The following is a 1153433-nucleotide window of genomic DNA, read 5'->3' on the forward strand; positions in this document are numbered from 1 at the left end:
GGAGTGCAGGTTTTACGTCATGGCGTCCAGAGCAAGATGGCGAAGACCGTTGTGGCCCATCGTGCTGTAAAGAAGCACTAAATAATGTTGGACAGAAGGAAGAGTGCTTTGCAATGCAAGATCTGTGCCACGCCTGTACAGCCATGCTTCCTGTTGTTTGCCTTTCTAGTTTATACTTGTACTCATGCCATCCTTCCTGGTTCTTCTGTTATCCTATTTCCTTATTCCTGCTTTGCATCTCGTTAACCCCCTACTCCACTCAGATCCCTGAACGTGGCTTGGCATTCTGTCTTCCAAACACAAGCAGGGGTTTTTCGTTTCATTTTTTTCCTCCTGAATTGGCAGTCGCCTTGTGCCCCACATGCCTTCTCGGGTTTCCAGTGGGTAACTTGGGAACCACGGGAGACTGTGCTGAATCCTCACACCTGCAAGCTTACAGTACTTACGGTACGTGCTGACAGGGTGGTTCTGTGTGTTTGCTCTAGTCACAGTCTCAGTCATCAGGTCCTGCTTGGGGATAATTTCGAGCTGTATTTAGTTATTTGAAAAAAACGTTATAGTGCTTCAAACAAAGGTAACATACATAATGCGGATGGTGATGGGGTGTTATAAGGAAGATGGAAGGCTGCAGAAGAGGATGTGTGTGGCAAAGCGTATCACTTTGCTGGGAGGCTGAAAGGTATAGAGGGGAATTACCAAGAGGAGGGTGAACCAGTCATTAAGCCTGCCATGTACTAAGGCAGAGATGAATTTTTAGGTAGAATGAGCATTGAGGTTTGGGAAGATATTATGGCTGTTCAGTTGTTTGCGCTTCACAACACTAGTATTGGAACAAATGAACTAATGAGGTTTGAGGCTGCTGTCAAAGCAGACTGGAACTTGGAGTGGATGGGCTGAGGGAATAAACAGTAAATAAATCAGATAGAACAGAAGGAGTGCAATGTTACATGCTAGAAGGAAGATTACTTCTGTTTGAGAAAATATAAGCACAGGACAATGCAGCAACATCCATCAACAAATGGTAGCGAGGTAAATGGGGATTCAAGAGGATTGTTTTCGGGGAAAAAGAAAAGGAAAACGTCATGGGATTTTCAAACCATAGCAGGAAAAGAGTTTGCAAAGACAGTTGGTGTAAAGTGTGAAGAGGAAGGCTGCCAAGGGCACATTCCAGAGGGACACCAGTTAGAGGGGTAGAGGAGGATGGCCCAATACTACAGGAGATTTCAAAGGAACAATGTGCCTGGAAGGACGATGCCCACTCAAGGTGATGTGTCCTTGTGGTCAATATTATAAGAGTCAGGGAAAGAGAATGTTGATCTATTGTGTTAAATTCGTCACAGGGTGCAGGGCTGTTGAATAAGGATGAGAAATGTGAGTGTTGAATGATAGTGAGGGAAGTTGATCTGTGCGTGAGTCTACACTGGAATGCAGATTGGAGGGGGCTGCTGTGATTTTATGCCTCCCAGATATATGGTGATTAAACACCCCCCATCAAGACGTTTGGAGTAGTAGGAAAAGGGAGAGAGGGTGACAGCTTTCGCAGTTGTTGCAGACATCCGTTTGATTCTTTAGGATAGGTGAGATGGGGCAGGATTGGGAGTATTTGAGGCCTGCCATGGTTTGAAGGCAGATGATATGTGTGGCCTAATAAATCCACAAAAAAGAAGAAATCATAAGTCTGGTTAGTTAAGCAGTTCCTTTTCTGTGGTACAAAAGAGTAATAAGGAGAATAGAAAAGGGTTGGCAGACTAGTGAGTAAAAATCATCAGTGCCTAATGTGTAAGGAAATACGTGCCAGGGCTCAATTGTTCACAATAAAGCTGCCATTTAAAACGTTGCTGTTATCACATACTACCACTGCATTTTATTACAGCTGCTACCAGTGCCACCCAACACAACCCCAGTCTCCACCTACTGTCACAGTATTCTATGCCATGTCTGCTGGTTAGCAATCTTGCAGTAACAAGAGAACCAATGATCGACACGCACACCTTAGTACTCAAGTAGATAATGCCAATTAGAAAATGTCAAATAATGAACCTCAAGTTACAGGGGAGAAAATACGACCTTGGCACAATAGGTCACTGAACTATGCAAAAAGAATAACGTGTCCATAATTGATGGACACTGGATCTCCTTCAAAGGGGAATTTAGCTTGCTTCCATGGAAAGAAGGAAACAAGCCTTAATTTCCATAGGGAGAGCCATGCAACATGTGTAATTCCAGAACAAAGGTGAGTGTGTGTCACCATGTAGAACACAATGTGTGTAATGTGTGTGCACTTGGGTATATGAGTGAGTATTGCAGGTCTGTGCCTGGTGGGGTATGGGTTAGGGGCTGCATCTTGAATGTTATTGAGAGTGGCAATGATGACTTATACTGTTTGTGCAACTTCATCAATGTGCCATATTTGGACATCTGGCATTGATTGTGGCTTCTGCTTCATGACTTCAAGAAAATGAGTTACAGTGAGTATACTGGCATAGATTGTGGCCACAGCCTCAAAAACATGGTTTACAGTTACCAACCTGACATAGACAGTTGCAGCAGCTTTAAAACATGCATTTACCATCCCATCATGGATTGTGGCTACAGCTTCAACATAGTGGCTTATAGTGACCAAACTGGCATAGTTTGTGGCTGCATAGATTGTGTCCACAACATCCAAGTCGTTTATAATTGGAACTCTGCATATGTCGTACGTGCAGCTGAAGGAAGGTGACTTATAGTGGCCGTGCTGGCATTTGTTGTGAACACAGGCATCATTGAAAATGTGTTATAATGCTCCGCTGTACTGATGGTGATAAGGCATCTACTGGATTTTTTCATGTGCTAGACTGGAGAACAATTTGGAAATTGGATGGATTTTTAACAAATTATTCTCAAAAAAGTGTGCTATAAATGTCAACACATTATTTTGAAATAGTTATAGGTGGGCAGAAAACCCACTCGAGTCTCAGTCTTACATCTTTTAGGGCTCCCTCGCAATGCTTGGTGGCGGATGCAAATTTATGGAAGATGAGAATGCCTGCCACAAAAAATATTCAACTGCTTTCACTGACCTTGAATTGTTTAAAACACAAGTGCCTCCTTAAAAGTCACCAGCCACCATTGACACCAAAGGTGGCCTCTGTCACTAGCAGGCACATAAGAATGTTACTGGCTGCATAGAGAGAGTCAGCTACTATATTGGAGCAACAGCGGCCGTGTCCCGAGCCCCCTTTTTCTATATTAGGTGAAATAAATCAGGTTTGACTAAACACTGTATCTCTTTCACCTAGTACAGTATACACTTGTGTTTATTTATTGTATTTATTTATTTACTTATTCATAGCGTGCTAAAATCCTGGAGGCATTAGGGCGTGACAATTACACAAATCAGACGAACATAAAGAATGGGACAATTAAGATCCTAGTGGGCCGAACCAAGAGAGTTTGGGCAATCCATTAATTGAAGAGTAGGGATTTCAATGCTCTGCAGGAGGCCATTGTGCTCTCCTCCAGCCTAAGGGCCAGTGTGAGTGCATTCCACAAATTGGCAGTACCAACTGGAACTACCTAATCCATTTGATCATTTATATCCAGGGCAGTCAATCTGTCCTACATTGGAGGAGTGCAATGATCTACTCCGAGTGTAAGGGAAAATTAGGGACTTTAGGTAAGGAAGAGCGGTCCCGTAAAGACAACAGTTTACAAGGTGCCACCTTTAAAGTTGATGCGATCCCATGCCGGCAACTAATGGAGATCTCTCCTGTGATTGGGATCTTGGGATTCTCTTAATAATTTGCACAGCATTGTTCTGTATAATTTGACATTTCTTCAGGCAGAGGTTTTTGGCACCATTTAGCAGGGCATTACAATTGTCCAGGCTTGAGAGAATCGTTGCACAAGCTATGGTGGCACAGTTCTTTTGCGTAACAAAAGACTGGATGTTACTGAGCAGGCGGAGAAAGTAGTTACGTTCCTGCTGATTTAGTTGGCATAGGCTTCCGCATTCATGGATGTTTCCAAGAGGATGCCTATAGTTTTTACATTACACTGTACTGGAATAGTGCAGTTCTTGATTTTAAAACCTTTATAGTCTGGGTTCAACTTACAGCGGGAATGCTGGGAGCAAAAGATAAGGAGTTCAGTTTTGCTGCCGTTGAGCCACATCCAATTTCTAGTCATCCAAGACTTGATTAGATTGTAAGTGCCAAGAAGATTGATATAGTCAAGTGCATGATCACACCTGATGTCTAAGACCAGCTCTGTATCGTCAGCGTAATTCGTAAGGAATACACCTGGGTCCGCGATGAACGAGCAGAGTGGTCTTAAGTACAAGTTAAACTGCACTGGGGACAAACAGGCTCCCTGAGGCATGGCACTTTTAATCGGTGCTGAGGATTAAAAAACATAACCCCAGTGGATTCTGGATACACGATTGGAAAGAAAAGATTGGATCCATCCAATGGCTTCCCGTGAGCGATTTCCTAGGTGTTCAAGTGTATGTAGAAGGTGATTCTGGCGATCGTGGTCAAGCAGATCGAAGGCTGCCGACAAGTCGAGTAAGACCAGTATGCCAGCTCTCCCACAATCCATGATGTTCAACATGTGGGTTTGTAAATCGATGAGTGCCTTCTTTGTGCTGTGTGCTGGCCTGAAACCTAATTGTTAGTTATGAAGAAAGCCAGGTTTCCACAAATACTTGGAGTTGTGATGTGGCAAACCTGTCAAGGATTTTTAAGAGGAAAATGCAATTGATTATAGGCCTAAGGTTGGATGGGTCTTTTGGGTCCAGTTTGGGATTCTTAAGCAGGAATAAGCACTTATTATGACCACCTTAATTGAGTCAGGAATGAGATTGTCCCAAAATGACCAGCAGTGTGAGAAATGGTATGAATAGCTCTTTCTGTTGCAGAATAAATTTCGGAGGAAGAATATTTTCAGGACAAGAGGTAGGCTGAATGGTGCATAGCATATTTGTCATTTGTCATGTCACATATGGTGATCGGGCAAAAATGTGAATTTAGGATGTTCATGGGCTAAGGCTTTGGATGCCAAAGGCTCCATTGTCAAAGTGGACGAAGCCAGTGTGTTTTTAATTTAATCCCTGGCTTTTATTATTTTTGCTTCAAAGGCAGCCTGCACTTTTGAACAATCCAGGACTGTAGGCTGGACTGATATAGACAAGGCTTTGGGTTTCTACAATGATTTTAGGATCTGAAAGAGTGTGTCAGTAATGTTTGAGGCCTCATTAATTTAGGCAATGAAAACGTTTTTTCTCGGTTTCCACAATGTTTCAATTATGAAGATTTTCAACAGCTTTCCAAGAGCTCTTGTTTTCTGCCGATGGGCATTTTAGCCACTGGTCTTCCAGTTTTCTTTTTTCCATCTTTTGGGCCCTGAGCTGTGACGTAAACCATTTTTGTTGCCCAGTGATAGCCCTGACCGACTTTGGCCAGAGCAGGCTTGTTCTGTCTAGCATATCCACAAAGTTGGTAGAGAAAGAGTTCCCTAAGGCCACTGCTAAGTCCATGTCAGCTGTGTAAGCCATAAGTGACTTTAAGCAGGCTTGGATGTCAGGTGTGAGAACCTTGTTATTTTGGGCCAAATCCACAGGGTAGCGCAGTCGATATGAGTTATGAGATTTCTAGACATGACCCAATCTAGTACGTTATTATTCACTGTAGTTGCTTCGTCATTGTGGATTTGGTAGTTGATGTTATTAAGGTCTAGTTCCCTTTCAGTGGCTTCTTTGCCGAAGGGGTTTCCCTAGCAATATTCAGATCTCCTAAAAAGAGGGTGGCACAGTTAGGCCCACTAAATTTGCTCAATAAAAGAACAATCTCTTTGTTCATGTATGACATCACCAAAGGTGGGAGGCAAATAAGAATGAAGTTGATACAGCTCTTGTTAGTCAGAGTCATTTTAATGTTTAGGCTCTCACACTCTTGGCAATGCCATGATGATTGGAAGAACTTGAATTCGTGTTTTGCAATAGAAGCTACCTCCTCCCCCCTTGGCCATACTCCCTATGTTTGCAAACATGGAGTACTTCTCTGGAACAGCCAGATCGATCATGCTACCGCTGGAGTCTGAGATCCATGTTTCTGTGAGGCTCATTAGTATGATCAGCATGTGCATTGCCCATGCGTGGCCTCTCAGGTCGGCCCAGGAGTCTGTGAAGCAGTCGTGCTTTTGTGGCACTTGGGTTGAGGGAAGGAGGTTCCTTAGCAGTGCTCTCAATGGGGCCCACGTGTTGTGCTATGTAACTGTGACTGACTAGTCCATGAATTATGTTTGCCTTACAAAGAACTCGTTTTTGTAACAGTTGGGCTGTGCATATGTAAGGACCGGATTTCTCATCAATGGGGCAACATTGGCCTGCTTTAGAGCAATGTATGTAATCTGGCCATATAATCCAATCAGTGACTTGTCCATCACAGGGGATGCCTTAGTACCATGTAGCGTGCCACCAAACCTCAAATTCAAAACAGTACCATGTATAAAATCTTCCTTTGGTTCATTTGGGTCCCTTTGGTTTTGTTAATCGAGAGTACCTGTTTGTACCGCATGGTCTCTTTCCTGGCTACTCCTGGATGGAGTGGCCGCCATTTTAGTCTGTAAAGGAGATTGAAACGGTTCGCGATTCCGATGGCGTTGCTGGAAAGTCCTCAAGCCTCAGGTTTATGAAAAGCTCCATGCAGCATAATTGCATGCTTAGCATGCAGGAGCCGTTGGGTGCAGCAAAGCTCCTCATGCCTGGCTGGGAATTACAGAAAAGATACCATTTATTTGTTTACGTGGACAAAGGAAAAACAAGACGTGTTATTAAAATCGGGATGGAAAATCAACTGCAGGAAGCAGCGCACCGGCCCCCAGGGGAAGTGAACAGGAGGGCAAGGGGGTTTGGGGGGGGCTTCACAAACTAGTAGAGGCTGCATTCACATTTGTAACACTGCATGGAATGATGCATCCGCGTGTCTAGAAGTCTCTTGCTCATGTGGATACAATATTACATTATGGGGAGCTGGGTGGGAGGCAATTATTACATTCGATTTATTTCTCTCAAATATATTTGGTCTCCTTCACATGGATATCATATTTTACAAGCAGACACACAGTGGCTCTGCTAAATTGCACTACCGCTCCGAACTGGGAGGGGGGTCAGAGGTCACTCGTTAGTATTTCCTCTCTCGGTCTAGATGACAAACTAGATACATATCGTGCTTGCTCTTTTTATTTGTTTCTCATGTAATTTTATTACCTGTTGGAATCCTTCATGGTCTAATTTTTTATCATTTGCGAGTACTCCGCCTCCCTGTCATTTCTGTTCGGCTGTAGTTCCAATCGTGTGCCCTGTTTCTAGGACCCCAGTCAGTGTTTATTATCACCTCATCCACTTCCTTCTCACCCCCTTCCTCGTCCAAGTAATTATAATCTTCTGGAATGCCCTCTCCCTGACAAATAATTTGGACTACTTCAAATAGAATATGCGACAATATACACATTGCACATGCATTGCGATCCACAAGGAGTTTAGCAGGTGACACACATGCACGTATATAACACTTTGCACCTGCCGATGGAGGTGATCCTCTAAACGAGTTACACAAGCATGCACAATCCATGGACCAGACTTTTAAAAGAGAAATGTGAAAACACTCTATCATCAGGGAAAACGTAAAAACAAATATATTCGTTCCTCTGGATTCGCCTATGCCCCTGAAGTAGGCCAGGTTGGGAGAGGGATGATTTGCTACGGGAGCACATTTTTTGTGTAACTTTGACCTGTGTGTTTGTGTGTGTGTGTGTGTTTGTGTAGGTGTCTGTGTGACTGTGTTTATGTGTTGTGTGTTCCTCATTCAACCAGACAACCCCATTTTGCATATGGAATGTGAATGTTGCTGGAGGTGCATACATCTCCACCTCTATTTAAGCATGTGCGCACATTTCACACACATGGCATACTGTGTGCATGTGCCCTTATACAATGAGCGCCGATTCACTGTTTGTCAATCAGGTGTAATTGTCAGCACCCACCATTTCAGCCATTTCCCAGCCATTAATGCATTTGCAGCCACATCAATGCTTTGCCCTCTATACTAACCTTAAGCATCAACTTAATAAATCAAGCTCGAGAGAACCTTCAACATTTCTGGAGTGGCCATACATTCACTCCTTTTCCAGTGTTCACCCTGTTTTTTTTTTGTTTTTTTTTTGTCTGTTCCTCGGTCTAGAGCTATGGCCCTTAGGTTATGACTTCAAATGTCTGGTTTGAGGAAAGTTCTAATGTCTGGCGGGGAGGAGCAGAAGACAAACAATGTGGCATGATTTCGGGAGTCCTTTGGGGCTTAGGCCCAGAAGAAGCAAGAGCAAGCACCACTCACGGTAGTTGACCCAGGCAAAGAGGGATCAAGCACCACTCACCACAGGTAGGGTTATGCTTACCCTTGTAGCATGCACATCGTACGCCAGTCTAATTCTTTCTGCCCCTCTCTATCTCTGACTCTCTGTGCACTCCTCTCTCTTTTTCTCCCTATGTCTTTGTCTCTATGTGAGGCCACTTTCTAAGGTGCGCAATTGCTAGAAGAACATCAGCCCACCTCAGTTGCTGAGAGCTGCATGACCAACTCATATATTGTGGCGGAAAGGGGCTGTGTTTTTTTTTCTTCAAAAGCTGCTATTTGAAAAATAAAATAAAGGTAATTCTTTAATTTTTCTGATATGGTAAACTGGCTCTCTTGAAAATGTTACTTTGTTTATTTCTATTGATCACCTCCGGTATTTATTGTGTTCATATTAGGAATGTTACACTTTTGAACAAAGTGCGTTATCCAATCCATGAATAGGCATCGAATTTATTTATTTTTATTGACAATGTAGACACTAATGTACTCCTACTGTAATAGTTGGAAATACCACTATGGCGAAGGTGAAGGTGAGAAATAACACCAGTTAGTGTTTCAGCCTGTATTATGTAAACTGAAAGCACATTTTGTGAACCTGAGAATAAAAACAGCTCTTTATATTTCACAAATATTTCTGGGATAAAGGTGCTATTTTATTGCATGCGTAAGTAAGGCACGCTGGACTTGCTGTTGATTCACTTTTTCACAAAGCTCTCCCTAACATTAATATTTTTGTAACCATGAACCATATCTAGTCATTTGGACTGCTGAATGGTTTGGATTGGAGGTTAAAATGGCTGTAACATCTGTCACGCAATTTGAGCCCTAAATGAGACGTGATGCTTGTTTCTGCACATTTTTAGATAAGATCAACATAGGGAGGGGTCTTAGAATGAGCATACCTGACCAATTTAGTCACAAACAAAGCCAGTAGCACCAGGTGCAGGTATCGAGTCTGTATTGTCTCCCCTGCCATCACAGGCCAAGGTCATGATGTTGTGCGTCAAAGGTGAGCGGCAACCCTTAACCTTCATGAGTACAAAGTTCTCCTTCCAGCCTACCGCAATGCCCACCATATCCACCCTAACCACTGCAAGACCCTGACCAGGCCAGCCGCTCCTACCTGCCTCCTTTCTGCCAAAGGCCCAAATTAAGCCCCTGCACGCTGACTTGATAATCTTTTTCCAACTATACTGTGCTTCCTTCATCCACCCCACCACTTTCCTGCCTCCCTCCACCCGCCTACACCTATTTCATCCATCCCGCTCACCAACACCCAACGCAAAACTGCTCACTGCACTGCGTTCACTTGTCGACTGCACCCTACACCTCTCCACCCGCACCCAGTTTCCACCTTCCCCCATAGCTACCCACCCATGCCAAACTCCTGCAATGCCCGTCTATGCACTCCACTCCCAACTGGCGCCCAACCACCTATGCCAGCTGCCTGCATTACCTGCACAACTCTTCACTGGCCCCCAATACCTCTCAACATCTCCCACCCAACCAGCCAACCACCCCCCCAACATCCACTCCATCTCCTTTGCTCTCATCCAAAGACGCTCTGCCATTAAACATGTCATTGACATCCATGACCTCATTATCTCCAACAACCTCAAACTCCTGGAGCTCACCAAAACCTGGCTCCATGATGCAGCAAGCCCCTCCCTCTCCAACACCACTCCCCCCTGGCTTTGCCATCCTTCGCAATGACCGTGTCTCCCAAAAAGGTGGTGGAGTTGCACTTATCTTCAAAGACACTCTCCACATCCACACCACCACCACACCCCCTCACCCACTTTCAATTCCTATCCGCCAAGCTCTCCCTGTCTGCCACCAGCACCATCAACATTCACCTTATCTACCACCCACCAGGCCCCACCTCCTCCTTCAAGGAAGACCTCTCCCACCTCCTCCTACACAACCTCAAATCCCATACCAAGTCCCTCGCCCTTGCGAACCAGTGATCCTGCTTGGCTCACTTGCCCCTCCATTGAGAACAAGACCTCATTTTCCTCCAATGCCAAAGTCTATAAGAATGCCATCCACATTGCAAAGCATCTGCCAATTCCTCTATAATTAAGAATGCAAAATCCAACTCCCATCAACTCCTGTGAACTGTTCCAAATCCACTGAGAGCTAGAGTCCTCTGCACCTCCACCTCCACTGTCTCCAAAGATGATGCATGCAAGCCCTCTTGGACAAAACCTACCTCCTTCAATCCAAACTCCAACACAAACACTGCCTCCCTCAACCCCCCACCTCTGCCCCTTATGCCCACCACATACACACATGTGCAGAACCCGCCTCTTCAAATTCTGCCACACGCCACCCAAGAGGTTTCCTCGCTCTTCAAGAGCCTCAAACCTTCCATGTGCAGAGAAGACACCTGTCCAACTACCCTCATCAGAAAATGCTCCAAGTCCCTGATCCCTCTCATCACTGCCATCATCAATGCACCATTCCATCCCATCTAACTACAGGCCTATCACCTCCATCCCATTTCTCATAATAGACCATGCCACCTATATCCAGGACCAAGATCACCTAGAAAAACACCACCTCCTCAGCCCCCAAATATCCGTCTTCTGCCCTGGTCACAGAACTGAGTCCGCCCTCCTGGACCTACAAAATCAAAAAGATGATGCTGTGACTCTGGCAACCTTTCTATCCTCATGCTACTAGAACTATCTGAGAACTTTGACTTGGTTGACCATACCATACTCTGCAACATCTTCTCCACTGCCGCCTTATTCTCGACCGAAGCCTGCCAATGTATCTCAGCTTTTTTGTATGAACACACCTCATGTGTCTTTGACGACAACCAAAACTCCACCCCTACCCCCATCATATGTGAGATTCCCCAAGGCTCACGCATCTCCCCTACCCTCTACAACATCTTTCCCAAACTCCTCTTTTTACCTCTTTGACTCCCGCCTAATCAAATATGCCATCTATGCCGACGATACTCAGATCCTCATCCCCCTCTCTGGCATCCATCACTAAGACACTGACAAATATAACTGCATCTATGAATCCATCCAATCCTGGATGGCAACCCATGGGCTCTATTTGAATGATGCAAAACTGTGCTCCTTCTTTTTGGCAACCCAGCCCACCTAGCCAACCTAGAACCCAAATGCTCCCACTTCACCATTGACAACAGCAGTGTTCCGATCTCCCCAGCAGTCAAAACCATGGGCATCCACTTGGACTCCACTCTCTCACTCTCCAGTCATGTGCACTCAATCACCTCCTCATCAGCATACACCACCAAACTCAAAAGCGGCTGCCACCGTTAACCACTGCACCAACAATTGCATCAACATCACACAAGCCACTATCTGCTACAAGTTGGATTATTGCAACTCTCTCATCGCTGGCACCTCCAAAGGTAGTCTGAAAAAACTACAAACTGTTAAAAATAATGCCTTTCGCGCTGCAATGGGGCTTGTCAAGGGTTTTGACTCATGTTGAATCAATAGACTGGGTAGATGTGGGGATGAGCTGTCGCCGCCCACTTTTGCGCCAGAATCCTGGAGAACCGCGCAGTTTTGCACACAGAAAAATGGTCCCCTGACCTGCCACCCACCAGTACGAACGTGATAGGCCAGGAGTGCCATGAGTGAAATGTGTGCCAAAGGAAAAACAGCAGCACCAGTTGGCTAAAAAAAATGTGCTTTAAAATCACATTTGTTTCCCTGAATGCAAGCTCAAAATGCCTATTTCAAACATTGCAGGATATTCAAAAATCTTACTGAACACCAGCAGAAATCTGGGAGAATGAAGTTTTGTGTGCATACAAAATCGGGAAAGATGAAGAGCCCAAAACAATGTTTATAACAAAACTGGCTGAGCTGTGGATGTCAGCAGCTTAAGTTAAACAGAAAGCCACTAAAATCGAAATGTTTAAAAAAAATGAGTGACCTACTTTTGAGTGTAACATAGGTTGCAACTGTTAAATGTCATAGTTTTGAACTTAGAATCAGCATTCTAGGTGCACGTGTAAAAATTGTAAGTTTGATTTGAATGAAGAAAAACTGGGAACAAAAGTGACATTTAGCTGAAGCCTGGCTTAATGAAACTGGATTCTGCCTGAAAACTACCCCCGACAGGAGAGGGAATTCAGCAGCTGTGTTCCCAGGCCTGGCTGCATCCTGCTGCCCCTGCCAAAAGGAGATGACACCTCTCTGATTGAATTAGGGGAGTGGCACCTGGGGACTACAGGAAACTAGTAGGCTCAGGCAAATGTTATATTAGGGGGGTCGTAAATGGCTTCCTCTTGGAAGGAGAAGTGGGAGGGGCACTGCATCTGTGAGCAAGCTGAGCTTGGGGGAAGTGGATAAACCAGAAATTCCACCATGTGCTTTGGAAAACCACACCCCTTTGGGGCCAGAGCATAATTTTAAAAAGATGGACAATTCATATATAAATAACATCATCATACTTGTGATTTTTCGGTGCACATTTTAAGAGGTGTTAGGACCCTGTGGTATGTTCTTGGGGATAGTAGCGGAAAAAAAGGTTGTTACTCCAAATGTATGCATGTTAAAACTCTGACACTTTATCATCTGAAACCCATATCCCTGGTGCACATTTGTGTAAAATCTGGAAAGGTTTAGAGGTCGTTATCTGGATGAAAAGGGGAGAATTCTGTCATAAGTGGACACAACATCTTACAAAGACAGGGATCGGATGGTTTCGTGCTACAGAAAATATGTTAACTGGACGTATAATATTAGAAAAATGGTACATAGATAAATATGTATTTGGATCAGAAATAGATTTGTGTGCAATTTGACAAGGGAGGATCCTCTGACCATAAACCTACCTCATCACTCTGACTCACACTCCAGTTCCCCCAATCAAGGAAGAGAGGAGGAACTGGCCAATGATAAGTTGAGAGGGTTGGGCATGCAGAATTAGCCGACCCACCTACTTTCTAAACACATAAAAAGAGCCACTGGAAGCCAGATAGGAATTTTCTTTTTCACTTTCTGCGGAGTATTTTGACTTCAGACTTCACATCCAGAGATCCAGACTTCAAATCCATCAATCTCCAGAGACCAGAAATCAACTCCAGAATTTTTAGCAGAGAGGCCTGAATCCACAAGCTGAATCCTTTTCAGCAGGCCTCCAAATCATTTGCAAACTATTCAACAGCCGGGCGAGCTGTTTGAATTTTTGCCAAGAACTTTTGTCAGAACCAGAGACCAGACCGCCGTGCAGTGCCGAGAACCTTTGTCAGAAGCAGAGATCCAGACCACTGTGCCGTGCCGCTAGCAGAGCAGACCCAGAAGGTAGAATTATCCAGTGATCAGAACCAGGCCGAGACCGTCTGTGGCGAGGGAACCGTAGTCCAATCCTGACCCGATCCGTGGCAAAGTCGCATTCCTGTCCAAAATATAGTGTGAGTACCGCCAGCACTGTACCAAAACCAATCTCTTAGTTTAAAATAATCTAATCCAAACTATTTTAACCTATGTAGAACTGCCTCCTAGAATCATGTCATTCTGTCATCTTTAAAACTGAAAACTGTCACCTGTCATTCTGAGCTTTAAAATTTCAAATCCGAAAAACTACCTTTACTAAATCGGCCGTATCTCCGGAACCGTTTGTGATAGAAGCGAGATTTATTTCGAAGCTGAGATTCTAAGTTTTTCCAACAAGCTCTAAACCGACTTGCTACTCCTCATACTCCCTCCGTAATTGCGCTTGACGCACGCGACTAAATTAGCCGCGATTTGACATTTTGCTTAATTTCAGCCACGTGTAAAAATATTTGTCCTTGCTTTCCTTTGCTGAAATTCGTTTGCAACCTGAGAATCATTCATAGAGCATTGCTAAAGTGATCCTGAACTAGTACAAAGTACCTATCACCTACCCTCAACCTTCTATATGGAATTAAAATCATTTTAGCATATGTTTCACTTCTTTGCATACCACATCAAAGTATATTGCCTGTGTTTCAAACTCCTACCTGTTTTCCTCTAAGCTTGCTAGGGGGGAACTGAATTATATTTGATTGCATTCCTGAGAACTGTGTGCTTTCCTTCCATCTCTTTACCTTGCATAAAGGGGGGTGGGGGGTGAATTGTCAAAGAAAAGTGATTACATTGTCTTTTGTTGAAGTCAGATCAAGTTTATTTTCTGTACTGCATTTTCATTCATCATTGCATTGTCCTTGAAGCCATAAAAGCATTCTCAGCTACTTTATCCTCTCTATATCACTTCTAAGCCATCAAAAAGAGTGTACCACTGTAACATTATCCATTGTTGATCACTATCATCCTCACAAGTGTGCTATCAAATATTAATTTACTATAAAAGTGTGATAGATATATATTGTTTAATTTTCAAATAAACCTTTTAAATTTGCAAAACAAACCTACTTCTTGGCTCAGCGGGGTCAGGGGGATTCTGAGAGAGGGGTGTTATATAAGGGTTATCATCCAGAGTAAACGAACTGGAAATAAAACTACATCAATAAGGGCTTCCATCAGCATCCCAGACTAGGCATTGACTTAGCTGTAGTGTTGAATTGAAGTTGCTTACAAAGTGGGGGCTTGTCCGGGATATTCTGGGTTAGACTTACCACTTGTGCAGCTTAATACAGTGTGCCAACTGACCGGATACACATATCCGGTTAGATCACCACGCTGTTTTACACTGTGAAAGCACCCCTCAAAGGAACGCTCTAAGGAAACGGTCTGTTTTGCAACATAAAATACAAACTTCTGTAAGTCAGGAAGGAACTCAAATTCCAGAATGACGACACTGGTAGACATCAAAATAGCCAGAGAGCACTTCTTACATAAGCTATTTGTGAGAGGTGAATGGACTGAGCAGGGCCAGGATGCGTGGTTGCAGGCAATCACACAACAGGTCACTGCAACTGGGTTAGATATCTGGAGAGATCAGGGTCCCTTACATGTGGCCATGAGTGAACTATACATGGCTCCTAAAGCTAAAGATGAACACGACAAGATGGTTAGGATAGCGGCATATTTGTATCTATATATGCGAGCCATGCAGGACAAATGTGCTGAAGGCCAAGATCTGGCAAATAGGCAACAGATCGCGTTAGAGAAGGCCCAATCTGACCTGGTCTCTTCTGAGCAGAGGATGCACAGAAGCCAGGAGTCAGAAAATGAGAGCAGACAGTATCTCATTAAAATCAAAGAGGACATCTGTATCCTGCAACAGGAAAAGTCTGACCAGGATACCTGATGTTTGGCCTTGCAGAAGGAGTACCAAGAAGCACCTGGACTCCCTACTGCAGAGATAGAAAAAGCTGGAGCAACAATTAGATTTCAATAGGGCATGTGCTGAGCAGGTAGTTACCCTGCAAAGCCACCTAGATAGGGAAAAGGCAGAGAGCAATAAACTGATCCTGAAAGACCTGGATACCCAGGCAGAGTTTGATCAGGAGCGGCAGAAAGCTGGTGCCTTTCAAAGGCAAAGGGACGACCTGGCGGCACAGATGCAGACTCTTAGTCAGGAAAGGGACACTTTAGGCCAGGAAGTCTGCCATTTAAAAAGAAAAACTGAAGAAAATCACTTGGCCCTCCAGGGGCTCAGTGACCTCCAAAAAGAGCATCAGAACTTGTTAGAGCACACCAGGAGGGTGGAAGAGGCTCTGGCAAGAAAGGAGCAGGCCAGTAGGGATGGGACTCAGAATGTAATCCTCCTGCAGCAAAGACTGGCCCAGTACTCCAGGACCAATCAGGAGGCACAGAGAGAGAATGAGGCTCTCTGTCAGCACAATGATAGGCTCCAGCAACAGGTAGCCATGCAGGAGAGACTGATAGAGTCTAGTAAAGCCTTAACTGAGGAAATGAAAGCGTAGGCTCTTGCATTGCAACATGGAGCAGGGGCTGATAGAGATGAGGTTCGCTGGGAAAGGGAAATGCCTGAGCATAACCTCAGGAGCCCTAGTACCAGAGGCCTTCATCTCTCCCAGTCTCTGGACTCTGCCACCCCCATGTCCCCTGGCGCACATGAACACAAGGCCACAGGGATGGCAGATTACTATTCAGCCAAAAGGATGGGGCTCGTAGGCCAGTACCACCCAGGAATGGATGGGCGGGCATCCGAATATGGGCACCTAAGTACAGTGCAATTTAGTGGGGAACCCCAGGAGAGTAGGCCCACTAAGGGCATCCTGAAAACCTCTGCCCAGTTAGGTCAGTGGGGGGGGGGTACCCATCAAATCCTGGTAGCAAGGAGGGATCTGAAGACTCCTCTGAGCGTCACAGGACACAGGAGACCAGGTCCCCACATTCTGCCAGCTATTCCCAGGCTCGCAGAATCCGGGAAAACCTGGAAGATCAGACGGGCACCTCTGGGAGCAGTGCTTCTGAATCAGAGGATGAATGGACCAGGGTAACCCGAACCAAAAAGGCCAATAAGGTGAAAAGGGCCTTGCTTAAGGACCCCTTAAAACAGATTGAGGCAATCAGGAGTGTCATCCTGCCTTATCATAAGAACGCCAAGTATTCTGTTTGGGAACACTTGGAGCTCTATGAGCAAATGATGGAGACTTTCCATTTGAAGGACAGCAGTAGCTGCATCCAGTACGTCAAATGGACATTCTCCCCTGAATACTCCAGTTTCTTTGCGGGGCTGGAGGACCAAAACCATTCAAGAAGGTCCACATATAGGGCAGCCATCTTGAAACATTTTTCTGTACATATAAATCCCCAAGAGGCTCGCAAGGCAGCCTACAATTTTCAATGTGGTGAGGATCAGGCCCCACAAGAATTTGTGCAAGAATTGAAGCGTGCCTTTGCGCAGACCACCAGAAGGGTGCGCACGGACAGCAGAGAATTCATCAACACATTTTTCCATGCTCTTCACAAGTACATAATGACCCAGCTCGTGAGAGATTTTCACGAGAAAAGATCTTTAGACTGGGTCATTGAGCAAGCCACCCGGATCTATGAGGTGCAGAAGCCCATAGAAAATAAAAGTAATGCGCAGAAAAACCCCAAAACCAACAGCGCCCCTGCTGCTGCCAGAGGTAAAGGTTGCCCCCGTTTTAGATTTGGAGATGGGGGGGCCTAAAAACCTGCCTGCGCCAAATAATTCAAAGCCCAGAAGGCCCTCGGGCCAGTCACAGACAGGGAGTCGAGGAGGTAGTCCCACAAATGGGGTCCCTCGCTCCCCTGATTATGTAAGTCCCTGCTACAAGGGAGACCAACCCATCCTGGGTTATGTGTGGACTCCTCCAGCCCAAGGGGGGGATCCAGTCAAGCACCTAAGCCAGAGAACTTCCCTCCAAACTTCCCACAGGAGGGCAGAAATTCACCAAACCCTGGGCCGAACTTTTTCCCCAGGTATCCACAAGGTTTCCAGCCCCAAACTCATCCATCCTTCTTTCCCCAATTCCCTGAGCCCAGACGATCCTAATCCGGGAGAGGGGAGGTCAAGGGTGGAGGGGTACCCAAATCTTCCCAACCCGGGGTATTACCAGAAAAGGGATAGCTACCCTTCCCGGGATCAGCCCAGGGGAGAAAATAGAGCGCCGTATCAGCCTTAGCGGGTTTCACAATTAGAGCGCAAGGTTCAGAACATGGCACAGGATTTGGGCCGCATGCTGAGGGCTCAACAGAACCCTCAGATGGGCATGCCGGCACAGAATGCCCCAAACTCTGGACCTGGTGCTCCAGAACAATGACAGGGGAAGCACCCGATAACCCACCCGTTCCCAGGGAGGAGGCACAAGGGGACGAGGGGTGTAAAGCCTTGGAGCAAGCTTCCTTCCCAACTTGTAAGCAGCCCCTGGAAAACCAGGAACCGGAAACAAAATCTCCTACCCCTGAAAGTCTGCCACCCAAGGAGCAGAGAGGAGGTAGGAGAAACAAAGGACCCAAACAGACCCACTTTGTGGGGGAGGTACAGGTCTTCCAATTTGAGGGAGAGGGAGAGGGATACTCAGAGGATCCCAAGCTACCCTTCTGTCCAAAAGGGCCTTTGATGAACTAAATGCAGGAAGGGGGGAGAATTACCGGATTCCTCTCACCTCTCTTCCTGGACAACTGCAGAACTTTGACGGGAAGGAAATTCCTGTCGAGGGGACTGCAGATTTGGACATCAAAATTGGGCGACACAAGGTAAAACACCCGGTCATAGTAGTGACTCCAGAGGGCACCCCTTGTTTACTACGGAATGACCTCCTGAGAAGGTTGTCACCCCTAATAGATTGTGTAAACAAGGTCCTCTGGACCCAGACTAGCCGAACAATAAAATTAAAACAGAGTGTCAACCATGTTAGTTTAAACGGCACCTGCCACATGGTTGAACAAAAATCTGACCAAGTAGAATTTCACTTCCAGAACAACCAAATTCCAGATGTTACAGTAATAGCAGTAGGACAACAGACTGGTGATGGGGGGTCCTCTCTATTTCTGAAAATCAACCTTCCTTCCAGTTTAAGGTGGTATTCCACACTGGAAGGAAATACTCTGAAATTCTTTACTAATCCACAATCAGACATTCCCACTCCCATAGTCCAGAAAGATGTGAAATCAGCTCAGAGCCTGGCTGATATTCAGCAAATTGGAGAAGAGTTGTTCATCCCTGTTCAGTTAAATGATGGGAAGGACTCAGTTCTCACCCGAGTGTGTGTGAACAACAGTAAGAGCTTCATTAGCAAAGCCATGTTCCGACAACTCCCAAAAGATCAAGCCATTCCCACATTCAAACTGATAGACAAATGGGAAATGGATCTGGAAACACCCAATTCTAAACATCTCCTGCCAAGCAGGTGTACTTTCAAAATCTCCATTGGCAACAAGAGCATAGTCCATAATTGTTGGGTCCTGCGAGATGTCACTGTCGCCTTTTACTTAGGCAGTGACATTCTCAATCGCTTTGCCATTAGTTTGGACCTAATAAACTTCAAAGCTTGGTCCCGATTAGCGGATAATCCCATGGGCTTTGATGATCCAGAAAAAGCATTTAGGTCAGCTCAATTGCTACCTTATGCAGTTGAAATTCAGCTTAAAAAGGAAGTCACCATCCCAGAAAGGACCCGACAATTCTCCCTGGAAGTGAAAGTTAAAAGAGGACAAAAATTGAAAAACCCTGATGCTTATATTCATCTAAATGCTTCTCTCCAACAGCAAGGGTTGGGGGTAAACCCAACACCATTAGTCAACATAGAACATGACACCATTCCAAGAGAGGTGGATAACAGCAACTTAAAGAGTATTACTCTAGCCGCAGGCACCATTATTGGAATGGCGGTTGATGACCGACATTTCTCCATTGATTTAGGAAATGAACTGTTAGAACCAATCCCCAAGGACTGTTTTGACAGTGACAGTGATGACAATACAACACCAGACAGGATCTTTAACCGGCATGGGGGGAACTTCCTGGTATACACTTCTTGCCCTTATAGTAAGGAAGACGTGACTTGTGACTTCAGAAGGGATGAGGTGATTTTCCATGTCCATGAGGGCTGCCTTTCCCACCGGAAGCCTCCAGTCCAAATCAGCACTCTGACCAGGGACTTCTCCACCCAGCTGGAGGAGGCCGCTGAGATAGCAAAACCAGAAGTCTTTCCAGGCTTCAGGCAGATGGTGGAAGAGAGAGTCAACCTAGCTGATGCCTGTGTGACTCTGGAACAGAAGCAAAAGTTGAAACAAGTTTTCTTGGATTTTCAAGATCTCTTTGCGGTAGACTTATATGACTGTGGTCGCACCGACATCCACACAACAACAATTCCTACGGACCCTGGCATAACTCCAGTGTTTGTGAAGCAATATCGCTTGCCTCTCGCATCCATGGAGTCCCTTACTGAAATCATTAAGAACATTGAGTCCCAGGGAATAATCCGTCCAGTACACAACACCTTCAATAATCCGGTGCTGGGAGTATTGAAGCCAATTGGCCAGTGGAGACTCTGCGCCGACCTTAGGGAGCTCAACAAACGGGTCCATACTTCCCGATGGCCTCTGCCCTACATTGACCAAGGGCTGGCCCAGATTCAGGGGTCACAGGTATTCACAGCAATAGACCTGACCAATGGATACTGGACCGTGCCTGTCAGTAGGGAGGACCAATACAAACTGGCTTTTACCTTTGGGGCCAGCAGTACACATGGACCCGGGCTCCCTTCGGATACCTCAACTCCGGCAATGAATTCAACATTTTCCTACATAAGGCCATGCCCGACCTGGGTGCGAAGGGTAACCTGGCTTATGTAGATGATGTCCTCATCAAAAGTTCATCTGTGGAAGAACACATAGCGGAGATCCATTATGTTCTGACACAGTTGAGGGCCGCCGGAGCAAAAGTTTCCTTTCAGAAAACACAGTGGTGTAGAACCCGTGTTAATTTCTTGGGGCATGAGATTACTCCTCAGGGTCTCCGTCCCCAAGAAAAGAAAGTGGAAGCACTCCAGAAACTGAAGGATCCCACAACTCTGCGGGAACTAAGGAGCCTCCTTGGACTGACTAATTACAGCAGAAAGTTCATTGAGTGCTACGCAGAGATCACCAGACCCCTGATTCATCTTTTGAAGGGTGGGGTCAAGTGGGAATGGGGTCCAGAACAATCCGAGGCAGTAAGACAACTCAAGAGAAGCCTCTCACAAGCGCCTTGCCTAGCTTACCCTGTCAGAAACAAGGAGTTCTTCCTGGAGACAGGGTTCTCTAATACGTGCTTGACAGCAGTATTATACCAAAAGCATGACAAGGTCAGTAGGGAATGAATGGGTGAATGAGTCCCCAGAACCCTCTGCTGGGTACAAAATTGGTCCCCGAAGTAGTCAGGTGGCAGAATTGATGGTGTGCATCAAGCCATCCTCACTGCTGTCCAACATCAACTCCACGAACTGGTCATAATCACAGATTCGGATTATGTACGGAACGGGTTCATGGAGCACCTGGTTAATTGGAAAACCAGAGGCATGTTATGTGCTAATAACAAACCCCTGAAACATGGGAAGTTAATCCAAAATATTGATGATCTGGTCACATCGAAGGGGATGACCATCTACTGGAAAAAGATCAAGGGTCATTCCAATGTAGAGGGACCAGACAAAACTGGAAATGACTTAGCTGATCAGCTGGCTAAAACCGGGGCCATCCAAGGAGATCTAATAGAAATAGAGTCCCTGTTGGGGGAAATCCAGGTCATTGCAATCACTAGGTCCCAGACAAATGCTCACAATGATCTTTCAACTGCACAATGGAGTAAGGAGACCCCTCATGCTGGTTTGATTACAGCTCAGAAAGGGGATCCAATAATTGGTAAGTTTTACCAACACATTGAGGACCCTGAGAACTTTCCCCTGACGAATACCGATTACATTAGGAAAGAGGACCTAAGAGTGTTGATGAAATGTCCAAAAAGGTTCCGAATCCAAGACGGTTTGTTGGTAAGGAAATCCCAAGCTGGCCATGATCAGTGGGTGGTTCCTACCTCATTCCGAAGCCTGATGTTAAGTCACACCCATGATACGGACTCCGCCGGTCATAGGGGGTTTCATACAATTCTTGAAATCTTAAGAGAGATTGCGTACTGGCCACATATGGGCCATGACCTCAACCAATACTTGAAGGGGTGTCTGGTGTGTGCACAATTTCAGCCAACATCCCTCACAAACCGGGCGCCTCTCCAAAAGAGGGGGATGACACTGTCATGGTCAGATTTGCAAATCGACTTCGTAGGCCCTGTAATTCGCTCATCTAGAGGAAACAAGTGCATGTTGACCATCACATGCTTGTTTACCAAGTGGGTGGAATGTCTCCCGGCCCCAAACTGCAAGGCAGAAACAGCAGCTGCCCTGATGATTAACCACATCTTTTCCCGTTTTGGTCTATTTCAAAGGATTGAGTCAGACAGAGGTAGCCATTTCACCAGCGAGGTAATGACAAAGATGTGGGAGATACTGGGGGTCAAAAGGAAGTTACATATTGCTTACCGGCCAGCTTCTTCTGGGGCAGTAGAACGCTAGAACCAAACCATTGTGAGCATCTTAAAAAAGTTTGTGGCAGATTCTGGGCTAAGTTGGGATATCCGATTATCCTAATGGCCATCAGATCTACCCCTTCATCTGCAACTAAAATGTCACCATTTGAGTTGATGACCGGACGCAAGATGGTGCTTCCCCAGCATTTGCTCTACAGGACCCAAGAACAGGCACTGATAAATGCCTCCACAGCTCATGAGTATGTGGAGAATTTAAGGAAACACCTTCAGCATGCTTTTGCCTATGCTCAGCGGAATCTAGAAAGATCAGCTGATAGCATGAAAACCAACTACGACCTGAAGACCACCAGGAAGGAATATACTGTGGGAGACCGGGTCTATCTATACAATTTCCAAAGGAACCAGGCCAAGCAGCGAAAAATTTTGACTACATGGAAGGGACCGTTTGAAATTATAGAGGTCTCCCCAGTAGCGTATAAGATCCGCATCCCCAAAGGTAGTCTGGCGGAAGGGGAAGACAAAAGGGTACATATAAATCAGCTTAAGTGTTGCCATCCAGGCACACTCTGCAGCAACTGGAGGAGTACTCTGCAATACCAGAGGGGACCACTCCAGATTAATTCAGTTCCACCCTAAAATATCCCACATATAGTCTCTAAAATATTATGATTCTTGTATGCAACTGTCTTTGAATTATATCTTGTTTTTCAAAATAAGAATGCTATGTCTCTTGATTTATAAAATGTACATGCCGCCCCACTAGATCAATAGTGGGGGAGAAATGTCTACAAATAGGTATTGCCGCTTTTGCTTTCTCATCCTAGGAGAGATGAAACCATGGAGAATGACCAAGGAGGACGACCGGGGACTGGGAGCAAAGATCCGAGGGGCCTGGGGTACCGCCCAATATTCCCATCAGGACCGGCGAGGAGAACCGATCGATCCAACCGGATGGAGGAAAAGATGCTGAACTGTGCCATCTACGGAATTGGAAGATGATGATGCGGACATACCAGCGCATGGATCAAAAACACCCTCTGCACCCGACTCCCCCTCGACTCGAAATCAAAGCGCAGTCAGGCGGGGGGGCTTGTCAAGGGTTTTGACCCATGTTGAATCAATAGACTGGGTAGATGTGGGGATGAGCTGTCGCCGCCCACATTTGCGCCAGAATCCTGGAGAACCGCGCAGTTTTGCGCACAGCAAAATGGTCCCCTGACCTGCCACCCACCAGTACGAACGTGATAGGCCAGGGGTGCCATGAGTGAAATGTGTACCAAAGGAAAAACAGCAGCGCCGGTTGGCTAAAAAAAAATGCGCTTTAAAATCACCTTTGTTTCCCTGAATGCAAGCTCAAAATGCCTATTTCAAACATTGCAGGATATTCAAAAATCTTACTAAACACCAGCAGACATCTGGCAGAATGAAGGTTTGTGTGCATACAAAATCTGGAAAGATGAAGAGCCCAAAACAATGTTTATAACAAACTGGCTGAGCTGTGGATGTCAGCAGCTTAAGTTAAATGGACAGAAAGCCACTAAAATCAAAATGTTTAAAATAAATGAGTGACCTACTTTTGAGTGTAACATAGGTTGCAACTGTTAAATGTCATAGTTTTGAACTTAGAATCAGCATTCTAGCTGCACCTGTAAAAATTGTAAGTTTGATTTGAATGAAGAAAAACTGGGAACAAAAGTGACATTTAGCTGAAGCCTGGCTTAATGAAACTGGATTCTGCCTGACAACTACCCCCGACAGGAGAGGGAATTCAGCAGCTGTGTTCCCAGGCCTGGCTGCATCCTGCTGCCCCTGCCAAAAGGAGATGACACCTCTCTGATTGAATTAGGGGAGTGGCACCTGGGGACTACAGGAAACTAAACAAAGCACTGTCCCTGGCTCAGGCAAATGTTATATTAGGGGGGTCGTAAATGGCTTCCTCTTGGAAGGAGAAGTGGGAGGGGCACTGCATCTGTGAGCAAGCTGAGCTTGGGGGAAGTGAATAAACCAGAAATTCCACCATGTGCTTTGGAAAACCACACCCCTTTGGGGCCAGAGCATAATTTTAAAAAGATGGACATTTCATAGTGAGGACTTGTAAAAATTATATAAATAACATCATCATACTTGTGATTTTTCTGTGCACATTTTAAGAGGTGTTAGGACCCTGTGGTATGTTCTTGGGGCTAGTAGCGGAAAAAAAGGTTGTTACTCCAAATGTATGCATGTTAAAAATCTGACACTTTATCATCTGAAACCCATATCCCTGGTGCACATTTGTGTAACATCTGGAAAGGTTTAGAGGTCGTTATCTGGATGAAAAGGGGAGAATTCTGTCATAAGTAGACACAACATCTTACAAAGACAGGGATCAGATGGTTTGGTGCTACAGAAAATATGTTAACTGGACGTATAATATTAGAAAAATGGTACATAGATAAATATGTATTTGGATCAGAAATATATTTGTGTGCAATTTGACAAGGGGAGGATCCTCTGACCATAAACCTACCTCATTACTCTGACTCACAACCCAGTTCCCCCAATCAATGAAGAGAGGAGAGACTGGCCAATGATAAGTTGAGAGGGTTGGGCATGCAGAATTAGCCGACCCACCCACTTTCTAAACACATAAAAAGAGCCACTGGAAGCCAGCCAGGACTTTTCTTTTTTACTTTCTGCAGAGCATTTTGACTTCAGACTTCACATCCAGAGATCCAGACTTCAAATCCATCAATCTCCAGAGACCAGAAATCAACTCCAGAATTTGTAGCAGAGAGGCCTGAATCCACAAGCTGAATCCTTTTCAGCAGGCCTCCAAATCATTTGCAAACTATTCAACAGCCAGGCGAGCTGTTTGAATTTTTGCCAAGAACTTTTGTCAGAACCAGAGACCAGACCGCCGTGCAGTGCTGCAAACCTTTGTCAGAACCAGAGATCCAGACCGCTGTGCAGTGCCGCTAGCAGAGCTGACCCAGAAGGTAGAATTATCCAGTGAGCAGAACCAGGCCGAGACCGTCTGTGGCGAGGGAACCGCAGTCCAATCCTGACCCGATCCGTGGCGAAGTCGCATTCCTGTCCAAAATATAGTGTGAGTACCGCCAGCACTGTACCAAAACCAATCTCTTAGTTTAAAATAATCTAATCCAAACTATTTTAACCTATGTAGAACTGCCTCCTAGAATCGTGTCATTCTGTCATCTTTAAACCTGAAAACTGTCACCTGTCATTCTGAGCTTTAAAATTTCAAATCTGAAAAACGACCTTTACTAAATCGGCCATATCTCCGGAACCATTTGTGATAGAAGCTGAGATTCTAAGCTTTCCAACAAGCTCTAAACCGACTTGCTACTCCTTATACTCCCTCCGTAATTGCTCTCAGCGCACGTGACTAAATTTGACGCAATTTGACATTTTGCTTAATTTCAGCCACGTGTCAAAATATTTGTCCTTGCTTTCCTTTGCAACCTGACAATCATTCATAGAGCATTGCTAAAGTGATCCTGAACGAATACAAAATAGCTATCACCTACCCCGAACCTCCTATAGGGAATTAAAATCATTTTAGCATATGTTTCACTTCTTTGCATACCACATCAAAGTATATTGCCTGTGTTTCAAACTCCTACACTGTTTTCCTCTAAGCTTGCTAGGGGGGAACTGAATTATATTTGATTACATTCCTGAGAACTGTGTGCTTTCCTTCCATCTCTTTACCTTGCATAAAGGGGGGGGGTGAATTGTCAAAGAAAAGTGATTACATTATCTTTTGTTGAAGTCATATCAAGTTTATTTTCTGTACTGCATTTTCATTCATCATTGCATTGTCCTTGAAGCCATAAAAGCATTCTCAGCTACTTTATCCTCTCTATATCACTTCTAAGCCATCAAAAAGAGTGTACCACTGTAACATTATCCATTGTTGATCACTATCATCCTCACAAGTGTGCTATCAAATATTAATTAACTATAAAAATGTGATAGATATATATTGTTTAATTTTCAAATAAACCTTTTAAATTTGCAAAACAAATCTACTTCTTGGCTCAGCGGGGTCAGGGAGATTCTGAGAGAGGGGTGTTATATAAGGGTTGTCATCCAGAGTAAACGAACTGGACATAAAAATACATCAATAAGGGCTTCCATCAGCATCCCAGACTAGGCATTAACTTAGCTGTAGTGTTGAATTGAAGTCGCTTACTGCCTAAAATAATCAGACCTCATCTCTCAAGCCAGGAGAGACATCCACTGGCTTCCAGTGAAGGACCATATCTCCTTCAAAATGATCAACTTGAGCCACAGCTGCATCAATAATTCTGCTCCCCAATACCTCTCGAGTATCGCCAATCCAACTTCCACCAGACCCACCAGAACTGCCTATGCCAACCACCTGCACACACCTAGGTTCAGAAGAAACAGAACCGAAGGAACCAGCTTCCCCGCCCAAGCAACTGCACTCTGGAACACCTTCCCTCCCCACCTCAGAATGGAGAACTTTCTGGCTATCATCAGAAAAAAAACTCAAAACATGTGTTTGTAACTGAACTGAATTGACTTGGAACCTCATATTCATACATGACTTGTACGTATATTTAACCATGCCTCTATGCTCACAGCGGCTTGACATTGTTGAGTTTTCATGCGCTCTACAAATGTAATAAAAAAATAAATAAAAAGAAAGTTGGATGTGCGTATGTATAGAAACAGCCAGCATGATCACCCTTTCCGGCATGCAGGCACACATATACTGCATTGGGTGGTGCTCAGTGGTCATTGCTTTCCAATATACTCTGTGGGCTGGCATGCATCCCAATTACGCCAGCATCCAATAATACATTGAGCCAGTGGAGAAAACTAACTGTGGCTCTACAAAGAAACAGGCAGGTAGCAGCTATCATGCACATACAACTTTTTGAAGCATTTCATATTTTCAAATGAACCTGCCTATCTCCTACTCACACATTATGATCTAACACCTGTTCATTTACTCCTTACCCCAACAAATACATTGAAGTCCCCTGTCTGGCTCTTTTTGTAGTGGTTCTGGTGGCCATGGGGACATGGTGCCACCACCTTCAATGTGATCGGTTGCTTTGTGCATGTGCGACCCAAAACATGTATGTTTGTCAAAGGATTTATCACCCTTTGTCAAGCTTAGCAAGTCAGCTGGGCTTCAGGTATAATGTTTACACTTTAATAGCTGTATGGCTGCCTCGTATTTTGTAAAGTGTTGACTGTTGTACATTACCTTCAGTTTCTTCTCTCTGATAGAGCGTTCCAGGATGCTTTCAAGTGAGGTCTGTGGTGAGGTTTTGCTGTGCAGTCCCTGCTTCAGGAGTTTAGTGCATACACCCTTGCTCTTGAGACAGTGTGGAGGTAGTGAAACCTAAACTAAGGGAACCAATTATTTGCAATTAAGTTTAAGGTTTTGTGTGTGAGGGTCTGTTTGCATTTAAATGTGCTGTATGAATATGTGTTGTGGAGGTGTCAAAAAAGCAGATTTATTCTCCTATCAATATTGACATGTCGTCACCTACCTCTGCCCTTAAGAGAAAGAACTGTTTAAATCTGTGTGAACAATATGCCAGTAGGAAACTCACAAGTTAGCCAATAACCAGAATCACTGTCAATGGGCCTCATTACGAGTAGGGCGGTAAGGGATACCGGGCACCGGTAAGGAGACCGGTGCCGGTAATCCCTTAACCCCCTACTACGAGTTCCCTTAGCGGGTCCCTCCTTTAACGCCTGGTCTGACCAGGCGTTATGCACAGGACCCGTTAAGGAAAATCAGAGCCAATAACGGTACCGCAAATTGTGGTACCGTTATTAGCTACTTCCCCATTCCCATTGAGCCCTATGGGGGCTCAAATGGGAATGGGGAATGTTTTTTTCAATGGGGACTTACAGGTCCCGCAAAGGTCGGACTACACCGGTAAATCCCCATTGAACGAGACCGGTGCCGGTACCATTATTGGAGGCAGTCATGGCGCAAATAGCGCCATGACTACCTCCAATCTCGGAATGAGGCCCAATGTGTGATAACAGAGAGATGTGTTAGATGACGAAGTACACCTCTCTAGGTTCAATGTGCCTATGCCTATATGATCAAAGCAAATATTTTAACAAAAATGGTTTCCGAAGAACTTAGCCCTCCAAAATGAAAACACCTAGTCAAAGTGTGATTCCTGAATTATGAAAGGTGCACCCAGAAAAAAAAGGGTGATTAGGGTGCTTTGAGATGCCACCAGACTTTGCCTGTGGGGGGCCTGAGCTGGTGGTGGACTCTGACTCTTTCACCACTAGGCGTGAGAAATAATTTTGAAAATAACGCACACCACCTGAAATGGGAGTAGTTTGAGGTCACAACATCGTTTAACTTTTTTCAGAAATGCGACTGAAAATGTTTGAGAATCAACCGTGGGTCAACAATGGGAGCCCTGCGAGGGAGGGCAATTAGCTACCATTATTCACTGAGACCTATAACATGCTCACTAACATACTGTATCCTGGGAGGACCCAGCGGTGGAGTTGGGCATGTTAAAATTGGTTTACATTTCTAGTGCACTTGCAATGGATATAGACAAAAACATGTTTTGTGGGTTGGGACGATTTTGTGGGTAAGCATAGGGGGAGGAGGCATTGATTTGCTATGGAAATTACTTTTGCTTCATGCATCCCTTAGTAACGACCCAGGAGTTTTGCTGGGCAATCAACTGACTCACCACCACCTTCAAGCTCTGACTGCAGGGGCACAAACGGCTATCCTGTGCACTTCCTCAAAATTCCAGCTCTTCATTATTAGAGAGTACCCATGTCCCCTGATTGTTATATCCGCCCTACGTCCCGCAGCGCGGTGACGTAGGGCCGCCTAATAAAAGCCCCGCCCCCGACAGTCGGAGGCAGTTCCGGGCGAACACAGTCCAGCGTGTGTGTGTCTGTTTGTCCGCACTCCCGCTGATGCCGCGCCCTAGGCCACGCGGCCTCCTGGACCGGAGCCAGCCCCACGTGCGGGGCCCTCCGGAACACAGATACGCAACAATGGCGACGAGGAAGTGAACGAGCAACCAGGCACTCAAGAGCAATTAACACGCGGATGCCCCACGGATGTCCCGAACGAATTTTTGGACACCCGGTGGGGGCCACAGAGACCACGTGACCCCACCCCAAAAAAAAAAAAAAAAAAAAAAATTCTCAAGCCCTCTCCCAGGGGGGTCGAGAACTTTTTTTTTTCTCTTTCTCTCGCATGGCGCACATGCCACAAGGCGCCCATCGGACGGCGCACAAGTGCCAGTGGGCACATTCACCACGAAAGAACATTCCTCACTGCAAAGTGCGCACGAACCCATAAGGCAGGACAACATCTGGCCAGTAAGACAGCACAAACAACTAATCGAAGGTACGTGACACCATGGCGGCTGGGACATCAACTCCTGGACCCTCCACGCCATCCAGGATCGCGGCAAACCTGTCGATGGCGTCGCCAACACCCCGCACACAGGGCAGTTTGTCGACGCTGGTACAACCCTTCGATCCGTTCACTGACCCATCGTCCAGTGGACCCAGATGGCAGTTATGGCTACAAAAGTTCGAGATGGCCATGGAGTGCAAGGACATCACGTCATCCAGAAAGATGAAAGCTCATCTACTCCTCAGTGTGGGCGACGAGGTACTACGCATCTTCAACTCCCTGAACATTGATGATGGCCAAGACGCATACCTGAGTGCAAAGGACGCTTTAACGGCACACTTTCTCCCACAACTGAATCCAGACTATGAGACCTTCATCTTTTGCACGACCATCCAGGCCAAGGAAGAGACTCTAGACGCCTACCACACGAGGCTGAGGAAACTGGCCATGTCGTGTGAGTTCACGAACACTGAGAGGGAGATTAGAAGACAAATCATAAATGGCATACATTCGGAGAAGCTGAGGCGGCTCGTACTCAGTGAGAAAGGCATACCTCTACAACGCATCCTGGAATTGGGTCGACAGAGAGAGCTTGCCCACTCCAGGGCCGCCAACATGGAAGCAACACTACAGAAACTGCAGCCGTCCCTCTCCACAGCAATGGTCGCCCAGATCTCCGACAGACAATTTACGAGAGGTGAAGCTGGCGGCAGCCACACCCAGAACAGGTGGCAACCTCGAGTACCAGGACCCACGGAATGTGGGTGGTGTGGTGGCCAAAGACACGGAAGGCGAAACTGTCCGGCACAAGGCACCACGTGCGGAGCGTGCAGCAGGAAGGATCACTACGCGAAAGTGTGCAGATCAGCGAACATGCCGCTGCAGCCCCCGCAAGGCTCTCAGGAAAAGGGGTCATCAAAAAAAAAGAAGCAAGCCAGCGCAAGGAGGGTTGCAGTAGTCAACTCCTCGACAGAAGAGGAAGGGGATGATCTCTCAGCCCTACGGCAAACGGCAGGCACGGAGAGCGAAGGAAAGGGCCGGAAGGTATACCTGGTATCTACACTAAACCAGGGTCCAGTACCACCGTCAAGAACCACCAGGCGACGCAAATGCACGGTCACCATCCAAGGCCAGAACGTACAGATGACCATCAACATGGGAGCCTCGGTAAACGTCATGCCATCCGGTGTCTTCCAAACCCTAACACCACCACCTGAGCTCAAAACCACAGACACCCGTCTGTTTGCCTACGGCAGCCAGAGGCCCCTGCCAGTTATCGGGAGGTTCCGCACCACTCTTGAACATGGCAAACATAAGGTGTGGTCAAAGATATATGTCGTGAAGGCAGCAATCGAAAGCCTACTGAGCGGAGATGCGGCTGAAGACTTGGGCGTGGTTAAATTCATCTGCCAGATTGACAATGCAACCGAAGTCGAGAACTTTCTCAAGCAACACCCCAAGCTACAGAAGGGGATAGGCTGTCTCAAGGGCAAGACCATCAAATTACACATTGATCAATCAGTACAACCACGTGCGGTGAGACACCGGAGGACACCGTTCCACATGAGGGAACAGGTAGAGAAAGAGCTAAGGACACTGGAAGCTGCCGGCATCATTGAAGAGGTCACAGGACCAACGCCGTGGGTCTCCCCGATGGTGGTCACCAGGAAGCCCAAACAGCCCGGAAAAGTCCGGATCTGCATTGACATGCGCCTGCCCAATGCGGCCATAAAAAGGGAACGACACATAACACCAACAATCGATGAAATCATCACCGACCTCACCGGGTCATGTGTGTTCTCGAAGGTGGACCTAAAGCCGGGGTAACACCAACTCAAGCTTCACAGAGAGTCGCGCTACATTACCACCTTTTCAACCCACCTAGGTCTGAGGAGGTACAAACGCCTGAGTTTCGGCATCTCATCGGCCGCGGAAGTTTTTCAACAGAATATCCAGGAGGTCATCAGAGACATACCAGGGGTATTGAACGTGAGTGATGACATCCTAATACATGCACCAGACACCAAGGAACACATCACGAGACTCAAGACCCTCCTGGGCAGGCTGGAAGAAGCCGGACTCACAATCCATCGAGAAAAGTGCGAGTTCCTAAAATCGGAAATCACTTTTTTTGGGTACAAATTTGACCGCATCGGCATCTCACCTGATCCACAAAAAGTGGCGGACATCCAAGCTGCTAGTCCCCCGGCAACCCCCACCGAAGTACGCAGTTTTCTGGGAATGGCCACATACTGTGGCAGATTCATTCGAAACCTAGCAACCCTATCTGAACCGCTACGCGAACTAACAAAGGTCAGCACTAAGTGGGACTGGGGGCAGAAATGCCAGGAAGCCTTTGAGAGCATTAAAGACTCCCTGTCGACTGAAACCAAGATGGCCTACTACGACACGGACCTCCCGACAGAACTATTCGTGGATGCCAGCCCAGTAGGACTTGGAGCAATCCTGATGCAGGTCACAAAGGAGGGCGAGAAAAGACCGATCGCATATGCATCCAGGGCACTCACAGCAACGGAACAAAGGTACTCCCACATAGAGAAGGAGGCCATTGCCGTACTATGGGGGTGTCGACACTTCGACATGTACCTGTATGGGCGCAGGTTCACGGCAATCACTGACCACAAGCCCCTAATACCAATCTTCATCGGGTCATCGGCGCACCCACCGGCCAGAATCACCAAGTGGCTGCTACACCTCCAGCAATATGATTTCGAACTCGTCTATCAGCCGGGCAGTGGCAACCCGGCGGACTTCCTTTCGAGACACCCACGACCAGCAACTCAGCAGGAAGTTCTGATCGCCGAAGAAACGGAGGAACACATTTGCCAAGTGGTTCGGGCCATGAGGCCCAAAGCTGTAAACATTGAGGACATTGCAACAGAAACCCAGAATGACCCCTGTTGCGACCTGGTAAAAGATGCCATCATGTCAGGAAACTGGAAGGAATTCATGACGCACACCTGCAACAGAACCGAGGGGGCTAGGGAGTTCCTATCTGGCATGTTCACAGTTCGACAGGACCTCTCAATCACCGAAGGAGGGCTGCTGCTAAGGGGAGATCGCATAATCATCCCCCCAAAGTTGCAAGACAGGATAGTAGCCTTAGCACATGAAGGACACCAAGGTCTCGCAAGAACAAAGGCCCGGGTCAGACACAGGGTGTGGTTTCCTCATATCGACGATCGTGTCGAAGGCCTATTAAACACATGCTTGCCCTGCCAAATAACGGGTGGGCCCCCAGATCCAGAACCGATTCTGTCAACCGAGCGCGGCCGTGCACGATGGGAAGCGATCAGTATTGATTTTTGCAAAATCAGAGAGGGCCTACATCTACTGGTGGCAATCGATGATCACTCACGCTATCCAGAAGTCGCGATACTGGAGTCCACCGCCGCGGAAGTGGTCATCCCGGTGATAGAAAAGATGTTAGCCACTCACGGTCTGCCCACAACTATCAAGAGTGACAATGGACCCCCGTTCACAGGGGAAGAATTCAGGCTATATCTACAGGAACTGGGCATAAAATACCACCACATCATGCCAACGTGGCCACAGGCCAATGGGGACGTCGAGCGTTTTATGAGGACCATCAATAAGGTGCTAAGAGTATCAAGGGCAAACGCCAGCCCGTGAAAGATCGACCTATACCGGTTCCTGCGGAACTATCGGATCACCCCACACAGCACCACGGGCATACCACCTGCTGACCTCATGTTCGGAACAATCATCAGATCGTCGATTCCCCATCACCCAAGCAGGACCCCCGATGACGTCGATAATGCCCGCATGGAAATGAGGAGAAGACGTGCCAATTCTCACATGAGTGCCAAAAGAAGAGCAAGGCCGTCCGACCATCAAGTGGGTGACCAAGTCATCATGTTACGAAACCCCACAAAGTCCAAGCTAGACACCAGGTACGAGGAACTGCCATGGACTGTCAGCAACCGGCGCGGGACCATGATAACTGTGACCCGGGGACGCCGGAAAGTGACAAGGAGTGCCTCCTGGTTCAAGCCCGTGCCCTGCACTCTCTGGACGGATCGTGAGGGCCCTCAAGACGACGACAATTTACAACAGGACAACGAAGAGCCGGCACAAGACCCAGAGGAAGAAGCCGCATGGGACCGCAGCTGGCAGTCAGAGAGCCTGCCCGGCAGTGGGGACACACGCAGTGAAGGTGAGCAGATTCATGAGCCGAGCGGGGACAGCCCCCAGGTGAAGCGGTATGGTCTGAGAACCAACACGAGGCCGCCTGCGAGGCTAAATGACTATATATGTTGAGCAGGACACAGTCGCCAGGCATCCCACACAATGGGGAGCTGGTATAGTGTGAAAAGAGAACTGTGTCAGGAGGTTGAAGTTGAGTATGTTGATTGTGTTGATGTTAAGTTTATTTGAAATAAAGGAGGAATGTTATATCCGCCCTATGTCCCGCAGCGCGGTGACGTAGGGCCGCCTAATAAAAGCCCCGCCCCCGACAGTGGGAGGCAGTTCCGGGCGAACACAGTCCAGCGTGTGTGTGTCTGTTTGTCCGCGCTCCCGCTGATGCCGCGCCCTAGGCCACGCGGCCTCCTGGACCGGAGCCAGCCCCACGTGCGGGCCCCTCCGGAACACAGATACGCAACACTGATCATGTGTGAAAAGTCAAACCAATCACATATCCAAGAATACAAGGGCTGTTTGTTAGAAAAAGGACTTTGTCAGAGAACCACACGTAACATAAGGCAAATTATTGAGTCCGGTTAAATATGTATGTGGCTCTGGGCAAATACCTATTTGAGGAATCAATGAAGAGTATTTAGGGTCTCATCACGATTTGGGCGGTAGCCATTAAATGCAGGTGTAACAGGGTTACCGCTGTATTTTAGGGGTGCCCAATCATGATTATGGTGTGTTTACCCCCAGCTTATAGCTGGGGGTAAACACGCTGGAATAATACTGATTTTCAGCGCAATTACTGCACAGTAATACCGCCAGCGGTAATTGCACCAAACATTCCCCATTGGGTTCAATGAACCCGATGAGGAATGGGGAATAACGTTTACCACCCAGCCAATGATCTGGCAGTAATACCGCTGGACAGGTGGGCGGTAACGCAAATAAAGTTGGCCGGTATCCCAGTCGGGATACTGTCCAACTCGTGATGAGGTCCTTAGACATTTAGATGATAATAACCTGGTAAAAGTTACAGACATTTTGCAAGAAATCAGTATCCCGTATCAAGTTTATGATCAAGTCATCTGCTGTGAAAAATAAGTACACCATTAATTAATATGACACAATAGACCAACAACCAATATGAATGTTAATATTATGGGTTTGAAGACGTTTACGAACCTTTCCGATATATATTATTTAAAACATGCCTTTAAATGTGCATTACTTGAGATTAGGGTTAGCAAATATGCCTAGACATCTCTGCATGGAAAAGTGAAAAATCAATCTATATCAAACAATCCATTGAAAAAAAGGACATGCAATGATAATGCAAGGGCTATTAATTAATTATTGATATTATTTTAAGAGCACTTCTCAGGTGGAGCCCAATGGCTAAAGGTGGTAGCAGAGAATACTCTAAAAAATATAGCCCAGTCAGCCAGTTCTGCAATCTAATTAAGTCACTGGATCACTCAGACATTAAATGATTTTGGGAGATATGAGGGAGATGGGCCTACATAAGATGTAGTACATCATTTTCACACTGCTCAAACAACTGATGACTCATAAACAAGCTAAGCAACCTTTATAGTAGAGCTAAGTGGATGAACTGGGTTTTATTTCATTTTTAGGACATCTGTATGATCCCTATACACAAGTGTTTCCAGGCACCAGAAGACAAGATGGGGAGGGGGAATTAAGGGAATCGAAACAATAAAAGCGGTTATATTGGCCTTGTGACAATCCTACTGTGCAAGTGTTTAAGAAGGAGGTAAGTGCAGGGGGAAGGGGTAGAGGGGGAAGTGCAGGAGTGGGATGCCCCTAGGGTAGGGGACGGGCAAGTACTTCATGGACCAAGGTGGAAAGTGCCAGGGGAATAGGGGGAAAGGGAGGATGAGTGCAGTGAAAAGAAAGGACCAAGTTGGTTTGGTCTGAGAAAAGGAGCCTAAGAGCAAGTGCCGGTAAAGGATGCTGGGGGAACTAGTAGGGGGTGGTCTGGCCTCTGCATGACTCTGAAGGGACCATGCCCCAGTCACGCAGGGAGAGTTAGCATGACTGGGGTAGAGGGAAGGAAGAGGAGAAAAGGAAAGTCTAGAGAAGTTTCTGGAACTTAAGAAGATATGGCTCAAGTCTACGGGGGGGATGGGTGCCTTTCCAGAGGGAGAAGCCAGCCGAGGAAAGGGATCTACCTCTCACTCTCTGCTTGGAGAAATGTTTGACCTGCATAAAGTTGGAGCCAGAAGACTGAAGGACTATGGCCAGGAAGAGTTCAGGGAGGGAATGCTGAATGTAAAGAAGTCCCAGGCCCCAGACAGTCTTGTGGATGGTGTTAAGGTTCTTGAGTTTGAGCCATGCGGTCACTGGGTGTGTGTCAGTGGAGAGATTTTAGGGCTGGAGAGATGTGGTCCCTGGGCTTGAGGCCAAGAATACGTCTTGCAGCCCTCTTCTGGATAAGTTGAAGGGGGAGAAGAGAGGAAAGAGTCAGATTGAGGAAGATGTTGTTGCAGTAGTCTAGCCTAGACAGAATGAGGGCTTTGGAGAGGTTGAGCTTTTGAGAGAAGGTGAGGAAAGGTAGAATGCCCCTGAGAAGGTGAAGCTGAAAGTTGGAATTCTTGGCATGGTCCGAGATGTGTGGAGAGAAAGAGAGAAAGGAGTCAAAGATGATCCCAAGGTTTTTTCCTCACAGGTGGGTGAGGGGAGGGGACCCAAGGAGTCTGGCCAGAGAGTGGGGGAAAAACAAGGAGCAGGTGTCCCAATGAAAATAATCTCTGCCTTACCGGCATTAAGGCAGTGATCACTGGCAGAGCACCATGCCTGGACAGCAGTCCGGCAATCAGGTGTGAGGGAGAAGGAGGAGGTAGAGGATGGCAGCTTGATAGATAGCTGTGTGTTATCTACATAACACTGGAAATGAGGGGAGAAAGTGGAGATCAGGTGGGCCAGAGGGGCCAGGTAGATGTTGAAGAGCCATGGCGATTGGATAGAGGCCTGATGGATGCCATCAGTAGAGAGTGTGGTGGAGGATAGAAAAGGACCCATTTGCATTTGCGTAGGTCTGTTTGAGAGAAAGGAGGTAAGCCATGCCAGTGCCCTGTCCGTGATGCCTAGGGTATCATGGAGACGTTTTATGAGGATGGAGTGGTTGACTGTGTCAAAGGCAGATGAAAGATCAAGGAGGATAAGAACAGAGGGAGTGTTAGAGTCCAGGTTAGAGAGTAGGTCTTCATGGGCGTTCAGGAGAGCAGTTTCTGTGCCTCAGGCTTCCCGGAAACCAGACTGGTGGTCATGGAGGCAGCCAGCCACTTCAGTGTTGAGGGTCAGTTGGGGGATGGCCAGTTTCTTCCTTAATTTGCCCAAAAAAGGGGTAATAGAGATAGGGCGATAGTTAGCCGGGCAAGAAGGGTAAGCAGATGGCTTTATTTGGAGAGGGTGCACAAGAGAGTGCTTAAAGGGTTGAGGGGAGGAGCCAGTGGTGAATGAGTGGTTGCAGAGGTCAGCTAAGGCTGGGACGAGAGAGGTGATGTTTTCCTTGGTGATTCTGGAGGAGCAAGGGAGCACCTGTTTAGAGGAGACTTTCATGGAGCAGACAACTCTAGAGATAGGCGGCAAGCCAGGTTGTCAGAGGATAAGCTAGATGTCAGCCACTTCCATTCTGCAGCTTTGCATTTGCGTTTCAAAGCGGCCAAGTAGGGGTCAAATTAAGAGTTGCATTTGGAGGCAGGCTTCATGTGGATCCTCATGATGGGTGCAAGGATGTCTAGAGTGTTAGCGATAGAAAGGTGGAGTTTAGCTAGAACAGAGTCAGAAGTAAATTCAAAAGAAGGGGGCAAAGGAGGGATGAAGTAAGAGTCAAATGCAGCGACTGACAAATGTTTCATCGGTAGAATGATGGAGAAGGAGACAGGCAGTGCGGGCGGAGGCATCACCAGGTGAAAGGGGAGGTCAAGCTGGGATGAGAGAAGAGAGTGGTCAGAACAGGATAGAGGGGTAATAGGAGGGTTGGAGAGCAGGATGTCTGTTGAGATAAGAGCATCCAAGGTGTGTCCGGCAGAGTGGGTTGGGCCAGACGGATGGATTGTGAGGGAAATATAGAGTTGCAGAGTTCTTGAAAGTGAACAGTGGGCACATCGGGAGATTTGAGATGGATGTTAAAGTGCCCAAGGACGATAGGTTGGGGGAGGAGGCAAGAAGAGAGGAGGATAGGTCGGCCCATTCTGAGAGAAAGTGGTTGGTCTGTCCGGGAGGCCTGTAGATGGTAGCGAGAGAAAGCAAGAAGGTAGGCAAGACAGAAAGCCTGCAGACTTGCCTTTCAACCCATGAGTAGGTTTGAGTGGGGATGATGGAGGCAGGAACCCACTCAGGGAAGATCAGAGCCACTCCACCGCCAGGCCAGTGGGGCCTAGGATTGGACAGGATCTTATAGCCCTTGTGTCAAAAGCAGTGACAGTGCTGGTCTTGAACCACATCTTGGTGAGAGCAAGGACATCAAGGTCAAGGTCTTCAAGGAGGTGACAGAAGTCAGAGGAGTATCTGTGAGCAGTGCAAAAATTGAGGGTAGCTAACTGAAGCTGGTTGCCCCCTTTAAAAGATTTGTGAGTGGGGGCACCGGGAAGGGGTCCCACCAATGGAAGGGAGGACAGAGTTGGGACGAGGGATGGATAGGTGGCAGGAGAGGAGGGGAAGTTGAAAATAGCTGGAAGACACCTGTCAAGAAGCAGAAGGTTGGGCTGAGAGCCCTGGGCCATGATAGGGCCATTCGGATAGACATTATTAGTTCATTTGGAAGATGCAAAGTGAGCCAAAGGCACTTACCATTTGGTGCTGCCAGTAATGGTTGAAGAGGAGAAAGGGGAGAGGACAGAGACCATATAAGGAGTTGGTAAGTCAGAGGAAGGAACAGCAAAGAGAATGTCAGTGATAGTCTGTCTGGAGGAAGCATTGATGTAGGTGTCTGCAATAGGCGGACCAAGTTTGGAACTAAGCAGTGCCTTTTTAAGTTTTATGGTTAGGAACAAGAAGAAAAACATGAAGCATAGAGTGAAGGTACGTACAGTTCATGGATTATATAGGGTGTCATTTTTAATTACCCACAGACATTGGAAGGCTTTTGTCAAAGATCATTTTTTTTTAAAAATACAAACACTTTTTTTTGTATACAATTAGGATAATGCCAGGAGAAAGCTAGTGAACTAAAAACACCCCAGTAAGGTACACTTGTATCAGTCTTACAAAGAGGGTCTTATTTTTCCACACCATCAACCCCCTTTGAAGGAGGAAAAGCATCTCACAAAATTCAGATCCAAAAGCTCATACATTGCATAATACCTCTCCACCTACAAACCCACCAGATCAGCAAGACAATGGTCTACAAGATGAGGGGACTCAGCAGATCATGCCACTAGAAACATAAATAGACTGAACACGATGATTGTACCACCACCAAAACAGAAACTTACAGCTCCAAAAGCACTAGCAAAAATCTGATATTCAGAACCAGACCTGCATACCAGTCCAGCTCTCCCAACACCCCTTTTATAACAAGAGACTGTAGAACACACAACAAACTAGAAACCAACAATGACAATGAAATAAGAAAAACAGATCCTACACACAACACACTGGCAGTTCTCAAAAGAGAAAGGGACACATCCTCGGCAAGCTCTGACACATCAGACTACACCCAATCCAGAGATCAACAACTCATGCAATCATTACCACCCACACTGCTTTCAGATGCATTCAATACCCCATCCAAAATGAATGCAATACACTACAGCCTGCTCAAAGTACTTAAATTGCAAGGCACAAAACCAAAATCTATGACTGCATAAGTAACAGTGTCACTGACACCCTCTTCCTCACAGAAACAAGGCTGTCTGATGACTACAAAGTATTTGCACATGAATCCCTGTCAAACAACTGTAAACTATCACACATAAATAGTGAATGCACAAAGGAGGAGGCACTGTGGACCACAAACATCACATCACCTTCACTACCCTATCTTCAACTGGCATCAATGATTCTGAATCTCTACTGGTCAAGTTTGAACACAGTGATAAAGTTAACCCCAAATACAGCTCAAATTCCACTGCTTAACTCACAGATGAAATAGGCGCTCTAGCAGTGAAACATGGCAATATCATCATAGAGGGAGACTTTGATATCTGATTTGGAAAAGAAAACAAAAGATTGTGAAACGTTAAACTCTATTAATAAAACGCTTGGTGAATGGATTTACCCACTGAGCCAGACACACACTCGATGCAATTTTCTGCAGGGATAGTCTTACCCTTTGATCTATTTCACTATCACCATATGGAGTACTAACCACAAAGCAACCACTGACAATCAAAATAAAATGGAAAAAGCCCAATCTAGAAAATCGAGCACATTTCATGGAAAACACTAAACCCAAAGTCTACATGCAGAACCAAATGATGCCATACATTTTCAAATATAGACTTTATACCTGAAGAACAAATTTGATAGAGACAACGACAACCCTCAAAACTTTAAAAGTGACACAGCAATTGGCTAGATTGTTTATGGGGGAATTAAGAATTCACAAGAAGAACAACATAAAGTTAGAAAAAGCATGGAGAAAACATTACAGTCAACGAGACAAAGTCAATTATCAACTGTACACTTGTCTTTATAAAGCATCCGGCTTAAAAGCTAAGAAAGCACCTTACACCATAAGAATCCAATCAGCAACAAAACCACAGTAAGACATTTACAAAATCATCAAGTAAATACAAAACAAATATATTGCATGCATTAATATGTCCACTCCCTTCAAATAGTTATGGTAAAATATGTTGCAAATAATGTTTTTAAAAACATATTTGCATAGTACATCCGGTTAAAAGGAATGGCTTAAGTTACTAAATTGGTCCACGCTGCACAAATAAAGTGGTCCTTTCTGTCACAAAATCCAGGCCCATCATAGAATCATGGCCTGGCATTTCAGACATTGCCATATTTAAGCAATATACCCCAAGCGGTGGCTTAACGAAGGCCCCAGGGCATTACCAGAGTTGGTAATGCCCCCGCTGCGAGGGGCATATAGCTATTAGTAGCCTGGCCCACAAAAACTGCGTGACCGGGGCACTAAAAGCATTTTTTTTGTCCCGAAAAAAAAAGACGGCAAAGAAAATGGCCGCCGGGAAAGGGAAAACAGAGTCCATTTTCCCTTTCCCTGGCAGCCATCGGGAGCGGACATGCTGGAAACAGAAGCATTTCCAGCGTGTCCGCTCCTGAAAAAAAAGAAGGTAAGTGCGGCTGGGAGGGCGGGAGGGAGGGGATGGAAAAAAAACGAAAAAAAAAACGTACCTGGGTCCCCGGCAGGGGACGATGGAAGCCTCCACACGGCAGAATGCTGCCATCGTCCCCCTCCGGGGACCCAGGGATAGAAGGTAAGTGGGGTGGGGAGGGCAGGGAGGAGGGAGGAAAGGGAAGGGAAGAGGAGGGGAAGGGGGAAAAAAAAGGACCCGGCGGGGGGCGAAAGTAGCCTCTCAGCCGCGGGGCTTTTTGCAATGTGACATGATGAGAAAAGGTGTAATGGAAAAATGATGCATCTAGGAGTGAGCAATGCCAGCTGTGATAAACAAAGGTGCTGGTCTCTCCCACTGAGCATTTTGCAATACTAAGAATATTAAACAGTATTTTTTTATAACAGGTCAACCTACTAGTTTAAAAATGTTCATCTCAATGAGGGGACTTGAAATGGCAACCTTCCACTTGGTGAGCCCAAACTCAAACTATGCAAACACTGAATGCTCGCTCGTAAAGATTAGCTTTTTGCTTTGTAATATAGCACTCAAAGGTGTAATGGATAAAGAGCCATCCGGGACCAGCAATACTGTTTACGATAAAGAAAAGTGCTGGTCTCTCACTCTCTTTCTCTCTCTTTCTCACTCTCTCTCTCTGAGCTCTTTGTAATGGAAATAAAGATAAAACAATATTTGTTTATAATAGTACAAAAATGTTAGGTACTTCTTCCCAACACATATGTCAGACTGCCAGTTTGAGTAATGTCTTGCCAATGTTAGCACTTGAGGCTAGGGGTAAACACACACTCTAAACTCTGAGCCACTCTCTCTCCCGGTAGAAAGAACAGTTTTTGGGATTATTATATAGAAATCAAAGGTGCAATGGTTGAAGATGCATAGGTGCTGGTCTCTCTCTGTGAGTTATTTTTATAGGGAATAAAGATAACATATGTTTATAGAAATAAAAACCTATAAAAAATTGTATTTCTTCCCAGCACACAGATAAACCTGCCAGTTAGATTTTTTCACGCCAATATGGGGAACTTGAATCTACAAACGCGCCATTTATAAATCCAGGTTTTAAGCAATGAGCAGTAGTCTCCTTTCAGGTAGTATAGCTTTTTTGCATTATGACATGGCGGTCAAATGGGTAATGGATGAAGATGAACCTGGGACCTACAATGCCGATTAGGATTTTATATAAGTGCTGGTCTCTCTGAGCTATTTGTAATGTTAAAAAAAGCAAAATAAATGTTAATATCAGTATGCAAATGTTAGGCATTTCCTCTCAGCACACAGGTAAAACCACCAGTTTCTATTTTTTCACACACATGAGGGCGACTTCAACGCTCAACCTTGCCATTGACAAACCCACACTCTATCCACTAAGCCACTTGATCTCTTTTCTGAAGCCATAGCGTTTTGCATTCAGATATGACAGTCAAAGGTGTAATGGATGAAGTTGCATCTGGTAACTAACAATGCAGTTTAGGATAAACAAAGATGCTGTCCTCTCTCTCTCTCTGAGCTATTTGTAATGAAAATAAATATAACATATTTTTTTAAGCAGAAGATATTAAGTACTTTCACATCAAAGTACATGAACTTGCATCCTTACCTCTGAGCTTTCCTACAGAAATAATAGCTTTGGTGATAGTGCAGTAAAGCATGAAGATGGGAAGTAGCATTGCTGGCTAGATCAAACATAGGTGCTGGTAACTCCCTCACAAAGTAGTTTTTCTTTTCCAACACACAACTATCAGTTTGTACATTTTACCACCAACATGGCTGCCTGAGTCTGCAATCTTGGCATTAGTAAGCATATGCTATAACCACTGAGCTCCTCAGTCTCTCTCCAGAAAACATAGCTTTCCACATTACGACATGATGGTCGAAGGTGCAATGGATGAAGAGGCAACTGGGACCTAGCAATTAGGGTTAGGATGAAGAAAGGATGCTGGTCTCTGTCTCTGGGCTATTTGTAATTTGAATAAAGATAGAACAATATTTTTCTAACAGTAAAACATTTTCCCATCTCGTCTTAATCCACACCTTTGATAATTATCATGGAAAAGAGGGAACTTGAATCTGAAATCTTCCAAGTCGTAGACCGATGCTCTAAGCTCTCAGTCACTCCACTTACCTTAAAAAAACATAGATTTTTGCATCATGATATGGTGGTTAAAGGTGTAATGGATGAAGATCCACCTGGAACTAGCAATGTAGGTTAGGATAACCAAAGGTGCTGGTCTCACACGCTGAGATATTTATAATGGAAATCAAGATAAATCAACAGTTTTATAACAGTAAAGCATGTTAAAAGTGCTCATATTTTCTCACAACACAGAGTATAGCCTACAAAGTTTGAGTACTTTCAGACCAGTGTGGGAATCTGAACATGCATCTTTGCCACTAAGGGTGAACAAACTTTTCACCCGCAAAATCCACACTGAAATCCACTTCTGCCTGTTCCCCAAAATCAGCATTGCGGTTCTGCCACCACTTACATTTCAGCCTTTTTTTGCAGTTTTGCATAGAGCATGGTGTTTCGTTCCATTGTTAGTTTCTTGCAGTGCAATGAGAAACTTTGTATAGGTCGCACCTGGTGGGCCCACCTGCACCCCCGAGTAGAGCATGTCGGATGCACCCGCACCATTCTGAATTGTGCTGGTGCAATCAGCCTCCCCATTCCCATTGAGCCCTCAATGGGAATGGGGAGTAAAAGTTTGTGGCCCCTGACAATGGGGAATTACAGGGTCCGCCAGGGTTGTAATGGCCCTGTATTTCCCCATTGCCCCGGGCCGGAAAAAATGTGCAGGTTTGGCAGCAGCCTGCCGGTTTTACCGGCAAGGCTACTGCCAAACTTGTAATGAGGACCAATATCTTTTTACAGAACTGCAAAATGTTCCTTATTGCTTCCCAACAGAAAGATTAAAATCCCATTTTGAGTTTTTTCATCTCAATACAGGGACATAAATCTGCCAATTTCCCTTTAAAAAACCTATGCTCTAACACTTGCGGCACTGGGTCTAGTTTCCAAAATAATAGTTCTTTGCATTAAGCTATGGCATTCAAAGGTGCAATGGATAAAGATACCTTTGGGAACCAGCAATGCCAGTTAGGATCTAAAATTACTAAAATTATTAGCTATTTTATCCCAACAAAAAGACCCACCTAGCAGTTTCAGCCTTTTCAAGCCAACATGGTGATCTGAACCTGCAAATTTGCTCTAACCAGTCGGCCCGGCGATCTTTTTTCATGACTCATCGCTTCTTGCTTTAAGACATGGCAGTCAAAGGTGTAATGCATAGTTGTACAACACCAGGCATCAAGGGTCGTAACCCTGACTGGTTTTCAGGATATCCCTCATTAATATTCATTAAAGAAAATGTGCATACAATTAGAATCAGTGTATGCAAATTGACCCCATGAATATTAATTAATGAGGGGTATTCTGAGAATCCAACATGTTTCAGACACTCGAGGCCTGGAGTTCAGCAACCCTAGTGTAATTTATGAAGATGCAGCCAGTAACCTGCAATGCCATTAATTAGAAACTAAGTTGATCTCTCTGACCTGATTCTGATGGACATGAAGATAAAACAATATTTTTAATAACAATCAAATCATTGTAGATGTAACAATGTGCAGTGTTTCCTCCAACACACATATCTACCCAGCAGTTTGATATTTCACCTGTCAGGGTTAAAACTCGTACCTGCAGTTTTGCCACTTGTAAACCCATGATCTATCCACTAAACCACTAGGTCTCTTTTCTCAGTGCATAGCTTTTTGCATTAAGACATGGCGGTCAAAGTTTAATGAATGAAGATGAAGCTGGGAACTAAAAATGTCTTTAGGGTGCTGGTTTCTCTTTCTCAGAGTAAAGATAAAATAATTGTTCATATAACAACAACATGTCAGGTATATTTTCTAAACCAAGAGGTCAACATTTTTACCTCAATGTGGGGATGTGCAACCTTGCCATCACCCATGTTTTAAAAATCGAGCCACTGTGTCTCTCTTTAGAAGTGATAGATTTTTGATTAAGATATGACAGCCAGAGGTGTAGTGGATGAAGATACATCTGGGAACTAGCAATACCGGTTAGGATTAACAATGTCTCTCTCTCTCTCCCTGAGCTGAATATAATGGAAATAAAGATAAAACAATATTTTCATAACAGTCAAAACAATGTAATACTGCTAGGTATTTCCTACCAACACAAAGATCCAATTGGCAGTTTGAGTTTTTTCTTGCCAACATGGGGATTTGCATCTGCATACTTGCTATTGTTAACCCTGTACTCTAATCAGTAAGCCACATATTATCTGGTTAGAAAACATAGCTTTGAAATTGTGACATAACGGTTAAACGTGTAATGGATGAAGATGCATTTGGGAAATAGCAATGATGGTTATGATAAAGAAAGGTGATGGTCTCTCTCTCTCTGAGATATTTGTAATTTGAATAAAGATGAAGCAATATTTTCCAAAAATAAAGACTTGTTACAAATTAAACATGCTTTGTATTTCCTCCCAGCAAACAAGACAAATTACCAGTTTGGCAACTTACATGGAAATAAAGGAACTTGAATGTGCAACCTTGCCAGTGGTAAATCCATACTCTAATCACTGAGCCAGTGGGCTAGCACTCACACTGCATAGCTGTTTGCATTATGACATGGCAGTCAAATGTGTAATGGATCAAGTTGATGTGGGAACCGGAAATGCAGGTTAGAATAACAAAGGTACTGGTCTATCACTCTGAGATATATGCATTGGGAACAGACAGGTTAAGCACTTGCAAACCCAGGTGGGGACTTGACTGAGTAACCTGGCATTATTACACCCATGCTCTAACCACTGAGTGAGCCAGTGGGAATATCTTCAAAAACGATAATTATGACATGGCAGTCAAAGGTGCAATGGGAGAAGATGAAGCTGGCGACTAGCAATGTCATTTAGGATAGACACAGGTGCTGGTGTCTCTCTGTTTGAGGTACTTGCAAGGGAAATAAAGATAGAACAATATTGTTATAACAGTTAACAAACATTGAATATTACCTTCCTTCACACAGGTCAACCTGCCATTTTGAGCATTCTCAAGCAAATGAGGGTACTTGCACCAGAAACATTGTCATTTGTGAACCGTTCTCTAACTTCTGAGGCTGTGGGTCAAACTTCAGAAGAATTAGCTTTATGCATGATGACATGGGTGTCAATAGTGTAATGGAGGAAAATGCATTGGGCAATTAGCAATGTTGGTTGAGTTAAACACATTTGCTCGACTCTTTCTCTGTTCAATTTCTAACGGAAATAAAGATAAAGCAATATTTTATAAGAATAAAAACATTTTAAAATGTCACTGATTTCCTCATAAACACACAGGTAAAAAAGAAATGTACGCACTTTCATGCTAACTTGTGGAATTGAGCCTGCAAACCTGCATTGGTAAACCAATTCTCTAACCACTAAGGTAGTGGGATTCTATTTTTAAAAAATGCAAGGCTTTTTGCATTGTGACATGACGTTGAAAGGTGTAATAGAAGATGAAGCTGGCAACTAGCAATGCCCGTTAGGATAAACAAAAGTTCTGCTCTTGCTCGCTCGCTATCTCTCTCGCTCTCTCTTTTTGAACTATTTTTAAGGGAAATAAAGATAAACCAATATTTTATAACAGTTAAACAATGGGAAATATTACCTTCCTGCACTATGGTCAACCTGCCAATTTTAGTATTATGATGCAAATGAGGGCACTTGCACAGGAAACACTGACAGGTGTGAATCCATGCTCTGACCTCCGAGTCACTGTGTCGCTTTTCAGAAGCCTTAAATGTATGCATGGTGACATGGGGATCATAAGTGGAATGGATGAAAAGGCAATGTTGGTTGAGATAAAGATATATTATATTACAATCTGCCAGTCTGCCAATTTCGTACTCAATTGAGTGTAACCGGTTGCAGCACCACCTCGATGACCTTGGGCTTGGGCGCTTTATGAATGTAAAAAATTTAAATAAATAAATTAAATAAATATTTGCTGGACTCTTTCTCTGCTCAATTTGAAATGGAAATAAAGATAAAACAATATATGTACAAACACATTAAAAATGTCACCTATTTCTTGCCAATACACAAATCAATCTATTGTTTTGGGAATTTTCATGTCAGGGAAGAGACATGAACCTGCAATCTTGTTATTAGCAAACCCATGAGCCAACATCTGAAACACTGGGTTTACTTTAAGGAAGTGCAGCTTTTTTGCATCCAAAGTTTGTAATGGATGAAGATGTGATTGGATACTAGCAATGCTGGTTGGGATAAACAAAGGTTCTCCTCTCTCCCTCTGAACAATTTGTAATAAAGATAAAAAATTATTTTTAACACAAAATGTGTTAAACATCTTATCTACTTCCTCCCACCACACAGGTCAACCTATCAGTTTGAGGATCTCCATGCAAATCTGGGGAACTGAAACTGCAACCTTGTCATTATTAAACCTGTGATCTAACCCCTGAGTCACTGGGTCTCACTTCAGAAAGCATATTGTTTTAATGATATGGCGTTCAAAGGTGTAATGGATGAAGATGCTTCTGGGAACTATCAATGGCAGTTGGGATACAAAAAAGTAGCTGGTCTCTCTGAGCTATTTGTAATGGAAATAATAAAAAATGCATATTTTCATAACAGTAAAACATGTTAAACATTGGAAGTGTTTACCTATTTCATCCTAAGCGATAACCTCGAAAATGTTCATGCACATGAGGGGACTTGAGCTGGAAACCTCACCAGCAGTAAACCCACACTGTAACCTCTGAGCTACTGGCAACCCCGTCCAAAAATAGAGATGTGTGCATTATAACATAGTTGTCAAAGGTGAAATCAATGAAAATGTGTCTTGGAATTAGTCATGGTCGAAATGAGGCAAAAAATACACTGAAGCACGAATGAAAGGTTTTCCCACTATCACAAAGTACACTTCATTACTATCCAGAACAGACTGTGTACCATCTCAGAGATTTGTTTGGCAACATATGTTGTAAATAATGCATGTGAAATCATATTTGCTCAGTAACATTCCTTAAATCTAGTATAGTACTATGGGCAAACAAAGTCAATTCTTTCAGAAAATCAGGCCCATCCTAGATTAATGGGCTTGCAATTCGGGCATTGCCCTATTGTCCGATAGGCCAGCCCGAGCCTGAATGATGACCACCAATGATCCTGACAACGTCCTTAACAGATGCCTCAATGCAAAAAACATGTGGATGAGCAGTAAAAACCTATAATTAAACCCAAACAAAAATTAAATAATGGTAATTCTATCCAATGGCAACCAACAACACACATCACTCGCCTGACCTTATGGAATCGGAAAACAACCAAAAGCCTCTGCAGTAATTTTAAATCTGGGAATACTTATTGAAAGTGGACTTACTCTAGAGAAACAGGTCAATGCAATAGTGAAAACATGTTTCTATCAAATACACTCAAAAAGAGGCATCCTTCCATACCTAACATCCCCACACTGGACCATTGTCATAATCTCATTGATATTGCCAAGAGTATATAATGAAAACAGTATATACTTAGGAATGCCTCACGTCCTCACCAAGAAAATTCAAAGCATCTAAAACGCTGCATCAAGAATTCTTTTAAGATTAAAAAGACGGGAACACATAAATTATCCTAGTCCTTAGAAATCTACACTGGTTGAGTGGTGTTTTCAGTTGCCCAGCAGACCAGCAGCAGGTGCTGTGCTCTGCTGTATCTAATAAAGGGCCTGATTCATGGAAATTCACAACGAAATTTTGCAAGGACCCACGCTGACAAGGACACTGCGTGAGCCCGCGCAACTAAAAAAATCTGCGTGCTCTGCATATTCATGGATCCATACGCGTAATTCGAGCAGATATGCAAAGGGAATGGAGCTGCGCGAGGAATGCCGCCCCCACACAAACCAAAACCCAAACCATACCGCAACCCATGCGCAACCTTCTGCATCCACCCCTGAGCCACCATCCAGCACCACTGCAAAAACACCTGGGCCCCCGCATGAGCATGCAGCACCCCTGAGAAAATGCGAGAGCTTACTCTTAAGTTGAGGCTGCACCCCTAACGAAAATGCACAGACTCCCTCGGATTCCTAGGTGGCACTCCTGCGAAAACACGAGACATACCTCGTAAATCAAGGCTGCACCCCCAATGAAAACATGCAGGTTCCCTCATAATCCGAGGCGGCACCCCTGCAATACCGCGAGAGCTACCTCATAAGTCGAACCTGAACCCAAAACAAAAAGCGTGGGCTCCCTCATAAGCCAAGGCAGCACCCCTTTGAAAACACAAAAGCCTGCTCATAGGTCGAGGCCACACCCACAAATGAAAATGAGCATGATCGGGCTCCTTCGTAAGCTAAGGTGGCACCCCTGCAAAAACACAAAATCCTCCTCGTAAGTCGAGGTTGAGCCCCTCAATGAAAAGACGCAGACTTCCTCGTAATTTTTGTTGCTACCCCCAACAAAAACAAGCTTGCCCCCTCACATGTTAAGGCACCCCTGTGAAACTTCAATTCCACCCCCGCTACACCCCAGACAGACGATCTGCTGCATATACCCCTACTGCACATCAACCCCTCAAGTCCAGACACCACCCACCAGCCCCCTTCACCTCTGACACTACCCCAGGCAGCCCCCTCAAGTCCAAACCCCACTCACCAGCCCCCTTCAACTCCAACACTACCCCAGTTTGCCCCCTCAAGTTCAAACACCACCCACCAGCCCCATTAACCTCCAACACCTCCTCAGGCAGACCAATGAAGTCCAGACAGCACCCACCAGCCCCTGTTACCTCAGACACTACCTCAAGAAGCCACTGTCACCTCCGACACAACCCAGACAGCCCCCTCGAGTCCAGACCCCACCCACCAGCACCCTTCACCTCCGACACCAACCCAGGCAGCCCCCTCAAGTCCAGACACCACCAAGCAGCCCCCTTCACCTCTGACACTATCCCAAGCAGCCACCTTCACCTCTGACACTACACCAGGCAGCCCCCCCAAGTGCAGACACTATCCAGCAGCCATCTTTACCTCTAACACCAACTCAGGCAGCCCCCTCAAGTCCAGAAACCACCCATCAGCCCCCTTCACCTCCATCACTACCCTAGGCAGCCCTATCAAGTCCTGGCCCCACCCACCAGACCCCTTCATCTCTGACACTACCCCAGGCTGCCCCCTCAATTCAGACTCCACCTACCAGCGTGCTTAACCTCTGACACCCCCCCAGACGGGCCCCTCAAGTCCAGACACCACCCACCAGCCCCCTTCACCTCTGACACTACCCCAGGCAGCCCCCTCAAGTCCAGAACTAACCCACCAGCCCCCTTCACATCCGACACTACCCCAGGCAGCCCCTCAAGTCCAGACACCACCCACTAGCCCCCTTCACCTCCGACACCTCCCCAGGCAGCCCCTAAAGTCCATACACTGCCCGTCAGCCCCCTTCACCTCGAACACTACTCCAGGCAGGCGCCTTCACCTCCAACACTACCCCAGACTGCCTGCTCAGGTCCAGACACCATCCACCAGCCCCCTTCACCTCCAACACTACCCCCAGGCAGCCCCCCAAGTCCAGACTCCACCCACCAGCCTCCTTCACCTCCGACACCACCTCAGGATGCCCCCTCAAATCCAGATACCACCCACCAGCCCCCTCACCTCCGGGACAACCCCAGTCTGCCCCCTTCCACTCTGACACCATCCTAAGCAGCCCGCTTCATCTCTGACACCACTCCAAGCAGCCCTGCAACAGTCTCGCATGCATGCAGTTCAATGTATGGCTGCAGCTCACCTGAACCTTTGTGGTCTGCCTCCACTATGAAGCACACCACCAACATGTACACCGACAACACAATGAACAGGAAACACTGAAGACAAATCCTGGACCATAGCATCTGCTGTCACTCCATGGCAGACTGGAAGCTGAAGGCCCCCAGCCAGACAACATTAGATTTCATCAACAACACCATGGCCACCCAATCAACATGTGCCAAGTGAATGCAATGGAAAGTGGCATGTGCCTATTGGCATGGGTCATAGCAAAGGCATCAGAGTACACCAACAGAATGAGTGTCTTGGACAGAAGTAAGCATATGCATACATCAGCCAGATCCACACATAATGACCAGGCACATCATAGCCTGAGCACAAGTGATCTGGTGGAATTTGTGTCAAAGTCCCTGTCAGGGACCACAACATGACAGGCCCATGAGTAATGGGAGGGCAGTCAGAGAGTGCATCACTCGCGGAGACAAGAAATGCGTGCTGCCACTCGGGAAGAGAAAATATGGCTCACAAATGCGTTCCAGTTGCAGAGGTGGAGCAAGACATGAGAGCAGGCAGTGTATGACTGCAAATGCAGGCGGGCATGTGAGCATGACATGGCTTTGACACAGCAATGACAAACAGATGTGCAACTAACGTGAACAGGGCACACCTCTACAGCGGGCCCACCTCCCTCCACCCCATCCTCACTGATAACAAACACAAAGTGATGATGGTCATGTAAATGCTCAAGAAAACATGCAGTGAAGACCTAGTCATCTCATAGACCCACCCCCATATGTCAGGCACATGTTCATCCTTCTTGCCGCAACAATTACAGCACCAACAACACACACACACACATGTCTTGCAACAGAGAGATGCACTGGCTGAAAAGTGAACAATCAAAGTAGCAGACACACAAATGAACTGCATGAAGCGTGGGATGGAGCACAATGAAACATATATTAAACCAAAATATGTACGAGAAAAACTGGGAATGAAGGTCCAGGCAGTCCGGGGGAAAATATGAAATGATAAAACAACTGTACGCCTAAATAACTATACATATGAAAAACAGTAAAGGAAAGTCTTCATCAAAGTCCAGGGCAAACCTAAATAACTACATACATGAAAAACAGGGAAGGAAAGTCTTCAAAGTCTGGGGCAAATAATAAATTAAAAAAGGAATTTTACACCTAAATACCTATATAAAAAGGCAGGGGGCTAGTCTTGCTGTCCAATCTCACTCAAGGAGCCCACCAGGCCTGAGTCGCATGCCACGTGCTCCTCCATCAGGTGGGCCTCCATTGTTTCCTGGAGGGATTGCAGGTTGGAGATCATCTGTGCTGCTGCCTTCCATGCTGCCCTGCAAGTGGCCTCCAGGATGGCATCCCGCCTCCTTGCCTGACGCAGCGCAACATCAGCTCTTGCCACCATCACTTTAGCTTCCCGTGCCACCAGCTGCCGTTCATATCTCTGGAACACAGAAGTCATCGACTGCATCAATTCCACTTGGTCCTCCTGGCTCACATTTTCCTCATGCCTCCTTGGAGAGTTCTGCCCTGAAACATAAAGCCTCCTCCTCCTTGCCACCTGCTGTTGCTGTGCCCAGTGCACGCTCCCTTGGCATGCCCTCCAACCTGGTTTTGTTCATCAGGGCATACAGCACCTGCACTGCTCTGCAGTGCCTGCTGTTCCTCCATTGCCTGTGCCTCTGTCGGTGCCTGTATAGGCACAGTGACCACCTCTGCTGCCGTCAAAAAATGTGTCTAGTGAAAAACTTTCATCAGACCTTGGGTCACCAGTAATGTAGTAAAAACTACTGAAGCATATTTCACTACATATAATGTTGAAAAAAAAAATTGTTAGATTTCCCTCTGTAAAGATAGACAATAGTCTTTTATAGTTTTGTTTGTAGTTATTTTTAATTTCCAAAGTTCATCTTTAGTTGAGAGAGCAGAATTCCAACAAATTGCCAATGCATTTCGGACCTAAATACTGGTCCTTTATCAGGGGAATTCGAGTAGCCTGCTTTCTCTGTCTTAGTTCCCAGCATGGCACGGATCCTCCGGTCCTTCCAGCCCCACAGTTTCAATCCACCGTGACCTGCTAAACACGACACCGGCACCTGATCCCTGATGGACACATCAGCCTGCAATGGGATACTGGTGTGGGTGGAGGCTTCCAGGCGGTCGCACAGTACTGCATCCAATGACCAAGGGACAGGATTTTGGACAGGCACCTCCACTGTCACCTTGAAAGCCTCATGCCCCTGGGACAGGATGACAGCATGCACCCCCACCTCAACACCCCCACCTGACCCCATGGCCTGGGCTGCAATGGCCACCTCCACCGCATCCCATCCCCCTCCATTAACCTGGATGACTCCAGAGTGTCTTCCTCAATGGATGACCCCTGTGAGGCATTACCCGGTCCCACCATTGCTGAGGAGTCCCCTGCCACCTCCACCTCCTTGGCCTTACCCCAAGCAGCCGCACCCAATGATAAAGGTGCCACCTCAGTCAAATTACTCCCCGAAGATGCGCTGTCACAGGGGAATGGCTGGGGCCAGCGCCTATGTCTGTGGAGTGATCCCCACTTACATGCTCCACAGCAGCGCGTCTGCTCTCTTCATCAGCTGCATCAATTGTGGTAAAGGAGACACAGAACAGGATCAGTGTACTGCAACTAAGCCGGTGTGGCATCAAGAACATTGCATGAGCAGTGACATGTCCATGGAACAACCAGCAACATCCACAGCTACACACATGGACATGGATCCACATCCAAACAGACACAACAACTCAGGCACAATGAGAAATACTTCCATGACACATCCAAATGTAAACACTGCACAATGTGGCAGTGCACAGACATATAACAAGATTAATCACATGACCCCATGGGAAGATCAATGTGACCCAACTGCAACCTAATGCACATCCATAGGAGACATGCCACATGGGCACATGGTTGGGCATGGAGAAAACTTGTATGACGTACACACACGAAAAGCAATTGAACACAGATGTGGCAGCCCAATGCTATTGATACATTGTGGGAAAGACACACAGTGGAATCATGGCAACCAGTGGCCAACCTTGCACCACTCACAGCATGACCTTGCCAACACCTGCCTGGGCACCTCTCCACACCATAACATCAAACAACATGCCCCGACTGCAACCCATCCTTCATGCATGCAACACATGCATGCATCAACTGCACAGGCCCACTGTGACATGCCACATGGCATTTACACACATCACTCTGAGTGCACAAGCAGCGTCATGACCAATCAAATCAAATCCCTGCTAACTGCAATTCCCAAACGTCACTACACTAAACCTCCAAATGCATGTGTAACCTCCAGACATGAGTGATGCATAGTCACACATTGCTATTGTCGCCACAACCACATGGGCAGCATGCATGCACATGACATGATCAACACTCCCTCAATTGGCACACTTGTCATCCAGACATGTCTCAGTCAGAAGACAAATTGCATGTGCACAGTTTGCAAAAATGTACTACAACACACAATGCAAATTACAGTGCATAGTGAATTCGCACAGGTGTGATGTCCCACATGGGGAGCATTTTCTGGTGCCTGCATGCAGATGTTTGTCGCTGAGACATACATGCAGCAAAAGTAAGGGGGTTACTGTAAACATGCTAGCACATGCACAACACACATGCACCGTAGAGCAGTACAACACGTACATACTCACCATGCAACTCCAGACGTAGTTACAACTCGCAAACCGGGGTATGTAGCTCCTGGCAGAACCTTGCCAGTACCGGCATGTTGTTGTTGGAAAAGTGTCCTTCCTTACCACGTTGCATCGCTGGGTTGAAGAAGGCATCATAATTCTCCAGGATCTTATCCACCAGGATGTCAACTTCTTTGGCAGTGAAGTTGACAGCCCTCTGCCTTGCTTCCATGGGGTTGCCGCTCGGGTTAGAGGTACATGGTATGGACATGGCAACCCCTAAGGCAGGTGTGGGTGAGTAGGCTGGACCTGGAGTTGGGCAGTGGCACAGTGGTGGTGGTATGTGAAGGTGGGAGTCCAACACAGCAGCTGAGGCGGTCACAGGGCCGGAGACAGGAGTATAGGCAATGGTTGGAAAGCAGGCACCCCGACACAGTGCAGGTGGGCTGATGGCACTCACACTGAACAGGGAAAAGAAGATGTCAACTTTGGAGGCAGTGCAGGGCAGCAGGAGGCAGGTAACATGGCACAGAGGCAGGTGATTGGTTCTTCCTTGTGCAGCTCAAAAGGCAGCCAAAAACAGAGTAAAGGCCCTTAGCACGTAAGTTACTTACCAAGGGCAGCACGCAGCACGCAAACGAGGCTTACAGCATTGACAGTGATACATAAGGTTGAGTAAACGCATCACTGGCTGTGCACACGAAGGAACGAAGATGGAGTATTGTTCTTTCCATGTACTTTGGGGGGGCAGGCAATCCGTTCCCTTCAGGTAGCGTAATGTTAATTTATGGTGTGACTTTGCACGTATGTGGATTTTTTCTTTCCCCCATTTTGAGGCATGTGGTCAGTTGCATACGCAACCATTCTGTTTGTGGTTGCCACTGCGAATTGGGTACCTTGTTTTTTTTATTTTCGGAACCCTTACAGGTGTCGCATATGCACTTTTTGTGTCATGTGCCTGTATGCGGGAAGCACACGTACAGTTGCACAACATATTGTGCATTGATAGCGTGTCACAGAACAGATAAATGCCTTAGGGTGGAGATGCACACAGCAGAACAGATCATCAAGAACTGGAATGATCACACCGGTCTCACCAAGCACAAGCTCAGTGTCAACCTGACCTCTGCACTGGCAACTGGAGGGGGGCCACCTGAGGAGGAACAGCTGACACAGCATGAATAGGCCATGAGCCAATTCATCCTCTTTGAGCAGGTGCAAGGCGTGGAAGACCTGTGGAATTATGAGGAAACATCAGGTGAGTGTCTGTCATTGCATCTCCTGTGTTTTGCCAGTCATGCATCACCCACATCAATTGTGTATGGGACATCTGGCTGCATTTTTATGGCAGCCCTGGGTAAAGCATGTCCTGTGACATACAGACTCATGTTAATTGTCCATCATACTGAGCGTAGCCTGTGTGGCAGCCATTCGTGACACATGTCTGTGTGACAGGACACATCCCCCACAGAGTAGTCCCCCAGTACTTGGGAAACATGTGACACTGACAAGTATTTTGTATTTTGTATTTTGTATTTTATTAATTTGTGGCGAGCGCCAGCCCCAAAGGCATCAGGGCGCGTAAACTTGCAGAACACAGTTACAGATACATACAGTAGCGAGTGAACTTGGCTCAACCTATTTACATAAACATACAGACTTGTGCCCATTAACAATTAAGACATCATAACTTTAATACAAGGCACCATGTACAATAAAACGGTAAGGCTTGTGATCTCTAGCTCAAAGCTGGGGGCCACAGGCCGTATCAGAGATAGCAGGCGAGTAAATCTGGTTTGTGCGAAGAGCCATGATTTGATTTTGTACTTGAATGAATAGAAAGAAGGCTCAGATCTAATGGCAGTTGGAGAGAGTTCCAAAGCTTACAAGCCAAGACAGGGACGCTCACACCCCCAGCTTTTTGAAGTTTGAATCTGGGCAGGGATAGGCTGTGTGTTTGGGCTGCTCTCAGCGGCCGGGTAGTAGTGTGAAGAGTAAGGCAGTTGGATTGGTATAGGGGGGCCTTGTTGGCCAGGCACTTGTGTGTCAGGGCAAGAGTTTTCAGTGAAATTCTATGATTGACAGGAAGCCAGTGTAAATTGGTTTTGAAGTCAGAGATATGTTGGTTTCTAGGAATATTTAATGCCGCTCCGATGGCATTGTTCTGAGTAATTTGCAATTTGTTGATGATTGACTGGCTAGTCCCCAGGTAGAGGGCACTACAATAGTCTATCTTAGACATGGTGAGAGTTCTAGCCAGAGCGATACTATTGGGAGTGGTCAGGATTGGTCTACAGGCCGTAATAAGTTTACAGGTGTAAGCCGACGCTGACCTAACTGCATTAGTTTGTCTTGTCAAGGAAAGCGTAGTGTCGAGATAGATGCCTAGTGTTTTTGCATCCTTGCAGACCTTAATGACATTGCCGTCAATGATGAAAGACTTAAAGGAGTGGTCTAGTTTTTTGAGGCATTGAGTGGAACCTAGGATAAGGAGCTCTGTCTTGCCATCATTGAGGCAAAGTTCATGTTGGGCCATCCAGGCCTGAATGACCAGATAGATGTCATTCAAGGCTTTAGTGTCAACTATGTGGTCACCCGTGATGGGAATGCGTATCTGGGTGTCATCTACATAATTAGTGTATAAGACACCCAGATAGTCAAGAACATCAAAGAGTGGTTTAGTAAACACATTATAAAGTGTGGGAGACCCACAAGAGCATTGAGGGACGCCACAGTAAATCGGAGCAGGTCCGCAGAGGCTGAGGGGGAGAAGACCCTCATGGATCTATTGCTTAAAAAGGAACTGATCCAAGCAGTGGCAGAGTCAGGAAAGTGGGCGGCAGATATGAGGTGCTGGCACAGGATTTGGACCAAATCAAAAGCAGTGGATAGGTCTAGAAGTAGTAACAAGGCTAAGTAGTGTTCATTGCTTCATTCTTGTGTTTCACTGTGCACTGCTAGACCGGTACATGCACACAAAGTATCACTTACATGCCATGTCATGCAGAGATGCATGTTCCTTTTGTCACCTGCTCCTATGGGTTTCCTTGTCATGATGCATATCTGAGCTGTCTGTCAAAGCACATCGTCATGTTCACAAAGTGTAGGCGCATGAGTGTCCACTGACCACATACATATTGACTCAATGCCTGTGACACAGAGAGCCCTCTCATTGTGGTGCGTGTTCCCTCTTACCCTCCCACACTCTGTGCCCACTCCATATGTCCACTGCCCTCAGCCTCTTGTGGATTGTTTGACTCTGTTCACTTTGTCCAATCCACTCTTCATCTAAATGCACTCCAGGGACCTTGACCAGAAGTCACACTTTCAGGTGTATCCACTTATGGGCGTCTTCCCATTCCACACCTTCCTGCTGGTGCTCATTGTCTCAAGTTCCCTGTCCCAGACCTGATTATTGTGGCATGTGTGGACCGTGGTGTTGTCTTTGATTTTGGATGTCTGGCCGTTCCCATGTGATGTCATTGTACATTCAAATGTCACATGTGCATTACATTTCCCCTGGCATTTGTGGCAACTTGACAGTTGAATGTCCCCTCATTGTGCATTTACAATACCGTTGAATGTCAATGTGGCCATTGCTGGCATGTACATGATGGTGGGGAGAGGGGCACTTGTCAGCAAATGCCCTGTATCAGTTGCTTACTAGACCAAGGGCCTCATAACACAGAATGCGGTAAGGGTTTACCGGTACCGGTAAGGGCACCGGTACTGGTAAACCCTTACCGCCTTACTACGAGGTCCCTTTGCAGGACCCGACCTCAATGGCTGGTTTTACCAGCCGTTAAGGAACAGGCCCGCAAAGGGACCTTGGTGCTAATTACGGTACCGCAATATGCGGTACCGTAATTAGCTCCTTCCCCATTCCCATTGAGCCCTATGGGGGCAAAAATGGGAATGGGGAAGTGCCTTGGTGAATGGGGAATTACCACCCCCGCTCACCTTGGAGTAGGGCGGTAATTCCGCCATCCACCAAGGGGGACACGGTAAAATACCGGTGGCAACCATGGCGCTAATAGCGCCATGGTTACCGCATACAGTGTAATGAGGAACCAAGTGTGTGAATGTGCAATTTCTGATGCATGCATGTCATGCCATTTTTTGTCAGAGTACTCCTTGAAGCATATGCACATTGTTGTCTCTTTTGACTTGTATCAATATTTCTTTCTCTCTCCATGTGCAGTTGAGGATGCACCAGATTCTGTGGTGAAGGATGGAGGAAGAGTCAGTTGTGCGTCAGACCACGAGTGGGGGACATGGTGTGGTAGGCAGTGAGAGCCCATTGGTGCTGCTGACCATCCTGAGTCATGTTGCAGACTTGAGAGACTCTTTTGATTCATATGTGTCTGATGCTGAACCGGGTGTGCATACCTCAAAGAGGCCAGAGGTGAGTGCCATGATGTGTGAATCAGCCGGGCCCCAGAAGTCTGTGGCGGGGCGTCTGGCTTCACAAGGCCAGTCAGTGGTGGCACCACATCTGCAGAGGTTATGGCAGCAAGGCCACCCTTCCCTGATTTGGTATCGGGTCCTGGGCCTGATGTCGAAGGGAGGGGTGCAGATATGCAACCAATGACAGGGGCACCAGAGCATAGGGCTAGGTACCTTGCATCAGGCTGCTGTGGGCCGCCGCACACATGGGGGACATATGCAGGCTGGGGAGACAGAGTGGGAGCAGCACATGTTGCATGCCGCCCTCCGACATGGATATATGTTGGATAAGATATCTGAGGGCATGGATAAGATGGCCAAAACCATGACCCCACCAGCAGCCCGAGTAGATCAACAGCTGCAGGTCATGAAGTCCTCATGCCGCTCCCACAGACTGCACACGGAGGCCAACATCAAGGACCGACAAGCTGACCTGGGGTGTCTGCAGGCTTCCCTGCATGCAGACACTCGGACACACAGAAAGGCCTTGAGGCTTGAGATGAAGACCCAGAGGAATGCCCTCCATGCAGAACTAAAAGCCACATGGAGAATGATCTGCGATGAGGTGAGTGACTTCAGAAAGTCACTCTCAGAGGAACTCTGTGCATCATGGGCGTCTGCACCTGCAGACTCTGTTGTCTTCCTTGATGCAATGCATACAGACATCACAGGCCAAACTGTGCTGGTGCATTCATCAGTGTCACACAAGGCCGCAGCCTCTGGTGACCAGGCATTGGCATTGTGAGGACTGCCTCCAGCACCACGCTCACATGCAGATCGACCACAGGATGGGGGTCCCAGCACAGACAAGCCTCTTGGTCCACCATTGCTGTAAGGTCCATGAGCTCTTGGAGGTTTTTTTCTTAATTTTTTTTCATTGTCACTTTTTTTTACCACTCATGTGGACATTGTCATGCACCCTACTCCTGCCCTTCCAGGGTGAACCCCCCCATCCATGATGGACCATTGTGCAGTATTTTTAATATTTTATGGCCATGGCATAGTTTTTTGGGGGTTTTGTGTCCCTAGCTTTGCCATGGGGAATTGTTTGTTTGATTACAAGACCCTTGGGACAGATGTTGGAATTTTCTTGTTCATCCATTTCCAAGTTGGAATATTTTTCTGTTTTCTTTTTGGTATTTTACATTTGCCTTGAGTTGTGCAGTTGCCCTATCAAGGCAATGACGTATGCAGTGGTGGAAATGCAGCAATGCTCAGTGATGTCAACTGCCATGGTTGCAATGTGGTGGACATGATGGCATGTGCAGGTTGTTAGGGAGAATTCTCCAGAATGTGCTAATTTCCCTTACCTTTTGAGACCCCCAGCAACTTTGCTCGATTTATACGATTTTAATTTTTTTACCTGGAAAGAGTGTGAGCCTTTTTTCCCACTCTTTCATGTATTTTGATGTGTGTTTTACATTTTTATTCTTTGGACATGGGTTTTAAACTAGTGCATGGGCATCATCTTTTTCTTGTGTGTCACACAGCACCTTCAGTGCAGTGGCACAGTGCTGTTTTTCAGACTCCCCAAGGTTTAAATACCTTCTCTGGGACTGACTACCATCTCCCAGAGCATCTAAAGTTAAATTGACTTTTCTAGTTTTTTAAAAAATTCATAGACCCAGCATACACTTTTTTCCTATGAAGTGGTGGAGGGGTTGCCTAGCATCCCCTGTGTCTAAACACTCATGTAACAGTCAAATGTTACCCTTTTGAAATGGCTGGTGGCAGTGGTTTTAGAATGAACTACCATGATTTTTCCCGACCGCGAACACTCGTAGCTAGAAATCGGGTCAGCCATGTTTTTCAACAAGGCGCCCATGACCCCTCTGAAAAAACAGACTCCAGGCATCTTTTTTCGCCGTTTCTTTTAGGAAAGATCCTTCTTGTTTTTTACTATGTGCACCAAACCAGGTTTGTTCCCTTTGTTTGATGTCATTTGGCCGGAATAAGTGCTGAAGCCCTCCTCTGGTGCCTAAGTGTCTGGAGTGGACAGGATGTGAGGGAGGTGCCTGAAACTCCCTGTGCTTAGTCTCATAGGAGAACTGAATGCACTTTGGATTGATTGGCTGGCTGATTGCCGTCAAGGACAGCCACCCTGCTGGGTGAGTGACAGCTAGGCTACAATGAATGGGAGAAAACTGTTTAAAAGCAGGTCTCTGGGAGTTGTAAGGCAGAGTCGACCACTGGAACGAAAGAACCAAAGACAAGCTGAAGGAAGATGACTGCTGCAACTCCTGGACCGTTGGGTTGACCGGTTAAGCCCTGCTGCAGGTCCAAAATGCCTGAAACTCCATCGACAGAGAAGCTCCTTCAAGGCCAACTTCTTCCCTTGAGCTGGTGGGAACAACCAACTCGTAAGCCACCTGGATACCGTCTCCATACTGGTCGAATTTTTGATCAGAGTGTTGTTGAAAACCGGATAGCCAGTGAGAAGGATACCAGTTTGTGGACTTTAAGGCACTCAAACCTTAATACCGACGCTTAGCCAAGCTTGTGGCCTCTTGCCTGGGTAATGCAGGAACCTCCCAATGTTCTCGTTCTTATCCCCACGACTGAAGCTCAGGAATAGCGAGATCTACAGGAACTGCCAGGAACAAAAGCCTCAGCTACAGCTTTTCTTCATATTTAGGTACTTTGCAAATGCAGTGTGGAAATCATTTCTGCCGCAGTGACAGTTTGTGAAACTTTCCCAACTTTGCAGTCGTGTTCGCTCCTAATCTGATATTTAACTATTTATCTGGCAAACTGCTTCTTCTAACATTGGCAAAGACTTAACTGTTTACTACCAGAACTGTGCTATCCTATTCAAGACTCTGAACCATTGACTTTGGCCCAGGCCTATTGAATTGAATTGCCAGTTGTAGTGAACTGAAACTATTTGCCTTGCCTATGAAAGTAATTGTGCTTTAATTCGTTTAACCTTTGTCTTTCTACCCCTTTTGAAAGTTACTGAAGTGCCATGTTGCTCCCACTTCAGGGGAGCCAAACTTGTTCAGAAACGTATTGGAATGTCAAAGTCAAAGAAATAGGTTTGCTGTACCTACTTCTGATGAAAATGTGGAAAATGATAAGGAGGATGATAATGTTTAAGAGTCCAACTCAAATGTTATTGATGAGTTAGATGAGGCAGAGGAGTCTCAAGATGTAGGCCTCGTATTACCTCTACCTGCTCTTAGGCCTCGATCTTTTGCCACAGGGGCCCTACCAGGTCCAATGATGAGTCCAGAGTGTGTCTCTCTTGAGATAATGAGACTTGAGTTAGAATTAAAAATAAGTATTATTATTATTTCTTTTTCCAAGCACAAACTGAAAGTAAACATCAAGAACTTAAACTAAGGGAAATGGAATTAAAACATACTCTTGAAATGAAGAAATTGTCTCTTGAGAATGGTTCTCTCCCAGAGTCTTCTAGGTCTTCCAGTCCTAACGGGCCTTGCATGCCCAAAGATGCAGTAAGTATGTATGAGGTTAAGCTTGATATTTTCGATTGGTTGGAATCTTTTAAATATAACCATGGGATTCAGAACATTACAGGGAATCAGCTGATTCCTTGGCTTTTTCCTAGGCTAAACCCAGTTGCATCTGATGTTGTAATGGAGATGGAAGAAATAGACAGAATGGAGTATGAAAGTGTGAAACTAGCTTTGATGGATAGGTTTGGGAAAACTCCTTCCCAGTATCATAAGATGTTTAGAACCCTCAGAAAGCATGATGGTACCCCTTGGGCTACCTGGGTGTGTAAATATTTGAAAAACTTAGATGGTTGCGTTAAGTGTTGCAGAGTTAACACTTATGACGGTATGAGACATCTGTTTATGTTGGAATCTATCTGTGATGCCTGCTCTTCTGAGCTGAGACAGAACTTGGCTGACTCTAAGGAAATTGATCCAAAGAGGTTAGCAAAGGCTGCTGGCTTGTGGGTTGGCAACAGGGCTACTCACGAGGATTCTGGGCAACCCAAAAGAAGGATGAGGGAAAGCAGCACAAGAAGGATAAAAAAGAGAATTCTAACACCTCCAATCCAAAAGAGGGTCACACACATAACAAGGGTAAGCCACAAGGTAAACCAAATCAGGCTAGTGTAACCCCTGGTGCTAAACCAGAGGCGGGTCAGGCCAAACCCCAATTCATAAAGACATTTGGAAAATGTTATGCTTGTGGGGCAACTGACCATGTTAAAGGGGATCCCAGATGTAAGGGTAAGCCTCAAAGGGTCCACACTGTCTCCTTAGCCTTCTCCCCAGAGGAAGAACTTCAAATGGCAAGTGAAAGCTTTCACCTACTGACTGAGGATCCCGTGAACGTCTCAGGCAGTGTTTCTTTAATGTCCCTGGGTCAGTGGGAACAACAGGACTTAGATGTCTACACTACATTCCAGACAATACTAAAGAGTATTACAAAGACAGTGTTCTTGTGAATGGTATGATATGATATGATATATGATATGATATGATATTTATAACACGCCTATACACAAGTGTTTCAAGGCGTGGCAAGGCAAGGGAAGGAGAACAGAGGGAAGACAGACAACAATCTAACTAGGCCAGGTGTCATTCAGATCGTGCAAGTGCAAGGGAAGGGGGAAAAAGAAAAGTGCGGTGGGGAGGAAAGTGCAGTATATGGGATGATAAATAATAACATAAAATACATAAGAACGGCCAGCTGGTGGCAAGTTCAGACATAAGTGCTGGTTTGGGGACTGTAGGGATACAGAAAACAGTCCCCAGGTACAGGGGTTGCCTCAGGGAGGCAGCGCAAGCGTGCAACTGGCAGGGCTTGGGCCCGAGATCAGATGGGTGGCCAGGTAACTTGTGCAGTCTCATTATCAGCCAGGACTTCAGCAGGGGAGAGGGGGAGAGAAATCAGAAGAATAGAGGAAGGTTTTTAGGTGCTTCCAGAACCGAAGGTGGTTCTACTCAAGTTTCAGGGAGACGGAGAGGCTGTTCCAGAGGTAGGCCCCAGCCAAAGACAGAGATCTGCCACCAACTCGTTGCTTGGAGATGCGACTGACCCTGAGGGAGTTGGAGGCGGATGAACGAAGAGCTTGAGAGGGAAGATATTTAGGAAGAGCGAGTTGAAGGTATTGAGGCTCCAGGCCCCAGAAGGCCTTGTGGATAATGCAGAGGGTGATTAACTTAATCCTTGCAACCACTGGAAGCCAGTGAAGAGATTTCAGTCCTGGAGAGATATGATCTCTGGGCTTGAGGCCAAGGACAAGTCTTGCAGTGCTGTTCTGGATGAGTTGCAGAGGGCGTAGAGTAGAAGCAGGCAGATTTACAAAGAGGCTGTTGCAATAGTCCAGCATGGAGAGAACCAGGGCTCTAGAGACAGTGAGCTTCTGGGGGACGGAGAGGAAAGGAAGAATACCTCTGAGGAGGTGCAGCTGGTAGTGTGACTTCTTAGAGACGTCAGAGATGTGAGGTAAGAGAGTGTGAAGTCGAAGATGACCCCCAAGTTTTTTGAATTACAGGTGGGAGCAGGAAGAGGGGCAAGAACGGCTGGCCAGGAGACCCCTGCCATCAGAGACATTGGGGCCAACATTACTGAAGTGGATGAATCTTTTTTCAAGGTAGAGGATGTTACTAAGGCAGCCAAATACCTCACTAAGCTTGCTGGAGGCCCTGTCCAAATGCGTCCACAGTTACCAGCCCTCATTCAGTGCAATGACATGACTGTCAAGATACCTGTTAGTGTGCAGAGTGAAGTACCTGGGAAAGTCCTGTTGGGGGATGACTTAAAAATTCTTGGAGTTGTACCAAACACCCCGAAACCTCCCAGCAAAAGGAACCAGGAGCAGACAAGGAAGGCAAGAGAGAGTACCTTGAGAGGCTCTCCATGGGAACCTATAGAGGAAACTATAGCCCCCAGTTGAAAGAAGAAGTCAGCCAGCACTCCTGTGCTACCAACAAGGACATCCCCAAGATAACTGTCTAAAGTCACACCTGTGACTCCCCCACCAGCAGAGGCTGAGTGTGAGGGACAATCTAGTGTTGTTGAATCAGCTGCTGAGGAATCAGTGCTGGAAATGCACCTTGCTGTTACGCTCACCTGATTCCCACGGGGGCGTCGAACTGGACTGGCCCGCTGTTGCTTCCACCAGAGTAACACGTAGAGCCGAGATGACAGACTGGACAGACCCACTTAGCTTTGTTTGTTGGGCTCGTATGAATATCTTTCTGCAATGGAGAAAGGGAATTAACCTCCCGTAATCTGAGCGTTAACCCGCCTTCCCACTCCCCTTGTCTGCCCACAGAACATTCCAGAAGTCCCCTCTTAATCTCACCTGAAGATTTGGAAAGATGAGCTCTCCATCCTGCGTCGAGCGCAGGGGCGCGTAGACGACCAGTTACTTCACTGGCCTGGAGGAATTGGTGAGTTCCAGTATTGACTCTAAAGTCCAATTGTTCGTAAGAGTTCAAAAGTCTGATCTTCACTCTGCCAGATTCCTTGCAGGTTGCAGATTTAAACCACCAGAAGAGTTCCAAGTGGCAATTGGTAAGATCCTGGTAAGGGGCCGGGGTGCGGCGGTGATGCAGAATTGACTGCGCCGACCCGAGATGAGGTGAGTACCCCCTGTGGTAATCAGGTAAGTCTTTGAGGGCGGTTTGTATTGTCCCGTTTTCCCCTTAGGGGCCGGGGTGCGGCGGTGATGCAGAATTGACTGCGCCGACCCGAGATGAGGTGAGTACCGCCCTGTCTTTGGGGGTGGTTTGTATTGCCCTTGCTCACCTATTTGTTCTTGTCTCCCCCAGGTGTTGAAGAATGGCCTGGAGATGCTGGGTTCGCGATGGAGTAAAGGAATGCAGCCCCGGATGGTGAGTTCAGCGCGGCGCTGCGAGGTGCGTGGCAATGCACCTGTGAAGGCTTCTCTCTTCCAGATCGACGATGTGCTGGATCAAGGATTCAGGTAAGGGTTTTGTTCTGACCTCTTCTCCTTCTCCTTTTCTTGTTCCAGGTGTTCCAGGGCTGAAGCGGGCGTGGCTGAAGACTGGAGCTGCTGAAGACCCGGTGAGCGTTACGCTGCAGCAAGCAGAATAATGCAAAGCACGTGTGGCTGTCGGGTGTGACTTAAATAGCCTTGGAAGAAGTCCCAGGTAAGTATTCTTCCACAGCCCCACCCGAGAGGAAAGGAGTCCCTGAGATAAAATAGTCCCTCTAAGCCTCATTTGGCTTGTGGCTTCATGCAGCAAGGTCTGCATCAGGTAGGTATGCAGCATGGTCTGCATCAGGTACGTTTTCTGTAATGAGCCTGGCGCCCATGGCACCAGGACTGACTTTATTCTTATGAGCCTGGCGCCTTAGGCGCCAGGACTGTAGCCAAACAGCCCCTAACTGGGGTTTTTGGACATGCTTCAAGTGGCATGATACCTGCTTCTGGGGTTGCTGGGCCTGGTCTGGCTTTCCGGGGGCAGGCATCGTGACAGCACTCCCCCTCAAGGCCCCTCCTAAAGCTGTTCTCCCTCTCGGCCTTCGTTTGTCTGGAAATTCTTGGTGGAACCTTTTCACTAATTGAGGTGCATGCACATGGTCACTAGGCTCCCAAGTTCTTTCTTGTGCACCATAACCTTTCCAATCAATGAGATAGAAGAGTTTTGATCTCACCCTTTTAGAGTCCAAGATATTCTTGACTTTGAATTCGGGTTCCCCGTCTATGAGGATAGGTTCAGGTGGGGTGGTTAGCCTAGTTCCTGGTTGCACAGGCTTCAAAAGAGACATGTGAAAAACAGGATGAACACGCATATGACCAGGCAGGTCCAACTTGACGGCCACTGGGTTAATTATAGCCTTAATAGAATAAGGTCCCAAATACCTGGGGTTAAAAGTCTGTGTTCCCTTGAGTGGTAAGTACTTGGTGGCTAACCATACTTAGTCCCCTACTTGGTATTGCGGTGTTTCACTCCTGTGTTGATCAGCATCCTTCTTGTATTTATCCTTAGCCTTTTGTAAATGTGCAGTCGCCTCTTTAAAGGCTTGTGTGATAACAGCGTGGAGATGGTCCACCACGGGCATCTCTAAATGCTGGGGAGAATCTAAGTCTGAGGTTCGAGGATGGTGACCATATATGGTAAAAAAAGGGCTTTGTTTAGTTCCTGAGTGTACAGAATTATTGTATGCATACTCGGCGATCCAAAGAATGTCTTTCCAATCCTCCTCAGATTGATGTAGCATACAACGTAGGTATTGCTCAAGAGTCTAGTTGGTCCTCTCTGTTTGACCGTCGGTCTGGGAATGGTGGCTGGTTGAAAGCCTAACATCAATTTGTGCCAGCTGGCAGCACTTCCTCCAAAAATGTTAAATAAATTGACTTCCCCGGTCCGAAATTAAAACGTAAGGAAAGCCATGTAGGCGGACAACATTTTCAAGGAACTCCTTGGCCAGGATTGAAGCTGAAGGTATTCCTTTTAAAGGAATGAAATGGGCCATTTTAGAAAAAAGATCTACAATAACTAGAATGGTGTTATAACCATTGCAGGGGGGTACATCCGTGATAAAGTCTAATGACAAGGTATGCCAAGGAGTAGGTGGCATGTCTAACGGTTGTAATAATCCAGCGTGTTTTTTCTTTTCCCCTTTATTTTGAGCGCAAATGCCACAAGACATGACAAACAACTTGACATCTTTTCGCCAGGTGGGCCACCAAAACTGTTTCTTGATTTTGGCTTGAGTTTTTGCAATGCCAGGATGCCCTTCCATCAAGGTGTCGTGGTAATGAGAAATGACAAGTTTCTGTAGTTCCTCTAGTGGCAGAAATAGCCGGCCTTGGTAATAAGGTAGATTGTTGGTGACAGAATACTCTGGGCCTTTCCTTGCCCAGCCCTGTAAGGCATCGGAATCAAAGAGTTGATGGACCTTTTCTTGAATGTCCTCCAGAGAGTTTATGGATGTCAGACCAAGGATCCTCTGTTCGGGAATTATGGGTACAGGTTCTAAAGCTCTTTCTGTTTCTCCCATTCCTATTCGGGACAGGGCGTCAGCTTTTCCATTTTTACAACCTGGTCGATAGGTTATTACAAAATCAAACTCGGCGAAGAACAATGCCCAACGGAGTTGGCGTGAAGATTGGGCCTTGGCTACCTTTAGGTATTGTAAGTTGCGGTGATCAGTGATGACCGTAATGGTATGCCTGGTGCCCAGCAGATAGTGCCGCCAAGCCTTGAAGGCGGACTTGATGGCCGACAGTTCCTTGTCGGTTATAGCATAATTTAATTCAGGAGCCGAAAACGTTCTTGACCAAAACGCCACTGGGTGCAGCTGGTTAGTTTCGGGATCCTTTTGAGAGAGCACTGCTCCCATAGCTGAACTGGATGCATCTGTTTACACTATGTAGGGAAGCTCTGGGCGCGGGTGTCGTAATACAGAAGCGGACGTGAATTTCTTTTTTAACTCTTGGAAGGCGTTCTCGGCTTCTTCTGTCCATGTAAAGCGTTTATTCTTTCGCAATAGTGTTGTAATGGGATGTACAATGAGTGAGAAGTCTGGGATAAACCTGCAGTAGAAATTGGCAAAGCCGAGCATGCTTTGAACTCCTTTGACTGAGCTTGGTGAAGGCCAATTAAGAATTGCGTTCACCTTACGTGTATCCATCCGGGTTCCTTTCGGGGTCAGAATAAATCCAAGAAACCCTACTTCCGTAGTGTGAAAGATGCACTTTTCCAGTTTAGCATATAACTTATACTGGCGTAACTTTTCTAGGACTGCTCGGACGTGCTTTACATGATCGGATTCTGATAGGGAGTATACTAAGATATCGTCGATGTAAACGACTACACAAACATCGATGAGCTCTCGGAAGACATCGTTCATGAAGAACTGGAAGGCTGTTGGTGCGTTACACAGTCCGAAAGGCATCACCTGGTACTCAAATAATCCGTACTTGGTGCGAAAAGCAGTCTTCCATTCGTCACCCTCTTTGACGCGTACCAGATGATATGCCCCCCAAAGGTCTAGTTTTGTGTATATACAAGCGTTCTTTACCTGGTCTAGTAGTTCAGGGATCAAAGGCAATGGGTACCGATTCTTGATAGTTATCTGATTCAGCGGGCGGTAGTCAATGCATGTTCTAAGGTTGCCTTCCTTTTTTGGCACGAAGAACAAAGCGGAAGATGCAGGGGACTTGGAAGGGCGGATGAAGCCATTAGCAAGATACTGGTCTAGGTACTGGCAGAAGTGGAGATTTTCAGGTTCCGTGAGGGCATAGATTCTGCTGCAAGGTGGTTGTGCTCCTGGTATGAGATCTATTTGACAATCATACGATCTGTGCGGTGGTAAGGTGTTTGCCTGCTCCTTTTGAAAGACATCCTGAAAGTCTTGGTATTCAGCAGGTAATTGTATGGCAGCTGGGATTATTGGGGCCAGTACTGAATTTAGAGTTCTCTTTGGGTAACAGGTGTTAGCACATTCTGGGAAGGTTAGTCTCTTCTCTCGCCAATCAATACAGGGATTGTGTTTTTCCAACCAAGGGATTCCCAGTATCAGTTGAAACTGTGGAGCCTTGATTAAATCAAACACCATAACCTCTCGGTGTCCATCCTGACCCAGCAATGTCATCTCTGCAGTGGAATGAGTTACGGGCCCAGAGGCAATTTCAGTTCCATCAACAGTGGTGACGACATCGGCAGTGGTCTTTCGGGTGAGAGGTAGATTCATCCTGGAAGCCAATCCGTAGTCCAAATAGTTTCCTATGGCTCCACTATCTACGTACGCCTTTACCGCGTGCATGCGTGATGGCTGCTCTGGATTTATAAGGACCATGGGTATGGTGAAATGCGAGGTCAGAGTGTCCTTCTTTAAGCTCGGCAAGCTGACCTCTACGCTTGCCGGGCGTGATCGTTTCCCGAGTCAGGTTTCAAGTGGTTTTCATCTGCTGCTCCTATAGTTTTCTTGGGTGGTTTTACAGGGCAGTTCCGAAGGAAATGACCAGTAGCTCCGCAATATAGACATAATTGCTGTTGCCGTCTTCTTTCCCTTTCCTTCTGGGTTAAGGGTCCTCTAACCCCCCTGATTTGCATGGGTTCTGAGGCATCTACCCCCTTAGAGGTTACGTAGGTTTTAACAAAGACCTTGTTTTCAAACTTGGTTCGATCAGCCTTTCTGGTTTGAAGTCTGTGATCTAACTGGACCACAAAATCTATATATTAAGCACAGTCTAAAGGCGGGTTCACGACTTGGGCTTAAACATCCTTGAGTTCTCCCCGAAGCCCTCGATGGAATAATGTAATTTGCTTAGCTTCAGGCCATTCGGTTTCCACAACTAATCTATTGAAAGTTGAAATGTAAGATAAAAGATCCTGATTACCTTGCCGTAAGGATAAAAGTTCGTTATCCAAAGCCTGTCCTTGGGAATGTCGGGCGAACAGTCTTTCCATGCTAGTTCGAAAAACCTTGGAAATCTCGAACAATCGGGTCATCCTGATTTACTAGCGGAATGGACCAGTCCGCTGCACTGCCGCTGAGATATGACAGTATAAAAGCTACCTTGGCTTGATCGTTTGGGAAAGCTCCAGGTCTACATAAAAAGTGTAAGCGACATTGATTCATGAATATAGCAAACCTTTTAGGGTCTCCGGCAAAGCGTTCAGGCGGAGCCAAGGGAACGGCTCCAGGAAGGTTTATCTGCACCGGGTTACTCGGTGGCACCGGAGCTGGTCTGGCCCCGAGTCCAGGTAGAGGTGTTTGTCCAGCCTGGCTTTGTAATAGCTGTCTGGCCAAATCATCAGTTCGTTCTTTTGATACTATCAATTCCCTCCTGAGGGCATTGGTTTCCTGGCGGGCGGAATGCATTTCGGCCCTTAGTTCCCCTAATAATTGTGCCAACTGATCGGTTTCCGAGGTCTCCATGACGCCCAGGTGGGTATTTGTGGGTTGGCTTTGCGTTCTGTTATGCTCACCTGATTCCCACGGGGGCGTCGATCTGGACTGGCCCGCTGTTGCTTCCACCAGAGTAACACGTAGAGCCGAGATGACAGACTGGACAGACCCACTTAGCTTTGTTTGTTGGGCTCGTACGAACATCTTTCTGCAATGGAGAAAGGGAATTAACCTCCCGTAATCTGAGCGTTAACCCGCCTTCCCACTCCCCTTGTCTGCCCACAGAACACTCCAGAAGTCCCCCCTTAATCTCACCTGAAGATTTGGAAAGATGAGCTCTCCATCCTGCGTTGAGCGCAGGGGCGCGTAGACGACCAGTTACTTCCTGGCGTGGAGGAATTGGTGAGTTCCAGTATTGACTCTAAAGTCCAATTGTTCGTAAGAGTTCAAAAGTCTGATTTTCACTCTGCCAGATTCCTTGCAGGTTGCAGATTTAAACCACCAGAAGAGTTCCAAGTGGCAATTGGTAAGATCCTGGTAAGTCTATTGTGGTTCTCCCCTTTGGGGCCAGGGTACAGCGATGATGCAGAATTAACTGCGCCGACCCGAAATGAGGTGAGTACCCCCCTGTGGTAAATCAGGTAAGTCTTTGGGGTTAGGTTGTATTGTCCTTGTTTTCCCCTTAGGGTTCGGGGTGCGGCGGTGATGCAGAATTGACTGCGCGGACCCGAGATGAGGTGAGTACCCCCTGTGGTAATCAGGTAAGTCTTTGGGGGTAGTTTGTATTGTCCTTCTTTTCCCCTTAGGGGCTGGGGTGCGGCGGGTGCGGCGGTGATGCAGAATTCACTGCGCCGACCCGAGATGAGGTGAGTACCGCCCTGTGGTAATCAGGTAAGTCTTTGGGGGTGGTTTGTATTGCCCTTGCTCACCTATTTGTTCTTGTCTCCCCCAGGTGTTGAAGAATGGCCTGGAGATGCTGGGTTAGCGATGGAGTAAAGGAATGCAGCCCCGGATGGTGAGTTCAGCGCGGCGCTGCGAGGTGCGTGGCAATGCACCTGTGAAGGCTTCTCTCTTCCAGATCGACGATGTGCTGGATCAAGGATTCAGGTAAGGGTTTTGTTCTGACCTCTTCTCCTTCTCCTTTTCTTGTTCCAGGTGTTCCAGGGCTGAAGCGGGCGTGGCTGAAGACTGGAGCTGCTGAAGACACAGTGAGCGTTACGCTGCAGCAAGCAGAATAATGCGAAGCACGTGTGGCTGTCCGGGTGTGGCTTAAATAGCCTTGGAAGAAGTCCCAGGTAAGTATTCTTCCACAGCCCCACCCGAGAGGAAAGGAGTCCCTGAGGTAAAATAGTCCCTCTAAGCCTCATTTGGCTTGTGGCTTCGTGCAGCAAGGTCTGCATCAGGTAGGTATGCAGCATGGTCTGCATCAGGTACGTTTTCTGTAATGAGCCTGACGCCCATGGCGCCAGGACTGACTTTATTCTTATGAGCCTGGTGCCATAGGTGCCAGGACTGTAGCCAAACAGCCCCTAACTGGGGTTTTTGGACATGCTTCAAGTGGCATGATGCCTGCTTCCGGGGTTGCTGGGCCTGGTCTGGCTTTCCGGGGGTAGGCATTGTGACACTTGCTCCTGTTGGAGATCTGGATCCTGCAGATCATCCTGACCTGCAGTTTCTACTGGCAGAAGGTGGACCCTGCAGGGCAGACTTCAACAGAGGTCAAAGAGAGTGCCCTACTCTTGAAGGTCTTCACCAACAGGCAGCTTCCCAGCTGGCAGGGCAAGAGCCAGGGAAGCATAGGTTGTACTGGGAGGATGGCCTTTTCTACAGTGAACCTACTGAGTCTATTCCAGGGGACTACAGAAGACTTGTAGTGCCTTTGGAAAGCAGACAACAGTTCCTACAGTTAGCCCATGAGTTTCCTTTGGCTGGTCATTTCAGTTTCAAGAAGACTAAGGAAATGTTTTCTCTGTATTTCTACTGGCCTAAGTTGGGGTCTGATGTAGATACATTTTGTAGGAGCTTTCACACTTGTCATACCTCTGGCAAGAGTGGAGCCAAAAATGGGGCACCGTTGGTCCCTCTCCCAGTGGTGGGAGTCCCTTTTGAGAGGGTAGGAATTGACATTGTTGGTCCCTTAGACCCTCCAACTTCTTCAGGCAACAGGTTTATCCTGGTTGTAGTAGATCATGCTACTAGGTATCCTGAAGCAATACCTATGTGAACTTTTACAGCTCAGGCTGTTGCTAACACCCTACTTGGTATTTTTACCAGGGTAGGTTTCCGAAGGAAGTCATCTCTGACAGGGGATCCCATTTTATGTCCCACTACATGCAGGCCATGGGGAAGAACTGTGGAGTGACTTACAAGTTCTCAACTGCCTACCGTCCACAGACAAATGGATTGGTAGAGAGGTTTAACCATACAATGAAGAGCATGATAGGTGCTTTAGAAGAACCCCTTAGAAGAAAGTGGGACCTTCTACTGCAATGCCTTCTATTTGCTTATAGAGAAGTCCCTCAGGGGGGAATTGGAATTAGTCCCTTTGAGCTTATCTATGGCCATTCAGTTAGAGGTCTTGTGGCCCTGATTAGGGAGGGGTTGGGGAGTGTGCCTTCCCCCAAGCCAGTGAGAGTCACTGACTTTGTGATAGGTCTCCGGAGGAGAATGTCACACATGATGGCAGAAGCATCAAATAACTTGAAAGCAGGCCAGGCTATGGTGAAGAACAGGCATGATCAGAAGGCCAACTTAGTTGAGTTTACTCAAGACCAGCAAGTTCTAGTTATGGTACCTAAAAGACACAGGGCCTTACAGAACAAGTGGATAGGACCCTTCAAAGTTGTGGGCAAACTTGAAGAGGTCAACTATCTGGTGGACTTAGGCAATCCTAAGGAGGCTCCCAAAGTCTTTCACACAAACCGTCTAAAAACGTATGTCTCAAGACCAGAAGTAGGAGCTTTGCTACTAGCTCCAGCTCAAGAGGAGGAGGAAGGTGCATCTCTACCTGACCTACTCAGATGAGAGCCTTTAGATGAGAAGATAGAAGGAGTCAATCTCTCTTCTAATCTGACACTGGAACAACAGGAGGATTGCAAGTTTCTGTTAAATCAGATTGCCTCCCTTCTTTCACTATCACCTTGCTTGACCCCTTGGGACCAGCATGATATTCTCACTGGTGACTGTTTACCTGTGAAAAGCATAGGTTACAGCATGTCAAATCATGTCAGAACCCACATAAAGGAAGATGTCAACAAGATTCTTGATCTCGGGGCAATAGAGCCATCTACCAGTCCATGGTCTAGTCCAGTTGTACTAGTGCCAAATGCAGGATCCAAGGAGTTGAGATGCTGTTTGGACTATAGAGCTCTTAATGCAGTCACAAAGACTGATGTCCATCCTTTTACCAAGGACAGATGAACTGGTGGACAAACTAGGTTCAGCCAACTACCTCAGTACATTTGATCCCACTTCAGGCTATTGTAAAAATAGATCCAACAGACCATGCCAAGAAGAAATCTGCATTCTCGACCCCAGTCGGCCTCTATCAGTTTAAGGTAATGTGTTTGGACTAAATAATGCACCTGCAACATTCCAAAGGATGGTTAATCAAGTTCTGAATAGGATGGAGGACTTCTGCATGGCATGCTTGGATGGCATTGCAGTGTTCATCCCTACTTGGAAAGAACATGTTGACCACTAGGATATGTTTTGCAGGCTCTTGAGTAGGCCCATCTGACCATAAAGGCGAGTAAGTGTCAAATTGGTCAGAGTAAAGTGGTCTACCTTGGACATGTGGAAGGAGGAGGTGAAATCAGGCCATTGCCTAGCAAGGTACGAGCTGTACAATACTGGGCCACCCCTACTACTCAAACCCAAGTGAGAGCCTTCCAAGGCCTCGCTGGTTACTATAGGAACTTCATAGAGAAATATGGGACCATAGCTTCTCCCTTGAATGTGATCTCCTCACCTAAATTTCCTAAAAAGGTCAGGTGGAAAGAGAAGTGCACTCAAGCATTTGAAGGATTTAAGAAAGCCCTTTGTCAAGCTCCAGTCTTAAGAGCTCCTGACTTCAACCAAACCTTCATTGTGCAAACAGATGTTTCCAATATAGGTACAGGTGCAGTTCTGAGTGAGCTGGATGAGAAAGGTAGGGAGCACCCCATTTACTTCATCAGCAGGAAGCTGAAGGAACCTGAAACAAGGTGGCCAACCATTGAAAGAGAATGTTTTGCTATTGTGTGGTCACTGAAGAAGTGTAAAGCACACTTGTATGGATCTACTTTTGTGATTCAGACTGACCACCAACCGTTGAGATGGTTAATGCAAACGAAAGCACCATGATTTTTCCCAACCGCAAATACCAGTAGCTATAAATCGGATCAGCCATGTTTTTCAATATGGCGCCCATGACCCCTCTGTAAAAACAGACTCCGGTCATCTTTTTTCGCTGTTTCTTTTAGGAAAAGTCCTTCCTGTGTTGAAGTCTGCACGCCAAACCAGGTTTGGTTGCTTTGTTCGATGCCCTTTGGCGGGCTTCAGTGCTGAAGCCCTCCTCTGGTGCCTGAGTGTTTGGGGTGGACAGGATATGAGGGAGGTGCCCGAAAACTCCCTGTGCTTAGTCTCCTGGGAGACCCCATTGCACTCTGGCATGATTGGCAGGCTGACTGTCCGGCAAGGACAGCTGGGCTTGAAAGAATGGGAAAAAACTGTTTAAAAGCAGGTATCTGGGACTTGGAAGGCAGACTCGATCACTGGAACGAAAGAACCGAAGACGAGCTGAAGGAAGACAACTGTTGCAACTCCTGGACCATTGGCTTGCCTGGTGAAGCCCTGCTGCAGGTCCGAATTGCCTGAATCTCCATCGACAGAGAAGCTCCTCACTTCTTCCCTTGAGCTGATGGGAACAAACAATTCGTAAGCCACCTGGACACCGTCTCCATACTGATCGAATTTTCATGAGAGTGCAGTTGAAAACCAGATAGCCAGTGAGAAGGATACCAGTTTGTGGACTTTAAGGCACTCACACTTTGAAACCGACGCTTAGCCAAGCTTGTGGCCTCTTCCCTGGGCAGTGCAGGAACCTCCTTCTTGTCCCCACGACTGAAGCTCAGGAATAGCGAGATCTGCAGGAACTGCCAGGAACAACTGCATCAGCTACAGATTTTCTTCATACTTAAGGTACTATGCAAACGCGGTGTGGAAATCCTTTCTGCGGCAGTCAAAGTTTGTGAAACTTTCCCAACTTTGGAGTCTTGTTCGCTCCTAATCTGACATATAACTCTTTTTCTGGCAAACAGAAACATCGAAAACTGGCAAAGACTTAACCATTTACTACCTTAACTGTGCTATCCTATCCAAGACTCTGAACCATTGACTTTGGCCCAGGCCCATTGAATTGAATTGCCACTTGAAGTGAACTGAAACTATTTGCCCTGCCTATGAAAGTAATGGTTCTTTAATTCTTTCAACCTTTGTCTTTCTACCCCTTTTGAAATGTACTGAAGTGCCATTTTGCTCCCACTTCAGGGGAGCCTAACGTGTTCAAAAACGTTTTGGTTGTGTTCTGTAGTGTATTAGATTGTGATATTGAGCTGCTTCTTACTGGTGGAATGTTTTCCAACTGATGTGTAAATAAATGTATATTATTTTATCAAGAAACCTTGAATAGTGTTTGTTTGAACTACTGTGATTGCAAGTCCTTTGTGTAACATCTTGTACTGCTCTCATCCCTCTTGAGATAGGTCTGGCTGTTCTGCCACTGCTACCACTGCTACCACATAACTGTGTAGTACAGGCTTGTACCAAAGGTGAGATTGTGCTTACACCTGTAGTCTTAATTGTGTGTAGTGTTCCCAAAGGGTACTGCATGTAATTCTGCCTAACACAGGTAACACAGGTAACATTGGGTTGAGTGAATATTGACACATGTTTGTTGCGTCTATGGTACTGTACTGTGGCAGTTATAATGCATTGTCCATGTTGTTACAGTGCTCCGGTCTGGAGCACTGTCCGCACTGTCGGGGTGGACATCCTGCACCCTTTGACCTTTCAACTCCACCTGCCCTCTGCCAGGCAGTGGACATCCTGTCACACATTTGGAGGCACAACTCCCTTTGAATGTGATGCAGGAATCGCATCATGCTGGATCAGTCATCACGTAAGCATGTGCACTGTCTTGCTTGTTATGCCGGTGTAATTGATCCCCATGGTTTCTTCTACAGTACACATCTTGAGCAGCTGGTGGTGTTCTCCTTGTGTCACAGTGAATGTCTTGCTGATGAGTGTCTGTACACGTGCATACATGTGTATGTGCCTTTTCACGTGTATGCCAGTGGCATGTGGCTGTGGATGCACACCATGTTGACAGCATGTTTCTAAGTGATTGTGCAGCCCTATTGTCATATTCCTCATCGTCACTGTTTCGTTCAGTGTGGATGCATATACTGGTTGGCCACATACATTGTTGGTGGTTCTGCACTCTGGAGGTTTCTGTTCTCTGACACTTGGCACAATGACTGTAGTGATGTGTCCTTACTCCTATCCTTCTACTCCCCCAGTCCCTATGTTGCATACCTTGCCCTGTAGGTGTTCTCCCTCTGCACACTACTCTTTGACCGTTGGCAATTCTAAATCCACTTCCTTCTCTGTTTACATGTTCCGCCCAGCCAGGCTACTGGTCACCATCTCCCATTCACATTGATAGGCATGTATGCACAGGGCCAGCTGTTTGTGGGCTGTGACACGTGTTGGTGGTGTTTCATTGCACTTTTCACATGTGTATTGTCTGGCACATGGCATCCATACAATGATTCACTAATATTGATTATTCATGTACACGGACGACACTATTTAGACTTTATAGGTAATGGCTCACCATTCTTGTTGTGCAGTTCTAAGAATAATCCACACACATGACACCATTGATGCACATGATTGGGATGCTATGTTGTCAACAGACACCAGGCACACTACATTGAACATGGTTGGTTATTTGCCATGCATGTGCAATGCATGGTGCACCATGGGGATTACAGTGGCATGTTGACAGCTGCTGGGTGCATGTCAATGCTACCTTCGATTCAATGCACATTTGGCCCAATGCAATTGAGTCGCTGTGAAGTCTGAATTACCTCACACTTTCCAGTTGCCTGCTCCCTTTAGAGTGCATTTTTCTTTTGTCTCTGTTTCTCATTGCTTTGTCATGTCTGCTTGTGTGTTTCTTGCCAGTTACCTTGGTTCACAGCCTTCCAGTCTGACGTCTCCTTCTGTGAAGTGCTGCCTTCTGCAAGATCCTGTCTTCAGTGCAATTGATGAGTATTTGGGTTCAGACGTTCTTGGGTTCTGCATCATAGAAAAACTGCCAGCGTGATCCAGCCTTTTATCGATTCCATTTATGTACTTTTTGTGGGTCCGATCATTGTCATGCTGACTGTTGCCAGATGCGTGTGTTGACTACGTGCCATCAGCTTGATAATTGGATAGGTGTAACATGGCCATTTACTGCATGGCATTTGGGGGTTCAGGCAGTGTGTGGGTTGAAGGGATACTTGTAGTCATATGCATGCACAGGAAACAGGAAAGAAGTGCATTTCACTTGGCAGTGCACTTTTGTTGCTCTTTGGTTGTTAATATTCAAAATGACTACTTTGATGTCACTGAGTATTGTGTGCATTGTTTTGGTCAGGGAATGTGTTGGCCAAGTTTGTGTTTTTTGTTGTGTAGCACACATTGTGGGTCCTTGCATGGGTTAATTTTCTTCAAGATAGTACTGTGCTTACTTGTGGTCTCATGTATGACGTTTGGTGTCTACATGCAGTACAGTTGTCCATGTGACAGTCGTCCAGTAGTTAGTCTATTGTGATGTTGTTTTTGGTGTACTACATGTACACTGTTATTTGAATTTGCTGTGACTGTGTTGGTGAATGGTGCAATGCCATGCTGCTTATGGTCATGACTCACTGTTGATTTTGCTATGGAATGCCTACATTACTTGCTGCATCTGTGACTGTGTCCATTTGGGTGTGTCAATCATTTTGTCTCACTTGTCAATTGTGTACTGCTCAGTGCATTTTTTGATATGGGGTGCATTGTCTCCATATTGGCTGCATGTATGTCACATGAGGATCCTGACACTACTGCGTTTGTGCTCACAGCAACAAGAATACATGTGTGACTGTCATGCACATTCTCACACAGCTGTGCAACCCTATTGCATTGGCCTTATGGGGATTGTTGGAAATTATACTTTTGGAGTACATGAATGCCTAGCTGCTCAAAATTGATAGTTTGCAAATTGAAGACATTATCTGTGGTTGATTATTTCTTGGACATTAGTGATGTTTTGGGGTCTGAGGAGTGGTTTCACTCCATGCTTACCATCGTGGTGGTGGTATGCTCCCACACACGTGTCTTTCATTTGGTCACACTTTGTGCATGTTGTTTTATGCCTAATGAATGCCCATAATTATGCCCTCCCAGGGACACATTCTCAGGGTGTTTTTGTGTGCACCTAGAATTGGCCCATGGTCATCATTGAATGACATCTGGGATGTGGCTTGATGGAGTGCAACCCACAGGGGCAGGATTTTAGGTAAAGTAGGACTGCACCAGTTGGGTACATGCAGACTCTTCACATACCATATGGCCAGCATGCGAAAGGGTGGTGCCTGGAGGTGCGGGCGGTGGCCCACCAGCATGTCCACTGGTACACCATGCCTTGTGGTGTCATTGTGTAGGACACATTCAGCCACAGCGATCCTGCACACAGCTGGTGGTGCATATAGCAACAAACCACCAGAGTGGTCAAGGGATTGGAAACATAACTTAAACACTCCAAATGTGCAGTCCACTATGCCCTCAGTCGCTACATGGGTACTAGTGTACCTTACCTCAGGTGGTGTTGTCAGATTCCTAATGGGCGTCATCATGAATGTGCTCAGTGGGTAGGCACTGTCCAATGTAAATGTATACATGGTTGTCATCATTTGTTGCCAGTGTCTATTGGTAAGTGTGCAATGTGCATGCATGTGCGTGTATGTGTATACTCACCAATGAGCCATGCGTTCCCCTTCTTGCCAGCTAGCAGGTGGCATTGCACACACCCTGAACATTGATGGAGTGCCAATCTTTGCGGTTGGGGTAAATGTGCTCTGCCACTCTGGGGGGACCTAGCACAACATGGGTGCAATCTATTGCACCAAGCACTCGTGGGAAGTGCACCACAGCATAAAAGTCCTGCATGACTATTTACTTTCTGGTGGTGTTCTGGGCATATAAATGTGGCAGTGCACAGAAGGTTGTACAGTTATGCATGCCAGCACCTCGTGTAGGCAGCGTAACTTTGTGGCCTGGTAGATGCCGCCTACTATGGCAGTGGTCCACTGCAAGGATCCAGTTGCCAGGAAATGTAAGCCAGTGAGCACTTTTTGTAGGGGGCTTAGGGCCTCGGAGCACATGGTGGGCGATGTTAGCTCATCTTCTCACTCCCTGACCAGATCTAGGATGATATGGGGGGACCCTGTACCTGCCATAAACAAGGTCATCTGGCATCCCAAAGAGGGTGGTACATCGGTTGAAGATGCAGGCCCTGGCCATCCTCCTCCTCCTGCAGTGTCCGTGCATGTTTGCTCCGACTAATGCTGGATTCATCGTGGCTGAATTTGTTTCATTTGGTGTGTATTGTATGCTTTATAACTGTACATTGACGTTTATACCTGCTATCAGTTTAATGATTGTTTACTTTTTCGCAACCCAGCATTCAGAGTTAGAATCCATGAATACGTGGTTATTTGCACTGGTGTGGGCATGTGATTGCTTGACCGTGGACCGTCCTTCAACATGCCCACATTTTCACATGTTATTCCTCCATCTGCATGTTTTGCCCCCTATTTTGCTCGCTGAATAGGCCTGCCCACATTCTGCTTAGAGTCTCACACAAGGCGTTCCTCCGCTCGCAGCGACGAGCCAGGCTAGCGTGAAATCAATGCAAGGCCAGGAAAAGTACCATGCATTTGCTTCCAATGTTGTGCATGCACAAGTCCCCTATTTTACACGCAGATAATTCCATGAGTCAGGGCCAAAGAGTCTTGTTTAACTCTTACCCTGTCATCCTTTCAATGTCCATGAGGATGAGTCTGTGAAGGGTACAGAAGTGTGTGGAGCCTGCGTAGGCCCTCCCTTCCATCATGGTCAGCAGCTGCTGGAACCCCAGTGGTCTGGACCTCCAAAGACAGTCGCATGGCAAAAGTCGTTGGGAGTCAGTGTATTCGATGATCACACCTTCTTTCAGCTGTGCTCACAATGCGCACAGCACTCCTTGCAAGGTAAGGAAAGTGCCTCGGGGCCAAAACACACCACGAGCGCCTCCTGAAGCAGTCTCACGGCAGGCACAGAGCCCTGTTCTGCACAAGGAAGTTAGAGGAAGGGACCTTGTGATGTACTCAGGTGCACGCACTGCCTGTAGCAACCAGCACGCGTTGCTCGTATATTCGTGTTTGGGAACAGTACAGGCAAGTACTGTCTTAACCAGCAGGAAGTTACCTATATTCTTTATATTCTGGACAGAAAAGGATGTATAATGGAAAAACAGGGCAGCAATCTACATTACAAGCAGTACATGAAATAAAGGAAGTGAGAAATGGCTGCTGTATGTATAACTCCTCCCCACCTTTGCTCGCTAACCCAGGTACCTCCCCCCCCACAGTAAAGTGGGATGGATGGAAAAAAAAAAAACACAAGACCTACCTGTTTTCCATGGGGGGAGATAAATGTGCGCTTGCGAGGAAACAATCTCTACTGCTCCACAATCTAGGCATAGAAGGACACAATGTTTTTGATGGCTTACCAGACCTTGAAGGTATGGGTGCTGGCGATCATGATGATTTTGCCATAGCGATTCGCAAAATGCAAGAACATTATGAGCCAAAGAAAAACGTAACGTTTGAATGGCCATACTTTTTGGAGAGATACCAAGAACCATTAGAACCTGTTGAGAGTTATGTGGCTGCAATTCGCACCCTCAATCATACCTGCAAATTTAGTGATTTAGTAAACTCTCCAATTAGAGATTTTTAAGACAAAAATGGATCATTGCTGTGGGAGGGGGAGTAGTGATTGTGGGAGGTGTAGATGTGTGGTCAAAAGGCAGGTTGGCTACCTACAAAGTGGTGATGGGGAGCGATGCTGGTGAGAGTGGTGATTTTTTGTTGGGAAGAGTGGGAAATGAGAGTGTCAAAAGTAATGTCAAATGCAATGTCTTGGATAAAGGTGTTCCTAATGGGATTATCAGAAGCAATGTCAAATGCAATGGGGGTCATTATAACTGAGGCGGTAGCCGTGCCGGTAAATACTGGCACGGCTGCTGCCAGAGTCATTTTTTTACTGGCACCTGGCAATGGGGATGTGCTGGGGCATTCTGGCCCCACCGGACCGAGTAATTCCCCTTTGCCGGGTGCCGGTAAAAATTACTCCCATTCCCATTGAGTCCTATGGGACTCAATGGGAATGGGGAGGCCGGTAGCACCGGTACCGTTTTTAACGATGAAGGTGCTACCGTGTAGCTCTGCTTGCGGGTGCCGTTCCTCCCAGCAGGTCAGGCCTGCCGAGCTAAAAGGCACCCGTGAGTAGTTCCAATTGGTGCAATAGTATAATCAAATGTAATACCAGATGCCATATGTTTTTTTTTAGAAATTCTTGTTGCAAATTAATTGTGAGGTATGCGAAGTAGTGTAGTCGTTTCTACTTCAGCTACTAAAGTTATTATTCACATTTTTGGAAGCTGTCGAACATTAAGACCGCGTTCAATACCAGTTTAATTTAGACAGTGTCATTTTATATTTCAAACTCATATCAAGCAGTATCATGAATACAGCATCAAAAATGTAATACAAACATGAGAGGAAAACTGTATTGGTACTATCACCTGTGTTCAGCTTGAGACTGTTTTCCTGTAAAAAAAAAAAGTAAATGTGTGTAGCAGAAAGTTTTACAGTATGTACAATATTGATGCTTCAAATTAAGAAATTGACATTTTACAGTAGCCAGGTTGTCAACCACTTGACATTCTTTGTTTCAAACAGGAGACATGCTTCTGTCCTTCAAAATGATCTTTCAGCCGAATGCCTAACTGGGAATTTAAGGAAGACCATTCATTTTACTGTGAGACGACACTAATTACAAAATTAAAAAGGTTGAGGTGCCCGTTGTAGGAACGTTATCTAGTACATATCATGGCAAACTCCAGATTGTTTGCATAATGGATTTTGAAATCCACAAATTTAGCCTTTATTCCAAATACATAGGCACACATGTACTTTAACCCCATCTTCTTGCCATAACATGTTGCTCAAAACATGGCTCATAGATTTTGAAAGCTAGGAAAGAACATTAGACAGAATACGGGTTAAGTCAACACAAAGTGAATCATAATACGTAATGTTAATATTTGAAAACATTGCTGGCTAGAGCCCACAGTCTGTTGCCAGTATAGTGCACTAAAGTCAGTTAATACTGTTTTGGGTAACTACGGGTCCCCAAATATTGCGGGACCCCGACCAGGTGATGCTTTTGCCCATGCATTGTGGTGTCTCTGCTCACTTTGTAATATCTGAATTTGCTGGTGCACTATAGGACCATAGTGACTCCCCTGACAGTGCATATATATCGAAGCAGCACAATAACATGATCTGGAATGCTAGTAGAATTTGTAAAAACCTAATACAAACAAATCTCCCTGTTGAGCATATAACATTAAACAATAATTAATTCCTGAACTGACAGTTCCTTTATTAAAGCAGATTGCGCTCATTTCATTTAAAAACAAAGGTTAGGCAATCCCCCTATGTATAGTCAGTATATTGTTTTAAGTTTATGGCAACATATAAACAAAGAAAGGTAAGCATAGATGAGGCTCTTTTCCACCCTCACAAGGCCACAGTGTTATAGTCATTCTGCGTGGCTTTGCCAGAGCCAGAATCATGTGTGTTTGAAAGAACTCATATTTGGAATATGTCTTTGAGACCCCCCCCGTCCCCCACCCCTGTGTGGTAATAATCCCCATCCGTCTTTGCACTAACCCTTTACAGAAAATTGTGGGAAGTCATGTGATGCATGGCACAGAACAAGCTGCTGATGGGGTGTCACAATGCAGAAGCAGGCACAGGGGAAACCTGAATCAACAATGAGAGCAATGCCCCGAGATGTCACTTCCACAATAGGGACACAAGGGGGATGGCTTTGTGTTGGACCCATAATCTGCCTGCCAGTTAATCAAAGGAAAGTACCCCACTATGAAAAGAGTTTTGAACTTGCAATATCAGTATGTGCGTAGGCAGGATATCTGGACTGCAGCATACCCCTACCCCCGTGTCAAAAATGTTTTTCAATACATTAACAGATTCTTTATCCAATAAATGAACTCGGGCAAGATGTTTTGTACCCTCTGTTTTTACACTATCCTTTGTGGACTTCCACTGGTGAGAAACAGTAATGTTGCCCTGTACTTGGTGCCACCGCAGAAAAACCCTAATAGCTATGCATTGAGTCCTTAGCTATGTTTACTGTAGGCGAGCCAGGGCAGTTGGAAAGTTCTGCTTAACCTAGCAGAATGCCCAGCGCGTGGATAGTACAGTGGTTTGGCATTACTATCTAGACTCTGGGCCTGTAGAAAATGTTGACACCTTAACCTTGTGGCAGACTAGTCAGAGGTGAGGCACGTGGTACACCAGGATGACGTCCAATTGCTTTAGGCGTTTCTGGAAGGTGGGGTACACCATCCTGTGATAGATTAGAACAGGACTGCCTGGATTATGCGTGCATCTTGTTTTCTGTCTGGTTCTATGTGGGCACATATGTGGGTCGTTACCAGGGCAGTCTGAGCACATTTTGGGGGGTGGCGCAGTGACTCCTTTGGGGTGCCCCTCTGAAGCACAGAATTTACAGGATCCAGAATCTCTGGTTGCTCTCATTGCTGCCACAGCTCACAGCTTGATTTTCCGTCCTGCAGCAATGGAAATAGTCATTTGTACTTCCTCCCAGTCCCCTTACCATCTTCGGACTTACTGGAATTAGAATAATAAACAAGCAGCGTGTGAAGAGCAACATTTCAGTCCAGACAAGAGTACTTGTGTTCAAGCATAGGTAGAGGACATATTTTAACAATAACAGCCATGAGAAAGTTGTAGTTCAGATGCCGGGCACAGATAAGTAGCGGTATCAAAAAGGCACACATAACCCAGAGTAGAGAGAAGACTCATATTAGCTGTCTGTATAAATAAAGTGCTCAAACATGTACACAGATTGCATAGATTGCATAATTGTGGATATAAATTAGAAGCTTTGTTTTTTTTTAAGGGGTATTGTCATTAGTCTGCAAAGGTACACATTACTCTGTGTTGTGCAATATATCAATGGTCACTATTATTACATGCAATGCAACACTTCATCTAATTAAACCATGAGTGAGACTTGTTTGAAGAACGCTCCCTCAGAACTAAAAGTTTACAGACTAGCAGTTTTGGCAGTTTAGGTAAAATGAGATTACATGTGTTTCCGAGGATCCTACATGTTGGTTAAGAGGTGAAGCTGAGATGTGAGCCCAATCTGCAATGTCTGCACTTGACTACATTGTTTCCCAGTTCTCATCATAGAATAAAGTGCAGTTATTGGGGAATGTTCAACTTTCATGAACTAAAATAATAAACAATTGTTTAAAGAACAGACTTAGAAAAAACACAAATCACGTGCAAACCTAACATGACAACAACATTTAAAAACAAAACTTTATAGAAGCATTTTATGCTAAAGGGCAATTATTCTAGCTTCACTTTTACTATTACAAAGGCAAGTATACAAGCACCACAATAATAATTGATGTGAGATTAAAGTTGAATTTGCTATTCGGATTGCATTTTAAAGCTTTACATACACTCAACATAAATAATTGACAACAACTGTTATTCATGGTGTGCAGATACACCTTTGAAATTGTATAAGAAAGCAGACTGTTTTTGCAATATGAGTAGACCTGAACATATGCCGACCAGAGGTCTGTGACATTTGGTCAGATCTTTTCTGTCTGGAATCCCTTCCACTCAAATGTCCTACATGAAAGAAAGGTTTGGCAATAGGCTAAACAACAGCACCAATAAGTGAGAAGGCCAGCCTTTTCATGGAAGAGAGCAGAGTACCATATAGTGGCATACAATGATTTGTCCAGGATCAATGCATCCTCCAATGGCAAAGTCAGGATATGAGCCTCAACACTTAAGTTCCAGTGCCTCAAATTTGACAACCTAATCACATGTCCCTACTAACAATTTGCTTTCTTCAATGGGGTGGTGGCTGCTAGATTCAACAACCCTCATTTGGAGGAACACATCTCTAGACATGCAATAGACCGATGTTATGCTTCTTGTTATCACTTGCACTAACTGGCGGAGTTACATTGCTGTGTAGCACTGTAAAGACTGGTGGGGGGTGTCTGTACTTCTGCTCTCTATATGGTAGAGAGGCACAGAAGACCCCAGCCAAGATTCTCTATAAGGTAGCAATGGACGAGCAATCAAGGCCTAGCTTCTCAGGAGGTGATGCGGGCTGGTTCTTAAGTACAGTGTAGTCCCCGAACCCCCACAAAGGAATGTCCACACACTGTATTACTGAAAACACAGTCTTTATATAATTAATATTCAAAGGTATGTACACAATCACAATAACGCACTTTGTACTCGGAAGTCAATAATGATAAATATATACAATTCTAAAGTGGTACCACTAATGTTATCGAATCTCATTAAAGTGCATCAACTGTACGGTTAAAATGTCACACAGATTAATAACGAGGAAACCAGCAATAGAGATAGGCAGGAACGTAAGATGGTTGAAACAATAGGCAGAATGCTGGCCTTGTTACCTAGACACAGTCTGTGTGGAGATCCCCCCACCTGGGCAACCTGTAAAATAAGATATATCACACAAGCCCAGTCCATATGTTTAATAGTCTCACTTCTTCCTATTGAGGTTTTACCCCCCCCAATCTACCTGGTGGAGTAGAGTTTGCCGACGATGCGTCGACCGATCCTTCTTGAGTGCCTCCCTTTCAGGCGGGAGCCACGGATCGTCGAGAGGTGTCAGGGAACTTGGCGTTCGGTGTCGGGGAATCGACGGCCCTTCTTGAGTGCCCTCCCTTTAAGGCAGGAGTCACGGGTGGTTGAACGTCCGACGGTGAATAGGTTGAACTACGGCAGGGAAGTGACAGCTTCATTCCTAGTGGTGCTCGTCGACAGAGCGTTGGCGTCCTGCAAGGAAGAGGCGTGCAGGGCACCTCAGTAACGATAGTTCTGGACCGCAAAGAGATGATGAAGAACTGTGGCCCAGCAAGGGCGTCGAGTCGTCGGCGTCTCTGTGGTCTTTAGGTGGCAGGAAACCCACCGGTGGATACTCCTCGGCGCGTCGACGGTCGGGCCTTCTCCAGCGGGAGACAAGCGGGTGACGATGCAGACGAGAGCGTCCGATGATCAATTGAAGTTCTTAGGCAAACGGGAGCATGGCGGCTCCGGTCGGCGACGGCCGTTGTCAGTGGCTGACAACAGTCCGAGTGCTTCCCCTTGGAGTTCCGCAGCAGTCCCTGTATCAGGTCGGCAGCCTGTTGTAGGTCTGTCTACCAGGGATCTTTGGCAAAGATCCGCTGTGCACGATGGTCCCTCGTAGCTTGGGAAGAGGGCGCCTTACCAGGTCTTCTCTGGGTCAGTCCTTGGAGGCACAGCAGCTTTCAGATTGTGAAGGAGAGCAACAGCAATTCTTCTCGTCCAGCAGGGCTTCAAGGTCAAGCGTCAGTTACTCCAGTTACTCGTCGTAGTGGACTTCAGCTTCTGAACATGATTCCTAGCAGTGAGAGGTCCCCAGATATACTGTTCATCTCGCATGCATTCCGCTGGGTCACACTCAAGCATCCAATCACGAATACGGGCATTCATGCAGGCAGGCAGCCAATCAGGCACATAAGGTATTCAGGCCATTCACTTCTCTCCAGACACTCACAACAAGTTATGTGTATTGGGAGAAGTACCGAGCCATTCAACACTCCAAGCTGCATTTATACCGGTTTCGGGTAGGGCTGTCTTAGTCATTGTGTCAACCACCAGATACTAGACATCCACAACACAGAATGCATATTCGTCACACACTCTATTCACCCGGGTCCCACCCACAGGAGGTACCCACAACATACATCACTGGGAAGGCTCCAGCTAGTCTGGCCGGGCCTTCACAACAACACCATATATGGCACGTCCATCCAACAGCCAGTCAGGGGGAAGGGACAGAGTCAGGGCTTCCCAGGACTTTTGGAAAACAAGGTAATGGGTAATAGAAAGCAAGAGGCCACCGGGGCCATCTTGCTTTCCATCAGGAATCAACGTATCCCAATGGCAGGGCCGGGGTATCCCAAAATGGAGGATACTCTGCGCACCTGTCGATTGCAGCATGGAGCTGCCACCAGCCCATACCCTGCTCTGTGGGCCACCCACAGGTGCCCAAAAACATACACTAGGGGCACAGGGTTGTACCCCCACCCATGGGTGCCATAAGGGTATCCCACGGGTCCATTCACCAAACCAAAAGAGAGAAAGCTGCACCTCCAGGTGTCCCACATGAACTCCTGCGTGGAAAACACGACAGAACACACAATAAAAAGCAGTAAAGGACAAGGATACGGAGGCCCTGTCCCTCCAATGCATTTCCAGCATCACAAGCACTCAATACATGTTACTACCACAATGGTATATAGATGCACGTTTATCCACCTCAGCCAAAGAAAAGGCTGAGTCAACCTTGCTGGAATTTTATACTCTTATCTGTCATTTGAACATAAATCTCTGTAACAAGTGCTTAACAAACTGAGTTATACTAAGACCAATCATGGCACTCAAACGTATGAATATCCATTTCCACTTTCAGTATCGCACATGAACTATGTGTTCCCAACAGAAGGGTGATATTTCTCAAGGATATGTGCTATTGTGAATGGTCAAACTGTGTACTAAAGTGAACAGAAAAAACATCCAAGGATTAATAAATACGAGCAGAATGTACTTGGCAGCAGGTTTAGCGCCTAGCAGTGCACCATAAAACATCCTGACACATCTTATTTAATTCTGTAAAACAATGGGTACTGACTGCTTTCAATCAAACAATCATGCGGCCACCCTCACACCTTGTTCCCTCCCATAAAGAAGTCTCTATCATAACACTGAAGGTATAGTGTCGAGTACCTGGTTGCCTTGTTTCCCTGTCCGAAGGTGTGATGCTTCACTCTTGGGTTGTCCCTTGCTTTCCTGTGCTTCATTCAGTGGTGATTATGACGTGGGGGAAACTCCAGTGCAGGACAGCAGGATGGTAAGGTTCTCACTCAAGGTGGGAGGTGCAACAAGGTGGAAAAGTCAGCAAGTCAGCAAGAAAAACCTGGTCGGTAAGCAAGGAAAGTGCAAGAAAAGAGCACAATAGCAGGACAGGACAGGATCCAGCAGAGATTTAGAGAACCAGCAAGGGCAGGCAAATGGCAGGTAGTAAACCAGTGAGCAGGTAAGGCCAAACAGACGCCAAGCAGCAAACTGGAAGGCAAACTTACGGAGCAAATTAAGAAACATCCTTTCCTTCAAGCACAGGGTTTATGCAGCCAATAGCTCTTGCTGTGTGATTGATACAGTGAGTATCATCACTGTGGCAACGGAGGACACCATGCGTAGGGCTCTGATGCGTGAGAGCAGTGCATCGGTCCCACTCATGTGCATTGTCTTGAAACATGGCTGCGCCCACAATAGGAGTGCCACAGGTATGCCTGACCCGGCACCAGGACCCAGACCAGGACCGCCCTCCGTTGCCATGAGTGATTGTCGAGCTGCTGCTCTCTTATAGTCCCACTATATGTACACAAATGTGTCCTAAAATAGGAGCATATGTTTTGGTTCTCCATTCCTGCACCTTCCCTGCATATCAGCATAATTGTTCTTGCTTCTGGTCCCTTTCGAAGGAATACCATTCCACTGGATTCTGATTGTCTTGCTTTTTACAGTTGTTGCTTTTTGGTGGTTTCATTTCGGAACCTTCACCTCTGCTCATTTTTTTCACCGGATTCCCCCCATCCTATCAAAGAAGTGTTGCACCTTGAACAGGTATGGCACAGAGAAGCCAGGGACGTCATTGCCGCGGCTGGCTTGATTCCTTAGGTAGAAACATTGCAGGTATCTGTATCTAAAACTCCCAAACGTGTAATTGACTATCCCATACCTCAATAACCTGCTGCCATGCAGAGTCTTAACTCGGTGCAGGGCCGATGGCACTTTTTTCATTCCGGCATGTCACCAGGCTGTGACACATAGCTGCAGTGTTTTACACCTTTCCTGGAACTCTATAAATTCTGAGCGATGTGAATCAGAATGCAACCTTGGATATCCTTTTCAAGTGGGACCAGCTATCAAAGACTGACACCAAACCAATAAGGCGAGATCAAGTGTCAGATGGAAGGCATTGTTTGATATGAAGGTGATATAACAGTTATTACAACGGAGCTAGGAATAGCTTGCTCAATTCGCACAGGATGCATAGGGAACCTGTACAATGATAAACACCTCAATGGAGCTATAGAATCATCCTTGCTGCCACCACCACTGTTTGATGACAACAACACAAAAAGCACCTCTGAAAGAATTAAGGAGCAATGTTGCATATGCATCAACTGTGCATTTTTAGATTAGATAGGCGTTAAGATAGATAAGCGTTAAGGTAATCGATCAAAACATAGACAAGAGAATGCATAGAACTATTACCGTTTGAATTGCTGAACACAGCTCATGTCCCAGGGATTCGAGCATTTTGGCACTATCGACAGCTAACAGATGTATGTTGTTACCCAAGTCAATGGTACTCATCAAACTCAGATGGATAAAGCTCTGAGTGGTAATGTCTGGATTGAAACCTAAGAACATGAAGTCATGAAATAGGCTTCAGTAGTGGATACGTTAATCTACTGATTTAAAGGGCCTGGATTAAACCACATACCCAGCTCTAAATAACTATACAATGGCCCTCATTCCAAGTATGGCGGTCAGAAATAAGGGTGCCGGTAGCAAGGTACCGGCACTGTTTCTGGACTGCAATACTACAAGAATGCCATTAGGGGGTCCCGGATCCTCTGGCAGGCCTGTCCTGCTGGGTTTTCAGTACTCTACCAGCATGTCTCTCACTGAGGCACTGGCACCGTTAGCAACGGTGCCAGTGCTTCAGTTACCCCAATTTCCATGGAATCCTATGGGACTCCATGGAAATGGGGATCAACCCTTACCGCCACCACTTGTGATATCCCTGTGGCACCGGGATATCAGGTGGTGGTAAGGGAGTTACAGGGTTGCTGGTAACTCACCGCCTACTGGCAGGACTTACCTGCAACCCTGTAGTGACGCCCAATATATTGGGATGGCTGTTATTTTTTTTCCTTACATTAAATGTAGGGAGCAAACAGCAGATTTCAGTTCTAGCTGATCACTTATTTATTCTAATGTGCTTCGCTCTTCATATGGTTTTATTGAAATTAAAATTCTGATAACAAATCTCTTCTAATGGACCATTATTTCATGACAACAGCGAATGGCTAATACCGGTTGAATAAGGAATGCACACAATGATATCCGAAACTAACAAAAAAGAGAAAAAAACATTGTGAATGTATATCAATAAAGAATCAGATTTGGAAAATATTCAGTGAATATAGGTTTCATTTGAAATTTAAGGCGGAGGATATTTTGGTCAAAAAGAAGCTTGATAATTTTTTTGAAAAGTCCAATACACCAAGCCCTTGCAAAAAATACATTCTATATATGTCGAGCAATGTTAAAACGAACTTTTAAATTTAACTAGGTACACTATACTATTAAGTTTATTTCAAATGCAAAGTTTATTTAGCCAACGATTGCTAACCATCTGAAGTCGATTTCTTCGTGGTTAAAATCCATCCGACCTGCTCATTGTGTTCCTAGCAGTCAATGAGGTGGTTGGTGTGATGCACCGATTCAGAGGCGTTGCTAGGGGGTGGCTAAGGGGGCTATAGCCCCTGGCCCTTTGGTTGTAGCCCCGGATAGAATCTCAGGAGCTACAACCAAAAGGCTAGCTAGCCCCCAGTCGTGACAGTCCCGACATTAGCGTAGCCCCGGGTCTTTTCCAGACCTAGCAACACCCCTGCACCGATTCAATGTAGCTGATAGGAAAATACTCGTTTTTCATAGTGGTTAAAAAGAAGGCGAAGAAAACAAAGAGTTGGGTTCCAATTCCAATTGGCTCTTTGTGCTTCATGAGGTGGGACGGGGGGAATCGGGCTGGAGGCGGGAGCTTCATTAGCACTTTGCAGCATCTGAAATAATGATATTGTTTTCACAAACATCAGAAATACACATGTTTATGGGGAGTACAGGTGTCTTCTTTTCAGACACAGCACCCTATTTTCCTTTTCAAGCACATGCCAGTGGGAAACACCAGCATGCACTATTTTCTGCAAGGGTGTTATAGTGAGGCTAAGAAATGACACACGTGATGCAAGCTAATTGTGGCATAAGTGGTTTTATTCATGCTAAATCAAGAAAGGGTTGTACCAGACAACTAAAGAAGGCAAATTTATGTTATAGTCAGTAAGGGGGTTTCCTTTTTTCAGTCTCTTGGATTCACTAAATCTGCTAAGGTTGTATTATCGTGTTTTGGGTTGAGTCTCTCATTTGGTTTCTCTCAATGTATCTCTAATTTTGTTAAAAAAGAGCCTCTCCATTATTGGATTAATCTCAGCTGTTCCTACTGCAGCTTTAAATTTAAAGATGTGCGGCGGTATCTGCATCACTAGGATTCCCTCCTGTAGCTGTTCTTTGGCACATGGCATGCCATGTCCCATTGCACGGGTATGCTGACTTCAGTCGTGCCTGTGTCTGACCACTTGGGTCTCAGTAAATTCACTTCAGCATTCTGGCTTTGGGTACTTTTGGGAACTGTTCGGTGGAGAATCCTCAAACAGTGCATATTTATCACCAAACGCTGAGCATTTCTTGACATTTACTGTTAGTTCGGAGCAAAACAGAGGTTTACATGATCCTCCTGTTTAGGAATTCAGGTTGTAGATAACAAAGCTGGTGAGTTTCTGGACACCTCTAATGGAATTATACTGCTGGTTGATGGGGTCGCAAGCCTCCAGGATCCCACTCCATCCATTCTCTAGGAGGCCATTAAATAGCGGCGGACCAATCCAGTCCACTGTCTTTTCCAGTCTTTTGTAAGACATTGGGAATTCTGCCAACTCACCATGCAGCCGATCACTCATTTTCAATGGAAAGGAAAGTTATATTGTAAGGGATTCATAAGGAAACCGGACTTGTCACTTAAAAGCCGATCACTCATCAATCCTAAAACAAATGTTACCATTTCAAGTGTAATATGGCTGTACGCTGTCACACTGTGTGCTAGGCTCTAGAACAGAGAGAAGGACAGGCCGCAAAGTGGTGTGCCTCCAAAAACCTGCCACAGGACAGGAGAAAGACAAAACAAACAGAAACCTCCTGCTCTGTCTCTTCCCATTCAACACGGAGACCCTACCTTATATAGCAAATGAAACAAAAATGTAAAGGCGAGCATAATAGTTGTTGCTTAGTCCCCATTTACCATTGATAATAATGCCTGAAAATCTTGTTTCTACTTTGTTTATCCAAATGGAAAATGTTTTCAGTATGTACGATATAGTTTGCAACCCTTTAAAGTATCATGGCACATATTCTATATAAGTAATCAATGGGTAACACTGAAGGAACCAACGCGTTCATCATTTACCTACCAATGAAAGAGAAAAGGGGTCAAGGAGTTTTCTTTTGTGTTTAGTCTTCTCCATTGTCAATGGGTGGATACACTGTCACCTGGCACTGTACAAAATCTAAAGACACATGCATCTGAATTGTGTAATAAGTTGTGTAATAAGCCAACATTAAATGACAAAAAAAGAAATAAGAGACACACGCCTTTCCTTTCGGTGTGCAACACGTCATGCCCAGATAGGACACATATTACCTCAGCTCTACTGCATAGTTTGTTGGCTGTTTTAGAACTGCTAATCATACGATCAACCCACAGTCGGATCATGTTGGCTGAAGGGGGCCAGACAACCTTTCTCAAAAGATTTTATTTCCAAGATCCAGTCTATTTGTTTGGCAACGCTCTTTGGTTCATTGCCTATTTTCCCAGCATAGGTATCATTACAAAGGGAAGCACTAAAAGCATAGCAAAACCCGAACAATACTTGTGGAAATGTAATTGTCTTAGACAATTTAGTTTAATACTAAACTGACTTGCATAGAACTAGAAGAATGGAAATGATAAATGAGATCACTGATTGTGGGTGGGCAGTGGTCATTTATGAGTTTAGTCATGAGTTTGAATCTCGAAATTGAATCAAAGGCAGAATGCAAGTCCACAAATGCAAAATAAACTTGCTGTTTTTGCACATGACACTGTGATTTGATGGCATTTAGCAGAAACAGAATAACTGCCGTACCCATAACGGCTACAAACCCTGTTTGAAAAGGATTGTGATGGAAGTGAGTGAGCGTCCATGCAGAAAATTCAAGCAGTACAAATTTTGCAAATATTTTACTCAGTGAATCAAGAAGCGCTATGGGTCGGTAGTTCTCGGGTAAAGAGCGATCCCCCTTTTTAAAAATGGGGACCAAGATGGAAGAGTGCCAAGACGATGGTAACTTTTTCGTATGCAAAATGTTTTGAAACAAAAGAAATAGAATATGGGCCCAATGGTGTAGATTATGCTTTAGCATTATGTTGCTAATACCATCGGGACCCGCAGCTCTGGAGTTTTTAGCCGATGTGATGTAGTGAGTAATAGAACCTAGGTCACAGTTGAGGAACCACTTATAGACTGATTGCATTTGATATTCAAACTGGACAAATGCTGAATCATTGTATAGGTTAGAGAAGTGGAGTACCCATTGCGCTTCTTGTACACCGTTAGCTTGTGCATCCAGTTGGTGATTGCAGTTTTTATGTTTTAGCAATTTCCAGATGCTCGCTGAATTTTTGGTGGCCAAGGTGTTGAGCATAAGCTCGCTATCTTTCTGAAATAGATATGCTCGGTGGGCACGTATCCAGTTGGTATAACAAGTTTTTGCCTACTTGGCTACATCAAACCATGAAGGGGAAGATGAAGAAAGCAAGGTTTTTTGCTCTTTCCTATAACAAATCCTTCTATGGTGTAGTTCTTTGTCAAATGAATGTAAGTAAGTCAAAGGCTTCTGTTTAGAAATTATTATATTATGGAACTGTTGTAGCATATCTGTATATTCAATGTTGGAGGTGTTCAACAAGGATGGAATAAGTGACTGTTCTAATGACCAAAGCTTACTTGGAGACCAAGAAAGATGATTACAGGATTGATTGATAGTCAGTTGAGAATACAACCTTTTAGTATAGGAAGGTACATTGACACATGATCTTGAAAAATGCAGAGATAGAAACTTGTGATCACTGTATGTCTGAGGGGTGATTACCAAGGCGGTGATGTTATGGAATAAAAGTAGATCCGCATAGATGTAATCAATTGTGCTGACACTTGAGTTGCGTCGCCAGGTGGTAGTGGTGGGGAGATCACCAGGCACAGCCCCGTTAACCATGTTGAAGTTATTGTCAGACATAAAGATAGACCAAATGGTGATTTCCTGTGCAGCAGCCTCAGATCTACGATTGAGACAGTCAAGGTTGATGTCACCAACTAGAAGCGTGGCAGTGATATCGGGCGATTGTGAAACTAGTTCAAACATGTAAGACAATTCTCTAAGGAACATATTCATAATGAGTTTTGCCAGATTCCGATATATATTGAAGATGGCCATATTGCCACCACAACCAATGACTTTGACTAGTTGTATAAAGATGTCAAAAGCACACCATGGTTGAATTTGTAGATGTGCAGACTGCCGGACTGCTACCAGAAGTCCGGACATTGGACGACTTTTTTCGCCTCTTACAGCAGGAATCAAGGCATGAATAATTATCCCAAACAGGTGGGGCTAAAAACCAAGTTTCTTGAAAAGCCAAGATATCATATGAATGTGTGAATACATCAATGGAGTGTTGTAAATGGGCATGTCCTCGAGTGTTCCAGCATCCTAGCAAAAACAGTTGGCAATCTTGAAGGTCTGATGGTTATAGGTTGTGGCATGCGCTTTTGTTAGATTGGTAAACTCGTGTGGTGGAGTAAGATTGGCCAGAGGTGCCAGATGATACATTTGTCGGGGTGAATAGAGATTGTGTTTGGCCGGGGTCCTGAGTAATAAGAAAACCCATGTCAAACAATATAAGTTTGGCGTTCCATAGCGTCTTTGCAACTGTGGCTGATGGTATCCACAGACGTACAATGGTGAAATCAGCATCAGCAATAAACTCTACCAGGTCGATGTCAGCTGACGAAACATGTCCAAGGGTATCAACATTGTTTAGTATGTTTAACACACACTGTCTATTAAGGTCATAGAGTGGATGATTACCACCTCTGCATTTCATGATAAGCGAGTGTCCCATTGGGGGACGAATATTGGCAAACTGAGGTGATGTTTTCATAGGAGGTTTGCTCAAATTCATATTTTGGGTGGACGTGGGTATCGTGGGGCACGAGAAGGAGTGATTATTCTGCCTGGGCAATGCAGAGGTGGTAGTAGACCAACTCGGACATGTAGGAATGATCCGCTGAGGAGCTTGAAGTGAATGAGAACGACCTGATGAATTTACAGCACTTTGAACACTTGTACTGGCTATACCACTATTATCAGGGGTAGGCAAGTACGATGTTAGTTGAGTTTCAAAAAAAGCATCCACTAGGGATTTAAGCTGTGAAGTCATCAGATCAGACTGATTTGCAGCATTGGAAAGTAAGGTGTTATTTTGAACATTAGCTTGAGAAGGATGCATCATCATGCCTATTAGATCTTTTCTGAACTGATTGTTTAATGAGGTCGAAGGAGTGGGGACATTGGCAATGATCGAGTCAGAGGGGGAAAGAGTAGGCTGACTTTGCAAACTAAGAAACCTATCAATAGCAGATTTGATAAGGGTTATGTTTGCAGTTGAGAGTGAAGAAGTCTCATGAGACCTCATAGGAGCAGGGATTGTGGACACAGTCGAAGGAAGTGAACTGTGTATTGAGGAGCCAACAACCTTCGAACTTGAAGGAGTCACAGATGTTTCCAAAGCCTTGACCAAGTTGTGTAAAGGAGAATAATGATGAATATTAGGTGCTGTTGAGCTACCAATCAGGTCAGTGTTATCATCGAGAATTGGTAACTTAGGTAGATCAATATTTGATGACTGTACGGGGACTGTAGAAACAATTTAAAAAAAGGAAGCAATAGAGTTTTTCGGAAGCTTTGGTGCAAGCATGTTTTTGGATTTCTTAATTAGTGTTTGCCGAGCTTGTAACTTGTTCTTTTTTTTTGCATTTACCTTGTGAAGGCAGTAGTGCAGGGACAGGAAAAGGTGGAATCAGATCATGGGAAGAAGGCATAGGGGCTGGAGCATGAGTTATCACCGGTTCAGGGATGGGGGCAGGAGTGTGAGTTATCACCATTTTAGAGATTACTTGGGGCACTTCTTGAGCACTAGAGATATTTTCCCATGAAAATTCATCTACCGGAGAGGCAACAATTGCGGACTCTGCCTCAATGGGGCAGATGATTTCAGGAATAGAAGGAACTGTAGGAAAAACAGTCGCTTGAGAGGGGGCTGGATGAGAGAACGATTCGAAAGTTGGAACTCGAGCAGTAGGTGCCTTGTTTGAAGACAAAATCCAGTCATACATCGTGTCAATCTGGTGAGTCTGATTGGACATTTTTTCATCCAAGCGTTCAAATCATTTATAAAGGCTTAGAACTGTAGTGTTTAAAGCCGCAAGAGTGATTTCCAGCATGGTGGGTAAGTTAATAGTCACCGAAGTCGGAGAAGGTTGTTGAGGAAGAGCACGCGGAGTGGGATGAGCATACAAGGAAGAGTCACTCAGAGCATTGCTGAAAGAAGAGAGTTCATGTGGTACAACATCATCATGAGTGCTAGACACCGATATTGGGGAGTTGGCCAAGTCGGCATTAGTGGAGTGTGACATTCATAAATCGTCTCTGGTAGAGAGACTGACAAGGATACGTGTTTTTTAAAATGATAACCATCCACTGCAAGTTAAGGTTGAGTCAGAGATTGACTGCTGCATCGGGGCTACCAGAGGGCCTGCCGACCATTGACAGTGTCTAGCAACATGACCTGGAACATGTGACATGCAAGCGAGAGGGGCAGACGTGTTGGGTGCTGGAAGCGAAGTTTGCTCAAAACTGCTAAAATTAGTGCAGTCGAGATTTAACGAAGGCATAAAAGCCATTGTTCTACTTTGCGATTTTAAGGGTAGGTAACGCAAGGAGTGAGCCCTGCCCAATGAACTGAAATTGTTCACAACTACGTTGGCCCGGTTGTTAACAATAACAATATCATCTGGCATACCTTGTTTAAGTGAGTGTAGATGAGCAAACATACTGAAGCACACTAAGCAACTGACAAGTAAACAGTAGAAACAAACAACAAATGAAACGAAACACATTGATTTCAGGAAAGCAGATTATGTGCTCAAAAAAGAAAAAAAATTGAAGTAACTTTTCCAGTATCAAAATAGAGACCAAATGAAAGCCCCCTCACGCCCGCTGCGCCGGGCGAAGCGGGCAAAGCGGTACTTAGATCAGGCACTTCGCTCAGTGTGCACGCGCGGGTGCGTGAGCGAGCACGTTTTTGAGCGTGTAACGAGAAATCCAGCCCACAAAAGGGGCGTTGCAGTCCAGCATGAGAAAACACGAACAAAGCTGCAACAAACAACAAACAACAAAGGATAAGTCCAGAGTCAGCAAGTAGCTGAAGTCTATGGCTGGCAATGGCAATCCAATACCTTGGGCAAACACAAAAGCAGGTCCGTGTGCACACATAGCGATAACAGCCTCAGCAGGAGCAGCGGGCAAAGTGGTAATTAGATCAGGTACTTCGTTCACCATGCGGGCGCGCGGGTGCACGAGCGAGCACGTTTTTGAGCGTGTAACGAGAAATCCAGCCCACAAAAGGGACGTTGCAGTCCAGCAAGAGAAAACACAAACAAAGCTTAGGCAAACACAAAAGCAGGTCCGTGTGCACATGTAGCGATAACAGCCTCAGCAGGAGCAGCGGGCAAAGTGGTACTTAGATCAGGTACTTCGTTCACTATGCGGGCGCGCGGGTGCGCGAGCGAGCACGTTTTTGAGCGTGTAACGAGAAATCCAGCCCACGAAAGGGGCGTTGCAATCCAGCAAGAGAAAACACAAACAAAGCTTAGGCAAACACAAAAGCAGGTCCGTGTGCACATGTAGCGATAACAGCCTCAGCAGGAGCAGCGGGCAAAGCGGTACTTAGATCAGGTACTTCGCTCAAGGATGCTTTTCAGAAAGATCTCCTAAACATTTACAATTCCACTGAATTCCAGATGCAACACATAGGGCCTCATTACGAGGCTGGCAGTAGACGTGCCTGTAGTTCAGGCATGGCTGCGGCCGGTATTAATTCTTTTCTGATGCCCAGAAAGGGGCAGTTACCAGGCCATTACGACCTTGCCAGACCCGGTAATTTCCCTTTTCTGGGTGCTGGAAAAAAATGATTCCCCATTCCTATATGAGCACCATACGGTTCAATGGGAATGGGGAAGGTGGTAGTACCAGTAGTGTTAATAACGGTACCAGTGCTACCGGCATGTGCTGCTTGCGGGTGCCAGTACGGCCACCAGATCAGACATGGTGGCTGCAAAGGCACTCACGAGCAGAACTCGTAGTTTGCCGGTTCGGTAACAACGGTACTGGCAAGCTTACTGGTACCATTGTTACTGTACCGATAAACTCGTAATGAGGCAAAACGTCTTCCACTAGTGTGAGGAAGGAAATGCTTCCATTCTTTCACTGATAGGACTTCAAGAAAGAGTGCTCATCCCATTTCAGTGCTTTTCATCATGCCGATGGCTTTGCTGAGCTCACTCGGAGGACAGGGTCCTGGTACTTCTTCTTTCTCAAAATGTAACAGAATTCCACACATGAGGGGATGGAGCTGAGGAGGCAGGTCATTTGCCCTCTCCCTCACAGTTGGAACTATGGAAGAGTCTTGCTGTGTGGAGAGGGACTTACACATCCGCCGGTGCTTGGAATTTGTTAAAATCTGCCTCTCTTCCACAAATCTGAGATTGCTCTTGGGGCAACTGCATGATTATTCCAGACAAATGGCTTTTGATTCTAATGTCCCAACTTCAATTTTCAAAGTCAATTTCTTTACCTTAAACGCATTTCCCAGGCACTTCCAGGTGAATGGTTCTAGTACACAGGGACAACACCCCTTCTATGATAAGCACATTAAAAAGCAGTTTCTGCACTATTCTATGATGTGCAAAAGCCTAGTTCTCAATCTTATATTGAAGAGGTACTACATTTACTGGCGTGAAGATTAGATTAAGCACATATTCACTAAATTGCAGTGCTAACAGATATATCCCACAGGCCCTCACTTTTGTCCACCCTAAACCAGCTGATGGAATCTCAGCGGCAATGCAGGTGGTCATATGCCTCTACATCACTTTGCAAAAATGGATAAACTGAATACACTTTTGGTAATGGGCATTGCTCAGTACAATGAAATAAGCTTCTATTTGTCTCTATTTTCCTTAGTTACATCTTACTTTTATGTGTAACCTTATAGACACAGGCTTCAAATTGCAATCTTGCAGGATGTTTGGCTATGTCTCATGAATCATATTGAGCCATTCCTAAATCAGTAAGATAACTCACTAAACCTAAGCATCGACTGCAAAGATATGAAGTGGTAGAAATTAGGGATGTTTTTTTCTCCTTTATCGTGATTTTGCAAAGTTGCACATTTTGACATTTCTGTCTGCTTATGCCAAAAATAGCAACACTGTTTGCCAGCATCATTCATTCTGTACTTGTCATTTCCTTATCATTCTCATCGCAGCTGAAAATCACCAAACACGTGTACGTGTTTGACATAGTTCACAAAGATACAGTTCTTTTGAATAATTGAGAATCATAACTTTATGTGGGTCATTACGGGTTTGCCGGTATCACAGTGGTAAATCCACCAGGATACCGGCAAACAGAATGTGCACTGGATTCAGAGTGCCGAGTAACTTTGTGAATCCCCATTCATGGAATCCCATAGGACTCCGGGGGGATTTGCCAGAATTATAGGCACCTGTAACACCAGTGATTTCCACCGGTAGGGTGTCGAAATTACCTATAGCTCTGTCATTCCTCCACCCGGCAGGCAAACTTGTAGATGGCTGGCGTGCAAAGGTGCCAGTATATGTTAATATTGGCACGTCAATGCCACACCGGCCATTTTATAATGAGGTATGTCTTGATAAAGTACATTCAGAAGAAAACAAAAGATACACATTTCTGGACGATTATTCATCCCCATTGGACAAGGAGAAGCACTAGCTTATGCACTCGCACAACAAACCCAAGTCTCAAATCACCCTGCCCCCTCCGGTTCTCTCTCAGTGTTTGTCCACAAAAGTTTAGTATTTCTTGTGGGAGATATGATATGGCATTTGTTACGCACCTATTGAGAAGTGTTTCAAGGTGTGACGGGGCAAGGAAGGGGGAACGGAGAGAGCCCAGAGACAACAATCTTACTAGGCCAAGTGACATTGAGATCGCGGAAGGGCAGGAGAGAGGGGAAAAGTCACAGGGGAAAGGGGAGGGGCAGTGCTGTACATGGGATCAAAACAATAATAAGAAGTGCAGCCAACAGGTGGCAGTCGCAAGGGTAAGTGCAGACAGCAGGTGTCCAAAAGTGCAGGTAGAGGGATTGTAGGGTTACAGATACACACCCAAGTGCTAGGGTTGCTGGGAAGCAGTGTGGGTGTGCAACTGGGCGGGCAGGGACATGGGCCCAAAAATCAGAGGGTAACTAGGTGACCAGTGCAGTAGGGCTGTACCGAACTTCGGCTTCGAGTCCCTATTCTGCCGAAGTTCGGCTGAAATACAGCTATCCGGCTTCGGCAGAATAGTTTCTGTTTAGGGACTCGAAGCCGAAGTCCACTTTCTATGATTAGCTGCCCTCTCCCTGTTTGGGAGATGACAGCCAATCATAGAATGTTTGACAGTGTTCAGGCTGCAGAAGCCAAACAAGCTGTTTGCCTATTGGCTTCTGCAGTCTGACCACAGAGGAACCAGCCTAACGTGTTGAAATAGGAAGCGAGGGAAGGGAACAGTTCTTCCCGTCCCTCACTTCCTATGCCAGCACCCGGACCCAATCACCAGGTAAGTGACGCCCCCCCCCCCATACCCCCTCATCACGGTGAGGCCGCGGGGCCTCAGGGAACCCCCGCGGCCTCACCGCAATAATGTTCTGTTTGTCGGGCCACCGGTGCAAAGCCGGTGGCCCGACGTTTATTTTGCATTGGGGGGCCGCTCCTACAGGAGCGGCCCCCCCAGACTCATGAGGCCGCCGGGGCACTTTGCCGACCCCGGCGGCCTCGGTGCCCCCCATCCCCCTCACCACGGTGAGGCCGCGGGGCTTCAGGGAACCCCCGCGGCCTCACCGCAATAATGTTTTGTTTGTCGGGCCACCGGTGCAAAGCCGGTGGCCCGACGTTTATTTTGCATTGGGGGGCCGCTCCTACAGGAGCGGCCCCCCCAGACTCATGAGGCCGCCGGGGCACTTTGCCGACCCCGGCGGCCTCGCTGTGAAATGTGCCTCACCCCTTGAGCACGGTGAGGCCGCGGGGCCACAGGGAACCCCCGCGGCCTCACCGCAATAATGTTCTGTTTGTCGGGCCACCGGTGCAAAGCCGGTGGCCCGACGTTTATTTTGCATTGGGGGGCCGCTCCTACAAGAGCGGCCCCCCCAGACTCATGAGGCCGCCGGGGCACTTTGCCGACCCCGGCGGCCTCGGTGCCCCCCATCCCCCTCACCACGGTGAGGCCGCGGGGCCTCAGGGAACCCCCGCGGCCTCACCGCAATAATGTTGCGTTTGTCGGGCCACCGGGCCAAAGCTGGTGGCCCGAGATTGTATTGCATAGGGGGGCCTAAAAAAAAAAAACTATTCGGCTCACTATTCGGCTCCGGCCGAATAGTTGACAAACTATTCGGTATCCGGCCGAATACTAAATATGCTATTCGGTACAGCCCTACAGTGCAGTAATAGACAGGAAATCAGCAGGGGAGAAGAAGAGAGAAGGCAGAAGCAAACAGGAAGGTCCTGAGGTGCTCCAGGAACCAGGTATGCGTCTCCTCAAGTTTCAGAGAACCAGGGAGGCTGTTCCAGAGGGAGGCCCCAGCCGAAAAAATAGATCTACCACCAACTCGTTTCTTGGAGAAGCGACTGACCCTGAGGGAGTTGCAGGTGGAGGAGCAAAGAGCTTGAGTAGGAAGGTATTCACAAAGAGAGAGTTGGAGGTATTGATGACCCAGGCTCCAGAAGGCCTTGTGGACATTGCAGAGGGTCTTGAATCCTTGCAGCCACTAGGAGCCAATGCAGAGATTTCAGTGCTGGAAAGATATGATCCCTAGACTTGAGGCCAAGGACAAGTCTTGCAGTCCTGTTCTGGATGAGTTGCAGAGGGTGGAGAGTAGAAGCAGGCAGATTTAGAAAGAGGCTGTTGCAGTAGGCCAGCCTTGAGAGAACCAGAGCTCTAGAGACAGTAAGCTTCTGGGGGAAGGAGAGAAAAGGAAGAATACCTCTGAGGAGGTGCAGTTGGTAGTTTGACTTCTTAGAGACGTCAGAGATGTGAGGAGAAAAGGATAGCATGGAGGCGAAGATGACCCCAAGGTTCTTAGACTCACAGGTGGAAGCAGGAAGATGGCCAAGGGAGGCGGCCAGAGAGTGACAGGAAAGGAGGGTGAAGGTGTGCCAATGAGGAGAAGCTCTGTCTTACTGGAATTAAGGCAGAGATAGTTGGTGGCACACCACTCCTGCATAGCAGACAGACAGAGATGAGAGAAAGAGAAGAGGTGTCAGAAGGGTGCCTGAAAACGAGCTGACTGTCATCCGCATAGCACTGAAAGCTAGAGCAGAGAGCAGCAATGCCGTGGGCAAGAGGTGCCAGGTATTGGTTGAACAGCCAGGGAGAGAGGAAAGGACCCAAGTTGGACCTGAGAGTGTCGATCAGAGAGGAACAAGTTCAGCCAGGTCAGGGCCTGATGGGTGATAGCCAGGTTATCACAGAGATGATTGAGCAGGATGACATGGTTAATCATGTCAAAGGCAGGAGAGAGATCGAGTAAGATGAGGACAGAGGGGAGATTATAATCAAGGTTAGAGAGCAGTTCTTCATGTATGTACAGGAGAGCAAGTTCCGTGCGTGTGGCTGCTTTGAAGCCAGACTGGGGGTCATGGAGACAACCAACAGATTCAGTGTGAAGATTAAGCTGGGAGATGGCCAGCTTTTCCAGGGTTTTGCCCAGGAAAGGAGTGATGGAGATTGGGTGATATTTAGCCAGGCAGGAAGGGTTGGCTTAGGGTTTCTTGAGAAGAAGGTGCACAAGAGAGTGTTTCAGGGGGGAAGGGAAGCTCCAGTGGAGAAGGTATGGTTGCAGAAGTCAGCCAGGACAGGAGCGAGGGTGTCAATGTGGTCCTTGATGGTTTTGGAAGAACAGGGAAGAACCTGTTTTGACAAGAATTTCATAGATCAGACTTGTCTAGAAACCTTTTAAGGGGAGAACAGAGGAAAGGAAGAGAAAGAGGGAGGAGAGGTGGCCACAGGGGGGCCAGAGGTAGAGGAGAGAGTAGAGGGAGGAAGAAAGGTCTAGAGGAAGGACAGGATGTCCTGGGTTTTAGAGATGAAATGAGAAGCCAGGGACTTGCAAAGGGCCTGGGAGGGGACAGGAGAGGTAGCGACTGCAGCAGGATTTGCTATCTCCTTGACGATTTTAAAGAGTTTGGCTCAGTTGTTAGATACCACAGAGAGGTGGGCTTGTAAGTGGGGTCTCTTCATAGTGTGGACAGAGATCCGGTATTGCCTTAGGGGCAGGCAGCAGGCCAGTTTGTCAGAGGATGCACAGGAAGCAAGCCATTTCCATAACACCGACTAGAAGCACACGGTTGGCGATTTGGAGGTGGCACACCACATAGGTTACATTACCTTGTACATTTTATGTCTAGAATGCTGGTGTGGGGTTGGAGGGCAGACACACTCCAAGTGCCGCAGAGCTGAGAACTTTTGTAAAACAAACCCACAAACAGAACTGCCATAGCTGGGACAATGTCTTGTCCTGTGAGCCAGACCTGCTTGCAAAGCTAGGCATGCTGCTACGGGACGCTGTTAAACCCCATCCTGCAACGGCAACAACAAGTGAAGAGACCAGAGAGCATGTGAATTGTCCAGTCTATGGGCCTCATTACACGGTAGGCGGTAGGGATTTACCGGTACCGGTAAAATACCGGTACCAGTAAATCCCTGCCGCCTTACTACGAGGTCCCTTAGCGGGTTGGAGTTTTAACGCCTGCTTTTTGCAGGCGTTAAATACCAACCCGCTAAGGGACCTCGGAGCTAATTACGGCACCGCTAAATTGCGGTGCCGTAATTAGCGCCTTCCCCATTCCCATTGAGCCCTATGGGGCAGAAATGGGAATGGGGAAGGGCAATGGCGGAAGGGGGATTTACCGCCCCTCCAACCTTGGGATGGGGCGGTAAATCCCCTTTCCGCCAAGGCGGTGCCGGTATTTTACCGGCAAATTTGCGGTGCCGTAATTAGCACCAAGGTCCCTTAACGGGTTGGTTTTTAACACCTGTAAAAAGCAGGCGTTAACAGTACCAACCCTTTAAGGGACCTCGTAGTAAGGCGGTAAGGGTTAACGATCACCGGTACCATTGCCGGTGACTGCTAACCCTTACCGCCTACCGTTTAATGAGGCCCTATGCATTTTATTATTTTATTTTATATTATATTATACTAAATATTACGTTGTTGATTCCTGTTCACTTTCCTCAGATGGAAATCAGTTTGGATTTTCCAGCAATACAGAGAAGTCATTGTGGCATAGCAAATGTTCACTGTTGCAGGACGTATACCTCAAGAAGAGCTATGTTACTAAACAACATAGGGCCTCATTACAAGTTTGGAGATAGCCATGGCGCTATTAGTAACATCTTTTACCTTTTTCTTTGACAATAAACATGTGTTTGCAGCCCACTGAAACATTTTCCATCTTATATTCTGTTGTTCTTTCCTCTTAAGCCTCTAGACCAGTGTCACACTGTCTAGGTGAGTTTTGGCAGGATATATGGTCATGTAGGGCCTACATCACATGGGCTAGAATGTTTTAATAAATGTGGAAGTTGGTTACTTCTATTGCTTACCACACATTTTGCATCATGTGTCCATTTCATTGGCAACCTTTTTTTGAGAACACTATGAAGTTCAAGCAGTGTGCAAATGAAAGGACACAGCTATAAATGCCATCTTTCAATAATCTCACACTGTTGCTATTATTGTCCCTGACAACAAAACTAAGAATCTATTCTTTGGCTCTATGTCATGACTGTATACATTGTTTAGAATAAAAAATGAGGTAATGAAAGGGGTTAACACATGTGACATGTGATGTTCTGACCAGGGGTGTGTAATGTGATCCGGAAATGCAAGGATCATAGGTGACACCAAGTTATTGACTGAAGAGCTAGGTCTTGAGTTCCCTCCTGAACTGCAATAGCACTGGCACAGTCCCAATTGCCACTGGGATGTTGTTCCAGTAGACATGTGCATACCAAGAGAAGACCTGGTTCTTGTTTTTGTCTTTGCTTGTTAGTTTCGTTTAGATCATAGCGTTGCGCTGGCCCGCCTGATCAGCAGCATTTTTCAGCTAAGTAGGTTGGTGTGTTAGCACTGGTTACTTCATATTACTTGTTTTGCAGTAGTGAGCCACATCAAGGCATGTTGGGCGACTCTAAGTGGGGCCGGGTTGATTGCTTGATCTCTGCTGGGGAGGATGTTTCCCCCATTGATGTCAGAGCTTAACCAGAGTCTGGACTGTGGTGCTGAAGTCCTCAGGAAGAAGGAATTATTTGATTCACTGAGGAGGGTTAACTAGTACCCGCCAACCTGACCCTTTATGTTAATATAATGTCAGAAGGCGAGAGTGATACGCATAGTGAACCTTGTGGATCTTGCTGGCAGGACACGATGAGAGGTGAAGCTGTAAAGGTGCATTTTGTTTATGCACCATTGACCGGTATTATGCTTAGTTGAGCAACCGAGTAGGGCACATTCCGTCTTTTTGTGATTTAGCTTCAGGTATGTGTCTGTCACCCAGACTTGGATGTGTGAGAGATAGTTCCTGAGGCTTGAGATGTCCTAGTTACCAATTACCTTTAGGCATAATTAGGTTTCGTCAAAGTATTGTTCGAGTGCCACGTCATGGTCATTGAGAAATAATCCAAATGCCTCCTTGGATGGATTGAAGATCCCCTGGCAGAGCATCAAGCCTTTTGGGACTATGCAGATGACTGGGCAGTAATCTGAACTGAAGCTGGCAATCTGGATGGTTTGGTGGCTGACTGAGAGGTAAGATGTAAACCAGTGAAGAACTGCACCTGAGAAGTCGATTCTGTTTGCAGGTAGGGTGGTTATTGTGAGGTAGTTGACTGTGTCATACAGAGCAGATACTTTAAGGTGAATCAGAAGACATGACAACTTCCCTGAATTGTTCATGGTCGCCCACAATATAGGAGAGGAGTTCACCTGTCAACATTTTGACCAGCTTCCATTTGTAAAAATATACTAAGGGATTGACTATCTGGGGTTTTGTAGATTTTGATCAAAAGAGTCTTGATACTGGCTTGTTTAAGAGGCCACACAGCTGTGCTGTCAGTGCCACTAGTGGTGCTTGGTTTACTAAATGATGACCATGAATGAGAATGTGTGACATCCCTTGTTTGCCTGCACAGTGTTGGCCCATGAGCATTGTTGCACTGCCCACATCTTGATAAATGTGTCTGAACAAGTCCTTCCCCATTATTGTCTTCTTCTTTAAGCACTGTCCTTTCTGAGGCAGTTCCAGATGCTTTAACACTTTTATTGTGTTCCTGTTGGTTATTTTCCACGTGACTAAACAGTACCCCGTGCCACATTGCTTGGCTAGCTTCCCACGACACACAATTATTTTGCATATGACAATCTGCTAATTGCTCTAATCAATGATCTGCAAGTTACAGGCCCAAGATGCAGCCATTTTAACTCTTCAAAAGTTAGTGATAGTTATTTGTCTTTTGGTGGTGGTGCTGACAGATTTAGTAGTAGACATGAAAGAAAGACAGGCCCCTTTGCATGCAGTAATTATTGGACTACTTACGCTACTGTCGCTTGGTTTTGTTTTCTTGGGCCACAGAAAAACACTGGCGGGCATTATGCGTGTTGTTTGCTTTGTGACATACTTCTGTGGACCCTCTGTTTCAGTTGCACTTACATATCCTAAACTAAGAGCAGCACCATTATAATCACCATGACTACAATGCATTGCTGCTTTTTTCATCTTCCTTTTACCAGGGCCTTTACAGGTCCATAGAGGGTGACAGTCTTAATTTCCTGAAATGTGCAATGGTGAGCACTGACTGCCTTCTGCCTTTTCCACACGTTCATCAACATTCCCACCTTCTTCTCAAAAAATCCTATCTGCAACCAGACTAGGATCGTTTTGCTTTTTTTCTAGTGTTTGGCCATCTCCTCTGGCCTTCCTCAACACTGATGACTGACTCCAGCAATACAACACCATTCGCCCCCCACCCCCTCCAATTCAAATCAGGGACATCTTTGCCACAGAAACACAGTCTTGCCCCCTGCTCGGTCCAGTACTAGTTGTTGCATTAGGTTCACAATTATGCAACTGCGGTAGTCTTTTTCCAAGGAATTAGGATTGTTTGAAGCTGCTGATTTCCTTGGAGCTGGACATGGTCTTTCTTGCTCCAGCTTGCTGCTGCGGAGCCATTGCTCGGTTTGATGATCTTGAAATGGAATCTTGATGCTTTGGCCAACATGTGTGGGAGAGAAATGTGATATCAGTGTGTATGCACTAGGAAGTGTGTAATACGCATTGTTTGCAGTTGCCAACGTATGTAATACAATTTTGCACATTTGTTTATAAATGCATTATGTATGCTTGTGATTCAGATCAGACTGAGCAATGGGATTAACTTGAGCACAATTGTGCAAACGCTGAAATGTAGAATGTAATTTCAGGAAAGACTGCACACCTTTTACTTGTACACATTTACCACAGACTATATTTTATGTTTATACTTATTTTTGATTTCTGATTTACAAATCATTCCATAAGTATTTTCCCCTTTCTTCTGCCATCCTCTTTTGTGATTACGTTTACTATGCCTACTCCAGTCCGCACGTGTACCCATTAAGTTTATGACGATAAGAACACAAATAATACAGTAGAAATAACATCGCAATTAGTATTGATGAAATGAAATAAACACGATCAAAACAAATAATTCTACTAATAATTAAAACCACAATAGTAATTAAGTTAACATTAAAATTGATCAGGAATATTAATCAAGATTAATAAATGAAACGTATACTAATTCAGGAAAAAATAAACAATATTACCCAAAGGACATTATTCAGAAATACTAATGAAGCATAATAAATTAATTGTAGTAACGCATGATACAATGCAATCAAAGATGTCTTTATGGGAGGGCAAATGGGGCACGTTCCCCGGGCCCCCATACCGGGATCCTTGGAGGGGGGACCTTGTCCTCTCAGCCTTAGACCTCTTTAGGTTTTGGCATGTGAGCACTTCTCAGATGTCATCTGTCCACAAAGTGAGAGCATGCCAAGTGGGATCACATTTTACATGACAGATCCTAGGCAGGCTTTAGATTAAACAATGCAGCAGATGTTGGAACTGGTCTGGCCTCTGTGACCTTGGTCCAGCCACTGAAGGTGGGCCAGTGCATGTCTGCCTCGTGTTTGGTATCGTTTATTTCGCATGCTGTGATGCACTAAATAACATATTTTGACCGTGACCACATGGAAATGCCATGTTGCCTTTTGTAATCATGTTGGGTTTTTTTCATATTCAAGTTTAACCGTGTTATGAAGCTCATTGTTACATTTTTAGAACACATTCAGCCATTTGTCCGGTCGTCAAATCCAAAAACAGCTGGGTTTCATTTTCTGCCATATTCTCCTTCTCTTTGTGTCACTGCATAGTGTGTGCCAGTGACTCCCATTGGGGGGAGTGATAACATTGTGCATTCTGTTTTCCATTACAATCTGACTGTGTTTTTGCCCTAAAACTCTTTATAGGACTGTACATATACTGGTTTCATATAACATCCTTGCACACTGCTACTTGGGACACAACCTCATTCTTTGTAGCTGTGGCTCACAAGGCTGGGTCGTTCAGGTTTGTGAATCGGTGTCCTCTGGCTTTATATTGCTCTTGTGGTTTGAAGTTTTGCTTTTTATCTTTTCAGGAGCATGGTGAGGGTTTGAAATAGAAATTGAACTCTTGGACGTTTCTTAGTTTTGGATATTAGGTGGTATCGTATGCACCGCCCATAAACCAAAACATTTGGCATGACAAGTGGACATAGGAGACTGATGTGATGAGGGACACAACTTGTGAGTCTTATTGGTCATTTTCTATACCCACTGCATGCCCATGGCTATGCAAGTTCCTATGGCCATGGGCAACCGCTTCCTGCCCCCGCACTCAAAGCACTCCCTCGCCTGGGATCACTTTGAATTAGCTATGTGCTTTTTAGATGACACCATTGTTATTTCTAGGCAGTCTTCTAACAGGTAACGGCTTAATAACAGCAGTTAATTAACTTTATATCTTAAACCAAAGATTATAAGCAATATATGTGCTATTTCATGTGTTCCCTGCACTGAATTCCCATTGAAACAAGCATTGGCAAACCAAAACGTTTAGCTCTTGAAAAGGCATTAGATGAGACATTATCCAGGCACTGCATTAATATGCTCAAGTACAAACACCATTCACCAGCTGCTATCATCTATGGCTAGGTACCAAAATGATGCCAGCGTCAGGAACATCCCGAATATATGCAACTCCTGTGTCTGGGATGATGGTGGAGCAACATGAGGAGGCAGACAAGGTAAGCTAAGTATGATTCTCGAGGGGAGGGGTGTAGGAGTCCTGTGGGGGCGGGTTGCACAGGACACTGACTGGTGGCAAGGGGTGTGCGTGCAAAGAGGGAAATTTGGCCTAGGACAATGACAGGACAATAAGAATGACATGTGCTCAGGTGGCCAGGAGAGAACAGGAGCTGTGCCTAGTGGATTCCACCCATCTTCCTGGACACCTGATTGTCCAGTGCCTAATGCAGTGTAAGATGTCGTTTTTCTGCTTGACTTGACTGTCCACAAAATGTGGGTTGAAAATCCAGGTAAAGAGAGTTCAGAAAGGCATTTAGCGACTCTACCAGTGCACCCCGAATGCACAGACGGACTGGGCTGACCATGGAAGAGTCAGACTACCAGTAACAAAACATGACAGGTACACTCTGAATGAACCAAAATTAGCAAGTAAGCGTGATATAGGCTTTGGTAGCACAGAGCAGTTTTACACTTCAATCACATTTCCAACAATAACATAAGGTTTAGTAACCTTAAAGGCCCTTTCACATTTTAGGTGTGGGAGCTGGCATAGTAATCTCTAGAGGCAAATGTGTACCATTCTTAGTGGCTACAAGCCACTCATGCCATACACAAATTCAAGAGCAAAGCTTAGCCTGCAGTTGATTTTTGTGTAGGCATAGTATAGGCAAGTGTCAGGCTCCACCATAATGGGTATATGATGTCAACAGCTGGTAAACGTTTTGAGTACCTGGGCGTATGATGGAAATACCTAGCAAGTGCCTATCTAATGTCTATATCAGAGCCGAAACTGCTATCTTTGCCATGTCTAGTTTTAATATAAGTGCAAAGAATAGATGAAATGGCACTCACATTGCTTAAAAATCAAGTGGCTGAAATCACACCCAGATATGACATTTTCTTACACCAGGTTTACAGCTGCATGCAATCATTACCTTTCTGAAGACGGCCTGGAAATAACGATTGCATCCCCATAAAAGCCAACAGCTTCATGTCGGTGCACGGTTGAGCTAGCCCAGAGAGATCCCAGGAGAATGTGTATGTTTGGCTGGTAGGTAGGTAGTGGGAAGAATGGCATGGTTATGGGCGGTCATTGGATGGGGAAAAAAGCCAAACACCCAATGGTGTGTGTCTCTCTTCACATCCCAACTCCCTTCCAATCCGTACTCCAATAGTCTGGGCTTATTGGTGCTCCAAAGCACCACTTAATAGTAAAACTAAAAAAAAGGGTCCACCTCTAAATTCTAGACTGCCTTAATATTTTTTTCAATCTGATATATGATTTTCTAACTTGTGCACAGGGTACAAGGTGATGGAACATGCAGGTGATTGGCATCAGCCACTTTTTTTCAGAGGGTGGATGCAGTTCCCTTGGTGTGTTTTTGAGGAATTAAACTTTTTTATTTTGTTGCTACACCCACTAAGTTGAAGTTATCACTTTGAATGTCAGGATTCATACACAGGTCATGTGGCTGCAAGTCCAGACACTTGGCCACAAGACCACACACATTTCTCATCATGGCCCTTCAAAGGGAAGGGCACAGGGATGTGTAATGATCATATTTTATAACAACTAGATAAACCATTCAAAGCCTAGAAGAGTATCTGTTGAATTTGACTTCAGTTATGTAATACCTTTATTTTACAGATTGAGAGGGCGGCATGGGTTTGGGGGATCTCGCAGGGGGTCACTGGTTTTGGGGGGGTAGGCAGGGGGAATTGAGTTTTGGGTGGGGGCCCAAGGCTGTCTGTGCCCCAGGCCCCAAAAACTGCTAAGATGGCCCTGAATACAGTAGTAATACATAATAACAAAGATCGGAAATGTACATTGTGGTAATTCATGACACATACAAAGGCAGGACAACTGAAATTAATGTTGATCAGAACACAGTTCACAAGTTATACATACATTGTATTAATTCAGGCAACGTAAAAAATATTTTAAAATATTAATTATCAAGATTATTGGCTAGATTCTATGACTCGTGAAAAATATGATAGAAATGCAAAATAAAATGTGCAATGATGAAAATAATAATCATAATTAGTAACAAAATATATGGTCTTACATAAAAATACAACACTATTGAACAATACAAGTATTTTGTAATGGTATTGACAATAATTTGTAGTAATATGAACATATAATAAATCATGCAAACTAAATACGAATAAAACATGCAGTTATTATTTATCTGAAATACAATCAAGATCAACTTAACATATTTTTGTATCAAAGCATAAAATCTATATTTATCAAAAGTAAACCACCACAATTTCTGAATAACATGTATTAAAGCATTAATTAAAAAGTAAAATAATATTAAAAGAAAATGAAAGGAAACCTAATCAAAAATATGTTTAATTAATTAACAGAAAATTCCTGCATAATAAGACATTTTAAATAAAAACAATGGGACTCCAAAATTCCAACGGAGAGCTTGACACTGGCACAGTGTACATTTAAAAAAAAAAAATATTGGGGGCGCTGTGATGCATCGATGAAGATGGCCGCCTAGCCCCAGAGCTCTGGGACCAGCAAGCTCCTGCACTAGAAAATCCTGCAGATAGACCGAGCTGCCAAAAAATCCAAAACCGTGAAGGGTGTCCTAACACCTCCATCAGATATTGGAGCAAGTTTGGAGGAGATCCGCACACCCGCCATGGAGATACGCCATCTGGAGGTGGGCGCATCCCCCACCCAACGGCTCGGTGTCTTCGCACCATTTCCTGGCCTGGGGGCAGCTCTCACCGAAGCCCTAGGAAGCCTCGCTCCGCTCGCCGCCTGTTCGAAACCCCTGATGAGGTGTGCCTGCGGTGGCGATTCTCCTTCCCTCCCCCCGCTGACTGTAGCTGTGGGCGCTGACAGCCACCTTGGGCGCAGAGGAGCCGGGTGAGGGCGATCGCACAGATCCATATAGCCCGGAGCCCGGGCCTGAGAGGCCCCATCCCCGGCACCCCACTGCACAGAGTTTCCTCATTCCCCTCCTCTGGACCCGGCCCGCTGGACCTGTGGCCCGTCTCCCCATCTTGCAGCTAGACGGGATTGGGTGGCGCGTCATCTGAGCCCGTGGCTCCCCGCATCCTGGCGCCGCACCAGGGAACCCCCTTGAGGATTCCACCTGCACACCCCCGCGGCCCGGCTCATCACCCTCTGCCTACCTATTCCTCTGGGCCGGGGTTCGAGAGGAGACCGCATCGTCTACGTTGGACACTGCCGTAATACCCCACCGTTGTGGGTGTGAAGACAACACTCCGGGCCTCGACCTGGTGCCGAGTGGAAGCGGGCCTGTGGTTCCCCATAGCCCTGATCCATCCCACGGGCTGGCCCACTCCCTGGCACCGGGAAAGAAGCAGAGACCAACTAACCCCAACGCACAAGGTACGTGCATTTTTGCAAACATACGGGGCCCACCACAACCTCCTCAATGACCTCCTCTACGCTCCACACAGCCCCATAACCCAGGAACCACCTCTCTTCAGTGGTGCTGCCTTGCCAACACTTGTCCGTAAACTGGACGCTGTCACACAAGAACTATCATCATAAAATTACCCAGAGCTGGGCAGGACACTGGGGAGGGAAAAATCTGCTCGCTGGCAAAAAAACAATATTTAATCTCTACCCCTTGCGACCTAGACATATACCAGCGCCACTAACAAGCAGAGACAAATACTCCATCGTGGCCAATTACAACCTTCACTGATCAGCCACCCATCAATAACACGATCAGCAGGCCCACCTCCCGCAAACATGGCAGGAGGGGCCACAAATAAGGATAAAAAAAGGGGCCCCATGTATGCCTTTGCTAACTCCTCAAGCCAGGAACAAGACAATGACCGTGCAGAAACCTCCAAAATATCCCCCACATAACCCCCTACACAAGAATTGACCCCATACATGGCCGCCATGGAAAGAGGGTTTGCGGCAATCAACACCAAACTGGGCGACATAGGGGAAAATATAGCCTCCATCCGTGCCGATATAAGGAAAGTTAATTCCAGAGTCACTGAGGCTGAAAACAGGATCTCCACTCTGGAAGACACAGCTACTACGCAGGGTCAATCCATGGAAAACATCCAAAAAGATGTCAAGTCACTTCAAAACAAGTGCGAAGACTTGGAATCCCGCTCGAGGCGCAGTAATATTAGGGTGTTCGGGGTGGCGGAGCGCAAACCCAATATCCCCATGGAACAATTCCTGGAAGACTTGCTCCACTCCTTATTCCCAGAGGCACAGTTCTCCAAACAGTTCCTGATTGAGAGGGCACGCAGAGCTCTTACCCCCCCCCCAAACCAGGGGCACCTCCACAGACAATAATAGCAAGGCTGCTTAATTACCGTGATTGAGATCTGGTGCTCCGACTGGCACATGAACAAGGACCCCTTTCCTTTGAATCCAACCAAATTCACATATACCCAGACTTTTTGACGGGGGTGCAGACAACTCGAAGATCCTTTGACCGAGATAAAAGAGCACTGAGAGACCGCAAAACGACATATGCCATGATGTTCCCGGCAAGGCTTTGCATTCAGCATGCGGGCAAGACTCAATTCTTCGACACACCAGACAAAGCTATGTCATATTCCAGAGATACCCAAAGGGACCTGACCAACGCTCCCCCAACCACTGGTCAGGACAAGTCACTGACCCCACCGCTGTGACGGGCAGTTGGGGTGGCACCGTGCCTATCCACATGATCACTAAATTACAGTCCCGGGGACGAGGATGGGCCACATAGCCCCCTCACTCCTTCTAGTTTTTCTGCATTGCAAATGGTTGTTTGGGAGACACCGTCCATCTGGGGGGATGGTGAGGGTGGGGGCGGGGGAACAAACAGGCCTGTTGCCTGAGTGCAATAATAAAGTGTGGTAGTTATGTTAAGCCGCACCACCATAAAGTTGGTCTGGTTACAGTTAACTTGAATAAAAACACAAAAAACCTGACATCGCCACAAGAGGGAAAAGAGTTCCGAAGCACTGCAACATTAGTCCACATGCCGCATAAGGGAAATAATGGCATCTCATGAAATAACTAAAAGTACCAGATTGCTATCCTGGAATGTAAGGGGACTCCTTAACCCAATCAAAACCAGGAAAGTAATAACGTATGCCAACAGACACAAAATAGACATCCTACTATTACAAGAAACACACACCATGGAACGAATGGGCAACTCTCTGGGCCGTTCTTGGGGTCTGCAGATATTCACTACAAACTACTTGACTAAATTGCGAGGGGTGCTGACCCTAATACATCACAGATTGGGACTCCAAGTCCCTAACTCCAAGATAGACGCAGACGGTAGATTTGTCATACTTTGGGGCACACATCAAGGTCAGGAACTAATACTTATAAACACATATGGCCCCAATGTAGACACCCTGGAATTCTATCAACATATTGTAAACCTCATATCCCCCACAGAAGAATCGATAATAATATGGGGAGGGGACTTCAATACCATCCTGGACCCTGCTATCGACAGGACATCCACGGGGCTACGAGCAAATACCAAAGCAGCACTTACCATAAAGCAGGCCAGACGCCTGGAGGGAAATGCATCCCACCAACAGAGATTACACATTCCATTCATATGTCCATGGGTCGAGCTCCAGAATAGACTACTGGCTCTGTTCCAAACAGAGTATGGCGCAATTAAAGGAATGCACAATACTACCCAGGACACTTTCAGACCACTCTCCAGTGATCCTCGAAAATCAGATAGGCGCACCCATACCCGATCACTGCTTGTGGAAGATGCCCCCGGATCTCCTACGAGACCTCTTGGTACATGAACCTCTTCGTATAGAAGTGCAGGACTTCTTCGACCGCAACAAAGACGCAGTCAAATCGAGTCGCACAATCTGGGAGGCCTTTAAGGTATGGTGCAGAGGGCATCTCATCTCCAAAGTGCACGGCACACTGACGGACATACGCTCCCAAATGGCCCTAACCGAGACCCAAATTAAAGAAACAGAGGGAGCATACACCAAATCTACCACAGCTACACTATTCACATTAAATGAGGAGCTCAACATGTTTAAGACACTGGCAGAACAAGAAGTGTGGTACAATGCCCAGCCAATTAGAGCCAGGAAATATGGTGAGGGAAACAAGTCCGGCAAGATGCTATCAAACCTTATTAAGTTCGAACAGGGACACAGAAAAATCACCAGCATAATGGACGACCACGGCTCGTCCCAGATGGACCACTTAGAAATCAATGAGGAGTTTTGACTTTTCTACAATAACCTTTACGCAAATGAGGACCAAGTAACAACAGTAGAACTGCAACGATACCTTGACTCCTTCCCCATCCCAAAACTCACTTCGGAAGACAGTGGTAATATAGACTTGCCCCTCACCCTCGAAGAAATAAAACAAGCAATGAAAGACTTCAAGTCCGGTAGGGCACCAGGGTCTAATAACGGATTTATATAAAATGTATGCAGATGAACTGGCCCCGCAGCTATTGGAGGTATGGAACGGAGCCATGGAAATCATAACACTCCCACCAACAATGAGAGAGGGCATTATCACAGTGCTGCTGAAACCACACAAGCCAGCTCACTCCCCATCCTCGTACAGACCACTGTCCCTCATCAATGTGGACACCAAAATATTCGCTAAGGCCATAGCCAATAAGCTGAACCCCTACATGTCTAAATTGGTGCACCCTGACCAGATAGGTTTTATACCGGGCCGCTCCACCGCCCTGAACCTTAAACGCTTCTTCGCCATCACATCTCAACTAGATCACCGGGCACATGCGGTGGCAGTTTCATTAGACGCAGGAAAAGCATTTGACTCCATCTCTAGGGAATTCATGTATGGAATCATAGCGCAGACGGGGTTCAGACTAGGATTCCTCAGAACTCTTAAACTACTATATCATAACCCCACGGCCAGGGTACGCACCAACAACACCCTATCGGTCGCCTTCAACCTAGGCAGAGGCACAAGACAAGGTTGCCCACTCTCCCCTCTAATATTTGCATTAACAATAACTTGAATGGCAGCATGGCTATGCCACAACCACGCCTGGAGGGAGATCCGCATACTGGGAATACCTCAATTTATTTTGCTCTATGCAGATGACACCCTACTATACATTAGGAACCCAGAGACCCACCTGCAACCGGTGCTGCGGGATATCACCAAATTCACCAGATACTTAGGATACAAAATTAACCAAGCCAAGTCCGAAGTAATCCCTCTCACTGAGTCTACAAGCCAGTCAGCAGCCATGGACGACCTGCATTGGTCCCCCACCACAGCAAGATACCTAGGAATAATAATGGTGCCAGACAAAAGAATACTATACACCAACAACTACGCCCTTACCTAACACAACTGTAATGCGAATTCAACGCCTGGACCAAATTGCCGCTGTCATTGTACGGTCGAATTTCCCTCCTGAAAATGTTAATAGTACCAAAACTGCTGTACCTATTCAATGGAATCCCGATCTGGCCAGGTATCAAATTCTTCGACACACTGCAAAAACGTAGTACTCGTTTTGTGTGGGGAGGAAGGTCACTTAGACTGAGCTGGTCCAAACTATGTGAAAACTTCAACACAGGGGTCCTAGCAGCACCAGATTTCCAACTATACTACTACTCAGCACAAGCACACTTCACGAAATACTGAACCAACACTACAGAGCGACATACACACATGCAGAAGAGTTTGCTGCCTCACCCTGAACCTTAAGAGCATGATATTTGCCAAGGCACCCAGAGAAAAATTGATGGCCGACCCAATGGAAACTACAGTGAGAGCATGGGCACAGATCCTGAAGAGAGTGAAATGCGACATACCCTACTGGCTACACCTTCCCCTATGGCACTACCCAGGCCTGGAACCAACAATAGACAGCACTATACAGTCACTGTGGGACCCTGACAAAAAGGCCAGGGTTGGAGACGTCTTCCCAGAAGGGAGTTTCCTCACGCTGGCGTAAATCCAAAACAGAGCTGGAAAAAGTCTAACTACAACCCTGCACCACCAACACCTGAGGGCTCCATGCAAGAAAAAATGGCCATCATTTCCCAATTCACCCCCGACGCATACATTCCTAACCGAGATCCTTACAGAAGACGGCTTTGTGGGCGGCGTTTATACCCTATACAGAACTGTACAATCTAATACACCATCTAAGAACAATATGAAAACCAAATGGGAAAAAGACTTGTGTATCCAAATAGATGAACAACACTGGACAAACTACTGTAAATACACCAAAACCATCTCGCTATGTGCCAACTTCAGACTTATCCAATTCAAAAATCCTGAACCATCTTCACATTACACCAAAACAGATCACCCAATTCAATCCCGCCAGCCCACAACTATGCCCCAAGTGTGGAACACCCAATGCAACAGCCAAACATATGTATTGGGAGTGCCCACCAATTAAACAATACTGGGAAGAGGTAGCCAACACAATGGATGAAATACTAAATACCAATATCCCAGTCACACCCTTGAAATACCTCCTGGGAGACATCAGAAAGGCCACCGTCAAGACCCGTAGGCTATTCGCAGTGGGAGGTGCCATGGCCAAGCGAAATATCCTTAGGAAATGGAAATCAAAAGAACTCCCCACACACCAAAACTGGTTAAGAGACCTAATCAACACACAAGAATGTGAAGAAAATGATGTCCGAGGGATCCACACCACCTCAGGACCCAAGGACATATGGGCCCCGCTCAGATCATACCTACTCGCTAAGGAGGAAGAGACTGGAACTACAAGCACCGTAATGTCTCCCAAATGATACCCTTCCCTGATGTCCCTCCTTCACCTGTCTTTCCCCCCCTGTCAACCCTCCCCTTCATTTCCCCTATGTAAAAAATTACTAGCAAAAGCTCTCATACCGCACTGCAAAAATGCATGTCATGACAATATATGTGAAATATTCTTGCCCTCATATGTGAAAATGTCAGTATTAAATAACGTTTAAAAAATAAACTTTAATTCTGTACTTTAGTGATTTCCATTGATAACCTACCATAGGAATTTCACAAATGTACCAAGTGCAAAGCTTGCTAATATGCCATTAATTGTACCAGATATAGACATCCCAGTTTGGAGAATTCCATTAAAATGAGTGCCAAAATATCATGTGACACAGAATTTAAAGAATATGTTTTAGTATGTTCATGTGGGAGGTGGTATGTACAAAACAAGGGGGTGTAAGTGATTTCAACCCGGCACTTCACCCAAGTCAATGCCTAGCGTGTGATGCACAGCTGAAACCCTCAATTAATTATTTGTCTCTATAAGTTCTTTTATTTCAGAATGATGTACCACTTATATCACGCCACTCTCTTTTAATCCCCACGGTCACACTGAACCAGGAATCAGGCTGGTTTGCAAAGTTAAAAATATTTATTTATGTATTGCACAATATACATATCACACTATTTTAATGAGTACACAATGATCACCAATGTGGTGATGTTACACTAAACAATCTCTTTAATCAGAAGGAGTAATGATGGGAAAAATAATGCAGCACAGAAATAATACTTTTGTGTGTGTTCAATCAAATGACAATGTGGTTAATATTTCCCCCTGCACATCCCTCAATCCCCCCAATATGCAATATAAAGAAATAGAAGGTGAGACTACAGGTTTCAGAAATGCAGAATTCAAGCAAATATATCAATTTCAATTCCCCCCACCCCCAGCAAACACAACAGGGAAGCAGGAATGATTGGCAAACTGTCAAAAATAGTTTCAAAGTTGTCTTTGAATGAATAGGTAAAACACTGAAAATGTAACGCTCACCTGGTATCCACGGGGAGTCACTCAGCCTGTTCTGACCTCTTACGACCTCAAACCCTTCCCTGGAGGGTATTCGACTGGAGACTGGGCCTTGTTTTCTTGGATAGTGTGTTCTCCGTCCTGCTTTCAGCGCAGGGGCGCGTTGATTGATGCAGGCTTGTTGCTGCCTAATTACTTCACTGGCAAGAGTCCGACAGGTAAGTATAATGAGTCTTTTGAACAGTTCTCTAACTTTGTTCCTTCCCTTCCTTACATGATGGCCGGCGTCCTGGGATGGTGGCGTGCTGCTGAGATGAGTAGCGCTGAAGGTGAGTGAGAGCGCGATGCGCGATGCACCCCTTTCGTATTTGTATTGAACTGAGTTATTTTCCTGTGTCTTTTAGGTGCCGCAACGTTTTTCAGCTTGGATGCCGGTTATGAAGAACAAATGCGGTGAGTAAGCGCGGTATGCATCGCCTCTAGATGTTTCCACACTAACCTGGAGTGTCTTTTCCCTCTTGCAGTTGGATGAGAAGTTCCGGAGACAGAGTTCCCCCAGAGCGGCTGGAATTCAGGTAAGCGTTTGAAGCTCGTACAGTATTTAAAAATAAGCGAAGATTTGCAGAATGCTTACTAATGCCTTTTTTCTGTTCTTTTCCCTTTTCCTTAGGAAGCAGGGTGCCGGGATGGGAATGACACCGCCGAAGATGCCCGCAGAACAGAAGGAGCGATGAATGATGGGCAGAAGTGGCGCAAGGTAAGGCTGTTCCTAACGGTGTTCATCTTCTTGCAGGAGCTGAGCACAGAAGAAAGATGCAGTCCTACTGGAGACCGATCGGAACACGGTGAGTGTCACGCTGCAGGTGCAGAAAACACAAAGCTTGTTTCTCAGCCTGGGCGTAGCTTAAATAGTCTCTGGGTATCCCAGGTGTCTCTGGGCTGAACCACACCCAAAGGACCAGACTGCACATGCAGTTCTGGGAACCGAAATTTGTGGGGGCATCCATCTTGTCCCCATCAATGCACTACAAGTCCAATCCCCAATGTTATTGTATGGGAGTGAGTGAGTCTGGTGCCACAAGCACCAAGTCTGACTCCAAGTGGGTCTTTGGAGGGACAGAAAGGGCATTGAGGGCCATGTAGGTGATTGTGGCCTGGCTCTAGCCTGACATCTTGGAGGGCTGGGGACATGAGGGGCAGGAATCATGACAGAAAATGGTTTAATTCACTGAAATTATTTAAATCCTAATGGGAGCCACTTTGTGTGGGTTCAGACAAACACTAGCAATGATTTGAGAATACTAAGCAAGTTGAAAACTTAATTTTGAGGTTGGGTGCAATGAAAAGCTATTTTACACGTCATAGATTTGGCTAAACGAAAAATATGTGGCAAACTTTTCCACGCACGGTAAGCTTGATTGTGGCAAAAACTGTAAGAGATGCTGTATAGGATGTTTTGGAAAGCCTAGGATGTTAGCTTCAATTAGACACTTACATTACATTTCTAGCATGAAATATGAAGACGTTATGAACGTTTTCGTGGAGGTCGTTTTTTTCAGATAGAGGCAAAATTGCAAAACAAGGATGCGCTTTTAAAAGTACAAACAAGATTTCTTTACACTGGGGATGGACTATGAAGAAACAAACTACACGACAGCACAGCCACCAGATCAGGACACCTCTGATCAGGTTTTTGCCTGCCGAGATGCTTGCCCTCTTCAGATGAAATATATCAGCGCAAAGATGATTTTAACAATATTCTTACAGAAGAACTATAGGATAAGAGAGAGAGTTCAGGCAGAACAAAAAGGATTTCTAACAATACAGTTCTGAATATAAGATTTGATTTGGATAGTGATGACTATGGACAGTACATAGGCTAGTGACAATCTATACTATGGGTACTCACTACCAATGTTTGGAATGGAAACGTCAGGGATTCTGGTAAAGGATTTTTCTGGGACAGACTGCTGGGCACACCGGACTGGATGGGTCAGCGATAAGCAAGGCCCTCTGGACACCGCACGGCAGGACTGGACAGCAAGGCGCTCTGGTCTACACAGCACAGCACCAGGCAGGGTTTAATCTGCCCTTCTGGCTATGAAGATAATTCTTTGGCAGGCAAGCAGTTCCAGCACAGCCTGGCTGCTTCTTTTGGTTTCCCCTTTAAGTTGAGGGATGGGTTCTGGAAGTTAGGCCCAGCTTAAAGTGGTTCAGATATGCTCTGAGCATTTCTGCTTGCAAAGTTTTTGGAGTCTGGAACAAGGAGTATGGATGGATCCCCGTTAAAGTGCTTAGCCAAATTCGGGATGGTGGGTGGATCAGTGTCCTTCTAGGTCCTAAACTGTCTCTATTTATGTGTTTCATAAAGGGGTGGGTATGATGAATTATCCTAGGGGCACCCCCTAGGTAGTCTATTGGCTAAAGAATGCTATCTCCCTTGATTGTAGGAGAAAACAGTGTGAAACCATGATGATGTAGTTTATGATTCAGTGAAAACCTCCCCTTTGGCTTTTGCACATAAAATCTATTTTTGATATAATACATCTTTACATGTGTACAATCTTTATACCAATAACATACATAGATCACATATTTTGTAGAGTACACCCTCTTCCCATCCTCGTTGCGGTGGGATCTTGGGTCTGGATTTGACAACTTTTTGCATTTTCTATCCGGGACACAGCATCTGATTTGTCCACAATTTTGTACATATGTGCGCATGATATCTGGGCATAATCATATGAAGTTTTGTGCTTCTGACATGAATACAATTGCTACAAGACCAGAATTTTCACTGCACCTTCTCAGAACATCGCACAGAGTTCTGGCTCCTTTTAAAATGTGCACAAAAAATCATATTCACAATGCTGTTAGTTCTCTAATTTTTACAAATTCCCACAGTCCTTCATTAGTCTTTTTCAACAATATGCTTTCTGTCCATTGAGAATCAACAAAAATGTCTATCTCTGCCTCCAAAGGTTTCTTTAGCTGAAGAGCAATCTCTGCACTCTTCCTCTGCCAAGAGGCCACTGTTGACACAATCTGCGTATCCTTTGAGCCAAGGAAGGTTCATTGTCTCCTCCAGGAGCAGCAGCCCAAAATCTCCTCCCCTCTTAATCAACACCTGAATGTGAGTTCCTGGCCTTTGGCGGGAAGCAAGAGAGATGCCTTTTGTTGGGGAAAGCTGGGAAAAACTGGTTTGGTGACTCTGAGTTCAGCTAAATCCACTGTCAATTTATAACGTTTTTTTCTTAATTTAAAATAAAACTTGCAATTTTTAATCAGCAGCTAGAACTCTGATTCAAGTCTCTAAATCATGGAGATTAAATAGTTACAACCTATGTTCCTCTTAAAGACAGGTCACTTAGATTTAAGACATTAGATCTTAATGGTGCAAATTTGCAGTTTAAATGCAGGCTTTTGAAACAGTCACAGGTGGCCGCTGGTAACGCGCCCATATTTTGACAGATTTTCACAAGCAAGCACACTTTTTACTGTGGATATTTTGATGATAGATTCTGCTTTTCCTAACATTGCGGGTTCATATTGATTCCTTAAATGAAGTGTCGGGTAACATCCAGCAAATATACTGGGTGTTTTCTGATGTTTTGGACTGTCATTCTGTATTTTCAGCAACCAAGAAAAAGGGATTTCAGAGCAATTTCCGGGTTTCTTGTAATAAAGCACTGCCTTTCATGCAGTTTCCATTTTTACTCGGTAGGCAGCCCAGTGACAGATTGCAGCAGTGAGTCTCATTCCACTACTGACAACAGGCAAAGTAGATTTGGCAGCCTTCTTTTCCGGTTTCAAAGCGCAATTTTCATAGGGTTTGGCGTGCATGGGGTTTTTGCAGCCATTTTGCTGATTCTTGTGCCACCAGCACACAGGGATGTCGCAGGGCAGAGCCTAGTGGGTTAAAACATCCCACAGGGGTCCTCGGTGTACCACTGCCAGACATTAGTCCCGGTTACGAGAGAATTTTCGCTCATTATCTTTCACAGAGGAGAAATATCCACAGAGGAAACATATCAGTCTTTGTCCTGCCATGGGGCAGTCCAGCACCGAAATTCTAGGCAATTCTCCCCTGAACAAGAGTACCAACAGCAACCACAGATACGTTTTTCAGTCTGGTTGGACCTCCTCAGTAGGGTAGAGTTGTGCATCTCTAAGAATATTGATCGAGGGGTCCACGTCTGGATTCCCCTAGTAATTTTTGGTGAGACCCGAAGTTACTTCAATTATGCAAAAAACAAGGGGGGACCTGGAAGTCCCTCTGCCGACATTAGTCCTGTTATGAGAGTCTTACCCAGATTCTTTAGTTCACTTTCTTTCACAGAGGAGAAATGTCCAAAACATATCAGTCTTTGTCCTGCCCTAGGGCAGCCCAGCACCGAAATGCTAGGCAATTTTTGTCCGAACAACAGTACCAACAGTAATGCTTCAGTAATAGCATTACCACTGCATTTTTACAGCTCCGCCCAACTCCTGATGCCCCAGGATGTTTATCTGACCTCTTAATAGAGTTTCTTCCACCACTTCGAAGGTGGCCTGTTGTGGGAGCTTGGTGTAGAGGGATTAAATATCAAGACATATCAGTAAATTTCCTGTTGGATTAAAGTCAAAACCTTCAATATTATAGGTGTACTGGATATAACTCTTCATTTCTAAAACAAATGGCCTCAAATAGAAATCCACATATTTTGATAAAGGTTCCATGATAGAATTTACACCCAAAACAATCGGACTGCCTGTCAGTTTAACTATGATCTTATTGATCTTTTATCAGGATGTACAAAATAGGCACTCTGTCGATCTCCCTAACCAGGTAATCTGCTTTGTGTTTGCTTATTACATTTATTTCCAATGCTCTATAAATATTCATCTTAATGATCCCCAACAATGGCCCTCATTACGACCCTGGCGGATTTCGCGGTGCTAAATGCACCGCGAAGCACGGCGGAAAGCCGTCGATAGCGCCATGGGGGTTGGCGGATTTACCACCCCATGCCGACCTTGGCGGAGCGGTAAATCCCCAATCCCCATTTTACCCTTCCCCATTCCCATTCTTGCCCCATAGGGTATAATGGGAGTGGGGAAGGAGTTAATTACGCCGCCGTAAAGTACGGCGGCGTAATTAACAACGAGGTCCCTTAGCGCCATGGTTTTCTCCGCCCGGCAAAACCAGGCGGAGAAAACCTCCATGGCGCTAAGGGAACTCGTAGTACGGCGGACGGGTCCGCCGCGATTAGCGCTGGCGGAAACCCACTCCGCCAGGGTCCTAATGAGGGCCAATGACTTACTAGGGTCACCTACAAGTCTGTGATAGCTTATTTCATCAGCCAACAAATTCCTACATTCCCTATTGTAATCAGTTTTATTCATGACAACAATGGCCCCTATTTGTCTACTTGGCAGATCACTAGATCCTTGTTGGAACCCACATTATGTAGAGTGATCATTTTACTTTCACAAAAATTAGAGTGACTAGGGATCCCCTTGGATTCCAATTTCTTAAAGTCCTCTAATACTTTTTTTTTCTCAAAAGCTAGGGATTCTGCTGAATGAGTATGAGTGGGGGGACACAAAAGAAGAAGGATTACTTATCAAGAGAAAATTGTTAGCTTGGAAATCCATCTGATTCCTGAACAATTCTCTCAGAGAATTGCTGGAATCCTGCTCTTAATTCAAAAAGTTTTTGTTGTTTGTAAATGTCTAAATTAAGGCCTTTATTGAGTGTCCGTTCATCAAGCAAGTATAGAGGTTAGGAAGATAGATTCACTACCATAGTTTGTAAGTTCGGGTTTGCATCCAATCTGTTCTCCATTCTCATTGATTGTTTCCCCGGCCTAAAAAAGGTCAACATTATTGTATTTGATAATGGCATTGAGAGCCTCTCCCTCTTTTGGCATAGGTCTCTTATTCACCTGTAGTGACACTAGTCCCTGGTCTATAGGAATCATAATTTTCTATTGCAGTCCAATCATCACTGGAGCTTAAAGTGGTGTTGCGGAATCTCAAACACCTTTTTTGGCGTTCACCCTCCCAAGTCCCACCAAATGTGTGGGCTGTGGATGTATATGCAAAAGCTTTCTCATGAGTGAAATTTTGCAAATCCTTTCCCATTCTTTTACTCTTTCATTAGTAGTTTCTAATTTAAATTCATGCATTTCTTTCAATTGAGCCTCTAATTTCAATTTAAAGTATTCAAAATCCAAAGTTTTCTTAATGTCCTCTTGTATAAGGTTAATATCTGTCTGAATTTTCTTGGAGGACTCCCGGGCTGTTTCTTTTATCAGAATTAGAAAATCCTGACCACACATGGTGACTATAAAGCTCCATTTTAGTTTGAACTCATTATCTAAAAACAACCTAGGCTCATTCCGCTCAATCCCTGCGGTAATGCATATTTTTCAAATATTCAAGTATGATTACAGCTTGCATTTCTGTCCAAATGTGTTGCTTTCACAATTGTATCAACTTATCCCATTGGTCACTGCTGCCCATATTCCCTGTGTTCCCTTCAAATCCCAAACTAGACACCGAGTCTAAAAGTTTCTTGATGTATTCTGTTAAGTGACTTCAATTCAGTACTCCAACTAAGTCAGTGCCTAGTCTTGGATCTCCAAGGGAAGCCCTTATTTATATATTTTTATGACAAGTTCATAGATCTGGATGATAAACCCTTGTATAACGCCCCTCTCTTTGAATCCACCTGACCTAACTGAGCCAAAAAGTAGGTTTGTTTTGCAATTTACAAATTTATTGGAAAATTAAACAAGATATATATATCACACTTTATAAATAAATGAATATTTGATAGTACACTTATGAATATAATGTTGATGAACAATGGGTAATGTTACAATTGCACACTCTTTTCAATTACTTAGGAATGAGTATAGAAAGGATAAGGTGGCAGAGAATACTTTTACGGTTTCACGGAAATGCAATGATGGAAAAGAATGCAACAGAGGAATAAACTGATCGGGTTTCACAAGAAATAATATGTTAACTTTTCTCCTTGTGGCAATTCACTCCCCCCCATATGCAATATAAGGAGATGGAAGTGAGGCACACAGTTTTCAGGGATACAATCACAATACAATACGAATTTCAGATCCCCCCTAGCAAGCTTAGAGAAACAGGGATGGTTTTAAACACAGGCAAAAGTACTTTTAATTGTGGTTTGCAAAGAATGGAAAAATATGCAAAAGGGATTTTAAATCCCGTTCCTAGCACACGCGGTTCCAAAGATACAGACGATTTTGTGGAGATAGATTTTCAGAAGTAAAATTAAAGGTTCAGAATGACAGATGCGCTGTGGAAGGTTTTGGATGGATCAAAAGGATGGAAACACAATTCTATGATGCAGTTCTAGATAGGTGGAAATGGTTTGAATTAGATTATTTTAAACTAAGAGATTGGTTTGCACAGTTCTGGCTGAGTACTCACACTATAAATTTGAAATAGGATGTCAGGGCCTGGTCAGGTTTGGACTGGACTCCTGGCGGGTGGTTCTGAAGTCACAGCTCTCTGGGTCAGCTCTGCTCTGCTGGTCTGGCACTCGGCACTCCACAGCAGTCTGGATCTCTGGTTCTGCTGGTCTGGATCAAGTGGATTCTGGATACAGCACTGCTTTCTGGGTACTGGCACAGGGTTCTAGCCAGAATCAAACAGCTCAGCCCGGCTGTTTGAATAATTTGCAAAAGATTTTGAGGCCTGCTGAAAAGTTCTGAAGTCTGGATTCTAAGTTCTGGAGATGGTCCTTCTGGATATTGTCTGGTCCGGCAAAGCGCTTCGCAAGAAAAGGGAAAGTGAACTCCCTTCCTGGGTTTCAGTGTTCCTTTTATGTCTTTTGAAAGTGGTTGTGTGCGTGGGCATAACTAAGCCTGCCCCTCACAATTTATCATAGGCCAAGCTCTCCTCTCTCCCTTGATTGGGGGAAGGAATGGAGTGTCATCAGGCATCAATTTTATGGCATACAGAAAGAACACTCCCCTTGTCAATTTGCACACAAATCTATTTTTGATCCAAAACCATATTTATCTATGTACCATTTTTCTAATATTATATGTCCAGTTAACATATTTTCTGTAGCACCAAACCATCCGGTGTAAGATGTCGTGTCCACTTATGACAGAATTCTGCCCTTTTCATGAAGAACACAACCTCTAAACTTTTCCAGAATTTACACAAACATGCACAAGGAATATGGGCATCAGATGATAAAGTGTCAGATTTTTAACATACAGACATTCAGAGTAATACCTTATTTTCCACTACTACCCCCCAGAACATACCACAGAGTCCTAACACCTCTTAAAATGTGCACAGAAAAATCACAAGAATAATGATATTAATTATATAATTTTGACAAGTCTGTACTATGAATTATTCATCTTTTTAAAATTATGCTCTGGCCCAGAGGGGTGTGGTTTCCCAAAGCACATGATGGAATTTCTGGTTTGTCCACTTCCTCAACTCAAGAGGACGCCATCTACGACCCCCCCCCCCTAATTTAACATTTGCTTGAGCCAAGGAAAGCTCATTGTTCTGTTTCCCTGCTCCCACGTGCTCCTCCCCTGATTCAATCAGAGAGGTGTAATCTCCTTTTGGTGGGAACAGCACAAGGCAGCCAGGCCTGCGAATGCAGTTGCTGGGCAAGTTTCAACTCCTGTCAGGGGGTAGTTGCCGGGCAGAATTCAATCTCTTCAAGCCAGGCTTCAGCTAAATGTCACTTGTGTTCCAGTTTTCTTCATTCAAATCAAACTTACAATTTTTGCACATGCAGCTAGAACGCTGATTCTAAGTTCAACACTCTGACATTTAAACAGTTGCAACCTATGTGACACTCAAAAAGTAGGTCACTCATTTATTTTAAACATTTCGATTTTGGTGGTTTTAAATCCAATTTCACTTAATCTGCTGACATCCACAGCTCAGCCAGTTTTGTTATAAACATTGTTTTAGGCTCTTCATCTTTCCAGATTTTGTATGCACACAAGACTACATTCTGCAAAATGTCTGCTGCTGTTCAGTGAGATTTTTGAATATCTTGCAATGTTTAAAATAGGCATTTTTAGCTTGCTTTTCAGAGAAACAAAGGTGATTTCAAAGCGCTTTTTTGAGCTAACAGGCACTGCTGTTTTTCCTTTGGCACCACGTTTCACTCATGGTGCTTCTGGCCCATCACGCTCACACTGGTGGGTGGCAGGTCAGGCAACCATTTTGTTGTGTGCAAAACTGCACAGTTTTCCTGGATTCTGGCACAAATGTGGGCTTTTTGGCCATCTTGGATTTTCTAAGCCCACAGCACCAAATGTTGCAGCATAATAACTTGAACGTGGGTCAAGACACCCAACAAGCCCCCCCGCCCGACTGCACTTTGATTTAAAGTCTAGGGGGAGTCAGGTGCAAAGGATGTTTTGATCCACGCGCTGGTATGTCCCCATCATCTTCTTCCGATTCCACAGATGGCACAGTTCAGCATCTTTTCCTCCATCAGGGTGGATTGATCGGTTCTCCTCCCCAGTCCTGATGGGAGTATTGGCCGGTACCCTGGACCCAATGGATCTCTGCTCCCGGTCCCCGGATTGTTCTCCTTGGTCAGTCTCCAGGTTTTCCCTCTCCTAGGATGACAAAGCAAAGCGGCAATACCTATTCGTAGACATTTCTCCCCCACTATTGACATAGTGGGGCAGCATATACATTTTATGAATCAAGAGACATTTGCATTCTTATTTTAAAAAACAAGATATATCCCGGAGACATTTGCATTCTTGTTACTATATTCTTGATATGTGGAATATTTTAGGGTTGGAGTTTTTATTGATCTGGAGCGGCCCCCTCTGGGATTCCAGAGGATTCCTCCAGTTGTTGCAGAGTGTGTCTGGGACGGCAACACTTTAGCTGATTAATATGGACCCACTTGTCTTCCCCTTCCGCCAAACTAGCTTTGGGGATGAAGATCTTGTAAGCGACTGGGGAGATCTTGTCTACAATTTCAAAAGGTCCCTTCCACGTAGGCATACATTTTCGCTGTTTGGCCTGGTTCCTTTGGAAATTGTATAGATAAACCCGGTCTCCCACATTGTATTCTTTCCTGGTAGTTTTCAAATGGTAATGAGTCTTCATGCTATCAACTGATCTTTCTAGATTCCGCTGAGCATAGGCAAAAGCATGTTGAAGGTGTTTCCTTAAATTCTCCACATACTCATGAGTTGTGGAGGCATTTATCAATGTCTGCTCTTGGGTCCTGTAGAGTAAATGCTGGGGAAGCACCATCTTGCATCCAGTCATCAACTCAAATGGTGACATTTTAGTTGCAGATGAAGGAGTAGATCTGATGGCCATTAAGACCAGAGGTAATCGGATATCCCAACTTGGTCCAGAATCTGCCACAAACTTTTTTAATATGCTCACAATGGTTCGGTTGTAACGTTCTACTGCACCAGAAGAAGCTGGCCGGTAAGCAATATGTAGCTTCCTTTTTACCCCAAGTATCTCCCACATCTTTGTCATTACTTCGCTGGTGAAGTGGCTACCTCTGTCTGACTCAATCCTTTGGGGTAGACCAAAACGCGAAAAGATGTGGTTGATCATCAGGGCAGCTGCTGTTTCTGCCTTGCAGTTTGGGGCCGAGAGACATTCCACCCATTTGGTAAATAAGCATGTCACCGTCAACATGTACTTATTCCCCCTAGAAGAGCGAATCACGGGACCTATGAAGTCGACTTACAAATCTGACCATGGCAGTGTCATCCCCCTCTTTTGGAGAGGCGCACGGTGTGTGAGGGATGTTGGCTGAAATGGTGCACACACAAGACACCTTTGCATGCATTGGTCGAGGTCCTGCCCCATGTGTGGCCAGTATGCAACCTCTCTTAAGATCTCAAGTGTTGTGTGAAAACCCCTATGACCGGCGGTGGCCGCATCATGAGCGTGACTTAACATCAGGCTTTGGAATGTGGTAGGGACCACCCACAGATCATGACCAGCTTGGGATTTCCTTACCAACAAACCGTCTTGGATTCGGAACATTTTTGGACATTTCATCAACACTCTAAGGTCCTCTTTCCCAATGTAATCGGTATCCGTCAGGGGAAAGTTCTCAGGGTCCTCAATGTGTTGTTAAAACTTACCAATTATTGAATCCCACTTCTGAGCCGTAATAAAATCAGCATCTGGGGGCAGTTAAAAGATCATTGTGAGCATTCGTCTGGGACCTAGTGATAGCAGTGACCTGGATCTCCCCCAACAGGGACTCAATCTCTATTAGATCCCCTTGGATGGCCCCAGTTTTGGCCGGCTGATCAGCTAAGTCATTTCCAGTTTTGTCTGGTCCCTCTACTTTGAAATGACCCTTAATCTTTTTCCAGTAGATGGACATCCTGTTCGAGGTGACCAGATCATCAATGTTTTGAATTAACTTCCCATGTTTCAAGGGTTTGTTCTTAGTACATAACATGCCTCTGGTTTTCCAATTAACCAGGTGCTCCACGAACCCGTTCTGTACATAATCTGAATCTGTGATTATGACCAGTTCGTGGAGTTGATGTTGGACAACAGTGAGGATGGCTTGATACACAGCCATCAATTCTGCCACCTGACTACTTCGGGGACCAATTTTGTGTCCAGCGGCGGGTTCTGGAAACTCATTCACCCATGCTTTCCCTACGCCGGCCACAAGTTCTTTTTCCCCGTTGTTGTGAACATGGTAAGAGCATCCATCCACATAGACAGTGGGCATTCCCTCACACTTGTCTTCTTCAAAGACTCTGTGTGGGGAATTAAGGTATGCCTCCATGTTGTCCTTGATTTTTAGACTTTCGCCCTCGAGACAGTTTTCTCTGGCACAATCATGCAAGTCAGCCAGACCTTGCGCGTGGGGACTCTTCTTGTTTTGGCCGTATCGACCTCCACAGGAAAGCCTTGCATTGACAGAATCCAGGAAGTAATTTGGGAATTACTCACATTTCCGGCCCAGATTCTATCTGTTTGGAGATATTGCAGAGGCTGGTGTGGAGTCTCCACTATGATGTGTTCCCACTGGATAACCGGGCGGTAATTCTTCAATGCCCACACCGTTGCCAGGAGTGCCTTCTCACAATTGAATTTTCCTCCACAGAGGATCAAGTTTTGCTCGCATAGGAGATTACTTTATTGACCTTGTCATGCTTTTGATATAATACTGCAGTCAAGCATGTATTAGAGAACCCTGTCTCCAAGAAAAACTCCTTGTTTCTGACAGGGTAAGCTAGGCAGGGCGCTTGTGAGAGGCTTCTTTTGAGCTGTCTTACTGCCTCGGATTGTTCTGGACCCATTCCCACTTGACCCCCCCTTCAAGAGATGAATCAGGAGTCTGGTGATCTCTGCGTAGCCCTCAATGAACTTTCTGCTGTAATTAGTCAGTCCAAGGAGGCTCCTTAGTTCCCGCAGAGTTGTGGGGTCTTTCAGTTTCTGAATTGCTTCCACTTTCTTTTCCTGGGGACAGAGACCCTGAGGAGTAATCTCATGCCCCAAGAAATTAACACGGGTTCTACACCACTGTGCTTTCTGAAAGGAAAGTTTTGCTCCGGCGGGCCTCAACTGTGTCAGAACATAACGGATCTCCGCTATGTGTTCTTCCACAGATGAACTTTTGATGAGGACATCATCTACATAAGCCAGGTTACCCCTCGCAGCCAGGTCGGGCATGGCCTTATGTAGGAAAATGTTGAATTAATTGCCAGAGTTGAGGTATCCGCAGGGAGTTCGGGTCCATGTGTACTGCTGGCCCCCCAAAGATAAAAGCCAGTTTGTATTGGTCCTCCCTACTGACAGGCACGGTCCAGTATCCATTGGTCAGGTCTATTGCAGTGAATACCTGCGACCCCTGAATCTGGGCCAGCCCTTGGTCAATGTAGGGCAGAGGCCATCGGGAATTATGGACCCGTTTGTTGAGCTCCCAAAGGTAGGCGCAGAGTCTCCACTGGCCGTTTGGCTTCAATATTCCCAGCACCGGATTATTGAAGGTGCTGTGGACTGGACGGATTATTCCCCGGGACGTAAGGTTCTTAATTATTTCAGTAAGGGACTCCATGGATGCGGTAGGCAAACAATATTGCTTCACAAACACTGGAGTCATGCCAGGGTCTGTGGGAATTGTTGTTGTGTGGGTGTCGGTGCGACCACAGTCATAAGAGTCCACCGCAAAGAGATCCCGGGAATCCAAGAAAACATGTTTCAACTTTTGCTTCTGCTCCAGAGTCACACAAGCATCAGCTAGGTTGACTCTCTCGTCAACCATCTGCCTGAAGCCTGGAAAGACTTCTGGTTCTGCTATCTCAGCAGCCTCCTCCTGCTGGGTGGAGAAGTCCCTGGTCAGGGTGCTGATTTGGACTGGAGGCTTCAGGTGGGAAAGGCAGCCCTCATGGACCTGGAAAATCACCTCATCCCTCCTGAAATCACAAGTCACATCTTCCTTACCATAAGGGCAGGAAGTGTACACCAGGAAGTTCCCCCATGCCAGGTAAAGATCCTGTCTGGTGTTGTGTTGTCATATCCGTCACTGTCAAAACAGTCCTTGGGGATTGGTCCTAACAGTTCATTTCCTAAATCATTGGAAAAATATCAGTTATCAACCGCCATTCCAATAATGGTGCCTGCAGCTAGAGTAATACTCTTTAAGTCGCTGTTATCCACCTCTATTGGAATGGTGTCATGTTCTATGTTGACTAATGGGTTGGGTTTACCCCAAACCTTGCTGTTGGAGAGAACCATTTAGATGAATATAAGCATCAGGGTTTTGCAATTTTTGTCCTCTTTTAACTTTCACTTCCAGGGAGAATTGTTGGGTCCTTTCTGGGATGGTGACTTCCTCTTTAATCTGAATTTCAACTGCATAAGGTAGCAATTGAGCTGACCTAAATGCTTTTTCTGGATCATCAAAGCCCATGGGATTATCCACTAATCGGGACCAAGCTTTGAAGTATATTAGGTCCAAACTAATGGCAAAGCGATTGAGAATGTCACTGCCTAAGTAAAAGGCGGCAGTGACATCTCGCACGACCCAACAATTATGGACTATGCTCTTGTTGCCAATGGAGATTTTGAGCATACACCTGCTTGTCAGGAGATGTTTGGAATTGGGTGTCTCCAGATCCATTTCCCATTTGTCTATCAGTTTGAATGTGGGAATGGCTGGATCTTTTGGGAGTTGGCGGAACATGGCTTCGCTTATGAAGCTCTTACCGTTGTTCACACACACTTGGACAAGAACAGAGTCCTTCCCATCATTTAACTGAACAGGGATGAACAACTGCTCTCCAATTTGCTGAATATCAGCCAGGCTCAGAGCTGATTTCACATCTTTCTGGACTACCGGAGTGGGAATGTCTGATTGTGGATTCGTAAAGAATTTCAGAGTGTTTCCTTCCAGTGTGGAATACCACCTTAAACTGGAAGGAGGGTTGATTTTCAGAAATAGAGAGGACGCCCCCCAATCACCAGTCTGTTGTCCTACTGCTATTACTGTCACATCTGGAATTTGGTTGTTCTGGAAGTGAAATTCTACTTGGTCAGATGTTTGTTCAAAATGTGGCATGTACCGTTTAAACTAACATGGTTGACACTCTGTTTTAGTTTTATTGGTCGACTAGTCTGGGTCCAGAGGACCTTGTTTACGCAATCTATTAGGGGTGACAACCTTCTCAGGACGTAATTCCCTAGTAAACAAGGGGTGCCCTATGGAGTTACTACTATGACCGGGTGTTTCACCTTGTGTCGCCCAATTTTGATGTCCAAATCTGCAGTCCCCTCGACGGGAATTTCCTTCCCGTCAAAGTTCTGAAGTTGTCCAGGAAGAGAGGTGAGAGGAATTCCGTAATTCTCCCCCCTTCCTGCATTTAGTTCATCAAAGGCCCTTTTGGACAGAATGGTAGCTTGGGATCCAGTGTCCACCAGTGCCAAAATTGTACCCTGCCCCTGTATTTGTACCGGGGAATAGTATCTTCCCTCCTTCTCCTCAAGGGGGCACAGATAATGCACATTTTTGGACAACTGGTGGGCTAATTTTCTGGTTTTGGACATTGAGAGAGAAGAGATTTGGGCAAAGTTCGGCAGGGAGTTTTGGGAATCTGAAAGAAAAAGTTGGCAATTAGATATTGATGCGGTTTTGGGTTCCCCTGGTTCCAGTTCTGGGCCAACCCCCCTTTTTGGAGGAAGTTACCAGGATGGGTTTGAACCAGGGGTTTTCGGTATTGTTGGTTCTGGGATACAATGATGGGCGGCGACAGCTCAATCCCCACATCTACCCATTCTGGGTTGGAATCCCTTGGGACCCATTTTTCCTTGAGAGGAGATCCCCCATCTCTGAAGGAGAAGATCCTTTTCCCAGGATCCTCTGAGGATCCCTCTCCCTCAAATTGGAAGGTCTGTACCTCCTCCACAAAATGGGTCTGTTTGGGTCCTTTGTTTCTCCTACCTTCTCTCTGCTCCTTGGGTGGCAGACTTTCAGGGGTAGGAGATTATGTTTCTGGTTCCTGGGTTTCCAGGGGCTGTTTACAAGTGGGGAAGGAAGCTTCCTCCAAGGCTTTACATCCCCCTTCCCCTTGTGCCTCCTCCCTGGTAACCGATGGGTTATCGGGGTGCTGCCCCCGTCATTGTTCTGGAGCACCATGCCCAGAGTTTGGGGCATTCTGTGGTGGCATGCTCATCTGAGGGTTCTGTTGAGCCCTCAGTATGTGACCCAGATCCGTGCCATATTTTGGACCTGACGCTCTAACTTTGAAACCCGCTTAGGCTGATACAGGGTTCTATTTTCTCCCCTGGGCTGATCCCGGGAAGGGTAGCTATCCCTTCTCTGGTATTACCCCGGGTTGGGAAGATTTGGGTACCCCTCCACTCTTGACCTCCCCTCTCCCGGATTAGGTGGTCTGGGCTCAGGATAGTGGGGAAAGAAGGATGGATGATTTTGGGGCTGGAAGTTGGGTGGATACCTGGGGAAAAAGTTCTGCCCAGGGTTTGGTGAATTTCTGCCCTCCTGTGGGAAGTTCCCTAGGTTGGGTGCCTGGTTGGATCCCCCCACTTGGGCTGGAGGGGTCCACACATACCCCAGGATGGGTCGGTTTCCCTTGTAGCGGGGGACTTACATAGTCAGGGGAGTGAGGGACCCCATTTGTGGGACTACCTCCTTGACTCCCTGTCTGTGACTGGCCCGAGGGCCTTCTGGGCTGAGAATTATTCGGTGCAGGCAGGTTTTTAGGCCCCCCCATCTCCAAATCTAAAATGGGGGCAACCTTTACCTCTGCCACCTTGGCAGCAGCAGGGGTTCTGGTTGATATGGGGCTTTTCTGTTTAATGACCCAGTATAGTGACCTTTTCTCATGAAAATCTCTCACTAGCTGGGTCATGATGTATTTGGGCAAGGCATGGAAAAACGTATTTACAAATTATTTGCTGTCCGTGCGCACCCTTTTGGTAGTCTGCGCAAAGACACGCTTCAATTCCTGCACAAATTCTTGTGGGGCCTGATCCTCACCACATTGAAAATTGTAGGCTGCCTTGCGAGCCTCTTGGGGAATTCCGGTGAACAGAAAAATGTTTCAAGATGGCCGCCCTATATGTGGACCATCTTGAATGGGTTTGGTCCTCCAGCCCCGCAAAGAAACTGCAGTATTCTGGGGAGAATGTCCACTTTACATATTGAATGCAGCTACTGCTGTCTTTGAAATGGAAAGTCTCCATCATTTTCTCATAAAGCTCCAAGTGTTCCCAAACAGAGTACTTGGCCTTCTTGTGATAAGGGGTGATGGCACTCCTTATTGCCTTAATCTGCCTTAAAGTTTGAAGAGGTCCTTAAGCAAGGCCCTTTTTGCCTTATTGCCTTTTTGGTTCGGGTAACCCTGGTCCATTCATCCTCTGACTCAGAAGCAATGCACCCAGAGGTGCCCGTCTGATCTTCCAGGTTTTCCCAGATTCTGTGAGCCTGGGAATGGCTGGCAGAATGTGGGGACCTGGTCTCCTGTGTCCTGTTACGCTCAGAGGAGTCTTCAGATCCCTCCTTGCTGCCAGGATTTTATGGGTACCCCCCCCCCCACTGACCTAACTGGGCAGTTGTTTTTAGGATGACCTTAGTGGGCCTACTTTCCTGGGATTCCCCACTAAATTACACTGTACTTAGGTGCCCATACCCGGATGCCCGCCCATCAATTCCTGGGAGGTACTTGCCTATGAGCCCCATACTTTTGGCTGGATGGTAATCTGCCATCCTTGTGGCCCTGGGCTCATGTGCACCATGGGACATGGGGGTGGCTGAGTCCAAGGACTGGGAGAGATGAAGGCCTCTGGTACTATGGCTCCAGAGGTTATGCTCAGGTGTTTCCCTTTCCCAGCGAACCTCATCTCTATCAGCCCCTGTGCTTTCAGTTCCTCAGTTAAGGCCTTACTAGACTCTATCAGTCTCTCCTGCATGGCTACCTGTTGCTGGAGCCTATCATTGTGCTGACAGAGAGCCTAATTGTCTCTCCGTGCCTCCTGGTTGGTCCTGGAGTACTGGGCAAGTCTTTGCTGCAGGAGGGTTACCTCCTGGGTCCAATCCCTACTGGCCTGCTCCTTTCTTGCCAGAGCATCTTCCACCCTCCTGATTTGCTCTAACAAGTTCTTATGCTCTTTTGGGAGGTCACCCAGTCCCTGGAGGGCTAGGTGATTTTCTTCAATTTTTTCTTTTAATTGGCAGGCTTCCTGGCCTAAGGTGTCCCTTTCCTGACCAAGAGCCTGCATCTATGCCGCCAGGTCGTCCTTCTGCCTTTTAAGGGCCCCAGCTTTCTGGCGGTCTTCTTCAAATTCTGTCTGGTTATCCAGGTCTTTCAGAATCAGTTTGTTGCTCTCTGTCTTCTCCCTATCTAGGTGGCTTTGCAGGGTGACTACCTGCTCTGCGCATGCCCTATTGAAATCCAGTTATTACTCCAGCTTTTTCTGGCTCTGCAGTAGGGCGTCCAAACCTTCTTGGTACTCCTTCTGCAAGGCCAGAAATCTGGTATCCTGGTCAGACTTTTCCTGTTGCAGGATACCCATATCTTCTTTTTTTTTAATGATATACTGCCTACTATCATTTTCTGACTCCTGACTCCTCTGCAGCCTCTGCTCGGAAGAAACCAGGTCAGATTGGGCCTTCTCTAATGCCATCAGTTGCCTATTTGCCAGATCTTGGCCTTCAGCACATTTGTCCTGTATGGCTCCCATATATAAATATAAATATATGTTTAAAATATGTTTTACAGTGTAATACAGCGTGGTGATCCAACAGGATTTATGTATCTTATCAGTTAGCACACTGTATCAAGCTGCACAAGTGATAGATCTAATCCAGACGTCCCGGCTCGAGCACCCACTCTGTTAAGTGATTTCAATTCAGTACTCCAACTAAGTCAGTGCCTAGTCTGGGATCTCCAAGGGAAGCCCTTATTATATATATATTTATGACAAGTTCATAGATCTGGATGATAAACCTTTGTATAACGCCCCTCACTTTGAATCCCCCTGACCGCACTGAGCCAAGAAGTAGGTTTGTTTTGCAATTTACAAATCTATTTGAGAATTAAACAAGATATATATATATATATATATATATATATATATATATATATATATATATATATCACACTTTTATAAATAAATGAATATTTGATAGTACACTTATGAATATAATATTGATCAACAATGGGTGATGTTACAATTGCACACTCTTTTCAATTACTTAGGAATGAGTATAGAAAGGATAAGGTGGCAGAGAATACTTTTATGGGTTCAAGGAAATGCAATGATGGAAAAGAATGCAACAGAGGAATAAACTGATCGGGTTTCACAAGAAATAATATGTTCACTTTTCCCCTTGTGGCAATTCACTCCCCCCTATGCAATATAAGGAGATGGAAGTGAAACACACCGTTTTCAGGAATACAATCACAATACAACACGAATTTCAGTTCCCCCCTAGCAAGCTTAGAGAAACAGGGATGGTTATAAACACAGGCAAAAGTACTTTTAATTGTGGTTTGCAAAGAATGGAAAAATATGCAAAAATGATTTTAATTCCCGATAGGAGATTCAGGGTAGGTGACAGCTACTTTGAATTAGTTCAGGTCAACATAACAATGATTAAAGAGGGATTATCAAGTTGAAAATTAATTTCAGCAATGCAAGCAAAAGCAGCTATTTTTTTACAGGTGAAAAAGTTTGAGCTGGTTTTCAATTCGCAGCACTTTTTCCAAATGCGTCGAGCACGATTAAAGAAAAACTCTGAGGAGTAGAAAGTCGGTTCTGGGCGTGTTGGAAAGCTTAGATTCTTTAAAATGGAAGTTAAATCCCGTTCCTAGCACACGTGGTTCCAAAGATACAGACGATTTTGTGGAGATAGATTTTCAGAAGTAAAATTAAAGTTTCAGAATGACAGATGCGCTGTGGAAGGTTTTGGATCAACAGGATGGACACACAATTCTATGATGCAGTACTAGATAGGTGGAAATTGTTTGAATTAGATTGTTTTAAACTAAGAGATTGGTTTGCACAATTCTGGCTGAGTACTCACACTATAAGTTTGAAATAGGCCGGTTTGGACTGGACTCCTGGGGGGTGGTTCTGAAGTCACAGCTCTCTGGGTCAGCTCTGCTCTGCTGGTCTGGTCTAGCACTCGGCACTGCACGGCGGTCTGGATCTCTGGTTCTGCTGGTCTGGATCAATTGGATTATGGATACAGCACTGCTTTCTGGGTACTGGCACAGGGTTCTAGCCAGAATCAAACAGCTCAGCCCAGCTGTTTGAATAATTTGCAAAAGATTTTGAGGCCTGCTGAAAAAGGATTCAGCTGGTGGTTCAAGCCTCTCTGCAACAAGTTCTGAAGTCTGGATTCTAACTTCTGGAGATGGTCCTTCTGGATATTGTCTGGTCCGGCAAAGCGCTTCGCAAGAATGGGGAAAGTGAAAGTGAACTCCCTTCCTGGGTTTCAGTGTTCCTTTTATGTCTTTTGAAAATGGGTTTGTGCATGGACATAACTAAGCCTGCCCCTCACAACTTATCATTGGCCAAGCTCTCCTCTCCCCCTTGATTGGGGGAAGGAATGGAGTGTCATCAGGCATCAATTTTATGGCATACAGAAAGAACACTCCCCTTGTCAATTTGCACACAAATATATTTTTGATCCAAATACATATTTATCTATGTACCATTTTTCTAATAGTATATGTCCAGTTAACATATTTTCTGTATCACCAAACCATCCGATCCCTGTCTTTGTAAGATGTCGTGTCCACTTATGACAGAATTCTGCCCTTTTCATCAAGAACACAACCTCTAAACTTTTCCAGAATTTACACAAACATACACAAGGAATATGGGCATCAGATGATAAAGTGTCTGATTTTTAACATACAGACATTCAGAGTAATACCTTATTTTCCGCTACTACCCCCCAGAACATACCACAGAGTCCTAACACCTCTTAAAATGTGCACAGAAATTCACAAGAATAATGATATTAATTATATAATTTTGACAAGTCCGTACTATGAATTATCAATCTTTTTAAAATTATGCTCTGGCCCACAGGGGTGTGGTTTCCCAAAGCACATGGTGGAATTTCTGGTTTGTCCACTTCCTCCAACTCAGGTTGCTCACAGAGGCACTGCTCCTACTAGTTTCTTCCAAGAGGAAGCCATTTACGACCCCCCCTAATTTAACATTTGCCTGAGCCAAGGAAAGTTCATTGTTCTGTTTCCCTGCTCCCAGGTGCTCCTCCCCTGATTCAATCAGAGAGGTGCAATCTCCTTTTGGTGGGAACAGCAGAAGGCAGCCAGGCCTGCGAATGCAGTTGCTGGGCAAGTTTCAACTCCTGTCGGGGGGTAGTTGCCGGGCAGAATTCAATCTCTTCAAGCCAGGCTTCTGCTAAATGTCACTTTTGTTCCAGTTTTCTTCATTCAAATCAAACTTACAATTTTTACACATGCAGCTAGAACACTGATTCTAAGTTCAAAACTCTGACATTTAAATAATTGCAACCTATGTGACACTCAAAAAGTAGGTCACTCATTTATTTTAATAATTTCGATTTTAGTGGTTTTAAATCCAATTTCACTTAATCTGCTGGCATCCACAGCTCAGCCAGTTTTGTTATAAACATTGTTTAAGGCTCTTCATCTTTCCAGATTTTGTATGCACATAAGACTACATTCTGCCAAATGTCGGCTGGTGTTCAGTGAGATTTTTGAATATCTTGCAATGTTTAAAATAGGCATTTTTAGCTTGCATTTCAGAGAAACAAAGGTGATTTCAAAGCGCTTTTTGAGCTATCAGGCACTACTGTTTTTCCTTTGGCACCACGTTTCACTCATGGTGCTTCTGGCCCATCACGCTCGCACTGGTGGGTGGCAGGTCAGGCGACCATTTTGGTGTGCGCAAAACTGCGCGGTTTTCCTGGATTCTGGCGCAAATGTGGGCTTTTCGCCCATCTTGGATTTTCTAAACCCACAGCACCAAATGTTGCAGCATAATAACTTGAACGTGGGTCAAGACACCCAACAATTCTTCACTATAGGCAAGTCTCTTGTCTGATAAAGATGTCATTATCAACTCTTACTGGGATCTCTGTACCCTTCAACAAAGTAGACTTCAATTTAAGCTTAAGCCACACAGCCACATCAGCCTCGGAAAAAAAAGAAAAAAAATCTATTTTCAAGCAGAATCTCCAGGAAAAACAAGGGGAACATTCTCTACACCTTCCTACTTAATGGGTATTAGAATTAATATAGTATCAAAAAATGGAAGGCTCTGATAATTATCACTCTCCCCTGTATTGCAGCCCAACCGTCACTGATTGCCTCCCTTTCCATCCTGGCTGTGCGCAAAGATCAAGTCCTAGAGGTAGAAAAGTTGGCCTGGTGATTCTTTAAGTTCGGAAAAGATTCACTGTGGGGTTCCACAAATGTCTGCCTGGTGGCACCAAATGCACTTTTACAATACCTGTCCTGAGTGGCCCACACTGTTGCCCATTCATGTAAAAATGCTATGTTTCTCTGTGTGAACCACGGCTGGTCTGTCCCCACCTTTGTGATGATTGCACAGTTATATCGTGAGAAATGTATAGTGTGTCTCGCCCGTAATGTTGGGGTAGTGGTAAAGTTGAAGCTGTCTGTACGTCCAGTACCGGAATGACCATTCCTGAATGTTCAGGCAGACTTCATACAGCTCCCCAGGTGCCAGAACTACGAGTTTTGCCTCGTTTTCATAGATATTATCTCAGGTTTGGTAGAAGCCTGTAGAAAGGCTTGATGCAATCACTACTGCAAAGAAACTGTTGTCTGAATTAATACCCTGGTGTTGGACTCCCAATAAACATAGATTGTGACTGAGGTACACATTTCACTGGTCAGAGAAGCGTGCAAAGCATTTGCTATTTTCCTGCAGTTTCACTGAGCTTAACAGCCCAGTCAAGCAGCCCAATGAAACACCAAACCAGTGATCTGAAGCTCAGGCTCTCAATGGGGTGTCAGGAACCAGGGCTCATGAGGCACCAGTAGCTGCCACTGTTACTGTTCCACGTGCACAACAACATGCAGCATAAGCATAGACTGTATGTACTTGAGGTTCTTAAGGACGCCCCCATGGCCATGGGAACCAGTCGCCCAGCAGCCCCATAGCATTTGATTTTGCACCTGGAGTATGGGACTATTCTCAATAATTGTTGTGCCGTAGTCAAGACTGTTCAATCTCTCCAAGCACAGGTCCAAGCTGCCCTACCAGAACCGGCTCGTACTCTCTCCCATTCACTACAGCCCGGAGATCGGGTAAACGTCCCTACATACAAGTGAAGGTCTTCTCTTCAGTCATGGTGGTGAGGTTTGCATCAAATCCTGGTGACAACCCAGACGGCTGTAAAGTGATCTGGCCTGACCACTGGACCCATGCTGCCAACTGCCAAAAGATCCCAGCTCCAGTCCACGGCACCACCTCCACCTCACCTGACACCCAGCTACAGAGAACCAGCCCAGCTGCATCAGAAAGGTCTTCCACCGTAGTTCAAGCCACTACCACAGACATGCCAGTGCAAGCTCAACATGAGACTGCAGACTATCCTCAAGCACGGATGGAAGCAAACTACACTACTCTCACTATACCTGAATGCACAGGTGCTGAACCAAGACCCTCAGCTGCACAGTCTGTTCACTTTGGTGACATCTCTGCAGGAGTTACTGTTCAAACTCCATCAGGCAACTGAGGCTCTGGATGTGGTCACCCTGATCCATGTCCCACTCCTTACATACCATCTCCAGAGTTAGAATCCACTGGATCCACTGGATCTCACCACCTTGCAGTTGGAAGGCACATACTGTGGTCCTGCAAAAGGCCTCCAAAGGGTAAATGATCAAGAGAGGAGGGTCTGCATGTATGTTCACACACCTCTAAACCTGTCCACTGACAGTGATGCATCTCCCAGATATGGTGGTGAATTGGCAGAGATTGGAAGCTGCATCACCAAGCATGCTAGTACCTGCTGGATGTAGACCCTGGTGGTATCATCTCTTGATAATTTCCTTTGTCCTTATAACTACTGTGTGTTTGTGGCTCTGGTACTACATGTTTTTCTAGTTGAACATTTACTGTATACTGTCTCGGAAAAGACATACACATTTTGAACTTTTTGAACATTCATTCATTAGAGTTCTTGGCACATCCATAGAAAAGTCTCTTGGAACATTGAAACTTTCACTCAGTCTTACTACAACAGACATGTGTGTCCTGAACTGAAAAGGACTGTCAGAATGTGCTAGATTAACCTTTCTCCTCCATACAAACTGAACTTGTATCTCCTTCTAAGAACTTTGATACAATGAAAAGAACAGTACTACTCTTGGATCTGAAGGTAAGGCATTAGCTTTGGGCACACTCCATGTCTGGTTTCCTGAGCACTGTTAATAATGTTGTTAGCTCACTGGTTGTTGTCCACATCATTGATCGCTGCTTTTAGAAACACCTATCTTGTACCCCTCCTCAGAAGACATACTGAAGTGGCAACCTGCTCCACTTAGCTACCCTCAACTCTCCATCTGCCATCAAACACTCCTCTGACATCTGCCACCTCCTTGAATATCTCGACCTAGACATCCTCGTCCTCACTCAGAGGTGGTTCACTGCAGATCTGTCACAAGTTTTGAAACTCTCTTTCCTGAGGGCTACAAGATTCTCTCTAAGTCCAGGCCTAACCAGTCTGGGGGTGGAGTGGCCCTGACCTTCGCTGAATGGGTCCCTGGTACTGTCGTACACACTCAGGCCTACTGCTCTTTTCAATGCCTAGTCTTCAGGCTTGGTGTCTCTCATGTTCACTCTCTGACTCTGGTCACCATCTACAGGCCCCCTGGCCAGGTGCCATGTCTTCCTCTTCCTCTCAGAGTGGGCTGATCGCTTCTTTTCTCTCCTGGCCACCACCTCGAAGCTTGACCTACTGAGAGACTTCAGTAGTCACCTTGACACCCCTTATGCAATCTCTGGACTCTTTGGCAACCTTGTGACTCTCTTTATCTCTCCATTCTTCCCTCTGATCTGACACATTCAGCCAGACACACCTTGGATGTTCTCATCTCTGCAGACATCCCCATCTCCAACCCTCTTATTACTCCTTTCTCCTGGTCTGATCAGGCTCTCCTGTCCTCTTACCTGGACCTCCTGGGTCCCCCGGCTAAGGCCCCACCCGCACTGCCAGTCTCCTTCTCGGTCAATTGAACTATGAAGCAAGTGTCAGTTGCTCCTTTTGCCACCACGTTCACTCTCCCTGCTACTCCTTCCACTGACTCACTCTGACACAGTCCTTACTAACCTTCAACACTTCATCTCCAACACTCTGGACAACCTTGCTCCAGTCATGAGGATCTCCATGAAACCTGCCTGCAAGTGCAAATCCTGGTATGACTCTGACCTGGCCTCTTTGAAACGCAAGTGGAGAGAAAATGAGCGGAAGTCGCAGACTTCAAGCACGTCCTCTTAAAAAACTTGCCTTCCGCTTGGTCCAAAGGCAATACAGACTTTCTATCTACTCATAGAAGAGGACCTTTATCCAAGCCCTCATCTCTGCGACCACTAACAACATGGCTGAAGTTTTCAAAATCTGCAAGGAACTCACCTATCCTACTGCAGTCTCCATTTCTCCTCTGCCTTCCATGGCCCTCTGCATTTCTCTGGCTTCTCACTAAATTACTAACAATAAGGACATCCTGTTATCACATTCCCTCAGATGCTCTCTGGCCTCCCTTTGCCACACTACCCCTTCCCTCCTACTCCCCATTTCTGTCCAATATCTCCTGATAAGTTTTCTAGACAAGGCCGCTCTATGAAAGTCTCATCCAAACAGGTGCTCCCCTGCTCCTTGAGAACTATCAAGGACAGCATTGTCTCCCTTGCTCCAGCCTTGGCTCATTTCTATAATCACTCATTTGCCACTGGTTCCTTCCCATCACTCCTCAAGCATTCCCTTGTGCACCCTCTTCTCAAAATGTCTTCTGCTGACCCTTCTTTTCCGGCTAACTGCTGCCTTGTCTCCATTACCCCATTCCTGGGCAAAGTTTTGGAGAAGTCCCAGATTATCCACCACACTGAATATGTTGGTTGCCTCCACAACAACCAGTCTGGCTTCAGGGGTGCCAGAGGCACAGAAACTGCCCTTCGGAAGACTTGTGAAGACTTGCTCTCTAATCTCGATTTCAACTCTCGTTCCATTCTCTTCCTTCTTGACCTTTCCTCTGCCTTTAATACAGTCAACCATGCCACTGTTATAAATCGGCGCTGTGATATCCTTGACATAACATACCTTGCTTTGGACTGGCTGACCTCCTTCCTCTCTGAATGACCTTCTGAGGTTCAACTGGGCCCTTTTCTCTCCTCCATCTCACTCTCCACCTGTGGTGTCCCTCAGGACTCTAAACTCTCGCCTTGGCTTTTCAACATCTACCTTGCCAGCCTAGCCCATCTGATCTCTGCTTTCTCTCCTAACTTCCAGTGTTATGCAGATGACAAACAACTCTCCTTCAAACTTCCCTCCTCTGCCTGCTCCTCTTCTTCTCTCATTCCTGACTGTCTGTCTGATATTTAGGCCTGGTTCACTGCTACCCATCTCTGCCTTAACAGCAATACGACTGATATCCTTCTGACTGGGACACCAGCTCCCCTTCCCTCCTACACTCTGGCCGCCCTTCATGGTCCCCCTCCCCTGAACCTCCTGTGGGGCAAAATACTTTGGCATCATCTTCAACTCCTCTCTCTCGTACTATCCTCACATCACATACCTTGCCAAGAAGGTCCACTTTCAGCTGCTGCTTCTCAAAGTCTTCTCAAAGGCATTCTACCTTTCCTCACCTTCCCCCAGAAACAGAAACTTAATGTCCCCAGAGCTCTTGTTCTCTCCGGGATGGACTACTGCAACAACAGCCTCTTCCTCAACCTACCGAACTCCTCCCTTCTCCCCCCTTCAGCTAATCCAGAATAGAACTGTGAGTCTTATCCTTGACCTCAAGCCCAGGGAGCGGATCTCTCCAGCCCAAAAAACTCTCCACGGGCTCCCCGGTTGCTGTGAGGATCAAGTTCAAAACCCTCTGCATCATCCACAAGGCTTTCTGGGGCCTGGAACCCTGATACATCCAACTCTCTCTCCCTAAATATCTCCCTGCTAGAGCCCTTCAGTCCACTAGCTCCGACTCTCTGCAGAGCAGACACTTCTCCAAGCAGAGAGTGGGGGGGTTGATCCCTCTCCTTCACAGGTGCCTCCCTCTGGAAAGGCATCCTTGCCCCTGTCAGAATTGAGCCGGATCTCCTTAAATTCTGGAAGCTTCTCAAGACCCTCCTCTTCTTTTCCTCATTCCTTCTCCCCATCCCCTGCTATTATTCCACTCTCTGCCTATTGACTGGCTGCCTGGTTCCTTCAGATTCTAACGGGGCTGTAGTTCCTCCATGACCAATTTACCCATGCACTTATCTCCTCTGCCCCCCCACCTGCACTTGCCCTTCTGTGCTCCCTCCCACTTCACTAGCTTGGCTGGGCCTGCACCCAGAGTCCTTAAAGCCCTCTTCCTCACAATTAGCATGTGGACATTGCCCCTGTCTGTACTCTCTTCTCTCCCCTGGCTCTGTCCGCCAAGCATTCCCTGGAACTTGCTTCACCCTCCAGCACCCACCTCCCCTCTCTCCTGCAATTGCACAATCTGAATGTCACAAGGCATAGTAGGGTCATTTTTTATATCCCTGCCCCCGCTCTTGTCGTGTTGTGGCTTGAAACACATTATGTATAGGCACATTATAAAAAAAAGGAAATAAAATGAAATAAAATAAAATTAAATAAATGAATAAATAAACACCATAAACCAAATAAGTCAAAAAGAAAGAAGAGAGCACGTTACTTGAAAAGCAAGTTTATTCCATCCAAACGGTGGGATGGGTTAGTCAGCTTTGTAAAACTGAAAACAAATACTCATTGTCATGTTCAACAAAGATACAGATTGTATACACAAGATCAGAAAATGTACATAATTAATACAAAACAGTTACAACATAATCCCCGTATTTCCATTGGCTAACCCCTATACAAAAATGTAAACATCACCTATATTCTGTCATCCCATTGAATCACAACTATCTAAACACAATCCACTTTCACAGGGTCTCATTACGCAATCAGTCATGATGTTTTAAAAGATAATTTGTTTGTTGTTTCAAACAATTTACAATAGTTGACTTGACAAATTTGTCAAAGAAACTTTAACCCTGTTTTTGATGTGCATAACCTTGACAGGTTTCCCATCAAACAGAGGGAGGAGTGAAAACAATGGCAATTACTTTTTATCTCTTTACAATACAACAAAGGAGATCACAATTCTCGTAAACCTACCATAATAGGGAGATCAACAGTATATGAAACGAACAGAATTGCCCCATAGAATCCCTGCTTGTTCATCCTTCTTCCTGACAGGGTAAATCTACCTTCCTTGATGCAAGATTTAGTTGCCCCTGTATGAACCATAAAAGTAAATGTACGGTCTTCTATTGTTACACTTACCTGGAGTTTATATTCCGGATCAGTGGTGATGGACAGGACTCGACACGTCAGAGTTCCCTCTGGGCAGTCCTAGTGAGGATATGTGCTCATATCCAGAAGCAGGAATGGATTGCATCTTAAGACACTGGCATAGTGTGTCACCGTACTATGGAGTAAATTCTTCTTAATACAACCTGTAAGTCTGTACAGCCTCAGTCACTGGGTACTGAACTACCCAGGCATGTTGTGGCTGCACATATCCTGTGTAATATGACATAGTTGTAGGCTGCATTGTGATGAGGAATGATACGCAAACAAACCTGCTTATCCATTTGGGTTAGGACGAGAAAAATATGGTCTTCTACTCCTGCAATCCCATGTTAAATGTCCCATCCTTCCAGAAGTCCAAAACTGATCTCCAAAGGGTCCTCCAAATTGACCTCCAAATTGTCTGCCACAGGTAGGCCTCATCCCTCAAATCCAACCTCTCCTCCTCTCTGCAAACCTCCTCTTCCCCTCTGAAAATGTCCCATATCCCTTCTATCTTTGGCGTATCCACCTGCCTAGCCCTTTACCATAGTCTGTTCATACTGCCTTTGCTGTCCCTGCTGTCCTTCGGTGGAGCTCATTATCATTGCCCCTTCTAGACTTAGCTTGACTAGTTTATTCTATATTAGCTACGTTTCAGATTCCTGCGCCTGTTCTGTAGCTTATTTTTCTTTTTCCTGACGTCTTCTACAATGATGGACTATACCTTCTACAAATGGAGAATGCTCTATTTTCCAATGTTTTCCCTTTGTATTTTGCTTCCGAATAAGTATACAGATACTCCAAAATACTCTGTTAATGTGTACCCTCTTCGGGCCAAGATTTAAACATCCTACCTTACACTCCCTGAACCCACTTATTGTGGTACTTCAGGATCTTTGTGTTAAAACATGGAAATGATTAGCACAAGTGTCCTAGCTGAGTCTCCATACTCCTTTGCACTTCCAAAACATAAAAATGTCTTGGTAGCTGATCCTGTGGCCCTCCAATAAACACTATAACCCTTTACAAATCCAAGTCACCACCATTTTACCCTCCAATAATCACTCACCCCTTCTTCAGACACCCCTCAATCACCTCATGCTAAAATATCCCTGGTCCACTTCAACACTCCAACAAATTACAAAAAAAGGTAGCAGACGCTCCTCTCCAGAATGAAAATGGCATGAAAACCTGTTCTGAGATAAGAGTTTGCAGCACACGCTTTTTGCTCACTGTACCTTTCACAGATGGGAAATATTCATTTGCATATCAGTCTTTGTCCCGCCCACATGGGCAGTCCAGCATCGAAATGCTATGGCAATTCCTCTCTGAACAAGAGTACCGACAGCAACCCCATACCCGTGTTTCAGCCTTGTTGGGCCTCATCAGTGAGGTGAAGCTGTGCCTCTCTGAGCACAGTGAGCAGTGAGTCCACGTCTGGTTGCCCCAAGGTAACTCTCTTAAACTAAAACTGAAGTCTCTCTTAAACTACGCCGTTTTATTTTCGTTGCATTTCGTTTTTGCATTTCGTTTTTAGCACTGTATGAAGGTCTATTGTGTGTAATGTCATGAAACTACAATTGATTATAAATTGAATTTTAACTTGTGTCATCATTAGTTGGGGCCATTAGATAACGTACTTGCCCAAAATGTAGCATTTTATTACCACAGCTAAGATTTTAGTCTGTTTGTTTCCCTGCATGTGCTGCCTGGGCATCTGAACTACACAATCCAGCAGCCTTGTAGTTCTCTGCTGCCTCATTAGTTTAAACCCGTCGCGAACGCGCCGGCGCGAAGGGGGCAAGCCGGTCTGTGCCAGTCTGGCCGGACTATAAAGTCCATTGATTCTCCTTCATCTTCAGGTCTCTCTTAAACTACGCCGTTTTATTTTCGTTGCATTTCGTTGTTGCATTTCGTTTTTAGCACTGTATGAAGGTCTATTGTGTGTAATGTCATGAAACTACAATTGATTATAAATTGAATTTTAACTTGTGTCATCATTAGTTGGGGCCATTAGATAACGCACTTGCCCAAAATTTAGCATTTTATTAACACAGCTAAGATTTTAGCCTGTTTGTTTCCCTGCATGTGCTGCCTGGGCATCTGAACTACACAATCCAGCAGCCTTGTAGTTCTCTGCTGCCTCATTAGTTTAAACCCGGCGCGAACGCGCCGGCGCGAAGGGGGCAAGCCGGTCCGTGCCGGTCTGTGGCCGGACGGGTCGGAGTTGGTGGAGCCGGGACTCGTCACACCTGTGTCAGTACCCGGGATTTGGGGAGCCTGGGGCTTAGGTAAGTCAAGATCTGCGCCATGTTGACTACAGGAGTAGCGAGAGAAACAGGTCAACATGAGAGGGATGAAGTTTTAATTGATGAGGTGGAGGGAAATTTGGTCACTGGTTCAGTACGGGAGGATACGGGGAAGTTCTCAGACCTTAATATCGGCCTACTTAACACACGATCGTTAACCAAACATGCTACCGATATTGGGGAGTTGATTACTTCCAACAATTTTGACATTCTCTGTTTAACAGAAACCTGGCTCAAGGACCCAGTAGGTCCCACATGTGAACAGGCTGTACCAGATGGCTACAGTATTTACTTTGAAAACAGACAGCAGGGTAGAGGGGGCGGGGTGGCAATTATTGCCAAAAACAGCCTTAAACTTTTTAAGGTTACTCTAGGACTTAGTGGATGCGAAGCTTTGCACTTTAAGTTAATGCTCTCACCCAATAATTGCTTAAATTTAATTGCTATTTACTGACCACCAGCTTTGGTCTCAGACTTTTCTTCGGAACTTTGTTCATATTTAAACACCCTGAGATCTGATAACGTATCTACAGTTATTATGGTTGACGTAAACTTTTGGCGAGGGAATAAGAAGGATAAGGGAGCTATTGCCCTGGAAAAAGCATTGAATAACCTGGATTTTTCTATTCTCAATATGGATCCAACCACCCCTCAGGGAAACCAGTTAGACTGGCTGTGTGGTTATAATGTACTATTACAAAATTGCAGAACCACTCCTTGTATATGGAGTGACCACTACTTAATATCAGCCAATTTAAGATTACCACTCTATGCACATAAACCCAATCCTCATATTAAAATACTTAAGAGAAACTTCAATAATCTAAATGCGCTACTTCGTATGACTTGTATGGATAAAATAGCGGACTCATTTCAGGATCAGGACTCATGTACTAACCTTCTAGATAAAAATAATAAGCATTTTACAGAGTTAGTGGAATTAGAGGCACCGCTCATCTCAAAATTAGCTAGGAAAAATAACAACAGCCAAAAATGGTTTAGTCCAGAGCTCAACTCTTTGAAGAAAGAAAAACGCACTTTGGAAAGGAAATGGACTTAAGATAAAACCACGGAGAGTAAAAAGAACTGGAAATTGAAGGATAAGGAATATAGAGATAAGATTAAGGTAGCCAAGGCTGATTTTCTCAATAGTGAAATTGAGCAGGCAGAAAATAAGACAAGTAAGCTCTTCGATATTTTGAAGAGCATGGAAAAGCCGGCCTCTCTCACCCCGCCTTTCATGCCCTCCGAGGAGGATTGTAACAAGGTGTCACAGGCCTTTCGAGCAAAAATAGAAAAAGCAAGACAGAACATTATCAAAGCCAGACTTATCGCTAAACAAGACACTGATCCCCCACTAACGGAGATTCTTGTCAGAGGACAGTTCTTCAAATTTAGCTCCATCTCAGAGTCAGAGATGTTAGAGGTGTTGAACAACATGAAACCAACCACTTGTGCAGAAAATATCCTGCCTCCTAGCATCATTCTCCAACATAAAACTACCTTTGCACCCATTCTTCAGAGAATAGTAAACGCCTCATTTAAAGAGGGCACAGTGCCGAGAGACATTAAGAAAGTTACTATCACCCCTCTTGTCAAAAAAGCAGGTCTGGATCCTAAAGATCCTGCAAATCTTCACCCAATAACCAACTCAAACTTTGTTCTCAAGTTATTGGACAAGGTTGCTACACAACAACTGCAACAATTCGTTGAAAACGAGGAGATCCTGCATCGGCAACAATCGGGATTTAGAGCCTCCCATAGTACGGAAACAGCCATGCTGGATCTGCAGAACCAGATGCTTAGCTTAATAGATAAAGGCAAGTTAGGAGTGTTAATGCTTTTAGATTTAAGTGCTGCCTTTGACCTGGTGGATCACCACCTTCTCATCAAGGCACTCAGAGAGAATGTGGGATGTTCAGAAGGAGCCATAGATTGGCTTCTGTCGTTCCTTTCGGACCGTCAAGCCAGAGTCCATTGGGGCAGTAGCTTCTCCGATCCCTGTGATATTTTATTTGGAGTCCCACAAGGGGCCAGCCTGTCCCCAATGCTGTTTAACATATACATGCGCACTCTGTGCAGCTTACTGGTGAAGGAGGGGGTGTCGTTTACAAATTACGCAGACGACACCCAACTCATATTGGAACTGGATGGCAGCCATTATGACGCAGACAGTGAAGTAATAGCCAGGGTCTATAAGATAATTAATGCTTGGATGTAGACAAATTGGATGTGTCTGAACGACTCCAAAACTGAGCTTATGCTGTTTGGATCTAGTCGTCAGCTTGCCAACTTGGGGGCAGAGTATAAGTCATTTAAAATCAAGAACGCCACTTTCCAGGTAGTCCAGAAAGTGAAGACCCTGGGAATGATGGTTAACGCAGTGGTAGACTCTCATGCTCAGACTAGCTATCTACAAAAAAACACAGCATATTACTTAAGGCTCATGAAAGCCATTAAGCCTTACCTTAATGAGGGCAACATGGCTACCATAGCTAGAGCCATTATATTATCAAGTCTTGATATGGTAATGCCCTGATGCTAGGGGCTTCCTCTAGGGATGTCTCTAGTTGTCAGGTGATTCAGAATAACGCAGTTAGGCTGGTCAAAAATTTGAGGAAAAGAGACCATGTCACTAAAGATAGAATGGGGTTACACTGGCTAAGAGTAGAGGATCGTATAAAATTTAAAGCTCTCTGCCTGGTTCATAAATGCCTTTATGGCTCTGCTCCAGAGTATTTAAAAAAGAGGTTAGTGCTTCACACCCCCAGTAGAAGTCTTCGCTCCGGGGGTAAATGCCTGTTGATCGTTCCCAAGTTCAAGCTGAAATCGGGGCTGGGCAGCTCCTTTTTGGTGCAGGCGCCCAGCTTGTGGAATAGTGTTCCGGAAACACTCAGGTCTGAAACAAACCTTCTTGCTTTCAGGAAGGGTTTGAAAACATACCTCTTCAGATGATGAACCGGGATAAGTTGGATCAGGGACATCTTCAGGGTTCAGCTTTGGACTGGCCTCTTTCTGTGTTCTATGTGTGTCTCTGTTCGTTTAAAGCGCCCTGATGCCCTTGGGCTACCGGCGCTATATAAAAATGAAATGAAATGAAAAAAAACTAAGGGTGACCAACCTCAAGTTCATTGCACATATTTCAAAAAAAGGTAGCAGACGCTCCTCTCCAGAATGAACATGGCATGATAACCTGTTCTAAGATGAGAGTTTGCAGCACACGCTTTTTGCTCACTGTACCTTTCACAGTTGGGAAACATCCATTTGCATATCAGTCTTTGTCCCGCCCACATGGGCAGTCCAGCACCGAAATGCTATGGCAATTCCTCTCTGAACAAGAGTACCGACAGCAAACCCATACACGTGTTTCAGCCTTGTTTGGCCTCATCAGTGAGGTGAAGCTGTGCCTCTCTGAGCACAGTGAGCAGGGAGTCCACGTCTGGTTGCCCCCAGGTAACCCACGGTGACCAACCCCAAGTTCCTTGCACATATTTTTTAAAAAAGGTATCAGTATTGCTAAATTGTGATGTCTGCTTCCCTAAAAATGTGTTGGTGAGTTGGAGTGGAGGTCTCATAGGAGGTGAATGCGGGGGGAAAAATCAAATTTTTAATTTGTCAAAATCTTCAGGTACCCCTCCAGTTGCTCTGCCGAATAGGTTCAGTGGTTCACTAACTGCAATGCTTTAGGCCATAATTGTGTGTGTCCTGTTTTATTATGCATGTCTTAACCACAGAGGTGTTTCGCCTTCAATTAATACATTTGCCCGCGTCCATAGTCCTCACTTCTAACGCATTTCCCATTTGACAAATCAAAGCGTGTTTTAAATAACCACCTCACAAGGGCAAAGCAGCTCTAGTAGGTATAATTCGCAACATTAGGCGGATCATCGCACTCTGAAACCTGGGAGAACCGTGAAAGTTGCATGAACAGCAGAAAATGCTCAAATGTATCCTGGGATGTCTTTCTCATGGATCAAGATTATGCTTCCTAGGAATGAGAACACGTAAGACGTACATGCTGAGAACCTGTGAACATCATACAGAAACATTGTTGCTTTCCAATATCATGCAATACCTGAACCATCCCTCCTATTGAAAAGCCTGGGTGCGCTCCTGTGTTAAAGTTCTGTGCACCCATGGAGGAGGGTTGCTGTGCTGAGTCTCAATCATTTGTTAGGTTTCTGTAGGTCCTGTTTTTGTTGGTTTTGCTGACTGCAATTAAAGACGTTCACCAATTCAGCTGAAGAATATGTGGCTGATTTTTACACGACAATGTCCAGTGTTTACTGGAAGCTCAACCCCTCCAAGACTGAATTCCAGGTGCAGACCAACAGCACTGAATGCTCGGCCATCCAGACCTGGCTCTCGTTTATGCATCCTGTGGGCTCCAAATCCAAGCTGGCCACCTCCTGCAAGTTCCATGGGTTCAACTTCGACAGACACCTCTTCTTTCAGTGCCAAGGACGAGTATGCTTTTCCTTTTTGCATAGACTTGCACAATAGCCTGGCAGTTAAGGGGTTAAACAACAAAAAGAAAGATAGATACAAACTGATTGGTACCGATTTTCTCTTATGTTGAAAATCCCAGAAAAAAACTTCAGATCTGCTATCCTAGCCTCAGTCCTCTCCCACCTGGATGGTGGCATTGCCCTTTTAGAAGGCCTTCAGGAAACTACCGTGGTGCACATGAGATGTGCCCTGCATACTGCAGCATGGCTCATCAAAGCACTCTGCAAATTCGACAATATCACGTCGACCCTCATCGAACTGCCCTGACCCAAAATGCATACCTCTGCATACCTAACCATGTTTTCTCCAAAATTGATTGAAAAGCACTCCATTCCTTCCCCAATATAGGATCATGTTCAATAAATGCCCTAAATAATAATAAATAACAATAATTATTATTATTACAAATATAATGTATCACATATATTTCCTTGTACCATGACTCTAAAGTGTCATTATTTGAATAGAAGAATATCTCTGTCATTTAGTTTGGCCTCAACAAAGGACAACAACAAATCACTGAGATCTTCATCATCTACAGGTGCAAAGCAAGGAATCAACGCAGTCAAGGCTCAATGGATAGCACCGTACATAACTCAGTTCAACTCCATACACAAATTATCTTCTAAATGGTAAGATGCCAGCTGTCAGAGAAAGGTAGGCCTCGGCTTTTATTTAGAGGATTTGTTTTCAGAAATATTATGTGCAAGAAAACCCTCTGGGCCTCCCCACAATATTAACACAATGAGTAACTACAATGTGCATAGAAAGACAGATGGCAGATGGATTTCAGGGCATCAAAGTAAGTTACTCCCCTGCACAAATCAAAAGTGGTACCATTTCTACACTCCATTTATTCACGCATAATGCCTAGAAACCACCAAACTGGCTCAACCTGTGTCACATAAAACTACTTCGCATTTTATTACATAAGGGCAACTGACATGCATCCTCATAGCTGACACAGTTAAGATGCATCTTAATGGCTATGCCACATTGTGACAGATTGCTATTTGCAGAAGCCCTGGATTGTTCTTATTTTTATTAAATTAATACATTGATGTGGGTAATTGCATTGCTGAAAGGGAAATCTGCTTATCAGATTGCCCTTTCATAAGCTCCATGCCAAAATCATAGTGTGTATCTATGTCCTGCTGCATCAGTATCCTGATTTGCAGTGCCTGCTCTACCATCATAAGCAGCCATTGATGGTGGCCGGATAAACTCTAAAAAAAAGATATGCCTGAGTTTAGGCGTGGTGCACAGCCCTACCTATGATCCTGGCAGCCACGTCCAATTTGATATCACACTTGTGTATTCTTCCTGATGGGCTGAGCCTGACAAATGAAAGGGACAAGAACATGAATGGCCATTCCTCCTATTTGATATTCTTGTGATGATAAGTAATGCTGTCTGCCATAGGCAGCTGCCCATAAGGTAGCTGCCCTGCTCCCAGGCATCAAAGGAGCACACCCATTCAAAGGGAATAGCCTCACACCAGGATGCTACATTATTTTAAAGGCTTTTGATCCTAATGAGAAGGGCAGGATATGGGGTTAGAGTAATCAAGAGGGCTTTGTTCGGTGAAATTATAAGACTGCCACCGATTTTGTTTCTCTTTGACTCTCTCTTTCATGTCCCCTTCATTTCCTTTACAGCAAAACACTGTGGGTGTGATGCCAGAAGACAAAGTCCACTTCTTTCAAGAAAAGCGATTGGACCACTAAGGCAGGCTAGCTTTAGTCCAATGTCTGCAGGAGTATTCACTCTGGAACAACACCTGAGAAGGATTCATTTGACCACTTGTCAAAGTGCTACACTCCCCAAAGCCCTAAACCACTGAGGTGAAGAAGGAGCAGTCAAGGTCAGAAGAGAGCTCTGCCCCCTAACCACTCAAAGGCCACATTCGTAGTGAGATTTGCTGTGGACAAGGACCTGTCAATCTGCACCAGAATCCCGCAAGAAAGAGAGAAGGAAACCCTTAATGGAGCCACCCAGTCCTAGAGCCCTTGGAGATGGACTCACAGCTTTGCAGGACCAGATCAGATAAGGTTTCTCTGAACTGTTGCCAATGCCATTGATGCAGAGATCCCACCGGTGCTAATTTCTTGCACATTGAGCTGCTCAATTCTACATCGTGCCCCTGCTGAGCATGTCACCTACTATGCTCAATTCAACCACTCAATGCAGTGGACCCGACTCAAACTGCTGGACAGTCACTCGCCAACTCTAACCATGGGTTATACCACTACTGGACCTGACCCTGCCACTCAGAACTACTGCTTCTCCAAACCACACCACAGAGCAACAGGACCATTTTGACTACCGTCGTCCAATGACTCAAACCATTGGAGAGTCAGACATCGACCCTTTCTAGTAGTTACAATCCTACTAGGCTCGACTTTGAAGAGATTCTGGTGAACACCCCAGCCTGCATCACCTAAATCTGCCTTTAAGCTGCACATAGCTACAGCATTTAAACCTGCTTGATGCCTATTTGCTGCTTGTGAAAATACGATCCACCTTACCCCAACTGAGCTTGATCTTCTCGCATGATTGCTTAAAGCTGAGGTTTGACACCAATAAACCACTGAAGAACTCAAACAACAAACTATTGATCGACACCTGCCGCTTTGGTCCATTTTGGCCCTAGAGACTGGTTAAATCACTTTTGCATATGTTTCCTTCCAAGAAGCATATGCCTTTACGGGAATTACCCCAAAACATTGAAACCCATTACTGAGAATCACATTACACCAAATTGTTTTCATCGACTTTTAACACATTTCATCAAAATTATAGATGGAAGTTGGGTTGGGGAATTAATTATAGTGGGGGACATAGGAGGCAGTGGGGGTCTCCCCCCATTTATTGCCAATGATAAGTGTTAAAATTCAAAGAAAAACAATCGGCATTATGGGATTCTCAGTAAAGGTTTTTTTTTTTTTTTTAAACGTAGATCCACTTTTTGATGCTCACTTATATTACACCATTGATTCATTGCCCTAAGTGCTGCATTGTACTATCTTTGCTTATTCTCTGCTCTTTCCTCAGGGGCGGGTTTGGTGAAGTATTTTTCTATTTAGAAATGTTGCAGATGGTGTGCTTATTAAAGTATATCTATTTTATAACCTTGATTGGACATTTCCTTTATTTTTGACAAAAATGCTTTGCTGTTAGTGTGTCACTACTTAGTCATTTTCACACCCCTCTTAGGAAGATAGTGTTTCCTCAGCACACGTTACCACAGAAGGTATAGGAGGTATATGTCCTGATTTTGCCTGTTATACCTTTATGGTTGTGTTGGCTCTTGGTTTGTAACAGTGTTAAGGAGGTGCTGAGGATCAGACAACCAGTCAGGAAAAATACTCAATCATAGAGGACTCAGGTGCACTACTAAAAACCTAGCTTTATTCAGAAAAATTAATCCAAGCCGGGATACATACAAGCATTTCTTCATGTAGTGCTCTCATTTCAAATGATTACACGTTGGTTTTGTTACAAAGTTATGCCAGGAATGCTGCTATGTTACATTATCAATATACAAAACCTACGGGGAGTTGAGGTTGGTTAGTAGGTCAAGCTACATATAGAATGTTTAGGGTTTAGTCACTCAAATGGTGGATACCTATGGGATTGCTCCACCTGGGCTCATCCTACTTCCAGATAGTTTTTCTAATGCATAACTATAGGGCTAATTGATCAGTTGGTGCTCTCCACTATGGGCAGTGTTGCAATGGAAATGCTCATTGGTTGGCAACTGGCTTACCAACTTTGGACACTTTGACAGAACGATACAAGATACAAGCAAGACACAGAGTAGAGGGCACACAGCCCATGGAGTGCTCTGTTTCCAATGAAAGGTTACCATCCCTCCTCCTCACACCATGGGATGGGCAATTCCTTTGAACTTTGTTTTGTGTGGTCAGTCATTTCTACGTGTAATTTTAGGGAGTATTACAGGTGCCCTATCTGTGTTTGATTCTAATTAATGGACAGTGATTTCTATGTCTGATCACATGCTAAAAGACGGTGTGTGAAATTGAATTACCTTCTATTTACTGAGTTTTTCGCTATTATTAATGTGCGTATTGTGTATTATTCTCTTGCCGCTGGGTACACTCTTGGATTATTCTTTATGGAATCTTTTGACTTACTGTTCAGCTGCACCTGACTGTGAAAGCTGTGTGTGCCTTTCTGAAACATTCATTAATCTTGGAGTATTCTGCTAGTGGCTTGGGAACTGTTATCGCATGCCTTTGTTTCACCATCCTAATCCTCCCTTATTTCCCTCTAACCCTTGCACTTGTTGTCAGCTAATGTCTGGGGCCTGCACAAATATGTGTTTCTGTGGATTCCGCCTTTTGGAATCTTTCAAGGCCTTGAGGCCTGTGCTCATTCTGTGCAGCATTCTGAGACATGCTGTGGCTTCCATCTTTTGGAAGATGGTTGCCAAACTACACCCTCACTTCCATGTTTGCAAGCTATATTCACATGTCTTTCATGTTGCATTCCCTTTGTACATTGTTCATGTTAATGTTCTTCATTTCTTATGGATGTTATGTTAGTATTCTTCATGTCAAAATGCATTCATGATCTATTGTACGTGTTGTTCATGTGGAGTCCATGTTTAGCTTAGTGTGTGCCATCTAGTTATTCTCTTTCTCTATATACATGTACATACTAACATCTACCTGTCCCTCTACTGTTCACACTATCTATTCTATTGAAACCAACTTCTTCATGATTTTAGTTACTTTTGCCTTTCATCCCAGACTCTTGAGGCAGTAGATCTGTCTCAACTGGTATTGTTTCTCGCCTGGACGATCGGGGTGAAAGGTAGGAATAGGAAGTGGTGCTTGCATACTCATCTGAATTGGGGCAGAATTAATTCCTGAGCATTCATCCGCCCCATTACCTCACCCCTCTGGTCCAGTCATGGGCCACCCCTAAATTTTGCCTATTCTAGGATAGTCTTCTTCTTTTGATATTGCAGAATAGTCTTTGGGTATCCATATTTTGCTCACCCCTCTCAAGTTGCATCATGGTGCCACATGTTCTTCAGAACCGCAAATCATGAAGCAGCAATATCCATCAGCTTCACAATCCACCTAATGTCTTTTGTAATTGTGGGGGCAAGGGGGCATTCAGACACCGTCCCAGGAGGTCAAATAAGACAGTCTATGCAGTTCATTCTGGGTAGTTCATCTGTTTGTCTGTACTCGTGTACTTGAGTATCCACGTTTATTATTATTGTCATTTCCATTGCCTTCTTGGCAGTCCTTTTAAATTGGCTGATTGCTATTCTCTTGACACAGAAAGACAACAGTGCTAGTACCAGTGTATCCACTAATATTTTGAAAGCACAACCCAACCAGGTAGGTATCCATGACAACAGGTATAAGAACCAGTCATCATCCGCAATCTCTTCCACCATTTTTGTATACAGTTCTTCAGGTGGCTATTGCCTATGTGAGGGTCCTGTTTTTCTCATCATGGGCAGGTATGTGCGTGCAGCAGGATGGGCACATTTTTACGCACATACCACCCTCCATCGCTCTTATCAGATCGAAGCATACCTGCTTTGAAGTGTGTTAAGGATTTTAAAGTGGTGGCACACTCTAGACCAGGACTCTTTCTACTGGCCAGAGATTTTGGCGCACGATAAAAATGCTTTCAAGTTTATTACATTCAGATTCAGTTTTGAGAAGGCGGCCAACCCGTCTAACACCCCCCTTAACATACACCCTTTGTCACAATGGACCATGAATCAGGATGGAGCGTAATAATGAAATATATACATGAAATATATATTTATTTTTAATTTTGAATAAAAGCCAAACACATTCTATACAGGGCAGCAATCACCAGTGTGGTGATTATTACACAGTAAATTGATAGGATACACTGAGTTTAACCTCTAACATCAGATACACAATACACAAATGAATGAAAGCAAGATTACTTTTGGGGTAGTATTTTCAAAAGTCACCACAGTTAGGCATTCCCCCTCCAATACTCCCTCAAATCCCTGTTAACCAATTTTGTATGGGTGGAGAGGAGTAGCAAGGAGTCAGGTATACTAGGCAAAAATGAGGTTGAAAATTCAACCTACCACCCCTGAATGGGAGGCCAACATTGGATTGTGAACCCTAGAAAAATGAGCACAATGGCACTCGGAATTACTGAATGGTTATTTCACATGTGCGGTTGCATGAATAAGACAAGAATTTGTGTGCATGTACTAAAGAAGCAAGAAAACCTACATGCCACAAGCCAAGGTACTAAAGAACAGGCATACAGGTTAGAAAATCAACTTTGGGAAGTAAAAACAGTGCAGCGAGAATCACACGTGGCAAAATTTCAATTTCTTAGTTTTCACGGGTTTAAAATAGACAACTTCAGAAATGAACTAAACAGGCAAAATCAAAAATCGTTTTTTCTGATGATTTACAAAGGCACATAACAGGTATTATACTAAAGTGAAAGGGTGACTCTTTATGGTTGACAGTGTGGGATTCTTAAAATGAAAGGACAAAATTGGATTTAAAAAAAAAGGAAACACTTTCACAGGCAAACTCATTTTTGTAACAAAATGATTTATTCTACTGCAACTATATTTTAGTGGCTAGATATTTTAAGAAAGACATGGTACGCAAGGAGGTTAATTTGCAAGGTTAACCTATTCATGCCACGTTCACCTCTTTGAGAAATAATTTTATTTATTTAAAATAGTCCTAAGACTTACAGAAAGGACTGAAATTATTTGTAAAGAATTGCGCTAACACATGGTCACTGCGCAGCGGCAAGGATCCTCTTTAAGGGAACAGCCGGGCAACTGAGGTCTGGTCACAGTGGACAGCGGGGGCCATCTGCTGGGTAAAGACAGGTCTGGTCACTGGATTCTCCCAAAGGGGTCAGCAGCCTCCCCCCCTACTCCCTGAATTATTTGTATTTTTGTAGGGTTTAATTCTGGATCGTGGTTTTGCCTGGATAGGAGGTTCTGCCTCGATAGGAGCTTCCACCTGGATAGGAGGATCTGCCTAGATAGGAGGTTCTGCCTGGATCTGGAGTCTGGAGTCCTGCAGGGTAAATGTTGAATGCCTGGATCTCTGGATTGTGAAGATGGGATTTTTGAATGTCTTGACTCTCTTTGTGCTTCCTCCTTTTATAGGCCGGGTGACATCAGAGGATTTTTTTCTATGTGGGAGGAAATAACCAGGACATACCTCTAAGATAGGATAGGTTAGGCTGTGGATGTCGCTGCCTCCCTGTAAGCGGATTGGACCCAGGGAAGTGACATCAGTCTTAGAGTGTGTGTTTTATGATGTGCTTTGTTATACCACCGTTACTTTTGCCAACATCAGTTATGACACAAAACCCTTATATTTACAATTGTTATCCTCCTGAAAATTCTATAGGCGGATCCCATATTTTACAAGGAAAATGTATTTTCAAAACTCAAGTCTGTGCGATGCTGCTTTTTCCTTCTGCCAATCTTTTGGCATTTCTATGGCCAACATTTCACCTAAAATTCTACAAATGACTCCACATGAGCCTATCAATGTCAGGCATATTTACATTTATTTTTTACATCTGTGTCATGTACGCTTTCTTCAGAAATGCCTCTTTAATACCGTTCATGTCGCCCACATGCTAGGATAACCCACATAGTCTCTTCTTACTGATACACATATTTGATTAAAACCCATCATAATTCCACATTACTGCTTACTCAGATTACTGAAATACATGTCTTAATATAAAAAAGTCTTTAAAATCAAGTGGGCTGGCTTTGTTCCCAAAAATGGGAAGTCTTTCCAACTCCCCAGCAAAATGTCTTTCCTTGGTCAGCTGAACAAAAGGGTTACCATGACGCCCTTCCATCCTAGGCAGTGGAAGGTGAGGAGATGTATCAAAGGAATTCACACTTCCTTGTGACAAGGCCAGTTACCCTTGATCCTTTGTCCCTGGTTGCAGAAATGGAAGTCAGTTTGATGAGGTTGCGAATTCCCACACCTTGGTCCTTTCACATTTGTAAAGGGACTTCCTTTCCCAAGGGGGGTAGGTGCCTTCAAAGTGCCTGCCTTGCTAGACTGGTCTAACAGGAATTTCTAAGCTTCAGCCAGGCTCTTTTAGTTCTTTGTGTAGAGAAAAGTAAAATACACAGAAAAAATACACCTATATGTTTGCAGCTTTTCTTCCCCAAATGTACAGTTGTGCTTCTGGGCATTTTACAGTATTATTTCTTATTTAGCTGTCATAATGTCATTTCATTTCTCTGTAAAGCAACGTAACACAGGTTCATTTTATTTTTTGTATCCATTTAACAAAAATGTGGTTTTCCTCGCATTTTGCTGTCTGAAAGCTTTCAGAGCTCTGGTCAATTTCTGTACTCAGGGATATGTTCAAGAAATTGGTTCTTTGAAACTGACACCAGGCAAAGGGTGAGAGAGAGCTTATTTTGAAGGGCTCTGTTGTGTTAATGTGTTGCAAGAGTAAATGCAGGTCATAGGGCCTGAAATGAATTTCTCTGCTCTTCACAGATTTTACGTGACACAACAATGCCTTTCAGAGAGGAATGGCCCTCATTTGATGGTGTTCATCCTGAATATAGATGGGCCTGACTGTGTTTTACTGGAACTAACTATGTATGTTGAAAGATGGAAATAGCACCAGTGCAAAGTCATTTTAAACACAGAACATTCTCTTTTTCAGTTTGAGGTTTTGTGCTGGCAGCATAGCAGCGCTGAGCCGGACTGCCTTTGAATTTTTCTCTTTGGTGCACATGAATAAAATAAATGCAGCCATTCTTGGGGTGTTCTATGTTCCATCTCGCCCCATATGTGCTCAGCAGAGACATCACAGCCATTATTTTTGTAACTGCAAAAATGCAGTTTTGTGATGCAGGGGAATATGTGCTCAGCAGACAGAGTGCAGCAATTATTATAGTAACTGCTATCATGCAGTTGTCTGACGCAGGGATTTCTGTTGGGATGGTAAATGTACCCAGTGTCATGAACCTAACTCCTCTCAACGATTCCTTTATTGCATTAAATCCTTTCAGAGTTGTATTTATTGTTTGCAACAGCTCACTTCTGGTTATGTGTAAATATTCTGCATTTTTGGATGCCTGCAACCAGTAGCAATGAAGGATTTACAGAAGATTGCCGTTCTACCAAACAATGTATGCTAGTTTGGTTGGTATGCCATTATACGTATTTGCTGCTTTTATCGAGAAATAGTTATACCTCTTTTTGTGTTTAAGGTTAAGGAACCTTTTGTTTCTTACATGTGCGTTCATCTGGGGGAAATCATTAATCTGTACATCATTCTGAGGAAATAACAGGGCTGATACACTTATTACTACTAGGGAGCAAAGGCCTAACTAATTCAAAGGGAGCTTCATCTAGGCTCTTAAACTGAAGGCCCAATAGTCCTATATTAATACACCTGTGCCTACTTTCATGCAGCCACATCAAAAATGTGTTTGCACCCTTCATTTTCCCCTACCTTTACTGTGCCCTTATTTCTGAAGCATAAAGTGGCATTCATCATGGATACTATGTGTAGGGGGCCTGCTTCATCCTCTACCCGTGTGACCAATTTGGAATGTTCAGTCCATTCCTTGAGGCATATTTAATTTGCATTCTGCACAACCTCTACTTGTAGTGATAGAAGTGCTTAAGCCTTACAACCTCTCATCCCTTCAACCCACCCTTCTGAGGTAAATACATCTCTGTAAATTAGTAACTGGGGTCTGTTCCTGCAGGCAGGTATATTTCCTGCTCTGTTAATGCATTATAACAATTTATGAGGCCTCATTACGAGACGGGTGGCAAGGGGTTAACAGCGCCGGTAAAGGTGCCGGATCCAATAACCGATTACCACTCCATTACGAGGTCCGCTCGCGGGACCCGCTCAGGACGCCTGTTTTTACCAGACGTCCTTAGCGGGTCCCGAGAACAGCCCAGCATGCTAACAACGGGCCCATCATTAACAGGCTAGTTGATAGCATGCTCCCCATTTCCATTGAGCCCTATGGGGGCTCAAATGGAATGGAGATGGACCGGGTCCAGGTTCCCTGAATGGGGAAATACGGCCCTCCAAAGTCAGAATGGCCAGGTATTTCCCCATTCAGGGAACCCGGACCCGGGATTGACGGAAGCCATGCCCTTCTTGAGGGCATGGCTACCTCCAAACTCATAATGAGGCCCATGGTCTGTTATTTTAACCTCTCCTCTATTTGGGCCTTGGAGTGTATATTGTATCACCTTATTTTAGTTGCAGTGTCATTCATCATAGTCTTTTGTTTTATATTGCTATCCTCATACGGGAACATAGTTTTTGTTATCCCTCGTAAGACAGCTCACCTAACTTTAAAATGCCCTCTAGTGGGGCATAGTGATAAATGCACACTCTGAGTTACAAGTGCCTGTAGATTCACCCTGTTTTCCCCCCTATAGAACCTGGCCATTCATGGCCGTCCGGGGCCAAGGGGCACGCATGGAGCATTGTCTTTGCTCCACTCTCTGCTGGTCCCTGAGAGGGTCAGGAACATGGTATTTGCTCCACTCTCTCCAGGCCTCCTGAGACAGCCAGTAGCATGGCATTTGCTCCACTCTCTACTGGCCAATGGGAAGGGCCTGCCGGCCCAGCTGTCATTTCTCTCCCTCCAGCCATCAGGTCAGTCGAGCTAACATTATACATGTCAAAAATATCCCTCCCTCTGGACAGCGTTATATCCACTGTTCAAGCACTGGTCCTATCCAACCTCTATGGTGGTAAGCCCTCTTTGAAAGATCTCCCATCATCTTCCTTTGTGCCCCTGACAAGTGTCCTGCATGTGGCTGCATGGCTCATCCATGGTCTACGCAGATACAACCACATCACCACGGCCCTCATCAACCATCACTGGCTGCCATTGCATGCACTAATCACCTTCAAATCTTTCTGTGTCATCAATAAGGCAGCCGTCCTCAAGTCCCCAAGGTACCTCGCAGAGAAACTCAACATCTACGGTGGGCAGCACATCACCAGAAGCCAGGACACGTGCATTCTTGAAATCAGCTGCTGCAAAAATGAAAGGACCAGAAAACTTGCCTTTTCTGCCTACTCCCCAAGACTATGGAACATCCTACCTGACAGCACCAGACTTGCCCCCACACTCCAGAAAATCTGTGCCCCTCCATTCCCTACCTCTGCTGTGGATCTGTTCTGTTGTTACCTCTGAAAAGAACTCTGTTATGCATCTATAAAGCTGTCTGTTGTGTATCTGTATTGTTGTATACCTCTGTAAATCACTCCATTGCTTCTCAAAGCTAAGTCTGCGCTCAATAAACATACTAATAATAATAATAATAATAGTAATAATAATAATAGCATGTGTGTGTGTGCTCTGTATGCAGGTATTTCTGTGGCCATGCATATTCTGGAGGCATTCATGGAATAGGGGATGAGAGAACAAACAAAACAGCTCTCATCAGACGTCTCCCTCACCACTCGGCTCATAGGTTGGTACCACACTGTTAGAGATATGAAGGATTTTGTCAAGATACCTGCTCAAGTTTTTGTTGTTTGTTGTCATCTTCCACACTTCTCTTAAATCTTTTAATTAGTTTGCTCAAATCAGAGAATGATCCAGGGATGTTGTTTCAGGTGTCATTTGAAATGTCATCCTTTCAGCCAATTTACTTATGTAAGTTTCACTAACTGATGGCTTCGTTATAATGTTAGTAACAAGTTCTTAAACTGCAATGCAAATTATAAAATACAGACAACAAAATTGAAAAAGGTGGCTCTGATCAGGATAGCTAATGTGTCTGCCTTTAGCAGGTATCTATGTGTGGACACTCTTCAAGGTTTCAAGGTGGTAAGGAATGACATCTAATATCATTTCAGAACCACATTATCCTGACATAGGAAATGTCTCCCTTACCTGTTAGAACTCTGAATATTCACAAGAAAGTTGAAAGTGAGAGTACATTTCTTTCTAAGACAATATATGTTTTCAAGTTAAACAGCAACACTGTAAGGCAAATGTTCCAGGCTCCTAGAAAGGGATAGGTATTCAATAAAAATGAAAAGACCAGAAAGAATGGAATGGCTATAGGGACCATATGATGTTTCTCCTGCAATGGGAAATGCAACACTTCTGAGTTTAAGAAAGCGTCTTTGGAGACTCTTAGAAAAATGCTCTTGGAAAAAGAAACCGGTCTGTCGTTTCTATTCTTGCTCCTGCTTGTGTTACTGCTGATTGGCTATGGTCATCGCTTGCATTTGAGGTCTTCTGACGTCTTGTTCATCTTCGACCTCTGGATCATTGGACAGGGGCACCACAGCAGTACATTCTCATGTCATTTAAACGAATCCAGAACCACTCACCCTCTACTTTGAAAGCAGAAGTTGTTACTGCTTCTACGATATAGGGGTTTATTCCATCTGGAGGTGAAATAGTGACACAATACTTCGTCCCCGGGGCATAACTGAGGAGGCTGGAACAGTTTTTTCTATATCAGTGTGCCCACTTGCTTCCTTTGTTCCTCTCAAGCCCCCCGCCTTGGCTGCACCTGTTTGGAGAAATATTTCATAGATTTAGTCCTAGCCATCAAATGGTCATTAATTTCTTGTCCAAGTACATTAGCTGAATTCCCAGCATCAGACTGAGCCTGAGTGATAGGAGTATTTGGGGCAATCATTCAGTGTCCTGTCATCAATTCATGAGGAGTCAGGTGGTGATCAGAGCCTGATTGATTGCATAAGGTGAACAAAGCCAGGGAAAGCTAATGCAGCCAATTCGTATGCAAAGTGTATTTTATTTCTGCAATACATTCCTTCAAGAGGTCGCTGAGGTGCTCACAAATCCCCTTCATTTACGGGTGGTAGGCAGATGAGAATTTGTGCCTTATTTCCAATAGGGACTGAATGTGCTTAAATACTTTGTTTACAAAATAGGGTCCATTATCAGAGAGTAGACTTTTGCATACACCCCATCTTGGGAACACTTCTTGTACTAAGAATTTTGCAGCTGATATGGCATCTGGGTGGGGGCACAGACCTGCTACGATCCAGCAAGAAAAAGGGCATACAGCTACAATGCTATATTTGTATCTGTTGCAATTTTAGAGCATAGCTACACAATCGATATGCAAATGCTGAAATGGTCCAGTAGGATGGGGTATTGCACCACTCACTGCTCTAAAAGTATCACCAGCAATACACTTTTGGCATGTCATGCAGTTTATGATTAAATTTGTCACATGCTCATTATGATTTGGGATCAGGGCTCGAGGTTACCATGAGCATCTCAACTGGCATGACAGGATTTCATGTGATATCTTGGCACCAAACTAGTTCAGAGGGGGATAATGAACACCCACTATTTCACCATCAACATTGCTCCTCTTGCGGGGTGCGCCCCAGGCAGTGTATTGACACATTCTGTCATTACCATGTTACGTATGCTTGTATATTTGGTTGGGGCAGTTGTGGTGTCTAATATCTCAGGAAAATGTGCCATCCTTTTGGTTTCAGTGTCTGTGGCTTCGTTGCAACAAGAAATCGTGTCTGTGTTTCTTGAATGTGCTGCCCACTTGACAACTGCTATCACTGATGGACGTTGAAGGGCTTCCAAAAACCTTTCTAACAATGGAGCGTGCTATACTGGTGTGTTGTCTGAGTGCTGGAAGTCCCTACCCATCCAGCGTGACAACCCTGAATGTATTGTTGTCATCACATAGGCGAGTCAGACTACACTTTCACTGCCTCATCTTCAAGCTCCTGAAGCTCTATAATCATGGCTACCAATTTTGATTCCTGCCAGGAAAAATGTGCTGGCAATCTTGTGCTTTTCACAACCTGAATCTTTCCATGGTCTATTGCCTTTGCCACTGCTGTCCCACTATGTCGCAAAGCACTGCTCTGGTCAATCATCGATGAGACCGGGCACTCCTTTTGAACTTGGTCTTGTGTTGCAATTCATGGCTACGTGTTATTTTTGGGAGTATTTCAGGTGCCCTATCTGTGTTCACATGTTTTATTTATTTATTTTTTTTATTTAGGTTTCATTGGTAAAATACCACTAACCCAATTAATAAACATTTAAACAAGCAACAACAAATATTCAACAAATACCACAGAATTATTTCTTTTGATAGAAATATCATACAAACGTCACATATTCTAGAATCACTCAATACTAATTTATATAATTCTTTTAATGCATACTCCAATAATTCATATATGTGTATTTCATATGTGCACAATAACATCCTGTAAAATCTCGCAGACCAATTATTAAAATATCGTTAGAAAAATGTGGACATGGTGATATTAAATAGTGTGTGCCATGGGTATTCTATACCCATTAAATGATTGTTTAGTATACATTTCCAGATATAAAAACATGCATACTTCAATTTGAGATCACCATCAGACTAAACATAAGACCACAATTGATCAGTACTTATGCTGATCACAGATATGTTAACCTTTCTCATTTACTTGGACTAATCTATGGCACAGTGTCAACAAATTTTGTGTAGTCTCAATTTCTCAGGCACAATGTTCGGCAGATTATTTTATTCGGAGAGATACATATCCAAGCACTGCAACATTCTAAAGTAGGTAATTGTTCTAACCTAATTCAAAATATGGAAATTCATACTCTCGGACTCCATATTTTAAGGAGATATCTAAATGGAGTATTCTTAGTAAATCCTTGGGTGCTATACTGACAAAAAGAGATTTTGGATGTCAAGTATTCTATATTATGGATTCTATCATGTGTCTGTGTCTATTTTTTTTTTCTTGCAAGTCTGCCCTGGCATAAATTGGAAGTTAATTCAACTCTGCAGCCACTAACAACACGGCTGAACTTTATATAATCTGCAAGGAACTTGCCAATCCTACTGCAGTCTCCACTTGTCCTCTGCCTTCCCTGGCCTTCTGCACTTCTCTGGCCTCTCACTTCATTTCTAAAATGCAGGACATCTTGTCCTCACTCTCCTCTACTCCTCACCCACTCTTAGGCCTCCCTTGGCCCTCTCTCCTCTCCCCTGCTACTCTCCTTTTTTTCTTTGATAACACCTGATGAGGTATCTAGATAAGTACGCTCTATGACAAAGTCTCATCCAAACATGTGTGCCCCTGCTCTTACAAAACAATAAAGGACACCATTGTCTCCCTTGCTCCAGCCTTGGCCGATTTCTGCAATCACTCCTTCGCTACTGGCTCCTTCCCCTCACTCCTCAAGCACTCCCTTGTTCACCCTCTCCTCATAAAGCCTTCTACTGACCCTTCTTGTCTGGCAAACTACCGCCCTATCTCCATTACCCTCTTCCTGAGCCTACACTTGGAGAAGATGGCCATCTCTCAGCTTAACCACCACACCAAATCGGTTGGTTATCTTCACATTCACCAATCTGGCTTCAGAGCTACCAGAGGCATGGAAACTGCATTCTTGAACACCCATGAAGACTTGCTCTCTAATCTTGATTCCAGCTCTTGTTCTGGTGTCATCCTTCCTGACTTTTCCTCTGCTTTTGATAAGATCAATCATGCAAATCGTCTCTCTGACACCTTTGGTATCACAGACCAGGCTCCTGAATGAATAACCTCCTTCCTCTCAGACCATCCTTTTCAGATTCAACTGGGCCCTTTTCTCTCCGCCATCTCACTTTCCACCTGTGGTGTCTCTCAGGACTCCATCCTCTTGTCTTGGTTTTTCAACATCTACCTGGCCCCTCAAGCCAATTTGATCTACACTTTTTCTCCTAACTTCCAGTGTTATGCGGATGAGAGGCAGCCCTCCTTCAAGCGTTCCTCCTCTGCCTCCTCTTCCTCTCTCATTCCTGACTGCCTTTCCGCTATTCAGGCATGGTGCACTGCTAATGATCTCTGCCTTAAGGCCAGTAAAAGAGAGATCCTTCTCATTGGGACCCCTGCTCCCCCTTTCCCTACCACACTCTGGCTGCCCTCCATTGGCCCCCTGGCCTCACCCTCCTGTTAGGCGAAAAACCTTGGTTTCATCTTCAACTCATCTCTCTCCTTCTCTTCTCACTTCATGGACTTTGCCAAGAAGGTCCACTTTCAGCTGTACCTCCTCAGAGACATTCTCCCTTTCCTCACGTGCCCCCAAAAACGCAATGTCTCCAGAGCTCTGGTCCTCTCCAGACTGGAATACTGCAACAGCCTCTTCCTCAATCTGCCTATCTCCTCCCTCTGCCCATCTTCAACTAATCCAGAAAAGGACTCCGAAGCTTATCTTTGGCCTCACACCCAGGGACTGCATCTCTCTAGCCCTAGAATCTTTCCACTGGCTCCCGGTTGCTGCAAGGATCAACTTCAAGACCACCTGCATCATTCACAAGGCTTTCTGGGGCTTGGGATCCATCTACATCCAACTCTCTCTCCCTAAATACCTCCCTGCTCGAGCCTTTCAGTCATCTAGCTCCAGCTCTGTGCAGGTCAGACGCTTTTCCAAGCAGGGAGTGGGGGGGTAGATCTTTTTCCTAAGCAGGTGCCTCCCTCTGGAATGGCCTTCCTGCCCCTCTCAGACTTGAGTCGGATTTCTATAAGTTCAGGAAACTTCTCAAGATGTTCCATTTCTCTTATTCCTTCCCTCTCCACCTCCCTTGCTAATATCCCTATCTGCCTCTTGACTGGCTGCCTGGTTCCTTCAGAGTCTTACAGGGCACTAGGCCCACCTAACCCAGTCTACTCCTGCACTCGGTCTCCCCCTCCTCCCACACCCTGCACTTGCGCCTCCACACTAGCCTGACTGGGCCTGCACCCTTGACCCCTGTAGCCCGTCCAGCCCCTTACCTCATACTTAGCTGTTGGACCTCCCTTCCCTTGCACTCTCTATTTCCCATAGCTCTATTCACCTGGCCTCCCCTAGCACTTGGCTTTTCTCACAGGCCCTTCCACCCTGACTGGCACTTCCCCCCTCTCCTCTCTTTTGCACTTCTCTATACTGCACTTGCACTATCCAAATGTCACAAGGCCTAATAGGATCATTTTTGTTTTGTCCTCCCTGTTCCCCCACTCTTGTGTTGTTGCCCCTTGAAACACATTGTGTATAGGCATATTATGAATACCCAATAAATACAATAAAATAAAAAATCAAATTTCTAAATGAAACTTACTGACATCCTCAAGCCATTCTACCAATGCTCCTATATTCATTAGGTTCAGAAAATAGGAACAAATAGAGTGCTTATCTCGGCATGACACAAGTATTTGTAGATAAAAATAAGATATGTCGCACTTTACTGCCAGTGGTCATAGATTTAAAACCCAACTCTAGGCAGATAGTTTCTATGGGTCTGTTCGGAAGAAGTTCCAAAGCTACACACCACAACTTCCCTAAAAGCACCCTAGTCAGAATTATTTACAATCCATAAAGAGTGCTAGGATTTATACTGTCATTGTAGATTTTGATCAGCCCCTCCATGGAGTACCCTCCATTTTATTTCTATAAACGCTTTCACAGCATTGGATTTTCTAATCATTTTGACTTTGAATTCATGAGCCAATAATATGGTATCCAAAGAGTCTTAAATAGGCAGTCCCAAATATACATATATTTTTACTATTACAATATTATTGCCATCAATCTACCACTTACATTTTTTTGATTGATACTTTGGGGTATTTATGACTATGATTCTTGTTTTATTAAAATGGATTTCAAGTAAAATGATCTTTGAATACTGTCAATACTTTCAATGCTGTCAGTCTATGCTGTAATCCTATGGGGATGTGATCCATGATGATCGTATCATCTGTATATGATAGATTAGTTATTGTTTGCTGACCGAACTTAGGTGGAAATTTAAGACATTTACCTAGGGTATTTTCCAAATCTGACCCATAAATGTTAAATGAAAGAGGTGGCAGAGTTCATCCCCATTTCATACCAACATTTGTGTTTATATCTTCCCCCAGTTGTCCATCTTGGGTGATTCTGACCTGCATAGAAGTATTACTATGAAGTGCTTCAACGAAGTGCAATGTTATACTATCCAAACCCCAACTTTGAAGTTTATACCAAAGTCTATGACGGTTAACTGCAGCGAATGCTTCAGAATAGTCTATATAACTTATGAACAATGGTACATGTTTGTTTTTTAAAGTTAGCCGAATTAGGTAGATGAGTCTCCATTGATTTGCTAAGGTATCAATACTCTTTCTGAAACCAGTTTGATGCTTCTTTAGTATGTTGCACACATCAATAATTGGGTTGATTCTCTTTAATAAAAATGTCAAAATATCGTTCACATTGTATCGGTCACGGCTAGTAACCGGTAATTTGCAGGAATTTCTCGATGGCCTTTCTTGTGAATTGACATAATATATATCTTTGCTAACTTGGTGGAATTACACCAGTCCTAATTATGTGGCTGTAAATCTTCTAAAGCACCTCTGTCCATCTACCGGGATTAATTTTTAATACCACATTTGCAATTTGATCAGGCCCTGGTGCCCTGGAAGTGTAAACTTCTAATGAATGGCCAGTGTATTTCATGTCTGGGTCACGTGCAAGGAGACCATATGTGAAATTCTATTTACTGAGAGTTTAGCTAATATTAATGTGCGTGTTGTATTTTCTCTTGCCACTGAGGACACTCCTGGGTGACACTCATGCCATCTTTTGGCTTACTTTTCTGCTGCAGCTGACTATTAAAGGCTGTTTGTGCCTTTCTGAAACCTTAATTAATCTGGCAGTACGCTGCTTGTGTTTTTGGAACTGTTATCTTGTTCCTTCGTTTTGATTTCCCAATCATTCCTTATTTACCTCTAACTGTGGCACATGTTGCCAGCTACTGTTTTGGCCCTGCACGAATATGTGTTTCTGTGGATTCTTCTGAGGTCTTGAGGCCTGTACTCATTCTGAGACATGCTGCGGCTTCCATCTTTGGTAAGATGGCTGCCCAACTACATCCTCACTTCTACGTTAGAGTGCTATATTTGCATTTCGTATGTGTTGCATTCACTTTATACATTGGTCATGTTAAGGTTCTTCATGTTTTAAGGATACTATATTAGTATTCTTCATGTCTAAATGCATATATTACCTATTGCACATGTTCTTCATGTGGAGTGCATGTTTTCTTTGTGTCTAATGCATGCACTTCTGCTATGTGTATATATGTGTAGCCAGCTAGGTATTCTCTATCTCTATATAGATGTATATACTAACATCTACCTGTCGCTCTATTGGTAACACTATCTATTCTATTCAAACCGACATCTTCATGATCTTTGTTACTTTTGCCTTTCATCCCAGACTCTTGGGCTGATAGGGTTGTCTCAGCTGGTATCGTTTCTCACCCGGACAATACTGGTGAGGGGTAGGAATAGCAAGTGGTACTTGCATACTCATCTGAGTAGGGGCAGCAGGTATTACCTGAGCGTTCAACTGCTCCATTACAGTATAGTAACAAATGAGTGGACATTTTAGCCTCTACTCATCCGTGTACTTCTGCAGGGCAAAATCCAATTCCCCACTCACATGCTGTAGCATGATGATGGTAGCACATGGAAGGTCTGTGCATACATCTTTGGCCTCAATGATATTAACCTTTTGGTGCTGATGGTAGAGAATTACTGAAGCAGGTAAGTAACATATTCTATATTGCACCCACATGTATCCCATCATAACCATGCAAACATATAGCAGATTTGTTTGTTTCTTTCCATGTTCTATTAGAACAAGGATGACGTAATTCGATATGCTCCATCTCTAGTGTGTACAAGGTATTCCAAGAATAAATGGCTCTGTGTTTTATATTTCTAACCCAGTTAACAGTATTGTGGTTATTTTGATGGTGGTGTCAAATAGAGATGGGACACATATACTTGAGCTTCTAGCTGCACTTCGTGAGGAAAAGTAGGCAAACTAAACTCCTCGTAGTGGTAATAGTTAATGAACGCAGACAATCATGCCCTTGTGCTGGATTTTCTCCAGGCAACTCTCACTATGAGCTCAATAGGGTCCTTGTAAGCATACAGCAATTCACAAAATGTTTTTGACCAGTCAATGTGACATTGTAATGACTAGAAAAGTATGCAACTTTGAAAAAGAGAGTGTTGGTTCATTTAGTAACAGTTAAAGGTGGATGAGTGGTCCATTTTGTGCAAACCAATCCTCAAATGTGGCACAGTTCAGCATAACAACTGCTGTCACTGGTAGTTTGCCAATATATCCCCACCTCAAATGTCCTCATGATCTGAACTTAAAAGTCACCTCAAATGTCCTCATGATCTTAACTTTAAAATAAGCATTGGCAAAACCAGCAGTTTTGACTTTTGTGTAGGCATGGGAAAGGCATTTGCCATAATGGTACTACCAGGCAATAAGATGGCACTATAAAATTGAGAACTTTGACATTTGATGTTAGTGCCAATGTGAATGCCTTTCTAATACCTATACCCAGTTCAAAACTGTTATCTTTGCTAATGTTTGCTTCTACTGGAACTTCTGTGCAAGAAACAAGGGCACACATAATGTTTTAAAATCAAGTGGCTTAAGGCTTCCTTATTTAGGACATGTTTTACTACAACAGAAAATATTTTCAGCTGCAATCAAGTCATTAAGTCTCAGAAGAGAGGTTAGAAATAACACGGACAGGCCCTGTACAGAGCAACATATGATGTTAGTGCATGATAGAGCTAGCTCAATGAGACTGCAGGAGGCAGTCTGGCATAGTCAGGTAGGGAGTCAAAATGGTGATAGGTATTAGCATATGCATGGCATGTCAGTCAATGTGTGAGGAATTTGGCCATCCGAGTGTTCCCTTGCCTGGGCCTTTGAAGTTTTGTTATTAAAATGAATGATGGGAGATCAACCACAGAAAATATGTGGTGTTAATCCACACACATTTTCCTATGCTCGCTGCACAACAAACACATAGTCAAGTGTACTCTGGGGGGACTAGGCCTACAGCACAGTTCTCCCTCTCACATTTAACTGGAATATGACAGACCCGAGTACATCAAAGCATCTCTGAAGGGGGAAGGCAACACCTTCCTCCAGACATGGCCAGTCTAATTGAAATATCAAAGGCTCCATGCATCCAGCCCGTTCTATTGTCAACTTTCTGTGTGGTGGCAGCACATGCTGATGACTGTTAAATGAAAACAGGCCTGCAACGAGGCCTGATCACAGAATTAACACAAGGGACAGGACACAATACCTCTTTGATATGCAATGTGTCAGCTTGAAGCTAGCTCCCACCCCTCTGTGTGAAGGGCAGTGAATTTCATGGCTGGGACAACTGTTTACAGTAGGCACCCCCTGCAGAGAACCCCCTTTCAGATGGAAGAAGTATGTGATTTGATGGAGACAGAAAGTTTGTTCTCGCCACAAACTTCAAGGGAGACCTGCGCCTTGATCCGCAGTCACAAAGAGATCAATTAACCAGAGAGGCACTCTGATCCAAAACAGACAGGGAAATGGGTGGAACTTAGCAGTAATAGTGCATGTTGTGACCCCTATTCTTTCCTGTTGCAAAGCACTCTGGTTATGACCTCATGCATAACAGAAGATTGTTGGTGCGGAGCTAGGATTAGTTCATTATGGGAGGCTTAGCCTGTACCAATCACTGGGGCCCATTTGGCTTCAGAAGAGGGTTGAACCCCTCACTTAGCAGATCATCCGATAACTTCCAAAGGAGTATGAAGAAGGACATATTTGGATACTGGCTGGAGGTACAGTCTGCCCACAGCTTCCACCAGTGAAGGAAGGCCAGGATTTCCAAGAGGGAATCGTGATCCCTCACCTAAACATCTCCCAGGGACCAGAGCGAGATATCGACCTCAGAGGACCCATCTAGCAGCTCCAGAACCTGTACCCAGCCAGCACACAGTGTCCCCTGCTAGGTTCTGCAAGCAAGCTTCCTAGTTGGGAAGTGCCAGAGAGTCTCTGAACAAAGGACAATGCTGTTGCCTGTAAACACTCTCCTCAGCTTTGGGCCATCCACCTTAAAGGACAACACGAGCCCTGTGAGGACGCTAGCAAGAGTGCCTCGACAAGCATCAACCAGCATCCATCTTTTAAGGACATTTTCTAGGCAGTCGAGCCCTTCAAGCTGCAATCGACTGCAACACTGACTGTTGTCATGCCGCAGTTGCTAAAGCCATCCGAGACACCTCGACCAGCATTCCTCCAGATCCGCCAACAAGCACAGAGACAAAAATTCTTCACCCTGAGCCACCGTGTAGGCCAGCCTGCAGCTGTCCGTCCAGCATCGCTTGTGAACTGCCTGCCGCCTGATACACGCAGCTGTCTCCCATCTAAAACTCTGACACAGGAGCTGCAAAGCACCCTGGAAATGACTTGATGCTGTCAAGCATCATCATTATCTCACGCACCAGGTACATTGTGGTTCTGTCCCCCTGCTCCTTCTCTGAAGGCCACTAGTGAAATGTACGACCCCTTACTCCCTTGGTGCTGAACCCAAATCAACTTGAATAATTAAGACTGATTGCATTACTGATTAGCCTCCTCTCAGTATCCAGAGTGCATCACTTTCCTTTGTGAAACTGTCTGTCCTATGTGTTCCTTTAGAGGGTGGGTTGCATTTTGAAGTGTGACATAACTGTCTATTGTAATAATAATAAAAAAGTAGATAATTGTATACAACCTTCACTGCACAGTCCCTTATATCATTGGGTAATAATTGTATTTTCGCTGTGTTGCAAGTAACCAACGATCCATGAGCTTGAAGAGATAAGCCTGCCATTCCATCCACGTTATCAAAAATTGGACAAGGAGGTTTATAATTTACTTGTTTTTCCAATCTGGTCGATCCCTTCTGGTGTGCTAGAGGTGTGGGGCTCATTGATTGTTTAGAAACCGATATTAATCCTTGGACCACTGGTGCCCCAGAAGTTGATTTGTCACACAATGGGTGTGTAAAAAGCATAAACAACACCCATAAACTGTGTCGCCCTCCTCCCATACCATCTCTCTCCTATGTATACTCCAATGCAATAGTTGTGTCTTATAGGTAGAGGGTTCTAAAGTTCCATCTAATATCAAAACTAAACAAGGCCTGCGGTTCCCTCTCCACCTCCCTGGCCTTGCTGCTGTAGAGACTGCACAGTCACATTGGGCAATTAGTACGGTTCATTTTGACAGACTGCCTTATCCTCATGGCGACTGAGAAGAAGGGTGGATTTGCACGATCAGGTGACTCTTCCCTGATGTGTTAATGCCCAAGCATGAAAATGGAAGTTGAAGGAGTTACCAAAAGACACATTTGGGGTACAGAAGAAGAAAGGATTGAAATATTCAGGGCTACACGTTGGCGCTGACACACTGCTGGCCTTGTCATCCGTTCACTTTGCTTTCGCAAGTGCATTCGCCTGCACCGTTAACGTTCTGCTGTCAGCCCCGTAACCTCCTGCATTTCATCCATGTATAGAACAGAGTTAAATCAGATCCTCCAGAAATGGCGAGTGCTGGGCGTGGGAGGGCCACAGCAGGCGGCACAGGCGTCCTTTTCATCATCGCTGATGTTCTATTTATAAGAGGGATGAAGCTAGCGCGATCGTGCATTTTTCCACCGCCTTCCAGAAGGAGGAACGAGAAGTGGCAGCAAACACTTTAAAGTGTGCAGCAAGGTTAATGCGGAGCGGAAGCGCGATCGCGTGTGCTTATAATCTCTGGATTTCCTTCCTTGCTCGGCGTGGGTTTGCTAAAAAAAAAAAGAACGAAAAATGTACCTTTAAAACATATGAAAAGGTTTAAAATCTCCATAATCTTTCATCTCTGAGCTCCTTAAATATGTCACAATCGTTCCTTTTATTGGAAATGTTCCACTGCGGCGCCTGTAATCCCAGGCTGAAGTGTGCTCTGATACTGCAGAGGGGCCTCTCAGGGGAACAGAGGCGGCACGCTGTGCAGGGAATCCTGGCCTGAGTGCAAAAGGGCTTTGGTGCCTGGTTGTGAGCAGACTCGGTGCATTGAGGCTCTGGTGAAATCCACATTCTCATCACGTGGCTGGACAGGCACAGTGAGCCCTGGCAAGCAGCTCTTCTGCCTTGCTTATCACGTCCTGCAGTGTGAGCCAATACCTGCAGCTACACCTGGCATGTGATGGGCAAAGCACGTGTGCTCCATACGTGATAGGGAGAAATACGGAGATTGTAACGCTAAAATGGCCAAAGAATTAAGTGAGGGCCTTGATGCTCAATCAGTCTCTCTGTCGTGCATTACAAATAGATCAAGTACGCCCTACCGAACGTTATAAGGATATTACTAGTGTCCAAGGTATTCCGTGAGCAAATAAAGGAATGAGGCAGAAGCCCGAGTTTCATTATAAAGTCACAGAACTCGGAGGTGACTTGCAATATCCTTTTTACCGACATTATTAGGAGAGGGTTATTGAATTCTTTATAATGCATGGCCACACACATGGGCCTCATTACAAGGTTGGTGGTACCCCGCCCAAAACAGTAATACTGTTAATGCCACTTGGAATGCTGCATAGGACTCCATGGGGGAATTGCCACTATTACAGTCACCGGTAATTCTGGTGCTGGTAATACCAACATTTTTGGTGGTCGGGTGCTGGAATTACCGGCAACATGGAGCTGCAGGCAATTCCGGCCACTTGCTTATTGTATCTGAGTGCGACACGCACATTAAAATAAAACGTGCAAACATGCTTACTGATTTGTCCAAATGATCAAGTGGGGTGAAAAAGGGCATCTATATATGAGCATCTCTGTCCAGCTGAGACCCCAATTAGCTATGATCACTAACGTTAAAGAACCATACCACACTGCGGCATCTCATGGTATAGGGTTTGTTCTTACTCCGCGAAGGTTGGTTTGGGAGCTACATTGCTCACTCAATGTAGGGTGCAGTGCTCTCTCTCTGAACCCAAAGTATGAGACCTGGTACACAAGAGTTTGGTACAGGTCAACAGAAGCTGCCAGCTAGGTTACCATGAATAAATATGTGAGGAATTGACATCTAATAAGGGTGTAAAGACTTAGTTTTTTCATGTGTATTAACACATAGAATGATAAGGGTAATTCCATCTAATAAATGGGTAATCTTACAACCAGATTCCCCCTTTCTGTCGACTCCATGCCAAAAGCATAGTGCAGTCATAGTCTGATCTGCAGCAACCACTCTACTCATGGCACAGAGCAGGTTTGTAGGACTTGAGATGCCCAGTTGACAGCCGCAGAGACATCCAAACGCCTGTGGTGATCATGAGTCGCCCATGCTGGTGGCAGGGTAAACGCCAAATAAAAGCTATGCCAATTTTTATGCATAGAGCATGGTGCTACCTATGCTCACAACTGCCACATTCCATTTGATATTGAGCCAGCTCCACTACTGACTGTGATGTGTATTCTGGTCAGCCCCGTGTAGCCCGCCAAATGGCAGGACAAGAACCTAGAATACTGGGCCTCCTCTATGATCTCCTTGTGAGGGCAGGTAACACCATCCACGCAAGACAGCCACACAGCAGGCAGCTGTCATAGGCACAGCAATCAAGATAGTACACCTATAAAAAGGGGTAGCCTCGCACTTGAGTGCAGCATCTCTATAGGTCTTTGTTCTCAGTAAAAAGGGAAAGGGTTAGGATTATGATAGATAGGAGGGCTCTGGTCAATGGGAGAAGGTTTTCACCATTTTGATTCCCACTGTTCCTCACTCTTTTTTCTGTCCCCTCCACTTCCTCTGGAGCAAAGCATTCTCTTTGTGACATCAACAGAGCAAAGTCCACTCCGTCCCGGAGCAGGCATTGGAAGGTTGTTACGTGCCCTCACAAAAAAAGAGGTATTGAACCACCAAGGCAGGCTAGCTTTAAAGTCCAATCACCTGAGCACTTTTTAATTTAAAAGAAAAGGGTCTTACACCCCTTAAGCATTTGCTTAGTTCTTCTCAGATCCTCTAGGTCTGCAGATTCATCCTGAAGATCTCACTGGACTTCCTTTGGTAAAGTTGTATTCTCCAAAGCCCTCAGCCTGACGGGAAGAAGGAATCATCCAAGATAGAAGGAAGATATGTCACCTATCACCCCCAGTGCATATTGGGAGTAAACTCTGCTGTGGATCAGGACCTACCACTCTGCACCAGAATCACATGAGCTCTGAGAAAAGACCCTGAATGGAATCATCCTATCCTCGAGTCCTTCTGAAAGGGCCTCACCAACCAGAGGACCAGACCAGCCAAAGCTCCCTGTTCACCGCACCAAAATGGTTGCCATGTTTTCCCCGCACCAGGAACAAGAGAGACGTTGCTGGTAGCTGTGCTCCTCCACCAATCAAAATCCTGTTACCACCTTCGACTAGCTTGACACAGCAATGTGTCCTAGACAAAGCTCATCACCTAGTAGGCCCAAAGCAAGTGCTCAATGCTGTGACCCCAACAGAATCACTGAAGAGTCACTCACTGACTTCAACCGGGGGTTACAACCATATCTTGGCCCAGCTAGCCCTTGAACTGCCGGCTCATCAATCGCACATTCACACACCCAAGATCATCACTTTCACGACCATCCCCCACCACTCACCGAATCGAACCACTGGAGCGTCACTCATCGACTCCTTCCAGATGCTAAAGCTTGACTCTAGCCAACTGTGAAGCCTTCTTGGGTCTGTCCCAACCTGTATTTTTGAAGAGCCACCATTTTACAACATATATCACCCGCATTCACCTCTACTCGCTGCCCGCTTGCTGCCAGGGCCTCCATGATCCTACGTGCCTCAACTGAGCCTGATCATCTTGTGTCTATGTTGAACCGTCAGCCCACCAAGAACTGAATCAAGGTACTGTTGACTCTTAACTGCCGCCTCGGTCCACTTGGACCCTAAAAACTGATTAGGTCACAATCACTCCTGCTTTCCTCCAACATATCCTTTTATGGCTAGTGATTTACCAACCACCCCTGAAACTAAGCTGACAGTGCTACTTTATCCAGTTGGTCACATCTTATCTGTTCTTCCTTTGGGGTGGGTTTTTGTACAGTATTCTCTATTCCCTCTACTTGCAGATGGTGTGTTTTTGGGGTCACTACTGGTTCACTTTCAAACCCCTCCTAAAAGTATAGTCTTCCCACGGCCCATGTGACTACAAAAGGTGAAGCAGGTATGTCTCTTAACTATCTCTGTTTTTACCTTTATTGTCCCTGTTTTTACCTTTATTCCATTGTGTTATGGTTTGTAGACGTGTGAGAGCTGAGTGGGCCATTTTACCCCTACTCATCCTTGTACTACTGTGGAGCAGAATCCAATTTGTCCCAGCATAGAGCAGTCCGTTTCAGTGAGCCACCCTGGCACACACCAAGATAGAAGATAAACTCTTGTTGGTCGGTGACCCCACTGTACAGTGGAAGAAAAAGTAATATTCAAATGGCTTGTTGTGGTCAAACCATAACATAAAAGGTGTATTTGTAGAGCACACATTCACCCCCAGAAGGGCATCTTGGCGCTATTGACAGATAACAGATGTATATTGTTACCCAACTTAATGGTACTTTTTTAATCAACCTCGGAAGGATGAAAACCTGAATGAACCTGCCGGGTTCTGAACCTGTTACCATGAGGTCAGACACAGGCCCTTGTAGTGGATGCATTAGTCCAGTGAGTCACAGTCTCGGCTTACCATGACATCTATGTGATGTTGAAAGAATATAGATCCCTATATGGGGCAAGCTACTGTTACCTGTGTTTGTGCTTTCTTCAGGGTGGTAGCATGCTAACTTGATTAGGCTTAGCTGGATACCACACACACACACACACACACACACACACACGTCCCAGGATCATGATTATGCATTGACAGTAGAACTCTTTGTCTTAGCCATCTTCTGTATATGACTTTCTCTTGAAGGTTGTGCTAGCATACACCCACTCTAGTTCCACGGGCCAGTGATGAGGTGGGTGGCATGATGCTGCCCCTCTAGTCTTGTCTCAGCAGCCAGTCACCAGGTTAGAGTAACTACATCTGGGCTCAACAAATAATCACACCCTGACAACAAACACTGTTCTGCTTGCAGAGCTTTGACAGGATTACACACGAGGCATCAGATGCCTGCCCTAATATTATTTCTGTGATCGTTGAGTGACTTAGTTCTAGGTCACTTAAAGTTTGGCCTGGCCCTGAAACAGGTATCAATAGGATATCCATGTGGCTTGATGAGGAACATTATGGTGTAGAATTATGTTCAGAGATATGCCAGTGGTTGATATTAATCAATAACCATCCTCCCATTATATCTTTTGGTCATAGTTTTATTTTTTTCCTCTTGGAGATGAAGCAGCCAGACATGGGTTCCTTGACAGCTGCATCATAGGGAAACCAGCTGCACTTCATTGGTGAGGTCCAGCAAGGCCAAAACATGTCTGGGGTTGCTTGTAATATCATGCAGTGGGGAAACGACATAAGAGTTTGGAATGCACTGCTTCCATTGCTGGAAGGACGAAGACTGATTTGGATATGGTTGGCCTCCTCTGCAGTCTACTCTTTGCGACTAAATGAAGAAATATATCAATATCATTCTAAGGGCTACTATCTTTAAGTCTATTTAAGTATATAGTGGTTTAGTTTAAAATAAGGCTTAAAGATATTACCCCATATAATGACATTGACCTATTTCTATATATCTATACCAATATGGTACAGCTGAAAATAAGGCTTAAAGATAGTAGCCCTCAGAATGAAATTGATACATTTCTTCATTTTAGTCACATAGAGTAGCCTCAAGCTGACTGAGTGCATCTGTGGTACAGAGACAAAGAGAACATGGTAGGAGAAAACAGTGAACAAAGAAGGAATGCCTAGTTTTCTTTTGGTGTTGGTACTTGCAACTGGATTATATTGCCGGGTCCCCACACCCTTCCTTGTGCTTCCATTGGCAAAAATCCCACCAGATACAATGTGCGCATCCACATCTGGAACGGGAAAAGACACAAATGCCATACAGAGTGTTGCAATGAGAACAATTTCATCTGGGAACAGGGACAACGATGAAGGACAGGAGAAAGAAGAGGGTCTTGAAGGAATCCTTTTCCTTGCATGCACAGCAACAATTTGGTACTGGGGAACCTTGGCTAAAGGCTTGTAAATGTGCTTATTTACCGAGAGGGCAATACAGCAAATATTTCAATGCTAGTCTCTTCAGATCTCACCTATTTAGGCACATGGTAAAGGGAATTGCTCTGGACAGAGTCCCACATTGAGTATTTAGGAATGTAATCCACCAAACAATATCACATATGGCATCGATCAATTCAATATAATAATACATTGTACGGTGGAAGCTTCTGAATGTTGACCTCTGGGGAGGTTCAATATGGTTAAAACGAATGGATACGTTTTTCTATTTAAAAGTAGGCATTTGCTCAAAATATAAATCTTAGATGACGCAAAATATTAATGTCTATGAAATACATATGGAAAATGCTGGTCTGGCAGCTTTGCAATTCCGGACTGCATTAGCGAGCCAAAGGTATACATTTTATATATTTGTATATTTATTTGTATATTTATTTGTTGTTAGACCCGAGTGTACCTCGCAGTGTTTTGTGCCCATAACATTCCTGTAATGGCGTTGCAGTGGATGGTGGAGGATAGCGAGAGATTCAGAGGAAAGTAGACTGGATCGGGAGAGAGCAGAGTCTGAGTAGAAGAGGGTGCATAGCAAGGGGCTCGTAAGCAGCCAGACAGTAGCATATACTTAAGGACGGTGGTCTTAGGATTCTTATTGAAAGTGTAAAATATATGGACCCTCCAACCTTCGTTTTGGGATCCATCCACTCCATCCTCTTTGGACCCTAACACGTAATCGCAAAATGTCAAAAATGAGCATCATTTAGGAAGCAATTGCTCCTTCTTTATTGCTGCCTGATACCTTTGTGTACGCTCATGACTGCCTTGTAAAAAAGACTTTGCTGAATTTAGCATCGTACTGTTTTTGTATGTTCTCAGTTCATTTGGAGTTTAGTCTATATCCAAAATGATAGCTTATAAACATTAAAACATTACACATTAAAACCCGCCTATAAATGGTCCCACTAACAAAAACACACCAGAGATAATAAAACCGTTTAACTTAGTGGGGAAGAGAATAGCTGAAGCTGTTGTCTGAAATCCCTGCAAACACACAACATTAACCAGAATATTAGCGGTGGGTCAACCTTTTACTTAATAACATACCCAGGACTAGCATCCATAAAACAGACCTCACAGTTAATTCGTTAGGTAAACTGCCACAAACACTTGCATTGATTTTTCCAGGTTCTAATAAAAAAAGAAGGAGACAATAGCAAATGTGGTATGGCTGAATATGAGCTGTTCAGAACCTGAACTGCTTATGGCTAAGCAGAAGCCCAAATGTACTCCTAATGAACCTCAGTTCAACTATTACATTCTTGTTACATTCACAGGTTTTATGCCACTGAGGGCTTATGTTCACTAAAGCCTATTGCTTGAAAAAATCTTTTACGGAATTTGTAGTGGTTAGACTACACCAATTTCCCTTGTACCGTCAATACAAAGCATGTGTTTCAATAGATCAAAGGTAAACATCAACATTTGCAGAAATATTCAGGGATATGGTTCATTTTAATCGACCTATCACCACCATTTTTTTGAAAAATAAATGTCAAGATTAAATTTCAATTTCAAACAAAATTCCTTCAACAAACAACATAAAAAGATACAATAGAGCACATGACATAGGCATTCGCATAGTGACTCAATTGTTACAATGTTTCATGTCACTCAACATATATACAACTTTCTTATGAGCAGATCAGTTCTCTCATGGGGAATTATTTTGGGAGTTATATAACGTAGCAGCTCCCTCCAGGGAAGCCCTTTTTGTGGATATTAACAGTGACCAGCGTGTTTCGGATCTAATGATCCATCTTCAGGGTAGGGGCTTCGCTGTTTCTGGATGTGATGAATAATTATCAAAGATTTATTTCATTCGAATAATTCCTGTGGGAAATTCAAAGGGACAGGTATTATGATCTAAATAAATAAATAAATAAATAAGGAGGCTAAATCAAAGTGGCTGGAAAAACAAAGAGAGGTTCTAGTTACTAACCTCTCCCGAGGGATAGCGGTATTCCAAATTCTGACCTATTGAAAGGGGAGCAAGAAAGTAACTCGGGTAAGTACCTTCTGTGTAGTAGAGAATTCCGCTCTTAATTCGAATGCCTCATGAAATTCAGATCAGTGCACTCACCCAGTCTTCAACTGAAGAACCCAGGAGACTGGGAAGCGGAAGAATGCGGCAAGCGAAACCCTGTGGAAAGTGAGTATATTAAATACATTAGAACATGAGCTAACCTAAGTAGTCAGGAATCCTGCATAAAGCCGGGCAAGAATTATACATACGCCGGATATCAATCTAATCGTGTTTTTAAGCTGGTCAAGGATTACTCAAACACTGGTCAGCATTATAATCATATTTTTTTATATTTTTAATTGTATTTTTTAATAGTTGAGAATGCCTTGAGCGGCTCATTGTGGCCTCAGAATCAAGTCAAGTGACATTAAATAAAAGCCGTGCGTTTGCAGACTGTTTTGTAAAGTCTATTCACTCGCCTATTGTATGAGGCTTCACAGTACATGCCGACTGCTGCAGAGACCGTGGCACAACTCTGGAGAGCATTCTGTGTAGTCCCGGCAACCTTGCGCATGCGCACAAGGCCATCTGGGAGTCAGTCATATTGGTGTGGGCACTCGGCCGTAGCACTGTTGTCATGGGGATGATCAACACCGCTCGTGTCACTCGATTAGTGCGATATGTTCTGAAACCCTGTAAAATAGATTATGCAGGGTCATCAGGGCCCTGCAGTATTCCAGCTACTCTGGCTAATTCATGTATCAAACTGCAGTCAATTCGGATCATACGTGATGTAAATGGGAACCCGAGGTCCCAAGTGATGTAAATGGGATCAGTGTGAATCTGTCACGCTCACCTGAGTCTCGGCAGGAGCGATGGATTCCTTCGACCTCTGCTCTGCTCTCCCCTCACCCGGAAAACAACTCTTTCTCCCTTCACCTGGGGTTCTACCTGTAAGATAAATGGATAGGTTTATAATAGTGCCCAGGCCCAGAGATCCTCCCTCGAGACTGCCCTTGGGTTCAAGCGCTGTGTCTAAAGGGGGGCTCACCTCTTGGTTTAGGAAGGTGGGCTCTCCGTCCTGGCTCTGCAGGGGCGCTATGGTGCGGGCAGGATGGTTGTCGTGCTGACTTGAAGCTGTTCTTACTGCTTGTTGTGGTGGTGCTGCTGAGAAAGGCACCACCACCGCTTCCCTTGTTGGTTGTTGGAAACATTCAAAAGTCCGGAATCATGTTCCAGGGCCAGTTACTGCACTGGACCCTTACTGCTGCGATTCTGTTGAGTATAATGTCCAAATGTCCTCGGATTTCCCAGTTGCTTCACTGGGTTTGCAAGGAAGAAGTGCAGGTTTGTATTGTCTGTATTGTGTTTTTTCCTTTGCAGAGTGCCAAATGAAACTCCAACGGGCGGTGAAGATCAGAAAACCTGTGACTCTGACGAGCGGTGAAGATCAGAAGGTCTGCGAGTGAGGGATGAAGCTGCCAACACCGTCGAAAAGCTGCGGAAACGTTAGTAGAAAACTGGCGCTGTACTAATGCTTCTGTTCTTTCTCTTTCAGACGCGGAGCTCGTAGTAGCGAAGATGAAGGCCCAGCCGTGCGCCTGAACTGCAGGAAAAGCCGTAGAACACTCCGGAGATTGGGATCAGGAAAGCGCGTGCTCGATGCAACAGAGGAACACAGGAAGCAAGTCTTGTTCTGTGGGCATGGCTTTTATAGAGAGCCTCGCCCAAAGACTAGAGTGTTGCATTAATTCTGGTTTGGCCAAAAAGGGGTCCATGCTAGTGGAACAGGAAGTCTCATGTTATTCTATGGCCACAGGGGGTTTCATTGGCTGACATGGATATTAACCCTGTTTTTGCTCTCCATGCTTTCACCCATAATGCTCATGCCTGTCTTCCCTTCTGCCTACCATGAACTGGATATGAGGGCGACTTGATAATGTCAACTAGTCAAGTACCCATGACAGTCCTCCCCCTGAAACCCCCTCCTAAGTGTGTGTTTCCCAGGCCAGGCTTGGTGGGATTGTTCTTGTGGAATTTGAGTAATAACCGAGGGGCATGAATGTTCTTACTTGGCTCCCATGACCTATCTTGAGGGCCATATCCCTTCCAGTCCACCAAATAATACAAGGTGTTTCACACCATTTTAGAATCCAGTATCTGTTTGACCTCATATTCTGGTTCCTCCCCTTTTATTACCATGGGGGCTGGCAGAGCTAGTGTCCTAGTCCCAGGCTGCACAGGTTTCAATAAAGAAACATGAAAAACTGGATGTATGCGCATTTGTGGAGGTAGAGTCAATCTCATGGCGACAGGAGTAATTACACTTTCTATGGTGAATGGGCCTAAGAATTTAGGTTGAAATTTCCTAGCACCCTTCAACGCTATATACTTTGTCGCTAACCATACTGACTATCCTGCGTGATAGTAAGGGGCCTTTTGTTGATGGTGGTCAGCATACCTTTTATGTATGTCCTTGGGTGCCTCAAGGTGTCTTACTGCATCTTTGTTTGATTGTGAGATTCTTTCATGTAAGGTTTCGATGGCAGGCATCTCAATTGCTTTAGGTGGGTCGTATGTTGAAGTTCTTGGGTTACGGCCATAAAGAGTGTAAAACGGTGTCATGTCTGTGGAGGTGTGTATTGAATTATTGTATGCGTATTCAGCCATCCACATGATTTCTTCCCAAGAGCGTTCTGTCTAGTGTAATAGACAACAGAGGTATTGCTCCAGAGTTTGGTTGGTATGCTCTGTTTGACCGTCTGTTTGTGGGTGGTGACTGGTGGACAACCGGATTTCCATTCCGGCCAGCGAACAACAATGCTTCCAGAATCGTGACACAAATTGGCTCCCTCTGTCGGAGATTAATATGGATGGAAACCCATGTAGCTTCACAATGTTATGGAGGAAAACTTGAGCCAAGACCTGAGCTGACGGAATGCCTTTTAGGGCGATAAAGTGGGCCATTTTGGTGAATAGGTCTACTACCACAAGGATGGTGTTAAACCCGGAACTGGGAGGCAAGTCCGTGATAAAGTCCATTGATACTGTGGGCCAAGGTGTGGATGGTATGGCCAGTGGTTGCAGTAAGCCAGCAGGTTTTTGTCTTGAGGCCTTATTTTGAGCACATGTTCCACATGAGTTGACGAAATCTTGGGTATCTTGTCGCCAATTGGGCCACAAGTAAGATCTTTCAATCTTTTCACTGGTTTTTCCCATTGCAGGATGACCTTCCATTGGGGAATCATGGTAATTAACTAGCACTTCTTCCCGCAGGGTACGTGTCGGAAGGTAGAGGCGATCTCGGTAACATGGTAAACCATCCTTGATGGTGAAGTTCACCACTTTCATTTTCCATGTTTGTAATTCCTCTATGGGTAGACTGTCCTTTATCTTCTGCTTGAATGCCTCCCACGAAGAATCGTCCCCACACAGACCTAGGATCTTTTTCACCGGGATGATGTCCCCCAGATCAGGAATTCTGTAAGCTTGATCCCCTTTGCCAATGCGCGGTAAAGCGTCTGCCTTTCCAGTCTTTACTCCAGGCTGGTAAGTGATCACAAAATCATATTCCGATACAAATAGAGCCCAACAAAACTGTCTAGAGGATTGTGCTTTAGCCGAACGTAGGTACTGAAGATTCTGATGGTCCGTTATTATGGTAATAGTATGTTTGGCTCCGAGTAAATAATGTCTCCATTCTTTGAGGGCCTCCTTTATTGCAAGCAGTTCTTTATCCGTAACTGCATAATTTAATTCCGCTGGTGAGAATTTCTTCGACCAGAAAGCTATGGGGTGTAGATGATCGGTATCAGGGTTCCGTTGGGACAAGACCGCTCCCATGGCTACACTTGAAGCATCGGTCTCCACGATGTAAGGGAGGTCTGGTTGTGGGTGTTGTAATACAGGGGCTGATGTCAACCTGCTCTTTAGAGCTCCAAAGGCTTCTTCAGCTGCAGTGTCTATTCAAATTTCCGATGCTTCCGTAAGAGGGTGTTGATAGGATGCACCAAATGTGAAAATCCTGCTATGAAGCGTCGGTAGAAGTTTGCAAAGCCTAGGAAGCTCTGCACTCCCTTTAGAGACGAAGGTGATGGCCAAGTGAGAATTGCCTCCTCTTTCCTGTTGTCCATTTGAATCCCTTGTGGAGACAAGACGAACCCTAAAAACTCAACTTCGGTGACATGGAAGGAGCACTTCTCAAGCTTGGCATAGAGATGGTTTTCGCGCAGCTTGTGGAGAACCGCCCGTACATGTGATACATGCTCTTGTACGGTAGCTGAATAAATGAGGATATCATCTATGTACACAACGGCACATACGTCTAGCAGTTCTCGTAGGACATCATTCATGAAGCGTTGGAACGCCGCCGGTGCGTTGCATAACCCGAACGGCATTACCTGATACTCATAGAGGCAGTACCTGGTGCGGAACGCGGTCTTCCATACATCACCCTCCTTAACACGCACCAGGTGGTAGGCCCCTCAAAGAGCCAATTTCCTTAACACTTGCGCTTGTCGTACTTGGTCAAGCAATACGGGTATCAGAGGTAATGGGTACCGGTTCTTCACTGTGACCTGGTTTAAACGCGGTAGTCGATGCATGTTCTAAGATCCCCCTCCCTCTTCGGGACAAAGAAGAGAGGAGAGGCCGCAGGGGATTTGGAAGGGCGGATGAAACCATTTGCGAGGTATTGGTCCAAGTAGGTTTCGAGATGGGCGTCTTCCCCTTCCATCAGGGCATGTATGCGGCTACACGGAACCTTTGCCCCGGTACCAGGTCTATCTGGCAGTCATAAGAACGATGCGGGGGCAGAACATTGGCCTATTCTTTGGCGAATACATCTTGGTATTCCTGCTATTCGGGGGGTAAAACTCCCATCATCCCCAACACGGGAAGTGTTTTCTGAGATGCTGACATAGGCTGCACCGAGGATCGACCTGACTCGCAACAGTGTCTGCAGCCCCTGGGGAAAGGTTAGTGACCTACTACGCATGTCTTTAAGCGGGTTGTGTATCTCAAGTCAAAGTATGCCAAGGATCATTTGGAATTGTGGCGCCGAAATCAGATCAAATGAGATTTCCTCCGTATGCCCGTCTTGACAGAGCATTAAGATCTTGGTGGTGCAATGTGTAACCGGTGCTGACAGCAGCTGAGTTCCGTCGACAGCAGTCACATTGTCTATGATTTCCTTCGTACGACTTGGTAAACTAATTCTGTCAGCTGTCTCTTTATCCAGATAATTCCCAATGGCTCCACTATTCACAAAAGCTTCTAGTGCGTGTAACCTGGAAGGCTGGTGCTGGTCCACTATGGTCACCGGAATGGTGAAATAAGAGGTCGAGGGAGACTTAGTAGCGCTCGGCAAACCAACCTCTAAGTTTACCGGGCGTTGGAGTTTCCCGCCTCGGTTGCTTCCTTTGCTCCATCCATAGCCCCAACAGTCTTTCGGAGCGGTTTAGCCGGACAGCTACGAAGAAAGGGGCCGGATTGCCCACAGTACAGACATAATTGCTCTTGCCGCCTTCTATCATGTTCCGCTTTAGTAAGGGGCCCTCGAACTCCCCCTAATTGCATAGGCTCAGGATGTGCTTCCATGGACTGGCGGGCAGGCTTCTCCTTGGGCCGCATATAGAATGTTCTTCTCTCAGAGCGTGAGCGGTCGGCTCTCTGGTTTTATAAACGGTGATCTAGCTGGAGTGCTAGGTCTATGTATTCAGCACACCCCTCGGGTGGGTTAACTACTTGCGCCAGGACGTCTTTAAGCTCCCCCCTTATGCCTCGGTAAAAAAGAGTGGGTTGCTTTTCTTCAGGCCATTTTGTTTCGGCTACCAGGCGATTGAAAGTTGCTACGTGAGCCAAAAGATCCTGATTCCCTTGTCATATGGATAATAACTCGTCACCAAGGCCTGTCCTTGTGTACTGCGGGCAAAAAGCTTTTCCAACTCACGCTGGAAGCCAGCAAAATTTTGAAGTAACGGATCGTCCCTATTGACTAATAGTCTGCATGCCCCCCCAAGTATGACAACACAAAGGCCACTTTAGACAGATCAGAGGGAAACAGCCCTGGCTTACACAGAAAGTGTAGACGACACTGATTCATAAAAGTGCTAAATTTTCTGGGCTCCCCCGAGAACCTTTCCGGGGGCACCAGGGGTATGTTCCCCGGAAGGACTACTTATACTGGTGCTGCTATGGGTTGGGGTGGTGTAGACAGCGGTGCCGTGGCTCCCCCTGGCAATGGAGCCATACCCGCTTGGGTCTGTAGTAATTGGCGAGCTATCTCATCCGTTTTATCCCTGTTCACTGCCAATTCTCATCTTAAGGTGTTTGTCACTGAACGAGCTGCATGCACCTCGGCCCTCAGCTCCCCCAATAACTGTGACAGTTGATCTACCTCCGAGGTCTCCATCGCTTAGGCGGAGGTGTTTAAGGCTGGCTTTGTGTTCTGTCACACTCACCTGAGTCTCCGCAGGAGCGATGGATTCCTTCGACCTCTGCTCTGCTCTCCCCTCACCCGGAAACCAACTCTTTCTCCCTTCACCTGGAGTTCTACCTGTAAGATAAATGGATGGGTTTATATTAGTGCCCAGGCCCAGAGACCCTCCCTCGAGACTCCCCTTGGTTTCAAGCGCTGTGTCTAAAGGGGGCTCACCTCTTGGTTTGGGAAGGTGGGCTCTCTGTCCTGGCTCTGCAGGGGCGCTATGGTGCGGGCAGGATGGTTGCAGTGCTGACTTGAAGCTGTTCTTACTGCTTGTTGTGGTGGTGCTGCTGAGAAAGGCACCGCCGCTTCACTTGTTGTTTGTTGGGAACGTTCAAAAGTCCCAAATAATGTTCCAGGACCAGTTACTACACTGGACCCTTAGTGCTGCAATTCTGTTGAGTATAATGTCCAAATGTCCTTGGATTTCCCAGGTGCTTCACTGGGTTAGCAAGGAAGAAGTGCGGGTTTGTATTGTCTTTGCGGATCTTGCTCACTGAGTGTCTATGAAGACTAACCGTCTTTCTCTTGTGTTTTTTCCTTTGCAGATTGCCAAAAGAAACTCCGACGGGCGGTGAAGATCAGAAGGTCCGCGAGTGAGGGATGAAGCTGCCGACACCATCGAAAAGCCGCGGAAAGGTGAGTAGAAAACTGGCGCTGTACTAATGCTTCTGTTCTTTCTCTTTCAGACGCGCAGCTCGTAGTAACGAAAATGAATGCTCAGCCGGGCGCCGGAACTGTAGGAAAAGCCGTAGAAGACTCTGGAGATTGGGATCAGGTAAGCGCGTGCTCGATGCAACAGAGGAACACACGAAGCAAGTCTTGTTCTTTGCGTGTGGCTTTTATAGAGAGCCTCGCCCAAAGAATAGAGTGTTGCATTAATTCTGGTTTGGCCAAAAAGGGGACCATGCTAGTGGAACAGGAAGTCTCATGTTATTCTATGGCCGCAGGGGGTTTCATTGGCAGACAAGGATATTAACCCTGTTTTTGCTCTACATGCTTTCACCAATAATGCTCATTCCTGTCTTCCCTTCTGCCTACCATGAACTGGATATGAGGGCGACTTGATAATGTCACCTAGTCCAGTACCCATGACAGTATCGTGCCTAATGTAAAAGGGAACAAGAGCGTTCTGGAAAATACTTCAATACCAGAATACCATGGTGTTGTAACATTTGTGATATGGCACATATATTTATGTTGATGCTATAGGAACACTGTATTTTAGTGTTAAGTTCTTGGGATGCAGCTCATTTGACCCTGGAAGCCAGATCCCCCAGTATTCTAAATAGTGGCTTTGTAACGGCCTTTATGAAACCCCCTTGACATTTTCCCCGCTCTTGGGACCTCGTGTTCCCTTTTACATTACGTACGATTCGCACTGATCCCATTTACATCACTTGGGACCTCGGGTTCCCATTTACATCACATACGATCCGAATTGACCGCAGTTTGATACATGAATTAGCCAGAATATCTGGAATACTACAGGGACCTGATGACCCTGCATAATCTATTTTAGAGGGTTGCAGAACATACCGCACTAATCGAGTGACACGAGCGGCGTTGATCATTCCCATGACAACAGTAGTACGGCCGAGTGCCCACACCAATATGGCCGACTCCCAAACGGCCTCGTGCGCATGTGCGAGGTTGCCGGGACTACACAGAACGCTCTCCACAGTTGTGCTGCGGTCTCTGCAGCCGTCGGCACTTACTGTGAAGCCTTGTACAATAGGTGAGTGAATAGACTTTACAAAACAGCCTGCGAACGCACAGCTTTTATTTAATATCACTTGACTTGATTCTGAGGCCACAGTGAGCCGCTCGAGGCATTCTCAACTATTAAAAAATACAATTAAAAAATATTTAAAATACGATTATAATGCTGACCGGTGTTTGAGTAATCCTTGACAAGCTTAAAAACACGATTAGATTGATATCCGGAGTATGTATAATTCTTGACCGGCTTTATGCAGGATTCCTGACTACTTAGGTTAACTCATTTTCTAATGTATTTAATATACTCACTTTCCCCAGGGTTTTGCTTGTCGCACTCTGCCGCTTCCCAGTCTCCTTGGTTCTTCAGTTGAAGACTGGGTGAGTGCACTTATCTGAATTTCATGAGGCATTCGAATTAAGAGCGGAATTCTCTACTACACAGAAGGTACTTACCCAAGTTACTTTCTTGCTCCCTTTCAATAGGTCAGAATTTGGAATACTGCTATCCCTCGGGAGAGGTTAGTAACTACAACCTGTCTTTGTTTTTCCAGCCACTTTGATTGAGCCTCCTTATTTATTTATTTAGTTTAGATCGTAATACCTGTCCCTTTGAATTTCCCACAGGAATTATTCGAATGAAATAACTCTTCGGTAATTATCCATCAGATCCAGAAACAGTGAAGCCCCTACCCTGAAGATGGATCATTAGATCCAAAATGCCTTGGTCACTGTTAATATCCACAAAAAGGGCTTCCCTGGAGGGGGCTGCTATGTTATATAACTCCCAAAATAATTCCCCATGAGAGAACTGATCTGCTCATAAGAAAGTTGTATACATGTCGATTGACATGAAACATTGTAACAATTGAGTCACTATGCGAATGCCTATGTCATGTGCTCTATTGTATTTTTTTATGTTGTTTGTTGAAATTTAGTCTTGACATTTATTTTTCAAAAACATGGTGTTGATAGGTCGATTAAAATGAACCATATCCCTGAATATTGTTGCAAATGTTGAGGTTTACCTTTGACCTATTGAAACACATGCTTTGTATTGAAGATTTTTTCAAGCTATGGGCTTTAGTGAACATAAGCCCTCAGTGGCATAAAACCTGTGAATGTAACACAAATTTAATAGTTGAACTGAGGTTCATTAGGAGTGCATTTGGGCTTACTGCTTAGCAATAAGCAGTTCAGGTTCTGTACAAATTTTGTGTCCCAAGTGATCTGGTGATATTTGCTCGCCTGCACCTGAAACAGTTTTTGAATTTCATTATTAAGCCTACAATTAGAGGTTCTGATTTTTACTAATTCTGAATACATAGATATCAACTTGATTCTAAGAAGCTGTGCACTTCCACCCCCACACTCTGTTTTTGAATATGAGCTGTTATCAGGAAAGGTGAAAGCCAACTCCTCACAGATTTTTCATGAAAGGAACGCAGGAACAAACCTTGAAAGGCTGTGTCCACCAACATTCATTCTCAGGGACAAATACAATCCCAGGCGTCTACACTCAACCATTTCACAACTTTTGATTTAAGAGGGAGAAGGTCCATGCAGAATTTCTAGGGTTTAGCATGCACTTTAAGTACAATTGCCTACCTCTCGCGTGGGTTCAAAGAGAAGAAAAGTGCATGTCTAGGCTTTGACAAGGGAATCATCTTCTCCAGATGTTCCAAAAGGCTGCTGTAACACAAGATAAATCTGTTTCAGATGTTTTGCCAAAAGATCAACACATGGCCTTCAGCCTCATGGCCATCAAGAGGAGTCTTTGGAGGATAGCTCTGGGGCAACATGCTCACCTTCTAAGCAAGACGACACCACAGGTTACATCCCCGGGTCTGCGCTTAGAAACCTCTGGGTATTAAGCGTGTTATAAATAACCTATTATATCATAACCAATGACACAACTCCTTAAAACAAAGATCTACCCTTTTCCCAAAAGGGCTGCAACTGTTTTTTGTTGGGATTTATAATCCGTGTGTACCCATGTATTTTACTGAATATAGCAGAGAATCGTAAATACACTGGTGGATGATGGGTTTGTCTCCCAAATGGTTTGCACTTTGGGCCTCGTAGAAGGAGCCTTAGAGCGTGTTTCAGAAATGGATTCTTGCCACCTGGAGTCCAGCAACCTTTCTATGGTCCCAGATTTCAGAGTCATAAGTGACACTAGCAAATGCCTTTGCATAGACGGATTTCAAGGAGGCAAGTAATGTTAAAAACCGACACTTGCTAATCAGTTCAATTAATGGCACCAGTAACCTGCTTGGCCATAGTCATAATCCTTGCCACCTGTGGACTCATAACAATCCAGATGAAATACAGATTCTCAAATAGCCAAACCATTCACCTAGATCAAGGTATTGTCCTTCCAGAAAGAAGCTACACTTCAAATGTCCTTGGGGACGGTGGGCACCTTTGGCTTGGATTTGTTAAAAGTTATGCCTTTTTTCAAATAGTATCTCTCAAAGGCCATAACTAGGTCCAAGCGGCTTTTTTTCACTATGAGCAAGGTTCATGGTCATCTTTCCATGGTTGTTCTCTTCACGGCGCATCCTTTCATGATCTCTGTCTTGTCGGCTCTGCTGCTGGTTCGCTGTCCAACTGTTCTGCTACTCCACCTGTGTCCAAATACATGTCCCCTGAATAGGCACATCTCACCTTCCCAGCACAGCCTACTGCGCACTTCAGCCCCTATATGTCCCTTATGTTTACCTTTTTTCTCTTCGGTTGGTCACCCATCCTGTGCTGCCTGCCCAAGCAGGAGCCAAACTTCCCCACTGTATGAGGGGAAAAAAAAAAAGTATGCCACCGCTCCCAGCCCCTCCTTCGCATGTTCTACAACACTGGGGATTCCTCCATGCCATGTTTAAAAAAACAAAAAAAAAATGCTGTTCTCCTTTTCTGGTGTGTGTATCCATAATGTCTTGCCAACAGCACCCCCACTCCCTTCACACATCAAGACAAGTGTTAGATGGTTCTGTTCTCTGCAAAATGGTGACCGACTTCCACGAGCAACAATAACTGCATCATCTATCAATAACAATATAGAAATCTTAGCTCTCCACATATGGGTGAGAACAGCACTGATCCCCTGCAACCAAGCGCTGCCATTGTTCAAAAAGATAAAAACGACATTAGAGCGAAGATGCAGCCCAGTAGCACCCCTTTGCTGATGGTACATTATCTGTGTGTACACGCTTGAGCCATATCTAAGTATACCATAGGTTTCAAGGTGAGCATGTTATCAAAACATGTTCACTAGTATTAGTGTGTTAAGTGGCACTGCAAAATGAGCTGGAGCTCATCAAGGGGTTGTGATCTATCAGCGGGGGTCACATTTTGGCTCATTATGCCACACCCCTTGAGAGCCCGGCTCAGAGGGCTACAGGCACCCCCTGCCAGGCAGCCTTTTGTACAGAGCAGCACCCTCTCCCCATTAGGGGAGAGGTTGATGAACTCTGCATTTATTTTCTATAGGCTTGCCTGGCAGGGGACAGCACCTCGCCTATTCAGCCTTAATGGTGGGGCTGCCACTTGCCAGTGAATGCGCTGGAGCTTCAACAAGGCCTATGCTTCCAGCAGCCTCCCGTTTCTCTCCATAATGTTGGCACCGACCCATGGCCTTCTCTTGTTTGAAGGGATGCCTCGCAGGTCGGCGCCAGGCATTTCTTTCTGAAGCCTAAAGCTTTCGCACACGAGTGAGAGCTTCAGGCTTTAGGAAGAAATCCTTGTCATGTAGTGGCCGGGGCTACTAGGGGAAATAAGTAGCCCCAGCAGGGCCCGGCCTCAAAACAAGATTTTCCAGCATGCCGGGGCTCAGCCCTGCTCGGCCCTGGCCCACTTAAAACCCTAATTATTATGCTGCAGCCTTGAATTTCCCAAAAAAGATAGCCCATTTTAGGGGCATATTTTAACGTTTTCTCTGTTGCTTTAATACGGTTGAAATCTGGCATGTGACAGCAATGTCATCCATGAAAAACAACATGAGAATATTAGCTTTCCCTATTTGTCCAACATCAGCATTGAATCCGTCCAACCAAGCTCTGACAATTAAATAAATAAACAAATATGAAACCACGTTGGGGTGAGGAAATATCCTAGTTTCACCCTTTTGCAGATGTAAAGTCTCCTGTCACCTTCTTTCCGAGCCATCTCTTGCTCTGCAACAGGTCCCCTGGTAAATAGGTTAACACTAGCTGTTCATTGGAATGGTGCAGACGTTTACTTGTAAAAAAAAAGGCAGCCCATGTCGAGTCAAATTCTGTGTATACTACATTTAAAAATGCTCAAGATTGTTGGGGGTTACGCACAGCCCCACACACACAGACATCCTTATCCTGAGGCTGGGTCCTTTTTCTTCTGAGAAGCTCCTAAACCCAGCAAGTCTTCCCTCATATGGAGGAAGAAACAGGAAAGCCCTCAAATCCCAGAAAATTGACAGATGTCACAGCCATATTGTCCTTAAATCCAAATCCAAATCTTTAGGATGTCTGAATGACTATGTATGGTTCACGGTCACATACACTTTAATGCTAGGGTGATTGTTGTGAAATAAATAAATGAGCTGAAAGGCAGGTGTGCCTTATGTGCTTAGTGATTACATCCTATACATACACAGATGTGTCATCATTCTTATGGTGTTGAAATTCTTATTGATGTTATGCAAATCATTCCGGAACTCACATGTATGCATGTTGCCTCCATCCGCTGCCTGATATTTATGTTTTGAAAGAGTTCAAAAGGACTGCCCATTTTAGAATGCTTACCTTCTATGATGCATTTGGTTATTCTAGATTTTGACAATGTGTTTTTGCTCCAATAGGCACATGTAGAAATGTTGTTATGACTTCAATATGTACCGAGGATGATTATTACAAAGAACGTTGTACAATGTTTAAAAAGAGCAAGCTTGCAATTCAGTACAATCAACTAATTCTCATGTTTTAATAGTTTCATATGTTGAGAATGTATACCATTTTCTCTAAAAATAGTCTTCCCTCTTGAAAGGAGTTGTACTCAGATTAAAACTAATGATCGCGTTTGTGTATTTTCTGTTTCTGTACACACCATGACAATGTTTCATTTTGGATGCTAGTCACTGAGCGATTGGTAGTGCTCACACACTCGTCACACTATGCTATATTATCTTATCTTATATTTGCATAGCACCTTCTGCCATATGTAATTGCTTTGAAGTGGTGCATGAAGCCAAGTTATTTCAGCAGACAAAGTCTGGCATACTAGCAAGAGGACTGCAATGCATGCACATGGACTAGAGAAATTAACACAAGAAAACAAATGGAGATGCTGCAGACTGGTCCTATGGTCTCCCACAAGGTTTATCAGGACCCCAGAACACCCTGATGACACATCATTGCCCTCCTCACCACACAAGTATGGACAAGGTGTCCTAAGTGTGATGGAAACATCCCTAAAGGATATGCACAATGACAATGGATGTCTCAAAATACCAGGCCACTTCGCTCATTGGGAGATTCCTCTCTCACTGCTGCTGTCATTGTACTTTTAACCATTAAAAACATAGCACCTCCATCCTTCTTCAAGCAATGTGTTGTTTTTCTTCTCAGGTCACTCTGTTGCCAACAATGGCTGGTGTGGCTCTATCTTGAGTCTCCTCAAAGAGGGAGAGATATTCTTTTTGTATAATTCGGACCCTGGTATTGAGCAAAATGGTGAAGATGTGATTCTCCATCCACATCTATCTCCCCATCCATCAACCCAACCTTCGTCCGTCCGTCCGTCCGTCCGTCCGTCCGTCCATCCATCCATCCCACCACCTCTCACCACCTCTCACACAGACATTGCTAGTGCCAGAGTGCTCCTGCCAGTCAACTATACCCCATTTGGAATGTAGGCTTTCCTTCCAGGGATCAGATTTTGAGATGCTATCTTCCCCTGTATGTTCCTCTGCTCGAATATGCTGGCTCTCCAGAAAAGCCCTTGTTCTTATTCATTAAAAAGAATGTATGTCATATAGATCTTAAGTCATGTCCAATTCATTATTTACAATTGATGACCTTCAAAAATGATTTGATCAAATACACTCTCTTCTATTATGAGTCTATTACAGCCGACCCATGGTGGTGAGTTAATTATGTGTCCGCTCTGCAAAATGAAGTCCATAGCGCCACCCAATGGCCTCTATCTAGGAGAACGGCCTTGCACAATTAGGACAGGCTGTGTCGGATGTGCTATAAGTAGGCGTGGAAGAACTGACCCCAAAAAGATTCCAGCATATCTGAAGAAAAAGCGAGTGACTCGACTCTAAATGTCCCATCTATTTGGTGCAGAGGCTCGAAATGGCTTGAAAGATGTAAACAAGAATTCACACCTATGGTATAGCTATGCGTATTTCAAGGTTCTATTGCATTCGAATGCAGATCTTTGGTGTGGCCACCGTCTAGGGTTACTGGAGCAGTAGCCTAGAATTCGGTATAATTGGGAGCTAAGGAAATGATGCAGTGGGAAATACACTTACACAAAAGACAAAAGCACAGAGGATGCATTAGAGGATGCATTTCTGTCATTCACGTTCATTTTAAAACTGTGTAGTTCACCTTTTCACAAAGGTGACCTGAACATTTCAGGGGAGCTGAGGGCCACTGCTAGTGATGCCCCGGCAGCCCTCTTGCATATATTAGAATTGGGAGCAAATTCCTGACACGATTTATGATAAGGTTCCAAAATGCCTTTCATAATCACAGGCCCTGGAGGGCGCGCAGCGCGAAATATTGAAAGAGAAAACATGCCCCTCCCTGATTGTGGGATAGAAATGCAAGTAGGACAGCAGTGATATATGCTGCTGCTGCTGCTCCATTTAAAACAACATGCATGGAAGTGCTGGCAATGACCCTGTCACGCATTAAATATCTACGTGTACCGATTCCAAACAGGCTCCAGGGATTATGAATATTTTCTGTGCATTTCAAACCACATTCCATTTGTGGATTCTAGATGCACTTTCAAAATGCACAACAATGCCCCTTTATTTGCACACTTTGAGACTTTCTTTGAGAGCATGTGCAAGATCGTGTTGGTGCAAGTGATGAGATGCACACGCACATCTCAACACTTGTGTCAAGAAAAAGATCACTTTATCCACAGAGGTTATCTGCACATTTCAGAGTGGTGGTGGAGCAAGGCACATGATGCGCTGGCGAGACCTCTTGCATACGTTATTGTTGGGGCTAATGGATGACACATTTCACAGTGAAGGGACCCTAATGGGCCAATGTTAAAAAGAAAAAAAAGCTTTTCTGTCTTTGAGGGATAGCAATACAAGAGGGGCAGCACTGGTTCCTACCACTGCTGTTCCATTTAAAACAATCAATAAAAAAAATAAAAAATGCAGGACAGGGTCGGTAATCACTCAGGCATGCATGGCACATTTCATTATGCCTATTCCAAATGGCCGCAGATGGATGGGAGTGCACAAAAACACCCACTTATTGGCACGTTCAGATGGGAGATTTTTGTGGGGGCAAGCGATGAGATAAATAAGCACATCCCTTCACTTGGGCCTAAAATGGTTTGAGAATCAGCCCCATCCTCTTCTAAAACTTTTTTTTTTTAACACAATTTGAGCCACAGTGAACTATAGCTCAAACTTGCTTGAACCGATTAGATTCCAATCAAGGTAAATCTGGCATTTAGTGACTCGGCTCAAAATGACTCACAAACCAAACCATATGGAGGCGCGATTGGTTTGAGCTGAGTAAAGCTTTTCTTTAAAGGTTTGAACTGGCACTCAAGTCGAACAATTTAAGTCTTGCCCATCCCTATCTACAACACTATATCATGATTCCAACCAGTGAGGGCTGAGTATGTTTTATTTTAAACATGTCTTCAGTTCCTGAAGGCTATCCCATGTTTGGAATTGACAGAATGCTGGCGATGGGGGGGGGCGGCAGTGGGGGGAGCAGCTCATCCCTCATCCCAACCATCATTTAATCCATCCCTCTACTTCACTTACCCATTCATCAAGTCCTGTCTCCAGCTGGCCATATCCTTCTTCATCCTATTCACAGACTTTCTTCACCCCAAGTAGTATGGGCCGGTTTCGATTTCCGTACTGTTCTTTTTTGTTTGGTAACAAATCAACAGTATGGGCTGTATTTAGACGTAGGCAAGTTTTCGACTGGAATTATCGTGTAAAGAAGGTACTAGACAAGGGGGTGCACCTATCAATTGCAGGGGGATGGGCTGGGACACTTTCTAGGGGGGAAACAAGGGAAATCTCAGGGAGCTGCAGCCAACCCAAAGAACACATGGAAAAGAACAAAGGGGTGGGGGTCTTTTTATATAAAACACCATGGACCCAAGTGAAGCAGCTGCACAAATGAGAGAAAACCGAAGCTGCCAGTAAGCGCTCTCCCTGGGTGCACCACAGGTGGGGTTCACCTTATAGGCTCACTTTTTTTATCACATAGTCTGTGCACTGTGACCTGGGGGATAGCTGAATTCGGGCTGCTCGTCTCCAGTAGACCACAGTCACTGGACAAAACACCAAGTGATGTAATCAAAGTCGGTGAACCAGTCCCACGGCTACTCGTTAGAGGTGGGGAAATGGATCTAATCCAGAGAGGTACTCCCATGCCACTGAGGCAGTTTCAAATCGACCATTGGCCTGCAGGCTTGGGAATGAGGAGGTGGAATGGAGGGGCACTCCATTAAGAGCCAATCAGATGGTACATTTTAGTGTCCCTGGAAAGTAGGACGCCCACATAGTGTCCACAGCAGTGTTTGTTAAGTTACTATCTTGCAGGTGCCATGTGAATGTCTCCTTTCCCACTAGTTCAGGGTGTCTTGTGTTCCTTCCTTTATGGGTCTCACCAATGGCAGATGAATAAAGACCCGGAGGGCAGCACAATTATGTTATTACTAATTACAAACTATTTGTGGGCTGAAACAGGAAGCAATGGGGGTAGGTCTGGGGGTAGGTCTGCTTGCTCCAATCACGTCTAACTAATGTATGCCTAGCTATAGGGGTATGATGTAGTTTAACCAGTAAGTTTCTTGGGAAACGAGAAGACGCAAAGTCTGAAGTGCAACTGTTTCTAACTGTACAAACATTGTATTAGTGGAATAAAACTACTGTCCGTTGTGAGCCAGTTTGTCAGCTCTCATCAATCATTTCTGTTCCACTGTGCTGTTCGATTTATGCTCGCGCAGCTGTAATAAACAGCATTACTTCTTGCCTGGTATGAGCTCCTTTTTGTACTACTGTTGATAACGTATTTATTGAAAGCACTAGAGGAGCCCTAATACAATTGCATGGAGTAATTACCATTATTACATGCAGTATTTTAAAAAATGTGCCTAATTTATGGAATATTGCTGGGTTGGCAGTAAGAGATGCAGATTTCCTGAAATATCACATGTAGCATTTCTGGAAATCCACATGCATTTCATCCACATGATATGATATCATATGATATGGCATTTATCACGCGCCTATACACAGGTGTTTCAAGGCGCGACGAGGCAAGGGAGGGGGAACAGAGGAAAGACAGACAACAATCTTACTAGTCCAGGTGACATTGAGATTGGGCAAGTGCAGGGGAAGGGGGAATGGGAAAAGTACAGATGGGATAGGGGAGGTGGCATTGTAGTACATGGGAACGACAGTAACAATAAATAGGATAAATAAGTAATAAGTAAAAGTTGCGGCCAATTGGTGGCAAGGGTAAGTTCATACATCATGTGTCAAGTGCTGGTAGGGGACTTTAGGGATACAGAATACAGTCCGCAAGCGCGGGGGTTGCCAGGGAGGCAGCACAGGTGTGCAATTGGTGGAGGAGGGGACCTGGGCCCGAGATCAGAGGGTAGCCAGGTGACAAGTGCAGTTTCAGTATCAGCCAGGAGTTCAGCAGGGGAGAGGAGGAGAGAAAGCAGAAGCAAAGAGGAAGGTGTTGAGGTGCTTATGGAACCAGAGATGGTTCTACTCAAGTTTAATGGAGGCAGGGAGGCTGTTCCAGAGGGAGGCCCCCGCCAAAGAAAGAGATGTACCACCACTCGTTGCTTGGAGAAGCGACTGACACTGTGGGAGTGGGAGGCGGATGAGCGAACCGCTTGAGAAGGAAGATATTTAGGAAGAGAGAGTTGAAGGAATTGAGGCCCCAGGCCCCAGAAAGCCTTGTGGATAATGCAGAGGGTTTTGAACTTAATCTTTGCAGCCACTGGGAGCCAATGCAGAGATTTCAGTCCTCGAGAGATACGATCCCTGGGCTTGAGACCAAAGACAAGTCTTGCAGTCCTGTTCTGGATGAGTTGCAAAGGGCAGAGAGTAGAAGCAGGAAGATTTAGAAAGAGGCTGTTGCAGTAGTCCAGCCTAGAGAGAACCAGAGCTCTGGAGACTGTGAGCATCTGGGGGAAGGAGAGGAAAGGAAGAATACCTCTCAGGAGGTGCATCTGGTATTGGGACTGCTTAGAGACGTCAGAGATGTGAGGAGAGAAGGAGAGTCTGACCCAGAAGATTTTAGCCTCACAGGTTGGAGCAGGAAGAGGGTCAAGAGAGGCCTGCCAGAGAGTGACAGGAAAGGAGGGAGTGGGAGTGCCAATGAGGAGAATCTCGGTCTTACTGGCATTAGGGTAGAGATCATTGGCGGCACACCACTGATACAATCCCCAGAACCACGCGGAACACGGCGCAAAGCTGTGGCTGAGGTGTGATAGTCGTGCAGGAGTCTATCTACACTATCTGAACTGCTTGTTGAGTAGACATAGAGGTTTCCTTTAAAATCTCCATGACCACGTGGAGCAGAGCAGAGAGGTGTGGCTGAGGTGTGGCAGTCGGTGCAGGAGTCTACCTACTCTATCTACACTGCTTTTTGAGTAGAGGCAGAGCTTTCCTTTAAAATCCAAAGGACCGTGCAGAGCGTGGAGCGGACCTGTGGCTGAGGTGTGGTAGCCGGTGAAGGAGTCTATCTACTTTATCTACACTTCTTGATGAGTAGAAACAGAGCTGAGGTGTGGCAGCCGGTGCAGTCTGTGAAGGCTGGAAGGTTCTGGCACGGAACTCCAACTTGAACTTGTGGAACCTGAAGTGGTGAGATCCAAGTGTTTGCGATTGGGATAGGGAAGTGAATACAATCATAAACCTTTTGATTGACCCATTAACAAATCTCAATCTCTTTGACAAGAATAGCTACTCCTGCCCCCATGCCTGCCCTACCACTCCTACCGCACCTCCTTTGACCCTGATTTGGACACCACATGCTTAGATGCTGAGATGCCAGAACATGTATAATCAAAATGGCGAACAGTGCCTGTACTCGTCAGCAATTGAAAATTTGAGACGATGAAGCGTCGGGCCTAAATGCATCAATTCAACATACATGGTCATGATTGATTCCAGAAGTTCTCATGACAGGAATGCTACTGAGTGATACGCGGGAGAATGAGTTGCCCCAAAGGGAGATCGTCTGGGGTAATAATTGTGAAAATAAAAAAGTAGGCTGGAGGTGAACCGGCAAGAACAGAGGGGCATCCTAGGAAACAGGAGAGGTCTGCGACCCATGATATTGAACCCCTGACTAATCAAAGTGCTGGAAAGGGAAGAGCTGCATTGGCAGACGTATACACAAATGCTCTGATTACAGTACAAACAGTACACAGTCAGACTGCTAATAGTAGGATCGATAAGGAGAAGATCCGGTACTCAGAGTACCTTGATGAATATCAAAAATCAGGGGAGGAGTGTGAGGCAACGGAATATGTGGAAATGATGCCCACTGATTGTGAACAAGATAACGCATTCACGGAAGAATAATTTTCTAGGCCGGACTCACCTGAATATGCATCCTTGCTGGAGACTGCTCCCGTAGAGGAACAAAGCAGGATGGTAGCCCAGATAGCTACAGGTCAGACGAGCATCCGAGAAATCCAACACTCCACCCTAGCCACTCACCTGCAAAGGGATTTACTGGACATCAAAACCAACATGGCCTGGCAAAGAAGATTGTGTGACTCCTCTAATAATTGCTTAACACCAAAATTGCCAATATTGAAGAATGGAGAGGCAAATACAACGGATTTCTTGCTCTCCAACAAAGAGCAATTATTAGTGGAGGAGGCCCACGTTAACGAGGAGTAGGGAAGTGCTCTAAAACTGACAGCCCAATCATCCGTTAATTAGCCAGAGATGGAAGTAGAAGTAATTGAGGAGAATGGGAAGAAGGGAAAGGAGACTGAGGCTCAATGTTCATGATCCTCATCGGGAGGGATGTCGGCAACTGAGATGTCTGAACCTTATAAAGTGGATCAAGAATCTCTGATTTCACTGTCCCAAATCCAAAATAGTATTATGGCCGCCCTAGCAATTGCTCTGAACCCCTTCACAAAACTATACGAGAACATAAATGATTCCATAAAAGTACAAGGAGATTTGATGACAGCTATTAACGCAAAACTACTCTGCTTGGAAACCCTTTCATGATCAATCCAAACTCGCTTTGATAGGGAAGCAGAGTTGACAGCCCAATGGCAAGCGAGGTTATGCAATCTTGCTAGAGGGGAAGAGGCTGACAAAACCTTGATGATGACAGCCTTGCTTGAAGCCATGAAACGGACAAGGACTTACTGTTAAAGAGAGAGAATGAACAATGTGGTGATCCAAAAACAACAAAATCTAACCAAGGAGAATAGAGTGGTTCAGGAGATTACTCATATAGAGGATGAGCAGAGCTGGGTGGTAGCAAGTCCTCGTGGTGGACCAGTCATAGAGCATAATGTAAACCAGAGAACGAGTGGGAAACAAGGGCCTGAGGTGATGGTAACAGAAGCGAAGTGGGCCAACTAACTGATTAGACAACTACAACTCAAGGAGGGCTGAGGAGAACCAATGAGAAGAGAGTTACTCCAATATTACCCCCGGAAATCCCAAGGGTTGTACTATTGGTTTGAAGCCTTTTCAGATATGTGAAAAATCTAATAAATCTGCAGTTGGGAATAAAAAGGAAAACACACAAAATGGAAAGAAAGAAAGAAAGAAATCTACTGCCACAGAGAAAACTGAAATAAAATGGATAAAGAGCGTTTCGTAGAAAGCTATCATTCTCTAAGGTTCACAAATCCATGCAATGGAACCATCGCAAAAGGACAAGTATTGAGGAGCAATTAGACGGCATAGACCTCCAGGCAAAAGCCCAGGAGTACTTTGCGGAGAAGGAAGAAATGGAGAATGTAGAGATACCCTTGGAAGATCTTTTAACCTATTCGGAATTGATAGAGGAAGTGGAGGTGCGTATAAATGTGACATTCACCATCAAAGATGGCATCTCATACATCGATCCCAAATGGGAGTGAGGGAAAGTCCTCTCTCCCCATGAAGTACTACGGGTGACCCTCATCATAACGAAGATACATTGGGCAAGTTCCAGACACTAGAACAAAACAGAAATGCCATCATAAAAAACAAGGGAAGTTCTTAATAGCAGCAGGAAAGATCCACCACTAAATAAAAAGGGGGGAACCCAGGGAAAGCTGAGTCCTTGATGCAATAATCGAAGGCCTCTACCTATATTGTGACTGTGGAACGAATCTGCCCCGGCGGTGATGGACTTATATTAAACAGAAGACATATCTTGAAACTACTCCAATGTGCCCCAAAACTGCTCTGAGTACATAAAAGTAGTCAAATTTGTCAATGAGACTCGAATGGATTGGATAGTGCTGCATCTACAATCTGCATTAATAAGAACAACCCTCTTGGAAGCAGTTCAAGATCTCCTCCCGATTGGTTTTGAACTTGCAGAACACTCATGTATAACATCTCGAGTAGCGAGGGGTTCTCAGAAAAAAACACAGAAGATCGACCTATCCTATAACTTAGAGATACCCCAAGAGAGTAGTTTCGATTTTGCAAGTGATCTAAAGCCAGCTAGAGGAAATGGAAGTCTTAAAAAGAAGACGACAATGGTGAAGCCCGACTCATTACTAAAGGTTACATTTGACTGCAGATGTAGCCAACAAAGGAAAGTAAGAACAACCCCACACGAAATGAATCCAAAAGATCTGGACGAAAATTGGTCCTGGTTGGAGAGTTCACTGGCAAGGATAGCAAGAATGTAACAGTCAAAAGACTATTCTACTCGGCCTCAGCATGGAATCATGGAACACGAGAGGCTTTAATACAGCAAAAAAAGGTAAAAAACGAAGGCCCTCAGTGGGCCTCATTACCCTGATAAAACACGGACAGGGCATTAAAGTGACAAACATAAGGCACCCAAACCTATTCACACAAAGAGTGATGCTAGCCTGGAGCTGTCCTCAGTCTAAAAAATCTCATCCTGTTGCAATATTCAAACTCTACTGGAAACCAGTCGGAATAGGTGAAGAAGAATTTGTAAATACAGTTATGACCCTAATTGACAAGGTCTATATGGAAACAAAGGGCCCTCTAATTGTGCTATGTGGTGACCTTAATATTACATGTATACATGTTACATGTATTATTGAGGAGGGAAAGGCAATACCTTTAATAGCCCTGGCTAGAAGGCGACATTGTGGATGAATGAGCTGATTGAAAGAGACTAAATTGTCATGTAAAAGGGTGTATCCTGGCCCAGACAACTTGGGCAAGGGGGAAACAACATTCCTACCTGGACTATTTCTTTGTTTCAAGGGGCATGTTGAATTTAGTGAGCTCTTTAATAGTGAAATCAATGAAAGAAAGTGACCATAATTTTCTGGTGTTAGAATTGAAGATGAAAGTAAGGGAAGCCCTGAGCGGTCGAGGGAAGTTCAAGTGTGTTTCCCTGAGTAAGGTATCTCTAATTGTGTCAAAATACAGTCACTCCCTGGTAGCAAATCAGTTGGGAATGGAATATTCCACCCTGCTTATGGAACTTCAAAACCAGAGCAACCAGGCCCCTAGCAACAAAACCACAAGACTACATTTCTATGATAGAGAACTTGAGATGGGTAGAAGACAATTTAGAGCTGATCTGAGAAAAATAGGCCAATCAATGACATTGGACAAAATTGGCTTAAAAGAAAAATGCAACTGTACAGATATTGGCTTCAGGCAACTTATGCATTGCACCATCAAAAGTACACTGAAAATATGCTCAAAATGATATCGAAGAGATATACTCGAGGCCTTGTTGAATTATTAAATAATAATGAAACCCATCAGCAATTTAGTACTGTATTGGCGGTAACTGAGGAAAAATGGATTGCACACTTCTCTCAACTATTTGCGGAATCTAAAGAGGTGAATCACATGAAAATTGGTCGTCAAGAAGGCAGATTGGCAATCAAATTTGAAAAACAGGATATCCTGTTACTAAAAAAAATCTAGATCCATCATGAGCGACAGGGCCTGATGGCCTGCACAATAATTTTATTAGACAAAACCCTGTGGCTTGGACAGGTTTTTGATCCATTCTATTCGATCAGATATTAGAACTAAGATCAGTTCCTCTATCTTGGAAAGCTGCTGTGATTGTCCCTATTTTCAAAAAGGGCAATAGAGAAGATCTGCAGAACTATAGACCTATCGCCCTCTTGGATACCTAGGGGAAAATATTTGCATTGATTCTACTGTGTCATCTGAACTGGTGTGCAACACTCACATGTCATTTGGATCCTGGACAAACTGGGTTCGTAAAAGGGGTCGGAACCTCCCTTAACCTAATGATATTAAACGCATTGAAGATAAGCCCGCTTAGAACCAAGACCAAGCTGTACATTGCATTCATAGATCTAGGCGTTTTATAGCATTAATATAGATAAGCTTTGGGTGAAATTAACCTCTTGGGCCTGTCCACCTGATCTTTTAGACTCAATAAGAGAATTATATACTGGAATAGAGATTCAGATTAGATTTTCTACAGCCGGTTTCCTAGCTGGAAAAATAGCAACATTTAGAGGTGTAAAACAAGGATGCCCGCTGGCTCCCATCCTTTTTAATCTATATATTTCAGATATGGCTGGGAGCCAGCAGGATGTACAGGCATTCTCACCAAGAATTTATGGTCAAAGCGTCCCCTGCCTGATGTATGCAGATTATCTGTTCATTATGGACCAGACTCTGATTGGACTGCAGAGAAGGCTGAATCTGCTTATAGCCTATTTAAAGGATAATGATCTCTGCATAAATCCTAAGAAGACAAAAGAGATGGTCTTCCTGGTAGAGAGAGGAAAGAAAGGCCTCACATTAAGATGGTGTGTGGGCCAGGAACCACTAGAGTGTATCAATCTTATGACATATTGGGGGATCCCCATTAATCCAAGTTCCATCGAAGCACAGTGGATGGCAAGCCTAAGACTGAAAGGTAAAAGGCTATAAACCCAGGCTGCATAAGGGATACAGGAAATGATCATTGCTCTGGATCCTTACCTTCTAAAAGCAGAAGGTTATTCCAGTCTTGGTTTATTAGGCTGAGACAGCACTGAAACCTGCCAATACACTTTTTGGAAGCTTTGGAAGGTTATCATTGGAAGCAAATCTTAAATCTCCCCAAATCTCTGCCAATTGTATCAATAAGATATTAGCTGGGACTACTGTCCATGTGTTTGATTATTGCACGAAAGTCACTGGCCTTATTTAAGAAATGTGTAGATCAGGACCTGACTGTTTCATTCGAAATCAGGAAAAATAAGGGAAGGAAGAAGGGGGAATGGGTGATAGATTCCTGGAAGAATGCCTGTGAGACAATGCTGTTAAACCTGGAACCAAACCAGGACCACTCTATTAGAAATCTCAGTTAATGTTAAGAAGAGGATTAGAGTACAGGATTGGATTGGAACGCATGAAAGAAGGTTGACCTATAAACTTTCATTAAGTATGGCGCCTGGAACGTAGATCGATCAATCATCTCCCGGCCCGATTATTCAGTTTCCCTCTCCCCACTATCGAGATATGTTCATGAAACTAAGACTAAATGTTCTACCCACTCGAGAGGTCTTGGCCTCGGAAGACAAATAGCGAAAATGGATAAGTAGTGTAGGTTTTGCTGTGATGACCAAACAGTTGAGACTGGTAAACATTTGATAGTGGAATGCTTAGTTTTTTAGAGGTATAAGAATGAACTATATGAAGGATGTAACACAAGGTTTGAATTCATTGTCTCCAGAGGATTGTTGGAATATGTTTATAATAGGAGAAAAAACATCAATGATGTTGGCCATATTGAAATTCATGGAAGAAGACCTGGAATTGTGAAATAGGGATCTCTCCTTTTGATCTCATTTTTTTTTTTTTAAATTTTATTATTATTACTTGTATTTAATCATTAAAAGATTTTTACAAGAGCGCTTTCTGGAATGGATGCAAACCTTTCTAATGTTACCAGGTGAATAGTTCGAGCTTTACGGTTTAGTTCCTTATCCATGCATCTAACACCTAGCTTCCGGAGTGGGATTTATTCTTTCCAAAGCCAGGTTTAGGAGTTTAGCAGTCGCCGTATGCCATCGAGGCTTTTCGCCTGTGATTAGGCGGTTCCACCAAATATCTTCATTTCCTACAAATGATGTAGCCGTCAGGGGGGTGAAGTAGGTGCACCTGGCCTGGTGAAGAGCTGGACATCTCATCAATAGATGTTTTATAGATTCAAAGTCATCTGGATCTGCACATAATCTGCAGGGTGGTTTCTCCAAACCCGCTCTTATCGCTAAAATTTCTCCGGTCGGTAAGACATTTAGACGGGCTCTTAAAAGGGTTCTCATCAGTCGCTTATCTGGATATTTTTTACAGTACACCATCGGTTCTTTTAGTTTGTTGGAGTTCAAGGGAAGGTGAACTAGGAGTTTACACGCTGAAACTGAATCAACCGTATTGATCCAGTCCCAACATTCAAGTTTCTTTTTTATCCTCGTTGGATTTTCGTTAAATTCTGTCTCAGTACATGCTATTTGCCGTAGCTTTTGTTTTTGCTCCGCGGCCCATTGATTCATAGACTGATTTGAGCCTTTTTCCAGTTCTACTGCCATTATTTGGGAGATTGTGAGACTCTCAGGGTGAATGATTTTCCTATATAATTGCAAAGAACTGTGATCCACTACGGCCTTCAGAGAGAGTAAACCCAGCTCTCGCCTGATTGGAGCTATCGGTGTTGAGATTGGAAGACCCAAGACGGCTCTCCATATATGGCCTTCCAGTTTTTGCCATGTTGAAGGCGGAAAAGAGGGTATGGCGTCCATGCCGTAGGTCAGAGATGAAACAATCTTAGCTTTATAATAATTTATAGCCGGTTGGAGTGAAAACTTTCCATATTTCCGATCGACCATTCTTAACTGTGCTGTAAGATTTTTGGTTTTTGCCCATAAGCTGGCTTGCATAGTTCTCGATTTCTTCGAGGTATCTAAATGGACACCCAGATATTTAAACGAGTCTACTACTTCAATTTGTGTTCCCTTGAGGTGCCAGTGGAACCTCTCCTTTTTTTTGGTGGAAGTTTTTTCTAGAATCAAAATCTTAGGTTTTGCTTTGTTGATCTCCAGATTATTATCTTGAATGTATGTTGACAGATTATCCAGTTGGCGCTGGAGACCCACTTGGGTGTGATCGAGTAAAATCAGGTCGTCAGCATACAGCAATCTTGGGATGGATGTCCCACCTATTTTAGGCGGAAATGTTCTGATGTTACTTTGACTCTCCTTAAGGTCTCCCAAGTATGTTATAAATAACGCCGGGGCCAGAGGGCAGCCTTGCTTGACTCCACGACCTGTTGAGATGGATTTAGATAGGAGGCCTACGTTGTTTAGGCGAACTCTTATATGTGTGTCTGTATGGAGACTAATTATGGGTTCCAAGATTTCGTTTGGACAGGCCCAGGATTTCAATTTTATCCAGAGCTTCTGTCGATCTACTCGATCGAAGGCCTGAGATAGGTCAACAAATGCAAGAAAAATTCGGGGACCACCAGTCAAAACTTTTTCTTTGAGTAGCGTCAAACACATAATGTTTGCGCTGGTGCTTGCATTCTTCTGGAAACCAGTCTGTAGAGGATCAAAACAAGTCGCTGAGAGCGCCCATTTCCAAAAGTAAGACAAAAGCATGGAGGCAAAGATCTTCCCAATGACGTCCAATAGAGCTATTGGCCTGTAATTCGTCGGATCCGCACGTGATCCTTTTTTGAAAATAGGAACGATCAAGGCTTTAGACCCTGAATCCGGCACTGTTCTTTTTTCTCTGCATAGACTAAAGATTGAGCCGATGAGGTTAGACCACTCATCTGGATGTTCCTTGAGGTTGCAATTTGCTAGGCCATCCGGTCCCGCAGCTCTAGATGAGTTTAATTTCATTATCGTGAGTTTGATGTCACTCACATCAGATAAATCCACCCATGGTGAGTCCACCATTCTAATAAACTCATCCTTGTTTTCTTCCGGTTTTTGGAAAAGCTTCGAGAAGTGTACATTCCAGGTTTCCTCTGGAACTGGATTTATCATGTGAGAATTTGCTGTCTTATTTGATTTATTTATCAATGACCAGAAGTCGCGAGACTTTTTGTTAGCTAATGTCTTTAGCATCTCCTCTGCATCAGCTTGATATCGCAGATTTCTTGAGTGTTTCAGCCATTGCTTGTAATTTCTGGTTTCCGCTTTTAGGGTGTCCCACAGTGATGGAAGATTTAGGAATTTAGCTTCTCTTCTTTTTTTCCGTATAGCTCTGCGTTTTGAGACCAGCATTGCATTATATTCATGAGTGTGCTGGGTCGAGTGTAGATTCAGTAGTTTTCTTGGTTTCTTAAAGGCCACAAGAAGAGGAATGTAGCTTGATCTGGCCACATCATCTTGCACTGTCAGATCCGAAGTAAGGGTTGTGAACTGAACTTTCAGTTTCGAGACATCTGAAGCGGTCATTCGTAAACGAGTATTTTGTGGATTTGTTTCGATTTCTGGGATGTAAAATTGCGATGCAATCGCCTTATTTTTAAGTTTTAGATGTAGTAAGTTATGATCGCTCTGCTTAGTTTTAGTAACACTGAAAGAGACAATGTTACGATGTAAACATTCCGAGACGAAAATATAATCCAGGGTTGCCGCAGATACGCCTCTTTCCCAGGTTGGAAGCAAAGTTTCGGAGTTCGTCACTGAGGCCGAGTTATACATGTTACGAGATTTCATGATTCCGTTCCATGTCGCACCCCTATTTGACACATTCGAGATAGTAGATGGATTTATCTGGTTCATACTGTGCGCTGCACAGTTGGCATTGAGATCACCACAGATGATAATATCGAAGGATTTGTAGTTCATGGCAATTTCGTCAATTGTGTTTGTTATTTCTTTACACATTTTTTCCGTTGAGGTCTTTTGGGGGTTCCAATATACGTTTATTATAGCTACCGCATCTTGTGTTCCAGGGTTTAGCTTTGGTTTTCTGGAATCCCATATAGTCAAAATTGCCAAAATTTTGTATGTCCTCTTTATCACCGTTAGAATTTCGACCCCCGAGCCCATCCGGATTGCTGTAAGTAGGCCTGATGAAGGGCGGCCAAATGGTCCTTTGTGGGCCGGGTATAATTCAATGCAGTAGCCGTCGAGCGCTGGTTTTTCACATAGTCAAGTCTCTTGGAGGCATATGATATCATATCGGCTGAGATCCTGACTCTCAGAATTAGTGAGATGTACATATCCTCTGGTGTTCCAAGATGCTATACTTAGGATGGCATTTTCAAAGCATGTCGTTGACACGTCGGTTGGAGATATCCTTGGATATTCCACCCCCATTGATTGCTATTTTCCACGCCCTGGTAATAAGATGCTGCGAAACCAAGTCCATTTATTTTTCTTTGATACTTTTTCTGTTTCACCGTTAGTTGTATTAGTTTGTTTTCCAGGTGACGGAATCTCCATCAGTGGAGCTCCGCGTTCTTGATGACGGCAGGACAGAAATGTATCTGTTTTTTTATCTCGAAGAGATTTATAATTTTGTCTCCTCTCTTGTCTGTATTCAGAGCTTTCATCCCTTCTTGAGTTTGGAGGCCAGTAGGGTATTTTCACTGGGCTTTGCCCTCTTTTGCCAGTTCTGTATAGGTCTTCAGTTCTAGATTTATACCTATGGTTCTTTTTTGAGGAGGTATTGTAGATGTGTCTAGTATCGTCTTTAGGTTTTGTGGTTGACATCTCAACTAGATTAAATCCCATACAAGCTAGTTCCGAGTAGACATCACACGAGAGTTCCTTCAGGGCGTTCCGTTTAATATGCAGATAGGCCTTTGCTAGTTGTTTTCTGTGATATGGCTCGATTAGTGTAAAATCGTCCGATTTTAAATTTCGCAAAGTTTTGGACTTTTTAAGAATTTTCAGCACCGTATTCCGGTTTAGTATCATTTACTGGTCAACTGAAGATGTTTGTTCAATCTTAAAAAGGCGTGTCTTTGATACAAAGAAATCCCTCTGTCTCATCTGTTCGTCCCTCCCCCTTCTCGGGGGGGTGTTTCCACAGTGGGACTTCTCAGTCGGTTCATCCAATTGTCTATGAGGGTCACAGGATGTTAAGCCTATCGTCTGGCTTGAGTCAATTTTTTCTGGTAATGATTTTTTTTTTCATGTGCCCAAATGTCGGGTACTCTGGTGGAATTTGTAGGTTGAATATGCAGGACATTCATGTTCGTAGTGTTCATTTTGCCTTCTTTGGTTGTCTCTAGATGCTCACTAAGATCCATTAATGAGCTTTGCGCTATGAACTCGTCGACCGATCTCGGGGAGGAGGACGTGCAAATTACTGAGTTGTTTAAATTCTCATTTTGCACAGATAAGCTCTTAGTTGTTTTTTTTGGTTCCTTTTGTTTATTTCTCTTTACCGTCGAGCGGTCCTGAACCGACTCCATTTGTTTTCCATTTTCGTTCAGTTCACTAGTTCTTGAAATTTCCAATACTGATTTGCTTTTTGTTGCGAATGTACTCATTTCCGATGCTTCATTCGTTTGTTGTTGGTCGGACATTATTCCGGTCGTTTGAGAATGTTTTTCTGTTTTCTTTTTGAAGATCGGTGCTAAATCTCGAGACACAAAAGACCCTTCGGTCTGAGATTCTCTTTCTATTGTGGCTGGAGAGGCTTGATTTAGACGGGACATTAGGTCCTCTAGCCTACTCAACTTTTTGTCCCAAATGTCACTACATTCTTTGTTTTTTTGATCCATAGCTGTGATAAAGCCTTCCACGAAGATCAACTTACTGTGCATCATTGCAGTTAAAACCGTACTATCTTTGATTGAATCATTAATTGCTTCATAAAGCTTTCCAAACGGGGCTAAAGCGATGGTAATAGCTGACATGATGACTGAGAGGTCGTTTTTTTTTTATGGAGATTCTTTGTTTCCTGGGACTGCTATTTCACTTACTCTTCGATTCTTAGGAGGGGATCTGAAGTGAGATGCTTGTAGAGGTGGTTGGATTGCAGCCAGACTAAGCTCTTCCAGAATTGGGATCTCCACATCCGGATTCCGAAGTTCTAGAAGGGGGCATATGTCCGATGGCATTGCGGTTAAACTAGATTTTCTTGGTTGTGCTTTTTTGGGCGTAGATGAAATTTGTAAGTCTTGTCCACAGGTTTTGGGACTCCATACTTTGTGCACTTCCTGTTGGATTGCCTCCTGGCTGTATGATTTTTCCGTGGGGGCTCGAGATTCTCCCTCTATATTCCTGCTTACTAGATTTTTCTCGCTTTGCATCAATGGGACAAATATATGATCTTTGTTTAGTTCTCCTCTCTCCGCTTGGTTTTTGTTTTCCCTGGTTTCCAAAATTTCTTTGTCTACACTTGGATGTATTCTTTCAGGTATTGATGTCAAAACCTGGTTTCGTAGGCCAGACGTCCCCAAAGTTATTTTCCGTGATTTGCTCACTGTTTGTAAGTCCTGGATGGCCTCTAGGATTTCTTCATCTGACAATTATTTTGGGTGAGCCAATTTTGTTTTAAATTGTTTGTTTATAAAATCTTTCAGGGCACTCGACAGGAGGGGCGTCGGAAGGGTTGATTTACGAGTCTTCTTGGCTCTAAATGCTTTTGTTTTTGCATTTGCCGAGGACAGTTTCTTTCGTTTTTGGCTTTGTTTGAAGACACCCTGGGGGAGTTTGATTGAGGTTACCCCTTTGGTAGCTGTCTCAGGTTCTAAAGTGGAGTCCGGGTATGTAAGTATACATGGGCTCCTTTGTTCAGTTGACATGTCTGTTAGGTTATCACAAGTCTCATTTGCCCCTACTTCGTCCGTTCCAGGTGCAGTTAGGTCCTCTCCGCCTACTACTGGGGAGACAGAGCGAACATAAAGATTTTTTTCTGGCGACATTTGCGAGGCGTGGTATTGCACTTCTACCAGTTTGCTCGTTGAAACCACACCACGGTCTTTGCCCGTGGAGGCTCCCCCTACGAGGCCCCGTGTATCCGGCTGCGAGTTTAAGCTGAAGTGGGCGGGCTTTGCGGACGAAATTATCTCCCTGTTTGGGCTCTGCTTTTTCGCCGTGTCTGTCCGCTCTCTCTGGATCGCACTGGTTTCTCTCTCCTCTATCCCCCCTCCTCCCGGGGCCACACACCCCTTACCTCTAGCCGGATGCCCAGGTGCACGGGCCGTCCGTCCTTTGACGGAAAAGTCCCGAGCACCACTCGTCTCGTTTCCGAGAGGGACAGGCAGAGCCAGCCGGGCAGGGGAGAGGATGCCACACGGTAGGGGGGGAGACGGCCATGCTCCTTCAGAAGTCGCCGGATCCATGGGTCGCGATCTCTGAGTTCGGGACGCTGCGGGGGCGGGGGACACAGGTAGGGGTGGAAAAGTATGTTTATTTTCAATCATTTTACCGGGTGAATCTATTGTTTCCTCTTCTTGATGAGTGTTTGAACTATCCCTCCTAATTGGAGTTTTGTCCGGTAACAGGCTTGTTGACGTGTTTACTGACCCAGGGGTGGACTTCGGGACACACTGAGATCCTGTCTCGATCCGATGAAAGCATTCGTGCCCCTGTGGTAATTTTCCTATAGCCCCTGGTGGTTGGTTCGGGAAGAAGAAGTTTTTCGCCGTGTTTATTGAAGTTTTGTTACACAGTGGAGTGATTATCGTTGGTTTCGTTGGTTTCAATGGTGGCCGCTGATTTTTCTGTTCTTTCTGTTTTTGGGTGGGCAACATGGATTTGGGTTTTGGCTTCGGATCTTCGTTCGGCTTCAGTGAACTACGTAGAATTCGGGGGGATAGTTCTGGAGTAAGGTCCGTTATTGTGGTGTTCACAGAGTACAAGAGATGTGTATCAGGCGCTATACTTAAATTTCGTACCTCTGTTGACATCTCTGTTGAAGCCATTGTCCGCGTTGTCTGCAGCGGACTGCAGGTGACTGCTCTCCCTCTGCTCTCGCTTCGCTCTCCGCTCCGCGGAAAATAGCAGTATTAGTGGACTTCTCACAGGATAGACAGGATAGACAGTGTAGAGAGACTGCAGGTGACTGCTCTCCCTCTGCTCTCGCTCCGCTCTCCGCTCCGCGGAAAATAGCAGTATTAGTGGACTTCTCACAGGATAGACAGGATAGACAGTGTAGAGAGACTGCAGGTGACTGCTCTCCCTCTGCTCTCGCTCCGCTCCTCATTTTAAGTGTTTTAACTATATATTTTTTTAATGGATCAATTTTAAATGGTGTATGACTTCATGATGGGTTTATTTTTCTCTTGTAAGATTTGAAGTGTTTATTTGATGAAAGGTTTGAAATAAACCAATCATAATAGAAACAAATTAAAAAAGAAAACAAATCTGTTTTCAAACCCCCCTGCACGTGTTGATTATGAAAATGGCCTGCATACAGGAGCACTTCATCCTGCGTCTGTATAAAACGTAATACATACAAAATGTATTGCTGACACTATTGTGCATTGAATGGCAACCTCTGATGTCCCCCTTCTCACAATTCTGGATGGACCACACACACACACACACACGCACGCACGCACGCACACACACACACACACACACACACACCCCCCTCCCCCCCTGTAGAGAGTTTACAATGTTTACAATCATCTCTTGGGTGGACGTCAAATAGTGACTTGATTTTTGTAGCATTTCAAGTGCCTAATCAGGTGGTACTGAATGCAGGAATACCGCATGTCGTAATTACCCAACGCCGTATAATCAAGTGAAGTCGTAAAACAGACAGGCAGTATTTGTAAATATTGACTATGTTAATGATACGGCATAAATGTTAATGAGCACCACGCTGTATATTTATTTGGATTTTTTTCGCTCTGTTTTTGTCAACATTTGTAACTTGAAATTTCTGTTAAAGAATAAACAGCTTCCCATCGCACACAATCCTCTGTGTGGATCTACGAATGGATACAGTCATGCTAGCCACAAGGACATCAGTGGGTCATCAGTCCATGAGGGTGTCTCCGGAGTAGTGCAGGAATCTGAAGTCAGGGTATTGCTTTTATATTCACAAAAGCTCGGAACATGAAATTGCACTGAAGGACGAGAGTCAAGGTTCTGCTGTTTTCGTTGTCACGACTGGCACTGTGACTGCTCGCTGATTGCCTTGCCTTTTTGAATGGCAATTAGTTTGGATGGGAACCACTGTGGATACATGGGCAGAGCTTCGCTCCGTTGGGCTGTGCCATGCGTGGATCAGGAAATTGAATGTCCCCATAAGAAAGAAGTAGAAATGAAAAGACTCCAATTACTTGTTATGAGCAATTTTAGGCATTGCAGAGTACTAAAAAATAAAATGTAATATGAAATAAACTTTGAGTTCAGGCCCGACTGAAGATGGGTGTTGGCCCATTTCAACATGATGGTTGCCCCCCCCCACCGCCTTGCTTAGAGCAGAATGCAGTCTGAGGCACCCATGGGGGCATATATTGTGATGGAGATAAAAAGAAGGTTAATAGCCACCAATTATCATGAGACAGCGAGCCAGCAGGGAGCTGAATTACTGAATGCCAGCTAAATAGCTATAAATCCTTCTTTCTAAGCGAAATGGCTGACGTAGATGAACCAGTGTTGAAAGGCAAGAAGGTACTAACATTTCTGTTTTCCCCACTGTGAGTGGCGGCCGGACAGGCTTCAGCAAGCACAGCTTGTACGGGGAGTGTTTCAAAGCACACTGTTTAAGCCCCAGCATGTAAGTAATGTATGAAGGAATATATTTCTGTGTTATTAGACTGCTGTCTGGCAATATGGGGGCAGTTGCTGCCCCCCCTGTGGCTTAAGACCCCTTACATTCCAAAAGTTTGAACAGCACTGACTCTGTCCCTGTTTGATTTGTGGTCTTGACAGCTCAGTTGGTTGACCAAAAAGCGTTTGAATGCCTTCAAAGCTGGTGGCATTTTGTGGGTAACCAATCCAAATGTTGGGTGACCAGCAACATTTTGCTGATCCTTGTGGATGATGAGAACCAGCAGACCTCACCCAAATACGATTTTCCATGAATCCCCCCAACACTTTGTTAAACAGTAATTATATAGTGCCTCCTTAATATTTATATTGCCCTAAGCCTAGTCGCGCTATACGGAAAACCGCGTTGCAAAGTTCCGATTTTAGGTTAACTTCACCGCCATTTTAAGATCCATCCACCATTTTGATTTCTACTCGTGGGTTCTTCGTTCTAAAATGGGGGACTATGTTTTCAACTTGCAACCAAGCCTCCCAACCTTTGAGTTCTGTTAATGTTTAGGCTGTCCAGGAGCCTACTGCTTAGACTAGGTAATGAGACCTTGTGCTGCACATGAACTGTTGTTTAAGTGTTGTCTGCGCTCACAAGACTCATCCTGCACATTGAGACAATGAAGAACAAACTCAGACCGTGTGTTTTTGCTGAATTGGTTTGTAGCGATTCTTGAAACAAGGCTTACCGCGGGATTCGAGAACATACACCACCATTGTGCCTCCATGGAAATGCAAACCTATGTAATCCTTTGCATAATATTGTATAATCTGTATGTGAACTAGGCACTCTAGACCACAAATTATTAACGTGAAGAGAGGCTGGACAATATTACTCGAAATTGTATAAAATCACAAATGTTTAGACGTCCAGCACTCTCGCACCTCTCTCTGTCGGGCTGGTACACATTGCAGGGTGTTGGGAGCCAGATAGCTATCTGTGTTGCTTTGTAAACTGTACAGTAATAAAAGATCTGTGAATGTTTTTAGCCCGTGATTGGTGTATTTCCTTTGTGGTACTCAGCCTCAATATTTCCTTGTTCTTTCAACACTCTGAATTATTTACACCTATTTATATTTACAGCTCAAGAGCGCTGCAAAAAGAAAACCAACAATGCCTGTCCTCACTATAAGAGTCCTGATTTGATCACTCCTGAGTGACCTCAACATTTTCCAGACAAAACTATGGAAATCGCTCATGGTTGGCGGGACTCCAACCACTCAAAATATAGATGGTTTGGTGTATGTACTAGATCGCTAACCACAAAAAAAAAAAACATGCTGCAGCATTCTTTACTTAACCTGGAGGGGTAAATCCTGTTACTTTCAGCTGAATCTTTTCTCCCAATGAAGGTGCTACAAAAGTAATACCTCTGACTACACCTACTGTTTAGTGGGCCCCGCCTCTTAAGCAACGGTGCTTTTCCTACCAAGCCCATGACATTCCAATGAATGCTAAAATGTACAGTGTGTTTGGCTCACTAAACTTTATCTTTGATGGTGAAGAATATTAAAAATCCAGGGTCTTTTTTTCAAAGGCAAATTTATCTGGAATAATATATTTCTATTTAAAAATATTTAAAATTAAATATGTTTTCCATGTATTGAAATGCAGTCATTTGCCTAAGAATTTTCACATTGGTCAACATTTGGAAGCCTAGCCATTCACACTGTGGGATATATTTTGGGTTTATACCTAACTCTGTGGTATTTTTATTATGGTGGTAAAAAGTGGCATTTTATGGTGATAGTATCTTCTGTGGTAATTTGTTGGGGTGGCTATTTTTTACAGTGGTGAGACTAACTTCAGAATATTGCCTATCAATTGTTTTTACCAGGACCACTTACCACAACAGGTTACTGGACTTGATACACTCTGTGTGGGAAAAATATACCTGCTCCTCTCACAGTATTTTATGTACAATACTGCAGTATGCCCTTGTGGCTAAGCTTCGAAACATATGGATCATTTCATGAACAAATAATTGTATGCACACACACGCCTAACACTTCTGAAAACTCAATTCACAGAAAAACTATTAATTTTAGGTTTTATCACATGTGATAATATCAATTACTGCCTGTGGTGAAATAAGCCTATCACCTTTTGGAACTCAGTCTACGTGCTAATAAACATTGAGAAACATTATAAGAGCACACGCCCAATTCGTTTTTTAAACTTTTTGAATTTTATAGAAGGTTAAAATTCAAAGCTGTCTAGACAGTTGCATTATGCAATACAATTTACTGGGACTTGGAAAAAAAATGCATTTCATTAGAGTGCTCGCACCCATAAAAAAGCTTTTCGATTAATATGTTTCACTTACACATCTGTTGCCAGCATACCAGCAACAGCCTGGTCAGTAACCTTGAATTGTTAGCAGATAGGACCCTGTCATCTAACAAATGCTCACGTCATAAATGGGAACCCACATAACATATAAATCATGAATTACGTTAAAAAAGAAAAAAAAAAACAGTTTCTAACACTAAACCTGTAAGTATTTCCCAGGCGCAGTATTCACACCTCAATTTAAGACTGAATATTCACATAGATCTGGTGGTGATACTTATGTCACAGCTTGACATGGAACCCGGGGTCGCTTAGATAAGCACTCACACGACATCAAATGACCCTTAGAACTAGAGTCTGCCCACCTGCCAACTAGCTGTCACCGCTCTCCACTTGAAGAACTCTCTCCCAGCTTTCGAAGGTGTCTGCCCATTCTAACCTACTCAAACCCTTTTTATGACCTCTTGCTGCCAGTCAAGGGAGATCATGCCCCTTACAGATCATACCACTGAAAACCACATGAATCCCATTGTGTTTTTCCTGCCTTTACCAACCGCTTTTCTGAAAACTAAATCTTACATTATTTTTTTCTGCTTCCTGCGGTACAGCAGAGCAGAATTTCATACTTATTCAACTTCACCAAGCTCAGTCTGCACGTTTAAATCCATTTTACAAAGCACAATTATTTTTTATTAAATTGTTTTCAGGCCATTTGCACATAGACTAATTTGCACTGAATGTTAGTAAGGGGACATGTTACTGGGAATGTTTTACCATGTTAATGTATTAGTATTAGGTTCAGTGCAAATTAGTCATTTGAAATATCATCCTGGAACAATATACATTTTTAAGCATCTGCTTTGCATTTCTGAACTCTGCATGTCCCATCTCACGCCTCATGCATTGGCAATAACGTGCCTTTTGCATTTCTTCATTTCTCTCTAATACACTAAAATCCACATGTGCACGCTAAACTAATAAGCCCCTCCATTCAGAGGCCCCATCAGAGCCGCCATCAACTCCTACATCACACTGGCAGGCACCTCAGCCACTCAGTCCCATAATCCCAGCCTGCATTCTGAGCAAGTTCAGAGGTGTAAGCACCCACCCCACAATTTTGCCCCACCTCTCCTCCCTCATCCTCCCTCCATCCTTCTGTCAAGGTAAATAGCAAGTGTCACACAGTCATTGTCAGTGCCGTAGTACTCTTGCCATACCCCATGTGTTCTGCAGGCTTTACTTTCAGGGAGCAGATTTTCGATGATTGTCCCCCTTCCTGACCCTCTGCTCGAATGTGCTGGCTCTTGTAAGTAATTTCAATCCAGCACTTCACCTAAGTCAATGCCTAGCGTGGGATGCACAACTGAAACCCTTAATTGTTTATTTGTGTCTATAAATTCTTTTATTCTGAATGATGTACCACTTAGATCACGCCCCTCTCTTTGAATCCACCCGGTCACACTGAACCAGGAATCAGGCTGGTTTGCAAAGTCAAAAATATTTATTTATGTATTTCACAATATATATATATATCACACTATTTTAATGGGTATGCAATGATCACCAATGGGGTGATGTCACACTAACAATCTCTTTAATCACAAGGAGTAATGATGGGAAAAAATAATGCAGCACAGAAATAATACTTTTGTGTATGTTCAAATCAAATGGCAATGTGATTACGATTTCCCCCTGCACATTCTTCAATCCCTCCAATATGCAATATAAAGAGATAGAAAGAGAGAGAAGAGGTTTCCGAAATTCAGAACTCAAGCAAATATATAAATCCCAATTTCCCCCCAGCAAACACCAGAGAAAAACAGAATTGATTGCCAAACTTGTCAAAAATGGTTTTAAATTGGCTTTTAATGAATGGGGTAAAACACTAAAAATGGGCTAATTCACTGAAATTGTTGGAATACTAATGGGACCCACTTTGTATGGATTCAGACAAGAACTAGCAATGATTTGAGAGTAATAGGAAAGTTGAAAGCTGAATTTTGAGGTTGAAGCAATGAAAAGCTATTTTACAAATTATAGATTTTAGCCAAACGAAAAATTTGTGGCAAGCTTTTCCACGTGCGGTAAGCGCGAATGTGGTCAAACTATAAGGAGTTGAGATGCGGATTTGAGATCCTAAGAAAGCTTAGGATGTTATCTTCAAGGGGACACTTACATTTTGTTTCTAGCATGACATTTTAAGAAGTTATGAACGTTTTCGTGGAGGGCGCTTTTTTCAGCTAGAGGCAAAATTGTAGAACAAGATGTGCTTTTAAAATACAAACAAGATTTCTTTACACTAAGGATGGACTATGAAGAAACAAACTACATGACAGCACAACCACCAGATCAGGATGCCTCTGATCAGGTTTTTTCCTGTCGTGACACTTGCCCTTTTCAGATGAAATATATCAGCGCAAAAGATGATTTTAACAATATTATGACAGAAGGATTATAGGATAAGATAGAGAGTTCAGGCAAGACAACAAGGTTTCTACAATACAGTTCTGGATATGAGATAGATTTGATTTGGATAGGGATGACTATGGACAGTACATAGGCTAGTGACAATCCCATACTATGGATACTCACTACCAATGTTTTCAATGGAACCGTTAGGGATTCTGGTCAGGTCAAAGATTTCTGGGACAGACTGCTGGGCACACCGGACTGGTCTGGTTTAGCGATCAGCAAGGCGCTCTGGACACCGCACGGCAGGACTGGACAGCAAGGCGCTCTGGTCTACACTGCACAGCGCAACTGGACTGGATCTGCAATGGCTCTCTGGTCTGCACAGCACAGCACCAGGCGGGTTTAATCTGCCCTTCTGGTTATGAAGATAATTCTTTGGCAGGCAAGCAGTTTCAGCACAGCCTGGCTGCTTCTTTTGGTTTCCCCTTTAAGTTGAGGGATGGGTTCGGAAGTTAGGCCCAGCTGAAAGTGGATCAGCTATGCTCTGAGCCTTTCTGCATGCAAAGTTTTTGGAGTCTGGAACAAGGAGTATGGATGGATCTACTTGAAAGTGCTTCGCCAAATGCGGGATGGTGGGTGGATCAGTGTGTAGTTGCTAAACTGTCTCTATTTATGTGTTTGATAAAGGGGTGGGTAAGCTGAATTATCCTAAGCGCACCCCCAAGGTAGCCTATTGCCTAAAATGTGTTCTCTCCCTTGATTGGAGGAGAAAACAGAGTGTCATCATGATGATGTGGTTTATGAGGCAAGACATCCTCCCCTTTGCCTTTTGCACATAAAATGTATGCTTGATATAATACATCTTTACATGTGTACAATCTTGATACCAATAACATACATAGATCACATATTTTGTGGAGCAAACCCTCTTCCAATCTTCTTTGCGGTGGGATCTTGGGTCTGGATTTGGCAAATTTTTGCACTTTTGTCCGGGACACAACATCTGATTTGTCCACAATTTTGTACATATGTGTGCATGATATCTGGACATAATCGTATGAAGTTTCATGCTTCTGACATAAATACAATTGCTACAACACCAGAACTTTCACTGTGCCTTCCCTGAGCATCGCACAGATTTCTGGCACCTCTTACAATGTGCACAAAAATATCACATTAACAATGCTATTCATTTTATAATTTTTAGAAATTTGCACAATCCTTTATTAGTCTTTTTCAAAAATATGCTTTCTGTGCTTTGTGAATCCACAAATGGTTGTCTGTCCCCGCCTCCTTGGCTCTCTGGCAGGTCTGAAGCAATCAGCCCCCTTCCTTCTGTGAGAGGCCACTTTGACACTTTACAATCTGCATATCCTTTCAGCCAAGGAAGGTTCATTGTCTCTCAAAGGAGCAGCCCCAGTGCCCCTCCCCTCTTAATCAACACCTGAATGTGAGTTCCTGGTCCAGAGAGCAGAAGGGAGGTTCCTTGTCCAGTGGGGAGTTGCTTTGTAGTTTTGGCTTGCATCAGACTTACTTTAAAAGTCACTTTGTTAAATTTCTCTTTGTTGAAAATAAACTTGCAATTTTAAAACAGGCAATTAAAACTCTAATTCCAGTCTCTAAACCATGGAGATTAAATAGTTGCAACCTATATTACTTTTGATATGTCACTTAATTCATAGACATTTGCAGGGTAATTCATGGAATAAATGTGCGCCGAAAAGGGGAGCACAAGTGTGAAAAACGCAGTGAACGCGTGCTAAAGCCGCGCACGCAGCCGTTCATCGATTCATGGAATGCGCTGTGCGTGTAAACTCTGGGATGTGCACCAAATTCGTGAGTAGCACAGGTGGGCACACACGTCACCAAACGCAGTGCGCGAAGCACACAGGGAAAGCCCACAATGTGTAGCGCACACACGAAAAGTGGGTGGAACACGGGGCATAACACGCGGGAACAATGCGTGAAAATGTGCCCCTTACGGGGGAAGTACGGGAGGTAAATGCTCGCAATGCCCACACGTGTGCTAACAACACCTATTCATGGAATCGAACAGGGGAAATAAGTATGCCAAAAAATAGGCGCACAGGCCTAAACACGTCCGCCACACGAAGGCAGGCTGTAGCGTCCCTGCGCATAACAAAAGTGTGCGCAAGCAACAAACATGTATATGCAGCTGCAATGAATGTCCCATTCTGTGGTCCCCTAGGAGAAATGACGTGTCACGCAACGCACAGGCATCTCAGAAAAGCAAGAAAAAGAGATAAGCGACCCCTGTAGCCCATGTGCGTGCACGCTAGTATGGGTGGAAAAAAAGGGGCACGCGATAAACAGGGACATCCGCAATGGGAAAAATAGCGTGTGCGACTCACCGTCTGCCTTGCGTGTAGAAGAAGAACACGTATCCAACACCCACCCGCTGTGAAGTAATCGCGTGTGAACCCAAACGCCTGGAAAACACATGCACCGCTTTCCACAAAAAGCACGTACAGAGAGATGGAAACCCACGTGGGACCCTCAACCCGTTGCAGGGAAATGCCCATGAGTGTTACGTCACATACACGCGTACGCGCTAAGGGCCTTTCCTCGAATTACACGCTGATGTGCAGTTTTTTGATGTGCCAAATCACTCCGTATCAAGCTGGCCACGCGACAACACAGGGAAGACCACGCTCCTGCCCAGAAAGCTGATTGTCTTCCCCCCAGATCCCTGAGCAGCCTCCCACAAGCCAACTGCTGCTGCCTGCCTGCCTGCTGCCACCATGCCCTGCCATTTGGTGCCTGCACATATGCCATCTGCAGGGGTCCAGTTGCTGTGACCACCCCTGCTGGAACAGAAGACTTCCGACTGGTGTTCCATCACTTCACAGCCCAGCCCCAGGTCCCAGTTGCCCACCCACACCTGCCTCGGGGGTCGCCATTTCAGAGCAAACACCAACAGAGACCACTGGCGACCCCCAGCCAGAGAGGCAGAGGGCTACCAGCTTCAGTGACAAGGAAGTTGGTATCCTGCTGGAGCAAGTTCTGGGGCATTATGTTGCCCTCTTCACACCATCGCGCGCCAACAAGGAAGGATGGGAGAGGATGGGGTGCCATCAACGCGGAGGGGGTGGCACTCCGCGACATCAAACCGGACGCGCTGGGAGGACTACAAATCCAGGACCCTCAAGAAGGCCCAGTGCCTCTTGGAGGCAGCGGATGCAGTGGAGCACCGGGCCCATCTTAGAACCCAGCAGATGAGGGTCCTGGAGCGCATTCGCCCAGTGCTTCACCACCAGATCCTCAGGATGCAAGCCTGTCTGGAGTCGAGCGGTAAGTGGCCATGCATTCACGTTTGAAACATTGCATGTTGAAGCGTGGTGGAAGTTAGCTACTCGGCTGCATGTGTGACATGGTCATGTATGGATGTGTGTGTGTGGGGAAATGACGGTGCTGCATGTGAGTCTAGTCAGGCGTGACCCACATGGATGGTGTATGTGTTACAATGCATCATGCTGCGCAGCATGCGGAGTGCACACATGTATGCATGCCTGTGTCTGTACCTTGATATGTTTGTGTTGTGATAGATGTGTGCTGCTGTCATGGACATGCATGATGTACATGTCTGTGTGTCAGAGTAGTGTGTGCGCCATGGATACATGACACATGTCTGTGACGATGTGGTGAATCACTGATACAGCCTACTCATCCTTGTATCCACTGTTTCTGTGGGCATACAGGGCCAGATGCATGACCCTCCGGTGATGCGTGTGCATGTGATCAGTATGTCCCATGATGCATGTGAGTTTCAGCCCACCATTGGATGTATGTACGGTGTGGTGGACATGGATGCAAGTTTTTGTTGCATGTGCCATGCCGGTACCTGCATGTATGTTGCCTGCACTGACCCATGTGTTGTTGGGAGAAATGATGGAAGTGACGTTTGACAGTGCCACTCATGTGCTATTGCTTCCTGTCTAGGGGACTATTGTACAGTATCCTGATGCTTGTGTTCTATGTCTCCCTCTACACAGCGGCGAGTGAAGAAGAGGGTGGAGACAGCGCTGTGGAGCAACACGGCAGGGATGCCTCCACCGGCTGGCGACGCAAGGCCCAGTCACCCTCCCAGGAATTACCATCATCTGGGAGTGAGGGGACTGGTGACGTGTCTGCCACTACGGCTGCAGCTGAATGGGCGGGTGAGCCCCCAGAGGGGCTTGCCATGGCGGAAGACGGTTTAGAGCCATCCAGGTTGGTGGTGTGCACAGAGGAGGAAGAGGCTGCTACTGAGCCGCACATGAGGCCTGGTGGGGGTGGTACCACTGGTGCAAGCGGTGCAGTCCAGTGGCAGGAGGCAGCACAGGTTGCCGTGGATGGGCCTGTGCATGTCACTGTCTATGACACTGTGACTGCACCACCATGCACCAGCAGGGATGCCCCATCCCAGGCCCGTCCACCGGTTAGGGGGGAGGTCCACATTATCTGGCACTCCTCTACCTGCGGACGAGGGGACCCGTGACCGTATGGAGTCCGTCCTGATTGGTGTTGCGTTGCGCATGCGTAACATTAGTGATGACGTGCTTGCTTCCTGGGGGGACCATGCACGTCATCACGAAGAGCTGCGTGCTGACGTGGCCCAGTTGGGAGGGGCCATGTTCTGGGGTTTGCTACATGTGTCGGGCACTCTGGCAGCCCTCTCCTCCTCTGTGCAGACTATGCACCAGTCATTCTCCATGCCGTCTTCCGGCCAAGATGAGACCAGGGCCCCCTTGTGGACCTGCCCCTACCAACGCAGCCAGCTTGATGGATATCCCATCCCTGCCACAGTCGGGAGTCAGAGGTCCAGCAGGGGTGGACACCCCAGCAACTGGACCCCAGCAGATGGAGGATGTGCCGGTATCATCGGGCAGGGCACGTGCACGACAGTGCCGGTGGATTCCATCACCCCGGATGCCGTTGTGCTGTCAGAGGCAATTGCATCAGAGGCAGCGGCAGGCTCAGCGTGGGAGGCATCATGGCTCGGAGTCATCAACATCAGAGGGGCAGGCATCGGCCGGAGGGCAGGAGGACCCTAGAATGGGAGTGTCTTCTGTGTGGCAGCGGTTGGGCCAGCGGATAGATACGGAGCGGCGGCAGGCGGAGGAGGCTCGGCTCACTATTGTCAGGGCAGAGAACTCCATGCGCAGGGAATTGAGGCAGGCTGAGTGCCTCGAGGCAACTCGCAGGGAGTTGGAACAGGCCATGACTGCATCCCGGCGAGACCTCGAGGACAGGGAAGAGGACCGCCTCTGGGACATCGACGTGGAGTTCGATGATGCCCTGGCCCGGAATATCACTGAGTGAGCCGTAAGACTCGCCCGCCGCCATTGTATATAGTTCATTAGTCTTAGCTTTCCTTTGTTTTTCTTTTATTTTGGAGTTAATGGACATTGCTCCACTTCGTGTATATAGTTTTTTCTTCATAGGACTTTTTTGTAGGTTTCCTTTTGTTTGTGGATAATGGACCATTTGGATTTCCATTGTATATAGTTGCAGACTTGTACATACTTTCTTTTTCTATATTCCCATGAATCAATGTTTTTTTTTTTTTTTAATTTGGATTATGATTTTATTATGGACATTGGCAATGGACCACTTTTTTATTGTACATGATTTTTCTTTTTTTTACTTCATTGGATTTACATTTTTTTTCTTCTTAATCTCTCATTGTACGTTGATTTTCATTTTACAATTCCTCCAAGTCAGTTCATTATGTTTTTAATAGATTTTATCTAACTTCTAAATTGGTGTTGTATTCTGTCATTGGTTTTGTGCATGTCTCATTGAACATTTCCTCAGTCATGTGTTGCCGCTGTGTGGCTCTGTTGTGCATTACTGCATGGGCATGGTGGTTCATTTAGGGTATCATGGCATGGGTAATTTGGGATTGGGTTCTGTGGATGGTTGCATGCTTGGACTGGGGGGCAAGGGGAATTAGGGTTGGCTTTAGGGACATGGCTTTGTTTTGTTAGGACATGTTGTTTGTTGGGACATGAGTCGGGGCCTGCTGGCAGGTGCCCGTCAATGGTGGGTGGTGGTGCAGGGGGACATGAGTCGGGTCCTGCTGGCAGGTGCTTGTGAATGATGGGTGGGTGGGGCTGCAGGGGGACATGATTTGGGGCCTGCTGGTCGGTGCCCGTCAATGGTGAGTTGGTGGGGGTGCAGGGGGACATGAGTCGGGGCCTGCTGGCAGGTACCCGTCACTGCTAGGTGGGACATGTGTGGGGCTCGCAAGTGCATGGTGCCATGTGGGCTGCCTGCGGGGTATGCCCAGGGTGGATGGGCTGCCTGCAGGGCAAGGCCAGGGGTGTAGGGTAGTCCCCTGTGGTGTGGACTGCCTGCAGGGCCTGGGGAGGGGGAAAGGGGCACACCCGGGAGGACCCACACTGCCAAATCGCATGTAATACTCCAAGCACACCCCTCTCGCGCTAGCAAAATCGCGTGTAAAACTTCACACGCACCCCTCATAATACACGTACCCCGCTCGCGCTAGGCCAATAGCGTGTAAAATTTCAAACGCACGCCCAGAATACATGAAGGCAGCCCAGCCAACCTGGCCATGCCCTGCAGGCAGCCCTTCACCCCTGGGCATGCCCCGCAGGCAGCCCACTCCACAGGGCGGACTTTTTCCACATTTTCCACGCTATTGGCCTAGCGTGAGCAGGGTACGTGTATTCTGAGGGGTGCGTGTGAAGTTTTACACGTGATAGGCCTGGCGCGAGCAGGGTACGTGTATTCTGAGGGGTGTGTGTGAAGTTTTACACGCTATTGGCCTAGCGCAAGTGGGGTACTTGTATTCTGAGGGGTGTGTGTGAAGTTTTACACATGATAGGCCTGGCGCAAGCCGGGTATGTGTATTCTGAGGGGTGCTATTGGCTTAGCGTGAGCAGGGTATGTGTATCCTGAGGGGTGCGTGTTAAGTTTTACATGCGTTAGGACTGGCGCAAGCAGGGTACGCGTATTCTGAGGGTTGCATGTGAAGTTTTACATGCTATTGGCCTAGCGCAAGCGGGTTACATGTATTCTGAGGGGTGCGTGTGAAGTTTTACACATGATAGGCCTGGCGCGAGCGGGGTATGCGTTTTTGAGGGGTGCGTGTGAAGTTTTACATGTGATAGGCCTGGCACGAGCGGGGTACGTGTATTCTGAGGGGTGCGCCTGTACATTTTCATGCTTTTGGCTGCCGTGAGCAGCGTACGCGTGGTATTTCCACGCAATTTCAGTATACCGGCCCTGTGAGCTGGTGCAGGGTTTGCTTGGCCTTTTGCGCTGCATTGGGGATTTCAATGCCTTTTCCTTGCGCACTGGGCGTACTTGGGCGTGTAACTGGCGCTGCGGGATGTTCTCTGCTCCAGCGCACAAAATGGCTTGGAAATTCCATGAATACGCGGTGCACCAGAATGTTGTCTAGCGCACACGGCGGGCGCACGCTGGCACACGCTCCCTCTCTGCGCTGCTCACATGCGCTGCCTCTGCGCTGAAATCTATGAATTACCCCCTTGATTTCCATTGCACAAGTTTAAGCTTCTAATGCAACTAATGACAGCTGTTATACAGGCGGCTGCTGGTACTGCGCCCATATTTTGCCAGATTTTCACAGGCAAGCACACTTTTTACTGTGGATATTTTGATGATAGATTCTGCTTTTCCTGACATTGTGTGTTCATAATGATTCCTTAAATGAAGTAGCGGGTAACACCCAGCAAAGATATTGGATTTTTTGTGGTGTTTTGGTCTTGTATTTTGTATTTTCAGCAACCAAGAAAAGGGGATTTTAAGAACAATTTCTGGGTTTTCTTCAATAAAACACTGCCTTTCCTGCAGTGTTCATTTTTCCTTGGTAGGCAGCCCAGTAACATGTCCCAGCAGCGAGGTCTCCTTTCCACTACTGACAACAGGCAAAGTAGATTTGGCAGCCATCTTTTCCGATTTCAAAGCGCAATTTTCATAGGTTTTGGCGTGCATAGGGCTTCTGCGGCCATTTTTGATGATTATTTCACCATCAGCACACAGGGATGTCACAGGGCAGAGCCTAGTGGGTTAAAACATCCCACAATCCCCCCTCGCGATTTGACATCAAGGGGAAGTCACGAGATTGGGATGTTCAGGTTTGTCTCTTTCTGTTCCAAATGGCAAAATTTGTCTGCTTCTCCCATCAGTGCTGGATCGACAGGTTCTCCTCGCCAGTTCCAGATGAGAGTATGGAGCGATAACCTGGGCCCCTTGCATCTTTCCTTCCGGTCCCCGAGTGGTCCTCCTTGATACTTAGGATCCATGGTTTCAAATTCTAGGATGATAAAACGGAGCATATTTGTAGACATTTCCCTACCAGTATTCATGTAGTGGGGCAGACACATACATTTGACATATAACGACAATCTTTTCTGTTTGCAATTATTACTAATTATAACCGATGGAATAGTTTTATAGTTGCAATTCTAGGGGTCTGGAAGGTCCCCCTCTGGGTTTCCAGATGAATCCTCTAGTTGCTGCAGAGTATGCCTATGATGGCAACACTTCAGTTGGTTGATGTGGACCCACTTATCTTCCCCCTCTGCCAAACTGCATTTGCGGATACGGATTTTGTAGGCGACTGGTGAGATTTTGTCTACAATTTCAAAAGGTCCCCGCAAGCTAGGAAGAAATCTGCGCTGTTTGGCCTGGTTCATTTGGAAATTGTACAAGCAGACCCGGTCTCCTACTTGGTATTCTTTTCTAGCAGTCGTAAGGTCATAGTGGGTCTTCATACTGTCTGAAGATCTTTCTAGATTTCGCTGAGCATAGGCAAAAGCATGTTGAAGGTGTTTTCTCCGATTTTCAACATACTCATGAGTTGTGGAGGCATTGATCAAGGTCTGTTCTTGGGTTCTGTAAAGCAGTTGCTGGGGAAGCATCATCCTTCGCCCAGTCATCAGCTCAAACGGTGACATTTTTGTTGCAGGAGAAGGGGTAGATCTGATGACCATCAGGACAAGAGGTAGCCGGATGTCCCAATTTGGCCCAGAATCTGCCAAAAACCTTTTTAATATGCTCACAATTGTCTTGTTGTATCTCTCAACTCTACCACTAGAGGCTGCCGGTAGGCAATGTGTAATTTCCTTTTGACCCCAAGTATCTCCCACACCTTTTTCATCACTTCGCTAGTGAAGTGGCTACCTCGGTCTGACTCGATCTTTTGGGGTAGTCCAAAATGCGAGAAGATGTGGTTGATCATCAGGGCAGCTTCTGTTTCTGCCTTGCAATTTGGGGCCAGGAGACATTCCACCCATTTAGTGAACAAGCATGTTACGGTCAACATGTACTTGTTCCCCCTAGAGGAGCGAATAATGGGCCCGATAAAATTGACTTGTAAATCTGACCAAGACAGTGTCATCCCCCTCTTTTGGAGAGGCGCACAATGTGTGAGGGAGGTTGGCTGAAATTGTGCACACACAAGACACCCCTTCAAGTATTGGTCGAGGGCCTGCCCCATGTGTGGCCAGTATGCAACCTCTTTTAAGATTTTAAGTGTTGTTAGAACCCCCCGATGATCGGCTGTGGACGCATCATGGATGTGACTAACCATCAGGCCTGGGAATGAGGTAGGGACCACCCACCAGTCATGGCCAGCTATGGATCGCCTTACCAACAAACCGTTTTGGATTTGGAACATTTTTGGACATTTCATCAACACTCTGAGATCCTCTTTCCCTATGTAATCGGTATCCGTCAGGGGAATGTTCTCAGGGTCCTCAATGTGTTGATAAAACGTACCAATTATTGGATCCCCTCTTTGAGCCGTAATCAAATCAGCATCTGGGGTCTCCTTACTCCATTGTGCAGTTGAGAGTTCATTGTGAGCATTTGTCTGGCACCTAGTGATAGCAGCAACCTGGATTTCTCCCAACAGGGACTCGATCTCAAGTAGATCTCCTTGGATGGCTCCGGTTTTGGCCAGCTGATCGGCTTGGTCATTTCCAGTTATGTCTGGTCGCTCTACCTTAGAATTACCCTTTATCTTTTTCCAGTAGATGGTCATCCCATTCGAGGTGACCCGATCATCAATATTTTGGATTAATTTTCCATGTTTCAATGGTTTGTTATTAGCACATAGCATGTCTCTGGTTTTCCAGTTAACCAGGTGCTCCACAAACCCATTCCGTACATAATCCGAATTTGTGATTATGACCAGTTCGTGGAGATGGTGTTGGACAGCAGTGAAGATGGCTTGATGCACCGCCATCCACTCTGCCACTTGACTACTTCAGGGACCAATTTTGTACCCAGCGGAGGGTTCTGGGCATCATTCACCCATGCATTCCCTACGCCGGCCACAAGTTCTTTTTACCCGTTGTTGTCCACATGGAAGGAACATCCATCCACATAGACAGTGGGTATTCCCTCATACTGGTCTTCTTCATAGACTTTGTGTGGGGAATTAAGGTATGCCTCCATGTTGCCCTTGATTTTAAGACTTTTGTCCTCGAGACAGTTTTCTCTGGCACAATCATGCATGTCAGCCAGACCTTGCGTGAGGGGACTCTTCTTGTTTTGGCCATATCTGACCTCCACAGGAAAGCCTTGCATTGACAGAATCCAGGAAGTAATTCGGGAATTACTCACATTTCCGGTCCGGATTCTGTCACTTTGGAGATATTGCAGAGGCTGGTGTGGAGTCTCCACTATGATGTGTTCCCCCTGGATAAACGGGCGATAATTCTTCAATGCTCACACCATTGCCAGGAGTGCCTTCTCACAATCGTTGACTTTTTCCTCCACAGAGAATAAAGTTTTACTCGCATAGGAGATTACTTTATTAACCTTGTCATGCTTTTGGTATAATACTGCAGTCAAGCATGTATTTGAGAACCCTTCTCCAAGAATAACTCCTTGTTTTTGACAGGGTAAGCTAGGCAAGGAGCTTGTGAGAGGCTTCTTTTGAATTGTCTTACTACCTCGGCTTGTTCTGGACCCCACTCCCACTTGAACCCCCCCTTCAAAAGATGGATCAGTGGTCTTGTGATCTCTGCGTAGTCCTCAATGAACTTTCTGCTGTAACGAGTTAGTCCAATAGTCCAAGGAGGCTCCTTAGCTCCCGCAGAGTTGTGGGGTCTTTTACTTTCTGGAGTGCTTCCACTTTCTTTTCCTGGGGACAGAAAACCTGGAGAGTAATCTCATGCCCCTAGAAATTGACATGGGTTCTACACCACTGTGCCTTTTGAAAGGAGAGTTTTGCTCCGCCAGCCCTCAACTGTGTCTGAACATAACAGATCTCTGCTATGTGTTTCTCCACAGTCGAGCTTTTGACAAAAATATCATCTACATAGGCCAGGTTAACCCTTTCACCCAAGCCGGGCATGGCCTTGTGTAGAAAAATGTTAAATTAATTGCCGGACTTGATGGATCTGAAGGGAGTCCGGGTCCATGTGTACTGCTGCCCCCCAAAGGTGAAAGCCAGCTTGAATTGGTCCTCCCTACTGACAGGCACAGTCCAGTATCCATTGGTCAGGTCAATGGCAGTGAATACCTGTGACCCCTGGATCTGGACCAGCCCTTGGTCAATGTAGGGAAGAGGCCATCAGGAAGTATGGACCCATTTGTTGAGATCCCTAAGGTCAGCACAAAGTCCCCACTGGCCGTTTGCCTTCAAAATTCCCAGCACCGGAATATTGAAGGTGATGTGGACTGGACGAATTATCCCACGGGACTCAAGGTTCTTAATTATTTCAGTAAGGGACTCCATTGATGCGAGAGGCAAGCGATATTGCTTGACAAACACTGGAGTCATGCCAGGGTCCGTGGGAATTGTTGTTGTGTGGATGTCGGTGCGACCACAGTCATATGAGTCCACCACAAAGAGATCTTGAAAATCTAAGAACACTTGTTTAAATTTTTGCTTATGCTCCAGAGTCTCACAGGCATCATCTAGGTTCACCCTCTCTTCATCCATCTGCCTGAATCCTGGAAAGACTTCCGGTTTTGCTATCTCGGCGGCCTCCTCCAGCTGGGTGGAAAAGTCCCTGGTCAAAGTGCTGATTTGGACTAATGGCTTCAGCTGGGGAAGGAAGCCCTCAAGGACCTGGAAAATCACCTCATCCCTCATGAAGTCACAGGTCACATCTTCCTCACCATAATGGCAGGAAATGTACACCAGGAAATTCCCCCCTACCCGGGTGAAGATCCTGTCTGGTGTTGTGTCATCATCGCTATCACTGTTAAAACAGTCCTTGGTGATTGGTCTTAACAGATCATTACCTAAATCTATGGAAAAATGTCGGTCATCAACCGCCATTCCAATAATGGTGCCTGTGGCTAGAGTCATACTCTTTAAGTCGCTGTTATCTACCTGTATTGGAATGGTGTCATGTTTTATGTTGACTAGTGGTGTTGGGTCTACCCCCAACCCTTGCTGTTGGAAATAAGCATTAGATGAATATAGGCATCAGGGTTTTTCAGTTTCTGTCCTCTTTTAACTTTCACTTCCAGGGAGAATTGTCGGGTCCTTTCTGGGATGGTGACTTTCTCTCCAATCTGAATTTCAGCCGCATAAGGCAGAAGTTGTGCTGACCTAAATGCTTTCTCTGGGTCATCAAAGCCCATGGGATTACCCTCTAATCGGGACTAAGATTTGAAGTTTATCAGGTCCAAACTAATGGCAAAGCGATTGAGAATGTCACTGCCTAAGTAAAATGCAGCAGGCACATCTCGCACGACCTAACAATTATGTGCTATGCTCTTGTTGCCTATGGAAATTCTGAGCATACACCTGCTAGGCAGGAGATGTTTGGAATTGAGTGTTTCCAGGTCCATTTCCCATTTGTCTATCAGCTTAAATGTGGGAATGGCAGGATCTTTTGGGAGGTTGTTTAACTTGGCCTCGCTGATGAAGCTCTTACTGTTGTTCACACATACTCGGGCGAGAACAGAGTCCTTCCCTTCATTTAACTGAATAGGGATGAACAACTGCTCCCCAATTTTCTGGATATCAGCCAGGCTTTGAGCTGATTTTTCATCTTTCTGGACTATAGGAGTGGGATTTTCTGATTGTGAATTTGTAAAGAATTTCAGAGTGTTTACTTCCAGTGTGGAATGCCACCTAAGACTGGAAGGAAGGTTGATTTTCAGAAATAGAGAGGACCTCCCATCACCAGTTTGTTGTCCTACTGCAATTATTGTAACGTCATGGATTTGGTTGTTCTGGATGTAAAATAATATTTGGTCAGGTTTTTGTTCAACCATGTGGCATGTGCCGTTTAAACTAACATGGTTGACACTATGTTTCAATTTTATTGGTCGGTTAGTCTGGATCCAGAGGACCTTGTTTACACAACCTATGAGGGGTGACAATCTACGCAGGATGTCAGTCATGTCAAACAAGGTGTGCCCTCTGGAGTCACAACTATGACCGGGTGCTTCACCTTGTGTCGCCCAATTTTAATGTCCAAATTCTCTGTCCCCTTGATGGGAATTGCCTTCCTGTCGAAGTTCTGAAGTTGTCCAGGAAGAGGGGTGAGAGGAATTTGGTGTTTCTCCCTCCTTCCTGAATTCAGTTGGTCAAAGGCCCTTTACGAGAGAAGGGTAGCTTGGGATCCAGTGTCCAACAATGCCAAAATTGTACAGTGCCCCTGAATTTGGACCGGGGCATAACATCTTCCCTCCTTTTCCTCAAGAGGGCAAAGATAATGTACATTTTTGGACAAATGGTGGGGTAGTTTCTTGGTTTTGGACACTGACAGGAAGGTGATTTGGGCAGGATAAAGTTTGGAGTCTTGGGAATCTGAAAGAAAAAGGTGGCAGGTATATATGGGGGAAGTTTTGGGTTCCCCTGGTTCTAGTTTTGGGCTGTCCCCCCCTTTTTGGAGGCAGTCACCAGGATGGGTTTGAACCAGGGGATTTTCATGCAGGTGATTCTGAGTAGTGATGATGAGCGGATTCAACTCAGTCCCCACATCTACCTAGTCTGGCTTTGGATCCTTTGGGACCCATTTTTCTTTGGGAGGAGTTGCCCCTCTCTGAAGGAGAAGATCCTTTTCCCAGGATCCTCTGAGGATCCCTCTCCTTCAAACTGGAAGACTTGTACCTCCTCCTCAAAATGGGTCTTTTTGGGCTCTTTATTTCTCCTACCCCCCTCTGCTCCTTGGGTTGCATACTTTCAGGGGCAGGAGATTTTGGTTCCGGTTCCTGGGTTTCCAGGGGCTTTTTACAAGTGGGGAAGGAAGCTTCCTCCAAGGCTTTACACCCCCTTATCCTTGTGCCTCCTCCCTGGGAACCTATGGGTTGTTGAGGTTCTTTCCCCGTCATTGCTCTGGAGCACCAGGTCCTGGATTTGAGGCAATCTGCGCCATCATGCTCATCTGAGGGTTCTGTTGAGCCCTCAGCATGCGACCCAGAACCTGTGCCATGTTTTGGACCTGGCGCTCAAGTTCGGACAGCCTCTCTGGCTGGTACGGGGTCCTCATGCCTCCCCTGGGCTGATCCCGGGAAGGGTAGCTATCTCTTCTCCCAAAATACCCCGGGTTAGGAAAATTTGAGTACCCCTCCAACCTTGGGAAGAAATTCTGTCCAGCATTTGGGGGATTACTGCCCTCCTGGGGGAAGTGAGGAGGGAAGTTCCCTGGTTTAGCTGCTGTCTGGTTGGATCCCCCCCTTGGGCTGGAGGAGTCCACACATAACCCAGGATGGGTCGATTGCCCTTGTAGCATGGGCTAATGTAGTCAGCGGAGTTAGGGGTCCCATTTGTGGGATTGCCTCCCTGGCTCCCTGTCTGTGATTGTCCTGAGGACCTTCTGGGTTTGGGGTTGTTTTGATTCTGTGCGGGCAGGTTTTTAGGCCCCCCATCTCTGATTATGATCCTCCAGCCCGGCAAATAAGCTGGAGTACTCGGGAGAGAAGGTCCACTTAACATATTGAAAACAGCTTTGGCTGTCCTTCAAATGGAAAGTCTCCATCATTTGTTCAAAGAGCTCCAGGTGCTCCCAAACCAAATACTTTGCATTCTTGTGATAGGGCGTGATGACGCTCCTAATGGCCTTTTTTTGTTTTAGGGGATCCTTGAGCAAGGCCCTCTTGACCTTGTTGGCTTTTTTGGTTCGGGTGACCCTGGTCCACTCATCCTCTGGCTCAGAGGCACTGCTCCCAGAGGTGCCTGTCTGGTCTTCTAGGCTCTCCCATATTCTGCGAGCTTGGGACTGGCTGGTAGAATGTGGGGGCCTGAATCCTGTGGTGCTCAGAAGAGTCTTCTGATTCTTCCATACTCCCAGGATTGACTGAGTACCCCCCCACAGTCCTAGCTGGGCAGAGGTTTTCAGGATGCCCTTAGTGGGCCTACTCTCATGGAGTTCGGCACTACATTTTACCATCTGGTCTCTGGGTAAATGGTGTTTTTGAGGATCCATTTCTCTGACCCTCCCCTCATTGGTGTCTCCCTGATCAGAGAATATGGCCCTAGTACTTGGGAACCCATACCCAGATGCCCGCCCATCCATTCCTGGGAAGTGCTGATCTATGAGCCCCATATTCCTCATTGGGTTGAAGTCTGCCATCCTTGTGGCCCTTGGCTCATGTGCGCCAGTTGACATGGGGGTGGCAGAGTCCATGGGCTTGAAGAGATGAAAGCTTCTGGTACTAGGGTTCCTGAGGTTATGCTCAGGTGTTTCCCTTTCCCAGCAGAACTCATCTCTCTCAGCCCCTGCTCCCTATTGCCATGCAAGAACCTGACTTTTCTGTTCCTCTATCAAGAATTTGCTAGTCTCTATCAGTTGTTCCTGCATAGCTACCTGTCTGTGGAGCCTGTCATTTTTCTCACAGAGAGCCTCATTTTCTCTCTGTGCTTCCTGTGTAACTTTGGAATATTGGGCCTCCTGAGTCCTGTCCTTACTGGCCTAGTCATTCTTTGACAGAGCATCTTCCATCCTCCTGGAGTGCTCTAACAGTTTTGTGTGATCTTTTTGGAGCTCACCCAGTCCCTGGAGGGCCAGATGATTTTCTTCTATTTTATCTTTTAAATAACTGACCTCCTGGCCTAAGGTGTCCCTTTCCTGAATAAGAGTACCCCTCTGTGCACCCAGGTCGTCTCTTTGTTTTTGGAGTGCACCAGCTTTCTGGCGCTCTTCATTCAAATTCTGCCTGGGTGTCCAGGTCTTTGAGAATTAATGTATTATTTTTTTCTTTTTCTTGGTCTAGGCGGTTTTGCAGGGTGACTACCTGCTATGTGCATGCCCTGTTAAAATGTATTTGCTGTTATAGCTTTTTCTGGCTCTGCAGTAGAGAGTCCAAGTTTTCTTGGCACTCTTTCTGCAGCGCCAGCACCATGGTATCCTGCTCTACCTTCTCCTGCTGCAGGATATCCATATCTGACAGATTTTCACAGGCAAGCACACTTTTTACTGTGGATATTTTGATGATAGATTCTGCTTTTCCTGACATCGTGTGTTCATAATGATTACTTAAATGAAGTGGCGTGTAACACCCAGCAAAGATATTGGATGTTTTGTGGTGTTTTGGTCCGGTATTTTGTATTTTCAGCAACCAAGAAAAGGGGATTTAAGAACAATTTCTGGGTTTCCTTCAATAAAACACTGCCTTTCCTGCAGTGTTAATTTTTCCTTGTAGGCAGCCGAGTAACATGTCCCAGCAGTGAGGTCTCCTCTCCACTACTGTCAACAGGCAAAGTAGATTTGGCAGCCATCTTTTCCGGTTTCAAAGCGCAATTTTCATAGGTTTTGGCGTGCCTAGGCTTTTGTGGCCATTTTTGATGATTATTTCACCATCAGCACAGAGGGATGTCACAGGGCAGAGCCGAGTGGGTTAAAACACCCCACACTCTCCAAAAAAACCCTTGATCTTGTTCATTACCAAAGAATATATATTACATAGGTCATAAGTCATGACTATTTAATTATTATTATTGATTCCTTCAAATGCTATTTGATCAAATCCACTTTCTTCTGTTATCCAGCTGGCCAACTGTGATTGGGTTAATTACCAAGCTCATTCAAACAAATGGATTGGTATTAGCACCTCAGGTTTTTGTATTAAAAGCCTGTAGTGCTAATAGTAATAATTCCCTGGCTTGTGGACCGGATTGGGTGATAGTGCCTCACCGGGGACCATCGTTAAGGACCTTGCTTCCCTCTGGCCTGTAACTTGTGCCCTCAGGCCATTGCCACCCGATCTGGTCTACTGTTAATGCTACATGGTGATTTCAGGAACAATACTCAATTCAAATGTTCCCATAACAAAGGATTTTGAAAACATATCTCCTGGAACTGCATTTGTTTGGGCTCTAGTTACAGTTGGCATTGTTTGAGAGTTCATGTTAATAATGGCAATTGTTCCTTCCTTTGTAAAGGCTCTGAGAGTCACCCTTTCCCATTTTACTGCGTTCATAATAAAAATGGGCAATTGTTAAACGTTTGCAGTCTTCGCTAAGGTAATTCACTTATGATGAGCTGGAATTCATTTTCATGGCATTTCAGCCAACTACATGAAAGCTGAGTCTGTTGTTCTTTGAACTAATGCATCAACTACAAGGATCTTTGACATTAAGGACGCATGTTTCAATCCTGGCAGGAACCTTTTGAGATTAATAACCTGATTACCATGTCGTTGGGTAACAAGTAAGCTGCTGTCATTAGTCCTAGGATTTCTACCTGTGATTGAACGTGTGTTCTATACATACACCATTCAAGTAAATGTTGCAGCGTCATTTCCTGTGACAAGACTCAGATGACACGTGTCAAATTGTTGATAGTTTCAATAGCATAGGTATGAAGATTTAAGTTTGCTATATATTGGTCGTACATGGGAGCCCCATTTAAAGATGTAAACAGTTCCCCAAAAAAACATATTCAACTCGTCCCCATTAGACGACTCAGGTTTATCATCAGAAAAGCAGTTTAGAACAGCAGTACAACTCCAATATCTAATATCTAAAAGTAAACTCTAGCGAATGACATCTCTGCCAACTTGCAGTGCATCGGTCAAATTTTGAAGGTGGAACCCTTATGCTGCTTCCTTTCGTTTATCCTCTCCTATATCTGAAGCCCAGCCTGGGTTCTCCTATCCATCACCCCCACTTATCTCCCCCCTGTTGATATTCTGACATGGTTTCCTCAACCTGTGGCACTATATAACAAACCAAATGAATAAGCACAATATTCCCCATTGTAGACCAATCTGCTGCTTGCCAGATAGATTAACTGCCTGGAAATCCACATGCCTACGCTTGAACATATGAAGTTTGATTTGTAGAAACTTGAGTCCAATGCACTGCAGTGACCCCTGGATTTTGGAAAGAGCTTTGTAGAGGTTATGATGTGTATTGGGTATCCAGTGATGTTACCGAAAATAAAATAATGAATAACTTCTTTACCTAAACTTAAAGGCTGAGAAAAAAGAGGAGAGCAGCGCACTCCAGTTCCCTGCACAGTTAACCTCCTCAGCCACTGGTGTTCTCCTCCTACCTGTTTCTGTGCTCTTCACATCGTCAGGGAGGCAGTCTTAGCTTGCAGCTCCCAGCAAGTGCAGGTGTTAACAATCAATGATGATTCTGCTGCAAGGACTTCTGGTAGCTGTAGTTTTCATTATAACAATTTTCGTTAACAACACATGGACACATGGAACCGCTTGTTAGTAGTCAGTGGAGCACATCCATTGCTGCTAAAATCTGGCATCAGGGGTCCTAATGGAGCAGGAGTTCAGCTGCTGTATTTCGGACAGGGATAGTTTAAAGATTGGACATCCCAGGTTTCCTTGGTAGAGGCAAGTGCTGTACTCAAAGGGATGTAGGACATGTGCTAGGGTTACACTGAATCATTTGTGATAATCCCAGATATGGAAATGTGTGCCTTCGAAACCAAAGAAGGAAAAATGAGGAATTGGACACTGGGCTGATTTGAACTGCTAGAGATACATTTGAGACTAAGGACACCTCGATTTGTAATGGTCTCATAAGGTTTACGTGGGCAACCAGATCTGTAGGCCATAACACAAGAGGCCGAACAGCTTGTCAGCTGCCATAAAACCTAATCTCCGTGTTTCCTGCATTATGTTTCAGGTGGTTGAGGATCATCCATCAGTCCATTTTGAGGAGGCATTGGCGGAGACTGCGGGCCTCATTACACGGTAGGCGGAGGACCAAGGTGCTATTAGCACCTTGGTCCATGCCGGTAAAATACCGGCACCGCCTTGGTGGAAAGTGGAATTACCGCCCTATTCCAAGGTTGGTGGGGCAGTAATTCCTCCTTCCCCCATTGCCCTTCCCCATTCCCATTTTTGCCCCATAGGGCTCTATGGGAATGGGGAAGGCGCTAATTATGGTGCCGCAAATTGTGATACCGTAATTAGCACCCTGGTCCCTTTGCAGGTTGGTTTTTAATGCCTGCAAAAAGCAGGCGTTAAAGTCTCCAACCCGCAAAGGGACCTCGTAGTAAGGCGGTAAGGGTTAACGGTCACCGGTACCATTAACGGTGACCGTTAACCCTTACCGCCGTCCATGTAATGAGGCCCTGCAGCAGCTGGAGTTCAGAGAATGGTAGAGTGTGAGTGTGGAGATTATTAAAGTGCCATCAGCTTATTTTTTGTCTCTGAATCCAAAGTACTCAAACAAGGGAGAGGATGTAGGAAGATTTTGAAAAGATGAGAAGAAAGCAAGAACTATGAGGATCGCGTTACAAAGTCCTGATGCTTCAGAAAAGATCTGAGTTGTTTTTCTTTAAGGAATCCTTAATTGAAGGAGACATTGGGGACGTCCAGGGCAGTTCTGCTGCCACTGTGGGTTGGAGGAATTCCTTAAAAAGGCAGGTGAACAGTGCGCACCCCTTGTTAGTGCTCTGAAGCAATCTGTGCGGGGACCATAAAGGACTATGCTGCGGTATCGGGTTGCACAGTGTCAAATACACTGAGATTTGCAGTTCCCACCTTCTGAGTAATTCCTTTCCACTTGAAGGATCACACACCTGTGTCTCCCCTTGCTTCCTACTCCTGAATCATGTCTCCTGAGCTGTTAAAGATTCATTGGCCTGGTCTGGCTTATCTTTATCGCCATTCATGATTTATACAGTGTCTATACCTACCAGCTTTTTTATCATAGCATCATGCCCTCACGGCATAAACATGTGCTCTGCAGACTACCAAGTTAAATCAACTCAACATATATGAATATCTGGGAATCCATTTTAGTTATAATTTATCCTGGGTTTATTAAACAACTAAGCACTAAGGAGAAATGTCCCAAACGAAAAGGGGGCGGGAAGAGGGCAGTATTTAGATGCAACAGCAGTGCACTGAGACTGCCAACAGCACACGTAATTAAAAGACATATGTGAAATCTGTTTAATGCTTTGTGATATGTGTGTATGATATGTGGATGAGAAAATAGTTTACCCTGCAAACAATGCAGGATACCTTTGAGCAATGAGTGTCTCTGGGCCCGGTTCTCAAAATCTTTTTTTTTCTGATGATAGTATAGGATATGCTACAAATGCCAAGATTTGCTATACAAGTAGGGGTGGATGATTCACAGAAATGTGCATTAATGAGATACGCGAGTGCACAGATCCTATGCAAAACCTGGGCAAAAGAAGCATAAAGTGATGATGATGTCAATCTGCCAAATTGTGCATGCAAGCGGTGAGATGGCCTGAAATAATGGCACACATGCACCAAACCCCTATTCACAAAACTACTTCAAAATATGTGCTCCAACAAAATCCACCACTGTTTGCTTGAGCCACAAAGGGATCAAGTGCTCCAGAAAAGTGTTGAAGTGTGTTACCAACCACAACAGGTGACAAATCTCGCACCAAACAAGCACCTTCCTGCAGGTGCAGTAACCAAAATGCCTGATTCAGTGTGCACTGTGTAGCTGAGTAGACTGATGTTGAGAAGAGGAAGAATCCACAGCTTGTACAGGAGAGTGTACAATTGTTTAGGCAGTTGAGGTGGCAGTTGAGGTGGCCTTGTTGTGGTACCAGTTTCGTCCACATGTAATCCGGAAGTTGAAAATAGAGTGGGAGGGACGGCCCGGTGTAAATGCCATGCTATGGCCTGCCATTCCCTCTTAACTGAAGGATGTGGCAACCTTACATTTCTTTGCAAATGGCCCACTCCACAGGACCAGCGGCTTTACATCATGGATATCTCAGTGCTTGCAGTCAAAGGCATGTCACCAGGTTCTCAACGTGATATTCGTATTTGCTAGCAAAACATATACATGCCCCACGAATCACATAAAAGGGCAGACATACTGAATAAATAAATACATAAATAAATATCGAAGTATCTCTGACAAAGTGTGGTGCCACGAAATGTGTCATGTCATTGATTACACACCTACGACTATGAGAGCGCCTCTGTGCATGGAACGCCTGCCCAGAAACAGGAGGTACCAGCATTCCATTAATGTCTAGATAGTGTGTTATGCCACCATCAGCACAATGGGCCTCATTACGAGGTGGGCGGTAAGGGATTACCGGCACCGGTAAGGACACCGGTGCCGGTAATCCCTTACCACCCTATTCCGAGGTCCCTTAGCGGGTCCCTTCGTCAATGCCTGGTTTTACCAGGCGTTGTGGAAGGGACCCATTAAGGGACTTCAGAGCTAATAACGGACCCGATAATAGCGGGCCCGTTATTAGCTCCATCCCCATTCCGATTGAGCCCTATGGGGGCTCGAATGTGAATGGGGAATGGTTCCCAGAATGGGGACTTACCGGGTCCTCCAAGGTCAGAATGACCAGGTAAGTCCCTATTCCGGGAACATGGACCCGGAATGCGGTAAGTTTATGGTGATGGTAGGTTGGTTGCTAGCTTTCTAAAGAGGTCTATCACAGCACCCTATCACCACTATTTCCTGGCACTGTATATTCATTAATTGCAATTCTTTAAAGAGGCTATTGGGTGCTGTGTGTTCGTTCTCAGTGTAAAGTGGATATGGGTTTGATTAACAAACTGCATGCAGAATATTTCCTGTCTCTGACAATGCACTGTTTAAACTGATCTAACAGTGTGCTTAATGTTGAGTGATGTGTAGGTTGGTTGATCGTTTTGCAAAGAGGTTTGTGGTCTTGGTAATGTTCCTGCAAGGGAAAGGAGGATACTGGACCTATAATCAAACCAGGCTTCAATGGTGTAGAGAGGTAGTGTTTGGTGAGTGATAAGTCACAGTCTAAAGTGGGCTGGGTTTGGTTGCAGCTAAAAGTCCAGGGTTGTTTACTAAAACTGATCATGTAGGCCTAGTCGTGTTGCAAGAGTTGGCCTTGCCCTGTGCCCATATTTTCCTGGCACTTACAGAAAGCATTTATTAAGTATTTCACTTCACAGGTAGGTTTGTACAATGTGTGTAGAGCTTGTAATCGGGTGCATCATGTTGAACGGGTAGGAGTCTAGGTTTCGCTTAGAGGCAGGTTAAAGTGTTGATACACCAGAATATCTGTGATAAACAGAAGACATAATTACAAGCAAATTATGATTTAGAAAACAAGTCAAACATTACCTTGTTTTGACCCTCTTTGGCAGTACATTAGATGGAAAAAGGGCCTCATTACGAGTACGGTGGTAGGGGGTTAACGGCACCGGTAAGGATGCCAGTGCCGTTAATCCCCTACCGCCGCCTTCCGAGGTCCCTTAGCGGGTCCCACTAGGGCTTGCTGGTTTTACCAGCCGCCATTAGCAGGACCCGCTAAGGGACCAGGGAGCTAATAATGGGCCCGCTATTTGTGGGCCCTTTATTAGCTCTTTCCGCATTCCCATTGAGCCCTATGGGGGCTCGAATGAGAATGGGGAATGGTTTTCAGAATGGGGACTTACCGGGTCCTCCAGGGTTGGAATGACCCGGTAAGTCCCTATTCCGACTACCCGGACACGGATTTGGAAGCAGCATTTATGTGTAGCACATGTGTTTTGTCTTAACACATGTCTAACCATTTAATCACAGACAAATACATCCATGATGGTTTAAAAAAAACACATTTTAGTTCTGAGGGAATAGTTAGTTTCGACTTACTTACTTTAGGTATACATTTTGCAGCCTAGTTAATGGCTTAGAGTAGTTGTGTTTTCATAGGTTTGTCAGCAATACACAAATAACCTACTTAAAACGTGACAGTGAAATCCTCTGTTCATTTTGGTACCATCTGCCATGATGTCCAGAAATATGCACGGAGGAAGGATAGCGCAGGGGCAACATTTTTCATGGAAGCAAGACAACGTGGTACCACACAGGTTTGAATCCCGATCCCACACTTAGAAACTACTCACAGAAATTAAGCATATTATAAATGAACAATAAAATGAAATAAATAACTGAATGGTTGTTCGTGGACTGAACACATAATATAATGGAACAGATCTGATGGCAAAACACAATCAACACTCTTTAAAGTGAGGATGGTGAAATAGAGCACTTTCTTGCACATCATGTTGATATGTGATGTCATTGGTGACTTCAATGAAACAATTTGTAATGTTATGCGTACGCTGAAGTGTGCTGATATGAGCAGGGCATGGTTGGATGCAGTATACTCTGTGATAAAACATCTCTAAAGTCATTCCCCAAATTAGGAGCTATGCATGCAGAACCTCCAGAGTATCTTCATCATGTTTTCAATGCAGTATCTCCAGTTCAAGGGCTCTGCTTACTGTCACTACACAAAACTTAATTTCCCAGGATGTGTGAACATTTATGATGCTATATGTTATGTAAGCGGTGATGTCATGTGCCTCATATTACTGCCCCTTGGAAGAGACACTCAGTGTTAATCTCCAGCTTGATGATGTGGTCAGCGTTGCCACGTAGCCATGTGAGCCTCAGCAGTGGTCTCTAAATGTGGGTACAGCAAGATCTTGATCTGCCTCTAGGCAGAACAGAGCTCCATATTGTGGAGTTACCATAATTGTAGTACAAGGTCATTTCTGATCTCTCTGCCCACAGCAACCCAGGCCTATACACAATATCATGTTATAAAACCTATGGAGATAGGTTAGTGCATTTGACTACATATATATTCCGCAAGGGTTAAACATTTTATTGGGTTACAAGAATCTGATGGCGCAACTTGAAACTACCCCTATATTGATAAAGGTTGAACTACATAATCTTCTTGGCATACTTCTTGAAGGGTGGTATGACTCTAAGTATTTTGATAGGTTGGCACATTGCTAACAGACTTGGACACTTGACAGGTCATCAGGATATGAGCCAGACATAGAGTAGGGATATAAAGGCACATGGAGGGTTCTTCCGTCAATTAAAGGTTACCATCCCACAATCACAAGCCATGAGATGGGGAAATCCCTTTGTACCTGGCCTTGTGTGCTGCCTCGTGCATACAATGTGCATTTAGGGAGTACGACAGGTGTCCTATCTGTGTTTGCTTCTAATGAATGGCCAGTGTTCTCCAATTATCGGTCAGGTGCTATGAGACAGTGTATGAAATTGAATTACCTTCTATTTATTAAGATATCAGCTCCTATTAACGTGCATGTTGAGTTTTCATCAGCCACTAGAGACACTCTTGGGTTATGCTTCCAAGATTCTGGTGGCTTACTGTTTTACTGCACCTGAGCATCATAGGATTGTTTGTGTCCTTCTGAAAGTTTTAATTATTCTGGGATTATACTGCTTGCATCTTGGTAATTGCTATCTCATGCCGTTGTTCCATCGTTCTGATCTAATTCTCTAATTTCAATTTAACCTAGGAACTAGTTGCCAGGCCCTGTCTGAGCTCTGCACGGTATGTATTTCTATGGATTCAGCCTTTTGTGGTTTCCTGAGGCTTTGAGGCCTGTGCTCATTCAGAGACGTGCTGCAGCTTCCATTTTTAATAAGATCGCTGCCCAACTACACGCTTGCTTCTGTGTTAGCGAGCTATAGTTGCATGTCGTCCACATTGCATTCACCTTATACATTGGCTATGTTAGTTTCTTCATGTCTATGGATGATATTTTAATTTTATTCATGTTTAAATGTATATATTATCTATCATACATGTTATTCATGTGGATAGCATGTTTGCTTCGTGTCTAATGCATGTTCATTTACTCTTACACATTAGTTTGAATGCTTTGGCCATCTTCAGCCCAGATTGTCCCCAAGCCATGCTGCACCTGTGGGGGATAAGGGTGAAATGGCAGTCTCAATGAGTAATGCCTCACACCTTTGCAATATTTGTGTGGAAGAGGGCAGAAGCTATGAATAATTTTTCAATCTGCCTCCTAACACTCCCCCCTCTGGTCGAGTGTCAACCAGACTCACTCTTCTGCTCTCCCCCAGAAAGGGCGATTTGGGTACCCATATTTTACTCCCTCCCCTCAAGTTACCTCCACATCTCATGTGTTCGTCTGAAGTCCAGGTCATGTAGCAACACTCCCTCTCAGAGTCACAATGTACCCATTGCTCTGTGTAATTTTGGGGTTCTGAGGAAATGAGAATTTTGACCAGGAGGTGCAATGGGGACCTCCATTGATTGGGTACGGGGCAAGTCATCCATTTGTGTATAAACATGCACGTGAGTATCCAAGTCTATCACTTTTTACATTGGCTTATTGTTATTTCAAGACACAGAATGCTAGTAGTACTGGTACCAGTATGGTCACTAATATTTTTAAATGTATTAGACAACCAGGTGGTTATCCATGAAAACAGGTAGATAAACCAGTCATCATTTACAATTTTCTGTACCAATTCCACCATTTTTGTGTGCATTTTTTTTCAATGTGGCTATCGCCTTTGTGAGGATCACATTTTCCTCATCATGGGCAGATATGTTTGTGCAGCAAGACAGTCCAATGTTTGCACACATGCCACCCTCCATGGCCGTAATAAGGTCAAGGACATACCTGTTTTGGAGACTCATGAGCCTGACTGATCTCAGCTCTTACCTTATGGCATTAAAGCCTTTCAAAGTGGTATTTGTTGTCTGCAGCAGTTACCACTGTGTTATTTTCAACTACTTGTCAATGGCATGTGATAGCAAACTGTCAGTAAAGAACACTTAGGCCATCACGTTGCCAACCTGTGGCACCTGTCTGCTAAATGTCATCTGCCCACCACCCTTTACAGCTGTACCTCACCTCAATGTCCCTCTGTGTCCAAACCCCCCACTGTATATCTGTTCTGTTGTTACCTCTGTAAATCGCTCTGTCATGCATCTGTTTTGTTGTGTACCTCTGTAAAGACCTGTATTGTGTATCTGTATTGTTGTTTACCTCTAAAAAGCACTGTGTTGCTTCTCAAAGCAGGGTCCACACTCAATGAATATAATAATAATAATAATAATAATAATAATAATAATAATAATAATAATAATAATAATAATAATAATAATATATAAAGAACATTTCTGTTCTACTGAACAATGCATGCACATCTGGTATGTCGTCATACACCTTTGTCTCTTTTTTTTGAAGAGTAGCGATCCTTATTTGTGCATTTAAGGGTGATGAACCTTATTTCTTATGTGTGCATTCATTAGGCGGACATCACCAATCTGTCCCTCACTGTGGAGGTAGTGCACTTATTACCACTAGGGAGAAAAGCCTCCCAGATTTGGAGGGAGCTTCAGGTAGGCTCTGGAACCATAAGCCCAATAATGGTCCATTAATACCGCTGTGCCAACCTTCATTCCAGGCACATCAAAAATGTGTTTGCACCTTTTATTATCCACTATTTTTACTGTGCCTGTATTTCTTATTCAAAGAGAGGCATTTTCCATGGGGAGTATTTGTAGTGGGCCTGCTTCATCCTCTACCCACGTTAGTATTTTAGTCTATTTGGTGAACTCCTCATTTACCTTTTGCACAACCATTTGTGCTCTACAAGCACCTCTGCTTTATAGCTGATCAATCTTTCAAACCAGTCTGTGGTGGTAAATTCCAGTCCTTCTATTTGTAACTCACCTCTTTCCCAACATTCAGGTATTTCTGTTCCCTAATTGTCAGTGCATTACAGAAATAGGTGGCATTCTATTATTATTTCCACTCTTCTCAGGACTGATATTAACTCAACTCATGCTGAGTTTCCAAATGACTCATCAGGGTCACTTCTTTTATGAAATTATCCTCATGTGGAGAATTTCCTTTTGTTACCCAGTGTGTGGAGGCACCTGTGACCTGAAATTGTCCCCTGGTCCTACATGATGGAAGGTGCGTCAGGCAGTGTGCTATGTGTGCGGTTACTTCAGTGGATATGAATATTGTAGAGGCACTGATGGCGCAAGGTATGAGGCAACACACAAAACAGCTCTCATCAGACGTATCACTCCCAATTCGGCTCATATGTCAATACCACATATTATTCAAGACATGAACAATGTTATCACAATGTTGTCCCATAAAGCATTGATCATCAATTATACTTCTTTTTGCCCTCCTTCCTGGAGTGCTATCTTTAAGAAATTTCTCTGGGGTTGTTCCATTTGGCATTACTATACATATTGTATTGTTGTTAACATAACAGAGAACATGAAAGGCTGGTCCAGCCTGGCAGTGCGTGCTATAGTGTTTCACTGCGAACCAGTACAGTACAGTACAGGCACAAAAGGAGAAGAATGCTGCTCCTATCATGATTGCTGGTGTATCTAGCTTTCGCAGATACCTATGGGTATACAGTCTTCTAGGAGGTAAAAGAAAATGTCTCATCTTGTTCAATGGATGCATTTTTCTGTCAGGGGAAATGTTTCTTTTGTTTCTTATACAGTACAAGTGTTTACAAGAAAAACCTGCTTAAAAGTGAGAGGAAATTTCTTTCTAGAACAATATACAACTTCAGATTAAGTAACAACACTGTTAGGCAAATGTCCCAAGCTACTAGAAAGGGATAAGTGTTCACAAAGAAAGACAGGGCCAGAAAAAATAAGATGACTATTGGGAACATTTGCTATTTTCCTTTTACTTTGGAAGGGCCACGTTCTCTAACAAAAAATGAGGTGTCTTTATTGTTCATGCTGCTGATTGCCTCTTGTCATCATTCTTGCCTGAGGTCTTCTCACCTCTTCCTCATTTTCTGGCTCAGTATTCGAGGACGGGGTTTCTTATATTTATATAGTTACATGTCACTGAGATGAATGCACAACTGTCTTCCAATTTGACCGCAGATTGAGTGGCAGCTCCATAAGGTCCTGAGAAGCAGGCCTTGTGCCACTGTCTGACAAAGTCACGGCACAGCACTCTATCTATGGGACATAACAAAAGGGGTTTCACCAAATTGTCTGGATCAGTTTGTTAAGTTACTTCTTCTGTGTTTTTTGAGACCCCCACTGCGTCTGCACCTCTCGAGACAAACATTTAAGAGATTCCATCATATCTGTCAAATAATCATGCATTTCCTTCCCAAACACCACACTGCGAGTATGCATTCAGTGTCCCATCACAATCTCACGTAGATTCAGGTGATGGTCAGCACCTGGCTGATTGCGTAAGGCAAACAGGACAAAACAAATTACTCATGATCTTTTGGAAGAATTATTCTTTATTTGTAACCAACTATTTTTCAGAGTGTCTTTTAGTTTGATAATTTGTTCTTTTAAGAGGCTCTTTAGGCACTCACAAATCCTGTTTGCTTGTAAATGATAGGACAATGATTATTTGTGCTTTATTCCTAAAAGAATAGTGATGTGTTCAAACACCAAATGTACACCTAATTTACAAAGTGTGGTCCACTTTCTAAACGTAGCACTTCACACTCCTGTTACACTCACCTGGTCTGTGCGGAGGCGTTGGGGCATGGTCGCAGCCCTCCCTTCAGGCCTCTCCCTCAGTAGGAAAGCTGTGAACGGTGGTACGTGGTGATACTGCTCCTGCATGGAGATAAAAGTGTGTGAGTGCGCCAATCTGTGATTGTTGTACCTCTTGAACCCTTCACCCCAAAGTACGGTTTCTGTGAGCATACGCTGGCCCATGAATCTCACCTGTGAATTATGGAAGTTAAGCTCTCCGTCCTGCTACCTGTGGCAGGGGTGCGTCAAATGGGATCTAGTTCCTTACTGATCCCTGATAAGGATTAGTCCAGTCCAGCTGCGATTATGCTTCTCCTTATGATTGGTAAGTCTTTCTTGAGCTCTTGTGGTGCTGTTCGTTCTGTTTAATGTCTTTATATGTTGCACCTATTTATGCCCGCAATAATGTCTCTCTTTTGTTTTCTTCCCTTAGATTGAAATGCGGCCTCAATGCAGCTGTGAGAAGCGAGACACAGCCGGATGGACGATGGATGATAATGCAATGTTTGACAGCAGGTAAGTGATGGTTTAAGGAAAAGCGTGAAGTATGGCGAAGCGCAATCCTAAACTGACTGTTTTTTCGATGTCTAACCTTATCTTCTGTTTTTCCTTGCAGGCGCTGCTGTCGACGATGGAGCGTGTGGTGCTGCGGTGCCAAGATGAAGATTTCGGCATTCTGGAAAGTGTAAAGATGAATACTTAATTCACCGAAGAGATGTCCAGGTAAGAACAGCTTACCCCTGTTCGTAAGTATGCTGGCAGGAGGCAGGATGTCCAGGAAGCAGGATCTTCAAAGGTAAGTCTGACCTTAGGTGGCGGTGAGCGTTACGCTGCATGCAAGTCCAGAATAACGCGAAGCGTCTGTCTTGAGGATCGGGGCAGTTTATATAGCTGAGATCGTGGGCATGTCCATTAGGGCCCGCTTACCAGCCACACCCTGCCACTCCTAGAGAGTGAGCACGTGCAAAGACAATCCATTAGCAGCCACACCCAAGAATGCACTTGGGGCTGCTTAATGGATGGAATGTTCATGGTTAATGCACCCTGCTTAATGGATGGAATGTTCAAGGTTAATGCATCTGAAGTGCTATATCCATAATAAAAGCTTTATAGTGTTGAATGGATGTTCTTGTTTACTTTTGTTCATGAGCCATGTCCACCAAGGTCTCCTGTGCATGCGACCCCTGCATGCTGTGCCCCTGACTTCATGACCATAACAACTCCCCACCTGAAATACCTCATATACGTGGAACTTTATGGCAGATGTGGAATCTGGATGTGTGCATGTACCGGCTGCGATCCAGCGAATAAAGGGGCATGTGACTACTATCATATACGTGTATCCATTACAAATTTGGAGAATATTCACATAGTGTATATGCAAATGCTGAAAGGGTCCAGTAGGATGGGGTAATGCTCCTCGCACTGTTCTCAAGGTATGGCCAGCAGTGAACGTTTTACATACTATACAATTGATAACAACATGTGAAATTTGCTCATTTAAATTAAGGACAAACCGTTCCTCTGAAATATGTACTGTAAGACATTCCCTTTTTATGTAGGATGTCTAGTGCAACTGTTCTAATGCTAGTGTAATCAGCTCTAGGGTCATAACAGTCTCCTGGTGCTGTCCTGCCTCCTCATTGCTTCTGTTGGGGCAATGAGCATGCCTCCCTTTTTCACAATTCCTGCTCCTCTGGTGGTGCCCACCCCTGCAACTCAAAAATGTGCGCTATCGGTAGTGTATCAAATCTCTCCTTAATTACCATGTTCCCTGTATGTGTCCATTTGTTTGGGGCAGTTGCAATGTCAGATACTTCTGGGAAATATTCTGCCCTTTTTGCTTGTAAATCAACGGGCTCGCTGCCCCAGAAAATCAGATATTCACCTCTAGCGTGCGCTGTGCACTTTACTATGGGTATAGTCAATGGATGTTCAAGAGCCTCTCTGAGCCTTTCTAGAAATGGCAAATGCTGTACTAGTTTGCCGTCTGCATGCAGACAGCCCCTCCTTTTCCAATGGGACAGGATTGCGTGTATTGTTGATGTTGCATAGGTGGATTCAGAATGCACTGTTATCACCTCACTGTAAGTGCAAATCAAAGCAACCAACTCTGCCACTTGTGCTGAAAAATACTCTGGCAATTTCAATCTGGTTACTATCTCAAAGTTGTCATTCTCCCCTGCCTTCACTACTGCTGTTCCACTGTGCCTTTCTCCAGAGCTCACATCTATAATCTTCAACAAAAATAATTATCCCTCCTTCTAAGGCATTTTCCTTAAACTGAGTTACGTCATCATAATAACCAGTATAAGTAGCACAATCATGTACATACTCTCCCTCCTTCACTGTTTCTGCTATGAATCGGGCTGAATTCACTACTCGAAACCTAACAATTTTGATTGATGGATTTGATATTATCACCTCATAGCCTGAGGCGCTCTGTGCCGTCAATGTACTTTGGGCTTTCAAGCATGGCAAAAAGAGCATGTTCTACATATAATGTTACTGAACAGCCCATAGTTATGCTGGCAGATTCTGCAATTGCAAAAGCCGCTGCAGCCAATGCTTGCTCACATGAGCAATGGCCTCTCATTACTGGATCTAAGACCCCACTGTAGAATACTAATGGTTTGTATCCAATAGCACTTTTCTCTGTGAGGACAGCTATTATCACTACTCAATTTTAATAGGAGAACAGGAACAATACTTCATTGTACTTAGGAATCCCTAACACAGGAACTGTGCTATTTGCTAGTTTCAACTCAGCAAAAGCTTCTGTCATCTCGCCTGTCCAGGTTATGCCACTTTTTCTGTTTGTGCTTCTTTCAGTCCCCTTAAAAATAGCCTAAAATATGTGCTGTAATCAAAGACTGATGCAAAGGCCTATACATAGCTATACTTCTTTCACTGTCTCTGAAATGCGTGTTTTGGTTATTGCTACTGCTCTTTACGTGTCACTTTTCTCCCATCTTTTGATACTAGGTAGCCTATGTATTGGGCCTCCTCATGACAACATTGACATTTTATTTGTCCACTTTGTACCCCTTTTCTGCTAGTACTGTCAACAATTTCACTGAGTCTTTCCTTCACTGTTCTTCCATTGTTCCGCACACTATGTTTTCCTCGACATATTGGATGACCGCACTGACAATATGTAAATGTACTAGGTCCATCTGAAGCACCCTGTTGAAGAATGAGGGCAATTGACGGTAACCTTGGGGTAGACGGGAATGTTGCATTCGGATTCTGCGATATGTGAACGCAGTCAATTATTGTGAATCTTCATGCAAGAGAATTGAAAAGAAGGAATTCTTTAAATTAATCACTTTAAGCTATGTATTTATAGATGAGATGTTACATAATATTGTGGCTGTATTTAGCAACAATGGAAACTCTGATTCATCAATATTAGTCAGGGAACGTATATCCTATATAAATCTATATGACCCCCATGTCGCTTTTTTAATTGGGTACACAGCAGCTGTGGTGGCAGTACTTTCATAGATACCCTTGACAGGTTTCTTTGACATAGGATACTGTTTTACTCATGGTAAAACTGCTCCCTTCTTCAGCTTAATTTTGACTGATCCTGCTCCTTTTAATAGACCAACGTCATATGGACTGCTGGTCCACAAGGAGCTTGGTACGTGTGCTAAATTTTCTTGAAGAAAGGATGGTACTTTCATCATCAATTACATTCTCTGGGGATTCTCCCTGTCCTAAATGAGCAAATGATATGTGAGACTGATGAAAAACATCACCTCATCGCCTGAGTCCTCATCTGTAAACAATTATTCATCTGTCAGGTCCATCATTCTGTGTACTGAGTCGAGTGCTATAAGTGTGTGCCATTTCACCGTTTTGTCATCCATTCCATGTAAAATCACTCAGTCCTCTCTTATTATTGATGCTTTTAGATTCATTGTAATTATCTGCCCTTCTGCCACATCTGTAGGTTCTTCTGGTCTGAACAAAAACTCTTCTGGTAACCTCAATAATTTTTCTCATATTCTCATCAAGATTCTCCCTAATATGTTAACTGGTGTCTTGGGAGACTATAACAATGGCATAGAAATGTTGTGTTCTTCTATGTTGATAGGTAATCTGTCTGTAAAAGAAGCCATAGTCATTCCCCGAAAACAATTGCACGTCCATGGAAATGCCTGTCTTTGGGGAATTTCCATCTCTAGCACAAAATAAAGTCACCACCTTATCTACGAAGAAGGAACATGCATTGTCACCTGTGTTCACCCCTGCCCTTGGTTCCTCTTCTGGGTTTGATGTAATCAATAGAATGGACCACACCAGGTTTTTCTGTGGGCTGTCCTAGTGTGGATATTCAGTCCCGTACCGTTGAAAGGATTCCCTCCCGCTAGTGTCACACACCCAATTCTAGGTGTAGGTGTCTGTGGTAATATGTTTGCCTCTCACGGTGTCTGCATTTGTGTCTAAGGTAGCATTGCCTGTTATTTCTGCTATATTTGTGGTGTTTTTTTCTGATACTGTGTGTGATCTTGGGCATAATATTTGGGTGGTTCTGTGGGGGGTATGCTGGCCCCCCTCTTGTTTCTACTGATTGCCAATTTTGTTGCATTCCTCCCCTGCTTCTGTGTGCAAACCTGCATCCCCCGGGATAATAATTATACTCTCCTCTTCCGGCAAAGTTTCCGTACATTTCTGTGTTTGCTTGTTGCACTCCTTGTGCACTATAACTTTCTCCCACACTCGTCAATACCACTCCTTCCACTGTCAATGTTGACATGTTTCTCTGAACCAACTTTGCTCCCTCAATCTTTCTGTCTTCAACTTTCTTTCTATCCTCTCTTGTTTTAGTCAGCAATGGGTAACAATAGTGAATTGTATTTCTGCCCATGGTTTTGCTTCCATTCCCAAAATCTTTCTCAGCTGTCTTTGCACTTCTCCAGGAGGACCCTGACATAAAATGTGCTAAACAATGAAATGGTTATGATTTTGTCCCATGGTTCCCTAGTCTCTAGTGTCCATTTATCTTGAAAGTTCAGTAGATGTGCAACTGAATCCTAATCTGATCCCATTGTATGAGTCGTAATTGCGCTCATATCTGATGAGTCTATGTAATGTACCCTAAGTGCTCTCCATCCATCAGCTTGATAATTATGAAAAGGCACTCCTTCATGGTTGTTATTTTGTGCAGTGAATTCAAGGATACCCTGCTTGTCTGTAAAAATGGTGTCTGATTGCTCTTCCATTATGGCAGCAAACAGGCTTTTCATGTCACCTACTACTTATGCCATACCAGCCATCATCCTTTCCAACTCATAAATTAATTTACCTGCTCCTGATGTGAGTGATGGTAGCTTACAAATTAAATTATGTTTATCTGTGTGTGGCCATGGGATATATTGAGGCAGTCCCCCCGTTTCTGTTAGAAGGGGAATGGTGTTAGCCTGGTGCCACATCCAAGCACGGCAAACCCTTTGTCTTAATCAACACATCTGCCATGCTAACTCTCTTTGTTTCTGGTAGATTTCTCAGTGTATCCACTTATGGTATCATTCCTAAACATTTTGAGCGCACCTTTCGGGCATCTTGGATATTCAAAGGGCTCTGGTCTCTTCTCCAGTTCCTCCGTATCTGCCCACGCTACCTCTTTCCCTATCTGTGTACACATGGGTGGGGTTTGTGCTGCCGCCTGCTCACTCTTCTCGACCTCTTCATCTTCAAACATTGTATCCTCACTGTCTTGCTCCTCTTCATCCTTTCTATCCTCACAATCTAGTCTTCCAAGTGGATTGACCATAAATGTTCCACTCATTACCTCATCCAATGTATCCCTTTTTTTACATTGTGGGGACCCTCCCCTACTCTCCCTTATATTGTTGCCATCTCTCCTACTCCTGTACAGCTTTGCAATATTCCTTTTCATATGTCCTTCCTCTTCTCTGTCTGGACGTTTATGCTTTTTAATAATGTCATCAACTCCATGTTGGCGCCCCTCCCTACTTCTTTCCTCACTTGTCTTACTCTCTCAATCTTTTCCAATTTTTTTCTTTCTCTTTCCCTTTTTGAATCTCTTTGTTTATTTCTTTTCATTTCTTCTTCTCCTCTCTATTTCTGTCTCTCGTTTAATGTCTTTCTCCCTTTCCTATGCATTCCTCATTTCCATCTCTCTCTCTCTTCTCTTTGCCGCTCCCGTTCTCTCTCCTCCTACACTCTTTCTCTTCTTCTTTTTTCTTTCTTTCACTGACTTCCCATAATTTCTCTTTAGAATCATTGATGCCCTTTCCATCCAGTTTAAGTATTATTTTCCCTACCATCCATTCATTTGGTACAATTGCTGTCTCATCCCTTTTGTCTTGCCTGCCTCTTTCTCTCTGGACCTCTTTCTCTGCTTCTGTTAACTTTGCTTGCATGGCACAGCACTCATCACAATCTACGTGTGTCGACATTGGTCATTGTTTGCTTATTTTCCCTCCAATTTTCAGTATCTTCACTAGAGTATGCAGTAGACAAATATGTGGGATTAGAATACCCTGCTGCTGCTTTTAATGCTTGTAATGGGTATAATCCTCCTGCAGTGGAGCACAGGCAACTGCTCTGGGGAGGAGGAGAAGCCATCGGCATCATACACCCCTCATCATGCTGGTAACAAATAAACGTTTTCATATCGGGCTCCACCACACCTTCCCCCGAATATTTTCCATAGCGCAAGTATAACTAGTCTATTCTGTAACTGTTAACCCCTATAAGTGGCATGTAAATAGGTGCACATCTAGTGCAGTCCTGAATGGTTGCCATCTTGTAGCCAAGACATGAACATCTTGCCTGCCGTGTCTTTAACCCGTTCTGTGTGGTACTTGACAATGTTGTCCTTCGGATGGGGTAATGAATTACATAAGTGAAGGTTCAGGTTGCCACCAATGGTAATAGTTTCATAACACAATTTACCAATTATCTCAAAACTGTACTTGAATTTTCACTCACCTTTTTTCCTCCTTTACGCACCACTCACCAGCAATATTTTCCCCAATATTAAGACAACCTTTGTCTCTCCCTCTCTGAGACCATGTGTCCTGCATTACACAACCCTTCTGAATGGCACCACAAACGTCACTTATGCTCCAGGCAGCCCAAACCTGCTGCTCCCACATTGGACCACACTCCTCGGTTGATACCACCACTTTCTGTTCTCCACAAATATACAAAAAAAACAGTACTATAGGGCCTATGCTATCCCAAAACATGAGGCTGGCACCAGCAATCATTACACCAATAAAATACAGCTGTCTTCTCACTGTCTATGAGATTTTCGTCTCTTTTATTACTGCTCCGTAACTGGGCTTACTACATGATCTTTTGGAAGATATGTAATCTCTTCTTTCTGCACAAACCTACAATATAAAACAAACCCCCTCCCCTGTTTTGCCATGCCTCTGTCATACTTACATCCAGAGATCTGCATAATGTTTTTGGAGTCGTCTATTCTATCAACAAGCTGCCCTTCATGCCCTATGGGGTAGCCTGTGGGGACTGGACAGGAATTCTTTTCAACGGGGGTTCCTGTCAACTTCTTTCTGTTGTCCATAATCCTGCTCTCCACAGGGCACCTCTGTAGTGGTCTGGACATGTTGGGGACCCCTCAAAAGTTCAATGACATTTAGCCGATTGTCCCCTGCTACCATATTTTAAGGTGGCCCAGAATCCCAACTAGACCCAGAGGAAGCTGAGTCAATTCATACCAGACTTAATGATGAAGTAGACAAAGTGCATGGCAAAATCCAATTATATTCAGGTTGAAACAAAGGAGTGACATCATACAAGCATTCAAGTCTAATGCTCTCAACATGTTAATGAAAAACAATTGCTTAAGTACTACAAACTCGTCATCAATGACGTCATAACATAATATCAGTTTATAAAACCGGTGAGGAATGGGGACTTGTTAGGGGGTTTGACTATGTATAGATTACAAAAGGGTTAACATTTTATTGCGTTACAAGTAACTGATGGTTCCACCTGGAATCACCCTTTTATTCAGAAAGGTTTAATTACATCATCTTCACAGCAAGGGGTTGGTTGGCATACTACTTGATGGGCGGAATGACTGTAAGGATGTTGATAGGTTGGCACATTGCTAATTGATCTTGGACACTTGACAGGTCATCAGAATATGAGCCAGATATAGTGTAAGGGGAGGGAGGCTCATAGAACGTTCTCCCTTCAATTCAAAGTTACCATCCCTCATTCTCAGGCCATGAGACTGGGTAATCCCTTTGTACTTGGCCTTGTGTTGTGTCTCATGTTTGCGATTGCATTTAGGAAGTATGGCAGGTGTTCTATCTGTGTTTTCTTCTAATGAATGGCCAGTGTTTTCCAATTATGGGTCACATGCTATGAGACTGTGTCTGAAATTGAATTAACTTCTATTTATTATGATTTCAGCTACTAGTAATGTGCATGCTGAGTTTTCTTCTGCCACTGGGGACACTCTTGGTTATGCTTCATAGATTCTTTTGCCTTACTGTTTTACTGCACCTGACCACAGAAATGTTGTGTGTACCCTTCTTAAACTTTTATTTAATCTGTGATTAAACTTCTTGCATTTTGGGAATTGTTATCTCATGCCTTCCCTCTGTTGTTCCGATCCTCGCTAATTTCACTTTAACCTCAGCACTAGTTGCCAGCCGATGTCCGAGCTCTGCATGGATATGCATTTCTGCGTATTCTGCCTTTTGGTCTTACTTAGGCTTTGAGGCCTGTGTTCATTCAGAGACGTGCTGCAGCATCCATTTTTAATAAGATGGATGCCCAACTACACCCTTGCTTCTAAGAGGTATTCTTCCTTTTCTAACATTCCCCCAGACGCTCACTGTCTCCAGAGCTCTGGTTCTCTGGTTCTCTCTAGGCTGGACTATTGCAACAGCCTCTTTCTAAATCTTACTGCCTCTACTCTTCGACCTTACACCTTATCCAGAACAGAACTGTGAGACTTGTCCTTGGCCTCAAGCCCAGGGATCGTATCACTCCAGCTCTGAAATCTCTTCACTGGCTCTCCATGGCTGCAAGGATCAACTTCAAGACCCACTGCAATGTCCACATTTCTGGGGCCTGGGACCACTCTACCTCCAACTTTCTCTTCCAAAACATCTTCCTTCTCAAGCTCTCCGCTCATCCACCTCCAATTCTCTGAGGGTCAGACACTTCTGCATGCAGAGAGTTGGGGGCAGATCTTTCTCCTCAGCTGGGGCCTCCCTCTGGAAAAGCCTCCCTGCCTCCCTCAAACTTGAGCACATGCACCTCCTGCTCCGAAAGCAACTCAAGACCTTCCTTTTTGCTTCTGATTTCTCTCTTCCTCTCCCCTGCTGATGCACCTGACTGCTCCATACACTGGTCACCTGTTCACCCTCTGAACTCGGGCCAGGCTCCTGCATGTCCAGTTGCCACTGCACTGCCTCTGACCTCCCCAGCACTTAAGAGTCTGTATCTGCCACCCTACAGTCCCTTCTCTCTGCACTGATGAGCTACCAGTTGGTTGCACTTGTGAGTTAACTGCACCTTTCCTGTGCCCTCGCCCCTGGCACTTCTCCCCTTACCTCTTCCCTGCACTTGCACAATCTGAATGGCACAAGGGCCAGTAAGATGGATTTTTGTCCTCCCTTGTTTCCTCCTACTTGTCTTGTCATGCCTAGAAACACTTGTCTACAGGTGCATTATAAATTCCACATCATATCACGTCATATCTGTTAGTGAGCTATATTTGATTGTTGTTCATATTGCATTCACCTAATACTTTGGTTATGTTAGTGATCTTCATGTCTGTGGATGATGTGTTAAATGTCTTCATGTCTGAATGCATATTCTACCTATTGTGCATGTTCTTCTTGTGGAGTACATGCGTGGTTCATGTCTAATGCATGCTTTTTTATTGTTACAAGATGTTTTTGAATGTTTTGGCTATCTTCAGCTCAGATAGCCCCAAACCCTGCTAAACCTGCAGGAGAAAAAGGTGGAACAGCTGTCTCAGTGAGTAACATCTCTCATATTTGCGGTATTGGTGTGGGGGAGTAGCAGAAGCTATGGATGACGTATCCATCTGCATCCCAACAGAACCTTAACATTGTTATTTTTTATTGCTTGTAGATTTTACTTTTGGTTAGAGCAACCTAAACCCTTTGTATATATTTGGTTTTAAAAAAATACAGTTTTGTATGAGGTGTATGGCTCATAGCATATGAGAGTATGTTGTATAAATCTATGTTATATAAGTGTATGACATATGTGTGCAATAGTGTGTGTCTGTACAGCATATGTGTTTATGTTGGTTGTATGAATGTATCTAAATACAGTGTTTCACATATAAGTGCATAACATGTGAGTGTACACTGTATATATTAATTGCATGTGGCATATTACTGCATGGTGTATGCCATGTGAGAATATGGCATATGAGTATATTGTCATATGTGTTTATGGCCTATGTGTATGTAGTATGTGTGCATGATGTCTGACCTTACTACATATGACTGTAAGATGTATGATGCACGGCGTATGAGTCTATGTCTGATTCATGGAATTTCCTGCACGGTTCAAAGTGACTTTGCTCTGCCGACACAAACCCTGATTCATGAAACTGTGCAAAATGTATCAGAGTTTGTGTCAGCAGAGCAAAATCACTTTCAGCATTGCACAACTGTGCTACTAATTCCATGAGTCGGGCACTGTGAGTATGATTGGAATTTTAGCATTTTGTATGTGAGAGTGTGGCATATGCATGTGAGAAGTATGAGTGTCAGACAAGCAGTGATGGGTGTATGGCAAATGACTTTGTGGCTGATGATTGTGTGGGGTGTGAGTGTATGTTGTGTGAGTATGACATATGTGGTTAATTCATCTGTGTTCATGTCATACATCTATACGTCATATGAGTTTATGGCATCCAAGTGTATGGCATATGACTGAATGTTGTATGACTGTATTGTATATGACTGTATTATGAATGGTATTTGGGTTTTTGGTATGTAAGCATTCAGCGTACATGTGTATGCTGTATGAGTGTCAGGTGTGCACCGTATAGACATATTGCACATGAGTATGTGGGGTGTGGATATATGGCATGTGCGTATAGCATGTGCGGGATGGCATATGAGTGCATGGTATAAGGATTCATCTCACATGGGTGTTTGTAATATAGCATGTGAGCACATGGCGTGAGAGTTTATGTCAGTGTTTTTATATATGAGTAGCATTCAAGTGTCTGGTATCAAGTCAAATGAAATACATATTTCTTTTATGCCCCTTATACATATGTATACTGATCTCAGAATGTGGACTGACTTTGATGTTTGTTTTTAACGATATAGGAGGAATATAGGGGATTTAAATTTCATACATTCATGAAAAGTACATTTCTTATACATCTTATATACATATGAAAACTCATATCAAACCTTTATATGTATGCAATGCACATCTCTTTGCATTATTATTTGTATTAAAATTTAGTTTATTACAAACTTTTCACTTGTCCATTCTGTCATAAAATGTAATACCATTTCCCCTTTAAGCAAAAGGACAGAAGACAGAAACAGATTTCCCCCCTCCACTTAATATCAATGTTTCTTGCCAGACCCATGAATCATACCGAACTGATTTTAGGTATAAGACCTATCCCCTCCACACTCTCTCAATTATTTTGAAAACGGCTTCCAGAGATTTAACCTCAGCAAAGTGAACTCTCAGATTTTGGCCCCCATACACAAGTTCCCCTTTTTCCTGGCATCTAGATCCGCCATTCCAAATATTCATTCTTTCATACAAGTGGATTGATCTTAAGTCTTTTAGGTTTGGGCAAAACAGAATGAAATGTTTCAAATGTTCTCTCCGAGAGTCAAAAAGATGGCATTTAGTTGAGCCATGATGCCTGTCATACCTCATTAGAGAAGATTTGTTATATGGGAATTTATTCAACAATCCTAGGATCACATTCAAATGGGCGTAATTTATTTTAGAAAGAGTATGCATGCCTGACGTTGCCCTTTTCTCTTGCATCTCTCGCCAGTCCTCTGCCCATAGCATCATCTTTACAAGCACCGGGTATTTACCTAAGGTTTCAATATATGTACCTAGATTCTGAAGCATTGTTACACAGTCCTTCTTCCATTGGTTTAGAACCCAATCCTTTGTGCCAGATTTGCAAATCCTAATTGCTTCAAACTGCGGAGGGCAATCTGTCAGATTTGCTTTCCTGAAAAGGATTAGCACATTCCATGCTTCTTTGGTAAATAGTGATGTTAACCCTTATTCATGCTGAACAACTGCAATTGGAACGGTCATCGGCAGATGTAAAATTCGTTTCCAAAAGGAACCTTCCAAGAGGTGCCACAGATCCAGTCCGGGTGACACCTGTTGTTTGTAGAAGGTTATGCTTGGCTGAAGGGAGAATTTCCTGTACCTTCAATCAACCGCTCTGCCTTGTGCAGTAAGATGTTTAACTTTATTGTTCAGGCAGTCAATCCATGCTTTCTCTCCTTTTGCCACACTCAGCATTGTCCCCAGATATTTGAATTCCTTTACTGGCACCAGATGTTTCCCATCAAGTAACCAGATCTCTTTGTACATTTTCCCTCATCTCACATTACCAAATAGCATGCTCTATGATTTGGCAGCGTTGATTTTCAGGCTGTTTTTAACCACGTATTCTGAAGGATATTTAGTTTCCTCTGTAGTCCGATCTCGGTCTGATTCAAAGGACCGAGTTGTCCGCATAGAGTAGTCATCCAACCTCCACCCATTGTTTTTTGGTAGAAAAGTTGTTTTATCTTCCAAAACCCTTTTCAGATCTTCTATAAAGAAGTTGAAGAAATTTGGTGCGAGCAGACATCCTCGTTTTAACCCTTTGCGGTGTCAATTTTCTTTGTAAGGTTCCCCTGTTGGTCCAGCCTAATCTGCATGTTTGTTCCTGAGTATAGGTCTTTGATGGCAGCCAACAGATCTAACGGTGCATCATTTAGCTTTTAATTTCTTCCACAGTACTTCACAAACTATACTGTCAAAAGCTTGTTGCAGATCTATGCTGGCCATGTATATTGTCTGTTTCTTGTGGACTGCTTGTTTTTTTAGGGCCTCATCACGAGTTGGGCGGTATCCCGGCAGGATTCCCGACAGGACACCACCCGCGCTAATAGTGCTACTGCCAAACCGGTCCGGCGCTATTAGCACTGAATCACCTGTTTGGCGGAATGGTACTTCCCGTTTCTCATTGGGCCCATTTGGGAATTCCTCTTTCACCATTGGACCCTACGGGGAAGTTTTGGCGGGATTACAGTCAGCGGTATTACTGCAGGTTAATAGCACCTAAAATCTGCAAATTCCCAGCGGATTTCCCCCCAGCTCAGAGCTGGGGATAAATACTGCCGCACCTGTGATTTAGCAGACCCTTAAATGCGGCCATACTTGCATTACCGCTGCATTTAATGGTTACTGCCCAACTTGTGATGACCCTGTAAGAATTAATAGATTTATACTGCATCTGACTTCTTCAACAAAGCCCACCTGTCTACTTTCAAAATTCCTTGTCTTCTTGATCCGCTGTTTCTGTTAGACCTTGTACCGGTTCCCACAATAATTCAATTGTGTGTAGAAAAAGAAATAAAGCACTTGCCTGTTCTTTTTGAGAGTCTGTATATAGTGCACTGTTGTATGTGGAACCAAGCCTAAGAGGCCTCTCCTGTCCCCCAATAGAAAAAAGGAAGCCATCGATATGCTCCAGCGGCCAAGCCCAAAGGTCTTGAGGAAAGAACCTTGTAGGGGAAAAAACCCTGTGTATTTCCTCTGACTTCCTGTTGTAGTAGGCAGCCGATCCCAGTAGTGAGCTAAAGTTGCTTGGCATAGAATGAGGACTGCCCAGGAAGGAAAGTATCCAGTAGAATTTAGACTGAGTTCAGGAAGGTAAGTGTCTAATAGCATGCAGCATGAGGCCAGGAAGGTAAGTATCCAGTATAATGCAGGATGAGGCCAGAATTCAGAGGAGAACAGAGGAAGCTGACATTGGAAGAATGAGTGCTTCAGAGGAAGTAATCTTGCCATGGCACAAGCGGCCAGGAGGAGCTGTGAGAATCAAAAGAACCACGGGAAGGTAACCCCGCCATCTAGCCAATGACAAAGACGAACTGCAGAAAAGATGCACCGGATCCATAGCCTCGTGGCATGAAGGAGCTGCTAGGAACCGCAGCGCCGCAAGGAAACATGGGTGGTGTGCCCTCAAAACACTGTGCCGCAGCAGTGCACGCAGCAATTCCAAATGAATGGAACTTGGTGCTCCGAGGTAATGTAGAACGTGGGGCCACCAGGAATTAGGAAGGAACAGTCAGAGGGACTGATTAGGAAAATAATGCAGAGGAAAGAAAACAGAGAATACGTTTTGAGCAAAGCACCCAGAATAATCTGCTAGTGGAGTCAAGAAATATAAAAGGGGATAGCAGAATAATGCTTAACCAGCGAAGAATGAAAACTAGCGTCTTGCTTGGGAAAAGCTCACAAAGCAACACACAGACCGTCTCCTCTGAACAGCTTATATGCATAATGAGGAAGCAGCCTGCTCACAATGCCCTCTGGTGGTACAACTAGAGAGTTGATTGAGATGTTAAACTGAGGACCCATACGCCACCATCTTGGGAAGGTATGAAGCCCATAGGAAGGTCTTCTGCGCCAGCGATGCCAGAAAGACAAACAAGAAAGGGCTTTCCAAACAGTATGCCCCGCCTGAAGAGTCCACATCCCCTGTATCCAGGGGTGCAGGTGATGGAATCTACGCACCAACCGTGGAGCATCAACCCCCGAAACTGGTTCCCAGGTGCGATCGTCCAGTGTGTATCCCTTCCAGTCTAGTAAGTATTGCCGTCTTCGTCGTGGTACCTGGAGTCACAAATAGCCTTGACCTCATACTCTGGCCCAGTTTCCATGTCAACTGGAGGAGGAATGTGAGTTTTCTTCAGAGAGAAATGATCAGGATGATAGGATTTAAATTGCGATACATGAAAAACTGGAGGAATGTGAGACTTGGAATATGGCAATCTTAGTTTTTAAGCTTCTGGTCCAACTAATTTGCTGATCTGAAATGGCCCAAAATACAGTGGATCCAATTTGGAGGGTACCAAATGCTTGGGAAGAAACTGTGAAGAAAGCCATACAAAACCTCCACAACCCAACTGGGAGATGGAAGCCGATGTTTGTACACAAAGGCTTTGCTGTAGGCACAAACCTCTTGCAATGATTTCAAGGCTGTATCCTGCCCCTTCCTGATGTTGGTCACATGAGCGTTAAATGAAGGATAATTTGTGGCTCAGATGTCTAAGACAGGTAAAAAAAAACCTGGATGAAACCCATAAATGTAAATAAAAGGACTCATCACCAAAGATGAAGGCATAGCATTGTTGTATGCAAATTCGGCACATGGAAGTAAGTGGGCCCAGTTGTCATAAGAGGCTGAAACAAAACAGCTTAAGGATTGTTCCAGGGATTGGTTTAACCTCTCCGTCTGTCCATTAGACTGCGGTTGATACCTTGAAGTGAGGGCCCACTGTATCCCCAATTTCTCACACAACAGCTTCCAAAATCTAGAGGTATACTGTGGACCTCGTTCAGAATTAATTGTTTCAGGTAGTCCGTGGAGATGGAATATGGAGGGGAGGAACATATCGGCCATCCTTTGAGCTGAGGGTACCGGTGGTAGGGCTTCAAAATGAGCCAACTTTGCAAAAAAGTCAATTGTGACCATTATGGTGGTCATCTTTCTTGAAGGAGGTTATTCCACAATGAAATCTGTGCTGATATGTTGTCAAGGGTGTTTGGGTAGTAATTGTTGGGTCATTTTACTGTGTGGGGCCTTATGGGGTGTCTTCCTTTGTGGAAAAATCACACAGGAGGCCACGTATTCCTGTACATTCTTGTGTAGAGTAGGCCATCAAAAGTGGCGGTTGATAATTTCAACTGTAATCTTTACTCCTCTATGGCCTGGTGCATTTGCGCATAACACATAAGCAGCACCTGCCTCTGAAGCGCAGAGGTGGGGATGTAAAGGCGACTTTCATGAAGCAACATTCCATTTTTGTGTACTAACCCATTCTTCTTGATGATTGCTGAAGTTTTGCGATCCTGTATGGAGGTAGTGCCTCGTACCTTCTGAAAAAACCCTGTAACTGTAAACAGGAAAGTGGCATTGGGTAGCAAAGCTTGAGGAGAGGGTTCTGCTTCTGTCAGAAGCTGAGAACGTGAGAGAGCATCCACCATCTGATTTTCGAGTCCTGTGACCAACAGAACGTAATGTGAAAACAAATAAGCCCAGCAAGCTTGGCGGCTATTTTGACATTCTTTTTGTTGTTGATTCATCCTAATGGTGACTTGATGCTGAGCCCCAATTAACAAATGTCACCATTCCGTGCACACCTTTTTAATGGCTAAAAATTCCTTTTCAAGAACTGTGTAGTTGCGCTCCGAGTTGGTCAGAGTCTTGGACATGTATGCGATGGGGTGCTCACAAATGTCTTCAAACAGTTGCTTCAGTAATGCTCCTATGGCAGAGTCAGACGATCTGTGTCCAAAATGAAAGGCTGCTGTTGATTCAGCAGGCGTAGTATGGGCGGCTGAGTAATGTTAGTGACTCCAATTCAGCACTCCAACTAAGTCAATGCCTAGTCTGGGATGCCCAAGAAAGCCCTTATTTATATATTTTTATGACAAGTTCATAAATCTGGATGATAAACCCTTATATAACGCCCCTCTCTTTGAATCCCCCTGAGCTCACAGATCCAAGATATATATATATATATCACCTTTATGAATAACTTAATATTTGATAGAGCACTTATGAATATGACAGTGATCAACAATGGATAAGATTACACTAGCACAATTCTTTAATTACTTAGAAGTTGGTATAGAAAGGATAAGGTAGTTGAGAATACTTTTATGGTTTCAAGGAAATGCACTGATGGAAAAGAATGCAGCACAGAAATAAACTGATATGGTTTCAACAAGAGATAATATGATTACTTTTTCTTTTGACAATTCACTCCCCCCTATGCAATATAAGGAGATGGAAGGAGAGCACACAGTTTTGAGGAATACAATCAAATGCAATCAAATGCAATACAAATTCTGGTTCCCCCCAGCAAGCTTAGAGCAACCGGTATGCTTTAAAACAAGCAGAAATACTTTTAAATGTGATTTGCAATGAAGTGAAACATATGCTAAAAATGATTTTAATTCCCTATAGGAGATTCAGGGTAGGTGACAGCTACTTTGAATTAGTTCAGGTCAACACTAGCAATTATTCAGGAATGATTATCAGATTGAAAACGAATTTCAGCAGTTGCAAGCAAAAACAGCTATTTTTGACAGGTGGAGAAATTGAGTCAAATTGCAATTCGCAGCACTTTTTCCGAGTGCGTCGATCACGATTACGGAGAAAATATAAGGAGTTGGAATGTCTGGGTGTGTTGGAATGCTTAGGATCTTAGCTTTAAAATGAAAGTTAGATCTCGCTTCTAGGACGTGCGGTTCAAAAGATACAGACGATTGAATGGAGGTAGATTCTCATAAATAAAGTAAGGTTCAAATGACAAATGACACTTTCATAGGTTTGAAATAACAGAATGGACACACAATTTCTAAGATGCAGTATTAGGTAGGTGGAAATGGTTTGAATTCGATTATTTTAAACTAAGAGATTGGTTCTTCACAGTTCTGGCTGGATACTCACACTATAAATTTGAAATGGGCCGTTAAGATCTGGTCAACAGGTTTAGACTGGACTTCTGGCGGGTGGTTCTGAAGTCACAGCTATCTGGGTCAGCTCTGCTCTGCTGGTCTGGATCTCTGGTTCTGCCAAAAGTTCTTGGCACTTCACAGCGGTCTGGTCTGGTCTGCGGTTCTGGATACAGCACTGCTCTCTGGGTCTGGTTCTGGCGAAAGTTCTTGCCAAAGAAGCAGACACAGCACAGCCCGGCTGTTTTATTCTGGTGTGCCCCTTGGAAGTCTGGGGTAAAATCAGTTTGCAAGATTGTAAGGCCAGCTGGGAATACTTTTAGCTTGCAGTAGGCCTTCTGCTTCAAAGTTCTGGAATCTGGAGTCTAAGTTCTGGATATGGTCCTTCTGGATATTTTCTGGTCCGGCAAAGTGCTTCGCAAGAAAGTGGAAAGAGCAGTCCCTATCTGGGTTTCAATGGTTCTTTTTATGTCTTTTGAAAGTGAGTGGGAAGGCTAACTGTCTATGCCCAAGCCTCTAAGGATCCTGATAGGTTAGAGGATTTTCTGTCCTTTAACTGGATAACTGAGATGTGAGTCGGACTGATGGGACCCTTTTACAATCTATTGAAGAAACACCCCTTTGCATTTACTTAGAAAATGAATTCTTCATAACAAACAGGTTGAATTTAAGACATTTCTCTGTTCAAGCCCCATGCTCCTGAGAGCTTGGGTTCAGAAACGACAACATTTTGTGCTTTTTAATGGGTTTCGCCATATTGGTTTTTCATCAAATCTTCCCCGGAGGTAGACCCCCTCTCTGGGCACATTACAATAAGTTTTCAATTTTCTGAGATAACCAGTGTCTGTAATATTAATAAATTGCGGGGTTTGATCTCAGAACATCGTACAGAGTCCTAATACCTCTTAAAATGTGCACAGAAAAATCACAGAATAATGATATTATTTATATACTTTTGACAATTTTATACTATGAATTATCCATCTTTTTAAAATTATGCTCAGGCCCAGATGGGCGTGTTTAGGTCCCAAGGCACATGGGGGAATTCCTTGTTCGACCCTGCCTCCAAGCTCAGCTGGCTCACAGAGGCAGTGCCCCTCCCAGTTCCTTCCAAGAGGAAGCCATTTACGACCCCATGATTTAGAAATTGCTTTGAGCCAATTGAAGCTCATTGTTCTGTTTCCCTGCAGTCCCAGGTACCCCTCCCCTCATTCAATCAGAGAGGTGTGATCTCCTTTTGGTGGGGGCAGCAGAGGTTTCCCATGGACAGAGGCCTCTTGAACTTTTAATTAAATCAGACTGCCTTCTGGTATAGGGCCTGGGAACAGTAGGTGTGAAGAATTCACATTGACCAGCAAGGCTTTGAAGTCCCAGCAAACTCAGGTTCCTTTTCAGCTCCTGAAATACAGGTCTCCTGTCAGAGTTTAGATCGCTAGCGCCGGTCAGTGTCAAGCACCGGTACTGCACCCATTTTTTGGCAGCTGTCTTGAATTAATGCATTTTAAAAAAAAAGGGATTGCACTTGATAGCATATGATCCTTGCTAACATTGTATTGATGTGAATTCTGTAGTAGAGTGATGTAGAACACCCCACCAAAAGTTGTATTTTTTGTTTGGTGGTTTCGTGGCCATGATTTTAGCAATTTTTGACATCAATTAAAATGGATTTTCAACAGCACCATATTCCTTTGCACTGATTTTGCTCTGTGTGCAGCCAAAGGATAGGGTCTGGCAATGGTCTACTGTATTAACGATCTTGCAATGTTTGAAATAGGCATTTTGAGCTTACATTCAGAGAAACAATGGTGATTTCAAAGCGCTTTTTGAGCTAACAGGCACTGCTGTTTTTCCTTTTGCACCACGTTTCACTCATGGCGCTTCTGGCCCATCATGCTCACACTGGTGGGTGGCAGGACAGGTGACCATTTTGGTGTGCGCAAAACTGCACGGTTTTCCTGAATTTTGGCGCAAACCTGGGCTTTTCAGCCATCTTGGATTTTCTAAGCCCACAGCACCAAATGTTGCAGCATAATAACACGAACATGGGTCAATACACCTGACAAGCCCCCCCGCCCGACTGCGCTTGGATTTCGAGTCGAGGGGGAGTCGGGTGCAAAGGATGTTTTGATCCACGCGCTGGGATGTCCGCATCATCTTCTTCCGATTCCGCAGATGGCACAGTTCAGCATCTTTTCCTCCATCAGGGTGGATTGGTTGGTTCTCTTCGCCGGTCCTTGGGAGTTTCGGGCGGTACCCCAGGCCCCTCGGATCTTTGCTCCCGGTCCCTGGGTCGTCCTCCTTGGTCAGTTTCCATGGTTTATCTCTCCTAGGATGACAAAGCAAAGCGGCAGAATCATATTTGTAGACATTTCCCCACTACTATTAATGGTGTGGCGAACATATACATTTTATACATCAGGAGACATTTTCATTCTTATCATAATATTTTAGAGACTATATGTGGGATATTTTAGGGTTGGAAATGTATTACTCTGGAGCAGCCCCCTCTGGGATTGCAGAGGACTCCTCCAGTTGCTGCAGAGTGTGCCTGGGATGGCAACACTTTAGCTGATTTATATGGACCCACTTGTCTTCCCCTTCCGCCAAACTGCCTTTGGGGATGCGGATCTTGCAGGTGACTGGTGAGATCTTGTCTACAATTTCAAAAGGTTCCTTCCATGTAGGCAGACATTTCTGCTGTTTGGCCTGGTTCCTTTCGAAATTGTAAAGATAAACCCGGTCCCCTACATTGTATTCTTTCCTAGTAGTCTTCAAATCATAATGAGTCTTCATGCTATCGGCTGATCTTTCTAGGTTTCACTGAGCATAGGCAAAAGCATGTTGAAGGTGTTTCCTTAAATTTTCAACATACTCATGAGGTGTGGAGACATTGATCAATGTTTGCTCTTGGGTCCTGTAGAGCAAGTTCTGAGGAAGCACCATCCTGCGTCCAGTCATCAGCTCAAACGGTGACATTGTAGTTGCAGACAAAGGGGTAGATCTGATGGCCATTAGGACAAGAGGTAATTGAATATCCCAACTTGGCCCAGAATCTGCCACAAACTTTTTTAATATGCTCACAATGGTTCGGTTGTAACGTTCTACTGCACCAGAAGAAGTTGGCCGGTAAGCAATATGTAGCTTCCTTTTTACCCCAAGTATCTCCCACATCTTTGTCATTACTTCTCTAGCGAAATGGCTACCTCTGTCTGACTCGATCCTTTGGGGTAGACCAAAATGGGAAAAAATGTGGTTGATCATCAGGGCAGCTGCTGTTTCTGCCTTGCAGTTTGGGGCTGGGAGACATTCCACCCATTTAGTAAATAAGCATGTCACCGTCAACATGTACTTATCCCCCCTAGAGGAGCGAATCACGGGCCCTATGTAGTTGACTTGCAAATCTGACCATGGGAATGTCATCCCCCTCTTTTGGAGAGGCGCGCGGTGTGTGAGGGATGTTGGCTAAAATTGTGCACACACAAGACACCCCTTCAAGTATTGGTCGAGGTCCTGCCCCATGTGTGGCCAGCATGCAACCTCTCTTAAGATTTCAAGTGTTGTATGAAACCCCCTACGACCGGCGGTGGCCGCATCATGGGCGTGACTTAACATCAGGCTTCGGAATGAGGTAGGAACCACCCACTGATCATGGCCAGCTTGGGATTTCCTTACCAACAAACCGTCTTGGATTCGGAACATTTTTGGACATTTCATCAACACTCTAAGGTCCTCTTTCCCAATGTAATCGGTATCCGTCAGGGGAAAGTTCTCAGGATCCTCAATGTGTTGGTAAAATGTACCAATTATTGGATCCCCTTTCTGAGCCATAATGAAATCAGCATATGGGGTCTCCTTACTCCATTGTGCAGTTGAAAGATCATAGTGAGCATTTGACTGGGACCTAGTGATAGTAGTGACCTGGATTTCCCCCAACAGGAACTCTATCTCTATTAGATTCCCTTGGATGGCCCCGGTTTTGGCCACTGATCAGCTAAGTAATTTCCAGTTTTGTATGGTCCCTCTACTTTGGAATGACCCTTGATCTTCTTACAGTAGATGGTCATTCTATTCGAGGTGACCAGATCATCAATGTTTTGGATTAACTTGCCATGTTTCAAGGGTTTGTTATTAGCACATAACATGCCTCTGGTTTTCCAATTAACCAGGTGCTCCACGAACCGGTTCCGTTCATAATCCGAATCTGTGATTATGACCAGTTCGTGGAGTTGATGTTGGACAGCAGTGAGGATGGCTTGATGCAAAGCCATCAACTCTGCCACCTGACTACTTCGGGGACCAATTTTGTACCCAGCGGAGGGTTCTGGGGACTCATTCACCCATGCATTCCCTACGCCAGCCACAAGTTCTTTTTCCCGTGGTTGTCAACATGGTAGGAGCATCCATCCACATAGACAGTGGGCATTCCCTCACATTTGTCTTCTTCAAAGACTTTGTGTGGGGAATTAAGGTATGCCTCCATGTTGTCCTTGACTTTTAGACTTTCGTCCTCGAGACAGTTTTCTCTTGCACAATCATGCAAGTCAGCCAGACCTTGCGCGTGGGGACTCTTCTTGTTTTGGCCATATCTGACCTCCACAGGAAAGCCTTGCATTGACAGAATCCAGGAAGTAATTCGGGAATTACTCACATTTCTGGCCCGGATTCTGTCACTTTGGAGATATTGTAGAGGCTGGTGTGGAGTCTCCACTATGATGTGTTCCCCCTGGATAAACGGGCGGTAATTCTTCAATGCCTACACCATTGCCAGGAGTGCCTTCTCACAATCGTTGAATTTTTCATCCACATAGGATAAAGTTTTGCTTGCATGGGAGATTACTTTATTGACGTTGTCATGCTTTTGAAATAATACTGCAGTCAAGCATGTATTAGAGAACCTTGTTTCCAAGAAAGACTCCTTGTTTCTGACAGGGTAAGCTAGGCAGGGCGCTTGTGAGAGGCTTCTTTTGAGCTGTCTTACTGCCTCGGATTGTTCTGGACCCCATTCCCACTTGACCCCCCTTTCAAGAGATGAATCAGGGGTCTGGAGATCTCTGCGTAGCCCTCAATGAACTTTCTGCTGTAATTAGTCAGTCCAAGGAGGCTCCTTAGTTCCTGCAGAGTTGTGGGGTCTTTCAGTTTCTGAAGTGCTTCCACTTTCTTTTCCTCGGGACAGAGACCCTGAGGAGTAATCTCATGCCCCAAGAAATTAACACGGGTTCTACACCACTGTGCTTTCTGAAAGGAAGGTTTTGCCCAGGCGGCCCTCAATTGTGTCAGAACATAAGGGATCTCCACTATGTGTTCTTCCTCGGATTAACTTTTGATGAGGACATCAACTACATAAGCCAGGTTACCCCTCGCACCCAGGTCAGCATGGCCTTATGTAGGAAAATGTTGAATTCATTGCCGGAGTTGAGGTATCCAAAGGTAGTCCGGGTCCATGTGTACTGCTTGCCCCCAAAGGTAAAAGCCAGCTTGTATTGGTCCTCCCTACTGACAGGCACAGTCCAGTATCCATTGGTCAGGTCTATTGCTGTGAATACATGTGACCCCTGGATCTGGGCCAGCCCTTGGTCAATGTAGGGAAGAGGCCATCGGGAAGTATGGACCCGTTTGTTGAGCTCCCTAAGGTCGGAGCAGAGTCTCCACTGGCCGTTTGGCTTCAATATTCCCAGCACCGGATTATTGAAAGTGCTGTGGACTGGACGGATTATCCCACGGGAGTCAAGGTTCTTAATTATTTCAGTAAGAGACTCCATTGATGCGAGAGGCAAGCGATATTGCTTCACAAACACTGGAGTCATGCCAGGGTCAGTGGGAATTGTTGTTGTGTGGATGTCGGTGCGACCACAGTCATATGAATCTACCGCAAAGAGATCTTGAAAATCCAAGAAAACTTGTTTCAACTTTTGCTTCTGTTCCAGAGTCACACAGGCATCAGCTAGGTTGACTCTGTCTTCCACCATCTGCCTGAAGCCTGGAAAAACTTCTGGTTTCGCTATCTCAGCAGCCTCCTCCAGCTGAGTGGAGAAGTCCCTGGTCAGAGTGCTGATTTTGACTGGTGGCTGCAGGTGGGAGAGGCAGCTCTCATGGACCTGGAAAATCACCTCATCACTCCTGAAGTCACAAGTCACATCTTCCTTACCATAAGGGCAGGAAGTGTACGCCAGGAAGTTCCCCCCATGCTGGGTAAAGATCCTGTCTGGTGTTCTGTTGTCATCACTGTCACTGTCAAAGCAGTCCTTGGGGATTGGTCCTAACAGTTAATTTCCTAGATCAATGGAAAAATGTCGGTCATCAACCGCCATTCCAATAATGGTGCCTGCAGCTAGCGTAATACTCTTTAAGTCGCTGTTATCCACCTCTATTGGAATGGTGTCATGTTCTAGATTGACTAACGGTGTTGGGTTTACCCCCCAACCCTTGCTGTTAGAGAGAAGCATTTAGATGAATATAAGCATCAGGGTTTTTCAATTTTTGTCCTCTTTTAACTTTCACTTCCAGGGAGAATTGTCAGGTCCTTTCTGGGATGGTGACTTCCTCTTTAATCTGAATTTCAACTGCATAAGGTAGCAATTGAGCTGACCTAAATGCTTTTTCTGGATCATCAAAGCCCATGGGATTATCCGCTAATCTGGACCAAGCTTTGAAGTTTATTAGGTCCAAACTAATGGCAAAGCGATTGAGAATGTCACTGCCTAAGTAAAAGGCGGCAGTGACGTCTCGCACGACCCAACAATTATGGACTATGCTCTCGTTACCAATGGAGATTTTGAGCATACACCTGCTTGGCAGGAGATGGTTGGAATTGGGTGTTTCCAGATACATTTCCCATTTGTCTATCAGTTTGAATGTGGGAATGGCTGGATCTTTTGGGAGTTGGCGTAACATGACTTCGCTGATGAAGCTCTTACTGTTGTTCACACACACTCGGGCGAGAACAGAGTCCTTCCCATCATTTAACTGAAAAGGGGTGAACAGCTGGTCTCCAATTTGCTGAATATCAGCCAGGCTCTGAGCTGATTTCACATCTTTCGGAACTATTGTAGTGGGAATGTCTGATTGTGGATTAGTAAAGAATTTCACAGTGTTTCCTTCCAGTGTGGAATACCGCCTTAAACTGGAAGGAAGGTTGATTTGAAGAAATAGAGAGGACCCCCATCACCGGTCTGTTGTCCTACTGCTATTAATGTCATGTGTGGAATTTGGTTGTTCTGGAAGTGAAATTCTACTTGGTCAGATCTTGGTTCAACCATGTGGCATGTGCCGTTTAAACTAACATGGTTGACACTCTGTTTTAATTTTATTGGTTGGCTAGTCTGGGTCCAGAGGACCTTCTTTACGCAATCTATTAGGGGTGACAACCTTCTCAGGAGGTCATTCCCTCGTAAACAAGGGGTGTCCTCTGGAGTCACTACTATGACCGGGTGTTTCACCTTGTGTCACCCGATTTTAATGTCCAAATCTGCAGTCCCCTCGATGGGAATTTCCTTCCTGTCAAAGTTCTGAAGTTGTCCAGGAAGAGAGGTGAGAGGAATACGGTAATTCTCCCCCCTTACTGCATTTAGTTCATCAAATGCCCTTTTGGACAGAAGGGTAGCTTGGGATCCAATGTCCACCAGTGCCAAAATTGTCTCCTCAAGGGGGCACAGATAATGCACATTTTTGGACAACTGGTGGGCTAATTTGTTTAGTTTTGGACATTGTGAGAGAAGAGGTCTGGGCAGAATTCTGTGGAGCGTCATGGGAAACTGCAAGAAAAAGTTGGCAACTGGAAATCAGAGCCATTGTGGGTTCCCCTGGTTCTGGTTCTGGGCCACCTCCCCCTTTTTGGAGGCAGTCACCAGAATGGGTTTGAACCAGGGAATTTTGATGCTGTTGGTTCTGGGATGAGATGATGGGCCGCGCTAGCTCAGTCCCCTCATCTACCCAGTCTGGATTTGGATCCCTCGGGACCCATTTTTCTTTGGGAGGAGATCCCCATCTCTGAAGGAGAAGATCCTTTTCCCAGGATCCTCTGAGGATCCCTCTCCCTCAAGTTGGAAGATCTGTACCTCCTCCACAAAATGGGTCTGTTTGGGTCCTTTGTTTCTCCTACCTCCTCTCTGCTCCTTGGGTGGCAGACTTTCAGGGGTAGGAGATTTTGTTTCCGGTTCCTGGGTTTCCAGGGGATGTTTACAAGTGGGGAAGGACGCTTCCTACAAGGCTTTACACCCACCTTCCCCTTGTGCCTCCTCCCTGGTAACAGGTGGGTTATCGGGGTGCTGCCCCCGTCATTGTTCTGGAGCACCAGGCCCAGAGTTTGGGGCATTCTGCGCCGGCATGCTCATATGAGGGTTCTGTTGAGCCCTCAGCATGTGACCCAGATCCCGGCCATATTTTGGACCTGGCGCTCTAACTGTGAAACCCGCTCAGGCTGATACGGGGTTCTGTTTTCTCCCCTGGGCTGATCCCGGGAAGTGTAGCTATCCCTTCTCTGATAGTACCCCAGGTTGGATAGATTTGGGTACCCCTCCACCCTTGGCCTCCCCTCTCCCGGATTAAGTGGCCTGGGCTCAAGGAATTTGGGAAAGAAGGATGGATGATTCTGGGGTTGGAAATTGGGTGGATACCTGGGAAAAAAGTTCTGCCCAGTATTTGGGGAATTTCTGCCTTCCTGTGGGAAGTTAGGAGGGGAGTTCCCTGGGTTAGGTGCTTGGCTGGATCCCCCCTGGGCTGGAGGAGTCCACACATAACCCAGGATGGGTCGGTTTCCCTTGTAACAGGGACTTACATAATCAGGGGAATGAGGGATCCCATTTGTGGGACTACCTCCTTGACTCCCTGTTTGTGACTGGCCCGAGGGCATTCTGGGCTTAGAGTTATTATGCACAGGGAAGTTTTTAGGCCCCCTCATCTCCAAATCTAAAATGGGGACAACCTTTACCTCTGCCACCTTATCAGAAGCAGGGGTGCTGGTTGATTTGGGGCTTTTCTGGGCGTTATTTTCATTTTCTATGGGATTCTGCACCTCATAGATCCGGGTAGCCTGTTCAATGACCCAATCTAGTGACCTTTTCTCATGAAAATCTCTCACTAGCTGGGTCATTATGTATTTGGGTAAGGCATGGAAAAACGTATTTACAAACTCTTTACTGTCCGTGCGCACCCTTTTGGTTTTCCTGCACAAATTCTTGTGGGGCCTGATCCTCGCCACATTGCAAATTGTAGGCTGCCTTGCAAGCCTCTTGGGGATTTCTGTGCACAGAAAAATGTTTCAATATGGCCGCCCCATATGTGGACCATCTCTAATGGTTTTGGTCCTCCAGCCTCGCAAAGAAACTGGAGTATTCTGGGGAGAATATCCATTTTACATACTGAATGCAGCTACTGCTGTCTTTCAAATGGAAAGTCTCCATCATTTGCTCAAAGAGCTCCAAGTGTTCCCAAACAGAATACTTGGAGTTCTTGTGATAAGGCGTGATGACACTCCTGATTGCCTTAATCTGTTTTAAGGGGTCTTTAAGCAAGGCCCTTTTTGCCTTATTGGCCTTCTTGGTTCGGGTAACCCTGGTCCATTCATCCTCTGACTCAGACGCACTGCTCCCAGAGATGCCGTCTGATCTTCCAGGTTTTCCCATATTCTGCGAGCCTGGGAATGGCTGGCAAGATGTGGGGACCTGGTCTCCTGTGTGCTGTGACCTTCAGAGGAGTCTTCAGATTCCTCCTTGCTGCCAGGATTTGATGGGTACCCCCCCACTGACCTAACTGGGCAGAGTTTTTCAGGATGCCCTTAGTGGGCCTACTCTCCTGGGGTTCCCCACTAAATTGTAGTGTACTTAGGTGCCCATACCGGGATGTCCGCCCATCCATTCCTGGTTGGTACTGGCCTATGAGCCCCATACTTTTGGCTGGATAGTAATCTGCCATCCCTGTGCGCCAGGGGACATGGGGGTGGCAAAGTCCAGGGACTGGGAGAGATGAAGGCCTCTGGTACTAGAGCTCCTGGGATTATGCTCAGGTGTTTCCCTTTCCCAGCGAACCTCATCTCTATCAGCCCCTGCTCCCTGTTGCCATGCACAAGCCTGTGCTTTCAGTTCCTCAGTCAAGGTCTTACTAGACTCTATCAGTCTCTCCTGCATGGCTACCTGTTGCTGGAGTCTATCATTGTGCTGGCAGAGAGCATCATTCTCTCTCTGTGCTTCCTGGTTAGTTGTGGAGTACTGGGCCAGTCTTTGCTGAAGGAGGATTACCTCCCGAGTCCCATCCCTACTGGCCTGCTCCTTTCTTGACAGAGCATCTTGCACCCTCCTGGTGTGCTCCAACAAGTTTTGATGCTCTGTTTGGAGGTCACCCAGTCCCTGGAGGGCCAGGTGATTGTCTTCCATTTTTCTTTTTAAGTGGCATACTTCCTGGCCTAAGGTGTCCCTTTCCAGACTAAGATCCTGCCTCTGTGCAGCCAGGTTGTCCCTCTGCCTTTGAAGGGCACCAGCTTTCTGGCACTCTTCCTCAAATTCTGTCTGGGTATCCAGGTCTTTCAGAATCAGTTTGTTGCTCTCCACCTTCTCCTTATCTAGGTGGCTTTGCAGGGTGACAACCTGCTCTGAGCATGCCCTATTGAAGTACAGTTGTTGCTCCAGCTTTTTCTGGCTCTGCAGTAGGGAGTCCAAACCTGCTTGGTACTCTTTCTGCAAGGCCAGAAATCTGGTATACTGGTCAGACTTTTCCTGTTGCAGGATACCCATATCCTCTTTGATTTTAAGGAGATACTGTCTACTCTCATTTTCTGACTCCTGGCTCCTGTGCAGCCTTTGCTCAGAAGAGACCAGGTCAGATTGGGCCTTCTCTAATGCCATCTGTTGCCTATTTGCCAGATCTTGGCCTTCAGCACATTTGTCCTGTATGGCTCCCATATATAAATATAAATATGCCACTATCCTGACAATCTTGTCGTGCTCATATTTGGCTTTAGGGGCCATATATAGTTCACTCAGGGCCACATGTAATGGACCCTGATCTCTCCATGTGTCTGACCCTATTGCAGTGATCTGGGGTGTGATTGCCTGCAACTACACCGTCTGGTCCTGTTCCGTCCAATCGCCTCTCACAAATAGCTTATGTAAGAGGTGCTCTCTGGCTATTTTGATATCTACCAAGGTCATCATTCTGGAAATTGATTTCCTTCCTGACTTACAGAAGTTAGTATTTCATTTTTCAAAACAGACCGTCTCCTTAGAGCGTCCTTCTTTTGAGGGGTGCTTTTATAGTGTAACACAGCGTGGTGATCCATCAGGATTTATGAATCCTGTCAGTTAGCACACTGTATTAAACTGCACAAGTGTTATATCTAATCCAGACGTCCCGGCTCAATCCCCCACTCTGTTAGTGACTCCAATTCAGCACTCCAACTAAGTCAATGCCTAGTCTGGGATGCCAAAGGGAAGCCCTTATTTACATATTTTTATGACAAGTTCATAAATCTGGATGATAAACCCTTATATAACGCCCCTCTCTTTGAATCCCCCTGACCTCACTGAGCCAAAAAGTAGGTTTGTTTTGCAAATTAAAAGGTTTATTGAAAGATTAAACAATATATATATATGTATATCACACTTTTATGAATAACTTAATATTTGATAGCACACTTATGAATATGACAGTAATCAACAATGGATAATATTACACTAGCACACTTCTTTAATTACTTAGGAGTTGGTATAGAAAGGATAAGGTAGCTGGGAATACTTTACTTTTATGGTTTCAAGGAAATGCACTGATGGAAAAGAATGCAGCACAGAAATAAACTGATATGGTTTCAACAAGAGATAATATTATCACTTTTTCTTTTGACAATTCACTCCCCCCTATGCAATATAAGGAGATGGAAGAAGATCATACAGTTTTCAGGAATACAATCAAATGCACTACAAATTCCAGTTCCCCCCTAGCAAGCTTAGAGCATCCGTTATGCTTTAAAACAGGCAGAAATACTTTTAAATGTGATTTGCAATGAAGTGAAAAATATGCTAAAAATGATTTTAATTCCCTATAGGAGATTCAGGGTAGGTGACAGCTACTTTGAATTAGTTCAGATCAACACTAGCAATTATTCAGGAATGATTATCAGATTGAAAATGAATTTCAGCAGTTGCAAGCAAAAGACAGCTATTTTTGACAGGTGGAGAAATTGAGTCAAATTGCAATTCGCGGCACTTTTTCCGAGTGTGTCGATCGCGATTACGGAAAAACTATAAGGAGTTGGAATGTCGTTCTGGGTTTGTTGGAAAGCTTAGGATCTTAGCTTTGAAAGTTAAATCTCACTTCTAGGACGTTCGGTTCAAAAGATACGAACGATTTAATGGAGGTAGATTCTCAGAAATAAAGTAAGGTTCAAATGACAAATGACACTTTCACAGGTTTGAAATCACAGAATGGACACACGATTTCTATGATGCAGTTCTAGGTAGGTGGACATGGTTTGAATTAGATTATTTTAAACTAAGTGATTGGTTCTGCACAGTTCTGGATGGATACTCACACTATACATTTTAAATAGGCCGTCAAGATCTGGTCAACAGGTTTAGACTGGACTTCTGGCGGGTGGTTCTGAAGTCACAGCTATCTGGGGCAGCTCTGCTCTGCTGGTCTGGATCTCTGGTTCTGGCAAAAGTTCTTGGCACTGCACAGCGGTCTGGCCTGGTCTAGTCTGCGGTACTGGATACAGCACTGCTCTCAGAGTCTGGTTCTGGCGAAGTTTCTTGGCAAAGAAGCAGAAACAGCACAGCCCGGCTGTCTTATTCTGATGTGCCCCTTGGAAGTCTGGGGTAAAATCAGTTTGCAAGATTGTCAGGCCAGCTGAGAATACTTTTAGCTTGCAGTAGGCCTTCTGCTTCAAAGTTCTGGAATCTGGAGTCTAAGTTCTGGATATGGTCCTTCAGGATATTGTCTGGTCCGGCAAAGTGCTTCGCAAGAAAGTGGAAAGAGCAGTCCCCATCTGGGTTTCAATGGTTCTTTTTATGTCTTTTGAAAGTGGGTGGGAAGGCTAACTGTCTATGCCTAACCCTCTAAGGATCCTGATAGGTTAGAGGATTTTCTGTCCTCTAACTGGATAACTGAGTTGTGAGTCAGAGTGATGCTACCCTTTTACAATCTATTGAAGAAACGCCCCTTTGCTTTTACTTAGAAAATGAATTTTTCATAACAGACAGGTTTCCCAGATACACAAGTGGTTCATAATACATGTGCACATCACAGATGAATTTAAGACAGTTCTCTGTTCAAGCCCCATGTTGCTGCGAGCTTGGGTCCAGAAACGACAACATTTTGCGCTTTTTAGTGGGTTGCGCCATATTGGTTTTTTATCAAATCTTCCCCGGAGGTACACCCCCTCTCTGGGCACATTACAATAAGTTCTCAATTTTCTGAGATAACCACAGTGTCTGTAATATTAATAAATTGCGGGGTTTGGTCTCATAACATCATACAGAGTCCTAACACCTCTTAAAATGTGCACAGAAAAATCACAGGAATAATGATATTATTTATATACTTTTGACAATCTTATACTATGAATTATCCATCTTTTTAAAATTATGCTCAGGCCCAGATGGGCGTGTTTAGGTCCCAAAGCACATGGGGGAATTCCTTGTTCGTCCCTGCCTCCAAGCTCAGCTGGCTCACAGAGGTAGTGCCCCTCTCAGTTCCTTCCAAGAGGAAGCCATTTACGACCCCCTGATTTAGCAATTGCTTTGAGTCAAGGGAAGCTCATTGTTCTGTTCCCTGCAGTCCCAGGTACCCCTCCCCTGATTCAATCAGAGAGGTGTGATCTCCTTTTGGTGGGGGCAGCAGAGGTTTCCCATGGACAGAGGCCTCTTCAACTTTTAATTAAATCAGACTGCCTTCTGGTATAGGGCCTGGGAACAGTAGGTGTGAAGAATTCTCATTAACCAGCAAGGCTTTGAAGTCCCAGCTAACTCAGGTTCCTTTTCAGCTCCTGAAATACAGGTCTCCTGTCAGAGTTTAAATTGCTAGCGCCGGTCAGTGTCAAGCACCGGTACTGCACCCATTTTTTGGCAGCTGTCTTGAATTAATGCATTTAAAAAAAAAAAAAATTCTTGATAGCATATGATCCTTGCTAACATTGTATTGATGTGAATTCTGCAGTTGAGTGATGTAGAACACCCCACCAGAAGTTGGATTTTTTGTTTGGTGGTTTCGTGCCCATGATTTTAGCAATTTTTGACATCAATTAAAACGGATTTTGAACAGCACCTTATTCCTTTGCACTGATTTTTCTCTGTGTGCAGCCAAAGGATAGGGTCTGGCAATGGTCTCCTGTATTAACGATCTTGCAATGTTTGAAATAGGCATTTTGAGCTTGCATTCAGAGAAACAAAGGTGATTTCAATGTGCTTTTTGAGCTAACAGACACCTCTGTTTTTCCTTTGGCACCACGTTTCACTCATGGCGCTTCTGGCCCATCATGCTCACACTGGTGGGTGGCAGGTCAGGTGACCATTTTGGTGTGCGCAAATCTGCGCGGTTTTCCTGGAATCGAGCGCAAATGTGGGCTTTTCGGCCATCTTGGATTTTCTAAGCCCACAGCACCAAATGTTGCAGCATAATAACTCGAACATGGGTCAATACACCTGACAGTAAATAGTTTCTTGAGTTTTTCAAAAGCTTGTCTGGCCGATTCATTCCATAGGAAACAGGATTTTTTTTTTAGAAGAGCTGTTAAAGGTAGAATTTGTGTGAAAGGTTAGGTAAAAACTTCCGGTAGAAATCTGTAAATTCCAGAAACCTTAGGATGTCTTTGAGAGATGCGGGCTCCTTCCAATTTTGGATAGCTTGTACCTTGCCTGTGTCCATAGAAACTCCTTTCTGGGACAAGATGTAAGCCAAATAACTGATTGAGTGTTGATGAAAAGAACATTTCTCAAGCTTGGCATGAAGGTTATTCCTTTGTACACGGTTGAGAAATTCTAAGGCATGTTTCTGTTGTTCTCCCAGATTCCGTGAAAATATTAAGATGCCATCCAAGTATATGACAATGGAATGTAGCAATAAATCTGCAAACAGATGATCAATAAATCTTTGGAAAATTGCTGGAGCATTAGCTAAACCGAACGGCATAACCTGGTATTGATAATGACCGACTGGTGTCCGGAAAGCTGTCTTCCATTTGTCACCTGAGTATATGCTAGGAAGGTGATAAGCACCCCTTAAGTCCAACTTTTAAAAAACTGCTCCTCCACGAACAGCCTCTAATATATCCGGAATCAATGGGAGTGGATACTTGTCATTGATAGTGATCTGATGTAATCCCCTGTAGTCGGTACATGTTCTAAGTTCTATTGTGTATTTTATTGGTGTGAAAAACAAGCCGCCACTGGGGATTTGGACTCTGTGATCAATCATGTTTGTAAATTTGCCTGCGTATATGATTGGAGAACATCCTTTTCTGGTCCAGATAAGGTTTACATAGGACCAAAGGGTACCTGTTTGTCAGGGCACCATGTCGATGTGACAATCTTCCAGCCTGTGGGGTGGTAATGCCTTGTATTCTTCTTCCAAAAAACGTTTTGATACTCCTGGTATTCTTCGGGTAACCGTGAGAGAAAAGACACCATCTGTTTGGTTTCTTGATGAGGCTGAATGTAAAATCCAATGGCCTCTTCGTGGAGAAAATGAGAAAGACAGTGTTCAGATCCTAAAAACGTAGTTCCTGCTGTCCAATTTATGAAAGGATTATGTTTTTGAAGCCGTGGTATCCCCAGAATGATGGGATACTGGGCTGCCTTGATGATGATGAAGATTATGTTTTCCGTATGAGAGGCTATCTGAAGAGTAACTCTCAACGTTCTTTCAATGATGGGTCCAGAGGACAGAGGAGTGCCATCCGCACCCTCTACCTGTATGGGAAGGGAAGTTGCCTCCCGCGAGATCAGGTGTTCTTTGGCCCAAGAATCATCAATGAAGTTACCAGCTGCGCCTCAATCTATCAGGGCTGGAACACCTTTTAGTAAATGATTCTTGGTCTGCAAATCGACTCTGAGAACCATCATGATGGCACCTTCTGGTATTTGTGTCTGGGAACAAGTGGTTTTTCCCTGCTCCTCAGTTCCTCTTAGGAACAGGGTTTTGCATTTCCCAACAGTCGAGGTGGAGTGACTGGACAATTCTTTAGTACATGTAGATCAGAACCGCAATACATGCAGAGTCCCAGAGTTCTGCACCGGTTTCTTTCTTCCGGCGTTAAAAGATCATCTGAATAGGCTCTTTGCCGGTCTAAGTGCGACTTAAGGTCCAGAAAGTTTATGGAAACCGAAAAGGATGGCCCTTGCGTCTCTCAGTCAAACTATCTTGTAGACGGAAAGCCACTTGTAAAACCAGGGTAATCATTTCCTTTAGGTTAGGAGGTCTGGGAAACCCGGATATCTCCTCTATTAAGTCTTCTGTCAACCCTTGTCGAAATATTGTTTATAGCATCATCAGGCCAGGCTGTCCATGTTGCTAAAGTTTTAAACTCTGTCACATAGGCCAATATAGGCATCTTTCCTTGCTTTATCTTCACAAGTTTCTCTTGGGCTGAAATGGTGAGTTCCTAGTGACTGAAAATTGACTGGAGACTGTTGAGAAAAGCCGGGTAGGATACAATAATCCAATATCTGGTGACACCAATGCTCCTCCCATTAGGTTGTATACCATGTAACTCACTCTTGAACGGTCAGAAGGCAGGTTTCAATGTGAACTGCACAATACAGGCACAATACAGGCCCCTAGGAATTCCTCTAGTCTTTTAGGATTACTATCACATTTTCTCAAAGGAAAAGCTGTTGGAGGGAGTTCTGCTTGCCCAAGCGCTGTAGTCACCATCTGCCGTAGATTAGCATTCTGTGTTTTTAACTGTTGGACTTCCTGTGTGAGTTCCTGAATGGCAGTCTTGACTTGCTGCATTTGATCCATCGTGATGGGGTGGCGTTGCTTACTTGTTAGACATTGCACCCATTCCCACAGTAATGCAATAATGTGCAGCAAAGTAGAAATAAAGCACTTGCCTCTTCTTCTTGACGGTCTGTATATGGTTCTCTGTTGTATGTGGAACCAAGCCCAGGAGATCTCTCCTGTCCCCCAATAGAAAAAAGGAAGTCAAAGACGTGCTCCCGGGGCCAAGCACAAAAGTCTTGAGGAAAAGCCCTGTAGGGGAAAAATCTAACTTTGATGGACGGACAGAAACATATAGGCAGCTGAGCTGAGAGGTGGAGGTTCATTCTGAAATCCTGCTTCCTGCTGGTGCTTCGATCAGGCGCTGGGTGCCACGCTGATGGGGTGCCATCTAAAGATAATGCTGGGGAGGTGACGCCTGGCTTTGAGGTATTCCCGGACCAGTGCGACGGCCTTTGTACTTCTGTGCAGATAGCCACGACCGAAAGAGATTAACCATGCGAAGCGCAGGAATTCCGCACATCATTGTAAGTTAGGTCATAATTGAAGGCAACATAGAGATCTATTTTTAAAACAAAACTTGGTGTTTTCATTTAGCATGTTCTAAATAATGATAGTGTAAGGTGACAGTTTAACAAATGGTGGTATCAGTTCTATGCAAATACCTGTTTTGTCTTTTCTCTTAGGAGCTCTAGCAGAACTAACATGGGTAAGACTGTTGGAAATGCACTAGTTTGTTTGGGTTATGTTTTTTTTAATTGTAAATCGCATGATTTTTAACAGAATCATAAACATTTAGATTGATATGGTGTAAGGAGGTTTTTTTTTGTTTTGTTTATGTCTCCAAAGTGTCATGTTTCAGTGGGGAAAAAGCAAGTCTGGGAGTCAAGGGTGTTCATATCACAGTGGTAACATACCGCTGGAGGTAAAATTAGAGAAAAAGTGGATATCTGTCTAGGAAGGATAGAAGAGTTCTGTGTGAATGTGCTACATGCTGAAGAGGAAGCAGTGCTCTTTAAGAGCATAGGTCTTTGGTGTATATGAGCCACTGATACAATTTACAGGTGACAAGTGATATTATTCCTGATTTTACTGGGATCCGTAAATATGCGCTAGGTCTGGCAGAGGGGTCACAGTCAACCCGAAGTGTATCATACTTATAAAGAGGGAAGGTTTGTCTTATCATAGGGCTGGATTATAGAAGGTATGCTCACCTCTAAAATTACCACTATAACGCAAACAATAAGATACACTTAAAAACTACCACCAAAGTAAGCTAACACTAAATTACCACCAAAATAAGATAGTACAGAACTATTACCAAAATAGGGTAAAACCTAACTACCACCAACGGTAAGGCCAATTCACTGCCGAAATACTGGCAAAATACCACCAAAATACCATGATACTAAAATACCACCAAATCAGGAATTAGCCCCAAAGACAAAATCTCCATCATACTTGTCTCCTCGTATTCTGCAGCCCATTTGCATCCTGTCTGGCTTCCATACATCCTGTCAGGCAAATTTCTCTTCTTACGGTGCAGTAGCTCTCCCTACTGCAAACACTCTCTAAATACTCTGCTACGCTCCGCATCCAGAGTGGATGTTTTGTAGATTGCAGATTGTGATAGAGTGCAAAGACTGACTCTCTCCAAATGCTATCAGCACAGCACAGCCTGCTCAGCCTGGAAACTCCTGCAGATGACAGCCCAGTGCACACATTTTGTATGTGTAAATTTAGTGCATTTGCTCAAGTTATATGTGTTATATGTCCGCTATAGGTATGAACAATCACAAGTCAATCCAGAGTTTGATGTGAGAATTTGTAGATGTCGAGGCAAACCTGTACATGTGTATTTCAAAAAGATGTATATTATTCTGTGCATGACTGAAATATAGGTTTAAACTCGAATATCTGAGTGCGTGTGTGGCATAAGAGCACATGAGTGAAGTGGTGAATTTTGAAAAGTGATTGGAGATTCTCGTGGGATGTCTGTCAGTGAGCAAGGATGGGACCATCATGACTATATTTCAAGGTGGCGGTTCTGGGTATTCATAGTGAGACCATTCCAAAATGTCAAAATGACAGACATCTGTTTCCAGTACGTTCACGCATAAGGTATAAGACTTCCTGCTCGTAAGCACATGAGGATATTCTCTGATAAGTTGTCTTTCTTGATTCCTTCTATGCAGTCTTCCTCGGTGAGGTTCCTTGAAGGTCCTTCTTTCTGTACTATCTTTCTGAGTTTGTGAAGTCTCCAGTGGGTCCTATGTTTGCTCTTAGAATTTAGCTGGTTTAGAAGTGTTTGCTCAGATGAATAATGTGGTCCTGGCTTCTCCTCGGCTTGGTCTTGCGTATTATATTCCTGAACATCCATCTGCAGGTCTTCCACACTGCTCTAAATCAGACAGCACTTATTCTTAAAAGATGGCAAACATAATGACGCCTTTCAGTCTGATATCAAGGTAAGACCTGCATATTCAATCTGGTTTCAAGTGGCATGAGTTATGACACTTGCAAAATGGAAGAAATGTGTTGGGATTTGTGGGCCTCGGTGACTAATCTGGCTGCTAAGTTTGGGAAGGGTGATATTGGGAGTTGGGGGTATTCTATACCATTTGTATGCCCATAATAGAGCTTAGAGATGAGTTGAGATTAGACGAAGCCTCTGAATTCGTTTGAAGTAGCACATTTTTGTTTTTCTTAGCAGGTAGAGGTGAACGTTGGTGATGGGGGTTGCCCAAACTATGTGATGTTCAGTGAAAGGTAGATGTTAACTATGAATCAGCAGGGTTCTGCTTCACAGACTAACGCCTGCTTGACAGCTTGTTGTATGTGGAAGGCATGGTGTGTGTCCTTGGCCATAGTTAAGAATACCATTTTGTCTGGTCCATGTGTTGGATTGTTCACTGTTATTCCCTTAATGACCTCATTCATTTTCGTTGCCTTTTTTTGCTATAGGAATCAGCTCTGGATGGTCCAGTATAGGCAGACAAGGTAAAGTCAGAAAACCTGATTTTTCCAAGATCACACAATTAGGTCAATTGGATAGCTGTGATTAGAAAGTGGGTATGCAACTCTATAGTGTTCAGCATATCCACAAGTACACATCTTTCAGAGCAAAAAAAGAAACACCTAAAATACTCCCTTGCCTCCAAAATAGTTTGATACAGGATGTGACAAAACATGTAAAAGTGAAGTTTCCAATGCGCTCGAAAGGGAGGAAGAACTATTAAGAGAAAGGAGAGAGGCTATAAGGTGCTCGCACATGTCAACTATGAAAGCCGGGACTAGGAAGATACAGGGATGTAATGCTATGAATTTGCAGCAATAAAAGCCAATTGACATTAAATCTAAATATTCAACGAACAAGAAGGCGTCACGCAGTGCCGAAGAATGAACTCAGTGTTGTAGATCGATGGCTGCAGATTCTGTCCGAGCAGCCACTTGAAGATTGTTTTAAATGAGGGCGTGGACGCGTCCTCCTAACATTGATGCATTGGACCCAAGAAACAGCGGCCTGGAACAGCAGATTGGCAGCAGGAGGTCATGAATAAAGGATGGATTTTGCTATGCTAAGCAAATTAATGCAGCACGATTTGGCGGCAGTTTGAAAGAAGTGATTATATTTAGGATGTGAATCAAATCGGACACTGAGGATGTGTGCAAGAGAATCCCAGGAAATTAATCAGGCGTGAAGTACAGGGTAAAAACAGAGGCAGCATTAAAGGAATGAGGAAGGCATCAAAACTATGGGTGAGTTAATTAGCTTTTGGCATCGGGGGTCATTTAGGAATTGGCAAAGTAGAGTCCCTTTAACAGAGGCGGTATAACACATCAACACAGCCATCAAGATGTGTTTCAATGACGCACATGCAACAATAAAAAAAAATATATATATATTACCTTGTGCCCAGTGCAAATATGGGTGAACAGACTCGCCAACTATCTCTGACACATGTTTAAAAAAAACAAATTGGAAAATCGGACTTTTATTATTTTTGTTTTTTTTTGTATTACTTTAGCATGCATTATATCCAACACTGGAGTTTGTCATGTATCCCATGGAAACTTGATTGATAGAAATTGTGATATACTGCCTTTGAAACATTTCTGCTGGGAAAGAATAGTGCAATTTGATGTAAGAACATATTAATAATGTACTGAGTTTCATCTCTGGAGCGCCAGACTTTACACTTCAGCTCGTTTAACATTTAAACAGTGCATGGCCAGTCTCATGGTGGAGAAATTAGGCAGAGCCCTGAGGGGACGGCTGTGGAGCAATGGGGAATTCGCCACTTCCTGGCCGCTGCTCGTTTCCTGTGCGACTCATCCCTGTAGGTTCTTGTCTCCAGTGTCTCAGTTTCATTCTTTGTAGAATCGTCAAAATAAAGAGGAGTTGTCCCTCCACACAAAGGTTTTCTGTCCCTTTGGCATAGACGTATCCACTTGATGTCGCATCTACTTTGTTTTGATCTCTACTTTCAGTTGGACTCAATTGTCTGAAAAGGAAGTAAGCATATATTGCTTGTTAAACCTGTGGCAGAATCAGCTTACCCAGACTTGACTTTAGTAGGACCTTAATTCCGAGCCAGAGCCCATACAAAATGATGACAAAGAAGAGTGCAACTGCTACTGTATCCAGCTGGTATAGTTCGGGGGCAGCTTCAAAGCCTTTCAAGCTTTGCAAGTGAATTGGCCCCAAGTCTCAGGTGGGGCGCAGCCAAGCTGCCCCTCTATTGGCAGTCTTATGAGAAAGCAACATACTTCTTTCATCCAGGAGATTAAGTGTGTGTTTTGCAGTGCTCATGTTAAAAGCTGCCTGTGCTGGCACCCTCAGGTTGTCACCATTCTTGCACCTCTTGCAGTGTCCAGCAGTGCCCTCATCACTGTATTGACTTTTTCCCTCCCGATTAAACTACATCCGCACGCTGCACACGAAGAGGGACTCATAGCTTGTCAGTGGTCATTAAGTGTTTCAGCTGCCTGTTGGCTGCCTATCCCATGATAATGTGCAGCTCTTAACCCCTTGTTGGTTTCCTTTATGTCTCCATTATAATATAAGCACTACATGGGCACCTCATAATGTTTTTCCCATCTGCCGGCAACAGGGCTCCAACACATGATGATGATATGGCCCCCCACAAACTCTGACATATCTTCAGCCATCCCTGGTACAGTTCTTGCAACTGAAGCCATTGGGGACGTATCATGGCGTTACCACATGTGCGTGGCATGCCCTTGGTGTACAGACTCTTCACGGCACACGTGCAATGAATCTGACCACTTCTTACCTGTGTGCACTGCAGTGGCAGCGATTTGCCACTGGCTTCCTTCTTCTGCTTGACCCTCCACCATTCGTTGTGTTGGCTGGATTCTGGATTTCGTGGGCTCAGGCAAGCAGGGAACCGCTGGCTGAAATGGGAAATCCATGAGATCGGAATTGGAATTGCTATTCCTGTATCCATGGTGGGTCACCACAAGTTTGCAATGTGTCCACATGTCTGTTCTGTCACCCCTGCCCCCACAGCATTGCTGCTATGTGCTTTAATCTGCAGTGTCAAAACGTCCATGCATATCTGCTGTCCCTGGAAATGTACTGGCAGCACCAAGATCAGATGTGAGCAAGCGGCTTGTACACATGGTAAAACATTCTATATTCAAGATTTCCTCAGAAAAAATATAATAGAATATAACACATTTACTTCCGCAGCGTGCCAGCCTTTTCATGCTACACCTGGTTTAAAAATGGATGAGGTATGTGGAGGCTCCCCAAGACTCATAACATAATATGGCGTCCTCGCCAGTAGTACTGGATTATGAATACAGGTACCCTATAGAAACATGCAAAAAGTAAATATAGGTATTGCTTGCACACAACAGGCCAGTGGCAAATTATTTGGCATTTTTAAATAAGGATAACGTCATCATAAAAAGTGATAATTATGATGGCTGCCCACAATGAGGGCTTTGCACTTGGCTTCCGGTAAGTGACTGCTTCTTTAAGGTTATCACATCAGGTGACACCCTGCCATTCCGTTCCAGTAGCTTGCACACGCTGCATGCTTAAGCCCCCTGCAATGAATAATGGGCAACATGGAACCACATCCTGTAAATCCTCACTGCCAATTCGACACGTGTGTGACCCTGCTGGAGCCTGGGATGGCCCTAGGAATAGAAAGAGGAAGAGGCGTCTAGGTAACATTGGGGTCAGTCTATCATCCATAGAAAAGGCCATATCAAGGGTAAAATAAACCTCACGAGTACTTAATTATCAACAGAAATACCACACTATCCTTCAGTGAGGGATGAGGGGCCCTGCGGCGGGGGGATAAGGGGCAAGGAGGAACACAGAGGATGGACTACTGGTTGCTGCAAATGTATTTCTTTTTTTCTTGTAGTGCAAATCTTGAAAGAGATGATTGATATGGTATAGGAGTACGCAAGTACTTCACCCTAGTATAGCAGATGATAGAAAGAATGGTCTCGGTAGTCAGCCATCTTCTTCTGCAGTTATGAAAACCTTCGGGCAGCAATTCTTGCTTGTCTAGACAAGCAGAATCTGTCGAACAGAAAGGCCAGCACAACTTCTGACAAATCGGGATGCTGTGATGTTTTGTGTGGTCTGATTGGCTGAAATGTCTTACACTTCAGCAAGAAAGCATTACATGCTGGCCCCATTATTGTCTGAAATCTTTGCACCCTTGGAGCATGCCAGGAATTTCTTGTGTGTCTAAAACAGAACTTTCAGTGGCAGCAGTGAATGAAAAGGGAAGCATTCATTTGGATGGGGGGTTGGGAGGTGCTTAGAACCCCTTAAGAGCTAAAGCTGTCTATGTTCTTCCAGAATTCCCACACCCACACTTAATAAAAAAATTCGAATTATCTTACTGAGTTTGTCAATCTGTAAATCAACAAGACCCAAAAGGTATTCAGGATGCTTGACTAAAGATTTTGGTTGCAGAATCAATGACTAAGCCCAGGAAACCTCCTCAAAAACTGACCTACCTGAAAAATTAAAGAATATCAAATCTTACTACCGCATAATAGAAATACGCCAGTCACAAGGTCAAAGTTCCAATTGTACGAAAAACAGCTGTTTGGTTCTCAACACCCCGCAGTGTGTGCAAGCAGACACTGTGAGATGAGAGAGTGTTGAACATTCCACAAATGCACATATTTATAAAAATTCTTCACAGCCTTGGACACATCACCCAGCCCCTCTGCATGTAATACATAACCTAGAGTCTGTGACCTAACTACATACCTAATTCACGCTTAAACATCTTTGCATAGTTTGCTGTTTCCCATATAACAATTCACATGTTTTCCAAATACAAGACACAAGGGTAACATTCCTCATTTTACTCGATTATATTTGTCTACCATTTGTTCTTGAGCTTAAAGTCAGTTAGTTCCAAGGAGAGAAAACAAGGATTTCTGCAGAAGAGCATGTTTATCCATTCATTATTTTACTTTGCTGTTTTTACCGCGAGGCACTGTTGGGACAGATGGCATCTAAATTACTGATTAGTACAGCTTTTGTTTTGTTTAGCTCCAAGGTTCTTCAGTGTAGGATAAACAATCCACCTTAGCAGCTTCAACATTCTTATCTATATTAACATCATATAGCACCAAAAAGTTCTGTTGAAGCCAAAAACACAAATTCTGTACATGGAACAGAAAGCAGGAGGCGATCAAAATGATGGACAACTCAAAACGGCAGCGTAGTCAGCCTGTTTCAGGTTCATTCAATGCAATATTACAGTGTGATGCAAACCTGCTTAGGCCAATATTTACTATTATGTCAAATATATTTTCACATACCCTTATTTGCAGATAAGGTTCAATGACCTATTATGAATATTCATGGCTCACGTTTTGGGAGTTGACCAAACAAGCTCCTAACCTCCAAAGCTTACAATGCAAACTTTAAAACAAGACACAACTCTACCAATCTCACCACTTTTCTTCCCCCACACAGCTTTAAAAGCGGTCTGAATGACAGAGTCAAGCATTACATCTTTTAGTGGGCTCTGAAGGAAGGAAACCATTGGCCACACATTATAGCTGTGGAACATATTAGCATGCTTATTGGGATTACATAGCTCGCTTGCTCTAGGGCTCTTGCAATGATCAGATTTCTGTAAACATTCAGGTTCTCTTTGCTCCTGTAATAGAGCCAGGCACACATTGCCACATTTAGTTCATGTCTGTTCTCCCAAGTGGGTCTTAGATACCGATTGAGCTGTCTCCACCCATCATTCTCTTTCACTTTTTCCATATATATCTTGGTGTCTAATTCCAAAACACTCATTCTCTTTCTTTGTTCTTTGGACGCACAACAAATCCAGGGGGAATTGGGGGGGTGAGTTGATTTTGCTTAAGAGATTTTTTTTTTAAATGTGTTTAAAATGGTGCATTTTACAATGTGTTAAACATTGCATAAAAAAGCCGCTCAATTTACAATTGGTTCTGTAGGATAACACATAAAAAAGATACCACTCCACCAACTGTACACAGAAGCATTGGCTAACACATTTTGAAGCTGCCTTTGTCTAAAATAGTTGACAGCCGAGATGGGAAGTATTCCTGAATAGAAGGTCAGCCCAATTTCTCTCTCATAGCCATCCGTTAGCAATATTGAAACGAACACATGTCAAACACGTGTGTAAGATCGCAATACAAATATAAAATCATTCATATCATAACACAAATACAGAGGCTCCATAAACAATGCTTGACATAGGTCCTTTGCATTTCTTGACTTGTTTTCTCTTACATAAGGAACAACATCATCTTTATTCTTTGAATGGAATGACTTTTAAATCAAATGTGACCAGTGAAGATCAGACCTTAAGATGAGGCAAAACTGACAAATGGGATGTATTATGGACCTACAAACAAAAAAGTGATGGTTGGACATTTTTGAATACATCTAAACCACCGGCAATGCTTTGGGCAACCTTCCAAAGAACTGTTTAGTAGCCTGTCTGCACCATTGCAGAATGGGTCCAGTCAAATGCAAATCAATCAGTTACTGCCACCAATGGGAGCAGCCAAGGCCAAACTACTAGGCAAGGTCCCGTCTGTACGGAAACAAAGGCAACTTCAGACATGCTTCGGCCTTGTTGTGCGTCATCACTGAGGTGCCTCTTGGTTCCCTATGGCGCAGTGAGCAAGGGACCCACGTCTGGGCATACCCTCTCTCGCTTAGGGATACAACTATAACCAAAAAAGTGGGTTGCATTATGGGTCACCAGTAAGTTATGTTCTTCCCTTTTTACAGTACCTTCATACATAACAGCACCTTCCTCCCAGAAGCTGATGTCATTACTGATTTTGTCAGTAGACAGCTGCAATCACGTACAGAAGCCCTGGGAGTTTTTTTATTTTTTTTATTTTTTAAGATTCACTCATGTATTATTGGTGGAACGAAGGAATCCAATCGAACAGAGTAATCACCCACACTTGGATGGTGACTGATGCCTACATTAAGTCAGAATCCATCCACCTCCTGCTTTGAAGAATAGACACATGCTATTTAACTCTGACAGCACTTTTGCCTCCTGACCAGCAGGGTGACAGGAGGTGCCAGCAAGAAGCAGGAGAGGGCCCGGCAGTAGCAACCGTAACTAAAAAGCTTACATTTCACAACTAGCAAATCGTTTTAGTTTTAGATTAAACAAACTCAAAATGGAAACGGCACTGAGTTACATTTCACTAATGTCAATTGAGTAGAGGGGTTACAATCGGCATTAGCAAAAATGGTGCCTGAATAAAAAAATAAAAAACTACAAGTATCTCTAAGAAGTACATTTTTCGGTGTATGCCTGACACAATCACCTCCCATCTGCTCCACAACATTGAGTGAGCCAGTTAGGACCCTTTGCAATGAATGACAGTACCCTCCAGCTCCCCCCTCCCTCCCCGGGCCACTGATCTCCCTAGCAAACAACAGTATTCAGCTGCCATTTTTGTTAGCACCATTGATGCATCCTTAGGCCCATTCTAGTTTATGACCAATGTTATGCTCTCTCCTTATTCTGTTTATTACCAGATTTCGTGTCTGAAAAATCATTATCAGCATTAGATTAATAGTTTTTCGCAGTGGCTTCTAATTTGGCAAAAACTGTAATTTCAAAAAGATCACCAACGGTGGTGAAGCTTTCATAGATTTAAAAAAAAAATGATCTCAATTTATACCTTTATTAATGTTGGTAGACATTCCAAAACAGAATTCTCCAAAAAACAGCCACATATTTCAGATTTACAAGGGCTAGACATGTAACAACTCAAAATATTTCAAAAACGTGTGTCTCGAACATATTAGTAATGCCATTTGGTCGGGCCCTTAAACATTACAGATGCAGATCAAAATGTGTCTCAATTTGCACAGAAAATTAAACTTGACCTCATGACCTCAGGTAATACTACCACACTCGATTATCGTTACCAGAGATGTTAAATATTGATTATCATCTAGTTAGGGTTGTTCCCCATTTCTGGAATCCCATTGGCCTGTGTTGCAGGTAGGCAGTATTGCTTCATGCTGTAATACTGAAAACCATTTTCACCACAATTGGCAACTGTTTGACTTCCACTCGGAAGCAGGCAATTTTACTGGGTTTGGTTTCCCAAATCCTAAATCAGGCCTAGCCATAAAACAGACCATATTGACAATTAGTACCCGGCGAGAGTCAAGCAGAATGCAACACGCATTCTGATTGGCTCTCGCCGGGTCCTTACCTGGCCGAGAATCCTTCGATTCTCGGCCAGGACTCCAGCTGCCTTGTCCTCGGCGGGGGGGCATGGCAGCCCCTAGGCCAATGAGGAGGCTCAAAGCGGGGCCATCCCCGCTCTGAGCCTCCCCACGGCTGAGAGGCTGCCTCCGCCCCCCGCTGGGGACTCGAGTAAGCTTTTTTTTTGTTTCCCTTCTCTCCCTCCTCCCTACCCCACCCCACTTACCTTCTTGCTCCTGCGTCCCTGGTGGGGGACGATGGCAGCCTCCAGCAGTGTGGAGACTCCACGCCTCCACACAGCTGGAGGCTTCCATCGTCCTCTGGCAGGTCGAAGGTCTGTTTTTTTTTTTTCTCCCCCCCTTCCCCTCCCTCCCGCCTGCCCTCCCAACCCCACTTACCTTCTGCTTCTTCTTTTTTCGGCAGCTGATGCACTGGGAACACTTGTGTTCCCAGCGCGTCCGCTCCCGAAGGCCGCCATGGAAAGAGAAAACGGACTCCCTTTTTCCCTTTCCCGGCAGCCATTTTCTTGTTTTTTTTTTTTTCTGTCCCGAAACGCCATGGCATTTCGGGACAGAAAAAAATGCTTTTAGTGCCCCGGTCACGCATATAATGCGGGCAGGGGTACTAACAGCAATATGACCCTCGCGGCGGGGGCATTACCGACTCAGGTAATGCCCCGGGTCCTTCGTTAACTATGGGACCCGGGGCATTACCTGAGTCGGTAATGCCCCCGCCACTGACATCATATTGCTTAAATATGGTCTGTTTTAACACTGCTGTTTGACTCATAATGGCACCATAAATAAGCGACCATTAACAGGTGTGCAAAAAATAATTGCCAACTGAAATACAGCCTGTTCCTCATTCGTGGCTGGTTGCTGAGTGACCACTAGAAACTTAACCCCTGAAAAATGTGTTTGTTTCTTCTTCTGAAGAGCTCCTCCAAGCACACTGAAGTGAAGATCTGGCAGACAGAAATGGAACTCAAATGACTGACATGACAACTTCTTTTCTACATCCTTCTCAATCAACATCTTCTTCAAAACTATAAGACTAAGGACACACCGACATCCTGCTGGGAGCTTGGCGTCGCCCTCTGCAGAATGAATCCCTTCATCCTGCCTTAGACCTTGGCTCCACAATGCAAGCCCTGGCCCACAGATTTTCTTCTTCTTTGCACTCATACTTAGGAATATCTTACAATTACACCACTGGCTGGCCTCCGCTTTCCTGCACTTTAAGAAAGAATTGAAGACACTGCACTTCCAAGAAAATCTTGTGGGATGCTCATTTCAGAGTCACATGATACCACGATGCAGGTATTTCTATTTCTGAAAGTGATGCCGACTAATCTGTAGATAAGATCGAAAAAAAGAAACCCAATGGGAAATTTGATTGAATTTCGGCCATACGCAAATTACATATATTTGAAAATGTCGATTGTCACATTCAATGGCATTACAGTCGACAAAGGGAGCACGGGTTGCGGGTGGTGTCCCCTGCATCCTTGTTCACTGTAATAGCATCAGGTGTTGCAGGGGTGTCCCCTGCTTCCCAAAAAAAGTTGTTTAAACAAAACAAATAAAAAGGACCCTCCAGTGCCAGTTCTAGATTACAGAAGTGAAGGGAACAGGCGTTGCAGGGGAAAAGAGAGTCGGCAGCACACTGCGAAGTGTGCCCCCGAAGGGTAAGTAAGGGGGTGGGTGGAAGCGGGTTATCTGAAATGGATGCAGGAGAAACACTGAAAGTTATTTTCTAAAAAATAACATGAATTATTTTCTCCCTCGGATTCGAAATAATTATGGTAGTCCAACCAGAACCTACTTTCATAATGATCCAAGCCAAATGATATAGTGCACGTATATACCTTGCCGTAAACATTTCCTGTCATGCACAGCAGCTTCCCTGCAGTAGCAACAGTATCCATTGAAAGGTTACGTGCATTCCTGAATACTGTTCCAACAGACAGAAGTATCTCTTTAACCCTACACAATTCTGCTACAATTTCTCACAATTTCCTAACTCAAAAGTCTGATAGCAGTTATTCAAAATAAATATAGGCCATGTCCAGTTATGGAAACGTGGCTACTGTTCGGTTGTACTGTTTATAACAGTGGTATGTTTTCTAAATGGAATGAGAAGTGTTATAAAGCAAAGAATGTGTATGTAATGTGATATAGTTTAACAATTCTAAACATGGGTACTACAAAGAAATTATTATTAAGACAGTGGGTGCGAAGTTAAGGTGGCTTTGACTGAATTGCCGAATTTCAGGGGTTTTGTTGTGTTACATTTTCACCTTAACGCCCCTCCAACTAAAAAAAATGCTTCTGAATTTCTAAGAGTTTGTTACAATGTAATGCTCACCTTAATGTCTCTGCAACTAAGGGATTTCCCTGGATTTCAAAGTTGTTTTTAAACATTTTTTTTTACAATGTATTGCTCACTGTAACATCCCTGCAACTAAAGTTTTTCTTTGAATTTCTAAAATATGTTTACAATGTATTGCTCACCTTACGGTCCCTGCAACACAATGCTTTCAGTGAATTTCAAGGGCTTTCTATACCATATTTATTTTTACAGCCCATTGGCCATGGTTTCAGCCAAAGCTTCAGCCATGGCCAGGCCATGTCTAGTGTACATGTTCCCCCAGTGTGCTTCTTTTGAACCAAATAGGTGACCACAGCCTTTAGCCGTGACCACTATACATGTTTTTCGTGTCCCTTTGGCCATGCCCACTGTATTTTTTAAAAGACTACCAGGCCAGTGGCTTTGGCCAGTGGCCACAGCCTTCAGCCATGTCCACTGTATATGTTCCCCAATATGTTTCTTTTTGACCTACTAGGTGTCCACGGCCACAGCCTTCAGCCCTGGTGAGTGAGCATGGCCTTCAGCCCTGCCCACTGTATATTTTAAAACACTACTGGGCCAGTAGCCATGGCTTTCGGCCGTGTACACTGTGCATGTTTCCCCAAAATGTTCGTTTTGGACCCAATAGGTGGCACAGCCTTCCACCGTGACCACTTTACATGTTTGTTAGGCCCAATAGCCATGGCCTTCAGCCCTGGTGAGTAAGCATGGCCTTCAGCTCTGCCCACTGTATATTTTAAAACTGTTGGGCCAGAAGTCATGACCTTCGGCCATGTAGACTGTACATGTCCCCCTGAGATGTTTGTTTTGGACCCACTAAATTACGGCTGGAAATTCAGCTAAAGTCACCTTAACTTTGCATCCCTTTTGTGCAGCCTATGACCACAATGATGATATCACCGATGACTTCACTGATGACATCACTGATTAGATCAGCTCTCCAATCACCAGCGATGAGAGTACGTAGAACTCCTGCACACTGACATAGTTTTCTACCGGTTTATGGATGGTCCTTAAATTGCCAATCCTGTCCTTGTACAGCCGGAGCTAGATTTATGCTGGACTCTATGCTTCTCTCCATGACGCCACTGTGCCCTGCTTCTGCCACTGTTGTGTGACTTACTTTAACCTCTATTGCCACTTAATTCTCCTACTCATTTTAATATAGTGTGCATTAAAAAAAGCAAGTTTTCATTGTCTTTATTATAGTTGTAAGTATCCTTCATTGTAGCCATGCTACAATGAATGCCTGTGGATCCTGGGAGCCTATTCAATAGCATCTCTCACAGCTGTGGTAATAAAATAATGTTTAAAGAAAAATATTTACATATGTATATTTTCAATAAAAAATCTTTAGTTAATAATCAGTTAAGGTAAGAACCATATTGTAACAAAAACTCTGAAATGTAACACATTGGGGAACTCAGGACTGGCTAAAATCTAAGAGGACATATTTATTATAAGAGAAGGGATTCACAATGCCATAGAAAATGGCATCATGGTGGGTACAGTATTATAGGGGAGTGTTTTAAAATATAGAGTGGGCACGGATTATTGTATGCATTTATATAGTGTGTGTTTTGTACTGTCTATTTTTTAAACTTAAATGATGGCCCTTAAAGGGCCATTTTTGGGTATGGAGGTATAGACTGTGCATATCTCAAAATTTTACTAAAAATGTTTTTTTTTTTCTGACAATGTGTCTATGTCAGTAATCCCTGTACAAACCTCTTCCAGTTTATCTCTGTGATATTCCTTCAGATGTTTTATTAATTTTATTTTATCAAACATAAAATTAACCAAACTCCCAAAAACAAATATCTGTCCACTACTCTTACTGTTAGCTGCTCTTTTAAAAACTCCTTCCAGAGTTCTGTGGTGATACCAAAAGCAAGGATTTAGCCACTGCTTTTCCCATCATTTCCCAATGTCCTCAAAATCACTGTTTGTCGCAGTTTCCCGATACATTATTTAGTCATAATTATCGGAAGAAGGTGATTAATCACCTGACAAATCAGTAAATTAATTGTCAGATACAGGCTCACAACTTCGCTCCATGTTTGCATCTTTCTCCAAAAATAATGTATACCTCAAATGTCCTCCAGTAACAGTCTGAATGAACTTTTTTCAGGAATGACTGGAGAAACATTTCAAAAGATTAATTATAAATACATCAGGCACTCCCATTGATATCTGCCCTAATGTTATATCCACATAATGCCATTTTCTATCTGATTGGCAATCTATTATCTTCTAACATATAAGTTATTGGGCATTGGAATGTGGGCACCCCAAGTAATGCCGTTCCTGAGTTCCCAAATGCACTGAATGTCCATGGTTTAGTTGCTAATAAACGGTCTCGCGTTATATGCCCTAATGCTATAGCCCCAAAATACCATTTTATATGTGATTGTCAATCCATTCTCTTGTAAAATATAAGTCCGCTTGGGCTTTAGATGAAAATTAACCTGCTATGACATTTTGACTATGGTCCAGTGCACACATGCCATCATACCATAAATCAACTACTTATTACACGGCCACGTAGTGGCCGTGTAGTTATGGTTAAGTCATGGTAGTGGCCGTGTAGTTATGGTTAAATTGCTGTTTCCATAGGAAGAACACTTTTTGGGCGGTTTATAACTCTGCCCCCCCTGGACGAATCCTCACCAAACTTTGCAAATAAAGTATATGGGCCACTCTGAATTGTTTGGTGAGGTTTGGTCCAGGGGGGGCCAAAGTTATAGGGGGGGTCCCAAAACTTATTTTTTTCCCATAGACATAATGGGAAAAAATGTGCTCACGCCTACAGCCCAAACCGCTGGATGGATTTTCACCAAATTTGAAGCAGGAGCAGCGGCTTGGTCCAGAAAGCGCGCTTTTTAAAATTTGGTGTAAATCGACCCAGTAGTTTTTTTTTTTAAATGACCAAAACGTTAGGCAAAAAAATGAGTGATATCTATGACCGCTCCGGACATACTTCCCTGTCTGCTCCACGGACAGGACACGGATTGGCCAAACGGCATGCGTCATATCCGCCAACATGTGACGTGCTCTCCGATTGGCTAGGGTGAAGCGTGAAGTGTGTCAGATTCATGGAGACGCCCGCCATTTGTGATGTCATCTTTGATGTCCTGGATGTTAGTCTTAGCAGTGCACGTTGGTGGCACGAGTTATGGTTGCTTAGCTTACCATAACTGGCGAATTTCAGGTGGTTTTCGGTTTTACTTCGAACAATAACGTCCCTTTAACAAAGTTTTTTTACTGCATTTCATAGGATTTTAGTAGCGCAACTTAACCATAACGTCACTTTCACAAAGTTTTTTACTGAATAATCCTATATACATGACATTCTGAAAAATACACTGCAACTTCTAAGTAACAAGATTTATGTAATAATTAAATTGCTGCTTGTCGGCCAGTGTATTTGAATGTTTCCAATACATTTACAAAAAATAAGTATTCTTTTTGATGATTGGCAATTTAAAATTGTTGGCAGTGTTGGGAGCTCTGTTTTGCTGCCTGGCTACCTCATTGTGGAAGGAAGTTGCTTTTCCCTTCAAAGACCCAGCACAGGTCGCGGAGCGACGCGGAGTGACGCTGAGTGTTGGCAGTGTTGCCTGGGGTGCCTGGGGAGCCAGGAGCCTCTGTGGCCCCCGCCCTTGCCTCGGTGCCGAACTCCGCTCGATTCTCCACTGACCAGCTCCAATCGTGTTTTGCTCTTGAACGCGCCCCTCAGTGTATTTATTTTTATTTATTTTTATTTTTCCGCGATCTCTGTGACCTCTGTGGAGTGCACCTTAGACCCTGGCCCCTCGGGGATTAACATGGAAGACGCTGTGGTATATCAAGGAGAAGAAGGTGCCACTCACCCGCTTACACGGTGGCAACAATGCTTCCTGGTTGCAGGTGGCTGCGCTCCCATTGACCTGCGCATGGATCTAACGGTAAGCCGTTGTAAGTTTCGTAAAAAGAATTGCGCTTCTTCTACTTCCACAGACTCTGAGAACTATTTTGATTGTCAGGACAGCACCATACCCACATGCAGTACAGCCTTATATCCACTAGCATTGCCACCATCACTGAACCCGACACTACTAAAAACATTACAAACAGAGCCCAACATAACCTATGCGGTGGAGGAGGGAGAGTTCGCTGTGGCTGAAGATGCTCATGGGGCACCTTTGGACCCTGTAACCGATAGTTGTGCTTCGACAAACACCCGGCTGGACAACACAATCGCTAATGTGGATGAAGGTGATGAATTGCTTATCGCTAAGACTCTTTCACGCACGGCCAGAACGGTAATTGGCCTTGACAAAGCCGCACATGAGATGAGCATCGCTACCGTCGATACCACGAGCGCATTCATGACCAACTGCATAGTCACTACAGACCGCGCTAGTGGTATGGCCAGTGATGTCTGTGAACCTAGCGATAAACAGTCTGTCGGTTCGCATCATAGCCCCAATAAAGCCCTGAAGTCGGAGGAACGAGAAACTGGCGAGATCGTGATCAACAGTGAGCACTTTAGAAGAGCACCATTAATGGATGATGCACTCGGGGAAATAGCTCTGATGACATGGCCTCGCCATGGATCAGCTTCGGACCCCTCGCCCTGCTCTAACCGACGCAGCCCACTGGCCCCAGTAGACAAGAGCCGCGTAGATACCAGAATGGAAACATCATCGATTGGATCCCGCAATACTTTGGAACAAGCGCAGCCAATAGATGTATTCCCGTCTAGCGAGGAGAATGTCTGCAGTCCCCCAGCTGTCCCACTAAGCTCAAATGAACTTCGAAAACCTTGGTTGAAACCAGTGATGAAAAGGAAACGTCTAGAATCTATCAATGATGATTACAGTGACGTGCTTATTACATCACAAAAAAGGCTCGCCGAGGAAAAGGAGTTGGCTGGCACCCTTTTCACTGGACTTGAAACCTATTGTCCACCATCTGTGGTTGGTACACAGCCAGATGCTCCATCCAAGAAAAGATGGAATTTACGTAAGAAAAATCTAGACTCTTTCGAATAAGATCTCAGAAAAGTAACAAACAGAACATCCAAACACTAAATATGGCAGAACTTCTGGCTAAAGAAATCACAAGAGAACTAAAAGCACTCATAATGGCTGCCCATACAATTTCGATGTCGCCATATATTAAACTATACAAACAGCTAAATGAGAATATTAAAGATCAAACAACTCTCATAGCTCTGTTGAACTCGAAAATTATCAATGTGGGTCAAGATTTAAATTGGATGAAACAAACTTGGATTGATGAGCATTTGAGAGCTGATGCATATATTAAGACCATTGTGGAACAAACCAAGAATAGTGCGATGGACAAACGACTGTTCGCAGAAGTAGTTCGAGAAGCCATAACACTGCTGCAACAACACAAATTAAATTCCACTCTTAAATCAATGATACCTAAAGAGATCATAGTGCATAATGATGATTAAGCAAAGGAAACTCCTGCGAATAATACAATAAACAAAGAGACCCAAATCATGGTCCTAGATACCAGTTTCGATGCAGAGATAATCACGCAAGAGACAAGGTGTGAAAAAGGAGGTGCTAATGCACCCCCGAGGAAATGTACACAAAAACTAAAACGATCACGAGAAGCCGTCATCTGCATAAGTGGGAGCAACAGAATCTGTAGTAGCGAACAAATGTTTACGCTCACCAGGCAGCTAGAAGATATTCCACAAATGTGCGAAGGAAATAAGAAATCAAACCTACCCCAAATGCAGGGCACTCCCTCGGATAGAGTCGAGGACTTAATGTCATCAAATTCTGCAAGTAAGTGTATAAAGGACGCTGCTGCTTCAGCTTCTCAATCAGAACAAGGCTTCAATGAGTCTAAGAACCAGGGTCCCATGAACACTATACATGAGACTGAGGGACCTGGTGTCACAGTCTCTCCTGCTAAGCCAAAACCAATACAAAAAGGGATGTTCCCAATATTTGAATCAAAAAAATCAGATGTAGCATCAAATAATAAAGTTGAAGACACGATGATTGGGAAAAAATCCAAAAATAAGAAAAAAAGAAAAAATCCAAGTAGATCGAGTGTACGATCATTTTTAAGGAACATCAAAGGTCTTTGCTCTACAATAAATACCAAACAAGTTGATGAAACTGCAATTAAGACCAATCCATGCACAGTGAAGAACCTTATACCTGCTGAGCAACTAAACCCAAAAGAACCACCAAAAGATCAACCACTTGGAACTGTGAGCATTTCCGAAGATCTTTTAGCTCTCTCAACATATGAGCTTTGTGAAGGTGATCAAGATGATTGGGCTGAGATTTCTGAATTGGCCATGACCGAGGATCGGCTTCCCTCAGACGCCATAATTAACATCGACCGCAATTTGGGAAAAAAAGATCAAGCGCTCCCTAAAACGAAGATCCTTGTAAAGCAGCCAGCTAGTAGAGTCATTCCATCCCCCAAACCTGGTTGCCCAGAATATGGGAAACATGCACATCAACAAAGAGTCATTAACAGTGATTCTCCCAAACATCCTGACACAACCTCACCTGTCTTAGAGGATGTCTCCTCTGAATGTATGACAATTGAGGCTAAAAGAGTGCTAACCATTGCCACCAAGAAACTCGTACCATCAGAGGCTAAGCATATTTCGCGTAACTCAGACTTGTGGAAATATGAGCGAAACCTTGAGATCTTGGAGGCCAAAATGGCGCTAATGGATAACGGATTAATCGCACCAAATGCGACAAGGGAAGCTGATCTTAGAGCAGGATCTCGCCATAACCCTACACCTCCTTTGGAACAGTCTTCAAAAGACCCATTATCGATACGAAAGAGCCAGTGGACTCAGCGGCAACCGGCGTGCCTGAAAGTACAGCATAATGCACGAGTATGTGACGCTGATGGCTTTGAATACTGCCAACAAGCTCGAAGATCTAAGAAAATGGGGAAATACCTTTTGCACCTAGAACGCATAGTGAGAGAAAAAGATGGCCCTCTCTTAAACAGGAATAATGTGATGAAGTTACTACATCATATTCCACAAATAAGAACTGTGGCTTCTGATGACATCTTAATAGTAGAATTCGAGGACGAGAAAAATAATGACTGTGTGATCCTGCATATAGCTTCTAAAATTATCTGCGATTCACTATTAGACACAGGAACCATCCTGAACTCTATGGGGTTTGATATACATGAAATCCGGAATTCACAGGAGTTAGATCAACCAAGGAACAAAGGACTGGTATTAGCTCACAAACCTGAAACTGACAATGAAACTGCACAATGTGTCGAAGGACAATATTCAAAAAGCAAAAATGTCCCTTTAAAGAGCCACACCAATGATGAAGCCCAAATTTCTGAAAAAGAGCTAGCTGGAGCAAGGACTGAGCATATGTACTCCAAAATGAAGAAAATCATCAATCCACAAATGGAAGACATGGATTGGACATGGGTTGCTAAAACTATCAATAACACGAAACATAGCTAATGCTCAAAGATCCAGGAGAATGGCAATATATGCATTGCCTCATGGAACACACAGGGGCATTCACATCTCTTTGAAAATACATCCAATGAATTGATGGACATAGATTTGCTCTGTTTGCAAGAGACTTGGCTACTGCAACCACCAGTAGCAGACGGCTTTGAGATAGCCTTCAACAGATCAATTAAAGGGGAAAAGGTCGACCCATGTCAGGAATGGTAACTCTTGCAAAAGTAAAAAGTGGTATACGTATCCTATCTCATACTAATGTGTCACCATATATACAAGTGTGTAAAGTGAAACTTTCAGAGAGATACGTGAACAAAGATAATTTACTAATACTGATCAATATATATTGGCAACATGCAGCAATATTACTAGACAACTTTTTGGAAACCATTTCAGAATTAATCTGTAATATCAAAAGGAATGAAAAGGATACAAACATCTTAATATGTGGAGACCTAAACATAAATTGTCTGTCTAACACAAATGACTCCCTTGAAGAAAAAATAACTAATGGTGAACAGGCAGCTAGGCGATGGATGCTAGAAATGAAAGTTTGGAACTTACAGTTGTTAAATGGCAACACGCCAGGGGACATTCCCGCCCATCCAACCTGGCGAAGACATAGGCAAAGTTTGACAATTGACTACATGTTCGTAGACGGAACCTTAAGAAGCGATGTCATGTGTCTTAATATCATTGAAATGAAAGTCAGCGATCACTGCCTAGTAAAACTGTATCTGAAATCAAACAAACCTAGAAGACTAGCAGTCAATGAAGCACCGACGCTTGAAGTAGGTCCTGGTCGTAACAGGCTAAGATTGAATGAGAATAATATCATCTCACTAAAGAAATCACTAGAAAACACAACAGAAATGGAACACATTGAGTACACCACTCTATTAGAGATCTATCGGGAGAAAAGTTGTACTAAGGCAAGACCGGATTTTACACGGCTCCATGCATGGGATACAGAAGTTAATGAAAAGAAAAAAAACCTGAAATAAGCACTGAGAATGCTCAAAAAGAAGTCCAATACAAATAACCAAAGCATGATAAGACATTTGAAACAAACTTATAAGAACTGGCTAATTAGCCACAAACACATCATGTTACAAAGAGATGCTGAAATTATGATGGAAGTACTTGCTAAAAGAAAGACTAGAGATTTTTGGACCTTGTTGATTAACACCTCAACACCCCAAGGAGCCATTATAAAATCTATCATTCCGGAAGATCAATGGGTCAGGCATTACGCAGAAACATTTAACAACAATGAACCCAATATAAGAATTTCACCATCCTCAGAGCATGAGCGGTCAATTGAAATAAAGAAAGAGGACATCTACAGAAACATCCTAAAATTAAGTACATCAAGAGCACCGGGACCAGACGGTCTAACAAATCAACAGCTAAAACAACATCCAGAATTATGGGCAGATTTTTGCTACTCATTATTTTGGACCATTCTCCAGATGAAACAGATACCATCTTCCTGGCTGTGTGCCATTGTAGTACCAATTTTTAAAAAAGGTGCTCGAACTGACCCCAAGAATTACCGGCCGATAGCTTTGCTCGATGTGGTCGGCAAAATCTTTGCCTCCCAGCTACAAATCCAACTACTACAATGGATCCAAGGTTCTAAAAGATACGATCCTCGACAAACTGGATTCGTGAAAGGGGTTGGTTGCGGGCTGAACCTAACAATTCTGAACTTTCTGAAAATGGAAGCAATCCGCCAAATCAGAAAGATCTATGTAGCATTTGTTGATCTATCGAGCGCTTTCGATACCATCGACCGAGAGATGCTCTGGGAAAAGATGAAGAAATGGAAGTGCCCAGATAATCTACTACAACCTATAAAGGAACTCCACACGGACACAGTCATTAAAATCAGACTAGATTCAAGTGGAATGTTGAGTAAGCCAATTGAAATGAATCAAGGTGTGAAACAGGGCTGCCCGCTTGCATCAACGCTGTTTGGTTTATTTATGTCTGACATTGGCGATAGTCTTGCAGATGTAAATTCCTTCCCACCGAAAATAAATGGCCAGGCAATAAGTTTGATGCTATATGCAGATGACATTGCATTACTGGACCTAACACCGATTGGTCTAACTCGAAAACTAGCAGCTTTAGAGAGATACGTAGAAAAAAACAAACTAAAAATCAATCCTGCAAAATCTGAAATAATAATCTTGCAAGATTTAACACAAAATAATAAATGGAATACAAAAAGCATTCCGAAGTGGAGGTTGAGAAATGACATCTTAAGATGTGTGAAAAAGACAAAGTACCTAGGTGTCTGGATTAACAGTAACATAAATGACGCACCCTGGACAGAGAATGCTAAACAAAAATGTACACAACTAGCAAGTGAAGGAGTAATAATAAATAAAAAGTTTGGGAAATTCTCATTACAACCAGTAATAGCCCACTATAACCAAAAAGTCATACCAACACTGATCTATGGGGCAGAAAGTACCTTAGGATTGTCTGCCACTCTATGGCCAGAACTAGAAAATCAATATTGGAGGCGAGTCTTGCAATTACAGAAAGGAATCTCGAGTGCATGTGTGAGATACGAACTCAATTTAATATCCATGCATGCCCGAGTGCTATGGAACATGTTATCCATATATCGGAAAATAATCACAGTAGAATGTCTTCCCCAGATTAAGATCATACAAAATGCCATGAAGGGCAACGGAGAAACCCTATTATGTAAATGGGGAGCCGGTTGTAAAAATCAATTAGAGCTACTGGGAACTGATCAGGATACCTTGAGAAACAACCCGAATTATGTGAAGAAAAAGCTATGGGAACAGGATTGGTGTTCGATAGTTGATGATCGTAATCGCCACAAGCTCATGGAAGATGAAGCTATTGAGGCAAAAGATCGAAAGAAACTACCTCAATACTTGATGAGAACTGCTAATGCAAGACATCGAGCAATTTATATGAAATTTCATATGAACTTAATAAACACCAGAGTAAGCCAAGCCATAAGAACGCGGAATTTGAAAGCATTACTCAGATGTCGGCTCTGTAATAAACAGCAAGAAACCCTTAAACATCTTACACTGTATTGTGAGGCCCTGAAAGACCAGAGATCTATGCATTTGGGACATCTAGTGCGGAAATACGCCACCTTATGTGGAGAGGAACTATGGCAAAAACTTCATAACCCATGTGAAAAAGACATTTTCGGGGTTGACATATTTTTTGCAAATGCTCGAAAGCTTGCTAAAAGATAACTAAATTGGAGAGAGAATCTAAAAAACAAGTAATGGGTGCTTCAAAAATGTTGAGATGTGGTGAAGAGGTGAAGTAAAGCCAGATAAAGGATTGGTAAAGGAGTAATGGATCACCTGAAGCAAACAGAGTTAATGAAAAATGGGATTATCCAAGTCGGGGGGAGCAGTAAGGCATGGAACGCAATACTCTGTTATGAAATAATGCACCGAAATGACTCATTTCTGAAGCACCCCATAGATAGGGGAGGAATTGCTTATAATTTTGTTTTTCAAAAAGTTTGTACAAACTAAATGAAAATAAAAAAAATAAAAATAAAAATATTTTATTTTATTTTATCACAATATTTAAAAAAAGTATTGGTATCAGAAAAAAGTACACACACAAAATGCATTTGATAGATATTTCTCATTAGCAATGTATTCCCATGTGCAATGTGGTGTGATTGGTTTCCAGATTATGCATGTAATAAAATATTGACTCTATTAATGTGTGCTAACAGTTTAGAACACAAAGAATGTTGATTCAGCTACAATATATATCTGTCTATGATTATGATGCCATATTTATCTCCTAATTCCCTTGGACGACTTCAGTGCATATGATTCAGGTTCCTCTCACTTCACGTGCATGTCATTGGTAACATTTTACTGTCAATTCATTTGAAATTGCATCTTTTCTATGGAAATGAAGATGCTTCAGTTCAGATCATTTTATCCCAGTATCTCTTTTTAAATTACTAGATGTTCACACATTAGAAATTGATAATGAATCAAGGAAATGTGGAAGTTGTACACCATTTAACAAGTCATTTAACAAGTACAACACACCTGTTAAAACCTCTGCATTCAGTTATTTAACTATGCCTACACAATGCTACTCTCTCTGTCTCACCACTCGAGGGTACAGGGTATTGCAAGTGTTCTCCAAAAGCCTTACTGGTTAAGCATGGCATGGGAAATAACTCAAATTGCCCCAGAGACCATAGAATGTATATGTCAGTGATTGCAAATTCCAGAAAGCAGCCCAAAAGTGAAATAATGTTTAAGCTGGCTTGGCCAGTCTCAAATCACTTAGAGCTGCTACAGGACCTGCAGTGCTGCCTTTGTTGCTCTAGGGACGTCAATCTACGTGTCTGCCTTTTGAGGCATTTCAACACTAATTCAACACATTGAAGAAAATTAGCCATATCAACTCGACCACTACCTCAACTCTGTGGAAGCCACCCAGGCACCAACTCAAATTCCAACTGGACCTGCTGGAAGCCATTAACACACCCGTCTTGCACACCGACTCGATGCAGTGGAAGCATTGTCTCAACCTGAATTGACCACAGGTTCAACCGTCTGAAGCCATCAACTTGATACACCTTGAGGCTGACTCAATCCACTGTAATCCCAACCTCAAAGCCATCTTGATGTCGACTCGCAAATTGAGTAACATGAATAACTCGGCCATGTCGGAGGAAAGCACATATAGCCTGGCTTGGCGCTTTTGTGTCCCAAAGAAAAATATCATAAAATATTTTGAAAGACCATGTCGCCCTGGTCCAATTTAAAATACTAAATTGACTTGTATGTCCCCTTAAATCCCTTTTACAGACATACCAATCATTTTACCAATTGATACATTAATCTTTTTCTAAGAACTCATGTCCATAAAAGCCAAGTTCCCTATTATTTTAAATTCTGTTTTCTATGTATTTTCCCTTAAAGTAGTGGGCTAGTTCTGTGTTTATTACTTGTATGCATTCTCTTAGTTTAATTCAAAATCTCTTTTTTATAGAATCTTGGTTGGACATTATTTTATTTTGTTTCCACAGACCTAGTGTTGCTTGTATTGCTTATTTATCAACTGCACCCCTTCTGACGAGTGTAGCCTCCCCTTGCATGTTGTAAAAAAAGATGGGATGGAGGTTACCAGTCAGGCTGTGACTGTTTCAACTTTATGTTAGGGATCACTGCTGGTTTAGTAGTAGAGTAGAAGCATTAGGCACTGTTCACTTTAGTCCTGCAGAACAGTAGTCAATTCATCACAAGGACTCCACCCCCTTCCTGATTCACCCCAGCCGGTTCCTAGACACGCCATCTTGCAAAGCCTCTGCACCATCCTTCCTTGTTGAATATTCTGCTTTTTCCCAGCTTGGTACCTGCTATAAAAGCCCATGTACATTCATACAGAAATAAATACAGATTTACAAACATAGACACATGGACGCACGTGCACTCGCACGTACACACACACACACACCCGCACACCCGCACCCCCACGACCCACTCCATTGTTACACAGCAACTTTAAAAGCCAGGGCAGAAGTATTCAGTAGTGGGTGCACACATTTCTAAAAATTGGAATTGGTTTACTACCCTTCTTCTGGATATATCACAGAAGAGCACTGCAGGTTTCACATTTAATCAAATAATCAGAGATCATACCTCAGACCACTACCGTGAGTTGATCTGATTGTAATGGATTTTCATTACTAGAGATACGTGTCCAAGTCATGCGCAAGCAGCTTTGTGATAGGTAACAATGTCCACAAAAAAAAACAATAGTAGGATAGATAAGAGGAACTACCTAATTTACCATCACTGATCTGTCCAGGACTGGGGGTGACACAGTATGCGTCCTGGTACAGAGAAAAGTACACACAAGACAGATATTTGTGGAAAAATAAGGGAGGTGTGCCGGACTGATAACATTTCAGTACATGATGTGGGCAAGGGTCCAGAGAAGATAGTGGAATCTCGAATTCTCAAAAAATGCATTAGGGAGGATTTACCATTCCTAGCAAGTGGACCTTCAGTTGTGCATGAGAAGGGAGCTACCCAAGCTTTCAGAACTGGCAATGTTTCAATACTGCAGCACCATGGTGAATCAATGGACATGGAGGCCTGTTGGTAGAGTGTGGGGGAGGTCAAAAGAAATATATAATAGCTGCTGAACGTAGGTGAATATAAAAGCAAGCCATTAAACACTTCACAAAGTTATGCACGCAGAATCGAGTAATACCAAAAGGTTTTGCTTCATATTTGTAAGGTTACACATTCAAACCGATAAGGTGATCATTTAGGGAATTAGGAGCACTGTTGCATAGCATAGTACTGATGATAATTAACAGAGAGTGGAGGAACTGTTCACTGAAATTAACTGATGGTAGATGTCTGAAGGGAGCACCTTTCACGTGAAAAAGTGTTTTTGGTAAAGCAATGTGAACACTCTGAACAGTGGTAGGTTGTTTTATTGTTGGTTTTATGGATTTCTAGTGGAAAGGCACCTGCAGTGTTTTGGAGTGTAAGTGGGTGGTAATGCATGGTGATCAGAGATAGGGTTTGCATGTGAAGATTGAGAGACAGCATGCAGTGAGAGAAGGGGTGTATACATGGGGTTTGGGGGACATCGGGAAGTCATTGGTTGGGAATAAAGATGAGAAGGAGCAATTGCAAGAGGTATTGATTGTACATAGACAGCCAATGTACATGGAGACACTGGAAAGGTTGGAGGTAAGCAAGTGAGGTTTATTGATTGGGTAGCAATGTGCAGATTCGTAGACTTGTGGCAGTCAAGTCAAGATGATTGAGAATAGGGGTAGAGATTAATTGTTTTTGGAGCTAAAGGCACGTATTTGTGTGTTTGTCATAGATGTAAAAGTTGCATCCAAGCCACTGTGATCCGCTCAAGCTGAGGACAGCTTCTGAAGGGGACCTCAAAGCTGCAAGCTTTGGGGAAGGAATAAGGAAGTCAGGGTGAAAGGAAGTGGGAGATGGGAGAAGGGCTGCACTAGTTGAGAAAAGGATGTCGAATACTTTGATTGTGAAGTAATGGAGCATGAGGCATTGATTGAAGCCAGAGGGACAGGCATGCAGAAGGATTTTCCAGGTATAGAGGAGAGAAAAGAGAAGATGTGTGTTTCATAATCAAATAAGTTATAGAAAACGCGAAAGGAGTAGACACATGTGCTGAGGGAGAAGGTTTCAAAAATAAGAAGGAGTTCTAGTTTCAAGGCACTCCTACTGACAGACAACAAGTGGCAATCGTAAATGCAAAAGTATTTGGTGGGGGAGGCAATAGGAAAGGCTGAAAATAGATCAAGGAGAATGGGGATGGAGGTGAGTTGAATGTGATTATGAGAAGTGAGGAGTTCAGGAGACATACATCTGTGTCATCTCTGTGGTGTGTCTCCTACAATTAACTATACTGGAGGAGGTTCACATAAGCCATTGGTCCTTAGGTATGTTCTGCACCATTTGAACATGGCATGCTCCAGGATTTGAAGTAGTAGGGAAGAGCAGAGACAGGCCAATGATTGGTGGCTTTCTGAGACAGCTGAGGGTTCTTTGGGATGGGAAGGATAGTTGCTACTTTGCAACATGTAAAGGAAATGCCAGTAGTGATAGAGATGTTGAAGCACAAGAGGAAGGAGACATAGGAGCATTTAATGTATATGAGGTATTTGACCCACTAGAGGAAAAGGTTCAATAGGAGCACACAAAGCATTGACTGGCATTTCAAACACACACACTCAGATTGAGAGGTCAGGGAGAGGGACAGATACTACATATAGATCGGGTAGCAGAACATTAGTTGAATCAAATGTTTTAAGGGTAGTTAAGAAAATAGTCAGCATGTCCCTTATCTGGTAGATTTTGTAGGAGAATTAACGTGATATAGTTGGGCAGTGAGGAAGAGACTGAGCATGGGAGAGGATGGGTCCACATGACTTGGAGGGTACATGATAACGTGTATTAGTGGGAGGGCATGGACAGGTTGAGATTCATATAGTAGCAGGATTTAGGAGATTCAAGGGCTGAAATAAATAATATAATGTAATGTGATCAGTAGAGAGAGACTCCAGCCAGTGGTAGAGGGATAACTACATGGTTGTGTTCAGGTAGTTTATCAATTGGGAGATTCTAGACTGGGGGAAGAGTGGTGAGAGAGCAAACTCAATTTGACCACAAGCACCAATGTATCATGATCAGTGCCCAGTAATCAACTTAACTACGAGCCATTTAGAAAACAAATGGCAGGCATCCTGTGAAGGATTCCAATCGGGTGTCACACACCGGACCAGGACCTACGGCCTCAGCCTTAGATGTAGCACGCGATTAGAATACTTTTTCTTTAATTTCAACAAATTCAAATTGAGCCGATACTCGACCCGTCTCACACCCCCTTTTACAAATACCCCGGTCAGAATGGACCATGAACCAGGCCGGTGGGTGGTAACACAATATTTATTTCTTTTAATTTCAAAGAAAATCACACCATTTTTCTGTTGGGCAGCCATCACCAATGGGGTGATAATTACCATGAAAATCACTGAAATACACTTGGGTAACCTTGTACAAGAACATATCCAAAGCACACATGAACAGGAGCACTATTTCAATTAGGAAAGATAGCACCGGAGTTAAGCTTTCCCCCTTTAATGTTCCCTCAACCCACAATTAATCTGATTCTGAGTGGATAGAAACAAGCAGCAGGTAGTCAGGGATATGAGACAGCAAACAGAATCAATGGCCTAAAATGACACTTAGATTTTAACAAATAATTAATTGTATGTGTAATTAAATTATGATGTACATATGTTTTATCACAGTCTCAGGGATGTCATATCACTAGCAAGTATAAGGTAAGATATCACACAAGGCATACAGTTCACAAAGCAGGTTGAATTGAAAACCAAATGCAGTGAAATCACACATGGAAAAGTTGCATTTTTTTTCTAGTTTGCAGTTTTAAATGTCAAAAACGGATTTTCATTAAAATGGGTGAAATACTATGAATTGAAATGCGGTTTCTGGGCCGGGGGATAGATGCATATCACAGGGACAATATAGAAGTGAAAGGAGGACTATAGGTGAAGAACTTGATGAGGTTTGCAAGATAAAAGGAGGGTCAGTTTTGGAAGAAAAAGCTGTCAAAGCGAGGAAATCAGTTTGGAAGGAAAAAGGTCAAGTTTTCCTTAAACTAGATTATTCAGACTAAATTGTTAAAAGAAAGACAATGTACGATCCTGGGTTAATTTGCAACTTAACCCTTTCACCCGACCTTCAGACCTATGTGGGATTTAATTTAAATGATTCCAAATATTGCTAAGGAGTTACAAGATGAGGTGAATGAAAGAATTGTGCCAACATTAGAAAAACAAGGACATGGTGCACTGAGAATGACAACAATTTAGACAAGTTATCAGGGTATGGATAGGATTACTTAGAAAATAAGGTAAAGACAAAAAGGTCAAGATGGGGTATGCTATTTGGTACTATGGAAGGGGGAAATACAATCAGCACTTGATTTTGGAATTTAGGACAGCCAACCGGCTGGGCTCAAAAGGTTCAGGTCACCGGATAGCAGGCTCTCCTGGCAAAAGACAGCTGGGCAAAGGTCTGGTCATGGCATAGCGATGCCTCAGCTGGCTGGAGTGAGTAAGCAGTTCAAGTAGGCGGCACTGTAGAATCACAAAGTGGGTTCAGCCACCTGTCCCCTTTCTCCCTGAAGTTAGTGGAATTTTGTTATGGGGTTTTAGTGCTGAAGGGTAGCTGTGCCTGGATAGGAAGGCCTGGATCAACTATCCCTTTTCTGGCAGTAGGGTCTGGAATCTTGCAGAGTGAAGGTGGAATATCTGGATACGCAGGCACTGGACAATTCAGAAGAGAGTGTTCTAGAGTTCTATCAGCAACCCTTATTTATAAGGCATGGTGACATCATAGGATTATATGGTGGGGGAGGCACAAGCTAGGTGCGCCTCTACCAACTGGATTGGCCAGGGGTGATTGTTACTGCCTTTTTGTCAGATGGTTGGATTTTTAGGGACATGGCATCAGCTTTATGATATGGCTTTGCCATGCATAGGATCATCACACAGTTACTTTAGCTAAAATCTTTCTTCACATAAATTACTCATTTGTACAGTTGAATCAGTTTAACAAATTGCATAGGCAGATTACATATTTTATGCAGAGCATGGCAGTCCCACCCTCCCGTCTGCAGGACTTTGTTTCGCCTGTCTAATAGTTTTTCGTGATTTTCAATGATAAATATTCAATCTAAAATTCTATAACTTTATACATGGGTATAGATTATCATGAGGCATGTAAGTATTGAATTTCACAGTGACATCATGTACACTTTCCTCAAGCTGTCCATTTCTCTGCCATTTCTGTTCCCAATATGGCAGTGAAGGCTACCATGTCTTAAATTAAAAACCACAAAATTACATTTAAACTGTTAGCTTTTTACATTACTGTGAAGTCCTGTTGAAAAGATAAAAGTCTTAAAAGTTCATTAATAAAATAGTCTTCAGAGCCAAAATGGTCAGCATTGTTTACCATATAAGGGCATAGTTCCCAGGCTGCTATTGAATTGGCTTTGAAGCTCCGAGTAGAAGTCACAGGGACGTATGATTTCTGATTTCACATGTCCATGTCCCAGAATCTCCATTGTAAGAGGCCTTAGCCCAGACAAAAGTCTGATGCCTAGGCTTTTTAGTGCTTTTGAATCCATTCAAAGTTTTCCAAGGTAGCAATTAGCACTCATGTGTCCTATAATCTATCGTGGCTCCTTCTGTTGCTAGCAACCCCCAAGCAGAAACCTGTTTGACAAGTTTTCAGAAGACAGCCCATATCTTTATTTCTTATTTTATTTCATTTTAAATCAAAAGCAAGCCTGTTGAATAAAACATCCCACATATGTTTCCCAGCATTTTGCTAGGCCAACACAGTCCCTTCTTTCAACATTACACTTTTAAAACAGGCATTTTTCCTTATTTACAAGAAAGCATTTTAACACATGGGGCCTCATTACAAGGCAGGCGCTCCCGTAATGAAGGGTGCCGGTACGGCACCAGCACCGTTCATTACGGGATGCCTGATAACGAGATCCCCTAGCGGGACCCGGAAAAGACGTCTGTTAAAATCAGACATAATTTCCGGGTCCCGCAAGGGGACCAAGGAGCTCATAACGGGCCCATTATTAACGGGCCTGTTATTAGCTCCATCCCCATTCCCATTAAATGGTAATGGGGAATGGTTTTGTGCATGAGGAATTACCGGGTCCTCCAAGGTCGGCATGACTGGATAATTCCTCATTCACAGAACCCAGTACTGGGACCCGGTATGGAGGCAGCCATGCCCTTATTGAGGGCATGGCTGCCTCCATACTCATAATGAGGCCCATGATGAGGTCTGCTGGGTTGACCATTATAAAAGATCTTCTCTCTGAATTTCCCCCATTGTTTTGCAGCCCTAGTCAGTTTAACTTATACAACAATCTGTTTAAGACACCGGTCCATTGAAATTGACATAGGCCCAGAGAGCCAGAGTCTCTTTTGCAGCATTGATATTTGACATTTTGTAACTCAAAAGTCAAGCGTTTTTCCATGCGACTGAAAATAAAGCTCTTTTGATTTCTCAGATTTGGCTGACACAGCCTGTCATACAGGGATAATGTTCTATTTTGCTGGAGCACAATCTGGATATGGGTGGGCATGGCAAGGCCTCATTGATGAAAGCAGTGTGATGTTGAACAGATGGAAATAGCGTCAGGGCACCATCATTATAAAGGCCAAATATTTCCTTCTTCAAGGCAAATGTTGATCAATCAGCAAAGCAGTGCTGCATCTCAATTTTCTTCTTGGTGCATATATGAAACACACTGTTAGGCTTTGTCAGTGTGCCCCCTTGTTCCATCCTGCCCAATGGAGCTTGGCAAAACAGTGCAGCCATCCTTTTGTATCTGTAAAACACAGTTTTGAGACAAGGCCCTGGTGCTCAAAGGAGCCAGAACAGCCATTTTACTGGTTCTGCTGAAGTGCAGCTGGATGATGTGAGGAAATACTGGTCAGTGGGTAAATATATCCCACAATCCTATGCCCTACAATACACAAGCCGCTGGATCAGATCAAATCTCTGCATAATCCGATCAAGCGAACCTCAAATGCCACACTCATTGAAAGGCTGCTGCAGAAGAACTACACATAAAGGAGCATGCACAAGTATAGAAAGACGGAACATCAACACTCCAAGAAACCTCCTGCAGAACTTCCCCAATGATCAGAGCCCTTCACAACCTGTCATCCAAAACTAATTTATGTCTTGCAATCCCTTTCCCCCTACAATGCTTCACGTCAGGACAACCAAAGAAGTCACACCCACAGCTGGAGACATGAGACAAGCTCCACCAAGGAACTAAAAAATGCCCAAAGGACAGGAAGAGAAGTGATCCACCTGAACACATCTTTAAACACACATTGAATGAATCTTTTGGCAAAGACAGTCTAACTGGGTCAAAGAGACCACCTCTCACTAGCTCTCTGAACCCTCCACTGGCTCCCAGTCAGACAAATGGCCACCATACCTCCCTTCCCGCACCCTAAGATGAAGTACTGCCCTCATTCTAGTGATTGCAACTTTGAACTGTCAGGATTGGAGGATCTGCCTTCTCAACCTTGGTCCCAACTCTGTGGAACTCGATTCCCCCTTATATTCGACACACCCAAGACTTTATGATGACCCACAAAGCTCTAAAAATGTCGCTCTTTCCATAAGACCAACCATGACCTTCTGAAGCGATTGAACCCCAGCAACCGGATGACTAATGCTCAATGAGATCCTGAACAATTTCATAACTGAAAACGTGTATGAATTCGCTAATAATCAACCGTATGCCTGAAATGCAGATAGCAATCTCCTTAGATCATAACTCCATGCAAACACTCACCTCCCATATCACTCTGCATACTCCCTTCTCTACAGCATCACACAATTAGAGTGCAGCTACACCCATCGATCAATTTGTCATAGCTGCTCACGTCGGAACATTACTCCATGAGCACCTCATCATTCTAATAAAAAGCAGCTATATCCCATGACAAACCGGACTAGCTGCACAAATAAGTGTCCTACAGGCCTAACACAGCCAGAACCCACCAGACTGCACACATTCAACCGATATCAATAGCACCACATCTAATGTTAGGATGCATCTACCATCAGGCAATTACATCAGCTGCACACATAACTGGTACACCCAAGCACCCTACAACACCCTTCTCTCTCAACTGACCTGGACTACGGTCCTCAAGGGCGTTGAACCTACCAGCACTTTGAGGTCATGCCAATGATAGAAATAGCACAATATAAATGCCAAATAACATTAAAATAGCGTAACTTAACTAAAACTACTTCACCAGTTCACATTCTCTGGACTGTCCACCTTATGATTCATTTTGTGATTAACCCAGTGTGAGTATGTGCCACTGACAACAATCTAACTTAAATCAAAAGAAATTGGAATTCCATCAACAGAATTTATCTCTACACCCTTTTGGTATCCACAAACCCACACATCTGTTTACTGGACATACTCCAATAAAAATCAATAATGGAGATGCTCCAGAAATGTATCAGACAAGCATTATGATATGGTATGGCATTTATAATGCACCTATACACAAGTGTTTCAAGGCGCAACGAGGCAAGGGAGGGGAACAATGGGAAGACTGAGACGACGATCTTACTACTCCAGGTGACATTAAGATTGCGTAAATGCAGGAGAAGGGGGAGGGGGAAAAGTGCAGGGGGAAGGGGCCAGTGCAGTACACGGGAACGACAGTAAAAATAAATAGATATGTAAAACAAAGTAAAAGTGCGGCCAGCTGGTGGCAAGTGCAAGAGTAAGTGCAGACATCAGGTGTCAAGTGCTGGTAGGGGACTGTAGGGATACAGACAACAGTTCCCAAGTGCGGGGGTGCCATGGAGGCAGAGCAGGGGTGCAACTGGCAGAGAAGGGGACCTGGAGACGTGATCAGAGGGTAGCTAGGTGACCAGTGCAGTTTCTGTTTCAGACAGGAGTGCAGCAGGGAAGAGGAGAGAAAGCAGAAGCAAAGAGAAATGTTTTGAGGTGTTTCCGGAGACGGAGATGGTTCTCCTCAAGTTTCAGGGAGGCAGGGAGGCTGTTCCAGAGGGAGGTCCCAGCCAAAGAAAGAGATCTACCACCAACTTGTTGCTTGGAGAAGCGACTGACCCTGAGGGAGTTGGAGGTGGATGTGTGAAGTGCTCAAGAAGGAAGATATTTAGGAGGGAGAGTTGAAGGTATTGAGACCCCAGGCCCAAGAAGGGCTTGTGGACAATGCAGAGGGGTTTGAACATAATACTCGCAGTTACTAGGAGCCAGTGCAGAGATTTCAAACCTGGAGTGATACGATCCCTGGACTTGAGGCCAAGGACAAGTCTTCCAGTCCTGTTCTGGATGAGTTGCAGAGGGCAGAGAGTAGAAGCAGGCAGATTTAGAAAGAGGTTGTTGCAGTAGTTCAGCCTATAGAGAACCAGAGCTCTGGAGACAGTGAGCTTCTGGGGGAAAGTGAAGAAAGGAAGAATGCCTCTGAGGAAGTGCAGCTGGTTGTGTGACTTCTTAGAGACGTCAGAGATGTGATAAGAGAAGGAGAGTGTGGAGTCAAAGATAACCCAGAGGTTTTTAACCTCACAAGTGGAAGCAGGAAGAGGGCCAAGAGAGGCTGCCCAGAGAGTGACAGGAAAGGAACCAGCAGGTGTGCCTATGAGAAGAATATCGGTCTTACTGGCATTAAGGCAGAGATCATTGGTGGGACACCACTCCTGGATATCAGAAAAACAATCAGAGATGAGAGAAGGAGAAGAAGTGGCCGAATGGAGACTGAAAATTAGTTGAGTGTCATCCGCATAGTACTGAAATTTGGGACATCGAGCAGCAATGCAGTGGGCATGGAGTGCCAGGTATTGGTTGGACAGCCATGGCGAGAGGTCAGACCCCTGGGGAACACAGCAGGTAGAGATCGAGATAGAGGAGAGGAAGGACCCAAGTTGGACCTGGGAGGGTCGATTGGAGAGGAAATAGGTCAGCCAAGCCAGGTCTGAACGGTGATACCCAGGTTATCACGGAGATGGTTGAGCAGGATGGCATGGTTGACCATTTCAAAGGCAGAAGAGCGATCAAGTAAGATGAGGACACAGGGGGTGTTGGAAATGAAGTTGGAGAGAAGGTCTTCATGGATGTTCAGGAGAGCAATTTCCGTGCATCTGGAAGCTCTGAAGCTAGACTGATGGTCATGGAGACAAGCAACAGATTCAATGTGAAGATGAAGCTGGGAGATGGACAGTTTTTCCAGGAGTTTGCCCAGGAAGGGAGTGATGGAGATAGAGCGATAGTTAGCCGGGCAAAAGGGGTTGGCAATGGGTTTCTTAAGAAGTGGGTGCACACGGGAGTGCTTCAGGGGGGAAGGGAAGACGCATGTGGTGAAAGAGTGGTTGCAGAAGTGAGCCAGAGCAGGGGCCAAAGTGCTTGACGGTTTGGGGGGAACATGGGAGAACCTGTTTTGACAAGACTTTCATAGATCGGACATGTTGTCTAGAAACCTTGTCTGAGGAGAACAGGGGAAAGGCGGAGAAGGAGGGAGGAGAGGTGGCCAAAGAAGGGCCAGAGGAAGATCAGAGAGTAGAGGGGGCCGGGGGAGAGGAAGAGAGAGAAGACAGGATGTCCTGAGTTTTAGAAATTAAATGAGAAGCCAGGTTTGTGAAAAGGTCCTGGGAGGGGACACGTGAGGTAGAGACTGCAGCAGGATTGGCCAGCAACTGGCAGATTTTAAAGAGTTTGTCTGAGTTGTTAGATGCCCCAGAGACGTGGATTTGGATGTGGGCTCTCTTCTTGGTGTGGACAGAAAACAGGTATTGCCTTTGGAGCAGGTGGCAGGCCAGTTTGTCATAGGATGTCTCGGAAGCACGCCATTTTCTCTCAGCCACCCTGCACTTGCGTTTAAGGGTGGCGAGATCTGAGTCATACCAGGCGTTGCACTTGGCTTTGGGCTTCAAGCGGATACTTATAACAGTGGCAAGAACATCAAGAGTATCAGATATAGCAGAGTGGAGCATGGAGAGGGCTGTGGCAGGGTGTGAGTCAGCCAAAGGGGTTGGGGGTGTGAGAAAGTGGTGGTGAAAGCCTCACCTGACACCCGCTTCATGGGTCAGAAAACCGAGAAGGTAGGTGGCAGTGCTGGAGTTGGCTTGGCCTGGGGGTGGCGAGAATGAGCTGGGAAGAAAGGAGAAAGTGATCACTCCAGGAGAGAGGAGTGGTGACAGGGATAGAGAGGGGAAGATCTGTAGAGATAAGAGCATCAAGGGTGTTCCCTGCAGAGTGAGCCGGGCCAGAGCGTAGTATAGAGAGTGAGAGAGAGTCGCAGAGGTAACGAGGAAGGATAGGAAGCATCCAGGTGGATGTTAAAGTCTCCAAGAAGGAGGAGTTGAGTGGTCAGGACCAGGAGGTAAGAGCAGAGGGCCGCCCACTCAGAGAGGAAGGAGGAGATCTGACCAGGTGGCCGATAGATGGTAGCTACAGTAATGGGATGGCTAGGAGAGAGAGAGAGCCTGCAGACAAGGTATTCAAAAGAGGAGTAGGCCTGCATAGGAATGAGAGAGGCATGAATCCACTCAAGGAAGATCAGGGATACACCCCCTGCGGAATGGTTGGACCTGGACACAGAGAGGATCTTTAAGCCGTCAGGCAGGAAAGTGTCAAAGCTTGTGACAGACCTGGCCATGAACAACGTCTCGGTGAGACCAAAGACATGGAAATCAAGTTCTTCCAGGATGAGGCAGATTTCATCTGAGTGTTTGAAAGCTGAGCTAGAGTTAATAGTGGCAATATGGAGAAAGTTGCCGTCCTTGAAAGACTACTGGGGAGGGGTACAAATCAGAGGTACTCCCTGTGGAGGTGCAGGAGGAGTCTGGGGGGTGCAGTAGAGGAAGGAAGAGAGGGCAGGATAGCCCATGAGGTGACAGCAGGGGGAGGCATGGGAGCCGTGGAGGGAGGGAAGGGGACAGCAGGAGAAGGAAGGACATTGATGAGGTGCGGGAAGCGTCTATCAAAGAGAAGAAGGTTGGCCTGAGGGCATTGTACCAAGATCGTACCATTCAGGAGGGCCTCCCACTGGGTGCCACCATCAATGGGAGAATAGAGAGGGGAAAGCACAGAGACCATATGAAGAGTCCCTAGGTCTGGCGAGGGAACGACAAAGAGAATGTTGGTGAGGGTTTGCCTAGAGGAGGCACTGGTATATGTGTCAGCAATAGGGAGACCTGGGTAGACCAGGATGTCCCTTTTTAACTTCTTCCTACAAGATGTATTAAGGAGAGCAGGATAGTTGATAGAGAAGCTGTTATAAAAGATAGGAGAGACAAAGAGCACGATAGTGTGCATGGGGAGAGGAGAGAAGAGGAAGGAGGGATCGAGGGGGGTTTGTGGTGAGGAGAACACTTGGAAAAGACGCAGGGAGGGGCACAAGCAGATGAAACAGAGAGTGATGAGACAATAGTAGACAGTTGGACAAGCCGACAGTTGCTCAGACAATGGTAGAAAGTTTGCTAGAAACACACCTTAGTCTGAGAGTCCTGCAGAGGGGGGATAAAGGCCTAGCTTTCACAATGCAATTTTAAATAATTTCACTGAGAGTCTTGTATAGGGGGAAAAAGGCCTAGGATTCACAATGCAATTTTAAATACTTTCACAGTGCAATTTTTAAACACACCTAAGTCTGATAATCTGCTAAGTGGTAGGGTTGTCAGGGTAGAGTGCAGACTCTATTACTAACCTGGGCCGCTCCTACCTTGCTTGGTCGCTGCTGGTTGACCGCTGGCCACTGGCTTCCCCTGCTGACAGCTGCAGACACTATCTGGAGCCGCCTCTGTAGGAGCCGCCCTTTTCCTGGGTGGCCCTTAACAAAAGGGGCTGCCAGGCAGAGGGCTACCCTGGGAAGGACCGTGAAGTGTAACAAGGTGGTTTATTAGGGGAGGAGCGCGGTCTAGGAGGCGGCAGGAGGGAGGGAGAAGGAAGCAGAAGGAACGGTGAAGCAAACGGGAAAGCTGGGGCCAGGGGCTCGCAAACTGTTTAAAAAAATGGATTCATGACCCAAGAGGGTAGAGGGCAACACAAAGGGCAACACACTCACCTGGGCTGATGCCTGGATGGGAATGGCACATGCATGAGTTGCCGACGGCAAGGCACAGCACAGATGGAGCCACTGGCCTATCAGGGGAGGTGGGCGGGCTTGGAGGCAGGGTGAGGGAGGGAGAAGGAAGCAGAAGGGACAGTGTAGTGAACGGGGAAGCCGGAGTCAGGGGGCTCGCAAACAGTTTTTAAAAAATGGATTCAAGTCCCAAGCGAGTCGGGGCAAGACAGAGGGCAACCCACTTACCTGGGCTGATGCCTGGATGTTACGCCTTGGACTACATAGCAATGAAGAAACTCTTCACCCCTCCCAAATTAAATTGGCCTCTAAATGATTTACTCTCCACTGCCACGCTTTAATGAAAACAAATTGGAAATTTGAACGAGCATGGAGGAAATATTATAAACAACAGGACTAAATCATATCCCAAAAACAGATACAGCTCTAAAAAGCAGAAATTCTAAAAGAAAAGAAAATGCACTATGCTGAACAAATCTCAAAAGCAAGGAATGCACAGAAAGAGATGCCCAACACCACTAACGAGATAAGAAACTAAACATCCTACAATAATGTCCCACTCCCTCAAAAACAACTCTGTGACTACCTTGCAAACCACTTAAATATCAAAGTCATAAACATCCAGCAAGTTATTAGTGCTATGCAAAAGGACCAAAGTAAATATTATCAGCAATGCATAACCAGACAAAACCAAAATCATGTCCTTTTTTGCTGCGATATTCATAGAAGACTTTACTGAACTGCTGAAGGAAAGCAACACATCTGGTTCTCCATTAGATCCCCGCCTCCCAGACATCTACAAGACCATCCAAAGCAAAGGAACACCACCTGCACAATACTTATGAACCCCTAGATGGAAACTGAACTGTCTCCAGAAGCTTTAAGTCCAGTTACAATAAACTCCTTCTCAAATATCCCACAAGCAGTCCAGACGACCCAAAAACTACCAGCCAAAATCAAACATGTATTACACGGCCAAACTCCTACAAAACGTATATATATGGACAAATTCTAAAACACGTGGACCAATTACCTACTGTACTAGACACAAGTAAGTTTCAGACCAATGGGTGGGACTTAAATTGCGCTACTTTACATATATGGTGACCTGAAAATTAACTGAGACTTGAACACTGCTTCCACGCTGCTACTACTAGAAATTCAAGCAGCTTTTATCACAGTCAACCATGAAATCCTCATAAACAGATGAGAAGAAACAGGGTTAGGCAACATTGCACTATAATGGATGAAATCCTTCCTGACAGAAAGAATGGAAACCACCTGGTTACCCCCTTTCAGCTGAACCTCACGTATACTCACATGTGGTGTTACACAAGTCTCAACCTTCTCACCACTACTCGTCAAAATGTTCATGGCTCCTCTCATGAAACACATCAAACGATGCAGAAGTACATGATAAATGTATGCAGATGGCACTCAAATCATCTACAAAATAACCTCCAGAAAGGACATGCAGAAAGCCCTTGTCAATTGCCCTTCACAAATAAATGCATGGATGAGCAACAGCATTTTTAAACTCAACGCAGATAAAACTGAAATCATGACACTGTCCAACAACCCTTCTATCCATCCACCCATGGGGACCACACCAGAAGCATCCAAAGTGGTTAGAAATCTCAGAATCCTGAAGGACAATGAGATAACACTGGAACCTCATGTTAACCCAATAGTACAGAAATGCTTTTTCCATCTATGACCTATCAGGCGGATTTCTCATTTTTCCACAGAAGAAACACACTGTAATCTCACTTGTCTTGTCAAGAATAGACTATATCAACACATCTACCTTTACCTGACTGACTACCTCACCCAAGACATCACAAAAATCCAAAACACAGCACCAAGACTCCATTTTAGACTTAACAAGAGTGAACATATGACGCTAGCAAAAAGATCATCACACAGGCTATCTTTCAAGAAAAGGATCTATTTCAAAACACTCTGCATTCTGAACAGAGCAATACACAGCCCTGGAACAGAATTCCTGCAAGAAAATCATCTCAGTCTACAGATAAAACAGCACCCTGAGGTCTAGCAACGACATACACCTTGCAACCAAATGTTATTTGAAAATTAAATATGGTGGATCATCCTTTTCAGTAATCTCAACAACACTCTGGATCTCCCTCCCAAAGGTACTACACACAATAGAGGAAAAGCTGATCTTCAGAAAAACACCACAAACATAACTGTTTAATATGCTGTGCCAATCACAAGTCATGTGCCATTGGCAAAGGCATAACTAACCACTTCAAACTGCGTTTTAGTTACCCAACTAGCTACTTGCGAGACTGTGAGTTAACCAATGTCATAAGGATTGCTCTCTTTTACCCACTAACCCATACTTAAACCTTCCATACGCCTGCAAACATACCACATGTAAATCAACTATGCCACACGTGTTAATTTTTTAAACAGAGCCTATCAACAACATGGCAAATACACTTATGCGCTGTCCAACTCCTACTAACAAACCAACTCCTCTCTTATTTCGAAACCCAGCAGAGTGCTTGAAGATCATGCATATGTAAATCCCACTAATAACATAATCATGACTGCAAAATTAGGGTGATGAGATTCAAGGTAGTCCGTGATGAAGATTGACTTTTGCTTTAGAATGTGGTAATCTTAAAGCCTCAGACTGAGAGTAGAAGAGGGGTGAAGGGACACAAGTGGAAGTGATAGATGTGTTTTGGGCTAGTAGTGTTAGAGTGACGACCAGAGAGGCTATGGTGTTCTTATTGTGGCTTGGGAAGAACAGAATTAGGGCATGAGGGGAGGTGGGATAACACTGGGGAATGTGTGAAATCATAATAAGATGAAGAAGGAGATGTGGTAAATGGAGTGTTACGATGTGGATGTGCATGATGAGTAGGCCTGATTAATATGGAGGCAGTCTTAGTACAAGTCCACCATTTAGTTTGCAAAACTGCCAATAACAAACAAACAATACATTTAAATAAAATTCCAGATGTGACAATCACAATTAAATGAAAGCCCAGTAGCAAATAACACAATCAAAAAAATAAAAGTCCAGTAGCAACCAGACATATTAAATAAAGACTAGTGAAGACCAAACTACTTCTGTAATGAGGTAGCAGAGGGCATTTTGATGGGGAAACAAGTGCTTGGATGTCCTAGATCAACTAACAATTCTGCTTGGTGGAGAAGGGAGATCATGGGTTGAGTGAGCAGAGGTCAGAACACCTGGGTGGTCAGAGCAGCTACTATTTTGTGGACAGATGTGAGGAATGTTTTCAAGTGTACAGATTCATGTGTGACATATTTTGTCTAACTGTCCTTGGGACCTCACCCTCTTGTGAGGCAAAAACACCTTGGGGTCATCTTCGACTCCACTCTCTCCTTCTCTCACCACATCACAGACCTTGTCAAGAAAGCCCATTTCCAGTTGCACCTCCTCAGAGGTATTCTCCCTTGTCTCACCTTCCCCCAGAGGCTCACTGTCTCCAGAGCTCTGGTGGTTCTCTATAGTCTGAACTATTGCAACAGCCTCTTTCCCAAACTGCCTAACTCTACTCTTTGGAAGGCGAAGGTTGAGGGCCCCAGAAGGGTGGCCATAGGGGCCCAAAGTGGGCCGCCAGAATGAGGGGGGGGAGCGGAAACAGGGATCCCAATGAGGTGGATCACTGTCTTTCTGGCAATAAGGTAGAGATTGTTAGAGGTGCACCAATCCTTAATCATGGATAGATAGTCAGGATTGAGCGAGAGAGAAGTGGAGGCTGAGGGGAGACTGAAAGAGAGCTGGGTGTCATCCGACTAACACTGGAAGTTGGAGGATAAAGTAGTTCTGAGTTTTAGTGGTGAAGTGAGTGGCCAGAGCCATACAGAGAGCCTGATAGGGAAGTGGAGAGGTGAAGACTGCTGCAGGATTGGCCAACTCCATGCAGATTTTAAAGAGTTGGGCCATGCTGTTAGAGGTCACAGAGATGCAGGCTTGGATGTGGACTCACTTCTTGGACAAGACAGAGAGTCTGTATTGCCTTTTAGAGCAGACGGAAGGCCAGTTTGTCAAAGGATGTGCTTGAAGCCCTCCACTTCCTCTCAGGCACCCTGCACTTGCATTTCAGTGTGGCGAGGTCAGAGTCATACCAAGACTTGCACTACGAGGTAGGCTTCAGATGGATTCTCATGATAGGGGCAATGCAGTGGGCATGGAGTGCCAGGTATTGGTTGGACAGCCATGGCGAGAGGTCAGACCCCTGGGGAACACAGCAGGTAGAGATCGAGATAGAGGAGAGGAAGGACCCAAGTTGGACCTGGGAGGGTCGATTGGAGAGGAAATAGGTCAGCCAAGCCAGGTCTGATCGGTGATACCCAGGTTATCACGGAGATGGTTGAGCAGGATGGCATGGTTGACCATTTCAAAGGCAGAAGAGAGATCAAGTAAGATGAGGACACAGGGGGTGTTGGAAATGAAGTTGGAGAGAAGGTCTTCATGGATGTTCAGGAGAGCAATTTCCGTGCATCTGGAAGCTCTGAAGCTAGACTGATGGTCATGGAGACAACCAACAGATTCAATGTGAAGATGAAGCTGGGAGATGGACAGTTTTTCCAGGAGTTTGCCCAGGAAGGGAGTGATGGAGATTGAGCGATAGTTAGCCGGGCAAGAGGGGTTGGCAATGGGTTTCTTAAGAAGTGGGTGCACACGGGAGTGCTTCAGGGGGGAAGGGAAGACGCATGTGGTGAAGGAGTGGTTGCAGAAGTGAGCCAGAGCAGGGGCCAAAGTGCTTGACGGTTTGGGGGGAACATGGGAGAACCTGTTTTGACAAGACTTTCATAGATCGGACATGTTGTCTAGAAACCTTGTCTGAGGAGAACAGGGGAAAGGCAGAGAAGGAGGGAGGAGAGGTGGCCAAAGAAGGGCCAGAGGAAGATCAGAGAGTAGAGGGGACAGGGGAGAGGAAGAGAGAGAGGACAGGATGTCCTGAGTTTTAGAAATTAAATGAGAAGCCAGGTTTGTGAAAAGGTCCTTGGAGGGGACAGGTGAGGTAGAGACTGCAGCAGGATTGGCCAGCAACTGGCAGATTTTAAAGAGTTTGTCCGAGTTGTTATGTGCCCCAGAGACGTGGACTTGGATGTGGGCTCTCTTCTTGGTGTGGACAGAAAACAGGTATTGCCTTTGGAGCAGGTGGCAGGCCAGTTTGTCATAGGATGTCTCGGACGCACGCCATTTCCTCTCACCACCCTGCACTTGCGTTTAAGGGTGGCGAGATCTGAGTTATATCAGGTGTTGCACTTGGCTTTGGGCTTCAAGCGGATACTTATAACAGTGGCAAGAACATCAAGAGTATCAGATATAGCAGAGTGGAGCATGGAGAGGGCTGTGGCAGGGTGTGAGTCAGCCAAAGGGGATGGGGATGTGAGAAAGTGGTGGTGAAAGCCCCACCTGACACCCGCTTCATGGGTCAGAAAACCGAGAAGGTAGGTGGCAGTGCTGGAGTTGGCTTGGCCTGGGGGTGGCGAGAATAAGCTGGGAAGAAAGGAGAAAGTGATCACTCCAGGAGAGAGGAGTGGTGACAGGGATAGAGAGGGGAAGATCTGCAGAGATAAGAGCATCAAGGGTGTGCCCTGCAGAGTGAGCCGGGCCAGAGGGGAGTATAGAGAGTGAGAGAGAGTCGCAGAGGTCGCGAGGAAGGATAGGAAGCATCCAGTTGGATGTTAAAGTCTCCAAGAAGGAGGAGTTGAGTGGTCGAGACCAGGAGGTAAGAGCAGAGGGCCGCCCTCTCAGAGAGGAAGGAGGAGATCTGACCAGGTGGCCGATAGATGGTAGCCACAGTAATGGGATGGCTAGGAGAGAGAGAGAGCCTGCAGACAAGGTATTCAAAAGAGGAGTAGGCCTGCATAGGAATGAGAGAGGCATGAATCCACTCAAGGAAGATCAGGGATACACCCCCTGCGGAATGGTTGGACCTGGACACAGAGAGGATCTTTAAGCCGTCAGGCAGGAAAGTGTCAAAGCTTGTGACAGACCTGGCCATGAACAACGTCTCGGTGAGACCAAAGACATGGAAGTCAAGTTCTTCCAGGATGAGGCAGATTTCATCTGAGTGTTTGAAAGCTGAGCTAGAGTTAATAGTGGCAATATGGAGAAGGTTGCCGTCCTTGAAAGACTACTGGGGAGGGGTACAAATCAGAGGTACTCCCTGTGGAGGTGCAGGAGGAGTCTGGGGGTGCAGTAGAGGAAGGAAGAGAGGGCAGGATAGCCCATGAGGTGACAGCAGGGAGAGGCATGTGAGCCGTGGAGGGAGGGAAGGGGACAGCAGGAGAAGGAAGGACATTGATGAGGTGCGGGAAGTGTCTATCAAAGAGAAGAAGGTTGGCCTGAGGGCATTGTACCAAGATCGTACCATTCAGGAGGGCCTCCCACTGGGTGCCACCATCAATGGGAGAAGAGAGAGGGGAAAGCACAGAGACCATATGAAGAGTCCCTAGGTCTGGCGAGGGAACGACAAAGAGAATGTTGGTGAGGGTTTGCCTAGAGGAGGCACTGGTATATGTGTCAGCAATAGGGAGACCTGGGTAGACCAGGATGTCCCTTTTTAACTTCTTCCTGCAAGATGTATTAAGGAGAGCAGGATAGTTGATAGAGAAGCTGTTATAAAAGATAGGAGAGACAAAGAGCACGATAGTGTGCGTGGGGAGAGGAGAGAAGAGGAAGGAGGGATCGAGGGGGGTTTGGGGTGAGGAGAACACTAGGAAAAGACGCAGGGAGGGGCACAAGCAGATGAAACAGAGAGAGATGAGACAATAGTAGACAGTTGGACAAGCCGACAGTTGCTCAGACAATGGTAGAAAGTTTGCTAGAAACACACCTTAGTCTGAGAGTCCTGCAGAGGGGGGATAAAGGCCTAGGTTTCACAATGCAATTTTAAATAATTTCACTGAGAGTCCTGTATAGGGGGAAAAAGGCCTAGGATTCACAATGCAATTTTAAATACTTTCACAGTGCAATTTTTAAACACACCTAAGTCTGATAATCTGCTAAGTGGTAGGGTTGTCAGGGTTGAGTGCAGACTCTATTACTAACCTGGGCCGCTCCTACCTTGCTTGGTCGCTGCTGGTTGACCGCTGGCCACTGGCTTCCCCTGCTGACAGCTGCAGACACTATCTGGAGCCGCCTCTGTAGGAGCCGCCCTTTTCCTGGGTGGCCCTTAACAAAAGGGGCTGCCAGGCAGAGGGCTACCCTGGGAAGGACCGTGAAGTGTAACAAGGTGGTTTATGAGGGGAGGAGCGCGGTCTAGGAGGCGGCAGGAGGGAGGGAGAAGGAAGCAGAAGGAACAGTGAAGCAAACGGGAAAGCTGGGGCCAGGGGCTCGCAAACTGTTTAAAAAAATGGATTCATGACCCAAGAGGGTAGAGGGCAACACAAAGGGCAACACACTCACCTGGGCTGATGCCTGGATGGGAATGGCACATGCATGAGTTGCAGACGGCAAGGCACAGCACAGATGGAGCCACTGGCCTATCAGGGGAGGTGGGTGGGCTTGGAGGCAGGGTGAGGGAGGGATAAGGAAGCAGAAGGGACAGTGTAGTGAACGGGGAAGCCGGAGTCAGGGGGCTCGCAAACAGTTTTTAAAAAATTGATTCAAGTCCCAAGCGAGTCGGGGCAAGACAGAGGGCAACCCACTTACCTGGGCTGATGCCTGGATGTTACGCCTTGGACTACATAGCAATGAAGAAACTCTTCACCCCTCCCAAATTAAATTGGCCTCTAAATGATTTACTCTCCACTGCCACGCTTTAATGAAAACAAATTGGAAATTTGAACGAGCATGGAGGAAATATTATAAACAACAGGACTAAATCATATCCCAAAAACAGATACAGCTCTAAAAAGCAGAAATTCTAAAAGAAAAGAAAATGCACTATGCTGAACAAATCTCAAAAGCAAGGAATGCACAGAAAGAGATGCCCAACACCACTAACGAGATAAGAAACTAAACATCCTACAATAATGTCCCACTCCCTCAAAAACAACTCTGTGACTACCTTGCAAACCACTTAAATATCAAAGTCATAAACATCCAGCAAGTCATTAGTGCTATGCAAAAGGACCAAAGTAAATATTATCAGCAATGCATAACCAGACAAAACCAAAATCATGTCCTTATTTGCTGCGATATTCATAGAAGACTTTACTGAACTGCTGAAGGAAAGCAACACATCTGGTTCTCCATTAGATCCCCACCTCCCAGACATCTACAAGACCATCCAAAGCAAAGGAACACCACCTGCACAATACTTATGAACCCCTAGATGGAAACTGAACTGTCTCCAGAAGCTTTAAGTCCAGTTACAATAAACTCCTTCTCAAATATCCCACAAGCAGTCCAGACGACCCAAAAACTACCAGCCAAAATCAAACATGTATTACACGGCCAAACTCCTACAAAACGTATATATATGGACAAATTCTAAAACACGTGGACCAATTACCTACTGTACTAGACACAAGTAAGTTTCAGACCAATGGGTGGGACTTAAATTGCGCTACTTTCCATATATGGTGACCTGAAAATTAACTGAGACTTGAACACTGCTTCCACGCTGCTACTACTAGAAATTCAAGCAGCTTTTATCACAGTCAACCATGAAATCCTCATAAACAGATGAGAAGAAACAGGGTTAGGCAACATTGCACTATAATGGATGAAATCCTTCATGACAGAAAGAATGGAAACCACCTGGTTACCCCCTTTCAGCTGAACCTCACGTATACTCACATGTGGTGTTACACAAGTCTCAACCTTCTCACCACTACTCGTCAAAATGTTCATGGCTCCTCTCATGAAACACATCAAACGACGCAGGAGTACATGATAAATGTATGCAGATGGCACTCAAATCATCTACAAAATAACCTCCAGAAAGGACATGCAGAAAGCCCTTGTCAATTGCCCTTCACAAATAAATGCATGGATGAGCAACAGCATTTTTAAACTCAACGCAGATAAAACTGAAATCATGACACTGTCCAACAACCCTTCTATCCATCCACCCATGGGGACCACACCAGAAGCATCCAAAGTGGTTAGAAATCTCCGAATCCTGAAGGACAATGAGATAACACTGGAACCTCATGTTAACCCAATAGTACAGAAATGCTTTTTCCATCTATGACCTATCAGGCGGATTTCTCATTTTTCCACAGAAGAAACACACTGTAATCTCACTTGTCTTGTCAAGAATAGACTATATCAACACATCTACCTTTACCTGACTGACTACCTCACCCAAAACATCACAAAAATCCAAAACACAGCACCAAGACTCCATTTTAGACTTAACAAGAGTGAACATATGACGCTAGCAAAAAGATCATCACACAGGCTATCTTTCAAGAAAAGGATCTATTTCAAAACACTCTGCATTCTGAACATAGCAATACACAGCCCTGGAACAGAATTCCTGCAAGAAAATCATCTCAGTCTACAGATAAAACAGCACCCTGAGGTCTAGCAACGACATACACCTTGCAACCAAATGTTATTTGAAAATTAAATATGGTGGATCAGCCTTTTCAGTAATCTCAACAAAAATCTGGATCTCCCTCCCAAAGGTACTACACACAATAGAGGAAAAGCTGATCTTCAGAAAAGCACCACAAACATAACTGTTTAATATGCTGTGCCAATCACAAGTCATGTGCCATTGGCAAAGGCATAACTAACCACTTCAAACTGCGTTTTAGTTACCCAACTAGCTACTTTCGAGACTGTGAGTTAACCAATGTCATAAGGATTGCTCTCTTTTACCCACTAACCCATACTTAAACCTTCCATACGCCTGCAAACATACCACATGTAAATCAACTATGCCACACGTGTTCATTTTTTAAACAGAGCCTATCAACAACATGGCAAATACACTTATGCGCTGTCCAACTCCTACTAACAAACCAACTCCTCTCTTATTTTGAAACCCAGCAGAGTGCTTGAAGATCATGCATATGTAAATCCCACTAACAACATAATCATGACTGCAAAATTAGGGTGATGAGATTCAAGGTAGTCCGTGATGAAGATTGACTTTTGCTTTAGAATGTGGTAATCTTAAAGCCTCAGACTGAGAGTAGAAGAGGGGTGAAGGGACACAAGTGGAAGTGATAGATGTGTTTCGGGCTAGTAGTGTTAGAGTGACGACCTGGGAGGCTATGGTGTTTTTATTGTGGCTTGGGAAGAACAGAATTAGGGCATGAGGGGAGGTGGGATAACACTGGGGAATGTGTGAAATCATAATAAGATGAAGAAGGAGATGTGGTAAATGGAGTGTTACGATGTGGATGTGCATGATGAGTAGGCCTGATTAATATGGAGGCAGTCTTAGTACAAGTCCACCATTTAGTTTGCAAAACTGCCAATAACAAACAAACAATACATTTAAATAAAATTCCAGATGTGACAATCACAATTAAATGAAAGCCCAGTAGCAAATAACACAATCAAAAAAATAAAAGTCCAGTAGCAACCAGACATATTAAATAAAGACTAGTGAAGACCAAACTATTTCTGTAATGAGGTAGCAGAGGGCATTTTGATGGGGAAACAAGTGCTTGGATGTCCTAGATCAACTAACAATTCTGCTTGGTGGAGAAGGGAGATCATGGGTTGAGTGAGCAGAGGTCAGAACACCTGGGTGGTCAGAGCAGCTACTATTTTGTGGACAGATGTGAGGAATGTTTTCAAGTGTACAGATTCATGTGTGACATATTTTGTCTAACTGTCCTTGGGACCTCACCCTCTTGTGAGGCAAAGACACCTTGGGGTCATCTTCGACTCCACTCTCTCCTTCTCTCACCACATCACAGACCTTGTCAAGAAAGCCCATTTCCAGTTGCACCTCCTCAGAGGTATTCTCCCTTGTCTCACCTTCCCCCAGAGGCCCACTGTCTCCAGAGCTCTGGTGGTTCTCTATAGTCTGAACTATTGCAACAGCCTCTTTCCCAAACTGCCTAACTCTACTCTTTGGAAGGCGAAGGTTGAGGGCCCCAGAAGGGTGGCCATAGGGGCCCAAAGTGGGCCGCCAGAATGAGGGGGGGGAGCGGAAACAGGGATCCCAATGAGGTGGATCACTGCCTTTCTGGCAATAAGGTAGAGATTGTTAGAGGTGCACCAATCCTTAATCATGGATAGATAGTCAGGATTGAGCGAGAGAGAAGTGGAGGCTGAGGGGAGACTGAAAGAGAGCTGGGTGTCATCCGACTAACACTGGAAGTTGGAGGATAAAGTAGTTCTGAGTTTTAGTGGTGAAGTGAGTGGCCAGAGCCATACAGAGAGCCTGATAGGGAAGTGGAGAGGTGAAGACTGCTGCAGGATTGGCCAACTCCATGCAGATTTTAAAGAGTTGGGCCATGCTGTTAGAGGTCACAGAGATGCAGGCTTGGATGTGGACTCACTTCTTGGACAAGACAGAGAGTCTGTATTGCCTTTTAGAGCAGACGGAAGGCCAGTTTGTCAAAGGATGTGCTTGAAGCCCTCCACTTCCTCTCAGGCACCCTGCACTTGCATTTCAGTGTGGCGAGGTCAGAGTCATACCAAGACTTGCACTACGAGGTAGGCTTCAGATGGATTCTCATGATAGGGGCAATGCAGTGGGCATGGAGTGCCAGGTATTGGTTGGACAGCCATGGCGAGAGGTCAGACCCCTGGGGAACACAGCAGGTAGAGATCGAGATAGAGGAGAGGAAGGACCCAAGTTGGACCTGGGAGGGTCGATTGGAGAGGAAATAGGTCAGCCAAGCCAGGTCTGATCGGTGATACCCAGGTTATCACGGAGATGGTTGAGCAGGATGGCATGGTTGACCATTTCAAAGGCAGAAGAGAGATCAAGTAAGATGAGGACACAGGGGGTGTTGGAAATGAAGTTGGAGAGAAGGTCTTCATGGATGTTCAGGAGAGCAATTTCCGTGCATCTGGAAGCTCTGAAGCTAGACTGATGGTCATGGAGACACCAACAGATTCAATGTAAAGATGAAGCTGGGAGATGGACAGTTTTTCCAGGAGTTTGCCCAGGAAGGGAGTGATGGAGATTGAGCGATAGTTAGCCGGGCAAGAGGGGTTGGCAATGGGTTTCTTAAGAAGTGGGTGCACACGGGAGTGCTTCAGGGGGGAAGAGAAGACGCATGTGGTGAAGGAGTGGTTGCAGAAGTGAGCCAGAGCAGGGGCCAAAGTGCTTGACGGTTTGGGGGGAACATGGGAGAACCTGTTTTGACAAGACTTTCATAGATCGGACATGTTGTCTAGAAACCTTGTCTGAGGAGAACAGGGGAAAGGCAGAGAAGGAGAGAGGAGAGGTGGCCAAAGAAGGGCCAGAGGAAGATCAGAGAGTAGAGGGGACAGGGGAGAGGAAGAGAGAGAGGACAGGATGTCCTGAGTTTTAGAAATTAAATGAGAAGCCAGGTTTGTGAAAAGGTCCTTGGAGGGGACAGGTGAGGTAGAGACTGCAGCAGGATTGGCCAGCAACTGGCAGATTTTAAAGAGTTTGTCTGAGTTGTTATGTGCCCCAGATACGTGGACTTGGATGTGGGCTCTCTTCTTGGTGTGGACAGAAAACAGGTATTGCCTTTGGAGCAGGTGGCAGGCCAGTTTGTCATAGGATGTCTCGGAAGCACGCCATTTCCTCTCACCACCCTGCACTTGCGTTTAAGGGTGGCGAGATCTGAGTTATATCAGGTGTTGCACTTGGCTTTGGGCTTCAAGCGGATACTTATAACAGTGGCAAGAACATCAAGAGTATCAGATATAGCAGAGTGGAGCATGGAGAGGGCTGTGGCAGGGTGTGAGTCAGCCAAAGGGGATGGGGGTGTGAGAAAGTGGTGGTGAAAGCCTCACCTGACACCCGCTTCATGGGTCAGAAAACCGAGAAGGTAGGTGGCAGTGCTGGAGTTGGCTTGGCCTGGGGGTGGCGAGAATGAGCTGGGAAGAAAGGAGAAAGTGATCACTCCAGGAGAGAGGAGTGGTGACAGGGATAGAGAGGGGAAGATCTGCAGAGATAAGAGCATCAAGGGTGTGCCCTGCAGAGTGAGCCGGGCCAGAGGGGAGTATAGAGAGTGAGAGAGAGTCGCAGAGGTCGCGAGGAAGGATAGGAAGCATCCAGTTGGATGTTAAAGTCTCCAAGAAGGAGGAGTTGAGTGGTCGAGACCAGGAGGTAAGAGCAGAGGGCCGCCCTCTCAGAGAGGAAGGAGGAGATCTGACCAGGTGGCCGATAGATGGTAGCCACAGTAATGGGATGGCTAGGAGAGAGAGAGAGCCTGCAGACAAGGTATTCAAAAGAGGAGTAGGCCTGCATAGGAATGAGAGAGGCATGAATCCACTCAAGGAAGATCAGGGATACACCCCCTGCGGAATGGTTGGACCTGGACACAGAGAGGATCTTTAAGCCGTCAGGCAGGAAAGTGTCAAAGCTTGTGACAGACCTGGCCATGAACAACGTCTCGGTGAGACCAAAGACATGGAAGTCAAGTTCTTCCAGGATGAGGCAGATTTCATCTGAGTGTTTGAAAGCTGAGCTAGAGTTAATAGTGGCAATATGGAGAAGGTTGCCGTCCTTGAAAGACTACTGGGGAGGGGTACAAATCAGAGGTACTCCCTGTGGAGGTGCAGGAGGAGTCTGGGGGTGCAGTAGAGGAAGGAAGAGAGGGCAGGATAGCCCATGAGGTGACAGCAGGGAGAGGCATGTGAGCCGTGGAGGGAGGGAAGGGGACAGCAGGAGAAGGAAGGACATTGATGAGGTGCGGGAAGTGTCTATCAAAGAGAAGAAGGTTGGCCTGAGGGCATTGTACCAAGATCGTACCATTCAGGAGGGCCTCCCACTGGGTGCCACCATCAATGGGAGAAGAGAGAGGGGAAAGCACAGAGACCATATGAAGAGTCCCTAGGTCTGGCGAGGGAACGACAAAGAGAATGTTGGTGAGGGTTTGCCTAGAGGAGGCACTGGTATATGTGTCAGCAATAGGGAGACCTGGGTAGACCAGGATGTCCCTTTTTAACTTCTTCCTGCAAGATGTATTAAGGAGAGCAGGATAGTTGATAGAGAAGCTGTTATAAAAGATAGGAGAGACAAAGAGCACGATAGTGTGCGTGGGGAGAGGAGAGAAGAGGAAGGAGGGATCGAGGGGGGTTTGGGGTGAGGAGAACACTAGGAAAAGACGCAGGGAGGGGCACAAGCAGATGAAACAGAGAGAGATGAGACAATAGTAGACAGTTGGACAAGCCGACAGTTGCTCAGACAATGGTAGAAAGTTTGCTAGAAACACACCTTAGTCTGAGAGTCCTGCAGAGGGGGGATAAAGGCCTAGGTTTCACAATGCAATTTTAAATAATTTCACTGAGAGTCCTGTATAGGGGGAAAAAGGCCTAGGATTCACAATGCAATTTTAAATACTTTCACAGTGCAATTTTTAAACACACCTAAGTCTGATAATCTGCTAAGTGGTAGGGTTGTCAGGGTTGAGTGCAGACTCTATTACTAACCTGGGCCGCTCCTACCTTGCTTGGTCGCTGCTGGTTGACCGCTGGCCACTGGCTTCCCCTGCTGACAGCTGAAGACACTATCTGGAGCCGCCTCTGTAGGAGCCGCCCTTTTCCTGGGTGGCCCTTAACAAAAGGGGCTGCCAGGCAGAGGGCTACCCTGGGAAGGACCGTGAAGTGTAACAAGGTGGTTTATGAGGGGAGGAGCGCGGTCTAGGAGGCGGCAGGAGGGAGGGAGAAGGAAGCAGAAGGAACAGTGAAGCAAACGGGAAAGCTGGGGCCAGGGGCTCGCAAACTGTTTAAAAAAATGGATTCATGACCCAAGAGGGTAGAGGGCAACACAAAGGGCAACACACTCACCTGGGCTGATGCCTGGATGGGAATGGCACATGCATGAGTTGCAGACGGCAAGGCACAGCACAGATGGAGCCACTGGCCTATCAGGGGAGGTGGGTGGGCTTGGAGGCAGGGTGAGGGAGGGATAAGGAAGCAGAAGGGACAGTGTAGTGAACGGGGAAGCCGGAGTCAGGGGGCTCGCAAACAGTTTTTAAAAAATTGATTCAAGTCCCAAGCGAGTCGGGGCAAGACAGAGGGCAACCCACTTACCTGGGCTGATGCCTCGATGTTACGCCTTGGACTACATAGCAATGAAGAAACTCTTCACCCCTCCCAAAGTAAATTGGCCTCTAAATGATTTACTCTCCACTGCCACGCTTTAATGAAAACAAATTGGAAATTTGAACGAGCATGGAGGAAATATTATAAACAACAGGACTAAATCATATCCCAAAAACAGATACAGCTCTAAAAAGCAGAAATTCTAAAAGAAAAGAAAATGCACTATGCTGAACAAATCTCAAAAGCAAGGAATGCACAGAAAGAGATGCCCAACACCACTAACGAGATAAGAAACTAAACATCCTACAATAATGTCCCACTCCCTCAAAAACAACTCTGTGACTACCTTGCAAACCACTTAAATATCAAAGTCATAAACATCCAGCAAGTCATTAGTGCTATGCAAAAGGATCAAAGTAAATATTATCAGCAATGCATAACCAGACAAAACCAAAATCATGTCCTTTTTTGCTGCGATATTCATAGAAGACTTTACTGAACTGCTGAAGGAAAGCAACACATCTGTTTCTCCATTAGATCCCCGCCTCCCAGACATCTACAAGACCATCCAAAGCAAAGGAACACCACCTGCACAATACTTATGAACCCCTAGATGGAAACTGAACTGTCTCCAGAAGCTTTAAGTCCAGTTACAATAAACTCCTTCTCAAATATCCCACAAGCAGTCCAGACGATCCAAAAACTACCAGCCAAAATCAAACATGTATTACACGGCCAAACTCCTACAAAACGTATATATATGGACAAATTCTAAAACACGTGGACCAATTACCTACTGTACTAGACACAAGTAAGTTTCAGACCAATGGGTGGGACTTAAATTGCGCTACTTTCCATATATGGTGACCTGAAAGACTTGAACACTGCTTCCACGCTGCTACTACTAGAAATTCAAGCAGCTTTTATCACAGTCAACCATGAAATCCTCATAAACAGAATAGAAGAAACAGGGTTAGGCAACATTACACTATAATGGATGAAAATCCTTCCTGACAGAAAGAATGGAAACCACCTGGTTACCCCCTTTCAGCTGAACCTCACGTATACTCACATGTGGTGTTACACAAGTCTCAACCTTCTCACCACTACTCGTCAAAATGTTCATGGCTCCTCTCATGAAACACATCAAACGATGCAGAAGTACATGATAAATGTATGCAGATGGCACTCAAATCATCTACAAAATAACCTCCAGAAAGGACATGCAAAAAGCCCTTGTCAATTGCCCTTCACAAATAAATACATGGATGAGCAACAGCATTTTTAAACTCAACGCAGATAAAACTGAAATCATGACACTGTCCAACAACCCTTCTATCCATCCACCCATGGGGACCACACCAGAAGCATCCAAAGTGGTTAGAAATCTCAGAATCCTGAAGGACAATGAGATAACACTAGAACCTCATGTTAACCCAATAGTACAGAAATGCTTTTTCCATCTATGACCTATCAGGCGGATTTCTCATTTTTCCACAAAAGAAACGCACTGTAATCTCACTTGTCTTGTCAAGAATAGACTATATCAACACATCTACCTTTACCTGACTGACTACCTCACCCAAAACATCACAAAAATCCAAAACACAGCACCAAGACTCCATTTTAGACTTAACAAGAGTGAACATATGACGCTAGCAAAAAGTTCATCACACAGGCTATCTTCCAAGAAAAGGATCTATTTCAAAACACTCTGCATTCTGAACAGAGCAATACACAGCCCTGGAACAGAATTCCTGCAAGAAAATCATCTCAGTCTACAGATAAAACAGCACCCTGAGGTCTAGCAACGACATACACCTTGCAACCAAATGTTATTTGAAAATTAAAGTGTGGAGCAGTGACTTTACCATTTCCATTGTGCAAGGAGGTGGAGTCTATCAGATAAGACCCAGGGTCCTCTGCAGAGCAGACGCAGTGTCGGACCAGAGTCTTAGGAGCAAGCAGCGTGCGTGGAGTGTGGAGCAGTGACTTTATCATTCCCGTTGTGCAAGGAGGTGGAGTCTATCAGATAAGACCCAGGGTCCTCCGCCGAGCGGACGCGGAGTCTTAGGAGTCTTGTGAGATTTTGGGTGATTGTAGGAAAGATGCAGAGCCAAGCTCGTCTCCGGGCAACATCAGAACCAGCTGTGAAAATAAAGGCGTCCGATTCAGCTGTAAAAACAAAAGCAATACAGCACTTGATGTGCCGCTAACTGCAAATGCAACTGCGACGTGACATTGAAGAGCTGGGTTCTGGACTCCAAGTAAGTGTAAAATATATGTGCACGCCAAAAACTAAGAATCAAATAAACTTAAATGATAAACACAGTGCTACTTTTGAACTTGTGAGAGACGTGCCTGGCGTACCTTCATCCTCTCCTAAACTTGTACCTCAAGCACCTGAACATTGTGCATAACGAGACTTAACTTCGTCAAACACTTAATGAACTCTACTATAGCGGCAGCTGAGGCTCGAGACTGTTATATCCTACCCCCTGTTAGCCCCTGGAAAGAATCGTTGGAACTAAGGAAGAACTAATCTTGAACAGAGCCAACGTTTTGGGTTTATTTTATCATGTGCTGACTCTGAGGTCGATTGAGTCCATCGATATAAAGATTGTTGAATTCTTCAAAGGCCAGCAGAAGGACAGAGTAAAACTTCATTTCGACTCAAAAATAATCCGCAATATGTTGTTAGATGAAGTCCCTTTATTACTATTGATGGGATTTGACATCAGTGAAATGAAAATGGATGATTTACAACTAAAGCCCGTCCCCAAAATTTATCCGGGGAATGTACACACAGGCGTGTTTAAACATATACCATCACAGAAGTATGAAACAACAGTATTGTAAATTAATCTGTTAAAACGAAAACTGTAGCCAAAAGTATAAAGGCACCACTCTCCAGGACAGATGTACCCACAGCCTCCCATGTTATAACAATGAAAGGTAACGCAGAACTAACTCAAGCCATCTTGAAGCAAACGAAAGATGGGAGTAGCATTAGTGAACCAAGAGACTGGAACTGGCAGGCTGCAGCGTTGGCGGGTTGCAGTTCCAGTTAATGCCGGGAATTTCCACAAAGAACATGCATAAATCTTGGCACCTAGAACACCAGAGGTTTTGCCCACTTGTTCACTGCAGCTTGGAACTGGATTGATGAAGTGGACATATTGTGTCTCCAAGAAACATGGTTAGATGTATGTCCCTTGGTAGATCATTTTGAAGTAGTAGTTAATCTGGCCATAAAAAAGAATAAGGGATGACCGATGGCAGGACAACGACTATAGTACGGAAAGAATCAGGGTTCTGTATATCTGAATCTCAGAATAAATATCCATATATTAAAATAAGCAAACTTGTTCACCACGGTGCTAATAAATGGGATTTAAACCAAACCTATCTTATAAACATTTACTGGCAACATCAGGCGATGGTCTCTTGGTCTTTCATAGACAATATAACTCAGATTATTGACGTTTTGAATGAGATTTACGAGACACCTAACATCATTATATGTGGTGACCTAAACATCAATTGCATTGACGGTGTTCATTGTACGGTAGGACTTTTTTTTTTGTTGCAGAGATGAAATATCTGTCAGATGGTGTGAAGAGATGGAATCTAGAGAACTTCATCTGATGAATGGGAATACTACAGGAGACAAGCATGCACAACCCACTTGGAAAAGAGATCATCATCGATCAGTCTTAGATTACTTTTTTTGTCCTCCAATCTTGCCAAACATGCCATAAAAATGCAAATCATGGACACACAGCAGAGTGACCACAACCTTGTCATGATAAATTTAGCTTGTTCGGAACACACGCAATTTACCAGCAGAGGACCCGAAATCGTGGTCTATTCCAGTAGGATTCGACTAAAATTAAAAGAATCGGAAGTAAACACCTTGGTCAACATGTACAGGTCTCAAGTTAACAATGTAGAGTACTCGAATATGCTAAAACAATTTACTGAGCATAAACAAAGGCTTCAAAACCTTGCTTTTAAACCAAAACATGTGTTTGATGCCGTACTTGCACACAGGAAAAGAGAACTCCGACAACAACTCAAACAATGTGGACACCTAGAGTCGACTAAACGACTCATACAAGCAAGAGTTGCTAAACGAAAATATAAGAACTGGCTAATAGCTCACAAATCACAGCTTGAAAAACAAGATGCTGAGGCCATGTTGGTGAGACTTGAAAACAAAGACGCTTGTGAACTTTGGAGGATCATAAAGGATGAATCCTGCCCTGACTCTGCAGTGCAAGTCAACATGGTAACTGCAATTGCCTGGGAAGAACATTACACTGAGCTGTACACAAAGAAGGGTATTTCAGTTGAATCTTGCAACCTAACAACTGATAAATGGGATCCCTAAAGTTTGATGAACATGATATCCTAAGTATCATCAATCAGGCAAGTTCTTCAAGAATACCAGGCCCTGACGGCTTGACAAACTTCACCCTTAAACAACATCCTGAAAAATGGGCAGAGTTATGTGCTCTAATATTTGCAATGATTGTAAGAGAACAAGCAACTCCAGCCTCATCGAAGTCCGCCGCCATCGTCCCAATATTTAAAAAGGGCAATAGGTTGAATCCTAAGGAGTATGGACCGATTGCACTTTTGGACATCTTGGGAAATGTTTATGCCACACTGTTACAACAGAAACTGCTGGATTGGATTAAATCTACTCAGAGGTTTGACATCAGACAAACTGGATTTGTGAAAGGGGTAGGCTGAGGTCTTAACCTTCTTATTTTGAACATTATGAAGATGGAAGCCATATGGGCTGGTAAATGTGTCTATTTCACATTTATTGATCTCTCCCATGCGTTTGACAGCATTAACCAAGAGTTCTTATGGGAGAAGATGCAAAGTGGAATTGCCCGAGTAGCCTATTAGCAGCAATTAAAGAGCTACATAACAACAACAACATAAAAATTAGACTGGGTCGGAGAGGCACCTTGTCCAACCCATTCAAAACCTATTGTGGGGTTAAACAAGGATGCCCATTGGCTGCTATTGTATTCAACCTTTTAATATCCGACATAGGGGACGACTTTGACATCATCTCCTCATTCAATCCAAAAATTGGCAATAAAGGAATAAGTTGGATCCTCTATGTGGATTATTTAGTTCTGCTAGATTCTACTCTGATAGGGTTACAATGGAAACTAAACCTAATTGACCAATATGTAGTCAAGAACGGACTAACAATCAACACTAAGAAATCCGAAATGTTATCCTTGCAAAATCTGGCTACACATAAAACCAATGCAAAAAAAAATAAATATCAAATGGCATTGGGGTAAGGAACACGTGAAGACCGTCCTAAAGACTAGATACTTAGGAATGCAAATTAGTTTTAGGCAAAATGATGTGATCTCGGTCACCACCATCAAAGCCAAATGCCGTCAATTAGTCGTGCAGGCAGCAGTTTTACAGAAAAAATACGGGAAATTTTAATTGCTGCCAGCCATACATTTTTATAGACAAAGGACAGTGCCAGCCTTGCTCCATGGTGCGGACAGTGCCTTGGGGTGCCCAAATACAATCTGGAACACACTGGAAAACATGTTTTGGTGGAAAGTCCTGTGGTTACCAAAAGGGATTCCAACGGTGTGTACAAGACACAAACTAAATCTGGCATCTTTAAATTTGAGAGCCTCGTGGAACATGTTGGCTCTTTATCGTAATATAACGATCAAGCTGACATTACCCTAATTTGAGATATTGCAGCACTCAGATGGCTTAGATAAGTCCAACATGCTGGCCAAGTGGTTGACACGCTGTGAGCAAGTGATGGAGCACTATGATCTAAAGATGGAAACGCTTCATATGAATCCAAATAAAGTTAAGAAAAAACTCATTCAACAAAACTGGTATGAAATCGGGGAGCTGAGACACAAACAAAAACGGATGCTTTTGACTCCTCCTAAAGCAAAAAAACTCAATGAGACCCAGAAGTACCAAGTAAAATTTACAGACAATCATCGGAGAGACCTATTCCTGAAATTCCATTTGAATGCATTCAAAACTAGACAAGTATTAGCGTACTGGGACAAGAGTATGTCTAAAGATAACAAATGCCGCCTATGTAACACACAACTGGAATCCCTAAAACACCTGACTTTACATTGTTCTGCATTGCGAGAAGCAAGCACCAAACAATTATGCAAGATATTAGCCGAATATCTAACACTGAGTGTTGATGATCTGTGGGCTCGGTGTTTTGAAGACTCAAAAAGGAAATGAATGATTGCATTGACATCTTTTCTGGAAGTCATAATCAAGAGATTTAATGAAAAATTAATTGTCATCTAAGAAATCTTAAACCTTATGTAAACTGATTAGAGCGGTAGACTTTGTTTAGCTTTTTGGTTGTTGTAACGTAAATAAGTGTGAAATATTTTTTTAAAGGTTTTTTGTATAAACCATATAAAAATAAAAATAAAAATAAAATTAGAGTAGCAGACGAAGGGCTACCATTGGGAATCCATGCATGAGTTTATGTTACATGTCAATACCATGTTGAATGTATGAAAGACAATATGCACTCAGGCAGCCATTCAGAAGATATCCTCATGGTGAGTCAATGGAGGGAAGTTACCAAGACGGATGTGAATAACTTAAGTGCAAGGAAGCGGCTCTAAGGCTCATGGATGAATGTTAAATAAGAATCTAATGACAGCAATATGAAGTCATAAAGAAGACATGCAAGCCTAAGTCAAAACAATATGAAAATACTTAAGAATAACGATGTAATAGAAGCACTAAGAGAAACATGACCCAAGGATGAAGTTATTGTGAAAAACACTGAAATTCAGTAATGGGCTGACCAATAACTGTAAACCCGATGTAACGCAAAGTGGAACAAGCATATAGAAGCTTGCTAAAAAGAGGTATACACAGGTAACATTTAGAACAGCCATTGGAAGAAAATGGATGACAGCTCACATTGAAGAATATACCCAGCTACCTCAAAAATAAGCCTAGGATTGCAAATTGAAGAATTGATGAGGAAGCCGTTTTCATGTGCGGAATAAGGAAGTATGTTGGCCTGAAGTCAAGGAGACTATTTGGAGAGCTGGCCGCAAGGCACAGACAGGGGTGAATGAATAGACTTTGTGCATGAGACATATTTCTACAAAGATTACGAGGGCAAGGACATTTGCAGATGCAAAGTATTGAATAACCACAAAGGCAAAAGCCTATGTGAGGTGGAGTAAGCAAGCCTCTACAGGCCAGATATGGTAATGACACCTTGGTTAATTAAATCAAATAACAGAAATTGAGTGTGTGAAAAGGACACAATCATGGTATCCTGACATTTGATGAAGAACTCAAAACAAAGGCTATTCATTAGAGCTTCAAGTTAAGATAGTGGTCTGCTCACACACCCTTGAATGTCCCAGAACAGTGAGCAGAGTACGAGGTCAAGTACAAACAATAGACCTTGGCTAGGGAACTGGTACATGCCATCCAGTGTACTAAATGGGAACACAAAGAACACATTGATGCAGCTAGAACACCTAGGTTTCACTTTGTTCCTGTGCTGCAAGGTTGGAGAGGGTTGCCAACCAATCAGAAAGGGCTGCCATGTACTTTCATATACAATGTTGCAATTATAAGTCCACTGCCATATTCTCTGCTATAATTGGTATGTGACATGCATAGAAATAGCTCAGGGTGTGTCCTACAGACAAGGGGCAGCCAATTAGATATTAACACATATGTTATTCTATAAGTAGATATGTTCCCCATATCCAATTCCTCTCAGCTTTAGGTTTTTGTGAAATGCCACGTAGGATGACGTCACAAATGATTTACATAAAATGATATAAACTTTGTGCAAGCAAACTTTGGTATGAAAAAAACAAGCATCTACGTTGAGAGCTGTATTTCTCCCTGCTTTCTTTCATTGAGATTAAAGCAGTGTTTTACCATCTTTCTTTGGTCTGTCCAATTATTTGTGATAATTATTGGTAATCCCATGTAGCATAAACAAGATGCTTCAAGGTGCAAGAGCACAAAAGGTAAAGGCATGGTGCCAACCAACACCAAGCTGAAATCACAAGTAGGGATGACACTGGCCAATGGGACAAGGACATGAGCCTTGACTGGCGGGGCAGCTGGTCAAGTTAATGACAGGACTAGAAACTGGGCCTGCTCCCAGCATGGTATGATGTTATGATAAATGGACCGATCCCACATACAACACACAGCAGGCATATATAGTCTTACCTCCATCATCTTCCTCGTCGAGGGGTGAGGGCAGGAGCCCCCCCAGCCCAGCAGAGGATCCCCCCCAGCCCAGCAGAGGATCCAGGCTCCAGCGCAACACGGACAGGGCCTGCCTGACCCTGTCCCCCTACAGCGCCTGACTTGCCCATGCCGGGCGCGAAGCGGCGCGAAACCGAGGCTGAGCCTCGATCACATCAGCTGGTTCCGCCGGCAGGCGGATTCGCCGGCGGCCAGCACTAAGGCCTCACAAAGGCCTGTTCCTGCGCCCCAGATCCCCATTCCATCTTCCTCGTCGAGGGGTGAGGGCAGGAGCCCCCCCAGCCCAGCAGAGGATCCCCCCCAGCCCAGCAGAGGATCCAGGCTCCAGCGCAACACGGACAGGGCCTGCCTGACCCTGTCCCCCTACAGCGCCTGACTTGCCCATGCCGGGCGCGAAGCGGCGCGAAACCGAGGCTGAGCCTCGATCACATCAGCTGGTTCCGCCGGCAGGCGGATTCGCCGGCGGCCAGCACTAAGGCCTCACAAAGGCCTGTTCCTGCGCCCCAGATCCCCATTCCATCTTCCTCGTCGAGGGGTGAGGGCAGGAGCCCCCCCAGCCCAGCAGAGGATCCCCCCCAGCCCAGCAGAGGATCCAGGCTCCAGCGCAACACGGACAGGGCCTGCCTGACCCTGTCCCCCTACAGCGCCTGACTTGCCCATGCCGGGCGCGAAGCGGCGCGAAACCGAGGCTGAGCCTCGATCACATCAGCTGGTTCCGCCGGCAGGCGGATTCGCCGGCGGCCAGCACTAAGGCCTCACAAAGGCCTGTTCCTGCGCCCCAGATCCCCATTCCATCTTCCTCGTCGAGGGGTGAGGGCAGGAGCCCCCCCAGCCCAGCAGAGGATCCCCCCCAGCCCAGCAGAGGATCCAGGCTCCAGCGCAACACGGACAGGGCCTGCCTGACCCTGTCCCCCTACAGCGCCTGACTTGCCCATGCCGGGCGCGAAGCGGCGCAAAACCGAGGCTGAGCCTCGATCACATCAGCTGGTTCCGCCGGCAGGCGGATTCGCCGGCGGCCAGCACTAAGGCCTCACAAAGGCCTGTTCCTGCGCCTGTTACGCGCATGGGAGCGCGGCGTGGCCACCCCCCCTGCACAAATTTTCTACACTCCAACCGATACACTTCCACCCGGACAATGAAGAACGTACTGTAAGTACATGCCAGCACCGGAGACACCACTGTATGTTTAAACCCTAACCGACTCTATTGAAATCTGCTATATTGTTCCTATATTGTGCCTTTTGGTCGCCTACAGACCATCTAGTCTGCTATATTGTGCCTTTTGGTCGCCTACAGACCATCTAGTCTGCTATATTGTGCCTTTTGGTCGCCTACAGACCATCTAGTCTGCTATATTGTGCCCTGGTGCATGCATTTAACATGTACTTTTCCTATACGCCTCAGTTTAGAATGTGCCTATCTGCTAGCCTCTGTGCCTAGTCCATTGACCACCGTGCCCTCTGTACCTACTCTGACCTTGACTACCTGCCTTCCTGCCTATCCCGACCCAGTCGGCTCCCACCTCACCTCAAACTACTCTATTACTACCACCTAGTCTCTATTACTACCACCTAGTCAACCTCGGCCAACTACACCCGGGTCTTACTCTGACCACCCATGGCAAACTTCTACTTAGCCTCGCTCACCCTAACAGCTACACTCGCCCTGCTCCACCACAACAACACTACCCACCACAAACCCCTTCCACAATCACTCCCAACCCAACTTACTATGGGCTTTTTGGAGGCCCAACATACTGACAAGCCCGACGCCCTCAGTCCTATAGAATGGATCCGCCGATATGCTGCTCCACCCACTCCTTGGAACCCATGCACATTAAAAGACAGAAACCTGAGACTCGGCTCTCGGTTCATAACCCCCAAAACACTTGCCAAAAAACACTCCTTTCATCCCGCACACATTCAAGCAAACTCCGCTCAAACTTTGAACATCACCCAATCAGCCCCCTTGAGTACATCTGAACAACCACTAATCAAGGGCGCCCTTGTCAATGCCCGCTCCCTGGTCGCCCATGCGCTAGATATCGCAGACTTCATCTCTGTCAACAATCTACACTTCCTGGCTATCACGGAAACTTGGCTGCACCAAGCAGCAGGCCCAGCCTTATCCCTCGCCATCCCAGAAGGTTATTCAATACTAAGGAAAGACCGGGACACAGGCAAAGGAGGAGGAGTAGCCTTCATCGCTAAAACATCCCTTGGACTTAGATTAATCCCGCCGCCTAGCTTCCGATCTGCAGAACTTCTGTCAGCTAAGCTCCAACTCTCTGCCACACAAACCATACTATTACACCTCCTTTACAGACCTCCAGGCCCCATCACCACATTTGAGGAAGAGATATCTGACCTCTTGACCACCAACACCAAAACAGGATCTCAAATTATCCTTCTTGGCGACCTCAACCTCGGTCTCGGCGACCCAAACGATACCAATGCACTCTCCCTGGAAAGCACCATCTCCCAACTAGGGTTCAAGCTCAGAATCACAGACCCTACCCACAACAAAGGCAGGACCCTGGACTGGCTAGCGGATCTCAACTGCTCTACGACCATTACAAAAAACGAGCAAACTGCTTGGTCTGACCACCACGCCATCTCCTTCTCCATACAAGGGAATTCACAACCAAACTCTCCTACCCCTACCATCCCCCAAACCCTCACCAGAAACAACCGCAACATTACTTTACAAAACCTCTGCCCACTTATAGACAATATCTGTACCCCTACAAACTACGCCAACCTAGATGCAGAGAAACTCGCTGACCTCTACAACAAAACGTTAGAATCAGCAATAGACACCATCGCCCCACTCAAACTCACCAAAGCCAAACCGGCAGCTCATATGAACAAATGGTTCACACCAGAGCTAAAAATCCTCCGAAACTCCAAACGAGCCGCAGAAGCCACCTGGAGAAAAATGCCCAACCCCTCCAACAAAACTCAACTCTCGATAGCAGCCACCACCTACAAAACTGCTATCCTTAAGGCCAAAAAAGAGACATATGATAACAGAATTGAGAACGCCAAATCCAAAACAAAAGAGCTCTTCAATATCCTTAGGGAACTCGAATCCCCCCCCACTCTGGCTGAAACCTGCGTGAAAGATGCAGACTGGTGTGAGAGGATTCAAAAAGCCCTTGCAGACAAAATCACCTTGTTACAATCCAAAATCGAACAGAAAAAGCTCAGCCTATCCAAAAAAACAAACCACCCTCCGCCCACCACCCCCAAAACACCTACTTGCCCCCCCTTCTCCTTCTCACCAGTTTCCACTAAAGAAGTAGAAAGCATCATTAAGGGCCTCAAGCCCTCTAGATGCCAAGGGGACTCATGCCCAGCTCCCATCATCCAAGAAGGCGCCAACACTCTGGCCCCCTTCATAACAGCCCTCATCAATGCATCCTTCAAATCAAGCTCAGTGCCCAGTAGCCTCAAGGAGGCCTGGGTCATGCCACTTCTAAAAAAACCTAATCTAGACCCCAATAACCCAACTAATTACAGGCCAATCACCACCGTTCCCTACATCCTAAAGATCCTAGACAGAGTGGCCTACCTGCAAATACAGAAGCACCTGGAAGACAACAACCTCCTGGGTCTCAGACAATCCGGCTTCAGGCCAAGGCATGGAACAGAATCAGCCCTACTGGACCTAAAAATCCAGATGGACGAGGCAAAGGACAAGGGTAATCTAGCCATTCTCCTACTGCTAGATCTATCAGCTGCCTTCGACCTCGTCGACCATCAGATCCTCACAGAACATCTGATGACCTCAGCGGCCTTCTCTAACCAGGCGACTGCCTGGATCCAGTCCTTCCTAACCAACCGAACCACCCGAGTCTTCTCCCCAGGGGCATCAGCACTCCCTGTCCCCATCACCTGCGGCGTTCCTCAAGGCTCGTGCGTCTCGCCGACCCTATACAATATCTTCACAAAGCTATTGTTTGACCGCCTAGATAATCTACGTGTCACTTACACAAACTATGCTGACGATACCCAGGTTCTCATCACCCTATCAGGGTGCTACGACGAGGACTCCACCAAAATCAACAACCTTTATTTAGAGATCCAAGCCTGGATGGCAGAGCACGGCCTATGCCTCAACGATGAGAAAACTGAGCTCCTCATTGTCGGCTCCCAACCCCGGCTAAACAAACTAGACCCCCGTTACGCGTCCATCAACATAGACGGTAACCTAATCACAGTAGCCAAAGAAATTAAAACCCTTGGGGTTTATCTAGACTCTACTCTCTCGCTCAAAAGACAGGTGAACGCAACTGCCTCTTCAACCGCTTACACCAATAAGCTCATCAACGCCTGCAAACCTTTCCTATCACCTTCTAGCTGCATTACACTAGCCAGAGCGTTAGTGCTCTCAAAAATTGACTACTGCAACACCCTCTTTCTTGGCTCATCAGAACACAACCTGAACAAACTACAGGTACTTCAAAATAATGCCATCAGAGCAGCCCTCAGTATCCCACGAAACGCCCACATCTCCAGCTTCAGACAAGATGCTCACTGGCTCCCAATACGAGACAGAATCTCCCTCAGATCCCTCGTCATCGTCCATAAATGCCGCTCTAACGACGCACCCAAATACCTGGCAGACAAGTTCCACAATCACACCTCAACTAGACCAACTAGAACTCCATACGCACACTGCCTCTCTGTTCCCAAATTCTCCCTAAAAAAAGCAGGCGGCGCCAGCTTCCCGGTCCTAGCTGCCAAACTATGGAATGCTTTGCCACCATACCTTAGAGCAGAACCCTCATTTTGGACTTTTAGAGCCAAAACAAAAACATGGCTTTCCAACAAAAATGCCGTTTAATGCACTTTCTCTCTGCTTGCCTCTGTTGACCACCTGTAACCCGGTCTACTAAGCCGTTGTTGTTTTTTCACAATCTGTACTGTATATTTTTGCCATGCTGTAACTGTTTTTAAGTCTCCGGCGCCCAGCTACCCCAGGGTTCGGTGCGTGGTACAAATAAATAAACTAAACTAAACTAAACTACCTTTATGTACAATGAGAACAAACACACTCACGTTGCCATGCTTTAGAGAACATATACAAATAAAGGTTTCAAACTGTTTAAGTATTGGAAAATTGTAAGCAGAGATATGTCTTCATTGAAATGTGCTCACAAATGATCAGATGATTCAATGCTTCTTTGTTTGTGCATTGTAGCTCGCGCTTTCAAAGCGTCAATGTTAAATGAAAAGGACTCTTCTATGGATGTGCCTGCTTTTTAAAGCTCCATTGTGTTTCTGAATTGAATGTATTCTTTCAACATTACTTAGAAAGTAAGTAGTTGAAGGTACTCTTAGTTAAGAAGTTTGTGCTACACCAAAACCTGTTTGTAAGATGCAATTAGACCATTACCTTTCAAAAGGATATTCTTTTCAGAATAGAATGGCTTTTAAATCATCAAAATGTAAACGACAATTTACATACGGAGCAGCTGAGTAGCTGTAATTAACCCATTACCTTTCAGGCAATTGTGTTTGCAGTTAGGAATGACCGTTTTAAAACACCTATGGGAAAATTCTAAGGTATATGCATCCGGCCACAAATTTCAAACAAACACCCTGATTCATTGAATTAGTTGCGTGTAAAATGCACATTTGTGGGCCATTCTTCCTGAAAATTCCCATACCTCAAACAGGGATTTTCGGATAGAAAGGCACGCAAATGTGCGTTATACGTGCAAATAATTCCATGAATCATGCTGAAAATGTTCCAAACCCAAATACACTTTTGTCACCAATAGCATGTATCAAACTTTTACAAGCCACTTCTAAAATATATGTACACGTGTGTTTTGTGTGCGTGCATGAGTGTTTGTTTAAAGGTGTGTGTCCATCTGTGTGAATATGTGACCTATGTTGGAATGCATGTACACAGCCCAGACAGGCAAAAAGGTTTAGGCTGACAAAAACCTATTTGTAAGTTCCATAGTGGGAGCGATTTGAGTTTTACGCGTCGGAGGTCACACAGATTACTTGTAGTGAGTTTTAAAACATAATAGATACTTCATATAGTAACACAGAAATGAGCAACGCATGTATTAATTTTGCAGTTGTGGTTGTAGAGGCTATAAATATAGGATACTGTGTTATAAGCCGTGTGTTTAGAAATAACAGTACACAAATTTACTTCTCGAGTGAGGTGCTAGAAGGGATCTGAAATAAGTGGATGATGGAGTCAGAAAGGTATTGTGGTAAAAGCGAGGTCAGCAGGTCGACATGGCAAGAGTGCCACCATGTTGGATGTTAAGGCCTAATACAAAATCAGCAGAATGAAGGCCTTGCTGTGGAGCTACATCTCTGTTTAGCTCAGTCCCAAGACAAATCTCCTTTCTATTCCCCAAGATAGAGAGAGAAGCTGAGGTCAGAGACACCTTCGCTGCACAGATACATGCTAATGGTATTAAGCTGCAGAGCTCACTAGTGGTGGGAACGGAATGTTAGATGCGGGAGGGCAGGTAGGGATGAGCCCTTCGAAGGACAAATTCTTGAGAACAGGGCATGATGCTTTGGGATGGCAACCGGCCAGGTGAGGATTTAGGGCACTACTGCCGCCACCCAAGGAGCGGTCATCCCATTTGATCTATAAGTAGACGCATAACCAAAGCAAATAAATCCACGAAATTGAAGCCCAAACGTGGTGCACTGGTCATGTCACTACTGGGCACCTGGGGTTTGAAAGAGAAAAGGGGGAGCTGAGTCTGGAACATACCATGATTTGAGATGAGAGGAGCAGAGGTGATGCCTTTAAATTTAATGCAAGGTCAGAGGTGCAGCTTGTGAGTGTTTTGGAGTCTGGTATAATGACAAGGCCTATTGTTTTATGAACGCAAAGTTGGCCTCGCCAGTCTTAAATTGAACGTGTCTGGGTTGGAGAGGTGAACATCACGTGACGGTTGAGATGTATTAATGTAGCAATACACCTGTTAGCCAATAATGTACTAGCATTCCATAGTCACAATGAAGTGGGTCCCTTGCATAGGAGAATGGGATCAGATAAGGTGTGGACAATTATTCAAGGGACTATAGGGGGATGGTAGCATGTCATATAGGTGGTTGCCAATGAGGGTGGTGTGATGACTGTGTAACTTGTAAGATAATGGGCCTCATTATAAGTTTGCCGGTCTGGGAACTAGAGTACCGGTAAGATTGCCGGTACCGTAGTTCCCGGACCGGCAAACTACGAGTTGTGCTCGCAGGTGTCTTTCTGCCTGCCACGTCTGGGGAGCGAAAGGTTCCTACCTGAATTCTTCTGGGACAGACTGATCTCGGGCTATGAAACAGCACTGCCTATTGCAGTGGTACAAGTTTTGACGAGAAGCAATATTGTGTTGTGAAGGTCAGCCCGTCAGCGCAGGATGATATCAATGTTATTATAAAGTTATAATAATTGAACATTCTTCCTTCTTTTCTGTTTTGTTTTAATTTTAGTTTATTTATTTTTTAAATTATGTTTTATGTAATTGATGAGAATGAAACTAATTTTGTAAAAGTCTTGTGTAGCCAAACACAAATAAAAAAAGAAAAAGAACAAAAAATGGTGCCGGTGCATCCACCTCCCCATTCCCATTGAGCCCTGCAGGGCTCAATGGGAATGGGGAGTAATGGATTCCGGCCCCTGGCAATGAGGATATACAGGGTCCGCCAAGGTTGTAATGGCCATGGATGGCCTCATTGCCAGAGGCCAGAAAAAAATGCAAGTTTCGTGGCAGCCTGCTGGCTTTACCGGCAAGGCTGCCACCGAACTTGTAATGAGGCCCATTGTGTAGTTTTCCACTATATAACCTGTAACTTCTTGCAGTGTGACGAGCACAGTGTCACTTTGGTTCTGTGGGACTGGCTGAGACTTTTGCATGTAAAAAAACGTGTTTTCCCTTGCAAACTGGTGCAGTGGTTATTTGGCCTTTATGGATTATTTTTATAGTATGGGTCTTGGGTCACAACAAAAATTGGTGACCCCGACATAATCCCTGACTCTCAGTGAGGTCAGGGGGGTCCCAGACGCGTAACCTGAGTTGTGGTGCCGGTCTTACTTGACCAGTCCCCTGTGTATGACTTGAAGAGGTTTGCAGGCAATGGCCCTCATTAAAACCTTGGCGGAGGACCATGGCGCTATTAGCACCATGGTCCATGCCGCTAAGGTTGCAATTCCGCCATGGTGGATGGGGGAATTACCGCCCCATTCCAAGGTGAGTGGGGCGGTAATTCCCCATTCACCAATAGCCCCTTCCCCATTCCCATTTTTGCCCCAACGGGCATAATGGGAATGGGGAAAGGCGATAATTACGGCACCATAAATTACGGTGCCGTAATTATCGCCAAGGTCCCTTTGCGGCATGGCTTTTAACGCCTGCAAAAAGCAGGCATTAAACAGCCATCCGTAAACCCTTAAACCCCTTAACGCCTGAGTCAGAATGAGGCCCAATGTGTTGCCGGAAGGCCTGCCTACTCCTTTTAGTGGGGCGCTGCACACAGTTGTGTAGGCAAATTGATGGGGACCCCATGTCAGATTTGCTCGAAAGAATGCACAGATGTAAGTGCACCTTTGTGGGAGAAACAACAAAGGGAGTGTGTGTGTGAAGTAAGTTGTTGATTGTGAGTGGATGGATTGTAAAAGAGTTCATGGCAATATATACATTTTTTCATATAAGCAGTGGCCAAAAGGTTCTCCTCTGTTGAGAGGGAAGGCAACATCACGGTGGTAAAGTATAAGGAAAAGAGATGACAGAGGAAACATGATCTCCTCCATTATTGGGGAAAGGCAGCGCTGCAATTAGAATAGAGGTCCATTATGTGGAGGACCTGGGATCCCTTCGCCTGGCACCAGGAGCGTAAGGAGGTAAATAACCTCATCTTGAAGAAGAGGCTGACTAAGAGTCAAAACCATTTATGTATGGATTTGTTTTATTTATTTTGGCATTTGTAGAGTGCACAAAACCCAAAGGCAGCAAGACGCTGACGTAGGTCACTGACATTTTAGTAGGTTGCAAAGTAAAGCTTACAGTAGATGCATAAACAGAAGCTAAATTAGTGCAGAAGAAATCAGCAAGGTTGAGTATAGAAGGAGCTATGATTACGAGTCCGCATGTGGGGCAGGTAGACATGAGGAGGGCAATGGAGTGGACAGAAGGATACCAAGATTATCCAGACTACAGAGGTATTCAGGGAGGTTATCAACAAGGGGTAGGGGGTATCAAGGAGGGCAAGCAGGTAGAGTAGGAGGATATGGAGGCAAGGGGCTGGGATTTGGAAGACAGGGACTGCATTGGTCATTTGTGAAGAATAGGGCATTTTGCGTGAATATGATGAAGGATGATTACATGTTTCCAGGAACTAAAGAATGCCATAAGCAATGCACCAGTATAGGCAACATCCGATTCTAATTCTATTTGTTTTCACATTCCAATGGGCAGGTATTGACAGCAGTGTTGACAAAGTTAAGTTCTATGGGAGACAAACCTTTGTCATTTTAAAGTGGGATTGTGGTAATGGAAATGATAGTTGCACCAGTATTGGCCAGGCCCCCAACAGGTCCACCTGTTTCCCATTTCAATCATGAATGCAGGTATACACTGAGAAAGATGCAGTAGGACGTTAACAAAACATGTGCGGGGTAATTCATGGAATAAATGTGCACCGAAAAGTAGAGCACAAGCGTGAAAATTGCAGCGCACCCGTGCCACAGCCGCGCATGCAGCCGTTCATCGATTCATGGAATGCGCTGCGCCAGTAAAAGCTGGGATGTGCGCAAAATCCCTGGGCGGCGCACGCGGGCACACATGTCACTAAATGGCATGCGCTACGCACACAGGGAAAGTGCACATAGTGTAGCGCACACAAGAAAAGTGGGTGGAACACGGGGCGTAACACGCAGAATGGGGAACAACGCGTGAAAATGTGGGCTTTATGGGGGAAGTACAGGAGGTAAATGCTTGCAACACCCGAAATCGCGCTAACAACACATATTCATGGAATCGCACAGGGGAAACGTGTGCGCCAAAAAAGACGCGCTAATCTGGAAACATGTACGCCATCAGGAAGCAGGCATAAGTTGCCCCGCACAACATAAAAGTGCGTGCAAACAACAAACAAGCTCAGACGCTACGATGAATATACCGTTCCTCGCAGCAGTGGTCGTGGGACACCGCAGGAGGAGAAGGATGGCCAGGCCCCGCATTTTTTTACCCAGGACCAGCCTTTTTGGGATGCCTGATGACCAGGTGTATGGGAGGTACAGGTTTCCACCACAGATAATCCTAGACCTGGTGATGGAGTGGGAGGATGACCTCACATCACCCACCCTGTGCTCGCAAGAACTGAGCCCCTTGGAAAAGGTGCTCAATGTTCTGCACTTCTTGGCTACTGGTTCATTTCACCGGACAAGTGCCATAGTGGAGGGGGTGTCACAGGCCACGCAGTCACGCTGCCTACACCAGGTGTTGGCCATCATGACTGCACGCCCCTCTGTCCGCAGGCACATATACATGCCCAGAACAGGCTATTGTCCAGCAATTTTATGGGGTGTCACACTTCCCCAAAGTCCCAGGTGTCATTGATTGCACCCATGTGGCTCTACATCCACCCAGGGCCACTAAGCATATCTATTGGAACCGCAAGCACTGGCATTCCATCAACGTGCAGGTTGTATGTGATGCCAAGGCAATCATTACCTCAGTATATTGCAACTATCCAGGGTCCAGCCATGATAGTTTCACATTCAGAATGTCACCCCTAAACCAGGACCTGGAAGCTGTCCGGCATGGCGACACATGGCTAATTGGTGAGTATAAATGCCTCTGCACATGCATGCATATCAGAAACTGAGAAATGGGAAAACCCCACTAATGACAACCATTATCACTTCCCCAGGGGACAGTACCTACACTCTGAGCATCTACATGATGACGCCAATTTGGAACCCCACCACACGAACCGAGGTAAGATACAACACAGCACATATTGCAACCCGGGGCATAGTGGAGCGCACATTTGGTGTGCTGAGGTCACGCTTTCACCCCCTTGACCACTCTGGTGGGCAGCTGCTATATGCGCCCCCAGTAGTGTGCAGGATCATAGTGGCAGCATGTGTCCTGCACAACGTTGCAACCCGGCGGGGCGTGCCAGTGGACATGGTGGTGCCCCCACATCCCCAACCACATGCACGGCCGCTGCGCATGTTAGGTGAAAGGGCACGTGGTGAGGCAGCCCCGATCCAGCTTGTGGCAAATTACTTCACCTAAAATCCCACCCCTGCGGAGTGCACACAGGCCTGGTACATACCAGCTCACAATCAATGATAATGACAAAAAGGACAGTAAACTGTCACAACCATATCAGCCTGAGATTGTTCACCTGGAGGTGCTACATTGTGTGCATCACTAGCTACTCAAAGACACGCAATGCTGTGTCGCAAAAAGGCACAAATTCATGCAGCATGAAGGACTACCCCCTTGCAAAATACCACATCAAAATAGTGGCATGTCACCCAACACCTCCCCAACACACCATGGTATGGCATGCAATGTGAAAGCAACCAAATGAATGCACAACACATGACACAAGTGTCACAAAGTGCACTGTCCCAAATTAAAACAGGCCACAAACAATTTGCTCTCAGTAATGAATAAATAAAACAACCCACATGAACAAATACTTATCAGCAAGAGAAAACATCAGTACATGTTCAAACAGTGCCAATATATGAGATGTAAAAATCAAAGTAGTGCAAGTGTCGCAACCTCACTAAGGCAGCACATCGACCCCTTCCAACTGCAGAGTGTTGGTGGTAGGTAAATGTTTCAGTGTACTGCATGCGAGAAAAATTGGGCGGAACCCTCTTTTTTGTGAAGGGGGCCTGACTCCTGAGGGTGGGTATACTAGAAAAAGAGGAAATGGAGTCAAAAGGCTACCCTGACCCAAGACGGGAAAGGAGGTCACAATATTTGCAGCGAAGCTAGGTAATGGCTAGCTTATTAAGACAAACACCATTAAAGACGGCGAGAGTATCAAGAAAAAACAAGTTTATTTAACACTAACACGATAAACATATTTTCAGAAAACGAGACATATTTTCAAACGATCGTATTGTGATTCCAAGCAATACATGTACTAAGTTTTCACTCTGCCTACTAACCCACGAAATAGCAGATATTTATGTGCTCACGGTTGCACATCCTGAATGCAATAGCACCCTTTTTGAAAATATGTCTCGTTTTCTGAAAATATGTTTATCGTGTTAGTGTTAAATAAACTTGTTTTTTCTTGATACTCTCGCCGTCTTTAATGGTGTTTGTCTTAATAAGCTAGCCATTACCTAGCTTCGCTGCAAATGTTGTGACCTCCTTTCCCGTCTTGGGTCAGGGTAGCCTTTTGACTCCATTTCCTCTTTTTCTAGTGTACTGCATGCAACATGAACTGCATCTGCAAAGTAGACGGGCTTGTTAAGACATGATGAAGGTACATGTATATAGGAAAAAGTCATGGATGTAGAACCATACATAAATCCACCATGCAGTGGAGATTTCAACAACAATACCCACTAGGGATGTATACACATTTTTGACTACAGACTGTCCACACAACTTATGGGAGCCCAATGTCACTGTGTAAGTTACTGTCACTTGGTCACACCCTTTGCAAACCCATGGAAAGGGGAAGCAGGAGGGGTGTGTGTGTCAGGAACCCAAGCATCTAACCCAAAGAAAGCACAAGCCTGCATGTGCCCAGCTGGAATACACAGTGGATGCCTATGGGAGCCGCACAAGGCAACACACTGTAAAAAAAATATTTAAAAAAACAATAAAAAATCTAAAATGGCCATGTGTGGACCGGGGGGGGGGTACCCAGGAAGGACGAGTTACAGGGTGCACCCCAACACCCTCATGCGTGGATGTTGAGAAAAAAAAAATACCTCCATGGGCTCATGGCCTGCACGGCTACGCTACAGTGGGAGAAGTGCCATTGCGGTCATCACCCTCTGGTGGTACATCAGAAGGTGGGTGTGATATGGGAGGCCAACCACACAATGCCCTGGCATGCTCCTCCATGGCAGCAAGCATGCGGTTGTGAAAGGTTTGGTTCTGCAGGATGATGGTATGGAGATTCCCATTCAGCACCTCACGCGTAGCATGCATTTCTGCCTGCATGGCCTTGCGTGATGCCCAGATCTCCTGACGGGTTGCCTGGAGCTCAGCTGAAAGTTTACGTGTCAGCTGCTCCAGCTGCTGTTCTGCCCTTGTACTCCAGGACACCTCAAGTTCACCCAGAGTATCTCTGAGGGACCTGTGTTCTAACCTGAGGGATTCCCTGTTGGCCTGTGACTCTACAGATATGGCTGTGCGCAGAGTCTCCAGTCCAGCCCGTCGGTCCCTGTCGGACACCAACATGTCCTCTCTGTGTGAGTGGCAAATGGAGTCTGTTGCCTGCTGCAGGAGCTCCACATGCCTTTGAGGGGGGAGAATGGAAGTGGCCACCCTATCCATTGCCTGAGCCATCATTTCACACAATGCCCTTGGTTGTGGTGCTATAGTGTAGATGGAGTTCTCCCACACAGTATTGCCTGGTGGTGCACGGCCACCGTGTTGGCGGGCACCACACCTGGTTGGGGCAAGGTGATGTGCACCTTGCTGTGCTGGCACTGCCTGAGGCTGCAGGACTGCATTCCTCCTTTGATCTCCTGACCCAGAAACAGGAGCAAATATTGTGGAGTGTCACCCTGCATCCGTAACCGCCACAGGCAGACTTTCCAACACTGAAATCCCCATGGAGGGGTCTACCCCCGGTGCAGGTGGGTTGGACAGAACAGCGTCCCTGCCAGAAACACTCACCTGCGACGGCACATATGTAGCATCCCTGCCAGAAACACTCACCTGCGGCGGCACATATGTCTCAATGTCCGATTCAGCACCTGATTCATAGAGGTCTCCGGAGGTGTACCCAGAGATACCCGTGGACAGTATGGTCTGTAGGAGTAATGGGTTTTCACCCACCACCACCCCACGTCCTCCACTGGTGCCCGGTTGTGGCTGTGAGTCATCCTTGTTCTGCGCCATCTCCTCCTCCTCAACAGCATCAAGTGCCTCATCATCTGCAAAAACATGAGAGATAACACATGGAAACAGACATGAGCACCATAGCACACACACATAGGCATGACGAGGCAGAGATCCAGTACATAAATGACACTTGTCCCACATGACAATAACTCTGGCATGCATGCACTGTCAATGAGTTGGAAGGGGAGGCAACAAGCACACACTGGGGACTCCAGGATGGAAAAGCAACACATGTGCTTCATGCTGCATATCTCCTGCATCACACATCAGCCTGTGAGTGGCATGGACAATCCACATACATGACACATGCTAGCACACAGACGGCACGTACCATAGCCATGGCAGATTTGACAAGGACATGCAGATAGTAGCAAATCAGTACAGTCACCTAACCATGTGAGATGGACATCATGAAATAAAACATGTAAAAAAGAGTGAGAAAATATGCATGTGCCACACGCTGCAACAAAGCCAGTGTTCACTGATGCAGTGATGGCAGGCACATGGATACATCAATGGTTGGTCACTTCGACATGAGAGGATACAATTGTCATGTTCAACATTCAAACAGGGCCCCAAAATGATAGTGTGCAGGCTATGTGTAGGTGCACATTACTCAATCAGCCTGATTGTAGAAATCTTTCCCCTAATAAGTCAAGAAATGTGGACCATTGTGTGGTGTAATCTATGACAGAAGTATGTCACATTAGGGACAGTAGGCCAAAAAAAATATCTGGTAAATATGCTAATCATGTCATCAATCAGGCTGAATGAAGAGAAACACAGTATGAACAATGTTGTGGCAAGAGGACTGCTGAAGGCCAAGTGTATTAATCATGTGCAAAAAAATGAACTGTGGTCAAAGGGATACTGTGAAATGGAAACACAAGGCCGGGGAATGGTTTTGAGGGACCAAATGGGTGACCCATAGCAGTCATGACTAGACAGCCTCACCTGGCACTCAATCAGAACACATCACCCAAGCAACATACACATGGATTGCACACACATGCATGGTCACTCACCGGACATTGCTTCAAGATCTGGTAGGTCTCCCATGCCTTGGATCTGATCTTCTGTGATGAATGTTCCAGCGACAGACTCATGTTCAGTGAATTGTTCCTCCTCTGGTGGAGACCCACCGCCAGTCACCAGGGTAGAGGCATGATTTGAAGCCAGCTTGTTCTTTGCTCTGCATTTCAGGTCATTCCATCGCTTAGAGCAATCATCAGCCGTGTGCTTCACAAATCCAAGGGAAGTAATGCGGTACGCGATGGTCTGGCAGTGGGCCCTACATTGAGCAGTCGTAGTCTTGCACCCTGCAGTCACCACCATTTCCCAGCAATAGGCTGACACATAACCCACAAGTGCATCTAGTTCTGCATCATTGAAACTAGGCTTCCTCGACGTGCTGGAGTGGCTAGGCGTGTCTGGGGTCCCAGCCTGTACCGCAAGAGCACCCTTCTTCCTCTTGGACGGTGGTGCAGACCCTGAGTGGCTTACGCCACTCTGGTTGGTAGGGGCAGAAGCACAGGTGGACTGGGCACTGGAAGTTGCCAAAGGCACGATGACCAAAGGTCTCACTGCAGGCATTGGCTGCTGGGTGATGTTGGCACGATCTTGGTGTGATGGACTTGGACCAACACTGTCCTGGCTGGGAGACTCAGAGCTTGGGTGGATTGAGCTGCAGCTGCCCCTGCAGCCTCCTCACCCTGGCTACTTGGGGCAGCAGATGACATTTCTGCCCTAGATCCACGTGGACTGGTGACAGCAACTTTCACCGCCACACGTGGCTTAGACTTGGTGACATGGAAGTCAACCTGGGAGTCATCCTGTGCCAGTTCTGTTGACAATATAGGCCGGTTTAACAAGGGCTGAGCTGGGATGGTGTCAGCTACATCTCCCCGAACCATTGGGGGGGGGGCCTAGGTGTCCCTGATTGGTCCTCCGCGCACTGGTCTCTTGGGCCACCCTGCATATCCTGGCCACATCCCCTACCGCACTCACCTCTTTGAGGTCAGCCACCTTTGCCTCCCTTACTGCTTGGTCGCCTCCCAACCATGGCACAGATGTTGTTGTGTATGGGAGTTGCAGTAAACAATTGTCCTGGCCAATTGGGGTGAAAGGGGTAGGGTACTAGATGGAATTCATACTCTAGTGCTCTAGCAAGGTTGTCTCTGACCCCTGGGGAAGATGACAGGTCACATAACGCATAGGTACCCCGAAAACAATATTTAACGTGCACACAACCCCTGGAAGACCACGTGCGTTGAAAAATAAACCCGCACTACGCTGTGGCACCCAGAAACACAAAAATATGCGTACGCGTGGTACACGCAGCCTACAATGACCTCTGAATGTGTGAAAGCAAAAAGAAGATATCGAGGCTGAGTACCCCGAAAAGGAAATACACCAAAGGCGGGTTCAAAAGATACACAGATCTTTATTCTACAACTGAACAGTTTCAAAGGACAAATCAACAGATAGCTATCAGGCCCTCAGTACAACACAGCGAATACCAGCCCTGTTCGGTGTGTTCAGTGAGTGGGGCTGTACATCAGAATAGTTGCACCTTTTATACAATCCAAAACATGATGTCTAACCCACTTGTAAGTTAATGAATCTCAGATCTAGGGTTGATGCCGAGTTCGTTCCTAATTTATGCATCTATACATTTAGGGGTTATCCTTAATACATTCGCCAACAAGTTTACAATAGCAACAGTGTGTCTTTGGATTTCATATTGAGCATTCATACACATTTATATAATATAGTTAAACAAGTGTTCATAATTAGATGCTCAAACAGTATTGTGCACGATATATGTTCATGATTAGCTTCGTTGGTACAGGTAATCCTCTATACACAGGTCAACGAAGGACAAGGTCTCAATACATGACCCTAATATTTGGCCTGCAGGCAGTTTACACATTAACTTGTACACAGAGGTCAAGGCGGCCATGTTACATTCAAAACATCACTGTCCACCATCTTAGAACACAGGGTGACTTTAGAGTGAGAATCTAAAATGGCGGATGAACCTAAAATGGCGGCTAGCACAGATCTAAGGTCAGGACCTTGCAGTACGGATTTCCTCGCAGAGCGACTTGGCCTAGGCCAATGTATATATACGTACATACGATCTAGAGGGTATAATATGATTTATCGTTCGACAAATGGGTACGCGACACACGGGGGCAACCACAGTTGGAAAATACATGCACGACTCACCGTCTGCCTGGAAAAAGAACATGAAAAAGATGCGCGTGTGCGCGTTGGCAACACCCCCGCCAAAAGAAGAATTGAACGCTGTCTGAGTAAACAGGGAGTACGAACTGGAATCGTTGTGAAGTTATCGCATGTAAACCGACAAGAAGTACAAGAATCACCTGCTCGCTCTCCACAAAAAGCACGTACAAGAAAATGGCATCCTACATGTACCTTTTAAGTCAGCCCACACATGCAACATCACTTACGCACGTACACGCTAAGGTCCTTTCCTCCAATGGGACGCAGTGACACCCAGACGTACAGTTTTAGCACGTGTACAATCAACATGCACCTGTGTTGAGGGAAATGCCCTTGCGCGTCAAGTCACAGACGCGCTTCCGCGCTAAGGGCCTTTCCTCGAATTACATGCAGACATGCAGTTTTTTCACATGCCAAATCACTCCGTATCAAGCTGGCCACGCAACAACACACGGAAGACCATGCTCATGCCCAGAAGGCCATTTTACTGCCCCCCAGAGCCCCAAGCATGCTCCCACCTGCCATCTGCTGCTGCCTGCCTGCTGTCCACGTGCCCTGCTGTTTGGTGCCTGCACGTCAGCCATCTGCAGGGAGGCAGTTGCTCTGACCACCCCTGCTGGAACAGAAGACTCCCGACTGGTATACCATCATTCCACAGCCCAGCCCCAGCACCCAGATGTCCACCCACACCTGCCTCTGGGGTTGCCATGTCGGACACAACAGCATCTGGCACCTCTGGCAACCCCCAGCCAGAGAGGCAGAGAGCTACCAGCTTCAGTGCCAGTGACGTTGGTATCCTGGTGGAGTGAATCCTGGGGCAGTATGATGCCCTCTTTGGAAGTTCTCGCGCCGACAAAGAAGGACGGAAGAGGATCTGGATGGATGCCGTGACTGCCATCAACGTGGAGGGGGTGGCAGCCCGCGACATTCAACACGTACGGAAGCGCTGGGAGGACTTCAGGTCCATGACCCTCAATAAGGCCCGGCACCTCTTGAAGGCTGCGGATGCCAAGGGGTGCTGGGTCCTCCTAACCAACAACCAGATGAGAGTCCTGGATCGTATACACCTAGCGCTCCACCTCCAGGTCCTTGAGAGGCAGACTTGTCTGGAGTTGAACGGTAAGTGTACATGCGTACTGATTGGACGCTGTGCATGTTGAGGTATGGCAGGAGTGTGCAGGTTGTACATATGTCTGTGTAGGGCCATGTATGCATGTGTATGTACATGTGAGTCCTCCCATGCGTGAGACACATCGATGGTGTATGTGTTGGTAGGCATGCTGGCCAAATGCAGGTGTGGGTGCACACATTTTTTCATTTCTGTGTATGTACAGTGGCATGGTTGTGGTGTCACACATGGGGGTGGTTCCGCCTGCATGTATCTGCACTATGTACATGTCCGTGTGTGTTTATTTTACAAGTGTGCAACTGTGATACACCATGGATGCATGCAACAGTGATATGTAGGAGGCTGATTGCCAGATGTGACATGGATGGCGATCTTATCACTGCGACAGGTGGTGGAGATGTAGAGATGCATGTATGTCTGGTGGTGTGTGTGCATGTGTTCTGCACTCCCCGTGTTGCATGTGAGGTGAGGCTCACCTTCGGTTGCTCTTGCTGTTGTTTGTGTATGGTTGGTGCTGCCTGGTGCAACATTCCTGTTGATGTGCTTGTGTGTGAGTTCAAATGACATGTGTGTTGGGGAGTGTGATGCCATGCCTGAAGTTTGACACTGCCACTCATGTACAACTGCCATGTGTTTACCAGACCATTGTACAGTGCCCTGATGCCTGTGTTCTATCTCTCCCTGTCTGCAGTGTCAACTGATGAAGAGGGTGGAGATGGTGCTGTGGAGCAAGGCAGCAGAGATCGCACCGCCAGCCGGAGGCGCAAGACCCAGCCCTCCTCCCATGTTGTCATCTTGTCGGGAGTGAGGAGTCTGGTGCCACATCCATGGCCGCAGGGTAGGTCCAAGAGGCGGAGGTTGGAGGTGGACTCCTCGGCAGCAGAAGGGGCAGCTGAGACCCCACAGGGTCTGATGGAGGAAGATGGCACCGAGTCATCCAGGTTGGTGGGGGGTTTGGTTGAGGAGTAGGCCATGAAAGGGACACACACGGCGTCTGGAGGAAGGGATTCCACTGGTGCTGGTGGTGCAGTCCTGGGGCAGGGACAGGAGGAAGCACAGGCCGTCGCGGAGGTGCCTGTGTGTAATCCTGTCCCCGATCCTGTGACTGCATCATCCCGCACCAGCAGGGATGCCCACGTCTAGACCCGTTTTCAGGTAGGGGATGAGCACACAACAACTGGCCTTCCTCTCCCTGCGGACGTGGCAATCCAGGACCGTGTTGAGCCTGTCCTGGCTGGGATGGCATTGCATCAACGGGGCATGCGGGATGACCTGCAGTGTTTTCGTGAAGACACTGCACGTTATCTTGGATGCCTCTTTGACCGCGTCGACCTACTAGGATTGGTCACCAATGCTGGATTCCTCCGTGTGCTGGACCTTGTACTGACCCCCTCCTCACCTGAACCCCCTATGTGCCAGTCGTCCTCAGTGCCATCTTCCGGCCCATGTTTCACCTGGGCACCCTGTGGAGCTGCCTCTGACCCAGCGGCCAGCCTGGTGGAGGACACATCCCTGCCACAGTCGGGAGTCGGAGGTCCAGCAAGGGTGGCCACACCAACAACTGCACCCCAGCAGGAGGAGGGCATGTAGGCATCAAGAGGCAGGGCACAGGCACAGCAGCAACAGGCTCTAGGTGGGAGTGATAATGACTCGGGGCCATCAACATCAGAGGGGCAGGCATCGGCCGAAGGGCAGGAGGACCCTGGATTGGGAGTGTCTTCCATGTGGCAGCGGTTGGGCCAGCACATATATGCGGAGAGGCAGTGAGCAGAAGAGGTACAGCTCACTATGGTCAGGGCGGAGAATGCACAGGGTGCTGAGGCGGGCCGAGTGCCTCGAGGCAATTTGCAGGGAGTTGGAGTTGGACATGCATTATCCCTGCGAAACCTTGGGGCCATGGAACAGGCCTGCCTCCAGGACATAGAACAGGAGTTCGGTGATGCCCTGGCCCGGGAAATCGGCAAGTGAGCCGTAGGACTTGCCTGCCGCCATTGTATATAGTTAGTTAGTGCTAGGTTTCATTTATGTTTTTCTTTCATTTGGCACGCCTGGACTATGCCCCACCTTTTTGTAGATAGTTGTTCATTAGGTAGATTTTGTTGTAGGTTTCATTTCAATGGTTGGGCTCATGGACCCTGGATTTGTTATTTGTATATAGTTGAACAGTGGATTAATCAACATTCATTTATTTTTTCACCATGGAGCAATGGATGTTACTTATTTCTTTCTCTTTGGATTTGCTTTGTTGGACGGAGACTTTGGACACATCTTCATTTGGATTTATTTTGATTCTGATTTCATATATATTTTATTAATTTTGGGACATGCTGCATTTTATTTCTTATTTCCATTATTGTGTATTTTCATTTAATTTTGTGTTCAATACATTTTTGTTTGGTACTTCAATTTGTGGTATTCTCTCATTGGTTTCATGCATGTCACAATGTGGGTTTTCACATTCACTGGCACCCATTGTGTGTGTATGTCTGACAGACATGTGTTGCTGTACATACTTGCCATTTGGGTTGTGTTATGTAATGGGCATTTCAATGTGGGGTGGATGGAATACTTGGTTGGCTCTTTGGACAGGGGTGGCATGCAATGGGCTTCGGGTGGCCATAAGGCCCATGATTGTGGATCATGATGACGTGTTGGGGGGACATGTGTCGAGGCCTGCTGGCAGGTGCCCGTCACTGCTGGGTAGGTGGGGGTGCAGAGGGACATGGGTCGGGGCCTGCTGGCAGGTGCCCGTCACTGCTGGGTGGGTGGGGGTGCAGAGGGACATGAGTCGGGGCCTGCTGGCAGGTGACTGTCACTGCTGGGTGGGTGGAGGTTCAGGGGGGGATGAGTCGGGGCCTGCTGGCAGGTGCCTGTCACTGCTGGGTGAGTGGGGGTGCAGGGGGTCATGAGTCGGGGCCTGCTGGTTGGTGCCCGTCACTGCTGCATGGGTGGGAGTACAGGGGGACATGGGTCGGGGCCTGCAGACAGGTACTGTCACTGCTGGGTGGGTGGGGATGCAGGGGGACATGAGTCGGGCCTGCTGCCAGGTGCCTGTCACTGCTGGGTGGGTGGGAGTGCAGGGGGACATGAGTCAGGGCCTGCTGGCAGGTGCCCGTGACTACTGGGTGGATGGAGGTGCAGGGGGACATGAGTCGGGGCCTGCTGCCAGGTGCCTGTCACTGCTGGGTGGGTGGGGGTGCAGGGGGATATGAGTCGGTGCTCACTGGTGTATGGTGACATGTGGGCTGGCTGGGGGGCATGTCCAGGGTAGATGGGCTACCTGCGGGGCATGCCCAAGGTGGATGGGCTGCCTGCGTGGCATGGGGAAGGGGGTGAGGGCACACCTGGGAGGACCCACACTGCCAATTCGCATGTGAAACTTCCCGCGCACCCCCAAGATACACGTACCCCGCTCGCACAAGGCATATCGTGTGTGATACTCCCCGCGCACCCCCAGTAATACACATACCCCGCTCGTCCAAGGCCTATCACGTGCGATAGTCACTGCGCACCCCCAGTAATACACATACCCCGCTCGCCCATCGAAATCGCGTGTGAAACTCCCTGTGCACCCCCAGAAATACACGTACCCCGCTCGCACACGGCCAATAGTGTGTGAAACTTCCAGCACACCCCAAGATACACGTACCCCGCTCGCACAAGGCATATCATGTGTGATATTCCCCGCGCACCCCCAAAATACACGTACCCTGCTCGCCCAAGGCCTATCGCGTGTGATACTCCCTGCGTACCCCCAAGATACATGTACCCCGCTCGCACAAGGCATATCATGTGTGATACTCCCTACGCACCCCCAGTAATACACATACCCCGCTCGACCAGCAAAATCGCGTGTGAAACTGCCCACGCACCCCAAAATACACATACCCCGCTCGCCCAAGGCCTATCGCGTGTGAAACTTCCCGCGCACCCCCAAGATACACGTACCCCAGTCGCACAAGACCTATCGTGTGTGATACTCCCCGCGCACCCCTCAGAATACAGATACCCCGCTCTCCCAAGGCCTATCACGTGTGAAACTTTCTGCGCACCCCCCAAATGCACTGTACCGGCCCCGTTGACTTGGTGCTGGGTTAGCGCAGCCCTTTGCGCTGCATTGGGGATTTCAATGCCTTATCCTTGCGCAAGGGGTGTTCTTGGGGTGTGTAACTGGCGGTGCAGGATGTTCTCTGCGCCAGCGCTCAAAATGGCTTTGATATTCCATGAATACGTGGTGCGCCAGAATGCTGTTTAGCGCACACGGCTGGAGCACGCTGGTGCACGCCACCTCTCTGCGCTGCTTGCGTGCGCTGCCTCTGTGCTGAAATCTATGAATTACCCTGTAAGAGTCATGTACTTGCAATTAAGAATAGAATAGATAGTGTGATACAAGTAGGGAACAGATTGTGCACTTATCATACACACAGGTAAAGAATGATTAAATCGCTGCACCCACACGCACATAGACTTGAAATGCACACACACAAGAAATAATACTTGCACGTAGACATGATGAACACTTGAATGTAGACATGAAGAATATTTTCACATAGACATGAAGATCATATATATTATTTTCTTATATTATTTTCTAGCAATAGCCACCCTATACTACAGGTGAGTCGGTCTCCCATAGGAACCCCTCAAAACTCTATTGTTAATAACTTTTGATTTGAGTAATGGATTTGATCTAAATTGTAAAATTGATTAAGAACTGGCGGGCCTCCTAAGAATGCAAAGATTTGTAAAGATTATTTAAAAAATAGAAAAGTTATTAAGAAGACAACTTTTTTTTTCTCCAAAAGTGCAGCCTACTTCCCGATCATTTTCCCATAGACAAACAAGGAACATTTTTGCCAAAGCGCACAGCCCAAACCGCTGGACGGATTTGGACAAGGTCTGAAACAATTTGGGCATGAAGCGTTGACTCGCGCTCCATACATCATTTGGAGGTTTGCCATGCATTAGTTATTTCAATATTTGGTAGAGAAGTAGGTGCCCCTTCTCAAAAAATTGATAGTTATGGGTCAGGGATTTACTCAAATCAGTCTTTTTTAAAGAAATGAAACAACCACCATCTTGTTTTTCTCTCGATGCAAGAGATATCCATGGCTATAGCTCAAGATATGAGAAAATGAAACGCAGGAAAAAGCGCCATTTGCTGGTAAAACAAAACATGCAAATGCCATCATGTTAGAGATGTGCCGGTGACTAGTGGGCAACAAGTGAAATTTGAGAGCTGGTGCAGGTCTAGGGACTGAGTTTGCAACAGAAAGCCTTCTACAGACTTGGCTATAGCCTTAAATAGCCGACATCCCAAAGCAAACTGTGTCAAAGAGACAGTGTTTGTTGTAATGGAAAGGGAGAGGGCAGTGGAGGTGAGGAGTTGGGGAAGCTGGCACAGATGATAGGGTACTTGGTGAGGGCCTTTGGGGCAGGAAAGCATTTTTCTTCCAGCCGTTTTACTGATATTCATGGCTATAAAAGACTACGGATAGCCAGGGTTTTATGTGTAGTTCAGTAGCCACGGTAGTTCATTTTTTTAAAGATAAGTTTACAGCTATAATGACATTGGGGGGAAAAATCACTGACCATGGTCAAATGCACAATTGCCATCCAGGTAGTACGCAGGACAGAGCCTGCTTAGCTTCAAAGTAAGAAGGGGCCAGTCTCCTCAGGCCATGTTGCCCGATAAATGGTCCAACATTACAAGATCACTTAGAGAAACAGGCCAGCCCTTTCGGTGCTTTGAAGATAAGCAGGGTCAGTTTTGGTTACTGCATGGATTGGCGACCGAATTGGCATACGAATGATTATTTTTTTGAGCCATGCTACTGTCAGTCTTTACAAGTTTTGCACTCAGAGACAATGTTTTACCTTTTGCTGAATTGCATTCTGGTATTTGTAGTCTTCCAGTCAATAATAGAAAAGAGAGAGATTTGTACAGCAACAGTGGGTTTCCCAGCCCAGCAGTAAGTGAGACAAACCCTGTTTAGCTTCAAAGTGAGGAATGGGTCAGCTCCCTAAGGCCATGTTGCCTAAAAAATGAGACCACCTTACAAGACTACTTAGAAAAACATGGCCTAAGGGGGCTGGATCCTTTGAAACTAAGCCGGGTTGGTCCCGGTTACTGCATGGATGAGAGACAGTTCACAGTCCCAAATTCTGTGTGTTTTCTTACTTTCAAATATCTCATAACACACAGCATCTGCATAATAGTTTTGAAACCGTGCGACTGTCGTTCCTTGATAGTTTTGCACTCAGGGACCATTTTTTGGGCTTTTGCTGAAACGCATTCTGGTAGTTGTAGTCTCACAGTCAAGATCGGGGGAATAATGTCACAATTGTACACTTTTTGCCTAAGATAGTACTATAAGGATTTATATATTTGAGTGACACTATGGTATGTGTACTCTACTCTTCAAGTTAGCTTTAAAAAGCAGAGGATTGTTGAAAGCCAGACACAGGGTTGAGCAAGGGAAATTATGAGAGGACAAGTAAGTCATGAGTATTTGCCCACTATGTGTCAAGAGAGTTTGTAATCCTGGAAACTGGTACAGTTATTTTCCCCTGATTGTGGCTGCTTTTCAGGGAACCAGTAAAGGACACATGTGGGTGTAGGGTGAATGCAACCCCTTAGGTTTTTGTTGAGGTTGGAAATCTTGCTAACATTTTTGGCTACCAGAATTTAACTCAGGTTGTCATGCACCCAATAAGACCACAAGCACTTGTTTCAAATTGAGATTTTGTTTTACATGGAATATTTCACTACAGATTGCTGGGTTTAAAAGGTGAGCACCTTTTATACTTCAACAACATTTTTATTGGAAGGTTTGCTCTCTCATTTTATTGTTCTGGTGTTAATTACTTTTTTTAAAAGTCCAATGCTATTTTGTCTTGCACACTTTCTTCTAAGGAGAAGGTCAACTGAACTACATTTGTATGCTTCTCTTGAAAATATATGGTCACTTACTGTGCCTATATTCATGTGTGCCAGCTTTTAATCTGTGTTATGTGGGCAAAAGTACCTGGACATATGTTATTCTTGCAGCTGATAATTTTTTACTCTTTCCCATGCTGCTTAAATGTGGTTAGTTGGGGTTGTGCAATGTATCACATCAGTCATGAATTGACCAGCCAAAAAGCAAGGGGTTTGTAGCATGCTGCTTAACCAAAGTGTGTGATCCTTGGCTAATCATTTAATCCCACTGTGCATTGATTAAAAACATATTGAGTTCTCACAGCCTGCAATCTTTTACACAAATAAAAAAAATGGTTTTGTTTACAACTACAGTGAGTTTCCCATCCATTCAGTAACTGGGACTGATCTTGCTTAGCTTCAAAGCGAGGAAGGGGCCAGCCCCTTCTGGCCATGTTGCTTAATAAATGAGCCCACCGTACAAGACCACTTAGAGCAGCATGTCCTAAGGGGGCCGGATCCTTCCTTGTTTTGAAGCTAAGCAAGCTTGGTGCGGTTGCTACATCGATGGGAGACAGTCCACAGTCCTGAATGCTATGTGTTTTTCTAGTTTTTTTTTTTTTTAACAACTTTGTTTAGGACCAGTTGCAGCAAAATACATACACTTTAAAGAAGAAGACAGAGAGGTATGTTATGCTAGTTATCCTGGCTTGAGTCTCATAATCTCTCCCCTTCTGACTCAGGTCAGGGGGCCTCTACAGCCTTAGGAAGTGTCTCGCCAACTGTGGTTGGAAGGTCAGTGCCGGGAACTGGCTATTATATTCCAGGATTGGGGCCAAAAAGTCTGTAAAGCGGTGCAATGTTCCTTCTTTTGCCGCAGTGACTTTTTCAGCCACTAGGATCTCCTGAAACTTAATCCACCATAGTGGCAACAGGGGTCCCTCCTTTGTTTTCCATTTGCGGGCTAGGGTTATTTTTGCCACCAGAAGTAGCTGGGTGAGTATTTTTGCAGACATTCCCGCCTTTGGGTCGCACTCCGGCCATGCTGCTCCCAGCAAGAGCACCTCTTGGTTCAGAGGCAATTTGCATCGGGTTACTGCTTCAATGGTTTGTAGCACCTCTCCCCAGAAAGCCCAGACCTTCGGACACTCCTACCACCTGTGGAGGAAGGTCCAGTGGGCGCCACATTTCCTCCAGCAGGTCAAGTCCAGGGACTCCTGAAAATGGTGCAGACGTTCTGTGGATTAATAACAAAGGTGGAGAAGTTTGAGTGCGCATTCCTTGTTGTTCAAAAAAGCAGGGGTGAGGCACACACTTGTTCAGGTAATTTATTTGTCAGGAATTGGAGTGCGTGCCTCGTCTGTGCTTTTTTGAACATTCAACTTGTGGAGATCTTGACTGCAGAGGCTGCAGCACAAGGGTTATCTTGCCCTACAGTGGAGAGCCATAATCATGGTGTTTCCCCCTCCCCCTGCTAAGTGTATGGTGTGTGCGTTGGAGGGGAGTCTTTCACTGGTCACCTCAATTGTTTAAATGGATTCACTACATTGACCATAATTCCTAGAGACTGCAACTGCATTTATATTGGTTTCACCTGAATTGAGTGGCAACTCAGCCTCCCTGACGAGTATTGCAGATACGAAAGCGCTTGGAGGAGTACAACAGTGCAAAAAGGGAATCAACCCTGTGAACTACTGAGCAGCAAATTGGGATTTAACCCTGTGAATTTTTTGGACATTTGGAGTAGCACAACTCTGCAAAAAGGGAATTAACCCTGTGATTGGGATTTAACCCTGTGATTGTTTTTGGACACTTGTTCAGGTAATATATTGGCCAGGAATTGGAGTGTGCGCCTCGCCCCTGCTTTTTGAACATTTAACTTGTGGAGATCCGGACTCCAGAGGCTTCAGCACCAGGGTTATTTTGCCCTACACTGAAGAGCCATAATCATGGTTCCCCCCCCCCCCCTGCTAAGGGTATGATGTGTGTTTTGGAGGGGAGTCTTTTACTGGTCACCTGAATTGTTTAAATGGGTTCACAACATTGACCATAATTTCTAGAGACTGCAACTGCATTTATATTGGTTTCACCTGAATTGAGTGGCAACTCAGTCTCTCTGATGAGGATTGCAGATGCGAAAGTGCTTGGAGGAGTAACACAGTGCAAGAAGGGAATCAACCCTGTGAACTATTGAGCAGCAAATTGGGATTTAACCCTGTGAATTTATTGGACACTTGGAGTAGCACAACAGTGCAAAAAGCAAATCAACCCTGTGATTGGGATTTAACCTTGTGATTGATTTTGGACACTTGTTCAGGTAATATATTGGCCAGGAATTGGAGTGCGCATCTCACCCCTGCTTTTTTGAACACATTCCTTGTTGGTTATGCATCTGGAGGCAGAGTTGTTTCTAGTCCAGATGTCCACCCATGTTTGGTCATCCACGGGGGGTCCTAGGTCAGCTTCACAGCGGGCCATATTCAAGGATCTGGCTGACAGCATGTCGTCTTGCAAAATTTTATAGAGCTTAGTGATCAGCCCCTGGCGCGGGCCCTCCTTCACGGCGTGTTGAAGGGAGTGAAGCTCCCACGTGGCCCCCTGTATAACCGTTGGCAGGGAGATCCAGTGTTGGATCTTTGCATAGGTGAATCTATCTGTTTCTGCCAAGGAGAAGCGGTTCTTACAGTCCTGGAAGGTGAGTGGGGCTCCATTCTCGAACAGCTGCAAGAGCGTTCCGGAGTCTCCCCGGGCCCAGCTCCCAAAGTTTGCTATTTCCATTCCTGGAGAGAAGTGTTGGTTCAAGATGACTGAGGAGAGTGGGACCAGTCCCTTGGGGAGCTTTTTGTTTCATCGTGGCCAGGCCCAAGAGTTCAGGGTGGTTTTAATGGAGGATAACGGTGTCAGCCAAAGGTGGCACATCACGCCCGATATGTGTAATAGGGAATTTAGTGGGGGGTGTGGAGGCTTGTTTGATGCGTGTCCACTTTGGGGGATTGGCGTGTTCGCTCCAAGCCATAGCGTTCAATAGTTGGGCCACAATGTAGTAATTGTGGAGATTGGGAGCCGCATTCCTCCCCATTTAACTGCTCCAGTCATCACCTTTAGCGGGATCATAGCTCTGACCCCTTTCCAGACAAACTTAGATAGCTGTTTCGGTAGCTGCCTCAGTGGTTGTTTGGGGAGTTGGACAGGTATGGTCGAGCAAAAGTACAGTAACCTGGGCAAGAGGTTCATTTTACAGACTGTGACTCTTCCCAGCAGGGAGATTTCATGGCCCTCCTATCTCTTCAGGTCGGCCTCCAGTTCCTTGAACAGGGGCAGAAAATTTGCTGTGCATAATTGTTTGGGGTTCACTACAATATGTACCCCAAGGTAGGCTGATGATGTGGTGCTCCATTTCAACAGGCATGTTGTTCGTAGGTCATTTATAAGCTTGTTGGACATGTTCAACCCCAGCGCCTCTGACTTTGTAAAGTTCATCGCAAAGCCTGCTACCTGTTCAAATCCCTCCATTTCAGCCAGTGTCGCCAGGAGGGAGGTTTGGGTGTTGGTAAGGGAGAGCATCAGGTCGTCTACGTATAGTGATATCTTGAATTGTTCCCCTTTTAGGTTCATTCCTGTTATGCTGTCATTCTTACATATTCTCTGTGTGTACGGTTCCATTACGAGGGCAAAAATTAGGTTAGAGAGCGGACAGCCCTGTATTGTTCCTCAAGAGAGTGAAAAAAGGGCAGAGAGCTTTGGGTTCATCCTTAGGGACGTTTTTGGTGCTTTGTATTAGCCAGTAGCATCTTTCGGAACATTGGGCCCAACTGGAAGGCTTCCAGGGTGAGCCACATGAAGGCCCAGTCCACCCGGTCTAAGGCTTTTGCGGCATCCATGGTTAGTATCACTAGTTCCCGTTGTTCTTTGGATGCCACTTTGATTAAGTGTAGGGCCTGCCGTATATTGTACCCAGGGCTTCTCCCCCTGATGAAGTCTGTCTGGTCTGGGTCGATGATGCTAGGTAGCATCATCATCAGCCTGTTCGCCAGCACTTTGGAGTATGGGCTTCCATCTACATTGAGTAGTGAAATGGGTCTGTACGAGGAGCAGTCTTTAGGGTCTTTTTCAGGTTTTAGGAGCATTAACGCGATGGACTCTTGCAATGGTGGGCTAATGGTGCCTGTTTCCCGGAATTAGTTCACAAGTTCTGTTATTGGACCCATGAGGAAGGAGCAAAAAAGTTTAAAGAATTTGGGCTTCAGGGCCTTGATCACTGCTTCTACCTCTTCAGCTGCAATCAGGAGATCCAAGGCGGTGCTTTCTATTTCTGAGATGTGGGGGAGATTGGCCTCTGCCATGAATTGTTCCTGCTGCAATGGAGGCCGCGGGGCTGGCTGTCAACATGTTGGAGAGGTGGGTGATGGCTAGCTGGAGCTTTACCTCTTCCCTGTATGGGGTTGCACCGCCAGGGTCTCGTAAAGCTGTGATGAGGTTTCACCTTCTCACTTTCAGCAGTTTTCTGACCAAAAACATGTTGACTTTGTTGCCATTTGCATTGTAGATTTGCTTTGTTCTGATCAGGGCCTGCGCTATGTCTTCCGCATAATGTGCCTCTAGTTTGGTGCGGGCGAGTCACAGGAGTTTGGCTGTTCGAGCTTTTTCTCAGCTGCCTCCACTCCCCCTCTAGTTGTTCTCTCAGCTTGCTGCACCATTTTATATATGCTGCTGCTTGCTGCTTGGGCGATCAGTTCCACTCTGACAACTGCTTTCATGGCCTCTCATCTGGTTGCTGTGGAGGTGAGATCCATGGGTTCTCGTTAAAATAGTTTTGGATGGTTTTACTTATGGCGTCTGGTATTGCCATGTTGCATAGCATTGGATTATAGAGGGACCATTGGGGTCTTGTGGGGGCTCGGAGACGAAGACCCTGGCTGGCAAAATTATTGGAACTTGGTCAGAGAGGACCTTTGTGCCTATTTCCACCTCATCAGTGAAGGAAAGTAGAGGCGGGCTAGACAAGAGCAAGTCAATCCGCGAGGAGGTGCAGTGGATGTGGGAGAAGAACGAGAAGTCTGCAGGTTCTGGGTGCAGGATCCTCCATTTGTCTACGACCCCCAGAGACCTGAATAGGTGTCAGAGGCTCAGGGTGATCTTGTAATCTTTGGGTGAGGGGTGATTTCACTTATCTGTTAATTGTTTTTTAGACCCCATTGAATTCACCTCCTATGACCACCTGGCCTTCGAGAAAAGGGATGATCGCTGTTTGCAGTTCAGTGAAAAAAAAATCTTGATCCTCGTTTGAGGTGTAGACTGAGATTAGGGTGTGTAGTTGGCCAAACAGCTCCCCTTTCACCGCAATTTATCTTCCCTCTGGGTTCTGGAGGACCTCTTGTTCCATGAACGGCATGTCTTTTGCTAGAAGGATCACTGCTTCACCCTTCTTGTTGAATCTGGATGCTAAGTATTGTTTCAGGAATGCTCTGTCCCGCAGCAGTGGAACGTCTGATGAGAGCAGGTACATTTCTTGGAGGAAAACCACTGAGCTTTGAAGGTCCTTTAGGTGCCGGAGGGTAGACTTGCATTTCTCCTGAGACTTTAGGCCTCTGATATTCAGTGAGACATAACACAGTTTCAAGTGAGATGGAGGTGGCGTCAGCTATCAGAGGAGAAGGAGGGGCTATTTTCGGATTTCTGTCTGCCAGTGTTGTATTACGTGTCCTGTTCTGCCACAACCAGGGTTTTAACTTTTTCAGTCAGGTCCCGAACATGACCCGTGAACAACAAAAATCCAACAGTGAACAAGAACAAAAACAAGGTCAAACTGGGTCCGTAGGGCCTTGGGCCAGAGTGTGTATCCATGTACTCGGCTGGGGCATATGGTGGGATGCTCAAGCTCCGAGGATGAGTTCTGGCTTGGAAAAAGGATTACTTTGAACTCTTTCCCTCGTCGTGGAAGGGGATAAGGTCTGCTTTGACTGGTTTGGTGGCTTCTCCCCTTTTGCTGCACTTTTGGGGTCACTCCCTGTTACTTTTCGGGGGACAAGCTCATTAAGTCATCATCTGGGTCGTGGGTTCCCCCACCAGAATGCACCCCGCCTCCTCTAGAGAGTGGATTATGCGCAATTGGCATTCAAATGAGAACTGGAGGTAAGCCGGGAAGAATCCGCGATATTTGATTTTCCGATCTTGGAGGAAGTTGGCCAAGGGCCTCAGGGCTTTATGTCCCTGGACTGTTGTGGCCGCTAGGTGCTGAAAGATTTACAGTGCGGCCCCTTGATAAGTTAAGTCCCTCTGCATGTGACTTGGAATCATAATTTCCTGCTTTATAGAGAAGAAATGGACCTGCGTCATCACTTCTGGCGGAGGCGCCGCTGGGGAGTCCCTACAGCCCTGCAGTCTGTGGGTGCGGTCCAGAAGGAGTAGAGACTTGTCGCAGTTTGGGTGGTGGGTTTGGACAAGGTCGCTGACGTATGCTGGCAGGGCCTGATCGAGTTTGAAGCTGAAACCCCTCTGATTCGAATGTTATTCCTGTGGGGCCTGTTCATAGCACACAACATCTGCATTTGTTTTGTTTTTTTTTAAACCGTGCTACTGTCAGTCCTTGAAAGTTTTGCACTGAGAGACCATTTTTCTCTCTTTCTGGTATTTGTGGTCTCCCAGTCAAGATGGTGAGTATAATGCCAAAATTGTACACTTTTGCCTAACGTAATTCTATAAGGATTCATATATTTGAGCGACACTATGGTACGTGTAATTTTCAAGGTATCTTTATAAAGCAGAGTATTGTTGAAAGCCAGACATGGGGGTGAGGAGGGGAAATGCTGAGAGGGAAGGTAAGTCATGAGTATTTGCCCATGATGTGGCAAGTAGTTTGCAATCCTGGAAACTGGTGCAGAACCAGTAAAGGACACATGTGATTGGACAGTGAACCTTTTTTTTAGATGGCAGACACATGCGCTTCGGTTTTTTTGAGGTTAGCAAGCTTGCTCAAGTATTTGTCTACCGGGATTTGACTCAGATTGCCATGTTCCCAGTGCAGACGCTTACCCACAAGACCACAAACACTAGCTGGGTTTAAAAGGTGAGCTCCTTTTACACTTTGCCAGCATATTTATTAAAACATTTCCTCTACTTGATTATTTTTCTGGTGTTCAAGTCCAATGCTATTTTGTCTTGTGCACTTTGTCTAAAGAGTAGGTCTATTGAACTGCATTTGTATATTTCACTTTAAGATATATTTTCACTTACTGTGCATATATTCATGGGTGACAGCTTTTGATTTTCGCTATGCAGGCAAAACTACCTGGGCATATGTTCTTTTTGCTGCAGGATATTTTTTTCCCTTGTATGTTCAGCTTAAATGTGGTTAGTTGGGGTTGTGCTATGTATGACAACAGTCACCAATAGACCAGCCAAAAAGCAAGGGGTTTGTAGCATGCTGCTTAACCAAAGTGTGTGATCCTTGGCTAATCATTTAATCCCACTGTGCATTGATTAAAAACATATTGAGTTCTCAAAGCCTGCAATCTTTTACACAAATAAAAAAAATGGTTTTGTTTACAACTACAGTGAGTTTCCCATCCATTCAGTAACTGGGACTGATCTTGCTTAGCTTCAAAGCTAGGAAGGGGCCAGCCCCTTCTGGCCATGTTGCTTAATAAATGAGCCCACCGTACAAGACCACTTAGAGCAGCATGTCCTAAGGGGGCCGGATCCTTCCTTGTTTTGAAGCTAAGCAAGCTTGGTGCGGTTGCTACATCGATGGGAGACAGTCCACAGTCCTGAATGCTATGTGTTTTTCTAGTTTTTTTTTTTTTTTAACAACTTTGTTTAGGACCAGTTGCAGCAAAATACATACACTTTAAAGAAGAAGACAGAGAGGTATGTTATGCTAGTTATCCTGGCTTGAGTCTCATAATCTCTCCCCTTCTGACTCAGGTCAGGGGGCCTCTACAGCCTTAGGAAGTGTCTCGCCAACTGTGGTTGGAAGGTCAGTGCCGGTAACTGGCTATTATATTCCAGGATTGGGGCCAAAAAGTCTGTAAAGCGGTGCAATGTTCCTTCTTTTGCCGCAGTGACTTTTTCAGCCACTAGGATCTCCTGAAACTTAATCCACCATAGGGGCAACAGGGGTCCCTCCTTTGTTTTCCATTTGCGGGCTAGGGTTATTTTTGCCACCAGAAGTAGCTGGGTGAGTATTTTTGCAGACATTCCCGCCTTTGGGTCGCACTCCGGCCATGCTGCTCCCAGCAAGAGCACCTCTTGGTTCAGAGGCAATTTGCATCGGGTTACTGCTTCAATGGTTTGTAGCACCTCTCCCCAGAAAGCCCAGACCTTCGGACACTCCTACCACCTGTGGAGGAAGGTCCAGTGGGCGCCACATTTCCTCCAGCAGGTCAAGTCCAGGGACTCCTGAAAATGGTGCAGACGTTCTGTGGATTAATAACAAAGGTGGAGAAGTTTGAGTGCGCATTCCTTGTTGTTCAAAAAAGCAGGGGTGAGGCACACACTTGTTCAGGTAATTTATTTGTCAGGAATTGGAGTGCGTGCCTCGTCTGTGCTTTTTTGAACATTCAACTTGTGGAGATCTTGACTGCAGAGGCTGCAGCACAAGGGTTATCTTGCCCTACAGTGGAGAGCCATAATCATGGTGTTTCCCCCTCCCCCTGCTAAGGGTATGGTGTGTGCGTTGGAGGGGAGTCTTTCACTGGTCACCTCAATTGTTTAAATGGATTCACTACATTGACCATAATTCCTAGAGACTGCAACTGCATTTATATTGGTTTCACCTGAATTGAGTGGCAACTCAGCCTCCCTGACGAGTATTGCAGATACGAAAGCGCTTGGAGGAGTACAACAGTGCAAAAAGGGAATCAACCCTGTGAACTACTGAGCAGCAAATTGGGATTTAACCCTGTGAATTTTTTGGACATTTGGAGTAGCACAACTCTGCAAAAAGGGAATTAACCCTGTGATTGGGATTTAACCCTGTGATTGTTTTTGGACACTTGTTCAGGTAATATATTGGCCAGGAATTGGAGTGTGCGCCTCGCCCCTGCTTTTTGAACATTTAACTTGTGGAGATCCGGACTCCAGAGGCTTCAGCACCAGGGTTATTTTGCCCTACACTGAAGAGCCATAATCATGGTTCCCCCCCCCCCCCCCTCCTAAGGGTATGATGTGTGTTTTGGAGGGGAGTCTTTTACTGGTCACCTGAATTGTTTAAATGGGTTCACAACATTGACCATAATTTCTAGAGACTGCAACTGCATTTATATTGGTTTCACCTGAATTGAGTGGCAACTCAGTCTCTCTGATGAGGATTGCAGATGCGAAAGTGCTTGGAGGAGTAACACAGTGCAAGAAGGGAATCAACCCTGTGAACTATTGAGCAGCAAATTGGGATTTAACCCTGTGAATTTATTGGACACTTGGAGTAGCACAACAGTGCAAAAAGCAAATCAACCCTGTGATTGGGATTTAACCTTGTGATTGATTTTGGACACTTGTTCAGGTAATATATTGGCCAGGAATTGGAGTGCGCATCTCACCCCTGCTTTTTTGAACACATTCCTTGTTGGTTATGCATCTGGAGGCAGAGTTGTTTCTAGTCCAGATGTCCACCCATGTTTGGTCATCCACGGGGGGTCCTAGGTCAGCTTCACAGCGGGCCATATTCAAGGATCTGGCTGACAGCATGTCGTCTTGCAAAATTTTATAGAGCTTAGTGATCAGCCCCTGGCGCGGGCCCTCCTTCACGGCGTGTTGAAGGGAGTGAAGCTCCCACGTGGCCCCCTGTATAACCGTTGGCAGGGAGATCCAGTGTTGGATCTTTGCATAGGTGAATCTATCTGTTTCTGCCAAGGAGAAGCGGTTCTTACAGTCCTGGAAGGTGAGTGGGGCTCCATTCTCGAACAGCTGCAAGAGCGTTCCGGAGTCTCCCCGGGCCCAGCTCCCAAAGTTTGCTATTTCCATTCCTGGAGAGAAGTGTTGGTTCAAGAGGACTGGGGAGAGTGGGACCAGTCCCTTGGGGAGCTTTTTGTTTCATCGTGGCCAGGCCCAAGAGTTCAGGGTGGTTTTAATGGAGGATAACGGTGTCAGCCAAAGGTGGCACATCACGCCCGATATGTGTAATAGGGAATTTAGTGGGGGGTGTGGAGGCTTGTTTGATGCGTGTCCACTTTGGGGGATTGGCGTGTTCGCTCCAAGCCATAGCGTTCAATAGTTGGGCCACAATGTAGTAATTGTGGAGATTGGGAGCCGCATTCCTCCCCATTTAACTGCTCCAGTCATCACCTTTAGCGGGATCATAGCTCTGCCCCCTTTCCAGACAAACTTAGATAGCTGTTTCGGTAGCTGCCTCAGTGGTTGTTTGGGGAGTTGGACAGGTATGGTCGAGCAAAAGTACAGTAACCTGGGCAAGAGGTTCATTTTACAGACTGTGACTCTTCCCAGCAGGGAGATTTCATGGCCCTCCTATCTCTTCAGGTCGGCCTCCAGTTCCTTGAACAGGGGCAGAAAATTTGCTGTGCATAATTGTTTGGGGTTCACTACAATATGTACCCCAAGGTAGGCTGATGATGTGGTGCTCCATTTCAACAGGCATGTTGTTCGTAGGTCATTTATAAGCTTGTTGGACATGTTCAACCCCAGCGCCTCTGACTTTGTAAAGTTCATCGCAAAGCCTGCTACCTGTTCAAATCCCTCCATTTCAGCCAGTGTCGCCAGGAGGGAGGTTTGGGTGTTGGTAAGGGAGAGCATCAGGTCGTCTACGTATAGTGATATCTTGAATTGTTCCCCTTTTAGGTTCATTCCTGTTATGCTGTCATTCTTACATATTCTCTGTGTGTACGGTTCCATTACGAGGGCAAAAATTAGGTTAGAGAGCGGACAGCCCTGTATTGTTCCTCAAGAGAGTGAAAAAAGGGCAGAGAGCTTTGGGTTCATCCTTAGGGACGTTTTTGGTGCTTTGTATTAGCCAGTAGCATCTTTCGGAACATTGGGCCCAACTGGAAGGCTTCCAGGGTGAGCCACATGAAGGCCCAGTCCACCCGGTCTAAGGCTTTTGCGGCATCCATGGTTAGTATCACTAGTTCCCGTTGTTCTTTGGATGCCACTTTGATTAAGTGTAGGGCCTGCCGTATATTGTACCCAGGGCTTCTCCCCCTGATGAAGTCTGTCTGGTCTGGGTCGATGATGCTAGGTAGCATCATCATCAGCCTGTTCGCCAGCACTTTGGAGTATGGGCTTCCATCTACATTGAGTAGTGAAATGGGTCTGTACGAGGAGCAGTCTTTAGGGTCTTTTTCAGGTTTTAGGAGCATTAACGCGATGGACTCTTGCAATGGTGGGCTAATGGTGCCTGTTTCCCGGAATTAGTTCACAAGTTCTGTTATTGGACCCATGAGGAAGGAGCAAAAAAGTTTAAAGAATTTGGGCTTCAGGGCCTTGATCACTGCTTCTATCTCTTCAGCTGCAATCAGGAGATCCAAGGCGGTGCTTTCTATTTCTGAGATGTGGGGGAGATTGGCCTCTGCCATGAATTGTTCCTGCTGCAATGGAGGCCGCGGGGTGGCTGTCAACATGTTGGAGAGGTGGGTGATGGCTAGCTGGAGCTTTACCTCTTCCCTGTATGGGGTTGCACCGCCAGGGTCTCGTAAAGCTGTGATGAGGTTTCACCTTCTCACTTTCAGCAGTTTTCTGACCAAAAACATGTTGACTTTGTTGCCATTTGCATTGTAGATTTGCTTTGTTCTGATCAGGGCCTGCGCTATGTCTTCCGCATAATGTGCCTCTAGTTTGGTGCGGGCGAGTCACAGGAGTTTGGCTGTTCGAGCTTTTTCTCAGCTGCCTCCACTCCCCCTCTAGTTGTTCTCTCAGCTTGCTGCACCATTTTATATATGCTGCTGCTTGATGCTTGGGCGATCAGTTCCACTCTGACAACTGCTTTCATGGCCTCTCATCTGGTTGCTGTGGAGGTGAGATCCATGGGTTCTCGTTAAAATAGTTTTGGATGGTTTTACTTATGGCGTCTGGTATTGCCATGTTGCATAGCATTGGATTATAGAGGGACCATTGGGGTCTTGTGGGGGCTCGGAGACGAAGACCCTGGCTGGCAAAATTATTGGAACTTGGTCAGAGAGGACCTTTGTGCCTATTTCCACCTCATCAGTGAAGGAAAGTAGAGGCGGGCTAGACAAGAGCAAGTCAATCCGCGAGGAGGTGCAGTGGATGTGGGAGAAGAACGAGAAGTCTGCAGGTTCTGGGTGCAGGATCCTCCATTTGTCTACGACCCCCAGAGACCTGAATAGGTGTCAGAGGCTCAGGGTGATCTTGTAATCTTTGGGTGAGGGGTGATTTCACTTATCTGTTAATTGTTTTTTAGACCCCATTGAATTCACCTCCTATGACCACCTGGCCTTCGAGAAAAGGGATGATCGCTGTTTGCAGTTCAGTGAAAAAAAAATCTTGATCCTCGTTTGAGGTGTAGACTGAGATTAGGGTGTGTAGTTGGCCAAACAGCTCCCCTTTCACCGCAATTTATCTTCCCTCTGGGTTCTGGAGGACCTCTTGTTCCATGAACGGCATGTCTTTTGCTAGAAGGATCACTGCTTCACCCTTCTTGTTGAATCTGGATGCTAAGTATTGTTTCAGGAATGCTCTGTCCCGCAGCAGTGGAACGTCTGATGAGAGCAGGTACATTTCTTGGAGGAAAACCACTGAGCTTTGAAGGTCCTTTAGGTGCCGGAGGGTAGACTTGCATTTCTCCTGAGACTTTAGGCCTCTGATATTCAGTGAGACATAACACAGTTTCAAGTGAGATGGAGGTGGCGTCAGCTATCAGAGGAGAAGGAGGGGCTATTTTCGGATTTCTGTCTGCCAGTGTTGTATTACGTGTCCTGTTCTGCCACAACCAGGGTTTTAACTTTTTCAGTCAGGTCCCGAACATGACCCGTGAACAACAAAAATCCAACAGTGAACAAGAACAAAAACAAGGTCAAACTGGGTCCGTAGGGCCTTGGGCCAGAGTGTGTATCCATGTACTCGGCTGGGGCATATGGTGGGATGCTCAAGCTCCGAGGATGAGTTCTGGCTTGGAAAAAGGATTACTTTGAACTCTTTCCCTCGTCGTGGAAGGGGATAAGGTCTGCTTTGACTGGTTTGGTGGCTTCTCCCCTTTTGCTGCACTTTTGGGGTCGCTCCCTGTTACTTTTCAGGGGACAAGCTCATTAAGTCATCATCTGGGTCGTGGGTTCCCCCACCAGAATGCACCCCGCCTCCTCTAGAGAGTGGATTATGCGCAATTGGCCTTCAAATGAGAACTGGAGGTAAGCCGGGAAGAATTCGCGATATTTGATTTTCCGATCTTGGAGGAAGTTGGCCAAGGGCCTCAGGGCTTTATGTCCCTGGACTGTTGTGGCCGCTAGGTGCTGAAAGATTTACAGTGCGGCCCCTTGATAAGTTAAGTCCCTCTGCATGTGACTTGGAATCATAATTTCCTGCTTTATAGAGAAGAAATGGACCTGCGTCATCACTTCTGGCGGAGGCGCCGCTGGGGAGTCCCTACAGCCCTGCAGTCTGTGGGTGCGGTCCAGAAGGAGTAGAGACTTGTCGCAGTTTGGGTGGTGGGTTTGGACAAGGTCGCTGACGTATGCTGGCAGGGCCTGATCGAGTTTGAAGCTGAAACCCCTCTGATTCGAATGTTATTCCTGTGGGGCCTGTTCATAGCACACAACATCTGCATTTGTTTTGTTTTTTTTTAAACCGTGCTACTGTCAGTCCTTGAAAGTTTTGCACTGAGAGACCATTTTTCTCTCTTTCTGGTATTTGTGGTCTCCCAGTCAAGATGGTGAGTATAATGCCAAAATTGTACACTTTTGCCTAACGTAATTCTATAAGGATTCATATATTTGAGCGACACTATGGTACGTGTAATTTTCAAGGTATCTTTATAAAGCAGAGTATTGTTGAAAGCCAGACATGGGGGTGAGGAGGGGAAATGCTGAGAGGGAAGGTAAGTCATGAGTATTTGCCCATGATGTGGCAAGAGAGTTTGCAATCCTGGAAACTGGTGCAGAACCAGTAAAGGACACATGTGATTGGACAGTGAACCTTTTTTTTAGATGGCAGACACATGCGCTTCGGTTTTTTTGAGGTTAGCAAGCTTGCTCAAGTATTTGTCTACCGGGATTTGACTCAGATTGCCATGTTCCCAGTGCAGACGCTTACCCACAAGACCACAAACACTAGCTGGGTTTAAAAGGTGAGCTCCTTTTACACTTTGCCAGCATATTTATTAAAACATTTCCTCTACTTGATTATTTTTCTGGTGTTCAAGTCCAATGCTATTTTGTCTTGTGCACTTTGTCTAAAGAGTAGGTCTATTGAACTGCATTTGTATATTTCACTTTAAGATATATTTTCACTTACTGTGCATATATTCATGGGTGACAGCTTTTGATTTTCGCTATGCAGGCAAAACTACCTGGGCATATGTTCTTTTTGCTGCAGGATATTTTTTTCCCTTGTATGTTCAGCTTAAATGTGGTTAGTTGGGGTTGTGCTATGTATGACAACAGTCACCAATAGACCAGCCATAACATAAGGGGCTTGTAGTGCGCTGCTTAATCAAAGTGTGTGATCCTCAGCAAACAATTTCATTGCACAGGGAATTAACTAAAAACATTGGGAGTTCTCAAAGCCTGCAATCTTTTATACATAGTAAAAAAATAAATATTTTACAGATACATTGAGGGTGAAAAAGCACTGCTGATCCATGCCTCCAATCCATGCAATAACCAGGACCGACCAAGCTTAGCTTCAAAGTGAGGAAAAGGCCAGCCCCCTCATGCCATGGTACCTAATAAGTGAGGCAATGTTACAAGACCTCTTAAAGCAACATGGCCTGACGGGGCCAGCCTCTTACTCTGAAGCTCAGCAGTAGTGTGCATGTATTCATGGGTGCCAGTTTAGGACTTTTGTTATGGGTTCAGAATGTACCTGAGCATATGTTTTTCTTGCAGCCAGTCATTTTTTTTCCAGTTTCCATGCAGCTTAAATGTGGTTAGGTGGGGTTGTGCATGTATCACAACTGTCACCAAGAACCTGGCCATAAAACAAGGGGCTTGGAGCACGGGACAGGACATTTTGGCGCTGCCAATTAGGCACACACCATTATGGCACAACCATTTTGCTGCAGGATCTGTTTGGGTGCATCCAGTTAGATACAGACAGTTGGGCGCAGGGACCTCTCGGTGCAAGGATGTTTTGGCACGACAAGTCACAATTGCCAAGGAATGAACTTGCAGGCAGTTTTGCATGTTGTACCTCTCAGCACAATGATGTTTTGGCGTGAGAGGTTGCAATTGGCATGAACATGCAGGCAATTTGCATTTTGTAATATTGATTTAACATGAAAAACATTTATTTACCACAACATTATAAACAGGATGGGGCATGAATTACACCATCTCTGGGCAACATTATAAAACTGAAAAAAAACATTTGTGCTGAACGCTGCCTTCGATATTACTGTCCTGTAAGAGTTCAAGACACAGCAGTTAACCATTATGCTACAATTATATTATTATTTGGATTTGTACAAGTTCCATACTTAGCCTTTCACAAGTCGACATTTTCAAATTTTAGGCTAAGCATGAAATGTATGCACTATGAAGCACAAATCAATGGTGGCATAGTGTTTGAATGCTGAACCTTGAACTCTGGCAGATCAGGGTTCAAAACTTATTTTTTTAATTTTTATTATTTATTTATCTGGAAGATGATCATTCAGTTTTCCTTTTTACTTTGCATTTTGGGACTAGTGCAGGACACACACACACACACACACACACACTCTAAAAACTCACACTCAGCTTGTTACAATACAATGCTCACATACACACACAGGTGCACAAACATGCACACTCACTAACGCTTGCCACCAAAGAACAAATGCACACTGCATGCACAGTACCATTAATAGACAAGTGCTTGTGGTCTTGTGGGTAAGCGTCTGCACTGGGAACATGACAGCCTGAGTAAAATCCTGGTAGCCAAATTCTTGAGCAAGTTTACCAAGCTCAAAAAATCTCAAGGGGTTGCATCCACCCTCTGAAAAAAAACATACGCTTTCCACCTAACATGTGTCCTTTTTACATGTGCCATGAAAATCAGCCATTATCAGGGGCAAATAACTGCATCAGTGTCCAAGATTGTAAACCCACTTGCCACATCATGGGCAAATACTTATGACTTACTTGCCCTCTCATTTCCTATCCTCATCAGTACTCTACTTTATAAAGATAACTTGAAAGGTACACATGGCATATTGTCACTCAAATAGATAAATCATTATCAAACTGGATTAGACAAAACGTGTACAATTGTGGTATTATTCCCCACAATTTTATATTATATTATTGTCAATGTACCTGTCATTTTATATATGAACTTGTTTATTATAGTCATAAATAGTATAGCCAGAAATATCGGAATAAACTTGCACAAAAATGATTTCTTAACCCCCCCAGGCCCTCACCAAGAGCCCCCATAATCTATGCCAGCTCCCCCCACACCGCAGATGCCCCCCTCTCTTCCCTTGCCCTCTCCCTTTCCCCCAGAACAAACACTGTTTCTGTGATGCAGTTTGCTTTGAGATGTTGGCTGTTCGAGGTTATAGCTCATGCCACAGAAAGCTTTGTGTTGCAAACTCTGTCCATAGACCCCCTCCAACTCCCATATTTCACTTGGTGCCCTCTAGCCACCCCCAACTCTATACTGAAGGCATTTGCATGGTTATTAATTAAACATACCTGCATTTCATTTTCCCATATCCATAGGCTATAGCAGTGGATATCTCTCATCGAGGGAAGAACAAGATGGTGGTCGTTTCATTTTTTAAAACCCTGGTTTTGTGTAAATCCCTGAGATAGCTCTATCTATTTTTTGGAAAGGGGAACCCCTTTCTCTGTCAAATATTTAATAAACTATTGCATGGAATATCTGCAAACCATGTATAGATCGTGAGTCAACACTTTGTGCCTAAGTTGTTTTGGACATGGTCCAAATCTGTCCAGCGGTAAGGGCTGTGCATTTTGGCAAGAATTTACCTTGTTTGTTGTTGGAAAGGTTAATGCTTACAAAACTGTGCCTGGGGGCTGGGGGAAGGGGCTGTGGGCTTATAATACCTTTGACATTTTGGCCAAAACCATTACTCGAATCAAAAGTTATCAAAAAGAATGGAAAATACATTTGGGGTTACTTGGTGGCTGAACGAGTGCCTGGAAAGGGTGAGGGTGTGGAATACAGTTGATATGGAGCTGTTTCTATAGGTGAAAAAATAGTTTGCAGGTGCCGCTGAGTCCCCGCACATCAGAGCTGACGGCGGACAGCGATGTGAAAATACAGTGTGGAAAACAGATTTCTGGTTATTTGGTTGCTGAAAGAGGGCCTGTAAAGGGTGGGGGGAGGGGTAGAATAACTTGATATGGAGCTGTTTTTATGGGTGAATAAAAGCATTGCAGGTGCCGCAAAGTCCACGTTCAATTTTAGCGTCCGCGGACTTCAGGGTGAGTCTAGGCATTTGAAGGTGCATTGTAGGTACTTGTAATAGAGTTTAATTGTATTGTGGTGGTTTTGGCCAGCGTAGGTAGATGGGCTGCCCTGTGCAACCCTGTCAGTGGACACCGCAGTAGTCCATGAACCCACATGTGCCATCTGGGTTTTTTAAGGATGCCTGGCATGGAAAGAAGACATTGGTGGACAAGCTAATCAGGTTTTGTGGTTTTGGAGGAGGAGCTGATGTATGCAAGAGTGCATGAATAAAGTATTTTATTTTTTGTGTGTAGTGAAGATGGCTACGGCTATGGCTATGAAGAAGCAGAGGGTGTGGATGATGGGGGATTCTTGGATGCATTCATTGAAGGTGTATACTGAATTTAGTGGCATCTCTGCTACTCTTGGATCGGAAGAAGCAGAGTTTCATTGGATGCAAATTGCGGGTAAAGGTGTATGAATTTATTACCATTCTGTGAGAGTATGGCTCACTTTGAACATCAAGATATTATTATTTTGCATTGTGAAGGGAGAAGTTTGAGCTACGTGACTGCAGGCTGTTTGCAGTTTGCCATTAAGGACTTGTTGACACGTCTAATAGAACTGTTTCTAGTTTTGAAAATTATTTTTTCTGTAAATTCCATAAAAGTCAAATATGGATATGTCCACACTTGCTTTGGTCTGAAATGGAAGAATCTAGGCAAAGTGTCAATAAAGGTGTATGTGCTTTTGCATTTGGTTTAGGAATGGCATCATTTGACAATGAAAATATCATGGGCACGATTCATGGAATCTTTTGTACGGTTCAAAGCGACTTTGCACTGCTGACACAAACCATGATTCATGGAACCGTGCAAAGCATACCATGAATCAGGCCCCAAGTTAGATGGTATAAATATTTTTCGAGGAGATGCAAAACATTTGACTGATGTTGGAAATTCGATTTTTCTTTTGAATATCCAAAATGCACAGAATTATTTTTTGTGACCCTGTGAATAATCTTGTGAAGGATTTATTTTAGTAGCTGTAGCAAATGAAAAAGAAAAACAGAAAAAATGAGAATTAGTTTTTGTGAAAATTAGAAACAAAATAATTAAGTTCCGTAGAAAGTTTGTTCATGCAGTATATAAAACCCTCCACAAAATAATTTTAAGAGCCACCATTTCTGAATGAAAAAACAAGTTAATTGATTTTAATTCCCCTACTCCATGGCTGGAATTTTCCACATGTCTGCAGACTTTCGTACAGTCCACAGACTATGCAGATTGCAAAAGGTCCTGTGATTTTTATTTTTAGTTCTATTTTTATCCTGAAATGTGGGTCCTAAAGGAATCACTTCTTTTGGTTTTCTGGCTTGTATTGTTTTTATTACTTTTTTTGTTGGAGAGGCGAGGAGGTAAGTTAGGGGAGGGAAGGGGCACCAAACACAGATACGGAGGGGCAGGTGGACAGTGGAAGATATTGTGCATGCCTTACATTTAAGGTAGGTGGCAGTGTTTCCCTTGCTCCTTGACCGCGGTCTCAAAAGCACTCTGAAACTGCTCACCCCTGAAGAGTGGTGTACCATTTTACAAACAGAGAATTGTGACTTTCAGAAGTTAAGGGTCAACAGTGTTCTGTATGGCAATGACATGCAAGGCAGCTTGTGGCATCCTCTGCCCCCTAGGAGTAGTCTTTGTGGTGTTAGGAGTGGTTATGGAAGAAGAGGTAGAGGAAGATAACCTACTTCTCTCTGAGCGCACCTGAGGTGTCGTATGGAGGTGGTCATAAAAGAGTACTGCCCCGGTTGTCCATGACCGAGTACGACGCTGCACTCAATGCATTGAACCTTGGCACCCCAAGATTTTGGTACACCCCCAATGGTTTTAAAGAACTGCCACAACCATGATTCTCTTTATGTGCTGGAGATAGGAACTTTCACTACTTCATCTTGCTGTTTCTTGTCATCCTCCTTTGTATCATCATGCGTTTTCACCTGTCCATGTCCTCCATGTGGAGATGGTGGTGGTGGGCCATGGGAGGGTTGGATGGTCATGACAGATGCCATTCTTGAACTCCTGGAAGTCTCCAGGATGTAGCTCTGAATTGATGCTTTCTCCTAGTCTGCCAGAATGAGAATGACTAAAAGTAATGGGTTTGATGCCTTCAGAGCAACCGTCACCCACCTCGTGACTGTTCATGGACTACCGAGTTGAAAGCAGTCCTTGAAAACAGTTGACAGATGAACTAAGAATAGGTTTAGGGACTATGGAAGGGTCAACCTTCAACTCCAAACATTATAGATTGGCTAAAAATGTAGTTTCAAACTGTCCGCATTCACAGACACTGTCTGTGGATACGTTGGCATGCCGCTCAAGCGCAATGTCATGCCAATGTCTGTGGAGCGTCTGTGGTGGTTGCGGGTGTCCATGGCCATTGGCTGGCAGGAGACGCTGGGCACATGTGTGGGGATGTTCGGAAAAAGGTGGGTTGTATGTGGACTTAATTAAAAAGCGTGATGCGAGACCGGCCCTGCAGGAACAGGGCAAAATGTCCGCTGATGCCCTATTACACAAACAGACCCTACGAATGGTCTATATGTTTGCAGATTATTGATTGGGGTTTAAAGAAATAAGAATTTATTACACAATAATATTCTAGATATTTATAGTAGGCAAAATATATGTATTTATGAAAGGGATGAGGTATCAGAATGAGAAACATAAATAAGCGAGTTTGGAATTTCAATACAGTTATTATCTGGGGAGGGAGGGAGAAATGTTTCATCAAACCGTGTTTAATGTTTTGTGAATTTGATTAGGGTGAGTGCTAGTGGTGAGGAGGACAGGTACAAGTAGGAGAGTGATAATCAATATTTTGAACAAAAATTATTTTGAACATAATTTAATAGTTCTTTAAAGTTATTGCCAAGTTTATTGAAAGACAAAATCATTATTTCATTTTGTACAGTTGGGGTTTGAGATTGTATTTGTGATTGTTGGGATTCTGTATAATTAATCTGTGGTGTAGTTTTTAATGTTAACCACGTACCATAAGAAAAGAAGAAATCATTATTTCAATGAACTGTCCATGAATTATATTATTTGTTAATATTGAAAGTTGTATTCATTACCGTTACAGATTTTATCTTCACTGACTTTTTTCTTTAGGCACATTTTCTTCTAGACACACGTGTGTCTGCCATTTTTGTTAAAATAAATACTGATGATATTTGTTAATGAGAAATGTGTATATAATGAATGGCAATACTACCTTTGGTTTAGTTGCTCAACTTATAGAAAGACTACTTTTTTGGCAGCTTATAACTTTGGCGTTGTTTGACAAATGGTCCCCAAAGTTTGCAGAGAGGCGAATGCTGATCGGATGTTTGAGAATGTGAGGTATGTCATCATTTTAGAAATGGTCGCCAATTTGGATGGGCAGATCATGGCCTGTGTAGGCCAGTGAGGAAAAGAAGTCTGAACAATACATTTGGGGTTATTTTGTGGATGAAGGAGGGTCTTGAAAGGGTAGGGGAATCAAACAAGTTTATATAGAACTCTTTTTATAGGTGAAAAAAAGCTCTGCAGGCGCTGCCGTGTCTAACGTTAATTTCTTTGTCTGCAAATGCAATTGAGATGTGCGGTCTGGGGGTCAGGATGAGTCTTGTTATTTGAAGGTGTATTGTACATACTTGTTATTAACTTGCTATATGGCTTAATTCTATTGTGATTATTGTGGCAAGTGGTCATATTCTTGGGGGCATGGTCCACATACAGTATAGTTATTATAGGTATTATAGGGGAAGTATACCATATTTGTTATATGCTGGAATGATATAATTGAAATGTATATGATATTTATGGTAGTAGAACAATTGAGGATAGTGCTCCTTGATGTCTTCTCCACCTTTCACATGGTGAATCATTCTATCCTCATTAAACCATTACAAGATACCTTTAGCATCACAGGCTAGGCACTGGACTGGCTGACCTGTTTTCCTCGCTAACGGCCATTTTCAGCAGCAACTGGACAGTTTCTACTCCACCACCTCATTCTCTAACTGCAGCATACCACAGGGTTCTATCCTATCTTTCAATATGTATTTAATCCCTCTGTGTTCTGTTAATGACACACAGCTTTCCTTAAACTTCCTTCTACTAATTTCTTCTCCTCGTTTTTTATCCCTGATTTTCTGACCGCCATCTAGCCATTGTGTGCGACTAACAATCTCTGTCTCAATGCCAGGAAGATGGAGATCCTTGCCTGGTTTTTCTACTACTATCTAGCAGCTCTCTTTGGATCCTCTACTCTCACCATCTTGTGAGGCCAAAAACCTTGTGGTCATATTTAAGTCCTCTCTCTCCTTTACTCCTTACATGTGGAGCTTATAAAGAAGGCCTGCTTTGAGCTTCACCACTTTGCAGGCATTCTACCATTCCTCACCTTCCTCCAGAAGCTCAATGTCTCTAGAACCCTGGTCCTCTCTAGGCTGTACTGCTGCAACAACCGCCTCCTCTACCTCCCGCTTTGTTGTCTACACCCCCACCGACTAATCCAGAATAGGGCTGCAAGACCTAAAGTTGGCCTCAAACCCAGGGATTCTATCGCTGTCACCCTAAAATGTGTACATCAGTGGATGCAAGGTTGAAAATCAAGATCTTCTCTATTATTGACAAGGTGTTCTGGGGCCTGAGACTAAACTATCTTCAACTTTGTCTCCCTAAATACCTCCATGCTAGAACATCCACTCTTGTAACTCCATTCTCTGCTTGTGAAATGCTTTTCAAAAATAAGAATGGGATACATGCCTCTCTCTTCAGCCGGTGCTTCTCTTTGGAACAGCATTCCTGCTCCACTTATATTCGAACTGGACTTCCTTGATACTGGAAACTTTTTTCTCTTCCTGTTTCACTTAATCTGTTCCCTGCTAACTCATACCAGTGCCACTGATACTAGTAGCCTGGTCACTCATGAAACTCACAGGTCCCAAGCCCTATATCTAGTTGACACCAGTACCCCTGGCACCAAGGAACTGTTTGCAATACTAAAAGAACTCGAGAACCCAATCCCTGTACCTGACAATTGCGTCAAAGATAAGACTTGGTGTTGTAACATACAGAAGGCCCTCATGGACAAAATCGCTACCGTCCAAGTCAAAATCTCCAATATAAAAAGAAATATACCAACTACAATCCCTCAAACTTGCTCTCCACCAACTCTACCTAAACCAGTACAATGGTTCAACTTCTCTAAAGTCTCTATAATAGAGGTTGAAAAAAATCTTACTTTCACTCAAACCTTCCAATTGTCATGGGGATAAAAGATGCAGCTAGAGACCTAGCACCTTTTATCTCTAAGCTTATTAATTAATCATTTACGTCGGGCACTATCCCAAGTAACCTCAAGGAATCCTGGGTCCTCCCAATCCTTAAGAAATAATCGCTTGACCCCTCCATACCCACAAATTATAGACCCATCACAACAGTGCCATTCCTCCTACAGATATGAGACAGGGTGGCTTACATACAAATTCAGAGATTTTTGGAGCAAAATCAACTTCTTGCCACCCAGCAATTAGGATTCAGGCCACAACATGGTGCCGAAACTGCGCTTGTTGACCTTAAAGCCCAGGTCTAGGAGCTGAGAGATAAAGGCAAATCTGCCTTACTACTTATTCTAGATCTCTCAGCAGCATTTGACCTGGTGGATCATAAGGTCATTTGTAACCATCTAGAGTCAGTGGCACACTTCTCACAACAAGCCATAGCCTGGAGCCAATCCTTTCTAAGTAGCAGGCCAATGAGAGTCTTCTCTGCCACAACAGCTGCAGACCCTATGCCCATCACATGCTCTGTTCCTCAGGGTTTCTGCATGTCCCCCACCATGTATAATATATTTACAAATCCCATTTTTGATGATCTGGATAGTCTCAGTGTCACCTGCACTAACTATGCAGATGAAACCCAGATTCTCATTCCACTTACATGGGATTACAACAAGGATTTGGCCTTGGTGAATAGAATATACCTCATCATGCAGGCATAGATGGCACTCCATGGTCTATGCCTGAATGGTGACAAAACCAAACTCATTATTCTGGGGACCACGTCTAACATCAATAAACTTGGCCACAAATATACCTCCTTTGATATAGATGGCAACTTGATCAAGGTTGCCAAGGACGTAAAAACCTTTGGTTTTTACCTGGATTCCAGCCTCACATTGGCAAAACAAGTGGATGCTATGGCATCATCTACAGCATACACATGTAAGCTAATCAGGTCGGCCAAACCTTTCCTGTCAACAAATAGCTGTACTACACTGGCAAGAGCACTTGTGCTGTCCAAGCTGGACTACTGCAATGCCCTATACCTTGGCTCCAACAAATACATCACCAAGAAAATTCAAATACTTCAAAATAATGCCTTGGGAGCAGCTCTACGAATGTCCAAAAGGGAACATATCTCGGTGGCAAGGAGACACTCTAACTGGCTCTCCACCATTGATAGAATTGGGCTAGAAACCGCCTCACTAACATTCAAGTGTCTCAACAACGCAGCACCTCGCTACTTGACAGACAGAATCAATAGAAAACCCACTTTCCGACCCACTCGAGAGGCCTACACTAACTGCCTGACAGTCCACTCCTTCAAAATGACAGAAATCGGTGGCAACAGCTTCCCTGTCAAAGCGGACCAACTTTGGAACACCCTTCCCCTCCTCCTAAGGGCAGACCAAACCTACTCAATTTTCAGACTAAACGTTATCAATTGGTTTACAGAAAATGATCTTTAACTTTAGTACTACCCTCAGATCCTTGGATCCTCATTGCATTGTCATATGTAACCTGCCCCTTATAAATACACTGTTTTAGCCAAGACTGTATTTCACTTGTACTGTCACCTTTGACCATGTATTTGACTACCCAAAGTCTGTATCATATGTACTGTTTACCTTTCTGCCTGTCTTGACTATTGAACTGTACTATAAATGTATGCTACGTTGTTTTTTGTATTGATTTGTACCCTTTGTAAGCTGAAAATATCCTTGTCCTCGCACCCTGATAACCTTGGGTCTGATGCGTGTTATAAATAAATAAACAAACTAAACAAACCTCCCCCTTTAGCACTGCCCTTGAGGGTCTACCACCTGACGGCAGTGTACCCGACCCTTGGGACACTTTTGCTGCATCAGGTAGCCAGTAACCTCCCACCTTGACATCTCTTGGCACTTTTCTTCTGGGCCCCTATCAGCACGTGGCAATCCCTACTCCCCTTTTAATTAATGCACTTCTCTTACTGCACAATGCATATGTGCATTTATAGCAGCAGTGTGTGCATTCGTTTTGGATAAGCAAGGGAAATGCAGATGCAAAAGATTTCTAGAACATTATTAAATCGCAATTGGTTTGTGGAAGATTAATATGTTGATGGCGGTACTTCAGTGTTTTCTGCCATGGGACAGGGCAGGCTATGGCATTATTCATGCATATCCCTTGCTACTCTCTCATGCCCCCCCCCCACAGGTAGACACCCTCCCATGGACCTTCTCTAGGGCGCATAACCCACTATCCTCTTATCCTGCTCACTACCTCTATGTTGCCTATTGCATATCCGCTGCCCCTTCAGCCAGTCATCTTTATTTCGTCATGTTCTTAGTACATTTTCCTCAACCTAAATCATTTTGGGGGGCAGGGGAGTTGGACATGCATCCCAGCAAGATCAAGTGACGATAGAGACACTTTGGATACAGTGCTTGTGGTGAAGAAAGCTCAGCTGACAGGGCACTGCCTGTTTTGCATCACAGTCCTTCTCATGCCCCAGGGACTGCAACTCCTGCCACCTTAGTAGGTTATATCGTTCTATCTCTATAGTGGCCAGAATGATGGTTAACGCATGATTCATCAAGTAAAGCACGTTGTCATGTTTATGCTGGCGTGAGACCGCTTTTGGAAATAGAAGAGTTTGTCGGCGGCCGGGGGTAGTTACTGGCCCACTAGCTACTCTTGTCCAGGAGTGAGAGTACATCATGAACAATCGGCAAATGAGAAAGTATTCCTCATTCTTGCCTGCTGTTTGCCCAAACAATTGTGGAGGCAGAAGAACATGTGAACGAATAGTGAAACATCAGCAGTAACATGGTTCTTGGTGTGCGATGCTGTTTCCATCTTTCACTGATGCAATTTAACCTAAATCTATTCACTTTTGCATTTGAACTGCTGGGATACAATAGCGTCCAATTTAAAGCCTTACTTGGGTAGCAGACTTAAGCCCAGGTTCTCTTCCTGTTTATCAGACGCAGAATCACTCATTCTCACCAGTACAGTCTGCACCCTTCATAGTTTGCACCCCGCCCCCCTCTAGTCATAATCATTTCATTCTTTTGACACTAAAAACATTTTCTCTCTTTCTACTTCGTCCATCGATGATCAACTTGCGACACTGGCTGCCTCGCAATTGTTTACCAATGAATAGTGCAAAACGATCTTCCTCAAGGATTGGAATGATCTCCCTGCCAGCCTACAAACCTACCCACCGCCCTGCTCCACATATTGTTTTCCCTTAATGTCCTTTCTCCATGCAGTAGTTTTGTTGTATAATCAGGGGTACGCTTAACTTGTGCCCTCAAATGCTTTCACTTAATACCTTCTACTACTGCAATTGCTAGGCTCATCCTTTTGAGCATCCATAAAATGTACCCCATCTCAACTATCATTCAACAAAAAAAACCTACTCTCCCATTTAGTTCTCTATAAGCTTGATTACTGCCCCAACCTCATCATGTGACTCCCCATAGACTCCTATGTTTCTCTAAACAAGGTACTTGGCATTTCCAAATGAACAGTCTGTCACCTCCCACTATCCTCTGATACATAGCCAACACAGAAAGCATTGGTCTCTAACATGCAGTCACATATACTGCAAAGGATGGATTTCTGGCAGGGCCAAAACAGTCTTTGAACCTTCTGAGGTAAGTAAATAGAGTCCAATGGAAATGGAATAATAACACACCTTGTATTACAGCACATAGAAGCCTGAGGAATCCAGCAATGTGTGCGGACTACGAAATCACATTCATCCTCCTGCACCTTTGCCTACGACTTTCACGTGGGATGGATCAAAATCCCTCTTCTGGTGTATAAACCTTTTGATAGGCTAGCCCCACCCCAACTCCCGTCTGACTCGCCTATCCACCTACATCACGCTCTACAATCTCAAGACCACCTCTGTGTGTCCCACCGCTCGTCCACTTTGTGCTGCCGCCTGCCTCTGCTCATTTGCCCTTCTGATTCATCACACGTGTTGCCCCTTGCCCCCTTGGCTGAACTGTATCCCTTCTGTGACGGGGTTCAAGAGCACTCAGAAACGTTACCACCTATTAGCAGTCACAGGGTCAAAATGGATCTCGCTTCTGGACCCTTCTAGATCCAAACCAATCAGTCACCAAGCTAGTTTGTTGTATTGTAAATTGCTAACTGTACACCATGGGTAGCTGATTCCTTTTATAGTTACTCTCAAATCTTTTCTGTTACCATTTTCGTGTATCCACTTCTACTCCATTGCTCCACTATTGTAAAGCACCAACACTGGGACTGCTCACCCAACCATGTTACAATTGGCACCATGCCTCTGCACAAATACAACCAGACCATACACACAAGGAAGTGTTGCTGTTTCAAGAGCACTGTTGAGCAGTAGCCACTGATTGCAACACACTTCATCTCTGTTTCCTTACAGCCAAACAGCTAAAGGACCTTCCATCCATTGATTCAGAGGTACCAAACATCAAGCATTATGGAAATGAGGTTTATAAAGCAGCAACTCAAAGTGCTATGGCAGCAGGAGCTGAGATAAGTCAAGGGTATGACACAGAGACAGGGACCCAGGGCCCGCAAGCTTGATTCCTGCTTCAAAACATTGTGTTAACCTTCAGAAGGGTAGACGCCAGCAGAAGGCTTCTCCTCTAACTTCTCGCTGAGCTCTGAGACGGCCCCGGGGATTTTTCCTGCTTTCACTGCTGTCCGATACAGTTTTGCTGCTGGAGCTTTGAGGCTCAGAGAATTGATCTGTCGCAGATCAGAAAGTCCTCTAACTTCAGGGAGAAGCAGCTATGGAAATGGGATGTCAAGTCGAAACCTTTTGAGTTAGGCATGAGGATGCAGGGGTAGAACAGATAGAGACGGTTTCTGTTGTCACTTTGCCCCAGTCAAGGGCAAATAGTTTAATGGGCCTCTTGGGGTCCCCCGTGATCCGTGATGAACCATTCTGTCACTCACAGAAAACATCAAGGGCAATGCTTCACTCAGCCGGATGCTCCCTGACAAGATGATTAGTTTCAATGAAAAAAAGTGTCTGTCCTATACAATGAATAGAAAAGTGCAAAAGCATTACAAAGGCAGTAGAGGGGGGACGAGCTCTGGAAACCTGTGTCTCTTTCACAAACAGTGGACGTTAACGTCAAAAGGCCATGACAGGGGAGAGCGAGGTATCCACACGGAGCCAGCTATGGCCATGCTGAGCCCACGGGATTCTTATGTGATGAATAGTTTGCTCTAACAAAGAGTTCACAGTTTTATCTGGACGGAGTGCGACCATGGGCGGAGCACACCGTGACAGAAGTGATTCCTGCAGTTTCTCTGTATATGGTACAACAGCTATAGGTGTGCTCATGTGTGCTCGGTAGCGTGCAGGCGCCGGAACCAAATGCGTCTTGGTGCAAAGTATATCTTTAAATAGTCAGAGAGCCTAAATCCTTTGCCTAACGAATGGATACAATGAATTGTAAGCATACTGTGCCAATATTATCCATTCCATTCGGGAAATAGTAGTCCAGCCCTGGTTTTAACTTTACATCCTGGAACTTGAAGTCCTTCGTTTATAATGGGGAGAACCCAGTTTCAAAAGTTAAAGGACAGGCCTCGACTGGTGTCTCTTGAATGTAATGGATTACATTGGTAGTTTAGAGGAAGTGTAGAAATTATTTGAAAATGTGTTTACATACTTTTCAAATATAAAAGGCAAAGGTAAAAATCGCAAGGAAAGACAGTGACAATGCTAAAAATAACACACCAGTCAATGCCAAAGGTCAATCAATGTGATAATGCATATTTTTGTTAACAGTCCTAAAAGAAATCAGTGCCAGCTGTGCTGCTAGTCTGTGTGTGTCAAAGCTGCTCCACTGGCCCCGCCTCCCTGGCTGGACATTCTACCTTCCTTCTGATTCCGGAGGATTTCACTCTGCCTGGAAGTGTGGGCAGAACGGGAAATGCCACAGGCAGAGAGAGAAGATCTTCAAAAATGTCCACAGTTTTCCAAACATATCTGTAGTTGTTAGGGAGAATTCTCTGTTAAGGCTAATTTCCCAAACCTAGTGAGTCCCCCAGCAGCTTTGCTGGATTTTTGGGGTTTATTTTTTTCTCCTGCTAAGAGTGAGACTCTTTTTCTCCCACTCTTAGACATGATTTGAGATATCCTTTGACTTTGTAATGTGTTTAATGGGCTATGGGGTCTTTTACTCCATAGGGTTTCATGTATTTTTGATAAGTGTGTTACACAGCACCCTCAGTGCAGTAACACAGGGGTGTCATAATGGCCCCCAAACATAGACTCCATACCCTGGGACTGACTACTGTCTCCCAGGGCATGTAAAGTCACCATTGAGTTTACTAGTCTTAAATTGGGAACAGAACTAGTACAAACCATCTTATTGTGGAAGTACTGGTAGGGGTAATTATATTGCACCTGGGTCTGTTTTTCGAGGGGGCACTGTTCAGTCCCCCCTCGCCGAGTTTCTGGCTGGTGGCAGTGGTTATCACGCAAAATATTCCACTGGAATATTTCCTATGGGATTTTCCCATTCATTTTAAACGCACCACTTTTTGGTACAATGTTAAAGATACCGCTGGGTTATTTATTTAATATGTAATCCCCGGTTGGGTCTTTTTGCCAGGATTCGGTTTTAAAATGGCATTTGTGTTCGCCTCTGTAACTCCAACCCAAGTCGAGCCCTTTGCTCCACTTTTTGGCGGGGTTCTCCACAGAAGCCTCCAAAAGTGGTGCCACTCTGTCTGGGTCTACAGGATGAGTGGGAGGGGGGTTTAGGCACCCTGGACTGAGTTGCCTCGGCAACTCAAGTTGCACTCTTGTATGATTGGCCCAGTGGTGAGCCGCCCGGCTCACCACTTAGCATGTTTGAGTGACAGCTAGGACTGATGAATGGGGGTTTTCGGCATAAAAGCAGGGCTTTGGGGACTGGAACTTCAGAAGTCGCCACAGGACCAAAGAATCCGAAGAGGGAGAAGCTGAGCCGACCTGCAACAACGACACCACCGGTGGAGCCCTGCTGAACCGTCTCACCACTTCCCAACGACAGAGAAGATCTTCATCCCGGAGAGTCTTCTTCCTCTGAGCTGGTGGGGATAACCAGTTTGCCCTCTTTTTCGCCTTCCTGGATTGTCTCGAGGTCGAAGCGCCCGTGCCAAGTACCCCGGCGGGCGGATAGCCACGCTTTACCACTACCGCAAATAAAAGTGTAGTACCTTTTTAACGGGAAACTCTGCAGCTGTTTTCTTCTCTGGCAGTGCAAGGACCTCCAGCTTTCCTCCACGTCGAGATCTCCTCTTCCCCTGGACGAAGCACTGACTTGCACCCGCTGCCAGGAACAACTGCCCCCGCTGGAGCATTCTCACCATTTCAGGTACTGAGTCCCACCTGGTCTCCCTTGCAACAGACTGTTCAAGGTGTCCCGTAAATCCTTGACTTTCTATCCTGGGGTGACTTAGGACCTACTAACTAACTTTTCCTGACTTGAGCCAACCCTTTTTGAACTCTTTGCACCGATTCTTTAAAAGTACAATTCAACTGTGTGATCTTGGACACATTCCACCTTGCTCTCGTCAAGAGTGGGCCTGGCCTATGACTTTCTTGCTCCTCAGTAGATTTGCCTTTTCTGACTTGCTCTGGTTCTCCTAAAGTGTTGGTATTGTGTATGTTCCTTATTCTGCCTTTTTCCCTCCCTTTTTAATTAACTTATTGGAGTGCCATCTTAGGTTAAGCGCTCACCTTTGTCTGAAAATAAGTGGTGTTTTAACTAAGACTTGTTCAATAAGTAATCAGGGATGTATATATATTAATAGTGACTGTGTTTGAACTTGCTTGTCATATTAGTGTTAGTGTATTTTACAAAGTGTTTTTTTTAAAAAAATATATATATACTTTTAAACCCAAGCTCTGGTCAGTGTTTGCTTGTACTACTGTATTTTGGTACCTATCTTGTATACTCTATATACTGTCTAACTCTTCTTGAGAGAAGTCTGGCTGCTCAGCCACAGCTACCAGGTAAATCTGGGTGGTACAGACTGCTACCAATTGGGTTTACTGCCAACACCTGTAGTCTTAAGCCTTTTGCAGTGGTCCCTAAGGGAACTGCACAGGTTTCTGCCTAACATTAGTTCCGAAAATCTGCGTGAAATTATGAAAATCTGAGCACATTAAAAAATATGCGTGTTCTGCAGAACAATCTCTAGATCACATTTGTACGACCTCTGACATTAAGGGCCTCATTTAGAGTTTTGCCGTGTGGTGAAATAATGGCATTTCTTCAAAGTTTACTGCACCTCCAAATTAACAGTTTCAAAATTGATACACACTAAAATTGCAAACAAATCCTCTACCTGAAAACATTGTAGGCGTTATTATCTCATGTGGTAAATACTGCTTTTGTTATCATGACAATCCCCAAATGGAGTCCAATAGGACTCTAGAATGAGGAATAAGGGTCTGCCCAACTCTAAATCATGCAAGCTGGCACCATGACCACATGCTTACTGTATGCAGTAATAGTATTTCACCTTTCCAAATGAGGACCTAATTGATCTGGCTGTAGTGGTCCCTAATGTGCGTGATTACTTTTGTGTATGCAAGATTTGATTGTTAGGGTGTTGGCTGACTAGTCTGACACTTAAATGAATCTTCCTCAGCCATTCAGGCTTTTTCAAGGCAACACTGCTCCAACATATCCTGCAGTCTAGCTCCTCTATTACTTTGGAACGAATCTATATTTTTCATATAAATGGATGGTACAGTAATGAGTGACCGCTGGGTGCAAGAAAAGTGGCATAAGGCATGAGTTTACGTAAGATTATTGCTGACCTTGAATGTCAGTAATTTATTGTGACTTATTGAAGTGTCAATCCAGGGAAGCGGCTGTGCCAATTGGAGCTTGGCACAGTTTCTCTTGCCCTGCAATCAAGCATTTTACCAGGTCAAACGCAAAAGGAGAGTGAAAAAAATGCTTGGCTGAGTTACTTGTAATCAAAGGTTTCAATTCATGTCCATGCAATCTTATTTAGGCCAAAATGTAACAATTATCTTTCAAATATGGAAAGTTTGAGAACTGATTTTGTCCATTGGCTTGCATTGGTGTGAGTGATATTGTAGGAGGTAGCAAGTAAAAATCCATGAAAAATATTAACCGTTTTTCTAAAAACATCAGGGGGTATTACAATCTAAAATACAAAGAGGAACTGATTATGGGGGCAATATTGCTAAACTCATGAACATTTACCACATAAGATACACATTCGGTGGATCTCACAACAGTTTTGCAGGTGCGGTAAAAGTGACAGTAAAACTGATGGTAGTTCCGGCACCGGCAATTTTACAGCACCGGCAAAACACAAGATTGTCAGTGGGAGCACTGATTCACCTCCAATCAAGAGTGGGAGGTAAATCTTGACCCCACCCGCAAAAAGATGCCCTAATTACCGGTAATTCTGTCTACTTATAGTTAAAATGGGATTACCGATCCTTTTGTAAGGGCAGTAGTGCTCTAAATCTTCACCTGGCCTATTGGCTTCCGAAAACCTTGTGCCCTGTTTCCATTAATTTGTCCTTCAAATTGCTCATCCCTTCTTGGCCCCCTTGCATTTAACATTAATTCCCACCGCTGGTGAGCTCTGAAGCTGTATACAATTAGCATGTATCTGTGCAGCACCAGTGCCTCTGACCTCGGCTTCTCTCTCTTGGAGAGGATTGAGTCAGCTCCATATCAGGCCTTTATTCTGTTCATTGTGTTCTCAGCCTTAAAATCCAACATGCCGGCACTCTTGCCATGTCAACTCTCTGACATCGCTTTTACCACAATAACTTTCTGACTCCATCATTCACTTACTTCAGCTCCCTACTCGCACCTCACTTGAGATGAAACTTTGTGTACTATTATTTCTAAACACAGGGCCTATACCAAACAGCCCTAACCATAACCTCTGCAATGGCAACATTATATATTTTTTTTAAAACTTTGTTTATTGAGGGGAACAATTCACAACAAGACAGTTCTCATGAATAGTACAGTATAGCATATGTATAGTATCGACAGTGGCATATATCAGTAGCGGTAAGACAGGTAACGTCACCTAAGGCGATGGGGTAGGTGTTACATCGGAATCGGACATCAAATCACATAAATACAAACGTAGTAGGGACCATATATCTTCAGGACGACAGGGTGTCGGGACAGATAAAACAAAGAGTTCCTCGTCATCATTCACCATACACAAGTCTTTCAGGAAATTGGATCGGGTAAGCCCTGCATTGGATTTCCAGCATTTAAGGATGCAGCGTTTGGCAATAATACATGAGATGTTAAATAGTCTCCTCGTGGTCTCCTTCACCTTCCCAATGTCACCAAGCAGGTATTTTAGGGGGGATAGGGCGGCTGGGATTGCCGTTATCTCCTCGAGGAGCTCTGCCACTTCACGCCAAAAGTTTGCGATAACAGGGCACGACCAGTACATATGATATGCCCCAGCATCAGGAGCACCGCATTTCGAACATGTCCCTGTACAACCCTCCACAAACTTAGCCAGTCTAGCCGGGGAGTAATGTAGCTGGTTCAGTATTTTAAACTGGATCAGTCGGAGTCCAGAGTTCATGGAGACCGATTTGGTGAGTTGACAATATCAGGCCCATCGTACATCATCTATCTGAGTACCCACATCCCGCTCCCAGGTTTCTCTGATAGTGTTGGGTGAGGGGGAGTGTGATTGCACCAGGGTGTATAGTGACAAGATTCCCCTGCCATGACCGTCTGTCGTCACCATGGCTCTGATACACTCATGTGCCTGGTGTTCCACCGGGAAGGAGGGCCATTTGGCAGCAAAAGCAGTTCTCATACGATAGAATTGGAGGCGTTTAAACTGACCACCTCCAACCGCCCTTGTGAAATCTGCAAGTTCACAGAACGTGCCATCAGGGAACATATAACGCAACCTGAAGAGTCTATTCAGGTCCCAGGTCTGCTGAAGGGCCCTGTCGAAGGTCAGGGAAACACTGGAGAAATTCCACAGGGGTATATCTGGGTCATAGGGAACTTCCTGGCCAATCCTTTTATAGATCCTGGACCACTCCCATGTAGTGACATATACTGGGTCAAAGGGGCAGTTGTTGGTATAGGTGGGGTTCAAAAGGACCGAACGTATATCATTGGGGCGGACTGCGTGCTTCTCGAGAAGAATGTGAGGGTCAGTGTCCACGGGGTCAAACCAATGTTTTACAAATTGTGCCTGAGCTGCTATGCTATATAATTCGAAATCAGGGGCCGCAATACCACCCTGTGAAAATGACTCCACCATTCTATCCCACCCCAACCTAGCAGTTTTACCATTCCAAATTAAGGAAGATGCCAGTGACCTAAGTTTAACAAAAAAGGGTTTACCGGGCCATATCGGGATGTTATTGAAGAGGTACAGGAGTTTGGTTAATACAACCATTTTAAGTAGGGCCACTCAGCCGTATAGGGACAGAGGGAGGTTAGCCCACAGGTGGAGCTTGGTCGAAAGGGTGAGAAGCAGATCGCCATGATTGAGTGCAGCAGCTGTCTATCTCTAGCCAACATTATGCCCAGGTATCTCACCAGTGTGGGGGCAGGCCTAAACCCTGTGATGCAAGATAGGTCACCCGTATTAGGGGTCAAAGGAAAGATTTCGGATTTGGGGACATTGATTTTGTATCCCGAGTATTCCGAGAACTTGTGTATGTCAGCCATAATGTGTTGCACATTCTCGTGTGGGTCCCGGACATACAACAGGGTATCGTCCACATACAGAGATATGATCTGGGGAGGGCCAGTCATCCTGAGTCCTCTATGTGAGTGGGGTTGCCGAATGTATTCCGCCATTGGTTCAATAGTGAGGGCAAACAGAATAGGGGAATATGGGCAACCCTGCCTGGTCCCCCTGTGCAGATGAAAGAAGGGGACAGGGTGTTGTTGGTTAGGACCTTGGCGGATGGTTGAGTATATAGCAGCCGAACGCATTTGATAAAATACGGCCCAAGTCCAAACCTCTCAAGTACAAGGAAAAGGTATGTCCAGGAGACGGAATCAAAGGCCTTTTCGGCATCGAGGGCCACTACGGTCGCCTTAGCCTCCGGGTCTATTTGTGCCAGCACATTGAACAGCCGTCGAAGGTTTAAAGCCGTGGATCTAGTTGGTATGAAGCCGGCCTGATCAGGGTGGACCAGGATCGGCATGTATGGAAGGAGCCTGGTGGCCAGTACTTTAGCGAAGATTTTCACATCTGTATTGATTAGGGAGAGGGGCCTGTAAGAGGCCATTTCCTGAGCTGGTCTACGTGGCTTCAAAAGGACCGTAATAATTGCCCCACGCATTGAGCCTGGAAGGACACCACAATTCATGTCCTCCTCCCATACTTTCAGTAACAGTGGGGCCAGTTCACCTTGGAATTCCTTGTACAGTTCGGCAGGGAGACCATCCGAACCAGGGGCCCGGCTACCAGATAAAGATTTTATGGCCTCGTTTAGTTCTTCAATACTCATGGGTTGATCTAAAATGTTTCGTGTGGTTCCAGTGAGTGTTGGGAGATCGAGGGAGTCTAGATATCTGAACGTGTCATCCCTAGTTTTAACATCGTGACCAGAGTATAAAACGGAGTAAAAATCAGCGAAAGTTGCATTGATAATGCATTCCTTATGGACCGTGATCCCAGCTGGATTCTGAACACTAGCGATTGGGTTAGGGTGCCTACCTGTTTTAAGCATGTTGGCAAGAAATCTCCCCGCCCTATTGCTCTCCCTGTATCTGCGGGCCTTACCCGGGGCAGCCATGTATAGAACTTCCCTATTGGCTAGTTTGTGAAAGTCCTTGAGGGAAGCGTGTATCCTAGACAGGGTTTCCTTGTTCAATGTGGCACTATATTCTGTCTGTAGTGTATCTATCGCGGCTTCAGTCGGACCCACTTCCCTCCTCACCGCTCTCAGCATACCTGTAGATTTACCCAATATAGTGCACCGGACCCAAACCTTAAATGCCTCCCACAAGGTAGCATAGGTGCTCACAGAGACCTCATTCAACTCCAAAAACTTCACGATTTCAGTATGTAAAGCCTCACAGTTATTGGGGCAGCCGTAGGTGGGGAGTCACCCAGGCTGATGTTCAGTGTTATTGGCGAGTGGTCTGAGAGCATGAGGGGGTGTAGTGCACAGTCATCGATCTCAGCGGAGAGGGACAAGCTAATAAGACAATAATCTATACGGGAGTGGGAGTCGTGGACAGATGAGTAGACCGTGAATTTCTTCTCAAGTGGATACAACGTGCGCCATGCATCAATTATGTTGGTCTGTTCCATTATCTGTTTAAAGGCAAGAGCCGCTTTGGACGGAGCCCTGGGGGACGTGGATGATCAGTCCAAGGAGTGATCAAGGATCATATTGAAATCCCCACCCCATATTATTTGCGCCTCAGTCGATGTGGATAGCATGTCAAGGATTGCGCGATAAAATAGCGGGTCATTGATATTAGGGCCATATGTATTTATCAACAGGATTTGTCGTCCCGCCACACCCCCCATACCAACACGTACCTACCTAAAGGATCTATCTTACTGGCAATGTACCTGAAGCACATCTTAGAGTGTATAAGCGTCAGGACTCCCCTGGATTGCGTTGAGTATTCTGTGAAGTACCTATGAGGGCCCCACCGTGGAAGGAATTTATTGTTGATGCTCCCCATTGCATGCGTCTCCTGCATCAGAAGGATATGGGGCCCATGGCGTGTAATGTATGCAGCAATTTTCCGTGCCTTGACTGGGTTGTTGAGACCCCGAATGTTCCAAGAAAGCAGTCAAATGTTCAATCCACCTTTAGCCTGCGCCATAACTGTCCATCAAAGAGGGCATTTGCGAAGCAAGACGCCACTGTCTTAAGTTTGGAAGAGTCTCGCTGAAGAACAGTCCCCTGATTTTAACTTCATTACATCCCCAACCATGCCCTGCAGAACACCAGGACAAACTTTTACCTGTTTCCCCTTCCAACCCCCCACCCGCATCATCAACCCCAACCCGATGACGTATCCCATCAACCATAACTTGGGAAGTCTCCTGGGGGTGTGAGCTGTACTCACGTGACCGAACACCATATGGGGGGGCTCACGGCCCTGCATCAATATATGGTGGACAGGGCCACCTCGCCGTCGACGGATTATCGAACTTGTGGTAAGGTAGTGTAGAGCAAGTCCCTTCAGCCGGCATGTTCCTCCTGTTCCGGCACACGCCGGGCCGGCAGGTTGCGGTTAGCTTCCCGGTTCCCCGGGGGAGGGGGGATTGAGGCCTCGACATACATCATGGCCTCCACAGGATTGTCGAAAAAGTGTGTGCGGCCTCTGTGTTGGATGCGCATTTTTGCTGGGAAGACAAGCGCTTATGGGATCTGGCGTAGTCTCAGCTGTCTCTTGACCGGTTCGTAGGATCTTCTCAGTGTCTGCACATTGGTCAAAAAGTCCGGATATATGTGTATCCTGTTTTCTTCGTAATACAGGGATCCTTTTTCTCTGGAAAGCCTCAGGATAGCGTCTCTATCTCTATAATTCAGAAGCTGGGCAATGATCGTGTGGGGCGGCGCTCCAGGCTTGGGAGGGGAGGCCAGGGTACGATGGGCCCGCTCCACGAGGAAATGATAGGAGAAAGCATTGGTGCCCAGGAGGGATTTCAGGAGATCTTCCACTTGGCGCTCCATGGAGCCCTTACCAAAGGATTCGGCTACCCCCACCAGATGGATATTGTTTCGCCTGGAGCGAGATTCTAAGTCCTCGCACTTGTTCAGGGTTTTCTGCAGGTCTCCCTTCAGCTGGGCGATATCACGGCCATGTTGTGCTATCGTGTCCTCATTAACTCCAATCCTGTTCTCCGCCTCCGTAGTGCGGGCACTTTCCTTTATCAACCCTGGCCTTCAAAGAGCTGATCGTGGCCCCTATGTTGTCCAGTTTGCTGTTCACCGCCAGGAATCCACTCTGGACCATCGTTAGTAGTTTGTCCACTCTCACATCCATTGTGGACTCCAGCTGGCTACCCCAGGGTTCAGCGGGTGTCTCGGCAGGCCCATGCAGCTGGGAACTGGCAAAGGAGTCCATCGGACCAGTTTTCTTGGACTCATACATTTTTTCTCGCTGTGGCCTCCGGCACCCCGTGATAGGCAGTGGTTGGCAATCGTTGGCACTCAGGAGTGTGGCGTACACCGCTGATGAGTGTATAAGAAAAAGGCACCAGGGCACCCACCTTGTGATATTACCGGCGTGCCCCACCGGGCGAACGAAACCGGTCCACCTCCGTCGACAAGGCCCAACCCGGCAGTCGGTCAATGGTCAATCCGCAGGGCAGTATCGGAGCAGGGAGCGGAGTAACAATCCCGATGAAAAGGGCAATGTTCCGTCCAGATCAGGTGTGCAGTGTATATATCCAGAAGAAGGAGCGAGGGCCAACAGGATATATCCAACGACAACTCAGAAAGGCGCGGAGCGTGGCCCCTCCCCCTTCCGGCCTGTGCATGAGCCAGCACCCCTGGTCGTCGCATGATTTCTTCTGGAGCCATGGGCCGGATGTGCCTCCGTCGCGTTCATGGTATAAGTTTGCAGTCCGATAACTCAGAATTTATCCGGCGTTCCTTCGTGAAAATCAGTGGAGTGATGCCGCAGGCACTCCACCGCCAAATGCAGGTGTGTATTGGCTTATAGGCAGCCCTGAACAGGATTAATTTATAATAGGATATGTTACGGGCCGCAGCTCTTCCCTCAGGCGGCCATCTTTGTCGTGCGCAACAGCGCCCCCCCAATGGCAACATTAATTGATGTGTTGCTCATTCTTTGTTGATATATGATGTATCTATTATATGTCAAAACTAAGCACAAGTCATCTGTGTGCCTTCTGTCACACAAAACTCAATATGCTCCCACTATGGCACTTAGTAATAGGTCTTTCTCAGCCAAAACCTATTTTCCTGGCTAGGGCACTCCCAGGTTATGTGGGCTATGTAGTTTTGTTTACTGACAGTCAGAATATGAACATTGAAAAGGTGCTACATATGTAGACATTAACCTTCTGGTATGTTCTTAAAGTACTTTCCTTAGGGTTTGGTCTCAGCTCATAGTGCACATATATTGAGCAATAAGCAGGCTTCAAACACCCAATTCATGTATATACATAATGATGAACTTTAATGTTATTGACATTTTCTGGTGATGTTTCTTTTTTGCTACTTTACTTTCCCTGTATGTGACTCTGATTTGTATACATTGTGGATCTGCATATGTATTGTTTGTACAAGCACAATTATGCAGTGAGTCTTGAATTATTTCTATTTATTCTATGTTTAACATTACTAAAAACTCTTCTAAAGAAGCAATCATTATTTTAGTAGCCAAAATTGCCAAATTAAACATATTTTACTTCTATGGTGCATGGTGCTGCCATTACCTATGTGTATGTTTGATTAGGTTCTTGTATTCACAACAACACTCCAATATAATATTTTGTTTAGATGAGTATATTCTTTAGTACAAGAAGCACTTTATGATAGGTCTCCCAATCACCCCGGACATCTTGCTACCAACATTGTAAACATAACCAGTGTAGGACATTTTTTATCACAATTAATTTAATATGTGATGCCATTAGTGGCGTGAGCAATGACATTTATGATGATGTCATCTTTGATGTCCTAGGTGTTAGTGTTAGCAGTGCACGGTTGTGGCCTAAGTTATGGTTGCTCAGCTTACCATAACTGGCAAAGTTCTGGGGGTTTTGATTTTGCTTGTAACCATAGCGTCCCTTTAAGAAAGTTTTTTCACTGAATTTGACAGGCTTTTATTAGTGCAACTTAACCATAACATCCCTTCAACTAAGTTTCTTCACTGAATTTCATTGATTTTTTACCAGTGCACCCTGATATGCTACAACTTCCTAATATCATGCTTAGCACAAAATACTTAAACCTGTGCCATTCCCCACCTCCTAGCAACATTTTCACACTTCTATGAACTTTCTGCAATTTCTTTCACCATTTCTTTTGCCGATGTTCGCAAAGGTCTGATTTCATCACAGACTTTCTGAACAGTTCCATGTGACCACGTGCGCTTGTGCAGCATCATAATGTGTTCATGAAAGGGTCTGTGCTTCACGAACAGGTCCGTGCTTCGTGAACACTTTGAAACTGTATTTTTAGCTGATCTGGGAAGTTTGAAGCTGAAAATGTACCCTTGCGCAACTCCTAGAACTATTCTTACAGATCTTCCATCTGCACTTGAGGAAAGAGCACATGCTCAGATGTATATTAGCGCAACTGCTATTTAACTAAAAAAAATGGCATCATCCATGGCCATCCCTCCTTCCCAGGAGCCACCACCATCAACAACGCCACCAGCTGAAGGGCCTGGACAATGGTAAAATCACAATGATGCAGAAGAAAACAATAGGACTAGGAAGATGAGATAGAGGAAATGCATACCTCCAGCACAGAGAGAATTATGGGTGTGGCGGTTCTTTACTACCATTGGGGGTGTACCGAAGGCTAAGGCTACCAAGGTGGAATGCACTGAGTGCTCCATTGTACTCAGTCACCGACAATCTGGGCAGTACTCCTACGGGACAACCTCCGTGCGCCGCCACACCAAATCCAACCACTGGGATGCTCTGAGAAAGGTTGTTCCTTTCTCAGGAAGTTGTAGGCTGTCTTCCTCTACCTCATCTTCAACTAATACTGCCACCAGGCAGGCTACTCCTGTGGGGCATAAAATTCCACCAGCTACTTTGCGAGCCACAAAAGAGGCTGTTGGTCCATATCTTTCCAAGACAACAGTACTCTGTATTGACTGCAACACACCACTCTGTAGGGGAGCCATTTTGAAGTGCTTTCGAAACTGCAATCAAGGAGCATGAGAAACACTGCCCCCTACCTTAAATTCAACCCACAGAAAACATCTTCCCCTTTCCACCTGCCCCTCCATATCTGCGGGTAGTGTCCCTTCCCTCATTTTCCTCCGCCACTTTACTTCTTGACCTCTCCAGCAAAACAAAAATACAAAATCAACAAAAAAAAGATCCTTTAGGAACCACCTTTTGTAGTTGAAAAATATAACTAAAAAAATGAAGCTCATAGACTCTACTTTAAATTTTTCAGTAAAGTAGTTAGACTCAATAACATTCTCCAACATTTCTATTAGAAGTTTCTACTATGCTAATGCAAATAATGGGTAGTTGTATACTAGAGAAAAACAAAAAAGTGCAGAAATCATTTTCTGTCCAAACTAATTTTCTCTAGCATACAATAAGGACCATAATCCGTGGACAATGGTGGCTATCCACAGTCTCCACAGTCCCCTTTCCGGGACATCATCATTGAATAACACAGATTGCACTTGCACACCATCGCAAAGGACAGCCCTTCTACCCTTTTTGATGTTATGTTTGTAACACTTCCTCATTGCCTGCTTTCAAACAGTCATTCATCTATGCACCAATCAGCTCCAAAAACTACACATATAGTAAGTTTTAGGCATAGGATGATCCAGGCCACAGCAAAGAAAGTAGTGCATCCTGGCACCCAGTACACATGCATTTTCCCATCCCTTTTCTCAGCCTAGACAGTAGACGAGAATGCCTCCAAGCCAGGTAGATAACACAGCCCTGTGCAATCAAAAAGGAATGTGAATACCTAGGCATGGGCAAGGTGGCACCTGTCCCTGAAGGAAGATCTCCTGGGAGCAAGGGCAGAGACATTGAGCTGCCAAAGCATCTCAATCAAGATTTAGGTTACTAGTGCCCCCTAGGATATCGGTCACTCTATTTGAACTGCCAGATGCCCACCATCCGAGCATCTAAATCCCTCACAAGTTGACTGATTAGTGTGGTGCTGGTGAGGTCCAGGTGAAGGCCCAGGGAGGGGGCAGCTGCCAAGGGGGGAGCTCGGAGCAGGTGCTCCTGTGATTTGTACCACAAGGTGCACTGGGTGATGCCAACAAATGTAGGTCTGTGCCAGGGAGGCAAGGTGAAGGCACCTACATACCTGGGAACACAAGAAGTGCCTCTTGTTTCAGAGCACCAATTTGACTTTGAGAGTTTCTGCTGAGCTCATGTCCAAATACCAGGTCCATAGCACGTTAGATGCCCATAGGGAGGGAAACATTCTTCCAATGGCCCCCCGTCATGTTCATAGAACCCAAAGTGGCAATGCCAAAGACCATGTGGAAGGGGACTGGTATGGAGTAACTGCAACCGATCATCCGGTATCCCATAGGGAACGGCTGGTATGTTCATAGGAAATAGCCAATGAAGTTGAGGAAAGAGTGCCGAATTCTGTCTGCATGATAGCTGATGTCATTGCCTGATATAATGTGTGGTTTACTTCAAACTAACCAGTACTCTCCATGGCAGTCAGGGTTAAATGCCCCTACTGACCCATTCTTTTCTTTCTGTATGAGAAATAAAACTTTGTAATCCTTGCAATAAGTGCACCGTGCCATTTTACTTTAGGATTGTTTTTATTTGTCTGGTTGTTGGTGGTCTGCTCTACAATCTCATTTTAGGCAACACTGAATGTGAAGGGGAGTTTTAATTCCCTTCAGTGTAGCTCCCATGGCAGATTCAGAATATAATGGTGTGGGGATTGGACTTTAATCACCTTAACCAAAAACAGGCCCACCAATAAATAAATGAGCACACGGTTGTGCATAAAGAAAGTTTATTGTACAAAGCTCTGGGGAGCGGTTAGATGGTGTTGCAGGACCAAACTAACCAAAGTCTAAACAATATAACATCAGTTGGCACCTTATATATTTTTTGGAACAATTTTGAAACACTCCCAGATATTTTATTGCAATCCACTCCCCAAATATGATTGGACAAAAGCTTTTCAAAGAAATCACATCTTTTCCCAATTCTTCCATTTTCGTTGGCCAGTCTTATCTTGATTATCAATCTTCAGATCATATCTAAAACACACCTCTTCTTGGGAATCATGCGTAGGAGGTCAGTACATGGTTAAACATTGGTATTCAAACTATAATTCTTTGGTAGAAATAACTGGCTTAACACCTTTCACTTTGTGTGATTTAAATGTGATTGCATATGGTCTGCGTATGTATTTTAGCAAACAGAGGAAGGTCTGCATAACCGCATGCAGCCTCTGATGACCTGGAAAAACACTTAACCTTCGGATACCCTGGCCTAGGGTTTCATGTTTACTATCAGCAAACAAATGGCTAACCCTCTCTAAAGATTTTAACACAAAGGGCAAGTTAATATCTGTGGGACTGTAAACCTTGTCCTGTTTGTATGCTGACCTTCTTACTAGCTAACTCATTCTTCTTTCCGTCAAGAATGTCCCTGCTACTTAGAATTCATATGCAACTGCTAACTGTGGAACAAAGCACCTCACAGTGTGGATTGTTTTCATGTTGCATTTGCAGTTTTAATACTGTATGTGCGTTACGATCTAATATGTATACATTTATGCATAGAAATAAGCATTATGAATGACTTATAGCATATCATATCACATCATTCTAAACACATGTAATGCTAAAAATAGCATATCCCATCCATAATTAACTTAATTCCATTCAAATGGATTTGCAACACTGCCCCAGTTCTCTACCCTCCCCCCAAAACTGCCCCAGTTTGCTACCATCCCCCTGAAATCAATATGCACGACATGAATCCCTCGTAATAATGGAGACCCTCTTTGAAACCCCTACATTCCCTCTTTAGTTAATACTTTAACAAATCATAATCATCTTCTTGGGAAACATCCCTAGATCCATATTTGACCCTGGTCTCAATATGGGCATCCTCCTACGCTCCTACAGTGAATCAACCCAACTCGCCCCCCGCCCCATTTCTGCAATCTACCCGCCCCTCCATACACACATGCCAATGTGGTGAGGAAACAAAACAGCTTCAGTGTGAGTATCCATATGCGATGAATTTGTGGTTACCCTAGCTTTGGAAGGGTGACGGTCATCTTGGCAGCAACTGTTTGTACCTGGGCAGAGCAACAACGTAGAAGTAGTTGGCAGGAACAAAAAATTATAAGTACAAGGAAAAAAATAGGCTTCAGAATCTTTAAACCAAGGCTGAACCGGGGCTGAACCAGGGAGGTACCCACGAGAATCTATAAGTCATTGGTGATCCCAGACCCAGCTTCTATGATCACTTTCACATTATGCAGGGCAGCGATAGTTCTGGTGAGCGTGCCATTTTCTGTGTAATTGGGAGGGACGAATGTGCAGGACGTACTCCCGATTTTCCGGCATTAATCCACCCTTCATTGCTGTCAAGAGGTTGAGTATGTACCAGTTTTGCAAAGTTATGAGCCTCAGTGCCCATAATTCTTCCATAATGGCACTAAACGTTGATGCATATCAGGTCACCTGGAGCCATTTAGCATTTGCTGCTGCTTGGACGCCAGGTGTAGAATGGAGGTAAAAAAGTCTTGGTGTGGCTAAACAGCCGATATCAATCAGGAGTGTCTGCTAAGGCCTGTCATGACGCTGCTGACAGGAAGTAGGACTTTTGCCTCTGTTGTAAAAGTCTGGGATTTTCACCATCATACATAGGGCCTCATTACGAGTCAGGCGGAATGGGTTAACGGCATCCGCTATTGGATACGGACCCATTATTCCCATTCCGCCTGATTACACGGTCCCCTCGCGGGACCCGATAAGGACGCCTGGTAAAACCAGGTGTCCTTACCGGGTCCCGCAAGGGGTCCAGGGAGCTAACAACGGGCCGGTCGTATTTGGCCCGTTGTTAGCTCCCTGCACCGATTCCCATTGATCCTATGGGGGCTCGAATGGGAATGGGGAAGGTCCGGGCCCGGGTTCCCTGAGGGAGGAATTACCGGGCCCTCCTAACTCGGAATGGCCTGGTAATTCCCTATTCAGGGAACCCGGACCCTGTTTTGGAGGCAGCTATGCCGCCAATAGTGGCATGGCTACCGCCAAAGCCATAATGAGGCCCATAGTCTCTGATGGGTCTATATACAGTGGTGTAGGGGACGCAAGGGGCACAAGGGACGAAGAGGGCACAAATGTAATTTCGGGCATTCGATGGGCCAAAACCAGGTGCTCTTCAGAGATCACAACGATGGACAGATGAAGGTTAGAGAGAATGCACACACCTGGACAGGCTGCCTGCATGCACTCTGTCCACAGATCTAAAAGTTGTTGCGAAGGGTAGCCATACCTAAAACCAAATCTGAAATAAGTAGTGTGTTGCTGCAGTTCCGATTAGTGCCACCAGGCACCGTGCCATCACCCATAAAAGATAAATAAAAATTGGTCTTTTTCTGTATCTTAATAATCTTAACAGGTTTTTCTGGCTCTTTGAGCCACATCATACTGCACATGATTTCTCCATACTGTCCCACACTTTGTTTGTTTGTGCCAACCATTTTTCTGAGAATCCCCTCATTCCTCCAGCTTTTCAACTCTTCACCACTTGCTCCCATCATTTTAGATCAATTGGACTCATTGAGTACACCTAATATTGTTCTGCTCTGCTGGCTCGGCCATTGAACAATTATTGTAGCTTGGTATGATTGATGCTGTAATTAACTGCCCTTCCAACTACCCTCTTACACTGCATAGGGCTCAATGCACTAGTCATAGTGCATCTGTTCCCTCTACCTCACTCAGGATAAATACCTTAGGAATGCCAGAAGCATGGGGGACTAGAGAGCAATGGAGCAATATCCTACGGATTTCTCTGTCTCCTCACCTTCCTCATATGGCCATACAATATGTTGTTCACTGTAAAACCATGTGCATTCATTAAGGGATTTAAGTTATCATTTTCATAATCAAAACGTTGTCAACATTTCTTCTCCCTCTTAAGATTTTCTCCTCAGACTTCATAAGATTAGTCAATTGTGAATTGTCTCCATTCATCCTGTTTGTTATCGTCAGACATGATGACCAATGGATCAAAAAAGACACAAAAACATTAATTGATGCAAAATGTGCAATCTTAAACATTCGGAAATGATTGCTGAATCCTTATGAGGTATTTAACGATTATGCCTGCTCATGCTCCTGTACAGGTGGAGAGCTGTCAGTATCCCATTGAGTGTCTTTCAGGTGGCTCCAACTCTTATTGCCCTCCACCATCACAGCAGTTGGAGTTGCATAGGCCACCGTATATGGGCCGTGGAAATGCTGCTCATTCCAGCGATGCACACTCTGTCCTCGGGGAGAAGCTGTATTTTGTGCTAATATGCGCAAGTCTTGCAGATGATATAATCTTAACACTGTTTGTTAATGCTATAAAATATTCCTTAAACTCCTCTCCTAAAACCACTGTGGACTTGTGTCCATCTGATGTCATACGTGTAGGTGAGAGAGGTGTATGTAGCCTACGCCCAGTTATGATATTGTGACGGCTAACATGGTTGTCCTCCCCTGGCTGATTTTGTATGTAAAATAAAGCTAGTGGAAGGCAAACAAACCATGATTTATTTAACTCTGCAAACAATTTGGCTAACTGGACCCTAAGGATCCCATTACAGCTAATCTCAATTCCGTTGGCCTGTGGGTGGTACACCGAGCACAACCAATTCTTTATTGCTAGCAGCAAAGTGATTTCTGTGAATAAAGCATTACATTAGTGGGCTGCATTGCTGGATTTTAGAATTTCACTAATTCTCCACCTTGGAAATACCACTCTCACCAGTAATCTCACTGCCAAGTTAGTATCATGGTGTACACAGGAACCAACCTTAAGCCACAAGTAGAATGGACAAGCCACCATAATAAGATATTGAAAATGACTGCACCTCATTGTCATGTCAAAGAAATAGACGTGGAGCTCCTTGAATGGACCAGAGTACCTGGGCAAGACCCCCCTCTCCAACCTCATGGAATTTCCAGGATTTAACTCCTTGAACACTAGACAATTCCTTACAAATCTGTTTACCTGTTCTTGTAATTTAGGGAAAAACCAATCCTCCTGGAGCTCTGCTGCAATTTCTCATCAAGAAGTATGTTACGGGTATTGTAGTTGCTCTAGGGCCAAGAGAAGCATCTCAACAGGCATTACTACGTTCCTTGTCACTTCCTGTCTCCAAAGCAAATCTCTGGGTGAGAGAACACATCCTCTCTTTTTCCAGAGCTCCTGTTCTTCTCAAGGGACTTTCCCTTGTATTTCTATTATCTGGAGCACCCGGACTGCGGTGAACGGGCCTGGTAACTGTACCTGTTGAGACACATTTTCCTTTTTCTGGTAATCTGTGAAAGGAAAATATGCTACTTCCTGTGCTGCCTTGTCTGCGGCATCATTTATGAGAGCTATTGAATTATTGCAGTTGGTATGGGAAGTGTACTTCACTAGACATATCTCTGCTGGCAAGGTTAATGCTTCAATCCGCGTTGATAGTAGTGCAGCATGCTGGGCAGGTGACCCTTCAGACTTTGTAAATCTTCTTCTCTGCCATCTTGATAACCCAGAATGGACTGTGGAGGTGGCATACACAGAGTAGAATAAAAAATAACTGTCTTCCTCTGACACATTTCTAATGCCTCTATAAGTGCCACCAGTTCTGCCAATTTGTGTGCAAAGTAATGAAAATAAAACTGTTGCCTCTCACACATCTCTTGGTTGATTGTCCAAGACCCATCAACATAAATCACCTCACCCTCCTCCAGGGCATTCTCTTTCACATTTACCCTCTCTTCCTCTTCTCCCTCATATGTGGTACAATTGTGAACAATATCCTTAGGTTGCACTGGCTCTGCTACAAATGTCACAGGATTTATAAGGTGACATTGTAAGGGATGAATTGATGAATTTGATGATAGGACCTCATACCCCAACAATCTATGAGTTTTCAATTAGGATTCAGATTCTTCTAGGATCGCAAAGACTGCATGCTCTATGTACAGTATCAGCAGGAAACCCATGGTAATGGCTGAAGACTTTTGAATTGGAAAAGCTGCTGCCACCAGAGCTCGTTCACAATGGAACTTTCTCTGTATCATTGGGTCTAGGAGTCCAATGTAATACGCTAAAGGTTTGTGTTCTAGTGATGTTTGCTTGGTCAGGACTTCAGTCATCACCTGCCCTTTGAATAGGAAAATAGAAAGAATGGCTTCTTGTAATTTGGTGTTGCCAGGACCAGAGCATTGCTGATCACAGCCTTGAGTTCCGAAAACAAGTTCCCATTTTCCCAGAACACTCTGTATGACTTCATCATATGTGCTTCCTTTAGACCCTGCAATAAGGGACTAACATAACTAAAGTCACCAACAATCCATGATCTACAATAATGACAGAGCACCAAACACTGCTGCATTTGTTTCACCATGACTGGCTGAGGAATATTTTGAACTGAAGTTGCTCTTTCTAGCATTAACTTCCTTCCTGCAGGCGATATTACTTGCCCCAAGTAAATGACCTCTGTCTGAGAGTCGTGCAATTTCTCTTTGTCCTTTTTGTACCTCTTCTTTGTGAGCAGGGTGAGGAGCCTTATTCAGTCTCCTCGACACTGCTCCTCTGAATTTCTGCAGTCTCATAAATCATCCACATACTGAATTATGATACTGGACACATGTCCCCAATTCATCTGAACCACTGTGCTAAAAATACTCAGAGATTTTCAGTATTCCTGGGACAATAGGGGTTTAAGGGAACATAGAAACATGCATTTTTTAAATCAATCATCGTGAAGTGGGTCGTCCCAGTAGGGATGTTACTGAGAATGGTGGTAGGATTCGGTAACAAGGGAAATTCCGCCTCAACAATATTATTGAGGGGTGCAAATCCTGTATCATCCTCCAACTTGACCCCTTTGCCTTCTTTACAGGATACATAGCTGTACTGCATGGGGACACAGAGGGTTGCTTTAACAATGCCATAATGGTCTCATAAATCCCTTTGTATGCTTCCTTAGACATGGGATACTTATTAACCTGTGGTAATATCACACCAGGTTTCAATGTTATCCACACTGCTTCAACACTTTTTAGCAGCCCCACATTATGAGAACTGTTGGTCCACAACGGGTCAGGCAGTTTTCCCAAATCATCCTTTCAAAATGACTATGCATTTTTAACGATGAGCATGGTCTGTGATACTTCCCTTTCTTCTATCACTATCTGGCAATGCACCCCAATTTCAAAGACCATCTGTCCTGTGCCTTCAGTGTCTTTGAACAATTGATTGTCAGCGATAAGGTCAGATCAATCCACAGAACCGTGTGCCACTCTCCGCCTTCACCATCTGTACCTAAGAGAACCACCCTGTTCTTCTTATTCAATACAGCGTCTGAGAAAATTGTAATAATGGTGCCTGGAGTTACTTCCTCTGGCACATCGGGCCGAAATAAAAACTCAAATGGTTCTCACCAGGCCTGATTTCTGATCCCTGGTACCCAACACAACAAAAACCATCACCCCATAGATAAACAATGCTGTATGCATGGAAGTCTCCCTAATAGCACTGTCACTACAATAGGTTTGAAAACACGCTGATTCCCTTACCAGATAGAACCCTGGGGTCCAGCATACAATACCTTCCTCCATGAAGACAATCAACATCTTCCATTTGCTCAGTATGTCCCTTCCCAAAAGATGTGCATAGGTATCTCTACAATACAACAGAGGGGCTGATCCATTTAGATTACCCACCTTGAAATGAAGATGTTTATGGAACCAACAGGACAGCCCCCGAGAAACCCTGTGTGTACATTGTTTTGTCTGACAAGGGGAGCTCACCTTCCTGAATACCAGACTTGGTAGCTCCTGAGTCAACCATGAACGAAAATGTTTGGTCACCTGCTTGCACATCTATACAGGTTTCCTCTTCCAGATCAGTGGTAATGGACAGGACTGGACACACCAGAGATCCCTGTGGGTTGTCCTACTCCTGGTACATATTAGCACCTGGGAGAGGAACATGATTTTCCCCGAAAACACGCGCTCCAGTGTTGTGCACAACTTTTCCTCTGGGTAAGGGATTCTTGTCCTGTATCTGCACTGATGCTTGTGCTGGCATAGTTGGTGAGATCCTGAAGGTCTGTGCAGCCCAAGAGAAAACTTACCAGCTATGGGAGTAGCACTCTAAACAGGAGGGGGATTCCTTGACAACCAACAGAATATTGAACTACGCTGGAGAATGCCCTAAATAACAGTATCTCACATTAAAGAAACATAGATAATAACAATGGATTGCAGGTGAGTATATATAATTTAGCATTAGGCTGAGGCATGGCAAACGGGTCTCAAAGCATGCTTTTTCAGAATTGTGTGCTTTTTTCAGTAACTTACTAGATTCCACAGTAGCTAATAGCACATTGCAAATCTCATGATCCAGGATCACATGGCAGGAAGCAAACAACATTTGTTCTTTTCAGGGTCATAAAGCAGAGCTCACGGGTCCCATCGAAAGGCAATACATGCCCAGCCTGATCTACTGACAGGTTCAGAAATCCCATGGCAGTTTTGAATTGTCCTTGACTACATTTCTGCCTGGGTATAAGGTCGAAGAGTTCTTAATGTGCTACATTTACACAGTAACTTGTTTTTGGTTCAAGGCTCTGATAATGTCATGGTAGAAGGATTTCTCATGAGAACGAAGATGAGATGACTGTGACAGATGAATAAAGTTCAGCCGGTCATCTCAAATATTTTAATTACTTGGAACTATGATGTGGGAATTGGGGAGTGGATTGTGACATCACAGGGGATAACAAGGGGTGGTGCAGTAAAGTCTGCGGGACCCAATCATAGAAATTAATGTATGCCCCTCTATAGGAGTGTGTTATGCAATCACCAATCAGCTATTTGTGCAGAGACTTTTGATGTTGCAAAGTGACTAATGTTAATTAGCTTAGATAATTATAAAAGTGTTTTGTTAAGGGTATGTTCTTTGACAGCACCTTTTCATGCAGTTCTGTTCTGCTTTCTGTTTAAATATTCTTGGCCAGCTGCATCTGGGGCCCTGAAAAAAACTGTGCTACTTTTTGCCTGGCGTACAATCCTTTTTAACTACTTTTGTAATTTGTACTGGTGAGTTGTAAGGCGACCCCCTGAACACCTGCTGAAATTGCAAAGAGCCTGGGGAATATGGCAGGGTCGGGGCGTGCATCTGTTGAGCTGACGGTTTATTGAGAGGCCATCCTCCCCAATCTAGGTGTCACACAATAAATGGTTTAATGTTAGTTCTTTATTCAGTCCTATTTCATCCTCATAGCATACCCCTTGGACTCCTCCCCCTGAGCTACCAATGAGCCAAGTACCAGGCTAGTGTATAGAAAATGTTATTGTTGTTATTTGAATTATAGGTGATACAAATCACACCAAAATGTCAAACACCACTTTATCTGTGGCACAAGACAATGAACTTCTTTCAACATAAATAAGTACACAAATGGGTTGGGAAGCACAAATCACAATACTTTACTTTCTGCAGAGTTCACTTGACGAAATAATCAGCACTGTTCAATGACTGAATTCCATTTACATATGCAATGCTGTGCAATTTCGATTTTGCTGCACGCTTAAAAGGTTAGCAGTTTAGTTCAATGATTGGTACAATGCATATGGCAATTATGATTTCACCCAGATCTTTTCTTTAAAATAACACTGGGTAATTTAGCAGTTGGTTTTTCTGATCCCCCCTACTTTGTTCTGTGTTGGGGAAGTCGGACAGAAACATTGGAATGATCTAAGAATTTGGGATTTCAGACCCACCTCCACTCAAAGGCCTGTGTTGAAGAATCTGGGCAACAAAAATGGGGATAGTTTGAAAATTTCAAATTTCAGACCCCCCTCCACTTAAAGGCCTATGTTGGGGATGCTTGACAGTAAAAATGGGCATGGTTTGAGAATTTCGGATTTCAGACCCTCTCCACCTGAAGGCCTGTGTTGGAGAAGCTGGTAAGTTTAGGGATGTTTTTAGTTTAGGTACAAAGACACCCCTTTTCCTGAAGACGTCGAGTCAACAGGACAAATAGGATCACCCAATTATATTACAGTCTATAGTTTTCAGCGCACGCCAGGAATAAACTTTGTTAATTTCAAATTTACCAAAAAATCACCCGTGGTATTCTGAAAAGGGGAATTGATTACATTAATATTTTTTTGTTAAATGGGGTAAGAATCTAAACAGTTGTGCCCCTCCCCCTCCTGCTATGAAGGGAAAAGATGTAATGCCAGCAAATCCCCCCAACTTTTGGTTGCAAAGGGTTCAAATCTACTTACATATAAAACCTCTGTATAAAGTTCTGGTGTTAAACGGGAAATCATATCGTGCCTCCTTTCTCATATATATTGGCCTAAGCCCAGTCGCTCTGCGAAGAAAACCGCGTTGCAAAGTTCCGATTTTAGATTGACTTTGCCGTCATTTTGGGATCATCTGCCATTTTGATTTCTGTTCAAATGTAACTCTTTGTTCTAAAATGGTGGACTGTGTTTCCAACTTGTAACCGAGCCTTCCCGACCCTTGCACCTTAGTTAATGTTTGGACTGTCCGCCACGGCCGAATGTTTAGACTGGGTAAAGCGATCTCGCCCCATGCCAGACTTGTGGTTTTAGGATTTTCTGCACCAATAAGCCTCATCCGTGAACATACATCGAAACAATGTAAAGTAAATGTCGAACGTGGACACTGGCTGAACTGCATTGTGAAGGGACATGTGCTAAGGCTTACTGCTAAATCCTGGAATACACTGTTGCCACTGTAACTCGTTTGTATGTAAACCAAAGATAATGCATGTCCATATTGTTGTATAAGCCATAAGTGAACTCGGCACAAACTCTAGACCATGGATTATTAACTTGCAGATGGGCTGGACATTATTACCGAATTTGTATAAATGCACGAATGTCCAGATGTCCAGTACCTCTCACTTCTCACACTGAATGGCTGGTATTCGCTGTGATGTACTGAGGGCCAGATAGCTATCTGATTTTGTTCGTTGTAAACTGCACAGTCGAATAAAGATCTGTGAATCTTTATAAGCCCGTGTTTGGTGTATTTCTTTTTGTGGTACTCAGCCCCAATATTTCCTCTAGCTTTTACAGATGGCTCCCAAATAGGGACCTTCAAGATTGATGCCATCTCGTTGAAGGTTGACGCGGCTGTCGGACCGGGATCGAACATTGAAAAATGGGGCCCCTTTCTTGGATGAGAAGCGATACCTCAACAGTAATGCACGACCCGATCCCTGGACGGTGAGCCCGCAGTCTGAGACGGCATCTTGACTAGGGTCCATATATCGAGGCGGGCAGTTTTGCCAAAATCACCAAACACGTGGGTCCTTTGTGTCCTTAGAAATCCGATCGGACCTCCTTAGTTCTTTGATCAGGTGAGTCGCGACCCAATTCTTAAGTATCTGATCATTTGTTTTGGGGCATTGCACTCGCGAGTACAATTATTGACAAGGTAACACCAGTAATCTGACATGCCTGAGAAATTGTCTGCCTGCTTCAGGGCGTTATTCCGCAGTGACAGACAATCTTTGGAATTTAGCCAACTGGCGCCAATGGAGGGGTCTCCGGCATGTACTATGTACTGTAAGCATGGCATTGGTAGTATAGTGTTAATTGATATTTGGCACAGACAAACTAGACATGCTTCTGAACTTCATTGGCCAACCAATGGTAGTTTTGAAATTCCTCGTATATAATATTTAGAGTCTATATTATTAAAGAAAAAGGCTAGACCTGCAGCATTTGATGTATTACAGAATTGGAAGAAAGAAGCTATGAAGCAACTTAAAAGTACAGAAAAACATGCGCGCCGTCATATGTCGAATGCCGAAAAAGCGTTGTTGTACGATCAAAATAAACAGTCTCAGTCTGTTAGAAATATGGATAGGGCTTTTTCTCTTGGTATTCATAAAATGTATCCATCTAAAGACTTTCATGTGTCTGATGAACTAATTGACAAGCTTCTAAATGAACAAAGGCCTGGTGCCACTGCGCCACCTCTGTATGTGCCTATTCCTGTTGTTTTGCCTCTTCCTGCTGTTGTTCATCCTCCCGTAGTTGTTCCTGCTCCTCCTATCGTTCCTCTTAATGTTCTTCTTCCTCCAACTGTTGTTCCTCCTCCTATCGTTGCTCCCCCACATGCTCCTCCGCCTTTGCCTACTGTTAAGGGTTTGGTAGATTTGTCTTCTTCACCAGTGATAGCACCTTTGTTACCGATTGTACAATATTAAAAAAAATCTGACAGGGTTCTATAAAGAGATAGGATCTGTCTTGCAGTCATTAGTATTTACTCTGAATTGATTTGTTATTTCCCGTGCTCCTACCTGTTGATTTGTGGAAACAGATTAGGACTGTAGACGATGTACCAGGGTTAGGAGACACATGGGTTAATATAGTTCGATTAGTTAGAGAAAGGCCATCTGGCGAGAGACCGCCACAGGTAACACTGACTTTGCCTGACAGAATAAAAGCCATAATCCCTGAAAGAAGGATTATTTGGGACAAACTTACTGATTGTGTCCAAGTGAAGTCTGATGGTGCTACCAAATCCTTTAATCGGTTCAAACAAGTGTTCTCGGATAACAGTGGACAAGATTTGAGTCTGGAAAACAACTATTTGTAGATACATTTGTGCGTGGACTGTTGCCTGATATCCAGTCACAAATGATGTCTTCTGAGAGTGCTTGGCAAGCTAAGTCTCAGTCTGAAGTATTGCATGTGGCTCAATACTATGAGAACCGAGTCAATAATGAGAAAGAAAGAATCGAAAAGAGAAAGGGAGACTTGAAAACTAAAGTTCTGTTACAACAAATTGTTAGAGGCCCTAGAGGGGGTACTTCACAATTTAGGGGACAGTATGCTCCAAAGAGAAATGTGCCGTTGGGTCCTGTAAACGTGAACCAATGTGCTTATTGCAGATAAGAGGGTCATTGGCATGCACAATGCCCGATCCTCCAGCAGAGGTTGAATAACGCATTTGGTAACATGGGTAGATGATCCAGAGGCTGCACTGGGGCAGTGGGGCCTGGTAGAAGTCAGTTTTCTCAAAATTTGCAATCTTTTTCACAGGATAATCAGTCACCAAGTGTGGATAATAGAAACATTTTTGATCATCCTTCTGCAGCATATCTCTCTGAAGAACTTCCTTTTGATGACATTCTGTTTCGGTAGGATTGCCCAAAGCAGGATTTGGAACCGATGCCTATTCCCGCTAAACAGAAAGGTCCCTACGTTGAAATGACAGTGGGAAATAGGAAACATCTATTTTTGGTTGATACAGGAGCACAGAAGTGTTCCATTGACCATTCACGGGTTCCAAACATTCCACTGTCACGGCATACCAATATTTCTGCAGGGGTTTCTGGAACGCCAGTAGTTTGTCCGGTTTCTTCGCCGGTACCGATTACCTTGGGTCCATTCACGAACCACTGTCCATTTCTTTTGACTACGAACTGTGTGAGAGAATTTGTTGGGGTTGAATCTGTTGAAGGAATTAAATGTGGTAATTCATTGTTCTTCAGATGGAGTGCGTTTGACGATTTCAACACAGCAACTTTCTGTCTCTCAGTTCTTGACTAGACCTTTGCCGCCGTATCTCAGTGATGTTGCGGAGTGTTTGTGGGCAATTGATGTCGGTGTTCTACAAATTGAGCCTGTTAGATCATTTTGAAACATGGAGTAAAGTTGCCACATATTCCTCAGTATTAGATTTCGGTTGATGGTGAGCAAGCTTTGAAATGCATAGTCTCCGATTTTGTCCATCGTGGGGTAATTGAGGAAATTGCAGGTAGTTTGCGCAATAGTCCGATTTTGCCCGTGTACAAAAAAGGCGATAATGCAATTCCTTTCTGTTTCATCATTGATTTACTTGTCATCAATAAGATTGTTGCTCCACAATTTCCTATTGTGCCTGATGTGACGACAATACTAACCATGATTCCGGCTTCTGCTACTCACTTTAGTGTTGTAGACCTTAAGAATGCTTTCATTAGCATTCCTATACACAAGGATAGCAGATATCTGTTCGCGTAAACCTTAGGGTGACGCTCATTTACATTTACCCGTGCACCGCAAGGTTACACGGAAAGTCCGAGCGTCTATAGTAGGGCTTTGAAAGAGCAGCTGGATACACTGGAGTTGCCCACCACTTGTACACTGCTTCAATATGTAAATGATCTACTTTTATCTGCTGACTCAGAGAGTGTCTGTAAGGAGGGTACTGTGTTGTTGCTTATTCACCTAGCAAAACATGGACAAAAAGCTTCACTCAAGAAGTTTCAATATTGTCGACAGGTCTCCTGTCAAAGGTGGGAAGAAGGTTGACGCCTGAACGAATAAAATTAGTTTCTAGCATGTCTGTCCCAAATACACAGAAGGAAGTCAGAGCCTTGATAGGAATTGCTTCTTACTGTAAACAGTGGATCCCGAACTTCTCGTTAACGATTAAACCAATGTTGGCTTTGACAAAGAAGGGCATTTCTTTGCCATTGCCATGGAACTTGGAACACCAGCAAGCATTTGATCTGCTCAAGACTGCACTGTGTTCAGCACCAGTTTTGGGCACACCAAATTATGAAAAGGCCTTCGTCTTGAATGTGCATGAACGTGATGGATATGGTTTGGCTGTATTAACGCAGGATCATGGAGGGAAGAATAAGCTGTGCGGCTACCTTTCTTCCGCCCTTGATCCTGTTGCATACGCTTTGCCAAGATGTTTGAGAGCTGTCGCAGCCGCTGCTGCGTCTGTAAAACAGAGCGAGGGTATGGTCTTAGGCCATGCTTTAACCCTGATGGTACCTCCCTCTGTAGATGTTCTATTGAACAGAACACAAATGCAACACCTCACCTTTGCATGATTAACGAGATATGAATTGATCTTGTTTGCACCGCACATTAAAATTCAGAGGTGTTGCGTTCTGAATCCGGCTGAACTATTACCTTTCCCGCAAGGTACTGCTTGCAGTGATGAAGCGTCACATGACTGCCTTTACACCACAGAGCAAGAGACTAAAGGCAGAATAGATTTGAAAGACACTCCTTTGAACAATCCACAAGGGGAGCTGTTTTGTGATGGCTCCTGTTTCAAACTTCTGGATGGTACATCCACGGCTGCTTATGCAATCACCACATTGAGCACGATTGTGGAGACCAAAAGAATCACGCATTACTCCGCACAGGCCGCAGAGATTATAGCATTGACTCGAGCTTGTGAACTTTCTGAAGGGCTTAGAGTAAATATATATACTGATAGTCAGTATGCTTTTGGGGTGGTTCACACCTTCGGTAGACTTTGGCCAGAACAAGGTTTCTTGACCTCACATGGAACTAAGATCCAATATGGCTCCTTGATAGTACGGTTACTCTCAGGGCTTGCCCTCCCCACTCAGTTAGCGATCATGAAATGCGCAGCGCATCAGAAAATCATAGATAATGTGGGAAAAGGGAACGCTTTCGCTGACCAGATAGCCAAACAGACTACCACTGATCTCTATTCAGAAATGTATACTTCAAGGTAAGCCACAAATGTTTGTTCTTTGGATGAGGGTATCAAATTTGTAAAGAGTATTCAAGCTGATGCCACATTAGAGGAATCTAAACAATGGGCCGAGGGTTTGGCAAGATTGGATGATGACGGGTGTTGGGTGGACAGGTTAGAAGGAAAATGGTTGCTGCCGGATACATACATTACAATGATGGTCGCGATGGCTCATGACCCCACCCACATCTGTGCGAAGAAGGTTTCCAAAATGTTACAAAATGTCTGGGTGAATGATAAAATCTCCAAAATAGCTGAACATTGTGTTCAGAGTTGTATGATCTGTCTACAGCATAATATGGGAAAGGGCACATCGACTCCAAGGGGTAGTTTTGGTCCACCTTCCATCTCCTTTGAGGTCTTACTTTTTGATTTCATTGAAATGGAGCATTGTAATAATTACAAGTATGTACTAGTTTTTATCTGCGCCTTTAGTAAATGGGTTGAAGCCTTTCCTGTTAAAGAGGCCACAGCAATGACAACGGCGAAAACCATGCTTAAGGAATATTTTCCTTTGGTTTGGTTTGCCAAGGGTCATCTGGTTGGACAATGGTCCACATTTTATCGCTGCTGTAATTCTGTGGATATGCGCAGGATTACAGATCGATAAACAGTTCCATTCGGCTAGACATGCTCAAAGTGCTGGTTTGTGTTACGCTCACCTGGACCCCACAGGGGTGTCGATTGGACCCGGACAGCTGCGGTCTCCTTCAACGTGATGCGTAGTGCAGAGATGACTGTCTGGACTGGCCCGCCTAGTCTTGTCTGCTGGACCCGAAGAAGTATTTTCCTTATGTTCGTAAAATATGAGCTCTCCATCCTGCGTGTCTTGCAGGGGCGCGTAGATACCAGTTACTTCACTGGTTTGAAGGCTTTGGGAGAGTTCCGTTAAGTATTGACTCTGAAGTCCCTGGCAGCATTGGTAAGTATCAAGTTCAAAGAGTTCAATGTGCCCGATGTTCACTCTTGTCCCCTTCCTTCCTTAAGTTGCAACTGAGTTCGTGAGAAGAAGGTCTCGTAGCTGCTGCTGGCAGTCAGGTATGAGTCTGTTTTACCCAACGCTGTCCGGTAACTATTGCATGCGTTAACGTGTTGTTTTTCTCCCTCTTTATAGATGCGGCATATGAAAATGTGGAGAGTTATGGAATAATACCGCCGGTGGTAAATCAGGTAAGTCTATGGTGGTAAGAGGTTGTGTTTGTTGATTCCCCTGGCTCACCTTGTTTTTTCTTGTGTCCCCTAGGTGCCGGATTATGATGAAGAAATGATGGAGACAGTGCCGGATCGAAAGATGCTGTGAGAACTGGTGAGTTTGGCGTCGTGCTGGAGCTGGCGAAGCGACGCGTGCAGGACTGATGTACTTTCCAGGTCCGGAGATGAAATGGTTCCGGAATTAGGTGAGGAATTTGAAATAAGTTTGTTTTCTAACCTTGTCCTTTTCTTCTTCTTTATTCTAGGAGCTCCGGATTCGAGGCAGGCGTGGCAGAAGACTGGATGCTGGCTGCAGGCACACGGGCGTGGCAGAAGACTGGATGCTGGCTGCAGGCACGGTGAGCGTCACGCTGCTGGATGCAGAATAACGCGAAGCATGTGCTGCTGTTCGGGTGTGGTTTAAATAGCCTCCAAAGTAGTTCCAGGTAAGAAGTTCCCTAGAGCCACCCCATGTAAAAAATAGTCCCTGTAACAAAATAGTCCCATCCAGGCCTCATGTAGGCTTGGACTCTTTTGCAGGATGGTCTGCATTAGGTAAGTAAAGTCTATGAGCCTAGCGCCTATGGCGCCAGGACTGATTTCTATGATGAGCCTGGCGCCTAGGGCGCCAGGACTGAACCCAGACAGCCCCTAGCCGGGGCTGCTGAGGTTTAAACAAATGTCTGGATGGCTGCTCCCGGAGCTGAGGGCCTTGGTCCTGATGCCCGGGGGTAGGCATCATGACAGTTTGGTAGAGAGACACAACGGCATCATAAAGAACAAGCTTGCTAAAACGTGTGCCGGCACCAAACTGAAATGGCCCAGATGCCTTACTGATCGTGTTGTTATCATTGAGAGTGACCCCACAGACTAAGACTGGGCTCTCCCCTTTTGAGGTGGTTACGGGTAGGCCAACTAATATTTAGAACCTACCTAAGATGAGATCTTTGCGGGACATTGAACATGTACTTCTTTCCGATTATTGTGACCGGTTAACTAAAAATCTGTACTTGATTTATCAACAGGTGCGAGAAGTCCTCCCACTCAAGTACGAGGGCCCAGATCACAACATACGGCCTGGAATCTGGGTGTTGATCAAATCATTTGAAAGAGCATCCTGTCTCACACCACGTTGGAGGGGCCCACATAAGGTCATTTTGGCCACACAGACGGCCGTACGAGTGTCGGGATGAAAGCATTGGATCCACGCATCGCATGTCAAGACGATTCCCTTCCCTTTGCCACACGATACAGAAGACACAGAAACCCTTACCTGCGCTGCTCCCAGCGATCACAAAGTATTGAGCAGCACCGAGAGTACTTATGAGACCCTCCCTGAGCCTGCTGTGGGGCCTGGGGAAACAGCCGCTTTATCTCCACACTCTCCTACAGATCCTTTTTCACCATTGTCAGAGTCTGCCACAAATCCACCACTTCCATCAGGAAGCGACAACACATTGTTCACAGATAACGCAGTACCAGGAGTCACAAGGTATGATCTGCGTCCACGGAGCTAAACTTACTGCACAGTTTGGCTGTGCCACCAGGAAAAATCATCGGAGGGCTTGTCTTTTGGCCCTGTTCTTTTGTACGTAAGGAATTCTTTTGGCTGGGGTTAGGGAAGGACTAAGAAAATGTGCAATCAGGAGATCTCCAGCAAATAAACTCTGGAGTGTTTTTCGTTTGAAGAAACAATGCCTACAACCGCTCCCACTCGTACGGAACAAATAAGAGACTGTGTGTCCGATTGTAACAATGAACAATCGTATTCGTGGTCCCCAAAAACGTATTGTTGTCTTGCGATTATGTTAACCAGCTTCACAATAGTAATTTCCTTAGGATTTTGATATTTGGAAGATGTACATTCACTTGAAATTCTTTTGCCCACTGAAAATGTACCTACTGCTTCTACACCTTTCGTGCATCTGCACACTCTATCTCCTAGGGACTCTTAGCACAGACAGAGTTACCACAATAACAATTTATTACTCATAATGAATGCCATACATGCCATTTTTAATAGGTCTAGTTGTTGGGTCTGCACACATTTACAGCAACACGGAGACAAGCGGTTGGGCTGGTATGTTCATCCTTTACGTTTGACTACTGCATACTATGCTTCTTTAAGGGCACTATTCTTTGGCGGATGGAACGATAGCATCTCAGGGAATTTTGATGGAATGAATTTGAATGATTTTGAGAAACTAGTTTTAACGCCCCTGGGATTCTCACTCTTTGCGAATAGGAGCAAGCTTAACGTTGCTTCTATTAGGCCTTCTGATAGACTGTCTCATCTGTTTCAATCTCTGATCTCTTTCAAGATGGCTCCTATAGGCAATAGGGATGCCACGGCACCTTCCTACACTATTAACCACAGCCGGACTCAGTTTATTTCTGTGTATAGAGGAATGGTACTCAGTCAATGGGTGATTTCAAGGGCTGCACCAACTTGACCAGTGAGGACATACCTTTGTATGTAGGCGAACCTGTCTACTTTGTTTGCGGTAATGAAACTTTCCTATGGCTACCTAAGGTTTGGCAGGGAACCTGTTATTTAAGAATTCTGTTACCCGGGGTATTCATAGCAAGCACCATAGAAATCTCTAAGGCTCGTCCAAGGCGGCACGAGAATGGCGATACTTCAGCACAAGTTCTTGGTGATGTAGCTAAATACTTTTTAGCATTTTGGGGGCAAATATTAAACTCTGAGGATATCAGAAGACTAGCGAGAGTATTGGAGAGGACCATGAACCAGACCACTGACATACTATATAACATGACTTTAGAACAGAAATCGATAAGGTTAGTGGCACTTCAGAACCGGATGGCATTAGACGTCATCCAGGCTGAGCGTGGTGGAGTATGTAAATTAGTGGGGTCCGCTTGTTGCGTTTTCGTGCCAGATTCCTCCACAATCTTTAAGGCAAAACAAAATCTGCACGTCCTTAGTTCAGAAGTGCATGTTTCCGAGGGAAACTGGGATCTTAGCGCTTGGTTCTGGGACTTCTTTTGATCTTGGGGATGGAAGCTTCTTTCAGTCTTGCTGATTATTCTGGGTATTCTGTTGTTTATCTTCTGCTGTATACAGTGTCTTCCTTCCATATGTTCTGTGTTAGGAGGATGTTGTGCACAGGTGATGGGAACATTGGGACAAAAGGTACGTGCCCCGGAGAAAATGACAAACAAATTTGTGTTGAAGGACATTTCTGTTTCTGACCTTATGGCGATCGATATCTCTGATGATTGTGATTCAGGGTGTATGGACATTGAGACGTGGAGTTACTTGTAAAGTGACAAGAAGTAGTTTAGCACTGCGAAGAAAACCGCGTTGCAAAGTTCCGATTTTAGATTGACTTTGCTGCCATTTTGGGATCTTCCGCCATTTTGATTTCTGTTCAAATGTAACTCTGTGTTCTAAAACGGTGGACTGTGTTTCCAACTTGTAACCAAGCGTTCCCGACCCTTGCTCCTTAGTTAATGTTTAGACTGTCCGCGGGCCGAATGTTTAGTCTGTGTAAAGAGACCTTGTCCCATGCCTGACTTGTGGTTTTAGGATTGTCTGCACCAATAAGCCTCATCCGCGAACATACATCGAAACAATATAAAGTAAATGTCGAACATGGACACTGGCTGAATTGCATTACTGCAAAATCCTGGAATACACTGTTGTCATTGTAACTTATTTGTATGTAAATCAAAGATAATCCCTATGCATATTGTTGTATAAGCCATAAGTGAACTCGGCCCAAACTCTAGACCATGGATTATTAACTTGCAGAGGGGCGGGACATTATTACTGAATTTGTATAAATGCACGAATGTCCAGATGTCCAGTACCTCTCACTTCTCACACTGATATTCGCTGTGATGTACTGAGGGCCATATAGCTATCTGATTTTTTTCTTTGTAAAGTGCGCAGTTGAATAAAGATCTGTGAATCTTTATAAGCCCGTGTTTGGTGTATTTCCTTTTGTGGTATTCAGCCTCGATATTTCCTTTTGCTTTTACACAGGAAAGCCAGCTGCATATCAGGATCCTCCGGAAGGATATAATATGATATAATATGATGAGTTATTTATAACGCGCCTTTACACAAGTGTTTCTAGGCGCAATAAGACAAGGTATCGAGACATAGAGAGGATGAAACAAACAATCTTAGTAGGCCTTGTGTCATACAAATTGTGCAAGTGCAGCAGGGAGGGAGAAGTGAAGTGTGATCAGGGCAGCAGTTTCTCTGAGTAAGTGCAGCCGGGGGAGCCAGCCATGTGCATAAAGGGGGGGACTGTAGAGTTACAGATACAGCCCTTAAGTGCACGAAGGCCTGGAGGCAGTGGAGGAAGCCAGGTGCCCGTTGAGTTCAGTGGGTAGCCAGGAGACCAGCTAGCGCTGCACACAGGTGGTCAGCAAGGGAGAGCAAGAGAGAAAGCAGGATCAAAAAGGAAGGCCTTGAGGAGCTTCTGTAACCTGAGGTGGTCCTGCTCGAGTTTGAGAGGGGCAGAGACAACATTCCAGTGGGAGGTCCCTGTGGAGGAAGTATATCTACCTCGAACTCTCTGCCAGGAGAAGTGTATGACCATCAGAGAGTTAAGGTAGCTGAGTGAAGGGTGGCTCGAGAAGGAAGATGTTTAGGAAGAGGTAGTTGCATCTAATGCAGGCCCTGGACCCAGACATCCTTGTGAACAATGCAGAGGGTCTTGAACTTGATCCTTGCAGCCACCAGGAGCCAGTGCTTTTCAGAGATTTCATGGCTGGAGAGATACGATCCCTAGGCTTGAGGTCAAGGACAAGTCTTGCAGTCTGGATTAGTTGCAGAGTGTGGAGAGTAAAGAAAGGCAGGTTGAGATAGAGGATATGGCAGTAGTCCGGCCCAGAGAGAACCAGGGCTCTGTAGACTTTGAGCATCTGGGGGAAAGTGAGAAAAGGAATAATACATATGAGGAGGTGCAGCTATGAGTGGACTTCTTCAAGAGGTCTGTGGTGTGAGGGGTGAAGGAGAGAGTGGAGTCGAAGATGACCCCAAAGCTTTTTGCCTCACAGGAAGGCACAGGGAGAAAGCCCAATGAGGGGGGCAGAGTGAAAGAGGGAAAGCGGGAGCAGGGGTCCCAATGAGAAGGATCTCTGTCTTGCTGGCATTGAGGCATAGATTGTTGCAGGTGCACCATCCCTGAATCACATATAGACAGTCGGGAATGAGTGAGAGAGGAGGAAGTCATCTTCATACCAATGAAAATTAGAGTAGAAGAAAGAGATTAGGTGGGCCTAAGGAGGCACACAGAAGTTGAAAAGCCAGTGAAAGAGGTTGGATCCTTGGAAAAGACCACACATGGAGAGATGTGGTGTAGAGACAGGACCTCAGTTGGTCCTGAGAGGGATGGTCCAGGAGAAAGGAAGTTAACCAAGTGAGGGTCTGATCCGTGATGCCCAGGTTCTCATGGAGCTGAGTGATCAGGATGGCGTGGTTGACCATGTCAAAAGCAGAGGAAAGATCAAAGAGGATGAGGGCATAAGGAAGGCTAGAATGGAGATTAGTGAGCAGGCCTTCATCATGGGTATTCAGGAGAGCAGTTTCCATTCCTTTGGCTGCTCTGATGCCAGACTGATGGTCATGGAGACAACTAACAGATTCAATGTGGAGAGTGAGATGGGAGATGGCAAGCTCTTCCAAAAGTTTGCCCAAGAAAGGCGCGATAGAGATAGGGTGGTAGTTTGCCAAACAAAAAGGATCGGCGGAAGGTATCTTCAGGATGAGATCCACAAGGAAGTGATTAAGGCTGGAGAAGAAAATTCCAGTGACAAAAGAATGACTGCAGAAATCGTCCAAGGCTAGAGCAAGAGTGTCAATGTGGTCCTTGATGGTTCTGGAGGAGCAGGGCAGCACCTCCTTAGATCATACTTTCATAGACTGGACTTGTCTAGAAACATCATCCGGGGGCTGATCAGAGATAAAGAGGAGAATGCAGAAGCAGAGGAAGAGGGCCAGGAGAGGTAGAGGGAGAAGAAGAGGAAAGAGAGGAGGAGAGGGAGGACAGGATGTTCTGGGTTTTAGAAGAGAAGTGAGAGACCAGAGCTGTGCAAAGGTCCTGGGAGGGAACAGGAGATGTGAAGCAGGATTGGCCAGCTCCTTGCAGATTTTGAAGAGTTTGTCTTTGTTGTTAGAGGCTGCAGTGACGTGGGCATAGATGTAGGCTCTCTTCTTGGACAGTACAGCAAGCCTTTATTGCCTTTGGAGCAAGCGACAGGCCAGTTTGTCAGAGGATATGCCAGATGCACTCCACTTCCTCTTGGCCACCCTACACCTGCGTTTTAGGGTAGTGAGGTCAGAGTCATACCAAAAGTTGCACTTGGAGGTAGACCTCAGGTGGATTCTCATGTCAGGGGCAAGTACATTGAGAGTGTTAGTGATATAACGATGCAGGCTAGAGAGGGCTATATAAGAGTGTGAGTTAGCTGCAGGAGTAGGAGGAGGAGAAAAAGTAGCATCAAAGGCTTCCACTGACACACACTTCATGGATCAGATGACCAAGAAGTCATGGTGGTAGTCCTGAGGTAGGCTTCAACTTTGGGATAGAGAGTGTCAGGTGGGAGGCGAGTAGAAAGTGGTCAGTACAAGAGAGAAGTGGTGAGAGGGTTAGAGTGGGGATGTCAGAGAATGAGGACATCCAAGGTGCACCCGGCAGAGTGAGTCAGACCAGATGGTAGAATAGAGAGAGACAGTGTGTCGCAGAGATTTAATAAGAGCCCAGAGGAGGGATTGGAAACATCCAGATGGATGTTGAGGTCTCCAAGTAGGAGACATTGAGAGGTAGAGGCAAGGAGAGAAGATGAGAGGTCAGTCCATTCAAAGCAGAAGAGGGTGACCTGGCCAGGTAGCCTGTAGATGGTGGGAACAGTAAGAGAGAGGCCAGGAGAGATAGAAAGCCTACATATAAGGAATTCAAATGAGGAGTAGGCCTGCACAAGGATGACAGGGGCAGGGACCCACTCTGGGAAGATCAGTGCTACTCCAGGACAGTTGGTTCTGGGTTTGTAGAGGATCTTTTAGCCCTCACGGAGGAGAGTGTCAAAACTTGTGACAGAACTGGCTAAGAACCATGTCTTAGTGAGAGCAAGGACTTCTAGGTTGAGTTCATCAAGGAGGTGACAGATGTCAGAGGAGTGTTTGACAGCAGAATGAGAAAACAGGCTTGAAGTACTCTTTGCGGAGGTGGTAGAGGGGCCCGAGGGTGAGCAGGGGACGAAGAGGAGGGTGCCACAGAGGTGACAGGGAGGGTAGCAAAAGGGAGGAAGTTGATAAGACAAAGGAGATTGGGCTGAGGGCCCTGAACCAAGATGGTGACATTCAGATGGACATTAATGATGGTCCTGGAGGAGTTTAAGGAGGCCAAGAGGACCTCCCACCTTGTGCCACCATTAATGGGAGAGGAGAAAAATGGAGAGAGAACAGAGACCATATGTCTGGAGAGGGAACAACAAAGAGGATGTTGGTGAGAGTCTGTCTGGAGGTAGTGGTGTAGGTATCAGCAGGGAACACAAACAAGGAAGTGGGGACAGGGGAGGGTGAGAAGGCCAAATACATGCTACAATGCTAAAGAAGAAACACTATTTAAAAAAAAATAAAGGTACCTATGAAGGCAACTCTCGCCCGTTAACCTGGATGGAAATGGTGCTCGGGACTGCAGAACACAGGGAACCATACCAGACAAGGGGGCCTGCGGACCAATGGGAGATAGGTGGGTGAGAGGGGGAGGGCAGGGAACACAAACAAAGAAGTGGGCCCAGGGGAGGGTGAGGAGGCCAAACACGTGCTATGGCACTACAGAAAGAAACACATTTTCTTTTTAAAATAAAGGTGCCGAGGAAGGCAACACTCACCCGAGCACCTGGATGGAAATGGTGCTCGGGTCTGCAGAACACAAGGACCCACACCAGTCGAGGGAGCCAGCGGGCCAATTGGAGCACAGTGGGTGGGAAGGGGAGGGCAGGGAAGGAGGTTTGGCTATGGGAAGGTGAGGAGGTCAAACACATGCTAAGGCGCTAAAGAAAAAAACACTATTTTTTTTAAATAAAAGTGCCTAGGAAGGCAACTCTCACCTGAGCACCTGGATGGAAATGGTGCTCTAGTCTGCAGAAAACAGGGGCCCACACCAGATGAGGGTGCCTGCAGGCCAATGTGAGTGCGGTGGGTGGGAGGGGGAGGGCAGGTAACACAAACAAGGAAGTAGGGCCACAGGAGGGTGAGGAAGCCAAATGCACACTAGAGCACTAAAGAACAAACCCTATTTTTTATTTTTAAATAAAGATGCCTAGGAAGGCAACACTTAACCCAGCACCTGGATGGAAATAGTGCTCGGGTTTGCAGAACACAGGAACGCACAACAGACCAGGAGGCCTGTGGGCCAATGGGAGTATGCTGGGCAGGAGGGGGGAGGGCAGGGAACACAAACAAGGAAGGGGAGGGTGAGGAGGCTAAACATGTGCTACAACACTAAAGAAAGGAACACTTTTATTTTAGATACAGGTGCCTAGGAAGGCAACACTCACCAAGAATTTGGATGGAAATGCTGCTCAGGACAGGGCAGGGTTGTACTCACTCTGCTCTCAAGGATGGTCCCCAGCTCTTCACCATAGAGTCCAGTCAGCTTTTATAGGCCTCGCTAGCAATAGACAGCTATGATATGAAATTATATGATTTGGCATCTATAACATTTATATGGCATTTATAACGTGCCTGTACACAGGTGTTATTAGCTCCACCCAGATGCAATCTCCTTTGGTGATTCTTTGCAGCTGACAGATGGTAAAGTTTCAGCAGCTCTATCTCTCCCTAACAGTGCATCCACTTTACATAGCAGCGATGATACCATCAAGTTTACAATCTTGGGGAGTGCCTTGCAAGAGTTCTCACAAATATGAGTGGACATTGACCCTTCTCTCTCCTTCCAAATCTACCCCATTTCTAAGGATTGGCTTAGGAGTCTGGAGCAGACATAATGCAGCTTCCATTTGCAAAACCTATTTATGCTCATTTCAATTTTTTGGCAAAACTAGTTATGTGTCAAAAACGTTGTGATTTACTAGCAACTGCTACAGTAATATATATATATATATATATATATATATATATATATATATATATATATATATATATATATATATATATATATGTATATATATAAATATATATATGGATTCAGTTAATCAGGGGTAATTTAATAAAACAACAGCCAGGTCTGCACCATGTTGCATGGCCGTTTGACAATTTTCCTCTGTTTTTACAAAAAGCTTAATCGTTAGGACCATGTAATGTATTCCCCATATACCTAAATTTATCCTCCACCAGTTCACCAATGCACAAATCCGGGATATTTTCAGACCAGATCAGCCAGAAACCCATTTCGGATGGCCATTACAGTTCCTAGAGTCACAGGTGGATGAATTTGATAGCACCAAAATGGCCTGTAAATTATCAAACAATTGATATATACATGTAATCAGTATGACCTGCAGTTGTTGAGAAAAAGGGCTGATGTTGTAATATTCCTTCAATTCTTTGGGATATGCTCATTGGAGGCCTCCTGTCTCGAGTGTCATTTGCCTCTATAGGCCAGTGTTTTTATTAGTCTCTTTGTTGTTTGAGGAGTAGTGTATACATGGTGGATGCATTTCCTACACAGAGATCCACCATGGCAGACATCTGGCTTCCTGTCTTCTTATCTGAACAGGGCCACATTTTGATCTGAAAAGCTTCTATTTTCCTGTATGTTTTTATTTCCATAGGTCTGGAGAGGAAACAACAAAGAGGATGTTGGTGAGAGGCTGGCTGGAGGTACTGGTGTAGGTGTCAGCAGGGAAAACAAACAAGGAAGTAGGGCCAGGGGAGGGTGAGAAGATCAACCACATGCTACAGTGCTAAAGAAGGGAACCACACCAGACGAGGGGGCCTGCTGGCCAATGGGAGTACAGTGGGTGGGAGGGCAGGGAACACAAACAAGGAAGTGGGCCCAGGAGAGGGTGAGGATGCCAAAGACGCGCTATGGCACTAAAGACAGAAACCCATTTTCTTTTTAAGATAAAGTTGCCTAGGAAGGCAACACTCACCCGAGAACCTGGACGGAAATGGTGCTCGGGTCTGCAGAACACAAGGACCCGCACCAGACGAGGGGGCCTGCAGGCCAATTGGAGCACACTGGGTGGGAAGGGGAAGGCAGAGAAGGAAGTTTGGCAATAGGATGGTGAGGAGGTCAAACACATGCTAAGGCGCTAAAGAAAGAAACACTATTTTTTAAAAATAAATATGCCTAGGAAGGTAACTCTCACCTGAGCACCTGGATGGAAATGGTGCCCTGGTCTGCAGAAAAGGGGACCACCTTTTGATCTGAAAAACCTCTATTTTCCTGTATGTTTTTCTTTCCAGAATTCAGCCTTAACCATAGCCCATGTGTTCACATCTCCCCCTTACATTCTGGCCTTCTCAGAAACATGGTTTTCAACACCCTTAGCAGGACATACTTTATTGCAGTTGTAAATATCTGGTGGGATGTAAAAACCAGGCTTTCAGTGGGGGAGTTCTTTGTGACGTTGACCAAGAACAAGCCAAAATGGTATGTCTTGGGCCTAAATGAAATCTTCCTTTGGCCCATAGAACAATGTTTTTCTGTTTTCTTTTTGCTGATATTTCGCATGGTAAGCATAATATACATTGCATCTTGTTTACACGCAACATGCCTTTTTCCTGACATCTTTATGTTGGCAGGAGAACATTTTTCTCATGTCTTGCTTTAACTTGCAAACATACATGCAAAGCCATTTTGATGTGAGTGTCTAAAACTCCTGCTTTACATGTGAAAGGGACCTTTGAATATCTTCTGCCTTTGTAAATTAAAATGCTGCTTTTCCTTTGTTAATGACAGGTAGGCTTTTTCAAATTGACCCTTCACACCATTGGTTTGGGGGCCTTTTCTTACACCCCACAGCTCCAATGTTAAGGTACTGTGGCCGTTGAGGATTATCCTGTGAAAAGCACCCCAAACTTCCACACACAAAACATGGAATCCTCCGTACTTATTTCCTGTTGGCCCATTAAACCGGGGGTCCACTGCTTAGACTCCACAAAATGACCCACTTCCCCATGGAATTCCTCCTCGGCCCCGCAGAAATGCTCTGTTTGTCCTTGAACCGGGAACATACACATCCACCCAAATGCCCTTGCTGTCCCACCATAGAATGTGTAATTGCTGCCCCATCTAAACAAATCTTTGCCAATTTCTTTTGAACAAGTCTAGCCTCTGCTTTGTGTGCCTACACTACATTTACCTCTCCTTTTCCTGTCTTCTCTTACAAAAATGCACCGTGTGTGCCTGAATTTTTGGCCAACTCTTGGCCTCCATCCCTGCTACTTTATCTAAATCATGCTGGACTTCTTTCGGAAGTACCGTCTTCAGCATGTGGTAAAACATCATCACATTCTTACAAAAAAGGTAGCAGGCGCCCCTCTCTCTCGAAAGAACAAGGCATGATAACCTGTTCAGTGGTTATTAACCACATTGAGAGTTCGCAGCCATTGCTTTTTGCTCACTGTACCTTCACAGATGGGAAATATCCATTTGCATATCAGTCTTTGTCCCACCCACGAGGACAGTCCAGCACCAAAATGCTATGGCAATCCCTCTCTGAACAAGAGTACCATCAGCAACCCCATACACGTGTTTCAGCCTTGTTGGGCATCATCAGTGCGGTGAAGCTGAGCCTCTCTAAGCACAGTGAGCAGGGAGTCCATGTCTGGTTGCCCCCAGGTAACCTAGGGTGACCAACCCCAAGTTCCTTTCAAAAATACAAAAAAGGTAGCAGGCGCCCCTCTCTCGAAAGAACAAGGCATGATAACCTGTTCAGTGGTTATTAACCACATTGAGAGTTCGCAGCCATTGCTTTTTGCTCACTGTACCTTCACAGATGGGAAATAACCATTTGCATATCAGTCTTTGTCCCACCCACGAGGGCAGTCCAGCACGGAAATGCTATGGCAATTCCTCTCTGAACAAGAGTACCATCAGCAACCCCATACACGTGTTTCAGCCTTGTTGGGCATCATCAGTGAGGTGAAGCTGAGCCTCTCTAAGCACAGTGAGCAGGGAGTCCACGTCTGGTTGCCCCCAGGTAACCTAGGGTGACCAACCCCAAGTTCCTTTCAAAAATACAAAAAAGGTAGCAGGCGACCCTCTCTCGAAAGAACAAGGCATGATAACCTGTTCAGTGGTTATTAACCACATTGAGAGTTCACAGCCATTGCGTTTTGCTCACTGTACCTTCACAGATGGGAAATATCCATTTGCATATCAGTCTTTGTCCCACCCACGAGGGCAGTCCAGCACCAAAATGCTATGGCAATTCCTCCCTGAACAAGAGTACCATCAGCAACCCCATACACGTGTTTCAGCCTTGTTGGGCATCATCAGTGAGGTGAAGCTGAGCCTCTCTAAGCACAGTGAGCAGGGAGTCCACGTCTGGTTGCCCCCAGGTAACCTAGGGTGACCAACCCCAAGTTCCTTTCAAAAATACAAAAAAGGTAGCAGGCGCCCCTCTCTCGAAAGAACAAGGCATGATAACCTGTTCAGTGGTTATTAACCACATTGAGAGTTTGCAGCCATTGCTTTTTGCTCACTGTACCTTCACAGATGGGAAATATCCATTTGCATATCAGTCTTTGTCCCACCCACGAGGGCAGTCCAGCACCGACATGCTATGGCAATTCCTCTCTGAACAAGAGTACCATCAGCAACCCCATACACGTGTTTCAGCCTTGTTGGGCATCATCAGTGAGGTGAAGCTGAGCCTCTCTAAGCACAGTGAGCAGGGAGTCCACGTCTGGTTGCCCCCAGGTAACCTAGGGTGACCAACCCCAAGTTCCTTTCAAAAATACAAAAAGGTAGCAGGCACCCCTCTCTCGAAAGAACAAGGCATGATAACCTGTTCAGTGGTTATTAACCACATTGAGGGTTCACAGCCATTGCTTTTTGCTCACTGTACCTTCACAGATGGGAAATAACCATTTGCATATCATTCTTTGTCCCACCCACGAGGGCAGTCCAGCACTGAAATGCTATGGCAATTCCTCTCTGAACAAGAGTACCATCAGCAACCCCATACACGTGTTTCAGCCTTGTTGGGCATCATCAGTGAGGTGAAGCTGAGCCTCTCTAAGCACAGTGAGCAGGGAGTCCACGTTTGGTTGCCCCCAGGTAACCTAGGGTGACCAACCCCAAGTTCCTTTCAAAAATACAAAAAAGGTAGCAGGCGCCCCTCTCTCGAAAGTACAAGGCATGATAACCTGTTCAGTGGTTATTAACCACATTGAGAGTTCGCAGCCATTGCTTTTTGCTCACTGTACCTTCACAGATGGGAAATATCCATTTGCATATCAGTCTTTGTCCCACCCACGACGGCAGTCCAGCACCGAAATGCTATGGCAATTCCTCTCTGAACAAGAGTACCATCAGCAACCCCATACACGTGTTTCAGCCTTGTTAGGCATCATCAGTGAGGTGAAGCTGAGCCTCTCTAAGCACAGTGATCTGCGAACTCTCAAGTGGTTAATAACCACTGAACAGGTTATCAAGTCTGTTCTTTCGAGAGAGGGGCGCCCGCTACCTTTGCAAAACTATTTTTTAAGGAACCTGGGATTGGTAACCCTAGGTCTCCTGGGGGCAACCAGACGTGGTCTCCCTCTCACTGTGCTTAGAGAGGCATTGCTTCACCTCACTGATGATTCCCAACAAGGGTGAAACACGTGTATGGGGTTGCTGGTGGTACTCTCGTTCAGGTTGGAATTGCCATTGCATTTCGGTGCTGGACTGCCCCTGGGCAGGACAAAGACTGATATGCAAATGTATATTTCCCATCTGTGAAAGGCACAGTGAGTAAAAGCAGTGGCTGCGAACTCTCAAGTGGTTAATAACCACTGAACAGGTTATCAAGTCTGTTCTTTCGAGAGAGGGGCGCCCGCTCCCTTTGCAAAACTATTTTTCAAGGAACCTGGGATTGGTAACCCTAGGTCTCCTGGGGGCAACCAGACGTGGTCTCCCTCTCACTGTGCTTAGAGAGGCATCAGCTTCACCTCACTGATGATCCCCAACAAGGGTGAAACACGTGTATGGGGTTGCTGGTGGTACTCTCGTTCAGGTTGGAATTGCCATTGCATTTCGGTGCTGGACTGCCCCTGGGCAGGACAAAGACTGGTATGCAAATGGATATTTTCCATCTGTGAAAGGCACAGTGAGTAAAAGCAGTGGCTGCGAACTCTCAAGTGGTTAATAACCACTGAACAGGTTATCAAGTCTGTTCTTTCGAGAGAGGGGCGCCCGCTACCTTTGCAAAACTATTTTTCAAGGAACCTGGGTTTGGTAACCCTAGGTCTCCTGGGGGCAACCAGACGTGGTCTCCCTCTCACTGTGCTTAGAGAGGCATCAGCTTCACCTCACTGATGATCCCCGACAAGGGTGAAACAACTGTATGGGGTTGCTGGTGGTACTCTCGTTCAGGTTGGAATTGCCATTGCATTTCGGTGCTGGACTGCCCCTGGGCAGGACAAAGACTGATATGCAAATTGATATTTCCCATCTGTGAAAGGCACAGTGAGTAAAAGCAGTGGCTGCGAACTCTCAAGTGGTTAATAACCACTGAACAGGTTATCAAGTCTGTTCTTTCGAGAGAGGGGCGCCCGCTACCTTTGCAAAACTATCATCACATTCTTGTCCCATGATTCTCCCATTTCTGCTCTCCATATCTCCTGAATTAACGGGATATGAGTGGGAGAATCATCATCCAATGTCAATATCTTAGCTAAAACCAAATTGATATCAGGTGGCTCAGGATGCATACTCCCCTTGACTGCTCCCCCAGTAGGGCCATGAATACGCTCTTCACGACCCTCTGGCCAAAATGACACCAGCAGTTTGCTTCTCCAATGCATACATCCATTTCCCCAACCCTGCAATGAGTGAAGGGAGACTCTTAATCAAGTATTTTGCGTCCAGGTGTGATCACAAGACATAATACACCCTTCCCAGACCCTTCCGGAGTGAGGGAAACTGAGTTATACCTGTTCTTTTGGGGGCTTCCTCATCTCTCCCCTACCACTTACTACAGTCATGGAATTCCATGGTATGCCCTATGGCTCCATGGTGTGCTTTCTATCACTACCACTGGAGTGAGAATTAGGGTGCCTACACATTGCCCTCCTTGCTCGACATCCCATTCCTCTCATTCTTCCTTGTCTACTCTGGCTACTACATCCCCTAACCCTTCTACATGCACAGAAGCATAATCAGCAATACCATAAGGAGCCATGTCCCATCCTCCCTGCTCAGCCTCTGTACCCATGGCAGCATCCTTGTTATCCATGTCCACCTCAACCATTCTGATAACTGAGTTGTCCGATCTAACAAAAACCTGCCCCTGTCTCCACCTTCCTCCTTCTACATCCCTTACCAGTCTTCTTACTTCCTCCAGCTCTTCATCTCTCTGCCACTGTAACAGCATTACCTCTTCCTCTGCTAGCCGTAGCACTTCATCTTTTCCCGTTCTTGCATATCTACCACTCTTTGCAGCCTATCCTATGCCCTTCCCCTTTCCTCCAAATCCCTGTTCATAGAAATCGTAACTGATAAAGGTGTTAAATGTGTCTGTCTTGCAACCACTGGAGTAACTGCTGGGGAAAAATGTCGGTAAGAAATCAGGGTCTGTGTACCCCTCTGTGTGCGATAAATGATCTCACCCATATAGGGTGGTGCAGAAGAAATGCCTGCACCCTCCTTTTTCAGCCCGGCCCCTACAATTTCAACATTATGGCAGCTTTTTTCATACATCCTCCAGAATGTCTAATTGCTTTTCTAACTTCGAGCCATTGTGCTTTGTAGTTAAAAAGGTATGCAGGTTGTCCAATGTCCCGGTATTATAGGATCCCTGAATAGGCCAAGAATGTTTCAGTTTTCCGTTACTCTGCCTACAACCATTCCCTAGAATATTTTAAAATGTTTGCCTCATAGCCGGGAAACACATGGCACAAATGATTCAACAGAGTCTCCATACTCCAACTCAAGTCATCATAAAATAGTTTCACAAAAATCTGATACCAAGCTGATCCTGTGGCATGAAAACATTTTCATGTACAAGCTCCCTTTTTACCCTTATCAATTCCTTAGTCGCACTTCTCACTCTTATCGCTTATACCAAAATTAACTCACTTCCCTATTTACTCCAGTAATTCTTCTCCCTCATACACAGAAGGCAGCATCTTATCAAAAGCACTTGCCAGCCAATATTTCCGAGATATCCCACCACTCGAGTATAGGAGGGGCACAATGCTTTCCACAACAACACAATCGCTCTCGGTCATTACCAGTATGATTTCCTCTACTACAGAACTGTTTTTTCCTGACCACAGGAACTTTCTCTTCACTACTTTGACTAACTAAGAAAATCGAGATAAGTGCATCTGGCCACACAGCAAATACAAAAGAATGTCAAGACTTACTTCAGAAAGCTATCTACGTTTGGACTTACCCTAAGATACTAAACCACCTTCCGGTTAGGGCTCCAGCCAACCAGACCAACAATCTAAAGGGTATCAGGACAAGCTGCACACTGAGCATGCAGGGTAACGTACCCCCTCAGAACTCTAAAATAACACACTAGTTAATAAAGGACTTACAACACAGAACAGTTCAACCACTCTATCAAAAAACATCCTCTTTTCCAAACCCTGCCACCTTAACTAATTTGACAGACACACTCCAAGTCTTCGCTTGCACAAAAAAAGAACAAAAATCAAAGAAACAACCCTTTTTTTACCCTTGAATACCCCACCTTGCTTTACATCCCCAAACCAGTACTCACGTGAACCCGATGTGGTCAAATCGCTTCACACAGCTACACCACGGCAACATATCTCCAGGGCACAAACAGACCTTTAACCAATATGGCATGGTAGGCAGAGTGTCTGGTGTTGAGGTGCGGGCTATTCTCTATGTTTGTGAGCTGAGAGAGTCGTGGTCGAGACTCTATTGACATTGCAAGCAACGTGACGTGCTGAGTCGCAGCAAGAAGCTTGTTCGAATAAGGATGACAAAACTGTGAAGGAAGGACTACATTTCCCTTCACACCTGCAGAGCCTCATTGTCACTCCCGGACCCACCTCCTGCTACACTCACTTGGGTTTTAAAATCTGCCTGCCCAGCGAAGCGTAGCAGAGTGTAGGCAGAGTGTCTGGTGTCTGGTGACCGGAGGACTGAGGCAAGACAGGACCACGGACCACCATGAGTGAAGGTGAGCCTGGGGTATCCCCGGGGAGGGCTGCCTCTGACCAACAAGAAGAGTTACCCACAGAACTTAGCATTGACCAAGGGTAATCTCTAGAAAGGACTAGGGTGCTGTGGAAGACACCTTATATGATTCAGGGAATTAAGAAAAGAAAGGCCCAATTATTACGGGGCAAAACAGTACTGAAGATCAATCCTTACCCAATCAGCAGGAAGCTTTGACTCGGCAGGGTTGCCCCTTCAATATTATTGTGGACATCGAGCAACGTACACTCAACGGGGCTCGGGGGGCCGGATAACTTAGCACAAGATCCTGATTTTGAGGCGCCAACTGATGCAGAATAGCGGCCCCCGACCAGGCAGTGTGCCTGCTGAGAGAAGAACTGTAGAGGGCCCCATACGATGCTGCTAATGGATGGAATTGCCCAGAAGATGAGTCCAATGAAGGTGACACACTTAGCAGGGAACACGGAAGAAAAGGTAGTTGACTTTCAACCTACATTGGCCACCCCTTGTAGTGTCCCCAGGGATTTGACGACTCCAGCAGACCCTTCATCAGAAATAAGGTCAACCGCTTCTAAAGCAGATTTAAGAGCACCACGGAAAAGGAAGAGCACTTCAGAAATTAATCCTCACAGTGGAAATAAAAATAATCACTGCTCGAGACTAAAAACTCAGCATGAATCTATGGTGCCATTCGATGATCTAGGTAATTATTTGCAAAAACAGCCCCAATGGGCTATAGAAATGTCTACTAGTGCCTAGGGTCTGGTAGAGGGTCCTCCAAAGGGGCAAAGGGTGAGCAATATCTGGGCCCATAAGCAAATTAATAAAACACCATCTCGGGTGTCTGGGGAGAACCATAAATGGATGCCTCCAAGTCTGGCTTTCAGGGACAACTTCAGAGGGCACCGTTTTTATTTTAATAATAAGTGGTTGTCACCCAAAATATAGGAAAATCAGGTGCCCAGCTAAGCTTTAATAAGCTCAGAAATTTCAGACCAAATGCTTTTGGAAACATCTCTAAGCATGGAGTCAGCGAGCCAAACAAACTGTGACATTTCTAAGAACATTACACCTCAAGAAGACAACGGCCCAAAAAGTTGCCCCCAATTGAGCCAAAATGAGCAAAGCACTCAAACAATACAAAACACAGAGGTTATTGGTATCGGAGAGGACAAGGCATTACAGGCAATGGAGGAAAAAACAACAACAGACAATGTACAAACATTTTTAATAATCCCAAAAATAGTGGCAAAGGACCCCATAGACTTTAATGAGAAAGCCTCCCACACAGTGACTACGTTAATGGCGATCTTGAATCCATTTATGAAACTCTATGAGGCTATGGAGGGAACCTTAAAGGATCATGCCACGGTTCTAGCCATGGTACATAGCAAGATGGTCTTCATAGAAGGTTTTGTCACTGTGATAGAGAAAAATCTGGAAATAGTTCAGCGGGAGTGACACAACTCCTTCATGATATACTCCACCCATTGATTAGAGAGAAAGCGGAACAAAGGCTATCCCATGCCTCTATGGGAATAGAAGGTGGTTTAGTGGATAAGGTCAGTCTATTGGACCCTTTCGAAATAAGAACAAAAGATTTGCGGTTTGACGAAAGAGGTTGCCTGGACTTGACCAAAGAGAATCAACAAACAATTACAGTAGGTGTATCTCTATCACTGGAGGTTCCCAGATGTAGGCAGGAGACTCCCAGTGTAATACCAGCTTTAACGAAGTTGGTAAATTAACTAGGGGGTATGGAAAATGGCCAGGAAATTCCAATAACTGTGCTGTATACCCAGGGTCCAAATGACAAGCTGGACCAAATCTCAAATGAAGTGGAAGTCCCGCAAACTGAAGGGCCCCGGGCCTCTCCATCACTGCCTGAACTCATCAGAAATGTAGCAGCGGCAATTAGAACTTTGGATGTCGAAGCCTCAAATAGAAAGATATGTAAAATTGTTACAAAAAAAGAAATTGATAAGGCCCAGGTAAATAAGATCACAGGATGTCCAAACGTTTTGGCAGAGGCTCCTAATCAAACAAAGAAGCTCTGCAAAAAAAAATAATAATAATGAAGTCTAAATATTTGCATTCAACAAAAAAAGGTCCAATCACAAAACTGGACGAGCTGCCAAAGCAATCGTACAGTGAAATAGATTTGAAGGATCTATCAACGTACGGTATAACGGATGACGAAAGCTCTTCACTGGAGGAAAGTAGCATGATTAATGCCTCATCAACAGGTGACTCTTAAACATCAAAAAAAGATGAGGAGATCCCTAAAATACCTCTGAGACTATCAGATACAAATAAAGACATCTCCAGATTAAGAAATAAACCGCCAGCCATGAATCTACCGCAATCACATGATAAGGCTGAGGGCACGGAAAAGGTGATGGCACTTCACCCTGTTGTAAATATTACAAGAAACTCTTGAGAAAGTAGCGCAAGACGATCACCCTTAAGAAAGGGGGCAGTGAACCAGAAGATAGGAATATCGGAGAAGCCATTCCAAAGATAAAATTGAACTTAATACTTCCACCCAAAACTAAATTAAGACATCAGCAGGAAAGTAACACGAGTTATGACAGCCTAATGTTCTCTTTGGAATGCATAACATTTAATGACAATGGACTAATGTTCAATAGGGCAAATGTGATTAGACTGTTGCACCATGTACCGACACTCCATTCGGTGTCATCGAAAGAATTCTCGTATATAGAGTTCTCAGATAATCCACGAACGGATAAGGAGACAGTTCACCTAGTGTACGGCTTAGCAAAACAGGGTTTACTAGAAGAGGCTTACTGTCTGTGATCCTTGGGATTTGATCTACAAGAAGAAAAACCAAGAACAGTCCAGAATAAGGACCATCCAACTAAGGAGGGACAGCACCAGGAATCAGTTGAGAGGCAAGGCTACATTAAAGTTCAACAAGCATAGGCAAAAGATGGTAAAATCAGTAAGACTAATACTCAAAAAACCACCCCTAAACGGAAATGAGGCCAATTGGAAATGGCTAGTGGGTATTCTAGTAGAAAAACTACACAACCAATAGCATCAAACTGGAAATACAGATTTGACCCCTGTAAGCTGGAATACCAGAGGTTAATCACATTTATTCTCTGATGGTGAAAGCCAGCTGGGGGAAGCTGACATAATTTGCCTAAAAGAGGTTTGGATCCATGAGGCCCCACTGATAGAGGGCTACTGGGTCATGCTAAACCCGGCGATTAAAAGCCAGGTGGGCAGACCCAAAAGTGGCCTATTAACTGCACTGAAGAACAGATTAGGGTGGTCCTTGCTGGATTCCAGTTCACCAGTGTCATTTGTTCATGTGGCAGTAATTAAAACAAACCTCAAATCAATGCCAGTGTAAAGCTCGACCACTTATTGTGATAAACATTTATTGGAATCTGGCTGACAAGAGAAACAATGACATGGTAGATGTTAAAGCATCGTTAATAGATGAAGAGAGGTTAAAATGGAGCAACCCTTTAATAATAGAAGTGGGCGATTTGAATTGCACTTGTATAGATAAGAACAATGAGCCAATCCTCAAAGAAGGCTACTTTACAAATAATAAAGAAAAAAGAGGAATTACCTGTAGAAAAATGCTCCAGGCAAGAGACTGCTTAATCTTAAATGGAATCCTGAAAGGTGATTAAATCTACATGGAGGGGTGCATCCAGTGAACATCTGTTAGATTATATTTGTGTTTCTTCAAATATGTCTTTGCTACTAAAAACATTGCATGTATGGGTTACGCGTAGTAGTGACCACAATCAATTAAAATGAACGTGTCATGCATTTGACTCAGTAACACTACAGAAGTACGCACACAAGATACAAATAAATTCAGGAAGAAACAGACTGGTTATCCGTATTAATAAATTGCCGGAATTGCCAAAAAGAACAACTATCTACGGCAATTAGCAAAACGCAGGATGCGGAAGGCCAGTTGAGAATGAACTACCTCCCATTGTTTCAAAAATGTGCGGTTAATCAACAAAGAAATCATGCTAAACCACAGATGTGCCGTAGATACATCTACGATAAAGACAGAGTAACAAAGAAAAAACAGCTTAAAAAAACATTAAACGATGGAAAAATGTTAACAGCGGAGAAGCAGCTAAGGAAATACATGAATTAAAAAAACAAAATATCATAACTGGCTGCGGATTCATAAAAAAAACTATGATAAATCAAGATGCCCAAGCCATGTTAGCTAACATGAAAACAAAGATCACTGCAGCCACTTGGGCATTAATTCATTTGATGCACCTCAAGATGCTGTATTGGTGACTTCAATTTTGTCCACTGAATGGCAAGCCCACTTTTCTGAAATGCAAACTCAAAATGAGGAGACAACCTTGGAAATAAATTACACCTTATTGGCAACCCCGAAGATAGATAACAAGGATCCAAAACTAGATCTAGATATAGATTCTATTGAAGGGATCATTAAAGGTTTGAAGAATTAGAGCGGTAGGCCAGGATGGTTTGTCTAACATCGAATTAAAAAAAAGAATCCCAAACTTTGGGCATCGCTCTTGCATTACTTATTTGAGAGAATTTTGAGATCAACAAAAGTCCCACTATCTTGGAAATCAGCAGTGGTTGTCCCCATTTTTAAAAAGGGGTTAAGAACAAACCCGGACAACTACCGGCCGATTGCCGTATTGGACATGTTGGGCAAAGTTTTTAGATTGATACTGTTAAAAGCTCTGTCAAAGGGGCACATTGATTCGGGCCACCAATACTTATGGCAAGCAGGGTTTGTCAGGGGCATTGGTTCATCAATTAATGTCTTTCTGATAAATCTGCTGAAAGCGAAAACAATGCTAAATAAGGGTAGCCAAATTTATATGGCATTTATCGACCTCTCAAAGGCCTTTGATTTCATCAAGAGAAATCTGTTGTGGGCAAAACTTGATCAATGGTAATGCCCAAAGCAAATCTTGAATAATATTAGAGATCTGCACCATGAAACATCTATCCAAGTCAGATTGGATAAATGGGGGACCCTTACGGATGCAATCCCAATAAGGGTAGGACATAAACAAGGTTGCCTGCTTGCACCCAAACTCTTCAATTTATTTCTATCAACTATTGATGATGCTTTTTGTGATACACGTTCATTCCCCCCGAAGATCGCCAATAATGAAATTGGCAGAATCCTCTACGCTGAAGACATAGTCATAATCGATCAGACTCCGTTAGGATTGCAGCATCAGCTTGACTCCTTTCAAAACTTCTTGGAGGAGAACAAACTAACAATAAATCCAAGGAAATCGAGGATTATGGTCGTCGTTACAGGAAATAAAGCAAGAGGGAAAAAGAAACATTATTGGTCGATAAAAGGCCTCCAAGTCAACATAGCGAAAGAATGTAATTACTTAGGTGTGCTCATTAATAAAAGCAGTTGCTTTGCACCTAGAATAGAGATTGTGTGCAAAAAAACGAATGATTTAGTGGCCCAAGGCAGAATTCTAGTAAACAAGTACTGCCGCTATTTGTTAGCTCCTTTGGTACAATTTTATAGATCAAAAGTTGTGCAAATATTGATGTACGGGGCAGGGACATCCTTTATGGTGCCAGACGATATATGGCTTTGTTTAGAAGGCCTCTTCTGGAGAATTGTCCTGGGATTGCCAAAGAGCACCTCAATGCTATTATCAGAAGAGAGTTAGCATTAACATCTCTCAAAGCTATAGTTGTATGGAAATCTATAGCCTTCTATTGAAAATGCATAGACAAACCTCCAAAAGGTGGGTTCTTAATCCTGAAACTGGCACTACAGGACCTACGAGAGAAGCACCCGAAAAAATGCAAAAGTATCTGTCAGAAGTTCCTGATAAACATGAATGAAACAGAGGATTATTGTCTCCATGATCCCGATAGCATAAAAAAGTTCTACAGAGACGAATGGATTGATACGCAGGAATCAGTATACAACTACAAACATTACAAAGAATTCTGGTCTTGGCCACAGAAGCTAAATGATTTACCACAATATGTACACATTTCCCAAATCCATTTTTAAGACTGCAATTTGCGCCTGTACCTCTTTGTATCAAATTTGCAAATAAGCGAGAGGAAAGGAGCAAATACCACCTCAATATGTATACTGTGTCGACAGGAAAATGCGATTGAGTACATCCAAAATCTGCTCTTGAGTTACCCTGAGTTAACAGCAGAAAGAGAATTGGAAATGGGTGACATTCTGAAGCAATACAGCAGTAGATCAATGGAAGACTGGTGGTGGATGATAATCGAGGAGGAAAAACACACCTTTTTCTAGCCATGTCTAAACATTTGCTCTTAATTCAGGCAAGACTTGATGTAGTTATTCAAGATGACAAAAGTGCCTCTTGAGCTCAGAAAAGCTTACTTGATTGCAAGGACGTGGCCGGGTCTTGATGATGATTCAAGCTCTTGGATTCTGGCTTTGCTTTCTTTCTTTTTTTTCTGTGTTTTCTTTGTTTTTCCTCTTTTGTTTGGTTTTATTATGAAGGAATATTGATTCATTAGTTATTTTGTGTAAGATGGTAGAAACAATGAATGTGTTAATTTTGGCAAAAGGTTTCCTAAATTGCAAAACATAAAATGCCAAATACAAAAATAAAAAATAAAATATGGCATCCGCAGGCCTCTTTTTCACCATGCACAGATGACTGGTCCCCACCATGAGGTGCCATAGCTGAGAGGTGTGGACAGTAGACCCCCAATGTCTGGTAACACATGGACTCCTACCCTGGCCCACCAAATGTAGGCACTGGCCTTTAATGACCTTAATCCAAAACAGGCCCACCACTTAAGAAGCGAGTACAGAGTTGTACATAAAGCAGGTGTATTGTACAAAACTCTAACAAACGGTTTGATGGTGTTGCAGGACCAAACTAGCCTTAGTCCCAACAATACAACATCAGTTGGCATCTTATATACTTTTTGCGACAATTTAAAACACTCCACAATACTTTATTACAATCCAACCCAAAATATGATTGGATGAAACCTTTTCAAAGAAGTTCCATCTTTTCCCAAATCTTCCATTTGCATTTGCCATTCTTATCTTGATTATCATCTTCAGATGAGATCATCTTCAAATCATACTCAAAACACACCTGTTATTGGGATTCATCCATTCTAGTGAGATTAGTACATGGTTAAACATTGTAATTGAAAACATAATTCATTGCTAGTAATAACTTGGCTAGGGCCTTTAACTTTGAGTGTGATTGTTCATGGTCTGCTTACTTATTTTAGCAAATAGGAAGTCTGCATAAACAGAATCTTCTATGAACTACTGATTGCGATCTCAATTCCTCAGACTCTGTGCGTCTCTAAAAGACCTTCAAATTCAGGAGGCCACATACCGCCTCTTATGACCTGGAAAAACACTTAACCACCGGACACTATGGCCTCAGGCCTTATTTTTATTACCACCAAACAAATGACTGTCCTCAATCTAAAGATTGTAATACAAAGGGCCAGATAACATATGACTGTATCTATACAGGACTGTAACCCTTGTCCTCTTTGTACGCTGACCTTTCTTCTTTCCATCAAGAAAGACAAGATACTTAGAATTCATGGGCAACAGCTAACCATGGAGAAAAGCACTCCATTGTGTTGATTGTGTTTGTTTTGCATTTGCAATTTTAATATTGTATCTTTATTAGGCATGTGAAGATGTAATAGGTATACATTGTAAATTATTGTAACACTAAAAGTAACATATCCCATCCATAATTAATTCCATTTGATCCATATGGATATGCAGCACTGCCCCAATTTGCTGGAAACTCCTGTCATCAATATGCTGTGCTCACCATGAATCGCTTGTAATAATGGGGGCCCCTTTGTCCTTGTTGGGGTTCTTCTAAGAAATTCCTTCAAGGATGTGCCAAAATACAGCACAAACATTTCTAAAAGTGCTGTCACTTCCCATGCATACTATAAATGAACCAACAATGAAACATGTGTTCAGGTCAGGTACACAGACCTCTCAGTATCAGGTCTTCTGGTTCACAAGGCATCATTAATCAGTTGAATGGAGACATCTGGACATGTGCAAATATATAGGCAGCTAAGTTTCCTCAGGCACAAGAAGAGCATAGACATGACTCTAAAATAGATTTGAGCATGAGATCAAGAATATCATTCTTTCCTGTGCATCAGAATAAGACAGCAGAGTTGTATTACAAATGTTTACACGATAACATACTGTTTCCCAAGGAAAGGCTTTCAACCCAAGAGATAGGGTGAGGCCAATCTAAATGCAAACTCTTCTGTCACAATCCTCATGGTGTTCATACAGGAGAAAATGTACAAGCATGACTATGTTAGTTCCTAAGTGCATTAACCCAAGTAACAGTGGCAACCCCTTTCTCCACATGTTGGAACTTAATCCTCAAACAGGAGATGAGAGGATGAGGAATTGGACAAAGTGAACTGATCAAGCACCTGCAGAGAATTTTAAGAGATAAGATCCCAAAGGCTTCCTTAATTTCCACTCAGCTGGCCACCTCAAGGAAGTTAATTGATTAACTGGTCTTCACTCCCAGATCCATTTCAATACAAACCTATTTCAATGCAGGGCAAATTCACCAACATTCTTCATATTCATTTAAATAAATGGAGAAAAAAAACACAGAAATGTTCAAACAGTTAAGAAAAAGAGAAACAAGAAGAAAACATTATAGTAATAATAATAATAATAATAATAATAATAATAATAATAATAATAATAATAATAATAATAATAATAATAATAATAATAAAGAAAAATGTACCTAATAAGAAGTGAGTGGAAATAGGACATAAACACAGAAAGACAAATTGCCATTAAAAAAGGACCACTAATAAAGAGGAGTGAAGTACTGTAAAAGGGAACATAGGTCAATAGGAGCAATCCAAGGGGACAACAGGGAAATTAGCCCATTCGCTCAAATTTTGTGAAAAAGAAGGGAGATTATAACTGGAAACCGAGAAAACAAAACTGCCATGATTCAGTGAAATGGCTTGAGGCGAAATGGCCCAAAAACTCATTGCAATTGCGGGCAGGGAAATGACGGTATTGATTTGGGATTGAGGTGGGACAGGTGGGACGCCTTTCTTTGACATTTCATATATGCTAATGGACCAGCACCTTGTTCACTTGTCTTCTTCATGCTATTATCCAGACTCCATTTTGCAGCTGGGGACATTCATAAATGTGTGAATAAGGAAAGACAGCTATACTGATCCAATAAAGATATTTCATCTCTGTGGTCATAGTCTGCACAACAGGGGTGCAAAGTTAAGGAGGCTTTAGCAGAATTTGCTGGGTTTTGTTGCATTAGGTTCTCACCTTAACGTCCCTGCAACTAAATTTCTTTCCTTGAATTTCAAAGGTTTTGTTACAATGTATTGCTGACCTTAACAACCCTGCAACTAAAGTTTTTTCCTTGAATTTGAAGGGTTTTGTTATTCCATACATACTTAACATTAATAATACAGACATTTCAGCCATTCAAAACACTGTATTATGTCTTGAAAGTAAAATAAAAAGCAATTGGACAATCACATTCCCCCCAAATAAACCTGTTGTTACAAAAATAAATCGAATTTGCATATGTACTTACATTTTTTAAGTATGTACATGTATATGTATTGTTCTTTACTAGTTATACTGTCAATATATTTTAAAATAAATATTTACAAGACTACTGCCCATATATATGTAAATATATTAAAACATTTTTTTTTATAGTTCTGTCTAACAATGATACATGTGCAGCTACATACAGCAATGACTGGGGCAGGGGGTAACCCACATGTGCAAATGAGCAAATAAAACATCGACATCCTTCAATGCGGCTAAGCATCTTCGTGCCAATTACGCCAGCCAATGGTATCATGCACTGCGGTTCCACACCTGCATATTATACACATCAACAAACGATCTAATCACAGATTGTGAAGTATTGACGTGAGTATACCCTTGCCGTTTGACGTAACACGTGCATATGACATAAGCCAATGGGACATTGAACCCCTGTAACGCGGCTACACCTCTTCTCACAAAATGCATCAGCCAATCATAACACGAGCTGCGGCTCTACGCCTATACATGACTTTTGTACGTGACAATGAACCATCCAATCACATGTTGCACTGTATCGACGAGGCCACGCCCATGACGTTTAATGACATCCACACATACAAGTCTGTCCAATTACACGGTGCAGCAGTTTGTAGCTGCAAATAATCAAAACATGCACAAAAAATAACTTTACATTAATCATTGCTTTCTGTACTTGCTAGTGAAAAGGCTTCTGAGTAACTCAAGCACTTTTGGCACTTTACCCCTTAAAATCTTCACCCAGTTTTCCCAAGATATAATTTTCCTTTGTCTTGTGATTTGGCTAACTCTTGTTTTTTCTTTTTTGTTTTCTTTTTTTTTTAAACACTTTTTTATGTTTTGCAGCATTGTCTTTTTCATGTTGTTATTTTTATTCTTTTATATTTTCCTCCCCGGTTGGATATTTCAACATGTCCGACCACAGCAGTAGGAGCAGTGTTGATGACGTCATCATTTGAGTCGACAATCCTTCACCACCAAGGAAGAAGCACACAGGAATGGAAAAAAACTGCAGACAGTTGGCGCTTCTTTAATGTGAAGGAGCACTGCTTGAAGAAAGAGGCAGAGAAGATACTGTGCACCTTCTGCAATAAGACTCTACACCGTGGGCCTTCCGATATCCCATCTCGAAGTCTAGTAACATTGATAATGATCAACCATCTGTTGAGAGTTCACTCGGATGAGATTGATGAAGAATATCGTAAAGCCCATGGACATCACAAAAGAAAAATGCATGGGGCCATTTCCTTGCGTAGGCGAAGATCAGCACCACCTGCAAAACCTCCATCCACCAGTGCATCAACAACGCCAAGTGGAAAGGAAGCCTCTACATCAGCTTACCGATACCCAACCTTTCCAGGATGCAAATCATGTGTAAAGGCTAGTACGACTGGGTAGTCAAGGCAGATGCCTCAACTGAGCAATGGCTGAAGTTAATGTCTGACCACCAAATTACCTATCATGCTTAGTATATTCTTTTAAGTGGCAATTTACTCCCCCTCTTAAAAAAAAAAAAACAAACAAACCGAAATATAAAAGAATAGATGTTGGATTCTATTTTAATTCCCTTTGTAATATGTTTCATCATTATGCATTTTCCTCTCCTATTCCAACCCCTCTTTCCATCCCTCAAAATGGCCCTTTTAAGGGCCACCATTTACATTACAAAAATAGATATAATTGAACACATACTGCAAAAATATATTACAACATCTATTGTAATTTATTTTATGAAGTTTCAGTACACAAAATACCCAATTGTTGCCTGCAGCCACGGTTAACAGAGGTGTTTAGCCGCAAATAAAAGCACTCCAGTTTTTTCTCACCTTAGCCATGCAAAACAAATCCCACTATTCACTGGCTAATACCGTAAGCACTACTAGAAATAACATTATAAAAAAATAACTCTCCTCATTAAAACAATCTTTAAGTATGAGAAGTGTGTTTCCACTCTCCACCAAAGACGTCACAAAAGTTGCCATGTGTAAGCACATGAACTGTTTATATATATATATATATATATATATATATATATATATATATATATATATATATATATATATATTTGTATATAATGGTGTAGTCATATTAATCAATTTTCTTATGTTTATTTGCAAAAGACTATTGACCACATATCTAGATTTTGGTTTCACACTTCTCCAGAGATTTGTAAAAACTAGGGAGTGATACATTTTCCTATATAGAGCTTTATTCCTCTGCTTCAAATTGATAGCACATTTGCTACTTTTTTTTCTAAAAATTGTTCTTTTGTTACTGGCTACTAATACATTTGAAATGTTTTTCATGTTTTACTTTTAATAAAAACATTATCGGTTCCAGCAAAACTGTGTGTTGGCATATTCCTTATTTCAACATTTTTAAAACTATCCTCAACACTAGAAATTGTTGCATTATCTACTGGATTTGTAGCTAGAGATTGAAAAATACAACTTATTAAAAAATGATACTGTTTAAGTCTTTTTTCCTTGCAGACAACCCTTTCTTATAGCTCCTTGCTCTTTTCTTGATGGCATATTACAAAAAAAAGCTTTAAAAAATTGAAATTATTAAGTTCACACATTGGGTTTCCACCAACCCAAGATTTGTAGGGGCAAACAAAACAAGACACTCACTCAAAACTGAAGAATATATAAGCCTGTGTCAGCACGTCAGCCCAAGTGTAATAGTTATTTGCACACTGGAATTGTCTGTGGTGCATATCTTTTTCTTTTTTCTTATTCCTGACAAGTTATATACTGAAGTGTACACCTCCCACCAGAAAAGAAAATATTCCACCATGAATACATCAAAAAGAGGCTTGTTCACTTTTTCACTTTTCAGATGACAAAAAAACATTAAAAAAAAACAGTTCCAAATTGGCCACCATAATTCAAAAAGGGACCTTTAACTAAAATGACTACTACTGCTCATCAAAATAATATCAGCATGTCCATTCTCCCTCCGCTGCCCATCCCAACTATCACTACAGTTTGAATGGCTAAGTCGCCTAGCAGTGCCATAAAACGACCCTACCAAACCTAACCAATAATGCTGTAATCCCCATAACACTATACACTTCTTGTACCTCACATACTCTACACATAACTTAAGTATATAATTCCGAAGCAGATTCTAAATAGAAGAAATGTTCACTAGAAACAACATGACATTTCTTCATTCACTTTCATAAAGGTGTTCTATATAATATGTAACACATCTTTGTTTTCATATAGCAGCCAACTATGAATTCATCTATGTTATGTTCTAAATTCAGAAATAACGTGATAAGAGCAACAAGATAATGCACTGCCACTTAGTTGGTCCACCCAGCTCCAGTTTTCACACTTCGCAAGCCTCTACTTAACAGCTAAACAACATCTCCAAGCAAACAGCATTAAGTATATTAGTGTTCACATAACTAGGCCCTGACACACCCTTGCTTCTCCCAGCACCCATTGAATTACTCCTCCTTAGCCATCCTCAACAAAAAGCATGCACAAATAACTACCTCACTGGATTCCACTCATTTCAGAATAATAACACAATAGCTTAATCCACTATCCTGCCTTTCACCTACAAACTAATAACTACTACTGAAAAGATATCAGCATGCATGTCCTCCATTCACTGTCCATCCCCACTCTTCTAAAGTTGCAATGGCCATGTGCCCTAAGCAGCCCGAGAAAATGTTCTTAACAAACCTCATCAATAATATTGTTTTCCCAACTCACTATGCACCCCTTATTAATTTGACATCTTATACACCACATTACCCATTTTGTACATACCATAATATGCAACACCCACACCACACCTGGAAAAAAAAATGGGTGTGATATGTTTGAAACCCAATAGCAGAGAAAACAGGATTTGGAAAAAAAACAGGATGTAGATAATCTGCACAATAGATGCAGGAAAATCAGCAATTTGGTCTACCTGGAAGGCCAAATATAGCTAATTAAACCACCAAAAACCTCCACCAGAAAGGAGTTGGGCATGACTGCCACATGCTCTGAAAGGAAGGCCTTCCGAGGTGCATCCACTTGACCCGCTGTGGACATGACAAGCCTTCTTGCACCTCAGACAAGACTCAGAGTACAATGCAACCTGATAGAACCCTGCTGCTGTATGTTGTGGAGCTGTCCCTACTGATAAAAGGAATTATAACATTCATGCAACAAATGGCCCTGCAAGTCAGGAGGAGAACTTGATGGCCACACATACCCACAGTCCGACTGTCCCCATAGTGCCAAACAGAGTAAAACATCAGGAGACTGTATTAGCTGCACCAGCCAACCATCATCTACATACTCCAGCTCATCGAGAGAGACCTTGAATGCAAAGGAAACATACACACTGCCATTTCACACCATTTGAAGTTGCTAGCTGCACACCATTTTTTTGAAACAGTCTCCTCCTAATTCACTGTTGGCATGGGTCATGACCTGATAAAGCCAACATTTCCACCCATACTCACAAAGGTGGTAATAGCTCTCCTACACCATGCAACAGCACACATGGCTACCCAAAATCCCAGGGGCAACAGATGATATAAAAAGATGATTTTACATCATTGACCAGTTCCCAAACACTAATGGTTTCCTGAACTGCATTCATGTGCGATATGCCATGTGTGTCACCCATTGGGAGGAAGCATGTCTTCTACAACAGTAAACAATATCGAATCCTAAATGTTCAGATTACATGTGATGCAGACATGCCCTCCACATGCTGTTTCACCAGGATCCCTAGGTCCACACAGGACCTCATGGTACTGGGAAACAGTACCCTGGATGCATTCATGGCCACATACATGGAACAACTGACATGTCTCCATGGTAAATAAAATATGGAGATTGACAAGGGTGTGACGGAGGGGTTCAAGAGTGAGTGCCTGCTTGAGGTGGAGGAGTGAAGTGGGATTGCCTGTGAGAGAGGGGGGATAGGGCAAGTCTGATAGAAGGTGGAGAGTTATCATTTGACCTGCATTTTTCTTTGTTTTTGGTTTGGAATAAAACCTTTACAATTTAATTACATTTTGATAACTACATATATAAATACATACATTTGCTGATAACTCATATAAACAGTCAATACAATCAATATAAATTTAAAACATAACATTTCATGAACAATAAAATTGTGACTCATCAAATTCCTATACAAGACTTAAACCAAAAGCAGCATCATTGCAGCATTATTTACACATTTTTATATTTCTAAGCGCTAAAACCGCTTTGTAATCACAGACCTAAAAGTAGGCCACATAGATGGAGAAGAACATAATGAGCTTTTGCTACGGTTGATTGATAAGTCAATATATTTAATTAAACTGCTGCCTTAGACAGTTTCACCTCAATGAGTCCCAACAATTCAATCAGTTTCAGGGTAAGATATTGACTATAACCCTCCATACATTGTTTCCATAATTATTTCCTAGCAATCTGGGTTTTGCTCAAAAGGCTCAAATCAAAAATTTGAACACGTGGTTCCTCAAAGAAATCGCAATAAACCACCAGGTACTTCAACATTTTGCTCTCTTCATTCGTAACACAAAATCGGCACATGCCTGATCCCATTGTCCCCCGACATCTATACCAATATTTAGTTCTCGCATAGGTTACTAATTGGTTTAGCCTGAAACAGAGGTACAATTTGCTCACTGTTGAGGAGGGGAATTGAATTAGTTATTTTGGTCTATCTCCCTATTACCTCCGAAATAGGTTATATTAAAAAAGGATGGATCAGTCCCAATCAAGTTTAACATAATGCACCAGTGATATCTCTGATATTTATTCTTTTGGCTCAGCAAATAAGCACTCATTGACTCTGGGGTTTCATTGATAGATTTGAGAATTGACTTAAGTTTTGAGGTGAGTTTATTCACAGAGGGAATTTTTGGTTCACCAAGAATTTTGTTAAGCTCTACATGTAAGGTGTTTTTGGGAGTGTCTACCATTTTGATGTAGTTTTTCAGACTCAGCCAATTCCGTTTGACTGAGAGGGGTAGCAAATTGATCTTGTGACATATCAATGCATTAGGAAGAGATAATGCTAACCCCAGAAAATGTTTCCATAGTTTGCCCTGTAAAGCATCAAGGAAGGCATCTATCTCAATGGTCACAAAAGGACCAAGAAACGGGTCTCTGGCCTGAGTGTACCCTTATATATTAACACAATAGAAGACTCAGGTTGATCAATTCTGTAAAAGTATTTTAATAATAATTGTTTCATTTTTTTGTTTTTACAGTTCGCCCTTGAGTGAGGTACTTGAAATTTCTTAAAAAGCTGCTTCATAGATGAAAAAAGATGATTTTATTAGATTTCTCTATCCACAGGATGTTAAAAAGGAGGACAATGCTAATAGATGTGTTTCTATTCTCTACTTCTATTCATTTAGTTTGAAAAAGTAGCGTCCAATTGTTACTTCCGGTTTTGCTTCACAAATTTCCGGATTCCCATATTCTTCTTCTGTTCTGATCTTTTAACATTGTTATTTCAGAATTCAGTTTGAAAAGGTTTTTACGGAATTCCCATCTATTTGTTGGGAGATCACAAATCAGGAAGTCCAGCAGGTTGTAGATAGATTAGTTACTAGTCTGGGACTATTCTGGATGTAGAAAGCCACAAAAAGCCTACCGGTTTCAGTGGCAAAGAGGCCACATTCATCAGGGCTGGGCAGACGTATTGCAAAGTGAATGTGTCTACGTCTAGGAGGCTGGGTAGATGGTACCAGAGGATCCCACCTATAAAAGGGAGGGGGACGGGAAAAAGGAAAAGAGAGAGACAAGCACCATTATGGTATCAATAAGGTAATTTGACGGTGCTGTCATCTAGAAAATAAAAATAAAAAACTAGGTCTTACCTAGTTTAAGGGGTCCCCATAGGTGTCTATGTGGGTGGGGAAAGTAGGTATTACTACTTCCCAACAGGGGTCATGGGTCGTATTGTCATGCCCTGGATTCTGGAAAAAAGGGATCATATTTTAGACTCTTAACCAGACGGGACGAACAAAGATTACATAATGCAAAGTAGTTGAAGATAATGCTCAATAAGATAGGGTCTTATATGAATGACCCCTGACAAATGTCTTCAAGAGAGAGACTCCAGAAACATTTTTACCTAGAAAGTGTGACCAGAAAACATGTTTTGCCATGTCTTAACAGATTAGGAACATACCATATCGCGTGATATAATGGGCTATCAAAAATTATATAGCATGCTTACTTGCCCCTCAAAATATGCACCAAAAACCCCTGCGATGGAATGGGGGGTGGACCCATATTTATAAACCCACAGTTATAAAGGGAGCGGGACTGGTGCTCATAGAGCTGCTGGCAGACGAAACCGCCATGCAGTACTTAGGAGATACATCGATTGTGTGTATCTCGTTCTCTACTCAGTTTCATTTTGAGCCTGCTCGTCGCGTCAGCTTACCTGCTCCGTATTCTATGGTGTGATCGGAGTTTCAGAAACGAAAGGTCGGCTCACCGTGGGTGATGCCGAACCAAGCGCGGGTAGTGGTGGCTGGAAGTCGGACCTGGTCGCGCTACAATGATGTGTATGCCCTGCGTCCGAAAAATCGTGGGAAGGCCATAAACATAAAACAAGGACTAAATGTATGTATTCCGCATCCAACGGGCTTTTGGAAGAAACATAGACATCAATGAAGGACAGGTTGCTAACATCACATTGTCTTGTATAGGCGTGAATGTACACTTGGATCAGATAAATGAATCTGCGTGGATCCGTGAGTGTTACTAATATTGTACAGAGGTTTGCCATTGGCAAATGTTTGGATGTATGATTTGGCAGAGTTGGCAAAAAGATTGTGTTCTTTTGCAAATTCTGCAAATAAATCTAATTTTTTTTGCAGACCGAAGGGAGTTCTATCAAAAAATAGAAGATCATCGGCAAAGCCAATCCAGTCCAATCTGATAGAGCCTAATTTGGCAGGAAAGGCCACTGCACCTTGCCAAGACTCATCAAAGCCAAGGAGATGTAAATTAAATAATAGTGCTGCCATAGTGCACCCCTATTTGACCCTGATGTCGGTGGGAATGGGGTTGCTCAGTGCCCCCTCACGATTCAGTCTGATTCGATAATGTGTGTTATAATGAAGTAATGCCATCAGGGCTACCAGGTGGGAAAGAATACCCAATTTAAGCATTATTGCCCAAAGAATTTATCGGATCACACTGTCAATGGCCGCAGTATAGTCTAAGCTGGCTATATACACCTGCCCCATTTTCAAATAACTAGTTTGAGCCTGGAGATGAGATAAAATGGTTGCCTTCAAAGGTAAACCAATGTATTTTTGAAATCCTACCTGGCAATGAGATAATAGTACCTTTTGATCGATATGTGTTTGCAATTGACTCAACCGTAATAGAGATAACATTTTTTAAGGAGCATCTGTAAGAACAATGGGTTGATAGTGATTTGGACAGTCAGGGGGACCCTTTTTATAGATCGGAATGATGTGGGCAGAGAGCCAAGAGGATGGTACTACACCTGTATGGACAATCAAGTCAAATCATATTTTTAGTATTTGAGCCCATAATAGGGGATCAGATTTGTATACACAAGGGGGCAGGCCATCTGGTCCTGGAGTCTTTGAGTTTTTTAATTTCCCTATGGCTTCAGCAATGTCAACAATAGACAATAATGATTGCATACCTGGTTCTAGCTTTTGTTCGCAACCTTTGAGCGAAGCAAATTGCGCTGGCAATTGATATTTATCGTTTATATAGAACAACCATACCTCCGCAGTGATTACAGATTCGACCGCAGTACTAGAGAAAAATGTTAAAATGCGCAGGGTAGACCACACTTGCCTGATATCATGTCTTAAAAGATGGTATATCATTTGTTGATTGTCTACAGTGTTCAGTTATCTTCTCATCCATATAATTCTATTTTTATTAGTCTGTTATCAGTTCTCTCAATGGTTCGGAAGGAGAATATCTTCTTAATAGGTGCCTGATAAGTGTATTTTTTCTTTTTTTTTAAGACGGCAATGATTAAAGGAGTGGGCATGACTAACATACAAGTGAACTTTGATCCTTTTTTCATTTGCCAGCCTGTTTAAATGAAGTTGGATGCAAAAAGCGCATTCTTTGCTTCTATGTCCAACAGGGGAGGACCCCCAACACTTAACCCAGTTGTAATTTCACCATCCAATTCAATATATCTTAAGAGCGACAAACTATGGGGTTCCATCTCACTGTCACGGAATGACGGTCGGGTTCCATCAGAGTTAGTGAAATGTCCACGGAGAAACGGGCAAATGGAATATGCAGCACCAATTTAATGATCATATGATCACCCGATTCTGGGTTAATTATGATCACAGGTGCAATATTTTGATAAAGCCCTGAAAAGATAAAGAAAACATCAAACAGTGAGCTACTGACTCCCTTCGACCAAGTGTAATTATAGGGGTGTAATATCATAAAGGGTGATTGAATATACTATAGCAAAAACACCAAGAGGGTCAGAATGGTTACAACCTGCTAAAGGTTTCTTTAAGTGTGGTGCCTGCAGCATGTGAAGGTATGCACACTCGGATTGCAAAGAATATATTTCACAACAAGGACTTAAGATTCAGATAGATGATTTCATTAACTGTCAAGCCAACTATGTAGTGTATGCAATGATTTGCCTTTGCAAGAAACTTTACGTAGGAAGTACTATCTGACAACTCAGAACTAGGATTAGGGAACATATCACTAGTCTAAACAAACAAGACCAGAGATTACCTCTAGTCATGCATTGGCAAGATTGTCATCAAATGGATGATACCAAAGAACTCAAATTCTTTGGATTTAAAAGAATACAGTCAGGCAAGCGGGAAGGTGACCGCATACTCAAATTGAGACATACTGAAGCAAGGAGCATCTGTAATCTACAATTTACCAAAGTAGGGCTTAACTCTGATCATGAGATGAATGTGTTTTTATAAATGGTTATGTATTCAAAATAATAATATGTCATAACAACTGCTAGCATGAGTGATCTGCAGGCTCCACCATACAAACCTTACCCTGACATTTGTTACCCGTAACAGATCATATGCCTAAGTAGATCATCAATATACCAGTCATTCTGGCACTGTCCATCATTTGAGGTACACTTTATCTACTATGAATTTACCTTCATCGTTTCCAAATCAACCAACTTGCATCATAATATTTATAACACACAATCCAAACATTACACACCTGGAAACTTTTTAATACCTTAATTGAACTAAGTTATCCATCACAGTAATTCAGAACAATCTCGATTGACCACTGGTCTGTTCATATGATTTTTTGATACATGTAATAATATACATAAATAAAAAATGTCCTGCACTTTGAATACCCACTGGTACTAGTACCATTTGGCAACTCACAAACACACATAAATAGATTTTAGTGGCAATTACATTCTGCATGAATTGGCATTAATAGTTATTGTGAATAATTGTGGGCTGGGAATATCGTGGCAGTTGACGCCATGACATCATACGTTGGGTGCGTGAAGTCACGCATTGCGTATGACGTCACACACATTGTTTATAATACATAAACACTTCCAAAATGGCACAGACATACGAAGACGGCATTCTCAATGCGGGATTGACCCTAAGGACTCCTAATCAGGGTGAGTGTGGGTCTGGCTGGCAAACGTGGCATAGCACATGTCATATTTATTCTTTAGCATCATAGCAGGCCTAATTACTAGTTAACATGAGTACAATAAATCTTGCCTCAAAGATGTTATCAATTTAAATCTGTAGGTATTTGAACCGATTCTAATGATTATTATTATTTTGAGAGACATCGAGTGCATTTATTATTCAACCGCAGCAAAGGGGAACTTTGACCGGCCAGTAATCTGGTAAGACATTTGACCCAGCCTCTCATTTACCACTATGACACTAGAGCACTGTTTGGACTTTTTTGTAACACTGACAAATAATATTATATAATAATATGTCTTTGATGTCTATAATATGTCTTCTACAGGCTTGTAACTTAAGGATTAAGACATTTTGAGCCAGTTTACTCAAGACCCCATATCTAGTGAGGGCTCTCAGAGAAACATTCTTGGTAAGAGTTAGCATGTTACCAACTGACCAAATTATTTTCCTTTAAAAACGTATCTCAATTAGCGAACACTGCCCTAACATTGACAGTTGGAACTTTTCATTATAACAGATTTAACTGAACCAGTTGGTAAGTCAAATCTTAAGCAAGTATTAATGCATGCTCTATCACCTTCACCTTAAGCAGTTCTAGTATACACGGCCTTTAGAGCTCACAACACTCTTTTCCCAAGGACAAGTGCAACTATGATCACAACCCAATTTATACTTGACACGATTGACATAAGCATAGTTGGTCACATCTGCACAGTGGAGCCAGTGGATCAAGCATGCTATCTGTAATAAATATATATGCCTCTCAGTATTTGGTCCTGTCATATGGCAATCTAGCAACAACACGTTTGGGTGATATAATAAGGTGATGGGGAAGCAATATTGATTTATCCATGAAACTGCCTACTCTTTGAAATGACATAACATGTCAATATGATTGATGTCTGGTTTCTGTTCTGTCTCCCATGTATTGATATCCCCTCCTACCAACAAACCTATATGGATATGTATCTATTATTGCCACACGGACAATGGACTGTGTTTCCTTTGTATCACAACATTTTAATGGATTTAATGTATCACATATATGTAATATCTATCTATGTACCCAATACTTTACAGCCTGGAAAACGGCCGTGAGGGCTGAAACACATCTCAGCTGTTTGTGATTCAGTTTGCGATTAAAGTCCTTTGGACATATACTTATTACATTACATTACATTACATTACATTACATTTGTTATGCGTGCTATTGACCCTTGGCCATAAAGGCACAGACAACGAAAAGACGTACAACACAAATGAGGACAGGCGTAGAGGTGAGGATCAAAGCGTCATCTGTAAATTATTCCACTATTCCCTGTAGTGTGATGCAGTCTATTGGAGAAATCAGTAAGTACAGTAGATCAAACAAATAAGAATGTCTTCAGTTCCTTCTTGAAAGATGTGAGGGAATAGTGACTCCTCAAGTTGATAGGAAGATTATTCCACATTGCGGGGGCCTTCACCATAAATGCTCCCTTTTCCGCCTTCATTGTTTTACATCTTGGCTGTATGATTTGATTAGTGAAGTCAGATCTCAAATATCTTACATTACTTTTTGAAATTATGTGCTGTTGTAAATATTCAGGCATTACTTGTAGCCGGCATTTGAAAACTATAACCAGTACTCTAAAATGAATCCTGGCTTCAATAGGTAGCCAGTGTAATGAGCGTCTGGCCACAGTTACATGGCTAGGCCTTAGGAGTCTAAGAACAACTCTGACTGCCCAATTCTGTGCTACCTGCAATCTTTGCAGCTCTCTTTTGTTGATGCCCAGCAGGAGGCTACAACAATAGTCCAATTTAGCACCTATAATTGCCCTGGCTATGGTCTCAGCTTTTTCCTGCCAGATCATTGGCCTCAAATGAGCCAAGACTCTGATATAATAGAATACCCCTGCCACCACTGATGAGACATGAGCTTTCATGCTTAAAGTCGAGTCGAGTCAAGAGTATTATAAGTCTCTACTGCACAATTCCTTTACAAAGACTGTTTGCATTTCATGACAATTTATGGGGTCATAGCGCCATCCAACAACATCTTATCTTTGTGATTGAATATTCCATTCACAAAAAAAATCCACCCATTTCTGCCCGTTTCCCCTTGACAATTCTGAATGTTTCTTCACAAAAACCACTGATTTGGGCCTAGCGTCATAACAAAGCGAATCAAAGTCGTCACCAGCGATTATTCTTACTGCGGGATTTGCAACAAAAACCTCCTCTGATATGAGATTCAATGAATCAAATAAAGAGGATAATTCAGTGATATGCTTATTCCAATAGATGCAAATCAGTAAGATAATAATAGATGGATCCTCATCGGCAATCAGCTGAATGGCCAATATTGAATCCGAACTGCTAACCCATGTAGAAGAACACTTGTAAGCAGTGTTGATCAATATGGCCAGGCCACCCAATGGTCTCCCCAGAGAAACACAACTTGCCACCTCTGTGTAGGCAAAGTAGCCCTCGGCAGTAAAAGGAGCTAGGTGCATGGTTTCTTGCAGAAAGATAACATCTGGGTTTGGCTGTTTGTTATTCCTGCACCATAATTTAAAGTTCTTGACACCACAGGAATTCCAGGAAATAATGGATACATTAGCGGAGCTATGAATCTCCTGACAAGTCTGGCTCCATATCTGATTGCACTGTACGAATCTCCAACCATGACAGCCCCTTGATTTCTGACACAAAAACCATGTGCTGTTTTATTGTGTTCTCATCTAATATAGGAGGATCATCATGTGCAGTCTTGGTTACTGTGTCCCCCACAGGAGGTAGGGGAGTCTCTACAAAACCTATAGGATCCTCAATTGACATAAACAGGTGAGACACTAAACCAATTGATATAAGGTCCTCCCTTTATTCCCAGATGAGTTTCATTATAAAATGAGAATTGAATTTACAAATCATTCTGTTATTGTTCACTGATGCTAATTTAATCCAGTCAATGTTGTTGGATATTATAATGCGTAGGGCTGGAATATCCTGTAGAGCAGTTAACAAAAAGGCTCTGTTCAACTAAGCTTTACCATAATGGGTGGGATCACTTTCCCAACCCATCAAAGTAGCAGAATTGAGCTGGTTCGCCATATGAGATGAATCGTTGCGTAATGGCCCATTCTCTTGGTTGCCACTACACAATGAAAGGGGAGCTGTCAATACCTGTACATTTCATTTACCTTGAGTAGACGGAGGCCCATACACCTCTTCTCCATTTTTGATAGGACAGATTGTTTTTGTACAGGCATTGCGACCTGAAGGGCGAGTGCTAATATTGCATTTGCTTCCTCTTTAAGAACTGGTGCAACCCTTTTGTTTGGTTTTAGAATTCCTATCTTGCCACATTTAACCATACCCTGTGGTATGCCCCGTTACACCCTGGGGCCTTGTTGGTTTGAGTCTTTTGAATCATTTGAACGCTTTGTCATTGCTTGAGCCTGTGGATTTGACTCAGAGAGGTTAAGCAATGCTTTTGACTCTTTGTTCAATTGATTCAAATCAATGATTGTGTCACTACCAGATAGGTTACATATATATTTCATATGTGTGTTATGTCTATCTTTTTTGTCTAGTGCTCGATTTTTTTTAGTTTCTTTTCAGCTTTTCTCTTCATTCTTTTATCAAATACTTTGCGTTTCTCTGCTTGGGTCAGAGCTCTTTTCTGTTTTTGCATAAGGACTATCACAGGAGCCTCGTCAGTGCAACTTTCTATAGCAGGCAACTTTTGACTCTCCTTTGACTCGATAGTATCCCTGGATAAGTCAATGAGGTCAGTGAGAGCGGAAGGGCTATCAAGAAGCTCACTCTCAGGGGTAACATGGGGTGCAAAAACTCCCACTTCATTAGGACATAATTGAATCCCCTGACTTAAAACCATCTCATTAACTGTTGATGTCAAATCCGCAATTTTTGCAACATTCAATGCCACTATTTGTGGGAGAAGCGGAACCAGGCCGACCTCTAAGAGTGGCTTTGTACATGGACTATGTGCCACTATCTCCTCAAAGGTTTTCGTCTGGGTGGCAATGGAGTTAGTCTCTGCTCTCTTGCCACGATGTTGCGTCAGTGCAGATATCGCATTGCAGGTAAAGAGCAACCCATCAATTCTACTTAATTTATCAATCAATTCTGTCATCGGTAGTTGTAACAGACTAACTTCCCCTTTAGTTTGCTCATGGCCCTTGTCTAGCAGGTTAAGTATCTGTGTGATTACAGGAAAAGCTTCTGGACTAAGTCGGTGCTCATCAGGGGTGGGGGCCATTGATAGGACAAAGACATCATTTCTTGGCTCATTGCTAGGGGACTGTGGATCAATAGAGCATTCAAGAGAGTTAGAGTGTTGGGTATGGTGTATAGCTATTTTTTCGGAGATGGAGGAACTAATGTTTTGCACAGTTGCAGCAACTGATGATGAAATTCTTGGGGTAAAGATGCTTCCAATATCTCAATCCTCTCTACATGCAATATAGCGGGAGGGCACATTGTATGAATAATTAGGCAGATTGTTAAATAGAAAAACATTCTTCACCCCATATTTCCTTTATGTGACAGGGGTGGATGGCTCATGCAAGAGCCTAATACACTTCCCTAGTTCAGGTTCGATTGCAGGGGCTAACATTGAAAAATCAGCAAGATGATTGTTAAAACATGCCATGCCCATCATTCTTTTAATTTCATCTCTGTCAAGATTATCACCCAATTTCTCATATTCATTTACCCACCTTCCTGGGGAGATTTTATTTGCCTCTTTTATGGACAGTGATCCTGTAGCTTGTGGGTAAATAGATGATATTATGTGGGACCCCAAAGTTTCACTATCACATGGAATGTATGGCTTGGGTAATTGCACTTTGTCAATCGTGTTATCCTCAAAATGGCTGTTTACCCTTGAAGAGGAGCTTCGATCTGAACATCAAGGTCATTGTGGTCCCTCTCCACAAATTGTGAGGGTGGAGCTCATCCTTTGTATCTGATGGCAAGGGATTAGTCTCAATACCGATATTAATAGGATTAATTGGGTGACCTCCAGGCATCTCCCTCACTGTCGATCCCAGAATCCCTTTGTCAAACTGAAAGGTAGGAGCTGACCCATTTGCCTCATTCAAAGCTCCTTCCTCTATGGGAATGATTGCTCGACATAGCGAAAGTAGTGGAGGAATCTGAGCCCTCAAGTTGATAGGATTTTAATTTACCCGTTGTGAACTTTCTACCACTCCGTATTCCATTTACAATCGTAGGAGTGTGTATCAGTGGAAAACTCACAACTAAAGTGGGACTCCTTGTAAATACGGTGTGCGTTCCAAATGAGTTAAGTGGTTGCGGCTACGCAATATTGCTACTTGAGCGCTTACAAAAGGAAATCACCTAGTGAAAGGATCAAAAGACACAAGTCACAATGAAATGACTAATGCTCCAAACCAGATTTACCAATGTCCAAGTAACAGTATGGTAATATAACACTCTACTCAAACACACACACCCCATCAGCCTAACAGCCCAACAGCCTTACACTTCCAAGGCACTTCCAATGCGCGCACCCAATGCGCACGTGCCCAAGTGTTTGTAGGCTTGCTGGGAGGCTGGGAGGGAGTGGGGGCGGAGCCATAGCACGCAAGGGATCTGCAATGGAAAGGAAACATAGGAATGTTAGCGTACTAGTGAACACCAAGTTTTGTCACAAATCATAAAGACAGCGAGGGAGGGCAAAACCACACCAACCCTCAGTGGCTCCACACCCAGCTGCACTCCAGCCCCAGTGGCTCCATGCCCTATCTAGTTGGGTGTATCACCTTGAGTTATTAGTACAATAATGTCAATGTTCATTAATTACTCTGGGTGTTGAAGTCCAAAATACGTTGTTTAGTCCAAGTAACACGCAGTGTTGGCATTTCGCCTTATCCACACCTTCCTCTTCTCCTTACAGCCTCTTTGCAGCCTCTCTTTTCCAACAGCATGGCAGCCCAAGGCACTTCCAATGCGCGCGCCCAATGCACACGTGCCTGAGTGTTTGTAGGCTTGCTGGGATGTTGGGAGGGAGCAAGGGCAGAGCCCTAACACGCAGGGGATTCTGGGCATTGAAGTCTAAAATACATTGTTTAGTCCAAGTAATGTGCAGCGATGTTATTTCACCTTATCCACGCTGCAGCACCTTCCTCTTCTCCTTACAGCCTCCTTGCAGCCTCTCTTTTCCAATATCACGGCAGCCCAACAGCCTTACACTTCCAAGGCACTTCCAATGCCCTGCATTTATCAAATAAATCCCCAAGAACATCCCAAATGATATGATATGTCATTTATAACGTGCCTGTACACAACTGTTTCTAGGTGCGAGAAGTCAAGGGAGGGAAGACAGAAGGAGAACCAGACAAACGATCATACTAAGCCAAGTGCAAGAATGAAAAGTGCAATGGGAAAGGGAGGGAATAGTGCAAGGGAGAGGGGAGTGGAAAACAGGGCACAAATGCTCTAAGTGCAGCCAGGGCAGCTCTACTCTGGGTAGTGCAAGGAGAATACTGACTGCATATCCTCTTTCAACTACGGTGGTATTGTTGTCAGGAATTCGTCACCTGTTCATGAAGAGAGGCGAAAATAATTTACTCAGTGCTTTATTCAAAGATGATGGTGATAAAATGTTTGGAGAAAATCAATGCAGTAAATACTGATACCATATGTGGTAAAGAGAGCTGTACTAGATGATTAGAGGTTTGCCTCCAACCATGCAGTAACAGTAATTACTGGATGTAAAAACACAACACAATTCATCTGGGAAAACCAGTAATGTATCATTGCTTCCAGTAATGCTTGTACCAGAAGCAGAAACACCACATATGCTGAAGTAAACCCTTAGAGGGCAGCCAGCATAGGAGTTCAATTAATCAATAATGTCAGCCAGGGAAAGGCATCAATTTTTCAGGATGCTCTGTTTGGATGCCTGTCATTCTCAAGTGTACAATAAACACGAAATCTTTTGGATGACATTTATGGTTAAAGCTTTTTGTTTGTACAACATATTAGTAAAAACTATATGCAGTACAACTTGCTTTAAAATACTCTATTGCATCAAAGAATAAAGGCTGTTACGGTACTGCTTTTGTGAAACTATGCTGCAAATTTCACACATTTGACCCCATTTGTCTACACTGTTCTCCTGAGGAGTATCTTCCGACCCCATTGTGGAGGCTGTACATGCTCACAAATTCAGGTATCCCCCATTTATGCCCCACACCTTTACAAAGCCATCAGTCATCACTCCTACCAAGGATCCTGCAGTACAACGAAATGCCCCTTCTACACCTCACCTTTATCTGCTTAACTAATGTGAAATACAGCTGAACAGTTCATATACCATACATAACTTACAAAAAGTAGAATGTCATTGACTATCATTAAGATTGCCAACTTCTAATATATCTGTGCTTGGGACCACACATTTTTCAATAATAAACCTAAATGAAATGGGAGCTAATCTTATGCACCACACTACCCATTTCTTACATAACATAACAATTCTAAATAAAGCATACACACTTCACTGCCCATCCCCAGTCCACTAAAATTGCAATACCCATGTGAACAAAGCAGACCCAGAAAACCATGTTAGCAAACTCATCCATAGTACTATTTCCACCAACCCACTATGCACCCCCATTCATTGTACATCTTTCTATGTCAAGGCATTGCCTAACAACATATTGAATTACATAGAATGGAGCCCAAATAGATTCCTGTCCTTTCAAAGCACACTGTTTGCAAACAAATTGGAAAACCGCCTAATATGATTGTTCATTATTATTTCTAAATTACTATCAACAATTACATGACAGTGGAAATCCTGCGGTATAAAAAAAATGAAGCATGTACTATCAAAATCAACCCACTTAGCCCCTATAAGTTCACCTTCTTTACTTCATAATTTCACACTTCCACAATTCTAACACAGTGTAAAATCACCAATATGGGGTCACACAAAACAGCTTAATATATAACTATAAAGCACCGATCTAGTGACGGAAAGGTTTGCATGAGAAATGTACGCACCACAAAAGGTTTGTACATTTCCCATGAAAACATACATTTAAAACCCCTACAAATCCACACCCCCACCCACAACACACCCACAACACAACCCCACCCACACCGCCAACAGACTCCCACCCATACCCCCAAAATACCCCCACGCACACCCTACTTACCTTTGAACATGCGCTGTGTCTCTGCAGCGCCGGGTTCCCTTTCACTTCCATGATCGGGAACCAGCGCCACAGGATCCTTTTCTTTTTTTTTTTGGGCAGCTGTGGGGGTTTCCCCCCTGAACCCTCTGCTCACTTTACTTTACTATATAGTATAGTTTACTGCATAGTATAGTGAGCGGGGTGTTGCGGGGGACAACCCTGCAGCCCCTGTTTTTTTCTTTTTTTTTCTTGGATGTGCTGCAGGGGTGTTCCTTGCAACCTCACACCCTATACTGTATAGTATGATGAGCGGGGTGTTGCAGGGGACACCCTTGCAGCCCCGCAGTCTTTTTTTGTTTGTTTTATCGAACGAAAATGCATGCCACCAAAGGTTTTAACTTTTGGTGTTCGAACCATTGGTGGCACACATTTACAACCTTTTTGATAGCTCAGAACTTTTTATTCGATCATTTCTTCCAAATCCTAAAGCACAGACACAGCCACAATATTTCTCAAGGGTAGAGTTATACTGCGTGGTTCACACTAGGGCTTCTTATGCACCCTTATTCATATCACATCTTCCAATGTCAATGAGAAACAACCTTTATTTGCAAATATATTTTCTGTCAAACATACGCATAGCATACCATGTCATACTGCTTCATCACTCTCCTAAAGACACTGAAGTAAAATATAGAAAACCCTACTTGGCAAACAATACTTTTAAACTTGACCGAATGAGACATCTAAACGTACTTGACTTATCTTAAGAATACAATAATTCAAACTGTACATAAAACATATAAAACACACACTATCACTCACCTTCAGATGCTCCAAATAATGCATAGATCTTCACCATAGCCAAAGAACATGTGATCCCTCTCAAATCAGTATGTCAAAAGATTCCATAAATGTCACTTTCATAGCTTTCACAATTCAATAGCACAAAAGGAGGACTTTAGAAAGCAAACAAGTAAAATGGCAAACACATTTTTATTATAAGCTATATCAATCAATAAACCACAACACAATCCTTCAAAGAATACTTTATACAATATGTACACACGACATACAAAAAAATCTTTTATTTTTTTTCCCTAATTTTTCCACTTAACATAACCACGGCTATAACCCCAGTTACATAAGGAAAAGCCACCTATAGACCGGTTACACATACATTTTTCAAATTTGCTCAATAACACATTTAACAAAGATTTCAAAATCAATTCACATTAGCTTTCAGGGGAGAAAAGCAAACAGAAACACATTAACATATCTGAGCAAAAACATGCATAACATAATATGATCACTGCACCAAAATACAACATGCTATAACCGCATGTACAGCAAATGGATTCATACCTGTGGCTATCAAAGAATGTCAAAAAGTATGACGTGCGAATGGAGCATTCAGACCCACGGATCGAGTCAACCGCCAGTAGATGCAGCTACCAGTAACATATTTACAGATTCAAAAAGAAATATTTACAAGCTGTAACAATTCAAACAACATAAAGGTACACATGAGGGTATGGAATAGAAACATTTGTGAAATTGTGTAGTGTAAAATCAATGCAGCAGCATGATCAATGCATAGAAATTGAAATCGTTATATTAGCGGCTAATGAGACAGTTATAAATGTAGTTACACCTGCCATAAACACACAATGTGCCATTTGCTTGCTCGTACCCACGGCTATAACCCATATCACAGTTAGTTGGTACCCACGGCTATAATACATCTGACAAGACACAATGTTTCATTGGCTGCTACTGTAAATGTGGCTATTTAAAGAAAAAGGCATCAAAGGTATTTTCCTTTTACAATATACTTAAAAGGTTCTGCAGGTGGCTGGGTCTTAATAGAGCCTTTTGGTTCTTTTACCAACATATGACCAAAAAATATATTTTCAATCAAAAAAATGGTCTTCACCTCGATGATGATTCATCAAATTTCAAATAACTTGTCTGTGCTCTTTTTATAGATGATTAATTAATTTTCTTTTCCCGAAGAGAAAAAATGCCTGTGCTCCCTGTCAAAGATATTTCTCCACAACCACAGCATATACCTCTCATTTGAAACACTCCATCTGAAAAAATATTATAACAACAAAAATCCTTGTAAGCCAATACTTTGAGAACTCATCACTTGTCTCCTCAACATCACTATTAACCCTCTTCTCGAAAAAAATGCCACAGTCTTCTGAACAAAGTGATTACTCTCATTCTGATATTTCAAATAAAACACTACATATATCCCAAAAACAGCAGGATCGCCTAAAGGTACACCACACCCGCAAACAAGAAAAATGTACTATGTAGAAAAACATTCAATATAATAATACAATATTAGCTACATTTCTATTGGCATATATAAACATCACTTAAAAAAACATATTCTCTCAAAGGCTCTATACAATTCAACAACATATAAGGTACTTGAAATCCTATTGGCAACCTCCGACCACCCAAACAATGATAACCAATCACAAAGAAAACACAAACATTCCAACTTCTCTCCTCATTAATCTTCTTCCATTCCAAATTATAACTCTGAACTCACAAGAAGTGATTCTCCGTACCACTGCAAAAATGGAACAGTCCATGGAAGGGCTGGAGGACAATTACCCTACAGAGGAAGAAATTAAAAAAGAAGACACTGAAAACAATGCTCCAGAAGAAAATACACTGCAATCATGATTGTGTAAGTACATTCTATATATTCATGTAAATGAGACTAACTATTTTTAAAGGAACACATATCAGTCACCAAACACATATAATGTATCTACCTATTATCAAACTATCAAATGTGTATGCAAACAACACACATATTTTTAAAGTGTATTATATCCCCAATTGTTTAAACATATCTAAAATATTTTCAAACAGAAGAAGAAGTGATTCAAGGATCAAGAAGATTCAAAAAGGAAGCACCACAACAATGACCCACAAATCTAATTACGGATTCCTTGACAGAATTAAAATAACTATTTATGAATATTCAAAAAGACATGCAATCAATGAAGAAGGACATTGAAAATGTACAACTAGTCATGGACAATAGAAATCCAGAAAATTGTGCTACAGAAGAAGATATATCATCTGTTTTATCTAAAAGAAAAAGAAAACCCACAACAACATCCCCTCCTAAATAAACCTGTTTTCAACAAACTGTGTTTGAATATTTATTTACCCTTTTCAAGTATGTACACTTATATGCAGTATTATTGTTTAAAAACTATTTCAAATGTTGCAGTAACTGTTTACAAACACTACACTCAATACATAATTAAAAAAAGTCCAAGTTTAATTTTTTTCTCCAAAAATTATGTATATATGAATAGCCGCTGGTATGTTTAATGTGTAATGCACTATTCACACATTGCAGAGATAGCCGTGGGTATGTGTCATCGAAATCACAACTAAGACAGTCCCCAGTGTTTGCTGTGGTTTGCAGGGTCTCCAAATACCAATGGCACATTGGTTTAAACGATAGCTGCGGTTTTACTTCTATGTTTTAAAAAAAATGATATCATTCTATCTGAAAAAAAGAAAACAGAATCAGTTCAATGACACACACACTTTAATAAACACAATTTAATACACATATGTTTATGACCCTCATATTTTATATGCAGTGCATCACAAGCACTTTATAAAACATACAACATTAGCGCACAGTACACTGTTGTTCTCTTTGCACATACTAATCATTGGGTCATTGGGATTAAAAAAAAACATACAACAATATATAAAACTACAAGAAAATACTGTGACAAAAAAACGAACAATGATATATCAACCGGGTGAAAATAAACAAAGAACATTATACTGGTTGCATGCAGGACAAAGGATGGGAAGTTAAAGTAAACATGGACTACAAGAGAAAATAGGGTAGAATAAGTAAACTTGGAGAACAAGAGAAAATATGGTAGGATAAGTAAACTTGGAGAACAAGTCACCAAACAGATCTAGTTGATCAAACTGCTTTTTCTTTTTTTTAAACTTTTTCATTTTTTGCAGCGTTGTCTTCTTTGTCTTACTTTTTCCTTCCTACTAAGAAATTCCAATATGTCTGTACATTATAGCTCAAGTAGTGATGCCATCATCATATGGGTTGACAATCCTTCACCAGCAAGGAAGAAGCACACACAAATTTAAAAAACAGATGACAGTAGGCGCTTCTTTAAAGTAAAGGAACACTGCCTCAGAAAAAAGGCAGAGTAGATACTGTGCACCTACTGCAATAAAACTCTATGGCGTGGGCTTTCAGATGTTCCATCTCAAAGCCTGGGTACATCTATTATGATTAACCATCTAGTGTTAATCGATTGGAATGAGTTTGATGATGACTATCATAAAGAACATGAAAATCACAAAATAGAAATGAATGGGCCCATTCCTTGCATAGAAGGCGATCAGCACAGCCTACATTAACTCCATCCACCAGTGCATCAACAACTCCAACTGCAAATGAAAGTTCTAACTTAGCAGTGGTATACAGTACACAAACTCTTCTTACCGACACCCAATGTAACCATGATGAAAGTCATGTGTACAAAATGCTGCGATAGTTAAGGAAGATGCCACATTTAGCGAATGGCAGGATTTAATCACAGAACACCAGATTAACTGCCATTGTTAGTTTTGCTTTTAAGTGGTAATTTATTTCCCGCCTTTTTTTTCTAGACTTCAACAGCTGTATCATTATCAAGTTCGCATTCACCAGGTGCACTGTCTCATAACACTTCCCAGATTCAGTGATGAAAGTCCATTGTGGATAATGCCTCAAATCAGTATCCAAGGGAGATGCCACAGTTAAAGAATGGGAGGGATTCCACTCCATGTGAAAAATCATTATAAATACTACAAAGGTCATTAACAAAGTGTTCCATACATCTCCTGCTTCCATCTGCAGCAGTTCCACTATCTTCTGAAAATAGGTTGACCTTTCATGGGAATTAACTGTACAACATCTAGTGCAATTCCACTGGGATGATGATAACAATGCTGCGCATTACAAAAATGAACTTGCACAACCCAAACAATTGAACTGCCTCACAAAACACTCCAAACAACTACAAGTACTGCATACCTGAAGATACATTAAAAGTACAAGAACTGCACATTAAGAAATGATAATGATCACCAACTGATAACGCTTCCACTACAACCAAAACCACAACGCTGCAAATAAACCTTCAAAATGTCTATAAAAGATTAACACATTGACATCAGCCACACTCTTGCCATGTGCACAGTCAGAGTACATGAATCAAAAGGATACAACTGCAGAAAATGTTGGCTTACATTCCAAAACAAACACCAAAAGAAGAGGACTATATACTAAGAAAACTACTAAAATGGCTGACACATTTTCATCACAACCTATCATTAAGCCCTTCACAAATGCAAAAATAACAACAAACAATAATAAACAACAAAATGGACACAAACCCATTTTTACACAACCTAGCATCTTTCATATCCATGGCTATTCGACCCGGCTACAGATTTTGATTTGTATCCGCGGCCACATGCCATTTTTCTGCAAGCCCAAAATCAAAGTAAATTGGCTTTTATACCTTCAAATCAAATAAGTCAACAGCCAAGCATATAAAATAACACACACTAATATAATTCTGTAAAGTATCATTCACATGAACATATGATTATTGCACAGAAAACATATATTTATAGATGTGACTATAAATATACCCACGGTTCCCGCCACAACAAATGAAGCGCAGAATAGCATCAACAGGCCTATGCAAATGCTTTTTATAGACACACCTACACGTTCGCTGATCACCGCCGATATTTTTAAAAATGATGAATTAAAAATTGCTTTTCCACTCCACCAAACTCCAAAAACTGTCCCCAACATGCCTATGTGGGATGTTTTAACACACTAGGCTCTGCCCTGCGACACCCCTGTGTGCTGATGGTGCAGGAATCATCAAAATGGCCGCAAAATCTCTGGGCACGCCAAAACCTATGGAGATTGCACTTTGAAACTGGAAAAGATGGCTGCCAAATCTACTTTGCCTGTTGTCAGTAGTGGGAAGGAGACCTCACTGCTGAAACCTATCAGTGGGTGGCCTACCGAGTAAAAATGGAACACTGCAGGAAAGGGAGTGCTTTATTGCAAGAAACCCAGAAATTGCTCTTAAGCCCCTTTTTCTTGGTTGCTGAAAATACAGAATGCCAGTCCAAAACATCGGAAAACACCCAATATCTTTGTTGGGTGTTATCTGCCACTTCATTTAAGGAATCAATATGAACCCAAAATGTCAGGAAAAGTGGAATCTATTATCAAAAATCCAAAGTAAAAAGTGTGCTTGCCTGTAAAAATCTGTCGAAATATGGGCACAGTACCATCAGCCTCCTTTGACTGTTTGAAAAGCCTGAATTTAAACTGCAAATTTGCACCATTAAGATATAGGGCATCATTACGACCCAGGCGGTAAGTTACCGCCTGGGCCGTGACTTTACCACCATGGCGTAAACTACGTTTACGCCATGGTGGTTGGCGGACTTACCGCCCCATTCCGACCTTGGCGGGGCGGTAAGTCCCCAATCCCCATTTACCCTTCCCCATTCCCATTTTTGCCCCATAGGGCATAATGGGAGTGGGGAAGGCGTTAATTACGCCACCGTAAATTACGGTGGCATAATTAACTCCATGGTCCCTTAGCGCCATGGATTTTAACACCTGCTAAAAGCAGGTGTTAAATCCGCCATGGCGCTAAGAGACCTCGTACTCAGGCGGTAAGGGTCGGCGCTGTTTACGCTGCCGTAAACCCCTTACCGCCTGGGTCGTAATGAGGCCCATAATGTCTTAAATCTGTCATTAAGATTAACATAGATTGTAGCTATTTAATCTCCATTATTTAGAGACTGGAATCAGAGTTCTAACTGCTTGATTAAAAATTGAAAGGTTTATTTTAAATTAAGAAAATGTTATAAATTGACAGTGAATTTAGCTGAACTCAGAGTCACCAAACCAATTTTCCCCAGCTTTCCCCTACCAAAAGGCATCTCCCCTGCTTCCCACAAAGGCCAGGAACTTACACCTTTGTGTTGAGTAAATCAGGGGAGGAGATTTTGGGCTGCTGCTCCTCGGAGAGACCTTCCTTGGCTGAAAGGATATGCAGATTGTAAAGTGTCAAAATGGCCTCTCCCAGAAGGAACGGATGCGGATTGCTTCAGACCTGCCAGGGAGGAGGGGACAGACGACCATTTGTGGATTCACAAAGCACAGAAAGCATATTTTGAAAAAGACTAATAAAGGACTGTGCGAATTTGTAAAAATTTGAGGACTAACAGCATTGTGAATGTGATTTTGTTGTGCACATTTTAAAACGATCCAGAACTCTGTGCGATGTTCTGAGAAGGCACAGTGAAATTTCTGTTTTTTTAGCACTTGTATTTATGTCAGAAGCATGAAACTTCATACGATTATGCCCAAATATCAGGTGCACCTATGAACGAAATTGTGGACAAATCAGATGTTGTGTCCCGGACAAAAGTGCAAACATTTTTCAATCCAGACCCAAGATCCCACCGCAACGAGGATTGGAAGAGAGTGTGCTCCACAAAATATGTGATCTATGTATGTTATGGGTATAAAGATTGTACACATGTAAAGATGTATTATATCAAAAATAGATTTTATGTGCAAAAGGCAAAGGAGAGGTTTTCCCTGTCTCATAAACCACATCATCATGATGACACACTGTTTTCACCTCCAATCAAGGGAGAGAGCGGTTTTAGCCAATAGACTACCTAGGGGGTGCGCCTAGGATAATTCAGCATACCCACCCCTTTTTGAAACACATAAATATAGACATCTTAGGACCTAGAAAACACACTGATCCACCAACCATCACAAATTTGATGAAGCACTTTGAAGGAGATTCATCCATACTCCTTGTTCCAGAATCCAAAAACTTTGCAAGCAGAAAGGCTCCTTGCATAGCTGAACCACTTTCAGCTGGGCCTAACTTTCAGAACCCATCCCTCAACTTAAAGGGGAAACCAAAGACCAGCCAGGCTGTGCTGTAACTGCTTGCCTGCCAAAGAATCATCCTCATAACCAGAAGGGTATATTGAAACCCGTCTGGTGCAATGTTGTGCTGTCCAGACAGAGAGCCATTGCAGATCCAGTCCAGTTGTGCTGTGCAGTGTAGCCCAGAATGCATTGCTGTCCAGTCCAGCTGTGCGGTGTCCAGAGGGCCCTGCTGATCGCTGACGCATCCAGTTCAGTGAGACAAGAAGTCTGTCCCAGAAAAATCCTTGACCAGAATCCCTGACGGTTCCATTCAAAACATGGGTCGTGAGTATCCAGAGTATAGGATTGTCACTAGCCTATGTACTGTCCATATTCATCCCTATCCAAATTTATCTTATATCCAGAACTGTATTGCTAGAAATCCTTTTTGTTTTGCCTGAACTCTCTCTTATCCTATAGCCCTTCTGTAAAAATATTGTTAAAATCATCTTTGCGCTGATATGTTGCATCTGAAGAAGGCAAGCATCTCGGCAGGCAAAAACCTGATCAGAGGCGTCCTGATCTGGGGGCTGTGCTGTCGTGTAGTTTGTATCTTCATAGTCCATCCCTAGTGTAAAGAAACCTTGTTTGTATTTTAAAAAGCGCATGCTTGTTTTATAATTTGCCTCTTTCTGAAAAAAATTACCTCTACGAAAACTTTCATAACTTCTTCTTGAAGCTAACATCCTAAGCTTTCCAAAGAATCCAAAACCGCATCTCAACTCCTTATAGTTATTCTGGAATCGCGCATACTGCGCGCAGAAAGGTTTGCCACAAATGTTTCATTTTGCTCAAATCTAAACAGCTTTTCTTTGCACCCGACCTCAAAATTAAGTTTTCAACTTGCTTATTACTCTAAAATCATTGCTAGTGTTTGTCTGAACCCATACAAAGTGGTTCCCATTAGTATTTAAATAATTTCAGTGAATTAAACCATTTTCAGTGTTTTACCCATTCCATTCAAGCCAACTTTGAAACCATGTTTGACAGTTTGCCAATCATTACTGTCTCCCTCTTGTGTTTGCTGGGCGGGGAATTGGGATTGATATATTGTTGAATTCTGCACTCCTGAAACCTGTTTTCTCTCCTTCTATCGCTTCATATTGTGTATTGTGGGGATTGAAGAGTGTGCATGGGAAATAGTAATCACATTGCCATTTGATTGAAGACACACAAAAGTCTTATTCCTGTGCTGCGTTATTTTTTTCTCATCATTACTCCTTATGATTAAAGAGATTGTGTAGTGTGACATTACCCCATTGGTGATCATTGTATACCCATTAAAATAGTGTGATATATATATTGTGAAATAAATAAATAATTTTAACTTTGGAAAACCAGCCTGATTCCTGGTTCAGTGTGGCCAGGGGGTGAGGGGGTTAAAAGAGAGGGGCGTGATATTAGTGGTATATCGTTCAGAATAAAAGAACTTATAGACACAAATAATTAATTAAGGGTTTCAGCTGTGCATCACACGCTAAGCATTGACTTAGGTGAAGTGCCGGGTTGAAATCACTTACAAGATTTGGGGCTCGTGCCGGGATTTCCGAATTAGACATACCACTTGTGACAGTCTAATACAGTGTGCTAACTAACGGGGTACATAAACCCTGTTGGGCTACCATGCTGTGAAATGCACCCCTCAATAGGAACACTCTAAGGAATTTAGTCTGTTTTGCAAAATAAAATAAACTCCTATGAATCAGGAAGGAAATTAATATTTCCGGAATGGCGACCTTGGTAGAAATCAATATGGCAAAGGAACACCTACTGCACAAAATGTTTGTCAGGGGTGAATGGACAGGGCTGGATCAGAATGTTTGGTTGCAGGAAATTGAAAAACAGGCTACTGCAACCGGATTAAATACATGGCAGGATCAGGGTCCATTACATAAGGCACTGAGTGAACTGTACATGGCCCCTAAGGTAAAAGAAGAGCAAAGTCAGATTGCCAAAATAGTGGCATATCTGTACCTCCACATTGGAGCAATATAGGACAAATATGCCAAAAACCTAGATCTGGCAAACAAGCAACTACAATCATTAGAAAAAAGCCCACACTGATCTGGACTCTGCAGAGCAAAGACTACAAAAGAGCCATGAATCAGAAAATGAAACCAGCAGTACCTGATAAAAATAAAAAAGATATGGATATACTGCAGCAGGAGAAGATAGAGCAGGATACCAAAGTACTGGTGTTGTAGAAGGAGTGCCAAGAACATTTGGACTCTCTACTGCAGAGCCAGAAAAAATTGGAACAGCAAATACATTTTAATAGGGCATGCGCAGAGCAGGTAGTGACCCTGCAAAACCGCCTAGACAAAGAAAAAGAAGAAAACAAAAAATGTATCCTCAAAAACCTAGACACCCAGGCAGAATTTGATGAGGAGCGCCAGTAAGCTGGTGCACTCCAAAAACAAAGGGACGACCTGGCTGCACAGAGGGGTATACTTGTTCAAGAAAGGGACACCTTAGGCCAGGAGGTCAGTTATTTAAAAGATAAGATGGAAGAAAATCGCCTGGCCCTTCAAGGGCTGGGTGAGCTCCAAAAAGATTACACAAAACTGTTAGAGCACACCAGGAGGATGGAAGATGCTCTGGCAAAAAGTCACCAGGCCAGTAAGGACAGGACTCAGGAGGTAACCCTCCTGCAGAAAACAATTGACCCTATATTCAAAAGTTACACAGGAAGCACAGAGAAACAATGAGGCTCTCTGTGAGAACAATGATAGGCTCCACAGACAGGTAGCTATGCAGGAACAACTGATAGAGACTAGCAAGGCATTGATAGAGGAACAGAAGGCTCAGGTCTTGCATGGCAACAGGAAGCAGGGGCTGAGAGAGATGAGGTCTGCTGGGAAAGGGAAACACCTGAGCATAACCTCATGAACCCTAGTACCAGAGGCCTTCATCTCTTCCACCTCATGGACTCTGTCACCCCCATGTCCATTGGCGCACATGAGCTAGGGGCCACGGGGAGGGTAGACTTCAATCCAATGGGAAATATGGGGCTCATATATCAGCACCTCCCAGGAATCGATGGGCGGCACCTGGGTGTGGGTTTCCAAGTGCTAGGGCCATATTCTCTGCTCATGGAGACTCCAATGACGGGAGGGTCAGAGAAATGGATCCTCAAAAATACCATTTAACCCGGAGACCAGATGATCAAATTTAGTGGGGAACTCCATGAGAGTAGGCCCACTAAGGGCATTCTTAAATCCTCTGCCCAGCTAGGACAGTGGGGCGGAGGGTGTATTCAGCAAATCCTGTGAGCAAGGAGGAATCAGAAGACTCCTCTGAGCGCCACAGGGCTCAAGGAACTAGGCCCCCACATTCTGCCAGCCACTCCCAAGCTCACAGAATCCGGGAGAGCCCAGACAAACAGACAGGCACTTGTGGTAGCAGTGTCTCTGAGTCAGAGGATGAGTGGACCAGGGTCACCCGAACCAAGAAAGCCAACAAGGTCAAGAGGGCCTTGCTCAAGGATCCCCCAAAACAAATGAAGGACATTACGAGCGTCATCACGCCCTATTTTAAGAATGCAAAATATTCGGTTTGGGAGAACCTTGAGCTCTTTGAACAAATGATGGAGACTTTCCAATTGAATGACAGCCAAAGCTGTATTCAATATTTAAAGTGGCCCTTCTCTCCCGAGTACTCCAGCTTCTTTGCGGGGCTGGAGGATCAGAATCATTCCAGATGGTCCACCTATAGGGTGGCCATCTTGAAACATTTTTCTGTGCTCAGGAATCCTCAGGAGGCTCGCAAGGCAGCCTATAACTTGCAATTTGGGGAAGATCAGACCCCACAAGAATTTGTTCAAGAATTAAAACATGCCTTTGTGCATACCACTAGAAGGATGCGCACTGACAGCAAAGAGTTTGTAAATACTTTCTTCCATGCTCTCCCCAAGTTCATCATGACCCAGCTATTCAGAGACTTTCACAAGAAAAGATCACTAGACTGGGTCATTGAACAAGCCACATGCATTTATGAGGTGCAAAAGCCAGTGGAAAACAAAAATAATCCAAAAAGCCCCAAAACAACCAATACCCCTGCTGCTGGCAAAGTGGTGGAGGTGAAGGTTGCCCCCATTTTAGATTTAGAGATGGGGGGCCTAAAAACGTGCCCACACAGAAACAAAACAACCCCAAGCCCAGAAGGCCCTCGGGCCAATCACAAACACGGAGCAAGGGAGGTGATCCCACAAATGGGACCTCTAACTCCCCTGACTACATAAGTCCCCGCTACAAGGGGAATAGACCCATCCTGGCTTATGTATGGACTCCTCCAGCCCAAGGGGGGATCCAACCAGACAGCAGCTAACCCAGGGAACTTCCCTCCTCACTTCCCCCATGAGGGCAGTAATCCCCCATATGCCAGACAGAATTTCTTCTCAAGGTACCCGCAAAATTTCAATCCCCAAAACAATCTTTCCCCAATTTCCTGAGCCCAGACAACCCCATCTGGGAGAGGGGAGGCCAAGGGCAGAGGGGTACCCAAACCTTCCTAACCCTGGGTATTTTGCGAGAAGGGATAGCTACCCTTCCCGGGATCAGCCCAGGGTACACATGAGGGCCCCGTACCAGCCTGAGCGCGTGTCCCAACTAGAGCGCCTGGTTCAAAACATGGCACAGGATCTGGGTTGCATGCTGAGGGCACAATGGCGGCGCAGAATGGATCAAATGCAGGACCTGGTGCTCCAGAGCAATGACGGGGGAAGAACCCCGACAACCCACCCGTTCCCAGGGAGGAGACACAAGGGGAAGGGGGGTGTAAAGCCTTGGAGGAAGCTTCCTTCCCCACTTGTAAAAAGCCCCTGGAAACCCAGGAACTGGAACCAAAATATCCTGCCCCCGAAAGTCTGCAACCCAAGGAGCAGAGGGGGGTAGGAGAAATAAAGAGCACAAAATGACCCATTTTGAGGAGGAGGTACAAGTCTTCCAGTTTGAAGAAGAAAGATCCTCATAGGATCCCGGGAAAATCATCTTCTCCTTCAGGGATGGAGGAACTCCTCCCAAAGAAAGATGGGTCCCAAAGGATGCAAATCCAGACTGGGTATATGTGGGGACTGAGTTAGCACCGCCCATCATCAATCCCCAGAATCACCAGCATGAAAATCCCCTGGTTCAAACCCATCCTGGTGACTGCCTCCAAAAAGGGGGGGCAGCCCAGAACCAGAACCAAGGGAATCCAAAACATCCCCCATATCTAGCTGTCACCTTTTTTCTTTCAGATTCCCAAGACTCCAAACAGAATCCTGCCCAAATCACCTTCCTGTCAGTGTCCAAAACCAAGAAACTAACCCACCAGTTGTCCGAAAATGTACATTATCTTTGCCCCTTTGAGGAAAAGGAGGGAAGATGATATGCCCCGGTACAAATACAGGGGCAGTGTACAATTTTGGCACTGGTGGATACTGGATCCCAAGTTACCCTTCTGTCAAAAAGGGCCTTTGATGAACTGAATTTGGGAAGTGGGGAGAAATACCAAATTCCTCTCAACCCTCTTCCTGGACAACTTCAGAACTTCGACGGATAGGAAATTCCCATCGAGGGGACTGCGGATTTGGACATTAAAATTGGGCGACAAGTTGAAGCACCCGGTCATAGTTGTGACTCCAGAGGGCACACCTTGTTTACTAGGGAATGACATCCTGCATAGGTTGTCAGCCCTCATAGAATGTGTAAACAAGGTCCTCTGGACCCAGACTAACCGACCACTAAAATTGAAACAGAGTGTCAACCATGTTAGTTTAAACGGCACATGCCACATGGTTGAACAAAAACCTGACCAAAAACAATTTCACTTCCAGAACAATCAAATCCCAGACGTGACATTAATTGCAGTAGGTGAACACATTGGTGATGGGGGGTCCTCTCTATTTCTGAAAATCAACCTTCCTTCCAGTCTAAGGTGGCATTCCACACTTACAAATTCACAATCAGAAAATCCCATTTCTATAGTCTAGAAAGATGAAGAATCAGCTCAAAGCCTGGCTGATATTCAGAACATTGGAGAGCAGTTGTTCATCCCTATTCAGTTAAATGAAGAGAAGGACTCTGTTCTCGCCCGAGTGTGCGTGAACAACGGTAAGAGCTTCATCAGCGAAGCCATGTTCCGTAAACTCAAAAAAGATCCAGCCATTCCCTCATTTAAACTGATAGACAAATGGGAAATGGACATGGAAACACCCAATTCCAAACATCTCCTGCCTAGCAGGTGTTTGCTCAAAATTTCCATAGGTAACAAGAGCATAGTCCATAATTGTTGGGTTGTGCGAGATATCCCTGCCACATTTTACTTAGGCAGTGACATTCTCAATCGCTTTGCCATTAGTTTGGACCTAATAAACTTCAATGTTTGGTCCCGATTAGCGGGTAATCCCATTGGCTTTGATGACTCAGAGAAAGCATTTAGGTCAGCTCAACTGACCTAAATTCAGATTGGAGTGGAAGTCACCATCCCAGAATGGGCCCGACAATTCTCATTGGAAGTGAAAGTTAAAAGAGGACAGAAACTGAAAAACCCTGACGCCTATATTCATCTAAATGCTTATTTCCAACAGCAAGTGTTGGCGGTAAACCCAACACCACTAGTCAACATAGAACATGACACCATTCCAATAGAGGTGGATAACAGCTACTTAAAGAGTATCACTCTAGCCACAGGCACCACTGTTGGAATGGCGGTTGATGACCGACATTTTCCCATACATTTAGGTAATGAACTGTTAGGACCAATCCCCAAGGACTGTTTTGACAGTGATAGTGACGATGACACAACACCAGACAGGATCTTCACCTGGCATGGGAGGCAAATGCCTGGTGTACACGTCCTGCCCTTATGGTGAGGAAGATGTGACCTGTGACTTCAGGAGGGATGAGGTGATATTGCAAGTCCACGACGACTGCCATCCCCACCTGAAGCCACCAGTCCAAATCAGCACTTTGACCAGGGACTTCTCCACCCAACTGGAAGAGGCTGCTGAGATAGCAAAACCGGAAGTCTTTCTAGGCTTCAAGCAGATGGTTGAAGAGAGAGTCAACCTAGCTGATGCATGTGAGACTCTGGAGCAGAAGCATCAATTGAATCTACTTTTCTTAGATTTTCAGGATCTCTTTGCGATGGACTCATATGACTGTGGTCGCACCGACATCCACACAACAACAATTCCCACTGACCCTGGCATGACTCCAGTGTTTGTGATGCAATATTGCTTGCCTCTCACATCAATGGAGTCCCTTACTGAAATAATTAAGAACCTTGAGTCGCGTGGAATAATCCGTCCAGTCCACAGCACCTTCAATAATTCGGTGCTGGGAATTTTGAGGCCAAACGGCCAGTGGAGACTCTGCGCCGACCTTAGGGAGCTCAATAAATGAGTCCAAACTTCCTGATGGCCTCTTCCCTACATTGACCAAGGGCTGGCCCAGATCAAGGGTCACAGGTGTTCACTGCAATAGACCTGACCAATGGGTACTGGACTGTACCTGTCAGTAGGGAGAACCAATACAAGCTGGCCTTTACCTTCGGGGGACAGCAATACATATGGACCCGGACTCCCTTCGGATACATCAACTCCGGCAATTAATTCAACATTTTTCTACACAAGGCCATGCCTGAGCTGGGTGAAAGGGGTAACCTGGCCTATGTAGATGATGTTTTAATCAAAAGCTCAACTGTGGAGGAACATATAGCGGAGATCTGTTATGTTCTGACACAGTTGAGGGTTGCCGGAGCAAAACTCTCCTTTCAAAAGGCACAGTGGTGCAGAACTCACGTCAATTTCTTGGGGCATGAGATTACTCCTCAGGGTCTCTGTCTCCAGGAAAAGAAAGTGGAAGCACTCCAGAAATTAAAAGACCCCACAACTCTGCGGGAACTAAGGAGCCTCCTTGGACTAATTAATTACAGCAGAAAGTTCATTGAGGATTACGCAGATATCACAAGACCCCTGATCCATCTTTTGAAGGGGGGTCAAGTGGGAGTGGGGTCCAGAACAAGCCGAGGCAGTAAGACAACTCAAAAGAAGCCTCTCACAAGTGCCTTGCCTAGCTTACCCTATCAAAAACAAGGAGTTCTTCTTGGAGACAGGGTTCTGAAATACATGTTTGACTGCAGTATTATATCAAAAGCATGACAAGGTCAATAAAGTAATCTCCTATGCGAGTAAAACTTTATCTTCGGTGGAGGAAAAAATCAACTATTGTGAGAAGGCACTCCTGGCAACGGTGTGGCCATTGAAGAATTACTGCCCGTTTATCCAGGGGGAACACATCATAGTAGAGACTCCACACCAGCCTCTGCAATATCTCCAAAGTGACAGAATCCAGGCCGGAAATGTGAGTAGTTCCCAAATTACTTCCTCGATTCTATCAATGCAATGCTTTCCTGTGGATGTCATATATGGCAAAAACAAGAAGAGACCCCTTGCGCAAGGTCTGGCTGACTTGCATGATAGTGCCAGAGAAAACTGTCTCGAGGACGAAAGTCTTAAAATCAAGGACAACATGGAGGAATACCTTAATTCCCCACAGAAAGTCTTTGAAGAAGACAAGTGTGAGGGAATGCCCACTGTCTATTTGGATGGAAGCTCCGACCATGTTGACAACAGGGAAAAAGAACTTGTGGCCGACGTAGGGAATGCATAGGTGAATGATGCCACAGAACCCTCCGCTGGGTACAAAATCGGTCCCCAAAGTAGTCAAGTGGTAAAGTTGATGGCTGTGCATCAAACCATCCTCACTGCTGTCCAACACCAACTCCACAAACTGGTCATAATCACAGATTCGGATTATGTACGGAACGGGTTCATGGAGCACCTGGTTAACTGGAAAAACAGAGGCATGCTGTTAGCTAATAACAAACCATAGAAACATGGAAAACAAATCCAAAATATTGATTTTCTGGTCACCTCGAATGGGATGACCATCTACTGGAAAAAGATCAAGGGTCCTTCTAAAGTAGAGGGATCAGACAAAACTGGAAATGACCTAGCTGATCAGCAGGTCAAAACCGGAGCCATCCAAGGGGATCTACTTGAGATCGAGTCCCTGTTGGGGGAAATCCAGGTCACTGCTATCAATAGGTCCCAGACAAATGCTCACAATGAACTCTCAACTGCATAATTGTAACGCTCACCTGGTTCCCACGGGGGCGCTGGTCTAGTCTGGATTGCTGTGGCCTCTTCTAGCGTGATGCGCATGACCCGGAACACTGATTGGACAGGACCTCCAAATCGTGCTTGCCTGGCCCGTAGGAATATCCTTCTGCAGATGAGAAGGGGGATTAACAGTCTGCAGAATAGTGTGCTAGCTCCCCCCTTTTGCCCTTCCCCCTTCGTTCCTCTCTAACTTCCTCCAAACCCCGGTTTAAGCTCACCTTATGGTTTGGAAGGATGAACTCTCCATCCTGCTTCTGGTGCAGAGGCGCGTGTTCGTCCAGTTACACTGGTTTTCAGAATGGCGCTGGCAAAATCCACTTGACTTTCCTGAGCGATGCGCCGTAAGTATGAAAGTTCAAAGTTCAATGAGGCCCCCTTTATGTTGTCTTTCTAACCTGTGATCTGTCCTTTATTTCAGGTGCAGAATGAAGGCGATGCGTCGAGGGGTTAAACTGCCGAGGTGAGTAGTGATGAGGGCGATCCCTCTAAATGTCCTTATCATTCCCCAGAAATGTCTCTTGTCCTTTCCCCATAGGGGCTGGGGTACGGTACCTGCCAACGGGGCGGCGCCGACCCGAAATGTGGAAGAAAAGCCGGTAAGTATTATGGCTGTTAATCAGGCTTTCCTTCTGTGTTCCTTCTGCTCACCTTTTGTTTCTTCCTTTCTCCCCTAGGTGCAGAGATGTGGCGTCCAATGCTGACAGCCGCGATAGGGCCGGGAGATGTCTCGAGGACAGGTGAGTGAAGCGTGGAGCTGCAGTGAGCAACGCAATGCTTTTGAATGGAAGTCTTTCTTCAGGGATACTGGCGAGAAGATTCCGGATGCAGGTAAGAAGTTTGAAAGGTTTTCACCTTTCTCTTCTCTTCCTTCCTTGCAGGTCTTCCAGGTTCGAGGCGGGCGTGGCTGGAGTCCAGGAGCAGGAGCAGACACAGTGAGCGTTAAGCTGCAGGAAGCAGAACAACGCGAAAGCATGAGCTGCTGTCTGGGCGTGGCTTAAATAGCCTCCAAAGAAGTGCAGGTATGTATCCTTCCCCAACTAGGTATGTATCCTTCCCTGGCCATGCCCGAGTGAAAAAATAGTCCCTATGAAAAAATAGTCCCTTTCAGGTCTCAGGGAGGCCTGAAGCGTGCAGCATGGTCTGCATCCGGTAAGAGCACAAAACACCTCCCTTTATGACCCTGGCGCCTATGGCGCCAGGACTGATGTCCAACATGAGCCTGGCACCAAAGGCGCCAGGACTGAGTCCAAAGAGCCCCTATAAGGGGCCGCTGGGCTTTTACCCGAGGGCATGATGTCTGCTTCCGGGGGTGCTGGGCCTGGCCTGGTGCTCCGGGGGTAGGCATCATGACAATAATGGAGTAAGGAGACCCCAGATGCTGATTTGATTACGGCTCAAATAGGGGATCCAATAATAGGTAAATTCTATCAACACATTGAGTACCCTGAGAACTTTCCCCTGATGGATACCGATTACTTAAGGAAAGAGAAAGAGGACCTCAGAGTGTTGATGAAATGTCCAAAAATGTACTGAATCCAAGACGGTTTGTTGGTGAGGAGATCCCTAGCAGGCCGTGATCAGTGGGTGGTACCTTCTCATTCCGAAGCCTGATGCTAAGTCACTCCCATGATGCAGCAACAGCCGGTCATAGGGGGTTTCATACAACACTTACAATCTTAAGAGAGGTTGCATACTGGCCACACATGGGACAGCACCTCGACCAATACTTGAAGGGGTGTCTTGTGTGTGCATAATTTCAGTCAACATCCCTCACACACCGTGCGCCTCTCCAGAAGAGGGGGATGTCACTGCCTTGGTCAGATTTACAAGTCGATTTCATCGGGCCCGTGATTCGCTCCTCTAGGGGTAACAAGTACATGTTGACCGTGACATGCTTGTTCACTAAATGGGTGGAATGTCTGCGAGCCCCAAACTGCAAGGCAGAAACAGCAGCTGCCCTGATGATCAACCACATCTTCTCGCGTTTTGGACTACCCCAAAGGATCGAGTCAGACCGAGGTAGCCACTTCACTAGCAAAGCGTTGACAAAGATGTGGGAGATACTTGGGGTCAAAAGGAAATTACACATTGCCTACCGGCAAGCCTCTAGTGGTGGAGTTAAGAGATACAACAAGGCAAATGTGAGCATATTAAAAAGGTTTTTGGCAGATTCTGGGCCAAGTTGGGACATCTGACTACCTCTTGTCCTGATGGCCATCAGATCTACCCCTTCTTCTGCAACTAAAATGTCACCATTTGAGCTGATGACTGGACGAAGGATGGTGCTTCCCGAGCGCCTGCTCCACAGAACGCAAGAGCAGATGTTGATAAATTCCTCCACAACTCGTGAGTGTGTTGAAAATCTTAGAAAACACCTTCAACATGCTTCGGCCTATGCTCAGAAAAATCTAGAAAGATCTGCAGACACTATGAAGACCCACTATGACCTAAAGACTACTAGAAAAGAATACCAAGTAGTAGACCGGGTCTGTTTATACAATTTCCAAAGGAACCAGGACAAACAGTGCAAATTTCTGCCTAGCTGGAGGGGTCCTTTTGAAATTGTAGACAAAATCTCACCAGTCGCCTACAAAATCCGTATCCCCAAAGGCAGTTTGGTAGATGGGGAAGATAAGTGGGTCCACGTTAACCAACTGAAGTGTTGCCATCTAGGCACACTCTGCAGCAACTAGAGGATTCATCTGGAAACCCAGAGGGGGGCATCCCAGATCCCTAGAATTCCAACTATAAAACTATTCCACCTGTTGAAAATGAGTCATCAATTGCAAATAGAAAAGATTGTCATTATATGTCAAATGTATGTGTCGACCCCACTACATGAATAGTAGTGGGGAAATGTCTACAAATATGCTCTGTTTTGTCATCCTACAATTTGAAACCATGGATCGTAAGCATCAAGGAGGACCACTCGGGGACCGGAAGGGAAGACCCAAGGGGCCGGGGTATCGCTCCATACTCACATCCGGAACAGTCGAGGAGAACCTGTCGATCCAACACTGATGGGAGAAGCAGGTGAATTCTGCCATTTGTACCAGAAAGAAAAAACTGAACATCCCAATCTCCCGACTTCCCCTTGACGGGCAGTCAAAAGTCAAACCGTGGGGTGGGGGCTTTGTGGGATGTTTTAACCCACTAGGCTTTGCCCTGCAACATCCCTGTGTGCTGATGGTGCAGGAATCATCGAAATGGCTGCAAAATCTCTGGGCGCGCCAAAACCTATGGAGATTGTGCTTTGAAACCAGAAAGGAAGGCTGCCAAATCTACTTTGCCTGTTGTCATTAGTGGGAAGGAGACCTCACTGCTGAAGCCTGTCACTGGGCTGCATACTGAGAAAATATGGAACACTGCAGGAAAGGCAGTGTTTTATTGCAGGAAACCCAGAAATTGCTCTTAAACCCCTTTTTCTTGGTTGCTGAAAATTCAGAATGCCAGTCCAATACATTCAGAAAACACGCAATATCTTTGCTGGGTGTTACCCACCACTTCATATAAGGAATCAATATGAACCCACAATGTCAGGAAAAGTGGAATCTATCATCAAAATATCCACAGTAAAAAGTGTACTTGCCTGTGAAAATCTGTCAAAATATGGGTGCAGTACCAGCGGCCGCCTGTGACTGTTTCAAAAGCCTGCATTTAAACTGCACATTTGCACCATTAAGATCTAATTTCTTAAATCTAAGTTTCCTGTCATTTAGAGGAACATAGGTTGTAACTATTTAATCTCCATTATTTAGAGACTGGAATCAGAGTTCTAACTGCTTGATTAAAAATTGGAAGTTTTATGTTAAATTAAGAAAATGTTATAAATTGACACTGAATTTAGCTGCCCTCAGAGTCACCAAACCAGTTTTCCCCAGAGTTCCCGTAACAAAAGGCATCTCCCCTTCTTCCCACAAAGGCCAGGAACTTACACCTTTGTGTTGAGTAAATCAGGGGAGGAGATTTTGGGCTGCTGCTCCTGCGATTGACAATGAACCTTCCTTGGATGAAAGGATATGCAGATTGTAAAGTGTCAAAGTGGCCTCTCCCAGAATGAAGGGGGCGGATTGCTTCAGACCTGCCAGAGATCCAAGGAGACGGGGACAGATGACCATTTGTGGATTCACAAAGCACAGAAAGCATATTTTTGAAAAAGACTAATAAAGGACTGTGCGAATTTGTAAAAATTAGAGAACTAACAGCATTGTGAATGTGATTTTTTTGTGCACATTTTAAAAGGAGTGTTACCAAATACAGGTAAGGTTCCCAACTGTTTTTTTCACGGGGGATTAGAACTCAAAAGGAACTACCTCTAAAGAGAAAATAAAAACATAAGGTGAGTCTAATTATCCCTCAGTTATTGATTAATCAATTAATCAATAACTGTTGGTCATTTTGAAACATTGGGCTAAAGGAAAGAGGGGTAATTAGTCTCACCTTGTGTTTTTCTTTTCATTTTAAAAGGAGCCAGAACTCTGTGCGATGTTCTGAGAAGGTGCCATGAAAATTCTAGTTTTGTAGCAATTGTATTTATGTTAGAAGCATGAAACTTCATACGATTACGCCCAGATAACAGATGTACATATGTACAAAATTGTGGACAAATCAGATGTTGTATCCCGGACAAAAGTGCAAAAATGTTTCAAATCCAAACTCAAGATCCCACCGCAACAAGGATTGGAAGAGAGTGTGCGCCACAAAATATGTGATCTATGTATGTTATGGGTATAAAGATTGTACACATGTAAAGATGTATTATATCAAAAATAGATTGTATATGCAAAAGGCAAAGGTGAGGTTTTCCCTGTCTCATAAACCACACCATCATGATAACACACTGTTTCCCCTCCAATCAAGGGAGAGAGCAAATTTTAGCCAATAGACTACCTAGGGGGTGCATTGTAGATTAGATTGTCGGGGGAGTGTCTTGCGCTCAAAGTCAGTCCTTTCAAAAGGAAAATCGTTTTAGATAGATATTGCAAAGTCCAAATCTTGTAAGATGTGGTGTTTATTATCCAGTGAAGAAAAACAGCCGACACGTGTTTCAACCCATGGTCGTTGTCAAGGTCTGAGATTAAACTGACACCAATAATAGTTACTGAATTATACATTTCACATAAGGCATCATTGGCATCAAGAATTGCTTCCAAGAGAGTAGATTATTGATACATCTTCGTGTGAAATGATAGTTTAAAAGAATTCAAGTTTCATGGAGCTATTTCTGGTATGTATGTTATTAAATAGCCTTAATTAAATGGAAAATTCCTTGCACAATCCATGTTAGGTTTTCCCTGTCTCATAAACCACATCATCATGATAACACACTGTTTCCCCTCCAATCAAGGGAGAGAGCAGATTTTAGCCAATAGACTACCTAAGTGGTGAGCCTAGGATAATTAAGCATACTAACCCCTTTATGAAACACATAAATAGAGACAGTTTAGGACCTACAAAACACACTGATCCACCCACCATCTGAAATTTGGCAAAGCACTTTGAATGAGATTCATCCATACTCCTTGTTCCAGAATCCAAAAACTTTGCAAACAGAAAGGCTCCTTGCATAGCTGAACCACTTTCAGCTGGGACTAACTTTCAGAACCCATCCCTCAATTTAAAGGGGAAACCAAAGAACAGCCAGGCTGTGCTGTAACCGTTTGCCTGCCAAAGAATCATCTTCATAACCAGAAGGGCAGATTGAAACCTGTCTGGTGCCGTGCTGTGCTGTGCAGACCAGAGAGCCATTGCAGATCCAGTCCAGTGGTGTTGTGCAGTGTAGACCAGAGCGCATTGCTGTCCAGTCGTGCCCTGCGGTGTCCAGAGGGCCTTGCTGATCGCTGACCCGTCCAGTCTGGTGTGCCCAGCAGTCTGTCCCAGAAAAATCCTTGACCAGAATCCCTGACGGTTCCATTCAAAACATTGGTAGTGAGAATCCAGAGTATAGGATTGTCACTAGCCTATGTACTGTCCATAGTCCCTTTACCTTGATAGGCGGCACACCAGCAAACTACCAGGGCTAGCTAGATACATTCAGGGATATGAAGAGCTCCATACAGGGACATTTAGTAACTGATAGGGAACTAAGTTTGAGGAATAATTTGTGTAACTATATTTTCAATTATAAAGTACATCACATACACATCATACATACCCTGCGCATACAAACTACTAGAAATTCAAACTAGGACTACTTTTCCTGAAAACAGAGAAATACTGCAGATATCATGGCTGGTTTGAAAACTTTGTGGGTGATTGGAGACAGTTGGCTGTTTTGGTTGCTGGCTTTTTGTGAGAAACTAAATATTAACATGGATCTAGGTTTGCAAGATGTTACAATTCCATGATTTGGATTGTGGGGAATGCGTTGGTTCCAATTTTTTCCAAAATGTTTAAGCAGTTTCAGCATTCATGACAAACCACGACCAACTATGGATTGCAAACAACAACATACAGTTCTACATGTCCAATTTCTATACACTTAACGGAGTACGCCTAACCAATTAAGGAAATGCAGTGTTCCTTCATAACATCAAAACAGTACTCCTAATGTGCTAAGGTTCTACACTCAGTGTACCCCAAAACCATCATTTTAAGTACTACTTATCATATAAAAATACACAAATATAATACATATTAACAAAAAAACATGTTTTTATTATAACTGTGGCTACAGCTCATTGACTTTTATCATAACCGTGGTTACAAAAGTCAGTAGATAAGGGACTGCCTTCAGGTGCAATACTACAATCCAACTTACATTATCAATACAGAACAACACTACTCATGTACTTATGTAAAGTAACTGAAAAATTAGAATCCATAGAAAAATACATAACAATAAACTAGATAGGCAAACATTGCACACCCACACAACATAATACCATAAGTGTGAATACACAACCTAAAATACATTGTATGGCACATCTAAAACTAGACTACAATTGCTCTTTTTTATATTACTTTTGTTGAACTATTTTCTTCGATCTTTCTCCAAAGTCTCACACGCTCAATAGTCTGAAAACACACATCCAAAATAAAAAATCACTGACCATGACCTTCGGCCATGGCCAGTGATATTTCTCTCCATATGTCACTATACCTAAAGAAAGCACTAAACAAAAAATATAAAACACTGACACCCTAAACTATATAGCCACAGATACCAAACTACACATACACTCGGCTAGCTGTAGTCCTTTGTAACCTCGGATATAGCCATGAATATAAGCAAAACAGCCAGAAAGAATAATTTGTTCCTGCTCCCCTGCACCGTACCAAGTGCCCCCCTCATCTGTACCAGCTCTGCTCACTCCCCAGCTGGCCTCCTCACCTCGCCTGCCCCCTCCCTTTCCCCCAAAAACACACACTGCTTCTATAAGGCAGTTTTCTGTGAGATGTCGGCTATTTGTGGCTGTAGCCGAGGCTACGGAAAGTTTTGTGTTGCAAACTCAGGCCCTGCACCCCCTCCAACTCCCAGATTTCACTGAGTGCCCTCTAGCTATTCCGCCACATTTATCCTGGCTGCATTTGTATGTTATTTGACCTGCAAATAGCTTTTTACTGCATTTCCTTTTCCCATAACCATGGCTATAGACGCAAATACCTCTTGCATTGACAGAAAAACAAGATGGTGTTTTTTTCTCATGTCTGAAGACCACAATCCTGCAATGCACCATGGGAGATATAACGATAATTTTTGGAGAAGGGGGCCCCCCTTCTCTGTCAAATTTTAAAATATCTACAGCACGGAATAACCCCAAACCATGAATGGATCGCAAGCCAACGCTTCATGCCCAAGTTGTTTCAGACCTGGTCCAAATCAGTAAAGTGGTTTGGGCTGTTCTCTGTGGCAAAAATTGACCTTTTTTGTCTGTGTGAAAATGAATGGGAAGTTGGGTGCACTTTTGGAGAAAAAAAATGTTTGGGACGCTTAATTACTTTAACATTTTTAACAAATCTTTACGAAACTTTGGAGTCCGGGGGTGGTTGGAAAACCGCACACTTTTAATCACTTTAGGAATTTCTGCCAAAACCACTCAAATCAAAAGTTATTAACAAAAGAATATTGAGGGGTTCCTATGTGTCTCTGTCTCACCTTAACTATAGGGCGGCGACCGCCACCCTATAATATAATCCTTAAAAGGAGTTCTGTGTTTATAATGCATAAGATATATTTGTGTAACAACTCAGTCTTCCTTGAGACAGTCCCCCTCTAGTCATAAGTTGCTAAAACTAATAACAGTCCCCAACTACCCTGACTTTCTAATCCTTGTAACACTTTGTAACTACCCATCTCACTCTTCTTTGTCACAGTAGCTAGCTACACAACTTCAGTCTTCCTCATTACAGTCCCCCACAAACCCCACCTCTCTCTTCCTCATCAACTAACACCATTATGCATCCCTTGCACACAAAAAAGGTGACATTCCTGATAAACCCAATATTGCACAGCTCAAGAACAGATATTGATAAGAAATGATGACATCATGTAGATTAGCAGACAAAAGACAGAATTACAGGTGGTGTGGTGCATAGCATAACAAACTTCTTGAAATTCAGTACAAAAACGTTAGATAAGTGCCAGTTAAATTGAATATGGTCAGTACTAAATGTAACGGTTTATTGAGAGGCCACCCTCAACACAAGGAGTTCCTTTCCTATCCAATCTAGGTATGATATGATATGATATGGCATTTATAACACACCTATACACAAGCTTTCAACAGGTGTCACACAATAAAAGGTGTAATGACAGTTCTTTATTCAGCCCTATCTCTAATGCATATCAAACCCCTTAGACACCTTGCCCTAAGCTACCAATGAGCCAAGAACCAGGCAGGTGTACAAGAAATATATATGTATTTGAATGATAGTTGATAGAAAATCACATTAAAATATTATACACCGCTTTATCCGTGGCAAAACACAATAAACTTCTCTTTACATAAATAAACTCAAACAATGTGTTTAGGAAAACTCAAATCAGAATATTTTACTGTATACAAATGTATAACTGATCATCATTACTGGTAACTGAATATCACTTTACATTTGCAATGCTGTACAATTTTGGTGTTCCTGCACGCTTAAAATGCTAGCAGTAAATAAACACAGGATGATTTAGTGGTGGGTTTTTCAGAACCCCCCTACTTTGGTCTGCATTGGAGAAGTTGGACAGAAATATTGGGATGGTTTGAGAATTTGGGATTTCCGACCACCCTCCACTTAAAGATCTGTGTTGGGGAAGCTAGATGGTATTAATAGGGATGATTTGAGAATGGTGGATTTCAGACCATCCCTCTACTTAAAGACCTGTGTTGGGGGTGCTGGCAGCTTAGAATTTATTTATTTTTATTTTTATTGTTTAGGGACAAAGACACCCCTCTTCCAAATAGAAGTCTGGGTTAACAGGCAAAATAGGATTACCCAATTACATTACAGTCTATAGTTTTCAGTGCATCCTGGACATGTGCTTAGAATTTTGACAAACATCACTCTGTGGTGTTCCAAGCAGGGGAAATAATTAGATTAATATTTGTAGTTAAATAGGCTAAGGATCTGCACTCCCCCCCATGTCCACTATAAAGAAGAAGGGTTTAAGGCCATCAGATTCCACACCTTTTGGTTACAAAGGGTTCAAGTCTACTTAGATTGAAAACCACTATTAAAAGCTAGCTGCATTTCAGGACCCTATGGAAGGACAGCACGGACAAATGGTCACTCCACTCTCAATGATGGTCCCTAGCTGCTGTGGTCCTAAGTGCCCCGTAAGTCAAACCCCAGATCAGTCGAAAATCCACCTCAAGAACAAGGCAAGAACAATGGGTCTCCTCTTCCAGAGGGGACATTTCCTCTGAGAGTGCAGCCTGTGGATATGATATAAACACCCCCAGGCCAGGGGCTCAAGCGAACAGGCAGGAGAATGCACAAAAACAGCTGACAAGTATAACTAAATATGTGAGCAAACCTGTATTCCACACCACCCAAATTATTCCCTTGTCCTTCCTGAATATGGTATATAACAAATGTTGAACCTATATCAGAAAGGGTTCTCTTGCTGTGTGACAGGAAGCCCAGAGGCCACCCAACATGACCTACTCTAGCTGTCAACAGACACACAATACAGGAAGTCCAGGAGCTAACCCGAACAAAACGAGGGTGCAGTTAAATAAAGTCCAGAAAACGCAGGGGACCATCCCTGAATGCAATGAGGGTGCAACTAAAGATAGTGGACAAAAAGTAAATCTCAGGACAAGTGAAGGCAATAGAAATACAGTAGACAATCTGTAATGCAAAAACCAGAAAAGCAATCCAATGAAATCAGAACCAGTAGAACATACAGGAGACAATCCATATTCCAAAAGTAGGACAGCAATCTAATGAAATCAAAACCAGCAGAAAATCCATGAGACAAGCCAAGTTATGTTAACCATGTAGGCAGTTCTAGGAAATAGGCACAGTACAAATCAAGGAGTGAGCAGTTACCAGCAATGCGGAAACAAGGTAGCAAAGAGGAGAACGAAAAGCACAACAATGAAGGGCCATTCACTGTACAAAGTTTAGGAGCACTGGAGCAGACATATGCATCTGCTTATAAAGAAAGCAAAACATTATGCAGTGTTTCCTGTTGCCATTGGAGAAGAGGGATGTGATGACATCACTGTATAGTTCTACGTGACATCCTTATGGAAATTGTATTTCCCACATGGTCTGAGCACCACACTGCTCAAGCTGCCAAGGTAGATGCCAGTAGAACCGCATTATGCGTCATGAGTGTCTGAGCGCCACAACTCCAACAGTACCCCTCAGCAAAAAACCCTGTCTCCCAAAAGCAGGTAAGTTGGCAGAATGAAACTGCCATAATAAACGAGGGGCATGTATGTTGGACAGCAGTTGCCATGTGCGATCCTCTGGACCATACCCCTTCCAGTTCACCAGATAAAACAGCCCCCCCCCCTCCGGATCTGCATATCGAAAATAGCTTGAACCTTGTACTCATCAGTACCATGAAGAGGAATGGCGTGCGGCCTAAGGGCGGGTCTGGTACCAGACACATAGGGTTTCAATAAACACATATGAAACACCAGCTATTCATGCCAATGTGCAGGAATCATAAGTCGTACAGCCACAGGATTGATACAAGAGAGGATTTCATAAGGGCAAACATATTTGGGAAGGATTTTCTGATTACCCCATATGTTCCGGTGTTCTGTGGAAAGTCATGCTTTGGTACCAGGTAGTTATACTCCCACTGGTTGTCGCCTGCCATTTGCAAATATTTTCATTTTAACCTGGGCACAGATATACCTCCTTATGTAACCGCATCAAAGAACAAACCTATCACCTGTAACAGGCACACGTTCCGGGAGAGAGGCAGATGAAGGGAGCATATGTGGATAAGGACCGTATAGAGCATAAAAGGGGAGCAACCAATAGATGTATGGTGATAGATATTATATACAAACTCTGGTGCTCCCAATACCGACAACGAGGTGGTTTGGTGTTCAAGACACAGACAGCAAAAATACTGCTCCAGGATAGAATTAACTCCCTTGGTTTGCCCATCTGTCTTTGGATGATATGAAGAAGAATAATGTGTGTCCACCCCCAGTGAACTGGTCAACACCCGTCAGACATGCAAAGTAAACTGGGAACCTCAATCAGAGACAATGATTGTAGCTAGGCCGAAGAAGCAAACCATAGTATCCAAGAATAAAGCAGCCAAATCATGTGCTGTAGGTACCCCTTTAAATGGAATTAAGCGTGCCATCATGGTGAAGGAGTCTACCACCAATAATATAGTGGTAAGATTGTCAATAGGTGGCATTTCTACTATAAAATCCATGGACACAGAAACTCATGGTTTATGGGGTATAGGCATTGATTTACTTTCGGGCCCATAGCAGCCCTATACTGCGTACAGACGGTAAAGGTAGTTATGTAGTCAATTATGCCTCTTTTCAATAGGGCCACCAGCATCAGTGTTTTAATAATTCAAGAGCTTTATGTTGACCAAGATGGGCAGTTAGCTTGCTGTTGTGGGACCACTGTACGGCTAACAACCGAGTAGGTTCTGTGGATATACATACACGTACTTGTATGAATGGCAATCACGCACTCATAGTGACATTAAGAGCCTCTAATTCTGGATCATGATCCCTTGACCATTGAGGGATATCCTCCAAGATAGATACAGACACAGAATAATGTGTTGTCTGGAAAAATAGAACATGGACTCACAGAAACAGCATTATCCTTGACAATCCAAGATAGTGCATCAGCCTTCCCATGTTGTACGCTAGGCATGTAATTGATAATGAAATTAAACATAGCAAAAGACAGGTGCCACCGAACCTGTTGTGCCTTAGTACACTTTGCTTGAGTCAATGCCAGCAGATTATGGTGATATGTACAGTGACTGGCTACTCAGTGCCCAGGAGGTGGTGCTCAACTCCTTAAAGGCCACCCAAATAGCCAACAGTTCCTGGTCCATTATAATGTCATTTCTTTCGAGAGATGTTAGTGTACAAGAGCAATAGTCTACTGTTTGTAGCACCTAAGTAGTAGGACACCTCTGAGAAAGTAAAGCTCCAAGGGCTACAGCAGGTGCATCAGCTTCAACAATGAATGGTAAAGAAGGGTCTGGATGTTGTAAACAGGAGCTGTAGTAAAGGCTTGTTTGCGAGCAATAAAGGTTCTTTGTGCCTGTACAGTCTAGATGAAAGGAACTGTGGGATGGGTAAGATGGGTCATTGGAGCAACAAAGGAAGAAAAAGAACCAATGAACCTTCTATAAAAATTGGCAATACCTAAAAAGGATTGCAGGGCCTTTATGGTAGTGGGAGGAGGCCAGTCTAGAATACCTTTCATTTTTGCAGGACTCATACATATACCACCAGAAGTAAAAGAAAAATCCAAGGAACTCCACCTCAGGAGCATGACAAATACATTTCTCCACTTTGACAAAAATAGCTTTCTCACAAGCCACTGTAAGGCCTGTTTGATGACTGAACATGTTGTTCAGGAGAAGAGGAGACCATCAGAATGTCATTGAGGTAGATCACTACGAATTGTTGTAACATGTCCCTGAAAGTATCATTCATAAAAAGCTGAAGTACCCAGAGCATTGCAGAGCCCAAAGGGCATGAACAAATATTCAAACAACCTATAACGGTTCTTGAAAGCGGTTTTCCATTTGTCCCCCCAGCGTATTTGAATCAGAGTATAGACTCTGCGAATGTCCAACTTGGTGAAGATGGGGGATGACTGTAACTGGTCCAACAACTCATAGATCAACGGAATGGGGTACTGCTTTTGAATAGTCATGGCATTCAATGCACTATAGGCAATACATGGATGGAGCCCACTGCCCTTCGTAGGCACAAAAAAAGATAGAATACAAAAAATATTGCACCGTAGAGTTATTCACAATCTTATAAAGACAGCTAACAAATCACAATCTACCCTTACACACTAAGGCTAAGCATAAGCATAAGACTAATACTTAAAGTTTTAATTAACAGCACATTTCTACTAAAGAGAAAGTTGTTCATGTTGATTTTAAACACAATGAAACCACTAACTAAATTAATCAATACATTGCAAAAGTACTTATAAACATGCACAATGTCAATATGGATACCATTTCAAACTTCTGTGAAGGTGAATGGATTCACACAAGCAGCACAGAACCATATTTCAATGAAGAGACTTATAAACAAGAAACATTTATAATTGCCATGGACAGCAATGGCCTAGGGTACAAAATGTTAGGATACACTATTATGGCAAAAGAAACCCTTAGAGAAACATGTCCCCAACAAACCTTCAAGCAAATGTTCCTTTTTGACCCAAACACACCGTCCAATGTACAAATGGACTTGCAGCTCAATATGTAACGTACGCCAACACTCCTTCAAATCTTTATGACAATTCCTCAATCACTATGCGAAATTAAAAGACAAAAGTAAAATGAAAACTTTACAAACCATAGAATCCTGCCCAGTGTGCAGCAACACTGGACTGGGAGGACATGCATTATCGTGCATTTTAGGAACTGCTTCAGAAGCTCCTTCCACCACACCAAAATGCTAGCAATACACCATTACGCTATACACCATATTGTACAGAGACTGTACTATGCAAAACGTCATGCTCTAGAACTCTAAAATGTAAATAACATCCACGTTCATAAATAGAGCACATCCAAAGTAAATATTTTGGAACTGAAGTTGGCTTGGGAAATTCAGTAACTTCAGAAAACATTAGAGAAGCCTCACAAACACCATCCTCTTAACACTCATATTCAAAAAAGAAATAGCTAAGTTTCAAAACAGTATGTGTCTGTTGTTGCAGAACTTTTTATAAAAAGAACACAAAAGTAGCAGATATGGCCTACAAAATAGAAGACAATGAGGAATCCCAATGATTTCGATTAGCTTTATAGCTAACAGAAAATAAATACAAAATACCTAATCCTCCAATAGTTTGCACGCACTGCAATACAAAGATTGACAATAATCAAATGCCATGATGTGCTATTACTAACAACGTAGTAATCCTCCGACTTCCAAAAGCTCTCCAACAACTTAACTTGTATGAGAGCATTATAATCCAAACAGTACTCCTTCAGATAAAAATAGCTAAGTTGCCTGAATCTGAGTTACTAAAAGTCATTTGTTGCAAGGTTTTATATTTGCCATTAGATTAAAGAAAATGTAGAAACTCTAGGAGTACGACGGCCAATAGATCAGTCATTGATTGTACTAATTAATGGTGTACCAAATAACAGCTAGTAGACTTAAAGTTAGTTAAGCCCTACAACATCTCAGAGAAAACAATCAATAAAACAAAGATACACATATAGAAGAAAACTTAAAAGAATACACCCAAATAATTCAAGATGCACCACCAACTGTCCAATATAAACACATAGAAGCTGTTACTGCAGCCAACATTTTATGTAGAAGAGGCATTAGAAACATATCAAATGCGTCAAGTCAAATGATCCCCAATGAGCATATTGGAAAATGGTGTAGAAGCATGCTATTTCCCACTACTCTTTTCTACCGGAAAAGGAGGAAAATATGATCAAAGATCCATACCAATTACAGGATCAGATATCACTCTTTACAAATGTATTCTGAACACCCCAAATTCAACAAAAATGTAGAATACATTTTCCATCTGCTTTTCGAAAGTGAACTAGAACATGTCTGCTACACAATTGCTTCAAAAGATAGGCGGCTAAAATGACTTTTTGCTGTCAAGTAACACAAATCTGTTGGAAAACATGTGTGATACAAACTGTTTCCGACGTCACGCTGATGTACATTATATGCTAAGGAACCCATGCCCCCCATATGGTTGCTTACTTTAAGTTGTGCAGAATGCATATGGGACGACTTGCACAGCCATTTATGTAATGTAAATCAAAATAAAGCGAGAATAGATAAACACAGAGTCTGTTCTCTGGACCCTGTTGTGAAGCCGCCCATGCCACTTACCTTTTCTAGGGTTCGGGGTCCTCGGCTCTGGCAGTCTCCCTCCTGAAGACTGTATCCACGCTGGCGTCTTCGTCGGCTTCCCGCGGTCCGAGCTCCCGGCTCCCTGGGCGCAGCCCTTGTGAAAATCCTGCGCATGCGTGAACGTCAGCTTTCAATGTTCCGCGCATGTGCAGAGACAGAGGTATGCGCTCCAATCCTTGTTCTGACCCCAGGCTATGAATAGCCTCCGCAGACAGGGAAACATTGCATCTCAATGCGTTTGTTTGGCCGTGTTTGCACTCCTGAGGGCCTGCCTTGCCTGAGTCCCTAGTTCCTGTTTTGCTACTCTTGAGCCTTGCTCTGTGTGTCCAGTTTGCTCCTGCCTTGTTCCCTTGGGGTCCCTGTCCAGTTCTTGGTCCCTTCCTTCTCTGTTCCCCTGCCTAGTCCCTGGTTCTTGGTGTTCCTTGGTTGGGTCTGGTCTGTGCTTCCCTGGATCTGTCCCCTTCCTTGGTTCCTGGGGTCCGGTCATGGGGTGGATAGGTTCCGGATTTCACCCCTTCCTGTTGTCCTTCATTTCTTGGAGGGCCAGCTTTCTCACTACCAAATTCCTTCAGTCATCTACTGGTCTTGTGCCCTGCTGGTATCTGTGCCTGCGCTTACATCCAAGAATATTCTGAAGATCAGACCATCCATTGGCCAGTTCTGCAGCGGACTACACCAAGCCTTCTCTGTCAGTGTTTACACTCTCCTGACATCACGTTAATCAGAGAAGTGCTACCCGTGGCTTTGGGAGCTGGTTTATCTCAATCCTGTCGTTTAGTGTCAGGAGGGTGTTGGATCAGTACCCCGCGTCGCCCTTTTCATCTTGCAAAGATTCACCAACAGACTGGCAGCCTCACCGTCTCTCTCCCCAGAAAGAAAGGGTAACCAGCGATCTTGTGACGCCTTGTATAACACCTGTCAATGTATCAAGGTACTTTCATCATCGCTTCATTGCCATGCTTCACTTCATCTGCAATAAAACTACCCATCCACTCAGAGAAGTGAAACACTTCTTTTGGAAAAAAGAATAACAATCCAGAGGAGCACCACACATTGACATGTTTTGTGGATAAAAGATGCTTCCAAATTTGGCCATGACAGTGATGCCACTGTTTTTCAGTTTATTCAGAAATACATTAGCTGCAAAATCCCTTAAAAAACCACACAAAGCGACTTATGTACACAAATCTTACATTTCCAAAAACATATGCTAGACCAGTTCGCAAAAAAGGAAAAGGAAATAGCTTGATATCTTCTGTTAGACAGAGTGTAAAAGGCAAATCTCCTAAAACACATACAACATTAAAATGGACAAAGCATCCACCTACCTCAATGATTACAATTCAATCATGACACTCTTGTGGAATTCAATTATAGACATACAATATATTGTAGACAATTCCACTGCAGGTACAAGATATGTCACAAAAATGGAACAGCTTCAGTACAAAATTGCTCTCCCATAGAGAAGGTGGGTGCTACAAAGTTGCAGACCATTTAAAAGGTACAAACATATATGGCACACCTGAACCCATTGTCTGGTTAAACCTTGGTCCATTGTTATCCCAAAAAAGAGTACTAAAAGCCTACCACTTGATAGAAATAATAGCCACAAATGATCCCAACAGCCAGGACATTTAAAAACAAAAAAAAAACAATGTAAAAAAACAATGTAATAGACGCATACTACTCAAACAGAAGTACTACTTTGGAAAACATGTGTCTGTATGACAAAGCCCAAAACTACTCCTCTGGGATATTACAAGTCCCGGCGACCCAGGTTGTCAGGCACTGGGAACTGTAAGTCCTCATTCCGGTGGAGTCCCATATGACTTCATGGGAATGTGGACACAGAAGCACCAGCACCGTTTCTAACCATGCCTGCAGGGCCAGTGCTCCCGGCAGGTCAGACCTGCTGGCAGCACCAGCCCCTGCAGACATTCCCGTAGTCTGGAGGTCCATAAAATGTGCTGGAACATTGCTACTGGCACCCTTATTTCCAGACCGCCAGACTTGTAATGAGGCCCATTGTCACACTAGATGAGAAAACTAGCACATATTTAGTCTCAACTTGTGAAGGAAGCCTAGTAAAACTTACCAAACACAGCCTAATTAATCATATAAAGTGATCATTTAAATATCTTCAGCATAGAGATCTTTTATACATGGCCCTACTGCAATATTTTAAACCTTGAATAAAAGAAGGAGACATATTAGGTGACCATGACTCATTTGAAGCTGCATTCAAAGCAAATGAAAGCACTATGAAAAATTTCAATTTCAAACAAAACAAATGCATGTTTGGACAATGAAATCCATAAAGAGGAAGACATTCAGGCTCTATTTAGTAGATAAAGACACTCCTGAGGGCAGTCAACATTCCCTTACAGGAAACCAAGAACCACATGGAGAACCATTAATTTTAAATGAAGCAGAAATAGCCATGAATGAGGCATCAATCTAAATAATCTGATAGAGACTTGTCAGTGCTGAAATCACAGCTAAATGATGAACAACTGAGCATTTATCTATATGTCACTGAAGAAATTGAACATGGTTTTAAGCATGAATAAATCTTGCAGCTGTAAAACTTATAAACCTTTTCTCTTCTATTTAAGTGGAGCAGCTGGTTCAGGTAAAATGTTCTTAATTAAAATAATCAGCAAATATCCGCAAGACTTAACAAACAATAAACTTTCATATGTTGTAAGAGACCACACAGGTTTAGGTGCTTACAATTTAGGAGGTGTAACTTTACACAGACGACTGCTACTCAGAGTAGAACACCAAAACGAATTAGAATACTACAAATTATCATCAGAAGCTCGTATGGAAGTACGCAGAATTCTGATGCAAATGAAAGTACTCCTGATAGATGGAGTAAGCATGGTTTCCAACCTCATCTTGGCTTTAATTCATTTCAAAATGCAAGAAGTCCTAAAAACGGACTAAAAAGAACTCTTTGGATGATAACACATTGTTTTTGGAGAATTTCTACAGTTAACACCAGTAAAAGGTCAACATATTTCCAAAACATTAGGACACAAACAATGTCATAACACACTCAGCAGCATTGGAAATGTAAATCTCTGGTAACATTTTTGCTACTTTGAACTAACTCAAAAAATGTGTCAGTCTGCAGATCTCACCTATGCTAATATTTTAAAAAAGCCTTAGAGCTGGTCTGCCTACTAAAGATGCAAAATACATCTTAAATACTAGACTGATCCATGAATTATATGGGCAAAACACATCTGCTACTGATGTCATGGAACAATTAACTCAACTAAGTATCAAATGCATGTCCTACAGCCAACCCTTTCAAGCTGTAGTCAATTCAATGATGCAATGTTGAAAAAAGAAATGCAACTCATGCTTCATATCAGCTCCACAGACAAACTAGAAGTGCATGGCATGACACTCCCTATGTGTCAACAAGCAATAGCACATCTAAATAGTTTAAAAAAGTGTACCTCCAGCACAGCTGAATTAGAAAAAGTATTAACTCTGTGTCTAAACTGCAGAGTAATTATAAAACATAACCTTGACGTAGAACAATTTTTAATCACTAGAGCAATTGGTACAGTTGCTGGCTTCCAAACATAGCCACATGACAACAACATAATGTCAGGTGAGTACAAAGGCAGCGAATATGGCAAGGGAAATGTGCACAAAATCACACAGTGAATTGCCTTGAATCAAACAACGTGCACACAGGAACCAAGACTCATGTATGCTAAAACACAGGAGTGCAAATAGAGTGTGACAACAATACAAATATATGAAAAGGGATGTGGGATAAGCACTTAGAAACTCCTTATGACTGCAAGGAAAGTCGGCAAGCGCCTTACCCACAATTGCTGTTACAGGTACTGACAGTGCTAAACCCACGTAGAGGGCAAGCAACAATAGGATCTGTGAACTAACACTCTTGAAGGTATTAAATAAGGGAACTTAAAAACAGTACTCACGAGGATGAGAAATACTTCTTGAATGTCAGCAAGCCCACAAACCCTGTTGATCAAACAGGGACCCAGAAAGGCTATAACAGCAATGGGAGTATAACTAAATACATAAGACTCAAGACAAGGGGCCAGTAGGAATAGTGATTACAGAATAGTGAGGAAAACGTAGGCATTCACACTGGAGCTAGCTACAACAGCACACCACACCTAATAATCAATGGGAAATAAATGCAGAAGTGCAAGGGGAAACATGGAATGGATTCCAAGCGAAAGTAAGGAACAGGAGCAGGGAAAACGAAATTACCAAGGCAAACTTCCCCCACCCATCCAAGGAAAAAGACAGAAAGCTAATCTAAAGAGGAAGACTATGGCATCAAGGTTTACAGCAGCAAAGGACAAAGTCAAAGAAATATAGAACACAGACAAACCGGGCTGCATCAAAAAAGGAAAGCACTGAGAAATGCTGCCTGCAAACAGAGGAAGACAGAAAGGGAATCTAGGAAGCAGAAATCAATTAAGCAAAATAAATTTGAAATCCAGGGTTAGGGAGCAAGAAAATAGAAACCTGGAACTAGGCAAAAAGCTGAGCACCAGGAACAAGGGACCAGTCACAAACAGGGACACTGCATCAATGACCAGCGCTGGACTGACGCAAACTGAGGCTTTTAAAGCTGCTTAACGAGCACATGCCTCAGGTGTGCTGATTGCTGCACCTGCAGCCACAGGTGTTGCCTATCCTCCACCCAACCTTGCCCTGCAAGGGTGGAGGTGAGGCAGTGGGCCAGGCATTCTGGGAAGCATAGTCATTTGATTAAAGAAGCATGCTGGCTGCCAAAAACCTGGAATGCATCCGAAAGGGAAGTAGCTTGGAAAATAGGGATTTAGCTCTCCCAATTCATCACAGCACTGTAGCATAAGGTTTGGAGGAAACGTCCAGTAGGGAATAATCCCCAATTCATGCCCCCAAGTGGTGGGAACGGGAGCGAAGCGAGCGAGTCGTGACACATTATGTTTGTCAAAATCCACTATCACAAACTTGAAGAAGTTAGACAAATAGGCCACACAATAGAACGTTTCCTTCTATTCAAAGACAAGTATGTATGCAGAGAACAATGATCTCCATCCCTTGCTTATGGTGTCACTATTCATACATTGCAAGGTCTAACCCTAGATCACGCATTGATTGACATTTTCAGCAGAGTCTTTAAAGAAGGTATGAGTTACGTAGCAATTTGTGTCTGTGTAAACTTAATGGTCTATTCCTAATAAACTTTGAAGCAAACAAAGTCAACACTGACATTCCTTGCATCCTAGAATACGACAGATGACATTCACTGTAATCTCCCATTTAGATATGTGCACTATACCTAAATAAAGAACACCTTTAAAAAGAAAACAAATACAAATAGAACCTACAACATATCTCCAACAAAACCACTAAAAAAAACAAAGAACAACTGCTGCTCCATCAAATAATACAACCTGAAAATTGTCAAGTGCAAAATCAACTGCAAGTCCATAGGAATACAAGGACAGAAATGTTTCTTCTCAAAAAACAACAGCAGGCACATCAAAGGAAAGAGAGGCACAACTCTCTGGTTGATTTAAACCCAGCAACAAAAAAGGAGTAAATTGCTATGCAAACATAACAATCAATCTTCACCTCAAATTGCCACCAATTGTTCACAACATTTACTTAAATGGCTCGGACCAGTTGTGGTTGCAATGACACAAATTATCCTGAAAGCACCTACAGTGTCTCAGGTAAAAGGCAAAACTTAGACTACTATGCATGAATGGTTAAATTCACCATAAACAAACAGGAAGATACACACACATGACTGGGAAAGTCAGCAATGGACTGGGATGATACCTCTCAATCAGGAAACCCCATAGAAACTCCAGCCAAGTCTTCCCCGGAGCTGTGCAAAATGTCCTCTGCCTTTCTCTCTCCCCGAGATTCTTCAGGAAACCTCTGTTACAGCCCTTAGGGTGATGTGCTCCCAATAAAATTCTATCATGTCATACCCTCCTTCTTTAAACAATGGCTTGGCTTATACAGTTTAGAAACTGTATCTACTCATTTCATGGCATGCAGATTTTGCATCCAGCTAACACAGTGAACAGAGAAGAAAAAAAATGAATCCAAGCGCACGTTTAAGATGACTTTCAGAGCCTGTTTTTTCCACCTCATTTTGCACTGGAGAACACAATATGATGTTAATAAGTTAAGATCATGTTAGTACTGTTAATTATATTAGTTCATTAATCATCTAATGTGTCTCCTGCAACAGAGGCATTTCGGGTGAATAACATGGTGCAATTGCTTGTACCGCATTATAGCAATACATTGATTTCATGCAGTGGTGCTGCACTCCAAAAACACGCTAAATAATCCTACATATCCCAGTTGGACCTGGGAGGGTCGATTGGAGAGGAAAGAGGTCATCCACGCCAGAGCCTGACCAGTGATACCCAGGTTATCATGGAGACGGTTGAGCAGGATGGCATGGTTGACAGTATCAAAGGCAGAAGAGAGATCGAGCAAAATGAGAACACACAGAGTGTTAGAGTCGAGGTTCGAGAGCAGGTCCTCACGGATGTTCAGGAGAGCAGTTTCTGTGCTTCTGGCAGCTCTGAAGCCAGACTGATGGTCATGAAGACTACCAACAGATTCAGCATGGAGATTAAGCTGGGAGATGGGCAGTTTCTCCAGGAGCTTTCCCAGGAAGGGAGTGATGGAGAGTGGGTGATAGTTAGCTGGGCAGGAGGGGTCGGGAGAGGGTTTCTTAAGAAGAGTGCTTAAGGGGGGATGGGAAGACTCCAGAGGCGAAGGAGTGATTGCTGAAGTCAGGCAGGGCAGGAGCCAGGGAGTCAATGTTGTCCTTGATAGTTTTGGAGGAACAGGGGTGGACCTGTTTTGACGAGACTTTCATAGATCGGACTTGTCTGGAAATCTTGTCAGCAGAAAAAAGGGGAAAGGCAGAGAAGGAGGGAGGAGAGGTGGCTGCAGATGGGCCAGAGGAAGAACAGGGAATAGAGTGGGGTGATAGGAGGAGAGTGAGGACAGGATGTCCTGAGTTTTTGAAATGAAGTGAGAGGCCAGTGCCGTGCAGAGGGCCTGGGAGGGGACAGGAGAGGTAGAGACTGCAGCAGGGTTGGCCAGCTCCTTGCAGATTTTAAAGAGTTCGGCTGAATTTTTAGATGCCGCAGAGATGTGGGCTTGGATAAGGGCTCTCTTCTTGGGGAGAACGGTATTGCCTTTGGAGCAGGCGGCAGGCCAGTTTGTCAGAGGATGAACATGAAGCACGCCATTTCCTCTCTGCCACCCTGCACTTGCGTTTTAGGGTGACAAGATACAAGTCATACCAGGAGTGACATTTTCTCATGACAGGGGCAAGGATATCAAGAGTATCAGATATAGCAGAGTGGAGAGTGGAGATGGCTGTGTCAGGGTGGGAGTCAGCCGAAGGGGGAGGTGGGCGAGAAAGTGGCAGCGAAAGCCTCAACTGACACGCGCTTCATGGGTCAGATGACCGAGAAGGAGGGTGGCAGTGATGAAGGTGGCTTTGCCTGAGGGGTAGGGAAGGTGAGGTGGGAGGATAGGAGAAAGTGATCACTCCAGGAGAGAGGAGTGGAGAGAGGGACAGAGAGGGGAAGGTCAGAAGAGATCAGAGCATCAAGAGTGTGCCCTGCAGAATGAGTCTGGCCAGACGGGAGAATGGAGAGTGAGAGAGAGTCGCAGAGGTCGCGAAAGAGACCAGAGGGGGGGCAGTAGGCAACCAGGTGGATGTTGAAGTCTCCAATAAAGAGGAGTTGAGTGGTTGAGGACAGGAGAGAGGAGGAGAGGTCCACCCATTCAGAAAGGAAGGAGGAAATTTGACCGGGTTGCCAATAGATAGTAGCCACAGTAAGGGAATAGCTAGGAGAGAGAGAGAGTCCACAGACAAGGCATTCAAAAGAGGAGTAGGTCTGCGTAGGAGTGACAGTGGCAGGAATCCACTCAGGGAAGATAAGGGCAACACCCCCCTCAGCACGGTTGGGCCTGGGCACAGAGAGGATCTTGTAACCATCAGGTAGGAGTGTGTCAAAGCAGGGGGGTTGGTATTATGTCGGCGTGCTGACAGTATACAGTGAGGAACTGTAGAGGTGGCAAGAAGCACATACCGGTGGGTTGACGCAATTCTGTAGCTTACAATGCAAGAATACTGCACTCTTTTAGTAAGATGTAAAATACTATGAAGGTACGGTACTTACTTTGTAGGTTGATAAGTGTGGATTTATTCTAGGGTGTATTTTCAAGGCCATGTGCCAGTGGTTTCAGGATACAGATGGGTTCTGCAACTGTATAAGAAGGTGGTAATATAAATAAGTTTGTTAATGGCAAAGTGATTGCATTTGGAGAATGCATTCTTTAAAAGTATAGGGGGATGTCTTTGCAGAAAGAGTTAGTGTGTTTGAATAAGTGGATGACTTACTATATGAATGGGAACTTGGGAACATCAGCATGTTTGGGAAGGGGGTAAGTGGGTTATTTGTAAGTGTCTTGTATTGCATGCTTTTTAGCTAGTGTCTGCATTGGTGTACAAGTATTTGCTTTGAAAATTGATTACCTTTCATTGTAGAAGGGTGAGAAAAAAGTTTGAAAACATGTACAGATTGCAAAGGAGAATGTTTTCATGTATGCAATTACATTTACTTTTCTGCATATATATGCTTGCTACATGAGTGGAGCAATTGTTTCAGTTGTTTTATTTATTTATGCAGATTTATGAATGGTACTGGTGTCAATGCACACATACATTTTTTTGTTTCTTAAGCAATGGTGCAATCTGTGACATGTGCAAAGTAAGCAGCAGGCACCAGGTTATTATGCATGCAATGTATGTACCTGGCTTACTTTGGTAGGATGTATTCACTGATCCTTTTCTGTGAGATTTTTACGAATTTCATAGGTGTGTTAATTTGGGTAGAAGGTTGTAAAATGTATAGAAAGAAAGAAGAGAGTAAGCGTTTGCATATTACAATGGCTGATCTAAATGCCAACTTTACAAGCACATAGCACTGTAGGTGGAATTTCATGGTAGGTGATGGGAGAAATGACAGTATGTTTTTTAAGTACATTATGGAGGTTCAGTGGCAGGTACTCTGTTGCGAAGCACTTATATCAGAGTTGCAAATGTACTGTATAAAAATGATTGATACCTGCAGGTTGTGGTGATGGATGGTGATGTGGTTGAATCCGGATGCAGAAATTAGAGTTAGCTTTCCAGTGGAGGTGTTTTTCATTCACAGGACACTTACTCTGGGTATTTAACAGTTACTATTGAGTGTTGAACAGAGATGATACTGTTAGATACAGAGGTCTTGGATGTGATTGGTGGATGTGTGTGTGACTGTTTAACAGTACACAATTAGGGAGTCCTGGAAAAAGAGTACTAGAAAGAGAAGAAGGATTGCCCCTGCTTTACTGGGGCACAACCCTTGTGGTAGTTGTGGAAGTGCACGTGCTACATGCTGTCCGTCTTACTATGCTTGCCATGGAAATGGGAATGAGGATTATCCAATCAGGTGTTGAGGATGTGCGTAACAGGAAAGGGTGGTAAAAATAAATGTGTTTTGCTATGTAACGTGATGATGGAAGAGATGCAGGGAGTGTGGGTGATCATCGTCAGTGATTTGTTTGTGGGTCACCTGCACACATATGGCCAGGGTAGCGGCATTGATAAACATTTTGGTGTGGAAGGAGTGCATGCTTTGTGGCGCAGTGGGCCTCTACTGAGTTTGCAAGCCGTGCTTGCAGAGTTCAGAGATGTGGCCCCTTGGACTACAGTTGACATAGTAGTTCTGAATTGTGGAGCACTGCATGTGTCTTTTTGCTATGCTGCCAGTTTGCTCAGTGAACTGAAGGAGGTGCTGAAACCAGTGGTGTACCTTTTTTCCACTGCAACAGTGACTTTCTCATGCATACCACCAAGATTAGCGTGGAACAATCCCGATGTACTTTCTTCCGAGGTAGTGAAGGAAAGGTGTCTTGTAAACGGCGGCATACCTGCCTTTCTGTTCAATGCAGGGATGTTCTTTTGTGGCCATGAGAACTTTAGTGCTTCTAATATAAGGTTTTTCAGTGAAAATGCTCTCGTGTTTGTGAATCTAAAAGCTATTTTGGAGAAGTTTGTGCAATAATGTAAGGAGGAGAAGAAGACAACAATACCCAACAAATACAAAAAAAGTGTTTGTTTAGAAACACCTTTACAAAAAACAAAAAAAAACACTTTTCACAGCTACCAATAAAGAGGTGATCCCGCACCCGCGCACTAACGACAATATGTCCGGCAACACCACAACATTTGGAGGTACGCATGTGTCAAATGTGGCTGTTTTCAGGGTGGCTGACATGGAAATGGGACAGTGAAGGCATGGGGATTGGCCAATAATGTTTCCTCTGTGTTCCGTGTAAGGCGAGATTGTGCCAGAAGGTGCGTTTGCAAATAGGAGTGCTCATGGCTATGGCTGTGCCGTGTAGCAGGCAGAGTGTATGGCTTTTTGGCGATTCCTGGATACATTGGGTGAAAGTGTACGCAGAATGCTGTGGAGTGGCTGCACACCATGGGTTCCATAAGGTGGATGTCCAATGGCGCAGAGTACGTGGGATGCAGTGCTTGCATGTGGCTCCTCTTTGTGCCACTTTGGTGATGCACAATCATCCAGACATTATTATTATTATTCATTGTGGAGGTAACAGTTTAGGATATGTTACCAGCATCTCACTGCAGTTTGCGATGAAGGAGACACTTCAGCAAGTCATTGAAATCTTTCCAAAGTCACAAGTAATTTTTTCTCGCATTACCCAGAGACAGGGGTGGCTGCGTTCTTGTGAACAAGGCTGTTTGCGCCTTTTTGCGCGACTTTGGCATGTTCATCCCTTAACAATGAAAACATTACGTTTCGAAGTACCAACAATTTTCGTTCTGATGGAGTCCATTTTACTGATGCTGGCAATGAGCTATTTCTGGCTAAAATACAAATTGCAGTGCAGCGCTTCTTGCAAGTATGGCAAATATTTCCTCAGTAGGTGTTCAGCACTTTAAACCTTCCAAACACAAACAGCACAAAAAGGCTCTTTTAAGAGCCACCATTCCTTTTGGGAATGTGTGCAATGTTTGTGAGGGAGTCACGCCTCACATTTTTTGTCGCGCTGTCCGTGGAGCTTATAGGTTACATGGTGCCGTGGATCATTTCATTGGCATTCTATTTTTGAACTGTGTAAGGTGGCTCTGAAAACAGCCTTTTTTTGTTTTTCCCTTTTTGGTTGTTTTTGCTTTTCTCTTGTTCTTATAACACACGACACAGAAGGAAAGGAACGGAAGGAAGGTTAGGGAAAGGGCAAAAACCACAGGGATAAGAAAGGGCAAGTGGATACAGGAAGATGTTGGGTGGTCCTTACTTAGGTAGGGGGCACTCCTTGCCATGCTCCCGGACCGAAGCCTCGAAAGCACTTCGAAGTTGCTCTCCCCTGCAGAGTACCGCGTTGCAGTACATGCACAATACAGTCACTTTTGAAATGTACAGGTCTGTTGCGGTGCGTATGGCCTGCAAGGCTGGTTTAGGGATCCGCTGCCCACTGGAGTGTCCCTAGTGGTTGCAGGAGCAGATCCAGAGGATGCTGTAGAGGCAATTAACCTACTACCTTGTTGGAAGGGGACAACCCTCCAAACTGCTGCCCTGTGGTTCGATTTGAGGTGCTGCCACGGTGGTGCTGTAGCTGTACAAACCAGGTTTTCTGTGACTGAGTACTGTCTTGCACTCAGTGCATCTCACCTGTTTTGCACAAGATTTGGGCACGTCTCCTATAGTTGTAAATAGTTTCCACATCCATGACTCACGCTGGCTGCAGGCAATGGGGAATTCCTCTACTTTACCCTCATTTTTCTCTTGATCTCTATCTACATTACCACACCTGTTCCCTTGTCCAGGCCCTTCAGAATGAGGTGGTGGAGGTTATCGTTAAGGTGACGGTGCAGGTGCTGCTGAGTTGGAGGCAATAGTAGCAGCCGTGGCTGGTATTAGTTGCAAAGGTATTATAGCAGAGCAGAATTGCTCACAAAGCAATTTGACCACAAAACAATGTGCCCCGCTGCTGTGCTCTGGAAATCCAAACACAGAATGCAGAGGACTTGACCTTTGGGGTGTGGCCTTTCATAGGGCTGCTGTGGAGCACATTGAACTGGAAAGCGGCCCTAAATCTCTCCCAAAAAAAATGACATGCACAAGGGCAAAGTGTAGGACCTCTGTAAAGGTAGTTAGACTCCATACCTTGCAGAAAACAGTACTTTTTGAATGTCCAGGAGCCGGATCTTGTTTGGCAAATAAGGGACCACACCCAGCATGGGTGTGGTAGCATAGTAAAGTTAAAAATGTTCTCTATTGGGATGGCTGTCCACAGGACGCGTATTTGGCAGAATACGTTGTGCACATGTGCATAGGTGTCTTATGGATACCATTGGGATCCCCAGACTAATTCTCAGTGCTACACACATGTGCGAACATTTTGGAACAGGCTGGGTGTTTGTAGGATATAGCAGGTAGGATGTTGAGGTGCACAGCTACCCACAGGATGTGGTTGGCCCCCTTGAACTACTAAAAGTATGTCAGATGTTTCTTTGGATATTTTGCACAGTTGCAGTGTCATCAGTACACAGAGAAAGAGATATTTGTGTGCCTAGTTGTGCAACGGACAAGTATGCGTTCCCACACCTAATTACAGGTGGTTCACAAGATGCGGACATGTGGCCCATAGTGGCCTCCTATGGAAGCCTCCATTGTGATTGCAGATTGGCCGGGCAGGTGAGGTGTCCGTAGGACACTTCCATTTTCCTTACTTGCGGTCATCCCCACTAGTACTGTGCCACACAGGATCATTACAGAACTTTGAAAAAAAAGGAAAAGCCACATGTACACTCAGCAACAATTTACATATGACCCTTTATTTCCACACATTCATAGATATTATTAAGAAAGGGAAGGGGTAGCAGAAACGGATACATACACTGCGGATTTGAACAAGTTGGTCATGAGGGGTTTAAGGGTTTGAGGTCTGTGATGACAAAGATTTTGCTGGGATGGCGGGCTGGGAAATGGGGAAGGGGTACACATGCAGGTGGGGCAGTGGTATCTTATTTTCTCCATTATATGTCCTTGTATGAAATCTTTTAAGGTGGCGAAATTGTTCATCAATTCATCCATGTTGGTGTCTAAGCTGTCCAGTTTAGTGTTTGCAGCATTTCCTTCACTTCCTGTGGCCATATGGTGTTGTGGAAGTGGTAACTCTTGTGGTGCATTCCTTTGCTTTCCAGTATGTTCTGTCAAAGAAAAAAAATCTGTTAGGTGTACATGAAGTAATATATATTATCTGTTGTAATTTCCGCCCCATGGTGAGTATCAATGGTGTTACTGTCATCACTCATTTCATCATGAGGGAAATTCTCTTCCAGCTACTCTAGGGTCCTTGGCATTGCTGTGTAAAAAACATCATGCATTTCTACTATACTACGCTGCATGCACTGTGCAATTAGAAGACAGACTTTACTGTACTTACCACATTGATGTGACATTCTGCTCTCAGCACTTTACAGTGCTTGGTCTAGCAGTTTGTTCTTTGTCCCTATGTAAAGCAGCAGTGACAAAGATTGCTCAAGGCACACGTTATTTCTCTTGTTGGTGCATTCCATTATGGTGCATACCCTATGCCTTTGCTCTGTTTCTTTTACTGAGTTGGCAGACCTACTCTATTTTCCCTTGCAATTTCTGTACATGGTGCTGTTTGTATATGTCCCTTGACTTTGCTACATGGTGCCACTATGTAATAGAACCACTGCCTTTCTGAACAGGTTGGGTGCCACCCGATGTCTGCGAACAGACGCATACTCTGTGACCACTGTGCCCATTAACATTGAGCCAGCGGGTTCAGTATGCTGTACGGTACATCAATACAAACTAAGGGTCTGCTGGTGAAAAAAACGATGTTAAAGGAACATTATGATTAAGGTACCCTATTTAAAACCTATGAAATTCAGTTATAAAACATTGTTAAAGGGACGTTATGGTTCAACTGCCCTAATAAAAAGCTATCACATTCAGTTAAAAGCTTTCTTAAAGGAACATTATAGTTACTTTAACCTATCCCTATTATGGTTACCAGTAAAACCGAATAACCCCAGAAATATGCCAGTTATGGTAAGCTAAGCAACCATAACTCGCGCCACCCCTGTGCACTGCAAGGAATACCACCCATATCATCAAAGATGACATCACACATGTTATTGATGACATCACTTATGACATCACATGTCTGGCTCCCGCTTTCATTGTGCACTGACATATGTAGGGCAGATGGTTTTCTTCACTAACAGCCAGGAACTAAAAATGCAAAAATCGCAACTTAACCAGAACGTCCCTTTAACAAAATATAAGCATACTTGTACTATCTATTGTTTGGTGTAGATGCCAAATCTGGAAATAGAAATGTTGGAGAGTTTCACAGTCGTTTTTGTTGCAGATGGCTGTGATTAACAGGAGATATGTACTCTCAGAGTTCAAGTGTATATCTGAAGTGTTGAACTGAGATGACAGTGTTAGGTGTAGAGTTTTTGGATGTGTTTGGTGGATGGATTTGTTAGTCTTTGAAAGCCAAAGTGGATGTGTTGAGAACATGTTAAGTGGAAAGGGTAGACAGGCTGCCCCTGTGTTATGGGGTCTGTGGACACTGCAGTAGTCAACAGACAGCACGTGGCACTTCTGGGTCTTTGAATGATGCCTGGGAATGAAAGGTGACTGTGGGGATTAGCCCTTGAGGTGTTTTGATTGTGGTTTACAGGAAGAGAGGGTAGCAGGCCTTTTGATTGTTGTTTGTAGTGAAGATGGCTATGGCTATGGTTTTAAGGAAGCAGCATGTGTGGATTTTGGGAGATTCCACAATTCAGTCATTGAACGTGAATGCTGACAATCATGGCATCTTTGAAAGTATTGGATTGGCAGAAGTGGAAGTTTTGAGGCATGTAGTTTGTGGCTTAAACTGGGCAAGCTTGTTCTCATTCTGGCAAAGTATGGATCACTTTAAATGTCCAAATATTGACATTGTGCATTGTGGAGGGGATGGTTTAGGCTATGTGACTCCAATGTATTTGCAGGTTGCCCTCAAGGATTTCTTGAAAAGCCTAATGGAACTGTTTCCTGCTGCAAAGATTATTTTTCCTGAAATGAATCAAAGGCAAACTATGAGAAGTCAAAACATTTTTCAGTCCAGAAATCGAACATCAAGGCAGCTTGTCAATAAAGCTGTATCTGCTTTTTTATATTCTGCAGGAATGCCATCTTTTGAAAATGACAATAACAGGTCTGATGGTGTGAATTTATTTTTTGAAGACAAAGTTCATTTTACAGATTTTGGAAATGTGATTTTTCTTTACATTGTTAAGAATAAATTGAAAGAGTTCCTGTAAGAAAACTGTAAAGAATGTATAGTACTACTATACATAAAAACAAACAAAAGGGAAAAAAGGTGTTTGTTAACAAACCCCAAAAAACAAAGGCTCTTTTCGGAAACACCACTAATGAATAAATAACTGAAATTGAGTTTAAATTCCAACCACCCCTTATGAGTAGTGCCAATGTCTGTGCATGGCATGTGCCACATCCTAGTCTTTTGAGGATGCCTGGGGAATAGCCAATCAAGTTTCTTGGGTGTGGTTGTACAGGAATTTACGGTAGCAGTTTTGTTTGCAGGAGTTTTGAGAACACTGAAAATAGCTAAGGGTATGTCTTTGAGGAGGCCGAGTGTATGGATTTTGAGGGACTCTTGGATCCATTGGCTGAACGTCTATGTTGAGCAGTGTGGTTTGGGTGAAAATCTTGAATTCCATGAATTTGAAGTGTCAGGGTATGGGGTGCGAAGGATGAAGTGGGCGGACATGCTCCCGTTTTGTGAGAATATGGTCCACCCAAAACATCCAGACATCAATGATCTTGATTATGGAGGGAATATTTTGGGGTACGTTACTGGAATTTAATTGGAGTTTGCTATGAAGGAGACATTTGGAAAGTTGATGGAAATAATGTTTTTTTTTTTTTATTGTATATGGTTTACAAAAGAAAACCTTTAAAACAGAAAACAAGATACACTTCTTCGTACTTCACCCCACTGAATATACGTTATTAGAGGCTTTAACATTCGTTCCCTCCTAATGTCGTAATCGGCTCTTTTAGATGGGTTTTCAAGTCCTTCAAAAATTGAACTAAACCAAACATAATTTTTCGGCCAGCACCTTCAAGCATAACTTTCCGCCAATCTTCAGCTGTATAGGTGCTGCGTGCCTCAAAAAGAGGTCCGAACAACTTTGTTCACAACGAGCGAAACTCTGGACAAAACAACGTCAAGTGTTTTAGTGTCTCTATCGAATGTTTACAAAAACGACAGATTAAATCAGCAGTTTCTTTAAGTGACCAAGTACTTGTACGGTCTTTGGTCATAAAAAGGTTAAGTCGAAAATGCAAGTATAGTAATCTTGAGTTCTGATCGGGAGATTGTAACAGACACAGTTGTAATTTGTCTATCTCTCTTGCTTCTGGTGGTACATCTCTTAGGAGGCGAGAACTAGATCTGTCAGTGCAGGTTTGATGCCAATCTGCACTCCATAGTTTACGTTTAGCCTTATTAGGATTTTCAGGTAAAGTAGTAAGGTTGATATTGTTTCCGTCCAGAATTTCAGAACATTGCCGATTTCATTTGGCAAGCATTGTGTATTCGGGATCTGAATCCGGCTTGTGTAGTATTTCAAATGGAGGGGCTGCATTAGAGAGCTGTGACTTCCTGTATAAAGTTAAGGCATTCCAACAAACTCTCGCTTGTATAGATGTCAGTCCCAATTCAAATCTTATGTTACTAATCGGACATCCTTTAGAGATGTGTAACGCTCTAGTCCAAAAATTGTTTTCAAGTGTGTTCCATAACTCTTGTGAGCAACCAAACATATTTTCAGCACCATAAATCAAGGTCGGTATTACTTTTTGTCTGTGAAAATTTATCACAGGTTTTATAGAGAATTTTCCGAATTTTTTTTTTATGATCGCATCCAGTTGCTGACATTTTCTTTTGGTGGCCTCGAACCAAGGATTGTAAATTATGTGAGCACTTATTAAGGATCCCAAATATTTTATGTGAGTAGAGATCCGAAGCAGTGTTTTTCCAAGTACCACACATATTGGGTTGATCTCTTTTTATAGGCTGACAGGTTACGCAATATCAAAACTTCACATTTTTTCTTGTTTAGACAGAGCTTTTTCTTCATTACATATCTTTCTAAGGCATCTAATTTTCATTGTAGACCGACCGGTGTGACATCCAAGAGTAGTAAATCATCAGCATACAACAAATAACCCAACTGAGAGCCGTGAATTTTAGGTGGAAATGCTGTTACCTCATTTAATGCATTGCCTATGTCAGAAATAAAGAGATTGAAAACAATTGCAGCCAAGGGGCATCCTTGTTTCACTCCTTTGGAAGTTGGAATCAAGGGTGATAAGGAGCCTCCTTGGTCGAGTCTGACTTGCACAGTGGTATTAGAGTGGTGCTCTTTTATTGCATCTATAAGATCCACTGGGCACTTCCAAGCTTTGAGTTTCTCCCACAAAATGTGGCGATCAACACTATCAAAAGCGTGTGAAAGATCAATAGGTGCAACATAGGTGGCAATGTTAGTTTGTGTTGACTCCATTTTTAAGAGATTCAGCAGAAGGGTATTAAGACCGCAACCTACGCCTTTGACAAATCCCGCTTGTCATGGGTCATTACAGTGACTTTTAATTGCCTAAGATTTTAACATTTGTTGCAGTTGAGTTGCATAGATTTTTCCCATTACATCTAACAGGGCAATAGGTCGATAGTCTCTCAGGTCCAGTCTGTTCCCCTTTTTGAAAATCGGAACAATTATAGCATTTTTCCAAGATCTAGGGGTAGCCTGCTTTGTTTTTATTCTTTCGAAGAGGAGTAGACAGAGCTTCGCCCATTCTTTCGGATTTTGTTTCATTGAGTAGTTCGTAAGGCCATCCGGCGCAGGGGCTCTTGATGCATTGCAGTTCTTAATTGAGTTTGTAATGTCGTTTATATCGAACTCCAGTACCCACGGGGTTCTGGCCTCGCTTGTACTTTTATCTTCCACTTCAACCGTGTTAAACAAGTTCGTATAATGTTTTACCGAAGTTTCTTGAAGAATTGGTGATGCTTGCAATGCTTGCAATGCTACTTGTGGGGCGGCAAGATTGTTTATTACACGCCAAAATTCAGCTGAGTTTTTGTTCTTAAGATTACGCATCATCTCTTCAGAGTCATTCTGCAAGATTATAGCGTAATGATTTTTTCTCCAGTTCCTATATTTTTGTGTTATACGTTTTTTGGCTGCATAGTATAACTCTTTGTTACCTCTTGGTATCATCCTTAATTCTTTACGTAGAGTTTGTTTTTGTTGCTACACCTGTAGATCAAACTTGTGTTTATGCTGTATTTTATGTTGCTAAAGGCCTTGTTTGCGTTCCACAAATTGAGTCAACAAATGTTGATATTCAGTCTCGCCTGGAGTGTCCTCCAAAGCAGATGTTACCGAGTTTATATCTTTTGTTTTGAAGTTGAGACGAATTCTTCAATAATGTTTTTCCAAATTCCAAAATATTTTTTTCTCGGATTACAAATGTGTAGGTGTTCACATGTATTTTGTTCACAAATGGAAAAATCAAGGTGCAACATGAATTAAGATGTGCGTGCTTTTTTGCGAGATGTTGGCATGACATCTTTTCATAATTAAAACACTACATTTGATATTGTCAATGTTTTTTTGATAGATGGAGTGCATCTAACTGATGTGGGCAGCCAGATTTTTTCTGGAAAATGTTAAAAAATTTACAAAGCAGTTTTTTAACACATAATAACTGTCTAGAATCTTTGTTAGTTTAGTATATAACACAAAATAATCAAAACAATTTTTAAAAGTCAAAAAGACAAAAGAAAATGGTTATTTTAAGACCCACCATTTGTGCGTGAAAAACCATTCAAATCATTTTCATGCCTCCGCCCCACGCCTGGAATTTTTTAAGTCTCTGCGGACTAACGCACTGTCCGTGGACTACGTAGGCTGCAAAGGATCCTATGGGCCTCATTCCGACCCTGGCGTTAACCAAGGCGCTATTAGCGCCTTGGTTGACGCCGTTATTTTACTGACTCTGCCATGGTGAATGGCGGAATTAATGCCCCATTCCAAGGTTGGCGGGGTCGGTAATTCCCCATTCACCAAGGGCCCTTCCCCATTCCCATTTTTGCCCCATAGGGCTCAATGGGAATGGGGAAGGCGCTAATTACGGCACCGTAAATTACGGTGCCGTAATTAACTCCTAGGTCCCTTTGCGGGTTGGTTTTTTAACGCCTACAAAAAGCAGGCGTTAAATACCAACTCGCAAAGGGAACTTGGAATAGGGCGGTAAGTGTTTAACGGCACCGGTCTCGTTACTGGTGACCGTTAACCCTTACCGCCCTACTCGGAATGACCCCCTATGACTTTTTTTCTCACTTCTATTTCTTTAAATGGGGAAGGTGACTCCTAAAAGAATTTTGGGCACCAACCACAGAGATGGAGGGACAGATGAACAGGGGACGATGATGGGAGTGCCTTACATTTAAGGTAAGGGGCAGTGTTTCTCATGCTTCTTGACCATGGCCGCGGAAACCCTCCAAAACTGCTCTCCCCTACAGGTTGGTGCATCACAGTACATACATAGTACTGTAAACCTCAAATTGTTGTATGGCCTGTGAGGTGGCCACTGGGATCCCCTGGCCCAAAGGAATATCCTTTGTGGTAATAGGATCAGTTGAAGAAGATGGGGTAAAGGGTGTCAACCTACTTTTCCCTGAGAAAGGTACTGCCTTCCTCAGAGCACTCGGGTGGTTAGCTTTGGTGTGACGCCTTATGGAGGTTGTCCCATAGGAATACAACCCAGGTTTTCTGCGACTGAGTAAAACTTTGCACTCAGTGCATCTGACCTTGGCTGCACAAGCCTTCTGGACATCCCCAACTGTGGTGAAAAATTGCCACACCTAGCACTAACTCTGGGTACTGGAGATAGGGACTTCCTCCATCTCAACATCATCTACATCTTCATCCTGGTCTGTATCACTGTGCCTGTTCCCCTGTATTGGCCCTCCAGATGGGAGGAGGAATGGCCCTAGCAGATGCCACTTTTGCAGTATTGCAAGTAATCTCCAAAGCCAGATTGAGAATGAAGAAAATAATGGGTGTGTCCCTTCTGAGGAACTGTCTACCGACAGTTGTGCCGTGTGCGGAAAAATATGCATGGAAAGTTTTAAAAGGTTGCCAGAATGTGTCTGCGAGTTGTGCAATGGAAAAAGTTTACCTTGAAACACCCTAGATGGGTGGAAAATGCACTTTTAAACTGTCTGCAGCCCTGACAGCCATCCAGGGACAACCACCTGGCGGGAATTGCAGGGTGCACGCGCTTGGGTGTCCGTAGATCAGGCACAGTGTCTGCAGACTAATTAAAAGTGCATCATGTGAAACTGGACATGCCTGGACATCGCCCCTATCTGGAGCACCTCCATTTTGTGTGCAGACAGTCATAGTGTCCGCGGAGTCATAATGGGGCTTTTAAAAAAAAAGGCATATCACACAAAAATATACAATTGTATACATTGTATAAAAAATAAATGTATTAATGAAAGGGATGGGGTATCAGAATGGGAATTTCTGTACAATAATGATCAGAGTGTCTTTAATTTAAATGTTGGGAATTTGATGGGGGTGATTGCTGGGGACAAGGCTGACAGGTGCAAGAAGGACAGTGGTAAGGAACATTTTTTAACAACATGATTTTTGACATATTGTAAAAATGTAGTTCATCCAATTGTGTAGACAAGTTCATGATTTGAATATGTACAGTTGGGTATAAGGCTTCTCTTTGTGATTCTTGCGATTATGTATATATAATTGGGGCGTGTTTGCTTTATGAAAACTATGTATTGTAAGAAAATAAAAGAAATTATTATTTTAGTAAGGTCTGTACAAATACCATTATTTGTTTACATTAAAATATGTACAGGGTAATTCATAGAATTTCGCAGAAAAGTGTCGCAAGCGGCTGGCGCAGAGTGTCCGGGTGCGATTGTCTGCGCCAGGCACGTGCGCAAAAACCGATTTCCGCGCACAGCGTATTCATGGATTTTAGGCTCCCTAACCAGCCGTGGCGCAGAGTATCGCAGCGACCCTGCAGCAGCGCCAGTAACGCCCCCAAGAACGCCCTCGCGCAAGGAAAAGCCATCAAAATCGCTAAATCATCGCAAAGGGCTGCGCTAACCCTGGACCAGTTTACAGGGCTGCCAAACAAGGAACGCAAAGCGGGTAACGTGCATATCAGGGGTACGCGGGAAGTTATACACGCGATTAGCCAGGGTACGTGTATTTCAGGGGTGCGCGGGAAGTTCCACACGCGAATAGCCTGGGCGCGTGTATTTCAGGGGTGCGCGGGAAGTTTTACACGCGATTTCAGCAGGGTACGTGTATTTCAGGGGTGCGCAGGAAGTTCCACACGCGAATAGCCTGGGCGCGTGTATTTCAGGGGTGCGCGGGAAGTTCCACACGCGAATAGCCTGGGCGCGTGTATTTCAGGGGTGCGCGGGAAGTTCCACACGCGAATAGCCTGGGCGCGTGTATTTCAGGGGTGCGCGGGAAGTTCCACACGTGATTAGGCTGGGTGGGTCCTCACAGGTATTCCCTGTACACCCTTGACGGCCCCTGCAGGCAGCCCACAAAACAGGGGACTACCCTGCACACCTGCTCATGTCCCCCTGCACCCCCACCACCCAGCAGTGCAGGGGCAGCCTCCACCAGGCCCCCACCCATGTCTCCCACCACCCCCACCCCCCAGCAGTGCAGGGGCACCCTCCACCAGGCCCCCACTCATGTCTCCCACCACCCCCACCCCCCAGCATCCAGGGGCACTCTCCACCAGGCCCCCACTCATGTCTCCCACTACCCCCACCCCCCAGCAGTGCAGGGGCAGCCCCCACCAGGCCCCCACTCATGTCTCCCACCACCCCCACCCCCTCAGCCACCAGGGGCACCCTCCACCAGGCCCCCACCCATGTCTCCCACCACCCCCACCCCCCAGTCACCAGGGGCACCCTCCACCAGGCCCCCACTCATGTCTCCCAGCGTGCTACGTGTATTTCAGGGGTGCGGGGGAAGTTCCACACGCGAATAGCCTGGGCGCGTGTATTTCAGGGGTGCGCGGGAAGTTCCACACGCGAATAGCCGGGGCGCGTGTATTACAGGGGTGCGCGGGAAGTTTTACACGCGATTTCAGCAGGGTACGTGTATTTCAGGGGTGCGCGGGAAGTTCCACACGCGAATAGCCGGGGCGCGTGTATTTCAGGGGTGCGCAGGAAGTACCACACGCGATTAGGCTGGGTGGGTCCTCACAGGTGTTCCCTGTACACCCTCGACGGCCCCTGCAGGCAGCCCACAAAACAGGGGACTACCCTGCACACCTGCTCATGCCCCCCTGCACCTCCACCCCCCAGCAGTGCAGGGGCAGCCTCCACCAGGACCCCACCCATGTCTCCCACCACCCCCACCCCGCAGCCACCAGGGGCACCTTCCACCAGGCCCCCACTCATGTCTCCCACCACCCCCACCCCCCAGCAGTGCAGGGGCACCCTCCACCAGGCCCCCACTCATGTCTACCACCACCCCCACCCCCCAGCAGTGCAGGGGCACCCTCCACCAGGCCCCCACTCATGTCTACCACCACCCCCACCCCCCAGCAGTGCAGGGGCAGCAGGCAGTCAGGCAGCAGCAGATGGCAGGTGGGAGCGTGCTCGGGGCTCTGGGGGGCAGTAGATTGGCCTTCCGGGCAGGAGCGTGGTATTTGTGGCCAGCTAGGTACGGAGTGATTTGGCACGTGAAAATCCTGCACGTCAGCGTGAAAACCGAGGAAAGGCCCTTAGCGCGTAAGCGCGTCAGCACGCATACGTGATTCTATTGGACCAAAGGCCCTCAGCGCGTAAGCGCGTCTGTGACGTGACCCGCACGGGTGTTTCCCACACAGCACGTGATGACAGAGCACACGTGGAAAGACTGCACGTCAGAGTGTAATCGCGTGTGATTGGTGGAAATGGCCCTACACGCAGAAGTGACTAAGCGTGTAATTGGTGGAAATGGCCCTAGCGCGTACACGCCCCGTAACTGTATAAAAGGTACGCGTAGAACACCATTTCCTTGTACGTGCTTTTCGTGGAGAGCGAGTGGGTGAATTCTGTACTTCTTGTCGTTTCACACGCGATTTACTTCACGGCGTTTCAAGTTCGTATTCCCTGTTACCTCTGACAGCTTTTTCTCTTTTACTGGTTTACCTGGGCCTGTTCCCTCAAACAGTGTTCCCTTCTACTGTTGTCCTGTCTCCTCAGACAGCGTACAAATCTTCTTTTGGCGGGGTTGTTGCCAACCAAACGCACTCCTTTTTCACGCTCTTTTACTTGGCAGACGTTGAGTCACGCACGTATCTAACATCGGTGCTTGCCCCGTGTGTAGCCTACCCCTTCAGAGGTCATTCTAGGCTGCGTGTGACACGCATACGTTCATTCTTGTGTTACTGGGTGCCACAGCGTAGTGCAGGTTTTTCTTTCTGCACACGTGGTCTAGGAGGGGTTGCGTGCACGTCATCTCCCTTTTTTGGGGCTCCTGTGCCTAGCGTGACCTGTCATCTTTCCCCAGGGGTTACAATCAGCCTTGCAAGAGCACTAGGGTACAATTACCATCTGGTACCCAACCCCTTTGACCCCCAATTGCCCAGGACAATATTCTACAGCCACTCCCATATGCACATTAACATCAGTGCCATGGCTGGGAGGCGAGGATTCCGTAAGGGTGGCAAAGGTGGAAGAGCCACAAGTGGTGGCCGTGGTGGATCCGGTAGGGGATGTGGTCGTTACTTGCAGGGTGAGCCTGTCCCCCCATGTGTGGAGGACCAGTCATGGGCACCCATAATCCCCCCCCCTCCTGTTGAGGCTGATGTGGCTGACACCATCCATGCTCAGCCCTTGTTGGACCAGCCCATTGTGTCACCAGACCTGGCTGACTCCATCGCCGACTTCCAGGTCAGCAGGCCTATGACACGTGCGCTGGTGCACGTTGATGTCACCATGCCACGTGCATCTGGGGCAGCAAGGTCATCTGCTGCACCAAGTAGGCAGGGCGGAGAGGCTGCAGGGGCAGCTGCGGCTCCATCCACCCCAGCCCTCACACACCCAGCCCAGACAGTGTCGGTCCTAGTCCATGCTGCTGACATTCCCCCTGACACCATCACACTAGAGCCAATGCCTGCACCAACTCCCATGCTGAGTGTGCAATCCCACACTCCTGATACAGAGGCCACCAGGGCTCCTGCCCCTAGTGTCCAGAGCAGCGCAGGACACTCAGGATCACCACCACCTTCCAAGCGGAAGAGGAAGAGTGCTTGTCCGGCACAGGCTGATGCCCCAGACACGGCTACACAGTCCGGCCCATCCAGGAAGCCCAGCTTCACGGATGACGAACTGAATGCACTTGTCGAGTATGTGTCCGCACATGACAACGAGATGGTCATTGTTGCAGGATCCAAGACCACACCTGCACAACACCAGGCACACTGGCAGACCGTTGCGGACATCGTAAGTGCCCTTGGAATCGTGAGGCGCACAGCCAATGATTGCTATAAGTGCTGGAATGACCTAAAGCGCAGGGCAAAGAGTAAGCTGGCCTCAAGTCATGCCGCAACTCTAGTGACTGGAGGTGGGTCTCCAGTAGTAGACATGGAACTCACTCCACATGAGTCAGTCGCTGGGACCTACGTCACGGAGGAACAGATCCAAGGCGTGCGAGATCTGGCTGATTACGAGGCATTGTCCGGTGAGTGCACATGCATGTGTGTGTCATCCATGTGCATGGTGTGTGTGAGGGCTTCTGTTTGTGTGACAGGTGAGAGTGTGTGCGCCTGAGTCGTATGGGTCAGCCATGTGCTTCATGCAATACATCCTGCGCAGCTGCATTTGGCCATAGCAGTATCCCTTCTGCCAACAGTAGACATCTAGCCCAACTGCACGCCAGTTGCCCTTGAAGTGTCACCTTGCCACAACATTGTTGCTTGATTTTTCATTGTTCATTTAGTCAGATTGTTTGCATTCCACCACTATTACTAGGCATGTCGCAGTCCTCTAGTCACATGTCTGACATGGCTATGGTAAAGTGGAGTGACTTTGTTACCTGGATATCATTTGTACAAACATGTCCCTGTGCAATTGCACCATTTCGGACTGTCAGATCCAGGTGAAGAATCTGACCTGTTTGAATTAGAAAAGCTATTACATGCGGGAACTGGACTGAATGAATAGGTGCTGCCCTCCTCTCCATCTTCACTCAATAGCAATGGTACATGCCATCTGTGTGATGGCATGTGTGTTTCACCTGCCAATCACAGGCCAATGTGTGATGCAACTGCCAGGCAGCATGCAGAAAATGTGTTCATCTTCCATCTTGGTGTCATCAGTGTGTGCCATTTGCCTGCCCTTCATACGCAGTGAGGGTGCATGCATGGGAGGGTTTTAGTCATGTGGGACATGTGTCAAGCAAGTACTGGTTCTCTTGCTTCTTAGCCCTCATTGTGTGCCATGGTGCTAATGCCTGTTTCCATTTCTTTGTTTTAATGTCTTTGCAGGGGAAGACGCACCTGATACTGCTGGGGTTGTGGAGATGGTGCAGACCCAGGAGGGTTCCGAGGGCCGACCAACCACCAGTGAGGGACGTGGTGTGGTGGTGGGTGAGAACCCACAAGTGCTGCAGGTCCTGCTCTCAAGGGGTGTCTCTGGCTGCACCTCCCCCGAGCTGCACTCAGGTGTTGATTCGGATGAGACCTACGTGCCGTCGCAGGTGAGTGTTCCAGGGAGGGATTCTGTTCTGTCTCACCCACCTGCACCAGGGTCAGAACCCTCAATGGGGATGTCAGTGTTGGCAGCTACGCCTTTGGTGGTTACGGATGCAGGGTCACACTCTGCGACATCTGATCCTGTTCCTGGGCCAGCAGATCAGAGGGGGAATGCAGTCCTGCAGCCTCAGGCAGTGCCGGCACAGCAAGGCGCAGTTCGCCTTGCCCCAGACAGGTGTGGTGCCCGCCGACGTGGTGGCCGTACGCCACCTGGCAATACCGCATGGGAGCAATCCATTTACGGTATGGCAACCCAACAGGCAGCATCATCCGAGATGATGGCTCAGGCCATGGATAGGGTGGCCACTTCCATTGTCCCCCCTGAAAGGCTGATGGAGCGACTAGAGCAGGCAACCGACTCCATCTGCCAGTCACACAGGGAGGACATGTTGGGGTCCAACAGGGACAGGCGGGCGGCACTGGCGACTCTGCAGGAGGCCATCTCCATTGAGTCCCAGGGCCACAGGGAAGCCCTGAGGCAGGAGCTCCGTCACCTCAGGACGACTCTTGTTGAGCTTGAGGCTTCAACACACCAAAGGACAGAACAGCAGCTGGAGCGTCTCACCCGTACGCTCTCAGCTGAGATGCAGGCAACGAGGGCGGAGGTCCGGGCATCCCGTGAGTTGTTGCATGGGGACCTCCGCACACTCATCCTCCAGAACCAGACCTACCACACCCGCATGCTTGCAGCCATGGAGGAGCAGACTAGGGCCTTGCGTGGGCTGCCTCCCATAGTGCAACCACCTCCGGATGCAGCTGCACAGGGTTATAATAGCGACAGCAGTGATACTCCCACAATAGGGTAGCCGTGTGGGCCATGAGCCCATGGAGGTGTTTTTTTCCCAGGATCCACGCAGGTGGGTTCTGGTGTGCATCCTGTCCTCGGACCTCCTGGGTGGCCTCCCCAACCCCCCCCCGGGCCCTTCAATGGCCATTTTTGATTTTGTTTTATTTTTATTTTTATTTATTTTATTCCCTATTTTTTTGGGACGATGTGTTGGCTTCCGTGGTTCCTGTGGGCATACGCTGCATTGTGGCTGGGCACATGCAGGCTTGTAATGTATTTGGTTCAGAGGCTTGGGTTTGAGTCACACACACCCCTCCTGCTTCCCGTTTCCATGGGCTTTCAAAGGGTGTGCCCAAGTGACAGTGAATTACACAGTGACGTTGGACTCCCATGAGCTGTGTGGGCAGTCTGTAGTCAATACTGTGTATACATTCCTAGTGCATATTGCTGTTGTGTTGTACACTGCATGTTGCATTGATGTGTAACTCATCTTCTGTGTCTACCTCCCAATTTGCAGGTCCCTTCCTCATGTCTACACAAGGACCTCTAGTCTGGAGATGTGGTCCATGTTGGCAGCAGTGCACCTACAACTCTACATGGCGCCAACACTGCACAGTTGGTAGTGGTGGGAGTGCAGGCATTTCCAGGTGGTGAGACTACTAATATTTAACATTAGTGATGTCATGTTAATGGTAGTACGTGCTCAAGTTTGTTGTTGGTCCGGCATTACTGTGAGCATTTCAGGTGTTGCAAGTATCTAATAGGGACACAGTACATTGTGACACTACTGTCATGTTGTGTGGATTACTTTGTTTACCTGCAAATAGCATGACATGGCAAAGTGTGTGGTGTGGCGGTGCTGGGGTTGGGTTGGCAGACATGGCACTGTCCTCTTGTTGCATTTTGCAAGTGGGTATTCATTTTAGCTGCTTGAATGTGCAACTTCACAAAACTGCATTGGTGGTGTCTGTGTGGGTAGGGATGCACACATTGTGACACTTCCAGGTGAACAATCTCAGGCTGATATGGTTTTCACGGTTCTTTCTCCAGACATTCAGGCTCAGTGTCAGGTTGAGTCATCATTGATTGTCAGATGGAATGTGGCAGGGCAGTGTGCACTCCACAGGGGTGTGATTTCTATGTGAAGTAATTAGCCACTAGCTGTGTACGGGCTGCCTCCCCCGTGCCCTTTCCCCTCCCATGCGCAGCGGCTGTGCATGTGGTTGGGGATGGGGGGGCACCACCATGTCCACGGCCAGGCCCCAGCGTGTTGCAACGTTGTGCAGGACACATGCTGCCACTATGATCCTGCACACTACTGGGGGAGCGTACAACAGCTGCCCGCCAGAACGGTCAAGGGAGCAAAAGCGTGACTTCAGCACTCCGAATCTGCGCTCCACTATGCCCCTGGTTGTAATGTGGCCTGCGTTATATCTTACCTGGGGTGGCGTGGTGGGTTACCGAATTGGCGTCATCATGTGGGGGCTGAGAGGGTAGGCACTGTCCCCTGTGGAGGTGGTGATTGGTATCATTGGTGGGGTTGTGACCTTGCTCAGTATCTGACATGCATGCATGTGCAGTGGCATTCATACTCACCAAGCAGCCATGTGTCGCCATGCCGCCCAGCTTCTAGGTCCCGGCTTAGGGTGGACATTCGGTAAATGAAGCTGTCGAGGGTGGACCCGGGATAGTTGGCATATACTGAGGTGATGATTCCCTTGGCATTACATACTACCTGCACGTTGATGGAATGCCAGTGCTTGCGGTTCCTATAGATGTGCTCAGATGCCCTGGGGGGACGTAGAGCCACATGGGTGCAGTCGATGGCACCTAGCACTTTGGGGAATCGTGCCACAGCGTAGAAATCCAGGGCGGCAGCATGCCTTTCTGCAGGGGTTCTGGGCAGGTATATGTGCCTGCGGACTGATGGGCGTGCAGTGATGATGTTCAAGACCTGGTGTGGGCAGCGTGACTGGGTGGCCTGTGATACATCACCCACAATGGCACTTGTCCGCTGAAATGATCCAGTGGCTAAGAAGTGCAGTACATTGAGGACCTTCTCCAAGGGGCTGAGTGCTTGGGAGCACAGGGTGGGTGATGTGAGGTCATCCTCCCACTCACTCACCAGGTCCAGTATGATGTGTGGTGTAAACCTGTACCTCCCATGCACCTGGTCATCAGGCATCCCGAAAAGGCTGGTTCTGGGTGTGAATATTCTGGCCCTGACTATCCTCCTCCTCCTTTGGTAGGCCACGCCCACTGCTGCTAGGAACGGTATGTTCATCCTGGGTCTGAGCTTGTTATTTTTTAAGCGCGCAAATTAATGCGTCGCGCGTGTTGTAGGCGAGCGTGTGACCCGCGCACCCCTGAAATCCAGTACCCAGTCCAATAGCGTGTGGAAATTCCTGCGCACACCGGGATACAGGTGCGCTGACGTACTTGCGTGTGTAAGTGTCCGCGCACACCTGATATACACGTACATAGGACAATCGCGTGTATGCGCACTTTTGTCCAATTACACGCGATGACACCCTGACGTGCTGTCCAATTACACGCAATGAGATTCTGCCGTGCTGTCCAATTACACGCGATGACACTCTGACGTGCAGTCTTTCCACGTGTGCTCTGTCATCATGTGCTGTGTGGGAAACACCCGTGCGGGTCACGTCACAGACGCGCTTACGCGCTGAGGGCCTTTGGTCCAATAGATTCGCGTATGCGTGCTGACGCACTTACGCGCTAAGGGCCTTTCCTCGGTTTTCACGCTGACGTGCAGGATTTTCACGTGCCAAATCACTCCGTACCAAGCTGGCCACGCGTAAGCACACGGAAGACCACGCTCCTGCCCAGAAGGCCGGAATACTGCCCCCCAGAGTCCCGAGCACGCTCCCACCTGCCATCTGCTGCTGCCTGACTGTCTGCTGCCCACGTGCACTGCCATTTGCTGCCTGCACATCAGCCAGGGGTGCTGTTGCTGTGACCACCCCTGCTGGAACCGAAGACTCCCGACTGGAATTCTATCGCTCCACAGCCCAGCCCCAGGACCCAGTTGCCCACCCACTCCTGCCTCTGCGGTTGTCATGTCGGGGCAAACACCATCTGTGACCACTGACAACCCCCGGCCAGAGAGGCAGAGGGGCACCAGCTTCAGTGCCACCGAAGTTGGTGTCCTGGTGGAGCAAGTCCTGTGGCAGTATGATGCCCTCTTCGGAAGTTCCCGCGGCGACAAGGAAGGACGGACATTGTGACTGCCATCAACGCGGAGGGGGTGGCAGTCCGGGACTTACAACATGTCAGGAAGCGCTGGGAGGACTTCAGGTCCAGGACCCTGAACAAGGCCCGGCGCCTCTTGAAGGCAGCGGATGCCAAGGGGCGCCGGGGTTACTTGTCGGAAGAACAGATGGGGGTCCTGGTACGCATATCCCCAGCCCTCCACGTCCAGGTCCTAGAGAAGCAGACCCGTCTGGAGTCGAGCGGTGAGTGTACATGCATCCTGATTGTGAGCAGTGCGTGTGGTGAGTATTCGGCATTGTGCCGGTTGCACATCTGTTTGTATGGGGTCGAGTATGGGTGGGGGTGTACAGGGCCGTGATACATGCGAGGGCTGTAATGTGTGAGACATGGATGGTGCTTGTGTGTGTGGGCTTGCATGGCAAATGCAGTTGTGCGTGCACACATGTTTGGATGAATGTGTATGTAAGTAGACATGTCCGTGATGTCAGGCATGTATGTTGTTTTCGGCTGCATGTATGAGCACTGTGTACATGTGCATGTGTGTGTATTTGTCAAGGGTGCAACAGTGATGCAACATGGATGCATGTGACAGCGGTATGTGGAAGCCTGACTGGCAGATGTGACATGGATGCCCGTCTGAACAGTGCAACACTTGGCAGAGGTGTAGACATGCATGCAAGTGTGGTGCTGTGTGTACATGTGTGGTGCACTTCCTGTGTTGCATGTGATGTCTGGCTCCCCTTTGGCTGCTGATGCTGTTGTATGTGTAGGGATGGTGGTGGCAGTTGCGATATGGCTGTGGTATGGCTCATGTGTGTGAGTTGCAATGACATGTGTGTTGGGGATTGTGATGACATGTCTGAGGTTTGCCAATGCCACTCATGTGCAACTGTCATGCGTGTATGTGTCCATTGTACAGTGCCCCGATGCCTGTGTTTTGTTTCTCCCTGTCTGCAGCGTCAACTGATGAAGAGGGCGGAGAAGGTGCTGTGGAGCACAGCGCCGGGGATCCGACCGCCAGCCGGAGACGCAAGGCCCGGCTCCCCTCCCGTGTTGTCATCTCGTCGGGGAGTGAGGAGTCCGGTGCCGCGTCCCAGGCCGCAGCTGCCGGGAGGAGGACCAAGCGGCGGAGGTTGCAGTTGGACTCCTCGGCAGCAGAAGGGGCAGCTGGGACCCCACAGGGCCCAACAGGGGAAGATGGCACGGAGTCATCCAGGTTGGTGGGGGGTTTGGTGGAGGAGGGGGCCGTGCAAGCACCAGAGACGGGGTTTGGAGGTGGGGATCCCACTGGTGCTAGTGGTGCAGTGCAGGACCAGGGACAGGAGGCAGTACAGTCGGCCGCGGAGGTGCCTGTGTGCAATCCTGTCCCCGATCCTGTCCCTGCATCATCTTGCACCAGCAGGGATGCCTACGTCCAGACCCATTTTCAGGCAGGGGATGAGCTGACTTCAACTGGCCTTCCTCTGCCTGCGGACGTGGCCATCCAGGTCCGGGTTGAGCCTGTCCTGGCTGGTGTGGCGTTGCGTCAACGGGCCATGCAAGGTGACCTGCAGTCTTTTCATGGAGAGACTGCAAGTCATCTCGAATGGCTTGTTGACCACGTCAGCCTGCTGGGACAGGTCACCCAGGCCGGATTCCTCCATCTGATGGGGCTTGCTCCGACCCCCTCCTCAACTGGACCCCCTACGCGCCAGTCGTCCTCTGTGCCATCTTCCCACCCATCAGTCATCTGGGTGCCCTGTGGAGCTGCCTCTGACGGTGCGGCCATGCTGGTGGAGGAGGCATCCCTGCCACAGTCGGGAGTCGGAGGGCCAGCAGGGGTGGCCACATCAACAACTGCACCCCAGCCGGCGGAGAATGTGCAGGCAGCAGGAGGCAGTGCACGGGCAGAGGCAGAGCAGCAGCAGCAGCAACATGGTAGGAGACATGAAGGCTCGGGGCTTTCGACATCGGAGGGGCAGGCATCGGCTGGAGGGCAGGGGGACCCAGGACAGAGAGTGCCTTCTGTGTGGCAGCGGTTGGGCCACGCCTTAGGTGCGGAGCGGCGGCGGGCGGAAGAGGCGCGGCTCACAATGGTCAGGGCGGAGAACTCCATGCGGAGGGCCCTGAGGCGGGCCCAGTGCCTCGAGGCAATCCGCAGGGGGTTTGAGGAGGACACGGCGTCGTCCCTGCGGACCCTCGGGGCCATGGAACTGGACCGCCTCCGGGACATCGAACAGGAGTTCGATGATGCCCTGGCCCGGGACACCACGGAGTGAGCCGCTGGACTTGCCCGCCGCCATTGTATATAGTTCTTTAGTTTTAGGTTTCCTTTCTTTCTTATTATGATTTGGAGTCGACGGACACTGCTCCACTTTTTGTATATAGTTGATTTTTGGGTAGGTTTTTTAGTAGGTTTCCTTTGTTCAGTTGGGCTCATGGATCCTTGGTAGTTTTTTACATAGTTCGTTATTGCATAGAGATTTTTTAACTTTTGACTTTGGGCAAATATTTTTTGGATTCTGATTTTCAGTTTTGTGTTTTTATACGGACATGCAGCTTTTTTTTCTCATTCACATTGTAGTTTGTTTTCTTTCTTTAACATTCTTTATTTTTTTCAATACAATTTTTGTTTCCATACTTCACTGTGTGGTATCATCTCATTGGTTTCATGCATCTCATGTTGTGTGTTTTCCCATTCAATTGCAACCATTGTGTGTGACGGACATGGGTTCATTAGCTTAATGAACATTGGGGGTGTAACATGTGATTTCCATTTCCATGTGGGTGAATGGGTTACTTGGTAGGGCTTTTTGGCTGTGGTGGCTGTCCTTTACGGACATGATTGGGGATTGTGAGGACCTGGTGGGGGCTGCCCCTGCACTGCTGGGGGGGTGGGGGTGGTGGGAGACATGAGTGGGGGCCTGGTGGAGGGTGCCCCTTCACTGCTGGGGGGTGGGGGTAGTGGTAGACATGAGTGGGGGCCTGGTGGAGGCTGCCCCTGCACTGCTGGGGGGTGGGGGTGGTGGGAGACATGGATGGGGGCCTGGTGGAGGGTACCCCTGGTGGCGGGGGGGTGGGGGTGATAGGGGACATGGATGGGGACCTGGTGGAGGGTGCCCCTGGTGGCAGGGGGGTGGGGATGATAGGGGACATGAGTGGGGGCCTGGTGGAGGCTGCCCCTGGTGGCTGGGGGGTGGGGGTGGTGGGAGACATGAGTGGGGGCCTGGTGGAGGCTGCCCCTGCACTGCTGGGGGGTGGGGGTGGTGGTAGACATGAGTGGGGGCCTGGTGGAGGCTGCCCCTGCACTGCTGGGGGGTGGGGGTGGTGGGAGACATGGATGGGGGCCTGGTGGAGGGTGCCCCTGGTGGCAGGGGGGTGGGGGTGATAGGGGACATGAGTGGGGGCCTGGTGGAGGCTGCCCAAGGTCGCTGGGGAGTGGGGGTGGTGGGAGACATGAATGGGGGCCTGGTGGAGGCTGCCCCTGGTGGCTGGGGGGTGGGGGTGGTGGGAGACATTGATGGGGGCCTGGTGGAGGGTGCCCCTGGTGGCGGGGGGGTGGGGGTGATAGGGGACATGAGTGGGGGCCTGGTGGAGGCTGCTCCTGGTGGCTGGGGGGTGGGGGTGGTGGGAGACATGAGTGGGGGCCTGGTGGAGGCTGCCCCTGCACTGCTGGGGGGTGGGGGTGGTGGTAGACATGAGTGGGGGCCTGGTGGAGGCTGCCCCTGCACTGCTGGGGGGTGGGGGTGGTGGGAGACATGGATGGGGGCCTGGTGGAGGGTGCCCCTGGTGGCAGGGGGGTGGGGGTGATAGGGGACATGAGTGGGGGCCTGGTGGAGGCTGCCCCTGGTGGCTGGGGGGTGGGGGTGGTGGGAGACATGAGCGGGGGCCTGGTGGAGGCTGCCCCTGCACTGCTGGGGGGTGGGGGTGGTGGTAGACATGAGTGGGGGCCTGGTGGAGGCTGCCCCTGCACTGCTGGGGGGTGGGGGTGGTGGGAGACATGGATGGGGGCCTGGTGGAGGGTGCCCCTGGTGGCAGGGGGGTGGGGGTGATAGGGGACATGAGTGGGGGCCTGGTGGAGGCTGCCCCTGGTCGCTGGGGGGTGGGGGTGGTGGGATACATGAGTGGGGGCCTGGTGGAGGCTGTCCCTGCACTGCTGGGGGGTGGGGTGGTGGTAGACATGAGTGGGGGCCTGGTGGAGGCTGCCCCTGCACTGCTGGGGGGTGGGGGTGGTGGGAGACATGGATGGGGGCCTGGTGGAGGGTGCCCCTGGTGGCGGGGGGGTGGGGGTTATAGGGGACATGAGTGGGGGCCTGGTGGAGGCTGCCCCTGGTGGCTGGGGGGTGGGGGTGGTGGGAGACATGAGTGGGGGCCTGGTGGAGGCTGCCCCTGGATGCTGGGGGGTGGGGGTGGTGGGAGACATGAGTGGGGGCCTGGTGGAGGCTGCCCCTGCACTGCTGGGGGGTGGGGGTGGTGGGAGACATGGATATGGGCCTGGTGGAGGGTGCCCCTGGTGGCGGGGGTGTGGGGGAGATAGGGGACATGAGTGGGGGCCTGGTGGAGGCTGCCCCTGCACTGCTGGGGGGTGGGGGTGGTGGTAGACATGAGTGGATGCCTGGTGGAGGCTGCCCCTGGTGGCTGGGGGGTGGGGGTGGTGGGAGACATGGGTGGGGGCCTGGTGGAGGGTGCCCCTGGATGCTGGGGGGTGGGGGTGGTGGCAGACATGAGTGGGGGCCTGGTGGAGGCTGCCCCTGCACTGCTGGGGGTGGGGGTGGTGGGAGACATGGATGGGGGCCTGGTGGAGGGTGCCCCTGGTGGCGGGGGGGTGGGGGTGATAGGGGACATGAGTGGGGGCCTGGTGGAGGCTGCCCCTGCACTGCTGGGGGGTGGGGTGGTGGTAGACATGAGTGGGGGCCTGGTGGAGGCTGCCCCTGCACTGCTGGGGGCGGGGGTGGTGGGAGACATGAGTGGGGGCCTGGTGGAGGCTGCCCCTGCACTGCTGGGGGGTGGGGATGGTGGTAGACATGAGTGGGGGCCTAGTGGAGGCTGCCCCTGGTGGCTGGGGGGTGGGGGTGGTGGGAGACATGGGTGGGGGCCTGGTGGAGGGTGCCCCTGCACTGCTGGGGGGTGGGGGTGGTGGGAGACATGGGTGGGGGCCTGGTGGAGGCTGCCCCTGGATGCTGGGGGGTGGGGGTGGTGGGAGACATGAGTGGGGGCCTGGTGGAGGCTGCCCCTGTACTGCTGGGGGGTGGGGTGGTGGGAGACATGGATGGGGGCCTGGTGGAGGGTGCCCCTGGTGGCGGGGGGTGGGGGTGATAGGGGACATGAGTGGGGGCCTGGTGGAGGCTGCCCCTGCACTGCTGGGGGGTGGGGGTGGTGGTAGGCATGAGTGGGGGCCTGGTGGAGGCTGCCCCTGGTGGCTGGGGGGTGGGGGTGGTGGAAGACATGGGTGGGGGCCTGGTGGAGGGTGCCCCTTGATGCTGGGGGGTGGGGGTGGTGGGAGACATGAGTGGGGGCCTGGTGGAGGCTGCCCCTGCACTGCTGGGGGGTGGGGGTGGTGGGAGACATGGATGGGGGCCTGGTGGAGGGTGCCCCTGGTGGCGGGGGGGTGGGGGTGATAGGGGACATGAGTGGGGGCCTGGTGGAGGCTGCCCCTGGTGGCTGGGGGGTGGGGGTGGTGGGAGACATGGGTGGGGGCCTGGTGGAGGGTGCCCCTGGATGCTGGGGGGTGGGGGTGGTGGTAGACATGAGTGGGGGCCTGGTGGAGGCTGCCCCTGGTGGCTGGGGGGTGGGGGTGGTGGGAGACATGGGTGAGGGCCTGGTGGAGGGTGCCCCTGGATGCTGGGGGGTTGGGGGGGGTGGGAGACATGGGTGGGGGCCTGGTGGAGGCTGCCCCTGCACTGCTGGGGGGTGGGTGTGCAGGGGGACATGAGCAGGTGTGCAGGGTAGTCCCCTGTTTTGTGGGCTGCCTGCAGGGGCCGTCGAGGGTGTACAGGGTACACCTGTGAGGACCCACCCAGCCTAATAGCATGTGGAACTTCCCGCGCACCCCTGAAATACACGCGCCCAGGCTATTCGCGTGTGGAACTTCCCGCGCACCCCTGAAATACACGTACCCTGCTGAAATCCCGTGTAAAACTTCCCGCGCACCCCTGTAATACACGCGCCCAGGCTATTCGCGTGTGGAACTTCCCGCGCACCCCTGAAATACACGCGCCCAGGCTATTCGCGTGTGGAACTTCCCGCGCACCCCTGAAATACACGCGTCCAGGCTATTCGCGTGTGGAACTTCCTGCGCACCCCTGAAATACACGCGCCCAGGCTATTCGCGTGTGGAACTTCCCGCGCACCCCTGAAATACAAGCGCCCAGCCTATTCGCGTGTGGAACTTCCCGCGCACCCCTGAAATACACGCGCCCAGGCTATTCGCGTGTGGAACTTCCCGCGCACCCCTGAAATACACGTGCCCAGGCTATTCGCGTGTGGAACTTCCAGCGCACCCCTGAAATACACGCGCCCAGGCTATTCGCGTGTGGAACTTCCCGCGCACCCCTGAAATACATGCGCCCAGCCTATTCGCGTGTGGAACTTCCCGCGCACCCCTGAAGTACACGCGCCCAGGCTATTCGCGTGTGGATCTTCCCGCGCACCCCTGAAATACACGCGCCCAGGCTATTCGCGTGTGGAACTTCCCGCGCACCCCTGAAATACACGTAACCTGATGGAATCGCGTGTGGGACTTCCCGCGCACCCATGGAATACACGTACCCTGCTCGCACTGGCCCATTCGCGTGTGGAACTTCCCGCGCACCCCTGAAATACACGTACCCTGCTGAAATCGCATGTGGAACTTCCCGCGCACCCATGAAATACACCTACCCTGATGGAATCGCGTGTGGAACTTCCCGCACACCCCTGAAATCCACGTACCCGGCCAAATCGCGTGTGAGACTTCCCGCGCACCCCGGTATACACGCACACGTATTTTTTGTCAGCGGGTGTCCGTGTTTGTGGGTACCCCTTTGCACGTCATTTGTCCTGGAGGGCCACAGTATAGGACATTCATCATGGCAGTATATAGGTGCTATTTGTTGGTGCACCTTTTGGCGCACATTTCTTACAGCCGCAGAGACGCTACCGCCTGCTTTCTTGTGGCGGTCGTGTTTGTGTCTGTGCGCTGGTTTGAGCGTGCGCTTTTTTGCCCTATTCTAGTCCATGAATACGTGTTGTAGGCGAGCGTGTGGGCGTTCCGCGCACTTGTGCCCTGTACTTCCCCCGTGACGCCCACGTTTTTGCAAGTTGTTCCCCATTCCGAGTGTTACGCCCGTGTTCCGCCTACTTTTGTTGCGTGCGCCGCGCTATGTGCGAATTTCGCTGTGGCGTGTGCGATTTTCGCTGTGACCTGCACTTTTTTATCGCACATCCGCTGGTTTTCTCGCGCACGGACTTCCATGAATCGACGTGCGCTGCTTTTCGTGCGATTTTCGCACTTGCACTGCGATTTTCGCTATTCCACTGCGATTCACACGTTTTTGCCCACTTGCGCCGCGCTAATTATTCCATGAATCGGCCTCGTAGTGTATACCATTAGAAATTTTATAATTTCTTCTTTTGGCAAGTTCTCCTCTAACCACTCAAGTGTGTTTGTCATTTCTGTCAAAATTGTATATAAATGAGTACATTTTGAATACATTAAATTGTTGATAAGAGGTCCCCCGAACATCCGTAATATGTTGTAACAAACACGTTATACACAACCACTTCTACCAACTTTTCATCAGAATTAATTTGATATGTAATGTCATCAGTGATTTCATCAATGACATTTGTCATGTCATCTTTTGTCCAGGGTGTTAGTTTTAGCAGTGTCCGGTGGTATTAAAAGTTCTGGTTGCTTCGCTTACTATAAATGGCAAATTTCTATGTTTTTTCGGTTTTACTTGTAAACATTAACAACACAACGTTTTTTCACTGAATTTGATGTTTTTGTTAGTGCAACTTAACCAGAACGTCTCTTTAATAAAGTTTTTCACTGATATCTATATATAGCAGGGGGAAGGACTGATTCTCATTTATAATGCAGCAGAGGTGAGTATCTCAAAGCCACTCCAGCTGGAAAAAACAATTCCTAATTCACAGTGTCATTTATAGACCAAAAGGACACATCCTACATGGCAAACGTCCGATGAGATCACATGTTCACTGACAAGAAGCATGCCATTTATATATTGGATTTTACAACTTGGAAATTCCTTATTATACTGACCTGTCATCTTCCATTCTGGTTCACTGAAAGTTCTATTGGCAAGGGAAAGGGTTCATTTTCTTCAGTCAGAGCTGATGGGGATTCCCATCTAAGCATTAGCAAGTGCAGAGCCATTAAGATTGTGTGCTCACTGGCGCGGACAGGCAAAGGAATTTGTGAGTGGTGTGAAATGCCTCGCAGCTACATCTTGTGTGATGTTTAATCTCAATGCTTCTCATTAAAGTGCTCTGTCACTGTTTTTATTACAAGGGGATTCCTTCACTTTAACACACTTAAATCCCAACCACTCATCTTTCATTCAAAGGATGATTTCTCAAGATGTGGAAAAATGAAAGTTAAAAGAGACTTGGTGTGGGACTGATTACAAAACATATATATATATATATATATATATATATATATATATATATATATATATATATATATATATATATATATATATATATATATTCACTGTTGAAAAATGTGGAGAAGTGTTTTGACTAAATCTTAATCCAAAATCATATCTGTTTGTTTCATAACTGTCACCACTTGCCCATTGCAGCGGTTTGATAGGAAGGTGTTTACTTTCAGGGGCAAATTATAAAGGCACACATCTAAACTTTAGCACCAAAAAGACACATGCAGCTTTCACAACCATCCAAATCACAGAAAATAACTGCAGGCATTGATAGTTTCAAATTAATCAAAATTAAATATAATTTTAAGGAATGTAGGGTAAATCGACCTCTCACCATTTTTCCTGATGTATTGCAAAGTTAGGGAATGCCATCTAAGCTGTTATCCTAACCCCTTTTCAAAATATGCGTATAAACCTCATGTTGTTATCTATAGAACCACATAATTATTAATAGCATGCTTGAGTTGTATCGATATCTGCTTGAGTGCATGTAATGTTTTCCATCAGTACATGAAGCAGCAATAGTGGTTGATATGGATCCAGTTGGGTGAGCTTATATCAACTTTAAATGCACATTTCTGCTTCACATTACAATACATTCTGAGAGAAAATACACACATCACTGATTCTGACCTTGAAATTGAACACGTTTTGAAGCATTTTATGTTGGGCGCCTTGATGCTGCCCTTTTCTTTTAAAGCAGGATTTTACTGAAGCATGCAAGACAACCAAACGTTCATTGTTAAGCTGATCACAGCATACAGAATTGCAGAATGCAACTATCAGAAATGGGAAGATGTTCCACTGAGGGCTGGAGTTCTCCATGAGGTCAATCAATGTATTATTATTATTATTATTATTATTATTATTATTATTATTATTATTCTTTATTTTCATATGTTTCTAAAATAATATTTACAAAGAAAATGTTATTATTATTATTATTATTATTATTATTATTATTATTATTATTATTCTTTGTTTTCATATGTTTCTAAAATAATCTTTACAAAGAAAATGCATACATTTTAATGAACGATGCTTGGTTAATACTTGTTTAAAATACAATAGGCAATGTGTAATATGTAACCTCAACAGTCAGTGCAAGTGCAAGTTCAACTTTAGCCATAGCTATAAGAGCAAAGAGCAGCCAAAGAAAAAACAATGTTAGGTGTATGAGTAGCAGCACATTTTGTGCAGAACTTTGGATACATCAGAGTATTAAATTGATGTGCTTAAAGTCTGTTATCGATTTCGACATTTACATACTATTACAATTCATATTTAACTATTGCACCTGCCCGTCCTATACATGTGTGGCAAACACTTTAAAACTATTCAAATAAAATACATTTGCTCTAAAACGTATCTTATTGCAGCCCTCTCCGGTTAAGATACCATGTTATGAGTAGGTAGTCGCCTAGCAATGTGTAGCCACAGCCAGTAGATACTGTGGAGGCTTTCCAGGTCTGAGTTGAGGCAGTAATTCCAAAATGAGTCACTCTTTATGAAATCATAATTATGAACATGTTCACCAAGAATAGTCATACAAACATTACTCATGTATCGACATTCGATAAGTACGTGTTTGCGGGTCTCTATAACTGCCGCTATGTTACATATACAGGACAATTTTTCCTCTGGGGGGATTTTCAAATGGCCTCCCACAAAGACCAAAAGTGGGAGTTGGTTGGTGCGCAGTCTCAGAATAAAACTCGTACTGCAGGGTAATGGCTTTGGCGAAGGTAGGTTGTAAACATAGGTAACAGTGCACAACTCTCAACACATAAAGATAAGACTTGAGTAAAGATGTAATTGTTGGTCCAAACCCATTGGGCTAGCTTCTTTCCAAACAAGACTCTTAAGGTTTCATATTTGATTCCCCATTCAAATTTACATACACCTGCGGTTTGAGATGGCCTTAAGGTAGAGTCCATCCTGGCGTAGAAGCAGCTGACCCCATAACAATACCAAACCCAATTCTTGTCTCAGATATTCTACCAAGGTATTCTTTGCCAACCTCAGTACTCGCTTCCAAAAATAGCTCTCTAGTCGATCAAGGAATCTTTGGTCGGTCATTATTAACACCTCAAGGCCATGTAGGACCATTGATTGATTGATATTTTATTTCTATCGCGCTCGTACACAAGTGTTTCAGAGCGCGACAAGGCAAGGGAAGGGAACAGGGGAGAACAAAACAGCAATCTTATTAGGCCCAGTGACATTGAGAACGCGCAAGTGCCTGGGAGAGAGGGAAGGGAAAAGGGCATGGAAGGGGGGAGAAGTGGAGGCAGAGGAGAAACAGATACATGACAATAAATAAATAATAAAGGCAACAAACAGTGGTAATGCAGCCAGCAATTTGCAAGTGCTAGGTTTAAGGCAGCAGACAGGGTAGGTCAGATAAGTGCAGGAAGAAAAGGGGGGGGCTGTATGGGTACAGAGACAGACCCTAGTGCAAGGGGTGGCCCGGAGGCAGTGCGGGAGGGTGGCAGGATGAGCAGGTACCTGGGCCCGAAGGACAGAGGGAGGCCAGCTGCGCGGTGCCAAGAGAGAACGGATCAGCAGGGGAGAGGGGGAGCGAAGGCATAAGAAAAGAGGAAGGTCTTGAGGTGCTTCCGGAACCAGAGATGGTTCTCCTCAAGTTTTAGAGTGGCAGGGAGGCGGTTTCAGAGGGAGGCCCCAGCCAAAGACAGAGATCTACCCCCAGCTTGTTTCTTAGAAAAATGACTAACCCTGAGGGAGTTGGAGGTAGAGGAGCAAAGAGCTCGAGAGGGGAGGTATTTGCGGAGGGATAGCTGAAGGTATTTTGGACCCAGGCCCCAGAAAGCCTTGTGGACAATGCAGAGGGTTTTGAATGTAATCCTTGCATCCACTGGGAGCCAGTGGAGGGATTTCAGAGCTGAAGAGATACGATCCCAGGGCTTGAGGCCAAGGACAAGTCTTGCAGTCCTGTTCTGGATTAGTTGCAGAGGGTGGAAGGTAGAGGCAGGTAGATTTAGAAAGAGGCTGTTACAATAGTCCAAGCTAGAAAGAACCAGATCTTGGGATACCATGAGCTTCTGGGGGAAGGAGAGGAAAGGCAGAGTACCTCTGAGGAGGTGCAGTCGGAAATTTGACTTTTTAGAGACCTCAGAGATGTGGGCGGAGAAGGAAAGGGTGGAGTCAATGATGACTGCGAGGTTCTTAGCCTCGCTAGTGGGGTTAGGAGGAGGGCCAAGGGAGCCAGCCAGAGAGTGAGGGGAAAGGATGGTGAAGGTGTGCCGATGAGGAGGATCTCCATCTTGCTGGCATTCAGACAAACAACATTGGCGGCACACCAATCTTGAATGGCAGTTAGGCAATCAGAGATGAGAGAGGGAGAGGAGGTGGCAGAGGGCAGCCTGAAAATGAGTTGGGTGTCGTCAGCGTAGCACTGGAAATTTGAGCAAAAAATGGCAATCCAGTGGGCGAGAGTTGCCAGGTATTAGTTGAAAAGCCAGGGCGAGAGGTTAGACCCCTGGGGAACACCACAGGTAGAGAGGAAGATAGATGAAAGGAAGGACCCAAGTTGGACCTGGTATGGTCGATCTGAGAGGAAAGAGGTCATCCAGGCCAGAGCCTGATCAGTGATACCCAGGTTTTCACGGAGACGGTTGAGCAGGATGGTATGGATGACTGTGTCAAAGGCAGAAGAGAGATCGAGGTAGATGAGGACAGAGGAATGTTAGAGTCAAGGTTGGAGAGCAGATCTTCATGGATGTTCAGGAGAGCAGTTTCCGTGCTTCTGGCAGCTCTGAAGACAGACTGGTGGTCATGGATACAGCCAACAGAATTTGAATGAAGGTTAAACTGAGAGATGGCCAACTTTTCCAGTAGTTTGCCAAGAAAGGGAGTAATGGAAATTGGGCGATAGCTGGACAAGAAGGATCAGCTGTGGGTTTCTTGAGAAGAGGATGCACAAAGGAGTGCTTAAGAGGGGAGGGGAAGGATCCAGAGGCAAAGGAGTGGTTGAAAAAATCAGCAAGGGCTGCAGCGAGGATGTCAATGTGGTCCTTGATGGTTTTAGAGAAACAGGGATGAACCTGTTTTGACAAGGCTTTCATAGATCGGATTTGTCTAGCAACCTCGTCAGGGGTGAAAAGATGAAAAGACAAGAAGGATGGTGGGAGGGTGGCTAAAGGAGGGTCAGCAGGGTGAGAGGCAAGGGCATTGCAAAGAGCCTGGGAGGCAACAGGAGGGGTAGAGACTGCAGCAGGGTTGGCCAGCTCCTTGCAGATTTTAAAGAGTTTGGCTGAGATTGTTAGATGCCGCAGAGACACGAGCTTGAATGTGGACTCTCTTCTTGGTGAGGATAGAGAGTCGGTATTGCCTTTGTAGCAGACGACAGGCCAGTTTGTCAGAGGATGAACAGGAAGTCCTCCATTTCCTCTCAGCTGCCCTACACTTACATTTACATGTAGCTAGGTCAGAGTCATACCAGGAATTACACTTGGCTTTGGACTTCAAACGGATCCTCATGACAGTGGCAAGAGCATCAAGCGTATCAGAAATTGAAGAGTAGAGCAGAGACAGGGCTGTGTCAGGATGTGAGACAGCCAAAGGTAGAGGGGGGAGAGAAAGTGGCGGCAAAAGCCTCAACTGACACACGCTTCATGGGCCGGATGTCCGAGAAAGTAGGTGGCAGTGTTGCGGTAGGCTTGGCTTGGGGGGAAGAGAGGGAGAAATGAGATGAGAGGAGGGAGTGATCGCTCTAGGAGAGAGGAGTGGTCAGAGGGATGGATAAGGGGAGGTCAGAGGAGATCAAGACATCGAGTGTGTGCCCTGCAGAGTGAGTCGGGCCAGAGGGGAGGATGGACAGGGAGAGGGAGTCGCAGAGGTCAAGGAAGAGTACAGAGGAGGAGCAAGGAGAGTCTAAATGTATATTTAGGTCACCGAAGAGGAGGAGTTGAGTGGTAGAGGCCAGGAGGGACGAGGAGAGGTCTGCCCACTCAGAGAGAAATTAGGTGATTTGACCAGGAGGCCGGTAGATGGTAACCACAGTGAGAGAATGGGTAGGTGAGAGAGAAAGCCTACAGACAAGGCATTCAAAAGAGGAGTAGGTCTGAGTGGGAATAATAGTAGCAGGAATCCACTCAGGAACGATCATGGCTACCCCCCCACTGGACCAGGAGGATCTGAGTGCTGAGAGGATCTTGTAACCATCAGGGAGGAGAGTGTCAAAGCTCGTGACAGAGCTGTCCGTGAACCATGTGTTTGACGGCAGAGCGAGAGTTGAGAGTGGCAATATGAAGAAGTTTGCCAGCCTTAAAGACCTTCCTGGGAGGGGTACAGATCAGAGGTATGCCCTGCGGTGGAGAAAGAGCCCTAGGAGGGGCAGAGGAGGAGGAGGAGAGAGAGGGCAAGGTAGCCAAGGGGGGAGAGGAGGGAACAGCAGGAGATGAGAGGAAATTGATGAGGCAGAAGCATTGCTGATATAACATTAGAATAACCTCTAGCGAGTAGCCAGCAGTCTGGCGGGTGAACCTCTTGATCATATTTGCCATTCTGTGACCCTTAGCCATTTTGGCCTCTATAATATGTTTAGAAGACAGACTCTAACACATATCAAGCCCCAAGTAAGGGTACTTACTCACATACACTATATTGCCCAAACTCGTAGTGATCACACAGTGGTTTATCTTCTTTGCAGAGATCAGCATAATCTTGGTTCTGGACATATTAACTGTCAATTCATTTTTTGTTGACATATTGACTGAAATGTCAAACATGTTCTTTATTTCACCTAGGGTATGGTTACATATGTACAAATCGTCTGCATAAATCAAACCCATAATAGGCACCCCACCTATTCTTGGGAAGCAACCTGTGGCCTTCGTTAAGGCAGCACGTAAATCACTCATATGAAGATTATACAACAGGGGAGCCAAGACACAGCCTTGCTTGACTCCCCTGTTCAGACACACCAGGGTTGAGGTCAATCGCTTGCCATTCATTCTTACTCGTCCCATCATGTCCTCATGATGAAGTCCCCTCAAAATGTCCAACAGCCAGCTAGTGCAGCCCCAGCCTGCCAGTTTTGACCATAGTCTAGTACTGTTTATCCCATCAAATGCAGCTTCAAAATCAATGAGAATAACATACTACGCGAGGCACCAATAGTGGGTGCTGTTACAATCAACGTATCCAAAACTCTCAGGTGATGTGCAGTAGAGCACACTGGTCAAAAGACTGTTTGAGTGAAATGGAGCAACTCCCTTTCTGCCGCCCATGTCTGAAGATGTCCCAAAACCAGTGAAGAGAACAACTTGCCTGTTACATCCCGGAAGGACAACAGCCTCTAATTCGATGGTGACAGTCTATCTCCTCTCTTATAAATAGGTAAGAGAATCGACTCTCGCCACAAATTGTGGATATACTGCTCTGTACAGACTCTGCTAAACAATATATGTAGAAATTGGGCCCACCCATTTGGGTCCTGCTTCAACACTGTACTTGCCAAGCCGTTTGGGCCGGGGGTTCAAGAGCACTTAAGGTTCTTAATAATAGCCTCAATGGTCTCTATGGAGAATTTCAGTGGCCAGTCGTATACACAATATGCTGTCCTTGCTTTAATTTCTTCATTTCCCGCTCTGATTTCCAAGTAGTATAACCAATCCTTTTCCTGGATGGGATTTAATGATTGCCTTCTCATTCTATTCCCTTTTGCACGGGCTAGGATCTGCCATAAAGAGCTGCTCTTTTTACTATGTAGTGCGCTAAACATACCTTTTGCCAGTGAGTATTACTTGCTGAGGTGCGCCAACGTTTCAACCACCCTCGCTATTCAGCTTTTATTAACTTGGCCTGGTGTCTCGTGTCACTCAGCGAACTCCCTCCATTCGGAGTTTTCTAAGTTTCCCTCTCATAACCCGTTTGCCATCATGTATTGCGATGTCAAATCTATTAGCATGATTTTCACTTATTGCCAGATTTTCCCACTGGTCCATTCTGGCTGAGGACGCCAAGTCTTTCACCCAGCCGTCTATATCATTGCCATTTGCTGTAGCCATATTGCATTATGGAACAAGTAGTTCACCCAAGTTACATGTCTGGCTTTCGAGCAAATCCGATTACCAACATGGTTAGCAAATGCCCCGTTGCAGGCTCAGTGAAAAAAATGGCATGGTCACTAAAATTATTCTGCTCAATTTTTAGTTCACTTGTTTTCAACATGAGGCATTGTTACCATAGAAATAGTGAAAGTTTGCTCTGCTCTTGTTCGAATTCCAAGTGAACTTCCCTGGCACATCACCCTTGGTTCTCCCATTCACCATGGTTAGGTTCCATGTTCTAAATAATGGACCCATTGAATCCCCTTTATGTTACCTTCGCTTTGCTCAATTTCACACATTTTTGATACATGGTTGTACGATGGACATTCCTTATCATCTGTGCACTTGGCATTTAAATCACCCCCAAGTAAAATGATCCGCTCCTCCCCTGGTCTGATCTCACAGTCAGTACTTCACCCAGGGATTCGTGTATGTCCTCCAGGTTACTAATATACTGTGTAGTGAACATATTCACAATCATCAGGCTTTATTCCTCCTTTGCCTCACAAAGTGTTAACTTGAATCGCTGCATTGAACTACTTGTTCGAGCAAGAGCCCAATGTCGGGCACCCAGGGTGTGACTGATACCTGTCACAAGCCCACCATAAGGTCTACCCCGGGAGTTCATTTTGACCCTGACTTGGTATATCTGGTAACCGTCAACAACTAAAGGGGACTCTAACCATGTCTCTTCCAACAAGAAGATGTCTGTCTTAGTGAGCATGCAATGTGGTCATGACCTTCTTTTATTCCAACTTGCTATGATACACTTTCAGAGACCCATGTGACCACATTCTGCATAGGAGTGGTTTAAGGCTTACCAGGCCCATCCAAGCCCACTGGGGCAAAGCAACAACAGCTTTTACCCCGCGGGTGTGCACTGTCACAGCAGACTGTAAATGTATAACCTAAAGATCTTAACGTTTCTGCACACATACACAGAAAAGAGACAATAGCTGGGGAGGCAAAGTTTATTAGTACCCAGTAATGCACACAGGACCATGCTAGAAGTTCGATTTGAAGTATATCTTTACTGCCAATAGAGGACAGTCTAAGAATACCGTATGGTTCATAAAAAGGCTGGCAGTGGTGCGGTGAAGTTATTCAAGTTTTATCAAGGAGCCCAAAGTCAACCATTCACTTTGTACAGGAGAGTGGTAGATAAGGGGGGAAGGGAAGGCCAACTGAAGGAAGTGGGAAGGTGTTTGTCTATATTGTTGCATAGTCGAGTGAGTACAGGTAGCTATCACACTTTTCATCCCTCCACCATCACATTCTTTTTGCCATCGGCAAGAGTCATTAGTTCCCAAAGAGGTATGGCCTTGTTCTCCACTGTGTGATGGTAAGGCACCCATAGTTGGGGTCATCTCCACAAGCCTCCTCCAAGCATCTCCTATGGTACCCCAGGGATTTAGTGCAGACAAGGCTCTTAGGATCAGGGTAATTGGAAACATTTGCCAGCGCCAAGGCAGGTGTAGATTTTTTGCAAGCCCATTCATCCAGTGGACCGCACAGGGTAACTTGTCTTCTAGTGCCATCCACCTGTTTTTGGTGTCCATTTTATGGCCCATATTATGTGTCTTCAGGCTTTTATTTGTATTTCATGCCAGTTTAGGTGGTGGAGGGCGGAGAATCAGAAAGTTAACCTGTTTTGTACGGTTGGGCATAGTAGCCTTCATGCAGGTGCCCTTTAATTCTGCTCTTTGCTTCATCGACAGTTCGTTGCATATGCACCATTGTCATTCTCCGCAAAGGTAGTCAAAGAGCCAGAGTCGTGGTCAACAGCGCGAGGGTGGGGGGCACAGACAGCCTGAGGTGTCACTGGACCATGCACACTTTCCTCCTCTGGCGCCCCAGGTTCTCTTACCCTACTCAAAGTATTAACCTCTGATGGGGCTCTTGTGTAGTTGCTGTGTGTCTGGAAATCAGTCTAGTATAATGTACGCAATTCTGTCCGTGATGGTTTTTAGCTGTACTTGGTCGGCAGCCATATCGGAGCAAAGATTGTGCAGATCTTAGATTTAATTAGCATTAAAGCCATTTTCTACAGAATCATTTCTGCGTCAAACTCCATATCATTCCTTTGCAATAGACTGGAGTTATTCTCTTGAATACTGTCTTTGTCGTTTGAGCCAGAATTGTTCAGATTGGGACTGTTAGACAGAGTTGATCCAGTGGGGTTTTCGTTCAAAAACTGTTTATGCCCCAATGAGTTTTGCTTGAAAGATGTACACATTTTTAGTAACGAGCCGTTGTTGTCAATCAATGAAATAGGGCTCAATATATGTTTATTAAATTATTTTCTCGTGGCAGATTCTGTTTTTTTGCAGGGAGATTTCCCTTTGTCGGTCGCTGGTCTCAGCACCTCCTTATTGATAGTTTCCATTACAAGACAAGGTGCAGACTGAGTATTCGGTAGGAAGGAAGAGATATTCTTTTTTAATGTTTTATTGACCACTTCGAAGAAGCCTGTAGGTAATTGTTGGTTGTGGCCCAAACTAGGCCTAGTTGACTGCTCTTGCTCCTTTGTTCTATTTCCAAGGTTGGAAATGGGTAAGCCATTTTGTATAGGGTTCGTCAGACTATGGAGGTGTATATCCATGTTTTTTGGTCCGCTCTGCAGTCCCAGTCTGCGCTGATTTGCAGTTTTCACCATTTCACGGTGGTGGCCGTGTACAGAGAAAAAGATAAAGCAGGAGGGGTAAGGAGAGGTCAGGTGGGTAGTTGGAAGGTGAAAGAGGGGGAACGGGTATAGGGAGAGAAAATAGGGAAGGGAAGGGAACAGAAAGGTGAAGGTAGAGGGTGAGGTTCAAAGGCAATACTATGGCCCGCAGTCACCTCCCTCTGCAAAACACCCTATTTATGTTTTACAATAGTACTTGTTCAGAGGGCTGAGGTAGATTCCTCTCCAATGTAAGTGAGGAGGTTCAAAGGCATTACTGCCCGCAGACAGCTCCAACTACGGGGCTTACTGTTTAATTTCAGCAAGCGTAATTCAATTATCTGGGGCAATTAGAGCCTGAGGGGGCTATTCCTCTCACCAATTGTGTGTGCAGTACTGCCACTGAACACGCCCTCACCTGGGCCCCAGAGGAGACTTCCAAGCATACTTTGAGTGGTGTCAGGCCACCCGTCCGCTCGGTCCTGCACGGATTGCAGTGACTGCCTCTCAGCCGCCTCTCCGGACAGGCTTACGAGGAAAAGATAGTCAAAGAAAATCGGCGTCTACCGCATCCAGCAAGGTCCAGCAGCCAAGTGAATGGAAATGCGAAGGGGGTGGAGGGTGAGTGAGCCACGGGGCCACAGAGCTGCAGGTCCTAAAAGGGCAAACTTTGTAGTAGATCTGTGGAAAAACCTCAGCCAAGCACTGCCAAACACGTGTTACACTTTTATTTATGAAGCAAGTGACTAAATAGGTCAACAATACTCAGACTAGGCCAATAAGACCAGCCTGGTATGTCACTCCAAAATGGGAATCACCTCACCACCAGCTCCCCAAAGGCCAATTCAAAAACCCTCTCATTCCGCTATGATTTGCTTGAAGGCTTGAGCTAACAGTGGGTCATTTGTTTGGACAAAGGCTAGGTCGGGAAGAGTTTCAGGTCTTTTTCTATAACCCTTCTGGGCTCTGGTTTTTGTGGGGTATCAGGTGTTTTGTCAGCTTTCCTGAAGTCTCGGGTATCTCGTTATGTTACTTATTTCCCGGCCTCTTTGCCTTTATCATAGGAAACACTGCTCTTTCCTTCACCCCCTGTGCAATGTTATCTCCCTAACTGATTTGAAAGGGATCTTTCCAATGAGGTTGTAGCAACATCTTTATGTCCACCCTGAATTCTGGGTCTATAACCGTGGCTAACACATTGATTCCAAATTGCCATGCTAACCCTGACTTGGAATCCAAACTGATGTAGTTATGTGTGGGTGGAATCAAGACCAGATCAGTGGGTATTAGTCTTCTTTCACCTGGGGGAATACTTTGGTCTATACTGCTGCAGATGTCAAACCCAATACAACCTTCTGTGACTAGTGAGGGGACTGACGCTGTGAGACTTAGCTTCTAAAATGTTAGGGTTTCCCAACTTTTATCGGTTGAGCCGCATCCGATGACTGACACCATTTGTGAAGGAGTCATGAAATAGACACAGTCAACTGAATAAAGTTTGGGCTATCAACTCTTATTAACTTAAAAGGAGGGTTGGAAAAAGGCCTAAGTTGCCCTATGCTAAGATAGGATTTCTCAACCTAAATAAACTAATGATAGTTTGTGTCAGGAAGTCAAAAGCAGATATCTGTCTGTGTCCAAAACTTATACATTCACTGACATCTAATTGTCTACAATGGGCCTCATTATGACCCTGGCGATGACGGTATGAACTCTGCCGGTAAGGCACCGGCACCGTTCAAACTGTCCCACCGAATTATGAGTTATGCTCGCAGGTGCTTGACAGCCCGCCAGGAGTTACCTGGCGGGCTGTGCGGCACCCGTGAGCATTACTGGTAATTGCGCTGGCACCACCATGCACAATGAGGCCCAATGTGTCTGGATGTCAGCCTCTAAAGCGTTCAAATTAAAGTTTAGAGCTTTTTTCTGCTCTTGGCTGGAAAAGGGGGTTTCCCTTTCCCATGGTTAAGAATAGCTCATGTTACAAAAAAGAAGGAGGGGTTACCTTCCCCAAGCATCCAAGTCTTTCAACTTTCCAAAACAATACAATTCCTTGGGATACTTCCCAGCTCTTCAGGCTTGGTTAACGTTCACACATTTCTTACAGATAAGTTCCTTAATTTCAGTTCAAACAAGTTTTTCTGTATTCAATCACAATCTTGTGGGTGACCAAAGTGGCTTTTCCTTGGTTGCGTGTACTCGGTCTAGGCACATTTGTCGGACAACATGGTCGCAACTGACACACCTTATTGTATGACTGCTTTATAGGCACCTTGCCAAGGTTTTAGCTTCACAGTGATGCTTGACGTATTCTGATTTCACATCCTCTTGATGCTTTTTCATTGTTTATTTTGACACCATTCACTTGATTAATAGATTTTGCTTGCAAAGACCAACATAAGCTTTCCCAGTACACTCTCTTTCTAGGAAACTCATTCACTGCTACAGTTCTCTTGCACAAGCCATCATAAGCTGCCCAGTACACTCTCCCACTAGGAAACATATTAATTGTTTCAATTCTCTAACGAAAGTGTCTTGACGAGGTTTAATTGTACTTCACTTTTGCATACAGATTTTCTTTATACAACAATTAATTTCTTTCAGTAATAATTAATAATATCTGCTTGACCTTTGGCAATGCTTGCTTTACTCTTGGCAATGCTTGCTTGACACTTAACAATGTTCATTTAGTGCAGGAAAGGCTTACTCTTTCTTAATTAAATATAATGGCTTCTTTATTTTTGTCTCTTTTTGACTCTTTAACACTTCTTGGTACCCTTTCTCAGACATTTAATGTATTCAAGTTTTCCTAGCTTCATTTGTGCTATCAACATGCCCGGGATCCCCCTGCCTTTGGGGCAGACTCACTGGTTTCCAGTGGCAGGTCTGTCAACTCTGGTACAGTGCTGGAAAACCTTTGTGGGTTCACAGTGCTTTGTGCCACCTTTCCATAACTTCAGGATTCCTTAGGAAGGATTCCACTTCACCCTGCTGCCTTCCTTGGAGTCTCGGTAGGCACTTTTCTTGCTGGTGTGTAGCTGTGAATGCCCAGGGAATTTCCCTCTGTTCCCGGCATATCTGCAGTGGTACACAATGCCTGTTCTGCTTTACATGGCTTGCTAGTGAGCCTTGACCTGGCTTTTCCCTGGTTCCCGCTCCTCTACTGCTGAAGCTTCTCCATGTTCTATTCACGTCTTGACACATGTCCTGCTGTGTTCCAGTTCCCGGCATCAATTAAGGTTTAAGAAAGACTAGACTGGTGTCTTGTCGAACAAAGAGTTTTTCTTCAGTTTTGATGCCTCTTCCTCTTCCTAGTACCAAAGCGATGTTGGTGTGTGTAAGAGTCAATACAGAGAGGATGAATAGCTCTGGTTTACCGCTTCCTCATCCCAGTACCTAACTGGTACTTACTGGGAGATGATTTAGTGGAAAGACATGAAAGGACTGGTAATAACCTAAAAAAGGACTGGGGGATATTGGACTCCTTAGCAAAGGGAAATGGGGGATACTGTGTCTCACCCAAGGTTGTCTCATCACCCCTCCCCAAGTCTATTCCATCCAGGGGATCCTCTGTTGCATATTCATCCCCATATTAAGGATCCGACAGTGACAGCCTTTCCCTGGCCAACTGGAGGAGGATATATTGGTGAAAGAAATGAGGACGCCCTCAGATTCCTCACACACCATCCACATCATCAGCCTCTACCATCATCCAAACCCTACGTTTATAGCATTGACCAACCTTTTGCAGCTTGAGCACCATATGTAGAGATGCAACATGCCCCATTCTACTCATCACCGTTCACCATCATGCTAATCCTCTAATGTCATACATGACAACATTCACTAGTACCATACACAGCATCCACACATACAAAACATTAGACTGTCATTAAACTTTCCTCTCCCCGTTCTACGATGTGCGGACTAGTATTTGTAATGTCCGATTTACATCGCACAATAGGTTTCTGTACTGTATGAATTTTTTCCTTTTCATTTATTTAGTTACGCACCTTTACGCTTCCCGATTTAAGTTACTTCTTGTCATTGAATGCCTAGAGATCTACACCTTCATTACAATATAACCTCGTTCCAAGATGGCCGACCTTGAGGCCCATTTACTTCTTATTCCTTTTTCTTTACTTATTACTTCAGTCCTCTATTTATCTCCATGGTCACATGTAGTCTCCATGGTTTGTGAACAACAAGCCACTCGGCTGAACAGACTCTGTTCAGGATTGCCCCCCTATGCTCCAGGTAAGCGTGAATGCATGTGCATTTATCTATCTAGGGACCAGGGAAATAGTTCCTTAGTCTCATGATTCTTTTTTTTCTGTTTTCCTTATACTTTCTTTAGTTGATACTCTAACTGACCTATTACTGCCGGATTCTTCAGCTGTTGACCGGCCACACAATCTTGACATCAGTTGCACATCAGCTTTGAGAATTGTGCCATTTGCACATTCTTACCACGGTAATTCTTTACATTTTTTGCCTTGATTAAACATCATATTATGTTTCCATTACTTCATATCAGATTGCTAGGTATATTATACTAATCAGGACTTCATTCCTGTTCAGTTTGGCTATTCGTATGACAGAATTCCCACATACTGAGGCACCTCTGTAGTGACGGCGGGAAACTTAAGTTCTACATCCTTATGTGGGCCGCTGTATTGATTATTTTCCGCCCTCCATATTTTGGTTAGGTATGTTACTCAATTATTTTTTTATCTTACACCTATGACTGTTACGTTTGAACATTGAGCTTGGCATTGATCAGGCTTTGTTTTCTTTAGATTTCTGGTATCTTTTTGGGAATTAGCCATGTTTTAAGGAACTAACTGATGTACGAAGACTGTCTATCTATTTTCACCGCTCCGTCCGGTTCTCTGTTTCCGGCATTTTCTACTCACAGAGGTAACGATTTTTGTATTTCTTCCATATTAGATTGATATAACCTAAGAATTATCTGTGTGTTGTTCTACCTACATATTTAATTTTCTTTAGCTTATGTTTCACCATCCACGTGATAGATCCCATTAGAGGTAGTACTCTACTAAATTACAGCATGATGGACGTTATACAGTTAATTTTGCAGTAAAAGATGCTTCAGTAGACCTTCAGCCCCTCTCTCGAGCAGGGGCAACCTAGTTAATCTTATAATGTTGCATGAATTACAATGCATATTAGAACATGTTACATTGTTTCGATTCCGTATTTTTTAGGGACAGATTAATGTTCTAAATAAAATTAATGCCGTTTATTTTTTAACTGTATACATTTAATATGACATGAACAGTCTATGCATTGTGCTTACAAAATTTTCTTTACTGAATTTATGCTTTCCTTTTACATTAAGAGTCCAAGTGTGGCCTTATGAAGAAGAGGAGAACTTCCTCGAAACGCGTCGCTAATCAATTTGGACTCCATTTTTCTTCAATTTGAGCTTTATCTATTGATACTGTTTCTATGCACTGTAAATAATCTTTGTCTGAACTATAATTTTTGCTGAAAATAATACAGCCTGACTATAAAGATATATATTTTTTTATCTCACACTCCTGTGTCTGACCATATGTGTTAGAAACAAATGTATGTACAATGCATATAACGCAGTTTAAACAACTGTATTGGATTAATCCAAACATTTGAAAGTGTGCAGGGGACGGGAGGGTTCCCAAGTTGAATCCTCTTTCTGTTTACTGTTTATTGTCGGGGTCTTGTGCCATGACCTCAGTTTTCCCCCCCGCACCTAAAAGTTTATACAACATAATCCTCGAATCTCTTTACTAATCTTACTTACTATAGGTGTGCGCCTCTATCTAAACCCTTCACCCTATGCACCACTGTCACACATGCCTGCCATTGGTTTACTCATTTATATGCAATGACATTCTTCCTTCTCAAAACCCTTCATACTTGATATCAACTTGATGTTTGGTTTTCTATGTCTCACTGTTTATTAACATGCTTCTTACTTATGTTTTCAAAATGAGTGCTCCCAAATGCATTCAACTGATCCCTACCAATGTTAAAGATCCAGCAAAATTACATTATTCGATGAAATTGAGAGGTGGGTGTTTAGGAATCTTGCAATATATATTTCCCAACCTCTATGCTTTTGCGGGAAAGACCCATTGCCTCTACTGGAGTCCCTGGCTTAATATTCCTTGAGGCCAGAAATGAGGTGCGAATATACAAGCTCTGTACATGAGCACAACCACCTTGGATGCAACATGTAGGCACAGGTGGTATTGCCTGCACTTAATTTTTGTCAATTGGAAGTTTCAATGGGATGGTTACCTGGGGAATGAGATAGTATCACTAACTAAAAATATGTTGATTTACCTAGCCTTCCTCATATAGCTTGAAATATTTACATGGACCATGTGAAAATGAAAAGTTAAGGATAAAGATCTGAGGCCAGTTATTGCTAGTAATTAATCATGTTTCAATACCAATGTTTAACCATGTGGTGATCTACAATACTGATGTCGGGCTGGAGTAGCCCAGACCGCTCCCAGAACACAAGGTTCTACAACTCTCAAATGATATTCATGAATATTTTCCTTAATAATCTTCAATAAAACCCAATGGGCCTCATTATGAGGTCGGTGGTAACCTTGACACCAGTGAGTTAACAATGACTGGGAATCACTGAATCCGCCACCTTACTTTCCGGTGCCACCGGACTCCATGGGAGTGGGGAGACGGAAGTACCGGCACCGTTGCTAACGGTGTCGGTGCTTCCATGAAAAGTCTGCCTGCAGGGGACATTGGGTCCGGCAGGTCAGACCCTGCAAGGCACAACGGTCCCTGCAGGCAGACTCGTAGTGTGGCGGTCCGGAAACTAGCATGCCAGAAAGCTTACCGGCACCCTTGTTTCCAGACTGCCACACTAGGAATGAGGCCCAATATGTTTATAAATGTAAAACAAGACACTTAAGGGCCTCATCAGTAGTTTGGTGGTATCCCATCTGTAATTGTGCCGGGTTAATGCCATGCAAATAGCAAATATCATTACGCTACTTGGACCACAAGCAGCAGTAAGGTGGTTAAGCCCCATTCCCCACTGGGTCCATTAGACTCCATGGACCCAATGGGTTTTTTTCTGCGCTAATAGCACCAAAAGCAGGTGGAATGTGGAGATTTTTACTTCTATCAGAAAGCTGGAAGTAAAACTCCGTACGTGCCACCCAACTACTACCTAACTGGTGATCAGGCCCTTAATATGTCAGTGTATAATGAACAATTAATTACAAGCATTTTGTCACCTAAATAATTAACACTTAAACAGAATATTTAAAGTTAACAAAAAGTGCCAGAACAACAAATACAACACTCAAATGTGTTCCTCGACTTGTTGCAAAAAAGTAATATGCAAAAACAGGGTTAGTCACATTCATAGAACTCCAGCTCTTAATTAACAATAAGTCAACTGGTGTGTGTAAAAAACAGAATTTCCTACGAATTTACGGACCTTGTGTCCCATCATCATGGAGATACCCTAAAATATCTAGAATAAAACATAATGAAAGATACCCAATTATTATGATAGACATTTCTTTAGATAATGGGCCTCATCACGACTTTGGCGGTAACCCTTAAATCCGGTGGTCGCGCTATTACCACCGGATTTAAGGGTCCACCAAATCAGGACTTCGCCGGATTTCGCCCTAGCTCTTGGCTGGGGGGAAATCCGCTGAAAATTTGCGCTATTACCGCCAGCGGGAAATCCGCCTGCGGTAAGAGCGCAAATTTTCTCCATTGAGCCCAATGGGGAATGGGGAATTCCCGAATGGGCTCAATGGGGAATGAGGAATTACCGCCGAACTCGTGATCCGGCGCTATTGGCGCCGGGGAGTTCGGCGGTAGGGCTAATACCGCCAGCAGTAATACCGCCGGCGTTACCGCCAAAGTCGTGATCAGGCCCATTGTCTTGCAAATCGCACGTCCCAAATGAATAAAAACCACTTAATAAATACAGTGAATGTCATACTTCAATCAGCATTTAGACATCAAATCATTCCTACTCTTCACCCAAATTGGAGACAAGGGAATCAGTAACCCTCAGATATTCAGGAGACAGGAGATAATAACCTCTGTGTGTGATGCAGTCCAGGTCAGCAGAAGGAACCAAAAAGGAAGAAAAACACCATTCAGCAAATAATTCCAAAGCCAAAGTTAAAGTGACACAAATTCAATAGAGAAAAACAATATATCAATGCACAGTAGTGATCTTCACAGAACTACTTGCTCATACCATCCATGTTGTGTAAAGAAAAAAAAACAGATAACTGTTCACTCCAAAATTGTCATATATAACTAGTGTGCAATCACAGGAAATAAACACAGAAACCTATACCAGAAACCAGATGATAGAAGAAGAAGGCCTCTCAATAAAATCCAACATGCACTTCAAGAGCTAAAGAAAACCACGCCCTGTAATCACGCAAAGTTCTAAACAAAATAAGCATTACCACATCGGAAAACCAATGGAGAATAACTTAGTCAGGAACCCACTTCAATGAACACGAGTCTGCTAGTAACGTTCTAATCCATCCAAAAAATTGACTCGATCTCATACCCATATAATGCACAACTCCAATGCAAGTTGTGTTCAGTACCTACAAGGTTGTATTAAAGAATATCAGAACGTGTAACTTGGTCCTTCCTTTTAATAAATTTGGCAGTAAAAACGTAAATCCAATCTACATACCTGCAATTCAGGCATACAAACTCCTGATGTCGGCCATCGTTCTCCATTCTCTCTGTGTGTTCACAACCTATCGTGGCTCACGCAACTTTCCAAAGTGTCCCTGAAGTAAAGTCGCCACCTACGTGGTCCTCCATAAGGAGTAGCGCAAACAAGTATTGCTCCTCCAAAAGTCCCCCGGAAGTGAAGCCGCCGCATTCAAGATCTTCCTACAGGAGGAGCACATGTATGCAGCAATCCTCCGAAATGTCAGGACAGACACGCCATGTTTGAATATCTTGCACCTATTCAACACTGCACCCTGTCATAAACAATACAAACAACCTAATACAGAGAGATGCTCTGGTGCCCATGACCTCCTGTAAAGGAATTGAGTAGGCAAACCAGGCACCCCCTGCACAAAATAGTACTAATGATAAAAATATAATAAAATTGCTCAATTAATCAAGAAAAATGTGCACAAAAAAAAACACACTACACCCAACTAAACCTGTAGAGATTGTTACAATTAAAAAATAGCCCTGAAACCCAAATACAAAATACACATGCCTCTGATGAAGAGTAATTTGCATTCGAAACACGTTTGGCCCACTCTTTGTCATCATCATGACACACAAGAAGATTTTGGTGATAATTAACTAATTAACTGTCATTTTGATTTTTTTCAATTCTCTAATGATTTTTTCAATTCTCTAATGAATATATGTTTCACTGTGAATGCTCACTTAAAACTAAAGACGAAATATAGTATTATAACAGTACTCCAAGTTATTGGATTCCAGAACCAGATAGTGCGCAGGGGACTTGAGTTCCCTAATTGGGAACTCCTTTGTCTATTCATGTCCTACAACCTAGATGTCAAGGTTGTTTATCTCTCCTCTGCACCTCTAATTATATTAGAACATACGTTACCTTAAGATAAACACCAGCCTAAATATACTCATAACACTTGCAGCTGAATAGGGCGAGCTCAGTGTTTACACCACTTTGGTTTGTAATTAAGATGAAACTAGCCAATGAACGTAGATAAACACAAGATGGACGCTGCATATGTCATTGCATATTGGCTGCCTGACTAGAACATATAGCGGCATGAGCATTCTTTAAAGTGCTGCAGAGCAACTGAAGAGGGACTCACTGAGAGAAGGAAGTAGAGAAGAAAGGAAGTGATACTCGACTATGCCGGATGATTGCATTGGGAACAGAAGAGGGACTCACTGGGAGAAGAAAGCAGGGAAGAAAGGAAGTGATAGTTGACTATGCCAGATGATTTCATAATGCTAATTAAATGCTAAGGCAATGTAGGAATTGGGAAAAGATGAGGTTTCTTGAAGAGGTATTTGTACAATCACAGGTGGGGGGGTGGATTGTAATAAAGTATCTGTGAGTGTTTTAACTGTTGCAAAAATATATATAAGATGTGAACTGAGGTAGTTTGCTGAGACTTGGGTTAGTTTGGTTCTACAACTCCATCTAACTACTCCCAGGATAATTGTACAATAAAATGTACATTTACAAAGCGCGCACTAGTTCCACAGGTAGTGGACCCGGTTTGGGCTTACGTAATTAGGGGTCTGCCCCCATACCTCTCTGATTGCGAGGCAAAGCCTCACTCTGAGCACATCCCTTCCTAAGTGATTTGGAGAAAGCGTATACATCTCAACACTATTCTATGTTTGTACACTGCTTTTCTGAGTTTGTTTATCCTTGTCCTGCTCCTCATAGCCCCGCTCTGTTGCGCTCTGTTGTCCCGTTCGTCTCTAGGCTCCCTATCCATACCTATTCTTCCCTGACAAACTGCCTGTCTATGCCGCTCCAGTTAATTCATTGCTCTCTGTTTCCTCACCTACCATTTCCACCACTCCTCTGCATGAATGACTTGCCTGTTTCACTTAAAGAAGATCTCTGATACCCTATAACAGTGCTTTGCACGGCCTCTAAACCATTTCAATCTGCAGTGCTAATATGTGGTACACGGAGACACCAGGGCGTGCCGCCCAGTATTTCCTGTTGTTGTGACGGGTCAGGGCTTGGCCTGTGCATCTCCAAATCCATGCAACAGAAATACTAAAGAGGGAACTGTGGAGACCCCGTAGCAGACTGCCCCCAGGAACACTGATAGACAGTGCCAGCATGAAGTGTAGCTTAACACAGAGGTGCAAAACGTGTAAAACCAAATCAATAACCAGTGGACATCGGTCAAAATAATGTTTAAAAAGTTAATGTTTAGAAATGCATGCTATGCAAATCATGTGGAAACAAAATAACATTGTTATTTGGGAGCTTTAGTTAGTGTCACAGCTTCTACATTCTTTTCACACATGTGTTCCCATTAAAAGTCGTGTGGAAGGACTGCTGACTTGCCAACCAGACCCCATTCTTCATATCTAACATTACAGCTCTGCGTTTCTGAGTTTATATTGTTGCACAGGCAGATCTTACAACAACTGCGTGAGTTCAGTGTGGTTGATGTTGTGGCGTGGGAGTACGGCAGGCGCTCTTCTGCGGCAGCTTTGTCATCTTCACAGGAAAGAGAGGGGCTGCTGTCCAGGGTCCTGACGAGCAGAAAGACACATTTCTCCACGAAGGGTATATCAAATGGAAACCTCTGCGATCCATCGCGCACATGCGCCCTGTTCAGCGACGTGTGAACACAAGATGAAGGCCGCATATATCATTGCAGGTTGGCTGCCTGACTAGGACATACATACTGCGATCTGAGCGTTCTTCAAAGTGCTGCAGAGCAACAGAAGAGGGACTCGCTGAGAGAAGGAAGTAGGGAAGATAGGAAGTGATGATACTGGACCATGTCGGATGATTGCATTGTGCTTATTCCATGCTAAGGCTGCATCAAATTATTATTATTATTATTATTATTATTATTATTATTATTATTATTATTATTACGGTATGTATTGAGCGTGAACGCTTTGGGAAGGAACTGATTGCTGTGTTATCATAGCGAGGAAGAACATGTGAAGGAACCAGCAAAGCAGAGAACCAGGAGCTAACAACAGGGGTGGGGGAGAGTGGGCAATTGATAGGAAGGGATCTACAAACAAGCAGGGGAGGAAAGAGTGGGGAACAGATCACACAGCGGCTGGGGAGTGGAGGCTGTGTAGACCGATCTATATCAACATGTCCCCAACACAATGAATTCTGGAAATGTCCACATTTATATCGATTTTTTTGCACATGTTCACACGAATAAATGCAGGGGTAGAGCCCGAATCCCCCCCACCCCCGACCCATATCCCACATTCCTACTTAATACCTCTACCCTATTACCATGAAGATTTGTGTGAAAATGTGCAAAAATATGTCAAAAAAACCTCTACATTTTCGTTTTCAAAGTGAAGGGGTCCAACCTTTTTGCCATATCCCTGTGGACCTAGATGTTCGGGAGGAGCCATTCCTTGTTGAGGAGGGGCTTGAAATCCTCGTGTTAAGCAGAAGCAAAGGAAAGGCAAAAGGACGTGGGCGGAAGGAGGAAACAGGAAAAGAGGATGAATGCATAGGTAAGAATTTCCAACTCAACATGCCATGTGGATAACTTGGATAGCAATTATGCTGCCCTGAACATGCTATGATATCCTCCTGCCATTTCACCACAAATTCAGTGAAATCAATTGCCACGCGACCCCTACAAATAAACCCCATTGTAATAAAGGCGATTTCAGCAAAAATACAAACATCAACGTATGTATATATTTCACCATTTAAAAAAAAAAAAAAAAAAGAAGAAGGGAAACCTTAAAACTCAAAATAAAATATAAATAGTTCCAAAAAACTATTGATGTGGTACAGGTCACAAAAAAAGAAGTACACAAGAAGGAACACATAACACAATCAATGAGAGTGAAGTCAAGGGGACGTAGAGGTCATTCGGGAAAAACCTGGATGGATACGAGGACATCCATTATGCTCTAAACAGAAAGGAATATGCATTTTAAAAATACTACTAATCTCTGAGATGGTTTGGAGAGGAAAGGCTCATGAAACACATTCTGTTGAAATGGCTACAGATGAAAGAGCTTCATTGAGTTGGACTTTCTGTGAAATGCAAGTCGTTGGAATGTTGCAGATCACGGTTTCAGGGCGCTGCAGGGGCTAAGGACATGGAAGGAGAGGGCATGCGAGAAAAGAGGAAATAGGAAAGAGGGAATGAGGGAACTTGAGCTCGCGTCATGTTGGTGTCTGTTGTGCTGGAGCTTCCCTTAGGCCATCCGCTGTGCTGAAGGTGAACAGAAAAGAAAAGGGTGAGCAAAGGGGGTAGAGAAGAAGGGAACGTGATTGTATGTCATGATTTTAAAAATGATACCCCATCCGCCATGTCTTTGGTTTCTATAGCAGGCGTGTATTCATTGGTTTCAATCAGATTCGAGTTGCTTTGAACTAAATTGCTAATAATTTTTATTTGAAATCAAAGAAAAACATAATAAAAAGAAGCGGTAACACAAGGCCGGAAAAACAAAAAAAATGTATCTAAAAATCCAGCTGAACTGAGCCAACAAGTCTTCTTAATATTGAAGGCAGCTCAATTAAGGGTTCAATTGGTTCAAGTCATTTTGCATTGCATTCCCAAATGATATGACTAATTCGAAGTGTTTCAAACCCACATTGTTTAGACATACCTATGGTAGTACAAGTGCATCAGTTTCGTTGCCAGTCAGTTGCAGCTCCACGTATGCACGGCCATATTCTGAGCTAGGAATCAATTACATTGCAGAATGTGCTGCTTAAGCAATATCCACCCTTCTAACGTTTACAGTGTGAATGTGCTGACACGCCCCTTTGCAAAAAGCCAACTCAGTTCATTTATTTGCAGGTAATTACAGGTCCCGGGGGCCCTCTCCCGCCATAACCCTCATTGTAATTGAATTAAATACGAATATCTAAAAAGGAGAAACGTGATTAATTTAACAAAATAAACTAATCCTTACACATTTATTGTAGACGTAATATGCAATGTTTTACGTATGTATGCATTTGACATTTTAGTAATAATCAGTCTAATATGCAAGTATTTAGATAAGATTTTTGAAAATAGGTATATTTATATAGTTATGGGTTTGCATCACTTTTTTATTATATTCATGCATTTATTTATTGGATATATCTAAGGCGCGTGTACAACAAAAACGGTGTTTCAAAGCGCCAGAGGTGAGTGCCGGTGTTTTTAAATATGCATCTACACTTTATTATCAAGTTCTGTCTGTTTTTGCATTGATCTGCCTCTCCCTGAACTCTAAAAGCCTGTGTACAAAGCCACGAGAATTATGAAAGAGCTGAAGGACATAATGATGTAAAACAAGTCGTTTTTGTTCCAAACGTGTAACCAGTCAAGTGGTAATGTTGACGGTGTAAGTGATGGGCTGAGTTTAGTTGGACTCAGATTCAAGCCCATTCACCTCCCTCTAGTGTACATGGATCTCACCGGTACTCTTGGTAGCAATGATTGTTTGCATATTCTAAAGCTCACTTATGTTATCTTGTTGACAGTAGTAGGGGACGCACATGAGTTTATAGTGCGTATGACCCTGGCATGCCAGCAATTTCGACAAGCAGTGCTTTCAATAAGATTTTTGACAAGCTAGCACTAGTTGGAAATAACACAGAAGCAGGTTTACTGAAAGCAACTATAATCCATGATATCAGCATATAATTGGGGCAGGACATGCTCAAGGAACGTTAACGTTTTGTACATCAAATCCAATCTTCCTTTTCAAAATATGTTTCAAGAGACTTCCATAAGCTCATATGCCTTGCTGAGATCTGTGGCTCCCTAGGCAGACAGTTCAGTTGCAACAGTTTTTTTTTTTTTTACAAAAAAAGTTCTCGTTTAATGGTCTGTTCTTTCTCCTTATGATAAGAATGTTCCTTTCTGTACAACTTATATAATTGAAGAAGAATTACTGCACATCTTAGATCTTTCACAAGACAATTTAAATGGTGAATGCTGTTCTTTGCCTACACCTGCTTAACCAAACTAATGAAAAAATGGTGGAAAAAGCATGAAACGCGTTAACATGAATGACACCGTCTATCAAAATTGTCTTTCACAAATGCTAAGCTTTAGAATCCTGTTCTAGCATTCACATTTCTATCTAAATGCGACACAGGCTAAAGTTAAGAATTCCATCTTAGTGTGGCACATGCTAACATGCATAATTCTATCTAGATGTGACGCAGGCCAAAGTTAAGAATTCCATCTAAGTGTGGCGTGTGCTAACAAACATAATCCTATCTGGATGTGACGCAGGCTAAAGTTATGAATTCCATCCCTGTGGCACAAGATAACATTCACATTTCTATGAAGATGCGACGCAAGCTAAAGTTAAGAATTCCATTTTAGTGTGGCACATGCTAACATGCATAATCCTATCTGGATGCGACGCAGGCCAAAGTTAAGAATTCCATCTTAGTGTGGCGTGTGCTAACATTGCTAGAATTTGTAAGCACAGACTCCATTATCTCCAACCTGGTAGGGAAGGTTTGCATTGCTATGGAGAACCCTTGTAAAGCAGCAGGCAGAAAGTTGAATATTACATTGAAAAAAGTCTATTCAGAGTCCAACCTTTCTTTAGGAACAAGTGTTTATGAGAAATATTTGGTACATGTGGCGCTAAAGGATTTAAAAACCCTGTGAAGCTTTGCATAACAATATTGCATACAAATAAAGGTTGTCCAACATTTTGCTACAGCTTGAAAAACAAACCCCTTTGATGTCTGAAACAGCTGTGAATACAATCATGGATGCACCCTTAACGTGGGTAGCTGCAGTGATGATAGGGCATCAAATTGATGTTTGCGACTGGGAAACAGATGCCAGACAGCATCATTTCTTGCTAGACATGTCAAACATGGAGGATTTGATTTTCAGTCCAGACCATGGAGACATGGTTAAGAGCATGTCTGAAAAAGAAAGTCTGTCTATCCTCTTCAGACTAAAACAGCATCAACTACACATCGCCCTACATTGATAGCTAATGTTTATATAACTTTCAATAGACAAGGTGTTAGCTATAGACCTCAACATGAACCATCTACTTCTGAATTGCATCAGCGACAAACTGTTTTCCTTCTTCTCGATCTGGGCCATAAAAGGTCTACCATATTACTATTGGGTGTTTTACCCAGCTGTTTGTCTTAAAAAAGAATCTTGAAGTTCAAGAGAGTTACGCTTGAGCATTACAAGGTTAATGTACACGATAGTGTTCACTGGATTCAGTGGTAGCAATGACGCTGATGACTCTCAAGCAGACTCTGAATAAATCTCTTGATCAGAAAACGAAAGAAGTCTTTTAACAAAAGCAATATGATCTGTACTTCGAGGAAAAGAAGGTTGACTTTCTTCTATTCAAGGGTTTGCCTTCTCCCAACTGTATCCAAATTTCTGTGTCATTCTAAATGTATAATACAACGTATTGATTCCTTCCATCCATTTCAAATGTAAACTCTTAACCGGTCATAACTTTTATAAAAGAATGATAATGTGTTATGTTAGTAGACCCACTATCATATCCTAAATCACCAGAAGTTAATCCAGTTGATCACTTTGGGTCATCACTTTCAGGACAATATAATGCCTGTAATGCCATTCGGAATGTTATTAGGGCCAATCACATTAACAAAACGGGTCGCTCCAGATATCATCCAACTGAAGAGAACTGTGTTGTGGCTGAATAGAATGTGCAATGCAAGGGAGTGAAGACTCGAAATAGGGAGGTCGGTCGACAGTCATAGAATGAGAATAAAGGAGTAAGGACGCAGAACAACATGTCTTGTGATTATTAATTGATGGTGTGCCGAGTACTTATAAAGGTGTCATTTACAACCTAACAACTGGCGACGAGAACGTAGACATAACCCACGCTAATGCTACTGTCTGACGAGGGGAACCAGTAGGAAATGATGGCCTACCAAGGTGGTCAAAAAGAAAGCAAAGCCTGAATCGCGAAAACGCAGATAACAGGAGCCACTGAAAAGATCCAACAACTAAGAAGCTTGAGGAAGTCAGCACCTAGCTGGGATGAAGTAGTGGTGGTAACCCAAAGTTCTGCAGATGCTGTCAGGTGGGAGAGCAACAGAGATTGAAAGGAGCGCAGCGCCGTGCAAGCCTGCCTGTGCAAGATGAAGCTGACACCTAAAAGGACGAAAATCATATTACTTAGTGTCAAAACATCAAATCATGCGATACTGCATAATCGACTCTTGATCCACATTATTTGAAAATAGCAAACAGCTTACCGGTGCGTGAGGCATTTTTCAATCCCCATATAATTGAAATTCCGAACCGAGCCAACAATAAGACTAGGATACAATGCTACGCTTAAAATTAGAGGAAACAACATAAAGACATAAGGAAACGTAGCAGCCATTTTGGTTGCGTCGCATCTATCAAGGTCAGGAATATCGCTATGGCAATGCAATGCAAATAAAGCAAATCTGTTATCATAACACTAACCCTGGAAAGCAGACAATGTCAGCTGCATTCATCTTGGCACAGACTGAACAAAGGAAATGAAGCAAACCATACTATACAAAGTCAAATTAGATAACTGGAAATTACGCAAATGCAAGAGCTGTCAAGGATTAAGGAAATGTTATACGCTAACACAATAGCTATTGAGCAATAAGAAAATAACGACGTGCATAGTTAAATAATTGCTGATAAAGGCACACAGACCAATGTGGAATAAAATGTGCGTGCAGTGAAAACAATATCAAAATAGAATACAGAGTGACGAGCAAGACGGAGCTCAGAACCTGACGGGTTGCCTAGCTTTAACACAGCATCCAAGGCCCATGAGACGTCAAATGGCTGTTAGGGCAATGAAAGGAAGAAACTTGAGAGAGGAGACCGCCCCACTACAGCAGCAAGGAGACCCCGCTGAGCACCAGCTTTTTGCCAACACAGATAAAGAAAGCCAAGGTGAAGAGGCGGGAGAAGGAGAGAATGCGCACAGGCCATATGCCTCACACAAAAAAACACAGCAGGCCAATGGAGAAGGCATTCACACATGCAGCATGCACATCATGCACAGCAGCACAGTGCATGTTTGCTAGCAGGCATCAAAGTATCGACCACGGCACAGAGGGGCAAATGGACAGTGCACGCACACTACAAAGTTCGACCGAAGGATGTAACGTGGTGATCTTGATGACACAATGTAATGAGAATGCGAGAAAGGGAAATGAGACGACCTGAGGAGGGGGCCAAGGACTAATACTGTCCAAGCAGGGGCCAATGAAGACTACTGCACAAGGAGGTGGCCTTTGAGGAATACAGCCCAAGGAGGGGACCAAAGAAGAATACAAGGAACAATATTGCCCAGGGCGGGGGCCACAAAAAAAAGAAGAATAGTGCCCAAAGAGGGAGCCATGAATAAAGGTGATTACCCAAGGAGGGGGCCACACCAGGGATTACTCGAAGGAAAGGCTATGGAAGAATATGCCCCTGGAGAGGGCTGGATGAGTCGTTTAATTTAAGGAAAGACAGACTAGGACTGCTGGAGACAGGTGTACCCAAGGATGAGGAGTGGCCTAACAATAAAACAATATTAACACATAGAAGTATGCATAACTCAAGTATGGATGTTTCACCCTTCGAAATAACGGGAGGAAGGTTAATGAACAATAGGATGGAAAATAGGATGCAACCTTCCTGGTTGTCAGAAAACGGATATTGGCCTCAAGAATACGAGACATTCAGCAGAGGTTAAATAAAATAAAAGAAAGAAAATTAAATGAGAAAGGGGGGAAAATGATAAATGATTTAACTTATGGAAGTCTCAGGACATGTGAAAGTCTGTAGTAGCACCCACAGCACAGTATGGATAGTGGGACATTATAAAAGCGTAGCTGGATAATAAAGACAACAAACAACACAATTATTTTCAAATATAGTAAGTCCAAGTGAGCAGAGAAAATAGAGAAAATGTGCTTCAGGAAAACCAGCATGACAGTCCACAGGTGGATTCAAGAGTGGTCAAACCAAACACAGAATGCATGAGCAAGAATAAAGAGCAGGTAAATGAAAGCAAGCAGACTTCAATATATCAATAAGGAGAACAGAGAAACATCAGACAACCACAAGGTTCATGAAAGGAAAGAGAATAACTGAGAAGAGACCTCAAAGACTCAGGAAGGTGAAAGGAGGTCACAATGGATTATACGTAAAGGAAAACCCACGTCTTGTCGAGCAAATGTAGGCTGTGATCTCACTAAACAGATATATAATGTGAACATATTTGATAAGTAAGGGGGGTTGTTGTGGCTGAATAGAATGTGGAATGCAAGGGTGTGAAGACTAGAAAAAGGAAGGTCGGTTGGCAGTCATAGAACGAGAATAAAGGAGTAAGGACGCTGAACAACGTGTCTTGTGATTATTAATTGATGGAGTGCCAAGTACTTATAAAGGTGTCATTTACAACATAACAACTGGCAACGAGAACGGAGAGATAACCCACGCTAACACTACTGTCTGACGAGGGGAACCAGCTGGAAATGATGGCCTACCGAGGTGGTCAAAAAGAAAGCAAAGCCTGAATCGTGAAAACGCAGATAACAGGAGCCACTGAAACGATCCAACAACCAAACTGTAAGCAATATCCAGTACTTTTCAGATTTCCACAAGTATCTCACAGCCCATTTTTGATGAGGCAATCAATAGTCTGGCTGTCTTGGAAGTAACAGACATGATTTTTAAGAGGGCAAAGAAGACTTCCTTTTCCATATTCAAGAGATCATGAACTGGGAAGCAGACCATCTCTGCAGGGTGTTGCCACCATCCCTAGATGTGTGATTCTAATAGAGGAATGTACACGTCCTCTACAGAACATGTAGACCCTAATACTAGACTTATTCACAGCCTGAGTGAACACACTCTTACCACAGTACTGCTTCCTCTTTCCGGATCCCATGGCTTGGGGAACAGACATTCTTGGTTGCAGGGCCTTCATTATGCATTTGCCAACGTCCCTCTAATAACCATGATTTAAATGAAGTTCAAGGACGAGATCTCTGGACCACTAGTATTGATTGTCTCCTTCGCCATGCACCCTTTGTGCCTGATTATAGTGAACTTGGAAATGAACAAGGGTTAGGGTTTGAAAGTTGTTCCATTGCCCCTGATGATCACAATATTGCGTGTTGGAGGTTGTGTCCGTTTAAAATGTTGGTTTATTTATTTAGAGAAATGGTCTCCAATGACTTGGTCCACCGTAGAGGCTGGTTGTGAAATACATATTTTCGGTCATCTTGCTTTCAGAAGAGAGTACACTCACTATTGGGTCTCCTTTCAAAGTGGTCTATGTAGAAAGTTCAGTGAGCCACCATTGGAGCAATCACACTACCTTGGAGAAACCTCGAGAAACAGAGGATAGCACAGGGGCAATGTGCTGGTCTTGGGAGCAAAAGAGCAACAGAGCTTCGAATCCTGGACCCGTGCTTAGAAACTGAATTTAGGTGTGGGATTAGGTGCGTTATCTAAATAAATAGATGAGTCACACATACCAAGGATTGTCTGAGTATTTTCTTCTTAATATATCAAATGAAGTATGTGTCATGGGAGCCCTATTTGGTTCTTAATGAATTACATGCTCCTTCCTTTGAGCCTATGCTGAAGACTAGCTGGACTGGCTTTCCTTTAAGAAATGTGTTGGCTGTCCTGTATGTGTTTCTGGCGATTGCGCGATTAATGGTTGCTAGTGTCTAGTTTGCCTGGACACATATTTCAAAGTATTGACTGAAGATTTAGGGCCTAGTTCATCGAATGCTTTGCACACTGATAAGTGACTTTGTGCACTTTTCAGTGTGCAAAACTCCTTTTACTGATTCATGGATTGGACTTTGCGTGACTTTGTCCGGGTTCATCATGACTTTTTGGGCTGTCGAGCAATTTGTGCGACACACCATGCAGAGTGTGGGATGGGCCTATGCAAAGAAACACATAGGGGGCAGAACATGCATATTCCCATTCTCCCTGTGAAATGAGCAAGAAAGAGGAATAATATCGGTGTGTTGAGGGATATGCCACGCAAAGAAAGCAAATGCCCAGTCAAGTGCAAACCTAACCTAATTAATGGATTACAATGCACAACTTCACGTCAGGAAAAGTGACAGGCAAACCTTTCTACCTTACCGCCACATAATAGGAGACGTGACGTACAATGAACAAAGAACCAAATAGCACAAGAAATGTATGTAAAGTATGAAATGCACACCATTCAAAGGTTGCTTTACCAGGCGAATTCAGCCATACAAGAAGCAATCATAAATGTCCATAGGAGGAGGAGGAGGAGGATGAGAAGGGACAGGATTTTTCGATCATGCACGATGCTCTTTGAGATGCCAGACAACCAGGTGTATGCAAGGTACAGGTTCCCATCCCACCCATGTCATACTAGACCTGGTCATGGAGTAGGAGGAATACCATGCATCACCCACCACCTGCTCCATGCCCTCTCACCCCTGGAGAAGGTGCTGACAGCCCTACATTTCCTAGCCATGGGCTCTTTTTGCCACACCAGTGCCACTGTTGGGGGCATATCGCAGGACACACAATCCCCGTCTCTACACCAGGTATTGGGCTGCATCACATCACGTTGTGTGTGTAGGCACATATACATGCCATGCACACTGCAGGCAAGGCAGAGAGTGTGCCAGGAGTTTCATGCCATAGCACACTTCCCACATGTACTCAGAGCCATTAATGACATTCATGTAACGCCACAGCCTCCCCGATTGGCGGAGCACATTATTGCGACCGGAAGCATTGACATTCAATCAATGTGTAGGTAATCTGTGATGCAAATGGAGTCATCATGCATGCAATGTCAATTTCCCTGGAAGCACACGTGACAGCTTCATTTACTGACAGTCACCACTAAACCAGGCCCTGGCAATGGGAACCTTTGGCAACACCTGGCCCATGAGTAAGTATCATCTGCCACACACATGCATGTAGTCATGTGACACAATGAATAACAGGCCATGACAATTAATGCCAAGAACAACCATTTACACATTTTCAGGGGACAGTGCGTACCCACTGTCAACATTCCTGCTCACACCATTCAGGAATACTGCAACACAAGCCGAGGTAAGGTACAACACAGCAGACATAGCCAATAGGGGTATAGTGAAGCACACCTTCAGGCTGCTCAAGTCACATTTCCACTGCCTTGGCATATTGCTATATGTCCCAAGAGTAGTATGCAAAATTATTGTGGCTGCTTGAGTCCTACATAATGTGGCCACATGCCGTGACATAGCAGTAGAGATGCATGCAGGACATCGCCCTCAGCCACAGGCACCAGCCATGCCGTTGGTCGGCCAAAGGGCACATAGAGATGCTGCATGCAAACCTGCTTCACATGAATACCCATCCGTGAGGAGCACACACAGTGTAGCCACATCACAGCTGCCTTTCAATGATGAATCAGGGTCAATCCACCTTGCCCATAACAACACCCTGACAATGTGTGTCTGGAATAGGCAAACTGTGTGTGTCCATAACCATAAAATAAATTACACCAACCACTGACACAGTCATAGCAAGTGGAAACACCAGTATACATGTCAATTACAGTGAGCACATAACACAATCGATTAAATCCCCTACCATGTTCACATGCCCCACCAACAATTGTGCACACAGGCCCCCAGCAACACACAGGAGAACACAAGCAGGAACACAGCACATAATGTAAGCAGTAACTAACACTTGTGAGGACTTCCCTGGGCACTCTAGGCATGTCTCACAACAATATAAAGGTGGAGTGGCTACCCCATTCCCTGACAACAATTGTGCGCACAATACACTTCTACATGTAAATAGTCATACAGACTGAGACAATTAAAAGCTCACTTCATGAAAGATGCACATCTCACCTCAGCTCTTTCCCCTTGAAAGCCTTCTCCAGCTGTACCCAGGAATGTATCTATGCTCCCCTACATAGGTGTCCAAATCAGCCTACACTGTTGCAGTGTTGCGCTCAGGCATACCAATGCGCTGTTTCCTTAAATGGCAGCAACCATCTCCCCTAGCAGAATGCCTTAGTAGAGAAACATAACACAAGGTCAGAGGAGGTAACACATCCATGCACCTAATGACACCGCACCCTGTGCCCCCCGGAGTGCCATGCAACAACTGCAAGCAATGACTCGCCAGCCTCCCACCACCTTGTCTCCCTTGCACCCATGCAGACCCACCTGCTCACCTCAGGCCAACCGAATCCAAAAACCCACACAATGACACCATCCCCACCCACAACACCTCCACTACCTGCACCCTGAGTGCCATGCTGTGAAGGACCGGTCTTGCTTCCCCCTTGCTTAACCCTTGTTCTGGTGAGAGGTCCTTGTGATCCTTCAGATCGGGGTGTTGTCAGAATGACAATGAGAGAACTCCCGAATAGAGATCATCAAGAGGTTGGAAGGCCGGGATCGCCTTGGAATCCCCCCAAATCCATACTTCACCTTTCCCTGATTTTTGTGGAATCAGGACAGTGTAGGAAACACTGACAGGGGAGCCGGTGATGGAATTTCCAAGATGAACGTAAGGCAAACGTCTCAGCAATTGCATTGAAGAAAAGATCCACAGAAGCCAGCTAGGCAAATAGGCAGCAGTCAGAGAGGAAGGCAGGGCCAAGAGCAACAGGCAGAAAAGAGGCAAGCAGACAAGAGAAAGGGAGGAGAAATGGAGTTCAAGGAGACTGACTGATAGAAGGGAGCAGCGAACAGACAAGAGGAAGGGAAAACAGAGCTCAGAGGGACTGGACTAAACGAGTTTCAATGAGATGGAAACTGAAGGAAGAGTTGAGGTGCACTGAGCAGATATTAATATGTGTCTTAATAGCTCCCATTGTACTGTGCATGCTAAGCTTCACTATGGCAAACAACAACGCCTGGCCTATGGCGTGTTCCTGGTGTCTGGGCCCTCCACCCTGATGCATTTGCATGAATATGGCAGCCCCCACATGGCCTGCAATGCCATGTTGGGTGTTGAGTAGTCTGGGGGAGCGTACCCCCAACTACAGCAGAAGCACCAGTAGTCGACAGCCAGCGTGGGTATACTCGCCAGGAAAAGATGAGTCATCAGGCTGCCATGCAGCAGGCATAACACATGCCAAAATTGCAAGCAATTACTCTCCAGCCTCCCATCACCATGTCTCCCTAGAACCCATGCAGCAGGACTGGCTCACCTCAGGCCAACTCAATGAAGAACACCCACACAGTGACAGCATCCCTCCCACCAATGACACCACACTGTGTGCCCCACTGGTACCATGCAATAACTGCAAGCAATGACTCACTAGCCTTGCGTCACCATGTCTCCCTAGCCCCCATACAGCTTGGCCTGCTCACCTCAGGCCAACGCAATGAAACACAGCCCTCACAGTGACAGCCTCCATGCTTCTAATGGCTCTGCACCCTGTGTCCTTCTGAGTGCCTTTAAATTGCCTGCACAAGGTAGACACATGGATCATATCCATAGCAGTTCACCAGAAATAACATTTTCATCTTGCAAAGACATGCAGTGCATGAAAGTAAACAGACAGCCCAGTCACGAGGTGTACTGTATGAAACAGGTAACGTGACATCCCTGCCCACCCTGTGTCAATTAACAGAAGGCTACATGAAAGAGCATGAGCACCAATGAATCAAACAGATTCTGAACTCATTGACAGAGCAAATACTGGCAGTGAAGCAAAACAATGACTACCAGACTACATTATGTACTCTGGACACAGGGATCAGTCTGCCCGGGGAATGCGTGCACAAGCTGGGGCATCTATTGCAGGCATAGAAGACGTGCACACCCACCGTCAGGTGTCACGTGTGCCTTTGGGCCACCCTTGGAATCAGGGCAGGGAAAGGAACACCAAGTTAGTAGGAGAAGGTCTGGGGAGTGGAAGTACAAGTGGGGGAGCAGATGTGAAAGATGAAAGAGGGCAAGATGGAGAGAAGAGCCAAAGTGAAGAATGTAGTGCTTAAGAGTAGGGAGAGAGAAAGAGACAGACATATGGGTGAGAGAGATGTGTGCCATTGTAGTGTGAGAGGGCTGATACAAGGGGTAAAAGAGAGGAAGACAGAAACAGAATGACAGGAAAAGTCGGCAGCACGGTCAGAGGGTCAGGGAGACACACTGATAGAAATGTACCATAGGTTGGGGCTGAAGTGGGACAATAGTGGGTGAGGGTGAAGGTCAGACCAGGCAACACATTCTACATGCTAAAGGAGACTCCTCAGCTTATCATCACCAAGACAACATTGTCAACACACCATGGCATGCAACCCAGAAAAAGATCCATGCGCACAAAATCCTTTGCAAATAAGACTGTCCATACTTCCCACCCCAGACTCTGCACCACACACTAACCCTCTGTTACACACGACAGTCTATAGATATGTCATCACTACCCAGCTTTTGCTTCACCCTCAAACAGATCACACACCCTGGATGAGCCATACCCAGGCAGGAGGTGGGGATCATAGGGTGCACTGCAAACACTTGCAGGGGCAACGGATGAACAGAAGCTATAAGGAGGGGATGATGTTCCACTTGCATGTGCCCACAATTTTACACACATACAATGCAGTCACTCACAGTGCTGGATCTGAAGAAGTGATGGAAATAAAATGTCATGCAATTCATTGAAGAGAATACAACATACAGAAACACAACAATAAACAACAATTGATCTCTATGGGAAATACAGGTAAAGGCTGTCAGGGGTCCACATGTGCTAACCAGTACAAACCTAGATGGTCCAAGTGGGCTAAACCAGTCTTGTGGAGTGCAGGGAGACATACAGTCAGGAGGCCCTGACTCATCTGTGTCCAAGTGAGCTGATGTAAATCCCTTGGCCGGGCACCCTGCTTGCATAAATAATCCAGACTACGGAAAACCAACACTGCCATGACGTGAAGTGCAGCACTCCCATAGGCCGTCAGGGTGCCCCCAACAGGGAAATCTTGCCTGGGACATTGCAAGGGATCTTGTCTATGTCCTGCCTGGTAGAAGGAAAGAGCCTGGTCCCATGTACTATGCAGGATTAATTGTGGCCCATCACTTGGCTGATGCTGAGTGGGAGGGAGCACCTAAGTGTGTGAGTCTTGACGGAGAAACAGGTGTGTCAAATTCACATTGAATTGAGGGACTGGATTAATTTATTTATTGAGCTTTTGTAAGGCACCTATAAAACAAAATAGTGTTTCCAGGCACCCTAACGCAAGTGGGGAGGGAGCAAGTGGAGTAAATAATAATGTAAAAAAGGCAGTAAATCTACAAAACGTCATCCTACTAGGACTTGTGACAGTCAGACACGTAAGTGCAGTGAGGAGAAGTGCACAGGGAGGGAGGGAATGGGGAGGTATCGACAAGTGCTGGTGAGAACCTGGGAGGAAAGTGCTGAGGGGTGCCAGGGGATAGGTTGCCCACAAGGGCACTGCTGGGTGGGTGCAGGTGTTGAATGGGCAGTGGCAGTGGGGTGATTAGCAGGGGAGGGAAAGAGGTAGAGAAAAGCAGAGTTTTTAGAAGTTTACAGATCTTAAGGAGGTCCAACTCAAGCCGGAGAGAGGCAGGGAGACTTTTCCAAAGAGCAGCAGCCAAAGAGAGAGACTTTCCCCCCACTCTCTGCATGCAGAAGCATTTGACACACAGAGAGTTGGAGATAGAGGGCCAGCGGGCTCTAGCAGGGAAGGATTTTACAGAGAGAAAGCTGGAGATAGCATGGTCTCAGGCCCCCGAAAGCCTTGTGGATGATGCACAGTGTCTTAAATGTGATCCTTGTGGACAAGGGGAGCCAGTGAAGAGATCTTAGGGCTGGAGAGATACAGTCGCTGGGCTTGAGTCCAAGGATAAGTCTTGCAGCCCTATTCTGGATTACCTGAAGGTTAAGGAAGAGACTGTTGCAGTAGTCCAGCTTAGAGATGACCAGTGCTCTGGAAACATTGCGCTTCTTGGGAAGGGTGAAGAAAGGGATAATGCCCCTAAGGAGGTGAAGCTGGAGTGGGCCCTCTTGGCAAGGTCCAAGATGTGAGGGGTAAAGGAGAGAGAGGAGTCAAAAATTGCCCCAATGTTTTTGGCCTCACGGGATGGTGAAGGTAGAGGGCCCAAGAAAGGCAGCCAGAGGGATGGAGGGAAACAGAGCATAGGTTTCCCAATAAGAAGGATGTTCATCTTACTGGCATTTTACTGGCATTAAGACAGATGTTGTTAGCGACACACCATGCCTGGATAGCAGTCAGACAATCAGGATGAGAGAGGAGGAAGAGGAGGTAGTAGAGGGAAGTTTGAAGGAAAGTAGTGTGTCATCTGGAAATGAGGAGAGAAGGAGGATATCAGGTGAGCAAAAGGGGCGAGATAGATATTGAAGAGACATTGCATTAGGAAAGAGCCCTGGGGATGCCATCGCTGGAGAGTGAAGTGGTGGAGGAGAAATGGTCTGACTGCAACTGGAGGGGTGGGTTAGTGAGGAAATAGGTCAGACAATCCAGTGCCCGCTCCGTGATGCTGAAGGTGTCACAGAGATGTTTTATGAGGGCAGGATAGTTGACCGTGTCAAAGGCAGATGAGAGATTGAGGAGAATGAGAGCAGCAGGAGAGTTAGAGTCAAGATTTGAAAGCATGTCTTCAGAGGTGTTCAGGAGAGCAGTTTCGTGCCTCTGGATGCCCAGAATCCAGATTGATGGTCATGGGAGGCAACCAATGAGTTCGGTATAAAGGATCAGTTGGAAGAGGGCCAACATATCCTGGAGTTTTCCCAGTAAGGGGGTGGGTGAGATGGGATGGTAGTTAGCCAGGCAGGAATGGTCAGAAGACAGCTTTCATAGGAGAGGGTGAACAAGCGAGTGCTTGAGAGATAGAGGGAAAGAGCCAGTGGCAAGTTATTGGTTACAAACATTGGCAAGAGCCAGAGCGAAGGAGGTCCTGTTGTCCTTAATGTTTCTAGAAGAGCAGGTGAGCACCTGTCTGGATGAGACTTTCATAGAGCAGACAACTTTATAGACTTCATCAGGTGCTATGGGCAGGAGGGAGGAGAGTGGTGGGTGGAGGAAAGGAGCCAATGGAGGCAGGAAAACATGAGTGGGAATGAAGGTAGGGGTGTCTTGATTGCCTATGATAGGCGTGACCACAAGCCTCTTATCTCCACTACATTTGATGCTATGAAAACAGACCCTGGTCATCAGTCACTCATGTCAAAAATAACCCTAGGCCGTCGCTCAGCGCTAAAATACATGCATGCTTAGATTCATGTGTTCATCAACATGATTAAACATATACAGTCGGGAATTGTAAAGATCATAGACTCAAAGATAAACCACTCTGACGCTTTGCTCTGAATAATACATTTGACACAGAAGTTATTATGTTAATGCATTTAATATGACCCCCTATCTTCTGAGGGTTCTTATTCTCATTAAACATGCTAATGCAAAGCAGATATAACATAACATAACAGCACACCTATGAACAAGATTGCCCTCTGGACAAAGAACATGTTTGAATGTGTGAGTAATAGAACAAGTTGTAGTTTTAGTTTAAACGCATGGGTAACCTACATCTCTCATTAAGCTACACTACACTGTACACCTTCAGTCTCCATGCACCCAGCAAGCATCAATTGTCACTCACATTTTGAGCGGAGTGTGCATTAAATGAAACAGCTCCTTCTGGGGATGACGAGTTCTTCTTAGCTGGGACTGGCTGTCTCACTCGTATGCAGGGCCATTTTAAGAACTTTTGGGGCCCAGGGCAGGGACACCTGTGGGCCCCCCTCCACCAAATAAAAACTAATTAAGGGGTCTGACTATCTGGTCATCAATCATAGCTTGATATGCTGCCTCACAAAATAAGCATAGGTTCTCCCTTTCAGACCCATTACCCTCTTTATTCTTGCTATAATCAGAATGATAAAGAAGTAGCATTTCAAGGACAACATTAGCAGTCCATGATAAGGGTACTTGTGTTGTAGCGTAGGTACAGGACACCTTTCATCCCTAGCAGCCACAGGAAGGTATGCTGGCCATAGTATGAGTGCAGGACACAGATCATATGAAAAAGGTGCACACAATCCAGAAAAGACAACTCAGATTAGCCGCCTCCCATAATGCAAATGTGCTTAAGCCTGGATACAGGAGACCAATTGAATGCAAGACAAAAGTTACACATATCATAGCATAAATAGTGAATGAAGATTAGAAGATTAGAAGCTTCTAGGAAGGTGCCTGCACTGTACTTTCAAATAGTGTTACCATTGGAGAGCAAAGTAACAAGTGGTTGTGGTGTGCAATATATAAATGTACACTAATATTATAGGGGAAATAACACTATAGCCATTGAAAGTAAGTGTTTGGCTTTTTTGAAGACCATACCTTGAGAAAGTAATCAGTATGAAGGGTGACATTTTTAAAAGGTAATGGGACTGGTCATTTTAACAGATTAGGCAGTATGAGATTAAATGAGATGAGAATCACACATTGGTTAGCCAGTGATGCTGGAATTCGAGCCCATTCTGCAAATTCTGCCATTTTCTTTTCCAATTCTTACCATCAACTATACAATTGTATAGAAGTAAGATGGAAAGTACACAAATCGCATAACCCAGCATGACCGTTTCTTTTTAAAACAAAGTTTTATGGAAGTGTTTTATGAAACATGAAGTCTGGCTTCATTGTATCCATCATCAGTATTAAAGTACCAGCAGTCTAATTGATGTGATCATAAAAAGTTTTATCTGTGTTTCTCTATTGTATTTTAAAGCTTTAAATAAGCTAAAACACAGGCTTGTGAAATTGTTATTAATAAACATGCAGATAAACCTTTGAATTTTACAAAAAAGCTAACTGTTTTTTTGTTGTTAGATGAGCAGAATTTAAAACGTGCTTGCCAGAAGCCTGCAATATCTGGTCGCTTTCTTCTATGTAGAACCCCTCCCACTCAAATGGCCCATTTAAAAGGCAAGATCAGCTAATGGGCTAAACAATGCAGTCAGCATGTGAGAAGGCAAACCATTTTTTCACAGAAGACAGCACAGTGCTGTCAGTGATATAAGTTGGTTTGTCCAGGATCACTGTATCATCTTCTAACAAAGCAAGGACACGAGAATGAATGAACGTTGGCGTGAAACTGAAAGTAATTTTCACTGCAGCAGCCATTTCGGGCTGCTGCAGTGAAAATACAAGGTGAGTCTTCACCTTTCTCCGCCTCGATCTCCGGCTGTATTTCAAGCCGAAGATCGAGGCGGGTATCTTTGGAAAGGGGAGATTCTGTTTCGGTGGGTGGCCAGAGCGAAATGTCTGAGAATTGTCTTCATTTCCAGCCAATTTCATAGACATTTCCCTGTGTCCACTCACCGAAACACGTCGCAAACAACAGATGTCATACCTTCTCGCGTTCCCACAGGCGTCCCAACGAAAAAGCTACCTCATATGTGTGGGTGCACCTACCGGGGGTGCAAAAGGAAAGGGGTAACCCGCTGGTAACCCCAGGCCTTTCGCCACAGCACATTTTGTTCATGTGGGCAACCTACAGATTTGGGCCTAGGGTGTGGAAGCCAGCAAGGAAAACAGGGAAACCCATGCATTTCCCAAAAGAGGACACCCGTGGGAATGCACAGAGGTCTGACTTGCGCGAAGCGGCCCAGAATTTATTACCCAGAACTAGGGGTGTCACGGTATTAGTTTTATGACGGTATGATAACCTTCTTGCAAAATGACGGTATATTATGGTTATCGCGGTATAGCAGGCGGAGTTAACCAATCTTAACAAATATTTTCTAAAAGGTCATACATTGTCAGATTTATCATCACAAACAAAACCAGGCACCCAGAGCCAGAATTGGGCTTTTCAACATACTTTTCACTGAAATGCCACCCCTTGCTTCCACCAAACACAAACACGTGTGGAGAGGAGGAGGGGGAGAGCCCTGCTGCGACTGGCAAAGCAAACTGAATAGCTTTTCTTAAGTGGTCATTTAGGCTTTTAGCTCCCCACTGCCTACTGGTGAAGATGAACATGTTGCCAGCTTTATAACCTGCATGCCACAGATAAATGGATGCTGATGGTAGTATACGCTTGTGTGCATACACACGCACGCTCTCTTTACGTTACAGCCTTTAGTTTACTTGCGGGCCAAAAGGTGTTCAGTAATCATGGACATCTTACCCTTTGGTATGGCTGCAGGGAATAACCACAGAGAAGTGAAATTCACAGTGTGAATTATTATATGTAAATTCAATGATGGAACCAGGGAAATCCCCCATTGTCATGTGTTTAGCAAACATTATCCATTATAAATATATAAACCCCAAAGCCACCAACCCAAAGTAAACCCTTTTCCTTCTTGGCACTGTATTTATTATTCCTATTGCTAACTTATTGATTTTGTGTCAGGCACGTGTAGTTTATGGAATGGCATTAAAAACTGCTCCAACTGAAACTACTTGGCAGATGGCACATCCAACAGTGCAAGACCAAGACTGCGCAGCACTTGCTTACTGCAGCTTTCCAAATCAGATTGAAAAGCACACTTAACGGTATACACGGTATACCGGTATAAACAATGTGACGGTTATTATTGTTCAATTGAGTGGTTCACGGTATCTTTAACGGTATACCGTTATACCGTTACATCCCTAATAGTAGAGTGTCGATATATATATTTGTCATACAAGTTTTAGTACAAATTCTCAAGCTTAGGACATTGTATAAGGATGTGTTGCATAGTTTCAAAGGATTCCAAGTTATTACACAACCTACAAAATCGTTGATTAGCATCACGTTTCCACTGGGAGCCGTAGGTGGCTCTGACTGTTAGTTGATTGGTTCGCATCATGAGTCTAAACTGGCGCACAGCAGGATTAGGGTACCTCATTAAATATATTTGTGGCTTTAAGTATGCATAAACAATGCCTTCAAGATATTGACTATTACATAGCCCACTCATATATTCATAGTTGTTAATCCAACCAGTCTTATGCTCTGATAGCGGCCCTCTCTAGATACATCAATGGTCCAGTTCATATAATTGAAAAGCTCTCTACATTTGAACTCATAGGAGTTATACGTTTTCTTTTCCTGAATTTGTATGATGTCATTCGCAATAATGCGTTGGATCATACTCACAGGATACTCACAGGATGGCGTACGGCTTCCAGGACAAAGAGACCACGTTGCTGTAGAATGATGCTCTTCAAAGAGGCCAGGCCCATTTCTGTGCCAATGTACTGTATTGCGCTAGAGCGGGGCAGTCCGCCAAAAATAACCTTCAATCTGGCTAAGCCAATCGAGATTTTTAATCGTCAGTGCTTCTAACCCATAAGCGACCACCGGAATAAGCCATTGAGAATAAAGCATTAAGATTCCTCTCAAGAAGTAACCAGCATACTGCAGAACAAAGCTGCGGGCAAGCATAGAAATGTGTTTCACCTGTCGAATCTTTTTGGGTACTAAAGTAAGATAACCTCTTCCGCAGTCAATTTCTACACCCAGGTATTTATATATAGAACATAACGTTCTAGTTGCAGGGCAGTGCGCGTGCTGCAACTAGAACGTTACTTTCTTAAGTCCCTGAGCGCATTCACTAGTTCGACTTCAGATAGAAGTCAGATCATTTCTTTCTGAAGACGGGGTGTGAATGCGCCCAGGACTGGAGCTGAAGGCTCACAATAAGGGTGCTGCACCGTGGATGTGTCCTGCTTCCAGGACAGCGAGGGTGTTGTGCAGGATCTCCTGCTCGGCACCCTCATTGTCCTGGCAGCGCAACACCTTTCCAGCCATCCAAGCATCTCCCCCCTCCAGCACCCTCACTGGGTACGTCCCTGCCCCCATCTTCTCTCACACTGATGCATTTTTCTCTTCCACTATATTAGCCGCTGCACAGGGCCTGTTATTCCGTCTAACCCTAGGCGGCATAAGGTCAGAGGTCTCCCAGCAGTCAGCTCAGGTGGCCCCTGAAATGCAGCGACTCCCAGCTAGGGGTGTCACTGTATTAGTTTTATGACGGTACAATAACCTTCTTGCCAAATGACGGTATATCATGGTTATCGCGGTATAGCAGGTGGTGTTAACTAATCTTAACAAATATTTTCTAAAAGGTCATAAATTGTCAGGTTTATCATCACAAACAAAACCAGGCACCCAGGGCCAGAATTGGGCTTTTCAACATACTTTCCACTGAAATGCCACCCCTTGCTTCCACCAAACACAAACACGTGTGGAAAGGGGGGGGGCTGCTGCAACTGGCAAAGCAAACTGAATAGCTTTTCTTAAATGGTCCTTTAGGATTTTAGCTCCCCCCACTGGCTACTGGTGAAGAGGAACATGTTGCCATATTGATATCCTGCATTCCACAGATCAATGGAGTCTGATGGTAGTATACGCTTGTGCGCATACACACACACACACTCTCTCTTTATGTTACAGCCTTTAGTTTACTTCCCGGCCAAAAGGTGTTCAGTAATCACAGACATGTTACCCTTTGGTATGGCAGCAGGGAATACCCACAGAGATGATTACATTTTGCGGTGTGACTTATTATATGTAAATTCAATGAAAGAACCAGGCAAATCCCCCATTGTCATATGTTTAGAAAACATTATCCATTATAAATATATAAACCCCAAAGCCACCAACCCAAAGTCCCGGGAGGATAGCTCAGCGGCAACGTACGTGTCTTGGAAGCAAGACGACGCGAAGCAACACAGGTTCGATCCCTGGGTCCGCGCTTAGAAACCTCTGGGTGCTTAAGTGCGTTATAAATACGCAACGAAGACAAAAACAATTACGCAACTAAATAAACAAAACCAATTTCTTTAACAGCACCTCAATGCCCGCAGGCTGTCTGAGCGCTTTTAAAAAAATGTTCATAAAAAAAAAAACCCTCTTCCTTCTTGGCACTGTATTTATTCTTCCTATTGCTGACATATTGCTTTTGTGTCAGGCACGTGTGATTTATGGAATGGCATTAAAAACTGCTCAAACTGAAACTACTTAGCAGACGACACATCCAACAGTGCAAGACCAAGACTGTGCAGCACTTGCTTACTGCAGCCTTTCCAAATCAGATTGAAAAGCCCACTTAACGGTATGAACGGTATACCGGTATAAACAATATGACGGTTATTATTGTTCAATTAAGTGGTTCACGGTATCTTTAACGGTATACCGTAATACCGTTACATCCCTACCCAGAACCCCAGACAAAGTGAACATTGTGTTTTTTCCCCACCGAATATCACACTTTGTCGGGGATTGTGGCTAATAAAAACTGGGGCAATTTGCGCAAGGCAGACCTCTGTGGATTCCCACGGGTGTCCTCTTTTGGGAAATGCATGGGGTTCCCTGTTTTCCTTGCTGGCTTTGACACCCTACGCCCAAATCTGTAGTTTGCCCACATGAACAATATGGGCAGTGGCGAAAGGCTTGGGATTCCCAGAGGGTTACCCTTTTCCTGTTGCACCCTCGGTAGGTGCACCCACACATGTGAGGTACCGTTTTCATCGGGACAATTGTGGGGACGCTGGAAGGTTGGCCATGTGTTGTTGGCGTGTTTCGGTGGGTGGCCAGAGCGAAATGTCTGAGAATTGTCTTCTTTTCCAGCCAATTTCAGAGACATTTCCCTGTGTCCACTCACCGAAACACGCCACCAACAACAGATGTCATACTTTCTCGCGTTCCCACAGGCGTCCCGATGAAAAAGGTACCTCGCATGTGTGGGTGCACCTACCGGGGGTGCAAAAGGAAAAGGGTAACCCGCTGGTAAGCCCAGGCCTTTCGCCACTGCACAATTTGTTCATGTGGGCAACCTACAGATTTGGGCCTAGGGCGTCGAAGCCAGCAAGGAAAACAGGGAACCCCATGCATTTCCCAAAAGAGGACACCTGTGGGAATGCACAGAGGTCTGACTTGCGCGAAGCGGCCCATAATCTACTACCCAGAAACCCTGGCAATGTCCAAATTTGGGGGTAAAAAACACAATTTCCAGAAATTTCACTCTGCTCAACCACCGAAACATGCCGCCAACACAGATTTCATACCTTCCCGCGTTCCCACAGGTGTCCCAACGAAAACGGTACCTCACATGTGTGGGTTCACCCATCTAGCCGCAAAGGGAAAAGGCTAACCCACTGGTAACCACAAAAGGGTTTGGGGAGATAACCTACAGATTTGGGCATAGGGTGTCCAAGCCACCATGGAAAACTGGGAACCCCATGCATTTCTGAAAAGAGGGCACCAGTAGGAATAAACAGAGGTCCAACTTGCGCGAAACGGACCAGAATGTTTTACCCAGAACTACCGACAAAGTGAAAAATGTGGGTTTTTTCCCACATTTCGGAATTTGCGGGGTTGTCTGGGTAATAAATTCTGGGGCGATTTGCGCAAATCATACCACTGCAGATTCCCACAGGTGTCCTCTTTTCGGAAATGCATGGGGTCCCCTGTTTTCCTTGGTAGCTTGGACACCCGAGGCCCATATCTGTGTGGTGTGCCGGTCGGCAGAGCGTCTGAAATTTCGGTCTAAAAACAGACTTGGGGTTCCTTGTGTTTTAGGCTTTCCCCTTGGCAGCCAGGTAGGTGCACCCACACATGTGAGGTACCGTTTTCATTGGGACACCTGTGGGAACGCGGGGCGGTAGGCCATGTGTTGTTGGGGGGGTGTTTTGATGAGTGAGCCGAGTGAAATGTGCCGAAAATGCATTGTTTTCCCACATTTCGCACTTTGTGGGGGTGTCTGGTTAATACATTCTGCGGCGATTTGGGCAAATCATACCTCTGCGGATTGCCACTGGTGTCCTCTTTTCGGAAATGCATGGGGTTCCCTGTTTTCCTTGGTGGCTTGGACACCCGAGGCCCATATCTGTATGTTGTGCCGGTCGGCAGAGCATCTGAAATTCCGGTCTGAAAACAAACTTGGGGTTACTTGTGTTTTAGGCTTTCCCCTTGGCGGCCAGGTAGGTGCACCCACACATGTGAGGTACCGTTTTCATCGGGACACCTGCGGGAACGCGGGACAATAGGCCATGTGTTGCTGGGGGCGTGTTTCGATGGGTGAGCCGAGCGAAATGTGCGGAAAATGTGTTTTTTCCCACATTTCAGACTTTGCGTGGGTGTCGGGGTAATAAATCCGGGGGCGATTTTGGAAAATCATACCGCTGCGGATTCCCACGGGTGTCCTCTTTTTGGAAATGCATGGGATTCCCTGTTTTCCTTTGTGGCTTGGACACCCGAGGCCCATATCTGTATGTTGTGCCGTCGGCAGAGCGTCTGAAAATCCTGTCTGAAAACAGACTTGGGGTTACTTGTGTTTTAGGCTTTCCCCTTGGCGGCCAGGTAGGTGCACCCACACATGTGAGGTACCGTTTTCATTGGGACACCTGTGGGAATGCAGGACAGTTGGCCATGTGTTGTTGGGGGTGTGTTTCGATGGGTGAGCCGAGCGAAATGTGCAGAAAATGCATTTTTTTCCCACATTTCGGAATTGCGGGGGTATCTGGGAAATAAATTCTAGGGCGATTTGGGCAAATCATACTTCTGTGGATTCCCACAGGTGTCCCCTTTTCCAAAATGCATGGGGTTCCCTGTTTTCCGTGGTGGCTTGGACACCCGAGACCCAAATCTGTATGATGTGCCGGTCGGCAGGTCTGAAAACAGACTTGGGGTTACTTGTGTTTTAGACTCTCCCCTTGGCGGCCAGGTCGGTGCACCCACACATATGAGGTACCATTTTCATCGGGACTCCTGTGGGAATGCGGAATGGTAGGCCATGTGTTGTTGGGGGCATGTTTCGATGGGTGAGCCGAGCAAAATGTGCGAAAAATGCTTTTTTTTCCCCACATTTTGGACTTTGCGGGGGTGTCTGGGTAATACATTCTGGGGCGATTTGGGCAAATCATACCTCTGCGGATTCCCACGGGTGTCCTCTTTTCGGAAATGCATGGGGTTCTCTGTTTTCCTTGGTGGCTTGGACACTCGAGGCCCATATCTGTATGTTGTGCCGGTCGGCAGAGCGTCTGAAATTCCGGTCTGAAAACAGACTTACTTGTGTTTTAGGCTTTCCCCTTGGCGGCCAGGTAAGTGCACCCACACATGTGAGGTACCGTTTTCATCGGGACACCTGTGGAAACGCGGAACAGTAGGCCATGTGTTGTGTTTGTGTGGTTTTCATAAAGTTTTGACCCATTTGCTTGTGCCCTTTGTCACACAACCCTTTCATTTCCCAAATGTGACCTACATTCAGTCGCTGCTTTAGGCACCATGCTCTTTTGTAACCTGCACAAGTTACCTACCCTTGAAAAGGTCCGCCTGTGCTCTTTCAAAAAATGTATGCTTGCCATTCCTCACCACATTGGTTTTCCCGATTTACACATGCTAAGTGCGTCTGTTCAGGCCATGAGTCAGGGGAATGTAGCAGAGCATTGCTTTTCTCAAAATCAAAATTCATAGAAGCCATTGCCACACCAAGCCAACCATGTCCAACACATACCTTTTTTTCGGTCATTTTCCTGCTTTTCCCCAATCTATGGCATTTTCCCCTACCTAGTGTTTGCCTGACCTACGCAATCCACCCCTTCCTAAACTTGGATTTTTGTCTACTTTTCAGAAATATATGCCTTTCCGTCCTCCAATTCGGCTGTCCTACCCTTTTCTCCCATTCCGTCCATGCATGTCCAATTTGCAAAAATGGCCAAAATCGCCTACCTCTCACAAAACAGTTGATAACCACATCAAAATATTTTTTTTTTGTTTCCACTCAAACTGTTCTTGAAAACCATGAAATTGAGGAACTCAGCACAGCAAACCATTTGTTCCTAGCTCTTACAAGGAAAAAAACACAGGCTTCTTTGTACATCATTTTATTGGCCATTTTTGAAAAAACCCAACATTTTCGCCCTTTTTGCTTATTTTCTCTCACCCCCCCTACAGCAACCTAGGATTCCTGGGTGGTGTCATGACCGCCTACATGTGGGAAAAAAGGAGCCAAATGGGGCCGAGATATCTCATGTAACAAAAAAGTTACAAGCCATTGAATGGCCACATACCGAAATCACCAAAAAAGGCCCTGGCACTGGGGAGAAATCCCCATGGCACTTAAAGGGTTAAGAACTTCTAGAAGCTATATTTGCAAAACAGCCCGTCTATGTTGGTGGCAAAAAAAAGGCATACACACCCTTGCAATGGTGAGTAATGATTACTGCATGCAAAAGTTAATGAGTTGCTTTTGGAATACATGAACACCTAGAAAATGTTGTAGGTGATAGGAAAAATCAAATGAATAAATACATCACACTTTGAAGCAGTTAACGGTTATGGCTAACACAATCATGAATTAATACATGTATTTACCATTGATTCAGGATAATTCCAATATTCTGTTACTGGAAATAGCCAAGAACACATGAATGGATGCATGCATTTAATGTGAGGCATTTAGGTTAACTCAAACTCTTTACTGGCAATAGTTTCAAGGTAAGACAAGGGATGCTTTGAGAACCCATTAGAAACAAACAACCAGCGTAACTTGCCTCTTACTTTCTGACCCAATACGCTTTAGAGCATGTGATCTTGATCTTATGAGAACTTGTGTAAACCATCCACAGTTTAAATTGGTGCTCTTTGAGGTAGACCAATATGTAACTGCCTCGGTAACCCACAGTGATTTGCAGATGGAGGTCATCCAATATGTATCCAGTGGGTGCACAAACTTGTACCTTGAGGTATAATGTGGTATATTTTCAGTTCTTTGGACCCATATCGGGATGCCAGTAGTGGTGGATTCCACAAAATGTCAGGGTTTCTGAACTCAGGGTTTGCTGCTAGTCTTCTTTTGATGTGCGCTTGGATGCAAAGTGGTGAAGGAACCAAGGTTTGCATGTCAGATTTCTGCAAGGACATGGACATTGGCTTATTATGCCATGTACTCTTGGAACCAGAGGTATCCATCACTAATCTTGAATCTGGTGGCTCCGTGGGGCCCAGGGTCATCTTGTGTCTGGCTTGAATCAGCCTCTGTGACTAGAGGCTTAGTTGTTTCTCTTGCTGGTGTGTTGGTTTCACAGGAGACATTTGAACATACTCGTCATTTTTGTCGTTCTCTGAGCGGTTTCCTTTTCCTTGACATGCAGAGTTGCAAGGAAATCACAGTAGAGCATTTGAGGGAAGAATCTCTGGATACCACACATGTCTGTGTGCACGGACAAAGTTTTGGCAAGTCGAGTATGCCACAATACAAGTCTGGATGATGAGACTCTGACCCCCATGTTCTTGCAGAGAAGTGATTCCTTGGCGCACACCAAGCTTCTGGCAATAGCTGATACTGTCGACTTCTTCCTGTTCAATGAGAAAATTAAATGTTTTTGAAATTGAGCACTTTGCGGGTACCCAAGGCATCTGCATAGTTCAGCTCTGAACCAAAAACGGTTTGCTTCGAGTTGCTTCATGTTATGAACATTCATAATTCAGTGTCTGCAGCAGCATAAAACAGAACGTCCAAGTATTAGCAGCAGTACACACAATGGACCAATTGCCGAAGACAGTGTTTTAATTAACTTGTACAGCCTGGTCTGCCCTTTTCAAAGAGCTTTTGTGCCAGCCATTGTTATCACAGCAAAACCAGTATTCATGCCCGTTAAGTGTTAGCTATCAATCAAATAGTGCATGGCCTCTTCAATTCGATCTTCGGAGGCTAATAGAGATGCAATCTGTTTGACCATTGCAGAGTGTGCTTCAAGATAAGACTCTTCACAGCTGCACACTCTCAGGCACATGTTGTACAGGCATGACATATGCAAGCTCAAATCTGGAAATTTTAAGGGTCTTATCTTGAGACTGGGCCAGTGTAGGAATTGTAATTGTGATGAGCTGCATGGATTCAGAATGAACCCACAGCACTTAACTTGTGTACTCACAGTGACCATGGTTGGAACACCAATTGCAACATGACAACAGGACTCATTGAATTGCACAAGATATGAGCCTTTAGATAAGCTGTGTACTTGACTGCGAAAAAATGCAACTGGTGTAACATGAAGTGTGCATTTAGTGTTACTGTCACAGGAATTCACTGTCTCTGCAAGTGCTCAAACCATGCAAGTGGACCCTTTGCATTCACTGAATGAGTACAGAGTTATTTCAGGACTTGAAGATGACACACATGCATGTGACTAAGGCACTACATAGTACTCCTTGATCCAAGTGTCATTAATCAAGTGTACATTACCCCAGGAACTCAGTTCCTGACATACCATGAAAGGTGTGGTCTGAAGGGGGATATTTAACACACCATGCAAAATCCAATTAGTCAAGCCTGGTACCCAGGCAGATGATGCTGCAAAACGTTTTGTAATTACACTAAGCAACACAAATGTAGAGCCTGACATAGCGTGGCAAATTGCAACCTCTGACAAGTTAAGTGCATTTATTTGTTCTGGCAATGAAATGACATTCCAATCTGGGACTCCTCTGCTAAGAGTGTCCAGAAAATCTGTTATCACAGAAAGACTTACTGCGATTTCTTGGTCGTTTCCAATAATAGATAGGTAACTCTGAACCAATCCCACTACATCTGTAAAGACACCCCTTAGTGCATAAAAGCCCTTCTCTAGCGCTTGTTCATTAGACTCTGATGCATGAAATCAAAGTCGTACTGCTTCACTTTCAGTCTGCAGGATTTGCATTATTGTGTGTGACCAAGTGTAAGTTTTACCTGTTATTGATGCTTGTCCCACCTCACAAGGTACTCTAGAGTCAGAGGTGGTGCAGGTAGCTGATATCCTGACACACCCACTGTGAATGTGCCTCAGAACAGCAGCTAACTGCATGATAGCTTTCCAATTCTCTTCTTTTATGAAGTTATCTAGAGAGTGTATCACCTCACTCAGGTGATACTTTTAAAGCAATCCTTGGCACAGCTTACCTATGGAAATAGCTTTTGTCATTGAAGTGTTATGGGAATTCCAAGCCCTGTATGGGCCCACAATGTTTCCTGCTCTTCTTTTATTTCATTCATTTGCTTGAATTTCCCATAATATCTTCCAAACCCTCTCTCGCCTTCTTTCCCCTCCCACTCCAGACCCTTCCTCGAACTCTCTCCTCTCTCCCTCTGACTTCACCAACTTTTTCTCATCCAAAATTCTCTCTCTCCGCCAAAACATCCTCTCTTCCCCTTCTTTCTCCCGTCCTTCCCCCTCCTCCTCCACCCCTCCTCCCCCCTCCTCCTCGTCTCCTACTTCCTCCTCCACCTCTGCTAATATGTCCACCTTCTCTCCTATAACCCTAGCATGTGCCTCCCACCTCCTGTCCAAAACTCATTCCACCGCTGCCCCCTCTGATCCTATCCCCAACTCCATCATCCCCAAAGTCTACCCTCTCCTCATCCCCTACCTTACCACTTTCTTTAACACCTGTTTCTTCTCTGCTACCTTTCCATCAGCTTTCAAACACACCACCATCATCCCTATCCTGAAGAAACCTTCCGCTAACCCTCTTCTTACCTCCAACTTCAGACCAATGTCCCTTCTCCCCTTCCTCTCAAATCTCCTTGAGTGCTTAGCATACTCTCAACTCTCTGCTTTTGTCTCCTCTCAATCCCTCCTCCCCTCCTTCAATCTGGCTTTCAGCCTAAACGCTCCACTGAAACTGCTCTCACATATGTACTCAACTCTCTCCTCACCACTCGCCACGCTAAGCAATCCTCTATCCTCATCCTCCTTGACCTCTCTGCAGCCTTTGACACTGTTGATCACCCCTTACTTCTTATCACTCTGTCCGCCCTTGGCTTCAAAGGCTCTGTCCTCTCCTGGCTCTCCTCTTACCTCTCCAACAGTTCCTTTACTGTCTCCTGGGTTGGCCGCACCTCTTCCAATCTCCCCCTGAACTATGGTGTTCCCCAGGGATCTGTACTCGGACCTTTCCTCTTCTCTCTCTATTCCTCCTTTCCCCTTCTCTCTCTATACCTCCCTTGTCGCTCCCGTCATCTCTTCTTTTGGCATCTCCCACCACTCTACGTGGACGATACCCAACTCTTTCTTTCCTTCACCTCCTTCACCTCCGACTTCCACCACACTCTCTCTTCCTGCCTCATGGCCATAAAAAAACTGGATGCCATCCCCTTTCTTTCCCTCATTTCTGACAAGACTTAAGTACTTTACCTCCCTCCTAACACTCTCTCACCCTCCCCTCTTCCTTTCATCCACTTCCCCCCTTCCAATCTCCCTGTCTCTACCCATGCCCACAACCTTGGCCTCCACATTGACTCCTCTCCTTCTCCACCCACATCTCTCTAACCTCTCGTGCCTGTCAGCACCACCTCTTCAACATCTGCAAAATCCGCCCCTCCCTCACCTTTCATGCTTCTAAACTCCTAATCTCCTCCCTTATTTTCTACCATATTTTCTACTGCTCCTCTCTTCTCTTTAGCCTCCCTACTTCTCACCTGACTCGCCTAAAATTCACCTAACACCCCTCTATCCACACTCTTTGTCTTCTCAGCCCTCAAGACCTTATCTCTACCTCACTCTCCCAACTCGCTGGCTTCCATTCCTCTCACAATTGAAATTTCAATTCCTCTGCCTTGTCTACAATTCTCTCCATGACCTAGCCCCCCCTATCTTTCCTCCCTCCTCTCATACTACTCTCCCTCCCGCTCTCTCTGCTCAGCTGAGCTACACCTTCTCTCTGTACCCCCAGCCCCTAGAGCCTCCTCACTTTTCCGTTCCTTCCAACTCTTGGGCCCCCCTCCACTGGAGCTCCCTACCCCTTTCTATCTGCTCCTCCCCCCTACCCATCTTTCTGCTCCTCCCTAATATCCCTTCTTCACCAATCCCCCCTGACTCTCCTTCCCTACCACTCCCCCCATCCCTACCCACCCTTTCCCCTCCCTCCTTCCCCACATCCCGATGACCTTATATAAGATGCTGAATGAAAGCCCTTCCTCACCAATCCCCCCCTGACTCTCCTCCCCTACCACTCCCTCTATCTTCTAGCCATCCCTTCCCCTCCCCCCTTCCTTCTCATCCTGATGACCTCACACAGAAAGCTGTAACCACTTAAGGGTGATTAGTTCACCTGTGAACTCTCCCCTTCTCGCCCTCCTCCTGAGTTAATTGTTCCATATACTGTTCCACCGGTTTGTTTCAAGTTTGTAAATATGCTTCTTTCTTATGTACTGTTGTTATTCTATAAAGCACTTTGGAGCAAAGTGCTATATAAACACAATAAACATAAACATAATACAGGAATCCCTGATGCATAGGTAATATGCTTGGTGCCATTACATTATTTTTCTTATCTCTGGGACGCATTGCACAACTCATCTTCTTCCTTCTTCCAGTCAGAGTAGAAGCTCAAGTTCCTATTACTGCAAGTGGTTGTAACGCTCACCTGATTCCCGCAGAGGCGCCGGTCTTGACTGGGTGAATGCCGTATCTTCAAAGGTGATGTGTAACACACGGTTGGCTCTTTGGGCTGGACCTCTGTGCACTGTATGTCTGACTCGAAGAGTAAGATGTCTGCAGATAGAAAATATGGGATTAATGAACTGGTGTTATTGGGTGCCTCTCTCCTCTTCCCTTTCTCTTCTCCTGTAGAACCCCAAAGGTTAACACCCTCACCTTAGGTAAGTGAACGCCGAGCTCTCCATCTGCCTCGGGGCAGGGTGCCGTAACCAGTTTCGTCACTGGATAAGGGTGCAGGCCTCTTGACCTCAGAGGACTGCTGTCCGTCGTTAACTGCACGAACGGTAAGTTCTGGGCACTTCAAATGTCTTAAAAGTCTTTTGTAATGATATCTCTTGTTTTGCAGGGTTCCGGCAATGGCGGATGGCGGGCTGATGAGAGTTGAGGATCGAACCCGCGTGAGGAATAGAAGCGCCTGGAAGCACGTAAGTAAGCGCTTGTAGCCTGCTTCACGATGCGCACGAACTGTCCCTTTTATCTTGCAGGTACAAGTTCGGAGCTTTAGAGAAGCTGAAGGGTGCTGAAATACCCACTGGATTCGGCGTGGGAAGGAGTAATGGCACGTGAGTAATAAAGTTGCCCAATGTCTTTAAACACACCATCTTTTGTCTTTCAGATGCGGGATGCAGCGCCGAAGGCCTCCGGAGCGTGCGAAGAGCTGGTAAGCTTTTGTCTTTCAGATGCCGGAATGCAGTGCGAAGACCTCCGGAGCATGCGAAGAGTAGGTAAGCCTTTGTCTTTCAGATGCCGGAATGCAGTGCGAGGCGTTGGTGACAGCCGATGGACCAGGTAAGAGATGCGCTGCCACTGAAGACCGTAGTGCTAACCTGTTCTTTCTTTGTCTTTACAGGTGCTGCTGAAGACTGGATTCCAGGATGGTAAGCCTTTGTTCCCTTAGGCCCAGGATCAGAAGCTGAAGACACGATGAGCGTTCTGCTGCAGAGAATGCAGAATAACGCAAAGCAAGATTCATCCATCGGGTGTGGTTTAAATAGCCTCCTGTAGTGCTTAGGTGTCTCCTTCCACAGCCACGCCTAAGAAAAGAGTTCCTGCTTTCCAGAAGAGTTCCAGTGTTCTGAACCTAGGGAGTGGCTCCTGCCCCACCCAACAGGAAAAGTAGTCCCAAACAGAAGAGGATCAGGGGTTCAACTGGCAGGTAAGTAAGCAGCATGATCTGCTGCAGGTAAGTCCACCCAAGCATTATGAGCCCGGCGCTTCCAGCACTGGGACTGGGCATCTTTATGAGCCTGGTGCCACTGGCGCCAGGACAGGGTCCAAAAGGTCCCAATTGGGACTGGCTGGCACTCGGAACCGGGGTTATGGGTCTGCTTCCAAGGGAGTCGGGCAAGTCCTGATCTTTTGGAAGCAGAGATCATGACAGCACCCCCCCTCAAGGCCCCTCCCAAACCGGGCTTCTCCGGGGGTTTGGGCTTGTTAGGAAATGTTCGATGAAATCTTTTGATTAGACGAGGCGCGTGGACATATTCTGCAGGTTCCCAGGATCTTTCTTGGGGACCGTAGCCTTTCCAGTCAATCAGGTAAAATAGTTTAGATTTGGAGATCTTGGAATCCAGGATGCTTTTGACTTCAAACTCGAGTTCTCCATCAACTAGAATAAGTTTTGGAGATGTAGTTAGTCGGGTTTGAGGTTGCACAGGTTTTAATAGAGAGACGTGGAAGACCGGATGTATCTTCATGTGAGGGGGCAAGTCCAACTTGACCGCTACTGGATTTACTATGGTAGTGATGGAATAGGGACCAAGGTATCTTGGGTTGAATGTGCGTGGTCCTTTTAGAGGTAGATATTTGGTGGATAACCAGACTTGATCTCCTACTTGATATTGGGGGGCTTCCTTCCGATGTTGGTCTGCTCCTTTCTTGTATTGTTCTTTAGCCCTTTGAAGGTGAGAAACGGCTTCCTTAAAGGCTTGGGTGATTGTAGAATGCAGGTGGTCTACTGCTGGTGTTCCAAGATCTTGGAGTGGATCCAACTCCGAGGTTCGAGGGTGACTACCGTATAAAAGAAAAAACGGGGTCTTCCCAGTTCCCGAGTGGGCAGAGTTATTGTAGGCATATTCGGCTATCCAAAGGATATCTTTCCAAGTTTTTTCAGTTTGTTGTAGCATGCAGCGCAAATACTGTTCCAGAGTTTGATTGGTCCTCTCGGTTTGTCCGTCGGTTTGAGGGTGGTGGCTGGTCGAAAGTCTCACATCAATTTGAGCCGACCGACAGCAACTTCGCCAAAAATGAGAAATAAATTGACTACCTCGATCCGAAATTAGAACTGAAGGAAAACCGTGCAGTCGGACGATGTTTTCGAGAAATTCTTGGGCCAGAGTTGCTGCTGTTGGTAAGCCTTTGAGTGGAATGAAATGTGCCATCTTGGAGAATAGGTCCACGATTACTAGGATCGTATTGTATCCGGAGCATAGAGGTAGATCGGTGATGAAGTCCATAGAAAGCGTATGCCAAGGGCGAGGCGGGATGTCAATAGGGCGTAAGAGGCCGGCTGGTTTTTCCTTTTGACTCTTGTTTTGGGCGCATACTCCACAGGACATTATAAAGTTTCTGATATCTTTTTTCCAAGACGGCCACCAGAAGTAGCGCTTGATCTTTTCCGAGGTCTTGGTCATACCGGGATGTCCTTCCATTAAAGAATCGTGATAACAAGAGATTACCTTTTTCTGTAAATCTGTGCTGGGCAGGTATAACCGTTCTTGGAAATATAGCAGGTTGTCCTTCACCGTAAAGTCCTTTCCCTGCAGATGCCAATTCTGTATGTCTGCTGGAGTTACCAGTAGCCTGGCTTTATCCTTAACTTCCTCTATGGATTGTGTGGCGATTACACCTAGAATTCTTTGTTCGGGAATGATAGGATCAGGTTTAGGATTGATCAAATGTTCTTCCACTCCCATCCGAGAAAGGGCATCAGCTTTACCGTTTTTTTTACCAGGTCGATAGGTAATTATGAAGTCAAACTCGGCAAAGAATAGTGCCCAACGGAGTTGCCTAGAGGATTGAGCTTTTGCGGTTTTCAAATATTGCAGGTTTCGGTGATCTGTAATCACAGTAACGGTGTGTCGGGCCCCCAGAAGATAATGCCGCCAAGCCTTAAAGGCGGACCTGATAGCTAGAAGTTCCTTATCAGTAATAGTGTAATTGATTTCAGGAGGCGAGAATTTGCGGGACCAAAATGCCACGGGATGCAACTGATTGGTTACTGGGTCCTTTTGTGATAGAACTGCCCCCATGGCAAGGCTCGAAGCATCAGTTTCAACGATGTAGGGGAGTTCTGGGCGAGGATGTTTTAAGATCGGTGCAGAGATAAATCTAGTCTTCAAATTCTGGAAAACTTGTTCCGCCTCGGTAGACCATTCAAAACGTTTGTTTTTCTTTAACAAGGCGGTGATGGGCTGGACTATTCGAGAGAATTCGGGGATAAACCTGCGGTAAAAGTTAGCGAAGCCTAACATGCTTTGAACACCTTTTACGGAGGATGGCGATGGCCATTTGAGAATTGCATCGACCTTCTTTGAATCCATACGCACTCCGCTAGGTGATAATATGAATCCCAAGAATTCAACTTCAGTCACGTTGAAAACACATTTTTCCAACTTAGCGAAAAGTTTGTGTTGACGCAATCTCTCGAGGACCATTTTCACGTGTTTCCGATGTTCAGTTTCCGATGAAGAATAAACGAGGATGTCGTCAATGTAAACAACAACACACACATCTATGAGCTCTCTGAGGACATCGTTCATAAAATATTGAAAGGCGGCCGGGGCATTGCAAAGTCCGAAGGGCATGACCTGATATTCAAATAGCCCATACTTGGTGCGGAAGGCCGTCTTCCATTCATCGCCCTCTTTTACTCGTACCAAGTGGTAGGCTCCTCTAAGATCCAGCTTTGTATATATGCATGCTTTTCTGACTTGGTCCAGGAGTTCAGGGATCAAAGGTAACGGATATCTATTCTTAACGGTGATCTGGTTCAGGGCGCGATAATCTATACAAGTTCTAAGGTCCCCTTCTTTTTTTGGAACGAAGAACAAAGCTGAGGAAGCAGGGGACTTGGAAGGACGAATAAACCCATTCGCTAGGTATTGATCCAGGTATTGTCGGAGGTGAAGATTCTCAGGCTCGGTGAGGGCATAAATTCTACTACAAGGAGGAGTAGATCCAGGTATCAGGTCTATCTGGCAGTCATAAGACCTATGAGGAGGTAGAGAGTTAGCCTGATCCTTCCGGAAAACATCTTGGAATTCTAGGTATTCAGGAGGTAACTGAGGAGCCTCCGAGGAAATTGCTGCCAGTGCAACACCAGGTCGAGGGTGACAAGTGGAGACACATTCTGGAAACTGAACCGTTCTTGCTCGCCAATCGATCTGAGGATTGTGCTTCTCTAACCAAGGAATTCCTAGAATAATCTGGAACTGGGGGGCCTTGATCACATCTAACACGATCTTCTCATGGTGTCCATCTTGATTTACTAGCGTCACTTCTTGGGTGGTATGCGTTACTGGTCCGGAAGCTATCTCCGTACCATCCACCGTAGTAATGACGTCCTTTACAGCCTTTGGACAAAGAGTCAGATTCATCCTCAAAACCATTTCATGATCCACATAATTGCCGATGGCACCGCTGTCGACGTAAGCTTCAATCGCATGTAATCGATCCGGATGTTCAGGGCTAATGAGGACCATAGGTATCACGAAATTCGAGGTCACGGCACTGGTTTTAACGCTCGGCAAGAGGACCTCTATTCTTGTCGGGCGAGGTTGTTTCCCTGCTCAGAGTTTGTGACCCTGGTAACTGCAGCTCCTACTGCCTTCTTGGCTGGTTTCACCGGACAGTCTTGAAGAAAGTGCCCCGAGTTTCCACAATAGAGGCATAATTGCAGCTGTTTTCTCCTTTCCCGCTCCTTTTGTGTTAGTGGTCCTTTCAGGCCCCCTATGTGCATGGGTTCCCCGGAGTCTACTCCTTTGGTAGGAGTTGGTGGTTTGGAAAATACTCGAGCATCAAACTTGGAACGATCGGCCTTCCTGTTCTGCAGTCTGTGGTCAATTTGAATGACTAAGTCAATATAGTCCGAACAGTCTTGCGGGGGATTCACTACTTGGGCTAACACATCTTTGAGCTCTCCACGTAGACCTCTATAAAATAGCGTAATCCTTTTGTCCTCAGGCCATCGAGTTTCCACTATCAGTCTGTTGAAAGACGCAATATAAGCCAAAAGGTCTTGATTACCCTGTCGCAATGAAAGGAGCTCATTGTCCAAGGCCTGCCCCTGTGAATGTCTTGCAAACAGTTTTTCCATACTGAGCTGAAAAGCTCGAAAATCATGGCGAACCGGATCATCTTGATTAACTAGAGGGATCGACCAGTCTGCCGCATTGCCACTAAGGTAGGAAAGCACGAAAGCTACCTTAGCTTGATCAGTTGGAAAGGCTGCTGGCCGGCATAAGAAGTGCAACCGGCACTGATTAATAAATACTGCAAACCTCTTTGGGTCACCAGAAAATCGTTCGGGCGGAGCCAGAGGTACATTCCCAGGTAGGTTGATCTGCACTGGGTTCGTAGAGGATGTTGAAGGAAGATTTGCCCCTGATGCGGGTAACGGAGTTTGTCCGGCTTGTGACTGTAGCAATTGTCTAGCGAGATCGTCTGTTCGCTCCTTGGAAATAATCAGTTACCTTCTTAGAGCATTCGTTTCCTGACGGGCTGCATGCACTTCTGCTCTTAGTTCCCCAAGTAACTGGGCTAGCTGGTCGGTATCCGAGGTTTCCATAGCGCCTGGGTGGGAGTTTTGCGATAGGCTTTGTGTTCTGTAACGCTCACCTGATTCCCGCAGAGGCGCCGGTCTTGACTGGGTGAATGCCGTATCTTCAAAGGTGATGTGTAACACACGGTTGGCTCTTTGGGCTGGACCTCTGTGCACTGTATGTCTGACTCGAAGAGTAAGATGTCTGCAGATAGAAATTATGGGATTAATGAACTGGGGTTATTGGGTGCCTCTCTCCTCTTCCCTTTCTCTTCTCCCGTAGAACCCCAAAGGTTAACACCCTCACCTTAGATAAGTGAACGCCGAGCTCTCCATCTGCCTCGGGGCAGGGTGCCGTAACCAGTTTCTTCACTGGATAAGGGTGCAGGCCTCTTGACCTCAGAGGACTGCTGTCCGTCGTTAACTGCACGAACGGTAAGTTCTGGGCACTTCAAATGTCTTAAAAGTCTTTTGTAATGATATCTCTTGTTTTGCAGGGTTCCGGCGATGGCGGATGGCGGGCTGATGAGAGTTGAGGATCGAACCCGCGTGAGGAATAGAAGCGCCTGGAAGCACGTAAGTAAGCTCTTGTAGCCTGCTTCACGATGCTCACTAACTGTCCCTTTTATCTTGCAGGTACAAGTTCAGAGCTTTAGAGAAGCTGAAGGGTGCTGGAATACCCACTGGATTCGGCGTGGGAAGGAGTAATGGCACGTGAGTAATAAAGTTGCCCAATGTCTTTAAACGCACCTTCTTTTGTCTTTCAGATGCGGGATGCAGCGCCGAAGGCCTCCGGAGCGTGCGAAGAGCTGGTAAGCTTTTGTCTTTCAGATGCCGGAATGCAGTGCGAAGACCTCCGGAGCATGCGAAGAGTAGGTAAGCCTTTGTCTTTCAGATGCCGGAATGCAGCGCGAGGCGTTGGTGACAGCCGATGGACCAGGTAAGAGATGCGCTGCCACTGAAGACCGTAGTGCTAACCTGTTCTTTCTTTGTCTTTACAGGTGCTGCTGAAGACTGGATTCCAGGATGGTAAGCCTTTGTTCCCTTAGGCCCAGGATCAGAAGCTGAAGACACGATGAGCGTTCTGCTGCAGAGAATGCAGAATAACGCAAAGCAAGATTCATCCATCGGGTGTGGTTTAAATAGCCTCCTGTAGTGCTTAGGTGTCTCCTTCCACAGCCACGCCTAAGAAAAGAGTTCCTGCTTTCCAGAAGAGTTCCAGTGTTCTGAACCTAGGGAGTGGCTCCTGCCCCACCCAACAGGAAAAGTAGTCCCAAACAGAAGAGGATCAGGGGTTCAACTGGCAGGTAAGTAAGCAGCATGGTCTGCTGCAGGTAAGTCCACCCAAGCATTATGAGCCCGGAGCTTCCAGCGCTGGGACTGGGCACCTTTATGAGCCTGGTGCCACTGGCGCCAGGACAGGGTCCAAAAGGTCCCAATTGGGATTGGCTGGCACTCGGAACCGGGGTTATGGGTCTGCTTCCAAGGGAGTCGGGCAAGTCCTGATCTTTTGGAAGCAGAGATCATGACAGTGGTTTGGAACTTTGTATAATTTACAAAAAAATACATCAAATGTGGGAATCTACATGCCATGTCTAACTTGTGAACCTTTGATTTGCCATATCTGCACCCCAAATAGATCACAAAGGAACAGCTTCCCACCATATTTGTTCATCCAGGTTTGAAAAATATTTTCTATCAAAAATTACTGTTTCTGCATCATACATGTGCTGTGCAACATCTACCTCTGAAGGGAACTTATATTGATTTTCCAACAGGTAATCCACTGCATGGTATGGTCTCAGTGAACTATTTGGGAACTGTGCTTTGAATTCAGGACTATCGGTTTAGAAAGGCACTGCACAATTTTCCCAGAAAGTGTATTTGGGCCACAGGATGGGCTCACATTTGAAAGTAAAAAGGCATTGTATTATCACACATAACACACATGGGACCCAATCTCATGGAGGTCCTCAACATCATCAAAAGCATTAAACAACACATTTTTTGCAAATGCCTGGAGCTGAGTTCTTAACAGTTCTCTATATGTTCTGGACACAGGATTACTGGATGCAAAGAGTCAGGATTCATCAATCACAGAAAAAGTGTGAATTTGCAGATGCTTGGCTGGGTCATTAAATGTCTTAAATGATGGCATCCATACATGACCCACCATGGTTAGCGGAAACATTTGTATTGAGGCTGGAGTTCCTGGCACTTGGAGCTCTCTTTTCTCATGTGAAGAACTTTAAGGCTTTAGAACAACGTATTTGCTTGCAGGTGGAGTGGAAACCTTGCTCAAAAAATGCCACAAAGTCAGTGAGATGAGAAACACAGTGAGGCCCAGCCACAGTAGAAAGAAGCATGCTGCCAGCATTATATAATCCATTTCAGAAAGTCTGTCCAAATTCTTTCATTATGTTACCAACCAGAACAGCTTTTTGTTTGCAAATTGGCAGACCTGCAGTACTGCACTGAATTGTGCAGTTCTAGTCAAGAGTGGGATATTCTCCCTCATTTTGCACACCAATCATCATCATTTGTTGGATCTTCATCTCTTCTTCTTCAGGCTCCTCAACTGGAAGAGAATGATTGCATGGAAACATTGCAGTAACCATCTGGAGCGGTTTTCAGGTGTTCCACAGAAACTTGTCTGGTGTCTCTCTTGGGTGGTATTGTGGGCAGGACAGCAGTTCTGGAACCTTTCAATCAGATTATTTGTACTGCTGGTGTATAGGACGGGGCAGACAGAGCCTTATCATGGATCTTCTCCAGGACCCAAACTCCTGCTTTGGGAGTGGTCTCAGGCCTTGACGGGATTCCCTCAGCATTGTGGTCACTAACAGTTGCTCTTCCCTAGAGAGTGGGCTGGGGAGAGTGTGCAGAGCAGGCATAAAGATCTTTCTCCCGAACAAGAGTTCAAATGGAGCCTTACCGTTGCATAGAGAATGGCGTGGTCAATTATTTAAACTTCTGATCACTAGAGGCATATGGTCTACCCAGTTACCCCCCATCGAAAGGGTGCATTTAATCAGGCACAACATTATTGAGTGGTTTGCACTTCCTATAAGCCCATTTCATCTCTGAATGATACAGGTTTAGAAAAGTGCAGCTCAGCTCTGATCCCCAATCCTCCAATGGTTTTCTCAGGGCCCGCCCTACGAAAGCTGGACCCTTATCAGCATGAAACATTTGAGTTGCTGCCATGGCTACTACACCTTGGAGTACCTGTATGTCTGATTTGCAGCCTGATCTCTTTTAAGGAATCATTCTGGTGACCCTAGTGGAAGAATTCACTATAACTAGAATATATTTGTTCTTATTTATTGCAGGTAGTAGGCCTGTATTATCGAGATACTGAATCTCAAAAGGCAAGGGTGCCTTTCTTAAAGGAGCCTCTTTAGGTTTGTTGCTGTAGTCCACAGTAGCCTTCATTCATGTGTCACAATTTGCTATGCATACTTAAATCTGTTACCTTAATCCTGGCCACCAATGCCTGTCAAGGAGCAGCTGTGCAGTTGCAGTAACCCCAAAATGGATAGAAGCAAGTCCAGCATGTGTGGCTGCTATTAGCTTTTACCTGCCTGCTCTATTACGGATTAATTGTTGAATAGGATCCCCTTTATTCATAGCATTTTGTGACTACTTCTTTATTATTCTATATGTCGTGAATATAATTACTTGGGAAACCTTTTGGCCTGGGAATAATACCCAAACTAACTTATTTTATTTCCTCATCCATTGCAGTTGTGGAGTGATTTATGGCTGCTCTTGTTTCTTATCACTGTGTGCTCCTTGGCATATTTATCTGCTGATGCCTTGCCAACACAATGAATGTGCCATTGTGTGCATCATAGCATCATAGCAAAGGGCAAGTCTGCTTAAGGTCCCACACTTGTTTCCAGAGTTGCCTGAAAGCAATAGTTGTATACCTAATGTCTCTAAAGTCATTTTGAATCCACCAATGCAAATCAGTGTTATAGGCCATGGCAATGTAATCTGATGTGGAGACTACTAGTGTGGGCTTCTCTGAGTCTGCTTGGAGCGATGCAAGCAACAATCCATGCAATTCAGCAGTCTGGGCAGACATGTCTCCCAGATGCACTGTTGCAATATCAGTATGTATAAATGCTTCTTCATGTGTAAAACATGCTTCCACTGCTTCACATGCAGCTGCATATTTGGAACATGTTCCAACAGCTGGTATGGCAGAGCCATCACAGTAAATTATTTGGAAAAAATCAAACAATGGCATGTTAGGCCTTGAGGTGTCTGGTTCTGTATCCATTGTCCATTATCCCAGTCAATCCACTCATTCTTTGCAATTCTGCTTTATAATGATATTTTACATCACGTTGACATGCTGACCATTGAATCCATCTAGTATGCAATGCCTTTGCATTGGGCACGCTAGCTTTTGTGGCAACCTCATGTAGAGCTAAAGGTGTATTTATGTGTATAGTTCTATTCACCGCCAACAGCCTTTCTTTCTGAATGATCATCTGAACTGAACATAGTATATTTTTCTCAGATGTAAATCTTAATTCAGGTGTGGGATATACATGTGACTTATATGCAATTGGTTTAGTCTCCCCTACATTAGAAACTGTGTATGTGAAAGGCTTATCTGTCACCAACAGGTTCATTTCTAAATATTATAGTTTCTTTCTTACAAGGTACCAGTTTGAGTCATTAACAAGTACACATGGTGCAGATTGTGAGTGGCAACCAATGAAATGGCTTGAAATGTGTTTTTTTTCAAAGCATACAATGGTTTCATTAGCTCGGTAAAATTAGATGCATAAGATCTGCCAAAATTCAAAATCCCTAAAATGGCTTGCAATTGTCTGAGTGTGTTTGGAGATCGTATCATGGCACACTTCTCAAACAAACATCTGCCCTCATCTGTAAGAGTGAATCCTAAGAAGGTAAGCTCACAATGAGCTATTCTTGATTTCTTGTACTTAATCCAATGTGTGAATGACTAAGTCTACTTGTTGCAAGTGTTCATGGAGATTATCATGGGTGATGTAAATGTCATCTACATAATGCCAACAGTTAGGAATGTTTGCCAGCCAACTCTGTATTCTACTTCAGAATGTGCTCGGCAAATTCCTATACCCTGGCATTATTCTAGTGAATTGGAAATGTGTTCCCTTAAAAGTGAATTCAGTGTATTTCTGGCTTTCTATGCTTAAAGGTTGTGTGAAATACCCACTGCCTAGATCAATTATGTTTTATATTTGCATCTGGGTAAATTGGCTAGAAGTCCAGAACTGTGTTGGTTTTGGCCTCTGTCTTACTGTGAGTCTAGAAATTACCCTCCCATAGTATAGGCAATGTGTTTTGTTGGCCGAAGACCAACTGCCTCATATATTGGGTATTAGTAATACAGATTCATAAGCATGACCAGAGTACGTCCATTTTGAACGCAATAGAATTCGCCATTTTGTCTAATTTTCGCTTCTTGCTTTCTGTTCAAACTGCTTTGCTGCAAGCTTATTCTATTCCGTTATTTCATTGTTTCTCATGCATAGAGCAAGGCCACAAGATACATGTTGAAACACAACGCAGGCAATCCAGACAGCAATGCCCAGTCTCCTCCCTCACAAGTCCTTGGAAGTAAGCAACAAGGCATTTAATCACTACGCAGGTGCCAGCTAGTCTCGCTGATGCGGTAGAAATGGTAGGAACAAACATTTAATGGCTTGAATTATGCTCTCTATTACGCCCCCCTTCACTGAGCCCTGTAGAGCGATTTGACCCCTAGCACACAAGTAGACAAGTAGAAACTAGAAGATAGCAAGGCCTGGAATGCGTCTCTCCCCTGCACGCAGCTTGCTTGTAAGAACAGGAGCAGTGTGTTCCCTAAAACAAAGAACCATGTCTGCAAGTCCGCAGATTGCAAACTTTTGCTAAATGAATGTGTGAAGGTGTCATATTTGTCACAATTGTCAATCATCTAATCCATTTCAAAGGAAATACATTATGGGCGGTATTGAACATGTCATTACTGATAATGAGATGTTTGTTTTGTATATATGTAACTGTTATAAAATGCTCGCTCGCTTGCGTACCTTGGGGTCTGGAGACACACGTTATGGGACGTGAGACCCAGTTGGACAACTGAGGCTATTTGCTTTGCAATAAACCCTAGCTTTTGGGAATTGAACCTCGTGTCTGGCGTATCAGTTCGTGTGTGGTGATTGTGCCTTGTTTCTATACGCGAGGTTCCCCTAGGGGCCCCGTCATTACAATATGCATTAAAAATTCTAAAGTCCTCAATAAATTGAAGACCGCTGTTCTGCAATGGATGAGAATATTGATTTCCTGATGGGCCATCTTCTGTATGCACCTAAACTCTTTTGATTAAAACGCTTTTTTAAAAAATTGTTTTGCCTGGTCCATTTATCATTACTGGGGCATGAGGTTATTATTAGCAATGCTATGGTCATCTCTAAGAAGTCCCATCTATCTGGGGTGCCACCTGTCTTGATTGCCTATGATTAGGCATAACCACAAGCCTCTTATCTCTACCTGGTTTAAGGCTGTGAAACAGAGCCCTGGTCATCAGTCACTTTTGTCAAAACTCACACTAGGATATGTCTCAGCGCTAATAGACAGGCATGCCTAGGTTCATGTGCTCCTCAACATGACTAAACATATACAGTCAGGAATTGTAAAGTTTGTAGACTCAAAAATATACCACTCTGATGTGGTGCTCTGAGTTATACACTTGACATAAAAGTTATCATGTTAATGCATTTATTTATTTATTTGTATTTATAGAGCGCACTAGCAGCCCAAAGGCATCGAGGCGCTGGTGCATAGACATGTTTTATTTACATGATACAGCAGTTGCTACTGGTTCCAGGAGAGCGGAGCATTGGGGTGAAGACAAAAAACAACGCTTTCAATAGTTACATGAGTAATTAAGGAAACAGTGAGTGGACAGTGAATAATCAGAAATGAAGGTGATAGCTGGTTCATGTGAAAATCAAGGTCTTTATTGCTTTGCGGAAGGCTAGCTGGGAGGTTATCCCTCTGAAGTGAGCTAGTAGCCCATTGCAGTGGGCGGCCGCAATAAATGGAAAGCTGGTGCCTCCGGCATGTGTCCTGAAGACCTTGAGTACTGTGATTCAGTTGGTGTATGGGGTTCTAGTGGGTGTGGCAGTGTGTGGTCTGTAGATTCTTTGGAAGAGGTATAGGGGGCTGTGTTGTACAGGCATTTGTGTGTGATGGCAAGGGTTTTGAAAATTACCCTTTCTTTGATAGGGAGCCAATTGGCTTGTTTCCTGACTGAAGTTATGTGGTCTCTTATGGGAATGCCAATGTCAGCCCTGAGCACGTTGCTTTGTACAACCTGGAGTTTAACAATGTTTTTAGCAGAAGTTCTGGCCAGGAGAGCTTTACAATAATCCAGGTAGGATCCAATTATGGCTCTGGCTATGGTTAAGCAGTTTTTCCTTAGAGAGGAAGTGTCTGGCGGCAGTGAGTAGTTTGGATTGGTAGGCTGCTGTAGAAGCAAATGCGTTGACCTGTCTTCACATGGATAGGTTGGAGTCCAAGTACACACCAAGTGTTTTGACAGCTTGGGAGACAGAGATTTGAACATTGTCGATAATGAAAGCAGTGTATTTGTTATTAGGTTTCGGGGGATTTCTGGGGTTCCAATTAGGAGAAGTTCAGTTTTGACCCCATTTAGACAACGCCAGTTTTCAGCCATCCATGTTTGGATGGTGGCGTAGATTGAGTTGAGGGTTTTGGTGTCAGATTCATAGTCTCCTGAGAGTGGGATGAGCTCCTGCGTGTCAGCCGCGTAGTTAGTTTGGGTGATGCGTATGGCGTCAAGGATGAGAAATAATGGCCAGGTGAATATGTTGTACAGGGTGGGGGAAAAGCAGGAACCCTGCTGGTCACCTCACTTGATGATGTTGGAGTCTGCGCAGGCTTGGTCACAGAAGACCTTCATGATGCTATGGCATTACGGGAGAAGTTAGCAGCAGTGGATAAGTGGTGGCAGAGGGTGTCATGGTTAACGAGGTCAAATGCTGCTGACAGGTCTAGGGGGAGGAAGAGGGCTGGTTTACCTTCATCTCGGATGTCATCCATTTGATTCTTGAGGTCTATCAGAGCTGTTTCCGGGCCGTGACCTGAGCGGAAGCCGGACTAACGTAGACCAAGAGGTTTATTAGCTTCTAGGATCTTTTGTACTTGGAGGTATGCTGCTGTATCCAAGATCTTTAATAGAAACGGAACCTTGGTGATGGGTCTGTAGTTCCCTAGGTTAGTTGGTTCAAGTGTGGGTTTCTTTAGGAGAGGGTGAACCCATGCTTCCTTGAGGCTGGCTGGAACATGCCCCGTAGTCAACGAGGCATTAATGAAGACAGTGAGAAAGGGGGCAAAGGTGGATGTGCATTCTTTGATAAGATGGGCGGGCAGATGTCCCCTTTGCAGTTGGATGGTTTAATCGAGTTCATAATGTCAATGACTACCTTTTCAGTGATGTCCTGGAAGGAGAAGAGGGGGGATCACTCCCTTTGAGGTTTGTGAAGTTTTGAGGTTTAGAGGTTTGATTGTTCAGAGATTGTTGGTGAGCTCGGATTTTGTTTTGGAGGGTGTTGAGTTTGTTCAGCATGGCTGTTTGGATGCTATTGCACCATGTTTCATCTTTGGTGAAGGATTGAGGGGGGCTGGAGGGGGATTCCAGCTTCCTGAATATAGAGAAGATCTCTTTTGAGTCTGACTCAGCATTAGATATTCTGATGTTGAAGGAGGTGGCTTTGGCTTTGGTGACGGCCAGCTTGTATTCTTAGGCTTTTTTATTGAATTTTTCATGGCGTCACCTGTTTTGGCTTTCAACATGGTAATAGCTTCTCTTTTCCTAGTGCGTAGCGTCAGGAGTTCAGGGGTGTACCAGGAATTTCAGTGCTTAGTATGTTTAACTTTCCTAGAGGTGAGAGGGGCGATGGAGTGTACAGCTTCAGTGATAATAGCGTTGAATGTGTATGCTTGAGACTAGGGGTTGTTGGAGAATGGGGGCTTGAGGGCAGGCAGTGATAGGTGGGGTAGGAGTCTTTATTTGGTGAGCAGGCGGGATCTTCTTGTGAATGCCGGGGGGAGTGGAGACTCTGGCTGGAGGGTGGCCCTAGTAGTGAAGAGTTCGAAGAGAATGAAGTGGTGGTTTGTCCAAGGAAGGGTGGAGTTAGAGTTGATGGTGAGGCGACAGTTGTGGTGGGCTATCCAATCAAGGGTGCGTCCCGGTGTGGGTGGGACTCGTAATGGTTTGTTTGAACTTTACAGTTGCCAAAGCGTTGTCTAGGGATTTGGCAGACGCGTCATTTGAATCATTTAGGCCAAGATCGAGGTCTCCTAAGAGAATGGCTTTGGTGGTTCTTTATAAATTGTTGGATAGCAGGTGAAGTAGTGAAGCCTGGAAATCAGTGGTTGGTCCTGGGGGACAGTAGACAATGTGGAATGTGATGGTGAAGTTAGGGGATGGGCTTCGCTTGAGAAGAAAGTGGTGCCTTTGGTTGCTTATATCGCTGTCCACCTTTCTGATTGGGATGGATTCTCTTGCAATAAGTGCCACCCCTCCTCCTTTAAGGTGAGATCGGTCTTGACTGAATATTGTGTAGCCAAGGGGAATTGCAAGGTCTAGAGCTGGGCCAGAAGCTTGGTGAAGCCAGGTTTCGCTAATTGTAAGGCGGTCTAGATTGTGGCTGGTAATGAGATTATGTATGTCAAGGGCGTGGGCTGGGAGTTACCGGGCATTAATGAGGGCACAGCTTTAGTTCTTGGGGGCATTCATGTGTCAAGGGTAGTTCCATTTTGTGTATGAGACACATCATCGTATTTCATGTCTGAGCCAGGGGCCCAGGGGGTGTAGTCTTGTCAGTAGCCGAAACATGAGGTGCAGCAAATGACTTGGCATGAGTCAGGGTAGATTGGGGTGATTCGGGGTGATTGTCAGCCTGTGAAGTGGTTTGTTCTATGTGAAGTGATGATAGCGCTACAGTAAGGTTCAGTGACTTGCATGTGGGTGCAGAGGGTTCAGTAACCATTGCAATGCCATTGGGTACCCTTTTCGTGGAGTGCAAAGGTAGAAAGGGAGGTGACTTGGGTAAGAAGTGTGTGGGTGGAATGTTGAGTGAGTTAGGGAGTATAGTGACCATTTGTAGTTTTTGGTAATTGTGGTAAGCAGGGTTCTCCAACTGTGACATGGGCATTGTAAACAGATGTACTATGTATGGTGTCGGGGAGGGCACACGCCCTTTCCTGTGTTGATTAATGGGGGACAGGCAGGCGAGGTGTTATGTGAGTGGCGAGGTCCCAAGTGGGGTTTGGGCCTGGAATCAATATAGGGTGCATGGGAGCAAAAGGGCATATCAATCACCATTTGGGGTGAATGAACAACAGCGTGCAACTTTCATTCAGGGGTCTACAGACAGAATTTATTGAAAAAACAGAGTGCAACAATTGAGCAGAGGCCTAAATACATCGGAGTGCAACTGTTGAGCAGATCCCTAAATACAGAGTATATTTCAAATAAACATCTAGGTGCAACTATTGAGCAGAGGCCTAACTACAGTGTATATTGCAATTAAACATCTAAGTGCAACTACTGAGCAGAGAACTAAGTACATCAGACTGCAACTATTGAGCAGAGGCCTAAATACAGAGTATAGTGCAAATAAACATCTAGATGCAACTATTGAGCAGAGGCCTACATACAGGGTGCATGGCAAATATAAATCTAGGTGCAACTATTGAGCAGAGGCCTAAATACATCAGAGTGTAACTATTGAGGAGAGGCCTAAATACAGAGTAAATTTCAAATAAATATCTAGGTGCAACTATGATATGATGTGATATGATATGGCATTTAGAACATGCCTATACAGACGTGTTTCAAGGGGTGACGAGGCAATGGAGGGGAAACAGAGGGAAAAGATACAACTATCCTACTAGGTCAGGTGACATTGAGATTGCAGGATAACAGTAAAACTAAATTTAAAAAAGACAAAAAGACAATAAATAAGAGTGCAGCCAGCTTGTGGCAAGTGCAAGGGAAGTGCAGACATCGGGTGTCAAGGGCTAGTTGGGGCAGTAGGGATACAGAAACAGTCCCCAAGTTCAACGGTGGCCAGGGGGGCAGTGCAGGTGTGCAACTGGCGGGGGGTACCTGGGACCGAGATCAGAGGGTAGCCAGGTAACCAGTGCAGATAAGGATTCAGCAAGGAAATCAGCAGGGGAGAGGGGGAGGGAACGCAGAAGCAATGATGAAGGTCTTGAGGTGCTTCTGGAACCGGAGATGGTTCTCCTCAAGTTTCAAAGAGGCAGGAAGACTGTTCCAGAGGGAGGCCCCAACAGAATAAAGAGATCTACCACCAACTCGCTCTAGAAGGAAGATATTTAGGAAGAGAGATTTGAAGGTATTGCAGCCCCAGACCCCAGAAGGCCTTGTGGACAATGCAGAGGATTTTGTACTTAATCCTCACTGCCACTTGGAGCCAGTGCAGATATTTCAGTCCTGGAGAGGTACGATCCCTGGGCTTGAAGAAAAGGACAAGTATCGTAATCCTGTTTTGGATGATTTGCAGAGGGCGGAGAGTAGAGGCAGAGAGATTTATGAAGAGGCTGTTGCAGTAGTGAAGCCTAGAAAGAATCAGAGCTCTGGAGAAAGTGAGCTTCTGGGGAAGTACAGGAAAGGAAGAATACCTCTCAGGATGTGCAGCTGGTAGTGTGACTTCTTAGAGATGTCGGAGATGTGAGGAGAGAAGGAAAGTGTAGAGTCGAAGATGACATAGAAGTTTTTAGCCTCCCAGGTGGGAGCAGGAAGAGAGCCAAGAGAGGCTGCTCATAAAGTGACAGGAAAGGAGGGAGCAGGTGTGCCGATGAGGAGAATCTCAATCTTACTGGCATAAGGCAGAGATCATTGGAGCTACACCACTCCTGGATGGCGGACAGAAAGCCAGAGATGAGAAAAGAAGACGAGGTGGGTGAAGGGAGCCTGAAAATGAGCTAAGTGTCATCTGCATAGCACTGAAATTGGGAGCAGAGAGTGGCAATGCGGTGGGCAAGAAGTGCCAGGTATTGGTTGAACAGGCAGGGAGAGAGGTTAAACCCCTGGGGAGCACGACAGGTAGAGATAGAGAGAGAGGAGAGGAAGGACCCAAGTTGGACCTGGGAGGGTCGATCGGAGAGGAAGGAGGTCCGCAAATCCAGGGCCTGAACGGTGATACCCAGGTTATCACAGAGACGGTTGAGCAGGGTGGCACCGTGTCAAAGGCAGAAGAGATATCAATTAAGATGAGGAAACAGGGGGTGTTGGAATCTAGGTTGGAGAGCATATCTTCACGGATGTTCAAGAGCAGTTTCCGTGCTTCTGGCAGCTCTGATTCCAGACTGATGGTAATGGAGACAACCAACAGATTCAGAGTGAAGATTAAGCTGGGATATGGCCAGCTTTTCCAAGAGTTTGCCCACGAAAGAAGTGATGGAGATTGGACGATAGTTAGCAGGTCAGGAAGTGTTGGCAGAGGGTTTCTTAAGAAGAGGGTGCACAAGGGAGTGCTTCAGGGGGAGGGGAAGACTCCAGTGGCAAATGAGTGGTTGCAGAAATAATCCAGAGCAGGAGCCAGGGTGCCAATGTGGTTCCTGATGGTTTTGGAGGAACAGGGGTGAACCTGTTTTGACAATACTTTCATACATCAGACTTGTCTAGAAACCTCCACAGAGCATAACAAGGAAAAGGCAGAGAAGGGGGGAGGAGAGGCGGCCGAAGAAGGGCCAGAGGAAGAGCAGGGAGTAGAGGGAGGAGGAGGAGAAGAAGAGAGAGAGGACAGGGTGTCCTGAGATGAAATGAGAAGCCAAGACCATGCAGAGGTCCTGGTGGGGGGGGGGGAGAGGTAAAGACTTCAGCAGGTTTGGCTAAAGAGTTTGGCGGAGTTGTTAGATGCTGCAGAGACGCAGGCTTGGATGTGGGCTCTCTTCTTGGTGTGGACAGAGAGCCGGTATGGCCTTTGGAGCAGACGGCAGGCCAGTTTATCAGAGAATGTACCAGAAGCAAACCATTTCCTCTCAGACACCCTGCACTTCTGTTTAAGGGTAACAAGGGCTGAGTCATACCAAGAGTTGCACTTAGTTTTGGGCTTCAAGTGAATCCTCATGACAGGGACAAGAACATCAAGAGTACCAGATATAGCAGAGTGGAGCATGGAAAGGGCTGTGTCAGGGTGTGAGACAGCCAAAGGGGGAGGGGGGGTGAGAAAGTGGCAGCAAAAGCCTCAACTGACACATGCTTCATAGGGTGGATAACCAAGAAGGTAGGTGGCAGTACTGGGGTTGGCTTGGCCTGAGGGGTAGAGAGGGTGAGATGCGAGGAAAGGGGAAGGTATGAAGAGATCAGAACATCCAGATTGTTCCCTGCAGAATGATTCAGGCCAGAAGGGAGAATAGAGAGAGAGAGAGTCGCAGAGGTCACAAAAGAGTCAAGTGGAAGGACAGGACGCATCCAAGTGGATGTTGAAGTCTCCAAGAAGGAGGAGATGAGTAGTTGAGACCAGGAGGGAAGAGGAGATGTCTGCCCACCAGAGAGGAAGGAGGACATCTGACCAGGTGGCCGATAGATGGTGGCCAGAGTAAGGGAATGGCCAGGAGAGAGAGAGAGCATGCAGATGAGGCATTTGAAATAGGAGTAGGCCTGCGAGGAATGACAGAGGCAGGAATCCACTCCGGGAAGATCAGGGCTACACCCCCTCCAGAACGGTTGGATTTGGGTGCGGAGAGGATCTTGTAGCCATCAGGGAGGAGAGTGCCAAAGCTTGTGACAGAGTTGGCCATGAACCATGCCTCAGTGAGACCGAGGACATCGAAGTCAAGTTCCTGCAGGAGGCAGCAAATGTCATAGAAGTGTTTGACAACTGAGCAAGAGTTTAGAGTGGCAATATGGAGAAGGTTTCCATCCTTGAATGTCTTTGGGGCAGGGGTACAACTCAGAGGTACACCCTGCGGAGGTGTAGAAGCAGCCCGAGGGGTGGCAGAAGAGGAAGGAGGAGAGGGCAAGGTAGCAAGGAGGAGACAGCAGGGAAAGGCTAGTAATCCGTGGAGGGGAGAGAGGGCACAGCAGGAGCAGAGGTCTAAATCCAGAGTATAGTGCAGAAAAACATCTAGGTGTAACAGTCATGCAGAGGCCTCTAAAGAATATTTGGGGAGGTAGACATCAATATGTGACATTTAGGCAGGAGCATGCCATACTGGTGCAGGTTAACTGGGGGGAAGAGAATGGTCCAAGGGAACAAGGTTTGCACTATAGATTGTTTAAGATATTGTGCATGGGTGATGAGAGGAAGAATAGACTGCATGAAGGCCTGGTAAAGTCAAAATACATTCAGAGTGTGCATTGCGGTATGAGGTATCCGGGAGGGATATTGGCAGTGGTGTAGAGAGGTGGTGGCATGTGTAGCAGGTTGAGTAGTTTTAAGGCTATTCAGCGATAATGGACAGCTTTTATTGGTGGTACCAGCCACTACAGTATTAGGTTCCAGTGCGCAAAGCGCAGGGGACAGGCCCTAGTAAGCTGGCCCGGTCGGCAGGTGTTGGCAACGGGTACTGGGAGTTCTGGCAAGCAGCTGCACTCTACGATATGTGCGGTCAGAGCGGAATGTATGGCAGAGGAGAAGTTATGGGCTGGAGGGCACTGATGGCGTTCGTACGCAGAATGGGATTTGACTTACTTACGGGGAGCTCGGGGGCCAGGGCCAGAGGCTGTCATGCACAGCTACAGACAGGGGCCTTGATTGTGAGCCTTTGGTTGGGGGCCGGTATTCGCCTGGCAGCTCCCGGATTGGCTCCTTTGGTTGGCTCACCAATCTAACAGCAGGGCTCAACTTTTCAAAATGAGGAAGTCATGTAGCTGTAGTTTTACAATGACAATTTAATATGACACCCTATCTTCTAAGGGTGCTTATTCTCATTAAACAAGCAAAAGCAAATGCAGCTATAACATAACATAACATCACACCTATGAATAAGATTGCTATGTGGGCAAAAGTATGTTTGAATGTGTAAGTAATAGAACAAGTGGTGGTTTTAGTTTAAACGCATGGGCAACCTATATCTCTCATTAAGCAATGCTACACTATACACCTTCAGTCTCCATGCACCCAGCAAGCAACCACCTATCATTCACGTTTAGAGCATAGTGTGCTTTAAATGAAACAGCTCCTTCTAGGGTTGACGAGTTCTCTTACCTGGGACTGGCTGTCTTGCTCGTATGCTGCTGCTGCTGCAGCTCTGCACTCGTCCCCTGCCCCTCCAGCTAGAGATGGACTGGCAAGTCTGCTGATATTCCATATTTCCCTCCTTTTTCCATCCTTGTGCTGTGCTATTTAGCTACCAAGTAACATGGCTGCCCTGCACGTGTGGGTTTGTCATATCTGTTGTTTGGAACAGTGAGAGAGCTAGTGTCTCACCTTGAACATTCGAGGTAGAACTACCATGTCAAACTATATAAAATGGGCTTTTGTATCTCAAAGTGAGATATCGGTACCCATTTAGTAAATGCCTTCACTGTACTTGATGGCATTTGTGAAGTTCTGCAACACCACAGCAGTGTATGCTTCTGAAGGCAATCTTAACCAGCTGTCTGTTATCAAGGGATATCTTTCTCATTTGTTACCCAGTGTTTTCCATTGCACCCTTTGTGCCTTGACTTTGCAAATGTGAATGATGCTTCTGATCGTGTCTGTCAATTTCCTGTTCTTGAATACTTTTCAGATAACATTTCACTGTTTAAGGTTAAAAGGCTACTATCATATAACATCTAATGGTGTGAAGTCAAACAGGCTGCTAGCTGACAGCTGTGTGGTCGGCCGACCTGCCAGAGCAGGAAATACACCATTTCCTGGTCATTTGCTGATCTTGCAGAACCTACAAACAGTTGACCCTCAAGTGTTGCACATTTTGTATGCATCCTTACATTTTATGTTAATGTGTCATATCTGTGTACCTCATATGACTACAGGTCCTATGAGATATTAAAAGCTGTCCTAAGCTAGTCTAAGTTTATGTCAGGGTGGTGCAGGGTGAGGACAGGATGTCATGAGATTTAGATGGGGGATCACAAGGATCAGTGAATAGACTGAAGTGAATCATGTGTATGGTTATCAGGCTGTGAGCCAGTGCTGGACAGAGACAAGTCACATCTCACACAGGGCCCAGTTGTTGATGCAAATGGCTATGCGGTGTTGTGTTAGACAATGTGAAGCCAGTAGAGCACATGGAATGCATAAATCATGTGCATCCTGGGTGTGAGTGCAAGGATGAGGCAGGCTGAATTCTCTAGATCTGTAGTAGCTTACTGAGATGATAGGCTGGGCCGTACACATACATGGAATATGAGCAGTCTAAACAGGAGAGGATAACCACAAACAATGATGTGAATCTGTGAGTGTAGGTTTGCCAAGGGAAGGAACATTCAAGGATGAGAAGGTGTAAAGGACTGGATCTATGTATAGTGTCCATGTGGCAACAGACTGTTCAGTCATAGTCCATGGTGCATCACAGTTACTTCACTGAGCCGGATGCCATGGGATTGTGGACTACTGAGCACAGCCTGGGGTTGGCTTTGTGGAAGAGTGCAGTGTTAGTGCAAATATGATTCTGCTCACAACAGTATACATGAGGAGGTGGCCAGTTACCCAGCAGTGTAATGAGATCTGTGTTGTTCTGAGGCAACGTCACAACGGGAATCAGCTAAGGTCTTGGTGAAGTGTGAATGGATGTGTGTGTAAGAAATGCAATAATAACAGCAAAGGTTATGTGAGGGGATGTGCTCAAGCACATGTTGAAGAGTAGAGAGGACAGGGAGTACACCTGCAGGACCCCCTGCACGACCCCCTAGGATACATGTGTGCGGGAGAGGAAAAGGGTGGTAGGAAGAAGAAATGAGAATGGCCAGTGAGGCAAGAGGTGAACAATCAGAATAAAGAGTCTATGATGCCCAGAGAATCGAGAATCGAGTCAGAGGATGTGGATGTTGTTGATGACTGTGTCAAAGACCACCAATGACTAAAGGAGGATGAGTGCCTCACAGTCTCCTGAGTCTGCTGTCTTTTGTGGAAGTGCAACCTGAAACCCAATGCACATGCATGGATGATCAAGGGGACATACACACACATATATGTGTACAAACTCACATCTGCACTGACAGTCACCATCCCAAAAGCTCATGACCCATGGAAAGTCTCCATGTGCCACTGAATGCCGATATTGTGGTGCATACATGACCAGCCATTGACATGATTGACAGTGCACAACTTTACCTGCCAGCAGAGCTGTCTGGATGTGATTCCGTCATCATCTCCACTGAACACTGTTTCACTGCATTTGTTAATGGGTGGCCAGTGACCAGCAGAAGGCATGGGTACTAGGGAGGATAAAGGGTGCTGAGCGGACCTCTCATGGAATACAGTCACTGGATGAGTCAGGATCCCTGCAACAGTATGGAACATTGAATTTCATCAACTATAAGTGTATATTATGCAGACTGCACATATGAACCACAATGTTTAGACTGATCTTCTCCTGTACATGTGATTGTGCTGCAGTCATGTGAACCATGGAAGTTGACACCACTGTGCGTGGCTGCATGTCCAGTCCTTCATTCATAATGGCCTCGAGAGGACAACACATCTCTCAATGTTCAAAAGAAAAAAAAAAGATTTTGTCCATCCTGCAGAGGGGTTAAAAAACTAAAATGGAGGGGTATATATAATAAGTTCAATGTGTCCAATCCGAATAGGGGTGTAAACAAATATCCTAGACAGATTTACAAAGAAAAAAAATGTACATCTTGGACAGGGGGAAACAAGTGCACGCCTGAGTGGGGAGGGGGATGGTTTGTGTCCATGTCCACATGAGTGGATAGAAAAAAGTCAACACCAAATAAAAAACATATAAAACCTCCATGGACTCATGGATATCAGGGCACAGTTGGTTGAGATGGTCTGGGTGAACTATGACTGCCGTCCTGTGGTGGATCATCATGTGGTGGCAGGTGTGGCAGTGCATCTTGTTGATGCAGTACCAAACCCTGGTCTTCATTGGCTAGGGCTGCCTGTGATACAGATGCATGCACCAGCATCCCAATGGCTGAAAGGTCACAATGAACTTTCTCTGAGTGGCCAAAGAGTCTGCATCAGCGCTCACTCATGATACATCAATTTGCTGGGATAGCATCTGCCTCAAGGCACCCATCTCCTTATTGAGCTGAGACCTTGTGGCTGAAAGTTCCTCATGTAGGGAAGACCTCAATCTCTCCATTTGACAGTGATTGGTGTTGCTAGGTGCCAACATCTCCTGCTTCAGGGATTCTCTATGTGCCACTGCATCTGCTGCATACAGGGATTAGTGAATAGACTTCGGATCAGCCTATCAGCCCTTGAAGTTGGCCTCCACACCCAGTTTGTGGCAGAGACTTGAGGACTGCACCTCAGCATGCAGTTCCTTCTCCAGGCTCGACACCATTTGCTGCTGGTGCCCTTGAGAGTCCAGGTGCTTTTCATCCCAGGTAGCCGGTGTAGAGATGCTCTCACTCGGGTGATGCATGTCCCCAGAAATCTCATGCAACACGTTGCATGCCAGAAGGTCACACGCAACATCTGCAGCTCCCACTCTGTTTCTCTGGCTTACACACGTCCACCTTGTTGGTGGGATACCAGGGTCCAAGCCCATTGCCCATCGCAATGGGCCCCCTGTTGTTGGCTGCATGTGGGAAACCCTCCATTGGACATCAGTCCCTGAATCTGACCGCAACTCTGGTGAGGCCAATCTTGCAATCATAACCACCGCATATGTGGGGCTTACCACTGACTGGGCCCGTGACTCCTGGCTCACCTGCTTGGACTCGACGGCCCCATTCAAACTGTACACTGAGCCATCCTCCATGTTCCTCAACATGTCTTCCACACCTGGTTCAGCATAATCACTTGCAGAGTCAGAAGAGTTAGACAAGTCAGAAACATGGCTGAGGATTGTCTGTAGCACCTGTGAAAGTTCACTCTGTACGATACCACAACCTCCACTTGTTGTCTGTTGTACAACTGCCTCCTCTTCCTCCTCCTCCTCTGCATCCACTGCATCATCATCTGCACATAGAGAGACAAAAAGATTTGGAGTCCTGAGTACCTTCCCAAACATGCATATGAACATTACAATTCATTCAGACATAAAATGGTCAGACACACATGCATCACACATTGTGACTGGGCACATTGTGAGCTGTATGTCACATATGAATGACACTAGCTGACATGTGCAGTCATGGCCGGGCCCATGAGGCATTGCAAAATGGCATGGTCTGCGTGAGCGAGTGTACATGCATACACCCGGACATGAGTGGCAATGAAACACATCAGTGGAAGGATGGAGGTCTTTGAGGCATCAATGATCCCATACCCAACCCAGACATTTTTAATCTGGTAACATGTGGGAGTGTGAGTGTGACCTGCACATCTGGTGCACCAATTTTCATCCAGGCATATGTGTTGCCATGATATCCTGAACAACCATTGCAACATAGCCCACCCACATGCTACATGGCTGGTCACAGTCACGTCACAGGCCTTGCATACATGTGTGAGGAGACTGCAACATGGAACCAACAAAGGCATGCGTGCACGGCCACTGCACCATTGACATACCATGAAAACCACCACTGACCTGTTCTTGATACACACATCCTCCAGCTCCACCCCCCCCAGTGTCCAGCTCATGCCCTTAGTGTAGATAGAGCCGTACAATTGTGGACTGCTCATGACTGATGGTCTCATGTAACAAGCCTTTGCTTTCAAAACCCAGGGATATGTACTGAACATGGGGCTTAGCAATTCCAAAGGCCAGCACCAAGCATCACTTAGCTGACCAAATCTACACATTCTTTCAAGATACACAACATGACACACATAAATATATTCAAACAATGCACTCCATTTCCATATCTTGTCAATTCACGCATGGAAACTGTTCATGAATATCCCTTCATAGCTACATATGACGCATGCCTGAGAAGGTTAACTGCAGTATCCTTGCCAAAAAGCTCTAGTGGCTGCACAAGACATGAAGTACATGCATCCCCTCGTAATTAATATATTCTGATCATCTCAACATGCCAACCACTGCCAGATGTCTCCTCAATGTGACTTTGCATATTGATTAGGACAGTAGGGTCTGTTGTGTCACTGTGCAGACTGTAGTCCATGTTCAATCAATGCCGTGATATGAGTGCAACAATGATTAGAGTACTGTCCAAATCACCACCCTGTTTGTCAAAGCCTATATGTGCTGCTCAAATAAGAAATGACACATATCACTGTAACTATCTGATGTGTCACATAAGTGCCCAGCCCAGGTCTACCAGCACCCTGTATGAGATTTCATGAGGGCGTGAGCCCCCTGCTGTTTGCCCAGCACAATTCATGAATAGACTGTGTCACTTTACGTTGTGTGATCTGGCAGAACAATTTACATGACTGTGTCATGTAAAGTGTCAGTCAATGACTGTCTATAAGTGAGTACTGGCAGTCATTGACTGATGCTTTACATGACATTGGGCCTCATCACGAGTTCGGCAGTAATGCGCACTAAAGCCAAGGCCCCCGGCGGATAATCCGGCAAATCACAAGTTTTTCGTGCACGCGCACCAGGACATGGCATTAGCGCAAATAGCGTGCAATGGGTAGAACCCTTAAATCTGGCGCACTGTGCGCTACCGCGGTGGCCATCTTGGAAATCACAATCCGTCAGATATCACAGCCCCTGGAAGCCATCCACCCCATCTAACACCAACACATGTCACAGGAGCGCACTAGGGGCAAAACTGCCCTAGACAGGGTGAGAAAGCCCAAATTCAGCGACCAGGAGCTGGCTGTACTGGTGGAGGAGGCCGAGACACATCATGAGGAGCTGCAGCAGCACAAAACCAGTGGCCAACGCAGAGCACAGATTTGACACAACATCAGCCAAATGGTCACTGCTGTGGGGCGCTTGCCCCGGGATGGGGAGGATTGCTGCAAGCACCTGAACGACCTGCATGTGCGAGTCCGCGGCATCCTCTCACAGCACAGGAGTGCAAGCAGGGGCACTCGAGGAGGGCCACCACCACCCCCACCCAAACTCACACCTTGGGAGGAGAAGATGAGTGCCCTGATTGATATTGGCACCATCGAGGGAATTGGTGGAGCAGAGGCAGACACTAGCATCGATCCAACTGCAGGTGAGTCCCACCCCGAATGCATGCAACTGAAAGTACCACACATGCAGACCCTGAGTGAATGAATGTGAAGAAATGTGTGTGAGGAACTGCAGACACCCATAAGTGAGCCCTACATCCATTGAACCATAGTGCTGCCTAGACGACCCTGCACGTGCAGTGCATCAATGTTAGGGACAGGGGATAGACATCCATAACCATGGGACAGCTACGTAGAGTTTGAGTGTGCAGGAATACACCCCCAAGACCCTGAGCGCAGTGCACCCCAACCACGCATGCAATCTTGTCACTCAAACATTCCCATGCAGTGTACCTCCATACTCACTCACACCAAGCACCACATGGCGATTGAACAAAATGCAAGTTGAATGCATGATTGATACTGTCTTCAATCCCACTTGTTAGCATGAACTGCATTACACTAATGTAGGTAGCAGTGAACTCAAACCACACCCTATGTACCGCACAGGCACACGTCAAACCCAACGGGACGAAGATGATGGGGAGGAGGCCACACCATCACGGCGCACACGGCAGCAAGCCTCCACCAGCACCACCACCCCACAAAGAGGCCGCACGGAAGGGAGCCGACCCAGGCCACCCCCCACTTCACCACAACGCAGCCCTACCAGCCCGCAGCAGCACCCACATGCCCGCAGGGAGGCCACAGCCAGCTCGCCCCAAGCCACCAGACACATCCCCAATGCAGAGGGACTGACCTGTGGATCAGAGCCCGACGTGGGAGTGACACCTCCATGTGCACATCACGCAGGAGGACTGCATTCACCCGGAAGCAGTGACACAGAAGGGATGGTCACACCACAGGGAACCCCAAGGCCAGGCACACAGCAAGCACAAAGCCCACATGTGCATGTGCGTCATGTCCGCACCCACAGCCGGATGAGGACACGCCATCATATGGCAGCCCTGAAGACCGGCACTCAGAGCCTGGCAGCCCAATCCAAGCCGGCGCCATGTCCCCATGCAGCCCCCACCCCCAACAGCACCGCACAAGTGGCAGGCCGGCACCTGCCACACCAGGGGTGCCCTTCATCACAGGGGCAGCAGTGATGGGCTGACTGGACGTGATTGAGGACAAACAGGCCAAGGTAGACTCAATGGCCAAGGTGCACAGCCGGCACATCAAGGCTATCAGTGCATCCATACGCCATGGATGCAAGTACATAGTGCATGACAATGCGTGCACATGCAGAGTTGTAGAGCAATGTACCGCTGCCCTGACAGGGTTTGGACAAAGGGTCAGAACTTGCTGAGCAAACAAGGGAGGGAAAGAACCTCATCCGACAGCACATGCAGGCAACCGGGTCAGTCCCTTCAACCTCAACCACACCCACGGAGGGATCCCTTGAGCCATCTCCTAGGTGCCGGTCTATGCGCTACCTGAGGTCACACACACCAGAGGGGCCCAGACAAGGAAAGCGCCCACGACCATCCTAGTCGTACATGGCATCGTTGTTGGTTCCCTGATAAGACACATGCACCCATCTGCACAGTTGTGGGGAGTTCACTGGGGGGAGGGGGGATTGTGGGCTGGGTGTTCACTGGTGGGAAGGGGGATTGTGTGCTGGGTGTTCACTGGGGGGAGGGAGGGTTTATTGCACTGAGAATAAATCACGTTTCAAAAATCACAAAGCATGGACAGTAGTGACTGTGGAAAAATTCTATTTAATGTTGAAGTGACATCTGTTCAATTTACCCATCACCCGTGTTAGAAAAATACATCAATCATCAATCATCAATCCCTGTCTGGCCAACCTCCCCTCCCTCAGCCCAACCCTTTGTGCACATGCAACACCTTCAGGCATGTCATCACCCTCACTCCCATCCTCAGGTGGCTGCACATGAGCATCAGGGGGCAGTGGCACATTTCTGTGACAGCAGATGTTGTGTAGCATGGCACATGTCAGTACAATTTTGCCAACTTTTTCTGGTGCATACATCAATGCCCCTCCCGTGCGGTCGAGGCACCGGAATCGTGCCTTCAGCAGTCGAAATGCCCTCTCCACGCAGATCTGCGTACGAGCATGGGCAAGGTTGTATGCCCGCTCCACTGCCGTGTGTGGATGACGCACATGGGTCATGAGCCACGTGTACTGGGGATATCCAGAATCACCTGTAGGGGAGAAAAAGCTGGTATGGGGACAAGGTAAGTCAAGTGGGTGTACAGAGATCAGTCATCAGTGTCATTTTGCCATGCTTGTCGTTAGGTCAACAACATTGTGGAGTGTGCTGTGATACGAGCAGAATTGAATCAATGAGGTACTCTCAACTTGGTACGCCTCTGTTTCAGAATGTAACTGTACTCATTCACTTGTCACTGGGTAAGGCGGCCCTTCCATCTACTTCTGCATGAGAGAAGTGGCTGCCTCATGTGTCATTGCCATTCCTTTTGGCTGCAGTTGCATTTGCTGGTTGTCACTATTCTGTACTGTTATCCATGCATTTCCTTGGCCATTCTGGGGACAGGGTTTGTGGGATGTACATTGCCATTACTCAGTCTGCTTATGTGTGGTGCATTTGTGGATGTGGCAACTTATGGGTTACATTTGCATGATTGTCGGGTGGGCAGGGTGGGATGTCTGTAATGTGTCAGTGTTGGGAGCCATAGTGCTACTCACACAGGAGGCTTTATGGTGGTGGGCCTTCCATATGTCACTGTGCTGCCGCATGTCTTTTACATCCTGAATGGGTGTGTTCTGCTGTGTTGGACATGTCCAAGGTTTCTCGTGCAAGCTGCTTGAATGGGAATGCTGCAGTAATGGTGCTGCCTATTGAGATTCATGGATTTCATTGTGTGTGACCAGTCCCATCAGTTGTGGATTGACATGCATTATGGTATACATTTCTACTCACCCAGCAGCCATGTGTTTTGCCCTCAGTGCCTTTCCATGTACGCTGGCAGGGTACTGTTGCGCAGGACCATGGAGTTGTGGGTGGATCCTGGGTAGCGGGCACAGCAGTGGCTGAAGGTGAGGTCAGACCCACATGTCACCTGCACAATAAGGGAACAGTACTGTTTCCGGTTTCTGTAGGCTGCCTCATGTGCCTGGGGTGGTACGAGTGCTACATGTGTGCAGTCCAGGGCTGCTATTACATTCGGGACTTGGGCAATGGCATGGAATTGACCCTTCAGCTGGCTCACCTGTGCCTGTGTGGCTGGCAATGCAATGTGCTCATTCACATGATTCAACAGTGCATCGAGCACCTGTCCCAGCATGGCACTGAATGTGGCAGTCAATGATATGGCAAATAACTACATGTCATTAGTTGATTATGAATAATTTAATTCTGTTTTAACCAGGGTAATTTTGTACACACCCTGGTTAAAACCCAACAGGCACAACTGCCTTTTTGTGGTTTTCTCTGTTCTTTTTACTAATTGTCTTATTGCATTATTTTCTATTCCAATTAATTGTTGAAATCATAATGTACATATGCTTTGTTGTATGTCTCCTTTTCATCTTTTGTAATGATGTTTTTTTTAAAAACTTGTAAAAAACATTTTTGAAATACGTTAAAGAATATGTTTCTTTGTATAATAAATCTATTTTCATGTACTCCTTAGGTTTTTTTCTTTGGCTCGGTTGTTCCTGTGACTTTCCTTAAAAGCATATGCCTTATAAATAAGATGGAGATTCAACCATAAAATCATTGACAGAATTTAGGACTGTCTTGTGCGTGGGTTCCTTTCTGAGGTTCCTTGTATTTAATGTTTATATTGTCCCCGCCCACGCCTGCACACTGGGGCACACCTATTGTTTGTATACACTGAATGTGGACTGGGCCATTCCATGCATAATGCAACGGTATGTTGGTAGCTGCCAGTCCCAAGGAACTGAAGCACAGACACGAGCTTCACTAGGGGAGATACTGCTGTGCTGATGGCTATGCGGCTGCCTATGTTGGCCTGGATTGTGTCCAGAAACTTGGCGATGGTTGCCCTGTCCAGCCGATATTCAGTCACCAACTGGCCATCAGTCAGGGCCCAGGGTGTTGGCCTGACACTGGGGATGGCTGGCCGCCTTGCTCGTGCTGCTCTCCTCCCCCTTCTCCTCATCCCCACCACTCCCTGCGCTCCCAGGGCCCTGGCCTGGATGGCTGGCCTCTGTAGCTCCAGGCGCAGCAGGTAGAAGTCCACATCAAGGCTCCCGGCTCCAAATGGCAGCATGGTGTTGGGGAGGGTGTGTTGTGCATGGGTGGGTCCTTTGTAGGCCTCTGAATTGCATTGGTTTCACCTGGGCCCTTATTGCTGTCTCCTCCCTGCTCCTACTGGTGTAATGGTGTTGGGGAGGGTGTGTTGTGCATGGGTGGGTCCTTTGTAGGCCTCTGAATTGCATTGGTTTCACCTGAGCCCTTATTGCTGTGGCCTGTGTTCTTTTACCTCCAGCTTTTTCCTTTTCTCGTGCTAATTGCGCCTGTGCCGGACTCGTGATTACTAATGTTTTAGCGCAAATGGTTACTGGCGCTTTTACAGCCGACACTTGTACAGCTGGCTGTACTTGCGCCGGCTGTAATGGCGCTGGCAGTATTTGGACTCGTGATCCGACGGACCGTTAAAATCGGCGCTGATAGCATTACCGCCGATTTTAAGGGTTACTGCCAAACTCGCGATGAAGCCCATTGTCATGAAAAGTGGACTGTTAGCTCACACAATGTGAAGTGACAATTCACTTTGTGTCTTATGGCTGCACACTATATTTGCGTAGGCCTTGTGTGACTGCACAACTCGATTGTCCCTTGAGCTCTGTGTCACTTGTCCATACCGTAGTGCACTGGGAACCTTGACATTTGCAGCTACAACAAATGTGCTATACAACCTTACAATTAAACACATGCTTCAATCACAGAAGTTCCCTCAAATTGAAACTCCACTGGGCTACACACCCTTACTACACGGCCACAACATGAAATTCAATGGCTGCAGGCATGCACTAAGAAGAGATGCTAACGCCAGCTCTGTCAGACAAAGCATGGTTTAGCTCCTTTTTGCATGGATTACCCCTGAGTCATGTGCAATGGTGAGAAGGCAGTGACTGGGGAAATGTGAACCACATGCAACATATCCCAAGCCGGTTTTATTTTAAATGCTTCATTACATTGTTAATAGTTAGGCTAATGTTTGTAAGTGCAACAATCATTCCCTACATTTATAGCTCTTGTGTGGGTATTTCTCTTGGGGCATCTATTCGTTTCTATGAACATTATTTACTAAAGATGTTTCTGTTTTGGTGACTGGTCTTGTTCAGACTGAGACCCAGACCATCCTCATCTACAAATCGCCTGAAACAAGCAACGAGCAACAAAGTCATCAAGCCCCATATGAGTGAACAATGTTGCTGCCATGTCATTCCATAAACCAATTAATATGCATGACTGGACAATTCTGTATGTTTCATGGTTAAAGATATTGCAATGTAAGGGTGAGTGTTGTGAACAGTGTTTTGAGCACCAAGCAATATGTCTGTCATGTATTCACTGATTCACACATTCAGCCTTTTCATCACTGACTGGTGAATGGATCAAGAGATCTATGATCATTGTCTCAAATACAAAATGCACATTCATTACATGAAAAACAGGCAGGGGCACTCATTGGTGCTATTCATTCCCAGCAGTGTTTCAACATCATGTATTGTTTGTAAAATTCCAATGCAGAGGCTGGCCCCATTAGATTAGAAATGATAAATTGATATAAGGATGTTTTTATCCATGACACAGAGGTGTGGCTTGGGGCTGATGTGTGCCAGTCAGGGGGGGCACAACATAGGGTCTTGAACTGAGAACAAATTTAGATAGTAACAGCCCTGCATACAAATACTGGTACAATTGTGAAGGTCAGCATAAGGTTATGTGTACTTTGACACACAAATGTGCCACACATGGAAACCACACAGTCACCTCCCAGAGTGAAGTCCATTTGACAGAAGTGTACACAGTAGCAAACATGCATTGGCCATGGGTGTCTGACAACGGCATCCAACTGTACTACAACAGACATATGGGCTGGTCGGACATTATTGTCTACACATATGATGCACACAAATGCCACTCACCAATGTGTCCCCATAGGCCTACATGCCTCCCACGCCTTGTAACTGGCACTTGTGGCCTCTTCAAATGGAGTCAGCTGCTCCTCCTCTGGTGGCACCCATCCAGTGGCCTCGGTAGAGGCCAGGTTGTCACTCAGCGTCTGCTTGGTCCTTTGAACAAGGTTGTTCATCTGCTTCTGGACCTCTGTAGCAGTGCGCCTCTCCACACCACAAGTGTTTGATACTGCGCAATTCACTGGGTGGGAGCACGGGTGCTGCCCGCCAATGGGTACATCTCAACATGGTGTTCTATTACATATGTTGTGAGGATCTCAAGCTTCTCATCTGTGAATCACTTTTTCCTCTGTGGTCCCTTTGCCTTCGCCTGTCCCTGATCTTGGGGTGGAGCCTCTTCCTGCTCTGCAGGGCATCGCCTCTAGGACCTAGTGGCCCTTGGTGTTGTTGGTCCACCTGTCAGCCTCAGATCATGTCCACGTCCAGCTTCCGGGTCACCTGTGGGCTGAGGCACACCACATCCTCCTGGGGCAGTGGCACATGTGTCTTCAGCACATCCCGCCTTCTACCTTTTCCTTTTGTGGCCTTCCCACTCAAGGTGCAGGCACAATGAAAACAGTAAAAGCACCCCAAAAAGTCTCACAAAAATTACAAAATGGAACAGTCTGCATGATGGACTAAGGTGATGTGTGCAGTGCCAAACAAACAAGGATTTTCGCAATGGGTGACTAGTCCCCTGAACTGGTAGCAATGAAGATTGATCAGTATCCCCAAAACAGATGAGCTAAGCTAGGTAAGTAAAGGGAAAAGGTTATATTTACTACCTACAAAAGTCAAAATAGGTTCAACATAAAAGCAAAAGGTTGGAGGGTTCTATATAAGTCTATGTAAAGAAAGCTATGAAAAGTAAATATTTCCTAACACCATATAATACATATCTGGAATAAAGTCTTCAGAGGCAGAGTGTAGGGACTTACCCACTCGCTTGTTAGGAGTAAAAAGTAGATGTGGTCCAGCAAGACTCCAAAGCACCCAAAACCATAAAGAATGTGGTACGCGATACGCAGAGGCACCCCAAAACCCCCAAAATGCAAATTCGGTAATCGGAAAGCTTCCAAACAAGAACAATCTATTAAACGACACACAAAGGTCCCCCAAAACCAGAGGAATCCATAAGCCATGTTCAGAAAGCCTCTCCATGAACCAAAAATATATGCGTATGCGTAGAGGCAGCCCCCAAAAAGATTTTTATTTTTTTATACATTACGTGAAGGCAACATCTCCCAAAGCACTCCAAAATGTGTGTCAGCAACTCTCAATCCTCCGTCTTCGTAGCTTCTCGCATACAACCAGTGATGAGCATCAAACCTCTAAAATATCCTCATCATTGCTGTGTACTACGTAAATTACATGCAAAGTGCCTTTACTTTATCTGCTGTCTCAGATGCGAGATGCGCACTAAAGTTCCTCCTGCCTCTGTGCCATTGAATGTTCCCCCTCCTTCCCTGTATTGCCTCTTATACTCCCCAACTTCTGCTGCCAGATAGAGTGTAAGTCCCGGTTGCCAACCAGCATTTCCTTGGAGTGCCAGCTCTTCAGCCATTGCCTGTTCACATAAATCGGTCCTGTGACCACCTCATCTGGCAACTTGGGACTTCCACCTCTCCCTGCCACCTCCAACACAGCCCTACAGCACATATTGAGGTCCGAGCTGAGCCTCACCTGCCTTGGGGGTTGCCATGTCTTCACCATCTTCCTCATCTACTGAAAGCGGCACCCCCATGTCAGTGAGGCAGAGGGCTGCCAACTTCACCACCACTGAAGTTGGTGGATCAGGTCTTCGCTAATTATGACTCCCTCTTCCACCCTGCAATGCAGCTGGGACATGACAGACGACAACAGATCTGGAAGATGATTACAGCGATGGGAGAACCTCAAGACGTGGAGCCATTCAAAAATGGTGGCATCCTTGTGACAGATCCCACCATGGAGGTGCACTGTGCCGGCTGCCACCAGATGTCACCAAACCAGCTATGGGTCCTTTAGAGGTTCTACTCAGAACTACACTCCCAGATCTTTGAGGGGAAACAACGCCTGGAAGCTGCTGGTGAGCAACCATGTGGTAAAATGCTGTACAGTGTATGTGTGTTGTGCATGCATGATTTCAGATGTCCCCTTCTGTATACAGCACGTGTGTTGCAGTGATCCACAGTGGCATGCAACCTCCTACCAATGCTGGGCATATGTCTTGGCAGACATACGTTTCTAGTACATGCGTTAGTATATGCACTGTATGTCCTTGGTGACTTGGTGCACTCATGCACATGGAATGTGCCTTCATTAGAACATATGCTGAGACAGTACAGATGCTGGGTTACAATGTTGTGGCCATGTGAGGGACATGCATGTGGGGCCCCTTTATGAGTTGCACATCTGCAAGTGAGTACATCCACACACGTCGGCTGAGAGTGACACATATGCATGGATGTCTGTGATTGTCAAGTTGGGGAATTGACCTCTCATCAATGGGACTGTGATGTGTCATCCCATTGCATGCGAAGCCTGAGATGACATTTGTTCATGCCATATCTTTGTGCTGGGGCAAACAACATAAGCGCTTGTTCCTCAGAAATGTGTGCAGGTACATGTTGCATTGTTAGGCAAGATTGAATGCAGTACCCTTAGGGTGCACTACAATAACCTTGACCTCCTGGCCATAGGGACTCAACCTTTGGTATAAGTCTGAACTACACAGGTTGGTAGTGTGGCTGAGCAGCCAGGCATATCTCAAAAGGGGTCAATGTGAGCAGTAATGTTGTAACACAGAGTTTCACAGTAGCATTTATTTAAATAAACACTTATGCTCAAGGTTTCTTGATAAAACAATTATTAATTTATTGCACAGTTAGTTGTATAAGCCTTCTTCAGAAGGGAGCAATATATGTAACACTTATAATACAACACACTCTTAGTCTATCTAAATCAAATGATACCCATTGGGGATGGCAAACAAACACGTCCTATACCCTTAGGTGACTTAAATAGCTAGGACACTGTGGACATTGATTTATCACTGGTACATTTAGAGCAATTCCGAGTTTGGTGTAAAAGATAGAAGAGAGGAATAAAACAAAGGTTAACAAATAATTCACAAACAGGTAAGTACATTAAAAACCTTCCAATGTCAAATCAGTTTAACCCTTTCCTGAGGAAAAGATAGAGCACAGACGCAAAGGTAAAGAGGAGTCTCTCAGGGATCCAGGACAGCCAATGTTAATTGCACAATGTCTAGGGGAGCTGGATATCCTCTTTGCAGATAGGTTACCATTCTTGCACAATGTTTGTAGAAAATAGAACACTTGAAGGGCCCCAAGCTGGGAGACTTGTGAGGGCTTTAGCAACAAGAGGTAAGTTCTCTTAGACTTTACAGTACCAGTACCTCTGGTTAGAGAAAATGGTTCCAGCAGGTTTCTGTTCCTGTACAGCTCTGCACATCCTGTTGTTCCTGAACCTCAGTCATGGCGACAAGAGGGAGGATTTCTGGAGAATCCTGCTCTGAAATGGGAAGGTCCAAGGCAGCAAAGGGCAAACTTTTATTCAGCGGTTCTTTTGTGTGTCAGCGCCTCACGTCTGAGAGCAAATAGCAACACTGTGGTTCTCAGATACCACTGTGGATTTTCCTCGCATCTGGGGTCCAGCACTCTGTCGATGTAGCTTAGGCTTGGTCAGTCCTGCTTCAGATAAGTCTGGAGAATCTTCCTGGTGCTCGGTCTGACTTAAAAGCAACACACACAATCTAGTGTTCCTCTCCCTAGCACTTTAGTTCCAGCAGCAGCAGCAATGGAAGTACAGCCAGCTCAGAGAGCATGTCCAGACGGGCGTACTTTGGAGATGATTGGTCCCACCAACTCAAAGGGAGAAGTTTTCCTTGCAGGGCTTCTCTAGTCGAGGCAAATTCAGAGCTTCAGCATAGCTGCAGGGCTTCACTGGGCAAACCAATGGTCCAGGAGTTGCAGAAGGCATATCTTCCAAGTTCTTCTTCGGATTCCTTCATCCTGTGGTCACCTCTGCCTTCAAAGCCAAAAAGCCTCTCCTTTTATGCAGGTTTCTCTCATTCATTCCAGCCTAGCTGTCAATCACTGTAACGCTCACCTGGTATCCACGGGGACGTCACTCAGCATCTTCTGACCTCTTACGACCTCAAACCATTCCCTGGAGTCTATGCGACTGTAGACTGGGCCTGAAACACAGGATTGGTAGAGTTTAACTTCCCATTGTCTCTGTGTGCTTGAACCCCTTCTTCCCCGGGGTCCAACCCTTCCCTATGATCCACAGCTCACCTTGTTTTTTTTGGAAAATTTTCTCTCCATCCAGCTTTCAGCGCAGGGGTGCGTTGATTGATGGAGGCTTGTTGCTGCCTAGTTACTTCACTGGCAAGAGTCCGACAGGTAAGTATAATGAGTCTTTTGAACAATTCTCTAACTTTGTTCCTTTCCTTCCTTCCATGATGGCCGGCGTCCGGGGATGGCGACGTGCTGCTGAGATGAGTAGCGCTGAAGGTGAGTGAGAGCACGATGCGCGATGCAACCCTTTTGTATTTGTATTGAACTGAGTTCTTTTTCTGTGTCTTTTAGGTGCCGCGACTTTTTCAGCGTGGATGCCGGTTATGAAGAAGAAATGCGGTGAGTAAGCACGGTATGCGGCGCCTCTAGGTGTTTCCTAACCTGGAGTGTCTTTTCTCTCTTGCAGATGGATGAGAAGTTCCGGAGACAGAGTTCATCCAGAGCGGCTGGGATTCAGGTAAGCGTTTGAAGCTTGTACAGTCTTTAAAAATAAGCGAAGATTTGCTGAATGCTTACTAATGCCTTTTTTCTGTTCTTTTCCCTTTTCCTTAGGAAGCAGCATGCCGGGATGGGAATGACACCGCCGAAGATGCCCGCAGAACAGAAGGAGCGATGAATGATGGGCAGAAGCGCCGCAAGGTAAGGCTGTTCCTAACGGTGTTCTTGCAGGAGCTGAGCGCAGAAGAAAGATGCAGGCCTACTGGAGACCGATCCAAACACGGTTAGTGTCACGCTGCAGGTGCTGAAAACGCAAAGCATGCTTCTCAGCCTGGGCGTGGCTTAAATAGTCTCTGGGTATCCCAGGTGTCTCTGGGCTGAACCACACCCAAAAGACTAGACTGCACATGCAGTTCTGGGAACCGAAATATGTGGGGGCATCCATCTTGTCCCCATCAATGCACTACAAGTCCAATCCCCAATGTTATCGTATGTGAGTGAGTGAGTCTGGTGCCACAAGCGCCAAGTCTGACTCCAAGTGGGTCTTTGGAGTGATGGAGAGGCCCTTGAGGGCCATGTAGGTGATCGTGGCCTGGCTCCAGCCTGACATCTTGGAGGGCTGGGGACTTGAGGGGCAGGAATCATGACAACACTCCTCCCCCAAGGCCCCTCCCAAGGTGGCTCCTCTGTCTGGTCCTGGTTTGTTTGGATGATTTTGATGAAATCGTCTAGCAAGCGAGGTGCATGGATGTACTCACAAGGTTCCCATGTCCTGTCTTGGGGACCATACCCCTTCCAGTCTACTAAGTAGTATAATTTGGATCTGACGTACTTTGAATCCAGGATGTCCCGGCGACTACTATTGGCTGCGGTGGCGTTGCTACCCGGGTCCCAGGTGGAACAGGTTTAAGGAGAGACACGTGGAACACAGGATGAATCTGCATGTTTGACGGCAAAGCTAGCTTGACCGCCACAGGATTTATCACGGAGGTGACGGTGAATGGACCCAGGTATCTTGGACGGAAAGTTCGGGTTCCTTTAATGGACACGTGTTTAGACTCCAGCCAGACTTTGTCTCCCACTTGGTAGTTGGGGCCCTTTGCTCGGTGTTGATCAGCAAACTTCTTTTGGCAATTCTTAGCTTGAAGTAGGTGTTCAGCTGCCCTTTTAAAGGTTTGAGAAATGGTTGTGTGCAAAGTTTTGACTGCTGGCATTTCCAGGGTTGTAGGAACGTCCAACTCAGAAGTATGTGGGTGCCTGCCATACATGGTATGAAAGGGTGTCTGCCCAGTGCTGGTGTGTAGGGAATTATTATAAGCATATTCAGCTATCCATAGTAGGTCGAACCAGCTTCCTTCAGCTTGGTATAACATGCAACGCAGATACTGCTCGAGCGTCTGATTTGTCCTCTCAGTTTGACCATTTATTTGGGGATGGTGACTGGTGGCTAGCCGGATGTCGATCTGGGCCATAGAGCAGCATTTTCTCCAGAAGTTAGATACAAATTGAGTACCTCGGTCTGATATCAAAACTGAAGGAAACCCATGGAGCCGTACAATGCCTTCAAGAAATACCTTTGCCAGAGTAGAAGCATTTGGGAGCCCCTTAAGAGGAATGAAATGTGACATTTTTGAAAATAGGTTCACGACCACAAGAACAGTGTTAAACCCTTGACTGGGTGGTAAGTCAGTAATAAAATTGAGGGACAACGTGTGCCAGGGTGCTGGTGGAATTTCAAATGGTTGTAATAGCCAGCCGGTTTCTGCTTGGATGACTTGTTTTGAGCACACACTCCACAAGATAGGATGAATTGGATAATGTCTTTACGCCACTTGGGCCACCAATAATTTCGTTTTACCTTGGCTAGGGTTTTAGCGATTCTGGGGTGGCCCTCGATCAAGGAATCATGATAACCAGACATGACTTGTTCTCGTAGTTCTTGGTTTGGTAAGAATAAACGATTCCTGAGGAGGGCAACTGATATTTTATCATGTAATGTTCTCCTTGTGCACTCCATGCTTGTAATTGCTCCGGACTCATCAGGTTTTGGATTTCTTCATGTAATTCTTTCTGAGTTATGGTTGCTGTGATTCCTAGGAGCTTGTCACTCGGGATGATTGCTATTGGGTCAGGGGTCTGATACCCTTGCTCTTCCACCCCTATACGGGAAAGGGCACCGCCTTCCTGTTTTTCACCACTGGTCGAAATGTAATCACATAGTCATATTCAGCAAAAAAAAGAGCCCAACGTAGTTGTCGTGAGGATTGGGCCTTTGCCGTTTTTAGGTACTGGAGGTTCCCGTGGTCAGTTATTACAGTGATTGTGTGTCTGGCGCCCAAGAGGTAGTGCCGCCTTTCCTTGAAGGCTGACTTAATGGCCAGGAGTTCTTTGTCTGTGATAGCGTAATTGAGTTCAGGGGTGTTAATTTATGCGACCAGAAGGCAACAGGGTGTAACTGGCCCGTTTCGGGGTCCTTTTGTGAGAGGACGGCTCCCATAGCCATGCTTGAGGCGTCCGTTTCCACCAGGTATGGGAGATCAGGGCAAGGGTGGCGTAAGATTGGGGCAGATGTGAATCTTGCTTTGAGTTCCTGGAAAGCTTCCTCGGCTTCTGTTGTCCACTGGAACTTTTTGTTGCTTTTCCTTAGCAATGACGTGATGGGATGCACGATTTTCGAAAATCCTGGGATGAACCGGCGTTAGAAGTTTGCAAAACCCAGCATACTTTGAACCCCCTTGAATGAATTTGGGGATGGCCAGTTCAGGATAGCATCTACCTTGTGTACATCCATTCGGATTCTATTCGGGCTGAGAATAAAGCCCAGGAATTCCACCTCAGACACGTGGAATGAGCACTTTTAGAGCTTGGCGTAGAGCTGGTGTTGACAGAGTTTCTCCAATACGGATCGGACGTGTTTAATGTGGTCCTGCTTTGATGCGGAATATACTAGAATATCGTCGATGTAGACTAGAGTACAGACATCAATCAATTCCCGTAGGACATCATTCATGAAGTACTGAAATGCTGCAGGCGCGTTGCAAAGGCCAAAGGGCATTACTTGATATTCGTACAAGCTGTATTTGGTGCGAAAATCGGTTGCCTATTTACGCGAACAAGGTGATATGCCCCCCTCAGGTCTAGTTTTGTGTAGATTTGGGCATCTTTGACTTGATCAAGCAATTCAGGGATCAGTGACAGGGGGTAGCGTTTTTTACTGTAATCTGGTTCAGTGCGCGATAGTCGATGCACGTTCTCAAGTCCCCCTCCTTTTTCGGTACGATGAATAGAGGACTGGATGCTGGAGACTTCGAGGGACGGATGAACCCGTTGGCCAGGTATTGGTCAAGATAGGCCTTCAGGTGCTGGTTTTCTGGTTTTGTGAGTGCGTAAATTCGGCCACAAGGGATTTGTGCGCCAGGTATCAGGTCGAATTGGCAATCGTATGGTCCATGCGGTGGCAGGGTATTAGCCTGTTCTTTCTGAAAGACATCTTGAAAGTCCTGGTATTCACTTGGTAGGGTGTCGATTGCCGCAGTCGCAAGCGTGGAGGTTCTGGTGTCTATTGGTTGTTTCTCTTGGCGATAACATGTGTGGGCGCAAGTCTCGGGAAAGGCCAATTCTTTTGCTCGCCAATCGATTCGAGGATTGTGAGCTACCAACCATGGAATTCCCAAAATCAACCGGAACTGCGGTGCCTTAATGAGGTCGAAAACAATAGATTCTTGGTGTTCATCCTGGCACAGAAGGGTTAAAGCTGCAGTCCATTGGGATACTGGACCAGAAGCTATTTCTGTGCCGTCGACAGTGGTAACAGTGTCTGTGATTGATTTAGGACGTAACGGAAGCCCATCTTTGCCGCAAGATCCTGGTCGATGTAATTCCCAACGGCTCCACTGTCAATGTACGCTCTTACTGTGTGCATCCTAGATGGTTGTTGGTGATTGATCAAGACAACAGATAGTGCAAAATGGGAGGTGTGTAGTTCACTTTCCTCGCTCGACAAGTGGACCCCTACACTTGCCAGGCCGGGGAGTTTTCCAATTCCTTGATGGTATCTTCCTTGTCCGTGGCCCCTACCGTCCTCCTCAGTGGCTTCACATGGCACTCTTTAAGGAAATGACCTGACCTTCCACAGTGCAGACATAACTGCTGCTGTTTCCCTTTATCCTTTTCCGCTTTAGTCAAGGGGGATCTGACCCCCCTGATTTGCATTGGTTCTTCTGAACCTTCCGTTGTGCGGGCAATATTGTCCTTTGAATGCACATAGATAGGGCGAGGCTCCGGTCTGGTTCGATCTGCTCTTCGGTCCTGCAACCTATGATCCAGTTGAACAACAAGGTCAATGAATTCTGAGCAGTCTTTCGGGGGGGTTCACTACTTGTACGAGAACATCCTTGAGCTCCCCCCGCATCCCCAGATGAAATAACTTGGTTCTCTTTTCCACTGGCCATTCTGCTTCAACTACGAGTCTATTGAACGTGGCTATGTATGTTAATAGGTCTTGATTCCCTTGGCGTAGGGACAAAAGTTCCTTGTCTAATGCCTGCCCATGAGTATGACGGGCGAACAGCTTTTACATCTCCTGCTGAAAGCCCCTGAAGTCATGCAGCAAAGGATTGTCTTGGGCCACAAAGGGTACAGACCAGTCCGCGGTGCTACCACTCAGGTAGGATAGCACAAAAGCGACTCGTGATTGGTCATTCGGAAAGGCCCCTGGTCTACAGAGGAAGTGCAGGCGGCACTGGTTCATGAACGTTGCAAACCTCTTGGGATCCCCTGTAAATCATTTGGGCAGGGCCAAGGGAACTGCCCAAGAAGGGTTATCCGAAAGCGATTGGCTGATGGTGCTGGCATCGAGGGCACGCTTCCCGGCAATGTTGCATGGCCTGTTTGTGACTGGAGAAGTTGCCGGCTTAAATCATCAGTGCGTTCTTTGGTTACTATCAGCTCTCTCCTCAGGGTGTTGGTCTCCTGCCTGGCTGCATGTACTTCGGAACGTAGCTGCCCCAACAGGTGGACTAACTGGTCAGTTTCTGACATATCCATGACGCCCAGGTGGATTTTGATGGGAGGCTTTGCGTTCTGTAACTCTCACCTGGTGTCCACGGGGACGTCACTCAGCCTGTTCTGACCTCTTACGACCTCAAACCCTTCCCTGGAGTCTACTCGACTGGAGACTGGGCCTGAAACACAGGATTGGTAGAGTTTAACTCCCTATTGTCTTTGTGTGCTTGAACCCCTTCTTCCCCAGGGTCCAACCCTTCCCTTTGATCCACAGCTCACCTTGTTTTTTTGGAAAGTGTGCTCTCCGTCCTGCTTTCAGCGCAGGGGCGCGTTGATTGATGCAGGCTCGTTCCTGCCTAGTTACTTCACTGGAAAGAGTCCGACAGGTAAGTATAATGAGTCTTTTGAACAGTTCTCTAACTTCATTCCTTTCCTTCCTTGGATGATGGCCAGCATCTGGGGATGGCGACGTGCTGCTGAGATAAGTAGCGTTGAAGGTGAGTGAGAGAGCGATGCACAATGCAACACTTTCGTATTTGTATTGAACTGAGTTCTTTTTCTGCATCTTTTAGGTGCCGCAACGTTTTCAGTGTGGATGCCGGTTATGAAGATGAAATGCGGTGAGTAAGCGCGGTATGCAGCGCCTCTAGGTGTTTCCACACTAACCTGGAGTGTCTTTTCTCCCTTGCAGATGGATGAGAAGTTCTGGAGACAGAGGTCACCCAGAGCGGCTGGGATTCAGGTAAGCGTTTGAAGCTCGTACAGTCTTTAAAAATAAGCCAAGATTTGCTGAATGCTTACTAATGCTTTTTTTCTGTTCTTTTCCCTTTTCCTTAGGAAGCGGCGTGCCGAGATGGGATGACACCGCCGAAGATGCCCGCAGAACAGAAGGAGCGATGAATGATGAGCAGAAGCGCCGCAAGGTAAGGCTGTTCCTAACGGTGTTCTTGTTCTTGCAGGAGCTAAGCGCAGAAGAAAGATACAGGACTCCTGGAGACCGATCCAAACACGGTGAGTGTCACGCTGCAGGTGCAGAAAACGCAAAGCATGCTTCTCAGCCTGGGCGTGGCTTAAATAGTCTCTGTGTATCCCAGGTGTCTCTGGGCAGAACCACACCCAAAAGACTAGACTGCACATGCAGTTCTGGGAACCGAAATATGTGGGGGCATCCATCTTGTCCCCATCAATGCACTACAAGTCCAATCCCCAATGTTATCGTATGGAAGTGAGTGAGTCTGGTGCCACAAGTGCCAAGTCTGACTCCAAATGGGTCTTTGGAGGGATGGAGAGGCCCTTGAGGCCCATGTTGCTGATTGTTGCCTGGCTCCAGCCTGACATCTTGGAGGGCTGGGGACATGAGGGTCAGGAATCATGAAAATCACACTGCAGGGTGGCTATCCTTGCTGGACAGCCATCCGGCCTATCACCTTTGAGTGCATTCCTGTAACCAAGGGGATAAAGCACAGGGAGTTTCGGGCACATCCCTGACTTCCTGACCCTGCCAGACATACTGGAGCCAGAGGCAGGCTTCACTCGTGAATCCCTCCAAAGACAAAATGAACAAAGGGATCAAACCTGGTTTGGCGCGCAGGGTAAATCTAAAGAAGGACCTTTCCAACAAGAAATGGCACAAAAAAGAAGACCGGGGCCATTTTGACAAAATAGACAACCATGGGTGCTTTACTGCAGCTCCGAACGCAGGCCGCGGTAAAAACACACAATGGTAGTGAAAAGTAAACCACTGCCACCAGCCATTAATTGTAGAAAGGATAACATAAAAATGTTACATGAGAAACTAGACTAAGGGGATACTAAGTAACCGGTAAGATAGTGTGTGCTGGGTCTAGAAAGTTACAATTGTAAGTAAAGTCAATTTCACTTCACTGCTCTTGGAAACAGTAGTTTATCCAACAGAAAGCATTTAACCCTTAGAGACATCTAAGAAAATTCCCTGTGCCACTGCACTGAATGTGCTGTGTGTCACAATGTAAAGATGATGCCTATGGAGTTTGTCAGACTCCAAAATTAAAAAGAAACACAGGGTCAAAAATCACAATTTAAATACAAGACAGTGAAAAAAAAGGGCTCACTCCCCCAGGTTAGAAATTAAAAGTCCTGAAGTCCAGCAAAAGATCTGGGGGTCTCTAAATTAGGAGGGAATTAGCACATTTATGAGAATTCTCCTTAATATGCATGCTTACAGGTCAAGCTGTCAGGCATGCATATTGCTAACTGTAATTGGGTGGACAGGTGCCCAGGTGCACTTCCCATGGCCCTGGCTGAATGTCAAACTTATGTACCTTTGGCATTGGTATAGTGCCATTTAATGTTTTTTAAATGTGTTTGTGGCCAGACAACAATGTGCTGGTTTGACAAGTGCTTATATCATGATTGTGAGTCATTATTGTCCTTACACTCGTGAGTCAGTAGTAATGCTGATTGCATGGGTATGTGCACGTGTGTGTGAGTTGCTGGTTGACCCATGCAGACTGAATGTCACTGTTAATGTTGTGTATGTCACACATGCATTGACACTGATAACTGATGTTAATGTTATGTTCATTATCCCATTTTTCACAGTGTTTGCAGATCGTGAAGAGGGCCAAAGTATTGCTGTGGGGTAAAATGGCAGCGAGCGGGCCATTACACCCAGGCCCACACCCAAGCCGGCCCTTACTGACACCACCTGTACTGAATGTTAATTGGCTGGGAAGCGCCAGTACCATCAGGTGAGGCTGCTGGCGGTAAATCCCAGGAGGTGATTGTGGGACCTGGTGCAGAGATACAGCGGCCATCAATGGTGGACGATTCTCTGGCGTTAATAGAGATGATGGGGTTGGAGGAGGGGGCAATTGCAGTCCGTTCCCCAGGGTCTGCTGCGGGCATCCAAGAGGGTGTCCAAAGACATGAGAATGTGTCGTCCACCATGGGGGTTTCTCCACAACCGCTGTTGCTGTGGCAGTGACCACATTTGTGGATTCCGCCACTCAGACCGAGGCCCTCCTTGAGAACATGTGGGACACCTGAGATGTGGTGCAGACCCTTCTAGCCAGTCTCATGAGGCAGACCTCATTGATTTGTGATTCTGTTTCAGCTACTCATGTGGAACTGGCTCAGCATCCCGAGTTGACTAGCCACTTCCTGGGACATTTTGCAAGAACACTGTTCTCCATTGGTCTCTGTGCATTGGTGCATGCAATTGCCCCCTTCTCCACTTCCTTCTCTATGGTCCAGTCATCATAAAGGGAGCCTTCAATGCCACACACAACCACAGCCCCCTGTGGAGGTAGACGATGCAGGGCCAGTCCACCACAAAGAGGCAAATCAGGATGGAAATGTGTATCATCTGGCAAGAGGAAAGGATGCATCCACCTGCAGATGGTGTGCATCAGAGCCCAATATCAGAGGCAGCTGATGGTGGAGAGGCAGCGGGCTAAGGAGGCAACCATTGCTATGAAGGTTGGAGGTGGCACAGAGGCGGACAATGGGACAGGCGGGCAGCCATCCTGCGGGATGCTTGCAGGGATCTGGAGGATATGATATGATATGATATGGCATTTGTAACGCGCCTATATACAAGTGTTTCAAGGCGTGACGAGGCAGGGGGAGAACAAAGGGAGACAGACAACGATCCTACTAGGCCAGGTGTCATTCAGATATCGCAAGTGCAAGGGTAGGGGGACTGGGAAAAGTGCAGGGGAAGGGGAGAGGGGAAGTGCAGTACATGGTTAGTAGAATACAAGATAAATAATAGGGCCAGCTGGTGGCAAGTGCAAGGAAAGTGCCGGGAGAAGGGGCTGTAGGATACAGAGACAGTCCCATAGTGCATGTAGGCAGTGCAAGGAAGAGTGGCTGGGCCAGGACATGAGATCGGTGGGTGGCCCAGTTGCAGATTCAGTGCAGGTTCAGTGATTTTAGCAGGGGAGAGAGGGAGAGAAAGCGGAGGCAAAGAGGAAGGTTTTGAGGTGCTTCCGGAACCGGAGATGGTTGTCCTCAAGTTTCAGGGAGGCAGAAAGGCTGTTCCAGAGGGAGGCCCCTGCTGCGGCGAGAGATCTACCACCAGCTCGTTGCTTGGAGAAGCGGCTGACCCTGAGGTAGTTGGAGGTGGATGAGCGAAGGGCTCGAGAAGGAAGATATTTAGGAAGAGAGAGTTGCAGGTGTTTTGGCCCAAGGCCCCTGAAGGCCTTGTGGACAATGCAGAGGGTTTTGAACTTAATACTTGCAGCCACTGGGAGCCAGTGTAGTGATGAGGAGAGGCGGATGGTAGAGGGCCTGCAAATCCTCCAGGAAAGAGCACAGGCCCGCCTTCAGGTGGAAGATGAGGAGTGTGACTCTGCCCTGGTGGAAGCATTGAAAGACATTTAAGGCCACTGCCTGTGTATATTGTTCTTTAGTATTGGGTTTCATTTTTTACTTTTATTTTGTTTTCATCCCTGAACATTTTACCCTTCCCCATTATTCGTCATTGTAGTGTAAATATTTTGCATACAAAGCTACTGAATCTTGATACCACTCTTCCTGTAGTCTTTTTTCCATCTGCAAAATTACTTTTTCCATGTTGTCCAACTGCATTGCTTTGACTGTCACATGATTTAGGGGCTTCACTGTAGATATGTGGGCTACGCTCATTACTTGTACACTTGATATTCGGTAGATGTAACACTCCCAAAGCATGGCCACCCACCGGCACATATCAGATATCACCTACTACCTGCTCTCACATCATGCTGCACATCTTCCACTCAAACGCTGCATATTCACATGATTGATTAATCTGTCTAGCTGTGCAAATTATCTGTCTCCTTAACTCACACACTCTGTGGCAGCCTTCACATCACCCAACCACATGCCTGTTCTACTTGTGCAACTTGCAGGGACTTTGCCCTCCCCGTCCGCCTGTCTACCTGACTACCTTAATTCCTTTGTATGTACAGGCTACAATGCACACACGCATTACTATGTCACAGGTACATGTGTGGTCAAAATACAGATGGTGCTATGTTATGCCATTGTTACACTCACCTGGTTCCTACAGGGGTGTCGGGCGGAACTGGACAGCCACGGTCTCCACCAACGTGATGCATAGTGCAGAGATGACTGACTGGACTGGCCCACGTAGCTTTGTCTGCTTGACACTTAGAAGTAGTCTCCTAAAGGCGGAGAAAGGGAATTAGCAACCCGTCGATTTGAGTAATAGCCCCTCACTGCGTCCCCATTCATCACCTCTGATATTCCCGTTCACAAAGCTCACCTTATAGTTTTGAATAATGAGCTCTCCATCCTGCGAGGAATGCAGGGGCGCGTTGATGGCCAGTTACTTCACTGGCTTGAGGATATTGGAAGAGTTCTAGACAAATCTTGGCTCCAAAACTCCTGGCGAAGGACCATAAGTATATAGTTCTTAAGAGTTCAAAAATGTCTGAATAATCACTTTTGTCCAATTCCTTTGTTTATCTTGCAGCTTAGACCCAAAAGAAGATAGTTCTGTGGCAGCTGAAAGCTTTCAGGTAAGAGTCTGTGCTGTCCCACACTGTCTGTTAAATGATGCCAAAGTCTAACTCGCTGCTTTCTCTTTTCTTACAGGTGCGCCGTAAGAAGATTTGGCATTCTGGAGAATAATACCTCTGGCGGTAAAATCAGGTAAGTATATGGTGGCAAGAGATTGTCCTTGTTTGTTTCCCCTCGGCTCACCTTGTTGTTTTCTTGTCCCCCTTAGGTGCAGGAATGCGGCAACATAATGATGGAGACAGCGCCGGATCGTAGAGATGCTGCGAGGAACGGTGAGTATGGCGCGGCGCTGCTGCTGGCGATGCGACGTGTTTAAAATAAAGTATTTTTCTCGTTCAAAGGTGCGATGAATCCGGAATCAAGTAAGAAACCCAATAATGTTCTTGTTCTAATCTTTCTTCTTCTTTCCCTTCTTTCTAGGCGCTCTGGACTCGAGGTGGGCGTAGCACGAGGCTGGATGCTGACTGCAGGCACGGTGAGCGTTACGCTGCAGGATGCAGAATAACGCAAAGCGTGTGCTGCCCTTCGGGCGTGTTTTAAATAGCCTCCAAAGTAGTCCCATGTAAGTGTTCCTGCACAACCACACCCGAGTAACAAAATAGTCCCTAGGTAAAGTAGTCCCTTCCAAGTCTCACATGGGCTTAGATCTCTTGCAGCATGGTCTGCATCAGGTAAGTTTTAACATATGAGCCTGGCGCCTGTTCCCCCATATGAGCCTGGCGCCATAGACGCCAGGACTGTACCCATATAGCCCCTAACAAGGGTTGCTGGGCTTTCTCTCTGTAACATGATGCCTACTTCTGGGTTTTCTGGACTTGGCACGGATGCCCGGGGTAGGCATCATGACAGCACTCCCCCCCTAGGCCCCTCCTAAAGTCGTTCTTCCCCTTGGTCTTGGTTTGTCTGTGAAATTCCGGTGGAATCTTCTCACCAACCGAGGTGCATGAACGTGGTCACTAGGTTTGCATGACCTTTCTTGTGGTCCGTAACCTTTCCAGTCGATTAAATAAAAAAGTCTTGACTTAACCATTTTGGAGTCCAGGACACTTTTAACTTCAAATGCGGGTTCCCCGTCTACAAGGATGGGGTCAGGTGGCTTGGTTAGTCTTGTTCCAGGTTGTACTGGCTTCAGAAGCGACACATGGAAGACGGGGTGAATCCGCATACTAGCAGGTAATTCTAATTTGACGGCCACCGGGTTGATAATGGCCTTAACAGAGTAAGGTCCCAAATATCTAGGTTTAAAGGTCTGCGTTCCCTTTAAAGGTATGTGTTTTGTAGCCAACCAAACTTGATCCCCAATCTGGTATTGTGGAGCATCACTTCTATGCTGATCAGCATTTTTCTTGAATTTTTCTTTCGCTTGCTTCAAATGTTCAGTTGCTTCCTTAAAGGCTTGTGTAATAGTAGCATGCAGATGGTTCACTACGGGCATTTCTAAGTGTTGAGGTGAGTCAAGTTCTGAGGTTCGAGGATGGTGCCCATATATGGTATAAAAGGGGCTTTGTCCAGTTCCAGAGTGTACAGAGTTATTGTATGCGTATTTGGCAATCCATAGAATGTCATTCCAATTACCTTTAGTCTGGTGTAACATACAACGCAGGTACAGTTCAAGAGTCTTGTTGGTCCTCTCCGTCTGACCATCGGTCTGGGGGTGGTGACTGGTTGATAACCTCACGTTGATTCGCGCCAATTGACAACATTTTTTCCAAAAATGTGAAATGAATTGACTACCTCGGTCAGAGACCAATATGGAAGGAAATCCGTGTATTCAAACAATGTTTTCGAGGAACTCCTTGGCCAGAATTGAAGCAGAAGGTAATCCCTTTAAAGGAATAAAGTGGGCCATCTTTGAAAAAAGATCCACAATAACTAGAATGGTGTTAAATCCATTACATGGCGGTAGGTCTGTAATAAAGTCTAACGATAAGGTGTGCAATGGTGTAGGCGGGATATCCAAAGGTTGTAAAAGTCCAGCTGGTTTTTTCTTCTGACTTTTGTTTTGGGCGCAAATGCCACAAGACATTACAAATGACTTTACGTCTTTTCGCCAGGTGGGCCACCAGAATTGTCTCTTAATTTTAGCTTCAGTCTTTGCGATACCTGGGTGCCCTTCCATCAGGGTGTCATGATAATTGGAGATGACTAGTTCTTGCAGTTCCTTGTGTGGCAGAAATAGTCGCCCTTGATAATAAGGTAGATCATTGATGACTGAGTAGTCCGGGCCTTTCTTTACCCAGTCCTGCAGGGCTGTTGGATCAAAGAGTTGTTGGATCTTTACCTGAATATCCTCTAGTGTCTGTAGAGTAGTTATGCCAAGAATTCTTTTTTCTGAAATTATAGGTACCGGTTCTGGGTTCACATGTGCTTCTCCCATCCCTATTCAGGATAAGGCGTCTGCCTTGCCATTTTTACAGCCTGGTCGATAAGTGATCACGAAATCGAACTCGGCAAAGAACAATGCCCATCGAGGCTGGCATGACGAATGGGCCTTGGCTGTTTTTAAATACTGCAAGTTCCGGTGATCGGTGATTACAGTAATGGTATGCCTGGCACCAAGAAGATAGTGCCGCCAAGCCTTGAAGGTGGATTTGATGGCTAATAACTCTTTATCGGTAACCGCATAGTTTAACTCGGGTGCCGAAAACATTCTGGAACAAAATGCTACTGGGTGAAGTTCACCAGTTTCAGGATCCTTCTGGGACAGGACAGCTCCCATGGCTAAACTGGATGCATCAGTTTCAACTATGTATGGAAGTTCAGGGCGTGGGTGCTTTAATACAGGTGCAGACGTGAATTTCGCTTTCAACTCTTGGAAGGCGTTTTCAGCTTCTTCGGTCCACAAGAAGCGTTTGTTTTTTTGCAAGAGTGCTGTGATAGGGTGTACAACATGTGAGAAATCTGGAATGAATCTGCAGTAGAAATTAGCAAATCCGAGTATGCTTTGTACTCCTTTAACTGAACTGAGTGATGGCCACTTGAGAATTGCGTCCACCTTTCGAGAGTCCATTCGGACTCCTTTTGGAGTCAGGATAAATCCAAGGAATTCAACTTCCGTAGCATGAAAAAAAACATTTTTCCAATTTTGCATATAACTTGTGCTGGTGTAGTTTCTCTAGGACTGCACTAACGTGCTTTCCATGGTCTGATTCTGAAGAGGAGTACACTAGAATATCGTCTATGTATACAACAACACAGACGTCAATGAGTTCACGAAGGACATCGTTCATAAAATACTGGAAGGCTGCTGGTGCATTGCACAACCCGAAGGGCATCACCTGGTATTCGAATAACCCATACTTAGTGCGAAAAGCAGTCTTCCATTTGTCGCCTTTCTTCACACGTACCAGATGATATGCCCCTCGGAGATCTAATTTAGTGTAGATGCAAGCACCCTTTACTTGGTCTAGTAATTCAGGGATCAGAGGCATTGGGTATCGGTTCTTAACCATGATCTGATTCAATGCGCGGTCGTCTATGCACGTTCTTAGGTCACCTTCCTTTTTTGGCACGAAGAACAAAGCCGAAGATGCAGGGGACTTGGATGGACGAATTAAGCCATTGGGAAGATATTGGTCCAAGTATTGTCGTAGGTGAAGGTTTTCAGGTTCAGTAAGGGCATAGATCCTACTACATGGAGGTTGTGCCTCGGGTATGAGATCGATTTGACAATCGTATGATCTGTGAGGGGGTAAGGTGTTTGCCTGTTCTTTTTGGAAAATATCCTTGAATTCTTGATATTCCTGAGGTAACTGCACAACTGGAGTAGCGACTGCGGCCAGGCCTTCGTTCAGGGTTTTTTTTGGGTAACAAGTATGTGCACAATCCAGGAAGGTTATTCTCTTCTCTCGCCAATCAATACAAGGATTATGTGTTTCCAACCAAGGTATCCCCAATATTATTTGGAACTGCGGGCTTTGATTAAATCAAACACAATAGTCTCTCGATGCCCATCCTGACCCAATAGTGTCATCTCTGCGGTGGAATGAGTTACAGGCCCAGAGGCAATTTCAGTTCCATCGACTGTGGTGATGACATCCGAAGTGGTCTTTCTGCAGAGAGGTAGATTCATCCTAGAAGCCAATTCGTGGTCCACATAGTTTCCTATGGCCCCGCTATCAATGTATGCCCTTACTGTGTGCATACGTGATGGTTGCTTTGGATCTATAAGGACCATTGGTATGATGAAGTGGGAGGTCTGAGTATCCTTCGTCAAGCTCGGCAAGCGGACCGCTTTTCGGGCGTGGTCGTTTCCCGAGTCAGACTCCATATGGCTTTTATCAGCAGCTCCTACCACTTTCTTGGGTGGTTTTACAGGGCAATCCCATAGAAAATGTCCAGAGGTTCCACAGTATAGACACAATTGCATTTGCTGTCTCCTTTCTCTTTCCTTCTGAGTCAAGGGTCCTTTGACCCCTCCGATTTGCATGGGTTCTGAGGCATCTGCTCCTTTGGGGGTAGCGTTGGGTTTAACCAACACCCGGTTCTCGAACTTGGCTCGGTCAGCCTTTCTGTTCTGAAGTCTGTGATCTAACTGGACCACTAAGTCTATATATTCAGCACAGTCTTGAGGCAGGTTCACAACTTGAGCCAAAACATCTTTGAGTTCTCCTCGAAGTCCTCGATGAAATAACATAATCCGTTTTACCTCGGGCCATCCAGTTTCCACCACCAACCTATTGAAGGTTGTGATGTAGGTTAGAAGGTCCTGGTTACCCTGTCGTAGGGACACAAGTTTGTTATCCAGGGCCTGTCCTTGGGAGTGCCGGGCAAATAGTCTTTCCATGCTCATTTGAAAACCCTGAAAATCCCAAAGAATAGGGTCATCCTGATTGACTAGTGGAATTGACCAATCCGCTGCACTGCTGCTGAGATATGATAATACAAAGGCTATTTTGGCTTGATCGTTTGAAAAGGCTCCAGGTCTGCATAAAAGGTGCAAGAGGCATTGGTTCATAAACACAGCAAACTTTTTAGGGTCCCCAGCAAAACGTTCTGTCGGGACTAAAGGAATGCTCCCTGGTAGAACCACTTGCACAGGATTGCTCGATGAAACAGGAGTTGAATTCCCCCCCCCCCCCCGAGTCCAGGTAATGGTAATGGTGTTGCCCAACTTGGTTTTCCAATAATTGTCTAGCAAGATCATTAGTGCGTTCCTTAGAAACAATCAGTTCTCTCCTGAGGGTATTAGTTTCTTGGCGAGCGGCATGTACTTCAGCCCTAAGTTCCCCTAATAATAGGGCCAATTGGTCAGTTTCTGAGGTCTCCATGACACCCGGGTGAGGATTTGTAGAAAGGCTTTGCGTTCTGTTACTCTCACCTGGTTCCCACAGGGGTGTCGGGTGGAACTGGACAGCCACGGTCTCCACCAACGTGATGCGTAGTGCAGAGATGACTGACTGGACTGGCCCACCTAGCTTTGTCTGCTTGACCCGTAGAAGTAGTCTCCTAAAGGCAGAGAAAGGGAATTAGCCACCCGTGGATTTGAGTAATAGCCCCATCACCTCTGATATTCCCGTTCACAAAGCTCACCTTATAGTTTTGAATGATGAGCTCTCCATCCTGCGAGGAACGCAGGGGCGCGTTGATGGCCAGTTACTTCACTGGCTTGACGATATTGGAAGAGTTCTAGACAAATCTTGGCTCCAAAACTCCTGGCGAAGGACCGTAAATATATAGTTCTTAAGAGTTCAAAAATGTCTGAATAATCACTCTAGTCCCATTCCTTTGTTTATCTTGTAGCTTAGACCCAAAAGAAGATAGTTCTGTGGCAGCTTAAAGCGTTCAGGTAGGAGTCTGTGCTATCCCACAATGTCAGTTAAATGATGCCAAAGTTTAACTCGCTCCTTTCTCTTTTCTTACAGATGCAGCGTAAGAAGATTTGGCGTGCTGGTGAATAATACCTCCGACGGTAAAATCAGGTAAGTATATGGTGGCAAACGATTGTCCTTGTTTGTTTGCCCTCGGCTCACCTTGTTGTTTTCTTGTCCCCCTGAGGTGCAGGAATGCGGCAACATAATGATGGAGACAGTGCCGGATAGTAGAGATGCTGCGAGGAACGGTGAGTATCAAAGGACTAATTGAGTGGCAGACAGCAGGAGTGATGATGGATGTTGGGCTAATTGGGTTGGGAGGCATGGTCAAGTCCAACCCTCCAGCACCTGGGGTCCCAGCTTGCATGCTGCTAGCGATTGGAACATTCCAGAAGGGAACAAGCGTGACAACCAATTATAGAGGGGCACGTAACAAAGACCACTACAATATGAAAGCCAATGAAACATTGTGTATTTTTATGACATGGAAGATGACTTGCACTAGGGGTGGGCATAGCTGTCCACCTGACCTTAGAGAGCCAATCACTGTTCAGTCCCCCATAGAAAGTATACCTAGATGTTTCCTTTAAGCCTATCACAACCCCATGTAGGTTTTCCTATTTTGCCATGTAGTATGACATCACGTTTGATGAGTCTTTTGCTATATAACTGTGTTTTTCATGTAAATTGTTGAGCGAATGCTTTTGCGGCATCTGTTGATGCCTGTTGTACTCCCTGTTTTAGATCATTGTTATTAAAACATCTACAGTTTTGACAACTTCCTGAGTCAGTCTAATTATTGATGCAAGAGTAAGATCTGCATCCCCATCCATTCCAGAAAGCGCTACCTCGTTTGAAAGGGCCTATGGGTTCACTTGGTAGCAGAAGGAGGATGATTCTGAGCCCATCGATCAGTAGGACTTTAGTGCTTTTGCATAGTCGGACACCCTCCTCCATCTAGCCGGAGGATCGCAAAGTTTCCTGTGGAGAGCAGCCGATATAGAACTCTTGCTAGAAAATCGATATAGTTGGGAAGGGTCGCTCTTTCACTAAATCCCTCCTGGTTTCCACAGGTGTTGGGCGGACTGAAGGCAACGGTGGCCGATTGGAGGGGGGGTCGATACCAAGGATCTTGAGCTAAAAAACGAATGGTGAGTAAATTGAGGAGACTGGCAACATATGGGAATGGGGATTGTGGTCATGTAGAAAAGTAATGGTGGGGTTGGTTAATATATGATGAGATGTGTGTGAACCTGGAGCATTCTGTAGAGCCCCGTTACCTACCTCAAGGTCTGAAATCCCAAGGGGATAATTTGGTAGCACATAAACAGGTTTATGATAGGGAATGAATCAAACTCCAATCAGGGTATTTTAGGGGCTAGGAGAAAAGGAGTACCATTGTGAAATATAAGTCAAGTCGACTAGTCTGTTTGTCTGTGTATTTTAGAGTTGAAAAGAGGTGTCAAAGAGTGACAAGAGTAAAACTGTGAGGTTAAAAGAGAGAAAAAAGTTATCTATCTTTTAGTCATTGTCTCCACAGACTGAACAGATAGGTTGAGATAATTGAGAGTTAGAGGCTTTGAGCTGCGAGGTTGGAGCACGCTCATATTTGTTGTTTTTCTGAAACGTATCTAATTAAACAGTAAGTATTGACAGTCAATTGAGATTTGTCACAATGGGGGATGTTACTCCACTGATGCACCTGTGCAAGAAATTGCCAAAACATGCACCCAAGCTCCACCAGTATAGTGCGGAGTGGGTAAAGGGCACAACAGATAAAATCTTCATGCCATGGCCACAAGGGGAATTGCTGTTTTGCAACACTTGATCACATACTTGCACGCTGCATAAGCAGAGAAGACGTTGGAAAAGAGGTTAGATATTTTAGAGCTTTGAAAAATGTACCAGGAGGAACAGGAAGACCCACTTCCTGAGGAGTGGATGGTTAATCAGTGTAGGTAGGAAGGTGCTGAGCCTTCTGCTCCCGTACCTCACCCGAAGTAAATAGCGTTAGTACAGAAGATATAGAATTGTATCAGTTGAAGGAACTAAAGGCGGCAACGGTTTATAGTAATCCGATATATGAACTGCCTGCTTAGGGCAGTGATGATAGTCCAGAAGAGACTAAAAGAAATGAGGAGATCTTTAAGGTCTTGCAGGACAAGCAGGAAAAAAGCAAACTGACAAATGTGACCCTAAACATAGAACAAGAGATTAAGAGATGGAAAGGAGAAAAGGATAAAGCTGAGAAGGTAACGCTCGTACAGAATGAAGGGATGGGTGGACAGATATTGTTCAAGCTCGATGGCAAAAGTATCGAGGAATTTAGGCAAAGGGAAGATCAGGACACACATGATAGAAAAGATAAGGAACGAGAGAAAAGATTGAAATAAGATGAACACAAGAGAAATAATAGGCAGCAACGAGAACAGATGTAACAGGAAAAACAGCAAAGAATTAATAAAGGGCAGAGGGGAAAAGGAAGTATGACAACAGGCAGAGAGCAATCAAAGAACGAGGCAGGCAAGAAAATAAGAGACAAGATTAGGAAGCACAGAAATTAAGGGATAAAAAAATGCAAAGACGAAGGGAAGAAGAAGAGCGTAGAGAGAATGAAAGAAGGGAAGAGAAAATTCAAGAAGATAAAAGGGTTAGACAGGAAGAGAGAAGGCAAAGAGAATTAGAGAAAAGGAGCAAAAAAGGAGACAGAGGGAACGCTACATTCATCGCATTCAAAAAGAGTTAATGGAATCGAGTCCAGTAATATCGTGGAGCCACATAGAGAAGTTCCTCCTGTCGCAGGAAGAAACGTCAGGGCCATCTAAACTTACATTAGATGAGAACTTCGAGATAGGGAGTATATGGGGATAGGATTGATCAAGATATGAGAGCAAGAGGTGAATCGGAAAGCAGAGGAAAAGAAGATCGATCTATAATCTCCTAATCACGAGATGAAGAAAGAAGCCATTTTAGTCTTGAGCATATGGCCTTGTCCTTATACAGGCTGCCGTTAAACAAGGGTGATGGGGACAAAAGCCATACTAGTTGGGGACTAGATATGTCAGACGAAGAGAGAGAAACCTTCTGTGGGGAGGAGGGAGAAAATGCATGCGGTCCTGAACAGTGTCTGCAGACAGACAAGGAAGTGAGATGGTCTGATCTAGAACAGCCTAAGAATAGGAAGTCAGAATAGCCTAAGAATAGGAATCCTATGGCATATCCAGAGCACCCTAAAGGACGATCACATAGTTTAAAGGGAGAGTCACCACCATATTTGAACAGGCTGAGGGCATTGCCAGGCAGAAGGTGATCAGGAACCATTGTCCCCACTATAGATAGGCAGACAATGGGAGACAATTGCAGATTTGGGTTCACACAATTCCCTTTGTTGGAGAAAGGGGGGCCAGACCACAGTATATCCCCTGGTCCCAGATGGATAAGGATAACCTAAGATGTAAACTGCCCAGTTTAACAGCTGGGGTGGGGAAATTGATTTATGAGCTAGAAAGGATGACAGGAGGAAATACTCTAGCAATAGGGGACATTAAGGGTCTCCTAGCAGCCATTCTTGTGGAAACCGGTCCGATAGCACAGCGAGTAGAGCACTTGCTTTGACATCTGTGCAGAACCTGCTGACGCAGGTTTGAATCCCAGCAGGGCCAAACTCAGCCTTTCATCCTTCAAAGGTTAAAAAATGAGCACCACACACCGTGGGTAATTATAAACAGTGCTCAGATACTTGAGGGTTCATAGTGCTATATGAATGCTAAATTATTATTATTATTAAAGGGCTTAAGACATTTGGATTAGAGCAGGCTTCTCAAGTGTCACGACACAGAAAACAGCACACAAAGGAGCGCCATTTAATAATTGTAGATAAGACGTCTGGAGAGTACTTAGGGGGCTGTATCCTGATACATCAGATATGTGTGCAATTATGTCAAGTAAAATGAAAGATGCCGAAGATCCGCTTGCTTACGTTCAAAATATTCAGGAACACTGGACTTAGGAAATGAGGGAGACGTGGGGGAAATTGTTGGCAGTATTTTAACACATTTTGTGTCAGGTATTGACAGAACAGGCTCAGAGACGGCTCAAAGAATGTGTGTGAATGGAAGCGAAGCCATGGGCAGAGATACAGTTGACCATAGCAAATCACTGTCGGCTGTTGCAAGAGAAAAATAAGAAGAAGGAAGATGCTAGAAAACTTGAGGAAGCCAAGTTAGTTCACATGAAATTGTCAAGTGCACCATAGAAGGGGTGGTACTGACAAGCTGAGAGGGATTGGGAATGCAGCAAGCAATGGGTGCATCGCAGGCGAATAATCAACATCAGATGGACGAAGGAGGGAATGGGTTTATGCCGCAAGGTTGAAGAATGGGCTACAGAGGAAGGGGTGGTTTTCAAAATAACCAAGGTGGGTTTCAAAATATGCAGAATGATAATCAAAATGTGCAAAGGAGGATTTAATCAAGGGGGGCTAGTTAGAAGAGCTCCTCTTCTATATTTGACATGTGGGTTGACAGGGCACATCGCACAAATATGTGGAAGCCAAGTGTATGTACAGAATGGGCAATGGGGGACAGCTTATCGACCAGCATATATAAAATAGCAATGGGTTTGCCCAAGATCAGACATTGTTTCATGCACAAGCGCTGCAAATGCAACAGGCATTGCAATAACAGCAAGCACGATTGGATCTGCTGCAAGGGCAGTCACAACACGCACCCATGCAGATACAGCAGAATGCAAACATGGCAGCAGTTATTGACACCTAGAATAGGGGTGTCACTGTGTTGTAAGTCCTTTGACTGGTACAGGGATAAGCATCTACCCACTATAGAACAGTTTACAGGGCGACTTGATGTTTTCAGTACTATCAATGACACCAGATGCCCAAGAGGAACAAAGGGTTGATGTGATCATAGGAGGAAAATCATTTTCTTTTTTAGTACACACTGGGGCTACTCGTTCATTTACATGAGAGGGCAAGTATTCAATGTCAGGAAATGCCATGAATGCGTAAGGTTTCTCTGGAGCTACAAGCAGAGTTCCTTTTACTGATGAATTACCAGTCTCCACAGGATAGTGTGACATGTCTGTTCCATTATTGTTTTCAAGACAGAAACCGGTTAATATTCTGGTCCGGGATTTAATGACAAAGCTAAACATGACAATTTCTTTCACTGATGAAGGCATAGTGTGTTCTACTCCAGGGATACATTATATGAACGTGGCAAATTTATTTTGCCGTTTACAGGGCAAAATGCTCTTTATGGGTTACGCATTTTATTGACATGGCTACCCGGCTTAGTAGGAAATATTAGGATAATACCTGATGAGTTTTGATTCAGGCCACAGATACCTATGAACGAAGAAGGGGGACAGACTATTCCCCTAGGTTTAACTGCATCCATCGTACGAGGGGAATTGGCCATATTCCAAGGAACCGATGACGAGGGCAGGCCGTGGAGAACAGTGATTGTGATTGGGGAAGGTTATAGATTGACTGACGTAACATACAAAGATATGTTCAGAGATGATCCATCAGTTGATGAAGTAGTATTCGAGATGAGTATTACATATTGGATCAGAATAGAGAAAGAAATCCCACAGCAAATGGTAATAGTGTGGGCCCAGCATTTTTTGATGAAGATTTGAAAAAAGTGCCAAACTCTTTCATGGACTACAGGCCCCTATGACTTAGGCCTACTGAAGGGGATAGGGGAGGTTAAGATTAAACTGAAGCCAGACAGTACCCAATGTCTCGAGAGGTGGATGCGGGCATTTTTAAGACTATATCAGCCATGATGGAACAAGGTATTTTAGTAATGTCAGTGTCACCGTGTAATACCGCGGTGTACCCTGTGAAGAAATTGAAGGGAGGCTCGTGGAGACTAATCCAGGACATCAGGCCAATTAACCAGATTGTAGAGGCAGAGTTTCCTTTAGTTCCAAATCCGGAGACAATACTATGTAGTATCCCTACAGAGGCACTATATTTCACAGTGATTGACTTGAAACATGTGTTTTTCTCAATCCCGTTGCATATAGACTCTCAAGACCTTACGTCATTTATGTTTCATCAAACTAAGCTGAAGAGCACTTGTTTGCCCCAAGGGAACTGTGAGTCTCCATCGATCTTTAATGGGGTCCTGCAGATGGACATAAGCAATATTGATTTGCAAAGTGTTGTGCTGAAGTACGTAGATGACACAGCACGGCAGAGGATGAATGCAGGCAAGATTGGATTCAGTTAATGACTATCCTAGCAGACAAGGGATATAAAGTGGATAAGGAGACGTTGCAATATTGTCAGGAAGAAGTGTTGTATATAGGTCTGTTAATCTCACATGAGGGGAAGAAGGGGACGAAGGTCACACCTGAAAGAGCTGAGGCATTGGCGATTATGAAAACAGCAAAACTGCACACGAGAAAACAAATACAGCAGTTTTTTGGGATTGTGCAACTATTTCAGAGCATGGGTTTTTGATTATAGTTCATAGACAAGACCCCTTTTGCAGGCTTTGAAGAAAGCACAAGTGAATAGGAATAAATAGAATAGACTGAGGAAATGGAGGGAAGGTTTGAAGAATTGAAGAAAGCAATTTGTACAGCTCCAGGTTTAGGAATTCCCAACTATTCTGAGTAATTCTTTTTATTCTCGCAAATGGGACAGTGCTTACACAGAGGACTCCATTGGGGTACAAGCCCTTAGCATATTACAGTGGGATTTTAGATCAAGTTATGAGAGGGGACTCCCTTGCCAACAATCGCTGGCAGCAGCCACGTTCACATTAGAGAAGTCTACTAGTATTGTGATGGGGTGTTCTATGACGTTGTTTGTTGAGCATGCTTTGTTTTCCATTTTGGAGAAACCTAAGGTTACGTTGACATCTCAGAGGGCTTCCACATATGAGTTAGGTATATTGAATCCAGCAATCAAAATAGTCATGTGTAAAATAGTGAACCCTGCCATGTTTATAGCCGAGTCTGTGGAAGAGGGTGAGCAAGTGAACGATTGCTATAATTATGAAGAGTTCTACAATGATATCCCAAGAGTAAAGGAAAATGCGCTAGCAGGGAGGGAGGTTGTATTTATTGACAGGTCTTAGGGGTGTAAGCCAGCAGTTTTGGTGCCTTGGAACTAGGGGTGCCGGTCTGGAATTTCAACGGGGTGCTGCCTTGGGTTGTGTGGGGACTGCATGCAGTTTCAACGAGGTGCTTCCTTGAGTTGCAGAGGGATGGCATGCAATTTTTCTGGGGTGTGGCCTTGAGTTATTGGGAAATGGCAAGCAGTTTTGCTGGGGTCCTGCCTTGAGTTACGTGGGGACGGAAAGCAGTTTCACCATGGTGCTGGATGGTGGGGCAAAGGTACGCACAAAAGTTGGCTATGGTTTTTGTTTGCATGGAGGCATGTTGTGGGCGTTCGATGTGCAACTCCGTTTTCTTTGCACCTCGAGTTACATTGTGCTTTGTATTTCATGAAAACACGGAACACACAAAAAACATATGCGCAATCAGGTGCAAAGTTGTTTTAGGTGCTAAGTACTTTACAAGGACTTTCTATGACTCTGTAGTAGATGATATTTTTGTGGCTGGGATATTACATGAGGAAGTCCATGTCACTGCATCTTTGCATGCTCAGGTTCATGGGAGAAACCAAAAGGACAAGGATCGAGGACTAAGTACAACATATTCATGGTATACATCTGTTGGGAGGTAGACAACCTCAGTTTTGTGATTACTCTGATGGAGGAGATTCAGAGTAAAGGACATTTCCATGTGTTGTCTAACCGTCACTGGGTATAATGCTCTGTTGTTTGGAATGAACACTGCAAAGGGGAAAAAATCACCATTAAGGCTTGATGGTGTGTCTGAACATCAACTCAGCGTAGAAGTGTTCTTGCTGTGGTGGATCCCAAAAGGATAGCTCAGGGGCAACATGGTTGTCTTGGAAACAGCAAAATGCAGTGCAACATAGGCCAATCCCGCACTTAGAAACCACTTGCTGGTTTTAAGCGCATTATAAAAGAACAATTATAATTATAATTATAACACAGGTTCGAATCTTGGCCCCCGTGCTTAGAGACTGGTCTCCGGTATTAGGTGCATAATAAAATATTAATTAATTAGATGCTGGTCTTACTAAGCACAGCCACCTTAAGTGCTCCTACTGGTCTTTGTTAACCTGGCAGTGGCATCAGGAGTGTTCTTTCAGTGGTAAAAAAAGATTCCCAGACATTGATCCTTGAAGCTACTTACTTTTGTACATTCATCTATTCCCTATGTTTAATTGGTCTCCAGCTGTAACTATGTGCTGCCCCTTATAACTCCTTTTCTACTCCACACCGCCTCTTTTCATTTGTTCTTCTCTTTACCTTTTTATAAGTGTTAGGTTGATTACATACCATCTATGCAAGGCGAACACCAAGGTGTTTTTTTTTTTTCTCCAACGAAAGACCCCAACAATAGAATGGCTCTCTTCTGGCCATATTACGAGGCCAGCTTAATTCGTATGCAGCTGTTTCTATTTTTGTTTGTTTGTGTTAGTTCACAATTCACCTGAAATTATTGCTTGATGTGCTGAGTTGACAGCACCAAAAGCCTCCCACATCAATGCAAGTGCACCCATGCATTTTTATATTTATGCACCAGGTTGACAGGACTGTCAGGCTGTCGGGCGAGCAGTACACTCTGGTGGACCAGTCCGTGCAGTCAGGAGGCAGTGCAGAAAAAATGCAGATACAGTCTTCACTTTTTTCAATAAGCGAAAAAGTGAAGCTAGAGATTAGACTATATCTGAGAATTCATCTTCAGAAACGGTGCCCAGCATGCATCAGTGTGAGGACCATAAAGAGAGTCGAGCATACCAACAGGCATAACGTATTATGTTCCGACCGAAGCCAGGATGCTTCGAAATAAACACTCAAAACCAAAATGCAGGAGAAGAGGACAATGACCAGTTGCTTTTTTAAACCGCATTTTTGAAACAAGACTTACCATTTTCTGACATGCCTGCTGCGGCGGATTTGAACATTTCCAATGACACTAGGACACACATAAAAACCCACACGTTTTAAAAGTGTTCGCATTTTCTGATTTGTTGGATTAATGCAGAACTGCGAGTAACCCTCCCTGTGTTGCGTGTGTGCATCAGAGTAGAGTTTGATGCATATCACGAAACCACAATAATCTTTCTAGAGTTGCTCGAGTTGGAGCATACCACAGTGGAAACAATAACCAGTGAACTGCAATTGAGCCTCCCAATATGTTTTCCACAAGATTATAATTAGCAGCTGTCCTTCACTGCAGATGTAGCATCAGCAATGATGGGGTGAGTGCCCGGAGATGCAACTCAACTAACAAAGAATAGAATCTAGAGACTCTTTTGGCATGTTTGCAATCATCAGCAGGAGCTGGATGTGGGGGATAATTTAAGGGAGATCACATGGATAAACATCTTTAAGGCATTAATGGCTGTCCTCTATGCCCTATATCACAACTCTGCCAAAAACAAGAGAGAACTTTGAGGCAGACCCGCTTAATGGGCAGCCATGTTCGGGCGATGTGCAGGGTTCTTGACATCTGATGGGTTGCCTTCAATAGTCACACTCTGAGGTTTGTTGAGCTCGTTTACTCTGTACCAGCATTTCATTTTCAATTCACAGCTGCAGACACAAAACATGCATTCCCTGAACATGCACAATGTAGAGACCTGCTCGAAAGACTGACCAGCGTTGAGCTTGTAAAGAACTTTGCTCTGATGAGGCATGACTCAGGGTGAACTTGCAGGAATGTGCCATGGAGTGCAGACAATCTCTTCTACTCTCCCAGTGGTCCATATTTCAATGTGCCATCCAATCAAGGTTTATAAGGTTTTTCAGAGGACCGGGAAGTCCATTACACAAACATTGCTATAGATTCTGCACACACAAATTGGTTTTCGTGGTGCGATTTTTTTGCAGGCTGTAAAAGTTGATGTAGAGATCAGTGGAAGAACATGTTTCCAGAGCCTCACACATGCCTTGCAGAGTGGGCTCTCAGCCACATTGGCCTCCCATATCCCAAGCACAGCAGAACGCATACCTCTCAGAGTTCAAAGACCTCATATCTACTTGCAAGGAAGTGCAACACAAGTTTTGGACAAATGGGTATGACCTTCTGTAAGTGGAAAATGACGTGTTCATACTTTTAAAAATAAATACATTACAAGAAAGGGCTATTTTGGAAGGGTTTAGAGAACAGGGACAATGAAGGGAAAATTATATGCTACATGAAATGCTTCCACTCGTCGCAATACCAAAAGGGATAACCTTCGCCACTGCAGAGCATGACATTGTTATTAACTGTATAAATAACACAATCATGCCATTGAGAAACTGTCGTTGCCTTGAAAGAGTGAGCCATCTTTTTTTTTAATTTTATTTTTTACTGCTATGGCCGTCCCTTAAAAGACTTTAACCATGCCAAGTGTGTATAGACATGGCTACTTCAGAGGCGACAAGTGCAAATAATATGGCTTTCAGGGAAAAGGACAATGTCAAGGGTTTTTACCCATGTTGAATTATTAGGCCAGAACAAAACTAAATCAATAGACTGGGTAGATGTGGGGATGAGCTGTCGCCGCCCATCATTCTATCCCAGAACAAAACTAAATCAATAGACTGGGTAGAGGTGGGGATGAGCTGTCGCCGCCCATCATTCTATCCCAGAACAAAACTCAATCAATAGAACGGGTAGATGTGGGGATTCAGCTGTCGCCGCCCATCATTCTATCCCAGGAGAACTGCGCAGTTTTTCGCACACCAAAATGGTCGCCTAACCTGCCACCCACCAGTGCAAGCGTGATGGACCGGAAGCGCCAGTGGTGAAAGGTGGTGCCAAAGGAAAAATAGCAGTGCCTGTTAGATCAAAAGCGCCTTGAAATCACTGCTGTTTCTCTGAAGTGCAAGCTCAAAATGACCATTTCAATTTGTTCAAAATCCGTTTTTATTGATGTCAACAAGTTGCTAAAATCATGGGCACAAGACCACTCTAAAGATTCAACCTTCTTGAGGGGGGTTCCACATCACCACTCTACTGTAAGGATGCCCATCAAAACAATGGCAGCAAGGTTTAGAGCTGTCAAGCAAAATCCTCCTGTCAAATTCAACTCCTAAAAAAATAGCTGCAGTACCAGCTTTGGACACAAGCCGGCGCTAGCGTTCTAAACTCTGACATTAGAACTGTACTTCAGGAGTTGCCAGCCTCCTGAGACAGCTGGAAACTTCAAAGCATTTTTGGTTGATTAAAAATGTAAACACCTGCTGTTCCCTGAAGACAGGCTGATTCAATTAACATTGCAAGAGGCTGGGAACCATTCTCACCTCAGAACTACACACAAGAAGCCAGGAGATCACATGGACATGCTAACCAAATGCAGAGTGGCCCCCTGGCCTGCTGACCTCAGCCGACACAATAGACTCTTCCAATTGAATGGAGTATGCTGATTTGAGTGTTGACTGTAAACAGAGCTCTGCCTGGAAGAAGAGACACGTGATCCCTGACTCCCAAGTTTCTGGGGGCGGACCCAAACACTGAAGTGAATTGAATTGAAGGCAAATATATGTTTTATAAAAACACTGATAACTAATCTTAACCAGATGACAGAAATGTACAACTTTGGGATCTTTAAATTGACACATTCACTCCCAGTTCAAAACTCGCTCTGTGATGTTCTGAGCCAAAACCCTGCTAAATATTAATACTACAGACACAGTGTTTATGCTAGAGACCTAGTAAATTAATCGAATATGGGTAGAAAGGCGGTGTACATGTGTGCCATTTTTGGTAAACGTCCGATATTGGTAAATCAACTAAAAATAAAAATAAGTTGTCATTTTGAATGCAAGCTCTTAGGAAGATCAGAGTTGAACAAGCATGGACCATAAGTAATCTGTAATATGTACATGTAATGTCAACCAACTGTGTACCTGGGAAATGTGTGTAGTTATGAAAAATGATTTCTAAGGTATAAGCGAAGGGGCGTTTCTTCAATAGATCGTAAATGGCTGACATCACTCTGACACACTATCCTTTCTCAAATCAGGGACCAAAGAATCCTTTGGCCTATCAAATCTTGAGAGGGTTGGGCATGCAGAATTAGCTGACCCACCCATTTTCAAAACACATAAAAAGAGCCACTGGAAGCCAGACAGGGACATTCAATTCCCATTTCCTTGCGGAGCACGCTGACAGACGACTTCACATCCAGAGATCCAGACTTCAAATCCATCAATCTGCAGAGACCGGTGCCTGACAGACCCAGAGAGCAGAGCTGACCCAGATCGCTGTGACTTCAGAACCACCCGCCAGAAGACCGTCCGTGGCGCGGGAACCGCAGTCCAAACCTGACCAGATCCGTGACGGAGGCCCATTCCGTTCAAAATTATAATGTGAGTACTCAGCCAGGACTGTGCAAAACCCAATCTCTTAGTTTAAAATAATCTAATTCAAACTATTTTAACCTATTGAGAACTGCATCATAGAAATCGTGTCCCTTCCTTTTGATTCAAAGCTGAAAAATTGTTCTCTGTAATTCTAAGCTTTACTTTTATTTTGAGAATCTACCTTCACAAAATCGGCCGTATGTCGGCAACCGGTTGTCCTAGGAACAAAATTTAACTTTCATCTTAAAGCCAAGATTCTGGGCTTTCCAACAAACCAAGACTTTCTATTCATTATACTTTTTCCGTAATCGCGCTTGACGCACTCTGAAAAAGTGCTGCGATTTGGCTCAAATTTCTTCACGTGTCAATATATCAGCTCCTTGCTTTCCTTTGCTGAAATTTGTTTGCAACCTGACAATCATTCATAGAGCATTGCTAAAATGATCCTGAACTAATTTAATGTAGCTATCACTCACCCTGAACCTCCTATAGGGAATTAAAAGCAATTTGAGTATATTTTTCACTTCATTGCCACCACCTTTAAAAGGATTTTGCCTGTGTTTAAAATCATATCTGTTTTCCTCTAAGCTCGCTGGGGGGAACCGGAACTTTGTATTGCATTTGTGTGTATTCCTGAGAATTGTGCGTGTTACTTCCATCTCCTTACATTGCATAGGGGGGGAGTGAATTGTCGAAGAAAAAGTGATCACATTATCTTTTGCTGAAATCATATCAAGTTTATTTCTGTACTGCCTCTTATTCATCTTTGCATCTCCTTGAAACCATAAAGCATTCTCTGATACCCTATTCCCCTGTTCCTAGTCATAAGTCACCAAAACTGTGCTATTGTAGGATTACCTATTGCTGATTACTGCTCATATTCACAATTGTGATATCAGTTATTAATTTATTATAAAAGTGCGATATATATATATATATTGTTTAATTCTCAAATAAACCTTTTAAATTTGCAAAACAAACTTACTTCTTGGCTCAGTGGGGTAAGGGGGATTCTAAGAGAGGGTGTAATATAATGGTTGTCATCCAGAGTACATGAACTGGACATAAAAATATATAAATAAGGTCTTCCCTTGAGCAATCCCATACAAGGCACTGACTTAGTGGGACTGCTTGATTGGAGTCTTTAACAAAGTGGGGGCTCGTAGCCAGGGATTCTGGATTAGAACTATCACTTGTGCAGATTAATATAGTGTGCTAACTTACAGAATATATAAATTCTGTCAGATCACCAAGCTGTGTTACGCTGTAAAGCACTCCTCAAAGGAACGCTCTAAGGAAACGGTCTGTTTTGCAAAATAAAATACAAACTTCTGTAAGTCAGGAAGGAAATCAATCTCCAGAATGACGACCTTGGTAGATATGAAGATAGCTAGGGAGCACCTCTTACATAAACTGTTTGTGAGAGGTGAATGGTCTGAACAGGACCAAAATGTATAGTTGCAGGCGATCACACAACAGGTCACTACAACTGGGTCAGATATGTGGAGAGATCAGGGTCCCTTACACGTGGCCCTGAGTGAACTATATATGACTCCTAAGGCCAAAGATGAACACAATAAGATTGCCAAGATAGCGGCATATTTGTATCTATATATGGGAGTCATGCAGGACAAATGTGCTGAAGGCCAAGATCTGGCAAATAGGCAACAGATGGCATTAGAAAAGGACCAATCTGACCTGGTCTCTTCTGAGCAGAGGCTGCACAGAAGCCAGGAGTCAGAAAACGAGAATAGACAATACATCATTAAAATGAAGGAGGATATGGATATCCTGCAACAGGAAAAGGCTGACCAGGATACCAGAATTCTGGCTTTGCAGAAGGAGCACCAAGACAGTTTGGACTCCTTACTGCAGTGCCAGAAAAATCTGGAGCAACAGATCAATTTTAACAGGGCATGCACAGAGCAGGTAGCCACCCTGCAAATCCAACTAGACAGAGAGAAAGAGGAAAACAATAAAATGATTTTGAAAGACCTGGATACCCAGGCAGAGTTTGATGAAGAGCGCCAGAAAGCTGGTGCCCTTCAACGGCAGAGGGACGACCTGGCAGCACAGATGCAGGCTCTTACTCAGGAAAGGGATACCATAGGCCAGGAAGTCTGCCACTTAAAAAGGAAAATGGAAGAAAATCACCTGGCCCTCCAGGGGCTGGGTGACCTCCAAAAAAGCATCAGAACTTGTTAGAGCACACCAGGAGGGTGGAAGATGCTCTGGCAAGAAAGGAGCAGGCCAGTAGGGATGGGACTCGGGAGGTAACCCTCCTGCAGAAAAGACTAGCCCAGTACTCCAGGACCAATCAGGAGGCGCAGAGAGAGAATGAGGCTCTCTGTCAGCACAATGATAGGCTCCAGCAACAGGTAGCCATGCAGGAGAGACTGATAGAGTCTAGTAAGGCCTTGGTTGAGGAACTGAAAGCCCAGGCTCTTGCATTGCAACAAGGAGCAGGGGCTGATAGAGATGAAGTTCGCTGGGAAAGGGAAAAACCTGAGGCATAACCTCAGGAGCCCTAGTACCAGAGGCCTTCATCTCTCCCAGTTCCTGGACTCTGCCACCCTCATGTACCCTGGCGCACATGAGCACAGGTCCACAGGGATGGCAGATTACTATCCAGCCAAAAGGATGGGGCTCATAGGCCAGTACCTCCCAGGAATGGATGGGAGGGCATCCGGGTATGGGCACCTAAGCACAGTGCAATTTAGTGGGGAACCCCAGGAGAGTAGGCCCACTAAGGGCATCCTGAAAACCTCTGCCCAGTTAGGTAAGTGGGGGGGGGGGTACCCAGAAAATCCTATTAGCAAGGAGGGATCTGAAGACTTCTCTGAGCGTCACAGGACACAGGAGACCAGGTCCCCACATTCTGCCAGCCATTCCCAGGCTCGCAGAATCCGGGAAAACCTGGAACATCAGACGGGCACCTCAGGGAGCAGTGCTTCTGAGTCGGAGGATGAATGGAGCAGGGTTACCCGAACCAAAAAGGCCAATAAGGCAAAAAGAGCCTTGCTTAAGGACCCCTTAAAACAGATTAAGGCAATCAGGAGTGTCATCACGCCTTATCACAAGAACTCCAAGTATTCTGTGTGGGAACACTTGGAGCTCTTTGAGCAAATGATGGAGACCTTCCATTTGAAGGACAGCAGTAGCTGCATCCAGTACGTCAAATGGACATTCTCCCCAGAATACTCCAGTTTCTTTGCGGGGCTGGAGGACCAAAATCATTCAAGATGGTCCACCTATAGGGCGGCCATATTGAAACACTTTTCTGTGCATAGAAATCCCCAAGAGGCTCGTAAGGCAGCCTACAATTTGCAATGTGGGGAGGATCAGGCCCCACAAGAATTTGTGCAAAAATTGAAGCGTGCCTTTATGCAGACCACCAGAAGGGTGCGCACGGACAGCAGAGAATTCATCAACACATTTTTCCATGCTCTCCCCAAATACATAATGACCCAGCTCGTGAGAGATTTTCATGAGAAAAGATCTTTAGACTGGGTCATTGAGCAAGCCACCCGCATCTATGAGGTGCAGAAACTGGTGGAAAACAAGAATCAGCCAAAAAAAAACAAAACCAACAGCACCTCTGCATTTGCCAAGGTGGCAGAGGTAAAGGTTGCCCCCGTTTTAGATTTGGAGATGGGGGACCTAAAAACCTGCCTGCACCAAATAATTCACAGCCCAGAAGGCCCTCGGGCCAGTCACAGACAGGGAGTCAAGGAGGTAGTCCCACAAATGGGGTCCCCCTGCTCCCCTGACTATGTAAATCCCCGCTAAAAGGGAAACAGACCAATCCTGGGTTATGTGTGGACTCCTCCAGCCCAGGGGGGGGGGGATCCAGCCAAGCACCTAACCCAGGGAACTTCCCTCCCAACTTCCCACAGGAGGGCAGAAATTTCCAAATCCTGGGCAGAACTTTTTTCCCAGGTATCCACCCAATTTCCAACCCCAAAACCATCCATCCTTCTTTCCCCAATTCCCTGATCCCAGACAACCTAATCCGGGAGAGGGGAGGCCAAGGGTGGAGGGGTACCAAAATCTTCCCAACCCAGGGTATTACCAGAGAAGGGATAGCTACCCTTCCCGGGATCAGCCCAGGGGAGAAAACAGGACCCTGTATCAGCCTGAGCGGGTTTCACAGTTAGAGCGCCAGGTCCAAAATATGGCACGGGATCTGGGTCACACACTGAATGCTCAACAGAACCCTCAGATGAGCATGCCACCGCAGAATGCCCCAAACCCTGGGCCTGGTGCTTCAGAACAATGACGGGGGCAGCACCCTGATAACCCACCAGTTCCCAGGGAGGAGGCACAAAGGGAAGGGGGGTGTAAAGCCTTGGCGGAAGCTTCCTTCCCAACTTGTAAACAGCCCCTTGAAAACCAGGAACCGGAAACAAAATCTCCTACCCCTGAAATTCTGCCACCCAAGGAACAGAGGGGAGGTAGGAGAAACAAAGTACCCAAACAGACCCATTTTGTGGAGGAGGTACAGGTCTTCCAAATTGAGGGAGAGGGATCCCCAGAGGATCCTGGGGAAAGGATCTTCTCCTTTGGAGATGGGGCAACTCCTCCCAAGGAAAAATGGGTCCCAAGGGATTCCAACCTAGACTGGGTAGATGTGGGGATTGAGCTGTCGCCGCCCATCATTCTATCCCAGAACCAACAATACCAAAAACCCCTGGTTCAAATCCATCCTGGTGACTGCCTCCAAAAAGGCAGGGCGGCCCAGAACCTGAACCAGGGGAATCTAAAACCGAATCAATAGACTGGGTAGATGTGGGGATTGGGCTGTCGCCACCAATCATTCTATCCCAGAACCAACAATACCAAAATCCCATGGGTCAAACCCATCCTGATGACTGCCTCCAAAAAGGGGGGGCGGCCCAGAACCCGAAACCATTTCCAGTTGCCAACTTTTTCTTTCAGGTTCCCCAGGCTCTTCACAGAATTCTGCCCAAATCTCTTCCCTCGCCATGTCCAAAACCAGAAAATTAGCCCACCAGTTGTCCAAAAATGTGCATTATCTGTGTCCCATTGAGGAGAAGGAGGGAACATACTATGCCCCGGTACAAGTACAGGGGCAGGGTACAATTTTGGCACTGGTGGACACTGGATCCCAAGCTACCCTTCTGTCCAAAAGGGCCTTTGATGAACTAAATGCAGGAAAGGGGGAGAATTACCACATTCCTCTCACCTCTCTTCCTGGACAACTGCAGAACTTTGACGGGAAGGAAATTCCCGTCAAGGGGACTGCAGACATGGACATTAAAATTGGGCGACACAAGGTGAAACACCCGGTCATAGTAGTGACTCCAGAGGGCACCCCATATTTACTAGGGAATGACCTCCTGAGAAGGTTGTCATTCAGGTGTATGCTCAAAATCTCCATTGGCAACAAGAGCATAGTCCATAATTGTTGGGTCGTGCGAGACGTCACTACCGCCTTTTAGTTAGGCAGTGACATTCTCAATCGCTTTGCCATTAGTTTGGACCTAATAAACTTCAAAGCTTGGTCCCGATTAGCGGATAATCCCATGGGCTTTGATGATCCAGAAAAAGCATTTAGGTCTGCTCTATTGCTACCTTATGCAGTTGAAATTCAGGTTAAAGATGAAGTCACCATCCCAGAAAGGACCCGACAATTCTCCCTGGAAGTGAAAGTTAAAAGGGGACAAAAATTGAAAATCCCTGATGCTTATATTCATCTAAATGCTTCCCTCCAACAGCAAGGGTTAGGGGTAAACCCAACACCATTAGTCAACATAGAACATGACACCATTCCAATAGAGGTGGATAACAGCGACTTAAAGAGTATTACTCTAGCCGCAGGCACCATTATTGGAATGGCAGTTGATGACCGACATTTCTCCATTTATTTAGGAAATGAACTGTTAGGACCAATCCCCAAGGACTGTTTTGACAGTGACAGTGATGACAATACAACACCAGACAGAATCTTTACCCGGCATGGGGGGAACTTCCTGGTGTACACTTCTTGCCCTTATGGTAAGGAAGACATGACTTGTGACTTCAGAAGGGATGAGGTGATTTTCCAGGTCCATGAGGGCTGCCTTTCCCACCTGAAGCCTCCAGTCCAAATCAGCACTCTGACCAGGGACTTCTCCACCCAGCTGGAGGAGGCCGCTGAGATAGCAAAACCAGAAGTTTTTCCAGGCTTCAGGCAGATGGTGGAAGAGAGAGTCAACCTAGCTGATGCCTGCGTGACTCTGGAAAAGAAGCAAAAGTTGAAAAAAGTTTTCTTGGATTTCCAAGATCTCTTTGCGGTAGACTCATATGACTGTGGTCGCACCGACATCCACACAACAACAATTCCCACGGACCCTGGAATGACTCCAGGGTTTGTGAAGAAATATCGTTTGCCTCTCGGATCCATGGAGTCCCTTACTGAAATAATTAAGAACATTGAGTCCCGGGGAATAATCCGTCCAGTACACAGCACCTTCAATAATCCAGTGCTGTGAATATTGAAGCCAAACGGCCAGTGGAGACTCTGCGCCGACCTTAGGGAGCTCAACAAACGGGTCCATACTTCCCGATGACCTCTGCCCTACATTGACCAAGGGCTGGCCCAGATTTAGGGGTCACAGCTATTCACTGCAATCGACCTGACCAATGGATACTGGACCATGCCTGTCAGTAGGGAGGACCAATACAAACTGGCTTTTACCTTTGGGGGCCAGCAGTACACATGGACCCGGACTCCCTTCGGATACCTCAACAACGGCATTGAATTCAACATTTTCCTACATAAGGCCATGCCCGACCTGGGTGCTAGAGGTAACCTGGCTTATGTAGATGATGTCCTCATCAAAAGTTCATCTGTGGAAGAACACATAGCGGAGATCCGTTATGTTATGACACAGTTGAGGGCCGCCGGAGCAAAACTTTCCTTTCAGAAAGCATAGTGGTGTAGATCCCGTGTTAATTTCTTGGGGCATGAGATTACTCCTCAGGGTCTCTGTCCCCAAGAAAAGAAAGTGGATGCACTTCAGAAACTGAAGGATCCCACAGTATTATACCAAAAGCATGACAAGGTCAATAAAGTAATCTCCTATGCAAGCAAAACTTTATCTTCTGTGGAGGAAAAATTCAACGATTGTGAGAAGGCACTCCTGGCAACGGTGTTTTATTGAAGAATTACCGCCCGTTCATCCAGGGGGAACACATCATAGTGTTCCCACCTGGTGCCTTCCTGCTTGCTGCTCTGTTTCCCTACTAAAGGAGCCCTCCAGCTTCTTTTCCTTTGCAGATGGGGAGCAGGTGCAAGTGGATCTAGGTCACCTGGCCTAAGCCCCGCCCACCTGGTACCTTCCTGCCTGTTGCTCTTTTTCACCACTTAGCAATCCCGCCCACATGGTGCCTTCCTTCACCATCACTGTCTTGTGGCCAATGCTGGATTTGACTTTTACGGGCTTCATTCATTCACGGTGTGTCACTCTTTCTCAACTCTCATGCTGGACTTCCTTTGCATCTTGTACTCATGGTGGCCCTGAATCATGCTGTTCCCATCTTCATCTTGTATCCTGGCTTGCAACATTATGTGTTACTACTGACTTCTGCAATTGTATTCGCTCCCCACTCTTGCTTCTCCACTCTATTTGACTGCTTACTCTCTTTTCTCTCCTCCTTTCCCTTATCCCTTTTCCTATCTCCTCCCCTTACTTTCTTCTATGCACTTACTCTATCAGAATTGTCCCTGGACCTAATATGAAAGCAACCTCGTCTGTTTCCTCCGCCCTCCCATTACTGTTTTTTTCCTCCCCCATCCCTCCAGCACTATCTGAAATGTCGTCAGGCCTAGTATGATAGTCGCTTGTTTTGTTCCTCCCCTCCCTTTCTGCACCCCTCTCCCTCACCTTTTGTTTTTCTCCGGCTCTACCAGAAATGTCTTCAGGCCTAGTACGGTAGTCGCCTAGCTGTTTCCATTTCATTCCCACTCTCCCCCTCCCTTCCTTATCTATGTTTTAGCTCTTGCACTATCTGAAATGTCGTCAGGCCGAGTATGATAGTTAATTTCACATCCTTACTGTTCATGGCCTGTAAGAATGTGGTTGTATTTTCCCTTGGTCCCTCCCTTGCCTTGAAGTGCTTTGAAACACATTGTGTATAGGCGCTATATAAATAAACTATCATATCATATCATATCATATCATAGTGGAGACTCCACACCAGCCTCTGCAATACCTCTAAAGTGACAGAATCCGGCCGGAAATGTGAGTAATTCCCGAATTACTTCCTGGATTCTGTCAATGCAAGGCTTTCCTGTGGAGGTCAGATATGGCCAAAACAAGAAGAGTCCCCTCGCGCAAGGTCTGGCTGACTTGCATGATTGTGCCAGAGAAAACTGTCTCGAGGACGAAAGTCTAAAAATCAAGGACAACATGGAGGCATACCTTAATTCCCCCCACAAAGTCTTTGAAGAAGACAAGTGTGAGGGAATGCCCACTGTCTGTGTGGATGGATGCTCTTACCATGTTGACAACAACGGGGAGAAAGAACTGGTGGCAGGCGTAGGGAATGCTTGGGTGAATGAGTCCCCAGAACCCTCCGCTGGGTACGAAATTGGTCCCCGAAGTAGTCAGGTAGCAGAGTTGATGGCTGTGCGTCAAGCCATCCTCACTGCTGTCCAACATCAACTCCACGAACTGGTCATAATCACAGATTCGGATTATGTACAGAACAGGTTCGTGGAGCACCTGGTTAATTGGAAAACCAGAGGCATGTTATGTGCTAATAACAAACCCTTGAAACATGGGAAGTTAAACCAAAACATTGATGACCTGGTCACCTCGAATGGGATGACCATCTACTGGAAAAAGATCAAGGGTCATTCCAAAGTAGAGGGACCAGACAAAACTGGAAATTACTTAGCTGATCAGCTGGCCAAAACCGGAGCCATCCAAGGGGATCTAATAGAAATAGAGTCCCTGTTGGGGGAAATCCAGGTCACTGCTATCACTAGTCCCAGACAAATGCTCACAATGACCTTTCAACTGCACAATAGAGTAAGGAGACCCCTGATGCTGATTTAATTACGGCTCAAAAGGGGGATCCAATAATTGGTAAGTTTTACCAACACATTGAGGACCCTGAGAACTTTCTCCTGACGGATACCGATTACATTGGGAAAGAGAACCTTAGAGTGTTGATAAAATGTCCAAAGATGTTCCGAATCCAAGACGGTTTGTTGCTAACGAAATCCCAAGCTGGCCATGATCAGTGGGTGGTCCCTACCTCATTCCGAAGCCTGATGATAAGTCACGCCCATGATGCGGCCACCGCCGGTCATAGGGGGTTTCACACAACACTGCAAATCTTAAGAGAGGTTGCATACTGGCCACACATGGGCCAGGACCTCGACCAATACTTGAAGGGGTGTCTTGTGTGTGCACAATTTCAGCCAACATTGCTCACACACCGGGCGCCTCTCCAAAAGAGGGGGGTTACACTGCCATGGTCAGATTTGCAAATCGACTTTGTAGGCCCTGTGATTCGCTCTTCTAGAGGAAACAAGTACATGTTGACGGTTACATGCTTGTTTACCAAGTGGGTGGAATGTCTCCCGGCCCCAAACTGCAAGGCAGAAACAGCAGCTGCCCTGATGATTAACCACATCTTTTCCCATTTTGGTCTACCTCAAAGGATTGAGTCAGACAGAGGTAGCCATTTCACCAGCGAGGTAATGACAAAAATGTGGGAGATAATGGGGGTCAAAAGGAAGCTACATATTGCTTACCAGCCAGCTTCTTCTGGAGCAGTAGAGAGATACAACCAAACCATTGTGAGCATATTAAAAAAGTTTGTGGCAGATTCTGGGCCAAGTTGGGATATCTGATTACCTCTGGTCCTAATGGCCATCAGATCTACCCCTTCATCTGCAACTAAAATGTCACCGTTTGAGCTGATGACTGGACGCAAGATGGTGCTTCCCCAGCATTTGCTCTACAGGACCCAAGAGCAGTGGTTGATAAACGCCTCCACAACTCATGAGTATGTGGAGAATTTAAGGAAACACCTCCAACATGCTTTTGCCTATGCTCAGCGGAATCTAGAAAGATCAGCTGATAGCATGAAGACCCATTATGATTTCAAAACTTCCAGGAAAGTATATAATGTGGGAGACCGGGTCTATCTATACAATTTCCAAAGAAACCAGGCCAAACAGTGAAAATGTTTGCCTACATGGAAGGGACAGTTTGAAATTATAGACAAGGTCTCCCCACTAGCGTATAAGATCTGCATCCCATAAGGTAGTCTGGCGGAAGGGGGAGACAAGTGGGTCCATATAAATCAGCTGAAGTGTTGCCATCCCAGGCACACTCTGCAGCAACTGGAGGAGTCCTCTGCAATACCAGAGGGGACCGCTCCAGATTAATTCAGTTCCACCCTAAAATATTCCACATATAGCCCATACAATTCTATGATTCTTGAACATGTTCTGGCCTCCTGATATAAAAAAAATGTATATGTTCATGTTTTTGACTATAAAATGTATATGCCGCCCCACTATATCAATAGTGGGGGATAAATGTCTGCGAATAGGTATTGCCGCTTTTGCTTTATCATTCTAGGAGAGATGAAACCATGGAGACTCACCAAGGAGAATGACCGAGGGACCGGGAGCAAAGATCCGAGGGGCTCGGGGTACCACCCAATATTCCCATCAGGACCGGCGAGGAGAACCGATCGATCCAACTGGAGGGAGGAAAAGATGCTGAACTGTGCCATCTATGGAATTGGAAGAAGATGATGCAGACATACCAGCGCGTGGATCAAAACATCCGTTGCACCAGACTCCCCCTCGACTAGAAATCAAAGCGCAGTCGGGCGGGGGGGCTTGTCCAGGGTTTTCACCCATGTTGAATTATTAGGCCAGAACAAAACTAAATCAATAGACCGGTTAGATGTGGGGATGAGCTGTTGCCGCCCAGCATTCTATCCCAGAACAAAACTAAATCAATAGATTGGGTAGATGTGGGGATTGAGCTGTCACTGCCCATCATTCTATCCCAGAACCAGGAGAACCGCGCAGTTTTGCGCACACCAAAATGGTCGCCTAACCTGCCACCCACCAGTTAAGTGTGATGGACCGGAAGTGCCAGGGGTGAAAGGTGGTGCCAAAGGAAAAATAGCAGTGCCTGTTAGATCAAAAGCGCCTTGAAATCACTGCTGTTTCTCTGAAGTGCAAGCTCAAAATGTCCATTTCAATTTGTTCAAAATCCGTTTTTATTGATGTCAACAAGTTGCTAAAATCATGGGCACATGACCACTCTAAAGATTCAACCATCTTGAGGGGGGTTCCACATCACCACTCTACTGTAAGGATGCCCATCAAAACAATGGCAGCAAGGATTAGAGCTGTCAAGCAAAATCCTCCTGTCAAATTCAACTCCTAGAAAAATAGCTGCAGTACCAGCTTTGGACACAAGCTGGCGCGAGCGGTCTAAACTCTGACAGTAGAACTGTACTTCAGGAGTTGCCAGCCTCCTGAGACAGCTGGAAACTTCAAAGCCTTTTTGGTTGATTAAAAATGTAAACACCTGCTGTTCCCTGAAGACAGGCTGATTCAATTAACATTGCAAGAGGCCGGGAAACCTTCTCACCTCAGAACTACACACAAGAAGCCAGGAGATCACATGGACATGCTAACCAAATGCAGAGTGACCTCCTGGCCTGCTGACCTCAGCCGACACAATAGACTCTTTCAATTGAATGGAGTATGCTGATTTAAGTGTTGACTGTAAACAGAGCTCTGCCTGGAAGAAGAGACATGTGATCTCTGACTCCCAAGTTTCTGGGGGCGGACCCAAACACTGAAGTGAATTGAATTGAAGGCAAATATATGTTTTATAAAAACACTGATAACTAATCTTAATCAGATGACAGAAATGTACAACTTTGGGATCTTTAAATTGACACATTCACTCCCAGTTCAAAATTAGGCTGGTCGCTCTGTGATGTTCTGAGCCAAAACCCTGCTAAATATTAATACTACAGACACTGTGTTTATGCTAGAGACCTAGTAAATTAATGGAATATGGGTAGGCGGTGTACATGTTTGCCATTTTTGGTAAACGTCCGATATTGGTAAATCAACTACAAATAAAAATAAGTTGTCATTTTGAATGCAAGCTCTTAGGAAGATCAGAGTTGAACAAGCATGGACCATAAGTAATCTGTAATATGTACATGTAATGTCAACCAACTGTGTACCTGGGAAATATGTGTAGTTATGAAAAATGATTTCTAAGGTATAAGCGAAGGGGCGTTTCTTCAATAGATCGTAAATGGCTGACATCACTCTGACACACTATCCTTTCTCAAATCAGGGACCAAAGAATCCTTTGGCCTATCAAATCTTGAGAGGGTTGCGCATGCAGAATTAGCCGACCCACCCATTTTCAAAACACATAAAAAGAGCCACTGGAAGCCAGACAGGGACATTCAATTCCCATTTCCTTGCGGAGCAGCTGACAGACGACTTCACATCCAGAGATCCAGACTTCAAATCCATCATCTCCAGAGACCGGTGCCTGACAGACCCAGAGAGCAGAGCTGACCCAGATCGCTGTGACTTCAGAACCACCCGCCAGAAGACCGTCCGTGGCGCGGGAACCGCAGTCCAAACCTGACCAGATCCCTGACGAAGGCTCATTCCGTTCAAAATTATAGTGTGAGTACTCAGCCAGGACTGTGCAAAACCCAATCTCTTAGTTTAAAATAATCTAATTCAAACTATTTTAACCTATTGAGAACTGCATTTTAGAAACCGTGTCCCTTCCTTTTGATTCAAAGCTGAAAAATTGTCCTCTATCATTCTGAACTTTACTTTTATTTTGAGAATCTACCTTCACAAAATTGGCCGTATCTCGGAACCGGTTGTTCTTGGAACTAAATTTAACTTTCATCTTAAAGCTAAGATTCTGTGCTTTCCAACGAACCCAGAACGGACTTTCTATTCATTATACTTTTTCCATAATCGCACTCGACGCACTCGGAAAAAGTGCTGCGATTTGGCTCAAATTTCTTCACGTGTCAAAATAGCAGCTCCTTGCTTTCCTTTGCTGAAATTCGTTTGCAACCTGACAATCATTCATAGAGCATTGCTAAAGTGATCCTGAACTAATGTAAAGTAGCTATCACTCACCCTGAACCTCCTATAGGGAATTAAAAGCAATTTGAGTATATTTTTCACTTCATTGCCACCACCTTTAAAAGGATTTTGCCTTTGTTTAAAATCATATCTGTTTTACTCTAAGCTCGCTGGGGGGAACTGCAACTTTGTATTGCATTTCTGTGTATTCCTGAGAATTGTGCGTGTTACTTCCATCTCCTTACATTGCATAGGAGGGGAGTGAATTGTCGAAGAAAAAGTGATCACATTATCTTTTGCTGAAATCATATCAAGTTTATTTCTGTACTGCCTCTTATTCATCTTTGCATCTCCTTGAAACCATAAAGCATTCTCTGATACCTTATTCCCCTGTTCCTAGTCATAAGTCACCAGAACTGTGCTATTGTAGGATTACCTATTGCTGATTACTGCTCATATTCACAAGTGTGATATCAGTTATTAATTTATTATAAAAGTGCGATATATATATATATTGTTTAATTCTCAAATAAACCTTTTAAATTTGCAAAACAAACTTACTTCTTGGCTCAGTGGGGTCACAGGGATTCTAAGAGAGGGGTGTTATTTAAGGGTTGTCATCCAGAGTACACAAACTGGACATAAAAATATATAAATAAGGGCTTCCCTTGAGCAATCCCAGACAAGGCACTGACTTAGTGGGACTGCTTGATTGGAGTCTTTAACAACAATAAAATAAAATGAGCAGGATAAATGCTGCTGGGCCATTCCATAAATTTGGCATAGTTCAGCCCTGCACCAATAACTTCACTTATTATTTCTCTGCACTATGGTGACCAATACATTAACCCATACCGCCGCTGGTAGCATTTAGTTTTTGATTTGGTAGTACCTTTAGGGGCAGATTTGTGCCAATCCTCTTTTCTAAGCCCATCACTTGCCTGCTACACCTATCGCTGCTTGAGCCTCCCACATGACTCTGACCACATCCACTTTCCTCCATTGGCGCTTTGAAACATGGTCTAGCTGTATAAGCGCCTCACAAATGACCAATACATACATACATACATAAATAAATAAATACTAAGGAGACAGGGTTCCCAGAGCACATTTTGTCAATTTCCAGCACTATTGATCAGATCACATAATTGAAGCCCATGATCAGGAGAGGAAGGAGTGTCTCTGGGACCACTGTCTCTAGGACTGATGTGTCAGACCAAAACAAAGTAAGTGTCCTGATATTCTGGCATCACGGGTGTCCTTCGGAGTGAAATAACCATTTCTCTTTCTCTGACTGTGTATTTCCTCTCAAATCTGCTGCTTTCTTTGATGTGCACAAAGCCTGTGAAGTAGCCGCGAGGAGAGAAGTGGTGGAGGAGCATCGGGTTGCTGGCCACTGGGAAGACCGTGGGCACAGGTATCTGCTGGAAACCTACAGGCCATAAAATTTGCTTAGGGCATTTTTTTGTTTGCACTTTTATGTATTGCATTTTGTAAACCAAATAACATTGTTGCACTATTAAAATTACCTTTACATATGGTTCATGACTGCTCAACATTATTTCTTTATGGTGATATAAATAATATGTATGTCAATCAGTCATCTGTGTGGTACTCGTGTCATCAGCCACAAAAGGATGAAAGGCTGAGTCTGGAATCCCATCGTTTTACTTGCAGCTTTCATACATATTTCTGTAGTGAATGGTTAGCCTACCAAGTTATGTTGACAATAGTTGTAATTAACAATGTATTTTGATGGGGCTTATATAGTGAACTCACTGAATGAGTTTCCACTGGTTGAACTCGTGAGTGCAGGTTACATCAAGATCACTGCAGCCTGTTATCAACACACCGATGGTTTGGACATTGTGTTATTAGGATGTTGTCCAATTGAAATTCATCTAATGTGGGAAGTCATGAACCAGCTTAATTCAGCACATTCCCGTTGCAAAGCCCATGAGCACAGACATATTATAAGAGAAGGGATTCACAGTGACATTCAAAATGACATTATGGGGGACATTGCATTATGGGGGACATCTACAGGAGTGCGTTGAGATAAGCTGGTCATGATTTTCATCAACTGCTGAATTTCAAGGGTTTTGTTACATTAAATCTGCTGAACTTAACTGCACTTTAACCCCTTAAGTGGCAAGGGCGAGGTATCTTGTCCTTGGGATTACCTCCCTGTTGCCAAGGACGAGATACCTCGTCCTTGGCACTTAATGGGTTCATGAAAGAGAAAACATTAGGAGGCATTGAATGCCGAAATACTGAAATCACCAAAAAAGGCCTGGGCACTCGGGGTGGGGGGAAACCCATTGGCAGTTACTAACTTTTTTTCAGTGAAAATAGATATAGAAAGAGGCTAGACATAAATACAGAACTGGGGAAGAGATTGCAAAGTGCACTTTGCCCCACTCCTGTATTGGTTCACCTTCCACCCTAAAAATCACTGATTCAAAACAGGGACACAAGAACTCTAGGGGGGACTTACTTCAGGAGCAAGGGAACTACAACCATCTCCTTGATGCATACCAGAGTGTTGGGTGCACTACCACCACAGACATATGCGTTGGCTTAGTAACCTCATCTGGGGTGACAGCTGGTGCCCTGCCTTATCCATTTGGGGTCAGAAACCCCAACTGGAGTTCCCAATTCTGCCTTACCATATTTATTTGCAAATTGCCAATATAAAAAAGATACATGAGCCTGATTGTTTCTATGAGTGGCAGAAAAATACTACCAGGTATCAGAAAAGGTAGATTACCATGAAATGATTGAATGGAGACGTGAGGGATGGTAAAGACATGGTATGTAAGTATGATTTTCTTTGAGGTGGTCAAACATGGAGGGCAATGCTTAGGAATGGGTGACTGTGTTTGGGCGATGCGACCGGCAGCCTAAGCTCTACCCAAAGCCTTCTCTGCTATGTTTATACTCTTAATCGTCTTCCCCTTCTGTGTATTTAAATATATCATGAATCTCAATTATGTTTCCAATTAAAAAAGTGTTTAAGCAAAAACTCTGCATATCATCAGCTGCATTTCTAAATGTCACCGGGTGTCTCCACATCTAGTCAAATGTGTTTTTCAGCCTCTTTTTACCATGCAGAGAGCGAGCCCGCCTGGCACTACCCGCGCTGCGCTATATCCTCATAGCAAAAGATCAGAGATATATAACTTTGTCAATTAGCTGCCGAGCATGCCGCCATTTCAAAGTCATTGGAGAAATTGCATATTATCAGACCTGACCCTTTTTTGTGTAATTTTCAATTAAATTTAATTTCAGAGTCTTTAAAAACTGATAACGGTTTCATACAGTATCGGTGAATTTAACTATTTCATATTTTAAGAAATGCTTCATGGTTACATTACAGAGCAGGCACATTGCACTAGGACGCGAGAAGAAATAAAAAGAAGGGAACTATTCATAGCTAGTCCCTTAAGTATCAGGGGCGATTAGATGGTCAAACACTTTTCCTTTAGGCCTGACATGTTTATTTATTTTTCATGCATATAATTTATATAGTGCAGACCTGAGGCCAGATGATAAAAACGTTGACAAATAAACTGTGCAAATTAATTTTGCAACAATAGTGCTGTGTTAATAATACTGAATGGAGCAAACAGGTTTTGCCTTAATCCTTATTATCTAAACAGGTTTTCACTAGGGCACACATGAATCAGACTGTGTGTATTAACTGTTGCCTGGTAACATGAAACGATATGCCAAACACATATGTGTATGTTCTTTTTCAACAATTTCAAAATGATTTTAATATTATACGGGTCAGGGCAACATCTGATTCCTCCATTCCATATTTCTTAGCAGTGCCCTCAATTTTCAGCACTGGTCAAATGTTAGGTAATCTGTCTCTTGGCTCCTAGTCGGTCAGGGCGTTTACAATGGCATATTTTTGGGGAATTCCTGATATAGTAAAAATGAAAAAAAAAAAGTAAATTTGGAAATATAGTCAGGCAGTACTCTTTAACATATGCATATGCTTGGAATAAAACATCATACCGTGTTATGCAGTAAGAATGCTCAGAGCAGAGCGTTAAGCACCTGCTGCCCTGCTGCAGAAATGAGAGCGAAGACACCACAAACTGATGTGTGGGGTTTTGTATTGTGTATGGGAGTGGGTGTGGCGAAGGGGTTTGCCTGGTACGGGCAAGCAGGCAGGGAACATAGTTCCACTACTTCTTTTCATCCCCTTCGACCACTGGGCTGAACGAACAAGCACCCCTCCCATCCAAAAATGCACCTGCCAGCCACCACGTACTGGGCATCACAATCCAGGGTACCATGCATCCATGCACCAAGCCCTGTTCTGTCTGATCTCTGAGCTAATGCACGTTCTGCCTAGCTGCGTCACCGCCAGATCCTGTCAATGTCAGTCACACGATATCGATCAATGTTAGATATTTTCATTGACTTTAGCTCAGGCCATAAAATGTGGTCAGGCATGGCGCCAATACTTGAGAACTCCGTTCTCGTGGTGTGATAGTAAACACTGTAGCCATTAGACCACACCCACTCACAATATGTGCTTCAATTGCAGGAATCCTAATAGGACCGTCCCTGCCTGTCATCCTTCAAATGTTCATAAAATAAGTATAACTTACCTTTTTGCGGGGATTACAATGACCCTTACTTAATTGCTAAGAATTCTGGTGCCAATTCACAAAACGTTTTCTCAGCTTGCATGTGCACCGGACATGAGCAAGTAGAGAAGGCACACGTATTTTAAGGGTGCACTGATTTACAAAGAGCATCTGTGGGCCTCATATCTGTGTGCATGCAGGTTCACTACCTTCAAGCAGTGCAGACACAGAACTCGGATAAGGAGCCGGAAGGGATCATCTAGAAGAGATAACACCACATTGCTGACTCACTTACGGATCGCTTTCTATCCGTAGTGTTCCCTGTGCTGATTCCCCTGTGACTGGCCTGTCCTGTTGGAAAGCAGGTGCAGGGACATGTGCATTGCTGGCAGGGATCTTTTTGGAATCCATTGAAATGATCGAATTAAAAATAACGAATCGAGTAATGACAGAATTGTTGTACCAATTTATTTCAAAATGTGGGGGCAGTTTACAAAAATGTTGGTGTGTGGTGGGGTGGGGTGAGGTTAATAGTTAAGGTAAGGAGGAGATGGGAGACCGGGGTGTCTCCCTCAGCATCATTTAAAAAAAAAAGAATTTGGTAATTTCTCCATTCGATCGTTTCATGGTATCCATCTTTTCAGATACCTGGTAGTATTTTCTTGTTACTCCTGGAAACAATCAGGCTCATTCATCTTTTTTTAAATTGGCAGTTGGCAAATAAAGGTGGAAAGATAGAAATGATAATTCCAGTTGGGGTTACTGACCCCAAATGGATATGGCTGGACTCCAGTTGTTAAGCCAGGTGAGGTTAATAAGCCAATGCATATGTCTGAGGTGGTAGTGCACCCAACACTCTGGTACGCATCAAGGTGATGGTTGTAGTTCCCTCGCTCCTGAAGTAAGTCCCTCCTAGACTTCTTGTGTCCGTGTTTTGAATCAGGGATTTTCAGGGTTGAAAGGTGGACCAATACAGGAGTGGGGCAAAGTGCACTTTGCATTCTCTTCCCCAGTTCTGTATGTATGTCTACCCTCTTTCTATACCTATATTCACTGGAAAAAAAGTTAATTGAGGTGCAGTTAAGTTGTGTTCAATCTGCTCAACTTAACTACACCTTAACTAAAATATTGTCACTGAATTTCTTGGATTTTGTTATGCCATAGTGTTTATAGGGACCACTAGCCATGGCCTTCATCTACTTCTACATGTTTCACCAATACATGTCTTTCTGGCCAACTAGCCAGGACCTTTGACCCTGGCCAGTGAGCACGCCCTTTGGTCGTGCCCACTGTATATTTTTTAAAACACTAACAGGCCACTAGCTATGGCCCCCACCTCATTGTAGCTGTTACATTCAATTTTTTGCATTATTCACATTTTATTAACCTTCTCTTTTTTAAACAAACCTTAAACACCTACAGATAATGATGGCTATCTGTAAGTGCCCGAAAATAACTGTGGTTATCTGTAAAAAGCATGCGCAATTAAAAAATTGTCCTTACCCTCCTAGGCTCTCACCAAGTGTCCCGCTCCGCTAATCGTCCTTACCCTCCCAGGCTCTCACCAAGTGTCCCGCTCCGCTAATCGTCCTTACCCTCCCAGGCTCTCACCAAGTGTCCCGCTCCGCTAATCGTCCTTACCCTCCCAGGCTCTCACCGAGTGTCCCGCTCCGCTAATCGTCCTTACCCTCCCAGGCTCTCACCAAGTGTCCCGCTCCGCTAATTGTCCTTACCCTCCCAGGCTCTCACCGAGTGTCCCCCTCCGCTTAGTATGCCCCCTCTACCTTTCCTCAGGTCCTCTCTCCCTCCATAGCCCTCTCCCATTTCCCCAAACACTTGTCCTATCGTCTGATGCACTTTCTTTCTCAATCTAGTTTTCTATCATAACTGCAGTTATCCCACCGGATAGCCCCATTTATGCAAAACATTTGAACTCTGAACTTGGTCGCCATACCCCCCTCACACCCCAATTTCACATGGTGTCATCTTCCCCCCTCCCGACATCTAGCCTGATGCCATTTAATCGTTTTTCCTTCTCGGACTGGCATTTTTTCCACTTTTCTTTTTCGGCTAACCCCAGTTATACCCATTATAACCGTGGTTATCTCTCATATTGAGCACAAAAGAAAATACTGGCTTCTTAATTTCTGAAAAGCCTTGCTGATGCATTGTGGGAGACATACATAGCTATAATGCTGAGAGAAGGGGCACCCCCTCTCAATAAAATATTATAACAACTACTGGAAAGAATAACCCCAGACCAATCCCAGAAATCTTATTAACCTCTCTCAGTCTCTCTGTTGCAAAGGACTAAGACCGTGATAAAAGTTTAAAGGAGCAGGGGTCACACCAGTCTCTTTTAATTATTTTATAGACTACTAGATGGATTTACCCGACACCCATATAGGAAATTAAGTCAATGCCTTGTGAACAAATTGTTTCTTATTTGGCCCAAATATGCCTTGTGTTTTTAGGCTACAGCTGTTCAAAAATTGCACTTTTTCTCTATGTGACAACAATTTTGCTTGCAAAAGTTCAGCCACGTCCATCACTTGAGTCCAAAGTTATTAGTAGTTTGTGTTTTGGGTTTCCTATGGAACCTTAAGCTCATATTAACTATGACCATTGCACTATAATCTCTCTATCTATCTATCTATCTATCTATCTATCTATCTATCTATCTATCTATCTATCTATCTATCTATCTATCTATCTATGCTTGCTTTCTTCATGTAAATGTCACATTGCAACTTCTATGTTCACTATAGATGTTAGCCACTCAATTTGAGTTTTTTGTGCATAGAGATTTATTCTCATACCATAATATATAATTAAACCTTATGCAAGATTGATTTCACTAATGGTTTGAAGAAACGTACTAATCCAATTCTACATGGAATAACTTCTATTTATTATAAGAGGTTCATGATTGCCAGTTGGAACTATCTATTGATTGGATATTGAAATTAGGACACTTAATTAAACAGTCTTTTTTTAACTTCGCTAGGAACGCTTTTCTTTTAATATTGTTTATTATCCCCAGTTGCGTTGGCTAGAGAGGCATCCCTTCATTAATAATTATTTTGTAAGTAAATGACCACCATCCAGTGCAGGAACAGCAAAATCTCTTTAATCATCAGCATCTTCCCCCAGAAGGTCACACATGGTTTGTGATGTAATAGCAGTTTGAGCCGTTTTGCCAACAGGAGGAGTACATTATTCACTAGCTGTACAGCAGTCTGAGTTAATTTGGTTGATAAGCAGATGAGCTGTGCTGAGCTCTAGCTGGTATGCATATGCCAAGTTCAGATCTTCCATCTGTACTGTATAGTTGTGTATTTATTTATCTATTTGGTAATTTATTAGGCGCTTATACAATTAGCAACAACTGTTTCAAAGTGCCCACAGGGCAACAGGATGGGGACAGAGGAAGGTAGACAATGAATTACAGCAAAGATAAATTATTGAATTAATAGTACAAACAAAGAATGAGAATAACAGGAAGGGGAGACAAACCTACTAGGTCTTGTGAGTGTTCAGAATGTGCAAGTGCAGAGGGGAGGGGGCAAGGGATATGTGCTGTGTTGCTCATGGAGAAGTGCTCTGGGTGAAGTGCTAATAAGAGAAGAATGTAAGTACAACCTCCTGTGGCGAAGGTGAGCCTAGTTAAGTGCAGTAAATAGACAGCGACTGAGATGAGAGATGTGGGAGGGGGGGGGCAGGGTCCCAAGGATACATAAGCTCTTGCACATCAGTCACACTACTGTGTGAACAGCAGGGAAGAGAGGAGGAGAAGGAAGTGGTATAGAGAAAGGTCTTGAGGCTTTTTCGGAACTTAAGGAGGTCCTGCTCAATACACAGAGGGAGAGAGAGGCTATTCCACAGGAGGGAGCCCACTGAGGAAAGTGGTTGACCACCAGCTCTCTGTTTAGGAAACCGCTTCACGCGCATGGAGTTGGTGCCAGTGGAGTGCAGGAGTCTAGAAGGGAAGTATTTGGTCAGGAAGCGTTGAAGATAGAGGGGTCCCCGGTCCAGATAGTCTTGTGGATGATACAGAGGGATTTGAGTTTAATCTTTGCTGAGACTGGGAGCCAATGAAGGCTTTGTAGGGCAGGAGGGATGCAGCCCCTGGGCTTGAGGCCAAGGATGAGTCTTGCTGCCCTATTCAGGGTTAACTGGAGGGGTCACAGGGTCAACAAAGGAAGATTAAGGAGGAGGCTATTGCAATTGTCTAGCCTGGAGAGAACAAGAGCATGGGTAACACTGAGTCTCTGGGGTAAGGTGAGGAAGGTTAGAGTTCCTTTGAGAAGGAAGAGCTGAAAGTGGGACTTCTTGACAAAGTCCTGAATATGAGGGATGAAGGAAAGGGAGGATTCGAAAATGACTCAGAGATTTCTGTCTTCAGAGTAGGGGGCAAGGGGCGGACCACATGGAGGAAAGCCAGAGTGAAGGGAAGAAGTAGGTTGCAGGGGACACAATAGGAAGAATCTCTGTTTTGCTGTCATTGAGACAGAGGTCATTAGCAGTGCACCAGGCCTGCATGGCAGAGAGGCGGTCAGGGATGAAGGAAGGCACAAGGGTGTCAGTAGGACGTTTAAAGAAGAGTTGTGTGTCATTAGCACAACAATGGAAGTTGGGGGATAAGGAGGAAATGAGGCATGCCAGCAGAGAAAGGTATATGCTAAAAAACCAGGGCACAAGAATGTAGCCCTGGGGGACCCCAAAGCTGGAAGAGGAAGTAGGGGAGCAGAAAGAGCCCAGAATGTTTTTGGAGGAATGGTCAGTTAGGAAGGAGGTAAGCCAGACCAGTTCCTGCTCCGAGATACGAAGGGTATCATGGAGCCTTTTTATGAGGATGGAATGGTTCACTGTGTCAAATGCAGAAGAGAGAATGAGAGAAGCAGGGGAGTTGGAGTCAAGGGATGCAATCAGTTCTTCACAGGTGTTCAGAAAAGCAGTTTCCCTGCCTCTGGATGCTCGGAATCCAGTCTGTTGGCCATGTAGACCAACAACAAGTTTGGTATGAGAGTTCAGTTGCGGGAAGGCCAACTTCTCGAGTAGTTTTCCCAAAAAGGTGGGTATGGAAATGGGGCTGTAGTAGGCTGGGCAGGAAGGGTCTAGCAGGGTTTTTTATGGAGGGGCACACAAGGGAGTGCTTGAGAGCGGATGGAAAAGAACCAGTAGCAAAGGAGTGGTTGCAGAGATCAGCAACATCGGGGGCAAGAGAGGAGATGTTGTCCTTGATGGTTCTGGAAGAGCATGGGGCAACATGTTTGGAAGAGACCTTCATGGAGTTGACAACTCTGGTGACTTCTACAGGGAAGACAGGAGTGGAGGAGGAGAAGGAGGAAGGAGTAGGGAGAGTGGTAAGGGGAAGAAAGGGGAGGGTTGTGTTGGAATTGTGCATGACAAGGCTTTTCAGTATATCCTGGGTTTTGGGAATGAAGTGAGAGAGGTGAGTGCATTGCAAAGGGCCTGGGAAGGAGTAGGGGCAAAAGATACTGCGGACGGGTTGGTAAATTCCCTCCAGATTTTGAAGAGCTCAATCGTGTTGTTGGACGCATTGCACACTTGTTCCATGAATGTGGGCTCTTTTCTTGTCTGTATTGTCTCTGGGTCAGTTGGCAGACTAGTTTATCAGAGGTATTTGTTTGTTTGTTACCATTCTAGGCCCTATAGTGTTGATGTTTAAAGACATAGGGCCTCATTACGAGTCTGCCGGTCCGGAAACAACGGTGACGGTAAACCTGCCGCCACCATTGGTTCTGGACCGGCATATTACGAGTTCTGCAGACGGGTGTTGTCACTCCCGCCAGGTCTGATCTGGTGGGTGTAACGCCACCAGCCTGCAGGCAGAAATGGAAACAATGGCTCTGTCATAGATGGAACCAGTCTTACCATGGTCCCCATTCCAATAGAATCCTATGGGACTCTATGGGAATGGGGAACAACACAGTTGCCACCTCCAGAATTACTGGCACCCAGGATTGTAATACCCTGGTGTTACCGGGTGGTCCGGAGGCGGTAACGGTTTACGGGTCTGGCAGCTACCTGCCGGTTTTACCGGCATGGTTACAGCCAGACCTGTAATGAGGCCCATAATGTCAGGTGTTGGACATAGTGTCATAAGGTCTGGTGCAGTGTGGCCCTATGCAAGATTCTTAAAATACAAGTAGTAATCTCATCATGGAGTTCTTGAGTTTGTCTCTTATGGTGCACAAGCTGATTATGTAACTGGTACATTCTTGTAATATGTTCCAGACCTAAAAGGTCAGACCTTGGTGTAGCAGAAGTGATAGGTGTTGAAATGTGATGGCTGACTTGACTGTTATCATAGATAGCAGACACTGGGGAAGTGTTAATGAATTCTCTGGTCTGTATTGGTCTTTTGTACACAGGACCAGCTAAACTAACCTCAGGACACTGAGGGGGTAATTCATAGAATTTAGCGCACAAGTGGCGCATGCGGCTGGCGCACAGTGTGCGTGTGCGAATCTCTGCGCCAGCCGCGTGCGCTAAAATCGATTTCCGTGCACAGCGCATTCATGGATTTCAGCTACCAAAACCAGCCGTGGCGCACAGTGGCACAGCGACCCTGCAGCAGCGTCAGTTACGCCCCAAGAACGCCCCTCGCGCAGGGAAAAGCCATCAAAATCCTCAATCCAGCGCAAAGGGCTGCGCTAACCCTGTACCAGCACGGCAAGCGGGGTACGTGTATTACTGGGGATCGCAGGAAGTTTCACACGCGATTGGCCCTGTGCGAGCGGGGTACGTGTATATCAGGGGTGCGTGGGAAGTTTCACACGCAATATCAGCAGGGTATGTGTATTACAGGGGTGCGCGGGAAGTTTCACATGCGATTTCAACAGGGTACGTGTATTTCAGGGGTGCGCGGGAAGTTTGACACGCAATTTCAGCAGGGTACGTGTATTTCAGGGGTGCGTGGGAAGTTTCACACGCGATTCCAGCAGGGTACTTGTATTTCAGGGGTGCGCGGGAAGTTTCACACGCAATTTCAGCAGGGTACGTGTATTACTGGGGTTCGCTGGAAGTTTCACACGCGATTGGCCCTGTGCGAGCAGGGTACGTGTATATCAGGGGTGCGCGGGAAGTTTCACACGCAATTTCAGCAGGGTACGTGTATTACAGGGGTGCGCGGGAAGTTCCACACGCGATTTCAGCAGGGTATGTGTATTTCAGGGGTGCGTGGGAAGTTTCACACGCGATTTCAGCAGGGTACGTGTATTTCAGGGGTGCGTGGGAAGTTTCACACGCAATTTCAGCAGGGTACGTGTATTTCAGGGGTGCGCGGGAAGTTTCATACGCGATTTCAGCAGGGTACGTGTATTTCAGGGGTGTGAGGGAAGTTTCACACGCGATTCCAGCAGGGTATGTGTATTTCAGGGGTGCGCGGGAAGTTTCACACGCAATTTCAGCAGGGTACGTGTATTACTGGGGTTCGCGGGAAGTTTCACACGCGATTGGCCCTGTGCGAGCGGGGTACGTGTATATCAGGGGTGCGCCGGAAGTTTCACATGCGATTTCAGCAGGGTACGTGTATTACAGGGGTGCGCGGGAAGTTTCACCCGCGATTTCAGCAGGGTACGCGTATTTCAGGGGTGCGTGGGAAGTTTCAAATGCGATTTCAGCAGGGTATGTGTATTTCAGGGGTGCGTGGGAAGTTTCACAAGCAATTTCAGCCGGGTACGTGTATTTCAGGGGTGCGCGGGAAGTTTCACACGCAATTTCAGCAGGGTACGTGTATTTCAGGGGTGCGTGGGAAGTTTCACATGCAATTTCAGCAGGGTACGTGTATTTCGGGGGTGCCGCAGAGTCCTACACGTGATTTGGCAGTGTGTGTCCTCCCAGGTGTTCCCTGTACACCATCCACAGCCCCTGCAGGCAGCCCACACCACAGGGGACTACCCTGCACCCCTGGTCATGTCCCGCAGGCAGCCCACCCAACATGGGCATGCCCCCCAGCAAAGGCACATGTCTCCTTGCACTACTGATCACCAACTCATGTCCCCTTGCACCCCCACCCCCCAGCAGTGCAGGGCACCTGCCAGCAGGTCCCCACTCATGTCCCACTCATGTCCCCTTGCACACCCACCCCAGAGCAGTGCGGGGCACCTGCCAGCAGGCCCCCACTCATGTCCCCTTGCACCCCCACTCCCCAGCAGTGTGGGGCACCTGCCAGCAGGCCCCCACTCATGTCCCCTTGCACACCCACCCCCCAGCAGTGCAGGGCACCTGCCAGCAGGCCCCCACTCATGTCCCCTTGCACCCCCACCCACCAGCAGTGCGGGGCACATGCCAGCAGGCCCCCACTCATGTCCCACTCATGTCCCCCTGCACACTGACCCCCCAGCAGTGTGGGGTACATGCCAGCAGGCCCCCACTCATGTCCCCTTGCACACCCACCCCCCAGCAATGCGCGGTACCTGCCAGCAGGCCCCCACTCATGTCCCACTCATGTCCCCCTGCACACCCACCCCCCCAGCAGTGTGAGGTACATGCCAGCAGGCCCCCACTCATGTCCCCCTGCACACCCACCCCCCGTAGTGCGGGGTACCTGCCAGCATGCCCGCACTCATGTCCCCTTGCACCCCCAGCAGTGTGGGGCTCCTGCCAGCAGGCCCCCACTCATGTCCCCCTGCACACCCACCCCCCAGCAGTGCGGGGAACCTGCCATCAGGCCCCCACTCATGTCCCCTTGCACACCCACCCCCCAGCAGTGCGGGGTACCTGCCAGCAGGCCCCCACTCATGTCCCACTCATCTCCCCCTGCACCCCCACCCATGCCTGCCAAGGTGTGAGAAGTGCCCTTCTAAGGGGTAATAAATATATTCAAATGTGGATTAGTGGGCTCTGAGAGGCAGGTACAGCATTGACACGGAGGTCTGATTGGATGTGTGTTTTATTGGCAGCACTAAACATGTTGTTGGGGATTTCTATGGGCTGTGCTAGTAAACAGTTTTAAACAATGATTCTCATCCTGCAGTTCACTTGCAGATATTCGTTGAGGGTCATAATTTCATATGTCATTGTAATTTAACATTGTTGGATCACTGAGCCACTGTGTATAATAAGCAGCATGTAAAATGTAATTCTCTTGAATATCTCTCTAATACTAGCAGGTTTATTAGCAAATAGTCCACATGAGACAGGAATGTCATGAATCCTGCAAACAAGAAAGGTTAGGCAGTGACTACAGACAGGCAACAAAGGCAGTGAACAGAAAGGGTGAGTGGGTACAAGTAAGACAAACACGTTAGACTCCCATTTGTGGTGTACACAGAATAGGGGAAGAGTTTCCCCACACAGTCAGGGGAAACTCTAGCCTTCTGATCTGATTACCATTACAGGGCCCCACTCTAAATGCTAATGGAAAGGAGCAGCAGGAGTGGTTGTGTGTGTCTGGACCCTAAGGCACCAACAATGAGACAGTACTCACAAGACTGAAGTCTGTATGGGTCCAGCAGGAATTGAATAGTGAATGCCTCCTGAAACAGGAACCAGAACACTGTTAACAATATGGCACATGGTACAATACTGAAATGTGACAAAGGAAAGAGGCAGATAGCAGCTACTCGGAAACCCAGCAGCCAATCTCTGAACAAAGGGAATTACACAAGCACAATTGAGAACAAGAACAGTCAAATAAATATCCTGGGAAAGAATAGTAAGTCCAAGTGAGCAAGGTTCATACAGAGAACAGGAAGGAAGAGGAAAGCAATAAGACAAGAATCAAAGTTGAAGGGTACAGGAGACTGGATCTGTAGATTAGATTATTACTGGTGTGCCCTGTGTGGATTGCAGGGGGGTGGGCCTGGGACTGGGTGTATGCAGACATACAACATGGATGTTGTTCACCATGTTTGAGAATTCCTCAGCGTGGCACTACACGTCCCTGAGGGGGGCAATGGCTGCTACCTCCCCTATGGAACTTGTGGCAGCTGACTGCGTTCCATCAGCCTCTGCCTCTGCAGGAGTTGTCAACTCCATTGTGGCTGTGTCGTCGCTGCTGTTGTCTTCTCCTCTGCTGCCCTGGCCTGTACTGCTGGCCTTTGTTGCAATGTGCATGTTCTTGTTGCCCTGGAGATGGAAGGTCCAGTGCCTTCTTGTCTGGCCCTGGTACCCTTTGTGGATGAAGTGGCCTTTGGGGAAGACTCCTGGCCTTTACTTGCTGCGTCTCTGCCTGTGGGGGAACAAGAGATGCAGTGACATCAGTGATGGTGGTACGTGCAAGATGCATGATTTGGTGCTGTTCAGTATTTCACATTTCATGCATCGCTTTCTTGTAGGTGTGACGCTCATGGTACTTGCAATGTGGGGGGGGCATATTGGCATACGCCGTGGACACTCGTTTCTGGACTGATGTCCATTGTATTGCGGCTTGCGTGATGTGTGACATGTGATTGATCCCTGTGTGTTGGTTGTCTGTTGGTAATGGTATTGGCACACAGCTTGCATTTCATTGTGCAAGGGTTTGGGCCACCGTCTGGACATGGATCTGTATGTGTGTGCATGATGTCCCATGCATTGGCTTGGTTCACTTTCACAACTGTTGTGCTACGTCATGCTTTGGTTTTCTGGGGTTTGCGGGGTCACTCACATCCATCTCCCGATGTCGCCGCACCCGTCTCCATTTCTCCAAAGCCCTCGATCAACTCCATATTTATCGTGGTGCTGCAGGTCTCCTCCCATTGCATCAATTTGGTAGGTGAGTGGTCCCTGCCGCCTGTAGCCAGGGCCTCCCTGCGGTTTGATGGTAGGTTGTTTCGCACCCGGAGATGTAGATCGTCCCACCTCTTTTTGCAGTCTTTCACCGTGCGGGGGGTGGTGCCAAACGCTGTCACCTTCTGTGCCACCTCCTCCCATATTTATTTTTTTGCAGTTGGGCTTCGCGTTTCAAGTTGTTGGCAAACACCTCATCCGTATGGGCTGCCAGCGTATCCGCAAGCATATTGAGCTCCTTGTCAGAGAAGTGCTTCTTGCGCAAGCAGGGGTGGACTTCCGAGTTGCCTTTGACATGATGGGTTGATTGGGCCTGCTCTCCACTCTGTAGCACTGCTGTGTTAAGAGGATTGCAATGGATTGTGTTTTTTAAGATGGCCGCCTGCGCATTTCCCGTTCCGGCGCAATGACGTTACTTCCGGGTCCGGTATTACGGGCCTGGTATTTGCATGATGATATTGCCGGGTCCGTTATTAAGGGGTTGCTCTTGGGCAGAGGCGGTATTGGCGGGTCCCGTGATGGCGCTATCGGGGGGTTAGCACATTTCCCGTTCCGGCGCAATGACGTTACTTCTGGGTCCGGTATTACGAGCCCCGTATTTGCATGATGAAATTGCCGGGTCCGTTATTAAGGGGTTGCTCCTGGGCAGAGGCGGTATCGGCGGGTCCCGTGATGGCACCATCAGGGATTTGAGGGGCCTTTAGCGGCACGGCGGTGCAGCCATTACCGGCATGGGCTTTTGCGCATGCTCGCACTCTCGTAATCAGCCGCTATTAGTGGCATCGAGGGTGCACGGACGCGCTAATGCCACCATGCTTGTAATGACTGCGTTTTTATCTCCATGCTCGTAATGAGGCCCTTAGTCTTTATATATGTGTGAAATGTCTCATTAGTGTATATGTATGACAACAAAACAATAATATAAAATAAATAAATAAAACAAATGACTAACATAACTAACTAAAACAATGAAATAAAATAACAAACTTTATGGTTCTCCATTATTCCCATCTTCAGTCACATAGGACAATACTATGCTCCACCAGCAACTCTGTAAAATTAAGTCAACTGACTACTGTTTCATTGGTGGCATTCAACATATTCATGACTGCACCTCTGAGATGTCCTGATTACCAAACTTCCATTACATCATCCCTTTAGTGGAATTCTTCCAGCATGGCGCTCTTGGACGTCTTTCCGCAGAAATCATCTCCTTTAGCATCCCAGTCTATTTGTCTTCACCCCCATATTTCGGTCTGAACGCTTTCCTGGGACTTCATCCCGTGGACTCCAGGAATCCATCATCTCTCGCATCCTCCGCTCCTGTGACCTCCAACCCCTGACAAGATGATAATTAATTGTATCTAACTCAAATAGGAAAGGAACAGATTAAGTACATAGCACAATACCAATTTTACCCTTTCTACTACCTGGCCAAACCCAAAAATGTGGCCCAAACATTATGATCCTTTACTTTCGAATACCTGCAATTAAGTACATGTTATAGAGAAACAAACAATATAAATATCCCACCGTATTACACATTTCCAAAGACCTGCATGTATAATAACATTATCACATTGTGTTAGAATAGATTGATTTGACTCAGCATTTTTCATAAACGCAATGTCCCACTCTTTTTTTAATGTTATTTTTTTAACATTGCTCTTTTTTATTTACTTATTACTATATTACTATACTACTATATTTTTAGTCTCTTATGAAATAAAACAACACCTATTTTTATTATACAAGCATCATATGGTTAACACACCTTCACTCATTCATTAAAATAGAAACCTATCGTGTTTCCATAAATGATTTCACTGCTAGCTTTCCTTCCCATGCAATTAGTACACCTAACCCATCTCCACCTGCTCAATTCTCTTTATTTCATGCTTTGGATGACAGGGCTTAATGTGATTAACCTGAACAAATATCTCTGTTGTTATTTCACCCTGTGTCTTCAAGATTTTATACACTACCAGGGACCCTTTATCTATTATTTCAAAGGGACCTTGCCATGCCGCAAGACATTTTGAGTTTTTATGTTTACCTTTCCCGAACAGAAACTTATATACCCTATCACCTATTTTATACTCTTTCACAGATGTCTTTTTATCATAGTAGGACTTTGCACTATCAGCAGCTCTTTCCAAATTTCGCTGCACAAATGCAAATGCATGTTGTAAATGCTTTCTCAGTTCTTCCACATGCTCGTGAACTGTAAATGCACTCACAAGTGTTTGCTCATGCATCCTGTACAATAAATGTTGTGGCAGTACAATTTTACTTCCTGTTAACATCTCATGAGGACTGATACCTGTCGACCTAATGGCCATGAAACCTAAAGGTAATCGCAAATCCCAACTAGAACCTGCCTCTGCTGCAAACTTCTTTAGTATTTCCGCTACAGATCTATTGCAACGTTCAACATTCCCAGAACAGGCGGGCTGATATGTGATGTGCAATTTCCTTTTTACCCCTAATATCTGCCATACCTTGCTCATTAAGTTGCTCGTGAAATGACTTCCTCTGTCTGACTCTATTCTTTGTGGTAACCGAAATCTTGAAAATATGTGATTTACCAGCAATGTAGCTGCTGTTTGCGCACTACAATCTGGTGCAGGAATACATTCTACCCATTTTGACATTAAACATACCACCGTCAAAAGAAAACAGTTTCCCCTACTCGATCTCTTTACAGGCCCTACATAGTCAATTTGTAAATCCGACTATGGAAGAGTGAAACCTCTTTTCATTAATGGAGCTCTATGCATTGGTGAATCAGATTTAAATTGTGCACATACCAGACACCCCCTGGTATATAATTCCACATCTTGGGACATGTGTATCCAGTAAGCATAATCTTTCAGTATCTCCAAAGTTGTTTGTGAACCTCTGTGTCCTGCAGTTATCGCATCATGTGCATGGTGTAACATTAGCCCTCTGAATGAAAGGGATGGATTCCCTGATCATTACACCAGCCTGCAGTTTAATGTGTTTTTTGTTCTTTAATAACACTCTCTACTCTTCCTTTCCTGTACAATCATTTTCAGTTAAAGGATTTTGTTCGGGGTCCATCAAATGATTATAATAGACACCCAATACAGCGTCATCTTTTTGTGCCTTAATCAGATCCTTATATGGTGCATCATAACTCCATTGCACTATGGGTTGTTCAACTTCTTTTGGAGATTTAGAACGTGTAACTGCATCCATATGTATTTCACCAATTAAGTGTTCAATGGGCAACAATTCTCCCATAACAGCCCCAATCTTGGCCAATTGATCTGCTCTATCATTTCCCTCCGTATCCTCTCCTGGAGTTTTCAAATGTCCACGAACTTTCCTCCAGTATACTGTTAAATCATTCTCTGACACTCATTTGTCTATAGTTTGAATCATTTTCCCATGTTTGAGGGGCTTTTTGTTATATGTGAGCATGCCTCTTGCCTTCCAGCCAGGCAAATATTCTACAAAGCTTTTTCGTGCATAATCAGATTCAGTCACCAGGACAAGTTCACTGAATTTGTTATCAACTGCAGTAGTAATTGCTTTATAAATAGCTGCTAACTTTGCTACCTGGCTACTCCTAGCCTCAATCCTCATTCCTATACTAGGAATGCCCTCACATCTCAACCAGTCATTTCCTATCCCTGACACCAACTGTTTATTGCTGTCATTTTCAATGTGAAAAGCACATCCATCGACATACACAAGTGGCAATTCCTTGCATGTATTTTCATCAAAAGCTTTGTGTGGTGATTCTTCAAACTCCTGCAGACTGGACTCCACCTCTACCTCATCTGATACACATTCAGCTGCACAGTCATGTATATCTGCCAACCCTTGAGCAATTGGTCTCTTTTTATTCTGGCCATATCTCACTTCTACAGGAAAGCCCTGCAATGTAAATGTCCATGAAGTAATTCTGGACTGTGCTAGATTGCCTGGTCTAATCCTTTTACTCTGTAAAAACTGCAATGGTTGATGATTTGTCTCAATGATCACCTTCTCCCCTTGAACAATGGGACGAAAATGTTGCAATGCCCATAAAGTGGTCAGAAGGGCCTTTTCGCATTCATTGAATTTAGTCTCAACCTGAGAAAATGCCTTTCTTGCATAAGCAAAAGTGTTATGGTTCAAATCATGTTCTTGAGATAACACTGCTGACATACAATGTTGAGTGAAACCTATTTCTATAAAGAAATCTCTGTTTTCTTTATGGATAGGCCAAGCACGGTGCCTTTATGAGACATTCCTTCAATTTAGCAACTGCCTCAGATTGTTCCTTTTCCCATTTCAAGGGTGTATTCAGATTCAATAGTTTATTCAATGGTTGAGTGATTTCAGCATAATTTTCAATACATTTCCTGTTATATCCTGTCATTCCTAATAGACTTTTTAAACCTTTCATGTTTCTAGGATCTTTCAACTTCTGAATGGCCTCCACCTTTTACTTTTGTGGATTTAACCCATGTTCAGTTACTTCATGGCCTATGAAATTCACCTTTTTCTTGCACCATTCGGCCTTCTGTAAAGATACTTTGGCACCCGCCTTCTGCAGTTGGTCAAGTACATGTCTAATTTTTTATCAGGACATCATCTACATAAACTATGGTCCCTCTTTCCGCTGCATCTGGCATAGGTTTTCTCAAAAATATGCCAAATTCGCTCCCACTATTGACATACCCAAATGGTGTTCTGACCAAGTGTATTGTGTTTTATCAAATGAAAATGCAAATAAATTCTGAATGTCTTCTGCCAATGGCACACACCAGTACCCAGATGTAAGATCTAAGGTAAATACCTTTGACCCATGCACCTGAACAAGGCCTTGATCAATGAATGGCAGCAGCCATCTAGACACTGGCACTCTTTATTTAATTCCCTCAGGTCTGCACACAGACGCTATTGACCAACATGGGAGTGTTGGAGGTACTATGAATGGGTCTAATAATTCCCCTAGGCTCCAGGTTTTTAATTATCTCTGCCAATGACTCCAAACATGACAATGGCAATCAATATTGGCGCACAAATTCTGGATTTCTACCACACCCCTCTGGGAATGTGGCAAAGTGTAAATCAGTTAGGCCGCAATCATATGCATCTTTGGCAAAAACATCCTTAAATTCCATAAATATGTTTCTCAATTCATTCTTATCTTCTTCGCTATTACAAGCATCTGCTAACAGAATCTGCTCCTCTACCATTTTAGAACATTCTGTGAAATCCTCCAATGTAGGAACCTCTGTGCTTTCTTACAACTTTGTGGTTGTATCTCTCTGCAGAGCTGCTACTTTTAAATATTTTGGCATATCAGCCTCCATTTCAATGTACTGATTTCCTGTTTCATTTTCATTTAAATCAAATAATATACAATTTTCCTAATCACATCACACTGTCTCATTGGAATCATAAGGGTACACAGATTGCATTTTGAACATCCCTTTGGGTTGAGAATCCAGGTACTATGGCAACACACCCTGTGCATCTACATATCTGCCAGGGATATTTCCAATTACCATATTGTTGAAATCTGCAGTATAATGTGATTTTTGTATGGTCATTCCTAGTACGGAATTCTCTTCTAAATTAACATCTTGACATCATCTATTATCCACCATTATTTTGATGGACCCCTCCCCAATAGCTACCAATGGGGTATATTCATAATCCAGCCCTTGCTGTTTCATGGATTCATTCAAACACACAAATGCATCAGAATCCTTCATTTGTTGTCCATTCTTGCGCTTTAGTGTTATAGCAACCTGCTTGGTGAATGCAGGAATAGTAATATCCTTCTTTACCTGTAGTTCAATTGCATATGGCACCAATTGTGCACAATTGTGCTTATCATTATAAGCCTTTCTTTTGTCTTCAAATTCGGGTGCAGGCCTGCCTAGCCGGGAGCATACTTTTTGGTTAAGGAAATCTAACACCATGGACATCCTGTGCATGATATCATTGCCCAAATAAAAATCATTTTGTGTTCCACTCACTATCCACACATTATGGTAGTTGGTTTTTTCTCGAACATTAATCTTTAGCATGCACCTTCCTGCGATTCAATTTTCAAAATCGGGATTGTCCAATCCAGAGATGTATTGGTTTTTAATTCTAAACTTTGGGATCTCCTCCCTTTCCATTATTCTCTGCAGTAGATTCTCATTAACAAAACTCCTTTCCTGTTCAAGTGCCAAAGTGATTTTCATCATTTTAGAATGGCCATTTACACTAATATGAATCCGTGGCTGCTCATCTTCCATATGCATTTCAGCAAGAGTGGTGATGTGTTTTTCTGTGTCTACTTTTTTGGGGATGGTGTTCTGTTTGCACTTCTTCTCTTTCAAATAGAAGCGCAATGTGTGTTCATCTATTTCAGTTTGCCATTTCTTCCTAGGATCCAAATAAATCTGCACAGATTGTTTTTCTTTTTCACTTTGCGTTTTGTCCTGACACATCAAAATAACAGTGACACTAGACACACAGCTATTCTGGAGGTACACCTCCACTGCATCATTCGATTTGGCAACATTATGGCATTAATTTACGCTGCTGTTTTGTGACTTTATTTTCTTAGACCTTAATGGTTTTTTGGTTAAAGACCACAGAACCCCATTTACCCCATGAGATGAGACAATCTTTTCAGGCAATCTGTTCCCATCATGAATGGAATGTCACAAATAGATGTGATCAATATTTCCTGTTTAATTCTGTGTTTCTCTATCTTTATGTCAACTTGAGTGACACCTTCGATAGGCACCTCCTCACCGTTAAAGGTATGTTATGGGCCTTCACTCTGTCTCACTTTGATCTGATTCTGTGGAAATCTCCCTTCATTCATACTTTTTACCAATTGTTTGGACATAATTGTGGCCTGTGCACCTGTGTCAATCATTGCAAATCTATTGCACTTCTCTTCCACAGTAATGGGAGCATAATATCTGTCCTCAACTTCCTCTAATACACACAAAAAATGCACATTTCTACTGATTTCAGGACTCACTTTTCTCAGACCCTTCTCACTCTTGGCTAAGCACATCAATAATGAAAGGACATTTTTCCCTCCTTTCTGTCCATTTCCATTTGAGCCTTACCCATCTCCCATTGTTCAGAGGTCATTTGGAGTGTGGCCACTGTTCGCCCTTCCAATCCGGGGATCATCAGAGTTCACACTGCAATTCTCCAACTGAATATGCGTATAAACATCACCTGATAATTAGTCATTTTCTAATTCTGGGCATTTGTTGGCATTTGGCATGATACCAGTCTTTTTAATTTCTTCAAAAAATCTGGGGCTCGAAGAACTCTTCAGGTGACTGATCTGTACCCTCCTTTTTAGTACTTATTCTTCCTGCCTGTATTTTATTAGCATCATGATTGTCTAGGGAGGGTGTTCTAACATTCATATCTACTCCCTCATCAATTATTTTATCAGTGCACGAGTTGTCTTTCTTAAATCTGTCTCTTTGTTCCTTTGTGTCATGGGTATCAGGCAGGTAGTTGGGGCAAGCTAGGTGGAGGCTTGGCAGGCCTGGCATAGGCACACAAAGAACACTTAACAAATCCCTCTTTTCATTCCTTCCTAGTGTTTGTAGTAACTTCCTGGTTACCACTTCCTGTTGCCAAACAGGAAGTGCATGATAATTCATGAGCTCTCTAGTGTTTGGGTGTGGCTGGCTATATAAGCCACACCCAAGATTCTTCCAGTGCTTCGTGTTGCTTACTGTGAGCTGTATCAGCAATACACTTTCCGTGCTCTGGATCAGCCAGCATCTGCTTACCTGCTCCAGATTATCCTGCTTCTGCTCACCTGCTCTGGATCATCCTGCTTCTGCTCACCTGCTCCGGATCATCCTACTTCTGCTTAACTGCTTCGGAACATCCTGCTTCTGCTTACCCTCTCCAGATCATTCTGCTTCAGCTTACCTACTCCAGAAGAACCTCCGTTCTTACTCCACGCCACAGCTATCTCCAGTCAAGAGGGGACATCTACAACGGCACCTGTAAGAACAAAGAAGAACTGCTTTATCACACGCACATCAGTAACGCTGTGCATACTCACCGAATCTTCCCGCGATGCTGGAATCCAGGTCAGTTTTACGAGCCCACAAACCCCTGTAAAAGAAAGAAGAGACATTATTCATTGCGCTCACCCCAATAACGCAGACACTTATTTCACTGCGCTCTCTCTCTCTACGCGGTGCATACTTATCAAAAGCCTCCGTGCAAACTTTCCATAACCACCAACTCTCAAGAAGCGCCTAACCCGGACTCGAGGTGCTAATACCACATACTTTCTCCTGCAAGGGAAATGGAGAGACATTAGCAGGCGCACTCGAATTGAAGGCGCTGCGCAAACCTACCAGCAGCTACACTCTACACGCAGCGCTACTCACCCACAAAAATACCAGCAAACAAAGACAATACGGACAATTTTGGACACTCAACATTCTCTGCGCAACGTTCACTTGTGGGAAGGACTTTCTAGCCAGTGAATAAACCGGCGCCTGGAACACTCGCTGTGAAGGCATAAAACAGTGTTTGGCATCTGAACTCAGCCTACAGACATTGGCACCAATCACAAGAGTGAATCGCATCCCTGCGAATGCAGGATGGAGTGCACACCCTACTAAAGATCAAGGTAATCCTCCGGGTGAAACAGGGGAAGTGAAGACCCGGGGTCAAGGGAGGCTCATCCATCGCTCCTGCAGAGACACAGGTGAGTGTGACTCTTTGGAATTTCATGTTTTTCTCCTTTTCCTTTTTCATTTGTACAAATTTCCAACATTTGATTGAATGCTAGGTTAAACCAAACCTCTTTTTTAGATGTGTTTAACATTTTTTGTCTCATGTTCATTTGCAGGTATTGACATTTTTAAATCATTCAACTACTCAGGGTCATTATGCAAAACCGGCTCAGGGGATTCTGTCTTTTTATCATTGCAGGTGTCATGAATATTTAGTCACTTATTATCAGAATCCACCTGGTCACGTCTATGACTTTCTGCCCCTTCATTTGATCACTGTTTTTGAACTGTACAGAGTTTTCCTATTTGTTCAGCCAACATTTTTACTTGGGCCTCGAGACACTGGAATCTTTCCATTTCTCTAGAATTTTCTCTTTGTGGCATATGCCGATATTGGTTGTTCTCCCCCTGGTTAAACCTATTCTGGTATCTCTCAGGAGACTGATTGCTATTTGAATTGTTTCTGAACTCTTGATTCATGTGGGTGGGAAGCGGGGTGTACCTATTCTTTGGTTGTAATCCCCTTCTGGCGGTGATTGATTATATTGACATGGAGCATAGTTCATATTCTGCTTCGTGTCCTGTCTCTCATTTTGTGAGTACTGTCCCTTATGCTGATTCCAATTTTCAGTAAATCGATCCACATACCGTGGTGTGTCCTGGTTGCCATATATCATGGTGTTGGGGTCAAATCTGCTCTGTGTTCCCAATGTCTGGTAGGGACTATTACTTCTTTGATCTTGAATTTGTCTCTGATTGTTGTACATGCCTGACATATTGGGCCGATATCCTGCCCAGGGTCTGTCTCCTAAGTACCTAGGGCTAATGTAACTCTCCCTATTATTAGGATCATGTGACTGAAACATCGGTGCCGAGCGCGGCGGAAACCTCTGTGGAGTACCCCTCTGTTCAGGTGTCATATTACTTTTGCCTAGACTTTGAGCGGACTCAAGTGACAATTTAGCTGACCAGATCTCCATTACTGTTGCCGAGGATTCTTTAGATTTTGATCTTGTTTCTATCATTTTATCGCCCTCTCTTCCCTGACAGTAGAGCACTTCACGATCAAACTCGCGGACTAATTGTGATATAATGTCCTTCTGCAAACCATAAAAATAGGCAGTTTTAAACTCACTGGAATTGGGATTAAAAGATACATCAAAACGAGAAAAAGCTCTTTTTAAGTCTTCAAGAAATTGGCGAGGTGATGAATTAGGCCCACCTGTGATCGTGTATGCAACTTTCTTCACCTCCTGTAATGACTAAAATGGAGAAAAATGACACTTAATCACTTTTTCAAATTCTGCCCATGACATATTATCCTGTTCATTCAATCCCCTGATGATGCTCGCTGTGGGAGCATCCAGAGTTAAGTGAAAGCATTGTCTGTATTGTTCCTTGGGTATTTGTAAGGCTTTAAATATATTGTGCACTGCTTCTAAGTGGTCCTCTATACAGCACTCCCCTCCTTTTTTGAACGGTTTGATCAGGGCCTTGATGGACGTCATTATCTTGTTAGGGCTACTTGGCGCTATATTTGGAATTGCATTACTTTGTGGTTCAACCGTTGTCTCAGGTGTATGGGATTGGTGGTAACCCCCAACGGGTGAGGCAAACCCCCCAAAGGCGCTGCAACCAAGCTCAGACACCAGCACAGCCACTGAGGTGCTATTTCCCTGTGTAGAAATGGAATTTACCTCAATCCCATTGATGTGGTGCCCTGTTGCTTGTCCTGGGACCTGAAATCACATATCTGCTGTTTCAAATCCTTGCACTTTTTAAGGAGTCGGTCTGCCTCCTTACGCAATTATGTGTTTTCCTCACCCATTTTATTTGCATTTGACATTCATTAAACTTTTTGTCCCGCTTGGCCCTTTCTTGAAACATTTTAGCTATCTCTTGCTCAACAGTCTGGAGCTCACCTTCTTTCTCTTGATTCTCTCTTTATAAAACTTGCATCTCTAAAATAGCCTCCTCTTTATCTTGTCTAATGTGACCTACCAATCCTTTCAAGTGTTTTAATTCTTGCTCACTGTCCACAAACTGTTTTCTCCTTTGAGAAAATTGAGTGTTGAATTCTTTCACTTTGATTGCATGTCCTTTCGACACACCTCCAGTTCTGCTCTTAACTTTTTCTCCTGTTCACTAGTTCCATCTAATTTGACTTTTAGTGTGCTAATCAGCTTGACATCATTTTCTTGCATTCGCAGAGACCTATTTAAAATGAACCATGTTTTGGCACATAGCCGTATCAAACAGACTTTCTCTGCAGGTTTGTCAGTAGCATTTAATAATCTCAGAAGACAGACCTGAATTATGCTACCCTCTTCAAAAATGTTGTCCAGTGGTTCGTTCTGAACGTCCCCATAGATACAGTCATGCCATTCTGTGGCATTATTTGATGACCATGTTCCATGTGCATATAATTTTGTCTCTAAATATTTCACCAATTCTGGGAACGTGGCATCAATTTGAGACTTTCTGAGATTCACTTTCAGTGTCACACTGCTCTCACAAAATGAGTTCCCGGCCAACGCACCATTTATTATGTAGGAGATGTTGTCTTATTGGGGCAAATTCGGGATTTGACGGATTTTCTTACTGTGATATTTTGGTGGTAAACTGGCAGTAAACTGACCTTACATTTAGAGATAGTTTAGTATTACCCTATTTTGGTGATAATATAGTGTTAGCTTGTGTTGGTGGTAATTTTAGTGGTATCTTACTTTGTGGTATTTTCAGAATTACCTTATTTTTGTGGTATAGTGGTGGTCATGGCTTTTTGTACTACAGCCCCATCATAAGACAAATCTTTCCTCTCTATTAGAATATCTCTTTGTCGGCTGTAGAGAACCCCCCAGACCTATCACACGCTTAGAGAACCCAGTGAGTTTATTCAGAATGCCACCTATTGTATGTGGCTAGTATTACTGGCTTATTTGCATCCAGTAATCTATGTGTCTCATCTGACACTGCCTACTTTTCAGCATGCAAAGAAGGAATCGCTCACAACACCTACACACACCTCCCTACCTTGCAGGTATTTATTCATGTTTCCTTGCTTGTTATTTTAGCTACAGTGGTAAATAAACAAATGCTTTACCGCTCTGGTCTGAACATCAAACCCTTGTGATTCCCCTGTGTAGACATTATTCACACTGGCATGAATTGACACTAAAATCCCAGCCTTTGTTTTTTTGTACACTCTGTATTATATAACCATTATAAACAGAAATACATCTTACCACATGATATCACAGCATCGAGCCTACACAATATAAAAGAGAACATAAAGCAACAGGCACATTACAAACAAACAAATTTGTTATTCAGCACTTTTAAACATGGAGAAAAATCAACTTGCAGTATTCTTTTTTTTTTCCTAACTCCCTGCCCTGCCAGCAAATTATGTCATCTCCCATTTATACTCTTTCCTCACTTGGCACTAACTTACCCAGGCCAGTGAAGTTTGAAGCTCTCGTTGGCAGGGGCTTATCTGCACAACCTCGCTGTTTCGCAGACCCAGTGCTAAGGACTCCTTCGCATCAAAGCCAGCAACTCAACCTCTTTGTGTGGGGAGCTCCCAGCTGTTTAAGTTTGTAGCCAGCGCTCACACCCACATGGAGCCCAGCAGCATTTATTATGTAGCACTGTATGTATCTCTGTCCCAGCTCAATATGAACTCTTTCCCCTGCCTTATTCCTTAAGAAAACTGCTCCTGCGTATCACGCATAGTTCAGACCTCTATTGAGGTGGCCCAACCACCTCCAATTTCTACCAATCAGAATAAAAGAATGTGTTCTGTACCAGCCCTCGTTTTTCAAGACAATGAAAATTTCAGCCCTGCAAAGCAACTGTTTCGATTTGCCTTCCTGCCAGTGGCTCTCCACGGCTTTTCATGGAAAATAAAGTCGATTTTAAACCGTGCATGTAAAAACATAGAATGCATTTTATTGTGCACAAAAACTGCATAATAATGTTAGAAGGGTTGAGGTTAATATATTAGTAAGACAGTTAGTATAAGGTTAATTAAGATGGATTTCTAATGCAGTTTGCACACATGAAAACATCCAATTTGTAAAAATGTGCACCTCTTCATTTTAAAATGACAGCACACTGTGCTAAAACATTTTACTAAATGCTCTGAAAAATTGCCTGCTGGTTGTTACTGAAAACCGCTTTGCACCTATTGTGCACCTTTTTTAAAATGGCTACATTTAGATATTGATACTGCATACTATCAAAAAAATCCCCAAATATATCCTTACAGAAACCTCTTTGAAACAGGTGTCATATTCTAATAACGGGACAAACCTGATTGTATTTGAGATAATGTACAGAGGCTGATTAGAAGCATGTGGAAATCTGATAAACCTGAGAAGGAGTACAAAGGGTGATGACAGACCTTTGGAATATTGAGCATCCTGAGAAGGAGTACAGACGTTGGTGAGATTGCCCTGAGATATTTACCAGCATGTGAATGTGTGCAGAGCTTGTGTGCAGAGCTTGATGAGAAATCTCTGAAAGCATGAACATCCTTGCAGGAGGGCCAGTGTTGATTCCAAGTTTCTGAGCGTCAGACAGTCATGAGAAGCAGTAAGTCTCTTGACTGACCATGAGGAGAAGTGGAACAGAGTTTGACAAGGAGAATGTGAGAGCCTTACAATTATGAGAAGTAATGTTGACAGTGATGAACAGCCTTCCAGGAGTGGAAAAGAGAGAAGCACAATCTGGAGGAGAACTACAGTCATGATGTGAAGCTTTATAGAGACAGGACATTGAGAAGAGAAATGCTCAAGTTTACTGAAAGCCTTTGAGAGACATACAACCCCCCATCGTGAGAATGAATACCGAGGTTGATGACAGCCCTCTGTGTGACCGACACTGAGCCAGCATACTAATCTTATTTTCAGATAAGCAACAACACAATTAACCATGCGTTTGACTCATGTATATTCTCTTGTAGCCAATTTGTCACAGAAAACTTGCTGGTGATCACCCTGTCTGGAGGTCCCACCCATGTTGATGTATGATTGAAGGATGAAATGAGACTGGGTTATAGCCAGAAAGGAATCCAGAGAACAATGGGTTAATTGATTATATGAGCCACGTTTCAAAAGAAGAGGATGCATGCTATCTCTGTAAAATAGCAATGTGTGTTCAAGAAGGTAGAGGAACAGACATCCCTCCCACCCCCGTACCCCACGGGTGGATCCTAGTAACAAAGGTAGATGGAATCAGAGTGAGAGAGAGAGAGTGAGAGAGAGAAGCAAAAGGTAAAGAGGGGAAGAGGGTGGAGCTCATTTTATTTCTGAGTAAGGACACATGGGCATTTGAATAGATTGTAACAGAGGACCTTCAAGTTAAGCCTCAACTCTGCTAGAGCGGGCAGGGTTTCTACAATTCATGTTTACATCTAACTACTAACATGGTGTGAACTGCACATAAGAGCCACCGGAGATAGAAAATGGACTGAGAGGAAGCCTCCTCTGTACCTGCGCAGGGACTTTGGCATCCACAGTGGTCTAGGAACTAAAGAACAGACAAATGAGAACATGTAATTTGAAAGGGGTAGTTCTTTGTCGTCAGTTATGTAAGGATGAGGATACGCCATAATCAGTATCGCCCCATTCAATTCATTAAGGGAGGAAAGTTTATTATTAATTTCTTAGCATCCAAATCCCTCAGTACAATTCAGCCAGGATATGAAATTCTTAAGACAACCACATTCTGGGAAAGATGGGATAACTGAAAATGATATGTAAGGGTGGCGGTTACTGATGCTGAAAAGAGAAATCCAGCAGAAGCGCAACACTGAGCCGCCCCAGCCTCTATACTGACACCGGTTTGCTGGAAACATTCTCCTGCATAGGATTGCTGGCCGGTAGGACAAAGAGCAGGTTCAGCCGCAAACAAGGAACCTGCATCGGCCATCAAACAGACATCTGTTCTGTATCAGAGGAGCATCTAGGAAGACACTTTTGATTGAATGCACAATTCAGCCAAAATACCCAAGCTTACCCTCATACAAAAACGCACCTATAGGATACTCAGAAGGGACACAGAGTTTTCAATTAGTCCGACACCACTGCAATGAAGCACATGAAGGTCACTCATGGTGCAAAGCAAATGTGTACAGCAACCAATCACCATACTGTGAGCACATGTGTGGCACTCATATGATGGTGCTATAATTGCAGTTAGAGCAACCAATCACTATAGTAGTGAACACCTGAGGGCCCCTTGACACCTTGTACTCAATTCCCAAGCACTCATATGCAAGGAGCTAGGCCCCAAAACATTTTGGTTTATGTGATGACTCCAGAGAGGGTAGGGGTAGGTCCCTGGATAGCTGTGGATCTGGTACCACCACTTACGCTGTGATGAGTTAATATATGTGATAGACCCATCACAAGATGTTTCACACCCTGCATCGTCGCTTGGAACCCCCACATGATCCCTGGGTATAAGATGGAGGAGGCATCTAGAAGATAAAGGTAGAAAGATATGTCTGATTTACAGCCTAACTCCTGAACCTCCTGAACCCCTGCATAACTGGATGCTCCAAGTCACATGTTGGGAGGACATTTTGAGGGAGAAAATAGTGTGTATTCTATACGCTTTTTAAACAGGAAACTAATTGTAGTAACATTGAAACTGGTTATTTTTAAAACGGTACAATAAGCATTTCTAATGATCACTTACAGTATATATGGTAGTTATATTAAGGACTTTGCACTTGTCTTACTGAGCACATGATCAAAACCTAATGTGCAATATGAATTATGTTCTATGATTGTCATGCCAAGATGGACAGTCTGTTACACGCCATATACTCTTCTGAAATATCCCTATGAGAAAGGGAACATGGACAGTTAGCACCAATGAGGGTTCTTGATGTTTTTCTTAAAAACAGTATTAATGGGAGCATACCTATGACACAGATCTTTGTATACATATGTCAGTGATAAAGGTGCTGTTGACTTGAATTACTAGTACACACTGGTCTTGGTACTCAATTATTTAATCATAACAGACGCCCTAACCTTAAGGTGTTTCTATACATAAGCTACATACACTCATTCAGATAGCCTTACTATGTCGACGTGAATATAAAATGGCTTTGACATCTGTTACTCTATTTGATTCAAAAAGCTGTACTGATTTTCTCTTTGAAGGCAACACTTACTCTCCCATGGGTCAAGAGATTCTCTGGGTTTGGAGGCCTTTTATCATTGTGGAAAAGGCGTGTATGGGTCTCAAGGCAATAGGAGACCACAGGTATCTCAGTTCTCTCTATAGCTAGATCTATGTTATTGTAATTGGTTATTTATAACGTGCTTAATACCCAGAGGTTTATCAGCGCAGAATTGGGATAGAGCCTGTGTTGCTCCATGTCATCTTGCTTCCAAGGCAGCACGTTGTCCCTGAGCTATCCTCCAGAGACAAGTAGGAGAGACACCTGGTATCACTGCGCTCCCCCAGAGAGGCCAAGCTCACATTCCTGGCAAATGGTATGAGTGCAATGACATGATTGCAATAATGTACGCAGGGCCGTGTCGATCTCATCCCAGTACATCCTGGCATGGTGACCAATATGGCAATACGCTCTTGCTATTGACCCGAAAAGAATAACAACATGGTTTCATGGAATATTCATGTGAATGACCTTTCATGAAAAGAAATGAAGCTTAATCAAATATGGTTGACAAGGAAAAAGGCAAATGGTTATGCAGGATGATGCTTTTTTGCCGTGCCTATTGTGGACATTTGGGTGACGAGTACGAGGTCAGACAGAAGGGTAATCGCAGGCGTATTGTAGGTTGAAAGTAAGGCAGATAGAGTGGAGGGTGGTACCACAGAAGAAAGGAGAGTCCCGTTGCAGGGCGGTGGATAGAGTGGAGGGTGGTACCACAGCAGAAAGGAGAGTTCCGTTGCAGGGCGGCAGATAGCGTGGAGGGTGGTACCACAGCAGAAAGGAGAGTTCCATTGCAGGGCGGCGGATAGCGTGGAGGGTGGTACCACAGCAGAAAGGAGAGTTCCCGTGCAGGGCGGCGGATAGCGTGGAGGGTGGTACCACAACAAAAAGCAGAGTTCCATTGCAGGGCGGCAGATAGAGTGGAGGCTGGTACCACAGCAGAAAGAAGAGTTCCCTTGCAGGGAATCGGACAGAGATGAGGGTGGTACCACAGCAGAAAGAAGGGTTCCCTTGCAGGGAATCGGACAGAGATGAGGGTGGTACCACAGCAGAAAGAAGAGTTCCGTTGCAGGGAATCGGACAACTATGAGGGTGGTACCACAGCAGAAAGAAAAGTTCCATTGCAGGGGGGGCAGATAGAGAGGAGGGTGGTCCCAAAGCAGAAATAAGAGTTCCGTTGCAGGGCGGTGGATAGACTGGAGAGTGATACCACAGCAGAAAGGAGAGTTCCGTTGCAGGGCGGCGGATAGAGTGGAGGGTGGTACCGCAGCAGAAAGGAGAGTTCCGTTGCAGGGCGGCAGATAGCGTGGAGGGTGGTACCACAGCAGAAAGGAGAGTTCCATTGCAGGGCGGCGGATAGCGTGGAGGGTGGTACCACAGCAGAAAGGAGATTTCCCGTGCAGGGCGGCGGATAGCGTGGAGGGTGGTACCACAGCAGAAAGGAGAGTTCCCTTGCAGGGAATCGGACAGAGATGAGGGTGGTACCACAGCAGAAAGAAGAGTTCCCTTGCAGGGAATCGGACAGAGATGAGGATGGTACCACAGCAGAAAGAAGTGTTCCTTTGCAGGGCGGCAGATAGAGAGGAGGGTGATACTAAAGCAGAAAGATGAGTTCTGTTGCAGGGAGGCGGATAGACTGGAGGGTGATACCACAGCAGAAAGGAGAGTTCCGTTGCAGGGCGGCGGATAGAGAGGAGGGTGGTACCACAGCAGAAGGAAGAGTTCCATTGCAGGGTGGAGGATAGAGTGGAGGGTGGTACCAAAGCAGAAAGAAGAGTTCCGTTGCAGGGTGGCGGATAGAGAGGAGGGTGATACCAAAGGAGAAAGAAGAGTTCTGTTGCAGGGTGGCGGATAGAGAGGAGGGTGGTACCACAGCAGAAAGAAGAGGGTGGTACTGCAGCAGGAAGAAGAGTTTGTTTGCAGGGAGGCAGCACTAGAGCCTTGTTCAGGCATCGGACATGTGTAAGCAATTTGGTTGGCCATTCCTGCCAATAAGGCTACAAGGATCACGGGTGTTATTTGATGCTATAATGCATGTCATTATAGGATCAAATAACACCCGTGATCCTTGTAGCCTTATTGGCAGGAATGGCCAACCAAATTGCTAATTGATGATATAATACCTGCGAAATCCTCAGGCTACCAGCCTTCATGATAAATGATGGTAAGATCGGAAACTGGGCAGAGACCATTTTTACATGACTAGTACCCTGTAGTACCTCTTCAGAGCTGTCAAGCCATATGTTTTTTCTTACCGAGATGGGATGTCAGCACCACCTTGCAATAGGGAATTAATCTACAGGGAGCAGATTCTGAAAAATACATTTTTTTAAAAAACGAACGGAAATGATAAAAACACAGAGACTATCCTTTTTTATCTGTGTTAGTTTTAGAAATGCGCAAGACACCTCCTTAATCTCAAAGGTGACATGGGCATTTTTGGGGGGCCGTGTGGCAGAGCAAAATATGCACTGACCACCCTCTTGAAAACATTAGCTCCCAACATTAACTTATGACAGGTTCTCATCACCAACATGGGTGCTGGGAATGCATGCTGCAGTGGTCGGCCCTTAAAGGGGACACTGTACAATGTAAGCAAAATAAAAAAAAAAGTTAAAAGTGTCCCTTTGTGCGTCGAATAGAAGACTTAAGGAAACATGCATTACGGCACCATACATGACCACGTCGTGCTTTGCACATCCCTCTGCTTCTGTTCCCAACAGGCGGAAATGAATGTGACTCATTCAGTGCATTTTAAAGCGAATTCCATTTGGAATTGGGAATGTGGTATGCACCCTTAAATGCAGAGTAACACCCCCCGTATTTGAACGAATGCGCAACTGATGTGGGAAAGTGTCACTGAATGTGTGCATCACACACACACCCATTCAGGTGCCCTTTGAGAATAGGGCACGACTATTTTGGGTGCAAGAATCTGGTACTAAACATTGATACACTTAATACAGTCCTGCATGCATTACAGGAAACAATAAACGTTGGCACTGATCATTCTAAAACCCGTCTCCAGGTATGTCAATCACTCAGCAAGGGGGTTATGTTTTAGAATATCATCTTCCCTTACAGTTTCGGGCCCATTATTCTAAATATCAGAAATAAAAACCCAAATGACACCAGTATTAGGTCTATCCAGAAACCCTTTTGGTATCTGATGTTATGGTATGATAATATGATAACCCATTTATAACGCGCCTGTAGGCGTGTCTCTAGGCGCGACCACTTTTAGTGCACCCTCCAACCACCATCACCTATCAGCCATCACCCTCAGGTTCCCATTCCTAAGCAGCCCGTGCTCTTGCAGCTTTCAAAAAGGGTCATTCGTTTTACTTAATACAAGCAAAAATGACAGCAGGCCCCACACTGCAAATGCCTTGGGGGCTTCCCGAGAGCGATCTGCCTCCCCCCGCCCTCCTTTCTTTTGACATCTCTGGTTTTGCATACTCTATGCCTAGTCTGTCCCTTCCTATTTAATAGAAATGTAGCTGTCAGGGGCTGTGCTTCGTACTGCTGACCTGGTGGCGTGCCAGCGTGGAACAGGAGGCACATTCAAAAGGCGCATGAATGCAAAGTGCTGTTTGCTGCTATTTAAATAACTGAAATGGTTCCAGGAAATAGAAGGGCGTAAAATAAATTAAATGCCAAATGGGGAAACGACCGCCTGCAATAATATTTTTAGGATCTGCTGAGGGGCATGGCGAAGGCATGCGCAGCAAAATATCTCCTCTAAATGAGGTTTTTAATTATATTTTCAGTAAATCTGTTATTCGTGTCTGTTTATTTTGAGCGCACAGTGAGTTTGGTAGGCAATTTCATGCTTGGCGACTGCTGCGGGGGCGGGCGGGGGCCTGTTTGTTTTGATTGATTTATGTGCATCCCTGCTTACTGTCAATCGGGAAGCTTGCGGTAACCGAACAACAGGTACTCTTGGTATGGGGGCTCTGTGAGGTGTTGCGGGGTTTCCTGCTCTGGGGCGTCACCTACATTACCTCAAACAACATTTCCACTGCAATCAGTACATTAATATGTTTGCTATTCGCTAACACACCCTTTTAAAGTTGGAATTAAAGAAGAGCTCCTTTTATTCAGTATTAATATGGGCATGAATAGATTGTTTCTACGATAATTTAATCGTTTGATTTTGATGTAGGTTATCTGGCCCGTTAATGGCCCGATTTGGATCCATGACATAATTTGTAGTGTGTCGGTGAAATCCTCCCCGACAAAAACGTCCAACACTTTTCGAAGGAGGTAGGACAGAGGGGCAAAGTATGAGGGGCGAGTCGTTTTTCACCTGGCTTAAAGTGGATGCAGAACGGAGGGATTGGGTCAAGTGGTTGGAGGAGGATTGCAACGACACCTCCAAGTAAACGGAATAACTTTTCATATTTTGATTAAGAGGGCCTTGTTCTGAGCTGTGTCAAAAACTGGCGTGGAAAGCTAGAATTCCCTCCTACACTTTCCAGCAGCACCATTCGGAGGTGGCTGGAAGGATTGGAGGGAAGCTGTCGTGCTTTTCATCTGCAAACCTCTGCCACGTTTCTTATTTACTAAAGTCACGTTGAGCCTTCAGTAATTAAAAAAAGTAGTAATGCAACCCAGAAAAAAGACTCTTTTGAAGGACAAATATCACTTGTGTAGCAATGTTAATGACACAGACAGGTGTTGTACTTTAATTCCTTTTTTACACATGCAAAAGAAGGGCTCTGCAGAGGAGAATGTTTTCACAAGGCCCCATTCTGATCTCTGGATAAAATGAGTGCAAAAAGACGACTTTCTCGCTCTAGTTTTCAGCACCAACATTCTGAGGCGGGTGGAAGTATTGAAGGGAAGATCTTGTGATTTCCAGCTGATACAATCGGTCTTTATGAGGCCAGCATTTGCACTAATTACATTGCAAGCCTTTCTAAAACATCTGCCACTTTTCTTATTTATGAAAGGGTTCTTGTCCCTTCAGGTAAGGAGAAAAGGTATGCTGCAGACTTTGAAATGTTTCATTATCAAGGAAAATATGCAGATGACGTCAACACCTCAGAGGTACCATATTTTAATGCCTTTTATTTACATACAAAACCAGAGCTTCTTGGAAGCTTGTGATTATAGTACCCATCTCCAAGAGGGGCAATAGACAGATTTAGATCATTATCGTTTTATTGCTCTTCTTGATGTGATGGGGAAACCTCTTGCGGGTCTTCTCCTGAAATCTTTCAAAGGTTGGGTATGTGAAACTTACAGAGAAGATCTGAGACAAACAGGCTGTGTAAAGGGGATTGGAACAGAGCTGAATGTATTCCTAACTTATATCTTGAAGGGAAAGGCTATAAAAAACAGTACAAAATCTATCTAGCCTTCGTAGACCAGAGAAAGGCCTTTGACAGCATCAACATAAACCTGTTATGAGGCAACACAGAGGTTTGGGGCTGTCCCATTGATTTGCTGACAGCGATAAGGGCCTTATATACAGATACCAAAGCCCATATCAGACTCAACACAAAGCGTCCCTTCACCAAAGAGATTAATACTTATGGAGGGCTCAAAGAGGGTCGCCCTCTGGCTCCTACCTTATTCAACATATTCATCTCAGATGTACGAAACATTATGAACCACGTTTGTTATTTCCCACCAAAAGTTAATTGTCATAACTAGCACACATTGTATGTGCAGATGATCTGGTCATTGTTGATCAGACACCATAGGGCTCCAGAGATCTGTAAACACTATACAGGTATATATTTCCAGAAATGGGCTTGAAATTAATCCTGCTAAAACTTCTATACGTGTGCTAACTTCCTTGAGGGGTAGGCAGTAGCGTTTGTTCAGATGGTACTAGGGTCAGAGGCTCTCACCCAGGTTCCTCCACTGATCTCTCTTGTTCCTAGAATACATTTCAGCCTGGATGAAACCCACGTTAATTAGACCTGAAACTTGAAATCAAAAATCTGACAGCTGAATTAAGGTGTATCCACAAAAAATACAGAACATACTTCTAATTTTGACTTTTTATAAAGCGAAAGTAGTGGCCATTTTAACTTATGTAGTGGAAGCCTTTAGTTTTACTCCAGGAAAGCTATGGGTGTTTTGTGAAGACTTTTTTTGAGAAAGAAAAGTATGCTTCCCCAGTCGGTCCAGATGTCTGCTATTAGATTTGAATTGGGGCTGATTTCTATTTTTGCGATATCTTTGTGGAAGAAACTAGCCTTATATAGAAATTGTATCATAGAGCCCTCTGCTATCTCATATAGAGTATTAAATCCTAATAACCTGAAAGAGGAAAATTATCTGTTAAGTCACTGGTTTTCCTAGTGTGACAGCATACTAGAGCAACTGGGAATAAAAGAAAGAAGAAACCTTGCTGTCAAATCCCGAAAGTGTCAAAAGGAAACGTTGAAAGTACGACTGGATCTTGACCTCAGAGGAGAAAGACAGCCATTCACTGCTCGCTCACTTGAATAATGAAGTGAAATCCTATAACTCCCTGCCTGAATATTTGATTAAATTCCTGTGCCCATGGTTCAGCCATCAATTCTAGAGATTGTGTTTGCATTTATATCACACTGGCGAAATCTTAAAAATATTCAAGTACGTCTCAGATTCAAATTGTAGATTCGGTCCAGTTAAAGGAACGACTGAAGCATTGAAACATATAACCCTGTTTTGTACCGGACTGACTTCTTTATGATCTCGATGCATCAGAAGGCTTATCCTGAAAAGACAATGTCTGGATGCTGAACATCTATGGGTATGGATTTTCGCAGGTGCAGATCAGTCAATTATTTTTGGTTTCATACAATTCGTGAAAGAAGTTTTTGCTACGGTCTCTGATAACTAAACCCAGATGCTTTTGTTGAATTTCATCAGATAATGTTTTACGGACTTTGATAAAATGTCCCCGCTATTTTTACATGCATGTTGAAAGGTTTATCATGTTTATATTAATGTGTGTTAGTGTTGTTCTATTTGTCCTTGTGATTTTGACTGTGATTCTGATGATTTGTTTTTTACTTGTATTTCTAAGACAAGATATAGGATTGTAATAAACCACATAGCTTAATAATACAAACACAACTGGGCTTTTGCAATGAGAATCTCAATGCAATGCCTACCCAGCATTGCTGATGATTGCTAGGGCTGTGGTCAAGCAGTACATCAGGCACATGCAAAAGTCGAAGCTTTGATGGCAGGCTGCCACATTCTTACTTTGACAGAATATCTTGCCTTTAAGAAACATGTTTATTCCTTCATCAAAGTACACTTTTTTTTGTTTTTCGATGCACCTCAGAATCCGGCCGGCTAATGCCAGGCCATCACATGCTCACTTTGACAGAATATGGTGCTTTTAAGAACAGTGTTCTTCCTTCATGGAAGAATACTTTTCAGATTTTGCATGCACCTCTGAATCATGCCATCAATGCCTGCCCTGAATTAATGATGACCAATAGGGCTGTAAATCAGGCATATGAAAAAGGTGAGGCGTTCATGCCCGGACACTGCATTCTTAGTTAAAAAGAATATGGTCCGTTTAAAAAAGTGTTGCTACTCTAAGTCAGAAGACTTTTTTCATTTTTGCATGCACCTCAGAATCGCCTCCAGAGTCGGCGAGCCTTCACATAATCTATTAGAAAATGTGTGCAGTTTAAACCTAAGTGTTTCCCAGATGGATGGTGTCGGGCAAAGATTCCAAAATTGTTAACTAATGTACGTTTTGTGAAACTTCTTTCTGCAATCTCTGTTGATATGCCAATTGTTTGCTGTTGTCAAGTGTGATGTTATTTCCCCTGTCACATAAGAACTACTATAACACCTGGAGGTGTCTGATTTCTGCTCTTTTTTTTTCCAACACCTTAAACTGCCGCTGAGTGGGGAGAATCCCCTCGCAGATAGAGACCTGCAGACATGAGGTCTCCAAGGATGTAGCCTCACATGACCTACATTCCTCGATTCCTTTAAAGTGGTGGATTGTTTTTCAATCCACTGCTTTCCGAATGATACAAAAGAAGAGGCATATTGGAAAACCTTTCTCTGTATAAAAACATGTTCTTCTTGTTGTCACAGTGGTCAGAATCTGGCCCCGGGTCTTCTTGACACATAGCACCAACCAACTCTCCATGTTCTATGTAATACAGTCGCTCCCCATTTTATGTCCCATAATTCCTCAAGTTTGTAAGTATCTCAGGAATTCTACTGTAACGCTCTGCAATACCATTTGCATAAAGAAATATTACTTAGCCTCCTCGTGCTTCAGGAAAGTAATTGCTGGACATTTTAAAGCCCAGAAAAAGCAAACACACTTTCAAACAAATAGGTAGCAAGCAGTACGTTAAAGTCTTACATAGATTGCTGAGTAATCAAAATATTACTCCCAATTGTGGAGCCTGAGATGTACACTGTTTTTTGTTTTTTTTATTTACAAATCTGTATTACTGGGTTCATAATAGTATACAAACAAAATTGACATGTTCAATCTATAAAATTCAATTTCTGTAAACTGTAAAACACTATAAATATACACATGTACAAATCAAACCTCTACCACTAGACGCAAACTGCAGTGCAAAAAAACTGCCCTTCGTCTCTCGTTCCTTATTATGCCTGCCAGAGTTTCTGGATATGCAGTCCTTGTATGCAGCAACCAAAAACAGTATGCCATTACAATTTGTTAACATATACTGGATACCCTCTTTCCAGGGCAGAGAATAAACCTCTCTGCCAGGGACGTCGATTCACCAACATGCCTGGGTAAGCGGAAGTTACATCACAGACCTGATTACCTCACAGGAAGTGATGTCACTTGATCTTTGACCCAGATGACATCAGTTCCTCCTTAACCTTGGTGACATTACCGGCAGTTGATGGCAGGCATTTAAAAAAGTACATACATGTAAAAAAAAATGTAATGCCAAATACGTACTGAAGCAGCCAAGAATATTTTAGATACCAACCACATTTTAATAAAGGTGCTGCCTTCATATGCCATGAATGGGGTCATGATATAATAGGGTTCAACCTAATAGTACAACATAGGCCAAGACAATATTGTTTCCACCATTGGGTTCGCTATTTGAAGATTTGGGTTCTGTATTGTTACATCAACACAGGAAATACTCAGTGAGCAATCTATAAGGTGTCCTCTTTTTTGTTAGGGGCTCGTTGGGAGAGGACTGCATTAAATGTACCGAGACGAGAAGGGTTCCACAATAATGATGGGGACCTTTTCAAAACTAAATATGAATTGTATTGATTTAAGTCACCCATAGGCTACTAACATCACCTCAGCTTTGGTGCATATTCTCGATACACCACTATAGGAAAAAGGATATTATTGTCATAGAACCAGCTATTGTTTTGTGAAAATTCATGTTTTATGTTGTCATATTTTTTATAAATGTGACCAATGGGTCAAAAAACTTGTTACTATGTGTTATGGAATAAAACCTGATATATTTTTGGAAATTCCGACCTTTTCATCTTTTTATATATGCTGAAAAAGATGATTGTGTAATTTCACTCAATATTTGGTTAAATCTTCAACCTTTAGTGCAACATTAATAGGTAGCTCGCTGTGGAACCCCTCTCGGTACTTGTTACATCAACACTCCATCTGTGATATATATTTTTTTCCTCAAACATTTGTTAATGAAATCCCCCCGCCCCTATTTTTACAAATGTATTCCCGACCATCTCCTCCCCTATATGGACTTTCCAACCCCAAACTATATTTTTCTATGAGTTTTTTCATTAAACATGTTTTGAAAAAAAAACATTGAATAAATGACCATCGATGTAAGAACGTTATACAGAAGATTTTAATATATCTTCAAGCAATCATTATGACAAAGCATAGAGCAATTTTGGGGAGTGCTGTGACCCGATTCTTGCTGAAATGGACTCAAACAAGCTTACATTGATGGAAAGCACAGAGAAGATGTAAAACAAAATGAAAAATGTAAAATGTGGAAAGATATACAGAGAATGTCATTTTATAAACTACATAGATAGCTAACCACACACCTGAGGACATATATATTGGTCTCTTTTCTTTAGACATATGAGGAGTTGCAGTCCTCCATGATGAGATTCCCAGGGCCAAAATATTGTTACACTTATTTGCGCTTTCATCTTAACTTACTAAGCTCCCTACAAAGGTGTGATAACATAATAGGGATCCCTTATCAAGAAAGAAATTGTTGGCTCTGTATAAAGCCGGGAAGCAGAAATGCTAAAACATTGACTGATTGGCTGTAGCCCAATACTAGGGCCGAGGAAAATGTGATTGGGGAAGTTCATAAGGTGATTAGAGGATTTAAACAGTGAAGCCAAGTCTTCTAGGCTCTTGCATGGATACTCTATCTCAATGACCATTGCTTTAGTGAATAGTTGAATAGTGATACACAAAGGTTGTGGGAATGCTTTTCTCGATTAGTCCACAATAATGAAGTAGGGAAGGGAGTAATTTGTCAGATAGGTGGAAAATGTAATCTAGGCGGTTACAAAGGGAGGACCTAATAGGTATATAGAGTATATCATATTGTAATTTGTTGAATAAATTCATGTCGGTAACGTTTGTTTTAGAATGTTGTGCCTGAAGTAATTTATCGCAATTTGTAATGAACTAAGAGTTGTGAAGTATATGATTAAAAATGTGTTAAAGTTTTGAATAAACTATAAACACAAACAAGAAAAGGCTGAGGCACTGCCATAGTTATACCACTTCAGCATTGTATGGCCAGTTACATCCATATTATGCCAATTATAGATGCATGTCAGGCATTGTCATTATATGAAAAGTAGATCCCCTACATTGCCAGATCCTGCAATTAAACAGTATCCAAAAATCCAAGTCACTTTCAGTGGACAGGAGAATTGCTATTTTAATGATAATGATTTGTTATTTATATAGTGTTTTTGCCAAAGCGCTGTACATAGCTCATATTTACAATTTACATTTGGCATTGACAGGATTGGAGCCTGTCTTGCAGATTACACACAGAACATTGCAGCAAGTGCTCAACCCACTGAGCTATCTCATTGATTTGCTATTAAACATGCAATGCCACAATAAGAAAGCACACAAAAACTGGCTGCACAATGTAGGCCAGACACGTAATAACACTTATCATGTTTGCTGTAGCCTTGATGATGGACAGCAAAACAATGTCATGCCATAGTAAGACATACCTGGACTGACAGCACTAAAATGGCATTCTAACCACGTAATAACACTTATCATTCTTACTTTGTCATAGCTGCCCAGAAAAATATACCCTGCCAAAGGACTGGCTGCACACAAATGCCATTCTATCTAGGTAATTACACTTATCATGATTGCTTTTTAAAATGTATTTATTTGATTCAATTGCATTGCAATATTTACAAAAATAAAACACATTTTACATTTATCGTCATTTCCACAGCCAGTTTTGTCAGTTATAAGTTCTTTGCCATAATTAGTTATGCAGCCTGACATAACATTTGAATTTACTAGTTTATCAAAATTTCCTTATCTCCAATTATGTAGAATAAAATGCTCCCAAAAAAAACGAGGGGCGAGCTGCGAGCCCAAAAGAAAAGAAAAGGGGTGTAAACGGGGAAGATAAATAAGAGATCAGTAACTTTTTTTCCTCCTTAGGGCAGTTTGTGGGCTCGAGTTTCACACCTCATTAATTCATAGTTCCCTTAGGGTCCTTCAATTGTCTTTAAAGCTCCAGTGAGCATTAGAATGACACTCCTGGTGAAAGGATTGTGCGCACAAAGGAAACTGCAGCAATGACCCAATCTGTCTTTTCTCCATTAATCAAAACAGCCCAACAGTAATCTTCATCCATTGTTCTGAACTTTCCTGTTAGTGGTTTTAGGTATTTTTCCCATTCCTTTATCAGCCGAGAGCAGATGAATAGTTGTTTGATTGTTTCAACTTGGTCTGTTCGAGGGCAGAATCTGCAGATATTATTTTCTAAATTGCCACGGATTGCGTTAATTTCCTTAGTTTGTATCAAGTTAATTTGCATTCTCATGAAAGTTTCTCTATATGATATAGTTGGAATCTTTTGCAGATAGGCTTACAAGTGATTTAACTTTGTGTTATTTGCTGGTAGTTCTTTGGTGAGTTTGCAAGCCTACACCGTTTCCAAAGTGTATATCCAGTCAAGCTCCATAAGCTTCCTCTTGACTCTCATAGGATTCGATCATGATTGCTATATCAGAGATGCCCAGTACAAAATATCAAGACACAGTAAGAAATGGCTAATCTAGCTGCAGCAAAATGCTGGTCTAGACACGTAATAACACTTATGATTTTTACTTCATTATAGATGCCCAGAAAAGTATGCCATGACGCAGTAAGAAATTACTAGACTGGCTGCACTCAAATGTCAGTCTAGATAGGTATTAACATTTATCACGCTTACTTTTTTAGTGATGCCCTGTAAAAATGTCGTGCCACAGAAGAAATGACTAAACTGGCGGCACCCAAATGCCAGTCTAGACAGGTAATAAACACTAATTGTGCTTACTTTATCATAGATGTTCTGTAAAGATTTAATGCCACATTAAGAAATTACTAGACTCGCTGTACCAAAATGCAAGTTTAGACACTAATAAAACACATCAGGCCTGCTTTATCATGGATGCCCATTACGTGATAGCACACCCCCTACCTTCCCCATGCTCCTGACATGCCCCTTATCCCTTCAATCCTCCTCCTCCAACGCCAAACCTAGCCCCATGGCCCAGCATTACCTTCACATCCCTTTTCCTCATCCTGGTACTTATGTATGAGGCAAGGTGCTTCATAGGCAAGGACTGGAATGAGGAAGAGTAGGACTTGGAGTAATGGAGATTATGGGGAAATAATCTATGTATTGAACACAAGCACACCATTCACATGCTCATTTATACTGAACCCATCCACCATCCACTCACAATCCAGCCATTCATACATTTTGCACTCAATTTTACAGATTACATAATATACATATACATTCACACACGCCCTTTCATGCAAACACACACACACATTTACATACAAAAAAACAGTTTCTTACCTCTTCCAAATCTATTGCTGCCATGATGAGGAACTCCTTTGCAGGCAGGCCTGTCTCAGATGCTCCATGCATGCAAGAAACAATCTCTGGTTCGTGTCATGCGCAGAGCAGGGGAGACATAGCCTTCCATGTCCTGTGGGCGGTTGAGGTGTTTTTTTTTTCAAGGTCAGTATTGCTTCAAAAAGAAATTAAAATCGTAACGGAAATCATTTCTTTTTGAAGTGAGACTGAATGTAAAGAGGGCTCTCATTTGAGAGCCTTCTTTACTTTTGGTTTCTCTCTGCCTCGACAGACACCAGGGGTCACAGAGGAAGAGCCAGGGGTTGCACAGGAGTTGCCAGGGGTTACAATTGTGAACCCTGGCGAACCCCAATTTATGTCCTGCTCTCTGCCACAGCTAAATCTTTCATCCTCCATTTTGTTCTGTCCTCAGCTAGCCAATTCCGTCAGTGGTCCAGGCCCAGTATTGCCAATTACGGATTAAGAGTGTTTTTGTACCCACATCATGTTACATTGTGCAGGGCCTGGAGCAGCTTTTTTGCTGTTTCTGCTAGATTCTGTGACTCTTTGTCACATGGCTCCCCTCTTTTTCTTCAATGTAGTTTTGGCAATTGGGATTTGGATGTGTCGATGCTGATTGGTGCTGGCCGGAACTGAGAAACAGAGGAGAGAAACAGAGCAACAGAGCTGCATGATATAGAACAGAGAAGTTTGAGGTTGCCTATCCCTTGGTAGTGATTCTGCGATCCACAGTCTCTATTTTTTACATTCCCACATATTTTAGACATATATTTCAGCATTTCAGCATTATTGTAAATCAATACACCGGCAAGTACTGAAAAGTACTGTTTACTGTGGGAGAGCTCTGCTGGTCTTATCGAACTTTGAATTTTCTCTACAGCTGCTGGGAACGCTGTGACTGCACTGCAAAAGTCTGCCTGGAGGATTTCTTTGGCTGCAACACCGTTCTGCACTTGCCTCTTTAAGGACTAGGTGTTCCCTGAATGGTGACTCCGCCCCCTGGGACCTGCATCACTGTTCTGCTCCTATATTTACCCATAATACAGCGCACCCGCGCACGCACTGGCAAGTACTGAAAAGTACTGTTTACTGTTCACGGTGCGCGGTGCCGGTGCAGGAGCCCACATTAGCATTATCTTTGTTGTTGGTGAAAATCAGGAAGGGTTGTACCCTATTTGGATATAGGTGGTACGTTTTTCTGAAAAATGGATTGGTGGTAATTGTAAAGCTTATTACCTCATCGTGTGAAAAGGGGTCTTATGATTCTCAGGGCTCAGAAAGTTCTACCTATAAAAAGCCCCAGTCGTAAGAAAAAAGACCCGATGGCGATCAAGAACAGGTCGTCTTCCCTTGCATGTCCTACCCCGAGACGAGGTCCTTCTATGAATGGGACATTGGGAAATGTTGATATCCGGCAATTTTGTAATGGATCACTTTCTGCATTCAGAGCCAAAACAGCCACTTCGGCGGGTGTGGTGTGCGATCTGAAACTAGCTCCCCAATTCCTGTTGAAGAGGAGGGAACTGATCAGGTGAAGGCTGGTAATGATAAGACTCTTCTTACTGATAAATCTCTAACTGATACTGCTATTCTGAAATCTTTGCCTGCCACTTGCCCGCTTCCTAAACCACTTGAGGACAATCCCCAAGATAAACCGGATATAGCAATCATTGATTTAGAACCAAATGATTCTGTGTTCTCAAACAGTTTGATGTCAGAAAACCTCTCAAGTACCCCGATAATGTTTTCTGAGAGTGAGCAAAGTGATGAAGAATCCCTCGCTAGTGGTGTTTGTCACTCGCCAATAAATATATCTTCATCTCCCATTCATGTCTTGATGCTCAATCATAGCACAAATACATCTCTAGCCTGTACCCAAGAGAATAATAACATATTGAGTATAACCTTAAACTCTATGAATGTAACAATGCATGCCTTGTTTAAAATGTTGAGATTATGCAAACGTAAACTGCACTGGATGAAAAATGGGACAAAATACCTCAGTGGCTAAGTGAAAGAGATGAGGCTATTAAAAGCAACCAAGACAAGAATGAGGTGAATCAGATAGGCGTTGCTCTAGTAGCCACCCAAACGGAACCCATTGTAGGGTCTTGCCAATTGTGTAAGAACTGTCCCCCCGAAAAATCATTTTAGGTGATTACACCTGTATTGCCCTGTTTTCCTGAGATCATCTATGATAAATTTATGGAACGAATATCAGATTCATAGGGTACCTCTAAATCTGAGGAGCAAAACGAAATTAAATCAAGCGACAAAATAGTCAAAAAGAAAGCTCCTATAGTAGTTCCCTCGGGGAAAAAAAATATGAAGAAATTAAAAGAAACACCTAAAAAGCTACCCAAAAATCAACCAGGTATGGTGGTAATGGGTGGCAGGGACACCTCATGCAGGCCTCCCTGGGCCTCCTACAAGCGGCTGCGTGAGGTACATCCCACCTCCATTTGGGGTGGGGGGGAGAGGGCCACCACAAAAGGTGGGGCAGGACCCCCAATAGATGGGGCAGTAGGGTTTGGGCACCCTGGGGGCAGATTGCCACACTAATGTGGCCATCTGCACCAAGCGAAGTTGGGTAAACAAAAAAAATAATACAAATTCATAGGCTGCTTTTTAGGGGGGGCTGAGGGGCACCCTAAATTGGCAGCGAATGATGTACTGCAACGGGGGGTGGCCCTCAGCCCTCCCCCACCCCAAATGGAGGGCCCCACCTCATGCAACCCTCCCTGGGGGCAGATAGGGGGGGCCCACCTCTTGCATCCCTCCCTGGGGTCAGATGCCCCTTCCTAGGAGCAGATATCTACCCCCAGGGAGGGTTACAAGGGGTGCCCCCTTTCTACTTCGGTTGGAGGGGCACCCTCCCCTTTCATTCAGTAAAAAATCCATGGTGGCTAGTGGCTCCCACCCCTTCCCCCACCCCCTTTTCCCATAATTTCATTTTTTTTTTTTTACATTTCCTTGGAGCAGATGGTCAGCCATCTGCCCCGGGGTTCACATGCATGTGCCCCCATGCTTTGGGGGCCGGGAGGGGGAGAGGACTGCTTACTTGAAGCAGCCCCCTCCCCCCCCCACCTCACAAACGGATCCATGGTGGTCTAGTGGGTTGCTGGTCACGGATCGAGCGCCCTGCGCCCGATCCGTGACCAGCAATGCCTCATATGTGGTGTCCCTGGAAAGGGGAGAAAGTCCCCTTTCCAGGGACACCACTTTTTGATCAATCCCTGGTGGTCCAGTGGGCCCCAGGGCCCCAAACCCCCTCCCACCTCCCTCCATCCCTCGAATTATTATTATTTTTTTATTTTTTTATTTCACTCCTGGGGGCAGTGATCATCTGCCCCCAGGGGTCCCTGGTGCTGTGGCCCCATGCTTACAACTTCAATGTCTGCGCCGGCCACTCTGTCTTTCACTGGTGACCAGAACTCCCTGATCACTGGGCAGCCCCAGAACATGTGTGTCATTCCTGCCCTGGGTTTGCTGCATTTGGAGCATAATTGGGTTCCAGCACCTGTGAATCTTGATATGGCTTCAGGTGTGAGGTACGCTCTATTGGTGATGTACAGCTGGATAAGCTGCAAGCGAGCGTTCCTGGAAACTTTCTTATGGTAGTGGGTTATGTCACCCCAATCTTTGTCTTCAAAAACAAGGCCCAGTTCAGTTTCCCACTTACTCCTGCATTTGAGGTCTCCCCTGCTCGTACCCCACAACAGGGCCTCATAGATTCGTGAGGTTTCATGGCCCCCCTCAGCGGAGTTCAGTATCATTTCGATGCATTCATTTTCCTCAGTCAGGTCGGCAGCGACCGGCCATCTCTTGCACAAGGCCTGTACGACTACCCTGTGCAACAGGAACTGTCCTGCCAGAAGGCCCGTGGCCTCACAGAGTTCTGAGAAAGTTAGGATTTTCTGTTCTTGAATCAAGTCCTCAAATTACCCCGAGGGGCTCCCATTGTGTGCGTGTTTCAAGTTGCCCCCAAGAGTGATTAATCATAAGTGCAGCAATGGGGATCTGTGGGGAGAACGGGTCGTCTGACCCAACCAGCTTGCAGGCCCTTTTCCAAAGCCGTATCCCGAGCTTGGTGAGGTAAGGGCAGTGTCTCGTGGCACTCTCCCCGGCCCACAGTATGTCTCTTAGTAACAACCGGGGGAGGGCCGGTTGGAGGAGGCGAGTGTCTGTCGTGCTCTCATCGGCCATCCATTGCGTGACGTGTCTCAGCTGACTGGCAAGGAAGTACAGCTCAAAGTTGGGGATCTTAAGTCTACCCCTCTCGTATGGTCTTTGGAGAGTCTCCAACGCCACCCTATGCCTACCTCCTTACCAGAGGAAGCCCCTACAGAGTTTGTTGAGATCTTTGAAGAATAAGGGGGGGATGTGGAAGGGGACGTTAGTGAAGTTATGTAGTAGGCGGGGAAGGGCGACCATTTTAAGGAGACCAACCCTCCCGGCCATCGAAAGCGGGAGCCGACCCCGGAATTCCATGGATTTCGTGAGAGAGTCTTTGGCCCTTACGGTATTAAGGATGTGTTCTGTGCCGGGGTTGCGGTGTATGGTTATCCCCAAGTATTTGAAAGATGTTGCCTGCCATTCGAGATCTAGAGGGGGGAGGTATCTGTATTCATCAGTGTAAAGTGCTGCAAGGGGGTAAAGGCAAGATTTGCTCCTATTAATCTAGATCCAGGTGATCTTGTGGAAGCAGTCCAGGGTTTCTAAGATGTGGGGTAGGAGGTGCCCAGGGTCTTGAAGGTACAAAAGGGTGTTGTCAGCGCACATAGAGATGAGGTGGGTCACCCCGTCTATCTTAATGCCTCCATCCCCATATTCCTGTCTCAGGTAGGCCGACACTGGTACCGCGGCAAGAATGTATAACATGGGGAACAGAGAGCACCCCTGGCGGGTGCCCCTGTGTAGGGTCCATTTAGTGGAATAGGTTTTGTTGGTGCGTACTCTCACGGTGGGGTTAGCATAAACTAGCTGGGTCCACTTTAGGAATATAGGGCCTATTCCCATTTTGGCCATGGTGGCCATCAACCAGTCCCACCTCACGGAATCAAAAGCTTTGGTGGCATCTAGTGACGCCACTGCAAGTTTCTGCGGCCTTCCCTCAGTGCTATAAATGACATGATGTAACCTGTGCAGGTTCCCGGTGATGTAGCGCCCCGGGACGTATCCAGTTTGGTCTTGATGGATCAGCAGAGGGATTACTCTGCGCAGTCTGTTCGCAAGCAGGGCAGTAAGGATCTTGCAATCTACATTAAGCATAGTGAGGGGCCTGTATGAACCATTATCTGCCCCGTCCCTCTCTGGTTTAAGTAAGGGTATGATCACGGCCTCACTCATGGAGTCTGGGAGGATACCACGCTCGAAGGCCTCATTAAAGACCTGGGCCAATATTGGGGCGAGTGTTTCCTCATAGGTCTTGTAAAATTCCCTCGGAAGACCATCCGAACCCAGGGTTTTCCCAGCGGGTAGCGATCTAATTACCTCCTTGACCTCATCGGGGGTGACGGGCTCGTCTAGGGTCTCAGCCAATTGCGAGTCTAATTTAGGTAGGTCAGTGACGTCAAGGTCGTCTTCGATCCTGGTGTCAGAGGGGGGCAGGGCTTCGGAGTACAGGCTACGGTAGAAGTCGGTAAAAACCAAATTGATTTCTTGTTCGGTATGCACGGCGGTGCCGTCGGGTGTGAGTATGTGGCAGATGGGTGGCCTGGGGGTCTCCCTTTTATAGAGCCAAGCTAAGAGTTTCCCCAGCTTGTCTCCCAGAGCATGGATACTCTCTGTGTGCTTGGCGTAACTCAGTTTACCGAGGGATTCCCAATGAGTTAGGCAGGTTTGTCTAAATTCGCCCATTTTTGGTAATTGGTCAGGGGATGGGTCAGCCCTGCCTTCGAGCATACTCAGGTCCCTCTCTGCGCGCTCAAGCAAGGATGTTATGGATCTCTGAGCTTCCCCAACTGCTGCAATCATCTCGCTCCTCATGACCACCTTGTATGCTTCCCAAGTTGTGCTCAAGTATCTAACGCTATGCAAGTTATTTTGCCAATATTCCTCAGTACTATCTTTTATGCATTCCTTGAATGCAGTGTCAAGTAGGGCCTTAGCCCTCAGTCTCCATGTGGGTACAGAGGGTTTAGGCGGGAACACCTCCCAGGTTACCAATAGGGGAGAGTGATCAGACAGCACCCTAGGCAGGTAGCGCACATCAACAAATATCGACTGTTGTGTTAGGCTGAGAAAAATTTAGTCCAGCCTGGTGTGTACGGCGTGAGGTAGGGAGTAGAAGGAATACTGACGTTGCTCCGGGTGCTGGACCCTCCATAGGTCACTGAGTTGCACCTGTTGGATTAGTTTGGAAAGTATTTTGGCTGGAGGGGAGGGGCGATCGTTTTTATTATCTGATCTGTCCAGTAGAGGGTCAAGGGTACAGTTGTGTTCACCCCCCCCCATATCATAATTCTGTCCACGTACAGGCTGAGTCGTGTATAAAGGGAATGGAAGAAGGCAGTCGCGTCATGGTTGGGTGCGTAAGTGCTGACCAGGCATACCTCTTTGCCCTCGATGGAGCCGCACACCACCACCATCCTACCTTTGTTGTCTGTTTTAGTGCTAGTGAGTTTAAAAGGAACAGTGGGGGCAATCCAAATCAGAACCCCTCAGGCGTAGGAGGTGTAAGCCGAACCTATTAGGGTACCACACCAAGTTTTGGCCAGGGCTTCCAGTTTCTTGGCAGTTAAGTGAGTCTCTTGCAGCATGGCAAATCTGACCTTGCATATTTTCAGGTAGGTTTGGACACGCCGTTGTTTAACGAAGATGTTCAGGCCTCTGACTTTCCAAGTAACGACCCTTATTGTGTCAGCCATAGGTGTAGTGTGGTTTATTGTATGTAACAGGTGGAGCTTGAGGTCTTGATGGTACTGCGTTGCGTGTGAATTGTTCTCGTGGTCTCGATATATCCCAGTGTATGTCCCCAACTTGTGCAAAAACTATTACCACCCCTCCTTAACGGTGAAATCCCCAAACATAGAACTGGCCCAGCGAGGTTACCCTCATTATGACTGTCCCGTTTCTGCTCCGTCGGACCGTGCATTCGTCTCCAGGTGCCCTACGGGCGGGTATATATACCCAAAAGAAAGAAAAATTCAGGCGGTGGAATGAACTTGGACTCTGGGTCTCCGCAAGGAGGATCCATTCAGGTGTGTAGAGGTTCAAACAAAAGTATAGTTCCCACCAGGATGACAGGAGGATTGTTATCTCGGTCTCTGCTTCCTATCCTCAATATCAGGGATCTGTAAACCGTCCATCCAGTCCCTGGCCTGAGCCAGAGTGTCGAACAGGTGCGCCTTATTATTATGCAGCACTTTAAGCCTAGAAGGATACAGGAGCATATAACGCAGCCCGGCGGCTTTCAATCTGGCCTTCGTGTGTATGAACTGCGCTCTGCTCATTTGGACCTGAAAGGTGTAATCAGGGCATATGGCGATTTTAGCAGAGTCCCGTTGGATTTGGCCACCTGCTCGGGAGAAGGCCAGAATAACTTCTCGATCCCTGTAGTTGAGAACTTTCGCTATCACTGGCCTGGGTGGGGCCCCCGGCGGTGGTTTCTTAGCCAGGGATCTGTGGGCCCTCTCGATGGTGAAGCCCTGGGAGAGTTTGCCATCTCCCACCTCGTGTAGCAAGAGATTCTCTATGTAGTTAGTGGGGTCAGAGCCTTCGGAACCCTCTGGCAGCCCGACGAGACGTATATTGTTCCGGCGAGCCCTCCCTTCTGCCTCCTCAGCTCTGTCTTCCAAGTTTTTGACCCTTTGCTGAAGCTCATCGATGTCTCGAAGGAGGTGAGTTTTGGATTCCGTGTTTTCCCGGACTTGTATTTCAAGCGCCTCGGTTCTGCCGGCCAGGGAACAGACGTCTTGACGCAGGAGGCCCAGGTCTGTGGCAACGGCGTCGATTTTGTTTTCCATCGTTGCCAGGAAAAGCTTGATGGCTTCGATTATCTGGGTGTTATTAGGCTCTGTAGCCGCAACTGCCGTGGGGTTAGGTTGAGCGTCCGAGGCCGCCTTGTTTGTGCCCTCGGAATTTGGGGATTCGCAGGCTGCGAAGGTGTCCATAGTGGTCTGGCGCTGCTTGTTCCTGCCGTTTCTGCCGGACATATCGTCAGGGCCTCACTGCACCGAGGGTGCCGGGAGCGCAATCGGGAGGCCGCCGGCAGCAGCTGTGGAGGGGAGACTCTTGTTACCGCCGCAGGACCGACAGGGCAATGATATGAAGCTGCGGGGTGGCAGGCCAATTTTGGGAAGCAAAGGGTATCTTAGTACCAGCGGGCGCGCTGTGCGCTGGACGGCCCCCCCAGTTGTCGGCTGTGGAGTGGTGGGGGAGCACGGGGACTCCACTTAGAGTGGGAATCACGGTCCGCCGAAGCATCAGTCTGCAGGCAGGGGCCAGGTGTTTTTCACCCACACCTCCCCCCAATGAAGGTTCAAGCAGGCGGGGGAAAAAGGCAGCCGGGGTCTCAGTGCCTCGGGGAGGCAAGCCCAAGTTCATGCGTTGCCACCAGTGGTGAAGTCAGGCGCAGGGGGGTAGAGTAATGCGTGGCCACGGGCCCCACGCACCCAGCCGCCACAGTGGATGTCCGGGCTGGTCTTCCGCTGCACCCGCCTACATCTGCGGCACCGGCCGGCCACCGCTCACGCCGGGGGCCCTCGCGACTATCCAGGGCACACCTCGGCCCAGTCGCGCGCCGCAGGCAGGGCACAGTCTGGCAGGGGCATCAGGGTCGGTCCTCTCAATCGATGAGTGCAGCTGTTCAGCCCCCTCCTCCAGGCCCGGCACAGGTCGGCAGCCCAGGGTCCTCTTCCCCCACCGGCGGGCAGCGTCGTCAGTGATGATAGTGCGCTCCGGTCTTTCGAGGGATCAGGGTGCGGGAGTCGCCATTTTGGATCCGCTCACCGACACTTTTCGCATGCCGGGTAGAGGTGTTAGCCATCTCTTCTCCACCTGGGAGACGGTACGAAAGTTGCTGAAGAGGTTCTGCGGCGAATGGTGCAACTTGTAGGGTTCTGGAGAACTTTAAAGTCACTTAAAACAGCTTATCATGGCACATCAGCACTGAGCTCTCAGGAGACACGTCCGCTCTACATGACGTTTAGCCACGCCCCCCGGGTAATGTATTATCTATAAGGCTATCAGGTAACTGGTGGGTTGTAAGAGGAAAAGTCGAGTCAAGTAGCATTTAAGTGTAATTTTGTAAATAGTATGAATTAGTGTGATTAGTTGTATAAAATGAATAACGGGTATTGCAAGAATGGGTTATCTTTTAGCCTTGTAAGATTGACAATTATTGTGTTTTGTATATTAATGTTATTTATATGTTAATGAAATTTGAACATTTGTAATACAACTAAAACAAATAAATAAAAATAAAAAATACAAAAAATTATTGTAAATCAGGCACAATTTGAGAGTGGTTTTGGTTATATTGCTCGTTCCTTTGTCCTTCATGGCTTTTGTCATATAATGCTTTTTATTGTTACGGACCGAAAATCTGTTATATATGTTTCTGGAACACAGACAAATTAATACTTAATACTTAAGAACAACTAACAGCTCCCAATACCTACCAAATAAAACACTGCAAATTGAATTTTAAGATAGTGTCTGTGAGTTTTGCCTTTGAGCCGTCTTCATTATGTGTTTTTGTACTTTTGAATGATCTTTGCGTGAGCAGTTAGAGAAACAAGGATTGATGGCTATTGGTATTTGGTCTGGACTTTGAGTTCCTCACATAATGGAGCCTGACAACATTCTGCTGTTTTTTTTTTCTTTTTCAGTCCCACTATCCCATTTTCATTGGCATTTGTTTTTGTTGTTGACTCAATTGAATTGAACACAAGGGGGAAACGGAAAGCGCCCAGACTTCTCTGCACAGTTTGATGTTCAGAATCCAGAGGGAAGCTTAAACAACTTACTCTCTGAGGCAGTGTAGAGGCTCTCTGGATGAAAACCTCAAAGAAGTCTCTGGGAAAATAGAAGAGAAAACCATGGTAGTGGAAAATTAATCGAAAAAAGCCTATGGGTTGTTAGTCTATTTGCATTAAATGAAGTCCAAAACACTATTTGTTGTTGTGTATTTATGATAACAGTCCATATCCTCACTTAAACAGCAGCGGCAAGGAATCTACATCCCCTATGGCCACACTTACTCTTTTTAACGAACAATCAGTCTCTAACAACCGCATGAACTTTTTGGACTGATTCATGGAATTAATTGCACTGTAAATACAGACTTTGCATGCCAAACCATGTGCCAAACCCCATTTGTCGATTCATGGAATAGACTGCGCAGGACTTTTCCTGGCATCATGTGGACTTTGCACCAGCCCGGCACGTCTCTGCGAGTGTTTGAGCACCTTGCATGAGACCCACAGCAGAGTGTGGCCTGGGCCTATACAAAGACTCAAATACGTGGCAGAACTCGCAGAATGAGGAAGAAAAAGGCATAATTTGGGTGCGTTGAGGGACGGTCCACGCATAAGCAATTGCACACCCATTTCTCCGCAAACTCAACCATATTCAAGGATTACAATGCATAACTTCATGTTGGGCACATGCAAACCCTGTGATCCATGATAGCAGGAATAAAGTTGAACGAGCATAGGAACCATTGTGTATAGAGCATGTCATGCACACAAAACCAACATCCAGAGCTACGATGAACCCAGCAATAGTAGGAGCTATCATCCACAGACACCAACACCAGAGGAGGTCCGTGGCCTGGATTTCTACACACCACACCATGAATTTTTAATTGCCTGAGGATCAGGGATATGCTAGGGACCACCCCCCCATGTAATCCTAGACCTTGTCAAGGAGTGGGAACCTGACCTAGCTTCACTCACTGAAAGATTAAAAGAATATCGAGGCTTAATACCACATAATAGAAATATGCCAGTCATGAGTACTAAGGTACAAGTACACTTTATTTTAACAGAACAGCTTTCTGGCTCTCAACACTCCACAATGTGTGCAAGCAGACACTGTGAGATGAGATAGTGCTGGACATGTAAAAGAACAAGAGTATTTATACATTTTCCTTACAATCCTGGACACATCATCCAGCCCTCTTTGTGTAACACATTTACCTAGGGTACATAGCCTTTCCACATAACTAATACATGTTCAAACATTATTTGAATAGTGTGTTGTTTTCTGTTAAACACTCATATGTTTTTCAAACATTGGACACAAAGGTAACAGTCCTTATTGCATTTACTTATAGTTGTCTACCATTTGTTCTTAAGTTTAAAGTCAGATTAGTTTCAAGGAGCAAAAACAAAGATTTCTGCAAAAGCACATGTTCAGCTATTCATCATTCTGTTTTGCTATTTGAATGGGGAAGACACTGTTGGTACAGATGGCATCTAAATTATTGATTAGCACAGCTCTTGTTCAAATCCAAGGTTTCCTTAGTGCAGGACAAACAATTCACCTTAGAAACTTCAGCATGTTTATCGACGTTGACACAGTAGAAAGTTCATTTTGCTCTGCTGGAGCCGAAAACACACATTCTAACATGGGACAGAAAGCAGGAGTTATTCAAAATGATGGATAACTTAAAATGGCAGCGTAGTCAGCCTATTTCAGGTTCATTTGAATGTGATTTACAGTGCGATGCGAATGTGCTTAGGCCAATGTTTACTATCAGACGTTATTCATGCAAAATATACTTTTACACCACCATCTGCTCCCAGGCCCTTACCCCCCCTTAATAATGTGCTGACTGCACTCCATGTCCTTGCTACTGGTTCCTTCCAGCGAACCACATCAGTAGTCTGTGGGAAATCACATGCCATGCAATCCTGCTGTCTTTGACAGGTATAGCCATGCATAACAGCACATGTGTATTTGCACAGCCACATATATATGCCACTCACACTGGAGGAAAGGCAGAGAGTGTGCCAGGAATTGTATGCAGTAGCACACCTCCCATGTGTACTAGGAGCAATAGACTGTACACATGTAGCGCTATGGAACGCATTTACGCCAGTCCAGAATCCGGCCACACCAGTTGAAGTGAGTTACAATTCAGCACATGCAGCCACTAGGGCCATAGTCGAGCACACTTTCAGGGTGCTAAAATCACATTTCTGCTCACTTGACCACTCGTCAAGCCCACCAGTAGTTTGTTAAATCATAGTTGCAGCATGTGTACTGCTCAATGTAGCCACACAACATGGTGTACCAGTGGAAATGCAGGTGGGACACCACTCACAGTCACAGGCACAACCTATGCTCTTGGCAAGCCAAAGGGTATGTGGAGAGGCTGAACCAACTGGTGCAATAATACTTCACCTAAAAAGAAGTCCCTAGTGAGCACACACAATGAGGGCACAACCCAGGTGCCAGTTAATGATGAATTTGGGCCGATCCTCTTTGCCCAAAACTACACCCGGAGATAGTGTGCCTTGCTGAGACAAAATGTATGTGATCCTGAGACATAAAGCTAAATATACAAACAGTGCTTCAGATAAGACTTGCAAGTGGGAGTATTGTCCTCCCAATTACAATAATAATGGATGAAAAATGTAAGTCACATAAACAATGAGATGAATGCAGAAGTGAGTAAAAATATGCACAAACATTAAAACTGAAATTGACATTTTGAAAGATACATTCCTTTGCACCTATTCATGTATGCAGATCAAAAAATACATGTGAACATCTCAAAATCCGGAAGTTGAAATAACAATGGACACCTGTGGTATCATGTGCATCACTGGGCCAAGCATATCCATGTTATTCTGAGGGTGAAAGCAGGGATTCAAGATTCCACAATCCTTGTTGCATAAAAATATTTTTAGTGGAGTATTTGTACTCCTATTCTAATTTCACATGAGAATGTGCCAATAAGTATGGATTTGAAGTGGCTGATACATGAAAAATCTGTATGGCAGTGCACAACACATCAACCCAGTGATACCAACTGGAAACAACAGTGCCCATGTATTACACCCAAAAGCATACAAGATGAACACTAAAATCCGTGGCCACAGTGACATAGACACCAACCACAATCATGCATGTAGCCCACAGACTACATACACGAGAACACAAGTAGGAAGGTACCATACAAAATGGACTGTAGTAACCAACTTATGTTAGTATTGCCCTGTACCGCCTGTGTGTACTCCGACAAAATACAAGTTGAGTGGCCTACCCATTCCGTAAAAACAAGTATGCACACAATACATATACATGTTAAAATAGTCATGCAGACTTTGACAAATGCAAAAGCACTGCATTAAAGAAGCACATCTCACCTCATACTTTTTACATTGTGAGCCGGCACTAGCTGCAACCTGTAATTCACGGATCTACCCCTCAGTAGGCCTGCAAACCACCAAAATCAGATGATGTGTCCTGTACACACACACCAAAAGCAATGCCCACTTCAGTTTCAGCAACCATATCCTACCAGCAGAATACCTTCGTAGAGAAAAACAACACAGGCCATGGCATTCAACACATCCATCCACCCAATTATACAAGAATATGTGACCCCCCTCCTTCAGTGAAATTCAACAACAGGCAAACCAGAACTAACCAGCCAATCATCACCATCTGTCCCTGCACCAATGTAGCCAGATCCACCCACCTCACAGCAATGCAATGCTAAAAACCTACATAGTGATTCCTGACCCACCCACAACACACACACTGCCAGCCACTTAGATCCATGCAGTGAAGGACCAGGCCAATTACCCATTGTCATGGTGATGGGACATTGAGAACAATCTGATCCAGACACAGTCAGTATGACAATGAGAGGACTCCCAAAAAGAGATCACTGAGAGGCTGGAAAACCCATGATCTCCCTGGAAGTACTCCTGATGCCACAATATGGCTTCCCTTGATTTGCGAGGCAGTGGGACAGTGCAGCAAACACTGCCAGTGGAGACGATGATGCAAAACACAAGATGACGGGATGACGGAATGCAATTGCATTGAAGACAGGATCCGGCAGAAGATAGCTGTTCACAGAGGCAGCAGTCATACAGGAAGGCAGGGCACACAGGCAATTGGCACGAAAGTGAGAGGCTGGCATGGGAAACTAATGTGAAACTGAGGCCAAAGACCCTGCTACACAAAAGTACTTCACAGCAACTGCATTGAACAGGGAACAATGTGCTTGGAACCGAATGGAGCATGGAGATGCACTGAACAGCTGTCAAAAGCCTGCAAAATATATGCTGATGTACCATGCATGGTACATATCCACCATCGGAAAGAACAACACCTGGCTACTGGCCTGTGCCTGGTGTCTGTGTTGGGCATGGCATCCCCCAAACAGCCCTTGCTGCTGTGTCGTGTGTGGATTTGTCTTGGACAGCACCCCCAGAAGGTGCAGAAGGACCAAGAGTGAGCTGCCTGCTTCGGTAGACATGACTAGAATAGCTCAGTGAATCGGATGCCACATGGCAGGCAAGATACACTCAAAACCTTCAAGGAAACACAACTCCATCACTCACATCACCATGTTTCCCTGCACACATACATCCAGACCTGCCCTCCTCATGACAAATCACCAACAAAGGCCCAGCAGTCACAATTCCACTCACAACAATCCCCCAGCATCCAGTGCCAACCTGATTGTCTACATAAAACGGCATGCATAGACACACCAGCCTACCATCAGCATGTGTCACAGGTACCCATTATGCTGCACCCATTCACCTCAGCATAAGTAAATGAAAAATAAACACACAGTGCCAGAATCCCTGACACCAACATCAACACAAGTGGCATCCTGAGTGTCTTTGACTCCCCTGCACTTGGTACACACCTGGCTCCCATCCACTGCATCACACCTGGCGATACATACTGAACTTGCAAAGACATGCATTGCATCAGAGTAAAGATACTGAACAGGCATGTCATCTCCTGCATGGACCTAGGAAATAGACACAGAGTGATGATTGCTTAGCAGTGGAGTGGAGCGAGAGAGATAGAGAGAGAGAGAGAGAGAGAGAGAGAGAGAGAGAGCATGCAAGAGAGAGAGAGAGAGAAAGAGAGAGAGAGAGAGAGAGAGAGAGGGAGAGAGACAGAGACAGAGACAGACAGAGACAGAGAGAGCACACAGGAGCTGCCTTGAGGATCTTGGTGCCTGGATGGCAAAAAAATTCACTTAAACTTAATGGCAGTAGGACGGAGGTCCTGGTGGTTGGCACGACTCACCCTCTCTCCTTCTGGACTCCTGATGTTTGGCCTGTCTCTCTTGAACCTTTCCCTACTCCGTCTCCTTCTGTGAGAAATCTGCGGGTAAGGTTCTCATCTTCTCTTTGTATCTATGGCGGAGCAGGTTGGTGCTGTTTGTAAATCTGTCCACTTCAAACTGCACACCATGTGGAAGGTTCTTCCTTTCATACCCTGTCACTTTCATGGCCCTGTGGTAGTAGCTTTGGTTCTTAGTACAGCTGACTACTGTAACTCTCTGTACTATTTTATCGCATTCAAATGCTCCAGAATGCGGCGGCCAGAGTGGTTCTGCATCTTCCGGCACGAGCACACATCTCTCCACTCCTGAAACATCTGTACTGGCTCCCTATTGAAAAACGGGTTTGTGCCTGGTTCATCGAGCCTTTTACAAGGGAGGAGCGTAATATCTCCAGGAGAAGTTTGTTCACTATGTTCCTGCTCGCCCTCTCCAATCCCAGGATGCCCTTCTTCTTTTTGTACCCCGTATTAGACGGTCACCGCCTAGAGGCAGGGTTCCTCTGGTGGTGGCCGCTAAGGCGTGAAATCAGCTACTCTTGGCACTTCATGCAGCCCCAACCACTTCAATTTCTGGCAGTCCCTCAAGACCTTCCTCTTCTGAGTGCATGCTTTCTCTAGTGTTCCTCATCCTACTGCTCAGCGCCAAGATGCCTTTGGGCATATGTGCGCTTTTTATAAATTCATATAACATAACATAACAGAGAGAGAAAGGGATAGGTGAAAATCGGAGCAAGTAGGAGACTGGCTGGTTGGAGATCAGAATGGATGTGCCTGACATCACAATGTGCGAGGTCAAGAAAGGGCGGCCAAGCGATGAAGATAGATACATTAACACTAGTGAAAGAAGCTGCCTTGTCAGAGAGCCTGGCAGACACATACATGGAAACATAGCACATGCAGTGGGCATTGAATTATAAAAGCTGGTCGTGGAGAAGGGCAGAGTGGCAGAGAAAGGCCACCTGTTGAGGTAAAATCAGCAGCTGCACATCAAAGTAACAACATGCACTACGCACCATGGCCTGCTAAGCATAAACGGTGTCATGTATGCAACATCTATGCAAATAAGTGCCTACAACCACATAACCATATCTACCACCAACCACAAACCCCTTGCTGTAGGACAACAATGTAAATGGACCACAGCACAATATGAAGCTGTCCCTTCACCCTCCAACAGACCACACACCCTGTGCGAGATAGTACCAGTAAGTGTGCATCGATACCAGGGTGCATTGTAAACCTTTAAAGGGAAAACACACAAAGAAACGCTGGGGGTACTGGACTATGTACCACATGCATGTGCACATAATGTCCACACACACACCATTCTATGATAAACTACAAGTCACCGTATTGTGCAACACAGGAGCAGTCTGTTAGTTGTACACATGCGCATATCTGTACAGGTCGACATGCAGTAAGTGCCACAAACCTGTCCTATGGAGTCAATGATCACAAATGGCCAGAAAAGAGTCACCAGATGCAATGCCACAAAGCAGAGCAGCTGAAGATAAGAATACCTGACAATGTTTGTGTGTGGTAAGTTTGGAATAGTGGGAGGGCAGCTCATGTGAATGGATAAGTGATTGGAGTGGGCAGCTGCACAGATCAAAGAGTACAGTGTAGTTGAACTACAGCTGCATGACCACATATCAAACATGTGTCCCGGGTAGTAGAAGAGTGGCAGTAAGGGGACATCTACATGTGCAGTGAGACAAGTGTCACAGAACCAAAATAACACAGAGTACAGATGCATAAAGAATTCATGTTCTCAATTGGCATGTACATACAGATTGTTGTCAACATCACCATTGACTAAAGTGTCATTAATGAAGCACATTCTCATACATCAATTCAATCAATTGTGAAAGTGCATCCTCAAATCCAAAGCACACACATCTCAGTGTAAATGCACATACACACACATGCATGTTGACAGCCACACATCTGCAGCAACATATTCCGTGAATCAAGGAATACACCCCCAGCTTGCACAAATGTGGTACGCACGCAAAGACCACATTGACAATAATTACACACATAACACGAGAGAAAGTGCAATGCTTACCTGCAGACAGCTGGCATGATGTGATTTCCTCATCTCCTAGACCAGTAACTGTACTTTCAAATTCATGAAAGGAGGGCCAGTGCCTGGCCAAGGGCATGGGGACTAGGGACATGTAAGGGTGCAGGGATGACCGCCATTGAGTGCAGTCAACGGATCGATCAGGATCACTACAACAACATGGGACATTGTACTTCACCAGCCATAGTCATTAAGAAAACATATAACAGATATGTGTTGATATTCCTTCAACCCATTGTTACCTGCACACGCCATTCTGTCTTCCTCATGGCAACCATGCCAGTTGACACCACTGTGCATGGCTGCATTTCCACTACTGCACCCATCATTATCTTAAGACGACAACACCACATCTCTCAAGGAAATAAAAAGAGAAAGGGGATAAAATAGACCTTCTTTGAATGGGTGAATAGGGGAGTGAGGAGGGAAAAGTCCACCCTGGAGGCGGAGGGTGCATGTCAACATCCACATGACTCGGGAGGATAGCTCAGGGGCAACGTGCTCAATATGCAAGCAAGATGGCATGGAGCTACACAGGTTTGATCCCCGGATCCGTTCTTAGAAACCTCTGGGTATTGAGCGCGTTATAAGTAACCAATTATTATTATATTTTTATTATTCAGATGAGTGGAAAAAAGACAACACAAATTCAAGTACTCCCTCTATGGGCTCACAGACAGCACATCAATGGTGGTTAAGGAGGCGTGAGTGTGCTGGTCCCGCCCATCCAACAGTTGACCTGATGGTGGATGTGGTGGTGGATCCAATCCACGCATTGGCAAGGCATTGTCTTCATTGGCCATGGCCAGCTGTGACACGGAAGCCTGCACCAGCACACCAACGGCGGTGAGGTCTTGATGCCCTTCCTCACGAATGGCAACAGAGTCTGTATACGCACTCACTCATGAGGCATCAAGTTGCTGGCACAGCTTCCGCTTCAAAGCATCCATCTCCTCATGGAGCAGTGTCCTTGTGGCACAGACATTGTCATGCAGAGTTCTCCTCAAGTTCTCCATCTGTTGGTGATGCGTAACACAAGATGCCTCCATTTCACGGCTCAGGGCCTCTCTATGTGCCTGAGTATCTGCATGCAGGGACTGCTGCAGATGCCTAAGATCAGACCATCGCCCTTGATGTTGGCATCCACGCCCAGTCTGTGGGAGTGGCTTGAGGACCACATGACCTGCATCTGGTGTGCATCCTGGCCCGCTGGTGGGGTCATGGTAGTGTGCAGAGAAGACAGCAGCCTAATGCAAGGGACCATGCCCATTGCACATCTGCCCCTGTCGTTGGCTGCAGGTCTGCAACCCTCAACCCCAGAACCTGATGCCTTTTCATGGGAGGGTGGCCGTGCAGCTGTAAGCACCATGGACATGGGTACTGCCACTGACTGGCCTTCTGAAGGCATCTGCACACTTGCAAACTCACTGGCCCCATATGACCTGCACATTGGGGCACTTGCCTTCTGCCTCTGTGAGGCACACACTTCTGGTTCTGCACCAGGTCAGCTGAGATATAAGAGTCTGAATAGACTTGCTGCACGACTGATGATGGTGTGGAGCACCGGTAGGTTCTCATGGCAAACAAAACCACGGCCTTCAGTGTGGTCTGATATATCAATGGCTCATCCTCCTCCTCCTCAGCATCAGGTGCATCTTCACCTGCACAAGGGCAGAGAATAACACATTGTGAGAAATGTTGCTCCAAACATAAATGCACATTTTCATCAAAGTGCAGACAGACACAAAATGGAAGGTCACGCAAGATGCTAACACTGTGAGGTGCAACGCTATGAATAGTCACCCACAGATGTATGGCATGTGATTACATTTGGCAACCCACAACCCCCCTAGTCCAGTCTATGCTGTCAGTGGACACATTGACATACAGATGTGCCATACACATTGACTGATGGCCCATTGCATCAATGTGTGGAGGGTAGTTCATGAACAATGTGTGTGGTAAAATGTGTGTGGCTAAAATGAGTGTCCTGTGCAAATCAACATGCCTCCCAGTGTAGCACTCCCAGTGCATGTGTGCAAATCGATCAAACACATCTTGTTGTTACCGTGTGCATTGTTACATCAATGTGACCATCAGGTATCTCTGAACTCTGTGTGTGGCTCAACTTCAGTGTGTGTTCCCTGCTGTATATTGTGAGAAACCTGAAGATTTCTCTGTAACTATTCCCCAGGAATTTGTCATCCAGATGGCTGGGACACAGCCATCGCTTTTGGATACAGTTCCTGAGGGTGGACAAGTGAGGAAGGATCACCTGGATGAGGGGTCCTCAGGGAGTGGCAGCAGGCAACCGACAGGTGTGACGCGGTATCCCCCTTCTTATCATACCTGTTCCCCAGCTTGCCACGTAGGATACTCAGACACTCTAACACCCGCCCACTTTTTCAGCTTGAACACTTCCTTACACCATGAAAGACAACAGACTAACACTAGAGCTGTTTTCCTGACATGTCCCAACACAAAGGTCAGGCAGAGTCAGACAATTAACCAGAACCAAACACACCTGACACCCATTTCCCTTCCCCACAGGGATAACAGGTTGGGCACGAGAGCACATGACGAGCAAGGCAGACCGCACAACAAGACAGCTATCCAAACATGGCATTTCAAGAGGAGGAGAAAGGCAGCAATAATTGAGAGGGTGAAAAGGAGAGAAGCAACCTTGCCCTTGCCGACCCAGACCCGCAAAGCCTCTGTAGAAGGAATCGTAAGACCGCAAACAATAGACAGCGTGCGTTGCAGCAGATGTCAACTTTACACGGAGCATGCCTACGCTGATAAGCAGGTCAGAGAGAGACACATGCTACTGTGGTACCATCCTTGACTCCAGATACAAGAAAGCCAAGTCCATCATCACAGCCAGTGAGTCGATGGGAGAGCCGATAAGAAACCGAACTGTGTTGAAGAGAAGTTGCAATGTGGTAAATTAAGAGAAGTTCAAAGAACTGTTAACATTAAGGATAAACCAGCTGCAGAGGGGTCTGGCACCATGTGGGTGCTCCCTTGAGAACATTCTACTTCCCGGGTACTTTTGGTTGATCTTCTGAATTCTTGTTATCTTACTTCCCCTGTGTTGTTTTACTTTGATGTTATTTGATATTTCTTTATTGTGCATTTTTCTTGTTTTTTTTAATGAACAAGTTAGCCAATATATTGTATATTCCAGGTTTGCATTTTGTAGGGTGCCTCAGTATACTTTGGGGTTAGGCTTTGCATTTCACTGTATTTTAAAACAAATAAAGATTAGAAAAAGTTGAGCTAATCAAAAACTGCTTTGAAACTGATTTGCAAATGGCTTCTCCCCGTTGGTCATGCCTCAGAGGGCTACATAACAATGGAAGGAAGACTGCCCATGGCAAAGCTTTGCCGTTGCCAGATTTTGGTTTACTCAGATAGCTTTGCCATCATTGTAGTAGAGTAGGGTTTTAACAAGGCATTGCAAAATCCATCACTGGAGAATTCTCTGAAACCTTATGATGAACTCTTCAAAAATGGGAGTCATCTTTCTCCCAGTTTCAGATGCCGTCCCATGCCTGCTCCTTTCTCTTTCCCACCTAAACTTCTTGCTCCTTTGCCCAAAAGCTAGCAACCTATGGATCCATATTGATAGCAACAGCCAACTTCACCAATTCATTACTTCCAACACCTCTGCTGCTTGTATTAGCCTTCTGAACATTCAGAAAATTAATGTACTACCTGTTCACCCTGGTACATAAACTCTACTCTGCACACTTGTGCTCAACAAACAAGGTGACTGTTCATGCCTACTCTGTGGCTGTGCTCTCTGCCCAAAGTCCTCAACTTCAATACCCATATTCTCTACAATCTAGCCAGTTCCCCCGACCTCTAAAAATCAACACCAGATTGATAGGCTCTTCATACACAATGGCTCCGATTTCAATGCCTGTCTCCTACTCTACAAAGCTGTCAATACCCTTGCTAATAAGTTCATGGCTAATTGTACCTCTGTCTGCTCACCATCCTATTCAATCTACTCATCTTTTTCACTCAATCTCATCTCCTCTCACTTATGTTTGATCTCCCTATTTAACCCACACCATCTGCCCATCAGCATCAAAGCCAACCCTTCTGTGGATCTCTTCAAATTTTGGCTTACGGTTCACTTGCTTGTCAGGGAGGGTGCTTGCACTGGCCTCTCCCCCACTCCCCCTACCTGACCCCACCACTTCCTCCAGTGGTACGTAATAATGTAATTTGATATATGTGTTCAGTACTCCATATCGTTGTAAGCACTCCCCTCCACATCAGGTTAACATACCTTTGTCAGTCACCTGTTTTTATATTTGCTGTTTGTTTTGTCTTGGTTTATGTCCCACTTTGTTCACAATCTCATAAACTGTCTCACCAAGTGTTCTTATCATTGTGCTATTGTACAAACATCCTTTAAGGATATCCATCCACCATCTGTAAATGGGTTATTATAAGTAATTTCTGATTGAAATTAACATCAATGTCCTTCATATACATAGAAATACAAATAATGAGAGGTTCAGTAAAACCCCACCTTAATGTTCCATATCAGAGATTACAAGGCCCAGGGCAGTGGAGGAGTTATTTATGGTGCTTGAGAGGCATAGAAAATCACTACCACGATGACTAAAAATATCCCTCATGTTTGTAATGATTGAATTATTTCCTAACGTTATGTACATTTATTTGGGTGAGAACTCTTAAAATGGAGGTCAGTATTGAATGTTTTTTTTCTTTTTCTTTATGTTGCACGTAGATCCTGTGGTGAAGATATGTAACGGGGCAGAGTGAACTATATTTGGGCTCTAATGTAGTTTTTCCATTGAATTACTTACTAAAACATTTTGTACAGAGGAGTGTTCGGTTTTTCGAAAAGATATGTTTTTAGAATTTTCTGCAAAAGGGTAAATGAGTCCAGCATTCTCGTGTAATGGGTAATGAATTCCAGATGTGGTGCCCCAGAACCAAAAATCGCCTGTCTCCTCTATGGGTATAATGCGATACTGCTATAACAAGCAGATGTTGGTTGTCCGAGTGAGTATACAAGTTGGTCGATAAGGATGGCTCTTAGCCGCCACATATGCTAGTGCTAATCTGTTAATGCATTTAAATTTCAGGCAATTTACTGATATTGATATTGATATTTTATTTGTATTGTGCTCATACACATGTGTTTCAGAGTGCAACGAGGCAAGGGAGGGGATCAATGGTGAACAAAACAGCGATCTTATTAGGCTCCGTGATATTGATAACGCGCATAGGAGAGGGAAAGGGGAAAGTGCATGCGAGGTTGGGAGAAAGTGGAAAGTGCTGAGCAAAGAAATAGAAAATAAAAAAATAATTAAATAAATAATAAAGCAACAAACAGTGGTAGTGCAACCAGCAACTGGCAAGTTCTAGGTTTAAGGCAAAAGACAGGGTGTGTCTGATAAGTGAAGAAAGAAGAGAGGGGTGGCTGTAGAGTTACAGATACAGACCCCAGTGCAATGGATTGTTAGGAGGCAGTGCAGGTGGATGGCAGCGTGAGAAGATAAGTGGGCCCGAAAGCCAGAGGGTAACCAGGTGCACGATGCCGAGACAGAACAGATCAGCAGGGCAGAGGAGAAGCAAAGACTGAAGCAAAGACGAAGGTCTTGAGGTGATTCTGGAACTGAAGATGGTTCTCCTCAAGTTTCAGAGTTGCAGGGAGGCTGTTCCAGAGGGAGACCCCAGTCGAAGTCAGAGCTCTACCCCCAGCTCATTTCTTTGGAAAACAACTTGTCCTGAGGGAGTTAGAGGTGGAGGAGCGAAGAGCTCGGTGGGAAGGTATTTGTGGAGGGAACTCTGAAGTTATTTTGGACCCAGGCCCCAGAAAGTCTTGTGGACAATGCAAAGGGTCTTGAAATTAATCATTGCAGCCACAGGGAGCCAGTGAAGAGATTTTGGGCTGAAGAGATACAATGCCAGGGCTTGAGGCCAAGGACATGTCTCGCAGTCCTGTTCTGGATAAATTGTAGAGGACGGAGAGTAGAAGCATGAAGATACAGAAATAGGCTGTTGCAATAATCCACCTAGAGAGAACCAGGGCTTGAGAGACAGTGAGCTTCAGGGGGACAGAGAGTAAGGGCAGAATACCTCTGAGAAGGTACAGTAGGAAGTTTGCCTTTTTAGAGACATCAAAGATGTGGGCAGAGGCAGTAGGCATGGAGTCAAAGATGACCCAGAGGTTCTGAGCCTCACAGGTGGGGGTAGGAGGAGGGCCAAGGGAGGCTTGCCAGAGAGTGACAGGAAAGGAGGCTGAAGGTGTGCCGATGAGGAGGATCTCTGTCTTTCTGGCATTCAGGCAGATATTGTTGGCGGCACACCACTCCTGAATGTCAGATAGGCAATCAGAGTTGAGAGAAGGAGAAGTGGTGGCTGAGGGAAGCCTGAAAAAGAGTTGAGTGTCATCAGCATAGCACTGAAAATTGGAGACGAATATGGCAATGCGGTGGGCAAGAGTTGCCAGGTATTGGTTGAAAAGCCAGGGTGAGAGGTTAGACCCCTGGGGAACACTGCAAGTAGAAAGGGAGATAGATGAAAGGAGGGACCCAAGTTGGATCTGCGAGGGTCGATCAGAGAGGAAAGAGGTCGGCCAGGCCAGAGCCGGATCGATGATACCCAGGTTGTCACGGAGATGGTTGATCAGGATGGTATGGTTGATTGTGTCGAAGACAGAAGAGAGATCGAGTAGGATTGAAAGACCAAACAAATATCGAGGCTTGGTACCACAAAATGAAATACGCCAAACATGGGTCGAAAAGATACAAGTATCTTTTATTTCTGTACTGAATTCAAAGCAAACAGATAGCTATCTGGCTCGAAACACCTTGCAGTGTGTACCAGCAGACACAGTGATGGGTGAGAGTGCTGGACATCTTAACACGTACACTTTTATACAATTTTCCTAACATTGTCCAGCCCCTCTCCAAATTAATAATTTACATGTTAGGGTTTGTGCCCAGTTCACATGACAAATAGTACAATGTTGTACAATGCATTTAACAAGTTTGCATGTCTATGAAGTTACAATGGTGACATTGGTTCCCTGATCCACAGTAAGCCTTGTTTCAAGAATCGCTACAATGCAGTTCAGCAAAAACACACTATCTGAGGTTATGATATGATATGATCGTTTATTTATATAGGTACCAGGTGGGCGGGGCATGGCCATGTGACCTAGATCCACTTGCACCTGCTCCCCATCTGCAAAGGAAAAGAAGCTGGAGGGCTCCTTAAGTAGGGAAACAGAGCGGCAAGCAGGAAGGCACCAGGTGGGCATGGCTGGCTAAGTGGTGAAAAAGAGCGGGAAGAAGGAAGCCACCAGGTGGGCGGGGCTTGCTAAGTGGTGAAAAGCGGCAAGCAGGAAGGCACCAGTTGGGCGGGGCTTGCTAAGTGGTGAAAAAGAGCGGCAGGCATGAAGGCACCAGGTGGGCAGGGTTTAGGCCAGGTGACCTAGATCCACTTGAACCTGCTCCCCATCTGCAAAGGAAAAGAAGCTGGAGGGCTCCTTTAGTTGGGAAACAGAGCGGCAAGCAGGAAGGCACCAGGTGGGTGGGCTTGCTGAGTGGTGAAAAAGAGCGGGAAGCAGGAAGGCACCAGGTGGGCGGGGCTTGCTAAGTGGTGAAAAAGAGTGGCAAGCAGGAAGGCACCAGGTGGGTGGCGCTTGCTAAGTGGTGAAAAAGAGCGGCAAGCAGGAAGGCACCAGGTGGGTGGGGCTTGCTAAGTGGTGGAAAGGGGCGGCAAGCAGGAAGGCACCAGGTGGGCGGGGCTTACTAAGTGGTGGAAAGGAGCGGCAAGTAGGAAGGCACCAGGTGGGCGGGGCTTGCTAAGTGGTGAAAAAGAGCGGCAGGCAGGAAGGCACCAGGTGGGCGGGGCTTAGGCCAGGTGACCTAGATCCACTTGCACCTGCTCCCCATCTGCCCTACATTGTCTCTTTGTTTATATGAGGATGAGGCTTGTGAGTGCGGACAATACTTGTACTGCAGTTGATACGAGTCACAAGGTTTCTTTGCATAGAACAAACAGTCTGCTCTTGGTCAACCTAAATGTTGACACAACTCAAAGGTCATTCGGCTTGGTTGCAGTTGAAAACACAGTCCACCATTTTAGAACACAAAGCAGGAGTTAAAATCGAAATGGCGGAGGATTCTTAAAATGGCGGCGAAGTTGATAAAAAATCAAAACATTTCAGACGTGGTTTTCCGTGCAACACGAATGGGCTTAGGCCAATATTCATAACAAGGCGATATTATACAAATGCATTTTAACAGGATGAGGACGGAGGGTATGTTAGAGTGAAGGTTGGAGAGCAGATCTCTACGGATGTTCATGAGAGCAGTTTCCGTGCTTCTGGCAGCTCTAAAGCCAGATTGGTTGTTGTGGAGACAACCATCAGAATCAGAGTGAAGGTTAAGCTGCAAGATGGCCAGCTTTTCCAGGAGTTTGCCCAGAAAAGAAGAAATGGAGATTGGGTGATAGTTAGCCGGGCAAGAAGGGTCAGCAGTGGGTTTATTGAGAAGAGGGTACACAAAAGAGTGCTTCAGACGGGAGGGGAAGGCTCCTGAGGCAAAGGAGAGGTTGCAGAAATCAGTCATGGCAGGAGCGAGAGTGTCAATGTGGTCCTTGATGGTTTTGGAAGAACAGGGAATAACCTAGTTTGAGAAGACTTTCATAGATCAGACTTTTGCAACATTGGGGAGAAAAGAGCAAAGAATGGGAAAGAGGGTGGAGGGGTGGCTGTAGGAGGGCCAGAGTTCACTAAACGAGAGGGGAGAGGAGGGGGAGGGGAGAGGGTGGACAGGATATCCTGGGTTTTTTAGATGAAGTGAGAGGTAAGGGCCTTGCAAAGGGCCTGGGAGGCGACAGGAGAGGTAGAGACAGCAGAAGGGTTGGCCAGCTCCTTGCAAATTTTAAAGAGTTTGCCAAGTTCTTAGATGCTGCAGAGACACAGGCTTGAATGTGGGCTCTCTTCTTAGTGTGGACAGAGAGTCTGTATTGCCTTTGCAGCAGGCCACAGGCCAGTTTTTGAGAGGATGAACAAGAACCCCTCCATTTCCACTCAGCCATCCTACACTTACATTTAAGTGTAGCTAGGTCAGCATCATACTAAGAATTGAACTTGGCTTTGGGCTTCAAACGGATCCTCATGACAGGGGTAAGAGCATCAAGAGTATCAGAAACAGAAGAGTAGACAGGGCTGTGCCTGGATGTGAGTCAGCCAGAGGTGGGGGGGAGAAAGCGGCGGCAAAATCCTCAACTGACACATGCTTCATGGGCCGGATGTCCGAGAAGGTAGATGGCAGTGTTGGGTTAGGCTTGGCCTGGGGGGAAGAGAGGGAGAGATGAGAGGAGAGGAGGGAGTGATTGCTCCATGTGCGATGAGTGGTCAGAAGGATGGAGATGGGGAGGTCAGAGGAGATCAAAACATCAAGTGTGTGCCCTGGAGTGTGAGTTGGGCCAGAGGGGAGCATAGAAAGGAAGAGGGAATCACAGAGGTCATGGAAGAGTACCAAGGAGAAAAAAGGAGAGTCTAGATGGATATTGAGGTCACCAAGAAGGAGAAGTTGAGTGGTTGAGGCCAGGAGGGAGGAGAAGAGGGCCACCCACTCAGAGTGCAATGAGGTGATCTGACCAGGAGGCTGGTAGATAGTAGCCACAGTAAGAGAGTAGCTAGGAGAGAGAGAAAGTCTGCAGACAAGTCATTCAAAGGAGGAGTAAGTCTGCATGGGAATGATAGAGGCAGTAATCCACTCAGGAAAGATCAGGGCTACAACCCCTCCGACCCAGTTGATCTGGGTGCAGAGAGGATCTTGTAACCATCAGGGAGGTGAGTGTCAAAGCTAGTGACAGAGCTGGCTGTGAACCATGTCTTGGTAAGACCGAGGACATTGAGGTCAAGGTCTTCCAGGAGGTGGCAGATGTCAGAGGAGTGTTTGCCAGCAGAGTAAGAGTTGAGAGTGGCGAGATGAAGAAGGTTGCCAGCCTTAAAATCATTCCGGGGAGGGGTTCAAATCAGAGGCACACCCTGCAGAGCTGAAGAAGGAGCATAAGAGGAGATAAGAGAGGCCTAGGTAGCCAGGAAAGGGGGAGGGGGGTGGACAGCAGCAGATGAAACGAAGTTGATGAGGTGAGGGAATTGCCTATCAAAGAGGAGAAGATTGGCCTGAGGGCCTTGGACCATGACAGTGCCACTAAGGTGGACATTAATGATGACTTTAGAGGAGTCGAAGGAAACCATGAGAACTTCCCAGCGGGTGCCCCATTAATGGGAGAGGAGGATACAGGACAGAGCACAGAGATCATGTGAAGAGTTCACAGATTTGGCGAAGGAACGACAAAGAGGATGTCAGTGAGGGTCTGTCTGGAGGACGCACTGGAATAGGTGCCAGCAATAGGGAAACCAGGGTTGGAGGCCAAGATATACTTTTTGAACCAGACTTGGTGAGAAGGGAAGAATAGTCAATGGAGAAGCAGTTGGAGAAGATAGGAGAGACAGGAAGCACCATGGTTGTGGTAGCGAGAAAAAGGAGAGCAGGGGCAGGGGCAGGAAAGCAGGTAAGAATGGAACAAAGAAAATGGTGAAGTCACTGGGCTAGCATTACAGAGCAGCAACAATACAAGCAAAGTGCAGAGCAAGTTGGAAAAATACAGCAAGATTTGACTTTTAACCGAAATGCAAAACACAGCTAGATTTGACTTTTAACCAAAATGAAGAACACAGTAGGATGTGACTTGTAACCAAAAATACAAAACAGCAGGATTTGACTTTTAACCAAAATGCAAAACAAAGCCAGATTTGACTTTTAACCAAAATGCAAAACACAACAGTATTTGACTCTTAACCAAAATGCAAAACACAGCAGGATTTGACTTTTAACCAACATGCAAAACACAGCTAGCTGCGAAATTTACAATCGGGTCCAGTTGCTAGCAAAGGGTGTAAAAACCTACAATGCAATTCAGAATGAAAACATGGTTAAAGCAAGCAGAGAAGGACAGTGAAATTCAAAAGATGGTAGAAATGAGCCCAGGAGGGAACTAACCCATAGTTAAGAAGGTGTGAATATCATGGCAGTCTGATTTAATTTGCAGAGTGATGTAGTAGTATCATGGAAGATCAGTTGCTGGGGTGCAGAAAAGACCCCAAGTGGTGTTCTTGTTATCAGAAAGGGAGCAGACAGGGCCCTTAGGAAGTGGTCCTTTGGTGAGGGGGCCAGATAAAGCTTGCCGGTCCCCAGTTGGTTGAAAAAGGCACTCAGGTGACCAAGGAGAGTGCAGGAGGAAGAAAGGAGGCCAGCCGCACTACCTTCAGCATAAAGAAAAGGTGTCGGCCATTTTAGATTTGCCACAGGGATCTTCGGAAAAGCAGGCAGCACATATAAAAATAGATTATGTGCTGCAGGAAGGTAGCTTGAGGGCACTGGAAGGAAATGCAGGGCAATGCAATGTAATTTTCAGTTCCAAAACAAAAGATTTCTGATTTTCTTCTTTCTTTTTCCCCACGAGGTGCAATAGATCGAAAACAGTTCACCTACCTCGTAGAGGGGACCACATCTTCCCGGCAAGACCTCAAGTCATGCAATCTGATGGTAAGGTGAGAGGGAAGCTGGACCTCACGCTCCGTTGTAGAGATGAGGGATGGAGTATCAGTGGTTCTTAAATCAATGTTATTTCAAAATACCAATTCTTACTGCGCATTACATATTTGGAGTGATTTAAGAGTGTTTTCCTCAGTTAAGTAAATTCATCTGAGAGGCCCTTCAGATTGATCGGATTTTAAAATCACTGTGTTACACTACATCTATTATCACCCTAAAGCACCCTCCAACTCATATTTGCAGCACAATTTATTGATCACAACAACAATGTGTGAGCCAAGCAAACTACAGATTGATGTATAGTCTCTCTTGACATAATATCTAGTCTGCTGGACTGGAGAGAGCACAGGCTGTACTTAGCTTTACACCTGCTGGCTGCCCTACCAATTGTCCCTAAAAGTCAAGTCCATGTGTCTGGGTAAGGGATTATAAGTCATGGCACACAGTTACAACTACTTTGGCCAATGCTCTACTTAGCAAAATGTAGCAGTGGCTGAAATATCAAGGTTACAAAATGCACTATAAGAGACAACGTGGGGAGAAGAACAAGTAGCCAGAAATGCAACAGTCAATGCACAGCTGGAGGCCCAGTAGGGCCTATTGAAATTGGAATGATTCCATGATTTTATATCAGCAATAAGACTATGGGAGCAGAGATGGAGCTGGCCTTTGGATCAGTGTAAGGACATTTATTTACAAAATATTTTTGTGACATGTGGGTTAAGGGGTTGATCTAAGGGGGCTATGGCCATTGGCGTGCCATTGGTGTGCGTGTACATTACAATCTAGAGCACTACACTTTGCTGACACTTCCCCTCATGTATTCTCGGCTATGCTCAAAGCCCCCAAACCGTCTAGAGTCCCCAATATTGGTCAACAATATCTACGACACCCCCCGTAGGTGATGGTCCCCACAATGTAATCAGTGTCGTTGAGGAAACTCTGAATGCATGGCTAGAGACCAAGCCTAACTGTAAAGCGATTATTGCAGGTGATTTTAATTCCCCAGCCTTGATGGGCCACCTTACCCTGGATGAAGAAAACGAGACCAATTCACCTATATCTGGTATATAAAATAAACGCTCACACAAGCGCCAGAAGTGGTTAGCCTTGATTGAGGCATTTGACTTTCATTGTCTTAATGTAGGTGGTTTGACCGGCAAACTGGCTGAGCTAACTTGGTCCAACGGCCCTTCCAGCTCTTGTCTGGACTTTACAGACCCGGGGTCTAAGCAAAAGTGGGGTGAATTACAGGTAAATCATATTGGCGTTAGCGATCATGTAATATTGAATCCTCGCTGCCACTGGGAGCCAGTGCAGGATTTCAGCCCTGGAGAGATAAGATACCTGGGCTTGAGACCAAGGACAAGTCTTGCAGTCCTGTTTTGGATTAGTTGCAGAGGGCATAGAGGCAGGCAGATTTAGAAAGAGGCTGCTGCAGTAGTCCAGCCTAGAGAGAACCAGATCTCTGGATACCGTGAGCTTCTGGGGGAGGGGAGGAAAGGAAGTATACCACTGAGGAGGTGCAGCTCGTAGTGTGACTTCTTACAGACGTCAGAGATATGAGGAGAGAAGGAAAGTGCGGAGTCGAAGATGACCCCAAGGTTTTTAGCCTAACAGGTGGGAGCAGGAAGAGGGCCAAGACAGGCTGGCCAGAGAGTGACAGGAAAGGAGGGAGCAGGTGTTCCGATGAGGAGAATCTCGGTCTTATTGGCATTAAGGTAGAGATTATTGGTGGCACACCACTCCTGAATGGCGGACAGACAGTCAGAGATGAGAGAAGGAGAAGAGGTGGAAGAAAGGATCCTGAAAATGAGTTGAGTGTCATCCGCATAGCACTGAAAGTTGGGACAGAGAGCGGCAATGCAGTGGGCAAGAAGTGCCAGGTATTGGTTGGACAGCTAGGGAGAGAGGTTAGACCTTGGGGAACACCACAGGGAGAGATAGAGATAGAGGACAGGTAGGACCCAAGTTGGACCTGGAAGGGTCGATCAGAGAGGAAGAAGGGCCTGATCAGTGACACCCAGGTTATCACGGAGACGGTTGAGCAGGACGGCATGGTTGACCGTGTCAAAGGCAGAAGAGAGATCAAGTAAGATAAAGGCACAGGGGGTGATGGAATCAAGGTTGGAGAGCAGGTCTTCATGGATGTCCTGGAGAGCAGTTTCTGTGCTTCTTGTATCTCTGAAGCCAGACTGAGGGTCATGAAGACAACCAACAGATTCAGAGTGAAGATTAAGCTAGCAGATGGCCAATTCTTTCAGGAGTTTGCCTAATAAAGGAGTGATGGAGATTGGACTATAGTTAGCCGGGCAGGAAGGTTCGGCAGAGGGTGTTTTAAGAAGAGGGTGCACAAGGGAGTGCTTCAGGGGGAGGGGAAGACTCCAGTGGCGAAGGAGTGGTTGCAGAAATCAACTAGTCTGTATGTGCATTATATAATGTGGGGCCCTTGTCCCCAGATGTTTTGGACTGCAATTCCCAATTACCCTCACCATTGACCATACTGGCTAGGACTTGTGGGAGTCGTAGTTCAAAACATATGTAAAGTCATGGGTTGCAGACCCCCGCTGTAATGGAATAATCCCAAATAACATAAACTAAATGTGGACAATGCATGTCAGTACATGTAGGCTAATATTAACAATCGCAAAGACCAATTGCCTTCCAAGAACTTTATAGGTTGAGGCGATGTCAGAGAGGCAACATTCGCTTTGCTCAGGCTCAATAAGATCCCACATATACTTCACCCATTGTCCATATTTCTTTTATAAGTACAGCATATGTTTTTTACCTGGTAATTTCCAATGTATACTTTTTAACATTTTTCGACATTGTCCTATGATCACCCATCCAAGCCCTCCTATCCCCTGGCCGCCTGTACTGGAGCAGGTGGGATGGCGAGTTTTGAGACCAAAGTGTGCCCATCCACAGCAGGCTGCTAGCCTTTAGCCTCCCTGTTTGTTCACACCCACATGTGATGACGCCATTACAGTGTGACACAGCTGATAACCAAACAGAGACTGCAGTCTCCACCCTTTTCCAAAGTTTAACTGACCACTCGTACTTCAGAGTAGAAAAGAGTTCTACATGATAGGCTACTTGGTCCTACGCAAATCATTCTTGCTGATTTTATGAATGTATTCAGCCAAAATATCTACATTTGCTGTTTCGCTGCTTACATGCCCTAGTTTATTTCTCACTGTTTTTACATTTAGCACCAACATCTGAATGAGGCTGTCCTGTCATCTCCAGGGGGCGAGGTTCCATGTGCAGCAACAACCTCAGTCCCGTAGAAACCATGGGGCAAGGTTTGAGAGCACACATCCCCTGAACTCGCTGAGCAGAGAGCTACACTTGAAGCCCTGCCTGCAAAAGGCCCTCCGCCCCAACCCATTCTCTTCAAATTCTATTCAAATCCCTCTGCTTCTCAGACAGCTGGTGGCTCCGACTTTGGTCCTTAAATTCCCCGCGATGTCACGAATGCTGATTGACACGAGATGAAGATTGTTCTGTCTGCACAGAGCTTTCGGAAAAAGGAACAGAGCGTATCCTTTCAGTAGACAAAGTACAGCACTTCAGTCGCTGGACGGCATCAATAATACAGTCTCTGATGTGAATTATCCCCTCATAATACCCTACATTTCGCCTGTGAATGCTCATCTCGTTTTGAAAGAAAAAGGCTCTTCAGACAACAGTGCGCCGAACATCACTCGTTAAACCACTTTGAAAAAATCATACAATGAGTTTGCCGAACCGATGGAGGGTCCCTGGTCTCCCCAGGCTACGCAGGAAAACCCAGCCGCGTTTCAACCCCACTCTCTAGAAAACCTTTCCTAAATGTATTATTAACATGGTTGTTCTGCTCCGTGGTGTTGATGGCTGCTTCTTGCGTTTCCGCCCTCCATGACTTTTCATGCTGTGGGATGCCCACAAACGTTTCAGGCCTGTTGTTTGATTGTTCGCGACTCTTCTATTTGACATTCGGCTCGTCGGCCATGCAACTCTGGTCACTGTATTGACCGCTTTTCAAGTGGATCCTGTTATTCCTCTTTCTTGCAATCAAAATACAAGCTCACATATCATTTAGAAAAGCGCAAAGAAACGCACCCCTTGAATCTAGGAAGTTCTGCTTCATGTGCAGAGTGTCAAGGCTAAATCGGTAGCCAGTCTTCGATTTTCTGTGCCAAACCTGTTAGTCTTTTCATTTGTTTTAATGCTCCACTGTCAGAGTGAGAGCTGTTTTAGATAACTCTTTAACTTTGTTTTCAGAACACAACAAAAAGTGATTGAAGCCTACAGACTTGAATTAATGAATCTTCGGCAATACCCCTGTGTAATCTATGGGCCTCATTACGACCCAGGCGGTAAGGGGTTAACAGCGCAGTAAAAGGTGTCGGCGCCGTTAAACCCTTACCGCCTAATTAAGTGGTCCCTTTGCGTGTCCCGACCTTAAAGGCTGGTTTTACCAGCCGTTAAGGAAGGAACCCGCAAAGGGACTTTCGAGGTAATTACGGTACCGCAATTTGCGGTACCGTAATTACCACCTTCCCCATTCCCAACAGCCCTATGGGGGCAAAAATGGGAATGGGGAAGGGCCAATGGTGAATGGGGAATTACCGCCCCGCCAACCTTGGAATGAGGCGGTAATTCCGTCATTCACCATGGCAGAGTTGGTAAAATACCGGCGTCAACCATGGTGCTAATTGCGCCATCGTTAACGCCATGGTCGTAATGAGGCCCAATGGGTTAAAATCCTAGTAAGTGAACTCTGGCGTTAGGGCTTTAAGTCAGCTGGGGCTTGCCGGGGCAGAGCCCGAAAATCTCCAAAAAGGGCTTCCAAGGCAGGGGCCCTGCTTGGCCTTCGCCTGACTAGCCCCACATATGTAGACCCCGTCAGGCAGCCTGTTTAGTCAAAGAGCAATATGCTTAAAGGGCTGTCTACAGTTGGTGGAGCTTCTGATCAGAAAAAAAGGAGAGACATCAAATGCTCATCAAAAGTGCCCACACCTCCAGGCAGTCCTTTATGTTATGTTATGTTACCAAAGTTTATAAAGCGCACTGTCATCGTCATCAGAAGTCATCTTGGCACTGGTAAGCACAGGGCGAGCTAGATACTGTAGCCTAAAAGACAAGGGTCTTCAGGGATCTCCTGAATTGCAAATGATTAGAAAGATTTCTCATGTGGGCGGAAGGTTGATCCACAGTAGAGCCACCTCCACGGAGAAAGCTCTATTTCCCACTCATGTGCCGCAGAAGGAAGGCACACAAAGCAGGCCAGCAGATCTGGAACAAAGCATTTGATTAGGCAGGTAGCAAACACATTTGTCACTGAGATAGTCAGCCCCTAGGCCCTGAAGGGCATGGTGAACCAGAAAAAGTTATTTAAATTTAACATGCTGGGCTATGGGTAGCTAAGGCAGCACATGCAGAACTGGGGTAATATGACCTCCATAAGGGGATACTGCACCTTTAGCCATGCATCACCTTGAGTGTAAGGGCTGTCAGGTGGGGCTTGGCTCCTCACACTAAGAGACCAAAGGAGAGGTGGGGAACCCTTGCTCTCCTTCTGTTTCTGAGTGAGAGGAGTTAACCTCCAGCAGGCACCACTTTTATTCAAAGAGCCATCTGGATAACGGGCTGCCTGCAGGGCTCAGTGATCCCTACAGGCAGGTCTTTACCCAGATGACTCATTGAATGAAAGTGTTGCCTGCTGGTGGTTATCTGCTCTCATTAAGAAACCAAAAGAGAGCTGGGTTGCACTGCTATTTTCTATTTTTTTGTATTTATATTTGTTTTTGATTCGTAAGGCACTTTCACCAAAGCACCACACATACGATATACAAGACGACAAAAATAAACGATGCATCCACAATATTTCAGCCAAAATTAGGGAAATTAGTGCATAGAAGTGAGAAGATGGAAGTTGTGGGTAGTACAAAAGAGAGAATATAAGAGATAGATCAAATATGTAATGGAAGAGTTTCCAGAGTTTATGGGCAAGAAGGTCAAAAGACAGAAAATGGGACTGAGCGAAAGGAGGCTTAGGAACAGAAAGACGAAATATGGATTGAGAGCGTAGAAGGCAAGGGGGGTATGCATAGAAACCAGGGAGCAAAGATAACCCAGTGCAAGCCCATAGACATATTTAAAAGTAATGTGAAGGAAACATAATTTAAAATGAGCTTCAAAGGATAGTAAATGAAGAGAAAGAAGGGGAAGGGGAATAGAATAGCGAAGGGGAACTACAGATGGTATGAACAGCAGCATTTAAGATAAAGTGCAAAATAGCCACGTAAGAGACGGGAAGACCAAAAACAAGATCAGAACAATAATCAAGATGAGAGAAAACAAGGGAATTGATCAATTGCTTGGCAGCATGAAAAGTGAGGAAAGTGCAAGCTTTTCTAATATTAAAAGATGAAATCCACAAGATTGTGCTAAATTGGAAAATACAAATCAAAAAACAGTGAGGAATCAAAACAAATACCTAAATTGTGAGCAGAGGAAGAACAAGGAAGAAGAAAAGGGGAAAATATAATAGAAGGGGATTGGGTACAGTAGCAGCTGAAAAAAAATAATTTCCATTTTTGTGGCGTTCAAATGAATAAAACGAGCATGCACCCATACGTGGATGGCAAGAAAACGGTCAGATATAGCAGAGTGCAGGGTCCAGAAAAGGAAGAGAACGAGCTGATTAGTTGGGATTCATCTGCATAGAAGTGTGCAGACAGCCCAAAAGAAGAGCAAACCGCAAACAGAGGGGCAGGTTATAGACAAAATAGGAGAGGGCCTGGGACTGAGCTTTGAGGCACTCCATGGGCACACAGAAATGGGGGGGGGCTTAGATCGACCTAGGGAAAATGGAAAAGAGTGATAGGACCTAGACCGAGATAGAGGACAGCCAGAAGAACCAATAGAGTGCCGAATTGAAAGTAAATTGCAGTGATCCACTGTATCAAAAGTCATCGAAAGATCAAGAAGAATAAGAAGTAGAGGAGAGTTTAGCGTGCCTAGCAGATAACAAAGAATTAGAAATAGAGAGAAGTGCTGTTTCTGTAGAGTGGAAGGGGCGAAAGCAGATTAAGAAGATGAAAGAAGAGAGTTAAGGTCGAGGTAAGAGGAGACATGAGTGTAAAACACCCATTCCAAGATCTTAGACAGGTAAGACAAAGTATATGATGATAGAAGGTAAAGAAGTGTCGAAAGAGGTTTTCTTTAGAAGAGGAAGAATAGCAGCAACTAATAAAATTCAGCAGGGAAGGTGGCAGAGGATAGAGAGTGAGAGAGAAGGCGAGAGAGAGGGAGAGAGAGAGAGAGATTAACTAATGAAGTTAAATAAGCTTAGTGATAAGAGTAAATGGGATGGTATCAAGAGGAGAAGCAGTGGGTTCAGCTTGTGCAAGATAGTGGGCAGTATCAGATACAGACAAGAATGAGGAAATATAACGTGACTGAGAAACAATTGGAACAATTCTCCCATGGCCTCTTCTTTTGCATCCTAATCACAGGTTCCAACCCTCCATAGGTAACCTGCCAGCGGGACTCACAGCTCATGATTTACGAAAAAAAAGAAGAGACTGGGCAAACCAAAAATATGATGTCAGTGCACTTCAGCTTTCCTGATTGGCTCCCACTGCCTGGGAGCCAAGCAGTTGCCAGGCCCCAACCCCAGAAACGGACAAAATGACCGAATCTAAAATGTTGAATGCATGCTTAGTGTGCATTCATCAAAGTAAATTAGATCGAAGCCCATAATACTGAACAGGGGCGTGAGGGATGCAGGGGTGTACCACGGAAACATTAAAGGCAGTCCGGGGGACAAATGGTTAAAATCCCAAAAGATGCAAATACACAATCAGGTCAAGTAGGCTCCGTAAATATGTAATTCGATCTTTTGGGATATGCTATTTAAATGTACATCACCACACCCTCATGGGAAAGAGGAGGCTCTAGTGAGGGTGTGTGGACTATGTACAGGTGGGTAGTTTCTGCCACCCACCTGCACTTAAGACATGCCCCCTCACTAGAGCTTTTAGGGCGAATTCTCAGAAATGTGCTAATTCCCTCTACTCCCCAGAAACTTTGCTGGATTTTGAGGACATTATTTTTTAAACCTGGAGAGAGTGAGACCTTTTTTCCCACTCTCTCATGTATTTTAATGTGATTTTGAACACTGTGTTTCTTTTGGTTGTGGAGTCTGACAAACTCCATAGGCATCATCTTTTACATTGTGTCACAAAGCAACTTCACTGCAGTGAGACAAGGAAGTTTTTCAGATTTCCCAAAGGTTTAAATACATTCTCTGGGATAAACTACTGTTTCCCAGAACAGTAAAGTGAAATGGACTTTACTTACATTTGTAACCTTTTATACCCAGAACACACTATCTTAAAAAAGGGTGCTGGAGGGGTTACTTATGTGCCGATTCATGGAATAAATGTGCGCCTAAAAGGGCAGCGCAAGCGGGAAAATCGCAGCGCAAACATGAAAATCGCAGTGCACGCGTGCCTAAGCCGCGCACATCATTTCATGGAATTCAGTGCAAGTGTAAATCCTGGGATGTGCGCTAAAATCGTGGGTGGCGCACGCGGGTGCACATGTCATCAAACGGCATGCACTGCACGCACAGAGAAAACGCACATAGCGCAGCGCACACAACAAAAGTGGGTGGAACACAGGGCGTAACATGCGGAACAATGTGCAGAAATGTGGGCGTTACGGGGGAAGTGCAGGAGGTAAATGCTCGCAACGCCCACACGCGCGCCAACAACACATATTCATGGAATCGAACAGGGGAAAGGCGTGCGCCAAAAAAGACGCGCTAATCCAGAAAAACATACGCCAGCAGGAAGCAGGCGTAAGCGGCCCTGCGCAGCATAAAAGTGCGCGCAAACAAGAAACAAGCTCAGACGCTACGATGAATATACCGTTCCTCGCAGCAGTGGTCATGGGCCACCGCAGGAGTAGGAGGATAGCCAGGCCCTGCATTTTTTTACCCAGGACCAGCCTTTTTGGGATGCCTGATAACCATGTGTATGGGAGGTACAGGTTTCCACCACACATAATCCTAGAACTGCTCATGGAGTGGGAGGATGACCTCACATTACCCACCCTGTGCTCCCAAGCACTGAGCCCCTTGGAAAAGGTGCTCAATGTACTGCACTTCTTGGCTACTGGGTCATTTCAGCGGACAAGTGCCATAGTGGGGGGGGTGTCACAGGCCACGCAGTCACGCTGCCTACACCAGGTGTTGGCCATCATGACTGCACGCCCCTCAGTCCGCAGGCACATAAACATGCCCAGAACACCTGCAGAAAGGCAGGCCGTGGTGCAGGACTTTTATGGGGTGGCACACTTCCCCAAAGTGCTAGGTGTATTGATTGCACCCATGTGGCTCTACGTCCTCCCAGGGTCACTGAGCACATATATCGAAACCGCAAGCACTGGCATTCATTCGACGTGCAGGTAGTATGTGATGCCAAGGGAATACTCACTTCAGTATATGCCAATTATCCAAGGTCAAGCCACGATAGTTTCATTTTCAGAATATCACCCATAAACCGGGACCTGGAAGCTGGGCGGCATGGCGACACTTGGCTGATTGGTGAGTATAAATGCCTCTGCACATGCATGCATGTCAGATACTGAGTAATGTGACAACCCCACTAATGATAGCCATCATCACCTCCCCACAGGGGACAGTGCCTACCCTCTGAGCACCTACATGATGACGCCAATTCGGAACCCCACCACACCACCCAAGGTAAGATACAACACAGCCCACATTGCAACCCGGGGCATAGTGGAGCGCACATTCGGAGTGCTCAAGTCACGTTTTAGCTCCCTTGACCGCTCTGGTGGGCAGCTGCTATACGCGCCCCCAGTAGTGTGCAAGATCATAGTGGCAGCATGTGTCCTGTACAACGTTGCAACACGCTGGCGCGTGCCGGTGGACATGGTGGTGCCCCCACATCCCCAACCACATGTACGGCCGCTGTGCATGGGAGGTGAAAGGGCACGTGGTGAGGCAGCCCATACCCAGCTTGTGGCAAATTACTTCACCTAAAATCCCACCCCTGTGGAGTTCACACAGGCCTGGCACATACCAGCTGACAATCAATGATGATGACAAAAGGGACAGTCAACTGTCACAACCATACCAGCCTGAGATTGTTCACCTGGAAGTGTTACATTGTGTGCATCCCTACCTACATAAAGACACCCAATGCTGTGTCACAAAAAGACACACATTCATGCAGCAGGAATGATTACCCCCTTGAAAAATACCACATCAAAATAGTGCAATGTCACCCAACCCCTCCCCATCTCAGCTACCCAACACACCATGGCATGCAATGTGAAAGCAACTAAATTAATGCACAACACATGACACAAGTGTCACAAAGTGCAATGTCCCTAATGTAAACAGTCCACAGACAATATGCTCTCAGTAATCAACAAGAAACACCACACATGAACAAATACTTACCAGCAACACAAAACATCAGTACAGGATGAAATCATGGCAATATATGACAGCAAAAAATGAAAGTAGTGCAAGTCTCACAACCTGACTAAGGCAGCACATTGACCCCTTCCAACTGCAGAATGTTGCTGTCAGGCAAATGTCTCAGTGTACTGCATACAACATGAACTGCATCTGCAAAGTAGATGGCCTTGTGAAGACATGAAGAACCTACATGTATATAAGGAGAAAGACATGGATGCACAAGCACATATCAATACACCATGCAGTGTAGAATCCAACAACAATCCTCACTAGGGATGTACACACAGGTTTGACTACAGACTGCCCACACAACTCATGGGAGCCCAATGTCACTGTGTAAGTTACTGTCACTTGGTCACACCCTTTGCAAGCCCATGGAAAGGGGAAGCAGGAGGGGTGTGTGTGTCAGGAAACCAAGCATCTAACCCAAAGACAGGACAAGCCTGCATGTGCCCAGCTGGAATACACAGTGGATGCCCACCGGAGCCACACAAAGCAACACACTGTAGAAAAAATTAAAAAATTAAAATAAATCAAAAATGGCCATGTGTGGACCGGGGGGAGACCACCCAGGAGGCACGAGGTACAGGGTGCATACCAACACCCACATGCGTGGATGTTGAAAAAAAAAAAAACCTCCATGGGCTCATGGCCTGCAAGGCTACGCTACCGTGGGAGAACTGCCGTCACTGTCATCACCCTCTGCTGCTACATCAGGAGGTGGCCGTGATATGGGAGGCAGCCCACACAAAGCCCTGGCATGGTCCTCCATGGCAGCAAGCATGCAGGTCTGGAAGGTTTGGTTCTGCAGGATGATGGTACGGAGATCCCCATGCAGCACCTCATGGGTAGCAAGCATTTCTGCTTGCATGGCCTCGCATGATGCCCGGATCTCCTGACGGGTTGCCTGGAGCTCAGCTGACAGTGAACGTGTGAGTTACTCCAGCTGCTGTTCTGACCTAAAATTCCGGGAAACCTCACGTTCACCCAGAGTATCTCTGAGGGACCCGTGTTCTAACCTCAGGGCTTCCCTGTGGGCCTGTGACTCTACAGATATGGCTGCACGCAGAGTCTCCAGTGCAGCCTGTCGGTCCCTGTTGGACGCCAACATGTCCTCCCTGTGTGAGTGGCAAATGGAGTCTGTTGCCTGCTGCGGGAGCTCCATCTGCATTTCAGGGGGGAGAATGGAAGTGGCCACCCTATCCATTGCCTGAGCCATCATTTCACACAATGCCCCCTGTTGTGCTGCTATACTGTACATGGAGTTCTCCCACACAGTATTGCCTTGTGGTGCACGGCCACCGCGTTGGCGGGCACCACACCTGTTTGGGGCAGGGAGATCTGCACCTTGCTGTGCTGGCACTGCCTGAGGCTGCAGGACTGTATTCCTCCTTTGATCTGCTGGCCCAGGAACAGGAGCAAATATTGTGGAGTGTGACCCTGCATCCGTTACCGCCACAGGCAGACTTTACAACACTGAAATCCCTATAGAGGGGTTTACCCCCGGTGCAGGTGGGTTGGACAGAACAGCATCCCTGCCAGAAACACTCACCTGCGATGACACATATGTCTCACTGTCCGATTCAGCACCTGATTCATAGAGGTCTGCAGGGGTGTACCCAGAGACACCCGTGGACAGTATGGTCTGCAGGACGATTGGGTTTTCACCCACCACCACCCCACGTCTTCCACTTGTGCCCGGTTGTGGCTGAGATTCCTCCTGGGTCTGCACCATCTCCTCCTCCTCAACAGCATCAAGTGCCTCATCAGCTGCAAAAACATGAAAGACAACAAATGGAAACAGGCATGAGCACCATAACACACACATAGGCCTGACGAGGCAGAGATCCAGTACATAAATTGCAAATGTCCCACATGACTATAACCCTGGCATGCATGCACTGTCAATGAGTTGGAAGGGGAGGCAAAAAGCACACACTGAGGACTCCAAGATGGAAAAGCAACACATGTGCAGCATGCTGGATAGCACTGGCAGCACACATTAGCCTTTGAGTGGCATGTCCAATACACATACATGACACATGCCATCACACAGATGTCACGTTGCATAGCCATGGTACATTTGACAAGTACAGCCATATGGTAGAAAATCAGTACTGTCACACATCCATGTGAGATGGAAATGATGAGATGAAACATGCAAAATAGTGTGACAAAACACACATGTGCCACATGCTGCAACAGATCCAGTGTTCACATATACAGTGATGGCAGGCAGATGAATACATCAATGGTTGGTCACTTCAACATGACAGAAGACAACAGTCATGTTCAACATTCAAACAGGGCCCAAACATGATTGTGTGCAGCCATTACTCAATCAGCCTGAATGGTTAAATCATTCCCATAACAAGGTAATAAATGTGGGCCATTGTGGGGTGTAATGTATGACAGAAGTATGTCACATATGTGGCAGTACGTAAAAAAAAGTGTCCTAAAAATGGCAAGGATTGAAACAATCAGGCTGAATGAACAGGAAAACATTTTGAACAATGTAGTTGCAAGATGAAGGGCAACTGCAGTAATCTGGTGCAAATTGGCAACTGTGGTCAGAAGGGATACTGTCATACCCAAACCCAAGGCCGGGAAATGGTTTTGAGGGACTACATTGGTGGCCCATACCAGTCATGACTACACAGCCTCACCTGGCACTCAATCAGAACATATCACCCAAGCAACATACACATGGATTACACACACATGCATGGGCACTCACCGGATAATGCTTCAAAATCTGGTAGGTCTCCCATGCCTCGGATCTGTTCCTCTGTGACGAAGGCTCCAGCGACAGACTCATGTTCAGTGAGTTGGTCGTCCTCTGGTGGAGACTCACCGCCAGTCACCAGAGTAGAGACATGAACGGAAGCCAGCTTGTTCTTTGCTCTGCGTTTCAGGTCATTCCACTGCTTATAGTAATCATCAGCTGTGCACCTCACAAATCCAAGGGCACTAATGTGGTCCACGATGGTCTGCCAGTGGGCCCTACGTTGAGCAGGCGTAGTCTTGCACCATGCAGTCACCACCATTTTGCGGCTATGTGCCAACACATAGGCCACAAGTGCATCTAGTTCGGCGTCATTGAAGCTAGGCTACCTTGACGTGCCGGAGTGTGTAGCTGTGTCTGGGGTCCCAGCTTGCAAGAGCACCCTTTTTCTTCTTGGAAGGTGGTGCGGATCCTGAGTGGCTTACGCCGCTCTGGTTGGTAGCGGCAGAAGCACAGGTGGACTGGATACTTGAAGTTTGCAAAGGCACAATGACCAAAGGTCTCAATGCAGGAATTGGCTGCAAGGTGATGTTGGCAGGACCAACCTCGGTGTGAAGGACTTGGACCGATACTGTCCCGGCTGGGAGACTTGGAGCTGGGGTGGATTGAGCTGCAGCTGCCCCTGCAGCCTCTTCACCCTGCTACTTGGGGCAACAGATGACATTGCTGACCCAGATCCACGTGGCATGGTGACAGCAACTTTCACCGCCACACGTGGCTTAGACTTGGTGACACGGAAGTCAGCCTGGGAGTCATCCTGTGCCGGTTCAGATGACAATGTGGGCCAGTTTAACAAGGGCTGAGCTGGGATGGTGTCAGCCACATTTCCCACAACCATTGGGGGGGCATAGGTGGGCCTGATTGGTCCTCCACACACTGGCCTCTTGGGCCACCCTGCACATCGTGGCCACATCCCCTACCGCGCCCACCTTTTGGAGGTCAGCCACCTTTGCCTCCCTGACTGCTTGGTCACCTCCCAACCATGGCACTGATGTTGTTCTGTGTATGGGAGTTGCAGTAAACAATTGTCCTGGGCAATTGGGGTGAAAGGGGTAGGGTACTAGATGGAATTTGTACCCTAGTGCTCTAGCAAGTCTGTCTGTGACCCCTGGGGGAAGATGACGGGTAACGCAATGCACAGGCACCCCGAAAAGAAAATTAAACGTGCAACCCCTGGTAGACCACATGCGTGAAAAAATGAACCCGCACTACGCTGTGGCACCCAGAAACACAAAAATAAGCGTATGCGTGATACACGCAGCCTACAATGACCTCTGAAGGGGTATGAGACACACGGGGCAACCACAGTTAGAAAATACGTGCGCGACCCACCGTCTGCCTGGAAAATGAACGTGAAAAAGATGTGTGTGTGTGGGTTCGCAACACCCCTGCCAAAATAAGAAATGAATGCTGTCTGAGTAAACAGGGAGTATGAACTGGAACCGTTGTGAAGTAATCGCGTGTGAACCAACAAGAAATACAAGAATCACCTGCTCGGTCTCCACAAAAAGCACGTACAAGAAAATGGTGTCCTACGCGTACCTTTTAAGCCATCCCACACGTGCCACGTCACTTACGCGGGTACGCGCTAAGGGCCGTTCCTCCAATTACACGCACTGCCACCTGGACGTGCAGTTTTTTCACGTGTACAATGAACATGCACCCGTCTTGTGGGAAAAACCTACGCGCTAATGGCCTTTCCTCGAATTACACGCTGACGCACACTTTTTTCATGTGCCAAATCACTCCATATCAAGCTGGCCACGCGACAACACACGAAAGACCACGCTCCTGCCCAAAAGGCCATTTTCCTGCCCCCCAGAGCCCTGAGCATGCCCCCACCTGCCATCTGCTGCTCCCTGCCTGTCTGCTGCCCACGTGCCCTGCTATTTGGTGCCTGCACGTCAGCCATCTGCAGGGGTCCAGTTGCTGTGTCCACCCCTGCTGGAACAGAAGACTCTGACTGGATACCATCCCTCCACAGCCCAGCCCCAGGACCCAGTTGCCCACACACACCTGCCTTGGGGGTTGCCATGTCGGGGCAAACACCATTTGAGACCACTGGCGAACCCAAGCCAGAGAGGCAGAGGGCTACCAGCTTCAGCAACAAGGAAGTTGGTGTCCTGGTGGAGCAAGTCTGGGGCATAATAATGCCCTCTTCACACCATCGCGCGCCGACAAGGAAGGACGGGAGAGGATCTGGGAGGACGTAGTTGTTGCCATCAATGCAGAGGGGGTGGCAACCCGCAACATCAAGCACATCCGGAAGCGCTGGGAGAACTTCAGGTCCAGGACCCTCAGCAAGGCCCAGCACCTCATGAAGGCAGAGGATGCAGAGGGGTGCCGGGTCAGCCTGAGCAACATCCAGATGAGGGTCTTGGAACGCATTAGCCCAGCGCTCCACGCCCAGGTCCTTGACAGGCAGACCCGCCTGGAGTTCAGTGGTAAGTGGCCATGCATTGCTGTGTGAAAGAGGGCATGTTGCAGTGTACTCGTAGTCAGCTGCTTGCCTGTATTTGTGACATGGGCCATGTATGGATGTGTGTGTGCAGGGACATCATGGTGCTGCATGTGAGACCAGTCATGCTGGTACCACATGGATGGTGCATGTGTTCCGATGCAACATGGGGAGCTGCATGCGGAATGCACCCATGAATGCATGCCTGTCTCTGTTCTTGGACATGGATGGGGGTGGGAGATGGGTGCTGCTCTCATGTACATGTATGGTGTGCATGTCTGTGTGTCTGAGAAGCATGTGTGTGACTTTAAAACGCCATCGATGCATGACACATATCCGTGACGATGTGTTGATTCACTTATGCAGTCTAGACACACTTGTATCCACTGTGTCTGTGGTGTACGAGCCCTGATGCATGACCCTCCGGTGATGTTTGTGCATGGGATCAGTATGAGCCATGATGCATGTGAGTTTGAAGCCAAACCTTTATGTCAATAGAGGCCCTTGTACATGGATGCTGATGTTGATTGCCTGCATTGACCCATGTGTTGTGGAGGGACAGGATGGAAGTGACGTTTGAAAGTGCCACTCATGTGTTATTGCTTCCTGTCTAGGGGACTATTGTACAGTACCCTGATGCTTGTGTTCTATGTCTCCCTCTAAGCAGCGTCGACTGAAGAAGAGGGCGGAGACGGCGCTTTGGAGCAAAGCGGCGGGGATGCCTCCACCAGGGGGCGACGCAAGGCCCAGCCACCCTCCCAGGAATTGCCATCATCTGGGAGCGAGGGGACTGGTGCTGCGTCTGCCACTACGGCTGTAGCAGAAGGGCCGGGTGAGCCCCCACAGGGGCTTGCAATGGTAGAAGACGGTGTGGATACATCCAGGTTGGTGGCCTCCACAGAGGAGGAGGAGCCCGCTACTGAACCGCGCATGGGGCCTGGTGGGGGTAGTACCACTGGTGCAAGTGGTGCAGTCCAGGGCCAGTGGCAGGAGGCAGCACAGTTCGCCGCGGAGGGGCCTGTGCATGTCACTGTCCCTGACCCTGTGACGCACCACCATGCACCAGCAGGGATGCCCCGTCCCAGACCCGTCTGCAGGTAGGGGGGAGGCCCGCGTCATCTGGCTCTACACAACCTGTGGACGAGGAGTCCCATGACCGTATGGGATCCGTCCTGATTGGTGTTGCGTTGCGCACGCGTGTCATTCCTGATGACGTGCGTGCTTCCTGGGGGACCACGCACGCCATCACGAAGAGCTGCGTGGCAATGTGGCACAGTTGGGAGGGCCCATGGTCGGAGGGTTCCTACATGTGTCACCTCCTCTGTGGAGACTATGCGCCAGTCGTTCTCCCTGTCGTCTTCCGGCCCAGATTCCACCAGGGCCCCCTGTTGAATTGGCCTGACCAACACAGCCAGCTTGGTGGAGATCCCATCCCTGCCACAGTCAGGAGTCGGAGGTCCAGCAGGGGTGGACACCCCACCAACTGGAGACTAGCAGATGGAGGATGTGCAGGCATCATCAGACAGGTCAAATGGACAGCAGCAGCAGCAGGCTCAAGGTGGGAGCGATGATGGCTCGGGGCCATCAACATCAGAGGGGCAGGCATCGACCAGAGGGCAAGAGGACCCTGGAATGGGAGTGTCTTCCGTGTGGCTGCGGTTGGGCCAGCGGATAGATGTGGAGCAGTGGCGGGCGGAAGAGGCGCGGCTCACCAATTTCAGGGTGGAGTTTTCCATGCGCCGGGCGTTGAGGCGGGCTGAGTGCCTCGAGGCAACTCGCAGGGAGTTGGAACAGGCCATGACTGCATCCCTGCGAGACCTTGGGGCCAGGGCAGAGGCCTGCCTCCAGGACATCGACATGGAGTTCGATGATGCCCTGGCCCGGAACATCATAGAGTGAGCGTAGGACTTGCCCGCCACCATTGTATATAGTTAGTTGTAGTGTTTTTTTGATAGCTTTCATTTCATTCGTTGGGCTCATGGACCCTGGAATCAATCGTTGTACATAGTTGAACTGTGGATTCATGACAACAAATTTATTTTAAATCACCATGGATCAATGGATTTTAAAATGTACGTTTCATTTGGATTTGCTTTGGTGGATGGAGAGTTTGGACTAACTTTCTTTTTGATTACTTTGGATTGAGACTTCATTTCTTTTTTTCATTTTTGGATTTATTTCTTTTGGATTTATTTTCTTGTTTAAAATATTTTTCATGTTTTCATTCCATTTCCTTAATTTTGTGCTAAATACATTTTGATTTATTACTTCCATGTGTGCAATTTGCTAATTGCTTTACTGCATGTCACAATGTGGGTTTGCACGATTACTGGCACCCAGTGTGTGTGTGTGACGGACATGTGTTGATGTACATAGTTGTCTTTTGGTTTGTGTCATGAAATAGGCCTTTCAGTGTGGGGTGGATGGGAAACTTGATTGGGTCTCAAGACTGGGTTGGCGTGCAGTGGTATTTTGGTGGACATGAGGCCCATGAATGTGAATCTTTATGACATGTTGTGGGGGGCATGAGCCGGGGCCTGCTGGCAGGTGCCCGTCAATGCTGGATGGGTGGGGGTGCAGGGGGACATGAGTCGGGGCCTGCTGGCAGCTGCCCGTCAATCCTAGATGGGTGGAGGTGCAGGGGGACATGAGCCTGCTGGCAGGTGACCGTCAATGCTGGATGGGTGGGGGTGCTGGGGGACATGAGTCAGGGCCTGCTGGCAGGTGACCGTCAATGCTGGATTGGTGGGGGTGCTGGGGGACATGAGTCGGGGCCTGCTGGCAGGTGCCTGTCAATGCTGGATGGGTGGGGGTGCAGGGGAACATGAGTCGGTGCTCACTAGTGCATGGTGACATGTGGGCTGGCTGGGGGGCATGCCCAGGCTGAATGGGCTGCCTACGGGACATGACCAGGGGTGCAGGGTAGTCCCCTGTGGTGTGGGCTGCCTACAGGGGCTGGGGAGGGAGTAGAGGGCACACCTGGGAGGACCCACACTGCCAATTCACGTGTGAATCTCCCCGTGCACCCCTCAAAATACACGTACCCCGCTCCCCAATCCCGATCACGTTTGATCCTCCACCCGCACCCCCCAAATACACGTACCCCGCTCGCCCAAGGTCTATCGCGTGTGATTCTCCATGCGCACCCCCAAATACACGTACCCCACTCGCCCAAGGCCTATCGCGTGTGATTCTCGATGTGCACCACCCAAATACACGTACCCCGCTCGCGCAAGGCCTATCACGTGTGATTCTCCACGCGCACCCCCCAAATACACATACCCCGCTCGCTCAAGGCCTATCGCGTGTGATTCTCCACGCACACTCCCCAAATACATGTACCCCGCTCACACAAGACCTATCGCGTGTGATTCTCCACGCGCACCATCCAAATACACATACACCGCTCGCACAAGGCCTATCGCGTGTGATTCTCCACGCGCACCTCCCCAAATACACATACCCCGCTTTCCCAAGGCCTATCGCGTGTGATTCTCCATGTGCACCCCCCAAATACACGTACCCCGCTCACACAAGGCCTATCACGTGTGATTCTCCACGCGCACCCCCCAAATACACGTACCACGCTCGCACAAGGCCTATCGCGTGTGATTCTCCATGCGCACACCCAAATATACGTACCCCGCTCACACAAGGCCTATCGCATGTGAAACCTCTCGCGCACCCCAGAAATACACGTATCCCCCTCGCACAAGCCCTGTCGCGTGTGATAATTCCAGCGCACCCCGAAAATAAACGTTCCCTGCTCACGTTATTGCAGTGTAGCGCACCTGTAAGCTGGTCCAGGGTTAGCGCGGCCCTTTGCACTGCATTGGGGATTTCAATTGCTTTTCCATGCGCAAGGGGCGTTCTTGGGGGCGTAACTGGTGCTGCGGGATGTTCTCTGCTCCAGCGCTCATTATGGCTTGGGAATTCCGTGAATACGCGGTGCGCCAGAATGCTGTTTAGCACACACGGCTGGTGCACGCTGGCACACAATCCCTCTGTGCGCTGCTCGCGTGTGCTGCCTCTGCGTTGAAATCTATGAATTACCCCGTTAGTATCCCCTTTGTCTAGCTTCTCATGTAACATTTTTATGTTACCCTTTCCTCGATGAACGGCTGGTGGCAGTGGTTTACTTTTTACTACCATTATGGGATTTTACCAAAATGTTTTGTCAAAATGGCCCTGGTCTTCTTTTCTCACGATTTCTTTGTTTAAAGGTCCGTCCTGAGATTAACTCTGCATGACAAACTAGGTTTGGTCCCTTTGTTAAATTTGCCTTTAGTCGGATTCACGAGTGAAGCCCGCCTCTGGCTCCAGGGTGTCTGGCGGGGGTAGGAAGTGAGGGAGGTGCCAGAAACTCCCTGTGTAAGTCTCTTAGGAGACAGGAATGCACCCTTAGGTGATTGGCCGGCTGGCTGTCTGGCAAGGACAGCCACACTGCTGGGTGACTGACAGCTATGCTGGAATGAACGGGAGCAAGCTATAAAAGGCAAGGCTTTTTGGATTGGAAGGCAGAGTCAACCACTGGACAAATGAATTCGAAGAAGAAATTGAAGAAGAAGCTGCTACAACTCCTGGACCGTTGGTTTGCCCAGTCAGGCCCTGCTGCTGTGCTGAAAATCCAAATTCGTATTGACATAACAGCCCCTGAGTTGTGGGACCAATCAACTCCAAAGTAAGCCACCTGGACATCCTCTCAAAGCCGCTCGAGTTTCCACTGCAGTCGCTGCTGTAACCAGATAGGTAGGGATAGGAAAACCAATTTGTGTGCGTTGCTTTTAAGCTGGCCAAGAGCTCCAGGAAGATCCTCTGTACTCTCAGGAAGCAGGACTGACTGAGCCTGAGGCCCCTCAACCGAGTGCAGGACCACAGATCCACAGAAAGCACATCTCGAAAGCCAGGAACCACAGTGGTGCTATTTGCGGTAGATGCGAGAAGCTGAAACACTGAAGTGCCACTTGTTTGAAGATTGCTGGTTGCGAGTGGTGACCATCCCATTGCAGCGAGGAGTCCCCAGATGTCCTCCCTCTTGTCTCCACAACAGAGGCCCAGGAACAGTGAGATCTGCAGAGCTGCACAGGAACAGAAGTCATCTACTGCACTTTTTCTTCAACCTAAAGGTACTGTAGAGTCAAAGAGAACTTACCTCTTGTGTAGCCACTTGTCCTCACTGGAGACTTGCGTGGTTGCATTTGTAGAGTTGCTATCAGCTTCTTTACTTCACACGCCCAATCAGCTCGTGGCCCTACTTTGATTTCTTCTATTCTACCAAGACTTTTAAAACATCGTGAAAGACTTTCTGCTTACCTGCAAGAAGTCTTTCAGTCCACCTTGACTTCTGCTAACTTAAACATTGGCTGGCCGGGCTCCCTGAATGACTCTTTTCTCCTCTGTTTAAGTGATCTTGCCTTCCTTCCTTCCAGGAAAGGGTTAACTGACTTTACATTGTGGGGTTATTGAAAGTACTTACAAGCTTAAGAATCAATGTATGGATACTTGTTCTATTCTGATCCCTCTTTTCTTTGAAACTCTCCTAAGAAAGTCTAAATGCAAACAGTGATATATTAATGTCTACAGCACCTTAGCAATTGAAGTAAACTGAGGGTGAAGGTAGTGTCTGTGAACCATCACAAATCGTATTTGCTGATTTAGAAAACTAAGAGTGTGTATTATTTTTGAAGTGTATTTGTGTGTTGCTTAACATTGCTCCCTTTTGAAGAAGGCTTACTATAACTGACTGATAAATAAATGAATAATTGTTAAATCAAGAAAACCTTGTGTGTAAGAGTTTATTTGGAAACCTATCAAGGTAAATCTTTGTGTAACGCCCCTACAGCAAAAATGGACCCCTCTAGAGATAAGCCTGGCTACCCAACCACACTACCAACCTCTGTAGTACAGACTTACACCAAATGTTGGGTTCCTATTGCCAGGAGGTCAGGGCTGTTGTAGTGCACACAAAAAGGGTACTGCATACAATCTTGCCTAACACTTGTGGCAGGTGGTGAGGATCTATTGTAGAGTGTTACACTAAGAATTTGCTTTGCTTTTGTTCAACTAATAACCTTCACAAGGCTAAGCTCCACAAGAATAGCAATTGTAACATACAACATGTGGACAACTTCAGTCAGGAAGCCCTGGTCATTCTCACAGTAGAGCAATTAAAAGAAATTTGGAAGGCCAGGAGTCTCCCTGATATTGGGGATGATAATTCAGAGTCTAACTCTAATGTCTTAGAGGAGTCAGAGGAGGAAGAAGAGTCTCAGGAAGAGAGCCCCTCTTTGCCTCAACAGGCCCTTTTGCCTCAACCTTTAGCCACTGGGACTCCACAAGTGTTAGGCAGAAACCTGTGCAGTTCCCTTGGGGAACACTGCAAGAGATTTAAGACTACAGGTATAGCAGTAAACCCACTTGGTAGCAGTCTGCACCACCCAGATTTACCTGGTAGCTGTGGCTGAGCAGTCAGACTTCCCTCAAGAAGAGTTAGGCAGTATGCAAAGTATACACAATATGTACTCAGACACAATAGTACAAGCAAACACTGACCAGAGCTTGGTTTCAAAAGTATATAGTTATTTATTTTTTTAAGAACACATAAGTTGAAAACACTCTAGCAAAGTATAGTAAAAACACTTAAAACACAGTTATAATGAAAGCAGTTTCAACCCTTACTCCTATCTAGACAACTCTAAGTTAACCCCACATAATTAAAACAGAGGTGAGCGCTTAACGTTAGATGACACTCTAGTACAGGCTTGTCCAACCTTTTTGAATGTGGGGCCAAAGCATTAACTTTTTTTCACCCAGTGGGCCGGTGAGCCAAAAGTCAACAACCTCACCTAAAGCAGTATATTAAAAAGCGATATTGTGTGACCTTTGACACAATAATATGGTTTGATAGGTTATTTATAACCGATCGAACCTGTGGTGCTCCATGTTGTCTTGCTTCCAAGGCGAGCACGTTGCCCCTGAGCTATCCTCCCGAGACAATCACAGGCAGTGATAGCCATGCAGTCCCAAAGATAGCTTTTGGTGTCATGGGCAGTGATCAAAAGTTACGTGATTGTGATTTCTTTCAGTGTGTATGTGTTAATATTTTTCAGAAAATAGTGGGGGCGACCGAGCGTAGCGAGTGAGCTATAAGGATCTAGGGAGGGTTTGGGGGGGGGCCCCGGAAGAATGTTTTTTCAAAGATGGGGTTGAAATTGTGCATTTTACAGCAGATAAAATGACCAAAAAGCCATAGATTTACAATCAGTTCTAAAGGTGCACATGATAGCCATGCTGTCCCAAAGATAGCTTTTGGTGTCAGGGGCAGTGATCAAAGGTCAATTGCTTGTGATTTCTTTCAGTGTGTATGTGTTAATATTTTTCCGAAATAGTGGGGGCGGCCGAGCGTAGCGAGGGAGCTATAAGGCTCTAGGGAGGGTTTGGGTGGGGGGGTTCCCCCCCCAGAATTTTTTTTCAAATATGGGGTTGAAATATGGGGTTGAAATGGTGCATTCAGCACATGGCCATGCATTGGCATCCTCATCCTGCTTGATCTCTTTTCTGCCTCTCTCTCTAGGCTGGACTATTGCAACAGCCTCTTTCTAAATCTGCCTGCTTCTACTCTCCGCCCTCTGCAACTTATCCTGAACAGGACTGCAAGATTTGTCCTTGGCCTCAAGCCCAGGGATCAGATCTCTCCTGGACTGATATCTCTGCACTGGCTTCCAGTGGCTGCGAGGATTAAGTTCAAAACCCTCTGCATCGTCCACAAGGCCTTCTGGGGCCTTGGGCCTAAATACCTTCAACTCTCTCTTCCCAGATATCTTCCTTCTCAAGCTGCTTTACAGATGGCGCCCGAATAGGGACCCTCAAGATTGATGCCATCTCGTTGAAGGTTGACGTGGCTATCAGACTGGGATCAGATGGTGAAAAAGGGGGCCCCTTTCTTGGATGAGAAGCGATACCTCAACAGTACTGCGCAACCCGATCCCTGGACGGTGAGCCCGCAGTCCGGGGCAGCATCTTGACGAGGGTCCATATATCGAGGTGGGCAGTTTTGCCGAAATCACCAACCACGTGGGTCCTTTGTGTCCTTAGAAATCCGATCGGACCTCCTTAGTTCTTTGTTCAGATGAGTCGTGACACGATTCTTAAGTATCCTGATAATTTGTTTTGGGACATTGCACTCGCGAGTACAATTATTGACCAGGTAACACCAGTAATCTGACATGCCTGAGAAATTGACTGCCTGCTTCAGGGCGTTATTCTGCAGTGACAGACAATCTTTGGAATTTAGCAGACCGGCACCTCAGGAGGGGTCGCCGGCATGTACTATGTACTGTAAGCACGGCATTGGTAGTATAGTGTTTAATGATATTTGGCATGGACAAACTAGACATGCTCCCGAACTTCAGTGGACAACCAATGGTAGTTTTGAAATTCCTCGTATAGAATATTTAGAGTCTATATTATTAAAGAAAAAGGCTAGACCTGCAGCATTTGAAGTATTACAAATTTGGAAGAAAGAAGCTATGCAGCAACTTAAAAGTAGGGACAAAAACATGCGCGCCGTCATATGTCCAATGCCGAAAAAGCATTGTTGTACAATAAAAATAAACAGTCTGAGTCAGTTAGGAATATGGACAGGGCTTTTTCACTTGGTATTCAGAAAATATATCTGTCTAAAGACTTTCATGTATCTGATGAACTAATTGATAAACTTCTAAATGAATGAAGGCCTGGTGCCACTGCGCCATCTCCGTATGTACATATTCCTGTTGTTTTGCCTCTTCCTGCTGTTGTTCCTCCTCCGGTAGTAGTTCCTGCTCCTCCTGTCGTTCCTCTTAATGTTCTGCTTCCTCTGGCTGTTGTTCCTCCTCCTATCGTTGCTCCTCCACTTGCTCCTCCACCTTTGCCTACTTTTATGGTTTAGGTAGATTTGGCTTCTGCACCAGTGATAGCACCTTTGTTACCGAATGTACAAGATGTGTCTACTCTTTCTCTTCCAAGTGGTTCTGTCCTGCTTGAAGTTAGGGAGCGGAATCAAAGATTGTAACTCGTAACACTGTACCTAAAGAGAGAAAGTGTGATTTGACTGCATGGGCTAGACAATGCATGGAGAAGGGTGAACAAGCTGATGTTTTTGCCACACTCTCTAATTTAGCAAGTTTTCCTGAGAAAAACGTTTTCATTGAAGGGTTGGGAATTCACTTATGTGTAATGTGGAACAGACTAGATGATATAGATCTCCCACAAGGGTTGAGGGATCTGAATGTTTTAGACTATTCAAGAGATACTGCGGAGAAAGTACATGAGCACGTTGAGAGGGTTTTGGAGTATAGAAGGGAGTTATTTGTTGTCCCACTGAATTATTGAATATCTATAAGAGAGCTTTTCGACTAATACTCCTTCAGCTGCTTTTATCGCTCAATCTAGCTCTGCTGCTCAGTAAGCGTTCTGAGTTTCCTATCTCTCAGTTGCTATAAGAGAGGTTCCGCCGACATTTGTCCCAAAAGTCAAAATTACAGCTAATCCTGCAACAGCTACTGCTGCCCAGGATATTCCTGCACATTATGTGTCGCAGTTTGCTCACGTCTCGTTCTCAAGACAGGCAGTGAACACCATTAAACAATCCATTCCCGGTATTTGAAAGAATCCGACAGGGTTCTATAAAGAGATCGAATATGTCTTGCAGACATAAGTATTCACTATGAGCGATATAGATTTGTTATTTCCTGTGCTCCTATCTGTTGATTTGTGGAAACAGATTAGGACTGTTGATGATGTACCAGGGTTAGGGGACACATGGGTTAATATAGTTCGATGAGATAGAGAAAGGCCAGCTGGCGAGAGACCGCCACAGGTAATACTGACTTTGCCTGATAGAATAGTCACAAAACTAAAAGCCATAATTCCTGAAAGAAGGATTATTTGGGACAAACTTACTGCTTGTGTCCAAGGGAAATCCGAGGGTGCTACCGAATTCTTTAATCGGTTCAAACAAGTGTTTTCGGATTACAGTGGACAAGATTTAAGCACAGAGTCTGGGAAATGATTATTTGTAGACAAAATTGTGCGTGGATTGCTGCCTGACATCCAGTCGCAAATTATGTCTTCTGAGAGCGCTTGGCAAGCTAAGTCTCAGTCTGAAGTATTGCATATGGCTCAGTACTATGAGAACCAAGTCAATAACGAGAAAGAAGGAATTGAAAAGAGAAAGGGAGACCTGAAAACTTCTATTACAACAAATTGTTAGAGGCCCTAGAGGGGGTACTTCACAATTTAGGGAACAGTATGCTCCACAGGGAAATGTGCCGTTGGGTCCTGTAAATGTGAATCAGTGTGCTTACTGCATACAAGAGGGTCATTGGCGTGCACAATGCCCGATCCTCCAGCAGAGGTCGAATGACACATTTGGTAACATGGGTAGACGATCCAGAGGCCGCCCAAGGGCAGAGGGTCCAGGTAGAAGTCAGTTTTCTCAAAATGTGCAACCTTTTTCGCAGGATAATCAGGCACCGAGTGTGGCTAATAGGAACATTTTTGATCATCCTTCTGCAGCATATCTCTCTGAAGAACTTCCTTTTGATGACATTCTGTTTCGCTAGGATTTCCCGAAGCAGGGTTTGAAACTGACGCCTATTCCCATTATTCAGAAAGGTCCCTACGCTGAAATGATGGTGGGAAATAGGAAACATCTATTCTTAATAGATACAGGAGCACAGGCGTGTTCCATTGACCATTCACGGGTTCCAAACACTCCACTGTCAGGGAAAACCAATGTTTCTTTAGGGTTTTCTGGTACGCCAGTAGTTTGTCCGGTTTCTTTGCCGGTACTGATTACTTTGAGTCCATTCACGGACCATTGTCCATTTATTTTCACTACCAACTGTGGAGAGAATTTGTTGGGGTTGAATCTGTTGAAAGAATTAAATGCGGTAATTCATTGTTCTTCAGATGGAGTGCGTTTGCCGATTTCACCAAAGCAACTTTTTGTCTCTCAGTTATTGACTAGACATTTGCCGCTGGAATTTAGTGATGTTCCGGAGTGTTTATGGGCAATTGATGACAATGATGTTGGTGTTCTACAAATTGAGCCTGTTAAGATCATTTTGAAACATGGAGTAAAGTTGCCACGTATTCCTCAGTATAAGATTTTGGTTGATGGTGAGAAAGCTTTGAAATGCATAGTCTCCGATTTTGTACATCTTGGAGTAATTGAGGAAATTGCAGGTAGTTTGTGCAATAGTCGCATTTTGCCTGTGTACAAAAAAGGTGATAATGCAATTCATTTTCTTTTCATCATTGATTTATGTGCCATCAACAAGGTTGTTGCTCTACAATTTCCTATTGTGCCTGATGTGACAACAATATTAACCATGATTACGGCTTCTGCTCCTCACTTTAGTGTTGTAGACCATAGGAATGCTTTCTTTAGCATTCCTATACACAAGGATAGCACACATCTGTTCGCGTTCACCTTAGGGGGACGCTCGTTTACATTTACCCGTGCGCCGCAAGGTTACACGGAAAGTCTGAGTATCTATAGTAGGGCTTTGAAAGAGCAGCTTGACACGCTCAAGTTGCCCACCACTTATACACTGCTTAAATATGTAGACAATCTACTTTTATCTGCTGACTCAGAGAGTGCCTGTAAGGAGGGCACTGTGTTGTTGCTTATTCATCTAGCAAAACTTGGACACAAAGCTTCACTCAAAAAGTTTCAGTATTGTCGACAGGAGGTCACCTATTTAGGCTATCTCCTGTCAAAGGAGGGAAGAAGGTTGAGGCCTCAGTGGATAAAAATAATTTCTATCATGTCTCACCCAAATACACAGAAGGAAGTCAGAGCCTTGATAGGAATGGCTTCTTACTGTAGGCAGTGGATCCCGAACTTCTCGTTAACGATTAAACCAATGTTGGCTTTGACAAAGAAGGGCATTTCTTCGCCATTGCCTTGGAACTTGGAACACCAGCAAGCATTTGATCTGCTCAAGACTGCACTGTGTTCGGCACCAGTTTTGGGCACACCAAATTATGAAAAGGCCTTCGTGTTGTATGTGGATGAACGTAATGGATGTGCTTTGGCTGTATTAATGCAGGAACATGGAGGGTAAAATAGGCCGTGCGGCTACTTTTCTTCCACCCTTGATCCTGTTGCATGTGCTTTGCCAAGATGTTTGTGAGCTGTTGCTGCTGCGTCTGTAAAACAGAGCGAGGGTATGGTCCTAGGCCATACATTTAACCCTGATGGTACCTCACTATGTAGATGTTATGTTAAACAGAACACAAACACAACACCTCACCTCCGCACGATTAACGAGATACGAATTGATCTTGTTTGCTCCGCACATTAACATTCAGAGGTGTTGCATTCTGAATCCGGCTGAACTTTTACCTTTCCGGCAAGGTACTGCTTTCAGTGACGAAGCGTCACATGACTGCCTTTACACCACAGTGCAAGAGACTAAAGGCAGAATCGATTTGAAAGATACTCCTTTGAACAATCCACAAGGGGAGCTGTTTTGTGATGGCTCCCGTTTCAAACTTCCGGATGGTACATCCACGGCTGCTTATGCAATCACAAAATTGAGCATGGTTGTGGAAACCAAGAGAATCACGCATAACTCAGCGCAAGCCGCAGTGATTATAGCATTGACCCGAGCTTGTGAACTTTCCGAAGGGTTTACAGTAAATATATATACTCACAGTCAGTATGCTTTTGGGGTGGTTAACAACTTCGGCAGACTTTGGGCAGAACGAGGTTTCTTGACCTCACATGGAACTAAGATTCAGTACGGCTCCTTGATAGTACGGTTACTCTCAGCGCTTGCACTCCATACTCAGTTAGCAATCATGAAATGCGCAACGCATCACAGAATCATAGATGATGTGGGAAAAGGTAATGCTTTCGCTGACCAGATAGCCAAACAGACTGCCACTGATCTCTATTTAGAAATGTATACTTCAAGGGAAGCCACTAATGTTTGTACTTTGGATGAGGGTATTGAATCTGTGAAAAGTATTCAAGCTGATGCCACATTAGAGGAATCTAAGAAATGGGCTGAGGGTTTGGCAAGATTGGATGATGATGCTTGTTGGATGGACAAGTTAGAAGGAAAATGGATGCTGCCAGATGCGTACATTACAATGATGGTCACTATGGCTCATGGCTTCACCCACATCTGTGCACGGAAGGTTTCCAGAATGTTACAAAATGTCTGGGTGAATGATAAAATCTCCAAAGTAGCTGAACGTTTTGTTCAGAGTTGCATGATTTGCCTAAAGCATAATATGGGAAAGGGCACATCGACTCCAAGGGGTAGTTTTGGTCCACCTTCTGTCCCCATTGAGGTCATCCACTTTGATTTCATTGAAATGGAGCGTTGTAATAACTATAAGGATGTACTAGTTGTTATCTGCGCCTTTAGTAAATGGGTTGAAGCCTTTCCTGTTAAAGATGGCACAGCAATGACAACGGCGAAAATCATGCTTAAGGAATATTTTCCTAGGTTTGGTTTGCCAAGGGTCATCTGGTCAGACAATGGTCCACATTTTATCACTGCCGTAATTCTGAAGATATGCAGGTATTACAGATTGATAAACGGTTCCTTTCGGCTAGACATGCTCAGAGTGCTGGTTTTGTAGAGAGACATAACAGCATCATAAAGAAGAAGCTCGCTAAAACGTGTGCCAGCACCAAACTGAAATGGCCGGACGCCTTACCGATTGTGGTGTTGTCAATGAGAACGACCCCACAGACTAAGACTGGGCTCTCCCCTTTTGAGGTGGTTACGGGTAGGCCAACTAATATTTAGAACCTACCTAAACTGAGATCTTTGCGGGACATTGAACATGTACTTCTTTCCGATTATTGTGACCGGTTAACTAAAAATCTGTATTTGATTTATAAACAGGTGCGAGAAGCCCTCCCACTCAAGTATGAGGGCCCAGATCACAACATACGGCCTGGAAGCTGGGTGTTGATCAAATCATTTGAAAGAGCATTCTGTCTCACACCGCGTCCTTTTGGCCACACAGACAGCCGTACGAGTGTCGGGACGAAAGCATTGGATCCACGCATCGCATGTCAAGAGGATTCCCTTCCCTTTGCCACACGATACAGTAGACACAGAAATCCTTACCATTGCTGCTCCCAACGATCACGAAGCATCGAGCAGCATCAAGAGTGCTTCGGAGACTCTCCCTGAGCCCATGAGGCCTGGGGAAACAGCCGCTTTATCTCCACACTCCCCTACAGATCCTTTTTCATCATTGTTAGGGTCTGTCACGGATCCGCCACTTCCATCAGGAAGCAATGACACGTTGTTCTCAAATCACGCAGTACCAGGAGTCACAAGGTAAGATCTGCGCCCAAGGAGTTAGACTTACTGCACGATTCGGCTGTGACACCAGGAAAAATCATCGGAGGGCTTCTCTTTTTGGACGGTTCTTTTGTACGTAAGGAATTCTGTTGGCTGGGGTTAGGGAAGTACTAAGAAAATGCGCGATCAGGAGATCACCAGCAAACAAACTCTGGAGTATTCGTTTGAAGAAACAATGACTGCAACCACTCCCACTTGTACGGAACAAATGAGAGACTGTGTGGCCGATTGTAACAATGAACAATTGAATGCGTGTTCCCTGAAAACGTATTGTTGCCTTATGATTTTGTTAACCGGCTTCACAATAGTAATTGTCTTAGGATTTTGGTATTTGGAGGAAGTACATCCACTTGAAATTCTTTTACCCACTGAAAATGTACCTACTGTTTCTACACCTTTTGTGCATCAGCATACTCTATCTCCTAGAGACTCTCAGCACAGACAGAGTTACCACAATTACACTTTATTACTCATCATGATGCCACACATGCCATTTTTAACAAGTCTAATTGTTGGGTCTGCTCGCATTTACCGCAACACGGAGACAAGGGGTTGGGCTGGTATATTCATCCTTTACCTCTGACTACTGCATGCTATTCATCTTTAAGGGCACTATTCTTTGGCCGATGGAACAATAGCAATAGCATCTCGCGGAACTTTGATGGAACTAATTTGAATGATTTTGAGAGATGAGTTCTAACGCCCCTGGGATTCTCACTCTTTGCGAATAGGAGCAAGCTTAATGTTGCTTCTATTAGGCCTCTGATAAATTGTCTCGTCCTTTTCAATCTCTGATCTCTTTCAAGATGGCTCCTATAGGCAACAGGGATACCATGCCACCTTCCTATACTGTTAGCCACATCTCAGATTCAGTTTCTTTCTGCATACAGAAGAATGGTACTCAGTCAATGGGCGATTTCAAGGGTTGCGCCAACGTTGCGAACTTGACCAGTGAGGACAGACCTTTGTACGTAGGCGAACCTGTGTACTTTGTTTGCGTTAATGAAGCTTTCCCATGGTTACCTAGGGATTGGCAGGGAACCTGTTATTTAGGGATTCTGTTACCCGGGGTATTCATAGCAAGCACCATAGAAATCTCTAAGGCTCGTCCAAGGCCAGACGAAAATGGCGATACTTCAGCACCAGTTCTGGGTGACGTAGCGAAATCCTTTGTACCTTTTTGGGGACAAATATTAAATTCTGAGGATATCAGAAGACTAGCGAGAGTACTGGAGAGGACCATCAACTGGACCACTGACATACTCTATAACATGACTTTAGAACAAAAAACAATAAGGTTAGTGGCACTTCAAAACCAGATGGCATTAGACGTCATCCTGGCTGAGCGTGGTGAAGTATGCAAATTAGTGGGGTCCGCTTGTTGCATTTTTGTGCCAGATTCCTCCCTAACCATCTTTAAGGCAATACAAAATCTTCACATCCTATGTTCAGAAGTGCATGTTCCCGAGGGAAACTGGAATCTTAGCACTTGGTTCTGGGACTTCTTACAATCTTGGGGATGGAAGCTACTTTCAGTCTTGCTGATTATTTTGGGTATTCTGTTGTTTTTCAGTTGCTGTATACAGTGTCTTCCTGGCATATGTTCGGTTTTAGGAGGATGGTGTGCACAAGCGATGGGTACGTTAGGACAAAAGGTACACGCCCCAGAGAAGATGACAAACAAATTTGTGTTGAAAGAAATATCTGTTTCTGACCTTATGGCGATCGATATCTCTGATGATTGTGATTCAGGGTGTATGGACATTGAGACGTGGAGTTACTCGTAAATTGACTAGAAGTAGTTTAGCGCTTGGCTTAGGCCAAAAGGAGGGTTTGTTAAACGGGAAATCATATTGTGCCTCCTTTCTTATATATATTGGCCTAAGCCCAGTCGCTCTGCGGAGAAAACCGCATTTTAAATGTGCCAATTTTAGATTGACTTCACCGCCATTTTGGGATCATCCGCAATTTTGATTTCTGTTCAAAAGTAACTCTGTGTACTAAAATGGTGGACTGTGTTTCCAACTAGTAACCAAGCCTTCCCGAATCTTGCACCTTAGTTAGTGTTTAGACTGTCAGTTGGCCGAATGTTTAGGCTGAGTAAAGAGACCTTGTCCCATGCCTGACTTGTGGTCTAAGGATGGTCTGCACCAAAAAGCCTGATCCACGGACATACATCGAAACAATGTAATGCAAATATCGAACGTGGACACTGGCTGAACTGCATTGTGAAGGGACATGTGCTAAGGCTTACTGCTAAATCTGGGAATACACTGTTGCCATTGTAACTTGTTTGTATGTAAACTGAAGATAATCTGTGTGCATATGGTCGTATAAGCCATAAGTGAATTCGGCACAAACTCTGGACCATGGATTATTAACTTGCATAGAGCTGGACGTTATTTCTGAAATGTATAAATGCACAAATCTCTAGATGTCCAGTGCGTCTCACTACTCACGCTGAAGGGCTGGTATTCACTGTGATGTACTGAGGGCCAGATAGCTATCTGATTTGTTTCTTTGTAAACTGTACAGTATTGGAGATCTGTGAATCTGTATAAACCTGTGTTTGGTGTATTTACTTTTGTGGTACTCAGCCTCGATATTTCCTCTTGCTTTTACAAATGAAGAGAAAGAAGGGGAATGGAAATAGAATAGCGAGGGGGAATGCCACAGATGGTATGAACAGCAGCATTTAAGATAAAGTGCAAAGTAGCCACATAAGAGACGGAGAGACCAAAAAGAGGACCAGAACAATAATCAAGATGAGAGAAAACAAGGGAATTAATCATTTGCTTGGGAGCATGAAAAGTGAGGAAAGAGCAAGCTTTTCTAATATTAAAAGATGAAATCCACAAGATTGTGCTAAATTGGAAAATGCAAAGTAAAAGACAGTGAGGAATCAAAACAAATACCTAAATTATGAGCAGAGAAAGAACAAGGAAGAAGAACAGGGGAATAGATAATAGAAGGGGATTGGGGACAGTAGCAGCTGAAAAAATAATTTAGATTTTTGTAGCGTTCAAATGAATAAAACGAGCATGCACCCATACGTGGATGGCAAGAAAACTTTCAGAAATAGCAGAGTGCAGGGAACCAGAAAAGGAAGAGAACGAGATGATAAGTTGGGATTCATCTGCATAGAAGTGTGCAGACAGCCGAAAAGAAGAGACAACACCAAACAGAGGGGCAGGTTATAGACAAAATAGGAGAGGGCCTGGAACTGAGCATTGAGGCAATCCATGGGCACACAGGAATGGGGGGGGCTTAGATCGACCTAGGGAAAATGGAAAAGAGTGATCAGAGTGATAGGACCTAAACCAAGATAGAGGAGAGCCAGAAGAACCAATAGAGTGCATAGTTGAAAGTAAATTGCAGTGATCCACTGTATCAAAAGCCATCGAAAGATCAAGAAGAATAAGAAGTAGAGCAGAGTTTAGCGTGCTTAGCAGATAACAAAGAATAAGAAATAGAGAGAAGTGCTGTTTCTGTAGAGTGGAAGGGGCGAAAGCAGATTAAGAAGATGAAAGAAGAGAGTTAAGGTCGAGGTAAGAGGAGACATGAGTGTAAAACACCCATTCCAAGATCTTAGACAGGTAAGACAAAGGGGGTCATTACGAGTTTGGAGGTAGCCATGGTGCTATAAGCACCATGGCTACCTCCAAAGTCGTGTCCGAGTCTGGGTTCTTTGAATGGGGACTTACCGGGTGATTCCAACCTTAGAGGACCCGGTAAATCCCCATTCAAAATACGCTTCCCCATTCCCATTCGAGCCCACATAGGGGTCAATGGGAATGGGGAGGGAGCTAATAACGGGCCCGTAAATAGTGGGCTCCCGCTAAGGACTGCTGGTTTTACCAGCCGGCCTAAGTGGGACCCGTTAAGGGACCTTGGAATGCAGTGGTAAGGGGTTAATGACACCAGCATCCTTACCAGCGCCTTTAACCCCTTACCGCCGCACTCGTAATGAGGCCCAAAGTATATGATGATAGTTAGAAGGTAAAGAAGTGTGGAAAGGGGTTTTCTTTAGAAGAGGAAGAATAGCGGCAACTTTAAAATTCAGCTGGGAAAGTGGCAGAGGAGAGAGAGTGAGAGAGAGGGCGAGAGAGAGAGGGAGAGATTAACTAATGAAGTTAGATAAGCAAGTAGGCAATGAAAAAGCTTAGTGATAAGAGTAAATGGAATGGTATCAAGAGGAGAAGCAGTGGGTTCAGCTTGTGCAAGATAGTGGGCAGTATCAGATACAGATATTGATGAGAATGAGGAAAAAGAAGGTGACTGAGAAACAATTGGAACAATGCTCCCATGGCCTCTTCCTTTGCATCCTAATCACAGGTTCCAACCCTCCATAGGTAACCTGCCAGCGGGACTTACAGCCCATGATTTAGGAACAAAAAGAAGATACTGGGCAAACCAAAAGTATGATGTCAGTGCACTCCAGCTTTCCTGATTGGCTCCCACAGCCTGGGAGCCAAGCAATTGCCAGGTCCCAACCCCGGAAACGGACAAAATGACCAAATGTATTTATTTATTTATTTGTTTGTTTATTTGTTTAGCGCCGAACAGCCCGCAGGCATAGGGGCGCTAACATTGAGACAAGGACGGACGGAATGGATACGTGAAGATGGGAAACAGGAGAGCACGGAAGATTATTTCTTAGCTGATTCGGAGAGGTCCAGCTGAGGGTTACTTGAAAAGCTCAGTTTTTAGTTTTTTACGAAAGACCAAAAGATTGGTCTCTAACCTAAGGAACTTCGGCAGTTTGTTCCAGATGGCTGTTGCTCGGTTAGTGAAGGCTCTGCCCAGACCAAGTGCCTTTTTGTGTTTCAAGGGAGTTATAAGCCTACTGGCTTCTGATCTTAATGCCCTAGGGGGGTGGTAAAGAGTGAGTTTGGACTTCAGTTAGGCTGGTGCCTTGCCATATAGACACTTATGGGTTAGGCACAACAATTTAAATTGTATGCGATCCTCCATTCTCAGCCAGTGGAGATCCCGTCTAGCTTCAGTAATGTGTTTGCTTCTTGCTTTATTTTTTACCATTCTGATCGCATTGTTTTGGACCAGCTGGAATTTCTGGATGTTATGCTTGCTTGCACCTGACAAGAGCACATTACCATAGTCCAGACAAGACAGGATGGTAGCTCTAGCTATGGTGGCACAGTTCTTCTCACTCAGCAGTGGTCTAATTGCCTTGAGGAGTCTGATGTAATAATTACAGTTTTTGCTAACATACATAGCTTGGGCGTATGCATTAAGGGAGGCTTCCAACGTCATGCCAAGCGTTTTAACCTTCTCTACCACAATAATGCGGGTTTCTTTGATTTGGAAGGCCTGGTAGTCAGTGGGGAGTTTGGCACGGGCCTGAGTGGAGCCAAAAACCATTAGTTCGGTCTTATTGCCGTTCAGGCACATCCAGTTATTGTCCATCCAATCTTCGATCTTTTCATAGAGTGGGTTTAAGGTCGTACTGTCCTTAGTGTAATCCCCACTCAATTCCAGGACAAGCTGAGTATCGTCAGCATAATTGGTGAAAAATATCTGGAGCTGTTGTAATAGCTCACATAGAAAGCGGATGTACAAATTGAAAAACAAAGGGGACAAACTGGCACCCTGTGGTGCCCCACAGAAGATGTTAGATTCGGTGGAGAATTTGTCACCCCAGTGTACTCGGGATATTCTGTTTTCAAGAAAGGATGTTAGCCAGCCTATTGCTTTTGCTTCCTTGGAGCAGTTGGCAACCTTCTCGAGAGCTTGCTGTAGGAGCTGGTGGTCTAGCAGATCAAAGGAGGCGCTTAGGTCTAAAAGGACCAGCAGGCCAGCCTTTCCCTTATCCATAATTTCCAGCATTCTGGTCTGTCGGTCCAGCATGGCCGTCTCAGTGCTGTGAGCGGCTCTAAAGCCAGATTGTTGTGGATGTAAGATCTCATGGCTTTCCACGTATTCCTGAAATTGTGCAGTAGCAATTTTGTCCAGTATTTTAAGAGTAAAATTACAGTTCGTAATGGGTCTTAAATTGTTAGGGTCGTGGGGGTCTAAGTTGTTTTTTTTTACTAAAGGTGTGATGGTGACCTTTTTTATGTTGTTAGGCACTACTTGGTCCCGGAAGGAGGTGTTCACAATTTTAGTGAAGAGTGGTGATTTTGGAGTGTTCAAGGATGATCTTAGGAGGGAGATTGTTTTCGGCGCAGGAGGATGGTTTCATAGATGCCAAAGTTTTTGACATAGTTTCAAGTGATATGGGTTTAAATTTGAACTTTTCCTTACCATTTGCCATTGATTGTTCTGTTGGGGAACTAGTATGAGGGTTGTTAGATATAACAAATCTAAAATGTTGAATGCATGCTTAGTGTGCATTCAGCAAAGTAAATTAGATCGAAGCCCATAATACTGAACAGGGGCGCGAGGGATGCGTGTGTGTCCCCCACAAACATTAAAGGCAGTCCGGGGGACAAATAGTTAAATACCCAATAGATGCAATTACAAAAATCGGCTCCGTAACTTTGTAATTCGATCTTTTGGAATACATGCTTTTAACGTACATCTCCGCACCCTCATGGGAAAGAGGAAGCTCTAGTGAGGGTGTGTGGACTATGTACAGGTGGGTAGTTTATGCCACCCACCTGCACTTAGGCCATGCCCCCTCACTAAATCTCTCTTAGGGAGAATTCTCACAAATGTGCTAATTCTCTCTACCTTAGAGACCCCCAGGAACTTTGCTGGATTTTGGGGACTTTATTTTTTTTTTACCTGGAGAGAGTGAGACCCTTTATCCCACTCTCTCATGTATTTTAATGTGATTTTGAACACTATGTTTCTTTTGGTTGTGGAGTCTGACAAACTACATAGGCATCATCTTTTACATTGTGTCACAAAGCACCTTCACTGCAGTGACACAAGGAAGTTTTTGAGATTTCCCAAAGGTTTAAATACCTTATCTGGGATAAACTACTGTTTCCAAGAACAGTAAAGTGAAATGGACTTTACTTACATTTGTAACTCTTTATACCCAGAACACACTATCTTAAAATAGGGTGCTGGAGGGGTTACTTAGTATTCCCTTTGTCTAGCTTCTCATGTAACATTTTTATGTTACCCTTTCCTCGATGAATGGCTGGTGGCAGTGGTTTACTTTTTACTACCATTATGGGATTTTACAAAAATGTTTTGACAAAAATGGCCCGGTCTTCTTTTCTCACCATTTCTTCGTTTAAGGGTCCTTCTTGAGATTTACTCTGCACAACAAACCAGGTTTGGTCCCTTTGTCGCTTTTGCCTTTGGTGGGATTCATGAGTGAAGCCCGTCTCTGGCTCCACGGTGTCTGGCAGGGGGAGGAAGCGAGGGAGGTGCCCGAAACTCCCTGTGCCAAGTCTCCTAGGAGACAGGAATGCACTCTTAAGTGATTGGCCGGCTGGCTGTCTGGCAAGGACAGCCACCCTGCTGAGTGACTGACAGCTAGGCTGGAATGAATAAGGTGTGGCTTTTTGGCTTGGAAGGCAGAGTCGACCACTGGACAAATGAATCCGAATAAGAACTTGAAGAAGACAGCTGCTGCAACTCCTGGACTGTTGGTTTGCCTAGTCAGGCCCTGCTGCTGTGCTGAAACTCCAAATGTGTATCGACAGAGAAGCCCCTGAGTTGTGGGACCAATCAACTCCAAAGTAAGCCACCTCGACATCCTCTCAAAGCTGGTCGAGTTTCCATTGCTGTTGCTGCTGTAACCGGATAGCCAGGGAGAGGAACACCAGTTTGTGTGTGTTGCTTTTAAGCTAGCCAAGAGCTCCAGGAAGATCCTCTGGACTCCCAGGAAGTAGGACTGACTGAGCTTGAGGCCCCTCAACAGAGTTTAGGGCCCCAGATCCACGCAAAGCCCATCTTGACAGCCAGGAACCACAGTGGTGCTATTTGAGGTAGATGCGGGAAGCTGAAACACTGAAGTGCCACTTGTTTGAAGATTGCCGGTTGCTGAAGGTAACCATCACATTGCAATGCTGGAGTCCCCAGATGTCCTCCTTCTTGTCCCAACAACAGAGGCCCAGAAACAGTGAGATGTGCAGAGCTGCACAGGAACAGATGTCATCTACTGCACTTTTTCTTCAACCTAAAGGTACTGTACAGTCGAAGAGAACTTACCTCTTTTTGTCTAGCCACTTGTCCTTGTTAGAGACTTGCTTGGTTGCATTTGTAGAGTTGCTATCAGCTTCTTTACTTCACAAGCCTAATCAGCCTGTGGCCCTACTTTGACTTCTTCTATTCTACCAACATTGTTTAAACATTGTGAAAGACTATCTACTTACCTGCAAGAAGTGTTTCAGTCCACCTTGACTTCTGCTAACTTAAACATTGGCTGGCCGGGCTCCCTGAATGACTTGCCTTCCTTCCTTCCAGGAAAGGGGTAACTGACTTTACATTGTGAGGTTATTGAAAGTACTTACAAGCCTATGAATCAACGTATGGATACTTGTTCTATTCTGATCCCTTTTTTTGAAACTCTCCTAAGAAAGTCTAAATGCAAACAGTGATATATTAATGTCTACAGCACCCTAGCAATTGAAGTAAACTGAGGGTGTAGGTTTTGTCTGTGAGCCATCCCAAATCGGTATTTGCTGATTTAGAAAACTAACAGTGTGTATTATTTTTGAAGTGTATTTGTGTGTTGCTTGACATTGCTCCCTTCTGAAGAAGGCTTACTATAACTGACTGATAAATATATTAATAATTGTGTAATCAAGAAACCTTGTGTCTAAGAGTTTATCTGGAAACGTGTCACTGTGAATCTCTTTGTAACGCCACTACAGCTCAAATTGACCCCTCTAGAGATAAGCCAGGCTACTCAACCACACTACCAACCTCTGTTGTACAGACTTATAGCAAATGTTGGGTTCCTATTGCCCGGAGGTCAGGGTTGTTGTAGTGCACATAGAAAGAGTACTGCATACAATCTTGCCTAACAGTTGTGGCAGGTGGTGAGGATCTATTGTAGAGTTGTTACACTAAGATTTTGCTTTGCTTTTGTTCAACTAAAAACCTTCACACGGCTACACTCCACAAGAATAGCAATTGTAACATACCACATATGGACAACTTCAGTCAGGAAGCCCTGGTCACTTTCACAGTAGAGCAATTGATAGAAATGTGCAAGGCCAGGAGTCTCCCTGATATTGGGGATGAAAATTCAGATTCTAACTCTAATGTCTTAGAGTAGTCAGAGGAGGAAGAAGAGTCTCAGGAAGAGAGCCCCTCTTTGCCTCAACAGGCCCTGTTGCCTCAACCTTTAGCCACTGGGACTCCACAAGTTCCATCACTGAGTCCAGAATGTATGCCTCTTGAGAAAATGAAACTTGAGTTAGAATTCAAAAGATTACAAATCCAAGCTGAAACCAAACATCAGGACATCAAACTAAGGGAAATGAAAATACAACATGCTCTTGAAATGAAGAAATTGTCTCGTGAAAATGTTTCTGTCCCAGAGTCTTCTAGGTCTTCCAGTCCAAAGAGACCTCACATGCCCAAAGAAGCAATGAGTATGTATGATGTGAAACTTGATATTTTGGATTGGTTGGGTGCTTTTGAATATAACTATGGGATTCAGGGTTTCACAAGGAATCAGTTGATTCCTTGGCTTTTGTCTAGGCTCCCCCAGGTTCCAACTGATGCTGTAATGGAGGTGGGAGAACTTAAAAGATTGGAACATAAAAATGTAAAGCTAGCTTTGATAGCTAGATTTTGGAAAACTCCTTCCCAGTACCTTTAGAAGTTTAGGACCCTCAAAAAGACTGATGGTACCCCTTGGGTTACCTGTTTGTGTGAATGTTTGAAAACCTTAGATGATTGGGTTAAGGGTTACAGAGTAACTGCTTTCGAAGGAATGAGAAATCAGTTTTTGTTGGAATCTATTTCTGATGCCTGCTCTAGTGAGCTGAGACAGCACTAGGCTGACTCAAAAGAGATTGATCCCAAGAAGCTAGCAAAAGCTGCTGACTTGTGGGTTGCCAACCCGGCCACTCACAAGGATTCTGGGGCCACTCACACAAAGGATGAGGGGAAGCAGCATAGGAAAGATGACAAAGAGAATTCTAAAACCTCCCATCCAAAAGAGGGCCACAACCCTAAGAAGGGTAAATACCATGGGACATCACGTCAGTCTAGTGAAACCTCTGGTGCCAAACCAGAGAGAGGTCAGCAGAAACCCCCATTCCAAAAAATATGTTTGTAAATGTTATACTTGTGGGTCTACTGGCCATGCGAAAGGGGATCCCAGATTCAAGGGTAAACCTTCAGGGGTCCACACTGCCTCCTTAGCCTTCATCCCTGAGGGAGAAGTGCATATGGCAAGTGGAAACTTTCATCAATTGGCTGAAGACCCCATTGGAGTCTCAGCCAGTGTTTCTTTAGTGTCCCGGGGATTGTGGGAACAGCAGACTTGAGATGTGTATAAATCTATTCTACATAACACAAATATTACAAGGAAAGTGAATGGTCAGGAGACCCCTGCCATTAGAGACACTCGGGCCAGCATCACAGTAGTGGATGAAACCTTTTTCAAACATTAGGATGTTGCTAAGGCATCCACAAGCCACACTAATCTTGCTGGAGGCCCTTTCCAGATGGTTCCAATACTACCAGCTCTCATACAGTGCAACAACATGACTGTAAGAATACCTGTCAGTGTTCAGAGTGAGGTGCCTGGGAGGGCCCTGTTGGGGAATGACTTAAAGGCTCTTAGAATTGTATCAAGCACCCACAGGCCTCCCAGTAAAAGCAAGCAGGAACAAACTAGGAAGGCCAGAGAGCTCACTTTAGATGACTCTCAGTGGGTTGTTACAGAAGAACCCGTAATACCCAGTCCACATGAAAAGCAAACTTCTACTTCCAGGAAGAAAGAGACAAAGGGGAAACCCAAGTTCTCAGGAAACAAGAAAAATAGCACTCCTATGCACAAGACCAGGAAATCTCTGAGAGGACATTCCCAAGTCACACCTGTGACTGCTCCGCCAGCTGGGGTTGAGTGTGAGAAACCACCAGAAGATGGTGAGTAATCGAATGATGACACAGAGCTAGAAGAAGACCTCCCCCCTGTTGGGGATCTGGATCCGACAGACCATCCTGAGCTGCAGATGTTACTTGCTTAAGGTGGCGCCTGTAGGGCATACTTCAGCAGAGGTCAAAAAGAGCATCCTACTCTTGAATGACTTCGCCAACAGGCAGCTTCCCAGCTGGAAGTGCAAGAGCCAGGGAAGCAGAGGTTGTACTGAGAGGATGGCCTCCTCTACAGTGAACCTATTGAGTCTACCCCAGGGGACTACAGAAGACTTGTAGTACCTCAGGAGGTGAGACCCCAGTTTCTACAGTTTTCCCATGATATTCCTTTAGTTGGTCACTTAAGTTTTAAGAAAACCAAGGAAAGGATTTCTCTTTATTTCTACTGGCCCAAGATGTGGTCTGATCTAGATACATTCTGTAGAAGCTGTCACACTTGACAGCTATCTGGCAAGAGTGGAGCCAAGATTGTGGGACCTTTGGTGCTTCTCCCAGTGGTGGGAATCCCTTTTGAGAGAGTAGGAATTGACATTGTTGGTCCCTTAGAACCTCCCACATCTTCAGGCAACCGATGTATATTGGTTGCGGTAGACCATGCTACCAGGTATCATGAAGCCATATCTATGAGGACTGTTACTGCTCAGGCAATGGCTAAGGCCCTACTTGGTAATTTTACCAGAGTAGGTTTTCCTAAGGAGGTTATCTCAGACATGGGGACCAATATTATGTCCCACTAAATTCAAGCCATGTGGAAAAACTGTGGTGTGACCTACAAGTTCTCAACAGCCTACCATGCCCAAACAAATGGAATTGTAGAGAGGTTTAATAGAACTATGAAGAGCATGATAGGTGCTTTAGAGGAACCCCTTAGAAGAAAGTGGGATCTTCTACTGCCATGCCTTCCCTTTGCTTATAGAGAAGTCCCTCAAGAAGGGGTTGGCTTCAGCCCCTTTGAGCTTCTCTATGGTCATCCGCCTAGAGGTCCATTGGCCCTAATCAAGGAAGGGTTGGAGAGTGCTCCTTCCCACAAGCCAGTGAGAATCACTGACTATGCGTTAGGTCTCCAAAGGATAATGATACACATGATGACAGAAGCTTCAGATAACTTGAAAGCAGGTCAGGTTCTGGTTAAACATGGCATGACCAGAAGGTCAACATGGTTGAGTTTTCTCAAGACGAGCTAGTTCTAGTTACGGTACCTACAAGGCATAGAGCCTCACATGACAAATGATTGGACCCTTCAAGGTTGTGGGAAAACTTGGAGAAGTCAATTATTTGGTGGATCTAGGCAATCCTAAGGATGCCCCCAGGGTCTTTCACACCAACCGCCTAAAGACCTAAGTCTCTAGACCAGAACTGGGAGCTTTGCTTCTAGCATCTGCTCAGGAGGAGGAGGAGAGTGAGCCTCTACCTGACCTCCTCAGGGGACAACCTTTAGATGGAAAAATAGAAGGAGTTAATCTATCTTCTGATCTAACAATGGAACAAATCTGTTAAATCAATTTGCCCCCCTGTTTTTACTAATACCAGGCTTGACCCCGTGGGTCCAGCATGAGATTTTCACTGGTGATTGTTTACCTTTCAAAATCAGGGGTAATAGGATGTCAGACCATGTACGAACCCACATAAAGGAAGAGGTCAAGAAGATGCTTGATCTTGGGGTAATAGAGGCCTCTAACAGTCCATAGGCTAGTCCAGTTGTACTAGTGCCAAAGGCAGGATCCAAGGAATTGAGATTTTGCGTAGACTATAGAGCTCTTAATGTAGCCACCACGACTGATGCCCATCCTTAAGCTAGGACAGCTGAGCTGATGAACAAACTTGGTTCAGACAAGTACCTCAGTACATTTGACCTAACATCAGGCTATTGGCAAATAGCTCTGACAGAAACATGTTGAGACAACTCTCTGGGCTACAAACAGAGACATAAATTTATGACACATTAATTTCAATAGAATCTGGTACTTTATTACTTGCTTCATAAGTACCAATTGTGTTTTTTTCTGTGAATTTGTTTTAACTCGCTATGTAAGCCTGTTACGTATCCCCTGTTTTCTATTTGATGTTATGCATTGTATAATGGACCACCTTATTTAATTATATGTTTTAATCTCAATGACTAATTATTAAAATTGATACCAATCTTTTAATTACGCCTGGTCCCCCCTCATCTGAGTTATAATCTTTAACCTCTAGCATCTGCACACTAGTTTTGTCTCCGAAATATATACTGACAACTATCCTCCCGGATATAGACAAAGTATACACTGCTTACTTATTTCAGTCAGTGTTATACCGGGTCTCCTCTCCTTATAACTAAGGACTAAAGAATGCACATGCTACATTCCAAAGGATGGTGAATCATGTTCTGAATGGGATGGAAGACTTCTGCATGGCATACCTGGATGACATTGCAGTGTTCAGCCCTACTTGGAAGGAACACATTGACCACTCAGGATATGTATTGCAGGCTCTTGAGCAGGCCAATCTGCCCAAAGGCAAGTAAATATCAAATTGGTCAGAGCAAAGTGCTCTACCTTGGACATGAGGTAGGAGGAGGTGAAATAAGCCCATTGCCTAGCAAAGTATAAGCTGTACAAGACTGGGCCACCCCTACTACTCAAACCCAAATGACAGCCTTTCTAGGTCTCAGAGGTTACTATAGGAACTTCTTTGAGAACTATGGGACCATAGCTTCTCCCTTGAATGTGATCTCCTCGCACACATTTCCCAAGAAGGTCAGGCGGAATGAGGAGTGCACTAAGGTATTTGAAGTACTTAGAAAGCCCTTTGTCAAGCTCCATTCTTAAGAGCTTCGGACTGCAACCAATACTTTATTGTACAGACAGATGCTTCCAATACAGGTATAGGTGCAGTTCTGAGTCGGATGGATGTGAAAGGCAGGGAACACCCAATCTGCTTCATTAGTAGAAAACTGAAGGACCCTGAAACATGGTGTGCTATCATAGAATGTGTGTGTTTTGCCATTGTGTGGTCTTTGAAGAAGTTTAAACCATACTTGTATGGATATACTTTTATAATTCAAACAGACCACTAACCCTTGAGTTGGCTAATTCAGATGAAGGGGGAGAATCCTAAATTGTTAAGATGGCCAATCAGCCTACAGGTGTTTGATTTTACTATAGAACACAGGTCAGGGTGTAATCACCAAAATGCTGATGGTCTCTCCAGAAAGTATGACCAACTGGAGTAAGGAGATTCATCCAGGGGTGGATTAAATCCTCCTGTCCCTTAGTATGGGGGGGACGCGTGTTATGGAGAATTCTCAGAAATGTGCTAATTCCCACTACCTTAGAGAACCCCAGCAACTTTGCTGGATTTTGAGGACTTGATATTTTTAACATGGAGAGTGTGAGACCCTTTTTCCCACTCTCTCATGTATTTTAATGTGATTTTGAACACTGTGTTTCTTTTGGTTGTGGAGTCTGACAAACTCCATAGCCATCATCTTTTACATTGTGTCACATAGCACCTTCAGTGCAGTGAGACAGGGAAGTCTTTCAGATTTCCCAAAGGATTAAATACCTTCTCTGGGATAAACTACTGTTTCCCAGAGCAGTAAAGTGAAATTGACTTTACTTACATTTGTAACTTTCTAGAGACCAGCACACACTATCCTACAATAGGGTGCTGGAGGGTTAGTTAGTATACCCTTTTTTTAGCTTCTCATGTAACATTTTTATGTTACCCTTTCCTCGATGCATGGCTGGTGGCAGTGGTTCACTTGTTACTACCATTATGGGTTTTTACTGCGGGCTGCGTTCGCAGCCACGGTAAAGCGCCCATGGGGGCCATTTTAGCCAAAATGGACCGGTCTTCTTTTCTCACCATTTCTTTGTGGAAAGGTCCTTCTTGAGATTTACTCTCTGTGCCAAACCAGATTTGGTCCCTTTGTTTCTTTAGCCTTTGGCGGGATTCACAAGTGAAGAGCGCCTCAGACTCCAGGGTGTCTATCGGGTGAGGAAGCGAGGGAGGTACCCAAAACTTCCTGTGTTTAGTCTCCTAGGAGACAGGAATGCACTCTTAGGTGATTGGCCAGCTGGCTGTCTGGCAAGGACAGCTACCCTGCTGGGTGACTGACAGCTAGGCTGGAATAAATTAGAGCAAGCTGCTTAAAAGTTGAGATTTTTGGATTGGAAGGCAGAGTCGACAACTGGATGAAGGAATCCAAAGAAGAACTTGAAGAAGATGCCTGCTGCAACTCCTGGACTGTTGGTTCGCCCAGTGAAGCCCTGCTGCTGTGCTGAAACTCCAAATTTGTATCGACAGAGAACCCCTGCAAGGATGACTTCTCCCTTTGAGTAGATAGGACCAATCAACTCCAAAGTAAGCCACCTGGACATCCTCTCAAAGCTGGTCGAGTTTCCACTGCAGTCGCTGCTGGAACCGGATAGCCTGGGAGAAGAACACCAGTTTGTGTGTGCTGCTTTAAAGCTGTCCAAGTGCACCAGGAAGATCCTACGGACTCCCAGGAAGCAGCATTGACTAAGCCTGAGCTCCCCCAACAGAGTGTGGGACCCCAGATGCAATGAAAGCCCATCTCGACACCCAGGAACCATGGTGGTGCTATTTGCAGTAAATGCAAGGAACTTAAACACTGACGTGCCACTTGTTTGAAGATTGTTGGTTGCGAGCGGTGACCATCCCATTGCAGTGCAGGAGTCCCCAGATGCCCTTCCTCTTGTCCCCATGACTGAGGCCCAGGAACACCGAGATCTGCAGAGCAGCACAGGGACAGAAGTCATCTGCTGCACTTTTTCTTCAACCTAAAAGTACTGTACAGTCTAAGAGAATTTACCTCTTGTTGTGTAGCCACTTGTCCTCATTGGAGACATGATTGGTTGCATTTATAGAGTTAATATCCACTCTTTACTTCACAAGCCTAATCAGCTTGTGGCCCTTTTTGATTTCTTATATTCTACCAAGACTTTTAAAACATTGTGAAAGACTTTCTACTTACCTGCAAGAAGTGCTTCAGTGCACCTTGACTTTTGATAACTTAAACATTGGCTGGCCTGGGTCCCTGGATGACTATTCTCCCCTCTGTTTAAGTGTTGTTGCATTCCTTCCAGGAAAGGGTTAACTGACTTTACATTGGGGGGTTATTAAAAGTACTTACATGCTTAAGAATCATTCTATGAATACGTGTTCTATTCTGATCCCTCTTATATTAATGTCTACAGCACCCTAGCAATTGAAGTCACCTGAGGGTGTAGGTAGTGTCTGTGAGCCGTTGCAAATGGGTCTTTGCCGATTTAGAAAACTAAGAGTATGTATTATTTTTGAAGTGTGTTTGTGTGTGCTTAACATTGCTCCCTTCTAACGAAGGCTTACTATAACTGATAAATACATTAATAATTTATTTATCAAGAAACCTTGTGTGTAAGAGTTTATTTGGACACGTGTCACTGTGAATCTCTGTGTAACGCCCCTACACCTCACATTGACCCTTCTTGAGGTAAGCCTGGCTACTCGACCACGCTACCAACCTGTGTAGTACGTACCTATACCAAAGGTTGGGTTCCTATTGCCATGAGTTCAGGGTTGTTGTAGTGCACCCAAAGGGTACTGCATACATTCTTGCCTAACAAGAACCCCTCTCAATTCTGCCTGCCACTTAAAGCACTTCTGCCGCCCATCCTTTTGATGATCATGAAACAAGCAGCAGTGAGTTGGGTAGTAGAGACATCAGTGTGAGAATGTCACTGGAGAAAAAGAAGTGGGAATGCTATCTATCTGAAACTCCACACATCATAAATAGCATTTCACAAACAGTGATGGGCCAAGGCTTAATTGAAGTAACTTGAAATAATAAACTAAACTAAACTAAACTTGACTCACCTAAAGCACAAGACTTAAACCCAGGAGTGGTGTCAGTGAATTCACATTTCATTGGTTTGTTTGCAGTACAGTTTAAATTGAGTTTTAATGATTAAAAAACACAAACACATATGATAGTCACCCAACGAGAGCTCCTGGCACATCAGTTGCAAAAAATGCTTAGCAAGCTTTTTTGCTCGACATAGCCTGGTATATGTGTATGAAATTGCTACATTTATCTCAGAATGGACAGCCTGTCTATTGTTAGATACGTCAACAAGCTTGGCAGTAAACAGTACAGGCCTCTTGTCAATCTCGCCTTGAAGCTGTAGCATTTCTGTCTAAACAGATGCATTATCCAAGAAGCGGTGTACTTGCATTTCAGGCATATGTTGGACTGCAGTGACTGTGGAACCTGTAATGGAGAAAGTTATAAAAGCGTCAGAAATGTTGGAGTCGTTCAGGCTGAGGATCATTTTGCCTCTTACTTGACCACTCAACTCATTGGGCCTCATTACGACCCTGGCGGTAAGTTACCGCCAGGGCCGTGACTTTACCGCCATGGTGCTAACTACGTTAACGCCATGGCGGTAAGGGGATTTACCGCCCCATTCCGACCTTGGCGGGGCGGTAAATCCCCAATCCCCATTTACCCTTCCCCATTCCCATTTTTGCCCCATAGGGCATAATGGGAGTGGGGAAGGCGTTAATTACGCCACCGTAAATTACGGTGGCGTAATTAACACCAAGTTCCCTTACCGCCATGGTTTTTTACACCCGCTAAAAGCAGGTGTAAAAACCGCCATGGCGGAAAGGGAACTCGTAATTGGCGGTAAGGGGTTGGCGCAGCTAACGCTGGCGCTAACCCCTTACCGCCAGGGTCGTAATGAGGCCCATTGTGTTTTTCAGCTGGTGACTAGACCTGAATAAAGGAGACAGAAAGTGTGTTCTTTAGGACTGACGTCATTCCACCATTATGCATCCTGAGTATGTATACTTATCCAGAGGGATACTCTTCATGCTAGGAAGGGTCGGTACTCTGATGTATAACCCCTGTGTGGTGGACTTAAACTCGAATCCTATCTCAGCTGGAGCTGTTGGTAGATGTTCCCTGGTCAGTCCTGGGGGCTTGCTCCTCTCCTTGAAGGTGGAATGTATCTGTTTGCTTGCAGGATTTCAGGGGTCCTTGGTGATCACTTAACCCTTACAATGGGTTTATGTGTTTTTCGGAAAAGTCTCCATCTTTTTTGCAGATCCGATTCCTGACGCTGTAAATGTTCTTGTTTTACTGTTTGGCAATGGTCTAGAATGTTAATATTCAATGCTTACAGATCAGCTATTGTGCAGATCATCAGGAATTAGATGATCTCTCACTCAGATGCACTCGTCTGTTGCATCGACTTTTTTATGTCTATTTTTTAATTTAAAATGTAAAGAGTCGTTTACACCAAATCGTACACACTATGTCTTACATACGATACTGACAATCCTAATATTGTACAATAACAATACCTTTCTGACAACGTTGTATACACATATCTATTAAACTCCAGACTGTCAGGTAAACTGTGTTTGACAGTCATAATCAAATAGTTAATAATGCAGCAAGCAAATGCACCAAATATGTCCATCTGACTATATTAAACGTATCCGTTTTCCATTCAGACACCGTGACCAGAATATCTACGTTTTCAACATCATTGTATACATCCATGGTCATTTGATCTAAGTATCTGCTAAATATTTTATAGTTTCTTATTCTCTCCTTCTTAAAAAATCCCCAGTATTGCAACTGTTTCAGTAGTATATTCAGTATTGGGCCAAGAACGTGATTCGTCCTGAATTTCATGAAAAAGTATTTATTTTTCTTTTAGGCAATCAAACTACATACTAGTGTTGCTGTAGAAAAGCAGAATAAAACCGTAAGTATTCCAAGGTGTACAATGATAACATTGTCGAATGTGTTACAGTCCAAAAATTGGCTTTTTAAAATTCTTTTACTAAGCGGGCCAGTGGGATGATCCAGACCACCTCCTAATTTATTCTGTTAAAAGGAAATTCAACAGAATGTATTTTATTTTATTTTTTATTTATGCATGTATTGTTATAAAACAAGCGAAAAACTAGCAGGTGACCTCTAAATTAGTGACTTTAGCACCCTTTCACAAATATCAATGCAGGACTATTAAGAAGCATATGGACACATGAACGAGGACAGACATAATCGACTCTAAACCCACCATAGCAGAATATCCTATGCCCAACGTTGTCCCATTAGAAATGCCATACTTGCCAACCACATACACTCAACCAGGCAGGCAATGTCACTATAGCAGCACCCCATATATCTTCCCACCAACCACCAGCCTACACCTTTGCATACTGGGCCCACCACCGCCTCACAGGTGTGATCTTAATCAATATTCTCTACAGACCCTGAGGACCAACTTGCACATTTGAGAAAGACCTCTTACATATACTCAATGCCAAACTCAAGCCCACCTCTAGAATCATCCTCCTCGGTGACCTGAACCTGGGCCTAAATGAGCCCACAGTCCACAATGCCCCAGCCCTAGCAAACATGCTAAGTGCCCTGGGTTTCAGTCACCGCATCAATGCACACACACTTATCAAAGGTGCAGCCTCATCTGGCTAGCAGACCTCATCTGCGAACTATACATCAATGCTATCTCCCTGTGTCCCTGGTCTGATCAACACGTGGAGGCATTCACCATTCCACAGCCACCAGATATCCCACTGACCAACCCCCCCACCACCTCTGCCTCCCACATGGGCCGGGAGTTCACACAAAATCACCAAGGATAGCATCACAGCATTGCAGTCGGACCTCCAACACCACCACCTCCTCCATTTGGCCAACGGCCCAGCTGCACTGACAGACATCTACCTAAAAACACAAGCTACAGCTGTGGACTAAGTCACCCCAGTAGCAATCCACAAAGCCAAAACTCTCGCCCACATCAACACATGATTCTCCGGCGAACTACAAGAACTGAGGAGCTAAGAAACGACAGGCAAAATCATCCTGGAAAAAATCACCCTCTGAAGCTCAAATAGCCCTCTTCAAAACGTCTGCCAAAACTTACAAACTAGACATCATTCAGGCCAAAGCAACATGTCACAACCACAGAATTGCCAAGGCCAACTCCAACTCTAAGGAGCTCATCACCATCCTAAGTAGCTGGAATCCCTTGCCCTGCCACCCCCAGCAATCACATCATGGTGTATATACATTAAAAATACCCTACTCAACAAAATGACCACACTACATGAGACAAACCTCAACAAGCAATCCACAATCACAACACCCCTGCCACCCTCCCCTCCAAACCCCATTCCCTCCCACCTTTCACTTTCCAATGTTATCAAGTATCGGAAACAGAGGTGGCCGCCTTCCTCAAGAACCTCAAGCCCTCAAAATGCAAAGGGAAAACCAGCCCTGCCCCATCATAAAGGATTGTGCAGAAGCTCTCATTCCCTTTATCACCAGTTTTTTCAATGCCTCCTTCACTGAGAGCCTAATCCCTGCCTCCCTGAAGGAAGTCTGGGTTATCCGCTGATAAAGAAACCTACTCTTGACCCAGAGATCCCTAGTAATTATCGTCCCAGCACCACAGTTCCCTTCTTGCTAAAAACCTTAGACAGGGCAGCAGACACACATATCCAACACTATTTGGAAAGCAACCACATCATAGGTCTATGCGAATCAGGATTCTGACAAGGCCACGGCACAGAATAAGCGCTATTAGACCTCAAGAGTCAATTTGACTAGATATGGGATGAAGGCAAGCCCGCCCTCCTCCTCCTATTAGACCTCTCAGCCGTCTTTGAACTGGTGGACCAGAAAACGCTCTGCCATCACTTCATATCAGCAGCTAACTTTTCACCAGAAGCCACATTTTGGGTTGCCTCCTTTCTGGCTGACAGATCAATTAGCGTCTTCTCTGAAGCTGCCTGTGCCCCACCATCCCCCTTATCTTGTGTGCTGCCCCAAGGATCATGTGTATCCTGTAACCTCTACAACATTTTCACTAAGCCCCATGTGATCTCCTGGACTCCATCTGTATCTCCTATACAAACTATGCTGATTATACCCAAATTCTCCTACCACTCACCAGTAACCACACTGAAGACTCTCACGCCGTCAACAGAATTTACCTAATCATCCAAGCCTAGATATCAGCTAATGTCTCCTGTCTCAATGACTAGAGGACAGAGAACTTGTTAGTTGTGCCCACAGCAGTAACAAAAAATCTTGACCCACAATATGCCAATTTCAGCATTGACGGGCTCCAGATATCTGCCTCATCATCAGTAAAATCATTAGTTGTGTACCTTGACTCTGCATTCTCCCTGATACAACAGGTCAACATCATTGCAACATCAGCAGCCTGCACTACAAAGCTAATTAATTCAGCCAAACTATTCCTAAACACAAACAGCTACCTCAGCCTTGCAAGAGCCGTTATTGGGTCCAGATTTGATTACTGTAATACCCTCTTCGCAGGAACATCGGTGCACAACATCCACAAGCTCTAAGTGATACAAAACAATGTTATCTGAGCGGCTCTCAACATTCTCAAAAGAAAGCACATAATGGAGGCCATAAGGAACATCCACTGGCTGCTGGTCAAGGAAAGAATTATCTTAAAATCTGTCTATCGCCCACAAATTCATATCTAACTCTGCTCCACCACAACTCGCACAAAGATTCCGAAAAACCCAACCCACCAGACCTGTCAGAAGAGCCTACACCCACAGCTGATCCGACCTAAATACAAAAGGGTAAAGAGTAGGGGGCGCTAGCTTCACATCAGTGACAGCTAACCAATGGAACTCCCTCCGACCACACCTAAGAGAAGAGCCCTCCAACTTGACCTTCAAAAAGACACTGAAAACATGGATTGTTCACTAAGCATCCAGACTTTATCGTGGCTAACGCATCCCAGCCATCTGCACCTGACTTTAACCATATTTGAGTGTAACTGGTTGTAACAGCACTGTGATGCCTGGGGGTTTTGTGATCTTAACAAATGTACACATAAATAAATAAGTGCATGTTCTACAAACCTGTTTCTAGGAAGGTACCCCAGATGTTCCCATAAACCTGACTTTTCTGCTATTTGAACAATACCTTCTCAAACAATGACAGTTTATATAATTCTCCTGTCCATTTCTATATAGACAGTCTCTTATCAGATGTTCAGTTTTTTATAATCAACTTCTTTGTTGTCAATCCCGCTCTGAACAACCATTTCTTTTGTGGCCCAGACAGCTCTTCCAATATAAAGTTTTCTTGGGATCTGGGTTTCAAATTTATAGTCTATATTCATTCTCAGTAATGTATTAATTATTGAGTCAAAATCTTCCCAAAAGACGCTTAATCTACTACATTCCCAATTCAAATGTTCCAATGTTCCTTCTCTGTGTTTGCATTCCCATCATGCATTGGACTCACAGATCTTCATTCTAAGCATTCTCTCTGGTGCCCATAGTATTCTGTTTATTAGTTTGATCTTTCTTGCTATTCCCCCCTGCTTGGAGACATTTGTGGTATATTTCTACGTATCGTCCCCATCTTCTTTTGTCCCTACCAGTCATAATAGTACGTGACCATATGTCAGTTAATGCTGTGTTTTCCCTTCTAGCTCTTAATGAAATCATAGACTGTAGAAGCTATATGATTTTGTTTAGTTAATTGTTTGATAGTGCTTCCTAGATTTTTGTATGTAATAACACTAACTATACGTACTATATTTTTCAATATATGATACTCATTGCATATATCTCATTCTAGGTTATGTTCCTTTTTCAATATTTCCAAAGAGATCCAGGATTCGTTCTCAACCAGGACTTTGAGCCTTTTCACTCCTTCCACATATCATGTGGGCCAAAATAGCATCCTCTCTTTCAATTTCACTTTCTTATCATGTCACATGGGCTTTTTGCAAATGCTGAGCATCATGGCCCACTATTTGTGATATATTCATTCAACAGCTTCTGAAAAATTCTGTTGGAGGCTATGACTGGTTCTTGTATCTCATTCCAGACATCATTACAGCTCTGGGTTTCTGTGGACAGACCATATTCATCTCAGCCTTTGTCCATTCATCAGGTGTTTCTTCCAGGAAGGGTAATATGTGCTGAGTGGAGAAAGGTGGTAGGCTACAAGATTATGCACGTTCATTCCTCACTTGTTATTAGGTACTTGAAATGTCCACAATTTCATTCACAGTGGATTATTGCCCCATAAAGCATTTTGAATCTATTTTTCCAACTCAGTCCATGTCCCTTTTCTTGGAGGAAGAAGGATCATTTCAAGAATGTAGTTATTTCTTGGAGCAGCTGTATTTTTAAAGATGATCACTGTACCCCATAATATCAATTTCAGTAAGTGCATCTTTCCAAGTCCTTTTTCAATCTCATTGTTACCATACTTGTGGGGTACATTTAACAGCCCAGCAGAGCTCCCCTACATCACCAAACCGCATCCCAGCAGTTACAAGCAGAATGGCTGTGCTGGCTCTGCTGAGTACCATTGCCTTGCATCAAAACTGTGTGTTGCAGTCACCAAAATAAGGGCTGCACTGTCTTTAACAGGCACATATGGGGCGAGATGGAACCTGGAACACCCCGACAATTGCTGCCAGTTATTTTCTTCATTTGCATCAAAAAGAAGAATTCCAAAGCAGTGCAACACTGCTATGCTGCCAGTTTCAAAACCTCCAACCAAAGAAAACGAAATGTTTTGCATTTGAAAGTGGCTTTGCACTGATGCCATTTACATTTTTCAACGTGACACAATTGGTTCCAGTAAGACACATCCATGTTCATCCATATTCAGGTTGTGCACCAGCAAATGGGGCATTCTTCACTGAATGGCATGTTGTGTCAAGCAAAATCTGTGAAATAGCAGAGAACTTCACTCCAAGACGTACAGCAAATGCTTTACTTTTTGCAACAAAATAACACAGGCAAACCCTTCACAAGAAGCCCTCTCTCTCTTTGCTTATGTCAGTTTCAAATGACCCTTGCATTTAACAGATTCCTGGGTATTAGAAATTGACTAGGGCCATGGAAATGCTCAGAATACAGATGCAATGAAAAAAAAAACACATTCAAAGGAACATTCAAGGAATATTAACCTAAGTGTAAAATGGTGTTTTTGCCAAACAAGAAAATGCCTTTTTAAAAGTGAAATGTTAAACTAAGGCTGTGTGCTTGCATACAAATGTGATGGGGGTTTGCTTTAAACATATACATGATATTTATTTCTAAAAGACTTGCTTGTTGGGTAAAGAAAGACACATAAATAAAGAGATAAAAGTATTTTGAGGCCTACAGAACAGGTTTGCCAGCCCTGGCTTCAAAGGGCCCTGCCTTTCCTGGTAAGAGAATCATCTTACTCCAAGTTGATCAGCCCCGTGGAACCTATGAATGGGCCAAGGTGTGGGATGTGGTGACCTCGTCAGACTTTCTGCCATTTCTCCAGACAAGAACCATGGATCAGGGGAACTGGCCTTGTCACAGGCAAGTTTGAATTCCTGGTGACACCTCTCTTTAGCTGCATCTGCCAGATATTTTGATATGACATCTTGAATGTAATTTTTGCACCATGAAAATAAGACATTGTCGATTGTACTAGCATATGGGGGATGCAAACAGCATTAAAGTGTTATTTCTGGGGGAAGAGCACATGCTACAGTTGTAAAACTTAAATGCAAATATGCCCTGTACTGTTAGACTCATGTATATCAATTTGTAGGATGTTTGATAAAGTAAATTTCATAGAAATCATGAAAGTATGCCAGGAGAACAAAGCCATATTGCACAAACTTGGCGTTCAGACAGAAATATGGAATCTGCCTATCTAATTTTCCTGATGGTGACATTAGTAAATATAAGTGTTTTGCTCCATACTTATTTTGGTAAAAATAGCTTTGGTGAAACAAAGGTACCCCATAAAACACCCACCCTAAAAATGAGTCACCTCCTTCAGGCCAATCTGCTTACAGGGAGGAGGCGACTTCCAAAGATGACCTATCTGATTGTAAGAGGTGTGTTCAGCTTTAGTCTGCCCCATAGTAAAATCCTGTGATATCATGCTCCTTATATAAAGGGGAGGCATAGGGAGCTCTGGACTCTCTTCTGACTTTTCCAGCTCCCACGCATCCAGAGATCCATATTCACCCTGCATGATTCCAGATGCCACTGCCAGGCCAGAGCTAACTGACTCTATCCAGGCAGAACCACTGATCTAGAAAAACCCTTCAAAAATCCCAATCATTCAAGGAGAGCCCAGCTGATGCACCTCGCTATCTAGTGACCAGACTAGGCCCAGAAGTCCCCTTCTAGGAGAGCAAACAGCTGTTTGCAGTGACCAGATCTTGCCTCGCTGTCCAGAAACATGGTCCGCTGTCCCAGCTACCCCATTGAAGTGCCTGTTGTGAGTATTTCCCTTCCACAGTAACCACAAGCTGCATCCCTTGCTTTGTTACCTTGTATTAGGTCCAATCCCATAGAGATCCCCCTAAAAAGGCGCACGGCGTGAGGGGGATAAAACTGAAGCTAAACCTTTTCACGGGTGCCGTTCATCTTTTCTAGCCACTAAAATATAGTCTAAGTAAAACTTGTCCTTCCTTTTCAAACCGAGTTGTCCAGTGAAATTATTCCAGTTTAAAAACCGAGTTTCCTTTGTCGTTAAGAATATCATACTGTCCTTCCTCCAGAGTTACCCTTTAATTTTCATATCATACCTGTGATGTGCCTTTGTCCCTTAGCATCAAAACGCATTCCGATTCTGTCTGTTTAACCCATTTTTCAAGCTGTTTTGTCATTTTAAACCCATCAAAATAAGCAAATGCAATTTCTCCACGTGTGATTTGGCTGCACTATGTTTTTCCTTCCCAAGTCGATTTTCTGAACTGTATGCCCGTTGTTAGTACATTGCCTTGTAGTTTGCTAGTCTTCTTACATCTCTGATACTGCTATACTCATTTCTACATCATTCATTCAACCGCACATTTAAAACAAGTATTTAGTAATTCTGAGTGCTATTTTGCTCAATTTTCAAAGGTTTTCAATCTGATTTTTCATCCCATTCAGGGGTGGAAGGTCGGATTTTCATTCTGTTTGTTGCCTAGTATACCTGACTCATTGCTACTCCTTTCTACCCACACACAATTCTGTTAACAGGGGATTGAGGGAGAATTGCAGGGGTAAATATTAACTGGGGTGCTATTAGAAAATACCTTCTAAAAAGTAATCTTGTCTGTATTAAATTGTGCATTATATATCTTATGAAACAAGGTCAAACTAAGTGTATTCTATAAAATTACAGTTTTATTATCACCACACTGGTGATTGCTGCCCTACATTAAATTTGTGTGATTTTCATTGGAATTTTACAATACATAAATATTGTATTATTACACACCAGCCTGGGTCATAGTCCATTGTGGCCTGGAGTGTTTGTAAAAGTGGGTGTGAGACGGGTTGGGTGCCTTCTCAAACTGAATTTGTAATAAATAAAATAAAAGTGCCAGTAGAAAGAGTCCTGGTCTGGAGTGTACCGTGCCTTTGAAATCCTTAACAAACTCATACTCCCAGTCCTCATTTGGGCTCTAACATTGTTGAGCTAGATCCCAAGGCATTTCATTTTTGTTAGACATCAGCGGGAACCTTGTTTGATGAGGTCTGTTGTACTACAAAATGGTGTTACCGGCATAGCCTATGATGTCTGCCAGTTAATCTTACATCCAGATAATCTACCAAAGCATTGCATCCTTTCCATTATTTCAGGGAGAGTAACTCCAATATCTTCTATCACTAATATAAAGTCAACAACATAAAGCCATGATTTCTGTTCTATTCCACCAATGTGTATGCTTTTAATCCATGCATCTTCTCTTATGGAAATTGGCTCCATTGTAACTACAAACAACAAAGGTGAAAGAGGAAATCCTTGCCCGGTTTCTCTTAAAAAGTTACAGAACTATTACCATGTGTCACTAGTGTAGGCATCGGTTTCAGGTATAAAAGTTTGATCCATTTGATGAACTTTTTTACAAATCCAAATCTTGCAAGCATCCTAAAATACATTCCAGTCAATTTGATTACATGCTTTGTTTGCTTCCAACGAGAGGCACAACAACTTCATTTCTAAGCATCTTACCTTCTAGTAACATCAAGATAAGCTGTCTCATATTCAATGATGCATTTCTGACTTGCTGTTTGATTATGATTTATCAATTTTGGCAGAACTTGCTCAGAATGATGAGCCAACACTTTCCATAGGTTCTTACGGCTCATATTAACCAGACTGATTGGTCTATAGCTTACTAGACAGTAGGGAGATTGTTCATTCTTTGGTATGACCGTGATGTTATCATGTCGAACAGTTGATGGAAGCAAACCAATCACAAATGTTTTCCTGTACTTATCTGCCGTAAACTTGTACACATGTTCTGGCATAATTTTGTATAATTTTGCTAGAAAGCCATCTGTACTAATGTTATTTCTTCTTCCGCTATTTGTTTGAAAGACCAATCTGCATAACTGGCATCTAATATTTAAGGTATTCCCATACCACCAAGTTACTTATTTCCCGGTCTCTGTGTTTATGAAAATCTCAGCCTTTTTCACAATGTCCTCCACTACTGCTTTATCTTGAAGCATATCTGTATTAATTTTCCATATTCTGGATTTCTTCACTGTGTAAAGGTGAAGTGTTGAGCGATGCAGGTGCACAGGAGATGCTGCCTGATTATACGTAGCACGCTTTGCTACCGTGCCCATAAGAACCAAGGTACAGACCCTCTGCAGCACAGCCCTCGCAGGACAAGGCCGCAGTGTTGAGTGACACAGGTGTTTGGCGGTGATGGGGTAGTTGGTCAGACTGTGAGCACAGACAACCTCACCCTCCTGTCTGCGGTCACAAGGTAAGAAAGTGCAAGGAGAGTTAGATTTGCTATTTTATATGCAAAGCCCCTGACCATGTGCCCCTTCACACTCTTGCATATGCAATCTCCCCCTGCAACCGACCCTCAGACCCCCATGCCCTCACGACTGCCCCTTTACCTTTGCTCCCCCGCAACTTAGACTGCATTCGCTCCCCCTCAACTTCAGGCCACGTGTGCTCTCTCACAACTTCAGGCCGTGTGTGCTCCCTTGCAACTCTAGCTGTCTGTACTCCTTCGTATCGCAGGTCCCTACATCCTCTCATGTGCGTGCACTCCCTCGCAACTGGCCCCGTGTGCTACCTCTCTTCACAAGCCGCGTGTGCTCCCTTGCATCACAGATCCCTGCATTCTGCTAGCGTGCGTGTACTCCCTCGAAACTGACTATGTGTGCTCCCTTGCTTATCTAGCCGCATGCGCTCCCTTGCATAGTAGGTCCCTGCATCCTTTACCGCTCCCTCCCTGCGTTCCCGCCCATCCGTATGTTCTCCCCTCCCTTCTTGATCTTTTGTGAACTGCATTCCTTCCTCTAGGCTCCAGTTGTGATCTGTGCCTTTTTGAGGGTATTGACTTTGTGTTGAACCCTACGGTTTTGATATTGTGCTCTTTACATTTAATTAAATGCATTCTTCACTTCAGGTTCCTTTTGAGCTCTGTGTTTGTTTTTAATGGTTCTGTTCTGCATCTGTTTTCTCACTTTAGGTTCCCTGTTGGCTCTGTGACTTGGTTTTGGTTCTGTATTCATCTTGCCTTACTTCAAGGTTCCCTGTTACGCTCTGTGCTTTTATTTCTGGTTCTGTATTTAATTTGTATTATCTACTTGTAGGTTCCCTGCTACACTCTGTGCTTTGTTGTTGATTCGGTCTTGCCTCTGACTTTCAGTTCCACTGCTCTTGCTCTTGTTGTGCTCCCCTCCCTTTCATGCCCCCCTTGTGCCTATCACCTAGCTAACATAATGAACAATCCCATCTCTGTATTTGGACTCCCCTTTGCCCTCCCCTCCTTCCTCCCTGTACCGCCTATGGTGCTCTGTGTCTTACCTATCTTCTCAAATTGATTTTCTATCAACTAGCTTATCCCTCCCCCTAAATCTGGCAGGAAGAAGCAGACAGATCCTTACCGACATACTCTTTGTCGTTCCCTCTCTAGGCCTATGGACCTCCCATATGGGCTCTGTTCTCTCTCCTTTTTCATTTTCTCCTATTAATGGTGGCACCCGTTGAGATGTTCTCCTGGCCTCGTTCCACTCCTCTAAGACCAATGTCTATCTAAATGGTACTGTCTTGGTCAAGGGCCAGGATGTCAATTTCTTCCTTTTTGATAGATGCTTCCTGCACCTTATCAACTTCCTTTCCTCTCCTGCTACCCCTTCTTACCCCTCTCATGCTTCTCAGCCACCTCCTTCCTCAAACAAATCTCTGGTACCTCTTGCTGCTTCTCTGGCCACCTGTTGCCTCCCTCCTCCATCACCCCTCTGGATCCTTCTGCTTCCTCTCTAACTACTTCGCCTTTTGTGTCCATCCGAGGGCACCTCCAACACTTCCGCAGGGCGTACCTCTTGTTCAGCTGTCAAACATTCCTCTGACACTTGCCATCTCCTTGAAGAACTTGATATGGATGTACTCAATCTCACTGAGACTTGATTTGTGGCCAGCTCTGTCATGAGTTTTGCCACTCTCCTTCCGGCTGGCTACAAGATCCTCTCCAAACTCAGAAGCAATTGCCCTAGTGGGGATGTAGCCTTGATTTTCCCAGACTGGATCACTGCTTTTATCATTCCAGTGGAGGATTACTCCTCCTTTGAATTCCTGGTCTGCAGGCTCTCTATCTCTTCTGGCCTATCAATCTCTTTGGCCACTATGTACAGGCCACCTGGCCAGGTTGCCCTCTTCCTCTCTGAGTGGGCTGACCTCTCATCCTCCCTCCTTGCCTCTTCCTCTCAACTTCTCCTCCTTGGAGAAGGAGTGGGTGTGAGACGGGTTGGGTGCCTTCTCAAACTGAATTTGTAATAAATAAAATAAAAGTGCCAGTAGAAAGAGTCCTGGTCTGGAGTGTACCGTGCCTTTGAAATCCTTAACAAACTCATACTCTCAGTCCTCATTTGGGCTCTAACATTGTTGAGCTAGATCCCAAGGCATTTCATTTTTGTTAGACATCAGCGGGAACCTTGTTTGATGAGGTCTGTTGTACTACAAAATGGTGTTACCGGCATAGCCTATGATTTCTGCCAGTTAATCTTACATCCAGATAATCTACCAAAGCATTGCATCCTTTCCATTATTTCAGGGAGAGTAACTCCAATATCTTCTATCACTAATATAAAGTCAACAACATAAAGCCATGATTTCTGTTCTATTCCACCAATGTGTATGCTTTTAATCCATGCATCTTCTCTTATGGAAATTGGCTCCATTGTAACTACAAACAACAAAGGTGAAAGAGGAAATCCTTGCCCGGTTGCTCTTAAAAAGTTACAGAACTATTACCATGTGTCACTAGTGTAGGCATCGGTTTCAGGTATAAATGTTTGATCCATTTGATGAACTTTTTTACAAATCCAAATCTTGCAAGCATCCTAAAATACATTCCAGTTAATTTGATTAAATGCTTTGTTTGCTTCCAACGAGAGGCACAACAACTTCATTTCTAAGCATATTACCTTCTAGTAACATCAAGATAAGCTGTCTCATATTCAATGATGCATTTCTGACTTGCTGTTTGATTATGATTTATCAATTTTGGCAGAACTTGCTCAGAATGATGAGCCAACACTTTCCCTAGGTTCTTACGGCTCATATTAACCAGACTGATTGGTCTATAGCTTACTAGACAGTAGGGAGATTGTTCATTCTTTGGTATGACCGTGATGTTATCATGTCGAACAGTTGATGGAAGCAAACCAATCACAAATGTTTTCCTGTACTTATCTGCCGTAAACTTGTACACATGTTCTGGCATAATTTTGTATAATTTTGCTAGAAAGCCATCTGTACTAATGTTATTTCTTCTTCCGCTATTTTTTTGAAAGACCAATCTGCATAACTCGCATCTAATATTTAAGATATTCCCATACCACCAAGTTACTTATTTCCCGGTCTCTGTGTTTATGAAAATCTCAGCCTTTTTCACAATGTCCTCCACTACTGCTTTATCTTGAAGCATATCTGTATTAATTTTCCATATTCTGGATTTCTTCACTGTGTAAAGGTGAAGTGTTGAGCGATGCAGGTGCACAGGAGATGCTGCCTGATTATACGTAGCACGCTTTGCTACCGTGCCCATAAGAACCAAGGTACAGACCCTCTGCAGCACAGCCCTCGCAGGACAAGGCCGCAGTGTTGAGTGACACAGGTGTTTGGCGGTGATGGGGTAGTTGGTCAGACTGTGAGCACAGACAACCTCACCCTCCTGTCTGCGGTCACAAGGTAAGAAAGAGCATGGAGAGTTAGATTTGCTATTTTATATGCAAAGCCCCTGACCATGTGCCCCTTCACACTCTTGCATATGCATTCTCCCCCTGCAACCGACCCTCAGACCCCCATGCTCTCACGACTGCCCCTTTACCTTTGCTCCCCCGCAACTTAGACTGCATTCGCTCCCCCTCAACTTCAGGCCACGTGTGCTCTCTCACAACTTCAGGCCGTGTGTGCTCCCTTGCAACTCTAGCTGTCTGTACTCCTTCGTATCGCAGGTCCCTACATCCTCTCATGTGTGTGCACTCCCTCGCAACTGGCCCCGTGTGCTACCTCTCTTCACAAGCCGCGTGTGCTCCCTTGCATCACAGATCCCTGCATTCTGCTAGCGTGCGTGTACTCCCTCGAAACTGACTATGTGTGCTCCCTTGCTTATCTAGCCGCATGCGCTCCCTTGCATAGTAGGTCCCTGCATCCTTTACCGCTCCCTCCCTGCGTTCCCGCCCATCCGTATGTTCTCCCCTCCCTTCTTGATCTTTTGTGAACTGCATTCCTTCCTCTAGGCTCCATTTGTGATCTGTGCCTTGTTGAGGGTATTGACTTTGTGTTGATCCCTACGGTTTTGATATTGTGCTCTTTACATTTAATTAAATGCGTTCTTCACTTCAGGTTCCTTTTGAGCTCTGTGTTTGTTTTTAATGGTTCTGTTCTGCATCTGTTTTCTCACTTTAGGTTCCCTGTTGGCTCTGTGACTTGGTTTTGGTTCTGTATTCATCTTGTCTTACTTCAAGGTTCCCTGTTATGCTCTGTGCTTTTATTTCTGGTTCTGTATTTAATTTGTATTTTCTACTTGTAGGTTCCCTGCTACACTCTGTGCTTTGTTGTTGATTCGGTCTTGCCTCTGACTTTCAGTTCCACTGCTCTTGCTCTTGTTGTGCTCCCCTCCCTTTCATGCCCCCCTTGTGCCTATCACCTAGCTAACATAATGAACAATCCCATCTCTGTATTTGGACTCCCCTTTGCCCTCCCCTCCTTCCTCCCTGTACCGCCTATGGTGCTCTGTGTCTTACCTATCTTCTCAAATTGATTTTCTATCAACTAGCTTATCCCTCCCCCTAAATCTGGCAGGAAGAAGCAGACAGATCCTTACCGACATACACTTTGTCGTTCCCTCTCTAGGCCTATGGACCTCCCATATGGGCTCTTTTCTCTCTCCTTTTTCATTTTCTCCTATTAATGGTGGCACCCGCTGAGATGTCCTCCTTGCCTCGTTCCACTCCTCTAAGACCAATGTCTATCTAAATGGTACTGTCTTGGTCAAGGGCCAGGATGTCAATTTCCTCCTTTTTTATAGATGCTTCCTGCACCTTATCAACTTCCTTTCCTCTCCTGCTATCCCTTCTTACCCCTCTCATGCTTCTCAGCCACCTCCTTCCTCAAACAAATCTCTGGTACCTCTTGCTGCTTCTCTGGCCACCTGTTGCCTCCCTCCTCCATCACCCCTCTGGATCCTTCTGCTTCCTCTCTAACTACTTCGCCTTTTGTGTCCATCCGAGGGCACCTCCAACACTTCCGCAGGGCGTACCTCTTGTTCAGCTGTCAAACCTTCCTCTGACACTTGCCATCTCCTGGAAGAACTTGATATGGATGTACTCAATCTCAATGAGACTTGATTTGTGGCCAGCTCTGTCATGAGTTTTGCCACTCTCCTTCCGGCTGGCTACAAGATCCTCTCCAAACTCAGAAGCAATTGCCCTAGTGGGGATGTAGCCTTGATTTTCCCAGACTGGATCACTGCTTTTATCATTCCAGTGGAGGATTACTCCTCCTTTGAATTCCTGGTCTGCAGGCTCTCTATCTCTTCTGGCCTATCAATCTCTTTGGCCACTATGTACAGGCCACCTGGCCAGGTTGCCCTCTTCCTCTCTGAGTGGGCTGACCTCTCATCCTCCCTCCTTGCCTCTTCCTCTCAACTTCTCCTCCTTGGAGACCTAAACATCTACCTGGATTCTACCTGTCCTTCTTCAGGACTCTTTTGCAACCTGTGCAAATCTCTCTCTCTCTCTCTCTCTCTCTCTCTCTCTCTCTCTCTCTCTCTATCTCTCTCTCTCTATTCTTCCCTCTGGCCCGACTCACTCTGCAGGGCACACCTTTGATGTTCTGATATCCACAGACCTCCCCATCTCTAACCCTTTCACCACTCCTCTCTCTTGGAGTGATACATTTCTCCTTTCCTCCCACCTCTCTCTCTCTATCCCTCAGGCCAAGCCAACTCCAGCACTGCCACCTACCTTCTCGGTCTTTCGACCTATGGAGCGTTTTTCAGTTGAGGCTTTTGCCACCACTTTCTCTCCCCCTCCTGCACCCTTGGCTGACTCACACCCTGACACAACCCTCTCTAACCTTCATCTCTCCATCTCCAACACTCTGGATGTCCTTGCCCCTGTCACGAGGATCCGCTTGAAGTCCAAATTAAAGTGCAACTCTTGGTACGAATCTGACCATGCCACCCTTAAACGCAAGTGTAGGGTGGCAGAGAGGAAGTGGAGGGCATCAGGTGCACCCCCTGACAAACCGGCCTGATGCCTGCTGCAAAGGCAGTACAGACTCTCTGCCCTCTCTAAGAAGAGAGCCTACATCCAAGCCTGCATCTCTGTTGCATCTAACAATTTGGCCAAACCTTTCAAAATCTGCAAGGAGCTGGCCACTCCTGCTGCATTATCTACCTCTCCAGTTCCTTCCCAGGTCCTCTGCACAGCCTTGGGTTCTCATTTCACCACTAAAGCTCAGAACATCCTGTCCACCCTCTCTTCCTCTACCTCCTCTTCCTCCTCCTCTACCATTTCTGGCCTGTCTGAGGACAGCTCTCCTCCTCCTTTCTCCTCCTTTCCCCTGTTCATCCCCAACGATTTTTCTAGAGAAGTCCGATCTATAAAAGTCTTGTCAAAGCAGGTTCTACCCTTCTCATCCAGAACCATCAAGGACCACATCAACATCCTTGCTCCTTTCTGAAATCACTCCTTTGCCACTGGAACTTTCCCCTCCCCCTGTAATCACTCTCTTGTGCCCCTCCTTCTAAAGAAGCCCTCTTTTTGCTTTTATTTTTTTTAATCTGACCTGTACTTTTCACAGTGCAATTAAGCCTCAAGCTTCACTGCACTGGCTTTTGCTCGTATGTCATGGGGAAACTGACAAGTGCTTCAGGCTGTCAATACTGGGAAACATTGTTTCCCTTAGTCGTGTTACTGTGTTACTACTTTTGGGTACTTTTGTACCACATGTGGTGACTTTTTATTATTGTACAATGCAGCTTACACTGCAGTGCAATGGGGTACATTTTTGTTTTGCCCTAGATTAACACTTAGAAGATTTTTCATTACTTGGGTGTGCTAAAAGTATAAACTAGTGGCAGCATTGACTTTTTCCCACTTTCTTGGAATTTTTGTTTTAGCCTTTCCGCGTTTACCACGTTTGGCTACTAACTGTAGTTACTGGTCAAACCTGGCCATGCCACAAGAGGTTTCGCTTGCCCTTTTGTCATTTTGTTCTTTAGCCTTCGTCATGGCCTGAGAGGCCAGGAAAATCTGTATATGGACTTCCTGTGCCTCGGAAAGCAGGAGCTTTTGGCGAGCTACTGGAGGGCTGTGTGTGTTTCCTTGCAGGATGTGGGATGGGACTGTCTGGTCCCAATCCACAAACTGGTTTCGGTCTGTCTGAGTGGTATGCATGAATGTTCCCACCAGTGGTCCTGATTGGACCACTGCTGTGGTGTGTCTGTGTGGGCTAGTCCTGCTATTGGCTGGTGAGGGCAGCAGCTCTAACCTGGCTTTTAGGATAAGAAGAGGACCCCTGCGCCCATTGTTCAGAGATCCTGGAGAAACCTGAAGGAGCCAAGTATCCTGTCCAGCTGCGAGACCTGTGAAGAAACCTGTGACATAGTAAAGGAGGACTGGCAACCACCTTTCTGCTGCTGTCCTGTAGCAGCCCTGTTTTACTTTGATCTTTAGCAGTCCTGCAAAGGAGCTGTGACCCTTGGAGTGGAGGGACCATCCATTCCTGACGTCTGCTTGGTTCCCTGCAAAAGGAAGCCTTTGGAAGTGCTGTGGAACCATCCTGTGGCTGACCAGCTTCAATTTTGGGCTACTGTGCTGCCGGTTTCACAATTCCAAGTGTCGGCCTGAAACTTGGGGGCTCATCAGCTGATCCTACGAGACTAACCTGTGGGATTTCAGAATCCTAGTATCAAGAGGATCCGAGATAGGATGGCAAAGTCCGACCGCGGCTGCTGAGTCCCTTTGGGTCGCTGTGCTGCGGTGACCACCATCCGAAGTTGCTTACCTGACCAGTCCTGAGAGGGGTCCTGCATCAGGTTTCGCTGCATTCTTCAATCGAGAGTCCTTGCAACAGTGAAAGACACCAACTGGAGATCAGCTCAAACCTGCTACCACTGGGATTTAAGGACTGTGACTTTGGGCAGGAAAAGCAACCTTGGACCATCTTCCTTTTTCCTGCCAAGTCTGGGGCAGAATCGGACTCGGGGGTTAGAGAGCTTCTAACCTACCCCTATACTCCCAATATAAGTAAATGGGCATATAATAAACCTTAATTCTAACATTATTGGCTTTGCCATTGCTTGCGCAAGACATCAGACTGTTGGGGCTACTTTTGGGCATTAGTCTAACTTGAACCCTATCCCAAAGAAACGTACACTGGACCCCAGAGACCCTACATGCATGTGTTCCTGCTTCATAACTTTTGTGGATCTTTGACCTGAACAATTGGGCAAAAGGCCCCAGACAACATAGGGCTGGACAATTTTAGTTAGGCATCATCTCTGTGGAACATAAGTCCATAATACTAATATAACTGTTCCTTTGCAGGAGTTTCTGATGCGTATTATACCCTATAACAAAGTGAAAGTATATATGTATTTAGTTTAACAGTCTTGTTTGATAACTCTTACTTGCAAGTAGTCATTTTTCATAGTGTTTGTGGCCATAAATAAATAACTGTATTTTTATACATCCTGTCTCAGTGTAATCTATGATTCCCATTGTGTGACCTCCTTGTGAACCCTTTACAAACTTACCACCTCTGAAGAACTTAGCCTAGACCGCCTGTCGCGGCTACCTAAACTGGTTTGTGGACAGTGTCCCAGAGTTGTTCCTGTCACAATATAGGTTGTCCTACTATACATTGGTCCCCCATGCCAGAGTATAAAAAATCAGTCCTAACACAAGTTAACTATCACACTATTTCCATCACTCCTTTCCTGGGAAATCTATTGGAAATGCTGGCCATCTCCCAGCTTAATCTGCATACTGAATCTGTTGGTTGCCTCCACGAGCACCAGTCTGGCTTCAGAGCTGCCAGAAGCACAGAACGCGTTCTCCTAAACACTTGTGAAGTCCTGCTCTTCAATCATGACTATAATCTCCCTTCTGTCATCATTCTCCTCTATCTACCCTCTGATTTTGACACAGTTAACCATACCATCCTGCTCAAACGTTTCCGTGACAACCTGGGTATCACTGATCAGGCCCTGGCCTGGGTGACCCCTTTTCTCTCTGACCGACCCTTTCCGGTCCATCTTTGATCTTTCCCATCTTCTGTCTCTCTCTATCTACTTGTGGTGTTCACCACGCTCCTAACCTCTCTCCCTGACTGTTCAACCAATACCTGGCACCTCTTGCCCACTGCATCACTACGTTCTGCTCCAATTTTCAGGATTACGCGGATGACACCTTGCTCGCTTTTACGCTCCCCTCAGCCACCTCTGCACTTTCTCTCATAACAGACTGTCTGGCCGCAATTCATGAATGGTGTGATGCCAGCAATCTCTGCCTTAATGCCAGTAAGACTGACAGCCTCCTCATTGGGACACCTGCTCCCTCATTTCCTCCCTATCTTACCTCCCACTCTGAGCCCTCTTCCTAGCCCTTCCTGGGAGTCTACGAACATTGGTGTAATCTTTGACTCTACCCTCTCCTTTTCTCTTCACATTTCTGATGTCTCTAAGAAGTCAAACTATCAGCTGCACCTCCTCAGGGGTATTTTCCCTTTTCTCTCTTTCCCCAGAAGTTCACTGACTCCAGAGTGTTTGTGCTTTCTAGGCTGTTCTACTGCAACAGCCTCTTTCTAAATCTGCCTGCCTCTACTGTTCGACCTTTACAACTTATCCAGAACAGGACTGCAAGACTTTTCCTTGGCCTCAAGCCCAGGGATCGTATATCACCAGCACTAAAATCTCTTCACTGGCTCCCTGTGTCTGCAAGGATCAAGTTCAAGACCCTTTGCATCACCCACAATGCTTTCTGGGGCCTGAGACCGCTCTACCTCAAAATTTCTCTTCAAAAACATCTTCCTTCTTGAGCTCTCCACTGATCCACCTCCAGATTTCTGAGGGTCAAATGCTTCTCCAAGCAGAGATTTGGGAGCAGATCTCTCTCCTCGACTAGGGTCTCCCTCTGGAACAGCCTCCCTGCCTCTCTCAAACTTGAGCAAAACCACCTCCGGTTCCGGAAGCAACTCAAGACCTTCCTTTTCGCTTCCGCTTTCTCTCTTCCTCTCCACTGCTGGTGTTCCTGACTCATACATGCACTGGTCACCTGTATACCCGCTGAACTTTGGCCCAGGCTCCTACTAGCAAGTTGACCTTGCTCTACCTCCGGGCCCCCCCAGCACTTAAGGGTCTTTTCCTGAAAACCTGCAGTCTCTTCTCCATGCACTCATGAGCCACCTGCTGGCTGCACTTATTGATTTACCTGCACTTCTCCCTTCCACTCCCCCTGGCACTTCTCCCCTTCCGCTTCCCCACACTTTCACGATCTGAATGACACAAGGCCTAGTAAGATTTTTGATTTGTCCTCCCTTTGTTTCCTCCTGCTTGTCCTGTCACACCTAGAAACACCTGTGTACAGGCACGTTATAAATGCCATATAATATTAGAATCAGAGCATGATCTGATATATGAATAGTGCCTATTTCGTTGTTGATGAAGTTTCAAGTCACTTTACCAGATGTCAGCAAATAATCTTTCTGAGTGGAAACTATAACCTGTATTCGTAGGGTGTTCCCGTCTCCAATCATGCATCAAATTCAATTCAGTAAGCATCTCCTTGAAAGCATTCTGTTTCCTCTTCTTAGAATTTCCGGCTATATGTTCTCTTCTGACTAGCATTGGATATAGTACCTCATTACAGTCACCTCCCAGCAGAACATCATCCTTTAAGTGATCTTACAGATATTGAGCCATTTCTTGGATAAATTAGCCCTCTCCCGCTGTCAGGACATGGATATTACATATTGTTACATTGTTCCCTGTATCTTAATTGTAACCCTTCTTATGTTATGTCTTACCACTGTAATAGTCAAGTTATGTCTTAATAAGATGACCTCCTGCTTCATTTTGAATTATATGAGGATGTGTATACTTGTTCCACCATCCTCTACATAACTTCTGTGATTCATCATAAGTTGAATGGCTCTCTTGTAATAAGGCTACATCTACATCCATCTTCCTCAAGAATGATAACACTTTCTCTCCTTTTATCTGGGCAGTTTAAGCCATTAACATTGCAAGATATGAATCTCGTTTATCCCTTATTTGAGTAGGTTCCCATCTCTACTGTTAAGCTATGTTATGGTATGGTATGGTAATGTTTATTTGTAAAGCGCCTATACACATGGCAAGTGCTTCAAATCGCTCAAGAAGGGAGGGAACAAGGGCAATAAACAACAGTTATTCAGAGCCCTTGAATTTCTGAACAATACAAGTCTGCCCAGGCAGAGTAAGTGCACATAATACAATGAACAGTGCAGATAACACCAGGTAGGTCTGACAATGATTCTGCAGTGTTTCCAAGAACATAGAGGCACCACCATGCAAGGAGGGGAGACAGGGAAGAAAAGATAGACAATTTTCAAGGCATGGTACGTTCAGATCGTGCAAGTGCACAGACGGTACAGGAGAGGGGACGGGGAGGACAAGTGCAGGGTGTCTAGGGGGAAATCCAAGTGCACCCATTTAGTCAGAAACTGGGTAAGTGCTGAGAGATGCCATTCTCATGGGTCTCTGACCAAGTGCAGTAGCAATGAGGCAGTTGCAGGCCCTGAGGCAAGTGCTAGAGGACTGGCGAGGGTGCCAGGTACCTGTGAGACTCTGAAGTACACCCGGCGGCCAATCAGCATGCTCAGTGGAAAAGGAAGGAGAGAGGGATAGAGCGGTGAGCGAGGTTAGCAGGGTAGAGGGAGAGAGAAGAGGAATGTCTTAACACATTTCTGGAACTTAAGGAGATCAGGCTCAAGATGGAGGGAGGCAGGGAAGCTATTCCAGAGGGATGGCCCTGCTGAGGATAAAGATCTCCCTCCGAATCTCTGCTTAGAGAACGGGCTCACTTGCAGAAGGTTGGAGGTAGATGAGCAGAGGGCTTGCGAGGGTCAGTATTTAGGAAGACAGCAATGCAACTAGCTGGGTCCCAGGCCCCAGAAAGCCTTGTGGACAATGCAGAAGGTCTTGAACTTGATCCTTGCAGCCATGGGGAGCCAGCGGAGGGATTGCAGCGCTGGAGAGATGCAGTCCCTGGATGTGAGTCCAAGGATAAGTCTCATGTTCTGGATGAGTTGCAGAGGGGGCGCAAAGCAGAGGCAGGGAGGTTGAGGAAGAGGCTGTTGCAATAGTCCACCCTTGGGAGAACCAGGGCTCTGGAGACAGTGGGCCTCTGGGGGAAGGTGAGAAAAGGAAGAGTACCTCTGAGGAGATGCAGCTGGTGGTTGGACATTTTGGAGATGTCCAAAATGTGAGTGGGGAAGGAGCGAGTGGAGCCGGAGATGACCCCAAGGTTTTTTGCCTCACACGTGGGTGTGGGTGCAGGGCCAAGGGAGGATGGCCTGAGTGAGAGTGGGAAAGCGGGAGCAGGAGTCCCAATGCAAATGATATCAGTCTTACTGGCGTTGAGGCAGAGGTCATTTGAAGCACACCATGAGTGAATTGCAGACAGACAGCGGAAGTGAAAGGAAAAACTGTCAATCACACATGCCAGGGCAGCCATGTAGACATTGAAGAACCAGGGGATAGGTTAGAACCCAGAGGGACGCTGCAGGTTGAGTGAGTGATAGTAGAGACGAAGGACCCAAGTTCCACCTAGGATGGGCAGTTGGAACGGAAGGAGGTTAACCATGCCAGAGCCCGAGCTGCGATTCCCAGGGTGTCACATAGACGTGCAATTAGGATTTTGTGGTTTACCGTGGCAAAGGCAGAGGAGAGGTCAAGAACTGGGACAGAGGAAGTGTTAGTGTCAACATTTGAGAGCAGGTTTTCACAGGTGTTCAGAAGAGCAGTTTCCGTGCCTCTGGATGCTCTAAAGCCAGACTGATGAATGAGGGGGCAACCAGCAGATTCAGTGTGGATGGTGAGCTGAGAGATAATCATCTTCTCCAGGAGTTTTCCCAAGAAAAGGGTGATATAGATGGGGTGGTAGATTGCCAGAATGGAGGGGTCGGCAGATGGTTTCTTAAGCAGAGGGTGCACAAGGGAGTGCTTAAGAGAAGTTGGGAAAACTCCAGTGGCAAAAGAGAGTTTGCAGAGATCAGCCAAGGGTGGAGAGAGAGAGTCAATGCTGTCCTTAATGGTTTTGGAGGTGCAGGAGTCCACCTGTTTGGATGAGGCCTTTATAGGCCGGACTTGTCTGGCGACCTCATTGGGTGTGATGGGAGTGAGAGAAGAGAGGAGTGGTGGGGGGGCCAAGGGAGGCTCCAGAGGTGTTGGTGTATGATGTGGTGTGGAAGTGAGAGAGAAAAGGATGTCAAGGGTTTTTGTGGTGAAGTGTGAAGCAAGGGCCAGGCAAAGCTTCTAGATGGGTGTGAACAAAGAGGAGGCTGCTGCAGGGTTGGCCAGTTCCTTACAGACTTTGAAAAGTTTGGTCGTGTTGTTTGATGCTGCGGAGATGCAGGCTTGATTAAAGACTCTTTTCTTGGTGTGGATTCAGAGTTGATATTGCCTTTGAAGGAGGTGGCAGGCCAATTTGTCAGAGGGTCCACCTGATGCATTCCGCTTCCGGTCAGCTGCCCTACACTTGCATTTAAGGGCAGCCAGATCAGATTTGTGTCAAGAGTTGAACTTTTTGGAAGTCTTCATTCGGACCCTCATGACAGGGGCAAGAGTGTCAAGGGTGTTGGAGATAGAGAGATAAAAGTTAGCCAGAGCTGTGTCATGGTGGGAGTCATTTGCAGGAGTAGGAGGTGGAGAGTAGGTGGAGGCAAAGGCAGCCGCTGTCACTCTTTTCATGGGTCTGGCGACTTTGAATCTGAGTGGCTGCGCCGGGTGTGCCGATGCAAGAGGAGAGGAGAGCTTCAAGTGTGAAGAGAGAAGAGAGGGGTCCGTCCAAGAGAGAGAGTTAGTGAGATGGATAGAGAGAGGGATGTCGGTAGAGATGAGACCATCCAAAGTGTGGCCCGCTGTGTGCATGGAGCCAGAAGGTAATATAGCGAGGGAGAGGGAATCGTATACGTTGCGGAAAGGTCCTGAGGAGTAAGGAGAGTCCAGATGGATGTTGAGGTCACCAAACAGGAGGAGCTGAGAGGAGGAAGAGAGTAGAGAGGAGGCCAGGTCAGCCCATTCCGAGAGGAAGAAAGTGGATTATCCTGGTGTCTGATAGAAGGTGGCCATAAGGAGAGAGGATTTAGGAGAGAGTCAGAGCCTGCAGACTAGACATTGGAAGGAGGAGTAGGCCTGAGTGGGAATGGTGGACACATGTATCCATTTTGGGAAGATCAATGCCACTCTCCCTCCTGACCCCTTGGGCCTAGGTAGAGAGAGGATCTTGTATCCTTCAGGGAGGAGTGTGTCCAAGCTTGTGACAGAGCTGTCCTTGAACCATGTCTCTGTGGTGGTGAGCACATCAACATCCATGCATTCAAGGAGGTTGCAGATGTCGGACGAGTGTTTGACAGCAGAGCGAGAGTTAAACGTGACAATATGGAGTAGCTTGCCATCTTTTTAGGTCTTCTGCAGGGGTTGCAGGTGACGGTGGTCCCCTCTGATGGTGGCTAGAGAGCCAGAGGAATAGTGGAGGATGGTGGATGAGCCAAGGCTGACAAGGGGGCCGGGTCAGTAAGGCAAGGCCATGGTGTCTGTGCAGAGGCGGAGGAAGGAACAGCAGGTAAGGGAGTCTGTGCAGAGGAGGAGAAAGGGACAGTCAGCAAGGGAGCATGTGTAGAGGATGAGTAAGGTACAGCAGGCAAGGGAGCCTGTTCAGGGGGAGTGGCACGGTTTGAGAGGTGAGGTAGGAGCCTGTCAAAGAGAAGAAGGTTGGGTTGAGGACCCTGAACCATGATCGTTTCATTCAGATAGACGTTAATGATGACCCTGGAAATGGTGACGAGGTCAAGGAGGACCTCCCAGAGGGTGCCACCATTAATGGGAGAAGCAGCAATAGGAGAGAGAAAGACAACCATGTACCGAGTCTATAGGTCGGGTGAGGGAACGACAAAGAGGATGTATGTGAGAGTCCATCTGACGAAAGCCGTGACATAGGTGTATGCAATAGGAAGGCCTGGGATGGAGCCCAGTATGTCCTTCTTAAGTTTCTTCTGGTCAGAATTAGTGATAGGAGAGGGATAGGAAATAGAGAAGCAGTAAGATAAGTTAGGAGAGATACACAGTGACATAGCTTGCTGCAATAGTGAGGAGGACACTTACCAGGCTGATGCACTGAGGCACATGAAGGGGAGGGTGTGGGGCAAAACACAGGGTGTGGGTGACAGAGGGTGACAAGGGGGGTTTCAGACAACAAGCACTTACTCTGCATCAAACAGGCATAACTCAAAACGATTGTCAGGCGAACGGGCACTTTCTATGCAGGAAGGAGGCACAGCTAAAAACGATTTTCAAACAAACAGGCACTTTCTATGCAGCAAGGGGCACAGCTATAAACAATTTTCAGGCAAACAAGCACTTTCTATGCAACAAAGGGACACAGTTAAAAACGATTTTCAAACAAACAGACACTTTCTATGCAGCAAGGCAGCACAGCTGAAACGATTTTCAAACAAACAGCACTTTCTATGCAGCAAGGGGGCACAGCTAAAAACAATTTCAAACAAGCAGGCACGTTCTATGCAGCAAAGGGGCACAGCTAAAAACGATTTTCAGGTCAACAAGCACTTTCTATGCAGCAAGGAGGCACAGCTAAAAACGATTTTCAGGCAAACAGGCACTTTCTATGCAGCAAGGGGGCACAGTGAAAACGATTTTCAGGCAAACAAGTGCTTTCTATGCAGCCAGGGGGTACAGCTAAAATAATTTTGAAACAAACAACAGACTTTGAAGGGCACAGGAAGAGCAGCACGGCACTACAGAAGATGGCGAAGTATGTCATAATGAGTGAAAGCAGAAGACAGAGTCACCGTAGAGCATGGGGTATTTTCAAAGATGAAGACTTGGAAGGCAGAGAAGAAGAGGTTTTATGGGGCTAAGGCAGCCACTGAACTCTCTTGATGGCACGGGTCTGGAAGAAACTGTCAGGCAGAGCGTTGAGTGTGAGTATGCTTTTCAAAACATATTTACTGGTGATGCCAGGAAGATGGGTCCGGAACACGTAAGACCCTGATAGGGATGGACAGGGCCTTAGATGTGGGCCTTTGAAGAGTGGGCCTGCTAAAACCTGACGGTCCCCAATAGGTTAATTATGCTTTTCAAAAGCCAATCAACGTGCAGGTAGGTGAGTGAGGAAGGACTTGAGGCTTGAGGAGCCTCTTACAGCACGAGGAAGGCACCGGCCATCTTGGAATTGCCGCAAGGACAGCAAACAAAATGGCCCAGTAATGAGGATCTCCCCTCTGGCAAATTGCTCATAGCCCCATAGTGTTGGTGGGCTCCAGTGAGGAAGAAATAAGCCTAAGGCAGAATGCAAGCCTGGATGTGGGCCTTTGAAGTCGGGCTGGATGAAGCCTGCCAGCCCCCAATAGGTCAATTATGCTTTTTCAAAAGACAATCGCTGTGTAGGTATGCAAGCGAGAAAGGACCTGAGAAGCCTCTTACAGCTTGAGGAAGGTGGTGGCCATCTTGGAATTGCTCTGAGGACGGCAAAGAAAATGGCCCAGTAATGAGGAACTCCCCTCTGGGAAAGTGCTTGCAGCCCCAGAGTGTTGGTGGGCAACGAGACAGAGATATCAGGCAGCACAGTGGAAATCGCGTTGACAAATTATTTTGTTGCTGATTGTTCAAACTTCAAACCTTTTTTTTTCCTGTTTCCGAAATCCTCCTACCTTATGTGCAAGAGTGTTGTAGGGAGGACAGGCACTGCAGCATCAGGGACAACCTCCAGGAGTGTAGTCAGGGCCGACAGGCAGGGAGTAAACATCCTCGGGCTCCAGTGAGGAATAAATACGGCTATGTTATGTTCTGTTATGTTGATTTATACAATAATAATAATAATAATAATAATAATTTGGCATTTATATAGCGCTACGAACCCTTAGGTATCTGAGCGCTGCTTATTATTACCCACGGTGTGTGGTGCTCATTTATCGACCTCGGAAGGATGAAACGCTGAGTTTGGCGCTGCCGGGATTCGAACCTGCGTTCGCAGGCTCTGCACTGATGTCAAAGCGAGCGCTCTACTCGCTGTGCCACTTGCTATGTTCTGTTATGTTGATTTATACTGCATACTGCTGCCATTTGCATGGTCTTCATGCGCTCACGTGGCTCTGTAAGAAAGTGGGTGGGATTGGTTTGTGAGGGAAGAGGGATAGGATAGGGGTTGTGCTTTTCTGTTGATGCTTGCAGAACCTGGAGAAACTGGCATCTGTGGATGTCGGCTTTATGAATGTGCTTTGTTTTGTGCAGTGGCTTGTTGTGTCTGGAGAGGTAAAGTCCAGTGTGTGGGTTGTTTGTTGTTTGTGGCTGTTTATTCTTGTGGCGGTTGTATGGCTTGTGTGATTTTGTGTGTATTGCGGTTGGCCCTTTTGGCATGTATATTATGTGGGAGGTATCCGGTAGAGGAGAAATGATAAGGGGGATTTGGTAAGTAGTTTAATAGGATTGGCTCAAGGTGTGTTGTTGTTTTGTTGTCCTTTCCACTATCCCTACTGTCCCATGTTTGCCTTGGGTGAGGGGTATGATTTGTGCCAATTTTTCTGCTTGTCTCAATGAATTGAATAGCCAGGTTTTCAGTTGTTTTCTGAAGGTTAGGTGACCTTCTGTCATTCTTATTTCCTTCAGTACAGAGTTCCATAATTTGTCTATCTTTCCTTTTCTCATAGTGTTTCATTTCGATTTAGACATTGTTGCTCGATCTAAGGTTTCTTCCTGGTTGGTAGCGCTGATTTTGACTTGGAGAAATGTGGCTCCTTGTACGTTTGGTGATTTGTGGGCGATGAAGAGGGTTTTAAAGTTAATGCCATTATTTATTGGAAGCCAGCGTAGGCTTCTTAGGGCTGGTGTGCTCTGGTCTCTTCTGTTTAGTCTCAGAAGTAGTCTTGCTGCCCTGTTTTGGAGGCATTGGAGTTTTTTGGGACTTTTACCGGCATTCCAAGTGAGTAGCCCTTTCGCTGATTCATTGAATAACTTAATTTTCAGGTCAGAAATTCACATTTCTATCTACACCTCAGTGGACATTGCTAACAGGTCTATTTAGCAATACAAACATTACAAAGAGGTTGTTTAGCTAAGCCCAGGCCAGGGCACTACATTTTTCACACCATCTTAGTAAACCATGTTTCAGAGTATTTTGTTTTGGATGCCTTAACGTATAGTGCTTTTGTTTGTAAGCAGTTTTTCTGTGTATTAAATGTGAAGCCACCATTTTTTTGGTCAAAGCGCCTCAAGATAGCAACTATTAGTTAGAGACTGTTTACTCTTTTAGATTAAGTATATTTTTTCCTGAAATGTATAATTCAAATCCATCCCCAAATAAGGTAAATCTGTAGCTATGCTGCTAAGAATTGCTACTATCTGATTTAAATAATTTTTCTAAATTCTGCATCTATCAAGAGTCATGATTTCAGTTCTGCTGAAGTTTATTTCAATATTATTTTTTTCAGCATGTGCAGCCACTTCATTGATACTTACATATAGTCCAATACCCATGTGATCAAAAGGACTACATAATCTGCATGAGCCATTCAAGTTAGGTCATGTGTGCCTATCTTAGGTGGGAATTTATAAACCTGTAAGGAGTATTCCTTCGAATTCCGCTAAATATAAATTAAAAGGAAAGTCCTGTGTTACTCCTCACTTAGTTGTAATTCTTTCAGAAACATGGCCTTCCCAAACCATGGACATACATACCTTATTGTCAACATATAGCTTCCTTACTAAGTTCTACAAGGTGTCACCCAAATCCCAGAGGCTCATTTATGTCCCCAGACACGCTCTGGGCACCTTTGAAAGGCGGTAGAGACATATAGGAATGCTAAAACAAATTGAAAGGTTCCCTTTCTTTACTGCACTCTTTGCAATCATGTATATTAAAAAGTTAGGTGATGTAAAACCATGTTCTCATACACCCAGCTGCTAAGTGGCTTGAGCCCACTCCTTTTATGTATTTAGTATTAGAGATGGAAAGATTTTGCTGGATACATCCAAAAGTCAAATAAACCCATAATTTGCCAGGTCCACTAGTAGAATACACTTCTTGAACATTGGTTTTAGTAAGACGTCATGCCAAGTATTTGGAATCTCCATTTTCCTGGCCACTAATTAAAACATTGCCTTAAAAAAGGCGGCACATTTGTCAGGATTTGCCCAAATTACAACATTGGTGGGACCATCTGGGGTGAAGTGTGCTAGATTTTTGTATGCTTCTTATGATGTCTGTGATTTCTTCTTGAAACATATCCAAATTGTTATCTGAATGTGGCTCAACACTGCCTATACAAAAACAAGACCATATGAATTCAATGTATTTATTTATGAAAACTGTCTTCCCCAGTAGGCTTTATTTGTATTTTATTTACTGTAACATTGTAGATACTCATGAGTTGCTAGGATTTTTGACTGTCAATCCAAGCAATTATTTTCCACACTACTTCCAAATTTTGACTCATTTTACTCTTTTTGCTATGAAAGATCAGCCAGTTTTTGTATCTTTAAATTAGAATTGACTGTGTGAGAAACTTGAGGTTATCCTCACTCCTACTCCCCTTGTATCCTCTGCTCAGGAGGCCAGGGAAAGGCCATCACTTTTGGATCCCGGCCCCAGGGGGTGGAGAACAGAGGGAGGATCATCTGGGTGGAGGGCATTCGGCGATTTAGAGTGGGATACCCACGGGCAAGACATAGTATCCCTTTTACCACTGAAAACCAGCTTAACCCTCCCTTGGCCTTTATTGGCTACTATAAGAAATCTCCCCTCATTTCCCCACATTTGACTTATTTCAGTACTGAGACAAGAAAGAAGTGACTAGTAGTAGTGAACACCACTCTGGTACTGAGATGAAAAAGAAGACTGTGCAAGAGTATCATTGGGGAAGTCAGGCATGTCCCACAATTATGTTGCCTAAAGGTCAGGCAATTGAAATTACTGGCCCACACCTGTGCACCCTTAATATTCCTATGGAGTATAAGAGGTGGGGCTACACACTAGGGAGAGAGAGACCAGTGTGAGAGCTGAGAGAAGGTTGGTAATGAGAATGGGCTGGAAAAAAGAGAAGAACCTGTTATGTGAACTTGTGGAAGGTGCGAGCAATCTGAAGGAGAGATGGCATGGTAGCAGTGAATGCTGGCAGACTGAGTAAGCTGTCTGGAGCACCGTGAATAAGAATTCTTGTATGCTTGCAATCTACCCCGTCGGTGGCCAAGGGGCTCGTACTCCTGTAAGCGGATTCAATTCAACACTACAGCTAAGTCAATGCCTAGTCTGGGATGCTGAGGGAAACCCTTATTGATATATTTTTATGTTCAGTTCGTTTACTCTGGATGACTACCCTTATATAACACCCCTCTCTTAGAATCCCCCTGACCCCACTGAGTCAAGAAGTAGGTTTGTTTTGCAAATTAAAAGGTTTATTTGAAAATTAAACAATATATATCTGTCACACTTTTATAGTAAATTAATATTTGATAGCACACTTGTGAGGATGATAGTGATCAACAATGGATAATGTTACAGTGGTACACTCTTTTCGATGGCTTAGAAGTGATATAGAGAGAATGAAGTAGCTGAGAATGCTTTTATGGCTTCAAGGACAATGCAATGATGAATGAAAATGCAGTACAGAAAAAAAACTTGATATGACTTCAACAAAAGACAATGTAATCACTTTTCTTTGACAATTCACCCCCCCCCCCCCTTTATGCAAGGTAAAGAGATGGAAGGAAAGCATACAGTTCACAGGAATGCTGTCAAATGTAATTCAGTTTCCCCCTAGCAAGCTTAGAGGAAAACAGGTAGGAGTTTTGAACACAGGCAAAATCCTTTTAAATGTGGTGGCAATGAAGTGAAAAATATACTCAAATTGCTTTTAATTCCCTATAGGAGGTTCAGGGTGAGTGAGAGATACTTAAATTAATTCAGGATCACTTTAGCAATGCTCTATGAATGATTGTCAGGTTGCAAATGGATTTCAGCAAAGGAAAGCAAGGACAAATCTTTTTACACCTGGCTGAAATTAAGCAAAATGTCAAATTGTGGCAAATTTAGTCGCGTACGTCAAGCGCAATTACAGAGGCACTATAAGGAGTAGGAAGTTCTAGGCTTGCTGGAAAGCTTACAATCTTAGCTTTAAGATGACAGTTAAAACTCGCTCCTAGCCCAAACGGTTCCGTAGATACGGCCGATTTAGTAAAGGTAGTTTTTCGGATTTGAAATTTCAAAGCTCAGAATGATAGATGACAGTTTTCAGTTTTAAAGATGACAGAATGACACGATTCTAGGAGGCAGTTCTAATAGGCTAAAATAGTTTGGATTAGATTATTTTAAACTAAGAGATTGGCTTTGGCACAGTGCTAGCTGGGTACTCACACTAGATTTTGGACAGGAATGCGACTTCGTCACCGATCGGGTCAGGATTGGCTGGACTTCTGCTAGCAGTTCTTCACAGCGATCTGGTCTCTGGTTCTCTCTGGTTCCGGATACAGCACTGCTTTCTGGATACTGCTACAGGTTCTTGCAAAAGTTCTTGGCAAAGAATTCAAACAGCTCGCCCGGCTGTTGAATAGTTTGGTTGGTTTTGAGGCCTGCTGAAGAGGATTCAGCTTGTGGATTCAGGCCTCTCTGATAAAAATTCGGGAGTTCATTTCTGGTCTCTGGAGATTGATGGATTTGAAGTCTGGATCTCTGGATGTGAAGTCTGAAGTCTCCCGGCAAAGCGTCCCACAAGAAAGTGGAAAGTGAATCTCTCTACCTGGGTTTCAATGTTCCTTTTATGTGTTTTGAAAATGGGTGTGTGCCTGGGCCTAGCTAAGCCTGCCCCTCTCACTTATCATTGGCCAAACTTTCGTCTCTCCCTTGATTGGGGGAAAGAAATGGAGTGTCAGAGTGATGCTGTAGGTTTTATGGTCAGAGGAACCTCCCCTTGTCAAATTGCACACAAATCTATTTCTGACCCAAATACATATTTATCTATGTACCATTTTTCTAATATTATACAGCCAGTTAACATATTTTCTGTAGCATCAAACCATCCGATCCCTGTCTTTGCACGATATCGTGTCCACTTATGACAGAATTCTCCCCTTTTCATCCAGATAACGACCTCTAAACCTTTCCAGATTTTACACAAATGTGCACCAGGGATATGGGTTTCAGATGATAAAGTGGCAGATTTTTAACATGCATACATTTGGAGTAACAACCTTTTTTTCTGCTACTATCCCCAAGAACATACCACAGAGTCCTAACACCTCTTAAAATGTGCACAGAAAAATCACAAGAATGATGATGTTATTTATATAATTTTGACAAGTCCGCACTGTGAATTATCCATCTTTTTAAAATCATGCTCTGGCCCCAAAGGGGTGTGGTTTTCCAAAGCACATGGTGGAATTTCTGGTTTATCCACTTCCCCCAAGCTCAGCTTGCTCTCACAGGCACTGCCCCTCCCAGTTTCTCCCAAGAGGAAGCCATTTAGGACCCCCATAATGTAACATTTGCCTGAGCCAGGGACAGCGCTCTGTTTAGTTTCCTGTAGTCCCCAGGTGCTCCTCCCCTAATCCAATCAGAGAGGTGTCATCTCCTTTTGGCAGGGGCAGCAGAATGCATCCAGGCCTGGGAAGAGTTGTTGAGCCAGTTCAACTCCTCTCGGGGGTAGTTGTCAGGCAGAATTCAGCTAAATGTCACTTTAGTTCCCAGTTTTCTACATTCAAATCCAACTTACAATTTTTGCACATGCAGCTAGAATGCTGATTCTAAGTTCAAAACGATGACATTTAAACGATTGCAACCTATGTGACACTCACAAGTAGGTCACTCATTTATTCTAAACATTTCGATTTTAGTGGCTTTAAACCCAAATTCACTTAAGCTGCTGACATCCCCAGCTATTTTTTATATATACATTAAATAATTACTTCCTTCAAGTCATTTCAGAATATAGTTTTACATTGTATCCACCTCTTAGCAAGTCTTTCCTCGGCCTGGTTTGGGTTCATTTGTTCAGTTTTACACAAGAGTCTGCTGGTTTTAAAACGCCGGCTTTCTGATAGTGGTGAGCACCAGAATTGAATCCATTTTTGACATTAAGAAAATGAATTCCCCACAGTTCTGGGTTGCTTTTGGCAATCAGCATTGCCATTCCCAATGGTTTCAGGCAACTGTGTGTGTAGCCCAATGGTGGTTTTAGGCAGTGCCTGCCTGTGCTCAAAACATAGGCAAAAATGGGTGGCAGCCTATTCTTCATGTTTTCCCTGTGCACTCTCTGGGGAGTTCTGGCCATCATGATGTTTTCAATGCCAGTAATGCACAGTTTTATGGTAGGGCTTTGTTAGGATTAGCCTTCCCCTGTATGGTTTGTAAGGGAAGGAGGTGTTAGGATTATCCTTCCTTTCTATGGTTCACCTTCTGAATGCTGTATGTATGTGATGATGTCATTTGTGGAATGCATGAGTTGCTTGGAGTGTTTGTGTATGAATGGGTTCTAACCCAGGCAGTTGATATAAGGAAGCGTGGGTGGTGGGAGCCAGTGGGTTTCTCTCATGATTTCCTCCTATCTCCTTATGGACTTGATGAGACCTGATTTGTACCTGTAACTGAAGAATCTGAATAAAGCAACCATTAAGCATACCTGCAACAGTATCCTGTTTATATCACTATGACCCAGACCGGGTCATAACAATTGGCGACGAGGTCTGGTCTTGGAGGGGACTGGATATGGATGGACCCTTAAGGCAACCAGGCAACAGGTACCTGTGTGTGTGGTCCAGGATAAAGAGTAAGGAGATACTGCTGTGGGGGGTGCAGAGCAGGAGGAAAGCTCAAGTGAGAGACTGTACAAGGAGAGAGAACCCACTGCCCCCCATGGTCCAAGAAGAGTCCCACCACCCAGGGCTGAGAAAGTGACAGTGCCTTGGTAGGCACAATGACAGCCACCCAGGGCGGAGTAAAGCAGGCTGTACTGGTAATCATCCAGGTTTCAGCAAGAGTGGCATCCAAGGCAGTAAAGCAGGCTGTCTCGGTAGATTGTGAAGAGAGTATCCTGCCAAGCACTGTGCCTCCATTAGGCAGCAGTTCACAAGAGTAATGTTGCCCTTAAACTGGAGAGCGAAGTGGGGCCCCAGGGCAGAAGATAGAAAGGGTGCTGCGTCTAGAAGAGTGATCGCTGAGTGAAGTTGTGAATGCTGGAAGTTGCTGTTTCCGCCGGCCGCGACAACCGAGGGGGCCGTTTGGAGCTGCGGAGCTCCGTGAGGTCTGGAGGACAGAGGCTGACTGGTGACGTCAAGTGAGCATCAGTAGGATATGGCAATCAGATGGAATGATCATTCTACTTACATTCACGCTGGGAAGTTCGTTGCGGTTGGTGTTGCTGGCGCTGATGATACGAGGTGCAATGAGGAGACTAGTGAGAATGAAGAGTGACTTTGGAGTAAGGCACCTTAAAAAACGTCATAACGTGACCAGGAAGCGATCTTCGTTAAGTTTGTAGACTGTAGAGGAGTCACGGGGCAATTCTCGGGAGGCAGCCAAAAACGTATGAGGATAAGTGGGAAGCAGTCCGCTAGGAGCGTACCTGTGTGGAGCGGCTACAATAGTTAACAGCTGCTCCTCAGTGGATTAAGCTGTTTTTGATGTCTAGTTGCTCCATCTATATGGTAAAAGATTTTTGAAGCTGATTTTTTATACTCATTATGGACGCTATGCAGCTCCCATTGTTTTGTCAAACCGATGAAAATGAAAATACCAAGGTTTTGAAAATTGCACTGCATCGTGGGGCGTAAATGACTAAATTAAGTGTTCTCTCCTGTACCTTAGTAATGTCATTTGAAGCATTACCTTGAACGGAAGGTTGTTGCGGATGCGTGGGTGATTGGAGGTGCAATTGTGGTTTAGGGATTAACATGTTAGTGTTTAACCAATTTTGAGGCATTGCAGGAGGGTCAGCTTTGGACTTTTAAAATTCACAATGAGTGTGGAGGTTTACACTCTTAATAACATTTGCTGAAATGTGCAGAGTGTATTTAGTTACATTCTTTAATCATATGACAAGGAATTCATAAAGGTTAGGTTAGGTTCAAGTTTGCGTATTTGTGCTGATGACTGGGTAACATTTTGTGGGGTGTGTTAAAAGGAATTGATTTGTATGCTGCCTAATATGTAGTGTTTAATGATGTTGAGGATTTGCAGCTTGTAGCGTTGTGTCATGGATTGGACAACATGGACTTATAGATCTTGACTCTACAGACATTACTTCAGAGTAATGTCAAATTGATGTATTTGCTTTTGCTAAGTGAATTGTAGGAACATGTTCTTTTGATATGAGTGTGGGTAGGGCCCTGCCCGCACTCCACAATTTTCACCTGCTAATAACCAACATGTTTTTTTTTTCTTAAGTGTGGAGTGGTTATGCTGCGAAACTGTTTGAAGATGCATGGCGTGCATGTAACCAGTGTGAAGTGTGTGTGCTCTGACTGGTTGTGGTTATTCTAGTGACTCTGCGGAGTCATTGTGTAGGTGACTAGTGGTAGTCTAGTCAAGTGGCTCAGAGGAGTCTTGATAGTGATTTGTGTGACTAGTGGTAGTCTAGTCAAGTGGCTCAGAGGAGTCTTGATAGTGATTTGTGTGACTAGTGGTAGTCTAGTCATGTGGCTCACAGGAGTCTTGATAGTGATTTGTGTGACTAGTGGTAGTCTAGTCAAGTGGCTCAGAGGAGTCTTGATAGTGATTTGTGTGACTAGTGGTAGTCTAGTCATGTGGCTCGCAGGAGTCTTGATAGTGATTTGTGTGACTAGTGTAGTCTGGTCAAGCAGCTCTGCATAGTCTTGATAGCGATTTGTGTGACTAGTGGTAGTCTGGTCAAGCGGCTGCGGACTTGTGATGGTGAATTGTGTGACTAGTGGTAGTCTGGTCAATCGGCTCTGCGGAGTCTTGATAGTAATTGGTGAGGCTCTGCGGAGTCATGATAGTAATTTGTGTGGCTTTGCGGAGTCATGATGGTAAATTGCGTGGCTCAAGAGGAGTCAGGGTAGTGATTTGTGTGGCTCAGAGGAGTCAGGATAGTGTTTTGTGCTGAGCCGTGATGGTGAGTGATTGATTATTATTGTTTTTACTTGAAGTGTTGCTTCTGGGGTCATTCTGGATTTTGTTCTGGGTGGTTCTGGGAGCATGCCAACAGAACATCTTGGTAGTGGGGTTACCTGGTTGCTCTTAGTAGCCATGAGGGCTCGAGGTGTCTGGCCAACTCCTCGAGGAAGTATGGTGGTATGGTTGACTGGTTCTCCACTGGTTGTCTCTGTTCCCCGTGTTGCTATGGATGTTGAGTGGTTGAGGATGAGTCAAGTGAGTGTGTTTTGGTTGATTGGAGGCGCCTGTCTCTTTAGTTGCCATGAGTCTACGGTCTGGTGTAGTAGGTTAGACATGTTCCTTGTAGGTGTGTAGCGGACTTCGTGCCAGCCCATATAGGTGGCCGTTTGTGCTCAGGTGTGGCAGCCCTGAGGTCTACCAGTGGCAGTGGTGGACAGGAGGTGTCTTGTTATCCCCAGGTTGTGTATGGAGTGTTGGTTAGTAGCCCAGAGGGGTAGGTCTGTGCTCCGGCGTGGCAGGCTGGTGACCCGTTGGTGGTGGTGACGGGTGGAAGGTGATGCGTGATTTCTTGAAGGACAGAAGTTTTTGTTGTTTAGTTGGTGTGGTGCCGTTACCAGATTGTTAGTTACACCTGTTTGTCCAGCTGTTAATTTCTTGGTCTTTAAGAGGGACTGGCAGGGTATTGGTGTTTGAGGCCCTTCTGATGGTTAGGTGTGATGACGGCTTTAGGTCACGGTGTGCTTGAGGCGTGAGACTGGTTTGTTTGGGATTGTAAGGGAAGGAGGTGTTAGGATTATCCTTCCTTTCTATGGTTCACCTTCTGAATGCTGTATGTATGTGGTGATGTCATTTGTGGAATGCATGAGCTAGCTTGGAGTGTTTGTGTATGAATGGGTTCTAACCCAGGCAGTTGATCTAAGGAAGCCTGGGTGGTGGGAGCCAGTGGGTTTCTCTCATGATTTCCTCCTATCTCCTTATGGACTTGATGAGACCTGATTTGTACCTGTAACTGAAGAATCTGAATAAAGCAACCATTAAGCATACCTGCAACTGTATCCTGTTTATATCACTATGACCCAGACCGGGTCATAACAGGCTTGGATGCATGGGTAAAAACATCCCACAAGCCCCCCCTCTTGCAATGGCCATTCTGAGCTTTCACTGATGGAACTCGCAAGATCTGGGATGTTCTCCTCATCTTCTTCCAATTCCGTAGATGGCACAGTTCAGCATCTTTTCCTCCATCCGGTTGGATCGATCGGTTCTCCTCGCCTGTCCTCATGGGAATATTGGGCGGTACCCCGGGCCCCGCGGATCTTTGCTCCCGGTCTCCGGGTCGTTCTCCTTGGTCAGTCTCTGTGGTTTCATCTCTCCTAGGATGATAAAGCAAAAGCGGCAATACCTATTCGTAGACATTTCTCCACCACCATTATTGGTGTGGCGAACACATACATTTTATACATCCGGTTACATTTTTCAGTCTTGTTTTGAAAAACAGGATATAACAGGAAATATTGACATTAGGTTACTATGTTTTTGGTATGTGGAATATTTTAGGGTTGGAGCTTTTATTGATCTGGGGCGGCCCCCTCTGGGATTCCAGAGGATTCCTCCAGTTGCTGCAGAGTGTGCCTAGGATGGCAACACTTTAGCTGATTTATATGGACCCACTTATCTTCCCCTTCCGCCAGACTACCTTTAGGGATGCAGATCTTATAAGCTACAGGGGAGATTTTGTCTATAATTTCAAACGGTCCCTTCCATGTAGGCAAACATTTTCGCTGTTTGGCCTGGTTCCTTTGGAAATTGTATAGATAGACCCGGTCTCCCACAGTATATTCCTTCCTGGTGGTCTTCAGGTCGTAGTGGGTTTTCATGCTATCAGCTGATCTTTCTAGATTCCGCTGAGCATAGGCAAAAGCATGCTGAAGGTTTTTCCCTAAATTCTCCACATACTCATGAGTTGTGGAGGCATTTATCAGTGTCTGCTCTTGGGTCCTGTAGAGCAAATGCTGGGGAAGCACCATCTTGTGTCCGGTCATCAACTCAAATGGTGACATTTTAGTTGCAGATGAAGGGGTAGATCTGATGGCCATTAGGACCAGAGGTAATCGGATATCCCAACTTGGCCCAGAATATGCCACAAACTTTTTTGAGATGCTCACAATGGTCCGGTTGTGGCGTTCTACTGCCCCAGAAGAAGCTGGCCGGTAAGCAATATGTAACTTCCTTTTGACCCCCAGTATCTCCCACATCTTTGTCATTACCTCGCTGGTGAAATGGCTACCTCTGTCTGACTCAATCCTTTGAGGTAGACCAAAATGGGAAAAGATGTGGTTAATCATCAGGGCAGCTGCTGTTTCTGCCTTGCAATTTGGGGCCCGGGAGACATTCCACCCACTTGGTAAACAGCATGTGACGGTCAACATGTACTTGTTTCCTCTAGACGAGCGAATTACAGGGCCTACTAAATCGATTTGCAAATCTGACCATGGCAGTGTCATTCCCCTCTTTTGGAAGAGCGCCCGGTGTGTGAGGGATGTTGGCTGAAATTGTGCACACACAAGACACCCCTTCAAGTATTGGTTGAGGTCCTGGACCATATGTGGCCAGTATGCAATCTCTTTTAAGATTTCAAGTGTTGTATGAAACCCCCTATGACTGGCGGTGGCCGCATCATGGGCGTGACTTAACATCAGGCTTTGGAATGAGGTAGGAACCACCCACTGATCATGGCCAGCTTGGGATTTCCTTACCAACAACTGATCATGGCCAGCTTGGGATTTCCTTACCAACAAACCGTCTTGGATTCAGAACCTTTTTGGACATTTCATCAATACTCTTAGGTCCTCTTTCCCAATGTAATCGGTATCCGTTAGGGGAAAGTTCTCAGGGTCCTCAATGTGTTGGTAAAACTTACCAATTATTGGGTCCCCCTTCTGAGCTGTAATCAAATCAGCATCAGGGGTCTCCTTACTCCATTGTGCAGTTGAAAGATCATTGTGAGCATTTGTCTGGGACCTAGTGATAGCAGTGACCTGGATTTCCCCCAACAAGGACTCTATTTCTATTAGATCCCCTGTATGGCCCCGGTTTTGGCCAGCTGATCAGCTAAGTCATTTCCAGTTTTGTCTGGTCCCTCTACTTTGGAATGACCCTTGATCTTTTTCCAGTAGATGGTCATCCCATTCGATGTGACCAGATCATCAATATTTTGGATGAACTATCCATGTTTCAGGCGTTTGTTATTAGCACATAACATGCCTCTGGTTTTCCAATTAACCAGGTGCTCAACAAACCCTGTTCCGTACATAATCTGAATCTGTGATTATGACCAGTTTGTGGAGTTGATGTTGGACAGCAGTGAGGATGGCCTGATGCACAGCCATCAACTCTGCCACCTGACTACTTCGGGGACCAATTTTGTATCCAGCGGAGGGTTCTGGAAACTCCTTCACCCATGCATTCCCTACGCCGGCCACCAGTTCTTTCTCCCAGTTGTTGTCAACATGGTAAGAGCATCCATCCACATAGACAGTGGGCATTCCCTCACACTTGTTGTCTACAAAGACTTTGTGTGAGGAATTAAGGTATGCCTCCATGTTGTCCTTGATTTTTAGACTTTCGTCCTCGAGACAGTTTTCTCTGGTACAATCATGCAAGTCAGCCAGACCTTGTGCGAGGGGACTCTTCTTGTTTTGGCCATATCTGACCTCCACAGGAAAGCCTTGCATTGACAGAATCCAGGAAGTCATTTGGGAATTACTCACATTTCCGGACCGGATTCTGTCACTTTGAAGATATTGCAGAGGCTGGTGTGGAGTCTCCACTATGATGTGTTCGCCCTGGATAAACGGGCGGTAATTCTTCAATGCCCACACCGTTGCCAGGAGTGCCTTCTCACAATCGTTGAATTTTTCCTCCGCAGAGGATAAAGTTTTGCTCGCATAGGAGATTACTTTATTGACCTTGTCATGCTTTTGGTATAATACTGCCGTCACGCACATATTAGAAAACCCTGTCTCCAGGAAGAACTCCTTGTTTCTGACAGGGTAAGCTAGGCAAGGCGCTTGTGAGAGGCTTTTCTTGAGTTGTCTTACAGCCTCGGATTGTTCTGGACCCCATTTCCACTTGACCCCCCCTTCAAGAGATGAATCAGGGGTCTGGTGATCTCTGCGTAGCCCTCAATGAACTTTCTGCTGTAATTAGTCAGTCCAAGGAGGCTCCTTAGTTCCAGCAGAGTTGTGGGATCCTTCAGTTTCTGGAGTGCTTCCACTTTCTTTTCTTGGGGACAGAGACCCTGAGGAGTAATCTCATGCCACAAGAAATTAACATGGGTTCTACACCAATGTGCTTTCTGAAAGGAAAGTTTTGCTCCGGCGGCCCTCAACTGTGTCAGAACATAACGGATCTCCGCTATGTGTTCTTCCACAGATGAACTTTTGATGAGGACATCATCTACATAAACCAGGTTACCCCTCGCACCCAGGTCGGGCATGGCCTTATGTAGGAAAATGTTGAATTCATTGCCGGAGTTGAGGTATCCGAAGGGAGTCCAGGTCCATGTGTACTGCTGGCCCCCAAAGGTAAAAGCCAGTTTAAATTGGTCCTCCCTACTGACAGGCACGGCCCAGTATCCATTGATCAGGTCTATTGCAGTGAATACCTGTGACCCCTGGATCTGGGCCAGCCCTTGGTCAATGTAGGGCAGAGGCCATCGGGAAGTATGGACCCGTTTGGTGAGCTCCCTAAGGTCGGCACAGAGTCTTCACTGGCTGTTTGGCTTCAATATTCCCAGCACCGGATTATTGAAGGTGCTGTGTACTGGACGGATTATTCCCCGGGACTCAAGGTTCTTAATTATTTCAGTAAGGGATTCCATGGATGCGAGAGGCAAACAATATTGCTTCACAAACACTGGAGTCATGCCAGGGTCCGTGGGAATTTTTGTTGTGTGGATGTCGGTGCGACCACAGTCATATGAGTCTACCGCAAAGAGATCTTGGAAATCCAAGAAAACTTGTTTCAACTTTTGCTTCTGTTCCAGAGTCACACAGGCATCAGCTAGGTTGACTCTCTCTTCCACTATCTGCCTGAAGCCTGGAAAGACTTCTGGTTTAGCTATCTCAGCGGCCTCCTCCAGCTGGGTGGAGTAGTCCCTGGTCAGAGTGCTGATTTGGACTGGAGGCTTCAGGTGGGAAAGGCCGCCCTCATGGACATGGAAAATCACCTCATCCCTCCTGAAGTCACAAGTCACATCTTCCTTACCATAAGGGCAAGAAGTGTACACCAGGAAGTTCCCCCCATGCCGGGTTAAAATCATGTCTGGTGTTGTATTGTCCTCACTGTCACTGTCAAAACAGACCTTGGGGATTTGTCCTAACAGTTCATTTCCTAAATCAATGGAGAAATGTCGGTCATCAACCGCCATTCCAATAATGGTGCCTGCGGCTAGAGTAATACTCTTTAAGTCGCTGTTATCCACCTCTATTGGAATGGTGTCATGTTCTATGTTGACTAATGGTGTTGGGTTTACCCCTAACCCTTGCTGTTGGAGAGAAGCATTTAGATGAATATAAGCATCAGGGTTTTTCAATTTTTGTCCTCTTTTAACTTTCAGTTCCAGGGAGAATTGTCGGGTCCTTTCTGGGATGGTGACTTCCTCTTTAAGCTGAATTTCAACTGCATAAGGTAGCAATTGAGCTGACCTAAATGCTTTTTCTTGATCATCAAAGCCCATGGGATTATCCGCTTATCGGGACCAAGATTTGAAGTTTATTACGTTTTAAAAGTAAAAGGCGGCAGTGACGTCTCGCATGACCCAGGAATTATGGACTATGCTCTTGTTGCCAATGGAGATTTTGAGCATACACCTGCTTGGCAGGAGATGTTTGGAATTGGGTGTTTCCAGATCCATTTCCCATTTGTCTATCAGTTTGAATGTGGGAATGGCTGGATCTTTTGGGAGTTGGTGGAACATGGCTTCGCTGATGAAGCTCTTACCGTTGTTCACACACACTCGGGCGAGAACAGAGTCCTTCCCATCATTTAACTGAACAGGGATGAAACCTGATCTCCAGTTTGCTGAATATCAGCCAGGCTCTGAGCTGATTTCACATCTTTCTGTACTATCGGAGTGGGAGTTTCTGATTGTGGATTGATAAAGAATTTCAGAGTATTTCCTTCCAGTGTGGAATACCACCTTAAACTGGAAGGAAGGTTGATTTTCTGAAATAGAGAGGACCCCCCATCACCAGTCTGTTGTCCTACTGCTATTACTGTCACATCTGGAATTTGGTTGTCCTGGAAGTAAAATTCTACTTGGTCAGATTTTTGTTCAACCATGTGTCAGGTGCCATTTAAACTAACATGGTTGACACTCTGTTTTAATTTCATTGGTCGGCTAGTCTGGGTCCAGAGGACCTTGTTTACACAATCTATTAGGGGTGACAACCTTCTCAGGAGGTCATTCCCTAGTAAACAAGGGGTGTCCTCTGGAGTCACTACTATGACCGGGTGTTTCACCTTGTGTCGCCCAATTTTGATGGCCAAATCTGCAGTCCCCTCGACAGGAATTTCCTTCCCGTCAAAGTTCTGCAGTTGTCCAAGAAAAGAGGTGAGAGGAATACGGTAATTCTCCCCCCTTCCTGCATTCAGTTCCTCAAAGGCCCTATTGGACAGAAGGGTAGCTTGGGATCCAGTGTCCACCAGTGCCAAAATTGTACCTTGCCCCTGTACTTGTACCGGGGCATAGTATCTTCCCTCCTTCTCCTCAAGGGGGCACAGATAATGCACATTTTTGGACAACTGGTGGGCTAATCTTCTGGTTTTGGACATGGCGAGAGAAGAGATTTGGGCAGAATTCTGTGGAGAGCCTGGGGAATCTGAAAGAAAAAGTTGGCAACTGGAAATGGTTTCGGGTTCTGGGCTGCCCCCCCATTTTTGGAGGCAGCCATCAGGATAGGTTTGACCCATGGGATTTTGGTATTGTTGGTTCTGGGATAGAATGATGGGCGGCGACAGCTCAATACCCACATCTACCCAGTCTGTTGATTCAGTTTTAGGTTCCCCTGGTTCCGGTTCTGGGCCGCCCCTGCCTTTTGGGAGGCAGTCACCAGGATGGGTTTGAACCAGGGGTATTTGGTTTTGTTGGTTCTGAGATAGGATGATGGGTGGCGACAGCTCAATCCCCACATCCACCCAGTCTGGGTTGAAATCCCTTGGGACCCATTTTTCCTTGGAGGAGTTCCCCCAACTCTGAAGGAGAAGATCCTTTCCCCAGGATCCTCTTAGGATCCCTCTCCCTCAAATTGGAAGACCTGTACGTCCTCCAAAAAATGGGTCTGTTTGGGTCCTTTGTTTCTCCTACCTCCTCTCTGCTCCTTGGGTGGCAGACTTTCAGGGGTAGGAGATTTTGCTTCCGGTTCTTGATTTTCCAGGGGCTGTTTACAAGTTGGGAAGGAAGCTTCCTCCAAGGCTTTACACCCCCCTTCCCCTTGTGCCTCCTCCCTGGGAACCGGTGGGTTATCGGGGTGCTGCTCCCGTCATTGTTCTGGAGCACCAGGTCCAGAGTCTGGGGCATTCTGCGGTGGCATGCTCATTGGAAGGTTCTGTTGAGCCCTCAGTATGTGACCCAGATCCCATGCCATATTTTGGACCTGGCGCTCTAACTGTGAAACCCGCTCAGGCTGATACGGGGTCCTGTTTTCTCCCCTGGCCTGATCCCGGGAAGGGTAGCTATTCCTTCACTGATAATACCCTGGGTTGGGAAGTTTTGGGTACCCCTCCACCCTTGGCCTCCCCTCTCCCGGATTAGGTTGCTGGGCTCAGAGAATTGGGGAAAGAAGAATGAATGGTTTGGGGGCTGGAAACCTTGTGGATACCTGGGAAAAAAGTTCTGCCCATTGTTTGGGGAATTCCTGCCCTCCTGTGGGAAGTTAGGAGGGAAGTTCCCTGGGTCAGGTGCTTGGCTGGATCTCCCCCGTTGGGCTGGAGGAGTCCACACATAACCCAGGATTGGTCGGTTTCCCTTGTAGCGGGGACTTACATAGTCAGGGGAGCGGGGGACCCCATTTGTGGGACTACCTCCTCGACTCCCTGTCTGTGACTGGCCCGAGGGCCTTCTGGGCTGTGAATTATTTGGTGCAGGCAGGTTTTTAGGCCCCCCCATCTCCAAATCTAAAACGGGGGCAACCTTTAACTCTGCCACCTTGGCAGCAGCAGAGGTGCTGTTGGTTTTGGGGTTTTTCTGCGCATTACTTTTATTTTCTATGGGCTTCTGCACCTCATAGATCCGGGTGGCTTGCTCAATGACCCAGTCTAAAGATCTTTTCTCGTGAAAAGCTCTCACGAGCTGGGTCATTATGTACTTGGGAAGAGCATGGAAAAATGTGTTGATGAATTCTCTGCTGTCCGTGCTCACCCTTCTGGTGGTCTGCGCAAAGGCACGCTTCAATTCTTGCACGAATTCTTGTGGGGCCTGATCCTCCCCACATTGCAAATCGTAGGCTGCCTTGCGAGCCTCTTGGGGATTTCTATGTACAGAAAAATGGTTCAAGATGGCCGCCCTATATGTGGACCATCTTGAATGGTTTTGGTCCTCCAGCCCCGCAAAGAAACTGGAGTATTCACAGGAGAAAGTCCATTTGACGTACTGGATGAAGCTACTGCATACTCCATCATTTGCTCATAGAGCTCCAAGTGTTCCCAAACAGAATACTTGGTGTTCTTATGATAAGGTGTGATAACACTCCTGATTGCCTTAATCTGTTTTAAGGGGTCCTTAAGCAAGGCCCTTTTCACCTTATTGGCTTTTTTGGTTCGGGTAACCCTGGTCCATTCATCCTCTGATTCAGAAGCACTGCTACCAGAGGTGCCCGTCTGATCTTCCAGGTTTTCCCGGATTCTGCGAGCCTGGGAATAGCTGGCAGAATGTGGGGACCTGGTCTCCTGTGTCCTGTGACGCTCAGAGGAGTCTTCAGATCCATCCTTGCTTCCAGGATTTAATGGGTACCCCCCCCACTGACCTAACTGGGCAGAGGTTTTCAGGATGCCCTTAGTGGGCCTACTCTCCTGGGGTTCCCCACTAAATTGCAATGTACTTAGGTGCCCATACCCGGATGCCCGCCCTTCCATTCCTGGGTGGTACTGGCCTATGAGCCCCATCCTTTTGGCTGGATAGTAATCTGCCATCCCTATGGCCCTGTGCTCATGTGCGCCAGGGGACATGGGGGTGGCAGAGTCCAGGGACTGGGAGAGATGAAGGCCTCTGGTACTAGGGCTCCTGAGGTTATGCTCAGGCGCTTCCCTTTCCCAGCGAACCTCATCTCTATCAGCCCCTGCTCCCTGTTGCAATGCAAGAGCCTGCGCTTTCAGTTCCTCAGTTAAGGCCTTACTAGACTCTATCAGTCTCTCCTGTATGGCTACATGTTGCTGGAGCCTATCATTGTGCTGGCAGAGAGCCTCCTTCTCTCTCTGTGCCTCCTGATTGGTCCTGGAGTACTGGGCCAGTCTTTGCTTCAGGAGGGTTACCTCCTGAGTCCCATCCCTACTGGCCTGCTCCTTTCTTGCCAGAGCCTCTTTCACCCTCCTGGTGTGCTCTAACAGGTTCTGATCCTCTTTTGGAGGTCACCCTGCCCCTGGAGGGCCAAGTGATTTTCTTCAGTTTTTCTTTTTAAATGGCAGACTTCCTGGCCTAAGGTGTCCCTTTCCTGACTAAGAGTCTGCAATGGTGCCGCCAGGTCGTCCCTTTGCCTTTGAAGGGCACCAGCTTTCTGGCGCTCCTGATCAAACTCTGCCTGGGTATCCAGGTCTGTCAGGATCAGCTTATTGCTCGCTGCCTTTTCCCTATCTAGGTGGCTTTGCAGGGTGACTACCTGCTGAGCACATGCCCTATTGAAATCTAATTGTTGCTCCAGCTTTTTCTGGCTCTGCAGCAAGGCCAGAAATCGGGTATCCTGGTCAGACTTTTCCTGTTGCAGGATACACATGTCCTATTTGATTTTAATGAGATACTGTCTGCTCTCATTTTCTGACTCCTGGCTTCTGTGCATCCTCTGCTCAGAAGAGACCAGGTCAGATTGGGCCTTCTCTAACGCGATCTGTTGCCTATTTGCGAGATCTTGGCCTTCAGCACATTTGTCCTGCATGGCTCCCATATATAGATACAAATATGCCGCTATCCTGTGGGATGTTTTTACCCATGCATCCAAGCCCTACCATATAACTGTGCATTACTGGCATTGAAAACATCATGATGGCCAGAACTCCCCAGAGAGTGCACAGGGAAAACATGAAGAATAGGCTGCCACCCATTTTTGCCTATGTTGTGAGCACAGGAGGGCACTGCCTAAAACCACCATTGGGATACACACACAGTAGCCTGAAACCATTGGGAATGGCAATGCTGATTGCCAAAAGCAACCCAGAACTGTGGGGAATTCATTTTCTTAATGTCAAAAATGGATGAAATTCTGGTGCTCACCACTATCAGAAAGCCAGCGTTTTAAAACCACCAGACTTTTGTGTAAAACTGAACAAATGAACCCAAACCAGGCCAAGGAAAGACTTGCTAAGAGGTGGATACAATGTAAAACTATATTCTGAAATGACTTGAAGGAAGTAATAATTTAATGTATATATAAAAAGAAAGATGTGGATGTCAGCAGCTTAAGTGAATTTGGGTTTAAAGCCACTAAAATTTAAATGTTTAGAATAAATGAGTGACCTACTTGTGAGTGTCACATAGGTTGCAATTGTTTAAATGTCATAGTTTTGAACTTAGAATCAGCATTCTAGCTGCATGTGCAAAAATTGTAAGTTGGATATGAATGTAGAAAACTGGGAACTAAAGTGACATTTAGCTGAATTCTGCCTGACAACTACCCCCGAAAGGAGTTGAACTGGCTCAACAACTCTTCCCAGGCCTGGCTGCATCCTGCTGCCCCCACCAAAAGGAGGTGACACCTCTCTGATTGAATTAGGGGAGTGGTACCTGCAGACTGCAGAAAGTTGAACAAAGCCCTGTCCTGGACTCAGGCAAATGTTATATTGGGGGGGTCGTACAATGGCTTCCTCTTGGGAGAAACTGGGATGGGCAGTGCCTGTGATAACAAGCTGAGCTTGGGGGAAGTGGATAAACCAGAAATTCCACCATGTGCTTTGGAAAACCACACCCCTTTGGGGCCAGAGCATGATTTTAAAAAGATGGATCATTCACAGTGCGGACTTGTCAAAATTATATAAATAACATCATTATTTTTGTGATTTTTCTGTGCACATTTTAAGAGGTGTTAGGACCCTGTGTTATGTTCTTGGGGATAGTAGCGGAAAAAAAGGTTGTTACTCCAAATGTATGCATGTTAAAAATCTGACACTTTATCATCTGAAACCCATATCCCTAGTGCACATTTGTGTAAAATCTGGAAAGGTTTAGAGGTCGTTATCTGGATGAAAAGGGGAGAATTCTGTCATAAGTGGACACGACATCCTACAAAGACAGGGATCGGATGGTTTTGTGCTACAGAAAATATGTTAACTGGACGTATAATATTAGAAAAATGGTACATAGATAAATATGTATTTGGGTCAGAAATAGATTTGTGTGCAATTTGACAAGGGGAGGGTCCTCTGACCATAAAACCTACAGCATCACTCTGACACTCCATTTCTTTCCCCCAAACAAGGGAGAGAGGAAAGCTTGGCCAATGATAAGTGAGAGGGGCAGGCTTAGCTTGGCCCAGGCACACACCTATTTTCAAAACACATAAAAGGAACATTGAAACCCAGGTAGAGACACTCACTTTCCACTTTCTTGCGGGACGCTTTGCCGGGAGACTTCAGAATTCACATCCAGAGATCCAGACTTCAAATCCATCAATCTCTAGAGACCAGAAATTAACTCCAGAATTTGTAGCAGAGAGGCCTGAATCCACAAGCTGAATCCTCTTCAGCAGGCCTCAAAACCAACCAAACTATTCAACAGCCGGGTGAGCTGTGTGAATTCTTTGCCAAGAACTTTTGCAAGAACCTGTAGCAGTATCCAGAAAGCAGTGCTGTATCCGGAACCAGAGAGAACCAGAGACCAGATCGATGTGAAGAACTGCTAGCAGAAGTCCAGCCAATCCTGACCCGATCGGTGACAAAGTCGCATTCCTGTCCAAAATCTAGTGTGAGTACCCAGCTAGCAGTGTGCCCAAACCAATCTCTTAGTTTAAAATAATCTAATCCAAACTATTTTAGCCTATTAGAACTGCCTCCTAGAATCGTGTCATTCTGTCATCTTTAAAACTGAAAACTGTCATCTGTCATTCTGAGCTTTAAAATTTCAAATCCGAAAAACTACCTTTACTAAATCGGCCGTATCTCTGGAACCGTTTGTGCTAGGAGCAAGTTTTAACTGTCATCTTAAAGCTAAGATTCTAAGCTTTCCAACGAGCCTAGAACTTCCTACTCCATATAGTGCCTCTGTAATTGCGCTTGACGCACGTGACTAAATTTGCCGCAATTTGACATTTTGCTTAATTTCAGCCACGTGTAAAAAGATTTGTCCTTGCTTTCCTTTGCTGAAATCCGTTTGCAACCTGACAATCATTCATAGAGCATGCCAGTGTCTAAATTGACATACAAGCTAAAACTAAGTAGCAGACCATTGCACAAGCGTTTATGTCACATGGCAATTGAAAGACAAGTTGAGTGTGAGAATTTCCAGAACTAGCAAACTGAGTCTTTGTATCCCTTGTCAATGAAAGGGTTATTTAGTGAATTGAATGGAATAACAGAAAACTCTCTTTACAAAAGCTGAATGACTGATCACAATATTGAATACTGAACTGAATGAAACCTTTGTGGGCAAGGCTATGAGCCAATGGAAGTAAAAGCGAAAGTGCCCATTTAAAGGGAACACACAGAATAAGAGTGCAAGTGAGAAAGAGCAGGACAGAAAAGTGGGGGATAAATACGACCACAACAAAGTGAACTTTGGGAATGAATACAGGGCGGCAAGGCCAAAGAATGGCAGAGGATGTGTGACACATTATGGCAAAGCCAAGAGGCAATTCAAGAGAAGACAGGAAAGTGAGAAACTGCACATGAAGCCAAGAGGCCGATAAGAAGAAACTAAGTGACTGTGAATCTTTACACATGGCAGATACAGAAGAACCTGGGTTGGATGAAGAGCCAGAGGTTCCTGGTTGAGTGTCCTGTGATGGGTGGACCATGTGGTCTGACACCTGCGCCTACACCAGGGAACCTTCCATTGTGAAAAACAAAGAAATGGTGAAACAAATCTAGAAGAAACACTGTGAATGAACTATTAATGTAATCCAGAAGAAGTGTTATGTTTACCTGGAGTTGTGTTAAACATTGAAAGACTAAGACCAGTATAAGTTGCTACGTTGACGTCTTGGGAAAGGGAAACCTGAGACTTGATGAACTGCCATGCTATCTTGAGGACAGACCCTCAAGACACTTTTCCTTTGAACTGTATTGTCTTATGCTTGGGAAGGGAACCCTGAGGATTATATTGCCTTGAACCTGTGAAACTGGAACCTTGATGATTGTGGAACCTTCATGAACTTGAGGAAAGGGAACCTCAAAGATTTGTGGAACTTTCTTGAACTTGAGGAAGGGCCGAAGAGGAAGCTAGGAGCTGGAAGAAGCTCAGAACTTTGTGTTAATCATCATTTATTTATTATTGGCATCCCTACACATTGCGTAACTTAAGTTGTGAGGGCAAGGATAGGTTTTGGACACAAACAGACTTTTAAGTTGAACTTTCTGACTCAGAGTTTAATTAGTTTTGTGCAGGTAGGGAAATTCCACCTTAATATGGGTCAAGTTAGGCCTTTAACCATCCTGACATTTGGGTTAATAAACTATTTCATTTTGAACTTTGCATCTGTTGTCTGTGTCTTGCTTCATGATGCCATTGTTTTGATATTTGTGGTGTACTATGCCTAGGTTACTTTGGAGTAGCTTTTAAATATCCTGTCATAACTCTTTTGTCTGTTGGCTATTGATATAATCTGACTCTTCTCATTGTCTTTACCCCAAGTCATTATTTTTTAGCTGATGATTAAGTTTGTATATTACCATACATCACTGTGCCATTGAATACAACCCTAAGGAGTATTTTTACATTTCTTCACCCCCATTTTTTACTGCAATTGTATGGTTTCTGGCAATTTCGAATTTGGTGTGCTTTTACAATCTCTGCATCCTGATGTTGTACCGCATTTATGTGCTTTCTGGATATGTCGAACTTAGGTGTGATTTTAAAACTCTGTGCCCCATTTTGTACAGCATTTGTGTGTTTTCTGGAAATGTCAAACTTTGTCTGATTTTACATCTCTGCACCCCCATTTTGTAATGCACGTGTGTGCTCCCTGGCCATTTTGAATTTTGCTGTGCCTTACAAATGTGTGCCTTTCAGCTTTTTTGTCTGCTAGGCAGCCTCGTGAGTTTGTGTTCATACCGTGAAGTCTTTCCTTCTATCCTCCATCCTCACATCTCCTCCACTTCTATAGCACTCTACATCTCCCTTATCTATTCTAACTGCTATGTTATCACCTATCTTTTCTCTCTCACGAAGTCTGGAAGAAAAAAGTTTTAATAAGACCTCCTGGCCACTAACCCTGGTCTACCCTTCGCAGACACCTATGTCATTGCAACTTCCAGAGAGATTTTTATTGATATCCTCTATTCTGTCCCCTCTCCAGATCTATGGCCTCCTCATTTGATCTCCAATCTCTCTCCTTTCTCATCCTCACCCATTAATGGTGGACCTAGATGGGAAGTACTCTTGGCAGGCTTCTCATCATCCAGGTGTATCATTAATGTCTATCACAATGACACTTTCTTTTTTTATTTTTTATATTCATTTATTTATAATATATACATGAATACAGAAACAACAAACAAGTCAGCAAACTACAGTACAGAAATGCGTAAAAAAAAAACTGAAAAAAGAAAAAAAAAGAATTAAAAAAAAAACTAAAAGAAATCGTTAAACACGTTCCAGATCTTCTCATATGCAGACAATTTACCTTTCAGTTTGTATATCAATTTTTCTGTCCTCGACAGATAGTGCATTTCTTGGATCCATTCCTCGTAGGACGGAGGGACCCTACCTGTCCATCCACGGAGAATCAATCTCTTGGCCACAATGAATGCCCTATAGATCCACTTTTTCAGGACAGAGCAGACATCATCCAACCCTGAATCATCACATAGGACAACCGTCCTAAAATCAAGAACTGACCCTCCACCAGTAATCCTTCCACACACCTCAAAGACCTTATTCCAAAATTCTCTGACATTCACACAGCTCCACAACATGTGTTCCAGTGATCCTACTTCCTGAACACAACCCCAACAATCAGCACTGTCTGACAGCCCTCTTTTATGAAGTCTTTCAGGGCACCAGTACACTCGATTCAGAATCTTGACCTGGCGAAATCTCTCACTCAAGTTCAGTGAACACAGAGAGACATTACTACACATATTCTGCCAAGCATCAATATCTATTTCAGACCCAATTCTCTCACTCCATACTCTCCGCAGATTGTCATTCTTCTGATAATGTGACACGATTAACTTGTACAATCTACTGGCCAGACCACCTCCCTTCTCCTCCGATTCAGTCAGAAAAGCCTTCACATCCCAAGAGTCAGACTAGTCTACCTCACCTACCGCCCTCTTCAGGCGTCTGAATGCTGAGTCCGATAGTCCAACAAAATTCCATCTCTCTCTCATCTCAGCAGCAGTCAACCACCTATCCCCCATTCCCAAATCAGAAACCAGTTTAATACCCATCAAAAACCATTCAGGCCAAAGAACTGTCCTCGAATTATCTCTAATCCTAGGATTCATCCAGATCGAGGCACTTCTGCACTTATATGCATCACAACCCAGCAATGACAAGACCTCAATCCACGAATTGCGCAAAAATGATGTTGTGAAAAGACTACCACCAAGAATCTTCGTATTAGTGGTCAACAAGGCCTCTGGGCCCAGCGGCCCATATGCACCTGACTCTGAAACCGCCCAGCTATCCAGCTCACTTGTCAAAAATGGAATAAAAGAACAAGCAGAAAAGGCCAAATGATAGGCCCTAAAATTTGGAACACCTAAACCACCTAAATGAACTGGAAGATGTAATTTCCAAAGACTGAGTCTCGGAGGTTTCCTGTCCCATAGAAATTCTTGAACCAGACGATCCAAATCTTTCCAATGACCACTCCTAATTTTCAACGGGAGCATGCTAGATACAAAGTTAATTCTAGGCGTCACATTCATTTTCAGGGCATTAACTTTACCCCACAGTGAAAGATTAAGCAGTGACCATCTTTCCAAATCCATCTTGCAATCCTGAATTTCCACACTCATGTTTTCATCAACCATAAGGGAGACCGGATATGTAAGCCATTCCCCCAAATAGTGCAATCGCACATCACACCAGGTAAACCCTAGCCCCGTAACCAGAGTCTTATCGCACCTATTAGACAGGGGTAACACTTCTGATTTCAAGCGGTTAATCTTGTATCCAGAACAATCGTGATAATCAGACAAAATCCTCACCAGACCGGGCAGGGACACTTCCAAATTCTGCAGCACCAACAAGAGATCATCCACATAAAGCCAAGCTTTTTGCATAACACCCCAACAATTAACTCCTTGTAAATCCAGTTAATTTTTGATGCAAACTGCCAGAGGCTCAATCGCCAATATGAATAACAAAGGAGAAAAAGGACAACCCTGACGCGTGCCTCGATGCAAACAAAAAGGTTCCAACATCACCCCATTAGTCTTAACGGTGGCCGTTGGATTGGCATAAAGAAGTGCAACCCAAGAAACAACATCCTCACCCAGATTCATCCTTCTCAATACCGAAAACAAGTAATCCCAACTGACCCTGTCGAAAGCTTTCTCCGCATCGAGGGAAAAGACAGCGGCATAACAGTCCATTCTGTCCGCCATTTCCATGGTAATTAACAATTTCCTGATATTACTGGACGTACTCTGATTTTTCATTAACCCCGACTGTTCCTCATCAATCAAAGCTGGTCGGAACTGTACCAGTCGCATAGCAAGAACTTTGGCTAGAATCTTATTATCCGTATTGATGAGGCTGATCGGACGATAATTAGCCGGAAGATTACTGTCTTTACCTTTTTTCAAAAAGACTGAAATAGACGTGTGATTTGTACTTTTAGGCAATGTCCCTTCTAGTTTACTCAAAACAAACATGTCTCTCAAAAGCTCCAAGGCCGAGTTCGGGAGTATCCTATAAAACTCACACGGGAGGCCATCCGGGCCCTGGGATTTACTCACATTCAGCCCAGAAATCACACTCTTAATCTCATCCAATGTAATCGTATCTCCAAGAAGATCACGTTCAGCATCCTGAACCTTAGGCAGGTTCAAATTGCCAAAAAAGTCCTCACCCCTACCAGTAACACCAGCCTCATTACTATACAGATTCTCGTAGAAATCACGATAAATTGAGTTAATTTGTTCGGGACCAAATGTAATTCTACCCTCCCGGTCCACTATAGAAGCAATTGCAGACTCCGAAATCCTTTTCCTCAACCGGTATGCCAGCCATCGGTCCCAACGTTCTCCCTTCTCAAAATAAGTACATTTAGAATAGAACAGGCTGCGCTCTGCCCTTATTGACAAAAAGTCTTCCATTTCTCTTTTAAGTTTTTTCAAAGTAGCCAATTTAAGAGAGTCAGTTGGATCAATCATCAAATCCCGAGAGATCTCACCAATACGTAAATCAAGATCAATCCTGTTCCTCTCCTCCCTCTTCCGCTTACCACTAGAAAACCCCAAGCATACTCCATGCATACAGCATTTAAAGGCTTCCCATGTGTTCGCCACACTGACTTCTTCTGAGCGGTTCTCCATGACAAAATAGTTTGCTTCTGAAACAATCCGCTCTAACATATCATCATCTAATAAGATAGAGGTGTTCAGTTTCCATGAGAAAGTCTGTACACACCGAAATGTAAGGCTGAAATGCATCACTACAGGAGCATGATCACTCAATAAAATATTACCAATTTCACTTGAGACAACATTTTCTGACACCTGTCCACCTGAAAACAACATGTCCAGCCTTGAAAGCACACCATGAGCACTAGAAAAGAAACTGTATTGACGTTTGTCTAAGTTTTTCAGACGCCATGTATCTTTTAAATCAGGGTCCTCAACCCAACCCCCTCCTCTTTGACCAGCGCCTGCCATCCCTCATCAACTTCCTTCCTATGCCTGCTACTCCTCAATCCTTTCTCTCTGCCCCTCATCCTCCGCCGACAGGTGTACCACGCCCCTATACTCCTCCTCAGAAAACCTTTAAAGGTGGAGACCTGCTTATTCTAGCCATGCTTAATGCTCACTCTGCTATCAAACACTCTGCTGACATCTGCCTACTTCTTGAAGACCTTGACCTCTCTGTCCCCACTCTTACCAAGACATGGTTCAATCCCAGCTCAGTCATTGCTTTTGACTCCTTTCTCCCTGATGGCTACAACATCATCTCTATGACTCGTTGTAACCTTGCTGGAGGTGGGGTTGCCTTGAACCTCCATGAGTGTGTCCCTTCTTCCATTTTACACACCCAGCCCTACTCCTCCTTTGAGAGCTTGATCTGCAAACTGGGCATCTCTACTACTTCCTCCCTGACCATTGCCACTATCTAAAGGTCACCTGGCTCTATCGGCCTGTTCCTCTCAGACTGATTTATCCTCCTCTCTCCTGACATCTACCTCTAAACCCCTTCTCCTGGGTGACTTCAACATCTGCCTTGACTTCTCAATCACAGCTTACACTCCATCACCTCTGCACCTTGGTCTCCCTCTCAATTCTCTCCTCTGGTCCTACCCACTCAGCTGGATGCACACTTGATTACTTCATGCACAGTGATATGTTGCTCTCCGCCCCACTTTCTACCCCACACTCCTGGTGTGACCACTCCCTCCTCTCCTCCCATCTGGGTCCTCTCAGACCTCTGACCGCACCTGCCCAACCTCTGCCAACCTCATTCAGGAGCATCCACCCGATGAAACGTGTGTCAGTTGCTGCCTTTGCTTCCACCTGCATCCCCCCTCTCTTCCCACAGCAGAATCTAGTTCTGACTCTGCTCTCAGCAACCTCAATCTCGACATAAATAACACTGTCAAAATTCTTGCACCAGTCATGAGGATCCACCTGAAACATGCCACCAAGTGTAACACCTGTTACGATTCTGATCTAGCAGCCCTGAAATGCAAGTGCAGAGCCGCTGAACGGAAGTGGCAGACCTCAAGTTCATCCTCTGACAAACTGGTCTGTCGTCATCTCCAAAGGCAATACCGTCCCTCCCATCATTCCAAGAAGAGGGCCCACATTCAGGCTTGCATCTCTGGAGAGTCCAACTACATGGCTGAACTCTTTAAAATCTGCAAGGAACTAGCCAATCCTTCTGCACTCTCCACCTTACCTCTTCCCTCCCAGGTCCTCTGCACTGCACTGGCCACCCACTTCACTGCACAAACCCAGGACATTCTGAGAACTCTTTTTTCCTCTCCTTCCCCCTCCCCACTTCCCATCTCCCTGCCACTCCAGGCCTTTCATCCTTCCTCTTCTACTCTCTCCTCCATCTCTCTTGTCACATCAGATGAGGTCACTAAAGTTGTCCGCTCTATGAAGGTCTCCTCCAAACAGGTCTCCCCTTGTCTTCCTAGTACTATTAAGGACAACATTGGCTCACTTGCCTCTGCACTTGCTAATTTCTGCAATCACTCTCTTGCTACCGGGTCTTTGCCTTCTTCCCTCAAGCATTCCTTTTGTGCACCCATTCCTGAAAAAGCCTTCCACCGACCCCTTGTGTCCAGCTAACTACCGCCCCATCAATATCACACCTTTGCTTGGGAAACTTCTGGAGAAGTTGGTCTTCCCTCAACTAACCCAGCATACTGAGCTCATTGTGAAGAACTGCTTGTATCCCTTGACTCTAACTCACCCACTGTACTCATTCTACTCAATCTCTCCTCTGCTTTTGATACGGTCAACTATTCCATCCTCCGAAAACGGCTCCATGATAAACTTGGTATCTTGGAGCGGGCAATGGACTGGCTGACCTCCTTTCTCACTGGCCGTCCCTCGCAGGTTATCCTGGGTTCTTTCTCCTCTCCCAATTCCATCTCCACTTGTGGCATACCCGGGAACTCAAACCTTTCACTCTGGCTCGTTAACATCAATCTTGCCCCACTTGCTCACCTTATCCCCACTTTCTCCCTGCGGTTCCAGTGTTAAGCAGATGACACACAACTCTTCTTAAAACTTCCCTCTGAACCTCTTCCTACTTCTTCTACCGTTTCTGACTGCCTATGTGCTAACCATTCCGGATGTGCCTCTAATGATCTCTGTCTCAAAATCAGCAAGACTGAGATCCTTCGTATTGGGACTCCTGCTCCTTCTTTCCTCCCTTCATTTTGTCCACCCTATATGGGCTCTCCCCTCCTCCCCTTCATCTGAAGCCAGAAACCTCGGAGTCATCTTCGGCTCCTCTCTCTTTCCTTCCTCACATCCTGGACCTTGCCAAGAAGGCCCATTACCAACTCGACCTCTTCAGAGGTATCCTCCCTTTTCTCACTTTTCCTGAGAAGCTCAATGTCTGTAGAGCTCTGGAACTCTGTAGGCTGGACTAATGCAACAGCCTCTTCCTTAATCTACCCTCTTCCTCTCTACGCCCCTCCAGCAAATCCTGAAAAGGGCTGAGAGACTTATCCTTGGCCTCAAACCCAGGGACCGTATCTCTCGAGCCCTAAAATCTTTCTTCTGGCTCCCAGTTTCTGCAAGGATCAAATTCAAATACCTCTGCATCATCCATAAGGCTGTTTGGGGCTGGGGGGTCATTCCATCTACAACTTGCTCTCACCAAATACTCTCCTTGCAGATCTTTATGATCTTCCAGCTTCAACTCTATGCATATTAAGCGCTTCTCTAAGCAGCACGCGGGTGGCCGATCTCTTTCCTCTGCTGGCTCCCTCCTTTGGAGCAACCTTCCCAGTCTTCTCAGTCTTGAGCCAGATCTCCTCAAATTCAACAAGCTCCTCAATGCTTACCTCTTATCCTCCTCCTTCCCACTCTCCCTCCCGTGCTAAACCCCACAGTCACTTAGATTGGTGGCCTGGGCCCTTATGTGCCCTTCTATGTCCTGGCATTCTGTCCAATCGCTTTCAGCCTCTGCCCTCCCCATACACTTGCCTTTGGGCACCCACTGGCCTGTGCTGTGCCACAGGCCTGCACTTATTGCATTGGCAAGTGAGCACCCTTTACTAAGTGGTCTCCGCCAGGCACATACCTGTTGCCTTGTGACTGACTCTCTGGCACTTCACCCACTGTGAAACCTCTAGCACTTAAACCCCTATTCTTGTCCCTCTCTCTCGCTGCACTTGCATGTTCTGAATGTTTACAAGGCCTAGTAGTACTGCTTCTGTCTTTGGACCTCATTGTTATTTTATTTGCCTTTTGTTACCTTGTTCCCTCCCTTTTGCACTACGGGCGCGATGAAAAACAATTTTTTGATGTATAAGCGCCTTACAAATGCACAATAAAATAAAATAAATAAAATAACATTGATCCAATCCTATGTCCCTGGAAGTAATATGTGCACTTATTCCCATTACTTTCTTATCGCACTAATTTAATCTATTACCAACTTCGGTATTTTTTAAACCTCCAACTACTGCCTCCGACATTGTTGCAAGAGCTCTCAATGTCATATATAAAAGGAGAACACGTGATTGCATCTGTGGGGAGGCCCTTCTATTCTGTTTTATCATATTATAAAGGTTCATTCTCCTGCGCCTATGCACTGGGGACTTTGGGCTTGGTGAGCTGGTGAAATAGCTCTGTGGGTTGAGTGCTCGCTGCTGTGATCTGTTTATGATCTGTAGGTGGCAGGTTAGAATCCCGACATAGCCAATTCAGCGTTTCATCCTTCCGAGGTCGATAAATAAGTACCAACTTTAGTTAGATGATAATTGTATGCAAATATGTTCGATTCAAAGTGTTTTGGCGAAATTGTTATGCAAATAACAAATGATCATTTAATGTGGTTTTGCATTTTTTTTAACCGTTGGCAGAATAATAAGGATTTGCACTAGAAAGAGTTATTTCTAACATTGGTTACTCTCTACTGCCACGTGCTCTATAGAAGAGTTTTGGATGTGTTGTCGTTGGATGTGTACAGCTATGTTTTTACCATTTGCAATCCTCATACATACTTGTTTCGTGTGATATTTTAATGTCTGCTCCCCTCGGGATACGGTCAACTATTGATTGCCTGTTGGCATCATCTTGACAGGTGTGTGCCCCTACCTTGCCGAGATGGGTGCTCCTAGTGATGCAGAAGGTTAACATTGCTGTTGGAGTTTTCTATTCCCTCATAGCCGGGTGGGCTCTAGAATCTGAAGCAGTTACATCTGGTGCTTTCTTGGAAGAAAGCTTGATGCCTGCCAGTGTGTCGCAGGCATCTACTTTTTCAACTTTGTATTTGAATGTTATTGTTCATACCCCTCTTAACTTTGTGCACAGGATCTGAACGTGCACAATAAGCACCTCCATCTCTTAACTTAAAATTGCGACTTCCTAACAGGTTGATTAGAACATCTGGATTGTATTAAAGACAAGGAGGGAAGGTCTGAGTCCTTCTTTGATTGTCTCACCCACCCTTTTCAAGACAACAGGGGCAGCTCTTTTGAGGCTGGATTTGAATAATTTGTTTCATTGTACTGATAAAAAAAATAAAAGAAAAGAGATCATGAACAATACAATTACCAACATTCATGATTTGAAGATAATACGAACTTTTCTTATTATGTTATAGCATTCCATGAACTGAGGCCTTGGTAGCAGGGCTCGAGCAAGTCGCTTGCTGACTGCCTCCCAAGCGAAGTACCGTCACTGCGCTGCTGTGACGCCCTGTCTACATGCTTGGAGAAGTAACACCCTGATACAGAAGGCTGCCTACATCTCGAGAAAAAAAAGAAAAAAAAAACATGTAGAAACTTTCTGGATGCTTTTCTACAGGTTCATATTCTGATACACGAGGAGAATAACACATTCAGTTTTTCCATTTAGATTATCTGTGCAGAAAATGTGACCGTACACGGATGGGGAAAAGGCACGGGATATCATTGTTGTTTCACTGACCATGTCCCGTTGAAATGTACATGCTAATAATATTCTCAGAAAGTACACTTCTGGGTATAATAATTCAAGGAGAAGTAATGCATGTAACTATAAAGCATGGCAGCCTGCAAAATCTGTGTCCGAGCCTTGAAATCAAGCTCTGTTACAGGCTACTTGTGACATCACAACTGACCTGTAATAAAAAATGACATCACAACCGCTCAGTTATCCGTTATTACCTCTCGTTTGTGATGTCACAATACCTGCTTTGCAAACACAGAGCAGAATTCCAGCTCTCACTTCTGCACTTAAAGCCGTGACAACCGTTTGAAATTCCGTGTTTGATTGACTTTTGTATGAATCAATCAATTTGTATGAATACAATTTTTTATCTGTGAATGTAAAATTGTTTTTTGTGACACTTTACAGAGAGTGATTACCAACTAACAGTTTAAGGTAGAATGTTTATTTTGTGCCCTTGTGGACTTTAACACATGTGAGCAATCAGCATGTTTTTACATATTATAAAGCATATAATTAACACGTTTTATGATTCATTTTTTATTAAACTGTTATTCTGCAATACATTAAAATCTGCATGCTAGCTTTTTAAAAATTGAAACTCATTCTACATTAATTACATGGAATAGAAAATGGAAGATCTTACATTAGATTAAGCAAGGGGCCAGACAGTAAAGAAGATGACACTGTTCAGGGCCATGTATTAGACGTAATAAAATACCCCCCACTGTATTTACAAAAGACATTTGCAAGTCACCTCGAAGTTCCTTGACCTTATAAATAAACGTGGCCTGGGACCTGGTTCCTCTATTTGGTCATTTAACTCCTCAGTTACTTGCAATATCCTTATAACGTAAAGTAGGGGTAGTTTATCACATATATAATGCCCTCCTGAAATTAGCACCAATCAAACGAGGCAGATGCCAGGAGTAGGGATCCTCAAAGCAGTATAACAGCAATGAAAATAAGCGAGAATAGCTCTTGAAATGGCCAATACCTGCAATCATGCTCAAAGTGGGGATGTGCAGCTTCAAAGAAATACAATAACAATGAAACCAAGCTTGAACTGCTCTTGACATTGATACCATGTTGAACCTGCACAGATCAGGAGCCGGGACTTTATAAAAGGCCTCGTTGCCACTGCAGAGCAGTAACTTGGAAAGAGCATCAGCCTGCTTCATTGCTCTTATGCATATTCCATGACTTATTGCTGGTGCCCTACTGGAGGGCCACTATGCTGGCCAGAAGGTAGCCCATCCATCACCCCATCTGCCTCCCCAATAGCCACTCCAGTGGGCAGACCAGTGGCAGCAGAGGAGAATAATGTCATGGGTGTGCAAGCCTTAGTTATTTCCCCTAGGTGTGACCGACTAGCAGGTACTTACCGCCAAATGACTCAGCATGAGCAGAATTCACTCAGTCTTGGGGGGCATCCTGGAGTCCTAGAACCCAACAGAAATCAGCGCAGCAATACCTACCATGCTCAGGCTGCCTGCGGTGTTGCACTTTTGTGCAAGCGGCACATTGAAGGGCACTGTGTCACTTCCACATTGCAGACCCAGTCCTGTTTTAAAAAAATAAATAAATAAGAAATGGTCATGGATCAAGCCATGACACCATTTTTCTTTTGTTTCGCCTTCAGCGAGCCACGTCTGCAGTCAGTGATACAACTGACCGCAGAAGGGCCGAATTGCTCTCAGTAACATAAAATGCAAAATTGAATGGCATTGCTTCTCCCTCCACGAAACACATGTGGCCTTTGTAACGCCCAAGGCCCGGCCAGCAGGGCTTGTGGAACAGACACATGCAACACAGCACCAACATGCAAATAGTTACACATGACTGCTCTTCACACACGTATGTGCAAGCTTCCCAAGCCGAACAAATGACTCGATAATCCTGCACAGCGGCTTTCTGCCCCAAATCATGGAATGACTAACACAATTCCGCTCCTCGCTGCTGGGAATGTCTGCAATAAAACACTTGTAAAAAAATGTGTATATTGTAAGTCGAATCTAGGTGATTATGTCAATCTTTTACAAAACACAATTCAACAATACAGCAATAAACAAAAGAACTCTAAAAATCAATTCATCCATATTTTGCCTTCTACTCAAAGATTACAAGTCACCTGAGATGATGGCATCTCTCACTAAGTCGCAGCAAGGGTCCTTGTGGGTTTCCGACTCAATTTCTTCGATGCTTACCGCCTTGGGTCTCATTGCACGTACCACTTGGCATATGTGTTCCTCAGTCTCTTCGGCTACTTGGATCTCATGTTGGATTGCCGCTCGCGCATGCCTCGAGAGAAAATCCGCGGGGTTTCCACTGCCTGGTCGGTAGATGAAATTGAAGTTGTATTGCTGAAGGTGTAGGAGCCATTTGGTGATTCGTGCCGGAGGGTGCGACGATGTCCCCATGAAGATGGGCAGTAGGGGTTTGTGGTCGGTGATCGTCGTGAACCGACGCCCATATACGTAAAGGTGAAAATGCCTGCACCCCCACAACATGCCGATAGCCTACTTTTCGATGTGAGAGTACCTCTGTTCGGTCTCCGTGAGGGCTCTCGAGGCGTACGCTATCGGCCTTTTCTCCCCTTCCTTCGTTACCTGCATCAGGATGGCACCGAGCCCAACCGGGCTTGAATCCACGAACAGTTCTGTGGGTAGTTCGGTGTTGTAATATGCCATTTTGGTGTTGACGGACAGGGAATCTTTAATGCTTTCGAACGCGTCCTGGCATTTTTGCCCCCAGTCCCACTTGGTGTTGGCTTTCGTCAGTTCCCGTAATGGCTCAGATAGGGTTGCCAGGTCTCGGATGAACCTCCCGCAGTAGGTGGCCATGCCTAGGAAGCTGCGTACTTCCGTGGGGGTCATCGGTGGGCTTGCGGCCTGAATGTCTGTGACCTTCTGGGGGTCAGGGGAGATGCCCGTGCTGCCAAACTTGTAGCCAAAAAAAGTGATTTCTGACCGGAGGAACTCACACTTCTCCCGGTGTATGGTGAGCCCAGCTTCTTGTAGTCTGCCTAGTAGGGTTCGAAGCCTTTTGATGTGCTCTTCTTTGTCGGGGCGTGAATCAAGATGTCGTCGCTCACATTGAGGACACCAGGGATGCCCCTGATGACCTCTTGAATGGTTTGCTGGAATACCTCAGCCGCCGACGATATCCCGAAACTCAGGCGTTTGTATCTCCGCAACCCCAAGTGCGTCGAGAATGTTGTGATATAGCGAGAGTCCGTGTGTAGCTTGATTTGGTGATACCCCGCCTTCAGGTCAACCTTTGAGAACACACAGGACCCCGTGAGGTCAGCCACGATTTCATCTATTGTTGGTGTGATGTGGCGCTCTCTTTTGATGGCAGTGTTCGGGAGGCGCATATCTATGCAGATCCGCACTTTTCCAGGCTGTTTGGGTTTTCGCGTTACCACCATTGGCAAGACCCATGGCGTGGGTCCTGTGACCTCTTCTATGATGCCGGCTTCTTCCAAGGCCTTGAGTTCCTGCTCCACTTGGTCTCTCATGTGGAACGGTGTTCTCCAATGTCTTACAGCCTTGGGCTGTACGGTTTCATCGATGTGCAGTTTGATGGTTTTTCCCTTAAGACAGCCTATTCCCTCTTGTAGCTTGTGGTATTGTCTTAATATGTTCTCTACCTCCTCGACCTCATTGACGTGGCAGACGAATTTGACCACTCTCAGATCTTCTGCTGCGTCCCCACTCAGGAGGCATTCGATTCCTGCCTTCACGACATAGACTTTGGACCATAGTCTGTTTTCACCGTGTTCCAGCATCGTGCGAAACCTGCCAATCACTGGTAGGGGCTTCTGGCTGCCATATGCGTATAACAGCGTGTCTGTGCTTTTCAGATCTGGTAGGGGTTTAAGAGTCTGGAATATGCTTGTGGGCATCACATTCACTGAAGCGCCTGTGTCAATGGTCATGAGGATGTGCTGGTTCTGGACGGTGACCATGCACTTGCGCCTTCGGGCAGATTTTCTTGGCGGTCCCTGACCTTGGCTCAAAGCATGCACCAGATACACCTTCCTCCCTTTTCTGTTGTTGTCTTTACTGATGTCTTGCTGCACTGTCGATACGTCATCCCCTTCTTCCTCCGTGGAGGAGTTGGCCACTGCGACCATCCTTGCGTTGGCCTGCTTCTTTTTCTTGGTCGCATTCTTCTCAGGAGGATTCGGTGGGGGCTGAGTGGAGCTGCCCACTGATCTGCATACGGTAGCATAATGATCCTTCCTGCCGCATGCTCCACACGTGGTTCCTTGTGCGGGACAGTTGCGACGGCCATGTCGTGGGCCACCACACCAGCCGCACTCTGTGGGCCCGGGAATGCGCGGTTGCCACCTGTTCTGGCCATATCCCCTGCTGTGGTCCTCTCTCGAGGATAGTTTATTGGAGATCTTGGCGACCATGGCAGTGCTGAGGGCAGGTTGCAGTCTGTGTAGCGTGGCCTCCATGTTGGCCGCTCTGGTGTGAGCCAGTTCCCTTTGGCGTCCGAATTCAAGGATGCGCTGTAAAGGAATGCCTCTCTCGCTGAGGATCAGGCGTCTTAGTTTTTCTGAGTGTACGCCATTGATGACTTGCCTCCTAATTTCCTTCTCCACGTTTGTGAACTCGCAGGACATGGCCAATTTTCTCAATCGGGTGTGGTACGCGTCTAAGGTTTCATCCGCTGCCTGTATAGTGGTGCAGAATATAATATAGTCCGGGTTTAGTTGAGGGAGAAAATGAGCTGTGAGGGCATCTTTTGCGCTTTGGTAAGCATCTTGTCCATCATCAACATTGAGGGAGTTGAAAATGCGCAGTACCTCGTCACCCACACTGAGCAGTAGGTGTGCTTTCATCTTCCTGGCCGCCGTAACCTCCTTGCACTCCATCGCCATCTCGAACTTCTGGATCCACAGCTGCCATCTGGGTCCGCTTGACGATGGGTCCGTGAAGGGGTCAAATGGCTGGATTAGAGTTGACGACCCTCCTTGCGTGCGAGGCTGGGGGGATGACAGCGACAGGTTTGCCGCAATTCTGGATGGCGTGGTGGGCCCAGGGGTTGATGTGCCGGCCGCCATGTCGACATGTACCTTGTCGGTGCTGTCGTGATACGCTCAAGTGACTGCCAGCACTGAGGAATCGGGCCTTCACCGGATGTGCCGCGGCCCCGTACCGCTGAGTGTGGAAGCGCAGGACCTGGTGCTTCAGCGTTGCCCTGGTTGGCAGTCCGTGTCACTGCATTCAAATATGGGTGTCCAGATGTCGACTGGCTCCACCATGCTCAGCTGGATGTCGTGGGGCAAAGGAGAAATGCAGATGTGGAAACAGATGAAAAAAAAAATTTTTTTTTTTTGGGTGGGGGGGTCACGTGTGCGATCCGCCCCCACCGGGTGTCCAAAAATTTCGACACGATGGATGTGGGCCATCGGTATGCTTTCACACGCCGAGCGCATGTTGGATTTCGTTCCGACTCGTCGCCATTGTTAGATTCCAGCCCGCGGTGTGCGCACCCGGGGGCTGGCATGTCAGGGCTAGGCCGCGCGGCCTGTGGCGCAGCGCCAGCGCAGGCTGTATTGAAGTACACCCACGCTCGTTGCTGGTGTGCCCCGGAACTGCCTCCCAAACGCGGGGGCGGGGCTTTTATTAGAGACGCCCTGCGTCACCGCGTAGCGGGACGCAGGGCGGAACATAACATCAGCCAAAACGGTAAAGTGAACATAATGACTGCTCATGCCTTGGGGAGTGGAAAACGAAGTGGTGTAACAAAATCTCCACAACAAAGTTAAGGAGGCCAATCACGGAGAAAAACAATAACATCCAACAGCCAACTAATGATCATACATGTGCATTTATATTTGGGTCACCATTGGTGCATGAAGGCAGATGGATTAATATTGTTATTGAAAAGGCCTTGTCAGTGGTATGCCTAGAACTCCTATGCATGGTGTAGCACCATGTCCTTATATAGCAAGCCTTGCACTAATAACAAGAAATCCATGATGCTTGCAATTCAAAGCTTTGTGTTTACCCTCCAAAATCATACTTAGTGCACTGAAACACTGTGTCTTGCCTCCTCTCTTTAACTTCAAAGCAGAGCACAGTCTCTGTCCCAGAACAAGCATCACTCATGGCACCTTCTTTCTTGCAGGGCACTCAGGCTGTCCCGAACAGAGATGGACCATGGCACGGGTACACTAGCCTGTGTTGCCAAGTCAGCAGTCCTGCATCAGCATCAAGAACAACACTGAACAAACGTTTCAGGTTCTCTTGAGCAATTTCATAGGTCGGTACAATATGGTGTGGTGCAGCTGGCAATCATTCATAAGTCTGGTGGTATCCCGGTGGTAATACTGCCAGGATACCACCAGCGCAAATATCATTACTGCTACTCGGTCCAGCGCTATTACATTATGAGTAGGGGTGTGCCCATAATTCCCCATTCCCCGTTGTGTCAATTGGACCAATGGGGTTTGGGGTGCTATAACAGTCAGCAGTAATTGTGCTGGTGGTAATAGCAAAGAAAACGGGAGGTAAGGGAACATTTCTAACTACAGCAAAAAGATGGAGGTAAAACTCCCACTTACTGCCCAACTCATGATTGGGCCAAACCTTAAATGGGGCAGTAATAGTGTTGCCACCACATTTAAGGGCCAAGTCCCAACTCATGAGGAGGCCATTGTCTGATTATTACAATGTGCTCTATGCCCCAGGATATTGCCATCCAGTGTAATGTGCCCATGCATGAGTAGGAGGCATAGGAAGACGACTGAGTTGAAGGGACAGACATGCATGGAGCTCCCGGCTCAATGGGGACAACAATGTAGATAGGGTTTGCAAAGACACAGGATAATTGTAGTAGTGATATTTTTGCTTGGATCAAGATTGCAAAACATATTTAAATTGATTGAAAATCAAACCTATGTCCAGCACAATTAGAAGGTGAGTAGTCAACATTTCCAAAGAAAATTATTAATCCAATGATCATCAGTGGTCAAAAGTCCCAGGAACTAATCTAAGTCGGCGTGGGTTGAAAAGTCAAAAAAGAATAAGTAACCAAGATGAAGGGTTGTCTTACTAAAAGGAAAAGTCAAAAAGTCCTGTTCCTGCTGCACCAGAACCCTCCTGCATCTGCTCCGTAACCCACACTATGAAGTTCCCTCCCATTCCTGGACAACTTGTATAGCTCGCAAGTTGTTTATGTTATAGGGTGTTGCTAGGTCTGGAAAGGTTCTGGGGCTATGATAATGTCAGGAGGGTCAGGACTCAGCGCAAGCTAGCCTTTTCGTTGTAGCCTGTGAGCTCCTACCCAGAGCTACAACCGAAAGACCCAGGGCTTATGCCGCCTCAGCCCCCACTAGCAACACCTCTGTTTCAGAGGCTCAGGGTAGGTGGTACGCTCACCTGGCTCCCACAGAGGCGTCGATCTGAACTGGATAGCTGCCGTCTCCACCAATGAGACGCGTAGGGCCAAGATGACAGACTGGACTCGCCCACCTAGCTTTGTTTGCTTGGCCTGTAGGAATATTCTTCTGATGGTTTGAAAAGATGAGCTCTCCATCCTGCATTGAGCGCAGGGGTGCATTGATAACCAGTTGCTTCACTGGCTCAAAGGAATTGGTGAGTTCCAGAACAATACTGACTCCAAAAAGTATGTAGTTCGTAAGAGTTCAAATGCCTGACTTTCAATCTTGTCCGATTCCTTGCAGATTGCAGCTTGACCCTAGTAAAGAGTTCCTCCTGGCTACCGGTAATATTCTGGTAAGGATTTGTATTTCCAACACAGTTTGATAAATAATGTCAATATGTAACCTGTTGCTTTCTCCCTTATTCAGGCACTGAGAGAAAGTATGAAGTCTCGGGAATAATACCTCCGGTGGTAAAATCAGGTAAGTCTAATGTGGTGAGGAGGGTTCCCCTTGATAGTCCCTTTGTTTCACCTTGCTGTCCTTTCGTTTCCCATTAGGGGCTGGGGTTCGGCGAAGATGCAGTGGAAGCTGCGCCGACCCATGAAGAGGAATAGTACCCCCGGTGGTAAAATCAGGTAAGTCTATGGGGGGGTTACTAATATTCCTCTGTGTATTCCCTTGGCTCACCTTGCTGTTCTTGTCTACTCCTTAGGTGCCGGAATGCGGCGGGAACATGCAGGAGGATGTGGTGGAATGTGAAGATGCTGCGAAGGCTGGTGAGTTCAGCGCGGCGCTGCAGCAGGTGAGGCGACGCGCATAAAATAACTTCTTTCTTCCAGCTCAAAGGTGCGATGGATCGGGAATTCAGGTAAAGATCAAAGGTATTGCTCTTGTTCTAACCTTTTCTCCTTCTTTCTCCCTTATTCTAGGAGCTCCAAACTCGAGGCGGGCGTGGCAGAAGGCTGGATGCAGACTTGCAGGCACGGTGAGCGTTACGCTGCTGGATGTAGAATAACACGAAGCATGTGCTGCTCTTTAGGCGTGGTTTAAATAGCCTCCAAAGTAGTCCCAAGTAAGTATTCCTCCCCAGCTCCGCCCGAGTAAAAAATAGTGCTAGGTAAAATAGTCCCTTCCAAGCCTCATTTGGCTTGGAGCTGTTGCAGCATGGTCTGCATCAGGTAAGCTTGCAGCATGGTCTGCATCAGGTAATTTCTACTCTATGAGCCTGGTGCCTATGGCGCCAGGACTGACTCTCCATATGAGCCTGGCGCCATAGGCGCCAGGACCGCACCCAAAAAGCCCCTAGCAGGGGTTTTTGGGCTTGCCTAAAATAACTTGATGCCTGCTTCCGGGGTTGCTGGACCTGGTCTGGATCCCTGGGGGTAGGCATCATGACAGTAGGTCAGACCTGGGAGAAAGCAAGTCAAATATATCTGTAAATGAATAGGAGGCATGTTAGATTGAAATTCTTAGGAATCTTATCTAGTCCTGTCATAGAGAAATACAATCCTAATCAGAAGGGACATTTCTAAACCCCATACTTGTAGTTGGTGTATTGTTGCTTGCAGGACACACCCAAAGGTATTACTGAGGCAAGTAGCTTAACAACAAAATTGCTGGGTCTCCAATCATAAAGAGTTATTGGAAATAATATGTGGTTGGGCATTGGCTCATGAACAGCAAAATTCTATTTGATTTCCGGAATGACCAACACATCTCTTCTCTATCTCGTTATTAGGGGTGTACCGAAAAGTAGATTAAGTATTTAGCCAAACACTGGATTGTTGGTCAAGTATTCCGCCAAAGCCGTATATGAAGCCAAATAGTTTCCTGTCTGGTAAACAAAGTTATGTAGACAAGAAAAACATTTTGAAATTAAAAACCCATTGTCCACAGAAGATGTTTGCGTAAAGCATGAAAGGAATACATCATCAGAAAATAAACTGTTCATTAAAAGTGCAGTTTGTATTTTTGTGCATTCATAGGTGTCGCTTGTTGGGCAGGGCCCAAGTAACTAAGACTAGCCCAAAAGTATAGTATGCATGTATGCAATCACGCTGAGGGGAGAATGGGATGTGTCTACTCGTACTTTCAAATGTTCCTTTAGTCCTGCCCATCTTTAGACTTCTGGCTTCATCAAGCCATTGATTACATCAATTAGCACCCTGCTGACTACTGAAGTGTTACTGAATACAAACCATTGGGATGCTAAAGCCATGCTTTCTACCTGTGGTACTGAGAGGAGATGAGATATTTTAAAGAATGGTCTATCCATTAATAGCAAGTATGTTTCTTTATTTTTTTGGTTGGGGTATGTTTGTGGTGTTTTGGGGCATGGTAAAAGACATCAGCTACAACTATATACAGAATGCAGAGTACTCCTTGGTTCTCAGATTATCCTATAAGGAAGGAAAAATGCTGATGTTCAGATACTTGGCATGTGCATTTTTAATTTTGTTATTTGCTTCACTTGTACATTTGCTCCAATGTTTCTCAATTCTAAACTTGTATCTTCTCATCTTCATTACACAAATATCCCTCTTTGTTAACTCTCTAATGTTGTGAAGAATATTTCTGCTGCTGATTAAAACATGTTTTTGTAAAACTCCCAATCTATTTGATAGCCAAATGATTAGTAACATCTGTCACTTTTACCCAATTCAAAGGGACTTGGTTTGGCAACATGAGAGAGTTGGCACGGGGGCATTGTAACCTATGTTTCAATACTACAAGCACACCTTGAAACACTTGTGTATTGGCACGTTATAAATGCCATATCATATCATATCATGTCTTGGCCTCAGGTATACTTCCCACAGATCCATTTTACTTGATGCATGACCTTAGACTGCAGGCTGAATACAGTTCTTTGCTGCAGGCACAGCACCTCCTGAGCTATTTTACTCAGGGTTTGAAATTTCCTGGGGATATCTGCAGCAGTTAAATTAATACACTTAATTATATTACTTGGATTGGGAACTGGTGGGTTTCGAACGTGTAACTTTCAGATTATTCACACTGGTCATCAGCAAATCAATATCCCCCCAATGAAAATACAATTTTCCAGTATTTTTCTCTGCCTATACTTTATCAAAAAAGGGACAGTAGCATTTGTATACTGATCTGTTTAAAGGATTAACTTGACATGCCTGAATGGTTCCATGCATAGTGAAGGTGGAATTTAATGTCCTTTGCAGAGGAAACTAGTCGGCTTTGAATTCAGCAGGAATTTGACCAAATACTTACTCAAAGCTGAATTCTGGTACACCTCTAATCTATATATATAAGGCAGAATATCTTTTAGTTTGTTCTTTATAAAATTCCACACTGTTCCACCAATCAGCGCAACGTTTTGCTTAGTTACCTGTTGGATACTTCAGACAACACTAGCTACATAACATGTGGACACCCCACTCCTTTCCCCTGATTTCAGCCCCGTCACACATGAGATGGTTGCTGGAAATCAGCAAAACATCAATGTGGTCATAGCAGGACTGGACAAAGCTCATTTTAAGCATCTTGAAGTGAGGAACAATGCTGAAAGAAGGGACCTTGAATTCCACATTTCAAGGCCCCATGACACACAATTTCCAAGATACTTGCACAACAATGCACAGCACCGCTCCAGGGTGAGGCGGCAGGTGGGGAGAGTGCACAGAAGATCCCACTATGCTGGATCATGCCAACTCTCACCTCCCATCCCCGACCACTCTGGGGTATGTCAGCCAGCCACACACACCAGTTCTTAGTGCAGTTTACTTCAGAGTGCAAGGCACATCAAGAGATAAGTGCTTCTGAACAGCGACCTACAAAATCATTGATGTTGAACAATTGATGATCATGTTACCATGTCTGTCTACAGAACCCATGCAGAGTACTGTTACTTTTTGCTAGTAATGTAAATAATCTTCACTGAAACACTTCATAAACATTAATTTTCTCACACACAGGTATTCATTGCGGATTCCTGGAAACCTTAAATGGATTTTCTATGTTGATCGTTCGACAAGTCAAGTCATAGATTTTTCTCAGAGGCTTGCGAAATACACAAATTGAAAAAAGAAAGTGCATTAAATAGTTATATGTAGAGAACAGTGTAAATAATAAGTAAACAACAGTTGTCTTAATAATGGGATGGGACTGGAGGCAGAGCAGAGTCAGGGACTTTGCAATGCCCTGTGTGGAGAAAGTCTCGCAAGGCCTCCTAATGTGCATATATTTTGCCATTGCTGAAAGTTCAATACAGAACATGACATCTCAAGGTGGGACCTCAGTCTTTGATACACTAGTGAATGATGGGACATTTCATTATAAGAATAAATAACAAGAGTCAATGGAAAAAAACAACAAACCCTTCTATGTGCATGTCAAACAATGACACCATGGACATCAATTAGACAGTTTAAAAAGAGCAATAGGGGTATTTTGATACTTCATTTTAGTGCTTTGAGATAAGATGCAGAGTGGTGGAGCAGAGTGCTGGATTTTAGATGGATTTTAGATGCAAAAGCCCCCAACATCTCAACTCAAACGATGATACTTCTTTAGAGAGACTTTCTGCCATTCACAACAGACAACGAGAAACCTTTCAAATGTGCAGAGATGGTTTAAAGGTCTTATATTAATTCAATACGTATTTCAGTGTAATTAATCTACGTTCTTATGAAGTTCTTAATGTTGTCCACACAAACCCACTATTTCTCACAAGTTCTTACATGCTACTTATAAGAATCTTTAAAGTCCTTTTTGCATGGGATCAAGTTTCCGGAGTTGGGTGAGGACTGTGAGGACTGTGAGGTCGACTGCTGAGTGAGGGGTGGGTAGCCCAAGTTAAGGACTTCAGCGTAGCAAGTGTCCCTTAACACCGGCGGAGGTGCCGTTACCGGTAGGATCAGCCTGCTTCTACGGGTTATATTGCCATTAGCACATGTGTAGTTTGCTATGCAGGTGATGACTTCATATAGAAAAAGTAATTTACCTTAGCATGGCCCTGTGTCATGTCGTAGTTCCCAAAGTCCGTTTTCAATGTTGATGATCATGACCTCATCAACAATGAAACAGACTTGGGAAACTACAGTGTGGTGCCACGTTGCTCAGCAAGTTAGTTTTTTTTTGTTAATTAAACACTCTTAGCACCTTCATAGGCAACTATATGGGTGGTAAGAGGTGAGGGTTGTGTGGAACGAAAAGGGGGGCAGGGAAGGGGGCCCTGGCTAGCAGCACTCAGGCAGCTCGGAATGCGGCCTTGTAGCAGAGAATGCAGCCCATGTTCCAAGCTTCCTGATTGGCCAGTGCCCCCTTGCGGAGTGCTAATAATGACAAATATTGATGTAGTGGATGCAATTGATATATGATAATGTCTCTCTTATGTATGGCTAACTGTGTGATTGATTGGGTGGGCGACATGAAGAGCTGGATAGCCAAAGAACATGTGCTTTTGTGCCAAGGACCAGACAGTTGTTGTACAGGACAATGGGGATGTCACCCACATTCTCTTCTTTCAGTTGGCAGGCGAGCGTCAGTTTCTAAGCTGTACTGAAGGAGTCTATCATGTAATGCAAGCATTCGCGTCCCGTGGTGAATATCAAGAGTAGATGTATTATTGATAACATTGTTGCAGCTCTCACCTATATTAGTGGACAAACTTCCGGCTGGGAGTATGTGTTTTCAATGGTATTTCGTATGTATAGACTTATTAATGCAGTTGTTATACAAGATGTATGGTTTGGTGCTGACTTTCTAATGAAATCACAATAACATATTTTAAAACGAATAATACTGGAAATCCAAGCCCTTGGTGCCAGTATTACAACAAGGCACGTCCAGGCATGTAACTAGGGCACCACAAGCAGACCCCTTTTCTGCCCTGCAAACTCCAAATCTGACCTTTCTGCAAAAGGTGGGGCACACACATCTGGTACTTTGCCTGTGGCACCATGAGTCCTTGCACCAGCCTGCAACACACTGATTTCTAGTGTTGACCATTTGCTTGTTCCTTTCCTAAAGTCACTGTTCTGTAAGCGGTGAATCAGACTGTTGCCTATGTGTAAGAGATGAGGATATGTGCAGAATTCATATTTTCTAGTTTCCTAATTAGTTCTCGCATCAAACCCCTCTTCCACCAGCACATGCTGATAGGACAGGGCCTCCTGTGGACAAAAGGATGAGAAGACCCCTGGCTGCATGCCGTTGATAGGACGGCCATCGTACCAAGCACAGCTGGTTCCGCGCTAGCACGGGCTCTGCTTCTGAGGGCACTGTTTGGTGTGTTGGACACAGTGTTCCTGCTTCACAGCCAATTATTGCCGGCCCTCACTGGGCAGCTCTCCCCACTGCGTTTAACAACACGGCAGGAAGCAAAAAAAACCTTTCCAGAGGCGACCGGATCCCCCCTGCTGACCCGGATAAAACAAAGACGGGTTTATTGGTGAATGGCTCCCCGAGAATGCGGTGAAAGCAGAGAATAGAGCACAGCACTAAACTTCACAGTGGAGCTGCAGAATCTTAATGAAACGTTCGGGTAATAATAACTTCACAAAGAAAAGACTGGATACATGTGCAACCTGGGAAGGAAGGAGGCGCGAAGGGGAAGAAAGGGAACAGTTTCATTAGAGAGTTTTTTTCTTGCTATATGAATGTCATACGATTTGTCCCTGTATTTCATTTTCTAATAAAACGAAAAAGGCGCATGGAATGAAAGTGTTTTCTCTGCAGTATATTGTCGGCTACAATTAAAGAACTGATGTGACTCACAGGTTTCATGAAGGGGCGTTGCTAGGTCTGGAAAAGATAAGGGGCTACACTAATGTTGGGATTGTCGGGTCTCGGGGCTAGCTAGACTTTTGGTGGTAGACCCTGAGATTCTATCGGGGGTTACAACCAAAAGACCCGGGGCTATAGCCCCCTAACCTGCTCCCTCTCCCTAGCAACGCCTCTGGTTTCATGAATGGGTCTACCTTTGTTTCAGATTCCAAGAGCATTTCCCTTTTCTTGCAGCAGGAAGCCTGAGATTGGCCAAAGCAGAGTCCTTGCCACTTCTGCAGAAGCCATGAACTATTCATGCCTAGTAACCAGAGTTCTCTCACCATAGCAGCGCTCTAGCAATGCAAGCTTTCTTGCAGTCCTGCGACTTCTACGGTACTCTAGCGCCGCAATCAATACTTACCAGAGTGCATTCACCACAGCAGCACTCTAGTCATGAGAGTTTCCCCTCAGCTGCTCCTTATTTTACAAATGCAACTTCTACTTACCAGAGTGCATTCACCACAGCATCACTCTAGTCAAGGGAGTTCCCCTCAGCAGCACTCTAGTCATGGGAGTTTCCCCTCAGCTGCTCCTTATTTTACAAATGCAACTTCTACTTACCAGAGTGCATTCACCACAGCATCACTCTAGTCATGGGAGTTCCCCTCAGCAGCACTCTAGTCATGGGAGTTTCCCCTCAGCTGCTCCTTATTTTACAAATGCAACTTCTACTTACCAGAGTGCATTCACCACAGCATCACTCTAGTCAAGGGAGTTCCCCTCAGCAGCACTCTAGTCATGGGAGTTTCCCCTCAGCTGCGAATTATTTTACAAATGCAACTTCTACTTACCAGAGTGCAGTCAGCACAGCATCACTCTAGTCATGGGAGTTCCCCCCAGCAGCACTCTAGTCATGGGAGTTTCCCCTCAGCTGCTCCTTATTTTACAAATGCAACTTCTACTTACCAGAGTGCATTCACCACAGCATCACTCTAGTCATGGAGTTCCCCTCAGCAGCACTCTAGTCATGGGAGTTTCCCCTCAGCTGCTCCTTATTTTACAAATGCAACTTCTAATTACCAGAGTGCAGTCAGCACAGCAGCACTATAGCCATGCGTGTTTTTCCTCAGCATTGCCTAAGCATTGCTGCAGCACTCTATAACTGTAGTCCCTACTCACTAGATAGTTGTCAGCATAGCAGCACTATTGCAGTCTCTCTGTAGGATCGTGCAGCTGCCACAGTACTTTGGCATGGAGATCCCCTACTCGCCAGAGTGCAATCAGTTCAGGAGCACTCTACCTGTGTGAGCTTCCTCGCAGACGAGGCTTGCACGTGCGGCAGTGCTCTAAAGCTGTGATCCATTACTCCCCAGAGTACTGTCAGTGCAGCAGCAGTCCAGCCATTTGAGCTTTCCCTCAGCGGTGTCTAGCTGCCGCTGCAGTCCCCTGCTCACCAGAGTGAAGTAAGAACAGCAGCAATGCAGAAAAAGAAGTATTTTAACTGCTGAAGTACTCTGTTACTGAAATCTCTTTCACCAAAGTGCAGTCAGAACAGTAGCACTTTATCCATGTGAGCTTTCTCTCAGCAGCAGCTTTCCACTTCTGTAATACTCTAGCACTGAGATCTCAAAGTCACCTGTGCAGTGAGTGCATCAACACTATACCCGTGTTAGCTTCCTCGCAGCAGAGGTTTGCAAGTGCCATAGTGCTCTAAAACTGTGATCCCTTACCAGCACAGCAGCATTCTAGCCATGTGACCTTTGTTGCAGAAGTCTTGCAACTATTGCAGTACTCTAGTACTGAGAACCCCTACTCACCAGAATGCTATCAAAGCAGCAGCATTTTTGCCATGTGAGCTTTCTCACAATTGCTGCAGTAATCTAGCACTATTATCCACTACTCACCAGAGAGCAGTCAAAGCAGCAACACTCTAGCATTGAGAACGTTCTCTAAGCAGGGCATTGTCACTGCTACAGTACTCTAGCACTAAGCTGCCTTACTTACAAGAGTCCTGTCTGAGCAACACTGGGTTTGTGAATTTTTCTCTGAGTTGGCCTAGTGTAGTTGGGTGTGAGGGCAATGTTTTTAACAATTCCATGTTTCACTTCTTGTCTGTGTTACTGAGAACTGTTTGTCTTCCCAGTGTGGGTGAATGACCATTGTCTGGCTCGGCTGACCACGTGGTTGAGGACCGTGATATCGAGCTCTATGGTCTGCAATTTATGAGGATTTAGTCTGCTTTTCTGCAGAGGGCTCCATGTATCTTAGCTTCGGAATGTGCTGTTTATCTCTGACCTTTGCTGCAAGCACTGGCCTGCTGTTCTGTGCAAGCTAGTTCTGCTTTTCCTCGCCTCTCGTCCTGTGGCCACATGTAACCTCATTATAGTTATACTATGAGTTCTATATATCTATACCATGCAATGTTTCTTATAGGTTAGCAGTATTCATTTCTTCTAGGCTTCTTATACGATCCTGTAGTTCCATAGGGTTAGTTGCGATAAGCGACTGCAAACTTGCTCTTCATCTCTTCTTTTGCCTTCCGTTTAGTGTTTCTGCACTTGGATAATGAGGAAACAAATAAAAGCTTTCAACAGTATGTAGATGTATCTGTCCTCTATTTACAGAACTGTGTAAGCCTGTTCTTGTGTGTCTGTGCAACTTTGTGCATGGCTGCAAGTTTGCTTCATGACTAACGTTGCTATGTCGTGGTGTCACCAAAGATGTGAGCACATTGGTTTTCCGTTGTTAGTCAATCTGATCTATTGAAGCATTTGGTTCCATGATCAGGGTGGTGGCACCTGTTTCCATGAAGACACTGACTGTATATGATTTGAGTAGCTGTCAAAGCGAATATCTGTTTGCATATGTGGATGTTACTGGCCCTTCTGTGGGCTGTCCAAACAGTGAGTTGCTCTGTGCATTTTTGACTCTTCGGGCTGTCATGTTCATAAGGGTGAGGAGGGGCTTTCCAGGGACCCTCTCTTCAGTTCCCCCTCTGGTGGACTTGTCTAACAAACCACCATACTTATTTACTGTTGATTTTGATAGCCATATCTTTGTTACTCCTCCAAGATGTCTGTAGTAATTTGCATGGTCATCAAAACTCCATGTCATGTAACTGCAGTCTCCTTCCGGATTACACCATACCCATTTCGCCCAGTACTTGTTGTTGTCAAAGGGATCGTCAAATGTTATCATCTCGGTCAGGAACAGTGGGCACTCCTTTATCCTTGCAATCAGGATATTTCTTTCTTCCACTATCTTGTTCTTTTCTTCTTCAACCTTTGTATCCACTAACACTTTCATCCCTATCGCTTCCTCAGTCATTTTGCGACATTGTGTAATGCAGATCTTAATCACGCATAGTCTTACTGGTACTAGTATTAGTGCTCCTAGTAATACTTTTAGTCGGTCCGCCATCCATGTTGCAATCCATGGCCATATGTATGACAGCCAGCTCTGGTATGTTCCTGTTCCCTTGGCTTCCTCCTCCATTTTGGCATGCATTTTTAATAATCTTGTTACTGCTTCTGTCAGTGTGCCATTTTCCCGTCATTTGCAAGCATGATCATGCAATAAGAACTCCTAATTTTGATGCAAACTTCTACTTCCGTTGCTGTGCAAAGGTCTAAAACATATCTGCTCTGGAGAGCTACCGACCTTACTGCTGGGAGCTCTTCTTTTATTGCATTGAAGCCATTTACTCTTGATTTTAATGTCTGCATCAACTCCTATCTTGTTATCTGCAACCATTTTGCGTTTGTATTCATTTGCACAGCTGGAACTACTAATGCAAAAAAAAAAAAAATCTGTGCTACTGAAAAGCCAGTGTTCCGGTGGCACATCGTCCAGTGATGCTTTGGATGCTGATGTGAAATAGTTGTCTCTTCTCACTCTACTCACTTTGTGGAAACAGAAAAATAATATGAGGCCGGGAAGCCCAAAAGAAACACACCAACACAGGTTACAAAGAACATACAAGTGCTTTATTTAAAAGCTATAACAGTTACCAAAGTCAATTGACAAACGGATAGCTATTCGGCTCTCAGAGTAACGTAACGAACTTCAACGAAGGTTCGATGCATTAGTGAGAGAGACCGTACATTGGAATACTTGGATCTTTTATACTATTTGTCCAGCCCTTGGCCAACCCTCTCTCGGGTTAACCATTCTAGGAGTCGGGCTTATGGGTTCCTTGCCAGGTCAATCCTATAATATATGCATTTTGATTAGTTTCGCTGATATAGTTGTACATTTACATATAGGTCAACAGTAGGACAAGGACTCAGTTCGGGACCCCGACAAGTGGCCTGCAGGCATATTAATCATTCATGTGTACGGAGGTCACTACGGCCAGAATCTTACTCAAAATGTCATTCAGCCTCCATTTTGATGTTCAGAGTGACTTCCATATAACAAGAGAACCTAAAATGGTGGCTTAATCCAAGATGGCGACTTACATTACTTTCTCTAAGGTCAAGACCTTGCCGTGGAGTTTGTTCGCATATGATGTTTCTAGACAACTTGGCGTAGGCCAATACACATACAATTGTTACGATGGGTGGCATAATATTGTTTCAATTCCGACAACTTCTACTGACCTTTTCTTACTTTTCATATTGTCCATTTTGGGGAAAATGTATATCTTTATGTCCATCTGTGGTACGACCTGTGCAGGCATATTGATGTGCACAAACAAACAAACTCCTCCCTAGTTGGTTGGCAGCTTCTCATATGCCTTACTGCTGCATGCCCAATAGTGATCCACTAGTACTGTCGTCCCAGTTTTCATTGCTGGATGCTTTTTTCTGTGTACCTGTACTCTGTGTTTTCTCAACCTTTACTGCTCCATCGTTCTGGAAACAAAATGCTAGTTTCTTCAGTGGTATTATGGGCATTGGTCCAGCTTCATTGTCCACTCATGTCAGTAACTTGCCATTCGCATCATATTCCTGCAGGCATTTGTCGTTTTCTCCTTGTACTGTGTTTACCGGTGCTTGTACTAGGGTGTGTGCTGTTGGGTATTTTGTGTAGATTTGGGGCCTGGCGGTATTTTCTTGCTGCCAAAAATAATAATTTAGTAACGATCACTCCCTACATTCAGATTGGGCCATGCACAACAATAACACAGTGGATATGCATTATTTCAGCACACAGACCTATTTAGATGGTATGCGCGGTTGGTATGCGTGGTTGGTATGCGTGGTTGGTGGTATTTTGGTGAGCATAATTCCTTAGTTTTATTTGTGGCCCCAATATCCAGAACCCCTTATTTTTGTTTATATTTTTCGTGTAATCATTAGAGAGACCTCAGGCTTCCATTTTTGGAACACCACATTTTCATTTTTAGTGTGCCACCAAGGGCAATTTCTCGCTGTCTTATCTACAGCAGCAAGCTAACATGTGGTATTTTTCACTAACTTATATACGGTAGTGAACTATGTCCCGGGTCTCTATTTTTGCTGACTCATGTACCTTCAGAAAAAGGCTATAACACACATAGTTAGTTATAATTGCTCATACTGAATGACATTGTGCACACAGCTGCAGCCAAATCTTATTTTTAGCTACCTTAAAAATGACAATTGCACTGTCTAAACATCTCCCCACATCATCAGCACTGTATTGGTAAATATAAAACACACCACCCGTCTGCTTTCAGATATTTTTTTGTGTATTATAAAAGTTGCATTTAAACACGATCTCACTCTTTACAGAAATGAATGAAATAGCACAGTAACAGCATTATTTGTGATACACTGAGAAGAGAGTGGCGGAGAACAAGAATTCAATTTGCAACATTAAACACGTGGGTAAAGCACAGGAATCTCCTTTCCTACACTGACTGAATATTTCCGCACACTCAGCCCCCACACTTCAGCGAGATAATTGCCAGGCTTATTCAGTATGTAACTGTCATGATGCCCACTCCCGGGGAGCCGGTTCAAGCCCTGCGTCCCCGAAAGCGGACATCCAGTCCCCAAGGAAGGACCCAGCAACCCCATATAGGGGCCCTTTGGACAGTGTCCTGGCGCATATGGCGCCAGGCTCATAAAAGACATCAGTCCTGGCGCCATAGGCGCCAGGCTCATTATGGGAGTGCTTGGGTGCACTTACCTGATGCAGACCATGCTGCAGGATCCCGGCCTCCTTGAGGCCTGAAAGGAACTACTTTACCTGTGGGACTAATTTACCATCCGGGCGTGGTTGGGGAAGGATACATACCTGATTGGAGGAAGGATACATACCTGGAACTTCTTCCAAGGCTATTTAAACCCCACCCGAACAGCCACACGTGCTTCGCGTTGTTCTGCATCTAGCAGCTGAACGTTCACCATGTCTGCTCCTGCATCCTGACTTCTGCCACGCCTGCCAGCATCCTGGATCACCTGCAAAGGAAGAGAAGAAGAGAACAGAAAAAGGAAAAGTCCTTACCTGCTAAATCCGCATCCCGGAGACATCTCGCCGGCAACCCTGAAAAGGAAAACTTTTATTTAAAAGCTCATCGCGTCGATCGCTGCAGCGCCGCATTCCACTCACCTTTACAGGGCGCCTCCATGTTCAGCAGCGATCATCCGGATTCGCAGTCACGCCCCAGCGCCTAGAGAGAAAAAGACCAGAACAAAAGGGGAGAGAGAGAAGGGAATAAGGAAAGCTAAATCTCCCTGTTAAGACTTGCCTGTTGATTCATTCCCTCTTCATTTCGGGTCAGCGCCGCATCCTGGCATTTCCGGACCCCACACCCTAAGGGGAAAAAGAGACATCAGCGTTAATGAGCGAACGAAAAGACATTACCAAAAAACGCTCATTAAAGACTTACCTGATTTCTACAAGGATTTCACCTCTCATCTCGGGTCGGTGCCTGTTCCCCGGCATTCCGTACTCCGGCCACTATGGGGAAAAAGACACTAGCATTAGTACATTAATGCATGGACACAAGGGGAACCTCTTATCAAAAAAACTTACCAGGAAGCCAAGCAAGTTTGGTTCTCACCAATCCGAAAATCCAGTGAAGTAACTGGATACCAACGCGCCCCTGCATCAGAAGCAGGATGGAGAGCTCGTCCTTCCAGACCCTAAGGTGAGACGCTACGAGGAATTACAGAAGGGTTTCGAGGAGGGTGAGAGGGGAAAGTGGGAGGCCGATTGCATTACCCCGCAGACAGTTAATCCCCTATTTTCGCCTACAGAAGGATACTTCTGCGAGCTAGACAAGCCAGATTTGGGGGCCCGGTCCAGTCCGTCTTCCGTACCCTGTGCATCACCTTAGAAGAGGTCACAGCAGCGCGAACCAGGCCAGCGCCTCCGTGGGAGTCAGGTGAGCATAACAGAACGTAAAGCCTTCCTACAAATTCCCACCCAGGCGCTATGGAAAGTTCTGAGACTGATCAGTTGGCCCAATTACTGGGGGAATTACGGGCCAAAGTACATGCCGCTCGTCAAGAGACTAATGCCCTCAGGAGGGAATTAATAATATCAAAGGAAAGAACTGATGACCTGGCCAGACAGCTTTTGCAAGGTCAAGCTGGGCAAACTCTCTACCCAGTTCCGGAGGGAACCCCGCTCCTGTGGTGTCCAGTAACCCTGTGCAGATTAATCTACCTGGAAACATGCCGCTGGCCCCACCCGAACGCTTTGCTGGGGACCCCAAACGATTCGCCGTATTCATGAATCAGTGTCGTTTGCAATTCCTATGCAGAACTGGGACCTTCCCTAATGATCAGACCAAGGTAGCCTTTGTATTGTCATATCTCAGCGGCTGCGCTGCCGATTGGTCAGTTCCACTGGTTACTCAAGATGACCCGATTCTCCGTGATTTTCAAAGGTTTCAAGCAAGCATGGAAAGGTTATTTGCTCGACACTCTCAGGGGCAGGCCCTGGATGACGAACTTCTATCCCTGCGACAGGGAAATCAGGAACTCCTATCCTATATTGCAACCTTTAATAGACTAATTGTGGAAAACGGGATGGCCAGAGGATAAAAGAGTCACGTTGTTTTATCGAGGGCTACGCGGAGAACTTAAAGATGTCTTGGCCCAAGTTGTAAATCCGCCCCAAGAATGCACAGAGTATATAGACTTAGTGGTCCAATTGGATCACAGACTTCAAAACAGAAAAGCAGATCGGTCCAGGTTTGAGACCCGGGTGAAGTGGGAGAATGGAATAACAGGCTCCCGCCAATCCCCTCTCGCGCTTGGCCTAGAGGATCACGGCCTAGACAATCGCCACGAGAGGAGTTTGCCTATCTACCAGACGACCAAATACCCTGGTACAGGAACCTATGGATGTGCCCACCTACCTGCCCATCAGCCCGCCCTGCCCATGCCGACACCTGCGGCATGGATCAACTCGACTAAACCAACACATCGTTAGAGATGCCATGACGACCTAGCCAACGGTCAGCACACCTGTGCAAACATGCACACTGGACACTCCCACACCAATCCACACGAAGAACATACTCAGTGCTAGTGACATAGGTGACGAACACACCCACGGACGTGCATCTTTATTATTTTTCACATAGGCTTTTCAAAATGCAGAAACACAAGACGCACAATGAATTCATCTAAAGAGCTTGCTCACGCTTATGCTAAACCCAGGTGCCATAGTAAGATACCACAACCTAAAGCGCCTGTCCACTAAACGGTTCCACCTATAACACCAGACTCAAGTAGGCCGCAAGCAAGAGCTTCCATGAACATTAAATGAACAAGAGTCCGGTTGCTGACCCTGCAGAATGAGCCCGGCAAAAGCAGACAGCCAAGTCACAATGTTGCAATCTCGCACACCGCACACCAACGTCAAGGTCGCACCTGCAAATTAAACCAGGCACACAGTGGGAAAAACAATATTAATTGTGCAGAATTCTGCCTCAACCACAGTCCCACCTCACGTGACCAAGCCAAACCTGACAGGATGCCAAGGCTAGGAGGAAGGAGACGCCTGAATCCCACGTTACAAGACACAGGCAGATACAATTAAAAGACTCAATGGACATCTGTGACAGTGGGAGTAGTCGGCCTTCCAGCATATGAATAAATCCTCACATTGTCTGCACGTACCCATAGTGAAACATTGTTGCAAATGACAGGTACACCGCGAGCTGGGAACAGCGATGGTCCCAGACTGGGAGGCTCGCGAGCGGACCAATCAGAACATGGGGCTCTTATCACTGACGCCATTAGCATTGACCAATCCTCAGGGGTCTTCATGTAACAATTTTCATGTATCAAATTGAGGGGACAACCCAAGTATATCACCTGACTGACCCTCAACCACTAACACCGTTCTCTATACGTATGCTATACTAACCCTACCACTCGAGTAACCAATCCAGAGTGGAGATAGGTTTTTTGCTAAACTTTCTAAGGTGACGCACTTAGCGCGTCATACTAAGGTAAAAAGGGCCTGCGAGCCCACGATTGTGTGTGTGTCAGGACGGACGCGTACGATCCTTGACCCATCCCTGCCGTTTTGTCTAATAAACAGCAGAACCACCTTGCTTCTTGTGTGTGTGTCATACTCTGTTGGTTTTGGGATATACGGGAGGAGTTGGGGCCTCCCTGCCCGGAGGTCCGCGGACGGCCCGGCCGACCCCGGCAGAATTTCCCCCCGACACGGGTGTTGGTCAAGACCCATGTTAATACCAAGGGAGTTGATGTCTCTGAGCCTATGCAAATTGGAGGGGTTAAAGGACCCTTAACTCAAAAGGAACGTGAAAGGAGGCGGCAGTTAAAATGATGTCTTTATTGTGGGAATTCTTGTCATGATGCCTACCTCCAAGGAGCCAGGTCCGACCCAGCGACCCCAGAGGCAGGCATCATTTCCCCCAGGGGAGTGCCAGCGGGCCCAAGCTGGGGCCCTTTGGACGCAGTCCTGGCGCCTTAGGCGCCAAGCTCATGTTGGACCTCTGTCCTGGCGCCTTAGGCGCCAGGCTCATAAAGCTAGACATGTGTTCAAGTGTTTTAATGTGCACTTACCTGATGCAGACCATGCTGCCACATCCAGGCCCTCTTGAGGCCTGAATGGAACTACTTTACCTGTGGGACTACTTTCCACCCGGGTGTGGTCGGGGAAGAATACATACCTGATCGGAGGAAAAATACACACTTGGAACTTCTTCCAAAGCTATTTAAACCAAACCCGGTCTGAAACTTACGCTTCGCGTTGTTCTGCTCCTCGCAGCTGGACGCTCACCGTGTCAGCTCCTGCATCTGGACTTCAGCCACGCCTGTCAGCATCCTGCAAAGGGAGACAAGAGACCTTACCAGCTAAATCTGCACCACGGAGACATCACCGACGATCCTGAAAGGGAAGACATTATTTTTAAAAGCATTTCGTTACGATCGCTGCAGCGCTGCATTTCACTCACCTTTCCTGGGTTCCTCCATCTTCAGCAGCGATCATCCGGATACACAGCCACTTCCCAGAGCCGAAAGAAAAAGACAAGAATAAGAGATGAGAGAAGGAAGGGAATAAGACTTACCTGTTGGGTCATTCCCATTTCATTTCGGGTTTTGCCGCTTCCAGGCAGTTTCTGGACCCCGGCCCCTATGGGGAAAAAAGACAAAGACATTGAATGAGCGTATGCAAAGACAGTTCCCGAGCGCTCATCAAGAACTAACCTGCCATTTACTGGAACTGGAACTGCACGTTTCACTTCGGGTCGGTGCCATATCTCCGGCATCCCGAACCCCGGCCCCTAAGGGGAAAAAAGACATAAGCATTAGCGCTTGCTGCAAAAAGACAATGAACATTATTATTAAGCTTGGACTTTTGAACTTTCAACAGAACTTTTACAGAGCCTTATCTGAATAGTCAAGCTTACCTGAACTCTCATCAATCCTTAATCCAGTGAAGTAACTGGGTTTCAACTTGCCCCTGCATCAGAAGCAGGATGGAGAGCTCATCCTTCCTGACCCTAAGGTGAGACTTCACGGGGAATCGTGGAAGGGTATCGTGGAGGGTTGGAAGAGAGTGGGAGGCTTGAGCATAACTCAGTCAGTAGGTAATACTCCCTTTTCAGGCACAGGGGAATATTCCTGTGAGCCGGAGAATCCAGAGTAGAGGGCCCTTCCTGTCCATCTTCAGAGTCCTGCGCTTCACCATTGAAGAAGCATCAGCACTCAAAGCCAGACCTGCGCCTCCGTGGGAATCAGGTGAGCGTTACAGAACGCGAAGCCTACCCACAATTTCCCACCCGGGCGCTATGGAGACTTCCGAGACTGACCAGCTGGCCCAGCTTTTGGGGGAATTACGGGCAGAGGTGCACTCAGCCTGCCAGGAGACTAACGCTCTAAAAAGAGAACTGATCTTATCCAAGGAAAGAACAGATGACCTAGCCAAAAGGTTATTACAGGCCCAGGCAGGGCACACTCCTTTACCTAATTCCGGAGACATTTCCACATCAATGGGTTTGTGTAACGCGGTACAAATTAATCTACCTGGACACATGCCTTTGGCCCCGCCTGAACGTTTCGCGGGGGATCCCAAGAAATATGCCGTCTTTATGAACCAATGTCGTTTACACTTTCTATGCAGACCCAGAGCCTTCCCTAACGACCAGACCATGGTAGCCTTTATACTATCTTAGCTCAGTGGCAGTGCTGCCGTTTGGTCTATTCCATTGGTAAATCAGGATGATCCCATTCTCATGAATTTTCAGGGCTTCCAGGCCAGCATGGAAAGATTGTTCGCTCGACACTCTCAAGGACAGGCCCTTGATAACGAACTGCTATCCTTACAACAAGGTAATCAGGATCTTCTGTCCTACATAGTCACCTTTAACAGACTGGTTGTGGAAACTGGATGGCCAGAAAGCAAAAGGATCACATTGTTTCATCGAAGCCTGCACGGAGAGCTTAAGGATTTTCTAGCTCAGATAGTAAACCCACCCCAGGTCTGCGCAGACTACATTGACTTGGTGGTTCAACTTGATCACAGACTTCAAAATAGAAAAGCAGATCGCTTCAAGTATGAAAATCGAGCACCGATCAAAACCCACGCTAACTCCAAGAGTACCGATGTATCTGAACCTATGCAAATCGGTGGTGTTAAAGGACCATTAACGCAGAAAGAACGAGAGAGAAGGCGGCAAATGCAACTTTGTTTGTATTGCGGTACTTCCGGTCACTTTCTTCGAAATTGTCCAGTTAAACCACTTAAGAAGGTGGTTGGTGCTACTGATAACGAATTAGTGACACCTGATTCGGGAAACGACCTAGCCCGGCAAGCGTAGGGGTCCGCTTGCCGAGCTTGAAAACTAACTCTTTGACCTCGCATTTTGTCATGCCAATGGTGCTCGTGGACCCAAAACAGCCTCAGCAGTTGCATGCTATAAAAGCATACATCGACAGTGGAGCTATTGGAAATTACATAGACCGTGAATTGGCTTCCAGGATTAAGCTTCCTCTCCGCCCGAAAGTAACCCAAGATGTCATTACTACAGTAGATGGAACCGAAATAGCCTCAGGGCCTGTAACGCATTCCACTGTTGAAGTGACACTGGTGGGTCAGGATGGACATCGGGAAGCAATCGTGTTTGATGTGAGCAAGGCCCCATAATTTCAAGTAATTCTTGGAATTCCTTGGTTAGAAACACATAATCCCAGAATTGACTGGCGAGCAAAGAAGATAAGTTTTCCTGATTGTGAACCAACTTGTTATCCAAGAAATCCAGCTATGGGTCTAGCCTCAGCAACTTCCACCCCTGTACAGCTACCGTCAGAATACCAAGAATTCCAAGACGTTTTTCAGAAAGAACAGGCTAACACGTTACCTCCCCATCGGTCTTATGATTGCCAAATAAATCTGGTACCCAATGCTCAACTACCTTGTAGTAGGATTTATTCTCTTACGGAACCTGAGAACCTGCATTTGCGTCAGTATTTAGATCAGTACCTAGCCAATGGTTTTATTCGCCCGTCCAAGTCTCCTGTCTCTTCAGCTCTGTTCTTCGTACCGAAAAAAGAAGGCAACCTTAGAATGTGTATAGACTATCGCGCCCTAAATCAAATAACGATTAAGAATCGTTATCCTCTGCCCTTGATCCCTGAGCTTATCGACCAGGTGAAAGACGCTTGTGTGTACACCAAGTTAGATCTCCGAGGAGCTTATCACATGGTGCGCATAAAAGAAGGCGACGAATGGAAGACTGCATTCCGCACCAAGTTTGGGCTCTTCGAATATCAGGTGATGCCCTTCGGTTTGTGCAATGCACCTGCCGCCTTTCAGTACTTTATGAATGATGTTCTTCGGGAACTTATCGATGTATGTGTCATTGTTTACATTGACGACATCCTGGTGTACTCTTCTTCAGAATCTGATCACAGAAAACATGTTAGGGCTGTTCTTGAGAAACTGCGCCAGCACAGATTATTTGCAAAACTCAAAAAATGTGTTTTTCATACCACAGAATTTGAGTTTCTCGGATTCATCCTGACACCTCAAGGAGTCCGAATGGACTCGCGAAAGGTGGACGCCATCCTCAAATGGCCATCTCCAAGCTCGGTGAAGGGAGTTCAGAGCATGCTCGGCTTTGCCAATTTCTATCGAAGATTCATCCCGGAATTTTCCCGAACAGTCCAACCCATCAGCGCTCTCCTAAAGAAAAACAAACGCTTCGAATGGACTCTTGAGGCCGAACAAGCCTTCCAGGACCTGAAAACCAAATTCACCTCTGCACCTGTATTGAAGCACCCGCACCCAGATCTCCTGTACATAGTGGAAACCGATGCATCCAGTTCGGCCATGGGAGCTGTCCTGTCGCAAAGAGACCCAAAAACTAACCAACTACACCCAGTGGCATTTTGGTCTAGAAAATGTTCTCCTCCTGAAATCAACTACGCAATTACCGATAAAGAGTTACTGGCCATCAAATCTGCTTTCGAGGCTTGGCGTCACTACCTTCTCGGGGCAAGACACACCATCACCGTAATTACGGACCACAGAAACTTACAGTATTTAAAAACGGCCAAAGCTCAATCTTCACGACAACTCCGATGGGCTCTATTCTTTGCGGAATTTGATTTTGTAATTACCTATCGCCCTGGCTGCAAGAATGGAAAAGCGGACGCCTTATCCCGGATTGGCATGGAAGAACCTAATTCGAGCTTAGAACCTGTGCCCATCATACCTGAGCAAAGAATCTTAGGCTTAACTTCATTGCAAACTATTGAGGATATCCAAACGCAAGTAAAACAACTTCTAGACTCTTCAACCTTACTGGAATGGAGTCAAAAGGGTCCTCATTACACCGTTAAGGATGACTTACCCTACTTCCAGGAGCGGTTGTTTCTGCCAAGTAAAGAATTGCAAGAACTTGTTATTGCCCATCATCATGAATCTTTAATGGAAGGACACCCTGGTATCGCTAAAACGGAGGAAAAAATCAAACGCCACTTCTGGTGTCCTTCTTGGAGAAAAGACATAAAGTCTTTTGTACTGTCTTGTGGAATTTGCGCACAAAACAAGGCTCAAAAGAAAAGGCCAGCCGGCCTACTTCAACCCTTGGATATTCCACCGGTGCCATGGCACACCCTGTCAATGGACTTTATAACAGATCTGCCTCCTTGTGCTGGTTACAACACAATCCTTGTAATTGTGGACCTATTCTCCAAAACGGCCCACTTTATCCCTTTAAAGGGTTTGCCTTCAGCTTCCACTTTGGCCAAGGAATTCCTCGAGAATATAGTTTGCATACATGGTTTCCCTTCCATATTAGTCTCGGATCGTGGAAGTCAATTTATCTCACATTTTTGGAAGAAGTGTTGCCAACTAGCACAAATAAATGTGCGGTTATCCACCAGCCACCACCCTCAGACCGACGGACAAACCGAGAGAACCAATCAGACTCTCGAGCAATATCTTCGGTGCATGTTACACCAATCCGAGTTAAATTGGAAAGACATCCTTTGGATCGCAGAATATGCTTACAACAATTCAGTGCATTCTGGAACCGGACAAACCCCCTTTTATACTTTGTATGGTCACCATCCTCTGACCTCTGACCTAGATCCACCTCTGACCCTGGAAATGCCCGCAGTAAATCATCTGCATTCCACAATAACCCGAGCCTTCAAAGAAGCTGCAACTCATTTACAGCAAGCCAAGAAAAAGTATAATGAAAACGCTGATTTGCACCGAAGTAAAACTCCTCCTTACCAAGTAGGAGATCAGGTATGGCTAGCAACTAAACATTTACCTTTCAAGGGCCCGCGAACCTTCAATCCCAGATTCATGGGACCTTATCCCATCAAAGCTATAATCAACCCAGTGGCCTTTAAACTGGATCTACCGTCCAACATGCGTATTCATCCAGTTTTTCATGCATCACTTTTGAAGCCAGTACAACCAGGAACCCGATTGTCCAAGCCTCCAGATCCAGTTCAAATTGAAAGGAATTAGAATTCAAAGTTAAAGACATTTTAGACTCCAAGGTGGTAAAGTCGAAACTCTTCTATCTTGTTGACTGGAAGGGATATGGACCTCAGGAGAGATTGTGGGAGCCTAGTAACCATGCCCACGCACCTCGATTAATACAAAGGTTTCAACGGAGATTTCCGAACAAGCCCAAACCCCCGGAGGGAAGAACCTTGGGAGGGGCCTTGAGGGGGGGTACTGTCATGATGCCTACCTCCAAGGAGCCAGGTCCGACTCAGCGACCCCAGAGGCAGGCATCATTTCCCCCAGGGGAGTGCCAGCGGGCCCAAGCTGGGGCCCTTTGGACGCAGTCCTGGCGCCTTAGGCGCCAGGCTCATGTTGGACCTCTGTCCTGGCGCCTTAGGCGCCAGGCTCATAAAGCTAGACATGTGTTTAAGTGTTTTAATGTGCACTTACCTGATGCAGACTATGCTGCCACATCCAGGCCCTCTTGAGGCCTGAATGGAACTACTTTACCTGTGGGACTACTTTCCACCCGGGTGTGGTCGGGGAAGGATACATACCTGATCGGAGGAAGGATACACACTTGGAACTTCTTCCAAAGCTATTTAAACCACACCCGATCAGCAACTTACGCTTCGCGTTATTCTGCTCCTTGCAGCTGGACGCTCACCCTCTCAGCTCCTGCTTCTGGACTTCAGCCACGCCTGTCAGCATCCTGCAAAGGGAGACAAGAGACCTTACCAGCTAAATCTGCACCACGGAGACATCACCGACGATCCTGAAAGGGAAGACATTATTTTTAAAAGCATTTCGTTACGATCGCTGCAGCGCTGCATTTCACTCACCTTTCCTGGGTTCCTCCATCTTCAGCAGCGATCATCCGGATACACAGCCACTTCCCAGAGCCGAGAGAAAAAGACAAGAATAAGAGGTGAGAGAAGGAAGGGAATAAGACTTACCTGTTGGGTCATTCCCATTTCATTTCGGGTCTTGCCGTTTCCAGGCAGTTTCCGGACCCCGGCCCCTATGGGGAAAAAAGACAAAGACATTGAATGAGCGTATGCAAAGACAGTTCCCGAGCGCTCATCCAGAACTAACTTGCCATTTACTGGAACTGGAACTGCACGTTTCACTTCGGGTCGGTGCCATATCTCCGGCATTCCGAACCCCGTCCCCTAAGGGGAAAAAAGACATAAGCATTAGCGCTTGCTGCAAAAAGACAATGAACATTATTATTAAGCTTGGACTTTTGAACTTGCAACAGAACTTTTACAGAGCCTTATCTGAATAGTCAAGCTTACCTGAACTCCCATCAATCCTTAATCCAGTGAAGTAACTGGGTTTCAACGCGCCCCTGCATCAGAAGCAGGATGGAGAGCTCATCCTTCCTGACCCTAAGGTGAGACTTCACGGGGAATCGTGGAAGGGTATCGTGGAGGGTTGGAAGAGAGTGGGAGGCTTGAGCATAACTCAGTCAGTAGGTAATACTCCCTTTTCACGCACAGGGGAATATTCCTGCGAGCCGGAGAAGCCAAAGTAGAGGGCCCTTCCTGTCCATCTTCAGAGTCCTGCGCTTCACCATTGAAGAAGCATCGGCACTCAAAGCCAGACCTGCTCCTCCGTGGGAATTAGGTGAGCGTTACAGAACGCGAAGCCTACCCACAATTTCCCACCCGGGTGCTATGGAGACTTCCGAGACTGACCAGCTGGCCCAGCTTTTGGGGGAATTACGGGCAGAGGTGCACTCAGCCCGCCAGGAGACTAACGCTCTCAAAAGAGAACTGATCTTATCCAAAGAAAGAACAGATGACCTAGCCAAAAGGTTATTACATGCCCAGGCAGGGCACACTCCTTTACCTAATTCCAGAGACATTTCCACATCAATGGGTTTGCGTAACCCGGTACAAATTAATCTACCTGGACACATGCCTTTGGCCCCGCCTGAACGTTTTGTGGGGGATCCCAAGAAATATGCCGTCTTTATGAACCAATGTCGTTTACACTTTCTATGCAGACCCGGAGCCTTCCCTAACGACCAGACCAAGGTAGCCTTTATACTATCTTACCTCAGTGGCAGTGCTGCCGATTGGTCTATTCCATTGGTAAATCAGGATGATCCCATTCTCCAGAATTTTCAGGGCTTCCAGGCCAGCATGGAAAGATTGTTCGCTCGACACTCTCAAGGACAGGCCCTTGATAACGAACTGCTATTCTTACGACAAGGTAATCAGGATCTTCTGTCCTACATAGCCACCTTTAACAGACTGGTTGTGGAAACTGGATGGCCAGAAAGCAAAAGGATCACATTGTTTCATCGAGGCCTGCGCGGAGAGCTTAAGGATGTTCTAGCTCAGATAGTAAACCCACCCCAGGTCTGCGCAGACTACATTGACTTGGTGGTTCAACTTGATCACAGACTTCAAAATAGAAAAGCAGATCGGTTCAAGTATGAAAATCGAGCACCGATCAAAACCCACGCTAACTCCAAGAGTACCGACGTATCTGAACCTATGCAAATCAGTGGTGTTAAAGGACCATTAACGCAGAAAGCACGAGAGAGAAGGCGGCAAATGCAACTTTGTCTGTATTGTGGGACTTCCGGTCACTTTCTTCGAAATTGTCCAGTTAAACAACTTAAGGCTACCCTCTGCCTCCCCATCTCCTTCCCTCATCTCTGACTGTCTGTCTGCTATCCAGGAATGGTGTGCCGCCAATGACCTCTGCCTTAATGCCAGTAAGACTGAGATTCTACTCATCGGTACACCTACTCCCTCCTTCCCTGCAGCTCTCTGGCCTGCCTCCCTTGGCCCCCTCCCTGCTCCTACCTGCAATGCAAAAAACCTTGGGGTCATCTTCGACTCCACACTCTCCTTCTCTCCTCATATTTCTGACGTCGCTAAGAAGTCCCACTACCAGCTGCACCTCCTCAGAGGTATTCTTCCCTTCCTCTCCTTCCCCCAGAAGCTCACTGTCTCCCGAGCCCTGGTTCTCTCGAAGCTGGATTACTGTAACAGCCTCTATCTTAATCTGCCTGCCTCCACTCTCTGCCCTCTGCAACTCATCCAGAACAGAACTGCGAGACTTGTCCTTGGCCTCAAGCCCAGGGACCGTATCTCCCCAGGACTGAAATCTCTACACTGGCTCCCAGTGGCTGCGAGGATAAAGTTCAAAACCCTCTGCATTGTCCACAAGGCCTTCTGGGGCCTGGGTCCTAAATACCTTCAACTCTCTCTTCCCAAATATCTTCCTTCCCGAGCCCTTCGCTCATCCGTCTCCAACTCCCTCAGGGTCAGCCGCTTCTCGAAGCAACGAGCTGGGGGTAGATCTCTCTCCGCGGCAGGGGCCTCCCTCTGGAACAGCCTTCCGGCCTCCCTGAAACTTGAGGAGAACCATCTCCGGTTCCGGAAGCACCTCAAAACCTTCCTCTTTGCTTCCGCTTTCTCTCTCCCTCTCCCCTGCTGAACAGCTAATATTCTTCACTGAAACTGCACTGATTCTGCAACTGGACGACTCTTAACGGCCTCAGTCCTGGGCCCAGCCACTCTCCACTTGCACTGATGCCCTGGAACCCCTCTGCACTGCGGGACTGTCTCTGTATCCCTATAGCCCCCCCCCCCTTTTCCAGCACTTGCTCTGCACTTTCCTTGCACTTGCCACCAGCTGGCCCTATTTTTTATTTATTACTTACGCCACTTACCTTGTACTGCACTTCCCCCCCCTTCCCCTTGCACTTTTCCCCCTCCCCCACCCCTGCACTTGCGCGATCTGAATGACACCTGGCCTAGTAGGATCGTTGTCTGTCTCCCCTTGTTCCTCCCCTCCCTGCCTCGTCGCGCCTTGAAACACCTGTGTATAGGTGCGTTACAAATGCCATATCATATCATATCATATCATAAGGTGGTTGGAGCTACTGATAACGAATTAGTGACACCTGATTCGGGAAACGACCTAGCCCGGCAAGCGTAGGGGTCCGCTTGCCGAGCTTGAAAACTAACTCTTTGACCTGGCATTTTTGTCATGCCAATGGTGCTCGTGGACCCAAAACAGCCTCAGCAGTTGCATGCTATAAAAGCATACATTGACAGTGGAGCTATTGGAAATTACATAGACCGTGAATTGGCTTCCAGGATTAAGCTTCCTCTCCGCCAGAAAGTAACCCAAGATGTCATTACTACAGTAGATGGAACCGAAATAGCCTCAGGGCCTGTAACGCATTCCACTGTTGAAGTGACACTGGTGGGTCAGGATGGACATCGGGAAGCAATCGTGTTTGATGTGATCAAGGCCCCACAATTTCAAGTAATTCTTGGAATTCCTTGGTTAGAAACACATAATCCCAGAATTGACTGGCGAGCAAACAAGATAAGTTTTCCTGATTGTGAACCAACTTGTTATTCAAGAAATCCAGCTATGGGTCTAGCCTCAGCAACTTCCACCCCTGTACAGCTACCGTCAGAATACCAAGAATTTCAAGACGTTTTTCAGAAAGAACAGGCTAACACGTTACCTCCCCATCAGTCTTATGATTGCCAAATCGATCTGGTACCCAATGCTCAACTGCCTTGTAGTAGGATTTATGCTCTTACGGAACCTGAGAACCTGCATTTGTGTCAGTATTTAGATCAGTACCTAGCCAATGGTTTTATTCGCCCGTCCAAGTCTCCTGTCTCTTCAGCTCTGTTCTTCGTGCCGAAAAAAGAAGGCGACCTTAGAACGTGTATAGACTATCGCGCCCTAAATCAAATAACTATTAAGAATCGTTATCCTCTGCCCTTGATCCCTGAGCTTATCGACCAGGTGAAAGACGCTTGTGTGTACACCAAGTTAGATCTCCGAGGAGCTTATCACCTGGTGCGCATAAAAGAAGGCGACGAATGGAAGACTGCATTCCGCACCAAGTTTGGGCTCTTCGAATATCAGGTGATGCCCTTCGGTTTGTGCAATGCACCTGCCGCCTTTCAGTACTTTATGAATGATGTTCTTCGGGAACTTATCGATGTCTGTGTCATTGTTTACATTGACGACATCCTGGTGTACTCTTCTTCAGAATCTGATCACAGAAAACATGTTAGGGCTGTTCTTGAGAAACTGCGCCAGCACAGATTATTTGCAAAACTCAAAAAATGCGTTTTTCATACCACAGAGGTTGAGTTTCTCGGATTCATCCTGACACCTCAAGGAGTCCGAATGGACTCGCGAAAGGTGGACGCCATCCTCAAATGGCCATCTCCAAGCTCGGTGAAGGGAGTTCAGAGCATGCTCGGCTTTGCCAATTTCTATTGAAGATTCATCCCGGAATTTTCCTGAACAGTCCAACCCATCACCGCTCTCCTAAAGAAAAACAAACGCTTCGAATGGACTCTTGAGGCCGAACAAGCCTTCCAGGACCTGAAAACCAAATTCACCTCTGCACCTGTATTGAAGCACCCGCACCAAGATCTCCCGTACATAGTGGAAACCGATGCATCCAGTTCGGCCATGGGAGCTGTCCTGTCGCAAAGAGACCCAAAAACTAACCAACTACACCCAGTGGCCTTTTGGTCCAGAAAATGTTCTCCTCCTGAAATGAACTACGCAATTACCGATAAAGAGTTACTGGCCATCAAATCTGCTTTCAAGGCTTGGCGTCACTACCTTCTCGAGGCAAGACACACCATCACCGTAATTACGGACCACAGAAACTTACAGTATTTAAAAACGGCCAAAGCTCAATCTTCACGACAACTCCGATGGGCTCTACTCTTTGCGGAATTTGATTTTGTAATTACCTATCGCCCTGGCTGCAAGAATGGAAAAGCGGACGCTTTATCCCAGATTGGCATGGAAGAACCTAATTCGAGCTTAGAACCTGTGCCCATCATACCTGAGCAAAGAATCTTAGGCTTAACTTCATTGCAAACTACTGAGGATATCCAAACACAAGTAAAACAACTTCTAGACTCTTCAACCTTACTGGAATGGAGTCAAAAGGGTCCTCATTACACCGTTAAGGATGACTTACCCTTCTTCCAGGAGCGGTTGTTTCTGCCAAGTAAAGAATTGCAATAACTTGTTATTGCCCATCATCATGAATCTTTAATGGAAAGACACCCTGGTATCGCTAAAACGGAGGAAAAAATCAAACGCCACTTCTGGTGGCCTTCTTGGAGAAAAGACATAAAGTCTTTTGTACTGTCTTGTGGAATTTGCGCACAAAACAAGGCTCAAAAGAAAAGGCCAGCCGGCCTACTTCAACCCTTGGATATTCCACCGGCGCCATGGCACACCCTGTCAATGGACTTTATAACAGATCTGCCTCCTTGTGCTGGTTACAACACAATCCTTGTAATTGTGGACCTATTCTCCAAAATGGCCCACTTTATCCCTTTAAAGGGTTTGCCTTCAGCTTCCACCTTGGCCAAGGAATTGCTGGAGAATATAGTTTGCATACATGGTTTCCCTTCCATATTAGTCTCGGATCGTGGAAGTCAATTTATCTCACATTTTTGGAAGAAGTGTTGCCAACTAGCACAAATAGATGTGCGGTTATCCACCAGCCACCACCCCCAGACCGACGGACAAACCGAGAGAACCAATCAGACTCTCGAGCAATATCTTCGGTGCATGTTACACCAATCCGAGTTAAATTGGAAAGACATCCTTTGGATCGCAGAATATGCTTACAACAATTCAGTGCATCCTGGAACCGGACAAACCCCCTTTTATACTTTGTATGGTCACCATCCTCTGACCTCTGACCTAGATCCACCTCTGACCCTGGAAATGCCCGCAGTAAATCATCTGCATTCCACAATAACCCGAGCCTTCAAAGAAGCTGCAACTCATTTACAGCAAGCCAAGAAAAAGTATAAAGAAAACGCTGATTTGCACCGAAGTAAAACTCCTCCTTACCAAGTAGGAGATCAGGTATGGCTAGCAACTAAACATTTACCCCTCATGGGCCCGCGAACCTTCAATCCCAGATTCATAGGACCTTATCCCATCAAAGCTATAATAAACCCAGTGGCCTTTAAACTGGATCTACCGTCCAACATGCGTATTCATCCAGTTTTTCATGCATCACTTTTGAAGCCAGTACAACCAGGAACCCGATTGTCCAAGCCTCCAGATCCAGTTCAAATTGAAGGGGAATTAGAATTCGAAGTTAAAGACATTTTAGACTCCAAGGTGGTAAAGTCGAAACTCTTCTATCTTGTTGACTGGAAGGGATATGGACCTCAGGAGAGATCGTGGGAGCCTAGTAACCATGCCCACGAACCTCGATTAGTACAAAGGTTTCACCGGAGATTTCCGAACAAGCCCAAACCCCCGGAGGGAAGAACCTTGGGAGGGGCCTTGAGGGGGGGTACTGTCATGATACCTACCTCCAAGGAGCCAGGTCCGACCCAGCGACCCCAGAGGCAGGCATCATTTCCCCCAGGGGAGTGCCAGCGGGCCCAAGCTGGGGCCCTTTGGACGCAGTCCTGGCGCCTTAGGCGCCAGACTCATGTTGGACCTCTGTCCTGGCGCCTTAGGCGCCAGGCTCATAAAGCTAGACATGTGTTCAAGTGTTTTAATGTGCACTTACCTGATGCAGACCATGCTGCCACATCCAGGCCCTCTTGAGGCCTGAATGGAACTACTTTACCTGTGGGACTACTTTCCACCCGGGTGTGGTCGGGGAAGGATACATACCTGATCGGAGGAAGGATACACACTTGGAACTTCTTCCAAAGCTATTTAAACCACACCCGATCAGCAACTTACGCTTCGCGTTGTTCTGCTCCTCGCAGCTGGACGCTCACCGTGTCAGCTCCTGCATCTGGACTTCAGCCACACCTGTCAGCATCCTGCAAAGGGAGACAAGAGACCTTACAAGCTAAATCTGCACCACGGAGATATCACCGATGATCCTGAAAGGGAAGACATTATTTTTAAAAGCATTTCGTTACGATCGCTGCAGCGCTGCATTTCACTCACCTTTCCTGGGTTCCTCCATCTTCAGCAGCGATCATCCGGATACACAGCCACTTCCCAGAGCCGAGAGAAAAAGACAAGAATAAGAGGTGAGAGAAGGAAGGGAATAAGACTTACCTGTTGGGTCATTCCCATTTCATTTTGGGTCTTGCCGCTTCCAGGCAGTTTCCGGACCCCGGCCCCTATGGGGAAAAAAGACAAAGACATTGAATGAGCGTATGCAAAGACAGTTCCCGAGCGCTCATCCAGAACTAACCTGCCATTTACTGGAACTGGAACTGCACGTTTCACGTCGGGTCGGTGCCATATCTACGGCATTCCGAACCCCGGCCCCTAAGGGGAAAAAAGACATAAGCATTAGCGCTTGCTGCAAAAAGACAATGAACATTATTATTAAGCTTGGACTTTTGAACTTGCAACAGAACTTTTACAGAGCCTTATCTGAATAGTCAAGCTTACCTGAACTCCCATCAATCCTTAATCCAGTGAAGTAACTGGGTTTCAACACGCCCCTGCATCAGAAGCAGGATGGAGAGCTCATCCTTCCTGACCCTAAGGTGAGACTTCATGGGGAATCGTGGAAGGGTATAGTGGAGGGTTGGAAGAGAGTGGGAGGCTTGAGCATAACTCAGTCAGTAGGTAAAACTCCCTTTTTCACGCACAGGGGAATATTCCTGCGAGCCGGAGAAGCCAGAGTAGAGGGCCCTTACTGTCCATCTTCAGAGTCCTGCGCTTCACCATTGAAGAAGCATCAGCACTCGAAGCCAGACCTGCACCTCCGTGGGAATCAGGTGAGCGTTACAATTCTGGACACTTTCTACGAGATTGCCCGGCAAAGCCACCCCGAAAGGCGGTAGGAGCCGCTGATAAAAACCATGAAGACTCTGTTTCGGGAAACGACTCCGCCCGACAAGTGTAGGGGTCCGCTTGCCGAGCTTGAAAACTAACTCTCAGACCTCGCATTTCATTGTGCCAATGGTTCTCGTAGATCCAGAACAGCCTAAGCGGTTGCATGCAAAAAAAGGCATACATCGATAGTGTAGTGGGGCTATTGGAAACAATGTGGATCGTGAATTGGTCTCTAGGATTAACCTCCCTCTCCGTCCTAAAACCAGCAAAGATGTCATCACCACAGTCGATGGAACTGAAATTGCCTCTGGACCGGTAACACATTCCACTACTGAGGTGACTCTTATTGGTCCCGACGGCCATCGGGAGGGTGTTGTGTTTGATGTAATCAAGGCTCCACAGTTTCAGGTTATTCTTGGAATCCCTTGGTTAGAGACACATAATCCTCAAATTGATTGGCAAGCTAAGAGAATAACCGTCCCGGAATGTACACAAATCTGCTACCCAGAAAGCCTGAAGATTAATCTAGCATCTGTAACCTCTGCCTCCATACAACTACCTCCGGAATACCAAGACTTTCAGGACGTCTTCCAAAAGGAACAGGCTAACACGTTACCTCCTCACAGATCGTACGATTGCCAAATCGATCTGGTGCCCGGTGCACAACCCCCTTGTAGCAGGATTTATCCCCTTACCGAACCTGAGAATCAGCATTTAAGACAATATTTGGATCAATACCTAGCTAATGGTTTTATTCGCCCGTCAAAGTCCCCGGCATCCTCGGCTTTGTTCTTTGTGCCCAAAAAAGAAGGTGACCTTAGAACTTGTATCGATTACCGCGCATTGAACCAGATAACGGTTAAAAACCGTTATCCTCTGCCTCTGATCCCCGAACTCCTTGACCAGGTGAAGGACGCTTGCATATACACCAAGTTAGATCTCCGGGGGGCTTATCATCTGGTATGAGTTAAAGAAGGCGACGAATGGAAAACTGTCTTCCGTACTAAATACGGATTATTCGAGTACCAGTTGATGCCTTTCGGATTGTGTAACGCGCCGGCTGCCTTCCAATACTTCATGAATGATGGCCTTCGGGAACTCATCGATGTTTGTGTTGTCGTATATATCGATGACATTCTGGTGTACTCCTCTTCGGAATCTGATCACAGAAACACGTCAGGGCAGTACTTGAAAAACTGCGCCAACACAAACTATTTGCTAAATTGGAAAAATGTGTTTTCCATACCACAGAAGTCAAGTTTCTAGGTTTCATCCTGACACCCAAAGGAGTCCGAATGGACTCAAGAAAAGTGGATGCCATCCTCAAATGGCCATCACCTAGCTCTGTAAAAGGGGTTCAAAGCATGCTCGGCTTTGCCAATTTCTATCGCAGGTTTATCCCGGAATTTTCACGCGTGGTACAACCCATTACTGCACTCTTGAGGAAAAATAAATGTTTTGAATGGTCTGAAGAAGCCGAGCAGGTCTTTCAGGATTTAAAAGCTAAGTTTACCTCCACACCTAAATTGAAACACCCGCGTCCAGATCTCCCTTATGTCGTCGAGACTGACGCATCCAGCCTAGCCATGGGAGCTGTCCTGTCCCAAAGAGATCCCGAAACCAACCAACTGCATCCCGTAGCATTTTGGTCCAGAAAATTCTCGGCACCCGAGGTTAATTATGCAATCACGGACAAAGAACTGTTAGCCATTAAGTCCGCTTTTAAAGCCTGGCGGCATTATCTGCTTGGCGCTCGACATACCATCACAGTGATCACTGATCACCGGAATTTACAGTATTTGAAAACCGCCAAGGCTCAGTCATCACGGCAGCTCCGATGGGCTTTGTTTTTTGCTGAATTTGATTTTGTGAATACCTATCGACCTGGCTGCAAGAATGGCAAAGCAGACGCCTTATCCCAAATTGGAATGGGAGAATCTGATACAAACTCAGAACCAGTACCAATAATTCCCGAACAGAGGATTCTAGGCATGACTTCGTTACAGACGCTTGAAGACATTCAAGCCAGAGTGAAACAACTCCTGGACCCTACAACCTTACAGGAATGGATACAAAAGGGATTAGACTTTACCATAGACAATGGTTTACCTTATTTCCAAGGACGCTTATTCCTGCCACATAAGGAATTACACGAACTAGTTATTTCCGGTTATCATGATACATTAATAGAGGGACACCCCGGTATTGCCAAGACAGAGGAAAAGGTGAAACGACAATTTTGGTGGCCCTCTTGGCGAAAAAATGTTAAATCTTTTCTGATGTCCTCTGGTGTTTGCGCCCAAAATAAAAGTCAAAAGAAAAGACCAGCTGGTCTCCTTCAACCTCTAGACATACCGCCAGCACCCTGGCACACTCTATCAATGGATTTTATTACGGACCTGCCTCCTTGTTCGGGGTACAATACTATTCTGGTAATTGTGGATTTGTTTTCCAAAATGGCCCACTTTATTCCTTTGAAAGGTTTACCTTCATCTTCTGTCCTAGCCAAAGAATTCCTCGAAAATATTGTTCGGCTACATGGATTCCCATCTATAATAATCTCTGACCGGGGAAGCCAATTAATTTCCCACTTCTGGCGCAAATGTTGTCAAATGGCGCAGATCGACATAAGATTATCGACCAGTCACCACCCTCAGACCGATGGTCAGACCGAGAGGACAAATCAGACCCTTGAGCAGTACTTACGGTGTATGTTACAGCAATCTGAAAGCAACTGGAAAGACATTCTTTGGATAGCCGAATACGCATATAATAATTCGGTACACTCTGGAACTGGCCACAGTCCTTTTTATACTTTGTTTGGGCATCACCCTCAAACCTCAAACCTTGACTCACCTCAGAACCTTGGAATGCCTGCAGTAGAACATCTGCATTCTACAATTACCCAAGCCTTCAAAGAGGCAACTACGCATTTACAACAAGCCAAGAGAAAATACAAGGAGAATGCTGATCTACATTGGAGTGAAGCACCTCCGTATCAAATTGGGGATCAAGTGTGGATAGCTACCAGACATTCACCACTCAAAGGGCCTCGAACTTTTAACCCAAAATATCTGGGACCTTATTCTATTACGGCAATAATTAACCCAGTGGCTGTTAAACTTGATTTACCAGCTAGTATGCAAATTCACCCTGTTTTTCATGTGTCACTTCTGAAACCAGTGGTACCCGGAACCCGACTACTCAAACCTCCAGAACCTATTCTAATAGATGGGGAGCCCGAATTCGGAGTGAAGAACATTTTAGACTCAAAAATGTTTAGGTCAAAACTGTTCTACCTAATTTATTGGAAGGGGTACAGACCTCAGGAGAGGTTGTGGGAACCCAGGGACCATGTGCATGCACCTCGATTAGTCAGGAAATTCCACCGACTCTTCCCAGACAAACCAAAACCCCCGGAGGGAACAACCTTGGGAGGGGTCTTGGGGGGGGAGTGCTGTCATGATGCCTGCTCCCGGGGAGCCGGTTCAAGCCCTGCGTCCCCGAAAGCGGACCTCCAGTCCCCAAGGAAGGACCCAGCAACCCCATATAGGGGCCCTTTGGACAGTGTCCTGGCGCCTATGGCGCCAGGCTCATAAAAGACATCAGTCCTGGCGCCAAAGGCACCAGGCTCATTATGGGAGTGCTTGGGTGCACTTACCTGATGCAGACCATGCTGCAGGATCCTGGCCTCCTTGAGGCCTCAAAGGAACTACTTTACCTGTGGGAATAATTTACCATCCGGGCGTGGTCGGGGAAGGATACATACCTGATTGGAAGAAGGATACATTCCTGGAACTTCTTCCAAGGCTATTTAAACCCCACCCGAACAACCACACGTGCTTCGCGTTGTTCTGCATCTAGCAGCTGGACGCTCACCGTGTCTGCTCCTGCATCCTGACTTCTGCCACGCCTGCCAGCATCCTGGATCACCTGCAAAGGAAGAGAAGAAGAGAACAGAAGAAGGAAAAGTCCTTACCTGCTAAATCCGGATCCCGGGGACATCTCGCCGACAATACTGAAAAGGAAAACTTTTATTTAAAAGGTCATCGCGTCGATCGCTGCAGCGCCGCATTCTACTCACCTTTACAGGGCGCCTCCATGTTCAGCAGCGATCATCCGGATTCGCAGGTGAGAGAGAGAAGGGAATAAGGAAAGCTAAATCTCCATGATAAGACTTACCTGTTGATTCATTCCCTCTTCATTTCGGGTCCGCGCCGCATCCTGGCATTTCCGGACCCCAGCCCCTAAGGGGAAAAAGAGACATCAGCGTTAATGAGCGAACGAAAAGACATTACCAAAAAACGCTCATTAAAGACTTACCTGATTTCTACAAGGATTTCACCTCTCATCTCGGGTCGGTGCCTGTTCCCCGGCATTCCGTACCCCGGCCCCTATGGGGAAAAAGACACTAGCATTAGTGCATTAATGCATGGACACAATGAGAACCTCTTATCAAAAAACTTACCAGGAAGCCAAGCAAGTTTCGTTCTCACCAATCCAAAAATCCAGTGAAGTAACTGGATACCAACGCGCCCCTGCATCAGAAGCAGGATGGAGAGCTCGTCCTTCCAGACCCTAAGGTGAGATGCTATGAGGAATCACAGAAGGGTTTCGAGGAGGGTGAGAGGGGAAAGTGGGAGGCCGTTTGCATTACCCCGCAGACAGTTAATCCCCTATTTTCGCCTACAGAAGGATACTTCTGCGAGCCAGACAAGCCAGATTTGGGGGCCCGGTCCAGTCCGTCTTCCGTATCCTGCGCATCACCTTAGAAGAGGTCACAGCAGCGCGAACCAGGCCAGCGCCTCCGTGGGAGTCAGGTGAGCGTAACAGTAACTTCTTTGGCTGGTCGCCTTCTGGAGGGGTTCACCCAGCAAGGACAAGCATCTGCTGTCACTCAAACTGGGACTTGTTGACTGGAAATCCCAGTCTCTGCAACCAAGTTGAATCGGCTTTAGGAATCAGGCATCCCCAGCTATCAACCCAGTCCTTCTTCGAGCTGTGTCAAGATGTCTCTCCCTAGCTCCTTCCTCGAGATTAAACAAGAAAACTCTGGTTACCTCCTACCAAAGGATCCTAACCAATAAAATTCTTTCATGCCCTAACCACCCTCTGCACACAATGGCTTGGCTTATACAGTTGCAACTGTAACCAAACTAATTTCCTGCTTATTCAAGGTCTTTGCTTCCTGCAGTTACTGTGGACAGAACAGCAGAGCAAAAAGAAAAAAAAAAACTGAATGTGCATTTAAATAATGACTTTCAGAGCCTCAAGTCTCCATTCATGTTGCACTGAAGAACACATTATTATTAGTGGGTTATGATCAGGTGAGTTGTTAATGAGGTTAGTTTATTAATGTTCAAATGTGTCTCTTGCAATATAGGCATTTCAGGTGAAAAATAGTGCACATTTTGAATGTACAAATGTGTGCTTTTAACTGTGAAAAAAAATGATTTGCTTTTTATGTGTAAAAATCTTTTTTGACTGAATAACCTGACCTCACTTATATGTTCATGTTACACTGGCAACACATAGCTTGAAACAATTGCATCATAGCAATGCACCAAACCCATGCAGTGGTACTGCATAAAAATAAAAAAAAAACATGCTACACATTGATCCTGTGCAGTAGTGCTGTACTCTGTGTTGTAACACGCTAAATAACCTTGCATACCCTCCTTTTTTTTTAGAACTTGGCTACGATCCAAGCCAATTTTTAAAAAAACAAGTTTGCCCCCCATCCTTATTTTAAAATACCTGTGTATTGGGATGCTTTTCTCTTCCTGACGTAGCTACCAAAATCAGCAACATTTTCATTTTTACTGATAGCACAATCAACCAACCACCCATGATTAGCACCAGGACAGCCAAACCCACTATTGAGCGTTCCCCCCAGATTCCCCAATTAAATCTTTCCACTTCTATTATTCCCAGATTACTAACTGTAATATTGTTTTTTTCTCAGATTCATTTTTATAACATGTTTTTCTTTGTGATTCAATAAAAACTCCACATCCGTATCTATTGGAAAAGTGTCCCTTTGAAAAAAATCGATATTTTCTACTTGGCTTTCCCAAATATCGTTTGTTACATGAAACAATGTTAACCCTCCAATTGAAACAATTGTATCCTTTGGAACCTGTAAATAAAAAACATTATATTTCACCTGTTTAACCACGTATGTTCCATGGTTCAAATGTACTACTGTCATGTTCTTTAAGCAGGTGCTGACCAACCATTTACCTCTGACCACCTTAGCCTGTGCCAGTTCTTCACTCCCCATATTGCTAATAGTCACCTCACATCCTTCTGATATACTTGGGTCAGATTTCAAACCACAAATAGCATCTGTGGCATCAGGAACAAACGGTTTACCTAGACACATATAATTTTGTTCTTTAAATTTGACACATGTTTCCAAATTTGGTATTAAATAAACTTCAGGCTCCCATGACTGAAATGCCACCACTTCTGGAGTCTTAATCTTAATAAATGTGTCCTCTTGCCAAAATCCCACGTTGTGTACCCACTTTGTTTGATAAATAAGTTCAGGAGCTACATATGGTATGCATAGTAGAAATCCAATTTCCAACCTTTCCAGGTCCACATATAATGGCATTGCATTACCCATTTCAAATGCAATTTCTACCTGTACTACATCAATTTTCCTCCTGGTCAGTCTTTCTGTCATTTGATGAACAATATCCTGCAAAACAAAATACAAGTGGATTTGTCTTTGAATCAATTGTGAAACTGCAGTTTGAACTTCTCTCATATAATTCGTTAATAGTCTATCAACACGACTCATTATGTTCAATATTTCATTTAAAGTTCTGTCATGCTTAATAATTAGCTTCGTTGCCCGTTCATCACATCCGCTTGTTCATTTAGAATGATTGCAGTTTCATTTATGAATCTTACTTGTTCATCCAGTCCCCCTCTAATCCCATCTAATGTTTTTTGTATTATTTCTAGGTCAATACTCAGTTATTGCGCTTTAGTACTCAGTGTTCCTACCGAAATAGCATTGGCTGTTGATATCGTGGTACCTATTATGGCTCCAACTATAGATTACCAATGATATCTCGAGCATCACCGCACCTCTCTTTCCTCTCCTCTTCTTAATGTCTGCCGAATTCACAAATGTTTTCTCCAATTGCATCAATGTATCTCTTATCGACTGCTTAGCGTCCTCTTTTCTTATTTCCAGCCACTCTTTAGTCCGTTCAATTTTAATGCCGGTATTGTTCAAATGTTTTTCAATCAAAATCTCAGGATTCAATGGTATGTAGATATTTTGAAAAATCATCCTTCTATCACTCATGATGAATCCTGGTGCCTCTTCCACTGCGATACCAGATGCTGGTCCAGGTTCAATGACAACTTGTGCTTCTGAATTCTTGAAGATCCCTCCAAATATCATTATCATTAAACATATTGTTGGTGTCATCTTCAATGCTGATCGCTTTGCAGCCTTGGTCTTCGCCCCCCCTCGGGGCTCTCCCGGAATCAGTCCACGTGGGCTCCAGGACTCCATCGTCTCCCGTGACCTCCGGTATAAATAGTTAATGTTCTAAACCAAAATAGAAAAGAAACAGATTAAGTATATAGCACAATACTAACTTCACCCTTTTGCCAAAAATAAAACATTTTTTTTTTCTTTTTTTCTTAAATTAAACACAGGTTAAAAAGAAAATAAGCATACATGAAACAACATTTTAAATTCAATGCATTTTTATTCTGCATACCAATCCCATAAGCTTCCATTATATATGTTTTATTTATTTATTTATTTATTTACATTTTATATATATTTACATATATTACAGTGATTATGTGCCATTACAATAATCAACTTTTTAACTTCTCTGTCACTGCCTCCTGACTGTACCCATTTATTTTATCTTTTTGTGTTCAAGCGACTTTCTGTTGTATTGTGTGCATCAGTGGGCAGTAGCCCCAGGGCTTTCTGTTTCTACATGCTCAAGCTGCCTGATCTCGTGTCTGGGATGGCATAGCTTGATCTGATTTACATGGACAAACTGCTCTATCGCTGTTTCACCTTCATTCTTCAAAATTTTATAAACTACAGGAGATATCTTATCTATAATTCGAAATGGCCCCTGCTAGGCTGCTAGAAATTTAGAATTTTTCTGTTTACTTTTTCCAAAATGAAACTTGTACACCTGATCGCCTACGCTGTATTCTCTCACTGATGTTCTTTTATCATAGTATGTCTTAGCACTGTCAGCAGCCCTTTCCAGATTTCTCTGCACAAAAGCAAATGCATGTTGCAAATGCTTCCTCAGTTCATCAATGTACTCATGAACTGTGGATGCACTCACAAGTGTCTGCTCATGTGTTCTGTATAGTAGGTGTTGTGGTTACACCATTTTCCTACCTGTCAAGACCTCATGGGGGCTAACACCTGTTGCTTTGGCAAGAGTTGATCTGATTGCCATCAAAACCAACGGTAAACGTAAATCCCAGCTGGAACCTGCTTCTGCCACGAAGTTCTTTAAAATATCCACAACAGACCTATTGCTCCGTTCAACTCCACCTGAAGAGGCTGCCCGATATGCGATATGTAGTTTCCTTTTCACACCCAGTATTTGCCATACCTTACTCATTAGAGTACTTGTGAAATGACTTCCTCTGTCTGACTCAATTCTTTGTGGCAACCCAAACCTTGAGAACACATGGTTCACCAGCAATGTGGCTGCTGTTTGCGCACTACAATCTGGTGCAGGAATACATTCAATCCACTTCGACATCAAATATATCACACTTAAAATTTAACAGTGTCCTCTGCTCGACCTTTTTAAAGGGCCTACATAGTCTATTTGCAAATCTGACCATGGGAAAGTTAGGCCTCTTTTCATCAATGGGGCTCTATGCATTGGTGAAGCAGGTTTAAAATGCGCGCATACTAGACACCCTCTGGTATATAATTCCACATCTTGGGACATATGTGGCCAGTAAGCATAATCTTTTAGTATTTCCAATGTTTTTTGTGAACCTCTGTGGCCTGCAGTTATTGCATCATGTGCATATTGTAGCATTAGCCCTCTGAATGAAAGGGGTACCACCCACTGTATCTGTCCTGTTATGGACTCTCTAATCATGAGTCCATCTTGTAATCTAATTCGTTTTTTATTCTTTAATAGTACCCTCAACTATTCTTTTCTCATACAATTGTTTTCTGTTAAAGGGTTTTGTTCAGGATCTATCAAATGATTATAATAGATTCCCAAAATTCGATCATTCTTTTGTGCCTCAATCAAATCTTGGTCTGGCGTGTCATGGCCCCATTGTACCACTGGTTGATCTACCTCCTTTGGTGCTTTAGAACGTGTTACTGCATCAATTTGTATTTCACCAAGTAAATCATCAATAGGTAGCAATTCTCCCATCACAGCCCCAATTTTAGCCAGGTAGTCTGCCTTTTCATTTCCCTCCTTATCCTCTCCTGGTGTTTTTAAATGTCCACAAATTTTTCTCCAGTATATTGTCAAATCATTTTCTGATACCAATTTGTCTATGGCTTGTATCATTTTTCCATGTTTAAGTGGCTTTTTGTTGTATGTAACCATACCTCTCGCTTTCCAGCCAGGTAAATACTCTACAAAGCTATTTCGTGCATAGTCAGAATCAGTCACCAGGACAATTTCACTGAATTTATTATCAACTGCACTAGCAATTGCTTCATAAATGGCCGCCAATTCTGCCACTTGACTGCTTCTAGCTCAAATCCTCATCCCTACACTGGGGACGCTTTCACATTTCAACCAGACATTCCCTATTCATGACACTAATTGTTTATTACTGTCATTTTCAATGTGAAAAGCACAACCATCCACATATACAGTTGGCAGATCCTTGCATGTTTTTTAATCAAAAGCTTTGTGTGGTGATTGTTCAAATTCCTGCAAACTAGGTTCCACTTCCATTTCGTTTGATACTTGTTCAGCTGCACAGTCATGTAAGTCAGCTAACCCATGAGCAATTGGGCTCTTTTTATTTTGTCCATATCTCACTTCTACAGGAAAACCTTGTAATGCCAGCGTCCATGAAGTGATTCTGGACTGCGCTAGATTACCTGACCTAATTCTTTTACTCTCTAAAAACTGCAAAGGTTGATGATTTGTTTCAATAATCACCTTTTCTCCCTGAACAATAGGGCGGAAATGTTGTAGCGCCCACACAGTGGTTAATAGGGCCTTTTCACATTCATTGAATTTCATTTCAACTTGGGAAAATGCTTTACTTGCATATGCAATAGTTTTGTGATTCACATCATGTTTTTGTGATAACACTGCTGACATACAATGTTCAGAGAACCCTATTTCTACAAAGAAATCCCTACCCTTTATGGGATATGCTAAACATGGTGTCTTTACAAGACATTCCTTCAATTTAGCTACTGCCTCAGATTGCTCTTTTTCCCATATCCAGGGCGTATTCAGTTTAAGCAGTTAGGCAATGGTTGAGTAATTTCAGCATCATTTTCAATGAACTTTCTGTTATAGCCTGTCATCCCTAATAAACTTTTTACCTCTTTCACATTTTTAGGGTCCTTTAGTTTTTGTATGGCCTCTATTTTTTTTCTTTTGTGGATTTAGCCCATGTTCAGTCACTTCATGGCCTAGAAAGTTCACTTTTTTCTTGCACCATTGTGCTTTTTGTAAAGACAATTTGGCGCCTGCTTTCTGCAATTGGCCAAGCACATGGCTTATTTCATCAAAATGGCTTTTCAGGCTTTCATTTTTTATCAGGACATCATCCACATAAACTATGGTTCCTCTTTCCGCTGCATCTGGCATGGCTTTTCTCAAAAATATGCCAAATTCACTCCAACTATTGATGTACCCGAATGGAGCTCTAAGCCAGGCGTATTGAGTCCTGTCAAATGTAAAGGAAAATAAATTCTGTATCTCCTCTGCCAATGGCACGCACCAATATCCAGAGGTGAGATCTAATGTGGTAAACACTTTTAAACCATGTACCTGAGCTAAACCCTGATCAATGAATGGTAGTGGCCTTCTGGATACTGGCACTCTTTTATTTAACTCCCTCAAGTCTGGACATAGCCGCCATTGACCATTTGGCTTTAACACACCTAAAATAGGTGTATTGGATGTGCTATGAATGGGCCTGATGATTCCCCGAGTTTCCAAATTCTTTATAATCTTTGCTAATGATTCTAAACATGCCAGCGGTAGTCTATACTGGCGTACAAATACTGGACTTCTGCTACACCCTTCTGGTAGTGTGGCCACATGTAAATCAGTTAAACCACAATCATAAGCATCTTTTGCAAATACATCCTTAAACTCCATAAATATCTCCCTCAGTTTCTATCCTCATCGCTGTCACACGCATCCGCTAAGGAGATCTGCTCTTCTACCATTTTGGAAAATTCTGGAAAATCTTCTGGTAAGGGAATCTCGGCGCTTTCCTCTAACTGTGTGGCTGTATCTTTTTGTAAAGCTGCCACTTTTAAATATTTTGGCATATCAGCTTCCACTTCAATGGGCTGATTTTCTGTTTCATTTTCATTTAAATTAAATATTATGCAATCCTCTTGATGGCAGCACACTGTCTCATTTGAATCATAAGGATACACAGAATGAATTTTAAATATTCCTTTGGGCTGAGAGCCCAGGTGTTCCGGCAACTCACCCTTGGCATCTACATACTTTTCAGGGATATTTCCAATCACCATGTTATTTAAATCTGCCGTATAATGTGATTTTTGTATGGCCATTCATAATGGGGAGTTTTCCTCTAAATGAATATCCTGACAACTTTTATTATTTACCATCATTTTTACAGATCCTTCACCAATATCTACCAATGGAATGTATTCATAATCCAGGCCTTGCTGTTTGATGGATTCATTCAGGCATACCAATGCATCAGAGGTTTTCATCTGCTGTCCATTTTTGCATTTCAGTGTTATTGCAAACTGTTTTGTAAATGCAGGAATAATAGTATCTTTCCTCATTTGTAATTCGATTGCATAAGGAACCAGTTGTGCACAATGATAAGCCCTTCTTTTGTCTTCAAATTCAGGTGCGGGCCCACCTAGGCGTGACCATATTTTTTGATTAAGGAAATCTAACACCATACACATTCTGTGCATGATGTCATTGCCCATGTAAAAGTCGTTTTGTGCTCCACTCACTATCAATACATTATGGTAAATTGTTTTCTGCCCAATGCTAATTTTAAGCATGCATCTGCCTGCAATTCGGTTTTCAAAGTATGGACTGTCCAATCCAGAAACATATTGGTTTTTAATCCTAAATTTCGGGATTTCCTCCCTCTCCATTATTTTTTGCAACAATTTCTCATTAATGAAGCTCCTCTCCTGTTCAAGCGCTAATGTGGCTTTTATTGTTTTAAAACAGTCATTTATACCAACATGAACCCATGGTTGCTCATCTTCCAGGTGTATTTCAGCAAGAGTATTAATGTGTTTTTCTGAATCTGTTTTAGGAGCAATATTCTGTTTGATTGTTTTCTCTTTTAAATAAAAACGTAATGTGTGCTCATCTATGGCAGTCTGCCAATTTTTCCTTGGGTCCAAGTATATTTGTACAGGTAGTCCTTCATTGTCGCTCTGCATTTTGTCTTGACACATTAATATACCAGTGACACTAGGTATGCAACTGTTCTGGAGATATACCTCCACAGCATCATTTGTTTTGGCAACGGTGTGACATTCATTTATGTTGCTGTTTTGTGATTTTAGTTTCTTAGGTCTCAATGTTTTTTTGGTTAAGGACCACAGCACTCCATTCACCCCATCTATGAGAGGAGACAATCTTTTCAGGCAATCTGTCCCCATCAGAAATGGAATTTCACAAATAGATGTGATCAATACCTCTTGTTTCATTCTGTGCTTTCCTATTTTTATGTCAACCTCAGTTACACCTATGATGGGCACCTCCTCCCCATTAAAGTTATGCACTGGACCTTGATTTTCCTTCACTGTGATCTGATTCTGTGGGGGGTCTCCCTTCATTGATACTCTTTACCAGCTCCTTCGACATAATTGTGGCCTGTGCGCCAGTGTAAATCATAGCAAATGTTTGGCATTTTTCTTCTATAGTGATGGGTGCATAATATCTGTCCTCAACTTCCTCTAATACACATAAGAAGTGTGAATTCTTACTGATTTCAGGGCTCACCTTTCTCAGGAATTTTTCACTTTTGGCTAAGCACATTGGTAAATGGAAAGACGTTTTTCCCTCCTTTTTACCCATTTCTGCGCGAGAGACTTTATTCATTTCTCCATGATCAGAGGTTTTTTGGAGTGTGGCCACTGTTCGCCCATCCATCTGGGTAACATCAGGGACCACATTACAACCTTCCAACTGAACATGTGTAACAACATCATTCAGCAATTTGTCATTGTTTAATTCTGTGCATTTATGATCATTTAGTGTGATACCAGCCCTTTCAGCCTCTTCAAAAATATGTGGCTCAAATAATTCTTAAGGTGATTGACCTGTACCCTCCTTTTGAGTATTTCCTTTTTCTGCCTGTGTTTGGTCATTGTTTTGCTTGCCCAGGGAAGGAGCTATAGCATCCCCACTTACTCCCTGTTCACTGGTATTCCCCATGCATGAGTCATTTTTCTTAAATCTGTCTCTTTGTTCTTTTGGAATTTCCGGTGTTTCTATTTTATTCGCACAAATCTTCATTGTTTGATTTAATTCTAGGTTAAACCGTACCTCTTTTTTAGAAGTATTTTCATTTTCTGTTACATGTTCATTTATTGGTGCTTTCACTTTTAAATCATTAGGCATCTCAGAGTCATTATGCAAAATTACATAAGGGCAATCTGTCTTTTTGGCACTGCAGGTGTCATAAGTACTTAGTCACTTCTCAGAAGACCCCGGTCATTGCTAGGGCCATCAGCCCCCTCTTTAGATGGTTGTTTTTGCGCTGTATAGAGCTTTCCTATTTGCTCAGCTAACATTTTCACTTGGGCCTCAAGGCACTGGAACCTTTCCATCTCTCTAGAATACTCTTTCTGTGGCCTAGGTCGATATTGGTTGTTTTCCCCCTGATTGGATCTATTCTGATACCTCTCAGGTGATTGATGTCTGTTGGGATGTTTTCTGAACTCTTGATTCATTTGTGGAGCGGAGCGGTGCATCCTTTGATTATAGTGCCCTGGCCAGGGGAATCATTGTACTGACGTGGATTGTAGTTCATGTTTTGCCTCATGTCCTGTCTCTCAGATTGTGGGTACTGGCCCCTATGTTGATTTCCATTATCAGTAAATTGATCCACATATCGGGGTCTATCCTGATTACCATATATCATGGTGTTGGGATCAAATCTGCTCTGTGTCCCCAATGTCTGGTAGGGACCATCATTTCTTTGATCTTGATTTTGTCTCTGGTTATTTTTCATACCTGACATATCAGGCCGATATCCTACCCGGGGTCTGTCCCCTAAATACCTAGGGCTGATGTAGCTCTCCCTATTACTAGGATCATGTGATTGGAACATTGGTACAGGAAAGGGCGTTCTTTGTTGATGACCCCTTTGTTCAGGTGTCACATTATTTTTACCTGGGCTTTGAGCCTACTCAAGGGACATTTTGGCTGACCTGATTTCCATTACTGTAGCTGAGGGTTCTTTAGATTTAGGTCTAGTATCTTTCATTTTATCATTTTCTCTACCCTGACAATAGAGTACCTCATATAGTTTTGTGCTTTGATGTACAATGCATTCAAGGGACCTGTCACGGTCAAATTCACGGACCAATTGGGATATGATGTCTTTCTGTAGCCCATAGAAGTATGCAGTTTTAAACTCATTGGAATTTGGGTCAAAAGATACATCAAAGCGAGAAAATGCTCTTTTTAAGTCTTGTAAAAATTGGTGAGGGGATGTATTAGGCCCAGCAGTGATTGTGTAAGCGACTTCCTTTGCCTCCTGCAATGACTGAAAAGGAGAAAAATTATGCCTAATTTCTTTTTCAAACTCCACCCATGTCATATTCTGCTGTTCATTTAATCCCCTTATGATGCTGGCCGTGGGGCATCTAAAGTTAAATGAAAATATTGTCTGTACTGTTCCTTAGGTATCTGGAGTGCTTTAAAAATGTCATGAACCGCTTCTAAGTGATCCTCAATGCAACATTCACCTCCCTTTTTAAATGGTTTGATCAGGGCTTTAATGGATTTCATTATTTTTATCGGGCTACTTGTTGCAATGCATGGAATTGCACTACTCTGTGATTCAATCCTGGTTTCAAGTGTATGGGATTGGTGGCTGCCCCCAATGGGAGTATCAAATCCCCCAAGGGTGCTGCAACCAAGTTCAGTCACCGGCCCAGTCACTGGAGCACTAGCTCTTTGGGCAGAACTAGAATTCACCTCCACTCCATTGAACGTGGTACCCTGCCGCCTCTCCTGGGACCTGGGAATGCACATTTGTTGTTCTAAGTCTTTGCACTTTTTAAGGAGCCTGCGTGCTTCATTTTGCAGATAGTTGTTTTCATCACTCATTTTATTTATTACCTCCTGCATGTCGTACATTTGCATTTGGCATTCATTGAATTCTTTGTTTCTCTTGTCTTTTTCTTGAATCATTTTAACCATTTCTTGCTCTGCACCTTGGAGATCACTTTTTTTTTCAAAATGTTCTTTTTGTAAAATCTGCATTAATGAAACAATCTCATCTTTATCCTGTCTGATGTGGTCCACTAAGGCTTTTAAGTGTACCAATTCTTGCTCACTATCCTCAAATTGTTTCTTGCTTTTGGATAACTGAGCATCAAAGTCTCTGCATTTTAATTGCATGTCTTTTTGGCATACAACTGAAGTGGGAGAATGGGAGAAATGACTCCACCCAATCTCCTCGCGCCCCTGGCCTAGAGGATCGCGGCCCAGACACCCGCCACAAGATGAATTTGTCTATCTACCAGACGACCAAATACCCTGGTACAAGAACATACGGATGTGCCCACCAGCCTGCCCGCCAGCCTGCCCTACTCAAGCCGACACCTGCGCATGGATGAACTCGACTAAGCACTCAACAACAAGCACCTACATCGTTAGAGATGCCATGACGACCTAGCCAACTGTCAAGAACACACGTGCAACCATGCACACTGGACACTCCCACACCAATCCACACGAAGAACATACTCAGTGCTATGACGTAGGTGACGGATACACCCACTGACGCGCATCTTTATTATTTTTCACATAGGTTTTCCGAAATGCAGAAACGCAAGACGCACAAAGCACTCGTTTACATGCTTGCTGGCGCTTCTCCCGACCCTTGCATCGTGATGAAAATACAACAAAGACATGATACTGCCTATGAAGCCATGTGACACCGCAACATAAGTGCCGTGCATTACACATCCCCACCTATGAGTCAGGCCCAAGTAGGCCGCAAGCAAGAGCCACCATCTACACTGAACGAGCAAGAGTACAATTGCTGACCATGCAGAACGAGCCCAGCGAGAGCTGACAGCCAAGGGAGCCATGTTGCAACTCGTATGCTACCAGCCGACGCCAAGGTCACACCTGTAAGCAAAACCAGGCACACAGTTGCAAATACAACTTTAAATGTGCAGAATTCTGCCTCAGCCACGGTCTCTCCTCACGTGACCAAGCCAAACCTGACAAGGTGCCAGACCCACGAGGGAGAAGTCACCTGGGTCCCACGCCTAGGACACAGGCTGCAACAATGAAATGACCCGATGGACACCTACAGTGATGGGAATGGTCTGCTCTCAGGCCTATGAGCAAATCCACGCATTGTCTGCACGAACACATAGTTACATATTGTTGCAAATGACAGGTACACCGCGAGCTGGGAACAACGATGGCCCAAGGCTGGGGGGCTCGCGCGTGGACCAATCAGAACATGGGGGCACTCATCACTGACGCCACTAACATTAGCCAATCATTAGGGGTCTTCGTGTAACAATTTTCAAGTATCTAATAGAAGGGGCAACCCAAGTATACCACCTGACTGACTCTAACCCACTAACAACGTTCTCTATATGTATGCTATACTAACCCTACCACATGAGGAACCAATCCAGAGTGGCAATAGGTTTTTCGCTAACTTTCCCAGGTGACGCAAGTAGCGCGTCATACTGAAGCAAAAAGGGGCCTGCGAGCCCCACGAATTTCGAGAGTCTGGACGGATGCGTACGATCCTAGACCCATCCCTGCCGTTGTTCAATAAACAGCAGAACCACCATGCTTCTTGCGTGTGTCTCATACTCATTTTTGGGAAACACGGGAGGAGTTGGGGCCTCCAGCCCAGAGGTCCGCGGAAGGCCCAGCCGACCCCGGGAGAAACTCCCCGACAAGTTGGAGGCACTGCTGAGATCTGGTTACGATCTACCTTTTTATTTTTCCGAGTACTCTCGTTGCGAGGAGGCCCGGCGGCGCGGCCCCCTCTGCCGCTGCCCCCTTTTTGAGGACTACAGGACCATCGTGGAACTGCGAGAAGACCGGACAGCGCAATCCGGATATTGGCCCTCGGGAGCCGGTTGAGAAGTATCCCGCCCGCGGTTGGCGAGTGTCCAGACGTGGTCCAGACGAGGGGAGGTGGCGAGCCGCTTGGAGGGGTGCACGCAGTCGAGCGGCCCCGCATCAAGAGAACTTGGTGAATATGCCACACCCAACAAGCAATGTGAAATTGTGAGGGTGGGGGGAGGAATGGAATAAGGGAGGTGGGAGGTGTTACGAAGGTGTGCGGCAAAGATTTGATAAATTAGTGTTGGTGGTGAAGTGTTTGGTAGCTGGACAAGTGCGAGAGCAGTCCGCTACGCTACGAAGAAGAGTGGGCGGAGCACGTAAACATCACGTGCGACCGCTCGTAGACACTGATTGGCCTAGGTCGCGACCACCTGTAAGGGTGTGTGGGGGTGTGTGTGTGCGGTTTCCTACGAATTGGCGATTATTGTTCAATGAGTAGATGAGGATCCCTATTGATTGAGCAGAGAAACTTGATAGATAGATGACATTTTCCTGTAGGCGGTAGCTAACTGGTTGCCTAATATGGAAGATAATTGGCTGGTTAAGTCCTCCTGTTGAGGGGCGTATCACACGCGAGGCGACGCAGCGTGCGCAGTCTGATTATATTATTGGTTACCTTGTTCCAGGCGTGACAAGAGGACAGCTGTGGGGTTAACAGGGATAAATAGCAAAACTTATTTTGAGCATTCTGAAGTGTGAAAAGAATTTACCGGTAGTTTCGAAAGAGGTCGGTGACGTCACCCGTAGGGCTTTCATAGGATAACTCGACCACACAACGTTGTTGAAGAGTGGTGGGGAAGAGAATAGTGGTAAGGGAGAGGGCACGGCGATCAACAGCAACGATCAAATCGGGGCCGGGTGGAGAGGGGGACGTGACCGCGCACGGAGATCGCCGGCCACGACGAGTGAGGAAGGAGGAGGAGGGGTGAAGAAAAGTGGACCGCATGGGGCTACGTGCGCCTTGGCCGTATGGGGCCATAACTGTATTAAGTAAGAGAAACAAAGACAGAGAAAAGACTACATACTTGCAAGCGTTATATTTGACTGTTTTCTTTTTAGCGGACAATCGCAAGTCCCCAAATTACGGGGCCAGGTAAAACATCTGCAATTGTCAAATTTGATAGAGTTTATTTTTAGCAAGGTAATGACTAATATATTGAGGAGAGCTAACAACGCAGTGCTACCATGTCATACGGGATAGGATCGGGAGGGTGGTGGAACACCCTCACTAGCCCGCTACAGCATATATGTAAAACACTGTCACCCCATAGGGAGAAACTAATTAAATACAGCATAGAATGGACACAAGGGACGGACAACAAAATGACGACACCCTGGCCGCCTAACGGCAGTTTCGACCCATGTGTCCAACACTCGCTACTGACACATCTACATAACACATACAAGGGGAAGAAGTTGACGCACCATGTGGAGGTGTTTAAATTATGGAGGATGTTCCAGGGGTCCCTACCAGGACCGACCGGAATGTTCACTGTGGGGGAAATAAAGGAGGAGAAGAAGATTAAGGAGGAAGAAGAGAATGGGGAAAAGGAGGATGAAAGCACACACTGCGCAGTAAGAGGACAGGAGGGGGGGAGAAGTTTGGCAATGTCAATGAAGCAGAAATAAAAAAGGAGCGGACCGATGACATGCCCTTACCGAAAGTAGTGAAAAAAGAGGAAGGGGGCTTCTATCCTGTAACGGAACTACGAGAAGTGGTAAGGCAACAACTAACGGCGGCTGAGGGGTATTCGAACCCAGCACACAGCCCACCACCATATACAGCCACAGGTGGCTACACGGGGGGGGAGGTGACAAGTGCGTTAGGGCCAATTTATACGAAGATGCCCGCAAGGGAAGGGAAGACCAGTGAAGAACAAATTGCAGCCATAGGACACGACGAGTGGGTAGCTGCGCAGGTGTTATTAAAATTGTGAGGGACATTAACGGGAGAAGAGAAGGAGGTAGTAAGGAAAATGAACGAGGATGATGACAATAAGAGTGAGATAAAAGGGGAAGTAGGAAAACGGAAGGAAGGGGAACTGTTACGAGAGGAGGAGGAGATTTTGGAGGAACAATTGGCAGAGTTAAGGAATGAGCAAAACACCCTGATGAAACAGCTTGAGAGGGAGGAAAGAGAGAGAAGGAGAGAAAGGAAAGAAAGTAAGAATGAGTTAGAAAAAATGAGGGAACGAACTGAAGAACGGAAGAGGGAAGCTGAAAGGATGAAGGCGGTAGCAGAAAGGGTATCTCGAGCAGCACAGCGTGACAAGAAAAGGGAGGAAGAAGAGAAAGAAAAGGAAATGGAAATATGGAAGAGAAAAATACTATCAGAAACAACAAAGAAATACGAGGAAGGGAGGGTAATAGAAAGCATATTAGAAAGGGAAAGAGAGAGATGGGAAAGGAGGAGAGAGGAAGAAAGGATATTAGAAAAGATGAGTAGTGAAGTAATGGAGGAATTAAAAAAGAAAAGAGAGGAAATAGGGGGAGAAATAATAGAGAAAAGAGAGGGGGAAAGAGGAGATAGGAGAGGGGAGAGTGGGATAAGGAAATATGTACGCAGGGACACAGAAGTAGCAACAACATCAGCACAACGGGGAGCAATTGATAACGAAGAAGTGGGAGGAACGTATTTAATAGATTTAAAAACAGTGACGATTCGGGGGAAAAAGACAGATTGGGGGTTGACGCTCCTGGATGATTTTTGCAGCGAGGAAGAAGAAGGAATGGGGGGAGAAGGAAGAAAGGGGGAGAGGGAAAGCTTAGATAAATTGTACATCACCCGAACCAACAGGGAATCACCATGGGCTTGCAGAATGAAGGAAGAGCTGGGGTAAGTGAGGATGGAGAGCAAGGAATGGCGGGAAGGCAAACACGTGCAGCTACACCCTCATCATCCAATCCAACATGTCCACCCACACCTGCCCCCGAACACACACCCTATGCCGGCAGGCTTAGAGATCTCCCCGGACGCAGGCAGGAAGAACGAACACACACGCCCACATCAAATAAAGGAAATAATAAACAAAGGGGAAGAGATAAAGGGGAAGCAGCTATGAGCGGTGGAAATATGGACATAACTGATGACGTAGACGACACAGAAGAAAAGGAGGGGTATACGGACTCAACACCGCGACACCCGGGGGGGCAGATAGGACACAACCTAATGCCACTTTTGGAGAGAGGAGGGGTTAGACCACAATACGTCCCTTGGAAGCATGCAGACAAGGAAAATATGAAGTGTAGGCTCCCATCACTAAGTGGAGGAGCGGGGAAATGGATATATGAGATGGAAAAACACACTGCAGGACAGAAACTGTCAGTAGGAGACGTGAAGGGCCTACAAATATCAATATTAGGGGATGCAGCAGATGACATCTGGAAGAGAGCGGGCTTCCCCGGGGTCACAATAATGAACACATCACATGACGGGGCGCCATTTGCGAATTGCAGGCATGCAATATGGCAAGCACTAAGGGTACAATACCCAGACACCTCAGACATAGGAGCAATTACATCACGCAAGATGCGTGAGAATGAAGATCCTGTTGATTATATCCAGGAAATTCAGGAGAAGTGGCGAATGGAAACTAGAGAGCAGTGGGACAAGACACCGGCAATATTTTATCATATACTAATACAAGGGCTCCCGGAGGCAGTACAGAAACAATTGAAGAAAGTAGTGGGAATGGAAGCAAAGGCTTGGCCGGAAATACAACTGACAATAGTACACCATTGTAGGACATGGCAAGACAAGATGAAACAAAAGGAAGAAGATAGAAAAGCAGAAGAGGCTAAATTAGTGCAGAAAAAACTGACGGATGGAAGGTGCACTAATAACTACACCTACAACGATGACACCAAACCCCACGCAAGTAGTGGCCGCACAAGATCCCTCCCAAATACAATCACCACAAATTATAACACAACAGCTGCCACCACCCCCACCATACACGGCAAACATGGGAGGAGGATACATGACATCATGAACTGGATATTATAACAACAACAGGGGAAGGGGAGGAATGATGAGGTGGAGGGGATATGGTTATCATGCACAACAACAAGGGGGAGGATTCAGAAGCTTCTACCCCATTGGGCAACCAGTATACCAGGATAATTCAGGAAGTTTTCCATGGCAGACAAGGGAACCACCTGTATGTTGGATTTGTGGAATGTTAGGACACATGTCACGTACATGTAGATTGAGACCCTCCACACCAGCATGGGGGGAACAAGGACAACAAGGGCCTACAAGGGAGCAGCAGGGTTACCAACAACTGCAGGGGCTGCCACAGGGCAGCACGCAGCAACAGTTAGTAACACAACAACAGCCACAGACATATTCACTAACCACAACAGGTAGCAATAACACAACAACACCAAGTGCAGCCAGTGCAGCAGCCCACTCAAATACAGGACCATAAGATAACCTCCACCGATACACAGTTACTACAAACACAAATGGGAAGGGTGACTGTCCTGGGACACAACCCTTACACAGGAAGTGGTCAATCATTATACCCACAATAGGACAGCCCACAGACGTCCTTGGTGTGTCCCATCCTGTCTGTAACACCTAATAGTGCGGAGGAACCACGCATTGAGGTAACGATAGGTGACAAAAAATTATCATTCCTTGTTGATACTGGGGTAACCTGGTCTTGCATAAGGGAAGGTAAATCTAAGATGTCAGGTGAGGCCATGAACACCCAAGGATTTTCTGGGGCTAGGGGGTTGGTTCCCTTTACTGATAATATCTCTTTATCTATTGGAGATTATGACATGTCCGTCCCACTCCTGTAATCAAGGGAGTCGCCAGTAAACATACTTGGGAGAGACATAATGAGCAGACTAAATATGACAATCTCCTTCACGGAGGACGGCATAATTTGTTCCACTCCAGGAATAAACATGCTCACTGCACGACAAATACTGCAAGCATACTGTGGGCAGACAGTAACTAGGGCTGAGCCAGTGGACGGTGAAATATTCCAGTACGGAACAGACATGGCATTCGCATGGATGCCAGGAATAGAAGGGAAGATCTGGAGGAGGCCAGCAGCATATTTGTTCAGGCCTGAGACACCAGCCAATGAACCGGAAGGGAAGGTGATTTCGGTGAGCATCGAGAGTATTATAGTGACTGCTGATTATATCGCAGTACATGCCCAAGACCGGGAAGGGAGAGCATGGAGGGCAGTGATAGCGCTGGCTGAGGGATGCAGGCTCACCCAGGTGTCAGATGAGGAGCTCTTTTCAGAAGACAAGGAAGAGGGTGAAATGGTATTCATGATGAGTGTGGATATATGGCTAAGAGTGACATATAAGCAAGTGGCACAGAAAATTGCCATGGCACTTGAAGCACCCGCATCTACACCAGTTCCCTTTTACGAGGAAGATATGGCAAACGTTCCAACATCTCTGTGGACCACCAGTCCCTATGACGTGGGCTGCATAAAGAGTATCGGGGGAGTAAGAATAAAGCTGAAAAAGGGTACAATACTCCCTAGAGTAAAGCAATACCCACTATCAAAAGAGGCAGATGAGGGCATATACGAAACAATAACGGCCCTAATAAATAATGGCATACTGGTACCATCAGAATCACCATGTAACACGGCCGTGTACCCAGTGCGCAAAGCTAAAGGAGGGTCTTGGTGTTTTATCCAGGACCTCAGACCCTTGAACAACATTGTGGAAGCAGAATACCCCATAGCAGCAAACCCGGCCACAATATTATGTGGAATTCCAGCAGAGGCCTCACAGTTCACAGTGATTGACCTCAAAAATGCCTTTTTCTCAATACCCCTTCATCCAGATTCACAAGACTTGACAAGATTCACGTACAGAAACACAAAATGGAAACACACCAGGTTACCACAAGGGTACTGCGAGTCACCCTCAATTTTTAACAGAGTAATACAGATGGACTTGGGAAACGTCAAATTGGAAAGTAAGGTGCTGCAATACGTTGATGACATAATAATTTGCAGCACAAGCGAGAAAAGGTGCAGGGAGGACTCATTGAAAATGTTGACAGTATTGGTGGAAAAAGGTTACAAGGTAGACAAAGAAAAGTTACAGTACTGTCAGGAACAGGTATTATACATTGGTCAGCTAATATCCCAACACGGAAGAAAGATTGCACCACAAAGAGCACAGGCTATATCAAACACGCCACTACCACAAACAGTGAGGGAGCTGCAGCAGTTCCTGGGATTGTGCAACTACTGTAGAGCATGGGTTTTTGATTACAGCTCATACATAGGACCCCTACCTGAAGCATTGAGAGAAGCAAACAAAGGGGACAAAACATTGGGGTGGACAAGGGAAATGAAGGAAGCATTTGACGAGTTGAAGAACACAATATCAACTGCTCCGGTGCTGGCCACCCCAGATTTTTCACATTGCGACTCAGCGGTAATGAAAACAGTATTGGCTCAGAAAACAAGCATGGGACACAAGCCAATAGTGTTCTACAGCGGTCACTTGGACCCTGTTATGTTAGGCCATTTCCCTTGTGAACAGAGTCTCACCACAGCTGCATTCGCGGTAGAAAAATCATCATCTATTACAATGGGGTGCCCAACCACACTATTTGTGGAGCATGCACTATTTGCAATATTGAACAAGCCTAAGTCCACACTAACCACGCAGAGGGCGTCAGGGTATGAGATCATCTTGTCTAGACCAGAACTATCAATTGTTAGATGCAGTACAGGTAACCCAGCAAGGTTTATAGCGGAAGTTATTGAGGAAGGTGATTATGCTCATGACTGTACGCAGACTATCGAAATGTACTCATGTACTAGAAAAGTTGAGGAGGATGCGCTCAACGGTGGAGAGCTCTTGTTCATTGATGGGTCATCAACAATAGACCAGAGTGATGGGATAAGGAGAACTGTGGCAGCAGTTTTAAAAATGACAGATGATTTGATGTGTGTCCCAGTGACATGTGTACAGTTACCACAGCATTATTCGGCTCAAGCAGCAGAATTGGTTGCACTGATCTCGGCGTTGAAGGAAAGCGTTGACAAAAGGGTTACCATATATTCTGATAGCGCATATGTCACGTCAACTGTCCACTCGGGGTTGATAAAGTGCCAGAGAAGGTGGTTTAGGAGAGCTGATGGCACCCCAGTGCAACATGCTCTCTTGTTAGCTGAATTAATTGAAGTAATAAATGATCCCCAAGAAATAGCTTTGGTCAATCGTCCCGCACACACTAATGGAGAAGATCATATCTCAAAAGGGAATGAAACAGCAGACGCACATACCAAACATGCGGCGTATTTTGGTGAAATATGGAACCCCCCAGAGTCAGAGAGAGGGAGGGGGATGGCTAAACAGATGTTGATGAAAGAAGGGTACACCCATCTCCCAGCCACACAGATAATGGAATTATAGGCGGCCGCACCAATGGCAGAAAAGGAACTATGGGTAAAAAGAGGATGTACGATGTCCCCAACTGATGCACTGTGGTGTCAGAATAACACTGGAAAGGTGGTCATGCCGTTGGCACTGTTGAACACCGCCCTGGCCCAGCTCCATCACCCAGCTCATACAGGAAGGAAGTAATTGCAGCACGAATTAGGGAAGACTGGTTCTGCCCCAAGTTAAATTCTCATGTAACAAATTTTATCAGCAATTGCCTTACATGCCAACAGTGATAAAAGGTACTATACCCCGGCCAGAGGGACCCTTCCTGCACATTCATATTGATTACGTTGATATGATCAATGTATGCCAAGGAAATAGGTATATGATTGTAGTGGTATGCCCTTTCTCCAGGTGGATTGAGGCAGGACCCTGCTCACATGCAGATGCATTCAGAGCAGCTAAGTTTCTAGTGAGGGAGGTTTTCCCCAGGTGGGGTATGTGTGAAGTGCTGCGGTCAGATAACGGCCCACACTTCGCTAATGAAATGTTTCAGCACATCAAGTCTTTGCTGGGCATTAAGCATACATTTGTGTGTGCATATCACCCACAGGCCAACGGTGTATGTGAACGCCTGAACGTCCTATTGAAAGAAGAAATAGCAAAGATACAGCAAACAACAAAGAAGAGCTGGTTGTATTGTCTTCCGCTAGCTCTATTGGAGCTAAGGAATAGGCCAGGGTCTGACCACCACCTCACTCCTCACGAGGTGGTGACAGGATGTCAAATGCGCCTTCCTCTAACGCCTACATCAAGAGCATTCACAGATTATGAAAACACTGCAACTGTTCTTGGTGATGAAATGTATCAATATGTGTCTTCCTTGATTACTAGTGTAGCATTTGTATCTCAACAGCTCGAGCGCACGCGGGGCGGGTCTAAGAGTTGTCAACAAGAAGACACCGACAAAGAATTGGAAAAAGAAAGACTAAGCAAAATTGCTAAAGGTGACCACGTGCTACTCCGCAACTTCAATAGAAAGTGGAACGGCCCACGCTTTACTGGTCCACATTTGGTAGAGGAGGTAGCTACAAGAGCGGTGAAGTTGCAGGATAAGCGTCCTTGGAATCACCTACACGACGTGAAGATCTACAAACACCAGACCCGCCTTAGCGTTACCGACAGGGCCATTGGAAAAACAGCGACAGCATCGGCTACAGAGAAGGAGACGTCGACCACAGCTGACGACATTAGTGTCACTTCACCCGACCACTCCCCAGAGTGCCCTGAGACAAGTACTGAAATAGACACTGGACACTTGCCGACATCCCATCCCATGGTCACGAGAGCGGAAAGTAAACAGACTTCTGCCAATTGAGCCCCAAAACCCCCCCTGCCCACTAAGGTCACCCCCACTTGAAGGACATTGTTTTGTGCACACACACATGTAAACACTTGTATGTTTTCTCTTTTTCTCTCTCGCACATGCAGGTACCGTGTATAATTGTATTGTCGAGAAAATAGGTAACTAACAGTGTACATTGCCCAGGAGTAGATGCTACCCACGGATGATAACTACCCTGAAGCCCTATTACACCAATTTGTATACCATATAAGAAGTCCAAAGTACCTAAAAAGAAGGAGGGTACGCGTTTATTACACAGCATTTGTTTTGGCCATAGAACAATCATTTCCCCATCTTCACCACCACTTACCTGCTCTAAGAGATAGATCACTAAGGTTGGCGTGGGAACAGCTCTTCGCCTGGGCACTGAACGACTACTTGATAGGGAGAGCTTGATAACAACAACTAACCATAATAACAAGCGTATTGAGAGTTTTCAGGCGGGCAACTTTAACGTCGCAAGAATAAGCTGCCGGACTGCAGCAAGGTAAGATCAAATGCCAGTGAGACTAGCTTTTGTAATAAAGATGATAGGAGTATTGGTCATCACTGGTCTATTGGCTGCCTCTGTATGGCAGAAAAGTTATGCTATCAATATTATGGCTGCACCCAAACCTAACGTACCCCCTCCCACGGCTGCAACAGGTGTTACGTCAGGTGGTACTAGCAACCCTCCACATAAGGGAATTACAGTTAAACGCAGCACATACTCAGATAATAAGGGTATTGATAATTACATAACAGATTCAGCACACGTCTCGAACAACATGTGGTACAAGCACATGACCCAAATAGGTAAGCAGACAACAGAAGACAGCTGTTATGTTTGCTCATTGATCCCATACGCAATGAGCGCTTCTCGAACATTCGTCGCCACAGAAATAGAAGAAAAGAGGGCACAATGTATAATATAACTGGCACTATTCCAAAAGAGAGGGCGATTTCAAGGAACGGTGATGAGAATGGAGTGGAAAACGCGTGACACATACCCGTACGAAAACAATTTCCTCAAGACATATTTGAGTTACCACAAGAGCAGTTTGCATGCTGAAGCATACAGATGCATGACAAGTGGCCCTGAAAAGGGAGAAACGAAGAAAGTAACAGTACAATACCTACCATGTGATTGGTACACCACTGAAGTTCCTGGTACACAAGGCTGTTGGGAAAGGCCACTGGTAACAATAACAGGGAAGGTATACATGAACAATGAATGGGACATAGGAGTGGTCGGTAGCAACATGGTAACAAGAGAAAATATTACCACCATAAAAGAACACAATGACAGATGTTGGACGACATGGGGCAAGTACGTACCCATGCTGACATGGATGGAGAAGGATGAAGACCCAATGAGCATACTACCGCTAACCGCGCCCAAGTTATGCTACCAACACAGAGGAGATGGGGAGGTGGAATACAACACCAACTGTGGAAGCGTGTTAGAATTACCAGAGGGGGGTGTTGGAACGGCAGTGATAATGGATCACTATTGGGCCTGCGGAAATAAGGCATATCACACCCTGCCCCCGTTGTGGAATGGTATATGCACAATGGTACACATCAATGTACCATCGCTAGTGGTGCCCCAAAAACATGTGAATATGGCCAACTTCCCCAAGATGGATGAAGGGAACAAGAGGAAGAAAAGATCTGGACAATCAAAGGAGAGAGAGAGCAACAACAACAACAATAATGTCCTAAACAGGAAAAAGAGACAAGGAGAACCCCTAACAGGAAACTACCTGTGGGGAAGGTCGGAAACAGCACTAACTTCTATCCCACCAGAACACAGGTTATTTAGCAGAGCTGCTATGTTCTTCTCGTCAATAATACACCCTGGACTACAAGCTTATGCAAACGCTAAATGGCTCCAGATAACCCGATGGGAACTAATGATGACCATTAATTCAACAGTAAACGGATTCAATACAATTAAAGAGGAACTGCGAGCGGTGAGAATGGTAGCACTACAGAACAGATATGTATTGGATCTCCTCACAGCAATGGAGGGAGGAGTTTGCGCAAAGATAGGACAATCATGCTGCAAATGTATTCCTGCTAACGATGCCGATAATGGTACACTTACCGAAGCAGTATCACGACTGGCCCAGATGCACTCCAAGATGATGGAAGAAAGTAAAGGAGTGAAGAAGGATGATAGCTGGTTTTCATTGTTATGGTCATGGATGCCATCATGGCTGTCGGACGGGCTGAAGATTATAGTTGGATGCATAATACTGGCTGGAGCTGCATTGATTATAATAAGATTTTGGAAGGCCAGGATTGCTCGCACTACAGACGAAATGATCGAAATGGTTGGTATGCACCCCTTGATGCCAACTGATGATGACCAGCACACAGACACCATAATAAAGGAAAGAGAAAAACTGCGCAGACAGATCATCACCAACCACCTAGACCCACCATCGGTAAAGTTCGAAAACCCAAGAAACCCGAGGAGCTACATCGGAAGATGGGTGTACTGCAAACCAGGAGGAAGTTGTGTATATATGTATTGGTCATTTGAGGACCATGTCAACCACTAGGGACACCTGGGAGGAGTGACTAAAATATGGAGTAAGAGGAGATAGAGAAAAGGATATGTTTGTGGTTGACAAGTCGACCAGAGGGGGGACTGAAGTGGGAGAATGGGAGAAAAGACTCCCCCCAATCAACTTGCGCCCCTGGCCTAGAGGATCGCAGCCCAGGCACCCGCCACAAGATGAATTTGTCTATCTAATAGATGACAAAATACCCTGATACAAGAATATACAGATGTGCCCTCCAGCCTGCCCGCCAGCCTGCCCTACTCAAGCCGACACCTGCGCATGGATGAACTCGACTAAGCACTCAACAACAAGCACCTACATCGTTAGAGATGCCATGACGACCTAGCCAACTGTCAAGAACACACGTGCAACCATTCACACTGGACACTCCCACACCAATCCACACGAAGAACATACTCAGTGCTATGACGTAGGTGACGGATACACCCACTGACGCGCATCTTTATTATTTTTCACATAGGTTTTCCGAAATGCAGAAACGCAAGACGCACAAAGCACTCGTTTACATGCTTGCTGATGCTTCTCCCGACCCTTGCATCGTGATGAAAATACAACGAAGACATGATACTGCCTATGAAGCCATGTGACACCGCAACATAAGTGCCGTGCATTACACATCCCCACCTATGAGTGAGGCCCAAGTAGGCCGCAAGCAAGAGCCGCCATCTACACTGAACGAGCAAGAGTACAATTGCTGACCATGCAGAACAAGCCCAGCGAGAGCTGACAGCCAACGGAGCGATGTTGCAACTCGTATGCTATCAGCCGATGCCAAGGTCACACCTGTAAGCAAAACCAGGCACGCAGATGCAAATACAACTTTAAATGTACAGAATTCTGCCTCAGCCACGGTCTCTCCTCACGTGACCAAGCCAAACCTGACAAGGTGCCAGACCCACGAGGGAGAAGTCGCCTGGGTCCCACGTCTAGGACACAGGCCGCAACAATGAAATGACCCGATGGACACCTACAGCGATGGGAATGGTCTGCTCTCAGGCCTATGAGCAAATCCACGCATTGTCTGCACGAACACATAGTTACATATTGTTGCAAATGACAGGTACACCGCGAGCTGGGAACAACGATGGTCCCAGGCTGGGGGGCTCGCGAGTGGACCAATCAGAACATGGGGGCACTCATCACTGACGCCACTAACATTAGCCAATCATTAGGGGTCTTCGTGTAACAATTTTCAGGTATCTAATAGAAGGGACAACCCAAGTATACCACCTGACTGACTCTAAACCACTAACAACGTTCTCTATTTGTATGCTATACTAACCCTACCACTCGAGGAACCAATCCAGAGTGGCGATAGGTTTTTCGCTAACTTTCCCAGGTGACGCAAATAGCGCGTCATACTGAAGCAAAAAGGGGCCTGCGAGCCCCACAAATTTCGAGAGTCTGGACGGACGCGTATGATCCTAGACCCATCCCTGCCGTTGTTCAATAAACAGCAGAACCACCTTGCTTCTTGTGTGTGTCTCATACTCATTTTTGGGAAACGCAGGAGGAGTTGGGGCCTCCCAGCCTGGAGGTCCGCGGAAGGCCCAGCCTACCCCGGGAGAAACTCCCCGACACATCCAATTCTGCTCTTAACATTTCCTGATTTTTACTTGCCCCATCTAAATCAGTCTTTACCCTGTTAATTAGCTGGGTATCATTTTCCTGCATTCGTAGGGACCTATTCAAAATAAACCATATTTTGCTGCATAGCCGTATTAAACAGTCTTTCTCTGCACTTTTATCAGCTGCATTCAATAATCTTTTAAGGCAGACCTGAATTATGCTGCCTTCTGCAAAAATATTGTCTAGTTTTTCTTTCTGCACCTCACCCTGAATGCGGTCATGCCATTCTAAGGTACTGTTCGACGACCACTTCCCATGTGCAAACAACTGTGCCTCTAAATATTGCAATAGGTCTGAGAATATGGTTTCCCTTTGGTTCCCTTTAATGTACAGATGGCAGTGTGAGACACACTTGCCACGCCCAGTAGGTGCTCTGTGATCACTTTCCCGACCTGCAAAGCACCATAAATATGTTGGGTATTTTGTGTAGATTTGGGGCTTGGTGGTATTTTCTTACCGCCAAAAATAATATTTTAGTAACAATCACTCCCTACATTCAGATTGGGCCATGTACAACAATAACACAGTGGATATGCATTATTTCAGCACACAGACCTATTTAGATGGTATGCGCGGTTGGTATGTGTGGTTGGTATGCGTGGTTGGTGGTATTTTGGCGAGCATAATTTTTTTGTTTTAATTGTGGCCCCAATATCCAGACCCTCTTATTTTTGTTTAGATTTTTCGTGTAATCACTAGAGAGACCTCAGGCTTGCATTTTTGGAACACCACATTTTCATTTTTAGTGTGCCACCATGGGCAATTTCTCGCTGTCTTATCTACGGCAGCAAGCTAACATGTGGTATTTTTCACTAACTTATATACGGTAGTGAACTATGTCCCGGGTCTCTATTTTTGCTGACTCATGTACCTTCAGCAAAAGGCTATAACACACACAGTTAGTTATAATTGTTCATACTGAATGACATTGTGCACACAGCTGCAGCCAAATCTTATTTTTAGCTACCTTAAAAATGACAATTGCACTGTCTAAACATCTCCCCACATCATCAGCACTGTATTGGTAAATATAAAACACACCATCCATCTGCTTTCAGATATTTTTGTGTATTATAAAAGTTGCATTTAAACACAATCTCACTCTTTACAGAAATAAATGAAATAGCACAGTAACAGCATTATTTGTGATACACTGAGAAGAGAGTGGCAGAGAACAAGAATTCAATTTACAACATTAAACACGTGGGTAAAGCACAGGAATCTCCTTTCCTACACTGACTGAATATTTCCGCATGCTCAGCCCCCACACTTCAGCGAGATAATTACCAGGCTTATTCAGTATGTAACTTCTTTGGCTGGTCGCCTTCTGGAGGGGTTCACCCAGCAAGGACAAGCATCTGCTGTCACTCAAACTGGGACTTGTTGACTGGAAATCCCAATCTCTGCAACCAAGTTGAATCTGCTTTAGGAATCAGGCATCCCCAGCTATCAACCCAGTCCTTCTTCGAGCTGTGTCAAGATGTCTCTCCCTAGCTCCTTCCTCGAGATTAAACAAGACAACTCTGGTTACTTCCTACCAAAGGATCCTAACCAATAAAATTCTATCATGCCCTAACCACACTCTGCACGCAATGGCTTGGCTTATACAGTTGCAACTGTAACCAAACTGATTTCCTGCTTATTCGAGGTCTTTGCTTCCTGCAGTTACTGTGGACAGAACAGCAGAGCAAAAAGAAAAATGAATGTGCATTTAAATAATGACTTTCAGAGCCTGTCATTTTCCATTCATGTTGCACTGAAGAACACATTATTATTAGTGGGTTATGATCAGGTAAGTTGTTAATGAGGTTAGTTTATTAATTTTCAAATGTGTCTCTTGCAACATAGGCATTTCAGGTGAAAAATAGTGTGCATTTTGAATGTACAAATGTGTGCTTTTAACTGTGAAAAAAAATGATTTGCTTTTTATATGTAAAAATCATTTTTGACTGAATAACTTGCCCTCACTTATATGTCCATGTTACACTGGCAACACATAGCTTGAAACAATTGCATCATAGCAATGCACCAAATGCATGCATAAAAAAACAAAAAAAACATGCTACACATTGATCCTGTGAAGTAGTGCTGTACTCTGTGTTGTAACACGCTAAATAACCTTACGTGCCTTGCTACCTACAAATCCCTCCTTCCATCCTTTAACTGTGTATACTTGGCCATGCACAATCATTTGTGGTCTTTCCCAACATCCCAGTACTCCTCCTATTTACTTGGGTCCTCTCTACGGGCATGCTAATTCCTTGAGTGTTATTGTTTTTGTCTCTCCTGTGTGTGGGCCATCAGTCATGTATTGTATAGCCTGGTCCAGCTGCCGGTACATCATGTCAAGTATCTTTATGCAACTATCTGTAAGGGAAATGTTGCCTTGGAAATCCATCTCACTGTTGCTGTTTTCCCTAGAAATCTTCCTTGGCTTGTAAACATTGATAGGTACATAAGGCATGTGCTCTTGCAGCTGGTATTTCAGTTGCCATAAACATTCTTTAGGCACACATTGCATAGGGTATTGGTGAGTATACATAGCAGCTTTCCCCAGTGGTTTCTTTACCTTCTTTGGTAATGTGCTTGTACCACATGTTGTTAGATACTCAGGCATTATCAGTGAGATAGTATTCTACCCCCCATGTCTGCATCTGCACTGGTCTACCTCTCTTTAGTGTACTTACAGTGCTTACTGGTCCACCTAACATGGTTGTTCCACCTGCCAGAGTTGGGGTTGTATTAGTAGAGGATACAGCAGCATTTCTAGAAACATAAGATAATCACCAGAAAAATGAGGGTGAAAATTCCACATGAGAATAAGACACAAGACACAATACTTATCTTTTAATAATGTTGCCCGTCACTTATACCTTTTCTGGATCCTCGTATAGTTGAAGATATCAGTTTCCCACCTGGAATGCGCAAAACAAGTGTTACTGGGCAAGTATTGTATTAATTCAAGGCCTGCAAACAAAATAGTCTGTGATAGCAAGAAGAAATATTTGTTCCCACACAGCTTTTATTAGGGGGTCACGTAATAGTAACAGTAGAGAAGGATTTCCCCTTTCCAGCTGTGGATATACGTAGAACAAATAGGCTATGAACTTGTGGAGATACAAGTTAGGGTGGCGTCTTCTTTTACCTAAAGAATTGGACAAATCGGCCTTGGATATTTTCAGGATGAGGATCATGGGGATTCATGGAACAAACAAAATAAAAACAGTCACACTTTCATGATGAATGTGTACAACAAGAAAAATAAGAGACAGTGTACCCTCACTCTGAATATGTAGGAAGTCTTTGCATGTGAGCGAGTAACCTTTGGATATCCTCTGCTGGGTTGTACTGATTCCAAATTGTTGTTTTTCTGTTCTGTTTGTTGGTCGTTGGCCCTGTCGATATTGGTGCTAGAAGAGGCCACCACTTTGTAGTGCTTGATGTCCCCAAGGTTGTTCCAAGTATTCTTCCCAACAAGTTTGATGGCTCGCTCAGTGATTAGTTCAACAATATGCGGTCCTGTGAAACGGTCTGCATCCCACTTTCTAGAAACATTATGTAAGAGGACTTGGTCCCCTGAGTACAATGGGGGCTGCTTAAGTAAGTCGTCATTGGCTTTGGTGCTGTCACTCTCTTCTCCTGCTTCAGGCCTCTCCCTTTGTCTCTGCAGTTGATAGAGAGAGTGAAATAAAAAAGGCACTAAAAATCAGGGAAGCGGTATACATTTCCTGACCCAATACATCAGACAAGCTCTGCATCTTTCATTGCCCTAGTGGGAGGATCCGGTGGAAGTTGCATGTGCCGTCCTATTACCACCTCATGTGGGGTTGAATGGTGGTCGGACCCGGGCTTCTTGAGCAATGTGAACCAGCCTAAAGGAAGGCAACTGAGCAAATTTTGTATATATATATATATATATATATATATATATATATATATATATATATATATATATATATATATATATATATATATATATACATTCACTTTGTTATATGGCATAATACATATCAGAAACTCCTGAAAAGGAAAGGTTAGACAAGTATTATGCACTTATGGTCCACAGAGATGATCTGTAACTAAAATTGTCCAGCCCTAAATTGCCTGTGGCCTTTTGCCCAATAGGTCAGGTTACAGTTCCACAGAAGTTAGGAGGCAGGACAAAATGCAGGTAGGGTATCTGGGGTCCAGTCAAGTAATCTTAGAATTAGGGTTCAAGTTAGACTAATGCCCAAAAGTAGCACCAATAGTCAGATTTCTTGCACAAGCAAGCTATGACAAAGCCAATATTGTTATAAATAAGCTTTATTATAAGCCCATTTACTTATAATGGGAGTATAGGGGTAGGCTAGAAACTCTGTAACATACCCCACATAACCTGATTCTTCCTCAGACTTGGAAGAACAAAGGAAGAGTTTCTGGTGTTGCTTTTCCCCCCAAAGGTCGCTGTCCTCGATTCACTGGGGTTGCAGGTTTGAGGTGTTTTCTGGTTGGTTTCTTTTCCTGTTGCAAGGACTCTCGATCAAAGGATGCAGAAAAACTTGATGCAGCACCCCTCTCAAGAATGGACTTGGGTCAGCTAAGCTATTTTGGATGCTGGTCACTGCAGCAGGGCGACGCAAAAGGACGCAGAACATGTGGTTGAACATTCCATCCTCGCTCTGGTCCCCTTAATGCTCGGATGCCGACATTTCACAGGTTGTAGTCTTATATAGCTAGCTGAGGATCCAGCACATTTAAGGCCAAAACTCAGTACAGTGATGCCGGCAGCATGGTAGCTCAAAAACAAAGCTGGTCAGCCACAGGACGGTTCGGGGGCACTTCCAAAGGCTTCATTTGGCAGGGTACCGAGCAGATGTCAGGAATGGATGGTCCCTCCACTCCAATGTTTGCAGCTCCTTTGCAGGATGACAAAAGATCAAGAGCAAGACAGGGGTCCTCCAGGACAGCAGCAGCAGTTGGTTGCCAGGCCTCCTTCAGTCGCGTCTCAGGTTTTTTCACGTGTCTCACTGCTGGACAGGATACTTGGCTCCTTCAGGCTACTCCAGGATCTATGAAGAATTAGTGCAGGAGTCCTCTTCTTATGCTTAAAGCCAGGTAAGAGCTGCCATCACTAGCCAATAGCAGGATTAGCCCACAAACACACACCAGCAGTGGTCCAATCAGGACCACTCACGGGAACATTCTTGCATACCACTCAGACGCACTGAAACCAGTTTGTGGATTGGGGTCAGACAGACCCAGCCCACATCCTGCTAGCAATCACACACAGCCCTCCAGTAGCCCCCCAAAGGCTTCTGCTTTCTCAGGCACTGGAAGTCCTTATAAGGAAGAAGGCTAGAGAACAAGATGGCAAAAGGACAGGTGAAATATATCATGGCACGGCCATGTCTGAAGAGTAGCCACAGTTAGTAGACAAAAGCAGTAAACGCAGTAAAGCTAAAACAAAAATCCCAACAAATGGGGAAAAGTCAGTGCTTCCAGAAGCCTATACTTTTAGCACACCAAGAGTAACCAACAATCCTCTTAGTGTGAGTCTAGGGAAATATGCACCCCATTTTACTGCAATGTAAGCTGCTGTGCACACTGATACAGAATGACCACAAGTAATACAAACGTAACGACAATTAGTAACATAGTAACACAACTAAGGGAAACAAGGTTTCCCAGTACTGACTGCCTGAAGTCATATCATTTTCCCATTAACATATGAGCAAAGGCCAGTGTAGCCAAGCTTAAGGTTTCACTGCACTGTGAAAAGTACAGGTCCGATCCAAAAATAAAAGTAAAAAGTTTGGGGGTACCATAAAGATGGAAGGAATGGTGCAATAAAGAGAAAATCTTTCCTAACACCAATGTAACCATCTGTGCTACCACTTTTTCCTGTGTGAGTGCCCTCAGTGTTGCAACATTGTTAAAGAATCCATGTTTCACTTCATGTTTGTGTTTTGCTGAGAAATGTTCATCTTCCCACCACAGGTGAATGACCATTGTCTGGCTCGGCATCACCATGTGGTTGTGGATCGTGAAATCGAGCTCTCTAGTGTGCTATTCATGAAGATTTATTCTGCTTTTTCTGCAGATGGCTCTTTGTCTCTTAACTTCGGAATGTATTGTTTGTCTTTTACCTTGGCTGCTAGCTCTGGACTGCTGTTCTGTGCAGCCTAGTTCTGCTTTTCTTTACCTCTCTTCCTGTTGCTTGTGGCCTCATGTAACCTCATTATGGTTATACTATGATTTCTATATATCTATACCGTGCTATGTTTCTTATAGATTAGCAGTGTTCGGTTCTTCCAGGCTTCTTATACGATCCTGTAGTTCCATAGGGGTAATTGCGATAAGCGTCTGCAAGCTTGCTCTGCATCTCTTTTTTTGCCTTGCGTTTAGCATTTCTGCACTTGGCTGTTGAGAAACATAATAAAAGCTTTTGATAGTATGTAAATGTGTCTGCCCTCTCTCTACAGAACTGTTTAAGAATGTTCTTTGTGTGTGGACATGTGTGTCCGTGTAACTTTGTGCATGGCTACGAGTTTACATCATGACAAACGTTGCTATGTGGTGGTGTCACTAACAACGTCAGCACAATGATTTCCTGTTGTTAGTCAATCTAATCCATAGAATATTTGAGAAAAGCATTTGATTTTTTTCAGAGTGCAAATTTTAGTAAAGGTCGCCCTCTGAAAAAACATTAAAGTGGCAACCTTTTCACTGGAAACAACCGAAATCCCCATAAGTTGCATATTGTAAGCTTTCAAATATGCACCATAATGCATAGAATATAATATGTTTTGCAACATAATGACATTATAGAGGTCAGTGGTATTTATCATTCCCAACCATAGCAACTTTTCTTAGGGCAGGGTTCTGCTGAAAGACATATTCTAGTTAGGTTTTAAACCCTCAATTAGTTATACACGGTCAAAAGAGCTAAAACAGTCCATGCTCAAAGTTTTAGCCTTGATATATTCATGCCTGTCAATGTTGGATTTAATCAGTGAAGTACAGCTTGGTTACCTAAGCATATAAATCAAGACCTCAACATCTGTGCATGTACTTTGTTACTCATGGAGGCAAACTAAAAACCGAGACAGGTGGATGGAATGCTTTGATTCAATCGTAACCACTGACATTGCTCTGGGAAAACTTCCATTTGCTGCTTCCCTTTCACCCACCAGCCAGGCAGTAGTAAGCAATTTCATTGTTACTTATTTAATCAGGGTCAGAACGATGAAATACTATGCTGGTTCATCCGAGATACAAACTAGTGATCTGCAGCGTGCACACAGATCTCTATATCATGTATATCTACCGAACACAGATCCTTAAAAATGGCTTTCAAAATACCAATTCAGTTGGTTAATGTTTGGAAGCATGAATGAAAAATAAGGTTGGTACATGAGAAATATAATGTGATTTAGGAGGGTAGGGTGATGTGAAAAATGATGAAAGCACAGCTTTGAATTAATCATTAGCAACACAATTACGCTGGGCTGTCGTCCATACCATCATTATAGGAATATCTATGCCATCAGAGAAGGAGAACAGCTGCAGGAAAATAAGCCTTGGTCCTGCCACCACCACGAGGTGCAGTTCAGTCCTAATGACTTGGCCATATCTTCTACGCACTGTAACACAAGTCACCCCAGTCATTATAAAGCCTGTGGGATAGCATTTCAGGCAGGATCAAAACACATTTCTATACACTAGTAAAGATTATTATATGCTCAGCTTTCAATAACTCTCCATAGACATCGGTAGGTTATATGTGTGCCTGTTTATTCTTGAATTGCATATAGGTAACAACTACAACCTTCTCCTTCCTTGACCAACACTTCTCTCTCTCTTCTTTTCATTCCGGAATGCAATGATTTTATCATTCCATTTCTCCCACCGCAATGATGAGATAACAACCTATCTTCCCCCTTTACACTCATTGGGCCTCATTCCGAGTTGACCGCTACACAGTAAAGTGGCAGTAATAATGTTTACCAGCACTTTTACCAGACCGTTCAACTGCAACTTTGCTGGTAGATGTTAAGGATTTACCTCCAGCTAAGAGCTGGAGGCAAATCTGTCCCCTACCGGCAAAATAATTGCCTTTATTGCCAGGACAGCCAGTAATTATGGCAAAATACCCTCATGGAGTCCTGTTGGACTCCATGGAATGGGGTTTTACCGCCCCTAGTGGCACTTGTAATCTGCCGTTAATTCTGTCAGACCAAGTGCCGATAATGGCAATTCCATTTTCTGGTATTCCAGCAGATGTACTGCTGGAATACCGGCAAACATGAAATGAGGGCCATTATTTGCAATCCAGACATTGTGCAATCCTGCTCTCATTCCACCACCTCCCATCCTGTGTCAAGACACTTGTTTTTGTGATCTTAACCACTCTAAAAGGCATACCAAATTTGGAGTCACATTTATACATTGTATGTAATCACCCTAATCATGTCACCCACCTTGCTCATCATCAACCCGTAACACCCTCACTCTCCTGGCCTTATGAAACATCTCCTGTCCTTATTAAACATGTCGTCTAAACAACCTGGATACCTCACATCTCAATTTCACCTACCGCTCCTCAATTGAAATAGTGATTTACTGGTAGATACATTTTACTTCACTCGGTAAGTGTTCACCATTCCTCCTCCTCCTTGTCTAATCTTGACATCCTACTCAATTGTACAGTGTCTTTGTCTGATTGAAATGCTCTACCAACCCATTTTTCGATCGATGATGTAATGGTGAGGTTATGTGTTTAATACTATTTTCCTTCATAACTGTAGTAATTATTTCAGACACAAATGGTGTCCCATTGTCTGTGAAAAATTCATGAGCTACACCCTCTCTGCTAAAAACACTTCCAAGAATGTAATCACTACATCCATTGTAATTTCATGCATAAACTGAACTTCAGGCCAATGGTTGTAATAACCTATTAACATCAATGTTTACTTCTGCTTTTTCCTGACATTGTGAAATGCCCCTATGAAGTCCATTGGTGTTCTTGTGACCAATATCTTATCACTCATGTAACATTTTATTTCTTTTGTATTTTATTTGTGATTTATATAGCACTTTACAACAAAGCTCTTTACCTGAATTCACTTACAGTACAATTGTCATGAATTAACAGACTTAACAGAATTTTCAATTTAGGACTGGCGAAGGTAACATTTAAGGGAAAAGTGAAATAAAGAATAAGAAGTAGCAGAATGGAGGGAAAGCAGAAGAGATTTCCACTGAAAAGTTGAAAGCAGAGAAAAAGAATGAAAGCATAAGTGGGTAGAGGAACTGATGGTAAACATTGATTTTGACGTAGCTATTTGATTAAATACCGTTATCCTGGACTCGTGCAATTTACACTAAATCTCAGGTTCGATATCCTTCTAGTGTTGCCTTTCACTGGTGCCTTGGTGGGTATACCCCGAGAGCTTAGAACCTGTAGGTTTTGTGGTAATGCAGTGAAGATGGCTCAACATGTCCTGACCCAGTTCTGTAGTCTTCAATCTATGTATGATAGGGGGTCTGCACCTTATCGTAATATCGTAATATTTAGCCTGATCAATTGTGGAGTCTTTTGTATGGAGCGGAAGTTCTTGTTCTTACTGCGGTAGCGTATCACATTTGGGAATAGGTAAAACATCAATTAAGTGCATAGATAGTTTCTTTTGTTCTGTGCTTCCTTATAATGGTAACAATGTTTCTCTTGTAATTGTGTGGAATTGAATATAATTGTATGCCTGTAATTTTTATGTTATTTTAAGTTTTTTTATGGTTTTAAGTAGAGTCTGCTCGGCTACTACTGAAGCTGACCCACTTTCTGTTCTTTATGGGGTCCCACAAGGGGCAAGCTTGTCCCCTTGCCGGTACAATTTGTTCATAGCCCCTTTCTTCTTTATGTTACAAGAGGAGGGGGTCGTGTTCTCTAATTATGCAGACAACACTCAATGTGTTATTAAGTTGTCGGGGCACCACAAAAAGGATGAGGCGGAGGTGAATAGAGTTTTTGTACTTATTGAAAAATGGATGCTGAATAATTTTCTAGCTCTTAATCGCAGTAAGACCGAGCTGCTGATAGTCGACAGTTCCAAGGTGATTGGCAAGTTAAGTCAAGATTACAGCTCCTTCAAATTGGGGGAGGACATTATTACTCCTTTATCTAAGACAAACATTTTAGGAGTGATCTTGGAATTGACATTAAGCATAAAAGCCCATGTTTCATCAGTGGTGGCAGGGGTAGTCTATTATATCAGACTTTTGGCTAATCTGAGGCCCATGATTTAGCAGGAAAGTGCTGAGACCATAGCCAGGGCAATTATAGGTGCCAAATTGGACTATTGTTGCAGCCTCCTGCTGGGCATTAATCAAAAAGAGCTGCATAGACTGCAGGTAGCCCAGAATTGGGCGGTTAGAGTGGTTCTTAGACTTCCAAGACATAGCCATGTAACGGTGGCCAGACGCTCTCTACACTGGCTGCCTATTGAAGCCAGGATTAATTTTAGAGTACTGGTTATTGTTTTCAAATGTCTGCTTCAAGTAATGCATGAGTATTTACAGCAGGATATAATTTCTAAGAGTAATGTATGTTCTCTGAGATCTGATTTCTCTAATCAAATTATACAGTCAAGATGTAAAACAATGAAGGCGGAAAAGGGAGCATTTGAGGTGAGGGCCCCCTTGCTCTGGAACAACCTTCCTTCAAGTTTGAGGAGTCACTCCTCTCTTGCATCGTTCAAGAAGGAAGTGAAGACACATTTATTTGTCTGATCTTGGGAACATAAGGAAGTTTCCAAATAGGGGATAGTGGAATACCTGCTGAGGAGTCTTATGATCTTTCATCTCTAAACCTGCCCTCTTTTGTGTTATATGTCTTTTTGTTTGTCAGCGCCTTTATGCCTAAGGGTCAATAGTGCGCTTAACAAATGTAATGTAATGTAATGTGTGAAAGGAATGTAATGTAATGTAATGTAATGTAATGTGTGAAAGGTTAATTTACCATATGCACAGAATACATAAAAACATAAATAAGAAAATAGCAAGACTTGAGATTGAGAATGTAATACAGAAGAGGGAACATAAAAAAAAAAGAAAAGAAAAAACACAAGACAGGATAGATAGTGGGGGCAAGTCCACAGAGATATTTAAAAACAATACACAGAAAGTTACATTTCAGACATGAATGAAAGGACAGCCATCCAAGAGAAGTTAGTGCCAATGAAATAGAATCACAAGAAGAAAGTAAATATAACAAGCCAACCAAGGCATTAAAACACATTTAAGTGGGACAAGATGACAAACAGGGAGACCAAGAAGTAGAGTAGAGTAGAACAGTAAAAAGTCAAAAGACAATTAAAGAAGAGATCAGAAGTTTAGTGGTAATGAATGTAAGAAAAGGACAAGCTTTCTGAATATTGAAACGATCAAACCGGCAAAAGCAGGAAGTAATCGAGATATGATTTTAAAAAGTTAATCAGTTTCAAGATAAAGACCAAGGTTACGGGCAGAGCCAGGAATAGAAATAGACAAAGGCAGAAAAAAAAGAAAGGGAGGTAGACATGTAGGAGGAAGAGTTAGCAGGGAAAAAAGATAACTTCAGTTTTAGAGAAATTCAAGACAAGAAAGTAGTCAGACATACAAGGCTTGATGGCTGAAATACAGGCAATACGATTATCATGAATGGAGGATGTGAATTAAGAAAAGGATAGAAAGAGTAGGGTATCATCCACATTAAAATGATGAGAGATACCAAAAGATGAGATAATGTCTGCCAAAAGGGAAGTATAAAGAGAAAAGAGGAAAGGTCAGAGAATGGAACCCTGAGGAGCACCATGGTATTCGATTATTTCCAAGCCCAAGTGAGCGAGTAAGTATGATTAGAAAGAAAGGAATGAAACCAAGATAAGTCATAGACAGAAAAACCAAGGTAGCAAGAGAAGTTAGATGCAGATTATGGTCCACTGTGTCAAAAGCAGCCAACAGATCCAGTAAAATATGGAGAGAAGAATGTTTGAAGTAGCGATTAGAGAGAAGCGAGTCACAGACTGAAAGGAGAACCAATTCCACAGAGAGAAAAGGATGGAAACCTGACTGAACACTAGGAAGAATAGCATTCTCAGTAACAAAAAACTGAAAATCGACAAGACGTTCAAGCAATTTGTAAAGAAAGGGCAGAAGCGAGGAGGGTAAAGAAGGGTCTAACAAAGGCTTTTTCTGAATAGGAAGGATTGTGGCATGCTTGAAAAATGAAAAAAAAAAAGATGTAAGAAGAGAGATATTAAGAAAAGCAGTGACATTAGAGATAAGAAAGGGATAGACTTGTGGTATTAGAAAAGAACGAATGGGCTAGAGGGAGAGGTTGTATGGTGGGAACGGGCTAGGATAGACAACGTATCAGAATTAGAAATAGATGAGAATGACAAAATAGATGGAATAGACATAGAAATGGAGAGGAGGAAAAAGTTGAAGACAAGGAACATGGAACAAGAGCAGCTCGAATAGTGGCCACCTTTGAAGGAAAACAAGAAGCAAAGTCAGAAGCAGTTAAAACAGAATTAAGAGAAAAGTCAGATGGAGAGGGAGAGGGAGAAAGAGAGAGTGGAGAGGGAGAAAGAAGGGGGATAGAAGGTGAGAAAATGTCTGAAACAAGCAGAGAGAACTAGCAGCTTGAGCACACAAAATATCGGAATAATACGACTGTTTTGCTGCTATAAGAGCCGTGTTGTACAATGCATGGTTTGAAGAAAAGGATGAAAGGTCTGAGGTGAGCCAAGATTTACGCCAGTGTCTTTCAAGACGGTGAACAGTTATATGCATGAAGCGCAGATGTAGAGTGAGCCATGGTTGAGTTGGATTCAGAGAAGGGGGAAAAGAAGAAACTAGATAAAGAGAGAGTCAAGAGAGAGTAAGAAAGTGAAGAAGAAAGAACTTAGGCACCTTTTTTAGCCGTTAAAGTGGAAAACAGAGTGAAATGAGGGAGACTAGCAAAACAGGATTAGGCGAAAAGAGAAATATTGAAAGCACAAAGATCCTGATGAGAATAGATCGAATCATAGGTCTGCAATAAATGATTTGAAGGAGAAGGAGGAATGATAGACAGAGATAGAAGATGATGATCAGAAGAGAAGTGTGCAATGTCAGAGGAGGTAGATAGTGGTAAGACAAAGATAAGATCCAGACAAGATACAGATGTATTTGATGGAGGTGTAGGAAGAGCAGGAGAGGATAACCAACATTAGAGCATCCATTTCATCCCAAAAAGAAGTAACAAGGCCAGGGGGATGATAAACAACTAAAAAAGTCAGCCAATAAGGATTAGAGAAAGCAACCAAAGAGTATTCATAAGAAGAAAATATTGTAAGAGACAGAGCAATAGGAGCGGACATGAACAAAGAACAAAATATAATAACAGTTCCACCCACTCGGCCAGTAGAGTGAGAAGTGTGCAGAAAAGTAGTAGCAGAGCTAGAGAAGGAAGAAGGGAGAGCTGTATTATCCGATGAAATCTAGGTGTCGTTAATATTAAGAAAGTGCAGATTAAGACGAAGAGAAATGACTGATTGAGACTTGCTGCTAAGAAAGCGAGCATTCCAAAGAGCCAAATTAATAGAGGATAAGTTTGGAGAAGCTGAGGGATAAATACGATTCAAATAATTGTGCTTAGATAAATGGGGAGTAGAACCATTGAAGTACAGATAGTAGGAATTGAAGAAATCATTATGGTTGTAGTATAGCAATTTGATACAAGAAGCAGTATTATCATAAACACTGTGATGATACATGAATAAAAAACAGCATGTGAAAAAGCTGGGCGTGCTGCTCTAGAGGACACTGGGCAAGGTACACACCATCACGTCATGCCTAAGAAAAAATAAATAGGCAAACACATTCTAAAGTTAATTGCACACACTCCCTAACATTTCTGTCTATTTCTATATCCATGCCCGTCCACCAAGTATGTTCTCTGACTAATCCTTTCTTGCCCCTAATACCAGAATTGCCAATGTGTCCATTAGTTATTATGTGAGTTCTCATATCACTGGAAGGTATCACTTTCTCAACCCATATTAATATGACCCCCTCAATGACAACTCCTTTCCCTCTATGCCAAATGGTTTCGATTCTCCAGGTTGATATTTTGGAATCAGCCAATCCTCCACAACATAGCAACTTACTTCTCACATAATAACATCACCGTTTTGTGCATTCTTCCACTTCTCTTTAGATAATGAATATGCAGCCAAAACACATACTTCAGCTATAGACACTGCCTCATTTTACGTTACCTCAGTACCAACGTTATGTTTCTTTAACATAGGTTTTATTGATAAACACTCGTCACTTTATTATGTTGGCCCTCTCTAAATTTCATTTTGTAATTATATTTTAGTAATCTAGATGCTATTCTAAATAGCCTAGGAGATGCCTTCCCTTCTCCCTAACCCTCCATTTTCAGAGTAGATTTTTATGACCAGTCCTCACGGTGAATGGTGCTTCCCACAGAAATTGTCTATAATGTTGTACTTCCCAAGTCCGAGCTAAAGCCTCTCTCTCTATCACTGAATCAGCCTGTTCAGTTTGTGACAATGTTCTTGATGCAAAACGTATTGTAACTTCAGCCAGTTTTACATCTTCCTGTGCAAGTACAGCCCCTAATCCTTTGTTACTGACATCAACAGTGATTATTGTTTATTTGCTTTTATCAAAGGGTTTAAGTGTGGGCGCTCTCAATTTGCAGTCCTTTGCCTCTTCAAAGGTGATTTGCAGGCTTTCCTTCCCTTCAAACTTTGATCCTTTTTATAATTGCTCTCTGAGCGAATCAACAATTTCAACATAGTCTTTCATGAATATGGAATTTAATTCACACATTCCTAAGTATGACAGCAATTCAGGTGTATCCTTTGTTGCTGGTGCCACAATGATGCTCTACATCAGGGACTCCATTGGGCTAATCTCTTCCTTTGATAATTTGAGTCGCAAATGCTCGACTTCCACCTAGTATAACTTAATTGTTTTCATTTTAAAGGTCATGCCTCACTTTTTGAGTATCTCCAGCACCTCCCTTAATGTATTTGTTCTTCCTAATTCTTGCTGTATATCAGTATATCATTGTGGAAATACATAACTTCTGATATCGCTTTTAATAAGTCCCCTGATAATTGTATAAATACTGATGCCACAGAGGCCAGTCAAAGTGCATCGTATTGAAATTAAACAATGCACAGGGTGTGATGTAATTTGATGTTTACTCTGCTGCATCAGCTCAATAGGGTGATAAGCCACACATAATGTTATTATTTGATCTGGTTTGATAACAAGGACTATAGGTGCATCCCACTCTGTGCCTTCTGTCTCCTCAGTTATGCCTTTATTGACCATGTTCGTAAATAAGTGAACCTGAGTCAGCCATTAATTCCAACTCTGGTCTTTTAACTTTGATTGTGCAGGTTGGTCTCATGATATTCAAAACATTAATTTGATTCCTCATCAAGGTCCCACACCATACCGCATATTTCCTGTGCACTGATTCAATTCTCCTCTGAGTTAACTCTTCTCAAACAGATTTCGAAATTTCTTCAATTTTTATTGCTACTTCCTTCTATCTCTTGTAGCATTACTTTTCATGCTTCTATTTCTTTGGGATCTTGCTATGTTTCCCATACTCCCACACATGTTGCATATCTTTCCCAGTGCGGTGCTTGCCTTTGAGGAGGCAATATGATCAGTATCTGCACATTTGTAAGATTTGATGCTATTAGCATGTCGTGGCACATCATATTGTGGCTTGTCTTTCTTACTATCCAGAGCACATATATGGCTGTGATCTGTATTTTTTTCTTTAGCAATCTTCTTGCATGCCTCAGATGATCTCACTATGTCCTTCGCTATCCGAATGACCGTATCCAAGTTGATTCCCATATCCAGTCTCTGATCTGGTCATTGGTCGTATGTACCATCAGTTGGTCCATTAAGACTTAGTTGAGAAATTGTCAAAAATGTCATTGCACAGAAATACATATGAGGGCTGCTAGTTAAATCGTCAATATACTCTCCTGGGAGTTGATCACCTGTCTTTCTAGAACAGCACTGTCCTTCTTCATGTACATCTTATCCATCCTAGGCACAACTTCTTCATATATATTTTGGCCTTCTCCTTTTTGGCCATCCAAGGTTGGGGGAAGGGTTCTGCACACTTCCTGACCCTCTGTTTCCAGGTTGTTCATAAATATTGCCCTTTTCCTACTTGCAGATTCATTGTTGCCGACAATAGATTCTAGGTGTATGTCATATTCTCCCTTGTATCTACACCATGGGATTGGGGGTCAACCAGGGTTCCAGAAACCTGTAGTGGTGGATCCAAGTGCTTTCTGCATGTTTGCTACTTTCGACATCACTACTTATTCTGCAAGTTTGGCTTTATTAATACCCTGCCATTGTGAAATTAATGCAATTGCTCTTTTCCAATTCCCCAGATTTTCTTTCTTTTTTGTTTGGCATTGTGACATTTAATGTTATATTACTTCTGTATTCAGTATGTGATGGCCAACTTGAGTATGCATACAGACTATGCTTATTTAATTGTCCGCCAAGTGGTGTATATAGTATGTGTTGGTAACAAACCAAATGTGATGTGTTACTATGGATTTTATGCATGGCATACCTTTGCACTTGCGGCTTTGGAGCACTGCGTCACTGTAGACGTTGGAACACGTTTAAGGGTGCCTTTCTCTAAGAACGGCCCCTGTGACTGGGCACGTTTTGTAAATATACATGAAACATAGGCACCTATTGACACTAAAGTTTGTTTGTGTTGCAGCCAATTTAAAGTCACTTGCCTGCAAGATTATTTGCCTGCACAGGTTCTGCAGAGGACCAGTAAGTCATCTGGTAAGCGTTCTGCAATTCAGGTTGTAGATGTCAGCGAGGGAACAGTTTGTCGCCACTTACTATATGCTCGGCTTCCAATAACTCTTCGTAGTGATTCGTAGGTTATATGTGTACTTGTTTATTCTTGAGTTGCATGCAGCTAACAACCCCCTCCCCCTTCGTCGACCAACTCTTTTCTCTCTATTCTCTTCATTCTGGAATGCCATTCTTCCCACACCAATAATGACATCACAATACAGCTCTGCTAGTAGGCTTGAGCCCATGGGAACTTTTCCCAGGCTCCACCAGGGAACATTGGGAGCAGCAGAGGGGCAACCCCTTGTCCTGCAATGTAGAATTGAGGGGAAAAATGTGTGCCTTGCGGCAAACCTCCCCTTTCACCATGATAAGCTCCCCCCACTACTCCATTCACAAGTTGCGTAGCAGGTGGAGGTCCCAGAACCACAGGCCTTTGGCCATTGAATGTGGTAATCTGTGAAGTGGAGTGACCGACAGCAAGCAGATCTCTGCCTGGATCTCTGAGTGCTCAAGGTACATGCTCACAGTACCCCTGACCGAGGCCAGCGGGAGTTGTCGGGCCACCCCAGACAAATTAATCCAACCCATAAAACAAAATCAGCCGTCGGGACCATCAGCCACACACTATCAATACCATTGTCTGCCTGAATTGGACCGGAATCCCCCACAGAGTTTTTATGCAGGCAGGTGCAGCACATTAGAAGAGATATTTCCTGATAAAAGCTGACACCTGCCCGCATGAGATACAACCCGCAATGCCTGGGTGAAAGTATAAGCGTGAAATCACTCGCCCCTATGTGACAGGGTGAGTGTGTGGTGGGGAAGCGCCTACAGAAAACAAAACGCCACCACATGAAGCAGTTCCTGCCCAAAGACCATTGAACCAGAACCCACACTTTATCAGTGCAAGTAACACGGTACAGTAAAAGGAGGAGCCATCCCACTGCATAGGGGCTTCAGCAACGGCGTGGCTCAACATGGGGACGAACCACATGGTATACGTGCTCTCAGTCAGGGCACAGAGCAGGGACATCAGAAGGCACAAGTGCAAGAGCGCCAAACCAATACTCTGGGTGACACGATATTGTAAGCGATATTCAATCAACACTACAGCCAAGTCAATGCCTAGTCTGGGATGCTGAGGAAAACCCTTATTAATGTATTTTTATGTCTAGTTCAGTACTCTGGATGACCACCCTTGTATAACACCCCCTTCTTAGAATCCCCCTGACCCCACTGAGCCAAGAAGTAGGTTTGTTTTGCAAATTAAAAGATGTATTTGAGAATTTAAACAATATATACATATCACACTTTGTAATAAATTAATATCTGATACTGCACTTAGACATATGATGTTGATCAACAATGGGTAATCTGGCACTAGCACACTTCTTTACAATCAATGAGGAGTTAGTATAGGATGGATAAAGTAGCAAACATACTTTTATGATTTCAAGGGAAAAGCAATGAGGAATAAAATGCAGTACAGAAATACTTGATATGATTTTAGCAAAAGATAAGATAATCACTTTTTCTCTGACAATTCACCCCCCTCCCCTATGCAATGTAAGAAATGGAAGGAGATGGAAAGGGGAGCACACAGTTCTCAGGAATGCAATCAAATACAATACGAAATTCAGTTCCCCCCAGCAAGCTTAGAGGAAACAGGTAGGAGTTTGAAACACAGGCCCAAAATGCTTTTTAAATGTGATGGCAATGGATGGGAAAATGTGCCAAATGATTTTAATTCCCTCTAGAGATTCAGGGTGAGTGGGAGATGCGTGTTGGTATTAGTTCAGGCTCACTTTAGCAATGCTCTATGAGTTATTACCAAGTTGCAAACGGATTTTAACAAAGGAAAGAATGGAGCTGCTATTTTGACAAGTGGAGAAATTGAGCCAAAATCGCAAATCTCGGTAAATTTCGCGAGTGCGTGTCTTGCGATTGCGGTAAAAGTATAAGGAGTAGGAAGTCGGTTCTAGCCTTGTTGGAAAGCTTAGATTCTAAGCGTTCAAAAGGCAAGTTAAATCTCGTTCCTAACCCAAACGGTTCCAGAGATACGGACAATTAAATAAAGGTAGTTTTTCGGATTTAAAGTAAAACTCAAAATGACAGGTGACAGCTTGCAGCTTCAGAATTGACAGGTGACAGTTGTGCAGCTTTACAAATGACAGATGACACGATTTCTAGGAGGCAGTTCTACTTAGGTTAAAATAGTTTGGATTAGATTATTTTAACTAAGAGATTGGTTCTGCACGGTTCTGCTAGGTACTCACAATATAAATTTGAACTAGGCCTCGTCACGGATCTGGTCAACACGTCCGGCTGCGGTTCTGTCTGCTCGGCGGGTCAATCAGGCACTGGTTCTGCTCACAGCGATCTGGGTCAGCTTTGCTCTGCTGGTCTAGCCTCTATGGATTCAGCGGCCTCTGGTTCTGGATACTGCTCTGCTTTCCGGTCCGGATCAAGTGGATTCTGGATGTAACACTGCTTTCTGGGTACTGGCAAGAGTTCTTGGCAAAAGAATTCAGACAGCTCGCCCGGCTGTGGAATAGTTTGCAAATGATTTTGAGGCCTGCTGACAAATACTTTTGCTTGCAGTGGGCCTTCTTGGTTCAAAGTTCTGTAGTCTCTGTTTAGCTTGGAAGTCTAAGTGTTGGATCTCTGGATGTGAAGTCATCAGTCAGCATGCTCCGCAGCAAATGGAATTGAATGTCTCTACCTGTCCCAGCAGTCTCTTTTTATGTGTTTTGAAAATGGGTGTGTGCCTGGGCCTAGCTAAGCCTGCCCCTCTCTACTTGTCATTGGCCCAATTCTCCCCTCTCCCATGATTGGGGGAAGGAAATGGATTGTCATCATGATGAGGTCTGTTTATGGGTCAGAGGATCCTCCCCTGGTCAGTTTGCCCACAAATCTATATTTGATTCAAATACATCTTTCCCAGGTATACAATTTGTTGAAATTACATGTGCACATTATATATTCCTTATGGTCCATGCTTGTCCGCCTCTGATCTTCCTGGGGGCTTGCATTCAAAAATGACAACATTTTGCGCTTTTTAACTGGTTTTGCAATATCGGACATTTACTCAAAATTACACACATGTGCACAAGGAGTATGGACATTAATTGATGAAGTGTCAGATTTTTAACATGCAGACATTTGGAGTGAGACCCTATTTTCCGCTAGCAACCCCCCAGAATACGCCACAGGGTCCTAACGCCTCTCAAAATGTTCACAGAAAAATATATAATTCTGACAAGTCCGCACTATGAGTTATCTATCTTTTTAAAATTATGCCCTGGTCAAAAAGGGGTGTGGCTTCCCACATCACAGGGTGGAATAACTGGTTTATCCACTTCCCCCAAGCTCAGCTGCTAGCAGAGGCACTGCCCCTCCTAGTTTCCCCTAAGAGGAAGCCACTTTACGATGCCCCCAATATAACATTTGCCTGAGTCAAGGGAGTTGCATTGTTCTGTTCCTTCCAGTTCCCAGGTGCTCCACCCCTAATCTAATCAGAGAGGTGACAACTCCTTTTGGCAAGGGGCAGCAGGATGCAGCTAGGCCTGGGAAGAGTGGCTGAACAGGTTTCTCCTGTCGGGGGTAGTTGTCAGGCAGAATCCAGTTTCATTAAGCCAGGTTTCAGCCAAATGTCACTTTTTGTTCCCAGTTTTCTACATTCAAATCAAACTGACAATTTGTACCTATACATTAAATAATTACTTCCTTCAAGTCATTTCAGAATATAGTTTTACATTCTTCCACCTCTTAGCAAGTCTTTCCTTGGCCTGGTTTTGTTTCATTTGTTCAGTTTTACACAAAAGTCTGGTGGTTTTAAAACGCCGGCTTTCTGATAGTGGTGGTTACTGGTAATGCAACCATTTTTGGGATTAAGAAAATGAATTCCCCACAGTTCTGGGTTGCTTTTGGCAATCAGCATTGCCATTCCCAATGGTTTTAGGCTACTGTGTGTGTAGCCCAATGGTGGTTAGGCAGTGCCCTCCTGTGCTCACAACATAGGCAAAAATGGGTGGCAGCCTATTCTTCATGTTTTCCCTGTGCACTCTCTGGGGAGTTCTGGCCATCATGATGTTTTCCATGCCAGTACTGCACAGTTTTATTGTAGGGCTTGGATGCATGGGTAAAAACATCCCACAATATGCACTAAATAACCCCTGCATAACTAAAAACACAGATCGGCACTTTGAAGCCTCAAGACAAAACAGCTGCAGTGCAGGATCACTAAGAACATTAAGCCACTGCTAATATTGAAAGGAAGTGGAAGGACCACCTGCATAGCCCTGCAGCTCCCCACATGGGAATTAAAACCGACCCAACACAGTGCACTCGCCCACTGCAGGAAGGCAAAGCATCAGGAAGGGCAGCAACAAATAAAAGCGTACTGCTCATAATTATAAAGGATAGTGGGGCCACCCGGTGGGGCCATGAAAAGATGCGCGAAGGATAACAAGAGGGGACCCAACCAGCTGCCCCAAAGTCTAGTCAAGCCCACACAGATACAAACATGGACCGATACATGGCGGCTCTGCATGCCGGCTTCTCAGCAGTAAATAACAAGCTTGATGACATCGGCAGCAGCATCGCATCCATTAGGGCCGACCTGCAGAATGTAAATACGAGAGTCACGGAGGCGGAGACCAGGGTGAGCACACTGGTGGACATATCGGCCATACACAGCAAGGACATAGCTGGAATCCAGATGAACTTGAAGGCGGTGAGGGATAAATGGGAGGACTTAGAATCCAAATCACGCCACAATAACATACGGGTGGTCCGCATGTCAGAGAGAGATATAAATGTCCAAATGGAGATGTTCCAGGAAGAGGCGCTCTGCAAGATATTCCCAGATGCCCAATTCTCACAGAAATTCCTTGTGGAAAGGGCCCACAGATCACTGCCTCCGCCTCCCAAGCCGGGAGCCCCCCCGCATACCATTATTGCACGCTTATTAAATTACTGCGACTGGGATCTAATCCTCCGCTTGTCACGAGAGGAGGGGCTCCTTCTCATACGACTCATCCCAGATCCATATCTACCCTGATTTCTCTAATGGCGTGCAGGTGGCCCGATGCACATTTGACCATGTCAAGAAGGCACTCAGATACAGGAAAATACCCTGCACAATGCTGTTTCCAACTAAACTCCGATTGTAACATACAGACTGGGCACATTTCTTTAAGACGCCGAAGGAAGCATGATGTGTATTGAAAGGAACATTCCAACTCCACCGAACACTGGCTGACACCGGCATTCAACTGGTTCATGTGCTGTGGAGTTCATACTCAAGAAGCCCTCGGGCTGAACATAACATGTGGATGGTCCAATCCGCTTGAGCCAAAGGTTGCGGCACCAGCAAGTGGTTTGTTTTTATGTTACCGGTTGTGGCTACACAGAGCCACCCACTGTTTCCATTAGCAAAGTTATGCTTTGGGGATACACCGTCCAGTTGGAGGGATGGGGGATTGTGGGGGAAAAGGTTAACTATAAAAGCTGATGGTCGGAAAGGTTACCGAAAGAAGAGTGAGCAACAGATGGGGTGATGTCATATACACAAACTTCAAATGGCGGTACCTGGCTGAACCACAGAATAAATCTACTCACCTGGAACGTTAGAGGGTTGGTGAATCCTGTAAAGGCCCGGAAAATCCTGACATATACCAGAAGGCACAAGATTGATATCCTTTTAATGCAAGAAACCCATGCCATCTGGAGATTAGGGGAGTCATTTGCCCTCGACTGGGGTCCTCTATGAATAGGTACAGACTACTCATCGCAATCCAGGGGGTATTAACCCTTACACACCAATGCTTGGGGTTTCAGTTTACCAGATTTGCGAAAGATGTGGAAGGGAGATACATAATCATATGGGGTACACTGAGAAATCAAGAGATGATACTGATCAACTCATACAGCCCGAACGCTGACAGTCTAGACTTCTACCTCCACGTTATTACACTGATATCATCCATGGGAGACTCCAAAGTTTTATTGGGGGAGACCTGAACACATTTTTAGACCCACAAATAGATAGGACATCCAGAAACCCCAGAACTCACACCAAAGCACCCTTGACTATAATACAGGGTATGTCCACACTGCCTCTCATGGACATATGAAGGGAACTCCACCCTACTCTAGAGGAATACACATTCCACTCCTCGGTACATAAGTTCAGCTCATGCATTGACTACTGGCTAGGCTCCCCGAAATACATCCACCAAGTCTGGGATTGAACCAACCTTCCGAGAACACTATCGGACCATTCACCACTGCTGCTAGAACTGGCTTTTGGTCAGAGCGGAACAGAACACGCTACAGTAGCAAATGCTGCCAGCCCTAATGCGCAACAATACCATTATTGAACCCCTCCGTGTAGACATCTCAGATTTCTTCGACCATAACATGGGCTCAGTGGGTTCGGTGGCTACCATGTGGGAGGCGTTCAAGGTCTGGTTGAGAGGACACCTACTGTCGCTGATGCTGGGCACCTTGCAGGATATTAGACAAGAATTAACCCAAGCAGAGCTCGCTCTGCACTCCATCAAAAATGCACACTCAAAAACACCAGGGACCGAGACTCTAAGACCCTTACAAGATAAGGCGGGCAAGACCTTGGCAAGACCTTGGCAAATTTGATCAAGGCTGAACACGGAATCAGGCCGATTACAAGCATCATGAGGGGTTGGCACGCTACACACAGATGCCGAGAAGATCAACAGTGTCTTTTTAGGCTTATACTCTGACCTATTTGCAAATGCGACCAAGTGTCAACAATTGAGTTCGAACAGTATTTGGATTAATTCCCTCTCCTCGCTCTAGAGCGAGAGGATATTGAAATACTGGGAATCCCCCCTCACACATGAAGAAATTGGGACAGCAATAAAAGACCTGGCAGCAGGGAAAGCCCCGGACCCGATGGTCTCCTGGCAGACTTTTACAAAACCTATATGGGGGAACTAGCCCCTAGATCATTGGAGGTATGGGAGAAGGCCCTGTCAACTGGTATACTACTGGGGTCCATGAGAGAAGCAGTCATTAAATCTTGCTTAAGCTGCATAAACCTGCCTACAGGCCCAAATCCTACCGCCCCGTTTCTTTGATAAACACAGACAACAAAAAATTTGCAAAGGCCATTGCGAATAGGCTGCTACCATACATGAATAAACTGGTACACCCTGACTACACAGGGTTTATCCCTATATGATACAACTCCTTAAATATGTGCAGACTTTTTGTTATAATATCACAATTAGACCCCAAAGCAATATCGCTTGATGCTAAAAAAGCATTTGATTCAGTTTCTTGGAGGCATATGTATGCCATACTGAGACGAATGGGGTTCGGGCCAAGATTCCAGAGCTTTATTCAATTACTATACAAAGACCACAACGCCAGTATAAGAACGAATCATACTCTATCCACAGGATTCAATCTATACAGAGGTTCGCGTCAGGGATGCCCTCTCTCGCCCCTCATTTTGGCCCTCACTATAGAAGGCATGGTAGCTTATCTACGACACAGACACTTCAGTCAGGGGTCAGAATCCGAGGTTAAACCCAGTTCATCTTGCTTTATGTGGATGACACCATGCTATATATTAGAGACCCAGACACTAATCTGGCCCCGGTAATGCAAGACATTTCGGAATTTGCAAAATACTCAGGGTACAAAATTAACCAGTCTAAATCCGAAGTCACCCCTCAGACGTCAGGGACAGTGAGGACATAGGCCACGGTACACTACCGTTGGTCCCTGAGCTCAGCCTGCTACCTAGGAGTCATGGTTGCCAGAGACACACCGTTTACCCCAACAACTACGAACCCTATATAATCCAACTGGAAACCAAATTGACCCTGTGGAATAAACTACTATATTTAATTAGCACTATCCCAATATGGTCCGGTAGAGCATTCTTTGACAAACTACAGAAACTTGCCTCTAACTTTGTATGGGGGGGTATGCTTCAACTGAACTGGGCTAAGTTAAGCGATAAATTCGACATAGGCGGGTTGGCAGCCTCAGACTTTGCACTCTATTACTATGTCGCACAAGCACACGTTGCTAAATACTGGTTCCAAAGCACAGAAAGATAAGCCCACATACAGGTCGAGAAATACGTCGCAGCCCCCTTAGGCCTACGCTCCATGATATTCATAAAATAATATGGAGGAACCAGTGATATTGACCCAGTGACCTGCACAATACAGGCCTGGGCCACATTGTTAAGAAGGGTGGAATGTATAGAACCATACTGGGCCACCTGTCCTCTATGACACTACCCAGACATTGCCCTCACACTAGACGCAATGCTGCAAAAGTCCTGGGATCCTGGGAGGGAACTGATGGTGAGAGATATATTTTCGGGGGGCGAGTTTGTAAAGCTGGTGGAAGTACAAAGAAATTGTCTCAGGGATCACGGTAACACTGCAGTACCACCGCCTGAAAGCAGCCTGCAGACACAGATGGCCATTGTTCTCGGTGGAGCCACCCCCCCTCCCCCACCCATTCATACTCAGCGTCATGACATAATGTTAGCACCTCCACGCTATACAATATGGTCCAATCGCACTCCCCATCCAAAAACACAATCAAAGCAAAATGGGAGAGGGAAGGGACCTAGGCATAACATTTGAGGACATGCAATGGGCCATGTTCTGGCAACACACTAAATCCATTTCTCTTCAGGTTAGTATAATTTAATATCCTAAATGATCTGCACATCACCCCTGGAAAAGTCACAAGGTTTGACCGGTCCAATCAAGCCCTGTGCCCCAAATGCAAACTTCCAGGGGGCAATTCCATACACATGTATTGGGAATGCCTACCAATCTGGCAATTTTGGGAAGAGGTGGCCTCCACACTCAATGCGATACTAGACACACACATCCCTGCCACCCCACTGAAATACCTACTCATGGATATAGGGAAAGTACCCATTAAGACACGTAGACTTTTTTTCGGTGGCAGGAGAGGTGGACAAACGCAACATCATTAGATGCTGGAAGGCAAAAGTGGCACCCAGAGTGCACTCATTGCTCAAAGACTTGATTTATGTATACACATTTGAAGAAAACTATATAATGGGGTTTGCTCCCACGAGTCGGCCAAAGGACATTTGGGCCCCGCTCAGCCGCTACTTGGAGGACAGGCGCGAGGAGACCTAAGCAGAGTCTAAACCTGATTGCTGTATAGTGGATCAATTACACCACTTATGAAATAGCAATGGAATGTTTTGTGTGAACTGCTCTACAACAACAACATCTGTAAACTGTATTAATATACTGTAACCGTCAATGAAAAATAAAGTTTTAAAAAAAACACCCATTCCCACATACCCACCCAAACCCTACTAATCTTTTCACCATCGAGGCATGATCTGACGCTGCATGGTCCGCTTTTTTTTTTGTCCTCCGCCCCCAGACCTCCGGAAGTGAGGGACACCCCCGCTACCACCAAAGGTAATCTTTACCAAACATGGGGAGCAGGGGACACCCATGCAACCCCCGCTCCCTATGTTTGGTATTGATTACCCAAATTGGTTATTTCTAAACGACCAAATGGTACCGGTTGAATTCGGCCAGTTGTACCATTAGAAACTACCAATTTGGGTAACACCAAATACATCATACTGCTGGACTCCCTAGACATTCCTCTAGGAAAGCTCTCTCACCTACCAAGCATTACCTAATTGTAGTTCCCGCTGCTATCTGACACCACTCTAACTCGCTCTGAGAGATCCTCACTGTTGCTTGCTCATGGATGTCTTCTCGCATTGATTTGTTCCAATGCCTTTTCGCATGACGTGCTGCCAACTGTCTGATTCTAGGGGTTTCTTTACCCACGGCAGGGGACTCTGCAACTCTCCCCACAGTGATTCTCATCTGAAGTGCACCACTAATAGGAGATCTTCGTGGTTACACCGGATACAATACTTTAAATGGAGAAAAGGGTGAGATGAAAAGAAAAGTCGGAGAAGGATAAAAAGAGACAGGTAAAGAAATGGAAAGGTGGAAGTAGGGTGAAGGGTACAGTGTATGCCTGTGGTAGTAGGGGTGCACGCGCAATCCTTGCGAGTTGATCACACAATTATTGATAGGATGTAAAACCTGCTCATGATTCCAAGCAATTTTCTGTGAGTGCAATATGTAGTACAATGATTCAGTGGCACTGGAATTGGTCAGCACGTGGTCGCGTAATGGAGTCAAGATGTCTTCAAGCTTGCCCTTGAAGGGTGCAGCCTTTCTCATCAAACATGTATGAAATGGACCTCCCTGTAAACCAGGCGGATAATCTGGGAGTGCCTGGCTATTGTAGAAAAAGGCCAGAGTCAGCCTTGTCAAAGTGAATGTGGAGCACACACAAGTAAAAGAAGAAGGGGAAGATGAGGCACAGACTTCATGAGACAGCTACCTCTCAGAGTTGCACTGTCAACTTTTGTAGGAGAACTGTGCTGAGTGTAAGTATGAATTCCCTCTACATTTTGGTACCTTTTATATGTGGGATTATGAATTTCTCCTGATCCCTCACATTGTCAAGCAGGTCTTTGCCAGGTGTTGTGAGACTTCTTCCGTGTTCTGTCAGAGAGCAGGTCCTTCATGCACAGGAATGTGACAGGGCATGCATTACATTGACATTACATAGATAAACCTGCATTCCAGACATTTCTACCATTGTCACTTTGACCACAGTATGAGTTTGTGATGGTTTTTCTACTTACCCATGTTCGAGGTCTGTCGCCCTGTATGGGTCTCCATGTATGCAGTTAATGAACTGTTATGCAGGGCCAAGGAATCATGGGTAAAATCTGAGAAATGTTCACAATAGTGAGTCACAGTCCGGTCTGCATTGAAGGTCACCTGTATGTTTAGGGAATGCTGTTGTTTCCTGTTCTAGTATCCCTCCTCAAATGCCTGGGGGGATCGCCATTGTGACAAGCTTCAGTCCAGAGCTGTAATGATGTTCGAGAAGGGGCCCCTAATTAGAATTGTACCTTTTTTTTTTGTTATCCTGCTGGCGAAGCGAGACGTGCGCGGCACATGCTGCCTGAGGGCTTCCAACTCCTGACCAAGCACTATTGAAAATGCGGGCTCTGATTTGCCACACAGCTTTTCTATAGTGTGCTATAAAGTGCCTGGGGCAAAATACGAGTGCACTAGGAGTGATGGGAGGGCTGTTCGTAAGCTGATCCTGCATTCTGAATCTGTTCTTATCAAGGTGAATTACTCAGATATGATATCCCAGTTAAGGTGTTGCAGTGTTAATCCCCCCGGTGTTAATCCCCTGAATTTCCGTCCTATCTCAAACACCCCCTTTCTCCTAAAAATACTGGATAGGGTAGCCCACCAACAAATCTCGGAACATCTGAATCAGCACACCATCCTGCACTCCCACCAGTCAGGTTTTAGGAAACTCTATGGGACTGAGACCTCTCTCCTACAGCTTAAATCTAGACTTCTCTCACAAATGGATAATAGTAAGCTTTCATTGATCATATCCCTGGACCAATCAGCGGCCTTTGATTTAATCGATCACACTATATTAAACTCAAGGCTAAAAGAAGTAGCCAACTTCTCGGAGCGAGCAGCGCGGTGGATCTCGTCCTTTCTCGAACACCGGCTGAGTAGTGTGTGTTCGGACATGGCGGAAGCAGATCCTATTGCGGTACTATATGGAGTCCCACAGGGGGCTAGTACATCGCCATGTATTTACAATCTTTTCATGGCTCCCTTCTTCTTCATGTTAGAACAGGAGGGGGTTGTCTTCTCAAACTATGCTGATGACACTCAATGCATAGTTCCACTGACAGGCAATCATGGACAGGATGAGGCTGAAGTAAACAGTGTTTGCAGCCTAATCGAGAGGTGTTTGTTAGACAACTATCTTGCCCTCAACAGGAGCAAAACTGAATTAATGATTGTAGGGAGTCCACACGCACTTAAAATGTTAAATCCATCTTACAGTGCCTTTAAGTTAGGGGATGACATCTTTAACCATCTCCCCAAAACCAAGATACTGGATGTTACACTAGATCAATCCCTTAATATGAAAGCGCACGTGTCTTCTGTAGTATCCTCAGCAGTATACTATGTAAAACTGTTGTCACATTTGAGGCCTATTATCTCCCAGAAAAGTGCCGAAACTATCGCCAGGGCAATAATAGGGGCCAAATTGGACTATTGTTGCAGTCTTTTGCTGGGATCCAGTAAGGGGGTCATACAGAGACAACAGGTGGTCCAGAATTGGGCTCTGAGAGTGGTAGTCGGCCTCTCTAGACGGGAGCATATTACAGAGGCCAGACGAGGGCTTCACTGGTTGCCAGTGGAATCCAGAATAACATTCTGAACGCTGATAATTACTTTTAAGTGTAGAATGTTGTTGATGGCTCAGTACCTTCAATGTTATGTTACAGACAAAGTCATTAGGAGATCCTTAAGGTCGGATTCAAAAAACTTCCCGGTGCAACTTAGAGCCAGGACATCTAAGGCCGAACATGGGGCCTTTGCATTTAAGGCACCAAGTCTATGGAACAATCTGCCAGATTAACTGCGTAATCTTGGTTGCCTTGTTAAATTCAAGAAGGCTCTTAAAACCTTCCTCTTCTGATTCTTAACTCCAGTACCACCCATATCGGCTCTGGTATTTCTAGGGCACTAGGGGACTTTATTTGGTTCTTTCTTTTTCTGTTGTCCGCGCCTTCATGCCTGAGGGTCTATAGTGCGCTATATAAATACCTTGTAATGTAATGTAATGTAATGTAATAATGTAATGTTAAGTGCCATCCATGATTTAGTGCCCAGACTGATGGCCTGACCTGGGGAATTTGATCTCTTCTTACATGATGTCAGCTTTGTGCAGATTGTATTCTGGGGTGCTGCTGCTGTGCATGTCTCTGCAGCGCTCGAGTAACATCATGGGGTTCTGGAGGTGGAAGCTTGCTACTGCTAGTGGCTGCATACTGCTTGGAAGTGTGTTTGGAGAACGTGTAGGGCGTATGTACCATTTCAGGGACAACTAAGTGCAACTTTTGCTTAATTTGGATTACCTAGATGCATCTGCTGCCACTTCCTGCTTGGATGTAGCTAGACTGTTTTTTTGTGTGCAGAATTAATGCCTGTTTTTGGTGGAATTTCATCTTGTAATATGGTGGAATTAGCATTTCGCTTTCCAGCACACATTCCTCAGGTAGAATTGACCCTGAGAGAATTACTACCGGGTACTCAGTGGTTATTCCTACGGAATATACTTCTCCGGTGAAATAAGCACTGATGAGTTTACCACCCATTTTCAGTAACCTTTAATTCGACAGATTGGTAAAAGTAGAAGTATTTATGTTGCCACCACTTTTTGCCCATTTCATCCTGTAGACCCATACTTCAAAACAGGCTAACAGACCTAACAGATCAATTTTGCACAACATGGCCAGCAGATTAAACATGACATGGAATATCATACAGTGCCTGTCCCCATGAACTAGAATATTGGCTGATACACAATGCACCACTGGCCTTGAGGCAAGACCCCTTCTCTCGTCGAGAGACCTCTGTTTGTCCTTTTCTCCATTACTGATAAGCCTAAATAGAAAGCAACTCATGTCTGCATCCTCTCATCAGTGTGGAATTAGTCTTAAACTGTGCTGTCCGTGTACAGGTTAATTCCCAAACTATGTGCGTGATGATGTAAGCCATGCTGTGACACTAACTGTTTACATTTCTTTCAGTGCTCAACTGCCCTGTTGACCCTTGACTGTAACTGCGTCCTGCTTGAAAAGGTACAAGATGCAAACAGAGGCACTACTTGGCATGCTACAGGAGGCTAAACATGCGACTAAAATGGCCACCAAAACCCAAAATGTAAAGTTAGTCAATACATACAGGACATGAAAAAAGGAGGACCAAACCGTAGCACACATTTCAATAAGTATGTCACAATAAAGAGACATGTAGTGATTTTTAATATTTTGCTCAAAAGCCAAAAATGACATTGGTTGTGAAGCAGTTCTGAAAGTATGCCACTTGATGTCTGGGGAGATTATTTCAAAGTGCCCCTGGTCATCTCAAAACATATAGATGCTCCCTTAATTAGCAAGGCACTGCACGGAATCTCTCAGCTAACCCAGCCAGGAGGATACGCAAGCATACAGAGGTTAAGGAGACAGTGTAGCTTCAAAATAGTATTTGTATTTTGTGTTTCTTGTTTCATTTTTTCAAATTGTAATTGCTTGAAGACATCATAACAAAACCACTTAAAAACGTATACAACAATTGAATTTCGAACGGGTGCTGTTGGTGTGACAGCTCGAGCACTCGGTGGCAGCACTGCGGTGTCCCGCAGGAATCATCCTTCTCGCTGCTGCTTTTTAACCTCTATCTACACCCGTCTCATGGATATACTGCGAAGACACAAGATCAGATTTCAGTCGTATGCAGATGATACGCATGTGTTCATCAGACTAAACCATGTTGAGGAATCCTTCTCACAGGTTAGTAACTGCAAGAACGAATTTGAAGCTTGGATGTCTACAAACTAGCTCCAACGCAATCCAAATAAGATGGAGGTAATCTTATTTGGCCCAAAACATCTAACTAATGGAACCAGTTGCCCTCCTGCACCAGTCCTTTTGGGATCAGAACTCAAATATGCATCCAACTTCAAGAATGTGGGTTGCATATGGCAGAGTAACCAGGGTTGTGACAGTCACAGGACGGTGAAAGTTTGGTCCACCTTTTTTAAACTACGTCTGCTCCGACAGGCACTTCCCTATGTCCCAAAAAAAGACTATGCTACATTAGTGGGAGCATTAATACACTTCAAATTGTACTACTGTAACGGTCAATTGATGGGGGCGCGTGCCAAACAAATCCATCGACTGCAAAAGGCACACAATGCAGCAGTCAGAGTGGTGTTTGGGGTAAGCAAGTCAACACCTACACCAGGCCTGCGCCGATCACTCCACTGGTTGACGATGGAAGATCAGATTACATTTAAAACAGGATGTATAATCTTTACATGCTAAAACAAACTAGTCCCTAGTTATCTGCTAGAAAAGATACATCGCTACCAACCAACTCGATCACTAAAATCAAGAGTTAAGCTTCTGCTAATAGGTCCACCCACTAAATGTGTGTCTAGAGGAGACTGTAGGTTCTATGTCTATGGGCTGAAGTTCTGGAGTAGCCTCCCACTTGAGCTAAGAAGCTTTTAGAAAAAAAAACAAAAAAAATCCCGCTTACATAGACAACAAGCATACTGCTCGATATAGAAGAGTGAGGGACAACCATTTGATGAACTGACTGCAATTGCTCTTAGTTCTAACATCCATGCTGTGATTCGATTCAGTTCATGAAACATGCTATATAAAAATACCTCAATCAATCAATCACAGCTGAACAGAGATCTGCTTGCCTCCTGCGACTGGAGGCAAATTCTCTCAACGATTCCCAACCAACGTTGTAAAGATAAACAATGGTGAGGAATTGAAGAGCATCAACCCATCCCCATATGTCATAATGTGATCTGCTAGACATTGACAATCACATTGCACTGTGCCACAATACACATTGCCAATCCCCCCCCCCCCAGCATGTGTGTTTCTGTTTCCATTTAAATTGTTGTAAACCCAACAAAAATCTGCATTGGCAAAGATAGTTTCGTTTTTTGTTAAATGCCCCATCCTGCTACTCTAGTTTTATGTCCACAACATCTGTGACCGAACTTGTTACTGTGTGTGTGTGTGTTGCTTTGCTGTAAAAGCAGCCAGAGGATTAGATGCACAGAGAGAGAATTCAAGTTGACAGTAAGGGGGTGGTGGGTAGGTGTGGACAAGGATTACAACAGGCAAGAAACAATGAGTGTGCACCTCATTCCCATCAGTCTTGCAAGTAATACAAGTTATAAGACACAAGCACAGCAATTAACCTTTTTATTTGTGGTCTCTAGATGCGTGACAAGAGTGTGTTTTTATTGTCCTTTATAGAAGCGCCTCTCTGCTGTGAACGTCCTCGCACGAGAGCCCTAGAATAGACCATTTCAGCCAACAATGCATGCATGATGCAGAACCACTCATAAGCTAGGCTTGGAAATTCACTTCCAAATCAGAGCCACTGAGCAATGCACTATGGGTATAGACATTAGCACAGCATGCATTTTGCTCCTCCTGAAAATGTTCATTGTGAGCACTATTTTAAACAATTTCATCAAAACAACACATAATTCTCAAGAATGCAAACAGCCACATATACTGATTCGAAACAGAAGTGTAGTGCAGTCTGATAGATTAGTGGTTGGAACATTGGGGAATGTTTAGCAAACACCATCAATGTTATGGCGAGTTTACAAAAGCATTTTAAAAAATAATATGGGGTCAACGGGCCATTTTAGCCAATATGCTACACAAACCACATCACCACCCAGTAGACTTCCTTGAAGTCCACATCCAGTTCAGAGACACTGAGTAATGCAGTGTGGGTATGCAAATAAACTTAAAAGCAGGTTTTTGCCCGGGAAATGTCTTTGCTATCCACGTTAGGGCACACATCAATCAGTGTCCTGTTATTGCTCCAGTACCCTAGCAATTCATTGGCCCCCAATATTGATTGCAATGTTAATGCTGCAGTGCTCTAGCAGTTTACACGTTATTACACCAAGACCTTCTACGCACTTGTGGAAGTTTAGCAGTGTGTGCTTTCTCTGGGATGATTCCTGTCACTGCTGCATCATTCTAGCACCCCTTGTGCCTCTTATTTGTGAGTGCCGTGGCAGAGCGTAATCACTCTATCAGTGTGAGCTTTCTTCCAATAGCGAGTGCTATGATAGTGCCACAACACTTCACATAGAGTGGGCTTTCTCTCAATACTGTGTGTCCTTTCATTGAATCTGTCATGTGGTTATAATACGGTGAGAAATGCATCTGCTCTAATGTAGCAACTGTTTTCTTTGAATCCTCCCCATTTGACCTACGCATAATGGTTTGGACTGCAGACTGTTGTTCTTCAATCCTAATGTGATTAGTAACATGCCAGAGCTCAGTTAGTTAATTGTTACCTCCATCCATGGATAGACCTCCAAGCAGTTTATTTTAAAATGCTGTATTTGACTCCTGCTTCTTGGAACTCCCTTGAGTAACTAGATGGATCTCAGCACTGTAAAGTGACAGAGTTGTGCATTTACTGTGGCTAGTGCTGGAAAGCCATGTTCAAGTTTCTAAGTGTTAGGACTAGCTACACCAAAAGAAAGTCCACTGCCCATGAATTGCAGCAGTGTGATGTTTAGAGATGCAAGCTATGTACCTTGGCACTCATATGTGACCATAGAAAAAATGTAGTCTGTAATTATGTGGTAAAAAAGCAGGTTCAGCACGGCAAAAAGGTGCAAACCTATCGGCTGCGGGATTAGCCCATTAAGAATGGAGGGGGCTTTGTTGATAGCCACAACGTTCTATGCACTAGCTGAGGAATGCCCTTAATAAATGTTTCAAGCAAATAACATATAGGAGATAAAGATGGGCTACAGGTAAGTATACAGGGATTAACAGTAGACCGAGGCACTGTAAACAAGCCGCACAGCCTGCTTTTCACCAGAAATGAATCACATTTTATTAACTTGCTTAGTAGCCACAGAGGCTGGTACTAGCACATTGCAAATTACATGTTCACAGGATAATGCAGCAAGAAATGAACAGCCATTGATATGTTTGAGGTCAGGAAGCGAAGCTCGTGGGTGCTGGAAAAAGGCAGTGAATGCAAAACCAGTTTACAATTTGACATATTGGTTTATGAAACTGGTCTACTGGCATTTTGAAAATGTCCCATGGCAGTTTCAAATTGCCCCTTTTCCACATTTGAACCTGGCAAGAAGTTCAAAGAGTCCCTTAGATGCAACATTAAACTGGTAAATTGTCAATGGTTCAAGGCTTCTCCGGTGTCCCATGAGAAATGGATGGAAATGACCGGCGGCAGATGAATAAAGATCTGCTTGTCATCTCAAATGTCTCAATGTTTTGGCACTATGATGGGGGAATTGGGGGTTGCGTGGCAAGGTTTGCAGGACCCAATCATTTCAGGATAATGTATGTCCCACTATAAGGGAATGACGTAGCTCTACCAATCAGCCTCACATGGAGGACTAACCTAATGCTGCAATATGGTTTGATGCTAATTAGTCTCTATGATTTTAAAAGCTTTTGTTTTACTGGTGTATCTTTGACAGCATCTTTCATGCAGTTCTGTTCCACATTCTGTGTGAATTTTGGTTTCCCAGCTTCACCTGGGCCCAGAATAAATTGCTTTACTTCTTGCGTATTGTGCATTCCTTTTTGGATAATTTGTTTAATTTTTATTGGTGAGTTCTGAAGCAACCCGCAGTACAATTACATGCCTCCTGTTTCTATTTCCAAACGTCCTAGGTGGAGACTGATGACTAATCCCAGAAGTAGTGCTTATCTTTGGAGGAAGGTGTTACCTACAGAAAAGAGTGCGCTTTTCAGCAGGAAAACTAATATGGTGAGCCAATCACTGCAACTTCAGCCTGAAATAAAAGGTCTGAGTTCCCACATACTGGTGGTCGTTCATTATCTTTTGTTCTGAGAAATTACAAATTAATATTGAAAAAGCATGGTTGGTGGACAGACCTATCAACAACTGCAAGTGCATAAATAACTATTGTGGATGCACAGCCTAATGGTCTGCTTCATTTAGCGGATCAAAAGACTGAACGGGGGACTAGTAGGCTACTGCTTTGCAAGAAGGACACTTTTCTCTGCTGATCTGGTTTTGGCTCTATGGTGAAGGCATGCTGGCGTATATCTTATTGCTGCTTTACTAGGCAAGCTGAATAATGTTCCTTGAAATTATGCTTTGAATGTTTAAATGTACCTTTTTTAGTGCATTATTATTAGGCATTTGACTGAGAACTAACATGCACATTATATGATGACGGCAGCCTTCTAAGGCCTTACCGGCATTAATTCACTCATATAGATAATTATAGATTTGTTTTTTGTATGTATATACATGGGTAAGACCAGTTGTTAGTGACTGAATTATATTATCTTCACATGAGTCACCTCAAAAAGGATCTGTGCCCCAAATTTCGCAAAACATGATTCTCTAGACCCTGTCACATTTTTGGGGAGATTGCAAGTGTCATGCACATTTATTAAATGGTCAAACCTCCGGTTGAAGCATGGTTTTATAGTCACTCAAATATCCTAAGGGAAGACTGAGGCTCCATAAAAGTCCTGGATCATTTCCCAGCTATTGACAAAGATTAATTATATATATTTTCAGTGAAAAACATTTGCTAAGAAACAGTTAAGATAAACCAGTTTACCACAACAGAACCCATGCATTGCAGTGTGCAGTGCCTCACTTCACACATCTGCCAAATTCTGTGGGTTCTGTTGTCATGAATTAGTTCATCTTACCTGACCGTTGACTAATGTTTTTTTACTGAATGTCAAGAGTTTTGTTAAGCTATATTCCATAGAGAGCCCACTTGCCAGGTGGCTGTGTCCACTGTCCACTCAGCAATAAATAGGATAAAATACCATGGCTTACTGGCCTGTCATAGCCTACATAACCCTCACTAAAAATAACCCTGTCCCAACAGTCATGGCCTAGGTTCTTGACCATTATCTGTGTTGCAATAATGAGGTTAAAAGATTGTGGTCCATACCTCCTTCATTTGTACATTTCCATGCCCTAGTAGCCCCTGGCTTCAGGCATTGCCATTGGATCCGGCGTTCAGCCTTGGCCTCTGTCACTTTTGAAATACAAAGGGCTCAAACCCACCACACATTGGATATGGTATTTGGCCCTCACCTGTGACCCCACGTCATGGCACCATTTAGGGTCATAGATCGTAGTTCATGCCCGACTGCCACTTTCTGAACACTACACTTAAACGCAATAGTATTGCGACCAATACCCCTCTTTTCACCCTTCTTTCATTTCTGTGATATTTTCAGTCTGAACATTTACAACTGTTTTTGCAGTGGCACTGCCTTGTTTTGCAGAGAGAATGGTTCAGATGGAAAAGCAACATTTTCGATTACTGCTGTCATCTGCAAACAAAATGCTGAACAAGGAAAACATCTCCCCTTCTCTATTGCCACAGAACATGTGCACTCCTCCTTTTTATTAGGTTTTCTCCCATGTTTACCCCACTGTGAAAATCCCTCATGACCTCTCCCTCTCCTCTTTTCCCCCCTTTTACCCGTTGCAAACCTTTCTTTCTGATCGCATCTTGTGATTTTTCCACTGGAATCCTCTGTGACAATGCCACAACAAGACAACCCAGAGAACGGCCGACCACAGAGAGAAAGACGAGGACTAGGGAAGTACACCGACTACGTGATGATGTAGAGCCAACTTTGTCCATCAAAAGGAGGTATGTAGAGTAAAGGTCCCCGGGGGAAGTGCTGCTCATGGCATTATGAGCCGGCAGGCAGCAGAGCAGGAAGCTGCCTCACAGCTCTCCACACAACCTCCTGCTTAAACAACAGGGACTTCCTGAGCGTATAAACCAAAAGAGGACTTTATCACTTACATCAATAGATATAGTAGTGTATGTTGGAAGATCATTATTATGTGTTAACAGTGTGTGTGCTAAAGTAAAATAAAGGCACATAAACACAACCATCGGGCTTGGTGTCATCATTGACAGGCCACTACAAACTCCCATCCACCTTAGCCAGCATAGTTAGTATTGAGGGATCATGGGACTCATATTCCAAAACATCTTGGGATCTGCAAGATGTAGACCCCACCCATAAAGTAAGGCAATGCTAGTTGACTTATAGATAAAACAAAACCTTTCATCCATAGCAAATGCAAAATCCTTTGTCGAATAACTTTTGAGCTATAGGACTGATCAACATGACATGACATGACATTTTCCAAACAGTATGGCTGACCAGTGCGCCTCCAAACAGGACATTTTTTGCAAATCAGTGTAAACTTTGAATATATATGGCAAAAAAAAATATGTGTTTTTCATTTTTTCCATTGGTTTTCCCATATCAGAAATGTCTGATTTTTGATCACTCACACAGCCCAAACTGATGGACAATTGTGAAATATTGAGATGCGCCAAGCAAAGTTAATGCTAGTTAGGGGAAGAGGAGTATTATATGTTAATTAGGAATGTATCCCTGTTTTCAATATTTAAACATGCGATTGCGATTCCCTCCTTAATTAGCATAAAATGTGTGGGAGGTTAGTAGTAGGGAGCTATAATGTCATGGGAGTGTGGGAATTAAACATTTTTAATTTGGCTAAGGATTTTGAAAAAAAAAAGTGCACAACAGAGGCTCAAGTGGTGCCAAGGCATGTTTTTGATATCCTTTGCTTTGATTCCATAAGCATGTCATGTCAGTTAAAAGTGAGGATCACAATTTTCTTGACTCATCAGCTGTGAAGAGCTGTCCATTCCCCCAGCCTCTTCCTAGTAACCATTATTCATTGTTTGAATATCCTCCACCTCCAATTTCCTTATTAGAGTACCTCATTAGTAAGCCTACCTTTTCCATCACGTCCCTGTCTTAGTTCCCTATTTGAAATCCATTACATTATCCTGCCTCCATCTTTCAAGTCCAAGTACTCCATTACCCCACCTTTCTCTTCCTCCTCCAAGTACTCCATTACACTACCTCCCTCCCTCTTCCACATCCCAGTAATCAAATAGCAATAATGTGCATTAACCCCACCTCCGTCTTCCTCATCTCAGTACTGCATAGGTAATTCTACCGTTACCACCACCTCATTCTTTTTGGCCAAGTTTCCTATTAGAAATACATTACATTACCCCAGCTCCCTCTTCCTCATCCCAATATTTTAATAGTAATAATTTGCATTCCACATCTCAGTAGGCATCATTAATTCTGCCTTTACCACCATCTCACTCTTCATCGTCTAAGTACCCTATTAGAATTGATTACATTACCCCACCTCCCACCTCCTCATACCAGTACCATAATTGTAAACCATTGCAATACATTTTTATCTATCTTCTTCATCCCCGTAACCAATTACTAATCCATTACATTACCCACACCACCCTCTTCATCATCCCAGTACTCCATTACACCACTTGTCTCTTCCATGTCTCAGTAATCCATTGCTCTCACCTCAGTCTTCGCCATCCCAGCCCCCAATTCATAATCAGTTGCATTGCCACCACATCCTTATTACTAATCCCAGAACTACATTGATAATCTGTTGCATAAACCCCACCTGATGCTTTTTCTTCCCAGTATCCATAAGTTATATGTTACAATATCACCATTTCATTATTCCTCTTACCAGAAGTCCTTTACCCTGCCTCCATCCTTGTCCCAGTAATTAATTAACTGCACCTCCCTCTTCCTCATCCCACTACCACAATAGTAATCTGTTGCATTACCCCACCTCCCTCTTTCTCCTCCCAGTGTCCCAATATTAAACTGATATGTTAACTCAACCTCCCTCTTCCTCGACCCAGTACCCATAAGTAATCAAGCCAGCATCTCTGGGGCCACAAACAACACGGATGAGCTTTTCAAAAACTGTAAGGAACTTGCCAACTCTACCGCAGTCTCCACTTCTCCTCTCCTTCCAAGACCCTCTGCAGGGCTCTGCGCAACCAAAACATAGGACATCCTGTCCTCTCTCTCCACCACTCCCCTTCCTCTGCTGCCTGCATGCAGCGCCCTCCTGCCCCCCCCCCCTCCACTCCCTTCCTTCTTATCCATTGCACCGGATGATATCACTAAGAGAGTTTGCTCCATGAAAGTTGCCTCCAAACAGGTGCTTCCCTGCTCCTCTAGAACGATCAAGGACAATACTGCACTCTCACGCCCTCCTTGGCTGAGTTCTGTAGCCACTCTTTTGCCACTGATTCCTTCCCATCACCCCTCAAGCACTCCCTTGTGCATCCCCTCTTAAAATAGCCATCTGGGAACCCCACCTTCCTGGCAAACTAGAGCCCTATTGCTACCATCCACTTCTTCGGCAAACTCCTAGAGAAGTTGGTCATCTCCCAACTAATCCATCACACTGAATCTGTTGGCTGTCTCTGCGACCACCAGTCTGGCTTCAGAGCAGGCAGATGCACTGAAACACTCTCAAATCTCCACTCCAACTCTCCATCCGTTCTCATCCTCCTCAATCTGTACTCAGCCTTTGATATGGTCAATCATTCCACCCTCATAAATCACCTCTGTAATACCCTTGGCATCACGTATCGGGCACTGGATTGGTTGGCCTCTTTCCTCTCGATTCGGCACTCTCAAGTGCAGATGGGCCCTTTTTTCTCCTCTATCTCATTCTCTACTTGTGGTGTCCCTCAGGGCTCTACCCTCGCGCAGTGGCTCTTCAACATTTACCTTGCCAATTTTTCCCCCTTGATCTCCTCATTCTTTCATCATTTCCAGTGTTATGCTGATGACACACAGCTCTCTTTCAAGCTTCCCTCCTCCTCCTCCTCTCCTTCCTCTCGAATTCCTGACTGTCTGACTGCTATTCGGGCAACTTGTGCTGCTAATGATCTTTGTCTTAACCCTAGTAAGATTGAGATCTTTCTCATTGGGTATCTTGTTCCTTCCTTTTCTTCTACTCTTTTTCTGCCCACCTTGCATCCCCTCTCCTCACCCTCATATGAGGGTAAAATCTGGGTGTCATTGTCATCTACCCCTCTCCTTCTCACCTCATATTGCAGACCTTGCCAAGAAGGACCACCGTCATCTTCACCTCCTCAGAGGCATTCTCTGTTTCCTCATCTTCCCCAGAAACTCAATGTCTCCAGAGCTCTGGTTCTCTCCAGGTTGGACTACTGCAACAGGCTCTTCCTCAATCTACCTCTATCTTCCCTCCACCCTTTCCAACTAATCCAAAATAGGACAGCAAGACATATCCTTGCCCTCAAGCCCAGGGGCAGCATGTCTGCAGCCCTAAATTCTTTCCACTGGCCCCCAGTGGTTTCAATGGTCAAATGCAAAACCCTTAGGAGCATCCACAAGGCGTTCTGGGTCCTGGAACCACACTACATGCAACTTTCCCTCACTAAATACCTCCCAACGAGAGCCTTTGGTCCTCCAACTCTGTGCAGGTCAGACGTTTCTTCAAGCAGAGAGTGGGGGGTAGATCTCTTTCTTCATCAGGAGCCTCCCGCTGGAATGTGTTAGGCAGAATCATATGCAGTACCTTTTGGGAACACCACACACCACACGCAATTAAGACTAAAAGTGACAGTACAAATTCACCTTTGGTACAAGCCTGTACTAGGACAGTAATGTGGTAGTGATGGCCAGACTTTTCTCAAGAGTAAAGTGAACAGTACCAATAGTTAGACAAAAGACAGCAGTTATTATGGTTCAAACAAACACTGACTCAAGGTTTCTGAGTAAAAGAATATACATTTATTTACACATCAGTTATAAAACAATTCACGAAAGTAAAGCAGTAGAAAAATCACACTCTTAATATACTACACCTTACCCAATAGATTCTAGACAAGTTAAGCTCAAAATAAAGTGTGAGCAAAGTGGCACTCAAGCAATTTAAAAGAGAGGGAAAGACAAGGTTATACAAAAGTTGAGCAGCACCAACAAGTAAGAGAGCAGGGCAATCTAGAAAAAGTAACTACACTGAGGAAATCAAATCAAGAGGCCTGGTCCAAAGTCAATGGACGAAAGTCTTTGCAGAGGATCACACAGTTCAGGGTAGTTCGCGGTTAAGTCTTTGCCAAGAGTTCAGAACAAAGTTGGTCAGATGAAAAGTTACTTTAAAGAATAGAGAAGGACAAGCCCCCGGATTGGCGAAAGGTTTCAAACGCTTTCACTGCGGTCGGACGGAACGAACAACCGGGTTTGAACAGTACCTTAAATGGAGAAGAAAGCTGTAGCTGAGGCAGACGTTCCTGGCAGGTCCTGCAGGCTCCCGGTTCCTGAAGTGACTGTCGGACTGACATGAAGTAGGAAGACTAGAGGGTCCTGCACTGCCCAGGGAAGAAACCAGCAGCAGAGCAAAGCAACGAATAAAAGGTGTGCTCCTTAAAACACAGGCAAGGTCTGGTCCTCCTGGCTATCTGGTTCACTGTACCTGTGCACAGCATATTCGACCAAAGGAGGGAGGCCTGGCTTTAAGTTTGGTGAACTGGTTGGTCCCACCAGCTCAAGGGGAGAAGATTCCTTACAGATCTTCCCTGTCATCGAATTTTGGAGATTCAGGCACGCAGCAGGGCTTCACCGGGAGGTTCAGTCATGGTTGAGGTCCTCTTCTGTCAGCTTCTCTTCAGTTCTCTCGATCCAGTGGCGACTCTGCCTTCTCAGTCCCAGAGACCTCCTTTTTATGCAGTGTTCCCCCATTCACACAGCCTGGCTGTCAATCACACAGCAGGATGGCTGTCCCGGCGGGACAGTCACCACAGCCAATCATACAAAGTGTGACACGGGTCTCCAAGGAGACCCTGTGCAGGGAGTCTCAAACCCCTCCCTCACATCCTGTCCCCCTCAGACATTCAGGCACCTAAGGAGGGCTTCTGTGCAGACGGCCACCAAAGGACGGCGAACAAAGGAACCAAACCTGGTTTGGCGAGCAGAGTAAAACATGAGAAAGACCTTTGCAAAAAGAAATGTTGAATAAACCCAGCCGGGACCAAATAAAAGTAAATGGGGTCCAGCGGGTTTAAGTTCGAGGCTACTAACCTAGCCTAAAACAGTATCAAGGCTATTTAAATAGACTATGGTAGGAAAAATAGGGTAGATACCATTGCCACCAGCCAAATCTTAAAGAAAGGTGTACAAAATAATGTTTCACGAGAAACAGACAAAAAAGGAGGACTATTAACCCTTTCCAGAACTCTATGTAAGATAGTTTGTGCTGGGTCTGTGAATTTAAAAAGATGAATAAAATCAATGGCAACTTTACATGTTCTGGTAGACAGTAGTCAGTTCCAGAAAATGGAGTCTGAGTTGGGAAGTCTAAAAAGACAACCTTGTGTCACTGCACTAAAGTTGCTGTGTGACCACAGTAGAAAGATGATGCCTGTGGAGTAGGTGAGGCTCCACAGTCCATGAACACATAAACATGCTCCCCTCACCCCCAGACTAAGGGACAGGGGGATTTATTCCCCACCAGGATGTATCTTTTGTTGCAAGTCGGTTAAATGGCCTGGTGAGTACACCAGCGACCTTTTGTAACCCTTGCTAGGACATTTTTTTCCAATGGTTTTCATTTGTAGACAATATGACCTACAAACCAGTTGCGGTACATCTCTCTTTTGTAATGTATAGGGGATTTGTTCTAACAGTCCCTCAGAAGTTGTAACAACCTCTGAACCTACAAAAGGCTGTTTCAAGGGGTCCTTGGAAAGGGATCCCTTAGATCTAGAGGGGCAACCATGGTTCCTCACCACCTCTCTCACAACAGCAGGTTGGGTCTCAGGCATCTTGGTTGGAGGGGTTGTGGTCAAGCAAGGTACATGCTTCCACTTCCTCTGAGATCTGATCTTCCCTATTTTAGAAGTTTCCCTCCTAATACTAGGATATCCATTGGAGTCTTCTGTAAAATCTCCAATAGTCTTAAGGTGTTTAGCCTTAGACCTGTGTTTCCTGGTTTTCCACCAGCCTTGAAAATTACCAGTTCTCACAGGCCTAGAGAGGGGTCCAATGTGTCTATCCACCTCTTCCTCAGAAACAGGGTGAGTCAAAGACTTTACAATTGGATTGGCAATGATAGAGTTTGGTTGGGGCTCCCATTTCCCTGCTATACTAGCCTCAGATTGGCATGGGTTAGAGGTCAACTTACTAACACCAGGACTTGCAGTGGGGTTCTCTGTAGAGGTTCCCACAGGCTCAGAGTAGTCTCTTAAGGTTGCCTCTCTAGCCAATTTGGTTTGGTTCTGTTTTATGTCACTGGGAGGCCTGGGGGTACTGGATACTACGCCTAGAGCTTTTAAATCATTCCCCAACAGGACTCTCCCAGGCACCTCATTCTGGACACTGACAGGAATCCTCACTGTCATATTATTACACTGATTGGGAGCTGGCAGAATTGGAACCAACTGGACCGGGCCTCCAGAGAATTTAGTGGGACCTTTGGGTGCCTTAGCAACATCCTCAAGCTTGAAAAAGCTTTCATCCAATACTGTTCTGCTGGCCCAGTGCCTCTCCTGGCAGAAATATCCTGGCCATTGACAAGAACACTATCCATATAATACCCTCTAGAGTTTTCTGGAATGGAGTTGTACACATCTATATTCTGTTTCTTGCCCAGACCCATGGACTCTAAGGATTCAGTTGCCTGAAGACCTAAGGGTGCTTCAGCAAATAGTTCAAAGTGGGCACTAGCCATTTGTACTTCTTCCTCTGGGGAGAAGGCTAAGGAGGCAGTGCTGATCCCTGCAGGTTTACCCTTGCACCTGGGATCTCCTTTGACATGGTTAGTTGACCAACAAGCATAGCATTTACCAAATGCTCTCTGGAATTGGGGTTTCTGCTGACCTCCTTCTGGTTGGCCACCAGAGGATTCACTAGCCCTATTTGGTTTCCTATGTGAATTACCCTGGTTATGTTTGGGGAACTCTTCTGGATTGGAGGTATTTGAATTCTCCTTGTTATCTTTCTTTGGCTGCTTTCCCTCATCCTTCTTCTGAGTTGCCCCAGAATCCTTGTGAGTTGTCCTGTTGGCAAACCACAAGTTAGCAGCCTTAGCTAACTTCTTGGGATCTATCTCTTTAGAATCAGACACGTGCTGTCGATGCCCAAGAGAGCAGGCATCATAAATTGTCTCCAACATAACAAGATTTCTGATACCTTCATAAGTGTTCACTCTGTAACCCTTAACCCAACCATTTTAGTGTTTCAAAGATTCACATGCCCAGGTAGCCCAAGGGGTACCATCATGCTTCTTGAGGGTCTTAAACCTCTTAAGGTACTGGGAAGTGGTCTTCCCAAATCTAGCAATTAATGCTAGCTTCACACACTCATAATCCATCCTATCCACCTCCTCCAACTCCATCACAACCTCAGATGCAACAGTGGGGAGCCTAGAGAAGAGCCAAGGAAGCAACTGATTCCCTGTAATGTCTTGAATCCCATGGTTATATTCAAACATTGGTAACCAATCCAAAATACCAAGCTTAGCCTCATACATGCCTACAATTTCTTTAGGCATCCAGGGTCTCTTAGGACTGGAAGAGCTAGAAGACTCTGGCAGAGAATCATTTTCCAAAGACAACCTTTTAATTTCTAAGGCATGATTCATCTCCATTTCTCTGAGCTTAAGTTTGTGATGCTTGTGCTCAGTTCGAGCATTTAAGTGCTTACATTCCAATTCAAACCTCATCTTTTCTAGAGCAATGAATTCAGGACTGAGTGTAGGACCTGTAGGGTTCCCAGAGGATAAAGGTTGAGGTTGTTGAGCAGGTAAAGGAGCAGTGAGTCCTATATTGTGAGACACATCTGCCTCATCTAACTCATCGATAACAGACACATTATCATCCTCATCATTGTCCACATTTGCTGAGGGGTTAGGTATTTCAGACCTGCCCTCCAGACTTTGTTTCTCTAACAACCTTTCAATCAACTCTGACTTTTTGCCTTTCACAGAGAGATTCCTATCTCTACACAGAGTTTTCAGATAATCCACAGTGTAACTAACAAGGGTTCCTTACTGTAGCTTTCCATATCAGACATGATTAATATTGCTTTTTAGTGATGTTCAGCCTTGTGGTTAGTTGATCCAAGGTAATAGCAGCACTCTAAGAGTAATTACTATACTTGATCCTCACCGTTGTACACCAGTGTTAGGCAGAATCATATGCAGTACCCTTTGGGAACACCACACACAATTAAGACTACAAGTGACCGTACAAATTCACCGTTGGTACAAGCCTGTACTACACAGTAAAGTGGTAGTGATGGCTGAGCAGCCAAACTTATCTCAAGAGTAAAGTGAGCAGTACCAATAGTTAGACAAAGGACAGCAGATACTATGGTTCAAACAAACACTGACTCAAGGTTTCTGAATAAAAGAATATTCATTTATTTACACATCAGTTATAAAACAATTCACCAAAGTAAAGCAGTAGAAAAATCACACTCTTAATATACTACACCCTACCCAATAGATTCTGGACAAGTTAAGCTCAATATGAAGTTTGAGCAAAATGACACTCCAGCAATTTAAAAGGGAGGGAAAGACAAGGTTAGACAAAGGTTGAGCAGCACCAACAAGTAAGTAAGCAGGGCAATCTAGAAAAAGTAATTACAGTGAGGAAATCAAATCAAGATGCCTGCTCCAAAGTCAATGCACCAAAGTCTTTGCAATGGATCACACAGTTCAGGGTAGTTTGCGGTTAAGTCTTTGCCAAGAGTTCAGAACGAAGTTGGTCGGATGAAAAGTTACTTTAAAGAATAGAGAAGGACAAGCCCTCGGATTGGCGAAAGGTTTCAAACACTTTCACCGCGGTCGGACGGAACGAACAACCGGGTTTGAACAGTACCTTAAATGAAGAAGAAGGTTGTGGCTGAGGCAGACGTTCCTGGCAGGTCCTGCAGGCTCACGGTTCCTGAGGTGACTGTCGTACTGACATGAAGTAGGAAGACCGGAGGGTCCTGCACTGTCCAGGGAAGAAACCAGCAGCAGAGCAAAGCAACAAATAAAAGGTGCGCTCCTTAAAACCCAAGCAGGGTCCGGTCCTCCTGGCTATGTGGTTCACTGTAGCTGTGCACAGAAGATTCAACCGGAGGAGGGAGGCCTGGCTTGTAGTTTGGCAAACTGGTTGGTCCCACCAGCTCAACGGGAGGAGATTTCTTGCAGAGTTTCCCTGTCGTCGAAGTTTGGAGATTCGGACCTGCAGCAGGGCTTCACGGGGGGGTTCAGTCATGGTAGAGGTCCTCTTCTGTCAGCTCCTCTTTGATTCTCTCGATCTAGTGGCGACTCTGCCTTCTCAGTCCCAGAGACCTGCTTTTTATGCATTTTTCCCCCATCTGCACAGCCTGGCTGTCAATCACACAGCAGAGTGGTTGTCCCGGCGGGATAGTCACCACAGCCAATCATACAGAGTGCGACATGGGTCTCCAAGGAGACTCTGTGCAGGGAGTCTCAAACCCCTCCCTCACATCCTGTCCCCTTCACACATTCAGGCACCTAAGGAGGACGGCGAACAAATTAACCAAACCTGGTTTGGCACGCAGAGTAAAACACGAGAAAGACCTTTACAAAAAGAAATGGCGAATAAACCCAGCCAGAACCAAATAAAAGTAAATGGGGTCCAGCGGGTTTAAGTTTGAGGCTACTAACTTTGCCAAAAACAATACCAAGGCTATTTAAATAGACCTTGGTAGGAAAAATAGGGTAGATAACACTGCCACCAGCCAAATCTTTAAAAAGGGGGAACAAAATAATGTTCCACAAGAAACAGACAAAAAGGGATGACTATTAACCCTTTCCAGAACTCTATGTAAGATAGTTTGTACTGGGTCTGTGAATTTACAAAGACTAATAAAGTCAATGGCAACTTTACATGTTCTGGGAGATGGTAGTCAGTCACAGAAAATGGACTCTGAGTTGGGAAATCTAAAAAGACAACCCTGTGTCACTGCACGAAAGGTGCTATGTGACACACAGTAAAAAGATGATGCCTGTGGAGTAGGTGAGGCTCCACAGTCCATGAACACATAAACATGTTTAACACACACACAGCGAAACACATGTTAGAGTGGGAAAAAAAGGCTCACACTCTTACCAGGTGAAAAACATAAATCCTAGAAATCCAGCAAAGCTGCTGAGGGACTCAGTAGGTAAGGGAAATTATATATAATTCTCCCGAAATTCTGGAGAATTATACCTAACAGAATGCCCTCCCTGGCCCTCTCTTTCTTGAGCTAGATCTCCTTAAGTTCCGGAAGCTTCTCAAGACCGTCATGTTTTCCTCTCCCTTCCCTCTCTCTCTACCTTCCTCCTGACGCTGCGACTGGTTGCCTGAGTCCCTCATCAGACATAATGGGACCAGGCCCTTCCCAACTAGTCCTCCCCTGCACCCCTTTTACCAGCACTTGACGTTGGGCACACTTCTCTAACCAGTCTGGTCCACCCCCGTCCTTGCACTTGCTTACCCCACCATTGGCTCCTTGGGCACTTTCCCTATGGGCTCCCTTAGCACTTGCCCAGCCCCCTGGTTCCCCTCCCTTCTGCACTTCTCCCTCTTCCCCCTCTCCCTATCCCACCTTGCCCCCTGATCTGCTCAGCACTTCATGTTGCTGCACATGTACGATCCGAATGTCACAAGGCCTAGTAGGACCGTTATTGTTGTTTTTCGCCTCTGTTCATCCACCACCTTTTTTTCTTGTGGCGCCTGGAAACACTTTTTTTCTGTATAGGCACCATACAAATGTTAAATAAATAAATACATACATAAATACATCTATTACATTACCACTACCACCCTCCTCCTTGTCCTCGTATCACATTAGTAATCCAATACATTAACAAGACCTTCCTCTCCCTCATAGCAAAAGACCTTTAGTAATAATAATAATAATAATAATAATAATAATAATAAATAATCTGTTGCATTAGCCCCATCTCTCGATTTCTTGTCCCAGTACCACATTAGTAATCCATTACATGACTGCCACCACCCTTTTCCTTGTCTTCCTTGTCTCAGAACCCCATTATTAATCTGCTATATTAGTCCCAATCCCCTCTTTCTTATCCCAGTACCCCATTACCTCCACTTACTTCTTCCAGGTCCCAGTACCACATTCATAATCTGCTGCATTGCTTCCACTTCCCACTTCCTCGTCCCAGTATACCATTATTAATATGTTGCATTACCCCTCCTGTCTTTTCTTCATCCCAGTACTCCATTACCAGCCCACTTCCTTCTCTTCCTAGTACACATTAATTATCTGTTGCATTTGCAGTCCTCCCTATTACTTATCCTAGTACCCAATTTGTAATCTGTACATTACACCTCACCCACTTCTCGTCCCAGTACACTCATTAGTAATCTGCTGCATTACCTGGCTTTCCACTTCCTCAACCAAGTACCCCATTAGAAAGCTGTTGCATTACCACCACCCCATCTTCCTCATGCCAGTAACACATTGATAATCTGTTACAATTGCTACTGCCTCTTCCTCACTCCATTACCCTGAGTCCCTCTTCCTACTCCCATTACCTCATTGGTAATCCATTACATTACTGTCACCTCCACCTACCTCATCCCAGAATCCCATTAGTAATCCATAACATTGACCGCAAATCCCTTTTCCTCGTCCTGTACTCCATTACAGCAATCTATGTTATGTTATGTTATGTTATGTTATGTCATGTCATGTTATGTTATGTTATGTTATGTTAAAAAGTCTTGTAAAGCACATCTTGCACCTTAAGGCAACATGGCGCTATAGAGAAACCAATATGAAGCAACTAAAAATGCAAACACAGAAGATTACTGGAATAAAGCAGTTTTAAGTTGGTGTCAAATGATGATTGATATTTCGAAAAAGCTCTACCTCGCAACCTAGTGCGGCAAACTCTAGGCATTAATATGCGAAAATCATGAAGAGAACAAAGTGAACGAGCCAGCATGTGTGCAAAGAAGCGGGACCTACGCCATTGAGAGCACAATGGACTAGGCACAGCGCCTTGACCTCGACTCTCTGAGGGACTGGAAGCAAATGAAGACCATGCCTTCCTGATGTAATATGGTCCCAAGTGGAGGGTTCAAGGACTGCACTAGCTGCTGTATTTTGCAGAACTTGCAGTCAATCCAGGAGGTAGGCAGGCTGATACAGATAAAGGGCGTTGCAATAATCCAAAGTACTCAAGCTCAATGAGGCCACTGGAGGGGTCCATAGTGGAATTGGAAGAAAAGCGAGTACTTTGCGCAGCACTCTAAGTTTAAAATGTCCTTGATGTGCCTCCATAGAAACAGAAGCTAGAATCTTGACACCCACATTTGTTACCATTGGCGCTGATCGAGAAAACAAGCCAAGGGGTGTGGGCCAATAGTCAGGCGTCCAGCGGGAAATAACAGATGGTGATCCAACAATTAGGACATTGGTTTTCTCACCATTCAATGTCAGCCAGTTATGGCCCATTCATTCCCCCACAACCTTTAAACAGGCATTACAATTTGCAGCCTCCTAGGGTTTTTCCAGGTTATGGAGCAATATAATCTGGGTGTCATCAGCCTATATATAGCACCAGAGGCCAAAATACTGTATAAGATAAGTGAGTGGCTGAACACATATATTAAAAAGAATGGGAGAAAGTGCAGACCCCTGAGAAACACCATAGACTAACATGAAAGGAGATGACACAAAGGGCTGTAAGGAAATAGTTTGCGAGCGATCCACCAGAAAAGACTTAAACCAGTCCAACACCACTCCAGAATCTCTCACTTTCTCATCCAAGTATTCCAATGACCCCACCTCATTCTCCCATGTCCCAATACACTATTTATGATTGGTTGGATTGTTCTCACGTCCCTCTTCCTTGTACCAGTAACCATTAGAAAGCTGTTGTGTTACTCCGACCTTCTTATTCCTTGTACCAGAACCTCACTAGCAATTTTTTACATTATCACCCCTTCTTTCTCATCCCAGTACTCCATTACTTGCCTCCCTTCTCCTCATCCCAGTGCCCCTTTAGTAACATGTTGCATTACCCTACTCACTATATTTTCATGCCAGTAGCACATTTTTAATCCACTGTAATACCCAGCCTTCCCTGTTTTCTCATCCCAGTATACCCATTAGTAATCCATTGCATTTCCCGACCTTCCTCTTCCTCATCCAAGTACCCATTACAAACCCATTGCTTTACCACCACCACCATATTCCTTGTCAAAATATCCCATTATCCCATCTCTCTCTTCCTTATTGTACTACTACATTACGCCAGCCTTCATATTATATGACATTTATAACACGCCTATACACAAGTGTTTCAAGGTGTGACGAGGCAAGGGACGGGAAACAAAGGGAGGACAAGACAATAATCTTACTAGTCCTAGTCACATTGAGATCATGCAAGTGCAGGGGAGAGGGAAGGGGACAAAGTGCAAGGGGCAGAGGAGGAGGAGCAAGTGCAAGACAAAGGGTCAATACAAGTAGTGCCGCCAGCAGGTGGCAGTGCAAGGGTTAAGTGCAGACAGCAAGTGCCTGATGAGTTCAGGTAAGGGGACTGTAGGGTTGCAGATACAGACCCAAGTGCAGGGGTTGCAAGAAGGCAGTGCAGGTGTGCAACTGGACAGGCAGGGACCTGGGCCCATAATTCAGAGGGCAGCCAGCTGACCAGTACAGTATCAGACAGGAGATCAGCATCGAAGAGGAAGAGAAAAGGCAGAAGCAAAGAGAAAAGGCTTGAGATTTTTCCGGAACCAGAGATGGTTCTGCTCAAGTTTCAGAGAGGCAGGTAGGCTGTTCCAGCGGGAGGCGCCAGCTGAAGAGAAATATATGCCCCCAACACATTGCTTGGAGAAGTGCCTGACCCTCAGGGAGTTGGAGGTGGAGGAGTGAAGAGCTCAAGTAGGAAGATATTTCCGAAGAGAGAGTTGGAGGTATTGCAGACCCAGGCCGCAGAAAGCCTTGTGGACAATGCAAAGGGTCTTTAACTTGATCCTTGCGGCCACTGGGACCCAAAGGAGAGATTTCAGAGCTGGAGAGGTACTATCCCTGGGCTTGAGGCCCACGACAAGTCTTGCAGTCCTGTTCTGGATGAGTTGTAGAGGATGGAGAGTAGAGGCAGGCAGATTTAAAAAGAGGATGTTGCAGTAGTCAACTCTAGAGAGAACCCGAGCTCTGGAGACAGAGAGCTTCTGGGGGAAGTGGAGGAACGAAAGAATGCCTCTGAGGAGGTGCAGTTGGTAGTTTGACTTCTTAGAGATGTCAGAGATATGAGGAGAGAAGGTGTGTGGAGTGGAAGATGACTCTGAGGTTCTTAGCCTCACAGGTGAGAGCAGGAAGAGGGCCAAGGCAGGCCAGCCAGAGAGTGGCAGGAAATAATTGTGCAAGTATACCGATGGGAAGGATCTCAGTCTTACTGGCATTCATGCAGAGATCATGGGTAGCACACCAGTCCTGGATTGCAGCCAGGCGATTCGGGATGAGAGAAGGAGAAGAGGCGGCTGAGGGGAGCCTGAAAGTGTGCAGAGTGTCATACACATAGCACTGAAACCTGGGTCAGAGAGCCGCAATGTGGTGGGCGAGAGGTGCCAGCTATTGATTGAACAAGCAGGGAGAAAGGTTAGACCACTGGGGTGCACCACAGGTTGAGGGAGAAATAGAGAAGAGGAAGGACATTGCAGGGTCAGTCCAAGAGGAAGGAAGTCAGCCAGGCCAGAGCAATGTTTTCTCACATTGCGCAGAGACAGACATGGCTTCACTGTTCTTCATTTGGTCCACAAATGGAAAAAGCAAGGTGCAATTTCAACAAGGCTGTTTGCGCCTTTTTGAGATATGTTGGTATGTCTTCCTTCCACAATAAAAATATGACGTTTCGTAGCATGACATTTTTTCGCAGAGATGGAGTCCATCTTATTGATGCTGGTAATCAACTTTTTCTGCAAAATATTCAAAATGCATTGCAGCCCTTTTTGCAAGTATAGGAACATTTTTCCAGTAGGTGTTGGCTTCTTCCACCCTTCTAAAAACAAACAAACACCACAAAAAGGCTCTTTTAAGAGCCACCACTTTCTCCCAGAAAAGAGTGCAATGTTTTTGAAAGTACCACCCCCTACATTTTTGTTAAAGTTTGTGCACTCCTGCGCTGTCCGAGGACTTCTCAGAATGCCCAGGGCCCTGTGCCATTTCATTGGCACTTCTATTTTTAAACTGTGAAAGGAGGCTCTGAAAAGAGACTTTGTTTTGGTTTTTGTTGCTTCAAAAGATAAGAAAACACTACTTACCGAGAACTTTGTTATCCAGCAGCTGTCACGGATGCACATGTGACCTTTAAACCAGCCCTATGCTACTAGAGTGGCTGACCATGCTTGTAGTCTGTCCCAGAAAAGAACATGTGTGCACTACAATTTTGGCATGAAACAATTATAAAAGCATAGTGTGTCTGATTAGCAGACCTCTCTTTCTGCAATAGAATTACTCACGCAATTCTAAATAAATGCAAATCAAAAATGTGTGGGCTATCCCACTGTAACCATGTGGCCATTATGTAACACCAGAAACACCTTTTGTTTCACCTATTTTCTTTTATTTTCAAACCACCAATTTGTTTCAGTCTGCAGAGGACACATTGTTGGTCTTTAGCATTGAGATGGTAGTGGTGGCATGATTGCAGACCTAAAAGTGGCATTTTCAATTGTTATACTGTTAACATTTATATAAGAACCCTGCATTTGTTTTGCTTTAGAAAAAATAAACTGTAACATCCATCTTGCTAAGACCTCGCTAATATAGACTCTGTTACACATTTATTTTGTTTTTTTTAATTTGTTTTTCGTTTACTAGAACCTTTATAAAAATGTAATATACATTTACATAAAACAACATAAAACATTTCTTCTTTATCACAGATGTCGATTTTAACTAAACAAACTTAGTAATCTCAGTTATTATCACGCTTCCTCCACCCACCCTACTATTCAAGTTCCAAGGCTAATTTGAATTTAACAGTTGCTATTTGTAACTTTAGTCTTCTTGAATGGAGAATCTCTTTCCATAAGGTTTTTGTTGATAACATTCTACAGTCTTCAAACAGAGGTTTGAAATATTGGTTTTTCGCCTCTGTAAGTTTGGGACATTCCGTTAGTAGATGCTGTAAGGTTCCTGGTTGTTGTGAACCACTGTGAAATCTACAATAATTTTCATCTGCTGTGATTTGCTTTTACTTTGTCTGGATCTCTCCTGTATTATGCAAATTTAGATGAAAACGTAAAAAAGCTTGTCTATATCATAGACATGGAAACTTTAACAAATAACCTTCCGTTGTCTTCATTTTTTTCCTCCAGAACAAATTCGGCATGGACAGTGTCATATGCTTTGGTTCTTGTCTTCAAATGAATCCAATCTTGTTGGTACATTTTCATTTTTGCTCGTGTAGGATTCAGTATCAGGTGCTCCTCTGATATTTCTGACTCCTCTAAAACTTGTTTAACAAAATGTCTCAATTTATGTGAGAACGGGTGATTCATATTCTTCATATATTCGGCTAATGTGGTAAGTAGTGTTTTCTTCGTTTCAACTTCCAAGAATGTCTTGTATAGGGAAAAGAGTTTCCATTTAAACATTCCAAATAATGATGGAATACCCAGTTGATATCGCAGCATCACCATAGGTAATGATTTTGGTACATTTAAAACTGATTTCCAAAACAGACTTTCTATTTTGGTCAAATAGAATTCTGTAGTAACTGAATTAGTATCTGCTCCATATAAAATAATAGGTAATGTTTTTGTAGATAGAATGTAATTGCCGGTGAGACTGAACATTTCCCATACTTGGATTGGATAACTTTTGCTTGGGAAATAGCTGCGTTGATTTTTGTCTGTATCTCTTCATGATATGTCTTATCAGTACTATGATTAGTAATATTAACTCCTAGATACATATATGTATTAACCGTTTCAAGTGCAATGCTATCTAGGTACCATTTAGCATTTGTATGGCTTGTTGTTTTCTGTGGATAAATAGGTAACACTTTGGTTTTTTGTACGTTAATTTTGAGATCATTCCTTCTTTCATACTGCCCTAAAGATGTAAGAAGATTTTGGAGCCCTTTAGGGGTCTTTGAAATTATAACCAGGTAATCTGCATAAAATAGGACTGCCACTTTTGTAGTTCACAATCGCAGAGCATCAGAAATAATATTCTCAAACTCTTTACTCATATCATCTATAAAAACAAAATCAAAAGTGTTGCTGCCATTAATCAAACCTTCTTAATGCCTCGAAAAGTGCAAATAGTTTCCGTCAAATGTCCCTCTTGGGTTAACCTGATTTGGATGGTAGTATTGCGATGTAACTGGTGAATTAGGTGCAACAATAGGTCTGGGCAGCCTGCATTCTTTTATTTTGTCCTCAGTTTATTTCTAGATATGGCATCAGAAGCTGCCTTGAAGTCCATATACGCCATTTGTTAAGTCCTCCAAAGATGGAATTTTCCCAAAGATATTTAATATTGATGTCCAAGGAAAATCTCCTGTTCTGCATCAAATAATGATATTATGCCATTGTGAATCTGAATTCTCATTTCTTTTTGCTCCATTCAAATGAGTAGCTATAGAGCTTTTCTTTTGGTGATCATTCATTTGTTGAATATTAAATCTGTTCACTGATGTTTCGTTCATCTGGGTATCTAGAATTGACTGTCTTTTGTTACTTGCCTTTTCTACATATTGCGTGATACTCATATATTAAGTCACTGCTTTGGCAATTTCGATGGTATTGTCCTTACGTTCAATCTGGAAAACGTTCTTCAATTATTCTTCAATACAAAGTTGTTCTTTCACTGTTTTTTTTTACTTCAATCTCCTTTAAGAGCTCATCCAGGGGATCTTGTAGCCTCCTCTTTAATTCCTCTAATGGTTCCTTGTTTTTTATCAATTCTTTTGATTGTGCCCTTTTTCTGTATATATTAGGGATTGCTCTAAAGGAGTCAGATTGTCCTCTTTTCTGAGTCGTTAGAGCTTAAAGAAATTGTCTGGAGCCTGATTGATTTTGTAGTGAATTAGACATAATATTCTTTGTTTTCTTTTTCTGTTGTTTCTTCTCAATATGTTTTGTTTTATCTTTAGGTTTCTTAAATATATCAAAATGCATTTTTCTTTTGGCTTCTTCCTTAGCTTCTCTAACATCAATTTCAATTAGTGACAACTCTGATGTTGATGGTTTAGGTACATCAGATGGAGCTAGTACTTGGGGATTTCTCTCCTTTCTTGTTTCCTTTCTTATTAGCGATTGCTTACTATTTGCAATTTTTTGGTCTTCAGTGGCTTTTAATAATTGTTGGTTTATTAATTTTTGAAGCATATTATTCTGATCATTCATCTTCTTAACCATTGCATCATAAAATTTCGTAAGCATTGTGATTGCTGAGTTCCTAGCAGCACGTATCACCTGTAGAAGAATAGGATGGGTATGATTATATTGATTATGGAATTGTCCATTCCTATTTTCAACTTGCGTCTCTGGTGTCTGATTTACAAAAGATATTGACAACATTGATGGATGTTGTATTCTCCTATCATAGATTACCGGTGATTGTTATATGTTCAAATGTGTTTTTTCTATACCTATTTCACTCATCTGTGGGGGGGTTTGAGGTGCATTAGTTACTGATGTTACCGCCATATTCTGCACCTTTTCTGTTGAGCAGGGATTTAATTGTTTCCATTGTTTTTCTTTTGCTTGAGCACCATCTTTTGTTGTCCTTCTTTTACCATATCATCCAGTACACTCATGGTAGGTATCTTGTAATTATGTATTTGTACTTTGGTTATATTATCTTGATCCTTATTGGTCTGGTTATTTTTATCCTGTGCTTCCTAATTTTTTATATTCAGATGGTCTAGATTAGTATTCATTTCTATACTTGCCATCGTGTGATCACTGGGGCTTTTAGAAGGAATGGGAAATAACAGATCAATTAGCATCTCAGTTGATGTCTTTTCATTTAACTCTTTTAACTTTGACCGCTTTTTTAGCTCTTTTTGGTTAGATGGCTCTGCCAGCCCTGAACCTGCATTTTTCGTATTATCCCTCATTTTATCTGCTGCATAAAAAGTTCTCATATCCGTCGTCATTGAGGCAACATGTGCCCGAGTTTGTGATGTTATTAAAGTTGTATTACAATTATTTGTATTATTTTGAATTGGTGTTCATTTCAGCTTTTCAAACAACTTTAATGTATCCACTTTTGATGCATGGCATACCTGTTTCAAAGTATAAATAGTCGCCAGGTTTTACTCCTGAGCAGATTTAAAGTTATTGTAGCACACTATGGACTGGATATTCGTACACTCCACCTGGACAATTTTGTAGTTAATTATTCAAGGAAAAATGTTCCTGCATTCGACCCACTGGATACACCGATTTTATAGTTGCACAGCTCAAATTCCACAGTAAGCACAAAAGGTATTATTTTTTACTCAGTGACTACGGGCCTCAACTTTACTCACTCTCACACATTTGGCCTCATGTTCCTTTTTCATGCTAGGGGTTCCCGCGAGGGCTCAAAGGCAATACAGCCCGCAGTCACCCCCGCTGTATCCACCTGTCCCGTTGAATCTATGTATAGTCTGAGAGACTATCAAACGGCCGAGCCCGATGGGAAGGTTGGGTCATGGCTGCAGGCCAAATTTTGGTATACACAAAGTTCGAAAGGCTACACAGACTAGAGTGAGCCCGACTCTGAACCAAAAGCCCATCGTGTCAGAGCATTGTGTCTTTACTGCCTTGTATCATACGAACAATAATACAAATCCAAAACCAGGTTCATGTGTACTCATTCACGGGAATGTTTGTAGATAGTGTCAAACAAAGTCTATCGAGGAAACTTACTTAGACGAGCTCTAGCCTCCACACCTAAACAGAGCAGAACACTTCTGGCACACTTCCGCTAAACTCTGTGTAGTAAGTGGCTTTTTGAACTGTACGCGTTCAAAAGGTATTAAAGGAGCAGTAGTTCTTTTCCACAAACTTAGCAACACGTTCGAAAAATGCAATTCATGCTCCCCTCCTCTCTCCAAAAAACGCAATCCAACGCCACCTCGGTCACAGCAGAACACTTCTGCCACACTTATCATTCATATAAGAACCTGTATTTGTTTTGCTTTAAAAAAAAAAAGAAACTGTAATGATGGACATCTTGCTAAGACCTCTATGATATAGACTGTTTCACATTAAAACAATGTTCTTAAACTGGAAACCACCAGTTTATTTCCTTAGCTATCTGCATGCCTATTTTATGGGGAATGTGACTTGTAATGACATTATATCTGACAATATGAGGCATGAATTCATTAAAAAATGACTAAGAGCAGTTGATCATAGCACACATGTATAACGCAGAAGAAATCAAAGACCTCTCGATTTGAATCATGTCAATTGTGAGATAGTGATCCAATCCTGAATTCAGTCTCCCATTACATTGCATGAATGTAAAACTTCACATATTTAGCAAGAATGAAACATTTCAAATGCAATAAGAAACGTGTTGGAAGCCTAGGAATGAACAAACTGTGGAGCCAATAAACCTGGACTCAAGTCACCCTTCTCCATGTGACCAATCTGTGAAATCTTGGGCTATTCAGTGTTGTAAAATGGCTCTTATTTTATTTAGTTATCAAATAAGGGATCACCAGAAAGTGTTCTGTAGGCGTGCACTTCACAAATGCTGCACTCATGCATGGCTTAGCATGTGATCCATATAATAATAATAATAATATGATATGTTCAAAGTGCATGGAAAAGGATGATCTACTCATAAGTTTCTTCTTTGCTCATGTCATTATGGTTCTTTCCTGACAGAAATGTGAACTAATTGAAGTACAACAATGTTTGGTAGGTTAGGGGACTTGCTGTGTGCATGGGACTTGACTGTGTAAAGATTCAGCCAGTGTGAGTTTATTTATTTTTTACTGCCAGCTTTGAAGCTAGATGTTGTGGCAATTCGGTCTTCACCTGCCACTCGATTATTGAGTAGGGAATGGGTGTGGGGGGCATGAGTCTTAGATAGAGTAAATGCTTGCTGTGCCAAGAGGCTTTCCACCTGCCACACACAGCTTCTCCCTTCTCCTTGAACATACAGGATATGTTTGTGCCACCTGCTTCTTCCACACATTCTAGCCTTCAAACTTCTTCCCACACCTTGGATATTGGTCCCCCGAGGGCATTCCCACCATATGCACGTTCAGGCTGTATACATGGGATAATGGTATTTGTGGAAATTGTTAAGATGTGGTTGTTTTCTATATATGTATTTTATGTATTTGTGCTAATGATTTAATAGGTTTATGGTTATCTTGTTAGATGTTTTATATGTGTTAAAAGTTTATGACAAACTATCACTCAATAAATAAATAATGCATAACTAAATACATGCATTGGACAAAGGTGCTATACAATTGACAACTACTACTACTACTTCCACTACTACTACTACTACTACTACTAGTGATTGCTGGGGGTTGCAAAGAACTGCTTAAACCAGTTCTTCTTGTTGCTTCCCCTCCCCAAACAAAAGGGAATGAGCCAATTCAATGGTACTTAACGTATCCTATTCAGAAGGATGATATGCTTTGCCGGCAAGCCATTTAACCTGCAACTTGAACACAGATCTCTGTCATAGGTGTATCAACTAACTGTGGTACTGTACACATAATATTACAATTATTTAATCTGTGAGTTTATCTAATTATGATATGAAAAGAAAGGAAGTTTAGTACTTTGGACACAAAATGATGGAGGAAGTGGAGGATGAAAGACTTTGAGTTAATCACAATGGGCCTCATTACGAGTTTGCCGGTAAAACCGTGTTCATTACCGGCATGCCGGAATGAGCGGGTCCGTGCACGTATGAACCCGCCAATGGCGGGTGACTAAGATTGCGCGAGCACGCGCGTTCCCCCATGCCGGTAGTGGCAATACCGCCATGCCGATAAAGGGCCTCCAAGCCCCCTATGCCGGCATCGCGGGGCCCGCCCATTGCGCTACCGCCTCACACTAACCCGTAAATACCGGCACGGTAATACCGGCGTGGTATTACCGTGTTCGCAAAAAATGGACCCGGAAATTACGCCATCGCACAGGAACGGGAAATGGGCCGGCGGCCATCTTTAAAAACACAATCCATTGCAATCCTCCACAACCAACACTCCTCCCGTGTCGTTGTGTGTCAGGAGAGCATCACCATGTCCAAGGCCAGCAGGAAATCCACCCAGAGGAAGAGGAAGCAGCGGTTCTCGGACGCTGAGCTCACCATGCTCGCCAACACACTGGAAGAGCATGCGGACGTAATACGCTGCACAGACCTCAAGCATGCGGCCCAAACCCGCAAAAAAGAGGTCTGGCTCGAGTTAGCGCAGAGGGTGACAGCAGTGGGGTGCGCCCAAAGGAGTGTGTGCGACTGCCGGAAGCGGTGGGACGACCTCCGCCTCCGTGTCCGGAGGACCCTGTCTGAAAATCGGAGAGCCGCAAGGGTGACAGGCGGTGGGCCACACTCCCCAGTCCAATTGATGCCATGGGAGGAGACGGCAAGTCACTTCATCAACACGGAAAGCATTAAGGGGATCGGAGATCAGGAGGTCGGGGCGGCAATCACCACAGAGGAAGGTGAGTGTACCATCACAACCACGTATCACGACACATGATGTGGCCCAACTGATGGGGAAGTTAGAGTGGGCAAGGCGATGCATCAACATACCCATAGATCAATCATCGTCACTTGCCGCACCACATGGACGCAGAGTGACGACCCCAATCCCAACAGAGGTGCCACATGACCCAACCATGCCCAGGCACCCACCACACAGAGACCAAACTAATGATACATCACCAGCCATGCATTGATCCCCCACATACCCCCTCAGTACACCCAAAGCAACAAACCAGAAATGAAATGATGGCTGAATGCATGGACACATCCCACCACAATACATCACAGCCGCCAATTGACCACATCACTGATGACCCGCATCTCTTCTATCCCCAGGCACTGACGATGAAGGTAGATCAGTGGACAGGGGTGCGAGCACGTCCAGTGCACAAAAGGGGTCCAGGGACACCCCAACACAACTGTCCAAGGAGAAGTCATCTGCCAAAGCCAGCATGCCACGCAAGGCACCAACCCTGCAGGGAACACCTGCACCCACTGACCAACAACCAAAAACCACAACAGTGGTAGCCCTGCCGCAAGCCACCAAGGACGTTGTGTCCACAGAGGTGGAAGAGGAATCAGACATGATGCCTGGCACACCCACCCCAAGCCCAATTGCCAGGCCCCAACCTCTAGCAGAGTCTGAGTGCCTCGACAATTCGTGCCGGCATGATTCAGACCTCGGTGAATCAGCCACTGCGCTGTTCGAGGACAGTGCCCCGGAGGATGGCTCCGCGCAGCTGCCTACCACCACCCTGCAAGGCACGACTCTGCCCTCCTCCACTCTGCCCTCCTCCACTCTGCCCTCCTCCACCCTGCCAGCAACCTGCAGACCTGTGGACGTCACATCATTCGAGACCCGCCTGACAAGGGTCGAGGCCCGGCAGGAGTCCATGCTCCAGATCATGCAGCAGCAGGTAGAAGCAAGCAGAGAGGCCATGAGTGCCATCGTGAGGGCAATAGCAGCCAATACTGCAGCAGTGGAGGCATCCACGCGTGCCTTCCAGGAGTGCATGGGGACACTCACGGAGGCCATCCGTGCAGGTAACGCTCCAATGCAGCGGCCACACCTTGACACAGGCAGTCCATTGAGAATTGACACTTCCGCCACAACTACCCCTGCCACCTCGGCCCAATCCAGTCCGGTGCGTCACATGAGGAGGAGCGCACTGACGGCCGGCCATGGCACCACCCAACACCAAGATGCAAAAGAAATGAATGCACGGACAATGACATTGTGGCAGGACACATTGTGGAAGGGAGCACTGTCCGATGCACATATGGGGACACTTAGCATCTGTGTGGAGGGAGAGGGATTTCACTGGGGTGTTTGGAGGGTTTGTGGGGTCGGAGGGGGGGTTCACTGGGGTGTTTGAAGGGGAATGTTAATATTAATACGTGTATGTGAATAATACACCCGTTGTTTGCAAGCAATTCAATGGCTGGACATTCTTAATTTTGTGCATGTACATTCAATGTGTGATAGCGTACGGTTGTGAACTGCTAAGTATACAAGTGTGCATGCCCACATGCAGCCAGTGTGTCACTGGAACATTCCTTTCATGGTCCGTGCGTTTCAGATGTACACGTGGATTAGTGCTTGGCGTACAGCATGGCCATCCCGTGCATCATGTACTGGCAGGGGGGCTCCTTCGCCTCCGTCTCTATCCCCTTCATGGTCACCCGGCCCATGCATGTCTATGTCAGTTGGCAGTGGTACATTCCTCCGGACGCACATGTTGTGCAGCATGACACAGGCCATGGTGATATTTGCCACCCCCTCAGGCCTATATAGGAGTGCACCACCAGAACTGCATTGGCATCGTAACCGCGCTTTCACAGGCCAAAGGTATGCTCAGGCAGAACACGGGTACGAGTGTGCACGCGATTGTACTCCTATCCATGCCAGTTCAGCAGTTACGCATTGGGGTAAGTAGCCACGGCCTGAAGGTATATCCTCCATCACCTGCAGGCAGATTGGAATAGGTGTGTGTCACTCGGACTTGCCAACTTTCAGGGCACTCAGTCATGGCGGCAGCTATTTGCTGTGGGCATGCACATGTCCCTGTACGTATACGCAATAGTCACATAGATGCTATGGATACTGTAATGAGGTATGGGACACTGGATGTGGTTTGATAGATGATGCAGGGTGTAAACATGCATGCTGAGGCAGATGTGCTGTGTTAGTGCGGCAATGTTTGGCCTCCAATTCATGATGTATATTCTATGCATGCTCACAATTATGCATGCTCACACTGGCCACATTGCCAGGGTTACCATCCTGTTCAGTCCTGCATTGCTTGACATTGCTATGGTGGCCTGGTTGTGGCTCTTACTTGTCGTCATCCATATGCATAGTTTGGCATTTGTGGCCCAGTGATGTGTCGGGTTCGGTTTGGCTAGTTCAGGTCTGGAGTGTTTGGCTCGGCATGCACTCTCCACTCACTGGCTACTGCCACCCAGGTGCACTATTCCCCCCCTTGCCACGCAGGTGCAGTAGCCCCCCCCCCTTCTGCATCTGCACTGATCAGGTCCCCACAGCACAGCCATGGGACAGTTTTGCAACTCACCAGGCTGCCAGGCACGTGGTCCAGCATGCGTGAGAGTAGTGGTTGTGAAATGCCATGCAGCTGGTCCACTGTGTGTTGGTAGGTGCCTGGGGCCAGGAAGTGTTGCACAGTAACCACCTTTATTGGTGGGGGGATGGTAGTGCGTATCTCGATGTGGCTGGCAATGTCATTCTGTGTCATGTCCACTATGGTGGTGATGGTGTCACGGTCCAACCGGTCCAGGGTGTGCGTCTGCTCAGGGGTTGGTTTACATGGGCTTGGTCTGGTGCAAGGGATTGGTGGCTGCCTACGTGGCACTGGTGGCTGCGCTGGTGGTGATTGCTGGCCATGTCTCGCCCTCCTTCTCCTCCTGCGTCTCCTCTGTGCTGCCTGTTGTTGCTGCTGTGGTTGTATCACTATGGGCGGGTCCTCCTGCACCATGTTTGATGGTGCTAGTGGTGGCATTTTGGTGTGGGAAGGGGTGTGGTGTTTCATTGTGCGCCTTTTGTGATGGCCAACTCTGCATTGGCTACGCCGGGGGGGTTGCGGTGTGTGGGTGTGCTCAGTTCATACTGGCACAGCCTCCTTTGACTCCACCTGTGGGGATTGTGTGCACCTGTGGCAGCTGCCTTGTATCTTGGTTGCTGTTTGCGGGTGGTCCGCGATGCCTGTTTTTCCGGCATCATGCAGCCCGTTATTACCGTGTTCGCGATGCCGGTATTTGCATGTTTGCGTGGGTTGTAATTGCCCCCTATTACCGGCATGCCAGTATTTACTACCTGAGGAGGCGCGTGTACGCGCCTGTGCCACTATTAGCGGCACCGTAAATAACGGTGCCGTTAATACCGGGTTTGTCGGTCAGAATGCTACGGAACGTTAAATGATGCCGGTATTTACATACTGGCATCATTTTTCCCTTACCGGCATAACTCGTAATGAGGCCCAATCACTTTAGTGTTCTCTTCAGCCTTCCATGTGATAACTGTTTAGACCATCTGTACTACAGAAGGAAACAAGCTATATGCCAATCAGTCCTGGTCCTGCCACCAAAAGGGCCAGTCCAACATGAACTGCTAGAGTGCAAGTCCTCTGCATGGTAATAAAACCATACACAATGTCTTGGCCATGTGGTCTAGCAGTTGGTTCCAGACAGCATACATTGTTGGCAGGACAAAGGCTGCCTTCCATCTGCTGGTATGGAAGGCTGCCAAGAGCAATGCCAGTAGTTATGATTAATTCAAAGGCTTTTATCCATTGCTTTTTAGTTATAGTTTGTCTCCTTAAATGAGAGAGTTTATGGTTAGGCATAGGTCTCATACTTTTTATGCTTAGGGAACCAACCTGCTTCTCTCCGATTAGGTCCAACAAACCCCAGAAAGTCTAGGGTTGGTTGAGGATCATGGGAAGGGACATGGATGAGTAGTTCTGACAAGCCTTTCTCTCATTGATGACGGGTCCAAGAGCGGTTTAGCATTTGCAGAGCCCCTTCTGAAGTGGTGAAGACTGGGTAGAATAATTAAGTTTAAAATGTTGCGCAGACTGATGAAATTAACTATGGTTATTTAAAACCATCCATGCATCACTTCATAGTTTTGGAAGACAGTATAATGTTGCAAGAATAGACCTAGTGTTAGGACAGTTTTTCTGAAGTCCATCTAAGGGCTCAGTAAAAACCATTTAACTAAGACAGTACAAGACTCCACTCTTGGTATAAGGCTGTACCACCTGAGTTCATGGTAGCATTGACAGAGCAGACAGGCTTATCAGCAGGGTGAGAGGGCTGTAAAATCAGTACAAAGAAATTGTAATACAAATGGTCCAAAGAAACACTGACAAACTGTGTATTGTAAACCTAATTGGTTTATTTATATACAAGTAGGTCCAGATAAACCTTGTGGGGAATAATTCTATCACAGATCATATAAACACATTATAAAAAAGCAACACTATGTTTCAAAGTTCCTAGACCCAAAACATAGACCTTATTTAGAGAACTAAAAGTAATCTCAGAAAGTCAAACCATTTTACACACATTCAGTATAGGTCACAACTATTATTGGGGAGATAAAATATTATAGTTACTTTTAGATTACCTTAAGTAATTCAAGGGTAGTACTCCCTAGCAGTTGTACAGTGGCGCTCAGCAAGAAATCATATTGTAAACCAACTGGAAAAATAGTTTTCTGAATAGTAGAACACTTATTCTGGGAATAGTAAAAACCTATAACTCTGATTCAGGATAGCACCAGTTATTCTACGAGAGTTGTACCTTGGAGTGTAATATACAATTACATTTACTTTCCAACTCAGTGACATACAGTCTAAGCATCAGTAAGAAGGTATTACACTATTTCTGGATGGCTCAAGGCAGGCCAGGGTGAGCTACACCTAAGAACACTTTTCAAGAATGGCACACAGCTATTCTAGGCAGGTAAAACCTATATACTTTTAAAAGGAGTGTCAGCAATGTAAGAATCAGTGTAACCTAAGGCAGACTTATTCTGGAAAGGCTAACAGCAAGTCAGGGGAAACAAGGCCCATTTGGGGACACTCATACATGTATATCCTAACAGGAATAGTACAGTGGAACCAAGAACATTACTTTTGGGGAAGATGGGCACCCAATTCACAGGTGAGTAAATTAATCTTCTATCTACTTTCTTTTAGAATGGTGATACAGTTTCTAAGGAAAGTAATACTTTGAGTACAATTATTCAGAATGCCACAAAGCTATTGCTCGCAGGTAAAACCTATATATGCTTTTCAACATGGCAGAACATATCTAAGGTAAGTAATAACTTTCAATATACTTTTACAAGTGGCAGAACACTTTCAAGGTAAGTAAGAACTATTGTAACTGTTCACTCACAGAGTTACGGTTGCCAGCAGACTCTTTTACAAGTAAGTACACTGTTCAACCCTTGTCTTACTTTTAATGCCAGACCCCTTAAAGTATCCATCCCTTCCCAATTTGATGACATGAGTTCTCTCAGAGGCAGAAGAGGGACCCTAGTGGTCTGGGAGCCAGCTGTTGGCAGGGTGAGCTAGGGCTCAGTTACAGATAAAGTCTGAGGTCCAGAGGAAGACTATTCAAACAAGTAAATATTCTACTTTCAAAGTTAGATGAGGGTCCAATGACTTCATAGAAGACACACTAGGAAGATTCCAGCAAGGGCTTGGGTGAACTGGACGAGCAGACTCCCAATCACAGAAAGCATCCCAAAGCTACACAGGAATCACAAGAGGCTTAAGGCAAGTAATACCCAAGCCAACACAGTACTTCAGCATAGAAGAAGAGTTTGCAGCAGGAAGACTTCAGGATCTGCAGCCAAAAACCCACGCACTGAATTCTTTATCACAAAGATGAAGAGAGGACCCTGGAAGGACATATGAAGCAATAATCAATGAGGAAGGCTCCAGGCAAGAGTTTATTTGTGGCTAGATGTGGTTCTGTGGGTTTGGCACCCTTTTTAGGAACCAAAAGAAGACTGAATATGGCTGAACCGATTCTCATTGTTTGAAAGGTCCAGCACTCTGGTGAGGGGAATTTTCAGAACTGATTCACATCTCAGGAGATCCAGCAGGAGGCCCACAAAGTTTCAGCAAGATTCGGAATTCAGAAGACCGTGCACTACACAATGGCTTGAGTTCTTAGGGTATTGGGGTATTGCAGTTCTGCAAGGTCGCAGCACAATGTGGGATAGCTAAAAATACTGGTCTGCCTGAGCCTAGTGGCTTTCACTAAGCTCTGGGTCAGGGTTATCAATTTTGGGAACCCCAGGTTGATTGGACGGAACGGTAATAACATGTTCCGGTTACACAGCAGGCTCCCCAGTTCTGCAAATCATCTCAGCGTTGTTGTCTTCATCATCCTCTTTGGTTTCAGTTTCAGTGGTTGACTACCTCTTCATATTCCAGGATCAGACTTTTATGCAGGAACGCAGCCAATCAAAGAGCCATGCAACATTCAAACTTGGGGGGTTGGCAGTCCTTTCAGGGCAGCCAGCCTCCTGGTCTGAACTGAGTTCTTGCAGTGAATCTGGCAGAAAAAGGTCTGCAGAGTTTTGGAAGAGGTAGGATGCTCACTCCTTTCTTATTGACAGGGTCGGACTGGGACAAGAAATAGGCCCGGACACCCCAAAAAGGCTGGGCACCCCTGCTAGGCTCCTTGCCTACCTCTTGCCGACTAGTCTGACTGTAATAATTCCTTTCCCCCATCCTGTCGGACTTCTCCCCTTGTCCCCTCTCTCGTTCTTTCATCAGCCTTTTCACCCACCTCCCCTCCTACCAATTTTTCCTTCACCATTCCCCTTTCATCCCCTCTGTTATGCATCCTGCTTTAACTCTTTATCTCCATTCGCACCTCCCCTCATACCCTCTCTTTCACTCCCTCCTACTCTCTCTTTACCTCCTCCTTATGTCCATTCCCCTCTTCAATCCCCTCCCCACTCCTCTCGTGCTACTCCTACCCTCTCTCGCTGTCCTAATCTTCTCTACCCCCCTACTGCCCATTCCTCCAATCTCATGAACATTGCTCTCTGGAACGCCAGAACCATGTGAAATCTTCATTTTCTTTATCTCACTGAAACCTGGATCCCCCTCACAACACTACTGTCCCTGCTTCCCTACCCACCTCCTCCTCCTCCTTCTCTCACATATCTTGCGCCTCTGGCCGTGGCAGAGGGATTGGCCTCTTCTACCACCCTAGATACCTTTCCTCTACCCCCTCTTCATCTCTTCCTTCTTTCCCTTCCTTCGAATTTCTTTACAAATCTTTTTCTTCTCCTCACCCCATCTTCTTTCTTATCATCTATTGTCCCCCTGGTCCTCTTTATTCCTTCTACAATGACTTTGACCACCTCCTATCACTCATCTCTCCCTCCCCCTCTCCTCTCACTGTACTTGGTGACTTGAACCTTCACCTCCTGTCTCCCCCTCTTTCCTCACCCCTTTTCTCAATTCTTGACTCCTATCTCCTTTCCCCTTTTCCCTCCTCTCCCACTCACTCCTCTGGCTCCACTCTTGACCTCATCTTCAACTCTTCCTATCCCTCCTCCTCTGTATCTACACGTCACTTCCTACCTATCTCTCTGACCATGCACTACTTTTCTTCTCCCTATCCCCCCTACTCAACTTTCCATTTTGCCCTCTCCTTCCATCTTCTCACGGCGTGACTTTCGCAACTTTTATCCCTCCCTCTTTCTCAAAATTTGCTCTTCCACTCTTCCCTCTCTCCAAGATTTCTCTTCACTGACGGCCAATGATGCACTTTTCACTCTCTCCTCTTCTATCTCCTCCTCTCTTGATCTACTTTATCCCCTCTCCTTCTTCCGTCCAACCCGGAAACCCTCTCAACCAAGGCTCTCTCCTCAACTTCTCTCTATGCGACGTCTCCTCCGACGTCTTGAGAGAGTCTGGCTTAAATCTCCCACACTTTCCAACCAAACCTCATACTTCTCCTACCACTCTCTTTACGACTAATGCCTCACCTCAGCTAAACGCTCCTACTACTCTAACCTTCTCCACTCCCAAGCCTCTCACCCTCGCCGCATCTTCCAAACTCTCACTCGTCTTCTCTCCCCTCCTTCCCCTGATCCCTCTACCTCTTCCACCCTTTCTCCTTCTGACTTTGCTAACTTCTTCTCTTCCAAGATTCTTGCCCTTTGGCAAAAAATCAATAACTCCTCTTCTTCCCCCCATCCCCTTCTCCCCTCCCCCTCTCATCCTGTATGCCCGACTTCTCGCTTGTTTCTCCTTCCAAAGTCTCCATCCTCCTCTCCAAAGCCCACCCCTCTTCTGCTCCAACTGACTCTCTCCCCTCCGTTCTTATCTCTAAGATCTACCCTCTCCTTATTCCTTACCAAACATCCTTCTTCAACTCCTGCCTTTCCTCTGCTACCTTCCCCTCTTTTTTCAAGCATGCCACTATCATTCCGAGTTTGAAGAACCTTCTGTGGATCCCCTTTTCACTGCTAACTTCTGCCCTATCTCTCTTCTCCCTTTTCTCTCTAAGCTTCTCGAACGTCTTGCCTTCTCCCAGCTCTCGACCTTTGTTTCCAATCTCTCTCTCCTTCCCCCTTCTCAATCTGGTGTCCGTCCTAAACACTCTCCTGAAACAGCCCTCACTTACATCCTTAACTCCCTCCTCTCCGCTCGACTGTCTAAGCAATCCTCTGTCCTTATTCTTCTTGACCACTCTGCTGCCTTCAACACTGTTGATCACCCCCTTCTTCTCAACACTCTTTCTTCCTTTGGATTCAAAGGTTCTGCTCTTAACGGGCTATCTTCCTACCTCTCCTCCTGCTCTTTTACTGTCTCCTGGGGAGGCCAGTCCTCTCCAACCCAGCCTCTGGATTACGGTGTACCCCAAGGCTCGGTGCTTGGCCCTTTCGTTTTCTCACTCTACACCTCCCTCCTTGCCCCTGTTGTCTCCTCGTTCGGCATTTCCCACCATTTCTATGCTGATGATACTAAGCTCTTGCTTTCCTTCTCTTCCTTCTCTCCCGACCACCACCTAAAACTCTCTTCCTGTCTTTTCGCTATTAAAAACTGCATGTCCTCCCACTTTCTCTCTCTCAACACTGACAAGACTGAAGTCTTATTCTTCCCCTCCAACTCTATTCCCCTTCCGTCTTCTCCACCTTTCATTCAATTTCCTCCTTCTAATCTCCCTATCTCTGCCAACACGCACAACTTAGGAATTCACTTTGACTCCTCCCTCTCTTTTTCCCACCATATCTCTCTCACTTCAAGATCTGGTCTCTTCCACCTCTTTAACATTCGCAAAGTCCGCCCCTCACTCACCTTTCATTCTACTAAACTTCTAATCTCCTCCCTTATCTTCTCTCGCCTCTTCTACTGCTCCTCCATACTCTTTGGACTACCTAATTCCCATCTCTCCCCCCTCAAATCTATCTACCATTCTGCTGTCCGTACCCTCTGTCTACTCTCCTCCCGTGACTCCATCTCTGCTTCCCTTTCCTCCCTTGGCTGGCTCCCCTTTCACTCCCAACTTAAATTTCACTTCCTCTGTTTAGTCTTTAAATCTCTCCATGGTCTTGCTCCCCCTTATCTCTACTCTCTCCTCTCTTTCTACACTCCCTTCCACTCCCTTAGTTCTGCTGACCAATTCCTTCTCACTGTTCCTCCATCCCCCATGCCCTCTCCCACTTCCGTTCCTTCCAGCTCCTTGCCCACCTGCACTGGAACTCCTTACCTCTCTCTATCCGCATTATTCCTTCCTTCTCCTCATTCCGCACATCCCTTAAATCTCTCCTTCTCCATTATCCGCCATGAAACTCCTGCCCCCCTCCTTCCTTCCTCTCTCCCCTTGATCATCTCCTTCCTCTCTCCCTCCTCCCCACTGTCATCCTTTTCCCCTTCCTTCCCCTCCCCCTTCTCCTCCTCCCCCTTCCCTCTCCCTTTCAGTTCTACTGCTAAGTTTCCCCTCTTCCCTCCAGTTTAATTGCTCTTCTCACTGTTTTGTTGGACTGATTCATTACTGTATGTTGCTTCGACTGTTATTGTTTTATGTATAATGTTGTTTTGATGTACAGCGCTTTGGCGTAAGGCGCTTTATAAATAAAATAAAATAAAATACAAATACAAATGCAAAAAAAGTGCCCCACCCCTCGCCTCAAAAAAAGTGGCCCACCCCTCACCTAAGAAAAGTGGCCCTCAAACCATCATCCATGAATCGCGTCAATTCACAACTTTACAGAAATTCTATCCCAAAAACTCACACCTGGATGAATTGCCCTTTTCAATAGGGTGGACACATTTTCAAAATGGCTTTGCAGGACACTTTACGCACGGAGGCTCCAAAAATGGTTTGAAATTGAGGCTTGTGAGATTTTATACAGCGCCATTTGTTCGCACCAACATATGGATACTTTTGTTTACATATGACTGTTAAGATGTTTAAATGTCGTGTCCTCTCTGGGTGCAGATCAGTCGACCATTGACTGATGACTGCACACGTAGTGCCCATTATTTTATAGGCTTAGCCATTCTTGTATGTCACATGTATTTTAGGCCTGGCTGTTTGAGGTCTGTTTTTGGTCTCGTTTTGTAATAATGTGTCCATGGGTGTGTAACCCATGGAAGGGGGAATTAATGCCTGTGCCCTCCGGACTTGAGCCACTCCACAACTCCAGGGGAAACCTGAGGCATAATGGTGTTGTCCCGGTACCCTGATCCACCAGAGAAAGAGTGTGGTTATGTGTGCGTGGCAGAGAGGGGTGGGCCTTATGATTTGAGTACTTACCATAACATACACTGTACATATCTCGTGTGCTGTGAGCTCACTGTTTTTCTTTCAGTTTGGGCTATTAGGGGCCGCTTTAAGCCAAAACTATTGCATTAGAGTACAGATAGGGAGAATGGTAAATGAGGAGGAACACAGAGCTTGTAGGTGTTGTTTAGTTATTTACTCACCCATTGACTGCCCATGGCTATGCTAATCAATATGGCCATATCCACCCAGTTCTTGCCCCTGCGCGCCCAAAACACCTCTTCATGGGAAGTCTTTGAGCTTGCTTTAATCAAGCCTTACCGTCAGACTTTGCAATGTGAGCAGCCTTTTTGAGTTGAAGGGCTGCTCCAACATACCCCAGCCTATTTCTTTGCCTTCCTTTTCATCCACAGCTCTTTAGTGCCATTATTATTACATGCACTCTCCCTTACGCCCTAGAACATCAGCAGTAGACGTGTATGCTTAACCCCATGCAATATGCTCCCTCCTGCAGGAACAGAACATCCTGACAACACAATATCATTGCCAAGTACTTTATACAGTGCACATCACAAACTCAACTCTCTCTAGCATGTGATTTTCTTGCCCATTCATGCAGGGTACATTTCACCACTGGTGGAATGGTAAAAGGCCAATGAGGAACAGGTTACACACATATGATCTTCTACAGGAGTATTTACCCACTCAGTTATTGTTCTTTGCATATCAGACAATCTCCACTTTCTCTTTATAGCCCTATTTCTTTGTGCGCACTGACACTTGCCACATGTTCTAATCAACTTTGGGTGATGATGGGAAGATTTACTCAGCCTCACACGGTTCGCACAATTCGTTGCAACAACCACCTGGGCTGTCTTACTTTTGTGTACCTATCTAGATTTGAACCTGCGGCAACTGCATACACACATCCATTTGGTTATGGTGTTTGTAAGGAAGCTGGTTTGGGTCATTCCGTGGCTGTGGGGTCAGCTTTGGATCAAATAATGTAAGCCCGGCTTTACCACTTGACTGCAGGGTGCCACCCATGTGTCAAGCTTCCCCACTCTGGTAGTTATAGCACTTAGAAACAAAGTTGTCAGTGCTTTATATAATATATTAAATAATGAGGTTAGAGCAAGGGGCTTTCGGGGTAGTCACCACCGGTGTGGTCGGAGAAGAAACATTGAAGACACATGACTTACCTGGCAGAACGGAGAGGGGTAACGCAGAAGCCAGTAGAGGACCCCACACAGCACCTGCAGCTCCAGGACGGGACTCACCCCAGAGAGAGGCGATCCAAGACTCTGCCTTAATGTCCAGCCTGCGCCACGCAGCTCCGGACTGTAGTCAGCAACCATTGTGTCCAGTTCCGAAAAATCCACAAGTTCCAGTGCCAGGAAGGAAATGCAATGCTCGGTTATTGGGGAGAAGTGGGGCCAGTTGAGAGAGTCAAGAACATAAATGTGAAGATAGGAAATGGGCGGCAGTCGGCACTGCAGAAGGTGCCTGCGGTACTGGCGGGAGACTTTTCCTGAAAAGTTCCCGTCAGTGCTGCCTGCAGCCGAGCTCGGCAGTCCAGGATCAGTGGACAATGCGCCTAATCTGGGGGTGGGGGCCGGGGTCATTTCCATACCTGCAGAAAGTGATAGCAGAGTCAGACAACACGTAAATGGATGGAGAGACTGAGGATGGAGAGACCGAGAGCGACCCAACACTCCCAGGTGGGTCTGCCCCCTACCCGGATCAGTCTTCCAAGGAGCCACTCCTTTTTTCTGCGATTCATTGCCTTTGCAACAACAGGCACCATGCCGTTGCCAGATCGGCTCAGGGCTAACAGTCACTGCCAGGCCAGCATGCCTACGTGATGCATTCATAAAAGAAAGGTAACACTTGCATGTTACCTTTCTCTAATGAATGCATCTGCTGTGTGTCGTGCCGGCGCCGCAACAAGGCACGAGCTGGCTGGTGGAAAGCCAATTTAATTAGCAAAAAAAAGGCCCAGCTTGGGCCACGTGCCCCGCAGCAGTGAAAACTAGCCCCCCAGGTCCTCAAAGGTCATCGGCCAGTGGCCGATGGCCAATGCGGCCAGTCCGACCCTGGATGTTGATAAAACGCAAGATGTAGGAACTAGATTGGATCAGAACCCTTGAAGTTGCATCAACATATAAATCATCAGCTCATATAACTTCTGATACAAGGAAGCTGGATTCGGCATGCAGCTATTTAGTCCAGTCACCCGATAAAAAATTCTGTGAACAATTTTAGTGGATTCGATTGAACTTATTACACACAAATGAGATCCAACACATTCGAGGGCAATCAGACTCTGATAAATGTCGGTTTTGTAAAGATTTGGAATCAGGAGAAACCATCAAACATCTGGTGACTAAGTGTCCCGCTTTGGTAGAAAGCCGTACGAAATATTTTCGTCATCTTTTTTCAGACTTTGAGAGCGAAGATCAGGACCTTTGGTGGCCACTGCTAATATCAGGGAACAAACCAAACAGTACGATTGCTCTAACCAAATTTCTGGAAGCATTGATTGTTTTGCAATGAACAATGATGAACCTATCATACTTTAAACCCTATTCTTTGTTTAGGTTTTATGTTATAAAAAAAATGTTTTTGCTAAAAATAGTTTCAATTAAAGCAAATAAAAAATAAAAAAATAAAAAACATAAAATGTAAAAGGGATCCAAAGATCCTTTCTGCCCTTGGGAACTCTAGTTCTCAAAAGGATAGCCAGAGAAAGTTAAAACGGGAGCCCCGCGGGCAACACAGCAACAAAGGGCAGACTGTGCCAAAAGTTGTCAAAGAGGAAAACATTAAAAAAATACTATGGAGAGTCATACAAATGACACCCATACAAAGAGTAATAGACTCTGTGAGTGTGGAAAAAGGTTCCGACTCACTAAGGTATAAGGACAAATAATCCACCAGTAAAGAACAAAGTTCTGGGGTTGACACAGGTCAGAAAGATTTAATATTACTATGAAAATCTTACCTAACACCAAGTCAGTGACCTCTCATTTTTATGTGAGTGTGATGTCACTTCCTGTGATATAATCCCCTGTTATCTAATTTGCCATGCTATCACAAGCATCTCATCTTGTGTCAGACATTCTCTGTCAGATAAAATGAAAGGTTGGCACCCATATGAACTTCCTCTCACTGCTTCAGCACTGCCACTGTGAATGCTCAGCACTCTATAAAGTAAGATTCCTCCAAAAATGAGGTCCCCATCAAGGCTTCAACAATCTTGCACGGTGGCTTCTTCTCAGCAGCGAGTATGCTATCATTGTGGCAGCACTCTATCAGTGTGGGCATGTGCTCAGCAGTAAGTGTGGTTCCAAGGGCTCACTCACTGGGAAGCGAATCGCTTCCTGGTGCGGTGGTGTAGGGGGAAAGAGATGTGTATTTTGCTCTTCTGAAATGTGCAGGATTGAAAACACTGTTGCCTGAATCAAGCAAAGGATTCTGTGTTTATCATTTCTTTGCCGGACAAAGTGAAGGTCCTCCAGATAACATGAGCAGCCATTCTCGAACCTTTCCAAATATAGTGACTGGGGCAATTATTATGCAGATTTTATGGTACGCATTATTTATATAAGCCACTAGTGAACATCTGAACATTTGAGAAAAACTGATCTTTTCTTATTCTCTATGACACTAATTTGAAAAACAGAAATACCCCATGAGAATGGTCAGTTTGCAAAGCAGCACTTTCCCTGCTTATAATCCAGTCTACAAAGTGGGCTTGAGCCCTGTCAGTCTGCAAGAGCTGTCTTTGGGCTGGACCTCTTGCAGTGTTATTAAAGACCCCTGACTCTTTGTTAAAGCAGGAGAGAAAGCACCTGATAACTCTCTGCAAATGTATATATATATATATATGATTCAATGTTTGCCGTCACTGTACTGATAAGATGGTATACATGAAATAAGCAGAAAGGTCAGTGTGCACTATGTTCTCAGAAGGGTTGCAAGCTTGAGTCCCTGTCATAGAAATGTCATAACTAAACATTTGTATTGTGGCAATAAGACCCGAGGTGGCGGGCCAATAACGCCCCAGGTAATGCCCCCGGGGCCGCAGTTACACAAAGTCCCGGGGGCATTACCGTGAGCAGTAATGGCCCATCGCTGAGGGTCTTATTGCCATTAGTATCCCGGCCCGTTAGACAGGGGTACTAATGGCATATTTGTTCTGTTTCGGGCGTTTCGAAACAAACAAAAAAAAACATCAAAAAAATGGCCGCAGGGAAAGGGAAAACATAGTCTGTTTTCCCTTTCCATGGAAGACATCGGGAGCGGACGCGCTGGGAACAGAAGTGTTCCCAGCGCGTTCGCTCCCAAGACCAGAAGAAAAAAGAAGGTAATTGGGGTTGGAAGGAGAAGGAAGAAAGAAAAAAAAAAAGTACTGCGGTTTCCGACGGGGGACGATGGAAACCTCGAGCCGTGTAGAGGCTTCGAGCGGGGATGGCCCAGCTCCGAGTCTCCACACGGCTGGAGGTTTCCATCGTCCCCCGCCGGAGACTGTGGGATAGAAGGTAAGTGGGGTGGGGTGGGGGGAGGGAGGAAAGGGAAAAAAAAATGTCTTACCTGAGTCCACGGCAGGGGACGAAGGAAGCCTCCAGCCATGGGGAGGGTCGGAGCGGGGATTTCCCCATTTGGAGCCTCCTCATTGGCTGAGGGGCTGCCACGCCCCTCGCTGGGAACAGAGTACCCGGCACGCACGGCATACAAGGGAATACCTGGTGTATGGCTCGCAAATGAGCCAATCACCACGCTGTATTCCCGTTGCGCCGTGCGTGCCGGGTACTAATTGTTTTTATGTTCCCGGTGTGCTCATTTATTTTATTGCAAACACAAAGAAGGTTATATTTTCTGTCCTCCTCCCCTTTCTCATGGTTACTTTTCTGGGTGATTCAGGGCTAGCTGAGCAAGTGAATAATAAGTGAACTTGTTGATGCCTTTCTCTTTACACAGCATAAAATCATTTAAAGTGACAACACATTTAGGGACTTGATTCATGGAAAAGCGTGCATAGTTCCCACAAATTCTGCGTGCCGTAAATGAGTATGCATGGACCATCGCGCAGAAGAATATCTGCATGCTTTGCATATTCATGGAAATACCCACAAACTACCCAATGCAAAGACTGCGAAAGGAATGCCCACGACAAGGCAACAAGTAACGCCATACCAGCAATGGAGAGGAACCTTTGGCGCACACCTCTGATGCGAAATCAATGCAGGCCGACAAGACTGCATGCGACCCCCCACAAACACACCAGCACCCAGGGCAAGGGTGTGTGGCATCCCCCGGAACCACGCACTGTGCTCCATTAACATGCAGAGCACTTAACAAAAAAGTCGACATGTGCCAGTATATATGCGTGTGAACCCTCGCAAAACAATCCTGCAACCCGATACGCTGCTTATGTGTACCCCTAAGTTTGATCGAAACCCTGATTGTATTCACCGCACCCCAAAATCTGACTTGCGATCTTACATTCGGGCAGCAAATCCCTTGCACAAGAGCCTGTACTGCTGTCTTTGGGTGGCAGAGAGTATGAGGGCTTTGCTGTGCCTTTTACCTGCGGAGATGTTACACGATTGGTTCCATGTATACGTGCCTGTTCTGTGCATATGTGGGCATGCAATAGACTGCCTGCGGGCCGTTCCTCATAAGGCCCACATTTTTGCAAGTTCTTTCCCTTTTCCTGAGTTCTGCCCTCTTCTCAGCTATATGTGCAAGCCACGCCCACAACCTCTGTGGTGTCTCACGCAAGGCACTCGGCCCATCGCAGGGTCATGCTGGATTGACACTAAATCCACAGGAATAGTCCTGCACAGTCGAGTCCATGAATCGACAAACAGGGATTTGCATGAGAAATTATTATCTGTCGTAAATGAAATTATGTGCATTTGGATTTACTATTGATTATCACAGAGTTGTTGCAGTAATTGTGATCATGTATTAATGTTTAGAAATGAAGGGCCTAATTCAGGGAATTTTTGCACGATGCAAAACGACTTTGCACTGCCAAAAACACCCTGATTCACAGAGTAGTGCATAGTGTATTTTTGCAGGGCAAAGTCATTTTGCACCACTTTTGCACCAGTGCAAAGCCACTTTGAACTGCAAAAATACACTTTACAGTGCTCTGTGAATCAGGGTGTTTGTTGGCAGTTTGCACTGTGCTAAAAATTGCATGAATTGGGCCCTAAGAAAGAATGAAATAATTGTAAATTAAATAATAGGAATTTGCTTTACTTCTGATTCGCTTGGATATGTTGTAGTAATTGTTTTGTGTAATTGTGTAATTGTAATGATGAATTTATAGTGATTGATTCTTATTGAGTTGAGTAGTAATAGTATAATAATAGTATAATAATTGTTACTGTAATGTGAACTAGTTTTTAAAGGTGCAATTAACCATACAGCAATTTAATTTAAATTTTAAATGGTATTAATTGTTTTTTATGTTTTTCTTATGTATGTAAGTTAACGCGTGTAAAGTTTGTATACACGATACCACAAAAAAAAAGAAAACCCTGCCCTGAATTTGCATGGGATGGCAGAAATGGCAAGCTAGTGAAGACGGAAATCAGCCGTGCCCAATCTGGTTGCCATGTGGCACCATGCCTGTCATGAGTCTGCGGCAACAAGGCCACACCACTCCCTGCACTTCATATCGGAGAGTTTCGAGAAGCGGGAGAAAAACACAGAAACCTTTATTTTACCTTCTTCTCCCACAATCGTAGACAGTCGAATGTTTTTGTAAAAAGTAGCGTTGTTATTTTGTTACCAGCGCTACTTCTGACCTTGGACCTGAGCACTGTGAGCTTCCGCCTCCCAGGGCCCGCTGGGCGCGAGGCGCTTCCTGGCAGTGCATTGCCTGTGTTATTATAGGACTCCTGCAGAGTGAGCTTCCTTCCAGCAGCGCCTTGTCAGTGTGAGCTTCCTCCCAGCAGTGCCCTGCCGGAGGTTCACGCGGCCTTCCTTTCAGCATCGCCTTCGTGCTGCTAGCGGGGACTCCAGCCGTCCTGCCCTCATTAGTGCCGTGCCCAGCTGTGCTGCTGCCACCTTCAGCCGAGTGTTCTGCAGTAGGGCTGACCTCAGCATTATGCCCCTCTCCAGCTTGGTCTTTAAGTTCTATGCAACAGAATGTACTAGGCCGCCGAGGTCTGAGAAGATCCCTTGCAAAGTGTTTCCTGACCTAGTTGCAACACCTGGAGAACATCTCGCAGCAGTGCGAACACGGTGGGGTCTCTGCGGCTTACCTTGGGAGCGAACACAATGCATCTCGCAGAGTGATTTGCAGAGGGATTTGCAGAACAGTACATCTTCCTTGCAGATGCCGATGTAAATTGTGTTTTTTTTCTTTTCTCAGCTAAGCACCAACTTTTGTTTCTTAGGCCCTTGTTTTAATAACTTCGTTCTCGTGCTCCTTCATGGAGTTAGTATAATTTCCCTCAATCAAGCCCATTGAACACGTTCTCACCCTTTGGCTTGTCAGTTGGCATCTATTTTGTTTGCGTTCCAGAACTCATTGTATATATGCTTGGCCACCCACATCACTGGAAACCAAAGTGCTACGACGTGACACGTATGTTTGCACAACTTTACAAAAGATACACAAAATGGCGCCGGGTTTTGAGGCCTGACAAAATAGAGTCAATACAATCTTGGCCCCATTCTACACATACACACATACTCAGTGAAAAGACAACTTGACACATTGATAGTATCCAACCACCTACCCTTTGAAGCAAGCAGATTCCATAATTAGTCATCTGTGTTCCTGTCTTTCTCCAAGATTTACCTTACATACATACATTAAAATAATCAGTTTCTTTGCTGCCTATCACTTTAGATAATAGAACAATTCCTTCATGAAGATCTGGAAATCCTGTTAGTAACCGTGGTACTGGAAGATGTGGATAGAAGGATCTGAGCAAGAGGCCCCCATTGACTTTGTCACCGGCGAATACCTTGCTTAATGGTGGCTGGTGACCTGCACATCTCTACCAGCTGTACTTCGGAGATGTAGATCTTCAAACACCAATCAGAATGCCCCTATCACCCTGGAAGATTCCGGCCAGATCTGAACAGGCTCTTAACGTGTGAACACATAGTTGGAAGGTTTAGATGTGAGGGAGAGTTTCTTAGAACATGTTCCAAGAGACCACAAAGTGATTGTACAATGCAAGATGTTGAAGGAGGGACGATGCAGGGCAGATGGCGAGTGCTTCACTAGACAACAGAGAAAAGCAAAGCAGCAGGGCGAGCGAAAAAATAGAAGGCTCTGCACATGATATGTGTGGTTTTTATCAGAGGAGGCGGTATCAGGTATATTATCCCCATATATATGGTCGCCGTTCATAATATTCCCGGGAAAAGGTTGTGCGTTCCATGCAATAATGTCCCCACAAAAAACGCCCATTTTTCGGTGACATTTTTGCATGGTGATATTTTTGAGGGGACATTATTACATGGAACCGAGGAGGCTAGAGGTGGAGAGGCGGGCCTGTGTAGGCATGGGGAGATTTCCTGTTGGGCCAATGTTTCAGAAAATATGGTAGTGCTGGGCGTAAGACAAGCACATGTCAGGCAAGCAGAGATGTTTTTATGGGAGGGCAAAAGGGGCACTTGCCCAGGACCCCCAATTTGGAGGGGGCCCCACAAGGCTGCCTGATCTAAAGAAGTAAGATTCCTCTGTTCACCAGACTTAAATAGCACACATCAGGATATTGTAGTGCATGGTGCTGAGGCTCTAAACCTATTGTCTTTCTGTTTTGGCAAGTACATTCTGCCTCGATCAATTCATCATGTAATGCTTTCTGTGTTCACTGTGGTATACATAGTTTGTGTGTTCCTTGCGGCACAACTCCTGTAGCATTCTTTCCTTCCTGTGGGAATTATGTTGATCATGTGCAATAGCCCAATTGGAATTGCATACTGGTAAATTGAGTGCCACAATGATTCAGAGGTTAGCTCTCATTGCAGTGAGATGTGTTCCTATGCAAGATTAGAAAAGCACATTCCTGTAAGGCTGGCTGACCCTTTCCTATGTCTGAAGATTATAAACCTGCCTGCATATGTACTTGGTCTTGCAGCACAACAGGTGCTATTATCAGCAATATACCAGCACCAGATAGGGGTTGCTATACAAATGAACATGTCATCCTTATGGTGAAAGTCTAGAAATTGGTTTGTTCAGATTGGGTGCTGTAAAACCTAGGCAATCACCTCCAACGATGAGTCCAAGAGATGAATAAGTATCAGAATTTGGAACCAAAGCATTCATGCTTGTATCCTGGCTTTGCCAGCAGACAATACAGTGATCCTGATCAATCATCTTATATCTCGTACATTATTGTACTGTCTTCTGTGAAGTTTGCCTCCTCCCATGCTGGTGGCACCGTTTAGCCCATTACTTGATCTTTGTTTTTATGTAGGCCATTTGAGTCGAAGGGGTGGTGGACAGAAGGGAGTGGATCAGATGTTGTAGGACTCAGGCAAGCATATTTTAAAGTCTGCTCGTTGGACACAAAAAATAGGTTGCGTTTTTTTAAAAGTCACAGGTTTTTCTGCACGTTTATAAATGACAATTTGACAAGCCAGTGTTTTGGAAGTGTGTAAAGCTTTAACATACAAAAGACCAACCCAGATTAAGGGGCCGATTCATGGAACAAACGTGCGCCGAAAATCTACACGCAAGCAGGCGCAAGCGGAAAAAAAGAGGCGCACGCGCACGCGTGCGATTCATGGAAGTCCCTGCGCGTGTCTTCCTCGGGATGTGCGCCAAACCCGTGCATGGCGCACAAGTCACTGCAACATCCCGAAAGACGTGCGCGACGCGCACCGTGAAAGCGCACAACCTCTGCGCATGCACTAGAAAGTGGGCGGAACACGGGGCTTAACGCGCGGAATGGGGAACAACTTGCGAAAACAAGGGCGTAACTGGGGATGTACTGCAGGGAAGCAGAGGGAACGCCCACACGCACCCGAACCACACGTATTCATGGAACCGAATAGGGCAAAGCCACGCACAGCGAAAGACACGCACAAGCCGATACACGTCCGCCACATGAAGGCAGGCGGTAGCATCCCTGCGCATTACAAAAGTGGCAACATACAGCAATAGTGCCTGTGCGAGCGGGGCACGTGTATTTCGGGGTTGCGCGGGAAGTTACACACGCGATTGAGCAGGCTACGTGTATTTCAGGGGTTCGCGTGAAGTTTCTCACGCGATCGGGCCTGGGGGAGCGGGCTACGTGTATTTCAGGGGTTCGCGTGAAGTTTTACACGCAAATAGCCTGGGCGCGTGTATTTCAGGGGTGCGCGTGAAGTTTTACACACGAATAGCCTGGGCGCGTGTATTTCAGGGGTGCGCGGGAAGTTTTACACGCAAATAGCCTGGGCGCGTGTATTTCAGGGGTGCACGGGAAGTTTTACACACGAATAGCCTGGGCGCGTGTATTTCAGGGGTTCGCGTGAAGTTTTACACGCAAATAGCCTGGGCGCGTGTATTTCAGGGGTGCGCGTGAAGTTTTACACACGAATAGCCTGGGCGCGTGTATTTCAGGGGTGCGCGGGAAGTTTTACACGCGAATAGCCTGGGCGCGTGTATTTCAGGGGTGCGTGGGAAGTTTTACACACGAATAGCCTGGGCGCGTGTATTTCAGGGGTTCGCGTGAAGTTTTACACGCAAATAGCCTGGGCGCGTGTATTTCAGGGGTGCGCGTGAAGTTTTACACACGAATAGCCTGGGCGCGTGTATTTCAGGGGTGCGCGGGAAGTTTCTCACGCGATCGGGCCTGGGGGAGCGGGCTACGTGTATTTCAGGGGTTCGCGTGAAGTTTCTCACGCGATCGGGCCTGGGGGGAGCGGGCTATGTGTATTTCAGGGGTTCGTGTGAAGTTTTACACGCGAATAGCCTGGGCGCGTGTATTTCAGGGGTGCGCGGGAAGTTTTACACGCGATTTCAGCAGGGCGCGTGTATTTCAGGGGTGCGCGGGAAGTTTTACACGCGATTTCAGCAGGGTACGTGTATTTCAGGGGTGCGCGGGAAGTTTTACACGCGAATAGCCTGGGCGCGTGTATTACAGGGGTTCGCGTGAAGTTTCTCACGCGATCGGGCCTGGGGGAGCGGGCTACGTGTATTTCAGGGGTTCGCATGAAGTTTTACACGCGAATAGCCTGGGCGCGTGCTTTTCAGGGGTGCGCGGGAAGTTTCTCACGCGATCGGGCGTGGGGGAGCGGGGTACCACTCACCGTCTGCCTTGCGTGTAGTAGAACGCGTAGCCAACACCCGCTGTGAAGTAATAGCGTGTGAACCCCAACGGATGGAAAACACACGCACCGCACGAAAAGCACGTACAGAACATAAAGGCACGCGGGATCTCCAAGCCCTGCCAGGGCAACGCCCGTGCGCAAAACGTCACAGACGCGCTTACGCTGTAAGGGCCTTTGGTCCAATGAAATCGCGTACGCGTGCTGACGCGCTTACGCGCTAAGGGCCTTTCCTCGAATTACGTGCAGATTTTTCACGTGCCAAATCACTCCGTATCAAGCTGGCCACGCGAAAACACACGGAAGACCACGCTCCTGCCCAGAAGGCCGATTCACTGCCCCCCAGTGCCCCGAGCAGCCTCCCACGTGCCATCTGCTGCTGCCTGCCTGCCTGCCTGTCTGCTGCCACCGTGCCCTGCCATTTGGTGCCTGCACATCAGCCATCTGCAGGGGTCCAGTTGCTGTGTCCACCCCTGCTGGTACAGAAGACTCCCGACTCGAATAACATCGCTCCACAGCCCAGCCCCAGGACCCAGTTGCTCACCCACTCCTGCCCCTGGGGTTGCCATGTCGGGCACATCCACATCTGGCCCCAGTGGCAACCCCCGGCCAGAGGGGCAGAGGGGCACCAGCTTCACTGCCACCGAAGTTGGTGTCCTGGTGGAGCAAGTCCTGGGGCAGTATGATGCCCTCTTCGGATCGTCCCGCGCCAACAGGGAAGGACGGGATAGGATCTGGGCCGACTGTGTAGTTGCCATCAACGCGGAGGGGGTGGCAACCCGCACCATCCAGAAGGTCAAGAAGCGCTGGGAGGACTTGAGGTCCAGGACCCTCATGAAGGCCCGGCGCCTCGTGGAGGGGGGCCGGGGCCGCATGAGTTCCATCCAGTTGAGGGTCCTGGAACGCGCACACCCAGCACTCCACGCCCAGGTCCTTGAGAGGGAGACCCGTCTGGAGTTGAGCGGTAAGTGACCAAGCATTGCTGTGTGAGACAGGGCATGTTGCAGTGTGCTGGTTGTCTGATACTTGCCTGCATGTGTGACATAGGCCATGTACGCATGTATGTGTGCAGGGACATCATGGGAATGCATGTGCGACCTGTAATGTGTGAACCGCACGGTTGTTGCATGTGTTTGAATGCGACATGGGGAGCCCTGTGCAGATTGCACACATGAGAGCATGGCAGTCTCTGTTCCTGGACATGGGTGGGGGCGAGGGATGGGTGCTGATGCCAGATACATATGTGGTATCCATGTCTGTGTGCCTGACCTGCGTGTCTGTGACTTGTGAGTGCCATGGATGCATGACACATGTCTGTGACAATGTACAGATTCACTGATGCAGCCTAGTCACCCTTGTATGCACTGTGATTGGGGTGTACGGGGCCAGATGGATGTGACTGAGGTGAAGTGTGTGCATGTGATAGGCATGACCCATGATGCATGTGAGTCCCATTACATTGTATGATTCGAGAGTCCATTGGACATGCATTGAAATGTCCATGGCACGCACCATGACTGTCACTGTGTGTGTTTTGACTGGACTGACACATGTGTTGTGGTGTGACATGATGGAAGTGTACTTTGACAGTGGCACTCATCTGCTATTGCTTCCTGTTTAGGGGACCATTGTACAGTACCCTGATGCTTGTGTTCTATGTCTCCCTCTACGCAGTGGCTAGTGAAGGAGAGGGCGGAGACGGCGCTGTGGGGCAAGGCGGCGGGGATGCCCCCACGGCTGCAGCGGAAGGGGTGGGTGAGCCCCCACAGGTGCCTGCTACGGCGGTAGACGGCGAGGAGCCATCCAGGTTGGTGGTTTCCACAGAGGAGGAGGAGGCCGCCACTGAGGCGCACATGGGGCCTGGTGGGGGCATCCCTGCTGGTGCAAGTGGTGCAGTCCAGGGGCAGGAGACAGCACAGGTCACCGTGGAGGGGCCTGTGCATGTCGCTGTCCCTGAACCTGTGGGTGCACCACCTTGCACCAGCAGGGATGCCCCGTCCCAGGCCCTTCCGCAGGTAGAGGGGATGTCCATGTCATCTGACTCCCCTCCACCTGCGGACGAGGGGACCCCTGGCCGTGTGGAGAAGGTCCCGATTGGGGTCGCGATGCGCACGGCTGTGATTCATGATGCCGTGCGTGCTTCCCAGAAGGAGCAGGCACGTCATCACGAAGAGCACCGTGCCGACGTGGCCCAATTGGGATCGGCCATGTTCGGGGGTTTCCTGCATGTGTCGGCCAATCTGGCGGCCCTCTCCTCCTCTGTGGAGACTATACGCCAGTCGTTCTCCTTGCCGTCTTCCGGCCCAGATGCCACCAGGGCCCCCTGTGGACCTGCCCTGACCAATGCAGCCAGCTCGGTGGGGATCCCATCCCTGCCACAGTCGGGAGTCAGAGGTCCAGCAGGGGTGGACAACACAGCAACTGGACCCCAGCAGATGGAGGATGTGACGGCATCATCGTGCAGGGCACGTGCACGACGGCGTCGGTGGTTTCCATCATCCTGGATGCCGTCGTGCTGGCAGAGGCAGTGGCATCGGAGGCAGCAGCAGGCTCGACGTGGGAGGCATCATGGCTCGGGGCCATCAAGATCAGAGGGGCAGGCATCGGCCGGAGGGCAGGAGAACCCTGGGATGGTAGTGTCTTCCGTGTGGGAGCAGTTGGTCCAGCGGATAGGTGCGGAGCGGCAGCGGGCGGAAGAGGAGCGGCTCACCATGGTCAGGGCGGAGTTCTCCATGCGTCGGGCGTTGAGGCGGGCTGAGTGCCTCGAGGAAGCTCGCAGGGAGTTTGAGGTGAACATGGGGTTATCCCTGCGAGACCTCGGGGCCAGGACAGAGTCCCGCCTCCAGGACATCGACATGGAGTTCGATGATGCCCTGGCCGGCAACATCACAGAGTGAGCCGCAGGACTTGCCCGCTGCCATTGTATATAGTTATATAGTTAGTGGTAGGTTTCCTTTAAATTATTATTTTTTTTTATTTGGTTGCGATTGGACAATGCGCCACTTTTTTGTATATAGTTCAGTTTTTAGTTAGTTGACATAGTTAGGTTTCATTTGGTTGGGCTCATGGACCCGGGATTGTCTTGTATATAGTTCTTCTATGGATTTTTTGATTTTTAGGATTTTTTTCATGGACATACATCTTCTTTTTGTTGTTTTGCTTTGTGGTTTTTCTAATTTCATTTCCATTCTAGTTGATTTTCAATACATTTTTATTTTCATCCTTCAATGTGTCGTATCATCTCATTACTTTCATGCATGACATGTTGGGTGTTTTAACATTCACTTGCAGCCATTGTGTGTGACATACATGTGTTCATTTGCATTATTTACATTGGGTGTGTAACATGTAATTGCCTTTGATATGTGGGTGGATGTGATAGTTGGTTGGGCCTTTTGGCAGGGGAGGATGGCCATTACGGACATGATTGGGGATTGTTGGGACCCAGGTGCAGGGGGGCATGGATGGGACATGGGCGAGGGCCTGGTGGAGGGTGCCCCGCAATGCTGGGGGGTGGGGGTGGTGGGGGACATGAGTTGGACATGGGTGGGGGCATGCTGGCAGGTGCCCCACAGTGCTGGGGGGTGGGGGTGGTGGGGGACATGAGTTGGACATGGGTGGGGCCTGCTGGCAGGTGCCCCACAGTGCTGGGGGGTGGGGGTGGTGGGGGGCATGAGTTGGACATGGGTGGGGGCCTGCTGGCAGGTGCCCCACAGTGCTGGGAGGTGGGGGTGGTGGGGGACATGAGTTGGACATGGGTGGGGGCCTGCTGGCAGGTGCCCCACAGTGCTGGGGGGTGGGGGTGGTGGGGGGCATGAGTTGGACATGGGTGGGGGCCTGCTGGCAGGTGCCCCACAGTGCTGGGGGGTGGGGGTGGTGGGGGACATGAGTTGGACATGGGTGGGGGCCTGCTGGCAGGTGCCCCACAGTGCTGGGGGGTGGGGGTGGTGGGGGACATGAGTTGGTGTTCATTAGTTCAAGGAGACATGTGCCTTTGCTGGGGGGCATGCCCATGTTGGGTGGGCTGCCTGCGGGACATGACCAGGGATGCAGGGTAGTCCCCTGTGGTGTGGGCTGCCTGCAGGGGCCGTGTAGGGTGTACAGGGAACACCTGCGAGGACCCAAACTGTCAAATCACATGTAGGACTCCCCGGCACCCCTGAAATACACGTACCCTGCTGAAATCGCGTGTGGAACTTCCCGCTCACCCCTGAAATACACGCGCCCAGGCTATTCGCGTGTGGAACTTCCCGCGCACCCCTGAAATACACGCACCCAGGCTATTCGCGTGTGGAACTTCACGCGCACCCCTGAAATACACGCGCCCAGGCTATTCGCGTGTGGAACTTCATGCGCACCCCTGAAATACACGCGGCCAGGCTATTCGCGTGTGGAACTTCACGCGCACCCCTGAAATACACGCGCCAGGGCTATTCGCGTGTGGAACTTCACGCGCACCCCTGAAATACACGCGCCCAGGCTATTCGCGTGTGGAACTTCCCGCGCACCCCTGAAATACACGCGCCCAGGCTATTCGCGTGTGGAACTTCACGCGCACCCCTGAAATACACGCGGCCAGGCTATTCGCGTGTGGAACTTCACGCGCACCCCTGAAATACACGCACCCAGGCTATTCGCGTGTAAAACTTCACGCGCACCCCTGAAATACACGCGGCCAGGCTATTCGCGTGTAAAACTTCACGCGCACCCCTGAAATACACGCGCCCAGGCTATTCGCGTGTGGAACTTCCCGCGCACCCCTGAAATACACGCGCCTAGGCTATTCGCGTGTGGAACTTCACGCGCACCCCTGAAATACACGCGCCCAGGCTATTCGCGTGAGAAACTTCACGCGAACCCCTGAAATACACGTAGCCCGCTCCCCCAGGCCCGATCGCGTGAGAAAGTTCACGCGAACCCCTGAAATACACGTAGCCCGCTCCCCCAGGCCCGATCGCGTGAGAAAGTTCACGCGAACCCCTGAAATACACGTAGCACGCTCCCCCAGGCCCGATCGCGCTTGCCGTGCTGGTACAGGGTTAGCGCAGCCCTTTGCGCTGGATTGGGGATTTTGATGGCTTTTCCCTGCGCGGAAGGCGTTCTTGGGGGCGTAACTGGCGCTGCTGCAAGGTCGCTGCGCCACTGTGCGCCACGGCTGGTTTTGGTGGCTGGAATCCATGAATACGCTGTGCGCGGAAATGGGTTTTGGCGCATGCGGCTGGCGCAGGGATTCGCACGCGCACACTGTGCGCCAGCCGCGTGCGCCACTTGTGCGCTGAATTCTATGAATTACCCCCTAAATCTGTTAAAACACACGGTTTGGTATGCTGGTACTTATATACGTCTCTTGATGATGGAGAGAATGAAGCTAGAATCATTCTGTGTTACACCCTTTTATAATATTTTGTTTTTCAAAATTGTCATGTTTGGTAATGTGACTGGTGTACTTTCCAAGTCAGTTTTATAAAATTAGATTATTTTAGTTCATGGTTCACACAAATCCCAGATTCACCCTTAAACCAGTTTGTGTAATGCTGAGCATCTCATATAATCATGTATTGCCTAGCTTCTCGAAAATTGTAAGTCCCTAAAGCTTTAAAAATTGTCAGCCCTTCAGAGAGATTTCCTTCTCGTAGCATGATCTTCAAAACAGCCTCACTAATGGTTTCAGTGGCTATAGTGTTGCTTCCACTATAATAGTGAGCATTCATATATTGCACACCACAGGCACTTTATTTTTTTGATCTCTAATGGCAACACTATTTGAAAACCATGTCCCACTTATAACTTAATTGTATGTGTAGCTTTCTCCTTCCTACCAATTGGCCTGCTCCATCCATGCTTGAGCACGTTTGCATTCTGTGAGGCATCAAATGTGAGTTATCTGTCTATTCTGGGTTACATGTACCTTTTATATACAGTCCTGCATTAATACTACAGGCCTCATACCTTTCTGGATTTTATTGATAAAAAGTATTCTGTATCTATGCTAGAACAGAAGTAACCTCTTCGTAGACTGATAAGGTTGGCCTTCAAATGGTACTTGTTTATCAGTCTGATTAGAGTAAGAATGAAGAGGGTAAGGGGAATTAAAGGGAGTAAACATTCTTATGTTTAATGCTGTGAGGCATCATATCAAACTATGGGTTGTGATTGCGGTGGCGGGGGGGGTTCTGCAGGGCAGATATTCTTGATAACTGAATTCCTTTTGTTTGGTCGAGGGGGGCCCCAAAGATGTCCGTGCCCAGGACCCCAAAAGTCCTGGGCACGGATTTGTCCTGCAGGCAAGCATGACAAATCATTGGCTCTTTCCCAGCGCTATCAACTTGCCTGACTTACCTGCCTCATTTTTGAAAATAGGACTTCAAAGGGCAATGAAGACTAAGAAGTGAAGTGGGTGGGAGGAAGAAAGTTGATCACAAGTGAATAACCATGCTGGGAACAGTGAAGAAGGTGAGACAAGTCGAAGGAGGAAAAGGGACGTTATGATTGTAATGAGGAACTCCATACACATGAGTCTTGAGGATCGATAGATTTTCAAGCAGAGTGTTTCTATTTTACCAGAGGGAGAAACTATCTTGGAAGACTTTCTTTAAGGGTCTGGTCATCTAGTAGGATAGCCAACGCTTGTGGAGGTAATCAGGTGCTCCCCAGTTAAGAATGTGTATGCAGTGGTACAAAGATATGGATTTATAAAGGTGCACAGGGTGTTGAATTATAAGCTGACTGTGATCAGGATCCTCTGTAAATGTTTCAATATAGATGTGATGTGGTCCAACCATTTAAGACTAGTCATCCAACCGTTTCAGAAAAGTCATAAGATGGGTGACAAGGTTATTGTGGATTTACCTCTTGAATGCAAGACCACAAAAGATGCCATTACATTAGTCATTGTTGGAGAGAACCATTGTGTTAATAGGACAATGCAGAAGTACAATAGTGGCATAGGCATAATTGCATGGATGTGATGGAGATGTGAGAAATGACGTATAATTGTGTATTGTTCAAAAAGTATGAGCAACAAATATTTTCCTCTTTTTTGTATAGGGGTGTAGGGTATTTTGTGTAGATTTGGGGCCTGGCGGTATTTTCTTACCGCCAAAATAATGGTAATTTGACAATGACTACTACCTACATTTACATTGGGTTTGGCCTTATTTCCTTTCAGAAGCCATTCCTTATTTCAGTACACTGAATGAATTAGAGGTATACTTTTTGTTGGTGGTATTTTGGTGAGCATAATTTTCTGTTTCATTTGTAGCTTTAATATCAAAACCCCTTCTTTTCGCTTAGACTGTTTGTGTGATCTCTAGAGGCCTCAGACTTACATTCAGAAATACCACAATTTTCACATATAGCATTCTCAATCCCCTGTGGTATTATCATTAATTTATTTAGATTAGTGAGATTATGTTTCCATAGGCCTCTTTTTGCTGATTCATGTACGCCCAGCAAGAACTATTGTATTATATTCCACTCAGAAACCACACACACATACACTGAGTGGAATCATGCACACAGCTATTTATAATTGTTAATGATATTGCTCCATCTGTATATGAAACATGACATATGTATTACTTAGAAATCGTCCCCTTCTTTCAGGATGTTATTCTAGATGCACCAAAGAAAGAACAAAAGCAAAAACACTCTTGCACAGACTGTGTGTTATAACAATTTCATTTCAAAATAATACATTACCATTCTTGTGAGACAGTCCTCTCTGAAATAAACAGAAGAGAAATAGATGCAATAATACAACGAATTTCACTTCACATTATTTGTAACAAGAAAAAGAAAAGTTACATCAATGGGACAGCTTTTGCATTGCAACATTACAACGTGGCAGTTAAACACAGGGATTCCCTATGGCCATCCTTTCTTGCCTGAGAAACACTTCATCCATGCGGCACACCCTCAATTTACTTTATTATTACCAGCTATTTGTAGCTCTCCGGCACGCGAAATCCCTTGGCTTGCCGCCTCCGAGAAGTGACCCAGGGTTGCCCTCGTAAACTCGCAATTTCAAGGGCACAGCGAAAACACACAGTTTTCAAGCCGGTGCCAAGTGAGACCAGAACTACCTAGTCCCTGAAGGTCAGCAGCCCAGCTGAAATGACTCCTCACAGCAGCCCAGCAAAGGCGACCTCGTCACAGCAGCTCAGCAAAAGTGATCCGAACTTTTTCCTGTCAAATCTTTTCCAGCAGATCTCTGTTGCTTACGCAGTCTGTCTGCAGATATACTTACCTCCAAACATATTAGCAGAAAGAGCATTAGGTTGCCACCCCTGTGTCACAAACAATGGGATCTTCACACTGTATTAACTGTTTCTGTTTGATTTCCTGTTGCCTTTCCGTCGTTCACATTTCAGCACAGCCAGAGAAAATCAGAGAAAAAGGCAAGTTTGAACTGAATCTCAGAACATGTCTTTCCTGCCTCTTTTTCCACATGGAGAGCACATTATAATGTTATTTAGTTAGTACTAGTGTTAGTGTTGGTTAATTAAGTCAGTCAATTAGACAGCTAATGTTGTGGGATGTTTCACCCACGCATCCAAGCCCTACAACATAATTGCGCATTACTGGCAGCGGAAACATCATAATGGCCACCAGAAAGCATGCTGCTTGCCAGAAATCATCCAAAAATGCACAGGGAAAACATGAAAAATAGGTTGCCATCCATTTTTGCCTCTGTCAATGTTAATACAGGAGACCATTGCCAGGCCCTATCCTTTGGCTGCACACAGAGCAAAACCAGTGCAAAGGGATATGGTGCTGTTCAAAATCCATTTTAATTTAATTGATGTCAAGAATTGCTAAAATCATGGGCACGAAACCACCAAACAAAAAATCCAACTTCTGGTTGGGTGTTCTACATTACTCTACTGCAGAATCCACATCAATACAATGTTAGCAAGGATCATATGCCATCAAGTAAAATCCCCTTTTTGAAATGTATTAATTCAAGACAGCTGCCAAAAATGGGTGCAATACCGGTATTTGCCACTGACCGGCGCTGGTGATCTAAACTCTGACATGAGACCTGTATTTCAGGAGCTGAAAAGGAACCTGAGTTAGCTGGGACTTCAAAGCCTTGCTTGTCCCCGGGAAGTCTTCACACCTCAGAACTCCACACAAGAAGGCAGGAAATCACAAGTTTCTGTTAATCAAATGGAGAGTGGCACCCTGGTCTGCTGACCTCAGTCAAGACAATAGACTCTTTCAGTTAAACAGAATATGCTAATTTGGGTGTGCCTGAACAACTGCTCTGGGGAAGGCAAGGCATCTTATCTCTCTGAGTCAGAGCCAAGTTTCTAGGGCCGGGGACAAACAAATGGGTGTACTGCAGTGGAGGCAAATGTATGTTTTATTAAATTGCTTATAAAATATTGTATCAAGTTGACAGAAATGTACAATTTGGGGATTCTTAATATGAAAAATGCACCCACAATTTGAGACAAAGCTGGACGCTGTAGGATGTTCTGAGGTTAAGCCCTGTAATTATTAATATTGTAACGTCTGTGTTTATGCTAGAGAATTCAAAACTTACCATAATATGCCCAGAGAGGGTTTATACCTCCATGTCAGATTTGATGAAAAACCAATATTGCGAAACTCATCAAAAGCGCAAAATTTCATTTCTGAACCCAAGCTCGTAGAAAAAAGTGCCTTGAACCAAACTGTAACCTATGATGTGTACATGTAATTTCAACAACTTGTGTATCTGGGAAATATGTGTTTTGGGTGAAATTGATTTTCTATAAGAAACCAAAGGGGAGTGTTCTTTCCTTAAAGCCATAAAAATGATACCTGATGACACAGGATGACTCACAACTCAATTCTCCAGTCAGGGGACAGAAAATCCTCTAACCTATCAGGATCCTCAGAGGGTTGGGCATAGAAAGTCAGCCTTCCCACCCACTTTCAAAAGACATAAAAAGAACCACTGAAACCCAGATAGGGATTGCTCTTTCCACTTTCTTGCGCAGCACTTTGCCGGACCAGATAATATCCAGAAGGACCATATCCAGAACTTAGACTCCAGATAGACTCCAGAACTTGAAGCAGAGAGGCCTGAACCAAAAGCTGAATCCTTCTCAGCAGGCCTCAGAATCCAGCAACCTAACTAAACTATTCAATAGCCGGGCAAGCTGTTTGATTCTGGCTAGAACCATATCCAGACCCAGAAAGCAGAGCTGCATCGAGAACCCATCAGACCCAGACCAGACCGCTCTGCCATGCCGATAGCAGACCAGAGGCCACGCTGTGAGCAGAACCATTGCCAGAGACCGTCCAGTGGCAGGAGTGCAGTCCCAGGCCCATTCCAGTCCAAAATTAGGAGTGAGTATAGAGCCAGAACTGTACAGAACCAATCTCTTAGTCTAAAGTGATCCTATCCCATCCACTTCAACCTGTCCAGAACTGCATAGAAATTGTGTGTCCATTCTGTGATTTCAAAGCTGCAAAAGTGTCATCTGTCATTCTGAAATCTTGACTTCATTTCTGAAAATCTACCTCCACAAAAACATCCGTATCTTTTGAACCGTATGTCCTAGAAGCAAGATTTTACTGCTATTTTAAAGCTAAGAACCTAAGCTTTTCCTTATAGTTTTTCCGCAATCGCGATCGACGTACTTGGAAAAAGAGCAGCGAATTGACTCAATTTCACCACTTGTAAAAATAGCTGCTTCTTGCTTTCCACTGCTGAAATTCATTTTCACTCTGATAATCATTCCTGAATCATTGCTAGTGCTGACCTGAACTAATTCAAAGTAGCTATCACCTACCCTGAATCTCCTATAGGGAAATACAATCATTTTTAGCATATTTGTCACTTCATTGCAACCACATTTAAAAGTATTTGGCATGTGTTTTAAAATCATCCCTGTTTCTCTAAGCTTGCTGGGGGGGAACAGGAACTGAACTGCTTTTGATTGTATTCCTGAAAACCTGTGTGGCCTCATTTCCATCTCTTCATATTGCACAGGGGGGGAGTGCGTTGTCACAAGGCAAAAAGTGATCAGATTATCTCTTGTTGAAACCATATCCAGTTTATTTCTGTTCTGCATCCTTTCCATCATTGCTTTTCCTTGAAATCACACAAAGTATTCTCTCTACCTTATCCTTTCTATACCAACTCCTAAGTAATTAAATCATTGTTCTACTGTATATTATCCTTTGTTGATCACTGTTATATTCATAAGTGTGCTATCAAATATTAATTTATTCATAAAAGTGTGATATATATATATATATATATATTGTAAAAAAAATTCCAATAAACCTTTCAATTTGCAAAACAACCTACTTCTTGGCTCAGTGAGGTCAGGGGGATTCAAAGAGAGGGGCGTTATATCAGGGTTCATCATCCAGATTTAAGAACTTGACATGCAAATATATAAATAAGGGCTTCCATTAGGCATCCCAGACTAGGCATTGACTTAGTTGGATTGCTGAATTGAAGTCACTTACAATGTGGTCTCCTGTGAATGAGGCATTTCAAGTAAGAGAAAAAAAAAAAAATATATATATATATATTCTGGTGCTTTTAAATTTGCCACCTGTCTCCATTTGCATACTCACATGTTACACTGGCGACATATGGCTGGCTATAGCAGTAATGTGATCATATGCAGTGGCGCTGAACTCCAAAACACAATAAGTTATACTACATACCCTCCTTTTTCTGAGAATTTGGTAATGGTCCAAGCCACAATTGGAAGAAACCCAACTTGCTCCTTTTCTTCTTTTAAAATGTAGCAATTCAATAAAATGAATATTCACATATTTTACAATAAATCACTGTTCATCCACCGTAATATCACAATTCATCTCTGAGTTCATTAGTCCTCACAAAATATTTTACATATTTGTTCCCAATTGAAGTGTTTATAGTTCATTGTCCTGTTCTTATACTTGAAGTCAATTATAAAACAATAAAATAAAATAAATAATTAAAATAAAGAATTAAAATAACAGATTAAAATAATTAATTAAAATAATAAATATGTGGAACTCCATACTCCAGGATACACCGGAATTCATGCACCAACAATGCTGCAAGTTCATTGTTCCTCTACTGTTGTCTGCTCCTGAGACGTCCTGATCAGCAACATCCCATCATCTGGCTCACTTGGAGCACTCTTTCATCCTGGCACTCTTGGATGCTTTTTCCATAGGAGTCATCTCTTTTGGCATCCTGGTTATTTTGTGTTCACCTCCACCCAGAGGCAGGCGTCATTTGATCTTCATCCAGGGGACTCCAGGACTCCATCATCTCCCGCATCCTAGGGTCCCGTGACCTCCGACCCAAAATGTGTTAATCAATAGTCTAAACCAAATAGAAAATAAACAAATTAAGTACACAGCATAATACCAACTTCACCCTTCTGCCAAAAATAAAAATGTATATCCATGCACTTTATAAATCACTTCACCCTCTCCCTCTCGCCTTCTGAAATGAAGCATATGTTAGAGAGAAAACAAACACACTTAAAGTAGCATTCAACATTTAACACATTTTAATTTTGAAAATTACTCCATTAGTTATTTTTATTTTTTTATATATAAATTATATATATATATATATATATATATATATATATATATATATATATATATATATATATATATATATATATATATATATATATATGTCACAGTATTTGTGTTCCATCACAATAATCAATCACATCTATTTATATTTCTCTGTCACTGCCCTATGACTAAACTTATTTTTTTTTAAATGTATTTGAGGGACTTTATCTGTTTCTACATGCTCAAGTCTTTTTACCTCATGTTTGGGGTGCCATGGTTTGATTTGATTTACATGAACAAACTGTTCTGTTGCTGTTTCACCTTCAGTTTTCAAAATTTTGTACACTACGGGAGATATCTTATCTATAATTCGAAAGGGCCCCTGCCAGGCTGCCAGAAATTTAGAATTTTTCTGTTTACTTTTCCCAAAATGAAATATATACACCTGATCCCCCACACAATACTCTTTCACTGATGTCTTTTTGTCATAATAAGACTTTGCACTGTCAGCACTTCTTTCTAGATGTCGCTGTACAAAAGCAAATGCATGTTGTAAATGCTTCCTCAGCTCATCCATGTATTCATGAACTGTAGATGGACTCACAAGTGTCTGCTCATGTGTTCTATATAGCAGGTGTTGCGCCAACACCATTTTCCTACCTGTCAAAACCTCATGGGGGCTAATACCTGTTGCTTTGGCAGGAGTTGATCTGATTGTCATCAAAACCAAAGGTAAATGTAAATCCCAGCTGGAACCTGCTTCTGCTACAAGCTTCTTTAATATGTCCACAACGGACCTATTACAGCGTTCAACTCCCCCAGAAGAAGCAGCTCGATATGCAATGTGTAATTTTCTTTTCACTCCCAGTATTTTCCATACATTACTCATTAGAGCGCTTGTGAAATGATTTCCTCTGTCTGATTCTATTCTTTGTGGTAACCCAAATCTTGAAAACACATGATTCACCACTCAATCCATTTTGACATCAAACACACCACACTCAAAATATAACGGTTTCCCCTGCTCGACCTCTTTACAGGCCCTACATAGTCTATTTGCAAATCCATGGAATAGTTAAGCCTCTTTTCATTAATGGGGCTCTATGCATTGGTGAAGAAGGTTTAAATTGGCCACATATTAGACATCCACTAGTATATAATTCCACATCCTGGGACATATGTGGCCAGTAAGCATAATCTTTTAGTATCTCCAATGTTTTTTTGTGAACCTCTGTGGCCTGCAGTTATCGCATCATATGCATGGTGTAGCATTATCCATCTGAATGAAAGGGGCACCACCCACTGTATTTGTCCTATTATGGACTATCTAATCATGAGCCCATCCTGTAGTCTAATTTGTTTCTTTTTCTTTAATAGCACCCTCAACTCTTCTTTTCCCACACAATCATTTTCTGTTGAAGGGTTTTGTTCAGGGTCTATTCAATGATTATAATATATTCCCAAAATTGGATCATCCTTTTGTGCCTTAATCAGTTCTTGATCTGGTGTATCGTAACTCCATCGTACTACTGTTTGAGCCACCTCTTTTGGCGCTTTAGAGAATGTTAATGCATCAATTTGTATATCACCAAGTAAATGTTCAAAAGGTAGCAACTCTCCCATCACAGCCACAATTTTAGCCAGGTGATCTGCCTTATCATTCCCCTCCTTATCCTCTCCTGGATTTTTTAAATGCCCACGAATTGTTCTCCAGTATATTGTCAAATCATTCTCTGACACCAATTTGTCTATGGCTTGTATCATTTTTCCATGTTTAAGTGGCTTCTTATTGTCTGTAACCATACCTCTTGAGTTCCAGCCAGGTAAATATTCCACGAAACTATTTCGTGCATAATCAGAATCAGTCACCAGGACAATTTCACTAAATTTATTATCAACTGCAGTAGCAATTGCTTTATAAATGGCTGCCAATTCTGCTACTTGACTGCTCCTAGCTCCAATTCTCATCCCTATACTGGGGATGCCTTCACACTTCAACCAGACATTTCCTATTCCTGACACTAATTGTTTATTACTGGTATTTTCAATGTGAAAAGCACAACCATAGCCATATACAGTCGGCAAATCCTTGCATGTCTTGTCATCAAAAGCTTTGTGTGGTGATTGCCCAAATTACTTTAAACTAGATTCCACTTCTACTTGATACATGTTCAGCTGCACAGTCATGTAGATCTGCCAAACCTTGGGCAACTAGGCTCTTTTTATTTTGCCCATATCTCACTTCTACAGGAAAACCCTGTAATGCCAGTGTCCATGAAGTGATTCTGGACTGTGCTAGGTTACCTGACCTAAGCCACCTGACCTAATTTGTTTACTCTCTAAAAACTGCAAAGGTTGATGATTTGTATCAATAATCACCTTTTCTCCCTGAACAATGGGGAGGAAATGTTGTAGCGCCCACACAGTGGTCAAAAGGGCCTTTTCACATTCACTGAATTTAATTTCAACTTGGGAAAATGCCTTACTTGCATAGGCAATGGTTTTGTGATTCAAATCATGTTTTTGTGATAACACTGCTGACATACAATGTTCAGAGAAACCTATTTCTATAAAGAAATCCCTATCCTTTATGGGGTATGCTAAACATGGTACCTTTGCAAGACATTCCTTTAATTTAGCCACTGCCTCAGACTTCTCTTTTTCCCATTTCCAGGGTGTGTTCTGCTTTAGCAGTTTAGTCAATGGTTGAGTAATTTCAGCATAATTTTCAACGAATTTCCTGTTATAGCCTGTCATTCCTAATAAACTTTTTACCCCTTTTCCATTTTTAGGGTCTTTTAGTTTTTGTATGGCCTCTATTTTCTTCTTTTGTGGGTTTAGTCCATGTTCAGTCACTTCATGGCCTAGAAAATTCACTTTTTTCTTGCACGATTGTGCTTTCTGTAAAGATACTTTGGTGCCTGCTTTCTGCAATTGTCCAAGAACATGTCTTATTTCATCAAAATGGTTTTTCAAGCTCTCATTTTTTATCAGTACATCATCCACATAAACTATGGTACCTCTTTCCGCTGCATCAGGCATGGCCTTTCTCAAAAATATTCCAAATTCACTCCCACTATTGACATACCGAAATGGAACTCTAACCCATGGGTATTGAGTCTTATCAAATGAAAATGAAAATAAATTCTGAATCTCCTCTGCCAGTGGCACGCACCAATATCCAGAGGTGAGATCTAACGTGGTAAACACTTTTGAACCATGGACCTGAGTTAGGCCTTGATCAATGAATGGCAGTGGCCATCTGGATACTGGCACTCTTTTATTTAATTCTCTCAAATCTGCATATAGCCGCCATTGACCATTTGGCTTTAACACACCTAAAATAGGTGTGTTGGATGTGCTATGAATGGGCCTGATGATTCCCAGAGACTCCATTTTTTTTATTATCTCTGCCAATGACTCTTAACATGCCAGTGATAATCTATACTGGCGCACAAATACTGGGCTTCTACTTCACCGTTCTGGTAGCGTGGCTCATGTAAATTAGTTAGACCGCAATCATAAGCATCTTTTGTAAATACATCTTTAAACTTCATAAATACCTTCCTCAATTCATTTCTATCCTCATCGCTGTCGCATGCATCTGCTGATAACATTTGTTCCTCTACCATTTTTGAAAATTCTGGAAAATCTTCCAGTAGAGGAATCTCTGTGCTTGCCTCTAACTGTGTGGCTGTGTCTCTCTGTAAAGCTGCCACTTTTAAATATTTTGGCATATCAGCTTCCACTTCAATGGGCTGATTTTCTGTTTCATTTTCATTTAAGTTAAATGTTATGCAATCCTCTTAATGACAGCACACTGTCTCATTTGAATCATAAGGGTACACAGAATGAATTTTAATTATTGCTTTGGGCTGAGAATTCAGGTATTCTGGCAACGCACCCTTGGCATCTACATACTTTTCAGGTATATTTCCAATCACCATGTTATTTAGATCTGCAGCATAATGGGATTTTTGTATAGCCATTCCTAATGAGGAGTTTTCCTCTAAATTAATATCTTGACAACCTTTATTATTCACCATCATTTATACAGACCCTTCTCCAACATCTATCACTGGAATGTATTCATAATCCAGGCCTTGCTGTTTTATGGATTCATTCAAGCACACAAATGCATCAGAGGCTTCCATCTGCTGTCCATTTTTGCATTTCAGTGTTATTGTAACCTGTTTGGTGAATGCAGGGATAATAGTATCCTTACTCAGCTGTATTTCAATTGCATATGGGACCAGTTGTGCACAATGATAAGCCCTTCTTTTGTCTTCAAATTCAGGTGCCGGCCCACCTAGGCGTGACCATATTTTTTGATTAAGGAAATCTAACACCATACACATTCTGTACATTATATCATTGACCATGTAAAAGTCATTTTGTGTCCCACTCACTATCCAAACATTATGGTGAATTGTTTTTTGTCCAATACTAATTTTCAGCATGCATCTGCCTGCAATTCAGTTTTCAAAGTCTGGACTATCCAAACCAGAGATATATTGGTTTTTAATTCTAAATTTCGGGATCTCCTCCCTCTCCATTATTTTTGCAACACTTTCTCATTAATGAAACTCCTTTCCTGTTCAAGTGCTAAAATGGCTTTTGTTGTTTTAGAATAGTCATTTATACCAATGTGAACCCATGGATGCTCATCTTCCATGTGTTTTTCAGCAAGAGTGGTGCTGTATTTTTTCTGTATTTGTTTTAGAAGCAGTATTCTGTTTGCATGTTTTCTCTTTTAATTAAAAACGTAATGTGTGCTCATCTATGGCTGTTTGCCATTTTTTCCTTCGGTCCAAGTATATTTGTACAGATTGTTTCTCATCTTCACTCTGCATTTTGTCTTTTGTCTATGAGAGGAGACAATCTCTTCAGGCAATCTGTTCCCATCAGAAATGGTATTTCACAAATAGATGTGATCAATACCTCTTGTTTCATTCTGTGTTTTCCTATCTTTATGTCAATCTCGGTGACACCTATAATAGGTACCTCCTCCCCGTTAAAAATTTGACTGGATCTTGATTTTCCTTCACTGTGATCTGATTCTGTGGGGATCTCCCTTCATTGATACTCTTTACCAATTCTTTAGACATAATTGTGACCTGTGCGCCAGTGTCAATCATTGCAAATGTATTGCATTTTTCTTCTACAGTGATGGGAGCATAATACCTGTCTTCAACTTCCTCTAACACACATAAGAAATGTGAATTCTTACTGATTTCAGGGCTCACCTTTCTCAGGCCTTTTTTAACTTTTGGCTAAGCACATTGGCAAATGGAAAGAGATTTTTCCCTCCTTTTTGCACATTTCTGTGTCAGACGTTATTCATTTCACCATGTTCAGAGGTTTTTTGCAGTGTGGCCAACGTTCGCCCGTCCATCCAGGTATCATCAGAGGTTACATAACAATCCTCCAAGTGAAAATGTGTAACAACATCACTTGGCAATTTGTCATTGTCTAACTCTGTGCGTTTGTGGTTATTTAATATGGTACCAGTCCTTTTAACTTTTTCAAAAATATGTGGCTCAAAGAATTTTTCAGGTGATTGACCTGTACCCTCCTTTTGAGTATTTCCTTTTTCTGCCTGTGTTTGGTCATTGTTTTGATTGCCCAGGGAAGGAATTATAACATCCCCACTTACTCCCTGTTCATTGATATTCCCCATGCATGAGTCATCTTTCTTAAATCTGTCTCTTCGTTCTTTTGGAATTTAAGGTTTTCCTTTTTCATTTGTCCAAATCTCCAATGTTTGATTTAGCTCTAGGTTAAACCGTACCTCTTTCATAAGGGTATTTGTACTTTCTATCACAGGTTCATTTACCGGTATCTTTGAATCCTTATACATCTCAGAGTCATTATGGAAAATCACATCAGAGCAATCTGTTTTCTTGGCACTGCAGGTATTACAAGCACTTAGTCACTTTTCAGAAGCCATACGGTCATTGCTATGTCCTTCTGCCCCCTCCTTTGATTACTGTTTTTGTGCTGTACAGAGCTTTCCTATTTGTTCAGCTAACATTTTCACTTGGGCCTCGAGACACTGGAATCTTTCCATCTCTCTAGAATCCTCTCTCTGTGGCCTAGATCGATATTGGTTGTTTTCCCCCTGATTTGATCTATTCTGATACCTCTCAGGGAAATGATTTCTATTGGGATTGTTCCTGATGTCTTGATTTGTATGTGGAGGGGAGCGGGGTGCACCCATCCTTTGTTTGTAGTCCCCTGATGGTGGTGATTCATTGTATTGACGTGGAGCATAATTCATATTCTGTCTCATGTCCTGTCTTTAATTTTGTGGGTACTGTCCCCTATGCTGATTCCCATTATCAGTAAACCAATCCACATATCAGGGTCTGTCTTGATTACCATATATCATGGTATTATGATCAAGTCTACTTTGAGTCCCCAATATCTGATAGAGACCATTATTTCTTTGATCCTGGCCTTGTCTCTGATTATTATTCATACCTGACATATCAGGCCAATATCCTGCCCGGGGTCTGTCTCCAAAGTACCTAGGGCTAATGTAGCTCTCCCTATTACTAGGATCATGTGATTGAAACATTGGTACAGGGTGTGATGACCTTTGTTAATTACCCCTTTGTTCAGGTGCCAAATTATTTTTACCTGGACTTTGAGCAGACTTAAGGGACATTTTGGCTGCCCTGATTTCCATCAATGTTGCTGAGAGTTCTTTAGATTTAGGTCTAGTATCTTTTATTTTATCACTTTCTGTACCCTAACAATATAGTACCTCATATAGTTTTGTGTTTTGGTGTACAATCCATTCAAGGGACTTGTAACGGTCAAATTCACAGACCAATTGGGATATGATGTCTTCCTGTAGCCCATAGAAGTAGGCAGTTTTAAACTCATTGGAATTGGGGTCAGAAATTACATCAAAGCAAGAAAATGCTCTTTTTAAGTCTTGTAAAAACTGGCGAGGGGATGTGTTAGGCCCCGCTGTGATTGTATAAGCAACTTTCTTTGCCTCCTGCAATGACTTGAAAGGAGAAAAATGACACCTAATCTCTTTTTCAAACTCTGCCCATGTCATATTCTGCTGTTCATTTAATCCTTTTATGATACTGGCTGTGGGAGCATCTAGGGTTAAATGAAAATACTGCCTGTATTGTTCCTTAGGTATCTGGAGGGCTTTAAAAATGCCATGAACCGCTTCTAAGTGATCCTCTATGCAGCATTCCCCTCTCTTTTTAAATAGTTTGATCAGGGCCTTGATGGATTTCATTATCTTTATGGGGCTACTTGTTGCAATGCATGGAATTGCACTACTTGGTGATTCAACCCTGGTTCCAGGTGCATGGGATTGGTGGCGGCCCCCAATGGGAGTATCAAATCTCCCAAGGGCGCTGCAACCAAGTTCAGTCACCGGCCCAGTCACTGGGGCACTAGCTCTTTCGGTAGAAATAGAATTCACCTCAACCCCATTGAATGTGGTACCCTGCCATCTATCCTGGGACCTGGAAATGCATATTTGCGGTTCTAAATCCTTACACTTCTTAAGGAGCCTGTCTGCCTCGTTTTGCAAATAGTTGTTTTCATCACTCATTTTATTAATTACCACCTGCATGTCACACATTTGCATTTGGCATTCATTGAATTCTTTGTTTCTCTTCTCTATTTCTTGAAGCATTTTAACCATTTCCTGTTCTGCATTTTGGAGATCACTTTCTTTTTCAAATTGTTCTTTTTGTAAGACCTGCATTTCTGAAGCCATCTCATCTTTATCTTGTCTAATATGGTCCACCAATGCTTTTAAGTGTACCAATTCTTGTTCACTGTCCTCAAATTGATTCTTGCTTTTGGACAATTGAATATCAAAATCTCTGCATTTTAACTGCATGTCTTTTTGACATCCTTCTAATTCTGCTCTTAACATTTCCTCCTTTTTACTTGCCCCATCTAGGTCATCTTTTAACCTGTTAATCAGCCTGGTATCATTTTCTTGCATTCGCAGGGACCTATTCGAAATAAACCTGATCTTGGTGCATAGCCGTATCAAACAATCTTTCTCTGCATGTTTATCGGCTGCATTTAACAACCTTAGAAGGCAGACCTGAATTATGCTGCCTTCCGCAAAAATATTGTCTAGTTTTTCTTTATGCACTTCACCATGAATGCGGTCATGCCATTCTGTGGCACTGTTCGATGACCACGTTCCTTGTGCATATAACTTTGCCTCTAAATATTGCACTAGCTCTGAGAATGTGGCTTCCATTTGAGACATTGAAATTTGTTTTTAGTGACACACTGCTATTATGAAATTTGTCCCCTTTAATGTACAGATGGCAGTGTGAGACACACTTGCCACGCCCAGTAGGTACTCTATGATCACTTTCCCGCCAATGCACCATAAACATGTAGGGTATTTTGTGTAGATTTGGGGCCTGGCGGTATTTTCTTACCGCCAATATAATGGTAATTTGGCAATGACTACTACTTGCATTTAGATTCGGTTTGGCCTTATTTCCTTTCAGAAGCCATTTCTTATTTCAGTACACTGAATGAATTAGAGGTATACTTTTTGTTGGTGGTATTTTGGTGAGCATAATTTTCTGTTTCATTTGTGGCCCCAATACACAAAACCACTTCTTTTCGCTTAGACTGTTCATTTGATCTCGTGGCTGTGGTGAGTGAGGAAATATATATGTACCAGAAAGAGACAGTTCCACCACTAGCTACCCTGTCTCCTACTAGACAGGTTGTAAATGAACAACTCTACACATGGATCACAAATGGCTCATTGTTTCCCATTTGTGTGAACCACTGACCAGACACAATATAAAAAACCTTTAAACAAAGGATAATACACAATGCAAAAAATAGTACAAAAAATACTTGGCCCAATTAATTCTCTGTTGCAATTAAAGAAGGCACAATGTCTCCACCACATTTAAATTTGTGTATGGGGATACAGTTGATCAAAACACCAGTGAAATGTTAGTAACAGAGGTGACTTTTTACTAAACCATGCCTAGAACATTCTTTAAAGGCAACAGAGAATCAATTGGGCCAAGTATTTTTTGTACTATTTTTGTGTTGTGTATTATCCTTTGTTTAAAGGTTTTTACAATAAGATGTTGTGATATTAATTAAAATATGTATTTTTTATATTGTGTCTGGTCAGTGGTTCACACAAATGGGACACAATGAGCCGTTTGTGATCCATGTGTAGAGTTGTTCATTTACAACTTTTGTCGTAGGAGACAGGGTAGCTAGTGGTGGAATGTCTCTTTCTTTTACATAATTGTGTATGGTTAAACTGCTGGCTTAAAAGTCAGATGTGAGAATTGCATAGCATTCGACTATGCGTTTGCAAAACCTTTTTGAAGGAGTTGTGGGAACATATTTGAAAAATTATGTGAGTTTTCACCTGGAATAAGAAGATGGTTGTCCATCGTCATCATTGATGCTGCTACAGCTTAGCATCAATCAGTATTGGGCACAAGTGAGTGACCACTTGTCATGTCTATCTTCCCCTGCTGGTCTCCAATATCCGGATACAGACGGGATATTGCCAGCATATATGTGGTAGCAGAGGTTGTGTCTATTAAGAATGCTTCCCAGGAGGACCATATTGTTGTTGAGGAAGACTGTTGACGGGGTCAACCCTTGGAGCAATATTGAAAATGTTAGTGCTGGCTGAAGGGAATAGTATTATATTTACCGGTGCAACATATGGTTAGACAGGAAGGATTTCATTACTTGAATGGCCAAAAAGAGATAACCCACCAAACGTCACAGACATGCTTTTGGAAGCTTAATCCCAAACCCATCAAAGAATGTACCTGCTGTATATGGTTTAACTAGATTCAGTTGAATTCAGGTAGGTGAGGGGATTAACAAAATGTACACATGGACATGTGAATCTTTGTAACCAGAAGCCCACAGAATGAATTCCATGTAGTGTGCAACACTCGTTAGTTGTATCTGCTGTGGATATCAGAGTAGGTCCTGAAGTTTATGGCTTACAAAGTCTGGAAGAAAGAGCCACATGAAGCCTTCTAATAAAAAGTGTCAACTGGCATTAGAGAGCACTTTGTGTTAATGTGCCCCTTGACAAAATCTCGATGTGTCCTGTGATTCTTTTATAAATTCAATGCAAATATCTTTATCCATCATTTCATACACTGATCTAGCACTCTCTCTTTCACTCTCTCTCTCTCTTTTTTTCTCTATGACTCTCTGCCTCTGGGTGAAAGTCATGTTGTCAGCTGCACGTTTGCTAGAGGCAACGTAGCCGTTGGTCATAGCAACATCAGCAGAGAAAAACACATAGGGGGTAATTCCGACCCTGGCGGTAAGGGGTTAATGTCGCCGGTAAAGGTGCAGGAACCGCCAACCCCTTACCGCCTCATTATGAGTTCTGCTCGCGGGACACGCTAAGGGCGTCTGGTGAAACTGTTATTAACGGGCCCATTGTTAGCATCCTCCCCATTCACATTGAGCCCTATGGGGGCTCAAATGGGGATGGGTTCCTTGAATGAGGAATTACTGGTCCCTCCAAGGTCGGAATGTCCCGGTAATTTCTCATTCAAGGAACCCGGACTAATAGCGGCATGGCTACTTCCATACTTGCAATGACCTCCATAGATAAACCAAAATGTGGTCAGGGGTGAGTATGGTTAAAAGAAGACTACGAGAAGCAAGAAACAAGGCATCATCAAGACAGGGATTGGCCTCATATTTACATACACTGCCATTGGGTGTGCCCTGTTGAAACTTTACCATCAAGGTGATGGCTTAGTATTAATTCAGAGAGGTGATATGGAGGCGGATATGCTCTGCTCTGTGTTGAGTGCTGGATTCTGACAGACCTTTTAAGATGACACAGGATGCAGTGTTTACAACTGTATTTGCTGTTTTATATTTGTTTTAATAATTTGTTGTTTTGTATACTGTAACAAATGTGTTTCAGTAGAACTACGAACCAATGATCAGCACAAGTAATTAAGCATTAATTCTTTCATTAATTGTGTTTATTGGTTAAAAAACACACCTTATACACAATTAGCTGATCTGTACATATTATTAAAAAACACAAACAAAAATTTGAAAATAGTATATATTGCTGAAATTGGATTTTTATCCTTAAAATAACATTTAAAAAAATCTAAATGTCCTTAATTTGCTCACAAGCTTTCTTCCATAATTAGTACGCTGCGGCTCTAATAACAACCAATTCTGCTCCCAATAGAGTGCTCCAAAACTGAGCACCTTCTCTATTAGGTTCATTAGTGACAACATTAGCATAGCCTTTTTGCCATATACAAAATAGACTTTGCTGGGCATTTTGTCAGTATGTGGTTGGCTGACTCCACCTCCAGATTACAGAGACATTTTCTTTTATCCCTTGGCAGTTTCTTCCATCTACCCGTATGTTCGAGCGTTGGAAAGATATCCATACAAAAATAAATATTAAATCTTCAAATAGGGGTCGAACTAAATGTCATTAGATATGTGCAAGGTACATGTCTACAAAAACCCTGAGTACTGCATTCAGCATATAGTGCCATAGAAGAAAGTCAGGCAATAACATTACAGAGAGCAACAACTCGAGCCTTCCTCTTTAAAATAAGAGCCCAATTAGGAAGGATTTTTTATTTCTCCAAAGAGATATTTAATTCTGCTGAGTGGTTGTATTCTTATGAAGCTGCAGTAGAAAATCATTGTTGCAGGTCTCTGTGTTTGCAACCGCTAAATACTGAAGCAGACTGTTGGGAGTATCAATGGCATGTAAAATTGTAACATACATGTTACTGCATTGGGTGAGCCAGCAGGATCTTAATGACTGAAGACCCAGTTTGCACCAAAGTGCCTACGCTGGTACAGACTGTGGGACCCCGAAGATTGAGCTCAGTATTTTCCCTTCCAGTCTGTTCACCCAGCCTATCAGATGTCAGGGAATTGCAGCCAACCCTTACAATACTCCTGCGAGGATTGTTTCCCCGTAGAGGGCTATCTTCATATCAATATTGTTTTCTAACTTGTGGCATATTATTTTTTTTTAATGAAACCATCTTTTCAGTATTTTGGAACGTATGAAATGGTTAAAGAATTCCAATTTTGGGAAGCTACAAATAGGAAAACCCAAATATATATATATATTGGTGAACAACTAACAAAATAATATTGTTCATACAAGGGATGTTAGAAGCGTGGAGGAATAGTGGACCCCTGTGCTGATCTGTTCTTTCTAAGTTGACCTGTATTCTTCCTGCAGCCCGATGTTGAGGTTCCTTTGGGACATAGCGCCTGAAGTCCCAGTGGTTTTCGATAGTAGAGTTAGGATAAGGAACCTCGGTTACACTGGCACTCAGTATGGCAGTTACCAGGAGGTATGATAGTACCTTAGTATGATTTTTCAATAACTGCTAAACACAGTTGGATGTTAAGGTTGGTTGAATTTAATGTTGCGTTGGTCAGGTCACAGAGACTGCCCAGGTTGGGCAGACCACCTTGTGTACGGTTGCATATTAAGTATATGCCATTAGCATGTCAAGAATTGCCAACACGTGTTTCGACCTTGGATCCTTCTCAAGGCTGCGCATAGTTGTGATAGTGATAGTTGGTGCAGTTAAGGTGAGTGCGTACAGTGAAAGACATGATTTTCTGATGATATTTATACATATTTTTATATAATTAATTGTTTGACAAGTATACAGTGGAAAGGGTTAACACCAGTTGTAGGTTGGATTGTTGAAGACACATAAGATGGCAAAAATTCCTGGGTTACCCTTTTTGTTTCATGGTATACCACGAGTTGACCGTGAGTCATGAGTAGTGTCGGTGAAGTGACCAAAATGCAAGGAAAAAACAATAACAGAGAACATAAGGATCATGTTACAACACGGATAATGAAGAAGTCACAATGAGGGGAGAAAGGAGAGGGGTTGGTAATGGGGCAGGTTTATGGGCAATATTGCACCAGGTAGTTACAATGGGTTCTTACCGTTAGTGGGCAGTCTTGGTGGGTCCTGGTGAGGTTAGCTGAATAGCTTCTGTTTAGAATGAAGGAAGATGTGTTAGCCGTTGAGAGTCTGGTGATTGAGGGGCTGTGGTACACATGTAATATGGTGTGTCTGGCTGTACAGGGATCCCGAGGGTGGGGTGGGTGCATTAGCTGTATTGCTCCTAGTGACTTGAGGAATGGGATGCAACTATGATGTAGTATGGTAGGCTCTACAGGCCTGTTGAGGAGTGGGCGAGGCGTGGGCGGGGTGGGCCCTGTCAAATGTTGGTAACGTGAGTTAACAGGGTTCATGCTGGCACGCTGGATGGGGTCCATGGCGTGTCCCCCGATTGATGGGGACTGTAATGCCAGTGTCCATGAAGTAATTCTGGACTGTGCTAGGTTACCTGACCTAGGTTACCTGACCTAAATCGTTTACTCTCTAAAAACTGCAAAGGTTGATGATTTGTCTCAATAATCACCTTTTCTCCCTGAACAATGGGACGGAAATGTTGTAGCGCCCACACAGTGGCCAAAAGGGCCTTTTCACATTCACTGAATTTAATTTCAACTTGGGAAAATGCCTTACTTGCATAGGCAATGGTTTTGTGATTCAAATCATGTTTTTGTGATAACACTGCTGACATACAATGTTCAGAGAAACCTATTTCTATAAAGAAATCCCTATCCTTTATGGGGTATCCTAAACATGGTACCTTTGCAAGACATTCCTTTAATTTAGCCACTGCCTCAGACTGTTCTTTTTCCCATTTCCAGGGTGTGTTCTGCTTTAGCAGTTTAGTCAATGGTTGAGTAATTTCAGCATCATTTTCAACGAATTTCCTGTTATAGCCTGTCATTCCTAATAAACTTTTTACCCCTTTCACATTTTTAGGGTCTTTTAGTTTTTGTATGGCCTCTATTTTCTTCTTTTGTGGGTTTAGTCCATGTTCAGTCACTTCATGGCCTAGAAAATTCACTTTTTTCTTGCACCATTGTGCTTTCTGTAAAGATACTTTGGCGCCTGCTTTCTGCAATTGTCCAAGAAGATGTCTTATTTCATCACAATGGTTTTTCAAGCTCTCATTTTTTATCAGTACATCATCAACATAAACTATGGTACCTCTTTCCGCTACATCAGGCATGGCCTTTCTCAAAAATATTCCAAATTCACTCCCACTATTGACATACCGAAATGGAACTCTAACCCATGCGTATTGAGTCTTATCAAATGAAAATGAAAATAAATTCTGAATCTCCTCTGCCAGTGGCACGCACCAATATCCAGAGGTGAGATCTAACGTGGTAAACACTTTTGAACCATGTACCTGAGCTAGGCCTTGATCAATGAATGGCAGTGGCCATCTGGATACTGGCACTCTTTTATTTAATTCTCTCAAATCTGCATATAGCCGCCATTGACCATTTGGCTTTAACACACCTAAAATAGGTGTGTTGGATGTGCTATGAATGGGCCTGATGATTCCCAGAGACTCCAATTTTTTTATTATCTCTGCCAATGACTCTAAACATGCCAGTGATAATCTATACTGGCGCACAAATACTGGGCTTCTACTTCACCGTTCTGGTAGCGTGGCTCAAGTAAATTAGTTAGACCGCAGTCATAAGCATCTTTTGTAAATACATCTTTAAACTCCATGAATACCTTCCTCAATTCATTTCTATCCTCATCGCTGCCGCATGCATCTGCTGATAACATTTGTTCCTCCACCATTTTTGAAAATTCTGGAAAATCTTCCAGTAGAGGAATCTCTGTGCTTGCCTCTAACTGTGTGTCTGTGTCTCTCTGTAAAGCTGCCACTTTTAAATATGTTGGCATATCAGCTTCCACTTCAATGGGCTGATTTTCTGTTTCATTTTCATTTAAGTTAAATGTTATGCAATCCTCTTAATGACAGCACACTGTCTCATTTGAATCATAAGGGTACACAGAATGAATTTTAATTATTGCTTTGGGCTGAGAATTCAGGTATTCTGGCAATTCACCCTTGGCATCTACATACTTTTCAGGTATATTTCCAATCACCACGTTATTTAGATCTGCAGCAATATGGGATTTTTGTATAGCCATTCCTAATGAGGAGTTTTCCTCTAAATGAATATCTTGACAACCTTTATTATTCACCATAATTTATACAGACCCTTCACCAACATCTATCAATGGAATGTATTCATAATCCAGGCCTTGCTGTTTTATGGATTCATCCAAGCACACAAATGCATCAGAGTCTTCCATCTGCTGTCCATTTTTGCATTTCAGTGTTATTGTAACCTGTTTGGTGAATGCAGGGATAATAGTATCCTTCCTCAGCTGTATTTCAATTGCATATGGGACCAGTTGTGCACAATGATAAGCCCTTCTTTTGTCTTCAAATTCAGGTGCCGGCCCACCTAGGCGTGACCATATTTTTTGATTAAGGTAATCTAATACCATACACATTCTGTGCATTATATCATTGACCATGTAAAAGTCATTTTGTGTCCCACTCACTATCCAAACATTATGGTGAATTGTTTTTTGTCCAATACTAATTTTCAGCATGCATCTGCCTGCAATTCAGTTTTCAAAGTCTGGACTATCCAAACCAGAGACATATTGGTTTTTAATTCTAAATTTCGGGATCTCCTCCCTCTCCATTATTTTTTGCAACAATTTCTCATTAATGAAACTCCTTTCCTGTTCAAGTGCTAAAATGGCTTTTGTTGTTTTAGAATAGTCATTTATACCAATGTGAACCCATGGATGCTCATCTTCAATGTGTTTTTCAGCAAGAGTGGTGCTGTGTTTTTCTGTATTTGTTTTAGGAGCAGTATTCTGTTTGCATGTTTTCTCTTTTAAATAAAAACGTAATGTGTGCTCATCTATGGCCGTTTGCTATTTTTTCCTTGGGTCCAAGTATATTTGTACAGATTGTTTCTCATCTTCACTCTGCATTTTGTCTTTTGTCTATGAGAGGAGACAATCTCTTCAGGCAATCTGTTCCCATCAGAAATGGAATTTCACAAATAGATCTGATCAATACCTCTTGTTTCATTCTGTGTTTTCCTATCTTTATGTCAATCTCGGTGACACCTATAATAGGTACCTCCTCCCCGTTAAAATGTTGACTGGACCTTGATTTTCCTTCACTGTGATCTGATTCTGTGGGGATCTCCCTTCATTGATACTCTTTACCAATTCTTTAGACATAATTGTGACCTGTGCGCCAGTGTCAATCATTGCAAATGTATTGCATTTTTCTTCTACAGTGATGGGAGCATAATACCTGTCTTCAACTTCCTCCAACACACATAAGAAATGCGAATTCTTACTGATTTCAGGGCTCACCTTTCTCAGGCCTTTTTTACTTTTGGCTAAGCACATTGGTAAATGGAAAGAGATTTTCCCCTCCTTTTGCACATTTATGTGTCAGGGACTTTATTCATTTCTCCATGTTCAGAGGTTTTTTGGAGTGTGGCCAACGTTCGCCCGTCCATCCAGGTATCATCAGAGGTCACATAACAATCCTCCAAGTGAACATGTGTAACATCACTTGGCAATTTGTCATTGTCTAACTCTGTGCGTTTGTGGTTTTTTAATATGGTACCAGTCCTTTTAACTTCTTCAAATATATGTGGCTCAAAGAATTTTTCAGGTGATTGACCTGTACCCTCCTTTTGAGTATTTCTTTTTTCTGCCTGTGTTTGGTCATTGTTTTGATTGCCCAGGGAAGGAATTATAGCATCCCCACTTACTCCTTGTTCATTGATATTCCCCATGCATGAGTCATCTTTGTTAAATCTGTCTCTTTGTTCTTTTGGAATTTAAGGTTTTCCTTTTTCATTTGTCCAAATCTCCAATGTTTGGTTTAGCTCTAGGTTAAACCGTACCTCTTTCATAAGGGTATTTGTATTTTCTATCACAGGTTCATTTACCGGTATCTTTGAATCCTTATACATCTCAGAGTCATTATGGAAAATCACATCAGAGCAATCTGTTTTCTTGGCACTGCAGATATTACAAGCACTTAGTCACTTTTCAGAAGCCAACCGGTCATTGCTATGTCCTTCTGCCCCCTCCTTTTATGTTTTTGTGCTGTAAAGAGCTTTCCTATTTGTTCAGCTAACATTTTCACTTGGGCCTCGAGACACTGGAATCTTTCCATCTCTCTGGACTCCTCTCTCTGTGGCCTAGATCGATATTGGTTGTTTTCCCCCTGATTGGATCTATTCTGATACCTCTCAGGGGAATGATTTCTATTGGGATTGTTCCTGAAGTCTTGATTCGTATGTGGAGGGGAGCGGGGTGCACTCATCCTTTGATTGTAGTCCCCTGATGGTGGTGATTCATTGTATTGACGTGGAGCATAATTCATATTCTGCCTCATGTCCTGTCTCTCATTTTGTGGGTACTGTCCCCTATGCTGATTCCCATTATCAGTAAACCAATCCACATATCAGGGTCTGTCTTGATTACCATATATCATGGTATTATGATCAAGTCTACTTTGTGTCCCCAATATCTGGTAGGGACCATTATTTCTTTGATCCTGGCCTTGTCTCTGATTATTATTCATACCTGACATATCAGGCCAATATCCTGCCCGGGGTCTGTCTCCAAAGTACCTAGGGCTAATGTAGCTCTCCCTATTACTAGGATCATGTGATTGAAACATTGGTGCAGGGTGTGATGACCTTTGTTGATTACCCCTTTGTTCAGGTGCCAAATTATTTTTACCTGGACTTTGAACAGACTCAAGGGACATTTTGGCTGCCCTGATTTCCATCACTGTTGCTGAGGGTTCTTTAGATTTAGGTCTAGTATCTTTTATTTTATCACTTTCTCTAACCTAACAATATAGTACCTCATATAGTTTTGTGTTTTGGTGTACAATCCATTCAAGGGACTTGTAACGGTCAAATTCACGGACCAATTGGGATATGATGTCTTCCTGTAGCCCATAGAAGTAGGCAGTTTTAAACTCATTGGAATTGGGGTAAAAAAATACATCAAAGCAAGAAAACGCTCTTTTTAAGTCTTGTAAAAACTGGCGAGGGGATGTGTTAGGCCCAGCAGTGATTGTATAAGCAACTTTCTTTGCCTCCTGCAATGACTGGAAAGGAGAAAAATGACGCCTAATCTCTTTTTCAAACTCTGCCCATGTCATGTTCTGCTGTTCATTTAATCCTTTTATGATACTGGCTGTGGGAGCATCTAGGGTTAAATGAAAATACTGCCTGTATTGTTCCTTAGGTGTCTGGAGGGCTTTAAAAATGCCATGAACCGCTTCTAAGTGATCCTCTATGCAGCATTCCCCTCCCTTTTTAAATGGTTTGATCAGGGCTTTGATGGATTTCATTATCTTTATGGGGCTACTTGTTGCAATGCATGGAATTGCACTACTTGGTGACTCAACCCTGGTTCCAGGTTTATGGGATTGGTGGCGGCCCCCAATGGGAGTATCAAATCTACCAAGGACGCTGCAACCAAGTTCAGTCACCGGCCCAGTCACTGGGGCACTAGCCCTTTGGGTAGAAATAGAATTCACCTCAACCCCATTGAATGTGGTACCCTGCCGTCTATCCTGGGACCTGGAAATGCATATTTGCGGTTCTAAATCCTTACACTTCTTAAGGAGCCTGTCTGCCTCGTTTTGCAAATAGTTGTTTTCATCACTCATTTTATTAATTACCACCTGCATGTCACACATTTGCATTTGGCATTCATTGAATTCTTTGTTTCTCTTCTCTCTTTCTTGAAGCATTTTAACCATTTCCTGTTCTGCATTTTGGAGATCACTTTCTTTTTCAAATAGTTCTTTTTGTAAGACCTGCATTTCTGAAACCATCTCATCTTTATCTTGTCTAATATGGTCCACCAATGCTTTTAAGTGTACCAATTCTTGTTCACTGTCCTCAAATTGATTCTTGCTTTTGGACAATTGAATATCAAAATCATTGCATTTTAACTGCATGTCTTTTTGACATCCTTCTAATTCTGCTCTTAACATTTCCTCCTTTTTACTTGCCCCATCTAGGTCGTCTTTTAACCTGTTAATCAGCCTGGTATCATTTTCTTGCATTCGCAGGGACCTGATCAAAATAAACCTGATCTTGGTGCATAGCCGTATCAAACAATCTTGCTCTGGATGTTTATCGGCTGCATTTAACAACCTTAGAAGGCAGACCTGAATTATGCTGCCTTCTGCAAAAATATTGTCTAGTTTTTCTTTATGCACTTCACCATGAATGCGGTCATGCCATTCTGTGGCACTGTTCGATGACCACGTTCCATGTGCATATAACTTTGCCTCTAAATATTGCACTACCTCTACCATTTGAGACATTCTGAAATTTGTTTTTAGTGACACAGTGCTATTATGAAATGGGTTCCCTTTAATGTACAGATGGCAGTGTGAGACACACTTGCCACGCCCAGTAGGTACTCTATGATCACTTTCCGGGCCAATGCACCATAAACATGTAGGGTATTTTGTGTAGATTTGAGGCCTGGTGGTATTTTCTTACCGCTCATATAATGGTAATTTAGCAATGACTACTACTTGCATTTAGATTCGGTTTGGCCTTATTTCCTTTCAGAAGCCATTTCTTATTTCAGTACACTGAATGAATTAGAGGTATACTTTTTGTTGGTAGTATTTTGGTGAGCATAATTTTCTGTTTCATTTGTGGCCCCAATATACAAAACCACTTCTTTTCGCTTAGACTGTTCGTGTGATCTCGTGGCTGTGGTGAGTGAGGAAATATATATGTACCAGAAAGGGACAGTTCCACCACTAGCTACCCTGTCTCCTACTAGACAGGTTGTAAATGAACAACTCTACACATGGATCACAAATGGCTCATTGTTTCACATTTGTGTGAACCACTGACCAGACACAATATAAAAAACACATATTTTAATTAATAATTGTAAAAACCTTTAAACAAAGGATAATACACAATGCAAAAAATAGTACAAAAAATACTTGGCCCAATTAATTCTCTGTTGCAATTAAAGAAGACACAATGTCTCCACCACATTTAAATTTGTGTATGGGGATACAGTTGATCAAAACACCAGTGAAATGTTAGTAACAGAGGTGACTTTTTACTAAACCATGCCTAGAACATTCTTTAAATGCAACAGAGAATCAATTGGGCCAAGTATTTTTTATACTATTTTTTGTGTTGTGTATTATCCTTTGTTTAAAGGTTTTTACAATAAGATGTTGTGATATTAATTAAAATATGTATTTTCTATATTGTGTCTGGTCAGTGGTTCACACAAATGGGACACAATGAGCCGTGTGTGATCCATGTGTAGAGTTGTTCATTTACAACTTGTGTAATAGGAGACAGGGTAGCTAGTGGTGCAATGTCTCTTTCTGGTACATAATTGTGTATGGTTAAACTGCTGGCTTAAAAGTCAGATGTGAGAATTGCATAGCATTCGACTTTGCGTTTGCAAAACCTTTTTGAAGGAGTTGTGGGAACATATTCGAAAAATTATGTGAGTTTTCACCTGGAATAAGAAGATGGTTGTCCATCTTCATCATTGATGCTGCTACAGCTTAGCATCAATCAGTATTGGGCACAAGTGAGTGACCACTTGTCATGTTGATCTTCCCCTGCTGGTCTCCAATATCCGGATACAGACGGTATTTTGCCAGCATATATGTGGTAGCAGAGGTTGTGTCTATCAAGAATGCTTCCCAGGAGGACCATATTGTTGTTGAGGAAGACTGTTGACGGGGTCAACCCTTGGAGCAATATCGAAAATGTTAGTGCTGGCTAAAGGGAATAGTATTATATTTACCGGTGCAACATATGGTTAGACAGGAAGGATTTCATTACTTGAATGGCCAAAAAGAGATAACCCACCAAACGTCACAGACATGCTTTTGGAAGCTTAATCCCAAACCCATTAAAGAATGTACCTGCTGTATATGGTTTAACTAGCTTCAGTTGAACTCAGGTAGGTGAGGCGATTAAGAAAATGTACAGATGGACAAGTGAATCTTTGTAACCAGAAGCCCACAGAATGAATTAAATGTAGTGTGCAACACTTGTTAGGTGTACCTGCTGTGGATATCAGAGTAGGTCCTGAAGTTTATGGCTTACAAAGTCTGGAAGAAAGAGCCACATGAAGCCTTCTAATAAAAAGTGTCAACTGGCATTAGAAAGCACTTTGTGTTAATGTGCCCCTTGACAAAATCTCTATGCGTCCTGTGATTCTTTTATAAATTCAATGCAAATATATTTATCCATCATTTCATACACTGATCTAGCACTCTCTCTTTCACTCTCTCTCTCTATCTCTCTCTCTTTTTTTCTCTATGCCTCTCTGCCTCTGGGTGAAAGTCATGTTGTCAGCTGCACGTTTGCTAGAGGCAACGTAGCCGTTGGTCATAGCAACATCAGCAGAGAAAAACACATAGGGGGTAATTCCGACCCTGGCGGTAATGGGTTAATGTCGCCGGTAAAGGTGCAGGAACCGTCAACCCCTTACCGCCTCATTATGAGTTCTGCTCGCGGGACCCGCTAAGGGCGTCTGGTTAAACTGTTATTAACGGGCCCATTGTTAGCATCCTCCCCCTTCACATTGAGCCCTATGGGGGCTCAAATGGGGATGGGTTCCTTGAATGAGGAATTACTGGTCCCTCCAAGGTCGGAATGTCCCGGTAATTTCTCATTCAAGGAACCCGGACTAATAGCGTCATGCTACCTCCATACTTGTAATGACCTCCATAGATAAACCAAAATGTGGTCAGGGGTGAGTTTGGTTAAAAGAAGACTATGAGAAGCAAGAAACAAGGCATCATCAAGACAGGGATTGGCCTCATATTTACATACACTGCCATTGGGTGTGCCCTGTTGAAACTTTACCACCAGGTATTTATTCCGGGAGGTGATATGGAGGCGGATATGCTCTGCTCTGCGTTGAGTGCTGGATTCTGACAGACCTTTTAAGATGACACAGGATGCAGTGTTTACAACTGTATTTGCTGTTTTATATTTGTTTTAATAATTTGTTGTTTTGTGTACTGTAACAAATGTGTTTCAGTAGAACTACGAACCAATGGTCAGCACAAGTAATTAAGCATTAATTGTTTCATTAATTGTGTTTATTGGTTAAAAAACACACCTTATACACAATTAGCTGATCTGTACATATTATTAAAAAACACATAAAAACATTTGAAAATAGTATATATTGCTGAAATTGGATTTTTATCCTTAAAATAACATTTTAAAAAATCTAAATGTCCTTAATTTGCTCACAAGCTTTCTTCCATACATAGTACGCTGCGGCTCTAATAACAACCAATTCTGCTCCCAATAGAGTGCTCCAAAACTGAGCACCTTCTCTATTAGGTTAATTAGTGACAATATAAGCATAGCCTTTTTGCCATATACAAAATAGACTTTGCTGGGCATTTTGTCAGTATGTGGTTGGCTGACTCCACCTCCAGATTACAGAGACATTTTCTTTTATCCCTTGGCAGTTTCTTCCATCTACCCGTATGTTCGAGCGTTGGAAAGATATCCATACAAAAATAAATATTAAATCTTCAAATAGGGTTCAAACTAAATCTCATTAGATATGTGCAAGGTACATGCCCACAAAAACCCTGAGTACTGCATTCAGCATATAGTGCCATAGAAGAAAGTCAGGCAACAACATTACAGAGAGCAACAACTCGAGCCTTCCTCTTTAAAATAAGAGCCCAATTAGGGAGGATTTTTAATTTGTCCAAAGAGATATTTAACTCTGCTGAGCGGTTGTATTCTTATGAAGCTGCAGTAGAAAATCATTGTTGCAGGTCTGTGTGTTTGCAACCGCTAAATACTGAAGCAGACTGTTGGGAGTATCAATGGCATGTAAAATTGTAACATACATGTTACTGCATTGGGTGAGCCAGCAGGATCTTAATGACTGAAGACCCAGTTCGCACCAAAGTGCCTACGCTGGTACAGACTGTGGGACCCCGAAGATTGATCTCAGTATTTTCCCTTCCAGTCTGTTCACCCAGCCTATCAGATGTCTGGGAATTGCAGCCAGCCCTTACAATACTCCTGCGAGGATTGTTTCCCCGTAGAGGGCTATCTTCATTTCAATATTGTTTTCTAACTTGTGGCATATTATTTTTTTTTTAATGAAACCATCTTTTCAGTATTTTGGAACGTATGAAATGGTTAAAGAATTCCAAATTTGGAGAGCTAGAAATAGGAAAACCCAAATATATATATATTGGTCAACAACTAACAAAATAATATCGTTCAGACCAGGGATGATAGAAGCTTGGAGGAATAGTGGAACCCTGTGCTGATCTGTTCTTTCTAAGTTGACCTGTATTCTTCCTGCAGCCCCATGTTGAGGTTCCTGTGGGACAGAGCTCCTGATGTCCCAGTGGTTTTCGATAGTAGAGTTATGATAAGGAACCTCGGTTACACTGGCACTGAGTATGGCAGTTACCAGGAGGTATGATAGTACCTTAGTATGATTTTTCAATAACTGCTAAACACAGTTGGATGTTAAGGTTGGTTGAATTTAATGTTGCGTTGGTCAGGTCACAGAGACTTCCCAGGTTGGGCAGACCACCTTGTGCACGGTTGCATATTAAGTATATGCCATTAGCATGTCAAGAATTGCCAACACGTGTTTCGACCTAGGATCCTTCTCAAGGCTGCGCATAGTTGTGATAGTGATAGTTGGTGCAGTTAAGGTGAGTGCGTACAGTGAAAGACACGGTTTTATGATGATATTTATACATATTTTTATATAATTAAATGTTTGACAAATATACAGTCGAAAGGGTTAACACCAGTTGTAGGTCGGATTGTTGAAGACACATAAAATGGCAAACATTCCTGGGTTACCCTTTTTGTTTCATGGTATACCGTGAGTTGACCGTGAGTCATGAGTAGTGTCGGTGAAGTGACTAAAATGCAAGGAAAAAACAATAACAGAGAACATAAGGATCATGTTACAACACGTATAATGAAGAAGTCACAAGGAGGGGAGAAAGGAGAGGGGTTGGTAATGGGGCAGGATTATGGGCAATATTGCACCAGGTAGTTACAATGGGTTCTTACCGTTAGTGGGCAGTCTTGGTGGGTCCTGGTCAGGTTAGCTGAATAGCTTCTGTTTAGAATGAAGGAAGATGTGTTAGCCGTTGAGTTTCTGGTGATTGAGGGGCTGTGGTACACATGTAATATGGTGTGTCTGGCTGTACAGGGATCCCGAGGGTGGGGAGGGTGCATTAGCTGTATTGCGCCTAGTGACTTGAGGAATGGGATGCAACTGTGATGTAGTATGGTAGGCTCTACAGGCCTGTTGAGGAGTGGGCGAGGCGTGGGCGGGGTGGGCCCTGCCCAATGTTGGTAACGTGAGTTAACAGGGTTCATGCTGGCACGCTGGATGGGGTCCATGGCGTGTCCCCCGATTGATGGGCCTGCCAAGCCAAAGTTGGTCCTAGTATGAGCAATAAGTGCATTGGGCCAATGAACATGAGCGGCATAGTTCGCCTCCCCTCCCACAACTCTCCTCTAACCTGCTCACCACTTCATTTCGCTTCAGAGAAATCATGTAAGTAGAAACTTCCCTTATACTCAAAGGTCTAAAGCCCTCAAGGTGCAAGGGGGATATCTGCCCAGCCACAAGCATTAAAGACTTGCCAGAAGCCCTAATGCCTTTGATCACAAGGTTCATCAATGCTGCTTTCACCTCCAATTTAGCCCCAGCCAGCCTGAAAGAATCCTTGGTCCGCCCCCTACTAAAAAAACTATTTTAGACCCAGCAGTAGCCAACAACAACCGCCCAAGACCGACCGAGAGACCCAGGTTCTGCGTGCATAAAAATCATGTTTTAACCATTTATATATGAATCCTTTACAGCCCAGGTTTCTTGTAGTATAATTAAATCACTCCTGCTAAAGATTGAAGTTCCAAGAGGGTGCTTCAAAAATTTGCTGTATACATGTGTGTTCCAACAAAGCATCTTTATTGCATTCACAGAGTTAGAACTGCAGCATGAATCAAAAGCCCCTTGGGCCCTACAAGGTTTGCTCTTGCCTTCCTGATTCATCTGAATAGACCAATCCTCGTGAGATTCAGTGTATAGGGTCCTCTCGCTTGAACGCTGAGTTGGAAGCAATTGCCCTGTTCTCCGACCCAGAACATCTGACAACCTTCCCTTCTGTGATGCTGGAAATGCGGAGGGACAGGGCCTCTGTGTCCATGTCCTGTACTCCTATTATCATATGTGTTCTGTGTTATTTTCTGCACTGGAGTCCATGTGGGACTCCTGGCAGTGCAGCTCTTCCTCTTTTTGGTTGTGGTGAACAGACCCTTGGGATACCCTTATGGTACCCATGGGTGGGGGTACAACTTTGTACCCCAGTGTATGTTTCTGGGCCCCTGTGTGAGACCCACAGATCTGGGTATAGGCTGGTGGCAGCTCCATGCTGAATTTGACAGGTGCTCTGAGTATCCTCCATTTTGGGATACACAGGCCCTGCCATTGGAATCAGTTGATTCCTGATAGGAGACAAGATGGCCCATGGGGCCTCTTGCTTTCTATTGCCTGTTACCTTGTTTTCCCAAAGACCTGGGAAGCCCTTACTCTCTTCCTTATCCTGACTTGTTGTTGGGTGGAAGAACCTTATACGGTATTGTGGGGAAGTCCAGGCCAGGCAGGCTGGAGCCTTCCCAATGACTGTATGTTGTGGGTAAGCCCTTGAGGTGGGACCTGGCTGAATGGGGTGTTTGACCAATATACATTTCATGTTATGGGTGTCTGGTTTCTGGGGTGTGACACAATGAATGCAACAGCCCTGCCCGAAACTGGTATGAATGCAGTGTGGAGTGCTGAATGGCTGGGTACCCAGTCTACATTCCTTGTTGTGAGTGTCTGGATGGAGAAGAATGGCCTGAATGCACTGTGAGCATGATTGACTCCCTGCCCGCTGAATCCCCTTCTGAATGATTGGCTTCCTGAGCCTGGCTCAGCAGTGTGAATGAGAGACATAACAGTATATCTGGGGACCTCTCACTTGCCAGAATTGTTCAGAAGCTTAAGTCGAAACTTGATGCTTAACCATGAAGCCCAGCTGGTAGAAGAAGGCTCTGCTGCTACTTGCATTAGACACAATCCGAAAGCTGCTGTGTCTCCAAGAACTGATCCAGGAGAGGACCTGGCTAGGATATCTCTTCCCATCCAAGAGGTAACATTGTGCATCAGCTAACCTTCACCAAGGCTCCCTGGAAGTCAGTCCCCAAATGACTGCCGACTGGAGAGAGGAAGCGCAGAGGAATCTAAAGTGAAGCACAAGGACATCGAGGCCATCGACGACCATCACCATCGACCAATGTTCGGAAGACCGCTGTAAGCTCGTCGACTGGTGCCGCAACCCTCCATTGCCTAAGACACTTTGAAATCAAGGACTCCCTTGCTCATCACCATTGTCTGCTTTGTCTTGCTGGAGAAAGTCAAGGTCACTGATGAACCGAGGAGCATCTGACAGTGGGTTTCCTGCCACACGAAGTCCACAAAGATGCCGACGAACATCCGAAAGCCAGCTGTGGTTCAGTCCCGATCGTCAACACCACTGCCGACGACCTGGCACCCTTGCTGGGCCTACGTTCTGCATTTAGTACTCTTTGCGGCAACAAACTCTTGTCATCAAGATGCACTGCACGCCTCGTCTTCGCAGGATGTTTATGACCGATCGTCGACGAGCACCGCCAAGGCCGAAGCTGCTGTCTCTATGACATTGTTCACCTTTTCTTCGAGGGATCTCAACGACCCGTGGACCCTGCCTTAAAGGGAGTCACACAAGAGGGATCCGTTGATGAACCGTCGAAGAACTCTGCTAAAGCAGGTACATTTGGGGTAGTACAACCTTTTTAGAAGGAACTGATATACATATATGGACTGGATTTGTTGATACACTTTAGTTACAGCTTGCCCAGGTGGGGGATCCTCACACAGAACTGTGTCTTTGGTAGGGAAAAATAATTCTGCCAGTTGTTTAATCCAACTTGTCTTCCTTCCTGTGTCTATTGTTGATTCACTTTACTACTTGATTTGTATGCCATTGAGACTGTTCGTAGTTGGTGCATTTTAAAGCAGTCAAGTGATAACTGTGGTACCACTTAGACATTGTACATAATTACCATATTAGTATTGCCAATGCACAAAGTGTGCTATTGATTGTGTATATATTCGGAACCTTATTTATGTAAAGAACTGTGTTATTACTATCATAGTGTGTGGACACTCCTTTGTGGGGGCTTGGGGACTACACTGTACTTGAGAACCAGTCTGCATCACCCCTTGAGAGTTTAAGCCTCGATTGCTTGTCCATTTCTACCGCATAGAGAATCTTGGCTGGGGTGCTTTGTGTTTCTACTCTGCCATATAGATGGCAGGAGTACAGAACCCCCCCCCTCCAGTCTTTGCACTTTTGAAGCCAGGTCATTTGCACGTGGAGGAACACAGAAAATGGTTAGTTTAAATCCCACAGGGGGTCATTACGAGTTGGGCGATAAGGGGTTAATGGCGCCGGTAAAGGTGCCGGAGCCGTCAACCCCTTACCGCCCTATTATGAGGTATCCTTGCGGGACCTGATAAGGCCCCTGGTAAAACCAGGCGTCGTTAGCGTGTCCCGCGAGGAGACCAGCATGCTAACAACGGGCCCGTTATTAATGGGCCTGTTGTTAGCAAATCCCCATTCCAATTGAGCCCTATGGGGCTCGAATGGTAATGGGGGTGTACCGGGTCCGGGTTCCTTGAATGAGGAATTACCGGGCCCTCCAAGGTTGGAATGGCCCGGTAATTCCTCATTTAAGGAACCCGGACCCGGTACCCGGTAAGGGGGTAGCCATGCCACTAATAGCTTCCATGGCTAATAGCGGCAGGGCTACCTCCTAACTCGTAATGACCCCCAGAGTTTTAAGGGCTGGCACACCCATACAAAGCAGGGAAACAATTTCTGGGGAGATAAAAATGATAAGCGCCCAATTGGACGCCCTATCCCATTTTGGCAACTCGACTCCTCGAATATCCCCACTATTAATCACTGTCAACCAAGGGATTTTCCCCCATAATAACAGTAGCCTTGATCTATTTAAAAATGGCTTGTTATTTGTGGGCGCAATGTCTTCTAGTTTAACTATTGACCGCAACTGAGTCTGTGGATTCTGGATGGTATTTATTTGCTTATAGGTAGTTGATCCTAAATTCTGAATGGGGACATCAATGCGGCAATCCAAGGTAGGTGGGTTTATCTTTGGAGCAGTTTGGGCCTCTTTGTGTTCACCAGTCCATACTGCCTTCTTTTTAATGGGTACCATGATAGCAGACCCACCTATCCAAGGGACCTCTGAGTTCAACTGTGCTAGTCCTGTCCCGTGATCTTTGACAAAAATAGAGATGCATCCCTTGTCTACTATGACTCTTTTATCGTAATATTTCTGCTTGCCTGGGCGTGTTGGGGGCTTAAGAAGTTCTGCACACTTAAGTGGTAGTGGAAATGTATTTACTAGTGTCCCTTTTCCATGTTTTTTCAACTGCTTGGGGGGAGATCTAAGCAATAAAATCTCATTAGAGAGAGCTTTAATAACTTCCTCTTCAGTGTCCGCTGTAATACGTAACAAATCATTCTGCCCAGCTTCCAATCTAAGAGGGTCAGGAATTATATTATGATCAGCCTCAGTTTCCCCACCAATATTGGCTGACAATTTACTTGTAGTGGTAAAAAGCGAACAGCCAAGGCCTTGCACCAATTCTTAGGGCGGCAAATCATGGCAATTGTACTTTGCCGTGCTCCAGATTATTTGTTAAAATGACACCGACAACATTTGATGGTATACATTTAATCTGCTGCTGATTAGCTGCAAATTTCGAACATAGAATAAATAGGGCATACATTTTGGAGATCAAATGGTATCTGGACTTTCCATCGAAAATGAACTCATCAAATTCATTTCCATCAGATTTTATTCATTGAAAATACTTCCCATTGAAATGCATTTTCATTGAATAAAATTTGATGGATTTCGATGGATTTTAGGGCTAGGGTTAAGGTTATGGCAAGGGTTAGAAATAGGGTTACGGTTAGGGCAAGGGTTAGAATTAGGGTTAGGGATAGGGCAAGGGTTAGATTTAGGGTTAGGGTTGGGTTAGGGTTAGGGTAAGGGTTGGGCTTAGAGTTAGGGTTAGGGTTAAAGTTAGGGTTACAGTTGGGGTAAGAGTTAGGGTTGGGTTAGGGTTAAGTGGGGGTGGGCATGGGGACCCCCCAATACACAATTAACGTCAAAACATTACAGGGAGCTGACCAGTGCCGACATTTCAGCACTGGACAGCTCCATGTAACGTTTTACTGTGGAAAAAACAAGCATCGAAATGCTATCTTTTAAGTTTAAAAGCACATATCCATTGAAACTTGTCCATCCCTATATTCGATGGACAAATTTCAATGGATATGTACTTTCACATGTAAAAAATAGCATGTTGATGCATTTCCATTCAATGGATTTTCATCAATGCATTTGTGTTTCGATGCATTTCATTTGATATAAAGACCATAAACCAGATCAAACGGCCGTATTTGATGATATTAGAGTGGGTATTATTATGTCAGCTTGCAGCAGTGCAGCAGGTTCCTCAGCATCTGATGTGTTGTTTTCAGCATATGCACCCGGGTTAGTAACCAGTGCTTCTAAGTTGGGGGATGCCGATAAGTTTGAAGCTTTAAAATTGTCACACTGGATGGCCCAGAGAATTCAGTGGTAGATTGTAACAGAGTTTAAGAAGCAAGCCATAATTTTCGATGCTAAAGAAATGGTTCGAATTGCATACATCAAAATTAGGAGCTTTCACAGAAGAAGACACTGGGGGTCATTACGACCTTGTAGGTAACCATGCTGCAATTTGTGGCATGGTTACCCCCTTACCGGGTACCGGGTTCCTTGAATGAGGAATTAGCGGGCCATTCCAACCTTGGAGGACCCGGTAATTCCTCATTCAAGGAACCCAGACCCGGTACATCCCCAATCCTATTCGAGCCCCCATAGGGCTCAATGGGAATGGGGAGGGAGCTAACAACAGGCCTGTTAATAACGGGCCCGTTGTTAGCTCCCTGGTCTGCTCGCGGGACCCGCTAAGGGCACCTGGTTTAACCAGGCACCCTTTGCGGGTCCCGTGAGCAGACTCGTAATGGGGCGGTAAGGGGTTGATGGCTCCGGCACCATTACCGGTGCCGATAACCCCTTACTGACCAACTCGTAATGACCCCCAATGTCTCATGTGCTAAATTGATTGTCATGGAGCCCAATTGAGCCGCCAGCCTGAAAGTCGTGATTTTTGCTTGTTGATTAACCAATGTTTTCTTCGGTATCATAGCCTTTTGCCCTTTCTTACTGCGTGGAGTGCCCCTAATTGTCCCATGATTCCATGACAGCCTGCCTGGGCACTTGCCAGACTTTATATGGGCACTACATAGGCAGTACTTTCTTTTTGCTTCATCTTTCATAGCTTGGCAAGAAGAGGCAGAAAGAATAGTAATTTAGTGCAGATCTTACCTTTCTATTACAGAAACGGGTGGTTCCTGGTCAGTCAGGAAGTCAACGGCTTATGGTGGGAAGTCATTGTGCCGGTCCTAGAAACAAAACTTGTCATAGACCGCACCCCCCACACATGAACACAAGAGCACTCTGCACACTCTGTCTGGAGTAGATGTAGGTTCTGCTGCTTCCTACCACACTGGGTTCAATGCAAATTGAAGAAAGACTCTATTTCTCATGGCACCAAATCCACCAATTTAGATACACAGAGCAGAGTACCACAGCCACAAGAACACTCTGGACACTCCACACGCTCCACGCGGAGTGGATTAGATATAGGTTCTGCTGCCTCTTCCCACTTTGGATTCAATGGAAATTGAAGAAAGACTCGGTTTCTCACGCAGCAAATCCACCAATTCAGATACACAGAGCAGAGTACCAGAGCCACAAGAACACTCTGCGCAACTGTAATTAAGCATTGACATGTTGCTCTTAGAATAAACAGGCCATTGCTTTTCATCTGATAATCCTTTTCAAGAAGGAAGGGTTTTTTGCAGGATATTTTGCAGAATTAAGAAGTGTATATTCTTCGGAAAATATATGTATATTTCTAAAAATATATATTTGTCCCACTTTCTAATGATCACTTCACGTAAATGCTGTAGTTATAATAAGAATATCACACTTGTATTTCTGATCAAATGTTCAAACCCTAAAATAACTATATACATCATTTTCAGCAGAAGGTAATCATTCCAAGAGCGACCCTCTGATAAATTCTTATTGTACTTTTTCTGGACCCATGAGAATTGAATCACTAACTACATGAAACATACGGAAGTCTGTGTTCATTTCATTCCTGACATCCCTAACCCTACCATTAAAATGTCAATAACCACGAATCATATACTTATTCAGGAAGAAAGAACATATAGGGCCTCATTCTGAGTGGGGCGGTAAGGGATACCGGGCACCGGTAAGGAGACCGGTGCTGGTAATCCCTTACCGCTCTACTACAAGGTCCCTTAGCGAGTCCCTCCTTTAATGCCTGGTCTGACCTGGTGTTATGGACGGGACCTGTTAAGGGACCAGGGCGCAAATAACGGGCTTGATATACGCGAGCCCGTTATTTGTGCCCTCCCCATTCCCATTGAGCCCAATGGGGGCTCAAATGGGAAAGGGGAATGGCATTTTCAATGGGGACTTACCGGTCCGCAAAGGTCGGACTACACCGGTAAGTCCCCATTGAACTTGAACAGTGCCGGACACGTTATTGGTGGCAGTCATGGCGCAAATAGCGCCATGACTACCACCAACCTCGGAATGAAGCCCATAGATGTGAAGATTCAATGGCTTCAACACGTGTCACTACACTGTTGTCAGATGGCTCTATTGGTTCAAATGAACACTTCCAAAGGAGGAGAGACAACCTTGCGTTGGGAGCTTTGCCACATATTAGAAGAGGAGGGGCTGGATATCAGGGTAAAGATGTCTGTCTGTATGGGGCTGTGTGCATACCCAATCCAAAAACACCTTCATTGAATAAATATAGGATGCTTGGCATTGAGTTGAGTAAAAACAATAATGATTTTGATTTTGAAGAATTTATAACGCACTTGAAAAGGACCAAACCGTATAATGGCGCAGATGACATCCAAGAAAATTGGTTACCAACATTGTATAGATACCCTACATCCCATCATAGGAGCCAAAGGGTTCCCAACAGGCCCAGCGATGGAAGTGTATTTGATCAATGTTGGCATGGTAAAATATAGCCCAATTTATGGTGACCACCATATACATTGAGCCTCATTACACGGTAAGCAGTAAGGGATTAGCGGAACCGGTAAGGGCACCGGTGCTAGTAATCCCTTACCACCCTCTTCAGAGCTAATAACGGTACCGCAAATTTCAGTACTATTATTAGCTCCTTCCCCAAATGGGAATGGGGAATGGTTCCCGGAATGGGGATTTTCCGGCTCCTCCAGGGTCGGAATGACCCGGTAAGTCCCTATTCCGGGAACACGGACCCGGAATGCAGTAAGAGGGTAGCCATGGTGCTAATAGCGCCATGGCTACCGCCTACCATGTAATGAGGCCCATTGTCATTAATTATATTATAAAATCATAATTTCATAAACATCTAGAATGAGTGTATGAGGAGTGAGGAGTGGGAACAGTATGGTATAGGAGAAAGACCTGTGTGTGCCATAAGCACTACATTACATGCAAAATGCGCTGTCACATTACAGCTTTTATAGCAGACAGTCGACACTATTTCTTGAGTATTTCTGTTTTTGTTTTATTTTATTTAATGTAAAACAATAGTCAAGAATAGTCCAGGCATGTTTTTTTGCTGAAAGGCACCTCTCAAAGTTTTGTCATTAGCATACAAAATGATACTTGACCAGAATATGTAGAATCAATGGAAAGAGATGGTCAACTAAAATGTGATAATGACTGTCAGCGCCAGAACTTTGAAACTCCACTTATCAAATTGGCCACCTTGGTCAAGGATCGCTGTAACATTTAAAAACTACTTCAAACACACCCGACTCACTTTATAACTCTGTTCTCTGACCGGCCTGACGTCACTGCCCTCTTGACACTACAATTGTGGCTGTGTAAATCCTGGCTCAAGGACATTATGTGTCATCATTTGAATGCCCATGTTATCCAAAGTCCTATTTCTAGGTACAACTTCTCTTTCTCACTGCCCATTGAATGAATGTCCGTTTTTGCCCATACAGTCTTAGAAATGTATGCAGGAACTGTGCTCCTCTACTAGCTGTACTTTGCCCTCTGTAAGGCATTTCTGGGAGAAGGGTCTGCCAAAGTAGTATATAAATACAAATAAGGACCAACTATGGAAGAAGAAACCTAGCATTAAAAATAGCCTGAGAAAAAAGTACGAAACAAGAAACTCCATTTTGGCGTGAAGGAACTGAGCAGAGAGAGGATAGCATTTGTTGTATTCTCAAAATTGGACAATTTTTATTCATGATACCTGGGAGAAAAAGACACTCTCGCTGACATATTGGAAGTTGCTTGATTTCTCTGTCTGTTCTGGAAAGAATGTAGCTGGGAGATAATGACCATTTGCAGACCAGAGGGCGCTCGGCGGATCCAAACAACAGGATATTAATGACTATGGGGACCCAAGGGAGAGTGCCGGAGCCTGGATACGGGTAGCATCATGGGCCAATAGGAGAACCTTGAATGTAATCTCATTGCCTTGGGTGACCCCCTGAAGGTCGCCCAAAAGCAGTGAGAAGTCAGATTCAGACTCAAACTTGAGAATGAAACAAAAAAAATGCAAGTGGAAACATTTGGGAGTCCCTTGAGTAACAAAACTTTCATGAAATTTCGATGTGAACAGTATAAAGCATGGAGGGCCTGCTAGATTGGAAAACAGCACCTCGCAAAAGGCCTTCTTTATTATAGAGGGGTAATAGGCAGGGGAGTGGGAAGAAAAAACAGATTCAATGAGTCAGCTCATATTATTAACAGCACATCCTGGAAGAAAGCTATGGGTGGGGAAACAAACGTGATTGCACTAAGCATTGACTCCTTGCCTATTAACGCTACATAAATATGCATAGTTAAAGAATAATACATCTCAGCCCCTGCCTATTTCATTCCATTGGGTAGCACTTTAAAACAAATTACTAGTGCAAAATCCCCGTGGGCTAATATAGTGTTGAGACTGGCACTGTAGTGTGGGCTTTGCCATTAACGGACAGCGAGCCTACGCCTAAAGATGGTCGCACAACACAGGGCTTAAAGCTATTGGCAGAAGGCATGAGTGTTAATAATGTTTATTTTTGTGTTAACGAAATACAGATCGCGTGTAATGATTCCGTTTTAGGGACAAGCAGAGATGTCTGGCAGGAAAAAGACGCTGTCTTTTTTTTTTGTTTACTTTATTTTTGCTTGCCAGACACAATTGAACAGTTGTCAAATAGCAATCTTTACATTCATTGGAGCATACACCTGGAATCGGCTGCATACATCCATGGGGTAATTTGAGCATACGACAAAAGCATCGAGCAGCACAGTTGGCATAATATATTATTCAGGCTGTGCACCAGCAAACTGACATCACAGTAAAGGATCATTTTGGGTGGTTTGGCGCTGTGCTAGGTAGACATGGTATTCGCACCAGATATCTTTCGGCTTGGTCATGCCAGGCAGGGTTCTTACCAAGTGGTCCTCCCAATTCTCAACCCAAGATAAGTCAGAAATCCAGTCCTTACCCAGCGGCGGACCCGCATTTTTCCACCTTTTCAATACAGAACGTTTAGCAGTTAGGCAGGCAATATTGAGGAAGGATCTGATTCTCCACTCCAGAACATTCCCCCACAACCCAAACAGAACATTTATGGGCGAGTATGGCAAAGTGCGATTGACAATTTTTGATAGGCTGTGTGTCACAAGTTTCCAAAACTCATTCAGTTTATGGCAGCTCCAAAGCATGTATAGTCTGTGGGCACTCTCACACTCACATCTGGGGCACCTGCCATCCATTTCTGGATAGATCGTTTTAAGTCTGCTGGGGCTATAATGCAATCTATTCAATAGTTTATAATTAAATTCATTTGAATCTGGAGTTTACTGATACAGTTTTAGTCAGTGCAAACATCTTACCCCACTGTTCAACGGAAATCTCAACCTCTAGTTCATCCAGCCATTTTTGCTTGGAAGAAAACATATGCCTTTTTGACTCATCTGCATTCATCCCGAACAGTGTAGCTAGTATTCTGCGAAATCTGGAGGAGTTGTGAACATATGTCTGGAACTTGTTATCCGGGGGTTCAGTAGGATAGGCCACCCATCATTCGGACATCACAGCCCATAGCCTATAGTGATGCAGGATTTCTGTTTTGTGGCTTTCTGTCCCTGCTTCCAGGTCTGCATAGTGAGAATCTTCCATCTGGGAATAAATACCCTAGTGCCTGGTACCCTAGTTTTTACCATAGTACACAGAGCGAGCCATCCCAAGTGGGATCCAGTCTGGGGAACTTACACAGAGGCAATCATTGGTAGTAAGGGTGGGTCACTCCTATTCACCGAAATATAATTCACTATGCCCAAATGGTGGCGTGCACTGGGCCAAATGGGCTGTTAGCTGTATATGTATAGTGTCAAGGATAATAGTTCAGATGTCAGTTTTGTAAGCGCCAGATGCTCAAATCGGATGTCTGGAGGTGACACATCAACACCATACCAGAATGATGCAGATTCTGCCTGGGCCCCTAGCCAAAAGTTCTTAATGTTGGGTGCAGTTAACCCCACCCACCCGCCCATCATACAGTGGTGCTAAATCCACCAATTATTTCCAAACTGCACTCGCCTACAATAGGAACTGCAAAAGGGATCCATGAAGCTTGGCAAAAGTAGTCCTGGCCAGGCCATCAAAGGTACGTTGGTGAACAGATATAGTGATTTAAGCAAGAGGATCCTTTTCACTAATGCTAGCTTACCCCGGCCAACATAGTGAATAGTGGAACATTCAGCTATCTCTGTAATTTGTGGGAGGCATACGTCTCGTTTGCCATATAGTTCAAGGAGAGGAGAGACCTCTTTCCCTAGATATCCTGACTCCCAAATAAAACTCTCAGACATCTAGCTCAAAGTGTATCTTCCTTGTGGCCTAGTCATTCTATCCATCAGGGGAAATATTTTAGATTTAGGGCCTCATTCCGAGTATGGAGGTTGCCATGCCGCTTTTAGCGGCATGGCTACCCCCATACAGGGTACTGGGTCCTGGTTCCTTGAATGGGGAAATACCAGGGCATTCCGAGCTTGGAGGGCCTGGTATTTCCCCATTCAAGGAACCCAGACCCAGTATATCCCCATTCCCATTTGAGCCCCCATAGGGCTCAATGGGAATGGGGAGGATGCTAACAATGGGCCCCTTAATGACAGGCCCATTTTTAGCATCCTGATCTGTTCGCAGGACCTGCTAAGGACGCCTGGTTTCACACGTTTCACCAGGCGTCCTTAGCGGGTCCCGTGAGCAGACCTCTTAATGAGGTGGTAGGGGGTTAACGGCACCAGTAGCTCTACCAGCACCGTTAACCCCCTACCGACTGGGTCATAATGAGGCCCTTAGTGTAGTTAATCATGAAGCCTGAGAATAAACCAAATTACATGATATCCTACATCATTATTGGATCTAGGTGTATATGTGGGTCTCTGACATACGATAATACGTTGTACACATAGAGGGAGATGATTTCAGGGGTACCAAATAATCTAATAGCCTTCCTCTTGTGATGCTGCCTGATCATCTCGGCCATGGGCTCCATGGCTAGTGCAAATAATAATGGGGTGAAGGGGCAACCCCGGTGTGTTCCCCATTCCAGAAGCAAAGGTTCGGATAGTTTTGACTTAACTAAGACAATACCAGTAGGACGTGATCAGAGAAGTTTAATGTATCTAATCTTATTTTACCTGAGCCTGCATTTATCTAGTATTGCAAACAGGTACTCCCACGAGGCCCTGTAGGCCTTCTGCATGTCTAGGGTGACAGCGACGGCAGAAGCTTCCAGGGACAAGTGAGACATAATATTGAATAAATGGCAAATGTTTAGTGCAGTAGATCTTCCTGGGATAAATCCCACCTCGTTACTATGGACCAGGTGTGGCATCAGGGGGTTTAATGTATTTGCTATAATCTTAGCAGAAATCTCACTCTGGTTTTTCATCCTCTTCTTGACCCCTTTGGCCTACCTGATCTCTACCTCCTCCTCTAACTTTCAGTGATATGCAGACAACACTCAGCTCTCCTTCAGGCTCCTCTAAGCCTGCTCTCCTCTCTCGCCCATTCCTGACTGGTTATCCACGATTCACGACTGGTTGGCCTCCAATGATCTCTGCCTTAATGCCCGTAAGACAGAGAATCTTCTCATTGGGGCTCCTGCTCCCCCTTTCCTTCTCACACTCTGGCCGCCCTCTTTGGGCCCTCGTCCTTCACCTTTATGTGAGGCTAAAAACCTTAGTGTCCTCTTCAACTCCACTCTCCCCTTCTCTCCTCACATCTTGGATGTTGCCAAGAAGTCCCGCTACCAGCTTCACCTCCTCAAAGGTACTCATCCCTTTCTCACCTTCCCCCACAAGCTCACTGTCTCCAGAGCCCTGGTTCTCTCTGGGCTCGACTACTGAAACAGCCTCTTTCTCAATCTGTCTTCCACCACTCTCCACCCTCTGCAAATGATCCAGAACAGGAGTGTGAGACTCATCCGTGGCCTCAAGCCCAGTGACCGAATCTCTACAGCCCTGAAATCTCTCTTCTGGCTCCCTGTGGCTGAAAAGATTAGGTCAATGACCTTTTGCATTATCCAAAAGACGTTCTGGGGCTGGGGCCGACACTACATCCAAAGCTCTCTTCCTCAATACCTTCCTTCATTGCTCAGCTACCTCCAACTCTCTAACGGTCAGACACTCTCCTGGCAGAGAGTGGGGGTAGATCTCTCTCCACTGAAGGTGACTCCCTCTGAAATGACCTCCCTGACTCTCTCAAACTTGAGCCAGACCACCTGAAGTTCTGCAAGCAGCTCAAAACATGCTTCTTCTCCTCTGCTTTATCTCTCTCCCTCCCCTGCTGACCTACCTGACCTACCTGTCTGCCGCACAGACTGGTTGCTTGGCAACCTTAGAGTCTCACCGGGTACCAGTCTCTCTCTTGATCAGTCATGCCTGCACTACCTCTGGGCTTCCATGCACTTAGGGACTGTAACTTTAACCTCTACAGTCCCTTGGCTCCTTGTACTTACCTAGAGCTGTGCTGCCCCTGTGCTGCACTTACTCTGAGCATTGCTACCTGTTTTCCCTGTCCCTCTTCCTGGCACTTCTCCCCTCCTTCCCCTTGCACTTATCGTTCTCACCCCTCATCCCCCCCTTCCCCTTGCATTTCTCGTTTTCACACTTACATGATCAAAATGAATTAGGCTAGAAAGATAATTTGGCTTGTCCTCCCTCTGTCTTGCAACTTGCCAGGTTGTGCCTAGAAACACTTGTGTACAGGCGCGTTATAAAGGACTTATCAGCTCATATCATGTCATATCAATGTTGGTGTCTACTTTAATTACTGACAATTGTCTGAAGGACCCACAGTGATTGGCAGGTTTGCACGGCTTGAGCAGGATTGTGATGGTGGTCTCATGAAGTGATTCAGGGAGGACGGAGTTAGATAATGCCTCTTTCCATACTCGCAGCAGGTGGGCCAATTTTGACCCATATGCTGTGCAGAATTCAGCGGTCAGCCCCTCTGGGCCAGGGGCCATAACCCTAGGGAGATCTGTGATAGCTCCCATAACTTTTTCAGTAGTGAATGGCATATTAATCTGTTCCCTGGCACTCGTCGACAGCTTGTATATTTGTATGTGTTCCAGCAGAGAGTGTATAGCCCGCTCCCACTGAAGCGGGCTAGCCCGATAAAGACACCCGTGGAAGCAACCAAACAGCTCAAACATCTCCAGGTCTTAGTGTTTACATCAACCACTCATCTAGTTTACCATCTGTTTGTGGTGGGCCATGTTCAGGACTTATCATATGAGCAAGCGTCCCCCACAGATGATCCCCTTCCTCATAGCACCTTGGAACGGCAGGTTTCAGAAAATATTGAGTTTCACTCTGCTCATGGGCCCACAATTGCTCAAGTGTAGTATGTTTATCTGTCTTATTGTCTGGATTCGGTGTGGTAGCTTCAGCATTGTCCATGTCTTTGAGCTGAGGTTTGCAACCCTCCAAATCACGTCAGATGGGTTTGAGAACCTCAAGATCTTTTGAGATAGCCATTCCTCTAAAATATGCTTTAAATGCCTGCCACACTGTGCCATGTGATGTGGTCTCCATAGTGTTATGGGTGAAATAGGTAGGGATATCCTCTTCGATATTGGCCCTGAACACCATGTTCTGTAGTGTCTCAGATTTAAACCTCCACAATGTCCGACTAGAAGCCCCCTGCCCATTCTTATCTGCATAGTAATGGGAGAGTGGTCTGAGAATGTACGGGAGAGAATATCCACCAGCTGTACTTTTCACACAAAAGAGGTTGAGAACAGCGGGTCTTTGAGTAGTTCCCTGAGCAGGGCCTATATCACTGGCTCTATGTGGCCCTTGATGAACCCCTCCAGCAGGCCAACCATTTGGATGTTTTTGCACCTGGATCATGACTCTAAATCATTGCAAAGTTGCAGGGCTTGTTTGAGGTCCCTGGATTTTGAGGATACTTGAGTTTTCAACCCCACTATGTCATCCTCCACTGTCCCAATGCAGGACTCGACCTCTGTCACTTTTGCGCTCTTTCCTTCTCCATCTTGGCATTCAGTGTGGAGATAGTAGTATTGATGTCATTAAGTTTACCGCTAACACCAGCATTCCCATTCTGCATACTGTCCATAATCTGACCCAAGTCCAGCATATTGGAGGCAGCAGCCGCCAAAGCCTCCCCATGCTCTCTCTCGGTATCAGGATGGGGCTTGCTAGCCTGTCTGGCAAAGGAATCAATGTTGCTCTGCTTTTTATGGGTCACACCTCCTTTCATTATGGTAACAGCAGATGCAAGTCAGCGAGCTTCCGCAATCAAAAGTTGGTCTCTGCACACTTGGGAGAAGGGGCAGCCATGCACTTCACAGAATCTCTCAATAGGGGAATGCCCCAAAACACCAGTCCCATCTCCCGGCACCAGCACGCTCCCCTCAATGCGCAGTGACGACTGCTCAGGTGGAGTGCACCCAGATTTAATGGCAATGGTGTACACTAGTATCAAACCCCAAAGTGTGCAGCTGAATTCCCACCATTGCATGCAGCCGGTCCCTCAATACCAGCCTCCACGAAATCACACACCGGCCAGGCTCCTCTCATCACAGACCATATGCAGCTGTCTTGTAGGATCCCTGGGCCTGCCACACTCGCACACACCCTCTCCTTCTGGGCACCCTCTAGTCACATGAGAGGCACCATTGCGCGTTTCTTCCTCACTGCTCCCCAGCGAGGCTCGTTATTTCCACCGGCACCTCTGCTGGCTGTGATTACGTCCCCAATGTCACTGGGGGCCCCACGCCACTGCGAACTAACCCCCAGCATACCAGCACAGCACCAAGGACCATCACAGCATATCCACTGCAGGGATAACAGGAAGGCCCCTTTGTCTCTCCCAGCTCACTAGAGGCCACCATGCTGCCAGCAGCACTGTCCAGGTTGCAGGCTCTGCCACAAGCCCTATCGGCCCTCAATTCATGGTGGCAGGGCAGCTGCCAGCACCCACCCCCGCCAGGACTAGCAGGCGGCAAGCAGCTAACACTGCTGTGCTTGCTTCTCTGAGCTCAGCCACCTTCGGACTACCCCCCCCCCAGCAGCTCACACAGGCCAGGCCAACTCACACAGTCTATAGGGGTCCACAATCCCCAGACTTGGACTGGGTATGCCCTGCAGCATCTGGCACAACGGGTCTGTGGCAGCGTGCAAAGGGCAGTGGGTCACAGAGCTCAGGAAGAAGCATCCATGTTGCAGGCTGCTCAACGGTGCCCCCTCAGCACTATCATTCTTTCTATTAGCATTAGTGTATGGCAATCGGTGGACGTGCATTCCCAGAGCTTGACAGAGAAGTAAGTGAAGATTACGGGGGAAGAGCGTGGCGGCAGGGGTTAGGAAGTGAGCAATGGATTGGGAACCACGGATCTTGAAGAGGAAAAATGGCTTGGACAAAAGACACATCAGAACGGGGGCGTGATGCTAGAGGGAGGTATGGAACGCAGGCTTTTGCCAATGCTTCAATCCCACATTCAGAGCCTCCTGATTGATGGTGGCACACACATGGGTGCTACCAGGAAGTGGTCCCTAATTACAAGACCTCCAGATTTTTTGCCACAGTCCAGCTGAGCTGGCTTTGGGCAAGAAAAACATCAGAACGTGGCGTGGTGCTGGAGGGAGGTATGGAAGGAAGCCTTTTACCAAGGTTTCAATCCCACATTCAAAGCCTCCCGGTTGGATGGTGCCACACACACGGGTGCTACGAGGAGGTGGCCCCTCTTTACACGACCCCTAGACGTGTTGACACAGTCAGCTTGAGCTATGTGTAAATAGCATATTTTCGTCAGTGCTTCTAAGTGGGTGCTTAAGCTCTGACATTGCTATAAATTGGATCTGCATTGGAGTCTGTTCCAGCCAAATTGACCTTTAATAAGCACAGGACTGTCAGAAAATCGTCCAGTGTCCCCGTAAGCAAGTGCTCTTTTGGCACCGATGGCCACTCGAGAACTACTTGCCCCTAAGCATCATCTGTCTGAGCATTCGCCGATGATGGGACATTTTACGAAGCCTACAGAGAGATGGGAGGAGACACTGAGACATTGCAATAATGGTGCCTGCTTGACAGCTGGTGCCAATGTGCTGCCAGCATGTTGGGAATTCTTAAAAGTCACTCAGAACATGAAGTCGCAGAGGTGGAGTCATGGTGGACGTGATGGTGACAGAGCCCTGCCCCACAGACAGAGATCGAAGAGTGACGATTCATCTCTGCAGATTTAATGAACTTAAAACCTTCAGGCAAGTTAAGGCAGAGTTATTGATTATGTCCAACAAGGGTTTTTATTGTGGTCAACATTGACTAAGGACATCACTTTGTTCGTTTTTCAGAATGCATGAACTCATTTATACGATTGGCACATTTTAAACTGTTTCTTTCAGGGCCTTGTTACCTTCACTAAAATGATAATTGTGTTGTTGTGCAGCTGGCAAATTGCTGTATTGCCACAAACTCTCTCAGAAATGGCCATATGAAAGACACCTGGAAATAATCATATAGGATGGATGCTGTAAACACATGGGATCCAATTTGCAAAGAGCCCCATCGCCCCACCTGCCGTCTCCCACCACTTTCCTGGTGATTCCCAAACATGAGGGCATGTGCACACCCGCTTTGAGTGTTCCACCACCGCCCCCCCCCACCCTGACCACCCCAAATGGACATGATTATCAGGACACTTTTAGGAATAAAGCACAAGTCCCTGTAACAAAAAATTACATAAAATAAAATTAACCGTAAAATGTAAGGCAAAAAGACCTAAAAGGAAAACATATTAAAAAAAAAGGTTACATGTGCCATAGGGTATTTCCCAAAATTAAGAATCCGGTTTGTGACAATTTGGAATAGGAGCTAGTTGTAATAGCAGCATTCTTTTTTGGTTCTGAGTTAGGTTAATACACTTGAAGGAATCTTTGATGCTACCAGACATTACCAATCCACTAGGCAGACCCATTGTGCATATGCATGCAAAGCATTTGCACATGGAAGTGCACCGCCCACCCCCGGCCCATTAAGTCTGAGCTCAGTTATGCTTTTTTGGGTATGGCTCATTAATGCAATGCTTTAACATGTTCTATATGTGCGCAACAACCACTGCTACAGATGTGTAGAGAAGCTGATTGTTATGACATACAGAATGTGGCTGACTGTGGCTCAGTGCACTAATGCACTCGCTACCATAGTATTCTGCACCTGCACATCTCCAGATGTTTTGGACTGTGACTCCCACATAGACACCGTTGACTATGATGGTTTGGGCTGATGGGAGTTTTAATGCAAAACATCTGGAGAGCCAAAGGTTGCAGAGGCAGGTATTTGAACTTGTTCATAGTGGCCTAGGTTTCAGAATCAGTAACTGGGCATGCACTCTAGCCATCTCCATCACTATCATAGTCAACCATCGTCAACATAAGTTGACCCTTACCAAACATCGTAACCAAAGACAGAACATGGTTGACATCGTTAGAGCATGGTTGCACATGAGAATGGTTAACCATTGAGACGATTCTCAAACATAGCCACCATAATTTGCCATTTACAACCATGGCCAATCACTGCTATCCAAGGACTACCATGCTAAACCATGATCACACTATGGTCGCCCATTGCCAGACCATGGTTGAGTGTCACCAGATCATGGTTAACTATCACCAACGATGGGCCAGCATGTTCAAACTCCACCAATCCTCACCGACCATTACCGACTATCACTATAAAGGCCAAATTCCTGGTGTCTCTGACTGGGAGCTTGGATGAAGCATGCATGACAAATCTGTTCTCTTTTTAATAGTGAACTCTGTTGGCTTGGTACATTTTTTGCGAGCGTGGCACGATTTGTGGCAGCTGCAATGTATGCATATTTCTGGCCACAAAAGTAGCTGTGACAAAATAATGCTTTGTTAGTTGGGTCGAAGGTGTGTAGACAAAATAAAAACAGCACATCTTTTATTCAAAAATTATAACTGGATCTAAGGCATGGCCTTCTGTGGTAGCCAGAGAGAGTGGGAACTATATGAGGAATCCACAGAGCCAAGAAAGGAGGTGAGCTATTTGTTTACATTGCTCTTTCTTTTGTAATAAACTTCCATATTAAACAAATGCCCCAGCAGTGGTATAGATCACTGGTTGTGGAGTTATGGGTAGGTGACAATGTCTAGGCACCAATGTAACAAAGGAAACCGACTTAGCAACCTTTGACCTGGCAGGGTTTGTACGTAAAGAGTAACATGCTTCGTAGTGTAGTAACTGCAAATAATAAATACAAAGTAGACTTCCATCATTTTGATCGAAGACCAGGGTAGACTACACTATGCAGCCGGTTCTTTATTCGGTGGTCAATAGAAAGATAGAGCTTGTTTTACATAGACTTTTTTCAATGGTGTTTTCCCATTCAAAATTGCTTTTGAAAATCAGGCCCCTGGATTCAGAAAGGCCAGGTTCTGTTTTCAGTGTGACAAAGAACCAGCAGAAATGGTCATGGCAAGCAGGCAGTGCCAGTACAACATCAGGCGTTATGTATACTTCCTGTACTTTTTTGGTGAGATGATGGTGAATTCAGAGTGAGAACCCCATCCGAGTACTGTTACTTGCCTCTTTAGCGGCTTAGGACATGCATGTCTAAGAGGCTGCTCAGGTGGCAGACAGCAACTGTGGATAGATCCTGACACAAAGGCTGTTCTGTTTTATCGTCAGTCAGAAGCTGTTATAAGAATTTTGACTGTGCAGGAGTTGCTGGTGACAACGATCATATCAGCTTCAGATAATGAGTTATGCCTCAAAGATGACCTAAGAGTTAAAACCTTCAGAGAAAACTTTGATGAGGTCTGAAAAGCATGGGCCCAGATCTTTAAAGTCTAGGTTTAAAGCAGACAACAGAAACACATCTCCAGATGATTTTAGTTTATTAAGAGCCTGATTCAGAGAAAAGTTTGCATTGATCCCGAAAACCCCTGCGCCGAAAACGACTCTGTGCGGCCCTAGGTGCAAAGTGTGCAATGTGTGGTCTGCATTTTCATGGAATCCAATTCGTAAAGCAACCCAATCTGCAAAGAAAACCGAGTTGCGTGAGGAATGCCCACAACACGCCCTCAGAGAAGCCAAAAACATAGCCATAGAGCATCCTTTCCGCAAACCTCTATGTCCACCTCTGACGCAACATCCAGCACCCCGGCAACACAGCGCAATGTCCCCTGTAAGTAAAGGTTGCACCCCAGCTAAACTGCGGGTGATCCCCATTAGTTAAGTCTGTACCCCAGTTAAACTGCGCAAGGTCCCCTGTAAGTAACAGCTGCATCCATGTGGACCTGTGCGAGGTCCCCATTAAGTAACGGCTGCACCCCTGTTATTAAGTGCAAGGTAACCCCGTAAGTAACGGCTGCACCCCTGCGATACTGCGCGAGTTCCCCCATAAGGAAAGCCTGCATCCTTGAAAATCTGCGAACCATCCCCCCTACTCCCAACACACCCCAACTGTTGGCACATACCCCTATTGCACAGCAGCCCCCTCAAGCCCAGGCACTACCTAAAAGCCGCCCCCACCTCTGCCACCACCCCCAGTCAGCCCACCAAGTCCTCACACCACCCACCAGCCTCCCTCACCTCTGAAAGCACCCCCAGGTACCCCCTCAGGTCCTGACACCATCCACCAGCCCCGCTCACTTCCGTCACTACCCCAGTCAGCCCTCTGACAGTACACCTTCCTTCCCACACAATCCTGACCTCTGCAACTACCCCCAGGCAGCCTATTAAAGTCCTGACACTACCCACCTCCCCCCCTTCACCTCTGTCATTAGCCCAGTCAGCCCCCTGACAATGCACCCTCCTCCCCACACACCCCTGGCCTCTTCCACTTCCCCCAGGCAACCCACTTAAGTCTTGATGCCACCCACCAGCCTCTTCCACCTCCTACACTACCCCAGCCTGTCCCTGCCACATTACTCCCCTACCAGTCTAAAATTGATCAACAACTTACCTCAACCCCACTGGCCTGCCTCCAACATGAAGCACAACGGCCACATATCCTCCCTAGCCTGAAAAACTGGGGGCACTGCTGTAGAATTCATGACCACAGCTCATCACTGGACTCCCTGGTACATCACACTCAGTTGCACAGCCAGAGGACAGGAGAATATAGCACCAGTTAAACTGTGAATGCACCATGTACATGTGACATAGTCAAGCAATGAGATGCAATGTGACGTATCATTGTGTACATGTGCCATTGCAATGGCCTCAAAGCACTGTAGGTAAATGACCTAGGAGGACGAAGTCCAATAAATCAGTGATAGGACAGAGTCACAAGTAATGTGTGTGTGCATAGTAGCATGTAAAAATCAATGAATAAAGGGAGTCATTTAGGAAGGCATATTTGTCAAAGCCCCTGAAAGTAACAAAAGTTCAACATGCATTTGTTTGAGTGATGTGAAGGCTGTCTGAGAGTGTGTGAGCCAAGGAGATGTGTGATGTGTACAGCCAGACTTAAGGAACATTCAGATGTGCAGCATGAGATGAGAGCATTTTCTTGGGGATAGCTGATGTGTCCAGGTGGGCCGCTATGCATTGGGAGGGACACACCTGCCGAATAACGACTGTACAAGTGATGAGTGTATCCCAGACATCAACAGTAATGCCCCAACACAGATGACAGTCACATAAAAAATGCATTCCAATACCATGGTAATCCTAATTCCGCACATGAACAAAGAGACACCAACAACTGTGTGATCAATCAACTCAAACCTCTATTCAAAACATGAACACTATAAAAACAAACTATGTGAAAGGGGGAAATGTCCAAGGATCAAAAATTAACAAAAGTCAAAAAAGAAAATCTACACTAAAATCTACATAGACAGGCAGCGGGCTGAATTGTCTCTCATTACATCCTCCACAGCAGAGTCACATTCGTTGTCATCCACATGGAGGCGGACCTCAGTTCTTGCCTGGAGGGCTTGCCGGCCCCCTAACAACCTCCTCTCCTCCGCATCCCTGCAAGCCTCCTCCAGGATGGCAGTCCATCTCAGAGTACATCTCTCTACCACCTCCGCCCTGTCCCTAGCAATCCTAACCTCCCTAGTCGGCTGCCTCTCTGCCATCAGCTGCCTTCTGAATTCCATTCAGACGTACACCATATTGTGTATTCTCCTCTTTTCGTACTGCCTGTTGTCCGAACTGTCACGCCTGACTTGCCTCTTCTTTGATGAATTGCCCTGCGAGGATAGCCTCTTGGCACTACTTATCTGCTGCTGTCTGGCAAAGCTTAGGCTGCGCAGGTACCCCTACCATCTGGATGGTACATATTGTTGGGGTAGAGCGCTAGCACTGTCCTGAGGTGCCAGCTGTCCTGCTGTGGCCAGTCCCTGTGTTGGACCCCTTGTGTAGTAGGTGGGACTTTCATCGGAGGGAGGGACATGCTCACCACCAGACTGGGCGATGTGGGTGTCATTGGTGTAGAGGGGGTCTTGGTGGGAACTGGCAAGGAAGGCTCCCCAGAGGACGACTGAGGCACAGAGGAGGCAGTGAAGGAGGGGGCAGGTGAATATGCCAGTGCACAGAAACCACCCAAGAGAAGTGTATGTGATAGATGGCTCAGGTAGAGGCTCATTGAATCGTGATGCTATGAGAGCTCTTCATGAGTAGCTATCACAGCATTATGAATCACGGCCGTCTGTCTCACCAGACCAGCCAGCAGGGCACATGTCAGCTCAGGTCTGGTCTCCTGTGACACAATGGGTGGCTCGGTCAGGGTGGAGGCTTCCATGATGGTGGTCACTGCTGCAGCATATTAACCAGGAGCAGGAGGTTGGGCAGCTCCTTCCATGGTGCACTGTACATCCTTAGCTCTATTTCACCACTTTATGATTCTGATTCATTGCAGTCTTTTCAATGCATCTACTCACGATTTGTAGAAATGTTGTAATGTATTTATTTTGTATTTTGAGTATGAATGATGTCCCTATGTATTATTTAGTTTTGCTTTGTTATTTCTCTTTTCTTTTGTTCCATGAACATTTGTATATCTTAATTGTTAAAAGTCATATATTTGTGTTTTTGTTTTTATATTTGATTATGGCTATGACACTATAAATAAAAAATAAAAAAAATAATAAAAAACTGAATCCTCCTATCCCTGGTGCAGGGGTGCTGCATGAACATCCTCCTGGATGCCCCTACCAGATGCTGTGTGCTGGCCTTAACTTGCCGACTCCTCCACCAACACCTCCATCTCCCTGGATGACTCTTAAGAGCCTTCCTCCCTGGATGTCCTCTGCGTGTCCGCACCCTAGTCGACAGTCACTGAGGAGTCCCCTACAACAACAACTTCCTGGGTCATACCCCCTGATGTTACATACACTGCCCCAGCCAACTCTCCCTCAGATGAGGCGGTCTAAATGGTGGTTGGCTGGTTACGTACTTCGGTCTGGGTGGCCCGCTCCCTGTCATTATGCTCCACAGCGATGCCTCCACCATCTTCACAAGCTGCAGACACTATGGAAAATAGGACAAAAACATTGACATCTGAGATCATCGTCAATGCATGTGTGGCATGCACAACAGTAACACCACCAATCATGCAGCATGTTGCAACCGTGAACTGACACACACCCAATGCACACACGTATGTGGCCATGCAAACTACAAGTCAACTGCCACATGAGTGTAGTGTGCAGAATGAATCACAGTTATGACACATGCACATTTCAACATATCACATTGTTATTTGGCCACAAACACATCACCCAAATCATGCAATGCCACCATATCAATGACCACCCAACAGAAGCATGACATGCAGCTGAGGCCAAGGGAACTGCACCAGGGCAAATGCCCACACAAACACAGTCACCAATATGCATATGTGACAGCATGACCTGCAAGCAAGCAACATGTACTGCCACACATATCTCAGACTCAATTGCCCATGTTGTGTGTCCCAGCATACACATATTGCATGTACACATGTACACTTGTGCTCCATATGGATTGGGATGAGATGTCACATCGCTGTCACAGAGATGTCAATGCAACAACTTGCCATTCACAGACATACATGCACATGTGTGACTCTCAGCAGATGTGTCTGCATGGATGCACTTGCAGTTGTGCCACAAATGAAGGTGTCATTCATGCACGTCCCTCACATGCCCACCACATAGCATTCCTGTATCCATACTGTCCCTGCACTTGGTCCATGATATCACAAGCATGTGCCTGAGTCCAACAAGTCACTGAGGAAAATTTGGCCAATACCCATGCATTTTCCATTTTATAATGTCTGACGCGACATGCACCCAGCATTGGTATGAGACTGCAAGCTGCTGCATCTCACACCACACACAAGCTGCAAACAGAATGTGGCATCTGCAAACATGCATGCCACAAATACACTGTAGAGCATTGCTCCAAATGGGTAATCTCCAGCAGCTTCCAGATTACGTCTCCATGCACAGATCTGGGCCTGAAATGTCTGAGAGAACCTCTCAAGGAACAGCAGATCTACCTGGTACAAACATTGGCAGTCCGCACGGTGCTCATCCCTGAAGAAAGGCTCCTTGGCGATGGCTGCCACCACCTTGCAATGACTATGGACCATGAGGGTGTCCCAAAATTTTAGGATTGTGTTTTTCGTGCAGTCTGCCAACTCCTCCACATTGATGTCAGCCATGAAGTTTTCCCAGAGTTACTGCCTTGCGTTGTTGCCCAGCTGAATTGCTGGGTTAAACAGGGCATCATAGGCTCCCAGGACCCGACCCACTAGGATGCCAACTTCCGTGGAGGTGAATTTGCCAGCCCTCTGCCTCAATGTCGGGGTGATGCACTCTTCTGAGGATGTAGATGGTCCAGACATGGCTCCCCCGAGACAGCTATGGCTTTGCTGTGTCCTGGGTAGGTGTTGTGGAGCTGTGGTGGTGTTTGCAGGCAAAGGTGGAAGTCCCAAATACAGAAGATGTGGTCACAAGCCCAATACAGGAGTACAGGCAAAAGTAGGACAGCTGGCACTCAGAGACAGTGCTGGTTGCAAGCAGGCACTCGCACTCAAGCAGGCAGCTGCAGAAAAGGAGTCAATGAGGCAAAGCAGGGCCTGAGGAGGCACACTCAGCAGTTTGTGTGCAGGGGATTCTCTGGTGTGTGTCTATCATCCGTAGCAGGCGATAGCAGAGAAAAGGAACTACACGCGTAAGTTACTTCCTATGTGTGCGACTCAGCACACCCACTCAGTGTGCCTACGTGGTTCATGGCAATAACAGTGTAATATAAGGCATGCATACCACTTTTTACACCTTTTGGAAACTTTACGGGTATCTCATATGCAATTTTTCTGTTTTGTGGTGCTTCTTTGTATTGCATATGCATATTGTTGCTTTTGGGGTACATTGGAGCCTTGCTGAAGCGCACATCTATGTTGCACATCACGTAGACTGTTCCCTTCCTCATTCTGCCCAGAACAATATCTTGTTGTGCCTTCAATTTCTCCTTTACATCTGATTCATGAGTGGAAAGGCATCAAGAGGGAAAGGGAGTAGATGGGGTCAGGGAAGTGGTGAGGACATATCTGCCCCAGCCCTACTATTACATGGCGTGCATCAGCCCACAGGTGACCCGGCACATTGACGTCAACGTGGTCTCAGCCAGATCGGTGAAGCAGCACCACCTATGGCCTATCGGGACAAGACGGGATGCCCTGTAGAGCAGGAAGAGGCTCCAACTTAAGACAAGGCACAGGAGAAGGGTCAGTTGAGGAAGAGGTGCTTCACTGATAAGGAGCTCCAGATCCTAATTGACTACCTAACTGATCACTATCGTGAGATGTGCCAGTATGCAGGGAGCACCCATGCACCCACACAACGGATGGTGCATTGGCTGCGGGTCACAGACAAGATCAGCGCCTTAGGTGTGGAGATGTGCACTGCTGAACAGGTCCAGAAGTGGTGGAATGATCTCACACAGAGGACCAAGCACAAGTTCAGTGCCAACCTGGCCTCTGCACGGGCCACTGGAAGGAGCCAGCAGAGGAAGAGCAGCTGACAATGCATGAAGAGGCCACAAATCAATTCATCACCCTTGAGCAGGTGCAAGGCTTGCGAGGCATGGAGACCTGTGAAGTCACATCTGGTGAGTGGCATTCATTGTGTATTGTATGTGTCACAAATCATGTATGACCCAACCTTATATGTGTAGTAGTACATCTGGCTGCAGTTGTCTAAAATCTTTAGTGAATGCCTGTTTGCTAATGTGTAGCCTAATATTGCATTGCCTGCATTCTGGGAGTATACTGTGCGGTTGACATGTGTGGCACATGTTTGTGTGACAGTACACATCACTGTTTGCTGGCCTGCACAGCTGTGACAGTACTTTCATGCAGGGTATCAATGTCCAAAACATGTCCAAAATGCAAAACCCCATGATGTGCCCCCCTCATAGGCACTCATCACCCACAGGGCACCTGTGCATCATACCCAAAAATGACACACCAACATGTATTGTTGTTTGCTACCGTCTTGTGGCCTGTCTCATTGCATGGCTCAACAAGTACATGTGATGTATGTTGTCATGATGCATAGCAAAGCTGCCTGTCATGATGCATTGTGGTGTGAGCAGACTGGTGGTGCATCAGTGGTCACAGACCACTGCCCTGAGTAGCTGGCATGATGTAAATGCAAGTATACTTGTATGGTGTAAGGGGCTACACTAGACTCAACAGGCGAAAAGAAGATTGCACGTGTGAAGAGCACTGCAGAAAATGTAAACTGTTTAATAACTGTACAGATGCACGATTAGGGTAGACCATGGCGGACAGTAATAGCTCTCGAATAAGGGTACAGGTTGACTGACATTACTGATGATGACATGTTTAGAGAAGACCCAACAGATGATGTAGTGTTCTTTATAAGCATCACATACTGGATAAGAAGAGAGAAGAGGGAAATCCTTCAGCGAATGGGAACAATTGGGCAAAATCCAGTATTTTTTTTAGGAAAACTTGGAAAAGGTGCCAATTGTTCAGGGGACCACAAGCCCTTGTGATGTGTGTCTGTTGAAAGGAATAGAGGAAGTTAAGATAAAGCTGAAAGCTAATTTTTCCTTGAGCGAGACAGTACTACCCCATGTCTCAAGAGGCTGATGAGGGTATATTTAAGACCATTTCAGCACTGATCAAAAAAAGTATTATGGTGCCATCAGAATCATTGTGTAATACTGCAGTGTATCCTATCAGAAAAACAAAGGGAGGGTCATGGGGATTTAAACAAGACATGAGACCGATTAGCCAGATTGCAGAAGCAGAGTTTCCTTTACCTCCTAACCCGGTGACGATACTATGCAGTATCCCAGTGGAAGCTCGATATTTCACTGTGATCGATTTCAAGAATGTGTTTTACTCAATTCTGTTGCACAAGGACTCACAATACATGATTTCCGGTACATTCTGCCAAACTCGACCAAAACACACTTGTTTGTCCCAGGGGTACTGTGAGTCTCCATCGATATTTAATAGAGTCCTACAGATGGATCTAGAAAATATTGATCTTAAGAGTGTGCTGATACAGTACGTAGATGACATTTTAATTTTTAGCATGACAGAAGATGAGTGCAGACAAGACTTTTTTCAACTGATGACTATTCTAGCAGAGAAGGGATATAGGGTAGACAAGGATAAACTGTAGTATTGTCAAGAGGAAGTGTTATACATAGAGCAATTGGTTTCACATGAGGGAAAAAAGGTGACTCCTGAAAGAGCTGAGTCAATTATGAAAACCGCAAAACCAAATACAGTGAAACAAATGCAGCAGTTTTTGGGGTTATTCAACTATGTTAGAGCCTGAGTGTTTGATTACAGTTCCTACACGAGACCCATGTGTATGGGGTTGCTTTTGGTACTCTTGTTCAGAGAGGAATTGCCATAGCATTTCGGTTCTGGACTGCCCATGTGGGCGGGACAAAGACTGATATGCAAATGGATATTTACCATCTGTGAAAGGTACAGTGAGCAAAAAGTGTGTGCTGCAAACTCTCATCCCAGAACAGGTTATCATGCCATGTTCTTTCTGGAGAGGAGAAACTGCTACCTTCTTTGAGCTGTAAAACTACAGTTGATGTGTCCAGAATGGGAGCAGGGACAGCTGTTCTGATGGGTCAATATTGAGCCTGTGGGTCCAGAGCCTACATGAAGTTGCCCATGGATTGGGGAGGAACATGCTCCTTGGTACTCATCCATGTTCCAGCATTAGTGATTCCTCTGAGTGACCTGAATATTGGAAAAGTTCCTAACATAGTTGCCCATTTGAGGAAGAGAAGAGTGCTTGAATTTGTCAATTGGAGCAGAAGAGAGAACTACTTTTCAGCAAAATCAATAGAAGCCTTTGAAGCCATTCCATATGAGCACAGGTTGTTTAGCCAAACTGCTTCGATATTTGCAACTATCTTCATGCCTGCAATCCAGAAGATGGGCAATGCCAAATGGTTACAGATTACCAGATGGGAGTTGCTGCAGCCTATTAACACCACCATAAAGGGATTCAATGCTACCAACTGATGACCCTCACAGAACAGATATGTCCTTGACATGATCACTGCGATGGAAGGAGAGGTTTGCGCCAAAATCGGGCCATCATGTTGCCATTCATACCTTTTCATGATGACGAGAATGGGACCTTGACAGAGGCCATAACGTTACTAATGATCCTGCATACCTAGATGGAAGACAAGACAGAGGACATTATAGATGACAGCTGGTTTGCATCTATATTCTCATGAATTCCACAGTGGATGGCAAACATCTTCAAATTCCTTGGAGCACTATTGCTTATGGTGATGTTCGTATTCTGTATAATCAAGATAATAATGTCCCAGTGTAAGGAGACAGCAAAGAAAGCAGTAGGAATGAAAATCATGATTGATATCGAATCAGGGTTTGGACCCAAGGAGTTTACTGATGAAGACGTAAGGAATACGTAGAGGCCAGCATCATAGCACCTGATGGAACTAAGTTCCTGTATCCAAAAAATCACCAGAAGTATGTGGGATGATGGGTATATTGTAATCCGAAATGGATAGTGCAGCTACATGACTTGGAGTGTGGATGAACATGTCAATCCTAATGATGAACATCTGTACCCCAAAGACACACTTCTATACAAGAAGATATCAAGATGTGGAAACTGATAAAGGTGTGGTTGATGGCTCGAACAGAGGGGGTAGTGTAGAGGAGCAGCCACATGCCTCTGCAGAAAGTCCTGCATCCTTCTGCCTATACGCTGGGAGCCTGAAATCGTACCATGCTTGACACCAGCAGCTGTGACCAATCCGCTTTGAATATCCAAGAGAAGGTACCCATTGATAAAGCTGTTTCAAATGTATTCCCGAAGAGAAGACAATCTAATGGAGCAGCTCCCAGAGGGAATGTGAAAATGAGAGAAAGAGGAGCTGGTGACGTCACAAGAGATGAGCGTGGCACGCTGAGAAGGTAGGCTGAACATGTATGGACCTTATAGAACCCAATGACGAAATAAAGAATTGAGTGAACATTCATAGGTGAAAATAAGATTGCATGTGTGAAGAGCACTGAAAAAATGTTAACTGTTTAATAACTGTACAGATGCAGCAACGCAAGTAGACTAAGTGATCATAGAAGCTGGCTATATGTAGTGAATAGACTGCAGGCGGAGCCTCCGGAAGCTGGACATTGGTGTCACAAATATAATAAGTTTGATACCATGGAGAAAAAGAACTGAAAGCTGTGTCGCAGCAAATAATTAGCAGGGATCATGGAAGAAAGGAGAATGGCTGTCTGGCCTGGTGTCAAGGATGAAGCAGCCAAGACTGGTTATCAATTCTTGAAAGCAGTAACCATGAAATGCTGAATCATCCCGTGTTAAGGTGCAAAGAAAGTTGTATTCATTCAAGACAATTAAAAGCTGCAAAAAGCTGTTGCAGAACTATGTTAGTGTGTGCTCACACGCCCTTCTAGTCCCAGAGATGAGAAATACACTACAAGGACAAGTTCAAAGACAATCTTTATGGCAGGAGGCATGAGAGAGGTTAAGCTAATTGGGTGGGGAGGTAAATTCAAGTCCACCTCCTGGCACCTGGGGTAAGAGCGTACATGCTGTTAGTGAACCAAATGTTCCAGACTGGAATGAGCAGTTCAACCAATTCTAGAGGGCTGTACAACGAAGGGCCTTATAGTTTGAGATCCAATCATATACCATTTACTTAATAATGATTAAGAATGACTTGCACTAGAGGTGGTCATAAGTGGTCCACCTGCCAGTAGATGTCCAATCACAGCCCAACCCCTAATAGAAAGTATACTTTGATATTCACCTTGAGCGTATCATAACCCTCTTAGTTTTTTCTTAGTTTGCCACGTAGTATGACGTCACATATGATACATTTTTGCTATAAAAGTATAATTTGTTATGAAATGCTTCGAGAACGCTTGTGCGACATCCTTTGATGTACGTTGTAACTCCCTGTTTTAGACAATTGATATTAAAACAGAAAAACACTTTGCCATCTTCCTGAGTTGGTTCCATTATATGGTGTCAGTGTTATTCTGCATCCCATCCATTGCATGTGTGGTATCAAAAGGGCTCTAACTCTCACCAGTTCACTGCTTCATCCACTATTGGAGTAGTGCTGGTGCAAGGGGATACCAACTTCTGCAGCCACACAGGGAAATGACAACTATAGTGCTCAACAAACACCCATGATGCGCAGTTGCAGTTTGCATTGTATGAGATGACACTGGCCCTTACATTACAGTGTCATACAAAGCAACAGTCAATGACTGTTGGTCACTCCTTCATGGGCAGTCATCAACTGACACTTCATATGAAGATGTCATGTGAAGGGCACTGTCATCACACACAATGTAAATTGACAATGCATATTCATGACGTCTGTTAAGGATACAGCAGGGACTCATGCCCGCGTGGAGCCCCACACAGGGTGCTGGGAGACCTGGTGTCATCATTGATGTGACACAGCACACAGTAAGAGTCATTTGTGTTTTGACTTTTCTGCCAAAACACAGGGAGCCCTACTTTGAGAGGGTTGTGATTTTCACAGAGCACACATCTTTGCTGCACACATATCACATTGTTGATTCTACATGGAATACGCTCTGCAGAAGGACATAATGAACCATGCTGTCCTGGTCAAGGTGCATGATTGCATTCAGGTGACATGTAGCAGTGAATGTCATGTCGGGTAGATGGAGTGAAAGAAAGTGGTGAGGGAATGGATGTATGCCGTGTCCCAATACATCCAAGGGAGTACTTTTCAAAGGATGTCACAGTTTGCCATCTCAGGCATGCAGCATAAGTAGCAATGGTGCAAAATGGTTGAACAGTCTACATTTGTCTATTGACAGGACATGGTTCTCAAGTAATCAGTTGGCATCATGTATTGTGTGTCATGTTTTTGTCGGGCTAGTATCTGTGGATTTGGGTGGCTGACTGATGCCATGTGATTTCCTTCAGCATTACAATGATGCATGTGCAGTACTTGGCCCTGGGTTGTGTGCTGACATGACAGTTGCATGGCCCAGCACTCATTGTGTATGCCACTTTTGTACGTCAATGTGTCTACTGACGGCATTGACAGGACCGGGGGGTGCCACATGTCAATGAAAGCCGTACATCAGTGGCTTACAACTCATAGTGTGGCAAGTTGCGATGTCAGATGCATGCATGTCCAGCCATTTTGTCTGGAAACACAACTCAAAATGTAATGCTCTGTCCATATACAGGTGATGACACACTGTATACAGAGGAGGAGAAGGTGGGTGAAGAGGAGGTGGTACGTCACACCTCCAGTGCAGTCCATGGTGTTGTTGCCCATGGAAACCCCTCTGGTGCTGCGGGCGATCATCAGTATTGCTCCGGCCTCTTGGGACTATTCTGACACGCAGAACCAGATGTGTAAGCCTCACATAGGGAGAAGGTGAGTGACCCAATGGGCAGATCAGATGGGGCCATTGAGTCTGCAGCAGTGCAGCTGGCTTCACAAGGCCAGAAAGTGGTGGTGGTTACATCTGCAAGTGGTTGTAGACCTGCAGCCAACAGCAGGGGCACCACAGCAACAGGCAGGGTCACTTGCATCACACCATCGTGCGCTCGCACACAGGGTGGAAATGTGCAGGCTGGAGAGATAGTGTGGGAGAAGCAAAAGTTGCATGTCACCATCTGACATGGCATTGTGTTGGAACAAATTGCACAGGGCATGGATCGAATGGCCTTCAACATAAGCCCACCAGCGGCCGGTAATGGCAACAGCTGCAGATCATGCATTCCTCAAGCCGCTCCTACAGACTGGGCATGGAGGCCGACATCAAGGGACAACAGGCTGATCTGAGGTCTATGCAGGAGACTCTGCATACGGATGCTCAGGCACATAGAGAGGCCCAGAGGCGTTACATGTTGGCATTTCATATTTCGTATCGCCGTGAGATGGAGGGCTTGAGGACTGCACTGCATGATGAACTCTCAGCCACAATAACACAGCTTCACGAGGAGATGGATGTCTTGAGGCAAACATTCTCCCAGAAACATGCAGGCTCTGTGGCCATTTGTGAGGAAGCGCATCGAGACCTCACTACCATTCGGCTGCTGGTGCATGCATCTATGTCACGGCTGCCCCTGGCCAATGAAGACCTGGCCTTGGCACTGCATGGATTGGATCCACCACCACAACCAGCTGTAGATCAATGGCAGGATGGGTGGCCCAGCCCACCCATGCCTCCTGAACCACCATCGCTGTGATGTCCATAAGCCCATGTATGGATTTTTAAAATACATTTTTTATTTTTTTGGTCCACTCATTGTAAAAGTATATTTTGCATGAACACTGCCTAATAGTAAACGATTGGCCTAAGCACATTTGCATTGCACTGTAAATCACATTGAATGAACCTGAAACAGGCTGACTACGCCGCCATTTTGAGTTATCCTCCATTTTGATAACCTCTTGCTTTCTGTCCCATTTTTAGAATTGTGTTTTCGGCTCCAGAACAGCAAAATTAACTTTGTACTGTTTGCATGATGTAAACATACATAAGAATGTTGAAGCTGCTAAAGTGGATTGTTTGTCCTACACTGAGAAACCTTGGAGTTAAACAAAAGCTATACTAATCAGTAATTTAGATACCATCTGTTCCAACAGTGCCTTTTCCGTTCAAACAGCAAAGTAAAATAACTAATAGCTAAGCATGCTTTTCTGCAGAAATCTTTGTTTTCGTTCCTTGAAACTAAGCTGACTTTAAACTCATGAACAAATTATAGACAAATATAAGCAAGCAAAATAAGGAATGTTACCTTTGTGTCTTATGTTTGGAAAACATGTGAAATGTTTAAAGAAAACATCAAACTATTCAAAGATGTTTAATCATGATTTAGTTATGTGGATAGGCCATGAACCCTAGGTAAATGTATTATACAGAGAGGGGCTGGGCAATGTGTCCGGGATTGTGGAAAAGTTGAATAAATACTTGTGTTTTTGAAATGTCCAGCACTCTCTCATCTCACAGTGTCTGCTTAAACTCGTTGTGGGGTTTTGAGAGACAGACAGCTGCCTGTTAATAAATGTATATTATACTTTGACCTTGTGACTGGCATACTTCTATTGTGTGGTATTAAGGCTCGATATTCTTTAATCTTTCATCATGTGGATATTGACATGCACCCTCTATTTTGGGAATTTTTTTGTGACTGTTGTGGTCTGATTTTTTTTGTTTTGACCCCTTGATTGGGATGGACCAATTTTTCTCATTTGTTACCACACCTGTCCAGGATGGAAGCATGTGCTGTTTTTTCAACCAATCCAAGATGGACACATTTTTGTATATGTTTTGTATTTTCTTGAGAGATGTGCTGTTGTGCTCTCAAAAGAATGATGAGTGCAGTTCTGGACATGCAGCCATGCACGATGGTGTCAACTGCCATGGTTTCCATGAGAGCAACAGGATGGCATGTGCAGATAACAATGGGTAGATGGAACTTTTGACCATGTGTGCTGTATGCATGATTTGCTACTATGGCTGGTGGAATACAATGTCCCATGTTGTTGCAGTGATCCTGATTCATCCAATGACTGCACTCCATGGGAGTTCCAACCGTCACTCTTTAAAGTCCCAAGTCCCAATGCACTCTGCCAGGCACTGGCCTTCATTTCAACCTTTTGGAGGTGCAGTTTCCGGTGGAGGTTATGAGGGAATCACATCAGGTCAGCTCTGTCAGCAGGTAAGGATGTGCACTGTATCACATGTCATGTCTGTAATAATGGTCAGTGTTGTGAGGAAACTGTGTGCTGGTGAGTATGCCCTTTAAGGGTATGTCACCAGAGAGGAAGAGGAGGGGTCAGGAGTGGGGAAACCACTCAGAAAGAATAAAGATGTTGAAAGACACACATGTCTTTGTGGTCTCCTTTGTATGGATCAGTTGAAGGCCCATTCTCCCAAATACTGTTGACGAGTGGTACAAGCCGGTACACCCCTACAGTAGCACTACACTGCATGTTCCTGTTTTACTCAATGGAGAGCTGTTCTTCCAGTGTCTTTCCGACATGTCCAGTTGGAGTCCTCTAACATCCTGCACCTCCGGCGCGTACTTCTCTGCTGAAGGCTGCAAACATGTGCCCTGCGAGGAGGGCAGTTGCTGGAACCACTGCCGACGAGAAGGTTTGGTGGCAAGGTCATATTTTCACCCGCTTTTTCCGTTTCTGCTAGGGGAACATTCGCTCACCTTGATGCACATTACAGAAGGCCCATAGGCCGATTTTGACTGCAGAAACTGCCACTGATGACGGGCCACATGGGGGGGGGGTGTTTCCTGCGACAACCATTTTCTGGTCCCTAAGGAGTCCAGCACAGGGATATAGTGGTTGGGAAGTAGGCTAAGAAACAAATACATTACAAATAAAACACTGGCCCTGAAAATAAGCAGCCTGACAGACAACCTCTGACGTAATCTACAACTATAACCCACTGTTTAGTGCACTACCGCCATGGTGGACCAGGCCGAAAACCAGGTATTGTCACAGCAGGGAAGTGCCAAAATTGCATTTATGAGGAAACATGCCCATTCAATCGGCAACCACATCAAGACAAGGCACCACGATGGACCGAATGGGTTGAGGAGTTTGACGACCTCATTAAGGCTGTAGGAGAAGGAATTCAGCTTTCTTGAAGGACATTTTCATGAATCTTGCTGGTAAGGAAATAGGGGGCATCATTAAGACAGTTATGGCAGGTGAAAGGACCCCCTATGATGAACTTGTGGCAGCATTACATTTTTTTTATTGGTTTATATAAACCTTTTTAAAAAAAGAACAAAACATACAAGTACAAAACTCAGAACCTAAAAAACATAATCCACATTTCTTATCACTTCCTCACAGATCCTCCATATTAAAATGCCATCAAACTTAGAATTTTCAACAGTTCATATTCTGAATACTTGGATTTCGACTCCGAACTGCCAAGAATAAGGCACACTTGTAATTCCCCAAGAAAGTTTATCAGGGCAAACAATAGTTTCCGATCCAACTCAGTGAACATGTGTTGCCACCAATCATCAGCACTATAAGTTGAATACTTGCAAATGACAGTGCCCAAGGTCCGAGTTTGCAAATTCTGTAGTTTTGTTCACAGAACTGACACGTCGGATCCGTCTCGATATTTTGAGTCCAGGTTCCTGTGCGTTCTTTGGTCGGAAATAAATTAAGTTTGAACCGCATATATAGAGATCTCGATTTCGAGTCCGGAAACTGTAGTAAATACAGTTGCAGTTCACCAAAAGCTCTTGCTTCATAGGGCACCTCACTCATTGATTGAGATCTGCATCTTAAATCACATGTTTGCCACCATTCTGATCTCCAAAGCTGTCTTTTGGCTAAATCAGGATTGTCCAATAATGTAGATACTGAAATATCATGAGCCTTCAGAACTTCCAAACATTGATTGCTCCACAAAGCTAGCATAGTATTATTTTTATCCCTGCCAGAGTCTGTTAGTATTTTATACTGTAGCATGGGGGCGGAAGTGATTGTCTTTCGGAATATACATAGTGCATTTTAACATACTCTAGCATGGATTGATGTTAACCAAGTTCATATCTTAGGCACAAAGTTGATGTTCCCTTGGGTAATTGTAGAACCCTAACCCAAAAGATGTTCTCCAATGTGCAACATAACTCATTAGGACAGCCAAAAGCATTTTCCACACCAAAAATCATAGCTGGCACTGCCTTTTGAAGGTAGAAGGCTAAAGTTGGTTTCAAGGAGAATTTCCCATATTGTTTATTAATAATCGATGCTTGACAAGCTAACAGCCGACATTTGATTTTTACTGACTGGGCCCAAAGATCGTTGTTTATGTTGGTATTCAGACAAGTTCCCAAATATTTGGCACTTCGTGTCGTTGCCAAGCTAGTTTTTTCCAAGTGCCAAACATATTCTCGTTGTTTGTTTCTTACGGTCATTAGATTTTGAAGAATCATTATTTCACACTTCATTTTGTTGATGTGTAGACCGTTGCTTGACACATAGGATTCTAGCGCATCAAGTTTCTATCGTAACTAATGGGTGTCTTGTCTAAAAGTATCAGATCATCAGTTTAAAGGAGCCAGCCCACATGAGCTCCATTGATCTTTGTTGGAAAATACGAAACGCCACTGAATGCTTCTCCTATATCAGATAAAAATAGATTAAAGATGATTGCTGCCAATGGGCACTCTTGCTTCACACCCTTAAAAGTTTGTATAGGAACTGATAGAGTCCTGCTACGGTCCAATCTGATGTTAATGGACATATTGGTGTGAAGTTCTCTGATTGCCTCAATGAGGCTTGGAGGGCAGTGCCAAGAGGACAGTTATTTCCACAGAATCCCCCTATCAATACTGTCAAATGCATGGGAGAAGTCTATAAGGGCTAGATAGACTTAGGTGTTTGTTCTTATAGCTTCCATCTTGAGTAGATTTAGTAGAAGAAAATTAAGGCAACACCCAAAACCCTTCACGAAACCATCTTGTCTTGGGTCAACATGATCAGTGTCCATGGACCATTTTAAGAGTTTACACTGCAGTTGGATTGCATATATCTTACCCAAGATGTCGAGAAGGGCGATAGGCCTGTAGATTTTCGTGTTGGCCCGATTCCCCTTTTTAAAAATCGGAACAATTATGGCACTTTTCCAAGTTATTGTGGTGGTACGCAGCACTGTTTTTCTTTCAAAAAGGGTCATACAGAAGTCTGCCCATGCTTCGAATTTAGCTTCATTGTGTAGGTAAATCCATCAGGGCCTGGCACTCTTGAAGCATTCACATTGTTTATTGTGTTCAGTATATCACCACGATCAAACATCAAATCCCATGTGGCAAGCCTGAGAGAGCTCCAATCATTGGAGCTCCCATTCTCACTATACATTTCAGTATAGAATTCAACCCAAGTTGATTCCGAAAACTGTGTTGCCTGTTAAGCATCCTGTGGTGCAAATTTGTCATTAATGAACTGCCAGAACTCCGAGGAATTTATGTTTGCCCCCTGGCCATCATTTCCTCTGAGTCGTTTTGAAGTAGCACTGAGTTGTGCGCCTTACTCCAGTTCTTAAATTTCTGTTTAACATCTTTTTTCGTTGCTAAAAAGACTGCAATGTTGGACCTCGGAAGATTTCTTATCTCCCGTCGCATCTGTTTTTTCCACTGTTGTACTTGTAGATCAAACTTATGTCTATGTACAAACTTCAGGTGTTTAAGCCCTTGTTTGTGTTCCATAAACTGGGTTAGCAGGTGTTGATATTCAATCTGCCCATTCTCCACATTAAGCCTAATGACAATGTTATGAATGTCTTTGTCTTTCATCTCCAGTCTTATTCTACCGGAACCAACACGCACGGGATGTGCCCACGTAATGTGCGATGGTTGACTTGAGACGTTAAATGTCAACTTCATCATATCGTGGTCACTATGATCCATTGATATAAGTTCTAGCCATGAAGCTCTTATTTGCACTGGTTCTGAGACAAAGATATAGTCAAGGGTTGAGCATTGTTTGGCTCTTTTCCACGTTGTTTTGGGTGGAATATCGCCTGCCAGGTTACCATTTAACATAAACATCTTTCTTACATCCATCTCTAGACCCCAATTGGTGGCTGCCAGCTCGCGAGAGGCCAACCTCCCTTTTTTGCCGTTCCTCATATTACCAGGGTTTACACAGTTAATGTTGAGATCGCCACAGATTATTAAGTTCGCGGACTGTGAGTCTTCCAGCAATGTGTCGATAACTGTAGTGACGTGGTCAATAAAGGACAAATTCCCTGCAACAGCGTGATTCCAATAAAGATTGATAATATGGAAAGTTTGACAGACGCTCCTGTCATTTTGAGATCTGGTCACCGTGGCAACTTGTATAAAAGGTGAGATGACATTAGATTCCACAATCCTCGGGACAGCAGATTTCCTTACTGCAATTAGCACCTGGCCATTGGTCTTCCTTTTAGGTGCAATGTTTGAGGCAACTTCAAAGTCTTGCAAAGTTGGGCAAACAGACAGCCAGGTTTCTTGTAGACAAACCAAGATGAGGCCGTGAAGCCATGTTGTTCGAAACAGATGGGTGAATCCTCTTGTATTCCAAGATCCTAGATTTGGTGAAGTCTGGTCGGCACGTTCCTGGCATTATTTTTTCAGTTTGATGTTCAAGGCAGTCGCAACCCAGTCCCAATCATTTATGTTCGGTGTGCATGAGGGGCGTGTTTTGGGGCTACACACTGCAGTCAAGGAGCACACCCGTTCCAGTATAGTTATCTGCAATTGCTCACCGTCCTTAGATAGACGGACTACTTCGTCCAACACTGGGCTCAAGGGAGACATAAGGTCAGTGTTCGGGTTCAACCCATCTGTATTCTTTACACTGGGTGAGATTCCGAGCAAAGTCTTGCCAACTTCAGGTTTTACTTCACTTCCCACTTCAAGGCTCATATTCAAACCTTTGTAGATGTCAAACCAAAGGGAAAGTAGTATTGGGCCAGCCTCTAGCAGGATTTAACGTATGATTATCGATTGAACATGCAGGATCACTTTGTCATTTCTAGTTTTGTTGAAAAATTCCACAGTTTTCAGATCATCTGAAGCGATTGCCCTCAGGCTTGGGACGAGATAAAAGAGTCGCAGCACGTTCCGACTATTTAAAATTAAGTGGTCAGAATCATCAACACGTTCCAAAGTCAATTTATGAAAAATATCGTTCTTCTTAAGAGTACTCTTTGGTTTGGTGTTGTTCATTGCTGACAGGTGGGTGCTCTCCATTTTGTAGACAGGTTGCCGACTATTTAAGGTCCCCTGTCTCCCACATTCAAGTTTACGGTCCTCTTTCGGATGATGTTGCAGGCCAAATGATTGACTCAGTGGTTTGTGAGCCAGAAGAGTAGTTTCACTTAGTACAGCCAACTTCTTTTGTTTTTCCTCCATAGTAAGAAAAGGAGAATTTACTCTTATGTTGTCATTTACAGCAGGATCAGATGGTTGAATTAATGTACATACTCTTTGGCACTTCTTTACATCTTGAGCTTCCTGTGCACGTAGTACATCTACATTCAAAATAATTTGAGTGTCAGGAGGAGCATCATAGCTCGATTTTGTCCTTCTATCGTCCGTAGTTAGAGAGAGAGAACTGACTAATTTTGTAAATTACTCCAATGTTCATTGACTGAGCTTGAGTACACCTTTTTTGACACTTCCGGACTTCTCAGATTTCTTGCTCACTTAAATTTTCAGATACTGCCAACTTTACCTGTGCCTCGGCAGGAACGTTGTTATACAACTTTGTTCTTTTGTCTTCTATATTTAAGAAGTGAGTGATAGAACCCTCTTTGTCGCTTGAGCCGATATGCATTAGTTGATTTTGTGTACAAGTTCTTTGGCACTTCACAGTGTCTCGAACTTCTTGTGCCTTTGTGACTTCGACTACGACCGTCTTAATTAGCGTATCACCAGAATAAACAGGTGGCACTTCATCTTTTGACACACCTGACACCATCGGCTCTTCAGTGTCATCATCTTCATACGTAGACATGTTTGTCAAATCAATTGATTCCTCATTGGCATTATTCTGTACCGCAACAGAGCAGCTTACTGGCTCCCTGCTTTTTTTTTATTTAATGTTTTTTTCCTGCAAATTGTTGGTATTGACAGTTACAATAACTGTTTTTAAGTTGTGTAAGAATTTTCTTGAGTTATTTCCAGGTCTCATTTTTTTATTGTTTTTGTTTTTGTTTTTTTTCCGTTGGGCCAGCACTTAATGAGGGCTTTAGGGTTTCCGAGTTTGATTTCCTCGGAACACCTTTGAAAATGTCAACCAATTCTGGTCGGTTGTTTCCATCTGTGGAATTTATACTGGACGAGCTAGATTCAATGATAAGACTCTTGTTCGAATTGGAAGAGGTAGAATTTGAGGTTGAAGCGGTTTGTGGATTTAGAGTAGCTATGTTGTGAGAAGAAAGAGCACTCAATAATACCTCTGCAAAAGTAGCAGGAGTGATGGCCTACTCATTGTTTCTCATAGGACCATCTTTTGAAAGTGGTAAAACAGCTTCAGCAGAGATAGGATCCTTGTTAATATTTATGTTAGTTTGAGATTCACAGAGGTCTTCATTAAGCAGCACCACTATGGGTGCCTCCTTTGTAGGCTCTAGGCTGTGGATCAGGGTGTGTGGCAAGACAGAATTTTTCAGCATACTTGATTCCAAGTTAATGGTTTCTGTTTGTTTGATCTCCAAGTAGAGAATCATTTTGACAGCCGGTACTAATAGAAGGTGTTACAAGAGTAGGTCCCAATTTCTTATTCATAAACCAGCTCTGCCAGTAATTTCTTTTCTGCATTGTTATTTTTTGTTTGTTCAGTGATTATATGTACAGTTGACTCAATTTTTTTATTCAGCATCATTTGAGCCTCTTTAAGATAATTACTGCTGGTATCAAGAGTAAAGAACTTTGTATTAAGAGTGGCCACCAAGGTCGAAAGATCTTTAATAGACTCATTGAGATGTTCATAGAGTTTAGTAAATGGTGCAATTGTTAGAGCCATAGATGAAATTACGGTTGATTGTAAATCTCTTGTCCAGTTAAAGTCGTTTACTAAAACGTTTTTATTAACCACTTTTGAGTGCTTGCTCCTTTGGCGCTGATAATTTCTCAATTTCTTAATTCTTGGATATGGACGCTCCATTAAGGAAGACTCGACAGAGGGACAATCCAAGGACGATGACACAAGTCTCTCTGTAGACCCATTGAGTGGCTCACCTGACACAGAGTAAGAAGACTCTAGGGGATTTGTTATCTGATTATCCCATTTTGTTTTTTTCCTCTGGGAACATATAATGCCAGGTGAGCTACTCATCTCTTTCCTTCTACGTGTGGCTGCCCCTGCCATTTTCAATACAAGTTGCTCAATAGCTCCTTGTGTTACAGAATGTTATGCATTTTGATCAAGTGAGTCTTAGGTCACAGTAGGCAGCATTTCAGGTTCATTAGATTTGTCTTTATTGAGACGTGTTAAGTCGAGCAATAATTTATTTACAATATCCAAAGAATTTGGTCAGTTTTTTGAAGAGTCGTCAATTTGTGCACGATTTTTGTTTTTTTGCTGAGTAAAACTCAGTGTTCAAACCCGCCATGTCAGCTATGTCAAAAGTCTGTGTGAACACATTATCGTCCACATCTATTTTACTTAAAGAAGGGACTCCTCCGCAAGTGGCTGAGGATGCGGTATCAGTAAAGTATTTAGACCACCTTTGTTTACTGGCAGCCATGATAGTATCACTTGTGCTTAACAAGGCAGAGGGGCATGTCGAATGACCCATAGCTGGCTGCTCCTGTTCCAGTATCGATACTTGTGAGCATAAACTAGAAGTTTGACTCTTATCAGAAGCGCCACATGACAGTGATTTATAACACTCCCAAGCTAGTGCCTGTAATTGAGGAATTGTATTTCGGAGTAAGGGAGATTATTGTGAAACACTTCCTTGACCTTCAAACAGTGCTGTGGACAATGCTGTAAGTGAACGTCCATTGCCATTGCCTAACGGGGTCTGGTCTTGACCATGTCTCAATGGTCGCGATACCCATTTTAGACCGTCAGGCAAAGCAGATTGCTCAAAAACAGTCCGCCGTCGCATTTCAGCGTCAACAATTGTAGGGCATAATGACAGCACAGCCACATCATCAACAGGCGGGGTAGGGAGGCTCAACGGTGGGATAGGGGAAGGAGGCATAAAAGAACACAAATCAGTTGAGTTAACCAACCATCCCTCTTCAATATCTCCAATGTATCCACTAACCCCAAGACCCCTCGTGTCAGGAGGACTCACTTGATCTAATGTTGCTGGAGACCCTTCCTTGAGGGAGCGTTCCATAGACGAGTGCAAACGGCACTGTGCACGTGTTCTTCCAGGCACCATGGTATGCAGACAATCTTTGTCACAGTCTTCGTGCCAACGTTTTCAATTACGCTGGATCTGTAGAGGAGAGTGCAGGACTTGCACGGACTTCCTCGGACACCTCTTACTCTGCCTGACTCCGCGCCCGCTCCATGGGGGGAGGTGAGTTTATGTAGCAGGTCAAGCCCAGTGGAAAACACAGAAGACACACTGCAGAGTAACGCCTTGTTCGCCTCCTCTGACTCTTCCTGACTCCGCGCCCGCTCCGTGGGAGAGGTGAGTTTAGGTAGCAGGTCAAGCCCAGTGGAAAACACAGAAGACACACTGCAGAGTAACACCTTGTTCGCCTCCTCTGACTCTGCTTGCCTCTGCGCCCGCTCCACAGGGGGAGATGAGTTTATGTAGCAGGTCATGCCCAGTGGAAAACACAGAAGACACACTGCAGAGTAACGCCTCTTTCACCTCCTCTGACTCTGCCTGACTCTGCAGCATTAAATTGGTGACACAGCCCAACAGGGACTATGAGAGATACATTTTCAGCCATTATCAGAAGTCCTCACATGAGTCAGTGGAAGAATTCCTCAGACGACTCCTGCAGAAACTGGTCCATTGCCAGTTTTTTTTCAGTTCGTCGATGATGAAGCAGTCCGTATTTGTGTCATTGAGGGGTGTGTGTCAACTGCGTGTAGGAAGCAGCTTCTAAAGAAGCACCTGACCATCAATGAGGTCATAAAGATGGCACAAGTGCACAAAAGAGTCGAGGTGCAGGGGTCAGCCTTGGAGGCACCATAGAAGAGGAATGACATTCTCATCACCTGGGAACCTAGAGAGAGGACCAAGTCCCAACCAGGCTGCATCAAGGGGGTTGCACAGGGACACTTACATGCAGGCGCGGATTAGTCCTTTCCCTCAGAGACTATGCTACTGATATTGTCAGACATTCCCACATTTCGGAATGTGCTCTACCATCAGACAACAGTGTTCAAAATATGGCAGATAGAGCCATTTCCATACAGTTTGTCAGGAAGGAAGACCATTCCCGCCTGGACAACAATCGCAGGTGATGCCCACAAACTGGCGCCTTCCCACCAGACAAAGCCTGCAACAGCAATGGTGACAGGCACCATTCTACCCACAAATGCAGAGACGGATGATCAGGACAATGGACTAGGGTCAAGACTATGGAGAGCCACTGAGCGAGGATCTGCTGCCACATGCAGGACATTACCTGGAAAAGTATGAAGGCTCGGGAGACCCGTATTATGAATATGATGAATACTCGCAGGAGTCGTATTCTGAATATATGGACACATTTGTAAAACTGATGCATGGTGAGGAGGAAGGACCTGACACTCCGAAGATCATGGGCAGCATGGGATAAGCAACACACTGTTACCTGATAGACACTGGCGCCACTAGCAACACAATGGGTGAGCCGGAAGTCCTGCAAATATTCATTATGTTCATTATTAGGTGTCTCTCCCTCTGTCTAGGAGCCCCAAATCTAGGTGCTACTGTATTTTACTGTCTACTGATGTATCCCCATTTAGGCATCTCTTCCTCTATCCAGGTTTCCCAAATCTAATTTTTACTGTATTTACTGTTGTAACCCCATTTAGGAGTCTCTCCCGTCAGTGAAGTCTTTCATCTTGGTCCTTCTCGCTAGTTCACTCCTTCCATTTGGGGAAGTCTGGTCCTTGCATGGTGAACTCTCATCAGATCACCAGGTGGTACTCCCGTTGCAGTGTGTGGTGTATTTCTGTAGTGTTGCAGCGGTTGGTGGAGATGGAGATGGTCTTCCACACGCTGGCAAACTTCACCAGCCAGCCTCCCACCGGGGTGAACAGGTGGGGGCCTGACTCCAAGGCCGGTTCAGTCCTGTTTTGACATTGAAGCACCGCCTTGGGGGCCTTGGTGATGACGATGTCCACCTCCAGACCTGGAACTACCCCTGTAGTTCTCCTGGGCTGACAAGCTGTGGGATGTATTGACCCACTCTGCTATTTTATGCGTCATCACTCTGATAGTTATGGATAGCAACAATGACGGCAAAACTCTTGTGTGCGCCAAAAACCTCCAAAACTGCGTGTTTAAATGCACAAAAAGACAGATGCACAACCTACCACCCATGGTGCATGCCTGGTGGGATAGAGCACACACTGCAGAAAATGTGCCAGTGGGATCCATGACCAGCAAACAGAGTGCAGAGAGAGAAGCAGCGCTTTGCAAATAAATCCCCAAAATGTGCCTATAAATGACATTGCTTTGTTGCTAAAAACTCCAAAATGCCTATACACAACACTTCTCAACATTCAAAATCTTGCTTGGCGCTAAAATTCATGTAATCTACGGAAGCATGGCGAAGATAGAAAGTCCTAAAGTGTAAAGAGCAAAACATTTCCTCAGACAAACTAGATTGTCTGTAAACTGACAACTCCTGTCAAAATCTGTGTGCAGTACACTGGGCTACCTGTGGATGACAGCTGTCAGATGAGCTCCTGATGAAACTTCAAAGTATCTAAACTAAATGTCTGCCGGGTTAGCAAACATAAAAGGATTGTTGCCAAAAGATATACAAATCTCAGTTGTGTTTTTGATCCCACAGATTTAAGGCTAAGAAAGTAATGTATTTATGTTTGATGCAACAAAATTGGTTTCAGCTGCACTTTAAGGAATTAAGAATAAATTAGCCTGGCTGAGCTTCAAGAGTTGAAAAACAGGTTTCTCCCAAGGGGAAGGAAATTCTCTCAACAGAAACTCACTGATAGATGATAATTGTGTGTTAGGCCAGACTTTTGTCTACAGAAAGAGAATGAAAAATGGCAGATCCTTCAGCCCAGGAAACAGAGGTGTGAAAGGGTCGTAAACTACTCCTGCAAAGGAAATCCCAAAGGAGGGGGCTGTTCCTGGACTCCAGAGACAGACATAAGGCTGACCATTTGCTGTTAAGAATTAACAATGAACAATTTTTAGAGACTCATAACTTGTGATTTAAAGAGTGGTGAAAAATATATAAAGGACAGATCTGTTAGTCTAATTTTTGGCTGTACATTTCAAAAGACGGTAGAACTGTGTAACATATTCTGGACAGGAATGGCAATATATGTGGTTGTATGTGAACTGTGTTAATGCTAGATGTACACAAACATCACTATGGTAAACGAAAACATTTGTGGTCATTTGCAGAAAATTTGGAAAATGTATTCATGGTGAAAAGGACAACATTCTGTAGCAAGGTGAAACAAGATCCCAGAGTTGGGGGATTTTGATGAGCAGATGCTACATAAAATATGGAATCTTTGTGTGTGATTTGTGTAGAGGTGACTAATGTAGAAATATATATTTAGAATAAAATTTGATTTTGGTACTAGTGGCTAAGGAGAGGTTTCTAAGGACTGTAAAGCTAAACCATAAATGTGACATCTTCCGGCCTTGATCCAATCACTCAAATACAAGGCGGAGATGAGGTCTTGATCCAATCCCAGCTCAAAGGAGCAAGCTTAGTTAAGCCGGCCCATACACCCATTTTATGATGTCATTTGAGAGGATGAATAGAGACAGCTGACAACACATAGGAACTCACAGATTCACTCACTTTCCTGATTCCGGCAAAGCACTCTGATCCAGCATTCTACATCCAGCCTTTAACATCCTTCCAGATGCCAAGACTCTTGCAAAGCAGGAGAGAACTATTGACTTTCATCAAGGCCTAAATCCTCAAACTTATTCTCACAACCCAGTGTAGCGCTGTGGTGTGGGAAGGGCTTCTGAACTAGTATCCTGAAAATCTATGGCTTGCTACCACAAGGCTTGTCTGAGGAACTCGCTATCCAGCTGATTTGAAATACCCACAAACAAGAAGGGCAGATCCTGTGCAAATCTGGTGACTGGTCTAGCTGATCCAGTCCCGCGCCTGATGTGCTGTCCTTCCTGGACAGAACCAATCCATGACCAGAACTGACGGGCCAATTTAATAACTTATTCTGTAAGTATTAATAGAAAGAACTGTGACCCATAATATATCTGCATTGTATGATCTCAATCTCAAGCCCATCCTATCTTTAATTCAGAACTCCAGTATTGTTAGAATCTTTTTTGCACTGATTGTCTCATCTGTGTTAACTTCCTAGTGATTTTGAATATCTAAAGTAAATCCCAGTAAGAAGTAGATTATCCACAACAGGCGGGTTATGCTGATCACGTGACTGTAAGATCCATATGTGGCATTCTCTTTTTCATAGTCATAATATAGCATAATCAAACCCATCTGTCATTTTCAAAAGCGCATTGTTGTTTTCTTTTTTGTGCATATTTTGCAAAAACGACTCTTACTAAAACCTCTAGAACTCCCTCCGTTTTTATGATAAAAGCGTAATTTCAACCCGTTACAGCGAAAATAAGGAAAACTTTGCCTCAATTTGACATTCTGAAAAATTGTACATGTGTGAATTAGCTTTACATTATTTCCTACTTTGACTTTGAGATTTCAAATGTTTTCTTCTGACTAAATCATTGCTTGTAATCGTTTGCATCTGTTCAAAGTGGCTTCCATAGGAAATTATAATAATGTAAGTATTTTTGACCACATTTGGTGTTTTTGCTCAGACAATTTCAAGGCCATGCTGACAGTTGAAAAGTCAACTCTGTCCTTCTCTTGTGTTTAAAAGGGGAAGGTGGGAGTGATATTCTGATTGATTTGTGTTATTCCTGAATACCTGCTCTCTCCTCACATCTATTTAAATTACCTATTGGTGGGTTGAGGGGTGTTGCAGTGGGAACTCCTAACCATAGTGCTATCTGTTCCAAACCAACCCAAAAGGATTCTCTTCTGTGCTGCATTTGTGTTTGTGCTCATTATTTGATTCCTAGTGTATTAAAGATATTATTCAGTGTTCTGTCACCCCATTGGTGTTTGTGATTACCTATTAAAATATATTGTGATCAAATTATATATACATAAATAAATATTTACCTTTGCAAACTAGCCTGATTCCTGGTTCAGTGTGACCGGAGGGGTCTCAGGAGAAGGGTGTGATATGAGTGGTAAATCGTTCAGAATATTGAACTTATAGATACAAATTAATAAGGGTTTCATTTGCGCACTACAGGCTGGGCGTGACTTGGGTGTGTACAAGATTGAAATAACTTACAGAGCGGGAGGGTTGACAGTAGGACGAAGCACCTCCCCTGAATCCTTTAGAAGAACCTTGGGACTTTTCTCCTCCATCTCAGTGTCTGCCTTGTTGGCCTGAAGAGACTTGTCCACAGTCCTCCCAAACAAATATTCCCTGTCGAAGGGCATGTCCAACACCCTCGACTAAACATCCTGGCAGAAATTAGTGGCCCTGAGCTAGCCCCGCCGACGAAGGCAAATGCTGTTGCCCATTTGGCAGATTCCTGTGTCGGCAATGTACGTGGCCACTGTGATGGCGTGGTCTGAAGCCACCTTGCCTTGCTGTAGGATCTCCAATGCCTCTGCCCCCTTGTCGTCAGGAAGGAAGTCCACGAGGGGGGCTATCTTCAACCAAATTTCTCTGTCATAACGTGCCATGATGGGTAGGGCATTAGCGAGCTTGATAGTCGCCAATGCCGACGTGATAACTCTTCGCCCATGGCATTCACCTTCTTCCCCTCACCTTCCTGGGGGGAGGAAGCGCTGACGAGGAGGAGCCCTGAAGACTTCTTCTTGGCTGCCACCGAAACCACAAAATATTGCAAAGGCTGGGACCATTAGCACTTGGCTGCAAAGTCTGGTACCTTGTATTTCTTCTCATAACGGTCCCTCTTCTCCTGAGCCATTGAAGGGTTCTTCATGAGGGACAACCCTTTGTCCCAAATGTCATCCAACAACGGGATCAACAGCATGCTCTTCCTCTTCACCTCTTGACGCTTGTATAGGAAACCTTCTTTGTTCTTCTCCTCCAGGATGAGCTGGAATAGCTCCGACGCCCTGGAGATCATGGCGTGGAACGAGCCTATCTTGTCGGATGGTGAAAATCTGGCAGGCAGTGATGGGAGATCCCCCAACCCAGCATCGTTGTCTGTGCCAGTGCCCATCTTCACCGTGTCCAGGTCCGTCTCATACCTCGGGGGGAGAGGGAGGCGACGGGTGTAATGGAGGAGGGGGTGAACTCTCCTCCTCTTGGATGGTGGTTCCTCTGATGGTTCTGGTGGCATGGGTGGGGACACCAGCATAAGAGGTATCCTTGTACAGATCTCTGAGCACAGGGTATGTAGAGCCATAAGAACATCCACCAAGATATCCCCAGATGGTTGTGGAGGTGGTGGAGGTGGAAGTGACGGAGACAAGGGCGTTTTTGAGCAAAACTCTAAGCAAAAATCGCAAAATGCAGTAAAAACTTGAGATCTATAGTACGAGGACTACCAACACTTGAACATGCGGTAAAAATCTGAAGATGGCTGCCAGAGGAGGGGCTTAGGTAGAGGGCAGTCATTGGCTGGGGGCATTATGACCCAGAGACCAGTGATTGGTTGTTAGGAGAAAGACAGTTCAGAAGTGAAACTTAAACCGATTTTGTCTTTACCGAGGATTGTCAGCTTGACGATGGGGAATATGAGCATGTGAATCCATGCCAGACCCCATTTGGAGAACTGGGCCCCGACAGGGGAATGGGGGAAGTGGAAGCAGAACTACACGAGAGAGATGCCCGCGGCAAAGAAATGGCCAAGGAGGGAACCGACTGGGCAAGAAGGGCCAAGACAAATGTCTTCATTGAAGGCAATGATATTTTAGTAAAACAACTGATCCAGAGAAAGACAGATTCAAGGTCTGAGAGCACACAATTGTGGGTATCTGACGTAAAGGGGACAGTGGTCACTGCTACCAATGGAAGGAAGGAAGTGACCAGAAATGCATCATTCTTCAAGCACCTAATATTCCAAAGATCAAGTGAGAAAGGCCAGAAGAGTAACTAGACACAGGAGACACAGGAAGCAAAATGCAGTGGAGTAGAAAACATACCACAAGCAGAGTCAGTGTCCCCAGAACCACACACTGGGGGAAATGATAGAAGAGGAGAAACTTCAGAAAACCTGACAGACTCATCGAAGAAATATGTGATGGGCTTAAGGAGATATTTATGGGGAGGTGTTGTGAGGAAACTGTATTGGTGAGCGTGCCCTTTAAGGGTATGTCACCAGAGAGTGGTCAGGAGAGGTAAAACCACTCAGTAAGAATAAAGATGTTGAAATACACACACTTCTCTGTGTCCTCCTTTGTATGGATCAGTTGAAGGGCCATACTTCCAACAGTCACCACGATCTTTGAATGTATTTTGTGTAATCACTGAGTCACCCTAAATGTCAGTCCAGGTGTGGGTCTGTCCACATGCATGTTTGTGTGTATGTGCACTTCCACTTTGATGCATGTGCATTGTTTCTGAGGATGCACATCCACAATTGACAGCAAGTATTTAAGGGATTGTGCAGCACTTATCACACCTGAGCCGTTGGCAGTATTTCCCACATTCCACATCAACAGGCTAATTAACATCATGCAATCTCTGTGTATCGGGATGATGTCTACTTACTGTCACCCTTCTACTCTCCCGGCCCCATGTTTCCTATGGGGCCCTGCAGGTGTACTCCCTGTCCACACTACCCTTTGACCTGTGCTATTGCCCTCCCCAATCCCTTATTCACCCCCTTAGTCAATCAGATGACGTATTCACTTATTCCCTCAGATTACCTGTGCTGCTACTATTCCACATGTAACAAACAGGTCCATTGTCAGGTCTACTCATTCTTGTGTGCTGCGCTTCATGGTGTTGCCTCAGGTGACACATTTCTGGGCATTTGTGTACATTGACTCCACGTGACAAGTTTGAGACACCTGCTCCATGTAGGGTTGTACAGCTATGTGCATGTGTATTCCTGACGGACTGCACCTGTGTTCCCCAATCGGGTCAATTGTTCATTGTTCATGTTTGTATGCTCTCGCCACCTATATGTATTGCATGGCTTCATTTTCCATTACTTGTTGTTATAATCCAGCACTGTGAGTGACTGCAGGGTGTGTGTACACATTGTGGGCCCATGCACGTGGTACATTGTCTACTTCCCCCAGCTTCTGTTCATCTTTTGTCCCTGTAGGTGTTGCCAGTGTACCCTGTGACCCACGCACGCTTACTGGGACTGTCTCACACAGTTTGTACGGTCTGTTGTAGGGTGAGTGAACAACTTCATATTGCCCTTCGGTCCATTTACAGTGGTGTCCAACTAGGGAGTTGGTGGTTGGTGCAGAGTATGGGGATATGCTTGAAGGCACTTATTTATAGGGATGTTGCAGACATGGGTCAATTTCTGGTTTACGTGCCATGGTGGTTTGCGAATGTTGGTTCTGTGATGTGAAGCTGCTGATTAAGCTTTAACAGGTGGCCTTTCCTTGCCAGTTTGCCCTTCTCCACCTCCACCGTTGTCCTTCCTAGCTCACAACATGTGCTATTTTTCCATCTATGTGCTTTCTAAGCTCTCTGACCATGCTGCTTGTTTTACAAGTGTGTATGTCTCTGTCCTCTTCTCTTGACCACATTCTCTCTGCCCTCAACCATTGTGTTGTCAAACATATTCATCCTCATCTCCCCACCAGCAAGTCTCCTCCTTTCACCGCATTTCCGTATCCCTCTTTCTCTCTCTCTCCAGACTAGTGCAATGCATTAATCACTCTGTGTCCTGTTTCCCGCCAGCCCTCTCTTATCCTTCCCATCGGGTACCACACTTGTACTTCCACTCCCGAGACATCACCTCCTGACTTGGTTTCCTTTCCCTACCCTGCATCCTTGGTTAATCCAAATGCACATGTAAGACCTGACAGTGGATGTGCAGAACTTGTATCGCTGAAATCAATGTCCCCATGTGGGCCTGCATCCTGGGGCTAAGTGACACCTGTTGACAGGGTGCATGTCGTGATGTGCTTGTAATCGTGGTTATTTGTACTTCCAGGTGTTGACACTGGGTAGTCCATGGCTATTTCCTTGTTCCATACAGGAGTTGTCAATGCTGTCTAGTATCTTGACATTCATGCAATGCATATCTTTGCAAGTTCAAAATGTTGTTTCAGGTGGCATGCAGTGGAAGCAAGACGGGTGGGTAACTTGTGCAGGAAAGTAAAAGGCACTCAGGGTGTCATCTGTTGTGGTTTCGTTGGTTGCAGGTTGTCTGGCACTGTGTGTTTTTATTTTATTTTTCTTGTACTGAGGTGAGCAAGACCAGTTTCATGGCTGCATGTAACACATGGTGATCGTAGGCTGGTGAGTCTATGCATGCTGTTTTTGCATAGCAATTGGGGACAATGGTTGCAGAAAGATTGTTGTGAGGGAATCTGTCACTCTGGTGCATTTATTGGTGAGCTGTCACAAGGGTGGCAGGTCCATCTGATTGGGTGCTGGGACACATGCTGATGAGAGTGATGGATAGTGTATCCTTGTTGTTTTTGCATGTGTTTTGCCTACCGTGTGACACCCCATTCACTGAGCTTTTCAAGGCATGTATACCTACGCAAGCAAGGCACTCTTGGGCCTTCTGCCCCTTCAGGGGGGTGTGTCCCAAGACAAATCCACACACAGCACAGCATTCATGACCATTTGGGGATGCCATGTTCACCACAGACACCTCGCACACGACATTGGCCTGGTGTTGTTGTTTGCCATAGTGAACATGTACCATGCAGGGTACACTGGCCTATCTTTTTCAGCATGTTCCCAGCACATTGGCCCCATTCAATCCAGTCCCTGTGAAGTCTGCCTTCCCTTCCCCTTGCCTGCTCCCTTTTGTGTTGCAGTGTCCTGGGCCTATGTTTCACATTCCTTTATCTTGTTTGCTTGTCTTGTTAATGCCAGTTGCCTCTGTTCCCAGCCCTCCTGTATGACTGCTGCCTATTGACCAGCTGCCTTCTGTCAGATTATTTCTTCACTGCAATTGATGAGATGTTTGTATTATGTTGTTTTGGACTTTCCGTCATCGGCTCCCCTGATGATGTGCTTATGCCATATTAATCAGGGGATGCCATATCATGGCATTCGGAGTACTTCCAAGTTAATCCTGGATTTCCAACATTTCTGTGATCTCTATTTGGGAGTCCTCTAAGTGTCATTCTGACTCTAGCCGGATCAGAGTGTTAACAATGTCCCATCACCATAACAAGGGGTAAGTGGTATCTGGTCCTTCACTGCGTAGCACTCTGGGGGGCAGGCAGCATAGATGTTGTGGGTGGGTAAGGTGTCAATGTTTTGGGTGTTATCATTGCAATGGCGTGAGGTGGGCAGATCTGGCTGAATGGGTGCAGGGACACGTGTTGATGGTTTACTGGTGAGTTCTTGTTTGCATTTGTTGCATGACACTCAGGGGGGCATATATTACAGTGTAATTGGGTGCATGGATGTGTTGCCTGTCCTGATATTGTGTTTTTCTCTACAGAAGCATTCTGCAGGGGAAGATGGTTGCTGCGATTGAAGGGGATTTTGAAGTTGTATATGTGTACGGCACACATCTGCAAAGTTTGCAGGCCTACAGAGTGGAGTATCGATGCATTCTGGGGTAAAGCTGTTGCAGACTCATAAGGGGAGCAATGTGAGGCGAGATGCACATCTTTCTTGTGGGGCACTTACATTTCTCAATGCCTGCATGACAATTTTGATGTGAATGTGTATTGTGGGCATACCTGTTGTCAGAGAATGGGTAGGCCACTCCACCTTTATATTGGTGTGGAATACCCATAAGGGGTCCAGGGCAGTGCCCACATGTGTTAGTTGCTTATTTTAATTTGTATTGTGCTTCCTACTTGTGTTCTCATGTGTGTAGTTTGGGGGCTACATACATAATACTTGCTGATGTCCATGTAACAATGCTCGGGGACTTTGTTGCTTGTGTTGTGTGGACTTCATGGACACTGTTGTTTCCAGATGCCACGACTGTGTCAGTGGTTTGTGCATGTTATGTTTAATCAACACACACAGTTTGGTTCTCCCAGACATACATTCTCAGGGTGTTTTTATGGGCACGGTGGATAGGACCCAATTCATCATTGAATGGCACCTTTGATGTGTCCTCACTATGTGTGCTCCACATGGGCTGGTTTTTCGGTAAAGTATGTTTGCACCAGCTGGGTGCATGCAGCCTCTCCACATGCCCTTTGGCCAACCAAGGGCAAAGTTCGGTACCTGTGGCTGAGGATGTGTCCCACCTGCATATCAAATGGTAGTATGCTGCCACTATGATTATATAGGCTACTGATGGGGCATATAGCAAAACCCACCAGTGGTCAAGGGAGTGTAAATGTGGTTTAAGCACCTTGACTGTGCACTCCACTATGGCCATAGTGGCTACATGTGCTGAATTATATTTTACCTCAGCTGGTGTGGCAGGATTCCTGTATGGCATCAGCAGGAACAGTGATAGTGGGTAGGCACTGTCCCCTGAAAATGTGTACATGGTTCCTATTGGCATTTATTGTCATGGTCTGTTGATCAGTATATCACTTGTATGTCAGTGGTCGCAGTCACTGGCTGCGCATGGAGTGACCTGCGCAGCCAGGGACCGTGACCGCTGACAGCTTGTTCTTCAGCGCGTATCCTTCCTTTTACCTTAGCCCCTCACGCTTGCGGTTGACTTTGCGTATTTATCACGCCTGCCTGTTCCACGCAAAATTTGCACGGTAACAGGCCTCCTTAAGGAACGGCCACTTCTAGAACCTCGAAAATCCTCCAGTGTACTCCTGACACTGCTACTCCCTTATCCACTGCGCTCCCAAGTTCCGACCCCACAAGATACTTCCTGCTTTGGAATATCTCGTCTAGATGAAGGCCGCACCATCAGAGCTCATCCTAGCTCACCCTCTGGCCAAAACACTGTTGGGTTGACTGTTATATTGTCTGTGTTGTCATTGTTCAATCCTACATTGTTTTGATGCATATGTGCTGATTATTACATGCTATCACCTCACTAAATCCACTGGTCTCCTTCCCAAGGACCACTCAGTGGATGTTTAAGCATTGGAAAGACGCTACAAATATTTGACATTTGTCACTTACAAATTGGTCACTATACCTGAAAAAATGTGTAAATACTGTTGTATCTTGTGTAACTCCTAATTAAGTGTATCTACAAACACGTAAACTGCAGTTTTATTAAAAATCTGACTGCAGTACTCAGAATTGTCCTGAAACATTTTTGTCAGAATTCATTTATACTAACGTGTACACACTTGCCAAGGTGTAACTCCCATAGGAGTGTGTTCACCCTTCGTTCATCAGCCAGGTATCCCATGACCTTGCTCATTGTTGCTCTTTAATACGTGACTACCCACCTGGGTAGAGCAAGGCATTAACTAGGTGCCCTTTTTGATAATCATTTCAGAATTGGAAAAAAAAAACCAAACAGTCCTCTCACCATACCTACCCCTCTTTCTAATCAAGTGTACAGTACTCAAAAGAGAGAACGCAATGAAGGGACCATGGAACCCTCATACATGAAAAGTAGCCCATTTAATATGTCATATCTTTTCAACAGTAATTTATTTTCAGCAGATTCTGTAGGAATGTTGGCCAGTGAGGGGCCACCACAATCCATGGTATTTTCTAAAGCATGTACAATATCATTTTTTGTACATTGGGAAGGGGGATTGCATGAAATGAATATTTTCTCCCGGATCTTCATGTGGGCACCTCCTGCTCTGTGCCCTCAGCTTTGATCAAGCTGATGGGCTGGAAACAAACATGCAGATGCCTCTTTTAGGTCCCTACCTTTCCTAAGGTCGCTATTATTTAGAAATATTAAATGCTGTGCACTAGTCTCAATGCACTGGCCAATGGAGGATGTGTGAGTATTTCCAAATCTGCTCCCTCTTCCTCCATGCACTGGCTCTCAGGAATGAAGTCAACATCACTGCATTATCGCTTATAAGAAAAGATACAGTATAAATAGTCTTGGTTTTTTGGCAAAAAAGATCTGTTGCTGCTCATTGGCATTGGGGGTCATTATGAGTTTGGAGGTAGCCATGGTGCTAATAGCGCCATGGCTGCCTCCAAACCCGTGTCCGGGTCTGGGTAGTCGGAATCAGGACTTACCAAGTCATTCCAACCCTGGAGGACCCGGTAAGTCCCCATTCAAAATACCCATACCCATTCCCATTCGAGCCCCGATAGGGCTCAATGGGAATGAGGAGGGAGCTAATAACGGGCCTGTTAACAACGGGCCCGTTCTTAGCTCCAAGGTCCCTGAGCGGCTCCCGCTAGGGGATCTGGTAATGCAGCGGTAAGGGGTTAACAGCACCGGCATCCTTACCGGCACCGTTAAACCCTTACCGCCGCACTCGTAATGATCCCCATTGTCTGCTGGACACTCCCTCTCTCCCTCTCTCTCCTCCACCTTCTGGCCTCTTACAGTCTCAGAAGAACCTAAAATACATTTGTGTTTGCCAGCATCACAACTCTTGTCATCAACAACCAGTTTGATCCTCTATCTTCTTTCACAATTTCATCTTTGTGAGCTCACCGATTTTGCTCCTAAGAGGAGCTAGAGCATATCTGTGGTCGCATGTACATTGTGCTTGCTGCCAGTGCAACTATTCTAAATAGGTTCACGATAGATACTGATGCTGGTGTTTTTCACTGTGGCCAAGTATGAGTAGTTATTCAGTTTCCGATATGGAGCACCAGTGCTTAGAATGGCATAGGAAATTCAGCTGGGCTCTAATAATAAGGAGGGGGAGTTGTCTAAATGTTGAGTGTGCACTTAATAGTGCTATGTGTGGTATTCCATGATATTCACGTGGCTGTGCTTGTGGTATATTGTTCGCTGACACTTGCTTCAGTGTTTGGTAGAATGTTTGGATTCCGAATGGGGTCTTGGAATGTGAGAATGCGGCGGTTTTGAGGGAGTCAGTTATAGAGAGGAGAGTGGATGTTGAGGGAGCGCTGGGTTGTCTGTGAATAAAGACACTTGAACTTGCCAAGACTCACATGTTTGCTTATTGAGTTGCTACATTTTGGTGACGAGGAGTGGCAACCTAGTTATGAAAGGATCCACGCATGGAATGAGAGCGTAAGCAGCTCCGGAGGATGTAGCTCCCTCTGTTCTGATCCACAAGTCTCTTCATTAGGCTGGAAATAAGTGTCCAATAAGAAGTGTCGCAGCAGTGACACATGAAAGCAGCGATAAAGAATTATTAAAGAAAGTAAAATGTGGACAGTCCAGCGCGAGGTTCGAAAACACAGCACACGCACACTGATGAGAAGAGAAAGCTGCATCCAAGGGAAACAAGATCATCAGAGGAAAGGACATAAATGCGTCAAATTAACGTGTCGCCATATTGAATGTCATACGTTTTTCAGAGCAAGACCAGGCAAAATATCTCATTTCGTTTCTTTGAATGTTGGAAATCGAATGACAATTTTTGTTTTGAAATAGCAAGAGGGCTGAATTTTACATGATCAAGTGAAAAGAATAAGAATAAATAAAACAGCATCCAAGGAATAACTGTTCATCCACCAGCAAGTTTTCTGCCGAACCCAGGCCAGCCAAGCGTGGTATGGCCAGAATGGCGAGAGAATTGGAAGAATTACATGAAGACGGTGGAACAGGATGGACTGTCAGCATAAGTTGGTATTGCTACATGCTTTAGGCCTTGAAAGACAGAAAAAAGTACAGGGAATTACCAGAATTGTCGGGAGACGAAGCAGGTGACATAGATGAATATGAAAAAGCTTTGAGAAAATTGGACAAGCATTATGCTCCTGAGGTGAACGTACCAATCAACAGGTACAACTTCTAAATGAGAATACAATAGGAAGAAGAGTTGGTTGAAGAATATGTATCTGTTCTGAGGATGTTAGCGCAAACCTGCGGGTTTGGCACAGACATCACCTTAGATGAACTAATCAGAGATCAAATAATTATATATACTAAGGATGCATTAATACAAGACTGGTTGTGGATGGTAGGAAATCCCACGTTACCAGAAACCATTGCCATAGCCACAAGAGTTGAGTACACTCAATTATGCTCAAGGGAGATGAAGAGTAAACAATTAGATACAGTCCAAGTTCAAGGAGTGGCACAAAGCTCAAACAAACCTTCTCAAGAACTGGGAGAGCAAGTAGCCAATAAGTGTGGTATGGAGCAAGGGTGATAGAGAGGAGGTGGATGAGTCAAGTAAGAGAAACTACAGACCTAGAGAACAAGACCACAGACTGGGCAAGAATAGCACAAGGAGGCTGTGGTTCAAGAATGAGACAAGGATGACTTCTTTTCAAAGCAGAGACACGGACAGGTGCTTCAAGTGTGGCAGGTTCGGCCACTATGCAAATTCAAAAATGTGCCCAGCACTCAACCATAAATTTGCAATCTGCGAATAGGGAGGACATTTCGCGGTGGTGTGTAGAAATAAAAAGAGAGTGACGGTGGTACAGGATGAAGAGGAGTCCGATGAAGGAAGGGTGGTAGTAGTCCGCACATCAACATGCAAGGAATTGAAATGTCTGCGCTGTGACATAATACCGGAGAACTATAAGCTATCAGTAAGGGTCAACAGTTGTTCGCCCTACACAATAATCACAAGTGGTACCATGGAGAGGTTGATACAAGAAGGACTCAAGGTGAAGATACTTCCACCTGATATCAAAAATCCTGGAGGATTTGAGGGCTAGAAAAATCCAAATTACAGGATGATTTAAGAGTGCAGTCACATTCAAGCATAGACAAGCAGAGATTAAAGTTTATGTGGTGAAAAAAGGTGTAAATGTTCTTGGTTGGGGAGGCCAAGCAGCATTGAGGATAAGGTTAGATCCATGTGAAAAGGAGCCAGTGTTGTTGGTGAGGAGCAGTGACAATGCTGAAGTGAAGACATATGAGAAAGAAGACCCCAGCAATACATTTCAAGGAGAATTGGGTTTGCTAAAGAATTACTCGCACAGAATAGTGATGAAACATGGAGCAAAATCTTTGATACATGTAAGTTTAGGCAAAGTGCATGATGATACTTGTGATCATGGCCGCCACATCCCAATTGATATTGCACATTTGTCAGCACTGTAAGTCAGCTCTAGTATGGAAGTGAGCGTATTCGGGTGAGAAGGGGACGATATTGTCATACGTCAGGTAAGAAACACTGGGAACCCAGCCTATATTTGATTCTTTTTGGGAGAGCCAGTCACCTTCTCGCCAAGAGACAACCACACAGCATGCAGCTGCCCTGGTTGCAGATATCAAAGGAGCATGCCCTTTCAGGAGGAGAAGCTTCACACCAGGGTGATGCATATTCAAAGGTCTTTGTTGTCAGTAGAAGGGAGGGTGTTTGGAGTAGGATAGGCAGGAGTGCTATGGACAATGGAAGAAGCCTTCCACAATCTTGTTTCTCACCTTCTCTCTTTCCCTTTCCTGTCTCCTCCACTGCCTCTGGAGCAAAGCTTGTTGGCTCCAAGACGAGCAAAGCAAAGTTAACACCAGCCAGGAGCTTGGATTGGTTACCTAAAGCAGACTAACTTAAGACAAATCACCTGAGGACTTAAGCCTTAAAAGGAAGGAGCCTTGCCCCCCCTCCAGCAGAATTCCTGCAGTTCCTCAAGGATCCTTTAATTGTCTTGAAGGAAGACAATGGGACTCATTACAAGTTTGCTGGTCCGTAAACAATGGTACTGGTATGCTTGCCAGTACCGTTGTTTCCGGACCGGCAAACTACGAGTTCTGTGAGCGGGTGCTTTTCACCCCACTTGGTCTGACTTGGCAGGTGGAATGGCAGCCCCTCGCAGACCCTGATGGACGCACCGGCATCATTCAACACCGTTGCATTCTTCCTCCACATTCGCATTGAGTCCAATGGGACTCAAATGGGAATGGGGAGTAATCATTTCTGGTGCCCGGGAATGGGCAATTACTGGGTCCACCAGGGATGTAATGCACCGATAATTGCCCATTCCCGGGTGCCGGTAAATTCATGACTCTGGTGGCAGCCCTGCCGATGTCTACCACCAGAGTCATAGTGACCCCCATAGATTCAGGTTCCTAACTGGTTCCTAACTGGTGCTCTATGTGTGTTTTGATAATTTGTCCTCAAGTGAGCATATGAATACTGTCCTATTTATTTCTCTCATAAACAAATTGAGAGTTAAGTGTATGCTGCTCCTACTGTCCCCTGTCTGCAAGGGTATTAGAGATGGGGAATTTATTACTAACGTCATAGGGATTTGGGAGGTGAAAGCATGAGCTTGGAAGGAACAGGCAACAAAATGAGACTCATGACTAGAACAAATGCAGACGCTCTACAAAACACACTGAAGATCATGTTATGAAATTGAGTAATTGGGAGGCAGGGCCTGTTACTTGATTGACATACACGTACGTGGCTCCCTGCAACCCAATATTTGTCATTTGCATGGTGAAATGCAGAAATGTAGGGCAAAAGGTGGTGTACATATGTGTTTGCTGCTTTTTGCCCTGCACTTTTGCACTCCATCATGCAATGCCATGTCGGCATGTCAATCGATGCTCACAATTACAATTAAACCTGATCCGAAATGCTCACATGTCGGGTAGGGTTTCATTTAAATTGTACACTGTAAGAGTATTTAGCATTATTTTTATGCAGCACCACTGCATGGGTTTGGTGCATTGCTATAATGCGGTACAGCAAGGCATGTGTTGCCAGTGTGACATGGACATGAAAATGAAAACAGGCTATTCAGTCAAAAACGATTTCTACATTTAAAATGCAAATATTTTTTTTTCACAGTTAAAAGCATATTTTTTTTCTCCACCTGAAATTCCTCTGTTGCAGGAGACACATTTGAGGATTAATGAACTAACCTTATTAACAATAATACTGATTCTAACTCATTAATAATATAATGTGTTCTCCAGTGCAAAATGAGATGGAAAATGACAGGCTCTGAAAGTCATTTTAAACGCGCATCCAGATTTTTTTTTCTTTGCTTCTATCTGCGCTCTGTCCACAGTATTTGCAGGAAGCAAAGACTCGAATAAGCAGGAAATCAGTTTGGTTACAGTTGCAACTGTATAAGTCAAGCCATTGTTAATGAGAAGGAGGGTAGGACATGATAAAATTTCATTGGTTGAACTTGTTTGGCAGGCTGTAACAGAGCTTTGCTAATGAATCTCGGGAAAAAGGACAGCAGAAGACTTTTTACACAGCTGGGAGAAAGACCTGGCTGGTGGCTGGGTATTTTCCTGATTGAAAAAGCAGATCCCAGTGCACTGCTCCAGAGACTGGGAATTCCAGTCAATAAGCCCCGGTTTGAGTGACGGCAGATGCTCGTCCTTGCTGGGGTGATTTAAGAAGAATTCATTGAACTACTTCCAGAAGGCGACCAGCCGACAAACTTCACATGCTGGACAGGCTGGTAATTATATTACAGAGTGTGGGGGCAGTGTGTATGTGTGCGAAACTATTCAGTCAGCGTGGAAGAGGGAACTCCAGTGTTTTATCAACAGGTTTAATGTTGCAAATTGAAAATGTTCTTGCCGCTCTCTTTTCATTTTGTTACAGATAAGGTTGCTGCTGTGCAATTTCCATTTAATTCTGTAAAAATAGTAAGATTGTGTTGAAATGCAATTTTTTTATAGCGAAAAGACAGATCGCTCTGATGTAATTTTGCATAATGACTCTGAGATGTCTAATGATTTAAAACTGAAAATGCCAGTAAATTAACATGTAACAGAAAGTACAAATACTTCTAAAAGAGAGGTACGGTTTAACCTAGAGCTAAATCAAACATTGGAGATTTGTACAAATGAAATAAGAAAACCTGAAACTCCAAGAGAACAAAGAGACAGATTTAAGAAACATGACTCATGCATGGGGAATACCAGTAAACACGGAGTAAGTGGGGATGCTACTATTTCTTCCCTGGGCAGTCAAAATAATGACCAAACACAGGCAGAAAAAGGAAATACTCCAAAGGAGGGTACATGCTAATCACCTGAAGAATTCTTTTTAGCCACATATTTTTGAAGAGGCTGAAAGGGCTGGTACCACACTAAGGGGGTAATTCATAGAATTCAGCGCACAAGTGGCGCAAGCGGCTGGCGCACAGTGTGCGCGTGCGAATCCCTGCGCCAGCCGCGTACGCTGAAATCCATTTCCGCGCACAGCGTATTCATGGATTCCAGCCACCAAAACCAGCCGTGGCGCACAGTGGCGCAGCGACCCTGCAGCAGCGCCAGTTACGCCCCCAAGAACGCCTCCCGCGCAGGGAAAAGCCATCAACATACCCAATCCAGCGCAAAGGGCTGCGCTAACCCTGTACCAGCACAGCAAGCGGGCTACGTGTATCACTGGGGTGCGCAGGAAGTACCTCACGCGATTGGCCCCATGCGAGGAGGGTACGCGTATTTCAGGGGTGCGCGGGAAGTTCCACACGCGATTCCATCTGGGTACGTGTATTTCGGGGTACGCGTGAAGTTCCACACGCGAAATCAGCAGGGTACGTGTATTTCAGGGTGCGCGTGACGTTCCACACGCGATATCAGCAGGGTACGTGTATTTCAGGGGTGCGCGGGAAGTTCCACATGCGATTGGACTGGGCGCGTGTATTTCAGGGGTGCGCGGGAAGTTCCACACGCAAATAGCCTGGGCGCGTGTATTTCAGGGGTGCGCGGGAAGTTCCAAACGAGATTGGCCTGGGCGCGTGTACTTCAGGGGTGCGCGTGAAGTTCCACACGCGATTGGCCTGTGCGCGTGTATTTCAGGGGTGCGCGGGAAGTTCCACACGCAATTGGCCTGGGCGCGTGTATTTCAGCGGTGCGCGGGAATTTCCACACGCGATTGGCCTGGGCGCGTGTATTTCAGGGGTGCGTGGGAAGTTCCACACGCGATTGGCCTGGGCGCGTGTATTTCAGGGGTGCGCGGGAAGTTCCACACGCGATTGGCCTGGGCGCGTGTATTTCAGGGGCTCGCGGGTGGTTTCACACGCGATCGGCCCTGGGGGAGCGTGTGCGTGTATTTCAGGGGTGCGTGAGAAGTTCCACACACGATTGGCCTGGGCGCGTGTATTTCAGGGGTGCGCGGGAAGTTCCACACGTGATTGGCCTGGGCGCGTGTATTTCAGGGGTGCGTGGGAAGTTCCACACGCGATTGGCCTGGGCGCGTGTATTTCAGGGGTGCGCGGGAAGTTCCACACGCGATTGGCCTGGGCGCGTGTATTCCAGGGGTGCGCGGGAAGTTCCACACGCGATTGGGCTGCGTTTGGGTATTAGGGGTGCGCGCAAAGTTGTACACGCGATTGGGCTGCGTGCGGGTATTAGGGGTGCGTGCGAAGTTTTACACGCGATTGGGCTGCGTGCGGGTATTACAGGGGTGCACGCACATTTTCACACGCGATTGGGCTGCGTGCGGGTATGAAAGGGGGGCGCGCGAAGTTTTACACGCGATTGGGCTGCGTGCGGGTATTACAGGGGTGCGCACAAAGTTTTACACGCAATTTCAGCAGGGCACGTGTATTTCAGGGGTGCCGGAGAGTCCTACATGTGATTTGCCAGTGTGGGTCCTCCCAGGTGTTCCCTGTACATCCTCCACGGCCCCTGCAGGCAGCCCACTACCCTGCATCCCTGGTCATGTCCCGCAGGCAGCCCACCCAACATGGGCATGCCCCCCAGCAAAGGCACATGTCTCCTTGCACCAATGATCACCAACTCATGTCCCCTTGCACCCCCACCCCCAGCATTGCGGGGCACCTGCCAGCAGGCCCCCACCCATGTCTCCCAGCACCCCCACCCCCCCAGTCACCAGGGGCAGCCTCCACCAGGCCCCACCCATGACTCCCAGCACCCCCACCCCCCCAGTCACCAGGGGCAGCCTCTACCATGCCCCCACCCATGTCTCCCACCACCCCCACCCCCCCAGTCACCAGGGGCAGCCTCCACCAGGCCCCCACCCATGTCTCCCACCACCCCCACCCCCCCAGTCACCAGGGGCAGCCTCCACCAGGCCCCCACCCATGTCCAACTCATGTCTCCCACCACCCCCACCCCCCAGCACTGTGGGGCACCTGCCAGCAGGCCCCCACCCATGTCCAACTCATGTTAACCACCACCCCCACCCCCCAGCACTGTGGGGCACCTGCCAGCAGGCCCCCACCCATGTCCAACTCATGTTCCCCACCACCCCCACCCCCCAGCACTGTGGGGCACCTGCCAGCAGGCCCCCACCCATGTCCAACTCATGTTCCCCACCACCCAGCACTGTGGGGCACCTGCCAGCAGGCCCCCACTCATGTCCCAGTCATGTCCCCTTGCACCCCCACCCCCAGCACTGTGGGGCACCTGCCAGCAGGCCCCCAACCATGTTCCCCTCCCCCCAGGTCCTAACGATACACAATCATGGCAGTAATGGGCAGCATACCCAGCACAAACACCCAGCCAAGGATTGCATCCACCCACATAGCAAATGCAATTACATGATACAACCCCAATGGCAAGTATGTAAATGAACACATGTCCGTCACATACACAATGGGTGCAAGTGAATGTCAAAACCCATATCATGACATGCATGAAACCAATGAGAAAATACCACAAAAGAAAGTTATAAAAACATGTATTCTCGAAGAAAATGAAGTAAACTAATCAAACATACAACAATGGGGATAACAAAATAAATTGTCCATGTCCGATAAGTAATGTAAAAATCAAAAAAACAAAGGAATCCAAAAACTAATGTTGTCCAAAGCAAAATCTGGGTGAAAAAAAATAAGGAAAAACCATTGCCTCATGGTGAACACAAATATAAATCAAAAAAAAGTATTTTAAAAAATCCAACTATACACAAGAATATTCCAGGGTCCATGAGCCCAACACTATAAATGAAACCTACTACTACCTAATAAAATATATTGTCCGAGCGGTCCAAAAAAATCTAAAAAAATAAAGGAAACCTAACACTAACTAACTAAAGAACTATATACAATGGCAGCGGGCAAGTCCTGCGGCTCACTTTGTGATGTTGCCGGCCAGGGCATCATCGAACTCCATGTCGATGTCCTGGAGGCGGGACTCTGTCCTGGCCCCGAGGTCTCGCAGGGATAACCCCATGTTCACCTCAAACTCCCTGCGAGCTTCCTCGAGGCACTCAGCCCGCCTCAACGCCCGACGCATGGAGAACTCCGCCCTGACCATGGTGAGCCGCTCCTCTTCCGCCCGCTGCCACTCCACACCTATCCGCTGGACCAACTGCTCCCACACGGAAGACACTACCATCCCAGGGTTCTCCTGCCCTCCGGCCGATGCCTGCCCCTCTGATCTTGATGGCCCCGAGCCATGATGCCTCCCACGTCAAGCCTGCTGCTGCCTCCGACGCCACTGCCTCTGCCAGCACGACGGCATCCAGGATGATGGAAACCACCAACGCCGTCGTGCACGTGCCCTGCCCGATGATGCCGTCACATCCTCCATCTGCTGGGGTCCAGTTGCTGTGTTGTCCACCCCTGCTGGACCTCTGACTCCCGACTGTGGCAGGGATGGGATCCCCACCGAGCTGGCTGCATTGGTCAGGGCAAGTCCACAGGGGGCCCTGGTGGCATCCGGGCTGGAAGACGGCAAGTAGAACGACTGGCGTATAGTCTCCACAGAGGAGGAGAGGGCCGCCAGATTGGCCGACACATGCAGGAAACCCCCGAACATGGCCGATCCCAATTGGGCCACGTCGGCACGGTGCTCTTCGTGATGACGTGCGTGCTCCTCCTGGGAAGCACGCACGGCATCACGAATCACAGCTGTGCGCATCGCGACCCCAATCAGGACCTTCTCCACAAGGCCAGGGGTCCCCTCGTCCGCAGGTGGAGGGGAGTCAGATGACATGGACATCCCCTCTACCTGCGGACGGGCCTGGGACGGGGCATCCCTGCTGGTGCAAGGTGGTGCACCCACAGGTTCAGGGACAGCGACATGCACAGGCCCCTCCACGGTGACCTGTGCTGCCTCCTGCCCCTGCCCCTGGACTGCACCACTTGCACCAGCAGGGATGCCCCCACCAGGCCCCATGTGCGCCTCAGTGGCGGCCTCCTCCTCCTCTGTGGAAACCACCAACCTGGATGGCTCCTCGTCGTCTACCGCCGTAGCAGGCCCCTGTGGGGGCTCACCCACCCCTTCCGCTGCAGCCGTGGGGGCATCCCCGCCGCCTTGCTCCACAGCGCCGTCTCCGCCCTCTCCTTCACTAGCCGCTGCGTAGAGGGAGACATAGAACACAAGCATCAGGGTACTGTACAATGGTCCCCTAGACAGGAAGCAATAGCAGATGAGTGCCACTGTCAAAGTACACTTCCATCATGTCACACCACAACACATGTGTCAGTCCAGGCAAAACACACACAGTGACAGTCATGGTGCGTGCCATGGACATTTCAATGCATGTCCAATGGACTCTCGAATCATACAATGTAATGGGACTCACATGCATCATGGGTCATGCCTATCACATGCACACACTTCACCTCAGTCACATCCATCTGGCCCCGTACACCCCAATCACAGTGCATACAAGGATGACTAGGCTGCATCAGTGAATCTGTATATTGTCACAGACATGTGTCATGCATCCATGGCACTCACAAGTCACAGACACGCAGGTCAGGCACACAGACATGGACACCACATATGTATCTGGCATCAGCACCCATCCCTCGCCCCCACCCATGTCCAGGAACAGAGACTGCCATGCTGTCATGTGTGCAATCTGCACAGGGCTCCCCATGTCGCATTCAAACACATGCAACAACTGTGCGGTTCACACATTACAGGTCGCACATGCATTCCCATGATGTCCCTGCACACATACATGCGTACATGGCCTATGTCACACATGCAGGCAAGTATCAGACAACCAGCACACTGCAACATGCCATGTCTCACACAGCAATGCTTGGCCACTTACCGCTCAACTCCAGACGGGTCTCCCTCTCAAGGACCTGGGTGTGGAGCGCTGGGTGTGCGCGTTCCAGGACCCTCAACTGGATGGAACTCATGCGGCCCCGGCCCCCCTCCACGAGGCGCCGGGTCTTCATGAGGGTCCTGGACCTCAAGTCTTCCCAGCGCTTCTTGACCTTCTGGATGGTGCGGGTTGCCACCCCCTCCGCGTTGATGGCAACCACACAGTCGGCCCAGATCCTCTCCCGTCCTTCCTTGTTGGCGCGGGACGATCCGAAGAGGGCATCATACTGCCCCAGGACTTGCTCCACCAGGACACCAACTTCGGTGGCAGTGAAGCTGGTGCCCCTCTGCCCCTCTGGCCGGGGGTTGCCACTGGTGCCAGATGTTGATGTGCCCGACATGGCAACCCCAGGGGCAGGACTGGGTGGGCAACTGGGTCCTGGGGCTGGGCTTTGGAGCGATGTTATCCGAGTCGGGAGTCTTCTGTTCCAGCAGGGGTGGACACAGCAACTGGACACCTGCAGATGGCTGATGTGCAGGCACCAAATGGCAGGGCACGGTGGCAGCAGGCAGGCAGGCAGGCAGCAGCAGATGGCACGTGGGAGGCTGCTCGGGGCACTGGGGGGCAGTAATTCGGCCTTCTGGGCAGGAGCGTGGTCTTCCGTGTGTTTTCGCGTGGCCAGCTTGATACGGAGTGATTTGGCATGTGAAAATCCTGCACGTCAGCGTGAAAATCGAGGAAAGGCCCTTAGCGCGTAAGCGCGTCAGCACGCGTACGCGATTTCATTGGACCAAAGGCCCTTACAGCGTAAGCGCGTCTGTGACGTTTTGCGCACGGGCGTTGCCCTGGCAGGGCTTGATGATCCCGCGTGCCTTTATGTTCTGTACGTGCTTTTCGTGTGGTGCGTGTGTTTTCCATCCGTTGGGGTTCACACGCTATTACTTCACAGCGGGTGTTGGCTACGCGTTCTTCTACACGCAAGGCAGACAGTGAGTGGTACCCCGCTCCCCCAGGCCCGATCGCGTGAAAAACTTCACGCAAACCCCTGAAATACACGTAGCACGCTCCCCCAGGCCCGATCGCGTGAAAAACTTCACGCGAACCCCTGTAATACATGTAGCCCGCTCCCCCAGGCCCGATTGCGTGAAAAACTTCACGCGAACCCCTGAAATACACGTAGCCCGCTCCCCCAGGCCCGATCGCGTGAGAAACTTCACGCGAACCCCTGTAATACACGTAGCACGCTCCCCCAGGCCCGATCGCGTGAGAAACTTCACGCGAACCCCTGAAATACACGTAGCCCGCTCCCCCAGGCCCGATCGCGTGAAAAACTTCACGCGAACCCCTGAAATACACGTAGCACGCTCCCCCAGGCCCGATCGCGTGAGAAACTTCACGCGAACCCCTGAAATACACGTAGCCCGCTCCCCCAGGCCCGATCGCGTGAGAAATGTCACGCGAACCCCTGTAATACACGTAGCACGCTCCCCCAGGTCCGATCGCGTGAAAAACTTCACGCGAACCCCTGTAATACACGTAGCCCGCTCCCCCAGGCCCGATCGCGTGAAAAACTTCACGCGAACCCCTGTAATACACGTAGCCCGCTCCCCCAGGCCCGATCGCGTGAGAAACTTCACGCGAACCCCTGTAATACACGTAGCACGTTCCCCCAGGCCCGATCGAGTGAGAAACTTCACGCGAACCCCTGAAATACACGTATCCCGCTCCCCCTAGCCCGATCGCGTGAGAAAGTTCACGCGAACCCCTGTAATACACGTAGCCCGCTCCCCCAGGCCCGATCGCGTGAGAAACTTCACGCGAACCCCTGAAATACAGGTAGCACGCTCCCCCAGGCCCGATCGCGTGAGAAACTTCGTAGCCCGCTCCCCCAGGCCCGATCGCGTGAGAAAGTTCACGCGAACCCCTGAAATACACGTAGCCCGCTCCCCCAGGCTCGATCGCGTGAATAACTTCACGCGAACCCCTGTAATACACGTAGCCCGCTCCCCCAGGCCCGATCGCGTGAGAAACTTCACGCGAACCCCTGAAATACACGTAGCCCGCTCCCCCAGGCCCCATCGCGTGAGAAAGTTCACGCGAACCCCTGAAATACACGTAGCCCGCTCCCCCAGGCCAGATCGCGTGTGTGACTTCCCGCGAACCCCCGGAATACACGTACCCCGCTCAATCGCGTGTGTAACTTCCCACGCAACCCCGAAATACACGTGCCCCGCTCGCACAATTGCTGTATGTTGCCACTTTTGTAATGCGCAGGGACGCTACCGCCTGCCTTTGTGTGGCGGACGTGTATCGGCTTGTGCGTGTCTTTCGCTGTGCGTGGCTTTGCCCTATTCGATTCCATGAATACGTGTGGTTCGGGTGCGTGTGGGCGTTCCGTCTGCTTCCCTGCAGTACATCCCCAGTTACGCACTTGTTTTCGCGAGTTGTTCCCCATTCCGCGCGTTACGCCTGTGTTCCGCCCACTTTCTGGTGTATGCGCCGAGGTTGTGCGCTTTCACTGTGCATGTCGCGCACGTCTTTTGGGATGTTGCAGTGACGTGTGCGCCATGCACGGGTTTGGCGCACATCCCGAAGTAAACATGCGCAGGGACTTCCATGAATCGCGAAAAACTTCACACAAACCCCTGTAATACACGTAGCCCGCTCCCCCAGGCCCGATCGCGTGAAAAACTTCACGCGAACCCCTGAAATACACGTAGCCCGCTCCCCCAGGCCCGATCGCGTGAGAAAGTTCACGCGAACCCCTGTAATACACGTAGCCCGCTACCCCAGGTCCGATCGCGTGAAAAACTTCACGCGAACCCCTGAAATACACGTAGCCCGCTCCCCCAGGCCCGATCGCGCGAGAAAGTTCACGCGAACCCCTGTAATACACGTAGCCCGCTCCCCCAGGCCCGATCGCGTGAAAAACTTCACGCGAACCCCTGTAATACACGTAGCACGCTGCCCCAGGCCCGATCGCGTGAGAAACTTCACGCGAACCCCTGAAATACACGTAGCCCGCTCCCCCAGGCCCGATCGCGTGAGAAAGTTCACGCGAACCCCTGAAATACACGTAGCCCGCTCCCCCAGGCCCGATCGCGTGAAAAACTTCACACGAACCCCTGAAATACACGTAGCCCGCTCCCCCAGGCCCGATCGCGTGAGAAACTTCACGCGAACCCCTGAAATACACGTAGCCCGCTCCCCCAGGCCTGATCGCGTGAGAAAGTTCACGCGAACCCCTGAAATACACGTAGCCCGCTCCCCCAGGCCAGATTGCGTGTGTGACTTCCCGCGAACCCCCGGAATACACGTACCCCGCTCAATCGCGTGTGTAACTTCCCGCGCAACCCCGAAATACACGTGCCCCGCTCACACAATTGCTGTATGTTGCCACTTTTGTAATGCGCAGGGACGCTACCGCCTGCCTTCGTGTGGCGGACGTGTATCGGCTCGTGCGTGTCTTTCGCTGTGCGTGGCTTTGCCCTATTCGATTCCATGAATACGTGTGGTTTGGGTGCGTGTGGGCGTTCCGTCTGCTTCCCTGCAGTACATCCCCAGTTACGCCCTTGTTTTCGCGAGTTGTTCCCCATTCCGCGCGTTAAGCCCCGTGTTCCGCCCACTTTCTGGTGTATGCGCCGAGGTTGTGCGCTTTCACTGTGCACGTCGCGCACGTCTTTTGGGATGTTGCAGTGACGTGTGCGCCATGCACGGGTTTGGCGCACATCCCGAGGTAAACACGCGCAGGGACTTCCATGAATCGCACGCGTGCGCATGCGCCTGTTTTTTTCCGCTTGCGCCTGCTTGCGCCTGCTTGCGCGTAGATTTTCGCCACACGTTTGTTCCATGAATCGGACCCTAAATGATCACAAATGCACAGAATTAGACAATGACAGATTGCTGAATGATGTTGTTACACATGTTCAGTTGGAGGGTTGTAATGTGTTCTCTGATGATACCTGGATGGATAGGCGAACAGTGGCCACACTCCAAAAAACCTCTGAACATGGAGATATGAATAGTCTCTCGCGCAGAAATGGGTAAAAAGGAGGGAAAAATGTCTTTCCATTTACCGATGTGCTTAGCCAAAAGTGAAAAAGGCCTGAGAAAGGTGAGTCCTGAAATCAGTAAGAATTCACACTTTTTATGTGTATTAGAGGAAGTTGAGGACAGGTATTATGCTCCCATCGCCGTAGAAGAAAAATGCCAAACATTTGCAATGATTGACACTGGCGCACAGGCCACAATTATGTCCAAGGAGCTGGTAAAGAGTATCAATGAAGGGAGATCCCCACAGAATCAGATCACAGTGAAGGAAAATCAAGGTCCAGTGCATAACTTTAATGGGGAGGAGGTGCCCATCATAGGTGTAACTGAGGTTGACATAAAAATAGGAAAGCACAGAATGAAACAAGAGGTATTGATCACATCTATTTGTGAAATTCCATTTCTGATGGGGACAGATTGCCTGAAAAGATTGTCTCCTCTCATAGATGGGGTGAATGGAGTGGTGTGGTCCTTAACCAAAAAACCATTGAGACCTAAGAAACTAAAATCACAAAACAGCAACATAAATGAATGTCACACTGTTGCCAAAACAAATGATGCTGTGGAGATATATCTGCAGAATAGTTGCATACCTAGTGTCACTGTTATATTAATGTGTCAAGACAAAATGCAGAGCGACAATGAAAAACTACCTGTACAAATATACTTGGACCCAAGGAAAAATTGGCAGACCGCCATAGATGAGCCCACATTACGTTTTTATTTAAAAGAAAAGATATGCAAACAAAATATTAGTCCTAAAGCAGATTCAGAAAACACATTACCACTCTTGCTGAAATGCACATGGAAGATGAGCAACCATGGGTTCATGCTGGTATAAATGACTGTTTTAAAACAATAAAAGCCACTTTAGCGCTTGAGCAGGAGAGGAGCTTCATTAATGAGAAATTGTTGCAAAAAATAATGGAGAGGGAGGAAATCCCGAAATTTAGGATTAAAAACCCATATGTTTCTGGGTTGGACAGTCCAGACTTTGAAAACCGAATTGCAGGCAGAGGCATGCTTAAAATTAGCATTGGGCAGAAAACAATTTACCATAATGTATGGATAGTGAGTGGAGCACAAAATGATTTTTACATGGGCAATGACATCATGCACAGAATGTGTATGGTGTTAGATTTCCTTAATCAAAAAATATGGTCACGCCTAGGTGGGCCGGCACCTGAATTTGAAGACAAAAGAAGGGCTTATCATTGTGCACAACTGGTTCCTTATGCAATCGAATTACAAATGAGGAAAGATACTATTATTCCTGCTTTACAAAACAGTTTGCAATAACACTGAAATGCAAAAATGGACAGCAGATGAAAGACTCTGATGCATTTGTGTGCCTGAATGAATCCATAAAACAGCAAGGCCTGGATTATGAATACATTCCATTGGTAGATATTGGTGAAGGGCATGTAAGAATTATGGTAAATAATAAAGGTTGTCAAGATATTGACTTAGAGGAAAACTCCCCATTAGGAATGGCCATACAAAAATCACATTATACTGCAGCTCTAAATAACATGGTGATTGGAAATATCCCTGAAAAGTATGTAGATGCCAAGGGTGATTTGCCAGAATACCTGGACTCTCAGTCCAAAGGAATATTTAGAATTCATTATGTCTACCCTTATGATTCAAGTGAGACAGTGTGCTGTTATCAAGAGAGTTGTATAACATTTGATTTAAGTGAAAATGAAATGGAAAATCAGCTCATTGAAATGGAAGCCGACATGACAAAACATTTAAAATTGGCAGCTCCACAAAGAGACACAGCCACACAGCTAGAGGAAAGCGCCGAGATTCCACTACCAGAACATTTTCCGGAATTTTCCAAATTGGTAGAAGAGCAGATCTCCTTAGCGGATGCGTGTTACAACGATGAGGATAGAAACGAATTGAGGAAGATATTTATGGAATTTAAAGATGTATTTGCAAAAGATGCCTATGATTGCGGGTTAACTAATTTACATGTGGCCACACTTCCGTAAGGGTGTAGCAGAAGTCCAGTATTTGTACGCCAGTATAGACTACCGCTGGCATGTTTAGAATCATTGGCAGAGATTATTAAAAATTTAGAATCGCGAGGAATCATCAGACCTATCCATAGCACATCCAACACGCCCATTTTAGGTGTGTTCAAGCCAAATGGTCAATGACGGCTTTGTGCAGATTTGAGGGAGTTAAATAAAAGAGTACCAGTGTCCAGATGGCCACGGCCATTCATTGATCAGGGCCTAGCTCAGGTACATGGTTCAAAAGTGTTTACCACATTAGATCTCACCTCTGGATATTGGTGCGTGCCATTGGCAGAGGAGATGCAGAATTTATTTTCCTTTACATTTGACAGGACTCAATACGCATGGGTTAGAACTCCGTTCGGGTACGTTAATAGTGGGAGTGAATTTGGAATATTTTTGAGGAAGGCCATGCCTGATGCAGCGGAAAGAGGAACCATAATTTATGTGGATGATGTCCTGATAAAAAATGAAAGCTTAAAAAACCATTTTGATGAAATAAGGCATGTGCTTGGCCAATTGCAGAAAGCAGGCGCCAAAGTGTCTTTACAAAAAGCACAATGGTGTAAGAAAAAAGTGAATTTTCTAGGCCATGAAGTAACTGAACATGGACTAAATCCACAAAAGAAGAAAATAGAGGCCATACAAAAACTAAAAGACCCTAAAAATGTGAAAGGGGTGAAAAGTTTATTAGAAATGACAGGCTATAACAGAAAGTGCATTGAAAATTATGCTGAGATCACTCAACCATTGACTAAACTGCTAAAACTAAATACGCCCTGGAAATGGGAGAAAGAGCAGTCTGAGGCAGTAGCCAAATTGAAGGAATGTCTTGTAAAGGCACCATGTTTAGCATACCCCATAAAGGATAGGGATTTCTTTATAGAAATCGGTTTCTCTGAACATTGTATGTCAGCAGTGTTATCACAAACACATGATTTGAATCACAAAACCATTGCATATGCAAGTAAGGCATTTTCCCAAGTTGAAATTAAATTCAATGAATGTGAAAAGGCCCTATTAACCACTGTTTGGGCGCTACAACATTTCCGCCACATTGTTCAGGGAGAAAAGGTGATTATTGAGACAAATCATCAACCTTTGCAATTTTTAGAGAGTAAAAGAATGAGGTCAGGTAATTTAGCGCAGTCCAGAATCACTTCATGGACGCTGGCATTACAGGGTTTTCCTGTAGAAGTGAGATATGGCCAAAATAAAAAAAAAGCCCAATTGCTCAAGGTTTAGCAGATCTACATGACTGTGCAGCTGAACCAGTATCAAACGAAATAGAAGTGGTACCTAATTTGCAGGAATTTGAACAATCACCACACAAAGCTTTTGATGAAAAAACATGCAAGAACTTGCCAACTGTATATGTTTATGGTTGTGCCTTTCACATTGAAAATGACAGTGATAAACAATTAGTGTCAGGAATAGGAAATGTCTGGTTGAAGTGTGAATGTATCCCGAGTATAGGGATGAGAATTGGTGCTAGGAGCAGTCAGGTAGCGGAATTGGCAGCCAGTTATAAAGCAATTGCTACTGCAGTTGATAATAAATTCAGTGAAATTGTCCTGGTGACTGATTCTGATTACGTACGAAATAGCTTTGTGGAATATTTACCTGGCTGGAAAGCGAGAGGCATGATTACATACAACAAAACGCCACTTAAACATGGTAAAATGATACAAGCCATACACAAATTGGTGTCAGAAAAGGATTTAACAATATACTGGAGGAAAATTCGTGGGCTTTTAAAAACTCCAGGAGAGGATAAAGAGGGGAAAGATAAGGCAGACCACCTGGCTAAAATTGGGGCTGTGATGGGAGAATTGCTACCTTTTGAACATTTACTGGGTGAAATACAGATTGATGCAGTAATACGTTCTAAAGCACCAAAGGAGACAGAACAATCAGTGGTACAATGGAGTTATAACACTCCAGACCAAGACTTGATTGAGGCACAAAAGAATGTCACGGGGGAAGTACAGGAGTCAAGTGCGCGGAACGCCCACACGCTCACCTACAACTCGTATTCATGGAATCGAATAGGGCAAACCAGCGCATGGTCAAAGACGCGCACAGGGTCAAACAAGTACGCCACAAGAAAGCAGGCGGTAGCGTCCCTGCCCCTGAAATAAATGTGCGTCAAAATGTGCGCTAACAAAAAGCACCCATATACAGCTATGATGAATGATCCATACTGTGGCCCTCTAGGACAAATGAGGTGCAAAGGGGTACCGACAAACACGGACACCTGCTGTGTGAAAAATAGCGTGTGCGTGTATTACGGGGTGAGTGGGAAGTTCCACACGCGATTGGCCTGGGCACGTGTATTCTGGGGTGCGCGGGAAGTTCCACACGCGATTTTAGCAGGGTACTGTATTTCGGGGTGCGCGGGAAGATTCACACGCGAATTTGCAGGGTAAGTGTATTTCGGTGCGCGCGTGAAGTTCCACACGCAATTTCAGCAGGGTACGTGTACTTCGGGTGCGCGGGAAATTCCACACGCAAATCCAGCAGCCTACTTGTATTTCGGGGGTGCCGGGGAGTCCCACACGTGAATTGGCCATATGGGTCCTCCCAGCTGTTCCCTCTACACCCTCCATGGTCCCTGCAGGCTTCCCACACCACAAGGGACTACCCTGCACCCCTGCACATGTCCCGCAGACAGCCCATCCACCATGGCCATGCCCCCCAGCCAACCCACATGTCACCTTGCACTACTGCCCACCAACGCATGTCTCCCAGCACCCCCCCCAGCATCCAGGGGCACCCTCCACCAGGCCCTCACTCATGTCCCCCTGCACCCCCACCCCTTGCAGCCAGGGGCACCCTCCACCAGGCCCCCACTCCTGTCTCCCTGCACCCCTACACCCCAGCACTGTAGGGCACCCTCCACCAGGCCCCCACTCCTGTCTCCCTGCACCCCCACCCCCCTGCATCCAGGGGCACCCTCCACCAGGCCCCCACTCCTGTCTCCCTGCAACCCCACCCCCCTCCATCCAGGGGCACCCTCCATCAGGCCCCCACTCCTGTCTCCCTGCACCCCCACCCCCCTGCATCGAGGGGCACCCTCCACCAGGCCTCCACTCCTGTCTCCCTGCATCCCCACCCCCCAGCATTGTAGGGCACCCTCCACCAGGCCCCCACTCCTGTCTCCCTGCACCCCCACCCCCCTGCATCCAGAGGCACCTCCACCAGGCCCCCACTCATGTCCAACTCATGTCCCCCTGCACCCCCACCCCCAGCACTGTAGGGCACCCTCCACCAGGCCCCCACTCCTGTCTCCCTGCACCCCCACCCCCCAGCACTGTAGGACACCCTCCACCAGGCCCCCACTCCTGTCTCCCTGCACCCCCACCCCCTACATCCAGGGGCACCCTCCACCAGGCCCCCACTCATGTCCAACTCATGTCCCCCTGCACCCCCACCCCCCCAGCACTGTAGGGCACCCTCCACCAGGCCCCCACTCCTGTCTCCCTGCACACCAACCCCCAGCACTGTGGGGCACCCTCCACCAGGCCCCCACTCATGTCTCCCACCCCCCCATCCCCCAGCAGTGCGATTTGCCTGGGTACGTGTATTTCAGGGGTGCGCGGGTAGTCTTACGCACGATTTCATCAGGGTACGTGTATTATGGGTCCGCGTGAACTTCCACATGCGATATCAGCAGGGTACATGTATTACGGGGTTCACGGGAAGTTCCACACACGATTGCCCTGGGTACGTGTATTTCTGGGTGCGCGGGAAGTTTCACACGCGAATTTGCAGGGTACGTGTATTTCGGTGTGCGTGTGAAGTTCCACACGCAATTTCAGCAGGGTACGTGTACTCCGGGTGTGCGGGAAATTCCACACGCGAATCTAGCAGCCTACATGTATTTTGGGGGTCCTGGGGAGTCCCACACGTGAATTGGCCATGTGGGTCCTCCCAGCTGTTCCCTCTACACCCTCCATGGCCCCTGCAGGCGGCCCACACCACAGGGGACTACCCTGCACCTCTGCACATGTCCCGCAGGAAGCCCATCCACCATGGCCATGCCCCCCAGCCAACCCATATGTCACCTTGCACAACTGCCCACCAACGCATGTCTCCCAGCACCCCCACCCCCCAGCATCCAGGGGCACCCTCCAACAGGCCCCCACTCATGTCCCCCTGCACCCTCACGCCCCTGCAGCCAGGGGCACCCTCCACCAGGCCCCCACTCCTGTCTCCCTGCACCCCTACCCCCCAGCACTGTAGGGCACCCTCCACCAGGCCCCCACTTCTGTCTCCCTGCACCCCCACCCCCCTGCATCCAGGGGCACCCTCCACCAGGCCCCCACTCCTGTCTCCCTACAACCCCACCCCCCTGCATCCAGGGGCACCCTCCATCAGGCCCCCACTCCTGTCTCCCTGCATTCCCACCCCCCTGCATCGAGGGGCACCCTCCACCAGGCCTCCACTCCTGTCTCCCTGCACCCCCACCCCCCAGCATTGTAGGGCACCCTCCACCAGGCCCCCACTCCTGTCTCCCTGCACCCCCGCCCCCCTGCATCCAGAGGCACCCTCCACCAGGCCCCCACTCATGTCCAACTCATGTCCCCCTGCACCCCCACCCCCAGCACTGTAGGGCACCCTCCACCAGGCCCCCACTCATGTCTCCCATCCCCCCATCCCCCAGCAGTGTGATTTGCCTGGGTACGTGTATTTCAGGGGTGCGCGGGTAGTCTTATGCACGATTTCATCAGGGTACGTGTATTATGGGTCCGCGTAAACTTCCACATGCGATATCAGCAGGGTACATGTATTACGGGGTTCGCAGGAAGTTCCACACACGATTGCCCTGGGTACGTGTATTTCTGGGTGCGCGGGAAGTATCACACGCGAATTTGCAGGGTATGTGTATTTCGGTGTGCGCGTGAAGTTCCACACGCAATTTCAGCAGGGTACGTGTACTCCGGGTGCGCGGGAAATTCCACACGCGAATCTAGCAGCCTACGTGTATTTCGGGGGTGCTGGGGAGTCCCACACGTGAATTGGCCGTGTGGGTCCTCCCAGCTGTTCCCTCTACGCCCTCCATGGCCCCTGCAGGCGGGCCACACCACAGGGGACTACCCTGCACCCCTGCACATGTCCCACAGGAAGCCCATCCACCATGGCCATGCCCCCCAGCCAACCCATATGTCACTTTGCACTATTGCCCACCAACGCATGTCTCCCAGCACCCCCACCCCCCAGCATCCAGGGGCACCCTCCACCAGGCCCCCACTCATGTCCTCCTGCACCCCCACCCCCATGGCATCCAGGGGCACCCTCCACCAGACCCCCCACTCCTGTCTCCCTGTACCCCCGCTCCCCAGCACTTTGGGCACCCTCCACCAGGCCCCCACTCATGTCCAACTCATGTCCCCCTGCACCTCCACCCCCCTGCATCCAGGGGCACCCTCCACCAGGCCCCCACTCCTGTCTCCCAGCACCCCCAGCCCCCAGCACTGTAGGGTACCCTCCACCAGGCCCCCACTCCTGTCTCCCTGCACCCCCACCCCCTGCATCCAGGAGCACCCTCCACCAGGCCCCCCTCCTGTCTCCCTGCACCCCCAGCCCCCAGCACTGTAGGGCACCCTCCACCAGGCCCCCACTCCTGTCTCCCTGCACCCCCACCCCCCAGCATCCAAGGGCACCCTCCACCAGGCCCCCACTCCTGTCTCCCTGCACCCTCACCCCCCAGCAGTGCGATTTGCCTGGTTACATGTATTTCAGTGGTGCGGGGGTAGTCTTACACGCGATTTCATCAGGGTACGTGTGTTATGGGTCCGCGTGAACTTCCACACGTGAAATCAGCAGGGTACGTGTATTACGGGGTTCGCAGGAAGTTCCACACGCGATTGCCCTGGGTCGTGTATTTCGGGGTACGCGGGAAGTTTCACTCGCAAATTTGCAGGGTACGTGTATTTTGGTGTGCGCGTGACTGGGCCTGTGAGAGTGGGGTACGTGTATTCCAGGGGTGGCCGGGAATATTTACTCGCGACTGGGCCTTGGAGAGCGTGTTACGTGTATTCCTGGGGTGGGTGGGAAGATTTACACGGTCGCCTACAACACGCCAAAAAAAGGTCCAATCCGGAAACACGTATGCCAGCATGAAGCAGACGCACGTCCCGCGCAGCATAAAAGAGTGCGCAAGCAACAAACAAGCTCAGACGCCAGGATGAATATACCGTTCCTAGCAGCAGTGGCCGTGGGATACCGCAGGAGGAGGAGAAGGATAGTCAGGGCCAGAATCTTCACACCCAGAATCAGCCTATTTGGTTTGCCTGATGACCAGGTGTATTGGAGGTACAGGTTTCCACCACACATAATACTCGACCTGGTCAGTGAGTGGGACGATGACCTCATATCACCCACCCTGTGCTCCCTAGCACTCAGCCCCCTGGAGAAGGTCCTCAATGTACTGCACTTCTTGGCTACCGGATCATTTCAACGGACAAGTGCCATAGTGGGGGGGGGGTGTCACAGGCCACGCAGTCACGGTGCCTACACCAGATGTTGGCCATCATCACTGCACGCCCATCAGTCCGCAGGCACATAGACCTGCCCAGAACACCTGCAGAAAGGCAGGCTGTCAGCCAGGATTTCTGAAAGGGTGGCACAATTCCCCTAAGTGTTAGGTGCCATTGATTGCACCCATGTGGCTCTACGTCCCCCCAGGGCATCTGAACACATCTATAGAAACCGCAAGCACTGGCATTCCATCAACGTCCAGGTAGTATGTGTTAGGGAGAATTCTCTGTTTAGGCTGAATTTCCTAACCTAGTGAGTCCCCCAGCAGCTTTGCTGGATTTCTGGAGTTTGTTTTTTCCATCCTGTCAAGAGTGAGACTCTTTTCCTCCCACTCTTGGACATGAATATGTGTAATTACTTTGAATGTCAATGTGATCTATGGGTTATGGGGTCTTTTACTCCATAGGGTCTCATATGTTTTTCTATGTGTGTTACACCGCACCCTATGTGCCGTAGCACTGGGGCGTCCTAGCGGACCTCCACCATAGACTCCATACCCGGGGACTGACTACTGTCTCCCCGGACATGTAAAGTCACCATTGGCTTTACTAGACCTAAATGTACTAACAGAACTAGTACAAACCATCTTATTGTGGACGTACTAGTAGGGGTAATTCGATTACTCCTGGATCTGTTACTCGAGGGGGCACTGTCCCGTCCCCCCTCGTCGAGTTTTGGCTGGTGGCAGTGGAAACTACTTGTTATGTTCGACCCCGAACATAACCCTATGGGATTCGTCCCATTGTTGGAGATTAATCTCTAACGTACCACCGGTCTACTTATCTTAAATAAGTTTATCGGATGGTATTTTCTGCCAGAACTCGGTTTGTAAAATGGCGTCTGTGTTCGTCTCTGTGACTCCTAAACCAAAGGTCGAGCCCTTTGTTCCACTTTTGGCGGGCCTCTGGACAGAGACCCTCCAAAGTGGTGCCATTCTGTCTGGGTTACCACAGGGGTGTGGGAGGGGGTTTAGCCACCCTGGACCGAGTTGCCTTGCCAACTCCGGTCGCACTCTGGAGTGATTGGCCCAAGTGGTGAGCCTTCCCGCTCACCACTTAGCATGTGTTGATTGACAGCTAGGCTGAATGAATGGGGGTTTTCTGCATAAAAGCAGGGCTTTTGGGACTGGATCTTCAGAAGTCGCCACAGGACCTAAGAATCCGACGAGGGTAACGCTGAGCCGACCTGCACGACGACACCTCCGGTGGAGCCCTGCGGAACCGACTCACCACTTCCCGACGACAGAGGAGATCTCCCTGCCGGAGAGTCTCTTCCCCTGGCTGGTGGGAACAACCAGTCCCCTTTGCTTTTTATTCACCTCAGGACGCAGTGGTCGAATTGCCCGTGCAGAGCACCTCGGCAACCAGATAGCCACTACCCTTGTACTACCAAAAGGTGGTGCCTTGTGACGAAGCACTCCGCGGCTGGTCTCTTCATGGTGGAGCACCGGACTTCACTTTTCTTCGACGACGAGATCATCTCTACTCTTGGCAAAGACCCGATGTGCATCCACCACCAGGAACAACTGCCCCCGCCGGAGCTGCCCTCCACAACAAGGTACCCTGTCCGCCTGGCTTCCCTTTCGATCGGTTCGAGTGAGGTGTCTTAATCCTCTCCGTTCCGTTGGGTCGCCTCCAAGCTTTTCTCATTTATTGTTCTGAACTGGTTCAATCTGCCGATAACAATTTGCTACAAAGACTTGAATGCATCTCCACTAGAGACTTTCTGGGACATATCACCTTGCCTCTCTCCGAGTGGGCCTGGCCTCTGAACTTTATGATCTATTGTGATTCTTGCCTTCCTGCCTTGCATTTTATCCACGAAGGATTGAACTGTGTTGATTTCATAACCTGCCTATCTCTTTCTCTCCCGTCCTAACTAATGTTCGAGTGTCATCTAGGTTGAGGTATACACCTCTGTCTGAAAATAAGTGGTACCAGTAGAACCTAGACTTGTCGAAACATTGCTAGGGGGATTGATCGTTTTCTTCTTCGTAGAGTAATTGTGTTTGATTTGTTTGCCGTGATAGTGCCATAGTGTTTTTCATAGATGTTTTGTTATAAATAAATACCTTAATATCTTTACACTAAGCCTCGTTGCGTGTTTGCTTGTCTTGCTGTGAAGAATTGCCCTATTTTGTATACTCCACATACTGCTCAACTTTTCTTGAGGGAAGTCTGACTGCTCAGCCACAGCTTTTCGACACTGTAGGATAACTAACCACAAAACTTGCACAAAAAGCAACTTTCAAAAAACATGTCTACGATGGAAACTTACAGTCAAGAGCCCTTGTCAGGTGAAAATACTGAGAGTCTGTGAGCTCTCTGTAGGCAAGAGAATCTTCCTGTAAAAGGCAAGAAGTTAGAACTGATAGAGAGATTGCTGGCGAACCAAAGTCTGGGTACTGGTTCAGAGGAAGCAATCTCTCCAGCGACTGTAGATAACAGTGATGGTGTTGATCTGAATCGTAATTCTGATGATAGAGATGAAGAGGCTGACGAGGACGGAGAGGCTAACAAAACTGTTTCCCCTGCTCCTCTACCTGCCTTACCAGCTGTGCCTACGGGGCCCATACCAGGTCCCACAAGTAACCCTGCTTATTTTGAACTTGAAAAAATGAAGCTCGAACTAGAATATAAACGGTTCTTGGCTCAATCTGAACAAAACCAAGAGCTCGAGTTCAGACGAATGAATGCCCAGGCTGAGCAAAAGCAAGCTGAGTTAAGACTCAGAGAAATAGAACTTAATCACGAGTAAGAGATGAAAAAGTCGTCTATAGAAAATGCTTCTCTCTCCTCTGGTTCCTCTAGGAGCTCGAGTCCCAAAAGACCCCGGATGCCGAAGGAATTAGTGGGTATGTATGAACCGAGATTGGATGTGTTGGATTGGTTGAAACTGTTTGAATACAATCATGGGCTCCAGGACATCACCGGGAATGCTTTACTTCCCTGTTTGTTCTCTAGGCTCCCTCCTGTTGCGACTGATGTGGTAATGGAGTTGGGGGAGGCGGATAAGACGGATTACGAAAGTGTGAAACTAGCTTTAATAGCTAGATTCGGGAAGACCCCTTCCCAGTTTCTTAAAAGGTTTAGAACCCTCAAAAAGCATGATGGTACCCCTTGGGCTACCTGGGTGAGTGAAGGGTTGAAAAACTTAGAGGGATGGATTAAGGGTTACAAAGTGAACACTTATGAGGGTATGAGGAATCTTTTTATGTTGGAGTCTATTTATGATGCCTGTTCTCCTGAGCTCAGGCAGCACTTGGCTGATTCGAAGGAATTGGATTCCAGTGAGCTAGCTAAGGCTGCTGACTTGTGGGTTGTCAACAGGGCTACTCATAAGGATTCTGGGGCAACTCAGAAGAATGATGAGGGAAAACAGCCTAAAAAAGACTCAAAAGAGAATTCTAATAACTCACATTCCAAAGAGTGCCCCAAACAAAACCAGAAGGGTAAGCCACAGGGAAAACCACAGCAGAATAGTGTGTCTTCTGGTGCCAAACCGGAAGGAGGTCAGAACAAGCCACCATTCCAGAAAGCATTCGGTAAATGTTTTGTTTGTGGCTCGACTGACCACGTGAAAGGAGATCCCAGATGTAAGGGTAAACCTTCAGGGGTCCAGCTTGTCTCCTTAGCCTTCGCTCCAGAGGAGGAAGTCCAAATGGCAAGTGGAAACTTTCTACTGCTAGCTGACGAACCCATTGGAGTCTCAGCCAGCGTTTCTTTAGTATCTCTGGGGTTTTGGGAACAACAGAATTTAGATGTCTATAATTCTATCCCCGATAATACTAAAGAGTATTATAAGGACAGTGTCCAGGTGAATGGTCAGGAGACTCCTGCCTTTAGGGACACTGGGGCCAGCATAACTGTGGTAGATAAATCGTTTTTGCAGGCTGAGGATGTTGCTAAGGCACCCAAACGCCTCACCAAGTTAGCTGGAGGGCCTGTGCAGATGCTTCCCCAATTACCAGTTCTCATCCAGTGTAACGACATGACTGTGAAGATACCTGTCAACATACAGAGTGAGGTACCAGGACGCGTACTGTTGGGTAACGATTTAAAAACTCTCTGAGTTGTATCGCATACTCCCAGACCTCCTAGTAAACGGTTACAGGAGCTAACCAGACCTGCAAGAGAGAGGACTCTCCAGGAGATGATGAAGAAAGATATCACTCCTGCTCCACTGGAATTGTCGGCCGCTGTCTCCAAGAAATCAGTAGCGAAAGGGAAACCTAAGACTTCTATCCCGAAACCAGCAGCCAGCATTCCAGTGCAACCAACATGGACTTCCCCGTGGTTGTCCAAAGTTACACCCGTAACTCCACCTCCAGCCGAGGCTGAGAGGGAGGTACAACCCTGTGTGGAAGAATTAGACTCTGAGGAAGAGCTAATGGAAGGCCAGGAACTCATTGGAGATCTGGATCCTGTTGACCATCCTGAGCTGCAGTCTTTACTGGCAGAAGGTGGACCCAGCAGGGCAGACTTCAGTAAGGGATAGAGAGAATGTCCAACTGTGGAAGGTCTTCGCCACCAGGCAGAAGCTCAGGCTGAAGGGCAAGAGCCTGGGAAATACAGGTTGCACTGGGAAGATGGCCTCTTCTACAGTGAACCGACCGAGTCTGCACCTGGAGACTACAAACGACTTGTAGTACCCCAAGAGAACAGCCCACAGTTCTTGCAGTTAGCCCACGAGATTCCTTTGGCTGGTCACTTGAGTTTCAAGAAGACTAAGGAAAGGCTCTCTCTCTATTTCTATTGGCCAAAAGATGGGGGCCGAAGTAGAAAAACACTTCAGGAGCTGCCACACCTGCCAGACCTCTGGTAAGGTTGGCTCCAAGAATGTGGCACCGTTAGTGCCTCTCCCAGTTGTGGGAGTCCCATTTGAGAGAGTAGGGATTGACATTGTAGGGCCCCTTGATCCTCCAACCTCCTCAGGCAACAGGTTTATACTTGTTGTAGTAGACCATGCTATTAGGTATCCTGAGGCCATTCCTATGAGGACTGTTACAGCTCTGGCTGTGGCTAAGGCCCTCCTTGGTATTTTTACTAGGGTCGGGTTTCCTAAGGAAGTAATCTCTAACAGGGGGTCAAACTTTATGTCCCACTACATGAAAGCCATGTGGAAAACCTGTGGAGTTACTTACAAGTTCTCAACAGCTTACCACCCACAAACCAATGGGTTGGTAGAATGGTTCAACCGAACCATGAAGAGCATGATAGGTGCTTTAGAGGAACCCCTTAAGCGTAAGTGGGACCTTCTACTGCCATGCCTTCTCTTTGCTTATAGAGAAGTCCCTCAGGAGGGCGGAGGTTACTCGCCCTTTGAACTACTCTATGGTCATTCCATCAGAGGTCCATTGGCCCTGATTAAGGAGGGGTTGGAGAGTGCTCCTTCCCCCAAGCCAGTCAGAGTGACTGACTACGTGATAGGTCTCCGGAGGAGAATGTCACACATGATGACGGAAGCAAGCGATAACTTGAAAGCTGGACAAGCATTGGTCAAGCACTGGCACGATCAAAAGGCTAACATGGCTGAGTTTGCTCAAGACCAGCTCGTTCTCGTTATGATCCCAACAAGGCAGAGGGCCTTGCAAGATAAGTGGATGGGACCCTTCCGAGTTGTGGGTAAACTCGGAGAGGTTAACTATCTGGTGGACTTGGGCAATCCCAAGGAGGCTCCGACAGTCTTTCACACCAACCGACTTAAAGCGTATGTCTCACGACCTGATGTAGGGGCGTTGCTTCTAGCATCATCCGAGGAAGAAGAAGAGAGTGAAGCTCTTCCGAATCTCCTCAGAGGCTTGCCTTTAGACGAAAAAATTGAAGGAGTAAATCTCTCCTCCAATCTGACACCCGAGCAACAAGACGAGTGCAAATCTATGTTGAATCAGTTTGCCTCTCTGTTCTCGCTTTCACCAGGCTTGACCCCTTGGGGCCAGCACGACATACTCACTGGTGACTGTCTGCCAGTCAAAAGCAGAGGATACCGCATGTCAGAAAACGTACAAACCCACATCAAAGGTGAGGTCAGCAAGATGCTCGATCTCGGGGTAATAGAGCCCTCTACTAGTCCATGGTCTAGCCCAGTTGTGTTAGTACCAAAGGCCGGATCTAAAGAACTTAGATTTTTCGTGGATTATAGAGCTCTTAATGCAGTCACCAAGACTGATGCCCACCCTTTGCCAAGAACAGATGAGTTGGTGGATAAACTTGGCGCCGCCAAGTTCATCAGCACATTTGACTTGACGTCAGGCTATTGGCAAATAGCCCTGACAGACCATGCCAAGGAGAAAACTGCATTTTCTACCCTCGTTGGCTTATACCAGTTTAAGGTAATGCCTTTCGGATTGAAGAATGCACCTGCTACGTTTCAACGGATGGTAAACCAGGTTCTGAATGGGATGGAGGACTTCTGCATGGCATACTTGGATGACATCGCAGTGTTCAGCAATTCCTGGGAAGAACATGTAACCGACCTGAGAGATGTTTTGCAGGCTCTTGGACGAGCCAATCTGACCATAAAGGCGAGCAAATGCCAAATTAGACAGAGTAAGGTAGTCTATCTTGGGCATGAGGTAGGCGGTGGAGAAATAAGGCCTTTGCTCAGTAAAATTGAAGCTGTGCAAAATTGGACAACACCAACTACTCAAACCCAAGTGAGAGCCTTCCTAGGCCTCACTGGGTATTACAGGAATTTCATAGAGAACTATGCGGCCATAGCTTCTCCACTGAATGTCATCTCCTCGCCCAAATTTCCTAAAAATGTTAAATGGAACGAGGAGTGCAATCAGGCTTTTGAAAACCTGAAAAAGGCTCTTTGCCAAGCCCCAGTACTCAGAGCTCCTGATTACCGCCAACACTTCATTGTGCAGACAGATGCTTCAAATGTAGGAATAGGTGCCGTACTCAGTCAACTGGATGGGAAAGGTAGGGAGCACCCCGTTTGCTTCATCAGCCGCAAGCTGAAGGATCCTGAAACAAGGTGGGCAACAATCGAAAGAGAGTGCTTTTCTATCGTGTGGGCTCTGAAGAAGTTTAGGCCGTACTTGTATGGTTCTACTTTCGTCATTCAGACTGACCACCAACCCTTGAGATGGCTAATGCAAATGAAAGGGGAAAACCCAAAACTATTGAGATGGTCGATCTGCCTGCAAGGGTTTGATTTCACCATTGAGCACAGGTCAGGATGTCACCACCAAAATGCTGATGGTCTCTCTAGGATGTATGTCATCAACTAGAGGTATGAGATTCATCCAGGAGTGGATTAAATCCTCTTGTCCCTTAGTCTGAGGGGGCGAGTGTTAGGGAGAATTCTCTGTTTAGGGAGAATTTCCTAACCTAGTGAGTCCCCCAGCAGCTTTGCTGGATTTCTGGAGTTTGTTTTTCCATCCTGTCAAGAGTGAGACTCTTTTCCTCCCACTCTTGGACATGAATGTGTGTAATTCCTTTGAATGTCAATGTGTTCTATGGGCTATGGGGTCTTTTACTCCATAGGGTCTCATATGTTTTTCTATGTGTGTTACACCGCACCCTACGTGCCGTAGCACTGGGGGGTCCTAGCGGACCTCCACCATAGACTCCATACCCGGGGACTGACTACTGTCTCCCCGGGCATGTAAAGTCACCATTGGCTTTACTAGACCTAAATTTACTAACAGAACTAGTACAAACCATCTTATTGTGGACGTACTAGTAGGGGTAATTCGATTACTCCTGGATCTGTTACTCGAGGGGGCACTGTCCCGTCCCCCCTCGTCGGGTTTTGGCTGGTGGCAGTGGAAACTACTTGTTATGTTCGACCCCGAACATAACCCTATGGGATTCGTCCCATTGTTTGAGATTGACCCTTTTTCTCGTTAATCTCTAACGTACCACCGGTCTACTTATCTTAAATAAGTTTATCAGATGGTATATTCTGCCAGAACTCGGTTTGTAAAATGGCGTCTGTGTTCGTCTCTGTGACACCTAAGCCAAAGGTCGAGCCCTTTGTTCCACTTTTGGCGGGCCTCTGGACAGAGACCCTCCAAAGTGGTGCCATTCTGTCTGGGTTACCACAGGGTGTGGGAGGGGTTTTAGGCACCCTGGACCGAGTTGCCTTGCCAACTCCGGTCGCACTCTGGAGTGATTGGCCCAAGTGGTGAGCCTTCCCGCTCACCACTTAGCATGTGTTGATTGACAGCTAGGCTGAATGAATGGGGGTTTTCTGCATAAAAGCAGGGCTTTTGGGACTGGATCTTCAGAAGTCGCCACAGGACCTAAGAATCCAACGAGGGTAACGCTGAGCCGACCTGCACGACGACACCTCCGGTGGAGCCCTGCGGAACCGACTCACCACTTCCCGACGACAGAGGAGATCTCCCTGCCGGAGAGTCTCTTCCCCTGGCTGGTGGGAACAACCAGTCCCCTTTGCTTTTTAGTCGCCTCAGGACGCAGTGGTCGAATTGCCCGTGCAGAGCACCTCGGCTACCGGACAGCCACTACCCCTGTACCGCGACCAAAAGGTGGTGCCTTGTGACGGAGCACTCCGCGGCTCGTCTCTTCCCTGGTGGTGCACCGGACTTCACTTTTCTTTGACGACGAGATCATCTCTACTCTTGGCAAAGACCCGACGTGCATCCACCACCAGGAACAACTGCCCCCGCCGGAGCTGCCCTCCACAACAAGGTACCGTGTCCGCCTGGCTTCCCTTTCGATCGGTTCGAGTGAGGTGTCTTAATCCTCTCCGTTCCGTTGGGTCGCCTCCAAGCTTTTCTCATTTATTGTTCTGAACTGGTTCAATCTGCCAATAATAATTTGCTACAAAGACTTGAATGCATCTCCACTAGAGACTTTCTGGGACATATCGCCTTGCCTCTCTCCGAGTGGGCCTGGCCTCTGAACTTTATGATCTATTGTGATTCTTGCCTTCCTGCCTTGCATTTTATCCGCGAAGGATTGAACTGTGTTGATTTCATAACCTGCCTATCTCTTTCTCTCCCGTCCCAACTAATGTTCGAGTGTCATCTAGGTTGAGGTATACACCTCTGTCTGAAAATAAGTGGTACCAGTAGAACCTAGACTTGTCGAAACATTGCTAGGGGGATTGATCATTTTCTTCTTCGTAGAGTAATTGTGTTTGATTTGTTTGCCGTGATAGTGCCATAGTGTTTTTCATAGATGTTTTGTTATAAATAAATACCTTAATATCTTTACACTAAGCCTCGTTGCGTGTTTGCTTGTCTTGCTGTGAAGAATTGCCCTATTCTGTATACTCCACATACTGCTCAACTTTTCTTGAGGGAAGTCTGACTGCTCAGCCACAGCTACCAAGTGAATTTGTGTGGTACAGACTGCTACCAAGTGGGTTCACCGCCAAACGCCTGTAGTCCTAAATCTTTTGCAGTGGTCCCAGAGGGAACTGCACAGCTTTCCGCCTAACAGTATGTGATGCCAAGGAAATCATCACCTCAGTATATGCCAACTATCCAGGGTCCACCCACGACAGCTTCATTTACAGGATGTCAACCCTAAACCGGGACATGGAAGCTGGGCGGCATGACGATGCATGGCTGCTTGGTGATTATAAATGCCACAGCACATGCATGCATGACAGATACAGAGTAATGTCACTACCCCACTAATGATCCCCATCACCACCTCCCCAGGGGAAAAGTGCCTACCCTCTGAGCACCCACATGATGACGCCAATTCGGAACCCCGTCACGCCTCGCGAGGTAAGATACAACACAGCCCATATTGCAACCCGGGGCATAGTGGAGCGCACATTCAAAGTGCTCAAGTCACACTTTCGCTCCCTTGACCGTTCTGGCGGGCAGCTGTTATACGCTCCCCCAGTAGTGTGCAGGATCATAGTGGCAGCATGTGTCCTGCACGATGTTGCAACATGCCGGGCCTGGCTCTGGACATGGTGGTGCCCCCACATCCCCAACCACATGCACGCCCGCTGCGCATGGGAGGGGAAGAGCCTGGGGTGAGGCAGCCCGTACGCAGCTAGTGGCTAATTACTTCACATAGAAATCACACCCCTGTGGAGTGCACACAGCCATGGCACATACCATCTGACAATCAATGATGACTCAATCTGACAATTATGATGAATTAAGGGACAGTCAACTGTCAGAACCATAGCAGCCTGAGATTGTTCATCTGGAAGTGTCACAATGTGTGCATCCCTACCTACACAAACACCACCAACGTAATGTCATTAAAAGACAGACTTCTATGCAGCAAAAATGAATACCCACTTGCAAAATACAACATGAGAAAAGTGCCATATCACCCACCCCTGTCCGGCACCGCCACACAACACACCATGGCATGTCATGCTATGTGAGAGCAAACAAATTAATCCCCACAACATGACACAAGTGTCACAAACTACAGTGTCCCTAATGGAAACTGGCCACACATGAAATGCTCACAGTAATGCAGTACCAACAACACACATTACCAAATACTTACCAATAATACTAATCACCTACACAACCTCCAACCTACCATAAACATGACAGTACGGACTTAAAAAATTGGTAGCCTCACTACCTGATAATGCCAGCACTTCAAACACTTCCAACTGTACAGTGTTAGCGCCACGCAAAAGTGTAGGTGCACTGCTTACAACATGGACTCCATTTCCAAAGTAGACTGCCTTGTGAAGACATGACAAATGGACCTGCAAATTAGGAGAATGAGATGGATGCAGAGGCACATATCAATACACCATGCAGTGTACAATACAACAACAATATGCACTAGGAATGTATACACAGTATTGACTACAGACTGCCCACACATCAAATGGGAGTCCAACGTCACCGTGTAAGTCACTTGGGCACACCGTTTGCAAGCCCATGGAAACGGGAAGCAGGAGGGGTGTGTGGCACACAAACCCAAGCATCTGACCAAAATTCAAGACAAGCCTGCATGTGCCCAGCCTCAATACAGCGTATGCCCACAGGAGCCACACAAGGCAACACACTGTCCAAAAAATCAAAAATCAAAAATCAAAAATCAAAAATCAAAAATGGCCATGAATGGGCCAGGGGGGTGGGGAGGCCACCCAGGAGGTCCGAGGAAAGGGTGCACACCAAAACCCACCTGTGTGGATCTTGCAAAAAAAAAAACACCTCCATGGGCTCATGGCCTGCACGGCTACCCGAATGTGAGAGATTCGCTGCTGTCGCTCTCCTCACCCTCTGCAGCTGCATCAGGAGGTGGTGGCACTATGGGAGGCAGCCCATGCAAAGCCCTAGTCTGGTCCTCCATGGCAGCAAGCATGCGGTGTGGAAGGTCTGGTTCTGGAGGATAATCGTGCGGAGGTCCCCATGCAACAACTCACGGGATGCCCGGACCTCCTCCCTAGTTGCCTGCATCTCAGCTGAGAGCGTACGTGTGAGCCGCTCCAGCTGCTGTTCTGTCCTTGTGTTAGTTGAAGCCTCAAGCTCAACAAGAGTTACCCTGAGCTGACGGAGTTCCACCCTCAGGGCTTCTCTGTGGCCCTGGGACTCAATAGAAATGGCTTCCTGTCGAGTTTCCAGTGCCGCCCGCCTGTCCCTGTTGGTCGCCAACATGTCCTCCCTGTGTGACTGCCAAATGGAGTCTGTTGCCTGCTGTAGTTGTTCAATCAGCCTTTCTTGGGGGACAATGGAAGTGGCCACCCTATCCATGGCCTAAGCCATCATCACAGATGATGCTGCCTATTGGTTTGCCATACCGTATATGGATTGCTCCCATGCGGTATTGACAGGTGGCGTACGGCCACCGCGTCGGCGGGCACCACACCTGTCTGGGGCAAGGCGAACTGTGCCTTGCTGTGCTGGCACTGCTTGAGGCTGCAGGACTGCATTCCCCCTCTGATCTTCTGGCCCAGGAACAGGATCAGATGTTGCGGAGTGTGACCCTGCATCCGTAACCACCAAAGGCGGACCTACCAACACTGACATCCCCATTGAGGTTTCTACCCCTGGTGCAGGTGGGTTGGACAGTACAGAATCCCTCCCAGAAACACTTACCTGCGACGGCACATAGGTCTCATCATCCGAATCGACACCTGAATAGAGCACGGGGAAGGTGCACCCAGAGACACCCCTTGAGATGATGGTCTGCAGCAAGTGTGGGTTCTCACCCACCACCACACCACGTCCCTCACTGGTGTCACCCTGTGCCAGGTCTGGTGCCACAATGGGCTGGTCCAACAAGGGCTGAGCAGGGATGGTGTCAGCCACGTTGCCCTCAACCAGGGGGGGGGGCATGGGTGTCCCTGACTGGTCACCCACACATGGGGGGCTAGGGGCACCCTGCAAGTCCCGGCCACGTCCCCTACCGTATCCACCACGGCCACCTCTTGTGGCTCGGCCACCTTTGCCACCCTTACCGCGTGCTCGCCTCCCAACCATTGCACTGATGTTGTTGTGCGTATGGGAGTTGCAGTAAACTATTGTCCTGGGCAATTGGGGGTCAAAGGGGTAGGGTACTAGATGGAATTCCTACCCTAGTGCTCTAGCAAGGCTGTATGTGACCCCTGGGGGAAGATGACGGGTCACGCAACGCACAGGCACCCCAAAAAAGCAAGATAATGTGCACGCAACCCCTCCTAGACCACGTGCGTGGAAAAATAAACCTGCACATGGCTGTGGCACCCAGAAACACAAAAATTAACGTATGTGTGTCACTCGCAGCCTAGACTGACCTCTGAAGGGGTAGGCAACACACGGGGCAAGCACAGATGTTAAATACGTGCGCGACTCACCATCTGCCAGGAAAAATCACGTGAAAAATATGCGCGTGTGCGCGTTGGCAACACCCCCGCCAAAAGAAGAATTGTACGCTGTCTGAGGAGACAGGACAACAAGAAGTGAACGCTGTTTGAGGAAACAGGCCCAGGAAAAAGACAAAAAGAGAAAAAGCTGTCAGAGGTAACAGGGAGTACGAACTTGGAACGCCGTGAAGTAAATCGCGTGTGAACCGACAAGAAGTACAGATTTCACCCACTCGCTCTCCTCGAAAAGCACATACAAGGAAATGGCGTTCTACACGTACCTTTTAAACAAGCCCACACGTCCAGCGTCACTTCCGCGTGTATGCGCTAAGGCCACATCCTCCAATTACACGAGCTGACACTCTGACGTGCAGTCATTGGACGTGTAACATGCACCTGTGTACAGGGAAACGGCCGCGCTCACATCACAGACACGCATACGCGCTGGTGGCCTTTGGGCCAATGAATTCGCGTACGTGTGCTGACACGCTTACGCGCTAAGGCCCTTTCCTCGAATTACACGCAGACGTGCTTGATTTTCACGTGCCAAATCACTCCATATCAAGCTGGCCACGCGTAAGCACACATGGAAGACCACGCTCCTGCCCAGAAGGCCGAATTACTGCCTCCCAGAGCCCCGAGCACGCTCCCACCTGCCATCTGCTGCTGCCTGATTGCCTACTGCCCGCATGCCCTGCCGACAAGGAAGGACAGACTCCATCTGGACGGACATCGTGACTGTCATCAACGCGGAGGGGGTGGCAGTCCGACTATTCCATCATGTCAAGAAGCGCTGGGAGGACTTCAGGTCCAGGACCCTGAACAAGGCCCGGCGTCTCTTGAAGGCAGCGGATGCTAAGGGGCGCCGGGGCCACTTGTTGGACGATCAGATGAGGGTCCTGGAACGCATATCCCCAGCGCTCCACGTCCAGGTCCTTGAGAGGCAGACCCGTCTAGAGTCGAGCCGTAAGTGTACATGCATCATCATTGTAAGCTGTGCGTGTGGTGATGTGCCAGTAGTGTGCAGGTTGCACATGTGTTTTTATGGGGACAAGTATGGGGTGGGGTGTACAGGGCCATGAGGCTAACACATGCGAGGGCTCTCATGTGTGAGACATGGATGTTGCTTGTGTGTGTAGGCTTGCATGCCAAATGCAGTTGTGTGGGCACACATGTTTGGATGAATGTGTATGTAAGTAGGCATGTTCGTGATGTCACACATGGATGTTGGTTTCAGCAGTGTGTACATGTGCATGTGTGTGTATTTGACAAGGGTGCAACAGTGATCCAGCATAGATGCATGTGACAGCGGGATGTGGAAGCCTGATTGGCAGATGTGACATGGATGCCATTCTGAACACTGCAACAGTTGGCAAAGGTGTACACATGCATGCAAGTGTGGTGGTGTGTGTGCATGTGTAGTGCACTCCCTGTGTTGCATGTGATGTCTGGGTCACCTTTGCCTGCTCATGCAGTTGTATTTGTATGGATGGTGCTGGCTGTTGCGATATGGCTGTGGTATGGCTCATGTGTGAGAGTTGAAGTGACATGTGTGTTGGCGATTGTGATGCCATGTCTGAGGTTTGCCAATGCCACTCATGTATAACTGTCATGTGTGTATGTGTTCATTGTACAGTGCCCTGATGCCTGTGTTTTATTTCTCCCTATCTGCAGCGTCAACTGATGAAGAGGGAGGAGAAGGTGCTGTGGAGCACAGCTGCGGGGATCGCACCGCCAGCCGGAGACGCAAGGCCCGGCTCCCCTCCCAGGTTGTCATCTCGTCGGGGAGTGAGGAGTCCGGTGCCGCGTCCCAGGCCGCAGCTGCCGGGGGTAGGTCCAAGAGGCGGAGGTCGGAGTTGGACTCCTCGGCAGCAGAAGGGGCAGCTGGGACCCCACAGGGCCCAAAGGGGGAAGATGGCATGGAGTCATCCAGGTTGGTGGGGGGTTTGGTGGAGGAGGAGGCCGTGCAAGCGACAGAGACGGGGTCTGGAGGTTGGGATTCCACTAGTGCTAGTGGTGCAGAGCAGGACCAGGGACAGGAAGCAGCACAAGCCGCCGCGGAGGTGCCTGTGTGCAATCCTGTCCCTGATCCTGTCACTGCATCATCTTGCAGCAGCAGGGATGCCTACGTCCAGAACCGTTTTCAGGCAGGGGATGAGCTTACAACAACTGGCCTTCCTCTGCCTGCGGACGTGGCTATCCAGGTACGGGTTGAGCCTGTCCTGACTGGTGTGGCGTTGCGTCAACAGGCCATGCGAGGTGACCTGAAGTCTTTTCATGAGGAGACTGCACGTCATCTCGAATGGCCCATTGACCGCGTCGGCCTACTGGAACAGGTCACCCAGGCCAGATTCCTCCATTTGCTGGAGCTTGTTCCGACCCCCTCCTCAACTGAACACCCTATGCGCCAGTCGTCCTCCGTGCCATCTTTCCACTCATTTGTCACTTGGGTGCCCTGAGGAGCTGCCTCTGACGGTGCGGCCAGGCTGGTGGAGGACACATTCCTGCCACAGTCGGGAGTCGGACGTCCAGCAGGGGTGGCCACATCAACGACTGCACCCCGGCCAGCGGAGGATGTGCAGGCAGCAGGGCACAGGCACAGCAGCAGCAGCAACGAGGTGGGAGCCATTAAGGCTCGGGGCCTTCGACATCGGAGGGGCAGGCATCGGCCGGAGGGCAGGAGGACCCAGGACGGGAAGTGTCTTCCGTGTGGCAGCGGTTGGGCCACGCCATAAATGCGGAGGGTAGCGGGCGGAAGAGGCACGGCTCACGATGGCCAGGGTGGAGAACTCCATGCAGAGGGCCCTGAGGCGGGCCGAGTGCCTCGAGGCAATCCACAGGGAGTTGGAGGAGAACATGTTGTCGGCCCTGAGGACCCTCGGGGCCATGGAGGAGGACCGCCTCCGGGACATTGAGCAGGAGTTCGATGATTCCCTGGCCCGGAACATCCTGAAGTGAGCCGTCGGACTAGCCCGCTGCCCTTGTAAATAGTTATGTAGTTAGTGTTAGGTTTCCTTTGGTTTTTCTGTTTTTTTTTTTACCTTTTGGACAATGGACCACATTTTTGTATATATTTTTTGAATTAGGTAGTATTAGTAGATAGGTTTCATTTCTTCTGTTGCGATCATGGACCCTGGGTTGGTTAAGCTGTATATAGTTGATTGTTGGATTTTATTTTTTTATTTTGAATTTACCCATGGAGCAATGGTTTTCAGTTTTGATTTTCCTTTGGATTTACTTTTTTGAACTGTAACTTTGGACACCTTTCCTTTGGATTATGATTTGTGGTTTAACATTATTTTACGGACATGCTGCTTTAAGTTAATAATTCCAATTGTTGTTTGTTTATTTTTGATTCCATTTATGTTGCTTTTAATACATTTACTTCATCAAACTTCAATGTGTAGTAGCATCTCATTGGTTTCATGCATGTCATGATATGTGTTTTGACATTCACTGACACCCATTGCGTGTATGTGAGGGACATGTGTTCATTTACATACTTGCCATTGTGGTTGTATCATGTAATTGGCATTTCTAAGTGGGTGGATGCAATACTTGGGTGGGTGTTTGGCATGTCGTGCAGCCCATAAGGGCCAGGGATCTAGATTCTGATGATGTGGTGGCTGAGGGACATGAGTGGGGTCCTGGTGGAGGGTGCCCCTGGATGCTGGGGGGTGGGGGTGCAGGGAGACAGGAGTGGGTGCCTGGTGGAGGGTGCCCTACAGTGCTGGGGGGCGGGGGTGCAGGGAGACAGGAGTGGGGGCCTGGTGGAGGGTGCCCCTGGATGCACGGGGGTAGGGGTGCAGGGAGACAGGAGTGGGGGGCTGGTGGAGGGTGCCCTACAGTGCTGGGGGGTGGGGATGCAGGGAGACAGGAGTGGGGGCCTGGTGGAGGGTGCCCTGCACTGCGGGGGGTGGGGGGGCAGAGGGAAATGCATGGGGGCATGGTGGAGGGTGCACCTGGATGCTGGGGGTTGGGGGTGCAGAGGGACATAAGTTGGACATGAGCTGGGGCCTGCTGGCAGGTGCCCCACAGTGCTGGGGGGTGGGGGTGCTGGTAGACATGAGTGGGGGCCTGGTGGAGGGTACCCCTGCACTGCTGGGGGGTGGGGGTGCTGGGAGACATGAGTGGGGGCATAGTGGAGGGTGCCCCTGCACTGCTGGGAGGTGGGGGTGCAGGGAGACAGGAGTGGGGGCCTGGTGGAGGGTGCCCTACAGTGCTGGGGGGTGGGGGTGCAGGGAGACAGGAGTGGGGCCTGGTGGAGGGTGCCCCTGGATGCAGGGGGCTGGGGGTGCAGGGAGACAGGAGTGGGGGCCTTGTGGAGGGTGCCCTACAGTGCCTGGGGGGTGGGGGTGCTGGGAGACATGAGTGGGGGCATGGTGGAGGGTGCCTGCACTGCAGGGGGTGGGGGTGCTGGGAGACATGAGTGGGGGCCTGGTGGAGAGTGCCCTGCACTGCGGGGGTGGGGGTGCAGAGGGACATGAGTGGGGGCATGGCGGAGGGTGCCCCTGGATGCTGGGGGGTGGGAGTGCAGAGGGACATGAGTTGGACATGAGTGGGGGCCTGCTGGCAGGTGCCCCACAGTGCTGGGGGATGCGGGTGCTGGGAGACATGAGTGGGGGCCTGGTGGAGGGTGCCCCTGCACTGCGGGGGGTGGGGGTGCAGAGGGACATGAGTGGGGGCATGGTGGAGTGTGCCCCTGGATGCTGGGGGGTGGGGGTGCAGAGGGACATGAGTTGGACATGAGTGGGGGCCTGCTGGCAGGTGTCCCACAGTTCTTGGGGGTGGGGGTGCTGGGAGACATGAGTGGGGGCCTGGTGGAGGGTGCCCCTGCACTGCTGGGGGTGGGGGTGCTGGGAGACATGAGTGGGGGCATGGTGGAGGGTGCCCTGCACTGCGGGGGGTTGAGGTGCTGGGAGACATGAGTGGGGGCATGATGGAGGGTGCTCTGCCCTGCGGGGGGGTGGGGGTGCTGGGAGACGTGAGTGGGGGCCTGGTGGAGGGTGCCCCTGGATGCTGTGGGGTGGGGGTGCAGAGGGACATGAGTTGGACATGAGTGGGGGCCTGCTGGCAGGTGCCCCACAGTGCTGGGGGGTGAGAGTGCTGGGAGACATGTGTTGTTGATCAGTAGTGCAAGGTGACATGTGGCTGGGATGGGGGGCATGCCGATGGTGGATGGGCTGCCTGCGGGACATGAGCAGGGGTGCAGGGTAGTCCGCTGTGGTGTGGGCTGCCTGCAGGGGCCGTGGAGGGTGTAGAGGGAACACCTGGGAGGACCCACACGGCCAATTCATGTGTAGTACTCCCCTCGCACCCATGAAATACACGTACCCTGCTGGATTTGCGTGTGATACTTCCCGCGCACCCCTGGAATACACGTACCCAGGAGGATTGCGTGTGGAACTTCCCGCGCACCCCTGAAAGACACATACCCTGCTGAATTCGCATGTGAAACCTCACGCGCACCCCTGAAATACACATGCCCTGATGGAATCGTGTGTGACACTTCCTGCGCACCCCTGAAATACACATACCCTGCTGAATTTGCGTGTGATACTTCCCACGCACCCCTGGAATACACGTACCCAGGACAAACGTGTGTGGAAATTCCCACGCACCCCTGAAATACACGTACCCTGCTGGATTCGCATGTGAAACTTCCCGCGCATCCCTGGAACACACATACCCAGGACAATCGCATGTGGAACTTCCCGCGCACCGCTGAAATACGCGTGCCCTGATGGAATCGCATGTGTTACTTCACGCGCACCCCTGATATACACGTAACCAGGACAATCGCGTGTGAAACTTCCCGCGAACCCCTGAAATACACGTTCCCCGCTTGGCGTTTGCTGTTTGTCAGCCCTGTGAACTGGTCCAGGGTTAGCGCAGACATTTGCGATGAATTAGGGATTTTGATGGCTTTTCCTCTGCGCCACGGATGGTTTTGAAGGCTAAAATCCATGAATACGCTGTGCGATGAAATGGATTTTATAGCACATGGCTGGCGCAGTGTATCGCACGGGGACACTGTGCACCAGACGCGTGCGCCACTTTTGTACGAAATTCTATGAATTACTGTGTTAATCTGTTTCTTTTCTATTTGATTTAGAATATTAACATATTTGTACTGGAGGTCACGGGAGACGATGGAGTCCTGGAGTCCCCTGGATGAAGATCGAATTGTGCCTGCCTCCGGGTGGAGGTGAAGACAAAGTAACCGGAATCCCAAAGAAAAGATGACTTCTATAGAAAAGGATCCAAGAGTACCAAGATGGAAGAACACCCGAATGAGCCAAATGATGTGACATCGCTGGTCGGGACATATCAGAGGCATACAAGTGTCCTGGCGTATGGAGTTCCACGTATTTATTATTTTAATTAATTATTTTAATCTATTATGTTAATTCTTTGTTTTAGTTATTTGTTTTATCTTATTGTTTTTGATTGACTTCAAGTATACAATTGAAGCACTGAACTATGGACACTTCCATTGGGAAGGAACATATGGACCCAAAGATGAATTTTGATATTATGTTGATTGGACAGTGGTTTTTCAACTTTTTCGTTTGGCATGTGAATATTCATTTTGTTGGATTGCTACATTTTAAAAGAAGGAAGGGAGCAAGTTGATTTCCTCTAATTATGGCTTGGACTGCCAAATTCTCAGAAAAAAGGAGGGAATATGTAAGAGTATTTAGCATTATTTTTGTGCAGCACTACTGCATGGGTTTGGTGCATTGCTATAATGTGGTACAGCAAGGCATGTGTTGCCAGTGTGACATGGACATGTAAATGAAAACAGGCTATTCAGTCAAAAACGATTTCTACATTTAAAATGCAAATAATTTTTTTTCACAATTAAAAGCATATTTTTTTTCTCCACCTGAAATTCCTCTGT

Source organism: Ambystoma mexicanum, chromosome 8, assembly GCF_040938575.1.
Source record: "Ambystoma mexicanum isolate Mex_15411 chromosome 8, UKY_AmexF1_1, whole genome shotgun sequence".
NCBI lineage: Eukaryota > Metazoa > Chordata > Amphibia > Caudata > Ambystomatidae > Ambystoma > Ambystoma mexicanum.